A 1,153,433-nucleotide genomic window follows, 5' to 3' on the forward strand; every position below is an offset into this window, starting at 1 on the left:
CACGTGACACCACTGCCACCCTGTCTATCTTAGGGTAACGCGAGTCGAGGCGGACGTTGGCGCGGTAGCGACGACGGACGCCAAGACGAGCACGTGACACCACTGCCATCATGTTTTAGCGTAACGTGAGTCGAGGCGGACGCCGTCGCGGTAGCGACGACGGACGCCGAGACGAGCACGTGACACCACTGCCACCCTGTCTATCTTAGGGTAACGTGAGTCGAGGCGGACGTCGTCGCGGTAGCGACGACGGACGCCAAGACAAGCACGTGACATCACTGCCATCCTGTCTTAGCGTAACGCGAGTCGAGGCGGACGTCGTCCCGGTAGCGACGACGGACGCCGAGACGAGCACGTGACACCACCGCCACCCTTTCTATCTTACGGTAACGCGAGTCGAGGCGGACGTCGTCGCGGTAGCGATGATGGACGCCGAGACGAGCACGTGACACCACTGCCACCCTGTCTATCTTAGGGTAACGCGAGTCGAGGCGGACGTCCTCGCGCTAGCGACGACGGACGCCGAGACGAGCACATGAGACCACTGCCACCCTGTCTATCTTAGGGTAACGCGAGTCGAGGCGAACGTCGTCGCGGTAGCGACGACAGATGCCGAGACGAGCACGTGACACCACTGCCACCCTGTCTATCTTAGGGTAACGCGAGTCGAGGCGGACGTCCTCGCGCTAGCGACGACGGACGCCCAGACGAGCACGTGAGACCACTGCCACCCTGTCTATCTTAGGGTAACGCGAGTCGAGGCGAACGTCGTCGCGGTAGCGACGACGGACGCCGAGACGAGCACGTGACACCACTGCCACCCTGTCATACCGTAACGCCAGTCAAGGCGGACGTCGTCGCGATAGCGACGATGGACTCCGAGACGAGCACGTGACACCACTGTCACCCTGTCTATCTTAGGGTAACGCGAGTCGAGGCGAATGTCGTCGCGGTAGCGACGACGGACGCCGAGACAAGCACGTGACACCACTGCCACCCTCTCTATCTTAGGGTAACGCGAGTCGAGGCGGACGTCGTCGCGGTAGCGACAATGGACGCCGAGACGACCACGTGACACCACTGCCACCCTGTCTATCTTAGGGTAACGCGAGTCGAGGCGGACGTTGTCGCGGTAGCGACGACGGACGCCAAGACGAGCACGTGACACCACTGCCATCATGTCATAGCGTAACGCGAGTCGAGGCGGACGTCGTCGCGGTAGCGACGATGGACGCCGAGACGAGCACGTGACACCACTGCCACCCTGTCTATCTTAGGGTAACGCGAGTCGAGGCGGACGTCGTCGCGGTAGCGACGACGGATGCCAAGACGAGCACGTGACATCACTGCCATCCTGTCTTAGCGTAATGCGAGTCGAGGCGGACGTCGTCGCGGTAGCGACAATGGACGCCGAGACGAGCACGTGACACCACTGTCACCCTGTCTATCTTAGGGTAATGCGAGTCGAGGCGAACGTCGTCGCGGTAGCGGCGACGGACGCCGAGACGAGCACGTGACACCACTGCCACCCTGTCTATCTTAGGGTAACGCGAGTCGAGGCGGACATCGTCGCGGTAGCGACGATGGACGCCGAGACGAGCACGTGACACCACTGCCACCCTGTCTATCTTAGGGTAACGCGAGTCGAGGCGGACGTTGGCGCGGTAGCGACGACGGACGCCTAGACGAGCACGTGACACCACTGCCATCATGTCTTAGCGTAACGTGAGTCGAGGCGGACGTCGTCGCGGTAGCGACGACGGACGCCGAGACGAGCACGTGACACCACTGCCACCCTGTCTATCTTAGGGTAACGCGAGTCAAGGCGGACGTCGTCGCGGTAGCGACGACGGACGCCAAGACAAGCACGTGAAATCACTGCCATCCTGTCTTAGCGTAATGCGAGTCGAGGCGGACGTCGTCCCGCTAGCGACGACGGACGCCGAGACGAGCACGTGACACCACTGCCACCCTTTCTATCTTACGGTAACGCGAGTCGAGGCGGACGTCGTCGCGGTAGCGACGATGGACGCCGAGACGACCACGTGACACCACTGCCACCCTGTCTATCTGAGGGTAACGCGAGTCGAGGCGGACGTTGTCGCGGTAGCGACGACGGACGCCAAGACGAGCACGTGACACCACTGCCATCATGTCTTAGCGTAACGCGAGTCGAGGCGGACGTCGTCGCGGTAGCGACGATGGACGCCGAGACGAGCACGTGAGACCACTGCCACCCTGTCTATCTTAGGGTAACGCGAGTCGAGGCGGACGTCGTCGCGGTAGCGACGACGGACGCCAAGACAAGCACGTGAAATCACTGCCATCCTGTCTTAGCGTAACGCGAGTCGAGGCGGACGTCGTCCCGGTAGCGACGACGGACGCCGAGACGAGCACGTGACACCACCGCCACCCTTTCTATCTTACGGTAACGCGAGTCGAGGCGGACGTCGTCGCGGTAGCGACGATGGACGCCGAGACGAGCACGTGACACCACTGCCACCCTGTCTATCTTAGGGTAACGCGAGTCGAGGCGGACGTCCTCGCGCTAGCGACGACGGACGCCGAGACGAGCACATGAGACCACTGCCACCCTGTCTATCTTAGGGTAACGCGAGTCGAGGCGAACGTCGTCGCGGTAGCGACGACAGATGCCGAGACGAGCACGTGACACCACTGCCACCCTGTCTATCTTAGGGTAACGCGAGTCGAGGCGGACGTCCTCGCGCTAGCGACGACGGACGCCCAGACGAGCACGTGAGACCACTGCCACCCTGTCGATCTTAGGGTAACGCGAGTCGAGGCGAACGTCGTCGCGGTAGCGACGACGGACGCCGAGACGAGCACGTGACACCACTGCCACCCTGTCATACCGTAACGCCAGTCAAGGCGGACGTCGTCGCGATAGCGACGATGGACTCCGAGACGAGCACGTGACACCACTGTCACCCTGTCTATCTTAGGGTAACGCGAGTCGAGGCGAATGTCGTCGCGGTAGCGACGACGGACGCCGAGACAAGCACGTGACACCACTGCCACCCTCTCTATCTTAGGGTAACGCGAGTCGAGGCGGACGTCGTCGCGGTAGCGACAATGGACGCCGAGACGACCACGTGACACCACTGCCACCCTGTCTATCTTAGGGTAACGCGAGTCGAGGCGGACGTTGTCGCGGTAGCGACGACGGACGCCAAGACGAGCACGTGACACCACTGCCATCATGTCATAGCGTAACGCGAGTCGAGGCGGACGTCGTCGCGGTAGCGACGATGGACGCCGAGACGAGCACGTGACACCACTGCCACCCTGTCTATCTTAGGGTAACGCGAGTCGAGGCGGACGTCGTCGCGGTAGCGACGACGGATGCCAAGACGAGCACGTGACATCACTGCCATCCTGTCTTAGCGTAATGCGAGTCGAGGCGGACGTCGTCGCGGTAGCGACAATGGACGCCGAGACGAGCACGTGACACCACTGTCACCCTGTCTATCTTAGGGTAATGCGAGTCGAGGCGAACGTCGTCGCGGTAGCGGCGACGGACGCCGAGACGAGCACGTGACACCACTGCCACCCTGTCTATCTTAGGGTAACGCGAGTCGAGGCGGACATCGTCGCGGTAGCGACGATGGACGCCGAGACGAGCACGTGACACCACTGCCACCCTGTCTATCTTAGGGTAACGCGAGTCGAGGCGGACGTTGGCGCGGTAGCGACGACGGACGCCAAGACGAGCACGTGACACCACTGCCATCATGTCTTAGCGTAACGTGAGTCGAGGCGGACGTCGTCGCGGTAGCGACGACGGACGCCGAGACGAGCACGTGACACCACTGCCACCCTGTCTATCTTAGGGTAACGCGAGTCGAGGCGGACGTCGTCGCGGTAGCGACGACGGACGCCAAGACAAGCACGTGAAATCACTGCCATCCTGTCTTAGCGTAATGCGAGTCGAGGCGGACGTCGTCCCGCTAGCGACGACGGACGCCGAGACGAGCACGTGACACCACTGCCACCCTTTCTATCTTACGGTAACGCGAGTCGAGGCGGACGTCGTCGCGGTAGCGACGATGGACGCCGAGACGACCACGTGACACCACTGCCACCCTGTCTATCTGAGGGTAACGCGAGTCGAGGCGGACGTTGTCGCGGTAGCGACGACGGACGCCAAGACGAGCACGTGACACCACTGCCATCATGTCTTAGCGTAACGCGAGTCGAGGCGGACGTCGTCGCGGTAGCGACGATGGACGCCGAGACGAGCACGTGAGACCACTGCCACCCTGTCTATCTTAGGGTAACGCGAGTCGAGGCGGACGTCGTCGCGGTAGCGACGACGGATGCCAAGACGAGCACGTGACATCACTGCCATCCTGTCTTAGCGTAACGCGAGTCGAGGCGGACGTCGTCGCGGTAGCGACGATGGACGCCGAGACGAGCACGTGACACCACTGTCACCCTGTCTTTCTTAGGGTAATGCGAGTCGAGGCGAACGTCGTCGCGGTAGCAACGACGGACGCCGAGACGAGCATGTGACACCACTGCCACCCTGTCTATCTTAGGGTAACGCGAGTCGAGGCGGACGTCGTCGCGGTAGCGACGATGGACGCCGAGACGAGCACGTGACACCACTGCCACCCTGTCTATCTTAGGGTAACGCGAGTCGAGGCGGACGTTGGCGCGGTAGCGACGACGGACGCCAAGACAAGCACGTGACACCACAGCCATCATGTCTTAGCGTAACGTGAGTCGAGGCGGATGATAGAGGCAAAGGTGTCCCGTCTTTCGATGAGATGATGAATATCGCTTTGATGGAAGTCGACTTTGACGATCCGACTACGAACGTGCGAGGACGTCGCGCCTTAGCAATCGCTAAACCAACTCCGAGAGGTTATCGACCACGCCGGAGCACGATCAACCTGACCACGAGGGTCTGTTTCCTGCGAGCAAACGAAGAACAGGCAAGAAACTGAGATTGCAATCTGGATATTGCGAATATAAGATGAAAGCTTTATTGATCAAGGTGGGGTTCTGTGACGCCTTTGTCTGGTCGCTGAACACAAACGAAGTACGCGAAGTTGCAGCTATGGCGAACTTTTAATCTAAACAAAACCCAAAGTCTAAACGACGCCCTAAGGGCTGTATATATGGAGGAAGAGGGGGGGAATTTCGTGGCCCTTGAGGAAGGGGTCCGAAACCAACCCTATCTCTTGTTTCCCCACACATACGGACTCTAAAAACAGCCTATACTTATGTATTTCGAAATTACATGGGCCTGGCCCAATAATAAGGTGACGCAGCACCTAGAATAGCCTCTGGACGAAAGTTATGAAGTAGCATCTTGTATATTTCGTCCAAGGCTTCATGCACGCATTATGGTGGCTTCAACGTCCTGAAATCATCACTTGTAACTCCGTTCTTGTTCCCCATGCGCATGCCATCATCTCCATGCTTGTTCTTGCTCCAATGTTCATCCTTCTCAAAGCTAGGCCCTTCATTTGTAAGCAAAACAAATGTATCCAATTTAGGCAGCATCATATTCTCATGAACATTAGAATCATTAGCAAGAAACGAAAGTACCTGGTAATTTAATTGGCGTGCGCGAGCTCTAGTAATTGGTCCAGTATGTATAGCAGCAGGGACTGTGGGTGTAATAATTGTATTGATGTCCTCATCATCCTCCCCTTCTTGAAATGAAGTCGTCCTCGACGGAAGCTCATCTTCCTCACCCAAATAAGGCTTCAAATCTGCAATATTAAAAGTGGGACTAACCCCAAAATCTGCAGGCAGCTCAAGTTTATATGCATTATCATTTATTTTCTCTAACACCTTAAAAGGACCATCAGCACGTGGCATTAGCTTTGATTTGCGCAAATCAGGAAATCTATCCTTACGCAAATGTAACCAAACAAGATCTCCAGGTGCAAACACAACATGTTTGCTACCCTTATCTCCAGCAAGTTTATATTTAGCATTCATACGCTCAATGTTTTCCTTAGTTAACTCATGCATTTTTAAGATCAATTTAGCACGTTGTTTAGCATCAAAATTAACCTTCTCCGAAGATGGAAGAGGCAACAAATCAATAGGTGCACGAGGTAGGAAACCATACACAATTTCAAAAGGGCACATCTTAGTAGTAGAATGCAATGAACGATTATAAGCAAACTCAATATGAGGCAAGCAGTCTTCCCACATTTTCTTATTATTCTTCAAAACAGCCCTAAGCATAGTAGACAATGTTCTATTGACTACTTCAGTTTGTCCATCAGTTTGGGGGTGACAAGTAGTACTAAAAAGCAGTTTAGTCCCCAACTTAGCCCATAAACATCTCCAAAAGTGGCTAAGACATTTAGTATCACGATCTGAAACAATAGTATTTGGCACACCATGCAAGCGAATAATTTCACGAAAGAACAAATCAGCAACATTAACAGCATCATCGCTTTTATGACATGGTATAAAGTGCGCCATTTTCGAGAATCTATCCACGACAACAAATATGCTATCCCTCCCCTTCTTTGTTCGAGGTAAACCTAAAACAAAGTCCATAGATATATCCTCCCAAGGAACACTAGGTACAGGCAAAGGCATATATAAACCATGAGGATTGAGTCGTGACTTAGCTTTTTGACATGTAGTGCAGCGAGCAACAAAACGCTCAACATCCCGTCTCATCTTTGGCCAAAAAAAATGTGTAGCAAGTACGTCCTCCGTCTTCTTCACGCCAAAGTGTCCCATTAATCCTCCTCCATGCGCCTCCTGCAACAACAAAAGACGAAGAGAGCTAGCTGGAATGCATAGCTTGTTAGCACGGAACACAAATCCATCATTAACGACAAACTTGTTCCAGGTTCTTCCTTCTTTACAATTCTGCAATACATCTTTAAAATCAGCATCATGCACATATTGATCTTTGATGGTCTCCAAACCAAATATTTTGAAGTCAAGTTGTGAAAGCATAGTATAGCGATGAGACAATGCATCAGCAATAACATTTTCTTTACCCTTCTTGTGTTTAATGACATAAGGGAAAGTTTCAATGAATTCAACCCATTTAGCATGTCTACGATTCAGTTTAGCTTGACTTTTAATATGTTTCAAAGATTCATGATCAGAATGTATAACAAATTCTTTGGGCCATAAATAATGTTGCCATGTTTCTAAAGTCCGAACAAGAGCATATAGTTCTTTATCATAAGTAGAATAATTCAGACTAGGCCCACTCAATTTTTCAGAAAAGTATGCAACAGGTTTGCCATCTTGTAATAACACACCTCCTAATCCAATGCCACTAGCATCACATTCAAGCTCAAAAGTCTTATTAAAATCAGGAAGTTGGAGTAAAGGAGCATGTGTCAACTTATCTTTCAATACCGTGAAGGCTTCTTCCTGTGCGGTACCCCAAACAAAAGGCACATCCTTCTTTGTAAGCTCGTTGAGAGGTGCAGCAATGGTGCTAAAATCTCTCACAAAACGCCTATAGAAACCAGCGAGTCCAAGAAAACTCCGCACTTGTGTGACCGTTTTGGGCTGCGGCCAACTCTCAATAGCTTCAATCTTGGCTTTATCAACTTCAATTCCCTGTGGAGTAACAACATAGCCAAGAAAAGATACTCGGTCGGTGCAAAAGGTGCACTTCCCAAGGTTACCAAACAAACGTGCATCACGTAGAGCAATAAAAACAGCACGTAAATGTTCCAAATGTTCTTCCAAAGATTTGCTATAAATCAGTATATCATCAAAATAGACCACCACAAATCGTCCAATGAAAGCACGTAAAACTTCGTTCATTAGTCTCATGAAAGTACTAGGTGCATTAGTTAACCCAAAAGGCATGACTAACCACTCATATAAACCAAACTTAGTTTTAAATGCAGTTTTCCATTCATCTCCCAATTTCATACGAATTTGATGGTATCCACTACGCAAATCAACTTTGGAGAATATTGTAGAGCCACTCAATTCATCAAGCATATCATCGAGCCTAGGAATAGGATGACGATAACGAATAGTAATATCATTAATGCCTCTACAATCAACACACATACGCGACGTACCATCCTTTTTAGGCACGAGTATAATAGGAACAGCACAAGGACTAAGAGATTCGCGTATATAACCTTTGTCGAGCAGCTCCTGTACTTGACGCATAATCTCCTTCGTCTCCTCTGGATTGGTACGGTATGGTGCACGGTTGGGTAGCGATGCACCGGGAATTAAGTCAATTTGATGCTCAATCCCTCGAATAGGTGGTAATCCCGGTGGCACGTCTTGTGGGAAGACGTCAGCGAACTCCTGCAAAATGTGAGTGACAGCAGGGGGCAAAGAGGAAGGCACGTCCTCGAATGAAAATAATGCCTCTTTGCACACAAAAGCATAGCAAACAGATTTGCTGAAATCTAGTTCATCAATATCAGATTTTGTGGCAAGTAAACATGCACTTTTCAATTTAATTTCGGAAACAACACTAGATGGTTTATTATTAGGTTTCATTTGTTGCTCAAATTCCTTTGCCACAATCTGATTTTCACTCTTATTTTTCTCCTGTTTTGCTTTATTAGCTCTATTAATGTCATCTTTCAAAATGGAATCAGGAGTCATAGGAAGCAAAGTAATATTTTTATCCTTATGAACAAGAGTATACTGATTGTTTCTACCATGGTGTATAGAATTTTTATCAAATTGCCATGGTCTACCTAGTAATAAGCAACATGCTTGCATGGGTACCACATCACAATCAACATAATCAGCATATGTAGAGATACTAAAATGCACACGAACAGTACGTGTTACCTTAACCTTGCCGCTGTTGTTGAACCATTGGATGTAGTAAGGATGTGGATGTGGTCTTGTGGTGAGAGATAGCTTCTCCACCATCTCCATGCTAGCCAAGTTGTTACAGCTCCCTCCATCTATGATGACGCGAACAGAACGTTCCTTCACAACTCCCTTTGTATGGAACAAATTATGCCTCTGATTTTGCTCTGCTTGTGTGACCTGCACACTCAAAACACGTTGAGCAACTAAACATTCATACCTGTCAGCGTCTTCAGGAGCCATGTATTGCGTCTCATTTTCAGAATCATCTCCACCATGTTCTTCACGTGTAATAAGAGCCAAAGTCTCCTCATCATAGTCACTAGCGGACTCATACCCACCATCCTCAGTAGCAATCATGACACGCTGAGATTTGCATTCTCTCGCAAAATGTCCTCTTCCCTTACAACGACGACAAATAATATCACTTGTGTGCCCTGTCGATGCCATGGAAGAAGAAGAGCTCTGCACAGGCCCGGCAGGTGTGCTCTTGGCAGAGAGTGGTGGTTGTGCCTGCTTTCTTGTATCACGGCTGGAGGTGGCACCTGATGGAGGTGATGGTGAAGTGGAAGTAGAAGATGCACGCGGTGTCCATGATGAAGGTCGACCTGCAGAAAAGTTAGTTCGCGCCAATGGCTGTCGATCCTGCACTTCACGTTCAGCTTTACAAGCAAGATGGAATAAACGAGTGATATTATTATAATCCTTATACTCTAGAATGGTCTGAATCTCTTTATTTAATCCACCCATAAAACGTGCAAGCATAGCTTCATTCTCCTCAACAATACCACATCTAATCATGCCAGTTTGTAATTCCTGATAATATTCTTCTACAGAATTTTTTCCTTGTCTTAAACGCTGCAATTTTTGAAGTAATTCACGTTGATAATATGGTGGAACCCAACGAGTACGCATAGCAGTTTTCAAAGCAGCCCAAGTAGCTGGAACAGGATATAATCTACAATGTTCAGACCACCAAACACATGCAAAGCTAGTGAAAGCACAAACAGCAGCAGGAACACGTCTCTCCTCAGGATATTGTAAACATGTAAATCGTTGTTCAGTTTCTAACTCCCAAGTAAGATATATATCAGGAACATATCTACCCTCAAATGGTGGAATATTCAATTTCAGTTTAGGGAGATGGTCATGATCTCGTACCTGAGGTGGTGGTGCCGGCCTACCGTTGCGAATATATACCTGAGGTCGACCTGCTGGTGGTGGTGCTGGTGGCTGCACGTAGTTCTGATTTTGATCAACCTCATCCTCATAATCGCCCGCATAATCGTCATCCTCCTCAGCCGCCGCAGGAGCAGGAGCCAAAGAAGCATCCACAGTAGGGACAGCAGCACCCGAATTTTGACCAATCTCAATTGGAACGCGCTGTGCCCGTCCCACTTGATTTGGAAGGCGGCGTTGGAGATGTGGTTGTTGTTGTTGTAGAGGTGCGACATGTGCAGCCGGTGGTGGTTGGGGAAGACGCTTTAGTAATTCAGTAAACTTGTTATCCAGCTTTGTCTCAAACGACTTCTCCACGGCATCTATCTTCTCCATAGCCTCTTCAAATCTGTTTAGCACATCTCCCACCTGGCCACTCATCATTTGCTGAAATTTATCATGCAACTCCTTGTTCGTCATGTTCGCCCAATCAGTCTCATCGGCTTGTGAACCTGCCATGGTTAGCAGCAATAGAAACACAAAAGAATATGATCCTGCAGACTACTAGAAGTGGTGGGATGGTGGTGTGTCACAAAACCTTCAAGCGAATCTCAAATTCTTACCAGTTCTTACCCAGCAGCAGGTGGTGATCGGCAACCGTTGTAGTCAAAAACTCTCAAAGCTTGGATATAGCGATTACCAGGGAGAGTCAAACGCACGATGTAGACTTATGTGGAGCTGGGAAGGCTTATAATATGGTAGCAAAATGGTAAGCAATAATCAATTCAGAGATGCAAAGTTGAATAAACGCTCAACGACGGTACTGTGCTGGTCCTAGGCTAGACCGTGCTAGAGACGCGAGCCTAGAACACTAACAAAATCACGGCGCTGCACGTAAACAAGGGAAAAGCACACTCAGGAATTTTTTTTTCGCTCTTTTTTTTTTTTGCGCTCTTTTTTTTTTGCGCTCCTCCTTTTTTTTTTTTGCGAATAAATCACTATAATGGCGAGTGTCTCAAAACTCTTCCCAGGTCAAACTGACAGGATGGGCACAAAATTTTTTGACTATTTTTTTTTCGGAAATCAGGGCAGCGACGACGAAAAAGTGCGACAAAAAATCACTATGATGGCGAGTGTCTCAAAACACTACCCGGGGCCTAAAAATAGGATAGGGAAAAAATATTTTGGGTTGCCGAAATTTTGGCCTAAAAACTGCCCGGGGGTCTCCAGACTCTTTTTTTTTTTTTTTTTCCCGAGACCTACTCAGGCAAAGAAACACGAAACGGAAAATATATGGATCTCTAAAACAAACCGACTATGAAAAGAACTCAGATTGGTGGTGGATATATGGCGGTAGTATATGGCAGCGGTGGTGGTATATGGATACGGATTCAAAGCGGTGGCGGATAAGCAATGGTGGTAGATGGCAAGGCGATGATGATGGTGCGGCGGCGGCGTGACAACTTATGACCAGAACTCGAAACTCTAAAAGACTAGACTCTAAGACCAGCAACTTGACACGACGATGCAACCGCAAATTCAACAAAGCAAAAACCCTAAAAAGATTATGCAAAGGCTCAGATTGGTTCGGATATGATGAACTAACCCTAAAATTTTTTTTGTGGCTTTTTCGTGGACTGTAGGTATGAAGAACAGACTCGATCTAAACTACGAAAAACTGTAAAATCTCACCGAGCAACCTGGAAATCTGATACCACTTGATAGAGGCAAAGGTGTCCCGTCTTTCGATGAGATGATGAATATCGCTTTGATGGAAGTCGACTTTGACGATCCGACTACGAACGTGCGAGGACGTCGCGCCTTAGCAATCGCTAAACCAACTCCGAGAGGTTATCGACCACGCCGGAGCACGATCAACCTGACCACGAGGGTCTGTTTCCTGCGAGCAAACGAAGAACAGGCAAGAAACTGAGATTGCAATCTGGATATTGCGAATATAAGATGAAAGCTTTATTGATCAAGGTGGGGTTCTGTGACGCCTTTGTCTGGTCGCTGAACACAAACGAAGTACGCGAAGTTGCAGCTATGGCGAACTTTTAATCTAAACAAAACCCAAAGTCTAAACGACGCCCTAAGGGCTGTATATATGGAGGAAGAGGGGGGGAATTTCGTGGCCCTTGAGGAAGGGGTCCGAAACCAACCCTATCTCTTGTTTCCCCACACATACGGACTCTAAAAACAGCCTATACTTATGTATTTCGAAATTACATGGGCCTGGCCCAATAATAAGGTGACGCAGCACCTAGAATAGCCTCTGGACGAAAGTTATGAAGTAGCATCTTGTATATTTCGTCCAAGGCTTCATGCACGCATTATGGTGGCTTCAACGTCCTGAAATCATCACTTGTAACTCCGTTCTTGTTCCCCATGCGCATGCCATCATCTCCATGCTTGTTCTTGCTCCAATGTTCATCCTTCTCAAAGCTAGGCCCTTCATTTGTAAGCAAAACAAATGTATCCAATTTAGGCAGCATCATATTCTCATGAACATTAGAATCATTAGCAAGAAACGAAAGTACCTGGTAATTTAATTGGCGTGCGCGAGCTCTAGTAATTGGTCCAGTATGTATAGCAGCAGGGACTGTGGGTGTAATAATTGTATTGATGTCCTCATCAGCGGACGTCGTCGCGGTAGCGAAAACGGACACCGAGACGAGCACGTGACACCACTGCCACCCTGTCTATCTTAGGGTAACGCGAGTCGAGGCGGACGTGGCGCGGTAGCGACGACGGACGCCAAGACAAGCACGTGACATCACTGCCATCCTGTCTTAGCGTAACGCGAGTCGAGGCGGACGTCGTCCCGGTAGCGACGACGGACGCCGAGACGAGCACGTGACACCACTGCCACCCTTTCTATCTTACGGTAACGCGAGTCGAGGCGGACGTCGTCGCGGTAGCGATGATGGACGCCGAGACGAGCACGTGACACCACTGCCACCCTGTCTATCTTAGGGTAACGCGAGTCGAGGCGGACGTCCTCGCGCTAGCGACGACGGACGCCGAGACGAGCACGTGAGACCACTGCCACCCTGTCTATCTTAGGGTAACGCGAGTCGAGGGGAACGTCGTCGCGGTAGCGACGACGGACGCCGAGACGAGCACGTGACACCATTGCCACCCTGTCATACCGTAACGCCAGTCGAGGCGGACGTCGTCGCGATAGCGACGATGGACTCCGAGACGAGCACATGACACCACTGTCACCCTGTCTATCTTAGGGTAATGCGAGTCGAGGCGAACGTTGTCGCGGTAGCGACGACGGACGCCGAGACGAGCACGTGACACCACTGCCACCCTGTCTATCTTAGGGTAACGCGAGTCGAGGCGGACGTCGTCGCGGTAGCGACGATGGACGCCGAGACGAGCACGTGACACCACTGCCACCCTGTCTATCTTAGGGTAACGCGAGTCGAGGCGGACGTTGTCGCGGTAGCGACGACGGACGCCAAGACGAGCACGTGACACCACTGCCATCATGTCTTAGCGTAACAAGAGTCGAGGCAGACGTCGTCGCGGTAGCGACGATTGACGCCGAGACGAGCACGTCACACCATTGTCACCCTGTCTATCTTAGGGTAACGCGAGTCGAGGCGGACGTCGTCGCGGTAGCGACGACGGACGCCGAGACGAGCACGTGACACCACTGCCACCCTGTCTTACCGTAACGCGAGTCGAGGCGGACGTCGTCGCGGTAGCGACGATGGACGCCGAGACGAGCACGTGACACCACTGCCACCCTGTCATACCGTAACGCCAGTCGAGGTGGACGTCGTCGCGATAGCGACGATGGACTCCGAGACGAGCACGTGACACCACTGTCACCCTGTCTATCTTAGTGTAACGCGAGTCGAAGCGGACGTCGTCGCGCCGAAACAAGCACGTGACACCACTGCCACCCTGTCTTACCGTAACGCGAGTCGAGGCGGACGTCGTCGCGATAGCGAAAACGGACGCCGAGACGAGCACGTGACACCACTGTCACCCTGTCTATCTTAGGGTAACGCGAGTCGAGGCGAATGTCGTCGCCGTAGCGACGACGGACGCCGAGACGAGCACGTGACACCACTGCCACCCTGTCTATCTTAGGGTAACGCGAGTCGAGGCGGACGTCGTCGCGGTAGCGATGATGGACGCCGAGACGACCACGTGACACCACTGCCACCCTGTCTATCTTAGGGTAACGCGAGTCGAGGCGGACGTTGTCGCGGTAGCGACGACGGACGCCAAGACGAGCACGTGACACCACTGCCATCATGTCTTAGCGTAACGCGAGTCGAGGCGGACGTCATCGCGGTAGCGACGATGGACGCCGAGACGAGCACGTGACACCACTGCCACATAGTCTATCTTAGGGTAACGCGAGTCGAGGCGGACGTTGTCGCGGTAGCGACGACGGATGCCAAGACGAGCACGTGACATCACTGCCATCCTGTCTTAGCGTAACGCGAGTCGAGGCGGACGTCGTCGCGGTAGCGACGATGGACGCCGAGACGAGCACGTGACACCACTGTCACCCTGTCTATCTTAGGGTAAGGCGAGTCGAGGCGAACGTCGTCGCGGTAGCGACGACGGACGCCGAGACAAGGACGTGACACCACTGCCACCCTGTCTATCTTAGGGTAACGCGAGTCGAGGGGGACGTCGTCGCGGTAGCGACGATGGACGCCGAGACGAGCACGTGACACCACTGCCACCCTGTCTATCTTAGGGTAACGCGAGTCGAGGCGGACGTCGTTGCGGTAGCGAAAACGGACGCCGAGACGAGCACGTGACACCACTGCCACCCTGTCTATCTTAGGGTAACGCGAGTCGAGGCGGACGTCCTCGCGCTAGCGACGACGGACGCCGAGACGAGCACGTGAGACCACTGCCACCCTGTCTATCTTAGGGTAACGCGAGTCGAGGGGAACGTCGTCGCGGTAGCGACGACCGACGCCGAGACGAGCACGTGAAACCACTGCCACCCTGTCATACCGTAACGCTAGTCGAGGCGGACGTTGTCGCGATAGCGACGATGGACTCCGAGACGAGCACGTGACACCACTGTCACCCTGTCTATCTTAGGGTAATGCGAGTCGAGGCGAACGTCGTCGCGGTAGCGACGACGGACGCCGAGACGAGCACGTGACACCACTGCCACCCTGTCTATCTTAGGGTAACGCGAGTCGAGGCGGACGTCGTCGCGGTAGCGACGATGGACGCCGAGACGAGCACGTGACACCACTGCCACCCTGTCTATCTTAGGGTAACGCGAGTCGAGGCGGACGTTGTCGCGGTAGCGACGACGGACGCCAAGACGAGCACGTGACACCACTGCCATCATGTCTTAGCGTAACAAGAGTCGAGGCAGACGTCGTCGCGGTAGCGACGATTGACGCCGAGACGAGCACGTCACACCATTGTCACCCTGTCTATCTTAGGGTAACGCGAGTCGAGGCGGACGTCGTCGCGGTAGCGACGACGGACGCCGAGACGAGCACGTGACACCACTGCCACAATGTCTTACCGTAACGCGAGTCGAGGCGGACGTCGTCGCGGTAGCGACGATGGACGCCGAGACGAGGACGTGACACCACTGCTACCCTGTCATACCGTAACGCCAGTCGAGGCGGATGTCGTCGCGATAGCGACGATGGACTCCGAGACGAGCACGTGACACCACTGTCACCCTGTCTATCTTAGTGTAACGCGAGTCGAAGCGGACGTCGTCGCGCCGAAACAAGCACGTGACACCACTGCCACCCTGTCTTACCGTAACGCGAGTCGAGGCGGACGTCGTCGCGATAGCGACGATGGACGCCGAGACGAGCACGTGACACCAATGTCACCCTGTCTATCTTAGGGTAACGCGAGTCGAGGCGAACGTCGTCGCGGTAGCGACGACGGACGCCGAGACGAGCACGTGACACCACTGCCACCCTGTCTATCTTAGGGTAACGCGAGTCGAGGCGGACGTCGTCGCGGTAGCGACGATGGACGCCGAGACGAGCACGTGACACCACTGCCACCCTGTCTATCTTAGGGTAACGCGAGTCGAGGCGGACGTTGTCGCGGTAGCGACGACGGACGCCAAGACGAGCACGTGACACCACTGCCATCATGTCTTAGCGTAACGCGAGTCGAGGCGGACGTCGTCGCGGTAGCGACGATGGACGCCGAGACGAGCACGTGACACCACTGCCACCCTGTCTATCTTAGGGTAACGCGAGTCGAGGCGGACGTCGTCGCGGTAGCGACGACGGATGCCAAGACGAGCACGTGACATTACTGCCATCCTGTCTTAGCGTAACGCGAGTCGAGGCGGACGTCGTCCCGGTAGCGACGACGGACGCCGAGACGAGCACGTGACACCACTGCCACCCTTTCTATCTTACGGTAACGCGAGTCGAGGCGGAGGTCGTCGCGGTAGCGATGATGGACGCCGAGACGAGCACGTGACACCACTGCCACCCTGTCTATCTTAGGGTAACGCGAGTCGAGGCGGACGTCCTCGCGCTAGCGACGACGGACGCCGAGACGAGCACGTGAGACCACTGCCACCCTGTCTATCTTAGGGTAACGCGAGTCAAGGCGAACGTCGTCGCGGTAGCGACGACAGATGCCGAGACGAGCACGTGACACCACTGCCACCCTGTCTATCTTAGGGTAACGCGAGTCGAGGCGGACGTCCTCGCGCTAGCGACGATGGACGCCCAGACGAGCACGTGAGACCACTGCCACCCTGTCTATCTTAGGGTAACGCGAGTCGAGGCGAACGTCGTCGCGGTAGCGACGACGGACGCCGAGACGAGCACGTGACACCACTGCCACCCTGTCATACCGTAACGCCAGTCGAGGCGGACGTCGTCGAGATAGCGACGATGGACTCCGAGACGAGCACGTGACACCACTGTCACCCTGTCTATCTTAGGGTAACGCGAGTCGAGGCGAACGTCGTCGCGGTAGCGACGACGTCCGCCGAGACGAGCACGTGACACCACTGCCACCCTGTCTTACCGTAACGCGAGTCGAGGCGGACGTCGTCGCGGTAGCGACGATGGACGCTTAGACGAGCACGTGACACCACTGTCACCCTGTCTATCTTAGGGTAATGCGAGTCGAGGCGAACATCGTCGCGGTAGCGACGACGGACGCCAAGACGAGCACGTGACACCACTGCCACCCTGTCTATCTTAGGGTAACCGGGAGTCGAGGCGGACGTCGTCGCGGTAGCGACGATGGACGCCGAGACGAGCACATGACACCACTGCCACCCTGTCTATCTTAGGGTAACGCGAGTCGAGGCGGACGTTGGCGCGGTAGCGACGACGGACGCCAAGACGAGCACGTGACACCACTGCCATCATGTCTTAGCGTAACGTGAGTCGAGGCGGACGTCGTCGCGGTAGCGACGACGGACGCCGAGACGAGCATGTGACACCACTGCCACCCTGTCTATCTTAGGGTAACGCGAGTCGAGGCGGACGTCGTCGCGGTAGCGACGATGGACGCCGAGACGAGCACGTGACACCACTGCCACCCTGTCTATCTTAGGGTAACGCGAGTCGAGGCGGACGTTGGCGCGGTACCAACGACGGACGCCAAGACGAGCACGTGACACCACTGCCATCATGTCTTAGCGTAACGTGAGTCGAGGCGGACGTCGTCGCGGTAGCGACGACGGACGCCGAGACGAGCACGTGACACCACTGCCACCCTGTCTATCTTAGGGTAACGCGAGTCGAGGCGGACGTCGTCGCGGTAGCGACGACGAACGCCAAGACAAGCACGTGACATCACTGCCATCCTGTTTTAGCGTAACGCGAGTCGAGGCGGACGTCGTCCCGGTAGCGACGACGGACGCCGAGACGAGCACGTGACACCACTGCCACCCTTTCTATCTTACGGTAACGCGAGTCGAGGCGGAGGTCGTCGCGGTAGCGATGATGGACGCCGAGACGAGCACGTGACACCACTGCCACCCTGTCTATCTTAGGGTAACGCGAGTCGAGGCGGACGTCCTCGCGCTAGCGACGACGGACGCCGAGACGAGCACGTGAGACCACTGCCACCCTGTCTATCTTAGGGTAACGCGAGTCAAGGCGAACGTCGTCGCGGTAGCGACGACAGATGCCGAGACGAGCACGTGACACCACTGCCACCCTGTCTATCTTAGGGTAACGCGAGTCGAGGCGGACGTCCTCGCGCTAGCGACGACGGACGCCCAGACGAGCACGTGAGACCACTGCCACCCTGTCTATCTTAGGGTAACGCGAGTCGAGGCGAACGTCGTCGCGGTAGCGACGACGGACGCCGAGACGAGCACGTGACACCACTGCCACCCTGTCTATCTTAGGGTAACGCGAGTCGAGGCGGACGTCCTCGCGCTAGCGACGACGGACGCCCAGACGAGCACGTGAGACCACTGCCACCCTGTCTATCTTAGGGTAACGCGAGTCGAGGCGAACGTCGTCGCGGTAGCGACGACGGACGCCGAGACGAGCACGTGACACCACTGCCACCCTGTCATACCGTAACGCCAGTCGAGGCGGACGTCGTCGCGATAGCGACGATAGACTCCGAGACGAGCACGTGACACCACTGTCACCCTGTCTATCTTAGGGTAACGCGAGTCGAGGCGAACGTCGTCGCGGTAGCGACGACGTCCGCCGAGACGAGCACGTGACACCACTGCCACCCTGTCTTACCATAACGCGAGTCGAGGCGGACTCGTCGCGGTAGCGACGATGGACGCCGAGACGAGCACATGACACCACTGCCACCCTGTCTATCTTAGGGTAACACGAGTCGAGGCGGACGTCGTCGCGGTAGCGACGACGGACGCCGAGACGAGCACGTGAGACCACTGCCACCCTGTCTATCTCAGGGTAACGCGAGTCGAGGCGAACGTCGTCGCGGTAGCGACGACGGACGCCGAGACGAGCACGTGACACCACTGCCACCCTGTCATACCGTAACGCCAATTGAGGCGGACGTCGTCGCGATAGCGACGATGGACTCCGAGACGAGCACGTGACAGCACTGTCACCCTGTGTATCTTAGGGTAAAGCGAGTCGAGGCGAACGTCGTCGCGGTAGCGACGACGGACGCCGAGACGAGCATGTGACACCACTGCCACCCTGTCTATCTTAGGGTAACGCGAGTCGAGGCGGACGTCGTCGCGGTAGCGACGATGGACGCCGAGACGAGCACGTGACACCACTGCCACCCTGTCTATCTTAGGGTAACGCGAGTCGAGGCGGACGTTGTCGCGGTAGCGACGACGGACGCCAAGACGAGCACGTGACACCACTGCCATCATGTCTTAGCGTAACGCGAGTCGAGGCGGACGCCGTCGCGGTAGCGACGATGGACGCCGAGACGAGCACGTGACACCACTGCCACCCTGTCTATCTTAGGGCAACGCGAGTCGAGGCGGACGTCGTCGCGGTAGCGACGACGGATGCCAAGACGAGCACGTGACATCACTGCCATCCTGTCTTAGCGTAACGCGAGTCGAGGCGGACGTCGTCGCGGTAGCGACGATGGACGCTTAGACGAGCACGTGACACCACTGTCACCCTGTCTATCTTAGGGTAAGGCGAGTCGAGGCGAACATCGTCGCGGTAGCGACGACGGACGCCGAGACGAGCACGTGACACCACTGCCACCCTGTCTATCTTAGGGTAACGCGAGTCGAGGCGGACGTCGTCGCGGTAGCGACGATGGACGCCGAGACAAGCACGTGACACCACTGCCACCCTGTCTATCTTAGGGTAGCGCGAGTCGAGGCGGACGTTGGCGCGGCAGCGACGACGGACGCCAAGACGAGCACGTGACACCACTGCCATCATGTCTTAGCGTAACGTGAGTCGAGGCGGACGTCGTCGCGGTAGCGACGACGGACGCCGAGACGAGCATGTGACACCACTGCCACCCTGTCTATCTTAGGGTAACGCGAGTCGAGGCGGACATCGTCGCGGTAGCGACGATGGACGCCGAGACGAGCACGTGACACCACTGCCACCCTGTCTACCTTAGGGTAACGCGAGTCGAGGCGGACGTTGGCGCGGTAGCGACGACGGACGCCAAGACGAGCACGTGACACCACTGCCATCATGTCTTAGCGTAACGTGAGTCGAGGCGGACGTCGTCGCGGTAGCGACGACGGACGCCGAGACGAGCACGTGACACCACTGCCACCCTGTCTATCTTAGGGTAACGCGAGTCGAGGCGGACGTCGTCGCGGTAGCGACGACGGACGCCAAGACAAGCACGTGACATCACTGCCATCCTGTTTTAGCGTAACGCGAGTCGAGGCGGACGTCGTCCCGGTAGCGACGACGGACGCCGAGACGAGCACGTGACACCACTGCCACCCTTTCTATCTTACGGTAACGCGAGTCGAGGCGGAGGTCGTCGCGGTAGCGATGACGGACGCCGAGACGAGCACGTGACACCAGTGCCACCCTGTCTATCTTAGGGTAACGCCAATTGAGGCGGACGTCGTCGCGATAGCGACGACGGACGCCGAGACGAGCACGTGACAGCACTGTCACCCTGTGTATCTTAGGGTAAAGCGAGTCGAGGCGAACGTCGTCGCGGTAGCGACGACAGATGCCGAGACGAGCACGTGACACCACTGCCACCCTGTCTATCTTAGGGTAACGCGAGTCGAGGCGGACGTCGTCGCGGTAGCGACGATGGACGCCCAGACGAGCACGTGAGACCACTGCCACCCTGTCTATCTTAGGGTAACGCGAGTCGAGGCGGACGTCGTCGCGGTAGCGACGACGGACGCCGAGACGAGCACGTGACACCACTGCCATCATGTCTTAGCGTAACGCGAGTCGAGGCGGACGCCGTCGCGGTAGCGACGATGGACGCCGAGACGAGCACGTGACACCACTGCCACCCTGTCTATCTTAGGGCAACGCGAGTCGAGGCGGACGTCGTCGCGGTAGCGACGACGGATGCCAAGACGAGCACGTGACATCACTGCCATCCTGTCTTAGCGTAACGCGAGTCGAGGCGGACGTCGTCGCGGTAGCGACGATGGACGCTTAGACGAGCACGTGACACCACTGTCACCCTGTCTATCTTAGGGTAAGGCGAGTCGAGGCGAACATCGTCGCGGTAGCGACGACGGACGCCGAGACGAGCACGTGACACCACTGCCACCCTGTCTATCTTAGGGTAACGCGAGTCGAGGCGGACGTCGTCGCGGTAGCGACGATGGACGCCGAGACAAGCACGTGACACCACTGCCACCCTGTCTATCTTAGGGTAGCGCGAGTCGAGGCGGACGTTGGCGCGGCAGCGACGACGGACGCCAAGACGAGCACGTGACACCACTGCCATCATGTCTTAGCGTAACGTGAGTCGAGGCGGACGTCGTCGCGGTAGCGACGACGGACGCCGAGACGAGCATGTGACACCACTGCCACCCTGTCTATCTTAGGGTAACGCGAGTCGAGGCGGACATCGTCGCGGTAGCGACGATGGACGCCGAGACGAGCACGTGACACCACTGCCACCCTGTCTACCTTAGGGTAACGCGAGTCGAGGCGGACGTTGGCGCGGTAGCGACGACGGACGCCAAGACGAGCACGTGACACCACTGCCATCATGTCTTAGCGTAACGTGAGTCGAGGCGGACGTCGTCGCGGTAGCGACGACGGACGCCGAGACGAGCACGTGACACCACTGCCACCCTGTCTATCTTAGGGTAACGCGAGTCGAGGCGGACGTCGTCGCGGTAGCGACGACGGACGCCAAGACAAGCACGTGACATCACTGCCATCCTGTTTTAGCGTAACGCGAGTCGAGGCGGACGTCGTCCCGGTAGCGACGACGGACGCCGAGACGAGCACGTGACACCACTGCCACCCTTTCTATCTTACGGTAACGCGAGTCGAGGCGGAGGTCGTCGCGGTAGCGATGATGGACGCCGAGACGAGCACGTGACACCAGTGCCACCCTGTCTATCTTAGGGTAACGCGAGTCGAGGCGGACGTCCTCGCGCTAGCGACGACGGACGCCGAGACGAGCACGTGAGACCATTGCCACCCTGTCTATCTTAGGGTAACGCGAGTCAAGGCGAACGTCGTCGCGGTAGCGACGACAGATGCCGAGACGAGCACGTGACACCACTGCCACCCTGTCTATCTTAGGGTAACGCGAGTCGAGGCGGACGTCCTCGCGCTAGCGACGATGGACGCCCAGACGAGCACGTGAGACCACTGCCACCCTGTCTATCTTAGGGTAACGCGAGTCGAGGCGAACGTCGTCGCGGTAGCGACGACGGACGCCGAGACGAACACGTGACACCACTGCCACCCTGTCATACCGTAACGCCAGTCGAGGCGGACGTCGTCGCGATAGCGACGATGGACTCCGAGACGAGCACGTGACACCACTGTCACCCTGTCTATCTTAGGGTAACGCGAGTCGAGGCGAACGTCGTCGCGGTAGCGACGACGTCCGCCGAGACGAGCACGTGACACCACTGCCACCCTGTCTTACCGTAACGCGAGTCGAGGCGGACGTCGTCGCGGTAGCGACGATGGACGCTTAGACGAGCACGTGACACCACTGTCACCCTGTCTATCTTAGGGTAATGCGAGTCGAGGCGAACATCGTCGCGGTAGCGACGACGGACGCCGAGACGAGCACGTGACACCACTGCCACCCTGTCTATCTTAGGGTAACGCGAGTCGAGGCGGACGTCGTCGCGGTAGCGACGATGGACGCCGAGACGAGCACGTGACACCACTGCCACCCTGTCTATCTTAGGGTAACGCGAGTCGAGGCGGACGTTGGCGCGGTAGCGACGACGGACGCCAAGACGAGCACGTGACACCACTGCCATCATGTCTTAGCGTAACGTGAGTCGAGGCGGACGTCGTAGCGGTAGCGACGACGGACGCCGAGACGAGCATGTGACACCACTGCCACCCTGTCTATCTTAGGGTAACGCGAGTCGAGGCGGACGTCGTCGCGGTAGCGACGATGGACGCCGAGACGAGCACGTGACACCACTGCCACCCTGTCTATCTTAGGGTAACGCGAGTCGAGGCGGACGTTGGCGCGGTAGCGACGACGGACGCCAAGACGAGCACGTGACACCACTGCCATCATGTCTTAGCGTAACGTGAGTCGAGGCGGACGTCGTCGCGGTAGCGACGACGGACGCCGAGACGAGCACGTGACACCACTGCCACCCTGTCTATCTTAGGGTAACGCGAGTCGAGGCGGACGTCGTCGCGGTAGCGACGACGGACGCCAAGACAAGCACGTGACATCACTGCCATCCTGTTTTAGCGTAACGCGAGTCGAGGCGGACGTCGTCCCGGTAGCGACGACGGACGCCGAGACGAGCACGTGACACCACTGCCACCCTTTCTATCTTACGGTAACGCGAGTCGAGGCGGAGGTCGTCGCGGTAGCGATGATGGACGCCGAGACGAGCACGTGACACCAGTGCCACCCTGTCTATCTTAGGGTAACGCGAGTCGAGGCGGACGTCCTCGCGCTAGCGACGACGGACGCCGAGACGAGCACGTGAGACCATTGCCACCCTGTCTATCTTAGGGTAACGCGAGTCAAGGCGAACGTCGTCGCGGTAGCGACGACAGATGCCGAGACGAGCACGTGACACCACTGCCACCCTGTCTATCTTAGGGTAACGCGAGTCGAGGCGGACGTCCTCGCGCTAGCGACGATGGACGCCCAGACGAGCACGTGAGACCACTGCCACCCTGTCTATCTTAGGGTAACGCGAGTCGAGGCGAACGTCGTCGCGGTAGCGACGACGGACGCCGAGACGAACACGTGACACCACTGCCACCCTGTCATACCGTAACGCCAGTCGAGGCGGACGTCGTCGCGATAGCGACGATGGACTCCGAGACGAGCACGTGACACCACTGTCACCCTGTCTATCTTAGGGTAACGCGAGTCGAGGCGAACGTCGTCGCGGTAGCGACGACGTCCGCCGAGACGAGCACGTGACACCACTGCCACCCTGTCTTACCGTAACGCGAGTCGAGGCGGACGTCGTCGCGGTAGCGACGATGGACGCTTAGACGAGCACGTGACACCACTGTCACCCTGTCTATCTTAGGGTAATGCGAGTCGAGGCGAACATCGTCGCGGTAGCGACGACGGACGCCGAGACGAGCACGTGACACCACTGCCACCCTGTCTATCTTAGGGTAACGCGAGTCGAGGCGGACGTCGTCGCGGTAGCGACGATGGACGCCGAGACGAGCACGTGACACCACTGCCACCCTGTCTATCTTAGGGTAACGCGAGTCGAGGCGGACGTTGGCGCGGTAGCGACGACGGACGCCAAGACGAGCACGTGACACCACTGCCATCATGTCTTAGCGTAACGTGAGTCGAGGCGGACGTCGTAGCGGTAGCGACGACGGACGCCGAGACGAGCATGTGACACCACTGCCACCCTGTCTATCTTAGGGTAACGCGAGTCGAGGCGGACGTCGTCGCGGTAGCGACGATGGACGCCGAGACGAGCACGTGACACCACTGCCACCCTGTCTATCTTAGGGTAACGCGAGTCGAGGCGGACGTTGGCGCGGTAGCGACGACGGACGCCAAGACGAGCACGTGACACCACTGCCATCATGTCTTAGCGTAACGTGAGTCGAGGCGGACGTCGTCGCGGTAGCGACGACGGACGCCGAGACGAGCACGTGACACCACTGCCACCCTGTCTATCTTAGGGTAACGCGAGTCGAGGCGGACGTCGTCCCGGTAGCGACGACGGACGCCGAGACGAGCACGTGACACCACTGCCACCCTTTCTATCTTACGGTAACGCGAGTCGAGGCGGAGGTCGTCGCGGTAGCGATGATGGACGCCGAGACGAGCACGTGACACCACTGCCACCCTGTCTATCTTAGGGTAACGCGAGTCGAGGCGGACGTCCTTGCGCTAGCGACGACGGACGCCGAGACGAGCACGTGAGACCACTGCCACCCTGTCTATCTTAGGGTAACGCGAGTCAAGGCGAACGTCGTCGCGGTAGCGACGACAGATGCCGAGACGAGCACGTGACACCACTGCCACCCTGTCTATCTTAGGGTAACGCGAGTCGAGGCGGACGTCCTCGCGCTAGCGACGACGGACGCCCAGACGAGCACGTGAGACCACTGCCACCCTGTCTATCTTAGGGTAACGCGAGTCGAGGCGAACGTCGTCGCGGTAGCGACGACGGACGCCGAGACGAGCACGTGACACCACTGCCACCCTGTCATACCGTAACGCCAGTCGAGGCGGACGTCGTCGCGATAGCGACGATGGACTCCGAGACGAGCACGTGACACCACTGTCACCCTGTCTATCTTAGGGTAACGCGAGTCGAGGCGAACGTCGTTGCGGTAGCGACGACGTCCGCCGAGACGAGCACGTGACACCACTGCCACCCTGTCTTACCGTAACGCGAGTCGAGGCGGACGTCGTCGCGGTAGCGACGATGGACGCCGAGACGAGCACATGACACCACTGCCACCCTGTCTATATCTTAGGGTAACACGAGTCGAGGCGGACGTCGTCGCGGTAGCGACGACGGACGCCGAGACGAGCACGTGAGACCACTGCCACCCTGTCTATCTTAGGGTAACGCGAGTCGAGGCGAACGTCGTCGCGGTAGCGACGACGGACGCCGAGACGAGCACGTGACACCACTGCCACCCTGTCATACCGTAACGCCAGTCGAGGCGGACGTCGTCGCGATAGCGACGATGGACTCCGAGACGAGCACGTGACAGCACTGTCACCCTGTCTATCTTAGGGTAACGCGAGTCGAGGCGAACGTCGTCGCGGTAGCGACGACGGACGCCGAGACGAGCACGTGACACCACTGCCACCCTGTCTATCTTAGGGTAACGCGAGTCGAGGCGGACGTCGTCGCGGTAGCGACGATGGACGCCGAGACGAGCACGTGACACCACTGCCACCCTGTCTATCTTAGGGTAACGCGAGTCGAGGCGGACGTTGTCGCGGTAGCGACGACGGACGCCAAGACGAGCACGTGCCACCACTGCCATCATGTCTTAGCGTAACGCGAGTCGAGGCGGACGTCGTCGCGGTAGCGACGATTGACGCCGAGACGAGCACGTCACACCATTGTCACCCTGTCTATCTTAGGGTAACGCGAGTCGAGGCGGACGTCGTCGCGGTAGCGACGACGGACGCCGAGACGAGCACGTGACACCACTGCCACCCTGTCTTACCGTAACGCGAGTCGAGGCGGACGTCGTCGCGGTAGCGATGATGGACGCCGAGACGAGCACGTGACACCACTGCCACCCTGTCTATCTTAGGGTAACGCGAGTCGAGGCGGACGTCGTCGCGGAAGCGAGGATGGACGCCGAGACGAGCACGTGACACCACTGCCATCCTATCTTAGCGTAACGCGAGTCGAGGCGGACGTCGTCGCGGTAGCGACGATGGAGGCCGAGACGAGCACGTGACACCACTGCCACCCTGTCTATCTTAAGGTAACGCGAGTCAAGGCGGACGTCGTCGCGGTAGCGACGACGGACGCCAAGACGAGCACGTGACATCACTTCCATCCTCTCTTAGCGTAACGCGAGTCGAGGCGGACGTCGTCGCGGTAGCGACGATAGACGCCGAGGCGAGCACGTGACACCACTGTCACCCTATCTATCTTAGGGTAATACGAGTCGAGGCGGACGTCGTCGCGGTAGCGGCGATGGACGCCGAGACGAGCACGTGACTCCACTGCCACCCTGTCTATCTTAGGGTAACGCGAGTTGAGGCGGACGTCGTCGCGGTAGCGACGATGGACGCCGAGATGACCACGTGACACCACTGCCAGCCTGTCTATCTTAGGGTAACACGAGTCGAGGCGGACGTCGTCGCGGTAGCGACGACGGACGCCAAGACGAGCACGTGACACCACTGCCATCATGTCTTAGCGTAACGCGAGTCGAGGCGGACGTCGTCGCGGTAGCGACGATTGACGCCGAGACGAGCACGTGACACCACTGCTACCCTGTCTATCTTAGGGTAACGCGAGTCGAGGCGGACGTCGTCGCGGTAGCGACGACGGATGCCAAGACGAGCACGTGACATCACTGCCATCCTGTCTTAGCGTAACGCGAGTCGAGGCGGACGTCGTCGCGGTAGCGACGATGGACGCCGAGACGAGCACGTGACACCACTGTCACCCTGTCTATCTTAGGGTAATCCGAGTCGAGGCGAACGTCGTCGCGGTAGCGACGACGGATGCCGAGACGAGCACGTGACACCACTGCCACCCTGTCTATCTTAGGGTAACGCGAGTCGAGGCGGACGTTGGCGCGGTAGCGACGACGGACGCCAAGACGAGCACGTGACACCACTGCCATCATGTCTTAGCGTAACGCGAGTCGAGGCGGACGTCGTCGCGGTAGCGACGATTGACGCCGAGACGAGCACGTCACACCATTGTCACCCTGTCTATCTTAGGGTAACGCGAGTCGATGCGGACGTCGTCGCGGTAGCGACGACGGACGCCGAGACGAGCACGTGACACCACTGCCACCCTGTCTTACCGTAACGCGAGTCGAGGCGGACGTCGTCGCGGTAGCGACGATGGACGCCGAGACGAGCACGTGACACCACTGCCACCCTGTCTATCTTAGGGTAACACCAGTCGAGGCGGACGTCGTCGCGGTAGCGACGACGGACGCCAACACGAGCACGTGACATCACTGCCATCCTGTCTTAGCGTAACGCGAGTCGAGGCGAACGTCGTCGCGGTAGCGACGACGGACGCCGAGACGAGCACGTGACACCACTGCCACCCTGTCATACCGTAACGCCAGTCGAGGCGGACGTCGTCGCGATAGCGACGATGGACTCCGAGACGAGCACGTGACACCACTGTCACCCTGTCTATCTTAGGGTAACGCGAGTCGAGGCGGACGTCGTCGCGGTAGCGACGATGGACGCCGAGACGAGCACATGACACCACTGCCACCCTGTCTATCTTAGGGTAACCCGAGTCGAGGCGGACGTCGTCGCGGTAGCGACGACGGACGCCGAGACGAGCACGTGAGACCACTGCCACCCTGTCTATATTAGGGTAACGCGAGTCGAGGCGAACGTCGTCGCGGTAGCGACGACGGACGCCGAGACGAGCACGTGACACCACTGCCACCCTGTCATACCGTAACGCCATTCGAGGCGGACGTCGTCGCGATAGCGACGATGGACTCCGAGACGAGCACGTGACAGCACTGTCACCCTGTCTATCTTAGGGTAACGCGAGTCGAGGCGAACGTCGTCGCGGTAGCGACGACGGACGCCGAGACGAGCACGTGACACCACTGCCACCCTGTCTATCTTAGGGTAACGCGAGTCGAGGCGGACGTCGTCGCGGTAGCGACGATGGACGCCGAGACGAGCACGTGACACCACTGCCACCCTGTCTATCTTAGGGTAACGCGAGTCGAGGCGGACGTTGTCGCGGTAGCGACGACGGACGCCAAGACGAGCACGTGACACCACTGCCATCATGTCTTAGCGTAACGCGAGTCGAGGCGGACGTCGTCGCGGTAGCGACGATTGACGCCGAGACGAGCACGTCACACCATTGTCACCCTGTCTATCTTAGGGTAACGCGAGTCGAGGCGAACGTCGTCGCGGTAGCGACGACGGACGCCGAGACGAGCACGTGACACCACTGCCACCCTGTCTTACCGTAACGCGAGTCGAGGCGGACGTCGTCGCGGTAGCGACGATGGACGCCGAGACGAGCACGTGACACCACTGCCACCCTGTCTATCTTAGGGTAACGCGAGTCGAGGCGGACGTCGTCGCGGAAGCGAGGATGGACGCCGAGACGAGCACGTGACACCACTGCCATCCTATCTTAGCGTAACGTGAGTCGAGGCGGACGTCGTCGCGGTAGCGACGATGGAGGCCGAGACGAGCACGTGACACCACTGCCACCCTGTCTATCTTAAGGTAACGAGAGTCAAGGCGGACGTCGTGGCGGTAGCGACGACGGACGCCAAGACGAGCACGTGACATCACTTCCATCCTCTCTTAGCGTAACGCGAGTCGAGGCGGACGTCGTCGCGGTAGCGACGATAGACGCCGAGGCGAGCACGTGACACCACTGTCACCCTATCTATCTTAGGGTAATACGAGTCGAGGCGGACGTCGTCGCGGTAGCGCCGATGGACGCCGAGACGAGCACGTGACTCCACTGCCACCCTGTCTATCTTAGGGTAACTCGAGTTGAGGCGGACGTCGTCGCGGTAGCGACGATGGACGCCGAGATGACCACGTGACACCACTGCCAGCCTGTCTATCTTAGGGTAACGCGAGTCGAGGCGGACGTCGTCGCGGTAGCGACGACGGACGCCAAGACGAGCACGTGACACCACTGCCATCATGTCTTAGCGTAACGCGAGTCGAGGCGGACGTCGTCGCGGTAGCGACGATGGACGCCGAGACGAGCACGTGACACCACTGCTACCCTGTCTATCTTAGGGTAACGCGAGTCGAGGCGGACGTCGTCGCGGTAGCGACGACGGATGCCAAGACGAGCACGTGACATCACTGCCATCCTGTCTTAGCGTAACGCGAGTCGAGGCGGACGTCGTCGCGGTAGCGACGATGGACGCCGAGACGAGCACGTGACACCACTGTCACCCTGTCTATCATAGGGTAATGCGAGTCGAGGCGAACGTCGTCGCGGTAGCGACGACGGATGCCGAGACGAGCACATGACACCACTGCCACCCTGTCTATCTTAGGGTAACGCGAGTCGAGGCGGACGTTGGCGCGGTAGCGACGACGGACGCCAAGACGAGCACGTGACACCACTGCCATCATGTCTTAGCGTAACGCGAGTCGAGGCGGACGTCGTCGCGGTAGCGACGATTGACGCCGAGACGAGCACGTCACACCATTGTCACCCTGTCTATCTTAGGGTAACGCGAGTCGATGCGGACGTCGTCGCGGTAGCGACGACGGACGCCGAGACGAGCACGTGACACCACTGCCACCCTGTCTTACCGTAACGCGAGTCGAGGCGGACGTCGTCGCGGTAGCGACGATGGACGCCGAGACGAGCACGTGACACCACTGCCACCCTGTCTATCTTAGGGTAACCTGAGTCGAGGCGGACGTCGTCGCGGTAGCGACGACGGACGCCAACACGAGCACGTGACATCACTGCCATCCTGTCTTAGCGTAACGCGAGTCGAGGCGAACGTCGTCGCGGTAGCGACGACGGACGCCGAGACGAGCACGTGACACCACTGCCACCCTGTCATACCGTAACGCCAGTCGAGGCGGACGTCGTCGCGATAGCGACGATGGACTCCGAGACGAGCACGTGACACCACTGTCACCCTGTCTATCTTAGGGTAACGCAAGTCGAGGCGAACGTCGTCGCGGTAGCGACGACGGACGCCGAGACGAGCACGTGACACCACTGCCACCCTGTCTATCTTAGGGTAACTCGAGTCGAGGCGGACGTCGTCGCGGTAGCGACGACGGACGCCAACACGAGCACGTGACATCACTGCCATCCTGTCTTAGCGTAACGCGAGTCGAGGCGAACGTCGTCGCGGTAGCGACGACGGACGCCGAGACGAGCACGTGACACCACTGCCACCCTGTCATACCGTAACGCCAGTCGAGGCGGACGTCGTCGCGATAGCGACGATGGACTCCGAGACGAGCACGTGACACCACTGTCACCCTGTCTATCTTAGGGTAACGCGAGTCGAGGCGGACGTCGTCGCGGTAGCGACGATGGACGCCGAGACGAGCACGTGACACCACTGCCACCCTGTCTATCTTAGGGTAACGCGAGTCGAGGCGGACGTTGTCGCGGTAGCGACGACGGACGCCAAGACGAGCACGTGACACCACTGCCATCATGTCTTAGCGTAACGCGAGTCGAGGTGGACGTCGTCGCGGTAGCGACGATTGACGCCGAGACGAGCACGTCACACCATTGTCACCCTGTCTATCTTAGGGTAACGCGAGTCGATGCGGACGTCGTCGCGGTAGCGACGACGGACGCCGAGACGAGCACGTGACACCACTGCCACCCTGTCTTACCGTAACGCGAGTCGAGGCGGACGTCGTCGCGGTAGCGACGATGGACGCCGAGACGAGCACGTGACACCACTGCCACCCTGTCTATCTTAGGGTAACGCGAGTCCAGGCGGACGTCGTCGCGGAAGCGATGATGGACGCCGAGACGAGCACGTGACACCACTGCCACCCTGTCTATCTTAGGGTAACGCGAGTTGAGGCGGACGTCGTCGCGGTAGCAACGACGGACGCCGAGACGAGCACGTGACATCACTGCCATCCTATCTTAGCGTAACGCGAGTCGAGGCAGACGTCGTCGCGGTAGCGACGAAGCACGCCGAGACGAGCACGTGACACCACTGCCACCCTGTCTATCTTAAGGTAACGCGAGTCAAGGCGGACGTCGTCGCGGTAGCGACGACGGACGCCAAGACGAGCACGTGACATCACTGCCATCCTATCTTAGCGTAACGCGAGTCGAGGCGGACGTCGTCGCGGTAGCGACGATAGACGCCGAGGCGAGCACGTGACACCACTGTCACCCTATCTATCTTAGGGTAACGCGAGTCGAGGCGGACGTCGTCCCGGTAGCGGCGATGGACGCCGAGATGAGCACGTGACTCCACTGCCACCCTGTCTATCTTAGGGTAACGCGAGTTGAGGCAGACGTCGTCGCGGTAGCGACGATGGACGCCGAGATGACCACGTGACACCACTGCCACCCTGTCTATCTTAGGGTAACGCGAGTCGAGGCGGACGTCGTCGCGGTAGCGACGACGGACGCCAAGACGAGCACGTGACACCACTGCCATCATGTCTTAGCGTAACGCGAGTCGAGATGGACGTCGTCGCGGTAGCGACGATTGACGCCGAGACGAGCACGTCACACCATTGTCACCCTGTCTATCTTAGGGTAACGCGAGTCGATGCGGACGTCGTCGCGGTAGCGACGACGGACGCCGAGACGAGCACGTGACACCACTGCCACCCTGTCTTACCGTAACGCGAGTCGAGGCGGACGTCGTCGCGGTAGCAACGATGGACGCCGAGACGAGCACGTGACACCACTGCCACCCTGTCTATCTTAGGGTAACGCGAGTCGAGGCGGACGTCGTCGCGGTAGCAACGACGGACGCCGAGACGAGCACGTGACATCACTGCCATCCTATCTTAGCGTAACGCGAGTCGAGGCAGACGTCGTCGCGGTAGCGACGATGCACGCCGAGACGAGCACGTGACACCACTGCCACCCTGTCTATCTTAAGGTAACGCGAGTCAAGGCGGACGTCGTCGCGGTAGCGACGACGGACGCCAAGACGAGCACGTGACATCACTGCCATCCTATCTTAGCGTAACGCGAGTCGAGGCGGACGTCGTCGCGGTAGCAACGATAGACGCCGAGGCGAGCACGTGACACCACTGTCACCCTATCTATCTTAGGGTAACGCGAGTCGAGGCGGACGTCGTCGCGGTAGCGGCGATGGACGCCGAGACGAGCACGTGACTCCACTGCCACCCTGTCTATCTTAGGGTAACGCGAGTTGAGGCGGACGTCGTCGCGGTAGCGACGATGGACGCCGAGATGACCACGTGACACCACTGCCACCCTGTCTATCTTAGGGTAACGCGAGTCGAGGCGGACGTTGTCGCGGCAGCGACGACGGACGCCAAGACGAGCACGTGACACCACTGCCATCATGTCTTAGCGTAACGCGAGTCGAGGCGGACGTCGTCGCGGTAGCGACGATGGACGCCAAGACGAGCACGTGACACCACTGATACCCTGTCTATCTTAGGGTAACGCGAGTCGAGGCGGACGTCGTCGCGGTAGCGACGACGGAAGCCAAGACGAGCACGTGACATCACTGCCCTCCTGTCTTAGCGTAACGCGAGTCGAGGCGGACGTCATCGCGGTAGCGACGATGGACGCCGAGACGAGTACGTGACACCACTGTCACCCTGTCTATCTTAGGGTAATGCGAGTCGAGGCGAACGTCGTCGCGGTAGCGACGACGGATGCCGAGACGAGCACGTGACACCACTGCCACCCTGTCTATTTTAGGGTAACGCGAGTCGAGGCGGACGTCGTCGCGGTAGCGACGATGGACGCCGAGACGAGCACGTGACACCACTGCCACCCTGTCTTTCTTAGGGTAACGCGAGTCGAGGCGGAGGTTGGCGCGGTAGCGACGACGGACGCTAAGACGAGCACGTGACACCACTGCCATCATGTCTTAGCGTAACGTGAGTCGAGGCGGACGTCGTCGCGGTAGCGACGATGGACGCCGAGACGAACACCTGACACCACTGCCACCCTGTCTATCTTAGGGTAACGCGAGTCGAGGCGAACGTCGTCGCGGTAGCGACGACGGACGCCAAGACGAGCACGTGACATCACTGCCATCCGGTCTTAGCGTAACGCGAGTCGAGGCGGACGTCGTCGCGGTAGCGACGACGGACGCCGAGACGAGCACGTGACACCACTGCCACCCTGTCTATCTTAGGGTAACGCGAGTCGAGGCGGACGTCGTCGCGGTAGCGACGACGGACGCCAAGACAAGCACGTGACATCACTGCCATCCTGTCTTAGCGTAACGCGAGTCGAGGCGGACGTCGTCGCGGTAGCGACGACGGACGCCGAGACGAGCACGTGACACCACTGCCACCCTTTCTATCTTACGGTAACGCGAGTCGAGGCGGACGTCGTCGCGGTAGCGATGATGGACGCCGAGACGAGCACGTGACACCACTGCCACCCTGTCTATCTTAGGGTAACGCGAGTCGAGGCGGACGTGGGCGCGGTAGCGACGACGGACGCCAAGACGAGCACGTGACACCACTGCCATCATGTCTTAGCGTAACGCGAGTCGAGGCGGACGTCGTCGCGGTAGCGACGATTGACGCCGAGACGAGCACGTCACACCATTGTCACCCTGTCTATCTTAGGGTAACGCGAGTCGATGCGGACGTCGTCGCGGTAGCGACGACGGACGCTAAGACGAGCACGTGACACCACTGCCATCATGTCTTAGCGTAACGTGAGTCGAGGCGGACGTCGTCGCGGTAGCGACGATGGACGCCGAGACGAACACCTGACACCACTGCCAGCCTGTCTATCTTAGGGTAACGCGAGTCGAGGCGAACGTCGTCGCGATAGCGACGACGGACGCCAAGACGAGCACGTGACATCACTGCCATCCGGTCTTAGCGTAACGCGAGTCGAGGCGGACGTCGTCGCGGTAGCGACGACGGACGCCGAGACGAGCACGTGACACCACTGCCACCCTGTCTATCTTAGGGTAACGCGAGTCGAGGCGGACGTCGTCGCGGTAGCGACGACGGACGCCAATACAAGCACGTGACATCACTGCCATCCTGTCTTAGCGTAACGCGAGTCGAGGCGGACGTCGTCGCGGTAGCGACGACGGACGCCGAGACGAGCACGTGACACCACTGCCACCCTTTCTATCTTACGGTAACGCGAGTCGAGGCGGACGTCGTCGCGGTAGCGATGATGGACGCCGAGACGAGCACGTGACACCACTGCCACCCTGTCTATCTTAGGGTAACGCGAGTCGAGGCGGACGTCGTCGCGGTAGCGACGACGGACGCCAAGACGAGCACGTGACATCACTGCCATCATGTCTTAGCGTAACGCGAGTCGAGGCGGACGTCGTCGCGGTAGCGACGATGGACGCCGAGACGAGCACGTGACACCACTGCCACCCTGTCTTACCGTAACGCGAGTCGAGGCGGACGTCGTCGCGGTAGCAACGATGGACGCCGAGACGAGCACGTGACACCACTGCCACCCTGTCTATCTTAGGGTAACGCGAGTCGAGGCGGACGTCGTCGCGGTAGCAACGACGGACGCCGAGACGAGCACGTGACATCACTGCCATCCTATCTTAGCGTAACGCGAGTCGAGGCAGACGTCGTCGCGGTAGCGACGATGCACGCCGAGACGAGCACGTGACACCACTGCCACCCTGTCTATCTTAAGGTAACGCGAGTCAAGGCGGACGTCGTCGCGGTAGCGACGACGGACGCCAAGACGAGCACGTGACATCACTGCCATCCTATCTTAGCGTAACGCGAGTCGAGGCGGACGTCGTCGCGGTAGCAACGATAGACGCCGAGGCGAGCACGTGGCACCACTGTCACCCTATCTATCTTAGGGTAACGCGAGTCGAGGCGGACGTCGTCGCGGTAGCGGCGATGGACGCCGAGACGAGCACGTGACTCCACTGCCACCCTGTCTATCTTAGGGTAACGCGAGTTGAGGCGGACATCGTCGCGGTAGCGACGATGGACGCCGAGTGATAGAGGCGAGGGTGTCCCGATCTTTCGATGAGATGATAACTATCGATTTGGTGGAGTCGACTTTGACGATCCGACTACAAACGTGCACGACGTTGCGCCTTAGCAATCGCTAAACCAATCTCCTGAGGTTACTGACGATACCGGAAGCACGATCAGCCTGACCACGAAGGTCTATTCCTGCAAGCAATCGAAGAACGAGCAAGAATATGATAAAGCAATCTGAATATTGCGAATATATATGAAGTATTGATAATGGTGGGGATCCGTAAGCGGTCTTGGTCTGGTCGTTGGACACAAACGAAGTACACGAAGTTGCAATGGCTAACTTTTAACTAAACAAATCCCCAGGAAAAAGCTACTAGATGGATCTACTTATATAGGAGCAAGGGGTGGCGGCCAAGGAGGTGGGAGGACGTCCCAAGGCAGCCTAAAACCAACCCTAGGTCGTACAAGGCTCATGGGCCCAAGTGGAGGTGATGCAACACCTTTGGACTTGTAGTTTGATTCGGATTCTGGTGCAACGTCAGATTGTTTCGACCATAACTCAATGCTCCGGGCGAATTTAAAGGTGAATCCAATTGGGTTGGAAAGAGCACGAAATCTAGTTTCCAACAAAAAATGAATCACCCAATTCGGAGTCCGTATGAAAAAGTTGTTGGCGTTTTGAGTCAGGTATGTCTGTGCAGTCCGAATCTGAATCCAGAACGTGAGAGACTTGGACTCTATCTTCTCTTGGCCCAAAAGTGACGTGAGAGGACTTTTTGAACAGAACCTAAACTTCTCCTTTTGCCTTATCTTCATATGTGGATTGTACAAATGTCCCATACACCTGCAATTAGACAAAACACAAAAGTGTGTGAAGTATTTTTGTTCTGGATAACATAAATAGATTATTAAATAGTTTGCACTAGAAATCACCTGACAAATATGCATGTATGCAATATTTTTGGTCGTATCCAAGGTAGTCATGTCCTCATCATCCTCCCCTTCTTGAAAACAAAGCCGTCCTCGGCGTTGCTTAATCTGAAATGTGGCTAACAAAAGAGACAAGGTGTGCATGTTGTATATGTATATGTCATCCATTTTTACTTCCCGTGGATTTTGCACATATGACACATGTATACATGAGTAACTTTCATAGTTAATAAAATATAAAGCCAAAATATTATCACAAGAAGTAGAAGGCATGAAAGTATTGCAACTCAGTTTGCACATATAAGTGAAGCTCTTATTCATATGAAAAGATTGACAATATTCATCATTAAACCATCCCAACATTGATGAACCATCACCAAGATTAGAGGTCATATCAAAATGATTAAACATTGGCACAATTATTTTCAAACATATTTGATCCTAATCTGATTTATTCCCTGATTCACTTGATTCTTTTGCATCGATAGTTAATTCAATGGGCTCACTCAAAATTGTTTGATCACATGGCAAAGTCAAATCATCAACATAGTCCTCTAAGGTAGCTGGTGTGATCAAAGTAGTGGGTAGCTCACCGCATGGTGCACTTAAATTGACAAGACATTCATCATACTCATGTGGAAGTGGAAGATTAGTATCTTTGTCATTACCTCTTATGATCAACTCAGATGATGTAGGCACTCTCGGTGATGATGTGTCACATGGTGGAGGTGATGTAGTCCTCACAACAACGGATGTGGTTGTCATAGTATGCTTAGTAGTTGACGGGACAACCGTATCAACTCTTGGAATGTGCATCTCGCGCTTGTTCTCCTTGTGCGCAACACGTCGTTTTATTTCCTGTTCAGCTTTGCAAGCAAGATGAAACAAATGGTCCATAGGATAACACTCTTCATGAATTAGTATCTCCTGAATGTCACGATTTAATCCTCCCCAAAATCTATCCATAAAATCTTCTTCACTTTCTTCTAAAGAGGAATGCAGCAAGGTAGTTTGTAAAGTATCATAATATTTCGTTACGGTGTCACTACCTTGTTTTAAATGTTGCAACTTTGTAATCATGTCACGAGTATAATAAGCGGGAACGAATGTATGTCGCATGGCAAGTTTCAAATCATCCCAAGTAGTAGGTATATCATTAGGGTGTAACCGACAATATTCACTCCACCAAACTACAGCATAACCAGTGAAAGAACCAACCGCAACCTTAACTTTTTTACGTACATCAAAATTATTGGAAGCAAATATATTATTTAGGTCAAACTCCCATTCAATATATAAAGCAGGTCTAAAACGGCCATTAAATGGTGGTATAGAAACATTAACCTGATCATGTGCATTTGGATGTTTGTGCACCTCTCGTGACGGTTGTGGTATTTGCATAGGTGATGGCACATCTCCCACGATCGACAAACCCCATGAATTGACTCTAGATCCTGTCATGATTAGTAGAAACAAGAAACAAAATTCAAGAATAATGTTCCTATGAACTACTAGGATGTGGTGGTAAAGCGCTCACAGTAAAGCAAATATCAATATCTTACAAGTTCTTACCAAGCAGCAGGTGGTGACAGGCAACCAGCGGTGTCAAATAACTCCAAAGATTGAGTAAAGCGATTGCCAGGGGAACGTACGTATACACGGTGTAGAAATATGTGGAGCTGGGTTGGCTATATATGGTAGCAAAATATTAGCAATAATCAATTCAGAGATGCAATGTTGAATAAACGCTCAACGACGGTACTGTGCTGGTCCTAGGCTAGACCGGACTAGAGACGCGAGCCTAGAACACTAATGAGGTCACGGCGTAGGACAACTAGCATCAATGAAGGATACTAAGTAGCTCTGGACAGCAAGATATAAGTGAAGATCACAACGGCAGTAAAGATAATGATGAAAAACAACTGCCAAGCAGGATATACAACAACTCTCTCCAACTTTCCTCTTGAAAAGTTTGTGCCAATTTTCTGATAATTTTTTTCAAAGAATGCTACTAACTCAAGCTTTCCAATGCAAAAAGAATCACTCAATTCCGAGTTGATATGAGGAGTGAAAGAATTCTGAAACTGGCTTGAAAAACTGGAATAAGCTGTGTCCGCGAACTTCGGAGGGCAAAAAGACCTATTTAGAAGACGATTTTGAGGTGTCAAATATTGAACTAGTCTCTGCAACTATTTAGATGCGGCTCGTCGCTAGCTTTCATTTGAGTACTCGCGGAGTCAAAACGGACTTCGTATGAGGAAGGTATGCCTGTTTTACTAAACAGTGCACAAAACAGATTCCAATCCGAATTCAACTACGAGATTGAGTCTAAATAGATCCGAATTTTGTTTTTTTTCTTCTCTCTTTTTTTTTCTCACACTTTTTTTTCTTTCTCTTTTTTTTCTGACTTCTTTTTCTTTTTTTTTCTCTATCTTTTTTTTCTCTCCCTCTTTCCAAGACAAACTAGATAAGATGCAGATTGGATCAAGCGAAGATGTGAACGACCTCAACTATGATTGTGACAATGAACTATGGGTAGCACGTGGTGGAATTTGATGGATGGTGTGGTGGACAGCAGAAGGGATAACGATGCAGCGGCGACGTGACTAATGTGAACAGAACTCGAAACTCTAAACGAACTAGACCCTAAGACCAGCAACTCGACACGACGATGCAACTGATAATTCAATAATGCAAACAAGGAATAGAAAATTGCAAAGGCTCAGACTGGCTTGGACAAAAGGATGAATAGATCTAACTTTTTTGTGGCTTTTTCTTGGACAATAGGTAAGAAAATAAATCTAATCTAGGGGAAACTGGAAATTCTCACCGAGCAACCTGAAAACTGATACCACTTGATAGAGGCGAGGGTGTCCCGATCTTTCGATGAGATGATAACTATCGATTTGGTGGAGTCGACTTTGACGATCCGACTACAAACGTGCACGACGTTGCGCCTTAGCAATCGCTAAACCAATCTCCTGAGGTTACTGACGATACCGGAAGCACGATCAGCCTGACCACGAAGGTCTATTCCTGCAAGCAATCGAAGAACGAGCAAGAATATGATAAAGCAATCTGAATATTGCGAATATATATGAAGTATTGATAATGGTGGGGATCCGTAAGCGGTCTTGGTCTGGTCGTTGGACACAAACGAAGTACACGAAGTTGCAATGGCTAACTTTTAACTAAACAAATCCCCAGGAAAAAGCTACTAGATGAATCTACTTATATAGGAGCAAGGGGTGGCGGCCAAGGAGGTGGGAGGACGTCCCAAGGCAGCCTAAAACCAACCCTAGGTCGTACAAGGCTCATGGGCCCAAGTGGAGGTGATGCAACACCTTTGGACTTGTAGTTTGATTCGGATTCTGGTGCAACGTCAGATTGTTTCGACCATAACTCAATGCTCCGGGCGAATTTAAAGGTGAATCCAATTGGGTTGGAAAGAGCACGAAATCTAGTTTCCAACAAAAAATGAATCACCCAATTCGGAGTCCGTATGAAAAAGTTGTTGGCGTTTTGAGTCAGGTATGTCTGTGCAGTCCGAATCTGAATCCAGAACGTGAGAGACTTGGACTCTATCTTCTCTTGGCCCAAAAGTGACGTGAGAGGACTTTTTGAACAGAACCTAAACTTCTCCTTTTGCCTTATCTTCATATGTGGATTGTACAAATGTCCCATACACCTGCAATTAGACAAAACACAAAAGTGTGTGAAGTATTTTTGTTCTGGATAACATAAATAGATTATTAAATAGTTTGCACTAGAAATCACCTGACAAATATGCATGTATGCAATATTTTTGGTCGTATCCAAGGTAGTCATGTCCTCATCATCCTCCCCTTCTTGAAAACAAAGCCGTCCTCGGCGTTGCTTAATCTGAAATGTGGCTAACAAAAGAGACAAGGTGTGCATGTTGTATATGTATATGTCATCCATTTTTACTTCCCGTGGATTTTGCACATATGACACATGTATACATGAGTAACTTTCATAGTTAATAAAATATAAAGCCAAAATATTATCACAAGAAGTAGAAGGCATGAAAGTATTGCAACTCAGTTTGCACATATAAGTGAAGCTCTTATTCATATGAAAAGATTGACAATATTCATCATTAAACCATCCCAACATTGATGAACCATCACCAAGATTAGAGGTCATATCAAAATGATTAAACATTGGCACAATTATTTTCAAACATATTTGATCCTAATCTGATTTATTCCCTGATTCACTTGATTCTTTTGCATCGATAGTTAATTCAATGGGCTCACTCAAAATTGTTTGATCACATGGCAAAGTCAAATCATCAACATAGTCCTCTAAGGTAGCTGGTGTGATCAAAGTAGTGGGTAGCTCACCGCATGGTGCACTTAAATTGACAAGACATTCATCATACTCATGTGGAAGTGGAAGATTAGTATCTTTGTCATTACCTCTTATGATCAACTCAGATGATGTAGGCACTCTCGGTGATGATGTGTCACATGGTGGAGGTGATGTAGTCCTCACAACAACGGATGTGGTTGTCATAGTATGCTTAGTAGTTGACGGGACAACCGTATCAACTCTTGGAATGTGCATCTCGCGCTTGTTCTCCTTGTGCGCAACACGGACGCCAATACAAGCACGTGACATCACTGCCATCCTGTCTTAGCGTAACGCGAGTCGAGGCGGACGTCGTCGCGGTAGCGACGACGGACGCCGAGACGAGCACGTGACACCACTGCCACCCTTTCTATCTTACGGTAACGCGAGTCGAGGCGGACGTCGTCGCGGTAGCGATGATGGACGCCGAGACGAGCACGTGACACCACTGCCACCCTGCCTATCTTAGGGTAACGCGAGTCGAGGCGGACGTCGTCGCGGTAGCGACGACGGACGCCAAGACGAGCACGTGACATCACTGCCATCATGTCTTAGCGTAACGCGAGTCGAGGCGGACGTCGTTGCGGTAGCGACGATGGACGCCGAGACGAGCACGTGACACCACTGTCACCCTGTCTATCTTAGGGTAACGCGAGTCGAGGCGAACGTCGTCGCGGTAGCGACGATGGACGCCGAGACGAGCACGTGACACCACTGCCACCCTGTCTATCTTAGGGTAACGCGAGTCGAGGCGGACGTCGTCGCGGTAGCGACGATGGACGCCGAGAAGAGCACGTGACACCACTGCCACCCTGTCTATCTTAGGGTAACGCGAGTCGAGGCGGACGTGGGCGCGGTAGCGACGACGGACGCCAAGACGAGCACGTGACACCACTGCCATCATGTCTTAGCGTAACGTGAGTCGAGGCGGACGTCGTCGCGGTAGCGACGATTGACTCCGAGACGAGCACGTGACACCACTGTCACCCTGTCTATCTTAGGGTAACGTGAGTCGAGGCGGACGTCGTCGCGGTAGCGACGACGGATGCCAAGACGAGCACGTGACATCACTGCCACCCTGTCTTACCGTAACGCGAGTCGAGGCGGACGTCGTCGCGGTAGCGACGACGGACGCCGAGACGAGCACGTGACACCACTGCCACCCTGTCTATCTTAGGGTAACGCGAGTCGAGGCGGACGTCGTCGCGGTAGCGACGACGGACGCCAAGACAAGCACGTGACATCACTGCCATCCTGTCTTAGCGTAACGCGAGTCGTGGCGGACGTCGTCGCGGTAGCGACGACGGACGCCGAGACGAGCACGTGACACCACTGCCACCCTTTCTATCTTACGGTAACACGAGTCGAGGCGGACGTCGTCGCGGTAGCGATGATGGACGCCGAGACGAGCATGTGACACCACTGCCACCCTGTCTATCTTAGGGTAACGCGAGTCGAGGCGGACGTCCTCGCGCTAGCGACGACGGACGCCGAGACGAGCACGTGAGACCACTGCCACCCTGTCTATCTTAGGGTAACGCGAGTGGAGGCGAACGTCATCGCGGTAGCGACGACGGACGCCGAGACGAGCACGTGACACCACTGCCACCCTGTCATACCGTAACGCCAGTCGAGGCGGACGTCGTCGCGATAGCGACGATGGACTCCGAGACGAGCACGTGACACCACTGTCACCCTGTCTATCTTAGGGTAACGCAAGTCGAGGCGAACGTCGTCGCGGTAGCGACGACGGACGCCGAGACGAGCACGTGACACCACTGCCACCCTGTCTATCTTAGGGTAACGCGAGTCGAGGCGGACGTCGTCGCGGTAGCGACGATGGACGCCGAGACGAGCACGTGACACCACTGCCACCCTGTCTATCTTAGGGTAACGCGAGTCGAGGCGGACGTGGGCGCGGTAGCGACGACGGACGCCAAGACGAGCACGTGACACCACTGCCATCATGTCTTAGCGTAACGTGAGTCGAGGCGGACGTCGTCGCGGTAGCGACGATTGACGCCGAGACGAGCACGTGACACCACTGCTACCCTGTCTATCTTAGGGTAACGCGAGTCGAGGCGGACGTCGTCGCGGTAGCGACGACGGATGCCAAGACGAGCACGTGACATCACTGCCACCCTGTCTTACCGTAACGCGAGTCGAGGCGGACGTCGTCGCGGTAGCGACGACGGACGCCGAGACGAGCACGTGACACCACTGCCACCCTGTCTATCTTAGGGTAACGCGAGTCGAGGCGGACGTCGTCGCGGTAGCGACGACGGACGCCAAGACAAGCACGTGACATCACTGCCATCCTGTCTTAGCGTAACGCGAGTCATGGCGGACGTCGTCGCGGTAGCGACGACGGACGCCGAGACGAGCACGTGACACCACTGCCACCCTTTCTATCTTACGGTAACGCGAGTCGAGGCGGACGTCGTCGCGGTAGCGATGATGGACGCCGAGACGAGCACGTGACACCACTGCCACCCTGTCTATCTTAGGGTAACGCGAGTCGAGGCGGACGTCCTCGCGCTAGCGACGACGGACGCCGAGACGAGCACGTGAGACCACTGCCACCCTGTCTATCTTAGGGTAACGCGAGTGGAGGCGAACGTCATCGCGGTAGCGACGACGGACGCCGAGACGAGCACGTGACACCACTGCCACCCTGTCATACCGTAACGCCAGTCGAGGCGGACGTCGTCGCGATAGCGACGATGGACTCCGAGACGAGCACGTGACACCACTGTCACCCTGTCTATCTTAGGGTAACGCAAGTCGAGGCGAACGTCGTCGCGGTAGCGACGACGGACGCCGAGACGAGCACATGACACCACTGCCACCCTGTCTATCTTAGGGTAACGCGAGTCGAGGCGGACGTCGTCGCGGTAGCGACGATGGACGCCGAGACGAGCACGTGACACCACTGCCACCCTGTCTATCTTAGGGTAACGCGAGTCGAGGCGGACGTTGTCGCGGTAGCGACGACGGACGCCAAGACGAGCACGTGACACCACTGCCATCATGTCTTAGCGTAACGCGAGTCGAGGCGGACGTCGTCGCGGTAGCGACGATTGACGCCGAGACGAGCACGTCACACCATTGTCACCCTGTCTATCTTAGGGTAACGTGAGTCGAGGCGGACGTCGTCGCGGTAGCGACGATGAACGCCGAGACGAGCACGTGACATCACTGCCATCCTGTCTTAGCGTAACGCGAGTCGAGGCGGACGTCGTCGCGGTAGCGACGACGGACGCCGGGACGAGCACGTGACACCACTACCACACTGTCTATCTTAGGGTAACGCGAGTCGAGGCGGACGTCGTCGCGGTAGCGACGACGGACGCCAAGACAAGCACGTGACATCACTGCCATCCTGTCTTAGCGTAACGCGAGTCGAGGCGGACGTCGTCGCGGTAGCGACGACGGACGCCGAGACGAGCACGTGACACCACTGCCACCCTTTCTATCTTACGGTAACGCGAGTCGAGGCGGACGTCGTCGCGGTAGCGATGATGGACGCCGAGACGAGCACGTGACACCACTGCCACCTGTCTATCTTAGGGTAACGCGAGTCGAGGCGGACGTCCTCGCGCTAGCGACGACGGACGCCGAGACGAGCACGTGAGACCACTGCCACCCTGTCTATCTTAGGGTAACGCGAGTCGAGGCGAACGTCGTCGCGGTAGCGACGACAGATGCCGAGACGAGCACGTGACACCACTGCCACCCTCTCTATCTTAGGGTAACGCGAGTCGAGGCGGACATCCTCGCGCTAGCGACGACGGACACCGAGACGAGCACGTGAGACCACTGCGACCCTGTTTATCTTAGGGTAACGCGAGTCGAGGCGAACGTCGTCGCGGTAGCGACGACGGACGCCGAGACGAGCACGGACACCACTGCCACCCTGTCATAAGGTAACGCCAGTCGAGGCGGACGTCGTCGCTACTCCGAGACGAGCACGTGACAGCACTGTCACCCTGTCTATCTTAGGGTAACGCGAGTCGAGGCGAACGTCGTCGCGGTAGCGACGACGGACGCCGAGACGAGCATGTGACACCACTGCCACCCTGTCTTTCTTAGGGTAACGCGAGTCGAGGCGGAGGTTGGCGCGGTAGCGACGACGGACGCTAAGACGAGCACGTGACACCACTGCCATCATGTCTTAGCGTAACGTGAGTCGAGGCGGACGTCGTCGCGGTAGCGACGATGGACGCCGAGAGGAACACGTGACACCACTGCCACCCTGTCTATCTTAGGGTAACGCGAGTCGAGGCGAACGTCGTCGCGGTAGCGACGACGGACGCCAAGACGAGCACGTGACATCACTGCCATCCGGTGTTAGCGTAACGCGAGTCGAGGCGGACGTCGTCGCGGTAGCGACGACGGACGCCGAGACGAGCACGTGACACCACTGCCACCCTGTCTATCTTAGGGTAACGCGAGTCGAGGCGGACGTCGTCGCGGTAGCGATGATGGACGCCGAGACGAGCACGTGAGACCACTGCCACCCTGTCTATCTTAGGGTAACGCGAGTCGAGGCGGACGTCCTCGCGCTAGCGACGACGGACGCCGAGACGAGCACGTGAGACCACTGCCACCCTGTCTATCTCAGGGTAACGCGAGATGAGGCGGACGTCGTCGCGGTAGCGACGATGGACGCCGAGATGACCACGTGACACCACTGCCACCCTGTCTATCTTAGGGTAACGCGAGTCGAGGCGGACGTTGTCGCGATAGCGACGACGGACGCCAAGACGAGCACGTGACACCACTGCCATCATGTCTTAGCGTAACGCGAGTTGAGGCGGACGTCGTCGCGGTAGCGACGATGGACGCCGAGACGAGCACGTGACACCACTGCTACCCTGTCTATCTTAGGGTAACGCGAGAAGAGGCGAACGTCGTCGCGGTAGCGACGACGGATGCCGAGACGAGCACGTGACACCACTGCCACCCTGTCTATCTTAGGGTAACGCGAGTCGAGGCGAACGTCGTCGCGGTAGCGACGCTGGACGCCGTGACGAGCACGTGACACCACTGCCACCCTGTCTATCTTAGGGTAACTCGAGTTGAGCCGGACACCGTCGCGGTAGCGACGACGGACGCCGAGACGAGCACGTGACACCACTGCCACCCTTTCTATCCTAGGGTAACGCGAGTCGAGGCGGACATCGTCGCGGTAGCGACTACGGATGCCGAGACGAGCACCTGGCACCACTGCCACCCTATCTATCTTAGGGTAACGCGAGTCGAGGCGGACATCGTCGCGGTAGCGATGATGGACGCAGAGACGAGCACGTGACACCATTGTCACCCTATCTATCTTAGGGTAACGTGAGTCGAGGCGGACGTCGTCGCGGTAGCGACGACGGACGCCGAGACGAGCACGTGACACCACTGCCACCCTGTCTTACCGTAACGCGAGTCGAGGCGGACGTCGTCGCGGTAGCGACGATGGACGCCGAGACGAGCACGTGACACCACTGCCACCCTGTCTATCTTAGGGTAACGCGAGTCGAGGCGGACGTCGTCGCGGTAGCGACGACGGACGCCAAGACGAGCACGTGACATCACTGCCGTCTTGTCTTAGCGTAACGCGAGTCGAGGCGGACGTCGTCGCGGTAGCGACGACGGACGCCAAGACGAGCACGTGACACCACTGCCACCCTTTCTATCTTACGGTAACGCGAGTCGAGGCGGACGTCGTCACGGTAGCGACGACGGACGCCGAAACGAGCACGTGATACCACTGCCACCCTGTCTTACCGTAACGCGTGTCGAGGCGGACGTCGTCGCGGTAGCGATGATGGACGCCGAGACGAGCAGTGACACCACTGTCACCCTGTCTATCTTAGGGTAACGCGAGTCAAGGCGGACGTCATCGCGGTAGCGACGATGGACGCCGTGACGAGCACGTGACACCACTGCCACCCTGTCTATCTTAGGGTAACTCGAGTTGAGCCGGACGTCGTCGCGGTAGCGACGACGGACGCCGAGACGAGCACGTGACACCACTGCCACCCTGTCTTACCGTAACGCGAGTCGAGGCGGACGTCGTCGCGGTAGCGACGAGGGACGCCGAGACGAGCACGTGACACCACTGCCACCCTGTCTATCTTAGGGTAACGCGAGTCGAGGCGGACGTCGTCGCGGTAGCGACGACGGACGCCAAGACGAGCACGTGACATCACTGCCATCTTGTCTTAGCGTAACGCGAGTCGAGGCGGACGTTGTCGCGGTAGCGACGACGGACGCCAAGACGAGCACGTGACACCACTGCCACCCTTTCTATCTTACGGTAACGCGAGTCGAGGCGGACATCGTCACGGTAGCGACGACGGACGCCGAAACGAGCACGTGACACCACTGCCACCCTGTCTTACCGTAACGCGAGTCGAGGCGGACGTCGTCGCGGTAGCGATGATGGACGCCGAGACGAGCAGTGACACCACTGTCACCCTGTCTATCTTAGGGTAACGCGAGTCAAGGCGGACGTCGTCGCGGTAGCGACGACGGACGCCGAAACGAGCACGTGACACCACTGCCACCCTGTCTTACCGTAACGCGAGTCGAGGCGGACGTCGTCGCGGTAGCGACGATGGACGCCGAGACGAGCACGTGACACCACTGCCACCCTGTCTATCTTAGGGTAACGCTAGTCGAGGCGGACGTCGTCGCGGTAGCGACGAAGGACGCCAAGATGAGCACGTGACATCACTGCCATCATGTCTTAGCGTTACGCGAGTCGAGGCGGACGTCCGCGGTAGCGATGATGGACGCCGAGACGAGCATGTGACACCATTGTCACCCTGTCTATCTTAGTGTAACGCGAGTCGAGGCGGACGTCGTCGCGGTAGCGACGACGGACGCCAAGACGAGCACGTGACACCACTGCCATCCTGTCTTAGCGTAACGCGATGATGGACGCCGAGACGAGCACGTGACACCACTGTCACCCTGTCTATCTTAGGGTAACGCGAGTCAAGGCGGACGTCATCGCGGTAGCGACGATGGACGCCGTGACGAGCACGTGACACCACTGCCACCCTGTCTATCTTAGGGTAACTCGAGTTGAGCCGGACGCCGTCGCGGTAGCGACGACGGACGCCGAGACAAGCACGTGACACCACTGCCACCCTGTCTTACCGTAACGCGAGTCGAGGCGGACGTCGTCGCGGTAGCGACGATGGACGCCGAGACGAGCACGTGACACCACTGCCACCCTGTCTATCTTAGGGTAACGCGAGTCGAGGCGGACGTCGTCGCGGTGGCGACGACGGACGCCAAGACGAGCACGTGACATCACTGCCATCTTGTCTTAGCGTAACGCGAGTCGAGGCGGACGTCGTCGCGGTAGCGACGACGGACGCCAAGACGAGCACGTGACACCACTGCCACCCTTTCTATCTTACGGCAACGCGAGTCGAGGCGGACGTCGTCACGGTAGCGACGACGGACGCCGAAACGAGCACGTGACACCATTGCCACCCTGTCTTACCGTAACGCGAGTCGAGGCGGACGTCGTCGCGGTAGCGAAGATGGACGCCGAGACGAGCAGTGACACCACTGTCACCCTGTCTATCTTAGGGTAACGCGAGTCAAGGCGGACGTCATCGCGGTATCGACGATGGACGCCGTGACGAGCACGTGACACCACTGCCACCCTGTCTATCTTAGGGTAACTCGAGTTGAGCCGGACGTCGTCGCGGTAGCGACGACGGACGCCGAGACGAGCACGTGACACCACTGCCACCCTGTCTTACCGTAACGCAAGTCGAGGCGGACGTCGTCGCGGTAGCGACGATGGACGCCGAGACGAGCACGTGACACCACTGCCACCCTGTCTATCTTAGGGTAACGCGAGTCGAGGCGGACGTCGTCGCGGTAGCGACGACGGACGCCAAGACGAGCACGTGACATCACTGCCATCTTGTCTTAGCGTAACGCGAGTCGAGGCGGACGTCGTCGCGGTAGCGACGACGGACGCCAAGACGAGCACGTGACACCACTGCCACCCTTTCTATCTTACGGTAACGCAAGTCGAGGCGGACGTCGTCACAGTAGCGACGACGGACGCCGAAATGAGCACGTGACACCACTGCCACCCTGTCTTACCGTAACGCGAGTCGAGGCGGACGTCGTCGCGGTAGCGATGATGGACGCCGAGACGAGCAGTGACACCACTGTCACCCTGTCTATCTTAGGGTAACGCGAGTCAAGGCGGACGTCGTCGCGGTAGCGACGACGGACGCCGAAACGAGCACGTGACACCACTGCCACCCTGTCTTACCGTAACGCGAGTCGAGGCGGACGTCGTCGCGGTAGCGACGATGGACGCCGAGACGAGCACGTGACACCACTGCCACCCTGTCTATCTTAGGGTAACGCGAGTCGAGGCGGACGTCGTCGCGGTAGCGACGAAGGACGCCAAGATGAGCACGTGACATCACTGCCATCATGTCTTAGCGTTACGCGAGTCGAGGCGGACGTCCGCGGTAGCGATGATGGACGCCGAGACGAGCATGTGACACCATTCTCATCCTGTCTATCTTAGTGTAACGCGAGTCGAGGCGGACGTCGTCGCGGTAGCGACGACGGACGCCAAGACGAGCACGTGACACCACTGCCCTCCTGTCTTAGCGTAACGCGATGATGGACGCCGAGACGAGCACGTGACACCACTGTCACCCTGTCTATCTTAGGGTAACGCGAGTCAAGGCGGACGTCATCGCGGTAGCGACGATGGACGCCGTGACGAGCACGTGACACCACTGCCACCCTGTCTATCTTAGGGTAACTCGAGTTGAGCCGGACGCCGTCGCGGTAGCGACGACGGACGCCGAGACGAGCACGTGACACCACTGCCACCCTGTCTTACCGTAACGCGAGTCGAGGCGGACGTCGTCGCGGTAGCGACGATGGACGCCGAGACGAGCACGTGACACCACTGCCACCCTGTCTATCTTAGGGTAACGCGAGTCGAGGCGGACGTCGTCGCGGTGGCGACGACGGACGCCAAGACGAGCACGTGACACCACTGCCACCCTTTCTATCTTACGGTAACGCGAGTCGAGGAGGACGTCGTCACGGTAGCGACGACGGACGCCGAGACGAGCACGTGACACCACTGCCACCCTGTCTTACCGTAACGCGAGTCGAGGCGGACGTCGTCGCCGTAGCGATGATGGACGCCGAGACGAGCAGTGACACCACTGTCACCCTGTCTATCTTAGGGTAACGCGAGTCAAGGCGGACGTCGTCGCGGTAGCGACGACGGACGCCGAGACGAGCACGTGACACCACTGCCACCCTGTCTTACCGTAACGCGAGTTGAGGCGGACGTCGTCGCGGTAGCGACGATGGACGCCGAGACGAGCACGTGACACCACTGCCACCCTGTCTATCTTAGGGTAACGCGAGTCGAGGCGGACGTCGTCGCGGTAGCGACGACGGACGCCAAGACGAGCACGTGACATCACTGCCATCTTGTCTTAGCGTAACGCGAGTCGAGGCGGACGTCGTCGCGGTAGCGACGACGGACGCCAAGACGAGCACGTGACACCACTACCACCCTTTCTATCTTACGGTAACGCGAGTCGAGGCGGACGTCGTCACGGTAGCGACGACGGACGCCGAAACGAGCACGTGACACCACTGCCACCCTGTCTTACCGTAACGCGAGTCGAGGCGGACGTCGTCGCGGTAGCGAGGATGGACGCCGAGACGAGCAGTGACACCACTGTCACCCTGTCTATCTTAGGGTAACGCGAGTCGAGGCGGACGTCATCGCGGTAGCGACGATGGACGCCGTGACGAGCACGTGACACCACTGCCACCCTGTCTATCTTAGGGTAACTCGAGTTGAGCCGGACGTCGTCGCGGTAGCGACGACGGACGCCGAGACGAGCACGTGACACCACTGCCACCCTTTCTATCCTAGGCTAACGCGAGTCGAGGCGGACATCGTTGCGGTAGCGACGACGGATGCCGAGACGAGCACCTGGCACCACTGCCACCCTATCTATCTTAGGGTAACGCGAGTCGAGGCGGACATCGTCGCGGTAGCGACGATGGACGCAGCGACTAGCACGTGACACCATTGTCACCTTGTCTATCTTAGGGTAACGCGAGTCGAGGCGGACGTCGTCGCGGTAGCGACGACGGACGCCGAGACGAGCACGTGACACCACTGCCACCCTGTCTTACCGTAACGCGAGTCGAGGCGGACGTCGTCGCGGTAGCGACGATGGACGCCGAGACGAGCACGTGACACCACTGCCACCCTGTCTATCTTAGGGTAACGCGAGTCGAGGCGGACGTCGTCGCGGTAGCGAAGACGGACGCCAAGACGAGCACGTGACATCACTGCCATCCTGTCTTAGCGTAACGCGAGTCGAGGCGGACGTCGTCGCGGTAGCGACGACGGACGCCAAGACGAGCACGTGACACCACTACCACCCTTTCTATCTTACGGTAACGCGAGTCGAGGCGGACGTCGTCACGGTAGCGACGACGGACGCCGAAACGAGCACGTGACACCACTGCCACCCTGTCTTACCGTAACGCGAGTCGAGGCGGACGTTGTCGCGGTAGCGACGATGGACGCCGAGACGAGCACGTGACACCACTGCCACCCTGTCTATCTTAGGGTAACGCGAGTCGAGGCGGACGTCGTCGCGGTAGCGACGAAGGACGCCAAGATGAGCACGTGACATCACTGCCATCATGTCTTAGCGTTACGCGAGTCTAGGCGGACGTCCGCGGTAGCGATGATGGACGCCGAGACGAGCATGTGACACCATTGTCACCCTGTCTATCTTAGTGTAACGCGAGTCAAGGCGGACGTCGTCGCGGTAGCGACGACGGACGCCAAGACGAGCACGTGACACCACTGCCATCCTGTCTTAGCGTAACGCGATGATGGACGCCGAGACGAGCACGTGACACCACTGTCACCCTGTCTATCTTAGGGTAACGCGAGTCAAGGCGGACGTCATCGCGGTAGCGACGATGGACGCCGTGACGAGCACGTGACACCACTGCCACCCTGTCTATCTTAGGGTAACTCGAGTTGAGCCGGACGCCGTCGCGGTAGCGACGACGGACGCCGAGACGAGCACGTGACACCACTGCCACCCTGTCTTACCGTAACGCGAGTCGAGGCGGACGTCGTCGCGGTAGCGACGATGGACGCCGAGACGAGCACGTGACACCACTGCCACCCTGTCTATCTTAGGGTAACGCGAGTCGAGGCGGACGTCGTCGCGGTGGCGACGACGGACGCCAAGACGAGCACGTGACACCACTGCCACCCTTTCTATCTTACGGTAACGCGAGTCGAGGAGGACGTCGTCACGGTAGCGATGACGGACGCCGAGACGAGCACGTGACACCACTGCCACCCTGTCTTACCGTAACGCGAGTCGAGGCGGACGTCGTCGCCGTAGCGATGATGGACGCCGAGACGAGCAGTGACACCACTGTCACCCTGTCTATCTTAGGGTAACGCGAGTCAAGGCGGACGTCGTCGCGGTAGCGACGACGGACGCCGAGACGAGCGCGTGACACCACTGCCACCCTGTCTTACCGTAACGCGAGTCGAGGCGGACGTCATCGCGGTAGCGACGATGGACGCCGAGACGAGCACGTGACACCACTGCCACCCTGTCTATCTTAGGGTAACGCGAGTCGAGGCGGACGTCGTCGCGGTAGCGACGACGGACGCCAAGACGAGCACGTGACATCACTGCCATCTTGTCTTAGCGTAACGCGAGTCGAGGCGGACGTCGTCGCGGTAGCGACGACGGACGCCAAGACGAGCACGTGACACCACTACCACCCTTTCTATCTTACGGTAACGCGAGTCGAGGCGGACGTCGTCACGGTAGCGACGACGGACGCCGAAACGAGCACGTGACACCACTGCCACCCTGTCTTACCGTAACGCGAGTCGAGGCGGACGTCGTCGCGGTAGCGAGGATGGACGCCGAGACGAGCAGTGACACCACTGTCACCCTGTCTATCTTAGGGTAACGCGAGTCGAGGCGGACGTCATCGCGGTAGCGACGATGGACGCCGTGACGAGCACGTGACACCACTGCCACCCTGTCTATCTTAGGGTAACTCGAGTTGAGCCGGACGTCGTCGCGGTAGCGACGACGGACGCCGAGACGAGCACGTGACACCACTGCCACCCTTTCTATCCTAGGCTAACGCGAGTCGAGGCGGACATCGTTGCGGTAGCGACGACGGATGCCGAGACGAGCACCTGGCACCACTGCCACCCTATCTATCTTAGGGTAACGCGAGTCGAGGCGGACATCGTCGCGGTAGCGACGATGGACGCAGCGACTAGCACGTGACACCATTGTCACCTTGTCTATCTTAGGGTAACGCGAGTCGAGGCGGACGTCGTCGCGGTAGCGACGACGGACGCCGAGACGAGCACGTGACACCACTGCCACCCTGTCTTACCGTAACGCGAGTCGAGGCGGACGTCGTCGCGGTAGCGACGATGGACGCCGAGACGAGCACGTGACACCACTGCCACCCTGTCTATCTTAGGGTAACGCGAGTCGAGGCGGACGTCGTCGCGGTAGCGAAGACGGACGCCAAGACGAGCACGTGACATCACTGCCATCCTGTCTTAGCGTAACGCGAGTCAAGGCGGACGTCGTCGCGGTAGCGACGACGGACGCCAAGACGAGCACGTGACACCACTACCACCCTTTCTATCTTACGGTAACGCGAGTCGAGGCGGACGTCGTCACGGTAGCGACGACGGACGCCGAAACGAGCACGTGACACCACTGCCACCCTGTCTTACCGTAACGCGAGTCGAGGCGGACGTCGTCGCGGTAGCGATGATGGACGCCGAGACGAGCAGTGACACCACTGTCACCCTGTCTATCTTAGGGTAACGCGAGTCAAGGCGGACGTCATCGCGGTAGCGACGATGGACGCCGTGACGAGCACGTGACACCACTGCCACCCTGTCTATCTTAGGGTAACTCGAGTTGAGCCGGACGTCGTCGCGGTAGCGACGACGGACGCCGAGACGAGCACGTGACACCACTGCCACCCTTTCTATCCTAGGCTAACGCGAGTCGAGGCGGACATCGTTGCGGTAGCGACGACGGATGCCGAGACGAGCACCTGGCACCACTGCCACCCTATCTATCTTAGGGTAACGCGAGTCGATGCGGACATCGTCGCGGTAGCGACGATGGACGCAGCGACGAGCACGTGACACCATTGTCACCTTGTCTATCTTAGGGTAACGCGAGTCGAGGCGGACGTCGTCGCGGTAGCGACGACGGACGCCGAGACGAGCACGTGACACCACTGCCACCCTGTCTTACCGTAACGCGAGTCGAGGCGGACGTCGTCGCGGTAGCGACGATGGACGCCGAGACGAGCACGTGACACCACTGCCACCATGTCTATCTTAGGGTAACGCGAGTCGAGGCGGACGTCGTCGCGGTAGCGAAGACGGACGCCAAGACGAGCACGTGACATCACTGCCATCCTGTCTTAGCGTAACGCGAGTCGAGGCGGACGTCGTCGCGGTAGCGACGACGGACGCCAAGACAAGCACGTGACACCACTACCACCCTTTCTATCTTACGGTAACGCGAGTCGAGGCGGACGTCGTCACGGTAGCGACGACGGACGCCGAAACGAGCACGTGACACCACTGCCACCCTGTCTTACCGTAACGCGAGTCGAGGCGGACATCGTCGCGGTAGCGATGATGGACGCCGAGACGAGCAGTGACACCACTGTCACCCTGTCTATCTTAGGGTAACGCGAGTCGAGGCGGACATCATCGCGGTAGCGACGACGGACGCCGAGAGGAGCACGTGACACCACTGCCACCCTTTCTATCCTAGGGTAACGCGAGTCGAGGCGGACATCGTCGCGGTAGCGACTACGGATGCCGAGACGAGCACCTGGCACCACTGCCACCCTATCTATCTTAGGCTAACGCGAGTCGAGGCGGACATCGTTGCGGTAGCGACGACGGATGCCGAGACGAGCACCTGGCACCACTGCCACCCTATCTATCTTAGGGTAACGCGAGTCGATGCGGACATCATCGCGGTAGCGACGACGGACGCCGAGAGGAGCACGTGACACCACTGCCACCCTTTCTATCCTAGGGTAACGCGAGTCGAGGCGGACATCGTCGCGGTAGCGACTACGGATGCCGAGACGAGCACCTGGCACCACTGCCACCCTATCTATCTTAGGCTAACGCGAGTCGAGGCGGACATCGTTGCGGTAGCGACGACGGATGCCGAGACGAGCACCTGGCACCACTGCCACCCTATCTATCTTAGGGTAACGCGAGTCGATGCGGACATCGTCGCGGTAGCGACGATGGACGCAGCGACGAGCACGTGACACCATTGTCACCCTATCTATCTTAGGGTAACGCGAGTCGAGGCGGACGTCGTCGCGGTAGCGACGACGGACGCCGAGACGAGCACGTGACACCACTGCCACCCTGTCTTACCGTAACGCGAGTCGAGGCGGACGTCGTCGCGGTAGCGACGATGGACGCCGAGACGAGCACGTGACACCACTGCCACCCTGTCTATCTTAGGGTAACGCGAGTCGAGGCGGACGTCGTCGCGGTAGCGACGACGGACGCCAAGACGAGCACGTGACATCACTGCCATCTTGTCTTAGCGTAACGCGAGTCGAGGCGGACGTCGTCGCGGTAGCGACGACGGACGCCAAGACGAGCACGTCACACCACTGCCACCCTTTCTATCTTACGGTAACGCGAGTCGAGGCGGACGTCGTCACGGTAGCGACGACGGACGCCGAAACGAGCACGTGACACCACTGCCACCCTGTCTTACCGTAACGCGAGTCGAGGCGGACGTCGTCGCGGTAGCGATGATGGACGCCGAGACGAGCAGTGACACCACTGTCACCCTGTCTATCTTAGGGTAACGCGAGTCAAGGCGGACGTCATCGCGGTAGCGACGATGGACGCCGTGACGAGCACGTGACACCACTGCCACCCTGTCTATCTTAGGGTAACTCGAGTTGAGCTGGACGTCGTCGCGGTAGCGACGACGGACGCCGAGACGAGCACGTGACACCACTGCCACCCTTTCTATCTTACGGTAACGCGAGTCGAGGCGGACGTCATCACGGTAGCGACGACGGACGCCGAAACGAGCACGTGACACCACTGCCACCCTGTCTTACCGTAACGCGAGTCGAGGCGGACGTCGTCGCGGTAGCGATGATGGACGCCGAGACGAGCAGTGACACCACTGTCACCCTGTCTATCTTAGGGTAACGCGAGTCGAGGCGGACATCATCGCGGTAGCGACGACGGACGCCGAGAGGAGCACGTGACACCACTGCCACCCTTTCTATCCTAGGGTAACGCGAGTCGAGGCGGACATCGTCGCGGTAGCGACTACGGATGCCGAGACGAGCACCTGGCACCACTGCCACCCTATCTATCTTAGGGTAACGCGAGTCGAGGCGGACATCGTCGCGGTAGCGACGATGGACGCAGAGACGAGCACGTGACACCATTGTCACCCTATCTATCTTAGGGTAACGCGAGTCGAGGCGGACGTCGTCGCGGTAGCGACGACGGACGCCGAGACGAGCACGTGACACCACTGCCACCCTGTCTTACCGTAACGCGAGTCGAGGCGGACGTCGTCGCGGTAGCGACGATGGACGCCGAGACGAGCACGTGACACCACTGCCACCCTGTCTATCTTAGGGTAACGCGAGTCGAGGCGGACGTCGTCGCGGTAGCGACGACGGACGCCAAGACGAGCACGTGACATCACTTCCATCTTGTCTTAGCGTAACGCGAGTCGAGGCGGACGTCGTCGCGGTAGCGACGACGGACGCCAAGACGAGCACGTGACACCACTGCCACCCTTTCTATCTTACGGTAACGCGAGTCGAGGCGGACGTCGTCACGGTAGCGACGACGGACGCCGAAACGAGCACGTGACACCACTGCCACCCTGTCTTACCGTAACGCGAGTCGAGGCGGACGTCGTCGCGGTAGCGATGATGGACGCCGAGACGAGCAGTGACACCACTGTCACCCTGTCTATCTTAGGGTAACGCGAGTCAAGGCGGACGTCATCGCGGTAGCGACGATGGACGCCGTGACGAGCACGTGACACCACTGCCACCCTGTCTGTCTTAGGGTAACTCGAGTTGAGCTGGACGTCGTCGCGGTAGCGACGACGGACGCCGAGACGAGCACGTGACACCACTGCCACCCTTTCTATCTTACGGTAACGCGAGTCGAGGCGGACGTCGTCACGGTAGCGACGACGGACGCCGAAACGAGCACGTGACAACACTGCCACCCTGTCTTACCGTAACGCGAGTCGAGGCGGACGTCGTCGCGGTAGCGATGATGGACGCCGAGACGAGCAGTGACACCACTGTCACCCTGTCTATCTTAGGGTAACGCGAGTCAAGGCGGACGTCGTCGCGGTAGCGACGACGGACGCCGAAACGAGCACGTGACACCACTGCCACCCTGTCTTACCGTAACGCGAGTCGAGGCGGACGTCGTCGCGGTAGCGACGATGGACGCCGAGACGAGCACGTGACACCACTGCCACCATGTCTATCTTAGGGTAACGCGAGTCGAGGCGGACGTCGTCGCGGTAGCGAAGACGGACGCCAAGACGAGCACGTGACATCACTGCCATCCTGTCTTAGCGTAACGCGAGTCGAGGCGGACGTCGTCGCGGTAGCGACGACGGACGCCAAGACAAGCACGTGACACCACTACCACCCTTTCTATCTTACGGTAACGCGAGTCGAGGCGGACGTCGTCACGGTAGCGACGACGGACGCCGAAACGAGCACGTGACACCACTACCACCCTGTCTTACCGTAACGCGAGTCGAGGCGGACATCGTCGCGGTAGCGATGATGGACGCCGAGACGAGCAGTGACACCACTGTCACCCTGTCTATCTTAGGGTAACGCGAGTCGAGGCGGACATCATCGCGGTAGCGACGACGGACGCCGAGAGGAGCACGTGACACCACTGCCACCCTTTCTATCCTAGGGTAACGCGAGTCGAGGCGGACATCGTCGCGGTAGCGACTACGGATGCCGAGACGAGCACCTGGCACCACTGCCACCCTATCTATCTTAGGCTAACGCGAGTCGAGGCGGACATCGTTGCGGTAGCGACGACGGATGCCGAGACGAGCACCTGGCACCACTGCCACCCTATCTATCTTAGGGTAACGCGAGTCGATGCGGACATCGTCGCGGTAGCGACGATGGACGCAGCGACGAGCACGTGACACCATTGTCACCCTATCTATCTTAGGGTAACGCGAGTCGAGGCGGACGTCGTCGCGGTGGCGACGACGGACGCCGAGACGAGCACGTGACACCACTGCCACCCTGTCTTACCGTAACGCGAGTCGAGGCGGACGTCGTCGCGGTAGCGACGATGGACGCCGAGACGAGCACGTGACACCACTGCCACCCTGTCTATCTTAGGGTAACGCGAGTCGAGGCGGACGTCGTCGCGGTAGCGACGACGGACGCCAAGACGAGCACGTGACATCACTGCCATCTTGTCTTAGCGTAACGCGAGTCGAGGCGGACGTCGTCGCGGTAGCGACGACGGACGCCAAGACGAGCACGTGACACCACTGCCACCCTTTCTATCTTACGGTAACGCGAGTCGAGGCGGACGTCGTCACGGTAGCGACGACGGACGCCGAAACGAGCACGTGACACCACTGCCACCCTGTCTTACCGTAACGCGAGTCGAGGCGGACGTCGTCGCGGTAGCGATGATGGACGCCGAGACGAGCAGTGACACCACTGTCACCCTGTCTATCTTAGGGTAACGCGAGTCAAGGCGGACGTCATCGCGGTAGCGACGATGGACGCCGTGACGAGCACGTGACACCACTGCCACCCTGTCTATCTTAGGGTAACTCGAGTTGAGCTGGACGTCGTCGCGGTAGCGACGACGGACGCCGAGACGAGCACGTGACACCACTGCCACCCTTTCTATCTTACGGTAACGCGAGTCGAGGCGGACGTCATCACGGTAGCGACGACGGACGCCGAAACGAGCACGTGACACCACTGCCACCCTGTCTTACCGTAACGCGAGTCGAGGCGGACGTCGTCGCGGTAGCGATGATGGACGCCGAGACGAGCAGTGACACCACTGTCACCCTGTCTATCTTAGGGTAACGCGAGTCGAGGCGGACATCATCGCGGTAGCGACGACGGACGCCGAGAGGAGCACGTGACACCACTGCCACCCTTTCTATCCTAGGGTAACGCGAGTCGAGGCGGACATCGTCGCGGTAGCGACTACGGAAACCGAGACGAGCACCTGGCACCACTGCCACCCTATCTATCTTAGGGTAACGCGAGTCGAGGCGGACATCGTCGCGGTAGCGACGATGGACGCAGAGACGAGCACGTGACACCATTGTCACCCTATCTATCTTAGGGTAACGCGAGTCGAGGCGGACGTCGTCGCGGTAGCGACGACGGACGCCGAGACGAGCACGTGACACCACTGCCACCCTGTCTTACCGTAACGCGAGTCGAGGCGGACGTCGTCGCGGTAGCGACGATGGACGCCGAGACGAGCACGTGACACCACTGCCACCCTGTCTATCTTAGGGTAACGCGAGTCGAGGCGGACGTCGTCGCGGTAGCGACGACGGACGCCAAGACGAGCACGTGACATCACTTCCATCTTGTCTTAGCGTAACGCGAGTCGAGGCGGACGTCGTCGCGGTAGCGACGACGGACGCCAAGACGAGCACGTGACACCACTGCCACCCTTTCTATCTTACGGTAACGCGAGTCGAGGCGGACGTCGTCACGGTAGCGACGACGGACGCCGAAACGAGCACGTGACACCACTGCCACCCTGTCTTACCGTAACGCGAGTCGAGGCGGACGTCGTCGCGGTAGCGATGATGGACGCCGAGACGAGCAGTGACACCACTGTCACCCTGTCTATCTTAGGGTAACGCGAGTCAAGGCGGACGTCATCGCGGTAGCGACGATGGACGCCGTGACGAGCACGTGACACCACTGCCACCCTGTCTATCTTAGGGTAACTCGAGTTGAGCTGGACGTCGTCGCGGTAGCGACGACGGACGCCGAGACGAGCACGTGACACCACTGCCACCCTTTCTATCTTACGGTAACGCGAGTCGAGGCGGACGTCGTCACGGTAGCGACGACGGACGCCGAAACGAGCACGTGACACCACTGCCACCCTGTCTTACCGTAACGCGAGTCGAGGCGGACGTCGTCGCGGTAGCGATGATGGACGCCGAGACGAGCAGTGACACCACTGTCACCCTGTCTATCTTAGGGTAACGCGAGTCAAGGCGGACGTCATCGCGGTAGCGACGATGGACGCCGTGACGAGCACGTGACACCACTGCCACCCTGTCTATCTTAGGGTAACTCGAGTTGAGCTGGACGTCGTCGCGGTAGCGACGACGGACGCCGAGACGAGCACGTGACACCACTGCCACCCTTTCTATCTTACGGTAACGCGAGTCGAGGCGGACGTCATCACGGTAGCGACGACGGACGCCGAAACGAGCACGTGACACCACTGCCACCCTGTCTTACCGTAACGCGAGTCGAGGCGGACGTCGTCGCGGTAGCGATGATGGACGCCGAGACGAGCAGTGACACCACTGTCACCCTGTCTATCTTAGGGTAACGCGAGTCGAGGCGGACATCATCGCGGTAGCGACGACGGACGCCGAGAGGAGCACGTGACACCACTGCCACCCTTTCTATCCTAGGGTAACGCGAGTCGAGGCGGACATCGTCGCGGTAGCGACTACGGATGCCGAGACGAGCACCTGGCACCACTGCCACCCTATCTATCTTAGGGTAACGCGAGTCAAGGCGGACATCGTCGCGGTAGCGACGATGGACGTAGAGACGAGCACGTGACACCATTGTCACCCTATCTATCTTAGGGTAACGCGAGTCGAGGCGAACGTCGTCGCGGTAGCGACGACGGACGCCGAGACGAGCACGTGACACCACTGCCACCCTGTCTTACCGTAACGCGAGTCGAGGCGGACGTCGTCGCGGTAGCGACGATGGACGCCGAGACGAGCACGTGACACCACTGCCACCCTGTCTATCTTAGGGTAACGCGAGTCGAGGCGGACGTCGTCGCGGTAGCGACGACGGACGCCAAGACGAGCACGTGACATCACTGCCATCTTGTCTTAGCGTAACGCGAGTCGAGGCGGACGTCGTCGCGGTAGCGACGACGGACGCCAAGACGAGCACGTGACACCACTGCCACCCTTTCTATCTTACGGTAACGCGAGTCGAGGCGGACGTCGTCACGGTAGCGACGACGGACGCCGAAACGAGCACGTGACACCACTGCCACCCTGTCTTACCGTAACGCGAGTCGAGGCGGACGTCGTCGCGGTAGCGATGATGGACGCCGAGACGAGCAGTGACACCACTGTCACCCTGTCTATCTTAGGGTAACGCGAGTCAAGGCGGACGTCATCGCGGTAGCGACGATGGACGCCGTGACGAGCACGTGACACCACTGCCACCCTGTCTATCTTAGGGTAACTCGAGTTGAGCTGGACGTCGTCGCGGTAGCGACGACGGACGCCGAGACGAGCACGTGACACCACTGCCACCCTTTCTATCTTACGGTAACGCGAGTCGAGGCGGACGTCATCACGGTAGCGACGACGGACGCCGAAACGAGCACGTGACACCACTGCCACCCTGTCTTACCGTAACGCGAGTCGAGGCGGACGTCGTCGCGGTAGCGATGATGGACGCCGAGACGAGCAGTGACACCACTGTCACCCTGTCTATCTTAGGGTAACGCGAGTCGAGGCGGACATCATCGCGGTAGCGACGACGGACGCCGAGAGGAGCACGTGACACCACTGCCACCCTTTCTATCCTAGGGTAACGCGAGTCGAGGCGGACATCGTCGCGGTAGCGACTACGGATGCCGAGACGAGCACCTGGCACCACTGCCACCCTATCTATCTTAGGGTAACGCGAGTCAAGGCGGACATCGTCGCGGTAGCGACGATGGACGCAGAGACGAGCACGTGACACCATTGTCACCCTATCTATCTTAGGGTAACGCGAGTCGAGGCGGACGTCGTCGCGGTAGCGACGACGGACGCCGAGACGAGCACGTGACACCACTGCCACCCTGTCTTACCGTAACGCGAGTCGAGGCGGACGTCGTCGCGGTAGCGACGATGGACGCCGAGACGAGCACGTGACACCACTGCCACCCTGTCTATCTTAGGGTAACGCGAGTCGAGGCGGACGTCGTCGCGGTAGCGACGACGGACGCCAAGACGAGCACGTGACATCACTGCCATCTTGTCTTAGCGTAACGCGAGTCGAGGCGGACGTCGTCGCGGTAGCGACGACGGACGCCAAGACGAGCACGTGACACCACTGCCACCCTTTCTATCTTACGGTAACGCGAGTCGAGGCGGACGTCGTCACGGTAGCGACGACGGACGCCGAAACGAGCACGTGACACCACTGCCACCCTGTCTTACCGTAACGCGAGTCGAGGCGGACGTCGTCGCGGTAGCGATGATGGACGCCGAGACGAGCAGTGACACCACTGTCACCCTGTCTATCTTAGGGTAACGCGAGTCAAGGCGGACGTCATCGCGGTAGCGACGATGGACGCCGTGACGAGCACGTGACACCACTGCCACCCTGTCTATCTTAGGGTAACTCGAGTTGAGCTGGACGTCGTCGCGGTAGCGACGACGGACGCCGAGACGAGCACGTGACACCACTGCCACCCTTTCTATCCTAGGCTAACGCGAGTCGAGGCGGACATCGTCGCGGTAGCGACGACGGATGCCGAGACGAGCACCTGGCACCACTGCCACCCTATCTATCTTAGGGTAACGCGAGTCGAGGCGGACATCGTCGCGGTAGCGACGATGGACGCAGCGACTAGCACGTGACACCATTGTCACCTTGTCTATCTTAGGGTAACGCGAGTCGAGGCGGACGTCGTCGCGGTAGCGACGACGGACGCCGAGACGAGCACGTGACACCACTGCCACCCTGTCTTACCGTAACGCGAGTCGAGGCGGACGTCGTCGCGGTAGCGACGATGGACGCCGAGACGAGCACGTGACACCACTGCCACCCTGTCTATCTTAGGGTAACGCGAGTCGAGGCGGACGTCGTCGCGGTAGCGAAGACGGACGCCAAGACGAGCACGTGACATCACTGCCATCCTGTCTTAGCGTAACGCGAGTCGAGGCGGACGTCGTCGCGGTAGCGACGACGGACGCCAAGACGAGCACGTGACACCACTACCACCCTTTCTATCTTACGGTAACGCGAGTCGAGGCGGACGTCGTCACGGTAGCGACGACGGACGCCGAAACGAGCACGTGACACCACTGCCACCCTGTCTTACCGTAACGCGAGTCGAGGCGGACGTCGTCGCGGTAGCGATGATGGACGCCGAGACGAGCAGTGACACCACTGTCACCCTGTCTATCTTAGGGTAACGCGAGTCAAGGCGGACGTCATCGCGGTAGCGACGATGGACGCCGTGACGAGCACGTGACACCACTGCCACCCTGTCTATCTTAGGGTAACTCGAGTTGAGCCGGACGTCGTCGCGGTAGCGACGACGGACGCCGAGACGAGCACGTGACACCACTGCCACCCTTTCTATCCTAGGCTAACGCGAGTCGAGGCGGACATCGTCGCGGTAGCGACGACGGATGCCGAGACGAGCACCTGGCACCACTGCCACCCTATCTATCTTAGGGTAACGCGAGTCGAGGCGGACATCGTCGCGGTAGCGACGATGGACGCAGCGACGAGCACGTGACACCATTGTCACCTTGTCTATCTTAGGGTAACGCGAGTCGAGGCGGACGTCGTCGCGGTAGCGACGACGGACGCCGAGACGAGCACGTGACACCACTGCCACCCTGTCTTACCGTAACGCGAGTCGAGGCGGACGTCGTCGCGGTAGCGACGATGGACGCCGAGACGAGCACGTGACACCACTGCCACCATGTCTATCTTAGGGTAACGCGAGTCGAGGCGGACGTCGTCGCGGTAGCGAAGACGGACGCCAAGACGAGCACGTGACATCATTGCCATCCTGTCTTAGCGTAACGCGAGTCGAGGCGGACGTCGTCGCGGTAGCGACGACGGACGCCAAGACGAGCACGTGACACCACTACCACCCTTTCTATCTTACGGTAACGCGAGTCGAGGCGGACGTCGTCACGGTAGCGACGACGGACGCCGAAACGAGCACGTGACACCACTGCCACCCTGTCTTACCGTAACGCGAGTCGAGGCGGACGTCGTCGCGGTAGCGATGATGGACGCCGAGACGAGCAGTGACACCATTGTCACCCTGTCTATCTTAGGGTAACGCGAGTCGAGGCGGACATTATCGCGGTAGCGACGATGGACGCCGAGACGAGCACGTGACACCACTGCCACCCTTTTTATCTTAGGGTAACGCGAGTCGAGGCGGACGTCGTCGCGGTAGCGACGACGGATGCCAAGACGAGCACGTGACATCACTGCCACCCTGTCTATCTTAGGGTAACGCGAGTCGAGGCGGACGTCGTCGCGGTAGTGACGACGGACGCCGAGACGAGCACGTGAGACCACTGCCACCCTGTCTATCTTAGGGTAACGCGAGTCGAGGCGAACGTCGTCGCGGTAGCGACGACGGATGCCGAGACGAGCACGTGACACCACTGCCACCCTGTCTATCTTAGGGTAACGCGAGTCGAGGCGGACGTCCTCGCGCTAGCGACGACGGACGCCGAGACTAGCACGTGAGACCACTGCCACCCTGTCTATCTTAGGGTAACGCGAGTCGAGGCGAACGTCGTCGCGGTAGCGACGACGGACGCCCAGACGAGCACGTGACACCACTGCCACCCTGTCATACCGTAACGCCAGTCGAGGCGGACGTCGTCGCGATAGCGACGATGGACTCTGAGACGAGCACGTGACACCACTGTCACCCTGTCTATCTTAGGGTAACGCGAGTCAAGGCGAACGTCGTCGCGGTAGCGACGACGGACGCCGAGACGAGCACGTGACACCACTGCCACCCTGTCTATCTTAGGGTAACGCGATTCGAGGCGGACGTCGTCGCGGTAGCGACGATGGACGCCGAGACGAGCACGTGACACCACTGCCACCCTGTCTATCTTAGGGTAACGCGAGTCGAGGCGGACGTCGTCGCGGTAGCGACGACGGACGCCAAGACGAGCACGTGACACCACTGTCACCCTTTCTATCTTACGGTAACGCGAGTCGAGGCGGACGTCGTCACGGTAGCGACGACGGACGCCGAAACGAGCACGTGACACCACTGCCACCCTGTCTTACCGTAACGCGAGTCGAGGCGGACGTCGTCGCGGTAGCGACGATGGACGCCGAGACGAGCACGTGACACCACTGCCACCCTGTCTATCTTAGGGTAACGCGAGTCGAGGCGGACGTCGTCGCGGTAGCGACGAAGGACGCCAAGACGAGCACGTGACATCACTGCCATCATGTCTTAGCGTTACGCGAGTCGAGGCGGACGTCGTCGCGGTAGCGATGATGGACGCCGAGACGAGCATGTGACACCATTGTCACCCTGTCTATCTTAGTGTAACGCGAGTCGAGGCGGACGTCGTCGCGGTAGCGACGACGGACGCCAAGACGAGCACGTGACACCACTGCCATCCTGTCTTAGCGTAACGCGATGATGGACGCCGAGACGAGCACGTGACACCACTGTCACCCTGTCTATCTTAGGGTAACGCGAGTCAAGGCGGACGTCATCGCGGTAGCGACGATGGACGCCGTGACGAGCACGTGACAGCACTGCCACCCTTTTTATCTTAGGGTAACGCGAGTCGAGGCGGACGTCGTCGCGGTAGCGACGACGGATGCCAAGACGAGCACGTGACATCACTGCCACCCTGTCTATCTTAGGGTAACGCGAGTCGAGGCGGACGTCGTCGCGGTAGCGACGATGGACGCCGAGACGAGCACGTGAGAACACTGCTACCCTGTCTATCTTAGGGTAACGCGAGTCGAGGCGGACGTCCTCGCGCTAGCGACGACGGACGCCGAGACGAGCACGTGAGACCACTGCCACCCTGTCTATCTTAGGGTAACGCGAGTCGAGGCGAACGTCGTCGCGGTAGCGACGACGAATGCCGAGACGAGCACGTGACACCACTGCCACCCTGTCTATCTTAGGGTAACGCGAGTCGAGGCGGACGTCCTCGCGCTAGCGATGACGGACGCCGAGACTAGTACGTGAGACCACTGCCACCCTGTCTATCTTAGGGTAACGTGAGTCGAGGCGAACGTCGTCGCGGTAGCGACGACGGACGCCCAGACGAGCACGTGACACCACTGCCACCCTGTCATACCGTAACGCCAGTCGAGGCGGACGTCGTCGCGATAGCGACGATGGACTCCGAGACGAGCACGTGACACCACTGTCACCCTGTCTATCTTAGGGTAACGCGAGTCAACGCGAACGTCGTCGCGGTAGCGACGACGGACGCCGAGACGAGCACGTGACACCACTGCCACCCTGTCTATCTTAGGGTAACGCGAGTCGAGGCGGACGTCGTCGCGGTAGCGACGATAGACGCCGAGACGAGCACGTGACACCACTGCCACCCTGTCTATCTTAGGGTAACGCGAGTCGAGGCGGACGTCGTCGCGGTAGCGACGACGGACCCCAAGACGAGCACGTGACACCACTGCCACCCTTTCTATCTTACGGTAACGCGAGTCGAGGCGGACGTCGTCACGGTAGCGACGACGGACGCCGAAACGAGCACGTGACACCACTGCCACCCTGTCTTACCGTAACGCGAGTCGAGGCGGACGTCGTCGCGGTAGCGACGATGGACGCCGAGACGAGCACGTGACACCACTGCCACCCTGTCTATCTTAGGGTAACGCGAGTCGAGGCGGACGTCGTCGCGGTAGCGACGAAGGACGCCAAGACGAGCACGTGACATCACTGCCATCATGTCTTAGCGTTACGCGAGTCGAGGCGGACGTCGTCGCGGTAGCGATAATGGATGCCGAGACGAGCATGTGACACCATTGTCACCCTGTCTATCTTAGTGTAACGCGAGTCGAGGCGGACGTCGTCGCGGTAGCGACGACGGACGCCAAGACGAGCACGTGACACCACTGCCATCCTGTCTTAGCGTAACGCGATGATGGACGCCGAGACGAGCACGTGACACCACTGTCACCCTGTCTATCTTAGGGTAACGCGAGTCAAGGCGGACGTCATCGCGGTAGCGACGATGGACGCCGTGACGAGCACGTGACACCACTGCCACCCTGTCTATCTTAGGGTAACTCGAGTTGAGCCGGACGTCGTCGCCGTAGCGACGACGGACGCCGAGACGAGCACGTGACACCACTGCCACCCTTTCTATCCTAGGGTAACGCGAGTCGAGGCGGACATCGTCGCGGTAGCGACTACGGATGCCGAGACGAGCACCTAGCACCACTGCCACCCTATCTATCTTAGGGTAACGCGAGTCGAGGCGGACATCGTCGCGGTAGCGACGATGGACGCAGAGACGAGCACGTGACACCATTGTCACCCTGTCTATCTTAGGGTAACGCGAGTCGAGGCGGACGTCGTCGCGGTAGCGACGACGGACGCCGAGACGAGCACGTGACACCACTGCCACCCTGTCTTACCGTAACGCGAGTCGAGGCGGACGTCGTCGCGGTAGCGACGACGGACGCCGAGACGAGCACGTGACACCACTGCCACCCTGTCTATCTTAGGGTAACGCGAGTCGAGGCGGACGTCGTCGCGGTAGCGACGACGGACGCCAAGACGAGCACGTGACACCACTGCCACCCTTTCTATCTTACGGTAACGCGAGTCGAGGCGGACGTCGTCACGGTAGCGACGACGGACGCCGAAACGAGCACGTGACACCACTGCCACCCTGTCTTACCGTAACGCGAGTCGAGGCGGACGTCGTCGCGGTAGCGATGATGGACGCTGAGACGAGCAGCGACACCACTGTCACCCTGTCTATCTTAGGGTAACGCGAGTCAAGGCGGACGTCATCGCGGTAGCGACGATGGACGCCGTGACGAGCACGTCACACCACTGCCACCCTGTCTATCTTAGGGTAACTCGAGTTGAGCCGGACGTCGTCGCGGTAGCGACGACGGACGCCGAGACGAGCACGTGACACCACTGCCACCCTTTCTATCCTAGGCTAACGCGAGTCGAGGCGGACGTCGTCGCGGTAGCGACGATGGACGCCGAGACGAGCACCTGGCACCACTGCCACCCTATCTATCTTAGGGTAACGCGAGTCGAGGCGGACATCCTCGCGCTAGCGACGACGGAAGCCGAGACGAGCACGTGAGACCACTGCCACCCTGTTTATCTTAGGGTAACGCGAGTCGAGGCGGACGTCCTCGCGCTAGCGACGACGGACGCCGAGACGAGCACGTGAGACCACTGCCACCCTGTCTATCTTAGGGTAACGCGAGTCGAGGCGGACGTCGTCGCGGTAGCGACTACGGATGCCGAGACGAGCACCTGGCACCACTGCCACCCTATCTATCTTAGGGTAACGCGAGTCGAGGCGGACATCGTCGCGGTAGCGACGATGGACGCAGAGACGAGCACGTGACACCATTGTCACCCTGTCTATCTTAGGGTAACGCGAGTCGAGGCGGACGTCGTCGCGGTAGCGACGACGGACGCCGAGACGAGCACGTGACACCACTGCCACCCTGTCTATCTTAGGGTAACGCGAGTCGAGGCGGACGTCCTCGCGCTAGCGACGACGGACGCCGAGACGAGCACGTGAGACCACTGCCACCCTGTCTATCTTAGGGTAACGCGAGTCGAGGCGAACGTCGTCGCGGTAGCGACGACGGACGTCTAGACGAGCACGTGACACCACTGCCACCCTGTCATACCGTAACGCCAGTCGAGGCGGACGTCGTCGCGATAGCGATGATGGACTCCGAGACGAGCACGTGACACCACTGTCACCCTGTCTATCTTAGGGTAACGCGAGTCGAGGCGGACGTCGTCGCGGTAGCGACGACGGACCCCAAGACGAGCACGTGACACCACTGCCACCCTTTCTATCTTACGGTAACGCGAGTCGAGGCGGACGTCGTCACGGTAGCGACGACGGACGCCGAAACGAGCACGTGACACCACTGCCACCCTGTCTTACCGTAACGCGAGTCGAGGCGGACGTCGTCGCGGTAGCGACGATGGACGCCGAGACGAGCACGTGACACCACTGCCACCCTGTCTATCTTAGGGTAACGCGAGTCGAGGTGGACGTCGTCGCGGTAGCGACGAAGGACGCCAAGACGAGCACGTGACATCACTGCCATCATGTCTTAGCGTTACGCGAGTCGAGGCGGACGTCGTCGCGGTAGCGATAATGGACGCCGAGACGAGCATGTGACACCATTGTCACCCTGTCTATCTTAGTGTAACGCGAGTCGAGGCGGACGTCGTCGCGGTAGCGACGACGGACGCCAAGACGAGCACGTGACACCACTGCCATCCTGTCTTAGCGTAACGCGATGATGGACGCCGAGACGAGCACGTGACACCACTGTCACCCTGTCTATCTTAGGGTAACGCGAGTCAAGGCGGACGTCATCGCGGTAGCGACGATGGACGCCGTGACGAGCACGTGACACCACTGCCACCCTGTCTATCTTAGGGTAACTCGAGTTGAGCCGGACGTCGTCGCCGTAGCGACGACGGACGCCGAGACGAGCACGTGACACCACTGCCACCCTGTCTATCTTAGGGTAACTCGAGTTGAGCCGGACGTCCTCGCCGTAGCGACGACGGACGCCGAGACGAGCACGTGACACCACTGCCACCCTTTCTATCCTAGGGTAACGCGAGTCGAGGCGGACATCGTCGCGGTAGCGACTACGGATGCCGAGACGAGCACCTAGCACCACTGCCACCCTATCTATCTTAGGGTAACGCGAGTCGAGGCGGACATCGTCGCGGTAGCGACGATGGACGCAGAGACGAGCACGTGACACCATTGTCACCCTGTCTATCTTAGGGTAACGCGAGTCGAGGCGGACGTCGTCGCGGTAGCGACGACGGACGCCGAGACGAGCACGTGACACCACTGCCACCCTGTCTTACCGTAACGCGAGTCGAGGCGGACGTCGTCGCGGTAGCGACGACGGACGCCGAGACGAGCACGTGACACCACTGCCACCCTGTCTATCTTAGGGTAACGCGAGTCGAGGCGGACGTCGTCGCGGTAGCGACGACGGACGCCAAGACGAGCACGTGACACCACTGCCACCCTTTCTATCTTACGGTAACGCGAGTCGAGGCGGACGTCGTCACGGTAGCGACGACGGACGCCGAAACGAGCACGTGACACCACTGCCACCCTGTCTTACCGTAACGCGAGTCGAGGCGGACGTCGTCGCGGTAGCGATGATGGACGCTGAGACGAGCAGCGACACCACTGTCACCCTGTCTATCTTAGGGTAACGCGAGTCAAGGCGGACGTCATCGCGGTAGCGACGATGGACGCCGTGACGAGCACGTCACACCACTGCCACCCTGTCTATCTTAGGATAACTCGAGTTGAGCCGGACGTCGTCGCGGTAGCGACGACGGACGCCGAGACGAGCACGTGACACCACTGCCACCCTTTCTATCCTAGGCTAACGCGAGTCGAGGCGGACGTCGTCGCGGTAGCGACGATGGACGCCGAGACGAGCACCTGGCACCACTGCCACCCTATCTATCTTAGGGTAACGCGAGTCGAGGCGGACGTCCTCGCGCTAGCGACGACGGAAGCCGAGACGAGCACGTGAGACCACTGCCACCCTGTTTATCTTAGGGTAACGCGAGTCGAGGCGGACGTCCTCGCGCTAGCGACGACGGACGCCGAGACGAGCACGTGAGACCACTGCCACCCTGTCTATCTTAGGGTAACGCGAGTCGAGGCGGACGTCGTCGCGGTAGCGACTACGGATGCCGAGACGAGCACCTGGCACCACTGCCACCCTATCTATCTTAGGGTAACGCGAGTCGAGGCGGACATCGTCGCGGTAGCGACGATGGACGCAGAGACGAGCACGTGACACCATTGTCACCCTGTCTATCTTAGGGTAACGCGAGTCGAGGCGGACGTCGTCGCGGTAGCGACGACGGACGCCGAGACGAGCACGTGACACCACTGCCACCCTGTCTATCTTAGGGTAACGCGAGTCGAGGCGGACGTCCTCGCGCTAGCGACGACGGACGCCGAGACGAGCACGTGAGACCACTGCCACCCTGTCTATCTTAGGGTAACGCGAGTCGAGGCGAACGTCGTCGCGGTAGCGACGACGGACGTCTAGACGAGCACGTGACACCACTGCCACCCTGTCATACCGTAACGCCAGTCGAGGCGGACGTCGTCGCGATAGCGATGATGGACTCCGAGACGAGCACGTGACACCACTGTCACCCTGTCTATCTTAGGGTAACGCGAGTCGAGGCGAACGTCGTCGCGGTAGCGACGATGGACGCCGAGACGAGCACGTGACACCACTGCCACCCTGTCTATCTTAGGGTAACGCGAGTCGAGGCGGACGTCGTCGCGGTAGCGACGACGGACGCCATGACGAGCACGTGACACCACTGCCACCCTTTCTATCTTACGGTAACGCGAGTCGAGGCGGACGTCGTCACGGTAGCGACGACGGACGCCGAAACGAGCACGTGACACCACTGCCACCCTGTCTTACCGTAACGCGAGTCGAGGCGGACGTCGTCGCGGTAGCGACGATGGACGCCAAGACGAGCACGTGACACCACTGCCACCCTGTCTATCTTAGGGTAACGCGAGTCGAGGCGGACGTCGTCGCGGTAGCGACGAAGGACGCCAAGCCGAGCACGTGACATCACTGGCATCATGTCTTAGCGTTACGCGAGTCGAGGCGGACGTCGTCGCGGTAGCGATGATGGACGCCGAGACGAGCATGTGACACCATTGTCACCCTGTCTATCTTAGTGTAACGCGAGTCGAGGCGGACGTCGTCGCGGTAGCGACGACGGACGCCAAGACGAGCACGTGACACCACTGCCATCCTGTCTTAGCGTAACGCGATGATGGACGCCGAGACGAGCACATGACACCACTGTCACCCTGTCTATCTTAGGGTAACGCGAGTCAAGGCGGACATCGTTGCGGTAGCGACGACGGATGCCGAGACGAGCACCTGGCACCACTGCCACCCTATCTATCTTAGGGTAACGCGAGTCGAGGCGGACATCGTCGCGGTAGCGACGATGGACGCAGAGACGAGCACGTGACACCAATGTCACCTTGTCTATCTTAGGGTAACGCGAGTCGAGGCGGACGTCGTCGCGGTAGCGACGACGGACGCCAAGACGAGCACGTGACACCACTGCCACCCTTTCTATCTTACGGTAACGCGAGTCGAGGCGGACGTCGTCACGGTAGCGACGACGGATGCCGAAACGAGCACGTGACACCACTGCCACCCTGTCTTACCGTAACGCGAGTCGAGGCGGACGTCGTCGCGGTAGCGACGATGGACGCCGAGACGAGCACGTGACACCACTACCACCCTGTCTATCTTAGGGTAACGCGAGTCGAGGCGGACGTCGTCGCGGTAGCGACGAAGGACGCCAAGCCGAGCACGTGACATCACTGGCATCATGTCTTAGCGTTACGCGAGTCGAGGCGGACGTCGTCGCGGTAGCGATGATGGACGTCGAGACGAGCATGTGACACCATTGTCACCCTCTCTATCTTAGTGTAACGAGAGTCGAGGCGGACGTCGTCGCGGTAGCAACGACGGACGCCAAGACGAGCACGTGACACCACTGCCATCCTGTCTTAGCGTAACGCGATGATGGACGCCGAGACGAGCACGTGACACCACTGTCACCCTGTCTATCTTAGGGTAACGCGAGTCAAGGCGGACATCGTCGCGGTAGCGACGACGGATGCCGAGACGAGCACCTGGCACCACTGCCACCCTATCTATCTTAGGGTAACGCGAGTCGAGGCGGACATCGTCGCGGTAGCGACGATGGACGCAGAGACGAGCACGTGACACCATTGTCACCTTGTCTATCTTAGGGTAACGCGAGTCGAGGCGGACGTCGTCGCGGTAGCGACGACGGACGCCGAGACGAGCACGTGACACCACTGCCACCCTGTCTTACCGTAACGCGAGTCGAGGCGGACGTCGTCGCGGTAGCGACGATGGACGCCGAGACGAGCACGTGACACCACTGCCACCCTGTCTATCTTAGGGTAACGCGAGTCGAGGCGAACGTCGTCGCGGTAGCGACGACGGACGTCGAGACGATCACGTGACACCACTGCCACCCTGTCATACCGTAACGCCAGTCGAGGCGGACGTCGTCGCGATAGCGACGATGGACTCCGAGACGAGCACGTGACAACACTGTCACCCTGTCTATCTTAGGGTAACGCGAGTCGAGGCGAACGTCGTCGCGGTAGCGACGACGGACGCCGAGACGAGCGCGTGACACCACTGCCACCCTGTCTATCTTACGGTAACGCGAGTCGAGGCGGACGTCGTCGCGGTAGCGACGACGGACGCCAAGACGAGCCCGTGACACCACTGCCACCCTTTCTATCTTACGGTAACGCGAGTCGAGGCGGACGTCGTCACGGTAGCGACGACGGACGCCGAAACGAGCACGTGACACCACTGCCACCCTGTCTTACCGTAACGCGAGTTGAGGCGGACGTCGTCGCGGTAGCGACGATGGACGCCAAGACGAGCACGTGACACCACTGCCACCCTGTCTATCTTAGGGTAACGCGAGTCGATGCGGACGTCGTCGCGGTAGCGACGAAGGATGCCAAGCCGAGCACGTGACATCATTGGCATCATGTCTTAGCGTTACGCGAGTCGAGGCGGACGTCGTCGCGGTAGCGATGATGGACGCCGAGACGAGCATGTGACACCATTGTCACCCTGTCTATCTTAGTGTAACGCGAGTCGAGGCGGACGTCGTCGCGGTAGCGACGACGGACGCCAAGACGAGCACATGACACCACTGCCATCCTGTCTTAGCGTAACGCGATGATGGACGCCGAGATGAGCACATGACACCACTGTCACCCTGTCTATCTTAGGGTAACGCGAGTCAAGGCGGACATCGTCGCGGTAGCGACGACGGATGCCGAGACGAGCACCTGGCACCACTGCCACCCTATCTATCTTAGGGTAACGCGAGTCGAGGCGGACATCGTCGCGGTAGCGACGATGGACGCAGAGACGAGCACGTGACACCATTGTCACCCTGTCTATTTTAGGGTAACGCGAGTCGAGGCGGACGTCGTCGCGGTAGCGACGACGGACGCCAAGACGAGCACGTGACACCACTGCCATCCTGTCTTAGCGTAACGCGATGATGGACGCCGAGACGAGCACATGACACCACTGTCACCCTGTCTATCTTAGGGTAACGCGAGTCAAGGCGGACATCGTTGCGGTAGCGACGACGGATGCCGAGACGAGCACCTGGCACCACTGCCACCCTATCTATCTTAGGGTAACGCGAGTCGAGGCGGACATCGTCGCGGTAGCGACGATGGACGCAGAGACGAGCACGTGACACCATTGTCACCTTGTCTATCTTAGGGTAACGCGAGTCGAGGCGGACGTCGTCGCGGTAGCGACAACGGACGCCGAGACGAGCACGTGACACCACTGCCACCCTGTCTTACCGTAACGCGAGTCGAGGCGGACGTCGTCGCGGTAGCGACGATGGACGCCGAGACGAGCACGTGACACCACTGCCACCCTGTCTATCTTAGGGTAACGCGAGTCGAGGCGAACGTCGTCGCGGTAGCGACGACGGACGTCGAGACGATCACGTGACACCACTGCCACCCTGTCATACCGTAACGCCAGTCGAGGCGGACGTCGTCGCGATAGCGACGATGGACTCCGAGACGAGCACGTGACAACACTGTCACCCTGTCTATCTTAGGGTAACGCGAGTCGAGGCGAACGTCGTCGCGGTAGCGACGACGGACGCCGAGACGAGCGCGTGACACCACTGCCACCCTGTCTATCTTACGGTAACGCGAGTCGAGGCGGACGTCGTCGCGGTAGCGACGACGGACGCCAAGACGAGCCCGTGACACCACTGCCACCCTTTCTATCTTACGGTAACGCGAGTCGAGGCGGACGTCGTCACGGTAGCGACGACGGACGCCGAAACGAGCACGTGACACCACTGCCACCCTGTCTTACCGTAACGCGAGTTGAGGCGGACGTCGTCGCGGTAGCGACGATGGACGCCAAGACGAGCACGTGACACCACTGCCACCCTGTCTATCTTAGGGTAACGCGAGTCGATGCGGACGTCGTCGCGGTAGCGACGAAGGATGCCAAGCCGAGCACGTGACATCATTGGCATCATGTCTTAGCGTTACGCGAGTCGAGGCGGACGTCGTCGCGGTAGCGATGATGGACGCCGAGACGAGCATGTGACACCATTGTCACCCTGTCTATCTTAGTGTAACGCGAGTCGAGGCGGACGTCGTCGCGGTAGCGACGACGGACGCCAAGACGAGCACATGACACCACTGCCATCCTGTCTTAGCGTAACGCGATGATGGACGCCGAGATGAGCACATGACACCACTGTCACCCTGTCTATCTTAGGGTAACGCGAGTCAAGGCGGACATCGTCGCGGTAGCGACGACGGATGCCGAGACGAGCACCTGGCACCACTGCCACCCTATCTATCTTAGGGTAACGCGAGTCGAGGCGGACATCGTCGCGGTAGCGACGATGGACGCAGAGACGAGCACGTGACACCATTGTCACCCTGTCTATTTTAGGGTAACGCGAGTCGAGGCGGACGTCGTCGCGGTAGCGACGACGGACGCCAAGACGAGCACGTGACACCACTGCCATCCTGTCTTAGCGTAACGCGATGATGGACGCCGAGACGAGCACATGACACCACTGTCACCCTGTCTATCTTAGGGTAACGCGAGTCAAGGCGGACATCGTTGCGGTAGCGACGACGGATGCCGAGACGAGCACCTGGCACCACTGCCACCCTATCTATCTTAGGGTAACGCGAGTCGAGGCGGACATCGTCGCGGTAGCGACGATGGACGCAGAGACGAGCACGTGACACCAATGTCACCTTGTCTATCTTAGGGTAACGCGAGTCGAGGCGGACGTCGTCGCGGTAGCGACGACGGACGCCAAGACGGGCACGTGACACCACTGCCACCCTTTCTATCTTAGGGTAACGCAAGTCGAGGCGGACGTCCTCTCGCTAGCGACGACGGACGCCGAGACGAGCACGTGAGACCACTGCCACCCTGTCTATCTTAGGGTAACGCGAGTCGAGGCGAACGTCGTCGCGGTAGCGACGACGGACGTCGAGACGAGCACGTGACACCACTGCCACCCTGTCATACCGTAACGCCAGTCGAGGCGGACGTCGTCGCGGTAGCGATGATGGACTCCGAGACGAGCACGTGACACCACTGTCACCCTGTCTATCTTAGGGTAACGCGAGTCGAGGCGAACGTCGTCGCGGTAGCGACGATGGACGCCGAGACGAGCACGTGACACCACTGCCACCCTGTCCATCTTAGGGTAACGCGAGTCGAGGCGGACGTCGTCGCGGTAGCGACGACGGACGCCAAGACGAGCACGTGACACCACTGCCACCCTTTCTATCTTACGGTAACGCGAGTCGAGGCGGACGTCGTCACGGTAGCGACGACGGATGCCGAAACGAGCACGTGACACCACTGCCACCCTGTCTTACCGTAACGCGAGTCGAGGCGGACGTCGTCGCGGTAGCGACGATGGACGCCGAGACGAGCACGTGACACCACTACCACCCTGTCTATCTTAGGGTAACGCGAGTCGAGGCGGACGTCGTCGCGGTAGCGACGAAGGACGCCAAGCCGAGCACGTGACATCACTGGCATCATGTCTTAGCGTTACGCGAGTCGAGGCGGACGTCGTCGCGGTAGCGATGATGGACGCCGAGACGAGCACGTGACACCATTGTCACCCAGTCTATCTTAGTGTAACGCGAGTCGAGGCGGACGTCGTCGCGGTAGCAACGACGGACGCCAAGACGAGCACGTGACACCACTGCCATCCTGTCTTAGCGTAACGCGATGATGGACGCCGAGACGAGCACGTGACACCACTGTCACACTGTCTATTTTAGGGTAACGCGAGTCAAGGCGGACATCGTCGCGGTAGCGACGACGGATGCCGAGACGAGCACCTGGCACCACTGCCACCCTATCTATCTTAGGGTAACGCGAGTCGAGGCGGACATCGTCGCGGTAGCGACGATGGACGCAGAGACGAGCACGTGACACCATTGTCACCTTGTCTATCTTAGGGTAACGCGAGTCGAGGCGGACGTCGTCGCGGTAGCGACGACGGACGCCGAGACGAGCACGTGACACCACTGCCACCCTGTCTTACCGTAACGCGAGTCGAGGCGGACGTCGTCGCGGTAGCGACGATGGACGCCGAGACGAGCACGTGACACCACTGCCACCCTGTCTATCTTAGGGTAACGCGAGTCGAGGCGGACGTCCTCGCGCTAGCGACGACGGACGCCGAGACGAGCACGTGAGACCACTGCCACCCTGTCTATCTTAGGGTAACGCGAGTCGAGGCGAACGTCGTCGCGGTAGCGACGACGGATGCCGAGACGAGCACGTGACACCACTGCCACCCTGTCTATCTTAGGGTAACGCGAGTCGAGGCGGACGTCGTCGCGCTAGCGACGACGGACGCCGAGACGAGCACGTGAGACCACTGCCACCCTGTCTATCTTAGGGTAACGCGAGTCGAGGCGAACGTCGTCGCGGTAGCGACGACGGACGTCGAGACGAGCACGTGACACCACTGCCACCCTGTCATACCGTAACGCCAGTCGAGGCGGACGTCGTCTCGATAGCGACGATGGACTCCGAGACGAGCACGTGACACCACTGTCACCCTGTCTATCTTAGGGTAACGCGAGTCGAGGCGAACGTCGTCGCGGTAGCGACGACGGACGCCGAGACGAGCACGTGACACCACAGCCACCCTGTCTATCTTAGGGTAACGCGAGTCGAGGCGGACGTCGTCGCGGTAGCGACGACGGACGCCAAGACGAGCACGTGACACCACTGCCACCCTTTCTATCTTACGGTAACGCGAGTCGAGGCGGACGTCGTCACGGTAGCGACGACGGACGCCGAAACGAGCACGTGACACCACTGCCACCCTGTCTTACCGTAACGCGAGTCGAGGCGGACGTCGTCGCGGTAGCGACGATGGACGCCAAGACGAGCACGTGACACCACTGCCACCCTGTCTATCTTAGCGTAACGCGAGTCGAGGCGGACGTCGTCGCGGTAGCGACGAAGGACGCCAAGCCGAGCACGTGACATCACTGGCATCATGTCTTAGCGTTACGCGAGTCGAGGCGGACGTCGTCGCGGTAGCGATGATGGACGCCGAGACGAGCATGTGACACCATTGTCACCCTGTCTATCTTAGTGTAACGCGAGTCGAGGCGGACGTCGTCGCGGTAGCGACGACGGACGCCAAGACGAGCACGTGACACCACTGCCATCCTGTCTTAGCGTAACGCGATGATGGACGCCGAGACGAGCACATGACACCACTGTCACCCTGTCTATCTTAGGGTAACGCGAGTCAAGGCGGACATCGTTGCGGTAGCGACGACGGATGCCGAGACGAGCACCTGGCACCACTGCCACCCTATCTATCTTAGGGTAACGCGAGTCGAGGCGGACATCGTCGCGGTAGCGACGATGGACGCAGAGACGAGCACGTGACACCAATGTCACCTTGTCTATCTTAGGGTAACGCGAGTCGAGGCGGACGTCGTCGCGGTAGCGACGACGGACGCCAAGACGAGCACGTGACACCACTGCCACCCTTTCTATCTTACGGTAACGCGAGTCGAGGCGGACGTCGTCACGGTAGCGACGACGGATGCCGAAACGAGCACGTGACACCACTGCCACCCTGTCTTACCGTAACGCGAGTCGAGGCGGACGTCGTCGCGGTAGCGACGATGGACGCCAAGACGAGCACGTGACACCACTGCCACCCTGTCTATCTTAGGGTAACGCGAGTCGAGGCGGACGTCGTCGCGGTAGCGACGAAGGACGCCAAGCCGAGCACGTGACATCACTGGCATCATGTCTTAGCTACCGCGACGACGTTCGCCTCGACTCGCGTTACCCTAAGATAGACAGGGTGGCAGTGGTCTCACGTGCTCGTCTCGGCGTCCGTCGTCGCTAGCGCGAGGACGTCCGCCTCGACTCGCGTTACCCTAAGATAGACAGGGTGGCAGTGGTGTCACGTGCTCGTCTCGGCATCCGTCGTCGCTACCGCGACGACGTTCGCCTCGACTCGCGTTACCCTAAGATAGACAGGGTGGCAGTGGTCTCACGTGCTCGTCTCGGCGTCCGTCGTCGCTAGCGCGAGGACGTCCGCCTCGACTCGCGTTACCCTAAGATAGACAGGGTGGCAGTGGTGTCACGTGCTCGTCTCGGCGTCCATCGTCGCTACCGCGACGACGTCCGCCTCGACTCGCGTTACGGTAAGACAGGGTGGCAGTGGTGTCACGTGCTCGTCTCGGCGTCCGTCGTCGCTACCGCGACGACGTCCGCCTCGACTCGCGTTACCCTAAGATAGACAAGGTGACAATGGTGTCACGTGCTCGTCTCTGCGTCCATCTTCGCTACCGCGACGATGTCCGCCTCGACTCGCGTTACCCTAAGATAGATAGGGTGGCAGTGGTGCCAGGTGCTCGTCTCGGCATCCGTCGTCGCTACCGCGACGATGTCCGCCTTGACTCGCGTTACCCTAAAATAGACAGTGTGACAGTGGTGTCACGTGCTCGTCTCGGCGTCCATCATCGCGTTACGCTAAGACAGGATGGCAGTGGTGTCACGTGCTCGTCTTGGCGTCCGTCGTTGCTACCGCGACGACGTCCGCCTCGACTCGCGTTACACTAAGATAGACTGGGTGACAATGGTGTCACGTGCTCGTCTCGGCGTCCATCATCGCTACCGCGACGACGTCCGCCTCGACTCGCGTAACGCTAAGACATGATGCCAGTGATGTCACGTGCTCGGCTTGGCGTCCTTCGTCGCTACCGCGACGACGTCCGCCTCGACTCGCGTTACCCTAAGATAGACAGGGTGGTAGTGGTGTCACGTGCTCGTCTCGGCGTCCATCGTCGCTACCGCGACGACGTCCGCCTCGACTCGCGTTACGGTAAGACAGGGTGGCAGTGGTGTCACGTGCTCGTTTCGGCATCCGTCGTCGCTACCGTGACGACGTCCGCCTCGACTCGCGTTACCGTAAGATAGAAAGGGTGGCAGTGGTGTCACGTGCTCGTCTTGGCGTCCGTCGTCGCTACCGCGACGACGTCCGCCTCGACTCGCGTTACCCTAAGATGGACAGGGTGGCAGTGGTGTCACGTGCTCGTCTCGGCGTCCATCGTCGCTACCGCGACGACGTTCGCCTCGACTCGCGTTACCCTAAGATAGACAGGGTGACAGTGGTGTCACGTGCTCGTCTCGGAGTCCATCATCGCTACCGCGACGACGTCCGCCTCGACTGGCGTTACGGTATGACAGGGTGGCAGTGGTGTCACGTGCTCGTCTCGACGTCCGTCGTCGCTACCGCGACGATGGACGCCGAGACGAGCACGTGACACCACTGCCACCCTGTCCATCTTAGGGTAACGCGAGTCGAGGCGGACGTCGTCGCGGTAGCGACGACGGACGCCAAGACGAGCACGTGACACCACTGCCACCCTTTCTATCTTACGGTAACGCGAGTCGAGGCGGACGTCGTCACGGTAGCGACGACGGATGCCGAAACGAGCACGTGACACCACTGCCACCCTGTCTTACCGTAACGCGAGTCGAGGCGGACGTCGTCGCGGTAGCGACGATGGACGCCGAGACGAGCACGTGACACCACTACCACCCTGTCTATCTTAGGGTAACGCGAGTCGAGGCGGACGTCGTCGCGGTAGCGACGAAGGGCGCCAAGCCGAGCACGTGACATCACTGGCATCATGTCTTAGCGTTACGCGAGTCGAGGCGGACGTCGTCGCGGTAGCGATGATGGACGCCGAGACGAGCACGTGACACCATTGTCACCCAGTCTATCTTAGTGTAACGCGAGTCGAGGCGGACGTCGTCGCGGTAGCAACGACGGACGCCAAGACGAGCACGTGACACCACTGCCATCCTGTCTTAGCGTAACGCGATGATGGACGCCGAGACGAGCACGTGACACCACTGTCACACTGTCTATTTTAGGGTAACGCGAGTCAAGGCGGACATCGTCGCGGTAGCGACGACGGATGCCGAGACGAGCACCTGGCACCACTGCCACCCTATCTATCTTAGGGTAACGCGAGTCGAGGCGGACATCGTCGCGGTAGCGACGATGGACGCAGAGACGAGCACGTGACACCATTGTCACCTTGTCTATCTTAGGGTAACGCGAGTCGAGGCGGACGTCGTCGCGGTAGCGACGACGGACGCCGAGACGAGCACGTGACACCACTGCCACCCTGTCTTACCGTAACGCGAGTCGAGGCGGACGTCGTCGCGGTAGCGACGATGGACGCCGAGACGAGCACGTGACACCACTGCCACCCTGTCTATCTTAGGGTAACGCGAGTCGAGGCGGACGTCCTCGCGCTAGCGACGACGGACGCCGAGACGAGCACGTGAGACCACTGCCACCTTGTCTATCTTAGGGTAACGCGAGTCGAGGCGAACGTCGTCGCGGTAGCGACGACGGATGCCGAGACGAGCACGTGACACCACTGCCACCCTGTCTATCTTAGGGTAACGCGAGTCGAGGCGGACGTCCTCGCGCTAGCGACGACGGACGCCGAGACGAGCACGTGAGACCACTGCCACCCTGTCTATCTTAGGGTAACGCGAGTCGAGGCGAACGTCGTCGCGGTAGCGACGACGGACGTCGAGACGAGCACGTGACACCACTGCCACCCTGTCATACCGTAACGCCAGTCGAGGCGGACGTCGTCTCGATAGCGACGATGGACTCCGAGACGAGCACGTGACACCACTGTCACCCTGTCTATCTTAGGGTAACGCGAGTCGAGGCGAACGTCGTCGCGGTAGCGACGACGGACGCCGAGACGAGCACGTGACACCACAGCCACCCTGTCTATCTTAGGGTAACGCGAGTCGAGGCGGACGTCGTCGCGGTAGCGACGACGGACGCCAAGACGAGCACGTGACACCACTGCCACCCTTTCTATCTTACGGTAACGCGAGTCGAGGCGGACGTCGTCACGGTAGCGACGACGGACGCCGAAACGAGCACGTGACACCACTGCCACCCTGTCTTACCGTAACGCGAGTCGAGGCGGACGTCGTCGCGGTAGCGACGATGGACGCCAAGACGAGCACGTGACACCACTGCCACCCTGTCTATCTTAGGGTAACGCGAGTCGAGGCGGACGTCGTCGCGGTAGCGACGAAGGACGCCAAGCCGAGCACGTGACATCACTGGCATCATGTCTTAGCGTTACGCGAGTCGAGGCGGACGTCGTCGCGGTAGCGATGATGGACGCCGAGACGAGCATGTGACACCATTGTCACCCTGTCTATCTTAGTGTAACGCGAGTCGAGGCGGACGTCGTCGCGGTAGCGACGACGGACGCCAAGACGAGCACGTGACACCACTGCCATCCTGTCTTAGCGTAACGCGATGATGGACGCCGAGACGAGCACATGACACCACTGTCACCCTGTCTATCTTAGGGTAACGCGAGTCAAGGCGGACATCGTTGCGGTAGCGACGACGGATGCCGAGACGAGCACCTGGCACCACTGCCACCCTATCTATCTTAGGGTAACGCGAGTCGAGGCGGACATCGTCGCGGTAGCGACGATGGACGCAGAGACGAGCACGTGACACCAATGTCACCTTGTCTATCTTAGGGTAACGCGAGTCGAGGCGGACGTCGTCGCGGTAGCGACGACGGACGCCAAGACGAGCACGTGACACCACTGCCACCCTTTCTATCTTACGGTAACGCGAGTCGAGGCGGACGTCGTCACGGTAGCGACGACGGATGCCGAAACGAGCACGTGACACCACTGCCACCCTGTCTTACCGTAACGCGAGTCGAGGCGGACGTCGTCGCGGTAGCGACGATGGACGCCAAGACGAGCACGTGACACCACTGCCACCCTGTCTATCTTAGGGTAACGCGAGTCGAGGCGGACGTCGTCGCGGTAGCGACGAAGGACGCCAAGCCGAGCACGTGACATCACTGGCATCATGTCTTAGCGTTACGCGAGTCGAGGCGGACGTCGTCGCGGTAGCGATGATGGACGCCGAGACGAGCATGTGACACCATTGTCACCCTGTCTATCTTAGTGTAACGCGAGTCGAGGCGGACGTCGTCGCGGTAGCGACGACGGACGCCAAGACGAGCACGTGACACCACTGCCATCCTGTCTTAGCGTAACGCGATGATGGACGCCGAGACGAGCACATGACACCACTGTCACCCTGTCTATCTTAGGGTAACGCGAGTCAAGGCGGACATCGTTGCGGTAGCGACGACGGATGCCGAGACGAGCACCTGGCACCACTGCCACCCTATCTATCTTAGGGTAACGCGAGTCGAGGCGGACATCGTCGCGGTAGCGACGATGGACGCAGAGACGAGCACGTGACACCAATGTCACCTTGTCTATCTTAGGGTAACGCGAGTCGAGGCGGACGTCGTCGCGGTAGCGACGACGGACGCCAAGACGAGCACGTGACACCACTGCCACCCTTTCTATCTTACGGTAACGCGAGTCGAGGCGGACGTCGTCACGGTAGCGACGACGGATGCCGAAACGAGCACGTGACACCACTGCCACCCTGTCTTACCGTAACGCGAGTCGAGGCGGACGTCGTCGCGGTAGCGACGATGGACGCCGAGAGGAGCACGTGACACCACTACCACCCTGTCTATCTTAGGGTAACGCGAGTCGAGGCGGACGTCGTCGCGGTAGCGACGAAGGACGCCAAGCCGAGCACGTGACATCACTGGCATCATGTCTTAGCGTTACGCGAGTCGAGGCGGACGTCGTCGCGGTAGCGATGATGGACGCCGAGACGAGCATGTGACACCATTGTCACCCTCTCTATCTTAGTGTAACGCGAGTCGAGGCGGACGTCGTCGCGGTAACAACGACGGACGCCAAGACGAGCACGTGACACCACTGCCATCCTGTCTTAGCGTAACGCGATGATGGACGCCGAGACGAGCACGTGACACCACTGTCACCCTGTCTATCTTAGGGTAACGCGAGTCAAGGCGGACATCGTCGCGGTAGCGACGACGGATGCCGAGACGAGCACCTGGCACCACTGCCACCCTATCTATCTTAGGGTAACGCGAGTCGAGGCGGACATCGTCGCGGTAGCGACGATGGACGCAGAGACGAGCACGTGACACCATTGTCACCCTGTCTATCTTAGGGTAACGCGAGTCGAGGCGGACGTCGTCGCGGTAGCGACGACGGACGCCAAGACGAGCACGTGACACCACTGCCATCCTGTCTTAGCGTAACGCGATGATGGACGCCGAGACGAGCACATGACACCACTGTCACCCTGTCTATCTTAGGGTAACGCGAGTCAAGGCGGACATCGTGGCGGTAGCGACGACGGATGCCGAGACGAGCACCTGGCACCACTGCCACCCTATCTATCTTAGGGTAACGCGAGTCGAGGCGGACATCGTCGCGGTAGCGACGATGGACGCAGAGACGAGCACGTGACACCAATGTCACCTTGTCTATCTTAGGGTAACGCGAGTCGAGGCGGACGTCGTCGCGGTAGCGACGACGGACGCCAAGACGAGCACGTGACACCACTGCCACCCTTTCTATCTTACGGTAACGCGAGTCGAGGCGGACGTCGTCACGGTAGCGACGACGGATGCCGAAACGAGCACGTGACACCACTGCCACCCTGTCTTACCGTAACGCGAGTCGAGGCGGACGTCGTCGCGGTAGCGACGATGGACGCCGAGACGAGCACGTGACACCACTACCACCCTGTCTATCTTAGGGTAACGCGAGTCGAGGCGGACGTCGTCGCGGTAGCGACGAAGGACGCCAAGCCGAGCACGTGACATCACTGGCATCATGTCTTAGCGTTACGCGAGTCGAGGCGGACGTCGTCGCGGTAGCGATGATGGACGCCGAGACGAGCATGTGACACCATTGTCACCCTCTCTATCTTAGTGTAACGCGAGTCGAGGCGGACGTCGTCGCGGTAGCAACGACGGACGCCAAGACGAGCACGTGACACCACTGCCATCCTGTCTTAGCGTAACGCGATGATGGACGCCGAGACGAGCACGTGACACCACTGTCACCCTGTCTATCTTAGGGTAACGCGAGTCAAGGCGGACATCGTCGCGGTAGCGACGACGGATGCCGAGACGAGCACCTGGCACCACTGCCACCCTATCTATCTTAGGGTAACGCGAGTCGAGGCGGACATCGTCGCGGTAGCGACGATGGACGCAGAGACGAGCACGTGACACCATTGTCACCTTGTCTATCTTAGGGTAACGCGAGTCGAGGCGGACGTCGTCGCGGTAGCGACGACGGACGCCGAGACGAGCACGTGACACCACTGCCACCCTGTCTTACCGTAACGCGAGTCGAGGCGGACGTCGTCGCGGTAGCGACGATGGACGCCGAGACGAGCACGTGACACCACTGCCACCCTGTCTATCTTAGGGTAACGCGAGTCGAGGCGAACGTCGTCGCGGTAGCGACGACGGACGTCGAGACGATCACGTGACACCACTGCCACCCTGTCATACCGTAACGCCAGTCGAGGCGGACGTCGTCGCGATAGCGACGATGGACTCCGAGACGAGCACGTGACACCACTGTCACCCTGTCTATCTTAGGGTAACGCGAGTCGAGGCGAACGTCGTCGCGGTAGCGACGACGGACGCTGAGACGAGCGCGTGACACCACTGCCACCCTGTCTATCTTAGGGTAACGCGAGTCGAGGCGGACGTCGTCGCGGTAGCAACGACGGACGCCAAGACGAGCCCGTGACACCACTGCCACCCTTTCTATCTTACGGTAACGCGAGTCGAGGCGGACGTCGTCACGGTAGCGACGACGGACGCCGAAACGAGCACGTGACACCACTGCCACCCTGTCTTACCGTAATGCGAGTTGAGGCGGACGTCGTCGCGGTAGCGACGATGGACGCCAAGACGAGCACGTGACACCACTGCCACCCTGTCTATCTTAGGGTAACGCGAGTCGATGCGGACGTCGTCGCGGTAGCGACGAAGGATGCCAAGCCGAGCACGTGACATCATTGGCATCATGTCTTAGCGTTACGCGAGTCGAGGCGGACGTCGTCGCGGTAGCGAGGATGGACGCCGAGACGAGCATGTGACACCATTGTCACCCTGTCTATCTTAGTGTAACGCGAGTCGAGGCGGACGTCGTCGCGTTAGCGACGACGGACGCCAAGACGAGCACATGACACCACTGCCATCCTGTCTTAGCGTAACGCGATGATGGACGCCGAGACGAGCACATGACACCACTGTCACCCTGTCTATCTTAGGGTAACGCGAGTCAAGGCGGACATCGTCGCGGTAGCGACGACGGATGCCGAGACGAGCACCTGGCATCACTGCCACCCTATCTATCTTAGGGTAACGCGAGTCGAGGCGGACATCGTCGCGGTAGCGACGATGGACGCAGAGACGAGCACGTGACACCATTGTCACCCTGTCTATCTTAGGGTAACGCGAGTCGAGGCGGACGTCGTCACGGTAGCGACGACGGACGCCGAAACGAGCACGTGACACCACTGCCACCCTGTCTTACCGTAACGCGAGTTGAGGCGGACGTCGTCGCGGTAGCGACGATGGACGCCAAGACGAGCACGTGACACCACTGCCACCCTGTCTATCTTAGGGTAACGCGAGTCGAGGCGGACGTCGTCACGGTAGCGACGACGGATGCCGAAACGAGCACGTGACACCACTGCCACCCTGTCTTACCGTAACGCGAGTCGAGGCGGACGTCGTCGCGGTAGCGACGATGGACGCCGAGAGGAGCACGTGACACCACTACCACCCTGTCTATCTTAGGGTAACGCGAGTCGAGGCGGACGTCGTCGCGGTAGCGACGAAGGACGCCAAGCCGAGCACGTGACATCACTGGCATCATGTCTTAGCGTTACGCGAGTCGAGGCGGACGTCGTCGCGGTAGCGATGATGGACGCCGAGACGAGCATGTGACACCATTGTCACCCTCTCTATCTTAGTGTAACGCGAGTCGAGGCGGACGTCGTCGCGGTAGCAACGACGGACGCCAAGACGAGCACGTGACACCACTGCCATCCTGTCTTAGCGTAACGCGATGATGGACGCCGAGACGAGCACGTGACACCACTGTCACCCTGTCTATCTTAGGGTAACGCGAGTCAAGGCGGACATCGTCGCGGTAGCGACGACGGATGCCGAGACGAGCACCTGGCACCACTGCCACCCTATCTATCTTAGGGTAACGCGAGTCGAGGCGGACATCGTCGCGGTAGCGACGATGGACGCAGAGACGAGCACGTGACACCATTGTCACCCTGTCTATCTTAGGGTAACGCGAGTCGAGGCGGACGTCGTCGCGGTAGCGACGACGGACGCCAAGACGAGCACGTGACACCACTGCCATCCTGTCTTAGCGTAACGCGATGATGGACGCCGAGACGAGCACATGACACCACTGTCACCCTGTCTATCTTAGGGTAACGCGAGTCAAGGCGGACATCGTGGCGGTAGCGACGACGGATGCCGAGACGAGCACCTGGCACCACTGCCACCCTATCTATCTTAGGGTAACGCGAGTCGAGGCGGACATCGTCGCGGTAGCGACGATGGACGCAGAGACGAGCACGTGACACCAATGTCACCTTGTCTATCTTAGGGTAACGCGAGTCGAGGCGGACGTCGTCGCGGTAGCGACGACGGACGCCAAGACGAGCACGTGACACCACTGCCACCCTTTCTATCTTACGGTAACGCGAGTCGAGGCGGACGTCGTCACGGTAGCGACGACGGATGCCGAAACGAGCACGTGACACCACTGCCACCCTGTCTTACCGTAACGCGAGTCGAGGCGGACGTCGTCGCGGTAGCGACGATGGACGCCGAGACGAGCACGTGACACCACTACCACCCTGTCTATCTTAGGGTAACGCGAGTCGAGGCGGACGTCGTCGCGGTAGCGACGAAGGACGCCAAGCCGAGCACGTGACATCACTGGCATCATGTCTTAGCGTTACGCGAGTCGAGGCGGACGTCGTCGCGGTAGCGATGATGGACGCCGAGACGAGCATGTGACACCATTGTCACCCTCTCTATCTTAGTGTAACGCGAGTCGAGGCGGACGTCGTCGCGGTAGCAACGACGGACGCCAAGACGAGCACGTGACACCACTGCCATCCTGTCTTAGCGTAACGCGATGATGGACGCCGAGACGAGCACGTGACACCACTGTCACCCTGTCTATCTTAGGGTAACGCGAGTCAAGGCGGACATCGTCGCGGTAGCGACGACGGATGCCGAGACGAGCACCTGGCACCACTGCCACCCTATCTATCTTAGGGTAACGCGAGTCGAGGCGGACATCGTCGCGGTAGCGACGATGGACGCAGAGACGAGCACGTGACACCATTGTCACCTTGTCTATCTTAGGGTAACGCGAGTCGAGGCGGACGTCGTCGCGGTAGCGACGACGGACGCCGAGACGAGCACGTGACACCACTGCCACCCTGTCTTACCGTAACGCGAGTCGAGGCGGACGTCGTCGCGGTAGCGACGATGGACGCCGAGACGAGCACGTGACACCACTGCCACCCTGTCTATCTTAGGGTAACGCGAGTCGAGGCGAACGTCGTCGCGGTAGCGACGACGGACGTCGAGACGATCACGTGACACCACTGCCACCCTGTCATACCGTAACGCCAGTCGAGGCGGACGTCGTCGCGATAGCGACGATGGACTCCGAGACGAGCACGTGACACCACTGTCACCCTGTCTATCTTAGGGTAACGCGAGTCGAGGCGAACGTCGTCGCGGTAGCGACGACGGACGCTGAGACGAGCGCGTGACACCACTGCCACCCTGTCTATCTTAGGGTAACGCGAGTCGAGGCGGACGTCGTCGCGGTAGCAACGACGGACGCCAAGACGAGCCCGTGACACCACTGCCACCCTTTCTATCTTACGGTAACGCGAGTCGAGGCGGACGTCGTCACGGTAGCGACGACGGACGCCGAAACGAGCACGTGACACCACTGCCACCCTGTCTTACCGTAATGCGAGTTGAGGCGGACGTCGTCGCGGTAGCGACGATGGACGCCAAGACGAGCACGTGACACCACTGCCACCCTGTCTATCTTAGGGTAACGCGAGTCGATGCGGACGTCGTCGCGGTAGCGACGAAGGATGCCAAGCCGAGCACGTGACATCATTGGCATCATGTCTTAGCGTTACGCGAGTCGAGGCGGACGTCGTCGCGGTAGCGAGGATGGACGCCGAGACGAGCATGTGACACCATTGTCACCCTGTCTATCTTAGTGTAACGCGAGTCGAGGCGGACGTCGTCGCGGTAGCGACGACGGACGCCAAGACGAGCACATGACACCACTGCCATCCTGTCTTAGCGTAACGCGATGATGGACGCCGAGACGAGCACATGACACCACTGTCACCCTGTCTATCTTAGGGTAACGCGAGTCAAGGCGGACATCGTCGCGGTAGCGACGACGGATGCCGAGACGAGCACCTGGCACCACTGCCACCCTATCTATCTTAGGGTAACGCGAGTCGAGGCGGACATCGTCGCGGTAGCGACGATGGACGCAGAGACGAGCACGTGACACCATTGTCACCCTGTCTATCTTAGGGTAACGCGAGTCGAGGCGGACGTCGTCACGGTAGCGACGACGGACGCCGAAACGAGCACGTGACACCACTGCCACCCTGTCTTACCGTAACGCGAGTTGAGGCGGACGTCGTCGCGGTAGCGACGATGGACGCCAAGACGAGCACGTGACACCACTGCCACCCTGTCTATCTTAGGGTAACGCGAGTCGAGGCGGACGTCGTCGCGGTAGCGACGAAGGAGGCCAAGCCGAGCACGTGACATCATTGGCATCATGTCTTAGCGTTACGCGAGTCGAGGCGGACGTCGTCGCGGTTGCGATGATGGACGCCGAGACGAGCATGTGACACCATTGTCACCCTGTCTATCTTAGTGTAACGCGAGTCGAGGCGGACGTCGTCGCGGTAGCGACGACGGACGCCAAGACGAGCACGTGACACCACTGCCATCCTGTCTTAGCGTAACGCGATGATGGACGCCGAGACGAGCACATGACACCACTGTCACCCTGTCTATCTTAGGGTAACGCGAGTCATGGCGGACATCGTCGCGGTAGCGACGACGGATGCCGAGACGAGCACCTGGCACCACTGCCACCCTATCTATCTTAGGGTAACGCGAGTCGAGGCGGACATCGTCGCGGTAGCGACGATGGACGCAGAGACGAGCACGTGACACCATTGTCACCCTATCTATCTTAGGGTAACGCGAGTCGAGGCGGACGTCATCGCGGTAGCGACGACGGACGCCAAGACGAGCACGTGACACCACTGCCACCCTTTCTATCTTACGGTAACGCGAGTCGAGGCGGACGTCGTCACGGTAGCGACGACGGATGCCGAAACGAGCACGTGACACCACTGCCACCCTTTCTATCTTACGGTAACGCGAGTCGAGGCGGACGTCGTCGCGGTAGCGACGACAGACGCCGAGACGAGCACGTGACACCACTGCCACCCTTTCTATCTTACGGTAACGCGAGTCGAGGCGGACGTCGTCACGGTAGCGACGACGGATGCCGAAACGAGCACGTGACACCACTGCCACCCTGTCTTACCGTAACGCGAGTCGAGGCGGACGTCGTCGCGGTAGCGACGATGGACGCCGAGACGAGCACGTGACACCACTACCACCTTGTCTATCTTAGGGTAACGCGAGTCGAGGCGGACGTCGTCGCGGTAGCGACGAAGGACGCCAAGCCGAGCACGTGACATCACTGGTATCATGTCTTAGCGTTACGCGAGTCGAGGCGGACGTCGTCGCGGTAGCGATGATGGACGCCGAGACGAGCATGTGACACCATTGTCACCCTGTCTATCTTAGTGTAACGCGAGTCGAGGCGGACGTCGTCGCGGTAGCAACGACGGACGCCAAGACGAGCACGTGACACCACTGCCATCCTGTCTTAGCGTAACGCGATGATGGACGCCGAGACGAGCACGTGACACCACTGTCACCCTGTCTATCTTAGGGTAACGCGAGTCAAGGCGGACATCGTCGCGGTAGCGACGACGGATGCCGAGACGAGCACCTGGCACCACTGCCACCCTATCTATCTTAGGGTAACGCGAGTCGAGGCGGACATCGTCGCGGTAGCGACGATGGACGCAGAGACGAGCACGTGACACCATTGTCACCTTGTCTATCTTAGGGTAACGCGAGTCGAGGCGGACGTCGTCGCGGTAGCGACGACGGACGCCAGACGAGCACGTGACACCACTGCCACCCTGTCTTACCGTAACGCGAGTCGAGGCGGACGTCGTCGCGGTAGCGACGATGGACGCCGAGACGAGCACGTGACACCACTGCCACCCTGTCTATCTTAGGGTAACGCGAGTCGAGGCGGACGTCCTCGCGCTAGCGACGACGGATGCCGAGACGAGCACGTGAGACCACTGCCACCCTGTCTATCTTAGGGTAACGCGAGTCGAGGCGAACGTCGTCGCGGTAGTGACGACGGATGCCGAGATGAGCACGTGACACCACTGCCACCCTGTCTATCTTAGGGTAACGCGAGTCGAGGCGGACGTCCTCGCGCTAGCGACGACGGACGCCGAGACGAGCACGTGAGACCACTGCCACCCTGTCTATCTTAGGGTAACGCGAGTCGAGGCGAACGTCGTCGCGGTAGCGACGACGGACGTCGAGACGAGCACGTGACACCACTGCCACCCTATCATACCGTAACGCCAGTCGAGGCGGACGTCGTCGCGATAGCGATGATGGACTCCGAGACGAGCACGTGACACCACTGTCACCCTGTCTATCTTAGGGTAACGCGAGTCGAGGCGAACGTCGTCGCGGTAGCGACGACGGACGCCAAGACGAGCACGTGACACCACTGCCACCCTGTCTATCTTAGGGTAACGCGAGTCGAGGCGGACGTCGTCGCGGTAGCGACGACGGACGCCAAGACGAGCACGTGACACCACTGCCACCCTTTCTATCTTACGGTAACGCGAGTCGAGGCGGACGTCGTCACGGTAGCGACGACGGACGCCGAAACGAGCACGTGACACCACTGCCACCCTGTCTTACCGAACGCGAGTCGAGGCGGACGTCGTCGCGGTAGCGACGATGGACGCCAAGACGAGCACGTGACACCACTGCCACCCTGTCTATCTTAGGGTAACGCGAGTCGAGGCGGACGTCGTCGCGGTAGCGACAAAGGACGCCAAGCCGAGCACGTGACATCACTGGCATCATGTCTTAGCGTTACGCGAGTCGAGGCGGACGTCGTCGCGGTAGCGATGATGGACGCCGAGACGAGCATGTGACACCATTGTCACCCTGTCTATCTTAGTGTAACGCGAGTCGAGGCGGACGTCGTCGCGGTAGCGACGACGGACGCCAAGACGAGCACGTGACACCACTGCCATCCTGTCTTAGCGTAAGGCGATGATGGACGCCGAGACGAGCACATGACACCACTGTCACCCTGTCTATCTTAGGGTAACGCGAGTCAAGGCGGACATCGTCGCGGTAGCGACGACGGATGCCGAGACGAGCACCTGGCACCACTGCCACCCTATCTATCTTAGGGTAACGCGAGTCGAGGCGGACATCGTCACGGTAGCGACGATGGACGCAGAGACGAGCACGTGACACCATTGTCACCTTGTCTATCTTAGGGTAACGCGAGTCGAGGCGGACGTCGTCGCGGTAGCGACGACGGACGCCGAGACGAGCACGTGACACCACTGCCACCCTGTCTTACCGTAACGCGAGTCGAGGCGGACGTCGTCGCGGTAGCGACGATGGACGCCGAGACGAGCACGTGACACCACTGCCACCCTGTCTATCTTAGGGTAACGCGAGTCGAGGCGGACGTCCTCGTGCTAGCGACGACGGACGCCGAGACGAGCACGTGAGACCACTGCCACCCTGTCTATCTTAGGGTAACGCGAGTCGAGGCGAACGTCGTCGCGGTAGCGACGACGGATGCCGAGACGAGCACGTGACACCACTGCCACCCTGTCTATCAAAGGGTAACGCGAGTCGAGGCGGACGTCCTCGCGCTAGCGACGACGGACGCCGAGACGAGCACGTGAGACCACTGCCACCCTGTCTATCTTAGGGTAACGCGAGTCGAGGCGAACCGCGACGACGGACGTCGAGACGAGCACGTGACACCACTGCCACCCTGTCATACCGTAACGCCAGTCGAGGCGGACGTCGTCGCGATAGCGACGATGGACTCCGAGACGAGCACGTGACACCACTGTCACCCTGTCTATCTTAGGGTAACGCGAGTCGAGGCGAACGTCGTCGCGGTAGCGACGACGGACGCCGAGACGAGCACGTGACACCACTGCCACCCTGTCTATCTTAGGGTAACGCGAGTCGAGGCGGACGTCGTCGCGGTAGCGACGACGGACGCCAAGACGAGCACGTGACACCACTGCCACCCTTTCTATCTTACGGTAACGCGAGTCGAGGCGGACGTCGTCACGGTAGCGACGACGGACGCCGAAACGAGCACGTGACACCACTGCCACCCTGTCTTACCGTAACGCGAGTCGAGGCGGACGTCGTCGCGGTAGCGACGATGGACGCCAAGACGAGCACGTGACACCACTGCCACCCTGTCTATCTTAGGGTAACGCGAGTCGAGGCGGACGTCGTCGCGGTAGCGACGAAGGACGCCAAGCCGAGCACGTGACATCACTGGCATCATGTCTTAGCGTTACGCGAGTCGAGGCGGACGTCGTCGCGGTAGCGATGATGGACGCCGAGACGAGCATGTGACACCATTGTCACCCTGTCTATCTTAGTGTAACGCGAGTCGAGGCGGACGTCGTCGCGGTAGCGACGACGGACGCCAAGACGAGCACGTGACACCACTGCCATCCTGTCTTAGCGTAACGCGATGATGGACGCCGAGACGAGCACATGACACCAGTGTCACCCTGTCTATCTTAGGGTAACGCGAGTCAAGGCGGACATCGTCGCGGTAGCGACGACGGATGCCGAGACGAGCACCTGGCACCACTGCCACCCTATCTATCTTAGGGTAACGCGAGTCGAGGCGGACATCGTCGCGGTAGCGACGATGGACGCAGAGACGAGCACGTGACACCATTGTCACCTTGTCTATCTTAGGGTAACGCGAGTCGAGGCGGACGTCGTCGCGGTAGCGACGGCGGACGCCGAGACGAGCACGTGACACCACTGCCACCCTGTCTTACCGTAACGCGAGTCGAGGCGGACGTCGTCGCGGTAGCGACGATGGACGCCGAGACGAGCACGTGACACCACTGCCACCCTGTCTATCTTAGGGTAACGCGAGTCGAGGCGGACGTCCTCGCGCTAGCGACGACGGACGCCGAGACGAGCACGTGAGACCACTGCCACCCTGTCTATCTTAGGGTAACGCGAGTCGAGGCGAACGTCGTCGCGGTAGCGACGACGGATGCCGAGACGAGCACGTGACACCACTGCCACCCTGTCTATCTTAGGGTAACGCGAGTCGAGGCGGACGTCCTCGCGCTAGCGACGACGGACGCCGAGACGAGCACGTGAGACCACTGCCACCCTGTCTATCTTAGGGTAACGCGAGTCGAGGCGAACCGCGACGACGGACGTCGAGACGAGCACGTGACACCACTGCCACCCTGTCATACCGTAACGCCAGTCGAGGCGGACGTCGTCGCGATAGCGACGATGGACTCCGAGACGAGCACGTGACACCACTGTCACCCTGTCTATCTTAGGGTAACGCGAGTCGAGGCGAACGTCGTCGCGGTAGCGACGACGGACGCCAAGACGAGCACGTGACACCACTGCCACCCTGTCTATCTTAGGGTAACGCGAGTCGAGGCGGACGTCGTCGCGGTAGCGACGACGGACGCCAAGACGAGCACGTGACACCACTGCCACCCTTTCTATCTTACGGTAACGCGAGTCGAGGCGGACGTCGTCACGGTAGCGACGACGGACGCCGAAACGAGCACGTGACACCACTGCCACCCTGTCTTACCGTAACGCGAGTCGAGGCGGACGTCGTCGCGGTAGCGACGATGGACGCCAAGACGAGCACGTGACACCACTGCCACCCTGTCTATCTTAGGGTAACGCGAGTCGAGGCGGACGTCGTCGCGGTAGCGACGAAGGACGCCAAGCCGAGCACGTGACATCACTGGCATCATGTCTTAGCGTTACGCGAGTCGAGGCGGACGTCGTCGCGGTAGCGATGATGGACGCCGAGACGAGCATGTGACACCATTGTCACCCTGTCTATCTTAGTGTAACGCGAGTCGAGGCGGACGTCGTCGCGGTAGCGACGACGGACGCCAAGACGAGCACGTGACACCACTGCCATCCTGTCTTAGCGTAAGGCGATGATGGACGCCGAGACGAGCACATGACACCACTGTCACCCTGTCTATCTTAGGGTAATGCGAGTCAAGGCGGACATCGTCGCGGTAGCGACGACGGATGCCGAGACGAGCACCTGGCACCACTGCCACCCTATCTATCTTAGGGTAACGCGAGTCGAGGCGGACATCGTCACGGTAGCGACGATGGACGCAGAGACGAGCACGTGACACCATTGTCACCTTGTCTATCTTAGGGTAACGCGAGTCGAGGCGGACGTCGTCGCGGTAGCGACGACGGACGCCGAGACGAGCACGTGACACCACTGCCACCCTGTCTTACCGTAACGCGAGTCGAGGCGGACGTCGTCGCGGTAGCGACGATGGACGCCGAGACGAGCACGTGACACCACTGCCACCCTGTCTATCTTAGGGTAACGCGAGTCGAGGCGGACGTCCTCGCGCTAGCGACGACGGACGCCGAGACGAGCACGTGAGACCACTGCCACCCTGTCTATCTTAGGGTAACGCGAGTCGAGGCGAACGTCGTCGCGGTAGCGACGACGGATGCCGAGACGAGCACGTGACACCACTGCCACCCTGTCTATCTTAGGGTAACGCGAGTCGAGGCGGACGTCCTCGCGCTAGCGACGACGGACGCCGAGACGAGCACGTGAGACCACTGCCACCCTGTCTATCTTAGGGTAACGCGAGTCGAGGCGAACCGCGACGACGGACGTCGAGACGAGCACGTGACACCACTGCCACCCTGTCATACCGTAACGCCAGTCGAGGCGGACGTCGTCGCGATAGCGACGATGGACTCCGAGACGAGCACGTGACACCACTGTCACCCTATCTATCTTAGGGTAACGCGAGTCGAGGCGAACGTCGTCGCGGTAGCGACGACGGACGCCGAGACGAGCACGTGACTACACTGCCACCCTGTCTATCTTAGGGTAACGCGAGTCGAGGCGGACGTCGTCGCGGTAGCGACGACGGACGCCAAGACGAGCACGTGACACCACTGCCACCCTTTCTATCTTACGGTAACGCGAGTCGAGGCGGACGTCGTCACGGTAGCGACGACGGACGCCGAAACGAGCACGTGACACCACTGCCACCCTGTCTTACCGTAACGCGAGTCGAGGCGGACGTCGTCGCGGTAGCGACGATGGACGCCAAGACGAGCACGTGACACCACTGCCACCCTGTCTATCTTAGGGTAACACGAGTCGAGGCGGACGTCGTCGCGGTAGCGACGAAGGACGCCAAGCCGAGCACGTGACATCACTGGCATCATGTCTTAGCGTTACGCGAGTCGAGGCGGACGTCGTCGCGGTAGCGATGATGGACGCCGAGACGAGCATGTGACACCATTGTCACCCTGTCTATCTTAGTGTAACGCGAGTCGAGGCGGACGTCGTCGCGGTAGCGACGACGGACGCCAAGACGAGCACGTGACACCACTGCCATCCTGTCTTAGCGTAACGCGATGATGGACGCCGAGACGAGCACATGACACCAGTGTCACCCTGTCTATCTTAGGGTAACGCGAGTCAAGGCGGACATCGTCGCGGTAGCGACGACGGATGCCGAGACGAGCACCTGGCACCACTGCCACCCTATCTATCTTAGGGTAACGCGAGTCGAGGCGGACATCGTCGCGGTAGCGACGATGGACGCAGAGACGAGCACGTGACACCATTGTCACCTTGTCTATCTTAGGGTAACGCGAGTCGAGGCGGACGTCGTCGCGGTAGCGACGACGGACGCCGAGACGAGCACGTGACACCACTGCCACCCTGTCTTACCGTAACGCGAGTCGAGGCGGACGTCGTCGCGGTAGCGACGATGGACGCCGAGACGAGCACGTGACACCACTGCCACCCTGTCTATCTTAGGGTAACGCGAGTCGAGGCGGACGTCCTCGCGCTAGCGACGACGGACGCCGAGACGAGCACGTGAGACCACTGCCACCCTGTCTATCTTAGGGTAACGCGAGTCGAGGCGAACGTCGTCGCGGTAGCGACGACGGATGCCGAGACGAGCACGTGACACCACTGCCACCCTGTCTATCTTAGGGTAACGCGAGTCGAGGCGGACGTCCTCGCGCTAGCGACGACGGACGCCGAGACGAGCACGTGAGACCACTGCCACCCTGTCTATCTTAGGGTAACGCGAGTCGAGGCGAACGTCGTCGCGGTAGCAACGACGGACGTCGAGACGAGCACGTGACACCACTGCCACCCTGTCATACCGTAACGCCAGTCGAGGCGGACGTCGTCGCGATAGCGATGATGGACTCCGAGACGAGCACGTGACACCACTGTCACCCTGTCTATCTTAGGGTAACGCGAGTCGAGGCGAACGTCGTCGCGGTAGCGACGACGGACGCCGAGACGAGCACGTGACACCACTGCCACCCTGTCTATCTTAGGGTAACGCGAGTCGAGGCGGACGTCGTCGCGGTAGCGACGACGGACGCCAAGACGAGCACGTGACACCACTGCCACCCTTTCTATCTTACGGTAACGCGAGTCGAGGCGGACGTCGTCACGGTAGCGACGACGGACGCCGAAACGAGCACGTGACACCACTGCCACCCTGTCTTACCGTAACGCGAGTCGAGGCGGACGTCGTCGCGGTAGCGACGATGGACGCCAAGACGAGCACGTGACACCACTGCCACCCTGTCTATCTTAGGGTAACGCGAGTCGAGGCGGACGTCGTCGCGGTAGCGACGAAGGACGCCAAGCCGAGCACGTGACATCACTGGCATCATGTCTTAGCGTTACGCGAGTCGAGGCGGACGTCGTCGCGGTAGCGATGAGGGACGCCGAGACGAGCATGTGACACCATTGTCACCCTGTCTATCTTAGTGTAACGCGAGTCGAGGCGGACGTCGTCGCGGTAGCGACGACGGACGCCAAGACGAGCACGTGACACCACTGCCATCCTGTCTTAGCGTAACGCGATGATGGACGCCGAGACGAGCACATGACACCACTGTCACCCTGTCTATCTTAGGGTAACGCGAGTCAAGGCGGACATCGTCGCGGTAGCGACGACGGATGCCGAGACGAGCACCTGGCACCACTGCCACCCTATCTATCTTAGGGTAACGCGAGTCGAGGCGGACATCTTCGCGGTAGCGACGATGGACGCAGAGACGAGCACGTGACACCATTGTCACCTTGTCTATCTTAGGGTAACGCGAGTCGAGGCGGACGTCGTCGCGGTAGCGACGACGGACGCCGAGACGAGCACGTGACACCACTGCCACCCTGTCTTACCGTAACGCGAGTCGAGGCGGACGTCGTCGCGGTAGCGACGATGGACGCCGAGACGAGCACGTGACACCACTGCCACCCTGTCTTACCGTAACGCGAGTCGAGGCGGACGTCGTCGCGGTAGCGACGATGGACGCCGAGACGAGCACGTGACACCACTGCCACCCTGTCTATCTTAGGGTAACGCGAGTCGAGGCGGACGTCCTCGCGCTAGCGACGACGGACGCCGAGACGAGCACGTGAGACCACTGCCACCCTGTCTATCTTAGGGTAACGCGAGTCGAGGCGAACGTCGTCGCGGTAGCGACGACGGATGCCGAGACGAGCACGTGACACCACTTCCACCCTGTCTATCTTAGGGTAACGCGAGTCGAGGCGGACGTCCTCGCGCTAGCGACGACGGACGCCGAGACGAGCACGTGAGACCACTGCCACCCTGTCTATCTTAGGGTAACGCGAGTCGAGGCGAACGTCGTCGCGGTAGCAACGACGGACGTCGAGACGAGCACGTGACACCACTGCCACCCTGTCATACCGTAACGCCAGTCGAGGCGGACGTCGTCGCGATAGCGACGATGGACTCCGAGACGAGCACGTGACACCACTGTCACCCTGTCTATCTTAGGGTAACGCGAGTCGAGGCGAACGTCGTCGCGGTAGCGACGACGGACGCCGAGATGAGCACGTGACACCACTGCCACCCTGTCTATCTTAGGGTAACGCGAGTCGAGGCGAACGTCGTCGCGGTAGCGACGACGGACGCCGAGATGAGCACGTGACACCACTGCCACCCTGTCTATCTTAGGGTAACGCGAGTCGAGGCGGACGTCGTCGCGGTAGCGACGACGGACGCCAAGATGAGCACGTGACACCACTGCCACCCTTTCTATCTTACGGTAACGCGAGTCGAGGCGGACGTCGTCACGGTAGCGACGACGGACGCCGAAACGAGCACGTGACACCACTGCCACCCTGTCTTACCGTAACGCGAGTCGAGGCGGACGTCGTCGCGGTAGCGACGATGGACGCCAAGACGAGCACGTGACACCACTGCCACCCTGTCTATCTTAGGGTAACGCGAGTCGAGGCGGACGTCGTCGCGGTAGCGACGAAGGACGCCAAGCCGAGCACGTGACATCACTGGCATCATGTCTTAGCGTTACGCGAGTCGAGGCGGACGTCGTCGCGGTAGCGATGATGGACGCCGAGACGAGCATGTGACACCATTGTCACCCTGTCTATCTTAGTGTAACGCGAGTCGAGGCGGACGTCGTCGCGGTAGCGACGACGGACGCCAAGACGAGCACGTGACACCACTGCCATCCTGTCTTAGCATAACGCGATGATGGACGCCGAGACGAGCACGTGACACCACTGTCACCCTGTCTATCTTAGGGTAACGCGAGTCAAGGCGGACATCGTCGCGGTAGCGACGACGGATGCCGAGACGAGCACCTGGCACCACTGCCACCCTATCTATCTTAGGGTAACGCGAGTCGAGGCGGACATCGTCGCGGTAGCGACGATGGACGCAGAGACGAGCACGTGACACCATTGTCACCTTGTCTATCTTAGGGTAACGCGAGTCGAGGCGGACGTCGTCGCGGTAGCGACGATGGACGCCGAGACGAGCACGTGACACCACTGCCACCCTGTCTTACCGTAACGCGAGTCGAGGCGGACGTCGTCGCGGTAGCGACGATGGATGCCGAGACGAGCACGTGACACCACTGCCACCCTGTCTATCTTAGGGTAACGCGAGTCGAGGCGGACGTCCTCGCGCTAGCGACGACGGACGCCGAGACGAGCACGTGAGACCACTGCCACCCTGTCTATCTTAGGGTAACGCGAGTCGAGGCGAACGTCGTCGTGGTAGCGACGACGGATGCCGAGACGAGCACGTGACACCACTGCCACCCTGTCTATCTTAGGGTAACGCGAGTCGAGGCGGACGTCCTCGCGCTAGCGACGACGGACGCCGAGAGGAGCACGTGAGACCTCTGCCACCCTGTCTATCTTAGGGTAACGCGAGTCGAGGCGGACGTCCTCGCGCTAGCGACGACGGACGCCGAGACGAGCACGTGACACCACTGCCACCCTGTCTATCTTAGGGTAACGCGAGTCGAGGCGGACGTCGTCGCGGTAGCGACGACGGACGCCAAGACGAGCACGTGACACCACTGCCACCCTTTCTATCTTACGGTAACGCGAGTCGAGGCGGACGTCGTCACGGTAGCGACGACGGATGCCGAAACGAGCACGTGACACCACTGCCACCCTGTCTTACCGTAACGCGAGTCGAGGCGGACGTCATCGCGGTAGCGACGATGGACGCCGAGACGAGCACGTGACACCACTACCACCCTGTCTATCTTAGGGTAACGCGAGTCGAGGCGGACGTCGTCGCGGTAGCGACGAAGGACGCCAAGCCGAGCACGTGACATCACTGGCATCATGTCTTAGCGTTACGCGAGTCGAGGCGGACGTCGTCGCGGTAGCGATGATGGACGCCGAGACGAGCATGTGACACCATTGTCACCCTGTCTATCTTAGTGTAACGAGAGTCGAGGCGGACGTCGTTGCGGTAGCAACGACGGACGCCAAGACGAGCACGTGACACCACTGCCATCCTGTCTTAGCGTAACGCGATGATGGACGCCGAGACGAGCACGTGACACCACTGTCACCCTGTCTATCTTAGGGTAACGCGAGTCAAGGCGGACATCGTCGCGGTAGCGACGACGGATGCCGAGACGAGCACCTGGCACCACTGCCACCCTATCTATCTTAGGGTAACGCGAGTCGAGGCGGACATCGTCGCGGTAGCGACGATGGACGCAGAGACGAGCACGTGACACCATTGTCACCTTGTCTATCTTAGGGTAACGCGAGTCGAGGCGGACGTCGTCGCGGTAGCGACGACGGACGCCGAGACGAGCACGTGACACCACTGCCACCCTGTCTTACCGTAACGCGAGTCGAGGCGGACGTCGTCGCGGTAGCGACGATGGACGCCGAGACGAGCACGTGACACCACTGCCACCCTGTCTATCTTAGGGTAACGCGAGTCGAGGCGGACGTCCTCGCGCTAGCGACGACGGACGCCGAGACGAGCACGTGAGACCACTGCCACCCTGTCTATCTTAGGGTAACGCGAGTCGAGGCGAACGTCGTCGCGGTAGCGACGACGGATGCCGAGACGAGCACGTGACACCACTGCCACCCTGTCTATCTTAGGGTAACGCGAGTCGAGGCGGACGTCCTCGCGCTAGCGACGACGGACGCCGAGAGGAGCACGTGAGATGATGAGGACATCAATACAATTATTACACCCACAGGCCCTGCTGCTATACATACTGGACCAATTACTAGAGCTCGCGCACGCCAATTAAATTACCAGGTACTTTCGTTTCTTGCTAATGATTCTAATGTTCATGAGAATATGATGCTGCCTAAATTGGATACATTTGTTTTGCTTACAAATGAAGGGCCTAGCTTTGAGAAGGATGAACATTGGAGCAAGAACAAGCATGGAGATGATGGCATGCGCATGGGGAACAAGAACGGAGTTACAAGTGATGATTTCAGGACGTTGAAGCCACCATAATGCGTGCATGAAGCCTTGGACGAAATATACAAGATGCTACTTCATAACTTTCGTCCAGAGGCTATTCTAGGTGCTGCGTCACCTTATTATTGGGCCAGGCCCATGTAATTTCGAAATACATAAGTATAGGCTGTTTTTAGAGTCCGTATGTGTGGGGAAACAAGAGATAGGGTTGGTTTCGGACCCCTTCCTCAAGGGCCACGAAATTCCCCCCTCTTCCTCCATATATACAGCCCTTAGGGCATCGTTTAGACTTTGGGTTTTGTTTAGATTAAAAGTTCGCCATAGCTGCAACTTCGCGTACTTCGTTTGTGTTCAGCGACCAGACAAAGGCGTCACAGAACCCCACCTTGATCAATAAAGCTTTCATCTTATATTCGCAATATCCAGATTGCAATCTCAGTTTCTTGCCTGTTCTTCGTTTGCTCGCAGGAAACAGACCCTCGTGGTCAGGTTGATCGTGCTCCGGCGTGGTCGATAACCTCTCGGAGTTGGTTTAGCGATTGCTAAGGCGCGACGTCCTCGCACGTTCGTAGTCGGATCGTCAAAGTCGACTTCCATCAAAGCGATTTTTATCATCTCATCGAAAGACGGGACACCTTTGCCTCTATCAAGTGGTATCAGATTTCCAGGTTGCTCGGTGAGATTTTACAGTTTTTCGTAGTTTAGATCGAGTCTGTTCTTCATACCTACAGTCCACGAAAAAGCCACAAAAAAAATTAGGGTTAGTTCATCATATCCGAACCAATCTGAGCCTTTGCATAATCTTTTTAGGGTTTTTGCTTTGTTGAATTTGCGGTTGCATCGTCGTGTCAAGTTGCTGGTCTTAGAGTCTAGTCTTTTAGAGTTTCGAGTTCTGGTCATAAGTTGTCACGCCGCCGCCGCACCATCATCATCGCCTTGCCATCTACCACCATTGCTTATCCGCCACCGCTTTGAATCCGTATCCATATACCACCACCGCTGCCATATACCACCGCCATATATCCACCACCAATCCGAGTTCTTTTCATAGTCGGTTTGTTTTAGAGATCCATATATTTTCCGTTTCGTGTTTCCTTGCCTGAGTAGGTCTCGAAAAAAAAAGAGTCTGGAGACCCCCGGGCAGTTTTTAGGCCAAAATTTCGGCAACCAAAAATATTTTTTCCCTATCCTATTTTTAGGCCCCGGGTAGTGTTTTGAGACACTCGCCATCATAGTGATTTTTTGTCGCACTTTTTCGTCGTCGCTGCCCTGATTTCCGAAAAAAAAATAGTCAAAAAATTTTGTGCCCATCCTGTCAGTTTGACCTGGGAAGAGTTTTGAGACACTCGCCATTATAGTGATTTGTTCGCAAAAAAAAAAAAAAAAGGAGGAGCGCAAAAAAAAAAAAGAGCGAAAAAAAAAATTCCTGAGTGTGCTTTTCCCTTGTTTACGTGCAGCGCCGTGATTTTGTTAGTGTTCTAGGCTCGCGTCTCTAGCACGGTCTAGCCTAGGACCAGCACAGTACCGTCGTTGAGCGTTTATTCAACTTTGCATCTCTGAATTGATTATTGCTTACCATTTTGCTACCATATTATAAGCCTTCCCAGCTCCACATAAGTCTACATCGTGCGTTTGACTCTCCCTGGTAATCGCTATATCCAAGCTTTGAGAGTTTTTGACTACAACGGTTGCCGATCACCACCTGCTGCTGGGTAAGAACTGGTAAGAATTTGAGATTCGCTTGAAGGTTTTGTGACACACCACCATCCCACCACTTCTAGTAGTCTGCAGGATCATATTCTTTTGTGTTTCTATTGCTGCTAACCATGGCAGGTTCACAAGCCGATGAGACTGATTGGGCGAACATGACGAACAAGGAGTTGCATGATAAATTTCAGCAAATGATGAGTGGCCAGGTGGGAGATGTGCTAAACAGATTTGAAGAGGCTATGGAGAAGATAGATGCCGTGGAGAAGTCGTTTGAGACAAAGCTGGATGACAAGTTTACTGAATTACTCAAGCGTCTTCCCCAACCACCACCGGCTGCACATGTCGCACCTCTACAACAACAACAACCACATCTCCAACGCCGCCTTCCAAATCAAGTGGGACGGGCACAGCGTGTTCCAATTGAGATTGGTCAAAATTCGGGTGCTGCTGTCCCTACTGTTGATGCTTCTTTGGCTCCTGCTCCTGCGGCGGCTGAGGAGGATGACGATTATGCGGGCGATTATGAGGATGAGGTTGATCAAAATCAGAACTACGTGCAGCCACCAGCACCACCACCAGCAGGTCGACCTCAGGTATATATTCGCAACGGTAGGCCGGCACCACCACCTCAGGTACGAGATCATGACCATCTCCCTAAACTGAAATTGAATATTCCACCATTTGAGGGTAGATATGTTCCTGATATATATCTTACTTGGGAGTTAGAAACTGAACAACGATTTACATGTTTACAATATCCTGAGGAGAGACGTGTTCCTGCTGCTGTTTGTGCTTTCACTAGCTTTGCATGTGTTTGGTGGTCTGAACATTGTAGATTATATCCTGTTCCAGCTACTTGGGCTGCTTTGAAAACTGCTATGCGTACTCGTTGGGTTCCACCATATTATCAACGTGAATTACTTCAAAAATTGCAGCGTTTAAGACAAGGAAAAAATTCTGTAGAAGAATATTATCAGGAATTACAAACTGGCATGATTAGATGTGGTATTGTTGAGGAGAATGAAGCTATGCTTGCACGTTTTATGGGTGGATTAAATAAAGAGATTCAGACCATTCTAGAGTATAAGGATTATAATAATATCACTCGTTTATTCCATCTTGCTTGTAAAGCTGAACGTGAAGTGCAGGATCGACAGCCATTGGCGCGAACTAACTTTTCTGCAGGTCGACCTTCATCATGGACACCGCGTGCATCTTCTACTTCCACTTCACCATCACCTCCATCAGGTGCCACCTCCAGCCGTGATACAAGAAAGCAGGCACAACCACCACTCTCTGCCAAGAGCACACCTGCCGGGCCTGTGCAAAGCTCTTCTTCTTCCATGGCATCGACAGGGCACACAAGTGATATTATTTGTCGTCGTTGTAAGGGAAGAGGACATTTTGCGAGAGAATGCAAATCTCAGCGTGTCATGATTGCTACTGAGGATGGTGGGTATGAGTCCGCTAGTGACTATGATGAGGAGACTTTGGCTCTTATTACACGTGAAGAACATGGTGGAGATGATTCTGAAAATGAGACGCAATACATGGCTCCTGAAGACGCTGACAGGTATGAATGTTTAGTTGCTCAACGTGTTTTGAGTGTGCAGGTTACACAAGCAGAGCAAAATCAGAGGCATAATTTGTTCCATACAAAGGGAGTTGTGAAGGAACGTTCTGTTCGCGTCATCATAGATGGAGGGAGCTGTAACAACTTGGCTAGCATGGAGATGGTGGAGAAGCTATCTCTCACCACAAGACCACATCCACATCCTTACTACATCCAATGGTTCAACAACAGCGGCAAGGTTAAGGTAACACGTACTGTTCGTGTGCATTTTAGTATCTCTACATATGCTGATTATGTTGATTGTGATGTGGTACCCATGCAAGCATGTTCCTTATTACTAGGTAGACCATGGCAATTTGATAAAAATTCTGTACACCATGGTAGAAACAATCAGTATACTCTTGTTCATAAGGATAAAAATATTACTTTGCTTCCTATGACTCCTGATTCCATTTTGAAAGATGACATTAATAGAGCTAATAAAGCAAAACAGGAGAAAAATAAGAGTGAAAATCAGATTGTGGCAAAGGAATTTGAGCAACAAATGAAACCTAATAATAAACCATCTAGTGTTGTTTCTGAAATTAAATTGAAAAGTGCGTGTTTACTTGCCACAAAATCTGATATTGATGAACTAGATTTCAGCAAATCTGTTTGCTATGCTTTTGTGTGCAAAGAGGCATTATTTTCATTCGAGGACGTGCCTTCCTCTTTGCCCCCTGCTGTCACTCACATTTTGCAGGAGTTCGCTGACGTCTTCCCACAAGACGTGCCACCGGGATTACCACCTATTCGAGGGATTGAGCATCAAATTGACTTAATTCCCGGTGCATCGCTACCCAACCGTGCACCATACCGTACCAATCCAGAGGAGACGAAGGAGATTATGCGTCAAGTACAGGAGCTGCTCGACAAAGGTTATATACGCGAATCTCTTAGTCCTTGTGCTGTTCCTATTATACTCGTGCCTAAAAAGGATGGTACGTCACGTATGTGTGTTGATTGTAGAGGCATTAATAATATTACTATTCGTTATCGTCATCCTATTCCTAGGCTCAATGATATGCTTGATGAATTGAGTGGCTCTACAATATTCTCCAAAGTTGATTTGCGTAGTGGATACCATCAAATTCGTATGAAATTGGGAGATGAATGGAAAACTGCATTTAAAACTAAGTTTGGTTTATATGAGTGGTTAGTCATGCCTTTTGGGTTAACTAATGCACCTAGTACTTTCATGAGACTAATGAACGAAGTTTTACGTGCTTTCATTGGACGATTTGTGGTGGTCTATTTTGATGATATACTGATTTATAGCAAATCTTTGGAAGAACATTTGGAACATTTACGTGCTGTTTTTATTGCTCTACGTGATGCACGTTTGTTTGGTAACCTTGGGAAGTGCACCTTTTGCACCGACCGAGTATCTTTTCTTGGCTATGTTGTTACTCCACAGGGAATTGAAGTTGATAAAGCCAAGATTGAAGCTATTGAGAGTTGGCCGCAGCCCAAAACGGTCACACAAGTGCGGAGTTTTCTTGGACTCGCTGGTTTCTATAGGCGTTTTGTGAGAGATTTTAGCACCATTGCTGCACCTCTCAACGAGCTTACAAAGAAGGATGTGCCTTTTGTTTGGGGTACCGCACAGGAAGAAGCCTTCACGGTATTGAAAGATAAGTTGACACATGCTCCTTTACTCCAACTTCCTGATTTTAATAAGACTTTTAAGCTTGAATGTGATGCTAGTGGCATTGGATTAGGAGGTGTGTTATTACAAGATGGCAAACCTGTTGCATACTTTTCTGAAAAATTGAGTGGGCCTAGTCTGAATTATTCTACTTATGATAAAGAACTATATGCTCTTGTTCGGACTTTAGAAACATGGCAACATTATTTATGGCCCAAAGAATTTGTTATACATTCTGATCATGAATCTTTGAAACATATTAAAAGTCAAGCTAAACTGAATCGTAGACATGCTAAATGGGTTGAATTCATTGAAACTTTCCCTTATGTCATTAAACACAAGAAGGGTAAAGAAAATGTTATTGCTGATGCATTGTCTCGTCGCTATACTATGCTTTCACAACTTGACTTCAAAATATTTGGTTTGGAGACCATCAAAGATCAATATGTGCATGATGCTGATTTTAAAGATGTATTGCAGAATTGTAAAGAAGGCAGAACCTGGAACAAGTTTGTCGTTAATGATGGATTTGTGTTCCGTGCTAACAAGCTATGCATTCCAGCTAGCTCTCTTCGTATTTTGTTGTTGCAGGAGGCGCATGGAGGAGGATTAATGGGACACTTTGGCGTGAAGAAGACGGAGGACGTACTTGCTACACATTTCTTTTGGCCAAAGATGAGACGGGATGTTGAGCGTTTTGTTGCTCGCTGCACTACATGTCAAAAAGCTAAGTCACGACTCAATCCTCATGGTTTATATATGCCTTTGCCTGTACCTAGTGTTCCTTGGGAGGATATATCTATGGACTTTGTTTTAGGTTTACCTCGAACAAAGAAGGGGAGGGATAGCATATTTGTTGTCGTGGATAGATTCTCGAAAATGGCGCACTTTATACCATGTCATAAAAGCGATGATGCTGTTAATGATGCTGATTTGTTCTTTCGTGAAATTATTCGCTTGCATGGTGTGCCAAATACTATTGTTTCAGATCGTGATACTAAATTTCTTAGCCACTTTTGGAGATGTTTATGGGCTAAGTTGGGGACTAAACTGCTTTTTAGTACTACTTGTCACCCCCAAACTGATGGACAAACTGAAGTAGTCAATAGAACATTGTCTACTATGCTTAGGGCTGTTTTGAAGAATAATAAGAAAATGTGGGAAGACTGCTTGCCTCATATTGAGTTTGCTTATAATCGTTCATTGCATTCTACTACTAAGATGTGCCCTTTTGAAATTGTGTATGGTTTCCTACCTCGTGCACCTATTGATTTGTTGCCTCTTCCATCTTCGGAGAAGGTTAATTTTGATGCTAAACAACGTGCTGAATTGATCTTAAAAATGCATGAGTTAACTAAGGAAAACATTGAGCGTATGAATGCTAAATATAAACTTGCTGGAGATAAGGGTAGAAAACATGTTGTGTTTGCACCTGGAGATCTTGTTTGGTTACATTTGCGTAAGGATAGATTTCCTGATTTGCGCAAATCAAAGCTAATGCCACGTGCTGATGGTCCTTTTAAGGTGTTAGAGAAAATAAATGATAATGCATATAAACTTGAGCTGCCTGCAGATTTTGGGGTTAGTCCCACTTTTAATATTGCAGATTTGAAGCCTTATTTGGGTGAGGAAGATGAGCTTCCGTCGAGGACGACTTCATTTCAAGAAGGGGAGGATGATGAGGACATCAATACAATTATTACACCCACAGGCCCTGCTGCTATACATACTGGACCAATTACTAGAGCTCGCGCACGCCAATTAAATTACCAGGTACTTTCGTTTCTTGCTAATGATTCTAATGTTCATGAGAATATGATGCTGCCTAAATTGGATACATTTGTTTTGCTTACAAATGAAGGGCCTAGCTTTGAGAAGGATGAACATTGGAGCAAGAACAAGCATGGAGATGATGGCATGCGCATGGGGAACAAGAACGGAGTTACAAGTGATGATTTCAGGACGTTGAAGCCACCATAATGCGTGCATGAAGCCTTGGACGAAATATACAAGATGCTACTTCATAACTTTCGTCCAGAGGCTATTCTAGGTGCTGCGTCACCTTATTATTGGGCCAGGCCCATGTAATTTCGAAATACATAAGTATAGGCTGTTTTTAGAGTCCGTATGTGTGGGGAAACAAGAGATAGGGTTGGTTTCGGACCCCTTCCTCAAGGGCCACGAAATTCCCCCCCTCTTCCTCCATATATACAGCCCTTAGGGCATCGTTTAGACTTTGGGTTTTGTTTAGATTAAAAGTTCGCCATAGCTGCAACTTCGCGTACTTCGTTTGTGTTCAGCGACCAGACAAAGGCGTCACAGAACCCCACCTTGATCAATAAAGCTTTCATCTTATATTCGCAATATCCAGATTGCAATCTCAGTTTCTTGCCTGTTCTTCGTTTGCTCGCAGGAAACAGACCCTCGTGGTCAGGTTGATCGTGCTCCGGCGTGGTCGATAACCTCTCGGAGTTGGTTTAGCGATTGCTAAGGCGCGACGTCCTCGCACGTTCGTAGTCGGATCGTCAAAGTCGACTTCCATCAAAGCGATATTCATCATCTCATCGAAAGACGGGACACCTTTGCCTCTATCATGAGACCTCTGCCACCCTGTCTATCTTAGGGTAACGCGAGTCGAGGCGGACGTCCTCGCGCTAGCGACGACGGACGCCGAGACGAGCACGTGACACCACTGCCACCCTGTCTATCTTAGGGTAACGCGAGTCGAGGCGGACGTCGTCGCGGTAGCGACGACGGACGCCAAGACGAGCACGTGACACCACTGCCACCCTTTCTATCTTACGGTAACGCGAGTCGAGGCGGACGTCGTCACGGTAGCGACGACGGATGCCGAAACGAGCACGTGACACCACTGCCACCCTGTCTTACCGTAACGCGAGTCGAGGCGGACGTCATCGCGGTAGCGATGATGGACGCCGAGACGAGCACGTGACACCACTACCACCCTGTCTATCTTAGGGTAACGCGAGTCGAGGCGGACGTCGTCGCGGTAGCGACGAAGGACGCCAAGCCGAGCACGTGACATCACTGGCATCATGTCTTAGCGTTACGCGAGTCGAGGCGGACGTCGTCGCGGTAGCGATGATGGACGCCGAGACGAGCATGTGACACCATTGTCACCCTGTCTATCTTAGTGTAACGAGAGTCGAGGCGGACGTCGTCGCGGTAGCAACGACGGACGCCAAGACGAGCACGTGACACCACTGCCATCCTGTCTTAGCGTAACGCGATGATGGACGCCGAGACGAGCACGTGACACCACTGTCACCCTGTCTATCTTAGGGTAACGCGAGTCAAGGCGGACATCGTCGCGGTAGCGACGACGGATGCCGAGACGAGCACCTGGCACCACTGCCACCCTATCTATCTTAGGGTAACGCGAGTCGAGGCGGACATCGTCGCGGTAGCGACGATGGACGCAGAGACGAGCACGTGACACCATTGTCACCTTGTCTATCTTAGGGTAACGCGAGTCGAGGCGGACGTCGTCGCGGTAGCGACGACGGACGCCGAGACGAGCACGTGACACCACTGCCACCCTGTCTTACCGTAACGCGAGTCGAGGCGGACGTCGTCGCGGTAGCGACGATGGACGCCGAGACGAGCACGTGACACCACTGCCACCCTGTCTATCTTAGGGTAACGCGAGTCGAGGCGGACGTCCTCGCGCTAGCGACGACGGACGCCGAGACGAGCACGTGAGACCACTGCCACCCTGTCTATCTTAGGGTAACGCGAGTCGAGGCGAACGTCGCCGCGGTAGCGACGACGGATGCCGAGACGAGCACGTGACACCACTGCCACCCTGTCTATCTTAGGGTAACGCGAGTCGAGGCGGACGTCCTCGCGCTAGCGACGACGGACGCCGAGACGAGCACGTGAGACCACTGCCACCCGGTCTATCTTAGGGTAACGCGAGTCGAGGCGAACGTCGTCGCGGTAGCGACGACGGACGTCGAGACGAGCACGTGACACCACTGCCACCCTGTCATACCGTAACGCTAGTCGAGGCGGACGTCGTCGCGATAGCGACGATGGACTCCGAGACGAGCACGTGACACCACTGTCACCCTGTCTATCTTAGGGTAACGCGAGTCGAGGCGAACGTCGTCGCGGTAGCGACGACGGACGCCGAGACGAGCACGTGACACCACTGCCACCCTGTCTATCTTAGGGCAACGCGAGTCGAGGCGGACGTCGTCGCGGTAGCGACGACGGACGCCAAGACGAGTACGTGACACCACTGCCACCCTTTCTATCTTACGGTAACGCGAGTCGAGGCGGACGTCGTCACGGTAGCGACGACGGACGCCGAAACGAGCACGTGACACCACTGCCACCCTGTCTTACCGTAACGCGAGTCGAGGCGGACGTCGTCGCGGTAGCGACGATGGACGCCAAGACGAGCACGTGACACCACTGCCACCCTGTCTATCTTAGGGTAACGCGGGTCGAGGCGGACGTCGTCGCGGTAGCGACGAAGGACGCCAAGCCGAGCACGTGACATCACTGGCATCATGTCTTAGCGTTACGCGAGTCGAGGCGGACGTCGTCGCGGTAGCGAGGATGGACGCCGAGACGAGCATGTGACACCATTGTCACCCTGTCTATCTTAGTGTAACGCGAGTCGAGGCGGACGTCGTCGCGGTAGCGACGACGGACGCCAAGACGAGCACGTGACACCACTGCCATCCTGTCTTAGCGTAACGCGATGATGGACGCCGAGACGAGCACATGACACCACTGTCACCCTGTCTATCTTAGGGTAACGCGAGTCAAGGCGGACATCGTCGCGGTAGCGACGACGGATGCCGAGACGAGCACCTGGCACCACTGCCACCCTATCTATCTTAGGGTAACGCGAGTCGAGGCGGACATCGTCGCGGTAGCGACGATGGACGCAGAGACGAGCATGTGACACCATTGTCACCTTGTCTATCTTAGGGTAACGCGAGTCGAGGCGGACGTCGTCGCGGTAGCGACGACGGACGCCGAGACGAGCACGTGACACCACTGCCACCCTGTCTTACCGTAACGCGAGTCGAGGCGGACGTCGTCGCGGTAGCGACGATGGACGCCGAGACGAGCACGTGACACCACTGCCACCCTGTCTATCTTAGGGTAACGCGAGTCGAGGCGGACGTCCTCGCGCTAGCGACGACGGACGCCGAGACGAGCACGTGAGACCACTGCCACCCTGTCTATCTTAGGGTAACGCGAGTCGAGGCGAACGTCGTCGCGGTAGCGACGACGGATGCCGAGACGAGCACGTGACACCACTGCCACCCTGTCTATCTTAGGGTAACGCGAGTCGAGGCGGACGTCCTCGCGCTAGCGACGACGGACGCCGAGACGAGCACGTGAGACCACTGCCACCCTGTCTATCTTAGGGTAACGCGAGTCGAGGCGAACGTCGTCGCGGTAGCAACGACGGACGTCGAGACGAGCACGTGACACCACTGCCACCCTGTCATACCGTAACGCCAGTCGAGGCGGACGTCGTCGCGATAGCGACGATGGACTCCGAGACGAGCACGTGACACCACTGTCACCCTGTCTATCTTAGGGTAACGCGAGTCGAGGCGAACGTCGTTGCGGTAGCGACGACGGACGCCGAGACGAGCACGTGACACCACTGCCACCCTGTCTATCTTAGGGTAACGCGAGTCGAGGCGGACGTCGTCGCGGTAGCGACGAAGGACGCCAAGCCGAGCACGTGACATCACTGGCATCATGTCTTAGCGTTACGCGAGTCGAGGCGGACGTCGTCGCGGTAGCGATGATGGACGCCGAGACGAGCATGTGACACCATTGTCACCCTGTCTATCTTAGTGTAACGCGAGTCGAGGCGGACGTCGTCGCGGTAGCGACGACGGACGCCAAGACGAGCACGTGACACCACTGCCATCCTGTCTTAGCGTAACGCGATGATGGACGCCGAGACGAGCACGTGACACCACTGTCACCCTGTCTATCTTAGGGTAACGCGAGTCAAGGCGGACATCGTCGCGGTAGCGACGACGGATGCCGAGACGAGCACCTGGCACCACTGCCACCCTATCTATCTTAGGGTAACGCGAGTCGAGGCGGACATCGTCGCGGTAGCGACGATGGACGCCCAGACGAGCACGTGACACCACTGTCACCCTGTCTATCTTAGGGTAACGCGAGTCGAGGCGGACGTCCTCGCGCTAGCGACGACGGACGCCGAGACGATGATGAGGACATCAATACAATTATTACACCCACAGGCCCTGCTGCTATACATACTGGACCAATTACTAGAGCTCGCGCACGCCAATTAAATTACCAGGTACTTTCGTTTCTTGCTAATGATTCTAATGTTCATGAGAATATGATGCGGCCTAAATTGGATACATTTGTTTTGCTTACAAATGAAGGGCCTAGCTTTGAGAAGGATGAACATTGGAGCAAGAACAAGCATGGAGATGATGGCATGCGCATGGGGAACAAGAACGGAGTTACAAGTGATGATTTCAGGACGTTGAAGCCACCATAATGCGTGCATGAAGCCTTGGACGAAATATACAAGATGCTACTTCATAACTTTCGTCCAGAGGCTATTCTAGGTGCTGCGTCACCTTATTATTGGGCCAGGCCCATGTAATTTCGAAATACATAAGTATAGGCTGTTTTTAGAGTCCGTATGTGTGGGGAAACAAGAGATAGGGTTGGTTTCGGACCCCTTCCTCAAGGGCCACGAAATTCCCCCCCTCTTCCTCCATATATACAACCCTTAGGGCATCGTTTAGACTTTGGGTTTTGTTTAGATTAAAAGTTCGCCATAGCTGCAACTTCGCGTACTTCGTTTGTGTTCAGCGACCAGACAAAGGCGTCACAGAACCCCACCTTGATCAATAAAGCTTTCATCTTATATTCGCAATATCCAGATTGCAATCTCAGTTTCTTGCCTGTTCTTCGTTTGCTCGCAGGAAACAGACCCTCGTGGTCAGGTTGATCGTGCTCCGGCGTGGTCGATAACCTCTCGGAGTTGGTTTAGCGATTGCTAAGGCGCGACGTCCTCGCACGTTCGTAGTCGGATCGTCAAAGTCGACTTCCATCAAAGCGATATTCATCATCTCATCGAAAGACGGGACACCTTTGCCTCTATCATGAGACCTCTGCCACCCTGTCTATCTTAGGGTAACGCGAGTCGAGGCGGACGTCCTCGCGCTAGCGACGACGGACGCCAAGACGAGCACGTGACACCACTGCCACCCTTTCTATCTTACGGTAACGCGAGTCGAGGCGGACGTCGTCACGGTAGCGACGACGGATGCCGAAACGAGCACGTGACACCACTGCCACCCTGTCTTACCGTAACGCGAGTCGAGGCGGACGTCATCGCGGTAGCGATGATGGACGCCGAGACGAGCACGTGACACCACTACCACCCTGTCTATCTAAGGGTAACGCGAGTCGAGGCGGACGTCGTCGCGGTAGCGACGAAGGACGCCAAGCCGAGCACGTGACATCACTGGCATCATGTCTTAGCGTTACGCGAGTCGAGGCGGACGTCGTCGCGGTAGCGATGATGGACGCCGAGACGAGCATGTGACACCATTGTCACCCTGTCTATCTTAGTGTAACGAGAGTCGAGGCGGACGTCGTCGCGGTAGCAACGACGGACGCCAAGACGAGCACGTGACACCACTGCCATCCTGTCTTAGCGTAACGCGATGATGGACGCCGAGACGAGCACGTGACACCACTGTCACCCTGTCTATCTTAGGGTAACGCGAGTCAAGGCGGACATCGTCGCGGTAGCGACGACGGATGCCGAGACGAGCACCTGGCACCACTGCCACCCTATCTATCTTAGGGTAACGCGAGTCGAGGCGGACATCGTCGCGGTAGCGACGATGGACGCAGAGACGAGCACGTGACACCGTTGTCACCTTGTCTATCTTAGGGTAACGCGAGTCGAGGCGGACGTCGTCGCGGTAGCGACGACGGACGCCGAGACGAGCACGTGACACCACTGCCACCCTGTCTTACCGTAACGCGAGTCGAGGCGGACGTCGTCGCGGTAGCGACGATGGACGCCGAGACGAGCACGTGACACCACTGCCACCCTGTCTATCTTAGGGTAACGCGAGTCGAGGCGGACGTCCTCGCGCTAGCGACGACGGACGCCGAGACGAGCACGTGAGACCACTGCCACCCTGTCTATCTTAGGGTAACGCGAGTCGAGGCGAACGTCGTCGCGGTAGCGACGACGGATGCCGAGACGAGCACGTGACACCACTGCCACCCCGTCTATCTTAGGGTAACGCGAGTCGAGGCGGACGTCCTCGCGCTAGCGACGACGGACGCCGAGACGAGCACGTGAGACCACTGCCACCCGGTCTATCTTAGGGTAACGCGAGTCGAGGCGAACGTCGTCGCGGTAGCGACGACGGACGTCGAGACGAGCACGTGACACCACTGCCACCCTGTCATACCGTAACGCTAGTCGAGGCGGACGTCGTCGCGATAGCGACGATGGACTCCGAGACGAGCACGTGACACCACTGTCACCCTGTCTATCTTAGGGTAACGCGAGTCGAGGCGAACGTCGTCGCGGTAGCGACGACGGACGCCGAGACGAGCACGTGACACCACTGCCACCCTGTCTATCTTAGGGTAACGCGAGTCGAGGCGGACGTCGTCGCGGTAGCGACGACGGACGCCAAGACGAGTACGTGACACCACTGCCACCCTTTCTATCTTACGGTAACGCGAGTCGAGGCGGACGTCGTCACGGTAGCGACGACGGACGCCGAAACGAGCACGTGACACCACTGCCACCCTGTCTTACCGTAACGCGAGTCGAGGCGGACGTCGTCGCGGTAGCGACGATGGACGCCAAGACGAGCACGTGACACCACTGCCACCCTGTCTATCTTAGGGTAACGCGGGTCGAGGCGGACGTCGTCGCGGTAGCGACGAAGGACGCCAAGCCGAGCACGTGACATCACTGGCATCATGTCTTAGCGTTACGCGAGTCGAGGCGGACGTCGTCGCGGTAGCGAGGATGGACGCCGAGACGAGCATGTGACACCATTGTCACCCTGTCTATCTTAGTGTAACGCGAGTCGAGGCGGACGTCGTCGCGGTAGCGACGACGGACGCCAAGACGAGCACGTGACACCACTGCCATCCTGTCTTAGCGTAACGCGATGATGGACGCCGAGACGAGCACATGACACCACTGTCACCCTGTCTATCTTAGGGTAACGCGAGTCAAGGCGGACATCGTCGCGGTAGCGACGACGGATGCCGAGACGAGCACCTGGCACCACTGCCACCCTATCTATCTTAGGGTAACGCGAGTCGAGGCGGACATCGTCGCGGTAGCGACGATGGACGCAGAGACGAGCATGTGACACCATTGTCACCTTGTCTATCTTAGGGTAACGCGAGTCGAGGCGGACGTCGTCGCGGTAGCGACGACGGACGCCGAGACGAGCATGTGACACCACTGCCACCCTGTCTTACCGTAACGCGAGTCGAGGCGGACGTCGTCGCGGTAGCGACGATGGACGCCGAGACGAGCACGTGACACCACTGCCACCCTGTCTATCTTAGGGTAACGCGAGTCGAGGCGGACGTCCTCGCGCTAGCGACGACGGACGCCGAGACGAGCACGTGAGACCACTGCCACCCTGTCTATCTTAGGGTAACGCGAGTCGAGGCGAACGTCGTCGCGGTAGCGACGACGGATGCCGAGACGAGCACGTGACACCACTGCCACCCTGTCTATCTTAGGGTAACGCGAGTCGAGGCGGACGTCCTCGCGCTAGCGACGACGGACGCCGAGACGAGCACGTGAGACCACTGCCACCCTGTCTATCTTAGGGTAACGCGAGTCGAGGCGAACGTCGTCGCGGTAGCAACGACGGACGTCGAGACGAGCACGTGACACCACTGCCACCCTGTCATACCGTAACGCCAGTCGAGGCGGACGTCGTCGCGATAGCGACGATGGACTCCGAGACGAGCACGTGACACCACTGTCACCCTGTCTATCTTAGGGTAACGCGAGTCGAGGCGAACGTCGTTGCGGTAGCGACGACGGACGCCGAGACGAGCACGTGACACCACTGCCACCCTGTCTATCTTAGGGTAACGCGAGTCGAGGCGGACGTCGTCGCGGTAGCGACGAAGGACGCCAAGCCGAGCACGTGACATCACTGGCATCATGTCTTAGCGTTACGCGAGTCGAGGCGGACGTCGTCGCGGTAGCGAGGATGGACGCCGAGACGAGCATGTGACACCATTGTCACCCTGTCTATCTTAGTGTAACGCGAGTCGAGGCGGACGTCGTCGCGGTAGCGACGACGGACGCCAAGACGAGCACGTGACACCACTGCCATCCTGTCTTAGCGTAACGCGATGATGGACGCCGAGACGAGCACGTGACACCACTGTCACCCTGTCTATCTTAGGGTAACGCGAGTCAAGGCGGACATCGTCGCGGTAGCGACGACGGATGCCGAGACGAGCACCTGGCACCACTGCCACCCTATCTATCTTAGGGTAACGCGAGTCGAGGCGGACATCGTCGCGGTAGCGACGATGGACGCCCAGACGAGCACGTGACACCACTGTCACCCTGTCTATCTTAGGGTAACGCGAGTCGAGGCGGACGTCCTCGCGCTAGCGACGACGGACGCCGAGACGATGATGAGGACATCAATACAATTATTACACCCACAGGCCCTGCTGCTATACATACTGGACCAATTACTAGAGCTCGCGCACGCCAATTAAATTACCAGGTACTTTCGTTTCTTGCTAATGATTCTAATGTTCATGAGAATATGATGCTGCCTAAATTGGATACATTTGTTTTGCTTACAAATGAAGGGCCTAGCTTTGAGAAGGATGAACATTGGAGCAAGAACAAGCATGGAGATGATGGCATGCGCATGGGGAACAAGAACGGAGTTACAAGTGATGATTTCAGGACGTTGAAGCCACCATAATGCGTGCATGAAGCCTTGGACGAAATATACAAGATGCTACTTCATAACTTTCGTCCAGAGGCTATTCTAGGTGCTGCGTCACCTTATTATTGGGCCAGGCCCATGTAATTTCGAAATACATATGTATAGGCTGTTTTTAGAGTCCGTATGTGTGGGGAAACAAGAGATAGGGTTGGTTTCGGACCCCTTCCTCAAGGGCCACGAAATTCCCCCCCCTCTTCCTCCATATATACAGCCCTTAGGGCGTCGTTTAGACTTTGGGTTTTGTTTAGATTAAAAGTTCGCCATAGCTGCAACTTCGCGTACTTCGTTTGTGTTCAGCGACCAGACAAAGGCGTCACAGAACCCCACCTTGATCAATAAAGCTTTCATCTTATATTCGCAATATCCAGATTGCAATCTCAGTTTCTTGCTTGTTCTTCGTTGCTCGCAGGAAACAGACCCTCGTGGTTAGGTTGATCGTGCTCCGGCGTGGTCGATAACCTCTCGGAGTTGGTTTAGCGATTGCTAAGGCGCGACGTCCTCGCACGTTCGTAGTCGGATCGTCAAAGTCGACTTCCATCAAAGCGATATTCATCATCTCATCGAAAGACGGGACACCTTTGCCTCTATCAAGTGGTATCAGATTTCCAGGTTGCTCGGTGAGATTTTACAGTTTTTCGTAGGTTAGATCGAGTCTGTTCTTCATACCTACAGTCCACGAAAAAGCCACAAAAAAAAATTAGGGTTAGTTCATCATATCCGAACCAATCTGAGCCTTTGCATAATCTTTTTAGGGTTTTTGCTTTGTTGAATTTGCGGTTGCATCGTCGTGTCAAGTTGCTGGTCTTAGAGTCTAGTCTTTTAGAGTTTCGAGTTCTGGTCATAAGTTGTCACGCCGCCGCCGCACCATCATCATCGCCTTGCCATCTACCACCATTGCTTATCCGCCACCGCTTTGAATCCGTATCCATATACCACCACCGCTGCCATATACTACCGCCATATATCCACCACCAATCCGAGTTCTTTTCATAGTCGGTTTGTTTTAGAGATCCATATATTTTCCGTTTCGTGTTTCCTTGCCTGAGTAGGTCTCGAAAAAAAAAGAGTCTGGAGACCCCCGGGCAGTTTTTAGGCCAAAATTTCGGCAACCAAAAATATTTTTTCCCTATCCTATTTTTAGGCCCCGGGTAGTGTTTTGAGACACTCGCCATCATAGTGATTTTTTGTCGCACTTTTTCGTCGTCGCTGCCCTGATTTCCGAAAAAAAAATAGTCAAAAAATTTTGTGCCCATCCTGTCAGTTTGACCTGGGAAGAGTTTTGAGACACTCGCCATTATAGTGATTTTTTCGCAAAAAAAAAAAAAGGAGGAGCGCAAAAAAAAAAAAGAGCGCAAAAAAAAAAAAAAAAAGAGCGAAAAAAAAAATTCCTGAGTGTGCTTTTCCCTTGTTTACGTGCAGCGCCGTGATTTTGTTAGTGTTCTAGGCTCGCGTCTCTAGCACGGTCTAGCCTAGGACCAGCACAGTACCGTCGTTGAGCGTTTATTCAACTTTGCATCTCTGAATTGATTATTGCTTACCATTTTGCTACCATATTATAAGCCTTCCCAGCTCCACCTAAGTCTACATCGTGTGTTTGACTCTCCCTGGTAATCGCTATATCCAAGCTTTGAGAGTTTTTGACTACAACGGTTGCCGATCACCACCTGCTGCTGGGTAAGAACTGGTAAGAATTTGAGATTCGCTTGAAGGTTTTGTGACACACCACCATCCCACCACTTCTAGTAGTCTGCAGGATCATATTCTTTTGTGTTTCTATTACTGCTAACCATGGCAGGTTCACAAGCCGATGAGACTGATTGGGCGAACATGACGAACAAGGAGTTGCATGATAAATTTCAGCAAATGATGAGTGGCCAGGTGGGAGATGTGCTAAACAGATTTGAAGAGGCTATGGAGAAGATAGATGCCGTGGAGAAGTCGTTTGAGACAAAGCTGGATAACAAGTTTACTGAATTACTAAAGCGTCTTCCCCAACCACCACCGGCTGCACATGTCGCACCTCTACAACAACAACAACCACATCTCCAACGCCGCCTTCCAAATCAAGTGGGACGGGCACAGCGCGTTCCAATTGAGATTGGTCAAAATTCGGGTGCTGCTGTCCCTACTGTTGATGCTTCTTTGGCTCCTGCTCCTGCGGCGGCTGAGGAGGATGACGATTATGCGGGCGATTATGAGGATGAGGTTGATCAAAATCAGAACTACGTGCAGCCACCAGCACCACCACCAGCAGGTCGACCTCAGGTATATATTCGCAACGGTAGGCCGGCACCACCACCTCAGGTACGAGATCATGACCATCTCCCTAAACTGAAATTGAATATTCCACCATTTGAGGGTAGATATGTTCCTGATATATATCTTACTTGGGAGTTAGAAACTGAACAACGATTTACATGTTTACAATATCCTGAGGAGAGACGTGTTCCTGCTGCTGTTTGTGCTTTCACTAGCTTTGCATGTGTTTGGTGGTCTGAACATTGTAGATTATATCCTGTTCCAGCTACTTGGGCTGCTTTGAAAACTGCTATGCGTACTCGTTGGGTTCCACCATATTATCAACGTGAATTACTTCAAAAATTGCAGCGTTTAAGACAAGGAAAAAATTCTGTAGAAGAATATTATCAGGAATTACAAACTGGCATGATTAGATGTGGTATTGTTGAGGAGAATGAAGCTATGCTTGCACGTTTTATGGGTGGATTAAATAAAGAGATTCAGACCATTCTAGAGTATAAGGATTATAATAATATCACTCGTTTATTCCATCTTGCTTGTAAAGCTGAACGTGAAGTGCAGGATCGACAGCCATTGGCGCGAACTAACTTTTCTGCAGGTCGACCTTCATCATGGACACCGCGTGCATCTTCTACTTCCACTTCACCATCACCTCCATCAGGTGCCACCTCCAGCCGTGATACAAGAAAGCAGGCACAACCACCACTCTCTGCCAAGAGCACACCTGCCGGGCCTGTGCAGAGCTCTTCTTCTTCCATGGCATCGACAGGGCACACAAGTGATATTATTTGTCGTCGTTGTAAGGGAAGAGGACATTTTGCGAGAGAATGCAAATCTCAGCGTGTCATGATTGCTACTGAGGATGGTGGGTATGAGTCCGCTAGTGACTATGATGAGGAGACTTTGGCTCTTATTACACGTGAAGAACATGGTGGAGATGATTCTGAAAATGAGACGCAATACATGGCTCCTGAAGCCGCTGACCGGTATGAATGTTTAGTTGCTCAACGTGTTTTGAGTGTGCAGGTCACACAAGCAGAGCAAAATCAGAGGCATAATTTGTTCCATACAAAGGGAGTTGTGAAGGAACGTTCTGTTCGCGTCATCATAGATGGAGGGAGCTGTAACAACTTGGCTAGCATGGAGATGGTGGAGAAGCTATCTCTCACCACAAGACCACATCCACATCCTTACTACATCCAATGGTTCAACAACAGCGGCAAGGTTAAGGTAACACGTACTGTTCGTGTGCATTTTAGTATCTCTACATATGCTGATTATGTTGATTGTGATGTGGTACCCATGCAAGCATGTTCCTTATTACTAGGTAGACCATGGCAATTTGATAAAAATTCTGTACACCATGGTAGAAACAATCAGTATACTCTTGTTCATAAGGATAAAAATATTACTTTGCTTCCTATGACTCCTGATTCCATTTTGAAAGATGACATTAATAGAGCTAATAAAGCAAAACAGGAGAAAACTAAGAGTGAAAATCAGATTGTGGCAAAGGAATTTGAGCAACAAATGAAACCTAATAATAAACCATCTAGTGTTGTTTCTGAAATTAAATTGAAAAGTGCATGTTTACTTGCCACAAAATCTGATATTGATGAACTAGATTTCAGCAAATCTGTTTGCTATGCTTTTGTGTGCAAAGAGGCATTATTTTCATTCGAGGACGTGCCTTCCTCTTTGCCCCCTGCTGTCACTCACATTTTGCAGGAGTTCGCTGACGTCTTCCCACAAGACGTGCCACCGGGATTACCACCTATTCGAGGGATTGAGCATCAAATTGACTTAATTCCCGGTGCATCGCTACCCAACCGTGCACCATACCGTACCAATCTAGAGGAGACGAAGGAGATTATGCGTCAAGTACAGGAGCTGCTCGACAAAGGTTATATACGCGAATCTCTTAGTCCTTGTGCTGTTCCTATTATACTCGTGCCGAAAAAGGATGGTACGTCGCGTATGTGTGTTGATTGTAGAGGCATTAATAATATTACTATTCGTTATCGTCATCCTATTCCTAGGCTCGATGATATGCTTGATGAATTGAGTGGCTCTACAATATTCTCCAAAGTTGATTTGCGTAGTGGATACCATCAAATTCGTATGAAATTGGGAGATGAATGGAAAACTGCATTTAAAACTAAGTTTGGTTTATATGAGTGGTTAGTCATGCCTTTTGGGTTAACTAATGCACCTAGTACTTTCATGAGACTAATGAACGAAGTTTTACGTGCTTTCATTGGACGATTTGTGGTGGTCTATTTTGATGATATACTGATTTATAGCAAATCTTTGGAAGAACATTTGGAACATTTACGTGCTGTTTTTATTGCTTTACGTGATGCACGTTTGTTTGGTAACCTTGGGAAGTGCACCTTTTGCACCGACCGAGTATCTTTTCTTGGCTATGTTGTTACTCCACAGGGAATTGAAGTTGATAAAGCCAAGATTGAAGCTATTGAGAGTTGGCCGCAGCCCAAAACGGTCACACAAGTGCGGAGTTTTCTTGGACTCGCTGGTTTCTATAGGCGTTTTGTGAGAGATTTTAGCACCATTGCTGCACCTCTCAACGAGCTTACAAAGAAGGATGTGCCTTTTGTTTGGGGTACCGCACAGGAAGAAGCCTTCACGGTATTGAAAGATAAGTTGACACATGCTCCTTTACTCCAACTTCCTGATTTTAATAAGACTTTTGAGCTTGAATGTGATGCTAGTGGCATTGGATTAGGAGGTGTGTTATTACAAGATGGCAAACCTGTTGCATACTTTTCTGAAAAATTGAGTGGGCCTAGTCTGAATTATTCTACTTATGATAAAGAACTATATGCTCTTGTTCGGACTTTAGAAACATGGCAACATTATTTATGGCCCAAAGAATTTGTTATACATTCTGATCATGAATCTTTGAAACATATTAAAAGTCAAGCTAAACTGAATCGTAGACATGCTAAATGGGTTGAATTCATTGAAACTTTCCCTTATGTCATTAAACACAAGAAGGGTAAAGAAAATGTTATTGCTGATGCATTGTCTCGTCGCTATACTATGCTTTCACAACTTGACTTCAAAATATTTGGTTTGGAGACCATCAAAGATCAATATGTGCATGATGCTGATTTTAAAGATGTATTGCAGAATTGTAAAGAAGGAAGAACCTGGAACAAGTTTGTCGTTAATGATGGATTTGTGTTCCGTGCTAACAAGCTATGCATTCCAGCTAGCTCTCTTCGTCTTTTGTTGTTGCAGGAGGCGCATGGAGGAGGATTAATGGGACACTTTGGCGTGAAGAAGACGGAGGACGTACTTGCTACACATTTCTTTTGGCCAAAGATGAGACGGGATGTTGAGCGTTTTGTTGCTCGCTGCACTACATGTCAAAAAGCTAAGTCACGACTCAATCCTCATGGTTTATATATGCCTTTGCCTGTACCTAGTGTTCCTTGGGAGGATATATCTATGGACTTTGTTTTAGGTTTACCTCGAACAAAGAAGGGGAGGGATAGCATATTTGTTGTCGTGGATAGATTCTCGAAAATGGCGCACTTTATACCATGTCATAAAAGCGATGATGCTGTTAATGTTGCTGATTTGTTCTTTCGTGAAATTATTCGCTTGCATGGTGTGCCAAATACTATTGTTTCAGATCGTGATACTAAATTTCTTAGCCACTTTTGGAGATGTTTATGGGCTAAGTTGGGGACTAAACTACTTTTTAGTACTACTTGTCACCCCCAAACTGATGGACAAACTGAAGTAGTCAATAGAACATTGTCTACTATGCTTAGGGCTGTTTTGAAGAATAATAAGAAAATGTGGGAAGACTGCTTGCCTCATATTGAGTTTGCTTATAATCGTTCATTGCATTCTACTACTAAGATGTGCCCTTTTGAAATTGTGTATGGTTTCCTACCTCGTGCACCTATTGATTTGTTGCCTCTTCCATCTTCGGAGAAGGTTAATTTTGATGCTAAACAACGTGCTGAATTGATCTTAAAAATGCATGAGTTAACTAAGGAAAACATTGAGCGTATGAATGCTAAATATAAACTTGCTGGAGATAAGGGTAGAAAACATGTTGTGTTTGCACCTGGAGATCTTGTTTGGTTACATTTGCGTAAGGATAGATTTCCTGATTTGCGCAAATCAAAGCTAATGCCACGTGCTGATGGTCCTTTTAAGGTGTTAGAGAAAATAAATGATAATGCATATAAACTTGAGCTGCCTGCAGATTTTGGGGTTAGTCCCACTTTTAATATTGCAGATTTGAAGCCTTATTTGGGTGAGGAAGATGAGCTTCCGTCGAGGACGACTTCATTTCAAGAAGGGGAGGATGATGAGGACATCAATACAATTATTACACCCACAGGCCCTGCTGTTATACATACTGGACCAATTACTAGAGCTCGCGCACGCCAATTAAATTACCAGGTACTTTCGTTTCTTGCTAATGATTCTAATGTTCATGAGAATATGATGCTGCCTAAATTGGATACATTTGTTTTGCTTACAAATGAAGGGCCTAGCTTTGAGAAGGATGAACATTGGAGCAAGAACAAGCATGGAGATGATGGCATGCGCATGGGGAACAAGAACGGAGTTACAAGTGATGATTTCAGGACGTTGAAGCCACCATAATGCGTGCATGAAGCCTTGGACGAAATATACAAGATGCTACTTCATAACTTTCGTCCAGAGGCTATTCTAGGTGCTGCGTCACCTTATTATTGGGCCAGGCCCATGTAATTTCGAAATACATATGTATAGGCTGTTTTTAGAGTCCGTATGTGTGGGGAAACAAGAGATAGGGTTGGTTTCGGACCCCTTCCTCAAGGGCCACGAAATCCCCCCCCCCCTCTTCCTCCATATATACAGCCCTTAGGGCGTCGTTTAGACTTTGGGTTTTGTTTAGATTAAAAGTTCGCCATAGCTGCAACTTCGCGTACTTCGTTTGTGTTCAGCGACCAGACAAAGGCGTCACAGAACCCCACCTTGATCAATAAAGCTTTCATCTTATATTCGCAATATCCAGATTGCAATCTCAGTTTCTTGCTTGTTCTTCGTTGCTCGCAGGAAACAGACCCTCGTGGTCAGGTTGATCGTGCTCCGGCGTGGTCGATAACCTCTCGGAGTTGGTTTAGCGATTGCTAAGGCGCGACGTCCTCGCACGTTCGTAGTCGGATCGTCAAAGTCGACTTCCATCAAAGCGATATTCATCATCTCATCGAAAGACGGGACACCTTTGCCTCTATCAGACGAGCACGTGAGACCACTGCCACCCTGTCTTACCGTAACGCGAGTCGAGGCGGACGTCGTCGCGGTAGCGACGATGGACGCCCAGACGAGCACGTGACACCACTGCCACCCTGTCTATCTTAGGGTAACGCGAGTCGAGGCGGACGTCCTCGCGCTAGCGACGACGGACGCCGAGACGAGCACGTGAGACCACTGCCACCCTGTCTATCTTAGGGTAACGCGAGTCGAGGCGAACGTTGTCGCGGTAGCGACGACGGATGCCGAGACGAGCACGTGACACCACTGCCACCCTGTCTATCTTAGGGTAACGCGAGTCGAGGCGGACGTCCTCGCGCTAGCGACGACGGACGCCGAGACGAGCACGTGAGACCACTGCCACCCTGTCTATCTTAGGGTAACGGGAGTCGAGCGAACGTCGTCGCGGTAGCGACGGCGGACGCCGGGAAAAGCACGTGATACCACTGCCACCCTGTCATACCGTAACGCCAGTCGAGGCGGACATCGTCGCGATAGCGACAATGGACTCCGAGACGAGCACGTGACACCATTGTCACCCTGTCTATCTTAGGGTAACGCGAGTCGAGGCGGACGTCGTCGCGGTAGCGACGACGGACGCCGAGACGAGCACGTGACACCACTGCCACCCTGTCTATCTTAGGGTAACGCGAGTCGAGGCGGACGTCCTCGCGCTAGCGACGACGGACGCCGAGACGAGCACGTGAGACCACTGCCACCCTGTCTATCTTAGGGTAACGCGAGTCGAGGCGAACGTCGTCGCGGTAGCGACGACGGACGCCGAGACGAGCACGTGACACCACTGCCACCCTGTCATACCGTCACGCCAGTCGAGGCGGACGTCGTCGCGATAGCGACGATGGACTCCGAGACGAGCACGTGACACCACTGTCACCCTGTCTATCTTAGGGTAACGCGAGTCGAGGCGAACGTCGTCGCGGTAGCGACGACGGACGCCGAGACGAGCACGTGACACCACTGCCACCCTGTCTATCTTAGGGTAACGCGAGTCGAGGCGGACGTCGTCGCGGTAGCGACGACGGACGCCAAGACGAGCACGTGACACCACTGCCACCCTTTCTATCTTACGGTAACGCGAGTCGAGGCGGACGTCGTCACGGTAGCGACGACGGACGCCGAAACGAGCACGTGACACCACTGCCACCCTGTCTTACCGTAACGCGAGTCGAGGCGGACGTCGTCGCGGTAGCGACGATGGACGCCGAGACGAGCACGTGACACCACTGCCACCCTGTCTATCTTAGGGTAACGCGAGTAGAGGCGGACGTCGTCGCGGTAGCGACGAAGGACGCCAAGCCGAGCACGTGACATCACTGGCATCATGTCTTAGCGTTATGCGAGTCGAGGCGGACGTCGTCGCGGTAGCGAGGATGGACGCCGAGACGAGCATGTGACACCATTGTCACCCTGTCTATCTTAGTGTAACGCGAGTCGAGGCGGACGTCGTCGCGGTAGCGACGACGGACGCCAAGACGAGCACGTGACACCACTGCCATCCTGTCTTAGCGTAACGCGATGATGGACGCCGAGACGAGCACGTGACACCACTGTCACCCTGTCTATCTTAGGGTAACGCGAGTCAAGGCGGACATCGTCGCGGTAGCGACGACGGATGCCGAGACGAGCACCTGGCACCACTGCCACCCTATCTATCTTAGGGTAACGCGAGTCGAGGCGGACATCGTCGCGGTAGCGACGATGGACGCCGAGACGAGCACGTGACACCATTGTCACCCTGTCTATCTTAGGGTAACGCGAGTCGAGGCGGAAGTCGTCGCAGTAGCGACGACGGACGCCGAGACGAGCACGTGACACCACTGCCACCCTGTCTTACCGTAACGCGAGTCGAGGCGGACGTCGTCGCGGTAGCGACGATGGACGCCGAGACGAGCACGTGACACCACTGCCACCCTGTCTATCTTAGGGTAACGCGAGTCGAGGCGGACGTCCTCGCGCTAGCGACGACGGACGCCGAGACGAGCACGTGAGACCACTGCCACCCTGTCTATCTTAGGGTAACGCGAGTCGAGGCGAACGTCGTCGCGGTAGCGACGACGGATGCCGAGACGAGCACGTGACACCACTGCCACCCTGTCTATTTTAGGGTAACGTGAGTCGAGGCGGACGTCCTCGCGCTAGCGACGACGGACGCCGAGACGAGCACGTGAGACCACTTCCACCCTGTCTATCTTAGGGTAACGCGAGTCGAGGCGAACGTCGTCGCGGTAGCGACGACGGACGCCGAGACGAGCACGTGACACCACTGCCACCCTGTCATTCCGTAACGCCAGTCGAGGCGGACGTCGTCGCGATAGCGACGATGGACTCCGAGACGAGCACGTGACACCACTGTCACCCTGTCTATCTTAGGGTAACGCGAGTCGAGGCGAACGTCGTCGCGGTAGCGACGACGGACGCCGAGACGAGCACGTGACACCACTGCCACCATGTCTATCTTAGGGTAACGCGAGTCGAGGCGGACGTCGTCGCGGTAGCGACGACGGACGCCAAGACGAGCACGTGACACCACTGCCACCCTTTCTATCTTACGGTAACGCGAGTCGAGGCGGACGTCGTCACGGTAGCGACGGCGGACGCCGAAACGAGCACGTGACACCACTGCCACCCTGTCTTACCGTAACGCGAGTCGAGGCGGACGTCGTCGCGGTAGCGACGATGGACGCCGAGACGAGCACGTGACACCACTGCCACCCTGTCTATCTTAGGGTAACGCGAGTCGAGGCGGACGTTGTCGCGGTAGCGACGAAGGACGCCAAGCCGAGCACGTGACATCACTGGCATCATGTCTTAGCGTTACGCGAGTCGAGGCGGACGTCGTCGCGGTAGCGATGATGGACGCCGAGACGAGCATGTGACACCATTGTCACCCTGTCTATCTTAGTGTAACGCGAGTCGAGGCGGACGTCGTCGCGGTAGCGACGACGGACGCCAAGACGAGCACGTGACACCACTGCCATCCTGTCTTAGCGTAACGCGATGATGTACGCCGAGACGAGCACGTGACACCATTGTCACCCTGTCTATCTTAGGGTAACGCGAGTCAAGGCGGACATCGTCGCGGTAGCGACGACGGATGCCGAGACGAGCACCTGGCACCACTGCCACCCTATCTATCTTAGGGTAACGCGAGTCGAGGCGGACATCGTCGCGGTAGCGACGATGGACGCAGAGACGAGCACGTGACACCATTGTCACCTTGTCTATCTTAGGGTAACGCGAGTCGAGGCGGACGTCGTCGCGGTAGCGACGACGGACGCCGAGACAAGCACGTGACACCACTGCCACCCTGTCTTACCGTAACGCGAGTCGAGGCGCACGTCGTCGCGGTAGCGACGATGGACGCCGAGACGAGCACGTGACACCACTGCCACCCTGTCTATCTTAGGGTAACGCGAGTCGAGGCGGACGTCCTCGCGCTAGCGACGACGGACGCCGAGACGAGCACGTGAGACCACTGCCACCCTGTCTATCTTAGGGTAACGCGAGTCGAGGCGAACGTCGTCGCGGTAGCGACGACGGATGCCGAGACGAGCACGTGACACCACTGCCACCCTGTCTATCTTAGGGTAACGCGAGTCGAGGCGGACGTCCTCGCGCTAGCGACGACGGACGCCGAGAGGAGCATGTGAGACCACTGCCACCCTGTCTATCTTAGGGTAACGCGAGTCGAGGCGAACGTCGTCGCGGTAGCGACGACGGACGCCGGGAAAAGCACGTGATACCACTGCCACCCTGTCATACCGTAACGCCAGTCGAGGCGGACATCGTCGCGATAGCGACGATGGACTCCGAGACGAGCACGTGACACCACTGTCACCCTGTCTATCTTAGGGTAACGCGAGTCGAGGCGAACGTCGTCGCGGTAGCGACGACGGACGCCGAGACGAGCACGTGACACCACTGCCACCCTGTCAATCTTAGGGTAACGCGAGTCGAGGCGGACGTCCTCGCGCTAGCGACGACGGACGCCGAGACGAGCACGTGAGACCACCGCCACCCTGTCTATCTTAGGGTAACGCGAGTCGAGGCGAACGTCGTCGCGGTAGCGACGACGGATGCCGAGACGAGCACGTGACACCACTGCCACCCTGTCTATCTTAGGGTAACGCGAGTCGAGGCGGATGTCCTCGCGCTAGCGACGACGGACGCCGAGACGAGCACGTGAGACCACTGCCACCCTGTCTATCTTAGGGTAACGCGAGTCGAGGCGAACGTCGTCGCGGTAGCGACGACGGACGCCGAGACGAGCACGTGACACCACTGCCACCCTGTCATACCGTAACGTCAGTCGAGGCGGACGTCGTCGCGATAGCGACGATGGACTCCGAGACGAGCACGTGACACCACTGTCACCCTGTCTATCTTAGGGTAACGCGAGTCGAGGCGAACGTCGTCGCGGTAGCGACGACGGACGCCGAGACGAGCACGTGACACCACTGCCACCCTGTCTATCTTAGGGTAACGCGAGTCGAGGCGGACGTCGTCGCGGTAGCGACGACGGACGCCAAGACGAGCACGTGACACCACTGCCACCCTTTCTATCTTACGGTAACGCGAGTCGAGGCGGACGTCGTCACGGTAGCGACGACGGACGCCGAAACGAGCACGTGACACCACTGCCACCCTGTCTTACCGTAACGCGAGTCGAGGCGGACGTCGTCGCGGTAGCGACGATGGACGCCGAGACGAGCACGTGACACCACTGCCACCCTGTCTATCTTAGGGTAACGCGAGTCGAGGCGGACGTCGTCGCGGTAGCGACGAAGGACGCCAAGCTGAGCACGTGACATCACTGGCATCATGTCTTAGCGTTACGCGAGTCGAGGCGGACGTCGTCGCGGTAGCGATGATGGACGCCGAGACGAGCATCATTGTCACCCTGTCTATCTTAGTGTAACGCGAGTCGAGGCGGACGTCGTCGCGGTAGCGACGACGGACGCCAAGACGAGCACGTGACACCACTGCCATCCTGTCTTAGCGTAACGCGATGATGGACGCCGAGACGAGCACGTGACACCATTGTCACCCTGTCTATCTTAGGGTAACGCGAGTCAAGGCGGACATCGTCGCGGTAGCGACGACGGATGCCGAGACGAGCACCTGGCACCACTGCCACCCTATCTATCTTACGGTAACGCGAGTCGAGGCGGACATCGTCGCGGTAGTGACGATGGACGCAGAGACGAGCACGTGACACCATTGTCACCTTGTCTATCTTAGGGTAACGCGAGTCGAGGCGGACGTTGTCGCGGTAGCGACGACGGACGCCGAGACAAGCACGTGACACCACTGCCACCCTGTCTTACCGTAACGCGAGTCGAGGCGGACGTCGTCGCGGTAGCGACGATGGACGCCGAGACGAGCACGTGACACCACTGCCACCCTGTCTATCTTAGGGTAACGCGAGTCGAGGCGGACGTCCTCGCGCTAGCGACGACGGACGCCGAGACGAGCACGTGAGACCACTGCCACCCTGTGTATCTTAGGGTAACGCGAGTCGAGGCGAACGTCGTCGCGGTAGCGACGACGGATGCCGAGACGAGCACGTGACACCACTGCCACCCTGTCTATCTTAGGGTAACGCGAGTCGAGGCGGACGTCCTCGCGCTAGCGACAAAGGACGCCGAGAGGAGCACGTGAGACCACTGCCACCCTGTCTATCTTAGGGTAACGCGAGTCGAGGCGAACGTCGTCGCGGTAGCGACGACGGACGCCGGGAAAAGCACGTGATACCACTTCCACCCTGTCATACCGTAACGCCAGTCGAGGCGGACATCGTCGCGATAGCGACGATGGACTCCGAGACGAGCACGTGACACCACTGTCACCCTGTCTATCTTAGGGTAACGCGAGTCGAGGCGAACGTCGTCGCGGTAGCGACGACGGACGCCGAGACGAGCATGTGACACCACTGCCACCCTGTCTATCTTAGGGTAACGCGAGTCGAGGCGGACGTCGTCGCGGTAGCGACGATGGACGCCGAGACGAGCACGTGACACCACTGCCACCCTGTCTATCTTAGGGTAACGCGAGTCGAGGCGGACATCGTCGCGGTAGCGACGATGGACGCCGAGACGAGCACGTGACACCATTGTCACCCTGTCTATCTTAGGGTAACGCGAGTCGAGGCGGACGTCGTCGCGGTAGCGACGACGGACGCCGAGACGAGCACGTGACACCACTGCCACCCTGTCTTACCGTAACGCGAGTCGAGGCGGACGTCGTCGCGGTAGCGACGATGGACGCCGAGATGAGCACGTGACACCACTGCCACCCTGTCTATCTTAGGGTAACGCGAGTCGAGGCGGACGTCCTCGCGCTAGCGATGACGGACGCCGAGACGAGCACGTGAGACCACTGCCACCCTGTCTATCTTATGGTAACGCGAGTCGAGGCGAACGTCGTCGCGGTAGCGACGACGGATGCCGAGACGAGCACGTGACACCACTGCCACCCTGTCTATCTTAGGGTAACGCGAGTCGAGGCGGACGTCCTCGCGCTAGCGACGACAGACGCCGAGACGAGCACGTGAGACCACTGCCACCCTGTCTATCTTAGGGTAACGCGAGTCGAGGCGAACGTCGTCGTGGTAGCGACGACGGACGCCCAGACGAGCACGTGACACCACTGCCACCCTGTCATACCGTAACGCCAGTCGAGGCGGACGTCGTCGCGATAGCGACGATGGACTCCGAGACAAGCACGTGACACCACTGTCACCCTGTCTATCTTAGGGTAACGCGAGTCGAGGCGAACGTCGTCGCGGTAGCGACGACGGACACCGAGACGAGCATGTGACACCACTGCCACCCTGTCTATCTTACGGTAACGCGAGTCGAGGCGTGCGTCGTCGCGGTAGCGACGCTGGACGCCGAGACGAGCACGTGACACCACTGCCACCCTGTCTATCTTAGGGTAACGCGAGTCGAGGCGAACGTCGTCGCGGTAGCGACGACGGATGCCGAGACGAGCACGTGACACCACTGCCACCCTGTCTATCTTAGGGTAACGCGAGTCGAGGCGGATGTCCTCGCGCTAGCGACGACGGACGCCGAGACGAGCACGTGAGACCACTGCCACCCTGTCTATCTTAGGGTAACGCGAGTCGAGGCGAACGTCGTCGCGGTAGCGACGACGGACGCCGAGACGAGCACGTGACACCACTGCCACCCTGTCATACCGTAACGTCAGTCGAGGCGGACGTCGTCGCGATAGCGACGATGGACTCCGAGACGAGCACGTGACACCACTGTCACCCTGTCTATCTTAGGGTAACGCGAGTCGAGGCGAACGTCGTCGCGGTAGCGACGACGGACGCCGAGACGAGCACGTGACACCACTGCCACCCTGTCTATCTTAGGGTAACGCGAGTCGAGGCGGACGTCGTCGCGGTAGCGACGACGGACGCCAAGACGAGCACGTGACACCACTGCCACCCTTTCTATCTTACGGTAACGCGAGTCGAGGCGGACGTCGTCACGGTAGCGACGACGGACGCCGAAACGAGCACGTGACACCACTGCCACCCTGTCTTACCGTAACGCGAGTCGAGGCGGACGTCGTCGCGGTAGCGACGATGGACGCCGAGACGAGCACGTGACACCACTGCCACCCTGTCTATCTTAGGGTAACGCGAGTCGAGGCGGACGTCGTCGCGGTAGCGACGAAGGACGCCAAGCCGAGCACGTGACATCACTGGCATCATGTCTTAGCGTTACGCGAGTCAAGGCGGACATCGTCGCGGTAGCGACGACGGATGCCGAGACGAGCACCTGGCACCACTGCCACCCTATCTATCTTACGGTAACGCGAGTCGAGGCGGACATCGTCGCGGTAGTGACGATGGACGCAGAGACGAGCACGTGACACCATTGTCACCTTGTCTATCTTAGGGTAACGCGAGTCGAGGCGGACGTTGTCGCGGTAGCGACGACGGACGCCGAGACAAGCACGTGACACCACTGCCACCCTGTCTTACCGTAACGCGAGTCGAGGCGGACGTCGTCGCGGTAGCGACGATGGACGCCGAGACGAGCACGTGACACCACTGCCACCCTGTCTATCTTAGGGTAACGCGAGTCGAGGCGGACGTCCTCGCGCTAGCGACGACGGACGCCGAGACGAGCACGTGAGACCACTGCCACCCTGTGTATCTTAGGGTAACGCGAGTCGAGGCGAACGTCGTCGCGGTAGCGACGACGGATGCCGAGACGAGCACGTGACACCACTGCCACCCTGTCTATCTTAGGGTAACGCGAGTCGAGGCGGACGTCCTCGCGCTAGCGACAAAGGACGCCGAGAGGAGCACGTGAGACCACTGCCACCCTGTCTATCTTAGGGTAACGCGAGTCGAGGCGAACGTCGTCGCGGTAGCGACGACGGACGCCGGGAAAAGCACGTGATACCACTTCCACCCTGTCATACCGTAACGCCAGTCGAGGCGGACATCGTCGCGATAGCGACGATGGACTCCGAGACGAGCACGTGACACCACTGTCACCCTGTCTATCTTAGGGTAACGCGAGTCGAGGCGAACGTCGTCGCGGTAGCGACGACGGACGCCGAGACGAGCATGTGACACCACTGCCACCCTGTCTATCTTAGGGTAACGCGAGTCGAGGCGGACGTCGTCGCGGTAGCGACGATGGACGCCGAGACGAGCACGTGACACCACTGCCACCCTGTCTATCTTAGGGTAACGCGAGTCGAGGCGGACATCGTCGCGGTAGCGACGATGGACGCCGAGACGAGCACGTGACACCATTGTCACCCTGTCTATCTTAGGGTAACGCGAGTCGAGGCGGACGTCGTCGCGGTAGCGACGACGGACGCCGAGACGAGCACGTGACACCACTGCCACCCTGTCTTACCGTAACGCGAGTCGAGGCGGACGTCGTCGCGGTAGCGACGATGGACGCCGAGATGAGCACGTGACACCACTGCCACCCTGTCTATCTTAGGGTAACGCGAGTCGAGGCGGACGTCCTCGCGCTAGCGATGACGGACGCCGAGACGAGCACGTGAGACCACTGCCACCCTGTCTATCTTATGGTAACGCGAGTCGAGGCGAACGTCGTCGCGGTAGCGACGACGGATGCCGAGACGAGCACGTGACACCACTGCCACCCTGTCTATCTTAGGGTAACGCGAGTCGAGGCGGACGTCCTCGCGCTAGCGACGACAGACGCCGAGACGAGCACGTGAGACCACTGCCACCCTGTCTATCTTAGGGTAACGCGAGTCGAGGCGAACGTCGTCGTGGTAGCGACGACGGACGCCCAGACGAGCACGTGACACCACTGCCACCCTGTCATACCGTAACGCCAGTCGAGGCGGACGTCGTCGCGATAGCGACGATGGACTCCGAGACAAGCACGTGACACCACTGTCACCCTGTCTATCTTAGGGTAACGCGAGTCGAGGCGAACGTCGTCGCGGTAGCGACGACGGACACCGAGACGAGCATGTGACACCACTGCCACCCTGTCTATCTTACGGTAACGCGAGTCGAGGCGTGCGTCGTCGCGGTAGCGACGCTGGACGCCGAGACGAGCACGTGACACCACTGCCACCCTGTCTATCTTAGGGTAACGCGAGTCAAGGCGAACGTCGTCGCGGTAGCGACGACGGATGCCGAGACGAGCACGTGACACCACTGCCACCCTGTCTATCTTAGGGTAACGCGAGTCGAGGCGGATGTCCTCACGCTAGCGACGACGGACGCCGAGACGAGCACGTGAGACCACTGCCACCCTGTCTATCTTAGGGTAACGCGAGTCGAGGCGAACGTCGTCGCGGTAGCGACGACGGACGCCGAGACGAGCACGTGACACCACTGCCACCCTGTCATACCGTAACGTCAGTCGAGGCGGACGTCGTCGCGATAGCGACGATGGACTCCGAGACGAGCACGTGACACCACTGTCACCCTGTCTATCTTAGGGTAACGCGAGTCGAGGCGAACGTCGTCGCGGTAGCGACGACGGACGCCGAGACGAGCACGTGACACCACCGCCACCCTGTCTATCTTAGGGTAACGCGAGTCGAGGCGGACGTCGTCGCGGTAGCGACGACGGACGCCAAGACGAGCACGTGACACCACTGCCACCCTTTCTATCTTACGGTAACGCGAGTCGAGGCGGACGTCGTCACGGTAGCGACGACGGACGCCGAAACGAGCACGTGACACCACTGCCACCCTGTCTTACCGTAACGCGAGTCGAGGCGGACGTCGTCGCGGTAGCGACGATGGACGCCGAGACGAGCACGTGACACCACTGCCACCCTGTCTATCTTAGGGTAACGCGAGTCGAGGCGGACGTCGTCGCGGTAGCGACGAAGGACGCCAAGCCGAGCACGTGACATCACTGGCATCATGTCTTAGCGTTACGCGAGTCGAGGCGGACGTCGTCGCGGTAGCGATGATGGACGCCGAGACGAGCATCATTGTCACCCTGTCTATCTTAGTGTAACGCGAGTCGAGGCGGACGTCGTCGCGGTAGCGACGACGGACGCCAAGACGAGCACGTGACACCACTGCCATCCTGTCTTAGCGTAACGCGATGATGGACGCCGAGACGAGCACGTGACACCATTGTCACCCTGTCTATCTTAGGGTAACGCGAGTCAAGGCGGACATCGTCGCGGTAGCGACGACGGATGCCGAGACGAGCACCTGGCACCACTGCCACCCTATCTATCTTACGGTAACGCGAGTCGAGGCGGACATCGTCGCGGTAGTGACGATGGACGCAGAGACGAGCACGTGACACCATTGTCACCTTGTCTATCTTAGGGTAACGCGAGTCGAGGCGGACGTCGTCGCGGTAGCGACGACGGACGCCGAGACAAGCACGTGACACCACTGCCACCCTGTCTTACCGTAACGCGAGTCGAGGCGGACGTCGTCGCGGTAGCGACGATGGACGCCGAGACGAGCACGTGACACCACTGCCACCCTGTCTATCTTAGGGTAACGCGAGTCGAGGCGGACGTCCTCGCGCTAGCGACGACGGACGCCGAGACGAGCACGTGAGACCACTGCCACCCTGTGTATCTTAGGGTAACGCGAGTCGAGGCGAACGTCGTCGCGGTAGCGACGACGGATGCCGAGACGAGCACGTCACACCACTGCCACCCTGTCTATCTTAGGGTAACGCGAGTCGAGGCGGACGTCCTCGCGCTAGCGACAAAGGACGCCGAGAGGAGCACGTGAGACCACTGCCACCCTGTCTATCTTAGGGTAACGCGAGTCGAGGCGAACGTCGTCGCGGTAGCGACGACGGACGCCGGGAAAAGCACGTGATACCACTTCCACCCTGTCATACCGTAACGCCAGTCGAGGCGGACATCGTCGCGATAGCGACGATGGACTCCGAGACGAGCACGTGACACCACTGTCACCCTGTCTATCTTAGGGTAACGCGAGTCGAGGCGAACGTCGTCGCGGTAGCGACGACGGACGCCGAGACGAGCATGTGACACCACTGCCACCCTGTCTATCTTAGGGTAACGCGAGTCGAGGCGGACGTCGTCGCGGTAGCGACGATGGACGCCGAGACGAGCACGTGACACCACTGCCACCCTGTCTATCTTAGGGTAACGCGAGTCGAGGCGGACGTCGTCGCGGTAGCGACGACGGACGCCGAGACGAGCACGTGACACCACTGCCACCCTGTCTTACCGTAACGCGAGTCGAGGCGGACGTCGTCGCGGTAGCGACGATGGACGCCGAGACGAGCACGTGACACCACTATCACCCTGTCTATCTTAGGGTAACGCGAGTCGAGGCGAACGTCGTCGCGGTAGCGACGACGGACGCCGAGACGAGCATGTGACACCATTGCCACCCTGTCTATCTTAGGGTAACGCGAGTCGAGGCGGACGTCGTCGCGGTAGCGACGATGGACGCCGAGACGAGCACGTGACACCACTGCCACCCTGTCTATCTTAGGGTAACGCGAGTCGAGGCAGACATCGTCGCGGTAGCGACGATGGACGCCGAGACGAGCACGTGACACCATTGTCACCCTGTCTATCTTAGGGTGACGCGAGTCGAGGCGGACGTCGTCGCGGTAGCGACGACGGACGCCGACACGAGCACGTGACACCACTGCCACCCTGTCTTACCGTAACGCGAGTCGAGGCGGACGTCGTCGCGGTAGCGACGATGGACGCCGAGATGAGCACGTGACACCACTGCCACCCTGTCTATCTTAGGGTAACGCGAGTCGAGGCGGACGTCCTCGCGCTAGCGATGACGGACGCCGAGACGAGCACGTGAGACCACTGCCACCCTGTCTATCTTATGGTAACGCGAGTCGAGGCGAACGTCGTCGCGGTAGCGACGACGGATGCCGAGACGAGCACGTGACACCACTGCCACCCTGTCTATCTTAGGGTAACGCGAGTCGAGGCGGACGTCCTCGCGCTAGCGACGACAGACGCCGAGACGAGCACGTGAGACCACTGCCACCCTGTCTATCTTAGGGTAACGCGAGTCGAGGCGAACGTCGTCGTGGTAGCGACGACGGACGCCCAGACGAGCACGTGACACCACTGCCACCCTGTCATACCGTAACGCCAGTCGAGGCGGACGTCGTCGCGATAGCGACGATGGACTCCGAGACAAGCACGTGACACCACTGTCACCCTGTCTATCTTAGGGTAACGCGAGTCGAGGCGAACGTCGTCGCGGTAGCGACGACGGACACCGAGACGAGCATGTGACACCACTGCCACCCTGTCTATCTTACGGTAACGCGAGTCGAGGCGTGCGTCGTCGCGGTAGCGACGATGGACGCCGAGACGAGCACGTGACACCACTGCCACCCTGTCTATCTTAGGGTAACGCGAGTCGAGGCGGACCTCGTCGCGGTAGCGACGATGGACGCCGAGACGAGCACGTGACACCATTGTCACCCTGTCTATCTTAGGGTAACGCGAGTCGAGGCGGACGTCGTTGCGGTAGCGACGACGGACGCCGAGACGAGCACGTGACACCACTGCCACCCTGTCTTACCGTAACGCGAGTCGAGGCAGACGTCGTCGCGGTAGCGACGATGGACGCCGAGACGAGCACGTGACACCACTGCCACCCTGTCAATCTTAGGGTAACGCGAGTCGAGGCGGACGTCCTCGCGCTAGCGACGACGGACGCCGAGACGAGCACGTGAGACCACTGCCACCCTGTCTATCTTAGGGTAAAGCGAGTCGAGGCGAACGTCGTCGCGGTAGCGACGACGGATGCCGAGACGAGCACGTGACACCACTGCCACCCTGTCTATCTTAGGGTAACGCGAGTCGAGGCGGACGTCCTCGCGCTAGCGACGACGGACGCCGAGACGAGCACGTGAGACCACTGCCACCCTGTCTATCTTAGGGTAACGCGAGTCGAGGCGAACGTCGTCGTGGTAGCGACGACGGACGCCCAGACGAGCACGTGACACCACTGCCACCCTGTCATACCGTAACGCCAGTCGAGGCGGACGTCGTCGCGATAGCGACGATGGACTCCGAGACTAGCACGTGACACCACTGTCACCCTGTCTATCTTAGGGTAACGCGAGTCGAGGCGAACGTCGTCGCGGTAGCGACGACGGACACCGAGACGAGCATGTGACACCACTGCCACCCTGTCTATCTTACGGTAACGCGAGTCGAGGCGTGCGTCGTCGCGGTAGCGACGATGGACGCCGAGACGAGCACGTGACACCACTGCCACCCTGTCTATCTTAGGGTAACGCGAGTCGAGGCGGACCTCGTCGCGGTAGCGACGATGGACGCCGAGACGAGCACGTGACACCATTGTCACCCTGTCTATCTTAGGGTAACGCGAGTCGAGGCGGACGTCGTTGCGGTAGCGACGACGGACGCCGAGACGAGCACGTGACACCACTGCCACCCTGTCTTACCGTAACGCGAGTCGAGGCAGACGTCGTCGCGGTAGCGACGATGGACGCCGAGACGAGCACGTGACACCACTGCCACCCTGTCAATCTTAGGGTAACGCGAGTCGAGGCGGACGTCCTCGCGCTAGCGACGACGGACGCCGAGACTAGCACGTGACACCACTGCCACCCTGTCATACCGTAACGTCAGTCGAGGCGGACGTCGTCGCGATAGCGACGATGGACTCCGAGACGAGCATGTGACACCACTGTCACCCTGTCTATCTTAGGGTAACGCGAGTCGAGGCGGACGTCGTCGCGGTAGCGACGACGGACGCCGAGACGAGCACGTGACACCACTGCCACCCTGTCTACTTAGGGTAACGCGAGTCGAGGCGGACGTCGTCGCGGTAGCGACGACGGACGCCAAGACGAGCACGTGACACCACTGCCCCCCTTTCTATCTTACGGTAACGCGAGTCGAGGCGGACGTCGTCACGGTAGCGACGACGGACGCCGAAACGAGCACGTGACACCACTGCCACCCTGACTTACCGTCACGCGAGTCGAGGCGGACGTCGTCGCGGTAGCGACGATGGACGCCGAGACGAGCACGTGACACCACTGCCACCCTGTCTATCTTAGGGTAATGCGAGTCGAGGCGGACGTCGTCGCGGTAGCGACGAAGGACGCCAAGCCGAGCACGTGACATCACTGCCATCATGTCTTAGCGTTACGCGAGTCGAGGCGGACGTCGTCGCGGTAGCGATGATGGACGCCGAGACGAGCATGTGACACCATTGTCACCCTGTCTATCTTAGTGTAACGCGAGTCGAGGCGGACGTCGTCACGGTAGCGACGACGGACGCCAAGACGAGCACGTGACACCACTGCCATCCTGTCTTAGCGTAACGCGATGATGGACGCCGAGACGAGCACGTGACACCACTGTCACCCTGTCTATCTTAGGGTAACGCGAGTCAAGGCGGACGTCATCGCGGTAGCGACGATGGACGCCGTGACGAGCACGTGACACCACAGCCACCCTGTCTATCTTAGGGTAACTCGAGTTGAGCCGGACGTCGTCGCGCTAGCGACAACGGACGCCGAGACGAGCAGGTGGCACCACTGCCACCCTATCTATCTTAGGGTAACGCGAGTCGAGGCGGACATCGTCGCGGTAGCGACGACGGATGCCGAGACGAGCACCTGGCACCACTGCCACCCTATCTATCTTAGGGTAACGCGAGTCGAGGCGGAAATCGTCGCGGTAGCGACGATGGACGCAGAGACGAGCACGTGACACCATTGTCACCCTGTCTATCTTAGCGTAACGCGAGTCGAGGCGGACGTCGTCGCGGTAGCAACGACGGACGCCGAGACGAGCACGTCACACCATTGTCACCCTGTCTATCTTAGGGTAACGCGAGTCGAGGCGGACGTCGTCGCGGTAGCGACGACGGACGCCGAGACGAGCACGTGACACCACTGCCACCCTGTCTTGCCGTAACGCGAGTCGAGGCGGACGTCGTCGCGGTAGCGACGATGGACGCCGTGACGAGCACGTGACACCACTGCCACCCTGTCTATCTTAGGGTAACGCGAGTCGAGGCGGACGTCGTCGCGGTAGCGACGATGGACGCCAAGACGAGCACGTGACACCACTGCCATCATGTCTTAGCGTAACGCGAGTCGAGGCGGACGTCGTCGCGGTAGCGACGATTGACGCCGAGACGAGCACGTCACACCATTGTCACCCTGTCTATCTTAGGGTAACGCGAGTCGAGGCGAACATCGTCGCGGTAGCGACGATGGACGCCGAGACGAGCACGTGACACCACTGCCACCCTGTCTATCTTAGGGTAACGCGAGTCGAGGCGGACATCGTCGCGGTAGCGACGACGGACGCCGAGACGAGCACGTGACACCATTGTCACCCTGTCTATCTTAGGGTAACGCGAGTCGAGGCGGACGTCGTCGCGGTAGCGACGACGGACGCCGAGACGAGCACGTGACACCACTGCCACCCTGTCTTACCGTAACGCGAGTCGAGGCGGACGTCGTCGCGGTAGCGACGATGGACGCCGAGATGAGCACGTGACACCACTGCCACCCTGTCTATCTTAGGGTAACGCGAGTCGAGGCGGACGTCCTCGCGCTAGCGATGACGGACGCCGAGACGAGCACGTGAGACCACTGCCACCCTGTCTATCTTATGGTAACGCGAGTCGAGGCGAACGTCGTCGCGGTAGCGACGACGGATGCCGAGACGAGCACGTGACACCACTGCCACCCTGTCTATCTTAGGGTAACGCGAGTCGAGGCGGACGTCCTCGCGCTAGCGACGACAGACGCCGAGACGAGCACGTGAGACCACTGCCACCCTGTCTATCTTAGGGTAACGCGAGTCGAGGCGAACGTCGTCGTGGTAGCGACGACAGACACCCAGACGAGCACGTGACACCACTGCCACCCTGTCATACCGTAACGCCAGTCGAGGCGGACGTCGTCGCGATAGCGACGATGGACTCCGAGACAAGCACGTGACACCATTGTCACCCTGTCTATCTTAGGGTAACGCGAGTCGAGGCGAACGTCGTCGCGGTAGCGACGACGGACACCGAGACGAGCACGTGACACCACTGCCACCCTGTCAATCTTAGGGTAACGCGAGTCGAGGTGGACGTCCTCGCGCTAGCGACGACGGACGCCGAGAGGAGCACGTGAGACCACTGCCACCCTGTCTATCTTAGGGTAACGCGAGTCGAGGCGAACGTCGTCGCGGTAGCGACGACGGACGCCGGGAAAAGCACGTGATACCACTGCCACCCTGTCATACCGTAACGCCAGTCGAGGCGGACATCATCGCGATAGCGACGATGGACTCCGAGACGAGCACGTGACACCACTGTCACCCTGTCTATCTTAGGGTAACGCGAGTCGAGGCGGACGTCATCGCGGTAGCGACGATGGACGCCGTGACGAGCACGTGACACCACAGCCACCCTGTCTATCTTAGGGTAACTCGAGTTGAGCCGGACGTCGTCGCGGTAGCGACAACGGACGCCGAGACGAGCAGGTGACACCACTGCCACCCTTTCTATCCTAGGGTAACGCGAGTCGAGGCGGACATCGTCGCGGTAGCGACGACGGATGCCGAGACGAGCACCTGGCACCACTGCCACCCTATCTATCTTAGGGTAACGCGAGTCGAGGCGGACATCGTCGCGGTAGCGACGATGGACGCAGAGACGAGCACGTGACACCATTGTCACCCTGTCTATCTTAGCGTAACGCGAGTCGAGGCGGACGTCGTCGCGGTAGCGACGACGGACGCCGAGACGAGCACGTGACACCACTGCCACCCTGTCATACCGTAACGTCAGTCGAGGCGGACGTCGTCGCGATAGCGACGATGGACTCCGAGACGAGCATGTGACACCACTGTCACCCTGTCTATCTTAGGGTAACGCGAGTCGAGGCGGACGTCGTCGCGGTAGCGACGACGGACGCCGAGACGAGCACGTGACACCACTGCCACCCTGTCTATCTTAGGGTAACGCGAGTCGAGGCGGACGTCGTCGCGGTAGCGACGACGGACGCCAAGACGAGCACGTGACACCACTGCCCCCCTTTCTATCTTACGGTAACGCGAGTCAAGGCGGACGTCGTCACGGTAGCGACGACGGACGCCGAAACGAGCACGTGACACCACTGCCACCCTGTCTATCTTAGGGTAACGCGAGTCGAGGCGAACGTCGTCGCGGTAGCGACGACGGACGCCGGGAAAAGCACGTGATACCACTGCCACCCTGTCATACCGTAACGCCAGTCGAGGCGGACATCATCGCGATAGCGACGAAGGACTCCGAGACGAGCACGTGACACCACTGTCACCCTGTCTATCTTAGGGTAACGCGAGTCGAGGCGAACGTCGTCGCGGTAGCGACGACGGACGCCGAGACGAGCATGTGACACCACTGCCACCCTGTCTATCTTAGGGTAACGCGTGTCGAGGCGGACGTCGTCGCGGTAGCGACGATGGACGCCGAGACGAGCACGTGACACCACTGCCACCCTGTCTATCTTAGGGTAACGCGAGTCGAGGCGGACATCGTCGCGGTAGCGACGATGGACGCCGAGACGAGCACGTGACACCATTGTCACCCTGTCTATCTTAGGGTAACGCGAGTCGAGGCGGACGTCGTCGCGGTAGCGACGACGGACGCCGAGACGAGCACGTGACACCACTGCCACCCTGTCTTACCGTAACGCGAGTCGAGGCGGACGTCGTCGCGGTAGCGACGATGGACGCCGAGACGAGCACGTGACACCACTGCCACCCTGTCTATCTTAGGGTAACGCGAGTCGAGGCGGACGTCCTCGCGCTAGCGACGACGGACGCCGAGACGAGCACGTGAGACCACTGCCACCCTGTCTATCTTATGGTAACGCGAGTCGAGGCGACCGTCGTCGCGATAGCGACGACGGACGCCGAGACGAGCACGTGACACCACTGCCACCCTGTCTATCTTAGGGTAACGCGAGTCGAGGCGGACATCGTCGCGGTAGCGACGATGGACGCCGAGACGAGCACGTGACACCACTGCCACCCTCTCTATCTTAGGGTAACGCGAGTCGAGGCGGACATCGTCGCGGTAGCGACGATGGACGCCGAGACGAGCACGTGACACCATTGTCACCCTGTCTATCTTACCGTAACGCGTGTCCAGGCGGACGTCGTCGCGGTAGCGACGATGGACGCCGAGACGAGCACGTGACACCACTGCCACCCTGTCTATCTTAGGGTAACGCGAGTCGAGGCGGACCTCGTCGCGGTAGCGACGATGGCGCCGAGACGAGCACGTGACACCATTGTCACCCTGTCTATCTTAGGGTAACGCGAGTCGAGGCCGACGTCGTCGCGGTAGCGACGACGGACGCCGAGACGAGCACGTGACACCACTGCCACCCTGTCTTACCGTAACGCGAGTCGAGGCGGACGTCGTCGCGGTAGCGACGAAGGACGCCGAGACGAGCACGTGACACCACTGCCACCCTGTCTATCTTAGGGTAACGCGAGTCGAGGCGGACGTCCTCGCGCTAGCGACGACGGACGCCGAGACGAGCACGTGAGACCACTGCCACCCTGTCTATCTTAGGGTAACGCGAGTCGAGGCGAACGTCGTCGCGGTAGCGACGACGGATGCCGAGACGAGCACGTGACACCACTGCCACCCTGTCTATCTTAGGGTAACGCGAGTCGAGGCGGACGTCCTCGCGCTAGCGACGACGGACACCGAGACGAGCACGTGAGACCACTGCCACCCTATCTATCTTAGGGTAACGCGAGTCGAGGCGAACGTCGTCGCGGTAGCGACGACGGATGCCGAGACGAGCACGTGACACCACTGCCACCCTGTCTATCTTAGGGTAACGCGAGTCGAGGCGGACGTCCTCGCGCTAGCGACGACGGACGCCGAGAGGAGCACGTGTGACCACTGCCACCCTGTCTATCTTAGGGTAACGCGAGTCGAGGCGAACGTCGTCGCGGTAGCGACGACGGACGCCGGGAAAAGCACGTGATACCACTGCCACCCTGTCATACCGTAACGCCAGTCGAGGCGGACATCATCGCGATAGCGACGAAGGACTCCGAGACGAGCACGTGACACCACTGTCACCCTGTCTATCTTAGGGTAACGCGAGTCGAGGCGGACGTCATCGCGGTAGCGACGATGGACGCCGTGACGAGCACGTGACACCACAGCCACCCTGTCTATCTTAGGGTAACTCGAGTTGAGCCAGACGTCGTCGCGGTAGCGACAACGGACGCCGAGACGAGCAGGTGACACCACTGCCACCCTTTCTATCCTAGGGTAACGCGAGTCGAGGCGGACATCGTCGCGGTAGCGACGACGGATGCCAAGACGAGCACCTGGCACCACTGCCACCCTATCTATCTTAGGGTAACGCGAGTCGAGGCGGACATCGTCGCGGTAGCGACGATGGACGCAGAGACGAGCACGTGACACCATTGTCACCCTGTCTATCTTAGCGTAACGCGAGTCGAGACGGACGTCGTCGCGGTAGCAACGACGGACGCCGAGACGAGCACGTCACACCATTGTCACCCTGTCTATCTTAGGGTAACGCGAGTCGAGGCGGACATCGTCGCGGTAGCGACGACGGACGCCGAGACGAGCACGTGACACCACTGCCACCCTGTCTTGCCGTAACGCGAGTCGAGGCGGAAGTCGTCGCGGTAGCGACGATGGACGCCGAGACGAGCACGTGACACCGCTGCCACCCTGTCTATCTTAGGGTAACGCGAGTCGAGGCGGACGTCGTCGCGGTAGCGACGATGGACGCCAAGACGAGCACGTGACACCACTGCCATCATGTCTTAGCGTAACGCGAGTCGAGGCGGACGTCGTCGCGGTAGCGACGATTGACGCCGAGACGAGCACGTCACACCATTGTCACCCTGTCTATCTTAGGGTAACGCGACTCGAGGCAGACGTCGTCGCGGTAGCGACGACGGACGCCGAGACGAGCACGTGACACCACTGCCACCCTGTCTTACCGTAACGCGAGTCGAGACGGACGTCGTCGCGGTAGCGACGATGGACGCCGAGACGAGCACGTGACACCACTGCCACCCTGTCTATCTTAGGGTAACGCGAGTCGAGGCGGACGTCCTCGTGCTAGCGACGACGGACGCCGAGACGAGCACGTGAGACCACTGCCACCCTGTCTATCTTAGGGTAACGCGAGTCGAGGCGAACGTCGTCGCGGTAGCGACGACGGATGCCGAGACGAGCACGTGACACCACTGCCACCCTGTCTATCTTAGGGTAACGCGAGTCGAGGCGGACGTCCTCGCGCTAGCGACGACGGACGCCGAGAGGAGCACGTGAGACCACTGCCACCCTGTCTATCTTAGGGTAACGCGAGTCGAGGCGAACGTCGTCGCGGTAGCGACGACGGACGCCGGGAAAAGCACGTGATACCACTGCCACCCTGTCATACCGTAACGCCAGTCGAGGCGGACATCATCGCGATAGCGACGAAGGACTCCGAGACGAGCACGTGACACCACTGTCACCCTGTCTATCTTAGGGTAACGCGAGTCGAGGCGAACGTCGTCGCGGTAGCGACGACGGACGCCGAGACGAGCATGTGACACCACTGCCACCCTGTCTATCTTAGGGTAACGCGAGTCGAGGCGGACGTCGTCGCGGTAGCGACGATGGACGCCGAGACGAGCACGTGACACCACTGCCACCCTGTCTATCTTAGGGTAACGCGAGTCGAGGCGGACATCGTCGCGGTAGCGACGATGGACGCCGAGACGAGCACGTGACACCATTGTCACCCTGTCTATCTTAGGGTAACGCGAGTCGAGGCGGACGTCGTCGCGGTAGCGACGACGGACGCCGAGACGAGCACGTGACACCACTGCCACCCTGTCTTACCGTAACGCGAGTCGAGGCGGACGTCGTCGCGGTAGCGACGATGGACGCCGAGACGAGCACGTGACACCACTGCCACCCTGTCTATCTTAGGGTAACGCGAGTCGAGGCGGACGTCCTCGCGCTAGCGACGACGGACGCCGAGACGAGCACGTGAGACCACTGCCACCCTGTCTATCTTATGGTAACGCGAGTCGAGGCGACCGTCGTCGCGATAGCGACGACGGACGCCGAGACGAGCACGTGACACCACTGCCACCCTGTCTATCTTAGGGTAACGCGAGTCGAGGCGGACATCGTCGCGGTAGCGACGATGGACGCCGAGACGAGCACGTGACACCACTGCCACCCTCTCTATCTTAGGGTAACGCGAGTCGAGGCGGACATCGTCGCGGTAGCGACGATGGACGCCGAGACGAGCATGTGACACCATTGTCACCCTGTCTATCTTACCGTAACGCGTGTCGAGGCGGACGTCGTCGCGGTAGCGACGATGGACGCCGAGACGAGCACGTGACACCACTGCCACCCTGTCTATCTTAGGGTAACGCGAGTCGAGGCGGACCTCGTCGCGGTAGCGACGATGGCGCCGAGACGAGCACGTGACACCATTATCACCCTGTCTATCTTAGGGTAACGCGAGTCGAGGCCGACGTCGTCGCGGTAGCGACGACGGACGCCGAGACGAGCACGTGACACCACTGCCACCCTGTCTTACCGTAACGCGAGTCGAGGCGGACGTCGTCGCGGTAGCGACGATGGACGCCGAGACGAGCACGTGACACCACTGCCACCCTGTCTATCTTAGGGTAACGCGAGTCGAGGCGGACGTCCTCGCGCTAGCGACGACGGACGCCGAGACGAGCACGTGAGACCACTGCCACCCTGTCTATCTTAGGGTAACGCGAGTCGAGGCGAACGTCGTCGCGGTAGCGACGACGGATGCCGAGACGAGCACGTGACACCACTGCCACCCTGTCTATCTTAGGGTAACGCGAGTCGAGGCGGACGTCCTCGCGCTAGCGACGACGGACACCGAGACGAGCACGTGAGACCACTGCCACCCTATCTATCTTAGGGTAACGCGAGTCGAGGCGAACGTCGTCGCGGTAGCGACGACGGATGCCGAGACGAGCACGTGACACCACTGCCACCCTGTCTATCTTAGGGTAACGCGAGTCGAGGCGGACGTCCTCGCGCTAGCGACGACGGACGCCGAGAGGAGCACGTGTGACCACTGCCACCCTGTCTATCTTAGGGTAACGCGAGTCGAGGCGAACGTCGTCGCGGTAGCGACGACGGACGCCGGGAAAAGCACGTGATACCACTGCCACCCTGTCATACCGTAACGCCAGTCGAGGCGGACATCATCGCGATAGCGACGAAGGACTCCGAGACGAGCACGTGACACCACTGTCACCCTGTCTATCTTAGGGTAACGCGAGTCGAGGCGGACGTCATCGCGGTAGCGACGATGGACGCCGTGACGAGCACGTGACACCACAGCCACCCTGTCTATCTTAGGGTAACTCGAGTTGAGCCAGACGTCGTCGCGGTAGCGACAACGGACGCCGAGACGAGCAGGTGACACCACTGCCACCCTTTCTATCCTAGGGTAACGCGAGTCGAGGCGGACATCGTCGCGGTAGCGACGACGGATGCCAAGACGAGCACCTGGCACCACTGCCACCCTATCTATCTTAGGGTAACGCGAGTCGAGGCGGACATCGTCGCGGTAGCGACGATGGACGCAGAGACGAGCACGTGACACCATTGTCACCCTGTCTATCTTAGCGTAACGCGAGTCGAGACGGACGTCGTCGCGGTAGCAACGACGGACGCCGAGACGAGCACGTCACACCATTGTCACCCTGTCTATCTTAGGGTAACGCGAGTCGAGGCGGACATCGTCGCGGTAGCGACGACGGACGCCGAGACGAGCACGTGACACCACTGCCACCCTGTCTTGCCGTAACGCGAGTCGAGGCGGAAGTCGTCGCGGTAGCGACGATGGACGCCGAGACGAGCACGTGACACCGCTGCCACCCTGTCTATCTTAGGGTAACGCGAGTCGAGGCGGACGTCGTCGCGGTAGCGACGATGGACGCCAAGACGAGCACGTGACACCACTGCCATCATGTCTTAGCGTAACGCGAGTCGAGGCGGACGTCGTCGCGGTAGCGACGATTGACGCCGAGACGAGCACGTCACACCATTGTCACCCTGTCTATCTTAGGGTAACGCGACTCGAGGCAGACGTCGTCGCGGTAGCGACGACGGACGCCGAGACGAGCACGTGACACCACTGCCACCCTGTCTTACCGTAACGCGAGTCGAGACGGACGTCGTCGCGGTAGCGACGATGGACGCCGAGACGAGCACGTGACACCACTGCCACCCTGTCTATCTTAGGGTAACGCGAGTCGAGGCGGACGTCCTCGTGCTAGCGACGACGGACGCCGAGACGAGCACGTGAGACCACTGCCACCCTGTCTATCTTAGGGTAACGCGAGTCGAGGCGAACGTCGTCGCGGTAGCGACGACGGATGCCGAGACGAGCACGTGACACCACTGCCACCCTGTCTATCTTAGGGTAACGCGAGTCGAGGCGGACGTCCTCGCGCTAGCGACGACGGACGCCGAGAGGAGCACGTGAGACCACTGCCACCCTGTCTATCTTAGGGTAACGCGAGTCGAGGCGAACGTCGTCGCGGTAGCGACGACGGACGCCGGGAAAAGCACGTGATACCACTGCCACCCTGTCATACCGTAACGCCAGTCGAGGCGGACATCATCGCGATAGCGACGAAGGACTCCGAGACGAGCACGTGACACCACTGTCACCCTGTCTATCTTAGGGTAACGCGAGTCGAGGCGAACGTCGTCGCGGTAGCGACGACGGACGCCGAGACGAGCATGTGACACCACTGCCACCCTGTCTATCTTAGGGTAACGCGAGTCGAGGCGGACGTCGTCGCGGTAGCGACGATGGACGCCGAGACGAGCACGTGACACCACTGCCACCCTGTCTATCTTAGGGTAACGCGAGTCGAGGCGGACATCGTCGCGGTAGCGACGATGGACGCCGAGACGAGCACGTGACACCATTGTCACCCTGTCTATCTTAGGGTAACGCGAGTCGAGGCGGACGTCGTCGCGGTAGCGACGACGGACGCCGAGACGAGCACGTGACACCACTGCCACCCTGTCTTACCGTAACGCGAGTCGAGGCGGACGTCGTCGCGGTAGCGACGATGGACGCCGAGACGAGCACGTGACACCACTGCCACCCTGTCTATCTTAGGGTAACGCGAGTCGAGGCGGACGTCCTCGCGCTAGCGACGACGGACGCCGAGACGAGCACGTGAGACCACTGCCACCCTGTCTATCTTATGGTAACGCGAGTCGAGGCGACCGTCGTCGCGATAGCGACGACGGACGCCGAGACGAGCACGTGACACCACTGCCACCCTGTCTATCTTAGGGTAACGCGAGTCGAGGCGGACATCGTCGCGGTAGCGACGATGGACGCCGAGACGAGCACGTGACACCACTGCCACCCTCTCTATCTTAGGGTAACGCGAGTCGAGGCGGACATCGTCGCGGTAGCGACGATGGACGCCGAGACGAGCATGTGACACCATTGTCACCCTGTCTATCTTACCGTAACGCGTGTCGAGGCGGACGTCGTCGCGGTAGCGACGATGGACGCCGAGACGAGCACGTGACACCACTGCCACCCTGTCTATCTTAGGGTAACGCGAGTCGAGGCGGACCTCGTCGCGGTAGCGACGATGGCGCCGAGACGAGCACGTGACACCATTATCACCCTGTCTATCTTAGGGTAACGCGAGTCGAGGCCGACGTCGTCGCGGTAGCGACGACGGACGCCGAGACGAGCACGTGACACCACTGCCACCCTGTCTTACCGTAACGCGAGTCGAGGCGGACGTCGTCGCGGTAGCGACGATGGACGCCGAGACGAGCACGTGACACCACTGCCACCCTGTCTATCTTAGGGTAACGCGAGTCGAGGCGGACGTCCTCGCGCTAGCGACGACGGACGCCGAGACGAGCACGTGAGACCACTGCCACCCTGTCTATCTTAGGGTAACGCGAGTCGAGGCGCACGTCGTCGCGGTAGCGACGACGGATGCCGAGACGAGCACGTGACACCACTGCCACCCTGTCTATCTTAGGGTAACGCGTGTCGAGGCGGACGTCCTCGCGCTAGCGACGACGGACACCGAGACGAGCACGTGAGACCACTGCCACCCTGTCTATCTTAGGGTAACGCGAGTCGAGGCGAACGTCGTCGCGGTAGCGACGACGGACGCCGAGACGAGCACGTGACACCACTGCCACCCTGTCATACCGTACGCCAGTCGAGGCGGACGTCGTCGCGATAGTGATGATGGACTCCGAGACGAGCACGTGACACCACTGTCACCCTGTCTATCTTAGGGTAACGCGAGTCGAGGCGAACGTCGTCGCGGTAGCGACGACGGACGCCGAGACGAGCACGTGACACCACTGCCACCCTGTCTATCTTAGGGTAACGCGAGTCGAGGCGGACGTCGTCGCGGTAGCGACGACGGACGCCAAGACGAGCACGTGACACCACTGCCACCCTTTCTATCTTACGGTAACGCGAGTCGAGGCGGACGTCGTCACGGTAGCGACGACGGACGCCGAAACGAGCACGTGACACCACTGCCACCCTGTCTTACCGTAACGCGAGTCGAGGCGGACGTCGTCGCGGTAGCGACGATGGACGCCGAGACGAGCACGTGACACCACTGCCACCCTGTCTATCTTAGGGTAACGCGAGTCGAGGCGGACGTCGTCGCGGTAGCGACGAAGGACGCCAAGCCGAGCACGTGACATCACTGCCATCATGTCTTAGCGTTACGCGAGTCGAGGTGGACATCGTCGCGGTAGAGATGATGGACGCCGAGACGAGCATGTGACACCATTGTCACCCTGTCTATCTTAGTGTAACGCGAGTCAAGGCGGACGTCGTCGCGGTAGCGACGACGGACGCCAAGACGAGCACGTGACACCAATGCCATCCTGTCTTAGCGTAACGCGATGATGGACGCCGAGACGAGCACGTGACACCACTGTCACCCTGTCTATCTTAGGGTAACGCGAGTCAAGGCGGACGTCATCGCGGTAGCGACGATGGACGCCGTGACGAGCACGTGACACCACAGCCACCCTGTCTATCTTAGGGTAACTCGAGTTGAGCCGGACGTCGTCGCGGTAGCGACGACGGACGCCGAGACGAGCACGTGAGACCACTGCCACCCTGTCTATCTTAGGGTAACGCGAGTCGAGGCGGACGTCGTCGCGGTAGCGACGACGGACGCCGAGACGAGCACGTGACACCACTGCCACCCTGTCTTACCGTAACGCGAGTCGAGGCGGACGTCGTCGCGGTAGCGACGACGGACGCCGAGATGAGCACGTGACACCACTGCCACCCTGTCTATCTTAGGGTAACGCGAGTCGAGGCGGACGTCCTCGCGCTAGCGACGACAGACGCCGAGACGAGCACGTGAGACCACTGCCACCCTGTCTATCTTAGGGTAACGCGAGTCGAGGCGAACGTCGTCGCGGTAGCGACGACGGATGCCGAGACGAGCACGTGACACCACTGCCACCCTGTCTATCTTAGGGTAACGCGAGTCGAGGCGGACGTCGTCGCGGTAGCGACGACGGACGCCAAGACGAGCACGTGACACCACTGCCACCCTTTCTATCTTACGGTAACGCGAGTCGAGGCGGACGTCGTCACGGTAGCGACGACGGACGCCGAAACGAGCACGTGACACCACTGCCACCCTGTCTTACCGTAACGCGAGTCGAGGCGGACGTCGTCGCGGTAGCGACGATGGACGCCGAGACGAGCACGTGACACCACTGCCACCCTGTCTATCTTAGGGTAACGCGAGTCGAGGCGGACGTCGTCGCGGTAGCGACGAAGGACGCCAAGCCGAGCACGTGACATCACTGCCATCATGTCTTAGCGTTACGCGAGTCGAGGTGGACATCGTCGCGGTAGCGATGATGGACGCCGAGACGAGCATGTGACACCATTGTCACCCTGTCTATCTTAGTGTAACGCGAGTCAAGGCGGACGTCGTCGCGGTAGCGACGACGGACGCCAAGACGAGCACGTGACACCACTGCCATCCTGTCTTAGCGTAACGCGATGATGGACGCCGAGACGAGCACGTGACACCACTGTCACCCTGTCTATCTTAGGGTAACGCGAGTCAAGGCGGACGTCATCGCGGTAGCGACGATGGACGCCGTGACGAGCACGTGACACCACAGCCACCCTGTCTATCTTAGGGTAACTCGAGTTGAGCCGGACGTCGTCGCGGTAGCGACGACGGACGCCGAGACGAGCACGTGAGACCACTGCCACCCTGTCTATCTTAGGGTAACGCGAGTCGAGGCGGACGTCGTCGCGGTAGCGACGACGGACGCCGAGACGAGCACGTGACACCACTGCCACCCTGTCTTACCGTAACGCGAGTCGAGGCGGACGTCGTCGCGGTAGCGACGACGGACGCCGAGATGAGCACGTGACACCACTGCCACCCTGTCTATCTTAGGGTAACGCGAGTCGAGGCGGACGTCCTCGCGCTAGCGACGACAGACGCCGAGACGAGCACGTGAGACCACTGCCACCCTGTCTATCTTAGGGTAACGCGAGTCGAGGCGAACGTCGTCGCGGTAGCGACGACGGATGCCGAGACGAGCACGTGACACCACTGCCACCCTGTCTATCTTAGGGTAACGCGAGTCGAGGCGGACGTCCTCGCGCTAGCGACGACGGACGCCGAGAGGAGCACGTGAGACCACTGCCACCCTGTCTATCTTAGGGTAACGCGAGTCGAGGCGAACGTCGTCGCGGTAGCGACGACGGACGCCGAGACGAGCACGTGACACCACTGCCACCCTGTCATACCGTAACGCCAGTCGAGGCGGACGTCGTCGTGATAGCGACGATGGACTCCGAGACGAGCACGTGACACCACTGTCACCCTGTCTATCTTAGGGTAACGCGAGTCGAGGCGAACGTCGTCGCGGTAGCGACGACGGACGCCGAGACGAGCACGTGACACCACTGCCACCCTGTCTATCTTAGGGTAACGCGAGTCGAGGCGGACGTCGTCGCGGTAGCGACGACGGACGCCAAGACGAGCACGTGACACCACTGCCACCCTTTCTATCTTACGGTAACGCGAGTCGAGGCGGACGTCGTCACGGTAGCGACGACGGACGCCGAAACGAGCACGTGACACCACTGCCACCCTGTCTTACCGTAACGCGAGTCGAGGCGGACGTCGTCGCGGTAGCGACGATGGACGCCGAGACGAGCACGTGACACCACTGCCACCCTGTCTATCTTAGGGTAACGCGAGTCGAGGCGGACGTCGTCGCGGTAGCGACGAAGGACGCCAAGCCGAGCACGTGACATCACTGCCATCATGTCTTAGCGTTACGCGAGTCGAGGTGGACATCGTCGCGGTAGAGATGATGGACGCCGAGACGAGCATGTGACACCATTGTCACCCTGTCTATCTTAGTGTAACGCGAGTCAAGGCGGACGTCGTCGCGGTAGCGACGACGGACGCCAAGACGAGCACGTGACACCAATGCCATCCTGTCTTAGCGTAACGCGATGATGGACGCCGAGACGAGCACGTGACACCACTGTCACCCTGTCTATCTTAGGGTAACGCGAGTCAAGGCGGACGTCATCGCGGTAGCGACGATGGACGCCGTGACGAGCACGTGACACCACAGCCACCCTGTCTATCTTAGGGTAACTCGAGTTGAGCCGGACGTCGTCGCGGTAGCGACGACGGACGCCGAGACGAGCACGTGAGACCACTGCCACCCTGTCTATCTTAGGGTAACGCGAGTCGAGGCGGACGTCGTCGCGGTAGCGACGACGGACGCCGAGACGAGCACGTGACACCACTGCCACCCTGTCTTACCGTAACGCGAGTCGAGGCGGACGTCGTCGCGGTAGCGACGACGGACGCCGAGATGAGCACGTGACACCACTGCCACCCTGTCTATCTTAGGGTAACGCGAGTCGAGGCGGACGTCCTCGCGCTAGCGACGACAGACGCCGAGACGAGCACGTGAGACCACTGCCACCCTGTCTATCTTAGGGTAACGCGAGTCGAGGCGAACGTCGTCGCGGTAGCGACGACGGATGCCGAGACGAGCACGTGACACCACTGCCACCCTGTCTATCTTAGGGTAACGCGAGTCGAGGCGGACGTCGTCGCGGTAGCGACGACGGACGCCAAGACGAGCACGTGACACCACTGCCACCCTTTCTATCTTACGGTAACGCGAGTCGAGGCGGACGTCGTCACGGTAGCGACGACGGACGCCGAAACGAGCACGTGACACCACTGCCACCCTGTCTTACCGTAACGCGAGTCGAGGCGGACGTCGTCGCGGTAGCGACGATGGACGCCGAGACGAGCACGTGACACCACTGCCACCCTGTCTATCTTAGGGTAACGCGAGTCGAGGCGGACGTCGTCGCGGTAGCGACGAAGGACGCCAAGCCGAGCACGTGACATCACTGCCATCATGTCTTAGCGTTACGCGAGTCGAGGTGGACATCGTCGCGGTAGCGATGATGGACGCCGAGACGAGCATGTGACACCATTGTCACCCTGTCTATCTTAGTGTAACGCGAGTCAAGGCGGACGTCGTCGCGGTAGCGACGACGGACGCCAAGACGAGCACGTGACACCACTGCCATCCTGTCTTAGCGTAACGCGATGATGGACGCCGAGACGAGCACGTGACACCACTGTCACCCTGTCTATCTTAGGGTAACGCGAGTCAAGGCGGACGTCATCGCGGTAGCGACGATGGACGCCGTGACGAGCACGTGACACCACAGCCACCCTGTCTATCTTAGGGTAACTCGAGTTGAGCCGGACGTCGTCGCGGTAGCGACGACGGACGCCGAGACGAGCACGTGAGACCACTGCCACCCTGTCTATCTTAGGGTAACGCGAGTCGAGGCGGACGTCGTCGCGGTAGCGACGACGGACGCCGAGACGAGCACGTGACACCACTGCCACCCTGTCTTACCGTAACGCGAGTCGAGGCGGACGTCGTCGCGGTAGCGACGACGGACGCCGAGATGAGCACGTGACACCACTGCCACCCTGTCTATCTTAGGGTAACGCGAGTCGAGGCGGACGTCCTCGCGCTAGCGACGACAGACGCCGAGACGAGCACGTGAGACCACTGCCACCCTGTCTATCTTAGGGTAACGCGAGTCGAGGCGAACGTCGTCGCGGTAGCGACGACGGATGCCGAGACGAGCACGTGACACCACTGCCACCCTGTCTATCTTAGGGTAACGCGAGTCGAGGCGGACGTCCTCGCGCTAGCGACGACGGACGCCGAGAGGAGCACGTGAGACCACTGCCACCCTGTCTATCTTAGGGTAACGCGAGTCGAGGCGAACGTCGTCGCGGTAGCGACGACGGACGCCGAGACGAGCACGTGACACCACTGCCACCCTGTCATACCGTAACGCCAGTCGAGGCGGACGTCGTCGTGATAGCGACGATGGACTCCGAGACGAGCACGTGACACCACTGTCACCCTGTCTATCTTAGGGTAACGCGAGTCGAGGCGAACGTCGTCGCGGTAGCGACGACGGACGCCGAGACGAGCACGTGACACCACTGCCACCCTGTCTATCTTAGGGTAACGCGAGTCGAGGCGGACGTCGTCGCGGTAGCGACGACGGACGCCAAGACGAGCACGTGACACCACTGCCACCCTTTCTATCTTACGGTAACGCGAGTCGAGGCGGACGTCGTCACGGTAGCGACGACTGACGCCGAAACGAGCACGTGACACCACTGCCACCCTGACTTACCGTAACGCGAGTTGAGGCGGACGTCGTCGCGGTAGCGACGATGGACGCCGAGACGAGCACGTGACACCACTGCCACCCTGTCTATCTTAGGGTAACGCGAGTCGAGGCGGACCTCGTCGCGGTAGCGACGATGGACGCCGAGACGAGCACGTGACACCATTGTCACCCTGTCTATCTTAGGGTAACGCGAGTCGAGGCGGACGTCGTCGCGGTAGCGACGAGGGACGCCGAGACGAGCACGTGACACCACTGCCACCCTGTCTATCTTAGGGTAACGCGAGTCGAGGCGGACGTCCTCGCGCTAGCGACGACGGACGCCGAGACGAGCACGTGAGACCACTGCCACCCTGTCTATCTTAGGGTAACGCGAGTCGAGGCGAACGTCGTCGCGGTAGCGACTACGGACGCCGAGACGAGCACGTGACACCACTGCCACCATGTCATACCGTAACGCCAGTCGAGGCGGACGTCGTCGCGATAGTGATGATGGACTCCGAGACGAGCACGTGACACCACTGTCACCTTGTCTATCTTAGGGTAACGCGAGTCGAGGCGAACGTCGTCGCGGTAGCGACGACGAACGCCGAGACGAGCACGTGACACCACTACCACCCTGTCTATCTTAGGGTAACGCGAGTCGAGGCGGACGTCGTCGCGGTAGCGACGACGGACGCCAAGACGAGCACGTGACACCACTGCCACCCTTTCTATCTTACGGTAAGGCGAGTCGAGGCGGACGTCGTCACGGTAGCGACGACGGACGCCGAAACGAGCACGTGACACCACTGCCACCCTGTCTTACCGTAACGCGAGTCGAGGCGGACGTCGTCGCGGTAGCGACGATGGACGCCGAGACGAGCACGTGACACCACTGCCACCCTGTCTATCTTAGGGTAACGCGAGTCGAGGGGACGTCGTCGCGGTAGCGACGAAGGACGCCAAGCCGAGCACGTGACATCACTGCCATCATGTCTTAGCGTTACGCGAGTCGAGGCGGACGTCGTCGCGGTAGCGATGATGGACGCCGAGACGAGCATGTGACACCGTTGTCACCCTGTCTATCTTAGTGTAACGCGAGTCGAGGCGGACGTCGTCGCGGTAGCGACGACGGACGCCAAGACGAGCACGTGACACCACTGCCATCCTGCCTTAGCGTAACGCGATGATGGACGCCGAGACGCGCACGTGACACCACTGTCACCCTGTCTATCTTAGGGTAACGCGATTCAAGGCGGACGTCATCGCGGTAGCGACGAGGGACGCCGTGACGAGCACGTGACACCACAGCCACCCTGTCTATCTTAGGGTAACTCGAGTTGAGCCGGACGTCGTCGCGGTAGCGACGACGGACGCCGAGACGAGCACGTGACACCACTGCCACCCTTTCTATCCTAGGGTAACGCGAGTCGAGGCGGACATCGTCGCGGTAGCAACGACGGATGCCGAGACGAGCACCTGGCACCACTGCCACCCTATCTATCTTAGGGTAACGCGAGTCGAGGCGGACATCGTCGCGGTAGCGACGATGGACGCCGAGACGAGCACGTGACACCATTGTCACCCTGTCTATCTTAGGGTAACGCGAGTCGAGGCGGACGTCGTCGCGGTAGCGACGACGGACGCCGAGACGAGCACGTGACACCACTGCCACCCTGTCTTACCGTAACGCGAGTCAAGGCGGACGGCGTCGCGGTAGCGACGATGGACGCCGAGACGAGCACGTGACACCACTGCCACCCTGTCTATCTTAGGGTAACGCGAGTCGAGGCGGACGTAATCGCGGTAGCGACGAGGGACGCCGAGACGAGCACGTGACACCACTGCCACCCTGTCTATTTTAGGGTAACGCGAGTCGAGGCGGACGTCGTCGCGGTAGCGACGACGGATGCCGAGACGAGCACGTGACACCACTGCCACCCTGTCTTTGCGTAATGCGAGTCGAGGCGGACGTCGTCGCGGCAGCGACCATGGACGCCGAGACGAGCACGTGACACCACTGCCACCCTGTCTATCTTAGGGTAACGCGAGTCGAGGCGGACGTCGTCGCGGTAGCGACGACGGACGCCAAGACGATCACGTGACACCACTGCCATCCTGTCTTAGCGTAACGCAAGTGGAGGCGGACGTCGTCAGGGTAGCGACGATGGACGCCGAGACAAGCACATGACACCACTGCCACCCTGTCTGTCTTAGGGTAACGCGAGTCGAGGCGGACGTCATCACGGTAGCGACGATGGACGCCGAGATGAGCACATGACACCACTACCACCCTGTCTTTGCGTAATGCGAGTCGAGGCGGACGTCATCGCGGTAGCGACGATGGACGCCGAGACGAGCACGTGACACTACGGTCACCCTGTCTATCTTAAGGTAACGCGAGTCGAGGCGGACGTCGTCGCGGCAGCGACGACGGACGCCAAGACGAGCACGTGACATCACTGCCATCCTGTCTTAGCGTAACGCGAGTCGAGGTGGACGTCGTCGCGGTAGCGCAGATGGATGCCGAGACGAGCTTGTGACACCACTGTCACCCTTTCCATCTTAGGGTAACGCGAGTCGAGGCGGACGTCATCACGGTAGCGACGATGGACGCCGAGATGAGTACATGACACCACTGCCACCCTGTCTATCTTAGGGTAACGCAAGTCGAGGCGGACGATGGACGCCGAGACGAGCACGTGACACCACTGCCACCCTGTCTTAGCGTAACCCGAGTCGAGGCATACGTCATCGCGGTAGCGATGATGTACGCCGAGACGAGCACGTGACACCACTACCACCCTGTCTTTGCGTAATGCGAGTCGAGGCGGACGTCATCGCGGTAGCGATGATGGACGCCGAGACGAGCACGTGACACTACGGTCACCCTGTCTATCTTAAGGTAACGCGAGTCGAGGCGGACGTCGTCGCGGCAGCGACGACGGACGCCAAGACGAGCACGTGACATCACTGCCATCCTGTCTTAGCGTAACGCGAGTCGAGGCGGACGTCGTCGCGGTAGCGCCGATGGATGCCGAGACGAGCTTGTGACACCACTGTCACCCTGTCTATCTTAGGGTAACGCGAGTCGAGGCGGACGTCGTCGAGGTAGCGACGATGGACGCCGAGACGAGCACGTGACACCACTGCCACCCTATTTTACCGTAACGCGAGTCGAGGCGGACGTCGTCGCGGTAGCGACGATTGACGCCGATACGAGCACGTGACACCACTGCCACCCTGTCTATCTTAGGGTAACGCGAGTCGAGGCGGACGTCGTCGCGGTAGCGACGACGGACGCCGAGACGAGCACGTGACACCACTGCCACCCTGTCTTTGCGTAATGCGAGTCGAGGCGGACGTCGTCGCGGTAGCGACGATTGACGCCGAGACGAGCACGTGACACCACTGCCACCCTGTCTTAGCTTAACGCGAGTTGAGGCGGACATCGTCGCGGTAGCGACGATGGACGCCGAGACGAGCACGTGACACCATTGTCACCCTGTCTATCTTAGGGTAACGCGAGTCGAGGCGGACGTCGTTGCGGTAGCGACGACGGACGCCGAGACGAGCACGTGACACCACTGCCACCCTGTCTTCCCGTAACGCGAGTCGAGGCGGACGTCGTCGCGGTAGCGACGATTGACGCCGATACGAGCACGTGACACCACTGCCACCCTGTCTTAGCGTAACGCAAGTCGAGGCGGACGTCGTCGCGGTAGCGACGATGGACGCCGAGACGAGCACGTCACACCATTGTCACCCTATCTATCTTAGGGTAGCGCGAGTCGAGGCGGACGACGTCGCGGTAGCGACGACGAACGCCGAGACGAGCACGTGACACCACTGCCACCCTGTCTTACCGTAACGCGAGTCGAGGCGGACGTCGTCGAGGCGGACGTCGTCGCGGTAGCGACGATGGACGCCTAGACGAGCACGTGACACCACTGCCACCCTGTCTATCTTAAGGTAACGCGAGTCGAGGCGGGCGTCGTCGCGGTAGCGACGACGCACGCCAAGACGAGCACATGACATCACTGCCATCCTGTCTTAGCGTAACGCGAGTCGAGGCGGACGTCGTCGCGGTAGCGCCGATGGACACCGAGACGAGCTTGTGACACCACTGTCACCCTGTCTATCTTAGGGTAACGCGAGTCGAGGCGGACGTAATCGCGGTAGCGACGAGGGACGCTGAGACGAGCACGTGACACCACTGCCACCCTGTCTATCTTAGGGTAACGCGAGTCGAGGCGGACGTCGTCGCGGTAGCGACGACGGACGCCGAGACGAGCACGTGACACCACTGCCACCCTGTCTTTGCGTAATGCGAGTCGAGGCGGACGTCGTCGCGGCAGCGACGATGGACGCCGAGACGAGCACGTGACACCACTGCCACCCTGTCTATCTTAGGGTAACGCGAGTCGAGGCGGACGTAATCGCGGTAGCGACGAGGGACGCCGAGACGAGCACGTGACACCACTGCCACCCTGTCTATCTTAGGGTAACGCGAGTCGAGGCGGACGTCGTCGCGGTAGCGACGATGGATGCCGAGACGAGCACGTGACACCACTGCCACCCTGTCTTTGCGTAATGCGAGTCGAGGCGGACGTCGTCGCGGCAGCGACCATGGACGCCGAGACGAGCACGTGACACCACTGCCACCCTGTCTATCTTAGGGTAACGCGAGTCGAGGCGGACGTCGTCGCGGTAGCGACGACGGACGCCAAGACGATCACGTGACACCACTGCCATCCTGTCTTAGCGTAACGCAAGTGGAGGCGGACGTCGTCAGGGTAGCGACGATGGACGCCGAGACAAGCACATGACACCACTGCCACCCTGTCTGTCTTAGGGTAACGCGAGTCGAGGCGGACGTCATCACGGTAGCGACGATGGACGCCGAGATGAGCACATGACACCACTACCACCCTGTCTTTGCGTAATGCGAGTCGAGGCGGACGTCATCGCGGTAGCGACGATGGACGCCGAGACGAGCACGTGACACTACGGTCACCCTGTCTATCTTAAGGTAACGCGAGTCGAGGCGAACGTCGTCGCGGCAGCGACGACGGACGCCAAGACGAGCACGTGACATCACTGCCATCTTGTCTTAGCATAACGCGAGTCGAGGTGGACGTCGTCGCGGTAGCGCAGATGGATGCCGAGACGAGCTTGTGACACCACTGTCACCCTTTCCATCTTAGGGTAACGCGAGTCGAGGCGGACGTCATCACGGTAGCGACGATGGACGCCGAGATGAGTACATGACACCACTGCCACCCTGTCTATCTTAGGGTAACGCAAGTCGAGGCGGACGATGGACGCCGAGACGAGCACGTGACACCACTGCCACCCTGTCTTAGCGTAACCCGAGTCGAGGCATACGTCATCGCGGTAGCGATGATGTACGCCGAGACGAGCACGTGACACCACTACCACCCTGTCTTTGCGTAATGCGAGTCGAGGCGGACGTCATCGCGGTAGCGATGATGGACGCCGAGACGAGCACGTGACACTACGGTCACCCTGTCTATCTTAAGGTAACGCGAGTCGAGGCGGACGTCGTCGCGGCAGCGACGACGGACGCCAAGACGAGCACGTGACATCACTGCCATCCTGTCTTAGCGTAACGCGAGTCGAGGCGGACGTCGTCGCGGTAGCGCCGATGGATGCCGAGACGAGCTTGTGACACCACTGTCACCCTGTCTATCTTAGGGTAACGCGAGTCGAGGCGGACGTCGTCGAGGTAGCGACGATGGACGCCGAGACGAGCACGTGACACCACTGCCACCCTATCTTACCGTAACGCGAGTCGAGGCGGACGTCGTCGCGGTAGCGACGATTGACGCCGATACGAGCACGTGACACCACTGCCACCCTGTCTATCTTAGGGTAACGCGAGTCGAGGCGGACGTCGTCGCGGTAGCGACGACGGACGCCGAGACGAGCACGTGACACCACTGCCACCCTGTCTTTGCGTAATGCGAGTCGAGGCGGACGTCGTCGCGGTAGCGACGATTGACGCCGAGACGAGCACGTGACACCACTGCCACCCTGTCTTAGCGTAACGCGAGTTGAGGCGGACATCGTCGCGGTAGCGACGATGGACGCCGAGACGAGCACGTGACACCATTGTCACCCTGTCTATCTTAGGGTAACGCGAGTCGAGGCGGACGTCGTTGCGGTAGCGACGACGGACGCCGAGACGAGCACGTGACACCACTGCCACCCTGTCTTCCCGTAACGCGAGTCGAGGCGGACGTCGTCGCGGTAGCGACGATTGACGCCGATACGAGCACGTGACACCACTGCCACCCTGTCTTAGCGTAACGCAAGTCGAGGCGGACGTCGTCGCGGTAGCGACGATGGACGCCGAGACGAGCACGTCACACCATTGTCACCCTATCTATCTTAGGGTAGCGCGAGTCGAGGCGGACGACGTCGCGGTAGCGACGACGAACGCCGAGACGAGCACGTGACACCACTGCCACCCTGTCTTACCGTAACGCGAGTCGAGGCGGACGTCGTCGAGGCGGACGTCGTCGCGGTAGCGACGATGGACGCCTAGACGAGCACGTGACACCACTGCCACCCTGTCTATCTTAAGGTAACGCGAGTCGAGGCGGGCGTCGTCGCGGTAGCGACGACGCACGCCAAGACGAGCACATGACATCACTGCCATCCTGTCTTAGCGTAACGCGAGTCGAGGCGGACGTCGTCGCGGTAGCGCCGATGGACACCGAGACGAGCTTGTGACACCACTGTCACCCTGTCTATCTTAGGGTAACGCGAGTCGAGGCGGACGTAATCGCGGTAGCGACGAGGGACGCTGAGACGAGCACGTGACACCACTGCCACCCTGTCTATCTTAGGGTAACGCGAGTCGAGGCGGACGTCGTCGCGGTAGCGACGACGGACGCCGAGACGAGCACGTGACACCACTGCCACCCTGTCTTTGCGTAATGCGAGTCGAGGCGGACGTCGTCGCGGCAGCGACGATGGACGCCGAGACGAGCACGTGACACCACTGCCACCCTGTCTATCTTAGGGTAACGCGAGTCGAGGCGGACGTCGTCGCGGTAGCGACGACGGACGCCAAGACGATCACGTGACACCACTGCCATCCTGTCTTAGCGTAACGCAAGTGGAGGCGGACGTCGTCAGGGTAGCGACGATGGACGCCGAGACAAGCACATGTCACCACTGCCACCCTGTCTATCTTAGGGTAACGCGAGTCGAGGCGGACGTCATCACGGTAGCGACGATGGACGCCGAGATGAGCACATGACACCACTGCCACCCTGTCTATCTTAGGGTAACGCAAGTCGAGGCGGACGATGGACGCCGAGACGAGCACGTGACACCACTGCCACCCTGTCTTAGCGTAACCCGAGTCGAGGCATACGTCATCGCGGTAGCGATGATGGACGCCGAGACGAGCACGTGACACCACTACCACCCTGTCTTTGCGTAATGCGAGTCGAGGCGGACGTCATCGCGGTAGCGACGATGGACGCCGAGACGAGCACGTGACACTACGGTCACCCTGTCTATCTTAAGGTAACGCGAGTCGAGGCGGACGTCGTCGCGGCAGCGACGACGGACGCCAAGACGAGCACGTGACATCACTGCCATCCTGTCTTAGCGTAACGCGAGTCGAGGTGGACGTCGTCGCGGTAGCGCAGATGGATGCCGAGACGAGCTTGTGACACCACTGTCACCCTTTCCATCTTAGGGTAACGCGAGTCGAGGCGGACGTCGTCGAGGTAGCGACGATGGACGCCGAGACGAGCACGTGACACCACTGCCACCCTGTCTATCTTAGGGTAACGCGAGTCGAGGCGGAAGTCGTCGCGGTAGCGCCGATGGACGCCGAGACGAGCACGTGACACCACTGCCACCCTGACGAGCACGTGACAGCACTGCAACCCTGTCTTTGCGTCATGCGAGTCGAGGCGGACGTCGTCGCGGCAGCGACGATGGACGCCGAGACGAGCACGTGACACCACTGCCACCCTGTCTTAGCGTAACGCGAGTTGAGGCGGACGTCGTCGCGGTAGCGACGATGGACGCCGAGACGAGCACGTGACACCATTGTCATCCTGTCTATCTTAGGGTAACGCGAGTCGAGGCGGACGTCGTCGCGGTAGCGACGACGGACGCCGAGACGAGCACGTGACACCACTGCCACCCTATCTTACCGTAACGCGTGTCGAGGCGGACGTCGTCGCGGTAGCGACGATTGACGCCGATACGAGCACGTGACACCACTGCCACCCTGTCTATCTTAGGGTAACGCGAGTCGAGGCGGACGTCGTCGCGGTAGCGACGACGGACGCCGAGACGAGCACGTGACACCACTGCCACCCTGTCTTTGTGTAATGCGAGTCGAGGCGGACGTCGTCGCGGTAGCGACGATTGACGCCGAGACGAGCACGTGACACCACTGCCACCCTGTCTTAGCGTAACGCGAGTTGAGGCGGACATCGTCGCGGTAGCGACGATGGACGCCGAGACGAGCACGTGACACCATTGTCACCCTGTCTATCTTACCGTAACGCGAGTCGAGGCGGACGTCGTTGCGGTAGCGACGATGGACGCCGAGACGAGCACGTGACACCACTGCCACCCTGTCTTCCCGTAACGCGAGTCGAGGCGGACGTCGTCGCGGTAGCGACGATTGACGCCGATACGAGCACGTGACACCACTGCCACCCTGTCTTAGCGTAACGCAAGTCGAGGCGGACGTCGTCGCGGTAGCGACGATGGACGCCGAGACGAGCACGTCACACCATTGTCACCCTATCGATCTTAGGGTAGCGCGAGTCGAGGCGGACGACGTCGCGGTAGCGACGACGAACGCCGAGACGAGCACGTGACACCACTGCCACCCTGTCTTACCGTAACGCGAGTCGAGGCGGACGTCGTCGCGGTAGCGACGACGCACGCCAAGACGAGCACATGACATCACTGCCATCCTGTCTTAGCGTAACGCGAGTCGAGGCGGACGTCGTCGCAGTAGCGCCGATGGACACCGAGACGAGCTTGTGACACCACTGTCACCCTGTCTATCTTAGGGTAACGCGAGTCGAGGCGGACGTAATCGCGGTAGCGACGAGGGACGCCGAGACGAGCACGTGACACCACTGCCACCCTGTCTATCTTAGGGTAACGCAAGTCGAGGCGGACGTCGTCGCGGTAGCGACGACGGACGCCGAGACGAGCACGTGACACCACTGCCACCCTGTCTTTGCGTAATGCGAGTCGAGGCGGACGTCGTCGCGGCAGCGACCATGGACGCCGAGACGAGCACGTGACACCACTGCCACCCTGTCTATCTTAGGGTAACGCGAGTCGAGGCGGACGTCGTCGCGGTAGCGACGACGGACGCCAAGACGATCACGTGACACCACTGCCATCCTGTCTTAGCGTAACGCAAGTGGAGGCGGACGTCGTCAGGGTAGCGACGATGGACGCCGAGACAAGCACATGACACCACTGCCACCCTGTCTGTCTTAGGGTAACGCGAGTCGAGGCGGACGTCATCACGGTAGCGACGATGGACGCCGAGATGAGCACATGACACCACTACCACCCTGTCTTTGCGTAATGCGAGTCGAGGCGGACGTCATCGCGGTAGCGACGATGGACGCCGAGACGAGCACGTGACACTACGGTCACCCTGTCTATCTTAAGGTAACGCGAGTCGAGGCGGACGTCGTCGCGGCAGCGACGACGGACGCCAAGACGAGCACGTGACATCACTGCCATCCTGTCTTAGCGTAACGCGAGTCGAGGTGGACGTCGTCGCGGTAGCGCAGATGGATGCCGAGACGAGCTTGTGACACCACTGTCACCCTTTCCATCTTCGGGTAACGCGAGTCGAGGCGGACGTCGTCGAGGTAGCGACGATGGACGCCGAGACGAGCACGTGACACCACTGCCACCCTGTCTATCTTAGGGTAACGCGAGTCGAGGCGGACGTCGTCGCGGTAGCGCCGATGGACGCCGAGACGAGCACGTGACACCACTGCCACCCTGACGAGCACGTGACAGCACTGCCACCCTGTCTTTGCGTCATGCGAGTCGAGGCGGACGTCGTCGCGGCAGCGACGACGGACGCCGAGACGAGCACGTGACACCATTGTCAACCTGTCTATCTTAGGGTAACGCGAGTCGAGGCGGACGTCGTCGCGGTAGCGACGACGGACGCCGAGACGAGCACGTGACACCACTGCCACCCTATCTTACCGTAACGCGAGTCGAGGCGGACGTCGTCGCGGTAGCGACGATTGACGCTGATACGAGCACGTGACACCACTGCCACCCTGTCTATCTTAGGGTAACGCGAGTCGAGGCGGACGTCGTCGCGGTAGCGACGACGGACGCCGAGACGAGCACGTGACACCACTGCCACCCTGTCTTTGCGTAATGCGAGTCGAGGCGGACGTCGTTGCGGTAGCGATGATTGACGCCGAGACGAGCACGTGACACCACTGCCACCTTGTCTTAGCGTAACGCGAGTTGAGGCGGACATCGTCGCGGTAGCGACGATGGACGCCGAGACGAGCACGTGACACCATTGTCACCCTGTCTATCTTAGGGTAACGCGAGTCGAGGAGGACGTCGTTGCGGTAGCGACGACGGACGCCGAGACGAGCACGTGACACCACTGCCACCCTGTCTTCCCGTAACGCGAGTCGAGGCGGACGTCGTCGCGGTAGCGACGATTGACGCCGATACGAGCACGTGACACCACTGCCACCCTTTCTTAGCGTAACGCAAGTCGAGGCGGACGTCGTCGCGGTAGCGACGATGGACGCCGAGACGAGCACGTCACACCATTGTCACCCTATCTATCTTAGGGTAGCGCGAGTCGAGGCGGACGACGTCGCGGTAGCGACGACGAACGCCGAGACGAGCACGTGACACCACTGCCACCCTGTCTTATCGTAACGCGAGTCGAGGCGGACGTCGTCGCGGTAGCGACGATGGACGCCTAGACGAGCACGTGACACCACTGCCACCCTGTCTATCTTAAGGTAACGCGAGTCGAGGCGGACGTCGTCGCGGTAGCGACGACGGACGCCGAGACGAGCACGTGATGAGGACATCAATACCATTGTTACACCCACAGCCCCTGCTGCTATACATACTGGACCAATTACTAGAGCTCGCGCACGCCAATTAAATTACCAGGTACTTTCGTTTCTTGGTAATGATTCTAATGTTCATGAGAATATGATGCTGCCTAAATTGGATACATTTGTTTTGCTTACAAATGAAGGGCCTTGCTTTGAGAAGGATGAACATTGGAGCAAGAACAAGCATGGAGATGATGGCATGCGCATGGGGAACAAGAACGGAGTTACAAGTGATGATTTCAAGACGTTGAAGCCACCATAATGCGTGCATGAAGCCTTGGACGAAATATACAAGATGCTACTTCATAACTTTCGTCCAGAGGCTATTCTAGGTGCTGCGTCACCTTATTATTGGGCCAGGCCCATGTAATTTCGAAATACATAAGTATAGGCTGTTTTTAGAGTCCGTATGTGTGGGGAAACAAGAGATAGGGTTGGTTTCGGACCCCTTCCTCAAGGGCCACGAAATTCCCCCCTCTTCATCCATATATACAGCCCTTAGGGCGTCGTTTAGACTTTGGGTTTTGTTTAGATTAAAAGTTCGCCATAGCTGCAACTTCGCGTACTTCGTTTGTGTTCAGCGACCAGACAAAGGCGTCACAGAACTCCACCTTGATCAATAAAGCTTTCATCTTATATTCGCAATATCCAGATTGCAATCTCAGTTTCTTGCTTGTTCTTCGTTTGCTCGCAGGAAACAGACCCTCGTGGTCAGGTTGATCGTGCTCCGGCGTGGTCGATAACCTCTCGGAGTTGCTTTAGCGATTGCTAAGGCGCGACGTCCTCGCACGTTCGTAGTCGGATCGTCAAAGTCGACCTCCACCAAAGCGATATCCATCATCTCATCGAAAGACGGGACACCTTTGCCTCTATCAGCACGTGACACCACTGCCACCCTGTCTTTGCATAATGCGAGTCGAGGCGGACGTCGTCGCGGTAGCGACGATGGACGCCGAGACGAGCACGTGACACCACTGCCACCCTGTCTTAGCGTAACGCGAGTTGAGGCGGACATCGTCGCGGTAGCGACGATGGACGCCGAGACGAGCACGTGACACCATTGTCACCCTGTCTATCTTAGGGTAACGCGAGTCGAGGCGGACGTCGTCGCGGTAGCGACGATTGACGCCGATACGAGCACGTGACACCACTGCCACCCTGTCTTAGCGTAACGCAAGTCGAGGCGGACGTCGTCGCGGTAGCGACGATGGACGCCGAGACGAGCACGTCACACCATTGTCACCCTATCTATCTTAGGGTAACGCGAGTCGAGGCAGACGACGTCGCAGTAGCGACGACGAACGCCGAGACGAGCACGTGACACCACTGCCACCCTGTCTTACCGTAACGCGAGTCGAGGCGAACGTCGTCGCGGTAGCGACGATGGACGCCTAGACGAGCACGTGACACCACTGCCACCCTGTCTATCTTAAGGTAACGCGAGTCGAGGCGGACGTCGTCGCGGTAGCGACGACGCACGCCAAGACGAGCACATGACATCACTGCCATCCTGTCTTAGCGAAACGCGAGTCGAGGCGGACGTCGTCGCGGTAGCGCCGATGGACACCGAGACGAGCTTGTGACACCACTGTCACCCTGTCTATCTTAGGGTAACGCGATTCGAGGCGGACGTAATCGCGGTAGCGACGAGGGACGCCGAGACGAGCACGTGACACCACTGCCACCCTGTCTTTGCGTAATGCGAGTCGAGGCGGACGTCGTCGCGGCAGCGACGATGGACGCCGAGACGAGCACGTGAGACCACTGCCACCCTGTCTATCTTAGGGTAACGCGACTCGAGGCGGACGTCGTCGCGGTAGCGACGACGGACGCCAAGACGATCACGTGACACCACTGCCATCCTGTCTTAGCGTAACGCAAGTCGAGGCGGACGTCGTCACGGTAGCGACGATGGACGCCGAGACAAGCACATGACACCACTGCCACCCTGTCTATCTTAGGGTAACGCGAGTCGAGGCGGACGTCGTCGCGGTAGCGATGATGGACGCCGAGACGAGCACGTGACACCACTGCCACCCTGTCTATCTTAGGGTAACGCGAGTCAAGGCGGACGTCGTCGCGGTAGCGCCGATGGACGCCGAGACGAGCACGTGACACCACTGCCACCCTGTCTATCTTAGGGTAACGCGAGTCGAGGCGGACGTCGTCGCGGTAGCGACGAGGGACGCCGAGACGAGCACGTGACACCACTGCCACCCTGTCTATCTTAGGGTAACGCGAGTCGAGGCGGACGTCGTCGCGGTAGCGACGAGGGACGCCGAGACGAGCACGTGACACCACTGCCACCCTGTCTTTGCGTAAGGCGAGTCAAGGCGGACGTCATCGCGGTAGCGACGATGGATGCCGAGACGAGCACGTGACACTACGGTCACCCTGTCTATCTTAGGGTAACGCGAGTCGAGGCGGACGTCGTCGCGTTAGCGACGGCGGACACCGAGACGAGCACGTGACACCACTGCCACCCTGTCTTACCGTAACGCAAGTCGAGGCGGACGTCGTCGCGGTAGCGACGATGGACGCCGAGAAGAGCACGTGACACCGCTGCCACCCTGTCTTAGCGTAACGCGAGTCGAGGCGGACGTCGTCGCGGTAGCGACGATGGACGTCGAGACAAGCACGTGACACCACTGCCACCCTGTCTTACCGTAACGCAAGTCGAGGCGGACGTCGTCGCGGTAGCGACGATGGACGCCGAGAAGAGCACGTGACACCGCTGCCACCCTGTCTTAGCGTAACGCGAGTCGAGGCGGACGTCGTCGCGGTAGCGACGATGCACGTCGAGACAAGCATGTGACACCACTGTCACCCTGTCTATCTTAGGGTAACGCGAGTCGTGGCGGACGTCGTCGCGGTAGCGACGACAGACGTCGAGACGAGCAGGTGACACCACTGCCACCCTGTCTTTGGGTAATGCGAGTCGAGGCGGACGTCATCGCGGTAGCGACGATGGACGCCGAGACGAGCATGTGACACTACGGTCACCCTGTCTATCTTAGGGTAACGCGAGTCGAGGCGGATGTCGTTGCGGTAGCGATGACGGACACCGAGACGAGCACGTGATACCACTGCCACCCTGTCTATCTTAGGGTAACGCGAGTCGAGGCGGATGTCGTCGCGGTAGCGACGACGGACGCCAAGACGATCACGTGACACCACTGCCATCCTGTCTTAGCGTAACGCAAGTCGAGGCGGACGTCGTCACGGTAGCGACGATGGACGCCGAGACGAGCACGTGACACCACTGCCACCCGTTCTATCTTAGGGTATGATAGAGGCAAAGGTGTCCCGTCTTTCGATGAGATGATGAATATCGCTTTGATGGAAGTCGACTTTGACGATCCGACTACGAACGTGCGAGGACGTCGCGCCTTAGCAATCGCTAAACCAACTCCGAGAGGTTATCGACCACGCCGGAGCACGATCAACCTGACCACGAGGGTCTGTTTCCTGCGAGCAAACGAAGAACAGGCAAGAAACTGAGATTGCAATCTGGATATTGCGAATATAAGATGAAAGCTTTATTGATCAAGGTGGGGTTCTGTGACGCCTTTGTCTGGTCGCTGAACACAAACGAAGTACGCGAAGTTGCAGCTATGGCGAACTTTTAATCTAAACAAAACCCAAAGTCTAAACGACGCCCTAAGGGCTGTATATATGGAGGAAGAGGGGGGGGAATTTCGTGGCCCTTGAGGAAGGGGTCCGAAACCAACCCTATCTCTTGTTTCCCCACACATACGGACTCTAAAAACAGCCTATACTTATGTATTTCGAAATTACATGGGCCTGGCCCAATAATAAGGTGACGCAGCACCTAGAATAGCCTCTGGACGAAAGTTATGAAGTAGCATCTTGTATATTTCGTCCAAGGCTTCATGCACGCATTATGGTGGCTTCAACGTCCTGAAATCATCACTTGTAACTCCGTTCTTGTTCCCCATGCGCATGCCATCATCTCCATGCTTGTTCTTGCTCCAATGTTCATCCTTCTCAAAGCTAGGCCCTTCATTTGTAAGCAAAACAAATGTATCCAATTTAGGCAGCATCATATTCTCATGAACATTAGAATCATTAGCAAGAAACGAAAGTACCTGGTAATTTAATTGGCGTGCGCGAGCTCTAGTAATTGGTCCAGTATGTATAGCAGCAGGGCCTGTGGGTGTAATAATTGTATTGATGTCCTCATCATCCTCCCCTTCTTGAAATGAAGTCGTCCTCGACGGAAGCTCATCTTCCTCACCCAAATAAGGCTTCAAATCTGCAATATTAAAAGTGGGACTAACCCCAAAATCTGCAGGCAGCTCAAGTTTATATGCATTATCATTTATTTTCTCTAACACCTTAAAAGGACCATCAGCACGTGGCATTAGCTTTGATTTGCGCAAATCAGGAAATCTATCCTTACGCAAATGTAACCAAACAAGATCTCCAGGTGCAAACACAACATGTTTTCTACCCTTATCTCCAGCAAGTTTATATTTAGCATTCATACGCTCAATGTTTTCCTTAGTTAACTCATGCATTTTTAAGATCAATTCAGCACGTTGTTTAGCATCAAAATTAACCTTCTCCGAAGATGGAAGAGGCAACAAATCAATAGGTGCACGAGGTAGGAAACCATACACAATTTCAAAAGGGCACATCTTAGTAGTAGAATGCAATGAACGATTATAAGCAAACTCAATATGAGGCAAGCAGTCTTCCCACATTTTCTTATTATTCTTCAAAACAGCCCTAAGCATAGTAGACAATGTTCTATTGACTACTTCAGTTTGTCCATCAGTTTGGGGGTGACAAGTAGTACTAAAAAGCAGTTTAGTCCCCAACTTAGCCCATAAACATCTCCAAAAGTGGCTAAGAAATTTAGTATCACGATCTGAAACAATAGTATTTGGCACACCATGCAAGCGAATAATTTCACGAAAGAACAAATCAGCAACATTAACAGCATCATCGCTTTTATGACATGGTATAAAGTGCGCCATTTTCGAGAATCTATCCACGACAACAAATATGCTATCCCTCCCCTTCTTTGTTCGAGGTAAACCTAAAACAAAGTCCATAGATATATCCTCCCAAGGAACACTAGGTACAGGCAAAGGCATATATAAACCATGAGGATTGAGTCGTGACTTAGCTTTTTGACATGTAGTGCAGCGAGCAACAAAACGCTCAACATCCCGTCTCATCTTTGGCCAAAAGAAATGTGTAGCAAGTACGTCCTCCGTCTTCTTCACGCCAAAGTGTCCCATTAATCCTCCTCCATGCGCCTCCTGCAACAACAAAATACGAAGAGAGCTAGCTGGAATGCATAGCTTGTTAGCACGGAACACAAATCCATCATTAACGACAAACTTGTTCCAGGTTCTTCCTTCTTTACAATTCTGCAATACATCTTTAAAATCAGCATCATGCACATATTGATCTTTGATGGTCTCCAAACCAAATATTTTGAAGTCAAGTTGTGAAAGCATAGTATAGCGACGAGACAATGCATCAGCAATAACATTTTCTTTACCCTTCTTGTGTTTAATGACATAAGGGAAAGTTTCAATGAATTCAACCCATTTAGCATGTCTACGATTCAGTTTAGCTTGACTTTTAATATGTTTCAAAGATTCATGATCAGAATGTATAACAAATTCTTTGGGCCATAAATAATGTTGCCATGTTTCTAAAGTCCGAACAAGAGCATATAGTTCTTTATCATAAGTAGAATAATTCAGACTAGGCCCACTCAATTTTTCAGAAAAGTATGCAACAGGTTTGCCATCTTGTAATAACACACCTCCTAATCCAATGCCACTAGCATCACATTCAAGCTCAAAAGTCTTATTAAAATCAGGAAGTTGGAGTAAAGGAGCATGTGTCAACTTATCTTTCAATACCGTGAAGGCTTCTTCCTGTGCGGTACCCCAAACAAAAGGCACATCCTTCTTTGTAAGCTCGTTGAGAGGTGCAGCAATGGTGCTAAAATCTCTCACAAAACGCCTATAGAAACCAGCGAGTCCAAGAAAACTCCGCACTTGTGTGACCGTTTTGGGCTGCGGCCAACTCTCAATAGCTTCAATCTTGGCTTTATCAACTTCAATTCCCTGTGGAGTAACAACATAGCCAAGAAAAGATACTCGGTCGGTGCAAACGGTGCACTTCCCAAGGTTACCAAACAAACGTGCATCACGTAGAGCAATAAAAACAGCACGTAAATGTTCCAAATGTTCTTCCAAAGATTTGCTATAAATCAGTATATCATCAAAATAGACCACCACAAATCGTCCAATGAAAGCACGTAAAACTTCGTTCATTAGTCTCATGAAAGTACTAGGTGCATTAGTTAACCCAAAAGGCATGACTAACCACTCATATAAACCAAACTTAGTTTTAAATGCAGTTTTCCATTCATCTCCCAATTTCATACGAATTTGATGGTATCCACTACGCAAATCAACTTTGGAGAATATTGTAGAGCCACTCAATTCATCAAGCATATCATCGAGCCTAGGAATAGGATGACGATAACGAATAGTAATATTATTAATGCCTCTACAATCAACACACATACGCGACGTACCATCCTTTTTAGGCACGAGTATAATAGGAACAGCACAAGGACTAAGAGATTCGCGTATATAACCTTTGTCGAGCAGCTCCTGTACTTGACGCATAATCTCCTTCGTCTCCTCTGGATTGGTACGGTATGGTGCACGGTTGGGTAGCGATGCACCGGGAATTAAGTCAATTTGATGCTCAATCCCTCGAATAGGTGGTAATCCCGGTGGCACGTCTTGTGGGAAGACGTCAGCGAACTCCTGCAAAATGTGAGTGACAGCAGGGGGCAAAGAGGAAGGCACGTCCTCGAATGAAAATAATGCCTCTTTGCACACAAAAGCATAGCAAACAGATTTGCTGAAATCTAGTTCATCAATATCAGATTTTGTGGCAAGTAAACATGCACTTTTCAATTTAATTTCAGAAACAACACTAGATGGTTTATTATTAGGTTTCATTTGTTGCTCAAATTCCTTTGCCACAATCTGATTTTCACTCTTATTTTTCTCCTGTTTTGCTTTATTAGCTCTATTAATGTCATCTTTCAAAATGGAATCAGGAGTCATAGGAAGCAAAGTAATATTTTTATCCTTATGAACAAGAGTATACTGATTGTTTCTACCATGGTGTACAGAATTTTTATCAAATTGCCATGGTCTACCTAGTAATAAGGAACATGCTTGCATGGGTACCACATCACAATCAACATAATCAGCATATGTAGAGATACTAAAATGCACACGAACAGTACGTGTTACCTTAACCTTGCCGCTGTTGTTGAACCATTGGATGTAGTAAGGATGTGGATGTGGTCTTGTGGTGAGAGATAGCTTCTCCACCATCTCCATGCTAGCCAAGTTGTTACAGCTCCCTCCATCTATGATGACGCGAACAGAACGTGCCTTCACAACTCCCTTTGTATGGAACAAATTATGCCTCTGATTTTGCTCTGCTTGTGTGACCTGCACACTCAAAACACGTTGAGCAACTAAACATTCATACCTGTCAGCGTCTTCAGGAGCCATGTATTGCGTCTCATTTTCAGAATCATCTCCACCATGTTCTTCACGTGTAATAAGAGCCAAAGTCTCCTCATCATAGTCACTAGCGGACTCATACCCACCATCCTCAGTAGCAATCATTACACGCTGAGATTTGCATTCTCTCGCAAAATGTCCTCTTCCCTTACAACGACGACAAATAATATCACTTGTGTGCCCTGTCGATGCCATGGAAGAAGAAGAGCTCTGCACAGGCCCGGCAGGTGTGCTCTTGGCAGAGAGTGGTGGTTGTGCCTGCTTTCTTGTATCACGGCTGGAGGTGGCACCTGATGGAGGTGATGGTGAAGTGGAAGTAGAAGATGCACGCGGTGTCCATGATGAAGGTCGACCTGCAGAAAAGTTAGTTCGCGCCAATGGCTGTCGATCCTGCACTTCACGTTCAGCTTTACAAGCAAGATGGAATAAACGAGTGATATTATTATAATCCTTATACTCTAGAATGGTCTGAATCTCTTTATTTAATCCACCCATAAAACGTGCAAGCATAGCTTCATTCTCCTCAACAATACCACATCTAATCATGCCAGTTTGTAATTCCTGATAATATTCTTCTACAGAATTTTTTCCTTGTCTTAAACGCTGCAATTTTTGAAGTAATTCACGTTGATAATATGGTGGAACCCAACGAGTACGCATAGCAGTTTTCAAAGCAGCCCAAGTAGCTGGAACAGGATATAATCTACAATGTTCAGACCACCAAACACATGCAAAGCTAGTGAAAGCACAAACAGCAGCAGGAACACGTCTCTCCTCAGGATATTGTAAACATGTAAATCGTTGTTCAGTTTCTAACTCCCAAGTAAGATATATATCAGGAACATATCTACCCTCAAATGGTGGAATATTCAATTTCAGTTTAGGGAGATGGTCATGATCTCGTACCTGAGGTGGTGGTGCCGGCCTACCGTTGCGAATATATACCTGAGGTCGACCTGCTGGTGGTGGTGCTGGTGGCTGCACGTAGTTCTGATTTTGATCAACCTCATCCTCATAATCGCCCGCATAATCGTCATCCTCCTCAGCCGCCGCAGGAGCAGGAGCCAAAGAAGCATCAACAGTAGGGACAGCAGCACCCGAATTTTGACCAATCTCAATTGGAACGCGCTGTGCCCGTCCCACTTGATTTGGAAGGCGGCGTTGGAGATGTGGTTGTTGTTGTTGTTGTAGAGGTGCGACATGTGCAGCCGGTGGTGGTTGGGGAAGACGCTTGAGTAATTCAGTAAACTTGTCATCCAGCTTTGTCTCAAACGACTTCTCCACGGCATCTATCTTCTCCATAGCCTCTTCAAATCTGTTTAGCACATCTCCCACCTGGCCACTCATCATTTGCTGAAATTTATCATGCAACTCCTTGTTCGTCATGTTCTCCCAATCAGTCTCATCGGCTTGTGAACCTGCCATGGTTAGCAGCAATAGAAACACAAAAGAATATGATCCTGCAGACTACTAGAAGTGGTGGTGATGGTGGTGTGTCACAAAACCTTCAAGCGAATCTCAAATTCTTACCAGTTCTTACCCAGCAGCAGGTGGTGATCGGCAACCGTTGTAGTCAAAAACTCTCAAAGCTTGGATATAGCGATTACCAGGGAGAGTCAAACGCACGATGTAGACTTATGTGGAGCTGGGAAGGCTTATAATATGGTAGCAAAATGGTAAGCAATAATCAATTCAGAGATGCAAAGTTGAATAAACGCTCAACGACGGTACTGTGCTGGTCCTAGGCTAGACCGTGCTAGAGACGCGAGCCTAGAACACTAACAAAATCACGGCGCTGCACGTAAACAAGGGAAAAGCACACTCAGGGATTTTTTTTTCGCTCTTTTTTTTTTTTTGCGCTCTTTTTTTTTTGCGCTCCTCTTTTTTTTTTTTTTTTGCGAAAAAATCACTATAATGGCGAGTGTCTCAAAACTCTTCCCAGGTCAAACTGACAGGATGGGCACAAAATTTTTTGACTATTTTTTTTTTCGGAAATCAGGGCAGCGACGACGAAAAAGTGCGACAAAAAAATCACTATGATGGCGAGTGTCTCAAAACACTACCCGGGGCCTAAAAATAGGATAGGGAAAAAATATTTTTGGTTGCCGAAATTTTGGCCTAAAAACTGCCCGGGGGAAACACGAAACGGAAAATATATGGATCTCTAAAACAAACCGACTATGAAAAGAACTCGGATTGGTGGTGGATATATGGCGGTAGTATATGGCAGCGGTGGTGGTATATGGATACGGATTCAAAGCGGTGGCGGATAAGCAATGGTGGTAGATGGCAAGGCGATGATGATGGTGCGGCGGCGGCGTGACAACTTATGACCAGAACTCGAAACTCTAAAAGACTAGACTCTAAGACCAGCAACTTGACACGACGATGCAACCGCAAATTCAACAAAGCAAAAACCCTAAAAAGATTATGCAAAGGCTCAGATTGGTTCGGATATGATGAACTAACCCTAATTTTTTTTTTGTGGCTTTTTCGTGGACTGTAGGTATGAAGAACAGACTCGATCTAAACTACGAAAAACTGTAAAATCTCACCGAGCAACCTGGAAATCTGATACCACTTGATAGAGGCAAAGGTGTCCCGATCTTTCGATGAGATGATAACTATCGATTTGGTGGAGACGACTTTGACGATCCGACTACAAACGTGCACGACGTTGCGCCTTAGCAATCGCTAAACCAATCTCCTGAGGTTACTGACGATGCCGGAAGCACGATCAGCTTGACCACGAAGGTCTATTCCTGCAAGCAATCGAAGAACGAGCAAGAATATGATAAAGCAATCTGAATATTGCGAATATATATGAAGTATTGATAATGGTGGGGATCCGTAAGCGGTCTTGGTCTGGTCGTTGGACACAAACGAAGTACACGAAGTTGCAATGGCTAACTTTTAACTAAACAAATCCCAAAGTCTAAACGACGCCCTAAGGGCTGTATATATGGAGGAAGAGGGGGGGAATTTCGTGGCCCTTGAGGAAGGGGTCCGAAACCAACCCTATCTCTTGTTTCCCCACACATACGGACTCTAAAAACAGCCTATACTTATGTATTTCGAAATTACATGGGCCTGGCCCAATAATAAGGTGACGCAGCACCTAGAATAGCCTCTGGACGAAAGTTATGAAGTAGCATCTTGTATATTTCGTCCAAGGCTTCATGCACGCATTATGGTGGCTTCAACGTCCTGAAATCATCACTTGTAACTCCGTTCTTGTTCCCCATGCGCATGCCATCATCTCCATGCTTGTTCTTGCTCCAATGTTCATCCATCTCAAAGCTAGGCCCTTCATTTGTAAGCAAAACAAATGTATCCAATTTAGGCAGCATCATATTCTCATGAACATTAGAATCATTAGCAAGAAACGAAAGTACCTGGTAATTTAATTGGCGTGCGCGAGCTCTAGTAATTGGTCCAGTATGTATAGCAGCAGGGCCTGTGGGTGTAATAATTGTATTGATGTCCTCATCAGCTACCGCGACGACGTCTGCCTCGACTCGCGTTACCCTAAGATAGACAGGATGGCAGTGGTGTCACGTTCTCGTCTCGGCGTCCATTGTCGCTACCGCGACGACGTCCGCCTCAACTCGCGTTAAGGTAAGGCAGGGTGGCAGTGGTGTCACGTGCTCGTCTCGGTGTCCGTCGTCGCTACCGCGACGACGTCCGCCTCGACTCGCGTTACCCTAAGATAGAATGGGTGACAGTGGTGTCACATGCTTGTCTCGGCGTCCATCGTCGCTACCGCGACGACGTCCGCCTCGACTCGCGTTACGCTAAGACAGGATGGCAGTGATGTCACGTGCTCGTCTTGGCGTCCGTCGTCGCTACCGCGACGACGTCCGCCTCGACTCGCGTTACCCTAAGATAGACAGGGTGGCAGTGGTGTCACGTGCTCGTCTAGGCGTCCATCGTCGCTACCGCGACAACGTCCGCCTCGACTCGCGTTACCCTAAGATAGACAGGGTGACAATGGTGTTACGTGCTCGTCTCGGCGTCAATCGTCGCTACCGCGACGATGTCCGCCTCAACTCGCGTTACCCTAAGATAGACAGGATGGCAGTGGTGTCACGTCCTCTTCTCGGCGTCCATTGTCGCTACCGCGACGACGTCCGCCTCGACTCGCGTTAAGGTAAGACAGGGTGGCAGTGGTGTCACGTGCTCGTCTCGGTGTCCGTCGTCGCTACCGCGACGACATCCGCCTCGTCTCCCGTTACGTTAAGATAGACTTGGTGACCGTAGTGTCACATGCTCGTCTCGGCGTCCATCGTCGCTACCGCGATGACGTCCGTCTCAACTCGCATTACGCAAAGACAGGGTGGCATTGGTGTCACGTGCTTGTCTCGGCGTCCATCGTCGCTACCGCGACGACGTCTGCCTCGACTCGCATTACCATACGATAGACAGGGTGACAGTGGTGTCACATCCTAGTCTCGGCGTCCATCGTCGCTACCGCGACGACGTCCGCCTCGACTCGCGTTACGCTAAGACAGGATGGCAGTGATGTCACGTGCTCGTCTTGGCGTCTGACGTCGCTACCGCGACGACGTCCCTCTCGACTCACGTTACCCTAAGATAGACAGGGTGGCAGTGGTGTGACGTGCTCGTCTAGGCGTCCATCGTCGCTACCGCGACGACGTCCGCCTCGACTCGCGTTACGGTAAGACAGGGTGGCAGTGGTGTCACGTGCTCGTCTAGGCGTCCATCGTCGCTACCGCGACGACGTCCGCCTCGACTCGCGTTACGGTAAGACAGGGTGGCAGTGGTGTCACGTGCTCGTCTCGGCGTTCGTCGTCGCTACCGCGACGTCGTCCGCCTCGACTCGCGTTACCCTAAGATAGACAGGGTGATAATGGTGTCACGTGCTCGTCTCGCCGTCCATCGTCGCTACCGCGATGACGTCCGCCTCGACTCGCGTTACGCTAAGACAGGGTGGAAGTGGTGTCACATGCTCGTCTCGGGGTCCATCATCGCTACGGCGACGACGTCCGCCTCGACTCGCGTTACCCTAAGATAGACAGGATGGCAGTGGTGTCACGTTCTCGTCTCGGCGTCCATTGTCGCTACCGCGACGACGTCGCCCTCGACTCGCGTTAAGGTAAGACAGGGTGGCAGTGGTGTCACGTGCTCGTCTCGGTGTCCGTCGTCGCTACCGCGACGACGTCCGCCTCGACTCGCGTTACCCTAAGATAGACAGGGTGACCGTAGTGTCACGTGCTCGTCTCGGCGTCCATCGTCGCTACCGCGATGACGTCCGCCTCGACTCGCATAACGCAAAGACAGGGTGGCAGTGGTGTCACGTGCTCGTCTAAGCGTCCGTCGTCGCTACCGCGACGACGTCCGCCTCGACTCGCGTTACCCTAAGATAGACAGGGTGACCGTAGTGTCACGTGCTCGTCTCGGCGTCCATCGTCGCTACCGCTATGACGTCCGCCTCGACTCGAATTATGCAAAGACAGGGTGGCAGTGGTGTCACGTGCTCATCTCGGCGTCCGTCGTCGCTACCGCGACGACGTCTGCCTCGACTCGCGTTACCCGAAGATAGAATGGGTGACAGTGGTGTCACATGCTTGTCTCGGCGTCCATCGTCGCTACCGCGACGACATCCGCCTCGACTCGCGTTACGCTAAGACAGGATGGCAGTGATGTCACGTGCTCGTCTTGGCGTCCGTCGTCGCTACCGCGACGACGTCCGCCTCGACTCGCGTTACCCTAAGATAGACAGGGTGGCAGTGGTGTCACGTGCTCGTCTAGGCGTCCATCGTCGCTACCGCGACGACGTCCGCCTCGACTCGCGTTACGGTAAGACAGGGTGGCAGTGGTGTCACGTGCTCGTCTCGGCGTCCGTTGTCGCTACCGCGACGACGTCCGCCTCGACTCGCGTTACCCTAAGATAGAAAGGGTGACAATGGTGTCACGTGCTCGTCTCGGCGTCCATCGTCGCTACCGCGACGACGTCCGCCTCAACTCGCGTTACCCTAAGATAGACAGGATGGCAGTGGTGTCACGTCCTCTTCTCGGCGTCCATTGTCGCTACCGCGACGACGTCCGCCTCGACTCGCGTTAAGGTAAGACAGGGTGGCAGTGGTGTCACGTGCTCGTCTCGGTTTCCGTCGTCGCTACCACGACGACATCCGCCTCGTCTCCCGTTACGTTAAGATAGACTTGGTGACCGTAGTGTCACATGCTCGTCTCGGCGTCCATCGGCGCTACCGCGATGACGTCCGTCTCAACTCGCATTACGCAACGACAGGGTGGCATTGGTGTCACGTGCTTGTCTCGGCGTCCATCGTCGCTACCGCGACGACGTCCGCCTCGACTCGCGTTACCTTACGATAGACAGGGTGACAATGATGTCAGATGCTCGTCTCGGCGTCCATCATCGCTACCGCGATGACGTATGCCTCGACTCGGGTTACGCTAAGATAGGGTGGCAGTGGTGTCACGTGCTCGTCTCGGCATCCGTCGTCGCTACCGCGACGACGTCCGGCTCGACTCGCGTTACCCTAAGATAGAAAGGGTGGCAGTGGTGTCACGTGCTCGTCTCGGCGTCCATGGTCGCTGCCGCGACGACGTCCGGCTCGAGTCGCGTTACCCTAAGATAGACAGGGTGGCAGTGGTGTCATGTGCTCGTCTCGGCGTCCATCTTCGCTACCGTGACGACGTCCGCCTCGACTCGCGTTACCCTAAGATAGACAGGGTGGCAGTGGTGTCATGTGCTTGTCTCGGCGTCCATCGTCGCTACCGTGACGACGTCCGCCTCGACTCGCGTTACCCTAAGATAGAAAGGGTGGCAGTGGTGTCACGTGCTCGTCTAGGCGTCCGTCGTCGCTACCGCGACGACGTCCGCCTCGACTCGCGTTACGGTAAGACAGGGTGGCAGTGGTGTCACGTGCTCGTCTCGGCGTTCGTCGTCGCTACCGCGACGTCGTCCGCCTCGACTCGCGTTACCCTAAGATAGACAGGGTGATAATGGTGTCACGTGCTCGTCTCGCCGTCCATCGTCGCTACCGCGATGACGTCCGCCTCGACTCGCGTTACGCTAAGACAGGGTGGCAGTGGTGTCACATGCTCGTCTCGGGGTCCATCATCGCTACGGCGACGACGTCCGCCTCGACTCGCGTTACGCTAAGACAGGATGGCAGTGGTGTCGAGTGATCGTCTTAGCGTCCGTCGTCGCTACCGCGACGACGTCCGCCTCGACTCGCGTTACCCTAAGATAGACAGGATGGCAGTGGTGTCACGTTCTCGTCTCGGCGTCCATTGTCGCTACCGCGACGACGTCCCCCTCGACTCGCGTTAAGGTAAGACAGGGTGGCAGTGGTGTCACGTGCTCGTCTCGGTGTCCGTCGTCGCTACCGCGACGACGTCCGCCTCGACTCGCGTTACCCTAAGATAGACAGGGTGACCGTAGTGTCACGTGCTCGTCTCGGCGTCCATCGTCGCTACCGCGATGACGTCCGCCTCGACTCGCATAACGCAAAGACAGGGTGGCAGTGGTGTCACGTGCTCGTCTAAGCGTCCGTCGTCGCTACCGCGATGACGTCCGCCTCGACTCGCGTTACCCTAAGATAGACAGGGTGACCGTAGTGTCACGTGCTCGTCTCGGCGTCCATCGTCGCTACCGCGATGACGTCCGCCTCGACTCGCATTATGCAAAGACAGGGTGGCAGTGGTGTCACGTGCTCATCTCGGCGTCCGTCGTCGCTACCGCGACGACGTCTGCCTCGACTCGCGTTACCCTAAGATAGAATGGGTGACAGTGGTGTCACATGCTTGTCTCGGCGTCCATCGTCGCTACCGCGACGACATCCGCCTCGACTCGCGTTACGCTAAGACAGGATGGCAGTGATGTCACGTGCTCGTCTTGGCGTCCGTCGTCGCTACCGCGACGACGTCCGCCTCGACTCGCGTTACCCTAAGATAGACAGGGTGGCAGTGGTGTCACGTGCTCGTCTAGGCGTCCATCGTCGCTACCGCGACGACGTCCGCCTCGACTCGCGTTACGGTAAGACAGGGTGGCAGTGGTGTCACGTGCTCGTCTCGGCGTCCGTTGTCGCTACCGCGACGACGTCCGCCTCGACTCGCGTTACCCTAAGATAGACAGGGTGACAATGGTGTCACGTGCTCGTCTCGGCGTCCATCGTCGCTACCGCGACGACGTCCGCCTCAACTCGCGTTACCCTAAGATAGACAGGATGGCAGTGGTGTCACGTCCTCTTCTCGGCGTCCATTGTCGCTACCGCGACGACGTCCGCCTCGACTCGCGTTAAGGTAAGACAGGGTGGCAGTGGTGTCACGTGCTCGTCTCGGTGTCCGTCTTCGCTACCGCGACGACATCCGCCTCGTCTCCCGTTACGCTAAGATAGACTTGGTGACCGTAGTGTCACATGCTCGTCTCGGCGTCCATCGTCGCTACCGCGATGACGTCCGTCTCAACTCGCATTATGCAAAGACAGGGTGGCATTGGTGTCACGTGCTCGTCTCGGCGTCCATCGTCGCTACCGCGACGACGTCCGGCTCGACTCGCGTTACCCTACGATAGACAGGGTGACAGTGGTGTCACATCCTTGTCTCGGCGTCCATCATCGCTACCGCGACGACGTCCGCCTCGACTCGCGTTACGCCAAGACAGGATGGCAGTGATGTCACGTGCTCGTCTTGGCTTCTGACGTCGCTACCGCGACGACGTCCGCCTCGACTCACGTTACCCTAAGACAGGATGGCAGTGGTGTCACGTGATCGTCTTGGCGTCCGTCGTCACTACCGCGACGACGTCCGCCTCGACTCGCGTTACCCTAAGATAGACAGGATGGCAGTGGTGTCACGTTCTCGTCTCGGCGTCCATTGTCGCTACCGCGATGACGTCCGCCTCGACTCGCGTTAAGGTAAGACAGGGTGGCAGTGGTGTCACGTGCTCGTCTCGGGGTCCGTCGTCGCTACCGCGACGACGTCCGCCTCGACTCGCGTTACCCTAAGATAGACAGGGTGACCGTAGTGTCACGTGCTCGTCTCGGCGTCCATCGTCGCTACCGCGATGACGTCCGCCTCGACTCGCATAACGCAAAGACAGGGTGGCAGTGGTGTCACGTGCTCGTCTCGGCGTCCGTCGTCGCTACCGCGACGACGTCCGCCTCGACTCGCGTTACCCTAAGATAGACAGGGTGACCGTAGTGTCACGTGCTCGTCTCGGCGTCCGTCGTTGCTACCGCGACGACGTCCGCCTCGACTCGCGTTACCCTAAGATAGAATGGGTGACAGTGGTGTCAGATGCTTGTCTCGGCGTCCATCGTCGCTACCGCGACGACGTCCGCCTCCACTCGCGTTACGCTAAGACAGGATGGAAGTGATGTCACGTGCTCGTCTTGGCGTCCGTCGTCGCTACCGCGACGACGTCCGCCTCGACTCGCGTTACCCTAAGATAGACAGGGTGGTAGTGGTGTCACGAGCTCGTCTAGGCGTCAATCGTCGCTACCGCGACGACGTCCGCCTCGACTCGTGTTACGGTAAGACAGGGTGGCAGTGGTGTCACGTGCTCGTCTCGGCGTCCGTCGTCGCTACCGCGACGACGTCCGGCTCGACTCGCGTTACCCTAAGATAGACAGGGTGGCAGTGGTGTCACGTGCTCGTCTCGGCGTCCATGGTCGCTACCGCGACGACGTCCGTCTCGACTCGCGTTACCCTAAGATAGACAGGATGGCAGTGGTGTCACGTTCTCGTCTCGGCGTCCATTGTCGCTACCGCGATGACGTCCGCCTCGACTCGCGTTAAGGTAAGACAGGGTGGCAGTGGTGTCACGTGCTCGTCTCGATGTCCGTCGTCGCAACCGCGACGACGTCCGCCTCGACTCGCGTTACCCTAAGATAGACAGGGTGACCGTAGTGTCACGTGCTCGTCTCGGCGTCCATCGTCGCTACCGCGATGACGTCCGCCTCGACTCGCATAACGCAAAGACAGGGTGGCAGTGGTGTCACGTGCTCGTCTCGGCGTCCGTCGTCGCTACCGCGACGACGTCCGCCTCGACTCGCGTTACCCTAAGATAGACAGGGTGACCGTAGTGTCACATAATCGTCTCGGCGTCCATCGTCGCTACCGCGACGACGTCTGCCTCGACTCGCGTTACGCTAAGACAGGATGGAAGTGATGTCACGTGCTCGTGTTGGCGTCCGTCGTCGCTACCGCGACGACGTCCGCCTCGACTCGCTTTACCCTAAGATAGACATGGTGGTAGTGGTGTCACGAGCTCGTCTAGGCGTCAATCGTCGCTACCGCGACGACGTCCGCCTCGACTCGCGATACGGTAAGACAGGGTGGCAGTGGTGTCACGTGCTCGTCTCGGCGTCCGTCGTCGCTACCGCGACGATGTCCGCCTCGACTCGCGTTACCCTATGATAGACAGGGTGACAATGGTGTCACGTGCTCGTCTCGGCGTCCATCGTCGCTACCGCGACGACGTCCGCCTCAACTCGCGTTACCATAAGATAGACAGGATGGCAGTGGTGTCACGTCCTCTTCTCGGCGTCCATTGTCGCTACCGCGACGACGTCCGCCTCGACTCGCGTTAAGGTAAGACAGGGTGGCAGTGGTGTCACGTGCTCGTCTCGGTGTCCGTCATCGCTACTGCGACGACGTCTGCCTCGAGTCGCGTTACCCTAACATAGACAGGGTGACCGTAGTGTCACGTGCTCGTCTCGGCATCCATCGTCGCTACCGCGATGACGTCCGCCTCGACTCGCATTACGCAAAGACAGGGTGGCAGTGGTGTCACGTGCTCGTCTCGGCGTCCATGGTCGCTACCGCGACGACGTCCGGCTCGACTCGCGTTACCCTAAGATAGACAGGGTGGCAGTGGTCTCACGTGCTCGTCTCGGCGTCCATGGTCGCTACCGCGACGACGTCCGGCTCGACTCATGTTACCCTAAGATAGACAGGGTGGCAGTGGTGTCATGTGCTCGTCTCGGCGTCCATCGTCGCTACCGTGACGACGTCCGCCACGACTCGCCTTACCCTAAGATAGAAAGGGTGGCAGTGGTGTCACGTGCTCGTCTCGGGGTCCATCATCGCTACGGCGACGACGTCCGCCTCGACTTGCGTTACGCTAAGACAGGATGGCAGTGGTGTCACGTGATCGTCTTGGCGTCCGTCGTCGCTACCGCGACGACGTCCGCCTCTACTCGCGTTACCCTAAGATAGACAGGATGGCAATGGTGTCATGTTCTCGTCTCGGCGTCCATTGTCGCTACCGCGACGACGTCCGCCTCGACTCGCGTTAAGGTAAGACATGGTGGCAGTGGTGTCACGTGCTCGTCTCGGTGTCCGTCGTCGCTACCGCGACGACGTCTGCCTCGACTACCGTTACCCTAAGATAGACAGGGTGACTGTAGTGTCACGTGCTCGTCTCGGCATCCATCGTCTCTACCGCGATGACGTCCGCCTCGACTCACATTACGCAAAGACAGGGTGGCAGTGATGTCACGTGCTCGTCTCGGCGTCCGTCGTCGCTACCGCGACAACGTCCGGCTCGACTCGCGTTACCCTAAGATAGACAGGGTGGCAGTGGTCTCACGTGCTCGTCTCGGCGTCCATGGTCGCTACCCTGACGACGTCCGGCTCGACTCGTGTTACCCTAAGATTGAGAGGGTGGCAGTGGTGTCATGTGCTCGTCTCGGCGTCCATCGTCGCTACCGTGACGACGTCCGCCACGACTCGCATTACCCTAAGATAGAAAGGGTGGCAGTGGTGTCACGTGCTCGTCTCGGGGTCTATCATCGCTACGGCGACGACGTCCGCCTCGACTAGCGTTACCCTAAGATAGACAGGATGGCAGTGGTGTCACGTTCTCGTCTCGGCGTCCATTGTCGCTACCGCGACGACGTCCGCCTCAACTCGCGTTAAGGTAAGGCAGGGTGGCAGTGGTGTCACGTGCTCGTCTCGGTGTCCGTCGTCGCTACCGCGACGACGTCCGCCTCGACTCGCGTTACCCTAAGATAGACAGGGTGACCGTAGTGTCACGTGCTCGTCTCGGCGTCCATCGTCGCTACCGCGATGACATCCGCCTCGACTCGCGTTACCCTAAGATAGAATGGGTGACAGTGGTGTCACATGCTTGTCTCGGCGTCCATCGTCGCTACCGCGACGACGTCCGCCTCGACTCGCGTTACGCTAAGACAGGATGGCAGTGATGTCACGTGCTCGTCTTGGCGTCCGTCGTCGCTACCGCGACGACGTCCGCCTCGACTCGCGTTACCCTAACATAGACAGGGTGGCAGTGGTGTCACGTGCTCGTCTAGGCGTCCATCGTCGCTACCGCGACAACGTCCGCCTCGACTCGCGTTACCCTAAGATAGACAGGGTGACAATGGTGTTACGTGCTCGTCTCGGCGTCCATCGTCGCTACCGCGACGATGTCCGCCTCAACTCGCGTTACCCTAAGATAGACAGGATGGCAGTGGTGTCACGTCCTCTTCTCGGCGTCCATTGTCGCTACCGCGACGACGTCCGCCTCGACTCGCGTTAAGGGAAGACAGGGTGGCAGTGGTGTCACGTGCTCGTCTCGGTGTCCGTCGTCGCTACCGCGACGACATCCGCCTCGTCTCCCGTTACGGTAAGATAGACTTGGTGACCGTAGTGTCACATGCTCGTCTCGGCGTCCATCGTCGCTACCGCGATGACGTCCGTCTCAACTCGCATTACGCAAACACAGGGTGGCATTGGTGTCACGTGCTTGTCTCGGCGTCCATCGTCGCTACCGCGACGACGTCCGCCTCGACTCGCGTTACCTTAGGATAGACAGGGTGACAGTGGTGTCACATCCTAGTCTCGGCGTCCATCGTCGCTACCGCGACGACGTCCGCCTCGACTCGCGTTACGCTAAGACAGGATGGCAGTGATGTCACGTGCTCGTCTTTTGCGTCTGACGTCGCTACCGCGACGACGTCCCTCTCGACTCACGTTACCCTAAGATAGACAGGGTGGCAGTGGTGTCACGTGCTCGTCTAGGCGTCCATCGTCGCTACCGCGACGACGTCCGCCTCGACTCGCGTTACGGTAAGACAGGGTGGCAGTGGTGTCACGTGCTCGTCTAGGCGTCCATCGTCGCTACCGCGACGACGTCCGCCTCGACTCGCGTTACGGTAAGACAGGGTGGCAGTGGTGTCACGTGCTCGTCTCGGCGTTCGTCGTCGCTACCGCGACGTCGTCCGCCTCGACTCGCGTTACCCTAAGATAGACAGGGTGATAATGGTGTCACGTGCTCGTCTCGCCTTCCATTGTCGCTACCGCGATGACGTCCGCCTCGACTCGCGTTACGCTAAGACAGGGTGGCAGTGGTGTCACATGCTCGTCTCGGGGTCCATCATCGCTACGGCGACGACGTCCGCCTCGACTCGCGTTACCCTAAGATAGACAGGGTGACCGTAGTGTCACGTGCTCGTCTCGGCGTCCATCGTCGCTACCGCGATGACGTCCGCCGCGACTCGCATAACGCAAAGACAGGGTGGCAGTGGTGTCACGTGCTCGTCTAAGCTTCCGTCGTCGCTACCGCGACGACGTCCGCCTCGACTCGCGTTACCCTAAGATAGACAGGGTGACCGTAGTGTCACGTGCTCGTCTCGGCGTCCATCGTCGCTACCGCGATGACGTCCGCCTCGACTCGCATTATGCAAAGACAGGGTGGCAGTGGTGTCACGTGCTCATCTCGGCGTCCGTCGTCGCTACCGCGACGACGTCTGCCTCGACTCGCGTTACCCTAAGATAGAATGGGTGACAGTGGTGTCACATGCTTGTCTCGGCGTCCATCGTCGCTACCGCGACGACATCCGCCTCGACTCGCGTTACGCTAAGACAGGATGGCAGTGATGTCACGTGCTCGTCTTGGCGTCCATCGTCGCTACCGCGACGACGTCCGCCTCGACTCGCGTTACCCTAAGATAGACAGGGTGGCAGTGGTGTCACGTGCTCGTCTAGGCGTCCATCGTCGCTACCGCGACGACGTCCGCCTCGACTCGCGTTACGGTAAGACAGGGTGGCAGTGGTGTCACGTGCTCGTCTCGGCGTCCGTTGTCGCTACCGCGACGACGTCCGCCTCGGCTCGCGTTACCCTAAGATAGACAGGGTGACAATGGTGTCACGTGCTCGTCTCGGCGTCCATCGTCGCTACCGCGACGACGTCCGCCTCAACTCGCGTTACCCTAAGATAGACAGGATGGCAGTGGTGTCACGTCCTCTTCTCGGCGTCCATTGTCGCTACCGCGACGACGTCCGCCTCGACTCGCGTTAAGGTAAGACAGGGTGGCAGTGGTGTCACGTGCTCGTCTCGGTGTCCGTCTTCGCTACCGCGACGACATCCGCCTCGTCTCCCGTTACGCTAAGATAGACTTGGTGACCGTAGTGTCACATGCTCGTCTCGGCGTCCATCGTCGATACCGCGATGACGTCCGTCTCAACTCGCATTACGCAAAGACAGGGTGGCATTGGTGTCACGTGCTCGTCTCGGCGTCCATCGTCGCTACCGCGACGACGTCCGCCTCGACTCGCGTTACCCTACGATAGATAGGGTGACAGTGGTGTCACATCCTTGTCTCGGCGTCCATCGTCGCTACCGCGACGACGTCCGCCTCGACTCGCGTTACGCTAAGACAGGATGGCAGTGATGTCACGTGCTCGTCTTGGCGTCTGTCGTCGCTACCGCGACGACGTCCGCCTCGACTCACGTTACCCCAAGATAGACATGGTGGCACTGGTGTCACGTACTCGTCTAGGCGTCCATCGTCGCTACCGCGACGACGTCCGCCTCGACTCGCGTTACCCTAAGATAGACAGGATGGCAGTGGTGTCACGTTCTCGTCTCGGCGTCCATTGTCGCTACCGCGACGACGTCCGCCTCAACTCGCGTTAAGGTAAGGCAGGGTGGCAGTGGTGTCACGTGCTCGTCTCGGTGTCCGTCGTCGCTACCGCGACGACGTCCGCCTCGACTCGCGTTACCCTAAGATAGACAGGGTGACCGTAGTGTCACGTGCTCGTCTCGGCGTCCATCGTCGCTACCGCGATGACGTCCGCCTCGACTCGCATTACGCAAAGACAGGGTGCCAGTGGTGTCACGTGCTCATCTCGGCGTCCGTCGTCGCTACCGCGACGACGTCCGCCTCGACTCGCGTTACCAAAGATAGAATGGGTGACAGTGGTGTCACATGCTTGTCTCGGCGTCCATCGTCGCTACCGCGACGACGTCCGCCTCGACTCGCGTTACGCTAAGACAGGATGGCAGTGATGTCACGTGCTCGTCTTGGCGTCCGTCGTCGCTACCGCGACGACGTCCGCCTCGACTCGCGTTACCCTAAGATAGACAGGGTGGCAGTGGTGTCACGTGCTCGTCTAGGTGTCCATCGTCGCTACCGCGACTACGTCCGCCTCGACTCGCGTTACCCTAAGATAGACAGGGTGACAATGGTGTTACGTGCTCGTCTCGGCGTCCATCGTCGCTACCGCGACGATGTCCGCCTCAACTCGCGTTACCCTAAGATAGACAGGATGGCAGTGGTGTCACGTCCTCTTCTCGGCGTCCATTGTCGCTACCGCGACGTCGTCCGCCTCGACTCGCGTTAAGGCAAGACAGGGTGGCAGTGGTGTCACGTGCTCGTCTCGGTGTCCGTCGTCGCTACCGCGACGACATCCGCCTCGTCTCCCGTTACGCTAAGATAGACTTGGTGACCGTAGTGTCACATGCTCGTCTCGGCGTCCATCGTCGCTACCGCGATGACGTCCGTCTCAACTCGCATTACGCAAAGACAGGGTGGCATTGGTGTCACGTGCTTGTCTCGGCGTCCATCGTCGCTACCGCGACGACGTCCGCCTCGACTCGCGTTACCCTACGATAGACAGGGTGACAGTGGTGTCACATCCTAGTCTCGGCGTCCATCATCGCTACCGCGACGACGTCCGCCTCGACTCGCGTTACGCTAAGACAGGATGGCAGTGATGTCACGTGCTCGTTTTGGCGTCTGACGTCGCTAACGCGACGACGTCCCTCTCGACTCACGTTACCCTAAGATAGACAGGGTGGCAGTGGTGTCACGTGCTCATCTAGGCGTCCATCGTCGCTACCGCGACGATGTCCGCCTCGACTCGCGTTACGGTAAGACAGGGTGGCAGTGGTGTCACGTGCTCGTCTAGGCGTCCATCGTCGCTACCACGACGACGTCCGCCTCGACTCGCGTTACGGTAAGACAGGGTGGCAGTGGTGTCACGTGCTCGTCTTGGCGTTTGTCGTCGCTACCGCGACGTCGTCCGCCTCGACTCGCGTTACCCTAAGATAGACAGGGTGATAATGGTGTCACGTGCTCGTCTCGCCGTCCATCGTCGCTACCGCGATGACGTCCGCCTCGACTCACGTTACGCTAAGACAGGGTGGCAGTGGTGTCACATGCTCGTCTCGGGGTCCATCATCGCTACGGCGACGACGTCCGCCTCGACTCGCGTTACGCTAAGACAGGATGGCAGTGGTGTCGAGTGATCGTCTTAGCGTCCGTCGTCGCTACCGCGACGACGTCCGCCTCGACTCGCGTTACCCTAAGATAGACAGGATGGCAGTGGTGTCACGTTCTCGTCTCGGCGTCCATTGTCGCTACCGCGACGACGTCCCCCTCGACTCGCGTTAAGGTAAGACAGGGTGGCAGTGGTGTCACGTGCTCGTCTCGATGTCCGTCGTCGCAACCGCGACGACGTCCGCCTCGACTCGCGTTACCCTAAGATAGACAGGGTGACCGTAGTGTCACGTGCTCGTCTCGGCGTCCATCGTCGCTACCGCGATGACGTCCGCCTCGACTCGCATAACGCAAAGACAGGGTGGCAGTGGTGTCACGTGCTCGTCTCGGCGTCCGTCGTCGCTACCGCGACGACGTCCGCCTCGACTCGCGTTACCCTAAGATAGACAGGGTGACCGTAGTGTCACATAATCGTCTCGGCGTCCATCGTCGCTACCGCGACGACGTCTGCCTCGACTCGCGTTACGCTAAGACAGGATGGAAGTGATGTCACGTGCTCGTGTTGGCGTCCGTCGTCGCTACCGCGACGACGTCCGCCTCGACTCGCTTTACCCTAAGATAGACAGGGTGGTAGTGGTGTCACGAGCTCGTCTAGGCGTCAATCGTCGCTACCGCGACGACGTCCGCCTCGACTCGCGATACGGTAAGACAGGGTGGCAGTGGTGTCACGTGCTCGTCTCGGCGTCCGTCGTCGCTACCGCGACGATGTCCGCCTCGACTCGCGTTACCCTATGATAGACAGGGTGACAATGGTGTCACGTGCTCGTCTCGGCGTCCATCGTCGCTACCGCGACGACGTCCGCCTCAACTCGCGTTACCATAAGATAGACAGGATGGCAGTGGTGTCACGTCCTCTTCTCGGCGTCCATTGTCGCTACCGCGACGACGTCCGCCTCGACTCGCGTTAAGGTAAGACAGGGTGGCAGTGGTGTCACGTGCTCGTCTCGGTGTCCGTCATCGCTACTGCGACGACGTCTGCCTCGAGTCGCGTTACCCTAACATAGACAGGGTGACCGTAGTGTCACGTGCTCGTCTCGGCATCCATCGTCGCTACCGCGATGACGTCCGCCTCGACTCGCATTACGCAAAGACAGGGTGGCAGTGGTGTCACGTGCTCGTCTCGGCGTCCATGGTCGCTACCGCGACGACGTCCGGCTCGACTCGCGTTACCCTAAGATAGACAGGGTGGCAGTGGTCTCACGTGCTCGTCTCGGCGTCCATGGTCGCTACCACGACGACGTCCGGCTCGACTCATGTTACCCTAAGATAGACAGGGTGGCAGTGGTGTCATGTGCTCGTCTCGGCGTCCATCGTCGCTACCGTGACGACGTCCGCCACGACTCGCCTTACCCTAAGATAGAAAGGGTGGCAGTGGTGTCACGTGCTCGTCTCGGGGTCCATCATCGCTACGGCGACGACGTCCGCCTCGACTTGCGTTACGCTAAGACAGGATGGCAGTGGTGTCACGTGATCGTCTTGGCGTCCGTCGTCGCTACCGCGACGACGTCCGCCTCTACTCGCGTTACCCTAAGATAGACAGGATGGCAATGGTGTCATGTTCTCGTCTCGGCGTCCATTGTCGCTACCGCGACGACGTCCGCCTCGACTCGCGTTAAGGTAAGACATGGTGGCAGTGGTGTCACGTGCTCGTCTCGGTGTCCGTCGTCGCTACCGCGACGACGTCTGCCTCGACTACCGTTACCCTAAGATAGACAGGGTGACTGTAGTGTCACGTGCTCGTCTCGGCATCCATCGTCTCTACCGCGATGACGTCCGCCTCGACTCACATTACGCAAAGACAGGGTGGCAGTGATGTCACGTGCTCGTCTCGGCGTCCGTCGTCGCTACCGCGACAACGTCCGGCTCGACTCGCGTTACCCTAAGATAGACAGGGTGGCAGTGGTCTCACGTGCTCGTCTCGGCGTCCATGGTCGCTACCCTGACGACGTCCGGCTCGACTCGTGTTACCCTAAGATTGAGAGGGTGGCAGTGGTGTCATGTGCTCGTCTCGGCGTCCATCGTCGCTACCGTGACGACGTCCGCCACGACTCGCATTACCCTAAGATAGAAAGGGTGGCAGTGGTGTCACGTGCTCGTCTCGGGGTCTATCATCGCTACGGCGACGACGTCCGCCTCGACTAGCGTTACCCTAAGATAGACAGGATGGCAGTGGTGTCACGTTCTCGTCTCGGCGTCCATTGTCGCTACCGCGACGACGTCCGCCTCAACTCGCGTTAAGGTAAGGCAGGGTGGCAGTGGTGTCACGTGCTCGTCTCGGTGTCCGTCGTCGCTACCGCGACGACGTCCGCCTCGACTCGCGTTACCCTAAGCTAGACAGGGTGACCGTAGTGTCACGTGCTCGTCTCGGCGTCCATCGTCGCTACCGCGATGACATCCGCCTCGACTCGCGTTACCCTAAGATAGAATGGGTGACAGTGGTGTCACATGCTTGTCTCGGCGTCCATCGTCGCTACCGCGACGACGTCCGCCTCGACTCGCGTTACGCTAAGACAGGATGGCAGTGATGTCACGTGCTCGTCTTGGCGTCCGTCGTCGCTACCGCGACGACGTCCGCCTCGACTCGCGTTACCCTAACATAGACAGGGTGGCAGTGGTGTCACGTGCTCGTCTAGGCGTCCATCGTCGCTACCGCGACAACGTCCGCCTCGACTCGCGTTACCCTAAGATAGACAGGGTGACAATGGTGTTACGTGCTCGTCTCGGCGTCCATCGTCGCTACCGCGACGATGTCCGCCTCAACTCGCGTTACCCTAAGATAGACAGGATGGCAGTGGTGTCACGTCCTCTTCTCGGCGTCCATTGTCGCTACCGCGACGACGTCCGCCTCGACTCGCGTTAAGGTAAGACAGGGTGGCAGTGGTGTCACGTGCTCGTCTCGGTGTCCGTCGTCGCTACCGCGACGACATCCGCCTCGTCTCCCGTTACGGTAAGATAGACTTGGTGACCGTAGTGTCACATGCTCGTCTCGGCGTCCATCGTCGCTACCGCGATGACGTCCGTCTCAACTCGCATTACGCAAACACAGGGTGGCATTGGTGTCACGTGCTTGTCTCGGCGTCCATCGTCGCTACCGCGACGACGTCCGCCTCGACTCGCGTTACCTTACGATAGACAGGGTGACAGTGGTGTCACATCCTAGTCTCGGCGTCCATCGTCGCTACCGCGACGACGTCCGCCTCGACTCGCGTTACGCTAAGACAGGATGGCAGTGATGTCACGTGCTCGTCTTTTGCGTCTGACGTCGCTACCGCGACGACGTCCCTCTCGACTCACGTTACCCTAAGATAGACAGGGTGGCAGTGGTGTCACGTGCTCGTCTAGGCGTCCATCGTCGCTACCGCGACGACGTCCGCCTCGACTCGCGTTACGGTAAGACAGGGTGGCAGTGGTGTCACGTGCTCGTCTAGGCGTCCATCGTCGCTACCGCGACGACGTCCGCCTCGACTCGCGTTACGGTAAGACAGGGTGGCAGTGGTGTCACGTGCTCGTCTCGGCGTTCGTCGTCGCTACCGCGACGTCGTCCGCCTCGACTCGCGTTACCCTAAGATAGACAGGGTGATAATGGTGTCACGTGCTCGTCTCGCCTTCCATTGTCGCTACCGCGATGACGTCCGCCTCGACTCGCGTTACGCTAAGACAGGGTGGCAGTGGTGTCACATGCTCGTCTCGGGGTCCATCATCGCTACGGCGACGACGTCCGCCTCGACTCGCGTTACGCTAAGACAGGATGGCAGTGGTTTCGAGTGATCGTCTTAGCGTCCGTCGTCGCTACCGCGACGACGTCCGCCTCGACTCGCGTTACCCTAAGATAGACAGGATGGCAGTGGTGTCACGTTCTCGTCTCGGCGTCCATTGTCGCTACCGCGACGACGTCCCCCTCGACTCGCGTTAAGGTAAGACAGGGTGCAGTGGTGTCACGTGCTCGTCTCGGTGTCCGTCGTCGCTACCGCGACGACGTCCGCCTCGACTCGCGTTACCCTAAGATAGACAGGGTGACCGTAGTGTCACGTGCTCGTCTCGGCGTCCATCGTCGCTACCGCGATGACGTCCGCCGCGACTCGCATAACGCAAAGACAGGGTGGCAGTGGTGTCACGTGCTCGTCTAAGCTTCCGTCGTCGCTACCGCGACGACGTCCGCCTCGACTCGCGTTACCCTAAGATAGACAGGGTGACCGTAGTGTCACGTGCTCGTCTCGGCGTCCATCGTCGCTACCGCGATGACGTCCGCCTCGACTCGCATTATGCAAAGACAGGGTGGCAGTGGTGTCACGTGCTCATCTCGGCGTCCGTCGTCGCTACCGCGACGACGTCTGCCTCGACTCGCGTTACCCTAAGATAGAATGGGTGACAGTGGTGTCACATGCTTGTCTCGGCGTCCATCGTCGCTACCGCGACGACATCCGCCTCGACTCGCGTTACGCTAAGACAGGATGGCAGTGATGTCACGTGCTCGTCTTGGCGTCCATCGTCGCTACCGCGACGACGTCCGCCTCGACTCGCGTTACCCTAAGATAGACAGGGTGGCAGTGGTGTCACGTGCTCGTCTAGGCGTCCATCGTCGCTACCGCGACGACGTCCGCCTCGACTCGCGTTACGGTAAGACAGGGTGGCAGTGGTGTCACGTGCTCGTCTCGGCGTCCGTTGTCGCTACCGCGACGACGTCCGCCTCGGCTCGCGTTACCCTAAGATAGACAGGGTGACAATGGTGTCACGTGCTCGTCTCGGCGTCCATCGTCGCTACCGCGACGACGTCCGCCTCAACTCGCGTTACCCTAAGATAGACAGGATGGCAGTGGTGTCACGTCCTCTTCTCGGCGTCCATTGTCGCTACCGCGACGACGTCCGCCTCGACTCGCGTTAAGGTAAGACAGGGTGGCAGTGGTGTCACGTGCTCGTCTCGGTGTCCGTCTTCGCTACCGCGACGACATCCGCCTCGTCTCCCGTTACGCTAAGATAGACTTGGTGACCGTAGTGTCACATGCTCGTCTCGGCGTCCATCGTCGATACCGCGATGACGTCCGTCTCAACTCGCATTACGCAAAGACAGGGTGGCATTGGTGTCACGTGCTCGTCTCGGCGTCCATCGTCGCTACCGCGACGACGTCCGCCTCGACTCGCGTTACCCTACGATAGATAGGGTGACAGTGGTGTCACATCCTTGTCTCGGCGTCCATCGTCGCTACCGCGACGACGTCCGCCTCGACTCGCGTTACGCTAAGACAGGATGGCAGTGATGTCACGTGCTCGTCTTGGCGTCTGTCGTCGCTACCGCGACGACGTCCGCCTCGACTCACGTTACCCCAAGATAGACATGGTGGCACTGGTGTCACGTACTCGTCTAGGCGTCCATCGTCGCTACCGCGACGACGTCCGCCTCGACTCGCGTTACCCTAAGATAGACAGGATGGCAGTGGTGTCACGTTCTCGTCTCGGCGTCCATTGTCGCTACCGCGACGACGTCCGCCTCAACTCGCGTTAAGGTAAGGCAGGGTGGCAGTGGTGTCACGTGCTCGTCTCGGTGTCCGTCGTCGCTACCGCGACGACGTCCGCCTCGACTCGCGTTACCCTAAGATAGACAGGGTGACCGTAGTGTCACGTGCTCGTCTCGGCGTCCATCGTCGCTACCGCGATGACGTCCGCCTCGACTCGCATTACGCAAAGACAGGGTGCCAGTGGTGTCACGTGCTCATCTCGGCGTCCGTCGTCGCTACCGCGACGACGTCCGCCTCGACTCGCGTTACCAAAGATAGAATGGGTGACAGTGGTGTCACATGCTTGTCTCGGCGTCCATCGTCGCTACCGCGACGACGTCCGCCTCGACTCGCGTTACGCTAAGACAGGATGGCAGTGATGTCACGTGCTCGTCTTGGCGTCCGTCGTCGCTACCGCGACGACGTCCGCCTCGACTCGCGTTACCCTAAGATAGACAGGGTGGCAGTGGTGTCACGTGCTCGTCTAGGTGTCCATCGTCGCTACCGCGACTACGTCCGCCTCGACTCGCGTTACCCTAAGATAGACAGGGTGACAATGGTGTTACGTGCTCGTCTCGGCGTCCATCGTCGCTACCGCGACGATGTCCGCCTCAACTCGCGTTACCCTAAGATAGACAGGATGGCAGTGGTGTCACGTCCTCTTCTCGGCGTCCATTGTCGCTACCGCGACGTCGTCCGCCTCGACTCGCGTTAAGGCAAGACAGGGTGGCAGTGGTGTCACGTGCTCGTCTCGGTGTCCGTCGTCGCTACCGCGACGACATCCGCCTCGTCTCCCGTTACGCTAAGATAGACTTGGTGACCGTAGTGTCACATGCTCGTCTCGGCGTCCATCGTCGCTACCGCGATGACGTCCGTCTCAACTCGCATTACGCAAAGACAGGGTGGCATTGGTGTCACGTGCTTGTCTCGGCGTCCATCGTCGCTACCGCGACGACGTCCGCCTCGACTCGCGTTACCCTACGATAGACAGGGTGACAGTGGTGTCACATCCTAGTCTCGGCGTCCATCATCGCTACCGCGACGACGTCCGCCTCGACTCGCGTTACGCTAAGACAGGATGGCAGTGATGTCACGTGCTCGTTTTGGCGTCTGACGTCGCTAACGCGACGACGTCCCTCTCGACTCACGTTACCCTAAGATAGACAGGGTGGCAGTGGTGTCACGTGCTCATCTAGGCGTCCATCGTCGCTACCGCGACGATGTCCGCCTCGACTCGCGTTACGGTAAGACAGGGTGGCAGTGGTGTCACGTGCTCGTCTAGGCGTCCATCGTCGCTACCACGACGACGTCCGCCTCGACTCGCGTTACGGTAAGACAGGGTGGCAGTGGTGTCACGTGCTCGTCTTGGCGTTCGTCGTCGCTACCGCGACGTCGTCCGCCTCGACTCGCGTTACCCTAAGATAGACAGGGTGATAATGGTGTCACGTGCTCGTCTCGCCGTCCATCGTCGCTACCGCGATGACGTCCGCCTCGACTCACGTTACGCTAAGACAGGGTGGCAGTGGTGTCACATGCTCGTCTCGGGGTCCATCATCGCTACGGCGACGACGTCCGCCTCGACTCGCGTTACGCTAAGACAGGATGGCAGTGGTGTCGAGTGATCGTCTTAGCGTCCGTCGTCGCTACCGCGACGACGTCCGCCTCGACTCGCGTTACCCTAAGATAGACAGGATGGCAGTGGTGTCACGTTCTCGTCTCGGCGTCCATTGTCGCTACCGCGACGACGTCCCCCTCGACTCGCGTTAAGGTAAGACAGGGTGGCAGTGGTGTCACGTGCTCGTCTCGGTGTCCGTCGTCGCTACCGCGACGACGTCCGCCTCGACTCGCGTTACCCTAAGATAGACAGGGTGACCGTAGTGTCACGTGCTCGTCTCGGCGTCCATCGTCGCTACCGCGATGACGTCCGCCTCGACTCGCATTACGCAAAGACAGGGTGGCAGTGGTGTCACGTGCTCATCTCGGCGTCCGTCGTCGCTACCGCGACGACGTCCGCCTCGACTCGCGTTACCCTAAGATAGAATGGGTGACAGTGGTGTCACATGCTTGTCTCGGCGTCCATCGTCGCTACCGCGACGACGTCCGCCTCGACTCGCGTTACGCTAAGACAGGATGGCAGTGATGTCACGTGCTCGTCTTGGCGTCCGTCGTCGCTACCGCGACGACGTCCGCCTCGACTCGCGTTACCCTAACATAGACAGGGTGGCAGTGGTGTCACGTGCTCGTCTAGGCGTCCATCGTCGCTACCGCGACAACGTCCGCCTCGACTCGCGTTACCCTAAGATAGACAGGGTGACAATGGTGTTACGTGCTCGTCTCGGCGTCAATCGTCGCTACCGCGACGATGTCCGCCTGAACTCGCGTTACCCTAAGATAGACAGGATGGCAGTGGTGTCACGTCCTCTTCTCGGCGTCCATTGTCGCTACCGCGACGACGTCCGCCTCGACTCGCGTTAAGGTAAGACAGGGTGGCAGTGGTGTCACGTGCTCGTCTCGGTGTCCGTCGTCGCTACCGCGACAACATCCGCCTCGTCTCCCGTTACGCTAAGATAGACTTGGTGACCGTAGTGTCACATGCTCGTCTCGGCGTCCATCGTCGCTACCGCGATGACGTCCGTCTCAACTCGCATTACGCAAACACAGGGTGGCATTGGTGTCACGTGCTTGTCTCGGCGTCCATCGTCGCTACCGCGACGACGTCCGCCTCGACTCGCGTTACCTTACGATAGACAGGGTGACAGTGGTGTCACATCCTAGTCTCGGCGTCCATCGTCGCTACCGCGACGACGTCCGCCTCGACTCGCGTTACGCTAAGACAGGATGGCAGTGATGTCACGTGCTCGTCTTGGCGTCTGTCGTCGCTACCGCGACGACGTCCGCCTCGACTCACGTTACCCTAAGATAGACATGGTGGCACTGGTGTCACGTACTCGTCTAGGCGTCCATCGTCGCTACCGCGACGACGTCCGCCTCGACTCGCGTTACCCTAAGATAGACAGGATGGCAGTGGTGCCACGTTCTCGTCTCGGCGTCCATTGTCGCTACCGCGACGACGTCCGCCTCAACTCGCGTTAAGGTAAGGCAGGGTGGCAGTGGTGTCACGTGCTCGTCTCGGTGTCCGTCGTCGCTACCGCGACGACGTCCGCCTCGACTCGCGTTACCCTAAGATAGACAGGGTGACCGTAGTGTCACGTGCTCGTCTCGGCGTCCATCGTCGCTACCGCGATGACGTCCGCCTCGACTCGCATTACGCAAAGACAGGGTGCCAGTGGTGTCACGTGCTCATCTCAGCGTCCGTCGTCGCTACCGTGACGACGTCCGCCTCGACTCACGTTACCTAAGATAGAATGGGTGACAGTGGTGTCACATGCTTGTCTCGGCGTCCATCGTCGCTACCGCGACGACGTCCGCCTCGACTCGCGTTACGCTAAGACAGGATGGCAGTGATGTCACGTGCAACTCTTGGCGTCCGTCGTCGCTACCGCGACGACGTCCGCCTCGACTCGCGTTACCCTAAGATAGACAGGGTGGCAGTGGTGTCACGTGCTCGTCTAGACGTCCATCGTCGCTACCGCGACTACGTCCGCCTCGACTCGCATTACCCTAAGATAGACAGGGTGACAATGGTGTTACGTGCTCGTCTCGGCGTCCATCGTCGCTACCGCGACGATGTCCGCCTCAACTCGCGTTACCCTAAGATAGACAGGATGGCAGTGGTGTCACGTCCTCTTCTCGGCGTCCATTGTCGCTACCGCGACGACGTCCACCTCGACTCGCGTTAAGGCAAGACAGGGTGGCAGTGGTGTCACGTGCTCGTCTCGGTGTCCGTCGTCGCTACCGCGACGACATCCGCCTCGTCTCCCGTTACGCTAAGATAGACTTGGTGACCGTAGTGTCACATGCTCGTCTCGGCGTCCATCGTCGCTACCGCGATGACGTCCGTCTCAACTCGCATTACGCAAAGACAGGGTGGCATTGGTGTCACGTGCTTGTCTCGGCGTCCATCGTCGCTACCGCGACGACGTCCGCCTCGACTCGCGTTACCCTACGATAGACAGGGTGACAGTGGTGTCACATCCTAGTCTCGGCGTCCATCGTCGCTACCGCGACGACGTCCGCCTCGACTCGAGTTACGCTAAGACAGGATGGCAGTGATGTCACGTGCTCGTCTTGGCGTCTGACGTCGCTAACGCGACGACGTCCCTCTCGACTCACGTTACCCTAAGATAGACAGGGTGGCAGTGGTGTCACGTGCTCATCTAGGCGTCCATCGTCGCTACCGCGACGATGTCCGCCTCGACTCGCGTTACGGTAAGACAGGGTGGCAGTGGTGTCACGTGCTCGTCTAGGCGTCCATCGTCGCTACCGCGACGACGTCCGCCTCGACTCGCGTTACGGTAAGACAGGGTGGCAGTGGTGTCACGTGCTCGTCTCGGCGTTCGTCGTCGCTACCGCGACGTCGTCCGCCTCGACTCGCGTTACCCTAAGATAGATAGGGTGATAATGGTGTCACGTGCTCGTCTCGCCGTCCATCGTCGCTACCGCGATGACGTCCGCCTCGACTCGCGTTACGCTAAGACAGGGTGGCAGTGGTGTCACATGCTCGTCTCGGGGTCCATCATCGCTACGGCGACGACGTCCGCCTCGACTCGCGTTACGCTAAGACAGGATGGCAGTGGTGTCGAGTGATCGTCTTAGCGTCCGTCATCGCTACTGCGACGACGTCCGCCTCGACTCGCGTTACCCTAAGATAGACAGGATGGCAGTGGTGTCACATTCTCGTCTCGGCGTCCATTGTCGCTACCGCGACGACGTCCCCCTCGACTCGCGTTAAGGTAAGACAGGGTGGCAGTGGTATCACGTGCTCGTCTCGGTGTCCGTCGTCGCTACCGCGACGACGTCCGCCTCGACTCGCGTTACCCTAAGATAGACAGGGTGACCGTAGTGTCACGTGCTCGTCTCGGCGTCCATCGTCGCTACCGCGATGACGTCCGCCTCGACTCGCATTACGCAAAGACAGGGTGGCAGTGGTGTCACGTGCTCATCTCGGCGTCCGTCGTCGCTACCGCGACGACGTCCGCCTCGACTCGCGTTACCCTAAGATAGAATGGGTGACAGTGGTGTCACATGCTTGTCTCGGCGTCCATCGTCGCTACCGCGACGACGTCCGCCTCGACTCGCGTTACGCTAAGACAGGATGGCAGTGATGTCACGTGCTCGTCTTGGCGTCCGTCGTCGCTACCGCGACGACGTGCGCCTCGACTCGCCTTACCCTAACATAGACAGGGTGGCAGTGGTGTCACGTGCTCGTCTAGGCGTCCATCGTCGCTACCGCGACAACGTCCGCCTCGACTCGCGTTACCCTAAGATAGACAGGGTGACAATGGTGTTACGTGCTCGTCTCGGCGTCCATCGTCGCTACCGCGACGATGTCCGCCTCAACTCGCGTTACCCTAAGATAGACAGGATGGCAGTGGTGTCACGTCCTCTTCTCGGCGTCCATTGTCGCTACCGCGACGACGTCCGCCTCGACTCGCGTTAAGGTAAGACAGGGTGGCAGTGGTGTCACGTGCTCGTCTCGGTGTCCGTCGTCGCTACCGCGACGACATCCGCCTCGTCTCCCGTTACGCTAAGATAGACTTGGTGACCGTAGTGTCACATGCTCGTCTCGGCGTCCATCGTCGCTACCGCGATGACGTCCGTCTCAACTCGCATTACGCAAACACAGGGTGGCATTGGTGTCACGTGCTTGTCTCGGCGTCCATCGTCGCTACCGCGACGACGTCCGCCTCGACTCGCGTTACCTTACGATAGAGAGGGTGACAGTGGTGTCACATCCTAGTCTCGGCGTCCATCGTCGCTACCGCGACGACGTCCGCCTCGACTCGCGTTACGCTAAGACAGGATGGCAGTGATGTCACGTGCTCGTCTTTCGCGTCTGACGTCGCTACCGCGACGACGTCCCTCTCGACTCACGTTACCCTAAGATAGACAGGGTGGCAGTGGTGTCACGTGCTCGTCTTTCGCGTCTGACGTCGCTACCGCGACAACGTCCCTTTCGACTCACGTTACCCTAAGATAGACAGGGTGGCAGTGGTGTCACGTGCTCGTCTAGGCGTCCATCGTCGCTACCGCGACGACGTCCGCCTCGACTCGCGTTACGGTAAGACAGGGTGGCAGTGGTGTCACGTGCTCGTCTAGGCGTCCATCGTCGCTACCGCGACGACGTCCGCCTCGACTCGCGTTACGGTAAGACAGGGTGGCAGTGGTGTCACGTGCTCGTCTCGGCGTTCGTCGTCGCTACCGCGACGTCGTCCGCCTCGACTCGCGTTACCCTAAGATAGACAGGGTGATAATGGTGTCACGTGCTCGTCTCGCCGTCCATCGTCGCTACCGCGATGACGTCCGCCTCGACTCGCGTTACGCTAAGACAGGGTGGCAGTGGTGTCACATGCTCGTCTCGGGGTCCATCATCGCTACGGCGACGACGTCCGCCTCGACTCGCGTTACGCTAAGACAGGATGGCAGTGGTGTCGAGTGATCGTCTTAGCGTCCGTCATCGCTACCGCGACGACGTCCGCCTCGACTCGCGTTACCCTAAGATAGACAGGATGGCAGTGGTGTCACATTCTCGTCTCGGCGTCCATTGTCGCTACCGCGACGACGTCCCCCTCGACTCGCGTTAAGGTAAGACAGGGTGGCAGTGGTATCAAGTGCTCGTCTCGGTGTCCGTCGTCGCTACCGCGACGACGTCCGCCTCGACTCGCGTTACCCTAAGATAGACAGGGTGACCGTAGTGTCACGTGCTCGTCTCGGCGTCCATCGTCGCTACCGCGATGACGTCCGCCTCGACTCGCATTACGCAAAGACAGGGTGGCAGTGGTGTCACGTGCTCATCTCGGCGTCCGTTGTCGCTACCGCGACGACGTCCGCCTCGACTCGCGTTACCCTAAGATAGAATGGGTGACAGTGGTGTCACATGCTTGTCTCGGCGTCCATCGTCGCTACCGCGACGACGTCCGCCTCGACTCGCGTTACGCTAAGACAGGATGGCAGTGATGTCACGTGCTCGTCTTGGCGTCCGTCGTCGCTACCGCGACGACGTGCGCCTCGACTCGCCTTACCCTAACATAGACAGGGTGGCAGTGGTGTCACGTGCTCGTCTAGGCGTCCATCGTCGCTACCGCGACAACGTCCGCCTCGACTCGCGTTACCCTAAGATAGACAGGGTGACAATGGTGTTACGTGCTCGTCTCGGCGTCCATCGTCGCTACCGCGACGATGTCCGCCTCAACTCGCGTTACCCTAAGATAGACAGGATGGCAGTGGTGTCACGTCCTCTTCTCGGCGTCCATTGTCGCTACCGCGACGACGTCCGCCTCGACTCGCGTTAAGGTAAGACAGGGTGGCAGTGGTGTCACGTGCTCGTCTCGGTGTCCGTCGTCGCTACCGCGACGACATCCGCCTCGTCTCCCGTTACGCTAAGATAGACTTGGTGACCGTAGTGTCACATGCTCGTCTCGGCGTCCATCGTCGCTACCGCGATGACGTCCGTCTCAACTCGCATTACGCAAACACAGGGTGGCATTGGTGTCACGTGCTTGTCTCGGCGTCCATCGTCGCTACCGCGACGACGTCCGCCTCGACTCGCGTTACCTTACGATAGAGAGGGTGACAGTGGTGTCACATCCTAGTCTCGGCGTCCATCGTCGCTACCGCGACGACGTCCGCCTCGACTCGCGTTACGCTAAGACAGGATGGCAGTGATGTCACGTGCTCGTCTTTCGCGTCTGACGTCGCTACCGCGACGACGTCCCTCTCGACTCACGTTACCCTAAGATAGACAGGGTGGCAGTGGTGTCACGTGCTCGTCTTTCGCGTCTGACGTCGCTACCGCGACGACGTCCCTCTCGACTCACGTTACCCTAAGATAGACAGGGTGGCAGTGGTGTCACGTGCTCGTCTAGGCGTCCATCGTCGCTACCGCGACGACGTCCGCCTCGACTCGCGTTACGGTAAGACAGGGTGGCAGTGGTGTCACGTGCTCGTCTAGGCGTCCATCGTCGCTACCGCGACGACGTCCGCCTCGACTCGCGTTACGGTAAGACAGGGTGGCAGTGGTGTCACGTGCTCGTCTCGGCGTTCGTCGTCGCTACCGCGACGTCGTCCGCCTCGACTCGCGTTACCCTAAGATAGACAGGGTGATAATGGTGTCACGTGCTCGTCTCGCCGTCCATCGTCGCTACCGCGATGACGTCCGCCTCGACTCGCGTTACGCTAAGACAGGGTGGCAGTGGTGTCACATGCTCGTCTCGGGGTCCATCATCGCTACGGCGACGACGTCCGCCTCGACTCGCGTTACGCTAAGACAGGATGGCAGTGGTGTCGAGTGATCGTCTTAGCGTCCGTCATCGCTACCGCGACGACGTCCGCCTCGACTCGCGTTACCCTAAGATAGACAGGATGGCAGTGGTGTCACATTCTCGTCTCGGCGTCCATTGTCGCTACCGCGACGACGTCCCCCTCGACTCGCGTTATGGTAAGACAGGGTGGCAGTGGTATCACGTGCTCGTCTCGGTGTCCGTCGTCGCTACCGCGACGACGTCCGCCTCGACTCGCGTTACCCTAAGATAGACAGGGTGACCGTAGTGTCACGTGCTCGTCTCGGCGTCCATCGTCGCTACCGCGATGACGTCCGCCTCGACTCGCATTACGCAAAGACATGGTGGCAGTGGTATCACGTGCTCATCTCGGCGTCCGTCGTCGCTACCGCGACGACGTCCGCCTCGACTCGCGTTACCCTAAGATAGAATGGGTGACAGTGGTGTCACATGCTTGTCTCGGCGTCCATCGTCGCTACCGCGACGACGTCCGCCTCGACTCGCGTTACGCTAAGACAGGATGGCAGTGATGTCACGTGCTCGTCTTGGCGTCCGTCGTCGCTACCGCGACGACGTGCGCCTCGACTCGCCTTACCCTAACATAGACAGGGTGGCAGTGGTGTCACGTGCTCGTCTAGGCGTCCATCGTCGCTACCGCGACAACGTCCGCCTCGACTCGCGTTACCCTAAGATAGACAGGGTGACAATGGTGTTACGTGCTCGTCTCGGCGTCCATCGTCGCTACCGCGACGATGTCCGCCTCAACTCGCGTTACCCTAAGATAGACAGGATGGCAGTGGTGTCACGTCCTCTTCTCGGCGTCCATTGTCGCTACCGCGACGACGTCCGCCTCGACTCGCGTTAAGGTAAGACAGGGTGGCAGTGGTGTCACGTGCTCGTCTCGGTGTCCGTCGTCGCTACCGCGACGACATCCGCCTCGTCTCCCGTTACGCTAAGATAGACTTGGTGACCGTAGTGTCACATGCTCGTCTCGGCGTCCATCGTCGCTACCGCGATGACGTCCGTCTCAACTCGCATTACGCAAACACAGGGTGGCATTGGTGTCACGTGCTTGTCTCGGCGTCCATCGTCGCTACCGCGACGACGTCCGCCTCGACTCGCGTTACCTTACGATAGAGAGGGTGACAGTGGTGTCACATCCTAGTCTCGGCGTCCATCGTCGCTACCGCGACGACGTCCGCCTCGACTCGCGTTACGCTAAGACAGGATGGCAGTGATGTCACGTGCTCGTCTTTCGCGTCTGACGTCGCTACCGCGACGACGTCCCTCTCGACTCACGTTACCCTAAGATAGACAGGGTGGCAGTGGTGTCACGTGCTCGTCTAGGCGTCCATCGTCGCTACCGCGACGACGTCCGCCTCGACTCGCGTTACGGTAAGACAGGGTGGCAGTGGTGTCACGTGCTCGTCTAGGCGTCCAACGTCGCTACCGCGACGACGTCCGCCTCGACTCGCGTTACGGTAAGACAGGGTGGCAGTGGTGTCACGTGCTCGTCTCGGCGTTCGTCGTCGCTACCGCGACGTCGTCCGCCTCGACTCGCGTTACCCTAAGATAGACAGGGTGATAATGGTGTCACGTGCTCGTCTCGCCGTCCATCGTCGCTACCGCGATGGCGTCCGCCTCGACTCGCGTTACGCTAAGACAGGGTGGCAGTGGTGTCACATGCTCGTCTCGGGGTCCATCATCGCTACGGCGACGACGTCCGCCTCGACTCGCGTTACGCTAAGACAGGATGGCAGTGGTGTCGAGTGATCGTCTTAGCGTCCGTCGTCGCTACCGCGACGACGTCCGCCTCGACTCGCGTTACCCTAAGATAGACAGGATGGCAGTGGTGTCACGTTCTCGTCTCGGCGTCCATTGTCGCTACCGCGACGACGTCCCCCTCGACTCGCGTTAAGGTAAGACAGGGTGCAGTGGTGTCACGTGCTCGTCTCGGTGTCCGTCGTCGCTACCGCGACGACGTCCGCCTCGACTCGCGTTACCCTAAGATAGACAGGGTGACCGTAGTGTCACGTGCTCGTCTCGGCGTCCATCGTCGCTACCGCGATGACGTCCGCCTCGACTCGCATAACGCAAAGACAGGGTGGCAGTGGTGTCACGTGCTCGTCTAAGCGTCCGTCGTCGCTACCGCGACGACGTCCGCCTCGACTCGCGTTACCCTAAGATAGACAGGGTGACCGTAGTGTCACGTGCTCCTCTCGGCGTCCATCGTCGCTACCGCGATGACGTCCGCCTCGACTCGCATTATGCAAAGACAGGGTGGCAGTGGTGTCACGTGCTCATCTCGGCGTCCGTCGTCGCTACCGCGACGACGTCTGCCTCGACTCGCGTTACCCTAAGATAGAATGGGTGACAGTGGTGTCACATGCTTGTCTCGGCGTCCATCGTCGCTACCGCGACGACATCCGCCTCGACTCGCGTTACGCTAAGACAGGATGGCAGTGATGTCACGTGCTCGTCTTGGCGTCCATCGTCGCTACCGCGACGACGTCCGCCTCAACTCGCGTTACCCTAAGATAGACAGGATGGCAGTGGTGTCACGTCCTCTTCTCGGCGTCCATTGTCGCTACCGCGACGACGTCCGCCTCGACTCGCGTTAAGGTAAGACAGGGTGGCAGTGGTGTCACGTGCTCGTCTCGGTGTCCATCTTCGCTACCGCGACGACATCCGCCTCGTCTCCCGTTACGCTAAGATAGACTTGGTGACCGTAGTGTCACATGCTCGTCTCGGCGTTCATCGTCGCTACCGCGATGACGTCCGTCTCAACTCGCATTACGCAAAGACAGGGTGGCATTGGTGTCACGTGCTCGTCTCGGCGTCCATCGTCGCTACCGCGACGACGTCCGCCTCGACTCGCGTTACCCTACGATAGACAGGGTGACAGTGGTGTCACATCCTTGTCTCGGCGTCCATCGTCGCTACCGCGACGACGTCCGCCTCGACTCGCGTTACGCTAAGACAGGATGGCAGTGATGTCACGTGCTCGTCTTGGCGTCTGTCGTCGCTACCGCGACGACGTCCGCCTCGACTCACGTTACCCTAAGATAGACATGGTGGCACTGGTGTCACGTACTCGTCTAGGCGTCCATCGTCGCTACCGCGACGACGTCCGCCTCGACTCGCGTTACCCTAAGATAGACAGGATGGCAGTGGTGTCACGTTCTCGTCTCAGCGTCCATTGTCGCTACCGCGACGACGTCCACCTCAACTCGCGTTAAGGTAAGGCAGGGTGGCAGTGGTATCAGGTGCTCGTCTCGTTGTCCGTCGTCGCTACCGCCACGACGTCCGCCTCGACTCGCGTTACCCTAACATAGACAGGGTGACGGTAGTGTCACGTGCTCGTCTCGGCGTCCATCGTCGCTACCGCGATGACGTCCGCCTCGACTCGCATTACGCAAAGACAGGGTGCCAGTGGTGTCACGTGCTCATCTCGGCGGACGTCGTCGCGGTAGCGACGACGTCCGCCTCGACTCGCGTTACCTAAGATAGAATGGGTGACTGTGGTGTCACATGCTTGTCTCGGCGTCCCTCGTCGCTACCGCGACGACGTCCGCCTCGACTCGCGTTACGCTAAGACAGGATGGCAGTGATGTCACGTGCTCGTCTTGCCGTCCGTCGTCGCTACCGCGACGACGTCCGCCTCGACTCGCGTTACCCTAAGATAGACAGGGTGGCAGTGGTGTCACGTGCTCGTCTAGGCGTCCATCGTCGCTACCGCGACTACGTCCGCCTCGACTCGCGTTACCCTAAGATAGACAGGGTGACAATGGTGTTACGTGCTCGTCTCGGCGTCCATCGTCGCTACCGCGACGATGTCCGCCTCAACTCGCGTTACCCTAAGATAGACAGGATGGCAGTGGTGTCACGTCCTCTTCTCGGCGTGCATTGTCGCTACCGCGACGACGTCCGCCTCGACTCGCGTTAAGGTAAGACAGGGTGGCAGTGGTGTCACGTGCTCGTCTCGGTGTCCGTCATCGCTACCGCGACGACATCCGCCTCGTCTCCCGTTACGCTAAGATAGACTTGGTGACCGTAGTGTCACATGCTCGTCTCGGCGTCCATCGTCGCTACCGCGATGACGTCCGTCTCAACTCGCATTACGCAAAGACAGGGTGGCATTGGTGTCACGTGCTTGTCTCGGCGTCCATCGTCGCTACCGCGACGACGTCCGCCTCGACTCGCGTTACCCTAAGATAGACAGGATGGCAGTGGTGTCACGTCCTCTTCTCGGCGTCCATTGTCGCTACCGCGACGACGTCCGCCTCGACTCGCGTTAAGGTAAGACAGGGTGGCAGTGGTGTCACGTGCTCGTCTCGGTGTCCGTCTTCGCTACCGCGACGACATCCGCCTCGTCTCCCGTTACGCTAAGATAGACTTGGTGACCGTAGTGTCACATGCTCGTCTCGGCGTCCATCGTCGCTACCGCGATGACGTCCGTCTCAACTCGCATTACGCAAAGACAGGGTGGCATTGGTGTCACGTGCTCGTCTCGGCGTCCATCGTCGCTACCGCGACGACGTCCGCCTCGACTCGCGTTACCCTACGATAGACAGGGTGACAGTGGTGTCACATCCTAGTCTCGGCGTCCATCGTCGCTACCGCGACGACGTCCGCCTCGACTCGCGTTACGCTAAGACAGGATGGCAGTGATGTCACGTGCTCGTCTTGGCGTCTGACGTCGCTAACGCGACGACGTCCCTCTCGACTCACGTTACCCTAAGATAGACAGGGTGGCAGTGGTGTCACGTGCTCATCTAGGCGTCCATCGTCGCTACCGCGACGACGTCCGCCTCGACTCACGTTACGGTAAGACAGGGTGGCAGTGGTGTCACGTGCTCGTCTAGGCGTCCATCGTCGCTACCGCGACGACGTCCGCCTCGACTCGCGTTACGGTAAGACAGGGTGGCAGTGGTGTCACGTGCTCGTCTCGGCGTTCGTCGTCGCTACCGCGACGTCGTCCGCCTCGACTCGCGTTACCCTAAGATAGACAGGGTGATAATGGTGTCACGTGCTCGTCTCGCCGTCCATCATCGCTACCGCGATGACGTCCGCCTCGACTCGCGTTACGCTAAGACAGGGTGGCAGTGGTGTCACATGCTCGTCTCGGGGTCCATCATCGCTACGGCGACGACGTCCGCCTCGACTCGCGTTACGCTAAGACAGGATGGCAGTGGTGTCGAGTGATCGTCTTAGCGTCCGTCGTCGCTACCGCGACGACGTCCGCCTCGACTCGCGTTACCCTAAGATTGACAGGATGGCAGTGGTGTCACGTTCTCGTCTCGGCGTCCATTGTCGCTACCGCGACGACGTCCCCCTCGACTCGCGTTAAGGTAAGACAGGGTGGCAGTGGTGTCACGTGCTCGTCTCGGTGTCCGTCGTCGCTAACGCGACGACGTCCGCCTCGACTCGCGTTACCCTAAGATAGACAGGGTGACCGTAGTGTCACGTGCTCGTCTCGGCGTCCATCGTCGCTACCGCGATGACGTCCGCCTCGACTCGCATAACGCAAAGACAGGGTGGCAGTGGTGTCACGTGCTCGTCTAAGCGTCCGTCGTCGCTACCGCGACGACGTCCGCCTCGACTCGCGTTACCCTAAGATAGACAGGGTGACTGTAGTGTCACGTGCTCGTCTCGGCGTCCATCGTCGCTACCGCGATGACGTCCGCCTCGACTCGCATTATGCAAAGACAGGGTGGCAGTGGTGTCACGTGCTCATCTCGGCGTCCGTCGTCGCTACCGCGACGACGTCTGCCTCGACTCGCGTTACCCTAAGATAGAATGGGTGACAGTGGTGTCACATGCTTGTCTCGGCGTCCATCGTCGCTACCGCGACGACATCCGCCTCGACTCGCGTTACGCTAAGACAGGATGGCAGTGATGTCACGTGCTCGTCTTGGCGTCCGTCGTCGCTACCGCGACGACGTCCGCCTCGACTCGCGTTACCCTAAGATAGACAGGGTGGCAGTGGTGTCACGTGCTCGTCTAGGCGTCCATCGTCGCTACCGCGACGACGTCCGCCTCGACTCGCGTTACGGTAAGACATGGTGGCAGTGGTGTCACGTGCTCGTCTCGGCGTCCGTTGTCGCTACCGCGACGACGTCCGCCTCGACTCGCGTTACCCTAAGATAGACAGGGTGACAATGGTGTCACGTGCTCGTCTCGGCGTCCATCGTCGCTACCGCGACGACGTCCGCCTCAACTCGCATTACCCTAAGATAGACAGGATGGCAGTGGTGTCACGTCCTCTTCTCGGCGTCCATTGTCGCTACCGCGACGACGTCCGCCTCGACTCGCGTTAAGGTAAGACAGGGTGGCAGTGGTGTCACGTGCTCGTCTCGGTGTCCGTCTTCGCTACCGCGACGACATCCGCCTCGTCTCCCGTTACGCTAAGATAGACTTGGTGACCGTAGTGTCACATGCTCGTCTCGGCGTCCATCGTCGCTACCGCGATGACGTCCGTCTCAACTCGCATTACGCAAAGACAGGGTGGCATTGGTGTCACGTGCTCGTCTCGGCGTCCATCGTCGCTACCGCGACGACGTCCGCCTCGACTCGCGTTACCCTACGATAGACAGGGTGACAGACAGTGGTGTCACATCCTTGTCTCGGCGTCCATCGTCGCTACCGCGACGACGTCCGCCTCGACTCGCGTTACGCTAAGACAGGATGGCAGTGATGTCATGTGCTCGTCTTGGCGTCTGTCGTCGCTACCGCGACGACGTCCGCCTCGACTCACGTTACCCTAAGATAGACATGGTGGCAGTGGTGTCACGTACTCGTCTAGGCGTCCATCGTCGCTACCGCGACGACGTCCGCCTCGACTCGCGTTACGGTAAGACAGGGTGGCAGTGGTGTCACGTGCTCGTCTCGGCGTTCGTCGTCGCTACCGCGACATCGTCCGACTCGACTCGCGTTACCCTAAGATAGACAGGGTGATAATGGTGTCACGTGCTTGTCTCGGCGTCCATCGTCGCTACCGCGATGACGTCCGCCTCGACTCGCGTTACCCTAAGATAGACAGGGTGACCGTAGTGTCACGTGCTCGTCTCGGCGTCCATCGTCGCTACCGCGATGACGTCCGCCTCGACTCGCATTACGCAAATACAGGGTGGCAGTGGTGTCACGTGCTCATCTCGGCGTCCGTCGTCGCTACCGCGACAACGTCCGGTTCGACTCACGTTACCCTAAGATAGACAAGGTGACAGTGGTGTCACATGCTTGTCTCGGCGTGTATCGTCTCTACCACGACGACGTCCGCCTCGACTCGCGTTACGCTAAGACAGGATGGCAGTGATGTCCCGTGCTCGTCTTGGCGTCTGACGTCGCTACCGCGACGACGTCCCTCTCGACTCACGTTACCCTAAGATAGACAGGGTGGCAGTGGTGTCACATGCTCGTCTAGGCGTCCATCGTCGCTACCGCGACGACGTCCGCCTCGACTCGCGTTACGGTAAGACAGGGTGGCAGTGGTGTCACGTGCTCGTCTAGGCGTCCATCGTCGCTACCGCGACGACGTCCGCCTCGACTCGCGTTACGGTAAGACAGGGTGGCAGTGGTGTCACGTGCTCGTCTCGGCGTTCGTCGTCGCTACCGCGACGTCGTCCGCCTCGACTCGCGTTACCCTAAGATAGACAGGGTGATAATGGTGTCACGTGCTCGTCTCGGCGTCCATTGTCGCTACCGCGACGACGTCCCCCTCGACTCGCGTTAAGGTAAGACAGGGTGGCAGTGGTGTCACGTGCTCGTCTAAGCGTCCGTCGTCGCTACCGCGACGACGTCCGCCTCGACTCGCGTTACCCTAAGATAGACAGGTTGACCGTAGTGTCACGTGCTCGTCTCGGCGTCCATCGTCGCTACCGTGATGACGTCCGCCTCGACTCGCATTATGCAAAGACAGGGTGGCAGTGGTGTCACGTGCTCATCTCGGCGTCCGTCGTCGCTACCGCGACGACGTCTGCCTCGACTCGCGTTACCCTAAGATAGAATGGGTGACAGTGGTCACATGCTTGTCTCGGCGTCCATTGTCGCTACCGCGACGACGTCCGCCTCGACTCGCGTTAAGGTAAGACAGGGTGGCAGTGGTGTCACGTGCTCGTCTCGGTGTCCGTCTTCGCTACCGCGACGACATCCGCCTCGTCTCCCGTTACGCTAAGATAGACTTGGTGACCGTAGTGTCACATGCTCGTCTCGGCGTCCATCGTCGCTACCGCGATGACGTCCGTCTCAACTCGCATTACGCAAAGACAGGGTGGCATTGGTGTCACGTGCTCGTCTCGGCGTCCATCGTCGCTACCGCGACGAAGTCCGCCTCGACTCGCGTTACCCTACGATAGACAGGGTGACAGTGGTGTCACATCCTTGTCTAGGCGTCCATCATCGCTACCGCGACGACGTCCGCCTCGACTCGCGTTACGCTAAGACAGAATGGCAGTGATGTCACGTGCTCGTCTTGGCGTCTGTCGTCGCTACCGCGACGACGTCCGCCTCGACTCACGTTACCCTAAGATAGACATGGTGGCAGTGGTGTCACGTACTCGTCTAGGCGTCCATCGTCGCTACCGCGACGACGTCCGCCTCGACTCGCGTTACGGTAAGACAGGGTGGCAGTGGTGTCACGTGCTCGTCTCGGCGTTCGTCGTCGCTACCGCGACGTCGTCCGACTCGACTCGCGTTACCTTAAGATAGACAGGGTGATAATGGTGTCACGTGCTTGTCTCGGCGTCCATCGTCGCTACCGCGATGACGTCCGCCTCGACTCGTGTTACGCTAAGACAGGGTGGCAGTGGTGTCACATTCTCGTCTCGGCGTCCATCATCGCTACCACGACGACGTCCGCCTCGACTCACGTTACGGTAAGACAGGGTGGCAGTGGTGTCACGTGCTCGTCTCGGTGTTCGTCGTCGCTACCGCGACGACGGCCGCATCGACTCGCGTTACCCTAAGATAGACAGGGTGACCGTAGTGTCACGTGCTCGTCTCGGCGTCCATCGTCGCTACCGCGATGACGTCCGCCTCGACTCGCATTACGCAAAGACAGGGTGGCAGTGGTGTCACGTGCTCGTCTCGGCGTCCGTCGTCGCTACCGCGACGACGTCCGCCTCGACTCGCGTTACCCTAAGATAGACAGGGTGACTGTAGTGTCACGTGCTCGTCTCGGCGTCCATCGTCGCTACCGCGATGACGTCCGCCTCGACTCGCATTACGCAAAGACAGGGTGGCAGTGGTGTCACGTGCTCATCTCGGCGTCCGTCGTCGCTACCGCGACAACGTCCGGTTCGACTCACGTTACCCTAAGATAGACAAGGTGACAGTGGTGTGACATGCTTGTCTCGGTGTGTATCGTCTCTACCACGACGACGTCCGCCTCGACTCGCGTTACGCTAAGACAGGATGGCAGTGATGTCACGTGCTCCTCTTGGCGTCCGTCGTCGCTACCGCGACGACGACCGCCTCGACTCGCGTTACCCTAAGATAGACCGGGTGATAATGGTGTCACGTGCTCGTCTCGCCGTCCATCGTCGCTACCGCGATGACGTCCGCCTCGACTCGCGTTACGCTAAGACAGGGTGGCAGTGGTGTCACATGCTCGTCTCAGGGTCCATCATCGCTACAGCGACGACGTCCGCCTCGACTCGCGTTACGCTAAGACAGGATGGCAGTGGTGCCGAGTGATCGTCTTAGCATCCGTCGTCGCTACCGCGACGACGTCCGCCTCGACTCGCGTTACCCTAAGATAGACAGGATGGCAGTGGTGTCACGTTCTCGTCTCGGCGTCCATTGTCGCTACCGCGACGACGTCCACCTCGACTCGCGTTAAGGTAAGACAGGGTGGCAGTGGTGTCACGTGCTCGTCTCGTTGTCCGTCGTCGCTACCGCGACGACGTCCGCCTCGACTCGCGTTACCCTAAGATAGACAGGGTGACCGTAGTGTCACGTGCTCGTCTCGGCGTCCATCGTCGCTACCGCGATGACGTCCGCCTCGACTCGCATAACGCAAAGACAGGGTGGCAGTGGTGTCACGTGCTCGACTAGGCGTCCGTCGTCGCTACCGCGACGACGTCCGCCTCGACTCGCGTTACCCCAAGATAGACAGGGTGACCGTAGTGTCACGTGCTCGTCTCGGCGTCCATCGTCGCTACCGCGATGACGTCCGCCTCGACTCGCATTATGCAAAGACAGGGTGGCAGTGGTGTCACGTGCTCATCTCGGCGTCCGTCGTCGCTACCGCGACGACGTCTGCCTCGACTCGCGTTACCCTAAGATAGAATGGGTGACAGTGGTGTCACATGCTTGTCTCGGCGTCCATCGTCGCTACCGCGACGACATCCGCCTCGTCTCCCGTTACGCTAAGATAGACTTGGTGACCGTAGTGTCACATGCTCGTCTCGGCGTCCATCGTCGCTACCGCGATGACGTCCGTCTCAACTCGCATTACGCAAAGACAGGGTGGCATTGGTGTCACGTGCTCGTCTCGGCGTCCATCGTCGCTACCGCGACGACGTCCGCCTCGACTCGCGTTACCCTACGATAGACAGGGTGACAGTGGTGTCACATCCTTGTCTCGGCGTCCATCATCGCTACCGCGACGACGTCCGCCTCGACTCGCGTTACGCTAAGACAGAATGGCAGTGATGTCACGTGCTCGTCTTGGCGTCTGTCGTCGCTACCGCGACGACGTCCGCCTCGACTCACGTTACCCTAAGATAGACATGGTGGCAGTGGTGTCACGTACTCGTCTAGGCGTCCATCGTCGCTACCGCGACGACGTCCGCCTCGACTCGCGTTACGGTAAGACAGGGTGGCAGTGGTGTCACGTGCTCGTCTCGGCGTTCGTCGTCGCTACCGCGACGTCGTCCGACTCGACTCGCGTTACCCTAAGATAGACAGGGTGATAATGGTGTCACGTGCTTGTCTCGGCGTCCATCGTCGCTACCGCGATGACGTCCGCCTCGACTCGCGTTACGCTAAGACAGGGTGGCAGTGGTGTCACATTCTCGTCTCGGCGTCCATCATCGCTACCACGACGACGTCCGCCTCGACTCACGTTACGGTAAGACAGGGTGGCAGTGGTGTCACGTGCTCGTCTCGGTGTCCGTCGTCGCTACCGCGACGACGGCCGCCTCGACTCGCGTTACCCTAAGATAGACAGGGTGACCGTAGTGTCACGTGCTCGTCTCGGCGTCCATCGTCGCTACCGCGATGACGTCCGCCTCGACTCGCATTACGCAAAGACAGGGTGGCAGTGGTGTCACGTGCTCGTCTCGGCGTCCGTCGTCGCTACCGCAACGACGTCCGCCTCGACTCGCGTTACCCTAAGATAGACAGGGTGACCGTAGTGTCACGTGGTCGTCTCGGCGTCCCTCGTCGCTACCGCGACGACATCCGCCTCGACTCGCGTTACGCTAAGACAGGATGGCAGTGATGTCACGTGCTCGTCTTGGCGTCCGTCGTCGCTACCGCGACGACGTCCGCCTCGACTCGCATTACCCTAAGATAGACAGGGTGGCAGTGGTGTCACGTGCTCGTCTAGGCGTCCATCGTCGCTACCGCGACGACGTCCGCCTCGACTCGCGTTACGGTAAGACAGGGTGGCAGTGGTGTCACGTGCTCGTCTCGGCGTCCGTTGTCGCTACCGCGACGACGTCCGCCTCGACTCGCGTTACCCTAAGATAGACAGGGTGACAATGGTGTCACGTGCTCGTCTCGGCGTCCATCGTCGCTACCGCGACGAAGTCCGCCTCAACTCGCGTTACCCTAAGATAGACAGGATGGCAGTGGTGTCACGTCCTCTTCTCGGCGTCCATTGTCGCTACCGCGACGACGTCCGCCTCGACTCGCGTTAAGGTAAGACAGGGTGGCAGTGGTGTCACGTGCTCGTCTCGGTGTCCGTCTTCGCTACCGCGACGACATCCGCCTCGTCTCCTGTTACGCTAAGATAGACTTGGTGACCGTAGTGTCACATGCTCGTCTCGGCGTCCATCGTCGCTACCGCGATGACGTCCGTCTCAACTCGCATTACGCAAAGACAGGGTGGCATTGGTGTCACGTGCTCGTCTCGGCGTCCATCGTCGCTACCGCGACGACGTCCGCCTCGACTCGCGTTACCCTACGATAGACAGGGTGACAGTGGTGTCACATCCTTGTCTCGGCGTCCATCATCGCTACCGCGACGACGTCCGCCTCGACTCGCGTTACGCTAAGACAGAATGGCAGTGATGTCACGTGCTCGTCTTGGCGTCTGTCGTCGCTACCGCGACGACGTCCGCCTCGACTCACGTTACCCTAAGATAGACATGGTGGCAGTGGTGTCACGTACTCGTCTAGGCGTCCATCGTCGCTACCGCGACGACGTCCGCCTCGACTCGGGTTATGCTAAGACAGGATGGCAGTGATGTCACGTGCTCGTCTTGGCGTCTGTCGTCGCTACCGCGACGACATCCGCCTCGACTCACGTTACCCTATGATAGACATGGTGGCAGTGGTGTCACGTGCTCGTCTAGGCGTCCATCGTCGCTACCGCGACGACGTCCGCCTCGACTCGCGTTACGGTAAGACAGGGTGGCAGTGGTGTCACGTGCTCGTCTCGGCGTTCGTCGTCGCTACCGCCACGTCGTCCGCCTCGACTCGCGTTACCCTAAGATAGACAGGGTGATAATGGTGTCACGTGCTTGTCTCGGCGTCCATCGTCGCTACCGCGATGACGTCCGCCTCGACTCGCGTTACGCTAAGACAGGGTGGCAGTGGTGTCACATTCTCGTCTCGGCGTCCATCATCGCTACCACGACGACGTCCGCCTCGACTCACGTTACGGTAAGACAGGGTGGCAGTGGTGTCACGTGCTCGTCTCGGTGTCCGTCGTCGCTACCGCGACGACGGCCGCCTCGACTCGCGTTACCCTAAGATAGACAGGGTGATCGTAGTGTCACGTGCTCGTCTCGGCGTCCATCGTCGCTACCGCGATGACGTCCGCCTCGACTCGCATTACGCAAAGACAGGGTGGCAGTGGTGTCACGTGCTCGTCTCGGCGTCCGTCGTCGCTACTGCGACGACGTCCGCCTCGACTCGCGTTACCCTAAGATAGACAGGGTGACCGTAGTGTCACGTGCTCGTCTCGGCGTCCATCGTCGCTACCGCGATGACGTCCGCCTCGACTCGCATTACGCAAAGACAGGGTGGCAGTGGTGTCACGTGCTCATCTCGGCGTCCGTCGTCGCTACCGCGACGACGTCCGGTTCGACTCACGTTACCCTAAGATAGACAAGGTGACAGTGGTGTCACATGCTTGTCTCGGCGTGCATCGTCTCTACCACGACGACGTCCGCCTCGACTCGCGTTACGCTAAGACAGGATGGCAGTGATGTCACGTGCTCCTCTTGGCGTCCGTCGTCGCTACCGCGACGACGTCCGCCTCGACTCGCGTTACCCTAAGATAGACAGGGTGATAATGGTGTCACGTGCTCGTCTCGCCGTCCATCGTCGCTACCGCGATGACGTCCGCCTCGACTCGCGTTACGCTAAGACAGGGTGGCAGTGGTGTCACATGCTCGTCTCGGGGTCCATCATCGCTACAGCGACAACGTCCGCCTCGACTCGCGTTACGCTAAGACAGGATGGCAGTGGTGTCGAGTGATCGTCTTAGCGTCCGTCGTCGCTACCGCGACGAGGTCCGCCTCGACTCGCGTTACCCTAAGATAGACAGGATGGCAGTGGTGTCACGTTCTCGTCTCGGCGTCCATTGTCGCTACCGCGACGACGTCCACCTTGACTCGCGTTAAGGTAAGACAGGGTGGCAGTAGTGTCACGTGCTCGTCTCGGCGTCCATCGTCGCTACCGCGATGACGTCCGCCTCGACTCGCATTATGCAAAGACAGGGTGGCAGTGGTGTCACGTGCTCATCTCGGCGTCCGTCGTCGCTACCGCGACGACGTCTGCCTCGACTCGCGTTACCCTAAGATAGAATGGTTGACAGTGGTGTCACATGCTTGTCTCGGCGTCCATCGTCGCTACCGCGACGACATCCGCCTCGACTCGCGTTACGCTAAGACAGGATGGCAGTGATGTCACGTGCTCGTCTTGGCGTCCGTCATCGCTACCGCGACGACGTCCGCCTCGACTCGCGTTACCCTATGATAGACAGGGTGGCAGTGGTGTCACGTGCTCGTCTAGGCGTCCATCATCGCTACCGCGACGACGTCCGCCTCGACTCGTGTTACGGTAAGACAGGGTGGCAGTGGTGTCACGTGGCTCGGCGTCCGTCGTCGCTACCGCGACGACGTCAGCCTTGACTCGCGTTACCCTAAGATAGACAGGGTGACAATGGTGTCACGTGCTCGTCTCGGCGTCCATCGTCGCTACCGCGACGACGTCCGCCTCAACTCGCGTTACCCTAAGATAGACAGGATGGCAGTGGTGTCACGTCCTCTTCTCGGCGTCCATTGTCGCTACCGCGACGACGTCCGCCTCGACTCGCGTTAAGGTAAGACAGGGTGGCAGTGGTGTCTCGTGCTCGTCTCGGTGTCCGTCTTCGCTACCGCGACGACATCCGCCTCGTCTCCCGTTACGCTAAGATAGACTTGGTGACCGTAGTGTCACATGCTCGTCTCGGCGTCCATCGTCGCTACCGCGATGACGTCCGTCTCAACTCGCATTACGCAAAGACAGGGTGGCATTGGTGTCACGTGCTCGTCTAGGCGTCCATCGTCGCTACTGCGACGACGTCCGCCTCGACTCGCGTTACCCTACGATAGACAGGGTGACAGTGGTGTCACATCCTTGTCTCGGCGTCCATCGTCGCTACCGCGACGACGTCCGCCTCGACTCGGGTTACGCTAAGACAGGATGGCAGTGATGTCACGTGCTCGTCTTGGCGTCTGTCGTCGCTACCGCGACGACGTCCGCCTCGACTCACGTTACCCTAAGATAGACATGGTGGCAGTGGTGTCACGTGCTCGTCTAGGCGTCCATCGTTGCTGCCGCGACGACGTCCGCCTCGACTCGCGTTACGGTAAGACAGGGTGGCAGTGGTGTCACGTGCTCGTCTCGGCGTTCGTCGTCGCTACCGCGACGTCGTCCGCCTCGACTCGCGTTACCCTAAGATAGACAGGGTGATAATGGTGTCACGTGCTTGTCTCGGCGTCCATCGTCGCTACCGCGATCACGTCCGCCTCGACTCGCGTTACGCTAAGACAGGGTGGCAGTGGTGTCACATTCTCGTCTCGGCGTCCATCATCGCTACCACGACGACGTCCGCCTCGACTCACGTTACGGTAAGACAGGGTGGCAGTGATGTCACGTGCTCGTCTCGGTGTCCGTCGTCGCTACCGCGACGACGGCCGCCTCGACTCGCGTTACCCTAAGATAGACAGGGTGACCGTAGTGTCACGTGCTCGTCTCGGCGTCCATCGTCGCTACCGCGATGACGTCCGCCTCGACTCGCATTACGCAAAGACAGGGTGGCAGTGGTGTCACCTGCTCGTCTCGGCGTCCGTCGTCGCTACCGCGACGACGTCCGCCTCGACTCGCGTTACGCTAAGATAGACAGGGTGACCGTAGTGTCACGTGCTCGTCTCGGCGTCCATCGTCGCTACCGCGATGACGTCCGCCTCGACTCGCATTACGCAAAGACAGGGTGGCAGTGGTGTCACGTGCTCGTCTCGGCGTCCGTCGTCGCTACTGCGACGACGTCCGCCTCGACTCGCGTTACCCTAAGATAGACAGGGTGACCGTAGTGTCACGTGCTCGTCTCGGCGTCCATCGTCGCTACCGCGATGACGTCCGCCTCGACTCGCATTACGCAAAGACAGGGTGGCAGTGGTGTCACGTGCTCATCTCGGCGTCCGTCGTCGCTACCGCGACGACGTCCGGTTCGACTCACGTTACCCTAAGATAGACAAGGTGACAGTGGTGTCACATGCTTGTCTCGGCGTGCATCGTCTCTACCACGACGACGTCCGCCTCGACTCGCGTTACGCTAAGACAGGATGGCAGTGATGTCACGTGCTCCTCTTGGCGTCCGTCGTCGCTACCGCGACGACGTCCGCCTCGACTCGCGTTACCCTAAGATAGACAGGGTGATAATGGTGTCACGTGCTCGTCTCGCCGTCCATCGTCGCTACCGCGATGACGTCCGCCTCGACTCGCGTTACGCTAAGACAGGGTGGCAGTGGTGTCACATGCTCGTCTCGGGGTCCATCATCGCTACAGCGACAACGTCCGCCTCGACTCGCGTTACGCTAAGACAGGATGGCAGTGGTGTCGAGTGATCGTCTTAGCGTCCGTCGTCGCTACCGCGACGACGTCCGCCTCGACTCGCGTTACCCTAAGATAGACAGGATGGCAGTGGTGTCACGTTCTCGTCTCGGCGTCCATTGTCGCTACCGCGACGACGTCCACCTTGACTCGCGTTAAGGTAAGACAGGGTGGCAGTGGTGTCACGTGCTCGTCTCGGTGTCCGTCGTCGCTACCGCGACGACGTCCGCCTCGACTCGCGTTACCCTAAGATAGACAGGGTGACCGTAGTGTCACGTGCTCGTCTCGGCGTCCCTCGTCGCTACCGCGATGACGTCCGCCTCGACTCGCATAACGAAAAGACAGGGTGGCAGTGGTGTCACGTGCTCGTCTCGGCGTCCGTCGTCGCTACCGCGACGACGTCCGCCTCGACTCGCGTTACCCCAAGATAGACAGGGTGACCGTAGTGTCACGTGCTCGTCTCGGCGTCCATCGTCGCTACCGCGATGACGTCCGCCTCGACTCGCATTATGCAAAGACAGGGTGGCACTGGTGTCACGTGCTCATCTCGGCGTCCGTCGTCGCTACCGCGACGACGTCTGCCTCGACTCGCGTTACCCTAAGATAGAATGGTTGACAGTGGTGTCACATGCTTGTCTCGGCGTCCATCGTCGCTACCGCGACGACATCCGCCTCGACTCGCGTTACGCTAAGACAGGATGGCAGTGATGTCACGTGCTCGTCTTGGCGTCCGTCGTCGCTACCGCGACGACGTCCGCCTCGACTCGCGTTACCCTATGATAGACAGGGTGGCAGTGGTGTCACGTGCTCGTCTAGGCGTCCATCATCGCTACCGCGACGACGTCCGCCTCGACTCGTGTTACGGTAAGACAGGGTGGCAGTGGTGTCACGTGGCTCGGCGTCCGTCGTCGCTACCGCGACGACGTCAGCCTTGACTCGCGTTACCCTAAGATAGACAGGGTGACAATGGTGTCACGTGCTCGTCTCGGCGTCCATCGTCGCTACCGCGACGACGTCCGCCTCAACTCGCGTTACCCTAAGATAGACAGGATGGCAGTGGTGTCACGTCCTCTTCTCGGCGTCCATTGTCGCTACCGCGACGACGTCCGCCTCGACTCGCGTTAAGGTAAGACAGGGTGGCAGTGGTGTCTCGTGCTCGTCTCGGTGTCCGTCTTCGCTACCGCGACGACATCCGCCTCGTCTCCCGTTACGCTAAGATAGACTTGGTGACCGTAGTGTCACATGCTCGTCTCGGCGTCCATCGTCGCTACCGCGATGACGTCCGTCTCAACTCGCATTACGCAAAGACAGGGTGGCATTGGTGTCACGTGCTCGTCTCGGCGTCCATCGTCGCTACCGCGACGACGTCCGCCTCGACTCGCGTTACCCTACGATAGACAGGGTGACAGTGGTGTCACATCCTTGTCTCGGCGTCCATCGTCGCTACCGCGACGACGTCCGCCTCGACTCGGGTTACGCTAAGACAGGATGGCAGTGATGTCACGTGCTCGTCTTGGCGTCTGTCGTCGCTACCGCGACGACGTCCGCCTCGACTCAAGTTACCCTAAGATAGACATGGTGGCAGTGGTGTCACGTGCTCGTCTAGGCGTCCATCGTTGCTGCCGCGACGACGTCCGCCTCGACTCGCGTTACGGTAAGACAGGGTGGCAGTGGTGTCACGTGCTCGTCTCGGCGTTCGTCGTCGCTACCGCGACGTCGTCCGCCTCGACTCGCGTTACCCTAAGATAGACAGGGTGATAATGGTGTCACGTGCTTGTCTCGGCGTCCATCGTCGCTACCGCGATCACGTCCGCCTCGACTCGCGTTACGCTAAGACAGGGTGGCAGTGGTGTCACATTCTCGTCTCGGCGTCCATCATCGCTACCACGACGACGTCCGCCTCGACTCACGTTACGGTAAGACAGGGTGGCAGTGATGTCACGTGCTCGTCTCGGTGTCCGTCGTCGCTACCGCGACGACGGCCGCCTCGACTCGCGTTACCCTAAGATAGACAGGGTGACCGTAGTGTCACGTGCTCGTCTCGGCGTCCATCGTCGCTACCGCGATGACGTCCGCCTCGACTCGCATTACGCAAAGACAGGGTGGCAGTGGTGTCACCTGCTTGTCTCGGCGTCCGTCGTCGCTACCGCGACGACGTCCGCCTCGACTCGCGTTACGCTAAGATAGACAGGGTGACCGTAGTGTCACGTGCTCGTCTCGGCGTCCATCGTCGCTACCGCGATGACGTCCGCCTCGACTCGCATTACGCAAAGACAGGGTGGCAGTGGTGTCACGTGCTCATCTCGGCGTCCGTCGTCGCTACCGCGACGACGTCCGCCTCGACTCACGTTATCCTAAGATAGACAGGGTGACAGTGGTGTCACATGCTTGTCTCGGCGTGCCTCGTCGCTACCACGACGACGTCCGCCTCGACTCGCGTTTCGCTAAGACAGGATGGCAGTGATGTCACGTACTCCTCTTGTCGTCCGTCGTCGCTACCGCGACGACGTCCGCCTCGACTCGCGTTACCCTAAGATAGACAGGGTGGCAGTGGTGTCACGTGCTCGTCTAGGCGTCCATCGTCGCTACCGCGACAACGTCCGCCTCGACTCGCGTTACGGTAAGACAGGGTGGCAGTGGTGTCACGTGCTCGTCTCGGCGTCCATGGTCGCTACCGCGACGACGTCCGCCTCGACTCGCGTTACGCTAAGACAGGATGGCAGTGATGTCACGTGCTCCTCTTGGCGTCCGTCGTCGCTACCGCGACGACGTCCGCCTCGACTCGCGTTACCCTAAGATAGACAGGGTGATAATGGTGTCACGTGCTCGTCTCGCCGTCCATCGTCGCTACCGCGATGACGTCCGCCTCGACTCGCGTTACGCTAAGACAGGGTGGCAGTGGTGTCACATGCTCGTCTCGGGGTCCATCATCGCTACAGCGACAACGTCCGCCTCGACTCGCAGTACGCTAAGACAGGATGGCAGTGGTGTCGAGTGATCGTCTTAGCGTCCGTCGTCGCTACCGCGACGACGTCCGCCTCGACTCGCGTTACCCTAAGATAGACAGGATGGCAGTGGTGTCACGTTCTCGTCTCGGCGTCCATTGTCGCTACCGCGACGACGTCCACCTTGACTCGCGTTAAGGTAAGACAGGGTGGCAGTGGTGTCACGTGCTCGTCTCGGTGTCCGTCGTCGCTACCGCGACGACGTCCGCCTCGACTCGCGTTACCCTAAGATAGACAGGGTGACCGTAGTGTCACGTGCTCGTCTCGGCGTCCCTCGTCGCTACCGCGATGACGTCCGCCTCGACTCGCATAACGAAAAGACAGGGTGGCAGTGGTGTCACGTGCTCGTCTCGGCGTCCGTCGTCGCTACCGCGACGACGTCCGCCTCGACTCGCGTTACCCCAAGATAGACAGGGTGACCGTAGTGTCACGTGCTCGTCTCGGCGTCCATCGTCGCTACCGCGATGACGTCCGCCTCGACTCGCATTATGCAAAGACAGGGTGGCAGTGGTGTCACGTGCTCATCTCGGCGTCCGTCGTCGCTACCGCGACGACGTCTGCCTCGACTCGCGTTACCCTAAGATAGAATGGTTGACAGTGGTGTCACATGCTTGTCTCGGCGTCCATCGTCGCTACCGCGACGACATCCGCCTCGACTCGCGTTACGCTAAGACAGGATGGCAGTGATGTCACGTGCTCGTCTTGGCGTCCGTCGTCGCTACCGCGACGACGTCCGCCTCGACTCGCGTTACCCTATGATAGACAGGGTGGCAGTGGTGTCACGTGCTCGTCTAGGCGTCCATCATCGCTACCGCGACGACGTCCGCCTCGACTCGTGTTACGGTAAGACAGGGTGGCAGTGGTGTCACGTGGCTCGGCGTCCGTCGTCGCTACCGCGACGACGTCAGCCTTGACTCGCGTTACCCTAAGATAGACAGGGTGACAATGGTGTCACGTGCTCGTCTCGGCGTCCATCGTCGCTACCGCGACGACGTCCGCCTCAACTCGCGTTACCCTAAGATAGACAGGATGGCAGTGGTGTCACGTCCTCTTCTCGGCGTCCATTGTCGCTACCGCGACGACGTCCGCCTCGACTCGCGTTAAGGTAAGACAGGGTGGCAGTGGTGTCTCGTGCTCGTCTCGGTGTCCGTCTTCGCTACCGCGACGACATCCGCCTCGTCTCCCGTTACGCTAAGATAGACTTGGTGACCGTAGTGTCACATGCTCGTCTCGGCGTCCATCGTCGCTACCGCGATGACGTCCGTCTCAACTCGCATTACGCAAAGACAGGGTGGCATTGGTGTCACGTGCTCGTCTCGGCGTCCATCGTCGCTACCGCGACGACGTCCGCCTCGACTCGCGTTACCCTACGATAGACAGGGTGACAGTGGTGTCACATCCTTGTCTCGGCGTCCATCGTCGCTACCGCGACGACGTCCGCCTCGACTCGGGTTACGCTAAGACAGGATGGCAGTGATGTCACGTGCTCGTCTTGGCGTCTGTCGTCGCTACCGCGACGACGTCCGCCTCGACTCACGTTACCCTAAGATAGACATGGTGGCAGTGGTGTCACGTGCTCGTCTAGGCGTCCATCGTTGCTGCCGCGACGACGTCCGCCTCGACTCGCGTTACGGTAAGACAGGGTGGCAGTGGTGTCACGTGCTCGTCTCGGCGTTCGTCGTCGCTACCGCGACGTCGTCCGCCTCGACTCGCGTTACCCTAAGATAGACAGGGTGATAATTGATGAGGACATGACTACCTTGGATACGACCAAAAATATTGCATACATGCATATTTGTCAGGTGATTTCTAGTGCAAACTATTCAATAATCTATTTATGTTATCCAGAACAAAAATACTTCACACACTTTTGTGTTTTGTCTAATTGCAGGTGTATGGGACATTTGTACAATCCACATATGAAGATAAGGCAAAAGGAGAAGTTTAGGTTCTGTTCAAAAAGTCCTCTCACGTCACTTTTGGGCCAAGAGAAGATAGAGTCCAAGTCTCTCATGTTCTGGATTCAGATTCGGACTGCACAGACATACCTGACTCAAAACGCCAACAACTTTTTCATACGGACTCCGAATTGGGTGATTCTTTTTTTGTTGGAAACTAGATTTCGTGCTCTTTCCAACCCAATTGGATTCACCTTTAAATTCGTCCGGAGCATTGAGTTATGGTCGAAACAATCTGACGTTGCACCAGAATCCGAGTCAAACTACAAGTCCAAAGGTGTTGCATCACCTCCACTTGGGCCCATGAGCCTTGTACGACCTAGGGTTGGTTTTAGGCTGTCTTGGGACGTCCTCCCACCTCCTTGGCCGCCACCCCTTGCTCCTATATAAGTAGATCCATCTAGTAGCTTTTTGCTTGGGTTTTGTTTAGATTAAAAGTTCGCCATAGCTGCAACTTCGCGTACTTCGTTTGTGTTCAGCGACCAGACAAAGGCGTCACAGAACTCCACCTTGATCAATAAAGCTTTCATCTTATATTCGCAATATCCAGATTGCAATCTCAGTTTCTTGCATGTTCTTCGTTTGCTCGCAGGAAACAGACCCTCGTGGTCAGGTTGATCGTGCTCCGGCGTGGTCGATAACCTCTCGGAGTTGGTTTAGCGATTGCTAAGGCGCGACGTCCTCGCACGTTCGTAGTCGGATCGTCAAAGTCGACTTCCATCAAAGCGATATTCATCATCTCATCGAAAGACGGGACACCTTTGCCTCTATCAATAATGGTGTCACGTGCTTGTCTCGGCGTCCATCGTCGCTACCGCGATCACGTCCGCCTCGACTCGCGTTACGCTAAGACAGGGTGGCAGTGGTGTCACATTCTCGTCTCGGCGTCCATCATCGCTACCACGACGACGTCCGCCTCGACTCACGTTACGGTAAGACAGGGTGGCAGTGATGTCACGTGCTCGTCTCGGTGTCCGTCGTCGCTACCGCGACGACGGCCGCCTCGACTCGCGTTACCCTAAGATAGACAGGGTGACCGTAGTGTCACGTGCTCGTCTCGGCGTCCATCGTCGCTACCGCGATGACGTCCGCCTCGACTCGCATTACGCAAAGACAGGGTGGCAGTGGTGTCACCTGCTCGTCTCGGCGTCCGTCGTCGCTACCGCGACGACGTCCGCCTCGACTCTCGTTACGCTAAGATAGACAGGGTGACCGTAGTGTCACGTGCTCGTCTCGGCGTCCATCGTCGCTACCGCGATGACGTCCGCCTCGACTCGCATTACGCAAAGACAGGGTGGCAGTGGTGTCACGTGCTCATCTCGGCGTCCGTCGTCGCTACCGCGACGACGTCCGCCTCGACTCACGTTATCCTAAGATAGACAGGGTGACAGTGGTGTCACATGCTTGTCTCGGCGTGCATCGTCGCTACCACGACGACGTCCGCCTCGACTCGCGTTTCGCTAAGACAGGATGGCAGTGATGTCACGTACTCCTCTTGGCGTCCGTCGTCGCTACCGCGACGACGTCCGCCTCGACTCGCGTTACCCTAAGATAGACAGGGTGGCAGTGGTGTCACGTGCTCGTCTAGGCGTCCATCGTCGCTACCGCGACAACGTCCGCCTCGACTCGCGTTACGGTAAGACAGGGTGGCAGTGGTGTCACGTGCTCGTCTCGGCGTCCATGGTCGCTACCGCGACGACGTCCGCCTCGACTCGCGTTACCCTAAGATAGACAGGGTGGCAGTGGTGTCATGTGCTCGTCTCGGCGTCCATCGTCGCTACCGTGACGACGTCCGCCTCGACTTGCGTTACCCTAAGATAGAAAGGCTGGCAGTGGTGTCACGTGCTCGTCTCGGGGTCCATCGTCGCTACCGCGACGACGTCCGCCTCGACTCGCGTTACGCTAAGACAGGATGGCAGTGGTGTCACGTGATCGTCTTGGCGTCCGACATCGCTACCGCGACGACGTCCGCCTCGACTCACATTACCCTAAGATAGACAGGATGGCAGTGGTGTCACGTTCTCGTCTCGGCGTTGATAGAGGCAAAGGTGTCCCGTCTTTCGATGAGATGATGGATATCGCTTTGGTGGAAGTCGACTTTGACGATCCGACTACGAACGTGCGAGGACGTCGCGCCTTAGCAATCGCTAAACCAACTCCGAGAGGTTATCGACCACGCCGGAGCACGATCAACCTGACCACGAGGGTCTGTTTCCTGCGAGCAAACGAAGAACAAGCAAGAACCTGAGATTGCAATCTGGATATTGCGAATATAAGATGAAAGCTTTATTGATCAAGGTGGAGTTCTGTGACGCCTTTGTCTGGTCGTTGAACACAAACGAAGTACGTGAACTTGCAGCTATGGCGAACTTTTAATCTAAACAAAACCCAAAGTCTAAATGACGCCCTAAGGGCTGTATATATGGAGGAAGTGGGGGGAATTTCGTGGCCCTTGAGGAAGGGGTCCGAAACCAACCCTATCTCTTGTTTCCCCACACATACGGACTCTAAAAACAGCCTATACTTATGTATTTCGAAATTACATGGGCCTGGCCCAATAATAAGGTGACGCAGCACCTAGAATAGCCTCTGGACGAAAGTTATGAAGTAGCATCTTGTATATTTCGTCCAAGGCTTCATGCACGCATTATGGTGGCTTCAACGTCCTGAAATCATCACTTGTAACTCAGTTCTTGTTCCCCATGCGCATGCCATCATCTCCATGCTTGTTCTTGTTCCAATGTTCATCCTTCTCAAAGCTAGGCCCTTCATTTGTAAGCAAAACAAATGTATCCAATTTAGGCAGCATCATATTCTCATGAACATTAGAATCATTACCAAGAAACGAAAGTACCTGGTAATTTAATTGGCGTGCGCGAGCTCTAGTAATTGGTCCAGTATGTTTAGCTTGACTTTTAGTATGTTTCAAAGATTCATGATCAGAATGTATAACAAATTCTTTGGGCCATAAATAATGTTGCCATGTTTCTAAAGTCCGAACAAGAGCATATAGTTCTTTATCATAAGTAGAATAATTCAGACTAGGCCCACTCAATTTTTCAGAAAAGTATGCAACAGGTTTGCCATCTTGTAATAACACACCTCCTAATCCAATTCCACTAGCATCACATTCAAGCTCAAAAGTCTTATTAAAATCAGGAAGTTGGAGTGAAGGAGCATGTGTCAACTTATCTTTCAATACCGTGAAGGCTTCTTCCTGTGCGGTACCCCAAACAAAAGGCACATCCTTCTTTGTAAGCTCGTTGAGAGGTGCAGCAATGGTGCTAAAATCTCTCACAAAACGCCTATAGAAACCAGCGAGTCCAAGAAAACTCCGCACTTGTGTGACCGTTTTGGGCTGCGGCCAACTCTCAATAGCTTCAATCTTGGCTTTATCAACTTCAATTCCCTGTGGAGTACCAACATAGCCAAGAAAAGATACTCGGTCGGTGCAAAAGGTGCACTTCCCAAGGTTACCAAACAAACGTGCATCACGTAGAGCAATAAAAACAGCACGTAAATGTTCCAAATGTTCTTCCAAAGATTTGCTATAAATCAGTATATCATCAAAATAGACTACCACAAATCGTCCAATGAAAGCACGTAAAACTTCGTTCATTAGTCTCATGAAAGTACTAGGTGCATTAGTTAACCCAAAAGGCATGACTAACCACTCATATAAACCAAACTTAGTTTTAAATGCAGTTTTCCATTCATCTCCCAATTTCATACGAATTTGATGGTATCCACTACGCAAATCAACTTTGGAGAATATTGTAGAGCCACTCAATTCATCAAGCATATCATCTAGCCTAGGAATAGGATGACGATAACGAATAGTAATATTATTAATGCCTCTACAATCAACACACATACGCGACGTACCATCCTTTTTAGGCACTAGTATAATAGGAACAGCACAAGGACTAAGAGATTCGCGTATATAACCTTTGTCGAGCAGCTCCTGTACTTGACGCATAATCTCCTTCGTCTCCTCTGGATTGGTACGGTATGGTGCACGGTTGGGTAGCGATGCACCGGGAATTAAGTCAATTTGATGCTCAATCCCTCGAATAGGTGGTAATCCCGGTGGCACGTCTTGTGGGAAGACGTCAGCGAACTCCTGCAAAATGTTAGTGACAGCAGGGGGCAAAGAGGAAGGCACGTCCTCGAATGAAAATAATGCCTCTTTGCACACAAAAGCATAGCAAACAGATTTGCTGAAATCTAGCTCATCAATATCAGATTTTGTGGCAAGTAAACATGCACTTTTCAATTTAATTTCAGAAACAACACTAGATGGTTTATTATTAGGTTTCATTTGTTGCGCAAATTCATTTGCCACAAGCTGATTTTCACTCTTATTTTTCTCCTGTTTTGCTTTATTAGCTCTATTAATGTCATCTTTCAAAATGGAATCAGGAGTCATAGGAAGCAAAGTAATATTTTTATCCTTATGAACAAGAGTATACTGATTGTTTCTACCATGGTGTACAGAATTTTTATCAAATTGCCATGGTCTACCTAGTAATAAGGAACATGCTTGCATGGGTACCACATCACAATCAACATAATCAGCATATGTAGAGATACTAAAATGCACACGAACAGTACGTGTTACCTTAACCTTGCCGCTGTTGTTGAACCATTGGATGTAGTAAGGATGTGGATGTGGTCTTGTGGTGAGAGATAGCTTCTCCACCATCTCCATGCTAGCCAAGTTGTTACAGCTCCCTCCATCTATGATGACGCGAACAGAACGTTCCTTCACAACTCCCTTTGTATGGAACAAATTATGCCTCTGATTTTGCTCTGCTTGTGTGACCTGCACACTCAAAACACGTTGAGCAACTAAACATTCATACCTGTCAGCGTCTTCAGGAGCCATGTATTGCGTCTCATTTTCAGAATCATCTCCACCATGTTCTTCACGGGTAATAAGAGCCAAAGTCTCCTCATCATAGTCACTAGCGGACTCATACCCACCATCCTCAGTAGCAATCATTACACGCTGAGATTTGCATTCTCTCGCAAAATGTCCTCTTCCCTTACAACGACGACAAATAATATCACTTGTGTGCCCTGTCGATGCCATGGAAGAAGAAGAGCTCTGCGTAGGCCCGGCAGGTGTGCTCTTGGCAGAGAGTGATGCTGGTTGTGCCTGCTTTCTTGTATCACGGCTGGAGGTGGCACCTGATGGAGGTGATGGTGAAGTGGAAGTAGAAGATGCACGCGGTGTCCATGATGAAGGTCGACCTGCAGAAAAGTTAGTTCGCGCCAATGGCTGTCGATCCTGCACTTCACGTTCAGCTTTACAAGCAAGATGGAATAAACGAGTGATATTATTATAATCCTTATACTCTAGAATGGTCTGAATCTCTTTATTTAATCCACCCATAAAACATGCAAGCATAGCTTCATTCTCCTCAACAATACCACATCTAATCATGCCAGTTTGTAATTCCTGATAATATTCTTCTACAGAATTTTTCCCTTGTCTTAAACGCTGCAATTTTTGAAGTAATTCACGTTGATAATATGGTGGAACCCAACGAGTACGCATAGCAGTTTTCAAAGCAGCCCAAGTAGCTGGAACAGGATATAATCTACAATGTTCAGACCACCAAACACATGCAAAGCTAGTGAAAGCACAAACAGCAGCAGGAACACGTCTGTCCTCAGGATATTGTAAACATGTAAATCGTTGTTCAGTTTCTAACTCCCAACTAAGATATATATCAGGAACATATCTACCCTCAAATGGTGGAATATTCAATTTCAGTTTAGGGAGATGGTCATGATCTCGTACCTGAGGTGGTGGTGCCGGCCTACCGTTGCGAATATATACCTGAGGTCGACCTGCTGGTGGTGGTGCTGGTGGCTGCACGTAGTTCTGATTTTGATCAACCTCATCCTCATAATCGCCCGCATAATCGTCATCCTCCTCAGCCGCCGCAGGAGCAGGAGCCAAAGAAGCATCAACAGTAGGTGCAGCAGCACCCGAATTTTGACCAGTCTCAATTGGAACGCGCTGTGCCCGTCCCACTTGATTTGGAAGGCGGCGTTGGAGATGTGGTTGTTGTTGTTGTAGAGGTGCGACATGTGCAGCCGGTGGTGGTTGGGGAAGACGCTTGAGTAATTCAGTAAACTTGTTATCCAGCTTTGTCTCGAACGACTTCTCCACGGCATCTATCTTCTCCATAGCCTCTTCAAATCTGTTTAGCACATCTCCCACCTGGCCACTCATCATTTGCTGAAATTTATCATGCAACTCCTTGTTCGTCATGTTCTCCCAATCAGTCTCATCGGCTTGTGAACCTGCCATGGTTAGCAGCAATAGAAACACAAAAGAATATGATCCTGCAGACTACTAGAAGTGGTGGTGATGGTGGTGTGTCACAAAACCTTCAAGCGAATCTCAAATTCTTACCAGTTCTTACCCAGCAGCAGGTGGTGATCGGCAACCGTTGTAGTCAAAAACTCTCAAAGCTTGGATATAGCGATTACCAGGGAGAGTCAAACGCACGATGTAGACTTATGTGGAGCTGGGAAGGCTTATAATATGGTAGCAAAATGGTAAGCAATAATCAATTCAGAGATGCAAAGTTGAATAAACGCTCAACGACGGTACTATGCTGGTCCTAGGCTAGACCGTGCTAGAGACGCGAGCCTAGAACACTAACAAAATCACGGCGCTGCACGTAAACAAGGGAAAAGCACTCTGGAAAATTTTTTTTCGCTCTTTTTTTTTTGCGCTCCTCTTTTTTTTGCGAAAAATCACTATAATGGCGAGTGTCTCAAAACTCTTCCCAGGTCAAACTGACAGGATGGGCACAAAAAAAATTTTGACTATTTTTTTCGGAAATCAGGGCAGCGACGACGAAAAAGTGCGACAAAAAATCACTATGATGGCGAGTGTCTCAAAACACTACCGGGGGCCTAAAAATAGGATAGGGAAAAAATATTTTTGGTTGCCGAAATTTTGGCCTAAAAACTGGCCTAAAAATTTTGCCGAAATTTTGGCCTAAAAATATTTTTTTTTCCGAGACCTACTCAGGCAAGGAAACACGGAACGGAAAATAGATGGATCTCTAAAACCAACCGAATATGAAAAGAACTCGGATTGGTGGTGGATATATGGATACGGATTGGTGGTGGTATTCAGAGCGGTGGCGGATAAGCAATGGTGGTAGATGGCAAGGCGATGATGATGGTGCGGCGGCGGCGGCGTGACAACTTATGACCAGAACTCGAAACTCTAAAAGACTAGACTCTAAGACCAGCAACTTGACACGACGATGCAACCGCAAATTCAACAAAGGAAAAACCCTAAAAAGATTATGCAAAGGCTCAGATTGGTTCGGATATGATGAACTAACCCTAATTTTTTTGTGGCTTTTTCGTGGACTGTAGGTATGAAGAACAGACTCGATCTAAACTACGAAAAACTGTAAAATCTCACCGAGCAACCTGGAAATCTGATACCACTTGATAGAGGCAAAGGTGTCCCGTCTTTCGATGAGATGATGGATATCGCTTTGGTGGAAGTCGACTTTGACGATCCGACTACGAACGTGCGAGGACGTCGCGCCTTAGCAATCGCTAAACCAACTCCGAGAGGTTATCGACCACGCCGGAGCACGATCAACCTGACCACGAGGGTCTGTTTCCTGCGAGCAAACGAAGAACAAGCAAGAACCTGAGATTGCAATCTGGATATTGCGAATATAAGATGAAAGCTTTATTGATCAAGGTGGAGTTCTGTGATGCCTTTGTCTGGTCGTTGAACACAAACGAAGTACGTGAAGTTGCAGCTATGGCGAACTTTTAATCTAAACAAAACCCAAAGTCTAAACGACGCCCTAAGGGCTGTATATATGGAGGAAGAGGGGGGAATTTCGTGGCCCTTGAGGAAGGGGTCCGAAACCAACCCTATCTCTTGTTTCCCCACACATACGGACTCTAAAAACAGCCTATACTTATGTATTTCGAAATTACATGGGCCTGGCCCAATAATAAGGTGACGCAGCACCTAGAATAGCCTCTGGACGAAAGTTATGAAGTAGCATCTTGTATATTTCGTCCAAGGCTTCATGCACGCATTATGGTGGCTTCAACGTCCTGGAATCATCACTTGTAACTCCGTTCTTGTCCCCCATGCGCATGCCATCATCTCCATGCTTGTTCTTGTTCCAATGTTCATCCTTCTCAAAGCTAGGCCCTTCATTTGTAAGCAAAACAAATGTATCCAATTTAGGCAGCATCATATTCTCATGAACATTAGAATCATTACCAAGAAACGAAAGTACCTGGTAATTTAATTGGCGTGCGCGAGCTCTAGTAATTGCTCCAGTATGTATAGCAGCAGGGGCTGTGGGTGCAACAATGGTATTGATGTCCTCATCAGGCGTCCATTGTCGCTACCGCGACGACGTCCGCCTCGACTCGCGTTAAGGTAAGACAGGGTGGCAGTGGTGTCACGTGCTCGTCTCGGTGTCCGTCGTCGCTACCGCGACGACGTCCGCCTCGACTCGCGTTACCCTAAGATAGACAGGGTGACCGTAGTGTCACGTGCTCGTCTCGGCGTCCATCGTCGCTACCGCGATGACGTCCGCCTCGACTCGCATTACGCAAAGACAGGGTGGCAGTGGTGTCACGTGCTCATCTCGGCGACCGTCGTCGCTACCGCGACGACGTCCGCCTCGACTCGCGTTACCCTAAGATAGAATGGGTGACAGTGGTGTCACATTCTTGTCTCGGCGTCCATCGTCGCTAGCGCGACGACGTCCGCCTCGACTCGCGTTACGCTAAGACAGGATGGCAGTGATGTCACGTGCTCGTCTTGGCGTCCGTCGTCGCTACCGCGACGACGTCCGCCTCGACTCGCGTTACCCTAAGATAGACAGGGTGACCGTAGTGTCACGTGCTCGTCTCGGCGTCCATCGTCGCTACCGCGATGACGTCCGCCTCGACTCGCCTTACGCAAAGACAGGGTGGCAGTGGTGTCACGTGCTCATCTCGGCGTCCGTCGTCGCTACCGCGACGACGTCCGCCTCGACTCGCGTTACCCTAAGATAGACAGGGTGACAGTGGTGTCACATGGTTGTCTCGGCATCCATCGTCGCTACCGCGACGACGTCCGCCTCGACTCGCGTTACGCTAAGACAGGATGGCAGTGATGTCACGTGCTCGTCTTGGCGTCCGCCGTCGCTACCGCGATGACGTCCGCCTCGACTCGCGTTACCCTAAGATAGACAGGGTGGCCGTGGTGTCACGTGCTCGTCTAGGCGGCCATCGTCGCTATCGCGACAACGTCCGCCTCGACTCGCGTTACGGTAAGACAGCGTGGCAGTGGTGTCACGTGCTCGTCTCGGCATCCGTCGTCGCTACTGCGACGACGTCCGCCTCGACTCGCGTTACCCTAAGATAGACAGGGTGACAATGGTGTCACGTGCTCGTCTGGGCGTCCATCGTCGCTACCGCGACGACGTCCGCCTCGACTCGCGTTACGCTAAGACAGGATGGCAGTGGTGTCACGTGATCATCTTGGCGTCCGTCGTCGCTACCGCGATGACGTCCGCCTCTACTCGCATTACCCTAAGATAGACAGGATGGCAGTGGTGTCACGTTCTCGTCTCGGCGTCCATTGTCGCTACCGCGACGACGTCTGCCTCGACTCGCGTTAAGGTAAGACAGGGTCGCAGTGGTGTCACGTGCTCGTCTCGGTGTCCGTCGTCGCTACCGCGACGACGTCCGCCTCGACTCGCGTTACCCTAAGATAGACAGGGTGACCGTAGTCTCACGTGCTCGTCTCGGCGTCCATCGTCGCTACCGCGATGACGTCCGCCTCGACTCGCATAACGCAAAGACGTCGTGGCAGTGGTGTCACGTGCTCGTCTCGGCGTCCGTCGTCGCTACCGCGACGACGTCCGCCTCGACTCGCGTTACTCTAAGATAGACAGGGTGACCGTAGTGTCACGTGCACGTCTCGGCGTCCATCGTCGCTACCGCGATGACGTCCGCCTCGACTCGCATTACGCAAAGACAGGGTGGCAGTGGTGTCACGTGCTCATCTCGGCGTCCGTCGTCGCTACCGCGACGACGTCTGCCTCGACTCGCGTTACCCTAAGATAGAATGGGTGACAGTGGTGTCACATGCTTGTCTCGGCGTCCATCGTCGCTACCGCGACGACGTCCGCCTCGACTCGCGTTACGGTAAGACAGGGTGGCAGTGGTGTCACGTGCTCGTCTCGGCGTCCGTCGTCGCTACCGCGACGACGTCCGCCTCGACTCGCGTTACCCTAAGATAGACAGGGTGACAATGGTGTCACGTGCTCGTCTCGGCGTCCATCGTCGCTACCGCGACGACGTCCGCCTCAACTCGCGTTACCCTAAGATAGACAGGATGGCAGTGGTGTCACGTCCTCTTCTCGGTGTCCATTATCGCTACCGCGACGACGTCCGCCTCGACTCGCGTTAAGGTAAGACAGGGTGGCAGTGGTGTCACGTGCTCGTCTCGGTGTCCGTCTCCGCTACCGCGACGACATCCGCCTCGTCTCCCGTTACGCTAAGATAGACTTGGTGACCGTAGTGTCACATCTTCGTCTCGGCGTCCATCGTCGCTACCGCGATGACGTCCGTCTCAACTCGCATTACGCAAAGACAGGGTGGCATTGGTGTCACGTGCTCGTCTCGGCGTCCATCGTCGCTACCGCGACGACGTCCGCCTCGACTCGCGTTACCCTACGATAGACAGGGTGACAGTGGTGTCACATCCTTGTCTCGGCGTCCATCGTCGCTACCGCGACGACGTCCGCCTCGACTCGCGTTACGCTAAGACAGGATGGCAGTGATGTCACGTGCTCGTCTTGGCGTGTGTCGTCGCTACCGCGACGACGTCCGCCTCGACTCACGTTACCCTAAGATAGACATGGTCGCAGTGGTGTCACCTGCTCGTCTAGGCGTCCATCGTCGCTACGGCGACGACGTCCGCCTCGACTCGCGTTACGGTAAGACAGGGTGGCAGTGGTGTCACGTGCTCGTCTCGGCGTTCGTCGTCGCTACCGCGGCGTCGTCCGCCTCGACTCGCGTTACCCTAAGATAGACAGGGTGATAATGGTGTCACGTGCTTGTCTCGGCGTCCATCGTCGCTACCGCGATGACGTCCGCCTCGACTCGCGTTACGCTACGACAGGGTGGCAGTGGTGTCACATTCTCGTCTCGGCGTCCATCATCGCTACCACGACGACGTCCGCCTCGACTCACGTTACGGTAAGACAGGGTGGCAGTGGTTTCACATGCTTGTCTCGGCGTCCATCATCGCTACCGCGACGACGTCCGCCTCGACTCGCGTTACGGTAAGACAGGGTGGCAGTGGTGTCACGTGCTCGTCTCGGCGTCCGTCGTCGCTACCGCGACGACGTCCGCCTCGACTCGCGTTACCCTAAGATAGACAGGGTGACAACGGTGTCACGTGCTCGTCTCGGCGTCCATCGTCGCTACCGCGACGACGTCCGCCTCAACTCGCGTTACCCTAAGATAGACAGGGTGACCGTAGTGTCACGTGCTCGTCTCGGCGTCCATCGTCGCTACCGCGATGACGTCCGCCTCGACTCGCATTACGCAAAGACAGGGTGGCAGTGGTGTCACGTGCTCGTCTCGGCGTCCGTCGTCGCTACCGCGACGACGTCCGACTCGACTCGCGTTACCCTAAGATAGACAGGGTGACAATGGTGTCACGTGCTCGTCTCGGCGTCCATCGTCGCTACCGCGACGACGTCCGCCTCAACTCGCGTTACCCTAAGATAGACAGGGTGACCGTAGTGTCACGTGCTCGTCTCGGCGTCCATCGTTGCTACCGCGATGACGTCCGCCTCGACTCGCATTACGCAAAGACAGGGTGGCAGTGGTGTCACGTGCTCGTCTCGGCGTCCGTCGTCGCTACCGCGACGACGTCCGCCTCGACTCGCGTTACCCTAAGATAGACAGGGTGGCAGTGGTGTCACGTGCTCGTCTAGGCGTCCATCGTCGCTATCGCGACAACGTCCGCCTCGACTCGCGTTACGGTAAGACAGCGTGGCAGTGGTGTCACGTGCTCGTCTCGGCATCCGTCGTCGCTACTGCGACGACGTCCGCCTCGACTCGCGTTACCCTAAGATAGACAGGGTGACAATGGTGTCACGTGCTCGTCTGGGCGTCCATCGTCGCTACCGCGACGACGTCCGCCTCGACTCGCGTTACGCTAAGACAGGATGGCAGTGGTGTCACGTGATCATCTTGGCGTCCGTCGTCGCTACCGCGATGACGTCCGCCTCTACTCGCATTACCCTAAGATAGACAGGATGGCAGTGGTGTCACGTTCTCGTCTCGGCGTCCATTGTCGCTACCGCGACGACGTCTGCCTCGACTCGCGTTAAGGTAAGACAGGGTCGCAGTGGTGTCACGTGCTCGTCTCGGTGTCCGTCGTCGCTACCGCGACGACGTCCGCCTCGACTCGCGTTACCCTAAGATAGACAGGGTGACCGTAGTCTCACGTGCTCCTCTCGGCGTCCATCGTCGCTACCGCGATGACGTCCGCCTCGACTCGCATAACGCAAAGACGTCGTGGCAGTGGTGTCACGTGCTCGTCTCGGCGTCCGTCGTCGCTACCGCGACGACGTCCGCCTCGACTCGCGTTACTCTAAGATAGACAGGGTGACCGTAGTGTCACGTGCACGTCTCGGCGTCCATCGTCGCTACCGCGATGACGTCCGCCTCGACTCGCATTACGCAAAGACAGGGTGGCAGTGGTGTCACGTGCTCATCTCGGCGTCCGTCGTCGCTACCGCGACGACGTCTGCCTCGACTCGCGTTACCCTAAGATAGAATGGGTGACAGTGGTGTCACATGCTTGTCTCGGCGTCCATCGTCGCTACCGCGACGACGTCCGCCTCGACTCGCGTTACGGTAAGACAGGGTGGCAGTGGTGTCACGTGCTCGTCTCGGCGTCCGTCGTCGCTACCGCGACGACGTCCGCCTCGACTCGCGTTACCCTAAGATAGACAGGGTGACAATGGTGTCACGTGCTCGTCTCGGCGTCCATCGTCGCTACCGCGACGACGTCCGCCTCAACTCGCGTTACCCTAAGATAGACAGGATGGCAGTGGTGTCACGTCCTCTTCTCGGTGTCCATTATCGCTACCGCGACGACGTCCGCCTCGACTCGCGTTAAGGTAAGACAGGGTGGCAGTGGTGTCACGTGCTCGTCTCGGTGTCCGTCTCCGCTACCGCGACGACATCCGCCTCGTCTCCCGTTACGCTAAGATAGACTTGGTGACCGTAGTGTCACATCTTCGTCTCGGCGTCCATCGTCGCTACCGCGATGACGTCCGTCTCAACTCGCATTACGCAAAGAGAGGGTGGCATTGGTGTCACGTGCTCGTCTCGGCGTCCATCGTCGCTACCGCGACGACGTCCGCCTCGACTCGCGTTACCCTACGATAGACAGGGTGACAGTGGTGTCACATCCTTGTCTCGGCGTCCATCGTCGCTACCGCGACGACGTCCGCCTCGACTCGCGTTACGCTAAGACAGGATGGCAGTGATGTCACGTGCTCGTCTTGGCGTGTGTCGTCGCTACCGCGACGACGTCCGCCTCGACTCACGTTACCCTAAGATAGACATGGTCGCAGTGGTGTCACCTGCTCGTCTAGGCGTCCATCGTCGCTACGGCGACGACGTCCGCCTCGACTCGCGTTACGGTAAGACAGGGTGGCAGTGGTGTCACGTGCTCGTCTCGGCGTTCGTCGTCGCTACCGCGGCGTCGTCCGCCTCGACTCGCGTTACCCTAAGATAGACAGGGTGATAATGGTGTCACGTGCTTGTCTCGGCGTCCATCGTCGCTACCGCGATGACGTCCGCCTCGACTCGCGTTACGCTACGACAGGGTGGCAGTGGTGTCACATTCTCGTCTCGGCGTCCATCATCGCTACCACGACGACGTCCGCCTCGACTCACGTTACGGTAAGACAGGGTGGCAGTGGTGTCACATGCTTGTCTCGGCGTCCATCATCGCTACCGCGACGACGTCCGCCTCGACTCGTGTTACGGTAAGACAGGGTGGCAGTGGTGTCACGTGCTCGTCTCGGCGTCCGTCGTCGCTACCGCGACGATGTCCGCCTCGACTCGCGTTACCCTAAGATAGACAGGGTGACAACGGTGTCACGTGCTCGTCTCGGCGTCCATCGTCGCTACCGCGACGACGTCCGCCTCAACTCGCGTTACCCTAAGATAGACAGGGTGACCGTAGTGTCACGTGCTCGTCTCGGCGTCCATCGTCGCTACCGCGATGACGTCCGCCTCGACTCGCATTACGCAAAGACAGGGTGGCAGTGGTGTCACGTGCTCGTCTCGGCGTCCGTCGTCGCTACCGCGACGACGTCCGACTCGACTCGCGTTACCCTAAGATAGACAGGGTGACAATGGTGTCACGTGCTCGTCTCGGCGTCCATCGTCGCTACCGCGACGACGTCCGCCTCAACTCGCGTTACCCTAAGATAGACAGGGTGACCGTAGTGTCACGTGCTCGTCTCGGCGTCCATCGTTGCTACCGCGATGACGTCCGCCTCGACTCGCATTACGCAAAGACAGGGTGGCAGTGGTGTCACGTGCTCGTCTCGGCGTCCGTCGTCGCTACCGCGACGACGTCCGCCTCGACTCGCGTTACCCTAAGATAGACAGGGTGGCAGTGGTGTCACGTGCTCGTCTAGGCGTCCATCGTCGCTACCGCGACGATGTCCGCCTCGACTCGCGTTACGGTAAGACAGGGTGGCAGTGGTGTCACGTGCTCGTCTCGGCGTCCATCGTCACTACCGCGATGACGTCCGCCTCGACTCGCGTTACCCTAAGATAGACAGGGTAGCAGTGGTGTCACGTGCTCGTCTCGGCGTCCATCGTCGCTACCGCGACGACGTCCGCCTCGACTCGCGTTACCCTAAAATAGACAGGGTGACAGTGGTGTCACTTGCTCGTCTCGGCGTCCATCGTCGCTACCGCGACGACGTTCGCCTCGACTCGCGTTACGCTAAGACAGGATGGCAGTGATGTCACGTGCTCGTCTTGGCGTCCGTCATCGCTACCGCGACGACGTCCGCCTCGACTCGCGTTACCCTAAGATAGACAGGGTGGCAGTGGTGTCACGTGCTCGTCTAGGCGTCCGTCGTCGCTATCGCGACGACGTCCGCCTCGACTCGCGTTACGGTAGGACAGGGAGGCAGTGGTGTCACGTGCTCGTCTCGGCGTCCATCGTCGCTACCGCGACGACGTCCGCCTCGACTCGCGTTACGCTAAGACAGGATGGCAGTGATGTCACGTGCTCGTCTTGGCGTCCGTCGTCGCTACCGCGACGACGTCCGCCTCGACTCGCGTTACCCTAAGATAGACAGGGTGACCGTAGTGTCACGTGCTCGTCTCGGCGTCCATCATCGCTACCGCGATGACGTCCGCCTCGACTCGCCTTACGCAAAGACAGGGTGGCAGTGGTGTCACGTGCTCATCTCGGCGTCCGTCGTCGCTACCGCGACGACGTCCGCCTCGACTCGCGTTACCCTAAGATAGACAGGGTGACAGTGGTGTCACATGCTTGTCTCGGCATCCATCGTCGCTACCGCGACGACGTCCGCCTCGACTCGCGTTACGCTAAGACAGGATGGCAGTGATGTCACGTGCTCGTCTTGGCGTCCGCCGTCGCTACCGCGATGACGTCCGCCTCGACTCGCGTTACCCTAAGATAGACAGGGTGGCCGTGGTGTCACGTGCTCGTCTAGGCGGCCATCGTCGCTATCGCGACAACGTCCGCCTCGACTCGCGTTACGGTAAGACAGCGTGGCAGTGGTGTCACGTGCTCGTCTCGGCATCCGTCGTCGCTACTGCGACGACGTCCGCCTCGACTCGCGTTACCCTAAGATAGACAGGGTGACAATGGTGTCACGTGCTCGTCTGGGCGTCCATCGTCGCTACCGCGACGACGTCCGCCTCGACTCGCGTTACGCTAAGACAGGATGGCAGTGGTGTCACGTGATCATCTTGGCGTCCGTCGTCGCTACCGCGACGACGTCCGCCTCTACTCGCATTACCCTAAGATAGACAGGATGGCAGTGGTGTCACGTTCTCGTCTCGGCGTCCATTGTCGCTACCGCGACGACGTCTGCCTCGACTCGCGTTAAGGTAAGACAGGGTCGCAGTGGTGTCACGTGCTCGTCTCGGTGTCCGTCGTCGCTACCGCGACGACGTCCGCCTCGACTCGCGTTACCCTAAGATAGACAGGGTGACCGTAGTCTCACGTGCTCGTCTCGGCGTCCATCGTCGCTACCGCGATGACGTCCGCCTCGACTCGCATAACGCAAAGACGTCCTGGCAGTGGTGTCACGTGCTCGTCTCGGCGTCCGTCGTCGCTACCGCGACGACGTCCGCCTCGACTCGCGTTACTCTAAGATAGACAGGGTGACCGTAGTGTCACGTGCACGTCTCGGCGTCCATCGTCGCTACCGCGATGACGTCCGCCTCGACTCGCATTACGCAAAGACAGGGTGGCAGTGGTGTCACGTGCTCATCTCGGCGTCCGTCGTCGCTACCGCGACGACGTCTGCCTCGACTCGCGTTACCCTAAGATAGAATGGGTGACAGTGGTGTCACATGCTTGTCTCGGCGTCCATCGTCGCTACCGCGACGACGTCCGCCTCGACTCGCGTTACGGTAAGACAGGGTGGCAGTGGTGTCACGTGCTCGTCTCGGCGTCCGTCGTCGCTACCGCGACGACGTCCGCCTCGACTCGCGTTACCCTAAGATAGACAGGGTGACAATGGTGTCACGTGCTCGTCTCGGCGTCCATCGTCGCTACCGCGACGACGTCCGCCTCAACTCGCGTTACCCTAAGATAGACAGGATGGCAGTGGTGTCACGTCCTCTTCTCGGTGTCCATTATCGCTACCGCGACGACGTCCGCCTCGACTCGCGTTAAGGTAAGACAGGGTGGCAGTGGTGTCACGTGCTCGTCTCGGTGTCCGTCTCCGCTACCGCGACGACATCCGCCTCGTCTCCCGTTACGCTAAGATAGACTTGGTGACCGTAGTGTCACATCTTCGTCTCGGCGTCCATCGTCGCTACCGCGATGACGTCCGTCTCAACTCGCATTACGCAAAGACAGGGTGGCATTGGTGTCACGTGCTCGTCTCGGCGTCCATCGTCGCTACCGCGACGACGTCCGCCTCGACTCGCGTTACCCTACGATAGACAAGGTGACAGTGGTGTCACATCCTTGTCTCGGCGTCCATCGTCGCTACCGCGACGACGTCCGCCTCGACTCGCGTTACGCTAAGACAGGATGGCAGTGATGTCACGTGCTCGTCTTGGCGTGTGTCGTCGCTACCGCGACGACGTCCGCCTCGACTCACGTTACCCTAAGATAGACATGGTCGCAGTGGTGTCACCTGCTCGTCTAGGCGTCCATCGTCGCTACGGCGACGACGTCCGCCTCGACTCGCGTTACGGTAAGACAGGGTGGCAGTGGTGTCACGTGCTCGTCTCGGCGTTCGTCGTCGCTACCGCGGCGTCGTCCGCCTCGACTCGCGTTACCCTAAGATAGACAGGGTGATAATGGTGTCACGTGCTTGTCTCGGCGTCCATCGTCGCTACCGCGATGACGTCCGCCTCGACTCGCGTTACGCTACGACAGGGTGGCAGTGGTGTCACATTCTCGTCTCGGCGTCCATCATCGCTACCACGACGACGTCCGCCTCGACTCACGTTACGGTAAGACAGGGTGGCAGTGGTGTCACATGCTTGTCTCGGCGTCCATCGTCGCTACCGCGACGACGTCCGCCTCGACTCGCGTTACGGTAAGACAGGGTGGCAGTGGTGTCACGTGCTCGTCTCGGCGTCCGTCGTCGCTACCGCGACGACGTCCGCCTCGACTCGCGTTACCCTAAGATAGACAGGGTGACAACGGTGTCACGTGCTTGTCTCGGCGTCCATCGTCGCTACCGCGACGACGTCCGCCTCAACTCGCGTTACCCTAAGATAGACAGGGTGACCGTAGTGTCACGTGCTCGTCTCGGCGTCCATCGTCGCTACCGCGATGACGTCCGCCTCGACTCGCATTACGCAAAGACAGGGTGGCAGTGGTGTCACGTGCTCGTCTCGGCGTCGGTCGTCGCTACCGCGACGACGTCCGACTCGACTCGCGTTACCCTAAGATAGACAGGGTGACAATGGTGTCACGTGCTCGTCTCGGCGTCCATCGTCGCTACCGCGACGACGTCCGCCTCAACTCGCGTTACCCTAAGATAGACAGGGTGACCGTAGTGTCACGTGCTCGTCTCGGCGTCCATCGTCGCTACCGCGATGACGTCCGCCTCGACTCGCATTACGCAAAGACAGGGTGGCAGTGGTGTCACGTGCTCGTCTCGGCGTCCGTCGTCGCTACCGCGACGACGTCCGCCTATACTCGCGTTACCCTAAGATAGACAGGGTGGCAGTGGTGTCACGTGCTCGTCTAGGCGTCCATCGTCGCTACCGCGACGATGTCCGCCTCGACTCGCGTTACGGTAAGACAGGGTGGCAGTGGTGTCACGTGCTCGTCTCGGCGTCCATCGTCACTACCGCGATGACGTCCGCCTCGACTCGCGTTACCCTAAGATAGACAGGGTAGCAGTGGTGTCACGTGCTCGTCTCGGCGTCCATCGTCGCTACCGCGACGACGTCCGCCTCGACTCGCGTTACCCTAAAATAGACAGGGTGACAGTGGTGTCACTTGCTCGTCTCGGCGTCCATCGTCGCTACCGCGACGACGTTCGCCTCGACTCGCGTTACGCTAAGACAGGATGGCAGTGATGTCACGTGCTCGTCTTGGCGTCCGTCATCGCTACCGCGACGACGTCCGCCTCGACTCGCGTTACCCTAAGATAGACAGGGTGGCAGTGGTGTCACGTGCTCGTCTAGGCGTCCGTCGTCACTATCGCGACGACGTCCGCCTCGACTCGCGTTACGGTAGGACAGGGAGGCAGTGGTGTCACGTGCTCGTCTCGGCGTCCATCGTCGCTACCGCGACGACGTCCGCCTCGACTCGCGTTACGCTAAGACAGGATGGCAGTGATGTCACGTGCTCGTCTTGGCGTCCGCCGTCGCTACCGCGATGACGTCCGCCTCGACTCGCCTTACGCAAAGACAGGGTGGCAGTGGTGTCACGTGCTCATCTCGGCGTCCGTCGTCGCTACCGCGACGACGTCCGCCTCGACTCGCGTTACCCTAAGATAGACAGGGTGACAGTGGTGTCACATGCTTGTCTCGGCATCCATCGTCGCTACTGCGACGACGTCCGCCTCGACTCGCGTTACGCTAAGACAGGATGGCAGTGATGTCACGTGCTCGTCTTGGCGTCCGCCGTCGCTACCGCGATGACGTCCGCCTCGACTCGCGTTACCCTAAGATAGACAGGGTGGCAGTGGTGTCACGTGCACGTCTAGGCGTCCATCGTCGCTATCGCGACAACGTCCGCCACGACTCGCGTTACGGTAAGACAGCGTGGCAGTGGTGTCACGTGCTCGTCTCGGCATCCGTCGTCGCTACTGCGACGACGTCCGCCTCGACTCGCGTTACCCTAAGATAGACAGGGTGACAATGGTGTCACGTGCTCGTCTGGGCGTCCATCGTCGCTACCGCGACGACGTCCGCCTCGACTCGCGTTACGCTAAGACAGGATGGCAGTGGTGTCACGTGATCATCTTGGCGTCCGTCGTCGCTACCGCGACGACGTCCGCCTCTACTCGCATTACCCTAAGATAGACAGGATGGCAGTGGTGTCACGTTCTCGTCTCGGCGTCCATTGTCGCTACCGCGACGACGTCTGCCTCGACTCGCGTTAAGGTAAGACAGGGTCGCAGTGGTGTCACGTGCTCGTCTCGGTGTCCGTCGTCGCTACCGCGACGACGTCCGCCTCGACTCGCGTTACCCTAAGATAGACAGGGTGACCGTAGTCTCACGTGCTCGTCTCGGCGTCCATCGTCGCTACCGCGATGACGTCCGCCTCGACTCGCATAACGCAAAGACGTCGTGGCAGTGGTGTCACGTGCTCGTCTCGGCGTCCGTCGTCGCTACCGCGACGACGTCCGCCTCGACTCGCGTTACTCTAAGATAGACAGGGTGACCGTAGTGTCACGTGCACGTCTCGGCGTCCATCGTCGCTACCGCGATGACGTCCGCCTCGACTCGCATTACGCAAAGACAGGGTGGAAGTGGTGTCACGTGCTCATCTCGGCGTCCGTCGTCGCTACCACGACGACGTCTGCCTCGACTCGCGTTACCCTAAGATAGAATGGGTGACAGTGGTGTCACATGCTTGTCTCGGCGTCCATCGTCGCTACCGCGACGACGTCCGCCTCGACTCGCGTTACGGTAAGACAGGGTGGCAGTGGTGTCACGTGCTCGTCTCGGCGTCCGTCGTCGCTACCGCGACGACGTCCGCCTCGACTCGCGTTACCCTAAGATAGACAGGGTGACAATGGTGTCACGTGCTCGTCTCGGCGTCCATCGTCGCTACCGCGACGACGTCCGCCTCAACTCGCGTTACCCTAAGATAGACAGGATGGCAGTGGTGTCACGTCCTCTTCTCGGTGTCCATTATCGCTACCGCGACGACGTCCGCCTCGACTCGCGTTAAGGTAAGACAGGGTGGCAGTGGTGTCACGTGCTCGTCTCGGTGTCCGTCTCCGCTACCGCGACGACATCCGCCTCGTCTCCCGTTACGCTAAGATAGACTTGGTGACCGTAGTGTCACATCTTCGTCTCGGCGTCCATCGTCGCTACCGCGATGACGTCCGTCTCAACTCGCATTACGCAAAGACAGGGTGGCATTGGTGTCACGTGCTCGTCTCGGCGTCCATCGTCGCTACCGCGACGACGTCCGCCTCGACTCGCGTTACCCTACGATAGACAGGGTGACAGTGGTGTCACATCCTTGTCTCGGCGTCCATCGTCGCTACCGCGACGACGTCCGCCTCGACTCGCGTTACGCTAAGACAGGATGGCAGTGATGTCACGTGCTCATCTTGGCGTCTGTCGTCGCTACCGCGACGACGTCCGCCTCGACTCACGTTACCCTAAGATAGACATGGTCGCAGTGGTGTCACCTGCTCGTCTAGGCGTCCATCGTCGCTACGGCGACGACGTCCGCCTCGACTCGCGTTACGGTAAGACAGGGTGGCAGTGGTGTCACGTGCTCGTCTCGGCGTTCGTCGTCGCTACCGCGGCGTCGTCCGCCTCGACTCGCGTTACCCTAAGATAGACAGGGTGATAATGGTGTCACGTGCTTGTCTCGGCGTCCATCGTCGCTACCGCGATGACGTCCGCCTCGACTCGCGTTACGCTAAGACAGGGTGGCAGTGGTGTCACATTCTCGTCTCGGCGTCCATCATCGCTACCACGACGACGTCCGCCTCCACTCACGTTACGGTAAGACAGGGTGGCAGTGGTGTCACATGCTTGTCTCGGCGTCCATCGTCGCTACCGCGACAACGTCCGCCTCGACTCTCGTTACGGTAAGACAGGGTGGCAGTGGTGTCACGTGCTCGTCTCGGCGTCCGTCGTCGCTACCGCGACGACGTCCGCCTCGACTCGCGTTACCCTAAGATAGACAGGGTGACAACGGTGTCACGTGCTCGTCTCGGCGTCCATCGTCGCTACCGCGACGACGTCCGCCTCAACTCGCGTTACCCTAAGATAGACAGGGTGACCGTAGTGTCACGTGCTCGTCTCGGCGTCCATCGTCGCTACCGCGATGACGTCCGCCTCGACTCGCATTACGCAAAGACAGGGTGGCAGTGGTGTCACGTGCTCGTCTCGGCGTCCGTCGTCGCTACCGCGACGACGTCCGACTCGACTCGCGTTACCCTAAGATAGACAGGGTGACAATGGTGTCACGTGCTCGTCTCGGCGTCCATCGTCGCTACCGCGACGACGTCCGCCTCAACTCGCGTTACCCTAAGATAGACAGGGTGACCGTAGTGTCACGTGCTCGTCTCGGCGTCCATCGTCGCTACCGCGATGACGTCCGCCTCGACTCGCATTACGCAAAGACAGGGTGGCAGTGGTGTCACGTGCTCGTCTCGGCGTCCGTCGTCGCTACCGCGACGACGTCCGCCTCGACTCGCGTTACCCTAAGATAGACAGGGTGGCAGTGGTGTCACGTGCTCGTCTAGGCGTCCATCGTCGCTACCGCGACGATGTCCGCCTCGACTCGCGTTACGGTAAGACAGGGTGGCAGTGGTGTCACGTGCTCGTCTCGGCGTCCATCGTCACTACCGCGATGACGTCCGCCTCGACTCGCGTTACCCTAAGATAGACAGGGTAGCAGTGGTGTCACGTGCTCGTCTCGGCGTCCATCGTCGCTACCGCGACGACGTCCGCCTCGACTCGCGTTACCCTAAAATAGACAGGGTGACAGTGGTGTCACTTGCTCGTCTCGGCGTCCATCGTCGCTACCGCGACGACGTTCGCCTCGACTCGCGTTACGCTAAGACAGGATGGCAGTGATGTCACGTGCTGGTCTTGGCGTCCGTCATCGCTACCGCGACGACGTCCGCCTCGACTCGCGTTACCCTAAGATAGACAGGGTGGCAGTGGTGTCACGTGCTCGTCTAGGCGTCCATCCTCGCTATCGCGACGACGTCCGCCTCGACTCGCGTTACGGTAGGACAGGGTGGCAGTGGTGTCACGTGCTCGTCTCGGCGTCCATCGTCGCTACCGCGATGACGTCCGCCTCGACTCGCCTTACGCAAAGACAGGGTGGCAGTGGTGTCACGTGCTTGTCTCGGCGTCCATCGTCGCTACCGCGATGACGTCCGCCTCGACTCGCCTTACGCACAGACAGGGTGGCAGTGGTGTCACGTGCTCGTCTCGGCATCCGTCGTCGCTACCGCGACGACGTCCGCCTCGACTCGCATTACCCTAAGATAGACAGGGTGGCAGTGGTGTCACGTGCTCGTCTCGGTGTCCATCGTCGCTACCGCGACGACGTTCGCCTCGACTCGCGTTACCCTAAGATAGACAGGGTGACAGTGGTGTCACATGCTCATCTCGGCGTCCATCGTCGCTACCGCGACGACGTCCGCCTCGACTCGCGTTACGCTAAGACAGGATGGATGTGATGTCACGTGCTCGTCTTGGCGTCCGTCGTCGCTACCGCGACGACGTCCGCCTCGACTCGCATTACCCTAAGATAGACAGGGTGGCAGTGGTGTCACGTGCTCGTCTCGGCGTCCATCGTCGCTACCGCGACGATGTTCGCCCCGACTCACGTTACCCTAAGATAGACAAGGTGACAGTGGTGTCACATGCTCATCTCGGCGTCAATCGTCGCTACCGCGACGACGTCCGCCTCGACTCGCGTTACGCTAAGACAGGATGGAAGTGATGTCACGTGCTCGTCTTGGCGTCCGTCGTCGCTACCGCGACGACGTCCGCCTCGACTCGCGTTACCCTAAGATAGACAGGGTGACCGTAGTGTCACGTGCTCATCTCGGCGTCCATCGTCGCTACAGCGATGACGTCCGCCTCGACTCGCATTACGCAAAGACATGGTGGCAGTGGTGTCACGTGCTCGTCTCGGCATCCGTCGTCGCTACCGCGACGACGTCCGCCTCGACTCGCGTTACCCTAAGATAGACAGGGTGGCAGTGGTGTCACGTGCTCGTCTAGGCGTCCATCGTCGCTACCGCGACGACGTCCGCCTCGACTCGCGTTACGCTAAGACAGGATGGAAGTGATGTCACGTGCTCGTCTTGGCGTCCGTCGTCGCTACCGCGACGACGTCCGCCTCGACTCGCGTTACCCTAAGATAGACAGGGTGACGGTGGTGTCACCTGCTCCTCTCGGCGTCCATCGTCGCTACCGCGACGACGTCCGCCTCGACTCGCGTTACGCTAAGACAGGATGGCAGTGATGTCACATGCTCGTCTCGGCAATCGTCGTCGCTACCGCGACGACTTCCGCCTCGACTCGCCTTACGCAAAGACAGGGTGGCAGTGGTGTCACGTGCTCGTCTCGGCATCCGTCGTCGCTACCGCGACGACGTCCGCCTCGACTCGCATTACCCTAAGATAGACAGGGTGGCAGTGGTGTCACGTGCTCGTCTCGGCGTCCATCGTCGCTAGCGCGACGACGTTCGCCTCGACTCGCGTTACCCTAAAATAGACAGGGTGACAGTGGTGTCACATGCTCATCTCGGCGTCCATCGTCGCTACCACGACGACGTCCGCCTCGACTCGCGTTACGCTAAGACAGGATGGATGTGATGCCACGTGCTCGTCTTGGCGTCCGTCGTCGCTACCGCGACGACGTCCGCCTCGACTCGCATTACCCTAAGATAGACAGGGTGGCAGTGGTGTCACGTGCTCGTCTCGGCGTCCATCGTCGCTACCGCGACGACGTTCGCCCCGACTCGCGTTACCCTAAGATAGACAAGGTGACAGTGGTGTCACATGCTCATCTCGGCGTCCATCGTCGCTACCGCGACGACGTCCGCCTCGACTCGCGTTACGCTAAGACAGGATGGAAGTGATGTCACGTGCTCGTCTTGGCGTCCGTCGTCGCTACCGCGACGACGTCCGCCTTGACTCGCGTTACCCAAAGATAGACAGGGTGACCGTAGTGTCACGTGCTCGTCTCGGCGTCCATCGTCGCTACCGCGATGACGTCCGCCTCGACTCGCATTACGCAAAGACATGGTGGCAGTGGTGTCACGTGCTCGTCTCGGCGTCCGTCGTCGCTACCGCGACGACGTCCGCCTCGACTCGCGTTACCCTAAGATACACAGGGTGGCAGTGGTGTCACGTGCTCGTCTCGGCAACCGTCGTCGCTACCGCGACGACGTCCGCCTCGACTCGCGTTACCCTAAAATAGACAGGGTGACAGTGGTGTCACTTGCTCGTCTCGGCGTCCATCGTCGCTACCGTGACGACGTTCGCCTCGACTCGCGTTACGCTAAGACAGGATGGCAGTGATGTCACGTGCTCGTCTTGGCGTCCGTCATCGCTACCGCGACGACGTCCGCCTCGACTCGCGTTACCCTAAGATAGACAGGGTGGCAGTGGTGTCATGTGCTCGTCTAGGCGTCCATCGTCGCTACCGCGACGACGTCTGCCTCGACTCGCGTTACGGTAGGACAGGGTGGCAGTGGTGTCACGTGCTCGTCTAGGCGTCCATCGTCGCTACCGCGACGACGTCCGCCTCGACTCGCGTTACGGTAGGACAGGGTGGCAGTGGTGTCACGTGCTCGTCTCGGCGTCCATCTTCGCTACCGCGATGACGTCCGCCTCGACTCGCCTTACGCAAAGACAGGGTGGCAGTGGTGTCACGTGCTCGTCTCGGCGTCCGTCGTCGCTACCGCGACGACGTCCGACTCGACTCGCGTTACCCTAAGATAGACAGGGTGACAATGGTGTCACGTGCTCGTCTCGGCGTCCATCGTCGCTACCGCGACGACGTCCGCCTCAACTCGCGTTACCCTAAGATAGACAGGGTGACCGTAGTGTCACGTGCTCGTCTCGGCGTCCATCGTCGCTACCGCGATGACGTTCGCCTCGACTCGCGTTACGCTAAGACAGGGTGGCAGTGGTGTCACGTGCTCGTCTCGGCGTCCGTCGTCGCTACCGCGACGACGTCCGACTCGACTCGCGTTACCCTAAGATAGACAGGGTGACAATGGTGTCACGTGCTCGTCTCGGCGTCCATCGTCGCTACCGCGACGACGTCCGCCTCAACTCGCGTTACCCTAAGATAGACAGGGTGACCGTAGTGTCACGTGCTCGTCTCGGCGTCCATCGTCACCGCGATGACGTCCGCCTCGACTCGCATTACGCAAAGACAGGGTGGCAGTGGTGTCACGTGCTCGTCTCGGCGTCCGTCGTCGCTACCGCGACGACGTCCGCCTCGACTCGCGTTACCCTAAGATAGACAGGGTGGCAGTGGTGTCACGTGCTCGTCTAGGCGTCCATCGTCACTACCGCGATGACGTCCGCCTCGACTCGCGTTACCCTAAGATAGACAGGGTAGCAGTGGTGTCACGTGCTCGTCTCGGCGTCCATCGTCGCTACCGCGACGACGTCCGCCTCGACTCGCGTTACCCTAAAATAGACAGGGTGACAGTGGTGTCACTTGCTCGTCTCGGCGTCCATCGTCGCTACCGCGACGACGTTCGCCTCGACTCGCGTTACGCTAAGACAGGATGGCAGTGATGTCACGTGCTGGTCTTGGCGTCCGTCATCGCTACCGCGACGACGTCCGCCTCGACTCGCGTTACCGTAAGATAGACAGGGTGGCAGTGGTGTCACGTGCTCGTCTAGGCGTCCATCGTCGCTATCGCGACGACGTCCGCCTCGACTCGCGTTACGGTAGGACAGGGTGGCAGTGGTGTCACGTGCTCGTCTCGGCGTCCATCGTCGCTACCGCGATGACGTCCGCCTCGACTCGCCTTACGCAAAGACAGGGTGGCAGTGGTGTCACGTGCTTGTCTCGGCGTCCATCGTCGCTACCGCGATGACGTCCGCCTCGACTCGCCTTACGCACAGACAGGGTGGCAGTGGTGTCACGTGCTCGTCTCGGCATCCGTCGTCGCTACCGCGACGACGTCCGCCTCGACTCGCATTACCCTAAGATAGACAAGGTGGCAGTGGTGTCACGTGCTCGTCTCGGTGTCCATCGTCGCTACCGCGACGACGTTCGCCTCGACTCGCGTTACCCTAAGATAGACAGGGTGACAGTGGTGTCACATGCTCATCTCGTCGTCCATCGTCGCTACCGCGACGACGTCCGCCTCGACTCGCGTTACGCTAAGACAGGATGGATGTGATGTCACGTGCTCGTCTTGGCGTCCGTCGTCGCTACCGCGACGACGTCCCCCTCGACTCGCATTACCCTAAGATAGACAGGGTGGCAGTGGTGTCACGTGCTCGTCTCGGCGTCCATCGTCGCTACCGCGACGATGTTCGCCCCGACTCACGTTACCCTAAGATAGACAAGGTGACAGTGGTGTCACATGCTCATCTCGGCGTCCATCGTCGCTACCGCGACGACGTCCGCCTCGACTCGCGTTACGCTAAGACAGGATGGAAGTGATGTCACGTGCTCGTCTTGGCGTCCGTCGTCGCTACCGCGACGACGTCCGCCTCGACTCGCGTTACCCTAAGATAGACAGGGTGACCGTAGTGTCACGTGCTCATCTCGGCGTCCATCGTCGCTACAGCGATGACGTCCGCCTCGACTCGCATTACGCAAAGACATGGTGGCAGTGGTGTCACGTGCTCGTCTCGGCGTCCGTCGTCGCTACCGCGACGACGTCCGCCTCGACTCGCGTTACCCTAAGATAGACAGGGTGGCAGTGGTGTCACGTGCTCGTCTAGGCGTCCATCGTCGCTACCGCGACGACGTCCGCCTCGACTCGCGTTACGCTAAGACAGGATGGAAGTGATGTCACGTGCTCGTCTTGGCGTCCGTCGTCGCTACCGCGACGACGTCCGCCTCGACTCGCGTTACCCTAAGATAGACAGGGTGACGGTGGTGTCACCTGCTCCTCTCGGCGTCCATCGTCGCTACCGCGACGACGTCCGCCTCGACTCGCGTTACGCTAAGACAGGATGGCAGTGATGTCACATGCTCGTCTCGGCAATCGTCGTCGCTACCGCGACGACTTCCGCCTCGACTCGCCTTACGCAAAGACAGGGTGGCAGTGGTGTCACGTGCTCGTCTCGGCATCCGTCGTCGCTACCGCGACGACGTCCGCCTCGACTCGCATTACCCTAAGATAGACAGGGTGGCAGTGGTGTCACGTGCTCGTCTCGGCGTCCATCGTCGCTAGCGCGACGACGTTCGCCTCGACTCGCGTTACCCTAAAATAGACAGGGTGACAGTGGTGTCACATGCTCATCTCGGCGTCCATCGTCGCTACCACGATGACGTCCGCCTCGACTCGCGTTACGCTAAGACAGGATGGATGTGATGCCACGTGCTCGTCTTGGCGTCCGTCGTCGCTACCGCGACGACGTCCGCCTCGACTCGCATTACCCTAAGATAGACAGGGTGGCAGTGGTGTCACGTGCTCGTCTCGGCGTCCATCGTCGCTACCGCGACGACGTTCGCCCCGACTCGCGTTACCCTAAGATAGACAAGGTGACAGTGGTGTCACATGCTCATCTCGGCGTCCATCGTCGCTACCGCGACGACGTCCGCCTCGACTCGCGTTACGCTAAGACAGGATGGAAGTGATGTCACGTGCTCGTCTTGGCGTCCGTCGTCGCTACCGCGACGACGTCCGCCTCGACTCGCGTTACCCAAAGATAGACAGGGTGACCGTAGTGTCACGTGCTCGTCTCGGCGTCCATCGTCGCTACCGCGATGACGTCCGCCTCGACTCGCATTACGCAAAGACATGGTGGCAGTGGTGTCACGTGCTCGTCTCGGCGTCCGTCGTCGCTACCGCGACGACGTCCGCCTCGACTCGCGTTACCCTAAGATACACAGGGTGGCAGTGGTGTCACGTGCTCGTCTCGGCAACCGTCGTCGCTACCGCGACGACGTCCGCCTCGACTCGCGTTACCCTAAAATAGACAGGGTGACAGTGGTGTCACTTGCTCGTCTCGGCGTCCATCGTCGCTACCGTGACGACGTTCGCCTCGACTCGCGTTACGCTAAGACAGGATGGCAGTGATGTCACGTGCTCGTTTTGGCGTCCGTCATCGCTACCGCGACGACGTCCGCCTCGACTCGCGTTACCCTAAGATAGACAGGGTGGCAGTGGTGTCATGTGCTCGTCTAGGCGTCCATCGTCGCTACCGCGACGACGTCCGCCTCGACTCGCGTTACGGTAGGTCAGGGTGGCAGTGGTGTCACGTGCTCGTCTAGGCGTCCATCGTCGCTACCGCGACGACGTCCGCCTCGACTCGCGTTACGGTAGGACAGGGTGGCAGTGGTGTCACGTGCTCGTCTCGACGTCCATCTTCGCTACCGCGATGACGTCCGCCTCGACTCGCCTTACGCAAAGACAGGGTGGCAGTGGTGTCACGTGCTCGTCTCGGCATCCATCGTCGCTACCGCGACGACGTCCGCCTCGACTCGCGTTACGCTAAGACAGGATGGAAGTGATGTCACGTGCTCGTCTTGGCGTCCGTCGTCGCTACCGCGACGACGTCCGCCTCGACTCGCGTTACCCTAAGATAGACAGGGTGACCGTAGTGTCACGTGCTCATCTCGGCGTCCATCGTCGCTACAGCGATGACGTCCGCCTCGACTCGCATTACGCAAAGACATGGTGGCAGTGGTGTCACGTGCTCGTCTCGGCGTCCGTCGTCGCTACCGCGACGACGTCCGCCTCGACTCGCGTTACCCTAAGATAGACAGGGTGGCAGTGGTGTCACGTGCTCGTCTAGGCGTCCATCGTCGCTACCGCGACGACGTCCGCCTCGACTCGCGTTACGCTAAGACAGGATGGAAGTGATGTCACGTGCTCGTCTTGGCGTCCGTCGTCGCTACCGCGACGACGTCCGCCTCGACTCGCGTTACCCTAAGATAGACAGGGTGACGGTGGTGTCACCTGCTCCTCTCGGCGTCCATCGTCGCTACCGCGACGACGTCCGCCTCGACTCGCGTTACGCTAAGACAGGATGGCAGTGATGTCACATGCTCGTCTCGGCAATCGTCGTCGCTACCGCGACGACTTCCGCCTCGACTCGCCTTACGCAAAGACAGGGTGGCAGTGGTGTCACGTGCTCGTCTCGGCATCCGTCGTCGCTACCGCGACGACGTCCGCCTCGACTCGCATTACCCTAAGATAGACAGGGTGGCAGTGGTGTCACGTGCTCGTCTCGGCGTCAATCGTCGCTAGCGCGACGACGTTCGCCTCGACTCGCGTTACCCTAAAATAGACAGGGTGACAGTGGTGTCACATGCTCATCTCGGCGTCCATCGTCGCTACCACGATGACGTCCGCCTCGACTCGCGTTACGCTAAGACAGGATGGATGTGATGCCACGTGCTCGTCTTGGCGTCCGTCGTCGCTACCGCGACGACGTCCGCCTCGACTCGCATTACCCTAAGATAGACAGGGTGGCAGTGGTGTCACGTGCTCGTCTCGGCGTCCATCGTCGCTACCGCGACGACGTTCGCCCCGACTCGCGTTACCCTAAGATAGACAAGGTGACAGTGGTGTCACATGCTCATCTCGGCGTCCATCGTCGCTACCGCGACGACGTCCGCCTCGACTCGCGTTACGCTAAGACAGGATGGAAGTGATGTCACGTGCTCGTCTTGGCGTCCGTCGTCGCTACCGCGACGACGTCCGCCTCGACTCGCGTTACCCAAAGATAGACAGGGTGACCGTAGTGTCACGTGCTCGTCTCGGCGTCCATCGTCGCTACCGCGATGACGTCCGCCTCGACTCGCATTACGCAAAGACATGGTGGCAGTGGTGTCACGTGCTCGTCTCGGCGTCCGTCGTCGCTACCGCGACGACGTCCGCCTCGACTCGCGTTACCCTAAGATACACAGGGTGGCAGTGGTGTCACGTGCTCGTCTCGGCAACCGTCGTCGCTACCGCGACGACGTCCGCCTCGACTCGCGTTACCCTAAAATAGACAGGGTGACAGTGGTGTCACTTGCTCGTCTCGGCGTCCATCGTCGCTACCGTGACGACGTTCGCCTCGACTCGCGTTACGCTAAGACAGGATGGCAGTGATGTCACGTGCTCGTTTTGGCGTCCGTCATCGCTACCGCGACGACGTCCGCCTCGACTCGCGTTACCCTAAGATAGACAGGGTGGCAGTGGTGTCATGTGCTCGTCTAGGCGTCCATCGTCGCTACCGCGACGACGTCCGCCTCGACTCGCGTTACGGTAGGACAGGGTGGCAGTGGTGTCACGTGCTCGTCTAGGCGTCCATCGTCGCTACCGCGACGACGTCCGCCTCGACTCGCGTTACGGTAGGACAGGGTGGCAGTGGTGTCACGTGCTCGTCTCGGCGTCCATCTTCGCTACCGCGATGACGTCCGCCTCGACTCGCCTTACGCAAAGACAGGGTGGCAGTGGTGTCACGTGCTCGTCTCGGCATCCATCGTCGCTACCGCGATGACGTCCGCCTCAACTCGCATTACGCAAAGACAGGGTGACAGTGGTGTCACGTGCTCGTCTCGGCATCCGTCGTCGCTACCGCGACGACGTCCGCCTCGACTCGCATTACCCTAAGATAGACAGGGTGGCAGTGGTGTCACGTGCTCGTCTCGGCGTCCATCGTCGCTACCGCGACGACGTCCGCCTCGACTCGCGTTACGCTAAGACAGGATGGAAGTGATGTCACGTGCTCATCTTGGCGTCCGTCGTCGCTACCGCGACGACGTCCGCCTCGACTCGCGTTACCCTAAGATAGACAGGGTGACGGTGGTGTCACCTGCTCCTCTCGGCGTCCATCGTCGCTACCGCGACGACGTCCGCCTCGACTCGCGTTACGCTAAGACAGGATGGCAGTGATGTCACATGCTCGTCTTGGCAATCGTCGTCGCTACCGCGACGACTTCTGCCTCGACTCGCGTTACCATAAGATAGAGATGGTGGCAGTGGTGTCACGTGCTCGTCGACTCGAGTCTTGGCGTCCGTCATCGCTACCGCGACGACGTCCGCGTCGACTCGCGTTACCCTAAGATAGACAGGGTGGCAGTGGTGTCACGTGCTCGTCTCGGCGTCCATCATCGCTACCGCGACGACGTCCGCCTCGACTCGCATTACCCTAAGATAGACAGGGTGGCAGTGGTGTCACGTGCTCGTCTCGGCGTCCATCGTCGCTACCGCGACGACGTTCGCCCCGACTCGCGTTACCCTAAGATAGACAGGGTGACAGTGGTGTCACTTGCTCGTCTCGTTGTCCATCGTCGCTACCGCGACGACGTTCGCCTCGACTCGCGTTATGCTAAGACAGGATGGATGTGATGTCACGTGCTCGTCTTGGCGTCTGTCATCGCTACCGCGACGACGTCCGCCTCAACTCGCGTTACCCTAAGATAGACAGGGTGACAGTGGTGTCACATGCTCATCTCGGCGTCAATCATCGCTACCGCGACGACGTCCGCCTCGACTCGCGTTACGCTAAGACAGGATGGAAGTGATGTCACGTGCTCGTCTTGGCGTCCGTCGTCGCTACCGCGACGACGTCCGCCTCGACTCGCGTTACCCTAAGATAGACAGGGTGGCAGTGGTATCACGTGCTCGTCTCTGCGTCCATCGTCGCTACCGCGACAACGTTCGCCTCGACACGCGTTACCCTAAGATAGACAGGGTGACAGTGGTGTCACATGCTCATCTCGGCTTCCATCGTCGCTACCGCGACGACGTCCGCCTCGACTCGCGTTACCCTAAGATAGACAGGGTGGCAGTGGTGTCACGTGCTCGTCTTGGCGTCCGTCGTCGCTACCGCGACGACGTCCGCCTCGACTCGCGTTACCCTAAGATAGACAGGGTGGCAGTGGTGTCACGTGCTCGTCTCGACGTCCATCGTCGCTACCGCGATGACGTCCGCCTCGACTCACGTTACCCTAAGATAGACATGGTGACAGTGGTGTCACATGCTCGTCTCGGCGTCCATCGTCGCTACCGCGACGACGTTCGCCTCGACTCGCGTTACGCTAAGACAGGATGGCAGTGATGTCATGTGCTCGTCTTGGCGTCCGTCGTCGCTACCGCGACGACGTCCGCCTCGACTCGCGTTACCCTAAGATAGACAGGGTGACAGTGGTGTCAGGTGCTCGTCTAGGCGTCCATTTTCGCTACCGCGACGACGTCCGCCTCGGCTCGCGTTACGCTAAGACAGGGTGGCAGTGGTGTCACGTGCTCGTCTCGGCGTCCATCATCGCTACCGCGACGACGTCCGCCTCGACTCGCCTTACGGTAAGACAGGGTGGCAGTGGTGTCACGTGCTCGTCTCGGTGTCAGTCATCGCTACCGCGACGACGTCCGCCTCGACTCGTGTTACCCTAAGATAGACAGGGTGACCGTAGTGTCACGTGCTCGTCTCGGCGTCCATCGTCGCTACCGCGATGACGTCTGCGTCGACTCGCATTACGCAAAGACAGGGTGGCAGTGGTGTCACATGCTCGTCTCGGCGTCCGTCGTCGCTACCGCGACGACGTCCGCCTCGACTCGCGTTACCCTAAGATAGACAGGGTGACAATGATGTCACGTGCTCGTCTTGGCGTCCATCGTCGCTACCGCGACGACGTCTGCCTCGACTCACATTACGCTAAGACAGGGTGGCAGTGGTGTCACGTGCTTGTCTCGACGACGGCCGCCTCGACTCGCGTTACCCTAAGATAGACAGGGTGGCAGTGGTGTCATGTGCTCGTCTCGGCGTCCATCGTCGCTACCGCAACGACGTCCGCCTCGACTCGCGTTACCCTAAGATAGAAAGCGTGGCCGTGGTGTCACGTGCTCGTCTCGGCGTCCGTCGTCGCTACCGCGACGACGTCCGCCTCGAGTCGCGTTACGCTAAGACAGGATGGCAGTGGTGTCACGGGATCGTCTTGGCGTCCGTCGTCGCTACCGGGACGACGTCCGCCTCGACTCGCGTTACGGTAAGACAGGGTGGAAGTGGTGTCACGTGCTCGTCTCGGTGTCTGTCGTCGCTACCGCGACGACGTCCGCCTCGACTCGCGTTACGCTAAGACAGGATGGCAGTGATGTCACGTGCTCGTCTTGGCGTCCGTCGTCGCTACCGCGACGACGTCCGCCTCGAATCGCGTTACGGTAAGACAGGGTGGCAGTGGTGTCACGTGCTCGTCTCGGCGTCCCTCGTCGCTACCGCGATGACGTCCGCCTCGACTCGCCTTACGCAAAGACAGGGTGGCAGTGGTGTCACGTGCTCGTCTCGGCGTCCATCGTCGCTACCGCGATGACGTCCGCCTCGACTCGCATTACGCAAAGACAGGGTGAAAGTGGTGTCACGTGCTCGTCTCGGCATCCGTCGTCGCTACCGCGACGACGTCCGCCTCGACTCGCATTACCCTAAGATAGACAGGGTGGCAGTGGTGTCACGTGCTCGTCTCGGCGTCCTTCGTCGCTACCGCGACGACGTTCGCCTCGACTCGCGTTACCCTAAGATAGACAGGGTGACAGTGGTGTCACATGCTCATCTCGGCGTCCATCGTCGCTACCGCGACGACGTCCGCCTCGACTCGCGTTACGCTAAGACAGGATGGAAGTGATGTCACGTGCTCGTCTTGGCGTCCGTCGTCGCTACCGCGACGACGTCCGCCTCGACTCGCGTTACCCTAAGATAGACAGGGTGACGGTGGTGTCACCTGCTCCTCTCGGCGTCCATCGTCGCTACCGCGATGACGTCCGCCTCGACTCGCGTTACGCTAAGACAGGATGGCAGTGATGTCACATGCTCGTCTTGGCAATCGTCGTCGCTACCGCGACGACTTCTGCCTCGACTCGCGTTACCATAAGATAGAGATGGTGGCAGTGGTGTCACGTGCTCGTCGACTCGAGTCTTGGCGTCCGTCATCGCTACCGCGACGACGTCCGCCTCGACTCGCGTTACCCTAAGATAGACAGGGTGGCAGTGGTGTCACGTGCTCGTCTAGGCGTCCATCGTCGCTACCGCGACGACGTCCGCCTCGACTCGCGTTACGGTAAGACAGGGTGGCAGTGGTGTCACGTGCTCGTCTCGGCGTCCACCGTCGCTACCGCGATGACGTCCGCCTCGACTCGCCTTACGCAAAGACAGGGTGGCAGTGGTGTCCCGTGCTCGTCTCGGCATCCGTCGTCGCTACCGCGACGACGTCCGCCTCGACTCGCATTACCCTAAGATAGACAGGGTGGCAGTGGTGTCACGTGCTCGTCTCGGCGTCCATCGTCGCTACCGCGACGACGTTCGCCTCGACTCGCGTTACCCTAAGATAGACAGGGTGACAGTGGTGTCACATGCTCATCTCGGCGTCCATCGTCGCTACCGCGACGACGTCCGCCTCGACTCGCGTTACGCTAAGACAGGATGGATGTGATGCCACGTGCTCGTCTTGGCGTCCGTCGTCGCTACCGCGACGACGTCCGCCTCGACTCGCATTACCCTAAGATAGACAGGGTGGCAGTGGTGTCACGTGCTCGTCTCGGCGTCCATCGTCGCTACCGCGATGACGTTCGCCCCGACTCGCGTTACCCCAAGATAGACAAGGTGACAGTGGTGTCACATGCTCATCTCGGCGTCCATCGTCGCTACCGCGACGACGTCCGCCTCGACTCGCGTTACGCTAAGACAGGATGGAAGTGATGTCACGTGCTCGTCTTGGCGTCCGTCGTCGCTACCGCGACGACGTCCGCCTCGACTCGCGTTACCCTAAGATAGACAGGGTGACCGTAGTGTCACGTGCTCGTCTCGGCGTCCATCGTCGCTACCGCGATGACGTCCGCCTCGACTCGCATTACGCAAAGACATGGTGGCAGTGGTGTCACGTGCTCGTCTCGGCGTCCATCGTCGCTACCGCGACGACGTCCGCCTCGAGTCGCGTAACCCTAAAATAGACAGGGTGACAGTGGTGTCACTTGGTCGTCTCGGCGTCCATCGTCGCTACCGCGACGACGTTCGCCTCGACTCGCCTTACGCTAAGACAGGATGGCAGTGATGTCACGTGCTCGTCTTGGCGTCCGTCATCGCTACCGCGACGACGTCCGCCTCGACTCGCGTTACCCTAAGATAGACAGGATGGCAGTGATGTCACGTGCTCGTCTAGGCGTCCATCGTCGCTACCGCGATGACGTCCGCCTCGACTCGCGTTACGGTAGGACAGGGTGGCAGTGGTGTCACGTGCTCGTCTCGGCGTCCATCGTCGCTACCGCGATGACGTCCGCCTCGACTCGCCTTACGCAAAGACAGGGTGGCAGTGGTGTCACGTGATCGTCTCGGCGTCCATCGTCGCTACCGCGATGACGTCCGCCTCGACTCGCATTACGCAAAGACAGGGTGACAGTGGTGTCACATGCTCGTCTCGGCATCCGTCGTCGCTACCGCGACGACGTCCGCCTCGACTCGCATTACCCTAAGATAGACAGGGTGGCAGTGGTGTCACGTGCTCGTCTCGGCGTCTCGTCGCTACCGCGACGACGTTCGCCTCGACTCGCGTTACCCTAAGATAGACAGGGTGACAGTGGTGTCACATGCTCATCTCGGCGTCCATCGTCGCTACCGCGACGACGTCCGCCTCGACTCGCGTTACGCTAAGACAGGATGGAAGTGATGTCACGTGCTCGTCTTGGCGTCCGTCGTCGCTACCGCGGCGACGTCCGCCTCGACTCGCGTTACCCTAAGATAGACAGGGTGACGGTGGTGTCACCTGCTCCTCTCGGCCATCGTCGCTACCGCGACGACGTCCGCCTCGACTCGCGTTACGCTAAGACAGGATGGCAGTGATGTCACATGCTTGTCTTGGCAATCGTCGTCGCTACCGCGACGACTTCTGCCTCGACTCGCGTTACCATAAGATAGAGATGGTGGCAGTGGTGTCACGTGCTCGTCGACTCGAGTCTTGGCGTCCGTCATCGCTACCGCGATGACGTCCGCCTCGACTCGCGTTACCCTAAGATAGACAGGGTGGCAGTGGTGTCACGTGCTCGTCTAGGCGTCCATCGTCGCTACCGCGACGACGTCCGCCTCGACTCGCGTTACGGTAAGACAGGGTGGCAGTGGTGTCACGTGCTCGTCTCGGCGTCCATCATCGCTACCGCGATGACGTCCGCCTCGACTCGCCTTACGCAAAGACAGGGTGGCAGTGGTGTCACGTGCTCGTCTCGGCATCCGTCGTCGCTACCGCGACGACGTCCGCCTCGACTCGCATTACCCTAAGATAGACAGGGTGGCAGTGGTGTCACGTGCTCGTCTCGGCGTCCATCGTCGCTACCGCGACGACGTTCGCCTCGACTCGCGTTACCCTAAGATAGACAGGGTGACAGTGGTGTCACATGCTCATCTCGGCGTCCATCGTCGCTACCGCGACGACGTCCGCCTCGACTCGCGTTACGCTAAGACAGGATGGATGTGATGCCACGTGCTCGTCTCGGTGTCCATCATCGCTACCGCGACGACGTCCGCCTCGGCTCGCGTTACGCTAAGACAGGGTGGCAGTGGTGTCACGTGCTCGTCTCGGTGTCAGTCATCGCTACCGCGACGACGTCCGCCTCGACTCGTGTTACCCTAAGATAGACTGGGTGACCGTAGTGTCACGTGCTCGTCTCTGCGTCCATCGTCGCTACCGCGATGACGTCTGCGTCGACTCGCATTACGCAAAGACAGGGTGGCAGTGGTGTCACGTGCTCGTCTCGGCGTCCGTCGTAGCTACCGCGACGACGTCCGCCTCGACTCGCGTTACCCTAAGATAGACAGGGTGAAAATGATGTCACATGCTCGTCTTGGCGTCCATCGTCGCTACCGCGACGACGTCTGCCTCGACTCACATTACGCTAAGACAGGGTGGCAGTGGTGTCACGTGCTTGTCTCGACGACGGCCGCCTCGACTCGCGTTACCCTAAGATAGACAGGGTGGCAGTGGTGTCATGTGCTCGTCTCGGCGTCCATCGTCGCTACCGCAACGACGTCCGCCTCGACTCGCGTTACCCTAAGATAGAAAGCGTGGTCGTGGTGTCACGTGCTCGTCTCGGCGTCCATCGTCGCTACCGCGACGACGTCCGCCTCGTGTCGCGTTACGCTAAGACAGGATGGCAGTGGTGTCACGGGATCGTCTTGGCGTCCGTCGTCGCTACCGGGACGACGTCCGCCTCGACTCGCGTTACGGTAAGACAGGGTGGAAGTGGTGTCACGTGCTCGTCTCGGTGTCTGTCGTCGCTACCGCGACGACGTCCGCCTCGACTCGCGTTACGCTAAGACAGGATGGCAGTGATGTCACGTGCTCGTCTTGGCGTCCGTCGTCGCTACCGCGACGACGTCCGCCTCGAATCGCGTTACGGTAAGACAGGGTGGCAGTGGTGTCACGTGCTCGTCTCGGCGTCCATCGTCGCTACCGCGATGACGTCCGCCTCGACTCGCCTTACGCAAAGACAGGGTGGCAGTGGTGTCACGTGCTCGTCTCGGCGTCCATCGTCGCTACCGCGATGACGTCCGCCTCGACTCGCATTACGCAAAGACAGGGTGACAGTGGTGTCACGTGCTCGTCTCGGCATCCGTCGTCACTACCGCGACGACGTCCGCCTCGACTCGCATGACCCTAAGATAGACAGGGTGGCAGTGGTGTCACGTGCTCGTCTCGGCGTCCATCGTCGCTACCGCGACGACGTTCGCCTCGACTCGCGTTACCCTAAGATAGACAGGGTGACAGTGGTGTCACATGCTCCTCTCGGCGTCCATCGTCGCTACCGCGACGACGTCCGCCTCGACTCGCGTTACGCTAAGACAGGATGGAAGTGATGTCACGTGCTCGTCTTGGCGTCCGTCGTCGCTACCGCGACGACGTCCGCCTCGACTCGCGTTACCCTAAGATAGACAGGGTGACGGTGGTGTCACCTGCTCCTCTCGGCGTCCATTGTCGCTACCGCGACGACGTCCGCCTCGACTCGCGTTACGCTAAGACAGGATGGCAGTGATGTCACGTGCTCGTCTTGGCGTCCGTCGTCGCTACCGCGACGACGTCCGCCTCGACTCGCGTTACCCTAAGATAGACAGGGTGACGGTGGTGTCACCTGCTCCTCTCGGCGTCCATCGTCGCTACCGCGACGACGTCCGCCTCGACTCGCGTTACGCTAAGACAGGATGGCAGTGATGTCACATGCTCGTCTTGGCAATCGTCGTCGCTACCGCGACGACTTCTGCCTCGACTCGCGTTACCATAAGATAGAGATGGTGGCAGTGGTGTCACGTGCTCGTCGACTCGAGTCTTGGCGTCCGTCATCGCTACCGCGACGACGTCCGCCTCGACTCGCGTTACCCTAAGATAGACAGGGTGGCAGTGGTGTCACGTGCTCGTCTAGGCGTCCATCGTCGCTACCGCGACGACATCCGCCTCGACTCGCGTTACGGTAAGACAGGGTGGCAGTGGTGTCACGTGCTCGTCTCGGCGTCCATCGTCGCTACCGCGATGACGTCCGCCTCGACTCGCCTTACGCAAAGACAGGGTGGCAGTGGTGTCACGTGCTCGTCTCGGCATCCGTCGTCGCTACCGCGACGACGTCCGCCTCGACTCGCATTACCCTAAGATAGACAGGGTGGCAGTGGTGTCACGTGCTCGTCTCGGCGTCCATCGTCGCTACCGCGATGACGTTCGCCTCGACTCGCGTTACCCTTAGATAGACAGGGTGACAGTGGTGTCACATGCTCATCTCGGCGTCCATCGTCGCTACCGCGAGGATGTCCGCCTCGACTCGCGTTACGCTAAGACAGGATGGATGTGATGCCACGTGCTCGTCTTGGCGTCCGTCGTCGCTACCGCGACGACGTCCGCCTCGACTCGCATTACCCTAAGATAGACAGGGTGGCAGTGGTGTCACGTGCTCGTCTCGGCGTCCATCGTCGCTACCGTGACGACGTTCGCCCCGACTCGCGTTACCCTAAGATAGACAAGGTGACAGTGGTGTCACATGCTCATCTCGGCGTCCATCGTCGGTACCGCGACGACGTCCGCCTCGACTCGCGTTACGCTAAGACAGGATGGAAGTGATGTCACGTGCTCGTCTTGGCGTCCGTCGTCGCTACCGCGACGACGTCCGCCTCGACTCGCGTTACCCTAAGATAGACAGGGTGACCGTAGTGTCACGTGCTCGTCTCGGCGTCCATCGTCGCTACCGCGATGACGTCCGCCTCGACTCGCATTACGCAAAGACATGGTGGCAGTGGTGTCACGTGCTCGTCTCGGCGTCCGTCGTCGCTACCGCGACGACGTCCGCCTCGACTCGCGTTACCCTATGATAGACAGGGTGGCAGTGGTGTCACGTGCTCTTCTCGGCGTCCATCTTCGCTACCGCGACGACGTCCGCCTCGACTCGCGTTACCCTAAAATAGACAGGGTGACAGTGGTGTCACTTGCTCGTCTCGGCGTCCATCGTCGCTACCGCGACGACGTTCGCCTCGACTCGCGTTACGCTAAGACAGGATGGCAGTGATGTCACGTGCTCGTCTTGGCGTCCGTCAACGCTACCGCGACGACGTCCGCCTCGACTCGCGTTACCCTAAGATAGACAGGATGGCAGTGATGTCACGTGCTCGTCTAGGCGTCCATCGTCGCTACCGCGACGACGTCCGCCTCGACTCGCGTTACGGTAGGACAGGGTGGCAGTGGTGTCACGTGCTCGTCTCGGCGTCCATCGTCGCTACCGCGATGACGTCTGCCTCGACTCGCCTTACGCAAAGACAGGGTGGCAGTGGTGTCACGTGCTCGTCTCGGCGTCCATCGTCGCTACCGCGATGATGTCCGCCTCGACTCGCATTACGCAAAGACAGGGTGACAGTGGTGTCACGTGCTCGTCTCGGCATCCGTCGTCGCTACCGCGACGACGTCCGCCTCGACTCGCATTACCCTAAGATAGACAGGGTGGCAGTGGTGTCATGTGCTCGTGTCGGCGTCCATCGTCGCTACCGCGACGACGTTCGCCTCGACTCGCGTTACCCTAAGATAGACAGGGTGACAGTGGTGTCACATGCTCATCTCGGCGTCCATCGTCGCTACCGCGACGACGTCCGCCTCGACTCGCGAGACGCTAAGACAGGATGGAAGTGATGTCACGTGCTCGTCTTGGCGTACGTCGTCGCTACCGCGACGACGTCCGCCTCGACTCGCGTTACCCTAAGATAGACAGGGTGACGGTGGTGTCACCTGCTCCTCTCGGCGTCCATCGTCGCTACCGCGACGACGTCCGCCTCGACTCGCGTTACGCTAAGACAGGATGGCAGTGATGTCACATGCTCGTCTTGGCAATCGTCGTCGCTACCGCGACGACTTCTGCCTCGACTCGCGTTACCATAAGATAGAGATGGTGGCAGTGGTGTCATGTGCTCGTCGACTCGAGTCTTGGCGTCCGTCATCGCTACCGCGACGACGTCCGCCTCGACTCGCGTTACCCTAAGATAGACAGGGTGGCAGTGGTGTCACGTGCTCGTCTAGGCGTCCATCGTCGCTACCGCGACGACGTCCGCCTCGACTCGCGTTACGGTAAGACAGGGTGGCAGTGGTGTCACGTGCTCGTCTCGGCGTCCATCATCGCTACCGCGATGACGTCCGCCTCGACTCGCCTTACGCAAAGACAGGGTGGCAGTGGTGTCACGTGCTCGTCTCGGCATCCGTCGTCGCTACCGCGACGACGTCCGCCTCGACTCGCATTACCCTAAGATAGACAGGGTGGCAGTGGTGTCACGTGCTCGTCTCGGCGTCCATCGTCGCTACCGCGACGACGTTCGCCTCGACTCGCGTTACCCTAAGATAGACAGGGTGACAGTGGTGTCACATGCTCATCTCGGCGTCCATCGTCGCTACCGCGACGACGTCCGCCTCGACTCGCGTTACGCTAAGACAGGATGGATGTGATGCCACGTGCTCGTCTTGGCGTCCGTCGTCGCTACCGCGACGACGTCCGCCTCGACTCGCATTACCCTAAGATAGACAGGGTGGCAGTGGTGTCACGTGCTCGTCTCGGCGTCCATCGTCGCTACCGCGACGACGTTCGCCCCGACTCGCGTTACCCTAAGATAGACAAGGTGACAGTGGTGTCACATGCTCATCTCGGCGTCCATCGTCGCTACCGCGACGACGTCCGCCTCGACTCGCGTTACGCTAAGACAGGATGGAAGTGATGTCACGTGCTCGTCTTGGCGTCCGTCGTCGCTACCGCGACGACGTCCGCCTCGACTCGCGTTACCCTAAGATAGACAGGGTGACCGTAGTGTCACGTGCTCGTCTCGGCGTCCATCGTCGCTACCGCAATGACGTCCGCCTCGACTCGCATTACGCAAAGACATGGTGGCAGTGGTGTCACGTGCTCGTCTCGGCGTCCGTCGTCGCTACCGCGACGACGTCCGCCTCGACTCGCGTTACCCTATGATAGACAGGGTGGCAGTGGTGTCACGTGCTCGTCTCGGCGTCCATCTTCGCTACCGCGACGACGTCCGCCTCGACTCGCGTTACCCTAAAATAGACAGGGTGACAGTGGTGTCACTTGCTCGTCTCGGCGTCCATCGTCGCTACCGTGACGACGTTCGCCTCGACTCGCGTTACGCTAAGACAGGATGGCAGTGATGTCACGTGCTCGTCTTGGCGTCCGTCATCGCTACCGCGACGACGTCCGCCTCGACTCGCGTTACCCTAAGATAGACATGATGGCAGTGATGTCACGTGCTCGTCTAGGCGTCCATCGTCGCTACCGCGACGACGTCCGCCTCGACTCGCGTTACGGTAGGACAGGGTGGCAGTGGTGTCACGTGCTCGTCTCGGCGTCCATCGTCGCTACCGCGATGACGTCCGCCTCGACTCGCCTTACGCAAAGACAGGGTGGCAGTGGTGTCACGTGCTCGTCTCGGCGTCCATCGTCGCTACCGCGATGACGTCCGCCTCGACTCGCATTACGCAAAGACAGGGTGACAGTGGTGTCACGTGCTCGTCTCGGCATCCGTCGTCGCTACCGCGACGACGTCCGCCTCGACTCGCATTACCCTAAGATAGACAGGGTGGCAGTGGTGTCACGTGCTCGTCTCGGCGTCCATGGTCGCTACCGCGACGACGTCCGCCTCGACTCGCATTACCCTAAGATAGACAGGGTGGCAGTGGTGTCACATGCTCATCTCGGCGTCCATCGTCGCTACCGCGACGACGTCCGCCTCGACTCGCGTGACGCTAAGACAGGATGGAAGTGATGTCACGTGCTCGTCTTGGCGTCCGTCGTCGCTACCGCGACGACGTCCGCCTCGACTCGCGTTACCCTAAGATAGACAGGGTGACGGTGGTGTCACCTGCTCCTCTCGGCGTCCATCGTCGCTACCGCGACGACGTCCGCCTCGACTCGCGTTACGCTAAGACAGGATGGCAGTGATGTCACATGCTCGTCTTGGCAATCGTCGTCGCTACCGCGACGACTTCTGCCTCGACTCGCGTTACCATAAGATAGAGATGGTGGCAGTGGTGTCATGTGCTCGTCGACTCGAGTCTTGGCGTCCGTCATCGCTACCGCGACGACGTCCGCCTCGACTCGCGTTACCCTAAGATAGACAGGGTGGCAGTGGTGTCACGTGCTCGTCTAGGCGTCCATCGTCGCTACCGCGACGACGTCCGCCTCGACTCGCGTTACGGTAAGACAGGGTGGCAGTGGTGTCACGTGCTCGTCTCGGCGTCCATCATCGCTACCGCGATGACGTCCGCCTCGACTCGCCTTACGCAAAGACAGGGTGGCAGTGGTGTCACGTGCTCGTCTCGGCATCCGTCGTCGCTACCGCGACGACGTCCGCCTCGACTCGCATTACCCTAAGATAGACAGGGTGGCAGTGGTGTCACGTGCTCGTCTCGGCGTCCATCGTCGCTACCGCGACGACGTTCGCCCCGACTCGCGTTACCCTAAGATAGACAAGGTGACACTGGTGTCACATGCTCATCTCGGCGTCCATCGTCGCTACCGCGACGACGTCCGCCTCGACTCGCGTTACGCTAAGAGAGGATGGAAGTGATGTCACGTGCTCGTCTTGGCATCCGTCGTCGCTACCGCGACGACGTCCGCCTCGACTCGCGTTACCCTAAGATAGACAGGGTGACCGTAGTGTCACGTGCTCGTCTCGGCGTCCATCGTCGCTACCGCGATGACGTCCGCCTCGACTCGCATTACGCAAAGACATGGTGGCAGTGGTGTCACGTGCTCGTCTCGGCGTCCATCGTCGCTACCGCGACGACGTCCGCCTCGACTCGCGTTACCCTAAAATAGACAGGGTGACAGTGGTGTCACTTGCTCGTCTCGGCGTCCATCGTCGCTACCGCGACGACGTTGGCCTCGACTCGCGTTACGCTAAGACAGGATGGCAGTGATGTCACGTGCTCGTCTTGGCGTCCGTCATCGCTACCGCGACGACGTCCGCCTCAACTCGCGTTACCCTAAGATAGAGAGGGTGGCAGTGGTGTCACGTGCTCGTCTAGGCGTCCATCGTCGCTACCGCGACGACGTCCGCCTCGACTCGCGTTACGGTAGGACAGGGTGGCAGTGGTGTCACGTGCTCGTCTCGGCGTCCATCGTCGCTACCGCGATGACGTCCGCCTCGACTCGCCTTACGCAAAGACAGGGTGGCAGTGGTGTCACGTGCTCGTCTCGGCGTCCATCGTCGCTACCGCGATGACGTCCGCCTCGACTCGCATTACGCAAAGACAGGGTGACAGTGGTGTCACGTGCTCGTCTCGGCGTCCATCGTCGCTACCGCGACGACGCTCGACTCGCGTTACCCTAAGATAGACAGGGTGACAGTGGTGTCACATGCTCATCTCGGCGTCCATCGTCGCTACCGCGACGACGTCCGCCTCGACTCGCGTTACGCTAGGACAGGATGGAAGTGATGTCACGTGCTCCTCTCGGCGTCCGTCGTCGCTACCGCGACGACGTCCGCCTCGACTCGCGTTACGCTAAGACAGGATGGCAGTGATGTCACATGCTCGTCTTGGCAATCGTCGTCGCTACCGCGACGACTTCTGCCTCGACTCGCGTTACCATAAGATAGAGATGGTGGCAGTGGTGTCACGTGCTCGTCGACTCGAGTCTTGGCGTCCGTCATCGCTACCGCGACGACGTCCGCCTCGACTCGCGTTACCCTAAGATAGACAGGGTGGCAGTGGTGTCACGTGCTCGTCTAGGCGTCCATCTTCGCTACCGCGACGACGTCCGCCTCGACTCGCGTTACGGCAAGACAGGGTGGCAGTGGTGTCACGTGCTCGTCTCGGCGTCCATCATCGCTACCGCGATGACGTCCGCCTCGGCTCGCGTTACGCAAAGACAGGGTGGCAGTGGTGTCACGTGCTCGTCTCGGCGTCCGTCGTCGCTACCGCGACGACGTCTGCCTCGACTCGCGTTACCCTAAGATAGACAGGGTGACAATGATGTCACGTGCTCGTCCTGGCGTCCATCGTCGCTACCACGACGACGTCTGCCTCGACTCACATTACGCTAAGACAGGGTGGCAGTGGTGTCACGTGCTTGGCAGTGGTGTCACGTGCTCGTCTCGGCGTCCGTCGTCGCTACCGCGACGACGTCCGCCTCGACTCGCGTTACCCTAAGATAGACAGGGTGACAATGGTGTCACGTGCTCGTCTCGGCGTCCTTCGTCGCTACCGCGACGACGTCCGCCTCGACTCGCGTTACCCTAAGTTAGACAGTGGTGTCACATGCTCGTCTCGGCGTCCATCGTCGCTACCGCGACGACGTTCGCCTCGACTCGCGTTACACTAAGACAGGATGGCAGTGATGTCACGTGCTCGTCTTGGCGTCCGTCCTCGCTACCGCGACGACGTCCGCCTCGACTCGCGTTACGGTAAGACAGGGTGGCAGTGGTGTCACGTGCTCGTCTCGGCGTCCATCGTCGCTACCGCGATGACGTCCGCCTTGACTCGCCTTACGCAAAGACAGGGTGGCAGTGGTGTCACGTGCTCGTCTCGGCGTCCATCGTCGCTACCGCAATGACGTCCGCCTCGACTCGCATTACGCAAAGACAGGGTGGCAGTGGTGTCACGTGCTCGTCTCGGCATCCGTCGTCGCTACCGCGACGACGTCCACCTCGACTCGCATTACCCGAAGATAGACAGGGTGGCAGTGGTGTCACGTGCTCGTCTCGGCGTCCATCGTTGCTACCGCGACGACGTTCGCCCCGACTCGCGTTACCCTAAGATAGACAGGGTGACAGTGGTGTCACATGCTCATCTCGGCATCCATCGTCGCTATCGCGACGACGTCCGCCTCGACTTGCGTTACGCTAAGACAGGATGGACGTGATGTCACGTGCTCGTCTTGGCGTCCGTCGTCGCTACCGCGACGACGTCCGCCTCGACTCGCGTTACCCTAAGATAGACAGGGTGGCAGTGGTTTCACGTGCTCGTCTCTGCGTCCATCATCGCTACCGCGACGACGTTCGCGTCGACTCGTGTTACCCTAAGATAGACAGGGTGACAGTGGTGTCACATGCTCATCTCGGCGTCCATCGTCGCTACCGTGACGACGTCCGCCTCGACTCGCATTTAGCTAAGACAGGATGGCAGTGATGTCACGTGCTCGTCTTGGCGTCCGTCGTCGCTAGCGCGACGACGTCCGCCTCGACTCGCGTTACCCTAAGATAGACAGGGTGACAGTGGTGTCAGGTGCTCGTCTAGGCGTCCATTGTCGCTACCGCGACAACGTCCGCCTTGACTCGCGTTACGCTAAGACAGGGTGGCAGTGGTGTCACGTGCTCGTCTCGGCGTCCATCGTCGCTACCGCGACGACGTCCGCCTCGACTCGCGTTACGGTAAGACAGGGTGGCAGTAGTGTCACGTGCTCGTCTCGGTGTCCGTCATCGCTACCGCGACGACGTCCGCCTCGACTCGTGTTACCCTAAGATAGACAGGGTGACCGTAGTGTCACGTGCTCGTCTCGGCGTCCATCGTCGCTACCGCGATGACGTCCGCCTCGACTCGCATTACGCAAAGACATGGTGGCAGTGGTGTCACGTGCTCGTCTCGGCGTCCGTCGTTGCTACCGCGACGACGTCCGCCTCGACTCGCGTTAACCTAAGATAGACAGGGTGACAATGATGTCACGTGCTCGTCTCGGCGTCCATCGTCGCTACCGCGACGACGTCTGCCTCGACTCACGTTACCCTAAGACAGGGTGGCAGTGGTGTCACGTGCTCGTCCCGCCGTCCGTCGTCGCTACCGCGACGACGGCCGCCGCGACTCGCGTTACACTAAGATAGACAGGGTGGCAGTGGTGTCATGTGCTCGTCTCGGCGTCCATCGTCGCTACCGCGACGACGTCCGCATCGACTCGCGTTACGCTAAGACAGGATGGCAGTGGTGTCACGTGATCGTCTTGGTGTCCGTCGTCACTACCGCGACGACGTCCGCCCCGACTCGTGTTACTCTAAGATAGACAGGGTGGCAGTGGTGTCACGTGCTCGTCTCGGCATCCATAGTCGCTACCGCGACGACGTCCGCCTCGACTCGCGTTACGCTAAGACAGGGTGGCAGTGGTGTCACGTGCTCGTCTCGGCATCCATCGTCGCTACCGCGACGACGTCCGCCTCGACTCGCGTTACGGTAAGAAAGGGTGGCAGTGGTGTCACGTGCTCGTCTCGGCGTCCGTCGTCGCTACCGCGAGGTCGTCCGCCTCGACTCGCGTTACCCTAAGATAGACAGGGTGACCGTAGTGTCACGTGCTCGTCTCGGCGTCCATCGTCGCTACCGTGATGACGTCCGCCTCGACTCGCATTATGCAAAGACAGGGCGGCAGTGGTGTCACGTGCTCGTCTCGGTGTCCGTCGTCGCTACCGCGACGACGTCCGCCTCGACTCGCGTTACCCTAAGATAGACATGGTGGCAGTGGTGTCACGTGCTCGTCTCGGCGTCCATCGTCGCTACCGCGACGACGTTCGCCTCGACTCGCGTTACCCTAAGATAGAAAGGGTGGCAGTGGTGTCACGTGCTCGTCTCGGCGTCCATCGTCGCTACCGCGACGACGTCCGCCTCTACTCGCGTTACGGTAAGACAGGCTGGCCGTGGTGTCACGTACTCGTTTCGGTGTCCATCGTCGCTACCGCGACGACGTCTGCCTCGACTCGCGTTGCCCATAGATAGACAGGGTGACCGTAGTGTCACGTGCTCGTCTCGGCTTCCATCGTCGCTACCGCGATGACGTCCGCCTCGACTCGCATTATGCAAAGGCAGGGTGGCAGTGGTGTCACGTGCTCGTCTCGGCGTCCGTCGTCGCTACCGCGACGACGTCCGCCTCGACTCGCGTTACCCTAAGTGAGACCGGGTGGCAGTGGTGTCACATGCTCGTCTCGGCGTCCATCGTCGCTACCGCGACGACGTCCGCCTCGACTCGCGTTACCCTAAGATAGACAGGGTGGCAGTGGTGTCACATGCTCGTCTCGGCATCCGTCGTCGCTACCGCGACGACGTCCGCCTCGACTCGCGTTACCCTAAGATAGAAACGGTGGCAGTGGTGTCACGTGCTCGTCTCGGCGTCCATCGTCGCTACCGTGATGACGTCCGCCTCGACTCGCATTATGCAAAGACAGGGTGGCAGTGGTGTCACGTGCTCGTCTCGGCGTCCGTCGTCGCTACCGCGACGACGTCCGCCTCGACTCGCGTTACCCTAAGATAGCCATGGTGGCAGTGGTGTCACGTGCTCGTCACGGCGTCCATCGTCGCTACCGCGACGACGTTCGCCTCGACTCGCGTTACCCTAAGATAGAAAGGGTGACAGTGGTGTCACCTGCTCCTCTCGGCGTCCATCGTCGCTACCGCGACGACGTCCGCCTCGACTCGCGTTACGGTAAGACAGGGTGGCAGTGGTGTCACCTGCTCATCTCGGCATCCATCGTCGCTACCGCGACGACGTCCGCCTCGACTCGCGTTACGGTAAGACAGGGTGGCAGTGGTGTCACGTGCTCGTCTCGGCGTCCGTCGTCGCTACCGCGACGTCGTCCGCCTCGACTCGCGTTACCCTAAGATAGACAGGGTGACCGTAGTGTCACGTGCTCGTCTCGGCGTCCATCATCGCTACCGCGATGACGTCCGCCTCGACTCGCATTACGCAGAGACCGTGTGGCGATCGTGTCGCGTGCTCGTCTCGGCGTCCGTCGTCGCTAACGCGACGACGTCTGCCTCGACTCGCGTTACCCTAAGATAGACAGGGTGGCAGTGGTGTCACGTGCTCGTCTCGGCGTCCATCGTCGCTACCGCGACGACGTTCGCCTCGACTCGCGTTACCCTAAGATAGACAGGGTGACAGTGGTGTCACATGCTCATCTCGGCGTCCATCATCGCTACCGCGACGACGTCCGCCTCGTCTCGCGTTACGCTAAGACAGGATGGCAGTGATGTCACGTGCTCGTCTTGGCGTCCGTCGTCGCTACCGCGACGACGTCCGCCTCGACTCGCGTTACCCCAAGATAGACAGGGTGGCAGTGGTGTCACGTGCTCGTCTCGGCATCCATCGTCGCTACCGCGACGACGTCCGCCTCGACTCGCGTTACGGTAAGACAGGGTGGCAGTGGTGTCACGTGCTCGTCTCGGCGTCCGTCGTCGCTACCGCGACGTCGTCCGCCTCGACTCGCGTTACCCTGAGATAGACAGGGTGACAATGGTGTCACGTGCTCGTCTCGGCGTCCATCGTCGCTACCGCGACGACGTCCGCCTCGACTCGCGTTACGCTAAGACAGGGTGGCAGTGGTGTCACGTGCTCGTCTCGGCATCCATCGTTGATAGAGGCAAAGGTGTCCCGTCTTTCGATGAGATGATGAATATCGCTTTGATGGAAGTCGACTTTGACGATCCGACTACGAACGTGCGAGGACGTCGCGCCTTAGCAATCGCTCAACCAACTCCGAGAGGTTATCGACCACGCCGGAGCACGATCAACCTGACCACGAGGGTCTGTTTCCTGCGAGCAAACGAAGAACAAGCAAGAAACTGAGATTGCAATCTGGATATTGCGAATATAAGATGAAAGCTTTATTGATCAAGGTGAAGTTCGGTGATGCCTTTGTCTGGTCGCTGAACACAAACGAAGTACGCGAAGTTGCAGCTATGGCGAACTTTTAATCTAAACAAAACCCAAACCTAAACGACGCCCTAAGGGCTGTATATATGGAGGAAGAGGGGGGAATTTCGTGGCCCTTGAGGAAGGGGTCCGAAACCAACCCTATCTCTTGTTTCCCCACACATACGGACTCTAAAAACAGCCTATACTTATGTATTTCGAAATTACATGGGCCTGGCCCAATAATAAGGTGACGCAGCACCTAGAATAGCCTCTGGACGAAAGTTATGAAGTAGCATCTTGTATATTTCGTCCAAGGCTTCATGCACGCATTATGGTGGCTTCAACGTCCTGAAATCATCACTTGTAACTCCGTTCTTGTTCCCCATGCGCATGCCATCATCTCCATGCTTGTTCTTGCTCCAATGTTCATCCTTCTCAAAGCTAGGCCCTTCATTTGTAAGCAAAACAAATGTATCCAATTTAGGCAGCATCATATTCTCATGAACATTAGAATCATTACCAAGAAACGAAAGTACCTGGTAATTTAATTGGCGTGCGCGAGCTCTAGTAATTGGTCCAGTATGTATAGCAGCAGGGGCTGTGGGTGTAACAATGGTATTGATGTCCTCGTCATCCTCCCCTTCTTGAAATGAAGTCGTCCTCGACGGAAGCTCATCTTCCTCACCCAAATAAGGCTTCAAATCTGTAATGTTAAAAGTGGAACTAACCCCAAAATCTGCAGGCAGCTCAAGTTTATATGCATTATCATTTATTTCCTCTAACACCTTAAAAGGACCATCAGCACGTGGCATTAGCTTTGATTTGCGCAAATCAGGAAATCTATCCTTACGCAAATGTAACCAAACAAGATCTCCAGGTGCAAACACAACATGTTTTCTACCCTTATCTCCAGCAAGTTTATATTTAGCATTCATACACTCAATGTTTTCCTTAGTTAACTCATGCATTTTTAAGATCAATTCAGCATGTTGTTTAGCATCAAAATTAACCTTCTCCGAAGATGGAAGAGGCAACAAATCAATAGGTGCACGAGGTAGGAAACCATACACAATTTCAAAAGGGCACATCTTAGTAGTAGAATGCAATGAACGATTGTAAGCAAACTCAATATGAGGCAAGCATTCTTCCCACATTTTCTTATTATTCTTCAAAACAGCCCTAAGCATAGTAGACAATGTTCTATTGACTACTTCAGTTTGTCCATCAGTTTGGGGGTGACAAGTAGTACTAAAAAGCAGTTTAGTCCCCAACTTAGCCCATAAACATCTCCAAAAGTGGCTAAGAAATTTAGTATCACGATCGGAAACAATAGTATTTGGCACACCATGCAAGCGAATAATTTCACGAAAGAACAAATCAGCAACATTAACAGCATCATCGCTTTTATGACATTGTATAAAGTGTGCCATTTTCGAGAATCTATCCACGACAACAAATATGCTATCCCTCCCCTTCTTTGTTCGAGGTAAACCTAAAACAAAGTCCATAGATATATCCTCCCAAGGAACACTAGGTACAGGCAAAGGCATATAGAAACCATGAGGATTGAGTCGTAACTTAGCTTTTTGACATGTAGTGCAGCGAGCAACAAAATGCTCAACATCCCGTCTCATCTTTGGCCAAAAGAAATGTGTAGCAAGTACGTCCTCCCTCTTCTTCACGCCAAAGTGTCCCATTAATCCTCCTCCATGCGCCTCCTGCAACAACAAAAGACGAAGAGAGCTAGCTGGAATGCATAGCTTGTTAGCACGGAACACAAATCCATCATTAACGACAAACTTGTTCCAGGTTCTTCCTTCTTTACAATTCTGCAAGACATCTTTAAAATCAGCATCATGCACATATTGATCTTTGATGGTCTCCAAACCAAATATTTTGAAGTCAAGTTGTGAAAGCATAGTATAGCGACGAGACAATGCATCAGCAATAACATTTTCTTTACCCTTCTTGTGTTTAATGACATAAGGGAAAGTTTCAATGAATTCAACCCATTTAGCATGTCTACGATTCAGTTTAGCTTGACTTTTAATATGTTTCAAAGATTCATGATCAGAATGTATAACAAATTCTTTGGGCCATAAATAATGTTGCCATGTTTCTAAAGTCCGAACAAGAGCATATAGTTCTTTATCATAAGTAGAATAATTCAGACTAGGCCCACTCAATTTTTCAGAAAAGTATGCAACAGGTTTGCCATCTTGTAATAACACACCTCCTAATCCAATGCCACTAGCATCACATTAAAGCTCAAAAGTCTTATTAAAATCAGGAAGTTGGAGTAAAGGAGCATGTGTCAACTTATCTTTCAATACCGTGAAGGCTTCTTCCTGTGCGGTACCCCAAACAAAAGGCACATCCTTCTTTGTAAGCTCGTTGAGAGGTGCAGCAATGGTGCTAAAATCTCTCACAAAACGCCTATAGAAACCAGCGAGTCCAAGAAAACTCCGCACTTGTGTGACCGTTTTGGGCTGCGGCCAAATCTCAATAGCTTCAATCTTGGCTTTATCAACTTCAATTCCCTGTGGAGTAACAACATAGCCAAGAAAAGATACTCGGTCGGTGCAAAAGGTGCACTTCCCAAGGTTACCAAACAAACGTGCATCACGTAGAGCAATAAAAACAGCACGTAAATGTTCCAAATGTTCTTCCAAAGATTTGCTATAAATCAGTATATCATCAAAATAGACTACCACAAATCGTCCAATGAAAGCACGTAAAACTTCGTTCATTAGTCTCATGAAAGTACTAGGTGCATTAGTTAACCCAAAAGGCATGACTAACCACTCATATAAACCAAACTTAGTTTTAAATGCAGTTTTCCATTCATCTCCCAATTTCATACGAATTTGATGGTATCCACTACGCAAATCAACTTTGGAGAATATTGTAGAGCCACTCAATTCATCAAGCATATCATCTAGCCTAGGAATAGGATGACGATAACGAATAGTAATATTATTAATGCCTCTACAATCAACACACATACGCGACGTACCATCCTTTTTAGGCACTAGTATAATAGGAACAGCACAAGGACTAAGAGATTCGCGTATATAACCTTTGTCGAGCAGCTCCTGTACTTGACGCATAATCTCCTTCGTCTCCTCTGGATTGGTACGGTATGGTGCACGGTTGGGTAGCGATGCACCGGGAATTAAGTCAATTTGATGCTCAATCCCTCGAATAGGTGGTAATCCCGGTGGCACGTCTTGTGGGAAGACGTCAGCGAACTCCTGCAAAATGTTAGTGACAGCAGGGGGCAAAGAGGAAGGCACGTCCTCGAATGAAAATAATGCCTCTTTGCACACAAAAGCATAGCAAACAGATTTGCTGAAATCTAGTTCATCAATATCAGATTTTGTGGCAAGTAAACATGCACTTTTCAATTTAATTTCAGAAACAACACTAGATGGTTTATTATTAGGTTTCATTTGTTGCTCAAATTCCTTTGCCACAATCTGATTTTCACTCTTATTTTTCTCCTGTTTTGCTTTATTAGCTCTATTAATGTCATCTTTCAAAATGGAATCAGGAGTCATAGGAAGCAAAGTAATATTTTTATCCTTATGAACAAGAGTATACTCATTGTTTCTACCATGGTGTACAGAATTTTTATCAAATTGCCATGGTCTACCTAGTAATAAGGAACATGCTTGCATGGGTACCACATCACAATCAACATAATCAGCATATGTAGAGATACTAAAATGCACACGAACAGTACGTGTTACCTTAACCTTGCCGCTGTTGTTGAACCATTGGATGTAGTAAGGATGTGGATGTGGTCTTGTGGTGAGAGATAGCTTCTCCACCATCTCCATGCTAGCCAAGTTGTTACAGCTCCCTCCATCTATGATGACGCGAACAGAACGTTCCTTCACAACTCCCTTTGTATGGAACAAATTATGCCTCTGATTTTGCTCTGCTTGTGTGACCTGCACACTCAAAACACGTTGAGCAACTAAACATTCATACCTGTCAGCGTCTTCAGGAGCCATGTATTGCGTCTCATTTTCAGAATCATCTCCACCATGTTCTTCACGTGTAATAAGAGCCAAAGTCTCCTCATCATAGTCACTAGCGGACTCATACCCACCATCCTCAGTAGCAATCATGACACGCTGAGATTTGCATTCTCTCGCAAAATGTCCTCTTCCCTTACAACGACGACAAATAATATCACTTGTGTGCCCTGTCGATGCCATGGAAGAAGAAGAACTCTGCGCAGGCCCGGCAGGTGTGCTCTTGGCAGAGAGTGGTGGTTGTGCCTGCTTTCTTGTATCACGGCTGGAGGTGGCACCTGATGGAGGTGATGGTGAAGTGGAAGTAGAAGATGCACGCGGTGTCCATGATGAAGGTCGACCTGCAGAAAAGTTAGTTCGCGCCAATGGTTGTCGATCCTGCACTTCACGTTCAGCTTTACAAGCAAGATGGAATAAACGAGTGATATTATTATAATCCTTATACTCTAGAATGGTCTGAATCTCTTTATTTAATCCACCCATAAAACGTGCAAGCATAGCTTCATTCTCCTCAACAATACCACATCTAATCATGCCAGTTTGTAATTCCTGATAATATTCTTCTACAGAATTTTTCCCTTGTCTTAAACGCTGCAATTTTTGAAGTAATTCACGTTGATAATATGGTGGAACCCAACGAGTACGCATAGCAGTTTTCAAAGCAGCCCAAGTAGCTGGAACAGGATATAATCTACAATGTTCAGACCACCAAACACATGCAAAGCTAGTGAAAGCACAAACAGCAGCAGGAACACGTCTCTCCTCAGGATATTGTAAACATGTAAATCGTTGTTCAGTTTCTAACTCCCAAGTAAGATATATATCAGGAACATATCTACCCTCAAATGGTGGAATATTCAATTTCAGTTTAGGGAGATGGTCATGATCTCGTACCTGAGGTGGTGGTGCCGGCCTACCGTTGCGAATATATACCTGAGGTCGACCTGCTGGTGGTGGTGCTGGTGGCTGCACGTAGTTCTGATTTTGATCAACCTCATCCTCATAATCGCCCGCATAATCGTCATCCTCCTCAGCCGCCGCAGGAGCAGGAGCCAAAGAAGCATCAACAGTAGGTGCAGCAGCACCCGAATTTTGACCAATCTCAATTGGAACGCGCTGTGCCCGTCCCACTTGATTTGGAAAGCGGATTTGGAGATGTGGTTGTTGTTGTTGTAGAGGTGCGACATGTGCAGCCGGTGGTGGTTGGGGAAGACGCTTGAGTAATTCAGTAAACTTGTTATCCAGCTTTGTCTCGAACGACTTCTGCACGGCATCTATCTTCTCCATAGCCTCTTCAAATCTGTTTAGCACATCTCCCACCTGGCCACTCATCATTTGCTGAAATTTATCATACAACTCCTTGTTCGTCATGTTCTCCCAATCAGTCTCATCGGCTTGTGAACCTGCCATGGTTAGCAACAATAGAAACACAAAAGAAAATGATCCTGCACACTACTAGAAGTGGTGGTGATGGTGGTGTGTCACAAAACCTTCAAGCGAATCTCAAATTCTTACCAGTTCTTACCCAGCAGCAGGTGGTGATCGGCAACCGTTGTAGTCAAAAACTCTCAAAGCTTGGATATAGCGATTACCAGGGAGAGTCAAACGCACGATGTAGACTTATGTGGAGCTGGGAAGGCTTATAATATGGTAGCAAAATGGTAAGCAATAATCAATTCAGAGATGCAAAGTTGAATAAACGCTCAACGACGGTACTGTGCTGGTCCTAGGCTAGACCGTGCTAGAGACGCGAGCCTAGAACACTAACAAAATCATGGCGCTGCACGTAAACAAGGGAAAAGCACACTCTGGAAAAAAAAATTTCGCTCTTTTTTTTTGCGCTCCTTTTTTTTTGTGAAAAATCACTATAATGGCGAGTGTCTCAAAACTCTTCCCAGGTCAAACTGACAGGACGGGCACAAAGTTTTTTGACTATTTTTTTTCGGAAATCAGGGCAGCGACGACGAAAAAGTGCGACAAAAAATCACTATGATGGCGAGTGTCTCAAAACACTACCCGGGGCCTAAAAATAGGATAGGGAAAAAATATTTTTGGTTGCCGAAATTTTGGCCTTAAAACTGCCCGGGGGTCTCCAGACTCTTTTTTTTCCGAGACCTACTCAGGCAAGGAAACACGTCCGCCTCGACTCGCGTTACCCTAAGATAGCCATGGTGGCAGTGGTGTCACGTGCTCGTCACGGCGTCCATCGTCGCTACCGCGACGACGTTCGCCTCGACTCGCGTTACCCTAAGATAGAAAGGGTGACAGTGGTGTCACCTGCTCATCTCGGCGTCCATCGTCGCTACCGCGACGACGTCCGCCTCGACTCGCGTTACGCTAAGACAGGATGGCAGTGATGTCATGTGCTCGTCTTCGCGTCCGTCGTCGCTACCGCGACGACGTCCGCCTCGACTCGCGTTACCCCAAGATAGACAGGGTGGCAGTGGTGTCACGTGCTCCTCTCGGCATCCATCGTCGCTACCGCGACGACGTCCGCCTCGACTCGCGTTACGGTAAGACAGGGTGGCAGTGGTGTCACGTGCTCATCTCGGCGTCCGTCGTCGCTACCGCGACGTCGTCCGCCTCGACTCGCGTTACCCTAAGATAGACAGGGTGACAATGGTGTCACGTGCTCGTCTCGGCGTCCATCGTCACTACCGCGACGACGTCCGCCTCGACTCGCGTTACGCTAAGACAGGGTGGCAGTGGTGTCACTTGCTCGTCTCGGCGTCCATCGTCGCTACCGCGACGACTTCCGCCTCGACTCGCGTTACGGTAAGACAGGGTGGCAGTGGTGTCACGTGCTCGTCTCGGAGTCCGTCGTCGCTACTGCGACGACGTCCCCCTTGACTCGCGTTACCCTAAGATAGACAAGGTGACAATGATGTCACGAGCTCGTCTCGGCGTCCATCGTCGCTACCGCGACGACGTCCGCCTCGAATCGCGTTACGCTAAGACAGGGTGGCAGTGGTGTCACGTGCTCATCTCGGCATCCATCGTCGCTACCGCGACGACGTCCGCCTCGACTCGCGTTACGGTAAGACAGGGTGGCAGTGGTGTCACGTGCTCGTCTCGGCGTCCGTCGTCGCTACCGCGACGTCGTCCGCCTCGACTCGCGTTACCCTAAGATAGACAGGGTGGCAGTGGTGTCACGTGCTCCTCTCGGCATCCGTCATCTCTACCGCGACGACGTCCGCCTCGACTCGCGTTACCCTAAGATAGATAGGGTGACAGTGGTGTCAGATGCTCATCTCGGCGTCCATCATCGCTACCGTGACGACGTCCGCCTCGTCTCGCGTTACGCTAAGACAGGATGGCAGTGATGTCACGTGCTCGTCTTGGCGTCCGTCGTCGCTACCGCGACGACGTCCGCCTCGACTCGCGTTACCCCAAGATAGACAGGGTGGCAGTGGTGTCACGTGCTCGTCTCGGCATCCATCGTCGCTACCGCGACGACGTCCGCCTCGACTCGCGTTACGGTAAGACAGGGTGGCAGTGGTGTCACGTGCTCGTCTCAGCGTCCGTCGTCGCTGCCGCGACGTCGTCCGCCTCGACTCGCGTTACCCTGAGATAGACAGGGTGACAATGGTGTCACGTGCTCGTCTCGGCGTCCATCGTCGCTACCGCGACAACGTCCGCCTCGACTCGCGTTACGCTAAGACAGGGTGGCAGTGGTGTCACGTGCTCGTCTCGGCATCCATCATCGCTACCGCGACGACGTCCGCCTCGACTCGCGTTACCCTAAGATAGACATGGTGGCAGTGGTGTCACGTGCTCGTCTCGGCGTCCATCGTCGCTACCGCGACGACGTTCGCCTCGACTCGCGTTACGCTAAGACAGGGTGGCAGTGGTGTCACGTGCTCGTCTCGGCATCCATCGTCGCTACCGCGACGACGTCCGCCTCGACTCGCGTCACGGTAAGACAGGGTGGCAGTGGTGTCACGTGCTCATCTCGGCGTCTGTCGTCGCTACCGCGACGATGTCCGCCTCGACTCGCGTTACCCTAAGATAGACAGGGTGGCAGTGGTATCACGTGCTCGTCTCTGCGAACATCGTCGCTACCGCGACGACGTTCGCCTCGATACGCGTTACCCTAAGATAGACAGGATGACAGTGGTGTCACATGCTCATCTCGGTGACCGTAGCGACGACGTCCGCCTCGACTCGCGTTACCCTAAGATAGACAGGGTGACAATGGTGTCACGTGCTCGTCTCGGCATCCATCGTCGCTACCGCGACGACGTCCGCCTAGACTCGCGTTACGCTAAGACAGGGTGGTAGTGGTGTCACGTGCTCCTCTCGGCATCCATCGTCGCTACCGCGACGACGTCCGCCTCGACTCGCGTTACGGTAAGACAGGGTGGCAGTGGTGTCACGTGCTCATCTCGGCGTCCGTCGTCGCTACCGCGACGTCGTCCGCCTCGACTCGCGTTACCCTAAGATAGACAGGGTGACAATGGTGTCACGTGCTCGTCTCGGCGTCCATCGTCACTACCGCGACGACGTCCGCCTCGACTCGCGTTACGCTAAGACAGGGTGGCAGTGGTCTCACTTGCTCGTCTCGGCGTCCATCGTCGCTACCGCGACGACGTCCGCCTCGACTCGCGTTACCCTAAGATAGACAGGGTGACAATGGTGTCACGTGCTCGTCTCGGCGTCCATCGTCACTACCGCGACGACGTCCGCCTCGACTCGCGTTACGCTAAGACAGGGTGGCAGTGGTCTCACTTGCTCGTCTCGGCGTCCATCGTCGCTACCGCGACGACGTCCGCCTCGACTCGCGTTACGGTAAGACAGGGTGGCACTTGTGTCACGTGCTCGTCTCGGTGTCCGTAGTCGCTACCGCGACGACGTCCACCTCGACTCGCGTTACCCTAAGATAGACAAGGTGACAATGATGTCACGAGCTCGTCTCGGCGTCCATCGTCGCTACCGCGACGACGTCCGCCTCGACTCGCGTTACGCTAAGACAGGGTGGCAGTGGTGTCACGTGCTCATCTCAGCATCCATCGTCGCTACCGCGACGACGTCCGCCTCGACTCGCGTTACGGTAAGACAGGGTGGCAGTGGTGTCACGTGCTCGTCTCGGCGTCCGTCGTCGCTACCGCGACGTCGTCCGCCTCGACTCGCGTTACCCTAAGATAGACAGGGTGACCGTAGTGTCACGTGCTCGTCTCGGCGTCCATCGTCGCTACCGCGATGACGTCCGCCTCGACTCGCATTACGCAAAGACCGTGTGGCAGTCGTGTCGCGTGCTCGTCTCGGCGTCCGTCGTCGCTAACGCGACGACGTCCGCCTCGACTCGCGTTACCCTAAGATAGACAGGGTGGCAGTGGTGTCACGTGCTCGTCTCGGCGTCCATCGTCGCTACCGCGACGACGTTCGCCTCGACTCGCGTTACCCTAAGATAGACAGGGTGACAGTGGTGTCACATGCTCATCTCGGCGTCCATCATCGCTACCGCGACGACGCCCGCCTCGACTCGCGTTACGCTAAGACAGGATGGCAGTGATCTCACGTGCTCGTCTTGGCGTCCGTCGTCGCTACCGCGACGACGTCCGACTCGACTCGTGTTACCCCAAGATAGACAGTGTGGCAGTGGTGTCACGTGCTCGTCTCGGCATCCATCGTCGCTACCGCGACGACGTCCGCCTCGACTCGCGTTACGGTAAGACAGGGTGGCAGTGGTGTCACGTGCTCGTCTCGGCGTCCGTCGTCGCTACCGTTACGTCGTCCGCCTCGACTCGCGTTACCCTGAGATAGACAGGGTGACAATGGTGTCACGTGCTCGTCTCGGCGTCCATCGTCGCTACCGCGACGACGTCCGCCTCGACTCGCGTTACGCTAAGACCGTGTGGCAGTGGTGTCGCGTGCTCGTCTTGGCGTCCATCGTCGCTACCGCGACGACGTTCGCCTCGACTCGCGTTACCCTAAGATAGACAGGGTGACAGTGGTGTCAGATGCTCATCTCGGCGTCCATCATCGCTACCGCGACGACGTCCGCCTCGTCTCGCGTTACGCTAAGACAGGATGGCAGTGATGTCACGTGCTCGTCTTGGCGTCCGTCGTCACTACCGCGACGACGTCCGCCTCGACTCACGTTACCCCAAGATAGACAGGGTGGCAGTGGTGTCACGTGCTCGTCTCGGCATCCATCGTCGCTACCGCGACGACGTCCGCCTCGACTCGCGTTACGGTAAGACAGGGTGGCAGTGGTGTCACGTGCTCGTCTCGGCGTCCGTCGTCGCTGCCGCGACGTCGTCCGCCTCGACTCGCGTTACCCTGAGATAGACAGGGTGACAATGGTGTCACGTGCTCGTCTCGGCGTCCATCGTCGCTACCGCGACGACGTCCGCCTCGACTCGCGTTACGCTAAGACAGGGTGGCAGTGGTGTCACGTGCTCGTCTCGGCATCCATCGTCGCTACCGCGACGACGTCCGCCTCGACTCGCGTTACCCTAAGATAGACATGGTGGCAGTGGTGTCACGTGCTCGTCTCGGCGTCCATCGTCGCTACCGCGACGACGTTCGCCTCGACTCGCGTTACGGTAAGACAGGGTGGCAGTGGTGTCACGTGCTCGTCTCGGCGTCCGTCGTCGCTACCGCGACGTCGTCCGCCTCGACTCGCGTTACCCTAAGATAGACAGGGTGGCAGTGGTGTCACGTGCTCATCTCGGCATCCGTCATCGCTACCGCGACGACGTCCGCCTCGACTCGCGTTACCCTAAGATAGACAGGGTGACAGTGGTGTCAGATGCTCATCTCGGCGTCCATCATCGCTACCGTGACGACGTCCGCCTCGTCTCGCGTTACGCTAAGACAGGATGGCAGTGATGTCACGTGCTCGTCTTGGCGTCCGTCGTCGCTACCGCGACGACGTCCGCCTCGACTCGCGTTACCCCAAGATAGACAGGGTGGCAGTGGTGTCACGTGCTCGTCTCGGCATCCATCGTCGCTACCGCGACGACGTCCGCCTCGACTCGCGTTACGGTAAGACAGGGTGGCAGTGGTGTCACGTGCTCGTCTCGGCGTCCGTCGTCGCTGCCGCGACGTCGTCCGCCTCGACTCGCGTTACCCTGAGATAGACAGGGTGACAATGGTGTCACGTGCTCGTCTCGGCGTCCATCGTCGCTACCGCGACAACGTCCGCCTCGACTCGCGTTACGCTAAGACAGGGTGGCAGTGGTGTCACGTGCTCGTCTCGGCATCCATCGTCGCTACCGCGACGACGTCCGCCTCGACTCGCGTTACCCTAAGATAGACATGGTGGCAGTGGTGTCACGTGCTCGTCTCGGCGTCCATCGTCGCTACCGCGACGACGTTCGCCTCGACTCGCGTTACGCTAAGACAGGGTGGCAGTGGTGTCACGTGCTCGTCTCGGCATCCATCGTCGCTACCGCGACGACGTCCGCCTCGACTCGCGTTACGGTAAGACAGGGTGGCAGTGGTGTCACGTGCTCATCTCGGCGTCTGTCGTCGCTACCGCGACGATGTCCGCCTCGACTCGCGTTACCCTAAGATAGACAGGGTGGCAGTGGTATCACGTGCTCGTCTCTGCGAACATCGTCGCTACCGCGACGACGTTCGCCTCGATACGCGTTACCCTAAGATAGACAGGATGACAGTGGTGTCACATGCTCATCTCGGTGACCGTAGCGACGACGTCCGCCTCGACTCGCGTTACCCTAAGATAGACAGGGTGACAATGGTGTCACGTGCTCGTCTCGGCATCCATCGTCGCTACCGCGACGACGTCCGCCTAGACTCGCGTTACGCTAAGACAGGGTGGTAGTGGTGTCACGTGCTCCTCTCGGCATCCATCGTCGCTACCGCGACGACGTCCGCCTCAACTCGCGTTACGGTAAGACAGGGTGGCAGTGGTGTCACGTGCTCATCTCGGCGTCCGTCGTCGCTACCGCGACGTCGTCCGCCTCGACTCGCGTTACCCTAAGATAGACAGGGTGACAATGGTGTCACGTGCTCGTCTCGGCGTCCATCGTCACTACCGCGACGACGTCCGCCTCGACTCGCGTTACGCTAAGACAGGGTGGCAGTGGTCTCACTTGCTCGTCTCGGCGTCCATCGTCGCTACCGCGACGACGTCCGCCTCGACTCGCGTTACCCTAAGATAGACAGGGTGACAATGGTGTCACGTGCTCGTCTCGGCGTCCATCGTCACTACCGCGACGACGTCCGCCTCGACTCGCGTTACGCTAAGACAGGGTGGCAGTGGTCTCACTTGCTCGTCTCGGCGTCCATCGTCGCTACCGCGACGACGTCCGCCTCGACTCGCGTTACGGTAAGACAGGGTGGCACTGGTGTCACGTGCTCGTCTCGGTGTCCGTCGTCGCTACCGCGACGACGTCCACCTCAACTCGCGTTACCCTAAGATAGACAAGGTGACAATGATGTCACGAGCTCGTCTCGGCGTCCATCGTCGCTACCGCGACGACGTCCGCCTCGACTCGCGTTACGCTAAGACAGGGTGGCAGTGGTGTCACGTGCTCGTCTCGGCATCCATCGTCGCTACCGCGACGACGTCCGCCTCGACTCGCGTTACGGTAAGACAGGGTGGCAGTGGTGTCACGTGCTCATCTCGGCGTCCGTCGTCGCTACCGCGACGTCGTCCGCCTCGACTCGCGTTACCCTAAGATAGACAGGGTGACAATGGTGTCACGTGCTCGTCTCGGCGTCCATCGTCACTACCGCGACGACGTCCGCCTCGACTCGCGTTACGCTAAGAAAGGGTGGCAGTGGTCTCACTTGCTCGTCTCGGCGTCCATCGTCGCTACCGCGACGACGTCCGCCTCGACTCGCGTTACCCTAAGATAGACAGGGTGACAATGGTGTCACGTGCTCGTCTCGGCGTCCATCGTCACTACCGCGACGACGTCCGCCTCGACTCGCGTTACGCTAAGACAGGGTGGCAGTGGTCTCACTTGCTCGTCTCGGCGTCCATCGTCGCTACCGCGACGACGTCCGCCTCGACTCGCGTTACGGTAAGACAGGGTGGCACTGGTGTCACGTGCTCGTCTCGGTGTCCGTCGTCGCTACCGCGACGACGTCCACCTCGACTCGCGTTACCCTAAGATAGACAAGGTGACAATGATGTCACGAGCTCGTCTCGGCGTCCATCGTCGCTACCGCGACGACGTCCGCCTCGACTCGCGTTACGCTAAGACAGGGTGGCAGTGGTGTCACGTGCTCATCTCGGCATCCATCGTCGCTACCGCGACGACGTCCGCCTCGACTCGCGTTACGGTAAGACAGGGTGGCAGTGGTGTCACGTGCTCGTCTCGGCGTCCGTCGTCGCTACCGCGACGTCGTCCGCCTCGACTCGCGTTACCCTAAGATAGACAGGGTGACCGTAGTGTCACGTGCTCGTCTCGGCGTCCATCGTCGCTACCGCGATGACGTCCGCCTCGACTCGCATTACGCAAAGACCGTGTGGCAGTCGTGTCGCGTGCTCGTCTCGGCGTCCGTCGTCGCTAACGCGACGACGTCCGCCTCGACTCGCGTTACCCTAAGATAGACAGGGTGGCAGTGGTGTCACGTGCTCGTCTCGGCGTCCATCGTCGCTACCGCGACGACGTTCGCCTCGACTCGCGTTACCCTAAGATAGACAGGGTGACAGTGGTGTCACATGCTCATCTCGGCGTCCCTCATCGCTACCGCGACGACGCCCGCCTCGACTCGCGTTACGCTAAGACAGGATGGCAGTGATCTCACGTGCTCGTCTTGGCGTCCGTCGTCGCTACCGCGACGACGTCCGCCTCGACTCGTGTTACCCCAAGATAGACAGTGTGGCAGTGGTGTCACGTGCTCGTCTCGGCATCCATCGTCGCTACCGCGACGACGTCCGCCTCGACTCGCGTTACGGTAAGACAGGGTGGCAGTGGTGTCACGTGCTCGTCTCGGCGTCCGTCGTCGCTACCGTTACGTCGTCCGCCTCGACTCGCGTTACCCTGAGATAGACCGGGTGACAATGGTGTCACGTGCTCGTCTCGGCGTCCATCGTCGCTACCGCGACGACGTCCGCCTCGACTCGCGTTACGCTAAGACCGTGTGGCAGTGGTGTCGCGTGCTCGTCTCGGCGTCCATCGTCGCTACCGCGACGACGTTCGCCTCGACTCGCGTTACCCTAAGATAGACAGGGTGACAGTGGTGTCAGATGCTCATCTCGGAGTCCATCATCGCTACCGCGACGACGTCCGCCTCGACTCACGTTACCCCAAGATAGACAGGGTGGCAGTGGTGTCACGTGCTCGTCTCGGCATCCATCGTCGCTACCGCGACGACGTCCGCCTCGACTCGCGTTACGGTAAGACAGGGTGGCAGTGGTGTCACGTGCTCGTCTCGGCGTCCGTCGTCGCTGCCGCGACGTCGTCCGCCTCGACTCGCGTTACCCTAAGATAGACAGGGTGACAGTGGTGTCACATGCTCATCTCGGCGTCCCTCATCGCTACCGCGACGACGCCCGCCTCGACTCGCGTTACGCTAAGACAGGATGGCAGTGATCTCACGTGCTCGTCTTGGCGTCCGTCGTCGCTACCGCGACGACGTCCGCCTCGACTCGTGTTACCCCAAGATAGACAGTGTGGCAGTGGTGTCACGTGCTCGTCTCGGCATCCATCGTCGCTACCGCGACGACGTCCGCCTCGACTCGCGTTACGGTAAGACAGGGTGGCAGTGGTGTCACGTGCTCGTCTCGGCGTCCGTCGTCGCTACCGTTACGTCGTCCGCCTCGACTCGCGTTACCCTGAGATAGACCGGGTGACAATGGTGTCACGTGCTCGTCTCGGCGTCCATCGTCGCTACCGCGACGACGTCCGCCTCGACTCGCGTTACGCTAAGACCGTGTGGCAGTGGTGTCGCGTGCTCGTCTCGGCGTCCATCGTCGCTACCGCGACGACGTTCGCCTCGACTCGCGTTACCCTAAGATAGACAGGGTGACAGTGGTGTCAGATGCTCATCTCGGAGTCCATCATCGCTACCGCGACGACGTCCGCCTCGACTCACGTTACCCCAAGATAGACAGGGTGGCAGTGGTGTCACGTGCTCGTCTCGGCATCCATCGTCGCTACCGCGACGACGTCCGCCTCGACTCGCATTACGGTAAGACAGGGTGGCAGTGGTGTCACGTGCTCGTCTCGGCGTCCGTCGTCGCTGCCGCGACGTCGTCCGCCTCGACTCGCGTTACCCTGAGATAGACAGGGTGACAATGGTGTCACGTGCTCGTCTCGGCGTCCATCGTCGCTACCGCGACGACGTCCGCCTCGACTCGCGTTACGCTAAGACAGGGTGGCAGTGGTGTCACGTGCTCGTCTCGGCATCCATCGTCGCTACCGCGACGACGTCCGCCTCGACTCGCGTTACCCTAAGATAGACATGGTGGCAGTGGTGTCACGTGCTCGTCTCGGCGTCCATCGTCGCTACCGCGACGACGTTCGCCTCGACTCGCGTTACGCTAAGACAGGGTGGCAGTGGTGTCACGTGCTCGTCTCGGCATCCATCGTCGCTACCGCGACAACGTCCGCCTCGACTCGCGTTACGGTAAGACAGGGTGGCAGTGGTGTCACGTGCTCATCTCGGCGTCTGTCGTCGCTATCGCGACGATGTCCGCCTCGACTCGCGTTACCCTAAGATAGACAGGGTGGCAGTGGTATCACGTGCTCGTCTCTGCGTCCATCGTCGCTACCGCGACGACGTTCGCCTCGATACGCGTTACCCTAAGATAGACAGGATGACAGTGGTGTCACATGCTCATCTCGGTGACCGTAGCGACGACGTCCGCCTCGACTCGCGTTACCCTAAGATAGACAGGGTGATAATGGTGTCACGTGCTCGTCTCGGCATCCATCGTCGCTACCGCGACGATGTCCGCCTAGACTCGCGTTACGCTAAGACAGGGTGGTAGTGGTGTCACGTGCTCCTCTCGGCATCCATCGTCGCTACCGCGACGACGTCCGCCTCGACTCGCGTTACGGTAAGACAGGGTGGCAGTGGTGTCACGTGCTCATCTCGGCGTCCGTCGTCGCTACCGCGAAGTCGTCCGCCTCGACTCGCGTTACCCTAAGATAGACAGGGTGACAATGGTGTCACGTGCTCGTCTCGGCGTCCATCGTCACTACCGCGACGACGTCCGCCTCGACTCGCGTTACGCTAAGACAGGGTGGCAGTGGTCTCACTTGCTCGTCTCGGCGTCCATCGTCGCTACCGCGACGACGTCCGCCTCGACTCGCGTTACGGTAAGACAGGGTGGCACTGGTGTCACGTGCTCGTCTCGGTGTCCGTCGTCGCTACCGCGACGACGTCCACCTCGACTCGCGTTACCCTAAGATAGACAAGGTGACAATGATGTCACGAGCTCGTCTCGGCGTCCATCGTCGCTACCGCGACGACGTCCGCCTCGACTCGCGTTACGCTAAGACAGGGTGGCAGTGGTGTCACGTGCTCATCTCGGCATCCATCGTCGCTACCGCGACGACGTCCGCCTCGACTCGCGTTACGGTAAGACAGGGTGGCAGTGGTGTCACGTGCTCGTCTCGGCGTCCGTCGTCGCTACCGCGACGTCGTCCGCCTCGACTCGCGTTACCCTAAGATAGACAGGGTGACCGTAGTGTCACGTGCTCGTCTCGGCGTCCATCGTCGCTACCGCGATGACGTCCGCCTCGACTCGCATTACGCAAAGACCGTGTGGCAGTCGTGTCGCGTGCTCGTCTCGGCGTCCGTCGTCGCTAACGCGACGACGTCCGCCTCGACTCGCGTTACCCTAAGATAGACAGGGTGGCAGTGGTGTCACGTGCTCGTCTCGGCGTCCATCGTCGCTACCGCGACGACGTTCGCCTCGACTCGCGTTACCCTAAGATAGACAGGGTGACAGTGGTGTCACATGCTCATCTCGGCGTCCCTCATCGCTACCGCGACGACGCCCGCCTCGACTCGCGTTACGCTAAGACAGGATGGCAGTGATCTCACGTGCTCGTCTTGGCGTCCGTCGTCGCTACCGCGACGACGTCCGCCTCGACTCGTGTTACCCCAAGATAGACAGTGTGGCAGTGGTGTCACGTGCTCGTCTCGGCATCCATCGTCGCTACCGCGACGACGTCCGCCTCGACTCGCGTTACGGTAAGACAGGGTGGCAGTGGTGTCACGTGCTCGTCTCGGCGTCCGTCGTCGCTACCGTTACGTCGTCCGCCTCGACTCGCGTTACCCTGAGATAGACCGGGTGACAATGGTGTCACGTGCTCGTCTCGGCGTCCATCGTCGCTACCGCGACGACGTCCGCCTCGACTCGCGTTACGCTAAGACCGTGTGGCAGTGGTGTCGCGTGCTCGTCTCGGCGTCCATCGTCGCTACCGCGACGACGTTCGCCTCGACTCGCGTTACCCTAAGATAGACAGGGTGACAGTGGTGTCAGATGCTCATCTCGGAGTCCATCATCGCTACCGCGACGACGTCCGCCTCGACTCACGTTACCCCAAGATAGACAGGGTGGCAGTGGTGTCACGTGCTCGTCTCGGCATCCATCGTCGCTACCGCGACGACGTCCGCCTCGACTCGCGTTACGGTAAGACAGGGTGGCAGTGGTGTCACGTGCTCGTCTCGGCGTCCGTCGTCGCTGCCGCGACGTCGTCCGCCTCGACTCGCGTTACCCTAAGATAGACAGGGTGACAGTGGTGTCACATGCTCATCTCGGCGTCCCTCATCGCTACCGCGACGACGCCCGCCTCGACTCGCGTTACGCTAAGACAGGATGGCAGTGATCTCACGTGCTCGTCTTGGCGTCCGTCGTCGCTACCGCGACGACGTCCGCCTCGACTCGTGTTACCCCAAGATAGACAGTGTGGCAGTGGTGTCACGTGCTCGTCTCGGCATCCATCGTCGCTACCGCGACGACGTCCGCCTCGACTCGCGTTACGGTAAGACAGGGTGGCAGTGGTGTCACGTGCTCGTCTCGGCGTCCGTCGTCGCTACCGTTACGTCGTCCGCCTCGACTCGCGTTACCCTGAGATAGACCGGGTGACAATGGTGTCACGTGCTCGTCTCGGCGTCCATCGTCGCTACCGCGACGACGTCCGCCTCGACTCGCGTTACGCTAAGACCGTGTGGCAGTGGTGTCGCGTGCTCGTCTCGGCGTCCATCGTCGCTACCGCGACGACGTTCGCCTCGACTCGCGTTACCCTAAGATAGACAGGGTGACAGTGGTGTCAGATGCTCATCTCGGAGTCCATCATCGCTACCGCGACGACGTCCGCCTCGACTCACGTTACCCCAAGATAGACAGGGTGGCAGTGGTGTCACGTGCTCGTCTCGGCATCCATCGTCGCTACCGCGACGACGTCCGCCTCGACTCGCATTACGGTAAGACAGGGTGGCAGTGGTGTCACGTGCTCGTCTCGGCGTCCGTCGTCGCTGCCGCGACGTCGTCCGCCTCGACTCGCGTTACCCTGAGATAGACAGGGTGACAATGGTGTCACGTGCTCGTCTCGGCGTCCATCGTCGCTACCGCGACGACGTCCGCCTCGACTCGCGTTACGCTAAGACAGGGTGGCAGTGGTGTCACGTGCTCGTCTCGGCATCCATCGTCGCTACCGCGACGACGTCCGCCTCGACTCGCGTTACCCTAAGATAGACATGGTGGCAGTGGTGTCACGTGCTCGTCTCGGCGTCCATCGTCGCTACCGCGACGACGTTCGCCTCGACTCGCGTTACGCTAAGACAGGGTGGCAGTGGTGTCACGTGCTCGTCTCGGCATCCATCGTCGCTACCGCGACAACGTCCGCCTCGACTCGCGTTACGGTAAGACAGGGTGGCAGTGGTGTCACGTGCTCATCTCGGCGTCTGTCGTCGCTATCGCGACGATGTCCGCCTCGACTCGCGTTACCCTAAGATAGACAGGGTGGCAGTGGTATCACGTGCTCGTCTCTGCGTCCATCGTCGCTACCGCGACGACGTTCGCCTCGATACGCGTTACCCTAAGATAGACAGGATGACAGTGGTGTCACATGCTCATCTCGGTGACCGTAGCGACGACGTCCGCCTCGACTCGCGTTACCCTAAGATAGACAGGGTGATAATGGTGTCACGTGCTCGTCTCGGCATCCATCGTCGCTACCGCGACGATGTCCGCCTAGACTCGCGTTACGCTAAGACAGGGTGGTAGTGGTGTCACGTGCTCCTCTCGGCATCCATCGTCGCTACCGCGACGACGTCCGCCTCGACTCGCGTTACGGTAAGACAGGGTGGCAGTGGTGTCACGTGCTCATCTCGGCGTCCGTCGTCGCTACCGCGAAGTCGTCCGCCTCGACTCGCGTTACCCTAAGATAGACAGGGTGACAATGGTGTCACGTGCTCGTCTCGGCGTCCATCGTCACTACCGCAACGACGTCCGCCTCGACTCGCGTTACGCTAAGACAGGGTGGCAGTGGTCTCACTTGCTCGTCTCGGCGTCCATCGTCGCTACCGCGACGACGTCCGCCTCGACTCGCGTTACGGTAAGACAGGGTGGCACTGGTGTCACGTGCTCGTCTCGGTGTCCGTCGTCGCTACCGCGACGACGTCCACCTCGACTCGCGTTACCCTAAGATAGACAAGGTGACAATGATGTCACGAGCTCGTCTCGGCGTCCATCGTCGCTACCGCGACGACGTCCGCCTCGACTCGCGTTACGCTAAGACAGGGTGGCAGTGGTGTCACGTGCTCATCTCGGCATCCATCGTCGCTACCGCGACGACGTCCGCCTCGACTCGCGTTACGGTAAGACAGGGTGGCAGTGGTGTCACGTGCTCGTCTCGGCGTCCGTCGTCGCTACCGCGACGTCGTCCGCCTCGACTCGCGTTACCCTAAGATAGACAGGGTGACCGTAGTGTCACGTGCTCGTCTCGGCGTCCGTCGTCGCTACCGCGATGACGTCCGCCTCGACTCGCATTACGCAAAGACCGTGTGGCAGTCGTGTCGCGTGCTCGTCTCGGCGTCCGTCGTCGCTAACGCGACGACGTCCGCCTCGACTCGCGTTACCCTAAGATAGACAGGGTGGCAGTGGTGTCACGTGCTCGTCTCGGCGTCCATCGTCGCTACCGCGACGACGTTCGCCTCGACTCGCGTTACCCTAAGATAGACAGGGTGACAGTGGTGTCAGATGCTCATCTCGGAGTCCATCATCGCTACCGCGACGACGTCCGCCTCGTCTCGCGTTACGCTAAGACAGGATGGCAGTGATGTCACGTGCTCGTCTTGGCGTCCGTCGTCACTACCGCGACGACGTCCGCCTCGACTCACGTTACCCCAAGATAGACAGGGTGGCAGTGGTGTCACGTGCTCGTCTCGGCATCCATCGTCGCTACCGCGACGACGTCCGCCTCGACTCGCGTTACGGTAAGACAGGGTGGCAGTGGTGTCACGTGCTCGTCTCGGCGTCCGTCGTCGCTGCCGCGACGTCGTCCGCCTCGACTCGCGTTACCCTGAGATAGACAGGGTGACAATGGTGTCACGTGCTCGTCTCGGCGTCCATCGTCGCTACCGCGACGACGTCCGCCTCGACTCGCGTTACGCTAAGACAGGGTGGCAGTGGTGTCACGTGCTCGTCTCGGCATCCATCGTCGCTACCGCGACGACGTCCGCCTCGACTCGCGTTACCCTAAGATAGACATGGTGGCAGTGGTGTCACGTGCTCGTCTCGGCGTCCATCGTCGCTACCGCGACGACGTTCGCCTCGACTCGCGTTACGCTAAGACAGGGTGGCAGTGGTGTCACGTGCTCGTCTCGGCATCCATCGTCGCTACCGCGACAACGTCCGCCTCGACTCGCGTTACGGTAAGACAGGGTGGCAGTGGTGTCACGTGCTCATCTCGGCGTCTGTCGTCGCTATCGCGACGATGTCCACCTCGACTCGCGTTACCCTAAGATAGACAGGGTGGCAGTGGTATCACGTGCTCGTCTCTGCGTCCATCGTCGCTACCGCGACGACGTTCGCCTCGATACGCGTTACCCTAAGATAGACAGGATGACAGTGGTGTCACATGCTCATCTCGGTGACCGTAGCGACGACGTCCGCCTCGACTCGCGTTACCCTAAGATAGACAGGGTGATAATGGTGTCACGTGCTCGTCTCGGCATCCATCGTCGCTACCGCGACGATGTCCGCCTAGACTCGCGTTACTCTAAGACAGGGTGGTAGTGGTGTCACGTGCTCCTCTCGGCATCCATCGTCGCTACCGCGACGACGTCCGCCTCGACTCGCGTTACGGTAAGACAGGGTGGCAGTGGTGTCACGTGCTCATCTCGGCGTCCGTCGTCGCTACCGCGAAGTCGTCCGCCTCGACTCGCGTTACCCTAAGATAGACAGGGTGACAATGGTGTCACGTGCTCGTCTCGGCGTCCATCGTCACTACCGCAACGACGTCCGCCTCGACTCGCGTTACGCTAAGACAGGGTGGCAGTGGTCTCACTTGCTCGTCTCGGCGTCCATCGTCGCTACCGCGACGACGTCCGCCTCGACTCGCGTTACGGTAAGACAGGGTGGCACTGGTGTCACGTGCTCGTCTCGGTGTCCGTCGTCGCTACCGCGACGACGTCCACCTCGACTCGCGTTACCCTAAGATAGACAAGGTGACAATGATGTCACGAGCTCGTCTCGGCGTCCATCGTCGCTACCGCGACGACGTCCGCCTCGACTCGCGTTACGCTAAGACAGGGTGGCAGTGGTGTCACGTGCTCATCTCGGCATCCATCGTCGCTACCGCGACGACGTCCGCCTCGACTCGCGTTACGGTAAGACAGGGTGGCAGTGGTGTCACGTGCTCGTCTCGGCGTCCGTCGTCGCTACCGCGACGTCGTCCGCCTCGACTCGCGTTACCCTAAGATAGACAGGGTGACCGTAGTGTCACGTGCTCGTCTCGGCGTCCGTCGTCGCTACCGCGATGACGTCCGCCTCGACTCGCATTACGCAAAGACCGTGTGGCAGTCGTGTCGCGTGCTCGTCTCGGCGTCCGTCGTCGCTAACGCGACGACGTCCGCCTCGACTCGCGTTACCCTAAGATAGACAGGGTGGCAGTGGTGTCACGTGCTCGTCTCGGCGTCCATCGTCGCTACCGCGACGACGTTCGCCTCGACTCGCGTTACCCTAAGATAGACAGGGTGACAGTGGTGTCAGATGCTCATCTCGGAGTCCATCATCGCTACCGCGACGACGTCCGCCTCGTCTCGCGTTACGCTAAGACAGGATGGCAGTGATGTCACGTGCTCGTCTTGGCGTCCGTCGTCACTACCGCGACGACGTCCGCCTCGACTCACGTTACCCCAAGATAGACAGGGTGGCAGTGGTGTCACGTGCTCGTCTCGGCATCCATCGTCGCTACCGCGACGACGTCCGCCTCGACTCGCGTTACGGTAAGACAGGGTGGCAGTGGTGTCACGTGCTCGTCTCGGCGTCCGTCGTCGCTGCCGCGACGTCGTCCGCCTCGACTCGCGTTACCCTGAGATAGACAGGGTGACAATGGTGTCACGTGCTCGTCTCGGCGTCCATCGTCGCTACCGCGACGACGTCCGCCTCGACTCGCGTTACGCTAAGACAGGGTGGCAGTGGTGTCACGTGCTCGTCTCGGCATCCATCGTCGCTACCGCGACGACGTCCGCCTCGACTCGCGTTACCCTAAGATAGACATGGTGGCAGTGGTGTCACGTGCTCGTCTCGGCGTCCATCGTCGCTACCGCGACGACGTTCACCTCGACTCGCGTTACGCTAAGACAGGGTGGCAGTGGTGTCACGTGCTCGTCTCGGCATCCATCGTCGCTACCGCGACAACGTCCGCCTCGACTCGCGTTACGGTAAGACAGGGTGGCAGTGGTGTCACGTGCTCATCTCGGCGTCTGTCGTCGCTACCGCGACGATGTCCGCCTCGACTCGCGTTACCCTAAGATAGACAGGGTGGCAGTGGTATCACGTGCTCGTCTCTGCGTCCATCGTCGCTACCGCGATGACGTTCGCCTCGATACGCGTTACCCTAAGATAGACAGGATGACAGTGGTGTCACATGCTCATCTCGGTGACCGTAGCGACGACGTCCGCCTCGACTCGCGTTACCCTAAGATAGACAGGGTGATAATGGTGTCACGTGCTCGTCTCGGCATCAGTCGTCGCTACCGCGACGATGTCCGCCTAGACTCGCGTTACGCTAAGACAGGGTGGTAGTGGTGTCACGTGCTCCTCTCGGCATCCATCGTCGCTACCGCGACGACGTCCGCCTCGACTCGCGTTACGGTAAGACAGGGTGGCAGTGGTGTCACGTGCTCATCTCGGCGTCCGTCGTCGCTACCGCGACGTCGTCCGCCTCGACTCGCGTTACCCTAAGATAGACAGGGTGACAATGGTGTCACGTGCTCGTCTCGGCGTCCATCGTCACTACCGCAACGACGTCCGCCTCGACTCGCGTTACGCTAAGACAGGGTGGCAGTGGTCTCACTTGCTCGTCTCGGCGTCCATCGTCGCTACCGCGACGACGTCCACCTCGACTCGCGTTACCCTGAGATAGACAGGGTGACAATGGTGTCACGTGCTCGTCTCGGCGTCCATCGTCGCTACCGCGACGACGTCCGCCTCGACTCACGTTATGCTAAGACAGGGTGGCAGTGGTGTCACGTGCTCGTATCGCCATCCATCGTCGCTACCGCGACGACGTCCGCCTCGACTCGCGTTACCCTAAGATAGACATGGTGGCAGTGGTGTCACGTGCTCGTCTCGGCGTCCATCGTCGCTACCGCGACGACGTTCGCCTCGACTCGCGTTACGCTAAGACAGGGTGGCAGTGGTGTCACGTGCTCGTCTCGGCATCCATCGTCGCTACCGCGACGACGTCCGCCTCGACTCGCGTTATGGTAAGACAGGGTGGCAGTGGTGTCACGTGCTCGTCTCGGCGTCCGTCGTCGCTACCGCGACAATGTCCGCCTCGACTCGCGTTACCCTAAGATAGACAGGGTGGCAGTGGTATCACGTGCTCGTCTCTGCGTCCATCGTCGCTACCGCGCCGACGTTCGCCTCGATACGCGTTACCCTAAGATAGACAGGATGACAGTGGTGTCACATGCTCATCTCGGTGACCGTAGCGACGACGTTCGCCTCGACTCGCGTTACCCTAAGATAGACAGGGTGACAATGGTGTCACGTGCTCGTCTCGGCATCCATCGTCGCTACCGCGACGACGTCCGCCTAGACTCGCGATACGCTAAGACAGGGTGGCAGTGGTGTCACGTGCTCCTCTCGGCATCCATCGTCGCTACCGCGACGACGTCCGCCTCGACTCGCGTTACGGTAAGACAGGGTGGCAGTGGTGTCACGTGCTCGTCTCGGCGTCCGTCGTCGCTGCCGCGACGTCGTCCGCCTCGACTCGCGTTACCCTAAGATAGACAGGGTGACAATGGTGTCACGTGCTCGTCTCGGCGTCCATCGTCCCTACCGCGACGACGTCCGCCTCGACTCGCGTTACGCTAAGACAGGGTGGCACTGGTGTCACTTGCTCGTCTCGGCGTCCATCGTCGCTACCGCGACGACGTCCGCCTCGACTCGCGTTACGGTAAGACAGGGTGGCACTGGTGTCACGTGCTCGTCTCGGTGTCCGTCGTCGCTACCGCGACGACGTCCACCTCGACTCGCGTTACCCTAAGATAGACAAGGTGACAATGATGTCACGAGCTCGTCTCGGCGTCCATCGTCGCTACCGCGACGACGTCCGCCTCGACTCGCGTTACGCTAAGACAGGGTGGCAGTGGTGTCACGTGCTCATCTCGGCATCCATCGTCGCTACCGCGACGACGTCCGCCTCGACTCGCGTTACGGTAAGACAGGGTGGCAGTGGTGTCACGTGCTCGTCTCGGCGTCCGTCGTCGCTACCGCGACGTCGTCCGCCTCGACTCGCGTTACCCTAAGATAGACAGGGTGACCGTAGTGTCACGTGCTCGTCTCGGCGTCCATCGTCGCTACCGCGATGACGTCCGCCTCGACTCGCATTTCGCAAAGACCGTGTGGCAGTCGTGTCGCGTGCTCGTCTCGGCGTCCGTCGTCGCTAACGCGACGACGTCCGCCTCGACTCGCGTTACCCTAAGATAGACAGGGTGGCAGTGGTGTCACGTGCTCGTCTCGGCGTCCATCGTCGCTACCGCGACGACGTTCGCCTCGACTCGCGTTACCCTAAGATAGACAGGGTGACAGTGGTGTCACATGCTCATCTCGGCGTCCATCCTCGCTACCGCGACGACGCCCGCCTCGACTCGCGTTACGCTAAGACAGGATGGCAGTGATCTCACGTGCTCGTCTTGGCGTCCGTCGTCGCTACCGCGACGACGTCCGCCTCGACTCGTGTTACCCCAAGATAGAAAGTGTGGCAGTCGTGTCACGTGCTCGTCTCGGCATCCATCGTCGCTACCGCGACGACGTCCGCCTCGACTCCCGTTACGGTAAGACAGGGTGGCAGTGGTGTCACGTGCTCGTCTCGGCGTCCGTCGTCGCTACCGTTACGTCGTCCGCCTCGACTCGCGTTACCCTGAGATAGACATGGTGACAATTGATGAGGACATCAATACAATTATTACACCCACAGGCCCTGCTGCTATACATACTGGACCAATTACTAGAGCTCGCGCACGCCAATTAAATTACCAGGTACTTTCGTTTCTTGCTAATGATTCTAATGTTCATGAGAATATGATGCTGCCTAAATTGGATACATTTGTTTTGCTTACAAATGAAGGGCCTAGCTTTGAGAAGGATGAACATTGGAGCAAGAACAAGCATGGAGATGATGGCATGCGCATGGGGAACAAGAACGGAGTTACAAGTGATGATTTCAGGACGTTGAAGCCACCATAATGCGTGCATGAAGCCTTGGACGAAATATACAAGATGCTACTTCATAACTTTCGTCCAGAGGCTATTCTAGGTGCTGCGTCACCTTATTATTGGGCCAGGCCCATGTAATTTCGAAATACATAAGTATAGGCTGTTTTTAGAGTCCGTATGTGTGGGGAAACAAGAGATAGGGTTGGTTTCGGACCCCTTCCTCAAGGGCCACGAAATTCCCCCCCTCTTCCTCCATATATACAGCCCTTAGGGCATCGTTTAGACTTTGGGGGTTTTGTTTAGATTAAAAGTTCGCCATAGCTGCAACTTCGCGTACTTCGTTTGTGTTCAGCGACCAGACAAAGGCGTCACAGAACCCCACCTTGATCAATAAAGCTTTCATCTTATATTCGCAATATCCAGATTGCAATCTCAGTTTCTTGCCTGTTCTTCGTTTGCTCGCAGGAAACAGACCCTCGTGGTCAGGTTGATCGTGCTCCGGCGTGGTCGATAACCTCTCGGAGTTGGTTTAGCGATTGCTAAGGCGCGACGTCCTCGCACGTTCGTAGTCGGATCGTCAAAGTCGACTTCCATCAAAGCGATATTCATCATCTCATCGAAAGACGGGACACCTTTGCCTCTATCAACAATGGTGTCACGTGCTCGTCTCGGCGTCCATCGTCGCTACCGCGACGACGTCCGCCTCGACTCGCGTTACGCTAAGACAGGGTGGCAGTGGTGTTACGTGCTCGTCTCGGCATCCATCGTCGCTACCGCGACGACGTCCGCCTCGACTCGCGTTACGGTAAGACAGCGTGGCAGTGGTGTTACGTGCTCATCTCGGCGTCCGTCGTCGCTGCCGCGACGTCGTCCGCCTCGACTCGCGTTACCCTAAGATAGACAGGGTGACCGTAGTGTCACGTGCTCGTCTCGGCGTCCCTCGTCGCTACCGTGATGACGTCCGCCTCGACTCGCGTTACGGTAAGACAGGGTGGCAGTGGTGTGACGTGCTCGTCTCGGCGTCCGTCGTCGCTGCCGCGACGTCGTCCGCCTCGACTCACGTTACCCTAAGATAGACAGGGTGACCGTAGTGTCACGTGCTCGTCTCGGCGTCCATCGTCGCTACCGTGATGATGTCCGCCTCGACTCGCATTATGCAAAGACAGGGTCGCAGTGGTGTCACGTGCTCGTCTCGGCGTCCGTCGTCGGTATCGCGACGACGTCCGCCTCGACTCGCGTTACCCTAAGATAGACGGGGTGGCACTGGTGTCACGTGCTCGTCTCGGCGTCCGTCGTCGCTACCGTGACGTCGTCCGCCTCGACTCGCGTTACCCTGAGATAGACAGGGTGACAATGGTCACGTGCTCGTCTCGGCGTCCATCGTCGCAACCGCGACGACGTCCGCCTCGACTCGCGTTACGCTAAGACAGGGTGGCAGTGGTGTCACGTGCTCGTCTCGGCATTCATCGTCGCTACCGCGACGACGTCCGCCTCGACTCGCGTTACGGTAAGACAGGGTGGCAGTGGTGTGACGTGCTCATCTCGGCGTCCGTCGTCGCTGCCGCGACGTCGTCCATCGTCTAGGCGTCCATCGTCGCTACCGTGATGACGTCCGCCTCGACTCGCATTATGCAAAGACAAGGTCGCAGTGGTGTCACGTGCTCGTCTCGGCGTCCGTCGTCGCTACCGCGACGACGTCCGCCTCGACTCGCGTTACCCTAAGATAGACATGGTGGCAGTGGTGTCACGTGCTCGTCTCGGCGTCCCTCGTCGCTACCGCGACGACGTCCGCCTCGACTCACGTTACGGTAAGACAGGGTGGCAGTGGTGTCACGTGCTCGTCTCGGCGTCCGTCGTCGCTACCGTTACGTCGTCCGCCTCGACTCGCGTTACCCTGAGATAGACAGGGTGACAATGGTGTCACGTGCTCGTCTCGGCGTCCATCGTCGCTACCGCGACGACGTCCGCCTCGACTCGCGTTACGCTAAGACCGTGTGGCAGTGGTGTCGCGTGCTCGTCTCGGCGTCCATCGTCGCTACCGCGACGACGTTCGCCTCGACTCGCGTTACCCTAAGATAGACAGGGTGACAGTGGTGTCAGATGCTCATCTCGGCGTCCATCCTCGCTACCGCGACGACGTCCGCCTCGTCTCGCGTTACGCTAAGACAGGATGGCAGTGATGTCACGTGCTCGTCTTGGCGTCCGTCGTCACTACCGCGACGACGTCCGCCTCGACTCGCGTTACCCCAAGATAGACAGGGTGGCAGTGGTGTCACGTGCTCGTCTCGGCATCCATCGTCGCTACCGCGACGACGTCCGCCTCGACTCGCGTTACGGTAAGACAGGGTGGCAGTGGTGTCACGTGCTCGTCTCGGCGTCCGTCGTCGCTGCCGCGACGTAGTCCGCCTCGACTCGCGTTACCCTGAGATAGACAGGGTGACAATGGTGTCACGTGCTCGTCTCGGCGTCCAACGTCGCTACCGCGACGACGTCCGCCTCGACTCGCGTTACGCTAAGACAGGGTGGCAGTGGTGTCACGTGCTCGTCTCGGCATCCATCGTCGCTACCGCGACGACGTCCGCCTCGACTCGCGTTACCCTAAGATAGACATGGTGGCAGTGGTGTCACGTGCTCGTCTCGGCGTCCATCGTCGCTACCGCGACGACGTTCGCCTCGACTCGCGTTACGCTAAGACAGGGTGGCAGTGGTGTCACGTGCTCGTCTCGGCATCCATCGTCGCTACCGCGACGACGTCCGCCTCGACTCGCGTTACGGTAAGACAGGGTGGCAGTGGTGTCACGTGCTCATCTCGGCGTCTGTCGTCGCTACCGCGACGATGTCCGCCTCGACTCGCGTTACCCTAAGATAGACAGGGTGGCAGTGGTATCACGTGCTCGTCTCTGCGTCCATCGTCGCTACCGCGACGACGTTCGCCTCGATACGCGTTACCCTAAGATAGACAGGATGACAGTGGTGTCACATGCTCATCTCGGTGACCGTAGCGACGATGTCCGCCTCGACTCGTGTTACCCTAAGATAGACAGGGTGACAATGGTGTCACGTGCTCATCTCGGCGTCCATCGTCACTACCGCGACGACGTCCGCCTCGACTCGCGTTACGCTAAGACAGGGTGGCAGTGGTCTCACTTGCTCGTCTCGGCGTCCATCGTCGCTACCGCGACGACGTCCGCCTCAACTCGCGTTACGGTAAGACAGGGTGGCACTGGTGTCACGTGCTCGTCTCGGTGTCCGTCGTCGCTACCGCGACGACGTCCACCTTGACTCGCGTTACCCTAAGATAGGCAAGGTGACAATGATGTCACGAGCTCGTCTCGGCGTCCATCGTCGCTACCGCGACGACGTCCGCCTCGACTCGCGTTACGCTAAGACAGGGTGGCAGTGGTGTCACGTGCTCATCTCGGCATCCATCGTCGCTACTGCGACGACGTCCGCCTCGACTCGCGTTACGGTAAGACAGGGTGGCAGTGGTGTCACGTGCTCGTCTCGGCGTCCGTCGTCGCTACCGCGACGTCGTCCGCCTCGACTCGCGTTACCCTAAGATAGACAGGGTGACCGTAGTGTCACGTGCTCGTCTCGGCGTCCATCGTCGCTACCGCGATGACGTCCGCCTCGACTCGCATTACGCAAAGACCGTGTGGCAGTCGTGTCGCGTGCTCGTCTCGGCGTCCGTCGTCGCTAACGCGACGACGTCCGCCTCGACTCGCGTTACCCTAAGATAGACAGGGTGGCAGTGGTGTCACGTGCTCGTCTCGGCGTCCATCGTCGCTACCGCGACGACGTTCGCCTCGACTCGCGTTACCCTAAGATAGACAGGGTGACAGTGGTGTCACATGCTCATCTCGGCGTCCATCATCGCTACCGCGACGACGCCCGCCTCGACTCGCGTTACGCTAAGACAGGATGGCAGTGATCTCACGTGCTCGTCTTGGCGTCCGTCGTCGCTACCGTTACGTCGTCCGCCTCGACTCGCGTTACGGTAAGACAGGGTGGCAGTGGTGTCACGTGCTCATCTCGGCATCCATCGTCGCTACCGCGACGACGTCCGCCTCGACTCGCGTTACGGTAAGACAGGGTGGCAGTGGTGTCACGTGCTCGTCTCGGCGTCCGTCGTCGCTACCGCGACGTCGTCCGCCTCGACTCGCGTTACCCTAAGATAGACAGGGTGACCGTAGTGTCACGTGCTCGTCTCGGCGTCCATCGTCGCTACCGCGATGACGTCCGCCTCGACTCGCATTACGCAAAGACCGTGTGGCAGTCGTGTCGCGTGCTCGTCTCGGCGTCCGTCGTCGCTAACGCGACGACGTCCGCCTCGACTCGCGTTACCCTAAGATAGACAGGGTGGCAGTGGTGTCACGTGCTCGTCTCGGCGTCCATCGTCGCTACCGCGACGATGTTCGCCTCGACTCGCGTTACCCTAAGATAGACAGGGTGACAGTGGTGTCACATGCTCATCTCGGCGTCCATCATCGCTACCGCGACGACGCCCGCCTCGACACGCGTTACGCTAAGACAGGATGGCAGTGATCTCACGTGCTCGTCTTGGCGTCCGTCGTCGCTACCGTTACGTCGTCCGCCTCGACTCGCGTTATGGTAAGACAGGGTGGCAGTGGTGTCACGTGCTCGTCTCGGCGTCCGTCGTCGCTACCGTTACGTCGTCGGCCTCGACTCGCGTTACCCTGAGATAGACAGGGTGACAATGGTGTCACGTGCTCGTCTCGGCGTCCATCGTCGCTACCGCGACGACGTCCGCCTCGACTCGCGTTACGCTAAGACAGGGTGGCAGTGGTGTTACGTGCTCGTCTCGGCATCCATCGTCGCTACCGCGACGACGTCCGCCTCGACTCGCGTTACGGTAAGACAGCGTGGCAGTGGTGTTACGTGCTCATCTCGGCGTCCGTCGTCGCTGCCGCGACGTCGTCCGCCTCGACTCGCGTTACCCTAAGATAGACAGGGTGACCGTAGTGTCACGTGCTCGTCTCGGCGTCCCTCGTCGCTACCGTGATGACGTCCGCCTCGACTCGCGTTACGGTAAGACAGGGTGGCAGTGGTGTGACGTGCTCGTCTCGGCGTCCGTCGTCGCTGCCGCGACGTCGTCCGCCTCGACTAACGTTACCCTAAGATAGACAGGGTGACCGTAGTGTCACGTGCTCGTCTCGGCGTCCATCGTCGCTACCGTGATGATGTCCGCCTCGACTCGCATTATGCAAAGACAGGGTCGCAATGGTGTCACGTGCTCGTCTCGGCGTCCGTCGTTGCTATCGCGACGACGTCCGCCTCGACTCGCGTTACCCTAAGATAGACAGGGTGGCACTGGTGTCACGTGCTCGTCTCGGCGTCCGTCGTCGCTACCGTGACGTCGTCCGCCTCGACTCGCGTTACACTGAGATAGACAGGGTGACAATGGTCACGTGCTCGTCTCGGCGTCCATCGTCGCTACCGCGACGACGTCCGCCTCGACTCGCGTTACGCTAAGACAGGGTGGCAGTGGTGTCACGTGCTCGTCTCGGCATCCATCGTCGCTACCGCGACGACGTCCGCCTCGACTCGCGTTACGGTAAGACAGGGTGGCAGTGGTGTGACGTGCTCATCTAGGCGTCCGTCGTCGCTGCCGCGACGTCGTCCATCGTCTAGGCGTCCATCATCGCTACCGTGATGACGTCCGCCTGGACTCGCATTATGCAAAGACAGGGTCGCAGTGGTGTCACGTGCTCGTCTCGGCGTCCGTCGTCGCTACCGCGACGACGTCCGCCTCGACTTGCGTTACCCTAAGATAGACATGGTGGCAGTGGTGTCGCGTGCTCGTCTCGGCGTCCCTCGTCGCTACCGCGACGACGTCCGCCTCGACTCACGTTACGGTAAGACAGGGTGGCAGTGGTGTCACGTGCTCGTCTCGGCGTCCGTCGTCGCTACCGTTACGTCGTCCGCCTCGACTCGCGTTACCCTGAGATAGACAGGGTGACAATGGTGTCACGTGCTCGTCTCGGCGTCCATCTCCTCGACTCGCGTTACGCTAAGACCGTGTGGCAGTGGTGTCGCGTGCTCGTCTCGGCGTCCATCGTCGCTACCGCGACGACGTTCGCCTCGACTCGCGTTACCCTAAGATAGACAGGGTGACAGTGGTGTCAGATGCTCATCTCGGCGTCCATCATCGCTACCGCGACGACGTCCGCCTCGTCTCGCGTTACGCTAAGACAGGATGGCAGTGATGTCACGTGCTCGTCTTGGCGTCCGTCGTCACTACCGCGACGACGTCCGCCTCGACTCGCGTTACCCCAAGATAGACAGGGTGGCAGTGGTGTCACGTGCTCGTCTCGGCATCCATCGTCGCTACCGCGACGACGTCCGCCTCGACTCGCGTTACGGTAAGACAGGGTGGCAGTGGTGTCACGTGCTCGTCTCGGCGTCCGTCGTCGCTGCCGCGACGTAGTCCGCCTCGACTCGCGTTACCCTGAGATAGACAGGGTGACAATGGTGTCACGTGCTCGTCTCGGCGTCCAACGTCGCTACCGCGACGACGTCCGCCTCGACTCGCGTTACGCTAAGACAGGGTGGCAGTGGTGTCACGTGCTCGTCTTGGCGTCCGTCGTCACTACCGCGACGACGTCCGCCTCGACTCGCGTTACCCTAAGATAGACATGGTGGCAGTGGTGTCACGTGCTCGTCTCGGCGTCCATCGTCGCTACCGCGACGACGTTCGCCTCGACTCGCGTTACGCTAAGACAGGGTGGCAGTGGTGTCACGTGCTCGTCTCGGCATCCATCGTCGCTACCGCGACGACGTCCGCCTCGACTCGCGTTACGGTAAGACAGGGTGGCAGTGGTGTCACGTGCTCATCTCGGCGTCTGTCGTCGCTACCGCGACGATGTCCGCCTCGACTCGCGTTACCCTAAGATAGACAGGGTGGCAGTGGTATCACGTGCTCGTCTCTGCGTCCATCGTCGCTACCGCGACGACGTTCGCCTCGATACGCGTTACCCTAAGATAGACAGGATGACAGTGGTGTCACATGCTCATCTCGGTGACCGTAGCGACGATGTCCGCCTCGACTCGTGTTACCCTAAGATAGACAGGGTGACAATGGTGTCACGTGCTCATCTCGGCGTCCATCGTCACTACCGCGACGACGTCCGCCTCGACTCGCGTTACGCTAAGACAGGGTGGCAGTGGTCTCACTTGCTCGTCTCGGCGTCCATCGTCGCTACCGCGACGACGTCCGCCTCAACTCGCGTTACGGTAAGACAGGGTGGCACTGGTGTCACGTGCTCGTCTCGGTGTCCGTCGTCGCTACCGCGACGACGTCCACCTTGACTCGCGTTACCCTAAGATAGGCAAGGTGACAATGATGTCACGAGCTCGTCTCGGCGTCCATCGTCGCTACCGCGACGACGTCCGCCTCGACTCGCGTTACGCTAAGACAGGGTGGCAGTGGTGTCACGTGCTCATCTCGGCATCCATCGTCGCTACTGCGACGACGTCCGCCTCGACTCGCGTTACGGTAAGACAGGGTGGCAGTGGTGTCACGTGCTCGTCTCGGCGTCCGTCGTCGCTACCGCGACGTCGTCCGCCTCGACTCGCGTTACCCTAAGATAGACAGGGTGACCGTAGTGTCACGTGCTCGTCTCGGCGTCCATCGTCGCTACCGCGATGACGTCCGCCTCGACTCGCATTACGCAAAGACCGTGTGGCAGTCGTGTCGCGTGCTCGTCTCGGCGTCCGTCGTCGCTAACGCGACGACGTCCGCCTCGACTCGCGTTACCCTAAGATAGACAGGGTGGCAGTGGTGTCACGTGCTCGTCTCGGCGTCCATCGTCGCTACCGCGACGACGTTCGCCTCGACTCGCGTTACCCTAAGATAGACAGGGTGACAGTGGTGTCACATGCTCATCTCGGCGTCCATCATCGCTACCGCGACGACGCCCGCCTCGACTCGCGTTACGCTAAGACAGGATGGCAGTGATCTCACGTGCTCGTCTTGGCGTCCGTCGTCGCTACCGTTACGTCGTCCGCCTCGACTCGCGTTACGGTAAGACAGGGTGGCAGTGGTGTCACGTGCTCATCTCGGCATCCATCGTCGCTACCGCGACGACGTCCGCCTCGACTCGCGTTACGGTAAGACAGGGTGGCAGTGGTGTCACGTGCTCGTCTCGGCGTCCGTCGTCGCTACCGCGACGTCGTCCGCCTCGACTCGCGTTACCCTAAGATAGACAGGGTGACCGTAGTGTCACGTGCTCGTCTCGGCGTCCATCGTCGCTACCGCGATGACGTCCGCCTCGACTCGCATTACGCAAAGACCGTGTGGCAGTCGTGTCGCGTGCTCGTCTCGGCGTCCGTCGTCGCTAACGCGACGACGTCCGCCTCGACTCGCGTTACCCTAAGATAGACAGGGTGGCAGTGGTGTCACGTGCTCGTCTCGGCGTCCATCGTCGCTACCGCGACGATGTTCGCCTCGACTCGCGTTACCCTAAGATAGACAGGGTGACAGTGGTGTCACATGCTCATCTCGGCGTCCATCATCGCTACCGCGACGACGCCCGCCTCGACACGCGTTACGCTAAGACAGGATGGCAGTGATCTCACGTGCTCGTCTTGGCGTCCGTCGTCGCTACCGTTACGTCGTCCGCCTCGACTCGCGTTATGGTAAGACAGGGTGGCAGTGGTGTCACGTGCTCGTCTCGGCGTCCGTCGTCGCTACCGTTACGTCGTCGGCCTCGACTCGCGTTACCCTGAGATAGACAGGGTGACAATGGTGTCACGTGCTCGTCTCGGCGTCCATCGTCGCTACCGCGACGACGTCCGCCTCGACTCGCGTTACGCTAAGACAGGGTGGCAGTGGTGTTACGTGCTCGTCTCGGCATCCATCGTCGCTACCGCGACGACGTCCGCCTCGACTCGCGTTACGGTAAGACAGCGTGGCAGTGGTGTTACGTGCTCATCTCGGCGTCCGTCGTCGCTGCCGCGACGTCGTCCGCCTCGACTCGCGTTACCCTAAGATAGACAGGGTGACCGTAGTGTCACGTGCTCGTCTCGGCGTCCCTCGTCGCTACCGTGATGACGTCCGCCTCGACTCGCGTTACGGTAAGACAGGGTGGCAGTGGTGTGACGTGCTCGTCTCGGCGTCCGTCGTCGCTGCCGCGACGTCGTCCGCCTCGACTAACGTTACCCTAAGATAGACAGGGTGACCGTAGTGTCACGTGCTCGTCTCGGCGTCCATCGTCGCTACCGTGATGATGTCCGCCTCGACTCGCATTATGCAAAGACAGGGTCGCAATGGTGTCACGTGCTCGTCTCGGCGTCCGTCGTTGCTATCGCGACGACGTCCGCCTCGACTCGCGTTACCCTAAGATAGACAGGGTGGCACTGGTGTCACGTGCTCGTCTCGGCGTCCGTCGTCGCTACCGTGACGTCGTCCGCCTCGACTCGCGTTACACTGAGATAGACAGGGTGACAATGGTCACGTGCTCGTCTCGGCGTCCATCGTCGCTACCGCGACGACGTCCGCCTCGACTCGCGTTACGCTAAGACAGGGTGGCAGTGGTGTCACGTGCTCGTCTCGGCATCCATCGTCGCTACCGCGACGACGTCCGCCTCGACTCGCGTTACGGTAAGACAGGGTGGCAGTGGTGTGACGTGCTCATCTAGGCGTCCGTCGTCGCTGCCGCGACGTCGTCCATCGTCTAGGCGTCCATCATCGCTACCGTGATGACGTCCGCCTGGACTCGCATTATGCAAAGACAGGGTCGCAGTGGTGTCACGTGCTCGTCTCGGCGTCCGTCGTCGCTACCGCGACGACGTCCGCCTCGACTTGCGTTACCCTAAGATAGACATGGTGGCAGTGGTGTCGCGTGCTCGTCTCGGCGTCCCTCGTCGCTACCGCGACGACGTCCGCCTCGACTCACGTTACGGTAAGACAGGGTGGCAGTGGTGTCACGTGCTCGTCTCGGCGTCCGTCGTCGCTACCGTTACGTCGTCCGCCTCGACTCGCGTTACCCTGAGATAGACAGGGTGACAATGGTGTCACGTGCTCGTCTCGGCGTCCATCTCCTCGACTCGCGTTACGCTAAGACCGTGTGGCAGTGGTGTCGCGTGCTCGTCTCGGCGTCCATCGTCGCTACCGCGACGACGTTCGCCTCGACTCGCGTTACCCTAAGATAGACAGGGTGACAGTGGTGTCAGATGCTCATCTCGGCGTCCATCATCGCTACCGCGACGACGTCCGCCTCGTCTCGCGTTACGCTAAGACAGGATGGCAGTGATGTCACGTGCTCGTCTTGGCGTCCGTCGTCACTACCGCGATGACGTCCGCCTCGACTCGCGTTACCCCAAGATAGACAGGGTGGCAGTGGTGTCACGTGCTCGTCTCGGCATCCATCGTCGCTACCGCGACGACGTCCGCCTCGACTCGCGTTACGGTAAGACAGGGTGGCAGTGGTGTCACGTGCTCGTCTCGGCGTCCGTCGTCGCTGCCGCGACGTCGTCCGCCTCGACTCGCGTTACGCTAAGACAGGGTGGCAGTGGTGTCACGTGCTCGTCTCGGCATCCATCGTCGCTACCGCGACGACGTCCGCCTCGACTCGCGTTACCCTAAGATAGACATGGTGGCAGTGGTGTCACGTGCTCGTCTCGGCGTCCATCGTCGCTACCGCGACGACGTTCGCCTCGACTCGCGTTACGCTAAGACAGGGTGGCAGTGGTGTCACGTGCTCGTCTCGGCATCCATCGTCGCTACCGCGACGACGTCCGCCTCGACTCGCGTTACGGTAAGACAGGGTGGCAGTGGTGTCACGTGCTCATCTGATGAGGACATCAATACAATTATTACACCCACAGTCCCTGCTGCTATACATACTGGACCAATTACTAGAGCTCGCGCACGCCAATTAAATTACCAGGTACTTTCGTTTCTTGCTAATGATTCTAATGTTCATGAGAATATGATGCTGCCTAAATTGGATACATTTGTTTTGCTTACAAATGAAGGGCCTAGCTTTGAGAAGGATGAACATTGGAGCAAGAACAAGCATGGAGATGATGGCATGCGCATGGGGAACAAGAACGGAGTTACAAGTGATGATTTCAGGACGTTGAAGCCACCATAATGCGTGCATGAAGCCTTGGACGAAATATACAAGATGCTACTTCATAACTTTCGTCCAGAGGCTATTCTAGGTGCTGCGTCACCTTATTATTGGGCCAGGCCCATGTAATTTCGAAAACATAAGTATAGGCTGTTTTTAGAGTCCGTATGTGTGGGGAAACAAGAGATAGGGTTGGTTTCGAACCCCTTCCTCAAGGGCCACGCAATTCCCCCCCTCTTCCTCCATATATACAGCCCTTAGGGCGTCGTTTAGACTTTGGGTTTTGTTTAGATTAAAAGTTCGCCATAGCTGCAACTTCGCGTACTTCGTTTGTGTTCAGCGACCAGACAAAGGCGTCACAGAACTCCACCTTGATCAATAAAGCTTTCATCTTATATTCGCAATATCCAGATTGCAATCTCAGTTTCTTGCCTGTTCTGCGTTTGCTCGCAGGAAACAGACCCTCGTGGTCAGGTTGATCGTGCTCCGGCGTGGTCGATAACCTCTCGGAGTTGGTTTAGCGATTGCTAAGGCGCGACGTCCTCGCACGTTCGTAGTCGGATCGTCAAAGTCGACGTCCATCAAAGCGATATTCATCATCTCATCGAAAGACGGGACACCTTTGCCTCTATCAACTCGCATTACGCAAAGACAGGGTGGCAATGGTCTCACGTGCTTATCTCGGCGTCCGTCGTCGCTACCGCGACGACGTCCGCCTCGACTCGCGTTACCCTAAGATAGACAGGGTCACAATGGTGGCACGTGCTCGTCTCGGCGTCCATCGTCGCTACCGCGACGACGTCCGCCTCGACTCGCGTTACGCTAAGACAGGATGGCAGTGATGTCACGTGCTCGTCTTGGTGTCCGTCGTCGCTACCGCGACGACGTCCGCCTCGACTCGCGTTACGGTAAGACAGGGTGGCAGTGGTGTCACGTGCTCGTCTCGGCGTCCGTCGTCGCTACCGCGACGACGTCCGCCTCGACTCGCGTTACCCTAAGATAGACAGGGTGACAATGGTGTCACGTGCTCGTCTAGGCGTCCATCGTCGCTACCGCGACGACGTCCACCTCGACTCGCGTTATGGTAAGACAGGGTGGCAGTGGTGTCACGTGCTCATCTCGGCGTTCATCGTTGCTACCGCGACGACGTCCGCCTCGACTCGCGTTACCCTAAGATAGATAGGGTGACAATGGTGTCACGTGCTCGTCTCGGCGTCCATCATCGCTACCGCGACGACGTCCGCCTCGACTCGCGTTACGCTAAGACAGGGTGGCAGTGGTGTCACGTGCTCGTCTCGGCGTCCATCGTCGCTACCACGACGACGTCCGCCTCGACTCACGTTACGGTCAGACAGGGTGGCAGTGGTGTCACGTGCTCGTCTCGGTGTCCGTCGTCGCTACCGCGACGACGAACGCCTCGACTCGCGTTATCCTGAGATAGACAGGGTGACCGTAGTGTCACGTGCTCGTCTCGGCGTCCATCGTCGCTACCGCGATGATGTCCGCCTCGACTCGCATTACGCAAAGACAGGGTGCCAGTGGTGTCACGTGCTCGTCTCGGCGTCCGTCGTCGCTACCGCGCGACATCCGCCTCGTCTCGTGTTACCCTAAGATAGACTTGGTGACCGTAGTGTCACATGCTCGTCTCGGCGTCCATCGTCGCTACCGCGACGACGTCCGCCTCGACTCGCGTTATCGTACGATAGACAGGGTGACAGTGGTGTCACATCCTTGTCTCGGCGTCCATTGTCGCTACCGCGACGACGTCCGCCTCGACTCGCTTTACGCTAAGACAGGATGGCAGTGATGTCACGCGCTCGTCTTGGCGTCTGTCGTCGCTACCGCGACGACGTCCGCCTCGACTCACGTTACCCTAAGATAGACAGGGTGGCAGTGGTGTCACGTGCTCGTCTAGGCGTCCATCGTCGCTACCGCGACGACGTCCGCCTCGACTCGCGTTACCCTAAGATAGACAGGGTGGCAGTGGTGTCACGTGCTCGTCTAGGCGTCCATTGTCGCTACCGCGACGACGTCCGCCTCGACTCACGTTAAGGTAAGACAGGGTGACCGTAGTGTCACATGCTCGTCTCGGCGTCCATCATCGCTACCGCGATGACGTCCGCCTCGACTCGCGTTACGCTAAGACAGGGTGGCAGTGGTGTCACGTGCTCATCTCGGCGTCCGTCGTCGCTACCGCGACGACGTCCGCCTCGACTCGCGTTACCCTAAGATAGACAGGGTGACAGTGGTTTCACATGCTTGTCTCGGCGTCCATCGTCGCTACCGCGACGACGTCCGCCTCGACTCGCGTTATGCTAAGATAGACAGGATGGCAGTGATGTCACGTGCTCGTCTTGGCGTCCGTCGTCGCTACGGCGACGACGTCCGCCTCAACTCGCGTTACCCTAAGATAGACAGGATGGCAGTGGTGTCACGTCCTCTTCTTGGCGTCCATTATCGCTACCGCGACGACGTCCGCCTCGACTCGCGTTAAGGTAAGACAGGGTGGCAGTGGTGGCACGTGCTCGTCTCAGTGTCCGTCGTCGCTACCGCGACGACATCCGCCTCGTCTCGTGTTACCCTAAGATAGACTTGGTGACCGTAGTGTCACATGCTCGTCTCGGCGTCCATCGTCGCTACCGCGATGACGTCCGTCTCAACTCGCATTAGCAAAGACAGGGTGGCATTGGTGTCACGTGCTCGTCTCGGCGTCCATCGTCGCTACCGCGACGACATCCGCCTCGACTCGCGTTACCGTACGATAGACAGGGTGACAGTGGTGTCACATCCTTGTCTCGGCGTCCATCGTCGCTACCGCGACGACGTCCGCCTCGACTCGCTTTACGCTAAGACAGGATGGCAGTGATGTCACGTGCTCGTCTTGGCGTCTGTCGTCGCTACCGTGACGACGTCCGCCTCGACTCACGTTACCCTAAGATAGACAGGGTGGCAGTGGTGTCACGTGCTCGTCTAGGCGTCCATCGTCGCTACCGCGACGACGTCCGCCTCGACTCGCGTTACGGTAAGACAGGGTGGCAGTGGTGTCACGTGCTCGTCTTGGCGTCCGTCGTCGCTACCGCGACGACGTCCGCCTCGACTCGCGTTACCCTAAGATAGACAGGGTGGCAGTGGTGTCACGTGCTCGTCTAGGCGTCCGTCGTCGGTACCGCGACGACGTCCGCCTCTGATGAGGACATCAATACCATTGTTACACCCACAGCCCCTGCTGCTATACATACTGGACCAATTACTAGAGCTCGCGCACGCCAATTAAATTACCAGGTACTTTCGTTTCTTGGTAATGATTCTAATATTCATGAGAATATGATGCTGCCTAAATTGGATACATTTGTTTTGCTTACAAATGAAGGGCCTAGCTTTGAGAAGGATGAACATTGGAGCAAGAACAAGCATGGAGATGATGGCATGCGCATGGGGAACAAGAACGGAGTTACAAGTGATGATTTCAAGACGTTGAAGCCACCATAATGCGTGCATGAAACCTTGGACGAAATATACAAGATGCTACTTCATAACTTTCGTCCAGAGGCTATTCTAGGTGCTGCGTCACCTTATTATTGGGCCAGGCCCATGTAATTTCGAAATACATCAGTATAGGCTGTTTTTAGAGTCCGTATGTGTGGGGAAACAAGAGATAGGGTTGGGTTCGGACCCCTTCCTCAAGGGCCACGAAATTCCCCCCCTCTTCCTCCATATATACAGCCCTTAGGGCGTCGTTTAGACTTTAGGGGGTTTTGTTTAGATTAAAAGTTCGCCATAGCTGCAACTTCGCGTACTTCGTTTGTGTTCAGCGACCAGACAAAGGCGTCACAGAACTCCACCTTGATCAATAAAGCTTTCATCTTATATTCGCAATATCCAGATTGCAATCTCAGTTTCTTGCTTGTTCTTCGTTTGCTCGCAGGAAACAGACCCTCGTGGTCAGGTTGATCGTGCTCCGGCGTGGTCGATAACCTCTCGGAGTTGGTTTAGCGATTGCTAAGGCGCGACGTCCTCGCACGTTCGTAGTCGGATCGTCAAAGTCGACTTCCACCAAAGCGATATCCATCATCTCATCGAAAGACGGGACACCTTTGCCTCTATCAGCCTCGACTCGCGTTACGCTAAGACAGGATGGCAGTGATGTCACGTGCTCGTCTTGGCGTCTAGCGACGACGTCTTCCTCGACTCACGTTACCCTAAGATAGACAGGGTGGCAGTGGTGTCACGTGCTCGTCTAGGCGTCCATCGTCGCTACCGCGACGACGTCCACCTCGACTCGCGTTATGGTAAGACAGGGTGGCAGTGGTGTCACGTGCTCGTCTCGGCGTTAATCGTCGCTACCGCGACGTCGTCCGCCTCGACTCGCGTTACCCTAAGATAGACAGGGTGACAATGGTGTCACGTGCTCGTCTCGGCGTCCATCGTCGCTACCGCGATGACGTCCGCCTCGACTCGTGTTACGGTAAGACAGGGTGGCAGTGGTGTCACGTGCTCGTCTCGGCGTCCATCGTCGCTACCACGACGACGTCCGCCTCGACTCACGTTACGGTCAGACAGGGTGGCAGTGGTGTCACGTGCTCGTCTCGCTGTCCTTCGTCGCTACCGCGACGACGTCCGCCTCGACTCGCGTTATCCTGAGATAGACAGGGTGACCGTAGTGTCACGTGCTCGTCTCGGCGTCCATCTTCGCTACCGCGATGATTCCGCCTCGACTCGCATTACGCAAAGACAGGGTGGCAGTGGTGTCACGTGCTCGTCTCGGCGTCCGTCGTCGCTACCGCGACGACGTCCGCCTCGGCTCGCGTTACCCTAAGATAAACAGGGTGACCGTAGTGTCACATGCTCGTCTCGGCGTCCATCGTCGCTACCGCGATGACGTCCGCCTCGACTCGCATTACGCAAAGACAGGGTGGCAGTGGTGTCACGTGCTCATCTCGGCGTCCGTCGTCGCTACCACGACGACGTCCGCCTCGACCCGCGTTACCCTAAGATAGACAGGGTGACAGTGGTGTCACATGCTTGTCTCGGCGTCCATCGTCGCTACCGCGACGACGTCCGCCTCGACTCGCGTTACGCTAAGACAGGATGGCAGTGATGTCACGTGCTCGTCTTGGCGTCCGTCGTCGCTACCGCGACGACGTCCGCCTCGACTCGCGTTACGGTAAGACAGGGTGGCAGTGGTGTCACGTGCTCGTATCGGCGTCCGTCGTCGCTACCGCGATGACGTCCGCCTCGACTCACGTTACCCTAAGATAGACAGGGTGACAATGGTGTCACGTGCTCGTCTCGGCGTCCATCGTCGCTACCGCGACGACGTCCGCCTCAACTCGCGTTACCCTAAGATAGACAGGATGGCAGTGGTGTCACGTCCTCTTCTTGGCGTCCATTGTCGCTACCGCGACGACGTCCGCCTCGACTCGCGTTAAGGTAAGACAGGGTGGCAGTGGTGTCACGTGCTCGTCTAGGCGTCCATCGTCGCTACCGCGACGACGTCCGCCTCGACTCGCGTTACCCTAAGATAGACAGGGTGGCAGTGGTGTCACGTGCTCGTCTAGGCGTCCATCGTCGCTACCGCGATGACGTCCGCCTCGACTCGCATTACGCAAAGACAGGGTGGCAGTGGTGTCACGTGCTCATCTCGGCGTCCGTCGTCGCTACCGCGACGACGTCCGCCTCGACTCGCGTTACCCTAAGATAGACAGGGTGACAGTGGTGTCACATGCTTGTCTCGGCGTCCATCGTCGCTACCGCGACGACGTCCGCCTCGACTCGCGTTACGCTAAGACAGGATGGCAGTGATGTCACGTGCTCGTCTTGGCGTCCGTCGTCGCTACCGCGACGACGTCCGCCTCGACTCGCGTTACGGTAAGACAGGGTGGCAGTGGTGTCACGTGCTCGTATCGGCGTCCGTCGTCGCTACCGCGACGACGTCCGCCTCGACTCACGTTACCCTAAGATAGACAGGGTGACAATGGTGTCACGTGCTCGTCTCGGCGTCCATCGTCGCTACCGCGATGATGTCCGCCTCGACTCGCATTACGCAAAGACAGGGTGCCAGTGGTGTCACGTGCTCGTCTCGGCGTCCGTCGTCGCTACCGCGCGACATCCGCCTCGTCTCGTGTTACCCTAAGATAGACTTGGTGACCGTAGTGTCACATGCTCGTCTCGGCGTCCATCGTCGCTACCGCGACGACGTCCGCCTCGACTCGCGTTATCGTACGATAGACAGGGTGACAGTGGTGTCACATCCTTGTCTCGGCGTCTATTGTCGCTACCGCGACGACGTCCGCCTCGACTCGCTTTACGCTAAGACAGGATGGCAGTGATGTCACGCGCTCGTCTTGGCGTCTGTCGTCGCTACCGCGACGACGTCCGCCTCGACTCACGTTACCCTAAGATAGACAGGGTGGCAGTGGTGTCACGTGCTCGTCTAGGCGTCCATCGTCGCTACCGCGACGACGTCCGCCTCGACTCGCGTTACCCTAAGATAGACAGGGTGGCAGTGGTGTCACGTGCTCGTCTAGGCGTCCATTGTCGCTACCGCGACGACGTCCGCCTCGACTCGCGTTAAGGTAAGACAGGGTGACCGTAGTGTCACATGCTCGTCTCGGCGTCCATCATCGCTACCGCGATGACGTCCGCCTCGACTCGCGTTACGCTAAGACAGGGTGGCAGTGGTGTCACGTGCTCATCTCGGCGTCCGTCGTCGCTACCGCGACGACGTCCGCCTCGACTCGCGTTACCATAAGATAGACAGGGTGACAGTGGTTTCACATGCTTGTCTCGGCGTCCATCGTCGCTACCGCGACGACGTCCGCCTCGACTCGCGTTATGCTAAGATAGACAGGATGGCAGTGATGTCACGTGCTCGTCTTGGCGTCCGTCGTCGCTACGGCGACGACGTCCGCCTCCACTCGCGTTACCCTAAGATAGACAGGATGGCAGTGGTGTCACGTCCTCTTCTTGGCGTCCATTGTCGCTACCGCGACGACGTCCGCCTCGACTCGCGTTAAGGTAAGACAGGGTGGCAGTGGTGGCACGTGCTCGTCTCAGTGTCCGTCGTCGCTACCGCGACGACATCCGCCTCGTCTCGTGTTACCCTAAGATAGACTTGGTGACCGTAGTGTCACATGCTCGTCTCGGCGTCCATCGTCGCTACCGCGATGACGTCCGTCTCAACTCGCATTAGCAAAGACAGTGTGGCATTGGTGTCACGTGCTCGTCTCGGCGTCCATCGTCGCTACCGCGACGACATCCGCCTCGACTCGCGTTACCGTACGATAAACAGGGTGACAGTGGTGTCACATCCTTGTCTCGGCGTCCATCGTCGCTACCGCGACGACGTCCGCCTCGACTCGCTTTACGCTAAGACAGGATGGTAGTGATGTCACGTGCTCGTCTTGGCGTCTGTCGTCGCTACCGTGACGACGTCCGCCTCGACTCACGTTACCCTAAGATAGACAGGGTGGCAGTGGTGTCACGTGCTCGTCTAGGCGTCCATCGTCGCGGACGTCCGCCTCGACTCGCGTTACGGTAAGACAGGGTGGCAGTGGTGTCACGTGCTCGTCTTGGCGTCCGTCGTCGCTACCGCGACGACGTCCGCCTTGACTCGCGTTACCCTAAGATAGACAGGGTGGCAGTGGTGTCACGTGCTCGTCTAGGCGTCCTTCGTCGGTACCGCGACGACGTCCGCCTCGACTCGCGTTAAGCTAAGACAGGATGGCAGTGATGTCACGTGCTCGTCTTGGCGTCAGTCGTCGCTACCGCGACGACGTCTTCCTCGACTCACGTTACCCTAAGATAGACAGGGTGGCAGTGGTGTCACGTGCTCGTCTAGGCGTCCATCGTCGCTACCGCGACGACGTCCACCTCGACTCGCGTTATGGTAAGACAGGGTGGCAGTGGTGTCACGTGCTCGTCTCGGCGTTAATCGTCGCTACCGCGACGTCGTCCGCCTCGATTCGCGTTACCCTAAGATAGACAGGGTGACAATGGTGTCACGTGCTCGTCTCGGCGTCCATCGTCGCTACCGCGATGACGTCCGCCTCGACTCGTGTTACGGTAAGACAGGGTGGCAGTGGTGTCACGTGCTCGTCTCGGCGTCCATCGTCGCTACCACGACGACGTCCGCCTCGACTCACGTTACGGTCAGACAGGGTGGCAGTGGTGTCACGTGCTCGTCTCGCTGTCCGTCGTCGCTACCGCGACGACGTCCGCCTCAACTCGCGTTATCCTAAGATAGACAGGGTGACCGTAGTGTCACGTGCTCGTCTCGGCGTCCATCTTCGCTACCGCGATGATGTCCGCCTCGACTCGCATTACGCAAAGACAGGGTGGCAGTGGTGTCACGTGCTCGTCTAAGCGTCCGTCGTCGCTACCGCGACGACGTCCGCCTCGACTCGCGTTACCCTAAGATAGACAGGGTGACCGTAGTGTCACATGCTCGTCTCGGCGTCCATCTTCGCTACCGCGATGACGTCCGCCTCGACTCGCATTACGCAAAGACAGGGTGGCAGTGGTGTCACGTGCTCATCTCGACGTCCGTCGTCGGTACCGCGACGACGTCCGCCTCGACTCGCGTTACCCTAAGATAGACAGGGTGACAGTGGTGTCACATGCTTGTCTCGGCGTCCATCGTCGCTACCGCGACGACGTCCGCCTCGACTCGCGTTACGCTAAGACAGGATGGCAGTGATGTCACGTGCTCGTCTTGGCGTCCGTCGTCGCTACCGCGACGACGTCCGCCTCGACTCGCGTTACGGTAAGACAGGGTGGCAGTGGTGTCACGTGCTCGTATCGGCGTCCGTCGTCGCTACCGCGACGACGTCCGCCTCGACTCACGTTACCCTAAGATAGACAGGGTGACAATGGTGTCACGTGCTCGTCTCGGCGTCCATCGTCGCTACCGCGACGACGTCCGCCTCCACTCGCGTTACCCTAAGATAGACAGGATGGCAGTGGTGTCACGTCCTCTTCTTGGCGTCCATTGTCGCTACCGCGACGACGTCCGCCTCGGCTCGCGTTAAGGTAAGACAGGGTGGCAGTGGTGTCACGTGCTCGTCTCGGTGTCCGTCGTCGCTACCGCGACGACATCCGCCTCGTCTCGTGTTACCCTAAGATAGACTTGGTGACCGTAGTGTCACATGCTCGTCTCCGCGTCCATCGTCGCTACCGCGATGACGTCCGTCTCAACTCGCATTAGCAAAGACAGGGTGGCATTGGTGTCACGTGCTCATCTCGGCGTCCATCGTCGCTACCGCGACGACGTCCGCCTCGACTCGCGTTACCGTACGATAGACAGGGTGACAGTGGTGTCACATCCTTGTCTCGGCGTCCATCGTCGCTACCGCGACGTCGTCCGCCTCGACTCGCTTTACGCTAAGACAGGATGGCAGTGATGTCACGTGCTCGTCTCGGCGTCTGTCGTCGCTACCGCGACGACGTCCGCCTCGACTCACGTTACCCTAAGATAGACCGGGTGGCAGTGGTGTCACGTGCTCGTCTAGGCGTCCATCGTCGCTACCGCGACGACGTCCGCCTCGACTCGCGTTACGGTAAGACAGGGTGGCAGTGGTGTCACGTGCTCGTCTCGGCGTTCGTCGTCGCTACCGCGACGTCGTCCGCCTCGACTCGCGTTACGCTAAGATAGACAGGGTGACAATGGTGTCACGTGCTCGTCTCGGCGTCCATCGTCGCTACCGCGATGACGTCGGCCTCGACTCGCGTTACGCTAACACAGGGTGGCACTGGTGTCACGTGCTCGTCTAGGCGTCCATCATCGCTACCACGACGACGTCCCCCTCGACTCGCGTTACGGTAAGACAGGGTGGCAGTGGTGTCACGTGCTCGTCTCGGCATCCGTCGTCGCTACTGCGACGACGTCTGCCTCGACTCGCGTTACCCTAAGATAGACAGGGTGACAATGGTGTCACGTGCTCGTCTCGGCGTCCATCGTCGCTACCGCGACGACGTCCGCCTCAACTCGCGTTACCCTAAGATAGACAGGATGGCAGTGGTGTCACGGCGTCTTCTCGGCGTCCATTGTCGCTACCGCGACGGCGTCCGGCTCGACTCTTGTTAAGGTAAGACAGGGTGGCAGTGGTGTCACGTGCTCGTCTCGGTGTCCGTCGTCGCTACCGCAACGACATCCGCCTCGTCTCGCGTTACCCTAAGACAGACTTGGTGACCGTAGTCTCACATGCTCGTCTCGGCGTCCATCGTCGCTACCGCGATGACGTCCGTCTCAACTCGCATTACGCAAACACAGGGTGGCATTGGTGTCACGTGCTCGTCTCGGCGTCCATCGTCACTACCGCGACGACGTCCGCCTCGACTCGCGTTACGGTAAGACAGGGTGGCAGTGGTGTCACGTGCTCGTCTTGGCGTCCGTCGTCGCTACCGCGACGACGTCCGCCTCGACTCGCGTTACCCTAAGATAGACAGGGTGGCACTGGTGTCACGTGCTCGTCTAGGCGTCCATCGTCGGTACCGCGACGACGTCCGCCTCGACTCGCGTTACGCTAAGACAGGATGGCAGTGATGTCACGTGCTTGTCTTGGTGTCTGTCGTCGCTACCGCGACGACGTCTTCCTCGACTCACGTTACCCTAAGATAGACAGGGTGGCAGTGGTGTCACGTGCTCGTCAAGGCGTCCATCGTCGCTACCGCGACGACGTCCACCTCGACTCGCGTTATGGTAAGACAGGGTGGCAGTGGTGTCACGTGCTCGTCTCGGCGTTCATCGTCGCTACCGCGACGTCGTCCGCCTCGACTCGCGTTACCCTAAGATAGACAGAGTGACAATGGTGTCACGTGCTCGTCTCGGCGTCCATCGTCGCTACCGCGATGACGTCCGCCTCGACTCGTGTTACGGTAAGACAGGGTGGCAGTGGTGTCACGTGCTCGTCTCGGTGTCCATCGTCGCTACCACGACGACGTCCGCCTCGACTCACGTTACGGTCAGACAGGGTGGCAGTGGTGTCACGTGCTCGTCTCGCTGTCCGTCGTCGCTACCGCGACGACGTCCGCCTCGACTCGCGTTATCCTGAGATAGACAGGGTGACCGTAGTGTCACGTGCTCGTCTCGGCGTCCATCGTCGCTACCGCGAGGATGTCCGCCTCGACTCGCATTACGCAAAGACAGGGTGGCAGTGGTGTCACGTGCTCGTCTCGGCGTCCGTCGTCGCTACCGCGACGACGTCCGCCTCGACTCGCGTTACCCTAAGATAGACAGGGTGACAGTGGTGTCACATGCTTGTCTCGGCGTCCATCGTCGCTACCGCGACGACGTCCGCCTCGACTCGCGTTACGCTAAGACAGGATGGCAGTGATGTCACGTGCTCGTCTTAGCGTCCGTCGTCGCTACCGCGACGACGTCCGCCTCGACTCGCGTTACGGTAAGACAGGGTGGCAGTGGTGTCACGTGCTCGTATCGGCGTCCGTCGTCGCTACCGCGACGACTTCCGCCTCGACTCGCGTTACGCTAAGACAGGATGGCAGTGATGTCACGTGCTCGTCTTGGCGTCCGTCGTCGCTACCGCGACGACGTCCGCCTCGACTCACGTTACCCTAAGATAGACAGCGTGACAATGGTGTCACGTGCTCGTCTCGGCGTCCATCGTCGCTACCGCGACGACGTCCGCCTCAACTCACGTTACCCTAAGATAGATAGGGTGGCAGTGGTGTCACGTGCTCGTCTAGGCGTCCATCGTCGCTACCGCGACGACGTCCGCCTCGACTCGCGTTACGGTAAAACAGGGTGGCATTGGTGTCACGTGATCGTCTCGGCGTCCATCGTCGCTACCGCGACGACGTCCGCCTCGACTCGCGTTACCGTACGATAGACAGGGTGACAGTGGTGTCACATCCTTGTCTCGGCTTCCATCGTCGCTACCGCGACGTCGTCCGCCTCGACTCGCTTTGCGCTAAGACAGGATGGCAGTGATATCAAGTGCTCGTCTTGGCGTCTGTCGTCGCTACCGCGACGACGTCCGCCTCGACTCACGTTACCCTAAGATAGACAGGGTGGCAGTGGTGTCACGTGCTCGTCTAGGCGTCCATCGTCGCTACCGCGACGACGTCCGCCTCGACTCGCGTTACGGTAAGACAGGGTGGCAGTGGTGTCACGTGCTCGTCTCGGCGTTCGTCGTCGCTACCGCGACGTCGTCCGCCTCGACTCGCGTTATGCTAAGATAGACAGGGTGACAATGGTGTCACGTGCTCGTCTCGGCGTCCATCGTCGCTACCGCGATGACGTCGGCCTCGACTCGCGTTACGCTAAGACAGGGTGGCACTGGTGTCACGTGCTCGTCTAGGCGTGCATCATCGCTACCACGACGACGTCCGCCTCGACTCGCGTTACGGTAAGACAGGGTGGCAGTGGTGTCACGTGCTCGTCTCGGCGTCCGTCGTCGCTACCGCGACGACGTCCGCCTCGACTCGCGTTACCCTAAGAAAGACAGGGTGACAATGGTGTCACGTGCTCGTCTCGGCGTCCATCGTCGCTACCGCGACGACGTCCGCCTCAACTCGCGTTACCCTAAGATAGACAGGATGGCAGTGGTGTCACGTCGTCTTCTCGGCGTCCATTGTCGCTACCGCGACGGCGTCCGCCTCGACTCGCGTTAAGGTAAGACAGGGTGGCAAGGGTGTCACGTGCTCGTCTCGGTGTCCGTCGTCGCTACCGCGACGACATCCGCCTCGTCTCGCGTTACCCTAAGATAGACTTGGTGACCGTAGTGTCACATGCTCGTCTCGGCGTCCATCGTCGCTACCGCGATGATGTCCGTCTCAACTCGCATTACGCAAACACAGGGTGGCATTGGTGTCACGTGCTCGTCTCGGCGTCGATCGTCGCTACCGCGACGACGTCCGCCTCGACTCGCGTTACCCTACGATAGACAGGGTGACAGTGGTGTCACATCCTTGTCTCGGCGTCCATCGCCGCTACCGCGACGACGTCCGCCTCGACTCGCGTTACGGTAAGACAGGGTGGCAGTGGTGTCACGTGCTCGTCTCGGCGTTCGTCGTCGCTATCGCGACGTCGTCCGCCTCGACTCGCGTTACCCAAAGATAGACAGGGTGACAATGGTGTCACGTGCTCGTCTCGGCGTCCATCCTCGCTACCGCGATGACGTCCGCCTCGACTCGCGTTACGCTAAGACAGGGTGGCAGTGGTGTCACGTGCTCGTCTCGGCGTCCATCGTCGCTACCACGACGACGTCCGCCTCGACTCACGTTACGGTAAGACAGGGTGGCAGTGGTGTCACGTGCTCGTCTCGGCGTTCGTCGTCGCTACCGCGACGTCGTCCGCCTCGACTCGCGTTACCCTAAGATAGACAGGGTGACAATGGTGTCACGTGCTCGTCTCGGCGTCCGTCATCGCTACCGCGATGACGTCCGCCTCGACTCGCGTTACGCTAAGACAGGGTGGCAGTGGTGTCACGTGCTCGTCTCGGCGTCCATCGTCGCTACCACGACGACGTCCGCCTCGACTCACGTTACGGTAAGACAGGGTGGCAGTGGTGTCATGTGCTCGTCTCGGTGTCCGTCGTCGCTACCGCGACGACGTCCGCCTCGACTTGCGTTACCCTAAGATAGACAGGGTGACCGTAGTGTCACGTGCTCGTCTCGGCGTCCATCGTCGCTACCGCGATGACGTCCGCCTCGACTCGCCTTACGCAAAGACAGGGTGGCAGTGGTGTCACGTGCTCGTCTCGGCGTCCGTCGTCGCTACCGCGACGACGTCCGCCTCGACTCGCGTTACCCTAAGATAGACAGGGTGACCGTAGTGTCACATGCTCGTCTCGGCGTCCATCGTCGCTACCGCGATGACGTCCGCCTCGACTCGCATTACGCAAAGACAGGGTGGCAGTGGTGTCACGTGCTCCTCTCGGCGTCCGTCGTCGCTACCGCGACGACGTCCGCCTCGACTCGCGTTACCCTAAGACAGGATGGCAGTGATGTCACGTGCTCGTCTTGGCGTCTGTCGTCGCTACCGCGACGACGTCCGCCTCGACTCACCTTACCCTAAGATAGACAGGGTGGCAGTGGTGTCACGTGCTCGTCTAGGCGTCCATCGTCGCTACCGCGACGACGTCCGCCTCGACTCGCGTTACGGTAAGACAGGGTGGCAGTGGTGTCACGTGCTCATATTGGTGTCCGTCGTCGCTACCGCGACGAAGTCCGCCTCGACTCGCGTTACCCTAAGATAAACAGCGTGACAGTGGTGTCACATGCTTGTCTCGGCGTCCGTCGTCGCTACCGCGACGACGTCCGCCTCGACTCGCGTTACGCTAAGACAGGATGGCTATGATGTCACGTGCTCGTCTTGGCATCCGTCGTCGCTACTGCGACGACGTCCGCCTCTTCTCGCGTTACCCTAAGATAGACAGGGTGGCAGTGGTGTCACGTGCTCGTCTCGGCGTCCGTCGTCGCTACCGCGACGACGTCCGCCTCAACTCGCGTTACTGTAAGATAGACAGGGTGACAATGGTGTCACGTGCTCGTCTCGGCGTACATCGTCGCTACCGCGACGACGTCCGCCTCAACTCGCGTTATCCTAAGATAGACAGGATGGCAGTGGTTTCACGTCCTCTTCTCGGCGTCCATTGTCGCTACCGCGACGACGTCCGCCTCGACTCGCGTTAAGGTAAGACAGGGTGGCAGTGGTGTCACGTGCTCGTCTCGGTGTCCGTCGTCGCTACCGCGACGACATCCGCCTCGTCTCGCGTTACCCTAAGATAGACTTGGTGACCGTAGTGTCACATGCTCGTCTCGGCGTCCATCATCGCTACCGCGATGACGTCCGACTCAACTCGCATTACGCAAACACAGGGTGGCATTGGTGTCACGTGTTCGTCTCGGTGTCCATCGTCGCTACCGCGACGACGTCCGCCTCGACTCGCGTTACCCTACGATAGACGGGGTGACAGTGGTGTCACATCCTTGTCTCGGCGTCACTCGTCGCTACCGCGACGACGTCCGCCTCGACTCGCGTTACGCTAAGACAGGATGGCAGTGATGTCACGTGCTCGTCTTGGCGTCTGTCGTCGCTACCGCGACGACGTCCGCCTCGACTCACGTTACCCTAAGATAGACAGGGTGGCAGTGGTGTCACGTGCTCGTCTAGGCGTCCATCGTCGCTACCGCGACGACGTCCGCCTCGACTCGCGTTACGGTAAGACAGGGTGGCAGTGGTGTCACGTGCTCGTCTCGGCGTTCGTCGTCGCTACCGCGACGTCGTCCGCCTCGACTCGCGTTACCCTAAGATAGACAGGGTGACAATGGTGTTACGTGCTCGTCTCGGCGTCCATCGTCGCTACCGCGATGACGTCCGCCTCGACTCGCGTTACGCTAAGACAGGGTGGCAGTGGTATCACGTGCTCGTGTCGGCGTCCATCATCGCTACCACGACAACGTCCGCCTCGACTCACGTTACGGTAAGACAGGGTGGCAGTGGTGTCACGTGCTCGTCACGGTGTCCGTCGTCGCTACTGCGACGACGGCTGCCTCGACTCGCGTTACCCTAAGATAGACAGGGTGACCGTAGTGTCATGTGCTCGTCTCGGCGTCTATCGTCGCTACCGCGATGACGTCCGCCTCGACTCGCATTACGCAAACACTGGGTGGCAGTGGTGTCACGTGCTCGTCTCGGCGTCCGTCGTCGCTACCGCGACGACGTCCGCCTCGATTCGCGTTACCCTACGATAGACGGGGTGACAGTGGTGTCACATCCTTGTCTCGGCGTCACTCGTCGCTAACGCGACGACGTCCGCCTCGACTCGCGTTACGCTAAGACAGGATGGCAGTGATGTCACGTGCTCGTCTTGGCATCTGTCGTCGCTACCGCGACGACGTCCGCCTCGACTGATGTTACCCTAAGATAGACAGGGTGGCAGTGGTGTCACGTGCTCGTCTAGGCGTCCATCGTCGCTACCGCGACGACGTCCGCCTCGACTCGCGTTACGGTAAGACAGGGTGGTAGTGGTGTCACGTGCTCGTCTCGGCGTTCGTCGTCGCTACCGCGACGTCGTCCGCCTCGACTCGCGTTACCCTAAGATAGACAGGGTGACAATGGTGTTACGTGCTCGTCTCGGCGTCCATCGTCGCTACCGCGATGACGTCCGCCTCGACTCGCGTTACGCTAAGACAGGGTGGCAGTGGTATCACGTGCTCGTCTCGGCGTCCATCATCGCTACCACGACGACGTCCGCCTCGACTCACGTTACGGTAAGATAGGGTGGCAGTGGTGTCACGTGCTCGTCACGGTGTCCGTCGTCGCTACTGCGACGACGGGTGCCTCGACTCGCGTGACCCTAAGATAGACAGGGTGACCGTAGTGTCATGTGCTCGTCTCGGCGTCCATCGTCGCTACCGCGATGACGTCCGCCTCGACTCGCATTACGCAAACACTGGGTGGCAGTGGTGTCACGTGCTCGTCTCGGCGTCCGTTGTCGCTACCGCGACGACGTCCGCCTCGACTCGCGTTACCCTAAGATAGACAGGGTTACCATAGTGTCACGTGCTCGTCTCGGCGTCCATCGTCGCTACCGCGATGACGTCCGCCTCGACTCGCATTACGCAAAGACAGGGTGGCAGTGGTGTCACGTGCTCATCTCGGCGTCCGTCGTCGCTACCGCGACGACGTCCGCCTCGACTCGCGTTACCCTAAGATAGACAGGGTGACAGTGGTGTCACATGCTTGTCTCGGCGTCCATCGTCGCTACCGCGACGACGTCCGCCCCGACTCGCGTTACGCTAAAACAGGATGGCAGTGATGTCACGTGCTCGTCTTGGCGTCCGTCGTCGCTACCGCGACGACGTCCGCCTCGACTCGCGTTACCCTAAGATAGACAGGGTGGCAGTGGTGTCACTTGCTCGTCTAGGCGTCCATCGTCGCTACCACGATGACGTCCGCCTCGACTCGCGTTACGGTAAGACAGGGTGGCAGTGGTGTCACGTGCTCATCTCGGCGTCCGTCGTCGCTATCGCGACGACGTCCGCCTCGACCCGCGTTACCCTAAGATAGACAAGGTGACAGTGGTGTCACATGCTTGTCTCGGCGTCCATCATCGCTACCGCGACGACGTCCGCCTCGACTCGCGTTACGCTAAGACAGGATGGCAATGATGTCACGTGCTCGCCTTGGCATCCGTCGTCGCTACCGCGACGACGTCCGCCTCGACTCGCGTTACCCTAAGATAGACAGGGTGGCAGTGGTGTCACGTGCTCGTCTAGGCGTCCATCGTCGCTACCTCGACGACGTCCGCCTCGACTCGCGTTACGGTAAGACAGGGTGGCAGTGGTGTCACGTGCTCGTCTAGGCGTCCGTCGTCGCTACCGCGACGACGTCCGCCTCAACTCGCGTTACTCTAAGATAGACAGGGTGACAATGGTGTCACGTGCTCGTCTCGGCGTACATCGTCGCTACCGCGACGACGTCCGCCTCAACTCGCGTTACCCTAAGATAGACAGGATGGCAGTGGTTTCACGTCCTCTTCTCGGCGTCCATTGTCGCTACAGCGACGACGTCCGCCTCGACTCGCGTTAAGGTAAGACAGGCTGGCAGTGGTGTCACGTGCTCGTCTCGGTGACCGTCGTCGCTACCGCGACGACATCCGCCTCGTCTCGCGTTACACTAAGATAGACTTGGTGACCGTAGTGTCACATGCTCGTCTCGGCGTCCATCGTCGCTACCGCGATGACGTCCGTCTCAACTCGCATTACGCAAACACAGGGTGGCATTGGTGTCACGTGTTCGTCTCGGTGTCCATCGTCGCTACCGCGACGACGTCCGCCTCGACTCGCGTTACCCTACGATAGACGGGTTGACAGTGGTGTCACATCCTTGTCTCGGCGTCCATCGTCGCTACCGCGACAACGTCCGCCTCGACTCGCGTTACGCTAAGACAGGATGGCAGTGATGTCACGAGCTCGTCTTGGCGTCTGTCGTCGCTACCGCGACGACGTCCGCCTCGACTCACGTTACCCTAAGATAGACAGGGTGGCAGTGGTGTCACGTGCTCGTCTAGGCGTCCGTCGTCGCTACCGCGACGACGTCCGCCTCGACTCGCGTTACGGTAAGACAGGGTGGCAGTGGTGTCACGTGCTCATCTCGGCGTTCGTCGTCGCTACCGCGACGTCGTCCGCCTCGACTCGCGTTACCCTAAGATAGACAGGGTGACAATGGTGTTACGTGCTCGTCTCGGCGTCCATCGTCGCTACCGCGAGGACGTCCGCCTCGACTCGCGTTACGCTAAGGCAGGGTGGCAATGGTGTCACGTGCTCGTCTCGGCGTCCATCATCGCTACCACGACGACGTCCGCCTCGACTCACGTTACGGTAAGACAGGGTGGCAGTGGTGTCACGTGCTCGTCACGGTGTCCGTCATCGCTACTGCGACGACGGCTGCCTCGACTCGCGTTACCCTAAGATAGACAGGGTGACCGTAGTGTCATGTGCTCGTCTCGGCGTCCATCGTCGCTACCGCGATGACGTCCGCCTCGACTCGCATTACGCAAACACTGGGTGGCAGTGGTGTCACGTGCTCGTCTCGGCGTCCGTCGTCGCTACCGCGACGACGTCCGCCTCGACTCGCGTTACCCTAAGATAGACAGGGTGACCATAGTGTCACGTGCTCGTCTCGGCGTCCATCGTCGCTACGGCGATGACGTCCGCCTCGACTCGCATTACGCAAAGACAGGGTGGCAGTGGTGTCACGTGCTCATCTCGGCGTCCGTCGTCGCTACCGCGACGACGTCCGCCTCGACTCGCGTTACCCTAAGATAGAGAGGGTCACAGTGGTGTCACATGCTTGTCTCGGCGTCCATCATCGCTACCGCGACGACGTCCGCCCCGACTCGCGTTACGCTAAGACAGGATGGCAGTGATGTCACGTGCTCGTCTTGGCGTCCGTCGTCGCTACCGCGACGACGTCCGCCTCGACTCGCGTTACCCTAAGATAGACAGGGTGGCAGTGGTGTCACGTGCTCGTCTAGGCGTCCATCGTCGCTACCACGATGATGTCCGCCTCGACTCGCGTTACGGTAAGACAGGGTGGCAGTGGTGTCACGTGCTCATCTCGGCGTCCGTCGTCGCTACCGCGACGACGTCCGCCTCGACTCGCGTTACCCTAAGATAGACAGGGTGACAGTGGTGTCACATGCTTGGCTCGGCGTCCATCGTCGCTACCGCGACGACGTCCGCCTCGACTCGCGTTACGCTAAGACAGGATGGCAATGATGTCACGTGCTCGCCCTAGCATCCGTCGTCGCTACCGCGACGACGTCCGCCTCGACTCGCGTTACCCTAAGATAGACAGGGTGGCAGTGGTGTCACGTGCTCGTCTAGGCGTCCGTCGTCGCTACCGCGACGACGTCCGCCTCGACTCGCGTTACGGTAAGACAGGGTGGCAGTGGTGTCACGTGCTCGTCTCGGCGTCCGTCGTCGCTACCGCGACGACGTCCGCCTCAACTCGCGTTACTCTAAGATAGACAGGGTGACAATGGTGTTACGTGCTCGTCTCGGCGTCCATCGTCGCTACCGCGAGGACGTCCGCCTCGACTCGCGTTACGCTAAGACAGGGTGGCAGTGGTGTCACGTGCTCGTCTCGGCGTCCATCATCGCTACCACGACGACGTCCGCCTCGACTCACGTTACGGTAAGACAGGGTGGCAGTGGTGTCACGTGCTCGTCACGGTGTCCGTCATCGCTACTGCGACGACGGCTGCCTCGACTCGCGTTACCCTAAGATAGACAGGGTGACCGTAGTGTCATGTGCTCGTCTCGGCGTCCATCGTCGCTACCGCGATGACGTCCGCCTCGACTCGCATTACGCAAACACTGGGTGGCAGTGGTGTCACGTGCTCGTCTCGGCGTCCGTCGTCGCTACCGCGACGACGTCCGCCTCGACTCGCGTTACCCTAAGATAGACAGGGTGACCATAGTGTCACGTGCTCGTCTCGGCGTCCATCGTCGCTACGGCGATGACGTCCGCCTCGACTCGCATTACGCAAAGACAGGGTGGCAGTGGTGTCACGTGCTCATCTCGGCGTCCGTCGTCGCTACCGCGACGACGTCCGCCTCGACTCGCGTTACCCTAAGATAGAGAGGGTCACAGTGGTGTCACATGCTTGTCTCGGCGTCCATCGTCGCTACCGCGACGACGTCCGCCCCGACTCGCGTTACGCTAAGACAGGATGGCAGTGATGTCACGTGCTCGGCTTGGCGTCCGTCGTCGCTACCGCGACGACGTCCGCCTCGACTCGCGTTACCCTAAGATAGACAGGGTGGCAGTGGTGTCACGTGCTCGTCTAGGCGTCCATCGTCGCTACCACGATGATGTCCGCCTCGACTCGCGTTACGGTAAGACAGGGTGGCAGTGGTGTCACGTGCTCATCTCGGCGTCCGTCGTCGCTACCGCGACGACGTCCGCCTCGACTCGCGTTACCCTAAGATAGACAGGGTGACAGTGGTGTCACATGCTTGGCTCGGCGTCCATCGTCGCTACCGCGACGACGTCCGCCTCGACTCGCGTTACGCTAAGACAGGATGGCAATGATGTCACGTGCTCGCCCTAGCATCCGTCGTCGCTACCGCGACGACGTCCGCCTCGACTCGCGTTACCCTAAGATAGACAGGGTGGCAGTGGTGTCACGTGCTCGTCTAGGCGTCCATCGTCGCTACCGCGACGACGTCCGCCTCGACTCGCGTTACGGTAAGACAGGGTGGCAGTGGTGTCACGTGCTCGTCTCGGCGTCCGTCGTCGCTACCGCGACGACGTCCGCCTCAACTCGCGTTACTCTAAGATAGACAGGGTGACAATGGTGTCACGTGCTCGTCTCGGCGTACATCGTCGCGACCGCGACGACGTCCGCCTCAACTCGCGTTACCCTAAGATAGACAGGATCGCAGTGGTTTCACGTCCTCTTCTCGGCGTCCATTGTCGCTACCGCGACGACGTCCGCCTCGACTCGCGTTATGGTAAAACAGGGTGGCAGTGGTGTCACGTGCTCGTCTCGGTGACCGTCGTCGCTACCGCGACGACATCCGCCTCGTCTCGCGTTACACTAAGATAGACTTGGTGACCGTAGTGTCACATGCTCGTCTCGGCGTCCATCGTCGGTACCGCGATGACGTCCGTCTCAACTCGCATTACGCAAACACAGGGTGGCATTGGTGTCACGTGTTCGTCTCGGTGTCCATCGTCGCTACCGCGACGACGTCCGCCTCGATTCGCGTTACCCTACGATAGACGGGGTGACAGTGGTGTCACATCCTTGTCTCGGCGTCACTCGTCGCTACCGCGACGACGTCCGCCTCGACTCGCGTTACGCTAAGACAGGATGGCAGTGATGTCACGTGCTCGTCTTGGCGTCTGTCGTCGCTACCGCGACGACGTCCACCTCGACTCACGTTACCCTAAGATAGACAGGGTGGCAGTGGTGTCACGTGCTCGTCTAGGCGTCCGTCGTCGCTACCGCGACGACGTCCGCCTCCACTCGCGTTACGGTAAGACAGGGTGGCAGTTGTGTCACGTGCTCGTCTCGGCGTTCGTCGTCGCTACCGCGACGTCGTCAGCCTCGACTCGCGTTACCCTAAGATAGACAGGGTGACAATGGTGTTACGTGCTCATCTCGGCGTCCATCGTCGCTACCGCGATGACGTCCGCCTCGACTCGCGTTACGCTAAGACAGGGTGGCAGTGGTGTCACGTGCTCGTCTCGGCGTCCATCCTCGCTACCACGACGACGTCCGCCTCGACTCACGTTACGGTAAGACAGGGTGGCAGTGGTGTCACGTGCTCGTCATGGTGTCCGTCGTCGCTACTGCGACGACGGCTGCCTCGACTCGCGTTACCCTAAGATAGACAGGGTGACCGTAGTGTCATGTGCTCGTCTCGGCGTCCATCGTCGCTACCGCGATGACGTCCGCCTCGACTCGCATTACGCAAACACTGGGTGGCAGTGGTGTCACGTGCTCGTCTCGGCGTCCGTCGTCGCTACCGCGACGACGTCCGCCTCGACTCGCGTTACCCTAAGATAGACAGGGTGACCATAGTGTCACGTGCTCGTCTCGGCGTCCATCGTCGCTACCGCGATGACGTCCGCCTCGACTCGCATTACGCAAAGACAGGGTGGCAGTGGTGTCACGTGCTCATCTCGGCATCCGTCGTCGCTACCGCGACGACGTCCGCCTCGACTCGCGTTACCCTAAGATAGACAGGGTCACAGTGGTGTCACATGCTTGTCTCGGCGTCCATCGTCGCTACCGCGACGACGTCCGCCCCGACTCGCGTTACGCTAAGACAGGATGGCAGTGATGTCACGTGCTCGTCTTGGCGTCCGTCGTCGCTACCGCGACGACGTCCGCCTCGACTCGCGTTACCCTAAGATAGACAGGGTGGCAGTGGTGTCACATGCTCGTCTAGGCGTCCATCGTCGCTACCACGATGACGTCCACCTCGACTCGCGTTACGGTAAGACAGGGTGGCAGTGGTGTCACGTGCTCATCTCGGCGTCCGTCGTCGCTACCGCGACGACGTCCGCCTCGCCTCGCGTTACCCTAAGATAGACAGGGTGACAGTGGTGTCACATGCTTGTCTCGGCGTCCATCGTCGCTACCGCGACGACGTCCGCCTCGACTCGCGTTACGCTAAGACAGGATGGCAATGATGTCACGTGCTCGCCTTGGCATCCGTCGTCGCTACCGCGACGACGTCCGCCTCGACTCGCGTTACCCTAAGATAGACAGGGTGGCAGTGGTGTCACGTGCTCGTCTAGGCGTCCATCGTCGCTACCGCGACGACGTCCGCCTCGACTCGCGTTACGGTAAGACAGGGTGGCAGTGGTGTCACGTGCTCGTCTCGGCGTCCGTCGTCGCTACCGCGACGACGTCCGCCTCAACTCGCGTTACTCTAAGATAGACAGGGTGACAATGTTGTCACGTGCTCGTCTCGGCGTACATCGTCGCTACCGCGACGACGTCCGCCTCAACTCGCGTTACCCTAAGATAGACAGGATGGCAGTGGTTTCACGTCCTCTTCTCGGCGTCCATTGTCGCTACCGCGACGACGTCCGCCTCGACTCGCGTTAAGGTAACACAGGGTGGCAGTGGTGTCACGTGCTCATCTCGGTGACCGTCGTCGCTACCGCGACGACATCCGCCTCGTCTCGCGTTACACTAAGATAGACTTGGTGACCGTAGTGTCACATGCTCGTCTCGGCGTCCATCGTCGGTACCGCGATGACGTCCGTCTCAACTCGCATTACGCAAACACAGGGTGGCATTGGTGTCACGTGTTCGTCCCGGTGTCCATCGTCGCTACCGCGACGACGTCCGCCTCGATTCGCGTTACCCTACGATAGACGGGGTGACAGTGGTATCACATCCTTGTCTCGGCGTCACTCGTCGCTACCGCGACGACGTCCGCCTCGACTCGCGTTACGCTAAGACAGGATGGCAGTGATGTCACGTGCTCGTCTTGGCGTCCGTCGTCGCTACCGCGACGACGTCCGCCTCGACTCGCGTTACCCTAAGATAGACAGGGTGGCAGTGGTGTCACGTGCTCGTCTAGGCGTCCATCGTCCCTACCGCGACGACGTCCGCCTCGACTCGCGTTACGGTAAGACAGGGTGGCAGTGGTGTCACGTGCTCGTCTCAGCGTCCGTCGTCGCTACCGCGACGACGTCCGCCTCAACTCGCGTTACTCTAAGATAGACAGGGTGACAATGGTGTCACGTGCTCGTCTCGGCGTACATCGTCGCTACCGCGACGAGGTCCGCCTCAAGTCGCGTTACCCTAAGATAGACAGGATGGCAGTGGTTTCACGTCCTCTTCTCGGCGTCCATTGTCGCTACCGCGACGACGTCCGCCTCGAGTCGCGTTAAGGTAAGACAGGGTGGCAGTGGTGTCACGTGCTCGTCTCGGTGACCGTCGTCGCTACCGCGACCACATCCGCCTCGTCTCGCGTTACACTAAGATAGACTTGGTGACCGTAGTGTCACATGGTCGTCTCGGCGTCCATCGTCGCTACCGCGATGACGTCCGTCTCAACTCGCATTACGCAAACACAGGGTGGCATTGGTGTCACGTGATCGTCTCGGTGTCCATCGTCGCTACCGCGACGACGTCCGCCTCGACTCGCGTTACCCTACGATAGACGGGGTGACAGTGGTGTCACATCCTTGTCTCGGCGTCCATCGTCGCTACCGCGACGACGTCCGCCTCGACTCGCGTTACGCTAAGACAGGATGGCAGTGATGCCACGTGCTCATCTTGGCGTCTGTCGTCGCTACCGCGACGACGTCCGCCTCGACTCACGTTACCCCAAGATAGACAGGGTGGCAGTGGTGTCACGTGCTCGTCTAGGCGTCCATCGTCGCTACCGCGACGACGTCCGCCTCGACTCGCGTTACGGTAAGACAGGGTGGCAGTGGTGTCACGTGCTCGTCTCGGCGTTCGTCGTCGCTACCGCGACGTCGTCCGCCTCGACTCACGTTACCCTAAGATAGACAGGGTGACAGTGGTGTCACATGCTTGTCTCGGCGTCCATCGTCGCTACCGCGACGACGTCCGCCCCGACTCGCGTTACGCTAAGACAGGATGGCAGTGATGTCATGTGCTCGTCTTGGCGTCCGTCGTCGCTACCGCGACGACGTCCGCCTCAACTCGCGTTACCCTAAGATAGACAGGATGGCAGTGGTGTCACGTCCTCTTCTTGGCGTCCATCATCGCTACCGCGATGACGTCCGTCTCAACTCGCATTACGCAAACACAGGGTGGCATTGGTGTCACGTGTTCGTCTCGGTGTCCATCGTCGCTACCGCGACGACGTGCGCCTCGACTCGCATTACGCTAAGACAGGATAGCAGTGATGTCACGCGCTCGTCTTGGCGTCTGTCGTCGCTACCGCGACGACGTCCGCCTCGACTCACGTTACCCTAAGATAGACAGGGTGGCAGTGGTGTCACGTGCTCGTCTAGGCGTCCCTCGTCGCTACCGCGACGACGTCCGCCTCGACTCACGTTACCCTAAGATAGACAGGGTGGCAGTGGTGTCACGTGCTCGTCTAGGCGTCCCTCGTCGCTACCGCGACGACGTCCGCCTCGACTCGCGTTACCCTAAGATAGACAGGGTGGCAGTGGTGTCACGTGCTCGTCTAGGCGTCCATCGTCGCTACCGCGACGACGTCCGCCTCGACTCGCGTTACGGTAAGACAGGGTGGCAGTGGTGTCACGTGCTCGTCTCGGCGTCCGTCGTCGTTACCGCGACGACGTCCGCCTCAACTCGCGTTACTCTAAGATAGACAGGGTGACAATGGTGTCACGTGCTCGTCTCGGCGTACATCGTCGCTACCGCGACGACGTCCGCCTCAACTCAAGTTACCATAAGATAGACAGGATGGCAGTGGTTTCACGTCCTCTTCTCGGCGTCCATTGTCGCTACCGCGACGACGTCCGCCTCGACTCGCGTTAAGGTAAGACAGGGTGGCAGTGGTGTCACGTGCTCGTCTCGGTGACCGTCGTCGCTACCGCGACGACATCCGCCTCGTCTCGCGTTACACTAAGATAGACTTGGTGACCGTAGTGTCACATGGTCGTCTCGGCGTCCATCCTCGCTACCGCGATGACGTCCGTCTCAACTCGCATTACGCAAACACAGGGTGGCATTGGTGTCACGTGTTCGCCTCGGTGTCCATCGTCGCTACCGCGACGACGTCCGCCTCGACTCGCGTTACCCTACGATAGACGGGGTGACAGTGGTGTCACATCCTTGTCTCGGCGTCCATCGTCGCTACCGCGACGACGTCCGCCTCGACTCGCGTTACGCTAAGACAGGATGGCAGTGATGTCACGTGCTCGTCTTGGCGTCTGTCGTCGCTACCGCGACGACGTCCGCCTCGACTCACGTTACCCTAAGATAGACAGGGTGGCAGTGGTGTCACGTGCTCGTCTAGGCGACCATCGTCGCTACCGCGACGACGTCCGCCTCGACTCGCGTTACGGTAAGACAGGGTGGCAGTGGTGTCACGTGCTCGTCTCGGCGTTCGTCGTCGCTACCGCGACGTCGTGCGCCTCGACTCACGTTACCCTAAGATAGACAGGATGACAGTGGTGTCACATGCTTGTCTCGGCGTCCATCGTCGCTACCGCGACGACGTCCGCCCCGACTCGCGTTACGCTAAGACAGGATGGCAGTGATGTCACGTGCTCGTCTTGGCGTCCGTCGTCGCTACCGCGACGACGTCCGCCTCAACTCGCGTTACCCTAAGATAGACAGGATGGCAGTGGTGTCACGTCCTCTTCTTGGCGTCCATCATCGCTACCGCGATGACGTCCGGCTCAACTCGCATTACGCAAACACAGGGTGGCATTGGTGTCACGTGTTCGTCTCGGTGTCCATCGTCGCTACCGCGACGACGTCCGCCTCGACTCGCATTACGCTAAGACAGGATGGCAGTGATGTCACGTGCTCGTCTTGGTGTCTGTCGTCGCTACCGCGACGACGTCCGCCTCGACTCACGTTACCCTAAGATAGACAGGGTGGCAGTGGTGTCACGTGCTCGTCTAGGCGTCCATCGTCGCTACCGCGACGACGTCCGCCTCGACTCGCGTTACCCTAAGATAGACAGGGTGGCAGTGGTGTCACGTGCTCGTCTAGGCGTCCATCGTCGCTACCGCGACGACGTCCGCCTCGACTCGCGTTACGGTAAGACAGGGTGGCAGTGGTGTCACGTGCTCGTCTCGGCGTCCGTCGTCGCTACCGCGACGACGTCCGCCTCAACTCGCGTTACTCTAAGATAGACAGGGTGACAATGGTGTCACGTGCTCGTCTCGGCGTACATCGTCGCTACCGCGACGACGTCCGCCTCAACTCGCGTTACCCTAAGATAGACAGGATGGCAGTGGTTTCACGTCCTCTTCTCGGCGTCCATTGTCGCTACCGCGACGACGTCCGCCTCGACTCGCGTTACCCTAAGATAGACAGGGTGACAGTGGTGTCACATGCTTATCTCGGCGTCCATCGTCGCTACCGCGACGACGTCCGCCCCGACTCGCGTTACGCTAAGACAGGATGGCAGTGATGTCACGTGCTCGTCTTGGCGTCCGTCGTCGCTACCGCGACGACGTCCGCCTCAACTCGCGTTACCCTAAGATAGACAGGATGGCAGTGGTGTCACGTCCTCTTCTCGGCGTCCATCATCGCTACCGCGATGACGTCCGTCTCAACTCGCATTACGCAAACACAGGGTGGCATTGGTGTCACGTGTTCGTCTCGGTGTCCATCGTCGCAACCGCGACGACGTCCTTCTCGATTCGCGTTACCCTACGATAGACGGGGTGACAGTGGTGTCACATCCTTGTCTCGGCGTCACTTGTCGCTACCGCGACGACGTCCGCCTCGACTCGCGTTACGCTAAGACAGGATGGCAGTGATGTCACGTGCTCGTCTTGGCGTCTGTCGTCGCTACCGCGACGACGTCCCCCTCGACTCACGTTACCCTAAGACAGACAGGGTGGCAGTGGTGTCACGTGCTCGTCTAGGCGTCCATCGTCGCTACCGCGACGACGTCCGCCTCGACTCGCGTTACGGTAAGACAGGGTGGCAGTGGTGTCACGTGCTCGTCTCGGCGTTCGTCGTCGCTACCGCGACGTCGTCCGCCTCGACTCGCGTTACCCTAAGATAGACAGGGTGACAATGGTGTTACGTGCTCGTCTCGGCGTCCATCGTCGCTACCGCGATGACGTCCGCCTCGACTCGCGTTACGCTAAGACAGGGTGGCAGTGGTGTCACGTGCTCGTCTCGGCGTCCATCATCGCTACCACGACGACGTCCGCCTCGACTCACGTTACGGTAAGACAGGGTGGCAGTGGTGTCACGTGCTCGTCACGGTGTCCGTCGTCGCTACTGCGACGACGGCTGCCTCGACTCGCGTTACCCTAAGATAGACAGGGTGACCGTAGTGTCATGTGCTCGTCTCGGCGTCCATCGTCGCTACCGCGATGACGTCCGCCTCGACTCGCATTACGCAAACACTGGGTGGCAGTGGTGTCACGTGCTCGTCTCGGCGACCGTCGTCGCTACTGCGACGACGTCCGCCTCGACTCGCGTTACCCTAAGATACACAGGGTGACCATAGTGTCACGTGCTCGTCTCGGCGTCCATCGTCGCTACCGCGATGACGTCCGCCTCGACTCGCATTACGCAAAGACAGGGTGGCAGTGGTGTCACGTGCTCATCTCGGCGTCCGTCGTCGCTACCGCGACGACGTCCGCCTCGACTCGCGTTACCCTAAGATAGACAGGGTCACAGTGGTGTCACATGCTTGTCTCGGCGTCCATCGTCGCTACCGCGACGACGTCCGCCCCGACTCGCGTTACGCTAAGACAGGATGGCAGTGATGTCACGTGCTCGTCTTGGCGTCCGTCGTCGCTACCGCGACGACGTCCGCCTCGACTCGCGTTACCCTAAGATAGACAGGGTGGCAGTGGTGTCACGTGCTCGTCTAGGCGTCCATCGTCGCTACCACGATGACGTCCGCCTCGACTCGCGTTACGGTAAGACAGGGTGGCAGTGGTGTCACGTGCTCATCTCGGCGTCCGTCGTCGCTACCGGGACGACGTCCGCCTCGACTCGCGTTAAGGTAAGACAGGGTGGCAGTGGTGTCACGTGCTCGTCTCGGTGACCGTCGTCGCTACCGCGACGACATCCGCCTCGTCTCGCGTTACACTAAGATAGACTTGGTGACCGTAGTGTCACATGCTCGTCTCGGCGTCCATCGTCGGTACCGCGATGACGTCCGTCTCAACTCGCATTACGCAAACACAGGGTGGCATTGGTGTCACGTGTTCGTCTCGGTGTCCATCGTCGCTACCGCGACGACGTCCGCCTCGATTCGCGTTACCCTACGATAGACGGGGTGACAGTGGTGTCACATCCTTGTCTCGGCGTCACTCGTCGCTACCGTGACGACGTCCGCCTCGACTCGCGTTACGCTAAGACAGGATGGCAGTGATGTCACGTGCTCGTCTTGGCGTCTGTCGTTGCTACCGCGACGACGTCCGCCTCGACTCACGTTACCCTAAGATAGCCAGGGTGGCAGTGGTGTCACGTGCTCGTCTAGGCGTCCATCGTCGCTACCGCGACGACGTCCGCCTCGACTCGCGTTACGGTAAGACAGGGTGGCAGTGGTGTCACGTGCTCGTCTCGGCGTTCGTCGTCGCTACCGCGACGTCGTCCGCGTCGACTCGCGTTACCCTAAGATAGACAGGGTGACAATGGTGTTACGTGCTCGTCTCGGCGTCCATCGTCGCTACCGCGATGACGTCCGCCTGGACTCGCGTTACGCTAAGACAGGGTGGCAGTGGTGTCACGTGCTCGTCTCGGCGTCCATCATCGCTACCACGACGACGTCCGCCTCGACTCACGTTACGGTAAGACAGGGTGGCAGTCGTGTCACGTGCTCGTCACGGTGTCCGTCGTCGCCGCTGCCTCGACTCGCGTTACCCTAAGATAGACAGGGTGACCGTAGTGTCATGTGCTCGTCTCGGCGTCCATCGTCGCTACCGCAATGACGTCCGCCTCGACTCGCATTACGCAAACACTGGGTGGCAGTGGTGTCACGTGCTCGTCTCGGCGTCCGTCGTCGCTACCGCGACGACGTCCGCCTCGACTCGCGTTACCCTAAGATAGACAGGGTGACCATATTGTCACGTGCTCGTCTCGGCGTCCATCGTCGCTACCGCGATGACGTCCGCCTCGACTCGCATTACGCAAAGACAGGGTGGCAGTGGTGTCACGTGCTCATCTCGGCGTCCGTCGTCGCTACCGCGACGACGTCCGCCTCGACTCGCGTTACCCTAAGATAGACAGGGTGACAGTGGTGTCACATGCTTGTCTCGGCGTCCATCGTCGCTACCGCGACGACGTCCGCACCGACTCGCGTTACGCTAAGACAGGATGGCAGTGATGTCACGTGCTCGTCTTGGCGTCCGTCGTCGCTACCGCGAGGACGTCCGCCTCGACTCGCGTTACCCTAAGATAGACAGGGTGGCAGTGGTGTCACGTGCTCGTCTAGGCGTCCATCGTCGCTACCACGATGACGTCCGCCTCGACTCGCGTTACGGTAAGACAGGGTGGCAGTGGTGTCACGTGCTCATCTCGGCGTCCGTCGTCGCTACCGCGACGACGTCCGCCTCGACTCGCGTTACCCTAAGATAGACAGGGTGACAGTGGTGTCACATGCTTGTCTTGGCGTCCATCGTCGCTACCGCGACGACGTCCGCCTCGATTCACGTTACGCTAAGACAAGATGGCAATGATGTCACTTGCTCGCCTTGGCATCCGTCGTCGCTACCGCGACGACGTCCGCCTCGACTCGCTTTACCCTAAGATAGACAGGGTGGCAGTGGTGTCACGTGCTCGTCTAGGCGTCCATCGTCGCTACCGCGACGACGTCCGCCTCGACTCGCGTTACGGTAAGACAGGGTGGCAGTGGTGTCACGTGCTCGTCTCGGCGTCCGTCGTCGCTACCGCGACGACGTCCGCCTCAACTCGCGTTACTCTAAGATAGACAGGGTGACAATGGTGTCACGTGCTCGTCTCGGCGTACATCGTCGCTACCGCGACGACGTCCGCCTCAACTCGCGTTACCCTAAGATAGACTTGGTGACCGTAGTGTCACATGCTCGTCTCGGCGTCCATCGTCGCTACCGCGATGACGTCCGTCTCAACTCGCATTACGCAAATACAGGGTGGCATTGGTGTCACGTGTTCGTCTCGGTGTCCATCGTCGCTACCGCGACGACGTCCGCCTCGACTCGCGTTACCCTACGATAGACGGGGTGACAGTGGTGTCACATCCTTGTCTCGGCGTCCATCGTCGCTACCGCGACGACGTCCGCCTCGACTCGCGTTACCCTAAGATAGACAGGGTGACAATGGTGTTACGTGCTCGTCTCGGCGTCCATCGTCGCTACCGCGATGACGTCCGCCTCGACTCGCGTTACGCTAAGACAGGGTGGCAGTGGTGTCACGTGCTCGTCTCGGCGTCCATCATCGCTAACACGACAACGTCCGCCTCGACTCACGTTACGGTAAGACAGGGTGGCAGTGGTGTCACGTGCTCGTCTCGGTGTCCGTCGTCGCTACTGCGACGACGGCTGCCTCGACTCGCGTTACCCTAAGATAGACAGGGTGACCGTAGTGTCATGTGCTCGTCTCGGCGTCCATCGTCGCTACCGCGATGACGTCCGCCTCGACTCGCATTACGCAAACACTGGGTGGCAGTGGTGTCACGTGCTCGTCTCGGCGTCCGTCGTCGCTACCGCGACGACGTCCGCCTCGACTCGCGTTACCCTAAGATAGACAGGGTGACCATAGTGTCACGTGCTCGTCTCGGCGTCCATCGTCGCTACCGCGATGACGTCCGCCTCGACTCGCATTACGCAAAGACAGGGTGGCAGTGGTGTCACGTGCTCATCTCGGCGTCCGTCGTCGCTACCGCGACGACGTCCGCCTCGACTCGCGTTACCCTAAGATAGACAGGGTGACAGTGGTGTCACATGCTTGTCTCGGCGTCCATCGTCGCTACCGCGACGACGTCCGCCCCGACTCGCGTTACGCTAAGACAGGATGGCAGTGATGTCACGTGCTCGTCTTGGCGTCCGTCGTCGCTACCGCGACGACGTCCGCCTCGACTCGCGTTACCCTAAGATACACAGGGTGGCAGTGGTGTCACGTGCTCGTCTAGGCGTCCATCGTCGCTACCACGATGACGTCCGCCTCGACTCGCGTTACGGTAAGACAGGGTGGCAGTGGTGTCACGTGCTCGTCTCGGCGTTCGTCGTCGCTACCGCGACGTCGTCCGCGTCGACTCGCGTTACCCTAAGATAGACAGGGTGACAATGGTGTTACGTGCTCGTCTCGGCGTCCATCGTCGCTACCGCGATGACGTCCGCCTGGACTCGCGTTACGCTAAGACAGGGTGGCAGTGGTGTCACGTGCTCGTCTCGGCGTCCATCATCGCTACCACGACGACGTCCGCCTCGACTCACGTTACGGTAAGACAGGGTGGCAGTCGTGTCACGTGCTCGTCACGGTGTCCGTCGTCGCCGCTGCCTCGACTCGCGTTACCCTAAAATAGACAGGGTGACCGTAGTGTCATGTGCTCGTCTCGGCGTCCATCGTCGCTACCGCAATGACGTCCGCCTCGACTCGCATTACGCAAACACTGGGTGGCAGTGGTGTCACGTGCTCGTCTCGGCGTCCGTCGTCGCTACCGCGACGACGTCCGCCTCGACTCGCGTTACCCTAAGATAGACAGGGTGACCATATTGTCACGTGCTCGTCTCGGCGTCCATCGTCGCTACCGCGATGACGTCCGCCTCGACTCGCATTACGCAAAGACAGGGTGGCAGTGGTGTCACGTGCTCATCTCGGCGTCCGTCGTCGCTACCGCGACGACGTCCGCCTCGACTCGCGTTACCCTAAGATAGACAGGGTGACAGTGGTGTCACATGCTTGTCTCGGCGTCCATCGTCGCTACCGCGACGACGTCCGCCCCGACTCGCGTTACGCTAAGACAGGATGGCAGTGATGTCACGTGCTCGTCTTGGCGTCCGTCGTCGCTACCGCGAGGACGTCCGCCTCGACTCGCGTTACCCTAAGATAGACAGGGTGGCAGTGGTGTCACGTGCTCGTCTAGGCGTCCATCGTCGCTACCACGATGACGTCCGCCTCGACTCGCGTTACGGTAAGACAGGGTGGCAGTGGTGTCACGTGCTCATCTCGGCGTCCGTCGTCGCTACCGCGACGACGTCCGCCTCGACTCGCGTTACCCTAAGATAGACAGGGTGACAGTGGTGTCACATGCTTGTCTTGGCGTCCATCGTCGCTACCGCGACGACGTCCGCCTCGATTCACGTTACGCTAAGACAAGATGGCAATGATGTCACTTGCTCGCCTTGGCATCCGTCGTCGCTACCGCGACGACGTCCGCCTCGACTCGCGTTACCCTAAGATAGACAGGGTGGCAGTGGTGTCACGTGCTCGTCTAGGCGTCCATCGTCGCTACCGCGACGACGTCCGCCTCAACTCGCGTTACGGTAAGACAGGGTGGCAGTGGTGTCACGTGCTCGTCTCGGCGTCCGTCGTCGCTACCGCGACGACGTCCGCCTCAACTCGCGTTACTCTAAGATAGACAGGGTGACAATGGTGTCACGTGCTCGTCTCGGCGTACATCGTCGCTACCGCGACGACGTCCGCCTCAACTCGCGTTACCCTAAGATAGACTTGGTGACCGTAGTGTCACATGCTCGTCTCGGCGTCCATCGTCGCTACCGCGATGACGTCCGTCTCAACTCGCATTACGCAAATACAGGGTGGCATTGGTGTCACGTGTTCGTCTCGGTGTCCATCGTCGCTACCGCGACGACGTCCGCCTCGACTCGCGTTACCCTACGATAGACGGGGTGACAGTGGTGTCACATCCTTGTCTCGGCGTCCATCGTCGCTACCGCGACGACGTCCGCCTCGACTCGCGTTACCCTAAGATAGACAGGGTGACAATGGTGTTACGTGCTCGTCTCGGCGTCCATCGTCGCTACCGCGATGACGTCCGCCTCGACTCGCGTTACGCTAAGACAGGGTGGCAGTGGTGTCACGTGCTCGTCTCGGCGTCCATCATCGCTAAGACGACGACGTCCGCCTCGACTCACGTTACGGTAAGACAGGGTGGCAGTGGTGTCACGTGCTCGTCTCGGTGTCCGTCGTCGCTACTGCGACGACGGCTGCCTCGACTCGCGTTACCCTAAGATAGACAGGGTGACCGTAGTGTCATGTGCTCGTCTCGGCGTCCATCGTCGCTACCGCGATGACGTCCGCCTCGACTCGCATTACGCAAACACTGGGTGGCAGTGGTGTCACGTGCTCGTCTCGGCGTCCGTCGTCGCTACCGCGACGACGTCCGCCTCGACTCGCGTTACCCTAAGATAGACAGGGTGACCATAGTGTCACGTGCTCGTCTCGGCGTCCATCGTCGCTACCGCGATGACGTCCGCCTCGACTCGCATTACGCAAAGACAGGGTGGCAGTGGTGTCACGTGCTCATCTCGGCGTCCGTCGTCGCTACCGCGACGACGTCCGCCTCGACTCGCGTTACCCTAAGATAGACAGGGTGACAGTGGTGTCACATGCTTGTCTCGGCGTCCATCGTCGCTACCGCGACGACGTCCGCCCCGACTCGCGTTACGCTAAGACAGGATGGCAGTGATGTCACGTGCTCGTCTTGGCGTCCGTCGTCGCTACCGCGACGACGTCCGCCTCGACTCGCGTTACCCTAAGATACACAGGGTGGCAGTGGTGTCACGTGCTCGTCTAGGCGTCCATCGTCGCTACCACGATGACGTCCGCCTCGACTCGCGTTACGGTAAGACAGGGTGGCAGTGGTGTCACGTGCTCATCTCGGCGTCCGTCGTCGCTACCGGGACGACGTCCGCCTCGACTCGCGTTAAGGTAAGACAGGGTGGCAGTGGTGTCACGTGCTCGTCTCGGTGACCGTCGTCGCTACCGCGACGACATCCGCCTCGTCTCGCGTTACACTAAGATAGACTTGGTGACCGTAGTGTCACATGCTCGTCTCGGCGTCCATCGTCGGTACCGCGATGACGTCCGTCTCAACTCGCATTACGCAAACACAGGGTGGCATTGGTGTCACGTGTTCGTCTCGGTGTCCATCGTCGCTACCGCGACGACGTCCGCCTCGATTCGCGTTACCCTACGATAGACGGGGTGACAGTGGTGTCACATCCTTGTCTCGGCGTCACTCGTCGCTACCGTGACGACGTCCGCCTCGACTCGCGTTACGCTAAGACAGGATGGCAGTGATGTCACGTGCTCGTCTTGGCGTCTGTCGTCGCTACCGCGACGACGTCCGCCTCGACTCACGTTACCCTAAGATAGACAGGGTGGCAGTGGTGTCACGTGCTCGTCTAGGCGTCCATCGTCGCTACCGCGACGACGTCCGCCTCGACTCGCGTTACGGTAAGACAGGGTGGCAGTGGTGTCACGTGCTCGTCTCGGCGTTCGTCGTCGCTACCGCGACGACGTCCGCCTCGACTCGCGTTACCCTAAGATAGACAGGGTGACCATAGTGTCACGTGCTCGTCTCGGCGTCCATCGTCGCTACCGCGATGACGTCCGCCTCGACTCGCATTACGCAAAGACAGGGTGGCAGTGGTGTCACGTGCTCATCTCGGCGTCCGTCGTCGCTACCGCGACGACGTCCGCCTCGACTCGCGTTACCCTAAGATAGACAGGGTGACAGTGGTGTCACATGCTTGTCTCGGCGTCCATCGTCGCTACCGCGACGACGTCCGCCCCGACTCGCGTTACGCTAAGACAGGATGGCAGTGATGTCACGTGCTCGTCTTGGCGTCCGTCGTCGCTACCGCGACGACGTCCGCCTCGACTCGCGTTACCCTAAGATAGACAGGGTGGCAGTGGTGTCACGTGCTCGTCCAGGCGTCCATCGTCGCTACCACGATGACGTCCGCCTCGACTCGCGTTACGGTATGGTGCACGGTTGGGTAGCGATGCACCGGGAATTAAGTCAATTTGATGCTCAATCCCTCGAATAGGTGGTAATCCCGGTGGCACGTCTTGTGGGAAGACGTCAGCGAACTCCTGCAAAATGTGAGTGACAGCAGGGGGCAAAGAGGAAGGCACGTCCTCGAATGAAAATAATGCCTCTTTGCACACAAAAGCATAGCAAACAGATTTGCTGAAATCTAGTTCATCAATATCAGATTTTGTGGCAAGTAAACATGCACTTTTCAATTTAATTTCAGAAACAACACTAGATGGTTTATTATTAGGTTTCATTTGTTGCTCAAATTCCTTTGCCACAATCTGATTTTCACTCTTATTTTTCTCCTGTTTTGCTTTATTAGCTCTATTAATGTCATCTTTCAAAATGGAATCAGGAGTCATAGGAAGCAAAGTAATATTTTTATCCTTATGAACAAGAGTATACTGATTGTTTCTACCATGGTGTACAGAATTTTTATCAAATTGCCATGGTCTACCTAGTAATAAGGAACATGCTTGCATGGGTACCACATCACAATCAACATAATCAGCATATGTAGAGATACTAAAATGCACACGAACAGTACGTGTTACCTTAACCTTGCCGCTGTTGTTGAACCATTGGATGTAGTAAGGATGTGGATGTGGTCTTGTGGTGAGAGATAGCTTCTCCACCATCTCCATGCTAGCCAAGTTGTTACAGCTCCCTCCATCTATGATGACGCGAACAGAACGTTCCTTCACAACTCCCTTTGTATGGAACAAATTATGCCTCTGATTTTGCTCTGCTTGTGTGACCTGCACACTCAAAACACGTTGAGCAACTAAACATTCATACCTGTCAGCGTCTTCAGGAGCCATGTATTGCGTCTCATTTTCAGAATCATCTCCACCATGTTCTTCACGTGTAATAAGAGCCAAAGTCTCCTCATCATAGTCACTAGCGGACTCATACCCACCATACTCAGTAGCAATCATGACACGCTGAGATTTGCATTCTCTCGCAAAATGTCCTCTTCCCTTACAACGACGACAAATAATATCACTTGTGTGCCCTGTCGATGCCATGGAAGAAGAAGAGCTCTGCACAGGCCCGGCAGGTGTGCTCTTGGCAGAGAGTGGTGGTTGTGCCTGCTTTCTTGTATCACGGCTGGAGGTGGCACCTGATGGAGGTGATGGTGAAGTGGAAGTAGAAGATGCACGCGGTGTCCATGATGAAGGTCGACCTGCAGAAAAGTTAGTTCGCGCCAATGGCTGTCGATCCTGCACTTCACGTTCAGCTTTACAAGCAAGATGGAATAAACGAGTGATATTATTATAATCCTTATACTCTAGAATGGTCTGAATCTCTTTATTTAATCCACCCATAAAACGTGCAAGCATAGCTTCATTCTCCTCAACAATACCACATCTAATCATGCCAGTTTGTAATTCCTGATAATATTCTTCTACAGAATTTTTTCCTTGTCTTAGACGCTGCAATTTTTGAAGTAATTCACGTTGATAATATGGTGGAACCCAACGAGTACGCATAGCAGTTTTCAAAGCAGCCCAAGTAGCTGGAACAGGATATAATCTACAATGTTCAGACCACCAAACACATGCAAAGCTAGTGAAAGCACAAACAGCAGCAGGAACACGTCTCTCCTCAGGATATTGTAAACATGTAAATCGTTGTTCAGTTTCTAACTCCCAAGTAAGATATATATCAGGAACATATCTACCCTCAAATGGTGGAATATTCAATTTCAATTTAGGGAGATGGTCATGATCTCGTACCTGAGGTGGTGGTGCCGGCCTACCGTTGCGAATATATACCTGAGGTCGACCTGCTGGTGGTGGTGCTGGTGGCTGCACGTAGTTCTGATTTTGATCAACCTCATCCTCATAATCGCCCGCATAATCGTCATCCTCCTCAGCCGCCGCAGGAGCAGGAGCCAAAGAAGCATCAACAGTAGGGACAGCAGCACCCGAATTTTGACCAATCTCAATTGGAACGCGCTGTGCCCGTCCCACTTGATTTGGAAGGCGGCGTTGGAGATGTGGTTGTTGTTGTTGTAGAGGTGCGACATGTGCAGCCGGTGGTGGTTGGGGAAGACGCTTTAGTAATTCAGTAAACTTGTTATCCAGCTTTGTCTCAAACGACTTCTCCACGGCATCTATCTTCTCCATAGCCTCTTCAAATCTGTTTAGCACATCTCCCACCTGGCCACTCATCATTTGCTGAAATTTATCATGCAACTCCTTGTTCGTCATGTTCGCCCAATCAGTCTCATCGGCTTGTGAACCTGCCATGGTTAGCAGCAATAGAAACACAAAAGAATATGATCCTGCAGACTACTAGAAGTGGTGGGATGGTGGTGTGTCACAAAACCTTCAAGCGAATCTCAAATTCTTACCAGTTCTTACCCAGCAGCAGGTGGTGATCGGCAACCGTTGTAGTCAAAAACTCTCAAAGCTTGGATATAGCGATTACCAGGGAGAGTCAAACGCACGATGTAGACTTATGTGGAGCTGGGAAGGCTTATAATATGGTAGCAAAATGGTAAGCAATAATCAATTCAGAGATGCAAAGTTGAATAAACGCTCAACGACGGTACTGTGCTGGTCCTAGGCTAGACCGTGCTAGAGACGCGAGCCTAGAACACTAACAAAATCACGGCGCTGCACGTAAACAAGGGAAAAGCACACTCTGGAAAAAAAAAATTTCGCTCTTTTTTTTTTTTCCGAGACCTACTCAGGCAAGGAAACACGAAACGGAAAATATATGGATCTCTAAAACAAACCGACTATGAAAAGAACTCGGATTGGTGGTGGATATATGGCGGTGGTATATGGCAGCGGTGGTGGTATATGGATACGGATTCAAAGCGGTGGCGGATAAGCAATGGTGGTAGATGGCAAGGCGATGATGATGGTGCGGCGGCGGCGTGACAACTTATGACCAGAACTCGAAACTCTAAAAGACTAGACTCTAAGACCAGCAACTTGACACGACGATGCAACCGCAAATTCAACAAAGCAAAAACCCTAAAAAGATTATGCAAAGGCTCAGATTGGTTCGGATATGATGAACTAACCCTAATTTTTTTTTGTGGCTTTTTCGTGGACTGTAGGTATGAAGAACAGACTCGATCTAAACTACGAAAAACTGTAAAATCTCACCGAGCAACCTGGAAATCTGATACCACTTGATAGAGGCAAAGGTGTCCCGTCTTTCGATGAGATGATGAATATCGCTTTGATGGAAGTCGACTTTGACGATCCGACTACGAACGTGCGAGGACGTCGCGCCTTAGCAATCGCTAAACCAACTCCGAGAGGTTATCGACCACGCCGGAGCACGATCAACCTGACCACGAGGGTCTGTTTCCTGCGAGCAAACGAAGAACAGGCAAGAAACTGAGATTGCAATCTGGATATTGCGAATATAAGATGAAAGCTTTATTGATCAAGGTGGGGTTCTGTGACGCCTTTGTCTGGTCGCTGAACACAAACGAAGTACGCGAAGTTGCAGCTATGGCGAACTTTTAATCTAAACAAAACCCAAAGTCTAAACGACGCCCTAAGGGCTGTATATATGGAGGAAGAGGGGGGGAATTTCGTGGCCCTTGAGGAAGGGGTCCGAAACCAACCCTATCCCTTGTTTCCCCACACATACGGACTCTAAAAACAGCCTATACTTATGTATTTCGAAATTACATGGGCCTGGCCCAATAATAAGGTGACGCAGCACCTAGAATAGCCTCTGGACGAAAGTTATGAAGTAGCATCTTGTATATTTCGTCCAAGGCTTCATGCACGCATTATGGTGGCTTCAACGTCCTGAAATCATCACTTGTAACTCCGTTCTTGTTCCCCATGCGCATGCCATCATCTCCATGCTTGTTCTTGCTCCAATGTTCATCCTTCTCAAAGCTAGGCCCTTCATTTGTAAGCAAAACAAATGTATCCAATTTAGGCAGCATCATATTCTCATGAACATTAGAATCATTAGCAAGAAACGAAAGTACCTGGTAATTTAATTGGCGTGCGCGAGCTCTAGTAATTGGTCCAGTATGTATAGCAGCAGGGACTGTGGGTGTAATAATTGTATTGATGTCCTCATCACACGTGCTCATCTCGGCGTCCGTCGTCACTACCGGGACGACGTCCGCCTCGACTCGCGTTAAGGTAAGACAGGGTGGCAGTGGTGTCACGTGCTCGTCTCGGTGACCGTCGTCGCTACCGCGACGACATCCGCCTCGTCTCGCGTTACACTAAGATAGACTTGGTGACCGTAGTGTCACATGCTCGTCTCGGCGTCCATCGTCGGTACCGCGATGACGTCCGTCTCAACTCGCATTACGCAAACACAGGGTGGCATTGGTGTCACGTGTTCGTCTCGGTGTCCATCGTCGCTACCGCGACGACGTCCGCCTCGATTCGCGTTACCCTACGATAGACGGGGTGACAGTGGTGTCACATCCTTGTCTCGGCGTCACTCGTCGCTACCGTGACGACGTCCGCCTCGACTCGCGTTACGCTAAGACAGGATGGCAGTGATGTCACGTGCTCGTCTTGGCGTCTGTCGTCGCTACCGCGACGACGTCCGCCTCGACTCACGTTACCCTAAGATAGACAGGGTGGCAGTGGTGTCACGTGCTCGTCTAGGCGTCCATCGTCGCTACCGCGACGACGTCCGCCTCGACTCGCGTTACGGTAAGACAGGGTGGCAGTGGTGTCATGTGCTCGTCTCGGCGTTCGTCGTCGCTACCGCGACGTCGTCCGCGTCGACTCGCGTTACCCTAAGATAGACAGGGTGACAATGGTGTTACGTGCTCGTCTCGGCGTCCATCGTCGCTACCGCGATGACGTCCGCCTGGACTCGCGTTACGCTAAGACAGGGTGGCAGTGGTGTCACGTGCTCGTCTCGGCGTCCATCATCGCTACCACGACGACGTCCGCCTCGACTCACGTTACGGTAAGACAGGGTGGCAGTGGTGTCACGTGCTCGTCACGGTGTCCGTCGTCGCTACTGCGACGACGGCTGCCTCGACTCGCGTTACCCTAAGATAGACAGGGTGACCGTAGTGTCATGTGCTCGTCTCGGCGTCCATCGTCGCTACCGCAATGACGTCCGCCTCGACTCGCATTACGCAAACACTGGGTGGCAGTGGTGTCACGTGCTCGTCTCGGCGTCCGTCGTCGCTACCGCGACGACGTCCGCCTCGACTCGCGTTACCCTAAGATAGACAGGGTGACCATAGTGTCACGTGCTCGTCTCGGCGTCCATCGTCGCTACCGCGATGACGTCCGCCTCGACTCGCATTACGCAAAGACAGGGTGGCAGTGGTGTCACGTGCTCATCTCGGCGTCCGTCGTCGCTACCGCGACGACGTCCGCCTCGACTCGCGTTACCCTAAGATAGACAGGGTGACAGTGGTGTCACATGCTTGTCTCGGCGTCCATCGTCGCTACCGCGACGACGTCCGCCCCGACTCGCGTTACGCTAAGACAGGATGGCAGTGATGTCACGTGCTCGTCTTGGCGTCCGTCGTCGCTACCGCGACGACGTCCGCCTCGACTCGCGTTACCCTAAGATAGACAGGGTGGCAGTGGTGTCACGTGCTCGTCCAGGCGTCCATCGTCGCTACCACGATGACGTCCGCCTCGACTCGCATTACGGTAAGACAGGGTGGCAGTGGTGTCACGTGCTCATCTCGGCGTCCGTCGTCGCTACCGCGACGACGTCCGCCTCGACTCGCGTTACCCTAAGATAGACAGGGTGACAGTGGTGTCACATGCTTGTCTCGGCGTCCATCGTCGCTACCGCGACGACGTCCGCCTCGACTCGCGTTACGCTAAGACAAGATGGCAATGATGTCACGTGCTCGCCTTGGCATCCGTCGTCGCTACCGCGACGACGTCCGCCTCGACTCGCGTTACCCTAAGATAGACAGGGTGGCAGTGGTGTCACGTGCTCGTCTAGGCGTCCATCGTCGCTACCGCAACGACGTCCGCCTCGACTCGCGTTACGGTAAGACAGGGTGGCAGTGGTGTCACGTGCTCGTCTCGGCGTCCGTCGTCGCTACCGCGACGACGTCCGCCTCAACTCGCGTTACTCTAAGATAGACAGGGTGACAATGGTGTCACGTGCTCGTCTCGGCGTACATCGTCGCTACCGCGACGACGTCCGCCTCAACTCGCGTTACCCTAAGATAGACTTGGTGACCGTAGTGTCACATGCTCGTCTCGGCGTCCATCGTCGCTACCGCGATGACGTCAGTCTCAACTCGCATTACGCAAATACAGGGTGGCATTGGTGTCACGTGTTCGTCTCGCTGTCCATCGTCGCTACCGCGACGACGTCCGCCTCGACTCGCGTTACCCTACGATAGACGGGTTGACAGTGGTGTCACATCCTTGTCTCGGCGTCCATCGTCGCTACCGCGACGACGTCCGCCTCGACTCGCGTTACGGTAAGACAGGGTGGCAGTGGTGTCACGTGCTCGTCTCGGCGTTCGTCGTCGCTACCGCGACGACGTCCGCCTCGACTCACGTTACCCTAAGATAGACAGGGTGGCAGTGGTGTCACGTGCTCGTCTAGGCGTCCATCGTCGCTACCGCGATGACGGCCGCCTCGACTCGCGTTACCCTAAGATAGACAGGATGACCGTAGTGTCACGTGCTCGTCTCGGCGTTCGTCGTCGCTACCGCGACGACGTCCGCCTCGACTCGCGTTACCCTAAGATAGACAGGGTGACAGTGGTGTCACATCCTTGTCTCGGCGTCCATCGTCGCTACCGCGACGACGTCCGCCCCGACTCGCGTTACGCTAAGACAGGATGGCAGTGATGTCACGTGCTCGTCTTGGCGTCCGTCGTCGCTACCGCGACGACGTCCGCCTCGACTCGCGTTTCCCTAAGATAGACAGGGTGGCAGTGGTGTCACGTGCTCGTCCAGGCGTCCATCGTCGCTACCACGATGACGTCCGCCTCGACTCGCATTACGGTAAGACAGGGTGGCAGTGGTGTCACGTGCTCATCTCGGCGTCCGTCGTCGCTACCGCGACGACGTCCGCCTCGACTCGCGTTACCCTAAGATAGACAGGGTGACAGTGGTGTCACATGCTTGTCTCGGCGTCCATCGTCGCTACCGCGACGACGTGCGCCTCGACTCGCGTTACGCTAAGACAAGATGGCAATGATGTCACGTGCTCGCCTTGGCATCCGTCGTCGCTACCGCGACGACGTCCGCCTCGACTCGCGTTACCCTAAGATAGACAGGGTGGCAGTGGTGTCACGTGCTCGTCTAGGCGTCCATCGTCGCTACCGCGACGACGTCCGCCTCGACTCGCGTTACGGTAAGACAGGGTGGCAGTGGTGTCACGTGCTCGTCTCGGCGTCCGTCGTCGCTACCGCGACGACGTCCGCCTCAACTCGCGTTACTCTAAGATAGACAGGGTGACAATGGTGTCACGTGCTCGTCTCGGCGTACATCGTCGCTACCGCGACGACGTCCGCCTCAACTCGCGTTACCCTAAGATAGACTTGGTGACCGTAGTGTCACATGCTCGTCTCGGCGTCCATCGTCGCTACCGCGATGACGTCAGTCTCAACTCGCATTACGCAAATACAGGGTGGCATTGGTGTCACGTGTTCGTCTCGGTGTCCATCGTCGCTACCGCGACGACGTCCGCCTCGACTCGCGTTACCCTAAGATAGACAGGGTGACAATGGTGTTACGTGCTCGTCTCGGCGTCCATCGTCGCTACCGCGATGACGTCCGCCTGGACTCGCGTTACGCTAAGACAGGGTGGCAGTGGTGTCACGTGCTCGTCTCGGCGTCCATCATCGCTACCACGACGACGTCCGCCTCGACTCACGTTACGGTAAGACAGGGTGGCAGTGGTGTCACGTGCTCGTCACGGTGTCCGTCGTCGCTACTGCGACGACGGCTGCCTCGACTCGCGTTACCCTAAGATAGACAGGGTGACCGTAGTGTCATGTGCTCGTCTCGGCGTCCATCGTCGCTACCGCAATGACGTCCGCCTCGACTCGCATTACGCAAACACTGGGTGGCAGTGGTGTCACGTGCTCGTCTCGGCGTCCGTCGTCGCTACCGCGACGACGTCCGCCTCGACTCGCGTTACCCTAAGATAGACAGGGTGACCATAGTGTCACGTGCTCGTCTCGGCGTCCATCGTCGCTACCGCGATGACGTCCGCCTCGACTCGCATTACGCAAAGACAGGGTGGCAGTGGTGTCACGTGCTCATCTCGGCGTCCGTCGTCGCTACCGCGACGACGTCCGCCTCGACTCGCGTTACCCTAAGATAGACAGGGTGACAGTGGTGTCACATGCTTGTCTCGGCGTCCATCGTCGCTACCGCGACGACGTCCGCCCCGACTCGCGTTACGCTAAGACAGGATGGCAGTGATGTCACGTGCTCGTCTTGGCGTCCGTCGTCGCTACCGCGACGACGTCCGCCTCGACTCGCGTTACCCTAAGATAGACAGGGTGGCAGTGGTGTCACGTGCTCGTCCAGGCGTCCATCGTCGCTACCACGATGACGTCCGCCTCGACTCGCATTACGGTAAGACAGGGTGGCAGTGGTGTCACGTGCTCATCTCGGCGTCCGTCGTCGCTACCGCGACGACGTCCGCCTCGACTCGCGTTACCCTAAGATAGACAGGGTGACAGTGGTGTCACATGCTTGTCTCGGCGTCCATCGTCGCTACCGCGACGACGTCCGCCTCGACTCGCGTTACGCTAAGACAAGATGGCAATGATGTCACGTGCTCGCCTTGGCATCCGTCGTCGCTACCGCGACGACGTCCGCCTCGACTCGCGTTACCCTAAGATAGACAGGGTGGCAGTGGTGTCACGTGCTCGTCTAGGCGTCCATCGTCGCTACCGCAACGACGTCCGCCTCGACTCGCGTTACGGTAAGACAGGGTGGCAGTGGTGTCACGTGCTCGTCTCGGCGTCCGTCGTCGCTACCGCGACGACGTCCGCCTCAACTCGCGTTACTCTAAGATAGACAGGGTGACAATGGTGTCACGTGCTCGTCTCGGCGTACATCGTCGCTACCGCGACGACGTCCGCCTCAACTCGCGTTACCCTAAGATAGACTTGGTGACCGTAGTGTCACATGCTCGTCTCGGCGTCCATCGTCGCTACCGCGATGACGTCAGTCTCAACTCGCATTACGCAAATACAGGGTGGCATTGGTGTCACGTGTTCGTCTCGCTGTCCATCGTCGCTACCGCGACGACGTCCGCCTCGACTCGCGTTACCCTACGATAGACGGGTTGACAGTGGTGTCACATCCTTGTCTCGGCGTCCATCGTCGCTACCGCGACGACGTCCGCCTCGACTCGCGTTACGGTAAGACAGGGTGGCAGTGGTGTCACGTGCTCGTCTCGGCGTTCGTCGTCGCTACCGCGACGACGTCCGCCTCGACTCACGTTACCCTAAGATAGACAGGGTGGCAGTGGTGTCACGTGCTCGTCTAGGCGTCCATCGTCGCTACCGCGATGACGGCCGCCTCGACTCGCGTTACCCTAAGATAGACAGGATGACCGTAGTGTCACGTGCTCGTCTCGGCGTTCGTCGTCGCTACCGCGACGACGTCCGCCTCGACTCGCGTTACCCTAAGATAGACAGGGTGACAGTGGTGTCACATCCTTGTCTCGGCGTCCATCGTCGCTACCGCGACGACGTCCGCCCCGACTCGCGTTACGCTAAGACAGGATGGCAGTGATGTCACGTGCTCGTCTTGGCGTCCGTCGTCGCTACCGCGACGACGTCCGCCTCGACTCGCGTTTCCCTAAGATAGACAGGGTGGCAGTGGTGTCACGTGCTCGTCCAGGCGTCCATCGTCGCTACCACGATGACGTCCGCCTCGACTCGCATTACGGTAAGACAGGGTGGCAGTGGTGTCACGTGCTCATCTCGGCGTCCGTCGTCGCTACCGCGACGACGTCCGCCTCGACTCGCGTTACCCTAAGATAGACAGGGTGACAGTGGTGTCACATGCTTGTCTCGGCGTCCATCGTCGCTACCGCGACGACGTGCGCCTCGACTCGCGTTACGCTAAGACAAGATGGCAATGATGTCACGTGCTCGCCTTGGCATCCGTCGTCGCTACCGCGACGACGTCCGCCTCGACTCGCGTTACCCTAAGATAGACAGGGTGGCAGTGGTGTCACGTGCTCGTCTAGGCGTCCATCGTCGCTACCGCGACGACGTCCGCCTCGACTCGCGTTACGGTAAGACAGGGTGGCAGTGGTGTCACGTGCTCGTCTCGGCGTCCGTCGTCGCTACCGCGACGACGTCCGCCTCAACTCGCGTTACTCTAAGATAGACAGGGTGACAATGGTGTCACGTGCTCGTCTCGGCGTACATCGTCGCTACCGCGACGACGTCCGCCTCAACTCGCGTTACCCTAAGATAGACTTGGTGACCGTAGTGTCACATGCTCGTCTCGGCGTCCATCGTCGCTACCGCGATGACGTCAGTCTCAACTCGCATTACGCAAATACAGGGTGGCATTGGTGTCACGTGTTCGTCTCGGTGTCCATCGTCGCTACCGCGACGACGTCCGCCTCGACTCGCGTTACCCTACGATAGACGGGTTGACAGTGGTGTCACATCCTTGTCTCGGCGTCCATCGTCGCTACCGCGACGACGTCCGCCTCGACTCGCGTTACGGTAAGACAGGGTGGCAGTGGTGTCACGTGCTCGTCTCGGCGTTCGTCGTCGCTACCGCGACGACGTCCGCCTCGACTCACGTTACCCTAAGATAGACAGGGTGGCAGTGGTGTCACGTGCTCGTCTAGGCGTCCATCGTCGCTACCGCGATGACGGCCGCCTCGACTCGCGTTACCCTAAGATAGACAGGATGACCGTAGTGTCACGTGCTCGTCTCGGCGTTCGTCGTCGCTACCGCGACGACGTCCGCCTCGACTCGCGTTACCCTAAGATAGACAGGGTGACAGTGGTGTCACATCCTTGTCTCGGCGTCCATCGTCGCTACCGCGATGACGTCCGCCTCGACTCGCATTACACAAACACTGGGTGCCAGTGGTGTCACGTGCTCGTCTCGGCGTCCGTCGTCGCTACCGCGACGACGTCCGCCTCGACTCGCGTTACCCTAAGATAGACAGGGTGACCGTAGTGTCATGTGCTCGTCTCGGCGTCCATCGTCGCTACCGCAATGACGTCCGCCTCGACTCGCATTACGCAAACACTGGGTGGCAGTGGTGTCACGTGCTCGTCTCGGCGTCCGTCGTCGCTACCGCGACGACGTCCGCCTCGACTCGCGTTACCCTAAGATAGACAGGGTGACCATAGTGTCACGTGCTCGTCTCGGCGTCCATCGTCGCTACCGCGATGACGTCCGCCTCGACTCGCATTACGCAAAGACAGGGTGGCAGTGGTGTCACGTGCTCATCTCGGCGTCCGTCGTCGCTACCGCGACGACGTCCGCCTCGACTCGCGTTACCCTAAGATAGACAGGGTGACAGTGGTGTCACATGCTTGTCTCGGCGTCCATCGTCGCTACCGCGACGACGTCCGCCCCGACTCGCGTTACGCTAAGACAGGATGGCAGTGATGTCACGTGCTCGTCTTGGCGTCCGTCGTCGCTACCGCGACGACGTCCGCCTCGACTCGCGTTACCCTAAGATAGACAGGGTGGCAGTGGTGTCACGTGCTCGTCCAGGCGTCCATCGTCGCTACCACGATGACGTCCGCCTCGACTCGCATTACGGTAAGACAGGGTGGCAGTGGTGTCACGTGCTCATCTCGGCGTCCGTCGTCGCTACCGCGACGACGTCCGCCTCGACTCGCGTTACCCTAAGATAGACAGGGTGACAGTGGTGTCACATGCTTGTCTCGGCGTCCATCGTCGCTACCGCGACGACGTCCGCCTCGACTCGCGTTACGCTAAGACAAGATGGCAATGATGTCACGTGCTCGCCTTGGCATCCGTCGTCGCTACCGCGACGACGTCCGCCTCGACTCGCGTTACCCTAAGATAGACAGGGTGGCAGTGGTGTCACGTGCTCGTCTAGGCGTCCATCGTCGCTACCGCAACGACGTCCGCCTCGACTCGCGTTACGGTAAGACAGGGTGGCAGTGGTGTCACGTGCTCGTCTCGGCGTCCGTCGTCGCTACCGCGACGACGTCCGCCTCAACTCGCGTTACTCTAAGATAGACAGGGTGACAATGGTGTCACGTGCTCGTCTCGGCGTACATCGTCGCTACCGCGACGACGTCCGCCTCAACTCGCGTTACCCTAAGATAGACTTGGTGACCGTAGTGTCACATGCTCGTCTCGGCGTCCATCGTCGCTACCGCGATGACGTCAGTCTCAACTCGCATTACGCAAATACAGGGTGGCATTGGTGTCACGTGTTCGTCTCGCTGTCCATCGTCGCTACCGCGACGACGTCCGCCTCGACTCGCGTTACCCTACGATAGACGGGTTGACAGTGGTGTCACATCCTTGTCTCGGCGTCCATCGTCGCTACCGCGACGACGTCCGCCTCGACTCGCGTTACGGTAAGACAGGGTGGCAGTGGTGTCACGTGCTCGTCTCGGCGTTCGTCGTCGCTACCGCGACGACGTCCGCCTCGACTCACGTTACCCTAAGATAGACAGGGTGGCAGTGGTGTCACGTGCTCGTCTAGGCGTCCATCGTCGCTACCGCGATGACGGCCGCCTCGACTCGCGTTACCCTAAGATAGACAGGATGACCGTAGTGTCACGTGCTCGTCTCGGCGTTCGTCGTCGCTACCGCGACGACGTCCGCCTCGACTCGCGTTACCCTAAGATAGACAGGGTGACAGTGGTGTCACATCCTTGTCTCGGCGTCCATCGTCGCTACCGCGACGACGTCCGCCCCGACTCGCGTTACGCTAAGACAGGATGGCAGTGATGTCACGTGCTCGTCTTGGCGTCCGTCGTCGCTACCGCGACGACGTCCGCCTCGACTCGCGTTTCCCTAAGATAGACAGGGTGGCAGTGGTGTCACGTGCTCGTCCAGGCGTCCATCGTCGCTACCACGATGACGTCCGCCTCGACTCGCATTACGGTAAGACAGGGTGGCAGTGGTGTCACGTGCTCATCTCGGCGTCCGTCGTCGCTACCGCGACGACGTCCGCCTCGACTCGCGTTACCCTAAGATAGACAGGGTGACAGTGGTGTCACATGCTTGTCTCGGCGTCCATCGTCGCTACCGCGACGACGTGCGCCTCGACTCGCGTTACGCTAAGACAAGATGGCAATGATGTCACGTGCTCGCCTTGGCATCCGTCGTCGCTACCGCGACGACGTCCGCCTCGACTCGCGTTACCCTAAGATAGACAGGGTGGCAGTGGTGTCACGTGCTCGTCTAGGCGTCCATCGTCGCTACCGCGACGACGTCCGCCTCGACTCGCGTTACGGTAAGACAGGGTGGCAGTGGTGTCACGTGCTCGTCTCGGCGTCCGTCGTCGCTACCGCGACGACGTCCGCCTCAACTCGCGTTACTCTAAGATAGACAGGGTGATAATGGTGTCACGTGCTCGTCTCGGCGTACATCGTCGCTACCGCGACGACGTCCGCCTCAACTCGCGTTACCCTAAGATAGACTTGGTGACCGTAGTGTCACATGCTCGTCTCGGCGTCCATCGTCGCTACCGCGATGACGTCAGTCTCAACTCGCATTACGCAAATACAGGGTGGCATTGGTGTCACGTGTTCGTCTCGGTGTCCATCGTCGCTACCGCGACGACGTCCGCCTCGACTCGCGTTACCCTACGATAGACGGGTTGACAGTGGTGTCACATCCTTGTCTCGGCGTCCATCGTCGCTACCGCGACGACGTCCGCCTCGACTCGCGTTACGGTAAGACAGGGTGGCAGTGGTGTCACGTGCTCGTCTCGGCGTTCGTCGTCGCTACCGCGACGACGTCCGCCTCGACTCACGTTACCCTAAGATAGACAGGGTGGCAGTGGTGTCACGTGCTCGTCTAGGCGTCCATCGTCGCTACCGCGATGACGGCCGCCTCGACTCGCGTTACCCTAAGATAGACAGGATGACCGTAGTGTCACGTGCTCGTCTCGGCGTTCGTCGTCGCTACCGCGACGACGTCCGCCTCGACTCGCGTTACCCTAAGATAGACAGGGTGACAGTGGTGTCACATCCTTGTCTCGGCGTCCATCGTCGCTACCGCGATGACGTCCGCCTCGACTCGCATTACACAAACACTGGGTGCCAGTGGTGTCACGTGCTCGTCTCGGCGTCCGTCGTCGCTACCGCGACGACGTCCGCCTCGACTTGCGTTACCCTAAGACAGACAGGGTGACTGTAGTGTCACGTGCTTGTCTCGGCGTCCATCGTCGCTACCGCGATGACGTCCGCCTCGACTCGCATTACGGAAAGACAGGGTGGCAGTGGTGTCACGTGCTCATCTCGGCGTCCGTCGTCGCTACCGCGACGACGTCCGCCTCGACTCGCGTTACCCTAAGATAGACAGGGTTACAGTGGTGTCACATGCTTGTCTCGGCGTCCATCGTCGCTACCGCGACGACGTCCGCCTCGACTCGCTTTACCCTAAGATAGACAGGATGGCAGTGGTGTCACGTCCTCTTCTCGGTGTTCATTGTCGCTACCGCGACGACGTCCGCCTCGACTCGCGTTAAGGTAAGACAGGGTGGCAGTGGTGTCACGTGCTCGTCTCGGTGACCGTCGTCGCTACCGCGACGACATCCGCCTCGTCTCGCGTTACACTAAGATAGACTTGGTGACCGTAGTGTCACATGCTCGTCTCGGCGTCCATCGTCGGTACCGCGATGACGTCCGTCTCAACTCGCATTACGCAAACACAGGGTGGCATTGGTGTCACGTGTTCGTCTCGGTGTCCATCGTCGCTACCGCGACGACGTCCGCCTCGACTCGCGTTACCCTACGATAGACGGGGTGACAGTGGTGTCACATCCTTGTCTCGGCGTCACTCGTCGCTACCGTGACGACGTCCGCCTTGACTCGCGTTACGGTAAGACAGGATGGCAGTGATGTCACGTGCTCGTCTTGGCGTCTGTCGTCGCTACCGCGACGACGTCCGCCTCGACTCACGTTACCCTAAGATAGACAGGGTGGCAGTGGTGTCACGTGCTCGTCTAGGCGTCCATCGTCGCTACCGCGACGACGTCCGCCTCGACTCGCGTTACGGTAAGACAGGGTGGCAGTGGTGTCACGTGCTCGTCTCGGCGTTCGTCGTCGCTACCGCGACGTCGTCCGCGTCGACTCGCGTTACCCTAAGATAGACAGGGTGACAATGGTGTTACGTGCTCGTCTCGGCGTCCATCGTCGCTACCGCGATGACGTCCGCCTGGACTCGCGTTACGCTAAGACAGGGTGGCAGTGGTGTCACGTGCTCGTCTCGGCGTCCATCATCGCTACCACGACGACGTCCGCCTCGACTCACGTTACGGTAAGACAGGGTGGCAGTGGTGTCACATGCTCGTCACGGTGTCCATCGTCGCTACTGCGACGACGGCTGCCTCGACTCGCGTTACCCTAAGATAGACAGGGTGACCGTAGTGTCATGTGCTCGTCTCGGCGTCCATCGTCGCTACCGCAATGACGTCCGCCTCGACTCGCATTACGCAAACACTGGGTGGCAGTGGTGTCACGTGCTCGTCTCGGCGTCCGTCGTCGCTACCGCGACGACGTCCGCCTCGACTCGCGTTACCCTAAGATAGACAGGGTGACCATAGTGTCACGTGCTCGTCTCGGCGTCCATCGTCGCTACCGCGATGACGTCCGCCTCGACTCGCATTACGCAAAGACAGGGTGGCAGTGGTGTCACGTGCTCATCTCGGCGTCCGTCGTCGCTACCGCGACGACGTCCGCCTCGACTCGCGTTACCCTAAGATAGACAGGGTGACAGTGGTGTCACATGCTTGTCTCGGCGTCCATCGTCGCTACCGCGACGACGTCCGCCCCGACTCGCGTTACGCTAAGACAGGATGGCAGTGATGTCACGTGCTTGTCTTGGCGTCCGTCGTCGCTACCGCGACGACGTCCGCCTCGACTCGCGTTACCCTAAGATAGACAGGGTGGCAGTGGTGTCACGTGCTCGTCCAGGCGTCCATCGTCGCTACCACGATGACGTCCGCCTCGACTCGCCTTACGGTAAGACAGGGTGGCAGTGGTGTCACGTGCTCATCTCGGCGTCCGTCGTCGCTACCGCGACGACGTCCGCCTCGACTCGCGTTACCCTAAGATAGACAGGGTGACAGTGGTGTCACATGCTTGTCTCGGCGTCCATCGTCGCTACCGCGACGACGTCCGCCTCGACTCGCGTTACGCTAAGACAAGATGGCAATGATGTCACGTGCTCGCCTTGGCATCCGTCGTCGCTACCGCGACGACGTCCGCCTCGACTCGCGTTACCCTAAGATAGACAGGGTGGCAGTGGTGTCACGTGCTCGTCTAGGCGTCCATCGTCGCTACCGCGACGACGTCCGCCTCGACTCGCGTTACGGTAAGACAGGGTGGCAGTGGTGTCACGTGCTCGTCTCGGCGTCCGTCGTCGCTACCGCGACGACGTCCGCCTCAACTCGCGTTACTCTAAGATAGACAGGGTGACAATGGTGTCACGTGCTCGTCTCGGCGTACATCGTCGCTACCGCGACGACGTCCGCCTCAACTCGCGTTACCCTAAGATAGACTTGGTGACCGTAGTGTCACATGCTCGTCTCGGCGTCCATCGTCGCTACCGCGATGACGTCAGTCTCAACTCGCATTACGCAAATACAGGGTGGCATTGGTGTCACGTGTTCGTCTCGGTGTCCATCGTCGCTACCGCGACGACGTCCGCCTCGACTCGCGTTACCCTACGATAGACGGGTTGACAGTGGTGTCACATCCTTGTCTCGGCGTCCATCGTCGCTACCGCGACGACGTCCGCCTCGACTCGCGTTACGGTAAGACAGGGTGGCAGTGGTGTCACGTGCTCGTCTCGGCGTTCGTCGTCGCTACCGCGACGACGTCCGCCTCGACTCACGTTACCCTAAGATAGACAGGGTGGCAGTGGTGTCACGTGCTCGTCTAGGCGTCCATCGTCGCTACCGCGATGACGGCCGCCTCGACTCGCGTTACCCTAAGATAGACAGGATGACCGTAGTGTCACGTGCTCGTCTCGGCGTTCGTCGTCGCTACCGCGACGACGTCCGCCTCGACTCGCGTTACCCTAAGATAGACAGGGTGACAGTGGTGTCACATCCTTGTCTCGGCGTCCATCGTCGCTACCGCGATGACGTCCGCCTCGACTCGCATTACACAAACACTGGGTGCCAGTGGTGTCACGTGCTCGTCTCGGCGTCCGTCGTCGCTACCGCGACGACGTCCGCCTCGACTTGCGTTACCCTAAGACAGACAGGGTGACTGTAGTGTCACGTGCTTGTCTCGGCGTCCATCGTCGCTACCGCGATGACGTCCGCCTCGACTCGCATTACGCAAAGACAGGGTGGCAGTGGTGTCACGTGCTCATCTCGGCGTCCGTCGTCGCTACCGCGACGACGTCCGCCTCGACTCGCGTTACCCTAAGATAGACAGGGTGACAGTGGTGTCACATGCTTGTCTCGGCGTCCATCGTCGCTACCGCGACGACGTCCGCCTCGACTCGCTTTACCCTAAGATAGACAGGATGGCAGTGGTGTCACGTCCTCTTCTCGGCGTTCATTGTCGCTACCGCGACGACGTCCGCCTCGACTCGCGTTAAGGTAAGACAGGGTGGCAGTGGTGTCACGTGCTCGTCTCGGTGTACGTCGTCGCTACTGCGACGACATCCGCCTCGTCTCGCGTTACCCTAAGATAGACTTGGTGACCGTAGTGTCACATGCTCGTCTCGGGGTCCATCATCGCTACCGCGATGACGTCCGTCTCAATTCGCATTACGCAAACACAGGGTGGCATTGGTGTCACGTGTTCGTCTCGGTGTCCATCGTCGCTACCGCGACGACGTCCGCCTCGACTCGCGTTACCCTACGATAGACGGGGTGACAGTGGTGTCACATCCTTGTCTCGGCGTCCATCGTCGCTACCGCGACAACGTCCGCCTTGACTCGCGTTACGGTAAGACAGGATGGCAGTGATGTCACGTGCTCGTCTTGGCGTCTGTCGTCGCTACCGCGACGACGTCCGCCTCGACTCACGTTACCCTAAGATAGACAGGGTGGCAGTGGTGTCACGTGCTCGTCTAGGCGTCCATCGTCGCTACCGCGACGACGTCCGCCTCGACTCGCTTTACCCTAAGATAGACAGGGTGACCGTAGTGTCACGTGCTCGTCTCGGCCTCCATCGTCGCTACCGCGATGACGTCCGCCTCGACTCGCATTACACAAACACATGGTGGCAGTGGTGTCATGTGCTCATCTCCGCGTACGTCGTCGCTACCGCGACGACGTCCGCCTCGACTTGCGTTACCCTAAGATAGACAGGGTGACAGTGGTGTCACATGCTCGTCTTGGCGTCCGCCTCGACTCGTGTTACGCTAAGACTCGTGTTACGCTAAGACAGGATGGCAGTGATGTCACGTGCTCGTCTTGGCGTCCGTCGTCGCTACCGCGACGATGTCCGCCTCGACTCGCGTTACCCTAAGATAGACAGGGTGGCAGTCGTGTCACGTGCTCGTCTAGGCGTCCGTCGTCGCTACCGCGATGACGTCCGCCTTGACTCGCGTTACGGTAAGACAGGGTGGCAGTGGTGTCACGTGCTTGTCTCGGCATCCGTCGTCGCTACCGCGACGACGTCCGCCTCGACTCGCGTTACCCTAAGATAGACAGGGTGACAATGGTGTCACGTGCTCGTCTCGGCGTCCATCGTTGCTACCGCGACGACGTCCGCCTCAACTCGCGTTACGCTAAGACAGGGTGGTAGTGGTGTCACGTGCTCGTCTCGGCGTCCATCGTCGCTACCGCGACGACGTCCGCCTCGACTCGCGTTACCCTAAGATAGACAGGGTGGCAGTGGTGTCACGTGCTCGTCTCGGCGTCCATCGTCGCTGCCGCGAGGATGTCCGCCTCGACTCGCGTTACCCTAAGATAGACAGGGTGGCAGTGGTGTCACGTGCTCGTCTCGGCGTTCATCGTCGCTACCGCGACGTCGTCCGCCTCGACTCGCGTTACCCTAAGATAGATAGGGTGACAAAGGTGTCACGTGCTCGTCTCGGCGTCCGTCGTCGCTACCGCGACGACGTCCGCCTCGACTTGCGTTACGCTAAGACAGGGTGGCAGTGGTGTCACGTGCTCGTATCGGCGTCAATCGTCGCTACCGCGACGACGTCCGCCTCGACTCGCGTTACGGTAAGACAGGGTGGCAGTGGTGTCACGTGCTCGTCTCGGCGTCCGTCGTCGCTACCGCGACGACGTCCGCCTCGACTCGCGTTACCCTAAGATAGACAGGGTGACAATGGTGTCACGTGCTCGTCTCGGCGTCCATCGTTGCTACCGCGACGTCGTCCGCCTCTACTCGCGTTACGCTAAGACAGGGTGGCAGTGGTGTCACGTGCTCGCCTCGGCGTCCATCGTCGCTACCGCGACGACGTCCGCCTCAACTCGTGTTACGCTAAGACAGGATGGCAGTGGTGTCACGTGCTCGTCTCGGTGACCATCGTCGCTACCGCGACAACATCCTCCTCGACTCGCGTTACCCTAAGATAGACAGGGTGACCATAGTGTCACATGCTCGTCTCGGCGTCCATTGTCGCTACCGCGATGACGTCCGCCTCCACTCGCATTACCCAAAGACAGGGTGGCAGTGGTATCACGTGCTCGTCTCGGCGTCCGTCGTCGCTACCGCGACGACGTCCGCCTCGACTCGCGTTACCCTAAGATAGACAGGGTGGCAGTGGTGTCACGTACTCGTCTCGGCGTCCATCGTCGCTACCGCGACGACGTCCGTCTCGACTCGCGTTACCCTAAGATAGACAGGGTGACAGTGGTGTCACATGCTTGTCTCGGCGTCCATCGTCGCTACCGCGACGACGTCCGCCTCGACTCGCATTACGCAAAGACAGGGTGGCAGTGGTGTCACGTGCTCGTCTCGGCGTCCGTCGTCGCTACCGCGACAACGTCCGCCTCGACTCACGTTACCCTAAGATAGACAGGGTGACAGTGGTGTCACATGCTTGTCTCGGCGTGACGTCCGCCTCGACTCGCGTTACGCTAAGACAGGGTGGCAGTGTTGTCACGTGCTCGTCTTGGCGTCCATCGTCGCTACCGCGACGACGTCCGCCTCGACTCGCATTACACAAAGACAGGGTGGCAGTGGTGTCACGTGCTCGTCTCAGCGTCCGTCGTCGCTACCGCGACGACGTCCGCCTCGACTCGCGTTACCCTAAGATAGACAGGGTGACAGTGGTGTCACATGCTTGTCTCGTCGTCCATCGTCGCTACCGCGACGACGTCCGCCTCGACTCGCGTTACGCTATGACAGGGTGGCAGTGTTGTCACGTGCTTGTCTAGGCGTCCATCGTCGCTACCGCGACGACGTCCGCCTCGACTCGCGTTACGCTTAGACAGGGTGGCAGTGTTGTCACGTGCTCGTCTTGGCGTCTGTCGTCGCTACCGCGACGACGTCCGCCTCGACTCACGTTACCCTAAGATAGACAGGGTGGTAGTGGTGTCACGTGCTCGTCTAGGCGTCCATCGTCGCTACCGCGACGACGTCCGCCTCGACTCGCGTTACCCTAAGAAAGACAGGGTGACCGTAGTGTCACGTGCTCGTCTCGGCGTCCATCGTCGCTACCGCGATGACGTCCGCCTCGACTCGCATTACACAAACACAGGGTGGCAGTGGTGTCACGTGCTCATCTCCGCGTACGTCGTCGCTACCGCGACGACGTCCGCCTCGACTCGCGTTACCCTACGATAGACGGGTTGACAGTGGTGTCACATCCTTGTCTCGGCGTCCATCGTCGCTACCGCGACGACGTCCGCCTCGACTCGCGTTACGCTAAGACTGGATGGCAGTGATGTCACGTGCTCGTCTTGGCGTCTGTCGTCGCTACCGCGACGACGTCCGCCTCGACTCACGTTACCCTAAGATAGACAGGGTGGCAGTGGTGTCACGTGCTCGTCTAGGCGTCCATCATCGCTACCGCGACGACGTCCGCCTCGACTCGCGTTACGGTAAGACAGGGTGGCAGTGGTGTCACGTGCTCGTCTCGGCGTTCGTCGTCGCTACCGCGACGTCGTCCGCCTCGACTTGCGTTACCCTAAGATAGACAGGGCGACAATGGTGTTACGTGCTCGACTCGGCGTCCATCGTCGCTACCGCGATGACGGCCGCCTCGACTCGCGTTACCCTAAGATAGACAGGATGACCGTAGTGTCACGTGCTCGTCTCGGCGTCCATCGTCGCTACCGCGATGACGTCCGCCTCGACTCGCATTACGCAAACACTGGGTGCCAGTGGTGTCACGTGCTCGTCTCGGCGTCCGTCGTCGGTACCGCGACGACGTCCGCCTCGACTCGCGTTACCCTAAGACAGACAGGGTGACCGTAGTGTCACGTGCTCGTCTCGGCGTCCATCGTCGCTACCGCGATGACGTCCGCCTCGACTCGCATTACGCAAAGACCGGGTGGCAGTGGTGTCACGTGCTCATCTCGGCGTCCGTCGTCGCTACCGCGACGACGTCCGCCTCGACTCGCGTTACCCTAAGATAGACAGGGTGACAGTGGTGTCACATGCTTGTCTCGGCGTCCATCGTCGCTACCGCGACGACGTCCGCCCCGACTCGCGTTACGCTAAGACAGGATGGCAGTGATGTCACGTGCTCGTCTTGGCGTCCGTCGTCGCTACCGCGACGACGTCCGCCTCAACTCGCGTTACCCTAAGATAGACAGGATGGCAGTGGTGTCACGTCCTCTTCTCGGCGTTCATTGTCGCTACCGCGACGACGTCCGCCTCGACTCGCGTTAAGGTAAGACAGGGTGGCAGTGGTGTCACGTGCTCGTCTCGGTGTACGTCGTCGCTACCGCGACGACATCCGCCTCGTCTCGCGTTACCCTAAGATAGACTTGGTGACTGTAGTGTCACATGCTCGTCTCGGGGTCCATCATCGCTACCGCGATGACGTCCGTCTCAACTCGCATTACGCAAACACAGGGTGGCATTGGTGTCACGTGTTCGTCTCGGTGTCCATCGTCGCTACCGCGACGACGTCCGCCTCGACTCGCGTTACCCTACGATAGACGGGGTGACAGTGGTGTCACATCCTTGTCTCGGCGTCCATCGTCGCTACCGCGACAACGTCCGCCTTGACTCGCGTTACGGTAAGACAGGATGGCAGTGATGTCACGTGCTCGTCTTGGCGTCTGTCGTCGCTACCGCGACGACGTCCGCCTCGACTCACGTTACCCTAAGATAGACAGGGTGGCAGTGGTGTCACGTGCTCGTCTAGGCGTCCATCGTCGCTACCGCGACGACGTCCGCCTCGACTCGCTTTACCCTAAGATAGACAGGGTGACCGTAGTGTCACGTGCTCGTCTCGGCGTCCATCGTTGCTACCGCGATGACGTCCGCCTCGACTCGCATTACACAAACACATGGTGGCAGTGGTGTCATGTGCTCATCTCCGCGTACGTCGTCGCTACCGCGACGACGTCCGCCTTGACTCGCGTTACGGTATGACAGGAAGGCAGTGGTGTCACGTGCTCGTCTCGGCGTCCATCGTCGCTACCGCGATGACGTCCGCCTCGACTCGCATTACGCAAAGACAGGGTGGCAGTGGTGTCACGTGCTCGTCTCGGCGTCCGACTTCGCTACCGCGACGACTTCCGCCTCGACTCACGTTACCCTAAGATAGACAGGGTGACAGTGGTGTCACATGCTTGTCTCGGCGTGACGTCCGCCTCGACTCGCGTTACGCTAAGACAGGGTGGCAGTGTTGTCACGTGCTCGTCTTGGCGTCCATCGTCGCTACCGCGACGACGTCCGCCTCGACTCGCATTACACAAAGACAGGGTGGCAGTGGTGTCACGTGCTCGTCTCGGCGTCCGTCGTCGCTACCGCGACGACGTCCGCCTCGACTCGCGTTACCCTAAGATAGACAGGGTGACAGTGGTGTCACATGCTTGTCTCGTCGTCCATCGTCGCTACCGCGACGACGTCCGCCTCGACTCGCGTTACGCTATGACAGGGTGGCAGTGTTGTCACGTGCTTGTCTAGGCATCCATCGTCGCTACCGCGACGACGTCCGCCTCGACTCGCGTTACGCTTAGACAGGGTGGCAGTGTTGTCACGTGCTCGTCTTGGCGTCTGTCGTCGCTACCGCGACGACGTCCGCCTCGACTCACGTTACCCTAAGATAGACAGGGTGGCAGTGGTGTCACGTGCTCGTCTAGGTGTCCATCGTCGCTACCGCGACGACGTCCGCCTCGACTCGCGTTACCCTAAGATAGACAGGGTGACCGTAGTGTCACGTGCTCGTCTCGGCGTCCATCGTCGCTACCGCGATGACGTCCGCCTCGACTCGCATTACACAAACACAGGGTGGTAGTGGTGTCACGTGCTCATCTCCGCGTACATCGTCGCTACCGCGACGACGTCCGCCTCGACTTGCGTCACCCTAAGATAGACAGGGTGACAGTGGTGTCACATGATTGTCTCGGCGTCCATCGTCACTACCGCGACGACGTCCGCCTCGACTCGTGTTACGCTAAGACAGGATGGCAGTGATGTCACGTGCTCGTCTTGGCGTCCGTCGTCGCTACTGCGACGATGTCCGCCTCGACTCGCGTTACCCTAAGATAGACAGGGTGGCAGTCGTGTCACGTGCTCGTCTAGGCGTCCGTCGTCGCTACCGCGATGACGTCCGCCTCGACTCGCGTTACGGTAAGACAGGGTGGCAGTGGTGTCACGTGCTCGTCTCGACATCCGTCGTCGCTACCGCGACGACGTCCGCCTCGACTCGCGTTACCCTAAGATAGACAGGGTGACAATGGTGTCACGTGCTCGTCTCGGCGTCCATCGTCGCTACCGCGACGACGTCCGCCTCAACTCGCGTTACGCTAAGACAGGGTGGTAGTGGTGTCACGTGCTCGTCTCGGCGTCCATCATCGCTACCGCGACGACGTCCGCCTCGACTCGCATTACGTAAAGACAGGGTGGCAGTGGTGTCACGTGCTCGTCTCGGCGTCCGTCGTCGCTACCGCGACGACATCCGCCTCGACTCGCGTTACCCGAAGATAGACAGGGTGGCAGTGGTGTCACGTGCTCGTCTCGGCGTCCATCGTCGCTGCCGCGAAGATGTCCGCCTCGACTCGCGTTACCCTAAGATAGACAGGGTGGCAGTGGTGTCACGTGCTCGTCTCGGCGTTCATCGTCGCTACCGCGACGTCGTCCGCCTCGACTCGCGTTACCCTAAGATAGATAGGGTGACAATGGTGTCACGTGCTCGTCTCGGCGTCCGTCGTCGCTACCGCGACGACGTCCGCCTCGACTTGCGTTACGCTAAGACAGGGTGGCAGTGGTGTCACGTGCTCGTATCGGCGTCAATCGTCGCTACCGCGACGACGTCCGCCTCGACTCGCGTTACGGTAAGACAGGGTGGCAGTGCTGTCACGTGCTCGTCTCGGCGTCCGTCGTCGCTACCGCGACGACGTCCGCCTCGACTCGCGTTACCCTAAGATAGACAGGGTGACAATGGTGTCACGTGCTCGTCTCGGCGTCCATCGTCGCTACCGCGACGACGTCCGCCTCAACTCGCGTTACGCTAAGACAGGGTGGCAGTGGTGTCACGTGCTCGCCTCGGCGTCCATCGTCGCTACCGCGACGACGTACGCCTCAACTCGTGTTACGCTAAGACAGGATGGCAGTGATGTCACGTGCTCGTCTTGGCGTCCGTCGTCGCTACCGCGACGATGTCCGCCTCGACTCGCGTTACCCTAAGATAGACAGGGTGGCAGTCGTGTCACGTGCTCGTCTAGGCGTCCGTCGTCGCTACCGCGATGACGTCCGCCTTGACTCGCGTTACGGTAAGACAGGGTGGCAGTGGTGTCACGTGCTTGTCTCGGCATCCGTCGTCGCTACCGCGACGACGTCCGCCTCGACTCGCGTTACCCTAAGATAGACAGGGTGACAATGGTGTCACGTGCTCGTCTCGGCGTCCATCGTCGCTACCGCGACGACGTCCGCCTCAACTCGCGTTACGCTAAGACAGGGTGGCAGTGGTGTCACGTGCTCGTCTCGGCGTCCATCGTCGCTACCGCGACGACGTCCGCCTCGACTCGCGTTACCCTAAGATATACAGGGTGGCAGTGGTGTCACGTGCTCGTCTCGGCGTCCATCGTTGCTGCCGCGACGATGTCCGCCTCGACTCGCGTTACCCTAAGATAGACAGGGTGGCAGTGGTGTCACGTGCTCGTCTCGGCGTTCATCGTCGCTACCGCGACGTCGTCCGCCTCGACTCGCGTTACCCTAAGATAGATAGGGTGACAATGGTGTCACGTGCTCGTCTCGGCGTCCGTCGTCGCTACCGCGACGACGTCCGCCTCGACTTGCGTTACGCTAAGACAGGGTGGCAGTGGTGTCACGTGCTCGTATCGGCGTCAATCGTCGCTACCGCGACGACGTCCGCCTCGACTCGCGTTACCCTAAGATAGACAGGGTGACAGTGGTGTCACGTGCTCGTCTAGGCGTCCGTCGTCGCTACCGCGATGACGTCCGCCTCGACTCGCGTTACCCTAAGATAGACAGGGTGGCAGTGGTGTCACGTGCTCGTCTAGGCGTCCGTCGTCGCTACCGCGATGACGTCCGCCTCGACTCGCGTTACGGTAAGACAGGGTGGCAGTGGTGTCACGTGCTCGTCTCGGCATCCGTCGTCGCTACCGCGACGACGTCCGCCTCGACTCGCGTTACCCTAAGATAGACAGGGTGACAATGGTGTCACGTGCTCGTCTCGGCGTCCATCGTCGCTACCGCGACGACGTCCGCCTCAACTCGCGTTACGCTAAGACAGGGTGGTAGTGGTGTCACGTGCTCGTCTCGGCGTCCATCGTCGCTACCGCGACGACGTCCGCCTCGACTCGCATTACGTAAAGACAGGGTGGCAGTGGTGTCACGTGCTCGTCTCGGCGTCCGTCGTCGCTACCGCGACGACGTCCGCCTCGACTCGCGTTACCCGAAGATAGACAGGGTGGCAGTGGTGTCACGTGCTCGTCTCGGCGTCCATCGTCGCTGCCGCGAAGATGTCCGCCTCGACTCGCGTTACCCTAAGATAGACAGGGTGGCAGTGGTGTCACGTGCTCGTCTCGGCGTTCATCGTCGCTACCGCGACGTCGTCCGCCTCGACTCGCGTTACCCTAAGATAGATAGGGTGACAATGGTGTCACGTGCTCGTCTCGGCGTCCGTCGTCGCTACCGCGACGACGTCCGCCTCGACTTGCGTTACGCTAAGACAGGGTGGCAGTGGTGTCACGTGCTCGTATCGGCGTCAATCGTCGCTACCGCGACGACGTCCGCCTCGACTCGCGTTACGGTAAGACAGGGTGGCAGTGCTGTCACGTGCTCGTCTCGGCGTCCGTCGTCGCTACCGCGACGACGTCCGCCTCGACTCGCGTTACCCTAAGATAGACAGGGTGACAATGGTGTCACGTGCTCGTCTCGGCGTCCATCGTCGCTACCGCGACGACGTCCGCCTCAACTCGCGTTACGCTAAGACAGGGTGGCAGTGGTGTCACGTGCTCGCGTCGGCGTCCATCGTCGCTACCGCGACGACGTACGCCTCAACTCGTGTTACGCTAAGACAGGATGGCATTGATGTCACGTGCTCGTCTTGGCGTCCGTCGTCGCTACCGCGACGATGTCCGCCTCGACTCGCGTTACCCTAAGATAGACAGGGTGGCAGTCGTGTCACGTGCTCGTCTAGGCGTCCGTCGTCGCTACCGCGATGACGTCCGCCTTGACTCGCGTTACGGTAAGACAGGGTGGCAGTGGTGTCACGTGCTTGTCTCGGCATCCGTCGTCGCTACCGCGACGACGTCCGCCTCGACTCGCGTTACCCTAAGATAGACAGGGTGACAATGGTGTCACGTGCTCGTCTCGGCGTCCATCGTCGCTACCGCGACGACGTCCGCCTCAACTCGCGTTACGCTAAGACAGGGTGGCAGTGGTGTCACGTGCTCGTCTCGGCGTCCATCGTCGCTACCGCGACGACGTCCGCCTCGACTCGCGTTACCCTAAGATATACAGGGTGGCAGTGGTGTCACGTGCTCGTCTCGGCGTCCATCGTCGCTGCCGCGACGATGTCCGCCTCGACTCGCGTTACCCTAAGATAGACAGGGTGGCAGTGGTGTCACGTGCTCGTCTCGGCGTTCATCGTCGCTACCGCGACGTCGTCCGCCTCGACTCGCGTTACCCTAAGATAGATAGGGTGACAATGGTGTCACGTGCTCGTCTCGGCGTCCGTCGTCGCTACCGCGACGACGTCCGCCTCGACTTGCGTTACGCTAAGACAGGGTGGCAGTGGTGTCACGTGCTCGTATCGGCGTCAATCGTCGCTACCGCGACGACGTCCGCCTCGACTCGCGTTACCCTAAGATAGACAGGGTGACAGTGGTGTCACGTGCTCGTCTAGGCGTCCGTCGTCGCTACCGCGATGACGTCCGCCTCGACTCGCGTTACCCTAAGATAGACAGGGTGGCAGTGGTGTCACGTGCTCGTCTAGGCGTCCGTCGTCGCTACCGCGATGACGTCCGCCTCGACTCGCGTTACGGTAAGACAGGGTGGCAGTGGTGTCACGTGCTCGTCTCGGCATCCGTCGTCGCTACCGCGACGACGTCCGCCTCGACTCGCGTTACCCTAAGATAGACAGGGTGACAATGGTGTCACGTGCTCGTCTCGGCGTCCATCGTCGCTACCGCGACGACGTCCGCCTCAACTCGCGTTACGCTAAGACAGGGTGGTAGTGGTGTCACATGCTCGTCTCGGCGTCCATCGTCGCTACCGCGACGACGTCCGCCTCGACTCGCATTACGTAAAGACAGGGTGGCAGTGGTGTCACGTGCTCGTCTCGGCGTCCGTCGTCGCTACCGCGACGACGTCCGCCTCGACTCGCGTTACCCGAAGATAGACAGGGTGGCAGTGGTGTCACGTGCTCGTCTCGGCGTCCATCGTCGCTGCCGCGAAGATGTCCGCCTCGACTCGCGTTACCCTAAGATAGACAGGGTGGCAGTGGTGTCACGTGCTCGTCTCGGCGTTCATCGTCGCTACCGCGACGTCGTCCGCCTCGACTCGCGTTACCCTAAGATAGATAGGGTGACAATGGTGTCACGTGCTCGTCTCGGCGTCCGTCGTCGCTACCGCGACGACGTCCGCCTCGACTTGCGTTACGCTAAGACAGGGTGGCAGTGGTGTCACGTGCTCGTATCGGCGTCAATCGTCGCTACCGCGACGACGTCCGCCTCGACTCGCGTTACGGTAAGACAGGGTGGCAGTGCTGTCACGTGCTCGTCTCGGCGTCCGTCGTCGCTACCGCGACGACGTCCGCCTCGACTCGCGTTACCCTAAGATAGACAGGGTGACAATGGTGTCACGTGCTCGTCTCGGCGTCCATCGTCGCTACCGCGACGACGTCCGCCTCAACTCGCGTTACGCTAAGACAGGGTGGCAGTGGTGTCACGTGCTCGCCTCGGCGTCCATCGTCGCTACCGCGACGACGTACGCCTCAACTCGTGTTACGCTAAGACAGGATGGCATTGATGTCACGTGCTCGTCTTGGCGTCCGTCGTCGCTACCGCGACGATGTCCGCCTCGACTCGCGTTACCCTAAGATAGACAGGGTGGCAGTCGTGTCACGTGCTCGTCTAGGCGTCCGTCGTCGCTACCGCGATGACGTCCGCCTTGACTCGCGTTACGGTAAGACAGGGTGGCAGTGGTGTCACGTGCTTGTCTCGGCATCCGTCGTCGCTACCGCGACGACGTCCGCCTCGACTCGCGTTACCCTAAGATAGACAGGGTGACAATGGTGTCACGTGCTCGTCTCGGCGTCCATCGTCGCTACCGCGACGACGTCCGCCTCAACTCGCGTTACGCTAAGACAGGGTGGCAGTGGTGTCACGTGCTCGTCTCGGCGTCCATCGTCGCTACCGCGACGACGTCCGCCTCGACTCGCGTTACCCTAAGATATACAGGGTGGCAGTGGTGTCACGTGCTCGTCTCGGCGTCCATCGTCGCTGCCGCGACGATGTCCGCCTCGACTCGCGTTACCCTAAGATAGACAGGGTGGCAGTGGTGTCACGTGCTCGTCTCGGCGTTCATCGTCGCTACCGCGACGTCGTCCGCCTCGACTCGCGTTACCCTAAGATAGATAGGGTGACATTGGTGTCACGTGCTCGTCTCGGCGTCCGTCGTCGCTACCGCGACGACGTCCGCCTCGACTTGCGTTACGCTAAGACAGGGTGGCAGTGGTGTCACGTGCTCGTATCGGCGTCAATCGTCGCTACCGCGACGACGTCCGCCTCGACTCGCGTTACGGTAAGACAGGGTGGCAGTGGTGTCACGTGCTCGTCTCGGCGTCCGTCGTCGCTACCGCGACGACGTCCGCCTCGACTCGCGTTACCCTAAGATAGACAGGGTGACAATGGTGTCACGTGCTCGTCTCGGCGTCCATCGTCGCTACCGCGACGACGTCCGCCTCAACTCGCGTTACGCTAAGACAGGGTGGCAGTGGTGTCACGTGCTCGCCTCGGCGTCCATCGTCGCTACCGCGACGACGTACGCCTCAACTCGTGTTACGCTAAGACAGGATGGCAGTGATGTCACGTGCTCGTCTTGGCGTCCGTCGTCGCTACCGCGACGATGTCCGCCTCGACTCGCGTTACCCTAAGATAGACAGGGTGGCAGTCGTGTCACGTGCTCGTCTAGGCGTCCGTCGTCGCTACCGCGATGACGTCCGCCTTGACTCTCATTACACAAACACAGGTTGGCAGTGGTGTCACGTGCTCATCTCCGCGTACGTCGTCGCTACCGCGACGACGTCCGCCTCGACTTGCGTTACCCTAAGATAGACAGGGTGACAGTGGTGTCACATGCTTGTCTCGGCGTCCATCGTCGCTACCGCGACGACGTCCGCCTCGACTCGTGTTACGCTAAGACAGGATGGCAGTGATGTCACGTGCTCGTCTTGGCGTCCGTCGTCGCTACTGCGACGATGTCCGCCTCGACTCGCGTTACCCTAAGATAGACAGGGTGGCAGTCGTGTCACGTGCTCGTCTAGGCGTCCGTCGTCGCTACCGCGATGACGTCCGCCTTGACTCGTGTTACGGTAAGACAGGGTGGCAGTGGTGTCACGTGCTTGTCTCGGCATCCGTCGTCGCTACCGCGACGACGTCCGCCTCGACTCGCGTTACCCTAAGATAGACAGGGTGACAATGGTGTCACGTGCTCGTCTCGGCGTCCATCGTCGCTACCGCGACGACGTCCGCCTCAACTCGCGTTACGCTAAGACAGGGTGGCAGTGGTGTCACGTGCTCGTCTCGGCGTCCATCGTCGCTACCGCGACGACGTCCGCCTCGACTCGCGTTACCCTAAGATAGACAGGGTGGCAGTGGTGTCACGTGCTCGTCTCGGCGTCCATCGTCGCTGCCGCGACGATGTCCGCCTCGACTCGCGTTACCCTAAGATAGACAGGGTGGCAGTGGTGTCACGTGCTCGTCTCGGCGTTCATCGTCGCTACCGCGACGTCGTCCGCCTCGACTCGCGTTACCCTAAGATAGATAGGGTGACAATGGTGTCACGTGCTCGTCTCGGCGTCCGTCGTCGCTACCGCGACGACGTCCGCCTCGACTTGCGTTACGCTAAGACAGGGTGGCAGTGGTGTCACGTGCTCGTATCGGCGTCAATCGTCGCTACCGCGACGACGTCCGCCTCGACTCGCGTTACGGTAAGACAGGGTGGCAGTGGTGTCACGTGCTCGTCTCGGCGTCCGTCGTCGGTACCGCGACGACGTCCGCCTCGACTCGCGTTACCCTAAGATAGACAGGGTGACAATGGTGTCACGTGCTCGTCTCGGCGTCCATCGTCGCTACCGCGACGACGTCCGCCTCAACTCGCGTTACGCTAAGACAGGGTGGCAGTGGTGTCACGTGCTCGCCTCGGCGTCCATCGTCGCTACCGCGACGACGTCCGCCTCAACTCGTGTTACGCTAAGACAGGATGGCAGTGGTGTCACGTGCTCGTCTCGGTGACCATCGTCGCTACCGCGACGACATCCTCCTCGACTCGCGTTACCCTAAGATAGACAGGGTGACCATAGTGTCACATGCTCGTCTCGGCGTCCATCGTCGCTACCGCGATGACGTCCGCCTCCACTCGCATTACCCAAAGACAGGGTGGCAGTGGTATCACGTGCTCGTCTCGGCGTCCGTCGTCGCTACCGCGACGACGTCCACCTCGACTCGCGTTACCCTAAGATAGACAGGGTGGCAGTGGTGTCACGTACTCGTCTCGGCGTCCATCGTCGCTACCGCGACGACGTCCGTCTCGACTCGCGTTACCCTAAGATAGACAGGGTGACAGTGGTGTCACATGCTTGTCTCGGCGTCCATCGTCGCTACCGCGACGACGTCCGCCTCGACTAGCGTTACGCTAAGACAGGGTGGCAGTGTTGTCACGTGCTCGTCTAGGCGTCCGTCGTCGCTACCGCGACGACGTCCGCCTTGACTCGCGTTACGGTATGACAGGGTGGCAGTGGTGTCACGTGCTCGTCTCGGCGTCCATCGTCGCTACCGCGATGACGTCCGCCTCGACTCGCATTACGCAAAGACAGGGTGGCAGTGGTGTCACGTGCTCGTCTCGGCGTCCGTCGTCGCTACCGCGATGACGTCCGCCTCGACTCACGTTACCCTAAGATAGACAGGGTGACAGTGGTGTCACATGCTTGTCTCGGCGTGACGTCCGCCTCGACTCGCGTTACGCTAAGACAGGGTGGCAGTGTTGTCACGTGCTCGTCTTGGCGTCCATCGTCGCTACCGCGACGACGTCCGCCTCGACTCGCATTACACAAAGACAGGGTGGCAGTGGTGTCACGTGCTCGTCTCGGCGTCCGTCGTCGCTACCGCGACGACGTCCGCCTCGACTCACGTTACCCTAAGATAGACAGGGTGACAGTGGTGTCACATGCTTGTCTCGGCGTGACGTCCGCCTCGACTCGCGTTACGCTAAGACAGGGTGGCAGTGTTGTCACGTGCTCGTCTTGGCGTCCATCGTCGCTACCGCGACGACGTCCGCCTCGGCTCGCATTACACAAAGACAGGGTGGCAGTGGTTTCACGTGCTCGTCTCGGCGTCCGTCGTTGCTACCGCGACGACGCCCGCCTCGACTCGCGTTACCCTAAGACAGACAGGGTGACAGTGGTGTCACATGCTTGTCTCGTCGTCCATCGTCGCTACCGCGACGACGTCCGCCTCGACTCGCGTTACGCTATGACAGGGTGGCAGTGTTGTCACGTGCTTGTCTAGGCGTCCATCGTCGCTACCGCGACGACGTCCGCCTCGACTCGCGTTACGCTTAGACAGGGTGACCATAGTGTCACATGCTCGTCTCGGCGTCCATCGTCGCTACCGCGATGACGTCCGCCTCCACTCGCATTACCCAAAGACAGGGTGGCAGTGGTATCACGTGCTCGTCACGGCGTCCGTCGTCGCTACCGCGACGACGTCCGCCTCGACTCGCGTTACCCTAAGATAGACAGGGTGGCAGTAGTGTCACGTACTCGTCTCGGCGTCCATCGTCGCTACTGCGACGACGTCCGTCTCGACTCGCGTTACCCTAAGATAGACAGGGTGACAGTGGTGTCACATGCTTGTCTCGGCGTCCATCGTCGCTACCGCGACGACGTCCGCCTCGACTCGTGTTACGCTAAGACAGGATGGCAGTGATGTCACGTGCTCGTCTTGGCGTCCGTCGTCGCTACTGCGACGATGTCCGCCTCGACTCGCGTTACCCTAAGATAGACAGGGTGGCAGTCGTGTCACGTGCTCGTCTAGGCGTCCGTCGTCGCTACCGCGATGACGTCCGCCTTGACTCGTGTTACGGTAAGACAGGGTGGCAGTGGTGTCACGTGCTTGTCTCGGCATCCGTCGTCGCTACCGCGACGACGTCCGCCTCGACTCGCGTTACCCTAAGATAGACAGGGTAACAATGGTGTCACGTGCTCGTCTCGGCGTCCATCGTCGCTACCGCGACGACGTCCGCCTCAACTCGCGTTACGCTAAGACAGGGTGGCAGTGGTGTCACGTGCTCGTCTCGGCGTCCATCGTCGCTACCGCGACGACGTCCGCCTCGACTCGCGTTACCCTAAGATAGACAGGGTGGCAGTGGTGTCACGTGCTCGTCTCGGCGTCCATCGTCGCTGCCGCGACGATGTCCGCCTCGACTCGCGTTACCCTAAGATAGACAGGGTGGCAGTGGTGTCACGTGCTCGTCTCGGCGTTCATCGTCGCTACCGCGACGTCGTCCGCCTCGACTCGCGTTACCCTAAGATAGATAGGGTGACAATGGTGTCACGTGCTCGTCTCGGCGTCCGTCGTCGCTACCGCGACGACGTCCGCCTCGACTTGCGTTACGCTAAGACAGGGTGGCAGTGGTGTCACGTGCTCGTATCGGCGTCAATCGTCGCTACCGCGACGACGTCCGCCTCGACTCGCGTTACGGTAAGACAGGGTGGCAGTGGTGTCACGTGCTCGTCTCGGCGTCCGTCGTCGGTACCGCGACGACGTCCGCCTCGACTCGCGTTACCCTAAGATAGACAGGGTGACAATGGTGTCACGTGCTCGTCTCGGCGTCCATCGTCGCTACCGCGACGACGTCCGCCTCAACTCGCGTTACGCTAAGACAGGGTGGCAGTGGTGTCACGTGCTCGCCTCGGCGTCCATCGTCGCTACCGCGACGACGTCCGCCTCAACTCGTGTTACGCTAAGACAGGATGGCAGTGGTGTCACGTGCTCGTCTCGGTGACCATCGTCGCTACCGCGACGACATCCTCCTCGACTCGCGTTACCCTAAGATAGACAGGGTGACCATAGTGTCACATGCTCGTCTCGGCGTCCATCGTCGCTACCGCGATGACGTCCGCCTCCACTCGCATTACCCAAAGACAGGGTGGCAGTGGTATCACGTGCTCGTCTCGGCGTCCGTCGTCGCTACCGCGACGACGTCCGCCTCGACTCGCGTTACCCTAAGATAGACAGGGTGGCAGTGGTGTCACGTACTCGTCTCGGCGTCCATCGTCGCTACCGCGACGACGTCCGTCTCGACTCGCGTTACCCTAAGATAGACAGGGTGACAGTGGTGTCACATGCTTGTCTCGGCGTCCATCGTCGCTACCGCGACGACGTCCGCCTCGACTAGCGTTACGCTAAGAAAGACAGGGTGACAGTGGTGTCACGTGCTCGTCTCGGCGTCCATCGTCGCTACCGCGACGACGTCCGCCTCGACTAGCGTTACGCTAAGAAAGACAGGGTGACAGTGGTGTCACGTGCTCGTCTCGGCGTCCATCGTCGCTACCGCGATGACGTCCGCCTCGACTCGCATTACGCAAAGACAGGGTGGCAGTGGTGTCACGTGCTCGTCTCGGCGTCCGTCGTCGCTACCGCGATGACGTCCGCCTCGACTCACGTTACCCTAAGATAGACAGGGTGACAGTGGTGTCACATGCTTGTCTCGGCGTGACGTCCGCCTCGACTCGCGTTACGCTAAGACAGGGTGGCAGTGTTGTCACGTGCTCGTCTTGGCGTCCATCGTCGCTACCGCGACGACGTCCGCCTCGACTCGCATTACACAAAGACAGGGTGGCAGTGGTGTCACGTGCTCGTCTCGGCGTCCGTCGTCGCTACCGCGACGACGTCCGCCTCGACTCACGTTACCCTAAGATAGACAGGGTGACAGTGGTGTCACATGCTTGTCTCGGCGTGACGTCCGCCTCGACTCGCGTTACGCTAAGACAGGGTGGCAGTGTTGTCACGTGCTCGTCTTGGCGTCCATCGTCGCTACCGCGACGACGTCCGCCTCGACTCGCATTACACAAAGACAGGGTGGCAGTGGTTTCACGTGCTCGTCTCGGCGTCCGTCGTCGCTACCGCGACGACGCCCGCCTCGACTCGCGTTACCCTAAGACAGACAGGGTGACAGTGGTGTCACATGCTTGTCTCGTCGTCCATCGTCGCTACCGCGACGACGTCCGCCTCGACTCGCGTTACGCTATGACAGGGTGGCAGTGTTGTCACGTGCTTGTCTAGGCGTCCATCGTCGCTACCGCGACGACGTCCGCCTCGACTCGCGTTACGCTTAGACAGGGTGACCATAGTGTCACATGCTCGTCTCGGCGTCCATCGTCGCTACCGCGATGACGTCCGCCTCCACTCGCATTACCCAAAGACAGGGTGGCAGTGGTATCACGTGCTCGTCACGGCGTCCGTCGTCGCTACCGCGACGACGTCCGCCTCGACTCGCGTTACCCTAAGATAGACAGGGTGGCAGTAGTGTCACGTACTCGTCTCGGCGTCCATCGTCGCTACTGCGACGACGTCCGTCTCGACTCGCGTTACCCTAAGATAGACAGGGTGACAGTGGTGTCACATGCTTGTCTCGGCGTCCATCGTCGCTACCGCGACGACGTCCGCCTCGACTCGCGTTACGCTAAGAGAGGGTGGCAGTGTTGTCACGTGCTCGTCTAGGCGTCCATCATCGCTACCGCGACGACGTCCGCCTTGACTCGCGTTACGGTATGACAGGGTGGCAGTGGTGTCACGTGCTCGTCTCGGCGTCCATCGTCGCTACCGCGAGGACGTCCGCCGGTACTCGCCTTACGCAAAGACAGGGTAGCAGTGGTGTCACGTGCTCGTCTCGGCGTCCGTCGTCGCTACTGCGACCACGTCCGCCTCGACTCACGTTACCCTAAGATAGACAGGGTGACAGTGGTGTCACATGCTTGTCTCGGCGTGACGTCCGCCTCGACTCGCGTTATGCTAAGACAGGGTGGCAGTGTTGTCACGTGCTCGTCTTGGCGTCCATCGTCGCTACCGCGACGACGTCCGCCTCGACTCGCATTACACAAAGACAGGGTGGCAGTGGTGTCACGTGCTCGTCTCGGCGTCCGTCGTCGCTACCGCGACGACGCCCGCCTCGACTCGCGTTACCCTAAGATAGACAGGGTGACAGTGGTGTCACATGCTTGTCTCGTCGTCCATCGTCGCTACCGTGACGACGTCCGCCTCGACTCGCGTTACGCTATGACAGGGTGGCAGTGTTGTCACGTGCTTGTCTAGGCGTCCATCGTCGCTACCGCGACGACGTCCGCCTCGACTCGCGTTACGCTTAGACAGGGTGGCAGTGTTGTCACGTGCTCGTCTAGGCGTCCATCGTCGCTACCGCGACGACGTCCGCTGATGAGGACATGACTACCTTGGATACGACCAAAAATATTGCATACATGCATATTTGTCAGGTGATTTCTAGTGCAAACTATTCAATAATCTATTTATGTTATCCAGAACAAAAATACTTCACACACTTTTATGTTTTGTCTAATTGCAGGTGTATGGGACATTTGTACAATCCACATATGAAGATAAGGCAAAAGGAGAAGTTTAGGTTCTGTTCAAAAAGTCCTCTCACGTCACTTTTGGGCCAAGAGAAGATAGAGTCCAAGTCTCTCACGTTCTGGATTCAGATTCGGACTGCACAGACATACCTGACTCAAAACGCCAACAACTTTTTCATACGGACTCCGAATTGGGTGATTCTTTTTTTGTTGGAAACTAGATTTCGTGCTCTTTCCAACCCAATTGGATTCACCTTTAAATTCGTCCGGAGCATTGAGTTATGGTCGAAACAATCTGACGTTGCACCAGAATCCGAGTCAAACAACAAGTCCAAAGGTGTTGCATCACCTCCACTTGGGCCCATGAGCCTTGTACGACCTAGGGTTGGTTTTAGGCTGCCTTGGGACGTCCTCCCACCTCCTTGGCCGCCACCCCTTGCTCCTATATAAGTAGATCCATCTAGTAGCTTTTTCCTTGGAATTTGTTTAGTTAAAAGTTAGCCATTGCAACTTCGTGTACTTCGTTTGTGTCCAACGACCAGACCAAGACCGCTTACGGATTCCCACCATTATCAATACTTCATATATATTCGCAATATTCAGATTGCTTTATCATATTCTTGCTCGTTCTTCGATTGCTTGCAGGAATAGACCTTCGTGGTCAGGCTGATCGTGCTTCCGGCATCGTCAGTAACCTCAGGAGATTGGTTTAGCGATTGCTAAGGCGCAACGTCGTGCACGTTTGTAGTCGGATCGTCAAAGTCGACTCCACCAAATCGATAGTTATCATCTCATCGAAAGATCGGGACACCCTCGCCTCTATCATCCGCCTCAACTCGCGTTACGGTAAGACAGGGTGGCAGTGGTATCACGTGCTCGCCTCGGCGTCCATCGTCGCTACCGGGACGACGTCCGCCTCAACTCGTGTTACGCTAAGACAGGATGGCACTGGTGTCACGTGCTCGTCTTGGTGACCATCGTCGCTACCGCGACGACATCCTCCTCGACTCGCGTTACCCTAAGATAGACAGGGTGACCATAGTGTCACATGCTCGTCTCGGCGTCCATCGTCCCTACCGCGATGACGTCCGCCTCCACTCGCATTACCCAAAGACAGGATGGCAGTGGTATCACGTGCTCGTCTCGGCGTCCGTCGTCGCTACCGCGACGACGTCCGCCTCGACTGGCGTTACCCTAAGATAGACAGGGTGGCAGTGGTGTCACGTACTCGTCTCGGCGTCCATCGTCGCTACCGCGACGACGTCCGTCTCGACTTGCGTTACCCTAAGATAGACAGGGTGACAGTGGTGTCACATGCTTGTCTCGGCGTCCATCGTTGCTACCGCGACGACGTCCGCCTCGACTCGCGTTACGCTAAGACAGGGTGGCAGTGTTGTCACGTGCTCGTCTAGGCGTCCATCGTCGCTACCGCGACGACGTCCGCCTTGACTCGCGTTACGGTATGACAGGGTGGCAGTGGTGTCACGTGCTCGTCTCGGCGTCCATCGTCGCTACCGCGAGGACGTCCGCCTCGACTCGCCTTACGCAAAGACAGGGTGGCAGTGGTGTCACGTGCTCGTCTCGGCGTCCGTCGTCGCTACCGCGACGACGTCCGCCTCGACTCACGTTACCCTAAGATAGACAGGGTGACAGTGGTGTCACATGCTTGTCTCGGCGTGACGTCCGCCTCGACTCGCGTTACGCTAAGACAGGGTGGCAGTGTTGTCACGTGCTCGTCTTGGCGTCCATCGTCGCTACCGCGACGACGTCCGCCTCGACTCGCATTACACAAAGACAGGGTGGCAGTGGTGTCACGTGCTCGTCTCGGCGTCCGTCGTCGCTACCGCGACGACGCCCGCCTCAACTCGCGTTACCCTAAGATAGACAGGGTGACAGTGGTGTCACATGCTTGTCTCGTCGTCCATCGTCGCTACCGCGACGACGTCCGCCTCGACTCGCGTTACGCTATGACAGGGTGGCAGTGTTGTCACGTGCTTGTCTAGGCGTCCATCGTCGCTACCGCGACGACGTCCGCCTCGACTCGCGTTACGCTTAGAAAGGGTGGCAGTGTTGTCACGTGCTCGTCTAGGCGTCCATCGTCGCTACCGCGACGACGTCCGCCTTGACTCGCGTTACGGTAAGACAGGGTGGCAGTGGTGCCACGTGCTCGTCTCGGCGTCCATCGTCGCTACCGCGATGACATCCGCCTCGACTCGCATTACGCAAAGACAGGGTGGCAATGGTGTCACGTGCTCGTCTCGGGTCCGTCCTCACTACCGCGACGACGTCCGCCTCGACTCGCGTTACCCTAAGATAGACAGGGTGACCGTAGTGTCACGTGCTCGTCGCGTCGTCCATCGTCGCTACCGCGACGACGTCCGCCTCGACTCGCATTACGAAAAGACAGGGTGGCAGTGGTGTCACGTGCTCATCTCGGCGTCCGTCGTCGCTACCGCGACGACGTCCGCCTCGACTCGCGTTACCCTAAGATACACAGGGTGACAGTGGTGTCACATGCTTGTCTCGGCGTCCATCGTCGCTACCGCGACGACGTCCGCCTCGACTCGCGTTACGCTAAGATAGGATGGCAGTGATGTCACGTGCTCGTCTTGGCGTCCGTCGTCGCTACCGCGACGACGTCCGCCTCAACTCGCGTTACCCTAAGATAGACAGGGTGGCAGTGGTGTCACGTGCTCGTCTAGGCGTCCATCGTCGCTACCGCGACGACGTCCGCCTCGACTCGCGTTAGCCTAAGATAGACAGGGTGACAATGGTGTCACGTGCTCGTCTCGGCGTCCATCGTCACTACCGCGACGACGTCCGCCTCGACTCGCGTTACCCTAAGATAGACAGGGTGACAATGGTGTCACGTGCTCGTCTCGGCGTCCATCGTCGCTACCGCGACGACGTCCGCCTCAACTCGCGTTACGCTAAGACAGGGTGGCAGTGGTGTCACGTGCTCGTCTCGGCGTCCATCGTCGCTACCGCGACGACGTCCGCCTCGACTCGCCTTACGCAAAGACAGGGTGGCAGTGGTGTCACGTGCTCGTCTCGGTGTCCGTCGTCGCTACCGCGATGACGTCCGCCTCGACTCGCGTTACCCTAAGATAGACAGGGTGACTGTAGTGTCACGTGCTCGTCGCGGCGTCCATCGTCGCTACCGCGATGACGTCCGCCTCGACTCGCGTTACGCAAAGACAGGGTGGCAGTGGTGTCACGTGCTCATCTAGGCGTCCATCGTCGCTACCGCGATGACGTCTGCCTCGACTCGCGTTACGCTTAGACAGGGTGGCAGTGTTGTCACGTGCTCGTCTAGGCGTCCATCGTCGCTACCGCGACGACGTCCGCCTTGACTCGCGTTACGCTAAGATAGGATGGCAGTGATGTCACGTGCTCGTCTTGGCGTCCGTCGTCACTACCGCGACGACGTCCGCCTCAACTCGCGTTACCCTAAGATAGACAGGGTGGCAGTGGTGTCACGTGCTCGTCTAGGCGTCCATCGTCGCTACCGCGACGGCGTCCGCCTCGACTCGCGTTAGCCTAAGATAGACAGGGTGACAATGGTGTCACGTGCTCGTCTCGGCGTCCATCGTCCCTACCGCGACGACGTCCGCCTCGACTCGCGTTACCCTAAGATAGACAGGGTGACAATGGTGTCACGTGCTCGTCTCGGCGTCCATCGTCGCTACCGCGACGACGTCCGCCTCAACTCGCGTTACGCTAAGACAGGGTGGCAGTGGTGTCACGTGCTCGTCTCGGCGTCCATCGTCGCTACCGCGACGACGTCCGCCTCGACTCGCATTACGCAAAGACAGGGTGGCAGTGGTGTCACGTGCTCGTCTCGGCGTCCGTTGTCGCTACCGCGACGACGTCCGCCTCGCCTCGCGTCACCCTAAGATAGACAGGGTGACTGTAGTGTCACGTGCTCGTCGCGGCGTCCATCGTCGCTACCGCGATGACGTCCGCCTCGACTCGCGTTACGCAAAGACAGGGCGGCAGTGGTGTCACGTGCTCATCTAGGCGTCCATCGTCGCTACCGCGACGACGTCCGCCTCTACTCGCGTTACGCTCAGACAGGGTGGCAGTGTTGTCACGTGCTCGTCTAGGCGTCCATCGTCGCTACCGCGACGACGTCCGCCTTGACTCGCGTTACGCTAAGATAGGATGGCAGTGATGTCACGTGCTCGTCTTGGCGTCCGTAGTCGCTACCGCGACGACGTCCGCCTCAACTCGCGTTACCCTAAGATAGACAGGGTGGCAGTGGTGTCACGTGCTCGTCTAGGCGTCCATCGTCGCTACCGCGACGACGTCCGCCTCGACTCGCGTTAGCCTAAGATAGACAGGGTGACAATGGTGTCACGTGCTCGTCTCGGCGTCCTTCGTCACTACCGCGACGACGTCCGCCTCGACTCGCGTTACCCTAAGATAGACAGGGTGACAATGGTGTCACGTGCTCGTCTCGGCGTCCATCGTCGCTACCGCGACGACGTCCGCCTCCACTCGCATTACGCTAAGACAGGGTGGCAGTGGTGTCACGTGCTCGTCTCGGCGTCCATCGTCGCTACCGCGACGACGTCCGCCTCGAGTCGCATTACGCAAAGACAGGGTGGCAGTGGTGTCACGTGCTCGTCTCGGCGTCTGTCGTCGCTACCGCGACGACGTCCGCCTCGACTCGCGTTACCCTAAGATAGACAGGGTGACTGTAGTGTCACGTGCTCGTCGCGGCGTCCATCGTCGCTACCGCGATGACGTCCGCCTTGACTCGCATTACGCTTAGACAGGGTGGCAGTGTTGTCACGTGCTCGTCTAGGCGTCCATCGTCGCTACCGCGACGACGTCCGCCTTGACTCGCGTTACGGTAAGACAGGGTGGCAGTGGTGCCACGTGCTCGTCTCGGCGTCCATCGTCGCTACCGCGATGACATCCGCCTCGACTCGCATTACGCAAAGACAGGGTGGCAGTGGTGTCACGTGCTCGTCTCCGCGTCCGTCCGCGCTACCGCGACGACGTCCGCCTCGACTCGCGTTACCCTAAGATAGACAGGGTGACCGTAGTGTCACGTGCTCGTCGCGGCGTCCATCGTCGCTACCGCGATGACGTCCGCCTCGACTCGCATTACGCAAAGACAGGGTGGCAGTGGTGTCACGGGCTCATCTCGGCGTCCGTCGTCGCTACCGCGACGACGTCTGCCTCGACTCGCGTTACCCTAAGATAGACAGGGTGACAGTGGTGTCACATGCTTGTCTCGGCGTCCATCGTCGCTACCGCGACGACGTCCGCCTCGACTCGCGTTACGCTAAGACAGGATGGCAGTGATGTCACGTGCTCATCTTGGCGTCCGTCGTCGCTACCGCGACGAAGTCCGCCTCGACTCGCGTTACCCTAAGATAGACAGGGTCGCAGTGGTGTCACGTGCTCGTCTAGGCGTCCATCGTCGCTACCGCGACAACTTCCGCCTCGACTCGCGTTATGGTAAGACAGGGTGGCAGTGGTGTCACGTGCTCGTCTCGGCATCCGTCGTCGCTACCGCGACGACGTCCGCCTCGACTCGCGTTACCCTAAGATACACAGGGTGACAGTGGTGTCACATGCTTGTCTCGGCGTCCATCGTCGCTACCGCGACGACGTCCGCCTCGACTCGCGTTACGCTAAGATAGGATGGCAGTGATGTCACGTGTTCGTCTTGGCGTCCGTCGTCGCTACCGCGACGAAGTCCGCCTCAACTCGCGTTACCCTAAGATAGACAGGGTGGCAGTGGTGTCACGTGCTCGTCTAGGCGTCCATCGTCGCTACCGCGACGACGTCCGTCTCGACTCGCGTTACCCTAAGATAGACAGGGTGACAGTGGTGTCACATGCTTGTCTCGGCGTCCATCGTCGCTACCGCGACGACGTCCGCCTCGACTCGCGTTACGCTAAGACAGGGTGGCAGTGTTGTCACGTGCTCGTCTAGGCGTCCATCGTCGCTACCGCGACGACGTCCGCCTTGACTCGCGTTACGGTATGACAGGGTGGCAGTGGTGTCACGTGCTCGTCTCGGCGTCCATCGTCGCTACCGCGAGGACGTCCGCCTCGACTCGCCTTACGCAAAGACAGGGTGGCAGTGGTGTCACGTGCTCGTCTCGGCGTCCGTCGTCGCTACCGCGACGACGTCCGCCTCGACTCACGTTACCCTAAGATAGACAGGGTGACAGTGGTGTCACATGCTTGTCTCGGCGTGACGTCCGCCTCGACTCGCGTTACGCTAAGACAGGGTGGCAGTGTTGTCACGTGCTCGTCTAGGCGTCCATCGTCGCTACCGCGACGACGTCCGCCTTGACTCGCGTTACGGTATGACAGGGTGGCAGTGGTGTCACGTGCTCGTCTCGGCGTCCATCGTCGCTACCGCGAGGACGTCCGCCTCGACTCGCGTTACCCTAAGATAGACAGGGTCGCAGTGGTGTCACGTGCTCGTCTAGGCGTCCATCGTCGCTACCGCGACAACTTCCGCCTCGACTCGCGTTATGGTAAGACAGGGTGGCAGTGGTGTCACGTGTTCGTCTCGGCATCCGTCGTCGCTACCGCGACGACGTCCGCCTCGACTCGCGTTACCCTAAGATACACAGGGTGACAGTGGTGTCACATGCTTGTCTCGGCGTCCATCGTCGCTACCGCGACGACGTCCGCCTCGACTCGCGTTACGCTAAGATAGGATGGCAGTGATGTCACGTGTTCGTCTTGGCGTCCGTCGTCGCTACCGCGACGACGTCCGCCTCAACTCGCGTTACCCTAAGATAGACAGGGTGGCAGTGGTGTCACGTGCTCGTCTAGGCGTCCATCGTCGCTACCGCGACGACGTCCGTCTCGACTCGCGTTACCCTAAGATAGACAGGGTGACAGTGGTGTCACATGCTTGTCTCGGCGTCCATCGTCGCTACCGCGACGACGTCCGCCTCGACTCGCGTTACGCTAAGACAGGGTGGCAGTGTTGTCACGTGCTCGTCTAGGCGTCCATCGTCGCTACCGCGACGACGTCCGCCTTGACTCGCGTTACGGTATGACAGGGTGGCAGTGGTGTCACGTGCTCGTCTCGGCGTCCATCGTCGCTACCGCGAGGACGTCCGCCTCGACTCGCCTTACGCAAAGACAGGGTGGCAGTGGTGTCACGTGCTCGTCTCGGCGTCCGTCGTCGCTACCGCGACGACGTCCGCCTCGACTCACGTTACCCTAAGATAGACAGGGTGACAGTGGTGTCACATGCTTGTCTCGGCGTGACGTCCGCCTCGACTCGCGTTACGCTAAGACAGGGTGGCAGTGTTGTCACGTGCTCGTCTTGGCGTCCCTCGTCGCTACCGCGACGACGTCCGCCTCGACTCGCATTACACAAAGACAGGGTGGCAGTGGTGTCACGTGCTCGTCTCGGCGTCCGTCGTCGCTACCGCGACGACGCCCGCCTCGACTCGCGTTACCCTAAGATAGACAGGGTGACAGTGGTGTCACATGCTTGTCTCGTCGTCCATCGTCGCTACCGCGACGACGTCCGCCTCGACTCGCGTTACGCTATGACAGGGTGGCAGTGTTGTCACGTGCTTGTCTAGGCGTCCATCGTCGCTACCGCGACGACGTCCGCCTCGACTCGCGTTACGCTTAGAAAGGGTGGCAGTGTTGTCACGTGCTCGTCTAGGCATCCATCGTCGCTACCGCGACGACGTCCGCCTTGACTCGCGTTACGGTAAGACAGGGTGGCAGTGGTGCCACGTGCTCGTCTCGGCGTCCATCGTCGCTACCGCGATGACATCCGCCTCGACTCGCATTACGCAAAGACAGGGTGGCAATGGTGTCACGTGCTCGTCTCGGGTCCGTCCTCACTACCGCGACGACGTCCGCCTCGACTCGCGTTACCCTAAGATAGACAGGGTGACCGTAGTGTCACGTGCTCGTCGCGTCGTCCATCGTCGCTACCGCGACGACGTCCGCCTCGACTCGCATTACGCAAAGACAGGGTGGCAGTGGTGTCACGTGCTCATCTCGGCGTCCGTCGTCGCTACCGCGACGACGTCCGCCTCGACTCGCGTTACCCTAAGATACACAGGGTGACAGTGGTGTCACATGCTTGTCTCGGCGTCCATCGTCGCTACCGCGACGACGTCCGCCTCGACTCGCGTTACGCTAAGATAGGATGGCAGTGATGTCACGTGCTCGTCTTGGCGTCCGTCGTCGCTACCGCGACGACGTCCGCCTCAACTCGCGTTACCCTAAGATAGACAGGGTGGCAGTGGTGTCACGTGCTCGTCTAGGCGTCCATCGTCGCTACCGCGACGACGTCCGCCTCGACTCGCGTTAGCCTAAGATAGACAGGGTGACAATGGTGTCACGTGCTCGTCTCGGCGTCCATCGTCACTACCGCGACGACGTCCGCCTCGACTCGCGTTACCCTAAGATAGACAGGGTGACAATGGTGTCACGTGCTCGTCTCGGCGTCCATCGTCGCTACCGCGACGACGTCCGCCTCAACTCGCGTTACGCTAAGACAGGGTGGCAGTGGTGTCACGTGCTCGTCTCGGCGTCCATCGTCGCTACCGCGAGGACGTCCGCCTCGACTCGCCTTACGCAAAGACAGGGTGGCAGTGGTGTCACGTGCTCGTCTCGGTGTCCGTCGTCGCTACCGCGATGACGTCCGCCTCGACTCGCGTTACCCTAAGATAGACAGGGTGACTGTAGTGTCACGTGCTCGTCGCGGCGTCCATCGTCGCTACCGCGATGACGTCCGCCTCGACTCGCGTTACGCAAAGACAGGGTGGCAGTGGTGTCACGTGCTCATCTAGGCGTCCATCGTCGCTACCGCGATGACGTCTGCCTCGACTCGCGTTACGCTTAGACAGGGTGGCAGTGTTGTCACGTGCTCGTCTAGGCGTCCATCGTCGCTACCGCGACGACGTCCGCCTTGACTCGAGTTACGCTAAGATAGGATGGAGTGATGTCACGTGCTCGTCTTGGCGTCCGTCGTCACTACCGCGACGACGTCCGCCTCAACTCGCGTTACCCTAAGATAGACAGGGTGGCAGTGGTGTCACGTGCTCGTCTAGGCGTCCATCGTCGCTACCGCGACGACGTCCGCCTCGACTCGCGTTAGCCTAAGATAGACAGGGTGACAATGGTGTCACGTGCTCGTCTCGGCGTCCATCGTCACTACCGCGACGACGTCCGCCTCGACTCGCGTTACCCTAAGATAGACAGGGTGACAATGGTGTCACGTGCTCGTCTCGGCGTCCATCGTCGCTACCGCGACGACGTCCGCCTCAACTCGCGTTACGCTAAGACAGGGTGGCAGTGGTGTCACGTGCTCGTCTCGGCGTCCATCGTCGCTACCGCGACGACGTCCGCCTCGACTCGCATTACGCAAAGACAGGGTGGCAGTGGTGTCACGTGCTCGTCTCGGCGTCCGTTGTCGCTACCGCGACGACGTCCGCCTCGCCTCGCGTCACCCTAAGATAGACAGGGTGACTGTAGTGTCACGTGCTCGTCGCGGCGTCCATCGTCGCTACCGCGAGGACGTCCGCCTCGACTCGCGTTACGCAAAGACAGGGCGGCAGTGGTGTCACGTGCTCATCTAGGCGTCCATCGTCGCTACCGCGACGACGTCCGCCTCTACTCGCGTTACGCTTAGACAGGGTGGCAGTGTTGTCACGTGCTCGTCTAGGCGTCCATCGTCGCTACCGCGACGACGTCCGCCTTGACTCGCGTTACGCTAAGATAGGATGGCAGTGATGTCACGTGCTCGTCTTGGCGTTCGTCGTCGCTACCGCGACGACGTCCGCCTCAACTCGCGTTACCCTAAGATAAACAGGGTGGAAGTGGTGTCACGTGCTCGTCTCGGCGTCCATCGTCGCTACCGCGACGACGTCCGCCTCGAGTCGCATTACGCAAAGACAGGGTGGCAGTGGTGTCACGTGCTCGTCTCGGCGTCTGTCGTCGCTACCGCGACGACGTCCGCCTCGACTCGCGTTACCCTAAGATAGACAGGGTGACTGTAGTGTCACGTGCTCGTCGCGGCGTCCATCGTCGCTACCGCGATGACGTCCGCCTTGACTCGCATTACGCTTAGACAGGGTGGCAGTGTTCTCACGTGCTCGTCTAGGCGTCCATCGTCGCTACCGCGACGACGTCCGCCTTGACTCGCGTTACGGTAAGACAGGGTGGCAGTGGTGCCACGTGCTCGTCTCGGCGTCCATCGTCGCTACCGCGATGACATCCGCCTCGACTCGCATTATGCAAAGACAGGGTGGCAGTGGTGTCACGTGCTCGTCTCCGCGTCCGTCCGCGCTACCGCGACGACGTCCGCCTCGACTCGCGTTACCCTAAGATAGACAGGGTGACCGTAGTGTCACGTGCTCGTCGCGGCGTCCATCGTCGCTACCGCGATGACGTCCGCCTCGACTCGCATTACGCAAAGACAGGGTGGCAGTGGTGTCACGGGCTCATCTCGGCGTCCGTCGTCGCTACCGCGACGACGTCCGCCTCGACTCGCGTTACCCTAAGATAGACAGGGTGACAGTGGTGTCACATGCTTGTCTCGGCGTCCATCGTCGCTACCGCGACGACGTCCGCCTCGACTCGCGTTACGCTAAGATAGGATGGCAGTGATGTCACGTGTTCGTCTTGGCGTCCGTCGTCGCTACCGCGACGACGTCCGCCTCAACTCGCGTTACCCTAAGATAGACAGGGTCGCAGTGGTGTCACGTGCTCGTCTAGGCGTCCATCGTCGCTACCGCGACGACGTCCGTCTCGACTCGCGTTACCCTAAGATAGACAGGGTGACAGTGGTGTCACATGCTTGTCTCGGCGTCCATCGTCGCTACCGCGACGACGTCCGCCTCGACTCGCGTTACGCTAAGACAGGGTGGCAGTGTTGTCACGTGCTCGTCTCGGCGTCCATCGTCGCTACCGCGAGGACGTCCGCCTCGACTCGCCTTACGCAAAGACAGGGTGGCAGTGGTGTCACGTGCTCGTCTCGGCGTCCGTCGTCGCTACCGCGACGACGTCCGCCTCGACTCACGTTACCCTAAGATAGACAGGGTGACAGTGGTGTCACATGCTTGTCTCGGCGTGACGTCCGCCTCGACTCGCGTTACGCTAAGACAGGGTGGCAGTGTTGTCACGTGCTCGTCTAGGCGTCCATCGTCGCTACCGCGACGACGTCCGCCTTGACTCGCGTTACGGTATGACAGGGTGGCAGTGGTGTCACGTGCTCGTCTCGGCGTCCATCGTCGCTACCGCGAGGACGTCCGCCTCGACTCGCGTTACCCTAAGATAGACAGGGTCGCAGTGGTGTCACGTGCTCGTCTAGGCGTCCATCGTCGCTACCGCGACAACTTCCGCCTCGACTCGCGTTATGGTAAGACAGGGTGGCAGTGGTGTCACGTGCTCGTCTCGGCATCCGTCGTCGCTACCGCGACGACGTCCGCCTCGACTCGCGTTACCCTAAGATACACAGGGTGACAGTGGTGTCACATGCTTGTCTCGGCGTCCATCGTCGCTACCGCGACGACGTCCGCCTCGACTCGCGTTACGCTAAGATAGGATGGCAGTGATGTCACGTGTTCGTCTTGGCGTCCGTCGTCGCTACCGCGACGACGTCCGCCTCAACTCGCGTTACCCTAAGATAGACAGGGTGGCAGTGGTGTCACGTGCTCGTCTAGGCGTCCATCGTCGCTACCGCGACGACGTCCGTCTCGACTCGCGTTACCCTAAGATAGACAGGGTGACAGTGGTGTCACATGCTTGTCTCGGCGTCCATCGTCGCTACCGCGACGACGTCCGCCTCGACTCGCGTTACGCTAAGACAGGGTGGCAGTGTTGTCACGTGCTCGTCTAGGCGTCCATCGTCGCTACCGCGACGACGTCCGCCTTGACTCGCGTTACGGTATGACAGGGTGGCAGTGGTGTCACGTGGTCGTCTCGGCGTCCATCGTCGCTACCGCGAGGACGTCCGCCTCGACTCGCCTTACGCAAAGACAGGGTGGCAGTGGTGTCACGTGCTCGTCTCGGCGTCCGTCGTCGCTACCGCGACGACGTCCGCCTCGACTCACGTTACCCTAAGATAGACAGGGTGATAGTGGTGTCACATGCTTGTCTCGACGTGACGTCCGCCTCGACTCGCGTTACGCTAAGACAGGGTGGCAGTGTTGTCACGTGCTCGTCTTGGCGTCCCTCGTCGCTACCGCGACGACGTCCGCCTCGACTCGCATTACACAAAGACAGGGTGGCAGTGGTGTCACGTGCTCGTCTCGGCGTCCGTCGTCGCTACCGCGACGACGCCCGCCTCGACTCGCGTTACCCTAAGATAGACAGGGTGACAGTGGTGTCACATGCTTGTCTCGTCGTCCATCGTCGCTACCGCGACGACGTCTGCCTCGACTCGCGTTACGCTATGACAGGGTGGCAGTGTTGTCACGTGCTTGTCTAGGCGTCCATCGTCGCTACCGCGACGACGTCCACCTCGACTCGCGTTATGCTTAGAAAGGGTGGCAGTGTTGTCACGTGCTCGTCTAGGCATCCATCGTCGCTACCGCGACGACGTCCGCCTTGACTCGCGTTACGGTAAGACAGGGTGGCAGTGGTGCCACGCGCTCGTCTCGGCGTCCATCGTCGCTACCGCGATGACATCCGCCTCGACTCGCATTACGCAAAGACAGGGTGGCAGTGGTGTCACGTGCTCGTCTCGGCGTCCGTCCTCGCTACCGCGACGACGTCCGCCTCGACTCGCGTTACCCTAAGATAGACAGGGTGACCGTAGTGTCACGTGCTCGTCGCGTCGTCCATCGTCGCTACCGCGATGACGTCCGCCTCGACTCGCATTACGCAAAGACAGCAGTGGTGTCACGTGCTCATCTCGGCGTCCGTCGTCGCTACCGCGACGACGTCCGCCTCGACTCGCGTTACCCTAAGATACACAGGGTGACAGTGGTGTCACATGCTTGTCTCGGCGTCCATCGTCGCTACCGCGACGACGTCCGCCTCGACTCGCGTTACGCTAAGATAGGATGGCAGTGATGTCACGTGCTCGTCTTGGCGTCCGTCGTCGCTACCGCGACGACGTCCGCCTCAACTCGCGTTAGCCTAAGATAGACAGGGTGACAATGGTGTCACGTGCTCGTCTCGGCGTCCATCGTCACTACCGCGAGGACGTCCGCCTCGACTCGCGTTACCCTAAGATAGACAGGGTGACAATGGTGTCACGTGCTCGTCTCGGCGTCCATCATCGCTACCGCGACGACGTCCGCCTCAACTCGCGTTACGCTAAGACAGGGTGGCAGTGGTGTCACGTGCTCGTCTCGGCGTCCATCGTCGCTACCGCGACGACGTCCGCCTCGACTCGCATTACGCAAAGACAGGGTGGCAGTGGTGTCACGTGCTCGTCTCGGCGTCCGTCGTCGCTACCGCGACGACGTCCGCCTCGACTCGCGTCACCCTAAAATAGACAGGGTAACTGTAGTGTCACGTGCTTGTCGCGGCGTCCATCGTCGCTACCGCGATGACGTCCGCCTCGACTCGCGTTACGCAAAGACAGGGTGGCAGTGGTGTCACGTGCTCATCTAGGCGTACATCGTCGCTACCGCGACGACGTCCGCCTTGACTCGCGTTACGCTTAGACAGGGTGGCAGTGTTGTCACGTGCTCGTCTAGGCGTCCATCGTCGCTACCGCGACGACGTCCGCCTTGACTCGCGTTACGCTAAGATAGGATGGCAGTGATGTCACGTGCTCGTCTTGGCGTCCGTCGTCGCTACCGCGACGACGTCCGCCTCAACTCGCGTTACCCTAAGATAGACAGGGTGGCAGTGGTGTCACGTGCTCGTCTAGGCGTCCATCGTCGCTACCGCGACGACGTCCGCCTCGACTCGCGTTAGCCTAAGAAAGACAGGGTGGCAGTGGTGTCACGTGCTCGTCTCGGCGTCTGTCGTCGCTACCGCGACGACGTCCGCCTCGACTCGCGTTACCCTAAGATAGACAGGGTGACTGTAGTGTCACGTGCTCGTCGCGGCGTCCATCGTCGCTACCGCGATGACGTCCGCCTTGACTCGCATTACGCTTAGACAGGGTGGCAGTGTTCTCACGTGCTCGTCTAGGCGTCCATCGTCGCTACCGCGACGACGTCCGCCTTGACTCGCGTTACGGTAAGACAGGGTGGCAGTGGTGCCACGTGCTCGTCTCGGCGTCCATCGTCGCTACCGCGATGACATCCGCCTCGACTCGCATTACGCAAAGACAGGGTGGCAGTGGTGTCACGTGCTCGTCTCCGCGTCCGTCCGCGCTACCGCGACGACGTCCGCCTCGACTCGCGTTACCCTAAGATAGACAGGGTGACCGTAGTGTCACGTGCTCGTCGCGGCGTCCATCGTCGCTACCGCGATGACGTCCGCCTCGACTCGCATTACGCAAAGACAGGGTGGCAGTGGTGTCACGGGCTCATCTCGGCGTCCGTCGTCGCTACCGCGACGACGTCCGCCTCGACTCGCGTTACCCTAAGATAGACAGGGTGACAGTGGTGTCACATGCTTGTCTCGGCGTCCATCGTCGCTACCGCGACGACGTCCGCCTCGACTCGCGTTACGCTAAGACAGGATGGCAGTGATGTCACGTGGTCATCTTGGCGTCCGTCGTCGCTACCGCGACGAAGTCCGCCTCGACTCACGTTACCCTAAGATAGACAGGGTCGCAGTGGTGTCACGTGCTCGTCTAGGCGTCCATCGTCGCTACCGCGACAACTTCCGCCTCGACTCGCGTTATGGTAAGACAGGGTGGCAGTGGTGTCACGTGCTCGTCTCGGCATCCGTCGTCGCTACCGCGACGACGTCCGCCTCGACTCGCGTTACCCTAAGATACACAGGGTGACAGTGGTGTCACATGCTTGTCTCGGCGTCCATCGTCGCTACCGCGACGACGTCCGCCTCGACTCGCGTTACGCTAAGATAGGATGGCAGTGATGTCACGTGTTCGTCTTGGCGTCCGTCGTCGCTACCGCGACGACGTCCGCCTCAACTCGCGTTACCCTTAGATAGACAGGGTGGCAGTGGTGTCACGTGCTCGTCTAGGCGTCCATCGTCGCTACCGCGACGACGTCCGTCTCGACTCGCGTTACCCTAAGATAGACAGGGTGACAGTGGTGTCACATGCTTGTCTCGGCGTCCATCGTCGCTACCGCGACGACGTCCGCCTCGACTCGCGTTACGCTAAGACAGGGTGGCAGTGTTGTCACGTGCTCGTCTAGGCGTCCATCGTCGCTACCGCGACGACGTCCGCCTTGACTCGCGTTACGGTATGACAGGGTGGCAGTGGTGTCACGTGCTCGTCTCGGCGTCCATCGTCGCTACCGCGAGGACGTCCGCCTCGACTCGCCTTACGCAAAGACAGGGTGGCAGTGGTGTCACGTGCTCGTCTCGGCGTCCGTCGTCGCTACCGCGACGACGTCCGCCTCGACTCACGTTACCCTAAGATAGACAGGGTGACAGTGGTGTCACATGCTTGTCTCGGCGTGACGTCCGCCTCGACTCGCGTTACGCTAAGACAGGGTGGCAGTGTTGTCACGTGCTCGTCTAGGCGTCCATCGTCGCTACCGCGACGACGTCCGCCTTGACTCGCGTTACGGTATGACAGGGTGGCAGTGGTGTCACGTGCTTGTCTCGGCGTCCATCGTCGCTACCGCGAGGACGTCCGCCTCGACTCGCGTTACCCTAAGATAGACAGGGTCGCAGTGGTGTCACGTGCTCGTCTAGGCGTCCATCGTCGCTACCGCGACAACTTCCGCCTCGACTCGCGTTATGGTAAGACAGGGTGGCAGTGGTGTCACGTGCTCGTCTCGGCATCCGTCGTCGCTACCGCGACGACGTCCGCCTCGACTCGCGTTACCCTAAGATACACAGGGTGACAGTGGTGTCACATGCTTGTCTCGGCGTCCATCGTCGCTACCGCGACGACGTCCGCCTCGACTCGCGTTACGCTAAGATAGGATGGCAGTGATGTCACGTGTTCGTCTTGGCGTCCGTCGTCGCTACCGCGACGACGTCCGCCTCAACTCGCGTTACCCTAAGATAGACAGGGTGGCAGTGGTGTCACGTGCTCGTCTAGGCGTCCATCGTCGCTACCGCGACGACGTCCGTCTCGACTCGCGTTACCCTAAGATAGACAGGGTGACAGTGGTGTCACATGCTTGTCTCGGCGTCCATCGTCGCTACCGCGACGACGTCCGCCTCGACTCGCGTTACGCTAAGACAGGGTGGCAGTGTTGTCACGTGCTCGTCTAGGCGTCCATCGTCGCTACTGCGACGACGTCCGCCTTGACTCGCGTTACGGTATGACAGTGTGGCAGTGGTGTCACGTGCTCGTCTCGGCGTCCATCGTCGCTACCGCGAGGACGTCCGCCTCGACTCGCCTTACGCAAAGACAGGGTGGCAGTGGTGTCACGTGCTCGTCTCGGCGTCCGTCGTCGCTACCGCGACGACGTCCGCCTCGACTCACGTTACCCTAAGATAGACAGGGTGACAGTGGTGTCACATGCTTGTCTCGGCGTGACGTCCGCCTCGACTCGCGTTACGCTAAGACAGGGTGGCAGTGTTGTCACGTGCTCGTCTTGGCGTCCCTCGTCGCTACCGCGACGACGTCCGCCTCGACTCGCATTACACAAAGACAGGGTGGCAGTGGTGTCACGTGCTCGTCTCGGCGTCCGTCGTCGCTACCGCGACGACGCCCGCCTCGACTCGCGTTACCCTAAGATAGACAGGGTGACAGTGGTGTCACATGCTTGTCTCGTCGTCCATCGTCGCTACCGCGACGACGTCTGCCTCGACTCGCGTTACGCTATGACAGGGTGGCAGTGTTGTCACGTGCTTGTCTAGGCGTCCATCGTCGCTACCGCGACGACGTCCGCCTCGACTCGCGTTACGCTTAGAAAGGGTGGCAGTGTTGTCACGTGCTCGTCTAGGCATCCATCGTCGCTACCGCGACGATGTCCGCCTTGACTCGCGTTACGGTAAGACAGGGTGGCAGTGGTGCCACGCGCTCGTCTCGGCGTCCATCGTCGCTACCGCGACGACGTCCGCCTCGACTCGCGTTACCCTAAGATAGACAGGGTGACCGTAGTGTCACGTGCTCGTCGCGTCGTCCATCGTCGCTACCGCGATGACGTCCGCCTCGACTCGCATTACGCAAAGACAGCAGTGGTGTCACGTGCTCATCTCGGCGTCCGTCGTCGCTACCGCGACGACGTCCGCCTCGACTCGCGTTACCCTAAGATACACAGGGTTACAGTGGTGTCACATGCTTGTCTCGGCGTCCATCGTCGCTACCGCGACGACGTCCGCCTCGACTCGCGTTACGCTAAGATAGGATGGCAGTGATGTCACGTGCTCGTCTTGGCGTCCGTCGTCGCTACCGCGACGACGTCCGCCTCAACTCGCGTTAGCCTAAGATAGACAGGGTGACAATGGTGTCACGTGCTCGTCTCGGCGTCCATCGTCACTACCGCGAGGACGTCCGCCTCGACTCGCGTTACCCTAAGATAGACAGGGTGACAATGGTGTCACGTGCTCGTCTCGGCGTCCATCGTCGCGGTACGTCCGCCTCAACTCGCGTTACGCTAAGACAGGGTGGCAGTGGTGTCACGTGCTCGTCTCGGCGTCCATCGTCGCTACCGCGACGACGTCCGCCTCGACTCGCATTACGCAAAGACAGGGTGGCAGTGGTGTCACGTGCTCGTCTCGGCGTCCGTCGTCGCTACCGCGACGACGTCCGCCTCGACTCGCGTCACCCTAAAATAGACAGGGTAACTGTAGTGTCACGTGCTTGTCGCGGCGTCCATCGTCGCTACCGCGATGACGTCCGCCTCGACTCGCGTTACGCAAAGACAGGGTGGCAGTGGTGTCACGTGCTCATCTAGGCGTCCATCGTCGCTACCGCGATGACGTCCGCCTTGACTCGCGTTACGCTTAGACAGGGTGGCAGTGTTGTCACGTGCTCGTCTAGGCGTCCATCGTCGCTACCGCGACGACGTCCGCCTTGACTCGCGTTACGCTAAGATAGGATGGCAGTGATGTCACGTGCTCGTCTTGGCGTCCGTCGTCGCTACCGCGACGACGTCCGCCTCAACTCGCGTTACCCTAAGATAGACAGGGTGGCAGTGGTGTCACGTGCTCGTCTAGGCGTCCATCGTCGCTACCGCGACGACGTCCGCCTTGACTCGCGTTACGGTAAGACAGGGTGGCAGTGGTGCCACGCGCTCGTCTCGGCGTCCATCGTCGCTACCGCGACGACGTCCGCCTCGACTCGCGTTACCCTAAGATAGACAGGGTGACCGTAGTGTCACGTGCTCGTCGCGTCGTCCATCGTCGCTACCGCGATGACGTCCGCCTCGACTCGCATTACGCAAAGACAGCAGTGGTGTCACGTGCTCATCTCGGCGTCCGTCGTCGCTACCGCGACGACGTCCGCCTCGACTCGCGTTACCCTAAGATACACAGGGTTACAGTGGTGTCACATGCTTGTCTCGGCGTCCATCGTCGCTACCGCGACGACGTCCGCCTCGACTCGCGTTACGCTAAGATAGGATGGCAGTGATGTCACGTGCTCGTCTTGGCGTCCGTCGTCGCTACCGCGACGACGTCCGCCTCAACTCGCGTTAGCCTAAGATAGACAGGGTGACAATGGTGTCACGTGCTCGTCTCGGCGTCCATCGTCACTACCGCGAGGACGTCCGCCTCGACTCGCGTTACCCTAAGATAGACAGGGTGACAATGGTGTCACGTGCTCGTCTCGGCGTCCATCGTCGCGGTACGTCCGCCTCAACTCGCGTTACGCTAAGACAGGGTGGCAGTGGTGTCACGTGCTCGTCTCGGCGTCCATCGTCGCTACCGCGACGACGTCCGCCTCGACTCGCATTACGCAAAGACAGGGTGGCAGTGGTGTCACGTGCTCGTCTCGGCGTCCGTCGTCGCTACCGCGACGACGTCCGCCTCGACTCGCGTCACCCTAAAATAGACAGGGTAACTGTAGTGTCACGTGCTTGTCGCGGCGTCCATCGTCGCTACCGCGATGACGTCCGCCTCGACTCGCGTTACGCAAAGACAGGGTGGCAGTGGTGTCACGTGCTCATCTAGGCGTCCATCGTCGCTACCGCGATGACGTCCGCCTTGACTCGCGTTACGCTTAGACAGGGTGGCAGTGTTGTCACGTGCTCGTCTAGGCGTCCATCGTCGCTACCGCGACGACGTCCGCCTTGACTCGCGTTACGCTAAGATAGGATGGCAGTGATGTCACGTGCTCGTCTTGGCGTCCGTCGTCGCTACCGCGACGACGTCCGCCTCAACTCGCGTTACCCTAAGATAGACAGGGTGGCAGTGGTGTCACGTGCTCGTCTAGGCGTCCATCGTCGCTACCGCGACGACGTCCGCCTTGACTCGCGTTACGGTAAGACAGGGTGGCAGTGGTGCCACGCGCTCGTCTCGGCGTCCATCGTCGCTACCGCGATGACATCCGCCTCGACTCGCATTACGCAAAGACAGGGTGGCAGTGGTGTCACGTGCTCGTCTCGGCGTCCGTCCTCGCTACCGCGACGACGTCCGCCTCGACTCGCGTTACCCTAAGATAGACAGGGTGACCGTAGTGTCACGTGCTCGTCGCGTCGTCCATCGTCGCTACCGCGATGACGTCCGCCTCGACTCGCATTACGCAAAGACAGCAGTGGTGTCACGTGCTCATCTCGGCGTCCGTCGTCGCTACCGCGACGACGTCCGCCTCGACTCGCGTTACCCTAAGATACACAGGGTGACAGTGGTGTCACATGCTTGTCTCGGCGTCCATCGTCGCTACCGCGACGACGTCCGCCTCGACTCGCGTTACGCTAAGATAGGATGGCAGTGATGTCACGTGCTCGTCTTGGCGTCCGTCGTCGCTACCGCGACGACGTCCGCCTCAACTCGCGTTAGCCTAAGATAGACAGGGTGACAATGGTGTCACGTGCTCGTCTCGGCGTCCATCGTCACTACCGCGAGGACGTCCGCCTCGACTCGCGTTACCCTAAGATAGACAGGGTGACAATGGTGTCACGTGCTCGTCTCGGCGTCCATCGTCGCTACCGCGACGACGTCCGCCTCAACTCGCGTTACGCTAAGACAGGGTGGCAGTGGTGTCACGTGCTCGTCTTGGCGTCCATCGTCGCTACCGCGACGACGTCCGCCTCGACTCGCATTACGCAAAGACAGGGTGGCAGTGGTGTCACGTGCTCGTCTCGGCGTCCGTCGTCGCTACCGCGACGACGTCCGCCTCGACTCGCGTCACCCTAAAATAGACAGGGTAACTGTAGTGTCACGTGCTTGTCGCGGCGTCCATCGTCGCTACCGCGATGACGTCCGCCTCGACTCGCGTTACGCAAAGACAGGGTGGCAGTGGTGTCACGTGCTCATCTAGGCGTCCATCGTCGCTACCGCGATGACGTCCGCCTTGACTCGCGTTACGCTTAGACAGGGTGGCAGTGTTGTCACGTGCTCGTCTAGGCGTCCATCGTCGCTACCGCGACGACGTCCGCCTTGACTCGCGTTACGCTAAGATAGGATGGCAGTGATGTCACGTGCTCGTCTTGGCGTCCGTCGTCGCTACCGCGACGACGTCCGCCTCAACTCGCGTTACCCTAAGATAGACAGGGTGGCAGTGGTGTCACGTGCTCGTCTAGGCGTCCATCGTCGCTACCGCGACGACGTCCGCCTCGACTCGCGTTAGCCTAAGAAAGACAGGGTGGCAGTGGTGTCACGTGCTCGTCTCGGCGTCCGTCGTCGCTACCGCGACGACGTCCGCCTCGACTAGCGTGACCCTAAGATAGACAGGGTGATTGTAGTGTCACGTGCTCGTCGCGGCGTCCATCGTCGCTACCGCGATGACGTCCGCCTCGACTCGCGTTACGCAAAGACAGGGTGGCAGTGGTGTCACGTGCTCATCTAGGCGTCCATCGTCGCTACCGCGACGACGTCCGCCTCGACTCGGGTTACGCTTAGACAGGGTGGCAGTGTTGTCACGTGCTCGTCTAGGCGTCCATCGTCGCTACCGCGACGACGTCCGCCTTGACTCGCGTTATGGTAAGACAGGGTGGCAGTGGTGCCACGTGCTCGTCTCGGCGTCCATCGTCGCTACCGCGATGACATCCGCCTCGACTCGCCTTACGCAAAGACAGGGTGGCAGTGGTGTCACGTGCTCGTCTCCGCGTCCGTCCTCGCTACCGCGACGACGTCCGCCTCGACTCGCGTTACCCTAAGATAGACAGGGTGACCGTAGTGTCACGTGCTCGTCGCGGCGTCCATCGTCGCTACCGCGATGACGTCCGCCTCGACTCGCATTACGCAAAGACAGGGTGGAAGTGGTGTCACGGGCTCATCTCGGCGTCCGTCGTCGCTACCGCGACGACGTCCGCCTCGACTCGCGTTACCCTAAGATAGACAGGGTGACAGTGGTGTCACATGCTTGTCTCGGCGTCCATCGTCGCTACCGCGACGACGTCCGCCTCGACTCGCGTTACGCTAAGACAGGATGGCAGTGATGTCACGTGCTCATCTTGGCGTCCGTCGTTGCTACCGCGACGAAGTCCGCCTCGACTCACGTCACCCTAAGATAGACAGGGTGGCAGTGGTGTCACGTGCTCATCTAGGCGTCCATCGTCGCTACCGCGACGACGTCCGCCTCGACTCGCGTTACGCTTAGACAGGGTGGCAGTGTTGTCACGTGCTCGTCTAGGCGTCCGTCGTCGCTACCGCGACGACGTCCGCCTTGACTCGCGTTACGGTAAGACAGGGTGGCAGTGGTGCCACGTGCTCGTCTCGGCGTCCATCGTCGCTACCGCGATGACATCCGCCTCGACTCGCATTACGCAAAGACAGGGTGGCAGTGGTGTCACGTGCTCGTCTCCGCGTCCGTCCTCGCTACCGCGACGACGTCCGCCTCGACTCGCGTTACCCTAAGATAGACAGGGTGACCGTAGTGTCACGTGCTCGTCGCGGCGTCCATCGTCGATACCGCGATGACGTCCGCCTCGACTCGCATTACGCAAAGACAGGGTGGCAGTGGTGTCACGGGCTCATCTCGGCGTCCGTCGTCGCTACCGCGACGACGTCCGCCTTGACTCGGGTTAGCCTAAGATAGACAGGGTGACAATGGTGTCACGTGCTCGTCTCGGCGTCCATCGTCACTACCGCGACGACGTCCGCCTCGACTCGCGTTACCCTAAGATAGACAGGGTGACAATGGTGTCACGTGCTCGTCTCGGCGTCCATCGTCGCTACCGCGACGACGTCCGCCTCAACTCGCGTTACGCTAAGACAGGGTGGCAGTGGTGTCACGTGCTCGCCTCGGCGTCCATCGTCGCTACCGCGACGACGTCCGCCTCAACTCGTGTTACGCTAAGACAGGATGGCAGTGGTGTCACGTGCTCGTCTCGGTGACCATCGTCGCTACCGCGACGACATCCTCCTCGACTCGCGTTACCCTAAGATAGACAGGGTGACCATAGTGTCACATGCTCGTCTCGGCGTCCATCGTCGCTACCGCGATGACGTCCGCCTCGACTCGCGTTACGCAAAGACAGGTTGGCAGTGGTGTCACGTGCTCATCTAGGCGTCCATCGTCGCTACCGCGACGACGTCCGCCTCGACTCGCGTTACGCTTAGACAGGGTGGCAGTGTTGTCACGTGCTCGTCTAGGCGTCCATCGTCGCTACCGCGACGACGTCCGCCTTGACTCGCGTTATGGTAAGATAGGGTGGCAGTGGTGCCACGTGCTCGTCTCGGCGTCCATCGTCGCTACCGCGATGACATCCGCCTCGACTCGCATTACGCAAAGACAGGGTGACAGTGGTGTCACATGCTTGTCTCGGCGTCCATCGTCGCTACCGCGACGACGTCCGCCTCGACTCGCGTTACGCTAAGACAGGATGGCAGTGATGTCACGTGCTCATCTTGGCGTCCGTCGTCGCTACCGCGACGAAGTCCGCCTCGACTCACGTTACCCTAAGATAGACAGGGTGGAAGTGGTGTCACGTGCTCATCTAGGCGTCCATCGTCGCTACCGCGACGACGTCCGCCTCGACTCGCGTTACGCTTAGACAGGGTGGCAGTGTTGTCACGTGCTCGTCTAGGCGTCCATCGTCGCTACCGCGACGACGTCCGCCTTGACTCGCGTTACGGTAAGACAGGGTGGCAGTGGTGCCACGTGCTCGTCTCGGCGTCCATCGTCGCTACCGCGATGACATCCGCCTCGACTCGCATTACGCAAAGACAGGGTGGCAGTGGTGTCACGTGCTCGTCTCCACGTCCGACCTCGCTACCGCGACGACGTCCGCCTCGACTCGCGTTACCCTAAGATAAACAGGGTGACCGTAGTGTCACGTGCTCGTCGCGGCGTCCATCGTCGCTACCGCGATGACGTCCGCCTCGACTCGCATTACGCAAAGACAGGGTGGCAGTGGTGTCACGGGCTCATCTCGGCGTCCGTCGTCGCTACCGCGACGACGTCCGCCTCGACTCGGGTTAGCCTAAGATAGACAGGGTGACAATGGTGTCACGTGCTCGTCTCGGCGTCCATCGTCACTACCGCGACGACGTCCGCCTCGACTCGCGTTACCCTAAGATAGACAGGGAGACAATGGTGTCACGTGCTCGTCTCGGCGTCCATCGTCGCTACCGCGACGACGTCCGCCTCAACTCGCGTTACGCTAAGACAGGGTGGCAGTGGTGTCACGTGCTCGTCTCGGCGTCCATCGTCGCTACCGCGACGACGTCCGCCTCGACTCGCATTACGCAAAGACAGGGTGGCAGTGGTGTCACGTGCTCGTCTCGGCGTCCGTCGTCGCTACCGCGACGACGTCCGCCTCGACTAGCGTGACCCTAAGATAGACAGGGTGATTGTAGTTTCACGTGCTCGTCGCGGCGTCCATCGTCGCTACCGCGATGACGTCCGCCTCGACTCGCGTTACGCAAAGACAGGGTGGCAGTGGTGTCACGTGCTCATCTAGGCGTCCATCGTCGCTACCGCGACGACGTCCGCCTCGACTCGCGTTACGCTTAGACAGGGTGGCAGTGTTGTCACGTGCTCGTCTAGGCGTCCATCGTCGCTACCGCGACGACGTCCGCGACGACGTCCGCCTTGACTCGCGTTATGGTAAGACAGGGTGGCAGTGGTGCCACGTGCTCGTCTCGGCGTCCATAGTCGCTACCGCGATGACATCCGCCTCGACTCGCATTACGCAAAGACAGGGTGGCAGTGGTGTCACGTGCTCGTCTCCGCGTCCGTCCTCGCTACCGCGACGACGTCCGCCTCGACTCGCGTTACCCTAAGATAGACAGGGTGACCGTAGTGTCACGTGCTCGTCGCGGCGTCCATCGTCGCTACCGCGATGACGTCCGCCTCGACTCGCATTACGCAAAGACAGGGTGGCAGTGGTGTCACGGGCTCATCTCGGCGTCCGTCGTCGCTACCGCGACGACGTCCGCCTCGACTCGCGTTACCCTAAGATAGACAGGGTGACAGTGGTGTCACATGCTTGTCTCGGCGTCCATCGTCGCTACCGCGACGACGTCCGCCTCGACTCGCGTTACGCTAAGGCAGGATGGCAGTGATGTCACGTGCTCATCTTGGCGTCCGTCGTCGCTACCACGACGAAGTCCGCCTCGACTCACGTCACCCTAAGATAGACAGGGTGACTGTAGTGTCACGTGCTCGTCGCGGCGTCCATCGTCGCTACCGCGATGACGTCCGCCTCGACTCGCATTACGCAAAGACAGGCTGGCAGTGGTGTCACGTGCTCATCTAGGCGTCCATCGTCGCTACCGCGACGACGTCCGCCTCGACTCGCGTTACGCTTAGACAGGGTGGCAGTGTTGTCACGTGCTCGTCCAGGCGTCCGTCGTCGCTACCGCGACGACGTCCGCCTTGACTCGCGTTACGGTAAGACAGGGTGGCAGTGGTGCCACGTGCTCGTCTCGGCGTCCATCGTCGCTACCGCGATGACATCCGCCTCGACTCGCATTACGCAAAGACAGGGTGGCAGTGGTGTCACGTGCTCGTCTCCGCGTCCGTCCTCGCTACCGCGACGACGTCCGCCTCGACTCGCGTTACCCTAAGATAGACAGGGTGACCGTAGTGTCACGTGCTCGTCGCGGCGTCCATCGTCGCTACCGCGATGACGTCCGCCTCGACTCGCATTACGCAAAGACAGGGTGGCAGTGGTGTCACGGGCTCATCTCGCCGTCCGTCGTCGCTACCGCGACGACGTCCGCCTCGACTCGCGTTACCCTAAGATAGACAGGGTGACAGTGGTGTCACATGCTTGTCTCGGCGTCCATCGTCGCTACCGCGACGACGTCCGCCTCGACTCGCGTTACGCTAAGACAGGATGGCAGTGATGTCACGTGCTCATCTTGGCGTCCGTCGTCGCTACCGCGACGAAGTCCGCCTCGACTCACGTCACCCTAAGATAGACAGGGTGACTGTAGTGTCACGTGCTGATGAGGACATCAATACAATTATTACACCCACAGTCCCTGCTGCTATACATACTGGACCAATTACTAGAGCTCGCGCACGCCAATTAAATTACCAGGTACTTTTGTTTCTTGCTAATGATTCTAATGTTCATGAGAATATGATGCTGCCTAAATTGGATACATTTGTTTTGCTTACAAATGAAGGGCCTAGCTTTGAGAAGGATGAACATTGGAGCAAGAACAAGCATGGAGATGATGGCATGCGCATGGGGAACAAGAACGGAGTTACAAGTGATGATTTCAGGACGTTGAAGCCACCATAATGCGTGCATGAAGCCTTGGACGAAATATACAAGATGCTACTTCATAACTTTCGTCCAGAGGCTATTCTAGGTGCTGCGTCACCTTATTATTGGGCCAGGCCCATGTAATTTCGAAATACATAAGTATAGGCTGTTTTTAGAGTCCGTATGTGTGGGGAAACAAGAGATAGGGTTGGTTTCGGACCCCTTCCTCAAGGGCCACGAAATTCCCCCCCCTCTTCCTCCATATATACAGCCCTTAGGGCGTCGTTTAGACTTTGGAATTTGTTTAGTTAAAAGTTAGCCATTGCAACTTCGTGTACTTCGTTTGTGTCCAACGACCAAACCAAGACCGCTTACGGATTCCCACCACTATCAATACTTCATATATATTCGCAATATTCAGATTGCATTATCATATTCTTGCTCGTTCTTCGATTGCTTGCAGGAATAGACCTTCGTGGTCAGGCTGATCGTGCTTCCGGCATCGTCAGTAACCTCAGGAGATTGGTTTAGCGATTGATAAGGCGCAACGTCGTGCACGTTTGTAGTCGGATCGTCAAAGTCGTCTCCACCAAATCGATAGTTATCATCTCATCGAAAGATCGGGACACCTTTGCCTCTATCACGTGCTCGTCGCGGCGTCCATCGTCGCTACCGCGATGACGTCCGCCTCGACTCGCGTTACGCAAAGACAGGGTGGCAGTGGTGTCACGTGCTCATCTAGGCGTCCATCGTCGCTACCGCGACGACGTCCGCCTCGACTCGCGTTACGCTTAGACAGGGTGGCAGTGTTGTCACGTGCTCGTCTAGGCGTCCATCGTCGCTACCGCGACGACGTCCGCCTTGACTCGCGTTACGGTAAGACAGGGTGGCAGTGGTGCCACGTGCTCGTCTCGGCGTCCATCGTCGCTACCGCGATGATATCCGCCTCGACTCGCATTACGCAAAGACAGGGTGGCAGTGGTGTCACGTGCTCGTCTCCGCGTCCGTCCTCGCTACCGCGACGACGTCCGCCTCGACTCGCGTTACCCTAAGATAGACAGGGTGACCGTAGTGTCACGTGCTCGTCGCGGCGTCCATCGTCGCTACCGCGATGACGTCCGCCTCGACTCGCATTACGCAAAGACAGGGTGGCAGTGGTGTCACGGGCTCATCTCGGCGTCCGTCGTCGCTACCGCGACGACGTCCGCCTCGACTCGCGTTACCCTAAGATAGACAGGGTGACAGTGGTGTCACATGCTTGTCTCGGCATCCATCGTCGCTACCGCGACGACGTCCGCCTCGACTCGCGTTACGCTAAGACAGGATGGCAGTGATGTCACGTGCTCATCTTGGCGTCCGTCGTCGCTACCGCGACGAAGTCCGCCTCGACTCACGTTACCCTAAGATAGACAGGGTGGCAGTGGTGTCACGTGCTCATCTAGGCGTCCATCGTCGCTACCGCGACGACGTCCGCCTCGACTCGCGTTACGCTTAGACAGGGTGGCAGTGTTGTCACGTGCTCGTCTAGGCGTCCATCGTCGCTACCGCGACGACGTCCGCCTTGACTCGCGTTACGCTAAGATAGGATGGCAGTGATGTCACGTGCTCGTCTTGGCGTCCGTCGTCGCTACCGCGATGACGTCCGCCTCAACTCGCGTTACCCTAAGATAGACAGGGTGGCAGTGGTGTCACGTGCTCGTCTAGGCGTCCATCGTCGCTACCGCGACGACGTCCGCCTCGACTCGCGTTAGCCTAAGATAGACAGGGTGACAATGGTGTCACGTGCTCGTCTCGGCGTCCATCGTCCCTACCGCGACGACGTCCGCCTCGACTCGCGTTACCCTAAGATAGACAGGGTGACAATGGTGTCACGTGCTCGTCTCGGCGTCCATCGTCGCTACCGCGACGACGTCCGCCTCGACTCGCATTACGCAAAGACAGGGTGGCAGTGGTGTCACGTGCTCGTCTCGGCGTCCATCGTCCCTACCGCGACGACGTCCGCCTCGACTCGCGTTACCCTAAGATAGACAGGGTGACTGTAGTGTCACGTGCTCGTCGCGGCGTCCATCGTCGCTACCGCGATGACGTCCGCCTCGACTCGCGTTACGCAAAGACAGGGTGGCAGTGGTGTCACGTGCTCGTCTCCGCGTCCGTCCTCGCTACCGCGACGACGTCCGCCTCGACTCGCGTTACCCTAAGATAGACAGGGTGACAGTGGTGTCACATGCTTGTCTCGGCGTCCATCGTCGCTACCGCGACGACGTCCGCCTCGACTCGCGTTACGCTAAGACAGGATGGCAGTGATGTCACGTGCTCATCTTGGCGTCCGTCGTCGCTACCGCGACGAAGTCCGCCTTGACTCACGTCACCCTAAGATAGACAGGGTGACTGTAGTGTCACGTGCTCGTCGCGGCGTCCATCGTCGCTACCGCGATGACGTCCGCCTCGACTCGCGTTACACAAAGACAGGGTGGCAGTGGTGTCACGTGCTCATCTAGGCGTCCATCGTCGCTACCGCGACGACGTCCGCCTCGACTCGCGTTACGCTTAGACAGGGTGGCAGTGTTGTCACGTGCTCGTCTAGGCGTCCATCGTCGCTACCGCGACGACGTCCGCCTTGACTCGCGTTACGGTAAGACAGGGTGGCAGTGGTGCCACGTGCTCGTCTCGGCGTCCATCGTCGCTACCGCGATGACATCCGCCTCGACTCGCATTACGCAAAGACAGGGTGGCAGTGGTGTCACGTGCTCGTCTCCGCGTCCGTCCTCGCTACCGCGACGACGTCCGCCTCGACTCGCGTTACCCTAAGATAGACAGGGTGACCGTAGTGTCACGTGCTCGTCGCGGCGTCCATCGTCGCTACCGCGATGACGTCCGCCTCGACTCGCATTACGCAAAGACAGGGTGGCAGTGGTGTCACGGGCTCATCTCGGCGTCCGTCGTCGCTACCGCGACGACGTCCGCCTCGACTCGCGTTACCCTAAGATAGACAGGGTGACAGTGGTGTCACATGCTTGTCTCGGCGTCCATCGTCGCTACCGCGACGACGTCCGCCTCGACTCGCGTTACGCTAAGACAGGATGGCAGTGATGTCACGTGCTCATCTTGGCGTCCGTCGTCGCTACCGCGACGAAGTCCGCCTCGACTCACGTCACCCTAAGATAGACAGGGTGACTGTAGTGTCACGTGCCCGTCGCGGCGTCCATCGTCGCTACCGCGATGACGTCCGCCTCGACTCGCGTTACGCAAAGACAGGGTGGCAGTGGTGTCACGTGCTCATCTAGGCGTCCATCGTCGCTACCGCGACGACGTCCGCCTCGACTCGCGTTACGCTTAGACAGGGTGGCAGTGTTGTCACGTGCTCGTCTAGGCGTCCATCGTCGCTACCGCGACGACGTCCGCCTTGACTCGCGTTACGGTAAGACAGGGTGGCAGTGGTGCCACGTGCTCGTCTCGGCGTCCATCGTCGCTACCGCGATGATATCCGCCTCGACTCGCATTACGCAAAGACAGGGTGGCAGTGGTGTCACGTGCTCGTCTCCGCGTCCGTCCTCGCTACCGCGACGACGTCCGCCTCGACTCGCGTTACCCTAAGATAGACAGGGTGACCGTAGTGTCACGTGCTCGTCGCGGCGTCCATCGTCGCTACCGCGATGACGTCCGCCTCGACTCGCATTACGCAAAGACAGGGTGGCAGTGGTGTCACGGGCTCATCTCGGCGTCCGTCGTCGCTACCGCGACGACGTCCGCCTCGACTCGCGTTACCCTAAGATAGACAGGGTGACAGTGGTGTCACATGCTTGTCTCGGCATCCATCGTCGCTACCGCGACGACGTCCGCCTCGACTCGCGTTACGCTAAGACAGGATGGCAGTGATGTCACGTGCTCATCTTGGCGTCCGTCGTCGCTACCGCGACGAAGTCCGCCTCGACTCACGTTACCCTAAGATAGACAGGGTGGCAGTGGTGTCACGTGCTCATCTAGGCGTCCATCGTCGCTACCGCGACGACGTCCGCCTCGACTCGCGTTACGCTTAGACAGGGTGGCAGTGTTGTCACGTGCTCGTCTAGGCGTCCATCGTCGCTACCGCGACGACGTCCGCCTTGACTCGCGTTACGCTAAGATAGGATGGCAGTGATGTCACGTGCTCGTCTTGGCGTCCGTCGTCGCTACCGCGATGACGTCCGCCTCAACTCGCGTTACCGTAAGATAGACAGGGTGGCAGTGGTGTCACGTGCTCGTCTAGGCGTCCATCGTCGCTACCGCGACGACGTCCGCCTCGACTCGCGTTAGCCTAAGATAGACAGGGTGACAATGGTGTCACGTGCTCGTCTCGGCGTCCATCGTCACTACCGCGACGACGTCCGCCTCGACTCGCGTTACCCTAAGATAGACAGGGTGACAATGGTGTCACGTGCTCGTCTCGGCGTCCATCGTCGCTACCGCGACGACGTCCGCCTCAACTCGCGTTACGCTAAGACAGGGTGGCAGTGGTGTCACGTGCTCGTCTCGGCGTCCATCGTCGCTACCGCGACGACGTCCGCCTCGACTCGCATTACGCAAAGACAGGGTGGCAGTGGTGTCACGTGCTCGTCTCGGCGTCCGTCGTCGCTACCGCGACGACGTCCGCCTCGACTCGCGTTACCCTAAGATAGACAGGGTGACTGTAGTGTCACGTGCTCGTCGCGGCGTCCATCGTCGCTACCGCGATGACGTCCGCCTCGACTCGCGTTACGCAAAGACAGGGTGGCAGTGGTGTCACGTGCTCGTCTCCGCGTCCGTCCTCGCTACCGCGACGACGTCCGCCTCGACTCGCGTTACCCTAAGATAGACAGGGTGACAGTGGTGTCACATGCTTGTCTCGGCGTCCATCGTCGCTACCGCGACGACGTCCGCCTCGACTCTCGTTACGCTAAGACAGGATGGCAGTGATGTCACGTGCTCATCTTGGCGTCCGTCGTCGCTACCGCGACGAAGTCCGCCTCGACTCACGTTACCCTAAGATAGACAGGGTCGCAGTGGTGTCACGTGCTCGTCTAGGCATCCATCGTCGCTAACGCGACAACTTTCGCCTCGACTCGCGTTACGGTAAGACAGGGTGGCAGTGGTGTCATGTGCTCGTCTCGGCATCCGTCGTCTCTACCGCGACGACGTCCGCCTCGACTCGCGTTACCCTAAGATACACAGGGTGACAGTGGTGTCACATGCTTGTCTCGGCGTCCATCATCGCTACCGCGACGACGTCCGCCTCGACTCGCGTTATGCTAAGATAGGATGGCAGTGATGTCACGTGCTCGTCTTGGCGTCCGTCGTCGCTACCGCGACGACGTCCGCCTCGACTCGCGTTACCCTAAGATAGACAGGGTGGCAGTGGTGTCACGTGCTCGTCTAGGCGTCCATCGTCGCTACCGCGACGACGTCCGCCTCGACTCACGTTAGCCTAAGATAGACAGGGTGACAATGGTGTCACGTGCTCGTCTCGGCGTCCATCGTCACTAGCGCGACGACGTCCGCCTCGACTCGCGTTACCCTAAGATAGACAGGGTGACAATGGTGTCACGTGCTCGTCTCGGCGTCCATCGTCGCTACCGCGACGACGTCCGCCTCAACTCGCGTTACGCTAAGACAGGGTGGCAGTGGTGTCACGTGCTCGTCTCGGCGTCCATCGTCGCTACCGCGACGACGTCCGCCTCGACTCGCATTACGCAAAGACAGGGTGGCAGTGGTGTCACGTGCTCGTCTCGGCGTCCATCGTCGCTACCGCGACGACGTCCGCCTCGACTCACGTCACCCTAAGATAGACAGGGTGACTGTAGTGTCACGTGCCCGTCGCGGCGTCCATCGTCGCTACCGCGATGACGTCCGCCTCGACTCGCGTTACGCAAAGACAGGGTGGCAGTGGTGTCACGTGCTCATCTAGGCGTCCATCGTCGCTACCGCGACGACGTCCGCCTCGACTCGCGTTACGCTTAGACAGGGTGGCAGTGTTGTCACGTGCTCGTCTAGGCGTCCATCGTCGCTACCGCGACGACGTCCGCCTTGACTCGCGTTACGGTAAGACAGGGTGGCAGTGGTGCCACGTGCTCGTCTCGGCGTCCATCGTCGCTACCGCGATGATATCCGCCTCGACTCGCATTACGCAAAGACAGGGTGGCAGTGGTGTCACGTGCTCGTCTCCGCGTCCGTCCTCGCTACCGCGACGACGTCCGCCTCGACTCGCGTTACCCTAAGATAGACAGGGTGACCGTAGTGTCACGTGCTCGTCGCGGCGTCCATCGTCGCTACCGCGATGACGTCCGCCTCGACTCGCATTACGCAAAGACAGGGTGGCAGTGGTGTCACGGGCTCATCTCGGCGTCCGTCGTCGCTACCGCGACGACGTCCGCCTCGACTCGCGTTACCCTAAGATAGACAGGGTGACAGTGGTGTCACATGCTTGTCTCGGCATCCATCGTCGCTACCGCGACGACGTCCGCCTCGACTCGCGTTACGCTAAGACAGGATGGCAGTGATGTCACGTGCTCATCTTGGCGTCCGTCGTCCCTACCGCGACGAAGTCCGCCTCGACTCACGTTACCCTAAGATAGACAGGGTGGCAGTGGTGTCACGTGCTCATCTAGGCGTCCATCGTCGCTACCGCGACGACGTCCGCCTCGACTCGCGTTACGCTTAGACAGGGTGGCAGTGTTGTCACGTGCTCGTCTAGGCGTCCATCGTCGCTACCGCGACGACGTCCGCCTTGACTCGCGTTACGCTAAGATAGGATGGCAGTGATGTCACGTGCTCGTCTTGGCGTCCGTCGTCGCTACCGCGATGACGTCCGCCTCAACTCGCGTTACCGTAAGATAGACAGGGTGGCAGTGGTGTCACGTGCTCGTCTAGGCGTCCATCGTCGCTACCGCGACGACGTCCGCCTCGACTCGCGTTAGCCTAAGATAGACAGGGTGACAATGGTGTCACGTGCTCGTCTCGGCGTCCATCGTCACTACCGCGACGACGTCCGCCTCGACTCGCGTTACCCTAAGATAGACAGGGTGACAATGGTGTCACGTGCTCGTCTCGGCGTCCATCGTCGCTACCGTGACGACGTCTGCCTCAACTCGCGTTACGCTAAGACAGGGTGGCAGTGGTGTCACGTGCTCGTCTCGGCGTCCATCGTCGCTACCGCGACGACGTCCGCCTCGACTCGCATTACGCAAAGACAGGGTGGCAGTGGTGTCACGTGCTCGTCTCGGCGTCCGTCGTCGCTACCGCGACGACGTCCGCCTCGACTCGCGTTACCCTAAGATAGACAGGGTGACTGTAGTGTCACGTGCTCGTCGCGGCGTCCATCGTCGCTACCGCGATGACGTCCGCCTCGACTCGCGTTACGCAAAGACAGGGTGGCAGTGGTGTCACGTGCTCGTCTCCGCGTCCGTCCTCGCTACCGCGACGACGTCCGCCTCGACTCGCGTTACCCTAAGATAGACAGGGTGACAGTGGTGTCACATGCTTGTCTCGGCGTCCATCGTCGCTACCGCGACGACGTCCGCCTCGACTCTCGTTACGCTAAGACAGGATGGCAGTGATGTCACGTGCTCATCTTGGCGTCCGTCGTCGCTACCGCGACGAAGTCCGCCTCGACTCACGTTACCCTAAGATAGACAGGGTCGCAGTGGTGTCACGTGCTCGTCTAGGCATCCATCGTCGCTAACGCGACAACTTCCGCCTCGACTCGCGTTACGGTAAGACAGGGTGGCAGTGGTGTCATGTGCTCGTCTCGGCATCCGTCGTCTCTACCGCGACGACGTCCGCCTCGACTCGCGTTACCCTAAGATACACAGGGTGACAGTGGTGTCACATGCTTGTCTCGGCGTCCATCGTCGCTACCGCGACGACGTCCGCCTCGACTCGCGTTACGCTAAGATAGGATGGCAGTGATGTCACGTGCTCGTCTTGGCGTCCGTCGTCGCTACCGCGACGACGTCCGCCTCGACTCGCGTTACCCTAAGATAGACAGGGTGGCAGTGGTGTCACGTGCTCGTCTAGGCGTCCATCGTCGCTACCGCGACGACGTCCGCCTCGACTCACGTTAGCCTAAGATAGACAGGGTGACAATGGTGTCACGTGCTCGTCTCGGCGTCCATCGTCGCTACCGCGACGACGTCCGCCTCAACTCGCGTTACGCTAAGACAGGGTGGCAGTGGTGTCACGTGCTCGTCTCGGCGTCCATCGTCGCTACCGCGACGACTTCCGCCTCGACTCGCATTACGCAAAGACAGGGTGGCAGTGGTGTCACGTGCTCGTCTCGGCGTCCATCGTCGCTACCGCGACGACGTCCGCCTCGACTGGCGTTACCCTAAGATAGACAGGGTGACTGTAGTGTCACGTGCTCGTCGCGGCGTCCATCGTCGCTACCGCGATGACGTCCGCCTCGACTCGCGTTACGCAAAGACAGGGTGGCAGTGGTGTCACGTGCTCATCTAGGCGTCCATCGTCGCTACCGCGACGACGTCCGCCTCGACTCGCGTTACGCTTAGACAGGGTGGCAGTGTTGTCACGTGCTCGTCTAGGCGTCCATCGTCGCTACCGCGACGACGTCCGCCTTGACTCGCGTTACGGTAAGACAGGGTGGCAGTGGTGCCACGTGCTCGTCTCGGCGTCCATCGTCGCTACCGCGATGACATCCGCCTCGACTCGCATTACGCAAAGACAGGGTGGCAGTGGTGTCACGTGCTCGTCTCCGCGTCCGTCCTCGCTACCGCGACGACGTCCGCCTCGACTCGCGTTACCCTAAGATAGACAGGGTGACCGTAGTGTCACGTGCTCGTCGCGGCGTCCATCGTCGCTACCGCGATGACGTCCGCCTCGACTCGCATTACGCAAAGACAGGGTGGCAGTGGTGTCACGGGCTCATTTCGGCGTCCGTCGTCGCTACCGCGACGACGTCCGCCTCGACTCGCGTTACCCTAAGATAGACAGGGTGACAGTGGTGTCACATGCTTGTCTCGGCGTCCATCGTCGCTAACGCGACGACGTCCGCCTCGACTCGCGTTATGCTAAGACAGGATGGCAGTGACGTCACGTGCTCATCTTGGCGTCCGTCGTCGCTACCGCGACGAAGTCCGCCTCGACTCGCGTTACCCTAAGATAGACAGGGTCGCAGTGGTGTCACGTGCTCGTCTAGGCGTCCATCGTCGCTACCGCGACAACTTCCGCCTCGACTCGCGTTACGGTAAGACAGGGTGGCAGTGGTGTCACGTGCTCGTCTCGGCATCCGTCGTCGCTACCGCGACGACGTCCGCCTCGACTCGCGTTACCCTAAGATAGACAGGGTGACAATGGTGTCACGTGCTCGTCTCGGCGTCCATCGTCGCTACCGCGACGACGTCCGCCTCAACTCGCGTTACGCTAAGACAGGGTGGCAGTGGTGTCACGTGCTCGTCTCGGCGTCCATCGTCGCTACCACGACGACGTCCGCCTCGACTCGCCTTACGCAAAGACAGGGTGGCAGTGGTGTCACGTGCTCGTCTCGGCGTCCGGCGTCGCTACCGCGACGACGTCCGCCTCGACTCGTGTTACCCTAAGATAGACAGGTTGGCAGTGGTGTCACGTGCTCGTCTCGGCGTCCGTCGTCGCTACCGCGACGACGTCCGCCTCGACTCGCGTTACCCTAAGATAGACAGGGTGTCAGTGGTGTCACGTGCTCGTCTCGGCGTCCCTCGTCGCTACCGCGACGACGTCCGCCTCGACTCGCGTTACCCTAAGATAGACAGGGTGGCAGTGGTGTCACGTGCTCGTCTCGGCGTCCATCGTCGCTACCGCGATGACGTCCGCCTCGACTCGCGTTACCCCAAGATAGACAGGGTGACAGTGGTGTCACAAGCTCGTCTCGGTGTCCATCGGCGCTACCGCGACGACGTCCGCCTCGACTCGCGTTACGGTAAGACAGGGTGGCAGTGGTGTCACGTGCTCGTCTCGGCGTTCATCGTCGCTACCGCGACGTTGTCCGCCTCGACTCGCGTTACCCTAAGATAGATAGGGTGACAATGGTGTCACGTGCTCCTCTCGGCGTCCATCATCGCTACCGCGACGACGTCCGCCTCGACTTGCGTTACGCTAAGACAGGGTGGCAGTGGTGTCACGTGCTCCTCTCGGCGTCAATCGTCGCTACCGCGACGACGTCCGCCTGAACTCGCGTTACGGTAAAGACAGGGTGGCAGTGGTGTCACGTGCTCGTCTCGGCGTCCGTCGTCGCTACCGCGACGACGTCCGCCTCGACTCGCGTTACCCTAAGATAGACAGGGTGACAATGGTGTCACGTGCTCGTCTCGGCGTCCATCGTCGCTACCGCGATGACGTCCGCCTCAACTCGCGTTACGGTAAGACAGGGTGGCAGTGGTGTCACGTGCTCGTCTCGGCGTCCATCGTCGCTACCGCGACGACGTCCGCCTCGACTCGCATTACGCAAAGACAGGGTGGCAGTGGTGTCACGTGCTTGTCTCGGCGTCCCTCGTCGCTACCGCGACGACGTCCGCCTCGACTCGCGTTACCCTAAGATAGACAGGGTGGCAGTGGTGTCACGTGCTTGTCTCGGCGTCCATCGGCGCTACCGCGACGACGTCCGCCTCGACTCGCGTGATGAGGACATCAATACAATTATTACACCCACAGTCCCTGCTGCTATACATACTGGACCAATTACTAGAGCTCGCGCACGCCAATTAAATTACCAGGTACTTTCGTTTCTTGCTAATGATTCTAATGTTCATGAGAATATGATGCTGCCTAAATTGGATACATTTGTTTTGCTTACAAATGAAGGGCCTAGCTTTGAGAAGGATGAACATTGGAGCAAGAACAAGCATGGAGATGATGGCATGCGCATGGGGAACAAGAACGGAGTTACAAGTGATGATTTCAGGACGTTGAAGCCACCATAATGCGTGCATGAAGCCTTGGACGAAATATACAAGATGCTACTTCATAACTTTCGTCCAGAGGCTATTCTAGGTGCTGCGTCACCTTATTATTGGGCCAGGCCCATGTAATTTCGAAATACATAAGTATAGGCTGTTTTTAGAGTCCGTATGTGTGGGGAAACAAGAGATAGGGTTGGTTTCGGACCCCTTCCTCAAGGGCCACGAAATTCCCCCCCTCTTCCTCCATATATACAGCCCTTAGGGCGTCGTTTAGACTTTGGGTTTTGTTTAGATTAAAAGTTCGCCATAGCTGCAACTTCGCGTACTTCGTTTGTGTTCAGCGACCAGACAAAGGCGTCACAGAACCCCACCTTGATCAATAAAGCTTTCATCTTATATTCGCAATATCCAGATTGCAATCTCAGTTTCTTGCCTGTTCTTCGTTTGCTCGCAGGAAACAGACCCTCGTGGTCAGGTTGATCGTGCTCCGGCGTGGTCGATAACCTCTCGGAGTTGGTTTAGCGATTGCTAAGGCGCGACGTCCTCGCACGTTCGTAGTCGGATCGTCAAAGTCGACTTCCATCAAAGCGATATTCATCATCTCATCGAAAGACGGGACACCTTTGCCTCTATCAAGTGGTATCAGATTTCCAGGTTGCTCGGTGAGATTTTACAGTTTTTCGTAGTTTAGATCGAGTCTGTTCTTCATACCTACAGTCCACGAAAAAGCCACAAAAAAAAATTAGGGTTAGTTCATCATATCCGAACCAATCTGAGCCTTTGCATAATCTTTTTAGGGTTTTTGCTTTGTTGAATTTGCGGTTGCATCGTCGTGTCAAGTTGCTGGTCTTAGAGTCTAGTCTTTTAGAGTTTCGAGTTCTGGTCATAAGTTGTCACGCCGCCGCCGCACCATCATCATCGCCTTGCCATCTACCACCATTGCTTATCCGCGACCGCTCTGAATCCGTATCTATATACCACCACCAATCCGTATCCATATACCACCGATCCGTACCATATACCACCACCGCTGCCATATCCTACCGCCATATATCCACCACCAATCCGAGTTCTTTTCATATTCGGTTGGTTTTAGAGATCCATCTATTTTCCGTTTCGTGTTTCCTTGCCTGAGTAGGTCTCAAAAAAAAAGAGTCTGGAGACCCCCGGGCAGTTTTTAGGCCAAAATTTCGGCAACCAAAAATATTTTTTCCCTATCCTATTTTTAGGCCCCGGGTAGTGTTTTGAGACACTCGCCATCATAGTGATTTTTTGTCGCACTTTTTCGTCGTCGCTGCCCTGATTTCCGAAAAAAAAATAGTCAAAAAAATTTTGTGCCCATCCTGTCAGTTTGACCTGGGAAGAGTTTTGAGACACTCGCCATTATAGTGATTTTTTCGCAAAAAAAAAAAAAAAAAGGAGGAGCGCAAAAAAAAAGAGCGCAAAAAAAAAAAAGAGCGAAAAAGAAAAATTCCTGAGTGTGCTTTTCCCTTGTTTACGTGCAGCGCCGTGATTTTGTTAGTGTTCTAGGCTCGCGTCTCTAGCACGGTCTAGCCTAGGACCAGCACAGTACCGTCGTTGAGCGTTTATTCAACTTTGCATCTCTGAATTGATTATTGCTTACCATTTTGCTACCATATTATAAGCCTTCCCAGCTCCACATAAGTCTACATCGTGCGTTTGACTCTCCCTGGTAATCGCTATATCCAAGCTTTGAGAGTTTTTGACTACAACGGTTGCCGATCACCACCTGCTGCTGGGTAAGAACTGGTAAGAATTTGAGATTCGCTTGAAGGTTTTGTGACACACCACCATCCCACCACTTCTAGTAGTCTGCAGGATCATATTCTTTTGTGTTTCTATTGCTGCTAACCATGGCAGGTTCACAAGCCGATGAGACTGATTGGGCGAACATGACGAACAAGGAGTTGCATGATAAATTTCAGCAAATGATGAGTGGCCAGGTGGGAGATGTGCTAAACAGATTTGAAGAGGCTATGGAGAAGATAGATGCCGTGGAGAAGTCGTTTGAGACAAAGCTGGATAACAAGTTTACTGAATTACTAAAGCGTCTTCCCCAACCACCACCGGCTGCACATGTCGCACCTCTACAACAACAACAACCACATCTCCAACGCCGCCTTCCAAATCAAGTGGGACGGGCACAGCGCGTTCCAATTGAGATTGGTCAAAATTCGGGTGCTGCTGTCCCTACTGTTGATGCTTCTTTGGCTCCTGCTCCTGCGGCGGCTGAGGAGGATGACGATTATGCAGGCGATTATGAGGATGAGGTTGATCAAAATCAGAACTACGTGCAGCCACCAGCACCACCACCAGCAGGTCGACCTCAGGTATATATTCGCAACGGTAGGCCGGCACCACCACCTCAGGTACGAGATCATGACCATCTCCCTAAACTGAAATTGAATATTCCACCATTTGAGGGTAGATATGTTCCTGATATATATCTTACTTGGGAGTTAGAAACTGAACAACGATTTACATGTTTACAATATCCTGAGGAGAGACGTGTTCCTGCTGCTGTTTGTGCTTTCACTAGCTTTGCATGTGTTTGGTGGTCTGAACATTGTAGATTATATCCTGTTCCAGCTACTTGGGCTGCTTTGAAAACTGCTATGCGTACTCGTTGGGTTCCACCATATTATCAACGTGAATTACTTCAAAAATTGCAGCGTTTAAGACAAGGAAAAAATTCTGTAGAAGAATATTATCAGGAATTACAAACTGGCATGATTAGATGTGGTATTGTTGAGGAGAATGAAGCTATGCTTGCACGTTTTATGGGTGGATTAAATAAAGAGATTCAGACCATTCTAGAGTATAAGGATTATAATAATATCACTCGTTTATTCCATCTTGCTTGTAAAGCTGAACGTGAAGTGCAGGATCGACAGCCATTGGCGCGAACTAACTTTTCTGCAGGTCGACCTTCATCATGGACACCGCGTGCATCTTCTACTTCCACTTCACCATCACCTCCATCAGGTGCCACCTCCAGCCGTGATACAAGAAAGCAGGCACAACCACCACTCTCTGCCAAGAGCACACCTGCCGGGCCTGTGCAGAGCTCTTCTTCTTCCATGGCATCGACAGGGCACACAAGTGATATTATTTGTCGTCGTTGTAAGGGAAGAGGACATTTTGCGAGAGAATGCAAATCTCAGCGTGTCATGATTGCTACTGAGGATGGTGGGTATGAGTCCGCTAGTGACTATGATGAGGAGACTTTGGCTCTTATTACACGTGAAGAACATGGTGGAGATGATTCTGAAAATGAGACGCAATACATGGCTCCTGAAGACGCTGACAGGTATGAATGTTTAGTTGCTCAACGTGTTTTGAGTGTGCAGGTCACACAAGCAGAGCAAAATCAGAGGCATAATTTGTTCCATACAAAGGGAGTTGTGAAGGAACGTTCTGTTCGCGTCATCATAGATGGAGGTAGCTGTAACAACTTGGCTAGCATGGAGATGGTGGAGAAGCTGTCTCTCACCACAAGACCACATCCACATCCTTACTACATCCAATGGTTCAACAACAGCGGCAAGGTTAAGGTAACACGTACTGTTCGTGTGCATTTTAGTATCTCTACATATGCTGATTATGTTGATTGTGATGTGGTACCCATGCAAGCATGTTCCTTATTACTAGGTAGACCATGGCAATTTGATAAAAATTCTGTACACCATGGTAGAAACAATCAGTATACTCTTGTTCATAAGGATAAAAATATTACTTTGCTTCCTATGACTCCTGATTCCATTTTGAAAGATGACATTAATAGAGCTAATAAAGCAAAACAGGAGAAAAATAAGAGTGAAAATCAGATTGTGGCAAAGGAATTTGAGCAACAAATGAAACCTAATAATAAACCATCTAGTGTTGTTTCTGAAATTAAATTGAAAAGTGCATGTTTACTTGCCACAAAATCTGATATTGATGAACTAGATTTCAGCAAATCTGTTTGCTATGCTTTTGTGTGCAAAGAGGCATTATTTTCATTCGAGGACGTGCCTTCCTCTTTGCCCCCTGCTGTCACTCACATTTTGCAGGAGTTCGCTGACGTCTTCCCACAAGACGTGCCACCGGGATTACCACCTATTCGAGGGATTGAGCATCAAATTGACTTAATTCCCGGTGCATCGCTACCCAACCGTGCACCATACCGTACCAATCCAGAGGAGACGAAGGAGATTATGCGTCAAGTACAGGAGCTGCTCGACAAAGGTTATATACGCGAATCTCTTAGTCCTTGTGCTGTTCCTATTATACTCGTGCCTAAAAAGGATGGTACGTCGCGTATGTGTGTTGATTGTAGAGGCATTAATAATATTACTATTCGTTATCGTCATCCTATTCCTAGGCTCGATGATATGCTTGATGAATTGAGTGGCTCTACAATATTCTCCAAAGTTGATTTGCGTAGTGGATACCATCAAATTCGTATGAAATTGGGAGATGAATGGAAAACTGCATTTAAAACTAAGTTTGGTTTATATGAGTGGTTAGTCATGCCTTTTGGGTTAACTAATGCACCTAGTACTTTCATGAGACTAATGAACGAAGTTTTACGTGCTTTCATTGGACGATTTGTGGTGGTCTATTTTGATGATATACTGATTTATAGCAAATCTTTGGAAGAACATTTGGAACATTTACGTGCTGTTTTTATTGCTCTACGTGATGCACGTTTGTTTGGTAACCTTGGGAAGTGCACCTTTTGCACCGACCGAGTATCTTTTCTTGGCTATGTTGTTACTCCACAGGGAATTGAAGTTGATAAAGCCAAGATTGAAGCTATTGAGAGTTGGCCGCAGCCCAAAACGGTCACACAAGTGCGGAGTTTTCTTGGACTCGCTGGTTTCTATAGGCGTTTTGTGAGAGATTTTAGCACCATTGCTGCACCTCTCAACGAGCTTACAAAGAAGGATGTGCCTTTTGTTTGGGGTACCGCACAGGAAGAAGCCTTCACGGTATTGAAAGATAAGTTGACACATGCTCCTTTACTCCAACTTCCTGATTTTAATAAGACTTTTGAGCTTGAATGTGATGCTAGTGGCATTGGATTAGGAGGTGTGTTATTACAAGATGGCAAACCTGTTGCATACTTTTCTGAAAAATTGAGTGGGCCTAGTCTGAATTATTCTACTTATGATAAAGAACTATATGCTCTTGTTCGGACTTTAGAAACATGGCAACATTATTTATGGCCCAAAGAATTTGTTATACATTCTGATCATGAATCTTTGAAACATATTAAAAGTCAAGCTAAACTGAATCGTAGACATGCTAAATGGGTTGAATTCATTGAAACTTTCCCTTATGTCATTAAACACAAGAAGGGTAAAGAAAATGTTATTGCTGATGCATTGTCTCGTCGCTATACTATGCTTTCACAACTTGACTTCAAAATATTTGGTTTGGAGACCATCAAAGATCAATATGTGCATGATGCTGATTTTAAAGATGTATTGCAGAATTGTAAAGAAGGAAGAACCTGGAACAAGTTTGTCGTTAATGATGGATTTGTGTTCCGTGCTAACAAGCTATGCATTCCAGCTAGCTCTCTTCGTCTTTTGTTGTTGCAGGAGGCGCATGGAGGAGGATTAATGGGACACTTTGGCGTGAAGAAGACGGAGGACGTACTTGCTACACATTTCTTTTGGCCAAAGATGAGACGGGATGTTGAGCGTTTTGTTGCTCGCTGCACTACATGTCAAAAAGCTAAGTCACGACTCAATCCTCATGGTTTATATATGCCTTTGCCTGTACCTAGTGTTCCTTGGGAGGATATATCTATGGACTTTGTTTTAGGTTTACCTCGAACAAAGAAGGGGAGGGATAGCATATTTGTTGTCGTGGATAGATTCTCGAAAATGGCGCACTTTATACCATGTCATAAAAGCGATGATGCTGTTAATGTTGCTGATTTGTTCTTTCGTGAAATTATTCGCTTGCATGGTGTGCCAAATACTATTGTTTCAGATCGTGATACTAAATTTCTTAGCCACTTTTGGAGATGTTTATGGGCTAAGTTGGGGACTAAACTGCTTTTTAGTACTACTTGTCACCCCCAAACTGATGGACAAACTGAAGTAGTCAATAGAACATTGTCTACTATGCTTAGGGCTGTTTTGAAGAATAATAAGAAAATGTGGGAAGACTGCTTGCCTCATATTGAGTTTGCTTATAATCGTTCATTGCATTCTACTACTAAGATGTGCCCTTTTGAAATTGTGTATGGTTTCCTACCTCGTGCACCTATTGATTTGTTGCCTCTTCCATCTTCGGAGAAGGTTAATTTTGATGCTAAACAACGTGCTGAATTGATCTTAAAAATGCATGAGTTAACTAAGGAAAACATTGAGCGTATGAATGCTAAATATAAACTTGCTGGAGATAAGGGTAGAAAACATGTTGTGTTTGCACCTGGAGATCTTGTTTGGTTACATTTGCGTAAGGATAGATTTCCTGATTTGCGCAAATCAAAGCTAATGCCACGTGCTGATGGTCCTTTTAAGGTGTTAGAGAAAATAAATGATAATGCATATAAACTTGAGCTGCCTGCAGATTTTGGGGTTAGTCCCACTTTTAATATTGCAGATTTGAAGCCTTATTTGGGTGAGGAAGATGAGCTTCCGTCGAGGACGACTTCATTTCAAGAAGGGGAGGATGATGAGGACATCAATACAATTATTACACCCACAGTCCCTGCTGCTATACATACTGGACCAATTACTAGAGCTCGCGCACGCCAATTAAATTACCAGGTACTTTCGTTTCTTGCTAATGATTCTAATGTTCATGAGAATATGATGCTGCCTAAATTGGATACATTTGTTTTGCTTACAAATGAAGGGCCTAGCTTTGAGAAGGATGAACATTGGAGCAAGAACAAGCATGGAGATGATGGCATGCGCATGGGGAACAAGAACGGAGTTACAAGTGATGATTTCAGGACGTTGAAGCCACCATAATGCGTGCATGAAGCCTTGGACGAAATATACAAGATGCTACTTCATAACTTTCGTCCAGAGGCTATTCTAGGTGCTGCGTCACCTTATTATTGGGCCAGGCCCATGTAATTTCGAAATACATAAGTATAGGCTGTTTTTAGAGTCCGTATGTGTGGGGAAACAAGAGATAGGGTTGGTTTCGGACCCCTTCCTCAAGGGCCACGAAATTCCCCCCCTCTTCCTCCATATATAAAGCCCTTAGGGCGTCGTTTAGACTTTGGGTTTTGTTTAGATTAAAAGTTCGCCATAGCTGCAACTTCGCGTACTTCGTTTGTGTTCAGCGACCAGACAAAGGCGTCACAGAACCCCACCTTGATCAATAAAGCTTTCATCTTATATTCGCAATATCCAGATTGCAATCTCAGTTTCTTGCCTGTTCTTCGTTTGCTCGCAGGAAACAGACCCTCGTGGTCAGGTTGATCGTGCTCCGGCGTGGTCGATAACCTCTCGGAGTTGGTTTAGCGATTGCTAAGGCGCGACGTCCTCGCACGTTCGTAGTCGGATCGTCAAAGTCGACTTCCATCAAAGCGATATTCATCATCTCATCGAAAGACGGGACACCTTTGCCTCTATCATCGCGTTACCCTAAGATAGACAGGGTGGCAGTGGTGTCACGTGCTCGTCTCGGCGTCCATCGTCGCTACCGCGAAGACGTCCGCCTCGACTCGCGTTACCCTAAGATACACAGGGTGACAGTGGTGTCACAAGCTCGTCTCGGCATCCATCGGCGCTACCGCGACGACGTCCACCTGGACTCGCGTTACGCTAAGACAGGATGGCAGTGATGTCACGTGCTCGTCTTGGCGTCCGTCGTCGCTACCGCGACGACGTCCGCCTCGACTCGCGTTACCTTAAGATAGACAGGGTGACCGTAGTGTCACGTGCTCGTCTCGGCATCCATCGTCGCTACCGCGATGACGTCCGCCTCGACTCGCATTACGCAAAGACAGGGTGGTAGTGGTGTCACGTGCTCGTCTCGGCGTCCATCATCGCTACCGCGATGACGTATGCCTCGACTCGGGTTACGCTAAGACAGGGTGGCAGTGGTGTCACGTGCTCGTCTCGGCGTCCGTCGTCGCTACCGCGACGACGTCCGCCTCGACTCGCGTTACAGTAAGACAGGGTGGCAGTGGTGTCACGTGCTCGTCTCGGCGTTCATCGTCGCTACCGCGACAACGTCCGCCTCGACTCGCGTTACGGTAAGACAGGGTGGCAGTGGTGTCACGTGCTCGTCTCGGCATCCGTCGTCGCTACCGCGACGACGTCCGCCCGACTCGCGTTACCCTAAGATAGACTGGGTGACAAATGTGTCACGTGCTCGTCTCGGCGTCCATCGTCGCTACCGCGACGACGTCCGCCTCAACTCGCGTTACGCTAAGACAGGGTGGCAGTGGTGTCACGTGCTCGTCTCGGCGTCCATCGTCGCTACCGCGACGACGTCCGCCTCGACTCGCCTTACGCAAAGACAGGGTGGCAGTGGTGTCACGTGCTCGTCTCGGCGTCCGTCGTCGCTACCGCGACGACGTCCGCCTCGACTCGCGTTACCCTAAGATAGACAGGTTGGCAGTGGTGTCACGTGCTCGTCTCGGCGTCCATCGTCGCTACCGCGACGACGTCCGCCTCGACTCGCGTTACCCTAAGATAGACAGGGTGGCAGTGGTGTCATGTGCTCGTCTCGGCGTCCATCGTCGCTACCGCGACGACGTCCGCCTCGACTCACGTTACCCTAAGATAGACAGGGTGACAGTGGTGTCACAAGCTCCTCTCGGTGTCCATCGGCGCTACCGCGACGACGTCCGCCTCGACTCGCGTTACGGTAAGACAGGGTGGCAGTGGTGTCACGTGCTCGTCTCGGCGTTCATCGTCGCTACCGCGACGTCGTCCGCCTCGACTCGCGTTACCCTAAGATAGACAGGGTGACAATGGTGTCACGTGCTCGTCTCGGCGTCCATCGTTGCTACCGCGACGACGTCCGCCTCAACTCGCGTTACGCTAAGACAGGGTGGCAGTGGTGTCACGTGCTCGTCTCGGCGTCCATCGTCGCTACCGCGACAACGTCCGCCTCGACTCGCATTACGCAAAGACAGGGTGGCAGTGGTGTCACGTGCTTGTCTCGGCGTCCCTCGTCGCTACCGCGACGACGTCCGCCTCGACTCGCGTTACCCTAAGATAGACAGGGTGACAGTGGTGTCACAAGCTCGTCTCGGCATCCATCGCCGCTATCGCGATGAAGTATGCCTCGACTCGGGTTACGCTAAGACAGGGTGGCAGTGGTGTCACGTGCTCGTCTCGGCGTCCGTCGTCGCTACCGCGACGACGTCCGCCTCGACTCGCGTTACCTTAAGATAGACAGGGTGACCGTAGTGTCACGTGCTCGTCTCGGCGTCCATCGTCGCTACCGCGATGACGTCCGCCTCGACTCGCATTACGCAAAGACAGGGTGGTAGTGGTGTCACGTGCTCGTCTCGGCGTCCATCATCGCTACCGCGATGACGTATGCCTCGACTCGGGTTACGCTAAGACAGGGTGGCAGTGGTGTCACGTGCTCGTCTCGGCGTCCGTCGTCGCTACCGCGACGACGTCCGCCTCGACTCGCGTTACAGTAAGACAGGGTGGCAGTGGTGTCACGTGCTCGTCTCGGCGTTCATCGTCGCTACCGCGACAACGTCCGCCTCGACTCGCGTTACGGTAAGACAGGGTGGCAGTGGTGTCACGTGCTCGTCTCGGCATCCGTCGTCGCTACCGCGACGACGTCCGCCCGACTCGCGTTACCCTAAGATAGACTGGGTGACAAATGTGTCACGTGCTCGTCTCGGCGTCCATCGTCGCTACCGCGACGACGTCCGCCTCAACTCGCGTTACGCTAAGACAGGGTGGCAGTGGTGTCACGTGCTCGTCTCGGCGTCCATCGTCGCTACCGCGACGACGTCCGCCTCGACTCGCCTTACGCAAAGACAGGGTGGCAGTGGTGTCACGTGCTCGTCTCGGCGTCCGTCGTCGCTACCGCGACGACGTCCGCCTCGACTCGCGTTACCCTAAGATAGACAGGTTGGCAGTGGTGTCACGTGCTCGTCTCGGCGTCCATCGTCGCTACCGCGACGACGTCCGCCTCGACTCGCGTTACCCTAAGATAGACAGGGTGGCAGTGGTGTCATGTGCTCGTCTCGGCGTCCATCGTCGCTACCGCGACGACGTCCGCCTCGACTCACGTTACCCTAAGATAGACAGGGTGACAGTGGTGTCACAAGCTCCTCTCGGTGTCCATCGGCGCTACCGCGACGACGTCCGCCTCGACTCGCGTTACGGTAAGACAGGGTGGCAGTGGTGTCACGTGCTCGTCTCGGCGTTCATCGTCGCTACCGCGACGTCGTCCGCCTCGACTCGCGTTACCCTAAGATAGACAGGGTGACAATGGTGTCACGTGCTCGTCTCGGCGTCCATCGTTGCTACCGCGACGACGTCCGCCTCAACTCGCGTTACGCTAAGACAGGGTGGCAGTGGTGTCACGTGCTCGTCTCGGCGTCCATCGTCGCTACCGCGACAACGTCCGCCTCGACTCGCATTACGCAAAGACAGGGTGGCAGTGGTGTCACGTGCTTGTCTCGGCGTCCCTCGTCGCTACCGCGACGACGTCCGCCTCGACTCGCGTTACCCTAAGATAGACAGGGTGACAGTGGTGTCACAAGCTCGTCTCGGCATCCATCGCCGCTATCGCGATGACGTATGCCTCGACTCGGGTTACGCTAAGACAGGGTGGCAGTGGTGTCACGTGCTCGTCTCGGCGTCCGTCGTCGCTACCGCGACGACGTCCGCCTCGACTCGCGTTACGGTAAGACAGGGTGGCAGTGGTGTCACGTGCTCGTCTCGGCGTTTATCGTCGCTACCGCGACAACGTCCGCCTCGACTCGCGTTACGGTAAGACAGGGTGGCAGTGGTGTCACGTGCTCGTCTCGGCATCCGTCGTCGCTACCGCGACGACGTCCGCCTCGACTCGCGTTACCCTAAGATAGACAGGGTGACAATGGTGTCACGTGCTCGTCTCGGCGTCCATCGTCGCTACCGCGACGACGTCCGCCTCAACTCGCGTTACGCTAAGACAGGGTGGCAGTGGTGTCACGTGCTCGTCTCGGCCTCCATCGTCGCTACCGCGACGACGTCCGCCTCGACTCGCATTACGCAAAGACAGGGTGGCAGTGGTGTCACGTGCTCGTCTCGGCGTCCGTCGTCGCTACCGCGACGACGTCCGCCTCGACTAGCGTTACCCTAAAATAGACAGGGTGGCAGTGGTGTCACGTGCTCGTCTCGGCGTTCATCGTCGCTACCGCGACGTCGTCCGCCTCGACTCGCGTTACCCTAAGATAGATAGGGTGACAATGGTGTCACGTGCTCCTCTCGGCGTCCATCGTCGCTACCGCGACGACGTCCGCCTCGACTTGCGTTACGCTAAGACAGGGTGGCAGTGGTGTCACGTGCTCCTCTCGGCGTCAATCGTCGCTACCGCGACGTCGTCCGCCTCAACTCGCGTTACGGTAAAGACAGGGTGGCAGTGGTGTCACGTGCTCGTCTTGGCGTCCGTCGTCGCTACCGCGACGACGTCAGCCTCGACTCGCGTTACCCTAAGATAGACAGGGTGACAATGGTGTCACGTGCTCGTCTCGGCGTCCATCGTCGCTACCGCGACGACGTCCGCCTCAACTCGCGTTACGCTAAGACAGGGTGGCAGTGGTGTCACGTGCTCGTCTCGGCGTCCATCGTCGCTACCGCGACGACGTCCGCCTCGACTCGCATTACGCAAAGACAGGGTGGCAGTGGTGTCACGTGCTTGTCTCGGCGTCCCTCGTCGCTACCGCGATGACGTAAGCCTCGACTCGGGTTACGCTAAGACAGGGTGGCAGTGGTGTCACGTGCTCGTCTCGGCGTCCGTCGTCGCTATCGCGACGACGTCCGCCTCGACTCGCGTTACGGTAAGACAGAGTGGCAGTGGTGTCACGTGCTCGTCTCGGCGTTCATCGTCGCTACCGCGACAACGTCCGCCTCGACTCGCGTTACGGTAAGACAGGGTGGCAGTGGTGTCACGTGCTCGTCTCGGCATCCGTCTTCGCTACCGCGACGACGTCCGCCTCAACTCGCGTTACCCTAAGATAGACAGGGTGACAATGGTGTCACGTACTCGTCTCGGCGTCCATCGTCGCTACCGCGACGACGTCCGCCTCAACTCGCGTTACGCTAAGACAGGGTGGCAGTGGTGTCACGTGCTCGTCTCGGCGTCCATCGTCGCTACCGCGACGACGTCCGCCTCGACTCGCATTACGCAAAGACAGGGTGGCAGTGGTGTCACGTGCTCGTCTCGGCGTCCGTCGTCGCTACCGCGACGACGTCCGCCTCGACTCGCGTTACCCTAAGATAGACAGGTTGGCTGTGGTGTCACGTGCTCGTCTCGGCGTCCGTCGTCGCTACCGCGACGACGTCCGCCTCGACTCGCGTTACCCTAAGATAGATAGGGTGACAATGGTGTCACGTGCTCCTCTCGGCGTCCATCGTCGCTACCGCGACGACGTCCGCCTCGACTTGCGTTACGCTAAGACAGGGTGGCAGTGGTGTCACGTGCTCCTCTCGGCGTCAATCGTCGCTACCGCGACGACGTCCGCCTCAACTCGCGTTACGGTAAAGACAGGGTGGCAGTGGTGTCACGTGCTCGTCTCGGCGTCCGTCGTCGCTACCGCGACGACGTCAGCCTCGACTCGCGTTACCCTAAGATAGACAGGGTGACAATGGTGTCACCTGCTCGTCTCGGCGTCCATCGTCGCTACCGCGACGACGTCCGCCTCAACTCGCGTTACGCTAAGACAGGGTGGCAGTGGTGTCACGTGCTCGTCTCGGCGTCCATCGTCGCTACCGCGACGACGTCCGCCTCGACTCGCATTACGCAAAGACAGGGTGGCAGTGGTGTCACGTGCTTGTCTCGGCGTCCCTCGTCGCTACCGCGATGACGTATGCCTCGACTCGGGTTACGCTAAGACAGGGTGGCAGTGGTGTCACGTGCTCGTCTCGGCGTCCGTCGTCGCTACAGCGACGACGTCCGCCTCGACTCGCGTTACGGTAAGACAGGGTGGCAGTGGTGTCACGTGCTCGTCTCGGCGTTCATCGTTGCTACCGCGACCACGTCCGCCTCGACTCGCGTTACGGTAAGACAGGGTGGCAGTGGTGTCACGTGCTCGTCTCGGCATCCGTCTTCGCTACCGCGACGACGTCCGCCTCGACTCGCGTTACCCTAAGATAGACAGGGTGACAATGGTGTCACGTGCTCGTCTCGGCGTCCATCGTCGCTACCGCGACGACGTCCGCCTCAACTCGCGTTACGCTAAGACAGGGTGGCAGTGGTGTCAGGTGCTCGTCTCGGCGTCCATCGTCGCTACCGCGACGACGTCCGCCTCGACTCGCATTACGCAAAGACAGGGTGGCAGTGGTGTGACGTGCTCGTCTCGGCGTCCGTCGTCGCTACCGCGACGACGTCCGCCTCGACTCGCGTTACCCTAAGATAGACAGGTTGGCAGTGGTGTCACGTGCTCGTCTCGGCGTCCGTTGTCGCTACCGCGACGACGTCCGCCTCGACTCGCGTTACCCTAAGATAGACAGGGTGTCAGTGGTGTCACGTGCTCGTCTCGGCGTCCATCGTCGCTACCGCGACGACGTCCGCCTCGACTCGCGTTACCCTAAGATAGACAGGGTGGCAGTGGTGTCACGTGCTCGTCTCGGCGTCCATCGTCGCTACCGCGACGACGTCCTCCTCGACTCGCGTTACCCTAAGATACACAGGGTGACAGTGGTGTCACATGCTTGTCTCGGCGTCCATCGTCGCTACCGCAACGACGTCCGCCTCGACTCGCGTTACGCTAAGATAGGATGGCAGTGATGTCACGTGCTCGTCTTGGCGTCCGTCGTCGCTACCGCGACGACGTCCGCCTCAACTCGCGTTACCCTAAGATAGACAGGGTGGCAGTGGTGTCACGTGCTCGTCTAGGCGTCCATCGTCGCTACCGCGACGACGTCCGCCTCGACTCGCATTACGCAAAGACAGGGTGGCAGTGGTGTCACGTGCTTGTCTCGGCGTCCCTCGTCGCTACCGCGACGACGTCCGCCTCGACTCGCGTTACCCTAAGATAGACAGGGTGACAGTGGTGTCACAAGCTCGTCTCGGCATCCATCGCCGCTATCGCGATGACGTATGCCTCGACTCGGGTTACGCTAAGACAGGGTGGCAGTGGTGTCACGTGCTCGTCTCGGCGTCCGTCGTCGCTACCGCGACGACGTCCGCCTCGACTCGCGTTACGGTAAGACAGGGTGGCAGTGGTGTCACGTGCTCGTCTCGGCGTTCATCGTCGCTACCGCGACAACGTCCGCCTCGACTCGCGTTACGGTAAGACAGGGTGGCAGTGGTGTCACGTGCTCGTCTCGGCATCCGTCGTCGCTAGCGCGACGACGTCCGCCTCGACTCGCGTTACCCTAAGATAGACAGGGTGACAATGGTGTCACGTGCTCGTCTCGGCGTCCATCGTCGCTACCGCGACGACGTCCGCCTCAACTCGCGTTACGCTAAGACAGGGTGGCAGTGGTGTCACGTGCTCGTCTCGGCCTCCATCGTCGCTACCGCGACGACGTCCGCCTCGACTCGCATTACGCAAAGACAGGGTGGCAGTGGTGTCACGTGCTCGTCTCGGCGTCCGTCGTCGCTACCGCGACGACGTCCGCCTCGACTAGCGTTACCCTAAGATAGACAGGGTGGCAGTGGTGTCACGTGCTCGTCTCGGCGTTCATCGTCGCTACCACGACGTCGTCCGCCTCGACTCGCGTTACCCTAAGATAGATAGGGTGACAATGGTGTCACGTGCTCCTCTCGGCGTCCATCGTCGCTACCGCGACGACGTCCGCCTTGACTTGCGTTACGCTAAGACAGGGTGGCAGTGGTGTCACGTGCTCCTCTCGGCGTCAATCGTCGCTACCGCGACGACGTCCGCCTCAACTCGCGTTACGGTAAAGACAGGGTGGCAGTGGTGTCACGTGCTCGTCTTGGCGTCCGTCGTCGCTACCGCGACGACGTCAGCCTCGACTCGCGTTACCCTAAGATAGACAGGGTGACAATGGTGTCACGTGCTCGTCTCGGCGTCCATCGTCGCTACCGCGACGACGTCCGCCTCAACTCGCGTTACGCTAAGACAGGGTGGCAGTGGTGTCACGTGCTCGTCTCGGCGTCCATCGTCGCTACCGCGACGACGTCCGCCTCGACTCGCATTACGCAAAGACAGGGTGGCAGTGGTGTCACGTGCTTGTCTCGGCGTCAATCGTCGCTACCGCGATGACGTAGGCCTCGACTCGGGTTACGCTAAGACAGGGTGGCAGTGGTGTCACGTGCTCGTCTCGGCGTCCGTCGTCGCTATCGCGACGACGTCCGCCTCGACTCGCGTTACGGTAAGACAGAGTGGCAGTGGTGTCACGTGCTCGTCTCGGCGTTCATCGTCGCTACCGCGACAACGTCCGCCTCGACTCGCGTTACGGTAAGACAGGGTGGCAGTGGTGTCACGTGCTCGTCTCGGCATCCGTCTTCGCTACCGCGACGACGTCCGCCTCAACTCGCGTTACCCTAAGATAGACAGGGTGACAATGGTGTCACGTACTCGTCTCGGCGTCCATCGTCGCTACCGCGACGACGTCCGCCTCAACTCGCGTTACGCTAAGACAGGGTGGCAGTGGTGTCACGTGCTCGTCTCGGCGTCCATCGTCGCTACCGCGACGACGTCCGCCTCGACTCGCATTACGCAAAGACAGGGTGGCAGTGGTGTCACGTGCTCGTCTCGGCGTCCGTCGTCGCTACCGCGACGACGTCCGCCTCGACTCGCGTTACCCTAAGATAGACAGGTTGGCTGTGGTGTCACGTGCTCGTCTCGGCGTCCGTCGTCGCTACCGCGACGACGTCCGCCTCGACTCGCGTTACCCTAAGATAGATAGGGTGACAATGGTGTCACGTGCTCCTCTCGGCGTCCATCGTCGCTACCGCGACGACGTCCGCCTCGACTTGCGTTACGCTAAGACAGGGTGGCAGTGGTGTCACGTGCTCGTCTCGGCGTCCATCGTCGCTACCGCAACGACGTCCGCCTCGACTCGCGTTACGCTAAGATAGGATGGCAGTGATGTCACGTGCTCGTCTTGGCATCCGTCGTCGCTACCGCGACGACGTCCGCCTCAACTCGCGTTACCCTAAGATAGACAGGGTGGCAGTGGTGTCACGTGCTCGTCTAGGCGTCCATCGTCGCTACCGCGACGACGTCCGCCTCGACTCGCATTACGCAAAGACAGGGTGGCAGTGGTGTCACGTGCTCGTCTAGGCGTCCATCGTCGCTACCGCGACAACGTCCGCCTCGACTCGCATTACGCAAAGACAGGGTGGCAGTGGTGTCACGTGCTTGTCTCGGCGTCCCTCGTCGCTACCGCGACGACGTCCGCCTCGACTCGCGTTACCCTAAGATAGACAGGGTGACAGTGGTGTCACAAGCTCGTCTCGGCATCCATCGCCGCTATCGCGATGACGTATGCCTCGACTCGGGTTACGCTAAGACAGGGTGGCAGTGGTGTCACGTGCTCGTCTCGGCGTCCGTCGTCGCTACCGCGACGACGTCCGCCTCGACTCGCGTTACGGTAAGACAGGGTGGCAGTGGTGTCACGTGCTCGTCTCGGCGTTCATCGTCGCTACCGCGACAACGTCCGCCTCGACTCGCGTTACGGTAAGACAGGGTGGCAGTGGTGTCACGTGCTCGTCTCGGCATCCGTCGTCGCTAGCGCGACGACGTCCGCCTCGACTAGCGTTACCCTAAGATAGACAGGGTGACAATGGTGTCACGTGCTCGTCTCGGCGTCCATCGTCGCTACCGCGACGTCGTCCGCCTCGACTCGCGTTACCCTAAGATAGATAGGGTGACAATGGTGTCACGTGCTCCTCTCGGCGTCCATCGTCGCTACCGCGACGTCCGCCTTGACTTGCGTTACGCTAAGACAGGGTGGCAGTGGTGTCACGTGCTCCTCTCGGCGTCAATCGTCGCTACCGCGACGACGTCCGCCTCAACTCGCGTTACGGTAAAGACAGGGTGGCAGTGGTGTCACGTGCTCGTCTTGGCGTCCGTCGTCGCTATCGCGACGACGTCCGCCTCGACTCGCGTTACGGTAAGACAGAGTGGCAGTGGTGTCACGTGCTCGTCTCGGCGTTCATCGTCGCTACCGCGACAACGTCCGCCTCGACTCGCGTTACGGTAAGACAGGGTGGCAGTGGTGTCACGTGCTCGTCTCGGCATCCGTCTTCGCTACCGCGACGACGTCCGCCTCAACTCGCGTTACCCTAAGATAGACAGGGTGACAATGGTGTCACGTACTCGTCTCGGCGTCCATCGTCGCTACCGCGACGACGTCCGCCTCAACTCGCGTTACGCTAAGACAGGGTGGCAGTGGTGTCACGTGCTCGTCTCGGCGTCCATCGTCGCTACCGCGACGACGTCCGCCTCGACTCGCATTACGCAAAGACAGGGTGGCAGTGGTGTCACGTGCTCGTCTCGGCGTCCGTCGTCGCTACCGCGACGACGTCCGCCTCGACTCGCGTTACCCTAAGATAGACAGGTTGGCTGTGGTGTCACGTGCTCGTCTCGGCGTCCGTCGTCGCTACCGCGACGACGTCCGCCTCGACTCGCGTTACCCTAAGATAGATAGGGTGACAATGGTGTCACGTGCTCCTCTCGGCGTCCATCGTCGCTACCGCGACGACGTCCGCCTCGACTTGCGTTACGCTAAGACAGGGTGGCAGTGGTGTCACGTGCTCCTCTCGGCGTCAATCGTCGCTACCGCGACGACGTCCGCCTCAACTCGCGTTACGGTAAAGACAGGGTGGCAGTGGTGTCACGTGCTCGTCTCGGCGTCCGTCGTCGCTACCGCGACGACGTCAGCCTCGACTCGCGTTACCCTAAGATAGACAGGGTGACAATGGTGTCACGTGCTCGTCTCGGCGTCCATCGTCGCTACCGCGACGACGTCCGCCTCAACTCGCGTTACGCTAAGACAGGGTGGCAGTGGTGTCACGTGCTCGTCTCGGCGTCCATCGTCGCTACCGCGACGACGTCCGCCTCGACTCGCATTACGCAAAGACAGGGTGGCAGTGGTGTCACGTGCTTGTCTCGGCGTCCCTCGTCGCTACCGCGATGACGTATGCCTCGACTCGCGTTACCCTAAGATAGACAGGGTGGCAGTGGTGTCACGTGCTCGTCTAGGCGTCCATCGTCGCTACCGCGACGACGTCCGCCTCGACTCGCGTTACGGTAAGACAGGGTGGCAGTGGTGTCACGTGCTCGTCTAGGCGTCCATCGTCGCTACCGCGACCACGTCCGCCTCGACTCGCGTTACGGTAAGACAGGGTGGCAGTGGTGTCACGTGCTCGTCTCGGCATCCGTCTTCGCTACCGCGACGACGTCCGCCTCGACTCGCGTTACCCTAAGATAGACAGGGTGACAATGGTGTCACGTGCTCGTCTCGGCGTCCATCGTCGCTACCGCGACGACGTCCGGCTCAACTCGGGTTACGCTAAGACAGGGTGGCAGTGGTGTCAGGTGCTCGTCTCGGCGTCCATCGTCGCTACCGCGACGACGTCCGCCTCGACTCGCATTACGCAAAGACAGGGTGGCAGTGGTGTGACGTGCTCGTCTCGGCGTCCGTCGTCGCTACCGCGACGACGTCCGCCTCGACTCGCGTTACCCTAAGATAGACAGGTTGGCAGTGGTGTCACGTGCTCGTCTCGGCGTCCGCCGTCGCTACCGCGACGACGTCCGCCTCGACTCGCGTTACCCTAAGATAGACAGGGTGTCAGTGGTGTCACGTGCTCGTCTCGGCGTCCATCGTCGCTACCGCGACGACGTCCGCCTCGACTCGCGTTACCCTAAGATAGACAGGGTGGCAGTGGTGTCACGTGCTCGTCTCGGCGTCCATCGTCGCTACCGCGACGACGTCCTCCTCGACTCGCGTTACCCTAAGATACACAGGGTGACAGTGGTGTCACATGCTTGTCTCGGCGTCCATCGTCGCTACCGCGACGACGTCCGCCTCGACTCGCGCTACGCTAAGATAGGATGGCAGTGATGTCACGTGCTCGTCTTGGTGTCCGTCGTCGCTACCGCGACGACGTCCGCCTCAACTCGCGTTACCCTAAGATAGACAGGGTGGCAGTGGTGTCACGTGCTCGTCTAGGCGTCCATCGTCGCTACCGCGACGACGTCCGCCTCGACTCGCGTTAGCCTAAGATAGACAGGGTGACAATGGTGTCACGTGCTCGTCTCGGCGTCCATCGTCACTACCGCGACGACGTCCGCCTCGACTCGCGTTACCCTAAGATAGACAGGGTGACAATGGTGTCACGTGCTCGTCTCGGCGTCCATCGTTGCTACCGCGACGACGTCCGCCTCAACTCGCGTTACGCTAAGACAGGGTGGCAGTCGTGTCACGTGCTCGTCTCGGCGTCCATCGTCGCTACCGCGACGACGTCCGCCTCGACTCGCCTTACGCAAAGACAGGGTGGCAGTGGTGTCACGTGCTCGTCTCGGCGTCCATCGTCGCTACCGCGACGACGTCCGCCTCGACTCGCGTTACCCTAAGATAGACAGGGTGACTGTAGTGTCACGTGCTCGTCGCGGCGTCCATCGTCGCTACCGCGATGACGTCCGCCTCGACTCGCGTTACGCAAAGACAGGGTGGCAGTGGTGTCACGTGCTCATCTAGGCGTCCATCGTCGCTACCGCGACGACGTCCGCCTCGACTCGCGTTACGCTTAGACAGGGTGGCAGTCTTGTCACGTGCTCGTCTAGGCGTCCATCGTCGCTACCGCGACGACGTCCGCCTTGACTCGCGTTACGGTAAGACAGGGTGGCAGTGGTGCCACGTGCTCGTCTCGGCGTCCATCGTCGCTACCGCGATGACATCCGCCTCGACTCGCATTACGCAAAGACAGGGTGGCAGTGGTGTCACGTGCTCGTCTCCGCGTCTGTCCTCGCTACCGCGACGACGTCCGCCTCGACTCGCGTTACCCTAAGATAGACAGGGTGACCGTAGTGTCACGTGCTCGTCGCGGCGTCCATCGTCGCTACCGCGATGACGTCCGCCTCGACTCGCATTACGCAAAGACAGGGTGGCAGTGGTGTCACGGGCTCATCTCGGCGTCCGTCGTCGCTACCGCGACGACGTCCGCCTCGACTCGCGTTACCCTAAGATAGACAGGGTGACAATGGTGTCACGTGCTCGTCTCGGCGTCCATCGTCGCTACCGCGACGACGTCCGCCTCAACTCGCGTTACGCTAAGACAGGGTGGCAGTGGTGTCAGGTGCTCGTCTCGGCGTCCATCGTCGCTACCGCGACGACGTCCGCCTCGACTCGCATTACGCAAAGACAGGGTGGCAGTGGTGTGACGTGCTCGTCTCGGCGTCCGTCGTCGCTACCGCGACGACGTCCGCCTCGACTCGCGTTACCCTAAGATAGACAGGTTGGCAGTGGTGTCACGTGCTCGTCTCGGCGTCCGTCGTCGCTACCGCGACGACGTCCGCCTCGACTCGCGTTACCCTAAGATAGACAGGGTGTCAGTGGTGTCACGTGCTCGTCTCGGCGTCCATCGTCGCTACCGCGACGACGTCCGCCTCGACTCGCGTTACCCTAAGATAGACAGGGTGGCAGTGGTGTCACGTGCTCGTCTCGGCGTCCATCGTCGCTACCGCGACGACGTCCTCCTCGACTCGCGTTACCCTAAGATACACAGGGTGACAGTGGTGTCACATGCTTGTCTCGGCGTCCATCGTCGCTACCGCGACGACGTCCGCCTCGACTCGCGTTACGCTAAGATAGGATGGCAGTGATGTCACGTGCTCGTCTTGGCGTCCGTCGTCGCTACCGCGACGACGTCCGCCTCAACTCGCGTTACCCTAAGATAGACAGGGTGGCAGTGGTGTCACGTGCTCGTCTAGGCGTCCATCGTCGCTACCGCGACGACGTCCGCCTCGACTCGCGTTAGCCTAAGATAGACAGGGTGACAATGGTGTCACGTGCTCGTCTCGGCGTCCATCGTCACTACCGCGACGACGTCCGCCTCGACTCGCGTTACCCTAAGATAGACAGGGTGACAATGGTGTCACGTGCTCGTCTCGGCGTCCATCGTGGCTACCGCGACGACGTCCGCCTCAACTCGCGTTACGCTAAGACAGGGTGGCAGTCGTGTCACGTGCTCGTCTCGGCGTCCATCGTCGCTACCGCGACGACGTCCTCCTCGACTCGCGTTACCCTAAGATACACAGGGTGACAGTGGTGTCACATGCTTGTCTCGGCGTCCATCGTCGCTACCGCGACGACGTCCGCCTCGACTCGCGTTACGCTAAGATAGGATGGCAGTGATGTCACGTGCTCGTCTTGGCGTCCGTCGTCGCTACCGCGACGACGTCCGCCTCAACTCGCGTTACCCTAAGATAGACAGGGTGGCAGTGGTGTCACGTGCTCGTCTAGGCGTCCATCGTCGCTACCGCGACGACGTCCGCCTCGACTCGCGTTAGCCTAAGATAGACAGGGTGACAATGGTGTCACGTGCTCGTCTCGGCGTCCATCGTCACTACCGCGACGACGTCCGCCTCGACTCGCGTTACCCTAAGATAGACAGGGTGACAATGGTGTCACGTGCTCGTCTCGGCGTCCATCGTGGCTACCGCGACGACGTCCGCCTCAACTCGCGTTACGCTAAGACAGGGTGGCAGTCGTGTCACGTGCTCGTCTCGGCGTCCATCGTCGCTACCGCGACGACGTCCGCCTCCACTCGCCTTACGCAAAGACAGGGTGGCAGTGGTGTCACGTGCTCGTCTCGGCGTCCATCGTCGCTACCGCGACGACGTCCGCCTCGACTCGCGTTACCCTAAGATAGACAGGGTGACTGTAGTGTCACGTGCTCGTCGCGGCGTCCATCGTCGCTACCGCGATGACGTCCGCCTCGACTCGCGTTACGCAAAGACAGGGTGGCAGTGGTGTCACGTGCTCATCTAGGCGTCCATCGTCGCTACCGCGACGACGTCCGCCTCGACTCGCGTTACGCTTAGACAGGGTGGCAGTCTTGTCACGTGCTCGTCTAGGCGTCCATCGTCGCTACCGCGACGACGTCCGCCTTGACTCGCGTTACGGTAAGACAGGGTGGCAGTGGTGCCACGTGCTCGTCTCGGCGTCCATCGTCGCTACCGCGATGACATCCGCCTCGACTCGCATTACGCAAAGACAGGGTGGCAGTGGTGTCACGTGCTCGTCTCCGCGTCTGTCCTCGCTACCGCGACGACGTCCGCCTCGACTCGCGTTACCCTAAGATAGACAGGGTGACCGTAGTGTCACGTGCTCGTCGCGGCGTCCATCGTCGCTACCGCGATGACGTCCGCCTCGACTCGCATTACGCAAAGACAGGGTGGCAGTGGTGTCACGGGCTCATCTCGGCGTCCGTCGTCGCTACCGCGACGACGTCCGCCTCGACTCGCGTTACCCTAAGATAGACAGGGTGACAGTGGTGTCACATGCTTCTCTCGGCGTCCATCGTCGCTACCGCGACGACGTCCGCCTCGACTCGCGTTATGCTAAGACAGGATGGCAGTGATGTCACGTGCTCATCTTGGCGTCCGTCGTCGCTACCGCGACGAAGTCCGCCTCGACTCGCGTTACCCTAAGATAGACAGGGTCGCAGTGGTGTCACGTGCTCGTCTAGGCGTCCATCGTCGCTACCGCGACAACGTCCGCCTCGACTCGCGTTACCCTAAGATAGACAGGGTGACAATGGTGTCACGTGCTCGTCTCGGCGTCCATCGTCGCTACCGCGACGACGTCCGCCTCAACTCGCGTTACGCTAAGACAGGGTGGCAGTGGTGTCACGTGCTCGTCTCGGCGTCCATCGTCGCTACCACGACGACGTCCGCCTCGACTCGCATTACGCAAAGACAGGGTGGCAGTGGTGTCACGTGCTCGTCTCGGCGTCCGTCGTCGCTACCGCGACGACGTCCGCCTCGACTCGCGTTACCCTAAGATAGACAGGGTGTCAGTGGTGTCACGTGCTCGTCTCGGCGTCCATCGTCGCTACCGCGACGACGTCCGCCTCGACTCGCGTTACCCTAAGATAGACAGGGTGGCAGTGGTGTCACGTGCTCGTCTCGGCGTCCATCGTCGCTACCGCGACGACGTCCTCCTCGACTCGCGTTACCCTAAGATACACAGGGTGACAGTGGTGTCACACGCTTGTCTCGGCGTCCATCGTCGCTACCGCGACGACGTCCGCCTCGACTCGCGTTACGCTAAGATAGGATGGCAGTGATGTCACGTGCTCGTCTTGGAGTCCGTCGTCGCTACCGCGACGACGTCCGCCTCAACTCGCGTTACCCTAAGATAGACAGGGTGGCAGTGGTGTCACGTGCTCGTCTAGGCGTCCATCGTCGCTACCGCGACGACGTCCGCCTCGACTCGCGTTAGCCTAAGATAGACAGGGTGACAATGGTGTCACGTGCTCGTCTCGGCGTCCATCGTCACTACCGCGACGACGTCCGCCTCGACTCGCGTTACCCTAAGATAGACAGGGTGACAATGGTGTCACGTGCTCGTCTCGGCGTCCATCGTTGCTACCGCGACGACGTCCGCCTCAACTCGCGTTACGCTAAGACAGGGTGGCAGTCGTGTCACGTGCTCGTCTCGGCGTCCATCGTCGCTACCGCGACGACGTCCGCCTCGACTCGCCTTACGCAAAGACAGGGTGGCAGTGGTGTCACGTGCTCGTCTCGGCGTCCATCGTCGCTACCGCGACGACGTCCGCCTCGACTCGCGTTACCCTAAGATAGACAGGGTGACTGTAGTGTCACGTGCTCGTCGCGGCGTCCATCGTCGCTACCGCGATGACGTCCGCCTCGACTCGCGTTACGCAAAGACAGGGTGGCAGTGGTGTCACGTGCTCATCTAGGCGTCCATCGTCGCTACCGCGACGACGTCCGCCTCGACTCGCGTTACGCTTAGACAGGGTGGCAGTCTTGTCACGTGCTCGTCTAGGCGTCCATCGTCGCTACCGCGACGACGTCCGCCTTGACTCGCGTTACGGTAAGACAGGGTGGCAGTGGTGCCACGTGCTCGTCTCGGCGTCCATCGTCGCTACCGCGATGACATCCGCCTCGACTCGCATTACGCAAAGACAGGGTGGCAGTGGTGTCACGTGCTCGTCTCCGCGTCTGTCCTCGCTACCGCGACGACGTCCGCCTCGACTCGCGTTACCCTAAGATAGACAGGGTGACCGTAGTGTCACGTGCTCGTCGCGGCGTCCATCGTCGCTACCGCGATGACGTCCGCCTCGACTCGCATTACGCAAAGACAGGGTGGCAGTGGTGTCACGGGCTCATCTCGGCGTCCGTCGTCGCTACCGCGACGACGTCCGCCTCGACTCGCGTTACCCTAAGATAGACAGGGTGACAATGGTGTCACGTGCTCGTCTCGGCGTCCATCGTCGCTACCGCGACGACGTCCGCCTCAACTCGCGTTACGCTAAGACAGGGTGGCAGTGGTGTCACGTGCTCGTCTCGGCGTCCATCGTCGCTACCACGACGACGTCCGCCTCGACTCGCATTACGCAAAGACAGGGTGGCAGTGGTGTCACGTGCTCGTCTCAGCGTCCGTCGTCGCTACCGCGACGACGTCCGCCTCGACTCGCGTTACCCTAAGATAGACAGGGTGTCAGTGGTGTCACGTGCTCGTCTCGGCGTCCATCGTCGCTACCGCGACGACGTCCGCCTCGACTCGCGTTACCCTAAGATAGACAGGGTGGCAGTGGTGTCACGTGCTCGTCTCGGCGTCCATCGTCGCTACCGCGACGACGTCCTCCTCGACTCGCGTTACCCTAAGATACACAGGGTGACAGTGGTGTCACATGCTTGTCTCGGCGTCCATCGTCGCTACCGCGACGACGTCCGCCTCGACTCGCGTTACGCTAAGATAGGATGGCAGTGATGTCACGTGCTCGTCTTGGTGTCCGTCGTCGCTACCGCGACGACGTCCGCCTCAACTCGCGTTACCCTAAGATAGACAGGGTGGCAGTGGTGTCACGTGCTCGTCTAGGCGTCCATCGTCGCTACCGCGACGACGTCCGCCTCGACTCGCGTTAGCCTAAGATAGACAGGGTGACAATGGTGTCACGTGCTCGTCTCGGCGTCCATCGTCACTACCGCGACGACGTCCGCCTCGACTCGCGTTACCCTAAGATAGACAGGGTGACAATGGTGTCACGTGCTCGTCTCGGCGTCCATCGTTGCTACCGCGACGACGTCCGCCTCAACTCGCGTTACGCTAAGACAGGGTGGCAGTCGTGTCACGTGCTCGTCTCGGCGTCCATCGTCGCTACCGCGACGACGTCCGCCTCGACTCGCCTTACGCAAAGACAGGGTGGCAGTGGTGTCACGTGCTCGTCTCGGCGTCCATCGTCGCTACCGCGACAACGTCCGCCTCGACTCGCGTTACGGTAAGACAGGGTGGCAGTGGTGTCACGTGCTCGTCTCGGCATCCGTCGTCGCTAGCGCGACGACGTCCGCCTCGACTCGCGTTACCCTAAGATAGACAGGGTGACAATGGTGTCACGTGCTCGTCTCGGCGTCCATCGTCGCTACCGCGACGACGTCCGCCTCAACTCGCGTTACGCTAAGACAGGGTGGCAGTGGTGTCACGTGCTCGTCTCGGCGTCCATCGTCGCTACCGCGACGACGTCCGCCTCGACTCGCATTACGCAAAGACAGGGTGGCAGTGGTGTCACGTGCTCGTCTCGGCGTCCGTCGTCGCTACCGCGACGACGTCCGCCTCGACTCGCGTTACCCTAAGATAGACAGGTTGGCAGTGGTGTCACGTGCTCGTCTCGGCGTCCGTCGTCGCTACCGCGACGACGTCCGCCACGACTCGCGTTACCCTAAGATAGATAGGGTGACAATGGTGTCACGTGCTCCTCTCGGCGTCAATCGTCGCTACCGCGACGACGTCCGCCTCAACTCGCGTTACTGTAAAGACAGGGTGGCAGTGGTGTCACGTGCTCGTCTCGGCGTCCGTCGTCGCTACCGCGACGACGTCAGCCTCGACTCGCGTTACCCTAAGATAGACAGGGTGACAATGGTGTCACGTGCTTGTCTCGGCGTCCATCGTCGCTACCGCGACGACGTCCGCCTCAACTCGCGTTACGCTAAGACAGGGTGGCAGTGGTGTCACGTGCTCGTCTCGGCGTCCATCGTCGCTACCGCGACGACGTCCGCCTCGACTCGCATTACGCAAAGACAGGGTGGCAGTGGTGTCACGTGCTTGTCTCGGCGTCCCTCGTCGCTACCGCGATAACGTATGCCTCGACTCGGGTTACGCTAAGACAGGGTGGCAGTGGTGTCACGTGCTCGTCTCGGCGTCTGTCGTCGCTACCGCGACGACGTCCGCCTCGACTCGCGTTACGGTAAGACAGGGTGGCTGTGGTGTCACGTGCTCGTCTCGGCGTTCATCGTCGCTACCGCGACCACGTCCGCCTCGACTCGCGTTACGGTAAGACAGGGTGGCAGTGGTGTCACGTGCTCGTCTCGGCATCCGTCTTCGCTACCGCGACGACGTCCGCCTCGACTCGCGTTACCCTAAGATAGACAGGGTGACAATGGTGTCACGTGCTCGTCTCGGCGTCCATCGTCGCTACCGCGACGACGTCCGCCTCAACTCGCGTTACGCTAAGACAGGGTGGCAGTGGTGTCAGGTGCTCGTCTCGGCGTCCATCGTCGCTACCGCGACGACGTCCGCCTCGACTCGCCTTACGCAAAGACAGGGTGGCAGTGGTGTCACGTGCTCGTCTCGGCGTCCGCCTCGACTCGCGTTACCCTAAGATAGACAGGGTGTCAGTGGTGTCACGTGCTCGTCTCGGCGTCCATCGTCGCTACCGCGACGACGTCCGCCTCGACTCGCGTTACCCTAAGATAGACAGGGTGGCAGTGGTGTCACGTGCTCGTCTCGGCGTCCATCGTCGCTACCGCGACGACGTCCTCCTCGACTCGCGTTACCCTAAGATACACAAGGTGACAGTGGTGTCACATGCTTGTCTCGGCGTCCATCGTCGCTACCGCGACGACGTCCGCCTCGACTCGCGTTACGCTAAGATAGGATGGCAGTGATGTCACGTGCTCGTCTTGGCGTCCGTCGTCGCTACCGCGACGACGTCCGCCTCCACTCGCGTTACCCTAAGATAGACAGGGTGGCAGTGGTGTCACGTGCTCGTCTAGGCGTCCATCGTCGCTACCGCGACGACGTCCGCCACGACTCGCGTTAGCCTAAGATAGACAGGGTGACAATGGTGTCACGTGCTCGTCTCGGCGTCCATCGTCACTACCGCGACGACGTCCGCCTCGACTCGCGTTACCCTAAGATAGACTGGGTGACAATGGTGTCACGTGCTCGTCTCGGCGTCCATCGTCGCTACCGCGACGACGTCCGCCTCAACTCGCGTTACGCTAAGACAGGGTGGCAGTGGTGTCACGTGCTCGTCTCAGCGTCCATCGTCGCTACCGCGACGACGTCCGCCTCGACTCGCGTTACCCTAAGATAGACAGGGTGACTGTAGTGTCACGTGCTCGTCGCGGCGTCCATCGTCGCTACCGCGTTGACGTCCGCCTCGACTCGCGTTACGCAAAGACAGGGTGGCAGTGGTGTCACGTGCTCATCTAGGCGTCCATCGTCGCTACCGCGACGACGTCCGCCTCGACTCGCGTTACGCTTAGACAGGGTGGCAGTGTTGTCACGTGCTCGTCTAGGCGTCCATCGTCGCTACCGCGACGACGTCCGCCTTGACTCGCGTTACGGTAAGACAGGGTGGCAGTGGTGCCACGTGCTCGTCTCGGCGTCCATCGTCGCTACCACGACGACGTCCGCCTCGACTCGCATTACGCAAAGACAGGGTGGCAGTGGTGTCACGTGCTCGTCTCGGCGTCCGTCGTCGCTACCGCGACGACGTCCGCCTCGACTCGCGTTACCCTAAGATAGACAGGTTGGCAGTGGTGTCACGTGCTCGTCTCGGCGTCCGTCGTCGCTACCGCGACGACGTCCGCCTCGACTCGCGTTACCCTAAGATAGATAGGGTGACAATGGTGTCACGTGCTCCTCTCGGCGTCCATCGTCGCTACCGCGACGACGTCCGCCTCGACTCGCGTTACCCTAAGATAGACAGGGTGACAGTGGCGTCACATGCTTCTCTCGGCGTCCATCGTCGCTACCGCGACGACGTCCGCCTCGACTCGCGTTATGCTAAGACAGGATGGCAGTGATGTCACGTGCTCATCTTGGCGTCCGTCGTCGCTACCGCGACGAAGTCCGCCTCGACTCGCGCTACCCTAAGATAGACAGGGTCGCAGTGGTGTCACGTGCTCGTCTAGGCGTCCATCGTCGCTACCGCGACAACTTCCGCCTCGACTCGCGTTACGGTAAGACAGGGTGGCAGTGGTGTCACGTGCTCGTCTCGGCATCCGTCGTCGCTACCGCGACGACGTCCGCCTCGACTCGCGTTACCCTAAGATAGACAGGGTTACAATGGTGTCACGTGCTCGTCTCGGCGTCCATCGTCGCTACCGCGACGACGTCCGCCTCAACTCGCGTTACGCTAAGACAGGGTGGCAGTGGTGTCACGTGCTCGTCTCGGCGTCCATCGTCGCTACCACGACGACGTCCGCCTCGACTCGCATTACGCAAAGACAGGGTGGCAGTGGTGTCACGTGCTCGTCTCGGCGTCCGTCGTCGCTACCGCGACGACGTCCGCCTCGACTCGCGTTACCCTAAGATAGACAGGTTGGCAGTGGTGTCACGTGCTCGTCTCGGCGTCCGTCGTCGCTACCGCGACGACGTCCGCCTCGACTCGCGTTACCCTAAGATAGACAGGGTGGCAGTGGTGTCACGTGCTCGTCTCGGCGTCCATCGTCGCTACCGCGACGACGTCCGCCTCGACTCGCGTTACCCTAAGATAGACAGGGTGGCAGTGGTGTCACGTGCTCGTCTCGGCGTCCATCGTCGCTACCGCAACGACGTCCTCCTCGACTCGCGTTACCCTAAGATACACAGGGTGACAGTGGTGTCACATGCTTGTCTCGGCGTCCATCGTCGCTACCGCGACGACGTCCGCCTCGACTCGCGTTACGCTAAGATAGGATGGCAGTGATGTCACGTGCTCGTCTTGCCGTCCGTCGTCGCTACCGCGACGACGTCCGCCTCCACTCGCGTTACCCTAAGATAGACAGGGTGGCAGTGGTGTCACGTGCTCGTCTAGGCGTCCATCGTCGCTACCGCGACGACGTTCGCCACGACTCGCGTTAGCCTAAGATAGACAGGGTGACAATGGTGTCACGTGCTCGTCTCGGCGTCCATCGTCCCTACCGCGACGACGTCCGCCTCGACTCGCGTTACCCTAAGATAGACAGGGTGACAATGGTGTCACGTGCTCGTCTCGGCGTCCATCGTCGCTACCGCGACGACGTCCGCCTCAACTCGCGTTACGCTAAGACAGGGTGGCAGTGGTGTCACGTGCTCGTCTCGGCGTCCATCGTCGCTACCGCGACGACGTCCGCCTCGACTCGCGTTACCCTAAGATAGACAGGGTGGCAGTGGTGTCACGTGCTCGTCTCGGCGTCCATCGTCGCTACCGCGACGACGTCCGCCTCGACTCGCGTTACCCTAAGATAGACAGGGTGACTGTAGTGTCACGTGCTCGTCGCGGCGTCCATCGTCGCTACCGCGATGACGTCCGCCTCGACTCGCGTTACGCAAAGACAGGGTGGCAGTGGTGTCACGTGCTCATCTAGGCGTCCATCGTCGCTACCGCGACGACGTCCGCCTCGACTCGCGTTACGCTTAGACAGGGTGGCAGTGTTGTCACGTGCTCGTCTAGGCGTCAATCGTCGCTACCGCGACGACGTCCGCCTTGACTCGCGTTACGGTAAGACAGGGTGGCAGTGGTGCCACGTGCTCGTCTCGGCGTCCATCGTCGCTACCGCAATGACATCCGCCTCGACTCGCATTACGCAAAGACAGGGTGGCAGTGGTGTCACGTGCTCATCTCCGCGTCTGTCCTCGCTACCGCGACGACGTCCGCCTCGACTCGCGTTACCCTAAGATAGACAGGGTGACCGTAGTGTCACGTGCTCGTCGCGGCGTCCATCGTCGCTACCGCGATGACGTCCGCCTTGACTCGCATTACGCAAAGAAAGGGTGGCAGTGGTGTCACGGGCTCATCTCGGCGTCCGTCGTCGCTACCGCGACGACGTCCGCCTCGACTCGCGTTACCCTAAGATAGACAGGGTGACAGTGGCGTCACATGCTTCTCTCGGCGTCCATCGTCGCTACCGCGACGACGTCCGCCTCGACTCGCGTTATGCTAAGACAGGATGGCAGTGATGTCACGTGCTCATCTTGGCGTCCGTCGTCGCTACCGCGACGAAGTCCGCCTCGACTCGCGTTACCCTAAGATAGACAGGGTCGCAGTGCTGTCACGTGCTCGTCTAGGCGTCCATCGTCGCTACCGCGACAACTTCCGCCTCGACTCGCGTTACGGTAAGACAGGGTGGCAGTGGTGTCACGTGCTCGTCTCGGCATCCGTCGTCGCTACCGCGACGACGTCCGCCTCGACTCGCGTTACCCTAAGATAGACAGGGTTACAATGGTGTCACGTGCTCGTCTCGGCGTCCATCGTCGCTACCGCGACGACGTCCGCCTCAACTTGCGTTACGCTAAGACAGGGTGGCAGTGGTGTCACGTGCTCGTCTCGGCGTCCATCGTCGCTACCACGACGACGTCCGCCTCGACTCGCATTACGCAAAGACAGGGTGGCAGTGGTGTCACGTGCTCGTCTCGGCGTCCGTCGTCGCTACCGCGACGACGTCCGCCTCGACTCGCGTTACCCTAAGATAGACAGGTTGGCAGTGGTGTCACGTGCTCGTCTCGGCGTCCGTCGTCGCTACCGCGACGACGTCCGCCTCGACTCGCGTTACCCTAAGATAGACAGGGTGGCAGTGGTGTCACGTGCTCGTCTCGGCGTCCATCGTCGCTACCGCGACGACGTCCGCCTCGACTCGCGTTACCCTAAGATAGACAGGGTGGCAGTGGTGTCACGTGCTCGTCTCGGCGTCCATCGTCGCTACCGCGACGACGTCCTCCTCGACTCGCGTTACCCTAAGATACACAGGGTGACAGTGGTGTCACATGCTTGTCTCGGCGTCCATCGTCGCTACCGCGACGACGTCCGCCTCGACTCGCGTTACGCTAAGATAGGATAGCAGTGATGTCACGTGCTCGTCTTGAAGTCCGTCGTCGCTACCGCGACGACGTCCGCCTCCACTCGCGTTACCCTAAGATAGACAGGGTGGCAGTGGTGTCACGTGCTCGTCTAGGCGTCCATCGTCGCTACCGCGACGACGTCCGCCACGACTCGCGTTAGCCTAAGATAGACAGGGTGACAATGGTGTCACGTGCTCGTCTCGGCGTCCATCGTCACTACCGCGACGACGTCCGCCTCGACTCGCGTTACCCTAAGATAGACAGGGTGACAATGGTGTCACGTGCTCGTCTCGGCGTCCATCGTCGCTACCGCGACGACGTCCGCCTCAACTCGCGTTACGCTAAGACAGGGTGGCAGTGGTGTCACGTGCTCGTCTCGGCGTCCATCGTCGCTACCGCGACGACGTCCGCCTCGACTCGCCTTACGCAAAGACAGGGTGGCAGTGGTGTCACGTACTCGTCTCGGCGTCCATCGTCGCTACCGCGACGACGTCCGCCTCGACTCGCGTTACCCTAAGATAGACAGGGTGACTGTAGTGTCACGTGCTCGTCGCGGCGTCCATCGTCGCTACCGCGATGACGTCCGCCTCGACTCGCGTTACGCAAAGACAGGGTGGCAGTGGTGTCACGTGCTCATCTAGGCGTCCATCGTCGCTACCGCGACGACGTCCGCCTCGACTCGCGTTACGCTTAGACAGGGTGGCAGTGTTGTCACGTGCTCGTCTAGGCGTCAATCGTCGCTACCGCGACGACGTCCGCCTTGACTCGCGTTACGGTAAGACAGGGTGGCAGTGGTGCCACGTGCTCGTCTCGGCGTCCATCGTCGCTACCGCGATGACATCCGCCTCGACTCGCATTACGCAAAGACAGGGTGGCAGTGGTGTCACGTGCTCGTCTCCGCGTCTGTCCTCGCTACCGCGACGACGTCCGCCTCGACTCGCGTTACCCTAAGATAGACAGGGTGACCGTAGTGTCACGTGCTCGTCGCGGCGTCCATCGTCGCTACCGCGATGACGTCCGCCTTGACTCGCATTACGCAAAGAAAGGGTGGCAGTGGTGTCACGGGCTCATCTCGGCGTCCGTCGTCGCTACCGCGACGACGTCCGCCTCGACTCGCGTTACCCTAAGATAGACAGGGTGACAGTGGCGTCACATGCTTCTCTCGGCGTCCATCGTCGCTACCGCGACGACGTCCGCCTCGACTCGCGTTATGCTAAGACAGGATGGCAGTGATGTCACGTGCTCATCTTGGCGTCCGTCGTCGCTACCGCGACGAAGTCCGCCTCGACTCGCGTTACCCTAAGATAGACAGGGTCGCAGTGCTGTCACGTGCTCGTCTAGGCGTCCATCGTCGCTACCGCGACAACTTCCGCCTCGACTCGCGTTACGGTAAGACAGGGTGGCAGTGGTGTCACGTGCTCGTCTCGGCATCCGTCGTTGCTACCGCGACGACGTCCGCCTCGACTCGCGTTACCCTAAGATAGACAGGGTTACAATGGTGTCACGTGCTCGTCTCAGCGTCCATCGTCGCTACCGCGACGACGTCCGCCTCAACTCGCGTTACGCTAAGACAGGGTGGCAGTGGTGTCACGTGCTCGTCTCGGCGTCCATCGTCGCTACCACGACGACGTCCGCCTCGACTCGCATTACGCAAAGACAGGGTGGCAGTGGTGTCACGTGCTCGTCTCGGCGTCCGTCGTCGCTACCGCGACGACGTCCGCCTCGACTCGCGTTACCCTAAGATAGACAGGTTGGCAGTGGTGTCACGTGCTCGTCTCGGCGTCCGTCGTCGCTACCGCGACGACGTCCGCCTCGACACGCGTTACCCTAAGATAGACAGGGTGGCAGTGGTGTCACGTGCTCGTCTCGGCGTCCTTCGTCGCTACCGCGACGACGTCCGCCTCGACTCGCGTTACCCTAAGATAGACAGGGTGGCAGTGGTGTCACGTGCTCGTCTCGGCGTCCATCGTCGCTACCGCGACGACGTCCTCCTCGACTCGCGTTACCCTAAGATACACAGGGTGACAGTGGTGTCACATGCTTGTCTCGGCGTCCATCGTCGCTACTGCGACGACGTCCGCCTCGACTCGCGTTACGCTAAGATAGGATGGCAGTGATGTCACGTGCTCGTCTTGGCGTCCGTCGTCGCTACCGCGACGACGTCCGCCTCCACTCGCGTTACCCTAAGATAGACAGGGTGGCAGTGGTGTCACGTGCTCGTCTAGGCGTCCATCGTCGCTACCGCGACGACGTCCGCCACGACTCGCGTTAGCCTAAGATAGACAGGGTGACAATGGTGTCACGTGCTCGTCTCGGCGTCCATCGTCACTACCGCGACGACGTCCGCCTCGACTCGCGTTACCCTAAGATAGACAGGGTGACAATGGTGTCACGTGCTCGTCTCGGCGTCCATCGTCGCTACCGCGACGACGTCCGCCTCAACTCGCGTTACGCTAAGACAGGGTGGCAGTGGTGTCACGTGCTCGTCTCGGCGTCCATCGTCGCTACCGCGACGACGTCCGCCTCGACTCGCCTTACGCAAAGACAGGGTGGCAGTGGTGTCACGTACTCGTCTCGGCGTCCATCGTCGCTACCGCGACGACGTCCGCCTCGACTCGCGTTACCCTAAGATAGACAGGGTGACTGTAGTGTCACGTGCTCGTCGCGGCGTCCATCGTCGCTACCGCGATGACGTCCGCCTCGACTCGCGTTACGCAAAGACAGGGTGGCAGTGGTGTCACGTGCTCATCTAGGCGTCCGTCGTCGCTACCGCGACGACGTCCGCCTCGACTCGCGTTACGCTTAGACAGGGTGGCAGTGTTGTCACGTGCTCGTCTAGGCATCCATCGTCGCTACCGCGACGACGTCCGCCTTGACTCGCGTTACGGTAAGACAGGGTGGCAGTGGTGCCACGTGCTCGTCTCGGCGTCCATCGTCGCTACCGCGATGACATCCGCCTCGACTCGCATTACGCAAAGACAGGGTGGCAGTGGTGTCACGTGCTCGTCTCCGCGTCTGTCCTCGCTACCGCGACGACGTCCGCCTCGACTCGCGTTACCCTAAGATAGACAGGGTGACCGTAGTGTCACGTGCTCGTCGCGGCGTCCATCGTCGCTACCGCGATGACGTCCGCCTTGACTCGCATTACGCAAAGAAAGGGTGGCAGTGGTGTCACGGGCTCATCTCGGCGTCCGTCGTCGCTACCGCGACGACGTCCGCCTCGACTCGCGTTACCCTAAGATAGACAGGGTGACAGTGGCGTCACATGCCTCTCTCGGCGTCCATCGTCGCTACCGCGACGACGTCCGCCTCGACTCGCGTTATGCTAAGACAGGATGGCAGTGATGTCACGTGCTCATCTTGGCGTCCGTCGTCGCTACCGCGACGAAGTCCGCCTCGACTCGCGTTACCCTAAGATAGACAGGGTCGCAGTGGTGTCACGTGCTCGTCTAGGCGTCCATCGTCGCTACCGCGACAACTTCCGCCTCGACTCGCGTTACGGTAAGACAGGGTGGCAGTGGTGTCACGTGCTCGTCTCGGCATCCGTCGTCGCTACCGCGACGACGTCCGCCTCGACTCGCGTTACCCTAAGATAGACAGGGTTACAATGGTGTCACGTGCTCGTCTCGGCGTCCATCGTCGCTACCGCGACGACGTCCGCCTCAACTCGCGTTACGCTAAGACAGGGTGGCAGTGGTGTCACGTGCTCGTCTCGGCGTCCATCGTCGCTACCACGACGACGTCCGCCTCGACTCGCATTACGCAAAGACAGGGTGGCAGTGGTGTCACGTGCTCGTCTCGGCGTCCGTCGTCGCTACCGCGACGACGTCCGCCTCGACTCGCGTTACCCTAAGATAGACAGGTTGGCAGTGGTGTCACGTGCTCGTCTCGGCGTCCGTCGTCGCTACCGCGACGACGTCCGCCTCGACTCGCGTTACCCTAAGATAGACAGGGTGTCAGTGGTGTCACGTGCTCGTCTCGGCGTCCATCGTCGCTACCGCGATGACGTCCACCTCCACTCGCGTTACCCTAAGATAGACAGGGTGGCAGTGGTGTCACGTGCTCGTCTCGGCGTCCATCGTCGCTACCGCGACGACGTCCGCCTCGACTCGCGTTACCCCAAGATAGACAGGGTGACAGTGGTGTCACAAGCTCGTCTCGGTGTCCATCGGCGCTACCGCGACGACGTCCGCCTCGACTCGCGTTACGGTAAGACAGGGTGGAAGTGGTGTCACGTGCTCGTCTCGGCGTTCATCGTCGCTACCGCGACGTCGTCCGCCTCGACTCGCGTTACCCTAAGATAGATAGGGTGACAATGGTGTCACGTGCTCCTCTCGGCGTCCATCGTCGCTACCGCGACGACGTCCGCCTCGACTTGCGTTACGCTAAGACAGGGTGGCAGTGGTGTCACGTGCTCCTCTCGGCGTCAATCGTCGCTACCGCGACGACGTCCGCCTCAACTCGCGTTACGGTAAAGACAGGGTGGCAGTGGTGTCACGTGCTCGTCTCGGCGTCCATCGTCGCTACCGCGACGACGTCCGCCTCGACTCGCATTACGCAAAGACAGGGTGGCAGTGGTGTCACGTGCTTGTCTCGGCGTCCCTCGTCGCTACCGCGACGACGTCCGCCTCGACTCGCGTTACCCTAAGATAGACAGGGTGGCAGTGGTGTCACGTGCTCGTCTCGGCGTCCATCGGCGCTACCGCGACGACGTCCGCCTCGACTCGCGTTACCCTAAGATAGACAGGGTGGCAGTGGTGTCACGTGCTCGTCTCGGCGTCCATCGTCGCTACCGCGAAGACGTCCGCCTCGACTCGCGTTACCCTAAGATAGACAGGGTGACAGTGGTGTCAGAAGCTCGTCTCGGCATCCATCGGCGCTACCGCGACGACGTCCACCTCGACTCGCGTTACGCTAAGACAGGATGGCAGTGATGTCACGTGCTCGTCTTGGCGTCCGTCGTCGCTACCGCGACGACGTCCGCCTCGACTCGCGTTACCTTAAGATAGACAGGGTGACCGTAGTGTCACGTGCTCGTCTCGGCGTCCATCGTCGCTACCGCGATGACGTCCGCCTCGACTCGCATTACGCAAAGACAGGGTGGTACTGGTGTCACGTGCTCGTCTCGGCGTCCATCATCGCTACCGCGATGACGTATGCCTCGACTCGGGTTACGCTAAGACAGGGTGGCAGTGGTGTCACGTGCTCGTCTCGGCGTCCGCCTCGACTCGCGTTACGGTAAGACAGCGTGGCAGTGGTGTCACGTGCTCGTCTCGGCGTTCATCGTCGCTACCGCGACAACGTCCGCCTCGACTCGCGTTACGGTAAGACAGGGTGGCAGTGGTGTCACGTGCTCGTCTCGGCATCCGTCGTCGCTACCGCGACGACGTCCGCCTCGACTCGCGTTACCCTAAGATAGACAGGGTGACAATGGTGTCACGTGCTCGTCTCGGCGTCCATCGTCGCTACCGCGACGACGTCCGCCTCAACTCGCGTTACGCTAAGACAGGGTGGCAGTGGTGTCACGTGCTCGTCTCGGCGTCCATCGTCGCTACCGCGACGACGTCCGCCTCGACTCGCATTACGAAAAGACAGGGTGGCAGTGGTGTCACGTGCTCGTCTCGGCGTCCGTCGTCGCTACCGTGACGACGTCCGCCTCGACTCGCGTTACCCTAAGATAGACAGGTTGGCAGTGGTGTCACGTGCTCGTCTCGACGTCCGTCATCGCTACCGCGACGACGTCCGCCTCGACTCGCGTTACCCTAAGATAGACAGGGTGTCAGTGGTGTCACGTGCTCGTCTCGGCGTCCATCGTCGCTACCGCGACGACGTCCGCCTCGACTCGCGTTACCCTAAGATAGACAGGGTGGCAGTGGTGTCACGTGCTCGTCTCGGCGTCCATCGTCGCTACCGCGACGACGTCCGCCTCGACTCGCGTTACCCTAAGATAGACAGGTTGGCAGTGGTGTCAGGTGCTCGTCTCGGCGTCCGTCGTCGCTACCGCGACGACGTCCGCCTCGACTCGCGTTACCCTAAGATAGACAGGGTGTCAGTGGTGTCACCTGCTCGTCTCGGCGTCCATCGTCGCTACCGCGACGACGTCCGCCTCGACTCGCGTTACCCTAAGATAGACAGGGTGGCAGTGGTGTCACGTGCTCGTCTCGGCGTCCATCGTCGCTACCGCGACGACGTCCGCCTCGACTCGCGTTACCCTAAGATAGACAGGGTGACAGTGGTGTCACAAGCTCGTCTCGGTGTCCATCGGCGCTACCGCGACGACGTCCGCCTCGACTCGCGTTACGGTAAGACAGGGTGGCAGTGGTGTCACGTGCTCGTCTCGGCGTTCATCGTCGCTACCGCGACGTCGTCCGCCTCGACTCGCGTTACCCTAAGATAGACAGGGTGACAATGGTGTCACGTGCTCGTCTCGGCGTCCATCGTTGCTACCGCGACGACGTCCGCCTCAACTCGCGTTACGCTAAGACAGGGTGGCAGTGGTGTCACGTGCTCGTCTCGGCGTCCATCGTCGCTACCGCGACGACGTCCGCCTCGACTCGCATTACGCAAAGACAGGGTGGCAGTGGTGTCACGTGCTAGTCTCGGCGTCCCTCGTCGCTACCGCGACGACGTCCGCCTCGACTCGCGTTACCCTAAGATAGACAGGGTGACAGTGGTGTCACAAGCTCGTCTCGGCATCCATCGCCGCTACCGCGACGACGTCCACCTCGACTCGCGTTACGCTAAGACAGGATGGCAGTGATGTCACGTGCTCGTCTTGCCGTCCGTCGTCGCTACCGCGACGACGTCCGCCTTGACTCGCGTTACCTTAAGATAGACAGGGTGACCGTAGTGTCACGTGCTCGTCTCGGCGTCCATCGCCGCTACCGCGATGACGTCCGCCTCGACTTGCATTACGCAAAGACAGGGTGGTAGTGGTGTCACGTGCTCGTCTCGGCGTCCATCATCGCTACCGCGATGACGTATGCCTCGACTCGGGTTACGGTAAGACAGGGTGGCAGTGGTGTCACATGCTTGTCTCGGCGTCCATCGTCGCTACCGCGACGACGTCCGCCTCGACTCGCGTTTCGCTAAGACAGACTGGCAGTGTTGTCACGTGATTGTCTAGGCGTCCATCGTCGCTACCGCGACGACGTCCGCCTCGACTCGCGTTACGCTAAGACAGGGTGGCAGTGTTGTCACGTGCTCGTCTAGGCGTCCATCGTCGCTACCGCGACGACGTCCGCCTCGACTCGCATTACACAAAGACAGGGTGGAAGTGTTGTCACGTGCTTGTCTAGGCGTCCATCGTCGCTACCGCGACGACGTCCGCCTCGACTCGCGTTACGCTTAGACAGGGTGGCAGTGTTGTCACGTGCTCGTCTAGGCGTCAATCGTCGCTACCGCGACGACGTCCGCCTTGACTCGCGTTACGGTAAGACAGGTTGGCAGTGGTGCCACGTGCTCGTCTCGGCGTCCATCGTCGCTAGCGCGATGACATCCGCCTCGACTCGCATTACGCAAAGACAGGGTGGCAGTGGTGTCACGTGCTCGTCTCGGCGTCCATCCTCGCTACCGCGACGACGTCCGCCTCGACTCGCGTTACGCAAAGACAGGGTGACTGTAGTGTCACGTGCTCGTCGCGGCGTCCATCGTCGCTACCGCGATGACGTCCGCCTCGACTCGCATTACGCAAAGACAGGGTGGCAGTGGTGTCACGTGCTCATCACGGCGTCCGTCGTCGCTACCGCGACGACGTCCGCCTCGACTCGCGTTACCCTAAGATAGACAGGGTGACAGTGGTGTCACATGCTTGTCTCGGCGTCCATCGTTGCTACCGCGACGACGTCCGCCTCGACTCGCCTTACGCAAAGACAGGATGACAATGGTGTCACGTGCTCGTCTCGGCGTCCATCGTCGCTACCGCGACGACGTCCGCCTCAACTCGCGTTACGCTAAGACAGGGTGGCAGTGGTGTCACGTGCTTGTCTCGGCGTCCATCGTCGGTACCGCGACGACGTCCGCCTCGACTCGCATTACGCAAAGACAGGGTGGCAGTGGTGTCACGTGCTCGTCTCGGCGTCCGTCGTTGCTACCGCGACGACGTCCGCCTCGACTCGCGTTACCCTAAGATAGACAGGTTGGTAGTGGTGTCACGTGCTTGTCTCGGCGTCCCTCGTCGCTACCGCGACGACATCCGCCTCGACTCGCGTTACCCTAAGATAGACAGGGTGGCAGTGGTGTCACGTGCTCGTCTCGGCGTCCGTCGTCGCTACCGCGACGACGTCCGCCTCGACTCGCGTTACGCTAAGACAGGATGGCAGTGATGTCATGTGCTCGTCTTGCCGTGCTTCTCGACTCGCGTTACCCTAAGATAGACAGGGTGGCAGTGGTGTCACGTGCTCGTCTCGGCGTCCATCGTCGCTACCGCGACGACGTCCGCCTCGACTCGCGTTACCCTAAGATAGACAGGGTGACAGTGGTGTCACAAGCTCGTCTCGGTGTCCATCGGCGCTACCGCGACGACGTCCGCCTCGACTCGCGTTACGGTAAGACAGGGTGGCAGTGGTGTCACGTGCTCGTCTCGGCATCCGTCGTCGCTACCGCGACGACGTCCGCCTCGACTCGCGTTACCCTAAGATAGACAGGGTGACAATGGTGTCACGTGCTCGTCTCGGCGTCCATCGTCGCTACCGCGACGACGTCCGCCTCAACTCGCGTTACGCTAAGACAGGGTGGCAGTGGTGTCACGTGCTTGTCTCGCCGTCCATCGTCGGTACCGCGACGACGTCCGCCTCGACTCGCATTACGCAAAGACAGGGTGGCAGTGGTGTCACGTGCTCGTCTCGGCGTCCGTCGTTGCTACCGCGACGACGTCCGCCTCGACTCGCGTTACCCTAAGATAGACAGGTTGGTAGTGGTGTCACGTGCTTGTCTCGGCGTCCATCGTCGCTACCGCGACGACATCCGCCTCGACTCGCGTTACCCTAAGATAGACAGGGTGGCAGTGGTGTCACGTGCTCGTCTCGGCGTCCGTCGTCGCTACCGCGACGACGTCCGCCTCGACTCGCGTTACCCTAAGATAGACAGGGTGACAGTGGTGTCACAAGCTCGTCTCGGTGTCCATCGGCGCTACCGCGACGACGTCCGCCTCGACTCGCGTTACGCTAAGACAGGATGGCAGTGATGTCATGTGCTCGTCTTGCCGTGCTTCTCGACTCGCGTTACCCTAAGATAGACAGGGTGGCAGTGGTGTCACGTGCTCGTCTCGGCGTCCATCGTCGCTACCGCGACGACGTCCGCCTCGACTCGCGTTACCCTAAGATAGACAGGGTGACAGTGGTGTCACAAGCTCGTCTCGGTGTCCATCGGCGCTACCGCGACGACGTCCGCCTCGACTCGCGTTACGGTAAGACAGGGTGGCAGTGGTGTCACGTGCTCGTCTCGGCATCCGTCGTCGCTACCGCGACGACGTCCGCCTCGACTCGCGTTACCCTAAGATAGACAGGGTGACAATGGTGTCACGTGCTCGTCTCGGCGTCCATCGTCGCTACCGCGACGACGTCCGCCTCAACTCACGTTACGCTAAGACAGGGTGGCAGTGGTGTCACGTGCTCGTCTCGCCGTCCATCGTCGCTACCGCGACGACGTCCGCCTCGACTCGCATTACGCAAAGACAGGGTGGCAGTGGTGTCACGTGCTCGTCTTGGCGTCCGTCGCTAGCGACGACGTCCGCCTCGACTCGCGTTACCCTAAGATAGACAGGTTGGCAGTGGTGTCACGTGCTCGTCTCGGCGTCCGTCGTCGCTACCGCGACGACGTCCGCCTCGACTCGCGTTACCCTAAGATAGACAGGGTGGCAGTGGTGTCACGTGCTCGTCTCGGCGTCCATCGTCGCTACCGCGACGACGTCCGCCTCAACTCGCGTTACGCTAAGACAGGGTGGCAGTGGTGTCACGTGCTCGTCTCGCCGTCCATCGTCGCTACCGCGACGACGTCCGCCTCGACTCGCATTACGCAAAGACAGGGTGGCAGTGGTGTCACGTGCTTGTCTCGGCGTCCCTCGTCGCTACCGCGACGACGTCCGCCTCGACTCGCGTTACCCTAAGATAGACAGGGTGGCAGTGGTGTCACGTGCTCGTCTCGGCGTCCATCGGCGCTACCGCGACGACGTCCGCCTCGACTCGCGTTACCCTAAGATAGACAGGGTGGCAGTGGTGTCACGTGCTCGTCTCGGCGTCCATCGTCGCTACCGCGAAGACGTCCGCCTCGACTCGCGTTACCCTAAGATAGACAGGGTGACAGTGGTGTCACAAGCTCGTCTCGGCATCCATCGGCGCTACCGCGACGACGTCCACCTCGACTCGCGTTACGCTAAGACAGGATGGCAGTGATGTCACGTGCTCGTCTTGGCGTCCGTCGTCGCTACCGCGACGACGTCCGCCTCGACTCGCGTTACCTTAAGATAGAGAGGGTGACCGTAGTGTCACGTGCTCGTCTCGGCGTCCATCGTCGCTACCGCGATGACGTCCGCCTCGACTCGCATTACGCAAAGACAGGGTGGTACTGGTGTCACGTGCTCGTCTCGGCGTCCATCATCGCTACCGCGATGACGTATGCCTCGACTCGGGTTACGCTAAGACAGGGTGGCAGTGGTGTCACGTGCTCGTCTCGGCGTCCGTCGTCGCTACCGCGACGACGTCCGCCTCGACTCGCGTTACGGTAAGACAGCGTGGCAGTGGTGTCACGTGCTCGTCTCGGCGTTCATCGTCGCTACCGCGACAACGTCCGCCTCGACTCGCGTTACGGTAAGACAGGGTGGCAGTGGTGTCACGTGCTCGTCTCGGCATCCGTCGTCGCTACCGCGACGACGTCCGCCTCGACTCGCGTTACCCTAAGATAGACAGGGTGACAATGGTGTCACGTGCTCGTCTCGGCGTCCATCGTCGCTACCGCGACGACGTCCGCCTCAACTCGCGTTACGCTAAGACAGGGTGGCAGTGGTGTCACGTGCTCGTCTCGGCGTCCATCGTCTCTACCGCGACGACGTCCGCCTCGACTCGCATGACGAAAAGACAGGTTGGCAGTGGTGTCACGTGCTCGTCTCGGCGTCCGTCGTCGCTACCGCGACGACGTCCGCCTCGACTCGCGTTACCCTAAGATAGACAGGGTGTCAGTGGTGTCACGTGCTCGTCTCGGCGTCCCTCGTCGCTACCGCGACGACGTCCGCCTCGACTCGCGTTACCCTAAGATAGACAGGGTGTCAGTGGTGTCACCTGCTCGTCTCGGCGTCCTTCGTCGCTACCGCGACGACGTCCGCCTCGACTCGCGTTACCCTAAGATAGACAGGGTGGCAGTGGTGTCACGTGCTCGTCTCGGCGTCCATCGTCGCTACCGCGACGACGTCCGCCTCGACTCGCGTTACCCTAAGATAGACAGGGTGACAGTGGTGTCACAAGCTCGTCTCGGTGTCCATCGGCGCTACCGCGACGATGTCCGCCTCGACTCGCGTTACGGTAAGACAGGGTGGCAGTGGTGTCACGTGCTCGTCTCGGCGTTCATCGTCGCTACCGCGACGTCGTCCGCCTCGACTCGCGTTACCCTAAGATAGACAGGGTGACAATGGTGTCACGTGCTCGTCTCGGCGTCCATCGTTGCTACCGCGACGACGTCCGCCTCAACTCGCGTTACGCTAAGACAGGGTGGCAGTGGTGTCACGTGCTCGTCTCGGCGTCCATCGTCGCTACCGCGACGACGTCCGCCTCGACTCGCATTACGCAAAGACAGGGTGGCAGTGGTGTCACGTGCTAGTCTCGGCGTCCCTCGTCGCTACCGTGACGACGTCCGCCTCGACTCGCGTTACCCTAAGATAGACAGGGTGACACTGGTGTCACAAGCTCGTCTCGGCATCCATCGCCGCTACCGCGACGACGTCCACCTCGACTCGCGTTACGCTAAGACAGGATGGCAGTGATGTCACGTGCTCGTCTTGCCGTCCGTCGTCGCTACCGCGACGACGTCCGCCTCGACTCGCGTTACCTTAAGATAGACAGGGTGACCGTAGTGTCACGTGCTCGTCTCGGCGTCCATCGCCGCTACCGCGATGACGTCCGCCTCGACTCGCATTACGCAAAGACAGGGTGGTAGTGGTGTCACGTGCTCGTCTCGGCGTCCATCATCGCTACCGCGATGACGTATGCCTTGACTCGGGTTACGCTAAGACAGGGTGGCAGTGGTGTCACATGCTTGTCTCGGCGTCCATCGTCGCTACCGCGACGACGTCCGCCTCGACTCGCGTTTCGCTAAGACAGAGTGGCAGTGTTGTCACGTGCTTGTCTAGGCGTCCATCGTCGCTACCGCGACGACGTCCGCCTCGACTCGCGTTACGCTAAGACAGGGTGGCAGTGTTGTCACGTGCTCGTCTAGGCGTCCATCGTCGCTACCGCGACGACGTCCGCCTCGACTCGCATTACACAAAGACAGGGTGGAAGTGTTGTCACGTGCTTGTCTAGGCGTCCATCGTCGCTACCGCGACGACGTCCGCCTCGACTCGCGTTACGCTTAGACAGGGTGGCAGTGTTGTCACGTGCTCGTCTAGGCGTCCATCGTCGCTACCGCGACGACGTCCGCCTTGACTCGCGTTACGGTAAGACAGGTTGGCAGTGGTGCCACGTGCTCGTCTCGGCGTCCATCGTCGCTAGCGCGATGACATCCGCCTCGACTCGCATTACGCAAAGACAGGGTGGCAGTGGTGTCACGTGCTCGTCTCGGCGTCCATCCTCGCTACCGCGACGACGTCCGCCTCGACTCGCGTTACGCAAAGACAGGGTGACCGTAGTGTCACGTGCTCGTCGCGGCGTCCATCGTCGCTACCGCGATGACGTCCGCCTCGACTCGCATTACGCAAAGACAGGGTGGCAGTGGTGTCACGTGCTCATCACGGCGTCCGTCGTCGCTACCGCGACGACGTCCGCCTCGACTCGCGTTACCCTAAGATAGACAGGGTGACAGTGGTGTCACATGCTTGTCTCGGCGTCCATCGTTGCTACCGCGACGACGTCCGCCTCGACTCGCCTTACGCAAAGACAGGATGACAATGGTGTCACGTGCTCGTCTCGGCGTCCATCGTCGTTACCGAGACGACGTCCGCCTCAACTCGCGTTACGCTAAGACAGGGTGGCAGTGGTGTCACGTGCTTGTCTCGGCGTCCATCGTCGCTACCGCGACGACGTCCGCCTCGACTCGCATTACGCAAAGACAGGGTGGCAGTGGTGTCACGTGCTCGTCTCGGCGTCCGTCATTGCTACCGCGACGACGTCCGCCTCGACTCGCGTTACCCTAAGATAGACAGGTTGGCAGTGGTGTCACGTGCTTGTCTCGGCGTCCATCGTCGCTACCGCGACGACATCCGCCTCGACTCGCGTTACCCTAAGATAGACAGGGTGGCAGTGGTGTCACGTGCTCGTCTCGGCGTCCGTCGTCGCTACCGCGACGACGTCCGCCTCGACTCGCGTTACCCTAAGATAGACAGGGTGACAGTGGTGTCACAAGCTCGTCTCGGTGTCCATCGGCGCTACCGCGACGACGTCCGCCTCGACTCGCGTTACGCTAAGACAGGATGGCAGTGATGTCATGTGCTCGTCTTGCCGTGCTTCTCGACTCGCGTTACCCTAAGATAGACAGGGTGGCAGTGGTGTCACGTGCTCGTCTCGGCGTCCATCGTCGCTACCGCGACGACGTCCGCCTCGACTCGCGTTACCCTAAGATAGACAGGGTGACAGTGGTGTCACAAGCTCGTCTCGGTGTCCATCGGCGCTACCGCGACGACGTCCGCCTCGACTCGCGTTACGGTAAGACAGGGTGGCAGTGGTGTCACGTGCTCGTCTCGGCATCCGTCGTCGCTACCGCGACGACGTCCGCCTCGACTCGCGTTACCCTAAGATAGACAGGGTGACAATGGTGTCACGTGCTCGTCTCGGCGTCCATCGTCGCTACCGCGACGACGTCCGCCTCAACTCGCGTTATGCTAAGACAGGGTGGCAGTGGTGTCACGTGCTCGTCTCGCCGTCCATCGTCGCTACCGCGACGACGTCAGCCTCGACTCGCCTTACGCAAAGACAGGGTGGCAGTGGTGTCACGTGCTCGTCTCGGCGTCCGTCGTCGCTACCGCGACGACGTCCGCCTCGACTCGCGTTACCCTAAGATAGACAGGTTGGCAGTGGTGTCACGTGCTCGTCTCGGCGTCCGTCGTCGCTACCGCGACGACGTCCGCCTCGACTCGCGTTACCCTAAGATAGACAGGGTCGCAGTGGTGTCACGTGCTCGTCTCGGCGTCCATCGTCGCTACCGCGACGACGTCCGCCTCAACTCGCGTTACGCTAAGACAGGGTGGCAGTGGTGTCACGTGCTCGTCTCGCCGTCCATCGTCGCTACCGCGACGACGTCCGCCTCGACTCGCATTACGCAAAGACAGGGTGGCAGTGGTGTCACGTGCTCGTCTCGGCGTCCGTCGTCGCTACCGCGACGACGTCCGCCTCGACTCGCGTTACCCTATGATAGACAGGGTGGCAGTGGTGTCACGTGCTCGTCTCGGCGTCCATCGTCGCTACCGCGACGACGTCCGCCTCGACTCGCGTTACCCTAAGATAGACAGGGTGACAGTGGTGTCACAAGCTCATCTCGGTGTCCATCGGCGCTACCGCGACGATGTCCGCCTCGACTCGCGTTACGCTAAGACAGGATGGCAGTGATGTCATGTGCTCGTCTTGGCGTGAATTGTCGCTACCGCGACGACGTCCGCCTCGACTCGCGTTACGGTAAGACAGGATGGCAGTGGTGTCACGTGCTCGTCTCGGCGTTCATCGTCGCTACCGCGACGTCGTCCGCCTCGACTCGCATTACCCTAAGATAGATAGGGTGACAATGGTGTCACGTGCTCCTCTCGGCGTCCATCGTCGCTACCGCGACGACGTCCGCCTCGACTTGCGTTACGCTAAGACAGGGTGGCAGTGGTGTCACGTGCTCGTATCGGCGTCAATCGTCGCTATAGCGACGACGTCCGCCTCAACTCGCGTTACGGTAAAGACAGGGTGGCAGTGGTGTCACGTGCTCGTCTCGGCGTGATGAGGACATCACTACAATTATTACACCCACAGGCCCTGCTGCTATACATACTGGACCAATTACTAGAGCTCGCGCACGCCAATTAAATTACCAGGTACTTTCGTTTCTTGCTAATGATTCTAATGTTCATGAGAATATGATGCTGCCTAAATTGGATACATTTGTTTTGCTTACAAATGAAGGGCCTAGCTTTGAGAAGGATGAACATTGGAGCAAGAACAAGCATGGAGATGATGGCATGCGCATGGGGAACAAGAACGGAGTTACAAGTGATGATTTCAGGACGTTGAAGCCACCATAATGCGTGCATGAAGCCTTGGACGAAATATACAAGATGCTACTTCATAACTTTCGTCCAGAGGCTATTCTAGGTGCTGCGTCACCTTATTATTGGGCCAGGCCCATGTAATTTCGAAATACATAAGTATAGGCTGTTTTTAGAGTCCGTATGTGTGGGGAAACAAGAGATAGGGTTGGTTTCGGACCCCTTCCTCAAGGGCCACGAAATTCCCCCCTTCTTCCTCCATATATACAGCCCTTAGGGCGTCGTTTAGACTTTGGGTTTTGTTTAGATTAAAAGTTCGCCATAGCTGCAACTTCGCGTACTTCGTTTGTGTTCAGCGACCAGACAAAGGCGTCACAGAACCCCACCTTGATCAATAAAGCTTTCATCTTATATTCGCAATATCCAGATTGCAATCTCAGTTTCTTGCCTGTTCTTCGTTTGCTCGCAGGAAACAGACCCTCGTGGTCAGGTTGATCGTGCTCCGGCGTGGTCGATAACCTCTCGGAGTTGGTTTAGCGATTGCTAAGGCGCGACGTCCTCGCACGTTCGTAGTCGGATCGTCAAAGTCGACTTCCATCAAAGCGATATTCATCATCTCACCGAAAGACGGGACACCTTTGCCTCTATCAAGTGGTATCAGATTTCCAGGTTGCTCGGTGAGATTTTACAGTTTTTCGTAGTTTAGATCGAGTCTGTTCTTCATACCTACAGTCCACGAAAAAGCCACAAAAAAAAATTAGGGTTAGTTCATCATATCCGAACCAATCTGAGCCTTTGCATAATCTTTTTAGGGTTTTTGCTTTGTTGAATTTGCGGTTGCATCGTCGTGTCAAGTTGCTGGTCTTAGAGTCTAGTCTTTTAGAGTTTCGAGTTCTGGTCATAAGTTGTCCCGCCGCCGCCGCACCATCATCATCGCCTTGCCATCTACCGCCATTGCTTATCCGCCACCGCTTTGAATCCGTATCCATATACCACCACCGCTGCCATATACTACCGCCATATATCCACCACCAATCCGAGTTCTTTTCATAGTCGGTTTGTTTTAGAGATCCATATATTTTCCGTTTCGTGTTTCCTTGCCTCAGTAGGTCTCGAAAAAAAAAAAAAAATTTCGGCAACCAAAAATATTTTTTCCCTATCCTATTTTTAGGCCCCGGGTAGTGTTTTGAGACACTCGCCATCATAGTGATTTTTTGTCGCACTTTTTCGTCGTCGCTGCCCTGATTTCCGAAAAAAAAAATAGTCAAAAAATTTTGTGCCCATCCTGTCAGTTTGACCTGGGAAGAGTTTTGAGACACTCGCCATTATAGTGATTTTTTCGCAAAAAAAAAAAAAAAAAAAAAAAGAGGAGCGAAAAAAAAAAGAGCGCAAAAAAAAAAAAAAAAGAGCGAAAAAAAAAATTCCTGAGTGTGCTTTTCCCTTGTTTACGTGCAGCGCCGTGATTTTGTTAGTGTTCTAGGCTCGCGTCTCTAGCACGGTCTAGCCTAGGACCAGCACAGTACCGTCGTTGAGCGTTTATTCAACATTGCATCTCTGAATTGATTATTGCTTACCATTTTGCTACCATATTATAAGCCTTCCCAGCTCCACATAAGTCGACATCGTGCGTTTGACTCTCCCTGGTAATCGCTATATCCAAGCTTTGAGAGTTTTTGACTACAACGGTTGCCGATCACCACCTGCTGCTGGGTAAGAACTGGTAAGAATTTGAGATTCGCTTGAAGGTTTTGTGACACACCACCATCCCACCACTTCTAGTAGTCTGCAGGATCATATTCTTTTGTGTTTCTATTGCTGCTAACCATGGCAGGTTCACAAGCCGATGAGACTGATTGGGCGAACATGACGAACAAGGAGTTGCATGATAAATTTCAGCAAATGATGAGTGGCCAGGTGGGAGATGTGCTAAACAGATTTGAAGAGGCTATGGAGAAGATAGATGCCGTGGAGAAATCGTTTGAGACAAAGCTGGATAACAAGTTTACTGAATTACTAAAGCGTCTTCCCCAACCACCACCGGCTGCACATGTCGCACCTCTACAACAACAACAACCACATCTCCAACGCCGCCTTCCAAATCAAGTGGGACGGGCACAGCGCGTTCCAATTGAGATTGGTCAAAATTCGGGTGCTGCTGTCCCTACTGTTGATGCTTCTTTGGCTCCTGCTCCTGCGGCGGCTGAGGAGGATGACGATTATGCGGGCGATTATGAGGATGAGGTTGATCAAAATCAGAACTACGTGCAGCCACCAGCACCACCACCAGCAGGTCGACCTCAGGTATATATTCGCAACGGTAGGCCGGCACCACCACCTCAGGTACGAGATCATGACCATCTCCCTAAACTGAAATTGAATATTCCACCATTTGAGGGTAGATATGTTCCTGATATATATCTTACTTGGGAGTTAGAAACTGAACAACGATTTACATGTTTACAATATCCTGAGGAGAGACGTGTTCCTGCTGCTGTTTGTGCTTTCACTAGCTTTGCATGTGTTTGGTGGTCTGAACATTGTAGATTATATCCTGTTCCAGCTACTTGGGCTGCTTTGAAAACTGCTATGCGTACTCGTTGGGTTCCACCATATTATCAACGTGAATTACTTCAAAAATTGCAGCGTTTAAGACAAGGAAAAAATTCTGTAGAAGAATATTATCAGGAATTACAAACTGGCATGATTAGATGTGGTATTGTTGAGGAGAATGAAGCTATGCTTGCACGTTTTATGGGTGGATTAAATAAAGAGATTCAGACCATTCTAGAGTATAAGGATTATAACAATATCACTCGTTTATTCCATCTTGCTTGTAAAGCTGAACGTGAAGTGCAGGATCGACAGCCATTGGCGCGAACTAACTTTTCTGCAGGTCGACCTTCATCATGGACACCGCGTGCATCTTCTACTTCCACTTCACCATCACCTCCATCAGGTGCCACCTCCAGCCGTGATACAAGAAAGCAGGCACAACCACCACTCTCTGCCAAGAGCACACCTGCCGGGCCTGTGCAGAGCTCTTCTTCTTCCATGGCATCGACAGGGCACACAAGTGATATTATTTGTCGTCGTTGTAAGGGAAGAGGACATTTTGCGAGAGAATGCAAATCTCAGCGTGTCATGATTGCTACTGAGGATGGTGGGTATGAGTCCGCTAGTGACTATGATGAGGAGACTTTGGCTCTTATTACACGTGACGAACATGGTGGAGATGATTCTGAAAATGAGACGCAATACATGGCTCCTGAAGACGCTGACAGGTATGAATGTTTAGTTGCTCAACGTGTTTTGAGTGTGCAGGTCACACAAGCAGAGCAAAATCAGAGGCATAATTTGTTCCATACAAAGGGAGTTGTGAAGGAACGTTCTGTTCGCGTCATCATAGATGGAGGGAGCTGTAACAACTTGGCTAGCATGGAGATGGTGGAGAAGCTATCTCTCACCACAAGACCACATCCACATCCTTACTACATCCAATGGTTCAACAACAGCGGCAAGGTTAAGGTAACACGTACTGTTCGTGTGCATTTTAGTATCTCTACATATGCTGATTATGTTGATTGTGATGTGGTACCCATGCAAGCATGTTCCTTATTACTAGGTAGACCATGGCAATTTGATAAAAATTCTGTACACCATGGTAGAAACAATCAGTATACTCTTGTTCATAAGGATAAAAATATTACTTTGCTTCCTATGACTCCTGATTCCATTTTGAAAGATGACATTAATAGAGCTAATAAAGCAAAACAGGAGAAAAATAAGAGTGAAAATCAGATTGTGGCAAAGGAATTTGAGCAACAAATGAAACCTAATAATAAACCATCTAGTGTTGTTTCTGAAATTAAATTGAAAAGTGCATGTTTACTTGCCACAAAATCTGATATTGATGAACTAGATTTCAGCAAATCTGTTTGCTATGCTTTTGTGTGCAAAGAGGCATTATTTTCATTCGAGGACGTGCCTTCCTCTTTGGCCCCTGCTGTCACTCACATTTTGCAGGAGTTTGCTGACGTCTTCCCACAAGACGTGCCACCGGGATTACCACCTATTCGAGGGATTGAGCATCAAATTGACTTAATTCCCGGTGCATCGCTACCCAACCGTGCACCATACCGTACCAATCCAGAGGAGACGAAGGAGATTATGCGTCAAGTACAGGAGCTGCTCGACAAAGGTTATATACGCGAATCTCTTAGTCCTTGTGCTGTTCCTATTATACTCGTGCCTAAAAAGGATGGTACGTCGCGTATGTGTGTTGATTGTAGAGGCATTAATAATATTACTATTCGTTATCGTCATCCTATTCCTAGGCTCGATGATATGCTTGATGAATTGAGTGGCTCTACAATATTCTCCAAAGTTGATTTGCGTAGTGGATACCATCAAATTCGTATGAAATTGGGAGATGAATGGAAAACTGCATTTAAAACTAAGTTTGGTTTATATGAGTGGTTAGTCATGCCTTTTGGGTTAACTAATGCACCTAGTACTTTCATGAGACTAATGAACGAAGTTTTACGTGCTTTCATTGGACGATTTGTGGTGGTCTATTTTGATGATATACTGATTTATAGCAAATCTTTGGAAGAACATTTGGAACATTTACGTGCTGTTTTTATTGCTCTACGTGATGCACGTTTGTTTGGTAACCTTGGGAAGTGCACCTTTTGCACCGACCGAGTATCTTTTCTTGGCTATGTTGTTACTCCACAGGGAATTGAAGTTGATAAAGCCAAGATTGAAGCTATTGAGAGTTGGCCGCAGCCCAAAACGGTCACACAAGTGCGGAGTTTTCTTGGACTCGCTGGTTTCTATAGGCGTTTTGTGAGAGATTTTAGCACCATTGCTGCACCTCTCAACGAGCTTACAAAGAAGGATGTGCCTTTTGTTTGGGGTACCGCACAGGAAGAAGCCTTCACGGTATTGAAAGATAAGTTGACACATGCTCCTTTACTCCAACTTCCTGATTTTAATAAGACTTTTGAGCTTGAATGTGATGCTAGTGGCATTGGATTAGGAGGTGTGTTATTACAAGATGGCAAACCTGTTGCATACTTTTCTGAAAAATTGAGTGGGCCTAGTCTGAATTATTCTACTTATGATAAAGAACTATATGCTCTTGTTCGGACTTTAGAAACATGGCAACATTATTTATGGCCCAAAGAATTTGTTATACATTCTGATCATGAATCTTTGAAACATATTAAAAGTCAAGCTAAACTGAATCGTAGACATGCTAAATGGGTTGAATTCATTGAAACTTTCCCTTATGTCATTAAACACAAGAAGGGTAAAGAAAATGTTATTGCTGATGCATTGTCTCGTCGCTATACTATGCTTTCACAACTTGACTTCAAAATATTTGGTTTGGAGACCATCAAAGATCAATATGTGCATGATGCTGATTTTAAAGATGTATTGCAGAATTGTAAAGAAGGAAGAACCTGGAACAAGTTTGTCGTTAATGATGGATTTGTGTTCCGTGCTCACAAGCTATGCATTCCAGCTAGCTCTCTTCGTCTTTTGTTGTTGCAGGAGGCGCATGGAGGAGGATTAATGGGACACTTTGGCGTGAAGAAGACGGAGGACGTACTTGCTACACATTTCTTTTGGCCAAAGATGAGACGGGATGTTGAGCGTTTTGTTGCTCGCTGCACTACATGTCAAAAAGCTAAGTCACGACTCAATCCTCATGGTTTATATATGCCTTTGCCTGTACCTAGTGTTCCTTGGGAGGATATATCTATGGACTTTGTTTTAGGTTTACCTCGAACAAAGAAGGGGAGGGATAGCATATTTGTTGTCGTGGATAGATTCTCGAAAATGGCGCACTTTATACCATGTCATAAAAGCGATGATGCTGTTAATGTTGCTGATTTGTTCTTTCGTGAAATTATTCGCTTGCATGGTGTGCCAAATACTATTGTTTCAGATCGTGATACTAAATTTCTTAGCCACTTTTGGAGATGTTTATGGGCTAAGTTGGGGACTAAACTGCTTTTTAGTACTACTTGTCACCCCCAAACTGATGGACAAACTGAAGTAGTCAATAGAACATTGTCTACTATGCTTAGGGCTGTTTTGAAGAATAATAAGAAAATGTGGGAAGAATGCTTGCCTCATATTGAGTTTGCTTATAATCGTTCATTGCATTCTACTACTAAGATGTGCCCTTTTGAAATTGTGTATGGTTTCCTACCTCGTGCACCTATTGATTTGTTGCCTCTTCCATCTTCGGAGAAGGTTAATTTTGATGCTAAACAACGTGCTGAATTGATCTTAAAAATGCATGAGTTAACTAAGGAAAACATTGAGCGTATGAATGCTAAATATAAACTTGCTGGAGATAAGGGTAGAAAACATGTTGTGTTTGCACCTGGAGATCTTGTTTGGTTACATTTGCGTAAGGATAGATTTCCTGATTTGCGCAAATCAAAGCTAATGCCACGTGCTGATGGTCCTTTTAAGGTGTTAGAGAAAATAAATGATAATGCATATAAACTTGAGCTGCCTGCAGATTTTGGGGTTAGTCCCACTTTTAATATTGCAGATTTGAAGCCTTATTTGGGTGAGGAAGATGAGCTTCCGTCGAGGACGACTTCATTTCAAGAAGGGGAGGATGATGAGGACATCACTACAATTATTACACCCACAGGCCCTGCTGCTATACATACTGGACCAATTACTAGAGCTCGCGCACGCCAATTAAATTACCAGGTACTTTCGTTTCTTGCTAATGATTCTAATGTTCATGAGAATATGATGCTGCCTAAATTGGATACATTTGTTTTGCTTACAAATGAAGGGCCTAGCTTTGAGAAGGATGAACATTGGAGCAAGAACAAGCATGGAGATGATGGCATGCGCATGGGGAACAAGAACGGAGTTACAAGTGATGATTTCAGGACGTTGAAGCCACCATAATGCGTGCATGAAGCCTTGGACGAAATATACAAGATGCTACTTCATAACTTTCGTCCAGAGGCTATTCTAGGTGCTGCGTCACCTTATTATTGGGCCAGGCCCATGTAATTTCGAAATACATAAGTATAGGCTGTTTTTAGAGTCCGTATGTGTGGGGAAACAAGAGATAGGGTTGGTTTCGGACCCCTTCCTCAAGGGCCACGAAATTCCCCCCTTCTTCCTCCATATATACAGCCCTTAGGGCGTCGTTTAGACTTTGGGTTTTGTTTAGATTAAAAGTTCGCCATAGCTGCAACTTCGCGTACTTCGTTTGTGTTCAGCGACCAGACAAAGGCGTCACAGAACCCCACCTTGATCAATAAAGCTTTCATCTTATATTCGCAATATCCAGATTGCAATCTCAGTTTCTTGCCTGTTCTTCGTTTGCTCGCAGGAAACAGACCCTCGTGGTCAGGTTGATCGTGCTCCGGCGTGGTCGATAACCTCTCGGAGTTGGTTTAGCGATTGCTAAGGCGCGACGTCCTCGCACGTTCGTAGTCGGATCGTCAAAGTCGACTTCCATCAAAGCGATATTCATCATCTCACCGAAAGACGGGACACCTTTGCCTCTATCACGGCGCCCGTCGTCGCTACCGCGACGACGTCCGCCTCGACTCGCATTACGCAAAGACAGGGTGGCAGTGGTGTCACGTGCTCGTCTCGGCGTCCGTCGTCGCTACCGCGACGACGTCCGCCTCGACTCGCGTTACCCTAAGATAGACAGGGTGGCAGTGGTGTCACGTGCTCGTATCGGCGTCAATCGTCGCTACCGCGACGACGTCCGCCTCGACTCGCGTTACGGTAAGACAAGGTGGCAGTGGTGTCACGTGCTCTTCTCGGCGTCCGTCGTCGCTACCGCGACGATGTCCGCCTCGACTCGCGTTACCCTAAGAGAGACAGGGTGGCAATGGTGTCACGTGCTCGTCTCGGCGTCCCTCGTCGCTACCGCGACGACGTCCGCCTCGACTCGCGTTACCCTAAGATAGACAGGGTGGCAGTGGTGTCACGTGCTCGTCTCGGCGTCCGTCGTCGCTACCGCGACGACGTCCGCCTCGACTCGCGTTACCCTAAGATAGACAGGGTGGCAGTGGTGTCACGTGCTCGTATCGGCGTCAATCGTCGCTACCGCGACGACGTCCGCCTCGACTCGCGTTACGGTAAGACAAGGTGGCAGTGGTGTCACGTGCTCGTCTCGGCGTCCGTCGTCGCTACCGCGACGATGTCCGCCTCGACTCGCGTTACCCTAAGAGAGACAGGGTGGCAATGGTGTCACGTGCTCGTCTCGGCGTCCCTCGTCGCTACCGCGACGACGTCCGCCTCGACTCGCGTTACCCTAAGATAGACAGGGTGGCAGTGGTGCCACGTGCTCGTCTCGGCGTCCATCGTCGCTACCGCGATGACATCCGCCTCGACTCGCATTACGCAAAGACAGGGTGGCATTGGTGTCACGTGCTCGTGTCAGCGTCCGTCATCGCTACCGCGACGACGTCCGCCTCGACTCGCGTTACCCTAAGATAGACAGGGTGACCGTAGTGTCACGTGCTCGTCGCGGCATCCATCGTCGCTACCGCGATGACGTCCGCCTCGACTCGCATTACGCAAATACAGGGTGGCAGTGGTGTTACGTGCTCATCACGGCGTCCGTCGTCGCTACCGCGACGACGTCCGCCTCGACTCGCGTTACCCTAAGATAGACAGGGTGACAGTGGTGTCACATGCTTGTCTCGGCGTCCATCGTCGCTACCGCGACGACGTCCGCCTCGACTCGCGTTACGCTAAGACAGGGTGGGAGTGGTGTCACGTGTCCGCCTCGACTCGCGTTACCCTAAGATAGACAGGGTGACAATGGTGTCACGTGCTCGTCTCGGCGTCCATCGTCGCTACCGCGACGACGTCCGCCTCAACTCGCGTTACGCTAAGACAGGGTGGCAGTGGTGTCACGTGCTCGTCTCGGCGTCCATCGTCGCTACCGCGACGACGTCCGCCTCGACTCGCCTTACGCAAAGACAAGGTGGCAGTGGTGTCACGTGCTCGTCTCGGCGTCCGTTGTCGCTACCGCGACGACGTCCGCCTCGACTCGCGTTACCCTAAGATAGACAAGGTGGCAGTGGTGTCACGTGCTCGTCTCGGCGTCCGTCGTCGCTACCGCGACGACGTCCGCCTCGACTCGCGTTACCCTAAGATAGACAGGGTGGCAGTGGTGTCACGTGCTCGTCTCGGCGTCCGTCGTCGCTACCGCGACGACGTCCGCCTCGACTCGCGTTACGCTAAGATAGACAGGGTGACAGTGGTGTCACCAGCTCGTCTCGGTGTCCATCGGCGCTACCGCGACGACATCCGCCTCGACTCGCGTTACGCTAAGACAGGATCGCAGTGATGTCATCCGCCTCGACTCGCGTTACGGTAAGACAGGGTGGCAGTGGTGTCACAAGCTCGTCTCGGTGTCCATCGGCGCTACCGCGACGACGTCCGCCTCGACTCGCGTTACGCTAAGACAGGATGGCAGTGATGTCATGTGCTCGTCTTGGCGTGCGTCGTCGCTACCGCGACGACGTCCGCCTCGACTCGCGTTACCCTAAGATAGACAGGGTGACAATGGTGTCACGTGCTCGTCTCGGCGTCCATCGTCGCTACCGCGACGACGTCCGCCTCAACTCGCGTTACGCTAAGACAGGGTGGCAGTGGTGTCACGTGCTCGTCTCGGCGTCCATCGTCGCTACCGCGACGACATCCGCCTCTACTCGCCTTACGCAAAGACAGGGTGGCAGTGGTGTAACGTGCTCGTCTCGGCGTCCGTCGTCGCTACCGCGACGACGTCCGCCTCGACTCGCGTTACCCTAAGATAGACAGGGCGGCAGTGGTGTCACGTGCTCGTATCGGCGTCAATCGTCGCTACCGCGACGACGTCCGCCTCGACTCGCGTTACGTTAAGACAGGGTGGCAGTGGTGTAATGTGCTCATCTCGGCGTCCGTCGTCGCTACCGCGACGACGTCCGCCTCGACTCGCGTTACCCTAAGATAGACAGGGTGGCAGTGGTGTCACGTGCTCGTCTCGGCGTCCCTCGTCGCTACCGCGACGACGTCCGCCTCGACTCGCGTTACCCTAAGATAGACAGGGTGGCAGTGGTGTCACGTGCTCGTCTCGGCGTCCCTCGTCGCTACCGCGACGACGTCCGCCTCGACTCGCGTTCCCCGAAGATAGACAGGGTGGCAGTGGTGTCACGTGCTCGTCTCGGCGTCCATCGTCGCTACCGCGACGACGTCCGCCTCGACTTGCGTTACGCTAAGACAGGGTGGCAGTGGTGTCACGTGCTCGTATCGGCGTCACTCGTCGCTACCGCGACGACGTCCGCCTCGACTCGCGTTACCCTAAGATAGACAGGGTGGCAGTGGTGTCACGTGCTCGTCTCGGCGTCCCTCGTCGCTACCGCGACGTCGTCCGCCTCGACTCGCGTTACCCTAAGATAGATAGGGTGACAATGGTGTCACGTGCTCGTCTCGGCGTCCATCGTCGCTACCGCGACGACGTCCGCCTCGACTTGCGTTACGCTAAGACAGGGTGGCAGTGGTGTCACGTGCTCGTATCGGCGTCACTCGTCGCTACCGCGATGACGTCCGCCTCAACTCGCGTTACGGTAAGACAGGGTGGCAGTGGTGTCACGTGCTCGTCTCGGCGTCCGTCGTCGCTACCGCGACGACGTCCGCCTCGACTCGCGTTACCCTAAGATAGACAGGGTGACAATGGTGTCACGTGCTCGTCTCGGCGTCCATCGTCGCTACCGCGACGACGTCCGCCTCAACTCGCGTTACGCTAAGACAGGGTGGCAGTGGTGTCACGTGCTCGTCTCGGCGTCCATCGTCGCTACCGCGACGACATCCGCCTCTACTCGCCTTACGCAAAGACAGGGTGGCAGTGGTGTAACGTGCTCGTCTCGGCGTCCGTCGTCGCTACCGCGACGACGTCCGCCTCGACTCGCGTTACCCTAAGATAGACAGGGCGGCAGTGGTGTCACGTGCTCGTATCGGCGTCAATCGTCGCTACCGCGACGACGTCCGCCTCGACTCGCGTTACGTTAAGACAGGTTGGCAGTGGTGTCATGTGCTCATCTCGGCGTCCGTCGTCGCTACCGCGACGACGTCCGCCTCGACTCGCGTTACCCTAAGATAGACAGGGTGGCAGTGGTGTCACGTGCTCGTCTCGGCGTCCCTCGTCGCTACCGCGACGACGTCCGCCTCGACTCGCGTTACCCTAAGATAGACAGGGTGGCAGTGGTGTCACGTGCTCGTCTCGGCGTCCCTCGTCGCTACCGCGACGACGTCCGCCTCGACTCGCGTTCCCCGAAGATAGACAGGGTGGCAGTGGTGTCACGTGCTCGTCTCGGCGTCCATCGTCGCTACCGCGACGACGTCCGCCTCGACTTGCGTTACGCTAAGACAGGGTGGCAGTGGTGTCACGTGCTCGTATCGGCGTCACTCGTCGCTACCGCGACGACGTCCGCCTCGACTCGCGTTACCCTAAGATAGACAGGGTGGCAGTGGTGTCACGTGCTCGTCTCGGCGTCCCTCGTCGCTACCGCGACGTCGTCCGCCTCGACTCGCGTTACCCTAAGATAGATAGGGTGACAATGGTGTCACGTGCTCGTCTCGGCGTCCATCGTCGCTACCGCGACGACGTCCGCCTCGACTTGCGTTACGCTAAGACAGGGTGGCAGTGGTGTCACGTGCTCGTATCGGCGTCACTCGTCGCTACCGCGATGACGTCCGCCTCAACTCGCGTTACGGTAAGACAGGGTGGCAGTGGTGTCACGTGCTCGTCTCGGCGTCCGTCGTCGCTACCGCGACGACGTCCGCCTCGACTCGCGTTACCCTAAGATAGACAGGGTGACAATGGTGTCACGTGCTCGTCTCGGCGTCCATCGTCGCTACCGCGACGACGTCCGCCTCAACTCGCGTTACGCTAAGACAGGGTGGCAGTGGTGTCACGTGCTCGTCTCGGCGTCCATCGTCGCTACCGCGACGACATCCGCCTCTACTCGCCTTACGCAAAGACAGGGTGGCAGTGGTGTAACGTGCTCGTCTCGGCGTCCGTCGTCGCTACCGCGACGACGTCCGCCTCGACTCGCGTTACCCTAAGATAGACAGGGCGGCAGTGGTGTCACGTGCTCGTATCGGCGTCAATCGTCGCTACCGCGACGACGTCCGCCTCGACTCGCGTTACGTTAAGACAGGGTGGCAGTGGTGTCATGTGCTCATCTCGGCGTCCGTCGTCGCTACCGCGACGACGTCCGCCTCGACTCGCGTTACCCTAAGATAGACAGGGTGGCAGTGGTGTCACGTGCTCGTCTCGGCGTCCCTCGTCGCTACCGCGACGACGTCCGCCTCGACTCGCGTTACCCTAAGATAGACAGGGTGGCAGTGGTGTCACGTGCTCGTCTCGGCGTCCCTCGTCGCTACCGCGACGACGTCCGCCTCGACTCGCGTTCCCCGAAGATAGACAGGGTGGCAGTGGTGTCACGTGCTCGTCTCGGCGTCCCTCGTCGCTACCGCGACGACGTCCGCCTCGACTCGCGTTACCCTAAGATAGACTGGGTGACAGTGGTGTCACCAGCTCGTCTCGGTGTCCATCGGCGCTACCGCGACGACGTCCGCCTCGACTCGAGTTACGCTAAGACAGGATCGCAGTGATGTCATGTGCTTGTCTTGGCGTGCGTCGTCGCTACCGCGACGTCGTCCGCTTCGACTCGCGTTACCCTAAGATAGATAGGGTGACAATGGTGTCACGTGCTCGTCTCGGCGTCCATCGTCGCTACCGCGACGACGTCCGCCTCGACTTGCGTTACGAGACAGGGTGGCAGTGGTGTCACGTGCTCGTATCGGCGTCACTCGTCGCTACCGCGATGACGTCCGCCTCAACTCGCGTTACGGTAAGACAGGGTGGCAGTAGTGTCACGTGCTCGTCTCGGCGTCCGTCGTCGCTACCGCGACGACGTCCGCCTCGACTCGCGTTACGGTAAGACAGGGTGGCAGTGGTGTCACAAGCTCGTCTCGGTGTCCATCGGCGCTACCGCGACGACGTCCGCCTCGACTCGCGTTACGCTAAGACAGGATGGCAGTGATGTCATGTGCTCGTCTTGGCGAGCGTCGTCGCTACCGCGATGTCGTCCGCCTCGACTCGCGTTACCCTAAGATAGATAGGGTGACAATGGTGTCACGTGCTCGTCTCGGCGTCCATCGTCGCTACCGCGATGACGTCCGCCTCGACTTGCGTTACGCTAAGACAGGGTGGCAGTGGTGTCACGTGCTCGTATCGGCGTCACTCGTCGCTACCGCGATGACGTCCGCCTCAACTCGCGTTACGGTAAGACAGGGTGGCAGTGGTGTCACGTGCTCGTCTCGGCGTCCGTCGTCGCTACCGCGACGACGTCCGCCTCGACTCGCGTTACCCTAAGATAGACAGGGTGACAATGGTGTCACGTGCTCGTCTCGGCGTCCTTCGTCGCTACCGCGACGACGTCCGCCTCAACTCGCGTTACGCTAAGACAGGGTGGCAGTGGTGTCACGTGCTCGTCTCGGCGTCCATCGTCGCTACCGCGACGACATCCGCCTCTACTCGCCTTACGCAAAGACAGGGTGGCAGTGGTGTAACGTGCTCGTCTCGGCGTCCGTCGTCGCTACCGCGACGACGTCCGCCTCGACTCGCGTTACCCTAAGATAGACAGGGCGGCAGTGGTGTCACGTGCTCGTATCGGCGTCAATCGTCGCTACCGCGACGACGTCCGCCTCGACTCGCGTTACGTTAAGACAGGGTGGCAGTGGTGTCATGTGCTCATCTCGGCGTCCGTCGTCGCTACCGCGACGACGTCCGCCTCGACTCGCGTTACCCTAAGATAGACAGGGTGGCAGTGGTGTCACGTGCTCGTCTCGGCGTCCCTCGTCGCTACCGCGACGACGTCCGCCTCGACTCGCGTTACCCTAAGATAGACAGGGTGGCAGTGGTGTCACGTGCTCGTCTCGGCGTCCCTCGTCGCTACCGCGACGACGTCCGCCTCGACTCGCGTTCCCCGAAGATAGACAGGGTGGCAGTGGTGTCACGTGCTCGTCTCGGCGTCCATCGTCGCTACCGCGACGACGTCCGCCTCGACTTGCGTTACGCTAAGACAGGGTGGCAGTGGTGTCACGTGCTCGTATCGGCGTCACTCGTCGCTACCGCGACGACGTCCGCCTCGACTCGCGTTACCCTAAGATAGACAGGGTGGCAGTGGTGTCACGTGCTCGTCTCGGCGTCCCTCGTCGCTACCGCGACGTCGTCCGCCTCGACTCGCGTTACCCTAAGATAGATAGGGTGACAATGGTGTCACGTGCTCGTCTCGGCGTCCATCGTCGCTACCGCGACGACGTCCGCCTCGACTTGCGTTACGCTAAGACAGGGTGGCAGTGGTGTCACGTGCTCGTATCGGCGTCACTCGTCGCTACCGCGATGACGTCCGCCTCAACTCGCGTTACGGTAAGACAGGGTGGCAGTGGTGTCACGTGCTCGTCTCGGCGTCCGTCGTCGCTACCGCGACGACGTCCGCCTCGACTCGCGTTACCCTAAGATAGACAGGGTGACAATGGTGTCACGTGCTCGTCTCGGCGTCCATCGTCGCTACCGCGACGACGTCCGCCTCAACTCGCGTTACGCTAAGACAGGGTGGCAGTGGTGTCACGTGCTCGTCTCGGCGTCCATCGTCGCTACCGCGACGACATCCGCCTCTACTCGCCTTACGCAAAGACAGGGTGGCAGTGGTGTAACGTGCTCGTCTCGGCGTCCGTCGTCGCTACCGCGACGACGTCCGCCTCGACTCGCGTTACCCTAAGATAGACAGGGCGGCAGTGGTGTCACGTGCTCGTATCGGCGTCAATCGTCGCTACCGCGACGACGTCCGCCTCGACTCGCGTTACGTTAAGACAGGTTGGCAGTGGTGTCATGTGCTCATCTCGGCGTCCGTCGTCGCTACCGCGACGACGTCCGCCTCGACTCGCGTTACCCTAAGATAGACAGGGTGACAATGGTGTCACGTGCTCGTCTCGGCGTCCATCGTCGCTACCGCGACGACGTCCGCCTCAACTCGCGTTACGCTAAGACAGGGTGGCAGTGGTGTCACGTGCTCGTCTCGGCGTCCATCGTCGCTACCGCGACGACATCCGCCTCTACTCGCCTTACGCAAAGACAGGGTGGCAGTGGTGTAACGTGCTCGTCTCGGCGTCCGTCGTCGCTACCGCGACGACGTCCGCCTCGACTCGCGTTACCCTAAGATAGACAGGGCGGCAGTGGTGTCACGTGCTCGTATCGGCGTCAATCGTCGCTACCGCGACGACGTCCGCCTCGACTCGCGTTACGTTAAGACAGGGTGGCAGTGGTGTCATGTGCTCATCTCGGCGTCCGTCGTCGCTACCGCGACGACGTCCGCCTCGACTCGCGTTACCCTAAGATAGACAGGGTGGCAGTGGTGTCACGTGCTCGTCTCGGCGTCCCTCGTCGCTACCGCGACGACGTCCGCCTCGACTCGCGTTACCCTAAGATAGACAGGGTGGCAGTGGTGTCACGTGCTCGTCTCGGCGTCCCTCGTCGCTACCGCGACGACGTCCGCCTCGACTCGCGTTCCCCGAAGATAGACAGGGTGGCAGTGGTGTCACGTGCTCGTCTCGGCGTCCCTCGTCGCTACCGCGACGACGTCCGCCTCGACTCGCGTTACCCTAAGATAGACTGGGTGACAGTGGTGTCACCAGCTCGTCTCGGTGTCCATCGGCGCTACCGCGACGACGTCCGCCTCGACTCGAGTTACGCTAAGACAGGATCGCAGTGATGTCATGTGCTTGTCTTGGCGTGCGTCGTCGCTACCGCGACGTCGTCCGCTTCGACTCGCGTTACCCTAAGATAGATAGGGTGACAATGGTGTCACGTGCTCGTCTCGGCGTCCATCGTCGCTACCGCGACGACGTCCGCCTCGACTTGCGTTACGAGACAGGGTGGCAGTGGTGTCACGTGCTCGTATCGGCGTCACTCGTCGCTACCGCGATGACGTCTGCCTCAACTCGCGTTACGGTAAGACAGGGTGGCAGTGGTGTCACGTGCTCGTCTCGGCGTCCGTCGTCGCTACCGCGACGACGTCCGCCTCGACTCGCGTTACGGTAAGACAGGGTGGCAGTGGTGTCACAAGCTCATCTCGGTGTCCATCGGCGCTACCGCGACGACGTCCGCCTCGACTCGCGTTACGCTAAGACAGGATGGCATTGATGTCATGTGCTCGTCTTGGCGAGCGTCGTCGCTACCGCGATGTCGTCCGCCTCGACTCGCGTTACCCTAAGATAGATAGGGTGACAATGGTGTCACGTGCTCGTCTCGGCGTCCATCGTCGCTACCGCGATGACGTCCGCCTCGACTTGCGTTACGCTAAGACAGGGTGGCAGTGGTGTCACGTGCTCGTATCGGCGTCACTCGTCGCTACCGCGATGACGTCCGCCTCAACTCGCGTTACGGTAAGACAGGGTGGCAGTGGTGTCACGTGCTCGTCTCGGCGTCCTTCGTCGCTACCGCGACGACGTCCGCCTCAACTCGCGTTACGCTAAGACAGGGTGGCAGTGGTGTCACGTGCTCGTCTCGGCGTCCATCGTCGCTACCGCGACGACGTCCGCCTCTACTCGCCTTACGCAAAGACAGGGTGGCAGTGGTGTCACGTGCTCGTCTCGGCGTCCGTCGTCGCTACCGCGACGACGTCCGCCTCGACTCGCGTTACCCTAAGATAGACAGGGTGGCAGTGGTGTCACGTGCTCGTATCGGCGTCAATCGTCGCTACCGCGACGACGTCCGCCTCGACTCGCGTTACGGTAAGACAGGGTGGCAGTGGAGTCATGTGCTCATCTCGGCGTCCGTCGTCGCTACCGCGACGACGTCCGCCTCGACTCGCGTTACCCTAAGATAGACAGGGTGGCAGTGGTGTCACGTGCTCGTCTCTTCGTCCCTCGTCGCTACCGCGACGACGTCCGCCTCGACTCGCGTTACGGTAAGACAGGGTGGCAGTGGTGTCACGTGCTCGTCTCGGCGTCCGTCGTCGCTACCGCGACGACGTCCGCCTCGACTCGCGTTACCCTAAGATAGACAGGGTGGCAGTGGTGTCACGTGCTCGTCTCGGCGTCCCTCGTCGCTACCGCGACGACGTCCGCCTCGACTCGCGTTACCCTAAGATAGACAGGGTGGCAGTGGTGTCACGTGCTCGTCTCGGCGTCCATCGTCGCTACCGCGACGACGTCCGCCTCGACTTGCGTTACGCTAAGACAGGGTGGCAGTGGTGTCACGTGCTCGTATCGGCGTCACTCGTCGCTACCGCGATGACGTCCGCCTCAACTCGCGTTACGGTAAGACAGGGTGGCAGTGGTGTCACGTGCTCGTCTCGGCGTCCGTCGTCGCTACCGCGACGACGTCCGCCTCGACTCGCGTTACCCTAAGATAGACAGGGTGACAATGGTGTCACGTGCTCGTCTCGGCGTCCATCGTCGCTACCGCGACGACGTCCGCCTCAACTCGCGTTACGCTAAGACAGGGTGGCAGTGGTGTCACGTGCTCGTCTCGGCGTCCATCGTCGCTACCGCGACGACATCCGCCTCTACTCGCCTTACGCAAAGACAGGGTGGCAGTGGTGTAACGTGCTCGTCTCGGCGTCCGTCGTCGCTACCGCGACGACGTCCGCCTCGACTCGCGTTACCCTAAGATAGACAGGGCGGCAGTGGTGTCACGTGCTCGTATCGGCGTCAATCGTCGCTACCGCGACGACGTCCGCCTCGACTCGCGTTACGTTAAGACAGGTTGGCAGTGGTGTCATGTGCTCATCTCGGCGTCCGTCGTCGCTACCGCGACGACGTCCGCCTCGACTCGCGTTACCCTAAGATAGACAGGGTGACAATGGTGTCACGTGCTCGTCTCGGCGTCCATCGTCGCTACCGCGACGACGTCCGCCTCAACTCGCGTTACGCTAAGACAGGGTGGCAGTGGTGTCACGTGCTCGTCTCGGCGTCCATCGTCGCTACCGCGACGACATCCGCCTCTACTCGCCTTACGCAAAGACAGGGTGGCAGTGGTGTAACGTGCTCGTCTCGGCGTCCGTCGTCGCTACCGCGACGACGTCCGCCTCGACTCGCGTTACCCTAAGATAGACAGGGCGGCAGTGGTGTCACGTGCTCGTATCGGCGTCAATCGTCGCTACCGCGACGACGTCCGCCTCGACTCGCGTTACGTTAAGACAGGGTGGCAGTGGTGTCATGTGCTCATCTCGGCGTCCGTCGTCGCTACCGCGACGACGTCCGCCTCGACTCGCGTTACCCTAAGATAGACAGGGTGGCAGTGGTGTCACGTGCTCGTCTCGGCGTCCCTCGTCGCTACCGCGACGACGTCCGCCTCGACTCGCGTTACCCTAAGATAGACAGGGTGGCAGTGGTGTCACGTGCTCGTCTCGGCGTCCCTCGTCGCTACCGCGACGACGTCCGCCTCGACTCGCGTTCCCCGAAGATAGACAGGGTGGCAGTGGTGTCACGTGCTCGTCTCGGCGTCCCTCGTCGCTACCGCGACGACGTCCGCCTCGACTCGCGTTACCCTAAGATAGACTGGGTGACAGTGGTGTCACCAGCTCGTCTCGGTGTCCATCGGCGCTACCGCGACGACGTCCGCCTCGACTCGAGTTACGCTAAGACAGGATCGCAGTGATGTCATGTGCTTGTCTTGGCGTGCGTCGTCGCTACCGCGACGTCGTCCGCTTCGACTCGCGTTACCCTAAGATAGATAGGGTGACAATGGTGTCACGTGCTCGTCTCGGCGTCCATCGTCGCTACCGCGACGACGTCCGCCTCGACTTGCGTTACGAGACAGGGTGGCAGTGGTGTCACGTGCTCGTATCGGCGTCACTCGTCGCTACCGCGATGACGTCTGCCTCAACTCGCGTTACGGTAAGACAGGGTGGCAGTGGTGTCACGTGCTCGTCTCGGCGTCCGTCGTCGCTACCGCGACGACGTCCGCCTCGACTCGCGTTACGGTAAGACAGGGTGGCAGTGGTGTCACAAGCTCATCTCGGTGTCCATCGGCGCTACCGCGACGACGTCCGCCTCGACTCGCGTTACGCTAAGACAGGATGGCATTGATGTCATGTGCTCGTCTTGGCGAGCGTCGTCGCTACCGCGATGTCGTCCGCCTCGACTCGCGTTACCCTAAGATAGATAGGGTGACAATGGTGTCACGTGCTCGTCTCGGCGTCCATCGTCGCTACCGCGATGACGTCCGCCTCGACTTGCGTTACGCTAAGACAGGGTGGCAGTGGTGTCACGTGCTCGTATCGGCGTCACTCGTCGCTACCGCGATGACGTCCGCCTCAACTCGCGTTACGGTAAGACAGGGTGGCAGTGGTGTCACGTGCTCGTCTCGGCGTCCTTCGTCGCTACCGCGACGACGTCCGCCTCAACTCGCGTTACGCTAAGACAGGGTGGCAGTGGTGTCACGTGCTCGTCTCGGCGTCCATCGTCGCTACCGCGACGACGTCCGCCTCTACTCGCCTTACGCAAAGACAGGGTGGCAGTGGTGTCACGTGCTCGTCTCGGCGTCCGTCGTCGCTACCGCGACGACGTCCGCCTCGACTCGCGTTACCCTAAGATAGACAGGGTGGCAGTGGTGTCACGTGCTCGTATCGGCGTCAATCGTCGCTACCGCGACGACGTCCGCCTCGACTCGCGTTACGGTAAGACAGGGTGGCAGTGGAGTCATGTGCTCATCTCGGCGTCCGTCGTCGCTACCGCGACGACGTCCGCCTCGACTCGCGTTACCCTAAGATAGACAGGGTGGCAGTGGTGTCACGTGCTCGTCTCTTCGTCCCTCGTCGCTACCGCGACGACGTCCGCCTCGACTCGCGTTACGGTAAGACAGGGTGGCAGTGGTGTCACGTGCTCGTCTCGGCGTCCGTCGTCGCTACCGCGACGACGTCCGCCTCGACTCGCGTTACCCTAAGATAGACAGGGTGGCAGTGGTGTCACGTGCTCGTCTCGGCGTCCCTCGTCGCTACCGCGACGACGTCCGCCTCGACTCGCGTTACCCTAAGATAGACAGGGTGACAGTGGTGTCACATGCTTGTCTCGGCGTCCATCGTCGCTACCGCGACGACGACCGCCTCGACTCGCGTTACGCTAAGACAGGGTGGCAGTGTTGTCACGTGCTTGTCTAGGCGTCCATCGTCGCTACCGCGACGATGTCCGCCTCGACTCGCGTTACGCTTAGACAGGGTGGCAGTGTTGTCACGTGCTCGTCTAGGCGTCCATCGTCGCTACCGCGACGACGTCCGCCTTGACTCGCGTTACGGTAAGACAGGGTGGAAGTGGTGCCACGTGCTCGTCTCGACGTCCATCGTCGCTACCGCGATGACATCCGCCTCGACTCGCATTACGCAAAGACAGGGTGGCAGTGGTGTCACGTGCTCGTCTCGGCGTCCGTCATCGCTACCGCGACGACGTCCGCCTCGACTCGCGTTACCCTAAGATAGACAGGGTGACCGTAGTGTCACGTGCTCGTCGCGGCGTCCATCGTCGCTACCGCGATGACGTCCGCCTCGACTCGCATTACGCAAAGACAGGGTGGCAGTGGTGTCACGTGCTCATTACGGCGTCCGTCGTCGCTACCGCGACGACGTCCGCCTCGACTCGCGTTACCCTAAGATAGACAGGGTGACAGTGGTGTCACATTCTTGTCTCGGCGTCCATCGTCGCTACCGCGACGACGTCCGCCTCGACTCGCGTTACGCTAAGACAGGATGGTAGTGATGTCACGTGCTCGTCTTGGCGTCCGTCGTCGCTACCGCGACGACGTCCGCCTCGACTCGCGTTACCCTAAGATAGACAGGGTGGCAGTGGTGTCACGTGCTCGTCTAGGCGTCCATCGTCGCTACCGCGACAACGTCCGCCTCGACTCGCGTCACGGTAAGACAGGGTGGCAGTGGTGTCACGTGCTCGTCTCGGCATCCGTCGTCGCTACCGCGACGACGTCCGCCTCGACTCGCGTTACCCTAAGATAGACAGGGTGACAATGGTGTCACGTGCTCGTCTCGGCGTCCATCGTCGCTACCGCGACGACGTCCGCCTCAACTCGCGTTACGCTAAGACAGGGTGGCAGGTGTGTCACGTGCTCGTCTCGGCGTCCATCGTCGCTACCGCGACGACGTCCGCCTCGACTCGCCTTACGCAAAGACAGGGTGGCAGTGGTGTCACGTGCTCGTCTCGGCGTCCGTCGTCGCTACCGCGACGACGTCCGCCTCGACTCGCGTTACCCTAAGATAGACAGGGTGTGATAGAGGCAAAGGTGTCCCGTCTTTCGATGAGATGATGGATATCGCTTTGGTGGAAGTCGACTTTGACGATCCGACTACGAACGTGCGAGGACAGCGTGCCTTAGCAATCGCTAAACCAACTCCGAGAGGTTATTGACCACGCCGGAGCATGATCAACCTGACCACGAGGGTCTGTTTCCTGCGAGCAAACGAAGAACAAGCAAGAAACTGAGATTGCAATCTGGATATTGCGAATATAAGATGAAAGCTTTATTGATCAAGGTGGAGTTCTGTGACGCCTTTGTCTGGTCGCTGAACACAAACGAAGTACGCGAAGTTGCAGCTATGGCGAAGTTTTAATCTAAACAAAAACCCAAAGTCTAAACGACGCCCTAAGGGCTGTATATATGGAGGAAGAGGGGGGAATTTCGTGGCCCTTGAGGAAGGGGTCCGAAACCAACCCTATCTCTTGTTTCCCCACACATACGGACTCTAAAAACAGCCTATACTTATGTATTTCGAAATTACATGGGCCTGGCCCAATAATAAGGTGACGCAGCACCTAGAATAGCCTCTGGACGAAAGTTATGAAGTAGCATCTTGTATATTTCGTCCAAGGCTTCATGCACGCATTATGGTGGCTTCAACGTCTTGAAATCATCACTTGTAACTCTGTTCTTGTTCCCCATGCGCATGCCATCATCTCCATGCTTGTTCTTGCTCCAATGTTCATCCTTCTCAAAGCTAGGCCCTTCATTTGTAAGCAAAACAAATGTATCCAATTTAGGCAGCATCATATTCTCATGAACATTAGAATCATTACCAAGAAACGAAAGTACCTGGTAATTTAATTGGCGTGCGCGAGCTCTAGTAATTGGTCCAGTATGTATAGCAGCAGGGGCTGTGGGTGTAACAATGGTATTGATGTCCTCATCATCATCCCCTTCTTGAAATGAAGTCGTCCTCGACGGAAGCTCATCTTCCTCACCCAAATAAGGCTTCAAATCTGCAATGTTAAAAGTGGGACTAACCCCAAAATCTGCAGGCAGCTCAAGTTTATATGCATTATCATTTATTTTCTCTAACACCTTAAAAGGACCATCAGCACGTGGCATTAGCTTTGATTTGCGCAAATCAGGAAATCTATCCTTACGCAAATGTAACCAAACAAGATCTCCAGGTGCAAACACAACAAGTTTTCTACCCTTATCTCCCGCAAGGTTATATTTAGCATTCATACGCTCAATGTTTTCCTTAGTTAACTCATGCATTTTTAAGATCAATTCAGCACGTTGTTTAGCATCAAAATTAACCTTCTCCGAAGATGGAAGAGGCAACAAATCAATAGGTGCACGAGGTAGGAAACCATACACAATTTCAAAAGGGCACATCTTAGTAGTAGAATGCAATGAACGATTATAAGCAAACTCAATATGAGGCAAGCATTCTTCCCACATTTTCTTATTATTCTTCAAAACAGCCCTAAGCATAGTAGACAATGTTCTATTGACTACTTCAGTTTGTCCATCAGTTTGGGGGTGACAAGTAGTACTAAAAAGCAGTTTAGTCCCCAACTTAGCCCATAAACATCTCCAAAAGTGGCTAAGAAATTTAGTATCACGATCGGAAACAATAGTATTTGGCACACCATGCAAGCGAATAATTTCACGAAAGAACAAATCAGCAACATTAACAGCATCATCGCTTTTATGACATGGTATAAAGTGTGCCATTTTCGAGAATCTATCCACGACAACAAATATGCTATCCCTCCCCTTCTTTGTTCGAGGTAAACCTAAAACAAAGTCCATAGATATATCCTCCCAAGGAACACTAGGTACAGGCAAAGGCATATATAAACCATGAGGATTGAGTCGTGACTTAGCTTTTTGACATGTAGTGCAGCGAGCAACAAAACGCTCAACATCCCGTCTCATCTTTGGCCAAAAGAAATGTGTAGGACGTACGTCCTCTGTCTTCTTCACGCCAAAGTGTCCCATTAATCCTCCGCCATCCGCCTCCTACAACAACAAAAGACGAAGAGAGCTAGCTGGAATGCATAGCTTGTTAGCACGGAACACAAATCCATCATTAACGAAAAACTTGTTCCAGGTTCTTCCTTCTTTACAATTCTGCAATACATCTTTAAAATCAGCATCATGCACATATTGATCTTTGATGGTCTCCAAACCAAATATTTTGAAGTCAAGTTGTGAAAGCATAGTATAGCGACGAGACAATGCATCAGCAATAACATTTTCTTTACCCTTCTTGTGTTTAATGACATAAGGGAAAGTTTCAATGAATTCAACCCATTTAGCATGTCTACGATTCAGTTTAGCTTGACTTTTAATATGTTTCAAAGATTCATGATCAGAATGTATAACAAATTCTTTGGGCCATAAATAATGTTGCCATGTTTCTAAAGTCCGAACAAGAGCATATAGTTCTTTATCATAAGTAGAATAATTCAGACTAGGCCCACTCAATTTTTCAGAAAAGTATGCAACAGGTTTGCCATCTTGTAATAACACACCTCCTAATCCAATGCCACTAGCATCACATTCAAGCTCAAAAGTCTTATTAAAATCAGGAAGTTGGAGTAAAGGAGCATGTGTCAACTTATCTTTCAATACCGTGAAGGCTTCTTCCTGTGCGGTACCCCAAACAAAAGGCACATCCTTCTTTGTAAGCTCGTTGAGAGGTGCAGCAATGGTGCTAAAATCTCTCACAAAAGCCTATAGAAACCAGCGAGTCCAAGAAAACTCCGCACTTGTGTGACCGTTTTGGGCTGCGGCCAACTTTCAATAGCTTCAATCTTGGCTTTATCAACTTCAATTCCCTGTGGAGTAACAACATAGCCAAGAAAAGATACTCGGTCGGTGCAAAAGGTGCACTTCCCAAGGTTACCAAACAAACGTGCATCACGTAGAGCAATAAAAACAGCACGTAAATGTTCCAAATGTTCTTCCAAAGATTTGCTATAAATCAGTATATCATCAAAATAGACTACCACAAATCGTCCAATGAAAGCACGTAAAACTTCGTTCATTAGTCTCATGAAAGTACTAGGTGCATTAGTTAACCCAAAAGGCATGACTAACCACTCATATAAACCAAACTTAGTTTTAAATGCAGTTTTCCATTCATCTCCCAATTTCATACGAATTTGATGGTATCCACTACGCAAATGAACTTTGGAGAATATTGTAGAGCCACTCAATTCATCAAGCATATCATCTAGTGATGAGGACATCAATACAATTATTACACCCACAGTCCCTGCTGCTATACATACTAGACCAATTACTAGAGCTCGCGCACGCCAATTAAATTACCAGGTACTTTCGTTTCTTGCTAATGATTCTAATGTTCATGAGAATATGATGCTGCCTAAATTGGATACATTTGTTTTGCTTACAAATGAAGGGCCTAGCTTTGAGAAGGATGAACATTGGAGCAAGAACAAGCATGGAGATGATGGCATGCGCATGGGGAACAAGAACGGAGTTACAAGTGATGATTTCAGGACGTTGAAGCCACCATAATGCGTGCATGAAGCCTTGGACGAAATATACAAGATGCTACTTCATAACTTTCGTCCAGAGGCTATTCTAGGTGCTGCGTCACCTTATTATTGGGCCAGGCCCATGTAATTTCGAAATACATAAGTATAGGCTGTTTTTAGAGTCCGTATGTGTGGGGAAACAAGAGATAGGGTTGGTTTCGGACCCCTTCCTCAAGGGCCACGAAATTCCCCCCCTCTTCCTCCATATATACAGCCCTTAGGGCGTCGTTTAGACTTTGGGTTTTGTTTAGATTAAAAGTTCGCCATAGCTGCAACTTCGCGTACTTCGTTTGTGTTCAGCGACCAGACAAAGGCGTCACAGAACCCCACCTTGATCAATAAAGCTTTCATCTTATATTCGCAATATCCAGATTGCAATCTCAGTTTCTTGCCTGTTCTTCGTTTGCTCGCAGGAAACAGACCCTCGTGGTCAGGTTGATCGTGCTCCGGCGTGGTCGATAACCTCTCGGAGTTGGTTTAGCGATTGCTAAGGCGCGACGTCCTCGCACGTTCGTAGTCGGATCGTCAAAGTCGACTTCCATCAAAGCGATATTCATCATCTCATCGAAAGACGGGACACCTTCGCCTCTATCAAGTGGTATCAGATTTCCAGGTTGCTCGGTGAGATTTTACAGTTTTTCGTAGTTTAGATCGAGTCTGTTCTTCATACCTACAGTCCACGAAAAAGCCACAAAAAAAAAAATTAGGGTTAGTTCATCATATCCGAACCAATCTGAGCCTTTGCATAATCTTTGAAACATATTAAAAGTCAAGCTAAACTGAATCGTAGACATGCTAAATGGGTTGAATTCATTGAAACTTTCCCTTATGTCATTAAACACAAGAAGGGTAAAGAAAATGTTATTGCTGATGCATTGTCTCGTCGCTATACTATGCTTTCACAACTTGACTTCAAAATATTTGGTTTGGAGACCATCAAAGATCAATATGTGCATGATGCTGATTTTAAAGATGTATTGCAGAATTGTAAAGAAGGAAGAACCTGGAACAAGTTTGTCGTTAATGATGGATTTGTGTTCCGTGCTAACAAGCTATGCATTCCAGCTAGCTCTCTTCGTCTTTTGTTGTTGCAGGAGGCGCATGGAGGAGGATTAATGGGACACTTTGGCGTGAAGAAGACGGAGGACGTACTTGCTACACATTTCTTTTGGCCAAAGATGAGACGGGATGTTGAGCGTTTTGTTGCTCGCTGCACTACATGTCAAAAAGCTAAGTCACGACTCAATCCTCATGGTTTATATATGCCTTTGCCTGTACCTAGTGTTCCTTGGGAGGATATATCTATGGACTTTGTTTTAGGTTTACCTCGAACAAAGAAGGGGAGGGATAGCATATTTGTTGTCGTGGATAGATTCTCGAAAATGGCGCACTTTATACCATGTCATAAAAGCGATGATGCTGTTAATGTTGCTGATTTGTTCTTTCGTGAAATTATTCGCTTGCATGGTGTGCCAAATACTATTGTTTCAGATCGTGATACTAAATTTCTTAGCCACTTTTGGAGATGTTTATGGGCTAAGTTGGGGACTAAACTGCTTTTTAGTACTACTTGTCACCCCCAAACTGATGGACAAACTGAAGTAGTCAATAGAACATTGTCTACTATGCTTAGGGCTGTTTTGAAGAATAATAAGAAAATGTGGGAAGACTGCTTGCCTCATATTGAGTTTGCTTATAATCGTTCATTGCATTCTACTACTAAGATGTGCCCTTTTGAAATTGTGTATGGTTTCCTACCTCGTGCACCTATTGATTTGTTGCCTCTTCCATCTTCGGAGAAGGTTAATTTTGATGCTAAACAACGTGCTGAATTGATCTTAAAAATGCATGAGTTAACTAAGGAAAACATTGAGCGTATGAATGCTAAATATAAACTTGCTGGAGATAAGGGTAGAAAACATGTTGTGTTTGCACCTGGAGATCTTGTTTGGTTACATTTGCGTAAGGATAGATTTCCTGATTTGCGCAAATCAAAGCTAATGCCACGTGCTGATGGTCCTTTTAAGGTGTTAGAGAAAATAAATGATAATGCATATAAACTTGAGCTGCCTGCAGATTTTGGGGTTAGTCCCACTTTTAATATTGCAGATTTGAAGCCTTATTTGGGTGAGGAAGATGAGCTTCCGTCGAGGACGACTTCATTTCTAGAAGGGGAGGATGATGAGGACATCAATACAATTATTACACCCACAGTCCCTGCTGCTATACATACTGGACCAATTACTAGAGCTCGCGCACGCCAATTAAATTACCAGGTACTTTCGTTTCTTGCTAATGATTCTAATGTTCATGAGAATATGATGCTGCCTAAATTGGATACATTTGTTTTGCTTACAAATGAAGGGCCTAGCTTTGAGAAGGATGAACATTGGAGCAAGAACAAGCATGGAGATGATGGCATGCGCATGGGGAACAAGAACGGAGTTACAAGTGATGATTTCAGGACGTTGAAGCCACCATAATGCGTGCATGAAGCCTTGGACGAAATATACAAGATGCTACTTCATAACTTTCGTCCAGAGGCTATTCTAGGTGCTGCGTCACCTTATTATTGGGCCAGGCCCATGTAATTTCGAAATACATAAGTATAGGCTGTTTTTAGAGTCCGTATGTGTGGGGAAACAAGAGATAGGGTTGGTTTCGGACCCCTTCCTCAAGGGCCACGAAATTCCCCCCCTCTTCCTCCATATATACAGCCCTTAGGGCGTCGTTTAGACTTTGGGTTTTGTTTAGATTAAAAGTTCGCCATAGCTGCAACTTCGCGTACTTCGTTTGTGTTCAGCGACCAGACAGAGGCGTCACAGAACCCCACCTTGATCAATAAAGCTTTCATCTTATATTCGCAATATCCAGATTGCAATCTCAGTTTCTTGCCTGTTCTTCGTTTGCTCGCAGGAAACAGACCCTCGTGGTCAGGTTGATCGTGCTCCGGCGTGGTCGATAACCTCTCGGAGTTGGTTTAGCGATTGCTAAGGCGCGACGTCCTCGCACGTTCGTAGTCGGATCGTCAAAGTCGACTTCCATCAAAGCGATATTCATCATCTCATCGAAAGACGGGACACCTTTGCCTCTATCATCTAGCCTAGGAATAGGATGACGATAACGAATAGTAATATTATTAATGCCTCTACAATCAACACACATACGCGACGTACCATCCTTTTTAGGCACGAGTATAATAGGAACAGCACAAGGACTAAGAGATTCGCGTATATAACCTTTGTCGAGCAGCTCCTGTACTTGACGCATAATCTCCTTCGTCTCCTCTGGATTGGTGCGGTATGGTGCACGGTTGGGTAGCGATGCACCGGGAATTAAGTCAATTTGATGCTCAATCCCTCGAATAGGTGGTAATCCCGGTGGCACGTCTTGTGGGAAGACGTCAGCGAACTCCTGCAAAATGTTAGTGACAGCAGGGGGCAAAGAGGAAGGCACGTCCTCGAATGAAAATAATGCCTCTTTGCACACAAAAGCATAGCAAACAGATTTGCTGAAATCTAGTTCATCAATATCAGATTTTGTGGCAAGTAAACATGCACTTTTCAATTTAATTTCAGAAACAACACTAGATGGTTTATTATTAGGTTTCATTTGTTGCTCAAATTCCTTTGCCACAATCTGATTTTCACTCTTATTTTTCTCCTGTTTTGCTTTATTAGCTCTATTAATGTCATCTTTCAAAATGGAATCAGGAGTCATAGGAAGCAAAGTAATATTTTTATCCTTATGAACAAGAGTATACTGATTGTTTCTACCATGGTGTACAGAATTTTTATCAAATTGCCATGGTCTACCTAGTAATAAGGAACATGCTTGCATGGGTACCACATCACAATCAACATAATCAGCATATGTAGAGATACTAAAATGCACACGAACAGTACGTGTTACCTTAACCTTGCCGCTGTTGTTGAACCATTGGATGTAGTAAGGATGTGGATGTGGTCTTGTGGTGAGAGATAGCTTCTCCACCATCTCCATGCTAGCCAAGTTGTTACAGCTCCCTCCATCTATGATGACGCGAACAGAACGTTCCTTCACAACTCCCTTTGTATGGAACAAATTATGCCTCTGATTTTGCTCTGCTTGTGTGACCTGCACACTCAAAACACGTTGAGCAACTAAACATTCATACCTGTCAGCGTCTTCAGGAGCCATGTATTGCGTCTCATTTTCAGAATCATCTCCACCATGTTCTTCACGTGTAATAAGAGCCAAAGTCTCCTCATCATAGTCACTAGCGGACTCATACCCACCATCCTCAGTAGCAATCATGACACGCTGAGATTTGCATTCTCTCGCAAAATGTCCTCTTCCCTTACAACGACGACAAATAATATCACTTGTGTGCCCTGTCGATGCCATGGAAAAAGAAGAGCTCTGCGCAGGCCCGGTAGGTGTGCTCTTGGCAGAGAGTGGTGGTTGTGCCTGCTTTCGTGTATCACGGCTGGAGGTGGCACCTGATGGAGGTGATGGTGAAGTGGAAGTAGAAGATGCACGCGGTGTCCATGATGAAGGTCGACCTGCAGAAAAGTTAGTTCGCGCCAATGGCTGTCGATCCTGCACTTCACGTTCAGCTTTACAAGCAAGATGGAATAAACGAGTGATATTATTATAATCCTTATACTCTAGAATGGTCTGAATCTCTTTATTTAATCCACCCATAAAACGTGCAAGCATAGCTTCATTCTCCTCAACAATACCACATCTAATCATGCCAGTTTGTAATTCCTGATAATATTCTTCTACAGAATTTTTCCCTTGTCTTAAACGCTGCAATTTTTGAAGTAATTCACGTTGATAATATGGTGGAACCCAACGAGTACGCATAGCAGTTTTCAAAGCAGCCCAAGTAGCTGGAACAGGATATAATCTACAATGTTCAGACCACCAAACACATGCAAAGCTAGTGAAAGCACAAACAGCAGCAGGAACACGTCTCTCCTCAGGATATTGTAAACATGTAAATCGTTGTTCAGTTTCTAACTCCCAAGTAAGATATATATCAGGAACATATCTACCCTCAAATGGTGGAATATTCAATTTCAGTTTAGGGAGATGGTCATGATCTCGTACCTGAGGTGGTGGTGCCGGCCTACCGTTGCGAATATATACCTGAGGTCGACCTGCTGGTGGTGGTGCTGGTGGCTGCACGTAGTTCTGATTTTGATCAACCTCATCCTCATAATCGCCCGCATAATCGTCACCCTCCTCAGCCGCCGCAGGAGCAGGAGGCAAAGAAGCATCAACAGTAGGTGCAGCAGCACCCGAATTTTGACCAATCTCAATTGGAACGCGCTGTGCCCGTCCCACTTGATTTGGAAGGCGGCGTTGGAGATGTGGTTGTTGTTGTTGTAGAGGTGCGACATGTGCAGCCGGTGGTGGTTGGGGAAGACGCTTGAGTAATTCAGTAAACTTGTTATCCAGCTTTGTCTCAAACGACTTCTCCACGGCATCTATCTTCTCCATAGCCTCTTCAAATCTGTTTAGCACATCTCCCACCTGGCCACTCATCATTTGCTGAAATTTATCATGCAACTCCTTGTTCGTCATGTTCTCCCAATCAGTCTCATCGGCTTGTGAACTTGCCATGGTTAGCAGCAATAGAAACACAAAAGAATATGATCCTGCAGACTACTAGAAGTGGTGGTGATGGTGGTGTGTCACAAAACCTTCAAGCGAATCTCAAATTCTTACCAGTTCTTACCCAGCAGCAGGTGGTGATCGGCAACCGTTGTAGTCAAAAACTCTCAAAGCTTGGATATAGCGATTACCAGGGAGAGTCAAACGCACGATGTAGACTTATGTGGAGCTGGGAAGGCTTATAATATGGTAGCAAAATGGTAAGCAATAATCAATTCAGAGATGCAAAGTTGAATAAACGCTCAACGACGATACTGTGCTGGTCCTAGGCTAGACCGTGCTAGAGACGCGAGCCTAGAACACTAACAAAATCACGGCGCTGCACGTAAACAAGGGAAAAGCACACTCAGGAATTTTTTTTTCGCTCTTTTTTTTTGCGCTCTTTTTTTTTATTTTGCGAAAAATCACTATAATGGCGAGTGTCTCAAAACTCTTCCCAGGTCAAACTGACAGGATGGCCACAAAATTTTTTGACTATTTTTTTTCGGAAATCAGGGCAGCGACGACGAAAAAGTGCGACAAAAAATCACTATGATGGCGAGTGTCTCAAAACACTACCCGGGGCCTAAAAATAGGATAGGGAAAAAATATTTTTGGTTGCCGAAATTTTGGCCTAAAAACTGCCCGGGGGTCTCCAGACTCTTTTTTTTTTTTCGAGACCTACTCAGGCAAGGAAACACGAAACGGAAAATATATGGATCTCCAAAACCAACCGAATATGAAAAGAACTCGGATTGGTGGTGGATATATGGCGGTAGGATATGGCAGCGGTGGTGGTATATGGTAGCGGTAGTGGTATATGGATACGGATCGGTGGTGGTATATGGATACGGATTGGTGGTGGTATATGGATACGGATTCAAAGCGGTGGCGGATAAGCAATGGTGGTAGATGGCAAGGCGATGATGATGGTGCGGCGGCGGCGTGACAACTTATGACCAGAACTCGAAACTCTAAAAGACTAGACTCTAAGACCAGCAACTTGACACGACGATGCAACCGCAAATTCAACAAAGCAAAAACCCTAAAAAGATTATGCAAAGGCTCAGATTGGTTCGGATATGATGAACTAACCCTAATTTTTTTGTGGCTTTTTCGTGGACTGTAGGTATGAAGAACAAACTCGATCTAAACTACGAAAAACTGTAAAATCTAACCGAGCAACCTGGAAATCTGATACCACTTGATAGAGGCAAAGGTGTCCCGTCTTTCGATGAGATGATGGATATCGCTTTGGTGGAAGTCGACTTTGACGATCCGACTACGAACGTGCGAGGACGTCATGCCTTAGCAATCGCCAAACCAACTCCGAGAGGTTATTGACCACGCCGGAGCACGATCAACCTGACCACGAGGGTCTGTTTCCTGCGAGCAAACGAAGAACAAGCAAGAAACTGAGATTGCAATCTGGATATTGCGAATATAAGATGAAAGCTTTATTGATCAAGGTGGAGTTCTGTGACGCCTTTGTCTGGTCGCTGAACACAAACGAAGTACGCGAAGTTGCAGCTATGGCGAACTTTTAATCTAAACAAAAACCCAAAGTCTAAACGACGCCCTAAGGGCTGTATATATGGAGGAAGAGGGGGGAATTTCGTGGCCCTTGAGGAAGGGGTCCGAAACCAACCCTATCTCTTGTTTCCCCACACATACGGACTCTAAAAACAGCCTATACTTATGTATTTCGAAATTACATGGGCCTGGCCCAATAATAAGGTGACGCAGCACCTAGAATAGCCTCTGGACGAAAGTTATGAAGTAGCATCTTGTATATTTCGTCCAAGGCTTCATGCACGCATTATGGTGGCTTCAACGTCTTGAAATCATCACTTGTAACTCCGTTCTTGTTCCCCATGCGCATGCCATCATCTCCATGCTTGTTCTTGCTCCAATGTTCATCCTTCTCAAAGCTAGGCCCTTCATTTGTAAGCAAAACAAATGTATCGAATTTAGGCAGCATCATATTCTCATGAACATTAGAATCATTACCAAGAAACGAAAGAACCTGGTAATTTAATTGGCGTGCGCGAGCTCTAGTAATTGGTCCAGTATGTATAGCAGCAAGGGCTGTGGTTGTAACAATGGTATTGATGTCCTCATCAGGGTGGCAGTGGTGTCACGTGCTCGTCTCGGCGTCCATCGTCGCTACCGCGACGACGTCCGCCTCGACTCGCGTTACCCTAAGATAGACAGGGTGGCACTGGTGTCACGTGCTCGTCTCGGCGTCCATCGTCGCTACCGCGATGACGTCCGCCTCGACTCGCGTTACCCTAAGATAGACAGGGTGACAGTGGTGTCACAAGCTCGTCTCGGTGTCCATCGGCGCTACCGCGACGACGTCCGCCTCGACTCGCGCGATGCTAAGACAGGATGGCAGTGATGTCATGTGCTCGTCTTGGCGTGCGTCGTCGCTACCGCGACGACGTCCGCCTCGACTCGCGTTACAGTAAGACAGGGTGGCAGTGGTGTCACAAGCTCGTCTCGGTGTCCATAGGCGCTACCGCGACGACGTCCGCCTCGACTCGCGTTACGCTAAGACAGGATGGCAGTGATGTCATGTGCTCGTCTTGGTGTGCGTCGTCGCTACCGCGACGTCGTCCGCCTCGACTCGCGTTACCCTAAGATAGATAGGGTGACAATGGTGTCACGTGCTCGTCTCGGCGTCCATGGTCGCTACCGCGACGACGTCCGCCTCGACTTGCGTTACGCTAAGACAGGGTGGCAGTGGTGTCACGTGCTCGTATCGGCGTCAATCGTCGCTACCGCGACGACGTCCGCCTCAACTCGCGTTACGGTAAGACAGGGTGGCAGTGGTGTCACGTGCTCGTCTCGGCGTCCGTCGTCGCTACCGCGACGACGTCTGCCTCGACTCGCGTTACCCTAAGATAGACAGGGTGACAATGGTGTCACGTGCTCGTCTCGGCGTCCATCGTCGCTACCGCGACGACGTCCGCCTCAACTCGCGTTACGCTAAGACAGGGTGGCAGTGGTGTCACGTGCTCGCTTCGGCGTCCATCGTCGCTACCGCGACGACGTCCGCCTCGACTCGCATTACGCAAAGACAGGGTGGCAGTGGTGTCACGTGCTCGTCTCGGCGTCTGTCTTCGCTACCGCGACGACGTCCGCCTCGACTCGCGTTACCCTAAGATAGACAGGGTGGCAGTGGTGTCACGTGCTCGTCTTGGCGTCCCTCGTCGCTACCGCGACGACGTCCGCCTCGACTCGCATTACCCTAAGATAGACAGGGTGGCAGTGGTGTCACGTGCTCGTCTCGGCGTCCATTGGTGCTACCGCTACGACGTCCGCCTCGACTCGCGTTACCCTAAGATAGACAGGGTGGCAGTGGTGTCACGTGCTCGTCTCGGCGTCCATCGTCGCTACCGCGAAGACGTCCGCCTCGACTCGCGTTACCCTAAGATAGACAGGGTGACAGTGGTGTCACAAGCTCGTCTCGGCATCCATCGGCGTTACCGCGACGACGTCCGCCTCAACTCGCGTTACGCTAAGACAGGATGGCAGTGATGTCACGTGCTCGTCTTGGCGTACGTCGTCGCTACCGCGACGACGTCCGCCTCGACTCGCGTTACCTTAAGATAGACAGGGTGACCGTAGTGTCACGTGCTCGTCTCGGCGTCCATCGTCGCTACCGCGATGACGTCCGCCTCAACTCGCATTACGCAAAGACAGGGTGGTAGTGGTGTCACGTGCTCGTCTCGGCGTCCATCATCGCTACCGCGATGACGTATGCCTCGACTCGAGTTACGCTAAGACAGGGTGGCAGTGGTGTCACGTCCTCGTCTCGGCGTCCATCGTCCGCCTCGACTTGCGTTACCCTAAGATAGAGACAGGGTGGCAGTGGTGTCATGTCTTAGCGTAATGTGCTCATCTCGGCGTCCATCGTCGCTACCGTGACGACGTCCGCCTCGACTCGCGTTACCCTAAGATAGACAGGGTGGCAATGGTGTCATGTGCTTGTCTCGGCGTCAATCGTCGCTACCGTGACGACGTCCGCCTCGACTCGCGTTACCCTAAGATAGACAGGGTGGCAATGGTGTCACGTGCTCGTCTCGGCGTCCATCGGCGCTACCGCGACGACGTCCGCCTCGACTCGCGTTACCCTAAGATAGACAGGGTGGCAGTGGTGTCACGTGCTCGTCTCGGCGTCCATCGGCGCTACCGCGACGACGTCCGCCTCGACTCGCGTTACCCTAAGATAGACAGGTGGCAGTGGTGTCACGTGCTCGTCTCGGCGTAACGCGAGTCGAGGCGGACGTCGTCGCGGTAGCGCCGATGGACACCGAGACCAGCTTGTGACACCACTGTCACCCTGTCTATCTTAGGCTAACGCGAGTCGAGGCGGACGTCGTCGCGGTAGCGACGATGGACGCCGAGACGAGCTTGTGACACCACTATCACCCTGTCTATCTTAGGGTAACGCGAGTCGAGGCGGACATCGTCGCGGTAGCGACGATGGACGCCGAGACGAGCACGTGACACCACTGCCACCCTGTCTATCTTAGGGTAACGCGAGTCGAGGCGGACGTCGTCGCGGTAGCGACGACGGACGCCGAGACGAGCACGTGACACCACTGCCACCCTGTCTTTGCGTAATGCGAGTCGAGGCGGATGTCGTCGCGGTAGCGACAATGGACGCCAAGACGAGCACGTGACACCACTGCCACCCTGTCTTAGCGTAACGCGAGTTGAGGCGGACGTCGTCGCGGTAGCGACGATGGACGCCGAGACGAGCACGTGACACCATTGTCACCCTGTCTATCTTAGGGTAACGCGAGTCACGTGCTCGTATCGGCGTCAATCGTCGCTACCGCGACGACGTCCGCCTCGACTCGCGTTACGGTAAGACAGGGTGGCAGTGGTGTCACGCGCTCGTCTCGGCGTCCGTCGTCGCTACCGCGACGACGTCCGCCTCGACTCGCGTTACCCTAAGATAGACAGGGTGGCAGTGGTGTCACGTGCTCCTCTCGGCGTCCGTCGTCGCTACCGCGACGACGTCCGCCTCGACTCGCGTTACCCTAAGATAGACAGGGTGACAGTGGTGTCACATGCTTGTCTCGGCGTCCATCGTCACTACCGCGACGACGTCCGCCTCGACTCGCGTTACGCTAAGACAGGGTGGCAGTGTTGTCACGTGCTTGTCTAGGCGTCCATCGTCGCTACCGCGACGACGTCCGCCTCGACTCGCGTTACGCTTAGACAGGGTGGCAGTGGTGTCACGTGCTCGTCTCGGCGTCCGTCGTCGCTACCGTGACGACGTCCGCCTCGATTCGCCTTACGCAAAGACAGGGTGGCAGTGGTGTCACGTGCTCGTCTCGGCGTCCGTCGTCGCTACCGCGACGACGTCCGCCTCGACTCGCGTTACCCTAAGATAGACAGGGTGGCAGTGGTGTCACGTGCTCGTCTTGGCGTCCATCGTCGCTACCGCGACAACGTCCGCCTCGACTCGCGTTACCCTAAGATAGAGAGGGTGGCAGTGGTGTCACGTGCTCGTCTCGGCGTCCATCGTCGCTACCGCGACGACGTCCGCCTCGACTCGCGTTACCCTAAGATAGACAGGGTGACAGTGGTGTCACAAGCTCGTCTCGGCGTCCATCGTCGCTACCGCGACGACGTCCGCCTCGACTCGCATTACCCTAAGATAGACAGGGTGGCAGTGGAGTCACGTGCTCGTCTCGTCGTCCGTCGTCGCTACCGCGACGACGTCCGCCTTGACGCGACGACGTCCGCCTCAACTCGCGTTACGCTAAGACAGGGTGGCAGTGGTGTCACGTGCTCGTCTCGGCGTCCATCGTCGCTACCGCGACGACGTCCGCCTCGACTCGCCTTACCCAAAGACAGGGTGGCAGTGGTGTCACGTGCTCGTCTCGGCGTCCGTCGTCGCTACCGCGACGACGTCCGCCTCGACTCGCGTTACCTTAAGATAGACAGGGTGACCGTAGTGTCACGTGCTCGTCTCGGCGTCCATCGTCGCTACCGCGATGACGTCCGCCTCGACTCGCATTACGCAAAGACAGGGTGGTAGTGGTGTCACGTGCTCGTCTCGGCGTCCATCATCGCTACCGCGATGACGTATGCCTCGACTCGAGTTACGCTAAGACAGGGTGGCAGTGGTGTCACGTCCTCGTCTCGGCGTCCATCGTCCGCCTCGACTTGCGTTACCCTAAGATAGAGACAGGGTGGCAGTGGTGTCATGTCTTAGCGTAATGTGCTCATCTCGGCGTCCATCGTCGCTACCGTGACGACGTCCGCCTCGACTCGCGTTACCCTAAGATAGATAGGGTGGCAGTGGTGTCACGTGCTCGTCTCGGCGTCCATCGTCGCTACCGCGACGACGTCCGCCTCGACTCGCGTTACCCTAAGATAGACAGGGTGACAGTGGTGTCACAAGCTCGTCTCGGCGTCCATCGTCGCTACCGCGACGACGTCCGCCTCGACTCGCATTACCCTAAGATAGACAGGGTGGCAGTGGTGTCACGTGCTCGTCTCGGCGTCCGTCGTCGCTACCGCGACGACGTCCGCCTCGACGCGACGACGTCCGCCTCAACTCGCGTTACGCTAAGACAGGGTGGCAGTGGTGTCACGTGCTCGTCTCGGCGTCCATCGTCGCTACCGCGACGACGTCCGCCTCGACTCGCCTTACCCAAAGACAGGGTGGCAGTGGTGTCACGTGCTCGTCTCGGCGTCCGTCGTCGCTACCGCGACGACGTCCGCCTCGACTCGCGTTACCTTAAGATAGACAGGGTGACCGTAGTGTCACGTGCTCATCTCGGCGTCCATCGTCGCTACCGCGATGACGTCCGCCTCGACTCGCATTACGCAAAGACAGGGTGGTAGTGGTGTCACGTGCTCGTCTCGGCGTCCATCATCGCTACCGCGATGACGTATGCCTCGACTCGAGTTACGCTAAGACAGGGTGGCAGTGGTGTCACGTCCTCGTCTCGGCGTCCATCGTCCGCCTCGACTTGCGTTACCCTAAGATAGAGACAGGGTGGCAGTGGTGTCATGTCTTAGCGTAATGTGCTCATCTCGGCGTCCATCGTCGCTACCGTGACGACGTCCGCCTCGACTCGCGTTACCCTAAGATAGACAGGGTGGCAATGGTGTCATGTGCTTGTCTCGGCGTCAATCGTCACTACCGTGACGACGTCCGCCTCGACTCGCGTTACCCTAAGATAGAAAGGGTGGCAGTGGTGTCACGTGCTCGTCTCGGCGTCCCTCGTCGCTATCGCGACGACGTCCGCCTCGACTCGCGTTACCCTAAGATAGACAGGGTGGCAGTGGTGTCACGTGCTCGTCTCGGCGTCCATCGGCGCTACCGCGACGACGTCCGCCTCGACTCGCGTTACCCTAAGATAGACAGGGTGGCAGTGGTGTCACGTGCTCGTCTCGGCGTCCATCGGCGCTACCGCGACGACGTCCGCCTCGACTCGCGTTACCCTAAGATAGACAGGTGGCAGTGGTGTCACGTGCTCGTCTCGGCGTAACGCGAGTCGAGGCGGACGTCGTCGCGGTAGCGCCGATGGACACCGAGACCAGCTTGTGACACCACTGTCACCCTGTCTATCTTAGGGTAACGCGAGTCGAGGCGGACGTCGTCGCGGTAGCGACGATGGACGCCGAGACGAGCTTGTGACACCACTGTCACCCTGTCTATCTTAGGGTAACGCGAGTCGAGGCGGACATCGTCGCGGTAGCGACGATGGACGCCGAGACGAGCACGTGACACCACTGCCACCCTGTCTATCTTAGGGTAACGCGAGTCGAGGCGGACGTCGTCGCGGTAGCGACGACGGACGCCGAGACGAGCACGTGACACCACTGCCACCCTGTCTATCTTAGGGTAACGCGAGTCGAGGCGGACGTCGTCGCGGTAGCGACGACGGACGCCGAGACGAGCACGTGACACCACTACCACCCTGTCTTTGCGTAATGCGAGTCGAGGCGGATGTCGTCGCGGTAGCGACGATGGACGCCAAGACGAGCACGTGACACCACTGCCACCCTGTCTTAGCGTAACGCGAGTTGAGGCGGACGTCGTCGCGGTAGCGACGATGGACGCCGAGACGAGCACGTGACACCATTGTCACCCTGTCTATCTTAGGGTAACGCGAGTCACGTGCTCGTATCGGCGTCAATCGTCGCTACCGCGACGACGTCCGCCTCGACTCGCGTTACGGTAAGACAGGGTGGCAGTGGTGTCACGCGCTCGTCTCGGCGTCCGTCGTCGCTACCGCGACGACGTCCGCCTCGACTCGCGTTACCCTAAGATAGACAGGGTGGCAGTGGTGTCACGTGCTCCTCTCGGCGTCCGTCGTCGCTACCGCGACGACGTCCGCCTCGACTCGCGTTACCCTAAGATAGAAAGGGTGACAGTGGTGTCACATGCTTGTCTCGGCGTCCATCGTCGCTACCGCGACGACGTCCGCCTCGACTCGCGTTACGCTAAGACAGGGTGGCAGTGTTGTCACGTGCTTGTCTAGGCGTCCATCGTCGCTACCGCGACGACGTCCGCCTCGACTCGCGTTACGCTTAGACAGGGTGGCAGTGGTGTCACGTGCTCGTCTCGGCGTCCGTCGTCGCTACCGCGACGACGTCCGCCTCGACTCGCATTACCCTAAGATAGACAGGGTGGCAGTGGTGTCACGTGCTCGTCTCGGTGTCCGTCGTCGCTACCGCGACGACGTCCGCCTCGACGCGACGACGTCCGCCTCAACTCGCGTTACGCTAAGACAGGGTGGCGGTGGTGTCACGTGCTCGTCTCGGCGTCCATCGTCGCTACCGCGACGACGTCCGCCTCGACTCGCGTTACCTTAAGATAGACAGGGTGACCGTAGTGTCACGTGCTCGTCTCGGCGTCCATCGTCGCTACCGCGATGACGTCCGCCTCGACTCGCATTACGCAAAGACAGGGTGGTAGTGGTGTCACGTGCTCGTCTCGGCGTCCATCATCGCTACCGCGATGACGTATGCCTCGACTCGAGTTACGCTAAGACAGGGTGGCAGTGGTGTCACGTCCTCGTCTCGGCGTCCATCGTCCGCCTCGACTTGCGTTACCCTAAGATAGAGACAGGGTGGCAGTGGTGTCATGTCTTAGCGTAATGTGCTCATCTCGGCGTCCATCGTCGCTACCGTGACGACGTCCGCCTCGACTCGCGTTACCCTAAGATAGACAGGGTGGCAATGGTGTCATGTGCTTGTCTCGGCGTCAATCGTCGCTACCGTGACGACGTCGCTACCGTGACGACGTCCGCCTCGACTCGCGTTACCCTAAGATAGAAAGGGTGGCAGTGGTGTCACGTGCTCGTCTCGGCGTCCCTCGTCGCTATCGCGACGACGTCCGCCTCGACTCGCGTTACCCTAAGATAGACAGGGTGGCAGTGGTGTCACGTGCTCGTCTCGGCGTCCATCGGCGCTACCGCGACGACGTCCGCCTCGACTCGCGTTACCCTAAGATAGACAGGGTGGCAGTGGTGTCACGTGCTCGTCTCGGCGTCCATCGGCGCTACCGCGACGACGTCCGCCTCGACTCGCGTTACCCTAAGATAGACAGGTGGCAGTGGTGTCACGTGCTCGTCTCGGCGTAACGCGAGTCGAGGCGGACGTCGTCGCGGTAGCGCCGATGGACACCGAGACCAGCTTGTGACACCACTGTCACCCTGTCTATCTTAGGGTAACGCGAGTCGAGGCGGACGTCGTCGCGGTAGCGACGATGGACGCCGAGACGAGCTTGTGACACCACTGTCACCCTGTCTATCTTAGGGTAACGCGAGTCGAGGCGGACATCGTCGCGGTAGCGACGATGGACGCCGAGACGAGCACGTGACACCACTGCCACCCTGTCTATCTTAGGGTAACGCGAGTCGAGGCGGACGTCGTCGCGGTAGCGACGACGGACGCCGAGACGAGCACGTGACACCACTGCCACCCTGTCTATCTTAGGGTAACGCGAGTCGAGGCGGACGTCGTCGCGGTAGCGACGACGGACGCCGAGACGAGCACGTGACACCACTACCACCCTGTCTTTGCGTAATGCGAGTCGAGGCGGATGTCGTCGCGGTAGCGACGATGGACGCCAAGACGAGCACGTGACACCACTGCCACCCTGTCTTAGCGTAACGCGAGTTGAGGCGGACGTCGTCGCGGTAGCGACGATGGACGCCGAGACGAGCACGTGACACCATTGTCACCCTGTCTATCTTAGGGTAACGCGAGTCACGTGCTCGTATCGGCGTCAATCGTCGCTACCGCGACGACGTCCGCCTCGACTCGCGTTACGGTAAGACAGGGTGGCAGTGGTGTCACGCGCTCGTCTCGGCGTCCGTCGTCGCTACCGCGACGACGTCCGCCTCGACTCGCGTTACCCTAAGATAGACAGGGTGGCAGTGGTGTCACGTGCTCCTCTCGGCGTCCGTCGTCGCTACCGCGACGACGTCCGCCTCGACTCGCGTTACCCTAAGATAGAAAGGGTGACAGTGGTGTCACATGCTTGTCTCGGCGTCCATCGTCGCTACCGCGACGACGTCCGCCTCGACTCGCGTTACGCTAAGACAGGGTGGCAGTGTTGTCACGTGCTTGTCTAGGCGTCCATCGTCGCTACCGCGACGACGTCCGCCTCGACTCGCGTTACGCTTAGACAGGGTGGCAGTGGTGTCACGTGCTCGTCTCGGCGTCCGTCGTCGCTACCGCGACGACGTCCGCCTCGACTCGCATTACCCTAAGATAGACAGGGTGGCAGTGGTGTCACGTGCTCGTCTCGGTGTCCGTCGTCGCTACCGCGACGACGTCCGCCTCGACGCGACGACGTCCGCCTCAACTCGCGTTACGCTAAGACAGGGTGGCGGTGGTGTCACGTGCTCGTCTCGGCGTCCATCGTCGCTACCGCGACGACGTCCGCCTCGACTCGCCTTACCCAAAGACAGGGTGGAAGTGGTGTCACGTGCTCGTCTCGGCGTCCGTCGTCGCTACCGCGACGACGTCCGCCTCGACTCGCGTTACCTTAAGATAGACAGGGTGACCGTAGTGTCACGTGCTCGTCTCGGCGTCCATCGTCGCTACCGCGATGACGTCCGCCTCGACTCGCATTACGCAAAGACAGGGTGGTAGTGGTGTCACGTGCTCGTCTCGGCGTCCATCATCGCTACCGCGATGACGTATGCCTCGACTCGAGTTACGCTAAGACAGGGTGGCAGTGGTGTCACGTCCTCGTCTCGGCGTCCATCGTCCGCCTCGACTTGCGTTACCCTAAGATAGAGACAGGGTGGCAGTGGTGTCATGTCTTAGCGTAATGTGCTCATCTCGGCGTCCATCGTCGCTACCGTGACGACGTCCGCCTCGACTCGCGTTACCCTAAGATAGACAGGGTGGCAATGGTGTCATGTGCTTGTCTCGGCGTCAATCGTCGCTACCGTGACGACGTCCGCCTCGACTCGCGTTACCCTAAGATAGAAAGGGTGGCAGTGGTGTCACGTGCTCGTCTCGGCGTCCCTCGTCGCTACCGCGACGACGTCCGCCTCGACTCGCGTTACCCTAAGATAGACAGGGTGGCAGTGGTGTCACGTGCTCGTCTCGGCGTCCATCGGCGCTACCGCGACGACGTCCGCCTCGACTCGCGTTACCCTAAGATAGACAGGGTGGCAGTGGTGTCACGTGCTCGTCTCGGCGTCCATCGGCGCTACCGCGACGACGTCCGCCTCGACTCGCGTTACCCTAAGATAGACAGGTGGCAGTGGTGTCACGTGCTCGTCTCGGCGTAACGCGAGTCGATGCGGACGTCGTCGCGGTAGCGCCGATGGACACCGAGACCAGCTTGTGACACCACTGTCACCCTGTCTATCTTAGGGTAACGCGAGTCGAGGCGGACGTCGTCGCGGTAGCGACGATGGACGCCGAGACGAGCTTGTGACACCACTGTCACCCTGTCTATCTTAGGGTAACGCGAGTCGAGGCGGACATCGTCGCGGTAGCGACGATGGACGCCGAGACGAGCACGTGACACCACTGCCACCCTGTCTATCTTAGGGTAACGCGAGTCGAGGCGGACGTCGTCGCGGTAGCGACGACGGACGCCGAGACGAGCACGTGACACCACTACCACCCTGTCTTTGCGTAATGCGAGTCGAGGCGGATGTCGTCGCGGTAGCGACGATGGACGCCAAGACGAGCACGTGACACCACTGCCACCCTGTCTTAGCGTAACGTGAGTTGAGGCGGACGTCGTCGCGGTAGCGACGATGGACGCCGAGACGAGCACGTGACACCATTGTCACCCTGTCTATCTTAGGGTAACGCGAGTCACGTTCTCGTATCGGCGTCAATCGTCGCTACCGCGACGACGTCCGCCTCGACTCGCGTTACGGTAAGACAGGGTGGCAGTGGTGTCACGCGCTCGTCTCGGCGTCCGTCGTCGCTACCGCGACGACGTCCGCCTCGACTCGCGTTACCCTAAGATAGACAGGGTGGCAGTGGTGTCACGTGCTCCTCTCGGCGTCCGTCGTCGCTACCGCGACGACGTCCGCCTCGACTCGCGTTACCCTAAGATAGAAAGGGTGACAGTGGTGTCACATGCTTGTCTCGGCGTCCATCGTCGCTACCGCGACGACGTCCGCCTCGACTCGCGTTACGCTAAGACAGGGTGGCAGTGTTGTCACGTGCTTGTCTAGGCGTCCATCGTCGCTACCGCGACGACGTCCGCCTCGACTCGCGTTACGCTTAGACAGGGTGGCAGTGGTGTCACGTGCTCGTCTCGGCGTCCGTCGTCGCTACCGCGACGACGTCCGCCTCGACTCGCGTTACCCTAAGATAGACAGGGTGGCAGTGGTGTCACGTGCTCGTCTCGGCGTCCATCGTCGCTACCGCGACGACGTCCGCCTCGACTCGCGTTACCCTAAGATAGAGAGGGTGGCAGTGGTGTCACGTGCTCGTCTCGGCGTCCATCGTCGCTACCGCGACGACGTCCGCCTCGACTCGCGTTACCCTAAGATAGACAGGGTGACAGTGGTGTCACAAGCTCGTCTCGGCGTCCATCGTCGCTACCGCGACGACGTCCGCCTCGACTCGCGTTACCCTAAGATAGAGAGGGTGGCAGTGGTGTCACGTGCTCGTCTCGGCGTCCATCGTCGCTACCGCGACGACGTCCGCCTCGACTCGCATTACCCTAAGATAGACAGGGTGGCAGTGGTGTCACGTGCTCGTCTCGGCGTCCGTCGTCGCTACCGCGACGACGTCCGCCTCGACGCGACGACGTCCGCCTCAACTCGCGTTACGCTAAGACAGGGTGGCAGTGGTGTCACGTGCTCGTCTCGGCGTCCATCGTCGCTACCGCGACGACGTCCGCCTCGACTCGCCTTACCCAAAGACAGGGTGGCAGTGGTGTCACGTGCTCGTCTCGGCGTCCATCGTCGCTACCGCGACGACGTCCGCCTCGACTCGCGTTACCCTAAGATAGACAGGGTGGCAGTGGTGTCACGTGCTCGTATCAGCGTCAATCGTCGCTACCGCGACGACGTCCGCCTCGACTCGCGTTACGGTAAGACAGGGTGGCAGTGGTGTCACGCGCTCGTCTCGGCGTCCGTCGTCGCTACCGCGACGACGTCCGCCTCGACTCGCGTTACCCTAAGATAGACAGGGTGGCAGTGGTGTCACGTGCTCCTCTCGGCGTCCGTCGTCGCTACCGCGACGACGTCCGCCTCGACTCGCGTTACCCTAAGAAAGGGTGACAGTGGTGTCACATGGTTGTCTCGGCGTCCATCGTCGCTACCGCGACGACGTCCGCCTCGACTCGCGTTACGCTAAGACAGGGTGGCAGTGTTGTCACGTGCTTGTCTAGGCGTCCATCGTCGCTACCGCGACGACGTCCGCCTCGACTCGCGTTACGCTTAGACAGGGTGGCAGTGGTGTCACGTGCTCGTCTCGGCGTCCGTCGTCGCTACCGCGGCGACGTCCGCCTCGACTCGCGTTACCCTAAGATAGACAGGGTGGCAGTGGTGTCACGTGCTCGTCTCGGCGTCCGTCGTCGCTACCGCGACGACGTCCGCCTCGACGCGACGACGTCCGCCTCAACTCGCGTTACGCTAAGACAGGGTGGCAGTGGTGTCACGTGCTCGTCTCCGCGTCCATCGTCGCTACCGCGACGACGTCCGCCTCGACTCGCCTTACCCAAAGACAGGGTGGCAGTGGTGTCACGTGCTCGTCTCGGCGTCCATCGTCGCTACCGCGACGACGTCCGCCTCGACTCGCGTTACCCTAAGATAGACAGGGTGGCAGTGGTGTCACGTGCTCGTATCAGCGTCAATCGTCGCTACCGCGACGACGTCCGCCTCGACTCGCGTTACGGTAAGACAGGGTGGCAGTGGTGTCACGCGCTCGTCTCGGCGTCCGTCGTCGCTACCGCGACGACGTCCGCCTCGACTCGCGTTACCCTAAGATAGACAGGGTGGCAGTGGTGTCACGTGCTCGTCTCGGCGTCCCTCGTCGCTACCGCGGCGACGTCCGCCTCGACTCGCGTTACCCTAAGATAGACAGGGTGGCAGTGGTGTCACGTGCTCGTCTCGGCGTCCATCGGCGCTACCGCGACGACGTCCGCCTCGACTCGCGTTACCCTAAGATAGACAGGGTGGCAGTGGTGTCACGTGCTCGTCTCGGCGTCCATCGTCGCTACTGCGACGACGTCCGCCTCGACTCGCGTTACTCTTAGACAGGGTGGCAGTGGTGTCACGTGCTCGTCTCGGCGTCCGTCATCGCTACCGCGACGACGTCCGCCTCGACTCGCCTTACGCAAAGACAGGGTGGCAGTGGTGTCACGTGCTCGTCTCGGCGTCCGTCGTCGCTACCGCGGCGACGTCCGCCTCGACTCGCGTTACCCTAAGATAGACAGGTTGGCATTGGTGTCACGTGCTCGTCTCGGCGTCCATCGTCGCTACCGCGACGACGTCCGCCTCGACTCGCGTTACCCTAAGATAGATAGGGTGGCAGTGGTGTCACGTGCTCGTCTCGGCGTCCATCGTCGCTACCGCGACGACGTCCGCCTCGACTCGCATTACCCTAAGATAGACAGGGTGGCAGTGGTGTCACGTGCTCGTCTCGGCGTCCGTCGTCGCTACCGCGACGACGTCCGCCTCGACGCGACGACGTCCGCCTCAACTCGCGTTACGCTAAGACAGGGTGGCAGTGGTGTCACGTGCTCGTCTCGGCGTCCATCGTCGCTACCGCGACGACGTCCGCCTCGACTCGCCTTACCCAAAGACAGGGTGGCAGTGGTGTCACGTGCTCGTCTCGGCGTCCATCGTCGCTACCGCGACGACGTCCGCCTCGACTCGCGTTACCCTAAGATAGACAGGGTGGCAGTGGTGTCACGTGCTCGTATCAGCGTCAATCGTCGCTACCGCGACGACGTCCGCCTCGACTCGCGTTACGGTAAGACAGGGTGGCAGTGGTGTCACGCGCTCGTCTCGGCGTCCGTCGTCGCTACCGCGACGACGTCCGCCTCGACTCGCGTTACCCTAAGATAGACAGGGTGGCAGTGGTGTCACGTGCTCCTCTCGGCGTCCGTCGTCGCTACCGCGACGACGTCCGCCTCGACTCGCGTTACCCTAAGATAGAAAGGGTGACAGTGGTGTCACATGCTTGTCTCGGCGTCCATCGTCGCTACCGCGACGACGTCCGCCTCGACTCGCGTTACGCTAAGACAGGGTGGCAGTGTTGTCACGTGCTTGTCTAGGCGTCCATCGTCGCTACCGCGACGACGTCCGCCTCGACTCGCGTTACGCTTAGACAGGGTGGCAGTGGTGTCACGTGCTCGTCTCGGCGTCCGTCGTCGCTACCGCGGCGACGTCCGCCTCGACTCGCGTTACCCTAAGATAGACAGGGTGGCAGTGGTGTCACGTGCTCGTCTCGGCGTCCGTCGTCGCTACCGCGACGACGTCCGCCTCGACGCGACGACGTCCGCCTCAACTCGCGTTACGCTAAGACAGGGTGGAGTGGTGTCACGTGCTCGTCTCCGCGTCCATCGTCGCTACCGCGACGACGTCCGCCTCGACTCGCCTTACCCAAAGACAGGGTGGCAGTGGTGTCACGTGCTCGTCTCGGCGTCCATCGTCGCTACCGCGACGACGTCCGCCTCGACTCGCGTTACCCTAAGATAGACAGGGTGGCAGTGGTGTCACGTGCTCGTATCAGCGTCAATCGTCGCTACCGCGACGACGTCCGCCTCGACTCGCGTTACGGTAAGACAGGGTGGCAGTGGTGTCACGCGCTCGTCTCGGCGTCCGTCGTCGCTACCGCGACGACGTCCGCCTCGACTCGCGTTACCCTAAGATAGACAGGGTGGCAGTGGTGTCACGTGCTCGTCTCGGCATCCCTCGTCGCTACCGCGACGACGTCCGCCTCGACTCGCGTTACCCTAAGATAGACAGGGTGGCAGTGGTGTCACGTGCTCGTCTCGGCGTCCATCGGCGCTACCGCGACGACGTCCGCCTCGACTCGCGTTACCCTAAGATAGACAGGGTGGCAGTGGTGTCACGTGCTCGTCTCGGCGTCCATCGTCGCTACTGCGACGACGTCCGCCTCGACTCGCGTTACTCTTAGACAGGGTGGCAGTGGTGTCACGTGCTCGTCTCGGCGTCCGTCATCGCTACCGCGACGACGTCCGCCTCGACTCGCCTTACGCAAAGACAGGGTGGCAGTGGTGTCACGTGCTCGTCTCGGCGTCCGTCGTCGCTACCGCGGCGACGTCCGCCTCGACTCGCGTTACCCTAAGATAGACAGGTTGGCAGTGGTGTCACGTGCTCGTCTCGGCGTCCATCGTCGCTACCGCGACGACGTCCGCCTCGACTCGCGTTACCCTAAGATAGATAGGGTGGCAGTGGTGTCACGTGCTCGTCTCGGCGTCCATCGTCGCTACCGCGACGACGTCCGCCTCGACTCGCGTTACCCTAAGATAGACAGGGTGACAGTGGTGTCACAAGCTCGTCTCGGCGTCCATCGTCGCTACCGCGACGACGTCCGCCTCGACTCGCATTACCCTAAGATAGACAGGGTGGCAGTGGTGTCACGTGCTCGTCTCGGCGTCCGTCGTCGCTACCGCGACGACGTCCGCCTCGACGCGACGACGTCCGCCTCAACTCGCGTTACGCTAAGACAGGGTGGCAGTGGTGTCACGTGCTCGTCTCGGCGTCCATCGTCGCTACCGCGACGACGTCCGCCTCGACTCGCCTTACCCAAAGACAGGGTGGCAGTGGTGTCACGTGCTCGTCTCGGCGTCCATCGTCGCTACCGCGACGACGTCCGCCTCGACTCGCGTTACCCTAAGATAGACAGGGTGGCAGTGGTGTCACGTGCTCGTATCAGCGTCAATCGTCGCTACCGCGACGACGTCCGCCTCGACTCGCGTTACGGTAAGACAGGGTGGCAGTGGTGTCACGCGCTCGTCTCGGCGTCCGTCGTCGCTACCGCGACGACGTCCGCCTCGACTCGCGTTACCCTAAGATAGACAGGGTGGCAGTGGTGTCACGTGCCCGTCTCGGCGTCCCTCGTCGCTACCGCGACGACGTCCGCCTCGACTCGCGTTACCCTAAGATAGACAGGGTGGCAGTGGTGTCACGTGCTCGTCTCGGCGTCCATCGGCGCTACCGCGACGACGTCCGCCTCGACTCGCGTTACCCTAAGATAGACAGGGTGGCAGTGGTGTCACGTGCTCGTCTCGGCGTCCATTGTCGCTACTGCGACGACGTCCGCCTCGACTCGCGTTACCCTAAGATAGACAGGGTGACAGTGGTGTCACATGCTCGTCTCGGCATCCATCCACGCTACCGCGACGACGTCCGCCTCGACTCGCGTTACGCTAAGATAGGATGGCAGTGATGTCACGTGCTCGTCTTGGCGTCCGTCGTCGGTACCGCGACGACGTCCGCCTCGACTCGCGTTACCTTAAGATAGACAGGGTGACCGTAGTGTCACGTGCTCGTCTCGGCGTCCATCGTCGCTACCGCGATGACGTCCGCCTCGACTCGCATTACGCAAAGACAGGGTGGTAGTGGTGTCACGTGCTCGTCTCGGTGTCCATCATCGCTACCGCGATGACGTATGCCTCGACTCGGGTTACGCTAAGACAGGGTGGCAGTGGTGTCACGTGCTCGTCTGGGCGTCCATCGTCCGCCTCGACTTGCGTTACCCAAAGATAGACAGGGTGGCAGTGGTGTCATGTGCTCATCTCGGCGTCCATCGTCGCTACCGCGACGACGTCCGCCTCGACTCGCGTTACCCTAAGATAGACAGGGTGGCAGTGGTGTCACGTGCTCGTCTCGGCGTCCATCGGCGCTACCGCGACGACGTCCGCCTCGACTCGCGTTACCCTAAGATAGACAGGGTGGCAGTGGTGTCACGTGCTCGTCTCGGCGTCCATCGGCGCTACCGCGACGACGTCCGCCTCGACTCGCGTTACCCTAAGATAGACAGGTGGCAGTGGTGTCACGTGCTCGTCTCGGCGTAACGCGAGTCGATGCGGACGTCGTCGCGGTAGCGCCGATGGACACCGAGACCAGCTTGTGACACCACTGTCACCCTGTCTATCTTAGGGTAACGCGAGTCGAGGCGGACGTCGTCGCGGTAGCGACGATGGACGCCGAGACGAGCTTGTGACACCACTGTCACCCTGTCTATCTTAGGGTAACGCGAGTCGAGGCGGACATCGTCGCGGTAGCGACGATGGACGCCGAGACGAGCACGTGACACCACTGCCACCCTGTCTATCTTAGGGTAACGCGAGTCGAGGCGGACGTCGTCGCGGTAGCGACGACGGACGCCGAGACGAGCACGTGACACCACTACCACCCTGTCTTTGCGTAATGCGAGTCGAGGCGGATGTCGTCGCGGTAGCGACGATGGACGCCAAGACGAGCACGTGACACCACTGCCACCCTGTCTTAGCGTAACGTGAGTTGAGGCGGACGTCGTCGCGGTAGCGACGATGGACGCCGAGACGAGCACGTGACACCATTGTCACCCTGTCTATCTTAGGGTAACGCGAGTCACGTTCTCGTATCGGCGTCAATCGTCGCTACCGCGACGACGTCCGCCTCGACTCGCGTTACGGTAAGACAGGGTGGCAGTGGTGTCACGCGCTCGTCTCGGCGTCCGTCGTCGCTACCGCGACGACGTCCGCCTCGACTCGCGTTACCCTAAGATAGACAGGGTGGCAGTGGTGTCACGTGCTCCTCTCGGCGTCCGTCGTCGCTACCGCGACGACGTCCGGCTCGACTCGCGTTACCCTAAGATAGAAAGGGTGACAGTGGTGTCACATGCTTGTCTCGGCGTCCATCGTCGCTACCGCGACGACGTCCGCCTCGACTCGCGTTACGCTAAGACAGGGTGGCAGTGTTGTCACGTGCTTGTCTAGGCGTCCATCGTCGCTACCGCGACGACGTCCGCCTCGACTCGCGTTACGCTTAGACAGGGTGGCAGTGGTGTCACGTGCTCGTCTCGGCGTCCGTCGTCGCTACCGCGACGACGTCCGCCTCGACTCGCGTTACCCTAAGATAGACAGGGTGGCAGTGGTGTCACGTGCTCGTCTCGGCGTCCATCGTCGCTACCGCGACGACGTCCGCCTCGACTCGCGTTACCCTAAGATAGAGAGGGTGGCAGTGGTGTCACGTGCTCGTCTCGGCGTCCATCGTCGCTACCGCGACGACGTCCGCCTCGACTCGCGTTACCCTAAGATAGACAGGGTGACAGTGGTGTCACAAGCTCGTCTCGGCGTCCATCGTCGCTACCGCGACGACGTCCGCCTCGACTCGCGTTACCCTAAGATAGAGAGGGTGGCAGTGGTGTCACGTGCTCGTCTCGGCGTCCATCGTCGCTACCGCGACGACGTCCGCCTCGACTCGCATTACCCTAAGATAGACAGGGTGGCAGTGGTGTCACGTGCTCGTCTCGGCGTCCGTCGTCGCTACCGCGACGACGTCCGCCTCGACGCGACGACGTCCGCCTCAACTCGCGTTACGCTAAGACAGGGTGGCAGTGGTGTCACGTGCTCGTCTCGGCGTCCATCGTCGCTACCGCGACGACGTCCGCCTCGACTCGCCTTACCCAAAGACAGGGTGGCAGTGGTGTCACGTGCTCGTCTCGGCGTCCATCGTCGCTACCGCGACGACGTCCGCCTCGACTCGCGTTACCCTAAGATAGACAGGGTGGCAGTGGTGTCACGTGCTCGTATCAGCGTCAATCGTCGCTACCGCGACGACGTCCGCCTCGACTCGCGTTACGGTAAGACAGGGTGGCAGTGGTGTCACGCGCTCGTCTCGGCGTCCGTCGTCGCTACCGCGACGACGTCCGCCTCGACTCGCGTTACCCTAAGATAGACAGGGTGGCAGTGGTGTCACGTGCTCCTCTCGGCGTCCGTCGTCGCTACCGCGACGACGTCCGCCTCGACTCGCGTTACCCTAAGAAAGGGTGACAGTGGTGTCACATGGTTGTCTCGGCGTCCATCGTCGCTACCGCGACGACGTCCGCCTCGACTCGCGTTACGCTAAGACAGGGTGGCAGTGTTGTCACGTGCTTGTCTAGGCGTCCATCGTCGCTACCGCGACGACGTCCGCCTCGACTCGCGTTACGCTTAGACAGGGTGGCAGTGGTGTCACGTGCTCGTCTCGGCGTCCGTCGTCGCTACCGCGGCGACGTCCGCCTCGACTCGCGTTACCCTAAGATAGACAGGGTGGCAGTGGTGTCACGTGCTCGTCTCGGCGTCCGTCGTCGCTACCGCGACGACGTCCGCCTCGACGCGACGACGTCCGCCTCAACTCGCGTTACGCTAAGACAGGGTGGCAGTGGTGTCACGTGCTCGTCTCCGCGTCCATCGTCGCTACCGCGACGACGTCCGCCTCGACTCGCCTTACCCAAAGACAGGGTGGCAGTGGTGTCACGTGCTCGTCTCGGCGTCCATCGTCGCTACCGCGACGACGTCCGCCTCGACTCGCGTTACCCTAAGATAGACAGGGTGGCAGTGGTGTCACGTGCTCGTATCAGCGTCAATCGTCGCTACCGCGACGACGTCCGCCTCGACTCGCGTTACGGTAAGACAGGGTGGCAGTGGTGTCACGCGCTCGTCTCGGCGTCCGTCGTCGCTACCGCGACGACGTCCGCCTCGACTCGCGTTACCCTAAGATAGACAGGGTGGCAGTGGTGTCACGTGCTCGTCTCGGCGTCCCTCGTCGCTACCGCGACGACGTCCGCCTCGACTCGCGTTACCCTAAGATAGACAGGGTGGCAGTGGTGTCACGTGCTCGTCTCGGCGTCCATCGGCGCTACCGCGACGACGTCCGCCTCGACTCGCGTTACCCTAAGATAGACAGGGTGGCAGTGGTGTCACGTGCTCGTCTCGGCGTCCATCGTCGCTACTGCGACGACGTCCGCCTCGACTCGCGTTACTCTTAGACAGGGTGGCAGTGGTGTCACGTGCTCGTCTCGGCGTCCGTCATCGCTACCGCGACGACGTCCGCCTCGACTCGCCTTACGCAAAGACAGGGTGGCAGTGGTGTCACGTGCTCGTCTCGGCGTCCGTCGTCGCTACCGCGGCGACGTCCGCCTCGACTCGCGTTACCCTAAGATAGACAGGTTGGCATTGGTGTCACGTGCTCGTCTCGGCGTCCATCGTCGCTACCGCGACGACGTCCGCCTCGACTCGCGTTACCCTAAGATAGATAGGGTGGCAGTGGTGTCACGTGCTCGTCTCGGCGTCCATCGTCGCTACCGCGACGACGTCCGCCTCGACTCGCATTACCCTAAGATAGACAGGGTGGCAGTGGTGTCACGTGCTCGTCTCGGCGTCCGTCGTCGCTACCGCGACGACGTCCGCCTCGACGCGACGACGTCCGCCTCAACTCGCGTTACGCTAAGACAGGGTGGCAGTGGTGTCACGTGCTCGTCTCGGCGTCCATCGTCGCTACCGCGACGACGTCCGCCTCGACTCGCCTTACCCAAAGACAGGGTGGCAGTGGTGTCACGTGCTCGTCTCGGCGTCCATCGTCGCTACCGCGACGACGTCCGCCTCGACTCGCGTTACCCTAAGATAGACAGGGTGGCAGTGGTGTCACGTGCTCGTATCAGCGTCAATCGTCGCTACCGCGACGACGTCCGCCTCGACTCGCGTTACGGTAAGACAGGGTGGCAGTGGTGTCACGCGCTCGTCTCGGCGTCCGTCGTCGCTACCGCGACGACGTCCGCCTCGACTCGCGTTACCCTAAGATAGACAGGGTGGCAGTGGTGTCACGTGCTCCTCTCGGCGTCCGTCGTCGCTACCGCGACGACGTCCGCCTCGACTCGCGTTACCCTAAGATAGAAAGGGTGACAGTGGTGTCACATGCTTGTCTCGGCGTCCATCGTCGCTACCGCGACGACGTCCGCCTCGACTCGCGTTACGCTAAGACAGGGTGGCAGTGTTGTCACGTGCTTGTCTAGGCGTCCATCGTCGCTACCGCGACGACGTCCGCCTCGACTCGCGTTACGCTTAGACAGGGTGGCAGTGGTGTCACGTGCTCGTCTCGGCGTCCGTCGTCGCTACCGCGGCGACGTCCGCCTCGACTCGCGTTACCCTAAGATAGACAGGGTGGCAGTGGTGTCACGTGCTCGTCTCGGCGTCCGTCGTCGCTACCGCGACGACGTCCGCCTCGACGCGACGACGTCCGCCTCAACTCGCGTTACGCTAAGACAGGGTGGAGTGGTGTCACGTGCTCGTCTCCGCGTCCATCGTCGCTACCGCGACGACGTCCGCCTCGACTCGCCTTACCCAAAGACAGGGTGGCAGTGGTGTCACGTGCTCGTCTCGGCGTCCATCGTCGCTACCGCGACGACGTCCGCCTCGACTCGCGTTACCCTAAGATAGACAGGGTGGCAGTGGTGTCACGTGCTCGTATCAGCGTCAATCGTCGCTACCGCGACGACGTCCGCCTCGACTCGCGTTACGGTAAGACAGGGTGGCAGTGGTGTCACGCGCTCGTCTCGGCGTCCGTCGTCGCTACCGCGACGACGTCCGCCTCGACTCGCGTTACCCTAAGATAGACAGGGTGGCAGTGGTGTCACGTGCTCGTCTCGGCATCCCTCGTCGCTACCGCGACGACGTCCGCCTCGACTCGCGTTACCCTAAGATAGACAGGGTGGCAGTGGTGTCACGTGCTCGTCTCGGCGTCCATCGGCGCTACCGCGACGACGTCCGCCTCGACTCGCGTTACCCTAAGATAGACAGGGTGGCAGTGGTGTCACGTGCTCGTCTCGGCGTCCATCGTCGCTACTGCGACGACGTCCGCCTCGACTCGCGTTACTCTTAGACAGGGTGGCAGTGGTGTCACGTGCTCGTCTCGGCGTCCGTCATCGCTACCGCGACGACGTCCGCCTCGACTCGCCTTACGCAAAGACAGGGTGGCAGTGGTGTCACGTGCTCGTCTCGGCGTCCGTCGTCGCTACCGCGGCGACGTCCGCCTCGACTCGCGTTACCCTAAGATAGACAGGTTGGCAGTGGTGTCACGTGCTCGTCTCGGCGTCCATCGTCGCTACCGCGACGACGTCCGCCTCGACTCGCGTTACCCTAAGATAGATAGGGTGGCAGTGGTGTCACGTGCTCGTCTCGGCGTCCATCGTCGCTACCGCGACGACGTCCGCCTCGACTCGCGTTACCCTAAGATAGACAGGGTGACAGTGGTGTCACAAGCTCGTCTCGGCGTCCATCGTCGCTACCGCGACGACGTCCGCCTCGACTCGCATTACCCTAAGATAGACAGGGTGGCAGTGGTGTCACGTGCTCGTCTCGGCGTCCGTCGTCGCTACCGCGACGACGTCCGCCTCGACGCGACGACGTCCGCCTCAACTCGCGTTACGCTAAGACAGGGTGGCAGTGGTGTCACGTGCTCGTCTCGGCGTCCATCGTCGCTACCGCGACGACGTCCGCCTCGACTCGCCTTACCCAAAGACAGGGTGGCAGTGGTGTCACGTGCTCGTCTCGGCGTCCATCGTCGCTACCGCGACGACGTCCGCCTCGACTCGCGTTACCCTAAGATAGACAGGGTGGCAGTGGTGTCACGTGCTCGTATCAGCGTCAATCGTCGCTACCGCGACGACGTCCGCCTCGACTCGCGTTACGGTAAGACAGGGTGGCAGTGGTGTCACGCGCTCGTCTCGGCGTCCGTCGTCGCTACCGCGACGACGTCCGCCTCGACTCGCGTTACCCTAAGATAGACAGGGTGGCAGTGGTGTCACGTGCCCGTCTCGGCGTCCCTCGTCGCTACCGCGACGACGTCCGCCTCGACTCGCGTTACCCTAAGATAGACAGGGTGGCAGTGGTGTCACGTGCTCGTCTCGGCGTCCATCGGCGCTACCGCGACGACGTCCGCCTCGACTCGCGTTACCCTAAGATAGACAGGGTGGCAGTGGTGTCACGTGCTCGTCTCGGCGTCCATTGTCGCTACTGCGACGACGTCCGCCTCGACTCGCGTTACCCTAAGATAGACAGGGTGACAGTGGTGTCACATGCTCGTCTCGGCATCCATCCACGCTACCGCGACGACGTCCGCCTCGACTCGCGTTACGCTAAGATAGGATGGCAGTGATGTCACGTGCTCGTCTTGGCGTCCGTCGTCGGTACCGCGACGACGTCCGCCTCGACTCGCGTTACCTTAAGATAGACAGGGTGACCGTAGTGTCACGTGCTCGTCTCGGCGTCCATCGTCGCTACCGCGATGACGTCCGCCTCGACTCGCATTACGCAAAGACAGGGTGGTAGTGGTGTCACGTGCTCGTCTCGGTGTCCATCATCGCTACCGCGATGACGTATGCCTCGACTCGGGTTACGCTAAGACAGGGTGGCAGTGGTGTCACGTGCTCGTCTGGGCGTCCATCGTCCGCCTCGACTTGCGTTACCCAAAGATAGACAGGGTGGCAGTGGTGTCATGTGCTCATCTCGGCGTCCATCGTCGCTACCGTGACGACGTCCGCCTCGACTCGCGTTACCCTAAGATAGACAGGGTGGCAGTGGTGTCATGTGCTTGTCTCGGCGTCCACCGTCGCTACCGTGATGACGTCCGCCTCGACTCGCATTACCCTAAGATAGAAAGGGTGGCAGTGGTGTCACGTGCTCGTCTCGGCGTCCATCGTCGCTACCGTGACGACGTCCGCCTCGACTTGCGTTACGCTAAGACAGGATGGCAGTGGTGTCACGTGATCGTCTTGGCGTCCGTCGTCGCTACCGCGACGACGTCCGCCTCGACTCGCGTTACCCTAAGATAGACAGGGTGGCAGTGGTGTCATATGCTCGTCTCGGCGTCCATCGTCGCTGCAGCGACGACGTCCGCCTCGACTCGCATTACGCAAAGACAGGGTGGCAGTGGTGTCACGTGCTCGTCTCGGCGTCCGTCGTCGCTACCACGACGACGTCCGCCTCGACTCGCGTTACCCTAAGATAGACAGGGTGGCAGTGGTCTCACGTGCTCGTCTCGGCGTCCATCGGCGCTACCGCGACGACATCCGCCTCGACTCGCGTTACCCTAAGATAGACAGGGTGGCAGTGGTGTCACGTGCTCGTCTCGGCGTCCATCGTCGCTACCGCGACGACGTCCGCCTCGACTCGCGTTACCGTAAGATAGACAGGGTGACAGTGGTGTCACAAGCTCGTCTCGGCATCCATCGGCGCTACCGCGACGACGTCCCCCTCGACTCGCGTTACGCTAAGACAGGATGGCAGTGATGTCACGTGCTCGTCTTGGCGTCCGTCCTCGCTACCGCGACGACGTCCGCCTCGACTCGCGTTACCTTAAGATAGACAGGGTGACCGTAGTGTCACGTGCTCGTCTCGGCGTCCATCGTCGCTACCGCGATGACGTCCGCCTCGACTCGCATTACGCAAAGACAGGGTGGTAGTGGTGTCACGTGCTTGTCTCGGCGTCCATCATCGCTACCGCAATGACGTATGCCTCGACTCGGGTTACGCTAAGACAGGGTGGCAGTGGTGTCACGTGCTCGTCTCGGCGTCCATCGTCCGCCTCGACTTGCGTTACCCTAAGATAGACAGGGTAGCAGTGGTGTCATGTGCTCATCTCGGCGTCCATCGTCGCTACCGTGACGACGTCCGCCTCGGCTCGCGTTACCCTAAGATAGACAGGGTGGCAGTGGTGTCACGTGCTCGTCTCGGCGTCCCTCGCCGCTACCGCGACGACGTCCGCCTCGACTCGCGTTACCCTAAGATAGACAGGGTGGTAGTGGTGTCACGTGCTCGTCTCGGCGTCCATCGGCGCTACCGCGACGACGTCCGCCTCGACTCGCGTTACCCTAAGATAGACAGGGTGGCAGTGGTGTCACGTGCTCGTCTCGGCGTCCATCGTCGCTACCGCGACGACGTCCGCCTCGACTCGCGTTACCCTAAGATAGACAGGGTGACAGTGGTGTCACAAGCTCGTCTCGGCATGCATCAGCGCTACCGCGACGACGTCCACCTCGACTCGCGTTACGCTAAGACAGGATGGCAGTGATGTCACGTGCTCGTCTTGGCGTCCATCGTCGCTACCGCGACGACGTCCACCTCGACTTGCGTTACCTTAAGATAGACAGGGTGACCGTAGTGTCACGTGCTCGTCTCGGCGTCCATCGTCGCTACCGCGATGACTACCGCCTCGACTCGCCTTACGCAACGACAGGGTGGTAGTGGTGTCACGTGCTCGTCTCGGCGTCCATCATCGCTACCGCGATGACGTATGCCTCGACTCGGGTTACGCTAAGACAGGATGGCAGTGGTGTCACGTGCTCGTCTCGGCGTCCATCGTCCGCCTCGACTTGCGTTACCCTAAGATAGACAGGGTGGCAGTGGTGTCATGTGCCCATCTCGGCGTCCATCGTCGCTACCGTGACGACGTCCGCCTCGACTCGCGTTACCCTAAGATAGACAGGGTGGCAGTGTGATAGAGGCAAAGGTGTCCCGTCTTTCGATGAGATGATGGATATCGCTTTGGTGGAAGTCGACTTTGACGATCCCACTACGAACGTGCGAGGACGTCGCGCCTTAGCAATCGCTAAACCAACTCCGAGAGGTTATCGACCACGCCGGAGCACGATCAACCTGACCACGAGGGTCTGTTTCCTGCGAGCAAACGAAGAACAAGCAAGAAACTGAGATTGCAATCTGGATATTGCGAATATAAGATGAAAGCTTTATTGATCAAGGTGGAGTTCTGTGACGCATTTGTCTGGTCGCTGAACACAAACGAAGTACGCGAAGTTGCAGCTATGGCGAACTTTTAATCTAAACAAAACCCACCGTCTAAACGATGCCCTAAGGGCTGTATATATGGAGGAAGAGGGGGGAATTTCGTGGCCCTTGAGGAAGGGGTCCGAAACCAACCCTATCTCTTGTTTCCCCACACATACGGACTCTAAAAACAGCCTATACTTATGTATTTCGAAATTACATGGGCCTGGCCCAATAATAAGGTGACGCAGCACCTAGAATAGCCTCTGGACGAAAGTTATGAAGTAGCATCTTGTATATTTCGTCCAAGGCTTCATGCACGCATTATGGTGGCTTCAACGTCCTGAAATCATCACTTGTAACTCCGTTCTTGTTCCCCATGCGCATGCCATCATCTCCATGCTTGTTCTTGCTCCAATGTTCATCCTTCTCAAAGCTAGGCCCTTGATTTGTAAGCAAAACAAATGTATCCAATTTAGGCAGCATCATATTCTCATGAACATTAGAATCATTACCAAGAAACGAAAGTACCTGGTAATTTAATTGGCGTGCGCGAGCTCTAGTAATTGGTCCAGTATGTATAGCAGCAGGGGCTGTGGGTGATGGACGCCGAGATTACTAGAGCCAATTACTGGACCACCAGGGGCTGTGGTACCTTGCTCCAATGTACCCTACATTTGTTTTGCTTACAAATGAAGGGCCTAGCTTTGAGAAGGATGAACATTGGAGCAAGAACAAGCATGGAGATGATGGCATGCGCATGGGGAACAAGAACGGAGTTACAAGTGATGATTTCAAGACGTTGAAGCCACCATAATGCGTGCATGAAGCCTTGGACGAAATATACAAGATGCTACTTCATAACTTTCGTCCAGAGGCTATTCTAGGTGCTGCGTCACCTTATTATTGGGCCAGGCCCATGTAATTTCGAAATACATAAGTATAGGCTGTTTTTAGAGTCCGTATGTGTGGGGAAACAAGAGATAGGGTTGGTTTCGGACCCCTTCCTCAAGGGCCACGAAATTCCCCCCCTCTTCCTCCATATATACAACCCTTAGGGCGTCGTTTAGACTTTGGGTTTTGTTTACATTAAAAGTTCGCCATAGCTGCAACTTCGCGTACTTCGTTTGTGTTCAGCGACCAGACAAAGGCGTCACAGAACTCCACCTTGATCAATAAAGCTTTCATCTTATATTCGCAATATCCAGATTGCAATCTCAGTTTCTTGCTTGTTCTTCGTTTGCTCGCAGGAAACAGACCCTCGTGGTCAGGTTGATCGTGCTCCGGCGTGGTCGATAACCTCTCGAAGTTGGTTTAGCGATTGCTAAGGCGCGACGTCCTCGCACGTTCGTAGTCGGATCGTCAAAGTCGACTTCCACCAAAGCGATATCCATCATCTCATCGAAAGACGGGACACCTTTGCCTCTATCAAGTGGTATCAGATTTCCAGGTTGCTCGGTGAGATTTTACAGTTTTTCGTAGTTTAGATCGAGTCTGTTCTTCATACCTACAGTCCACGAAAAAGCCACAAAAAAAATTAGGGTTAGTTCATCATATCCGAACCAATCTGAGCCTTTGCATAATCTTTTTAGGGTTTTTGCTTTGTTGAATTTGCGGTTGCATCGTCGTGTCAAGTTGCTGGTCTTAGAGTCTAGTCTTTTAGAGTTTCGAGTTCTGGTCATAAGTTGTCACGCCGCCGCCGCACCATCATCATCGCCTTGCCATCTACCACCATTGCTTATCCGCCACCGCTTTGAATCCGTCTCCATATACCACCACCAATCCGTATCCATATACCACCACCGCTGCCATATCCTACCGCCATATATCCACCACCAATCCGAGTTCTTTTCATATTCGGTTGGTTTTAGAGATCCATATATTTTCCGTTTCGTGTTTCCTTGCCTGAGTAGGTCTCGGAAAAAAAAATATTTTTTCGGCAACCAAAAATATTTTTCCCTATCCTATTTTTAGGCCCCGGGTAGTGTTTTGAGACACTCGCCATCATTGTGATTTTTTGTCGCACTTTTTCGTCGTCGCTGCCCTGATTTTCGAAAAAAAAATAGTCAAAAATTTTTGTGCCCATCCTGTCAGTTTGACCTGGGAAGAGTTTTGAGACACTCGCCATTATAGTGATTTTTCGCAAAAAAAAAAAGTGGAGCCAAAAAAAAAGAAAAGAGCGCAAAAAAAAAGGAGCGAAAAAAAAATTCCAGAGTGTGCTTTTCCCTTGTTTACGTGCAGCGCCGTGATTTTGTTAGTGTTCTAGGCTCGCGTCTCTAGCACGGTCTAGCCTAGGACCAGCACAGTACCGTCGTTGAGCGTTTATTCAACTTTGCATCTCTGAATTGATTATTGCTTACCATTTTGCTACCATATTATAAGCCTTCCCAGCTCCACATAAGTCTACATCGTGCGTTTGACTCTCCCTGGTAATCGCTATATCCAAGCTTTGAGAGTTTTTGACTACAACGGTTGCCGATCACCACCTGCTGCTGGGTAAGAACTGGTAAGAATTTGAGATTCGCTTGAAGGTTTTGTGACACACCACCATCACCACCACTTCTAGTAGTCTGCAGGATCATATTCTTTTGTGTTTCTATTGCTGCTAACCATGGCAGGTTCACAAGCCGATGAGACTGATTGGGAGAACATGACGAACAAGGAGTTGCATGATAAATTTCAGCAAATGATGAGTGGCCAGGTGGGAGATGTGCTAAACAGATTTGAAGAGGCTATGGAGAAGATAGATGCCGTGGAGAAGTCGTTTGAGACAAAGCTGGATAACAAGTTTACTGAATTACTCAAGCGTCTTCCCCAACCACCACCGGCTGCACATGCCGCACCTCTACAACAACAACAACCACATCTCCAACGCCGCCTTCCAAATCAAGTGGGACGGGCACAGCGCGTTCCAATTAAGATTGGTCAAAATTCGGGTGCTGCTGCACCTACTGTTGATGCTTCTTTGGCTCCTGCTCCTGCGGCGGCTGAGGAGGATGACGATTATGCGGGCGATTATGAGGATGAGGTTGATCAAAATCAGAACTACGTGCAGCCACCAGCACCACCACCAGCAGGTCGACCTCAGGTATATATTCGCAACGGTAGGCCGGCACCACCACCTCAGGTACGAGATCATGACCATCTCCCTAAACTGAAATTGAATATTCCACCATTTGAGGGTAGATATGTTCCTGATATATATCTTACTTGGGAGTTAGAAACTGAACAACGATTTACATGTTTACAATATCCTGAGGAGAGACGTGTTCCTGCTGCTGTTTGTGCTTTCACTAGCTTTGCATGTGTTTGGTGGTCTGAACATTGTAGATTATATCCTGTTCCAGCTACTTGGGCTGCTTTGAAAACTGCTATGCGTACTCGTTGGGTTCCACCATATTATCAACGTGAATTACTTCAAAAATTGCAGCGTTTAAGACAAGGGAAAAATTCTGTAGAAGAATATTATCAGGAATTACAAACTGGCATGATTAGATGTGGTATTGTTGAGGAGAATGAAGCTATGCTTGCACGTTTTATGGGTGGATTAAATAAAGAGATTCAGACCATTCTAGAGTATAAGGATTATAATAATATCACTCGTTTATTCCATCTTGCTTGTAAAGCTGAACGTGAAGTGCAGGATCGACAGCCATTGGCGCGAACTAACTTTTCTGCAGGTCGACCTTCATCATGGACACCGCGTGCATCTTCTACTTCCACTTCACCATCACCTCCATCAGGTGCCACCTCCAGCCGTGATACAAGAAAGCAGGCACAACCACCACTCTCTGCCAAGAGCACACCTGCCGGGCCTGCGCAGAGCTCTTCTTCTTCCATGGCATCGACAGGGCACACAAGTGATATTATTTGTCGTCGTTGTAAGGGAAGAGGACATTTTGCGAGAGAATGCAAATCTCAGCGTGTCATGATTGCTACTGAGGATGGTGGGTATGAGTCCGCTAGTGACTATGATGAGGAGACTTTGGCTCTTATTACACGTGAAGAACATGGTGGAGATGATTCTGAAAATGAGACGCAATACATGGCTCCTGAAGACGCTGACAGGTATGAATGTTTAGTTGCTCAACGTGTTTTGAGTGTGCAGGTCACACAAGCAGAGCAAAATCAGAGGCATAATTTGTTCCATACAAAGGGAGTTGTGAAGGAACGTTCTGTTCGCGTCATCATAGATGGAGGGAGCTGTAACAACTTGGCTAGCATGGAGATGGTGGAGAAGCTATCTCTCACCACAAGACCACATCCACATCCTTACTACATCCAATGGTTCAACAACAGCGGCAAGGTTAAGGTAACACGTACTGTTCGTGTGCATTTTAGTATCTCTACATATGCTGATTATGTTGATTGTGATGTGGTACCCATGCAAGCATGTTCCTTATTACTAGGTAGACCATGGCAATTTGATAAAAATTCTGTACACCATGGTAGAAACAATCAGTATACTCTTGTTCATAAGGATAAAAATATTACTTTGCTTCCTATGACTCCTGATTCCATTTTGAAAGATGACATTAATAGAGCTAATAAAGCAAAACAGGAGAAAAATAAGAGTGAAAATCAGATTGTGGCAAAGGAATTTGAGCAACAAATGAAACCTAATAATAAACCATCTAGTGTTGTTTCTGAAATTAAATTGAAAAGTGCATGTTTACTTGCCACAAAATCTGATATTGATGAACTAGATTTCAGCAAATCTGTTTGCTATGCTTTTGTGTGCAAAGAGGCATTATTTTCATTCGAGGACGTGCCTTCCTCTTTGCCCCCTGCTGTCACTAACATTTTGCAGGAGTTCGCTGACGTCTTCCCACAAGACGTGCCACCGGGATTACCACCTATTCGAGGGATTGAGCATCAAATTGACTTAATTCCCGGTGCATCGCTACCCAACCGTGCACCATACCGTACCAATCCAGAGGAGACGAAGGAGATTATGCGTCAAGTACAGGAGCTGCTCGACAAAGGTTATATACGCGAATCTCTTAGTCCTTGTGCTGTTCCTATTATACTCGTGCCTAAAAAGGATGGTACGTCGCGTATGTGTGTTGATTGTAGAGGCATTAATAATATTACTATTCTTTATCGTCATCCTATTCCTAGGCTAGATGATATGCTTGATGAATTGAGTGGCTCTACAATATTCTCCAAAGTTGATTTGCGTAGTGGATACCATCAAATTCGTATGAAATTGGGAGATGAATGGAAAACTGCATTTAAAACTAAGTTTGGTTTATATGAGTGGTTAGTCATGCCTTTTGGGTTAACTAATGCACCTAGTACTTTCATGAGACTAATGAACGAAGTTTTACGTGCTTTCATTGGACGATTTGTGGTAGTCTACTTTGATGATATACTGATTTATAGCAAATCTTTGGAAGAACATTTGGAACATTTACGTGCTGTTTTTATTGCTCTCCGTGATGCACGTTTGTTTGGTAACCTTGGGAAGTGCACCTTTTGCACCGACCGAGTATCTTTTCTTGGCTATGTTGTTACTCCACAGGGAATTGAAGTTGATAAAGCCAAGATTTAAGCTATTGAGAGTTGGCCGCAGCCCAAAACGGTCACACAAGTGCGGAGTTTTCTTGGACTCGCTGGTTTCTATAGGCGTTTTGTGAGAGATTTTAGCACCATTGCTGCACCTCTCAACGAGCTTATAAAGAAGGATGTGCCTTTTGTTTGGGGTACCGCACAGGAAGAAGCCTTCACGGTATTGAAAGATAAGTTGACACATGCTCCTTTACTCCAACTTCCTGATTTTAATAAGACTTTTGAGCTTGAATGTGATGCTAGTGGCATTGGATTAGGAGGTGTGTTATTACAAGATGGCAAACCTGTTGCATACTTTTCTGAAAAATTGAGTGGGCCTAGTCTGAATTATTCTACTTATGATAAAGAACTATATGCTCTTGTTCGGACTTTAGAAACATGGCAACATTATTTATGGCCCAAAGAATTTGTTATACATTCTGATCATGAATCTTTGAAACATATTAAAAGTCAAGCTAAACTGAATCGTAGACATGCTAAATGGGTTGAATTCATTGAAACTTTCCCTTATGTCATTAAACACAAGAAGGGTAAAGAAAATGTTGTTGCTGATGCATTGTCTCGTCGCTATACTATGCTTTCACAACTTGACTTCAAAATATTTGGTTTGGAGACCATCAAAGATCAATATGTGCATGATGCTGATTTTAAAGATGTATTGCAGAATTGTAAAGAAGGAAGAACCTGGAACAAGTTTGTCGTTAATGATGGATTTGTGTTCCGTGCTAACAAGCTATGCATTCCAGCTAGCTCTCTTCGTCTTTTGTTGTTGCAGGAGGCGCATGGAGGAGGATTAATGGGACACTTTGGCGTGAAGAAGACAGAGGACGTACTTGCTACACATTTCTTTTGGCCAAAGATGAGACGGGATGTTGAGCGTTTTGTTGCTCGCTGCACTACATGTCAAAAAGCTAAGTCACGACTCAATCCTCATGGTTTATATATGCCTTTGCCTGTACCTAGTGTTCCTTGGGAGGATATATCTATGGACTTTGTTTTAGGTTTACCTCGAACAAAGAAGGGGAGGGATAGCATATTTGTTGTCGTGGATAGATTCTCGAAAATGGCACACTTTATACCATGTCATAAAAGCGATGATGCTGTTAATGTTGCTGATTTGTTCTTTCGTGAAATTATTCGCTTGCATGGTGTGCCAAATACTATTGTTTCCGATCGTGATACTAAATTTCTTAGCCACTTTTGGAGATGTTTATGGGCTAAGTTGGGGACTAAACTGCTTTTTAGTACTACTTGTCACCCCCAAACTGATGGACAAACTGAAGTAGTCAATAGAACATTGTCTACTATGCTTAGGGCTGTTTTGAAGAATAATAAGAAAATGTGGGAAGAATGCTTGCCTCATATTGAGTTTGCTTATAATCGTTCATTGCATTCTACTACTAAGATGTGCCCTTTTGAAATTGTGTATGGTTTCCTACCTCGTGCACCTATTGATTTGTTGCCTCTTCCATCTTCGGAGAAGGTTAATTTTGATGCTAAACAACGTGCTGAATTGATCTTAAAAATGCATGAGTTAACTAAGGAAAACATTGAGCGTATGAATGCTAAATATAAACTTGCTGGAGATAAGGGTAGAAAACATGTTGTGTTTGCACCTGGAGATCTTGTTTGGTTACATTTGCGTAAGGATAGATTTCCTGATTTGCGCAAATCAAAGCTAATGCCACGTGCTGATGGTCCTTTTAAGGTGTTAGAGAAAATAAATGATAATGCATATAAACTTGAGCTGCCTGCAGATTTTGGGGTTAGTCCCACTTTTAACATTGCAGATTTGAAGCCTTATTTGGGTGAGGAAGATGAGCTTCCGTCGAGGACGACTTCATTTCAAGAAGGGGAGGATGATGAGGACATCAATACCATTGTTACACCCACAGCCCCTGCTGCTATACATACTGGACCAATTACTAGAGCTCGCGCACGCCAATTAAATTACCTGGTACTTTCGTTTCTTGGTAATGATTCTAATGTTCATGAGAATATGATGCTGCCTAAATTGGATACATTTGTTTTGCTTACAAATGAAGGGCCTAGCTTTGAGAAGGATGAACATTGGAGCAAGAACAAGCATGGAGATGATGGCATGCGCATGGGGAACAAGAACGGAGTTACAAGTGATGATTTCAAGACGTTGAAGCCACCATAATGCGTGCATGAAGCCTTGGACGAAATATACAAGATGCTACTTCATAACTTTCGTCCAGAGGCTATTCTAGGTGCTGCGTCACCTTATTATTGGGCCAGGCCCATGTAATTTCGAAATACATAAGTATAGGCTGTTTTTAGAGTCCGTATGTGTGGGGAAACAAGAGATAGGGTTGGTTTCGGACCCCTTCCTCAAGGGCCACGAAATTCCCCCCCTCTTCCTCCATATATACAGCCCTTAGGGCGTCGTTTAGACTTTGGGTTTTGTTTAGATTAAAAGTTCGCCATAGCTGCAACTTCGCGTACTTCGTTTGTGTTCAGCGACCTGACAAAGGCGTCACAGAACTCCACCTTGATCAATAAAGCTTTCATCTTATATTCGCAATATCCAGATTGCAATCTCAGTTTCTTGCTTGTTCTTCGTTTGCTCGCAGGAAACAGACCCTCGTGGTCAGGTTGATCGTGCTCCGGCGTGGTCGATAACCTCTCGGAGTTGGTTTAGCGATTGCTAAGGCGCGACGTCCTCGCACGTTCATAGTCGGATCGTCAAAGTCGACTTCCACCAAAGCGATATCCATCATCTCATCGAAAGACGGGACACCTTTGCCTCTATCAGGTCTTGTGGTGAGAGATAGCTTCTCCACCATCTCCATGCTAGCCAAGTTGTTACAGCTCCCTCCATCTATGATGACGCGAACAGAACGTTCCTTCACAACTCCCTTTGTATGGAACAAATTATGCCTCTGATTTTGCTCTGCTTGTGTGACCTGCACACTCAAAACACGTTGAGCAACTAAACATTCATACCTGTCAGCGTCTTTAGGAGCCATGTATTGCGTCTCATTTTCAGAATCATCTCCACCATGTTCTTCACGTGTAATAAGAGCCAAAGTCTCCTCATCATAGTCACTAGCGGACTCATACCCACCATCCTCAGTAGCAATCATGACACGCTGAGATTTGCATTCTCTCGCAAAATGTCCTCTTCCCTTACAACGACGACAAATAATATCACTTGTGTGCCCTGTCGATGCCATGGAAGAAGAAGAGCTCTGCGCAGGCCCGGCAGGTGTGCTCTTGGCAGAGAGTGGTGGTTGTGCCTGCTTTCTTGTATCACGGCTGGAGGTGGCACCTGATGGAGGTGATGGTGAAGTGGAAGCAGAAGATGCACGCGGTGTCCATGATGAAGGTCGACCTGCAGAAAAGTTAGTTCGCGCCAATGGCTGTCGATCCTGCACTTCACGTTCAGCTTTACAAGCAAGATGGAATAAACGAGTGATATTATTATAATCCTTATACTCTAGAATGGTCTGAATCTCTTTATTTAATCCACCCATAAAACGTGCAAGCATAGCTTCATTCTCCTCAACAATACCACATCTAATCATGCCAGTTTGTAATTCCTGATAATATTCTTCTACAGAATTTTTCCCTTGTCTTAAACGCTGCAATTTTTGAAGTAATTCACGTTGATAATATGGTGGAACCCAACGAGTACGCATAGCAGTTTTCAAAGCAGCCCAAGTAGCTGGAACAGGATATAATCTACAATGTTCAGACCACCAAACACATGCAAAGCTAGTGAAAGCACAAACAGCAGCAGGAACACGTCTCTCCTCAGGATATTGTAAACATGTAAATCGTTGGTCAGTTTCTAACTCCCAAGTAAGATATATATTAGGAACATATCTACCCTCAAATGGTGGAATATTCAATTTCAGTTTAGGGAGATGGTCATGATCTCGTACCTGAGGTGGTGGTGCCGGCCTACCGTTGCGAATATATACCTGAGGTCGACCTGCTGGTGGTGGTGCTGGTGGCTGCACATAGTTCTGATTTTGATCAACCTCATCCTCATAATCGCCCGCATAATCGTCATCCTCCTCAGCCGCCGCAGGAGCAGGAGCCAAAGAAGCATCAACAGTAGGTGCAGCAGCACCCGAATTTTGACCAATCTCAATTGGAACGCGCTGTGCCCGTCCCACTTGATTTGGAAGGCGGCGTTGGAGATGTGGTTGTTGTTGTTGTAGAGGTGCGACATGTGCAGCCGGTGGTGATTGGGGAAGACGCTTGAGTAATTCAGTAAACTTGTTATCGAGCTTTGTCTCGAACGACTTCTCCACGGCATCTATCTTCTCCATAGCCTCTTCAAATCTGTTTAGCACATCTCCCACCTGGCCACTCATCATTTGCTGAAATTTATCATGCAACTCCTTGTTCGTCATGTTCTCCCAATCAGTCTCATCGGCTTGTGAACCTGCCATGGTTAGCAGCAATAGAAACACAAAAGAATATGATCCGGCAGACTACTAGAAGTGGTGGTGATGGTGGTGTGTCACAAAACCTTCAAGCGAATCTCAAATTCTTACCGGTTCTTACCCAACAGCAGGTGGTGATCGGCAACCGTTGTAGTCAAAAACTCTCAAAGCTTGGATATAGCGATTACCAGGGAGAGTCAAATGCACGATGTAGACTTATCTGGAGCTGGGAAGGCTTATAATATGGTAGCAAAATGGTAAGCAATAATCAATTCAGAGATGCAAAGTTGAATAAACGCTCAACGACGGTACTGTGCTGGTCCTAGGCTAGACCGTGCTAGAGACGCGAGCCTAGAACACTAACAAAATCACGGCGCTGCACGTAAACAAGGGAAAAGCACACTCTGGAAATTTTTTTTCGCTCTTTTTTTTTTCTGCGCTCTCTTTTTTTTTGCGCTCCTCTTTTTTTTTGCGAAAAATCACTATAATGGCGAGTGTCTCAAAACTCTTCCCAGGTCAAACTGACAGGACGGGCACAAAATTTTTTGACTATTTTTTATTTCGGAAATCAGGGCAGCGACGACGAAAAAGTGCGACAAAAAATCACTATGATGGCGAGTGTCTCAAAACACTACCCGGGGCCTAAAAATAGGATAGGGAAAAAATATTTTTGGTTGCCGAAATTTTGGCCTAAAAACTGCCCGGGGCTCTCCGAGACCTACTCAGGCAAGGAAACACGAAACGAAAAATATATGGATCTCTAAAACCAACCGAATATGAAAAGAACTCGGATTGGTGGTGGATATATGGCGGTAGGATATGGCAGCGGTGGTGGTATATGGTAGCGGTAGTGGTATATGGATATGGATCGGTGGTGGTATATGGACACGGATTGGTGGTGGTATATAGATACGGATTCAGAGCGGTGGCGGATGAGCAATGGTGGTAGATGGCAAGGCGATGATGATGGTGCGGCGGCGGCGTGACAACTTATGACCAGAACTCGAAACTCTAAAAGACTAGACTCTAAGACCAGCAACTTGACACGACGATGCAACCGCAAATTCAACAAAGCAAAAACCCTAAAAAGATTATGCAAAGGCTCAGATTGGTTCGGATATGATGAACTAACCCTAATTTTTTTTGTAGCTTTTTCGTGGACTGTAGGTATGAAGAACAGACTCGATCTAAACTATGAAAAACTGTAAAATCTCACCGAGCAACCTGGAAATCTGATACCACTTGATAGAGGCAAAGGTGTCCCGTCTTTCGATGAGATGATGGATATCGCTTTGGTGGAAGTCGACTTTGACGATCCGACTACGAACGTGCGAGGACGTCGCGCCTTAGCAATCGCTAAACCAACTCCGAGAGGTTATCGACCACGCCGGAGCACGATCAACCTGACCACGAGGGTCTGTTTCCTGCGAGCAAACGAAGAACAAGCAAGAAACTGAGATTGCAATCTGGATATTGCGAATATAAGATGAAAGCTTTATTGATCAAGGTGGAGTTCTGTGACGCCTTTGTCTGGTCGCTGAACACAAACGAAGTACGCGAAGTTGCAGCTATGGCGAACTTTTAATCTAAACAAAACCCACCGTCTAAACGACGCCCTAAGGGCTGTATATATGGAGGAAGAGGGGGGAATTTCGTGGCCCTTGAGGAAGGGGTCCGAAACCAACCCTATCTCTTGTTTCCCCACACATACGGACTCTAAAAACAGCCTATACTTATGTATTTCGAAATTACATGGGCCTGGCCCAATAATAAGGTGACGCAGCACCTAGAATAGCCTCTGGACGAAAGTTATGAAGTAGCATCTTGTATATTTCGTCCAAGGCTTCATGCACGCATTATGGTGGCTTCAACGTCCTGAAATCATCACTTGTAACTCCGTTCTTGTTCCCCATGCGCATGCCATCATCTCCATGCTTGTTCTTGCTCCAATGTTCATCCTTCTCAAAGCTAGGCCCTTCATTTGTAAGCAAAACAAATGTATCCAATTTAGGCAGCATCATATTCTCATGAACATTAGAATCATTACCAAGAAACGAAAGTACCTGGTAATTTAATTGGCGTGCGCGAGCTCTAGTAATTGGTCCAGTATGTGGGCTGTGGGTGTAACAATGGTATTGATGTCCTCATCACAGTGGTGTCATGTGCTTGTCTCGGCGTCCATCGTCGCTACCGTGACGACGTCCGCCTTGACTCGCGTTACCCTAAGATAGAAAGGGTGGCAGTGGTGTCACGTGCTCGTCTCGGCGTCCATCGTCGCTACCGTGACGACGTCCGCCTCGACTTGCGTTACGCTAAGACAGGATGGCAGTAGTGTCACGTGATCGTCTTGGCGTCCGTCGTCGCTACCGCGACGACGTCCGCCTCGACTCGCGTTACCCTAAGATAGACAGGGTGGCAGTGGTGTCACGTGCTCGTCTCGGCGTCCATCGTCGCTGCCGCGACGACGTCCGCCTCGACTCGCATTACGCAAAGACAGGGTGGCAGTGGTGTCACGTGCTCGTCTCGGCGTCCGTCGTCGCTACCGCGACGACGTCCGCCTCGACTCGCGTTACCCTAAGATAGGCAGGGTGGCAGTGGTGTCACGTGCTCGTCTCGGCGCCCCTCGTCGCTACCGCGACGACGTCCGCCTCGACTCGCGTTACCCTAAGATAGACAGGGTGGCAGTGGTGTCACGTGCTCGTCTCGGCGTCCATCGGCGCTACCGCGACGACGTCCGCCTCGACTCGCGTTACCCTAAGATAGACAGGGTGGCAGTGGTGTCACGTGCTCGTCTTGGCGTCCATCGTCGCTACCGCGACGACGTCCGCCTCGACTCGCGTTACCCTAAGATAGACAGGGTGACAGTGGTGTCACAAGCTCGTCTCGACATCCATCGGCGCTACCGCGACGACGTCAACCTCGACTCGCGTTACGCTAAGACAGGATGGCAGTGATGTCATGTGCTCGTCTTGGCGTCCGTCGTCGCTACCGCGACGACGTCCGCCTCGACTCGCGTTACCTTAAGATAGACAGGGTGACCGTAGTGTCACGTGCTCGTCTCGGCGTCCATCGTCGCTACCGCGATGACGTCCGCCTCGACTTGCATTACGCAAAGACAGGGTGGTAGTGGTGTCACGTGCTCGTCTCGGCGTCCTTCATCGCTACCGCGATGACGTATGCCTCGACTCGGGTTACGCTAAGACAGGGTGGCAGTGGTGTCACGTGCTCGTCTCGGCGTCCATCGTCCGCCTCGACTTGCCTTACCCTAAGATAGACAGGGTGGCAGTGGTGTCATGTGCTCATCTCGGCGTCCATCGTCGCTACCGTGACGACGTCCGCCTCGACTCGCGTTACCCTAAGATAGACAGGGTGGCAGTGGTGTCATGTGCTTGTCTCGGCGTCCATCGTCACTACCGTGACGACGTCCGCCTCGACTCGCGTTACCCTAAGATAGAAAGGGTGGCAGTGGTGTCACGTGCTCGTCTAGGCGTCCATCGTCGCTACCGTGACGACGTCCGCCTCGACTTGCGTTACGCTAAGACAGGATGGCAGTGGTGTCACGTGATCGTCTTGGCGTCCGTCGTCGCTACCGCGACGACGTCCGCATCGACTCGCGTTACCCTAAGATAGACAGGGTGGCAGTGGTGTCACGTGCTCGTCTCGGCGTCCATCGTCGCTGCCGCGACGACGTCCGCCTCGACTCGCATTACGCAAAGACAGGGTGGAAGTGGTGTCACGTGCTTGTCTCGGCGTCCGTCGTCCCTACCACGACGACGTCCGCCTCGACTCGCGTTACCCTAAGATAGACAGGGTGGCAGTTGTGTCACGTGCTCGTCTCGGCGTCCCTCGTCGCTACCGCGACGACGTCCGCCTCGACTCGCGTTACCCTAAGATAGACAGGGTGGCAGTGGTGTCACGTGCTCGTCTCGGCGTCCATCGGTGCTACCGCGACGACGTCCGCCTCGACTCGCGTTACCCTAAGATAGACTGGGTGGCAGTGGTGTCACGTGCTCGTCTCGGCGTCGCTCGTCGCTACCGCGACGACGTCCGCCACGACTCGCGTTACCCTAAGATAGACAGGGTGGCAGTGGTGTCACGTGCTCGAATCGGCGTCCATCGGCGCTACCGCGATGACGTCCGCCTCAACTCGCGTTACCCTAAGATAGACAGGGTGGCAGCGGTGTCACGTGCTCATCTCGGCGTCCATCGTCGCTACCGCGACGACGTCCGCCTCGACTCGCGTTACCCTAAGATAGACAGGGTGACAGTGGTGTCACAAGCTCGTCTCGGCATCCATCGGCGCTACCGCGACGACGTCCCCCTCGACTCGCGTTACGCTAAGACAGGATGGCAGTGATGTCACGTGCTCGTCTTGGCGTCCGTCGTCGCTACCGCGACGACGTCCGCCTCGACTCGCGTTACCTTAAGGTAGACAGGGTGACCGTAGTGTCACGTGCTCGTCTCGGCGTCCATCGTCGCTACCGCGATGACGTCCGCCTCGACTCGCATTACGCAAAGACAGGGTGGTAGTGGTGTCACGTGCTCGTCTCGGCGTCCGTCGTCGCTACCGCGACGACGTCCGCCTCGACTCGTGTTACCCTAAGATAGACAGGGTGGCAGTGGTGTCACGTGCTCGTCTTGGCGTCCATCGTCGCTACCGCGACGACGTCCGCCTCGACTCGCGTTACCCTAAGATAGACAGGGTGACAATGGTGTCACAAGCTCGTCTCGGAGTCCATCGGCGCTACCGCGACGACGTCCGCCTCGACTTGCGTTACGCTAAGATAGACAGGGTGGCAGTGGTGTCACGTGCTCGTCTAGGCGTCCATCGTCGCTACCGCGACGACATCCGCCTCGGCTCGCGTTACGGTAAGACAGGGTGGCACTGGTGTCACGTGCTCGTCTCGGCGTTCGTCGTCGCTACCGCGACGTCGTCCGCCTCGACTCCCGTTACCCTAAGATAGATAGGGTGACAATGGTGTCACGTGCTCGTCTCGGCGTCCATCGTCGCTACCGCGACGACGTCCGCCTCGACTTGCGTTACGCTAAGACAGGGTGGCAGTGGTGTCACATGCTCGTATCGGCGTCAATCGTCGCTACCGCGACGACGTCCGCCTCGACTCGCGTTACGGTAAGACAGGGTGGCAGTGGTGTCACGTGCTCGTCTCGGCGTCCGTCGTCGCTACCGCGACGACGTCCGCCTCGACTCGCGTTACCCTAAGATAGACAGGGTGACAATGGTGTCACGTGGTCGTCTCGGCGTCCATCGTCGCTACCGCGACGACGTCCGCCTCAACTCGCGTTACGCTAAGACAGGGTGGCAGTGGTGTCACGTGCTCGTCTCGGCGTCCGTCGTCACTACCGCGACGACGTCCGCCTCGACTCGCGTTACCCTCAGATAGACAGGGTGGCAGTGGAGTCACGTGCTCGTATCGGCGTCAATCATCGCTACCGCGACGACGTCCGCCTCGACTCGCGTTACGGTAAGACAGGGTGGCAGTGGTGTCACGTGCTCGTCTCGGCGTCCGTCGTCGCTACCGCGACGACGTCCGCCTCGACTCGCGTTACCCTAAGATAGACAGGGTGACAATGGTGTCACGTGCTCGTCTCGGCGTCCATCGTCGCTACCGCGACGACGTCCGCCTCAAGTCGCGTTACGCTAAGACAGGGTGGCAGTGGTGTCATGTGCTCATCTCGGCGTCCATCGTCGCTACCGTGACGATGTCCGCCTCGACTCGCGTTACCCTAAGATAGACAGGGTGGCAGTGGTGTCATGTGCTTGTCTCGGCGTCCATCGTCGCAGCGACGACGTCCGCCTCGACTCGCGTTACCCTAAGATAGAAAGGGTGGCAGTGGTGTCATGTGCTTGTCTCGGCGTCCATCGTCGCTACCGTGACGATGTCCGCCTCGACTCGCGTAACCCTAAGATAGACAGGGTGCAGTGGTGTCATGTGCTCGTCTCGGCGTCCATCGTCGCTACCGTGACGATGTCCGCCTCGACTCACGTTACCCTAAGATAGACAGGGTGGCAGTGGTGTCATGTGCTTGTCTCGGCGTCCATCGTCGCTACCGTGACGACGTCCGCCGCGACTCGCGTGACCCTAAGATAGAAAGGGTGGCAGTGGTGTCACGTGCTCGTCTCGGCGTCCATCGTCGCTACCGTGACGACGTCCGCCTCGACTTGCGTTACGCTAAGACAGGATTGCTGTGGTGTCACGTGATCGTCTTGGCGTCCGTCGTCGCTACCGCGAGGACGTCCGCCTCGACTCGTGTTACCCTAAGATAGACAGGGTGGCAGTGGTGTCACGTGCTCGTCTCGGCGTCCATCGTCGCTGCCGCGACGACGTCCGCCTCGACTCGCATTACGCAAAGATAGGGTGGCAGTGGTGTCACGTGCTCGTCTCGGCGTCCGTCGTCGCTACCGCGACGACGTCCGCCTCGACTCGCGTTACCCTAAGATAGACAGGGTGGCAGTGGTGTCACGTGCTCGTCTCGGCGTCCCTCGTCGCTTCCGCGACGACGTCCGCCTCGACTCGCGTTACCCTAAGATAGACAGGGTGGCAGTGGTGTCACGTGCTCGTCTCGGCGTCCATCGGCGCTACCGCGACGACGTCCGCCTCGACTCGCGTTACCCTAAGATAGACAGGGTGGCAGTGGTGTCACGTGCTCGTCTCGGCGTCAATCGTCGCTACCGCGACGACGGCCGCCTCGACTCGCGTTACCCTAAGATAGACAGGGTTACAGTGGTGTCACAAGCTCGTCTCGGCCTCCATCGGCGCTACCGCGACGACATCCACCTCGACTCGCGTTACGCGAAGACAGGATGGCAGTGATGTCACGTGCTCGCCTTGGCGTCCGTCGTCGCTACCGCGACGACGTCCGCCTCGACTCGCGTTACCTTAAGGTAGACAGGCTGACCGTAGTGTCACGTGCTCGTCTCGGCGTCCATCGTCGCTACCGCGATGACGTCCGCCTCGACTCGCATTACCCAAAGACAGGGTGGTAGTGGTGTCACGTGCTCGTCTCGGCGTCCGTCGTCGCTACCGCGACGACGTCCGCCTCGACTCGTTTTACCCTAAGATAGACAGGGTGGCAGTGGTGTCACGTGCTTGTCTTGGCGTCCATCGTCGCTACCGCGACGACGTCCGCCTCGACTCGCGTTACCCTAAGATAGACAGGGTGGCAGTGGTGTCACGTGCTCGAATCGGCGTCCATCGGCGCTACCGCGATGACGTCCGCCTCGACTCGCGTTACCCTAAGATAGACAGGGTGGCAGTGGTGTCACGTGCTCATCTCGGCGTCCATCGTCGCTACCGCGACGACGTCCGCCTCGACTCGCGTTACCCTAAGATAGACAGGGTGACAGTGGTGTCACAAGCTCGTCTCGGCATCCATCGGCGCTACCGCGACGACGTCCCCCTCGACTCGCGTTACGCTAAGACAGGATGGCAGTGATGTCACGTGCTCGTCTTGGCGTCCGTCGTCGCTACCGCGACGACGTCCGCCTCGACTCGCGTTACCTTAAGGTAGACAGGGTGACCGTAGTGTCACGTGCTCGTCTCGGCGTCCATCGTCGCTACCGCGATGACGTCCGCCTCGACTCGCATTACGCAAAGACAGGGTGGTAGTGGTGTCACGTGCTCGTCTCGGCGTCCGTCGTCGCTACCGCGACAACGTCCGCCTCGACTCGTGTTACCCCAAGATAGACAGGGTGGCAGTGGTGTCACGTGCTCGTCTTGGCGTCCATCGTCGCTACCGCGACGACGTCCGCCTCGACTCGCGTTACCCTAAGATAGACAGGGTGACAATGGTGTCACAAGCTCGTCTCGGAGTCCATCGGCGCTACCGCGACGACGTCCGCCTCGACTTGCGTTACGCTAAGATAGACAGGGTGGCAGTGGTGTCACGTGCTCGTCTAGGCGTCCATCGTCGCTACCGCGACGACATCCGCCTCGGCTCGCGTTACGGTAAGACAGGGTGGCACTGGTGTCACGTGCTCGTCTCGGCGTTCGTCGTCGCTACCGCGACGTCGTCCGCCTCGACTCCCGTTACCCTAAGATAGATAGGGTGACAACGGTGTCACGTGCTCGTCTCGGCATCCATCGTCGCTACCGCGACGATGTCCGCCTCGACTTGCGTTACGCTAAGACAGGGTGGCAGTGGTGTCACGTGCTCGTATCGGCGTCAATCGTCGCTACCGCGACGACGTCCGCCTCGACTCGCGTTACGGTAAGACAGGGTGGCAGTGGTGTCACGTGCTCGTCTCGGCGTCCGTCGTCGCTACCGCGACGACGTCCGCCTCGACTCGCGTTACCCTAAGATAGACAGGGTGACAATGGTGTCACGTGGTCGTCTCGGCGTCCATCGTCGCTACCGCGACGACGTCCGCCTCAACTCGCGTTACGCAAAGACAGGGTGGCAGTGGTGTCACGTGCTCGTCTCGGCGTCCGTCGTCGCTACCGCGACGACGTCCGCCTCGACTCGCGTTACCCGAAGATAGACAGGGTGGCAGTGGTGTCACGTGCTCGTATCGGCGTCAATCGTCGCTACCGCGACGACGTCCGCCTCGACTCGCGTTACGGTAAGACAGGGTGGCAGTGGTGTCACGTGCTCGTCTCGGCGTCCATCGTCGCTACCGCGACGACGTCCGCCTCAAGTCGCGTTACGCTAAGACAGGGTGGCAGTGGTGTCATGTGCTCATCTCGGCGTCCATCGTCGCTACCGTGACGATGTCCGCCTCGACTCGCGTTACCCTAAGATAGACAGGGTGGCAGTGGTGTCATGTGCTTGTCTCGGCGTCCATCGTCGCTACCGTGACGACGTCCGCCTCGACTCGCGTTACCCTAAGATAGAAAGGGTGGCAGTGGTGTCATGTGCTTGTCTCGGCGTCCATCGTCGCTACCGTGACGATGTCCGCCTCGACTCGCGTTACCCTAAGATAGACAGGGTGGCAGTGGTGTCATGTGCTCGTCTCGGCGTCCATCGTCGCTACCGTGACGATGTCCGCCTCGACTCGCGTTACCCTAAGATAGACAGGGTGGCAGTGGTGTCATGTGCTTGTCTCGGCGTCCATCGTCGCTACCGTGACGACGTCCGCCTCGACTCGCGTGACCCTAAGATAGAAAGGGTGGCAGTGGTGTCACGTGCTCGTCTCGGCGTCCATCGTCGCTACCGTGACGACGTCCGCCTCGACTTGCGTTACGCTAAGACAGGATGGCTGTGGTGTCACGTGATCGTCTTGGCGTCCGTCGTCGCTACCGCGACGACGTCCGCCTCGACTCGCGTTACCCTAAGATAGACAGGGTGGCGGTGGTGTCACGTGCTCGTCTCGGCGTCCATCGTCGCTGCCGCGACGACGTCCGCCTCGACTCGCATTACCCAAAGACAGGGTGGCAGTGGTGTCACGTGCTCGTCTCGGCGTCCGTCGTCGCTCCCGCGACGACGTCCGCCTCGACTCGCGTTACCCTAAGATAGACATGGAGGCAGTGGTGTCACGTGCTCGTCTCGGCGTCCCTCGTCGCTACCGCGACGACGTCCGCCTCGACTCGCGTTACCCTAAGATAGACAGGGTGGCAATGGTGTCACGTGCTCGTCTCGGCGTCCATCGGCGCTACCGCGACGACGTCCGCCTCGACTCGCGTTACCCTAAGATAGACAGGGTGGCAGTGGTGTCACGTGCTCGTCTCGGCGTCCATCGTCGCTACCGCGACGACGTCCGCCTCGACTCGCGTTACCCTAAGATAGACAGGGTGACAGTGGTGTCACAAGCTCGTCTCGGCCTCCATCGGCGCAACCGCGACGACGTCCACCTCGACTCGCGTTACGCGAAGACAGGATGGCAGTGATGTCACGTGCTCGTCTTGGCGTCCGTCGTCGCTACCGCGACGACGTCCGCCTCGACTCGCGTTACCTTAAGGTAGACAGGGTGATCGTAGTGTCACGTGCTCGTCTCGGCGTCCATCGTCGCTACCGCGATGACGTCCGCCTCGACTCGCATTACGCAAAGACAGGGTGGTAGTGGTGTCACGTGCTCGTCTCGGCGTCCGTCGTCGCTACCGCGACGACGTCCGCCTCGACTCGTGTTACCCTAAGATAGACAGGGTGGCAGTGGTGTCACGTGCTCGTCTTGGCGTCCATCGTCGCTACCGCGACGACGTCCGCCTCGACTCGCGTTACCCTAAGATAGACAGGGTGACAGTGGTGTCACAAGCTCGTCTCGGTGTCCATCGGCGCTACCGCGACGACGTCCGCCTCGACTCGCGTTACGCTAAGATAGACAGGGTGGCAGTGGTGTCACGTGCTCGTCTAGGCGTCCATCGTCGCTACCGCGACGACATCCGCCTCGACTCGCGTTACGGTAAGACAGGGTGGCAGTGGTGTCACGTGCTCGTCTCGGCGTTCGTCGTCGCTACCGCGACGACGTCCGCCTCGACTTGCGTTACGCTAATACAGGGTGGCAGTGGTGTCACGTGCTCGTATCGGCGTCAATCATCGCTACCGCGATGACGTCCGCCTCGACTCGCGTTACGGTAAGACAGGGTGGCAGTGGTGTCACGTGCTCGTCTCGGCGTCCGTCGCCGCTACCGCGACGACGTCCGCCTCGACTCGCGTTACCCAAAGATAGACAGGGTGGCAGTGGTGGCACGTGCTCGTCTAGGCGTCCATCGTCGCTACCGCGACGACATCCGCCTCGACTCGCGTTACGGTAAGACAGGGTGGCAGTGGTGTCACGTGCTCGTCTCGGCGTTCGTCGTCGCTACCGCAACGTCGTCCGCCTCGACTCGCGTTACCCTAAGAGAGATAGGGTGACAATGGTGTCACGTGCTCGTCTCGGCGTCCATCGTCGCTACCGCGACGACTTCCGCCTCGACTTGCGTTACGCTAAGACAGGGTGGCAGTGGTGTCACGTGCTCGTATCGGCGTCAATCGTCGCTACCGTGACGATGTCCGCCTCGACTCGCGTTACCCTAAGATAGACAGGGTGGCAGTGGTGTCACGTGCTCGTCTCGGCGTCCATCGTCGCTGCCGCGACGACGTCCGCCTCGACTCGCATTACGCAAAGACAGGGTGGCAGTGGTGTCACGTGCTCGTCTCGGCGTCCGTCGTCGCTACCGCGACGACGTCCGCCTCGACTCGCGTTACCCTAAGATAGACATGGTGGCAGTGGTGTCACGTGCTCGTCTCGGCGTCCCTCGTCGCTACCGCGACGACGTCCGCCTCGACTCGCGTTACCCTAAGATAGACATGGTGGCAGTGGTGTCACGTGCTCGTCTCGGCGTCCCACGTCGCTACCGCGACGACGTCCGCCTCGACTCGCGTTACCCTAAGATAGACAGGGTGGCAGTGGTGTCACGTGCTCGTCTCGGCGTCCATCGGCGCTACCGCGACGACGTCCGCCTCGACTCGCGTTACCCTAAGATAGACAGGGTGGCAGTGGTGTCACGTGCTCGTCTCGGCGTCCATCGTCGCTACCGCGACGACGTCCGCCTCGACTCGCGTTACCCTAAGATAGACAGGGTGACAGTGGTTTCACAAGCTCGTCTCGGCCTCCATCGGCGCAACCGCGACGACGTCCACCTCGACTCGCGTTACGCGAAGACAGGATGGCAGTGATGTCACGCGCTCGTCTTGGCGTCCGTCGTCGCTACCGCGACGACGTCCGCCTCGACTCGCGTTACCTTAAGGTAGACAGGGTGACCGTAGTGTCACGTGCTCGTCTCGGCGTCCATCGTCGCTACCGCGATGACGTCCGCCTCGACTCGCATTACGCAAAGACTGGGTGGTAGTGGTGTCACGTGCTCGTCTCGGCGTCCGTCGTCGCTACCGCGACGACGTCCGCCTCGACTCGTGTTACCCTAAGATAGACAGGGTGGCAGTGGTGTCACGTGCTCGTCTTGGCGTCCATCGTCGCTACCGCGACGACGTCCGCCTCGACTCGCGTTACCCTAAGATAGACAGGGTGACAGTGGTGTCACAAGCTCGTCTCGGTGTCCATCGGCGCTACCGCGACGACGTCCGCCTCGACTCGCGTTACGCTAAGATAGACAGGGTGGCAGTGGTGTCACGTGCTCGTCTAGGCGTCCATCGTCGCTACCGCGACGACATCCGCCTCGACTCGCGTTACGGTAAGACAGGGTGGCAGTGGTGTCACGTGCTCGTCTCGGCGTTCGTCGTCGTTACCGCGACGACGTCCGCCTCGACTTGCGTTACGCTAATACAGGGTGGCAGTGGTGTCACGTGCTTGATGAGGACATCAATACCATTGTTACACCAACAGGCCCTGCTGCTATACATACTGGACCAATTACTAGAGCTCGCGCACGCCAATTAAATTACCAGGTACTTTCGTTTCTTGCTAATGATTCTAATGTTCATGAGAATATGATGCTGCCTAAATTGGATACATTTGTTTTGCTTACAAATGAAGGGCCTAGCTTTGAGAAGGATGAACATTGGAGCAAGAACAAGCATGGAGATGATGGCATGCGCATGGGGAACAAGAACGGAGTTACAAGTGATGATTTCAGGACGTTGAAGCCACCATAATGCGTGCATGAAGCCTTGGACGAAATATACAAAATGCTACTTCATAACTTTCGTCCAGAGGCTATTGTAGGTGCTGCGTCACCTTATTATTGGGCCAGGCCCATGTAATTTCGAAATACATAAGTATAGGCTGTTTTTAGAGTCCGTATGTGTGGGGAAACAAGAGATAGGGTTGGTTTCGGACCCCTTCCTCAAGGGCCACGAAATTCCCCCCCCCCCTCTTCCTCCATATATACAGCCCTTAGGGCGTCGTTTAGACTTTGGGTTTTGTTTAGATTAAAAGTTCGCCATAGCTGCAACTTCGCGTACTTCTTTTGTGTTCAGCGACCAGACAAAGGCGTCACAGAACCCACCTTGATCAATAAAGCTTTCATCTTATATTCGCAATATCCGGATTGCAATCTCAGTTTCTTGCTTGTTCTTCGTTTGCTCGCAGGAAACAGACCCTCGTGGTCAGGTTGATCGTGCTCCGGCGTGGTCGATAACCTCTCGGAGTTGGTTTAGCGATTGCTAAGGCGTGACGTCCTCGCACGTTCGTAGTCGGATCGTCAAAGTCGACTTCCACCAAAGCGATATCCATCATCTCATCGAAAGACGGGACACCTTTGCCTCTATCAGTGCTCGTATCGGCGTCAATCATCGCTACCGCGACGACGTCCGCCTCGACTCGCGTTACGGTAAGACAGGGTGGCAGTGGTGTCACGTGCTCGTCTCGGCGTCCGTCGCCGCTACCGCGACGACGTCCGCCTCGACTCGCGTTACCCTAAGATAGACAGGGTGGCAGTGGTGTCACGTGCTCGTCTAGGCGTCCATCGTCGCTACCGCGACGACATCCGCCTCCACTCGTGTTACGGTAAGACAGGGTGGCAGTGGTGTCACGTGCTCGTCTCGGCGTTCGTCGTCGCTACCGCGACGTCGTCCGCCTCGACTCGCGTTACCCTAAGAGAGATAGGGTGACAATGGTGTCACGTGCTCGTCTCGGCGTCCTTCGTCGCTACCGCGACGACGTCCGCCTCGACTTGCGTTACGCTAAGACAGGGTGGCAGTGGTGTCACGTGCTCGTATCGGCGTCAATCGTCGCTACCGCGACGACGTCCGCCTCGACTCGCGTTACGGTAAGACAGGGTGGCAGTGGTGTCACGTGCTCGTCTCGGCGTCCGTCGTCGCTACCGCGACGACGTCCGCCTCGACTCGCGTTACCCTAAGATAGACAGGGTGGCAGTGGTGTCACGTGCTCGTCTAGGCGTCCATCGTCGCTACCGCGACGACATCCGCCTCGACTCGCGTTACGGTAAGACAGGGTGGCAGTGGTGTCACGTGCTTGTCTCGGCGTTCGTCGTCGCTACCGCGACGTCGTCCGCCTCGACTCGCGTTACCCTAAGAGAGATAGGGTGACAATGGTGTCACGTGCTCGTCTCGGCGTCCATCGTCGCTACCGCGACGACGTCCGCCTCGACTTGCGTTACGCAAAGACAGGGTGGCAGTGGTGTCACGTGCTCGTATCGGCGTCCGTCGTCGCTACCGCGACGACGTCCGCCTCGACTCGCGTTACGGTAAGACAGGGTGGCAGTGGTGTCACGTGCTCGTCTCGTCGTCCGTCGTCGCTACCGCGACGACGTCCGCCTCAACTCGCGTTACGCTAAGACAGGGTGGCAGTGGTGTCACGTGCTCGTCTCGGCGTCCATCGTCGCTACCGCGACGACGTCCGCCTCGACTCGCATTACGCAAAGACAGGGTGGCAGTGGTGTCACGTGCTCGTCTCAGCTTCCGTCGTCGCTACCGCGACGACGTCCGCCTCGACTCGCGTTACCCTAAGATAGACAGGGTGGCAGTAGTGTCACGTGCTCGTATCGGCGTCAATCGTCGCTACCGCGACGACGTCCGCCTCGACTCGCGTTACGGTAAGACAGGGTGGCACTGGTGTCACGTGCTCGTCTCGGCGTCCATCGTCGCTACCGCGACGACGTCCGCCTCAACTCGCGTTACGCTAAGACAGGGTGGCAGTGGTGTCATGTGCTCATCTCGGCGTCCATCGTCGCTACCGTGACGATGTCCGCCTCGACTCGCGTTACCCTAAGATAGACAGGGTGGCAGTGTGTCATGTGCTTGTCTCGGCATCCATCGTCACTACCGTGACGACGTCCACCTCGACTCGCGTTACCCTAAGATAGAAAGGGTGGCAGTGGTGTCACGTGCTCGTCTCGGCGTCCATCGTCGCTACCGTGACGACGTCCGCCTCGACTCACGTTACCCTAAGATAGACAGGGTGGCAGTGGTGTCACGTGCTCGTCTCGGCGTCCATCGTCGCTACCGCGACGACGTCCGCCTCGACTCGCGTTACGCTAAGATAGACAGGGTGGCAGTGGTGTCACGTGCTCTTCTAGGCGTCCATCGTCGCTACCGCGACGACATCCGCCTCGACTCGCGTTACGGTAAGACAGGGTGGCAGTGGTGTCACGTGCTCGTCTCGGCGTTCGTCGTCGCTACCGCAACGTCGTCCGCCTCGACTCGCGTTACCCTAAGATAGATAGGGTGACAATGGTGTCACGTGCTCGTCTCGGCGTCCGTCGTCGCTACCGCGACGACGTCCGCCTCGACTTGCGTTACGCTATGACAGGGTGGCAGTTGTGTCACGTGCTCGTATCGGCGTCAATCGTGGCTACCGCGACGACGTCCGCCTCGACTCGCGTTACGGTAAGACAGGGTGGCAGTGGTGTCACGTGCTCGTCTCGGCGTCCGTCGTCGCTACCGCAACGACGTCCGCCTCGACTCGCGTTACCCTAAGATAGACAGGGTGACAATGGTGTCACGTGCTCGTCTCGGCGTCCATCGTCGCTACCGCCACGACGTCCGCCTCAACTCGCGTTACGCTAAGACAGGGTGGCAGTGGTGTCACGTGCTCGTCTCGGCGTCCATAGTCGCTACCGCGACGACGTCCGCCTCGACTCGCCTTACGCAAAGACAGGGTGGCAGTGGTGTCACGTGATCGTCTCGGCGTCCGTCGTCGCTACCGCGACGACGTCCGCCTCGACTCGCGTTACCCTAAGATAGACAGGGTGGCAGTGGTGTCACGTGCTCGTTTCGGCGTCAATCGTCGCTACCGCGACGACGTCCGCCTCGACCCGCGTTACGGTAAGACAGGGTGGCAGTGGTGTCACGTGCTCGTCTCGGCGTCCGTCGTCGCTACCGCGACGACGTCCGTCTCGACTCGCGTTACCCTAAGATAGACAGGGTGACAATGGTGTCACGTGCTCGTCTCGGCGTCCATCGTCGCTACCGCGACGACGTCCGCCTCAAGTCGCGTTACGCTAAGACAGGGTGGCAGTGGTGTCATGTGCTCCTCTCGGCGTCCATCGTCGCTACCGTGACGATGTCCGCCTCGACTCGCGTTACCCTAAGATAGACAGGGTGGCAGTGGTGTCATGTGCTTGTCTCGGCGTCCATCGTCGCTACCGTGACGACGTCCGCCTCGACTCGCGTTACCCTAAGATAGAAAGGGTGGCAGTGGTGTCATGTGCTTGTCTCAGCGTCCATCGTCGCTACCGTGACGATGTCCGCCTCGACTCGCGTTACCCTAAGATAGACAGGGTGGCAGTGGTGTCATGTGCTCGTCTCGGCGTCCATCGTCGCTACCGTGACGATGTCCGCCTCGACTCGCGTTACCCTAAGATAGACAGGGTGGCAGTGGTGTCATGTGCTTGTCTCGGCGTCCATCGTCGCTACCGTGACGACGTCCGCCTCGACTCGCGTGACCCTATGATAGAAAGGGTGGCAGTGGTGTCACGTGCTCGTCTCGGCGTCCATCGTCGCTACCGTGACGACATCCGCCTCGACTGGCGTTACGCTAAGACAGGATGGCAGTGGTGTCACGTGCTCGTCTCGGCGTCCATCGTCGCCGCCGCGACGACGTCCGCCTCGACTCGCTTTACGCAAAGACAGGGTGGCAGTGGTGTCACGTGCTCGTCTAGGCGTCCATCGTCGCTACCGCGACGACATCCGCCTCGACTCGCGTTACGGTAAGACAGGGTGGCAGTGGTGTCACGTGCTCGTCTAGGCGTCCATCGTCGCTACCGCGACGACATCCGCCTCGACTCGCGTTACGGTAAGACAGGGTGGCAGTGGTGTCACGTGCTCGTCTCGGCGTTCGTCGTCGCTACCGCGACGTCGTCCGCCTCGACTTGCGTTACCCTAAGAGAGATAGGGTGACAATGGCGTCACGTGCTCGTCTCGGCGTCCATCGTCGCTACCGAGACGACGTCCGCCTCGAGTTGCGTTACGCTAAGACAGGGTGGCAGTGGTGTCACGTGCTCGTATCGGCGTCAATCATCGCTACCGCGACGACGTCCGCCTCGACTCGCGTTACGGTAAGACAGGGTGGCAGTGGTGTCACGTGCTCGTCTCGGCGTCCGTCGTCGCTACCGCGACGACGTCCGCCTCGACTCGCGTTACCCTAAGATAGACAGGGTGGCAGTGGTGTCACGTGCTCGTCTAGGCGTCCATCGTCGCTACCGCGACGACATCCGCCTCGACTCGCGTTACGGTAAGACAGGGTGGCAGTGGTGTCACGTGCTCGTCTCGGCGTTCGTCGTCACTACCGCGACATCGTCCGCCTCGACTCGCGTTACCCTAAGAGAGATAGGGTGACAATGGTGTCACGTGCTCGTCTCGGCGTCCATCGTCGCTACCGCGACGACGTCCGCCTCGACTTGCGTTACGCTAAGACAGGGTGGCAGTGGTGTCACGTGCTCGTATCGGCGTCAATCGTCGCTACCGCGACGACGTCCGCCTCGACTCGCGTTACGGTAAGACAGGGTGGCAGTGGTGTCACGTGCTCGTCTCGGCGTCCGTCGTCGCTACCGCGACGACGTCCGCCTCAACTCGCGTTACGCTAAGACAGGGTGGCAGTGGTGTCATGTGCTTGTCTCGGCGTCCATCGTCGCTACCGCGACGACGTCCGCCTCGACTCGCATTACGCAAAGACAAGGTGGTAGTGGTGTCACGTGCTCATCTCGGCGTCCGTCGTCGCTACCGCGACGACGTCCGCCTCGACTCGCGTTACCCTAAGATAGACAGGGTGGCAGTGGTGTCACGTGCTCGTATCGGCGTCAATCGTCGCTACCGCGACGACGTCCGCCTCGACTCGCGTTACGGTAAGACAGGGTGGCAGTGGTGTCACGTGCTCGTCTCGGCGTCCATCGTCGCTACCGCGACGACGTCCGCCTCAACTCGCGTTACGCTAAGACAGGGTGGCAGTGGTGTCATGTGCTCATCTCGGCGTCCATCGTCGCTACCGTGACGATGTCCGCCTCGACTCGCGTTACCCTAAGATAGACAGGGTGGCAGTGGTGTCATGTGCTTGTCTCGGCGTCCATCGTCGCTACCGTGACGACGTCCGCCTCGACTCGCGTTACCCTAAGATAGAAAGGGTGGCAGTGGTGTCACGTGCTCGTCTCGGCGTCCATCGTCGCTACCGTGACGACGTCCGCCTCGACTTGCGTTACGCTAAGACAGGATGGCAGTGGTGTCACGTGATCGTCTTGGCGTCCGTCGTTGCTACCGCGACGACGTCCGCCTCGACTCACGTTACCCTATGATAGACAGGGTGGCAGTGGTGTCACGTGCTCGTCTCGGCGTCCATCGTCGCTGCAGCGACGACGTCCGCCTCGACTCGCATTACGCAAAGACAGGGTGGCAGTGGTGTCACGTGCTCGTCTCGGCGTCCGTCGTCGCTGCCGCGACGACGTCCGCCTCGACTCGCCTTACCCTAAGATAGACAGGGTGGCAGTGGTGTCACGTGCTCGTCTCGGCGTGCCTCGTCGCTACCGCGACGACGTCCGCCTCGACTCGCGTTACCCTAAGATAGACAGGGTGGCAGTGGTGTCACGTGCTCGTCTCGGCGTCCATCGGCGCTACCGCGACGACGTCCGCCTCGACTCGCGTTACCCTAAGATAGACAGGGTGGGAGTGGTGTCACGTGCTCGTCTCGGCGTCCGTCGTCGCTACCGCGACGATGTCTGCCTCGACTCGCGTTACCCTAAGATAGACAGGGTGGCAGTGGTGTCACGTGCTCGTCTCGGCGTCCGTCGTCGCTACCGCGACGACGTCCGCCTCGACTCACGTTACCCTATGATAGACAGGGTGGCAGTTGTGTCACGTGCTCGTCTCGGCGTCCATCGTCGCTGCCGCGACGACGTCCGCCTCGACTCGCATTACGCAAAGACAGGGTGGCAGTGGTGTCACGTGCTCGTCTCGGCGTCCGTCGTCGCTGCCGCGACGACGTCCGCCTCGACTCGCCTTACCCTAAGATAGACAGGGTGGCAGTGGTGTCACGTGCTCGTCTCGGCGTCCCTCGTCGCTACCGCGACGACGTCCGCCTCGACTCGCGTTACCCTAAGATAGACAGGGTGGCAGTGGTGTCACGTGCTCGTCTCGGCGTCCATCGGCGCTACCGCGACGACGTCCGCCTCGACTCGCGTTACCCTAAGATAGACAGGGTGGTAGTGGTGTCACGTGCTCGTCTCGGCGTCCGTCGTCGCTACCGCGACGATGTCCGCCTCGACTCGCGTTACCCTAAGATAGACAGGGTGGCAGTGGTGTCACGTGCTCGTCTAGGCGTCCATCGTCGCTACCGCGACGACATCCGCCTCGACTCGCGTTACGGTAAGACAGGGTGGCAGTGGTGTCACGTGCTCGTCTCGGCGTTCGTCGTCACTACCGCGACGTCGTCCGCCTCGACTCGCGTTACCCTAAGAGAGATAGGGTGACAATGGTGTCACGTGCTCGTCTCGGCGTCCATCGTCGCTACCGCGACGACATCCGCCTCGACTTGCGTTACGCTAAGACAGGGTGGCAGTGGTGTCACGTGCTCGTATCGGCGTCAATCGTCGCTACCGCGACGACGTCCGCCTCGACTCGCGTTACGGTAAGACAGGGTGGCAGTGGTGTCACGTGCTCGTCTCGGCGTCCGTCGTCGCTACCGCGACGACGTCCGCCTCAACTCGCGTTACGCTAAGACAGGGTGGCAGTGGTGTCATGTGCTCGTCTCGGCGTCCATCGTCGCTACCGCGACGACGTCCGCCTCGACTCGCATTACGCAAAGACAAGGTGGTAGTGGTGTCACGTGCTCATCTCGGCGTCCGTCGTCGCTACCGCGACGACGTCCGCCTCGACTCGCGTTACCCTAAGATAGACAGGGTGGCAGTGGTGTCACGTGCTCGTATCAGCGTCAATCGTCGCTACCGCGACGACGTCCGCCTCGACTCGCGTTACGGTAAGACAGGGTGGCAGTGGTGTCACGTGCTCGTCTCGGCGTCCATCGTCGCTACCGCGACGACGTCCGCCTCAACTCGCGTTACGCTAAGACAGGGTGGCAGTGGTGTCATGTGCTCATCTCGGCGTCCATCGTCGCTACCGTGACGATGTCCGCCTCGACTCGCGTTACCCTAAGATAGACAGGGTGGCAGTGGTGTCATGTGCTTGTCTCGGCGTCCATCGTCGCTACCGTGACGACGTCCGCCTCGACTCGCGTTACCCTAAGATAGAAAGGGTGGCAGTGGTGTCACGTGCTCGTCTCGGCGTCCATCGTCGCTACCGTGACGACGTCCGCCTCGACTTGCGTTACGCTAAGACAGGATGGCAGTGGTGTCACGTGATCGTCTTGGCGTCCGTCGTTGCTACCGCGACGACGTCCGCCTCGACTCACGTTACCCTATGATAGACAGGGTGGCAGTGGTGTCACGTGCTCGTCTCGGCGTCCATCGTCGCTGCAGCGACGACGTCCGCCTCGACTCGCATTACGCAAAGACAGGGTGGCAGTGGTGTCACGTGCTCGTCTCGGCGTCCGTCGTCGCTGCCGCGACGACGTCCGCCTCGACTCGCCTTACCCTAAGATAGACAGGGTGGCAGTGGTGTCACGTGCTCGTCTCGGCGTGCCTCGTCGCTACCGCGACGACGTCCGCCTCGACTCGCGTTACCCTAAGATAGACAGGGTGGCAGTGGTGTCACGTGCTCGTGTCGGCGTCCATCGGCGCTACCGCGACGACGTCCGCCTCGACTCGCGTTACCCTAAGATAGACAGGGTGGTAGTGGTGTCACGTGCTCGTCTCGGCGTCCGTCGTCGCTACCGCGACGATGTCTGCCTCGACTCGCGTTACCCTAAGATAGACAGGGTGGCAGTGGTGTCACGTGCTCGTCTCGGCGTCCGTCGTCGCTACCGCGACGACGTCCGCCTCGACTCACGTTACCCTATGATAGACAGGGTGGCAGTTGTGTCACGTGCTCGTCTCGGCGTCCATCGTCGCTGCCGCGACGACGTCCGCCTCGACTCGCATTACGCAAAGACAGGGTGGCAGTGGTGTCACGTGCTCGTCTCGGCGTCCGTCGTCGCTGCCGCGACGACGTCCGCCTCGACTCGCCTTACCCTAAGATAGACAGGGTGGCAGTGGTGTCACGTGCTCGTCTCGGCGTCCCTCGTCGCTACCGCGACGACGTCCGCCTCGACTCGCGTTACCCTAAGATAGACAGGGTGGCAGTGGTGTCACGTGCTCGTCTCGGCGTCCATCGGCGCTACCGCGACGACGTCCGCCTCGACTCGCGTTACCCTAAGATAGACAGGGTGGTAGTGGTGTCACGTGCTCGTCTCGGCGTCCGTCGTCGCTACCGCGACGATGTCCGCCTCGACTCGCGTTACCCTAAGATAGACAGGGTGGCAGTGGTGTCACGTGCTCGTCTAGGCGTCCATCGTCGCTACCGCGACGACATCCGCCTCGACTCGCGTTACGGTAAGACAGGGTGGCAGTGGTGTCACGTGCTCGTCTCGGCGTTCGTCGTCACTACCGCGACGTCGTCCGCCTCGACTCGCGTTACCCTAAGAGAGATAGGGTGACAATGGTGTCACGTGCTCGTCTCGGCGTCCATCGTCGCTACCGCGACGACGTCCGCCTCGACTTGCGTTACGCTAAGACAGGGTGGCAGTGGTGTCACGTGCTCGTATCGGCGTCAATCGTCGCTACCGCGACGACGTCCGCCTCGACTCGCGTTACGGTAAGACAGGGTGGCAGTGGTGTCACGTGCTCGTCTCGGCGTCCGTCGTCGCTACCGCGACGACGTCCGCCTCAACTCGCGTTACGCTAAGACAGGGTGGCAGTGGTGTCATGTGCTCGTCTCGGCGTCCATCGTCGCTACCGCGACGACGTCCGCCTCGACTCGCATTACGCAAAGACAAGGTGGTAGTGGTGTCACGTGCTCATCTCGGCGTCCGTCGTCGCTACCGCGACGACGTCCGCCTCGACTCGCGTTACCCTAAGATAGACAGGGTGGCAGTGGTGTCATGTGCTTGTCTCGGCGTCCATCGTCGCTACCGTGACGACGTCCGCCTCGACTCGCGTTACCCTAAGATAGAAAGGGTGGCAGTGGTGTCACGTGCTCGTCTCGGCGTCCATCGTCGGTACCGTGACGACGTCCGCCTCGACTTGCGTTACGCTAAGACAGGATGGCAGTGGTGTCACGTGATCGTCTTGGCGTCCGTCGTTGCTACCGCGACGACGTCCGCCTCGACTCACGTTACCCTATGATAGACAGGGTGGCAGTGGTGTCACGTGCTCGTCTCGGCGTCCATCGTCGCTGCCGCGACGACGTCCGCCTCGACTCGCATTACGCAAAGACAGGGTGGCAGTGGTGTCACGTGCTCGTCTCGGCGTCCGTCGTCGCTGCCGCGACGACGTCCGCCTCGACTCGCCTTACCCTAAGATAGACAGGGTGGCAGTGGTGTCACGTGCTCGTCTCGGCGTGCCTCGTCGCTACCGCGACGACGTCCGCCTCGACTCGCGTTACCCTAAGATAGACAGGGTGGCAGTGGTGTCACGTGCTCGTCTCGGCGTCCATCGGCGCTACCGCGACGACGTCCGCCTCGACTCGCGTTACCCTAAGATAGACAGGGTGGTAGTGGTGTCACGTGCTCGTCTCGGCGTCCGTCGTCGCTACCGCGACGATGTCTGCCTCGACTCGCGTTACCCTAAGATAGACAGGGTGGCAGTGGTGTCACGTGCTCGTCTCGGCGTCCGACGTCGCTACCTCGACGACGTCCGCCTCGACTCACGTTACCCTATGATAGACAGGGTGGCAGTTGTGTCACGTGCTCGTCTCGGCGTCCATCGTCGCTGCCGCGACGACGTCCGCCTCGACTCGCATTACGCAAAGACAGGGTGGCAGTGGTGTCACGTGCTCGTCTCGGCGTCCGTCGTCGCTGCCGCGACGACGTCCGCCTCGACTCGCCTTACCCTAAGATAGACAGGGTGGCAGTGGTGTCACGTGCTCGTCTCGGCGTCCCTCGTCGCTACCGCGACGACGTCCGCCTCGACTCGCGTTACCCTAAGATAGACAGGGTGGCAGTGGTGTCACGTGCTCGTCTCGGCGTCCATCGGCGCTACCGCGACGACGTCCGCCTCGACTCGCGTTACCCTAAGATAGACAGGGTGGTAGTGGTGTCACGTGCTCGTCTCGGCGTCCGTCGTCGCTACCGCGACGATGTCCGCCTCGACTCGCGCTACCCTAAGATAGACAGGGTGGCAGTGGGGTCACGTGCTCGTCTCGGCGTCCATCGGCGCTACCGCGACGACGTCCGCCTCGACTCGCGTTACCCTAAGATAGAAAGGGTGGCAGTGGTGTCACGTGCTCGTCTCGGCGTCCATCGTCGCTACCGTGACGACGTCCGCCTCGACTTGCGTTACGCTAAGACAGGATGGCAGTGGTGTCACGTGATCGTCTTGGCGTCCGTCGTTGCTACCGCGACGACGTCCGCCTCGACTCACGTTACCCTATGATAGACAGGGTGGCAGTGGTGTCACGTGCTCGTCTCGGCGTCCATCGTCGCTGCCGCGACGACGTCCGCCTCGACTCGCATTACGCAAAGACAGGGTGGCAGTGGTGTCACGTGCTCGTCTCGGCGTCCGTCGTCGCTGCCGCGACGACGTCCGCCTCGACTCGCCTTACCCTAAGATAGACAGGGTGGCAGTGGTGTCACGTGCTCGTCTCGGCGTCCCTCGTCGCTACCGCGACGACGTCCGCCTCGACTCGCGTTACCCTAAGATAGACAGGGTGGCAGTGGTGTCACGTGCTCGTCTCGGCGTCCCTCGGCGCTACCGCGACGACGTCCGCCTCGACTCGCGTTACCCTAAGATAGACAGGGTGGTAGTGGTGTCACGTGCTCGTCTCGGCGTCCGTCGTCGCTACCGCGACGATGTCCGCCTCGACTCGCGTTACCCTAAGATAGACAGGGTGGCAGTGGTGTCACGTGCTCGTCTCGGCGTCCGTCGTCGCTACCGCGACGACGTCCGCCTCGACTCACGTTACCCTATGATAGACAGGGTGGCAGTTGTGTCACGTGCTCGTCTCGGCGTCCATCGTCGCTGCCGCGACGACGTCCGCCTCGACTCGCATTACGCAAAGACAGGGTGGCAGTGGTGTCACGTGCTCGTCTCGGCGTCCGTCGTCGCTGCCGCGACGACGTCCGCCTCGACTCGCCTTACCCTAAGATAGACAGGGTGGCAGTGGTGTCACGTGCTCGTCTCGGCGTCCCTTGTCGCTACCGCGACGACGTCCGCCTCGACTCGCGTTACCCTAAGATAGACAGGGTGGCAGTGGTGTCACGTGCTCGTCTCGGCGTCCATCGGCGCTACCGCGACGACGTCCGCCTCGACTCGCGTTACCCTAAGATAGACAGGGTGGTAGTGGTGTCACGTGCTCGTCTCGGCGTCCGTCGTCGCTACCGCGACGATGTCCGCCTCGACTCGCGTTACCCTAAGATAGACAGGGTGGCAGTGGGGTCACGTGCTCGTCTCGGCGTCCATCGGCGCTACCGCGACGACGTCCGCCTCGACTCGCGTTACCCTAAGATAGAAAGGGTGGCAGTGGTGTCACGTGCTCGTCTCGGCGTCCATCGTCGCTACCGTGACGACGTCCGCCTCGACTTGCGTTACGCTAAGACAGGATGGCAGTGGTGTCACGTGATCGTCTTGGCGTCCGTCGTTGCTACCGCGACGACGTCCGCCTCGACTCACGTTACCCTATGATAGACAGGGTGGCAGTGGTGTCACGTGCTCGTCTCGGCGTCCATCGTCGCTGCCGCGACGACGTCCGCCTCGACTCGCATTACGCAAAGACAGGGTGGCAGTGGTGTCACGTGCTCGTCTCGGCGTCCGTCGTCGCTGCCGCGACGACGTCCGCCTCGACTCGCCTTACCCTAAGATAGACAGGGTGGCAGTGGTGTCACGTGCTCGTCTCGGCGTGCCTCGTCGCTACCGCGACGACGTCCGCCTCGACTCGCGTTACCCTAAGATAGACAGGGTGGCAGTGGTGTCACGTGCTCGTCTCGGCGTCCATCGGCGCTACCGCGACGACGTCCGCCTCGACTCGCGTTACCCTAAGATAGACAGGGTGGTAGTGGTGTCACGTGCTCGTCTCGGCGTCCGTCGTCGCTACCGCGACGATGTCTGCCTCGACTCGCGTTACCCTAAGATAGACAGGGTGGCAGTGGTGTCACGTGCTCGTCTCGGCGTCCGTCGTCGCTACCGCGACGACGTCCGCCTCGACTCACGTTACCCTATGATAGACAGGGTGGCAGTTGTGTCACGTGCTCGTCTCGGCGTCCATCGTCGCTGCCGCGACGACGTCCGCCTCGACTCGCATTACGCAAAGACAGGGTGGCAGTGGTGTCACGTGCTCGTCTCGGCGTCCGTCGTCGCTGCCGCGACGACGTCCGCCTCGACTCGCCTTACCCTAAGATAGACAGGGTGGCAGTGGTGTCACGTGCTCGTCTCGGCGTCCCTCGTCGCTACCGCGACGACGTCCGCCTCGACTCGCGTTACCCTAAGATAGACAGGGTGGCAGTGGTGTCACGTGCTCGTCTCGGCGTCCATCGGCGCTACCGCGACGACGTCCGCCTCGACTCGCGTTACCCTAAGATAGACAGGGTGGTAGTGGTGTCACGTGCTCGTCTCGGCGTCCGTCGTCGCTACCGCGACGATGTCCGCCTCGACTCGCGTTACCCTAAGATAGACAGGGTGGCAGTGGGGTCACGTGCTCGTCTCGGCGTCCATCGGCGCTACCGCGACGACGTCCGCCTCGACTCGCGTTACCCTAAGATAGAAAGGGTGGCAGTGGTGTCACGTGCTCGTCTCGGCGTCCATCGTCGCTACCGTGACGACGTCCGCCTCGACTTGCGTTACGCTAAGACAGGATGGCAGTGGTGTCACGTGATCGTCTTGGCGTCCGTCGTTGCTACCGCGACGACGTCCGCCTCGACTCACGTTACCCTATGATAGACAGGGTGGCAGTGGTGTCACGTGCTCGTCTCGGCGTCCATCGTCGCTGCCGCGACGACGTCCGCCTCGACTCGCATTACGCAAAGACAGGGTGGCAGTGGTGTCACGTGCTCGTCTCGGCGTCCGTCGTCGCTGCCGCGACGACGTCCGCCTCGACTCGCCTTACCCTAAGATAGACAGGGTGGCAGTGGTGTCACGTGCTCGTCTCGGCGTCCCTCGTCGCTACCGCGACGACGTCCGCCTCGACTCGCGTTACCCTAAGATAGACAGGGTGGCAGTGGTGTCACGTGCTCGTCTCGGCGTCCCTCGGCGCTACCGCGACGACGTCCGCCTCGACTCGCGTTACCCTAAGATAGACAGGGTGGTAGTGGTGTCACGTGCTCGTCTCGGCGTCCGTCGTCGCTACCGCGACGATGTCCGCCTCGACTCGCGTTACCCTAAGATAGACAGGGTGGCAGTGGTGTCACGTGCTCGTCTCGGCGTCCGTCGTCGCTACCGCGACGACGTCCGCCTCGACTCACGTTACCCTATGATAGACAGGGTGGCAGTTGTGTCACGTGCTCGTCTCGGCGTCCATCGTCGCTGCCGCGACGACGTCCGCCTCGACTCGCATTACGCAAAGACAGGGTGGCAGTGGTGTCACGTGCTCGTCTCGGCGTCCGTCGTCGCTGCCGCGACGACGTCCGCCTCGACTCGCCTTACCCTAAGATAGACAGGGTGGCAGTGGTGTCACGTGCTCGTCTCGGCGTCCCTTGTCGCTACCGCGACGACGTCCGCCTCGACTCGCGTTACCCTAAGATAGACAGGGTGGCAGTGGTGTCACGTGCTCGTCTCGGCGTCCATCGGCGCTACCGCGACGACGTCCGCCTCGACTCGCGTTACCCTAAGATAGACAGGGTGGTAGTGGTGTCACGTGCTCGTCTCGGCGTCCGTCGTCGCTACCGCGACGATGTCCGCCTCGACTCGCGTTACCCTAAGATAGACAGGGTGGCAGTGGGGTCACGTGCTCGTCTCGGCGTCCATCGGCGCTACCGCGACGACGTCCGCCTCGACTCGCGTTACCCTAAGATAGAAAGGGTGGCAGTGGTGTCACGTGCTCGTCTCGGCGTCCATCGTCGCTACCGTGACGACGTCCGCCTCGACTTGCGTTACGCTAAGACAGGATGGCAGTGGTGTCACGTGATCGTCTTGGCGTCCGTCGTTGCTACCGCGACGACGTCCGCCTCGACTCACGTTACCCTATGATAGACAGGGTGGCAGTGGTGTCACGTGCTCGTCTCGGCGTCCATCGTCGCTGCCGCGACGACGTCCGCCTCGACTCGCATTACGCAAAGACAGGGTGGCAGTGGTGTCACGTGCTCGTCTCGGCGTCCGTCGTCGCTGCCGCGACGACGTCCGCCTCGACTCGCCTTACCCTAAGATAGACAGGGTGGCAGTGGTGTCACGTGCTCGTCTCGGCGTCCCTCGTCGCTACCGCGACGACGTCCGCCTCGACTCGCGTTACCCTAAGATAGACAGGGTGGCAGTGGTGTCACGTGCTCGTCTCGGCGTCCATCGGCGCTACCGCGACGACGTCCGCCTCGACTCGCGTTACCCTAAGATAGACAGGGTGGTAGTGGTGTCACGTGCTCGTCTCGGCGTCCGTCGTCGCTACCGCGACGATGTCCGCCTCGACTCGCGTTACCCTAAGATAGACAGGGTGGCAGTGGTGTCACGTGCTCGTCTCGGCGTCCGTCGTCGCTACCGCGACGACGTCCGCCTCGACTCACGTTACCCTATGATAGACAGGGTGGCAGTTGTGTCACGTGCTCGTCTCGGCGTCCATCGTCGCTGCCGCGACGACGTCCGCCTCGACTCGCATTACGCAAAGACAGGGTGGCAGTGGTGTCACGTGCTCGTCTCGGCGTCCGTCGTCGCTGCCGCGACGACGTCCGCCTCGACTCGCCTTACCCTAAGATAGACAGGGTGGCAGTGGTGTCACGTGCTCGTCTCGGCGTCCCTCGTCGCTACCGCGACGACGTCCGCCTCGACTCGCGTTACCCTAAGATAGACAGGGTGGCAGTGGTGTCACGTGCTCGTCTCGGCGTCCATCGGCGCTACCGCGACGACGTCCGCCTCGACTCGCGTTACCCTAAGATAGACAGGGTGGTAGTGGTGTCACGTGCTCGTCTCGGCGTCCGTCGTCGCTACCGCGACGATGTCCGCCTCGACTCGCGTTACCCTAAGATAGACAGGGTGGCAGTGGTGTCATGTGCTTGTCTCGGCGTCCATCGTCGCTACCGTGACGACGTCCGCCTCGACTCGCGTTACCCTAAGATAGAAAGGGTGGCAGTGGTGTCACGTGCTCGTCTCGGCGTCCATCGTCGCTACCGTGACGACGTCCGCCTCGACTTGCGTTACGCTAAGACAGGATGGCAGTGGTGTCACGTGATCGTCTTGGCGTCCGTCGTTGCTACCGCGACGACGTCCGCCTCGACTCACGTTACCCTATGATAGACAGGGTGGCAGTGGTGTCACGTGCTCGTCTCGGCGTCCATCGTCGCTGCAGCGACGACGTCCGCCTCGACTCGCATTACGCAAAGACAGGGTGGCAGTGGTGTCACGTGCTCGTCTCGGCGTCCGTCGTCGCTGCCGCGACGACGTCCGCCTCGACTCGCCTTACCCTAAGATAGACAGGGTGGCAGTGGTGTCACGTGCTCGTCTCGGCGTGCCTCGTCGCTACCGCGACGACGTCCGCCTCGACTCGCGTTACCCTAAGATAGACAGGGTGGCAGTGGTGTCACGTGCTCGTGTCGGCGTCCATCGGCGCTACCGCGACGACGTCCGCCTCGACTCGCGTTACCCTAAGATAGACAGGGTGGTAGTGGTGTCACGTGCTCGTCTCGGCGTCCGTCGTCGCTACCGCGACGATGTCTGCCTCGACTCGCGTTACCCTAAGATAGACAGGGTGGCAGTGGTGTCACGTGCTCGTCTCGGCGTCCGTCGTCGCTACCGCGACGACGTCCGCCTCGACTCACGTTACCCTATGATAGACAGGGTGGCAGTTGTGTCACGTGCTCGTCTCGGCGTCCATCGTCGCTGCCGCGACGACGTCCGCCTCGACTCGCATTACGCAAAGACAGGGTGGCAGTGGTGTCACGTGCTCGTCTCGGCGTCCGTCGTCGCTGCCGCGACGACGTCCGCCTCGACTCGCCTTACCCTAAGATAGACAGGGTGGCAGTGGTGTCACGTGCTCGTCTCGGCGTCCCTCGTCGCTACCGCGACGACGTCCGCCTCGACTCGCGTTACCCTAAGATAGACAGGGTGGCAGTGGTGTCACGTGCTCGTCTCGGCGTCCATCGGCGCTACCGCGACGACGTCCGCCTCGACTCGCGTTACCCTAAGATAGACAGGGTGGTAGTGGTGTCACGTGCTCGTCTCGGCGTCCGTCGTCGCTACCGCGACGATGTCCGCCTCGACTCGCGTTACCCTAAGATAGACAGGGTGGCAGTGGTGTCACGTGCTCGTCTAGGCGTCCATCGTCGCTACCGCGACGACATCCGCCTCGACTCGCGTTACGGTAAGACAGGGTGGCAGTGGTGTCACGTGCTCGTCTCGGCGTTCGTCGTCACTACCGCGACGTCGTCCGCCTCGACTCGCGTTACCCTAAGAGAGATAGGGTGACAATGGTGTCACGTGCTCGTCTCGGCGTCCATCGTCGCTACCGCGACGACGTCCGCCTCGACTTGCGTTACGCTAAGACAGGGTGGCAGTGGTGTCACGTGCTCGTATCGGCGTCAATCGTCGCTACCGCGACGACGTCCGCCTCGACTCGCGTTACGGTAAGACAGGGTGGCAGTGGTGTCACGTGCTCGTCTCGGCGTCCGTCGTCGCTACCGCGACGACGTCCGCCTCAACTCGCGTTACGCTAAGACAGGGTGGCAGTGGTGTCATGTGCTCGTCTCGGCGTCCATCGTCGCTACCGCGACGACGTCCGCCTCGACTCGCATTACGCAAAGACAAGGTGGTAGTGGTGTCACGTGCTCATCTCGGCGTCCGTCGTCGCTACCGCGACGACGTCCGCCTCGACTCGCGTTACCCTAAGATAGACAGGGTGGCAGTGGTGTCATGTGCTTGTCTCGGCGTCCATCGTCGCTACCGTGACGACGTCCGCCTCGACTCGCGTTACCCTAAGATAGAAAGGGTGGCAGTGGTGTCACGTGCTCGTCTCGGCGTCCATCGTCGGTACCGTGACGACGTCCGCCTCGACTTGCGTTACGCTAAGACAGGATGGCAGTGGTGTCACGTGATCGTCTTGGCGTCCGTCGTTGCTACCGCGACGACGTCCGCCTCGACTCACGTTACCCTATGATAGACAGGGTGGCAGTGGTGTCACGTGCTCGTCTCGGCGTCCATCGTCGCTGCCGCGACGACGTCCGCCTCGACTCGCATTACGCAAAGACAGGGTGGCAGTGGTGTCACGTGCTCGTCTCGGCGTCCGTCGTCGCTGCCGCGACGACGTCCGCCTCGACTCGCCTTACCCTAAGATAGACAGGGTGGCAGTGGTGTCACGTGCTCGTCTCGGCGTGCCTCGTCGCTACCGCGACGACGTCCGCCTCGACTCGCGTTACCCTAAGATAGACAGGGTGGCAGTGGTGTCACGTGCTCGTCTCGGCGTCCATCGGCGCTACCGCGACGACGTCCGCCTCGACTCGCGTTACCCTAAGATAGACAGGGTGGTAGTGGTGTCACGTGCTCGTCTCGGCGTCCGTCGTCGCTACCGCGACGATGTCTGCCTCGACTCGCGTTACCCTAAGATAGACAGGGTGGCAGTGGTGTCACGTGCTCGTCTCGGCGTCCGACGTCGCTACCTCGACGACGTCCGCCTCGACTCACGTTACCCTATGATAGACAGGGTGGCAGTTGTGTCACGTGCTCGTCTCGGCGTCCATCGTCGCTGCCGCGACGACGTCCGCCTCGACTCGCATTACGCAAAGACAGGGTGGCAGTGGTGTCACGTGCTCGTCTCGGCGTCCGTCGTCGCTGCCGCGACGACGTCCGCCTCGACTCGCCTTACCCTAAGATAGACAGGGTGGCAGTGGTGTCACGTGCTCGTCTCGGCGTCCCTCGTCGCTACCGCGACGACGTCCGCCTCGACTCGCGTTACCCTAAGATAGACAGGGTGGCAGTGGTGTCACGTGCTCGTCTCGGCGTCCATCGGCGCTACCGCGACGACGTCCGCCTCGACTCGCGTTACCCTAAGATAGACAGGGTGGTAGTGGTGTCACGTGCTCGTCTCGGCGTCCGTCGTCGCTACCGCGACGATGTCCGCCTCGACTCGCGCTACCCTAAGATAGACAGGGTGGCAGTGGGGTCACGTGCTCGTCTCGGCGTCCATCGGCGCTACCGCGACGACGTCCGCCTCGACTCGCGTTACCCTAAGATAGAAAGGGTGGCAGTGGTGTCACGTGCTCGTCTCGGCGTCCATCGTCGCTACCGTGACGACGTCCGCCTCGACTTGCGTTACGCTAAGACAGGATGGCAGTGGTGTCACGTGATCGTCTTGGCGTCCGTCGTTGCTACCGCGACGACGTCCGCCTCGACTCACGTTACCCTATGATAGACAGGGTGGCAGTGGTGTCACGTGCTCGTCTCGGCGTCCATCGTCGCTGCCGCGACGACGTCCGCCTCGACTCGCATTACGCAAAGACAGGGTGGCAGTGGTGTCACGTGCTCGTCTCGGCGTCCGTCGTCGCTGCCGCGACGACGTCCGCCTCGACTCGCCTTACCCTAAGATAGACAGGGTGGCAGTGGTGTCACGTGCTCGTCTCGGCGTCCCTCGTCGCTACCGCGACGACGTCCGCCTCGACTCGCGTTACCCTAAGATAGACAGGGTGGCAGTGGTGTCACGTGCTCGTCTCGGCGTCCCTCGGCGCTACCGCGACGACGTCCGCCTCGACTCGCGTTACCCTAAGATAGACAGGGTGGTAGTGGTGTCACGTGCTCGTCTCGGCGTCCGTCGTCGCTACCGCGACGATGTCCGCCTCGACTCGCGTTACCCTAAGATAGACAGGGTGGCAGTGGTGTCACGTGCTCGTCTCGGCGTCCGTCGTCGCTACCGCGACGACGTCCGCCTCGACTCACGTTACCCTATGATAGACAGGGTGGCAGTTGTGTCACGTGCTCGTCTCGGCGTCCATCGTCGCTGCCGCGACGACGTCCGCCTCGACTCGCATTACGCAAAGACAGGGTGGCAGTGGTGTCACGTGCTCGTCTCGGCGTCCGTCGTCGCTGCCGCGACGACGTCCGCCTCGACTCGCCTTACCCTAAGATAGACAGGGTGGCAGTGGTGTCACGTGCTCGTCTCGGCGTCCCTTGTCGCTACCGCGACGACGTCCGCCTCGACTCGCGTTACCCTAAGATAGACAGGGTGGCAGTGGTGTCACGTGCTCGTCTCGGCGTCCATCGGCGCTACCGCGACGACGTCCGCCTCGACTCGCGTTACCCTAAGATAGACAGGGTGGTAGTGGTGTCACGTGCTCGTCTCGGCGTCCGTCGTCGCTACCGCGACGATGTCCGCCTCGACTCGCGTTACCCTAAGATAGACAGGGTGGCAGTGGGGTCACGTGCTCGTCTCGGCGTCCATCGGCGCTACCGCGACGACGTCCGCCTCGACTCGCGTTACCCTAAGATAGAAAGGGTGGCAGTGGTGTCACGTGCTCGTCTCGGCGTCCATCGTCGCTACCGTGACGACGTCCGCCTCGACTTGCGTTACGCTAAGACAGGATGGCAGTGGTGTCACGTGATCGTCTTGGCGTCCGTCGTTGCTACCGCGACGACGTCCGCCTCGACTCACGTTACCCTATGATAGACAGGGTGGCAGTGGTGTCACGTGCTCGTCTCGGCGTCCATCGTCGCTGCCGCGACGACGTCCGCCTCGACTCGCATTACGCAAAGACAGGGTGGCAGTGGTGTCACGTGCTCGTCTCGGCGTCCGTCGTCGCTGCCGCGACGACGTCCGCCTCGACTCGCCTTACCCTAAGATAGACAGGGTGGCAGTGGTGTCACGTGCTCGTCTCGGCGTGCCTCGTCGCTACCGCGACGACGTCCGCCTCGACTCGCGTTACCCTAAGATAGACAGGGTGGCAGTGGTGTCACGTGCTCGTCTCGGCGTCCATCGGCGCTACCGCGACGACGTCCGCCTCGACTCGCGTTACCCTAAGATAGACAGGGTGGTAGTGGTGTCACGTGCTCGTCTCGGCGTCCGTCGTCGCTACCGCGACGATGTCTGCCTCGACTCGCGTTACCCTAAGATAGACAGGGTGGCAGTGGTGTCACGTGCTCGTCTCGGCGTCCGTCGTCGCTACCGCGACGACGTCCGCCTCGACTCACGTTACCCTATGATAGACAGGGTGGCAGTTGTGTCACGTGCTCGTCTCGGCGTCCATCGTCGCTGCCGCGACGACGTCCGCCTCGACTCGCATTACGCAAAGACAGGGTGGCAGTGGTGTCACGTGCTCGTCTCGGCGTCCGTCGTCGCTGCCGCGACGACGTCCGCCTCGACTCGCCTTACCCTAAGATAGACAGGGTGGCAGTGGTGTCACGTGCTCGTCTCGGCGTCCCTCGTCGCTACCGCGACGACGTCCGCCTCGACTCGCGTTACCCTAAGATAGACAGGGTGGCAGTGGTGTCACGTGCTCGTCTCGGCGTCCATCGGCGCTACCGCGACGACGTCCGCCTCGACTCGCGTTACCCTAAGATAGACAGGGTGGTAGTGGTGTCACGTGCTCGTCTCGGCGTCCGTCGTCGCTACCGCGACGATGTCCGCCTCGACTCGCGTTACCCTAAGATAGACAGGGTGGCAGTGGGGTCACGTGCTCGTCTCGGCGTCCATCGGCGCTACCGCGACGACGTCCGCCTCGACTCGCGTTACCCTAAGATAGAAAGGGTGGCAGTGGTGTCACGTGCTCGTCTCGGCGTCCATCGTCGCTACCGTGACGACGTCCGCCTCGACTTGCGTTACGCTAAGACAGGATGGCAGTGGTGTCACGTGATCGTCTTGGCGTCCGTCGTTGCTACCGCGACGACGTCCGCCTCGACTCACGTTACCCTATGATAGACAGGGTGGCAGTGGTGTCACGTGCTCGTCTCGGCGTCCATCGTCGCTGCCGCGACGACGTCCGCCTCGACTCGCATTACGCAAAGACAGGGTGGCAGTGGTGTCACGTGCTCGTCTCGGCGTCCGTCGTCGCTGCCGCGACGACGTCCGCCTCGACTCGCCTTACCCTAAGATAGACAGGGTGGCAGTGGTGTCACGTGCTCGTCTCGGCGTCCCTCGTCGCTACCGCGACGACGTCCGCCTCGACTCGCGTTACCCTAAGATAGACAGGGTGGCAGTGGTGTCACGTGCTCGTCTCGGCGTCCCTCGGCGCTACCGCGACGACGTCCGCCTCGACTCGCGTTACCCTAAGATAGACAGGGTGGTAGTGGTGTCACGTGCTCGTCTCGGCGTCCGTCGTCGCTACCGCGACGATGTCCGCCTCGACTCGCGTTACCCTAAGATAGACAGGGTGGCAGTGGTGTCACGTGCTCGTCTCGGCGTCCGTCGTCGCTACCGCGACGACGTCCGCCTCGACTCACGTTACCCTATGATAGACAGGGTGGCAGTTGTGTCACGTGCTCGTCTCGGCGTCCATCGTCGCTGCCGCGACGACGTCCGCCTCGACTCGCATTACGCAAAGACAGGGTGGCAGTGGTGTCACGTGCTCGTCTCGGCGTCCGTCGTCGCTGCCGCGACGACGTCCGCCTCGACTCGCCTTACCCTAAGATAGACAGGGTGGCAGTGGTGTCACGTGCTCGTCTCGGCGTCCCTTGTCGCTACCGCGACGACGTCCGCCTCGACTCGCGTTACCCTAAGATAGACAGGGTGGCAGTGGTGTCACGTGCTCGTCTCGGCGTCCATCGGCGCTACCGCGACGACGTCCGCCTCGACTCGCGTTACCCTAAGATAGACAGGGTGGTAGTGGTGTCACGTGCTCGTCTCGGCGTCCGTCGTCGCTACCGCGACGATGTCCGCCTCGACTCGCGTTACCCTAAGATAGACAGGGTGGCAGTGGGGTCACGTGCTCGTCTCGGCGTCCATCGGCGCTACCGCGACGACGTCCGCCTCGACTCGCGTTACCCTAAGATAGAAAGGGTGGCAGTGGTGTCACGTGCTCGTCTCGGCGTCCATCGTCGCTACCGTGACGACGTCCGCCTCGACTTGCGTTACGCTAAGACAGGATGGCAGTGGTGTCACGTGATCGTCTTGGCGTCCGTCGTTGCTACCGCGACGACGTCCGCCTCGACTCACGTTACCCTATGATAGACAGGGTGGCAGTGGTGTCACGTGCTCGTCTCGGCGTCCATCGTCGCTGCCGCGACGACGTCCGCCTCGACTCGCATTACGCAAAGACAGGGTGGCAGTGGTGTCACGTGCTCGTCTCGGCGTCCGTCGTCGCTGCCGCGACGACGTCCGCCTCGACTCGCCTTACCCTAAGATAGACAGGGTGGCAGTGGTGTCACGTGCTCGTCTCGGCGTCCCTCGTCGCTACCGCGACGACGTCCGCCTCGACTCGCGTTACCCTAAGATAGACAGGGTGGCAGTGGTGTCACGTGCTCGTCTCGGCGTCCATCGGCGCTACCGCGACGACGTCCGCCTCGACTCGCGTTACCCTAAGATAGACAGGGTGGTAGTGGTGTCACGTGCTCGTCTCGGCGTCCGTCGTCGCTACCGCGACGATGTCCGCCTCGACTCGCGTTACCCTAAGATAGACAGGGTGGCAGTGGTGTCACGTGCTCGTCTCGGCGTCCGTCGTCGCTACCGCGACGACGTCCGCCTCGACTCACGTTACCCTATGATAGACAGGGTGGCAGTTGTGTCACGTGCTCGTCTCGGCGTCCATCGTCGCTGCCGCGACGACGTCCGCCTCGACTCGCATTACGCAAAGACAGGGTGGCAGTGGTGTCACGTGCTCGTCTCGGCGTCCGTCGTCGCTGCCGCGACGACGTCCGCCTCGACTCGCCTTACCCTAAGATAGACAGGGTGGCAGTGGTGTCACGTGCTCGTCTCGGCGTCCCTCGTCGCTACCGCGACGACGTCCGCCTCGACTCGCGTTACCCTAAGATAGACAGGGTGGCAGTGGTGTCACGTGCTCGTCTCGGCGTCCATCGGCGCTACCGCGACGACGTCCGCCTCGACTCGCGTTACCCTAAGATAGACAGGGTGGTAGTGGTGTCACGTGCTCGTCTCGGCGTCCGTCGTCGCTACCGCGACGATGTCCGCCTCGACTCGCGTTACCCTAAGATAGACAGGGTGGCAGTGGGGTCACGTGCTCGTCTCGGCGTCCATCGGCGCTACCGCGACGACGTCCGCCTCGACTCGCGTTACCCTAAGATAGAAAGGGTGGCAGTGGTGTCACGTGCTCGTCTCGGCGTCCATCGTCGCTACCGTGACGACGTCCGCCTCGACTTGCGTTACGCTAAGACAGGATGGCAGTGGTGTCACGTGATCGTCTTGGCGTCCGTCGTTGCTACCGCGACGACGTCCGCCTCGACTCACGTTACCCTATGATAGACAGGGTGGCAGTGGTGTCACGTGCTCGTCTCGGCGTCCATCGTCGCTGCCGCGACGACGTCCGCCTCGACTCGCATTACGCAAAGACAGGGTGGCAGTGGTGTCACGTGCTCGTCTCGGCGTCCGTCGTCGCTGCCGCGACGACGTCCGCCTCGACTCGCCTTACCCTAAGATAGACAGGGTGGCAGTGGTGTCACGTGCTCGTCTCGGCGTCCCTCGTCGCTACCGCGACGACGTCCGCCTCGACTCGCGTTACCCTAAGATAGACAGGGTGGCAGTGGTGTCACGTGCTCGTCTCGGCGTCCATCGGCGCTACCGCGACGACGTCCGCCTCGACTCGCGTTACCCTAAGATAGACAGGGTGGTAGTGGTGTCACGTGCTCGTCTCGGCGTCCGTCGTCGCTACCGCGACGATGTCCGCCTCGACTCGCGTTACCCTAAGATAGACAGGGTGGCAGTGGTGTCACGTGCTCGTCTCGGCGTCCGTCGTCGCTACCGCGACGACGTCCGCCTCGACTCACGTTACCCTAAGATAGACAGGGTGGCAGTGGTGTCACGTGCTCGTCTCGGCGTCCATCGGCGCTACCGCGACGACGTCCGCCTCGACTCGCGTTACCCTAAGATAGACAGGGTGGCAGTGGTGTCACGTGCTCGTCTCGGCGTCCATCGGCGCTACCGCGACGACGTCCGCCTCGACTCGCGTTACCCTAAGATAGACAGGGTGGCAGTGGTGTCACGTGCTCGTCTCGGCGTCCATCGGCGCTACCGCGACGACGTCCGCCTCGACTCGCGTTACCCTAAGATAGACAGGGTGGTAGTGGTGTCACGTGCTCGTCTCGGCGTCCGTCGTCGCTACCGCGACGAGGTCCGCCTCGACTCGCGTTACCCTAAGATAGACAGGGTGGCAGTGGGGTCACGTGCTCGTCTCGGCGTCCATCGGCGCTACCGCGACGACGTCCGCCTCGACTCGCGTTACCCTAAGATAGACAGGGTGGCAGTGGTGTCACGTGCTCGTCTCGGCGTCCATCGTCGCTCCCGCGACGACGTCCGCCTCGACTCGTGTTACCCTAAGATAGACAGGGTAACAGTGGTGTCACAAGCTCGTCTCGGCATCTATCGGTGCTACCGCGACGACGTCCACCTCGACTCGCGTTACGCTAAGACAGGATGGCACTGATGTCACGTGCTCGTCTTGGCGTCCGTCGTCGCTACCGCGACGACGTCCGCCTCGACTCGCGTTACCGTGAGGTAGACAGGGTGACCGTAGTGTCACGTGCTCGTCTTGGCGTCCATCGTCGCTACCGCGATGACGTCTGCCTCGACTCGCATTACGCAAAGACAGGGTGGTAGTGGTGTCACGTGCTCGTCTCGGCGTCCGTCGTCGCTACCGCGACGACGTCCCCCTCGACTTGCGTTACCCTAAGGTAGACAGGGTGACCGTAGTGTCACGTGCTCGTCTCGGCGTCCATCGTCGCTACCGCGATGACGTCTGCCTCGACTCGCATTACGCAAAGACAGGGTGGTAGTGGTGTCACGTGCTCGTCTCGGCGTCCATCATCGCTACCGCGATGAGGTATGCCTCGACTCGGGTTACGCTAAGACAGGGTGGCAGTGGTGTCACGTGCTCGTCTCGGCGTCCATCGTCCGCCTCGACTTGCGTTACCCTAGGATAGACAGGGGGGCAGTGGTGTCATGTGCTCATCTCGGCGTCCATCGTCGCTACCATGACGACGTCCGCCTCGACTCGCGTTACTCTAAGATAGAAAGGGTGGCAGTGGTGTCACGTGCTCGTCTAGGCGTCCATCGTCGCTACCGCGACGACATCCGCCTCGACTCGCGTTACGGTAAGACAGGGTGGCAGTGGTGTCACGTGCTCGTCTCGGCGTTCGTCGTCGCTACCGCGACGTCGTCCGCCTCGACGTCGTCCGCCTCGACTCGCGTTACCCTAAGAGAGATAGGGTGACAATGGCGTCACGTGCTCGTCTCGGCGTCCATCGTCGCTACCGCGACGACGTCCGCCTCGAGTGGCGTTACGCTAAGACAGGGTGGCAGTAGTGTCACGTGCTCGTATCGGCGTCAATCATCGCTACCGCGACGACGTCCGCCTCGACTCGCGTTACGGTAAGACAGGGTGGCAGTGGTGTCACGTGCTCGTCTCGGCGTCCGTCGTCGCTACCGCGACGACGTCCGCCTCGACTCGCGTTACCCTAAGATAGACAGGGTGGCAGTGGTGTCACGTGCTCGTCTAGGCGTCCCTCGTCGCTACCGCGACGACATCCGCCTCGACTCGCGTTACGGTAAGACAGGGTGGCAGTGGTGTCACGTGCTCGTCTCGGCGTTCGTCGTCGCTACCGCGACGTCGTCCGCCTCGACTCGCGTTACCCTAAGAGAGATAGGGTGACAATGGTGTCACGTGCTCGTCTCGGCGTCCATCGTCGCTACCGCGACGACGTCCGCCTCGACTTGCGTTACGCTAAGACAGGGTGGCAGTGGTGTCACGTGCTCGTATCGGCGTCAATCGTCGCTACCGCGACGACGTCCGCCTCGACTCGCGTTACGGTAAGACAGGGTGGCAGTGGTGTCACGTGCTCGTCTCGGCGTCCGTCGTCGCTACCGCGACGACGTCCGCCTCAACTCGCGTTACGCTAAGACAGGGTGGCAGTGGTGTCATGTGCTCGTCTCGGCGTCCATCGTCGCTACCGCGACGACGTCCGCCTCGACTCGCATTACGCAAAGACAAGGTGGTAGTGGTGTCACGTGCTCATCTCGGCGTCCGTCGTCGCTACCGCGACAACGTCCGCCTCGACTCGCGTTACCCTAAGATAGACAGGGTGGCAGTGGTGTCACGTGCTCGTATCGGCGTCAATCGTCGCTACCGCGACGACGTCCGCCTCGACTCGCGTTACGGTAAGACAGGGTGGCAGTGGTGTCACGTGCTCGTCTCGGCGTCCATCGTCGCTACCGCGACGACGGCCGCCTCAACTCGCGTTACACTAAGACAGGGTGGCAGTGGTGTCATGTGCTCATCTCGGCGTCCATCGTCGCTACCGTGACGATGTCCGCCTCGACTCGCGTTACCCTAAGATAGACAGGGTGGCAGTGGTGTCATGTGCTTGTCTCGGCGTCCATCGTCGCTACCGTGACGACGTCCGCCTCGACTCGCGTTACCCTAATATAGAAAGGGTGGCAGTGGTGTCACGTGCTCGTCTCGGCGTCCATCGTCGCTACCGTGACGACGTCCGCCTCGACTTGCGTTACGCTAAGACAGGATGGTAGTGGTGTCACGTCATCGTCTTGGCGTCCGTCGTTGCTACCGCGACGACGTCCGCCTCGACTCACGTTACCCTATGATAGAGAGGGTGGCAGTGGTGTCACGTGCTCGTCTCGGCGTCCATCGTCGCTGCCGCGACGACGTCCGCCTCGACTCGCATTACGCAAAGACAGGGTGGCAGTGGTGTCACGTGCTCGTCTCGGCGTCCGTCGTCGCTGCCGCGACGACGTCCGCCTCGACTCGCCTTACCCTAAGATAGACAGGGTGGCAGTGGTGTCACGTGCTCGTCTCGGCGTCCCTCGTCGCTACCGCGACGACGTCCGCCTCGACTCGCGTTACCCTAAGATAGACAGGGTGGCAGTGGTGTCACGTGCTCGTCTCGGCGTCCATCGGCGCTACCGCGACGACGTCCGCCTCGACTCGCGTTACCCTAAGATAGACAGGGTGGTAGTGGTGTCACGTGCTCGTCTCGGCGTCCGTCGTCGCTACCGCGACGATGTCCGCCTCGACTCGCGTTACCCTAAGATAGACAGGGTGGCAGTGGGGTCACGTGCTCGTCTCGGCGTCCATCGGCGCTACCGCGACGACGTCCGCCTCGACTCGCGTTACCCTAAGATAGACAGGGTGGCAGTGGTGTCACGTGCTCGTCTCGGCGTCCATCGTCGCTACCGCGACGACGTCCGCCTCGACTCGTGTTACCCTAAGATAGACAGGGTAACAGTGGTGTCACAAGCTCGTCTCGGCATCTATCGGTGCTACCGCGACGACGTCCACCTCGACTCGCGTTACGCTAAGACAGGATGGCACTGATGTCACGTGCTCGTCTTGGCGTCCGTCGTCGCTACCGCGACGACGTCCGCCTCGACTCGCGTTACCTTGAGGTAGACAGGGTGACCGTAGTGTCACGTGCTCGTCTTGGCGTCCATCGTCGCTACCGCGATGACGTCTGCCTCGACTCGCATTACGCAAAGACAGGGTGGTAGTGGTGTCACGTGCTCGTCTCGGCGTCCGTCGTCGCTACCGCGACGACGTCCGCCTCGACTTGCGTTACCCTAAGGTAGACAGGGTGACCGTAGTGTCACGTGCTCGTCTCGGCGTCCATCGTCGCTACCGCGATGACGTCCGCCTCGACTCGCATTACGCAAAGACAGGGTGGTAGTGGTGTCACGTGCTCGTCTCGGCGTCCATCATCGCTACCGCGATGAGGTATGCCTCGACTCGGGTTACGCTAAGACAGGGTGGCAGTGGTGTCACGTGCTCGTCTCGGCGTCCATCGTCCGCCTCGACTTGCGTTACCCTAGGATAGACAGGGTGGCAGTGGTGTCATGTGCTCATCTCGGCGTCCATCGTCGCTACCATGACGACGTCCGCCTCGACTCGCGTTACCCTAAGATAGACAGGGTGGCAGTGGTGTCATGTGCTTGTCTCGGCGTCCATCGTCGCTACCGTGACGACGTCCGCCTCGACTCGCGTTACCCTAAGATAGAAAGGGTGGCAGTGGTGTCACGTGCTCGTCTAGGCGTCCATCGTCGCTACCGCGACGACATCCGCCTCGACTCGCGTTACGGTAAGACAGGGTGGCAGTGGTGTCACGTGCTCGTCTCGGCGTTCGTCGTCCCTACCGCGACGTCGTCCGCCTCGACTCGCGTTACCCTAAGAGAGATAGGGTGACAATGGCGTCACGTGCTCGTCTCGGCGTCCATCGTCGCTACCGCGACGACGTCCGCCTCGAGTTGCGTTACGCTAAGACAGGGTGGCAGTGGTGTCACGTGCTCGTATCGGCGTCAATCATCGCTACCGCGACGACGTCCGCCTCGACTCGCGTTACGGTAAGACAGGGTGGCAGTGGTGTCACGTGCTCGTCTCGGCGTCCGTCGTCGCTACCGCGACGACGTCCGCCTCGACTCGCGTTACCCTAAGATAGACAGGGTGGCAGTGGTGTCACGTGCTCGTCTAGGCGTCCATCGTCGCTACCGCGACGACATCCGCCTCGACTCGCGTTACGGTAAGACAGGGTGGCAGTGGTGTCACGTGCTCGTCTCGGCGTTCGTCGTCGCTACCGCGACGTCGTCCGCCTCGACTCGCGTTACCCTAAGAGAGATAGGGTGACAATGGTGTCACGTGCTCGTCTCGGCGTCAATCGTCGCTACCGCGACGACGTCCGCCTCGACTTGCGTTACGCTAAGACAGGGTGGCAGTGGTGTCACGTGCTCGTATCGGCGTCAATCGTCGCTACCGCGACGACGTCCGCCTCGACTCGCGTTACGGTAAGACAGGGTGGCAGTGGTGTCACGTGCTCGTCTCGGCGTCCGTCGTCGCTACCGCGACGACGTCCGCCTCGACTCGCATTACCCTAAGATAGACAGGGTGGCAGTGGTGTCACGTGCTCGTCTCGGCGTCCATCGTCGCTACCGTGACGACGTCCGCCTCGACTTGCGTTACGCTAAGACAGGATGGCAGTGGTGTCACGTCATCGTCTTGGCGTCCGTCGTTGCTACCGCGACGACGTCCGCCTCGACTCACGTTACCCTATGATAGAGAGGGTGGCAGTGGTGTCACGTGCTCGTCTCGGCGTCCATCGTCGCTGCCGCGACGACGTCCGCCTCGACTCGCATTACGCAAAGACAGGGTGGCAGTGGTGTCACGTGCTCGTCTCGGCGTCCGTCGTCGCTGCCGCGACGACGTCCGCCTCGACTCGCCTTACCCTAAGATAGACAGGGTGGCAGTGGTGTCACGTGCTCGTCTCGGCGTCCCTCGTCGCTACCGCGACGACGTCCGCCTGGACTCGCGTTACCCTAAGATAGACAGGGTGGCAGTGGTGTCACGTGCTCGTCTCGGCGTCCATCGGCGCTACCGCGACGACGTCCGCCTCGACTCGCGTTACCCTAAGATAGACAGGGTGGGAGTGGTGTCACGTGCTCGTCTCGGCGTCCATCGGCGCTACCGCGACGACGTCCGCCTCGACTCGCGTTACCCTAAGATAGACAGGGTGGGAGTGGTGTCACGTGCTCGTCTCGGCGTCCGTCGTCGCTACCGCGACGACGTCCGCCTCGACTCGCGTTACCCTAAGATAGACAGGGTGGCAGTGGTGTCACGTGCTCGTCTCGGCGTCCTTCGTCGCTACCGCGACGACGGCCGCCTCAACTCGCGTTACACTAAGACAGGGTGGCAGTGGTGTCATGTGCTCATCTCGGCGTCCATCGTCGCTACCGTGACGACGTCCGCCTCGACTCGCGTTACCCTAAGATAGACAGGGTGGCAGTGGTGTCACGTGCTCGTCTCGGCGTCCGTCGTCGCTACCGCGACGATGTCCGCCTCGACTCGCGTTACCCTAAGATAGAGAGGGTGGCAGTGGTGTCACGTGCTCGTGTCGGCGTCCCTCGTCGCTACCGCGACGACGTCCGCCTCGACTCGCGTTACCCTAAGATAGACAGGGTGGCAGTGGTGTCACGTGCTCGTCTCGGCGTCCATCGGCGCTACCGCGACGACGTCCGCCTCGACTCGCGTTACCCTAAGATAGACAGGGTGGCAGTGGTGTCACGTGCTCGTCTCGGCGTCCATCGTCGCTACCGCGACGACGTCCGCCTCGACTCGCGTTACCCTAAGATAGACAGGGTAACAGTGGTGTCACAAGCTCGTCTCGGCATCTATCGGCGCTACCGCGACGACGTCCACCTCGACTCGCGTTACGCTAAGACAGGATGGCACTGATGTCACGTGCTCGTCTTGGCGTCCGTCGTCGCTACCGCGACGACGTCCGCCTCGACTCGCGTTACCTTGAGGTAGACAGGGTGACCGTAGTGTCACGTGCTCGTCTTGGCGTCCATCGTCGCTACCGTGACGACGTCCGCCTCGACTTGCGTTACGCTAAGACAGGATGGCAGTGGTGTCACGTCATCGTCTTGGCGTCCGTCGTTGCTACCGCGACGACGTCCGCCTCGACTCACGTTACCCTATGATAGAGAGGGTGGCAGTGGTGTCACGTGCTCGTCTCGGCGTCCATCGTCGCTGCCGCGACGACGTCCGCCTCGACTCGCATTACGCAAAGACAGGGTGGCAGTGGTGTCACGTGCTCGTCTCGGCGTCCGTCGTCGCTGCCGCGACGACGTCCGCCTCGACTCGCCTTACCCTAAGATAGACAGGGTGGCAGTGGTGTCACGTGCTCGTCTCGGCGTCCCTCGTCGCTACCGCGACGACGTCCGCCTCGACTCGCGTTACCCTAAGATAGACAGGGTGGCAGTGGTGTCACGTGCTCGTCTCGGCGTCCATCGGCGCTACCGCGACGACGTCCGCCTCGACTCGCGTTACCCTAAGATAGACAGGGTGGGAGTGGTGTCACGTGCTCGTCTCGGCGTCCGTCGTCGCTACCGCGACGACGTCCGCCTCGACTCGCGTTACCCTAAGATAGACAGGGTGGCAGTGGTGTCACGTGCTCGTCTCGGCGTCCATCGTCGCTACCGCGACGACGTCCGCCTCGACTCGCGTTACCCTAAGATAGACAGGGTGGCAGTGGTGTCACGTGCTCGTCTCGGCGTCCGTCGTCGCTACCGCGACGATGTCCGCCTCGACTTGCGTTACCCTAAGATAGAGAGGGTGGCAGTGGTGTCACGTGCTCGTGTCGGCGTCCCTCGTCGCTACCGCGACGACGTCCGCTTCGACTCGCGTTACCCTAAGATAGACAGGGTGGCAGTGGTGTCACGTGCTCGTCTCGGCGTCCATCGGCGCTACCGCGACGACGTCCGCCTCGACTCGCGTTACCCTAAGATAGACAGGGTGGCAGTGGTGTCACGTGCTCGTCTCGGCGTCCATCGTCGCTACCGCGACGACGTCCGCCTCGACTCGCGTTACCCTAAGAAGACAGGGTAACAGTGGTGTCACAAGCTCGTCTCGGCATCTATCGGCGCTACCGCGACGACGTCCACCTCGACTCGCGTTACGCTAAGACAGGATGGCACTGATGTCACGTGCTCGTCTTGGCGTCCGTCGTCGCTACCGCGACGACGTCCGCCTCGACTCGCGTTACCTTGAGGTAGACAGGGTGACCGTAGTGTCACGTGCTCGTCTTGGCGTCCATCGTCGCTACCGCGATGACGTCTGCCTCGACTCGCATTACGCAAAGACAGGGTGGTAGTGGTGTCACGTGCTCGTCTCGGCGTCCGTCGTCGCTACCGCGACGACGTCCGCCTCGACTTGCGTTACCCTAAGGTAGACAGGGTGACCGTAGTGTCACGTGCTCGTCTCGGCGTCCATCGTCGCTACCGCGATGACGTCCGCCTCGACTCGCATTACGCAAAGACAGGGTGGTAGTGGTGTCACGTGCTCGTCTCGGCGTCCATCATCGCTACCGCGATGAGGTATGCCTCGACTCGGGTTACGCTAAGACAGGGTGGCAGTGGGGTCACGTGCTCGTCTCGGCGTCCATTGTCCGCCTCGACTTGCGTTACCCTAAGATAGACAGGGTGGCAGTGGTGTCATGTGCTCATCTCGGCGTCCATCGTCGCTCCCGTGACGACGTCCGCCTCGACTCGCGTTACCCTAAGATAGACAGGGTGGCAGTGGTGTCATGTGCTTGTCTCGGCGTCCATCGTCGCTACCGTGACGACGTCCGCCTCGACTCGCGTTACCCTAAGATAGAAAGGGTGGCAGTGGTGTCACGTGCTCGTCTAGGCGTCCATCGTCGCTACCGCGACGACATCCGCCTCGACTCGCGTTACGGTAAGACAGGGTGGCAGTGGTGTCACGTGCTCGTCTCGGCGTTCGTCGTCGCTACCGCGACGTCGTCCGCCTCGACTCGCGTTACCCTAAGAGAGATAGGGTGACAATGGCGTCACGTGCTCGTCTCGGCGTCCATCGTCGCTACCGCGACGACGTCCGCCTCGAGTTGCGTTACGCTAAGATAGGGTGGCAGTGGTGTCACGTGCTCGTATCGGCATCAATCATCGCTACCGCGACGACGTCCGCCTCGACTCGCGTTACGGTAAGACAGGGTGGCAGTGGTGTCACGTGCTCGTCTCGGCGTCCGTCGTCGCTACCGCGACGACGTCCGCCTCGACTCGCGTTACCCTAAGATAGACAGGGTGGCAGTGGTGTCACGTGCTCGTCTAGGCGTCCATCGTCGCTACCGCGACGACATCCGCCTCGACTCGCGTTACGGTAAGACAGGGTGGCAGTGGTGTCACGTGCTCGTCTCGGCGTTCGTCGTCGCTACCGCGACGTCGTCCGCCTCGACTCGCGTTACCCTAAGAGAGATAGGGTGACAATGGTGTCACGTTCTCGTCTCGGCGTCCATCGTCGCTACCGCGACGACGTCCGCCTCGACTTGCGTTACGCTAAGACAGGGTGGCAGTGGTGTCACGTGCTCGTATCGGCGTCAATCGTCGCTACCGCGACGACGTCCGCCTCGACTCGCGTTACGGTAAGACAGGGTGGCAGTGGTGTCACGTGCTCGTCTCGGCGTCCGTCGTCGCTACCGCGACGACGTCCGCCTCAACTCGCGTTACGCTAAGACAGGGTGGCAGTGGTGTCATGTGCTCGTCTCGGCGTCCATCGTCGCTACCGCGACAACGTCCGCCTCGACTCGCATTACACAAAGACAAGGTGGTAGTGGTGTCACGTGCTCATCTCGGCGTCCGTCGTCGCTACCGCGACAACGTCCGCCTCGACTCGCGTTACCCTAAGATAGACAGGGTGGCAGTGGTGTCACGTGCTCGTATCGGCGTCAATCGTCGCTACCGCGACGACGTCCGCCTCGACTCGCGTTACGGTAAGACAGGGTGGCAGTGGTGTCACGTGCTCGTCTCGGCGTCCATCGTCGCTACCGCGACGACGGCCGCCTCAACTCGCGTTACACTAAGACAGGGTGGCAGTGGTGTCATGTGCTCATCTCGGCGTCCATCGTCGCTACCGTGACGACGTCCGCCTCGACTCGCGTTACCCTAAGATAGACAGGGTGGCAGTGGTGTCACGTGCTCGTCTCGGCGTCCGTCGTCGCTACCGCGACGATGTCCGCCTCGACTCGCGTTACCCTAAGATAGAGAGGGTGGCAGTGGTGTCACGTGCTCGTGTCGGCGTCCCTCGTCGCTACCGCGACGACGTCCGCCTCGACTCGCGTTACCCTAAGATAGACAGGGTGGCAGTGGTGTCACGTGCTCGTCTCGGCGTCCATCGGCGCTACCGCGACGACGTCCGCCTCGACTCGCGTTACCCTAAGATAGACAGGGTGGCAGTGGTGTCACGTGCTCGTCTCGGCGTCCATCGTCGCTACCGCGACGACGTCCGCCTCGACTCGCGTTACCCTAAGATAGACAGGGTAACAGTGGTGTCACAAGCTCGTCTCGGCATCTATCGGCGCTACCGCGACGACGTCCACCTCGACTCGCGTTACGCTAAGACAGGATGGCACTGATGTCACGTGCTCGTCTTGGCGTCCGTCGTCGCTACCGCGACGACGTCCGCCTCGACTCGCGTTACCTTGAGGTAGACAGGGTGACCGTAGTGTCACGTGCTCGTCTTGGCGTCCATCGTCGCTACCGTGACGACGTCCGCCTCGACTTGCGTTACGCTAAGACAGGATGGCAGTGGTGTCACGTCATCGTCTTGGCGTCCGTCGTTGCTACCGCGACGACGTCCGCCTCGACTCACGTTACCCTATGATAGAGAGGGTGGCAGTGGTGTCACGTGCTCGTCTCGGCGTCCGTCGTCGCTGCCGCGACGACGTCCGCCTCGACTCGCATTACGCAAAGACAAGGTGGTAGTGGTGTCACGTGCTCATCTCGGCGTCCGTCGTCGCTACCGCGACAACGTCCGCCTCGACTCGCGTTACCCTAAGATAGACAGGGTGGCAGTGGTGTCACGTGCTCGTATCGGCGTCAATCGTCGCTACCGCGACGACGTCCGCCTCGACTCGCGTTACGGTAAGACAGGGTGGCAGTGGTGTCACGTGCTCGTCTCGGCGTCCATCGTCGCTACCGCGACGACGGCCGCCTCAACTCGCGTTACACTAAGACAGGGTGGCAGTGGTGTCATGTGCTCATCTCGGCGTCCATCGTCGCTACCGTGACGACGTCCGCCTCGACTCGCGTTACCCTAAGATAGACAGGGTGGCAGTGGTGTCATGTGCTTGTCTCGGCGTCCTTCGTCGCTACCGTGACGACGTCCGCCTCGACTCGCGTTACCCTAAGATAGAAAGGGTGGCAGTGGTGTCACGTGCTCGTCTCGGCGTCCATCGTCGCTACCGAGACGGCGTCCGCCTCGACTTGCGTTACGCTAAGACAGGATGGCAGTGGTGTCACGTCATCGTCTTGGCGTCCGTCGTTGCTACCGCGACGACGTCCGCCTCGACTCACGTTACCCTATGATAGAGAGGGTGGCAGTGGTGTCACGTGCTCGTCTCGGCGTCCATCGTCGCTGCCGCGACGACGTCCGCCTCGACTCGCATTAGGCAAAGACAGGGTGGCAGTGGTGTCACGTGCTCGTCTCGGCGTCCGTCGTCGCTGCCGCGACGACGTCCGCCTCGACTCGCCTTACCCTAAGATAGACAGGGTGGCAGTGGTGTCACGTGCTCGTCTCGGCGTCCTTCGTCGCTACCGCGACGACGTCCGCCTCGACTCGCGTTACCCTAAGATAGACAGGGTGGCAGTGGTGTCACGTGCTCGTCTCGGCGTCCATCGGCGCTACCGCGACGACGTCCGCCTCGACTCGCGTTACCCTAAGATAGACAGGGTGGGAGTGGTGTCACGTGCTCGTCTCGGCGTCCGTCGTCGCTACCGCGACGACGTCCGCCTCGACTCGCGTTACCCTAAGATAGACAGGGTGGCAGTGGTGTCACGTGCTCGTGTCGGCGTCCCTCGTCGCTACCGCGACGACGTCCGCCTCGACTCGCGTTACCCTAAGATAGACAGGGTGGCAGTGGTGTCACGTGCTCGTCTCGGCGTCCATCGGCGCTACCGCGACGACGTCCGCCTCGACTCGCGTTACCCTAAGATAGACAGGGTGGCAGTGGTGTCACGTGCTCGTCTCGGCGTCCATCGTCGCTACCGCGACGACGTCCGCCTCGACTCGCGTTACCCTAAGATAGACAGGGTAACAGTGGTGTCACAAGCTCGTCTCGGCATCTATCGGCGCTACCGCGACGACGTCCACCTCGACTCGCGTTACGCTAAGACAGGATGGCACTGATGTCACGTGCTCGTCTTGGCGTCCGTCGTCGCTACCGCGACGACGTCCGCCTCGACTCGCGTTACCTTAAGATAGACAGGGTGACCGTAGTGTCACGTGCTCGTCTCGGCGTCCATCGTCGCTACCGCGATGACGTCCGCCTCGACTCGCATTACGCAAAGACAGGGTGGTAGTGGTGTCACGTGCTCGTCTCGGCGTCCATCATCGCTACCGCGATGACGTATGCCTCGACTCGGGTTACGCTAAGACAGGGTGGCAGTGGTGTCACGTGCTCGTCTCGGCGTCCATCGTCCGCCTCGACTTGCGTTACCCTAAGATAGACAGGGTGGCAGTGGTGTCATGTGCTCATCTCGGCGTCCATCGTCACTACCGTGACGACGTCCGCCTCGACTCGCGTTACCCTAAGATAGACAGGGTGGCAGTGGTGTCATGAGCTTGTCTCGGCGTCCATCGTCGCTACCCTGACGATGTCCGCCTCGACTTGCGTTACGCTAAGACAGGATGACAGTGGTGTCACGTGATCGTCTTGGCGTCCGTCGTCGCTACCGCGATGACGTCTGCCTCGACTCGCATTACGCAAAGACAGGGTGGTAGTTGTGTCACGTGCTCGTCTCGGCGTCCGTCGTCGCTACCGCGACGACGTCCGCCTCGACTTGCGTTACCCTAAGGTAGACAGGGTGACCGTAGTGTCACGTGCTCGTCTCGGCGTCCATCATCGCTACCGCGATGACGTCAGCCTCGACTCGCATTACGCAAAGACAGGGTGGCAGTGGTGTCACGTGCTCGTATCGGCGTCAATCATCGCTACCGCGACGACGTCCGCCTCGACTCGCGTTACGGTAAGACAGGGTGGCAGTGGTGTCACGTGCTCGTCTAGGCGTCCATCGTCGCTACCGCGACGACATCCGCCTCGACTCGCGTTACGGTAAGACAGGGTGGCAGTGGTGTCACGTGCTCGTCTCGGCGTTCGTCGTCGCTACCGCGACGTCGTCCGCCTCGACTCGCGTTACCCTAAGAGAGATAGGGTGACAATGGTGTCACGTGCTCGTCTCGGCGTCCATCGTCGCTACCGCGACGACGTCCGCCTCGACTTGCGTTACGCTAAGACAGGGTGGCAGTGGTGTCACGTGCTCGTATCGGCGTCAATCGTCGCTACCGCGACGACGTCCGCCTCGACTCGCGTTACGGTAAGACAGGGTGGCAGTGGTGTCACGTGCTCGTCTCGGCGTCCGTCGTCGCTACCGCGACGACGTCCGCCTCAACTCGCGTTACGCTAAGACAGGGTGGCAGTGGTGTCATGTGCTCGTCTCGGTGTCCATCGTCGCTACCGCGACGACGTCCGCCTCGACTCGCATTACGCAAAGACAAGGTGGTAGTGGTGTCACGTGCTCATCTCGGCGTCCGTCGCCGCTACCGCGACGACGTCCGCCTCGACTCGCGTTACCCTAAGATAGACAGGGTGGCAGTGGTGTCACGTGCTCGTATCGGCGTCCATCGTCGCTACCGCGACGACGTCCGCCTCAACTCGCGTTACACTAAGACAAGGTGGCAGTGGTGTCATGTGCTCATCTCGGCGTCCATCGTCGCTACCGTGACGATGTCCGCCTCGACTCGCGTTACCCTAAGATAGACAGGGTGGCAGTGGTGTCATGTGCTCATCTCGGCGTCCATCGTCGCTACCGTGACGATGTCCGCCTCGACTCGCGTTACCCTAAGATAGACAGGGTGGCAGTGGTGTCATGTGCTTGTCTCGGCGTCCATCGTCGCTACCGTGACGACGTCCGCCTCGACTCGCGTTACCCTAAGATAGAAAGGGTGGCAGTGGTGTCACGTGCTCGTCTCGGCGTCCATCGTCGCTACCGTGACGACGTCCGCCTCGACTGGCGTTACGCTAAGACAGGATGGCAGTGGTGTCACGTGATCGTCTTGGCGTCCGTCGTTGCTACCGCGACGACGTCCGCCTCGACTCACGTTACCCTATGATAGACAGGGTGGCAGTGGTGTCACGTGCTCGTCTCGGCGTCCATCGTCGCTGCCGCGACGACGTCCGCCTCGACTCGCATTACGCAAAGACAGGGTGGCAGTGGTGTCACGTGCTCGTCTCGGCGTCCGTCGTCGCTGCCGCGACGACGTCCGCCTCGACTCGCCTTACCCTAAGATAGACAGGGTGGCAGTGGTGTCACGTGCTCGTCTCGGCGTCCCTCGTCGCTCCCGCGACGACGTCCGCCTCGACTCGCGTTACCCTAAGATGGACAGGGTGGCAGTGGTGTCACGTGCTCGTCTCGGCGTCCGTCGTCGCTGCCGCGACGACGTCCGCCTCGACTCGCCTTACCCTAAGATAGACAGGGTGGCAGTGGTGTCACGTGCTCGTCTCGGCGTCCCTCGTCGCTACCGCGACGACGTCCGCCTCGACTCGCGTTACCCTAAGATAGACAGGGTGGCAGTGGTGTCACGTGCTCGTCTCGGCGTCCATCGGCGCTACCGCGACGACGTCCGCCTCGACTCGCGTTACCCTAAGATAGACAGGGTGGCAGTGGTGTCACCTGCTCGTCTCGGCGTCCATCGTCGCTACCGCGACGACGTCCGCCTCGACTCGCGTTACCCTAAGATAGACAGGGTAACAGTGGTGTCACAAGCTCGTCTCGGCATCTATCGGCGCTACCGCGACGACGTCCACCTTGACTCGCGTTACGCTAAGACAGGATGGCACTGATGTCACGTGCTCGTCTTGGCGTCCGTCGTCGCTACCGCGACGACGTCCGCCTCGACTCGCGTTACCTTGAGGTAGACAGGGTGACCGTAGTGTCACGTGCTCGTCTTGGCGTCCATCGTCGCTACCGCGATGACGTCTGCCTCGACTCGCATTACGCAAAGACAGGGTGGTAGTGGTGTCACGTGCTCGTCTCGGCGTCCGTCGTCGCTACCGCGACGACGTCCGCCTCGACTTGCGTTACCCTAAGGTAGACAGGGTGACCGTAGTGTCACGTGCTCGTCTCGGCGTCCATCGTCGCTACCGCGATGACGTCCGCCTCGACTCGCATTACGCAAAGACAGGGTGGTAGTGGTGTCACGTGCTCGTCGCGGCGTCCATCATCGCTACCGCGATGAGGTATGCCTCGACTCGGGTTACGCTAAGACAGGGTGGCAGTGGTGTCACGTGCTCGTCTCGGCGTCCATCGTCCGCCTCGACTTGCGTTACCCTAAGATAGACAGGGTGGCAGTGGTGTCATGTGCTCATCTCGGCGTCCATCGTCGCTACCGTGACGATGTCCGGCTCGACTCGCGTTACCCTAAGATAGACAGGGTGGCAGTGGTGTCATGTGCTCATCTCGGCGTCCATCGTCGCTACCGTGACGATGTCCGCCTCGACTCGCGTTACCCTAAGATAGACAGGGTGGCAGTGGTGTCATGTGCTTGTCTCGGCGTCCATCGTCGCTACCGTGACGACGTCCGCCTCGACTCGCGTTACCCTAAGATAGAAAGGGTGGCAGTGGTGTCACGTGCTCGTCTCGGCGTCCATCGTCGCTACCGTGACGACGTCCGCCTCGACTTGCGTTACGCTAAGACAGGATGGCAGTGGTGTCACGTGATCGTCTTGGCGTCCGTCGTTGCTACCGCGACGACGTGCGCCTCGACTCACATTACCCTATGATAGACAGGGTGGCAGTGGTGTCACATGCTCGTCTCGGCGTCCATCGTCGCTGCTGCGACGACGTCCGCCTCGACTCGCATTACGCAAAGACAGGGTGGCAGTGGTGTCACGTGCTCGTCTCGGCGTCCGTCGTCGCTGCCGCGACGACGTCCGCCTCGACTCGCCTTACCCTAAGATAGACAGGGTGGCAGTGGTGTCACGTGCTCGTCTCGGCGTCCCTCGTCGCTCCCGCGACGACGTCCGCCTCGACTCGCGTTACCCTAAGATGGACAGGGTGGCAGTGGTGTCACGTGCTCGTCTCGGCGTCCGTCGTCGCTGCCGCGACGACGTCCGCCTCGACTCGCCTTACCCTAAGATAGACAGGGTGGCAGTGGTGTCACGTGCTCGTCTCGGCGTCCCTCGTCGCTACCGCGACGACGTCCGCCTCGACTCGCGTTACCCTAAGATAGACAGGGTGGCAGTGGTGTCACGTGCTCGTCTCGGCGTCCATCGGCGCTACCGCGACGACGTCCGCCTCGACTCGCGTTACCCTAAGATAGACAGGGTGGGAGTGGTGTCACGTGCTCGTCTCGGCGTCCGTCGTCGCTACCGCGACGACGTCCGCCTCGACTCGCGTTACCCTAAGATAGACAGGGTGGCAGTGGTGTCACGTGCTCGTGTCGGCGTCCCTCGTCGCTACCGCGACGACGTCCGCCTCGACTCGCGTTACCCTAAGATAGACAGGGTGGCAGTGGTGTCACGTGCTCGTCTCGGCGTCCATCGGCGCTACCGCGACGACGCCCGCCTCGACTCGCGTTACCCTAAGATAGACAGGGTGGCAGTGGTGTCACATGCTCGTCTCGGCGTCCATCGTCGCTACCGCGACGACGTCCGCCTCGACTCGCGTTACCCTAAGATAGACAGGGTAACAGTGGTGTCACAAGCTCGTCTCGGCATCTATCGGCGCTACCGCGACGACGTCCACCTCGACCCGCGTTACGCTAAGACAGGATGGCACTGATGTCACGTGCTCGTCTTGGCGTCCGTCGTCGCTACCGCGACGACGTCCGCCTTGACTCGCGTTACCTTGAGGTAGACAGGGTGACCGTAGTGTCACGTGCTCGTCTTGGCGTCCATCGTCGCTACCGCGATGACGTCTGCCTCGACTCGCATTACGCAAAGACAGGGTGGTAGTGGTGTCACGTGCTCGTCTCGGCGTCCGTCGTCGCTACCGCGACGACGTCCGCCTCGACTTGCGTTACCCTAAGGTAGACAGGGTGACCGTAGTGTCACGTGCTCGTCTCGGCGTCCATCGTCGCTACCGCGATGACGTCCGCCTCGACTCGCATTACGCAAAGACAGGGTCGTAGTGGTGTCACGTGCTCGTCTCGGCGTCCATCATCGCTACCGCGATGAGGTATGCCTCGACTCGGGTTACGCTAAGACAGGGTGGCAGTGGTGTCACGTGCTCGTCTCGGCGTCCATCGTCCGCCTCGACTTGCGTTACCCTAAGATAGACAGGGTGGCAGTGGTGTCATGTGCTCATCTCGGCGTCCATCGTCGCTACCGTGACGACGTCCGCCTCGACTCGCGTTACCCTAAGATAGGCAGGGTGGCAGTGGTGTCATGTGCTTGTCTCGGCATCCATCGTCGCTACCGTGACGATGTCCGCCTCGACTCGCGTTACCCTAAGATAGAAAGGGTGGCAGTGGTGTCACGTGCTCGTCTCGGCGTCCATCGTCGCTACCGCGACGACGTCCGCCTCGACTCGCGTTACCCTAAGATAGACAGGGTGACAGTGGTGTCACAAGCTCGTCTCGGCATCCATCGGCGCTACCGCGACGACGTCCACCTCGACTCGCGTTACGCTAAGACAGGATGGCAGTGATGTCACGTGCTCGTCTGGGCGTCCGTCGTCGCTACCGCGACGACGTCCGCCTCGACTCGCGTTACCTTAAGCTAGACAGGGTGACCGTAGTGTCACGTGCTCGTCTCGGCGTCCATCGTGGATACCGCGATGACGTCCGCCTCGACTCACATTACGCAAAGACAGGGTGGGAGTGGTGTCACGTGCTCGTCTCGGCGTCCGTCGTCGCTACCGCGACGACGTCCGCCTCGACTCGTGTTACCCTAAGATAGACAGGGTGGCAGTGGTGTCACGTGCTCGTCTTGGCGTCCATCGTCGCTACCGCGACGACGTCCGCCTCGACTCGCGTTACCCTAAGATAGACAGGGTGACAGTGGTGTCACAAGCTCGTCTCGGTGTTCATCGGCGCTACCGCGACGACGTCTGCCTCGACTCGCGTTACGCTAAGATAGACAGGGTGGCAGTGGTGTCACGTGCGCGTCTAGGCGTCCATCGTCGCTACCGCGACGACATCCGCCTCGACTCGCATTACGGTAAGACAGGGTGGCAGTCGTGTTACGTGCTCGTCTCGGCGTTCGTCGTCGCTACCGCGACGTCGTCCGCCTCGACTCGCGTTACCCTAAGTTAGATAGGGTGACGCGACGACGTCCGCCTCGACTTGCGTTACCCTAAGATAGACAGGGTGACCGTCGTGTCACGTGCTCGTCTCGGCGTCCGTCGTCGCTACCGCGATGACGTCCGCCTCGACTCGCCTTACGCAAAGACAGGGTGGTAGTGGTGTCACGTGCTCGTCTCGGCGTCCATCATCGCTACCGCGATGAGGTATGCCTCGACTCGGGTTACGCTAAGACAGGGTGGCAGTAGTGTCACGTGCTCGTCTCGGCGTCCATCGTCCGCCTCGACTTGCGTTACCCAAAGATAGACAGGGTGGCAGTGGTGTCATGTGCTCATCTCGGCGTCCATCGTCGCTACTGTGACGACGTCCGCCTCGACTCGCGTTACCCTAAGATAGACAGGGTGGCAGTGGTGTCATGTGCTTGTCTCGGCGTCCATCGTCGCTACCGTGACGACGTCAGCCTCGACTCGCGTTACCCTAAGATAGAAAGGGTGGCAGTGGTGTCACGTGCTCGTCTCGGCGTCCATCGTCGCTACCGCGACGACGTCCGCCTCGACTCGCGTTACCCTAAGATAGACAGGGTGACAGTGGTGTCACAAGCTCGTCTCGGCATCCATCGGCGCTACCGCGACGACGTCCACCTCGACTCGCGTTACGCTAAGACAGGATGGCAGTGATGTCACGTGCTCGTCTTGGCGTCCGTCGTCGCTACCGCGACGACGTCCGCCTCGACTCGCGTTACCTTAAGGTAGACAGGGTGACCGTTGTGTCACGTGCTCGTCTCGGCGTCCATCGTCGCTACCGCGATGACGTCCGCCTCGACTCGCATTACGCAAAGACAGGGTGGTAGTGGTGTCACGTGCTCGTCTCGGCGTCCGTCGTCGCTACCGCGACGACGTCCGCCTCGACTCGTGTTACCCTAAGATAGACAGGGTGGCAGTGGTGTCATGTGCTCGTCTTGGCGTCCATCGTCGCTACCGCGACGACGTCTGCCTCGACTCGCGTTACCCTAAGATAGACAGGGTGACAGTGGTGCCACAAGCTCGTCTCGGTGTCCATCGGCGCTACCGCGACGACGTCTGCCTCGACTCGCGTTACGCTAAGATAGACAGGGTGGCAGTGGTGTCACGTGCTCGTCTAGGCGTCCATCGTCGCTACCGCGACGACATCCGCCTCGACTCGCGTTACGGTAAGACAGGGTGGCAGTGGTGTCACGTGCTCGTCTCGGCGTTCGTCGTCTCTACCGCGACGTCGTCCGCCTCGACTCGCGTTACCCTAAGATAGATAGGGTGACAATGGTGTCACGTGCTCGTCTCGGCGTCCATCGTCGCTACCGCGACGACGTCCGCCTCGACTTGTGTTACGCTAAGACAGGGTGGCAGTGGTGTCACGTGCTCGTCTCGGCGTCCATCGTCGCTACCGCGACGACGTCCGCCTCGACTCGCGTTACCCTAAGATAGACAGGGTGACAGTGGTGTCACAAGCTCGTCTCGGCGTCCATCGGCGCTACCGCGACGACGTCCGCCTCGACTCGTGTTACGCTAAGATAGACAGGGTGGCAGTGGTGTCACGTGCTCGTCTAGGCGTCCATCGTCGCTACCGCGACGACATCCGCCTCGACTCGCGTTACGGTAAGACAGGGTGGCAGTGGTGTCACGTGCTCGTCTCGGCGTTCGTCGTCTCTACCGTGACGTCGTCCGCCTCGACTCGCGTTACCCTAAGATAGATAGGGTGACAATGGTGTCACGTGCTCGTCTCGGCGTCCATCGTCGCTACCGCGACGACGTCCGCCTCGACTTGCGTTACGCTAAGACAGGGTGGCAGTGGTGTCACGTGCTCGTATCGGCGTCAATCGTCGCTACCGCGACGACGTCCGCCTCGACTCGCGTTACGGTAAGACAGGGTGGCAGTGGTGTCACGTGCTCGTCTCGGCGTCCGTCGTCGCTACCGCGACGTCGTCCGCCTCGACTCGCGTTACCCTAAGATAGACAGGGTGACAATGGTGTCACGTGCTCGTCTCGGCGTCCATCGTCGCTACCGCGACGACGTCCGCCTCGACTCGCATTACGCAAAGACAGGGTGGCAGTGGTGTCACGTGCTCGTCTCGGCGTCCGTCGTCGCTACCGCGACGACGTCCGCCTCGACTCGCGTTACCCTAAGATAGACAGGGTGGAAGTGGTGTCACGTGCTCGTATCGGTGTCAATCGTCGCTACCGCGACGACGTCCGCCTCGACTCGCGTTACGGTAAGACAGGGCGGCAGTGGTGTCACGTGCTCGTCTCGGCGTTCGTCGTCTCTACCGTGACGTCGTCCGCCTCGACTCGCGTTACCCTAAGATAGATAGGGTGAGAATGGTGTCACGTGCTCGTCTCGGCGTCCATCGTCGCTACCGCGACGACGTCCGCCTCGACTTGCGTTACGCTAAGACAGGGTGGCAGTGGTGTCACGTGCTCGTATCGGCGTCAATCGTCGCTACCGCGACGACGTCCGCCTCGACTCGCGTTACGGTAAGACAGGGTGGCAGTGGTGTCACGTGCTCGTCTCGGCGTCCGTCGTCGCTACCGCGACGTCGTCCGCCTCGACTCGCGTTACCCTAAGATAGACAGGGTGACAATGGTGTCACGTGCTCGTCTCGGCGTCCATCGTCGCTACCGCGACGACGTCCGCCTCGACTCGCATTACGCAAAGACAGGGTGGCAGTGGTGTCACGTGCTCGTCTCGGCGTCCGTCGTCGCTACCGCGACGACGTCCGCCTCGACTCGCGTTACCCTAAGATAGACAGGGTGGAAGTGGTGTCACGTGCTCGTATCGGTGTCAATCGTCGCTACCGCGACGACGTCCGCCTCGACTCGCGTTACGGTAAGACAGGGCGGCAGTGGTGTCACGTGCTCGTCTCGGCGTCCGTCGTCGCTACCGCGACGACGTCCGCCTCGACTCGCGTTACCCTAAGATAGACAGGGTGACAATGGTGTCACGTGCTCGTCTCGGCGACCATCGTCGCTATCGCGACGATGTCCGCCTCAACTCGCGTTACGCTAAGACAGGGTGGCAGTGGTGTCATGTGCTCATCTCGGCGTCCATCGTCGCTACCGTGACGACGTCCGCCTCGACCCGCGTTACCCTAAGATAGACAGGGTGGCAGTGGTGTCATGTGCTTGTCTCGGCGTCCACCGTCGCTACCGTGACGACGTCCGCCTCGACTCGCGTTACCCTAAGATAGAAAGGGTGGCAGTGGTGTCACGTGCTCGTCTCGGCGTCCATCGTCGCTACCGTGACGACGTCCGCTTCGACTTGCGTTACGCTAAGACAGGAAGGCAGTGGTGTCACGTGATCGTCTTGGCGTCCGTCGTCGCTACCGCGACGACGTCCGCCTCGACTCACGTTACCCTAAGATAGACAGGGTGGCAGTGGTGTCACGTGCTCGTCTCGGCGTCCATCGTCGGTGCCGCGACGACGTCCACCTCGACTCGCATTACGCAAAGACAGGGTGGCAGTGGTGTCACGTGCTCGTCTCGGCGTCCGTCGTCGCTACCGCGACGACGTCCGCCTCGACTCGCGTTACCCTAAGATAGAAAGGGTGGCATTGGTGTCACGTGCTCGTCTCGGCGTCCCTCGTCGCTACCGCGACGACGTCCGCCTCGACTCGCGTTACCCCAAGATAGACAGGGTGGCAGTGGTGTCACGTGCTCGTCTCGGCGTCCATCGGCGCTACCGCGACGACGTCCGCCTCGACTCGCGTTACCCTAAGATAGACAGGGTGGCAGTGGTGTCACGTGCTCGTCTCGGCGTCCATCGTCGCTACCGCGATGACGTCTGCCTCGACTCGCGTTACCCTAAGATAGACAGGGTAATAGTGGTGTCACAAGCTCGTCTCGGCATCTATCGGCGCTACCGCGACGACGTCCACCTCGACTCGCGTTACGCTAAGACAGGATGGCAGTGATGTCACGTGCTCGTCTTGGCGTCCGTCGTCGCTACCGCGATGACGTCCGCCTCGACTCGCGTTACCTTAAGGTAGACAGGGTGACCGTAGTGTCACGTGCTCGTCTTGGCGTCCATCGTCGCTACCGCGATGACGTCCGCCTCGACTCGCATTACGCAAAGACAGGGTGGTAGTGGTGTCACGTGCTCGTCTCGGCGTCCGTCGTCGCTACCGCGACGACGTCCGCCTCGACTTGCGTTACCCTAAGATAGACAGGGTGACCGTAGTGTCACGTGCTCGTCTCGGCGTCCATCGTCGCTACCGCGATGACGTCCGCCTCGACTCGCATTACGCAAAGACAGGGTGGTAGTGGTGTCACGTGCTCGTCTCGGCGTCCATCATCGCTACCGCGATGAGGTATGCCTCGACTCGGGTTACGCTAAGACAGGGTGGCAGTGGTGTCACGTGCTCGTCTCGGCGTCCATCGTCCGCCTCAACTTGCGTTACCCTAAGATAGACAGGGTGGCAGTGGTGTCATGTGCTCATCTCGGCGTCCATCGTCGCTACCGTGACGACGTCCGCCTCGAGTCGCGTTACCCTAAGATAGACAGGGTGGCAGTGGTGTCATGTGCTTGTCTCGGCGTCCATCGTCGCTACCGTGACGACGTCCGCCTCGACTCGCGTTACCCTAAGATAGAAAGGGTGGCAGTGGTGTCACGTGCTCATCTCGGAGTCCATCGTCGCTACCGTGACGACGTCCGCCTCGACTTGCGTTACGCTAAGACAGGATGGCAGTGGTGTCACGTGATCGTCTTGGCGTCCGTCGTCGCTACCGCGACGACGTCCGCCTCGACTCACGTTACCCTTATATAGACAGGGTGGCAGTGGTGTCACGTGCTCGTCTCGGCGTCCATCGTCGGTGCCGCGACGACGTCCACCTCGACTCGCATTACGCAAAGACAGGGTGGCAGTGGTGTCACGTGCTCGTCTCGGCGTCCGTCGTCGCTACCGCGACGACGTCCGCCTCGACTCGCGTTACCCTAAGATAGACAGGGTGGCATTGGTGTCACGTGCTCGTCTCGGCGTCCCTCGTCGCTACCGCGACGACGTCCGCCTCGACTCGCGTTACCCCAAGATAGACAGGGTGGCAGTGGTGTCACGTGCTCGTCTCGGCGTCCATCGGCGCTACCGCGACGACGTCCGCCTCGACTCGCGTTACCCTAAGATAGACAGGGTGGCAGTGGTGTCACGTGCTCGTCTCGGCGTCCATCGTCGCTACCGCGATGACGTCCGCCTCGACTCGCGTTACCCTAAGATAGACAGGGTAACAGTGGTGTCGCAAGCTCGTCTCGGCATCTATCGGCGCTACCGCGACGACGTCCACCTCGACTCGCGTTACGCTAAGACAGGATGGCAGTGATGTCACGTGCTCGTCTTGGCGTCCGTCGTCGCTACCGCGACGACGTCCGCCTCGACTCGTGTTACCTTAAGGTAGACAGGGTGACCGTAGTGTCACGTGCTCGTCTTGGCGTCCATCGTCGCTACCGCGATGACGTCCGCCTCGACTCGCATTACGCAAAGACAGGGTGGTAGTGGTGTCACGTGCTCGTCTCGGCGTCCGTCGTCGCTACCGCGACGACGTCCGCCTCGACTTGCGTTACCCTAAGATAGACAGGGTGACCGTAGTGTCACGTGCTCGTCTCGGCGTCCATCGTCGCTACCGCGATGACGTCCGCCTCGACTCGCATTACGCAAAGACAGGGTGGTAGTGGTGTCACGTGCTCGTCTCGGCGTCCATCATCGCTACTGCGATGAGGTATGCCTCGACTCGGGTTACGCTAAGACAGGGTGGCAGTGGTGTCACGTGCTCGTCTCGGCGTCCATCGTCCGCCTCGACTTGCGTTACCCTAAGATAGACAGGGTGGCAGTGGTGTCATGTGCTCATCTCGGCGTCCATCGTCGCTACCGTGACGACGTCCGCCTCGACTCGCGTTACCCTAAGATAGACAGGGTGGCAGTGGTGTCATGTGCTTGTCTCGGCGTCCATCGTCGCTACCGTGACGACGTCCGCCTCGACTCGCGGTACCCTAAGATAGAAAGGGTGGCAGTGGTGTCACGTGCTCGTCTCGGCATCCATCGTCGCTACCGTGACGACGTCCGCCTCGACTTGCGTTACGCTAAGACAGGATGGCAGTGGTGTCACATGATCGTCTTGGCGTCCGTCGTCGCTACCGCGACGACGTCCGCCTCAACTCGCGTTACCCTAAGATAGACAGGGTGGCAGTGGTGTCACGTGCTCGTCTCGGCGTCCATCGTCGCTGCCGCGACGACGTCCGCCTCGACTCGCATTACGCAAAGACAGGGTGGCAGTGGTGTCAGGCTCTCGTCTCGGCGTCCGTCGTCGCTACCACGACGACGTCCGCCTCACCTCGCGTTACCCTAAGATAGACAGGGTGACAGTGGTGTCACGTGCTCCTCTCGGCGTCCATCGGCGCTACCGCGACGACGTCCGCCTCGACTCGCGTTACCCTAAGATAGACAGGGTGGCAGTGCTGTCACGTGCTCGTCTCGGTGTCCATCGTCACTGCTGCGACGACGTCCGCCTCGACTCGCATTACGCAAAGACAGGGTGGCAATGGTGTCACGTGCTCGTCTGGGCGTCCGTCGTCGCTACCACGACGACGTCCGCCTCGACTCGCATTACCCTAAGATAGACAGGGTGGCAGTGGTGTCACGTGCTCGTCTCGGCGTCCCTCGTCGCTACCGCGACGACGTCCGCCTCGACTCGCGTTACCCTAAGATAGACAGGGTGGCAGTGGTGTCACGTGCTCCTCTCGGCATCCACCGGCGCTACCGCGACGACGTCCGCCTCGACTCGCGTTACCCTAAGATAGACAGGGTGGCAGTGGTGTCACGTGCTCGTCTCGGCGTCCATCGGCGCTACCGCGACGACGTCCGCCTCGACTCGCGTTACCCTAAGATAGACAGGGTGGCAGTGGTGTCACGTGCTCGTCTCGGCGTCCATCGTCGCTACTGCGACGACGTCCGCCTCGACACGCGTTACCCTAAGATAGACAGGGTGGCAGTGGTGTCATGTGCTCATCTCGGCGTCCATCGTCGCTACCGTGACGACGTCCGCCTCGACCCGCGTTACCCTAAGATAGACAGGGTGGCAGTGGTGTCATGTGCTTGTCTCGGCGTCCATCGTCGCTACCGTGACGACGTCCGCCTCGACTCGCGTTACCCTAAGATAGAAAGGGTGGCAGTGGTGTCACGTGCTCGTCTCGGCGTCCATCGTCGCTACCGTGACGACGTCCGCCTCGAGTCGCGTTACCCTAAGATAGACAGGGTGGCAGTGGTGTCATGTGCTTGTCTCGGCGTCCATCGTCGCTACCGTGACGACATCCGCCTCGACTCGCGTTACCCTAAGATAGAAAGGGTGGCAGTGGTGTCACGTGCTCATCTCGGCGTCCATCGTCGCTACCGTGACGACGTCCGCCTCGACTTGCGTTACGCTAAGACAGGATGGCAGTGGTGTCACGTGATCGTCTTGGCGTCCGTCGTCGCTACCGCGACGACGTCCGCCTCGACTCACGTTACCCTAATATAGACAGGGTGGCAGTGGTGTCACGTGCTCGTCTCGGCGTCCATCGTCGGTGCCGCGACGACGTCCACCTCGACTCGCATTACGCAAAGACAGGGTGGCAGTGGTGTCACGTGCTCGTCTCGGCGTCCGTCGTCGCTACCGCGACGACGTCCGCCTCGACTCGCGTTACCCTAAGATAGACAGGGTGGCATTGGTGTCACGTGCTCGTCTCGGCGTCCCTCGTCGCTACCGCGACGACGTCCGCCTCGACTCGCGTTACCCCAAGATAGACAGGGTGGCAGTGGTGTCACGTGCTCGTCTCGGCGTCCATCGGCGCTACCGCGACGACGTCCGCCTCGACTCGCGTTACCCTAAGATAGACAGGGTGGCAGTGGTGTCACGTGCTCGTCTCGGCGTCCATCGTCAGTACCGCGATGACGTCCGCCTCGACTCGCGTTACCCTAAGATAGACAGGGTAACAGTGGTGTCGCAAGCTCGTCTCGGCATCTATCGGCGCTACCGCGACGACGTCCACCTCGACTCGCGTTACGCTAAGACAGGATGGCAGTGATGTCACGTGCTCGTCTTGGCGTCCGTCGTCGCTACCGCGACGACGTCCGCCTCGACTCGTGTTACCTTAAGGTAGACAGGGTGACCGTAGTGTCACGTGCTCGTCTTGGCGTCCATCGTCGCTACCGCGATGACGTCCGCCTCGACTCGCATTACGCAAAGACAGGGTGGTAGTGGTGTCACGTGCTCGTCTCGGCGTCCGTCGTCGCTACCGCGACGACGTCCGCCTCGACTTGCGTTACCCTAAGATAGACAGGGTGACCGTAGTGTCACGTGCTCGTCTCGGCGTCCATCGTCGCTACCGCGATGACGTCCGCCTCGACTCGCATTACGCAAAGACAGGGTGGTAGTGGTGTCACGTGCTCGTCTCGGCGTCCATCATCGCTACTGCGATGAGGTATGCCTCGACTCGGGTTACGCTAAGACAGGGTGGCAGTGGTGTCACGTGCTCGTCTCGGCGTCCATCGTCCGCCTCGACTTGCGTTACCCTAAGATAGACAGGGTGGCAGTGGTGTCATGTGCTCATCTCGGCGTCCATCGTCGCTACCGTGACGACGTCCGCCTCGACTCGCGTTACCCTAAGATAGACAGGGTGGCAGTGGTGTCATGTGCTTGTCTCGGCGTCCATCGTCGCTACCGTGACGACGTCCGCCTCGACTCGCGGTACCCTAAGATAGAAAGGGTGGCAGTGGTGTCACGTGCTCGTCTCGGCATCCATCGTCGCTACCGTGACGACGTCCGCCTCGACTTGCGTTACGCTAAGACAGGATGGCAGTGGTGTCACATGATCGTCTTGGCGTCCGTCGTCGCTACCGCGACGACGTCCGCCTCGACTCGCGTTACCCTAAGATAGACAGGGTGGCAGTGGTGTCACGTGCTCGTCTCGGCGTCCATCGTCGCTGCCGCGACGACGTCCGCCTCGACTCGCATTACGCAAAGACAGGGTGGCAGTGGTGTCAGGCTCTCGTCTCGGCGTCCGTTGTCGCTACCACGACGACGTCTGATAGAGGCAAAGGTGTCCCGTCTTTCGATGAGATGATGAATATCGCTTTGATGGAAGTCGACTTTGACGATCCGACTACGAACGTGCGAGGACGTCGCGCCTTAGCAATCGCTAAACCAACTCCGAGAGGTTATCGACCACGCCGGAGCACGATCAACCTGACCACGAGGGTCTGTTTCCTGCGAGCAAACGAAGAACAGGCAAGAAACTGAGATTGCAATCTGGATATTGCGAATATAAGATGAAAGCTTTATTGATCAAGGTGGGGTTCTGTGACGCCTTTGTCTGGTCGCTGAACACAAACGAAGTACGCGAAGTTGCAGCTATGGCGAACTTTTAATCTAAACAAAACCCCAGGAAAAAGCTACTAGATGGATCTACTTATATAGGAGCAAGGGGTGGCGGCCAAGGAGGTGGGAGGACGTCCCAAGGCAGCCTAAAACCAACCCTAGGTCGTACAAGGCTCATGGGCCCAAGTGGAGGTGATGCAACACCTTTGGACTTGTAGTTTGATTCGGATTCTGGTGCAACGTCAGATTGTTTCGACCATAACTCAATGCTCCGGGCGAATTTAAAGGTGAATCCAATTGGGTTGGAAAGAGCACGAAATCTAGTTTCCAACAAAAAAAGAATCACCCAATTCGGAGTCCGTATGAAAAAGTTGTTGGCGTTTTGAGTCAGGTATGTCTGTGCAGTCCGAATCTGAATCCAGAACGTGAGAGACTTGGACTCTATCTTCTCTTGGCCCAAAAGTGACGTGAGAGGACTTTTTGAACAGAACCTAAACTTCTCCTTTTGCCTTATCTTCATATGTGGATTGTACAAATGTCCCATACACCTGCAATTAGACAAAACACAAAAGTGTGTGAAGTATTTTTGTTCTGGATAACATAAATAGATTATTAAATAGTTTGCACTAGAAATCACCTGACAAATATGCATGTATGCAATATTTTTGGTCGTATCCAAGGTAGTCATGTCCTCATCATCCTCCCCTTCTTGAAAACAAAGCCGTCCTCGGCGTTGCTTAATCTGAAATGTGGCTAACAAAAGAGACAAGGTGTGCATGTTGTATATGTATATGTCATCCATTTTTACTTCCCGTGGATTTTGCACATATGACACATGTATACATGAGTAACTTTCATAGTTAATAAAATATAAAGCCAAAATATTATCACAAGAAGTAGAAGGCATGAAAGTATTGCAACTCAGTTTGCACATATAAGTGAAGCTCTTATTCATATGAAAAGATTGACAATATTCATCATTAAACCATCCCAACATTGATGAACCATCACCAAGATTAGAGGTCATATCAAAATGATTAAACATTGGCACAATTATTTTCAAACATATTTGATCCAAATCTGATTTATTCCCTGATTCACTTGATTCTTTTCCATCGATAGTTAATTCAATGGGCTCACTCAAAATTGTTTGATCACATGGCAAAGTCAAATCATCAACATAGTCCTCTAAGGTAGCTGGTGTGATCAAAGTAGTGGGTAGCTCACCGCATGGTGCACTTAAATTGACAAGACATTCATCATACTCATGTGGAAGTGGAAGATTAGTATCTTTGTCATTACCTCTTATGATCAACTCAGATGATGTAGGCACTCTCGGTGATGATGTGTCACATGGTGGAGGTGATGTAGTCCTCACAACAACGGATGTGGTTGTCATAGTATGCTTAGTAGTTGACGGGACAACCGTATCAACTCTTGGAATGTGCATCTCGCGCTTGTTCTCCTTGTGCGCAACACGTCGTTTTATTTCCTGTTCAGCTTTGCAAGCAAGATGAAACAAATGGTCCATAGGATAACACTCTTCATGAATTAGTATCTCCTGAATGTCACGATTTAATCCTCCCCAAAATCTATCCATAAAATCTTCTTCACTTTCTTCTAAAGAGGAATGCAGCAAGGTAGTTTGTAAAGTATCATAATATTTCGTTACGGTGTCACTACCTTGTTTTAAATGTTGCAACTTTGTAATCATGTCACGAGTATAATAAGCGGGAACGAATGTATGTCGCATGGCAAGTTTCAAATCATTCCAAGTAGTAGGTATATCATTAGGGTGTAACCGACAATATTCACTCCACCAAACTACAGCATAACCAGTGAAAGAACCAACCGCAACCTTAACTTTTTTACGTACATCAAAATTATTGGAAGCAAATATATTATTTAGGTCAAACTCCCATTCAATATATAAAGCAGGTCTAAAACGGCCATTAAATGGTGGTATAGAAACATTAACCTGATCATGTGCATTTGGATGTTTGTGCACCTCTCGTGACGGTTGTGGTATTTGCATAGGTGATGGCACATCTCCCACGATCGACAAACCCCATGAATTGACTCTAGATCCTGTCATGATTAGTAGAAACAAGAAACAAAATTCAAGAATAATGTTCCTATGAACTACTAGGATGTGGTGGTAAAGCGCTCACAGTAAAGCAAATATCAATATCTTACAAGTTCTTACCAAGCAGCAGGTGGTGACAGGCAACCAGCGGTGTCAAATAACTCCAAAGATTGAGTAAAGCGATTGCCAGGGGAACGTACGTATACACGGTGTAGAAATATGTGGAGCTGGGTTGGCTATATATGGTAGCAAAATATTAGCAATAATCAATTCAGAGATGCAATGTTGAATAAACGCTCAACGACGGTACTGTGCTGGTCCTAGGCTAGACCGGACTAGAGACGCGAGCCTAGAACACTAATGAGGTCACGGCGTAGCACAACTAGCATCAATGAAGGATACTAAGTAGCTCTGGACAGCAAGATATAAGTGAAGATCACAACGGCAGTAAAGATAATGATGAAAAACAACTGCCAAGCAGGATATACAACAACTCTCTCCAACTTTCCTCTTGAAAAGTTTGTGCCAATTTTCTGATAATTTTTTTCAAAGAATGCTACTAACTCAAGCTTTCCAATGCAAAAAGAATCACTCAATTCCGAGTTGATATGAGGAGTGAAAGAATTCTGAAACTGGCTTGAAAAACTGGAATAAGCTGTGTCCGCGAACTTCGGAGGGCAAAAAGACCTATTTAGAAGACGATTTTGAGGTGTCAAATATTGAACTAGTCTCTGCAACTATTTAGATGCGGCTCGTCGCTAGCTTTCATTTGAGTACTCGCGGAGTCAAAACGGACTTCGTATGAGGAAGGTATGCCTGTTTTACTAAACAGTGCACAAAACAGATTCCAATCCGAATTCAACTACGAGATTGAGTCTAGATAGATCCGAATTTTGTTTTTTTTTCTTCTCTCTTTTTTTTCCTCACACTTTTTTTCTTTCTCTTTTTTTTCTGACTTCTTTTTCTTTTTTTTTTCTCTTTTTTTTCTCTATCTTTTTTTTCTCTCCCTCTTTCCAAGACAAACTAGATAAGATGCAGATTGGATCAAGCGAAGATGTGAACGACCTCAACTATGATTGTGACAATGAACTATGGGTAGCACATGGTGGAATTTGATGGATGGTGTGGTGGACAGCAGAAGGGATAACGATGCAGCGGCGACGTGACTAATGTGAACAGAACTCGAAACTCTAAACGAACTAGACCCTAAGACCAGCAACTCGACACGACGATGCAACCGATAATTCAATAATGCAAACAATGAATAGAAAATTGCAAAGGCTCAGACTGGCTTGGACAAAAGGATGAATAGATCTAACTTTTTTGTGGCTTTTTCTTGGACAATAGGTAAGAAAATAAATCTAATCTAGGGGAAACTGGAAATTCTCACCGAGCAACCTGAAAACTGATACCACTTGATAGAGGCAAAGGTGTCCCGTCTTTCGATGAGATGATGAATATCGCTTTGATGGAAGTCGACTTTGACGATCCGACTACGAACGTGCGAGGACGTCGCGCCTTAGCAATCGCTAAACCAACTCCGAGAGGTTATCGACCACGCCGGAGCACGATCAACCTGACCACGAGGGTCTGTTTCCTGCGAGCAAACGAAGAACAGGCAAGAAACTGAGATTGCAATCTGGATATTGCGAATATAAGATGAAAGCTTTATTGATCAAGGTGGGGTTCTGTGACGCCTTTGTCTGGTCGCTGAACACAAACGAAGTACGCGAAGTTGCAGCTATGGCGAACTTTTAATCTAAACAAAACCCCAGGAAAAAGCTACTAGATGGATCTACTTATATAGGAGCAAGGGGTGGCGGCCAAGGAGGTGGGAGGACGTCCCAAGGCAGCCTAAAACCAACCCTAGGTCGTACAAGGCTCATGGGCCCAAGTGGAGGTGATGCAACACCTTTGGACTTGTAGTTTGATTCGGATTCTGGTGCAACGTCAGATTGTTTCGACCATAACTCAATGCTCCGGGCGAATTTAAAGGTGAATCCAATTGGGTTGGAAAGAGCACGAAATCTAGTTTCCAACAAAAAAAGAATCACCCAATTCGGAGTCCGTATGAAAAAGTTGTTGGCGTTTTGAGTCAGGTATGTCTGTGCAGTCCGAATCTGAATCCAGAACGTGAGAGACTTGGACTCTATCTTCTCTTGGCCCAAAAGTGACGTGAGAGGACTTTTTGAACAGAACCTAAACTTCTCCTTTTGCCTTATCTTCATATGTGGATTGTACAAATGTCCCATACACCTGCAATTAGACAAAACACAAAAGTGTGTGAAGTATTTTTGTTCTGGATAACATAAATAGATTATTAAATAGTTTGCACTAGAAATCACCTGACAAATATGCATGTATGCAATATTTTTGGTCGTATCCAAGGTAGTCATGTCCTCATCAACGTCCGCCTCACCTCGCGTTACCCTAAGATAGACAGGGTGGCAGTGGTGTCACGTGCTCGTCTCGGCGTCCCTCGTCGCTACCGCGACGACGTCCGCCTCGATTCGCGTTACCCTAAGATAGACAGGGTGACATTGGTGTCACGTGCTCCTCTCGGCGTCCATCGGCGCTACCGCGACGACGTCCGCCTCGACTCGCGTTACCCTAAGATAGACAGGGTGGCAGTGCTGTCACGTGCTCGTCTCGGTGTCCATCGTCACTGCTGCGACGACGTCCGCCTCGACTCGCATTACGCAAAGACAGGGTGGCAATGGTGTCACGTGCTCGTCTGGGCGTCCGTCGTCGCTACCACGACGACGTCCGCCTCGACTCGCATTACCCTAAGATAGACAGGGTGGCAGTGGTGTCACGTGCTCGTCTCGGCGTCCCTCGTCGCTACCGCGACGACGTCCGCCTCGACTCGCGTTACCCTAAGATAGACAGGGTGGCAGTGGTGTCACGTGCTCCTCTCGGCATCCACCGGCGCTACCGCGACGACGTCCGCCTCGACTCGCGTTACCCTAAGATAGACAGGGTGGCAGTGGTGTCACGTGCTCGTCTCGGCGTCCATCGGCGCTACCGCGACGACGTCCGCCTCGACTCGCGTTACCCTAAGATAGACAGGGTGGCAGTGGTGTCACGTGCTCGTCTCGGCGTCCATCGTCGCTACCGTGACGACGTCCGCCTCGACCCGCGTTACCCTAAGATAGACAGGGTGGCAGTGGTGTCATGTGCTTGTCTCGGCGTCCATCGTCGCTACCATGACGACGTCCGCCTCGACTCGCGTTACCCTAAGATAGAAAGGGTGGCAGTGGTGTCACGTGCTCGTCTCGGCGTCCATCGTCGCTACCGTGACGACGTCCGCCTCGAGTCGCGTTACCCTAAGATAGACAGGGTGGCAGTGGTGTCATGTGCTTGTCTCGGCGTCCATCGTCGCTACCGTGACGACGTCCGCCTCGACTCGCGTTACCCTAAGATAGAAAGGGTGGCAGTGGTGTCACGTGCTCATCTCGGCGTCCATCGTCGCTACCGTGACGACGTCCGCCTCGACTTGCGTTACGCTAAGACAGGATGGCAGTGGTGTCACGTGATCGTCTTGGCGTCCGTCGTCGCTACCGCGACGACGTCCGCCTCGACTCACGTTACCCTAAGATAGACAGGGTGGCAGTGGTGTCACGTGCTCGTCTCGGCGTCCATCGTCGGTGCCGCGACGACGTCCACCTCGACTCGCATTACGCAAAGACAGGGTGGCAGTGGTGTCACGTGCTCGTCTCGGCGTCCGTCGTCGCTACCGCGACGACGTCCGCCTCGACTCGCGTTACCCTAAGATAGACAGGGTGGCAGTGGTGTCATGTGCTTGTCTCGGCGTCCCTCGTCGCTACCGTGACGACGTCCGCCTCGACTCGCGTTACCCTAAGATAGAAAGGGTGGCAGTGGTGTCACGTGCTCGTCTCGGCGTCCATCGTCGCTACCGTGACGACGTCCGCCTCGACTTGCGTTACGCTAAGACAGGATGGCAGTGGTGTCACGTGATCGTCTTGGCGTCCGTCGTCGCTACCGCGACGACGTCCGCCTCGACTCGCGTGATAGAGGGGAGGGTGTCCCGATCTTTCGATGAGATGATAACTATCGATTTGGTGGAGTCGACTTTGACGATCCGACTACAAACGTGCACGACGTTGCGCCTTAGCAATCGCTAAACCAATCTCCTGAGGTTACTGACGATGCCGGAAGCACGATCAGCCTGACCACGAAGGTCTATTCCTGCAAGCAATCGAAGAACGAGCAAGAATATGATAAAGCAATCTGAATATTGCGAATATATATGAAGTATTGATAATGGTGGGGATCCGTAAGCGGTCTTGGTCTGGTCGTTGGACACAAACGAAGTACACGAAGTTGCAATGGCTAACTTTTAACTAAACAAATCCCAAGGAAAAAGCTACTAGATGGATCTACTTATATAGGAACAAGGGGTGGCGGCCAAGGAGGTGGGAGGACGTCCCAAGGCAGCCTAAAACCAACCCTAGGTCGTACAAGGCACATGGGCCCAAGTGGAGGTGATGCAACACCTTTGGACTTGTAGTTTGACTCGGATTCTGGTGCAACGTCAGATTGTTTCGACCATAACTCAATGCTCCGGACGAATTTAAAGGTGAATCCAATTGTGTTGGAAAGAGCACGAAATCTAGTTTCCAACAAAAAAAGAATCACCCAATTCGGAGTCCGTATGAAAAAGTTGTTGGCGTTTTGAGTCAGGTATGTCTGTGCAGTCCGAATCTGAATCCAGAACGTGAGAGACTTGGACTCTATCTTCTCTTGGCCCAAAAGTGACGTGAGAGGACTTTTTGAACAGAACCTGAACTTCTCCTTTTGCCTTATCTTCATATGTGGATTGTACAAATGTCCCATACACCTGCAATTAGACAAAACACAAAAGTGTGTGAAGTATTTTTGTTCTGGATAACATAAATAGATTATTGAATAGTTTGCACTAGAAATCACCTGACAAATATGCATGTATGCAATATTTTTGGTCGTATCCAAGGTAGTCATGTCCTCATCATCGCGTTACCCTAAGATAGACAGGGTGGATGTGGTGTCACGTGCTCGTCTCGGCGTCCATCGTCGCTGCCGCGACGACGTCCGCCTCGACTCGCATTACGCAAAGACAGGGTGGCAGTGGTGTCACGTGCTCGTCTCGGCGTCCGTCGTCGCTACCACGACGACGTCCGCCTCGACTCGCGTTACCCTAAGATAGACAGGGTGGCAGTGGTGTCACGTGCTCGTCTCAGCGTCCCTCGTTGCTACCGCGACGACGTCCGCCTCGATTCGCGTTACCCTAAGATAGACAGGGTGACAGTGGTGTCACGTGCTCCTCTCGGCGTCCATCGACGCTACCACGACGACGTCCGCCTCGACTCGCGTTACCCTAAGATAGACAGGGTGGCAGTGGTGTCACGTGCTCGTCTTGGCGTCCTTCGTCGCTGCCGCGACGACGTCCGCCTCGACTCGCATTACGCAAAGACAGGGTGGCAATGGTGTCACGTGCTCGTCTGGGCGTCCGTCGTCGCTACCACGACGACGTCCGCCTCGACTCGCATTACCCTAAGATAGACAGGGTGGCAGTGGTGTCACGTGCTCGTCTCGGCGTCCCTCGTCGCTACCGCGACGACGTCCGCCTCGACTCGCGTTACCCTAAGATAGACAGGGTGGCAGTGGTGTCACGTGCTCCTCTCGGCATCCATTGGCGCTACCGCGACGACGTCCGCCTCGACTCGCGTTACCCTAAGATAGACAGGGTGGCAGTGGTGTCACGTGCTCGTCTCGGCGTCCATCGGCGCTACCGCGACGACGTCCGCCTCGACTCGCGTTACCCTAAGATAGACAGGGTGGCACTGGTGTCACGTGCTCGTCTCGGCGTCCATCGTCGCTACCGCGACGACGTCCGCCTCGACTCGCGTTACCCTAAGATAGACAGGCTGACAGTGGTGTCACAAGCTCGTCTCGGCATCCATCGGCGCTACCGCGACGACTTCCACCTCGACTCGCGTTACGCTAAGACAGGGTGGCAGTGGTGTCACGTGCTCGTCTCGGCGTCCATCGTCCGCCTCGACTTGCGTTACCTGATAGAGGCAAAGGTGTCCCGTCTTTCGATGAGATGATGAATATCGCTTTGATGGAAGTCGACTTTGACGATCCGACTACGAACGTGCGAGGACGTCGCGCCTTAGCAATCGCTAAACCAACTCCGAGAGGTTATCGACCACGCCGGAGCACGATCAACCTGACCACGAGGGTCTGTTTCCTGCGAGCAAACGAAGAACAGGCAAGAAACTGAGATTGCAATCTGGATATTGCGAATATAAGATGAAAGCTTTATTGATCAAGGTGGGGTTCTGTGACGCCTTTGTCTGGTCGCTGAACACAAACGAAGTACGCGAAGTTGCAGCTATGGCGAACTTTTAATCTAAACAAAACCCAAAGTCTAAACGACGCCCTAAGGGCTGTATATATGGAGGAAGAGGGGGGGAATTTCGTGGCCCTTGAGGAAGGGGTCCGAAACCAACCCTATCTCTTGTTTCCCCACACATACGGACTCTAAAAACAGCCTATACTTATGTATTTCGAAATTACATGGGCCTGGCCCAATAATAAGGTGACGCAGCACCTAGAATAGCCTCTGGACGAAAGTTATGAAGTAGCATCTTGTATATTTCGTCCAAGGCTTCATGCACGCATTATGGTGGCTTCAACGTCTTGAAATCATCACTTGTAACTCCGTTCTTGTTCCCCATGCGCAGGCCATCATCTCCATGCTTGTTCTTGCTCCAATGTTCATCCTTCTCAAAGCTAGGCCCTTCATTTGTAAGCAAAACAAATGTATCCAATTTAGGCAGCATCATATTCTCATGAACATTAGAATCATTACCAAGAAACGAAAGTACCTGGTAATTTAATTGGCGTGCGCGAGCTCTAGTAATTGGTCCAGTATGTATAGCAGCAGGGGCTGTGGGTGTAACAATGGTATTGATGTCCTCATCATCCTCCCCTTCTTGAAATGAAGTCGTCCTCGACGGAAGCTCATCTTCCTCACCCAAATAAGGCTTCAAATCTGCAATGTTAAAAGTGGGACTAACCCCAAAATCTGCAGGCAGCTCAAGTTTATATGCATTATCATTTATTTTCTCTAACACCTTAAAAGGACCATCAGCACGTGGCATTAGCTTTGATTTGCGCAAATCAGGAAATCTATCCTTACGCAAATGTAACCAAACAAGATCTCCAGGTGCAAACACAACATGTTTTCTACCCTTATCTCCAGCAAGTTTATATTTAGCATTCATACGCTCAATGTTTTCCTTAGTTAACTCATGCATTTTTAAGATCAATTCAGCACGTTGTTTAGCATCAAAATTAACCTTCTCCGAAGATGGAAGAGGCAACAAATCAATAGGTGCACGAGGTAGGAAACCATACACAATTTCAAAAGGGCACATCTTAGTAGTAGAATGCAATGAACGATTATAAGCAAACTCAATATGAGGCAAGCATTCTTCCCACATTTTCTTGTTATTCTTCAAAACAGCCCTAAGCATAGTAGACAATGTTCTATTGACTACTTCAGTTTGTCCATCAGTTTGGGGGTGACAAGTAGTACTAAAAAGCAGTTTAGTCCCCAACTTAGCCCATAAACATCTCCAAAAGTGGCTAAGAAATTTAGTATCACGATCGGAAACAATAGTATTTGGCACACCATGCAAGCGAATAATTTCACGAAAGAACAAATCAGCAACATTAACAGCATCATCGCTTTTATGACATGGTATAAAGTGTGCCATTTTCGAGAATCTATCCACGACAACAAATATGCTATCCCTCCCCTTCTTTGTTCGAGGTAAACCTAAAACAAAGTCCATAGATATATCCTCCCAAGGAACACTAGGTACAGGCAAAGGCATATATAAACCATGAGGTTTGAGTCGTGACTTAGCTTTTTGACATGTAGTGCAGCGAGCAACAAAACGCTCAACATCCCGTCTCATCTTTGGCCAAAAGAAATGTGTAGCAAGTACGTCCTCCGTCTTCTTCACGCCAAAGTGTCCCATTAATCCTCCTCCATGCGCCTCCTGCTACAACAAAAGACGAAGAGAGCTAGCTGGAATGCATAGCTTGTTAGCACGGAACACAAATCCATCATTAACGACAAACTTGTTCCAGGTTCTTCCTTCTTTACAATTCTGCAATACATCTTTAAAAGCAGCATCATGCACATATTGATCTTTGATGGTCTCCAAACCAAATATTTTGAAGTCAAGTTGTGAAAGCATAGTATAGCGACGAGACAATGCATCAGCAATAACATTTTCTTTAACCTTCTTGTGTTTAATGACATAAGGGAAGTTTCAATGAATTCAACCCATTTAGCATGTCTACGATTCAGTTTAGCTTGACTTTTAGTATGTTTCAAAGATTCATGATCAGAATGTATAACAAATTCTTTGGGCCATAAATAATGTTGCCATGTTTCTAAAGTCCGAACAAGAGCATATAGTTCTTTATCATAAGTAGAATAATTCAGACTAGGCCCACTCAATTTTTCAAAAAAGTATGCAACAGGTTTGCCATCTTGTAATAACACACCTCCTAATCCAATTCCACTAGCATCACATTCAAGCTCAAAAGTCTTATTAAAATCAGGAAGTTGGAGTAAAGGAGCATGTGTCAACTTATCTTTCAATACCGTGAAGGCTTCTTCCTGTGCGGTACCCCAAACAAAAGGCACATCCTTCTTTGTAAGCTCGTTGAGAGGTGCAGCAATGGTGCTAAAATCTCTCACAAAAGCCTATAGAAACCAGCGAGTCCAAGAAAACTCCGCACTTGTGTGATCGTTTTGGACTGCGGCCAACTCTCAATAGCTTCAATCTTGGCTTTATCAACTTCAATTCCCTGTGGAGTAACAACATAGCCAAGAAAAGATACTCGGTCGGTGCAAAAGGTGCACTTCCCAAGGTTACCAAACAAACGTGCATCACGTAGAGCAATAAAAACAGCACGTAAATGTTCCAAATGTTCTTCCAAAGATTTGCTATAAATCAGTATATCATCAAAATAGACTACCACAAATCGTCCAATGAAAGCACGTAAAACTTCGTTCATTAGTCTCATGAAAGTACTAGGTGCATTAGTTAACCCAAAAGGCATGACTAACCACTCATATAAACCAAACTTAGTTTTAAATGCAGTTTTCCATTCATCTCCCAATTTCATACGTTTTTGATGGTATCCACTACGCAAATCAACTTTGGAGAATATTGTAGAGCCACTCAATTCATCAAGCATATCATCTAGCCTAGGAATAGGATGACGATAACGAATAGTAATATTATTAATGCCTCTACAATCAACACACATACGCGACGTACCATCCTTTTTAGGCACGAGTATAATAGGAACAGCACAAGGACTAAGAGATTCGCGTATATAACCTTTGTCGAGCAGCTCCTGTACTTGACGCATAATCTCCTTCGTCTCCTCTGGATTGGTACGGTATGGTGCACGGTTGGGTAGCGATGCACCGGGAATTAAGTCAATTTGATGCTCAATCCCTCGAATAGGTGGTAATCCCGGTGGCACGTCTTGTGGGAAGACGTCAGCGAACTCCTGCAAAATGTTAGTGACAGCAGGGGGCAAAGAGGAAGGCACGTCCTCGAATGAAAATAATGCCTCTTTGCACACAAAAGCATAGCAAACAGATTTGCTGAAATCTAGTTCATCAATATCAGATTTTGTGGCAAGTAAACATGCACTTTTCAATTTAATTTCAGAAACAACACTAGATGGTTTATTATTAGGTTTCATTTGTTGCTCAAATTCCTTTGCCACAATCTGATTTTCACTCTTATTTTTCTCCTGTTTTGCTTTATTAGCTCTATTAATGTCATCTTTCAAAATGGAATCAGGAGTCATAGGAAGCAAAGTAATATTTTTATCCTTATGAACAAGAGTATACTGATTGTTTCTACCATGGTGTACATAATTTTTATCAAATTGCCATGGTCTACCTAGTAATAAGGAACATGCTTGCATGGGTACCACATCACAATCAACATAATCAGCATATGTAGAGATACTAAAATGCACACGAACAGTACGTGTTACCTTAACCTTGCCGCTGTTGTTGAACCATTGGATGTAGTAAGGATGTGAATGTGGTCTTGTGGTGAGAGATAGCTTCTCCACCATCTCCATGCTAGCCAAGTTGTTACAGCTCCCTCCATCTATGATGACGCGAACAGAACGTTCCTTCACAACTCCCTTTGTATGGAACAAATTATGCCTCTGATTTTGCTCTGCTTGTGTGACCTGCACACTCAAAACACGTTGAGCAACTAAACATTCATACCTGTCAGCGTCTTCAGGAGCCATGTATTGCGTCTCATTTTCAGAATCATCTCCACCATGTTCTTCACGTGTAATAAGAGCCAAAGTCTCCTCATCATAGTCACTAGCGGACTCATACCCACCATCCTCAGTAGCAATCATGACACGCTGAGATTTGCATTCTCTCGCAAAATGTCCTCTTCCCTTACAACGACGACAAATAATATCACTTGTGTGCCCTGTCGATGCCATGGAAGAAGAAGAGCTCTGCGCAGGCCCGGCAGGTGTGCTCTTGGCAGAGAGTGGTGGTTGTGCCTGCTTTCGTGTATCACGGCTGGAGGTGGCACCTGATGGAGGTGATGGTGAAGTGGAAGTAGAAGATGCACGCGGTGTCCATGATGAAGGTCGACCTGCAGAAAACTTAGTTCGCGCCAATGGCTGTCGATCCTGCACTTCACGTTCAGCTTTACAAGCAAGATGGAATAAACGAGTGATATTATTATAATCCTTATACTCTAGAATGGTCTGAATCTCTTTATTTAATCCACCCATAAAACGTGCAAGCATAGCTTCATTCTCCTCAACAATACCACATCTAATCATGCCAGTTTGTAATTCCTGATAATATTCTTCTACAGAATTTTTCCCTTGTCTTAAACGCTGCAATTTTTGAAGTAATTCACGTTGATAATATGGTGGAACCCAACGAGTACGCATAGCAGTTTTCAAAGCAGCCCAAGTAGCTGGAACAGGATATAATCTACAATGTTCAGACCACCAAACACATGCAAAGCTAGTGAAAGCACAAACAGCAGCAGGAACACGTCACTCCTCAGGATATTGTAAACATGTAAATCGTTGTTCAGTTTCTAACTCCCAAGTAAGATATATATCAGGAACATATCTACCCTCAAATGGTGGAATATTCAATTTCAGTTTAGGGAGATGGTCATGATCGCATACCTGAGGTGGTGGTGCCGGCCTACCGTTGCGAATATATACCTGAGGTCGACCTGCTGGTGGTGGTGCTGGTGGCTGCACGTAGTTCTGATTTTGATCAACCTCATCCTCATAATCGCCCGCATAATCATCATCCTCCTCAGCCGCCGCAGGAGCAGGAGCCAAAGAAGCATCAACAGTAGGTGCAGCAGCACCCGAATTTTGACCAGTCTCAATTGGAACGCGCTGTGCCCGTCCCACTTGATTTGGAAGGCGGCGTTGGAGATGTGGTTGTTGTTGTTGTAGAGGTGCGACATGTGCAGCCGGTGGTGGTTGGGGAAGACGCTTGAGTAATTCAGTAAACTTGTTATCCAGCTTTGTCTCGAACGACTTCTCCACGGCATCTATCTTCTCCATAGCCTCTTCAAATCTGTTTAGCACATCTCCCACCTGGCCACTCATCATTTGCTGAAATTTATCATGCAACTCCTTGTTCGTCATGTTCTCCCAATCAGTCTCATCGGCTTGTGAATCTGCCATGGTTAGCAGCTATAGAAACACAAAAGAATATGATCCTGCAGACTACTAGAAGTGGTGGTGATGGTGGTGTGTCACAAAACCTTCAAGCGAATCTCAAATTCTTACCAGTTCTTACCCTGCTGCAGGTGGTGATCGGCAACCGTTGTAGTCAAAAACTCTCAAAGCTTGGATATAGCGATTACCAGGGAGAGTCAAACGCACGATGTAGACTTATGTGGAGCTGGGAAGGCTTATAATATGGTAGCAAAATGGTAAGCAATAATCAATTCAGAGATGCAAAGTTGAATAAACGCTCAACGACGGTACTGTGCTAGTCCTAGGCTAGACCGTGCTAGAGACGCGAGCCTAGAACACTAACAAAATCACGGCGCTGCACGTAAACAAGGGAAAAGCACACTCTGGATTTTTTTTTCGCTCTTTTTTTTGCGCTCTTTTTTTTTGCGCTCCTCTTTTTTTTTGCGAAAAATCACTATAATGGCGAGTGTCTCAAAACTCTGCCCAGGTCAAACTGACAGGATGGGCACAAATTTTTTTGACTATTTTATTTTTTCGGGAATCAGGGCAGCGACGACGAAAAAGTGCGACAAAAAATCACTATGATGGCGAGTGTCTCAAAACACTACCCGGGGCCTAAAAATAGGATAGGGAAAAAATATTTTTGGTTGCCGAAATTTTGGCCTAAAAACTGCCCGGGGGTCTCCAGACTCGTTTTTTTTTCCGAGACCTACTCAGGCAAGGAAACACGAAACGGAAAATATATGGATCTCCAAAACCAACCGAATATGAAAAGAACTCGGATTGGTGGTGGATATATGGCGGTAGGATATGGCAGTGGTGGTGGTATATGGATACGGATTCAAAGCGGTGGCGGATAAGCAATGGTGGTAGATGGCAAGGTGATGATGATGGTGCGGCGGCGGCGTGACAACTTATGACCAAAACTCGAAACTCTAAAAGACTAGACTCTAAGACCAGCAACTTGACACGACGATGCAACCGCAAATTCAACAAAGCAAAAACCCTAAAAAGATTATGCAAAGGCTCAGATTGGTTCGGATATGATGAACTAACCCTAATTTTTTTTCTGGCTTTTTCGTGGACTGTAGGTATGAAGAACAGACTCGATCTAAACTACAAAAAACTGTAAAATCTCACCGAGCAACCTGGAAATCTGATACCACTTGATAGAGGCGAGGGTGTCCCGATCTTTCGATGAGATGATAACTATCGATTTGGTGGAGACGACTTTGACGATCCGACTACAAACGTGCACGACGTTGCGCCTTATCAATCGCTAAACCAATCTCCTGAGGTTACTGACGATGCCGGAAGCACGATCAGCCTGACCACGAAGGTCTATTCCTGCAAGCAATCGAAAAACGAGCAAGAATATGATAATGCTATCTGAATATTGCGAATATATATGAAGTATTGACAGTGGTGGGAATCCGTAAGCGGTCTTGGTCTGGTCGTTCGACACAAACGAAGTACACGAAGTTGCAATGGCTAACTTTTAACTAAACAAATTCCAAAGTCTAAACGACGCCCTAAGGGCTTTATATATGGAGGAAGAGGGGGGAATTTCGTGGCCCTTGAGGAAGGGGTCCGAAACCAACCTTATCTCTTGTTTCCCCACACATACGGACTCTAAAAACAGCCTATACTTATGTATTTCGAAATTACATGGGCCTGGCCCAATAATAAGGTGACGCAGCACCTAGAATAGCCTCTGGACGAAAGTTATGAAGTAGCATCTTGTATATTTCGTCCAAGGCTTCATGCACGCATTATGGTGGCTTCAACGTCTTGAAATCATCACTTGTAACTCCGTTCTTGTTCCCCATGCGCAGGCCATCATCTCCATGCTTGTTCTTGCTCCAATGTTCATCCTTCTCAAAGCTAGGCCCTTCATTTGTAAGCAAAACAAATGTATCCAATTTAGGCAGCATCATATTCTCATGAACATTAGAATCATTACCAAGAAACGAAGTACCTGGTAATTTAATTGGCGTGCGCGAGCTCTACTAATTGGTCCAGTATGTATAGCAGCAGGGGCTGTGGGTGTAACAATGGTATTGATGTCCTCATCATCCTCCCCTTCTTGAAATGAAGTCGTCCTCGACGGAAGCTCATCTTCCTCACGTTCTCGTCTCGGCGTCCGTCGTCGCTACCGCGACGACGTCCGCCTCGAATCGCGTTACCCTAAGATAGACAGGGTGGCAGTGGTGTCATGTGCTTGTCTCGGCGTCCATCGTCGCTACCGTGACGACGTCCGCCTCGACTCGTGTTACCCTAAGATAGAAAGGGTGGCAGTGGTGTCACGTGCTCGTCTCGGCGTCCATCGTCGCTACCGTGACGACGTCCGCCTCGACTTGCGTTACGCTAAGACAGCATGGCAGTGGTGTCACGTGATCGTCTTGGCGTCCGTCGTCGGTACCGCGACGACGTCCGCCTCGACTCGTGTTACCCTAAGATAGACAGAGTGGCAGTGGTGTCAGGTGCTCGTCTCGGCGTCCATCGTCGCTGCCGCGACGACGTCTGCCTCGACTCGCATTACGCAAAGACAGGGTGGCAATGGTGTCACGTGTTCGTCTCGGCGTCCGTCGTCGCTACCACGACGACGTCCGCCTCGACTCGCGTTACCCTAAGATAGACAGGGTGGCAGTGGTGTCACGTGCTCGTCTCGGCGTCCCTCGTCGCTACCGCGACGACGTCCGCCTCGACTCGCGTTACCCTAAGATAGACAGGGTGGCAGTGGTGTCACGTGCTCCTCTCGGCGTCCATCGGCGCTACCGCGACGACGTCCGCCTCGACTCGCGTTACCCTATGATAGACAGGGTGGCAGTGGTGTCACGTGCTCGTCTCGGCGTCCATCGTCGCTACCGCGACGACGTCCGCCTCGACTCGCGTTACCCTAAGATAGACAGGGTGACAGTGGTGTCACAAGCTCGTCTCGGCCTCCATCGGCGCTACCGTGACGACGTCCACCTCGACTCGCGTTACGCTAAGACAGCATGGCAGTGAAGTCACGTGCTCGTCTTGGCGTCCGTCGTCGCTACCGCGACGACGTCCGCCTCGACTCGCGTTACCTTAAGATAGACAGGGTGACCATAGTGTCACGTGCTCGTCTCGGCGTCCATCGTCGCTACCGCGATGACGTCCGCCTCGACTCGCTTTACGCAAAGACAGGGTGGCAGTGGTGTCACGTGCTCGTCTCGGCGTCCATCGTCGCTACCATGACGACGTCCGCCTCGACTTGCGTTACGCTAAGACAGGATGGCAGTGGTGTCACATGATCGTCTTGGCGTCCGTCGTCGTTACCGCGATGACGTCCGCCTCGACTCGCGTTACCCTAAGATAGACAGGGTGGCAGTGGTGTCACGTGCTCGTCTCGGCGTCCATCGTCGCTACCGCGACGACGTCCGCCTCGACTCGCATTACGCAAAGACAGGGTGGCAGTGGTGTCACGTGCTCGTCTCGGCGTCCGTCGTCGCTACCGCGACGACGTCCGCCTCGACTCGCGTTACCCTAAGATAGACAGGGTGGCAGTGGTGTCACGTGCTCGTCTCGGCGTCCCTCGTCGCTACCGCGACGACGTCCGCCTCGACTCGCGTTACCCTAAGATAGACAGGGTGGTAGTGGTGTCACGTGCTCGTCTCGGCGTCCATCGGCGCTACCGCGACGACGTCCGCCTCGACTCGCGTTACCCTAAGATAGACAGGGTGGCAGTGGTGTCACGTGCTCGTCTCGGCGTCCATCGTCGCTACCGCGACGATGTCCGCCTCGACTCGCGTTACCCTAAGATAGACAGGGTGACAATGGTGTCACGTGCTCGTCTCGGCGTCCATCGTCGCTACCGCGACGACGTCCGCCTCAACTCGCGTTACGCTAAGACAGGGTGGCAGTGGTGTCACGTGCTCGTCTCGGCGTCCATCGTCGCTGCCGCGACGACGTCCGCCTCGACTCGCATTACGCAAAGACAGGGTGGCAGTGGTGTCACGTGCTCGTCAGGGTGGAAGTGGTGTCACGTGCTCGTCTCGGCGTCCATCGGCGCTACCGCGACGACGACCGCCTCGACTCGCGTTACCCTAAGATAGACAGGGTGACAGTGGTGTCACAAGCTCGTCTCGGCATCCATCGGCGCTACCGCGACGGCGTCCACTTCGACTCGCGTTACGCTAAGACAGGATGGCAGTGATGTCACGTGCTCGTCTTGGCGTCCGTCGTCGCTACCGCGACGACGTCCGCCTCGACTCGCGTTACCTTAAGATAGACAGGGTGACCGTAGTGTCACGTGCTCGTCTCGGCGTCCATCGTCGCTACCGCGATGACGTCCGCCTCGACTCGCATTACGCAAAGACAGGGTGGTAGTGGTGTCACGTGCTCGTCTCGGCGTCCATCATCGCTACCGCGATGACGTATGCCTCGACTCGGGTTACGCTAAGACAGGGTGGCAGTGGTGTCACGTGCTCGTCTCGGCATCCATCGTCCGCCTCGACTTGCGTTACCCTAAGATAGACAGGGTGGCAGTGGTGTCATGTGCTCATCTCGGCGTCCATCGTCGCTACCGTGACGACGTCCGCCTCGACTCGTGTTACCCTAAGATAGACAGGGTGGCAGTGGTGTCATGAGCTTGTCTCGGCGTCCATCGTCGCTACCCTGACGACGTCCGCCTCGACTTGCGTTATGCTAAGACAGGATGGTAGTGGTGTCACGTGATCGTCTTGGCGTCCGTCGTCGCTACCGCGACGACGTCCGCCTCGACTCGCGTTACCCTAAGATAGACAGGGTGGCAGTGGTGTCACGTGCTCGTCTCGGCGTCCATCGTCGCTGCCGCGACGACATCCGCCTCGACTCGCATTACGCAAAGACAGGGTGGCAGTGCTGTCACGTGCTCGTCTCGGCGTCCATCGTCACTACCGCGACGACGTCCGCCTCGACTCGCATTACGCAAAGACAGGGCGGCAGTGGTGTCACGTGCTCGTCTCGGCGTCCGTCGTCGCTACCGCGACGACGTCCGCCTCGAATCGCGTTAACCTAAGATAGACAGGGTGGCAGTGGTGTCATGTGCTTGTCTCGGCGTCCATCGTCGCTACCGTGACGACGGCCGCCTCGACTCTCGTTACCCTAAGATAGACAGGGTGGCAGTGGTGTCACGTGCTCGTCTCGGCGTCCATCGTCGCTACTGTGACGGCGTCCGCCTCGACTTGCGTTACGCTAAGACAGGATGGCAGTGGTGTCACGTGATCGTCTTGGCGTCCGTCGTCGCTACCGCGACGACGTCCGCCTCGACTCGTGTTACCCTAAGATAGACAAGGTGGCAGTGGTGTCAGGTGCTCGTCTCGGCGTCCGTCGTCGCTGCCGCGACAACGTCCGCCTCGACTCGCATTACGCAAAGACAGGGTGGCAGTGGTGTCACGTGTTCGTCTCGGCGTCCGTCGTCGCTCCCACGACGACGTCCGCCTCGACTCGCGTTACCCTAAGATAGACAGGGTGGCAGTGGTGTCACGTGCTCGTCTCGGCGTCCCTCGTCGCTACCGCGACGACGTCCGCCTCGACTCGCGTTACCCTAAGATAGACAGGGTGGCAGTGGTGTCACGTGCTCGTCTCGGCGTCCCTCGTCGCTACCGCGACGACGTCCGCCTCGACTCGCCTTACCCTAAGATAGACAGGGTGGCAGTGGTGTCACGTGCTCCTCTCGGCGTCCCTCGTCGCTACCGCGACGACGTCCGCCTCGACTCGCGTTACCCTAAGATAGACAGGGTGGCAGTGGTGTCACGTGCTCGTCTCGGCGTCCATCGTCGCTACCGCGACGACGTCTGCCTCGACTCGCGTTACCCTAAGATAGACAGGGTGACAGTGGTGTCACAAGCTCGTCTCGGCATCCATCGGCGCTACCGTGACGACGTCCACCTCGACTCGCGTTACGCTAAGACAGCATGGCAGTGAAGTCACGTGCTCGTCTTGGCGTCCGTCGTCGCTACCGCGACGACGTCCGCCTCGACTCGCGTTACCTTAAGATAGACAGGGTGACCGTAGTGTCACGTGCTCGTCTCGGCGTCCATCGTCGCTACCGCGATGACGTCCGCCTCGACTCGCATTACGCAAAGACAGGGTGGTAGTGGTGTCACGTGCTCGTCTCGGCGTCCATCATCGCTACCGCGATGACGTATGCCTCGACTCGGGTTACGCTAAGACAGGGTGGCAGTGGTGTCACGTGCTCGTCTCGTCATCCATCGTCCGCCTCGACTTGCGTTACCCTAAGATAGACAGGGTGGCAGTGGAGTCATGTGCTCATCTCGGCGTCCATCGTCGCTACCGTGACGACGTCCGCCTCGACTCGCGTTACCCTAAGATAGACAGGGTGGCAGTGGTGTCATGAGCTTGTCTTGGCGTCCATCGTCGCTACCCTGACGACGTCCGCCTCGACTTGCGTTATGCTAAGACAGGATGGCAGTGGTGTCACGTGATCGTGTTGGTGTCCGTCGTCGCTACCGCGACGACGTCCGCCTCGACTCGCGTTACCCGAAGATAGACAGGGTGGTAGTGGTGTCACGTGCTCGTCTCGGCGTCCATCGTCGCTGCCGCGACGACGTCCGCCTCGACTCGCATTACGCAAAGACAGGGTGGCAGTGGTGTCACGTGCTCGTCTCGGCGTCCATCGTCACTACCGCGACGACGTCCGCCTCGACTCGCATTACGCAAAGACAGGGTGGCAGTGGTGTCACGTGCTCGTCTCGGCGTCCGTCGTCGCTACCGCGACGACGTCCGCCTCGAATCACGTTACCCTAAGATAGACAGGGTGGCAGTCGTGTCATGTGCTTGTCTCGGCGTCCATCGTCGCTACCGTGACGACGTCCGCCTCGACTCGCGTTACCCTAAGATAGAAAGGGTGGCAGTGGTGTCACGTGCTCGTCTCGGCGTCCATCGTCGCTACCGTGACGGCGTCCGCCTCGACTTGCGTTACGCTAAGACAGGATGGCAGTGGTGTCACGTGATCGTCTTGGCGTCCGTCGTCGCTACCGCGACGACGTCCGCCTCGACTCGTGTTACCCTAAAATAGACAAGGTGGCAGTGGTGTCAGGTGCTCGTCTCGGCGTCCGTAGTCGCTGCCGCGACGACGTCCGCCTCGACTCGCATTACGCAAAGACAGGGTGGCAGTGGTGTCACGTGTTCGTCTCGGCGTCCGTCGTCGCTACCACGACGACGTCCGCCTCGACTCGCGTTACCCTAAGATAGACAGGGTGGCAGTGGTGTCACGTGCTCGTCTCGGCGTCCCTCGTTGCTACCGCGACGACGTCCGCCTCGACTCGCGTTACCCTAAGATAGACAGTGTGGTGGTGGTGTCACGTGCTCCTCTCGGCGTCCATCGGCGCTACCGCGACGACGTCCGCCTCGACTCGCGTTACCCTAAGATAGACAGGGTGGCAGTGGTGTCACGTGCTCGTCTCGGCGTCCATCGTCGCTACCGCGACGACGTCCGCCTCGACTCGCGTTACCCTAAGATAGACAGGGTGACAGTGGTGTCACAAGCTCGTCTCGGCATCCATCGGCGCTACCGTGACGACGTCCACCTCGACTCGCGTTACGTTAAGACAGCATGGCAGTGAAGTCACGTGCTCGTCTTGGCGTCCGTCGTCGCTACCGCGACGACGTCCGCCTCGACTCGCGTTACCTTAAGATAGACAGGGTGACCGTAGTGTCACGTGCTCGTCTCGGCTTCCATCGTCGCTACCGCGATGACGTCCGCCTCGACTCGCATTACGCAAAGACAGGGTGGCAGTGGTGTCACGTGCTCGTCTCGGCGTCCATCGTCGCTACCGTGACGACGTCCGCCTCGACTTGCGTTACGCTAAGACAGGATGGCAGTGGTGTCACATGATCGTCTTGGTGTCCGTTGTCGCTACCGCGTCGACGTCCGCCTCGACTCGCGTTACCCTAAGATAGACAGGGTGGCAGTGGTGTCACGTGCTCGTCTCGGCGTCCATCGTCGCTACCGCGACGACGTCCGCCTCGACTCGCATTACGCAAAGACAGGGTGGCAGTGGTGTCACGTGTTCGTCTCGGCGTCCGTCGTCGCTCCCACGACGACGTCCGCCTCGACTCGCGTTACCCTAAGATAGACAGGGTGGCAGTGGTGTCACGTGCTCGTCTCGGCGTCCATCGTCGCTACCGCGATGACGTCCGCCTCGACTCGCGTTACCCTAAGATAGACAGGGTGACAGTGGTGTCACAAGCTCGTCTCGGCATCCATCGGCGCTACCGCGACGACGTCCACCTCGACTCGCGTTACGCTAAGACAGGATGGCAGTGATGTCACGTGCTCGTCTTGGCGTCCGTCGTCGCGGTACCGCCTTGACTCGCGTTACCTTAAAGTAGATAGGGTGACCGTAGTGTCACGTGCTCGTCTCGGCGTCCATCGTCGCTACCGCGATGACGTCCGCCTCGACTCGCATTACGCAAAGACAGGGTGGTAGTGGTGTCACGTGCTCGTCTCGGCGTCCGTCGTCGCTACCGCGACGACGTCCGCCTCGACTCGTGTTACCCTAAGATAGACAGGGTGGCAGTGGTGTCACGTGCTCGTCTTGGCGTCCATCGTCGCTACCGCGACGACGTCCGCCTCGACTCGCGTTACCCTAAGATAGATAGGGTGACAGTGGTGTCACAAGCTCGTCTCGGTGTCCATCGGCGCTACCGCGACGACGTCCGCCTCGACTCGCGTTACGCTAAGACAGGGTGGCCGTGGTGTCACGTGCTCGTCTCGGCGTCCATCGTCACTACCGCGACGACGTCCGCCTCGACTCGCATTACGCAAAGACAGGGCGGCAGTGGTGTCACGTGCTCGTCTAGGCGTCCGTCGTCGCTACCGCGACGACGTCCGCCTTGAATCGCGTTACCCTAAGATAGACAGGGTGGCAGTGGTGTCACGTGCTCGTATCGGCGTCAATCGTCGCTACCGCGACGACGTCCGCCTCGACTCGCGTTACGGTAAGACAGGGTGGCAGTGGTGTCACGTGCTCGTCTCGGCGTCCGTCGTCGCTACCGCGACAACATCCGCCTCGACTCGCGTTACCCTAAGATAGACAGGGTGACAATGGTGTCACGTGCTCGTCTCGGCGTCCATCGTCGCTACCGCGACGACGTCCGCCTCAACTCGCGTTACGCTAAGACAGGGTGGCAGTGGTGTCACGTGCTCGTCTCGGCGTCCATCGTCGCTGCCGCGACGACGTCCGCCTCGACTCGCATTACGCAAAGACAGGGTGGCAGTGGTGTCACGTGCTCGTCAGGGTGGAAGTGGTGTCACGTGCTCGTCTCGGCGTCCATCGGTGCTACCGCGACGACGTCCGCCTCGACTCGCGTTACCCTAAGATAGACAGGGTGGCAGTGGTGTCACGTGCTCGTCTCGGCGTCCATCGTCGCTACCTCGACGACGTCCGCCTCGACTCGCGTTACCCTAAGATAGACAGGGTGACAGTGGTGTCACAAGCTCGTCTCGGCATCCATCGGCGCTACCGCGACGACGTCCACCTCGACTCGCGTTACGCTAAGACAGGATGGCAGTGATGTCACGTGCTCGTCTTGGCGTCCGTCGTCGCTACCGCGACGACGTCTGCCTCGACTCGCGTTACCTTAAGATAGACAGGGTGACCGTAGTGTCACGTGCTCGTCTCGGCGTCCATCGTCGCTACCGCGATGACGTCCGCCTTGACTCGCATTACGCAAAGACAGGGTGGTAGTGGTGTCACGTGCTCGTCTCGGCGTCCATCATCGCTACCGCGATGACGTATGCCTCGACTCGGGTTACGCTAAGACAGGGTGGCAGTGGTGTCATGTGCTCGTCTCGGCATCCATCGTCCGCCTCGACTTGCGTTACCCTAAGATAGACAGGGTGGCAGTGGTGTCATGTGCTCATCTCGGCGTCCATCGTCGCTACCGTGACGACGTCCGCCTCGACTCGCGTTACCCTAAGATAGACAGGGTGGCAGTGGTGTCATGAGCTTGTCTCGGCGTCCATCGTCGCTACCCTGACGACGTCCGCCTCGACTTGCGTTATGCTAAAACAGGATAGCAGTGGTGTCACGTGATCGTCTTGGCGTCCGTCGTCGCTACCGCGACGACGTCCGCCTCGACTCGCGTTACGCTAAGTCGACAGGGTGGCAGTGGTGTCACGTGCTCGTCTCGGCGTCCATCGTCGCTGCCGCGACGACGTCCGCGTCGACTCGCATTACGCAAAGACAGGGCGGCAGTGGTGTCACGTGCTCGTCTCGGCGTCCGTCGTCGCTACCGCGACGACGTCCGCCTCGAATCGCGTTACCCTAAGATAGACAGGGTGGCAGTGGTGTCATGTGCTTGTCTCGGCGTCCATCGTCGCTACCGTGACGACGTCCGCCTCGACTCGCGTTACCCTAAGATAGACAGGGTGGCAGTGGTGTCATGTGCTTGTCTCGGCGTCCATCGTCGCTACCGTGACGATGTCCGCGTCGACTCGTGTTACCCTAAGATAGACAAGGTGGCAGTGGTGTCAGGTGCTCGTCTCGGCGTCCGTCGTCGCTGCCGCGACGACGTCCGCCTCGACTCGCATTACGCAAAGACAGGGTGGCAGTGGTGTCACGTGTTCGTCTCGGCGTCCGTCGTCGCTACCACGACGACGTCCGCCTCGACTCGCGTTACCCTAAGATAGACAGGGTGGCAGTGGTGTCACGTGCTCGTCTCGGCGTCCCTCGTTGCTACCGCGACGACGTCCGCCTCGACTCGCGTTACCCTAAGATAGACAGTGTGGCGGTGGTGTCACGTGCTCCTCTCGGCGTCCATCGGCGCTACCGCGACGACGTCCGCCTCGACTCGCGTTACCCTAAGATAGACAGGGTGGCAGGGGTGTCACGTGCTCGTCTCGGCGTCCATCGTCGCTACCGCGACGACGTCCGCCTCGACTCGCGTTACCCTAAGATAGACAGGGTGACAGTGGTGTCACAAGCTCGTCTCGGCATCCATCGGCGCTACCGCGACGACGTCCACCTCGACTCGCGTTACGCTAAGACAGCATGGCAGTGAAGTCACGTGCTCGTCTTGGCGTCCGTCGTCGCTACCGCGACGACGTCCGCCTCGACTCGCGTTACCTTAAAATAGACAGGGTGACCGTAGTGTCACGTGCTCGTCTCGGCGTCCATCGTCGCTACCGCGATGACGTCCGCCTCGACTCGCATTACGCAAAGACAGGGTGGCAGTGGTGTCACGTGCTCGTCTCGGCGTCCATCGTCGCTACCGTGACGACGTCCGCCTCGACTTGCGTTACGCTAAGACAGGATGGCAGTGGTGTCACATGATCGTCTGGGTGTCCGTTGTCGCTACCGCGACGACGTCCGCCTCGACTCGCGTTACCCTAAGATAGACAGGGTGGCAGTGGTGTCACGTGCTCGTCTCGGCGTCCATCGTCGCTACCGCGACGACGTCCGCCTCGACTCGCATTACGCAAAGACAGGGTGGCAGTGGTGTCACGTGCTCGTCTCGGCGTCCGTCGTCGCTACCGCGACGACGTCCGCCTCGACTCGCGTTACCCTAAGATAGACAGGGTGGCAGTGGTGTCACGTGCTCGTCTCGGCGTCCCTCGTCGCTACCGCGACGACGTCCGCCTCGACTCGCGTTACCCTAAGATAGACAGGGTGCAGTGGTGTCACGTGCTCCTCTCGGCGTCCATCGGCGCTACCGCGACGACGTCCGCCTCGACTCACGTTACCCTAAGATAGACAGGGTGGCAGTGGTGTTACGTGCTCGTCTCGGCGTCCATCGTCGCTACCGTGATGACGTCCGCCTCGACTCGCGTTACCCTAAGATAGACAGGGTGACAGTGGTGTCACAAGCTCGTCTCGGCATCCATCGGCGCTACCGCGACGACGTCCACCTCGACTCGCGTTACGCTAAGACAGGATGGCAGTGATGTCACGTGCTCGTCTTGGCGTCCGTCGTCGCTACTGCGACGACGTCCGCCTTGACTCGCGTTACCTTAAAGTAGACAGGGTGACCGTAGTGTCACGTGCTCGTCTCGGCGTCCATCGTCGCTACCGCGAGGACGTCCGCCTCGACTCGCATTACGCAAAGACAGGGTGGTAGTGGTGTCACGTGCTCGTCTCGGCGTCCGTCGTCGCTACCGCGACGACGTCCGCCTCGACTCGCGTTACCCTAAGATAGACAGGGTGGCAGTGGTGTCACGTGCTCGTCTCGGCGTCCCTCGTTGCTACCGCGACGACGTCCGCCACGACTCGCGTTACCCTAAGATAGACAGGGTGGCGGTGGTGTCACGTGCTCCTCTCGGCGTCCATCGGCGCTACCGCGACGACGTCCGCCTCGACTCGCGTTACCCTAAGATAGACAGGGTGGCAGTGGTGTCACGTGCTCGTCTCGGCGTCCATCGTCGCTACCGCGACGACGTCCGCCTCGACTCGCGTTACCCTAAGATAGACAGGGTGACAGTGGTGTCACAAGCTCGTCTCGGCATCCATCGGCGCTACCGTGACGACGTCCACCTCGACTCGCGTTACGCTAAGACAGCATGGCAGTGAAGTCACGTGCTCGTCTTGGCGTCCGTCGTCGCTACCGCGACGACGTCCGCCTCGACTCGCGTTACCTTAAGATAGACAGGGTGACCGTAGTGTCACGTGCTCGTCTCGGCGTCCATCGTCGCTACCGCGATGACGTCCGGCTCGACTCGCATTACGCAAAGACAGGGTGGCAGTGGTGTCACGTGCTCGTCTCGGCGTCCATCGTCGCTACCGTGACGACGTCCGCCTCGACTTGCGTTACGCTAAGACAGGATGGCAGTGGTGTCACATGATCGTCTTGGTGTCCGTTGTCGCTACCGCGACGACGTCCGCCTCGACTCGCGTTACCCTAAGATAGACAGGGTGGCAGTGGTGTCACGTGCTCGTCTCGGCGTCCATCGTCGCTACCGCGACGACGTCCGCCTCGACTCGCATTACGCAAAGACAGGGTGGCAGTGGTGTCACGTGCTCGTCTCGGCGTCCGTCGTCGCTACCGCGACGACGTCCGCCTCGACTCGCGTTACCCTAAGATAGACAGGGTGGCAGTGGTGTCACGTGCTCGTCTCGGCGTCCCTCGTCGCTACCGCGACGACGTCCGCCTCGACTCGCGTTACCCTAAGATAGACAGGGTGGCAGTGGTGTCACGTGCTCCTCTCGGCGTCCATCGGCGCTACCGCGACGACGTCCGCCTCGACTCACGTTACCCTAAGATAGACAGGGTGGCAGTGGTGTTACGTGCTCGTCTCGGCGTCCATCGTCGCTACCGCGATGACGTCCGCCTCGACTCGCGTTACCCTAAGATAGACTGGGTGACAGTGGTGTCACGTGGTCGTCTTGGCGTCCATCGTCGCTACCGCGACGACGTCCGCCTCGACTCGCGTTACCCTAAGATAGACAGGGTGACAGTGGTGTCACAAGCTCGTCTCGGTGTCCATCGGCGCTACCGCGACGACGTCCGCCTCGACTCGCGTTACGCTAAGACAGGGTGGCAGTGGTGTCACGTGCTCGTCTCGGCGTCCATCGTCACTACCGCGACGACGTCCGCCTCGACTCGCATTACGCAAACACAGGGCGGCAGTGGTGTCACGTGCTCGTCTCGGCGTCCGTCGTCGCTACCGCGACGACGTCCGCCTCGAATCGCGTTACCCTAAGATAGACAGGGTGGCAGTGGTGTCACATGCTCGTATCGGCGTCAATCGTCGCTACCGCGACGACGTCCGCCTCGACTCGCGTTACGGTAAGACAGGGTGGCAGTGGTGTCACGTGCTCGTCTCGGCGTCCGTCGTCGCTACCGCGACGACGTCCCCCTCGACTCGCGTTACGCAAAGACAGGGTGGTAGTGGTGTCACGTGCTCGTCTCGGCGTCCGTCGTCGCTACCGCGACGACGTCCGCCTCGACTCGCATTACGCAAAGACAGGGTGGTAGTGGTGTCACGTGCTCGTCTCGGCGTCCGTCGTCGCTACCGCGACGACGTCCGCCTCGAATCGCGTTACCCTAAGATAGACAGGGTGGCAGTGGTGTCACGTGCTCGTATCGGCGTCAATCGTCGCTACCGCGACGACGTCCGCCTCGACTCGCGTTACGGTAAGACAGGGTGGCAGTGGTGTCACGAGCTCGTCTCGGCGTCCGTCGTCGCTACCGCGACGACGTCCGCCTCGACTCGCGTTACCCTAAGATAGACAGGGTGGCAGTGGTGTCACGTGCTCGTCTCGGCGTCCATCGTCGCTGCCGCGACGACGTCCGCCTCGACTCGCATTACGCAAAGACAGGGTGGCAGTGGTGTCACGTGCTCGTCAGGGTGGAAGTGGTGTCACGTGCTCGTCTCGGCGTCCATCGGCGCTACCGCGACGACGTCCGCCTCGACTCGCGTTACCCTAAGATAGACAGGGTGGCAGTGGTGTCACGTGCTCGTCTCGGCGTCCATCGTCGCTACCGCGATGACGTCCGCCTCGACTCGCGTTACCCTAAGATAGACAGGGTGACAGTGGTGTCACAAGCTCGTCTCGGCATCCATCGGCGCTACCGCGACGACGTCCACCTCGACTCGCGTTACGCTAAGACAGGATGGCAGTGATGTCACGTGCTCGTCTTGGCGTCCGTCGTCGCTACTGCGACGACGTCCGCCTTGACTCGCGTTACCTTAAAGTAGACAGGGTGACCGTAGTGTCACGTGCTCGTCTCGGCGTCCATCGTCGCTACCGCGATGACGTCCGCCTCGACTTGCATTACGCAAAGACAGGGTGGTAGTGGTGTCACGTGCTCGTCTCGGCGTCCGTCGTCGCTACCGCGACGACGTCCGCCTCGACTCGCGTTACCCTAAGATAGACAGGGTGGCAGTGGTGTCACGTGCTCGTCTCGGCGTCCCTCGTTGCTACCGCGACGACGTCCGCCTCGACTCGCGTTACCCTAAGATAGACAGGGTGGCGGTGGTGTCACGTGCTCCTCTCGGCGTCCATCGGCGCTACCGCGACGACGTCCGCCTCGACTCGCGTTACCCTAAGATAGACAGGGTGGCCGTGGTGTCACGTGCTCGTCTCGGCGTCCATCGTCACTACCGCGACGACGTCCGCCTCGACTCGCGTTACCCTAAGATAGACAGGGTGATAGTGGTGTCACAAGCTCGTCTCGGCATCCATCGGCGCTACCGTGACGACGTCCACCTCGACTCGCGTTACACTAAGACAGCATGGCAGTGAAGTCACGTGCTCGTCTTGGCGTCCGTCGTCGCTACCGCGACGACGTCCGCCTCGACTCGCGTTACCTTAAGATAGACAGGGTGACCGTAGTGTCACGTGCTCGTCTCGGCGTCCATCGTCGCTACCGCGATGACGTCCGCCTCGACTCGCATTACGCAAAGACAGGGTGGCAGTGGTGTCACGTGCTCGTCTCGGCGTCCATCGTCGCTACCGTGACGACGTCCGCCTCGACTTAAGTTACGCTAAGACAGGATGGCAGTGGTGTCACATGATCGTCTTGGTGTCCGTTGTCGCTACCGCGACGACGTCCGCCTCGACTCGCGTTACCCTAAGATAGACAGGGTGGCAGTGGTGTCACGTGCTCGTCTCGGCGTCCATCGTCGCTACCGCGACGAAGTCCGCCTCGACTCGCATTACGCAAAGACAGGGTGGCAGTGGTGTCACGTGCTCGTCTCGGCGTCCGTCGTCGCTACCGCGACGACGTCCGCCTCGACTCGCGTTACCCTAAGATAGACAGGGTGGCAGTGGTGTCACGTGCTCGTCTCGGCGTCCCTCGTCGCTACCGCGACGACGTCCGCCTCGACTCGCGTTACCCTAAGATAGACAGGGTGGCAGTGGTGTCACGTGCTCCTCTCGGCGTCCATCGGCGCTACCGCGACGACGTCCGCCTCGACTCACGTTACCCTAAGATAGACAGGGTGGCAGTGGTGTTACGTGCTCGTCTCGGCGTCCATCGTCGCTACCGCGATGACGTCCGCCTCGACTCGCGTTACCCTAAGATAGACAGGGTGACAGTGGTGTCACAAGCTCGTCTCGGCATCCATCGTCGGTACCGTGACGACGTCCGCCTCGACTTGCGTTACGCTAAGACAGGGTGGTAGTGGTGTCACGTGCTCGTCTCGGCGTCCATCATCGCTACCGCGATGACGTATGCCTCGACTCGGGTTACGCTAAGACAGGGTGGCAGTGGTGTCACGTGCTCGTCTCGGCGTCCATCGTCCGCCTCGACTTGCGTTACCCTAAGATAGACAGGGTGGCAGTGGTGTCATGTGCTCATCTCGGCGTCCATCGTCGCTACCGTGACGACGTCCGCCTCGACTCGCGTTACCCTAAGATAGACAGGGTGGCAGTGGTGTCATGAGCTTGTCTCGGCGTCCATCGTCGCTACCCTGACGATGTCCGCCTCGACTTGCGTTACGCTAAGACAGGATGGCAGTGGTGTCACGTGATCGTCTTGGCGTCCGTCGTCGCTACCGCGACGACGTCCGCCTTGACTCGCGTTACCCTAAGATAGACAGGGTGGAAGTGGTGTCACGTGCTCGTCTCGGCGTCCATCGGCGCTACCGCGACGACGTCCGCCTCGACTCTCGTTACCCTAAGATAGACAGGGTGGCAGTGGTGTCACGTGCTCGTCTCGGCGTCCATCGTCGCTACCTCGACGACGTCCGCCTCGACTCGCGTTACCCTAAGATAGACAGGGTGACAGTGGTGTCACAAGCTCGTCTCGGCAACCATCGGCGCTACCGCGACGACGTCCACCTCGACTCGCGTTACGCTAAGACAGGATGGCAGTGATGTCACGTGCTCGTCTTGGCGTCCGTCGTCGCTACCGCGACGACGTCCGCCTCGACTCGCGTTACCTTAAGATAGACAGGGTGACCGTAGTGTCACGTGCTCGTCTCGGCGTCCATCGTCGCTACCGCGATGACGTCCGCCTCGACTCGCATTACGCAAAGACAGGGTGGTAGTGGTGTCACGTGCTCGTCTCGGCGTCCATCATCGCTACCGCGATGACGTATGCCTCGACTCGGGTTACGCTAAGACAGGGTGGCAGTGGTGTCACGTGCTCGTCTCGGCGTCCATCGTCCGCCTCGACTTGCGTTACCCTAAGATAGACAGGGTGGCAGTGGTGTCATGTGCTCATCTCGGCGTCCATCGTCACTACCGTGACGACGTCCGCCTCGACTCGCGTTACCCTAAGATAGACAGGGTGGCAGTGGTGTCATGAGCTTGTCTCGGCGTCCATCGTCGCTACCCTGACGATGTCCGCCTCGACTTGCGTTACGCTAAGACAGGATGACAGTGGTGTCACAAGCTCGTCTCGGCATCCATCGGCGCTATCGCGACAACGTCCACCTCGACTCGCGTTACGCTAAGACAGGATGGCAGTGATGTCACGTGCTCGTCTTGGCGTCCGTCGTCGCTACCGCGACGACGTACGCCTCGACTCGCGTTACCTTAAGATAGACAGGGTGACCGTAGTGTCACGTGCTCGTCTCGGCGTCCATCGTCGCTACCGCGATGACGTCCGCCTCGACTCGCATTACGCAAAGACAGGGTGGTAGTGGTGTCACGTGCTCGTCTCGGCGTCCATCATCGCTACCGCGATGACGTATGCCTCGACTCGGGTTACGCTAAGACAGGGTGGCAATGGTGTCACGTGCTCGTCTCGGCGTCCATCGTCCGCCTCGACTTGCGTTACCCTAAGATAGACAGGGTGGCAGTGGTGTCATGTGCTCATCTCGGCGTCCATCGTCGCTACCGTGACGACGTCCGCCTCGACTCGCGTTACCCTAAGATAGACAGGGTGGCAGTGGTGTCATGAGCTTGTCTCGGCGTCCATCGTCGCTACCCTGACGACGTCCGCCTCGACTTGCGTTACGCTAAGACAGGATGGCAGTGGTGTCACGTGATCGTCTTGGCGTCCGTCGTCGCTACCGCGACGACGTCCGCCTCGACTCGCGTTACCCTAAGATAGACAGGGTGGAAGTGGTGTCACGTGCTCGTCTCGGCGTCCATCGGCGCTACCGCGACGACGTCCGCCTCGACTCGCGTTACCCTCAGATAGACAGGGTGGCAGTGGTGTCACGTGCTCGTCTCGGCGTCCATCGTCGCTACCTCGACGACGTGCGCCTCGACTAGCGTTACCCTAAGATAGACAGGGTGACAGTGGTGTCACAAGCTCGTCTCGGCATCCATCGGCGCTACCGCGACGACGTCCACCTCGACTCGCGTTACGCTAAGACAGGATGGCAGTGATGTCACGTGCTCGTCTTGGCGTCCGTCGTCGCTACCGCGACGACGTCCGCCTCGACTCGCGTTACCTTAAGATAGACAGGGTGACCGTAGTGTCACGTGCTCGTCTCGGCGTCCATCGTCGCTACCGCGATGACGTCCGCCTCGACTCGCATTACGCAAAGACAGGGTGGTAGTGGTGTCACGTGCTCGTCTCGGCGTCCATCATCGCTACCGCGATGACGTATGCCTTGACTCGGGTTACGCTAAGACAGGGTGGCAGTGGTGTCACGTGCTCGTCTCGGCGTCCATCGTCCGCCTCGACTTGCGTTACCCTAAGATAGACAGGGTGGCAGTGGTGTCATGTGCTCATCTCGGCGTCCATCGTCGCTACCGTGACGACGTCCGCCTCGACTCGCGTTACCCTAAGATAGACAGGGTGGCAGTGGTGTCATGAGCTTGTCTCGGCGTCCATCGTCGCTACCCTGACGATGTCCGCCTTGACTTGCGTTACGCTAAGACAGGATGGCAGTGGTGTCACGTGATCGTCTTGGCGTCCGTCATCGCTACCGCGACGACGTCCGCCTTGACTCGCGTTACCCTAAGATAGACAGGGTGGAAGTGGTGTCACGTGCTCGTCTCGGCGTCCATCGGCGCTACCGCAACAACGTCCGCCTCGACTCTCGTTACCCTAAGATAGACAGGGTGGCAGTGGTGTCACGTGCTCGTCTCGGCGTCCATCGTCGCTACCTCGACGACGTCCGCCTCGACTCGCGTTACCCTAAGATAGACAGGGTGACAGTGGTGTCACAAGCTCGTCTCGGCAACCATCGGCGCTACCGCGACGACGTCCACCTCGACTCGCGTTACGCTAAGACAGGATGGCAGTGATGTCACGTGCTCGTCTTGGCGTCCGTCGTCGCTACCGCGACGACGTCCGCCTCGACTCGCGTTACCTTAAGATAGACAGGATGGCAGTGGTGTCACGTGCCCGTCTCGGCGTCCATCGTCTGTACCTCGACGACGTCCGCCTCGACTCGCGTTACCCTAAGATAGACAGGGTGACAGTGGTGTCACAAGCTCGTCTCGGCATCCATCGGCGCTACCGTGACGACGTCCACCTCGACTCGCGTTACGCTAAGACAGGATGGCAGTGATGTCACGTGCTCGTCTTGGCGTCCGTCGTCGCTACCGCGACGACGTCCGCCTCGACTCGCGTTACCTTAAGATAGACAGGGTGACCGTAGTGTCACGTGCTCGTCTCGGCGTCCATCGTCGCTACCGCGATGACGTCCGCCTCGACTCGCATTACGCAAAGACAGGGTGGTAGTGGTGTCACGTGCTCGTCTCGGCGTCCATCATCGCTACCGCGATGACGTATGCCTCGACTCGGGTTACGCTAAGACAGGGTGGCAGTGGTGTCACGTGCTCGTCTCGGCGTCCATCGTCCGCCTCGACTTGCGTTACCCTAAGATAGACAGGGTGGCAGTGGTGTCATGTGCTCATCTCGGCGTCCATCGTCACTACCGTGACGACGTCCGCCTCGACTCGCGTTACCCTAAGATAGACAGGGTGGCAGTGGTGTCATGAGCTTGTCTCGGCGTCCATCGTCGCTACCCTGACGATGTCCGCCTCGACTTGCGTTACGCTAAGACAGGATGGCAGTGGTGTCACGTGATCGTCTTGGCGTCCGTCGTCGCGGTTCGACTCGCGTTACCCTAAGATAGACAAGGTGGAAGTGGTGTCACGTGCTCGTCTCGGCGTCCATCGGCGCTACCGCGACGACGTCCGCCTCGACTCTCGTTACCCTAAGATAGACAGGATGGCAGTGGTGTCACGTGCCCGTCTCGGCGTCCATCGTCTGTACCTCGACGACATCCGCCTCGACTCGCGTTACCCTAAGATAGACAGGGTGACAGTGGTGTCACAAGCTCGTCTCGGCATCCATCGGCGCTACCGTGACGACGTCCACCTCGACTCGCGTTACGCTAAGACAGGATGGCAGTGATGTCACGTGCTCGTCTTGGCGTCCGTCGTCGCTACCGCGACGACGTCCGCCTCGACTCGCGTTACCTTAAGATAGACAGGGTGACCGTAGTGTCACGTGCTCGTCTCGGCGTCCATCGTCGCTACCGCGATGACGTCCGCCTCGACTCGCATTACGCAAAGACAGGGTGGTAGTGGTGTCACGTGCTCGTCTCGGCGTCCATCATCGCTACCGCGATGACGTATGCCTCGACTCGGGTTACGCTAAGACAGGGTGGCAGTGGTGTCACGTGCTCGTCTCGGCGTCCATCGTCCGCCTCGACTTGCGTTACCCTAAGATAGACAGGGTGGCAGTGGTGTCATGTGCTCATCTTGGCGTCCATCGTCGCTACCGTGACGACGTCCGCCTCGACTCGCGTTACCCTAAGATAGACAGGGTGGCAGTGGTGTCATGAGCTTGTCTCGGCGTCCATCGTCGCTACCCTGACGATGTCCGCCTCGACTTGCGTTACGCTAAGACAGGATGGCAGTGGTGTCACGTGATCGTCTTGGCGTCCGTCGTCGCTACCGCGACGACGTCCGCCTCGACTCGCGTTACCCTAAGATAGACAGGGTGGAAGTGGTGTCACGTGCTCGTCTCGGCGTCCATCGGCGCTACCGCGACGACGTCCGCCTCGACTCTCGTTACCCTAAGATAGACAGGGTGGCAGTGGTGTCACGTGCTCGTCTCGGCGTCCATCGTCGCTACCTCGACGACGTCCGCCTCGACTCGCGTTACCCTAAGATAGACAGGGTGACAGTGGTGTCACAAGCTCGTCTCGGCATCCATCGGCGCTACCGCGACGACGTCCACCTCGACTCGCGTTACGCTAAGACAGGATGGCAGTGATGTCACGTGCTCGTCTTGGCGTCCGTCGTCGCTACCGCGACGACGTCCGCCTCGACTCGCGTTACCTTAAGATAGACAGGGTGACCGTAGTGTCACGTGCTCGTCTCGGCGTCCATCGTCGCTACCGCGATGACGTCCGCCTCGACTCGCATTACGCAAAGACAGGGTGGTAGTGGTGTCACGTGCTCGTCTCGGCGTCCATCATCGCTACCGCGATGACGTATGCCTCGACTCGGGTTACGCTAAGACAGGGTGGCAGTGGTGTCACGTGCTCGTCTCGGCGTCCATCGTCCGCCTCGACTTGCGTTACCCTAAGATAGACAGGGTGGCAGTGGTGTCATGTGCTCATCTCGGCGTCCATCGTCACTACCGTGACGACGTCCGCCTCGACTCGCGTTACCCTAAGATAGACAGGGTGGCAGTGGTGTCATGAGCTTGTCTCGGCGTCCATCGTCGCTACCCTGACGATGTCCGCCTCGACTTGCGTTACACTAAGACAGGATGGCAGTGGTGTCACGTGATCGTCTTGGCGTCCGTCGTCGCTACCGCGACGACGTCCGCCTCGACTCGCGTTACCCGAAGATAGACAAGGTGGAAGTGGTGTCACGTGCTCGTCTCGGCGTCCATCGGCGCTACCAAGACGACGTCCGCCTCGACTCTCGTTACCCTAAGATAGACAGGGTGGCAGTGGTGTCACGTGCCCGTCTCGGCGTCCATCGTCGGTACCTCGACGACGTCCGCCTCGACTCGCGTTACCCTAAGATAGACAGGGTGACAGTGGTGTCACAAGCTCGTCTCGGCATCCATCGGCGCTACCGTGACGACGTCCACCTCGACTCGCGTTACGCTAAGACAGGATGGCAGTGATGTCACGTGCTCGTCTTGGCGTCCGTCGTCGCTACCGCGACGACGTCCGCCTCGACTCGCGTTACCTTAAGATAGACAGGGTGACCGTAGTGTCACGTGCTCATCTCGGCGTCCATCGTCGCTATCGCGATGACGTCCGCCTCGACTCGCATTACGCAAAGACAGGGTGGTAGTGGTGTCACGTGCTCGTCTCGGCGTCCATCATCGCTACCGTGATGACGTATGCCTTGACTCGGGTTACGCTAAGACAGGGTGGCAGTGGTGTCACATGCTCGTCTCGGCGTCCATCGTCCGCCTCGACTTGCGTTACCCTAAGATAGACAGGGTGGCAGTGGTGTCATGTGCTCATCTCGGCGTCCATCGTCGCTACCGTGACGACGTCCGCCTCGACTCGCGTTACCCTAAGATAGACAGGGTGGCAGTGGTGTCATGAGCTTGTCTCGGCGTCCATCGTCGCTACCCTGACGATGTCCGCCTCGACTTGCGTTACGCTAAGACAGGATGGCAGTGGTGTCACGTGATCGTCTTGGCGTCCGTCGTCGCTACCGCGACGACGTCCGCCTCGACTCGCGTTACCCTAAGATAGACAGGGTGGAAGTGGTGTCACGTGCTCGTCTCGGCGTCCATCGGCGCTACCGCGACGACGTCCGCCTCGACTCTCGTTACCCTAAGATAGACAGGGTGGCAGAGGTGTCACGTGCTTGTCTCGGCGTCCGTCGTCGCTACCTCGACGACGTCCGCCTCGACTCCCGTTACCCTAAGATAGACAGGGTGACAGTGGTGTCACAAGCTCGTCTCGGCATCCATCGGTGCTACCGCGACGACGTCCACCTCGACTCGCGTTACGCTAAGACAGGATGGCAGTGATGTCACGTGCTCGTCTTGGCGTCCGTCGTCGCTACCGCGACGACGTCCGCCTCGACTCGCGTTACCTTAAGAAAGACAGGGTGACCGTAGTGTCACGTGCTCGTCTCGGTGTCCATCGTCGCTACCGCGATGACGTCCGCCTCGACTCGCATTACGCAAAGACAGGGTGGTAGTGGTGTCACGTGCTCGTCTCGGCGTCCATCATCGCTACCGCGATGACGTATGCCTCGACTCGGGTTACGCTAAGACAGGGTGGCAGTGGTGTCACGTGCTCGTCTCGGCGTCCATCGTCCGCCTCGACTTGCGTTACCCTAAGATAGACAGGGTGGCAGTGGTGTCATGTGCTCATCTCGGCGTCCATCGTCACTACCGTGACGACGTCCGCCTCGACTCGCGTTACCCTAAGATAGACAGGGTGGCAGTGGTGTCATGAGCTTGTCTCGGCGTCCATCGTCGCTACCCTGACGATGTCCGCCTCGACTTGCGTTACACTAAGACAGGATGGCAGTGGTGTCACGTGATCGTCTTGGCGTCCGTCGTCGCTACCGCGACGACGTCCGCCTCGACTCGCGTTACCCGAAGATAGACAAGGTGGAAGTGGTGTCACGTGCTCGTCTCGGCGTCCATCGGCGCTACCAAGACGACGTCCGCCTCGACTCTCGTTACCCTAAGATAGACAGGGTGGCAGTGGTGTCACGTGCCCGTCTCGGCGTCCATCGTCGGTACCTCGACGACGTCCGCCTCGACTCGCGTTACCCTAAGATAGACAGGGTGACAGTGGTGTCACAAGCTCGTCTCGGCATCCATCGGCGCTACCGTGACGACGTCCACCTCGACTCGCGTTACGCTAAGACAGGATGGCAGTGATGTCACGTGCTCGTCTTGGCGTCCGTCGTCGCTACCGCGACGACGTCCGCCTCGACTCGCGTTACCTTAAGATAGACAGGGTGACCGTAGTGTCACGTGCTCATCTCGGCGTCCATCGTCGCTATCGCGATAACGTCCGCCTCGACTCGCATTACGCAAAGACAGGGTGGTAGTGGTGTCACGTGCTCGTCTCGGCGTCCATCATCGCTACCGTGATGACGTATGCCTTGACTCGGGTTACGCTAAGACAGGGTGGCAGTGGTGTCACGTGCTCGTCTCGGCGTCCATCGTCCGCCTCGACTTGCGTTACCCTAAGATAGACAGGGTGGCAGTGGTGTCATGTGCTCATCTCGGCGTCCATCGTCGCTACCGTGACGACGTCCGCCTCGACTCGCGTTACCCTAAGATAGACAGGGTGGCAGTGGTGTCATGAGCTTGTCTCGGCGTCCATCGTCGCTACCCTGACGATGTCCGCCTCGACTTGCGTTACGCTAAGACAGGATGGCAGTGGTGTCACGTGATCGTCTTGGCGTCCGTCGTCGCTACCGCGACGACGTCCGCCTCGACTCGCGTTACCCTAAGATAGACAGGGTGGCAGTGGTGTCACGTGCTCGTCTCGGCGTCCATCGGCGCTACCGCGACGACGTCCGCCTCGACTCTCGTTACCCTAAGATAGACAGGGTGGCAGAGGTGTCACGTGCTTGTCTCGGCGTCCGTCGTCGCTACCTCGACGACGTCCGCCTCGACTCCCGTTACCCTAAGATAGACAGGGTGACAGTGGTGTCACAAGCTCGTCTCGGCATCCATCGGTGCTACCGCGACGACGTCCACCTCGACTCGCGTTACGCTAAGACAGGATGGCAGTGATGTCACGTGCTCGTCTTGGCGTCCGTCGTCGCTACCGCGACGACGTCCGCCTCGACTCGCGTTACCTTAAGAAAGACAGGGTGACCGTAGTGTCACGTGCTCGTCTCGGCGTCCATCGTCGCTACCGCGATGACGTCCGCCTCGACTCGCATTACGCAAAGACAGGGTGGTAGTGGTGTCACGTGCTCGTCTCGGCGTCCATCATCGCTACCGCGATGACGTATGCCTCGACTCGGGTTACGCTAAGACAGGGTGGCAGTGGTGTCACGTGCTCGTCTCGGCGTCCATCGTCCGCCTCGACTTGCGTTACCCTAAGATAGACAGGGTGGCAGTGGTGTCATGTGCTCATCTCGACGTCCATCGTCGCTATCGTGACGACGTCCGCCTCGACTCGCGTTACCCTAAGATAGACAGGGTGGCAGTGGTGTCATGAGCTTGTCTCGGCGTCCATCGTCGCTACCCTGACGATGTCCGCCTCGACTTGCGTTACGCTAAGACAGGATGGCAGTGGTGTCACGTGATCGTCTTGGCGTCCGTCGTCGCTACCGCGACGACGTCCGCCTCGACTCGCGTTACCCTAAGATAGACAGGGTGGAAGTGGTGTCACGTGCTCGTCTCGGCGTCCATCGGCGCTACCGCGACGACGTCCGCCTCGACTCTCGTTACCCTAAGATAGACAGGGTGGCAGTTGTGTCACGTGCTCGTCTCGGCGTCCATCGTCGGTACCTCGACGACGTCCGCCTCGACTCGCGTTACCCTAAGATAGACAGGGTGACAGTGGTGTCACAAGCTCGTCTCGGCATCCATCGGCGCTACCGTGACAACGTCCACCTCGACTCGCGTTACGCTAAGACAGGATGGCAGTGATGTCACGTGCTCGTCTTGGCGTCCGTCGTCGCTACCGCGACGACGTCCGCCTCGACTCGCGTTACCTTAAGATAGACAGGGTGACCGTAGTGTCACGTGCTCGTCTCGGCGTCCATCGTCGCTACCGCGATGACGTCCGCCTCGACTCGCATTACGCAAAGACAGGGTGGTAGTGGTGTCACGTGCTCGTCTCGGCGTCCATCATCGCTACCGCGATGACGTATGCCTCGACTCGGGTTACGCTAAGACAGGGTGGCAGTGGTGTCACGTGCTCGTCTCGGCGTCCATCGTCCGCCTCGACTTGCGTTACCCTAAGATAGACAGGGTGGCAGTGGTGTCATGTGCTCATCTTGGCGTCCATCGTCGCTACCGTGACGACGTCCGCCTCGACTCGCGTTACCCTAAGATAGACAGGGTGGCAGTGGTGTCATGAGCTTGTCTCGGCGTCCATCGTCGCTACCCTGACGATGTCCGCCTCGACTTGCGTTACGCTAAGACAGGATGGCAGTGGTGTCACGTGATCGTCTTGGCGTCCGTCGTCGCTACCGCGACGACGTCCGCCTCGACTCGCGTTACCCTAAGATAGACAGGGTGGAAGTGGTGTCACGTGCTCGTCTCGGCGTCCATCGGCGCTACCGCGACGACGTCCGCCTCGACTCTCGTTACCCTAAGATAGACAGGGTGGCAGTGGTGTCACGTGCTCGTCTCGGCGTCCATCGTCGCTACCTCGACGACGTCCGCCTCGACTCGCGTTACCCTAAGATAGACAGGGTGACAGTGGTGTCACAAGCTCGTCTCGGCATCCATCGGCGCTACCGCGACGACGTCCACCTCGACTCGCGTTACGCTAAGACAGGATGGCAGTGATGTCACGTGCTCGTCTTGGCGTCCGTCGTCGCTACCGCGACGACGTCCGCCTCGACTCGCGTTACCTTAAGATAGACAGGGTGACCATAGTGTCACGTGCTCGTCTCGGCGTCCATCGTCGCTACCGCGATGACGTCCGCCTCGACTCGCATTACGCAAAGACAGGGTGGTAGTGGTGTCACGTGCTCGTCTCGGCGTCCATCATCGCTACCGCGATGACGTATGCCTCGACTCGGGTTACGCTAAGACAGGGTGGCAGTGGTGTCACGTGCTCGTCTCGGCGTCCATCGTCCGCCTCGACTTGCGTTACCCTAAGATAGACAGGGTGGCAGTGGTGTCATGTGCTCATCTCGGCGTCCATCGTCACTACCGTGACGACGTCCGCCTCGACTCGCGTTACCCTAAGATAGACAGGGTGGCAGTGGTGTCATGAGCTTGTCTCGGCGTCCATCGTCGCTACCCTGACGATGTCCGCCTCGACTTGCGTTACACTAAGACAGGATGGCAGTGGTGTCACGTGATCGTCTTGGCGTCCGTCGTCGCTACCGCGACGACGTCCGCCTCGACTCGCGTTACCCGAAGATAGACAAGGTGGAAGTGGTGTCACGTGCTCGTCTCGGCGTCCATCGGCGCTACCAAGACGACGTCCGCCTCGACTCTCGTTACCCTAAGATAGACAGGGTGGCAGTGGTGTCACGTGCCCGTCTCGGCGTCCATCGTCGGTACCTCGACGACGTCCGCCTCGACTCGCGTTACCCTAAGATAGACAGGGTGACTGTGGTGTCACAAGCTCGTCTCGGCATCCATCGGCGCTACCGTGACGACGTCCACCTCGACTCGCGTTACGCTAAGACAGGATGGCAGTGATGTCACGTGCTCGTCTTGGCGTCCGTCGTCGCTACCGCGACGACGTCCGCCTCGACTCGCGTTACCTTAAGATAGACAGGGTGACCGTAGTGTCACGTGCTCATCTCGGCGTCCATCGTCGCTATCGCGATGACGTCCGCCTCGACTCGCATTACGCAAAGACAGGGTGGTAGTGGTGTCACGTGCTCGTCTCGGCGTCCATCATCGCTACCGTGATGACGTATGCCTTGACTCGGGTTACGCTAAGACAGGGTGGCAGTGGTGTCACGTGCTCGTCTCGGCGTCCATCGTCCGCCTCGACTTGCGTTACCCTAAGATAGACAGGGTGGCAGTGGTGTCATGTGCTCATCTCGGCGTCCATCGTCGCTACCGTGACGACGTCCGCCTCGACTCGCGTTACCCTAAGATAGACAGGGTGGCAGTGGTGTCATGAGCTTGTCTCGGCGTCCATCGTCGCTACCCTGACGATGTCCGCCTCGACTTGCGTTACGCTAAGACAGGATGGCAGTGGTGTCACGTGATCGTCTTGGCGTCCGTCGTCGCTACCGCGACGACGTCCGCCTCGACTCGCGTTACCCTAAGATAGACAGTGTGGAAGTGGTGTCACGTGCTCGTCTCGGCGTCCATCGGCGCTACCGCGACGACGTCCGCCTCGACTCTCGTTACCCTAAGATAGACAGGGTGGCAGAGGTGTCACGTGCTTGTCTCGGCGTCCGTCGTCGCTCCCTCGACGACGTCCGCCTCGACTCCCGTTACCCTAAGATAGACAGGGTGACAGTGGTGTCACAAGCTCGTCTCGGCATCCATCGGTGCTACCGCGACGACGTCCACCTCGACTCGCGTTACGCTAAGACAGGATGGCAGTGATGTCACGTGCTCGTCTTGGCGTCCGTCGTCGCTACCGCGACGACGTCCGCCTCGACTCGCGTTACCTTAAGAAAGACAGGGTGACCGTAGTGTCACGTGCTCGTCTCGGCGTCCATCGTCGCTACCGCGATGACGTCCGCCTCGACTCGCATTACGCAAAGACAGGGTGGTAGTGGTGTCACGTGCTCGTCTCGGCGTCCATCATCGCTACCGCGATGACGTATGCCTCGACTCGGGTTACGCTAAGACAGGGTGGCAGTGGTGTCACGTGCTCGTCTCGGCGTCCATCGTCCGCCTCGACTTGCGTTACCCTAAGATAGACAGGGTGGCAGTGGTGTCATGTGCTCATCTCGACGTCCATCGTCGCTATCGTGACGACGTCCGCCTCGACTCGCGTTACCCTAAGATAGACAGGGTGGCAGTGGTGTCATGAGCTTGTCTCGGCGTCCATCGTCGCTACCCTGACGATGTCCGCCTCGACTTGCGTTACGCTAAGACAGGATGGCAGTGGTGTCACGTGATCGTCTTGGCGTCCGTCGTCGCTACCGCGACGACGTCCGCCTCGACTCGCGTTACCCTAAGATAGACAGGGTGGAAGTGGTGTCACGTGCTCGTCTCGGCGTCCATCGGCGCTACCGCGACGACGTCCGCCTCGACTCTCGTTACCCTAAGATAGACAGGGTGGCAGTTGTGTCACGTGCTCGTCTCGGCGTCCATCGTCGGTACCTCGACGACGTCCGCCTCGACTCGCGTTACCCTAAGATAGACAGGGTGACAGTGGTGTCACAAGCTCGTCTCGGCATCCATCGGCGCTACCGTGACAACGTCCACCTCGACTCGCGTTACGCTAAGACAGGATGGCAGTGATGTCACGTGCTCGTCTTGGCGTCCGTCGTCGCTACCGCGACGACGTCCGCCTCGACTCGCGTTACCTTAAGATAGACAGGGTGACCGTAGTGTCACGTGCTCGTCTCGGCGTCCATCGTCGCTACCGCGATGACGTCCGCCTCGACTCGCATTACGCAAAGACAGGGTGGTAGTGGTGTCACGTGCTCGTCTCGGCGTCCATCATCGCTACCGCGATGACGTATGCCTCGACTCGGGTTACGCTAAGACAGGGTGGCAGTGGTGTCACGTGCTCGTCTCGGCGTCCATCGTCCGCCTCGACTTGCGTTACCCTAAGATAGACAGGGTGGCAGTGGTGTCATGTGCTCATCTTGGCGTCCATCGTCGCTACCGTGACGACGTCCGCCTCGACTCGCGTTACCCTAAGATAGACAGGGTGGCAGTGGTGTCATGAGCTTGTCTCGGCGTCCATCGTCGCTACCCTGACGATGTCCGCCTCGACTTGCGTTACGCTAAGACAGGATGGCAGTGGTGTCACGTGATCGTCTTGGCGTCCGTCGTCGCTACCGCGACGACGTCCGCCTCGACTCGCGTTACCCTAAGATAGACAGGGTGGAAGTGGTGTCACGTGCTCGTCTCGGCGTCCATCGGCGCTACCGCGACGACGTCCGCCTCGACTCTCGTTACCCTAAGATAGACAGGGTGGCAGTGGTGTCACGTGCTCGTCTCGGCGTCCATCGTCGCTACCTCGACGACGTCCGCCTCGACTCGCGTTACCCTAAGATAGACAGGGTGACAGTGGTGTCACAAGCTCGTCTCGGCATCCATCGGCGCTACCGCGACGACGTCCACCTCGACTCGCGTTACGCTAAGACAGGATGGCAGTGATGTCACGTGCTCGTCTTGGCGTCCGTCGTCGCTACCGCGACGACGTCCGCCTCGACTCGCGTTACCTTAAGATAGACAGGGTGACCATAGTGTCACGTGCTCGTCTCGGCGTCCATCGTCGCTACCGCGATGACGTCCGCCTCGACTCGCATTACGCAAAGACAGGGTGGTAGTGGTGTCACGTGCTCGTCTCGGCGTCCATCATCGCTACCGCGATGACGTATGCCTCGACTCGGGTTACGCTAAGACAGGGTGGCAGTGGTGTCACGTGCTCGTCTCGGCGTCCATCGTCCGCCTCGACTTGCGTTACCCTAAGATAGACAGGGTGGCAGTGGTGTCATGTGCTCATCTCGGCGTCCATCGTCACTACCGTGACGACGTCCGCCTCGACTCGCGTTACCCTAAGATAGACAGGGTGGCAGTGGTGTCATGAGCTTGTCTCGGCGTCCATCGTCGCTACCCTGACGATGTCCGCCTCGACTTGCGTTACACTAAGACAGGATGGCAGTGGTGTCACGTGATCGTCTTGGCGTCCGTCGTCGCTACCGCGACGACGTCCGCCTCGACTCGCGTTACCCGAAGATAGACAAGGTGGAAGTGGTGTCACGTGCTCGTCTCGGCGTCCATCGGCGCTACCAAGACGACGTCCGCCTCGACTCTCGTTACCCTAAGATAGACAGGGTGGCAGTGGTGTCACGTGCCCGTCTCGGCGTCCATCGTCGGTACCTCGACGACGTCCGCCTCGACTCGCGTTACCCTAAGATAGACAGGGTGACTGTGGTGTCACAAGCTCGTCTCGGCATCCATCGGCGCTACCGTGACGACGTCCACCTCGACTCGCGTTACGCTAAGACAGGATGGCAGTGATGTCACGTGCTCGTCTTGGCGTCCGTCGTCGCTACCGCGACGACGTCCGCCTCGACTCGCGTTACCTTAAGATAGACAGGGTGACCGTAGTGTCACGTGCTCATCTCGGCGTCCATCGTCGCTATCGCGATGACGTCCGCCTCGACTCGCATTACGCAAAGACAGGGTGGTAGTGGTGTCACGTGCTCGTCTCGGCGTCCATCATCGCTACCGTGATGACGTATGCCTTGACTCGGGTTACGCTAAGACAGGGTGGCAGTGGTGTCACGTGCTCGTCTCGGCGTCCATCGTCCGCCTCGACTTGCGTTACCCTAAGATAGACAGGGTGGCAGTGGTGTCATGTGCTCATCTCGGCGTCCATCGTCGCTACCGTGACGACGTCCGCCTCGACTCGCGTTACCCTAAGATAGACAGGGTGGCAGTGGTGTCATGAGCTTGTCTCGGCGTCCATCGTCGCTACCCTGACGATGTCCGCCTCGACTTGCGTTACGCTAAGACAGGATGGCAGTGGTGTCACGTGATCGTCTTGGCGTCCGTCGTCGCTACCGCGACGACGTCCGCCTCGACTCGCGTTACCCTAAGATAGACAGTGTGGAAGTGGTGTCACGTGCTCGTCTCGGCGTCCATCGGCGCTACCGCGACGACGTCCGCCTCGACTCTCGTTACCCTAAGATAGACAGGGTGGCAGAGGTGTCACGTGCTTGTCTCGGCGTCCGTCGTCGCTACCTCGACGACGTCCGCCTCGACTCCCGTTACCCTAAGATAGACAGGGTGACAGTGGTGTCACAAGCTCGTCTCGGCATCCATCGGCGCTACCGCGACGACGTCCACCTCGACTCGCGTTACGCTAAGACAGGATGGCAGTGATGTCACGTGCTCGTCTTGGCGTCCGTCGTCGCTACCGCGACGACGTCCGCCTCGACTCGCGTTACCTTAAGAAAGACAGGGTGACCGTAGTGTCACGTGCTCGTCTCGGCGTCCATCGTCGCTACCGCGATGACGTCCGCCTCGACTCGCATTACGCAAAGACAGGGTGGTAGTGGTGTCACGTGCTCGTCTCGGCGTCCATCATCGCTACCGCGATGACGTATGCCTCGACTCGGGTTACGCTAAGACAGGGTGGCAGTGGTGTCACGTGCTCGTCTCGGCGTCCATCGTCCGCCTCGACTTGCGTTACCCTAAGATAGACAGGGTGGCAGTGGTGTCATGTGCTCATCTCGACGTCCATCGTCGCTATCGTGACGACGTCCGCCTCGACTCGCGTTACCCTAAGATAGACAGGGTGGCAGTGGTGTCATGAGCTTGTCTCGGCGTCCATCGTCGCTACCCTGACGATGTCCGCCTCGACTTGCGTTACGCTAAGACAGGATGGCAGTGGTGTCACGTGATCGTCTTGGCGTCCGTCGTCGCTACCGCGACGACGTCCGCCTCGACTCGCGTTACCCTAAGATAGACAGGGTGGAAGTGGTGTCACGTGCTCGTCTCGGCGTCCATCGGCGCTACCGCGACGACGTCCGCCTCGACTCTCGTTACCCTAAGATAGACAGGGTGGCAGTTGTGTCACGTGCTCGTCTCGGCGTCCATCGTCGGTACCTCGACGACGTCCGCCTCGACTCGCGTTACCCTAAGATAGACAGGGTGACAGTGGTGTCACAAGCTCGTCTCGGCATCCATCGGCGCTACCGTGACAACGTCCACCTCGACTCGCGTTACGCTAAGACAGGATGGCAGTGATGTCACGTGCTCGTCTTGGCGTCCGTCGTCGCTACCGCGACGACGTCCGCCTCGACTCGCGTTACCTTAAGATAGACAGGGTGACCGTAGTGTCACGTGCTCGTCTCGGCGTCCATCGTCGCTACCGCGATGACGTCCGCCTCGACTCGCATTACGCAAAGACAGGGTGGTAGTGGTATCACGTGCTCGTCTCGGCGTCCATCATCGCTACCGCGATGACGAATGCCTCGACTCGGGTTACGCTAAGACAGGGTGGCAGTGGTGTCACGTGCTCGTCTCGGCGTCCATCGTCCGCCTCGACTTGCGTTACCCTAAGATAGACAGGGTGGCAGTGGTGTCATGTGCTCATCTCGGCGTCCATCGTCGCTACCGTGACGACGTCCGCTTCGACTCGCGTTACCCTAAGATAGACAGGGTGCAGTGGTGTCATGAGCTTGTCTCGGCGTCCATCGTCGCTACCCTGACGACGTCCGCCTCGACTTGCGTTACGCTAAGACAGGATGGCAGTGGTGTCACGTGATCGTCTTGGCGTCCGTCGTCGCTACCGCGACGACGTCCGCCTCGACTCGCGTTACCCTAAGATAGACAGGGTGGAAGTGGTGTCACGTGCTCGTCTCGGCGTCCATCGGCGCTACCGCGACGACGTCCGCCTCGACTCTCGTTACCCTAAGATAGACAGGGTGGCAGTTGTGTCACGTGCTCGTCTCGGCGTCCATCGTCGGTACCTCGACGACGTCCGCCTCGACTCGCGTTACCCTAAGATAGACAGGGTGACAGTGGTGTCACAAGCTCGTCTCGGCATCCATCGGCGCTACCGTGACGACGTCCACCTCGACTCGCGTTACGCTAAGACAGGATGGCAGTGATGTCACGTGCTCGTCTTGGCGTCCGTCGTCGCTACCGCGACGACGTCCGCCTCGACTCGCGTTACCTTAAGATAGACAGGGTGACCGTAGTGTCACGTGCTCGTCTCGGCGTCCATCGTCGCTACCGCGATGACGTCCGCCTCGACTCGCATTACGCAAAGACAGGGTGGTAGTGGTATCACGTGCTCGTCTCGGCGTCCATCATCGCTACCGCGATGACGAATGCCTCGACTCGGGTTACGCTAAGACAGGGTGGCAGTGGTGTCACGTGCTCGTCTCGGCGTCCATCGTCCGCCTCGACTTGCGTTACCCTAAGATAGACAGGGTGGCAGTGGTGTCATGTGCTCATCTCGGCGTCCATCGTCGCTACCGTGACGACGTCCGCTTCGACTCGCGTTACCCTAAGATAGACAGGGTGCAGTGGTGTCATGAGCTTGTCTCGGCGTCCATCGTCGCTACCCTGACGACGTCCGCCTCGACTTGCGTTACGCTAAGACAGGATGGCAGTGGTGTCACGTGATCGTCTTGGCGTCCGTCGTCGCTACCGCGACGACGTCCGCCTCGACTCGCGTTACCCTAAGATAGACAGGGTGGCAGTGGTGTCACGTGCTCGTCTCGGCGTCCATCGTCGCTGCCGCGACGACGTCCGCCTCGACTCGCATTACGCAAAGACAGGGTGGCAGTGGTGTCACGTGCTCGTCTCGGCGTCCCTCGTCGCTACCGCGACGACGTCCGCCTCGACTCGCGTTACCCTAAGATAGACAGGGTGGCAGTGGTGTCACGTGCTCGTCTCGGCGTCCATCGGCGCTACCGCGACGACGTCCGCCTCGACTCGCGTTACCCTAAGATAGACAGGGTGGCAGTGGTGTCACGTGCTCGTCTCGGCGTCCATCGTCGCTACTGCGACGACGTCCGCCTCGACTCGCGTTACCCTAAGATAGACAGGGTGACAGTGGTGTCACAAGCTCGTCTCGGCATCCATCGGCGCTACCGCGACGACGTCCACCTCGACTCGCGTTACGCTAAGACAGGATGGCAGTGGTGTCACGTGCTCGTCTTGGCGTCCGTCGTCGCTACCGCGACGACGTCCGCCTCGACTCGCGTTACCTTAAGATAGACAGGGTGACCGTAGTGTCACGTGCTCGTCTTGGCGTCCATCGTCGCTACCGTGATGACGTCTGCCTCGACTCGCATTACGCAAAGACAGGGTGGTAGTGGTGTCACGTGCTCGTCTCGGCGTCCGTCGTCGCTACCGCGACGACGTCCGCCTCGACTCGCGTTACCCTATGATAGAGGTGAGGGTGTCCCGATCTTTCGATGAGATGATAACTATCGATTTGGTGGAGTCGACTTTGACGATCCGACTACAAACGTGCACGACGTTGCGCCTTAGCAATCGCGAAACCAATCTCCTGAGGTTACTGACGATGCCGGAAGCACGATCAGCCTGACCACGAAGGTCTATTCCTGCAAGCAATCGAAGAACGAGCAAGAATATGATAAAGCAATCTGAATATTGCGAATATATATGAAGTATTGATAATGGTGGCGATCCGTAAGCGGTCTTGGTCTGGTCGTTGGACACGAACGAAGTACACGAAGTTGCAATGGCTAACTTTTAACTAAACAAATCCCAAGGAAAAAGCTACTAGATGGATCTACTTATATAGGAGCAAGGGGTGGCGGCCAAGGAGGTGGGAGGACGTCCCAAGGCAGCCTAAAACCAACCCTAGGTCGTACAAGGCTCATGGGCCCAAGTGGAGGTGATGCAACACCTTTGGACTTGTAGTTTGACTCGGATTCTGGTGCAACGTCAGATTGTTTCGACCATAACTCAATGCTCCGGACGAATTTAAAGGTGAATCCAGTTGGGTTGGAAATAGCACGAAATCTAGTTTCCAACAAAAAAAGAATCACCCAATTCGGAGTCCGTATGAAAAAGTTGTTGGCGTTTTGAGTCAGGTATGTCTGTGCAGTCCGAATCTGAATCCAGAACGTGAGAGACTTGGACTCTATCTTCTCTTGGCCCAAAAGTGACGTGAGAGGTCTTTTTGAACAGAACCTAAACTTCTCCTTTTGCCTTATCTTCATATGTGGATTGTACAAATGTCCCATACACCTGCAATTAGACAAAACACAAAAGTGTGTGAAGTATTTTTGTTCTGGATAACATAAATAGATTATTGAATAGTTTGCACTAGAAATCACCTGACAAATATGCATGTATGCAATATTTTTGGTCGTATCCAAGGTAGTCATGTCCTCATCATCCTCCCCTTCTTGAAAACAAAGCCGTCCTCGGCGTTGCTTAATCTGAAATGTGGCTAACAAAAGAGACAAGGTGTACATGTTGTATATGTATATGTCATCCATTTTTACTTTCCTTTGTTTTTGCACATATGGCACATGTATACATGAGTAACCTTCATAGTTGATAAAATCTAAAGCCAAAATATTATCACAAGAAGTAGAAGGCATGAAAATATTGCAACTCAGTTTGCACATGTAAGCGAAGCTCTTATTCTTTTCAAAAGGTTGACAATATTCATCATTAAACCATCCCAACATTGGTGAATAAACCTTACTTGCATCAAATTTACATGCTACAACATGCTTAAATAAGCAAACATGCAATAAGTCATTGGACACAGAATCATCACCAAGATTAGAGGTCATATCAAAATGATTAAACATTGGTTCTTTTGCATCAACAGTTAATTCATTGGGTTCACTCAAAATTGTTTGATCACATGGCAAAGTCAAATCATCAACGTAGTCCTCTAAAGTAGCTGGTGTGATCAAAGTAGTGGGTAGCTCACCGCATGGTGCACTTAAATTGACAAGACATTCATCATACTCATGTGGAGGTGGAAGATCAGTACATTTGTCATTACCTCTTATGATCAACTCAGATGATGTAGGCACTCTCGGTGATGATGTGTCACATGGTGGAGGTGATGTAGTCCTCACATCAATGGATGTGGTTGTCATAGTATGCCTAGTAGTTGAACGGACAACCGTATCAACTCTTGGAATATGCATCTCGCGCTTGTTCTCCTTGTGGGCAACACGTCGTTTTATTTCCTGTTCAGCTTTGCAAGCAAGATGAAACAAATGGTCCATAGGATAACACTCTTCATGAATTAGTATCTCCTGAATGTCACGATTTAATCCTCCCCAAAATCTATCCATAAAATCTTCTTCACTTTCTTCTAAAGAGGAATGCAGCAAGGTAGTTTGTAAAGTATCATAATATTTCGTTACGGTGTCACTACCTTGCTTTAAATGTTGCAACTTTGTAATCATGTCACGAGTATAATAAGCGGGAACGAATGTATGTCGCATGGCAAGTTTCAAATCATCCCAAGTAGTAGGTATATCATTAGGGTGTAACCGACAATATTCACTCCACCAAACTACAGCATAACCAGTGAAAGAACCAACCGCAACCTTAACTTTTTTACGTACATCAAAATTATTGGAAGCAAATATATTATTTAGGTCAAACTCCCATTCAATATATAAAGCAGGTCTAAAACGGCCATTAAATGGTGGTATAGAAAAATTAACCTGATCATGTGCATTTGGATGTTTGTGCACCTCTCGTGACGGTTGTGGTATTTGCATAGGTGATGGCACATCTCCCACGATCGACAAACCCCATGAATTGACTCTAGATCCTGTCATGATTAGTAGAAACAAGAAACAAAATTCAAGAATAATGTTCCTATGAACTACTAGGATGTGGTGGTAAAGCGCTCACAGTAAAGCAAATATCAATATCTTACAAGTTCTTACCAAGCAGCAGGTGGTGACAGGCAACCAGCGGTGTCAAATAACTCCAAAGATTGAGTAAAGCGATTGCCAGGGGAACGTACGTATACACGGTGTAGAAATATGTGGAGCTGGGTTGGCTATATATGGTAGCAAAATATTAGCAATAATCAATTCAGAGATGCAATGTTGAATAAACGCTCAACGACGGTACTGTGCTGGTCCTAGGCTAGACCGGACTAGAGACGCGAGCCTAGAACACTAATGAGGTCACGGCGTAGCACAACTAGCATCAATGAAGGATACTAAGTAGCTCTGGACAGCAAGATATAAGTGAAGATCACAACGGCAGTAAAGATAATGCATCAGCAATAACATTTTCTTTACCCTTCTTGTGTTTAATGACATAAGGGAAAGTTTCAATGAATTCAACCCATTTAGCATGTCTACGATTCAGTTTAGCTTGACTTTTAATATGTTTCAAAGATTCATGATCAGAATGTATAACAAATTCTTTGGGCCATAAATAATGTTGCCATGTTTCTAAAGTCCGAACAAGAGCATATAGTTCTTTATCATAAGTAGAATAATTCAGACTAGGCCCACTCAATTTTTCAGAAAAGTATGCAACAGGTTTGCCATCTTGTAATAACACACCTCCTAATCCAATGCCACTAGCATCACATTCAAGCTCAAAAGTCTTATTAAAATCAGGAAGTTGGAGTAAAGGAGCATGTGTCAACTTATCTTTCAATACCGTGAAGGCTTCTTCCTGTGCGGTACCCCAAACAAAAGGCACATCCTTCTTTGTAAGCTCGTTGAGAGGTGCAGCAATGGTGCTAAAATCTCTCACAAAACGCCTATAGAAACCAGCGAGTCCAAGAAAACTCCGCACTTGTGTGACCGTTTTGGGCTGCGGCCAACTCTCAATAGCTTCAATCTTGGCTTTATCAACTTCAATTCCCTGTGGAGTAACAACATAGCCAAGAAAAGATACTCGGTCGGTGCAAAAGGTGCACTTCCCAAGGTTACCAAACAAACGTGCATCACGTAGAGCAATAAAAACAGCACGTAAATGTTCCAAATGTTCTTCCAAAGATTTGCTATAAATCAGTATATCATCAAAATAGACCACCACAAATCGTCCAATGAAAGCACGTAAAACTTCGTTCATTAGTCTCATGAAAGTACTAGGTGCATTAGTTAACCCAAAAGGCATGACTAACCACTCATATAAACCAAACTTAGTTTTAAATGCAGTTTTCCATTCATCTCCCAATTTCATACGAATTTGATGGTATCCACTACGCAAATCAACTTTGGAGAATATTGTAGAGCCACTCAATTCATCAATCATATCATCGAGCCTAGGAATAGGATGACGATAACGAATAGTAATATTATTAATGCCTCTACAATCAACACACATACGCGACGTACCATCCTTTTTAGGCACGAGTATAATAGGAACAGCACAAGGACTAAGAGATTCGCGTATATAACCTTTGTCGAGCAGCTCCTGTACTTGACGCATAATCTCCTTCGTCTCCTCTGGATTGGTACGGTATGGTGCACGGTTGGGTAGCGATGCACCGGGAATTAAGTCAATTTGATGCTCAATCCCTCGAATAGGTGGTAATCCCGGTGGCACGTCTTGTGGGAAGACGTCAGCGAACTCCTGCAAAATGTGAGTGACAGCAGGGGGCAAAGAGGAAGGCACGTCCTCGAATGAAAATAATGCCTCTTTGCACACAAAAGCATAGCAAACAGATTTGCTGAAATCTAGTTCATCAATATCAGATTTTGTGGCAAGTAAACATGCACTTTTCAATTTAATTTCAGAAACAACACTAGATGGTTTATTATTAGGTTTCATTTGTTGCTCAAATTCCTTTGCCACAATCTGATTTTCACTCTTATTTTTCTCCTGTTTTGCTTTATTAGCTCTATTAATGTCATCTTTCAAAATGGAATCAGGAGTCATAGGAAGCAAAGTAATATTTTTATCCTTATGAACAAGAGTATACTGATTGTTTCTACCATGGTGTACAGAATTTTTATCAAATTGCCATGGTCTACCTAGTAATAAGGAACATGCTTGCATGGGTACCACATCACAATCAACATAATCAGCATATGTAGAGATACTAAAATGCACACGAACAGTACGTGTTACCTTAACCTTGCCGCTGTTGTTGAACCATTGGATGTAGTAAGGATGTGGATGTGGTCTTGTGGTGAGAGATAGCTTCTCCACCATCTCCATGCTAGCCAAGTTGTTACAGCTCCCTCCATCTATGATGACGCGAACAGAACGTTCCTTCACAACTCCCTTTGTATGGAACAAATTATGCCTCTGATTTTGCTCTGCTTGTGTGACCTGCACACTCAAAACACGTTGAGCAACTAAACATTCATACCTGTCAGCGTCTTCAGGAGCCATGTATTGCGTCTCATTTTCAGAATCATCTCCACCATGTTCTTCACGTGTAATAAGAGCCAAAGTCTCCTCATCATAGTCACTAGCGGACTCATACCCACCATCCTCAGTAGCAATCATGACACGCTGAGATTTGCATTCTCTCGCAAAATGTCCTCTTCCCTTACAACGACGACAAATAATATCACTTGTGTGCCCTGTCGATGCCATGGAAGAAGAAGAGCTCTGCACAGGCCCGGCAGGTGTGCTCTTGGCAGAGAGTGGTGGTTGTGCCTGCTTTCTTGTATCACGGCTGGAGGTGGCACCTGATGGAGGTGATGGTGAAGTGGAAGTAGAAGATGCACGCGGTGTCCATGATGAAGGTCGACCTGCAGAAAAGTTAGTTCGCGCCAATGGCTGTCGATCCTGCACTTCACGTTCAGCTTTACAAGCAAGATGGAATAAACGAGTGATATTATTATAATCCTTATACTCTAGAATGGTCTGAATCTCTTTATTTAATCCACCCATAAAACGTGCAAGCATAGCTTCATTCTCCTCAACAATACCACATCTAATCATGCCAGTTTGTAATTCCTGATAATATTCTTCTACAGAATTTTTTCCTTGTCTTAAACGCTGCAATTTTTGAAGTAATTCACGTTGATAATATGGTGGAACCCAACGAGTACGCATAGCAGTTTTCAAAGCAGCCCAAGTAGCTGGAACAGGATATAATCTACAATGTTCAGACCACCAAACACATGCAAAGCTAGTGAAAGCACAAACAGCAGCAGGAACACGTCTCTCCTCAGGATATTGTAAACATGTAAATCGTTGTTCAGTTTCTAACTCCCAAGTAAGATATATATCAGGAACATATCTACCCTCAAATGGTGGAATATTCAATTTCAGTTTAGGGAGATGGTCATGATCTCGTACCTGAGGTGGTGGTGCCGGCCTACCGTTGCGAATATATACCTGAGGTCGACCTGCTGGTGGTGGTGCTGGTGGCTGCACGTAGTTCTGATTTTGATCAACCTCATCCTCATAATCGCCCGCATAATCGTCATCCTCCTCAGCCGCCGCAGGAGCAGGAGCCAAAGAAGCATCAACAGTAGGGACAGCAGCACCCGAATTTTGACCAATCTCAATTGGAACGCGCTGTGCCCGTCCCACTTGATTTGGAAGGCGGCGTTGGAGATGTGGTTGTTGTTGTTGTAGAGGTGCGACATGTGCAGCCGGTGGTGGTGGGGGAAGACGCTTTAGTAATTCAGTAAACTTGTTATCCAGCTTTGTCTCAAACGACTTCTCCACGGCATCTATCTTCTCCATAGCCTCTTCAAATCTGTTTAGCACATCTCCCACCTGGCCACTCATCATTTGCTGAAATTTATCATGCAACTCCTTGTTCGTCATGTTCGCCCAATCAGTCTCATCGGCTTGTGAACCTGCCATGGTTAGCAGCAATAGAAACACAAAAGAATATGATCCTGTAGACTACTAGAAGTGGTGGGATGGTGGTGTGTCACAAAACCTTCAAGCGAATCTCAAATTCTTACCAGTTCTTACCCAGCAGCAGATGGTGATCGGCAACCGTTGTAGTCAAAAACTCTCAAAGCTTGGATATAGCGATTACCAGGGAGAGTCAAACGCACGATGTAGACTTATGTGGAGCTGGGAAGGCTTATAATATGGTAGCAAAATGGTAAGCAATAATCAATTCAGAGATGCAAAGTTGAATAAACGCTCAACGACGGTACTGTGCTGGTCCTAGGCTAGACCGTGCTAGAGACGCGAGCCTAGAACACTAACAAAATCACGGCGCTGCACGTAAACAAGGGAAAAGCACACTCAGGATTTTTTTTTTTCGCTCTTTTTTTTTTTTTTTTGCGCTCTTTTTTTTTTTTTTTGCGCTCCTCCTTTTTTTTTTTTTTTTTGGCGAAAAAATCACTATAATGGCGAGTGTCTCAAAACTCTTCCCAGGTCAAACTGACAGGATGGGCGCAAAATTTTTTGACTATTTTTTTTCGGAAATCAGGGCAGCGACGACGAAAAAGTGCGACAAAAAATCACTATGATGGCGAGTGTCTCAAAACACTACCCGGGGCCTAAAAATAGGATAGGGAAAAAATATTTTGGGTTGCCGAAATTTTGGCCTAAAAACTGCCCGGGGGTCTCCAGACTCTTTTTTTTTTCCGAGACCTACTCAGGCAAGGAAACACGAAACGGAAAATATATGGATCTCTAAAACAAACCGACTATGAAAAGAACTCGGATTGGTGGTGGATATATGACGGTAGTATATGGCAGCGGTGGTGGTATATGGATACGGATTCAAAGCGGTGGCGGATAAGCAATGGTGGTAGATGGCAAGGCGATGATGATGGTGCGGCGGCGGCGTGACAACTTATGACCAGAACTCGAAACTCTAAAAGACTAGACTCTAAGACCAACAACTTGACACGACGATGCAACCGCAAATTCAACAAAGCAAAAACCCTAAAAAGATTATGCAAAGGCTCAGATTGGTTCGGATATGATGAACTAACCCTAATTTTTTTGTGGCTTTTTCGTGGACTGTAGGTATGAAGAACAGACTCGATCTAAACTACGAAAAACTGTAAAATCTCACCGAGCAACCTGGAAATCTGATACCACTTGATAGAGGCAAAGGTGTCCCGTCTTTCGATGAGATGATGAATATCGCTTTGATGGAAGTCGACTTTGACGATCCGACTACGAACGTGCGAGGACGTCGCGCCTTAGCAATCGCTAAACCAACTCCGAGAGGTTATCGTCCACGCCGGAGCACGATCAACCTGACCACGAGGGTCTGTTTCCTGCGAGCAAACGAAGAACAGGCAAGAAACTGAGATTGCAATCTGGATATTGCGAATATAAGATGAAAGCTTTATTGATCAAGGTGGGGTTCTGTGACGCCTTTGTCTGGTCGCTGAACACAAACGAAGTACGCGAAGTTGCAGCTATGGCGAACTTTTAATCTAAACAAAACCCAAAGTCTAAACGACGCCCTAAGGGCTGTATATATGGAGGAAGAGGGGGGGAATTTCGTGGCCCTTGAGGAAGGGGTCCGAAACCAACCCTATCTCTTGTTTCCCCACACATACGGACTCTAAAAACAGCCTATACTTATGTATTTCGAAATTACATGGGCCTGGCCCAATAATAAGGTGACGCAGCACCTAGAATAGCCTCTGGACGAAAGTTATGAAGTAGCATCTTGTATATTTCGTCCAAGGCTTCATGCACGCATTATGGTGGCTTCAACGTCCTGAAATCATCACTTGTAACTCCGTTCTTGTTCCCCATGCGCATGCCATCATCTCCATGCTTGTTCTTGCTCCAATGTTCATCCTTCTCAAAGCTAGGCCCTTCATTTGTAAGCAAAACAAATGTATCCAATTTAGGCAGCATCATATTCTCATGAACATTAGAATCATTAGCAAGAAACGAAAGTACCTGGTAATTTAATTGGCGTGCGCGAGCTCTAGTAATTGGTCCAGTATGTATAGCAGCAGGGACTGTGGGTGTAATAATTGTATTGATGTCCTCATCAGGACTAGAGACGCGAGCCTAGAACACTAATGAGGTCACGACATAGCACAACTAGCATCAATGAAGGATACTAAGTAGCTCTGGACAGCAAGATATAAGTGAAGATCACAACGGCAGTAAAGATAATGATGAAAAACAACTGCCAAGCAGGATATACAACAACTCTCTCCAACTTTCCTCTTGAAAAGTTTGTGCCAATTTTCTGATAATTTTTTTCAAAGAATGCTACTAACTCAAGCTTTCCAATGCAAAAAGAATCACTCAATTCTGAGTTGATATGAGGAGTGAAAGAATTCTGAAACTGGCTTGAAAAACTGGAATAAGCTGTGTCCGCGAACTTCGGAGGGCAAAAAGACCTATTTAGAAGACGATTTTGAGGTGTCAAATATTGAACTAGTCTCTGCAACTATTTAGATGCGGCTCGTCGCTAGCTTTCATTTGAGTACTCGCGGAGTCAAAACGGACTTCGTATGAGGAAGTTATGCCTGTTTTACTAAACAGTGCACAAAACAGATTCCAATCCGAATTCAACTACGAGATCGAGTCTAGATAGATCCGAATTTTGTTTTTTTTTCTTCTCTTTTTTTTTTTCCTCACACTTTTTTTTTCTTTCTCTCTTTTTTTTCTCTGTCTTTTTTTCTCTCCCTCTTTCCAAGACAAACTAGATAAGATGCAGATTGGATCAAGCGAAGATGTGAACGACCTCAACTATGATTGTGACAATGAACTATGGGTAGCACATGGTGGAATTTGATGGATGGTGTGGTGGACAGCAGAAGGGATAACGATGCAGCGGCGACGTGACTAATGTGAACAGAACTCGAAACTCTAAACGAACTAGACCCTAAGACCAGCAACTCGACACGACGATGCAACCGATAATTCAATAATGCAAACAATGAATAGAAAATTGCAAAGGCTCAGACTGGCTTGGACAAAAGGATGAATAGATCTAACTTTTTTGTGGCTTTTTCTTGGACAATAGGTAAGAAAATAAATCTAATCTAGGGGAAACTGGAAATTCTCACCGAGCAACCTGAAAACTGATACCACTTGATAGAGGCAAAAGTGTCCCGATCTTTCGATGAGATGATAACTATCGATTTGGTGGAGTCGACTTTGACGATCCGACTACAAACGTGCACGACGTTGCGCCTTAGCAATCGCTAAACCAATCTCCTGAGGTTACTGACGATGCCGGAAGCACGATCAGCCTGACCACGAAGGTCTATTCCTGCAAGCAATCGAAGAACGAGCAAGAATATGATAAAGCAATCTGAATATTGCGAATATATATGAAGTATTGATAATGGTGGGGATCCATAAGCGGTCTTGGTCTGGTCGTTGGACATGAACGAAGTACACGAAGTTGCAATGGCTAACTTTTAACTAAACAAATCCCAAGGAAAAAGCTACTAGATGGATCTACTTATATAGGAGCAAGGGGTGGCGGCCAAGAAGGTGGGAGGACGTCCCAAGGCAGCCTAAAACCAACCCTAGGTCGTACAAGGCTCATGGGCCCAAGTGGAGGTGATGCAACACCTTTGGACTTGTAGTTTGACTCGGATTCTGGTGCAACGTCAGATTGTTTCGACCATAACTCAATGCTTCGGACGAATTTAAAGGTGAATCCAACTGGGTTGGAAAGAGCACGAAATCTAGTTTCCAACAAAAAAAGAATCACCCAATTCGGAGTCCGTATGAAAAAGTTGTTGGCGTTTTGAGTCAGGTATGTCTGTGCAGTCTGAATCTGAATCCAGAACGTGAGAGACTTGGACTCTATCTTCTCTTGGGCCAAAAGTGACGTGAGAGAACTTTTTGAACAGCAAGTAAACATCTCTTTCTCCCTAATCTTCATATGTGGATTGCACAAATGTCTCATACACCTGCAATTAGACAAAACACAAAAGTGTGTGAAGTATTTTTGTTCTGTATAACATAAATAGATTATTGAATAGTTTGCACAAGAAATCACCTGACAAATATGCATATATGCAATATTTTTGGTCGTATCAAAGGTAGTCATGTCCTCATCACCCTAAGATAGACAGGGTGCCAGTGGTGTCATGTGCTTGTCTCGGCGTCCATCGTCGCTACCGTGACGACGTCCGCCTCGACTCGAGGTACCCTAAGATAGAACGGGTGGCAGTGGTGTCACGTGCTCGTCTCGGCGTCCATCGTCGCTACCGTGACGACGTCCGCCTCGACTTGCGTTACGCTAAGACAGGATGGCAGTGGAGTCACGTGATCGTCTTGGCGTCCGTCGTCGCTACCGCGACGACATCCGCCTCGACTAGCGTTACCCTAAGATAGACAGGGTGGCAGTGGTATCACGTGCTCGTCTCGGTGTCCGTCATCGCTACCGCAACGACATCCGCCTCGACTCGCGTTACCCTAAGATAGACAGGGTGACCGTAGTGTCACATGCTCGTCTCGGCGTCCATCATCGCTACCGCGATGACGTCCGCCTCGACTCGCATTACCCAAAGACAGGGTGGCAGTGGTGTCACCTGCTCGTCTCGACGTCTGTCGTCGCTACCGCGACGACGTCCGCCTCGACTCGCGTTACCCTAAGATAGACAGGGTGGCAGTGGTGTCATGTGCTCGTCTCGGCGTCCCTCGTCGCTACCGCTACGACGTCCGCCTCGACTCGCGTTACCCTAAGATAGACAGGGTGGCAGTGGTGTCACGTGCTCGTCTCGGCGTCCATCGGCGCTACCGCGACGACGTCCGCCTCGACTCGCGTTACCCTAATATAGACATGGTGGCAGTGGTGTCACGTGCTCGTCTCGGCGTCCATCGTCGCTACTGCGACGACGTCCGCCTCGACTCGCGTTACCCTAAGATAGACAGGGTGACAGTGGTGTCACAAGCTCGTCTCGGCATCCATCGGCGCTACTGCGACGACGTCCACCTCGACTCGCGTTACGCTAAGACAGGATGGCAGTGGTGTCACGTGCTCGTCTTGGCGTCCGTCGTCGCTACCGCGACGACGTCCGCCTCGACTCGCGTTACCTTAAGATAGACAGGGTGACCGTAGTGTCACGTGCTCGTCTCGGCGTCCATCGTCGCTACCATGATGACGTCCGCCTCGACTCGCATTACGCAAAGACAGGGTGGTAGTGGTGTCACGTGCTCGTCTCGGCGTCCGTCGTCGCTACCGCGACGACGTCCGCCTCGACTCGCGTTACCCTAAGATAGACAGGGTGCCAGTGGTGTCATGTGCTTGTCTCGGCGTCCATCGTCGCTACCGTGACGATGTCCGCCTCGACTCGAGTTACCCTAAGATAGAACGGGTGGCAGTGGTGTCACGTGCTCGTCTCGGCGTCCATCGTCGCTACCGTGACGACGTCCGCCTCGACTTGCGTTACGCTAAGACAGGATGGCAGTGGTGTCACGTGATCGTCTTGTCGTCCGTCGTCGCTACCGCGACGACATCCGCCTCGACTAGCGTTACCCTAAGATAGACAGGGTGGCAGTGGTATCACGTGCTCGTCTCGGTGTCCGTCATCGCTACCGCAACGACATCCGCCTCGACTCGCGTTACCCTAAGATAGACAGGGTGACCGTAGTGTCACATGCTCGTCTCGGCGTCCATCATCGCTACCGCGATGACGTCCGCCTCGACTCGCAATACCCAAAGACAAGGTGGCAGTGGTGTCACCTGCTCGTCTCGACGTCTGTCGTCGCTACCGCGACGACGTCCGCCTCGACTCGCGTTACCCTAAGATAGACAGGGTGGCAGTGGTGTCATGTGCTCGTCTCGGCGTCCCTCGTCGCTACCGCTACGACGTCCGCCTCGACTCGCGTTACCCTAAGATAGACAGGGTGGCAGTGGTGTCACGTGCTCGTCTCGGCGTCCATCGGCGCTACCGCGACGACGTCCGCCTCGACTCGCGTTACCCTAATATAGACAGGGTGGCAGTGGTGTCACGTGCTCGTCTCGGCGTCCATCGTCGCTACTGCGACGACGTCCGCCTCGACTCGCGTTACCCTAAGATAGACAGGGTGACAGTGGTGTCACAAGCTCGTCTCGGCATCCATCGGCGCTACCGCGACGACGTCCACCTCGACTCGCGTTACGCTAAGACAGGATGGCAGTGGTGTCACGTGCTCGTCTTGGCGTCCGTCGTCGCTACCGCGACGACGTCCGCCTCGACTCGCGTTACCTTAAGATAGACAGGGTGACCGTAGTGTCACGTGCTCGTCTCGGCGTCCATCGTCGCTACCATGATGACGTCCGCCTCGACTCGCATTACGCAAAGACAGGGTGGTAGTGGTGTCACGTGCTCGTCTCGGCGTCCGTCGTCGCTACCGCGACGACGTCCGCCTCGACTCGCGTTACCCTAAGATAGACAGGGTGCCAGTGGTGTCATGTGCTTGTCTCGGCGTCCATCGTCGCTACCGTGACGACGTCCGCCTCGACTCGACTTACCCTAAGATAGAACGGGTGGCAGTGGTGTCACGTGCTCGTCTCGGCGTCCATCGTCGCTACCGTGACGACGTCCGCCTCGACTTGCGTTACGCTAAGACAGGATGGCAGTGGTGTCACGTGATCGTCTTGGCGTCCGTCGTCGCTACCGCGACGACATCCGCCTCGACTCGCGTTACCCTAAGATAGACAGGGTGGCAGTGGTATCACGTGCTCGTCTCGGTGTCCATCGTCGCTACCGCGATGACGTCCGCCTCGACTCGCATTACCCAAAGACAGGGTGGCAGTGGTGTCACCTGCTCGTCTCGACGTCTGTCGTCGCTACCGCGACGACGTCCGCCACGACTCGCGTTACCCTAAGATAGACAGGGTGGCAGTGGTGTCACGTGCTCGTCTCGGCGTCCATCGTCGCTACCGCGACGACGTCTGCCTCGACTCGCGTTACCCTAAGATAGACAGGGTGACCGTAGTGTCACATGCTCGTCTCGACGTCTGTCGTCGCTACCGCGACGACGTCCGCCACGACTCGCGTTACCCTAAGATAGACAGGGTGACAGTGGTGTCACATGCTTGTCTCGACGTCCATCGTCGCTACCGCGACGACGTCCCCCTCGACTCGCGTTACGCTAAGACAGGGTGGCAGCGGTGTCACGTGCTCTTCTCGGCGTCCATCGTCGCTACCGCGACGACGTCCGCCTCGACTTGCGTTACGGTAAGACAGGGTGGCAGTGGTGTCACGTGCTCGTCTCGGTGTCCGCCGTCGCTAACGCGACGACGTCCGCCTCGACTCGCGTTACCCTAAGATAGACAGGGTGACCGTAGTGTCACGTGCTCGTCTCGGCATCCATCGTCGCTACCGCGATGACGTCCGCCTTGACTCGCATTACGCGAAGACAGGGTGGCAGTGGTGTCACGTCCTCGTCTCGGCGTCCCTCGTCGCTACCGCGACGACGTCCGCCTCGACTCGCGTTACCCTAAGATAGACAGGGTGGCAGTGGTGTCACGTGCTCGTCTCGGCGTCCCTCGTCGCTACCGCGACGACGTCCGCCTCGACTCGCGTTACCCTAAGATAGACAGGGTGGCAGTGGTGTCACGTGCTCGTCTCGGCGTCCATCGGCGCTACCGCGACGACGTCCGCCTTGACTCGCGTTACCCTAAGATAGACAGGGTGGCAGTGGTGTCACGTGCTCGTCTCGGCGTCCATCATCGCTACCGCAACGACGTCCGCCTCGACTCGCGTTACCCTAAGATAGACAGGGTGGCAGTGGTGTCATGTGCTTGTCTCGGCGTCCATCGTCGCTACCGTGACGACGTCCGCCTCGACTTGCGTTACGCTAAGACAGGATGGCAGTGGTGTCACGTGATCGTCTTGGCGTCCGTCGTCGCTACCGCGACGACGTCCGCCTCGAGTCGCGTTACCCTAAGATAGACAGGGTGGCAGTGGTCTCACGTGCTCGTCTCGGCGTCCATCGTCGCTGCCGCGACGACGTCCGCCTCGACTCGCATTACGCAAAGACAGGGTGGCAGTGGTGTCACGTGCTCGTCTCGGCGTCCGTCGTCGCTACCGCGACGACGTCCGCCTCGACTCGCGTTACCCTAAGATAGACAGGGTGGCAGTGGTGTCACGTGCTCGTCTCGGCGTCCCTCGTCGCTACCGCGATTACGTCCGCCTCGAATCGCGTTACCCTAAGATAGACAGGGTGACAGTGGTGTCACAAGCTCGTCTCGGTGTCCATCGGCGCTACCGCGACGACGTCCGCCTCGACTCGCGTTTCGCTAAGACAGGATGGCAGTGATGTCATGTGCTCGTCTTGGCGTGCGTCGTCGCTACCGCGACGACGTCCGCCTCGACTCGCGTTACCTTAAGATAGACAGGGTGGCAGTGGTGTCACGTGCTCGTCTAGGCGTCCATCGTCGCTACCGCGACGACGTCCGCCTCGACTCGCGTTACGGTAAGACAGGGTGGCAGTGGTGTCACGTGCTCGTCTCGGCGTTCGTCGTCGCTACCGCGACGTCGTCTGCCTCGACTCGCGTTACCCTAAGATAGATAGGGTGACAATGGTGTGACGTGCTCGTCTCGGCGTCCATCGTCGCTACCGCGACGACGTCCGCCTCGACTTGCGTTACGCTAAGACAGGGTGGCAGTGGTGTCACGTGCTCGTATCGGCGTCAATCGTCGCTACCGCGACGACGTCCGCCTCGACTCGCGTTACCCTAAGATAGACAGGGTGACAGTGGTGTCACAAGCTCGTCTCGGCATCCATCGGCGCTACCGCGACGACGTCCACCTCGACTCGCGTTACACTAAGACAGGATGGCAGTGGTGTCACGTGCTCGTCTTGGCGTCCGTCGTCGCTACCGCGACGACGTCCGCCTCGACTCGCGTTACCTTAAGATAGACAGGGTGACCGTAGTGTCACGTGCTCGTCTCGGCGTCCATCGTCGCTACCATGATGACGTCCGCCTCGACTCGCATTACGCAAAGACAGGGTGGTAGTGGTGTCACGTGCTCGTCTCGGCGTCCGTCGTCGCTACCGCGACGACTTCTGCCTCGACTCGCGTTATCCTAAGATAGACAGGGTGCCAGTGGTGTGATGTGCTTGTCTCGGCGTCCATCGTCGCTACCGTGACGACGTCCGCCTCGACTCGAGTTACCCTGATGAGGACATCAATACAATTATTACACCCACAGTCCCTGCTGCTATACATACTGGACCAATTACTAGAGCTCGCGCACGCCAATTAAATTACCAGGTACTTTCGTTTCTTGCTAATGATTCTAATGTTCATGAGAATATGATGCTGCCTAAATTGGATACATTTGTTTTGCTTACAAATGAAGGGCCTAGCTTTGAGAAGGATGAACATTGGAGCAAGAACAAGCATGGAGATGATGGCATGCGCATGGGGAACAAGAACGGAGTTACAAGTGATGATTTCAGGACGTTGAAGCCACCATAATGCGTGCATGAAGCCTTGGACGAAATATACAAGATGCTACTTCATAACTTTCGTCCAGAGGCTATTCTAGGTGCTGCGTCACCTTATTATTGGGCCAGGCCCATGTAATTTCGAAATACATAAGTATAGGCTGTTTTTAGAGTCCGTATGTGTGGGGAAACAAGAGATAGGGTTGGTTTCGAACCCCTTCCTCAAGGGCCACGAAATTCCCCCCCCCCTCTTCCTCCATATATACAGCCCTTAGGGCGTCGTTTAGACTTTGGGTTTTGTTTAGATTAAAAGTTCACCATAGCTGCAACTTCGCGTACTTCGTTTGTGTTCAGCGACCAGACAAAGGCGTCACAGAACCCCACCTTGATCAATAAAGCTTTCATCTTATATTCGCAATATCCAGATTGCAATCTCAGTTTCTTGCCTGTTCTTCGTTTGCTCGCAGGAAACAGACCCTCGTGGTCAGGTTGATCGTGCTCCGGCGTGGTCGATAACCTCTCGGAGTTGGTTTAGCGATTGCTAAGGCGCGACGTCCTCGCACGTTCGTAGTCGGATCGTCAAAGTCGACTTCCATCAAAGCGATATTCATCATCTCATCGAAAGACGGGACACCTTTGCCTCTATCAAGTGGTATCAGATTTCCAGGTTGCTCGGTGAGATTTTACAGTTTTTCGTAGGTTAGATCGAGTCTGTTCTTCATACCTACAGTCCACGAAAAAGCCACAAAAAAAAATTAGGGTTAGTTCATCATATCCGAACCAATCTGAGCCTTTGCATAATCTTTTTAGGGTTTTTGCTTTGTTGAATTTGCGGTTGCATCGTCGTGTCAAGTTGCTGGTCTTAGAGTCTAGTCTTTTAGAGTTTCGAGTTCTGGTCATAAGTTGTCACGCCGCCGCCGCACCATCATCATCGCCTTGCCATCTACCACCATTGCTTATCCGCCACCGCTTTGAATCCGTATCCATATACCACCACCGCTGCCATATACCACCGCCATATATCCACCACCAATCCGAGTTCTTTTCATAGTCGGTTTGTTTTAGAGATCCATATATTTTCCGTTTCGTGTTTCCTTGCCTGAGTAGGTCTCAAAAAAAAAGAGTCTGGAGACCCCCGGGCAGTTTTTAGGCCAAAATTTCGGCAACCAAAAATATTTTTTCCCTATCCTATTTTTAGGCCCCGGGTAGTGTTTTGAGACACTCGCCATCATAGTGATTTTTTGTCGCACTTTTTCGTCGTCGCTGCCCTGATTTCCGAAAAAAAAAAATAGTCAAAAAATTTTGTGCCCATCCTGTCAGTTTGACCTGGGAAGAGTTTTGAGACACTCGCCATTATAGTGATTTTTTCGCAAAAAAAAAAAAAGGAGGAGCGCAAAAAAAAAGAGCGCAAAAAAAAAAAAAAAGAGCGAAAAAAAAAATTCCTGAGTGTGCTTTTCCCTTGTTTACGTGCAGCGCCGTGATTTTGTTAGTGTTCTAGGCTCGCGTCTCTAGCACGGTCTAGCCTAGGACCAGCACAGTACCGTCGTTGAGCGTTTATTCAACTTTGCATCTCTGAATTGATTATTGCTTACCATTTTGCTACCATATTATAAGCCTTCCCAGCTCCACATAAGTCTACATCGTGCGTTTGACTCTCCCTGGTAATCGCTATATCCAAGCTTTGAGAGTTTTTGACTACAACGGTTGCCGATCACCACCTGCTGCTGGGTAAGAACTGGTAAGAATTTGAGATTCGCTTGAAGGTTTTGTGACACACCACCATCCCACCACTTCTAGTAGTCTGCAGGATCATATTCTTTTGTGTTTCTATTGCTGCTAACCATGGCAGGTTCACAAGCCGATGAGACTGATTGGGCGAACATGACGAACAAGGAGTTGCATGATAAATTTCAGCAAATGATGAGTGGCCAGGTGGGAGATGTGCTAAACAGATTTGAAGAGGCTATGGAGAAGATAGATGCCGTGGAGAAGTCGTTTGAGACAAAGCTGGATAACAAGTTTACTGAATTACTAAAGCGTCTTCCCCGACCACCACCGGCTGCACATGTCGCACCTCTACAACAACAACAACCACATCTCCAACGCCGCCTTCCAAATCAAGTGGGACGGGCACAGCGCGTTCCAATTGAGATTGGTCAAAATTCGGGTGCTGCTGTCCCTACTGTTGATGCTTCTTTGGCTCCTGCTCCTGCGGCGGCTGAGGAGGATGACGATTATGCGGGCGATTATGAGGATGAGGTTGATCAAAATCAGAACTACGTGCAGCCACCAGCACCACCACCAGCAGGTCGACCTCAGGTATATATTCGCAACGGTAGGCCGGCACCACCACCTCAGGTACGAGATCATGACCATCTCCCTAAACTGAAATTGCATATTCCACCATTTGAGGGTAGATATGTTCCTGATATATATCTTACTTGGGAGTTAGAAACTGAACAACGATTTACATGTTTACAATATCCTGAGGAGAGACGTGTTCCTGCTGCTGTTTGTGCTTTCACTAGCTTTGCATGTGTTTGGTGGTCTGAACATTGTAGATTATATCCTGTTCCAGCTACTTGGGCTGCTTTGAAAACTGCTATGCGTACTCGTTGGGTTCCACCATATTATCAACGTGAATTACTTCAAAAATTGCAGCGTTTAAGACAAGGAAAAAATTCTGTAGAAGAATATTATCAGGAATTACAAACTGGCATGATTAGATGTGGTATTGTTGAGGAGAATGAAGCTATGCTTGCACGTTTTATGGGTGGATTAAATAAAGAGATTCAGACCATTCTAGAGTATAAGGATTATAATAATATCACTCGTTTATTCCATCTTGCTTGTAAAGCTGAACGTGAAGTGCAGGATCGACAGCCATTGGCGCGAACTAACTTTTCTGCAGGTCGACCTTCATCATGGACACCGCGTGCATCTTCTACTTCCACTTCACCATCACCTCCATCAGGTGCCACCTCCAGCCGTGATACAAGAAAGCAGGCACAACCACCACTCTCTGCCAAGAGCACACCTGCCGGGCCTGTGCAGAGCTCTTCTTCTTCCATGGCATCGACAGGGCACACAAGTGATATTATTTGTCGTCGTTGTAAGGGAAGAGGACATTTTGCGAGAGAATGCAAATCTCAGCGTGTCATGATTGCTACTGAGGATGGTGGGTATGAGTCCGCTAGTGACTATGATGAGGAGACTTTGGCTCTTATTACACGTGAAGAACATGGTGGAGATGATTCTGAAAATGAGACGCAATACATGGCTCCTGAAGACGCTGACAGGTATGAATGTTTAGTTGCTCAACGTGTTTTGAGTGTGCAGGTCACACAAGCAGAGCAAAATCAGAGGCATAATTTGTTCCATACAAAGGGAGTTGTGAAGGAACGTTCTGTTCGCGTCATCATAGATGGAGGGAGCTGTAACAACTTGGCTAGCATGGAGATGGTGGAGAAGCTATCTCTCACCACAAGACCACATCCACATCCTTACTACATCCAATGGTTCAACAACAGCGGCAAGGTTAAGGTAACACGTACTGTTCGTGTGCATTTTAGTATCTCTACATATGCTGATTATGTTGATTGTGATGTGGTACCCATGCAAGCATGTTCCTTATTACTAGGTAGACCATGGCAATTTGATAAAAATTCTGTACACCATGGTAGAAACAATCAGTATACTCTTGTTCATAAGGATAAAAATATTACTTTGCTTCCTATGACTCCTGATTCCATTTTGAAAGATGACATTAATAGAGCTAATAAAGCAAAACAGGAGAAAAATAAGAGTGAAAATCAGATTGTGGCAAAGGAATTTGAGCAACAAATGAAACCTAATAATAAACCATCTAGTGTTGTTTCTGAAATTAAATTGAAAAGTGCATGTTTACTTGCCACAAAATCTGATATTGATGAACTAGATTTCAGCAAATCTGTTTGCTATGCTTTTGTGTGCAAAGAGGCATTATTTTCATTCGAGGACGTGCCTTCCTCTTTGCCCCCTGCTGTCACTCACATTTTGCAGGAGTTCGCTGACGTCTTCCCACAAGACGTGCCACCGGGATTACCACCTATTCGAGGGATTGAGCATCAAATTGACTTAATTCCCGGTGCATCGCTACCCAACCGTGCACCATACCGTACCAATCCAGAGGAGACGAAGGAGATTATGCGTCAAGTACAGGAGCTGCTCGACAAAGGTTATATACGCGAATCTCTTAGTCCTTGTGCTGTTCCTATTATACTCGTGCCTAAAAAGGATGGTACGTCGCGTATGTGTGTTGATTGTAGAGGCATTAATAATATTACTATTCGTTATCGTCATCCTATTCCTAGGCTCGATGATATGATTGATGAATTGAGTGGCTCTACAATATTCTCCAAAGTTGATTTGCGTAGTGGATACCATCAAATTCGTATGAAATTGGGAGATGAATGGAAAACTGCATTTAAAACTAAGTTTGGTTTATATGAGTGGTTAGTCATGCCTTTTGGGTTAACTAATGCACCTAGTACTTTCATGAGACTAATGAACGAAGTTTTACGTGCTTTCATTGGACGATTTGTGGTGGTCTATTTTGATGATATACTGATTTATAGCAAATCTTTGGAAGAACATTTGGAACATTTACGTGCTGTTTTTATTGCTCTACGTGATGCACGTTTGTTTGGTAACCTTGGGAAGTGCACCTTTTGCACCGACCGAGTATCTTTTCTTGGCTATGTTGTTACTCCACAGGGAATTGAAGTTGATAAAGCCAAGATTGAAGCTATTGAGAGTTGGCCGCAGCCCAAAACGGTCACACAAGTGCGGAGTTTTCTTGGACTCGCTGGTTTCTATAGGCGTTTTGTGAGAGATTTTAGCACCATTGCTGCACCTCTCAACGAGCTTACAAAGAAGGATGTGCCTTTTGTTTGGGGTACCGCACAGGAAGAAGCCTTCACGGTATTGAAAGATAAGTTGACACATGCTCCTTTACTCCAACTTCCTGATTTTAATAAGACTTTTGAGCTTGAATGTGATGCTAGTGGCATTGGATTAGGAGGTGTGTTATTACAAGATGGCAAACCTGTTGCATACTTTTCTGAAAAATTGAGTGGGCCTAGTCTGAATTATTCTACTTATGATAAAGAACTATATGCTCTTGTTCGGACTTTAGAAACATGGCAACATTATTTATGGCCCAAAGAATTTGTTATACATTCTGATCATGAATCTTTGAAACATATTAAAAGTCAAGCTAAACTGAATCGTAGACATGCTAAATGGGTTGAATTCATTGAAACTTTCCCTTATGTCATTAAACACAAGAAGGGTAAAGAAAATGTTATTGCTGATGCATTATCTTTACTGCCGTTGTGATCTTCACTTATATCTTGCTGTCCAGAGCTACTTAGTATCCTTCATTGATGCTAGTTGTGCTACGCCGTGACCTCATTAGTGTTCTAGGCTCGCGTCTCTAGTCCGGTCTAGCCTAGGACCAGCACAGTACCGTCGTTGAGCGTTTATTCAACATTGCATCTCTGAATTGATTATTGCTAATATTTTGCTACCATATCACGTGACACCACTGCCACCATGTCTTACCTTAACGCGAGTCGAGGCGGACGTCGTCGCGGTAGCGACAATGGACGCCGAGACGAGAACATGACACCATTGCCATCCTGTCTATCTTAGGGTAACGCGAGTAGAGGCGGACGTCGTCGCGGTAGCGACGACGGACGCCAAGACGATCACGTGACACCACTGCCATCCTGTCTTAGCGTAACGCGAGTCGAGGCGGACGTCGTCGCCGTAGCGATGATGGACCCCGAGACGAGCACGTGACACCACTGCCACCCTTTCTATCTTAGGGTAAGGCGAGTCGTGGCGGACGTCGTCACGGTAGCGACGATGGACGCCGAGACGAGCACATGACACCACTGCCACCCTGTCTATCTTAGGGTAACACGAGTCGAGCCGGACGTCGTCGCGGTAGCGACCATGGACGCCGAGACGAGCACGTGAGACCACTGCCACCCTTTCTATCTTAGGATAACGCGAGTCGAGCCGGACGTCGTCGCGGTAGCGACCATGGACGACGAGACGAGCACGTGACACCACTGCCACCCTGTCTTTGCGTAATGCGAGTCGAGGCGGACGTCATCGCGGTAGCGACGATGGATGCCGAAACGAGCACGTGACACTACGGTCACCCTGTCTATGTTAGGGTAACGCGAGTCGAGGCAGACGTCGTCGCAGTAGCGATGACGGACACCGAGACGAGCACGTGACACCACTGCCACCCTGTCTTACCTTAACGCGAGTCGAGGCGGACGTCGTCGCGGTAGCGACAATGGACGCCGAGAAGAGGACGTGACACCACTGCCATCCTGTCTATCTTATGGTAACGCGAGTTGAGGCGGACGTCGTCACGGTAGCGACGATGGACGCCGAGACGAGCACGTGACACCATTGTCACCCTGTCTATCTTAGGGAAACGCGAGTCGAGGCGGACATCGTCGCGGTAGCGACGACGGACGCCGAGACGAGCACGTGACACCACTGCCACCCTGTCTTACCGTAACGCGAGTCGAGGCGGACGTCGTCGCGGTAGCGACGATTGACGCCTAGACGAGCTCGTGACACCACTACCACCCTGTCTATCTTAGGGTAACGCGAGTCGAGGCGGACGTCGTCGCGGTAGCGACGACGGACGCCAAGACGAGCACGTGACATCACTTCCATCCTGTCTTAGCGTAACGCGAGTCGAGGCGGACGTCGTCGCGGTAGCGACGACGGACGCCGAGACGATTACGTGACACTACGGTCACCCTGTCTATCTTAGGGTAACGCGAGTCGAGGCGGACGTCGTCGCGGTAGCGACGACGGACGCCGAGACGAGCACGTGACACCACTGCCACCCTGTCTTTCCGTTATGCGAGTCGAGGCGGACGTCATCGCGGTAGCGACGATGGACGCCGAGACGAGCACGTGACACTACGGTCACCCTGTCTATCTTAGGGTAACGCGAGTCGAGGCGGACGTCGTCGCGGTAGCGACGACGGACACCGAGACGAGCACGTGACACCACTGCCACCCTGTCTTACCTTAACGCGAGTCGAGGCGGACGTCATCGCGGTAGCGACAATGGACGCCGAGACGAGAACGTGACACCACTGCCATCCTGTCTATCTTAGGGTAACGCGAGTCGAGGCGGACGTCGTCGCGGTAGTGACGACGGACGCCAAGACGATCACGTGACACCACTGCCATCCTGTCTTAGCGTAACGCGAGTCGAGGCGGACGTCGTCGCGGTAGCGACGATGGACCCCGAGACGAGCACGTGACACCACTGCCACCCTTTCTATCTTAGGGTAACGCGAGTCGAGGCGGACGTCGTCACGGTAGCGACGATGGACGCCGAGACGAGCACATGACATCACTGCCACCCTATCTATCTTAGGGTAACGCGAGTCGCGCCAGACGTCGTCGCGGTAGCGACCATGGACGCCGAGACGAGCACGTGACACCACTGCCACCCTGTCTATCTTAGGGTAACGCGAGTCGAGCCGGACGTCGTCGCGGTAGCGACGACGGACGCCGAGACGAGCACGTGACACCACTGCCACCCTGTCTTACCGTAACACGAGTCGAGGCGGACGTCGTCGCGGTAGCGACGATTGACGCCTAGACGAGCTCGTGACACCACTACCACCCTGTCTATCTTAGGGTAACGCGAGTCGAGGCGGACGTCGTGGCGGTAGCGACGACGGACGCCAAGACGAGCACGTGACATCAATTCCATCCTGTCTTAGCGTAACGCGAGTCGAGGCGGACGTCGTCGCGGTAGCGACGATGGACGCCGAGACAAGCATCTGACACCACTGTCACCCATTCTATCTTAGGGTAACGCGAGTCGAGGCGGACGTCATCGCGGTAGCAACGACGGACGCCGAGACGAGCACGTGACACTACGGTCACCCTGTCTATCTTAGGGTAACGCGAGTCGAGGCGGACGTCGTCGCGGTAGCGACGACGGACGCCGAGACGAGCACGTGACACCACTGCCACCCTGTCTTTGCGTTATGCGAGTCGAGGCGGACGTCATCGCGGTAGCGACGATGGACGTCGAGACGAGCACGTGACACTACGGTCACCCTGTCTATCTTAGGGTAACGCGAGTCGAGGCGGACGTCGTCGCGGTAGCGACGACGGACACCGAGACGAGCACGTGACACCACTGCCACCCTGTCTTACCTTAACGCGAGTCGAGGCGGACGTCATCGCGGTAGCGACAATGGACGCCGAGACGAGAACGTGACACCACTGCCATCCTGTCTATCTTAGGGTAACGCGAGTCGAGGCGGACGTCGTCGCGGTAGTGACGACGGACGCCAAGACGATCACGTGACACCACTGCCATCCTGTCTTAGCGTAACGCGAGTCGAGGCGGACGTCGTCGCGGTAGCGATGATGGACCCCGAGACGAGCACGTGACACCACTGCCACCCTTTCTATCTTAGGGTAAAGCGAGTCGAGGCGGACGTCGTCACGGTAGCGACGATGGACGCCGAGACGAGCACATGACACCACTGCCACCCTGTCTATCTTAGGGTAACGCGAGTCGAGCCAGACGTCGTCGCGATAGCGACCATGGACGCCGAGACGAGCACGTGACACCACTGCCACCCTGTCTATCTTAGGGTAACGCGAGTCGAGCCGGACGTCGTCGCGGTAGCGACGACGGACGCCGAGACGAGCACGTGACACCACTGCCACCCCGTCCTTGCGTAAGGCGAGTCGAGGCGGACGTCATCGCGGTAGCGACGATGGATGCCGAGACGAGCACGTGACACTACGGTCACCCTGTCTATCTTAGGGTAACGCGAGTCGAGGCGGACGTCGTCGCGGTAGCGACGACGGACACCGAGACGAGCACGTGACACCACTGCCACCCTGTCTTAGCGTAACACGAGTCGAGGCGGACGTCGTCGCGGTAGCGACGATGGACGTCGAGACAAGCATGTGACACCACTGTCACCCTGTCTATCTTAGGGTAACGCGAGTCGAGGCAGACGTCGTCGCGGTAGCGACGATGGACGCCGAGACGAGCAGGTGACACCACTGCCACCCTGTCTATCTTAGGGTAACGCGAGTCGAGGCGGACGTCGTCGCGGTAGCGACGACGGACGCCGAGACAAGCAGGTGACACCACTGCCACCCTGTCTTTGGGTAATGCGAGTCGAGGCGGACGTCTTCGCGGTAGCGACGATGGACGCCGAGACGAGCATGTGACACTACGGTCACCCTGTCTATCTTAGGGTAACGCGAGTCGAGGCGGACGTCGTCGCGGTAGCGACGACGGACACCGAGACGAGCACGTGACACCACTGCCACCCTGTCTTACCTTAACGCGAGTCGAGGCGGACGTCATCGCGGTAGCGACAATGGACGCCGAGACGAGAACGTGACACCACTGCCATCCTGTCTATCTTAGGGTAACGCGAGTCGAGGCGGACGTCGTCGCGGTAGTGACGACGGACGCCAAGACGATCACGTGACACCACTGCCATCCTGTCTTAGCGTAACGCGAGTCGAGGCGGACGTCGTCGCGGTAGCGACGATGGACCCCGAGACGAGCACGTGACACCACTGCCACCCTTTCTATCTTAGGGTAACGCGAGTCGAGGCGGACGTCGTCACGGTAGCGACGATGGACGCCGAGACGAGCACATGACATCACTGCCACCCTGTCTATCTTAGGGTAACGCGAGTCGCGCCAGACGTCGTCGCGGTAGCGACCATGGACGCCGAGACGAGCACGTGACACCACTGCCACCCTGTCTATCTTAGGGTAACGCGAGTCGAGCCGGACGTCGTCGCGGTAGCGACGACGGACGCCGAGACGAGCACGTGACACCACTGCCACCCTGTCTTACCGTAACACGAGTCGAGGCGGACGTCGTCGCGGTAGCGACGATTGACGCCTAGACGAGCTCGTGACACCACTACCACCCTGTCTATCTTAGGGTAACGCGAGTCGAGGCGGACGTCGTGGCGGTAGCGACGACGGACGCCAAGACGAGCACGTGACATCAATTCCATCCTGTCTTAGCGTAACGCGAGTCGAGGCGGACGTCGTCGCGGTAGCGACGATGGACGCCGAGACAAGCATCTGACACCACTGTCACCCATTCTATCTTAGGGTAACGCGAGTCGAGGCGGACGTCATCGCGGTAGCAACGACGGACGCCGAGACGAGCACGTGACACTACGGTCACCCTGTCTATCTTAGGGTAACGCGAGTCGAGGCGGACGTCGTCGCGGTAGCGACGACGGACGCCGAGACGAGCACGTGACACCACTGCCACCCTGTCTTTGCGTTATGCGAGTCGAGGCGGACGTCATCGCGGTAGCGACGATGGACGTCGAGACGAGCACGTGACACTACGGTCACCCTGTCTATCTTAGGGTAACGCGAGTCGAGGCGGACGTCGTCGCGGTAGCGACGACGGACACCGAGACGAGCACGTGACACCACTGCCACCCTGTCTTACCTTAACGCGAGTCGAGGCGGACGTCATCGCGGTAGCGACAATGGACGCCGAGACGAGAACGTGACACCACTGCCATCCTGTCTATCTTAGGGTAACGCGAGTCGAGGCGGACGTCGTCGCGGTAGTGACGACGGACGCCAAGACGATCACGTGACACCACTGCCATCCTGTCTTAGCGTAACGCGAGTCGAGGCGGACGTCGTCGCGGTAGCGATGATGGACCCCGAGACGAGCACGTGACACCACTGCCACCCTTTCTATCTTAGGGTAAAGCGAGTCGAGGCGGACGTCGTCACGGTAGCGACGATGGACGCCGAGACGAGCACCTGACACCACTGCCACCCTGTCTATCTTAGGGTAACGCGAGTCGAGCCAGACGTCGTCGCGGTAGCGACCATGGACGCCGAGACGAGCACGTGACACCACTGCCACCCTGTCTATCTTAGGGTAACGCGAGTCGAGCCGGACGTCGTCGCGGTAGCGACGACGGACGCCGAGACGAGCACGTGACACCACTGCCACCCCGTCCTTGCGTAAGGCGAGTCGAGGCGGACGTCATCGCGGTAGCGACGATGGATGCCGAGACGAGCACGTGACACTACGGTCACCCTGTCTATCTTAGGGTAACGCGAGTCGAGGCGGACGTCGTCGCGGTAGCGACGACGGACACCGAGACGAGCACGTGACACCACTGCCACCCTGTCTTAGCGTAACACGAGTCGAGGCGGACGTCGTCGCGGTAGCGACGATGGACGTCGAGACAAGCATGTGACACCACTGTCACCCTGTCTATCTTAGGGTAACGCGAGTCGAGGCAGACGTCGTCGCGGTAGCGACGATGGACGCCGAGACGAGCAGGTGACACCACTGCCACCCTGTCTATCTTAGGGTAACGCGAGTCGAGGCGGACGTCGTCGCGGTAGCGACGACGGACGCCGAGACAAGCAGGTGACACCACTGCCACCCTGTCTTTGGGTAATGCGAGTCGAGGCGGACGTCTTCGCGGTAGCGACGATGGACGCCGAGACGAGCATGTGACACTACGGTCACCCTGTCTATCTTAGGGTAACGCGAGTCGAGGCGGACGTCGTCGCGGTAGCGACGACGGACACCGAGACGAGCACGTGACACCACTGCCACCCTGTCTTACCTTAACGCGAGTCGAGGCGGACGTCATCGCGGTAGCGACAATGGACGCCGAGACGAGAACGTGACACCACTGCCATCCTGTCTATCTTAGGGTAACGCGAGTCGAGGCGGACGTCGTCGCGGTAGTGACGACGGACGCCAAGACGATCACGTGACACCACTGCCATCCTGTCTTAGCGTAACGCGAGTCGAGGCGGACGTCGTCGCGGTAGCGACGATGGACCCCGAGACGAGCACGTGACACCACTGCCACCCCGTCCTTGCGTAAGGCGAGTCGAGGCGGACGTCATCGCGGTAGCGACGATGGATGCCGAGACGAGCACGTGACACTACGGTCACCCTGTCTATCTTAGGGTAACGCGAGTCGAGGCGGACGTCGTCGCGGTAGCGACGACGGACACCGAGACGAGCACGTGACACCACTGCCACCCTGTCTTAGCGTAACACGAGTCGAGGCGGACGTCGTCGCGGTAGCGACGATGGACGTCGAGACAAGCATGTGACACCACTGTCACCCTGTCTATCTTAGGGTAACGCGAGTCGAGGCAGACGTCGTCGCGGTAGCGACGATGGACGCCGAGACGAGCAGGTGACACCACTGCCACCCTGTCTATCTTAGGGTAACGCGAGTCGAGGCGGACGTCGTCGCGGTAGCGACGACGGACGCCGAGACAAGCAGGTGACACCACTGCCACCCTGTCTTTGGGTAATGCGAGTCGAGGCGGACGTCTTCGCGGTAGCGACGATGGACGCCGAGACGAGCATGTGACACTACGGTCACCCTGTCTATCTTAGGGTAACGCGAGTCGAGGCGGACGTCGTCGCGGTAGCGACGACGGACACCGAGACGAGCACGTGACACCACTGCCACCCTGTCTTACCTTAACGCGAGTCGAGGCGGACGTCATCGCGGTAGCGACAATGGACGCCGAGACGAGAACGTGACACCACTGCCATCCTGTCTATCTTAGGGTAACGCGAGTCGAGGCGGACGTCGTCGCGGTAGTGACGACGGACGCCAAGACGATCACGTGACACCACTGCCATCCTGTCTTAGCGTAACGCGAGTCGAGGCGGACGTCGTCGCGGTAGCGACGATGGACCCCGAGACGAGCACGTGACACCACTGCCACCCTTTCTATCTTAGGGTAACGCGAGTCGAGGCGGACGTCGTCACGGTAGCGACGATGGACGCCGAGACGAGCACATGACATCACTGCCACCCTGTCTATCTTAGGGTAACGCGAGTCGCGCCAGACGTCGTCGCGGTAGCGACCATGGACGCCGAGACGAGCACGTGACACCACTGCCACCCTGTCTATCTTAGGGTAACGCGAGTCGAGCCGGACGTCGTCGCGGTAGCGACGACGGACGCCGAGACGAGCACGTGACACCACTGCCACCCTGTCTTACCGTAACACGAGTCGAGGCGGACGTCGTCGCGGTAGCGACGATTGACGCCTAGACGAGCTCGTGACACCACTACCACCCTGTCTATCTTAGGGTAACGCGAGTCGAGGCGGACGTCGTGGCGGTAGCGACGACGGACGCCAAGACGAGCACGTGACATCAATTCCATCCTGTCTTAGCGTAACGCGAGTCGAGGCGGACGTCGTCGCGGTAGCGACGATGGACGCCGAGACAAGCATCTGACACCACTGTCACCCATTCTATCTTAGGGTAACGCGAGTCGAGGCGGACGTCATCGCGGTAGCAACGACGGACGCCGAGACGAGCACGTGACACTACGGTCACCCTGTCTATCTTAGGGTAACGCGAGTCGAGGCGGACGTCGTCGCGGTAGCGACGACGGACGCCGAGACGAGCACGTGACACCACTGCCACCCTGTCTTTGCGTTATGCGAGTCGAGGCGGACGTCATCGCGGTAGCGACGATGGACGTCGAGACGAGCACGTGACACTACGGTCACCCTGTCTATCTTAGGGTAACGCGAGTCGAGGCGGACGTCGTCGCGGTAGCGACGACGGACACCGAGACGAGCACGTGACACCACTGCCACCCTGTCTTACCTTAACGCGAGTCGAGGCGGACGTCATCGCGGTAGCGACAATGGACGCCGAGACGAGAACGTGACACCACTGCCATCCTGTCTATCTTAGGGTAACGCGAGTCGAGGCGGACGTCGTCGCGGTAGTGACGACGGACGCCAAGACGATCACGTGACACCACTGCCATCCTGTCTTAGCGTAACGCGAGTCGAGGCGGACGTCGTCGCGGTAGCGATGATGGACCCCGAGACGAGCACGTGACACCACTGCCACCCTTTCTATCTTAGGGTAAAGCGAGTCGAGGCGGACGTCGTCACGGTAGCGACGATGGACGCCGAGACGAGCACCTGACACCACTGCCACCCTGTCTATCTTAGGGTAACGCGAGTCGAGCCAGACGTCGTCGCGGTAGCGACCATGGACGCCGAGACGAGCACGTGACACCACTGCCACCCTGTCTATCTTAGGGTAACGCGAGTCGAGCCGGACGTCGTCGCGGTAGCGACGACGGACGCCGAGACGAGCACGTGACACCACTGCCACCCCGTCCTTGCGTAAGGCGAGTCGAGGCGGACGTCATCGCGGTAGCGACGATGGATGCCGAGACGAGCACGTGACACTACGGTCACCCTGTCTATCTTAGGGTAACGCGAGTCGAGGCGGACGTCGTCGCGGTAGCGACGACGGACACCGAGACGAGCACGTGACACCACTGCCACCCTGTCTTAGCGTAACACGAGTCGAGGCGGACGTCGTCGCGGTAGCGACGATGGACGTCGAGACAAGCATGTGACACCACTGTCACCCTGTCTATCTTAGGGTAACGCGAGTCGAGGCAGACGTCGTCGCGGTAGCGACGATGGACGCCGAGACGAGCAGGTGACACCACTGCCACCCTGTCTATCTTAGGGTAACGCGAGTCGAGGCGGACGTCATCGCGGTAGCGACGACGGACGCCGAGACAAGCAGGTGACACCACTGCCACCCTGTCTTTGGGTAATGCGAGTCGAGGCGGACGTCTTCGCGGTAGCGACGATGGACGCCGAGACGAGCATGTGACACTACGGTCACCCTGTCTATCTTAGGGTAACGCGAGTCGAGGCGGACGTCGTCGCGGTAGCGACGACGGACGCCCAGACGAGCACGTGACATCACTTCCATCCTGTCTTAGCGTAACGCGAGTCGAGGCGGACGTCGTCGCGGTAGCGACGACAGACGCCGAGACGATTACGTGACACTACGGTCACCCTGTCTATCTTAGGGTAACGCGAGTCGAGGCGGACGTCGTCGCGGTAGCGACGACGGACGCCGAGACGAGCACGTGACACCACTGCCACCCTGTCTTTGCGTTATGCGAGTCGAGGCGGACGTCATCGCGGTAGAGACGATGGACGCCGAGACGAGCACGTGACACTACGGTCACCCTGTCTATCTTAGGGTAACGCGAGTCGAGGCGGACGTCGTCGCGGTAGCGACGACGGACACCGAGACGAGCACGTGACACCACTGCCACCCTGTCTTACCTTAACGCGAGTCGAGGCGGACGTCATCGCGGTAGCGACAATGGACGCCGAGACGAGAACGTGACACCACTGCCATCCTGTCTATCTTAGGGTAACGCGAGTCGAGGCGGACGTCGTCGCGGTAGTGACGACGGACGCCAAGACGATCACGTGACACCACTGCCATCCTGTCTTAGCGTAACGCGAGTCGAGGCGGACGTCGTCGCGGTAGCGACGATGGACCCTGAGACGAGCACGTGACACCACTGCCACCCTTTCTATCTTAGGGTAACGCGAGTCGAGGCGGACGTCGTCACGGTAGCGACGAGGGACGCCGAGACGAGCACATGACACCACTGCCACCCTGTCTATCTTAGGGTAACGCGAGTCGAGCCAGACGTCGTCGCGGTAGCGACCATGGACGCCGAGACGAGCACGTGACACCACTGCCACCCTGTCTATCTTAGGGTAACGCGAGTCGAGCCGGACGTCGTCGCGGTAGCGACGACGGACGCCGAGACGAGCACGTGACACCACTGCCACCCTGTCTTACCGTAACACGAGTCGAGGCGGACGTCGTCGCGGTAGCGACGATTGACGCCTAGACGAGCTCGTGACACCACTACCACCCTGTCTATCTTAGGGTAACGCGAGTCGAGGCGGACGTCGTCGCGGTAGCGACGACGGACGCCAAGACGAGCACGTGACATCACTTCCATCCTGTCTTAGCGTAACGCGAGTCGAGGCGGACGTCGTCGCGGTAGCGACGATGGACGCCGAGACAAGCATCTGACACCACTGTCACCCATTCTATCTTAGGGTAACGCGAGTCGAGGCGGACGTCGTCGCGGTAGCAACGACGGACGCCGAGACGAGCACGTGACACTACGGTCACCCTGTCTATCTTAGGGTAACGCGAGTCGAGGCGGACGTCGTCGCGGTAGCGACGACGGACGCCGAGACGAGCACGTGACACCACTGCCACCCTGTCTTTGCGTTATGCGAGTCGAGGCGGACGTCATCGCGGTAGCGACGATGGACGTCGAGACGAGCACGTGACACTACGGTCACCCTGTCTATCTTAGGGTAACGCGAGTCGAGGCGGACGTCGTCGCGGTAGCGACGACGGACACCGAGACGAGCACGTGACACCACTGCCACCCTGTCTTACCTTAACGCGAGTCGAGGCGGACGTCATCGCGGTAGCGACAATGGACGCCGAGACGAGAACGTGACACCACTGCCATCCTGTCTATCTTAGGGTAACGCGAGTCGAGGCGGACGTCGTCGCGGTAGTGACGACGGACGCCAAGACGATCACGTGACACCACTGCCATCCTGTCTTAGCGTAACGCGAGTCGAGGCGGACGTCGTCGCGGTAGCGATGATGGACCCCGAGACGAGCACGTGACACCACTGCCACCCTTTCTATCTTAGGGTAAAGCGAGTCGAGGCGGACGTCGTCACGGTAGCGACGATGGACGCCGAGACGAGCACCTGACACCACTGCCACCCTGTCTATCTTAGGGTAACGCGAGTCGAGCCAGACGTCGTCGCGGTAGCGACCATGGACGCCGAGACGAGCACGTGACACCACTGCCACCCTGTCTATCTTAGGGTAACGCGAGTCGAGCCGGACGTCGTCGCGGTAGCGACGACGGACGCCGAGACGAGCACGTGACACCACTGCCACCCCGTCCTTGCGTAAGGCGAGTCGAGGCGGACGTCATCGCGGTAGCGACGATGGATGCCGAGACGAGCACGTGACACTACGGTCACCCTGTCTATCTTAGGGTAACGCGAGTCGAGGCGGACGTCGTCGCGGTAGCGACGACGGACACCGAGACGAGCACGTGACACCACTGCCACCCTGTCTTAGCGTAACACGAGTCGAGGCGGACGTCGTCGCGGTAGCGACGATGGACGTCGAGACAAGCATGTGACACCACTGTCACCCTGTCTATCTTAGGGTAACGCGAGTCGAGGCAGACGTCGTCGCGGTAGCGACGATGGACGCCGAGACGAGCAGGTGACACCACTGCCACCCTGTCTATCTTAGGGTAACGCGAGTCGAGGCGGACGTCGTCGCGGTAGCGACGACGGACGCCGAGACAAGCAGGTGACACCACTGCCACCCTGTCTTTGGGTAATGCGAGTCGAGGCGGACGTCTTCGCGGTAGCGACGATGGACGCCGAGACGAGCATGTGACACTACGGTCACCCTGTCTATCTTAGGGTAACGCGAATCGAGGCGGACGTCGTCGCGGTAGCGACGACGGACACCGAGACGAGCACGTGACACCACTGCCACCCTGTCTTACCTTAACGCGAGTCGAGGCGGACGTCGTCGCGGTAGCGACGACAGACGCCGAGACGATTACGTGACACTACGGTCACCCTGTCTATCTTAGGGTAACGCGAGTCGAGGCGGACGTCGTCGCGGTAGCGACGACGGACGCCGAGACGAGCACGTGACACCACTGCCACCCTGTCTTTGCGTTATGCGAGTCGAGGCGGACGTCATCGCGGTAGCGACGATGGACGCCGAGACGAGCACGTGACACTACGGTCACCCTGTCTATCTTAGGGTAACGCGAGTCGAGGCGGACGTCGTCGCGGTAGCGACGACGGACACCGAGACGAGCACGTGACACCACTGCCACCCTGTCTTACCTTAACGCGAGTCGAGGCGGACGTCATCGCGGTAGCGACAATGGACGCCGAGACGAGAACGTGACACCACTGCCATCCTGTCTATCTTAGGGTAACGCGAGTCGAGGCGGACGTCGTCGCGGTAGTGACGACGGACGCCAAGACGATCACGTGACACCACTGCCATCCTGTCTTAGCGTAACGCGAGTCGAGGCGGACGTCGTCGCGGTAGCGACGATGGACCCTGAGACGAGCACGTGACACCACTGCCACCCTTTCTATCTTAGGGTAACGCGAGTCGAGGCGGACGTCGTCACGGTAGCGACGATGGACGCCGAGACGAGCACATGACACCACTGCCACCCTGTCTATCTTAGGGTAACGCGAGTCGAGCCAGACGTCGTCGCGGTAGCGACCATGGACGCCGAGACGAGCACGTGACACCACTGCCACCCTGTCTATCTTAGGGTAACGCGAGTCGAGCCGGACGTCGTCGCGGTAGCGACGACGGACGCCGAGACGAGCACGTGACACCACTGCCACCCTGTCTTACCGTAACACGAGTCGAGGCGGACGTCGTCGCGGTAGCGACGATTGACGCCTAGACGAGCTCGTGACACCACTACCACCCTGTCTATCTTAGGGTAACGCGAGTCGAGGCGGACGTCGTCGCGGTAGCGACGACGGACGCCAAGACGAGCACGTGACATCACTTCCATCCTGTCTTAGCGTAACGCGAGTCGAGGCGGACGTCGTCGCGGTAGCGACGATGGACGCCGAGACAAGCATCTGACACCACTGTCACCCATTCTATCTTAGGGTAACGCGAGTCGAGGCGGACGTCGTCGCGGTAGCAACGACGGACGCCGAGACGAGCACGTGACACTACGGTCACCCTGTCTATCTTAGGGTAACGCGAGTCGAGGCGGACGTCGTCGCGGTAGCGACGACGGACGCCGAGACGAGCACGTGACACCACTGCCACCCTGTCTTTGCGTTATGCGAGTCGAGGCGGACGTCATCGCGGTAGCGACGATGGACGTCGAGACGAGCACGTGACACTACGGTCACCCTGTCTATCTTAGGGTAACGCGAGTCGAGGCGGACGTCGTCACGGTAGCGACGACGGACGCCGAGACGAGCACGTGACACCACTGCCACCCTGTCTTACCTTAACGCGAGTCGAGGCGGACGTCATCGCGGTAGCGACAATGGACGCCGAGACGAGAACGTGACACCACTGCCATCCTGTCTATCTTAGGGTAACGCGAGTCGAGGCGGACGTCGTCGCGGTAGTGACGACGGACGCCAAGACGATCACGTGACACCACTGCCATCCTGTCTTAGCGTAACGCGAGTCGAGGCGGACGTCGTCGCGGTAGCGACGATGGACCCCGAGACGAGCACGTGACACCACTGCCACCCTTTCTATCTTAGGGTAAAGCGAGTCGAGGCGGACGTCGTCACGGTAGCGACGATGGACGCCGAGACGAGCACATGACACCACTGCCACCCTGTCTATCTTAGGGTAACGCGAGTCGAGCCAGACGTCGTCGCGGTAGCGACCATGGACGCCGAGACGAGCACGTGACACCACTGCCACCCTGTCTATCTTAGGGTAACGCGAGTCGAGCCGGACGTCGTCGCGGTAGCGACGACGGACGCCGAGACGAGCACGTGACACCACTGCCACCCCGTCCTTGCGTAAGGCGAGTCGAGGCGGACGTCATCGCGGTAGCGACGATGGATGCCGAGACGAGCACGTGACACTACGGTCACCCTGTCTATCTTAGGGTAACGCGAGTCGAGGCGGACGTCGTCGCGGTAGCGACGACGGACACCGAGACGAGCACGTGACATCACTGCCACCCTGTCTTAGCGTAACACGAGTCGAGGCGGACGTCGTCGCAGTAGCGACGATGGACGTCGAGACAAGCATGTGACACCACTGTCACCCTGTCTATCTTAGGGTAACGCGAGTCCAGGCAGACGTCGTCGCGGTAGCGACGATGGACGCCGAGACGAGCAGGTGACACCACTTCCACCCTGTCTATCTTAGGGTAACGCGAGTCGAGGCGGACGTCGTCGCGGTAGCGACGACGGACGCCGAGACAAGCAGGTGACACCACTGCCACCCTGTCTTTGGGTAATGCGAGTCGAGGCGGACGTCTTCGCGGTAGCGACGATGGACGCCGAGACGAGCATGTGACACTACGGTCACCCTGTCTATCTTAGGGTAACGCGAGTCGAGGCGGATGTCGTCGCGGTAGCGATGACGGACACAGAGACGAGCACGTGATACCACTGCCATCCTGTCCATCTTAGGGTAACGCGAGTCGAGGCGGACGTCGTCGCGGTAGCGACGACGGACGCCAAGACGATCACGTGACACCACTGCCATCCTGTCTTAGCGTAACGCAAGTCGAGGCGGACGTCGTCACGGTAGCGACGATGGACGCCGAGACGAGCACGTGACACCACTGCCACCCTTTCTATCTTAGGGTAACGCGAGTCGAGGCGGACGTCGTCACGGTAGCGACGATGGACGCCGAGACGAGCACGTGACACCACTGCCACCCTTTCTATTTTAGGGTAACGCGAGTCGAGGCGGACGTCGTCACGGTAGCGACGATGGACGCCGAGACAAGCACATGACACCACTGCCACCCTGTCTATCTTAGGGTAACGCGAGTCGAGGCGGACGTCGTCACGGTAACGAGGATGGACGCCGAGACGAGCACATGACACCACTGCCACCCTGTCTATCTTAGGGTAACGCGAGTCGAGCCGGACGTCGTCGCGGTAGCGACCATGGACGCCGAGACGAGCACGTGACACCACTGCCACCCTGTCTATCTTAGGGTAACGCGAGTCGAGCCGGACGTCGTCGCGGTAGCGACGACGGACGCCGAGACGAGCACGTGACACCACTGCCACCCTGTCTTAGCGTAACCCGAGTCGAGGCATACGTCATCGCGGTAGCGATGATGGACGCCGAGACGAGCATGTGACATCATTGTCACCCTGTCTATCTTAGGGTAACGCGAGTCGAGGCGGACGTCGTCGCGGTAGCGACGACGGACGCCGAGACGAGCACTTGACACCACTACCACCCTGTCTTTGCGTAATGCGAGTCGAGGCGGACGTCATCGCGGTAGCGACGATGGACACCGAGACGAGCACGTGACACTACGGTCACCCTGTCTATCTTAAGGTAACGCGAGTCAAGGCGGACGTCGTCGCGGTAGCGACGACGGACGCCAAGACGAGCACGTGACATCACTGCCATCCTGTCTTAGCGTAACGCGAGTCGAGGCAGACGTCATCGCGGTAGCGATGATGGACGCCGAGACGAACACGTGACACCACTGCCACCCTGTCTATCTTAGGGTTACGCGAGTCGAGGCGGACGTCGTCGCGGTAGCGACGACGGACGCCGAGACGAGCAGGTGACACCACTGCCACCCTGTCTTTGGGTAATGCGAGTCGAGGCGGACGTCATCGCGGTAGCGACGATGGACGCCGAGACGAGCATGTGACACTACGGTCACCCTGTCTATCTTAGGGAAACGCGAGTCGAGGCGGATGTCGTCGCGGTAGCGATGACGGACACCGAGACGAGCACGTGAAACCACTGCCATCCTATCTATCTTAGGGTAACGCGAGTCGAGGCGGACGTCGTCGCGGTAGCGACGACGGACGCCAAGACGATCACGTGACACCACTACCATCCTGTCTTAGCGTATCGCAAGTCGAGGCGGACGTCGTCACGGTAGCGACGATGGACGCCGAGACGAGCACGTGACACCACTGCCACCCTTTCTATCTTAGGGTAACGCGAGTCGAGGCGGACGTCGTCACGGTAGCGACGATGGACGCCGAGACAAGCACATGACACCACTGCCACCCTGTCTATCTTAGGGTAACGCGAGTCGAGGCGGACGTCGTCACGGTAGCGACGATGGACGCCGAGACGAGCACATGACACCACTGCCACCCTGTCTATCTTAGGGTAACGCGACTCGAGCCGGACGTCGTCGCGGCAGCGACCATGGACGCCGAGACGAGCACGTGACACCACTGCCACCCTTTCTATCTTAGGGTAACGCGAGTCGAGCCGGACGTCGTCGCGGTAGCGACGACGGACGCCGAGACGAGCACGTGACACCACTGCCACCCTATCTTAGCGTAACCCGAGTCGAGGCATACGTCATCGCGGTAGCGATGATGGACGCCGAGACGAGCATCTGACATCATTGTCACCCTGTCTATCTTAGGGTAACGCGAGTCGAGGCAGACGTCGTCGTGGTAGCGACGACGGACGCCGAGACGAGCACGTGACACCACTACCACCCTGTCTTTCCGTAATGCGAGTCGAGGCGGACGTCATCGCGGTAGCGACGATGGACGCCGAGACGAGCACGTGACACTACGGTCACCCTGTCTATCTTAAGGTAACGCGAGTCGAGGCGGACGTCGTCGCGGTAGCGACAACGGACGCCAAGACGAGCACGTGACATCACTGCCATCCTGTCTTAGCGTAACGCGAGTCGAGGTGGACGTCGTCGCGGTAGCGCCGATGGATGCCGAGACGAGCTTGTGACACCACTGTCACACTGTCTATCTTAGGGTAATGCGAATCGAGGCGGACGTAGTCGCGGTAGCGACGATGGACGCCGAGACGAGCACGTGACACCACTGCCACCCTGTCTATCTTAGGGTAACGCGAGTCGAGGCGGACGTCGTCGCGGTAGCGACGACGGACGCCGATACGAGCACGTGACACCACTGCCACCCTGTCTTTGGGTAATGCGAGTCGAGGCGGACGTCATCGCGGTAGCGACGATGGACGCCGAGACGAGCATGTGACACTACGGTCACCCTGTCTATCTTAGGGAAACGCGAGTCGAGGCGGATGTCGTCGCGGTAGCGATGACGGACACCGAGACGAGCACGTGAAACCACTGCCATCCTGTCTATCTTAGGGTAACGCGAGTCGAGGCGGACGTCGTCGCGGTAGCGACGACGGACGCCAAGACGATCACGTGACACCACTGCCATCCTGTCTTAGCGTAACCCGAGTCGAGGCATACGTCATCGCGGTAGCGATGATGGACGCCGAGACGAGCATGTGACATCATTGTCACCCTGTCTATCTTAGGGTAACGCGAGTCGAGGCGGACGTCGTCGCGGTAGCGACGACGGACGCCGAGACGAGCACTTGACACCACTACCACCCTGTCTTTGCGTAATGCGAGTCGAGGCGGACGTCATCGCGGTAGCGACGATGGACACCGAGACGAGCACGTGACACTACGGTCACCCTGTCTATCTTAAGGTAACGCGAGTCGAGGCGGACGTCGTCGCGGTAGCGACAACGGACGCCAAGACGAGCACGTGACATCACTGCCATCCTGTCTTAGCGTAACGCGAGTCGAGGTGGACGTCGTCGCGGTAGCGCCGATGGATGCCGAGACGAGCTTGTGACACCACTGTCACACTGTCTATCTTAGGGTAACGCGAATCGAGGCGAACGTAGTCGCGGTAGCGACGATGGACGCCGAGACGAGCACGTGACACCACTGCCACCCTGTCTATCTTAGGGTAACGCGAGTCGAGGCGGACGTCGTCGCGGTAGCGACGACGGACGCCGAGACGAGCACGTGACACCACTGCCACCCTGTCTTTGGGTAATGCGAGTCGAGGCGGACGTCATCGCGGTAGCGATGATGGACGCCGAGACAAGCACATGACACCACTGCCACCCTGTCTATCTTAGGGTAACGTGACTCGAGCCGGACGTCGTCGCGGTAGCGACCATGGACGCCGAGACGAGCACGTGACACCACTGCCACCCTGTCTATCTTAGGGTAACGCGAGTCGAGCCGGACGTCGTCGCGGTAGCGACGACGGACGCCGAGACGAGCACGTGACACCACTGCCACCCTATCTTAGTGTAACCCGAGTCGAGGCATACGTCATCGCGGTAGCGATGATGGACGCCGAGACGAGCATCTGACATCATTGTCACCCTGTCTATCTTAGGGTAACGCGAGTCGAGGCGGACGTCGTCGTGGTAGCGACGACGGATGCCGAGACGAGCACGTGACACCACTACCACCCTGTCTTTCCGTAATGCGAGTCGAGGCGGACGTCATCGCGGTAGCGACGATGGACGCCGAGACGAGCACGTGACACTACGTTCACCCTGTCTATCTTAAGGTAACGCGAGTCGAGGCGGACGTCGTCGCGGTAGTGACGACGGACGCCAAGACGAGCACGTGACATCACTGCCATCCTGTCTTAGCGTAACGCGAGTCGAGGTGGACGTCGTCGCGGTAGCGCCGATGGATGCCGAGACGAGCTTGTGACACCACTGTCACACTGTCTATCTTAGGGTAACGCGAGTCGAGGCGGACGTAGTCGCGGTAGCGACGATGGACGCCGAGACGAGCACGTGACACCACTGCCACCCTGTCTATCTTAGGGTAACGCGAGTCGAGGCGGACGTCGTCGCGGTAGCGCCGACGGACGCCGAGACGAGCACGTGACACCACTGCCACCCTGTCTATCTCAGGGTAACGCGAGTCGAGGCGGACGTCGTCGCGGTAGCGACGACGGACGCCAAGACGATCACTTGACACAACTGCCATCCTGTCTTAGCGTAACGCAAGTCGAGGCGGACCTCGTCACGGTAGCGACGATGGACGCCGATACGAGCACGTGACACCACTGCCACCCTTTCTATCTTAGGGTAACGCGAGTCGAGGCGGACGTCGTCACGGTAGCGACGATGGACGCCGAGACAAGCACATGGCACCACCTCCACCCTGTCTATCTTAGGGTAACGCGAGTCGAGGCGGACGTCATCACGGTAGCGACGATGGACGCCGAGATGAGCACATGACACCACTGCCACCCTGTCTATCTTAGGGTAACGCAAGTCGAGGCGGACGATGGACGCCGAGACGAGCACGTGACACCACTGCCACCCTGTCTATCTTAGGGTAACGCGAGTCGAGGCGGACGTCGTCGCGGTAGCGACGATGGACCCCGAGACGAGCACGTGACACCACTGCCACCCTTTCTATCTTAGGGTAACGCGAGTCGAGGCGGACGTCGTCACGGTAGCGACGATGGACGCCGAGACGAGCACATGACACCACTGCCACCCTGTCTATCTTAGGGTAACGCGAGTCGAGCCAGACGTCGTCGCGGTAGCGACCATGGACGCCGAGACGAGCACGTGACACCACTGCCACCCTGTCTATCTTAGGGTAACGCGAGTCGAGCCGGACGTCGTCGCGGTAGCGACGACGGACGCCGAGACGAGCACGTGACACCACTGCCACCCTGTCTTACCGTAACGCGAGTCGAGGCGGACGTCGTCGCGGTAGCGACGATTGACGCCTAGACGAGCTCGTGACACCACTAACACCCTGTCTATCTTAGGGTAACGCGAGTCGAGGCGGACGTCGTCGCGGTAGCGACGACGGACGACAAGACGAGCACGTGACATCACTTCCATCCTGTCTTAGCGTAACGCGAGTCGAGGCGGACGTCGTCGCGGTAGCGACGATGGACGCCGAGACAAGCATCTGACACCACTGTCACCCATTCTATCTTAGGGTAACGCGAGTCGAGGCGGACGTCGTCGCGGTAGCGACGACGGACGCCGAGACGAGCACGTGACACTACGGTCACCCTGTCTATCTTAGGGTAACGCGAGTCGAGGCGGACGTCGTCGCGGTACCGACGACGGACGCCGAGACGAGCACGTGACACCACTGCCACCCTGTCTTTGCGTTATGCGACTCGAGGCGGACGTCATCGCGGTAGCGACGATGGACGGCGAGACGAGCACGTGACACTACGGTCACCCTGTCTATCTTAGGGTAACGCGAGTCGAGGCGGACGTCGTCGCGGTAGCGACGACGGACGCCGAGACGAGCAGGTGACACCACTGCCACCCTGTCTTACCTTAACGCGAGTTGAGGCGGACGTCATCGCGGTAGCGACAATGGACGCCGAGACGAGAACGTGACACCACTGCCATCCTGTCTATCTTAGGGTAACGCGAGTCGAGGCGGACGTCGTCGCGGTAGTGACGACGGACGCCAAGACGATCACGTGACACCACTGCCATCCTGTCTTAGCGTAACGCGAGTCGAGGCGGACGTCGTCGCGGTAGCGACGATGGACCCCGAGACGAGCACGTGACACCACTGCCACCCTTTCTATCTTAGGGTAAAGCGAGTCGAGGCGGACGTCGTCACGGTAGCGACGATGGACGCCGAGACGAGCACATGACACCACTGCCACCCTGTCTATCTTAGGGTAACGCGAGTCGAGCCAGACGTCGTCGCGGTAGCGACCATGGACGCCGAGACGAGCACGTGACACCACTGCCACCCTGTCTATCTTAGGGTAACGCGAGTCGAGGCGGACGTCGTCGTGGTAGCGACGACGGACACCGAGACGAGCACGTGACACCACTGCCACCCTGTCTTAGCGTAACACGAGTCGAGGCGGACGTCGTCGCGGTAGTGACGATGGACGTCGAGACAAGCATGTGACACCACTGTCACCCTGTCTATCTTAGGGTAACGCGAGTCGAGGCAGACGTCGTCGCGGTAGCGACGATGGACGCCGAGACGAGCACGTGACACCACTGCCACCCTGTCTATCTTAGGGTAACGCGAGTCGAGGCGGACGTCGTCGCGGTAGCGACGACGGACGCCGAGACGAGCAGGTGACACCACTGCCACCCTGTCTTTGGGTAATGCGAGTCGAGGCGGACGTCATCGCGGTAGCGACGATGGACGCCGAGACGAGCATGTGACACTACGGTCACCCTGTCTATCTTAGGTAACGCGAGTCGAGGCGGATGTCGTCGCGGTAGCGATGACGGACACCGAGACGAGCACGTGATACCACTGCCATCCTGTCTATCTTAGGGTAACGCGAGTCGAGGCGGACGTCGTCGCGGTAGCGACGACGGACGCCAAGACGATCACGTGACACCACTGCCATCCTGTCTTAGCGTAACGCAAGTCGAGGCGGACGTCGTCACGGTAGCGACGATGCACGCCGAGACAAGCACATGACACCACTGCCACCCTGTCTATCTTAGGGTAACGCGAGTCGAGGCGGACGTCGTCACGGTAGCGACGATGGACGCCGAGATGAGCACATGACACCACTGCCACCCTGTCTATCTTAGGGTAACGCGAGTCGAGCCGGACGTCGTCGCGGTAGCGACCATGGACGCCGAGACGAGCATGTGACACCACTGCCACCCTGTCTATCTTAGGGTAACGCGAGTCGAGCCGGACGTCGTCGCGGTAGCGACGACGGACGCCGAGACGAGCACGTGACACCACTGCAACCCTGTCTTAGCGTAACCCGAGTCGAGGCATACGTCATCGCGGTAGCGATGATGGACGCCGAGACGAGCATGTGACATCATTGTCACCCTGTCTATCTTAGGGTAACGCGAGTCGAGGCGTACGTCGTCGCGGTAGCGACGACGGACGCCGAGACGAGCACTTGACACCACTACCACCCTGTCTTTGCGTAATGCGAGTCGAGGCGGACGTCATCGCGGTAGCGACGACGGACGCCAAGACGAGCACGTGACATCACTGCCATCCTGTCTTAGCGTAACGCGAGTCGAGGCAGACGTCGTCGCGGTAGCGACGATGGACGCCGAGACGAGCACGTGACACCACTGCCACCCTGTCTATCTTAGGGTAACGCGAGTCGAGGCGGACGTCGTCGCGGTAGCGACGACTGACGCCGAGACGAGCAGGTCACACCACTGCCACCCTGTCTTAGGGTAACGCGAGTCGAGGCGGACGTAGTCGCGGTAGCGACGATGGACGCCGAGACGAGCACGTGACACCACTGCCACCCTGTCTATCTTAGGGTAACGCGAGTCGAGGCGGACGTCGTCGCGGTAGCGCCGATGGACGCCGAGACGAGCACGTGACACCACTGCCACCCTGTCTATCTCAGGGTAACGCGAGTCGAGGCGGACGTCGTCGCGGTAGCGACGACGGACGCCAAGACGATCACGTGACACCACTGCCATCCTGTCTTAGCGTATCGCAAGTCGAGGCGGACGTCGTCACGGTAGCGACGATGGACGCCGAGACGAGCAGGTGACACCCCTGCCACCCTTTCTATCTTAGGGTAACGCGAGTCGAGGCGGACGTCGTCACGGTAGCGACGATGGACGCCGAGACAAGCACATGACACCACTGCCACCCTGTCTATCTTAGGGTAACGCGAGTCGAGGCGGACGTCGTCACGGTAGCGACGATGGACGCCGAGACGAGCACATGACACCACTGCCACCCTGTCTATCTTAGGGTAACGCGAGTCGAGCCGGACGTCGTCGCGGTAGCGACCAGGGACGCCGAGACGAGCACGTGACACCACTGCCACCCTGTCTTTCTTAGGGTAACGCGAGTCGAGCCGGACGTCGTCGCGGTAGCGACGACGGACGCCGAGACGAGCACGTGACACCACTGCCACCCTATCTTAGCGTAACACGAGTCGAGGCATACGTCATCGCGGTAGCGATGATGGACGCCGAGACGAGCATCTGACATCATTGTCACCCTGTCTATCTTAGGGTAACGCGAGTCGAGGCGGACGTCGTCGCGGTAGCGACGACGGACGCCGAGACGAGCACGTGACACCACTACCACCCTGTCTTTCCGTAATGCGAGTCGAGGCTGACGTCATCGCGGTAGCGACGATGGACGCCGAGACGAGCACGTGACACTACGGTCACCCTGTCTATCTGAAGGTAACGCGAGTCGAGGCGGACGTCGTCGCGGTAGCGAAGACGGACGCCAAGACAAGCACGTGACATCACTGCCATCCTGGCTTAGCGTAACGCGAGTCGAGGTGGACGTCGTCGCGGTAGCGCCGATGGATGCCGAGACGAGCTTGTGACACCACTGTCACACTGTCTATCTTAGGGTAACGCGAGTCGAGGCGGACGTAGTCGCGGTAGCGACGATGGACGCCGAGACGAGCACGTGACACCACTGCCACCCCGTCTATCTTAGGGTAACGCGAGTCGAGGCGGACGTCGTCGCGGTAGCGCCGATGGACGCCGAGACGAGCACGTGACACCACTGCCACCCTGTCTATCTCAGGGTAACGCGAGTCGAGGCGGACGTCGTCACGGTAGCGACGATGGACGCCGAGACGAGCACGTGACACTACGGTCACCCTTTCTATCTTAAGGTAACGCGAGTCGAGGCGGACCTCGTCACGGTAGCGACGATGGACGCCGAGACAAGCACATGACACCACTGCCACCCTGTCTATCTTAGGGTAACGCGAGTCGAGGCGGACGTCGTCACGGTAGCGACGATGGACGCCGAGATGAGCACATGACACCACTGCCACCCTGTCTATCTTAGGGTAACGCGAGTCGAGCCGGACGTCGTCGCGGTAGCGACCATGGACGCCGAGACGAGCATGTGACACCACTGCCACCCTGTCTATCTTAGGGTAACGCGAGTCGAGCCGGACGTCGTCGCGGTAGCGACGACGGACGCCGAGACGAGTACGTGACACCACTGCCACCCTGTCTTAGCGTAACCCGAGTCGAGGCATACGTCATCGCGGTAGCGATGATGGACGCCGAGACGAGCATGTGACATCATTGTCACCCTGTCTATCTTAGGGTAACGCGAGTCGAGGCGTACGTCGTCGCGGTAGCGACGACGGACGCCGAGACGAGCACTTGACACCACTACCACCCTATCTTTGCGTAATCCGAGTCGAGGCGGACGTCATCGCGGTAGCGACGATGGACGCCGAGACGAGCACGTGACACTACGGTCACCCTATCTATCTTAAGGTAACGCGAGTCGAGGCGGACGTCGTCGCGGTAGCGACGACGGACGCCAAGACGAGCACGTGATATCACTGCCATCCTGTCTTAGCGTAACGCGAGTCGAGGCAGACGTCGTCGCGGTAGCGACGATGGACGCCGAGACGAGCACGTGACACCACTGCCACCCTGTCTATCTTAGGGTAACGCGAGTCGAGGCGGACGTCGTCGCGGTAGCGACGACTGACGCCGAGACGAGCAGGTCACACCACTGCCACCCTGTCTTTGGGTAATGCGAGTCGAGGCGGACGTCATCGCGGTAGCGACGATGGACGCCGAGACTAGCATGTGACACTACGGTCACCCTGTCTATCTTAGGGAAACGCGAGTCGAGGCGGATGTCGTCGCGGTAGCGATGACGGACACCGAGACGAGCACGTGATACCACTGCCATCCTGTCTATCTTAGGGTAACGCGAGTCGAGGCGGACGTCGTCACGGTAGCGACGATGGACGCCGAGACGAGCACATGACACCACTGCCACCCTGTCTATCTTACGGTAACGCGAGTCGAGGCGGACGTCGTCACGGTAGCGACGATGGACGCCGAGACGAGCACATGACACCACTGCCACCCTGTCTATCTTAGGGTAACGCGAGTCGAGCCGGACGTCGTCGCCGTAGCGACCATGGACGCCGAGACGAGCACGTAACACCACTGCCACCCTGTCTATCTTAGGGTAACGCGAGTCGAGCCGGACGTCGTCGCGGTAGCGACGACGGACGCCGAGACGAGCACGTGACACCACTGCCACCCTATCTTAGCGTAACCCGAGTCGAGGCATACGTCATCGCGGTATGATGGACGCCGAGACGAGCAACGGACATCATTGTCACCCTGTCTATCTTAGGGTAACGCGAGTCGAGGCGGACGTCGTCGCGGTAGCGACGACGGACGCCAAGACGAGCACGTGACATCACTGCCATCCTGTCTTAGCGTAACGCGAGTCGAGGTGGACGTCGTCGCGGTAGCGCCGATGGATGCCGAGACGAGCTTGTGACACCACTGTCACACTGTCTATCTTAGGGTAACGCGAGTCGAGGCGGACGTAGTCGCGGTAGCGACGATGGACGCCGAGACGAGCACGTGACACCACTGCCACCCTGTCTATCTTAGGGTAACGCGAGTCGAGGCGGACGTCGTCGCGGTAGCGCCGAGGGACGCCGAGACGAGCACGTGACACCACTGCCACCCTGTCTATCTCAGGGTAACGCGAGTCGAGGCGGACGTCGTCGCGGTAGCGACGACGGACGCCAAGACGATCACGTGACACCACTGCCATCCTGTCTTAGCGTAACGCAAGTCGAGGCGGACCTCATCACGGTAGCGACGATGGACGCCGAGACGAGCACGTGACACCACTGCCACCCTTTCTATCTTAGGGTAACGCGAGGCGAGGCGGACGTCGTCACGGTAGCGACGATGGACGCCGAGACAAGCACATGACACCACTGCCACCCTGTCTATCTTAGGGTAACGCGAGTCGAGGCGGACGTCGTCACGGTAGCGACGATGGACGCCGAGATGAGCACATGACACCACTGCCACCCTGTCTATCTTAGGGTAACGCGAGTCGAGCCGGACGTCGTCGCGGTAGCGACCATGGACGCCGAGACGAGCATGTGACACCACTGCCACCCTGTCTATCTTAGGGTAACGCAAGTCGAGCCGGACGTCGTCGCGGTAGCGACGACGGACGCCGAGACGAGCACGTGACACCACTGCCACCCTGTCTTAGCGTAACCCGAGTCGAGGCATACGTCATCGCGGTAGCGATGATGGACGCCGAGACGAGCATGTGACATCATTGTCACCCTGTCTATCTTAGGGTAACGCGAGTCGAGGCGTACATCATCGCGGTAGCGACGACGGACGCCGAGACGAGCACTTGACACCACTACCACCCTGTCTTTGCGTAATGCGAGTCGAGGCGGACGTCATCGCGGTAGCGACGATGGACGCCGAGACGAGCACGTGACACTACGGTCACCCTATCTATCTTAAGGTAACGCGAGTCGAGGCGGACGTCGTCGCGGTAGCGACGACGGACGCCAAGACGAGCACGTGACATCACTGCCATCCTGTCTTAGCGTAACGCGAGTCGAGGCAGACGTCGTCGCGGTAGCGACGATGGACGCCGAGACGAGCACGTGACACCACTGCCACCCTGTCTATCTTAGGGTAACGCGAGTCGAGGCGGACGTCGTCGCGGTAGCGACGACTGACGCCGAGACGAGCAGGTCACACCACTGCCACCCTGTCTTTGGGTAATGCGAGTCGAGGCGGACGTCATCGCGGTAGCGACGATGGACGCCGAGACGAGCATGTGACACTACGGTCACCCTGTCTATCTTAGGGAAACGCGAGTCGAGGCGGATGTCGTCGCGGTAGCGATGACGGACACCGAGACGAGCACGTGATACCACTGCCATCCTGTCTATCTTAGGGTAACGCGAGTCGAGGCGGACGTCGTCGCGGTAGCGACGACGGACGCCAAGACGATCACGTGACACCACTGCCATCCTGTCTTAGCGTATCGCAAGTCGAGGCGGACGTCGTCACGGTAGCGACGTTGGACGCCGAGACGAGCACGTGACACCCCTGCCACCCTTTCTATCTTAGGGTAACGCGAGTCGAGGCGGACGTCGTCACGGTAGCGACGATGGACGCAGAGACAAGCACATGACACCACTGCCACCCTGTCTATCTTAGGGTAACGCGAGTCGAGGCGGACGTCGTCACGGTAGCGACGATGGACGCCGAGACGAGCACATGACACCACTGCCACCCTGTCTATCTTAGGGTAACGCGAGTCGAGCCGGACGTCGTCGCGGTAGCGACCATGGACGCCGAGACGAGCACGTGACACCACTGCCACCTGTCTATCTTAGGGTAACGCGAGTCGAGCCGGACGTCGTCGCGGTAGCGACGACGAACGCCGAGACGAGCACGTGACACCACTGCCACCCTATCTTAGCGTAACCCGAGTCGAGGCATACGTCATCGCGGTAGCGATGATGGACGCCGAGACGAGCATCTGACATCATTGTCACCCTGTCTATCTTAGGGTAACGCGAGTCGAGGCGGACGTCGTCGCGGTAGCGACGACGGACGCCGAGACGAGCACGTGTGATGAGGACATCAATACAATTATTACACCCACAGGCCCTGCTGCTATACATACTGGACCAATTACTAGAGCTCGCGCACGCCAATTAAATTACCAGGTACTTTCGTTTCTTGCTAATGATTCTAATGTTCATGAGAATATGATGCTGCCTAAATTGGATACATTTGTTTTGCTTACAAATGAAGGGCCTAGCTTTGAGAAGGATGAACATTGGAGCAAGAACAAGCATGGAGATGATGGCATGCGCATGGGGAACAAGAACGGAGTTACAAGTGATGATTTCAGGACGTTGAAGCCACCATAATGCGTGCATGAAGCCTTGGACGAAATATACAAGATGCTACTTCATAACTTTCGTCCAGAGGCTATTCTAGGTGCTGCGTCACCTTATTATTGGGCCAGGCCCATGTAATTTCGAAATACATAAGTATAGGCTGTTTTTAGAGTCCGTATGTGTGGGGAAACAAGAGATAGGGTTGGTTTCGGACCCCTTCCTCAAGGGCCACGAAATTCCCCCCCTCTTCCTCCATATATACAGCCCTTAGGGCGTCGTTTAGACTTTGGGTTTTGTTTAGATTAAAAGTTCGCCATAGCTGCAACTTCGCGTACTTCGTTTGTGTTCAGCGACCAGACAAAGGCGTCACAGAACCCCACCTTGATCAATAAAGCTTTCATCTTATATTCGCAATATCCAGATTGCAATCTCAGTTTCTTGCCTGTTCTTCGTTTGCTCGCAGGAAACAGACCCTCGTGGTCAGGTTGATCGTGCTCCGGCGTGGTCGATAACCTCTCGGAGTTGGTTTAGCGATTGCTAAGGCGCGACGTCCTCGCACGTTCGTAGTCGGATCGTCAAAGTCGACTTCCATCAAAGCGATATTCATCATCTCATCGAAAGACGGGACACCTTTGCCTCTATCAAGTGGTATCAGATTTCCAGGTTGCTCGGTGAGATTTTACAGTTTTTCGTAGGTTAGATCGAGTCTGTTCTTCATACCTACAGTCCACGAAAAAGCCACAAAAAAAAAATTAGGGTTAGTTCATCATATCCGAACCAATCTGAGCCTTTGCATAATCTTTTTAGGGTTTTTGCTTTGTTGAATTTGCGGTTGCATCGTCGTGTCAAGTTGCTGGTCTTAGAGTCTAGTCTTTTAGAGTTTCGAGTTCTGGTCATAAGTTGTCACGCCGCCGCCGCACCATCATCATCGCCTTGCCATCTACCACCATTGCTTATCCGCCACCGCTTTGAATCCGTATCCATATACCACCACCGCTGCCATATACCACCGCCATATATCCACCACCAATCCGAGTTCTTTTCATAGTCGGTTTGTTTTAGAGATCCATATATTTTCCGTTTCGTGTTTCCTTGCCTGAGTAGGTCTCAAAAAAAAAGAGTCTGGAGACCCCCGGGCAGTTTTTAGGCCAAAATTTCGGCAACCAAAAATATTTTTTCCCTATCCTATTTTTAGGCCCCGGGTAGTGTTTTGAGACACTCGCCATCATAGTGATTTTTTGTCGCACTTTTTCGTCGTCGCTGCCCTGATTTCCGAAAAAAAAAAATAGTCAAAAAATTTTGTGCCCATCCTGTCAGTTTGACCTGGGAAGAGTTTTGAGACACTCGCCATTATAGTGATTTTTTCGCAAAAAAAAAAAAAAAAGGAGCGCAAAAAAAAAAAAAAGAGCGCAAAAAAAAAAAAAAGCGAAAAAAAAAATTCCTGAGTGTGCTTTTCCCTTGTTTACGTGCAGCGCCGTGATTTTGTTAGTGTTCTAGGCTCGCGTCTCTAGCACGGTCTAGCCTAGGACCAGCACAGTACCGTCGTTGAGCGTTTATTCAACTTTGCATCTCTGAATTGATTATTGCTTACCATTTTGCTACCATATTATAAGCCTTCCCAGCTCCACATAAGTCTACATCGTGCGTTTGACTCTCCCTGGTAATCGCTATATCCAAGCTTTGAGAGTTTTTGACTACAACGGTTGCCGATCACCACCTGCTGCTGGGTAAGAACTGGTAAGAATTTGAGATTCGCTTGAAGGTTTTGTGACACACCACCATCCCACCACTTCTAGTAGTCTGCAGGATCATATTCTTTTGTGTTTCTATTGCTGCTAACCATGGCAGGTTCACAAGCCGATGAGACTGATTGGGCGAACATGACGAACAAGGAGTTGCATGATAAATTTCAGCAAATGATGAGTGGCCAGGTGGGAGATGTGCTAAACAGATTTGAAGAGGCTATGGAGAAGATAGATGCCGTGGAGAAGTCGTTTGAGACAAAGCTGGATAACAAGTTTACTGAATTACTCAAGCGTCTTCCCCAACCACCACCGGCTGCACATGTCGCACCTCTACAACAACAACAACCACATCTCCAACGCCGCCTTCCAAATCAAGTGGGACGGGCACAGCGCGTTCCAATTGAGATTGGTCAAAATTCGGGTGCTGCTGTCCCTACTGTTGATGCTTCTTTGGCTCCTGCTCCTGCGGCGGCTGAGGAGGATGACGATTATGCGGGCGATTATGAGGATGAGGTTGATCAAAATCAGAACTACGTGCAGCCACCAGCACCACCACCAGCAGGTCGACCTCAGGTATATATTCGCAACGGTAGGCCGGCACCACCACCTCAGGTACGAGATCATGACCATCTCCCTAAACTGAAATTGAATATTCCACCATTTGAGGGTAGATATGTTCCTGATATATATCTTACTTGGGAGTTAGAAACTGAACAACGATTTACATGTTTACAATATCCTGAGGAGAGACGTGTTCCTGCTGCTGTTTGTGCTTTCACTAGCTTTGCATGTGTTTGGTGGTCTGAACATTGTAGATTATATCCTGTTCCAGCTACTTGGGCTGCTTTGAAAACTGCTATGCGTACTCGTTGGGTTCCACCATATTATCAACGTGAATTACTTCAAAAATTGCAGCGTTTAAGACAAGGAAAAAATTCTGTAGAAGAATATTATCAGGAATTACAAACTGGCATGATTAGATGTGGTATTGTTGAGGAGAATGAAGCTATGCTTGCACGTTTTATGGGTGGATTAAATAAAGAGATTCAGACCATTCTAGAGTATAAGGATTATAATAATATCACTCGTTTATTCCATCTTGCTTGTAAAGCTGAACGTGAAGTGCAGGATCGACAGCCATTGGCGCGAACTAACTTTTCTGCAGGTCGACCTTCATCATGGACACCGCGTGCATCTTCTACTTCCACTTCACCATCACCTCCATCAGGTGCCACCTCCAGCCGTGATACAAGAAAGCAGGCACAACCACCACTCTCTGCCAAGAGCACACCTGTCGGGCCTGTGCAGAGCTCTTCTTCTTCCATGGCATCGACAGGGCACACAAGTGATATTATTTGTCGTCGTTGTAAGGGAAGAGGACATTTTGCGAGAGAATGCAAATCTCAGCGTGTCATGATTGCTACTGAGGATGGTGGGTATGAGTCCGCTAGTGACTATGATGAGGAGACTTTGGCTCTTATTACACGTGAAGAACATGGTGGAGATGATTCTGAAAATGAGACGCAATACATGGCTCCTGAAGACGCTGACAGGTATGAATGTTTAGTTGCTCAACGTGTTTTGAGTGTGCAGGTCACACAAGCAGAGCAAAATCAGAGGCATAATTTGTTCCATACAAAGGGAGTTGTGAAGGAACGTTCTGTTCGCGTCATCATAGATGGAGGGAGCTGTAACAACTTGGCTAGCATGGAGATGGTGGAGAAGCTATCTCTCACCACAAGACCACATCCACATCCTTACTACATCCAATGGTTCAACAACAGCGGCAAGGTTAAGGTAACATGTACTGTTCGTGTGCATTTTAGTATCTCTACATATGCTGATTATGTTGATTGTGATGTGGTACCCATGCAAGCATGTTCCTTATTACTAGGTAGACCATGGCAATTTGATAAAAATTCTGTACACCATGGTAGAAACAATCAGTATACTCTTGTTCATAAGGATAAAAATACTACTTTGCTTCCTATGACTCCTGATTCCATTTTGAAAGATGACATTAATAGAGCTAATAAAGCAAAACAGGAGAAAAATAAGAGTGAAAATCAGATTGTGGCAAAGGAATTTGAGCAACAAATGAAACCTAATAATAAACCATCTAGTGTTGTTTCTGAAATTAAATTGAAAAGTGCATGTTTACTTGCCACAAAATCTGATATTGATGAACTAGATTTCAGCAAATCTATTTGCTATGCTTTTGTGTGCAAAGAGGCATTATTTTCATTCGAGGACGTGCCTTCCTCTTTGCCCCCTGCTGTCACTCACATTTTGCAGGAGTTTGCTGACGTCTTCCCACAAGACGTGCCACCGGGATTACCACCTATTCGAGGGATTGAGCATCAAATTGACTTAATTCCCGGTGCATCGCTACCCAACCGTGCACCATACCGTACCAATCCAGAGGAGAAGAAGGAGATTATGCGTCAAGTACAGGAGCTGCTCGACAAAGGTTATATACGCGAATCTCTTAGTCCTTGTGCTGTTCCTATTATACTCGTGCCTAAAAAGGATGGTACGTCGCGTATGTGTGTTGATTGTAGAGGCATTAATAATATTACTATTCGTTATCGTCATCCTATTCCTAGGCTCGATGATATGCTTGATGAATTGAGTGGCTCTACAATATTCTCCAAAGTTGATTTGCGTAGTGGATACCATCAAATTCGTATGAAATTGGGAGATGAATGGAAAACTGCATTTAAAACTAAGTTTGGTTTATATGAGTGGTTAGTCATGCCTTTTGGGTTAACTAATGCACCTAGTACTTTCATGAGACTAATGAACGAAGTTTTACGTGCTTTCATTGGACGATTTGTGGTGGTCTATTTTGATGATATACTGATTTATAGCAAATCTTTGGAAGAACATTTGGAACATTTACGTGCTGTTTTTATTGCTCTACGTGATGCACGTTTGTTTGGTAACCTTGGGAAGTGCACCTTTTGCACCGACCGAGTATCTTTTCTTGGCTATGTTGTTACTCCACAGGGAATTGAAGTTGATAAAGCCAAGATTGAAGCTATTGAGAGTTGGCCGCAGCCCAAAACGGTCACACAAGTGCGGAGTTTTCTTGGACTCGCTGGTTTCTATAGGCGTTTTGTGAGAGATTTTAGCACCATTGCTGCACCTCTCAACGAGCTTACAAAGAAGGATGTGCCTTTTGTTTGGGGTACCGCACAGGAAGAAGCCTTCACGGTATTGAAAGATAAGTTGACACATGCTCCTTTACTCCAACTTCCTGATTTTAATAAGACTTTTGAGCTTGAATGTGATGCTAGTGGCATTGGATTAGGAGGTGTGTTATTACAAGATGGCAAACCTGTTGCATACTTTTCTGAAAAATTGAGTGGGCCTAGTCTGAATTATTCTACTTATGATAAAGAACTATATGCTCTTGTTCGGACTTTAGAAACATGGCAACATTATTTATGGCCCAAAGAATTTGTTATACATTCTGATCATGAATCTTTGAAACATATTAAAAGTCAAGCTAAACTGAATCGTAGACATGCTAAATGGGTTGAATTCATTGAAACTTTCCCTTATGTCATTAAACACAAGAAGGGTAAAGAAAATGTTATTGCTGATGCATTGTCTCGTCGCTATACTATGCTTTCACAACTTGACTTCAAAATATTTGGTTTGGAGACCATCAAAGATCAATATGTGCATGATGCTGATTTTAAAGATGTATTGCAGAATTGTAAAGAAGGAAGAACCTGGAACAAGTTTGTCGTTAATGATGGATTTGTGTTCCGTGCTCACAAGCTATGCATTCCAGCTAGCTCTCTTCGTATTTTGTTGTTGCAGGAGGCGCATGGAGGAGGATTAATGGGACACTTTGGCGTGAAGAAGACGGAGGACGTACTTGCTACACATTTCTTTTGGCCAAAGATGAGACGGGATGTTGAGCGTTTTGTTGCTCGCTGCACTACATGTCAAAAAGCTAAGTCACGACTCAATCCTCATGGTTTATATATGCCTTTGCCTGTACCTAGTGTTCCTTGGGAGGATATATCTATGGACTTTGTTTTAGGTTTACCTCGAACAAAGAAGGGGAGGGATAGCATATTTGTTGTCGTGGATAGATTCTCGAAAATGGCGCACTTTATACCATGTCATAAAAGCGATGATGCTGTTAATGTTGCTGATTTGTTCTTTCGTGAAATTATTCGCTTGCATGGTGTGCCAAATACTATTGTTTCAGATCGTGATACTAAATTTCTTAGCCACTTTTGGAGATGTTTATGGGCTAAGTTGGGGACTAAACTGCTTTTTAGTACTACTTGTCACCCCCAAACTGATGGACAAACTGAAGTAGTCAATAGAACATTGTCTACTATGCTTAGGGCTGTTTTGAAGAATAATAAGAAAATGTGGGAAGACTGCTTGCCTCATATTGAGTTTGCTTATAATCGTTCATTGCATTCTACTACTAAGATGTGCCCTTTTGAAATTGTGTATGGTTTCCTACCTCGTGCACCTATTGATTTGTTGCCTCTTCCATCTTCGGAGAAGGTTAATTTTGATGCTAAACAACGTGCTGAATTGATCTTAAAAATGCATGAGTTAACTAAGGAAAACATTGAGCGTATGAATGCTAAATATAAACTTGCTGGAGATAAGGGTAGAAAACATGTTGTGTTTGCACCTGGAGATCTTGTTTGGTTACATTTGCGTAAGGATAGATTTCCTGATTTGCGCAAATCAAAGCTAATGCCACGTGCTGATGGTCCTTTTAAGGTGTTAGAGAAAATAAATGATAATGCATATAAACTTGAGCTGCCTGCAGATTTTGGGGTTAGTCCCACTTTTAATATTGCAGATTTGAAGCCTTATTTGGGTGAGGAAGATGAGCTTCCGTCGAGGACGACTTCATTTCAAGAAGGGGAGGATGATGAGGACATCAATACAATTATTACACCCACAGGCCCTGCTGCTATACATACTGGACCAATTACTAGAGCTCGCGCACGCCAATTAAATTACCAGGTACTTTCGTTTCTTGCTAATGATTCTAATGTTCATGAGAATATGATGCTGCCTAAATTGGATACATTTGTTTTGCTTACAAATGAAGGGCCTAGCTTTGAGAAGGATGAACATTGGAGCAAGAACAAGCATGGAGATGATGGCATGCGCATGGGGAACAAGAACGGAGTTACAAGTGATGATTTCAGGACGTTGAAGCCACCATAATGCGTGCATGAAGCCTTGGACGAAATATACAAGATGCTACTTCATAACTTTCGTCCAGAGGCTATTCTAGGTGCTGCGTCACCTTATTATTGGGCCAGGCCCATGTAATTTCGAAATACATAAGTATAGGCTGTTTTTAGAGTCCGTATGTGTGGGGAAACAAGAGATAGGGTTGGTTTCGGACCCCTTCCTCAAGGGCCACGAAATTCCCCCCCTCTTCCTCCATATATACAGCCCTTAGGGCGTCGTTTAGACTTTGGGTTTTGTTTAGATTAAAAGTTCGCCATAGCTGCAACTTCGCGTACTTCGTTTGTGTTCAGCGACCAGACAAAGGCGTCACAGAACCCCACCTTGATCAATAAAGCTTTCATCTTATATTCGCAATATCCAGATTGCAATCTCAGTTTCTTGCCTGTTCTTCGTTTGCTCGCAGGAAACAGACCCTCGTGGTCAGGTTGATCGTGCTCCGGCGTGGTCGATAACCTCTCGGAGTTGGTTTAGCGATTGCTAAGGCGCGACGTCCTCGCACGTTCGTAGTCGGATCGTCAAAGTCGACTTCCATCAAAGCGATATTCATCATCTCACCGAAAGACGGGACACCTTTGCCTCTATCAACGTGACACCACTACCACCCTGTCTTTCCGTAATGCGAGTCGAGGCGGACGTCATCGCGGTAGCGACGATGGACGCCGAGACGAGCACGTGACACTACGGTCACCCTGTCTATCTTAAGGTAACGCGAGTCGAGGCGGATGTCGTCGCGGTAGCGACGACGGACGCCAAGACGAGCACGTGACATCACTGCCATCCTGTCTTAGCGTAACGCGAGTCGAGGTGGACGTCGTCGCGGTAGCGCCGATGGATGCCGAGACGAGCTTGTGACACCACTGTCACACTGTCTATCTTAGGGTAACGCGAGTCGAGGCGGACGTAGTCGCGGTAGCGACGATGGACGCCGAGACGAGCACATGACACCACTGCCACCCTGTCTATCTTAGGGTAACGCGAGTCGAGGCGGACGTCGTCGCGGTAGCGCCGATGGACGCCGAGACGAGCACGTGACACCATTGCCACCCTGTCTATCTCAGGGTAACGCGAGTCGAGGCGGACGTCGTCGCGGTAGCGACGACGGACGCCAAGACGATCACGTGACACCACTGCCATCCTGTCTTAGCGTAACGCAAGTCGAGGCGGACCTCGTCACGGTAGCGACGATGGACGCCGAGACGAGCACGTGACACCACTGCCACCCTTTCTATCTTAGGGTAACGCGAGTCGAGGCGGACGTCGTCACGGTAGCGACGATGGACGCCGAGACAAGCACATGGCACCACCTCCACCCTGTCTATCTTAGGGTAACGCGAGTCGAGGCGGACGTCATCACGGTAGCGACAATGGACGCCGAGATGAGCACATGACACCACTGCCACCCTGTCTATCTTAGGGTAACGCAAGTCGAGGCGGACGATGGACGCCGAGACGAGCACGTGACACCACTGCCACCCTGTCTATCTTAGGGTAACGCGAGTCGAGGCGGACGTCGTCGCGGTAGCGACGACGGACGCCGAGACGAGCAGGTGACACCACTGCCACCCTGTCTTTGGGTAATGCGAGTCGAGGCGGACGTCATCGCGGTAGCGACGATGGACGCCGAGACGAGCATGTGACACTACGGTCACCCTGTCTATCTTAGGGTAAGGCGAGTCGAGGCGGATGTCGTCGCGGTAGCGATGACGGACACCGAGACAAGCACGTGATACCACTGCCATCCTGTCTATCTTAGGGTATGGCGAGTCGAGGCGGACGTCGTCGCGGTAGCGACGACGGACGCCAAGACGATCACGTGACACCACTGCCATCCTGTCTTAGCGTAACGCAAGTCGAGGCGGACGTCGTCACGGTAGCGACGATGGACGCCGAGACGAGCACGTGACACCACTGCCACCCTTTCTATCTTAGGGTAACGCGAGTCGAGGCGGACGTCGTCACGGTAGCGACGATGGACGCCGAGACAAGCACATGACACCACTGCCACCCTGTCAATCTTAGGGTAACGCGAGTCGAGGCGGACGTCGTCACGGTAGCGACGATCGACGCCGAGACGAGCACATGACACCACTACCACCCTGTCTATCTTAGGGTAACGCGAGTCGAGCCGGACGTCGTCGCGGTAGCGACCATGGACGCCGAGACGAGCACGTGACACCACTGCCACCCTGTCTATCTTAGGGTAACGCGAGTCGAGCCGGACGTCGTCGCGGTAGCGACGACGCACGCCGAGACGAGCACGTGACACCACTGCCACCCTGTCTTAGCGTAACCCGAGTCGAGGCATAGGTCATCGCGGTAGCGATGATGGACGCCGAGACGAGCATGTGACATCATTGTCACCCTGTCTATCTTAGGGTAACGCGAGCCGAGGCGGACGTCGTCGCGGTAGCGAGGACGGACGCCGAGACGAGCACTTGACACCACTACCACCCTGTCTTTGCGTAATGCGAGTCGAGGTGGACGTCATCGCGGTAGCGACAATGGACGCCGAGACGAGCACGTGACACTACGGTCACCCTGTCTATCTTAAGGTAACGCGAGTCGAGGCGGACGTCGTCGCGGTAGCGACGACGGACGCCAAGACGAGCACGTGACATCACTGCCATCCTGTCTTAGCGTAACGCGAGTCGAGGCAGACGTCGTCGCGGTAGCGACGAAGGACGCCGAGACGAGCACGTGACACCACTGCCACCCTGTCTATCTTAGGGTAACGCGAGTCGAGGCGGACGTCGTCGCGGTAGCGACGACGGACGCCGAGACGAGCTTGTGACACCACTGGCACACTGTCTATCTTAGGGTAACGCGAGTCGAGGCGGACGTAGTCGCGGTAGCGACGATGGACGCCGAGACGAGCACGTGACACCACTGCCACCCTGTCTATCTTAGGGTAACGCGAGTCGAGGCGGACGTCGTCGCGGTAGCGCCGATGGACGCCGAGACGAGCACGTGACACCATTGCCACCCTGTCTATCTCAGGGTAACGCGAGTCGAGCCGGACGTCGTCGCGGTAGCGACGACGCACGCCGAGACGAGCACGTGACACCACTGCCACCCTGTCTTAGCGTAACCCGAGTCGAGGCATAGGTCATCGCGGTAGCGATGATGGACGCCGAGACGAGCATGTGACATCATTGTCACCCTGTCTATCTTAGGGTAACGCGAGTCGAGGCGGACGTCGTCGCGGTAGCGACGACGGACGCCGAGACGAGCACTTGACACCACTACCACCCTGTCTTTGCGTAATGCGAGTCGAGGCGGACGTCATCGCGGTAGCGACGATGGACGCCGAGACGAGCACGTGACACTACGGTCACCCTGTCTATCTTAAGGTAACGCGAGTCGAGGCGGACGTCGTCGCGGTAGCGACGACGGACGCCAAGACGAGCACGTGACATCACTGCCATCCTGTCTTAGCGTAACGCGAGTCGAGGCAGACGTCGTCGCAGTAGCGACGATGGACGCCGAGACGAGCACGTGACACCACTGCCACCCTGTCTATCTTAGGGTAACGCGAGTCGAGGCGGACGTCGTCGCGGTAGCGACGACGGACGCCGAGACGAGCTTGTGACACCACTGGCACACTGTCTATATTAGGGTAACGCGAGTCGAGGCGGACGTAGTCGCGGTAGCGACGATGGACGCCGAGACGAGCACGTGACACCACTGCCACCCTGTCTATCTTAGGGTAACGCGAGTCGAGGCGGACGTCGTCGCGGTAGCGCCGATGGACGCCGAGACGAGCACGTGACACCATTGCCACCCTGTCTATCTCAGGGTAACGCGAGTCGAGCCGGACGTCGTCGCGGTAGCGACGACGCACGCCGAGACGAGCACGTGACACCACTGCCACCCTGTCTTAGCGTAACCCGAGTCGAGGCATAGGTCATCGCGGTAGCGATGATGGACGCCGAGACGAGCATGTGACATCATTGTCACCCTGTCTATCTTAGGGTAACGCGAGTCGAGGCGGACGTCGTCGCGGTAGCGACGACGGACGCCGAGACGAGCACTTGACACCACTACCACCCTGTCTTTGCGTAATGCGAGTCGAGGCGGACGTCATCGCGGTAGCGACGATGGACGCCGAGACGAGCACGTGACACTACGGTCACCCTGTCTATCTTAAGGTAACGCGAGTCGAGGCGGACGTCGTCGCGGTAGCGACGACGGACGCCAAGACGAGCACGTGACATCACTGCCATCCTGTCTTAGCGTAATGCGAGTCGAGGCAGACGTCATCGCGGTAGCGACGATGGACGCCGAGATGAGCACGTGACACCACTGCCACCCTGTCTATCTTAGGGTAACGCGAGTCGAGGCGGACGTCGTCGCGGTAGCGACGACGGACGCCGAGACGAGCTTGTGACACCACTGTCACACTGTCTATCTTAGGGTAACGCGAGTCGAGGCGGACGTAGTCGCGGTAGCGACGATGGACGCCGAGACGAGCACGTGACACCACTGCCACCCTGTCTATCTTAGGGTAACGCGAGTCGAGGCGGACGTCGTCGCGGTAGCGCCGATGGACGCCGAGACGAGCACGTGACACCACTGCCACCCTGTCTATCTCAGGGTAACGCGAGTCGAGGCGGACGTCGTCGCGGTAGCGACGACGGACGCCAAGACGATCACGTGACACCACTGCCATCCTGTCTTAGCGTAACGGAAGTCGAGACGGACCTCGTCACGGTAGCGACGATGGACGCCGAGACGAGCACGTGACACCACTGCCACCCTTTCTATCTTAGGGTAACGCGAGTCGAGGCGGACGTCGTCACGGTAGCGACGATGGACGCCGAGACAAGCACATGGCACCACCTCCACCCTGTCTATCTTAGGGTAACGCGAGTCGAGGCGGACATCATCACGGTAGCGACGATGGACGCCGAGATGAGCACATGACACCACTGCCACCCTGTCTATCTTAGGGTAACGCACGTCGAGGCGGACGATGGACGCCGAGACGAGCACGTGACACCACTGCCACCCTATCTTAGCGTAACCCGAGTCGAGGCATACGTCATCGCGGTAGCGATGATGGACGCCGAGACGAGCATGTGACATCATTGTCACCCTGTCTATCTTACGGTAACGCGAGTCGAGGCGGACGTCGTCGCGGTAGCGACGACGGACGCCGAGACGAGCAGGTGACACCACTGCCACCCTGTCTTTGGGTAATGCGAGTCGAGGCGGACGTCATCGCGGTAGCGACGATGGACGCCGAGACGAGCATGTGACACTACGGTCACCCTGTCTATCTTAGGGTAAGGCGAGTCGAGGCGGATGTCGTCGCGGTAGCGAGGACGGACACCGAGACAAGCACGTGATACCACTGCCATCCTGTCTATCTTAGGGTAAGGCGAGTCGAGGCGGACGTCGTCGCGGTAGCGACGACGGACGCCAAGACGATCACGTGACACCACTGCCATCCTGTCTTAGCGTAACGCAAGTCGAGGCGGACGTCGTCACGGTAGCGACGATGGACGCCGAGACGAGCACGTGACACCACTGCCACCCTTTCTATCTTAGGGTAACGCGAGTCGAGGCGGACGTCGTCACGGTAGCGACGATGGACGCCGAGACAAGCACCTGACACCACTGCCACCCTGTCAATCTTAGAGTAACGCGAGTCGAGGCGGACGTCGTCACGGTAGCGACGATGGACGCCGAGACGAGCACATGACACCACTACCACCCTGTCTATCTTAGGGTAACGCGAGTCGAGCCGGACGTCGTCGCGGTAGCGACCATGGACGCCGAGACGAGCACGTGACACCACTGCCACCCTGTCTATCTTAGGGTAACGCGAGTCGAGCCGGACGTCGTCGCGGTAGCGACGACGCACGCCGAGACGAGCACGTGACACCACTGCCACCCTGTCTTAGCGTAACCCGAGTCGAGGCATAGGTCATCGCGGTAGCGATGATGGACGCCGAGACGAGCATGTGACACCACTGCCACCCTGTCTTTGCGTAATGCGAGTCGAGGTGGACGTCATCGCGGTAGCGACGATGGACGCCGAGACGAGCACGTGACACTACGGTCACCCTGTCTATCTTAAGGTAACGCGAGTCGAGGCGGACGTCGTCGCGGTAGCGACGACGGACGCCAAGACGAGCACGTGACATCACTGCCATCCTGTCTTAGCGTAACGCGAGTCGAGGCAGACGTCGTCGCGGTAGCGACGATGGACGCCGAGACGAGCACGTGACACCACTGCCACCCTGTCTATCTTAGGGTAACGCGAGTCGAGGCGGACATCGTCGCGGTAGCGACGACGGACGCCGAGACGAGCTTGTGACACCACTGGCACACTGTCTATCTTAGGGTAACGCGAGTCGAGGCGGACGTAGTCGCGGTAGCGACGATGGACGCCGAGACGAGCACGTGACACCACTGCCACCCTGTCTATCTTAGGGTAACGCGAGTCGAGGCGGACGTCGTCGCGGTAGCGCCGATGAACGCCGAGACGAGCACGTGACACCACTGCCACCCTGTCTATCTCAGGGTAACGCGAGTCGAGCCGGACGTCGTCGCGGTAGCGACGACGCACGCCGAGACGAGCACGTGACACCACTGCCACCCTGTCTTAGCGTAACCGAGTCGAGGCATAGGTCATCGCGGTAGCGATGATGGACGCCGAGACGAGCATGTGACATGATAGAGGCAAAGGTGTCCCGTCTTTCGATGAGATGATGAATATCGCTTTGATGGAAGTCGACTTTGACGATCCGACTACGAACGTGCGAGGACGTCGCGCCTTAGCAATCGCTAAACCAACTCCGAGAGGTTATCGACCACGCCGGAGCACGATCAACCTGACCACGAGGGTCTGTTTCCTGCGAGCAAACGAAGAACAGGCAAGAAACTGAGATTGCAATCTGGATATTGCGAATATAAGATGAAAGCTTTATTGATCAAGGTGGGGTTCTGTGACGCCTTTGTCTGGTCGCTGAACACAAACGAAGTACGCGAAGTTGCAGCTATGGCGAACTTTTAGTCTAAACAAAACCCAAAGTCTAAACGACGCCCTAAGGGCTGTATATATGGAGGAAGAGGGGGGGAATTTCGTGGCCCTTGAGGAAGGGGTCCGAAACCAACCCTATCTCTTGTTTCCCCACACATACGGACTCTAAAAACAGCCTATACTTATGTATTTCGAAATTACATGGGCCTGGCCCAATAATAAGGTGACGCAGCACCTAGAATAGCCTCTGGACGAAAGTTATGAAGTAGCATCTTGTATATTTCGTCCAAGGCTTCATGCACGCATTATGGTGGCTTCAACGTCCTGAAATCATCACTTGTAACTCCGTTCTTGTTCCCCATGCGCATGCCATCATCTCCATGCTTGTTCTTGCTCCAATGTTCATCCTTCTCAAAGCTAGGCCCTTCATTTGTAAGCAAAACAAATGTATCCAATTTAGGCAGCATCATATTCTCATGAACATTAGAATCATTAGCAAGAAACGAAAGTACCTGGTAATTTAATTGGCGTGCGCGAGCTCTAGTAATTGGTCCAGTATGTATAGCAGCAGGGACTGTGGGTGTAATAATTGTATTGATGTCCTCATCATCCTCCCCTTCTTGAAATGAAGTCGTCCTCGACGGAAGCTCATCTTCCTCACCCAAATAAGGCTTCAAATCTGCAATATTAAAAGTGGGACTAACCCCAAAATCTGCAGGCAGCTCAAGTTTATATGCATTATCATTTATTTTCTCTAACACCTTAAAAGGACCATCAGCACGTGGCATTAGCTTTGATTTGCGCAAATCAGGAAATCTATCCTTACGCAAATGTAACCAAACAAGATCTCCAGGTGCAAACACAACATGTTTTCTACCCTTATCTCCAGCAAGTTTATATTTAGCATTCATACGCTCAATGTTTTCCTTAGTTAACTCATGCATTTTTAAGATCAATTCAGCACGTTGTTTAGCATCAAAATTAACCTTCTCCGAAGATGGAAGAGGCAACAAATCAATAGGTGCACGAGGTAGGAAACCATACACAATTTCAAAAGGGCACATCTTAGTAGTAGAATGCAATGAACGATTATAAGCAAACTCAATATGAGGCAAGCAGTCTTCCCACATTTTCTTATTATTCTTCAAAACAGCCCTAAGCATAGTAGACAATGTTCTATTGACTACTTCAGTTTGTCCATCAGTTTGGGGGTGACAAGTAGTACTAAAAAGCAGTTTAGTCCCCAACTTAGCCCATAAACATCTCCAAAAGTGGCTAAGAAATTTAGTATCACGATCTGAAACAATAGTATTTGGCACACCATGCAAGCGAATAATTTCACGAAAGAACAAATCAGCAACATTAACAGCATCATCGCTTTTATGACATGGTATAAAGTGCGCCATTTTCGAGAATCTATCCACGACAACAAATATGCTATCCCTCCCCTTCTTTGTTCGAGGTAAACCTAAAACAAAGTCCATAGATATATCCTCCCAAGGAACACTAGGTACAGGCAAAGGCATATATAAACCATGAGGATTGAGTCGTGACTTAGCTTTTTGACATGTAGTGCAGCGAGCAACAAAACGCTCAACATCCCGTCTCATCTTTGGCCAAAAGAAATGTGTAGCAAGTACGTCCTCCGTCTTCTTCACGCCAAAGTGTCCCATTAATCCTCCTCCATGCGCCTCCTGCAACAACAAAAGACGAAGAGAGCTAGCTGGAATGCATAGCTTGTTAGCACGGAACACAAATCCATCATTAACGACAAACTTGTTCCAGGTTCTTCCTTCTTTACAATTCTGCAATACATCTTTAAAATCAGCATCATGCACATATTGATCTTTGATGGTCGCCAAACCAAATATTTTGAAGTCAAGTTGTGAAAGCATAGTATAGCGACGAGACAATGCATCAGCAATAACATTTTCTTTACCCTTCTTGTGTTTAATGACATAAGGGAAAGTTTCAATGAATTCAACCCATTTAGCATGTCTACGATTCAGTTTAGCTTGACTTTTAATATGTTTCAAAGATTCATGATCAGAATGTATAACAAATTCTTTGGGCCATAAATAATGTTGCCATGTTTCTAAAGTCCGAACAAGAGCATATAGTTCTTTATCATAAGTAGAATAATTCAGACTAGGCCCACTCAATTTTTCAGAAAAGTATGCAACAGGTTTGCCATCTTGTAATAACACACCTCCTAATCCAATGCCACTAGCATCACATTCAAGCTCAAAAGTCTTATTAAAATCAGGAAGTTGGAGTAAAGGAGCATGTGTCAACTTATCTTTCAATACCGTGAAGGCTTCTTCCTGTGCGGTACCCCAAACAAAAGGCACATCCTTCTTTGTAAGCTCGTTGAGAGGTGCAGCAATGGTGCTAAAATCTCTCACAAAACGCCTATAGAAACCAGCGAGTCCAAGAAAACTCCGCACTTGTGTGACCGTTTTGGGCTGCGGCCAACTCTCAATAGCTTCAATCTTGGCTTTATCAACTTCAATTCCCTGTGGAGTAACAACATAGCCAAGAAAAGATACTCGGTCGGTGCAAAAGGTGCACTTCCCAAGGTTACCAAACAAACGTGCATCACGTAGAGCAATAAAAACAGCACGTAAATGTTCCAAATGTTCTTCCAAAGATTTGCTATAAATCAGTATATCATCAAAATAGACCACCACAAATCGTCCAATGAAAGCACGTAAAACTTCGTTCATTAGTCTCATGAAAGTACTAGGTGCATTAGTTAACCCAAAAGGCATGACTAACCACTCATATAAACCAAACTTAGTTTTAAATGCAGTTTTCCATTCATCTCCCAATTTCATACGAATTTGATGGTATCCACTACGCAAATCAACTTTGGAGAATATTGTAGAGCCACTCAATTCATCAAGCATATCATCGAGCCTAGGAATAGGATGACGATAACGAATAGTAATATTATTAATGCCTCTACAATCAACACACATACGCGACGTACCATCCTTTTTAGGCACGAGTATAATAGGAACAGCACAAGGACTAAGAGATTCGCGTATATAACCATTGTCGAGCAGCTCCTGTACTTGACGCATAATCTCCTTCGTCTCCTCTGGATTGGTACGGTATGGTGCACGGTTGGGTAGCGATGCACCAGGAATTAAGTCAATTTGATGCTCAATCCCTCGAATAGGTGGTAATCCCGGTGGCACGTCTTGTGGGAAGACGTCAGCGAACTCCTGCAAAATGTGAGTGACAGCAGGGGGCAAAGAGGAAGGCACGTCCTCGAATGAAAATAATGCCTCTTTGCACACAAAAGCATAGCAAACAGATTTGCTGAAATCTAGTTCATCAATATCAGATTTTGTGGCAAGTAAACATGCACTTTTCAATTTAATTTCAGAAACAACACTAGATGGTTTATTATTAGGTTTCATTTGTTGCTCAAATTCCTTTGCCACAATCTGATTTTCACTCTTATTTTTCTCCTGTTTTGCTTTATTAGCTCTATTAATGTCATCTTTCAAAATGGAATCAGGAGTCATAGGAAGCAAAGTAATATTTTTATCCTTATGAACAAGAGTATACTGATTGTTTCTACCATGGTGTACAGAATTTTTATCAAATTGCCATGGTCTACCTAGTAATAAGGAACATGCTTGCATGGGTACCACATCACAATCAACATAATCAGCATATGTAGAGATACTAAAATGCACACGAACAGTACATGTTACCTTAACCTTGCCGCTGTTGTTGAACCATTGGATGTAGTAAGGATGTGGATGTGGTCTTGTGGTGAGAGATAGCTTCTCCACCATCTCCATGCTAGCCAAGTTGTTACAGCTCCCTCCATCTATGATGACGCGAACAGAACGTTCCTTCACAACTCCCTTTGTATGGAACAAATTATGCCTCTGATTTTGCTCTGCTTGTGTGACCTGCACACTCAAAACACGTTGAGCAACTAAACATTCATACCTGTCAGCGTCTTCAGGAGCCATGTATTGCGTCTCATTTTCAGAATCATCTCCACCATGTTCTTCACGTGTAAGAAGAGCCAAAGTCTCCTCATCATAGTCACTAGCGGACTCATACCCACCATCCTCAGTAGCAATCATGACACGCTGAGATTTGCATTCTCTCGCAAAATGTCCTCTTCCCTTACAACGACGACAAATAATATCACTTGTGTGCCCTGTCGATGCCATGGAAGAAGAAGAGCTCTGCACAGGCCCGACAGGTGTGCTCTTGGCAGAGAGTGGTGGTTGTGCCTGCTTTCTTGTATCACGGCTGGAGGTGGCACCTGATGGAGGTGATGGTGAAGTGGAAGTAGAAGATGCACGCGGTGTCCATGATGAAGGTCGACCTGCAGAAAAGTTAGTTCGCGCCAATGGCTGTCGATCCTGCACTTCACGTTCAGCTTTACAAGCAAGATGGAATAAACGAGTGATATTATTATAATCCTTATACTCTAGAATGGTCTGAATCTCTTTATTTAATCCACCCATAAAACGTGCAAGCATAGCTTCATTCTCCTCAACAATACCACATCTAATCATGCCAGTTTGTAATTCCTGATAATATTCTTCTACAGAATTTTTTCCTTGTCTTAAACGCTGCAATTTTTGAAGTAATTCACGTTGATAATATGGTGGAACCCAACGAGTACGCATAGCAGTTTTCAAAGCAGCCCAAGTAGCTGGAACAGGATATAATCTACAATGTTCAGACCACCAAACACATGCAAAGCTAGTGAAAGCACAAACAGCAGCAGGAACACGTCTCTCCTCAGGATATTGTAAACATGTAAATCGTTGTTCAGTTTCTAACTCCCAAGTAAGATATATATCAGGAACATATCTACCCTGAAATGGTGGAATATTCAATTTCAGTTTAGGGAGATGGTCATGATCTCGTACCTGAGGTGGTGGTGCCGGCCTACCGTTGCGAATATATACCTGAGGTCGACCTGCTGGTGGTGGTGCTGGTGGCTGCACGTAGTTCTGATTTTGATCAACCTCATCCTCATAATCGCCCGCATAATCGTCATCCTCCTCAGCCGCCGCAGGAGCAGGAGCCAAAGAAGCATCAACAGTAGGGACAGCAGCACCCGAATTTTGACCAATCTCAATTGGAACGCGCTGTGCCCGTCCCACTTGATTTGGAAGGCGGCGTTGGAGATGTGGTTGTTGTTGTTGTAGAGGTGCGACATGTGCAGCCGGTGGTGGTTGGGGAAGACGCTTGAGTAATTCAGTAAACTTGTTATCCAGCTTTGTCTCAAACGACTTCTCCACGGCATCTATCTTCTCCATAGCCTCTTCAAATCTGTTTAGCACATCTCCCACCTGGCCACTCATCATTTGCTGAAATTTATCATGCAACTCCTTGTTCGTCATGTTCGCCCAATCAGTCTCATCGGCTTGTGAACCTGCCATGGTTAGCAGCAATAGAAACACAAAAGAATATGATCCTGCAGACTACTAGAAGTGGTGGGATGGTGGTGTGTCACAAAACCTTCAAGCGAATCTCAAATTCTTACCAGTTCTTACCCAGCAGCAGGTGGTGATCGGCAACCGTTGTAGTCAAAAACTCTCAAAGCTTGGATATAGCGATTACCAGGGAGAGTCAAACGCACGATGTAGACTTATGTGGAGCTGGGAAGGCTTATAATATGGTAGCAAAATGGTAAGCAATAATCAATTCAGAGATGCAAAGTTGAATAAACGCTCAACGACGGTACTGTGCTGGTCCTAGGCTAGACCGTGCTAGAGACGCGAGCCTAGAACACTAACAAAATCACGGCGCTGCACGTAAACAAGGGAAAAGCACACTCAGGAATTTTTTTTTTTCGCTCTTTTTTTTTTTTTGCGCTCTTTTTTTTTTGCGCTCCTCCTTTTTTTTTTTTTTTGCGAAAAAATCACTGTAATGGCGAGTGTCTCAAAACTCTTCCCAGGTCAAACTGACAGGATGGGCACAAAATTTTTTGACTATTTTTTTTTTTCGGAAATCAGGGCAGCGACGACGAAAAAGTGCGACAAAAAATCACTATGATGGCGAGTGTCTCAAAACACTACCCGGGGCCTAAAAATAGGATAGGGAAAAAATATTTTTGGTTGCCGAAATTTTGGCCTAAAAACTGCCCGGGGGTCTCCAGAAAATATATGGATCTCTAAAACAAACCGACTATGAAAAGAACTCGGATTGGTGGTGGATATATGGCGGTGGTATATGGCAGCGGTGGTGGTATATGGATACGGATTCAAAGCGGTGGCGGATAAGCAATGGTGGTAGATGGCAAGGCGATGATGATGGTGCGGCGGCGGCGTGACAACTTATGACCAGAACTCGAAACTCTAAAAGACTAGACTCTAAGACCAGCAACTTGACACGACGATGCAACCGCAAATTCAACAAAGCAAAAACCCTAAAAAGATTATGCAAAGGCTCAGATTGGTTCGGATATGATGAACTAACCCTAATTTTTTTTGTGGCTTTTTCGTGGACTGTAGGTATGAAGAACAGACTCGATCTAAACTACGAAAAACTGTAAAATCTCACCGAGCAACCTGGAAATCTGATACCACTTGATAGAGGCAAAGGTGTCCCGTCTTTCGATGAGATGATGAATATCGCTTTGATGGAAGTCGACTTTGACGATCCGACTACGAACGTGCGAGGACGTCGCGCCTTAGCAATCGCTAAACCAACTCCGAGAGGTTATCGACCACGCCGGAGCACGATCAACCTGACCACGAGGGTCTGTTTCCTGCGAGCAAACGAAGAACAGGCAAGAAACTGAGATTGCAATCTGGATATTGCGAATATAAGATGAAAGCTTTATTGATCAAGGTGGGGTTCTGTGACGCCTTTGTCTGGTCGCTGAACACAAACGAAGTACGCGAAGTTGCAGCTATGGCGAACTTTTAATCTAAACAAAACCCAAAGTCTAAACGACGCCCTAAGGGCTGTATATATGGAGGAAGAGGGGGGGAATTTCGTGGCCCTTGAGGAAGGGGTCCGAAACCAACCCTATCTCTTGTTTCCCCACACATACGGACTCTAAAAACAGCCTATACTTATGTATTTCGAAATTACATGGGCCTGGCCCAATAATAAGGTGACGCAGCACCTAGAATAGCCTCTGGACGAAAGTTATGAAGTAGCATCTTGTATATTTCGTCCAAGGCTTCATGCACGCATTATGGTGGCTTCAACGTCCTGAAATCATCACTTGTAACTCCGTTCTTGTTCCCCATGCGCATGCCATCATCTCCATGCTTGTTCTTGCTCCAATGTTCATCCTTCTCAAAGCTAGGCCCTTCATTTGTAAGCAAAACAAATGTATCCAATTTAGGCAGCATCATATTCTCATGAACATTAGAATCATTAGCAAGAAACGAAAGTACCTGGTAATTTAATTGGCGTGCGCGAGCTCTAGTAATTGGTCCAGTATGTATAGCAGCAGGGACTGTGGGTGTAATAATTGTATTGATGTCCTCATCATGACATCATTGTCACCCTGTCTATCTTAGGGTAACGCGAGTCGAGGCGGACGTCGTCGCGGTAGCGACGACGGACGCCGAGACGAGCACTTGACACCACTACCACCCTGTCTTTGCGTAATGCGAGTCGAGGCGGACGTCATCGCGGTAGCGACGATGGACGCCGAGACGAGCACGTGACACTACGGTCACCCTGTCTATCTTAAGGTAACGCGAGTCGAGGCGGACGTCGTCGCGGTAGCGACGACGGACGCCAAGACGAGCACGTGACATCACTGCCATCCTGTCTTAGCGTAACGCGAGTCGAGGCAGACGTCGTCGCGGTAGCGACGATGGACGCCGAGATGAGCACGTGACACCACTGCCACCCTGTCTATCTTAGGGTAACGCGAGTCGAGGCGGACGTCGTCGCGGTAGCGACGACGGACGCCGAGCCGAGCTTGTGACACCACTGTCACACTGTCTATCTTAGGGTAACGCGAGTCGAGGCGGACGTAGTCGCGGTAGCGACGATGGACGCCGAGACAAGCACGTGACACCACTGCCACCCTGTCTATCTTAGGGTAACGCGAGTCGAGGCGGACGTCGTCGCGGTAGCGCCGATGGACGCCGAGACGAGCACGTGACACCACTGCCACCCTGTCTATCTCAGGGTAACGCGAGTCGAGGCGGACGTCGTCCCGGTAGCGACGACGGACGCCAAGACGATCACGTGACACCACTGCCATCCTGTCTTAGCGTAACGCAAGTCGAGACGGACCTCGTCACGGTAGCGACGATGGACGCCGAGACGAGCACGTGACACCACTGCCACCCTTTCTATCTTAGGGTAACGCGAGTCGAGGCGGACGTCGTCACGGTAGCGACGATGGACGCCGAGACAAGCACATGGCACCACCTCCACCCTGTCTATCTTAGGGTAACGCGAGTCGAGGCGGACGTCATAACGGTAGCGACGATGGACGCCGAGATGAGCACATGACACCACTGCCACCCTGTCTATCTTAGGGTAACGCACGTCGAGGCGGACGATGGACGCCGAGACGAGCACGTGACACCACTGCCACCCTATCTTAGCGTAACCCGAGTCGAGGCATACGTCATCGCGGTAGCGATGATGGACGCCGAGACGAGCATGTGACATCATTGTCACCCTGTCTATCTTAGGGTAACGCGAGTCGAGGCGGACGTCGTCGCGGTAGCGACGACGGACGCCGAGACGAGCAGGTGACACCACTGCCACCCTGTCTTTGGGTAATGCGAGTCGAGGCGGACGTCATCGCGGTAGCGACGATGGACGCCGAGACGAGCATGTGACACTACGGTCACCCTGTCTATCTTAGGGTAAGGCGAGTCGAGGCGGATGTCGTCGCGGTAGCGATGACGGACACCGAGACAAGCACGTGATACCACTGCCATCCTGTCTATCTTAGGGTAAGGCGAGTCGAGGCAGACGTCGTCGCGGTAGCGACGACGGACGCCAAGACGATCACGTGACACCACTGCCATCCTATCTTAGCGTAACGCAAGTCGAGGCGGACGTCGTCACGGTAGCGACGATGGACGCCGAGACGAGCACGTGACACCACTACCACCCTTTCTATCTTAGGGTAACGCGAGTCGAGGCGGACGTCGTCACGGTAGCGACGATGGACGCCGAGACAAGCATCTGACACCACTGCCACCCTGTCAATCTTAGGGTAACGCGAGTCGAGGCGGACGTCGTCACGGTAGCGACGATGGACGCCGAGACGAGCACATGACACCACTACCACCCTGTCTATCTTAGGGTAACGCGAGTCGAGCCGGACGTCGTCGCGGTAGCGACCATGGACGCCGAGACGAGCACGTGACACCACTGCCACCCTGTCTATCTTAGGGTAACGCGAGTCGAGCCGGACGTCGTCGCGGTAGCGACGACGCACCCCGAGACGAGCACGTGACACCACTGCCACCCTGTCTTAGCGTAACCCGAGTCGAGGCATAGGTCATCGCGGTAGCGATGATGGACGCCGAGACGAGCATGTGACACCACTGCCACCCTGTCTTTGCGTAATGCGAGTTGAGGCGGACGTCATCGCGGTAGCGACGATGGACGCCGAGACGAGCACGTGACACTACGGTCACCCTGTCTATCTTAAGGTAACGCGAGTCGAGGCGGACGTCGTCGCGGTAGCGACGACGGACGCCAAGACGAGCACGTGACATCACTGCCATCCTGTCTTAGCGTAACGCCAGTCGAGGCAGACGTCGTCGCGGTAGCGACGATGGACGCCGGGACGAGCACGTGACACCACTGCCACCCTGTCTATCTTAGGGTAACGCGATTCGAGGCGGACGTCGTCGCGGTAGCGACGACGGACGCCGAGACGAGCTTGTGACACCACTGGCACACTGTCTATCTTAGGGTAACGCGAGTCGAAGCGGACGTAGTCGCGGTAGCGACGATGGACGCCGAGACGAGCACGTGACACCACTGCCACCCTGTCTATCTTAGGGTAACGCGAGTCGAGGCGGACGTCGTCGCGGTAGCGCCGATGGACGCCGAGACGAGCACGTGACACCACTGCCACCCTGTCTATCTCAGGGTAACGCGAGTCGAGCCGGACGTCGTCGCGGTAGCGACGACGCACGCCGAGACGAGCACGTGACACCACTGCCACCCTGTCTTAGCGTAACCCGAGTCGAGGCATAGGTCATCGCGGTAGCGATGATGGACGCCGAGACGAGCATGTGACATCATTGTCACCCTGTCTACCTTAGGGTAACGCGAGTCGAGGCGGACGTCGTCGCGGTAGCGACGACGGACGCCGAGACGAGCACTTGACACCACTACCACCCTGTCTTTGCGTAATGCGAGTCGAGGCGGACGTCATCGCGGTAGCGACGATGGACGCCGAGACGAGCATGTGACACTACGGTCACCCTGTCTATCTTAAGGTAACGCGAGTCGAGGCGGACGTCGTCGCGGTAGCGACGACGGACGCCAAGACGAGCATGTGACATCACTGCCATCCTGTCTTAGCGTAACGCGAGTCGAGGCAGACGTCGTCGCGGTAGCGATGATGGACGCCGAGATGAGCACGTGACACCACTGCCACCCTGTCTATCTTAGGGTAACGCGAGTCGAGGCGGACGTCGTCGCGGTAGCGACGACGGACGCAGAGACGAGCTTGTGACACCACTGTCACACTGTCTATCTTAGGGTAACGCGAGTCGAGGCGGACGTAGTCGCGGTAGCGACGATGGACGCCGAGACGAGCACGTGACACCACTGCCACCCTATCTTAGCGTAACCCGAGTCGAGGCATACGTCATCGCGGTAGCGATGATGGACGCCGAGACGAGCATGTGACATCATTGTCACCCTGTCTATCTTAGGGTAACGCGAGTCGAGGCGGACGTCGTCGCGGTAGCGACGACGGACGCCGAGACGAGCAGGTGACACCACTGCCACCCTGTCTTTGGGTAATGCGAGTCGAGGCGGACGTCATCGCGGTAGCGACGAGGGACGCCGAGACGAGCATGTGACACTACGGTCACCCTGTCTATCTTAGGGTAAGGCGAGTCGAGGCGGATGTCGTCGCGGTAGCGATGACGGACACCGAGACAAGCACGTGATACCACTGCCATCCTGTCTATCTTAGGGTAAGGCGAGTCGAGGCGGACGTCGTCGCGGTAGCGACGACGGACGCCAAGACGATCACGTGACACCACTGCCATCCTATCCTAGCGTAACGCAAGTCGAGGCGGACGTCGTCACGGTAGCGACGATGGACGCCGAGACGAGCACGTGACACCACTGCCACCCTTTCTATCTTAGGGTAACGCGAGTCGAGGCGGACGTCGTCACGGTAGCGACGATGGACGCCGAGACAAGCACCTGACACCACTGCCACCCTGTCAATCTTAGGGTAACGCGAGTCGAGGCGGACGTCGTCACGGTAGCGACGATGGACGCCGAGACGAGCACCTGACACCACTACCACCCTGTCTATCTTAGGGTAACGCGAGTCGAGCCGGACGTCGTCGCGGTAGCGACCATGGACGCCGAGACGAGCACGTGACACCACTGCCACCCTGTCTATCTTAGGGTAACGCGAGTCGAGCCGGACGTCGTCGCGGTAGCGACGACGCACGCCGAGACGAGCACGTGACACCACTGCCACCCTGTCTTAGCGTAACCCGAGTCGAGGCATAGGTCATCGCGGTAGCGATGATGGACGCCGAGACGAGCATGTGACACCACTGCCACCCTGTCTTTGCGTAATGCGAGTCGAGGCGGACGTCATCGCGGTAGCGACGATGGACGCCGAGACGAGCACGTGACACTACGGTCACCTTGTCTATCTTAAGGTAACGCGAGTCGAGGCGGACGTCGTCGCGGTAGCGACGACGGACGCCAAGACGAGCACGTGACATCACTGCCATCCTGTCTTAGCGTAACGCGAGTCGAGGCAGACGTCGTCGCGGTAGCGACGATGGACGCCGGGACGAGCACGTGACACCACTGCCACCCTGTCTATCTTAGGGTAACGCGATTCGAGGCGGACGTCGTCGCGGTAGCGACGACGGACGCCGAGACGAGCTTGTGACACCACTGGCACACTGTCTATCTTAGGGTAACGCGAGTCGAGGCGGACGTAGTCGCGGTAGCGACGATGGACGCCGAGACGAGCACGTGACACCACTGCCACCCTGTCTATCTTAGGGTAACGCGAGTCGAGGCGGACGTCGTCGCGGTAGCGCCGATGGACGCCGAGACGAGCACGTGACACCACTGCCACCCTGTCTATCTCAGGGTAACGCGAGTCGAGCCGGACGTCGTCGCGGTAGCGACGACGCACGCCGAGACGAGCACGTGACACCACTGCCACCCTGTCTTAGCGTAACCCGAGTCGAGGCATAGGTCATCGCGGTAGCGATGATGGACGCCGAGACGAGCATGTGACATCATTGTCACCCTGTCTACCTTAGGGTAACGCGAGTCGAGGCGGACGTCGTCGCGGTAGCGACGACGGACGCCGAGACGAGCACTTGACACCACTACCACCCTGTCTTTGCGTAATGCGAGTCGAGGCGGACGTCATCGCGGTAGCGACGATGGACGCCGAGACGAGCACGTGACACTACGGTCACCCTGTCTATCTTAAGGTAACGCGAGTCGAGGCAGACGTCGTCGCGGTAGCGAAGATGGACGCCGAGATGAGCACGTGACACCACTGCCACCCTGTCTATCTTAGGGTAACGCGAGTCGAGGCGGACGTCGTCGCGGTAGCGACGACGGACGCCGAGACGAGCTTGTGACACCACTGTCACACTGTCTATCTTAGGGTAACGCGAGTCGAGGCGGACGTAGTCGCGGTAGCGACGATGGACGCCGAGACGAGCACGTGACACCACTGCCACCCTGTCTATCTTAGGGTAACGCGAGTCGAGGCGGACGTCGTCGCGGTAGCGCCTATGGACGCCGAGACGAGCACGTGACACCACTGCCACCCTGTCTATCTCAGGGTAACGCGAGTCGAGGCGGACGTCGTCGCGATAGCGACGACGGACGCCAAGACGATCACGTGACACCACTGCCATCCTGTCTTAGCGTAACGCAAGTCGAGACGGACCTCGTCACGGTAGCGACGATGGACGCCGAGACGAGCACGTGACACCACTGCCACCCTTTCTATCTTAGGGTAACGCGAGTCGAGGCGGACGTCGTCACGGTAGCGACGATGGACGCCGAGACAAGCACATGGCACCACCTCCACCCTGTCTATCTTAGGGTAACGCGAGTCGAGGCGGACGTCATCACGGTAGCGACGATGGACGCCGAGATGAGCACCTGACACCACTGCCACCCTGTCTATCTTAGGGTAACGCAAGTCGAGGCGGACGATGGACGCCGAGACGAGCACGTGACACCACTGCCACCCTATCTTAGCGTAACCCGAGTCGAGGCATACGTCATCACGGTAGCGATGATGGACGCCGAGACGAGCATGTGACATCATTGTCACCCTGTCTATCTTAGGGTAACGCGAATCGAGGCGGACGTCGTCGCGGTAGCGACGACGGACGCCGAGACGAGCACGTGACACCACTACCACCCTGTCTTTGCGTAATGCGAGTCGAGGCGGACGTCATCGCGGTAGCGACGATGGATGCCGAGACGAGCACGTGACACTACGGTCACCCTGTCTATCTTAAGGTAACGCGAGTCGAAGCGGACGTCGTCGCGGTAGCGACGACGGACGCCAAGACGAGCACGTGACATCACTGCCATCCTGTCTTAGCGTAACGCGAGTCGAGGTGGACGTCGTCGCGGTAGCGCCGATGGATGCCGAGACGAGCTTGTGACACCACTGTCACCCTGTCTATCTTAGGGTAACCCGAGTCGAGGCGGACGTAGTCGCGGTAGCGACGATGGACGCCGAGACGAGCACGTGACACCACTGCCACCCTGTCTATCTTAGGGTAACGCGATTCGAGGCGGACGTCGTCGCGGTAGCGCCGATGGACGCCGAGACGAGCACGTGACACCACTGCCACCCTGTCTATCTCAGGGTAACGCGAGTCGAGGCGGACGTCGTCGCGGTAGCGACGACGGACGCCAAGACGATCACGTGACACCACTGCCATCCTGTCTTAGCGTAACGCAAGTCGAGGCGGACGTCGTCACGGTAGCGACGATGGACGCCGAGACGAGCACGTGACACCACTGCCACCCTTTCTATCTTAGGGTAACGCGAGTCGAGGCGGACGTCGTCACGGTAGCGACGATGGACGCCGTGACAAGCACATGGCACCACTTCCACCCTGTCTATCTTAGGGTAACGCGAGTCGAGGCGGACGTCATCACGGTAGCGACGATGGACGCCGAGATGAGCACATGACACCACTGCCACCCTGTCTATCTTAGGGTAACGCAAGTCGAGGCGGACGATGGACATCGAGACGAGCACGTGACACCACTGCCACCCTGTCTTAGCGTAACCCGAGTCGAGGCATACGTCATCGCGGTAGCGATGATGGACGCCGAGACGAGCACGTGACACCACTACCACCCTGTCTTTGCGTAATGCGAGTCGAGGCGGACGTCATCGCGGTAGCGACGATGGACGCCAAGACGAGCACGAGACATCACTGCCATCCTGTCTTAGCGTAACGCGAGTCGAGGTGGACGTCATCGCGGTAGCGTCGATCGATGCCGAGACGAGCTTGTGACACCACTGTCACCCTGTCTATCTTAGGGTAACGTGAGTCGAGGCGGACGTCGTCGCGGTAACGACGATTGACGCCGAGACGAGCACGTGACACCACTGCCACCCTGTCTATCTTAGGGTAACGCGAGTCGAGGCGGACGTCGTCGCGGTAGCGCCGATGGACGCCGAGACGAGCACGTGACACCACTGCCACCCTGTCTATCTTAGGGTAACGCGAGTCGAGGCGGACGTCGTCGCGGTAGCGACGAGGGACGCCGAGACGAGCACGTGACACCACTGCCACCCTGTGTATCTTAGGGTAACGCGAGTCGAGGCGGACGTCGTCGCGGTAGGGACGAGGGACGCCGAGACGAGCACGTGACACCACTGCCACCCTGTCTTTGCGTAATGCGAGTCGAGGCGGACGTCATCGCGGTAGCGACGTTGGATGCCGAGACGAGCACGTGACACTACGGTCACCCTGTCTATCTTAGGGTAACGCGAGTCGAGGCGGACGTCGTCGCGGTAGCGACGACGGACACCGAGACGAGCACGTGACACCACTGCCACCCTGTCTTACCGTAACGCAAGTCGAGGCGGACGTCGTCGCGGTAGCGACGATGGACGCCGAGACGAGCACGTGACACCGCTGCCACCCTGTCTTAGCGTAACGCGAGTCGAGGCGGACGTCGTCGCGGTAGCGACGATGGACGTCGAGACAAGCATGTGACACCACTGTCACCCTGTCTATCTTAGGGTAACGCGAATAGAGGCAGACGTCGTCGCGGTAGCGACGATGGACGCCGAGACGAGCACGTGACACCACTGCCACCCTGTCTATCTTAGGGTAACGCGAGTCGAGGCGGACGTCGTCGCTGACGGACGCCGAGACGAGCACGTGACACTACTGCCACCCTGTCTTTGGGTAATGCGAGTCGAGGCGGACGTCATCGCGGTAGCGACGATGGACGCCGATTCGAGCATGTGACACTATGGTCACCCTGTCTATCTTAGGGTAACGCGAGTCGAGGCGGATGTCGTCGCGGTAGCGATGACGGACATCGAGACGAGCACGTGATACCACTGCCACCCTGTCTATCCTAGGGTAACGCGAGTCGAGGCGGACGTCGTCGCGGTAGCGACGACGGACGCCAAGACGATCACGTGACACCACTGCCATCCTGTCTTAGCGTAACGCAAGTCGAGGCGGACGTCGTCACGGTAGCGATGATGGACGCCGAGACGAGCACGTGACACCACTGCCACCCTTTCTATCTTAGGGTAACTCGAGTCGAGGCGGACGTCGTCACGGTAGCGACGATGGACGCCGAGACAAGCACATGACACCACTGGCACCCTGTCTATCTTAGGGTAACGCGAGTCGAGGCGGACGTCGTCGCGGTAGCGACGACGGACGCCGAGACAAGCACGTGACACCACTACCACCCTGTCTTTGCGTAATGCGAGTCGAGGCGGACGTCATCATGGTAGCGACGATGGACGCCGAGACAAGCACGTGACACTACGGTCACCCTGTCTATCTTAAGTTAACGCGAGTCGAGGCGGACGTCGTCGCGGTAGCGACGACGGACGCCAAGACGAGCACGTGACATCACTGCCATCCTGTCTTAGCGTAACGCGAGTCGAGGTGGACGTCGTCGCGGTAGCGCCGATGGATGCCGAGACGAGCTTGTGACACCACTGTCACCCTGTCTATCTTAGGGTAACGCGAGTCGAGGCGGACGTCGTCGCAGTAGCGACGATGGACGCCGAGACGAGCACGTGACACCACTGCCACCCTGTCTATCTTAGGGTAACGCGAGTCGAGGCGGACGCCGTCGCGGTAGCGCCGATGGACGCCGAGACGAGCACGTGACACCACTGCCACCCTGTCTATCTTAGGGTAACGCGAGTCGAGGCGGATATCGTCGCGGTAGCGACGAGGGACGCCGAGACGAGCACGTGACACCACTGCCACCCTGTCTTTGCGTAATACGAGTCGAGGCGGACGTCGTCGCGGTAGCGACGATGGACGCCGAGACGAGCACGTGACACCACTGCCACCCTGTGTATCTTAGGGTAACGCGAGTCGAGGCGGACGTCGTCGCGGTAGCGCCGATGGACGCCGAGACGAGCACGTGACACCACTGCCACCCTGTCTATCTTAGGGTAACGCGAGTCGAGGCGGACGTCGTCGCGGTAGCGACGAGGGACGCCGAGACGAGCACGTGACACCACTGCCACCCTGTCTATCTTAGGGTAACGCGAGTCGAGGCGGACGTCGTCGCGGTAGCGACGAGGGACGCCGAGACGAGCACGTGACACCACTGCCACCCTGTCTTTGCGTAATGCGAGTCGAGGCGGACGTCATCGCGGTAGCGAGGATGGATGCCGAGACGAGCACGTGACACTACGGTCACCCTGTCTATCTTAGGGTAACACGAGTCGAGGCGGACGTCCTCGCGGTAGCGACGGCGGACACCGAGACGAGCACGTGACACCACTACCACCCTGTCTTACCGTAACGCGAGTCGAGGCGGACGTCGTCGCGGTAGCGACGATGGACTCCGAGACGAGCACGTGACACCGCTGCCACCCTGTCTTAGCGTAACGCGAGTCGAGGCGGACGTCGTCGCGGTAGCGACGATGGACGTCGAGACAAGCATGTGACACCACTGTCACCCTGTCTATCTTAGGGTAACGGGAGTCGAGGCAGACGTCGTCGCGGTAGCGACGATGGACGCCGAGACGAGCACGTGACACCACTGCCACCCTGTCTATCTTAGGGTAACGCGAGTCGAGGCGGACGTCGTCGCGGTAGCGATGACGGACGCCGAGACGAGCAGGTGAACCCACTGCCACCCTGTCTTTGGGTAATGCGAGTCGAGGCGGACGTCATCGCGGTAGCGACGAGGGACGCCGAGACGAGCATGTGACACTACGGTCACCCTGTCTATATTAGGGTAACGCGAGTCGAGGCGGATGTCGTCGCGGTAGCGATGACGGACACCGAGACGAGCACGTGATACCACTGCCACCCTGTCTATCTTAGGGTAACGCGACTCGAGGCGGACGTCGTCGCGGTAGCGACGACGGACGCCAAGACGATCACGTGACACCACTGCCATCCTGTCTTAGCGTAACGCAAGTCGAGGCGGACGTCGTCACGGTAGCGACGATGGACGCCGAGACGAGCACGTGACACCACTGCCACCCGTTCTATCTTAGGGTAACTCGAGTCGACGCGGACGTCGTCACGGTAGCGACGATGGACGCCGAGACAAGCACATGACACCACTGGCACCTTGTCTATCTTAGGGTAACGCGAGTCGAGGCGGACGTCGTCGCGGTAGCGACGACGGACGCCGAGACGAGCACGTGACACCACTACCACCCTGTCTTTGCGTAATACGAGTCGAGGCGGACGTCGTCGCGGTAGCGACGATGGACGCCGAGACGAGCACGTGACACCACTGCCACCCTGTGTATCTTAGGGTAACGCGAGTCGAGGCGGACGTCGTCGCGGTAGCGCCGATGGACGCCGAGACGAGCATGTGACACCACTGCCACCCTGTCTATCTTAGGGTAACGCGAGTCGAGGCGGACGTCGTCGCGGTAGCGACGAGGGACGCCGAGACGAGCACGTGACACCACTGCCACCCTGTCTATCTTAGGGTAACGCGAGTCGAGGCGGACGTCGTCGCGGTAGCGACGAGGGACGCCGAGACGAGCACGTGACACCACTGCCACCCTGTCTTTGCGTAATGCGAGTCGAGGCGGACGTCATCGCGGTAGCGACGATGGATGCCGAGACGAGCACGTGACACTACGGTCACCCTGTCTATCTTAGGGTAACGCGAGTCGAGGCGGACGTCGTCGCGGTAGCGACGGCGGACACCGAGACGAGCACGTGACACCACTGCCACCCTGTCTTACCGTAACGCAAGTCGAGGCGGACGTCGTCGCGGTAGCGACGATGGACTCCGAGACGAGCACGTGACACCGCTGCCACCCTGTCTTAGCGTAACGCGAGTCGAGGCGGACGTCGTCGCGGTAGCGACGATGGACGTCGAGACAAGCATGTGACACCACTGTCACCCTGTCTATCTTAGGGTAACGCGAGTCGAGGCAGACGTCGTCGCGGTAGCGACGATGGACGCCGAGACGAGCACGTGACACCACTGCCACCCTGTCTATCTTAGGGTAACGCGAGTCGAGGCGGACGTCGTCGCGGTAGCGATGACGGACGCCGAGACGAGCAGGTGACAGCACTGCCACCCTGTCTTTGGGTAATGCGAGTCGAGGCGGACGTCATCGCGGTAGCGACGATGGGCGCCGAGACGAGCATGTGACACTACGGTCACCCTGTCTATATTAGGGTAACGCGAGTCGAGGCGGATGTCGTCGCGGTAGCGATGACGGACACCGAGACGAGCACGTGATACCACTGCCACCCTGTCTATTTTAGGGTAACGTGAGTCGAGGCGGATGTCGTCGCGGTAGCGATGACGGACGCCAAGACGATCACGTGACACCACTGCCATCCTGTCTTAGCGTAACGCAAGTCGAGGCGGACGTCGTCACGGTAGCGACGATGGACGCCGAGACGAGCACGTGACACCACTGCCACCCGTTCTATCTTAGGGTAACTCGAGTCGAGGCGGACGTCGTCACGGTAGCGACGATGGACGCCGAGACAAGCACATGACACCACTGGCACCTTGTCTATCTTAGGGTAACGCGAGTCGAGGCGGACGTCGTCGTGGTAGCGACGACGGACGCCGAGACGAGCACGTGACACCACTACCACCCTGTCTTTGCGTAATACGAGTCGAGGAGGACGTCATCATGGTAGCGACGATGGACGCCGAGACGAGCACGTGACACTACGGTCACCCTGTCTATCTTAAGGTAACGCGAGTCGAGGCGGACGTCGTCGCGGTAGCGACGACGGACGCCAAGACGAGCACGTGACATCCCTGCCATCCTGTCTTAGCGTAACGCGAGTCGAGGTGGACGTCGTGGCGGTAGCGCCGATGGGTGCCGAGACGAGCTTGTGACACCACTGTCACCCTGTCTATCTTAGGGTAACGCGAGTCGAGGCGGACGTCGTCGCAGTAGCGACGATGGACGCCGAGACGAGCACGTGACACCACTGCCACCCTGTCTATCTTAGGATAACGCGAGTCGGGGCGGACGTCGTCGCGGTAGCGCCGATGGACGCCGAGACGAGCACGTGACACTACTGCCACCCTGTCTATCTTAGGGTAACGCGAGTCGAGGCGGACGTCGTCGCGGTAGCGACGAGGGACGCCGAGACGAGCACGTGACACCACTGCAACCCTGTCTATCTTAGGGTAACGCGAGTCGAGGCGGACGTCGTCGCGGTAGCGACGACGGACGCCGAGACGAGCACGTGACACCACTGCCACCCTGTCTTTGCGTAATGCGAGTCGAGGCGGACGTCGTCGCGGCAGCGACGATGGACGCCGAGACGAGCACGTGACACCACTGCCACCCTGTCTATCTTAGGGTAACGCGAGTCGAGGCGGACGTCGTCGTGGTAGTGACGACGGATGCCAAGACGATCACGTGACACCACTGCCGTCCTGTCTTAGCGTAACGCAAGTCGAGGCGGACATCGTCAGGGTAGCGACGATGGACGCCGAGACAAGCACATGACACCACTGCCACCCTGTCTATCTTAGGGTAACGCGAGTCGAGGCGGACGTCGTCACGGTAGCGACGATGGATGCCGAGATGAGCACATGACACCACTGCCACCCTGTCTATCTTAGGGTAACGCAAGTCGAGGCGGACGATGGACGCCGAGACGAGCACGTGACACCACTGCCACCCTGTCTTAGCGTAACCCGTGTCGAGGCATACGTCATCGCGGTAGCGATGATGGACGCCGAGACGAGCACGTGACACCACTGCCACCCTGTCTATCTTAGGGTAACGCGAGTCGAGGCGGACGTCGTCGCGGCAGCGACGACGGACGCCAAGACGAGCACGTGACATCACTGCCATCCTGTCTTAGTGTAACGCGAGTCGAGGTGGACGTCGTCGCGGTAGCGCCGATGGATGCCGAGACGAGCTTGTGACACCACTGTCACCCTGTCTATCTTAGGGTAACGCGAGTCGAGGCGGACGTCGTCGAGGTAGCGACGATGGACGCAGAGACGAGCACGTGACACCACTGCCACCCTGACGAGCACGTGACACCACTGCCACCCTGTCTTTGCGTCATGCGAGTCGAGGCGGACGTCGTCGCGGCAGCGACGATGGACGCCGAGACGAGCACGTGACACCACTGCCACCCTGTCTTAGCGTAACGCGAGTTGAGGCGGACGTCGTCGCGGTAGCGACGATGGATGCCGAGACGAGCACGTGACACCATTGTCACCCTGTCTATCTTAGGGTAACGCGAGTCGAGGCGGATGTCGTCGCGGTAGCGACGACGGACGCCGAGACGAGCACGTGACACCACTGCCACCCTATCTTACCGTAACGCGAGTCGAGGCGGACGTCGTCGCGGTAGCGACGATTGACGCCGATACGAGCACGTGACACCACTGCCACCCTGTCTATCTTAGGGTAACGCGAGTCGAGGCGGACGTCGTCGCGGTAGCGACGACGGACGCCGAGACGAGCACGTGACACCACTGCCACCCTGTCTTTGCGTAATGCGAGTCGAGGCGGACGTCGTCGCGGTAGCGACGATTGACGCCGAGACGAGCACGTGACACCACTGCTACCCTGTCTTAGCGTAACGCGAGTTGAGGCGGACATCGTCGCGGTAGCGACGATGGACGCCGAGACGAGCACGTGACACCATTGTCACCCTGTCTATCTTAGGGTAACGCGAGTCGAGGCGGACGTCGTCGCGGTAGCGACGACGGACGCCGAGACGAGCACGTGACACCACTGCCACCCTGTCTTTGCGTAATGCGAGTCGAGGCGGACGTTGTCGCGGCAGCGACGCTGGACGCCGAGACGAGCACGTGACACCACTGCCACCCTGTCTATCTTAGGGTAACGCGAGTCGAGGCGGACGTCGTCGCGGTAGCGACGACGGACGCCAAGACGATCACGTGACACCACTGCCATCCTGTCTTAGCATAACGCAAGTGGAGGCGGACGTCGTCAGGGTAGCGACGATGGACGCCGAGACAAGCACATGACACCACTGCCACCCTGTCTATCTTAAGGTAACGCGAGTCGAGGCGGACGTCATCACGGTAGCGACGATGGACGCCGAGATGAGCACATGACACCACTGCCACCCTGTCTATCTTAGGGTAACGCAAGTCGAGGCGGACGATGGACGCCGAGACGAGCACGTGACACCACTGCCACCCTGTCTTAGCGTAACCCGAGTCGAGGCATACGTCATCGCGGTAGCGATGATGGACGCCGAGACGAGCACGTGACACCACTACCACCCTGTCTTTGCGTAATGCGAGTCGAGGCGGACGTCATCGCGGTAGCGACGATGGACGCCGAGACGAGCACGTGAGACTACGGTCACCCTGTCTATCTTAAGGTAACGCGAGTCGAGGCGGACGTCGTCGCGGCAGCGACGACGGACGCCAAGACGAGCACGTGACATCACTGCCATCCTGTCTTAGCGTAACGCGAGTCGAGGTGGACGTCGTCGCGGTAGCGCAGATGGATGCCGAGACGAGCTTGTGACACCACTGTCACCCTTTCCATCTTAGGGTAACGCGAGTCGAGGCGGACGTCGTCGAGGTAGCGACGATGGACGCCGAGACGAGCACGTGACACCACTGCCACCCTGTCTATCTTAGGGTAACGCGAGTCGAGGCGGATGTCGTCGCGGTAGCGCCGATGGACGCCGAGACGAGCACGTGACACCACTGCCACCCTGACGAGCACGTGACAGCACTGCAACCCTGTCTTTGCGTCATGCGAGTCGAGGCGGACGTCGTCGCGGCAGCGACGATGGACGCCGAGACGAGCACGTGACACCACTGCCACCCTGTCTTAGCGTAACGCGAGTTGAGGCGGACGTCGTCGCGGTAGCGACGATGGACGCCGAGACGAGCACGTGACACCATTGTCACCCTGTCTATCTTAGGGTAACGCGAGTCGAGGCGGACGTCGTCGCGGTAGCGACGACGGACGCCGAGACGAGCACGTGACACCACTGCCACCCTATCTTACCGTAACGCGTGTCGAGGCGGACGTCGTCGCGGTAGCGACGATTGACGCCGATACGAGCACGTGACACCACTGCCACCCTGTCTATCTTAGGGTAACGCGAGTCGAGGCGGACGTCGTCGCAGTAGCGACGACGGACGCCGAGACGAGCACGTGACACCACTGCCACCCTGTCTTTGTGTAATGCGAGTCGAGGCGGACGTCGTCGCGGTAGCGACGATTGACGCCGAGACGAGCACGTGACACCACTGCCACCCTGTCTTAGCGTAACGCGAGTTGAGGCGGACATCGTCGCGGTAGCGACGATGGACGCCGAGACGAGCACGTGACACCATTGTCACCCTGTCTATCTTACCGTAACGCGAGTCGAGGCGGACGTCGTTGCGGTAGCGACGATGGACGCCGAGACGAGCACGTGACACCACTGCCACCCTGTCTTCCCGTAACGCGAGTCGAGGCGGACGTCGTCGCGGTAGCGACGATTGACGCCGATACGAGCACGTGACACCACTGCCACCCTGTCTTAGCGTAACGCAAGTCGAGGCGGACGTCGTCGCGGTAGCGACGATGGACGCCGAGACGAGCACGTCACACCATTGTCACCCTATCGATCTTAGGGTAGCGCGAGTCGAGGCGGACGACGTCGCGGTAGCGACGACGAACGCCGAGACGAGCACGTGACACCACTGCCACCCTGTCTTACCGTAACGCGAGTCGAGGCGGACGTCGTCGCGGTAGCGACGACGCACGCCAAGACGAGCACATGACATCACTGCCATCCTGTCTTAGCGTAACGCGAGTCGAGGCGGACGTCGTCGCGGTAGCGCCGATGGACACCGAGACGAGCTTGTGACACCACTGTCACCCTGTCTATCTTAGGGTAACGCGAGTCGAGGCGGACGTAATCGCGGTAGCGACGAGGGACGCCGAGACGAGCACGTGACACCACTGCCACCCTGTCTATTTTAGGGTAACGCGAGTCGAGGCGGACGTCGTCGCGGTAGCGACGACGGACGCCGAGACGAGCACGTGACACCACTGCCACCCTGTCTTTGCGTAATGCGAGTCGAGGCGGACGTTGTCGCGGCAGCGACGCTGGACGCCGAGACGAGCACGTGACACCACTGCCACCCTGTCTATCTTAGGGTAACGCGAGTCGAGGCGGACGTCGTCGCGGTAGCGACGACGGACGCCAAGACGATCACGTGACACCACTGCCATCCTGTCTTAGCATAACGCAAGTGGAGGCGGACGTCGTCAGGGTAGCGACGATGGACGCCGAGACAAGCACATGACACCACTGCCACCCTGTCTATCTTAAGGTAACGCGAGTCGAGGCGGACGTCATCACGGTAGCGACGATGGACGCCGAGATGAGCACATGACACCACTGCCACCCTGTCTATCTTAGGGTAACGCAAGTCGAGGCGGACGATGGACGCCGAGACGAGCACGTGACACCACTGCCACCCTGTCTTAGCGTAACCCGAGTCGAGGCATACGTCATCGCGGTAGCGATGATGGACGCCGAGACGAGCACGTGACACCACTACCACCCTGTCTTTGCGTAATGCGAGTCGAGGCGGACGTCATCGCGGTAGCGACGATGGACGCCGAGACGAGCACGTGAGACTACGGTCACCCTGTCTATCTTAAGGTAACGCGAGTCGAGGCGGACGTCGTCGCGGCAGCGACGACGGACGCCAAGACGAGCACGTGACATCACTGCCATCCTGTCTTAGCGTAACGCGAGTCGAGGTGGACGTCGTCGCGGTAGCGCAGATGGATGCCGAGACGAGCTTGTGACACCACTGTCACCCTTTCCATCTTAGGGTAACGCGAGTCGAGGCGGACGTCGTCGAGGTAGCGACGATGGACGCCGAGACGAGCACGTGACACCACTGCCACCCTGTCTATCTTAGGGTAACGCGAGTCGAGGCGGATGTCGTCGCGGTAGCGCCGATGGACGCCGAGACGAGCACGTGACACCACTGCCACCCTGACGAGCACGTGACAGCACTGCAACCCTGTCTTTGCGTCATGCGAGTCGAGGCGGACGTCGTCGCGGCAGCGACGATGGACGCCGAGACGAGCACGTGACACCACTGCCACCCTGTCTTAGCGTAACGCGAGTTGAGGCGGACGTCGTCGCGGTAGCGACGATGGACGCCGAGACGAGCACGTGACACCATTGTCACCCTGTCTATCTTAGGGTAACGCGAGTCGAGGCGGACGTCGTCGCGGTAGCGACGACGGACGCCGAGACGAGCACGTGACACCACTGCCACCCTATCTTACCGTAACGCGTGTCGAGGCGGACGTCGTCGCGGTAGCGACGATTGACGCCGATACGAGCACGTGACACCACTGCCACCCTGTCTATCTTAGGGTAACGCGAGTCGAGGCGGACGTCGTCGCAGTAGCGACGACGGACGCCGAGACGAGCACGTGACACCACTGCCACCCTGTCTTTGTGTAATGCGAGTCGAGGCGGACGTCGTCGCGGTAGCGACGATTGACGCCGAGACGAGCACGTGACACCACTGCCACCCTGTCTTAGCGTAACGCGAGTTGAGGCGGACATCGTCGCGGTAGCGACGATGGACGCCGAGACGAGCACGTGACACCATTGTCACCCTGTCTATCTTACCGTAACGCGAGTCGAGGCGGACGTCGTTGCGGTAGCGACGATGGACGCCGAGACGAGCACGTGACACCACTGCCACCCTGTCTTCCCGTAACGCGAGTCGAGGCGGACGTCGTCGCGGTAGCGACGATTGACGCCGATACGAGCACGTGACACCACTGCCACCCTGTCTTAGCGTAACGCAAGTCGAGGCGGACGTCGTCGCGGTAGCGACGATGGACGCCGAGACGAGCACGTCACACCATTGTCACCCTATCGATCTTAGGGTAGCGCGAGTCGAGGCGGACGACGTCGCGGTAGCGACGACGAACGCCGAGACGAGCACGTGACACCACTGCCACCCTGTCTTACCGTAACGCGAGTCGAGGCGGACGTCGTCGCGGTAGCGACGACGCACGCCAAGACGAGCACATGACATCACTGCCATCCTGTCTTAGCGTAACGCGAGTCGAGGCGGACGTCGTCGCGGTAGCGCCGATGGACACCGAGACGAGCTTGTGACACCACTGTCACCCTGTCTATCTTAGGGTAACGCGAGTCGAGGCGGACGTCGTCGCGGTAGCGACGACGGACGCCAAGACGATCACGTGACACCACTGCCATCCTGTCTTAGCATAACGCAAGTGGAGGCGGACGTCGTCAGGGTAGCGACGATGGACGCCGAGACAAGCACATGACACCATTGCCACCCTGTCTATCTTAAGGTAACGCGAGTCGAGGCGGACGTCATCACGGTAGCGACGATGGACGCCGAGATGAGCACATGACACCACTGCCACCCTGTCTATCTTAGGGTAACGCAAGTCGAGGCGGACGATGGACGCCGAGACGAGCACGTGACACCACTGCCACCCTGTCTTAGCGTAACCCGAGTCGAGGCATACGTCATCGCGGTAGCGATGATGGACGCCGAGACGAGCACGTGACACCACTACCACCCTGTCTTTGCGTAATGCGAGTCGAGGCGGACGTCATCGCGGTAGCGACGATGGACGCCGAGACGAGCACGTGAGACTACGGTCACCCTGTCTATCTTAAGGTAACGCGAGTCGAGGCGGACGTCGTCGCGGCAGCGACGACGGACGCCAAGACGAGCACGTGACATCACTGCCATCCTGTCTTAGCGTAACGCGAGTCGAGGTGGACGTCGTCGCGGTAGCGCAGATGGATGCCGAGACGAGCTTGTGACACCACTGTCACCCTTTCCATCTTAGGGTAACGCGAGTCGAGGCGGACGTCGTCGAGGTAGCGACGATGGACGCCGAGACGAGCACGTGACACCACTGCCACCCTGTCTATCTTAGGGTAACGCGAGTCGAGGCGGATGTCGTCGCGGTAGCGCCGATGGACGCCGAGACGAGCACGTGACACCACTGCCACCCTGACGAGCACGTGACAGCACTGCAACCCTGTCTTTGCGTCATGCGAGTCGAGGCGGACGTCGTCGCGGCAGCGACGATGGACGCCGAGACGAGCACGTGACACCACTGCCACCCTGTCTTAGCGTAACGCGAGTTGAGGCGGACGTCGTCGCGGTAGCGACGATGGACGCCGAGACGAGCACGTGACACCATTGTCACCCTGTCTATCTTAGGGTAACGCGAGTCGAGGCGTACGTCGTCGCGGTAGCGACGACGGACGCCGAGACGAGCACGTGACACCACTGCCACCCTATCTTACCGTAACGCGTGTCGAGGCGGACGTCGTCGCGGTAGCGACGATTGACGCCGATACGAGCACGTGACACCACTGCCACCCTGTCTATCTTAGGGTAACGCGAGTCGAGGCGGACGTCGTCGCAGTAGCGACGACGGACGCCGAGACGAGCACGTGACACCACTGCCACCCTGTCTTTGTGTAATGCGAGTCGAGGCGGACGTCGTCGCGGTAGCGACGATTGACGCCGAGACGAGCACGTGACACCACTGCCACCCTGTCTTAGCGTAACGCGAGTTGAGGCGGACATCGTCGCGGTAGCGACGATGGACGCCGAGACGAGCACGTGACACCATTGTCACCCTGTCTATCTTACCGTAACGCGAGTCGAGGCGGACGTCGTTGCGGTAGCGACGATGGACGCCGAGACGAGCACGTGACACCACTGCCACCCTGTCTTCCCGTAACGCGAGTCGAGGCGGACGTCGTCGCGGTAGCGACGATTGACGCCGATACGAGCACGTGACACCACTGCCACCCTGTCTTAGCGTAACGCAAGTCGAGGCGGACGTCGTCGCGGTAGCGACGATGGACGCCGAGACGAGCACGTCACACCATTGTCACCCTATCGATCTTAGGGTAGCGCGAGTCGAGGCGGACGACGTCGCGGTAGCGACGACGAACGCCGAGACGAGCACGTGACACCACTGCCACCCTGTCTTACCGTAACGCGAGTCGAGGCGGACGTCGTCGCGGTAGCGACGACGCACGCCAAGACGAGCACATGACATCACTGCCATCCTGTCTTAGCGTAACGCGAGTCGAGGCGGACGTCGTCGCGGTAGCGCCGATGGACACCGAGACGAGCTTGTGACACCACTGTCACCCTGTCTATCTTAGGGTAACGCGAGTCGAGGCGGACGTAATCGCGGTAGCGACGAGGGACGCCGAGACGAGCACGTGACACCACTGCCACCCTGTCTATTTTAGGGTAACGCGAGTCGAGGCGGACGTCGTCGCGGTAGCGACGACGGACGCCGAGACGAGCACGTGACACCACTGCCACCCTGTCTTTGCGTAATGCGAGTCGAGGCGGACGTTGTCGCGGCAGCGACGCTGGACGCCGAGACGAGCACGTGACACCACTGCCACCCTGTCTATCTTAGGGTAACGCGAGTCGAGGCGGACGTCGTCGCGGTAGCGACGACGGACGCCAAGACGATCACGTGACACCACTGCCATCCTGTCTTAGCATAACGCAAGTGGAGGCGGACGTCGTCAGGGTAGCGACGATGGACGCCGAGACAAGCACATGACACCACTGCCACCCTGTCTATCTTAAGGTAACGCGAGTCGAGGCGGACGTCATCACGGTAGCGACGATGGACGCCGAGATGAGCACATGACACCACTGCCACCCTGTCTATCTTAGGGTAACGCAAGTCGAGGCGGACGATGGACGCCGAGACGAGCACGTGACACCACTGCCACCCTGTCTTAGCGTAACCCGAGTCGAGGCATACGTCATCGCGGTAGCGATGATGGACGCCGAGACGAGCACGTGACACCACTACCACCCTGTCTTTGCGTAATGCGAGTCGAGGCGGACGTCATCGCGGTAGCGACGATGGACGCCGAGACGAGCACGTGAGACTACGGTCACCCTGTCTATCTTAAGGTAACGCGAGTCGAGGCGGACGTCGTCGCGGCAGCGACGACGGACGCCAAGACGAGCACGTGACATCACTGCCATCCTGTCTTAGCGTAACGCGAGTCGAGGTGGACGTCGTCGCGGTAGCGCAGATGGATGCCGAGACGAGCTTGTGACACCACTGTCACCCTTTCCATCTTAGGGTAACGCGAGTCGAGGCGGACGTCGTCGAGGTAGCGACGATGGACGCCGAGACGAGCACGTGACACCACTGCCACCCTGTCTATCTTAGGGTAACGCGAGTCGAGGCGGATGTCGTCGCGGTAGCGCCGATGGACGCCGAGACGAGCACGTGACACCACTGCCACCCTGACGAGCACGTGACAGCACTGCAACCCTGTCTTTGCGTCATGCGAGTCGAGGCGGACGTCGTCGCGGCAGCGACGATGGACGCCGAGACGAGCACGTGACACCACTGCCACCCTGTCTTAGCGTAACGCGAGTTGAGGCGGACGTCGTCGCGGTAGCGACGATGGACGCCGAGACGAGCACGTGACACCATTGTCACCCTGTCTATCTTAGGGTAACGCGAGTCGAGGCGGACGTCGTCGCGGTAGCGACGACGGACGCCGAGACGAGCACGTGACACCACTGCCACCCTATCTTACCGTAACGCGTGTCGAGGCGGACGTCGTCGCGGTAGCGACGATTGACGCCGATACGAGCACGTGACACCACTGCCACCCTGTCTATCTTAGGGTAACGCGAGTCGAGGCGGACGTCGTCGCAGTAGCGACGACGGACGCCGAGACGAGCACGTGACACCACTGCCACCCTGTCTTTGTGTAATGCGAGTCGAGGCGGACGTCGTCGCGGTAGCGACGATTGACGCCGAGACGAGCACGTGACACCACTGCCACCCTGTCTTAGCGTAACGCGAGTTGAGGCGGACATCGTCGCGGTAGCGACGATGGACGCCGAGACGAGCACGTGACACCATTGTCACCCTGTCTATCTTACCGTAACGCGAGTCGAGGCGGACGTCGTTGCGGTAGCGACGATGGACGCCGAGACGAGCACGTGACACCACTGCCACCCTGTCTTCCCGTAACGCGAGTCGAGGCGGACGTCGTCGCGGTAGCGACGATTGACGCCGATACGAGCACGTGACACCACTGCCACCCTGTCTTAGCGTAACGCAAGTCGAGGCGGACGTCGTCGCGGTAGCGACGATGGACGCCGAGACGAGCACGTCACACCATTGTCACCCTATCGATCTTAGGGTAGCGCGAGTCGAGGCGGACGACGTCGCGGTAGCGACGACGAACGCCGAGACGAGCACGTGACACCACTGCCACCCTGTCTTACCGTAACGCGAGTCGAGGCGGACGTCGTCGCGGTAGCGACGACGCACGCCAAGACGAGCACATGACATCACTGCCATCCTGTCTTAGCGTAACGCGAGTCGAGGCGGACGTCGTCGCGGTAGCGCCGATGGACACCGAGACGAGCTTGTGACACCACTGTCACCCTGTCTATCTTAGGGTAACGCGAGTCGAGGCGGACGTAATCGCGGTAGCGACGAGGGACGCCGAGACGAGCACGTGACACCACTGCCACCCTGTCTATTTTAGGGTAACGCGAGTCGAGGCGGACGTCGTCGCGGTAGCGACGACGGATGCCGAGACGAGCACGTGACACCACTGCCACCCTGTCTTTGCGTAATGCGAGTCGAGGCGGACGTCGTCGCGGCAGCGACCATGGACGCCGAGACGAGCACGTGACACCACTGCCACCCTGTCTATCTTAGGGTAACGCGAGTCGAGGCGGACGTCGTCGCGGTAGCGACGACGGACGCCAAGACGATCACGTGACACCACTGCCATCCTGTCTTAGCGTAACGCAAGTGGAGGCGGACGTCGTCAGGGTAGCGACGATGGACGCCGAGACAAGCACATGACACCACTGCCACCCTGTCTGTCTTAGGGTAACGCGAGTCGAGGCGGACGTCATCACGGTAGCGACGATGGACGCCGAGATGAGCACATGACACCACTACCACCCTGTCTTTGCGTAATGCGAGTCGAGGCGGACGTCATCGCGGTAGCGACGATGGACGCCGAGACGAGCACGTGACACTACGGTCACCCTGTCTATCTTAAGGTAACGCGAGTCGAGGCGGACGTCGTCGCGGCAGCGACGACGGACGCCAAGACGAGCACGTGACATCACTGCCATCCTGTCTTAGCGTAACGCGAGTCGAGGTGGACGTCGTCGCGGTAGCGCAGATGGATGCCGAGACGAGCTTGTGACACCACTGTCACCCTTTCCATCTTAGGGTAACGCGAGTCGAGGCGGACGTCATCACGGTAGCGACGATGGACGCCGAGATGAGTACATGACACCACTGCCACCCTGTCTATCTTAGGGTAACGCAAGTCGAGGCGGACGATGGACGCCGAGACGAGCACGTGACACCACTGCCACCCTGTCTTAGCGTAACCCGAGTCGAGGCATACGTCATCGCGGTAGCGATGATGTACGCCGAGACGAGCACGTGACACCACTACCACCCTGTCTTTGCGTAATGCGAGTCGAGGCGGACGTCATCGCGGTAGCGATGATGGACGCCGAGACGAGCACGTGACACTACGGTCACCCTGTCTATCTTAAGGTAACGCGAGTCGAGGCGGACGTCGTCGCGGCAGCGACGATGGACGCCAAGACGAGCACGTGACATCACTGCCATCCTGTCTTAGCGTAACGCGAGTCGAGGCGGACGTCGTCGCGGTAGCGCCGATGGATGCCGAGACGAGCTTGTGACACCACTGTCACCCTGTCTATCTTAGGGTAACGCGAGTCGAGGCGGACGTCGTCGAGGTAGCGACGATGGACGCCGAGACGAGCACGTGACACCACTGCCACCCTATCTTACCGTAACGCGAGTCGAGGCGGACGTCGTCGCGGTAGCGACGATTGACGCCGATACGAGCACGTGACACCACTGCCACCCTGTCTATCTTAGGGTAACGCGAGTCGAGGCGGACGTCGTCGCGGTAGCGACGACGGACGCCGAGACGAGCACGTGACACCACTGCCACCCTGTCTTTGCGTAATGCGAGTCGAGGCGGACGTCGTCGCGGTAGCGACGATTGACGCCGAGACGAGCACGTGACACCACTGCCACCCTGTCTTAGCGTAACGCGAGTTGAGGCGGACATCGTCGCGGTAGCGACGATGGACGCCGAGACGAGCACGTGACACCATTGTCACCCTGTCTATCTTAGGGTAACGCGAGTCGAGGCGGACGTCGTTGCGGTAGCGACGACGGACGCCGAGACGAGCACGTGACACCACTGCCACCCTGTCTTCCCGTAACGCGAGTCGAGGCGGACGTCGTCGCGGTAGCGACGATTGACGCCGATACGAGCACGTGACACCACTGCCACCCTGTCTTAGCGTAACGCAAGTCGAGGCGGACGTCGTCGCGGTAGCGACGATGGACGCCGAGACGAGCACGTCACACCATTGTCACCCTATCTATCTTAGGGTAGCGCGAGTCGAGGCGGACGACGTCGCGGTAGCGACGACGAACGCCGAGACGAGCACGTGACACCACTGCCACCCTGTCTTACCGTAACGCGAGTCGAGGCGGACGTCGTCGAGGCGGACGTCGTCGCGGTAGCGACGATGGACGCCTAGACGAGCACGTGACACCACTGCCACCCTGTCTATCTTAAGGTAACGCGAGTCGAGGCGGGCGTCGTCGCGGTAGCGACGACGCACGCCAAGACGAGCACATGACATGACTGCCATCCTGTCTTAGCGTAACGCGAGTCGAGGCGGACGTCGTCGCGGTAGCGCCGATGGACACCGAGACGAGCTTGTGACACCACTGTCACCCTGTCTATCTTAGGGTAACGCGAGTCGAGGCGGACGTAATCGCGGTAGCGACGAGGGACGCTGAGACGAGCACGTGACACCACTGCCACCCTGTCTATCTTAGGGTAACGCGAGTCGAGGCGGACGTCGTCGCGGTAGCGACGACGGACGCCGAGACGAGCACGTGACACCACTGCCACCCTGTCTTTGCGTAATGCGAGTCGAGGCGGACGTCGTCGCGGCAGCGACGATGGACGCCGAGACGAGCACGTGACACCACTGCCACCCTGTCTATCTTAGGGTAACGCGAGTCGAGGCGGACGTAATCGCGGTAGCGACGAGGGACGCCGAGACGAGCACGTGACACCACTGCCACCCTGTCTATCTTAGGGTAATGCGAGTCGAGGCGGACGTCGTCGCGGTAGCGACGATGTATGCCGAGACGAGCACGTGACACCACTGCCACCCTGTCTTTGCGTAATGCGAGTCGAGGCGGCCGTCGTCGCGGCAGCGACCATGGACGCCGAGACGAGCACGTGACACCACTGCCACCCTGTCTATCTTAGGGTAACGCGAGTCGAGGCGGACGTCGTCGCGGTAGCGACGACGGACGCCAAGACGATCACGTGACACCACTGCCATCCTGTCTTAGCGTAACGCAAGTGGAGGCGGACGTCGTCAGGGTAGCGACGATGGACGCCGAGACAAGCACATGACACCACTGCCACCCTGTCTGTCTTAGGGTAACCCGAGTCGAGGCGGACGTCATCACGGTAGCGACGATGGACGCCGAGATGAGCACATGACACCACTACCACCCTGTCTTTGCGTAATGCGAGTCGAGGCGGACGTCATCGCGGTAGCGACGATGGACGCCGAGACGAGCACGTGACACTACGGTCACCCTGTCTATCTTAAGGTAACGCGAGTCGAGGCGGACGTCGTCGCGGCAGCGACGACGGACGCCAAGACGAGCACGTGACATCACTGCCATCCTGTCTTAGCGTAACGCGAGTCGAGGTGGACGTCGTCGCGGTAGCGCAGATGGATGCCGAGACGAGCTTGTGACACCACTTTCACCCTTTCCATCTTAGGGTAACGCGAGTCGAGGCGGACGTCATCACGGTAGCGACGATGGACGCCGAGATGAGTACATGACACCACTGCCACCCTGTCTATCTTAGGGTAACGCAAGTCGAGGCGGACGATGGACGCCGAGACGAGCACGTGACACCACTGCCACCCTGTCTTAGCGTAACCCGAGTCGAGGCATACGTCATCGCGGTAGCGATGATGTACGCCGAGACGAGCACGTGACACCACTACCACCCTGTCTTTGCGTAATGCGAGTCGAGGCGGACGTCATCGCGGTAGCGATGATGGACGCCGAGACGAGCACGTGACACTACGGTCACCCTGTCTATCTTAAGGTAACGCGAGTCGAGGCGGACGTCGTCGCGGCAGCGACGACGGACGCCAAGACGAGCACGTGACATCACTGCCATCCTGTCTTAGCGTAACGCGAGTCGAGGCGGACGTCGTCGCGGTAGCGCCGATGGATGCCGAGACGAGCTTGTGACACCACTGTCACCCTGTCTATCTTAGGGTAACGCGAGTCGAGGCGGACGTCGTCGAGGTAGCGACGATGGACGCCGAGACGAGCACGTGACACCACTGCCACCCTATCTTACCGTAACGCGAGTCGAGGCGGACGTCGTCGCGGTAGCGACGATTGACGCCGATACGAGCACGTGACACCACTGCCACCCTGTCTATCTTAGGGTAACGCGAGTCGAGGCGGACGTCGTCGCGGTAGCGACGACGGACGCCGAGACGAGCACGTGACACCACTGCCACCCTGTCTTTGCGTAATGCGAGTCGAGGCGGACGTCGTCGCGGTAGCGACGATTGACGCCGAGACGAGCACGTGACACCACTGCCACCCTGTCTTAGCGTAACGCGAGTTGAGGCGGACATCGTCGCGGTAGCGACGATGGACGCCGAGACGAGCACGTGACACCATTGTCACCCTGTCTATCTTAGGGTAACGCGAGTCGAGGCGGACGTCGTTGCGGTAGCGACGACGGACGCCGAGACGAGCACGTGACACCACTGCCACCCTGTCTTCCCGTAACGCGAGTCGAGGCGGACGTCGTCGCGGTAGCGACGATGGACGCCGAGACGAGCACGTGACACCATTGTCACCCTGTCTATCTTAGGGTAACGCGAGTCGAGGCGGACGTCGTTGCGGTAGCGACGACGGACGCCGAGACGAGCACGTGACACCACTGCCACCCTGTCTTCCCGTAACGCGAGTCGAGGCGGACGTCGTCGCGGTAGCGACGATTGACGCCGATACGAGCACGTGACACCACTGCCACCCTGTCTTAGCGTAACGCAAGTCGAGGCGGACGTCGTCGCGGTAGCGACGATGGACGCCGAGACGAGCACGTCACACCACTGCCACCCTGTCTATCTTAGGGTAGCGCGAGTCGAGGCGGGCGTCGTCGCGGTAGCGACGACGCACGCCAAGACGAGCACATGACATCACTGCCATACTGTCTTAGCGTAACGCGAGTCGAGGCGGACGTCGTCGCGGTAGCGCCGATGGACACCGAGACGAGCTTGTGACACCACTGTCACCCTGTCTATCTTAGGGTAACGCGAGTCGAGGCGGACGTAATCGCGGTAGCGACGAGGGACGCTGAGACGAGCACGTGACACCACTGCCACCCTGTCTATCTTAGGGTAACGCGAGTCGAGGCGGACGTCGTCGCGGTAGCGACGACGGACGCCGAGACGAGCACGTGACACCACTGCCACCCTGTCTTTGCGTAATGCGAGTCGAGGCGGACGTCGTCGCGGCAGCGACGATGGACGCCGAGACGAGCACATGACACCACTGCCACCCTGTCTATCTTAGGGTAACGCGAGTCGAGGCGGACGTCGTCGCGGTAGCGACGACGGACGCCAAGACGATCACGTGACACCACTGCCATCCTGTCTTAGCGTAACGCAAGTGGAGGCGGACGTCGTCAGGGTAGCGACGATGGACGCCGAGACAAGCACATGACACCACTGCCACCCTGTCTATCTTAGGGTAACGCGAGTCGAGGCGGACGTCATCACGGTAGCGACGATGGACGCCGAGATGAGCACATGACACCACTGCCACCCTGTCTATCTTAGGGTAACGCAAGTCGAGGCGGACGATGGACGCCGAGACGAGCACGTGACACCACTGCCACCCTGTCTTAGCGTAACCCGAGTCGAGGCATACGTCATCGCGGTAGCGATGATGGACGCCGAGACGAGCACGTGACACCACTACCACCCTGTCTTTGCGTAATGCGAGTCGAGGCGGACGTCATCGCGGTAGCGACGATGGACGCCGAGACGAGCACGTGACACTACGGTCACCCTGTCTATCTTAAGGTAACGCGAGTCGAGGCGGACGTCGTCGCGGCAGCGACGACGGACGCCAAGACGAGCACGTGACATCACTGCCATCCTGTCTTAGCGTAACGCGAGTCGAGGTGGACGTCGTCGCGGTAGCGCAGATGGATGCCGAGACGAGCTTGTGACACCACTGTCACCCTTTCCATCTTAGGGTAACGCGAGTCGAGGCGGACGTCGTCGAGGTAGCGACGATGGACGCCGAGACGAGCACGTGACACCACTGCCACCCTGTCTATCTTAGGGTAACGCGAGTCGAGGCGGAAGTCGTCGCGGTAGCGCCGATGGACGCCGAGACGAGCACGTGACACCACTGCCACCCTGACGAGCACGTGACAGCACTGCAACCCTGTCTTTGCGTCATGCGAGTCGAGGCGGACGTCGTCGCGGCAGCGACGATGGACGCCGAGACGAGCACGTGACACCACTGCCACCCTGTCTTAGCGTAACGCGAGTTGAGGCGGACGTCGTCGCGGTAGCGACGATGGACGCCGAGACGAGCACGTGACACCATTGTCACCCTGTCTATCTTAGGGTAACGCGAGTCGAGGCGGACGTCGTCGCGGTAGCGACGACGGACGCCGAGACGAGCACGTGACACCACTGCCACCCTATCTTACCGTAACGCGTGTCGAGGCGGACGTCGTCGCGGTAGCGACGATTGACGCCGATACGAGCACGTGACACCACTGCCACCCTGTCTATCTTAGGGTAACGCGAGTCGAGGCGGACGTCGTCGCGGTAGCGACGACGGACGCCGAGACGAGCACGTGACACCACTGCCACCCTGTCTTTGTGTAATGCGAGTCGAGGCGGACGTCGTCGCGGTAGCGACGATTGACGCCGAGACGAGCACGTGACACCACTGCCACCCTGTCTTAGCGTAACGCGAGTTGAGGCGGACATCGTCGCGGTAGCGACGATGGACGCCGAGACGAGCACGTGACACCATTGTCACCCTGTCTATCTTACCGTAACGCGAGTCGAGGCGGACGTCGTTGCGGTAGCGACGATGGACGCCGAGACGAGCACGTGACACCACTGCCACCCTGTCTTCCCGTAACGCGAGTCGAGGCGGACGTCGTCGCGGTAGCGACGATTGACGCCGATACGAGCACGTGACACCACTGCCACCCTGTCTTAGCGTAACGCAAGTCGAGGCGGACGTCGTCGCGGTAGCGACGATGGACGCCGAGACGAGCACGTCACACCATTGTCACCCTATCGATCTTAGGGTAGCGCGAGTCGAGGCGGACGACGTCGCGGTAGCGACGACGAACGCCGAGACGAGCACGTGACACCACTGCCACCCTGTCTTACCGTAACGCGAGTCGAGGCGGACGTCGTCGCGGTAGCGACGACGCACGCCAAGACGAGCACATGACATCACTGCCATCCTGTCTTAGCGTAACGCGAGTCGAGGCGGACGTCGTCGCGGTAGCGCCGATGGACACCGAGACGAGCTTGTGACACCACTGTCACCCTGTCTATCTTAGGGTAACGCGAGTCGAGGCGGACGTAATCGCGGTAGCGACGAGGTACGCCGAGACGAGCACGTGACACCACTGCCACCCTGTCTATCTTAGGGTAACGCGAGTCGAGGCGGACGTCGTCGCGGTAGCGACGTCGGACGCCGAGACGAGCACGTGACACCACTGCCACCCTGTCTTTGCGTAATGCGAGTCGAGGCGGACGTCGTCGCGGCAGCGACCATGGACGCCGAGACGAGCACGTGACACCACTGCCACCCTGTCTATCTTAGGGTAACGCGAGTCGAGGCGGACGTCGTCGCGGTAGCGACGACGGACGCCAAGACGATCACGTGACACCACTGCCATCCTGTCTTAGCGTAACGCAAGTGGAGGCGGACGTCGTCAGGGTAGCGACGATGGACGCCGAGACAAGCACATGACACCACTGCCACCCTGTCTGTCTTAGGGTAACGCGAGTCGAGGCGGACGTCATCACGGTAGCGACGATGGACGCCGAGATGAGCACATGACACCACTACCACCCTGTCTTTGCGTAATGCGAGTCGAGGCGGACGTCATCGCGGTAGCGACGATGGACGCCGAGACGAGCACGTGACACTACGGTCACCCTGTCTATCTTAAGGTAACGCGAGTCGAGGCGGACGTCGTCGCGGCAGCGACGACGGACGCCAAGACGAGCACGTGACATCACTGCCATCCTGTCTTAGCGTAACGCGAGTCGAGGTGGACGTCGTCGCGGTAGCGCAGATGGATGCCGAGACGAGCTTGTGACACCACTGTCACCCTTTCCATCTTAGGGTAACGCGAGTCGAGGCGGACGTCGTCGAGGTAGCGACGATGGACGCCGAGACGAGCACGTGACACCACTGCCACCCTGTCTATCTTAGGGTAACGCGAGTCGAGGCGGACGTCGTCGCGGTAGCGCCGATGGACGCCGAGACGAGCACGTGACACCACTGCCACCCTGACGAGCACGTGACAGCACTGCCACCCTGTCTTTGCGTCATGCGAGTCGAGGCGGACGTCGTCGCGGCAGCGACGATGGACGCCGAGACGAGCACGTGACACCACTGCCACCCTGTCTTAGCGTAACGCGAGTTGAGGCGGACGTCGTCGCGGTAGCGACGACGGACGCCGAGACGAGCACGTGACACCATTGTCAACCTGTCTATCTTAGGGTAACGCGAGTCGAGGCGGACGTCGTCGCGGTAGCGACGACGGACGCCGAGACGAGCACGTGACACCACTGCCACCCTATCTTACCGTAACGCGAGTCGAGGCGGACGTCGTCGCGGTAGCGACGATTGACGCTGATACGAGCACGTGACACCACTGCCACCCTGTCTATCTTAGGGTAACGCGAGTCGAGGCGGACGTCGTCGCGGTAGCGACGACGGACGCCGAGACGAGCACGTGACACCACTGCCACCCTGTCTTTGCGTAATGCGAGTCGAGGCGGACGTCGTCGCGGTAGCGACGATTGACGCCGAGACGAGCACGTGACACCACTGCCACCTTGTCTTAGCGTAACGCGAGTTGAGGCGGACATCGTCGCGGTAGCGACGATGGACGCCGAGACGAGCACGTGACACCATTGTCACCCTGTCTATCTTAGGGTAACGCGAGTCGAGGAGGACGTCGTTGCGGTAGCGACGACGGACGCCGAGACGAGCACGTGACACCACTGCCACCCTGTCTTCCCGTAACGCGAGTCGAGGCGGACGTCGTCGCGGTAGCGACGATTGACGCCGATACGAGCACGTGACACCACTGCCACCCTTTCTTAGCGTAACGCAAGTCGAGGCGGACGTCGTCGCGGTAGCGACGATGGACGCCGAGACGAGCACGTCACACCATTGTCACCCTATCTATCTTAGGGTAGCGCGAGTCGAGGCGGACGACGTCGCGGTAGCGACGACGAACGCCGAGACGAGCACGTGACACCACTGCCACCCTGTCTTATCGTAACGCGAGTCGAGGCGGACGTCGTCGCGGTAGCGACGATGGACGCCTAGACGAGCACGTGACACCACTGCCACCCTGTCTATCTTAAGGTAACGCGAGTCGAGGCGGACGTCGTCGCGGTAGCGACGACGGACGCCGAGACGAGCACGTGATGAGGACATCAATACCATTGTTACACCCACAGCCCCTGCTGCTATACATACTGGACCAATTACTAGAGCTCGCGCACGCCAATTAAATTACCAGGTACTTTCGTTTCTTGGTAATGATTCTAATGTTCATGAGAATATGATGCTGCCTAAATTGGATACATTTGTTTTGCTTACAAATGAAGGGCCTAGCTTTGAGAAGGATGAACATTGGAGCAAGAACAAGCATGGAGATGATGGCATGCGCATGGGGAACAAGAACGGAGTTACAAGTGATGATTTCAAGACGTTGAAGCCACCATAATGCGTGCATGAAGCCTTGGACGAAATATACAAGATGCTACTTCATAACTTTCGTCCAGAGGCTATTCTAGGTGCTGCGTCACCTTATTATTGGGCCAGGCCCATGTAATTTCGAAATACATAAGTATAGGCTGTTTTTAGAGTCCGTATGTGTGGGGAAACAAGAGATAGGGTTGGTTTCGGACCCCTTCCTCAAGGGCCACGAAATTCCCCCCTCTTCATCCATATATACAGCCCTTAGGGCGTCGTTTAGACTTTGGGTTTTGTTTAGATTAAAAGTTCGCCATAGCTGCAACTTCGCGTACTTCGTTTGTGTTCAGCGACCAGACAAAGGCGTCACAGAACTCCACCTTGATCAATAAAGCTTTCATCTTATATTCGCAATATCCAGATTGCAATCTCAGTTTCTTGCTTGTTCTTCGTTTGCTCGCAGGAAACAGACCCTCGTGGTCAGGTTGATCGTGCTCCGGCGTGGTCGATAACCTCTCGGAGTTGCTTTAGCGATTGCTAAGGCGCGACGTCCTCGCACGTTCGTAGTCGGATCGTCAAAGTCGACCTCCACCAAAGCGATATCCATCATCTCATCGAAAGACGGGACACCTTTGCCTCTATCAGCACGTGACACCACTGCCACCCTGTCTTTGCATAACGCGAGTCGAGGCAGACGACGTCGCGGTAGCGACGACGAACGCCGAGACGACCACGTGACACCACTGCCACCCTGTCTTACCGTAACGCGAGTCGAGGCGAACGTCGTCGCGGTAGCGACGATGGACGCCTAGACGAGCACGTGACACCACTGCCACCCATTCTATCTTAGGGTAACGCGAGTCGAGGCGGACGTCGTCGCGGTAGCGACGATTGACGCCGATACGAGCACGTGACACCACTGCCACCCTGTCTTAGCGTAACGCAAGTCGAGGCGGACGTCGTCGCGGTAGCGACGATGGACGCCGAGACGAGCTTGTGACACCATTGTCACCCTGTCTATCTTAGGGTAACGCGAGTCGAGGCGGACGTCGTCGCGGTAGCGACGATTGACGCCGATACGAGCACGTGACACCACTGCCACCCTGTCTTAGCGTAACGCAAGTCGAGGCGGACGTCGTCGCGGTAGCGACGATGGACGCCGAGACGAGCACGTCACACCATTGTCACCCTGTCTTTGCGTAATGCGAGTCGAGGCGGACGTCGTCGCGGTAGCGACGATGGACGCCGAGACGAGCACGTGACACCACTGCCACCCTGTCTTAGCGAAACGCGAGTCGAGGCGGACGTCGTCGCGGTAGCGCCGATGGACACCGAGACGAGCACGTGACACCACTGCCACCCTGTCTATCTTAAGGTAACGCGAGTCGAGGCGGACGTCGTCGCGGTAGCGACGACGCACGCCAAGACGAGCACATGACATCACTGCCATCCTGTCTTAGCGAAACGCGAGTCGAGGCGGACGTCGTCGCGGTAGCGATGATGGACGCCGAGACGAGCACGTGACACCACTGCCACCCTGTCTATCTTAGGGTAACGCGAGTCAAGGCGGACGTCGTCGCGGTAGCGCCGATGGACGCCGAGACGAGCACGTGACACCACTGCCACCCTGTCTATCTTAGGGTAACGCGAGTCGAGGCGGACGTCGTCGCGGTAGCGACGAGGGACGCCGAGACGAGCACGTGACACCACTGCCACCCTGTCTATCTTAGGGTAACGCGAGTCGAGGCGGACGTCGTCACGGTAGCGACGAGGGACGCCGAGACGAGCACGTGACACCACTGCCACCCTGTCTTTGCGTAATGCGAGTCAAGGCGGACGTCATCGCGGTAGCGACGATGGATGCCGAGACGAGCACGTGACACTACGGTCACCCTGTCTATCTTAGGGTAACGCGAGTCGAGGCGGACGTCGTCGCGTTAGCGACGGCGGACACCGAGACGAGCACGTGACACCACTGCCACCCTGTCTTACCGTAACGCAAGTCGAGGCGGACGTCGTCGCGGTAGCGACGATGGACGCCGAGAAGAGCACGTGACACCGCTGCCACCCTGTCTTAGCGTAACGCGAGTCGAGGCGGACGTCGTCGCGGTAGCGACGATGGACGTCGAGACAAGCACGTGACACCACTGCCACCCTGTCTTACCGTAACGCAAGTCGAGGCGGACGTCGTCGCGGTAGCGACGATGGACGCCGAGAAGAGCACGTGACACCGCTGCCACCCTGTCTTAGCGTAACGCGAGTCGAGGCGGACGTCGTCGCGGTAGCGACGATGCACGTCGAGACAAGCATGTGACACCACTGTCACCCTGTCTATCTTAGGGTAACGCGAGTCGTGGCGGACGTCGTCGCGGTAGCGACGACAGACGTCGAGACGAGCAGGTGACACCACTGCCACCCTGTCTTTGGGTAATGCGAGTCGAGGCGGACGTCATCGCGGTAGCGACGATGGACGCCGAGACGAGCATGTGACACTACGGTCACCCTGTCTATCTTAGGGTAACGCGAGTCGAGGCGGATGTCGTTGCGGTAGCGATGACGGACACCGAGACGAGCACGTGATACCACTGCCACCCTGTCTATCTTAGGGTAACGCGAGTCGAGGCGGATGTCGTCGCGGTAGCGACGACGGACGCCAAGACGATCACGTGACACCACTGCCATCCTGTCTTAGCGTAACGCAAGTCGAGGCGGACGTCGTCACGGTAGCGACGATGGACGCCGAGACGAGCACGTGACACCACTGCCACCCGTTCTATCTTAGGGTATGATAGAGGCAAAGGTGTCCCGTCTTTCGATGAGATGATGAATATCGCTTTGATGGAAGTCGACTTTGACGATCCGACTACGAACGTGCGAGGACGTCGCGCCTTAGCAATCGCTAAACCAACTCCGAGAGGTTATCGACCACGCCGGAGCACGATCAACCTGACCACGAGGGTCTGTTTCCTGCGAGCAAACGAAGAACAGGCAAGAAACTGAGATTGCAATCTGGATATTGCGAATATAAGATGAAAGCTTTATTGATCAAGGTGGGGTTCTGTGACGCCTTTGTCTGGTCGCTGAACACAAACGAAGTACGCGAAGTTGCAGCTATGGCGAACTTTTAATCTAAACAAAACCCAAAGTCTAAACGACGCCCTAAGGGCTGTATATATGGAGGAAGAGGGGGGGGGGAATTTCGTGGCCCTTGAGGAAGGGGTCCGAAACCAACCCTATCTCTTGTTTCCCCACACATACGGACTCTAAAAACAGCCTATACTTATGTATTTCGAAATTACATGGGCCTGGCCCAATAATAAGGTGACGCAGCACCTAGAATAGCCTCTGGACGAAAGTTATGAAGTAGCATCTTGTATATTTCGTCCAAGGCTTCATGCACGCATTATGGTGGCTTCAACGTCCTGAAATCATCACTTGTAACTCCGTTCTTGTTCCCCATGCGCATGCCATCATCTCCATGCTTGTTCTTGCTCCAATGTTCATCCTTCTCAAAGCTAGGCCCTTCATTTGTAAGCAAAACAAATGTATCCAATTTAGGCAGCATCATATTCTCATGAACATTAGAATCATTAGCAAGAAACGAAAGTACCTGGTAATTTAATTGGCGTGCGCGAGCTCTAGTAATTGGTCCAGTATGTATAGCAGCAGGGCCTGTGGGTGTAATAATTGTATTGATGTCCTCATCATCCTCCCCTTCTTGAAATGAAGTCGTCCTCGACGGAAGCTCATCTTCCTCACCCAAATAAGGCTTCAAATCTGCAATATTAAAAGTGGGACTAACCCCAAAATCTGCAGGCAGCTCAAGTTTATATGCATTATCATTTATTTTCTCTAACACCTTAAAAGGACCATCAGCACGTGGCATTAGCTTTGATTTGCGCAAATCAGGAAATCTATCCTTACGCAAATGTAACCAAACAAGATCTCCAGGTGCAAACACAACATGTTTTCTACCCTTATCTCCAGCAAGTTTATATTTAGCATTCATACGCTCAATGTTTTCCTTAGTTAACTCATGCATTTTTAAGATCAATTCAGCACGTTGTTTAGCATCAAAATTAACCTTCTCCGAAGATGGAAGAGGCAACAAATCAATAGGTGCACGAGGTAGGAAACCATACACAATTTCAAAAGGGCACATCTTAGTAGTAGAATGCAATGAACGATTATAAGCAAACTCAATATGAGGCAAGCAGTCTTCCCACATTTTCTTATTATTCTTCAAAACAGCCCTAAGCATAGTAGACAATGTTCTATTGACTACTTCAGTTTGTCCATCAGTTTGGGGGTGACAAGTAGTACTAAAAAGCAGTTTAGTCCCCAACTTAGCCCATAAACATCTCCAAAAGTGGCTAAGAAATTTAGTATCACGATCTGAAACAATAGTATTTGGCACACCATGCAAGCGAATAATTTCACGAAAGAACAAATCAGCAACATTAACAGCATCATCGCTTTTATGACATGGTATAAAGTGCGCCATTTTCGAGAATCTATCCACGACAACAAATATGCTATCCCTCCCCTTCTTTGTTCGAGGTAAACCTAAAACAAAGTCCATAGATATATCCTCCCAAGGAACACTAGGTACAGGCAAAGGCATATATAAACCATGAGGATTGAGTCGTGACTTAGCTTTTTGACATGTAGTGCAGCGAGCAACAAAACGCTCAACATCCCGTCTCATCTTTGGCCAAAAGAAATGTGTAGCAAGTACGTCCTCCGTCTTCTTCACGCCAAAGTGTCCCATTAATCCTCCTCCATGCGCCTCCTGCAACAACAAAATACGAAGAGAGCTAGCTGGAATGCATAGCTTGTTAGCACGGAACACAAATCCATCATTAACGACAAACTTGTTCCAGGTTCTTCCTTCTTTACAATTCTGCAATACATCTTTAAAATCAGCATCATGCACATATTGATCTTTGATGGTCTCCAAACCAAATATTTTGAAGTCAAGTTGTGAAAGCATAGTATAGCGACGAGACAATGCATCAGCAATAACATTTTCTTTACCCTTCTTGTGTTTAATGACATAAGGGAAAGTTTCAATGAATTCAACCCATTTAGCATGTCTACGATTCAGTTTAGCTTGACTTTTAATATGTTTCAAAGATTCATGATCAGAATGTATAACAAATTCTTTGGGCCATAAATAATGTTGCCATGTTTCTAAAGTCCGAACAAGAGCATATAGTTCTTTATCATAAGTAGAATAATTCAGACTAGGCCCACTCAATTTTTCAGAAAAGTATGCAACAGGTTTGCCATCTTGTAATAACACACCTCCTAATCCAATGCCACTAGCATCACATTCAAGCTCAAAAGTCTTATTAAAATCAGGAAGTTGGAGTAAAGGAGCATGTGTCAACTTATCTTTCAATACCGTGAAGGCTTCTTCCTGTGCGGTACCCCAAACAAAAGGCACATCCTTCTTTGTAAGCTCGTTGAGAGGTGCAGCAATGGTGCTAAAATCTCTCACAAAACGCCTATAGAAACCAGCGAGTCCAAGAAAACTCCGCACTTGTGTGACCGTTTTGGGCTGCGGCCAACTCTCAATAGCTTCAATCTTGGCTTTATCAACTTCAATTCCCTGTGGAGTAACAACATAGCCAAGAAAAGATACTCGGTCGGTGCAAAAGGTGCACTTCCCAAGGTTACCAAACAAACGTGCATCACGTAGAGCAATAAAAACAGCACGTAAATGTTCCAAATGTTCTTCCAAAGATTTGCTATAAATCAGTATATCATCAAAATAGACCACCACAAATCGTCCAATGAAAGCACGTAAAACTTCGTTCATTAGTCTCATGAAAGTACTAGGTGCATTAGTTAACCCAAAAGGCATGACTAACCACTCATATAAACCAAACTTAGTTTTAAATGCAGTTTTCCATTCATCTCCCAATTTCATACGAATTTGATGGTATCCACTACGCAAATCAACTTTGGAGAATATTGTAGAGCCACTCAATTCATCAAGCATATCATCGAGCCTAGGAATAGGATGACGATAACGAATAGTAATATTATTAATGCCTCTACAATCAACACACATACGCGACGTACCATCCTTTTTAGGCACGAGTATAATAGGAACAGCACAAGGACTAAGAGATTCGCGTATATAACCTTTGTCGAGCAGCTCCTGTACTTGACGCATAATCTCCTTCGTCTCCTCTGGATTGGTACGGTATGGTGCACGGTTGGGTAGCGATGCACCGGGAATTAAGTCAATTTGATGCTCAATCCCTCGAATAGGTGGTAATCCCGGTGGCACGTCTTGTGGGAAGACGTCAGCGAACTCCTGCAAAATGTGAGTGACAGCAGGGGGCAAAGAGGAAGGCACGTCCTCGAATGAAAATAATGCCTCTTTGCACACAAAAGCATAGCAAACAGATTTGCTGAAATCTAGTTCATCAATATCAGATTTTGTGGCAAGTAAACATGCACTTTTCAATTTAATTTCAGAAACAACACTAGATGGTTTATTATTAGGTTTCATTTGTTGCTCAAATTCCTTTGCCACAATCTGATTTTCACTCTTATTTTTCTCCTGTTTTGCTTTATTAGCTCTATTAATGTCATCTTTCAAAATGGAATCAGGAGTCATAGGAAGCAAAGTAATATTTTTATCCTTATGAACAAGAGTATACTGATTGTTTCTACCATGGTGTACAGAATTTTTATCAAATTGCCATGGTCTACCTAGTAATAAGGAACATGCTTGCATGGGTACCACATCACAATCAACATAATCAGCATATGTAGAGATACTAAAATGCACACGAACAGTACGTGTTACCTTAACCTTGCCGTTGTTGTTGAACCATTGGATGTAGTAAGGATGTGGATGTGGTCTTGTGGTGAGAGATAGCTTCTCCACCATCTCCATGCTAGCCAAGTTGTTACAGCTCCCTCCATCTATGATGACGCGAACAGAACGTTCCTTCACAACTCCCTTTGTATGGAACAAATTATGCCTCTGATTTTGCTCTGCTTGTGTGACCTGCACACTCAAAACACGTTGAGCAACTAAACATTCATACCTGTCAGCGTCTTCAGGAGCCATGTATTGCGTCTCATTTTCAGAATCATCTCCACCATGTTCTTCACGTGTAATAAGAGCCAAAGTCTCCTCATCATAGTCACTAGCGGACTCATACCCACCATCCTCAGTAGCAATCATTACACGCTGAGATTTGCATTCTCTCGCAAAATGTCCTCTTCCCTTACAACGACGACAAATAATATCACTTGTGTGCCCTGTCGATGCCATGGAAGAAGAAGAGCTCTGCACAGGCCCGGCAGGTGATGAGGACATCAATACAATTATTACACCCACAGTCCCTGCTGCTATACATACTGGACCAATTACTAGAGCTCGCGCACGCCAATTAAATTACCAGGTACTTTCGTTTCTTGCTAATGATTCTAATGTTCATGAGAATATGATGCTGCCTAAATTGGATACATTTGTTTTGCTTACAAATGAAGGGCCTAGCTTTGAGAAGGATGAACATTGGAGCAAGAACAAGCATGGAGATGATGGCATGCGCATGGGGAACAAGAACGGAGTTACAAGTGATGATTTCAGGACGTTGAAGCCACCATAATGCGTGCATGAAGCCTTGGACGAAATATACAAGATGCTACTTCATAACTTTCGTCCAGAGGCTATTCTAGGTGCTGCGTCACCTTATTATTGGGCCAGGCCCATGTAATTTCGAAATACATAAGTATAGGCTGTTTTTAGAGTCCGTATGTGTGGGGAAACAAGAGATAGGGTTGGTTTCGGACCCCTTCCTCAAGGGCCACGAAATTCCCCCCCTCTTCCTCCATATATACAGCCCTTAGGGCGTCGTTTAGACTTTGGGTTTTGTTTAGATTAAAAGTTCGCCATAGCTGCAACTTCGCGTACTTCGTTTGTGTTCAGCGACCAGACAAAGGCGTCACAGAACCCCACCTTGATCAATAAAGCTTTCATCTTATATTCGCAATATCCAGATTGCAATCTCAGTTTCTTGCCTGTTCTTCGTTGCTCGCAGGAAACAGACCTTCGTGGTCAGGTTGATCGTGCTCCGGCGTGGTCGATAACCTCTCGGAGTTGGTTTAGCGATTGCTAAGGCGCGACGTCCTCGCACGTTCGTAGTCGGATCGTCAAAGTCGACTTCCATCAAAGCGATATTCATCATCTCATCGAAAGACGGGACACCTTTGCCTCTATCAAGTGGTATCAGATTTCCAGGTTGCTCGGTGAGATTTTACAGTTTTTCGTAGTTTAGTTCGAGTCTGTTCTTCATACCTACAGTCCACGAAAAAGCCACAAAAAAAAAATTAGGGTTAGTTCATCATATCCGAACCAATCTGAGCCTTTGCATAATCTTTTTAGGGTTTTTGCTTTGTTGAATTTGCGGTTGCATCGTCGTGTCAAGTTGCTGGTCTTAGAGTCTAGTCTTTTAGAGTTTCGAGTTCTGGTCATAAGTTGTCACGCCGCCGCCGCACCATCATCATCGCCTTGCCATCTACCACCATTGCTTATCCGCCACTGCTTTGAATCCGTATCCATATACCACCACCGCTGCCATATACTACCGCCATATATCCACCACCAATCCGAGTTCTTTTCATAGTCGGTTTGTTTTAGAGATCCATATATTTTCCGTTTCGTGTTTCCTTGCCTGAGTAGGTCTCGGAAAAAAAAAAAAAAAAAAAGTCTGGAGACCCCCGGCCAGTTTTTAGGCCAAAATTTCGGCAACCCAAAATATTTTTTCCCTATCCTATTTTTAGGCCCCGGGTAGTGTTTTGAGACACTCGCCATCATAGTGATTTTTTGTCGCACTTTTTCGTCGTCGCTGCCCTGATTTCCGAAAAAAAAAAATAGTCAAAAAATTTTGTGCCCATCCTGTCAGTTTGACCTGGGAAGAGTTTTGAGACACTCGCCATTATAGTGATTTTTTCGCAAAAAAAAAAAAAAAAAAAAAAAAGGAGGAGCGCAAAAAAAAAAAGAGCGCAAAAAAAAAAAGAGCGAAAAAAAAATTCCTGAGTGTGCTTTTCCCTTGTTTACGTGCAGCGCCGTGATTTTGTTAGTGTTCTAGGCTCGCGTCTCTAGCACGGTCTAGCCTAGGACCAGCACAGTACCGTCGTTGAGCGTTTATTCAACTTTGCATCTCTGAATTGATTATTGCTTACCATTTTGCTACCATATTATAAGCCTTCCCAGCTCCACATAAGTCTACATCGTGCGTTTGACTCTCCCTGGTAATCGCTATATCCAAGCTTTGAGAGTTTTTGACTACAACGGTTGCCGATCACCACCTGCTGCTGGGTAAGAACTGGTAAGAATTTGAGATTCGCTTGAAGGTTTTGTGACACACCACCATCCCACCACTTCTAGTAGTCTGCAGGATCATATTCTTTTGTGTTTCTATTGCTGCTAACCATGGCAGGTTCACAAGCCGATGAGACTGATTGGGCGAACATGACGAACAAGGAGTTGCATGATAAATTTCAGCAAATGATGAGTGGCCAGGTGGGAGATGTGCTAAACAGATTTGAAGAGGCTATGGAGAAGATAGATGCCGTGGAGAAGTCGTTTGAGACAAAGCTGGATAACAAGTTTACTGAATTACTAAAGCGTCTTCCCCAACCACCACCGGCTGCACATGTCGCACCTCTACAACAACAACAACCACATCTCCAACGCCGCCTTCCAAATCAAGTGGGACGGGCACAGCGCGTTCCAATTGAGATTGGTCAAAATTCGGGTGCTGCTGTCTCTACTGTTGATGCTTCTTTGGCTCCTGCTCCTGCGGCGGCTGAGGAGGATGACGATTATGCGGGCGATTATGAGGATGAGGTTGATCAAAATCAGAACTACGTGCAGCCACCAGCACCACCACCAGCAGGTCGACCTCAGGTATATATTCGCAACGGTAGGCCGGCACCACCACCTCAGGTACGAGATCATGACCATCTCCCTAAACTGAAATTGAATATTCCACCATTTGAGGGTAGATATGTTCCTGATATATATCTTACTTGGGAGTTAGAAACTGAACAACGATTTACATGTTTACAATATCCTGAGGAGAGACGTGTTCCTGCTGCTGTTTGTGCTTTCACTAGCTTTGCATGTGTTTGGTGGTCTGAACATTGTAGATTATATCCTGTTCCAGCTACTTGGGCTGCTTTGAAAACTGCTATGCGTACTCGTTGGGTTCCACCATATTATCAACGTGAATTACTTCAAAAATTGCAGCGTTTAAGACAAGGAAAAAATTCTGTAGAAGAATATTATCAGGAATTACAAACTGGCATGATTAGATGTGGTATTGTTGAGGAGAATGAAGCTATGCTTGCACGTTTTATGGGTGGATTAAATAAAGAGATTCAGACCATTCTAGAGTATAAGGATTATAATAATATCACTCGTTTATTCCATCTTGCTTGTAAAGCTGAACGTGAAGTGCAGGATCGACAGCCATTGGCGCGAACTAACTTTTCTGCAGGTCGACCTTCATCATGGACACCGCGTGCATCTTCTACTTCCACTTCACCATCACCTCCATCAGGTGCCACCTCCAGCCGTGATACAAGAAAGCAGGCACAACCACCACTCTCTGCCAAGAGCACACCTGCCGGGCCTGTGCAGAGCTCTTCTTCTTCCATGGCATCGACAGGGCACACAAGTGATATTATTTGTCGTCGTTGTAAGGGAAGAGGACATTTTGCGAGAGAATGCAAATCTCAGCGTGTCATGATTGCTACTGAGGATGGTGGGTATGAGTCCGCTAGTGACTATGATGAGGAGACTTTGGCTCTTATTACACGTGAAGAACATGGTGGAGATGATTCTGAAAATGAGACGCAATACATGGCTCCTGAAGACGCTGACAGGTATGAATGTTTAGTTGCTCAACGTGTTTTGAGTGTGCAGGTCACACAAGCAGAGCAAAATCAGAGGCATAATTTGTTCCATACAAAGGGAGTTGTGAAGGAACGTTCTGTTCGCGTCATCATAGATGGAGGGAGCTGTAACAACTTGGCTAGCATGGAGATGGTGGAGAAGCTATCTCTCACCACAAGACCACATCCACATCCTTACTACATCCAATGGTTCAACAACAGCGGCAAGGTTAAGGTAACACGTACTGTTCGTGTGCATTTTAGTATCTCTACATATGCTGATTATGTTGATTGTGATGTGGTACCCATGCAAGCATGTTCCTTATTACTAGGTAGACCATGGCAATTTGATAAAAATTCTGTACACCATGGTAGAAACAATCAGTATACTCTTGTTCATAAGGATAAAAATATTACTTTGCTTCCTATGACTCCTGATTCCATTTTGAAAGATGACATTAATAGAGCTAATAAAGCAAAACAGGAGAAAAATAAGAGTGAAAATCAGATTGTGGCAAAGGAATTTGAGCAACAAATGAAACCTAATAATAAACCATCTAGTGTTGTTTCTGAAATTAAATTGAAAAGTGCATGTTTACTTGCCACAAAATCTGATATTGATGAACTAGATTTCAGCAAATCTGTTTGCTATGCTTTTGTGTGCAAAGAGGCATTATTTTCATTCGAGGACGTGCCTTCCTCTTTGCCCCCTGCTGTCACTCACATTTTGCAGGAGTTCGCTGACGTCTTCCCACAAGACGTGCCACCGGGATTACCACCTATTCGAGGGATTGAGCATCAAATTGACTTAATTCCCGGTGCATCGCTACCCAACCGTGCACCATACCGTACCAATCCAGAGGAGACGAAGGAGATTATGCGTCAAGTACAGGAGCTGCTCGACAAAGGTTATATACGCGAATCTCTTAGTCCTTGTGCTGTTCCTATTATACTCGTGCCTAAAAAGGATGGTACGTCGCGTATGTGTGTTGATTGTAGAGGCATTAATAATATTACTATTCGTTATCGTCATCCTATTCCTAGGCTCGATGATATGCTTGATGAATTGAGTGGCTCTACAATATTCTCCAAAGTTGATTTGCGTAGTGGATACCATCAAATTCGTATGAAATTGGGAGATGAATGGAAAACTGCATTTAAAACTAAGTTTGGTTTATATGAGTGGTTAGTCATGCCTTTTGGGTTAACTAATGCACCTAGTACTTTCATGAGACTAATGAACGAAGTTTTACGTGCTTTCATTGGACGATTTGTGGTGGTCTATTTTGATGATATACTGATTTATAGCAAATCTTTGGAAGAACATTTGGAACATTTACGTGCTGTTTTTATTGCTCTACGTGATGCACGTTTGTTTGGTAACCTTGGGAAGTGCACCTTTTGCACCGACCGAGTATCTTTTCTTGGCTATGTTGTTACTCCACAGGGAATTGAAGTTGATAAAGCCAAGATTGAAGCTATTGAGAGTTGGCCGCAGCCCAAAACGGTCACACAAGTGCGGAGTTTTCTTGGACTCGCTGGTTTCTATAGGCGTTTTGTGAGAGATTTTAGCACCATTGCTGCACCTCTCAACGAGCTTACAAAGAAGGATGTGCCTTTTGTTTGGGGTACCGCACAGGAAGAAGCCTTCACGGTATTGAAAGATAAGTTGACACATGCTCCTTTACTCCAACTTCCTGATTTTAATAAGACTTTTGAGCTTGAATGTGATGCTAGTGGCATTGGATTAGGAGGTGTGTTATTACAAGATGGCAAACCTGTTGCATACTTTTCTGAAAAATTGAGTGGGCCTAGTCTGAATTATTCTACTTATGATAAAGAACTATATGCTCTTGTTCGGACTTTAGAAACATGGCAACATTATTTATGGCCCAAAGAATTTGTTATACATTCTGATCATGAATCTTTGAAACATATTAAAAGTCAAGCTAAACTGAATCGTAGACATGCTAAATGGGTTGAATTCATTGAAACTTTCCCTTATGTCATTAAACACAAGAAGGGTAAAGAAAATGTTATTGCTGATGCATTGTCTCGTCGCTATACTATGCTTTCACAACTTGACTTCAAAATATTTGGTTTGGAGACCATCAAAGATCAATATGTGCATGATGCTGATTTTAAAGATGTATTGCAGAATTGTAAAGAAGGAAGAACCTGGAACAAGTTTGTCGTTAATGATGGATTTGTGTTCCGTGCTAACAAGCTATGCATTCCAGCTAGCTCTCTTCGTATTTTGTTGTTGCAGGAGGCGCATGGAGGAGGATTAATGGGACACTTTGGCGTGAAGAAGACGGAGGACGTACTTGCTACACATTTCTTTTGGCCAAAGATGAGACGGGATGTTGAGCGTTTTGTTGCTCGCTGCACTACATGTCAAAAAGCTAAGTCACGACTCAATCCTCATGGTTTATATATGCCTTTGCCTGTACCTAGTGTTCCTTGGGAGGATATATCTATGGACTTTGTTTTAGGTTTACCTCGAACAAAGAAGGGGAGGGATAGCATATTTGTTGTCGTGGATAGATTCTCGAAAATGGCGCACTTTATACCATGTCATAAAAGCGATGATGCTGTTAATGTTGCTGATTTGTTCTTTCGTGAAATTATTCGCTTGCATGGTGTGCCAAATACTATTGTTTCAGATCGTGATACTAAATTTCTTAGCCACTTTTGGAGATGTTTATGGGCTAAGTTGGGGACTAAACTGCTTTTTAGTACTACTTGTCACCCCCAAACTGATGGACAAACTGAAGTAGTCAATAGAACATTGTCTACTATGCTTAGGGCTGTTTTGAAGAATAATAAGAAAATGTGGGAAGACTGCTTGCCTCATATTGAGTTTGCTTATAATCGTTCATTGCATTCTACTACTAAGATGTGCCCTTTTGAAATTGTGTATGGTTTCCTACCTCGTGCACCTATTGATTTGTTGCCTCTTCCATCTTCGGAGAAGGTTAATTTTGATGCTAAACAACGTGCTGAATTGATCTTAAAAATGCATGAGTTAACTAAGGAAAACATTGAGCGTATGAATGCTAAATATAAACTTGCTGGAGATAAGGGTAGAAAACATGTTGTGTTTGCACCTGGAGATCTTGTTTGGTTACATTTGCGTAAGGATAGATTTCCTGATTTGCGCAAATCAAAGCTAATGCCACGTGCTGATGGTCCTTTTAAGGTGTTAGAGAAAATAAATGATAATGCATATAAACTTGAGCTGCCTGCAGATTTTGGGGTTAGTCCCACTTTTAATATTGCAGATTTGAAGCCTTATTTGGGTGAGGAAGATGAGCTTCCGTCGAGGACGACTTCATTTCAAGAAGGGGAGGATGATGAGGACATCAATACAATTATTACACCCACAGGCCCTGCTGCTATACATACTGGACCAATTACTAGAGCTCGCGCACGCCAATTAAATTACCAGGTACTTTCGTTTCTTGCTAATGATTCTAATGTTCATGAGAATATGATGCTGCCTAAATTGGATACATTTGTTTTGCTTACAAATGAAGGGCCTAGCTTTGAGAAGGATGAACATTGGAGCAAGAACAAGCATGGAGATGATGGCATGCGCATGGGGAACAAGAACGGAGTTACAAGTGATGATTTCAGGACGTTGAAGCCACCATAATGCGTGCATGAAGCCTTGGACGAAATATACAAGATGCTACTTCATAACTTTCGTCCAGAGGCTATTCTAGGTGCTGCGTCACCTTATTATTGGGCCAGGCCCATGTAATTTCGAAATACATAAGTATAGGCTGTTTTTAGAGTCCGTATGTGTGGGGAAACAAGAGATAGGGTTGGTTTCGGACCCCTTCCTCAAGGGCCACGAAATTCCCCCCCTCTTCCTCCATATATACAGCCCTTAGGGCGTCGTTTAGACTTTGGGTTTTGTTTAGATTAAAAGTTCGCCATAGCTGCAACTTCGCGTACTTCGTTTGTGTTCAGCGACCAGACAAAGGCGTCACAGAACCCCACCTTGATCAATAAAGCTTTCATCTTATATTCGCAATATCCAGATTGCAATCTCAGTTTCTTGCCTGTTCTTCGTTGCTCGCAGGAAACAGACCTTCGTGGTCAGGTTGATCGTGCTCCGGCGTGGTCGATAACCTCTCGGAGTTGGTTTAGCGATTGCTAAGGCGCGACGTCCTCGCACGTTCGTAGTCGGATCGTCAAAGTCGACTTCCATCAAAGCGATATTCATCATCTCATCGAAAGACGGGACACCTTTGCCTCTATCAGCAGGTGTGCTCTTGGCAGAGAGTGGTGGTTGTGCCTGCTTTCTTGTATCACGGCTGGAGGTGGCACCTGATGGAGGTGATGGTGAAGTGGAAGTAGAAGATGCACGCGGTGTCCATGATGAAGGTCGACCTGCAGAAAAGTTAGTTCGTGCCAATGGCTGTCGATCCTGCACTTCACGTTCAGCTTTACAAGCAAGATGGAATAAACGAGTGATATTATTATAATCCTTATACTCTAGAATGGTCTGAATCTCTTTATTTAATCCACCCATAAAACGTGCAAGCATAGCTTCATTCTCCTCAACAATACCACATCTAATCATGCCAGTTTGTAATTCCTGATAATATTCTTCTACAGAATTTTTTCCTTGTCTTAAACGCTGCAATTTTTGAAGTAATTCACGTTGATAATATGGTGGAACCCAACGAGTACGCATAGCAGTTTTCAAAGCAGCCCAAGTAGCTGGAACAGGATATAATCTACAATGTTCAGACCACCAAACACATGCAAAGCTAGTGAAAGCACAAACAGCAGCAGGAACACGTCTCTCCTCAGGATATTGTAAACATGTAAATCGTTGTTCAGTTTCTAACTCCCAAGTAAGATATATATCAGGAACATATCTACCCTCAAATGGTGGAATATTCAATTTCAGTTTAGGGAGATGGTCATGATCTCGTACCTGAGGTGGTGGTGCCGGCCTACCGTTGCGAATATATACCTGAGGTCGACCTGCTGGTGGTGGTGCTGGTGGCTGCACGTAGTTCTGATTTTGATCAACCTCATCCTCATAATCGCCCGCATAATCGTCATCCTCCTCAGCCGCCGCAGGAGCAGGAGCCAAAGAAGCATCAACAGTAGGGACAGCAGCACCCGAATTTTGACCAATCTCAATTGGAACGCGCTGTGCCCGTCCCACTTGATTTGGAAGGCGGCGTTGGAGATGTGGTTGTTGTTGTTGTTGTAGAGGTGCGACATGTGCAGCCGGTGGTGGTTGGGGAAGACGCTTGAGTAATTCAGTAAACTTGTCATCCAGCTTTGTCTCAAACGACTTCTCCACGGCATCTATCTTCTCCATAGCCTCTTCAAATCTGTTTAGCACATCTCCCACCTGGCCACTCATCATTTGCTGAAATTTATCATGCAACTCCTTGTTCGTCATGTTCTCCCAATCAGTCTCATCGGCTTGTGAACCTGCCATGGTTAGCAGCAATAGAAACACAAAAGAATATGATCCTGCAGACTACTAGAAGTGGTGGTGATGGTGGTGTGTCACAAAACCTTCAAGCGAATCTCAAATTCTTACCAGTTCTTACCCAGCAGCAGGTGGTGATCGGCAACCGTTGTAGTCAAAAACTCTCAAAGCTTGGATATAGCGATTACCAGGGAGAGTCAAACGCACGATGTAGACTTATGTGGAGCTGGGAAGGCTTATAATATGGTAGCAAAATGGTAAGCAATAATCAATTCAGAGATGCAAAGTTGAATAAACGCTCAACGACGGTACTGTGCTGGTCCTAGGCTAGACCGTGCTAGAGACGCGAGCCTAGAACACTAACAAAATCACGGCGCTGCACGTAAACAAGGGAAAAGCACACTCAGGGATTTTTTTTTCGCTCTTTTTTTTTTTTGCGCTCTTTTTTTTTTTGCGCTCCTCTTTTTTTTTTTTTTTGCGAAAAAATCACTATAATGGCGAGTGTCTCAAAACTCTTCCCAGGTCAAACTGACAGGATGGGCACAAAATTTTTTGACTATTTTTTTTTTCGGAAATCAGGGCAGCGACGACGAAAAAGTGCGACAAAAAAATCACTATGATGGCGAGTGTCTCAAAACACTACCCGGGGCCTAAAAATAGGATAGGGAAAAAATATTTTTGGTTGCCGAAATTTTGGCCTAAAAACTGCCCGGGGGAAACACGAAACGGAAAATATATGGATCTCTAAAACAAACCGACTATGAAAAGAACTCGGATTGGTGGTGGATATATGGCGGTAGTATATGGCAGCGGTGGTGGTATATGGATACGGATTCAAAGCGGTGGCGGATAAGCAATGGTGGTAGATGGCAAGGCGATGATGATGGTGCGGCGGCGGCGTGACAACTTATGACCAGAACTCGAAACTCTAAAAGACTAGACTCTAAGACCAGCAACTTGACACGACGATGCAACCGCAAATTCAACAAAGCAAAAACCCTAAAAAGATTATGCAAAGGCTCAGATTGGTTCGGATATGATGAACTAACCCTAATTTTTTTTTTGTGGCTTTTTCGTGGACTGTAGGTATGAAGAACAGACTCGATCTAAACTACGAAAAACTGTAAAATCTCACCGAGCAACCTGGAAATCTGATACCACTTGATAGAGGCAAAGGTGTCCCGATCTTTCGATGAGATGATAACTATCGATTTGGTGGAGACGACTTTGACGATCCGACTACAAACGTGCACGACGTTGCGCCTTAGCAATCGCTAAACCAATCTCCTGAGGTTACTGACGATGCCGGAAGCACGATCAGCTTGACCACGAAGGTCTATTCCTGCAAGCAATCGAAGAACGAGCAAGAATATGATAAAGCAATCTGAATATTGCGAATATATATGAAGTATTGATAATGGTGGGGATCCGTAAGCGGTCTTGGTCTGGTCGTTGGACACAAACGAAGTACACGAAGTTGCAATGGCTAACTTTTAACTAAACAAATCCCAAAGTCTAAACGACGCCCTAAGGGCTGTATATATGGAGGAAGAGGGGGGGAATTTCGTGGCCCTTGAGGAAGGGGTCCGAAACCAACCCTATCTCTTGTTTCCCCACACATACGGACTCTAAAAACAGCCTATACTTATGTATTTCGAAATTACATGGGCCTGGCCCAATAATAAGGTGACGCAGCACCTAGAATAGCCTCTGGACGAAAGTTATGAAGTAGCATCTTGTATATTTCGTCCAAGGCTTCATGCACGCATTATGGTGGCTTCAACGTCCTGAAATCATCACTTGTAACTCCGTTCTTGTTCCCCATGCGCATGCCATCATCTCCATGCTTGTTCTTGCTCCAATGTTCATCCTTCTCAAAGCTAGGCCCTTCATTTGTAAGCAAAACAAATGTATCCAATTTAGGCAGCATCATATTCTCATGAACATTAGAATCATTAGCAAGAAACGAAAGTACCTGGTAATTTAATTGGCGTGCGCGAGCTCTAGTAATTGGTCCAGTATGTATAGCAGCAGGGCCTGTGGGTGTAATAATTGTATTGATGTCCTCATCAGCTACCGCGACGACGTCTGCCTCGACTCGCGTTACCCTAAGATAGACAGGATGGCAGTGGTGTCACGTTCTCGTCTCGGCGTCCATTGTCGCTACCGCGACGACGTCCGCCTCAACTCGCGTTAAGGTAAGGCAGGGTGGCAGTGGTGTCACGTGCTCGTCTCGGTGTCCGTCGTCGCTACCGCGACGACGTCCGCCTCGACTCGCGTTACCCTAAGATAGAATGGGTGACAGTGGTGTCACATGCTTGTCTCGGCGTCCATCGTCGCTACCGCGACGACGTCCGCCTCGACTCGCGTTACGCTAAGACAGGATGGCAGTGATGTCACGTGCTCGTCTTGGCGTCCGTCGTCGCTACCGCGACGACGTCCGCCTCGACTCGCGTTACCCTAAGATAGACAGGGTGGCAGTGGTGTCACGTGCTCGTCTAGGCGTCCATCGTCGCTACCGCGACAACGTCCGCCTCGACTCGCGTTACCCTAAGATAGACAGGGTGACAATGGTGTTACGTGCTCGTCTCGGCGTCCATCGTCGCTACCGCGACGATGTCCGCCTCAACTCGCGTTACCCTAAGATAGACAGGATGGCAGTGGTGTCACGTCCTCTTCTCGGCGTCCATTGTCGCTACCGCGACGACGTCCGCCTCGACTCGCGTTAAGGTAAGACAGGGTGGCAGTGGTGTCACGTGCTCGTCTCGGTGTCCGTCGTCGCTACCGCGACGACATCCGCCTCGTCTCCCGTTACGTTAAGATAGACTTGGTGACCGTAGTGTCACATGCTCGTCTCGGCGTCCATCGTCGCTACCGCGATGACGTCCGTCTCAACTCGCATTACGCAAAGACAGGGTGGCATTGGTGTCACGTGCTTGTCTCGGCGTCCATCGTCGCTACCGCGACGACGTCTGCCTCGACTCGCATTACCTTACGATAGACAGGGTGACAGTGGTGTCACATCCTAGTCTCGGCGTCCATCGTCGCTACCGCGACGACGTCCGCCTCGACTCGCGTTACGCTAAGACAGGATGGCAGTGATGTCACGTGCTCGTCTTGGCGTCTGACGTCGCTACCGCGACGACGTCCCTCTCGACTCACGTTACCCTAAGATAGACAGGGTGGCAGTGGTGTGACGTGCTCGTCTAGGCGTCCATCGTCGCTACCGCGACGACGTCCGCCTCGACTCGCGTTACGGTAAGACAGGGTGGCAGTGGTGTCACGTGCTCGTCTAGGCGTCCATCGTCGCTACCGCGACGACGTCCGCCTCGACTCGCGTTACGGTAAGACAGGGTGGCAGTGGTGTCACGTGCTCGTCTCGGCGTTCGTCGTCGCTACCGCGACGTCGTCCGCCTCGACTCGCGTTACCCTAAGATAGACAGGGTGATAATGGTGTCACGTGCTCGTCTCGCCGTCCATCGTCGCTACCGCGATGACGTCCGCCTCGACTCGCGTTACGCTAAGACAGGGTGGAAGTGGTGTCACATGCTCGTCTCGGGGTCCATCATCGCTACGGCGACGACGTCCGCCTCGACTCGCGTTACGCTAAGACAGGATGGCAGTGGTGTCGAGTGATCGTCTTAGCGTCCGTCGTCGCTACCGCGACGACGTCCGCCTCGACTCGCGTTACCCTAAGATAGACAGGATGGCAGTGGTGTCACGTTCTCGTCTCGGCGTCCATTGTCGCTACCGCGACGACGTCCCCCTCGACTCGCGTTAAGGTAAGACAGGGTGGCAGTGGTGTCACGTGCTCGTCTCGGTGTCCGTCGTCGCTACCGCGACGACGTCCGCCTCGACTCGCGTTACCCTAAGATAGACAGGGTGACCGTAGTGTCACGTGCTCGTCTCGGCGTCCATCGTCGCTACCGCGATGACGTCCGCCTCAACTCGCATAACGCAAAGACAGGGTGGCAGTGGTGTCACGTGCTCGTCTAAGCGTCCGTCGTCGCTACCGCGACGACGTCCGCCTCGACTCGCGTTACCCTAAGATAGACAGGGTGACCGTAGTGTCACGTGCTCGTCTCGGCGTCCATCGTCGCTACCGCGATGACGTCCGCCTCGACTCGCATTATGCAAAGACAGGGTGGCAGTGGTGTCACGTGCTCATCTCGGCGTCCGTCGTCGCTACCGCGACGACGTCTGCCTCGACTCGCGTTACCCGAAGATAGAATGGGTGACAGTGGTGTCACATGCTTGTCTCGGCGTCCATCGTCGCTACCGCGACGACATCCGCCTCGACTCGCGTTACGCTAAGACAGGATGGCAGTGATGTCACGTGCTCGTCTTGGCGTCCGTCGTCGCTACCGCGACGACGTCCGCCTCGACTCGCGTTACCCTAAGATAGACAGGGTGGCAGTGGTGTCACGTGCTCGTCTAGGCGTCCATCGTCGCTACCGCGACGACGTCCGCCTCGACTCGCGTTACCCTAAGATAGACAGGGTGGCAGTGGTGTCACGTGCTCGTCTCGGCGTCCATCGTCGCTACCGCGACGACGTCCGCCTCGACTCGCGTTACGGTAAGACAGGGTGGCAGTGGTGTCACGTGCTCGTCTCGGCGTCCGTTGTCGCTACCGCGACGACGTCCGCCTCGACTCGCGTTACCCTAAGATAGACAGGGTGACAATGGTGTCACGTGCTCGTCTCGGCGTCCATCGTCGCTACCGCGACGACGTCCGCCTCAACTCGCGTTACCCTAAGATAGACAGGATGGCAGTGGTGTCACGTCCTCTTCTCGGCGTCCATTGTCGCTACCGCGACGACGTCCGCCTCGACTCGCGTTAAGGTAAGACAGGGTGGCAGTGGTGTCACGTGCTCGTCTCGGTGTCCGTCTTCGCTACCGCGACGACATCCGCCTCGTCTCCCGTTACGCTAAGATAGACTTGGTGACCGTAGTGTCACATGCTCGTCTCGGCGTCCATCGTCGCTACCGCGATGACGTCCGTCTCAACTCGCATTATGCAAAGACAGGGTGGCATTGGTGTCACGTGCTCGTCTCGGCGTCCATCGTCGCTACCGCGACGACGTCCGCCTCGACTCGCGTTACCCTACGATAGACAGGGTGACAGTGGTGTCACATCCTTGTCTCGGCGTCCATCGTCGCTACCGCGACGACGTCCGCCTCGACTCGCGTTACGCCAAGACAGGATGGCAGTGATGTCACGTGCTCGTCTTGGCGTCTGTCGTCGCTACCGCGACGACGTCCGCCTCGACTCACGTTACCCTAAGACAGGATGGCAGTGGTGTCACGTGATCGTCTTGGCGTCCGTCGTCACTACCGCGACGACGTCCGCCTCGACTCGCGTTACCCTAAGATAGACAGGATGGCAGTGGTGTCACGTTCTCGTCTCGGCGTCCATTGTCGCTACCGCGATGACGTCCGCCTCGACTCGCGTTAAGGTAAGACAGGGTGGCAGTGGTGTCACGTGCTCGTCTCGGGTTCCGTTGTCGCTACCGCGACGACGTCCGCCTCGACTCGCGTTACCCTAAGATAGACAGGGTGACCGTAGTGTCACGTGCTCGTCTCGGCGTCCATCGTCGCTACCGCGATGACGTCCGCCTCGACTCGCATAACGCAAAGACAGGGTGGCAGTGGTGTCACGTGCTCGTCTCGGCGTCCGTCGTCGCTACCGCGACGACGTCCGCCTCGACTCGCGTTACCCTAAGATAGACAGGGTGACCGTAGTGTCACGTGCTCGTCTCGGCGTCCGTCGTTGCTACCGCGACAACGTCCGCCTCGACTCGCGTTACCCTAAGATAGAATGGGTGACAGTGGTGTCAGATGCTTGTCTCGGCGTCCATCGTCGCTACCGCGACGACGTCCGCCTCCACTCGCGTTACGCTAAGACAGGATGAAAGTGATGTCACGTGCTCGTCTTGGCGTCCGTCGTCACTACCGCGACGACGTCCGCCTCGACTCGCGTTACCCTAAGATAGACAGGGTGGTAGTGGTGTCACGAGCTCGTCTAGGCGTCAATCGTCGCTACCGCGACGACGTCCGCCTCGACTCGTGTTACGGTAAGACAGGGTGGCAGTGGTGTCACGTGCTCGTCTCGGCGTCCGTCGTCGCTACCGCGACGACGTCCGGCTCGACTCGCGTTACCCTAAGATATACAGGGTGGCAGTGGTGTCACGTGCTCGTCTCGGCGTCCATGGTCGCTACCGCGACGACGTCCGCCTCGACTCGCGTTACCCTAAGATAGACAGGATGGCAGTGGTGTCACGTTCTCGTCTCGGCGTCCATTGTCGCTACCGCGATGACGTCCGCCTCGACTCGCGTTAAGGTAAGACAGGGTGGCAGTGGTGTCACGTGCTCGTCTCGATGTCCGTCGTCGCTACCGCGACGACGTCCGCCTCGACTCGCGTTACCCTAAGATAGACAGGGTGACCGTAGTGTCACGTGCTCGTCTCGGCGTCCATCGTCGCTACCGCGATGACGTCCGCCTCGACTCGCATAACGCAAAGACAGGGTGGCAGTGCTGTCACGTGCTCGTCTCGGCGTCCGTCGTCGCTACCGCGACGACGTCCGCCTCGACTCGCGTTACCCTAAGATAGACAGGGTGACCGTAGTGTCACATAATCGTCTAGGCGTCAATCGTCGCTACCGCGAAGACGTCCGCCTCGACTCGCGATACGGTAAGACAGGGTGGCAGTGGTGTCACGTGCTCGTCTCGGCGTCCGTCGTCGCTACCGCGACGATGTCCGCCTCGACTCGCGTTACCCTATGATAGACAGGGTGACAATGGTGTCACGTGCTCGTCTTGGCGTCCATCGTCGCTACCGCGACGACGTCCGCCTCAACTCGCATTATGCAAAGACAGGGTGGCAGTGGTGTCACGTGCTCATCTCGGCGTCCGTCGTCGCTACCGCGACGACGTCTGCCTCGACTCGCGTTACCCGAAGATAGAATGGGTGACAGTGGTGTCACATGCTTGTCTCGGCGTCCATCGTCGCTACCGCGACGACATCCGCCTCGACTCGCGTTACGCTAAGACAGGATGGCAGTGATGTCACGTGCTCGTCTTGGCGTCCGTCGTCGCTACCGCGACGACGTCCGCCTCGACTCGCGTTACCCTAAGATAGACAGGGTGGCAGTGGTGTCACGTGCTCGTCTAGGCGTCCATCGTCGCTACCGCGACGACGTCCGCCTCGACTCGCGTTACGGTAAGACAGGGTGGCAGTGGTGTCACGTGCTCGTCTCGGCGTCCGTTGTCGCTACCGCGACGACGTCCGCCTCGACTCGCGTTACCCTAAGATAGACAGGGTGACAATGGTGTCACGTGCTCGTCTCGGCGTCCATCGTCGCTACCGCGACGACGTCCGCCTCAACTCGCGTTACCCTAAGATAGACAGGATGGCAGTGGTGTCACGTCCTCTTCTCGGCGTCCATTGTCGCTACCGCGACGACGTCCGCCTCGACTCGCGTTAAGGTAAGACAGGGTGGCAGTGGTGTCACGTGCTCGTCTCGGTTTCCGTCGTCGCTACCGCGACGACATCCGCCTCGTCTCCCGTTACGTTAAGATAGACTTGGTGACCGTAGTGTCACATGCTCGTCTCGGCGTCCATCGGCGCTACCGCGATGACGTCCGTCTCAACTCGCATTACGCAACAACAGGGTGGCATTGGTGTCACGTGCTTGTCTCGGCGTCCATCGTCGCTACCGCGACGACGTCCGCCTCGACTCGCGTTACCTTACGATAGACAGGGTGACAATGATGTCAGATGCTCGTCTCGGCGTCCATCATCGCTACCGCGATGACGTATGCCTCGACTCGGGTTACGCTAAGATAGGGTGGCAGTGGTGTCACGTGCTCGTCTCGGCGTCCGTCGTCGCTACCGCGACGACGTCCGGCTCGACTCGCGTTACCCTAAGATAGAAAGGGTGGCAGTGGTGTCACGTGCTCGTCTCAGCGTCCATGGTCGCTGCCGCGACGACGTCCGGCTCGAGTCGCGTTACCCTAAGATAGACAGGGTGGCAGTGGTGTCATGTGCTCGTCTCGGCGTCCATCGTCGCTACCGTGACGACGTCCGCCTCGACTCGCGTTACCCTAAGATAGACAGGGTGGCAGTGGTGTCATGTGCTTGTCTCGGCGTCCATCGTCGCTACCGTGACGACGTCCGCCTCGACTCGCGTTACCCTAAGATAGAAAGGGTGGCAGTGGTGTCACGTGCTCGTCTAGGCGTCCGTCGTCGCTACCGCGACGACGTCCGCCTCGACTCGCGTTACGGTAAGACAGGGTGGCAGTGGTGTCACGTGCTCGTCTCGGCGTTCGTCGTCGCTACCGCGACGTCGTCCGCCTCGACTCGCGTTACCCTAAGATAGACAGGGTGATAATGGTGTCACGTGCTCGTCTCGCCGTCCATCGTCGCTACCGCGATGACGTCCGCCTCGACTCGCGTTACGCTAAGACAGGGTGGCAGTGGTGTCACATGCTCGTCTCGGGGTCCATCATCGCTACGGCGACGACGTCCGCCTCGACTCGCGTTACGCTAAGACAGGATGGCAGTGGTGTCGAGTGATCGTCTTAGCGTCCGTCGTCGCTACCGCGACGACGTCCGCCTCGACTCGCGTTACCCTAAGATAGACAGGATGGCAGTGGTGTCACGTTCTCGTCTCGGCGTCCATTGTCGCTACCGCGACGACGTCCCCCTCGACTCGCGTTAAGGTAAGACAGGGTGGCAGTGGTGTCACGTGCTCGTCTCGGTGTCCGTCGTCGCTACCGCGACGACGTCCGCCTCGACTCGCGTTACCCTAAGATAGACAGGGTGACCGTAGTGTCACGTGCTCGTCTCGGCGTCCATCGTCGCTACCGCGATGACGTCCGCCTCGACTCGCATAACGCAAAGACAGGGTGGCAGTGGTGTCACGTGCTCGTCTAAGCGTCCGTCGTCGCTACCGCGACGACGTCCGCCTCGACTCGCGTTACCCTAAGATAGACAGGGTGACCGTAGTGTCACGTGCTCGTCTCGGCGTCCATCGTCGCTACCGCGATGACGTCCGCCTCGACTCGCATTATGCAAAGACAGGGTGGCAGTGGTGTCACGTGCTCATCTCGGCGTCCGTCGTCGCTACCGCGACGACGTCTGCCTCGACTCGCGTTACCCTAAGATAGAATGGGTGACAGTGGTGACACATGCTTGTCTCGGCGTCCATCGTCGCTACCGCGACGACATCCGCCTCGACTCGTGTTACGCTAAGACAGGATGGCAGTGATGTCACGTGCTCGTCTTGGCGTCCGTCGTCGCTACCGCGACGACGTCCGCCTCGACTCGCGTTACCCTAAGATAGACAGGGTGGCAGTGGTGTCACGTGCTCGTCTCGGCGTCCCTCGTCGCTACCGTGATGACGTCCGCCTCGACTCGCGTTACCCTAAGATAGACAGGGTGGCAGTGGTGTCACGTGCTCGTCTCGGCGTCCATCGTCGCTACCGCGACGACGTCCGCCTCGACTCGCGTTACGGTAAGACAGGGTGGCAGTGGTGTCACGTGCTCGTCTCGGTGTCCGTTGTCGCTACCGCGACGACGTCCGCCTCGACTCGCGTTACCCTAAGATAGACAGGGTGACAATGGTGTCACGTGCTCGTCTCGGCGTCCATCGTCGCTACCGCGACGACGTCCGCCTCAACTCGCGTTACCCTAAGATAGACAGGATGGCAGTGGTGTCACGTCCTCTTCTCGGCGTCCATTGTCGCTACCGCGACGACGTCCGCCTCGACTCGCGTTAAGGTAAGACAGGGTGGCAGTGGTGTCACGTGCTCGTCTCGGTGTCCGTCTTCGCTACCGCGACGACATCCGCCTCGTCTCCCGTTACGCTAAGATAGACTTGGTGACCGTAGTGTCACATGCTCGTCTCGGCGTCCATCGTCGCTACCGCGATGACGTCCGTCTCAACTCGCATTATGCAAAGACAGGGTGGCATTGGTGTCACGTGCTCGTCTCGGCGTCCATCGTCGCTACCGCGACGACGTCCGCCTCGACTCGCGTTACCCTACGATAGACAGGGTGACAGTGGTGTCACATCCTTGTCTCGGCGTCCATCGTCGCTACCGCGACGACGTCCGCCTCGACTCGCGTTACGCCAAGACAGGATGGCAGTGATGTCACGTGCTCGTCTTGGCGTCTGTCGTCGCTACCGCGACGACGTCCGCCTCGACTCACGTTACCCTAAGACAGGATGGCAGTGGTGTCACGTGATCGTCTTGGCGTCCGTCGTCACTACCGCGACGACGTCCGCCTCGACTCGCGTTACCCTAAGATAGACAGGATGGCAGTGGTGTCACGTTCTCGTCTCGGCGTCCATTGTCGCTACCGCGATGACGTCCGCCTCGACTCGCGTTAAGGTAAGACAGGGTGGCAGTGGTGTCACGTGCTCGTCTCGGGTTCCGTCGTCGCTACCGCGACGACGTCCGCCTCGACTCGCGTTACCCTAAGATAGACAGGGTGACCGTAGTGTCACGTGCTCGTCTCGGCGTCCATCGTCGCTACCGCGATGACGTCCGCCTCGACTCGCATAACGCAAAGACAGGGTGGCAGTGCTGTCACGTGCTCGTCTCGGCGTCCGTCGTCGCTACCGCGACGACGTCCGCCTCGACTCGCGTTACCCTAAGATAGACAGGGTGACCGTAGTGTCACATAATCGTCTCGGCGTCCATCGTCGCTACCGCGACGACGTCTGCCTCGACTCGCGTTACGCTAAGACAGGATGGAAGTGATGTCACGTGCTCGTGTTGGCGTCCGTCGTCGCTACCGCGACGACGTCCGCCTCGACTCGCTTTACCCTAAGATAGACAGGGTGGTAGTGGTGTCACGAGCTCGTCTAGGCGTCAATCGTCGCTACCGCGACGACGTCCGCCTCGACTCGCGATACGGTAAGACAGGGTGGCAGTGGTGTCACGTGCTCGTCTCGGCGTCCGTCGTCGCTACCGCGACGATGTCCGCCTCGACTCGCGTTACCCTATGATAGACAGGGTGACAATGGTGTCACGTGCTCGTCTTGGCGTCCATCGTCGCTACCGCGACGACGTCCGCCTCAACTCGCGTTACCATAAGATAGACAGGATGGCAGTGGTGTCACGTCCTCTTCTCGGCGTCCATTGTCGCTACCGCGACGACGTCCGCCTCGACTCGCGTTAAGGTAAGACAGGGTGGCAGTGGTGTCACGTGCTCGTCTCGGTGTCCGTCATCGCTACTGCGACGACGTCTGCCTCGAGTCGCGTTACCCTAACATAGACAGGGTGACCGTAGTGTCACGTGCTCGTCTCGGCATCCATCGTCGCTACCGCGATGACATCCGCCTCGACTCGCATTACGCAAAGACAGGGTGGCAGTGGTGTCACGTGCTCGTCTCGGCGTCCATGGTCGCTACCGCGACGACGTCCGGCTCGACTCGCGTTACCCTAAGATAGACAGGGTGGCAGTGGTCTCACGTGCTCGTCTCGGCGTCCATGGTCGCTACCGCGACGACGTCTGGCTCGACTCATGTTACCCTAAGATAGACAGGGTGGCAGTGGTGTCATGTGCTCGTCTCGGCGTCCATCGTCTGATGAGGACATCAATACAATTATTACACCCACAGTCCCTGCTGCTATACATACTGGACCAATTACTAGAGCTCGCGCACGCCAATTAAATTACCAGGTACTTTCGTTTCTTGCTAATGATTCTAATGTTCATGAGAATATGATGCTGCCTAAATTGGATACATTTGTTTTGCTTACAAATGAAGGGCCTAGCTTTGAGAAGGATGAACATTGGAGCAAGAACAAGCATGGAGATGATGGCATGCGCATGGGGAACAAGAACGGAGTTACAAGTGATGATTTCAGGACGTTGAAGCCACCATAATGCGTGCATGAAGCCTTGGACGAAATATACAAGATGCTACTTCATAACTTTCGTCCAGAGGCTATTCTAGGTGCTGCGTCACCTTATTATTGGGCCAGGCCCATGTAATTTCGAAATACATAAGTATAGGCTGTTTTTAGAGTCCGTATGTGTGGGGAAACAAGAGATAGGGTTGGTTTCGGACCCCTTCCTCAAGGGCCACGAAATTCCCCCCCTCTTCCTCCATATATACAGCCCTTAGGGCGTCGTTTAGACTTTGGGGGTTTTGTTTAGATTAAAAGTTCGCCATAGCTGCAACTTCGCGTACTTCGTTTGTGTTCAGCGACCAGACAAAGGCGTCACAGAACCCCACCTTGATCAATAAAGCTTTCATCTTATATTCGCAATATCCAGATTGCAATCTCAGTTTCTTGCCTGTTCTTCGTTTGCTCGCAGGAAACAGACCCTCGTGGTCAGGTTGATCGTGCTCCGGCGTGGTCGATAACCTCTCGGAGTTGGTTTAGCGATTGCTAAGGCGCGACGTCCTTGCACGTTCGTAGTCGGATCGTCAAAGTCGACTTCCATCAAAGCGATATTCATCATCTCATCGAAAGACGGGACACCTTTGCCTCTATCAAGTGGTATCAGATTTCCAGGTTGCTCGGTGAGATTTTACAGTTTTTCGTAGTTTAGATCGAGTCTGTTCTTCATACCTACAGTCCACGAAAAAGCCACAAAAAAAAATTAGGGTTAGTTCATCATATCCGAACCAATCTGAGCCTTTGCATAATCTTTTTAGGGTTTTTGCTTTGTTGAATTTGCGGTTGCATCGTCGTGTCAAGTTGCTGGTCTTAGAGTCTAGTCTTTTAGAGTTTCGAGTTCTGGTCATAAGTGTCACGCCGCCGCCGCACCATCATCATCGCCTTGCCATCTACCACCATTGCTTATCCGCCACCGCTTTGAATCCGTATCCATATACCACCACCGCTGCCATATACTACCGCCATATATCCACCACCAATCCGAGTTCTTTTCATAGTCGGTTTGTTTTAGAGATCCATATATTTTCCGTTTCGTGTTTCCTTGCCTGAGTAGGTCTCGGAAAAAAAAAAAGTCTGGAGACCCCCGGGCAGTTTTTAGGCCAAAATTTCGGCAACCCAAAATATTTTTTCCCTATCCTATTTTTAGGCCCCGGGTAGTGTTTTGAGACACTCGCCATCATAGTGATTTTTTGTCGCACTTTTTCGTCGTCGCTGCCCTGATTTCCGAAAAAAAAAAATAGTCAAAAAATTTTGTGCCCATCCTGTCAGTTTGACCTGGGAAGAGTTTTGAGACACTCGCCATTATAGTGATTTTTTCGCAAAAAAAAAAAAAAAAAGTCTGGAGACCCCCGGGCAGTTTTTAGGCCAAAATTTCGGCAACCAAAAATATTTTTTCCCTATCCTATTTTTAGGCCCCGGGTAGTGTTTTGAGACACTCGCCATCATAGTGATTTTTTGTCGCACTTTTTCGTCGTCGCTGCCCTGATTTCCGAAAAAAAAAATAGTCAAAAAATTTTGTGCCCATCCTGTCAGTTTGCCCTGGGAAGAGTTTTGAGACACTCGCCATTATAGTGATTTGTTCGCAAAAAAAAAAAAGGAGGAGCGCAAAAAAAAAAAGAGCGCAAAAAAAAAAAAAGAGCGAAAAAAAAATTCCTGAGTGTGCTTTTCCCTTGTTTACGTGCAGCGCCGTGATTTTGTTAGTGTTCTAGGCTCGCGTCTCTAGCACGGTCTAGCCTAGGACCAGCACAGTACCGTCGTTGAGCGTTTATTCAACTTTGCATCTCTGAATTGATTATTGCTTACCATTTTGCTACCATATTATAAGCCTTCCCAGCTCCACATAAGTCTACATCGTGCGTTTGACTCTCCCTGGTAATCGCTATATCCAAGCTTTGAGAGTTTTTGACTACAACGGTTGCCGATCACCACCTGCTGCTGGGTAAGAACTGGTAAGAATTTGAGATTCGCTTGAAGGTTTTGTGACACACCACCATCCCACCACTTCTAGTAGTCTGCAGGATCATATTCTTTTGTGTTTCTATTGCTGCTAACCATGGCAGGTTCACAAGCCGATGAGACTGATTGGGCGAACATGACGAACAAGGAGTTGCATGATAAATTTCAGCAAATGATGAGTGGCCAGGTGGGAGATGTGCTAAACAGATTTGAAGAGGCTATGGAGAAGATAGATGCCGTGGAGAAGTCGTTTGAGACAAAGCTGGATAACAAGTTTACTGAATTACTAAAGCGTCTTCCCCAACCACCACCGGCTGCACATGTCGCACCTCTACAACAACAACAACCACATCTCCAACGCCGCCTTCCAAATCAAGTGGGACGGGCACAGCGCGTTCCAATTGAGATTGGTCAAAATTCGGGTGCTGCTGTCCCTACTGTTGATGCTTCTTTGGCTCCTGCTCCTGCGGCGGCTGAGGAGGATGACGATTATGCGGGCGATTATGAGGATGAGGTTGATCAAAATCAGAACTACGTGCAGCCACCAGCACCACCACCAGCAGGTCGACCTCAGGTATATATTCGCAACGGTAGGCCGGCACCACCACCTCAGGTACGAGATCATGACCATCTCCCTAAACTGAAATTGAATATTCCACCATTTGAGGGTAGATATGTTCCTGATATATATCTTACTTGGGAGTTAGAAACTGAACAACGATTTACATGTTTACAATATCCTGAGGAGAGACGTGTTCCTGCTGCTGTTTGTGCTTTCACTAGCTTTGCATGTGTTTGGTGGTCTGAACATTGTAGATTATATCCTGTTCCAGCTACTTGGGCTGCTTTGAAAACTGCTATGCGTACTCGTTGGGTTCCACCATATTATCAACGTGAATTACTTCAAAAATTGCAGCGTTTAAGACAAGGAAAAAATTCTGTAGAAGAATATTATCAGGAATTACAAACTGGCATGATTAGATGTGGTATTGTTGAGGAGAATGAAGCTATGCTTGCACGTTTTATGGGTGGATTAAATAAAGAGATTCAGACCATTCTAGAGTATAAGGATTATAATAATATCACTCGTTTATTCCATCTTGCTTGTAAAGCTGAACGTGAGGTGCAGGATCGACAGCCATTGGCGCGAACTAACTTTTCTGCAGGTCGACCTTCATCATGGACACCGCGTGCATCTTCTACTTCCACTTCACCATCACCTCCATCAGGTGCCACCTCCAGCCGTGATCCAAGAAAGCAGGCACAACCACCACTCTCTGCCAAGAGCACACCTGCCGGGCCTGTGCAGAGCTCTTCTTCTTCCATGGCATCGACAGGGCACACAAGTGATATTATTTGTCGTCGTTGTAAGGGAAGAGGACATTTTGCGAGAGAATGCAAATCTCAGCGTGTCATGATTGCTACTGAGGATGGTGGGTATGAGTCCGCTAGTGACTATGATGAGGAGACTTTGGCTCTTATTACACGTGAAGAACATGGTGGAGATGATTCTGAAAATGAGACGCAATACATGGCTCCTGAAGACGCTGACAGGTATGAATGTTTAGTTGCTCAACGTGTTTTGAGTGTGCAGGTCACACAAGCAGAGCAAAATCAGAGGCATAATTTGTTCCATACAAAGGGAGTTGTGAAGGAACGTTCTGTTCGCGTCATCATAGATGGAGGGAGCTGTAACAACTTGGCTAGCATGGAGATGGTGGAGAAGCTATCTCTCACCACAAGACCACATCCACATCCTTACTACATCCAATGGTTCAACAACAGCGGCAAGGTTAAGGTAACACGTACTGTTCGTGTGCATTTTAGTATCTCTACATATGCTGATTATGTTGATTGTGATGTGGTACCCATGCAAGCATGTTCCTTATTACTAGGTAGACCATGGCAATTTGATAAAAATTCTGTACACCATGGTAGAAACAATCAGTATACTCTTGTTCATAAGGATAAAAATATTACTTTGCTTCCTATGACTCCTGATTCCATTTTGAAAGATGACATTAATAGAGCTAATAAAGCAAAACAGGAGAAAAATAAGAGTGAAAATCAGATTGTGGCAAAGGAATTTGAGCAACAAATGAAACCTAATAATAAACCATCTAGTGTTGTTTCTGAAATTAAATTGAAAAGTGCATGTTTACTTGCCACAAAATCTGATATTGATGAACTAGATTTCAGCAAATCTGTTTGCTATGCTTTTGTGTGCAAAGAGGCATTATTTTCATTCGAGGACGTGCCTTCCTCTTTGCCCCCTGCTGTCACTCACATTTTGCAGGAGTTCGCTGACGTCTTCCCACAAGACGTGCCACCGGGATTACCACCTATTCGAGGGATTGAGCATCAAATTGACTTAATTCCCGGTGCATCGCTACCCAACCGTGCACCATACCGTACCAATCCAGAGGAGACGAAGGAGATTATGCGTCAAGTACAGGAGCTGCTCGACAAAGGTTATATACGCGAATCTCTTAGTCCTTGTGCTGTTCCTATTATACTCGTGCCTAAAAAGGATGGTACGTCGCGTATGTGTGTTGATTGTAGAGGCATTAATAATATTACTATTCGTTATCGTCATCCTATTCCTAGGCTCGATGATATGCTTGATGAATTGAGTGGCTCTACAATATTCTCCAAAGTTGATTTGCGTAGTGGATACCATCAAATTCGTATGAAATTGGGAGATGAATGGAAAACTGCATTTAAAACTAAGTTTGGTTTATATGAGTGGTTAGTCATGCCTTTTGGGTTAACTAATGCACCTAGTACTTTCATGAGACTAATGAACGAAGTTTTACGTGCTTTCATTGGACGATTTGTGGTGGTCTATTTTGATGATATACTGATTTATAGCAAATCTTTGGAAGAACATTTGGAACATTTACGTGCTGTTTTTATTGCTCTACGTGATGCACGTTTGTTTGGTAACCTTGGGAAGTGCACCTTTTGCACCGACCGAGTATCTTTTCTTGGCTATGTTGTTACTCCACAGGGAATTGAAGTTGATAAAGCCAAGATTGAAGCTATTGAGAGTTGGCCGCAGCCCAAAACGGTCACACAAGTGCGGAGTTTTCTTGGACTCGCTGGTTTCTATAGGCGTTTTGTGAGAGATTTTAGCACCATTGCTGCACCTCTCAACGAGCTTACAAAGAAGGATGTGCCTTTTGTTTGGGGTACCGCACAGGAAGAAGCCTTCACGGTATTGAAAGATAAGTTGACACATGCTCCTTTACTCCAACTTCCTGATTTTAATAAGACTTTTGAGCTTGAATGTGATGCTAGTGGCATTGGATTAGGAGGTGTGTTATTACAAGATGGCAAACCTGTTGCATACTTTTCTGAAAAATTGAGTGGGCCTAGTCTGAATTATTCTACTTATGATAAAGAACTATATGCTCTTGTTCGGACTTTAGAAACATGGCAACATTATTTATGGCCCAAAGAATTTGTTATACATTCTGATCATGAATCTTTGAAACATATTAAAAGTCAAGCTAAACTGAATCGTAGACATGCTAAATGGGTTGAATTCATTGAAACTTTCCCTTATGTCATTAAACACAAGAAGGGTAAAGAAAATGTTATTGCTGATGCATTGTCTCGTCGCTATACTATGCTTTCACAACTTGACTTCAAAATATTTGGTTTGGAGACCATCAAAGATCAATATGTGCATGATGCTGATTTTAAAGATGTATTGCAGAATTGTAAAGAAGGAAGAACCTGGAACAAGTTTGTCGTTAATGATGGATTTGTGTTCCGTGCTAACAAGCTATGCATTCCAGCTAGCTCTCTTCGTATTTTGTTGTTGCAGGAGGCGCATGGAGGAGGATTAATGGGACACTTTGGCGTGAAGAAGACGGAGGACGTACTTGCTACACATTTCTTTTGGCCAAAGATGAGACGGGATGTTGAGCGTTTTGTTGCTCGCTGCACTACATGTCAAAAAGCTAAGTCACGACTCAATCCTCATGGTTTATATATGCCTTTGCCTGTACCTAGTGTTCCTTGGGAGGATATATCTATGGACTTTGTTTTAGGTTTACCTCGAACAAAGAAGGGGAGGGATAGCATATTTGTTGTCGTGGATAGATTCTCGAAAATGGCGCACTTTATACCATGTCATAAAAGCGATGATGCTGTTAATGTTGCTGATTTGTTCTTTCGTGAAATTATTCGCTTGCATGGTGTGCCAAATACTATTGTTTCAGATCGTGATACTAAATTTCTTAGCCACTTTTGGAGATGTTTATGGGCTAAGTTGGGGATTAAACTGCTTTTTAGTACTACTTGTCACCCCCAAACTGATGGACAAACTGAAGTAGTCAATAGAACATTGTCTACTATGCTTAGGGCTGTTTTGAAGAATAATAAGAAAATGTGGGAAGACTGCTTGCCTCATATTGAGTTTGCTTATAATCGTTCATTGCATTCTACTACTAAGATGTGCCCTTTTGAAATTGTGTATGGTTTCCTACCTCGTGCACCTATTGATTTGTTGCCTCTTCCATCTTCGGAGAAGGTTAATTTTGATGCTAAACAACGTGCTGAATTGATCTTAAAAATGCATGAGTTAACTAAGGAAAACATTGAGCGTATGAATGCTAAATATAAACTTGCTGGAGATAAGGGTAGAAAACATGTTGTGTTTGCACCTGGAGATCTTGTTTGGTTACATTTGCGTAAGGATAGATTTCCTGATTTGCGCAAATCAAAGCTAATGCCACGTGCTGATGGTCCTTTTAAGGTGTTAGAGAAAATAAATGATAATGCATATAAACTTGAGCTGCCTGCAGATTTTGGGGTTAGTCCCACTTTTAATATTGCAGATTTGAAGCTTTATTTGGGTGAGGAAGATGAGCTTCCGTCGAGGACGACTTCATTTCAAGAAGGGGAGGATGATGAGGACATCAATACAATTATTACACCCACAGTCCCTGCTGCTATACATACTGGACCAATTACTAGAGCTCGCGCACGCCAATTAAATTACCAGGTACTTTCGTTTCTTGCTAATGATTCTAATGTTCATGAGAATATGATGCTGCCTAAATTGGATACATTTGTTTTGCTTACAAATGAAGGGCCTAGCTTTGAGAAGGATGAACATTGGAGCAAGAACAAGCATGGAGATGATGGCATGCGCATGGGGAACAAGAACGGAGTTACAAGTGATGATTTCAGGACGTTGAAGCCACCATAATGCGTGCATGAAGCCTTGGACGAAATATACAAGATGCTACTTCATAACTTTCGTCCAGAGGCTATTCTAGGTGCTGCGTCACCTTATTATTGGGCCAGGCCCATGTAATTTCGAAATACATAAGTATAGGCTGTTTTTAGAGTCCGTATGTGTGGGGAAACAAGAGATAGGGTTGGTTTCGGACCCCTTCCTCAAGGGCCACGAAATTCCCCCCCTCTTCCTCCATATATACAGCCCTTAGGGCGTCGTTTAGACTTTGGGGGTTTTGTTTAGATTAAAAGTTCGCCATAGCTGCAACTTCGCGTACTTCGTTTGTGTTCAGCGACCAGACAAAGGCGTCACAGAACCCCACCTTGATCAATAAAGCTTTCATCTTATATTCGCAATATCCAGATTGCAATCTCAGTTTCTTGCCTGTTCTTCGTTTGCTCGCAGGAAACAGACCCTCGTGGTCAGGTTGATCGTGCTCCGGCGTGGTCGATAACCTCTCGGAGTTGGTTTAGCGATTGCTAAGGCGCGACGTCCTCGCACGTTCGTAGTCGGATCGTCAAAGTCGACTTCCATCAAAGCGATATTCATCATCTCATCGAAAGACGGGACACCTTTGCCTCTATCATCGTCGCTACCGTGACGACGTCCGCCACGACTCGCCTTACCCTAAGATAGAAAGGGTGGCAGTGGTGTCACGTGCTCGTCTCGGGGTCCATCATCGCTACGGCGACGACGTCCGCCTCGACTTGCGTTACGCTAAGACAGGATGGCAGTGGTGTCACGTGATCGTCTTGGCGTCCGTCGTCGCTACCGCGACGACGTCCGCCTCTACTCGCGTTACCCTAAGATAGACAGGATGGCAATGGTGTCATGTTCTCGTCTCGGCGTCCATTGTCGCTACCGCGACGACGTCCGCCTCGACTCGCGTTAAGGTAAGACATGGTGGCAGTGGTGTCACGTGCTCGTCTCGGTGTCCGTCGTCGCTACCGCGACGACGTCTGCCTCGACTACCGTTACCCTAAGATAGACAGGGTGACTGTAGTGTCACGTGCTCGTCTCGGCATCCATCGTCTCTACCGCGATGACGTCCGCCTCGACTCGCATTACGCAAAGACAGGGTGGCAGTGATGTCACGTGCTCGTCTCGGCGTCCGTCGTCGCTACCGCGACAACGTCCGGCTCGACTCGCGTTACCCTAAGATAGACAGGGTGGCAGTGGTCTCACGTGCTCGTCTCGGCGTCCATGGTCGCTACCGTGACGACGTCCGGCTCGACTCGTGTTACCCTAAGATTGAGAGGGTGGCAGTGGTGTCATGTGCTCGTCTCGGCGTCCATCGTCGCTACCGTGACGACGTCCGCCACGACTCGCATTACCCTAAGATAGAAAGGGTGGCAGTGGTGTCACGTGCTCGTCTCGGGGTCTATCATCGCTACGGCGACGACGTCCGCCTCGACTAGCGTTACCCTAAGATAGACAGGATGGCAGTGGTGTCACGTTCTCGTCTCGGCGTCCATTGTCGCTACCGCGACGACGTCCGCCTCAACTCGCGTTAAGGTAAGGCAGGGTGGCAGTGGTGTCACGTGCTCGTCTCGGTGTCCGTCGTCGCTACCGCGACGACGTCCGCCTCGACTCGCGTTACCCTAAGATAGACAGGGTGACCGTAGTGTCACGTGCTCGTCTCGGCGTCCATCGTCGCTACCGCGATGACGTCCGCCTCGACTCGCGTTACCCTAAGATAGAATGGGTGACAGTGGTGTCACATGCTTGTCTCGGCGTCCATCGTCGCTACCGCGACGACGTCCGCCTCGACTCGCGTTACGCTAAGACAGGATGGCAGTGATGTCACGTGCTCGTCTTGGCGTCCGTCGTCGCTACCGCGACGACGTCCGCCTCGACTCGCGTTACCCTAACATAGACAGGGTGGCAGTGGTGTCACGTGCTCGTCTAGGCGTCCATCGTCGCTACCGCGACAACGTCCGCCTCGACTCGCGTTACCCTAAGATAGACAGGGTGACAATGGTGTTACGTGCTCGTCTCGGCGTCCATCGTCGCTACCGCGACGATGTCCGCCTCAACTCGCGTTACCCTAAGATAGACAGGATGGCAGTGGTGTCACGTCCTCTTCTCGGCGTCCATTGTCGCTACCGCGACGACGTCCGCCTCGACTCGCGTTAAGGTAAGACAGGGTGGCAGTGGTGTCACGTGCTCGTCTCGGTGTCCGTCGTCGCTACCGCGACGACATCCGCCTCATCTCCCGTTACGCTAAGATAGACTTGGTGACCGTAGTGTCACATGCTCGTCTCGGCGTCCATCGTCGCTACCGCGATGACGTCCGTCTCAACTCGCATTACGCAAACACAGGGTGGCATTGGTGTCACGTGCTTGTCTCGGCGTCCATCGTCGCTACCGCGACGACGTCCGCCTCGACTCGCGTTACCTTACGATAGACAGGGTGACAGTGGTGTCACATCCTAGTCTCGGCGTCCATCGTCGCTACCGCGACGACGTCCGCCTCGACTCGCGTTACGCTAAGACAGGATGGCAGTGATGTCACGTGCTCGTCTTTTGCGTCTGACGTCGCTACCGCGACGACGTCCCTCTCGACTCACGTTACCCTAAGATAGACAGGGTGGCAGTGGTGTCACGTCCTCGTCTAGGCGTCCATCGTCGCTAACGCGACGACGTCCGCCTCGACTCGCGTTACGGTAAGACAGGGTGGCAGTGGTGTCACGTGCTCGTCTAGGCGTCCATCGTCGCTACCGCGACGACGTCCGCCTCGACTAGCGTTACGGTAAGACAGGGTGGCAGTGGTGTCACGTGCTCGTCTCGGCGTTCGTCGTCGCTACCGCGACGTCGTCCGCCTCGACTCGCGTTACCCTAAGATAGACAGGGTGATAATGGTGTCACGTGCTCGTCTCGCCTTCCATTGTCGCTACCGCGATGACGTCCGCCTCGACTCGCGTTACGCTAAGACAGGGTGGCAGTGGTGTCACATGCTCGTCTCGGGGTCCATCATCGCTACGGCGACGACGTCCGCCTCGACTCGCGTTACGCTAAGACAGGATGGCAGTGGTGTCGAGTGATCGTCTTAGCGTCCGTCGTCGCTACTGCGACGACGTCCGCCTCGACTCGCGTTACCCTAAGATAGACAGGATGGCAGTGGTGTCACGTTCTCGTCTCGGCGTCCATTGTCGCTACCGCGACGACGTCCCCCTCGACTCGCGTTAAGGTAAGACAGGGTGCAGTGGTGTCACGTGCTCGTCTCGGTGTCCGTCGTCGCTACCGCGACGACGTCCGCCTCGACTCGCGTTACCCTAAGATAGACAGGGTGACCGTAGTGTCACGTGCTCGTCTCGGCGTCCATCGTCGCTACCGCGATGACGTCCGCCGCGACTCGCATAACGCAAAGACAGGGTGGCAGTGGTGTCACGTGCTCGTCTAAGCGTCCGTCGTCGCTACCGCGACGACGTCCGCCTCGACTCGCGTTACCCTAAGATAGACAGGGTGACCGTAGTGTCACGTGCTCGTCTCGGCGTCCATCGTCGCTACCGCGATGACGTCCGCCTCGACTCGCATTATGCAAAGACAGGGTGGCAGTGGTGTCACGTGCTCATCTCGGCGTCCGTCGTCGCTACCGCGACGACGTCTGCCTCGACTCGCGTTACCCTAAGATAGAATGGGTGACAGTGGTGTCACATGCTTGTCTCGGCGTCCATCGTCGCTACCGCGACGACATCCGCCTCGACTCGCGTTACGCTAAGACAGGATGGCAGTGATGTCACGTGCTCGTCTTGGCGTCCATCGTCGCTACCGCGACGACGTCCGCCTCGACTCGCGTTACCCTAAGATAGACAGGGTGGCAGTGGTGTCACGTGCTCGTCTAGGCGTCCATCGTCGCTACCGCGACGACGTCCGCCTCGACTCGCGTTACGGTAAGACAGGGTGGCAGTGGTGTCACGTGCTCGTCTCGGCGTCCGTTGTCGCTACCGCGACGACGTCCGCCTCGGCTCGCGTTACCCTAAGATAGACAGGGTGACAATGGTGTCACGTGCTCGTCTCGGCGTCCATCGTCGCTACCGCGACGACGTCCGCCTCAACTCGCGTTACCCTAAGATAGACAGGATGGCAGTGGTGTCACGTCCTCTTCTCGGCGTCCATTGTCGCTACCGCGACGACGTCCGCCTCGACTCGCGTTAAGGTAAGACAGGGTGGCAGTGGTGTCACGTGCTCGTCTCGGTGTCCGTCTTCGCTACCGCGACGACATCCGCCTCGTCTCCCGTTACGCTAAGATAGACTTGGTGACCGTAGTGTCACATGCTCGTCTCGGCGTCCATCGTCGATACCGCGATGACGTCCGTCTCAACTCGCATTACGCAAAGACAGGGTGGCATTGGTGTCACGTGCTCGTCTCGGCGTCCATCGTCGCTACCGCGACGACGTCCGCCTCGACTCGCGTTACCCTACGATAGATAGGGTGACAGTGGTGTCACATCCTTGTCTCGGCGTCCATCGTCGCTACCGCGACGACGTCCGCCTCGACTCGCGTTACGCTAAGACAGGATGGCAGTGATGTCACGTGCTCGTCTTGGCGTCTGTCGTCGCTACCGCGACGACGTCCGCCTCGACTCACGTTACCCTAAGATAGACATGGTGGCACTGGTGTCACGTACTCGTCTAGGCGTCCATCGTCGCTACCGCGACGACGTCCGCCTCGACTCGCGTTACCCTAAGATAGACAGGATGGCAGTGGTGTCACGTTCTCGTCTCGGCGTCCATTGTCGCTACCGCGACGACGTCCGCCTCAACTCGCGTTAAGGTAAGGCAGGGTGGCAGTGGTGTCACGTGCTCGTCTCGGTGTCCGTCGTCGCTACCGCGACGACGTCCGCCTCGACTCGCGTTACCCTAAGATAGACAGGGTGACCGTAGTGTCACGTGCTCGTCTCGGCGTCCATCGTCGCTACCGCGATGACGTCCGCCTCGACTCGCATTACGCAAAGACAGGGTGCCAGTGGTGTCACGTGCTCATCTCGGCGTCCGTCGTCGCTACCGCGACGACGTCCGCCTCGACTCGCGTTACCAAAGATAGAATGGGTGACAGTGGTGTCACATGCTTGTCTCGGCGTCCATCGTCGCTACCGCGACGACGTCCGCCTCGACTCGCGTTACGCTAAGACAGGATGGCAGTGATGTCACGTGCTCGTCTTGGCGTCCGTCGTCGCTACCGCGACGACGTCCGCCTCGACTCGCGTTACCCTAAGATAGACAGGGTGGCAGTGGTGTCACGTGCTCGTCTAGGTGTCCATCGTCGCTACCGCGACTACGTCCGCCTCGACTCGCGTTACCCTAAGATAGACAGGGTGACAATGGTGTTACGTGCTCGTCTCGGCGTCCATCGTCGCTACCGCGACGATGTCCACCTCAACTCGCGTTACCCTAAGATAGACAGGATGGCAGTGGTGTCACGTCCTCTTCTCGGCGTCCATTGTCGCTACCGCGACGACGTCCGCCTCGACTCGCGTTAAGGCAAGACAGGGTGGCAGTGGTGTCACGTGCTCGTCTCGGTGTCCGTCGTCGCTACCGCGACGACATCCGCCTCGTCTCCCGTTACGCTAAGATAGACTTGGTGACCGTAGTGTCACATGCTCGTCTCGGCGTCCATCGTCGCTACCGCGATGACGTCCGTCTCAACTCGCATTACGCAAAGACAGGGTGGCATTGGTGTCACGTGCTAGTCTCGGCGTCCATCGTCGCTACCGCGACGACGTCCGCCTCGACTCGCGTTACCCTACGATAGACAGGGTGACAGTGGTGTCACATCCTAGTCTCGGCGTCCATCATCGCTACCGCGACGACGTCCGCCTCGACTCGCGTTACGCTAAGACAGGATGGCAGTGATGTCACGTGCTCGTCTTGGCGTCTGACGTCGCTAACGCGACGACGTCCCTCTCGACTCACGTTACCCTAAGATAGACAGGGTGGCAGTGGTGTCACGTGCTCATCTAGGCGTCCATCGTCGCTACCGCGACGATGTCCGCCTCGACTCGCGTTACGGTAAGACAGGGTGGCAGTGGTGTCACGTGCTCGTCTAGGCGTCCATCGTCGCTACCACGACGACGTCCGCCTCGACTCGCGTTACGGTAAGACAGGGTGGCAGTGGTGTCACGTGCTCGTCTCGGCGTTCGTCGTCGCTACCGCGACGTCGTCCGCATCGACTCGCGTTACCCTAAGATAGACAGGGTGATAATGGTGTCACGTGCTCGTCTCGCCGTCCATCGTCGCTACCGCGATGACGTCCGCCTCGACTCACGTTACGCTAAGACAGGGTGGCAGTGGTGTCACATGCTCGTCTCGGGGTCCATCATCGCTACGGCGACGACGTCCGCCTCGACTCGCGTTACGCTAAGACAGGATGGCAGTGGTGTCGAGTGATCGTCTTAGCGTCCGTCGTCGCTACCGCGACGACGTCCGCCTCGACTCGCGTTACCCTAAGATAGACAGGATGGCAGTGGTGTCACGCTCTCGTCTCGGCGTCCATTGTCGCTACCGCGACGACGTCCCCCTCGACTCGCGTTAAGGTAAGACAGGGTGGCAGTGGTGTCACGTGCTCGTCTCGGTGTCCGTCGTCGCTACCGCGACGACGTCCGCCTCGACTCGCGTTACCCTAAGATAGACAGGGTGACCGTAGTGTCACGTGCTCGTCTCGGCGTCCATCGTCGCTACCGCGATGACGTCCGCCTCGACTCGCATTACGCAAAGACAGGGTGGCAGTGGTGTCACGTGCTCATCTCGGCGTCCGTCGTCGCTACCGCGACGACGTCCGCCTCGACTCGCGTTACCCTAAGATAGAATGGGTGACAGTGGTGTCACATGCTTGTCTCGGCGTCCATCGTCGCTACCGCGACGACGTCCGCCTCGACTCGCGTTACGCTAAGAAAGGATGGTAGTGATGTCACGTGCTCGTCTTGGCGTCCGTCGTCGCTACCGCGACGACGTCCGCCTCGACTCGCGTTACCCTAACATAGACAGGGTGGCAGTGGTGTCACGTGCTCGTCTAGGCGTCCATCGTCGCTACCGCGACAACGTCCGCCTCGACTCGCGTTACCCTAAGATAGACAGGGTGACAATGGTGTTACGTGCTCGTCTCGGCGTCAATCGTCGCTACCGCGACGATGTCCGCCTGAACTCGCGTTACCCTAAGATAGACAGGATGGCAGTGGTGTCACGTCCTCTTCTCGGCGTCCATTGTCGCTACCGCGACGACGTCCGCCTCGACTCGCGTTAAGGTAAGACAGGGTGGCAGTGGTGTCACGTGCTCGTCTCGGTGTCCGTCGTCGCTACCGCGACGACATCCGCCTCGTCTCCCGTTACGCTAAGATAGACTTGGTGACCGTAGTTTCACATGCTCGTCTCGGCGTCCATCGTCGCTACCGCGATGACGTCCGTCTCAACTCGCATTATGCAAACACAGGGTGGCATTGGTGTCACGTGCTTGTCTCGGCGTCCATCGTCGCTACCGCGACGACGTCCGCCTCGACTCGCGTTACCTTACGATAGACAGGGTGACAGTGGTGTCACATCCTAGTCTCGGCGTCCATCGTCGCTACCGCGACGACGTCCGCCTCGACTCGCGTTACGCTAAGACAGGATGGCAGTGATGTCACGTGCTCGTCTTGGCGTCTGTCGTCGCTACCGCGACGACGTCCGCCTCGACTCACGTTACCCTAAGATAGACATGGTGGCACTGGTGTCACGTACTCGTCTAGGCGTCCATCGTCGCTACCGCGACGACGTCCGCCTCGACTCGCGTTACCCTAAGATAGACAGGATGGCAGTGGTGCCACGTTCTCGTCTCGGCGTCCATTGTCGCTACCGCGATGACGTCCGCCTCAACTCGCGTTAAGGTAAGGCAGGGTGGCAGTGGTGTCACGTGCTCGTCTCGGTGTCCGTCGTCGCTACCGCGACGACGTCCGCCTCGACTCGCGTTACCCTAAGATAGACAGGGTGACCGTAGTGTCACGTGCTCGTCTCGGCGTCCATCGTCGCTACCGCGATGACGTCCGCCTCGACTCGCCTTACGCAAAGACAGGGTGCCAGTGGTGTCACGTGCTCATCTCAGCGTCCGTCGTCGCTACCGTGACGACGTCCGCCTCGACTCACGTTACCTAAGATAGAATGGGTGACAGTGGTGTCACATGCTTGTCTCGGCGTCCATCGTCGCTACCGCGACGACGTCCGCCTCGACTCGCGTTACGCTAAGACAGGATGGCAGTGATGTCACGTGCTCCTCTTGGCGTCCGTCGTCGCTACCGCGACGACGTCCGCCTCGACTCGCGTTACCCTAAGATAGACAGGGTGGCAGTGGTGTCACGTGCTCGTCTAGACGTCCATCGTCGCTACCGCGACTACGTCCGCCTCGACTCGCATTACCCTAAGATAGACAGGGTGACAATGGTGTTACGTGCTCGTCTCGGCGTCCATCGTCGCTACCGTGACGATGTCCGCCTCAACTCGCGTAACCCTAAGATAGACAGGATGGCAGTGGTGTCACGTCCTCTTCTCGGCGTCCATTGTCGCTACCGCGACGACGTCCACCTCGACTCGCGTTAAGGCAAGACAGGGTGGCAGTGGTGTCACGTGCTCGTCTCGGTGTCCGTCGTCGCTACCGCGACGACATCCGCCTCGTCTCCCGTTACGCTAAGATAGACTTGGTGACCGTAGTGTCACATGCTCGTCTCGGCGTCCATCGTCGCTACCGCGATGACGTCCGTCTCAACTCGCATTACGCAAAGACAGGGTGGCATTGGTGTCACGTGCTTGTCTCGGCGTCCATCGTCGCTACCGCGACGACGTCCGCCTCGACTCGCGTTACCCTACGATAGACAGGGTGACAGTGGTGTCACATCCTAGTCTCGGCGTCCATCGTCGCTACCGCGACGACGTCCGCCTCGACTCGAGTTACGCTAAGACAGGATGGCAGTGATGTCACGTGCTCGTCTTGGCGTCTGACGTCGCTAACGCGACGACGTCCCTCTCGACTCATGTTACCCTAAGATAGACAGGGTGGCAGTGGTGTCACGTGCTCATCTAGGCGTCCATCGTCGCTACCGCGACGACGTCCGCCTCGACTCGCGTTACGGTAAGACAGGGTGGCAGTGGTGTCACGTGCTCGTCTAGGCGTCCATCGTCGCTACCGCGACGACGTCCGCCTCGACTCGCGTTACGGTAAGACAGGGTGGCAGTGGTGTCACGTGCTCGTCTCGGCGTTCGTCGTCGCTACCGCGACGTCGTCCGCCTCGACTCGCGTTACCCTAAGATAGACAGGGTGATAATGGTGTCACGTGCTCGTCTCGCCGTCCATCGTCGCTACCGCGATGACGTCCGCCTCGACTCGCGTTACGCTAAGACAGGGTGGCGGTGGTGTCACATGCTCGTCTCGGGGTCCATCATCGCTACGGCGACGACGTCCGCCTCGACTCGCGTTACGCTAAGACAGGATGGCAGTGGTGTCGAGTGATCGTCTTAGCGTCCGTCATCGCTACCGCGACGACGTCCGCCTCGACTCGCGTTACCCTAAGATAGACAGGATGGCAGTGGTGTCACATTCTCGTCTCGGCGTCCATTGTCGCTACCGCGACGACGTCCCCCTCGACTCGCGTTAAGGTAAGACAGGGTGGCAGTGGTATCACGTGCTCGTCTCGGTGTCCGTCGTCGCTACCGCGACGACGTCCGCCTCGACTCGCGTTACCCTAAGATAGACAGGGTGACCGTAGTGTCACGTGCTCGTCTCGGCGTCCATCGTCGCTACCGCGATGACGTCCGCCTCGACTCGCATTACGCAAAGACAGGGTGGCAGTGGTGTCACGTGCTCATCTCGGCGTCCGTCGTCGCTACCGCGACGACGTCCGCCTCGACTCGCGTTACCCTAAGATAGAATGGGTGACAGTGGTGTCACATGCTTGTCTCGGCGTCCATCGTCGCTACCGCGACGACGTCCGCCTCGACTCGCGTTACGCTAAGACAGGATGGCAGTGATGTCACGTGCTCGTCTTGGCGTCCGTCGTCGCTACCGCGACGACGTGCGCCTCGACTCGCCTTACCCTAACATAGACAGGGTGGCAGTGGTTACACGTGCTCGTCTAGGCGTCCATCGTCGCTACCGCGACAACGTCCGCCTCGACTCGCGTTACCCTAAGATAGACAGGGTGACAATGGTGTTACGTGCTCGTCTCGGCGTCCATCGTCGCTACCGCGACGATGTCCGCCTCAACTCGCGTTACCCTAAGATAGACAGGATGGCAGTGGTGTCACGTCCTCTTCTCGGCGTCCATTGTCGCTACCGCGACGACGTCCGCCTCGACTCGCGTTAAGGTAAGACAGGGTGGCAGTGGTGTCACGTGCTCGTCTCGGTGTCCGTCGTCGCTACCGCGACGACATCCGCCTCGTCTCCCGTTACGCTAAGATAGACTTGGTGACCGTAGTGTCACATGCTCGTCTCGGCGTCCATCGTCGCTACCGCGATGACGTCCGTCTCAACTCGCATTACGCAAACACAGGGTGGCATTGGTGTCACGTGCTTGTCTCGGCGTCCATCGTCGCTACCGCGACGACGTCCGCCTCGACTCGCGTTACCTTACGATAGAGAGGGTGACAGTGGTGTCACATCCTAGTCTCGGCGTCCATCGTCGCTACCGCGACGACGTCCGCCTCGACTCGCGTTACGCTAAGACAGGATGGCAGTGATGTCACGTGCTCGTCTTTCGCGTCTGACGTCGCTACCGCGACGACGTCCCTCTCGACTCACGTTACCCTAAGATAGACAGGGTGGCAGTGGTGTCACGTGCTCGTCTTTCGCGTCTGACGTCGCTACCGCGACGACGTCCCTCTCGACTCACGTTACCCTAAGATAGACAGGGTGGCAGTGGTGTCACGTGCTCGTCTAGGCGTCCATCGTCGCTACCGCGACGACGTCCGCCTCGACTCGCGTTACGGTAAGACAGGGTGGCAGTGGTGTCACGTGCTCGTCTAGGCGTCCATCGTCGCTACCGCGACGACGTCCGCCTCGACTCGCGTTACGGTAAGACAGGGTGGCAGTGGTGTCACGTGCTCGTCTCGGCGTTCGTCGTCGCTACCGCGACGTCGTCCGCCTCGACTCGCGTTACCCTAAGATAGACAGGGTGATAATGGTGTCACGTGCTCGTCTCGCCGTCCATCGTCGCTACCGCGATGACGTCCGCCTCGACTCGCGTTACGCTAAGACAGGGTGGCAGTGGTGTCACATGCTCGTCTCGGGGTCCATCATCGCTACGGCGACGACGTCCGCCTCGACTCGCGTTACGCTAAGACAGGATGGCAGTGGTGTCGAGTGATCGTCTTAGCGTCCGTCATCGCTACCGCGACGACGTCCGCCTCGACTCGCGTTACCCTAAGATAGACAGGATGGCAGTGGTGTCACATTCTCGTCTCGGCGTCCATTGTCGCTACCGCGACGACGTCCCCCTCGACTCGCGTTAAGGTAAGACAGGGTGGCAGTGGTATCACGTGCTCGTCTCGGTGTCCGTCGTCGCTACCGCGACGACGTCCGCCTCGACTCGCGTTACCCTAAGATAGACAGGGTGACCGTAGTGTCACGTGCTCGTCTCGGCGTCCATCGTCGCTACCGCGATGACGTCCGCCTCGACTCGCATTACGCAAAGACAGGGTGGCAGTGGTGTCACGTGCTCATCTCGGCGTCCGTCGTCGCTACCGCGACGACGTCCGCCTCGACTCGCGTTACCCTAAGATAGAATGGGTGACAGTGGTGTCACATGCTTGTCTCGGCGTCCATCGTCGCTACCGCGACGACGTCCGCCTCGACTCGCGTTACGCTAAGACAGGATGGCAGTGATGTCACGTGCTCGTCTTGGCGTCCGTCGTCGCTACCGCGACGACGTGCGCCTCGACTCGCCTTACCCTAACATAGACAGGGTGGCAGTGGTTACACGTGCTCGTCTAGGCGTCCATCGTCGCTACCGCGACAACGTCCGCCTCGACTCGCGTTACCCTAAGATAGACAGGGTGACAATGGTGTTACGTGCTCGTCTCGGCGTCCATCGTCGCTACCGCGACGATGTCCGCCTCAACTCGCGTTACCCTAAGATAGACAGGATGGCAGTGGTGTCACGTCCTCTTCTCGGCGTCCATTGTCGCTACCGCGACGACGTCCGCCTCGACTCGCGTTAAGGTAAGACAGGGTGGCAGTGGTGTCACGTGCTCGTCTCGGTGTCCGTCGTCGCTACCGCGACGACATCCGCCTCGTCTCCCGTTACGCTAAGATAGACTTGGTGACCGTAGTGTCACATGCTCGTCTCGGCGTCCATCGTCGCTACCGCGATGACGTCCGTCTCAACTCGCATTACGCAAACACAGGGTGGCATTGGTGTCACGTGCTTGTCTCGGCGTCCATCGTCGCTACCGCGACGACGTCCGCCTCGACTCGCGTTACCTTACGATAGAGAGGGTGACAGTGGTGTCACATCCTAGTCTCGGCGTCCATCGTCGCTACCGCGACGACGTCCGCCTCGACTCGCGTTACGCTAAGACAGGATGGCAGTGATGTCACGTGCTCGTCTTTCGCGTCTGACGTCGCTACCGCGACGACGTCCCTCTCGACTCACGTTACCCTAAGATAGACAGGGTGGCAGTGGTGTCACGTGCTCGTCTAGGCGTCCATCGTCGCTACCGCGACGACGTCCGCCTCGACTCGCGTTACGGTAAGACAGGGTGGCAGTGGTGTCACGTGCTCGTCTAGGCGTCCATCGTCGCTACCGCGACGACGTCCGCCTCGACTCGCGTTACGGTAAGACAGGGTGGCAGTGGTGTCACGTGCTCGTCTCGGCGTTCGTCGTCGCTACCGCGACGTCGTCCGCCTCGACTCGCGTTACCCTAAGATAGACAGGGTGATAATGGTGTCACGTGCTCGTCTCGCCGTCCATCGTCGCTACCGCGATGGCGTCCGCCTCGACTCGCGTTACGCTAAGACAGGGTGGCAGTGGTGTCACATGCTCGTCTCGGGGTCCATCATCGCTACGGCGACGACGTCCGCCTCGACTCGCGTTACGCTAAGACAGGATGGCAGTGGTGTCGAGTGATCGTCTTAGCGTCCGTCGTCGCTACCGCGACGACGTCCGCCTCGACTCGCGTTACCCTAAGATAGACAGGATGGCAGTGGTGTCACGTTCTCGTCTCGGCGTCCATTGTCGCTACCGCGACGACGTCCCCCTCGACTCGCGTTAAGGTAAGACAGGGTGCAGTGGTGTCACGTGCTCGTCTCGGTGTCCGTCGTCGCTACCGCGACGACGTCCGCCTCGACTCGCGTTACCCTAAGATAGACAGGGTGACCGTAGTGTCACGTGCTCGTCTCGGCGTCCATCGTCGCTACCGCGATGACGTCCGCCTCGAATCGCATAACGCAAAGACAGGGTGGCAGTGGTGTCACGTGCTCGTCTAAGCGTCCGTCGTCGCTACCGCGACGACGTCCGCCTCGACTCGCGTTACCCTAAGATAGACAGGGTGACCGTAGTGTCACGTGCTCCTCTCGGCGTCCATCGTCGCTACCGCGATGACGTCCGCCTCGACTCGCATTATGCAAAGACAGGGTGGCAGTGGTGTCACGTGCTCATCTCGGCGTCCGTCGTCGCTACCGCGACGACGTCTGCCTCGACTCGCGTTACCCTAAGATAGAATGGGTGACAGTGGTGTCACATGCTTGTCTCGGCGTCCATCGTCGCTACCGCGACGACATCCGCCTCGACTCGCGTTACGCTAAGACAGGATGGCAGTGATGTCACGTGCTCGTCTTGGCGTCCATCGTCGCTACCGCGACGACGTCCGCCTCAACTCGCGTTACCCTAAGATAGACAGGATGGCAGTGGTGTCACGTCCTCTTCTCGGCGTCCATTGTCGCTACCGCGACGACGTCCGCCTCGACTCGCGTTAAGGTAAGACAGGGTGGCAGTGGTGTCACGTGCTCGTCTCGGTGTCCGTCTTCGCTACCGCGACGACATCCGCCTCGTCTCCCGTTACACTAAGATAGACTTGGTGACCGTAGTGTCACATGCTCGTCTCGGCGTCCATCGTCGCTACCGCGATGACGTCCGTCTCAACTCGCATTACGCAAAGACAGGGTGGCATTGGTGTCACGTGCTCGTCTCGGCGTCCATCGTCGCTACCGCGACGACGTCCGCCTCGACTCGCGTTACCCTACGATAGACAGGGTGACAGTGGTGTCACATCCTTGTCTCGGCGTCCATCGTCGCTACCGCGACGACGTCCGCCTCGACTCGCGTTACGCTAAGACAGGATGGCAGTGATGTCACGTGCTCGTCTTGGCGTCTGTCGTCGCTACCGCGACGACGTCCGCCTCGACTCACGTTACCCTAAGATAGACATGGTGGCACTGGTGTCACGTACTCGTCTAGGCGTCCATCGTCGCTACCGCGACGACGTCCGCCTCGACTCGCGTTACCCTAAGATAGACAGGATGGCAGTGGTGTCACGTTCTCGTCTCAGCGTCCATTGTCGCTACCGCGACGACGTCCACCTCAACTCGCGTTAAGGTAAGGCAGGGTGGCAGTGGTGTCAGGTGCTCGTCTCGTTGTCCGTCGTCGCTACCGCGACGACGTCCGCCTCGACTCGCGTTACCCTAACATAGACAGGGTGACGGTAGTGTCACGTGCTCGTCTCGGCGTCCATCGTCGCTACCGCGATGACGTCCGCCTCGACTCGCATTACGCAAAGACAGGGTGCCAGTGGTGTCACGTGCTCATCTCGGCGGACGTCGTCGCGGTAGCGACGACGTCCGCCTCGACTCGCGTTACCTAAGATAGAATGGGTGACTGTGGTGTCACATGCTTGTCTCGGCGTCCATCGTCGCTACCGCGACGACGTCCGCCTCGACTCGCGTTACGCTAAGACAGGATGGCAGTGATGTCACGTGCTCGTCTTGCCGTCCGTCGTCGCTACCGCGACGACGTCCGCCTCGACTCGCGTTACCCTAAGATAGACAGGGTGGCAGTGGTGTCACGTGCTCGTCTAGGCGTCCATCGTCGCTACCGCGACTACGTCCGCCTCGACTCGCGTTACCCTAAGATAGACAGGGTGACAATGGTGTTACGTGCTCGTCTCGGCGTCCATCGTCGCTACCGCGACGATGTCCGCCTCAACTCGCGTTACCCTAAGATAGACAGGATGGCAGTGGTGTCACGTCCTCTTCTCGGCGTGCATTGTCGCTACCGCGACGACGTCCGCCTCGACTCGCGTTAAGGTAAGACAGGGTGGCAGTGGTGTCACGTGCTCGTCTCGGTGTCCGTCATCGCTACCGCGACGACATCCGCCTCGTCTCCCGTTACGCTAAGATAGACTTGGTGACCGTAGTGTCACATGCTCGTCTCGGCGTCCATCGTCGCTACCGCGATGACGTCCGTCTCAACTCGCATTACGCAAAGACAGGGTGGCATTGGTGTCACGTGCTTGTCTCGGCGTCCATCGTCGCTACCGCGACGACGTCCGCCTCGACTCGCGTTACCCTAAGATAGACAGGATGGCAGTGGTGTCACGTCCTCTTCTCGGCGTCCATTGTCGCTACCGCGACGACGTCCGCCTCGACTCGCGTTAAGGTAAGACAGGGTGGCAGTGGTGTCACGTGCTCGTCTCGGTGTCCGTCTTCGCTACCGCGACGACATCCGCCTCGTCTCCCGTTACGCTAAGATAGACTTGGTGACCGTAGTGTCACATGCTCGTCTCGGCGTCCATCGTTGCTACCGCGATGACGTCCGTCTCAACTCGCATTACGCAAACACAGGGTGGCATTGGTGTCACGTGCTCGTCTCGGCGTCCATCGTCGCTACCGCGACGACGTCCGCCTCGACTCGCGTTACCCTACGATAGACAGGGTGACAGTGGTGTCACATCCTAGTCTCGGCGTCCATCGTCGCTACCGCGACGACGTCCGCCTCGACTCGCGTTACGCTAAGACAGGATGGCAGTGATGTCACGTGCTCGTCTTGGCGTCTGACGTCGCTAACGCGACGACGTCCCTCTCGACTCACGTTACCCTAAGATAGACAGGGTGGCAGTGGTGTCACGTGCTCATCTAGGCGTCCATCGTCGCTACCGCGACGACGTCCGCCTCGACTCGCGTTACGGTAAGACAGGGTGGCAGTGGTGTCACGTGCTCGTCTAGGCGTCCATCGTCGCTACCGCGACGACGTCCGCCTCGACTCGCGTTACGGTAAGACAGGGTGGCAGTGGTGTCACGTGCTCGTCTCGGCGTTCGTCGTCGCTACCGCGACGTCGTCCGCCTCGACTCGCGTTACCCTAAGATAGACAGGGTGATAATGGTGTCACGTGCTCGTCTCGCCGTCCATCATCGCTACCGCGATGACGTCCGCCTCGACTCGCGTTACGCTAACACAGGGTGGCAGTGGTGTCACATGCTCGTCTCGGGGTCCATCATCGCTACGGCGACGACGTCCGCCTCGACTCGCGTTACGCTAAGACAGGATGGCAGTGGTGTCGAGTGATCGTCTTAGCGTCCGTCGTCGCTACCGCGACGACGTCCGCCTCGACTCGCGTTACCCTAAGATTGACAGGATGGCAGTGGTGTCACGTTCTCGTCTCGGCGTCCATTGTCGCTACCGCGACGACGTCCCCCTCGACTCGCGTTAAGGTAAGACAGGGTGGCAGTGGTGTCACGTGCTCGTCTCGGTGTCCGTCGTCGCTAACGCGACGACGTCCGCCTCGACTCGCGTTACCCTAGGATAGACAGGGTGACCGTAGTGTCACGTGCTCGTCTCGGCGTCCATCGTCGCTACCGCGATGACGTCCGCCTCGACTCGCATAACGCAAAGACAGGGTGGCAGTGGTGTCACGTGCTCGTCTAAGCGTCCGTCGTCGCTACCGCGACGACGTCCGCCTCGACTCGCGTTACCCTAAGATAGACAGGGTGACCGTAGTGTCACGTGCTCGTCTCGGCGTCCATCGTCGCTACCGCGATGACGTCCGCCTCGACTCGCATTATGCAAAGACAGGGTGGCAGTGGTGTCACGTGCTCATCTCGGCGTCCGTCGTCGCTACCGCGACGACGTCTGCCTCGACTCGCGTTCCCCTAAGATAGAATGGGTGACAGTGGTGTCACATGCTTGTCTCGGCGTCCATCGTCGCTACCGCGACGACATCCGCCTCGACTCGCGTTACGCTAAGACAGGATGGCAGTGATGTCACGTGCTCGTCTTGGCGTCCGTCGTCGCTACCGCGACGACGTCCGCCTCGACTCGCGTTACCCTAAGATAGACAGGGTGGCAGTGGTGTCACGTGCTCGTCTAGGCGTCCATCGTCGCTACCGCGACGACGTCCGCCTCGACTCGCGTTACGGTAAGACATGGTGGCAGTGGTGTCACGTGCTCGTCTCGGCGTCCGTTGTCGCTACCGCGACGACGTCCGCCTCGACTCGCGTTACCCTAAGATAGACAGGGTGACAATGGTGTCACGTGCTCGTCTCGGCGTCCATCGTCGCTACCGCGACGACGTCCGCCTCAACTCGCGTTACCCTAAGATAGACAGGATGGCAGTGGTGTCACGTCCTCTTCTCGGCGTCCATTGTCGCTACCGCGACGACGTCCGCCTCGACTCGCGTTAAGGTAAGACAGGGTGGCAGTGGTGTCACGTGCTCGTCTCGGTGTCCGTCTTCGCTACCGCGACGACATCCGCCTCGTCTCCCGTTACGCTAAGATAGACTTGGTGACCGTAGTGTCACATGCTCGTCTCGGCGTCCATCGTCGCTACCGCGATGACGTCCGTCTCAACTCGCATTACGCAAAGACAGGGTGGCATTGGTGTCACGTGCTCGTCTCGGCGTCCATCGTCGCTACCGCGACGACGTCCGCCTCGACTCGCGTTACCCTACGATAGACAGGGTGACAGTGGTGTCACATCCTTGTCTCGGCGTCCATCGTCGCTACCGCGACGACGTCCGCCTCGACTCGCGTTACGCTAAGACAGGATGGCAGTGATGTCATGTGCTCGTCTTGGCGTCTGTCGTCGCTACCGCGACGACGTCCGCCTCGACTCACGTTACCCTAAGATAGACATGGTGGCAGTGGTGTCACGTACTCGTCTAGGCGTCCATCGTCGCTACCGCGACGACGTCCGCCTCGACTCGCGTTACGGTAAGACAGGGTGGCAGTGGTGTCACGTGCTCGTCTCGGCGTTCGTCGTCGCTACCGCGACATCGTCCGACTCGACTCGCGTTACCCTAAGATAGACAGGGTGATAATGGTGTCACGTGCTTGTCTCGGCGTCCATCGTCGCTACCGCGATAACGTCCGCCTCGACTCGCGTTACCCTAAGATAGACAAGGTGACCGTAGTGTCACGTGCTCGTCTCGGCGTCCATCGTCGCTACCGCGATGACGTCCGCCTCGACTCGCATTACGCAAAGACAGGGTGGCAGTGGTGTCACGTGCTCGTCTCGGCGTCCGTCGTCGCTACCGCGACGACGTCCGCCTCGACTCGCGTTACCCTAAGATAGACAGGGTGACCGTAGTGTCACGTGCTCGTCTCGGCGTCCATCGTCGCTACCGCGATGACGTCCGCCTCGACTCGCATTACGCAAATACAGGGTGGCAGTGGTGTCACGTGCTCATCTCGGCGTCCGTCGTCGCTACCGCGACAACGTCCGGTTCGACTCACGTTACCCTAAGATAGACAAGGTGACAGTGGTGTCACATGCTTGTCTCGGCGTGTATCGTCTCTACCACGACGACGTCCGCCTCGACTCGCGTTACGCTAAGACAGGATGGCAGTGATGTCCCGTGCTCGTCTTGGCGTCTGACGTCGCTACCGCGACGACGTCCCTCTCGACTCACGTTACCCTAAGATAGACAGGGTGGCAGTGGTGTCACGTGCTCGTCTAGGCGTCCATCGTCGCTACCGCGACGACGTCCGCCTCGACTCGCGTTACGGTAAGACAGGGTGGCAGTGGTGTCACGTGCTCGTCTAGGCGTCCATCGTCGCTACCGCGACGACGTCCGCCTCGACTCGCGTTATGGTAAGACAGGGTGGCAGTGGTGTCACGTGCTCGTCTCGGCGTTCGTCGTCGCTACCGCGACGTCGTCCGCCTCGACTCGCGTTACCCTAAGATAGACAGGGTGATAATGGTGTCACGTGCTCGTCTCGGCGTCCATTGTCGCTACCGCGACGACGTCCCCCTCGACTCGCGTTAAGGTAAGACAGGGTGGCAGTGGTGTCACGTGCTCGTCTAAGCGTCCGTCGTCGCTACCGCGACGACGTCCGCCTCGACTCGCGTTACCCTAAGATAGACAGGTTGACCGTAGTGTCACGTGCTCGTCTCGGCGTCCATCGTCGCTACCGTGATGACGTCCGCCTCGACTCGCATTATGCAAAGACAGGGTGGCAGTGGTGTCACGTGCTCATCTCGGCGTCCGTCGTCGCTACCGCGACGACGTCTGCCTCGACTCGCGTTACCCTAAGATAGAATGGGTGACAGTGGTCACATGCTTGTCTCGGCGTCCATCGTCGCTACCGCGACGACATCCGCCTCGACTCGCGTTACGCTAAGACAGGATGGCAGTGATGTCACGTGCTCGTCTTGGCGTCCGTCGTCGCTACCGCGACGACGTCCGCCTCGACTCGCATTACCCTAAGATAGACAGGGTGGCAGTGGTGTCACGTGCTCGTCTAGGCGTCCATCGTCGCTACCGCGACGACGTCCGCCTCGACTCGCGTTACAGTAAGACAGGGTGGCAGTGGTGTCACGTGCTCGTCTCGGCGTCCGTTGTCGCTACCGCGACGACGTCCGCCTCGACTCGCGTTACCCTAAGATAGACAGGGTGACAATGGTGTCACGTGCTCGTCTCGGCGTCCATCGTCGCTACCGCGACGACGTCCGCCTCAACTCGCGTTACCCTAAGATAGACAGGATGGCAGTGGTGTCACGTCCTCTTCTCGGCGTCCATTGTCGCTACCGCGACGACGTCCGCCTCGACTCGCGTTAAGGTAAGACAGGGTGGCAGTGGTGTCACGTGCTCGTCTCGGTGTCCGTCTTCGCTACCGCGACGACATCCGCCTCGTCTCCCGTTACGCTAAGATAGACTTGGTGACCGTAGTGTCACATGCTCGTCTCGGCGTCCATCGTCGCTACCGCGATGACGTCCGTCTCAACTCGCATTACGCAAAGACAGGGTGGCATTGGTGTCACGTGCTCGTCTCGGCGTCCATCGTCGCTACCACGACGACGTCCGCCTCGACTCACGTTACGGTAAGACAGGGTGGCAGTGGTGTCACGTGCTCGTCTCGGTGTTCGTCGTCGCTACCGCGACGACGGCCGCATCGACTCGCGTTACCCTAAGATAGACAGGGTGACCGTAGTGTCACGTGCTCGTCTCGGCGTCCATCGTCGCTACCGCGATGACGTCCGCCTCGACTCGCATTACGCAAAGACAGGGTGGCAGTGGTGTCACGTGCTCGTCTCGGCGTCCGTCGTCGCTACCGCGACGACGTCCGCCTCGACTCGCGTTACCCTAAGATAGACAGGGTGACTGTAGTGTCACGTGCTCGTCTCGGCGTCCATCGTCGCTACCGCGATGACGTCCGCCTCGACTCGCATTACGCAAAGACAGGGTGGCAGTGGTGTCACGTGCTCATCTCGGCGTCCGTCGTCGCTACCGCGACAACGTCCGGTTCGACTCACGTTACCCTAAGATAGACAGGATGGCAGTGGTGTCACGTCCTCTTCTCGGCGTCCATTGTCGCTACCGCGACGACGTCCGCCTCGACTCGCGTTAAGGTAAGACAGGGTGGCAGTGGTGTCACGTGCTCGTCTCGGTGTCCGTCTTCGCTACCGCGACGACATCCGCCTCGTCTCCCGTTACGCTAAGATAGACTTGGTGACCGTAGTGTCACATGCTCGTCTCGGCGTCCATCGTCGCTACCGCGATGACGTCCGTCTCAACTCGCATTACGCAAAGACAGGGTGGCATTGGTGTCACGTGCTCGTCTCGGCGTCCATCGTCGCTACCGCGACGACGTCCGCCTCGACACGCGTTACCCTACGATAGACAGGGTGACAGTGGTGTCACATCCTTGTCTCGGCGTCCATCGTCGCTACCGCGACGACGTCCGCCTCGACTCGGGTTACGCTAAGACAGGATGGCAGTGATGTCACGTGCTCGTCTTGGCGTCTGTCGTCGCTACCGCGACGACGTCCGCCTCGACTCACGTTACCCTAAGATAGACATGGTGGCAGTGGTGTCACGTGCTCGTCTAGGCGTCCATCGTTGCTGCCGCGACGACGTCCGCCTCGACTCGCGTTACGGTAAGACAGGGTGGCAGTGGTGTCACGTGCTCGTCTCGGCGTTCGTCGTCGCTACCGCGACGTCGTCCGCCTCGACTCGCGTTACCCTAAGATAGACAGGGTGATAATGGTGTCACGTGCTTGTCTCGGCGTCCATCGTCGCTACCGCGATCACGTCCGCCTCGACTCGCGTTACGCTAAGACAGGGTGGCAGTGGTGTCACATTCTCGTCTCGGCGTCCATCATCGCTACCACGACGACGTCCGCCTCGACTCACGTTACGGTAAGACAGGGTGGCAGTGGTGTCACGTGCTCGTCTCGGTGTCCGTCGTCGCTACCGCGACGACGGCCGCCTCGACTCGCGTTACCCTAAGATAGACAGGGTGACCGTAGTGTCACGTGCTCGTCTCGGCGTCCATCGTCGCTACCGCGATGACGTCCGCCTCGACTCGCATTACGCAAAGACAGGGTGGCAGTGGTGTCACCTGCTCGTCTCGGCGTTCGTCGTCGCTACCGCGACGACGTCCGCCTCGACTCGCGTTACGCTAAGATAGACAGGGTGACCGTAGTGTCACGTGCTCGTCTCGGCGTCCATCGTCGCTACCGCGATGACGTCCGCCTCGACTCGCATTACGCAAAGACAGGGTGGTAGTGGTGTCACGTGCTCGTCTCGGCGTCCGTCGTCGCTACTGCGACGACGTCCGCCTCGACTCGCGTTACCCTAAGATAGACAGGGTGACCGTAGTGTCACGTGCTCGTCTCGGCGTCCATCGTCGCTACCGCGATGACGTCCGCCTCGACTCGCATTACGCAAAGACAGGGTGGCAGTGGTGTCACGTGCTCATCTCGGCGTCTGTCGTCGCTACCGCGACGACGTCCGGTTCGACTCACGTTACCCTAAGATAGACAAGGTGACAGTGGTGTCACATGCTTGTCTCGGCGTGCATCGTCTCTACCACGACGACGTCCGCCTCGACTCGCGTTACGCTAAGACAGGATGGCAGTGATGTCACGTGCTCCTCTTGGCGTCCGTCGTCGCTACCGCGACGACGTCCGCCTCGACTCGCGTTACCCTAAGATAGACAGGGTGATAATGGTGTCACGTGCTCGTCTCGCCGTCCATCGTCGCTACCGCGATGACGTCCGCCTCGACTCGCGTTACGCTAAGACAGGGTGGCAGTGGTGTCACATGCTCGTCTCGGGGTCCATCATCGCTACAGCGACAACGTCCGCCTCGACTCGCGTTACGCTATGACAGGATGGCAGTGGTGTCGAGTGATCGTCTTAGCGTCCGTCGTCGCTACCGCGACGACGTCCGCCTCGACTCGCGTTACCCTAAGATAGACAGGATGGCAGTGGTGTCACGTTCTCGTCTCGGCGTCCATTGTCGCTACCGCGACGACGTCCACCTTGACTCGCGTTAAGGTAAGACAGGGTGGCAGTGGTGTCACGTGCTCGTCTCGGTGTCCGTCGTCGCTACCGCGACGACGTCCGCCTCGACTCGCGTTACCCTAAGATAGACAGGGTGACCGTAGTGTCACGTGCTCGTCTCGGCGTCCCTCGTCGCTACCGCGATGACGTCCGCCTCGACTCGCATAACGAAAAGACAGGGTGGCAGTGGTGTCACGTGCTCGTCTCGGCGTCCGTCGTCGCTACCGCGACGACGTCCGCCTCGACTCGCGTTACCCCAAGATAGACAGGGTGACCGTAGTGTCACGTGCTCGTCTCGGCGTCCATCGTCGCTACCGCGATGACGTCCGCCTCGACTCGCATTATGCAAAGACAGGGTGGCAGTGGTGTCACGTGCTCATCTCGGCGTCCGTCGTCGCTACCGCGACGACGTCTGCCTCGACTCGCGTTACCCTAAGATAGAATGGTTGACAGTGGTGTCACATGCTTGTCTCGGCGTCCATCGTCGCTACCGCGACGACATCCGCCTCGACTCGCGTTACGCTAAGACAGGATGGCAGTGATGTCACGTGCTCGTCTTGGCGTCCGTCGTCGCTACCGCGACGACGTCCGCCTCGACTCGCGTTACCCTATGATAGACAGGGTGGCAGTGGTGTCACGTGCTCGTCTAGGCGTCCATCATCGCTACCGCGACGACGTCCGCCTCGACTCGTGTTACGGTAAGACAGGGTGGCAGTGGTGTCACGTGGCTCGGCGTCCCTCGTCGCTACCGCGACGACGTCAGCCTTGACTCGCGTTACCCTAAGATAGACAGGGTGACAATGGTGTCACGTGCTCGTCTCGGCGTCCATCGTCGCTACCGCGACGACGTCCGCCTCAACTCGCGTTACCCTAAGATAGACAGGATGGCAGTGGTGTCACGTCCTCTTCTCGGCGTCCATTGTCGCTACCGCGACGACGTCCGCCTCGACTCGCGTTAAGGTAAGACAGGGTGGCAGTGGTGTCTCGTGCTCGTCTCGGTGTCCGTCTTCGCTACCGCGACGACATCCGCCTCGTCTCCCGTTACGCTAAGATAGACTTGGTGACCGTAGTGTCACATGCTCGTCTCGGCGTCCATCGTCGCTACCGCGATGACGTCCGTCTCAACTCGCATTACGCAAAGACAGGGTGGCATTGGTGTCACGTGCTCGTCTCGGCGTCCATCGTCGCTACCGCGACGACGTCCGCCTCGACACGCGTTACCCTACGATAGACAGGGTGACAGTGGTGTCACATCCTTGTCTCGGCGTCCATCGTCGCTACCGCGACGACGTCCGCCTCGACTCGGGTTACGCTAAGACAGGATGGCAGTGATGTCACGTGCTCGTCTTGGCGTCTGTCGTCGCTACCGCGACGACGTCCGCCTCGACTCACGTTACCCTAAGATAGACATGGTGGCAGTGGTGTCACGTGCTCGTCTAGGCGTCCATCGTTGCTGCCGCGACGACGTCCGCCTCGACTCGCGTTACGGTAAGACAGGGTGGCAGTGGTGTCACGTGCTCGTCTCGGCGTTCGTCGTCGCTACCGCGACGTCGTCCGCCTCGACTCGTGTTACCCTAAGATAGACAGGGTGATAATGGTGTCACGTGCTTGTCTCGGCGTCCATCGTCGCTACCGCGATCACGTCCGCCTCGACTCGCGTTACGCTAAGACAGGGTGGCAGTGGTGTCACATTCTCGTCTCGGCGTCCATCATCGCTACCACGACGACGTCCGCCTCGACTCACGTTACGGTAAGACAGGGTGGCAGTGGTGTCACGTGCTCGTCTCGGTGTCCGTCGTCGCTACCGCGACGACGGCCGCCTCGACTCGCGTTACCCTAAGATAGACAGGGTGACCGTAGTGTCACGTGCTCGTCTCGGCGTCCATCGTCGCTACCGCGATGACGTCCGCCTCGACTCGCATTACGCAAAGACAGGGTGGCAGTGGTGTCACCTGCTCGTCTCGGCGTTCGTCGTCGCTACCGCGACGACGTCCGCCTCGACTCGCGTTACGCTAAGATAGACAGGGTGACCGTAGTGTCACGTGCTCGTCTCGGCGTCCATCGTCGCTACCGCGATGACGTCCGCCTCGACTCGCATTACGCAAAGACAGGGTGGTAGTGGTGTCACGTGCTCGTCTCGGCGTCCGTCGTCGCTACTGCGACGACGTCCGCCTCGACTCGCGTTACCCTAAGATAGACAGGGTGACCGTAGTGTCACGTGCTCGTCTCGGCGTCCATCGTCGCTACCGCGATGACGTCCGCCTCGACTCGCATTACGCAAAGACAGGGTGGCAGTGGTGTCACGTGCTCATCTCGGCGTCTGTCGTCGCTACCGCGACGACGTCCGGTTCGACTCACGTTACCCTAAGATAGACAAGGTGACAGTGGTGTCACATGCTTGTCTCGGCGTGCATCGTCTCTACCACGACGACGTCCGCCTCGACTCGCGTTACGCTAAGACAGGATGGCAGTGATGTCACGTGCTCCTCTTGGCGTCCGTCGTCGCTACCGCGACGACGTCCGCCTCGACTCGCGTTACCCTAAGATAGACAGGGTGATAATGGTGTCACGTGCTCGTCTCGCCGTCCATCGTCGCTACCGCGATGACGTCCGCCTCGACTCGCGTTACGCTAAGACAGGGTGGCAGTGGTGTCACATGCTCGTCTCGGGGTCCATCATCGCTACAGCGACAACGTCCGCCTCGACTCGCGTTACGCTAAGACAGGATGGCAGTGGTGTCGAGTGATCGTCTTAGCGTCCGTCGTCGCTACCGCGACGACGTCCGCCTCGACTCGCGTTACCCTAAGATAGACAGGATGGCAGTGGTGTCACGTTCTCGTCTCGGCGTCCATTGTCGCTACCGCGACGACGTCCACCTTGACTCGCGTTAAGGTAAGACAGGGTGGCAGTGGTGTCACGTGCTCGTCTCGGTGTCCGTCGTCGCTACCGCGACGACGTCCGCCTCGACTCGCGTTACCCTAAGATAGACAGGGTGACCGTAGTGTCACGTGCTCGTCTCGGCGTCCCTCGTCGCTACCGCGATGACGTCCGCCTCGACTCGCATAACGAAAAGACAGGGTGGCAGTGGTGTCACGTGCTCGTCTCGGCGTCCGTCGTCGCTACCGCGACGACGTCCGCCTCGACTCGCGTTACCCCAAGATAGACAGGGTGACCGTAGTGTCACGTGCTCGTCTCGGCGTCCATCGTCGCTACCGCGATGACGTCCGCCTCGACTCGCATTATGCAAAGACAGGGTGGCAGTGGTGTCACGTGCTCATCTCGGCGTCCGTCGTCGCTACCGCGACGACGTCTGCCTCGACTCGCGTTACCCTAAGATAGAATGGTTGACAGTGGTGTCACATGCTTGTCTCGGCGTCCATCGTCGCTACCGCGACGACATCCGCCTCGACTCGCGTTACGCTAAGACAGGATGGCAGTGATGTCACGTGCTCGTCTTGGCGTCCGTCGTCGCTACCGCGACGACGTCCGCCTCGACTCGCGTTACCCTATGATAGACAGGGTGGCAGTGGTGTCACGTGCTCGTCTAGGCGTCCATCATCGCTACCGCGACGACGTCCGCCTCGACTCGTGTTACGGTAAGACAGGGTGGCAGTGGTGTCACGTGGCTCGGCGTCCCTCGTCGCTACCGCGACGACGTCAGCCTTGACTCGCGTTACCCTAAGATAGACAGGGTGACAATGGTGTCACGTGCTCGTCTCGGCGTCCATCGTCGCTACCGCGACGACGTCCGCCTCAACTCGCGTTACCCTAAGATAGACAGGATGGCAATGGTGTCACGTCCTCTTCTCGGCGTCCATTGTCGCTACCGCGACGACGTCCGCCTCGACTCGCGTTAAGGTAAGACAGGGTGGCAGTGGTGTCTCGTGCTCGTCTCGGTGTCCGTCTTCGCTACCGCGACGACATCCGCCTCGTCTCCCGTTACGCTAAGATAGACTTGGTGACCGTAGTGTCACATGCTCGTCTCGGCGTCCATCGTCGCTACCGCGATGACGTCCGTCTCAACTCGCATTATGCAAAGACAGGGTGGCATTGGTGTCACGTGCTCGTCTCGGCGTCCATCGTCGCTACCGCGACGACGTCCGCCTCGACTCGCGTTACCCTACGATAGACAGGGTGACAGTGGTGTCACATCCTTGTCTCGGCGTCCATCGTCGCTACCGCGACGACGTCCGCCTCGACTCGGGTTACGCTAAGACAGGATGGCAGTGATGTCACGTGCTCGTCTTGGCGTCTGTCGTCGCTACCGCGACGACGTCCGCCTCGACTCACGTTACCCTAAGATAGACATGGTGGCAGTGGTGTCACGTGCTCGTCTAGGCGTCCATCGTTGCTGCCGCGACGACGTCCGCCTCGACTCGCGTTACGGTAAGACAGGGTGGCAGTGGTGTCACGTGCTCGTCTCGGCGTTCGTCGTCGCTACCGCGACGTCGTCCGCCTCGACTCGCGTTACCCTAAGATAGACAGGGTGATAATGGTGTCACGTGCTTGTCTCGGCGTCCATCGTCTCTACCGCGATCACGTCCGCCTCGACTCGCGTTACGCTAAGACAGGGTGGCAGTGGTGTCACATTCTCGTCTCGGCGTCCATCATCGCTACCACGACGACGTCCGCCTCGACTCACGTTACGGTAAGACAGGGTGGCAGTGATGTCACGTGCTCGTCTCGGTGTCCGTCGTCGCTACCGCGACGACGGCCGCCTCGACTCGCGTTACCCTAAGATAGACAGGGTGACCGTAGTGTCACGTGCTCGTCTCGGCGTCCATCGTCGCTACCGCGATGACGTCCGCCTCGACTCGCATTACGCAAAGACAGGGTGGCAGTGGTGTCACCTGCTCGTCTCGGCGTCCGTCGTCGCTACCGCGACGACGTCCGCCTCGACTCGCGTTACGCTAAGATAGACAGGGTGACCGTAGTGTCACGTGCTCGTCTCGGCGTCCATCGTCGCTACCGCGATGACGTCCGCCTCGACTCGCATTACGCAAAGACAGGGTGGCAGTGGTGTCACGTGCTCATCTCGGCGTCCGTCGTCGCTACCGCGACGACGTCCGCCTCGACTCACGTTATCCTAAGATAGACAGGGTGACAGTGGTGTCACATGCTTGTCTCGGCGTGCATCGTCGCTACCACGACGACGTCCGCCTCGACTCGCGTTTCGCTAAGACAGGATGGCAGTGATGTCACGTACTCCTCTTGGCGTCCGTCGTCGCTACCGCGACGACGTCCGCCTCGACTCGCGTTACCCTAAGATAGACAGGGTGGCAGTGGTGTCACGTGCTCGTCTAGGCGTCCATCGTCGCTACCGCGACAACGTCCTCCTCGACTCGCGTTACGGTAAGACAGGGTGGCAGTGGTGTCACGTGCTCGTCTCGGCGTCCATGGTCGCTACCGCGACGACGTCCGCCTCGACTCGCGTTACGCTAAGACAGGATGGCAGTGATGTCACGTGCTCCTCTTGGCGTCCGTCGTCGCTACCGCGACGACGTCCGCCTCGACTCGCGTTACCCTAAGATAGACAGGGTGATAATGGTGTCACGTGCTCGTCTCGCCGTCCATCGTCGCTACCGCGATGACGTCCGCCTCGACTCGCGTTACGCTAAGACAGGGTGGCAGTGGTGTCACATGCTCGTCTCGGGGTCCATCATCGCTACAGCGACAACGTCCGCCTCGACTCGCGTTACGCTAAGACAGGATGGCAGTGGTGTCGAGTGATCGTCTTAGCGTCCGTCGTCGCTACCGCGACGACGTCCGCCTCGACTCGCGTTACCCTAAGATAGACAGGATGGCAGTGGTGTCACGTTCTCGTCTCGGCGTCCATTGTCGCTACCGCGACGACGTCCACCTTGACTCGCGTTAAGGTAAGACAGGGTGGCAGTGGTGTCACGTGCTCGTCTCGGTGTCCGTCGTCGCTACCGCGACGACGTCCGCCTCGACTCGCGTTACCCTAAGATAGACAGGGTGACCGTAGTGTCACGTGCTCGTCTCGGCGTCCCTCGTCGCTACCGCGATGACGTCCGCCTCGACTCGCATAACGAAAAGACAGGGTGGCAGTGGTGTCACGTGCTCGTCTCGGCGTCCGTCGTCGCTACCGCGACGACGTCCGCCTCGACTCGCGTTACCCCAAGATAGACAGGGTGACCGTAGTGTCACGTGCTCGTCTCGGCGTCCATCGTCGCTACCGCGATGACGTCCGCCTCGACTCGCATTATGCAAAGACAGGGTGGCAGTGGTGTCACGTGCTCATCTCGGCGTCCGTCGTCGCTACCGCGACGACGTCTGCCTCGACTCGCGTTACCCTAAGATAGAATGGTTGACAGTGGTGTCACATGCTTGTCTCGGCGTCCATCGTCGCTACCGCGACGACATCCGCCTCGACTCGCGTTACGCTAAGACAGGATGGCAGTGATGTCACGTGCTCGTCTTGGCGTCCGTCGTCGCTACCGCGACGACGTCCGCCTCGACTCGCGTTACCCTATGATAGACAGGGTGGCAGTGGTGTCACGTGCTCGTCTAGGCGTCCATCATCGCTACCGCGACGACGTCCGCCTCGACTCGTGTTACGGTAAGACAGGGTGGCAGTGGTGTCACGTGGCTCGGCGTCCCTCGTCGCTACCGCGACGACGTCAGCCTTGACTCGCGTTACCCTAAGATAGACAGGGTGACAATGGTGTCACGTGCTCGTCTCGGCGTCCATCGTCGCTACCGCGACGACGTCCGCCTCAACTCGCGTTACCCTAAGATAGACAGGATGGCAGTGGTGTCACGTCCTCTTCTCGGCGTCCATTGTCGCTACCGCGACGACGTCCGCCTCGACTCGCGTTAAGGTAAGACAGGGTGGCAGTGGTGTCTCGTGCTCGTCTCGGTGTCCGTCTTCGCTACCGCGACGACATCCGCCTCGTCTCCCGTTACGCTAAGATAGACTTGGTGACCGTAGTGTCACATGCTCGTCTCGGCGTCCATCGTCGCTACCGCGATGACGTCCGTCTCAACTCGCATTATGCAAAGACAGGGTGGCATTGGTGTCACGTGCTCGTCTCGGCGTCCATCGTCGCTACCGCGACGACGTCCGCCTCGACTCGCGTTACCCTACGATAGACAGGGTGACAGTGGTGTCACATCCTTGTCTCGGCGTCCATCGTCGCTACCGCGACGACGTCCGCCTCGACTCGGGTTACGCTAAGACAGGATGGCAGTGATGTCACGTGCTCGTCTTGGCGTCTGTCGTCGCTACCGCGACGACGTCCGCCTCGACTCACGTTACCCTAAGATAGACATGGTGGCAGTGGTGTCACGTGCTCGTCTAGGCGTCCATCGTTGCTGCCGCGACGACGTCCGCCTCGACTCGCGTTACGGTAAGACAGGGTGGCAGTGGTGTCACGTGCTCGTCTCGGCGTTCGTCGTCGCTACCGCGACGTCGTCCGCCTCGACTCGCGTTACCCTAAGATAGACAGGGTGATAATGGTGTCACGTGCTTGTCTCGGCGTCCATCGTCTCTACCGCGATCACGTCCGCCTCGACTCGCGTTACGCTAAGACAGGGTGGCAGTGGTGTCACATTCTCGTCTCGGCGTCCATCATCGCTACCACGACGACGTCCGCCTCGACTCACGTTACGGTAAGACAGGGTGGCAGTGATGTCACGTGCTCGTCTCGGTGTCCGTCGTCGCTACCGCGACGACGGCCGCCTCGACTCGCGTTACCCTAAGATAGACAGGGTGACCGTAGTGTCACGTGCTCGTCTCGGCGTCCATCGTCGCTACCGCGATGACGTCCGCCTCGACTCGCATTACGCAAAGACAGGGTGGCAGTGGTGTCACCTGCTCGTCTCGGCGTCCGTCGTCGCTACCGCGACGACGTCCGCCTCGACTCGCGTTACGCTAAGATAGACAGGGTGACCGTAGTGTCACGTGCTCGTCTCGGCGTCCATCGTCGCTACCGCGATGACGTCCGCCTCGACTCGCATTACGCAAAGACAGGGTGGCAGTGGTGTCACGTGCTCATCTCGGCGTCCGTCGTCGCTACCGCGACGACGTCCGCCTCGACTCACGTTATCCTAAGATAGACAGGGTGACAGTGGTGTCACATGCTTGTCTCGGCGTGCATCGTCGCTACCACGACGACGTCCGCCTCGACTCGCGTTTCGCTAAGACAGGATGGCAGTGATGTCACGTACTCCTCTTGGCGTCCGTCGTCGCTACCGCGACGACGTCCGCCTCGACTCGCGTTACCCTAAGATAGACAGGGTGGCAGTGGTGTCACGTGCTCGTCTAGGCGTCCATCGTCGCTACCGCGACAACGTCCGCCTCGACTCGCGTTACGGTAAGACAGGGTGGCAGTGGTGTCACGTGCTCGTCTCGGCGTCCATGGTCGCTACCGCGACGACGTCCGCCTCGACTCGCGTTACGCTAAGACAGGATGGCAGTGATGTCACGTGCTCCTCTTGGCGTCCGTCGTCGCTACCGCGACGACGTCCGCCTCGACTCGCGTTACCCTAAGATAGACAGGGTGATAATGGTGTCACGTGCTCGTCTCGCCGTCCATCGTCGCTACCGCGATGACGTCCGCCTCGACTCGCGTTACGCTAAGACAGGGTGGCAGTGGTGTCACATGCTCGTCTCGGGGTCCATCATCGCTACAGCGACAACGTCCGCCTCGACTCGCGTTACGCTAAGACAGGATGGCAGTGGTGTCGAGTGATCGTCTTAGCGTCCGTCGTCGCTACCGCGACGACGTCCGCCTCGACTCGCGTTACCCTAAGATAGACAGGATGGCAGTGGTGTCACGTTCTCGTCTCGGCGTCCATTGTCGCTACCGCGACGACGTCCACCTTGACTCGCGTTAAGGTAAGACAGGGTGGCAGTGGTGTCACGTGCTCGTCTCGGTGTCCGTCGTCGCTACCGCGACGACGTCCGCCTCGACTCGCGTTACCCTAAGATAGACAGGGTGACCGTAGTGTCACGTGCTCGTCTCGGCGTCCCTCGTCGCTACCGCGATGACGTCCGCCTCGACTCGCATAACGAAAAGACAGGGTGGCAGTGGTGTCACGTGCTCGTCTCGGCGTCCGTCGTCGCTACCGCGACGACGTCCGCCTCGACTCGCGTTACCCCAAGATAGACAGGGTGACCGTAGTGTCACGTGCTCGTCTCGGCGTCCATCGTCGCTACCGCGATGACGTCCGCCTCGACTCGCATTATGCAAAGACAGGGTGGCAGTGGTGTCACGTGCTCATCTCGGCGTCCGTCGTCGCTACCGCGACGACGTCTGCCTCGACTCGCGTTACCCTAAGATAGAATGGTTGACAGTGGTGTCACATGCTTGTCTCGGCGTCCATCGTCGCTACCGCGACGACATCCGCCTCGACTCGCGTTACGCTAAGACAGGATGGCAGTGATGTCACGTGCTCGTCTTGGCGTCCGTCGTCGCTACCGCGACGACGTCCGCCTCGACTCGCGTTACCCTATGATAGACAGGGTGGCAGTGGTGTCACGTGCTCGTCTAGGCGTCCATCATCGCTACCGCGACGACGTCCGCCTCGACTCGTGTTACGGTAAGACAGGGTGGCAGTGGTGTCACGTGGCTCGGCGTCCGTCGTCGCTACCGCGACGACGTCAGCCTTGACTCGCGTTACCCTAAGATAGACAGGGTGACAATGGTGTCACGTGCTCGTCTCGGCGTCCATCGTCGCTACCGCGACGACGTCCGCCTCAACTCGCGTTACCCTAAGATAGACAGGATGGCAGTGGTGTCACGTCCTCTTCTCGGCGTCCATTGTCGCTACCGCGACGACGTCCGCCTCGACTCGCGTTAAGGTAAGACAGGGTGGCAGTGGTGTCTCGTGCTCGTCTCGGTGTCCGTCTTCGCTACCGCGACGACATCCGCCTCGTCTCCCGTTACGCTAAGATAGACTTGGTGACCGTAGTGTCACATGCTCGTCTCGGCGTCCATCGTCGCTACCGCGATGACGTCCGTCTCAACTCGCATTACGCAAAGACAGGGTGGCATTGGTGTCACGTGCTCGTCTCGGCGTCCATCGTCGCTACCGCGACGACGTCCGCCTCGACTCGCGTTACCCTACGATAGACAGGGTGACAGTGGTGTCACATCCATGTCTCGGCGTCCATCGTCGCTACCGCGACGACGTCCGCCTCGACTCGGGTTACGCTAAGACAGGATGGCAGTGATGTCACGTGCTCGTCTTGGCGTCTGTCGTCGCTACCGCGACGACGTCCGCCTCGACTCACGTTACCCTAAGATAGACATGGTGGCAGTGGTGTCACGTGCTCGTCTAGGCGTCCATCGTTGCTGCCGCGACGACGTCCGCCTCGACTCGCGTTACGGTAAGACAGGGTGGCAGTGGTGTCACGTGCTCGTCTCGGCGTTCGTCGTCGCTACCGCGACGTCGTCCGCCTCGACTCGCGTTACCCTAAGATAGATAGGGTGATAATGGTGTCACGTGCTTGTCTCGGCGTCCATCGTCGCTACCGCGATCACGTCCGCCTCGACTCGCGTTACGCTAAGACAGGGTGGCAGTGGTGTCACATTCTCGTCTCGGCGTCCATCATCGCTACCATGACGACGTCCGCCTCGACTCACGTTACGGTAAGACAGGGTGGCAGTGATGTCACGTGCTCGTCTCGGTGTCCGTCGTCGCTACCGCGACGACGGCCGCCTCGACTCGCGTTACCCTAAGATAGACAGGGTGACCGTAGTGTCACATGCTCGTCTCGGCGTCCATCGTCGCTACCGCGATGACGTCCGCCTCGACTCGCATTACGCAAAGACAGGGTGGCAGTGGTGTCACCTGCTCGTCTCGGCGTCCGTCGTCGCTACCGCGACGACGTCCGCCTCGACTCGCGTTACGCTAAGATAGACAGGGTGACCGTAGTGTCACGTGCTCGTCTCGGCGTCCATCGTCGCTACCGCGATGACGTCCGCCTCGACTCGCATTACGCAAAGACAGGGTGGCAGTGGTGTCACGTGCTCATCTCGGCGTCCGTCGTCGCTACCGCGACGACGTCCGCCTCGACTCACGTTATCCTAAGATAGACAGGGTGACAGTGGTGTCACATGCTTGTCTCGGCGTGCATCGTCGCTACCACGACGACGTCCGCCTCGACTCGCGTTTCGCTAAGACAGGATGGCAGTGATGTCACGTACTCCTCTTGGCGTCCGTCGTCGCTACCGCGACGACGTCCGCCTCGACTCGCGTTACCCTAAGATAGACAGGGTGGCAGTGGTGTCACGTGCTCGTCTAGGCGTCCATCGTCGCTACCGCGACAACGTCCGCCTCGACTCGCGTTACGGTAAGACAGGGTGGCAGTGGTGTCACGTGCTCGTCTCGGCGTCCATGGTCGCTACCGCGACGACGTCCGCCTCGACTCGCGTTACCCTAAGATAGACAGGGTGGCAGTGGTGTCATGTGCTCGTCTCGGCGTCCATCGTCGCTACCGTGACGACGTCCGCCTCGACTTGCGTTACCCTAAGATAGAAAGGCTGGCAGTGGTGTCACGTGCTCGTCTCGGGGTCCATCGTCGCTACCGCGACGACGTCCGCCTCGACTCGCGTTACGCTAAGACAGGATGGCAGTGGTGTCACGTGATCGTCTTGGCGTCCGTCGTCGCTACCGCGACGACGTCCGCCTCGACTCACATTACCCTAAGATAGACAGGATGGCAGTGGTGTCACGTTCTCGTCTCGGCGTTGATAGAGGCAAAGGTGTCCCGTCTTTCGATGAGATGATGGATATCGCTTTGGTGGAAGTCGACTTTGACGATCCGACTACGAACGTGCGAGGACGTCGCGCCTTAGCAATCGCTAAACCAACTCCGAGAGGTTATCGACCACGCCGGAGCACGATCAACCTGACCACGAGGGTCTGTTTCCTGCGAGCAAACGAAGAACAAGCAAGAACCTGAGATTGCAATCTGGATATTGCGAATATAAGATGAAAGCTTTATTGATCAAGGTGGAGTTCTGTGACGCCTTTGTCTGGTCGTTGAACACAAACGAAGTACGTGAACTTGCAGCTATGGCGAACTTTTAATCTAAACAAAACCCAAAGTCTAAATGACGCCCTAAGGGCTGTATATATGGAGGAAGTGGGGGGAATTTCGTGGCCCTTGAGGAAGGGGTCCGAAACCAACCCTATCTCTTGTTTCCCCACACATACGGACTCTAAAAACAGCCTATACTTATGTATTTCGAAATTACATGGGCCTGGCCCAATAATAAGGTGACGCAGCACCTAGAATAGCCTCTGGACGAAAGTTATGAAGTAGCATCTTGTATATTTCGTCCAAGGCTTCATGTACGCATTATGGTGGCTTCAACGTCCTGAAATCATCACTTGTAACTCCGTTCTTGTTCCCCATGCGCATGCCATCATCTCCATGCTTGTTCTTGTTCCAATGTTCATCCTTCTCAAAGCTAGGCCCTTCATTTGTAAGCAAAACAAATGTATCCAATTTAGGCAGCATCATATTCTCATGAACATTAGAATCATTACCAAGAAACGAAAGTACCTGGTAATTTAATTGGCGTGCGCGAGCTCTAGTAATTGGTCCAGTATGTATAGCAGCAGGGGCTGTGGGTGCAACAATGGTATTGATGTCCTCATCATCCTCCCCTTCTTGAAATGAAGTCGTCCTCGACGGAAGCTCATCTTCCTCACCCAAATAAGGCTTCAAATCTGCAATGTTAAAAGTGGGACTAACCCCAAAATCTGCAGGCAGCTCAAGTTTATATGCATTATCATTTATTTTCTCTAACACCTTAAAAGGACCATCAGCACGTGGCATTAGCTTTGATTTGCGCAAATCAGGAAATCTATCCTTACGCAAATGTAACCAAACAAGATCTCCAGGTGCAAACACAACATGTTTTCTACCCTTATCTCCAGCAAGTTTATATTTAGCATTCATACGCTCAATGTTTTCCTTAGTTAACTCATGCATTTTTAAGATCAATTCAGCACGTTGTTTAGCATCAAAATTAACCTTCTCCGAAGATGGAAGAGGCAACAAATCAATAGGTGCACGAGGTAGGAAACCATACACAATTTCAAAAGGGCACATCTTAGTAGTAGAATGCAATGAACGATTATAAGAAAACTCAATATGAGGCAAGCATTCTTCCCACATTTTCTTGTTATTCTTCAAAACAGCCCTAAGCATAGTAGACAATGTTCTATTGACTACTTCAGTTTGTCCATCAGTTTGGGGGTGACAAGTAGTACTAAAAAGCAGTTTAGTCCCCAACTTAGCCCATAAACATCTCCAAAAGTGGCTAAGAAATTTAGTATCACGATCGGAAACAATACTATTTGGCACACCATGCAAGCGAATAATTTCACGAAAGAACAAATCAGCAACATTAACAGCATCATCGCTTTTATAACATGGTATAAAGTGTGCCATTTTAGAGAATCTATCCACGACAACAAATATGCTATCCCTCCCCTTCTTTGTTCGAGGTAAACCTAAAACAAAGTCCATAGATATATCCTCCCAAGGAACACTAGGTACAGGCAAAGGCATATATAAACCATGAGGTTTGAGTCGTGACTTAGCTTTTTGACATGTAGTGCAGCGAGCAACAAAACGCTCAACATCCCGTCTCATCTTTGGCCAAAAGAAATGTGTAGCAAGTACGCCCTCCGTCTTCTTCACGCCAAAGTGTCCCATTAATCCTCCTCCATGCGCCTCCTGCAACAACAAAAGACGAAGAGAGCTAGCTGGAATGCATAGCTTGTTAGCACGGAACACAAATCCATCATTAACGACAAACTTGTTCCAGGTTCTTCCTTCTTTACAATTCTGCAATACATCTTTAAAATCAGCATCATGCACATATTGATCTTTGATGGTCTCCAAACCAAATATTTTGAAGTCAAGTTGTGAAAGCATAGTATAGCGACGAGACAATGCATCAGCAATAACATTTTCTTTAACCTTCTTGTGTTTAATGACATAAGGGAAAGTTTCAATGAATTCAACCCATTTAGCATGTCTACGATTCAGTTTAGCTTGACTTTTAGTATGTTTCAAAGATTCATGATCAGAATGTATAACAAATTCTTTGGGCCATAAATAATGTTGCCATGTTTCTAAAGTCCGAACAAGAGCATATAGTTCTTTATCATAAGTAGAATAATTCAGACTAGGCCCACTCAATTTTTCAGAAAAGTATGCAACAGGTTTGCCATCTTGTAATAACACACCTCCTAATCCAATTCCACTAGCATCACATTCAAGCTCAAAAGTCTTATTAAAATCAGGAAGTTGGAGTGAAGGAGCATGTGTCAACTTATCTTTCAATACCGTGAAGGCTTCTTCCTGTGCGGTACCCCAAACAAAAGGCACATCCTTCTTTGTAAGCTCGTTGAGAGGTGCAGCAATGGTGCTAAAATCTCTCACAAAACGCCTATAGAAACCAGCGAGTCCAAGAAAACTCCGCACTTGTGTGACCGTTTTGGGCTGCGGCCAACTCTCAATAGCTTCAATCTTGGCTTTATCAACTTCAATTCCCTGTGGAGTACCAACATAGCCAAGAAAAGATACTCGGTCGGTGCAAAAGGTGCACTTCCCAAGGTTACCAAACAAACGTGCATCACGTAGAGCAATAAAAACAGCACGTAAATGTTCCAAATGTTCTTCCAAAGATTTGCTATAAATCAGTATATCATCAAAATAGACTACCACAAATCGTCCAATGAAAGCACGTAAAACTTCGTTCATTAGTCTCATGAAAGTACTAGGTGCATTAGTTAACCCAAAAGGCATGACTAACCACTCATATAAACCAAACTTAGTTTTAAATGCAGTTTTCCATTCATCTCCCAATTTCATACGAATTTGATGGTATCCACTACGCAAATCAACTTTGGAGAATATTGTAGAGCCACTCAATTCATCAAGCATATCATCTAGCCTAGGAATAGGATGACGATAACGAATAGTAATATTATTAATGCCTCTACAATCAACACACATACGCGACGTACCATCCTTTTTAGGCACTAGTATAATAGGAACAGCACAAGGACTAAGAGATTCGCGTATATAACCTTTGTCGAGCAGCTCCTGTACTTGACGCATAATCTCCTTCGTCTCCTCTGGATTGGTACGGTATGGTGCACGGTTGGGTAGCGATGCACCGGGAATTAAGTCAATTTGATGCTCAATCCCTCGAATAGGTGGTAATCCCGGTGGCACGTCTTGTGGGAAGACGTCAGCGAACTCCTGCAAAATGTTAGTGACAGCAGGGGGCAAAGAGGAAGGCACGTCCTCGAATGAAAATAATGCCTCTTTGCACACAAAAGCATAGCAAACAGATTTGCTGAAATCTAGCTCATCAATATCAGATTTTGTGGCAAGTAAACATGCACTTTTCAATTTAATTTCAGAAACAACACTAGATGGTTTATTATTAGGTTTCATTTGTTGCGCAAATTCATTTGCCACAAGCTGATTTTCACTCTTATTTTTCTCCTGTTTTGCTTTATTAGCTCTATTAATGTCATCTTTCAAAATGGAATCAGGAGTCATAGGAAGCAAAGTAATATTTTTATCCTTATGAACAAGAGTATACTGATTGTTTCTACCATGGTGTACATAATTTTTATCAAATTGCCATGGTCTACCTAGTAATAAGGAACATGCTTGCATGGGTACCACATCACAATCAACATAATCAGCATATGTAGAGATACTAAAATGCACACGAACAGTACGTGTTACCTTAACCTTGCCGCTGTTGTTGAACCATTGGATGTAGTAAGGATGTGGATGTGGTCTTGTGGTGAGAGATAGCTTCTCCACCATCTCCATGCTAGCCAAGTTGTTACAGCTCCCTCCATCTATGATGACGCGAACAGAACGTTCCTTCACAACTCCCTTTGTATGGAACAAATTATGCCTCTGATTTTGCTCTGCTTGTGTGACCTGCACACTCAAAACACGTTGAGCAACTAAACATTCATACCTGTCAGCGTCTTCAGGAGCCATGTATTGCGTCTCATTTTCAGAATCATCTCCACCATGTTCTTCACGGGTAATAAGAGCCAAAGTCTCCTCATCATAGTCACTAGCGGACTCATACCCACCATCCTCAGTAGCAATCATTACACGCTGAGATTTGCATTCTCTCGCAAAATGTCCTCTTCCCTTACAACGACGACAAATAATATCACTTGTGTGCCCTGTCGATGCCATGGAAGAAGAAGAGCTCTGCGTAGGCCCGGCAGGTGTGCTCTTGGCAGAGAGTGATGCTGGTTGTGCCTGCTTTCTTGTATCACGGCTGGAGGTGGCACCTGATGGAGGTGATGGTGAAGTGGAAGTAGAAGATGCACGCGGTGTCCATGATGAAGGTCGACCTGCAGAAAAGTTAGTTCGCGCCAATGGCTGTCGATCCTGCACTTCACGTTCAGCTTTACAAGCAAGATGGAATAAACGAGTGATATTATTATAATCCTTATACTCTAGAATGGTCTGAATCTCTTTATTTAATCCACCCATAAAACATGCAAGCATAGCTTCATTCTCCTCAACAATACCACATCTAATCATGCCAGTTTGTAATTCCTGATAATATTCTTCTACAGAATTTTTCCCTTGTCTTAAACGCTGCAATTTTTGAAGTAATTCACGTTGATAATATGGTGGAACCCAACGAGTACGCATAGCAGTTTTCAAAGCAGCCCAAGTAGCTGGAACAGGATATAATCTACAATGTTCAGACCACCAAACACATGCAAAGCTAGTGAAAGCACAAACAGCAGCAGGAACACGTGTGTCCTCAGGATATTGTAAACATGTAAATCGTTGTTCAGTTTCTAACTCCCAAGTAAGATATATATCAGGAACATATCTACCCTCAAATGGTGGAATATTCAATTTCAGTTTAGGGAGATGGTCATGATCTCGTACCTGAGGTGGTGGTGCCGGCCTACCGTTGCGAATATATACCTGAGGTCGACCTGCTGGTGGTGGTGCTGGTGGCTGCACGTAGTTCTGATTTTGATCAACCTCATCCTCATAATCGCCCGCATAATCGTCATCCTCCTCAGCCGCCGCAGGAGCAGGAGCCAAAGAAGCATCAACAGTAGGTGCAGCAGCACCCGAATTTTGACCAGTCTCAATTGGAACGCGCTGTGCCCGTCCCACTTGATTTGGAAGGCGGCGTTGGAGATGTGGTTGTTGTTGTTGTTGTAGAGGTGCGACATGTGCAGCCGGTGGTGGTTGGGGAAGACGCTTGAGTAATTCAGTAAACTTGTTATCCAGCTTTGTCTCGAACGACTTCTCCACGGCATCTATCTTCTCCATAGCCTCTTCAAATCTGTTTAGCACATCTCCCACCTGGCCACTCATCATTTGCTGAAATTTATCATGCAACTCCTTGTTCGTCATGTTCTCCCAATCAGTCTCATCGGCTTGTGAACCTGCCATGGTTAGCAGCAATAGAAACACAAAAGAATATGATCCTGCAGACTACTAGAAGTGGTGGTGATGGTGGTGTGTCACAAAACCTTCAAGCGAATCTCAAATTCTTTCCAGTTCTTACCCAGCAGCAGGTGGTGATCGGCAACCGTTGTAGTCAAAAACTCTCAAAGCTTGGATATAGCGATTACCAGGGAGAGTCAAACGCACGATGTAGACTTATGTGGAGCTGGGAAGGCTTATAATATGGTAGCAAAATGGTAAGCAATAATCAATTCAGAGATGCAAAGTTGAATAAACGCTCAACGACGGTACTATGCTGGTCCTAGGCTAGACCGTGCTAGAGACGCGAGCCTAGAACACTAACAAAATCACGGCGCTGCACGTAAACAAGGGAAAAGCACTCTGGAAATTTTTTTTTCGCTCTTTTTTTTTTGCGCTCCTCTTTTTTTTGCGAAAAATCACTATAATGACGAGTGTCTCAAAACTCTTCCCAGGTCAAACTGACAGGATGGGCACAAAAAAAATTTTGACTATTTTTTTTCGGAAATCAGGGCAGCGACGACGAAAAAGTGCGACAAAAAATCACTATGATGGCGAGTGTCTCAAAACACTACCGGGGGCCTAAAAATAGGATAGGGAAAAAATATTTTTGGTTGCCGAAATTTTGGCCTAAAAACTGGCCTAAAAATTTTGCCGAAATTTTGGCCCAAAAATATTTTTTTTTTTCCGAGACCTACTCAGGCAAGGAAACACGGAACGGAAAATAGATGGATCTCTAAAACCAACCGAATATGAAAAGAACTCGGATTGGTGGTGGATATATGGATACGGATTGGTGGTGGTATTCAGAGCGGTGGCGGATACGCAATGGTGGTAGATGGCAAGGCGATGATGATGGTGCGGCGGCGGCGGCGTGACAACTTATGACCAGAACTCGAAACTCTAAAAGACTAGACTCTAAGACCAGCAACTTGACACGACGATGCAACCGCAAATTCAACAAAGCAAAAACCCTAAAAAGATTATGCAAAGGCTCAGATTGGTTCGGATATGATGAACTAACCCTAATTTTTTTGTGGCTTTTTCGTGGACTGTAGGTATGAAGAACAGACTCGATCTAAACTACGAAAAACTGTAAAATCTCACCGAGCAACCTGGAAATCTGATACCACTTGATAGAGGCAAAGGTGTCCCGTCTTTCGATGAGATGATGGATATCGCTTTGGTGGAAGTCGACTTTGACGATCCGACTACGAACGTGCGAGGACGTCGCGCCTTAGCAATCGCTAAACCAACTCCGAGAGGTTATCGACCACGCCGGAGCACGATCAACCTGACCACGAGGGTCTGTTTCCTGCGAGCAAACGAAGAACAAGCAAGAACCTGAGATTGCAATCTGGATATTGCGAATATAAGATGAAAGCTTTATTGATCAAGGTGGAGTTCTGTGATGCCTTTGTCTGGTCGTTGAACACAAACGAAGTACGTGAAGTTGCAGCTATGGCGAACTTTTAATCTAAACAAAACCCAAAGTCTAAACGACGCCCTAAGGGCTGTATATATGGAGGAAGAGGGGGGAATTTCGTGGCCCTTGAGGAAGGGGTCCGAAACCAACCCTATCTCTTGTTTCCCCACACATACGGACTCTAAAAACAGCCTATACTTATGTATTTCGAAATTACATGGGCCTGGCCCAATAATAAGGTGACGCAGCACCTAGAATAGCCTCTGGACGAAAGTTATGAAGTAGCATCTTGTATATTTCGTCCAAGGCTTCATGCACGCATTATGGTGGCTTCAACGTCCTGAAATCATCACTTGTAACTCCGTTCTTGTTCCCCATGCGCATGCCATCATCTCCATGCTTGTTCTTGTTCCAATGTTCATCCTTCTCAAAGCTAGGCCCTTCATTTGTAAGCAAAACAAATGTATCCAATTTAGGCAGCATCATATTCTCATGAACATTAGAATCATTACCAAGAAACGAAAGTACCTGGTAATTTAATTGGCGTGCGCGAGCTCTAGTAATTGCTCCAGTATGTATAGCAGCAGGGGCTGTGGGTGCAACAATGGTATTGATGTCCTCATCAGGCGTCCATTGTCGCTACCGCGACGACGTCCGCCTCGACTCGCGTTAAGGTAAGACAGGGTGGCAGTGGTGTCACGTGCTCGTCTCGGTGTCCGTCGTCGCTACCGCGACGACGTCCGCCTCGACTCGCGTTACCCTAAGATAGACAGGGTGACCGTAGTGTCACGTGCTCGTCTCGGCGTCCATCGTCGCTACCGCGATGACGTCCGCCTCGACTCGCATTACGCAAAGACAGGGTGGCAGTGGTGTCACGTGCTCATCTCGGCGACCGTCGTCGCTACCGCGACGACGTCCGCCTCGACTCGCGTTACCCTAAGATAGAATGGGTGACAGTGGTGTCACATGCTTGTCTCGGCGTCCATCGTCGCTAGCGCGACGACGTCCGCCTCGACTCGCGTTACGCTAAGACAGGATGGCAGTGATGTCACGTGCTCGTCTTGGCGTCCGTCGTCGCTACCGCGACGACGTCCGCCTCGACTCGCGTTACCCTAAGATAGACAGGGTGACCGTAGTGTCACGTGCTCGTCTCGGCGTCCATCGTCGCTACCGCGATGACGTCCGCCTCGACTCGCCTTACGCAAAGACAGGGTGGCAGTGGTGTCACGTGCTCATCTCGGCGTCCGTCGTCGCTACCGCGACGACGTCCGCCTCGACTCGCGTTACCCTAAGATAGACAGGGTGACAGTGGTCTCACATGCTTGTCTCGGCATCCATCGTCGCTACCGCGACGACGTCCGCCTCGACTCGCGTTACGCTAAGACAGGATGGCAGTGATGTCACGTGCTCGTCTTGGCGTCCGCCGTCGCTACCGCGATGACGTCCGCCTCGACTCGCGTTACCCTAAGATAGACAGGGTGGCCGTGGTGTCACGTGCTCGTCTAGGCGGCCATCGTCGCTATCGCGACAACGTCCGCCTCGACTCGCGTTACGGTAAGACAGCGTGGCAGTGGTGTCACGTGCTCGTCTCGGCATCCGTCGTCGCTACTGCGACGACGTCCGCCTCGACTCGCGTTACCCTAAGATAGACAGGGTGACAATGGTGTCACGTGCTCGTCTGGGCGTCCATCGTCGCTACCGCGACGACGTCCGCCTCGACTCGCGTTACGCTAAGACAGCATGGCAGTGGTGTCACGTGATCATCTTGGCGTCCGTCGTCGCTACCGCGACGACGTCCGCCTCTACTCGCATTACCCTAAGATAGACAGGATGGCAGTGGTGTCACGTTCTCGTCTCGGCGTCCATTGTCGCTACCGCGACGACGTCTGCCTCGACTCGCGTTAAGGTAAGACAGGGTCGCAGTGGTGTCACGTGCTCGTCTCGGTGTCCGTCGTCGCTACCGCGACGACGTCCGCCTCGACTCGCGTTACCCTAAGATAGACAGGGTGACCGTAGTCTCACGTGCTCGTCTCGGCGTCCATCGTCGCTACCGCGATGACGTCCGCCTCGACTCGCATAACGCAAAGACGTCGTGGCAGTGGTGTCACGTGCTCGTCTCGGCGTCCGTCGTCGCTACCGCGACGACGTCCGCCTCGACTCGCGTTACTCTAAGATATACAGGGTGACCGTAGTGTCACGTGCACGTCTCGGCGTCCATCGTCGCTACCGCGATGACGTCCGCCTCGACTCGCATTACGCAAAGACAGGGTGGCAGTGGTGTCACGTGCTCATCTCGGCGTCCGTCGTCGCTACCACGACGACGTCTGCCTCAACTCGCGTTACCCTAAGATAGAATGGGTGACAGTGGTGTCACATGCTTGTCTCGGCGTCCATCGTCGCTACCGCGACGACGTCCGCCTCGACTCGCGTTACGGTAAGACAGGGTGGCAGTGGTGTCACGTGCTCGTCTCGGCGTCCGTCGTCGCTACCGCGACGACGTCCGCCTCGACTCGCGTTACCCTAAGATAGACAGGGTGACAATGGTGTCACGTGCTCGTCTCGGCGTCCATCGTCGCTACCGCGACGACGTCCGCCTCAACTCGCGTTACCCTAAGATAGACAGGATGGCAGTGGTGTCACGTCCTCTTCTCGGTGTCAATTATCGCTACCGCGACGACGTCCGCCTCGACTCGCGTTAAGGTAAGACAGGGTGGCAGTGGTGTCACGTGCTCGTCTCGGTGTCCGTCTCCGCTACCGCGACGACATCCGCCTCGTCTCCCGTTACGCTAAGATAGACTTGGTGACCGTAGTGTCACATCTTCGTCTCGGCGTCCATCGTCGCTACCGCGATGACGTCCGTCTCAACTCGCATTACGCAAAGACAGGGTGGCATTGGTGTCACGTGCTCGTCTCGGCGTCCATCGTCGCTACCGCGACGACGTCCGCCTCGACTCGCGTTACCCTACGATAGACAGGGTGACAGTGGTGTCACATCCTTGTCTCGGCGTCCATCGTCGCTACCGCGACGACGTCCGCCTCGACTCGCGTTATGCTAAGACAGGATGGCAGTGATGTCACGTGCTCGTCTTGGCGTGTGTCGTCGCTACCGCGACGACGTCCGCCTCGACTCACGTTACCCTAAGATAGACATGGTCGCAGTGGTGTCACCTGCTCGTCTAGGCGTCCATCGTCGCTACGGCGACGACGTCCGCCTCGACTCGCGTTACGGTAAGACAGGGTGGCAGTGGTGTCACGTGCTCGTCTCGTCGTTCGTCGTCGCTACCGCGGCGTCGTCCGCCTCGACTCGCGTTACCCTAAGATAGACAGGGTGATAATGGTGTCACGTGCTTGTCTCGGCGTCCATCGTCGCTACCGCGATGACGTCCGCCTCGACTCGCGTTACGCTAAGACAGGATGGCAGTGATGTCACGTGCTCGTCTTGGCGTCCGCCGTCGCTACCGCGATGACGTCCGCCTCGACTCGCGTTACCCTAAGATAGACAGGGTGGCCGTGGTGTCACGTGCTCGTCTAGGCGGCCATCGTCGCTATCGCGACAACGTCCGCCTCGACTCGCGTTACGGTAAGACAGCGTGGCAGTGGTGTCACGTGCTCGTCTCGGCATCCGTCGTCGCTACTGCGACGACGTCCGCCTCGACTCGCGTTACCCTAAGATAGACAGGGTGACAATGGTGTCACGTGCTCGTCTGGGCGTCCATCGTCGCTACCGCGACGACGTCCGCCTCGACTCGCGTTACGCTAAGACAGCATGGCAGTGGTGTCACGTGATCATCTTGGCGTCCGTCGTCGCTACCGCGACGACGTCCGCCTCTACTCGCATTACCCTAAGATAGACAGGATGGCAGTGGTGTCACGTTCTCGTCTCGGCGTCCATTGTCGCTACCGCGACGACGTCTGCCTCGACTCGCGTTAAGGTAAGACAGGGTCGCAGTGGTGTCACGTGCTCGTCTCGGTGTCCGTCGTCGCTACCGCGACGACGTCCGCCTCGACTCGCGTTACCCTAAGATAGACAGGGTGACCGTAGTCTCACGTGCTCGTCTCGGCGTCCATCGTCGCTACCGCGATGACGTCCGCCTCGACTCGCATAACGCAAAGACGTCGTGGCAGTGGTGTCACGTGCTCGTCTCGGCGTCCGTCGTCGCTACCGCGACGACGTCCGCCTCGACTCGCGTTACTCTAAGATATACAGGGTGACCGTAGTGTCACGTGCACGTCTCGGCGTCCATCGTCGCTACCGCGATGACGTCCGCCTCGACTCGCATTACGCAAAGACAGGGTGGCAGTGGTGTCACGTGCTCATCTCGGCGTCCGTCGTCGCTACCACGACGACGTCTGCCTCAACTCGCGTTACCCTAAGATAGAATGGGTGACAGTGGTGTCACATGCTTGTCTCGGCGTCCATCGTCGCTACCGCGACGACGTCCGCCTCGACTCGCGTTACGGTAAGACAGGGTGGCAGTGGTGTCACGTGCTCGTCTCGGCGTCCGTCGTCGCTACCGCGACGACGTCCGCCTCGACTCGCGTTACCCTAAGATAGACAGGGTGACAATGGTGTCACGTGCTCGTCTCGGCGTCCATCGTCGCTACCGCGACGACGTCCGCCTCAACTCGCGTTACCCTAAGATAGACAGGATGGCAGTGGTGTCACGTCCTCTTCTCGGTGTCCATTATCGCTACCGCGACGACGTCCGCCTCGACTCGCGTTAAGGTAAGACAGGGTGGCAGTGGTGTCACGTGCTCGTCTCGGTGTCCGTCTCCGCTACCGCGACGACATCCGCCTCGTCTCCCGTTACGCTAAGATAGACTTGGTGACCGTAGTGTCACATCTTCGTCTCGGCGTCCATCGTCGCTACCGCGATGACGTCCGTCTCAACTCGCATTACGCAAAGACAGGGTGGCATTGGTGTCACGTGCTCGTCTCGGCGTCCATCGTCGCTACCGCGACGACGTCCGCCTCGACTCGCGTTACCCTACGATAGACAGGGTGACAGTGGTGTCACATCCTTGTCTCGGCGTCCATCGTCGCTACCGCGACGACGTCCGCCTCGACTCGCGTTATGCTAAGACAGGATGGCAGTGATGTCACGTGCTCGTCTTGGCGTGTGTCGTCGCTACCGCGACGACGTCCGCCTCGACTCACGTTACCCTAAGATAGACAAGGTCGCAGTGGTGTCACCTGCTCGTCTAGGCGTCCATCGTCGCTACGGCGACGACGTCCGCCTCGACTCGCGTTACGGTAAGACAGGGTGGCAGTGGTGTCACGTGCTCGTCTCGTCGTTCGTCGTCGCTACCGCGGCGTCGTCCGCCTCGACTCGCGTTACCCTAAGATAGACAGGGTGATAATGGTGTCACGTGCTTGTCTCGGCGTCCATCGTCGCTACCGCGATGACGTCCGCCTCGACTCGCGTTACGCTACGACAGGGTGGCAGTGGTGTCACATTCTTGTCTCGGCGTCCATCATCGCTACCACGACGACGTCCGCCTCGACTCACGTTACGGTAAGACAGGGTGGCAGTGGTGTCACATGCTTGTCTCGGCGTCCATCGTCGCTACCGCGACGACGTCCGCCTCGACTCGCGTTACGGTAAGACAGGGTGGCAGTGGTGTCACGTGCTCGTCTCGGCGTCCGTCGTCGCTACCGCGACGACGTCCGCCTCGACTCGCGTTACCCTAAGATAGACAGGGTGACAACGGTGTCACGTGCTCGTCTCGGCGTCCATCGTCGCTACCGCGACGACGTCCGCCTCAACTCGCGTTACCCTAAGATAGACAGGGTGACCGTAGTGTCACGTGCTCGTCTCGGCGTCCATCGTCGCTACCGCGATGACGTCCGCCTCGACTCGCATTACGCAAAGACAGGGTGGCAGTGGTGTCACGTGCTCGTCTCGGCGTCCGTCGTCGCTACCGCGACGACGTCCGACTCGACTCGCGTTACCCTAAGATAGACAGGGTGACAATGGTGTCACGTGCTCGTCTCGGCGTCCATCGTCGCTACCGCGACGACGTCCGCCTCGACTCGCGTTACCCTAAGATAGACAGGGTGGCAGTGGTGTCACGTGCTCGTCTAGGCGTCCATCGTCGCTACCGCGACGATGTCCGCCTCGACTCGCGTTACGGTAAGACAGGGCGGCAGTGGTGTCACGTGCTCGTCTCGGCGTCCATCGTCACTACCGCGATGACGTCCGCCTCGACTCGCGTTACCCTAAGATAGACAGGGTAGCAGTGGTGTCACGTGCTCGTCTCGGCGTCCATCGTCGCTACCGCGACGACGTCCGCCTCGACTCGCGTTACCCTAAAATAGACAGGGTGACAGTGGTGTCACTTGCTCGTCTCGGCGTCCATCGTCGCTACCGCGACGACGTCCGCCTCGACTCGCGTTACGGTAGGACAGGGAGGCAGTGGTGTCACGTGCTCGTCTCGGCGTCCATCGTCGCTACCGCGACGACGTCCGCCTCGACTCGCGTTACGCTAAGACAGGATGGCAGTGATGTCACGTGCTCGTCTTGGCGTCCGTCGTCGCTACCGCGACGACGTCCGCCTCGACTCGCGTTACCCTAAGATAGACAGGGTGACCGTAGTGTCACGTGCTCGTCTCGGCGTCCATCGTCGCTACCGCGATGACGTCCGCCTCGACTCGCCTTACGCAAAGACAGGGTGGCAGTGGTGTCACGTGCTCATCTCGGCGTCCGTCGTCGCTACCGCGACGACGTCCGCCTCGACTCGCGTTACCCTAAGATAGACAGGGTGACAGTGGTGTCACATGCTTGTCTCGGCATCCATCGTCGCTACCGCGACGACGTCCGCCTCGACTCGCGTTACGCTAAGACAGGATGGCAGTGATGTCACGTGCTCGTCTTGGCGTCCGCCGTCGCTACCGCGATGACGTCCGCCTCGACTCGCGTTACCCTAAGATAGATAGGGTGGCAGTGGTGTCACGTGCACGTCTAGGCGTCCATCGTCGCTATCGCGACAACGTCCGCCTCGACTCGCGTTACGGTAAGACAGCGTGGCAGTGGTGTGGTGTCACGTGCTCGTCTCGGCATCCGTCGTCGCTACTGCGACGACGTCCGCCTCGACTCGCGTTACCCTAAGATAGACAGGGTGACAATGGTGTCACGTGCTCGTCTGGGCGTCCATCGTCGCTACCGCGACGACGTCCGCCTCGACTCGCGTTACGCTAAGACAGGATGGCAGTGGTGTCACGTGATCATCTTGGCGTCCGTCGTCGCTACCGCGACGACGTCCGCCTCTACTCGCATTACCCTAAGATAGACAGGATGGCAGTGGTGTCACGTTCTCGTCTCGGCGTCCATTGTCGCTACCGCGACGACGTCTGCCTCGACTCGCGTTAAGGTAAGACAGGGTCGCAGTGGTGTCACGTGCTCGTCTCGGTGTCCGTCGTCGCTACCGCGACGACGTCCGCCTCGACTCGCGTTACCCTAAGATAGACAGGGTGACCGTAGTCTCACGTGCTCGTCTCGGCGTCCATCGTCGCTACCGCGATGACGTCCGCCTCGACTCGCATAACGCAAAGACGTCGTGGCAGTGGTGTCACGTGCTCGTCTCGGCGTCCGTCGTCGCTACCGCGACGACGTCCGCCTCGACTCGCGTTACTCTAAGATAGACAGGGTGACCGTAGTGTCACGTGCACGTCTCGGCGTCCATCGTCGCTACCGCGATGACGTCCGCCTCGACTCGCATTACGCAAAGACAGGGTGGCAGTGGTGTCACGTGCTCATCTCGGCGTCCGTCGTCGCTACCGCGACGACGTCTGCCTCGACTCGCGTTACCCTAAGATAGAATGGGTGACAGTGGTGTCACATGCTTGTCTCGGCGTCCATCGTCGCTACCGCGACGACGTCCGCCTCGACTCGCGTTACGGTAAGACAGGGTGGCAGTGGTGTCACGTGCTCGTCTCGGCGTCCGTCGTCGCTACCGCGACGACGTCCGCCTCGACTCGCGTTACCCTAAGATAGATAGGGTGACAATGGTGTCACGTGCTCGTCTCGGCGTCCATCGTCGCTACCGCGACGACGTCCGCCTCAACTCGCGTTACCCTAAGATAGACAGGATGGCAGTGGTGTCACGTCCTCTTCTCGGTGTCCATTATCGCTACCGCGACGACGTCCGCCTCGACTCGCGTTAAGGTAAGACAGGGTGGCAGTGGTGTCACGTGCTCGTCTCGGTGTCCGTCTCCGCTACCGCGACGACATCCGCCTCGTCTCCCGTTACGCTAAGATAGACTTGGTGACCGTAGTGTCACATCTTCGTCTCGGCGTCCATCGTCGCTACCGCGATGACGTCCGTCTCAACTCGCATTACGCAAAGACAGGGTGGCATTGGTGTCACGTGCTCGTCTCGGCGTCCATCGTCGCTACCGCGACGACGTCCGCCTCGACTCGCGTTACCCTACGATAGACAGGGTGACAGTGGTGTCACATCCTTGTCTCGGCGTCCATCGTCGCTACCGCGACGACGTCCGCCTCGACTCGCGTTACGCTAAGACAGGATGGCAGTGATGTCACGTGCTCGTCTTGGCGTCTGTCGTCGCTACCGCGACGACGTCCGCCTCGACTCACGTTACCCTAAGATAGACATGGTCGCAGTGGTGTCACCTGCTCGTCTAGGCGTCCATCGTCGCTACGGCGACGACGTCCGCCTCGACTCGCGTTACGGTAAGACAGGGTGGCAGTGGTGTCACGTGCTCGTCTCGGCGTTCGTCGTCGCTACCGCGGCGTCGTCCGCCTCGACTCGCGTTACCCTAAGATAGACAGGGTGATAATGGTGTCACGTGCTTGTCTTGGCGTCCATCGTCGCTACCGCGGCGTCGTCCGCCTCGACTCGCGTTACCCTAAGATAGACAGGGTGATAATGGTGTCACGTGCTTGTCTCGGCGTCCATCGTCGCTACCACGACGACGTCCGCCTCGACTCACGTTACGGTAAGACAGGGTGGCAGTGGTGTCACATGCTTGTCTCGGCGTCCATCGTCGCTACCGCGACGACGTCCGCCTCGACTCGCGTTACGGTAAGACAGGGTGGCAGTGGTGTCACGTGCTCGTCTCGGCGTCCGTCGTCGCTACCGCGACGACGTCCGCCTCGACTCGCGTTACCCTAAGATAGACAGGGTGACAACGGTGTCACGTGCTCGTCTCGGCGTCCATCGTCGCTACCGCGACGACGTCCGCCTCAACTCGTGTTACCCTAAGATAGACAGGGTGACCGTAGTGTCACGTGCTCGTCTCGGCGTCCATCGTCGCTACCGCGATGACGTCCGCCTCGACTCGCATTACGCAAAGACAGGGTGGCAGTGGTGTCACGTGCTCGTCTCGGCGTCCGTCGTCGCTACCGCGACGACGTCCGACTCGACTCGCGTTACCCTAAGATAGACAGGGTGACAATGGTGTCACGTGCTCGTCTCGGCGTCCATCGTCGCTACCGCGACGACGTCCGCCTCAACTCGCGTTACCCTAAGATAGACAGGGTGACCGTAGTGTCACGTGCTCGTCTCGGCGTCCATCGTCGCTACCGCGATGACGTCCGCCTCGACTCGCATTACGCAAAGACAGGGTGGCAGTGGTGTCACGTGCTCGTCTCGGCGTCCGTCGTCGCTACCGCGACGACGTCCGCCTCGACTCGCGTTACCCTAAGATAGACAGGGTGGCAGTGGTGTTACGTGCTCGTCTAGGCGTCCATCGTCGCTACCGCGACGATGTCCGCCTCGACTCGCGTTACGGTAAGACAGGGTGGCATTGGTGTCACGTGCTCGTCTCGGCGTCCATCGTCACTACCGCGATGACGTCCGCCTCGACTCGCGTTACCCTAAGATAGACAGGGTAGCAGTGGTGTCACGTGCTCGTCTCGGCGTCCATCGTCGCTACCGCGACGACGTCCGCCTCGACTCGCGTTACCCTAAAATAGACAGGGTGACAGTGGTGTCACTTGCTCGTCTCGGCGTCCATCGTCGCTACCGCGACGACGTTCGCCTCGACTCGCGTTACGCTAAGACAGGATGGCAGTGATGTCATGTGCTGGTCTTGGCGTCCGTCATCGCTACCGCGACGACGTCCGCCTCGACTCGCGTTACCCTAAGATAGACAGGGTGGCAGTGGTGTCACGTGCTCGTCTAGGCGTCCATCGTCGCTATCGCGACGACGTCCGCCTCGACTCGCGTTACGGTAGGACAGGGTGGCAGTGGTGTCACGTGCTCGTCTCGGCGTCCATCGTCGCTACCGCGATGACGTCCGCCTCGACTCGCCTTACGCAAAGACAGGGTGGCAGTGGTGTCACGTGCTTGTCTCGGCGTCCATCGTCGCTACCGCGATGACGTCCGCCTCGACTCGCCTTACGCACAGACAGGGTGGCAGTGGTGTCACGTGCTCGTCTCGGCATCCGTCGTCGCTACCGCGACGACGTCCGCCTCGACTCGCATTACCCTAAGATAGACAGGGTGGTAGTGGTGTCACGTGCTCGTCTCGGTGTCCATCGTCGCTACCGCGACGACGTTCGCCTCGACTCGCGTTACCCTAAGATAGACAGGGTGACAGTGGTGTCACATGCTCATCTCGGCGTCCATCGTCGCTACCGCGACGACGTCCGCCTCGACTCGCGTTACGCTAAGACAGGATGGATGTGATGTCACGTGCTCGTCTTGGCGTCCGTCGTCGCTACCGCGACGACGTCCGCCTCGACTCGCATTACCCTAAGATAGACAGGTGGGCAGTGGTGTCACGTGCTCGTCTCGGCGTCCATCGTCGCTACCGCGACGATGTTCGCCCCGACTCACGTTACCCTAAGATAGACAAGGTGACAGTGGTGTCACATGCTCATCTCGGCGTCCATCGTCGCTACCGCGACGACGTCCGCCTCGACTCGCGTTACGCTAAGACAGGATGGAAGTGATGTCACGTGCTCGTCTTGGCGTCCGTCGTCGCTACCGCGACGACGTCCGCCTCGACTCGCGTTACCCTAAGATAGACAGGGTGACCGTAGTGTCACGTGCTCATCTCGGCGTCCATCGTCGCTACAGCGATGACGTCCGCCTCGACTCGCATTACGCAAAGACATGGTGGCAGTGGTGTCACGTGCTCGTCTCGGCGTCCGTCGTCGCTACCGCGACGACGTCCGCCTCGACTCGCGTTACCCTAAGATAGACAGGGTGGCAGTGGTGTCACGTGCTCGTCTAGGCGTCCATCGTCGCTACCGCGACGACGTCCGCCTCGACTCGCGTTACGCTAAGACAGGATGGAAGTGATGTCACGTGCTCGTCTTGGCGTCCGTCGTCGCTACCGCGACGACGTCCGCCTCGACTCGCGTTACCCTAAGATAGACAGGGTGACGGTGGTGTCACCTGCTCCTCTCGGCGTCCATCGTCGCTACCGCGACGACGTCCGCCTCGACTCGCGTTACGCTAAGACAGGATGGCAGTGATGTCACATGCTCGTCTCGGCAATCGTCGTCGCTACCGCGACGACTTCCGCCTCGACTCGCCTTACGCAAAGACAGGGTGGCAGTGGTGTCACGTGCTCGTCTCGGCATCCGTCGTCGCTACCGCGACGACGTCCGCCTCGACTCGCATTACCCTAAGATAGACAGGGTGGCAGTGGTGTCACGTGCTCGTCTCGGCGTCCATCGTCGCTAGCGCGACGACGTTCGCCTCGACTCGCGTTACCCTAAAATAGACAGGGTGACAGTGGTGTCACATGCTCATCTCGGCGTCCATCGTCGCTACCACGACGACGTCCGCCTCGACTCGCGTTACGCTAAGACAGGATGGATGTGATGCCACGTGCTCGTCTTGGCGTCCGTCGTCGCTACCGCGACGACGTCCGCCTCGACTCGCATTACCCTAAGATAGACAGGGTGGCAGTGGTGTCACGTGCTCGTCTCGGCGTCCATCGTCGCTACCGCGACGACGTTTGCCCCGACTCGCGTTACCCTAAGATAGACAAGGTGACAGTGGTGTCACATGCTCATCTCGGCGTCCATCGTCGCTACCGCGACGACGTCCGACTCGACTCGCGTTACCCTAAGATAGACAGGGTGACAATGGTGTCACGTGCTCGTCTCGGCGTCCATCGTCGCTACCGCGACGACGTCCGCCTCGACTCGCGTTACCCTAAGATAGACAGGGTGGCAGTGGTGTCACGTGCTCGTCTAGGCGTCCATCGTCGCTACCGCGACGATGTCCGCCTCGACTCGCGTTACGGTAAGACAGGGCGGCAGTGGTGTCACGTGCTCGTCTCGGCGTCCATCGTCACTACCGCGATGACGTCCGCCTCGACTCGCGTTACCCTAAGATAGACAGGGTAGCAGTGGTGTCACGTGCTCGTCTCGGCGTCCATCGTCGCTACCGCGACGACGTCCGCCTCGACTCGCGTTACCCTAAAATAGACAGGGTGACAGTGGTGTCACTTGCTCGTCTCGGCGTCCATCGTCGCTACCGCGACGACGTTCGCCTCGACTCGCGTTACGCTAAGACAGGATGGCAGTGATGTCATGTGCTGGTCTTGGCGTCCGTCATCGCTACCGCGACGACGTCCGCCTCGACTCGCGTTACCCTAAGATAGACAGGGTGGCAGTGGTGTCACGTGCTCGTCTAGGCGTCCATCGTCGCTATCGCGACGACGTCCGCCTCGACTCGCGTTACGGTAGGACAGGGTGGCAGTGGTGTCACGTGCTCGTCTCGGCGTCCATCGTCGCTACCGCGATGACGTCCGCCTCGACTCGCCTTACGCAAAGACAGGGTGGCAGTGGTGTCACGTGCTTGTCTCGGCGTCCATCGTCGCTACCGCGATGACGTCCGCCTCGACTCGCCTTACGCACAGACAGGGTGGCAGTGGTGTCACGTGCTCGTCTCGGCATCCGTCGTCGCTACCGCGACGACGTCCGCCTCGACTCGCATTACCCTAAGATAGACAGGGTGGTAGTGGTGTCACGTGCTCGTCTCGGTGTCCATCGTCGCTACCGCGACGACGTTCGCCTCGACTCGCGTTACCCTAAGATAGACAGGGTGACAGTGGTGTCACATGCTCATCTCGGCGTCCATCGTCGCTACCGCGACGACGTCCGCCTCGACTCGCGTTACGCTAAGACAGGATGGATGTGATGTCACGTGCTCGTCTTGGCGTCCGTCGTCGCTACCGCGACGACGTCCGCCTCGACTCGCATTACCCTAAGATAGACAGGTGGGCAGTGGTGTCACGTGCTCGTCTCGGCGTCCATCGTCGCTACCGCGACGATGTTCGCCCCGACTCACGTTACCCTAAGATAGACAAGGTGACAGTGGTGTCACATGCTCATCTCGGCGTCCATCGTCGCTACCGCGACGACGTCCGCCTCGACTCGCGTTACGCTAAGACAGGATGGAAGTGATGTCACGTGCTCGTCTTGGCGTCCGTCGTCGCTACCGCGACGACGTCCGCCTCGACTCGCGTTACCCTAAGATAGACAGGGTGACCGTAGTGTCACGTGCTCATCTCGGCGTCCATCGTCGCTACAGCGATGACGTCCGCCTCGACTCGCATTACGCAAAGACATGGTGGCAGTGGTGTCACGTGCTCGTCTCGGCGTCCGTCGTCGCTACCGCGACGACGTCCGCCTCGACTCGCGTTACCCTAAGATAGACAGGGTGGCAGTGGTGTCACGTGCTCGTCTAGGCGTCCATCGTCGCTACCGCGACGACGTCCGCCTCGACTCGCGTTACGCTAAGACAGGATGGAAGTGATGTCACGTGCTCGTCTTGGCGTCCGTCGTCGCTACCGCGACGACGTCCGCCTCGACTCGCGTTACCCTAAGATAGACAGGGTGACGGTGGTGTCACCTGCTCCTCTCGGCGTCCATCGTCGCTACCGCGACGACGTCCGCCTCGACTCGCGTTACGCTAAGACAGGATGGCAGTGATGTCACATGCTCGTCTCGGCAATCGTCGTCGCTACCGCGACGACTTCCGCCTCGACTCGCCTTACGCAAAGACAGGGTGGCAGTGGTGTCACGTGCTCGTCTCGGCATCCGTCGTCGCTACCGCGACGACGTCCGCCTCGACTCGCATTACCCTAAGATAGACAGGGTGGCAGTGGTGTCACGTGCTCGTCTCGGCGTCCATCGTCGCTAGCGCGACGACGTTCGCCTCGACTCGCGTTACCCTAAAATAGACAGGGTGACAGTGGTGTCACATGCTCATCTCGGCGTCCATCGTCGCTACCACGACGACGTCCGCCTCGACTCGCGTTACGCTAAGACAGGATGGATGTGATGCCACGTGCTCGTCTTGGCGTCCGTCGTCGCTACCGCGACGACGTCCGCCTCGACTCGCATTACCCTAAGATAGACAGGGTGGCAGTGGTGTCACGTGCTCGTCTCGGCGTCCATCGTCGCTACCGCGACGACGTTTGCCCCGACTCGCGTTACCCTAAGATAGACAAGGTGACAGTGGTGTCACATGCTCATCTCGGCGTCCATCGTCGCTACCGCGACGACGTCCGCCTCGACTCGCGTTACGCTAAGACAGGATGGAAGTGATGTCACGTGCTCGTCTTGGCGTCCGTCGTCGCTACCGCGACGACGTCCGCCTCGACTCGCGTTACCCAAAGATAGACAGGGTGACCGTAGTGTCACGTGCTCGTCTCGGCGTCCATCGTCGCTACCGCGATGACGTCCGCCTCGACTCGCATTACGCAAAGACATGGTGGCAGTGGTGTCACGTGCTCGTCTCGGCGTCCGTCGTCGCTACCGCGACGACGTCCGCCTCGACTCGCGTTACCCTAAGATACACAGGGTGGCAGTGGTGTCACGTGCTCGTCTCGGCAACCGTCGTCGCTACCGCGACGACGTCCGCCTCGACTCGCGTTACCCTAAAATAGACAGGGTGACAGTGGTGTCACTTGCTCGTCTCGGCGTCCATCGTCGCTACCGTGACGACGTTCGCCTCGACTCGCGTTACGCTAAGACAGGATGGCAGTGATGTCACGTGCTCGTCTTGGCGTCCGTCATCGCTACCGCGACGACGTCCGCCTCGACTCGCGTTACCCTAAGATAGACAGGGTGGCAGTGGTGTCATGTGCTCGTCTAGGCGTCCATCGTCGCTACCGCGACGATGTCCGCCTCGACTCGCGTTACGGTAGGACAGGGTGGCAGTGGTGTCACGTGCTCGTCTAGGCGTCCATCGTCGCTACCGCGACGACGTCCGCCTCGACTCGCGTTACGGTAGGACAGGGTGGCAGTGGTGTCACGTGCTCGTCTCGGCGTCCATCTTCGCTACCGCGATGACGTCCGCCTCGACTCGCCTTACGCAAAGACAGGGTGGCAGTGGTGTCACGTGCTCGTCTCGGCGTCCGTCGTCGCTACCGCGACGACGTCCGCCTCGACTCGCGTTACCCTAAGATAGACAGGGTGACAACGGTGTCACGTGCTCGTCTCGGCGTCCATCGTCGCTACCGCGACGACGTCCGCCTCAACTCGCGTTACCCTAAGATAGACAGGGTGACCGTAGTGTCACGTGCTCGTCTCGGCGTCCATCGTCGCTACCGCGATGACGTCCGCCTCGACTCGCATTACGCAAAGACAGGGTGGCAGTGGTGTCACGTGCTCGTCTCGGCGTCCGTCGTCGCTACCGCGACGATGTCCGACTCGACTCGCGTTACCCTAAGATAGACAGGGTGACAATGGTGTCACGTGCTCGTCTCGGCGTCCATCGTCGCTACCGCGACGACGTCCGCCTCAACTCGCGTTACCCTAAGATAGACAGGGTGACCGTAGTGTCACGTGCTCGTCTCGGCGTCCATCGTCGCTACCGCGATGACGTCCGCCTCGACTCGCATTACGCAAAGACAGGGTGGCAGTGGTGTCACGTGCTCGTCTCGGCGTCCGTCGTCGCTACCGCGACGACGTCCGCCTCGACTCGCGTTACCCTAAGATAGACAGGGTGGCAGTGGTGTCACGTGCTCGTCTAGGCGTCCATCGTCGCTACCGCGACGATGTCCGCCTCGACTCGCGTTACGGTAAGACAGGGTGGCAGTGGTGTCACGTGCTCGTCTCGGCGTCCATCGTCACTACCGCGATGACGTCCGCCTCGACTCGCGTTACCCTAAGATAGACAGGGTAGCAGTGGTGTCACGTGCTCGTCTCGGCGTCCATCGTCGCTACCGCGACGACGTCCGCCTCGACTCACGTTACCCTAAAATAGACAGGGTGACAGTGGTGTCACTTGCTCGTCTCGGCGTCCATCGTCGCTACCGCGACGACGTTCGCCTCGACTCGCGTTACGCTAAGACAGGATGGCAGTGATGTCACGTGCTGGTCTTGGCGTCCGTCATCGCTACCGCGACGACGTCCGCCTCGACTCGCGTTACCCTAAGATAGACAGGGTGGCAGTGGTGTCACGTGCTCGTCTAGGCGTCCATCGTCGCTATCGCGACGACGTCCGCCTCGACTCGCGTTACGGTAGGACAGGGTGGCAGTGGTGTCACGTGCTCGTCTCGGCGTCCATCGTCGCTACCGCGATGACGTCCGCCTCGACTCGCCTTACGCAAAGACAGGGTGGCAGTGGTGTCACGTGCTTGTCTCGGCGTCCATCGTCGCTACCGCGATGACGTCCGCCTCGACTCGCCTTACGCACACACAGGGTGGCAGTGGTGTCACGTGCTCGTCTCGGCATCCGTCGTCGCTACCGCGACGACGTCCGCCTCGACTCGCATTACCCTAAGATAGACAGGGTGGCAGTGGTGTCACGTGCTCGTCTCGGTGTCCATCGTCGCTACCGCGACGACGTTCGCCTCGACTCGCGTTACCCTAAGATAGACAGGGTGACAGTGGTGTCACATGCTCATCTCGGCGTCCATCGTCGCTACCGCGACGACGTCCGCCTCGACTCGCGTTACGCTAAGACAGGATGGATGTGATGTCACGTGCTCGTCTTGGCGTCCGTCGTCGCTACCGCGACGACGTCCGCCTCGACTCGCATTACCCTAAGATAGACAGGGTGGCAGTGGTGTCACGTGCTCGTCTCGGCGTCCATCGTCGCTACCGCGACGATGTTCGCCCCGACTCACGTTACCCTAAGATAGACAAGGTGACAGTGGTGTCACATGCTCATCTCGGCGTCCATCATCGCTACCGCGACGACGTCCGCCTCGACTCGCGTTACGCTAAGACAGGATGGAAGTGATGTCACGTGCTCGTCTTGGCGTCCGTCGTCGCTACCGCGACGACGTCCGCCTCGACTCGCGTTACCCTAAGATAGACAGGGTGACCGTAGTGTCACGTGCTCATCTCGGCGTCCATCGTCGCTACAGCGATGACGTCCGCCTCGACTCGCATTACGCAAAGACATGGTGGCAGTGGTGTCACGTGCTCGTCTCGGCGTCCGTCGTCGCTACCGCGACGACGTCCGCCTCGACTCGCGTTACCCTAAGATAGACAGGGTGGCAGTGGTGTCACGTGCTCGTCTAGGCGTCCATCGTCGCTACCGCGACGACGTCCGCCTCGACTCGCGTTACGCTAAGACAGGATGGAAGTGATGTCACGTGCTCGTCTTGGCGTCCGTCGTCGCTACCGCGACGACGTCCGCCTCGACTCGCGTTACCCTAAGATAGACAGGGTGACGGTGGTGTCACCTGCTCCTCTCGGCGTCCATCGTCGCTACCGCGACGACGTCCGCCTCGACTCGCGTTACGCTAAGACAGGATGGCAGTGATGTCACATGCTCGTCTCGGCAATCGTCGTCGCTACTGCGACGACTTCCGCCTCGACTCGCCTTACGCAAAGACAGGGTGGCAGTGGTGTCACGTGCTCGTCTCGGCATCCGTCGTCGCTACCGCGACGACGTCCGCCTCGACTCGCATTACCCTAAGATAGACAGGGTGGCAGTGGTGTCACGTGCTCGTCTCGGCGTCCATCGTCGCTAGCGCGACGACGTTCGCCTCGACTCGCGTTACCCTAAAATAGACAGGGTGACAGTGGTGTCACATGCTCATCTCGGCGTCCATCGTCGCTACCACGACGACGTCCGCCTCGACTCGCGTTACGCTAAGACAGGATGGATGTGATGCCACGTGCTCGTCTTGGCGTCCGTCGTCGCTACCGCGACGACGTCCGCCTCGACTCGCATTACCCTAAGATAGACAGGGTGGCAGTGGTGTCACGTGCTCGTCTCGGCGTCCATCGTCGCTACCGCGACGACGTTCGCCCCGACTCGCGTTACCCTAAGATAGACAAGGTGACAGTGGTGTCACATGCTCATCTCGGCGTCCATCGTCGCTACCGCGACGACGTCCGCCTCGACTCGCGTTACGCTAAGACAGGATGGAAGTGATGTCACGTGCTCGTCTTGGCGTCCGTCGTCGCTACCGCGACGACGTCCGCCTCGACTCGCGTTACCCAAAGATAGACAGGGTGACCGTAGTGTCACGTGCTCGTCTCGGCGTCCATCGTCGCTACCGCGATGACGTCCGCCTCGACTCGCATTACGCAAAGACATGGTGGCAGTGGTGTCACGTGCTCGTCTCGGCAACCGTCGTCGCTACCGCGACGACGTCCGCCTCGACTCGCGTTACCCTAAGATAGACAGGGTGACGGTGGTGTCACCTGCTCCTCTCGGCGTCCATCGTCGCTACCGCGACGACGTCCGCCTCGACTCGCGTTACGCTAAGACAGGATGGCAGTGATGTCACATGCTCGTCTTGGCAATCGTCGTCGCTACCGCGACGACTTCTGCCTCGACTCGCGTTACCATAAGATAGAGATGGTGGCAGTGGTGTCACGTGCTCGTCGACTCGAGTCTTGGCGTCCGTCATCGCTACCGCGACGACGTCCGCCTCGACTCGCGTTACCCTAAGATAGACAGGGTGGCAGTGGTGTCACGTGCTCGTCTAGGCGTCCATCTTCGCTACCGCGACGACGTCCGCCTCGACTCGCGTTACGGTAAGACAGGGTGGCAGTGGTGTCACGTGCTCGTCTCGGCGTCCATCGTCGCTACCGCGATGACGTCCGCCTCGACTCGCCTTACGCAAAGACAGGGTGGCAGTGGTGTCACGTGCTCGTCTCGGCATCCGTCGTCGCTACCGCGACGACGTCCGCCTCGACTCGCATTACCCTAAGATAGACAGGGTGGTAGTGGTGTCACGTGCTCGTCTCGGCGTCCATCGTCGCTACCGCGACGACGTTCGCCCCGACTCGCGTTACCCTAAGATAGACAGGGTGACAGTGGTGTCACTTGCTCGTCTCGTTGTCCATCGTCGCTACCGCGACGACGTTCGCCTCGACTCGCGTTATGCTAAGACAGGATGGATGTGATGTCACGTGCTCGTCTTGGCGTCTGTCATCGCTACCGCGACGACGTCCGCCTCAACTCGCGTTACCCTAAGATAGACAGGGTGACAGTGGTGTCACATGCTCATCTCGGCGTCAATCCTCGGTACCGCGACGACGTCCGCCTCGACTCGCGTTACGCTAAGACAGGATGGAAGTGATGTCACGTGCTCGTCTTGGCGTCCGTCGTCGCTACCGCGACGACGTCCGCCTCGACTCGCGTTACCCTAAGATAGACAGGGTGGCAGTGGTATCACGTGCTCGTCTCTGCGTCCATCGTCGCTACCGCGACAACGTTCGCCTCGACACGCGTTACCCTAAGATAGACAGGGTGACAGTGGTGTCACATGCTCATCTCGGCTTCCATCGTCGCTACCGCGACGACGTCCGCCTCGACTCGCGTTACCCTAAGATAGACAGGGTGGCAGTGGTGTCACGTGCTCGTCTTGGCGTCCGTCGTCGCTACCGCGACGACGTCCGCCTCGACTCGCGTTACCCTAAGATAGACAGGGTGGCAGTGGTGTCACGTGCTCGTCTCGACGTCCATCGTCGCTACCGCGATGACGTCCGCCTCGACTCACGTTACCCTAAGATAGACATGGTGACAGTGGTGTCACATGCTCGTCTCGGCGTCCATCGTCGCTACCGCGACGACGTTCGCCTCGACTCGCGTTACGCTAAGACAGGATGGCAGTGATGTCACGTGCTCGTCTTGGCGTCCGTCGTCGCTACCGCGACGACGTCCGCCTCGACTCGCGTTACCCTAAGATAGACAGGGTGACAGTGGTGTCAGGTGCTCGTCTAGGCGTCCATTGTCGCTACCGCGACGACGTCCGCCTCGGCTCGCGTTACGCTAAGACAGGGTGGCAGTGGTGTCACGTGCTCGTCTCGGCGTCCATCATCGCTACCGCGACGACGTCCGCCTCGACTCGCCTTACGGTAAGACAGGGTGGCAGTGGTGTCACGTGCTCGTCTCGGTGTCAGTCATCGCTACCGCGACGACGTCCGCCTCGACTCGTGTTACCCTAAGATAGACAGGGTGACCGTAGTGTCACGTGCTCGTCTCGGCGTCCATCGTCGCTACCGCGATGACGTCTGCGTCGACTCGCATTACGCAAAGACAGGGTGGCAGTGGTGTCACATGCTCGTCTCGGCGTCCGTCGTCGCTACCGCGACGACGTCCGCCTCGACTCGCGTTACCCTAAGATAGACAGGGTGACAATGATGTCACGTGCTCGTCTTGGCGTCCATCGTCGCTACCGCGACGACGTCTGCCTCGACTCACATTACGCTAAGACAGGGTGGCAGTGGTGTCACGTGCTTGTCTCGACGACGGCCGCCTCGACTCGCGTTACCCTAAGATAGACAGGGTGGCAGTGGTGTCATGTGCTCGTCTCGGCGTCCATCGTCGCTACCGCAACGACGTCCGCCTCGACTCGCGTTACCCTAAGATAGAAAGCGTGGCCGTGGTGTCACGTGCTCGTCTCGGCGTCCGTCGTCGCTACCGCGACGACGTCCGCCTCGAGTCGCGTTACGCTAAGACAGGATGGCAGTGGTGTCACGGGATCGTCTTGGCGTCCGTCGTCGCTACCGGGACGACGTCCGCCTCGACTCGCGTTACGGTAAGACAGGGTGGAAGTGGTGTCACGTGCTCGTCTCGGTGTCTGTCGTCGCTACCGCGACGACGTCCGCCTCGACTCGCGTTACGCTAAGACAGGATGGCAGTGATGTCACGTGCTCGTCTTGGCGTCCGTCGTCGCTACCGCGACGACGTCCGCCTCGAATCGCGTTACGGTAAGACAGGGTGGCAGTGGTGTCACGTGCTCGTCTCGGCGTCCCTCGTCGCTACCGCGATGACGTCCGCCTCGACTCGCCTTACGCAAAGACAGGGTGGCAGTGGTGTCACGTGCTCGTCTCGGCGTCCATCGTCGCTACCGCGATGACGTCCGCCTCGACTCGCATTACGCAAAGACAGGGTGAAAGTGGTGTCACGTGCTCGTCTCGGCATCCGTCGTCGCTACCGCGACGACGTCCGCCTCGACTCGCATTACCCTAAGATAGACAGGGTGGCAGTGGTGTCACGTGCTCGTCTCGGCGTCCTTCGTCGCTACCGCGACGACGTTCGCCTCGACTCGCGTTACCCTAAGATAGACAGGGTGACAGTGGTGTCACATGCTCATCTCGGCGTCCATCGTCGCTACCGCGACGACGTCCGCCTCGACTCGCGTTACGCTAAGACAGGATGGAAGTGATGTCACGTGCTCGTCTTGGCGTCCGTCGTCGCTACCGCGACGACGTCCGCCTCGACTCGCGTTACCCTAAGATAGACAGGGTGACGGTGGTGTCACCTGCTCCTCTCGGCGTCCATCGTCGCTACCGCGATGACGTCCGCCTCGACTCGCGTTACGCTAAGACAGGATGGCAGTGATGTCACATGCTCGTCTTGGCAATCGTCGTCGCTACCGCGACGACTTCTGCCTCGACTCGCGTTACCATAAGATAGAGATGGTGGCAGTGGTGTCACGTGCTCGTCGACTCGAGTCTTGGCGTCCGTCATCGCTACCGCGACGACGTCCGCCTCGACTCGCGTTACCCTAAGATAGACAGGGTGGCAGTGGTGTCACGTGCTCGTCTAGGCGTCCATCGTCGCTACCGCGACGACGTCCGCCTCGACTCGCGTTACGGTAAGACAGGGTGGCAGTGGTGTCACGTGCTCGTCTCGGCGTCCATCGTCGCTACCGCGATGACGTCCGCCTCGACTCGCCTTACGCAAAGACAGGGTGGCAGTGGTGTCCCGTGCTCGTCTCGGCATCCGTCGTCGCTACCGCGACGACGTCCGCCTCGACTCGCATTACCCTAAGATAGACAGGGTGGCAGTGGTGTCACGTGCTCGTCTCGGCGTCCATCGTCGCTACCGCGACGACGTTCGCCTCGACTCGCGTTACCCTAAGATAGACAGGGTGACAGTGGTGTCACATGCTCATCTCGGCGTCCATCGTCGCTACCGCGACGACGTCCGCCTCGACTCGCGTTACGCTAAGACAGGATGGATGTGATGCCACGTGCTCGTCTTGGCGTCCGTCGTCGCTACCGCGACGACGTCCGCCTCGACTCGCATTACCCTAAGATAGACAGGGTGGCAGTGGTGTCACGTGCTCGTCTCGGCGTCGATCGTCGCTACCGCGATGACGTTCGCCCCGACTCGCGTTACCCTAAGATAGACAAGGTGACAGTGGTGTCACATGCTCATCTCGGCGTCCATCGTCGCTACCGCGACGACGTCCGCCTCGACTCGCGTTACGCTAAGACAGGATGGAAGTGATGTCACGTGCTCGTCTTGGCGTCCGTCGTCGCTACCGCGACGACGTCCGCCTCGACTCGCGTTACCCTAAGATAGACAGGGTGACCGTAGTGTCACGTGCTCGTCTCGGCGTCCATCGTCGCTACCGCGATGACGTCCGCCTCGACTCGCATTACGCAAAGACATGGTGGCAGTGGTGTCACGTGCTCGTCTCGGCGTCCAGCGTCGCTACCGCGACGACGTCCGCCTCGAGTCGCGTTACCCTAAAATAGACAGGGTGACAGTGGTGTCACTTGCTCGTCTCGGCGTCCATCGTCGCTACCGCGACGACGTTCGCCTCGACTCGCCTTACGCTAAGACAGGATGGCAGTGATGTCACGTGCTCGTCTTGGCGTCCGTCATCGCTACCGCGACGACGTCCGCCTCGACTCGCGTTACCCTAAGATAGACAGGATGGCAGTGATGTCACGTGCTCGTCTAGGCGTCCATCGTCGCTACCGCGATGACGTCCGCCTCGACTTGCGTTACGGTAGGACAGGGTGGCAGTGGTGTCACGTGCTCGTCTCGGCGTCCATCGTCGCTACCGCGATGACGTCCGCCTCGACTCGCCTTACGCAAAGACAGGGTGGCAGTGGTGTCACGTGATCGTCTCGGCGTCCATCGTCGCTACCGCGATGACGTCCGCCTCGACTCGCATTACGCAAAGACAGGGTGACAGTGGTGTCACATGCTCGTCTCGGCATCCGTCGTCGCTACCGCGACGACGTCCGCCTCGACTCGCATTACCCTAAGATAGACAGGGTGGCAGTGGTGTCACGTGCTCGTCTCGGCGTCTCGTCGCTACCGCGACGACGTTCGCCTCGACTCGCGTTACCCTAAGATAGACAGGGTGACAGTGGTGTCACATGCTCATCTCGGCGTCCATCGTCGCTACCGCGACGACGTCCGCCTCGACTCGCGTTGCGCTAAGACAGGATGGAAGTGATGTCACGTGCCCGTCTTGGCGTCCGTCGTCGCTACCGCGGCGACGTCCGCCTCGACTCGCGTTACCCTAAGATAGACAGGGTGACGGTGGTGTCACCTGCTCCTCTCGGCCATCGTCGCTACCGCGACGACGTCCGCCTCGACTCGCGTTACGCTAAGACAGGATGGCAGTGATGTCACATGCTTGTCTTGGCAATCGTCGTCGCTACCGCGACGACTTCTGCCTCGACTCGCGTTACCATAAGATAGAGATGGTGGCAGTGGTGTCACGTGCTCGTCGACTCGAGTCTTGGCGTCCGTCCTCGCTACCGCGACGACGTCCGCCTCGACTCGCGTTACCCTAAGATAGACAGGGTGGCAGTGGTGTCACGTGCTCGTCTAGGCGTCCGTCGTCGCTACCGCGACGACGTCCGCCTCGACTCGCGTTACGGTAAGACAGGGTGGCAGTGGTGTCACGTGCTCGTCTCGGCGTCCATCATCGCTACCGCGATGACGTCCGCCTCGACTCGCCTTACGCAAAGACAGGGTGGCAGTGGTGTCACGTGCTCGTCTCGGCATCCGTCGTCGCTACCGCGACGACGTCCGCCTCGACTCGCATTACCCTAAGATAGACAGGGTGGCAGTGGTGTCACGTGCTCGTCTCGGCGTCCATCGTCGCTACCGCGACGACGTTCGCCTCGACTCGCGTTACCCTAAGATAGACAGGGTGACAGTGGTGTCACATGCTCATCTCGGCGTCCATCGTCGCTACCGCGACGACGTCCGCCTCGACTCGCGTTACGCTAAGACAGGATGGATGTGATGCCACGTGCTCGTCTCGGTGTCCATCATCGCTACCGCGACGACGTCCGCCTCGGCTCGCGTTACGCTAAGACAGGGTGGCAGTGGTGTCACGTGCTCGTCTCGGTGTCAGTCATCGCTACCGCGACGACGTCCGCCTCGACTCGTGTTACCCTAAGATAGACAGGGTGACCGTAGTGTCACGTGCTCGTCTCTGCGTCCATCGTCGCTACCGCGATGACGTCTGCGTCGACTCGCATTACGCAAAGACAGGGTGGCAGTGGTGTCACGTGCTCGTCTCGGCGTCCGTCGTCGCTACCGCGACGACGTCCGCCTCGACTCGCGTTACCCTAAGATAGACAGGGTGAAAATGATGTCACATGCTCGTCTTGGCGTCCATCGTCGCTACCGCGACGACGTCTGCCTCGACTCACATTACGCTAAGACAGGGTGGCAGTGGTGTCACGTGCTTGTCTCGACGACGGCCGCCTCGACTCGCGTTACCCTAAGATAGACAGGGTGGCAGTGGTGTCATGTGCTCGTCTCGGCGTCCATCGTCGCTACCGCAACGACGTCCGCCTCGACTCGCGTTACCCTAAGATAGAAAGCGTGGTCGTGGTGTCACGTGCTCGTCTCGGTGATAGAGGCAAAGGTGTCCCGTCTTTCGATGAGATGATGAATATCGCTTTGATGGAAGTCGACTTTGACGATCCGACTACGAACGTGCGAGGACGTCGCGCCTTAGCAATCGCTAAACCAACTCCGAGAGGTTATCGACCACGCCGGAGCACGATCAACCTGACCACGAGGGTCTGTTTCCTGCGAGCAAACGAAGAACAGGCAAGAAACTGAGATTGCAATCTGGATATTGCGAATATAAGATGAAAGCTTTATTGATCAAGGTGGGGTTCTGGGACGCCTTTGTCTGGTCGCTGAACACAAACGAAGTACGCGAAGTTGCAGCTATGGCGAACTTTTAATCTAAACAAAACCCAAAGTCTAAACGACGCCCTAAGGGCTGTATATATGGAGGAAGAGGGGGGGAATTTCGTGGCCCTTGAGGAAGGGGTCCGAAACCAACCCTATCTCTTGTTTCCCCACACATACGGACTCTAAAAACAGCCTATACTTATGTATTTCGAAATTACATGGGCCTGGCCCAATAATAAGGTGACGCAGCACCTAGAATAGCCTCTGGACGAAAGTTATGAAGTAGCATCTTGTATATTTCGTCCAAGGCTTCATGCACGCATTATGGTGGCTTCAACGTCCTGAAATCATCACTTGTAACTCCGTTCTTGTTCCCCATGCGCATGCCATCATCTCCATGCTTGTTCTTGCTCCAATGTTCATCCTTCTCAAAGCTAGGCCCTTCATTTGTAAGCAAAACAAATGTATCCAATTTAGGCAGCATCATATTCTCATGAACATTAGAATCATTAGCAAGAAACGAAAGTACCTGGTAATTTAATTGGCGTGCGCGAGCTCTAGTAATTGGTCCAGTATGTATAGCAGCAGGGACTGTGGGTGTAATAATTGTATTGATGTCCTCATCATCCTCCCCTTCTTGAAATGAAGTCGTCCTCGACGGAAGCTCATCTTCCTCACCCAAATAAGGCTTCAAATCTGCAATATTAAAAGTGGGACTAACCCCAAAATCTGCAGGCAGCTCAAGTTTATATGCATTATCATTTATTTTCTCTAACACCTTAAAAGGACCATCAGCACGTGGCATTAGCTTTGATTTGCGCAAATCAGGAAATCTATCCTTACGCAAATGTAACCAAACAAGATCTCCAGGTGCAAACACAACATGTTTTCTACCCTTATCTCCAGCAAGTTTATATTTAGCATTCATACGCTCAATGTTTTCCTTAGTTAACTCATGCATTTTTAAGATCAATTCAGCACGTTGTTTAGCATCAAAATTAACCTTCTCCGAAGATGGAAGAGGCAACAAATCAATAGGTGCACGAGGTAGGAAACCATACACAATTTCAAAAGGGCACATCTTAGTAGTAGAATGCAATGAACGATTATAAGCAAACTCAATATGAGGCAAGCAGTCTTCTCACATTTTCTTATTATTCTTCAAAACAGCCCTAAGCATAGTAGACAATGTTCTATTGACTACTTCAGTTTGTCCATCAGTTTGGGGGTGACAAGTAGTACTAAAAAGCAGTTTAGTCCCCAACTTAGCCCATAAACATCTCCAAAAGTGGCTAAGAAATTTAGTATCACGATCTGAAACAATAGTATTTGGCACACCATGCAAGCGTATAATTTCACGAAAGAACAAATCAGCAACATTAACAGCATCATCGCTTTTATGACATGGTATAAAGTGCGCCATTTTCGAGAATCTATCCACGACAACAAATATGCTATCCCTCCCCTTCTTTGTTCGAGGTAAACCTAAAACAAAGTCCATAGATATATCCTCCCAAGGAACACTAGGTACAGGCAAAGGCATATATAAACCATGAGGATTGAGTCGTGACTTAGCTTTTTGACATGTAGTGCAGCGAGCAACAAAACGCTCAACATCCCGTCTCATCTTTGGCCAAAAGAAATGTGTAGCAAGTACGTCCTCCGTCTTCTTCACGCCAAAGTGTCCCATTAATCCTCCTCCATGCGCCTCCTGCAACAACAAAAGACGAAGAGAGCTAGCTGGAATGCATAGCTTGTTAGCACGGAACACAAATCCATCATTAACGACAAACTTGTTCCAGGTTCTTCCTTCTTTACAATTCTGCAATACATCTTTAAAATCAGCATCATGCACATATTGATCTTTGATGGTCTCCAAACCAAATATTTTGAAGTCAAGTTGTGAAAGCATAGTATAGCGACGAGACAATGCATCAGCAATAACATTTTCTTTACCCTTCTTGTGTTTAATGACATAAGGGAAAGTTTCAATGAATTCAACCCATTTAGCATGTCTACGATTCAGTTTAGCTTGACTTTTAATATGTTTCAAAGATTCATGATCAGAATGTATAACAAATTCTTTGGGCCATAAATAATGTTGCCATGTTTCTAAAGTCCGAACAAGAGCATATAGTTCTTTATCATAAGTAGAATAATTCAGACTAGGCCCACTCAATTTTTCAGAAAAGTATGCAACAGGTTTGCCATCTTGTAATAACACACCTCCTAATCCAATGCCACTAGCATCACATTCAAGCTCAAAAGTCTTATTAAAATCAGGAAGTTGGAGTAAAGGAGCATGTGTCAACTTATCTTTCAATACCGTGAAGGCTTCTTCCTGTGCGGTACCCCAAACAAAAGGCACATCCTTCTTTGTAAGCTCGTTGAGAGGTGCAGCAATGGTGCTAAAATCTCTCACAAAACGCCTATAGAAACCAGCGAGTCCAAGAAAACTCCGCACTTGTGTGACCGTTTTGGGCTGCGGCCAACTCTCAATAGCTTCAATCTTGGCTTTATCAACTTCAATTCCCTGTGGAGTAACAACATAGCCAAGAAAAGATACTCGGTCGGTGCAAAAGGTGCACTTCCCAAGGTTACCAAACAAACGTGCATCACGTAGAGCAATAAAAACAGCACGTAAATGTTCCAAATGTTCTTCCAAAGATTTGCTATAAATCAGTATATCATCAAAATAGACCACCACAAATCGTCCAATGAAAGCACGTAAAACTTCGTTCATTAGTCTCATGAAAGTACTAGGTGCATTAGTTAACCCAAAAGGCATGACTAACCACTCATATAAACCAAACTTAGTTTTAAATGCAGTTTTCCATTCATCTCCCAATTTCATACGAATTTGATGGTATCCACTACGCAAATCAACTTTGGAGAATATTGTAGAGCCACTCAATTCATCAAGCATATCATCGAGCCTAGGAATAGGATGACGATAACGAATAGTAATATTATTAATGCCTCTACAATCAACACACATACGCGACGTACCATCCTTTTTAGGCACGAGTATAATAGGAACAGCACAAGGACTAAGAGATTCGCGTATATAACCTTTGTCGAGCAGCTCCTGTACTTGACGCATAATCTCCTTCGTCTCCTCTGGATTGGTACGGTATGGTGCACGGTTGGGTAGCGATGCACCGGGAATTAAGTCAATTTGATGCTCAATCCCTCGAATAGGTGGTAATCCCGGTGGCACGTCTTGTGGGAAGACGTCAGCGAACTCCTGCAAAATGTGAGTGACAGCAGGGGGCAAAGAGGAAGGCACGTCCTCGAATGAAAATAATGCCTCTTTGCACACAAAAGCATAGCAAACAGATTTGCTGAAATCTAGTTCATCAATATCAGATTTTGTGGCAAGTAAACATGCACTTTTCAATTTAATTTCAGAAACAACACTAGATGGTTTATTATTAGGTTTCATTTGTTGCTCAAATTCCTTTGCCACAATCTGATTTTCACTCTTATTTTTCTCCTGTTTTGCTTTATTAGCTCTATTAATGTCATCTTTCAAAATGGAATCAGGAGTCATAGGAAGCAAAGTAATATTTTTATCCTTATGAACAAGAGTATACTGATTGTTTCTACCATGGTGTACAGAATTTTTATCAAATTGCCATGGTCTACCTAGTAATAAGGAACATGCTTGCATGGGTACCACATCACAATCAACATAATCAGCATATGTAGAGATACTAAAATGCACACGAACAGTACGTGTTACCTTAACCTTGCCGCTGTTGTTGAACCATTGGATGTAGTAAGGATGTGGATGTGGTCTTGTGGTGAGAGATAGCTTCTCCACCATCTCCATGCTAGCCAAGTTGTTACAGCTACCTCCATCTATGATGACGCGAACAGAACGTTCCTTCACAACTCCCTTTGTATGGAACAAATTATGCCTCTGATTTTGCTCTGCTTGTGTGACCTGCACACTCAAAACACGTTGAGCAACTAAACATTCATACCTGTCAGCGTCTTCAGGAGCCATGTATTGCGTCTCATGTTCAGAATCATCTCCACCATGTTCTTCACGTGTAATAAGAGCCAAAGTCTCCTCATCATAGTCACTAGCGGACTCATACCCACCATCCTCAGTAGCAATCATGACACGCTGAGATTTGCATTCTCTCGCAAAATGTCCTCTTCCCTTACAACGACGACAAATAATCACTTGTGTGCCCTGTCGATGCCATGGAAGAAGAAGAGCTCTGCACAGGCCCGGCAGGTGTGCTCTTGGCAGAGAGTGGTGGTTGTGCCTGCTTTCTTGTATCACGGCTGGAGGTGGCACCTGATGGAGGTGATGGTGAAGTGGAAGTAGAAGATGCACGCGGTGTCCATGATGAAGGTCGACCTGCAGAAAAGTTAGTTCGCGCCAATGGCTGTCGATCCTGCACTTCACGTTCAGCTTTACAAGCAAGATGGAATAAACGAGTGATATTATTATAATCCTTATACTCTAGAATGGTCTGAATCTCTTTATTTAATCCACCCATAAAACGTGCAAGCATAGCTTCATTCTCCTCAACAATACCACATCTAATCATGCCAGTTTGTAATTCCTGATAATATTCTTCTACAGAATTTTTTCCTTGTCTTAAACGCTGCAATTTTTGAAGTAATTCACGTTGATAATATGGTGGAACCCAACGAGTACGCATAGCAGTTTTCAAAGCAGCCCAAGTAGCTGGAACAGGATATAATCTACAATGTTCAGACCACCAAACACATGCAAAGCTAGTGAAAGCACAAACAGCAGCAGGAACACGTCTCTCCTCAGGATATTGTAAACATGTAAATCGTTGTTCAGTTTCTAACTCCCAAGTAAGATATATATCAGGAACATATCTACCCTCAAATGGTGGAATATTCAATTTCAGTTTAGGGAGATGGTCATGATCTCGTACCTGAGGTGGTGGTGCCGGCCTACCGTTGCGAATATATACCTGAGGTCGACCTGCTGGTGGTGGTGCTGGTGGCTGCACGTAGTTGTGATTTTGATCAACCTCATCCTCATAATCGCCCGCATAATCGTCATCCTCCTCAGCCGCCGCAGGAGCAGGAGCCAAAGAAGCATCAACAGTAGGGACAGCAGCACCCGAATTTTGACCAATCTCAATTGGAACGCGCTGTGCCCGTCCCACTTGATTTGGAAGGCGGCGTTGGAGATGTGGTTGTTGTTGTTGTAGAGGTGCGACATGTGCAGCCGGTGGTGGTTGGGGAAGACGCTTTAGTAATTCAGTAAACTTGTTATCCAGCTTTGTCTCAAACGACTTCTCCACGGCATCTATCTTCTCCATAGCCTCTTCAAATCTGTTTAGCACATCACCCACCTGGCCACTCATCATTTGCTGAAATTTATCATGCAACTCCTTGTTCGTCATGTTCGCCCAATCAGTCTCATCGGCTTGTGAACCTGCCATGGTTAGCAGTAATAGAAACACAAAAGAATATGATCCTGCAGACTACTAGAAGTGGTGGGATGGTGGTGTGTCACAAAACCTTCAAGCGAATCTCAAATTCTTACCAGTTCTTACCCAGCAGCAGGTGGTGATCGGCAACCGTTGTAGTCAAAAACTCTCAAAGCTTGGATATAGCGATTACCAGGGAGAGTCAAACGCACGATGTAGACTTATGTGGAGCTGGGAAGGCTTATAATATGGTAGCAAAATGGTAAGCAATAATCAATTCAGAGATGCAAAGTTGAATAAACGCTCAACGACGGTACTGTGCTGGTCCTAGGCTAGACCGTGCTAGAGACGCGAGCCTAGAACACTAACAAAATCACGGCGCTGCACGTAAACAAGGGAAAAGCACACTCAGGGATTTTTTTTTCGCTCTTTTTTTTTTTTTTTGCGCTCTTTTTTTTTTGCGCTCCTCTTTTTTTTTTTTTTTTTTTTTTGCGAAAAAATCACTATAATGGCGAGTGTCTCAAAACTCTTCCCAGGTCAAACTGACAGGATGGGCACAAAATTTTTTGACTATTTTTTTTTTCGGAAATCAGGGCAGCGACGACGAAAAAGTGCGACAAAAAATCACTATGATGGCGAGTGTCTCAAAACACTACCCGGGGCCTAAAAAGAGGATAGGGAAAAAATATTTTTGGTTGCCGAAATTTTGGCCTAAAAAACTGCCCGGGGGTCTCCAGACTCTTTTTTTTTTTTTTTTTTTTCCCGAGACCTACTCAGGCAAGGAAACACGAAACGGAAAATATATGGATCTCTAAAACAAACCGACTATGAAAAGAACTCGGATTGGTGGTGGATATATGGCGGTGGTATATGGCAGCGGTGGTGGTATATGGATACGGATTCAAAGCGGTGGCGGATAAGCAATGGTGGTAGATGGCAAGGCGATGATGATGGTGCGGCGGCGGCGTGACAACTTATGACCAGAACTCGAAACTCTAAAAGACTAGACTCTAAGACCAGCAACTTGACACGACGATGCAACCGCAAATTCAACAAAGCAAAAACCCTAAAAAGATTATGCAAAGGCTCAGATTGGTTCGGATATGATGAACTAACCCTAATTTTTTTTGTTGTGGCTTTTTCGTGGACTGTAGGTATGAAGAACAGACTCGATCTAAACTACGAAAAACTGTAAAATCTCACCGAGCAACCTGGAAATCTGATACCACTTGATAGAGGCAAAGGTGTCCCGTCTTTCGATGAGATGATGAATATCGCTTTGATGGAAGTCGACTTTGACGATCCGACTACGAACGTGCGAGGACGTCGCGCCTTAGCAATCGCTAAACCAACTCCGAGAGGTTATCGACCACGCCGGAGCACGATCAACCTGACCACGAGGGTCTGTTTCCTGCGAGCAAACGAAGAACAGGCAAGAAACTGAGATTGCAATCTGGATATTGCGAATATAAGATGAAAGCTTTATTGATCAAGGTGGGGTTCTGTGACGCCTTTGTCTGGTCGCTGAACACAAACGAAGTACGCGAAGTTGCAGCTATGGCGAACTTTTAATCTAAACAAAACCCAAAGTCTAAACGACGCCCTAAGGGCTGTATATATGGAGGAAGAGGGGGGGAATTTCGTGGCCCTTGAGGAAGGGGTCCGAAACCAACCCTATCTCTTGTTTCCCCACACATACGGACTCTAAAAACAGCCTATACTTATGTATTTCGAAATTACATGGGCCTGGCCCAATAATAAGGTGACGCAGCACCTAGAATAGCCTCTGGACGAAAGTTATGAAGTAGCATCTTGTATATTTCGTCCAAGGCTTCATGCACGCATTATGGTGGCTTCAACGTCCTGAAATCATCACTTGTAACTCCGTTCTTGTTCCCCATGCGCATGCCATCATCTCCATGCTTGTTCTTGCTCCAATGTTCATCCTTCTCAAAGCTAGGCCCTTCATTTGTAAGCAAAACAAATGTATCCAATTTAGGCAGCATCATATTCTCATGAACATTAGAATCATTAGCAAGAAACGAAAGTACCTGGTAATTTAATTGGCGTGCGCGAGCTCTAGTAATTGGTCCAGTATGTATAGCAGCAGGGACTGTGGGTGTAATAATTGTATTGATGTCCTCATCACTCGGCGTCCATCGTCGCTACCGCGACGACGTCCGCCTCGTGTCGCGTTACGCTAAGACAGGATGGCAGTGGTGTCACGGGATCGTCTAGGCGTCCGTCGTCGCTACCGGGACGACGTCCGCCTCGACTCGCGTTACGGTAAGACAGGGTGGAAGTGGTGTCACGTGCTCGTCTCGGTGTCTGTCGTCGCTACCGCGACGACGTCCGCCTCGACTCGCGTTACGCTAAGACAGGATGGCAGTGATGTCACGTGCTCGTCTTGGCGTCCGTCGTCGCTACCGCGACGACGTCCGCCTCGAATCGCGTTACGGTAAGACAGGGTGGCAGTGGTGTCACGTGCTCGTCTCGGCGTCCATCGTCGCTACCGCGATGACGTCCGCCTCGACTCGCCTTACGCAAAGACAGGGTGGCAGTGGTGTCACGTGCTCGTCTCGGCGTCCATCGTCGCTACCGCGATGACGTCCGCCTCGACTCGCATTACGCAAAGACAGGGTGACAGTGGTGTCACGTGCTCGTCTCGGCATCCGTCGTCACTACCGCGACGACGTCCGCCTCGACTCGCATGACCCTAAGATAGACAGGGTGGCAGTGGTGTCACGTGCTCGTCTCGGCGTCCATCGTCGCTACCGCGACGACGTTCGCCTCGACTCGCGTTACCCTAAGATAGACAGGGTGACAGTGGTGTCACATGCTCATCTCGGCGTCCATCGTCGCTACCGCGACGACGTCCGCCTCGACTCGCGTTACGCTAAGACAGGATGGAAGTGATGTCACGTGCTCGTTTTGGCGTCCGTCGTCGCTACCGCGACGACGTCCGCCTCGACTCGCGTTACCCTAAGATAGACAGGGTGACGGTGGTGTCACCTGCTCCTCTCGGCGTCCATCGTCGCTACCGCGACGACGTCCGCCTCGACTCGCGTTACGCTAAGACAGGATGGCAGTGATGTCACGTGCTCGTCTTGGCGTCCGTCGTCGCTACCGCGACGACGTCCGCCTCGACTCGCGTTACCCTAAGATAGACAGGGTGACGGTGGTGTCACCTGCTCCTCTCGGCGTCCATCGTCGCTACCGCGACGACGTCCGCCTCGACTCGCGTTACGCTAAGACAGGATGGCAGTGATGTCACATGCTCGTCTTGGCAATCGTCGTCGCTACCGCGACGACTTCTGCCTCGACTCGCGTTACCATAAGATAGAGATTGTGGCAGTGGTGTCACGTGCTCGTCGACTCGAGTCTTGGCGTCCGTCATCGCTACCGCGACGACGTCCGCCTCGACTCGCGTTACCCTAAGATAGACAGGGTGGCAGTGGTGTCACGTGCTCGTCTAGGCGTCCATCGTCGCTACCGCGACGACATCCGCCTCGACTCGCGTTACAGTAAGACAGGGTGGCAGTGGTGTCACGTGCTCGTCTCGGCGTCCATCGTCGCTACCGCGATGACGTCCGCCTCGACTCGCCTTACGCAAAGACAGGGTGGCAGTGGTGTCACGTGCTCGTCTCGGCATCCGTCGTCGCTACCGCGACGACGTCCGCCTCGACTCGCATTACCCTAAGATAGACAGGGTGGCAGTGGTGTCACGTGCTCGTCTCGGCGTCCATCGTCGCTACCGCGACGACGTTCGCCTCGACTCGCGTTACCCTAAGATAGACAGGGTGACAGTGGTGTCACATGCTCATCTCGGCGTCCATCGTCGCTACCGTGACGACGTCCGCCTCGACTCGCGTTACGCTAAGACAGGATGGATGTGATGCCACGTGCTCGTCTTGGCGTCCGTCGTCGCTACCGCGACGACGTCCGCCTCGACTCGCATTACCCTAAGATAGACAGGGTGGCAGTGGTGTCACGTGCTCGTCTCGGCGTCCATCGTCGCTACCGCGACGACGTTCGCCCCGACTCGCGTTACCCTAAGATAGACAAGGTGACAGTGGTGTCACATGCTCATCTCGGCGTCCATCGTCGCTACCGCGACGACGTCCGCCTCGACTCGCGTTACGCTAAGACAGGATGGAAGTGATGTCACGTGCTCGTCTTGGCGTCCGTCGTCGCTACCGCGACGACGTCCGCCTCGACTCGCGTTACCCTAAGATAGACAGGGTGACCGTAGTGTCACGTGCTCGTCTCGGCGTCCATCGTCGCTACCGCGATGACGTCCGCCTCGACTCGCATTACGCAAAGACATGGTGGCAGTGGTGTCACGTGCTCGTCTCGGCGTCCGTCGTCGCTACCGCGACGACGTCCGCCTCGACTCGCGTTACCCTATGATAGACAGGGTGGCAGTGGTGTCACGTGCTCTTCTCGGCGTCCATCTTCGCTACCGCGACGACGTCCGCCTCGACTCGCGTTACCCTAAAATAGACAGGGTGACAGTGGTGTCACTTGCTCGTCTCGGCGTCCATCGTCGCTACCGCGACGACGTTCGCCTCGACTCGCGTTACGCTAAGACAGGATGGCAGTGATGTCACGTGCTCGTCTTGGCGTCCGTCATCGCTACCGCGACGACGTCCGCCTCGACTCGCGTTACCCTAAGATAGACAGGATGGCAGTGATGTCACGTGCTCGTCTAGGCGTCCATCGTCGCTACCGCGACGACGTCCGCCTCGACTCGCGTTACGGTAGGACAGGGTGGCAGTGGTGTCACGTGCTCGTCTCGGCGTCCACCGTCGCTACCGCGATGACGTCCGCCTCGACTCGCCTTACGCAAAGACAGGGTGGCAGTGGTGTCACGTGCTCGTCTCGGCGTCCATCGTCGCTACCGCGATGACGTCCGCCTCGACTCGCATTACGCAAAGACAGGGTGACAGTGGTGTCACGTGCTCGTCTCGGCATCCGTCGTCGCTACCGCGACGACGTCCGCCTCGACTCGCATTACCCTAAGATAGACAGGGTGGCAGTGGTGTCACGTGCTCGTGTCGGCGTCCATCGTCGCTACCGCGACGACGTTCGCCTCGACTCGCGTTACCCTAAGATAGACAGGGTGACAGTGGTGTCACATGCTCATCTCGGCGTCCATCGTCGCTACCGCGACGACGTCCGCCTCGACTCGCGAGACGCTAAGACAGGATGGATGTGATGTCACGTGCTCGTCTTGGCGTCATCGTCGCTACCGCGACGACGTCCGCCTCGACTCGCGTTACCCTAAGATAGACAGGGTGACGGTGGTGTCACCTGCTCCTCTCGGCGTCCATCGTCGCTACCGCGACGACGTCCGCCTCGACTCGCGTTACGCTAAGACAGGATGGCAGTGATGTCACATGCTCGTCTTGGCAATCGTCGTCGCTACCGCGACGACTTCTGCCTCGACTCGCGTTACCATAAGATAGAGATGGTGGCAGTGGTGTCATGTGCTCGTCGACTCGAGTCTTGGCGTCCGTCATCGCTACCGCGACGACGTCCGCCTCGACTCGCGTTACCCTAAGATAGACAGGGTGGCAGTGGTGTCACGTGCTCGTCTAGGCGTCCATCGTCGCTACCGCGACGACGTCCGCCTCGACTCGCGTTACGGTAAGACAGGGTGGCAGTGGTGTCACGTGCTCGTCTCGGCGTCCATCATCGCTACCGCGATGACGTCCGCCTCGACTCGCCTTACGCAAAGACAGGGTGGCAGTGGTGTCACGTGCTCGTCTCGGCATCCGTCGTCGCTACCGCGACGACGTCCGCCTCGACTCGCATTACCCTAAGATAGACAGGGTGGCAGTGGTGTCACGTGCTCGTCTCGGCGTCCATCGTCGCTACCGCGACGACGTTCGCCTCGACTCGCGTTACCCTAAGATAGACAGGGTGACAGTGGTGTCACATGCTCATCTCGGCGTCCATCGTCGCTACCGCGACGACGTCCGCCTCGACTCGCGTTACGCTAAGACAGGATGGATGTGATGCCACGTGCTCGTCTTGGCGTCCGTCGTCGCTACCGCGACGACGTCCGCCTCGACTCGCATTACCCTAAGATAGACAGGGTGGCAGTGGTGTCACGTGCTCGTCTCGGCGTCCATCGTCACTACCGCGACGACGTTCGCCCCGACTCGCGTTACCCTAAGATAGACAAGGTGACAGTGGTGTCACATGCTCATCTCGGCGTCCATCGTCGCTACCGCGACGACGTCCGCCTCGACTCGCGTTACGCTAAGACAGGATGGAAGTGATGTCACGTGCTCGTCTTGGCGTCCGTCGTCGCTACCGCGACGACGTCCGCCTCGACTCGCGTTACCCTAAGATAGACAGGGTGACCGTAGTGTCACGTGCTCGTCTCGGCGTCCATCGTCGCTACCGCAATGACGTCCGCCTCGACTCGCATTACGCAAAGACATGGTGGCAGTGGTGTCACGTGCTCGTCTCGGCGTCCGTCGTCGCTACCGCGACGACGTCCGCCTCGACTCGCGTTACCCTATGATAGACAGGGTGGCAGTGGTGTCACGTGCTCGTCTCGGCGTCCATCTTCGCTACCGCGACGACGTCCGCCTCGACTCGCGTTACCCTAAAATAGACAGGGTGACAGTGGTGTCACTTGCTCGTCTCGGCGTCCATCGTCGCTACCGTGACGACGTTCGCCTCGACTCGCGTTACGCTAAGACAGGATGGCAGTGATGTCACGTGCTCGTCTTGGCGTCCGTCATCGCTACCGCGACGACGTCCGCCTCGACTCGCGTTACCCTAAGATAGACAGGATGGCAGTGATGTCACGTGCTCGTCTAGGCGTCCATCGTCGCTACCGCGACGACGTCCGCCTCGACTCGCGTTACGGTAGGACAGGGTGGCAGTGGTGTCACGTGCTCGTCTCGGCGTCCATCGTCGCTACCGCGATGACGTCCGCCTCGACTCGCCTTACGCAAAGACAGGGTGGCAGTGGTGTCACGTGCTCGTCTCGGCGTCCATCGTCGCTACCGCGATGACGTCCGCCTCGACTCGCATTACGCAAAGACAGGGTGACAGTGGTGTCACGTGCTCGTCTCGGCATCCGTCGTCGCTACCGCGACGACGTCCGCCTCGACTCGCATTACCCTAAGATAGACAGGGTGGCAGTGGTGTCACGTGCTCGTCTCGGCGTCCATCGTCGCTACCGCGACGACGTTCGCCTCGACTCGCGTTACCCTAAGATAGACAGGGTGACAGTGGTGTCACATGCTCATCTCGGCGTCCATCGTCGCTACCGCGACGACGTCCGCCTCGACTCGCGTGACGCTAAGACAGGATGGAAGTGATATCACGTGCTCGTCTTGGCGTCCGTCGTCGCTACCGCGACGACGTCCGCCTCGACTCGCGTTACCCTAAGATAGACAGGGTGACGGTGGTGTCACCTGCTCCTCTCGGCGTCCATCGTCGCTACCGCGACGACGTCCGCCTCGACTCGCGTTACGCTAAGACAGGATGGCAGTGATGTCACATGCTCATCTTGGCAATCGTCGTCGCTACCGCGACGACTTCTGCCTCGACTCGCGTTACCATAAGATAGAGATGGTGGCAGTGGTGTCATGTGCTCGTCGACTCGAGTCTTGGCGTCCGTCATCGCTACCGCGACGACGTCCGCCTCGACTCGCGTTACCCTAAGATAGACAGGGTGGCAGTGGTGTCACGTGCTCGTCTAGGCGTCCATCGTCGCTACCGCGACGACGTCCGCCTCGACTCGCGTTACGGTAAGACAGGGTGGCAGTGGTGTCACGTGCTCGTCTCGGCGTCCATCATCGCTACCGCGATGACGTCCGCCTCGACTCGCCTTACGCAAAGACAGGGTGGCAGTGGTGTCACGTGCTCGTCTCGGCATCCGTCGTCGCTACCGCGACGACGTCCGCCTCGACTCGCATTACCCTAAGATAGACAGGGTGGCAGTGGTGTCACGTGCTCGTCTCGGCGTCCATCGTCGCTACCGCGACGACGTTCGCCCCGACTCGCGTTACCCTAAGATAGACAAGGTGACACTGGTGTCACATGCTCATCTCGGCGTCCATCGTCGCTACCGCGACGACGTCCGCCTCGACTCGCGTTACGCTAAGAGAGGATGGAAGTGATGTCACGTGCTCGTCTTGGCGTCCGTCGTCGCTACCGCGACGACGTCCGCCTCGACTCGCGTTACCCTAAGATAGACAGGGTGACCGTAGTGTCACGTGCTCGTCTCGGCGTCCATCGTCGCTACCGCGATGACGTCCGCCTCGACTCGCATTACGCAAAGACATGGTGGCAGTGGTGTCACGTGCTCGTCTCGGCGTCCATCGTCGCTACCGCGACGACGTCCGCCTCGACTCGCGTTACCCTAAAATAGACAGGGTGACAGTGGTGTCACTTGCTCGTCTCGGCGTCCATCGTCGCTACCGCGACGACGTTGGCCTCGACTCTCGTTACGCTAAGACAGGATGGCAGTGATGTCACGTGCTCGTCTTGGCGTCCGTCATCGCTACCGCGACGACGTCCGCCTCAACTCACGTTACCCTAAGATAGAGAGGGTGGCAGTGGTGTCACGTGCTCGTCTAGGCGTCCATCGTCGCTACCGCGACGACGTCCGCCTCGACTCGCGTTACGGTAGGACAGGGTGGCAGTGGTGTCACGTGCTCGTCTCGGCGTCCATCGTCGCTACCGCGACGACGTCCGCCTCGACTCGCCTTACGCTAAGACCGTGTGGCAGTGGTGTCGCGTGCTCGTCTCGGCGTCCATCGTCGCTACCGCGACGACGTTCGCCTCGACTCGCGTTACCCTAAGATAGACAGGGTGACAGTGGTGTCAGATGCTCATCTCGGCGTCCATCATCGCTACCGCGACGACGTCCGCCTCGTCTCGCGTTACGCTAAGACAGGATGGCAGTGATGTCACGTGCTCGTCTTGGCGTCCGTCGTCACTACCGCGACGACGTCCGCCTCGACTCACGTTACCCCAAGATAGACAGGGTGGCAGTGGTGTCACGTGCTCGTCTCGGCATCCATCGTCGCTACCGCGACGACGTCCGCCTCGACTCGCGTTACGGTAAGACAGGGTGGCAGTGGTGTCACGTGCTCGTCTCGGCGTCCGTCGTCGCTGCCGCGACGTCGTCCGCCTCGACTCGCGTTACCCTGAGATAGACAGGGTGACAATGGTGTCACGTGCTCGTCTCGGCGTCCATCGTCGCTACCGCGACGACGTCCGCCTCGACTCGCGTTACGCTAAGACAGGGTGGCAGTGGTGTCACGTGCTCGTCTCGGCATCCATCATCGCTACCGCGACGACGTCCGCCTCGACTCGCGTTACCCTAAGATAGACATGGTGGCAGTGGTGTCATGTGCTCGTCGACTCGAGTCTTGGCGTCCGTCATCGCTACCGCGACGACGTCCGCCTCGACTCGCGTTACCCTAAGATAGACAGGGTGGCAGTGGTGTCACGTGCTCGTCTAGGCGTCCATCGTCGCTACCGCGACGACGTCCGCCTCGACTCGCGTTACGGTAAGACAGGGTGGCAGTGGTGTCACGTGCTCGTCTCGGCGTCCATCATCGCTACCGCGATGACGTCCGCCTCGACTCGCCTTACGCAAAGACAGGGTGGCAGTGGTGTCACGTGCTCGTCTCGGCATCCGTCGTCGCTACCGCGACGACGTCCGCCTCGACTCGCATTACCCTAAGATAGACAGGGTGGCAGTGGTGTCACGTGCTCGTCTCGGCGTCCATCGTCGCTACCGCGACGACGTTCGCCCCGACTCGCGTTACCCTAAGATAGACAAGGTGACACTGGTGTCACATGCTCATCTCGGCGTCCATCGTCGCTACCGCGACGACGTCCGCCTCGACTCGCGTTACGCTAAGAGAGGATGGAAGTGATGTCACGTGCTCGTCTTGGCGTCCGTCGTCGCTACCGCGACGACGTCCGCCTCGACTCGCGTTACCCTAAGATAGACAGGGTGACCGTAGTGTCACGTGCTCGTCTCGGCGTCCATCGTCGCTACCGCGATGACGTCCGCCTCGACTCGCATTACGCAAAGACATGGTGGCAGTGGTGTCACGTGCTCGTCTCGGCGTCCATCGTCGCTACCGCGACGACGTCCGCCTCGACTCGCGTTACCCTAAAATAGACAGGGTGACAGTGGTGTCACTTGCTCGTCTCGGCGTCCATCGTCGCTACCGCGACGACGTTGGCCTCGACTCTCGTTACGCTAAGACAGGATGGCAGTGATGTCACGTGCTCGTCTTGGCGTCCGTCATCGCTACCGCGACGACGTCCGCCTCAACTCGCGTTACCCTAAGATAGAGAGGGTGGCAGTGGTGTCACGTGCTCGTCTAGGCGTCCATCGTCGCTACCGCGACGACGTCCGCCTCGACTCGCGTTACGGTAGGACAGGGTGGCAGTGGTGTCACGTGCTCGTCTCGGCGTCCATCGTCGCTACCGCGACGACGTCCGCCTCGACTCGCCTTACGCTAAGACCGTGTGGCAGTGGTGTCGCGTGCTCGTCTCGGCGTCCATCGTCGCTACCGCGACGACGTTCGCCTCGACTCGCGTTACCCTAAGATAGACAGGGTGACAGTGGTGTCAGATGCTCATCTCGGCGTCCATCATCGCTACCGCGACGACGTCCGCCTCGTCTCGCGTTACGCTAAGACAGGATGGCAGTGATGTCACGTGCTCGTCTTGGCGTCCGTCGTCACTACCGCGACGACGTCCGCCTCGACTCACGTTACCCCAAGATAGACAGGGTGGCAGTGGTGTCACGTGCTCGTCTCGGCATCCATCGTCGCTACCGCGACGACGTCCGCCTCGACTCGCGTTACGGTAAGACAGGGTGGCAGTGGTGTCACGTGCTCGTCTCGGCGTCCGTCGTCGCTGCCGCGACGTCGTCCGCCTCGACTCGCGTTACCCTGAGATAGACAGGGTGACAATGGTGTCACGTGCTCGTCTCGGCGTCCATCGTCGCTACCGCGACGACGTCCGCCTCGACTCGCGTTACGCTAAGACAGGGTGGCAGTGGTGTCACGTGCTCGTCTCGGCATCCATCATCGCTACCGCGACGACGTCCGCCTCGACTCGCGTTACCCTAAGATAGACATGGTGGCAGTGGTGTCACGTGCTCGTCTCGGCGTCCATCGTCGCTACCGCGACGACGTTCGCCTCGACTCGCGTTACGGTAAGACAGGGTGGCAGTGGTGTCACGTGCTCGTCTCGGCGTCCGTCGTCGCTACCGCGACGTCGTCCGCCTCGACTCGCGTTACCCTAAGATAGACAGGGTGGCAGTGGTGTCACGTGCTCATCTCGGCATCCGTCATCGCTACCGCGACGACGTCCGCCTCGACTCGCGTTACGGTAAGACAGGGTGGCACTTGTGTCACGTGCTCGTCTCGGTGTCCGTCGTCGCTACCGCGACGACGTCCACCTCGACTCGCGTTACCCTAAGATAGACAAGGTGACAATGATGTCACGAGCTCGTCTCGGCGTCCATCGTCGCTACCGCGACGACGTCCGCCTCGACTCGCGTTACGCTAAGACAGGGTGGCAGTGGTGTCACGTGCTCATCTCGGCATCCATCGTCGCTACCGCGACGACGTCCGCCTCGACTCGCGTTACGGTAAGACAGGGTGGCAGTGGAGTCACGTGCTCGTCTCGGCGTCCGTCGTCGCTACCGCGACGTCGTCCGCCTCGACTCGCGTTACCCTAAGATAGACAGGGTGACCGTAGTGTCACGTGCTCGTCTCGGCGTCCATCGTCGCTACCGCGATGACGTCCGCCTCGACTCGCGTTACCCTAAGATAGACAGGGTGGCAGTGGTGTCACGTGCTCCTCTCGGCATCCGTCATCGCTACCGCGACCACGTCCGCCTCGACTCGCGTTACCCTAAGATAGACAGGGTGACAGTGGTGTCAGATGCTCATCTCGGCGTCCATCATCGCTACCGTGACGACGTCCGCCTCGTCTCGCGTTACGCTAAGACAGGATGGCAGTGATGTCACGTGCTCGTCTTGGCGTCCGTCGTCGCTACCGCGACGACGTCCGCCTCGACTCGCGTTACGGTAAGACAGGGTGGCAGTGGTGTCACGTGCTCGTCTCAGCGTCCGTCGTCGCTGCCGCGACGTCGTCCGCCTCGACTCGCGTTACCCTGAGATAGACAGGGTGACAATGGTGTCACGTGCTCGTCTCGGCGTCCATCGTCGCTACCGCGACAACGTCCGCCTCGACTCGCGTTACGCTAAGACAGGGTGGCAGTGGTGTCACGTGCTCGTCTCGGCATCCATCGTCGCTACCGCGACGACGTCCGCCTCGACTCGCGTTACCCTAAGATAGACATGGTGGCAGTGGTGTCACGTGCTCGTCTCGGCGTCCATCGTCGCTACCGCGACGACGTTCGCCTCGACTCGCGTTACGCTAAGACAGGGTGGCAGTGGTGTCACGTGCTCGTCTCGGCATCCATCGTCGCTACCGCGACGACGTCCGCCTCGACTCGCGTTACGGTAAGACAGGGTGGCAGTGGTGTCACGTGCTCATCTCGGCGTCTGTCGTCGCTACCGCGACGATGTCCGCCTCGACTCGCGTTACCCTAAGATAGACAGGGTGGCAGTGGTATCACGTGCTCGTCTCTGCGAACATCGTCGCTACCGCGACGACGTTCGCCTCGATACGCGTTACCCTAATATAGACAGGATGACAGTGGTGTCACATGCTCATCTCGGTGACCGTAGCGACGACGTCCGCCTCGACTCGCGTTACCCTAAGATAGACAGGGTGACAATGGTGTCACGTGCTCGTCTCGGCATCCATCGTCGCTACCGCGACGACGTCCGCCTAGACTCGCGTTACGCTAAGACAGGGTGGTAGTGGTGTCACGTGCTCCTCTCGGCATCCATCGTCGCTACCGCGACGACGTCCGCCTCGAATCGCGTTACGGTAAGACAGGGTGGCAGTGGTGTCACGTGCTCATCTCGGCGTCCGTCGTCGCTACCGCGACGTCGTCCGCCTCGACTCGCGTTACCCTAAGATAGACAGGGTGACAATGGTGTCACGTGCTCGTCTCGGCGTCCATCGTCACTACCGCGACGACGTCCGCCTCGACTCGCGTTACGCTAAGACAGGGTGGCAGTGGTCTCACTTGCTCGTCTCGGCGTCCATCATCGCTACCGCGACGACGTCCGCCTCGACTTGCGTTACCCTAAGATAGACAGGGTGACAATGGTGTCACGTGCTCGTCTCGGCGTCCATCGTCACTACCGCGACGACGTCCGCCTCGACTCGCGTTACGCTAAGACAGGGTGGCAGTGGTCTCACTTGCTCGTCTCGGCGTCCATCGTCGCTACCGCGACGACGTCCGCCTCGACTCGCGTTACGGTAAGACAGGGTGGCACTTGTGTCACGTGCTCGTCTCGGTGTCCGTCGTCGCTACCGCGACGACGTCCACCTCGACTCGCGTTACCCTAAGATAGACAAGGTGACAATGATGTCACGAGCTCGTCTCGGCGTCCATCGTCGCTACCGCGACGACGTCCGCCTCGACTCGCGTTACGCTAAGACAGGGTGGCAGTGGTGTCACGTGCTCATCTCGGCATTCATCGTCGCTACCGCGACGACGTCCGCCTCGACTCGCGTTACGGTAAGACAGGGTGGCAGTGGTGTCACCTGCTCGTCTCGGCGTCCGTCGTCGCTACCGCGACGTCGTCCGCCTCGACTCGCGTTACCCTAAGATAGACAGGGTGACGGTGGTGTCACCTGCTCCTCTCGGCGTCCATCGTCGCTACCGCGACGACGTCCGCCTCGACTCGCGTTACGCTAAGACAGGATGGCAGTGATGTCACATGCTCATCTTGGCAATCGTCGTCGCTACCGCGACGACTTCTGCCTCGACTCGCGTTACCATAAGATAGAGATGGTGGCAGTGGTGTCATGTGCTCGTCGACTCGAGTCTTGGCGTCCGTCATCGCTACCGCGACGACGTCCGCCTCGACTCGCGTTACCCTAAGATAGACAGGGTGGCAGTGGTGTCACGTGCTCGTCTAGGCGTCCATCGTCGCTACCGCGACGACGTCCGCCTCGACTCGCGTTACGGTAAGACAGGGTGGCAGTGGTGTCACGTGCTCGTCTCGGCGTCCATCATCGCTACCGCGATGACGTCCGCCTCGACTCGCCTTACGCAAAGACAGGGTGGCAGTGGTGTCACGTGCTCGTCTCGGCATCCGTCGTCGCTACCGCGACGACGTCCGCCTCGACTCGCATTACCCTAAGATAGACAGGGTGGCAGTGGTGTCACGTGCTCGTCTCGGCGTCCATCGTCGCTACCGCGACGACGTTCGCCCCGACTCGCGTTACCCTAAGATAGACAAGGTGACACTGGTGTCACATGCTCATCTCGGCGTCCATCGTCGCTACCGCGACGACGTCCGCCTCGACTCGCGTTACGCTAAGAGAGGATGGAAGTGATGTCACGTGCTCGTCTTGGCGTCCGTCGTCGCTACCGCGACGACGTCCGCCTCGACTCGCGTTACCCTAAGATAGACAGGGTGACCGTAGTGTCACGTGCTCGTCTCGGCGTCCATCGTCGCTACCGCGATGACGTCCGCCTCGACTCGCATTACGCAAAGACATGGTGGCAGTGGTGTCACGTGCTCGTCTCGGCGTCCATCGTCGCTACCGCGACGACGTCCGCCTCGAATCGCGTTACGGTAAGACAGGGTGGCAGTGGTGTCACGTGCTCATCTCGGCGTCCGTCGTCGCTACCGCGACGTCGTCCGCCTCGACTCGCGTTACCCTAAGATAGACAGGGTGACAATGGTGTCACGTGCTCGTCTCGGCGTCCATCGTCACTACCGCGACGACGTCCGCCTCGACTCGCGTTACGCTAAGACAGGGTGGCAGTGGTCTCACTTGCTCGTCTCGGCGTCCATCATCGCTACCGCGACGACGTCCGCCTCGACTTGCGTTACCCTAAGATAGACAGGGTGACAATGGTGTCACGTGCTCGTCTCGGCGTCCATCGTCACTACCGCGACGACGTCCGCCTCGACTCGCGTTACGCTAAGACAGGGTGGCAGTGGTCTCACTTGCTCGTCTCGGCGTCCATCGTCGCTACCGCGACGACGTCCGCCTCGACTCGCGTTACGGTAAGACAGGGTGGCACTTGTGTCACGTGCTCGTCTCGGTGTCCGTCGTCGCTACCGCGACGACGTCCACCTCGACTCGCGTTACCCTAAGATAGACAAGGTGACAATGATGTCACGAGCTCGTCTCGGCGTCCATCGTCGCTACCGCGACGACGTCCGCCTCGACTCGCGTTACGCTAAGACAGGGTGGCAGTGGTGTCACGTGCTCATCTCGGCATTCATCGTCGCTACCGCGACGACGTCCGCCTCGACTCGCGTTACGGTAAGACAGGGTGGCAGTGGTGTCACCTGCTCGTCTCGGCGTCCGTCGTCGCTACCGCGACGTCGTCCGCCTCGACTTGCGTTACCCTAAGATAGACAGGGTGACGGTGGTGTCACCTGCTCCTCTCGGCGTCCATCGTCGCTACCGCGACGACGTCCGCCTCGACTCGCGTTACGCTAAGACAGGATGGCAGTGATGTCACATGCTCATCTTGGCAATCGTCGTCGCTACCGCGACGACTTCTGCCTCGACTCGCGTTACCATAAGATAGAGATGGTGGCAGTGGTGTCATGTGCTCGTCGACTCGAGTCTTGGCGTCCGTCATCGCTACCGCGACGACGTCCGCCTCGACTCGCGTTACCCTAAGATAGACAGGGTGGCAGTGGTGTCACGTGCTCGTCTAGGCGTCCATCGTCGCTACCGCGACGACGTCCGCCTCGACTCGCGTTACGGTAAGACAGGGTGGCAGTGGTGTCACGTGCTCGTCTCGGCGTCCATCATCGCTACCGCGATGACGTCCGCCTCGACTCGCCTTACGCAAAGACAGGGTGGCAGTGGTGTCACGTGCTCGTCTCGGCATCCGTCGTCGCTACCGCGACGACGTCCGCCTCGACTCGCATTACCCTAAGATAGACAGGGTGGCAGTGGTGTCACGTGCTCGTCTCGGCGTCCATCGTCGCTACCGCGACGACGTTCGCCCCGACTCGCGTTACCCTAAGATAGACAAGGTGACACTGGTGTCACATGCTCATCTCGGCGTCCATCGTCGCTACCGCGACGACGTCCGCCTCGACTCGCGTTACGCTAAGAGAGGATGGAAGTGATGTCACGTGCTCGTCTTGGCGTCCGTCGTCGCTACCGCGACGACGTCCGCCTCGACTCGCGTTACCCTAAGATAGACAGGGTGACCGTAGTGTCACGTGCTCGTCTCGGCGTCCATCGTCGCTACCGCGATGACGTCCGCCTCGACTCGCATTACGCAAAGACATGGTGGCAGTGGTGTCACGTGCTCGTCTCGGCGTCCATCGTCGCTACCGCGACGACGTCCGCCTCGACTCGCGTTACCCTAAAATAGACAGGGTGACAGTGGTGTCACTTGCTCGTCTCGGCGTCCATCGTCGCTACCGCGACGACGTTGGCCTCGACTCTCGTTACGCTAAGACAGGATGGCAGTGATGTCACGTGCTCGTCTTGGCGTCCGTCATCGCTACCGCGACGACGTCCGCCTCAACTCGCGTTACCCTAAGATAGAGAGGGTGGCAGTGGTGTCACGTGCTCGTCTAGGCGTCCATCGTCGCTACCGCGACGACGTCCGCCTCGACTCGCGTTACGGTAGGACAGGGTGGCAGTGGTGTCACGTGCTCGTCTCGGCGTCCATCGTCGCTACCGCGACGACGTCCGCCTCGACTCGCCTTACGCTAAGACCGTGTGGCAGTGGTGTCGCGTGCTCGTCTCGGCGTCCATCGTCGCTACCGCGACGACGTTCGCCTCGACTCGCGTTACCCTAAGATAGACAGGGTGACAGTGGTGTCAGATGCTCATCTCGGCGTCCATCATCGCTACCGCGACGACGTCCGCCTCGTCTCGCGTTACGCTAAGACAGGATGGCAGTGATGTCACGTGCTCGTCTTGGCGTCCGTCGTCACTACCGCGACGACGTCCGCCTCGACTCACGTTACCCCAAGATAGACAGGGTGGCAGTGGTGTCACGTGCTCGTCTCGGCATCCATCGTCGCTACCGCGACGACGTCCGCCTCGACTCGCGTTACGGTAAGACAGGGTGGCAGTGGTGTCACGTGCTCGTCTCGGCGTCCGTCGTCGCTGCCGCGACGTCGTCCGCCTCGACTCGCGTTACCCTGAGATAGACAGGGTGACAATGGTGTCACGTGCTCGTCTCGGCGTCCATCGTCGCTACCGCGACGACGTCCGCCTCGACTCGCGTTACGCTAAGACAGGGTGGCAGTGGTGTCACGTGCTCGTCTCGGCATCCATCATCGCTACCGCGACGACGTCCGCCTCGACTCGCGTTACCCTAAGATAGACATGGTGGCAGTGGTGTCACGTGCTCGTCTCGGCGTCCATCGTCGCTACCGCGACGACGTTCGCCTCGACTCGCGTTACGGTAAGACAGGGTGGCAGTGGTGTCACGTGCTCGTCTCGGCGTCCGTCGTCGCTACCGCGACGTCGTCCGCCTCGACTCGCGTTACCCTAAGATAGACAGGGTGGCAGTGGTGTCACGTGCTCATCTCGGCATCCGTCATCGCTACCGCGACGACGTCCGCCTCGACTCGCGTTACGGTAAGACAGGGTGGCACTTGTGTCACGTGCTCGTCTCGGTGTCCGTCGTCGCTACCGCGACGACGTCCACCTCGACTCGCGTTACCCTAAGATAGACAAGGTGACAATGATGTCACGAGCTCGTCTCGGCGTCCATCGTCGCTACCGCGACGACGTCCGCCTCGACTCGCGTTACGCTAAGACAGGGTGGCAGTGGTGTCACGTGCTCATCTCGGCATCCATCGTCGCTACCGCGACGACGTCCGCCTCGACTCGCGTTACGGTAAGACAGGGTGGCAGTGGAGTCACGTGCTCGTCTCGGCGTCCGTCGTCGCTACCGCGACGTCGTCCGCCTCGACTCGCGTTACCCTAAGATAGACAGGGTGACCGTAGTGTCACGTGCTCGTCTCGGCGTCCATCGTCGCTACCGCGATGACGTCCGCCTCGACTCGCGTTACCCTAAGATAGACAGGGTGGCAGTGGTGTCACGTGCTCCTCTCGGCATCCGTCATCGCTACCGCGACCACGTCCGCCTCGACTCGCGTTACCCTAAGATAGACAGGGTGACAGTGGTGTCAGATGCTCATCTCGGCGTCCATCATCGCTACCGTGACGACGTCCGCCTCGTCTCGCGTTACGCTAAGACAGGATGGCAGTGATGTCACGTGCTCGTCTTGGCGTCCGTCGTCGCTACCGCGACGACGTCCGCCTCGACTCGCGTTACGGTAAGACAGGGTGGCAGTGGTGTCACGTGCTCGTCTCAGCGTCCGTCGTCGCTGCCGCGACGTCGTCCGCCTCGACTCGCGTTACCCTGAGATAGACAGGGTGACAATGGTGTCACGTGCTCGTCTCGGCGTCCATCGTCGCTACCGCGACAACGTCCGCCTCGACTCGCGTTACGCTAAGACAGGGTGGCAGTGGTGTCACGTGCTCGTCTCGGCATCCATCGTCGCTACCGCGACGACGTCCGCCTCGACTCGCGTTACCCTAAGATAGACATGGTGGCAGTGGTGTCACGTGCTCGTCTCGGCGTCCATCGTCGCTACCGCGACGACGTTCGCCTCGACTCGCGTTACGCTAAGACAGGGTGGCAGTGGTGTCACGTGCTCGTCTCGGCATCCATCGTCGCTACCGCGACGACGTCCGCCTCGACTCGCGTTACGGTAAGACAGGGTGGCAGTGGTGTCACGTGCTCATCTCGGCGTCTGTCGTCGCTACCGCGACGATGTCCGCCTCGACTCGCGTTACCCTAAGATAGACAGGGTGGCAGTGGTATCACGTGCTCGTCTCTGCGAACATCGTCGCTACCGCGACGACGTTCGCCTCGATACGCGTTACCCTAATATAGACAGGATGACAGTGGTGTCACATGCTCATCTCGGTGACCGTAGCGACGACGTCCGCCTCGACTCGCGTTACCCTAAGATAGACAGGGTGACAATGGTGTCACGTGCTCGTCTCGGCATCCATCGTCGCTACCGCGACGACGTCCGCCTAGACTCGCGTTACGCTAAGACAGGGTGGTAGTGGTGTCACGTGCTCCTCTCGGCATCCATCGTCGCTACCGCGACGACGTCCGCCTCGAATCGCGTTACGGTAAGACAGGGTGGCAGTGGTGTCACGTGCTCATCTCGGCGTCCGTCGTCGCTACCGCGACGTCGTCCGCCTCGACTCGCGTTACCCTAAGATAGACAGGGTGACAATGGTGTCACGTGCTCGTCTCGGCGTCCATCGTCACTACCGCGACGACGTCCGCCTCGACTCGCGTTACGCTAAGACAGGGTGGCAGTGGTCTCACTTGCTCGTCTCGGCGTCCATCATCGCTACCGCGACGACGTCCGCCTCGACTTGCGTTACCCTAAGATAGACAGGGTGACAATGGTGTCACGTGCTCGTCTCGGCGTCCATCGTCACTACCGCGACGACGTCCGCCTCGACTCGCGTTACGCTAAGACAGGGTGGCAGTGGTCTCACTTGCTCGTCTCGGCGTCCATCGTCGCTACCGCGACGACGTCCGCCTCGACTCGCGTTACGGTAAGACAGGGTGGCACTTGTGTCACGTGCTCGTCTCGGTGTCCGTCGTCGCTACCGCGACGACGTCCACCTCGACTCGCGTTACCCTAAGATAGACAAGGTGACAATGATGTCACGAGCTCGTCTCGGCGTCCATCGTCGCTACCGCGACGACGTCCGCCTCGACTCGCGTTACGCTAAGACAGGGTGGCAGTGGTGTCACGTGCTCATCTCGGCATTCATCGTCGCTACCGCGACGACGTCCGCCTCGACTCGCGTTACGGTAAGACAGGGTGGCAGTGGTGTCACCTGCTCGTCTCGGCGTCCGTCGTCGCTACCGCGACGTCGTCCGCCTCGACTCGCGTTACCCTAAGATAGACAGGGTGGCAGTGGTGTCACGTGCTCGTCTCGGCGTCCATCGTCGCTACCGCGACGACGTTCGCCTCGACTCGCGTTACCCTAAGATAGACAGGGTGACAGTGGTGTCACATGCTCATCTCGGCGTCCATCATCGCTACCGCGACGACGCCCGCCTCGACTCGCGTTACGCTAAGACAGGATGGCAGTGATCTCACGTGCTCGTCTTGGCGTCCGTCGTCGCTACCGCGACGACGTCCGACTCGACTCGTGTTACCCCAAGATAGACAGTGTGGCAGTGGTGTCACGTGCTCGTCTCGGCATCCATCGTCGCTACCGCGACGACGTCCGCCTCGACTCGCGTTACGGTAAGACAGGGTGGCAGTGGTGTCACGTGCTCGTCTCGGCGTCCGTCGTCGCTACCGTTACGTCGTCCGCCTCGACTCGCGTTACCCTGAGATAGACAGGGTGACAATGGTGTCACGTGCTCGTCTCGGCGTCCATCGTCGCTACCGCGACGACGTCCGCCTCGACTCGCGTTACGCTAAGACCGTGTGGCAGTGGTGTCGCGTGCTCGTCTCGGCGTCCATCGGCGCTACCGCGACGACGTTCGCCTCGACTCGCGTTACCCTAAGATAGACAGGGTGACAGTGGTGTCAGATGCTCATCTCGGCGTCCATCATCGCTACCGCGACGACGTCCGCCTCGTCTCGCGTTACGCTAAGACAGGATGGCAGTGATGTCACGTGCTCGTCTTGGCGTCCGTCGTCACTACCGCGACGACGTCCGCCTCGACTCACGTTACCCCAAGATAGACAGGGTGGCAGTGGTGTCACGTGCTCGTCTCGGCATCCATCGTCGCTACCGCGACGACGTCCGCCTCGACTCGCGTTACGGTAAGACAGGGTGGCAGTGGTGTCACGTGCTCGTCTCGGCGTCCGTCGTCGCTGCCGCGACGTCGTCCGCCTCGACTCGCGTTACCCTGAGATAGACAGGGTGACAATGGTGTCACGTGCTCGTCTCGGCGTCCATCGTCGCTACCGCGACGACGTCCGCCTCGACTCGCGTTACGCTAAGACAGGGTGGCAGTGGTGTCACGTGCTCGTCTCGGCATCAATCGTCGCTACCGCGACGACGTCCGCCTCGACTCGCGTTACCCTAAGATAGACATGGTGGCAGTGGTGTCACGTGCTCGTCTCGGCGTCCATCGTCGCTACCGCGACGACGTTCGCCTCGACTCGCGTTACGGTAAGACAGGGTGGCAGTGGTGTCACGTGCTCGTCTCGGCGTCCGTCGTCTCTACCGCGACGTCGTCCGCCTCGACTCGCGTTACCCTAAGATAGACAGGGTGGCAGTGGTGTCACGTGCTCATCTCGGCATCCGTCATCGCTACCGCGACGACGTCCGCCTCGACTCGCGTTACCCTAAGATAGACAGGGTGACAGTGGTGTCAGATGCTCATCTCGGCGTCCATCATCGCTACCGTGACGACGTCCGCCTCGTCTCGCGTTACGCTAAGACAGGATGGCAGTGATGTCACGTGCTCGTCTTGGCGTCCGTCGTCGCTACCGCGACGACGTCCGCCTCGACTCGCGTTACCCCAAGATAGACAGGGTGGCAGTGGTGTCACGTGCTCGTCTCGGCATCCATCGTCGCTACCGCGACGACGTCCGCCTCGACTCGCGTTACGGTAAGACAGGGTGGCAGTGGTGTCACGTGCTCGTCTCGGCGTCCGTCGTCGCTGCCGCGACGTCGTCCGCCTCGACTCGCGTTACCCTGAGATAGACAGGGTGACAATGGTGTCACGTGCTCGTCTCGGCGTCCATCGTCGCTACCGCGACAACGTCCGCCTCGACTCGCGTTACGCTAAGACAGGGTGGCAGTGGTGTCACGTGCTCGTCTCGGCATCCATCGTCGCTACCGCGACGACGTCCGCCTCGACTCGCGTTACCCTAAGATAGACATGGTGGCAGTGGTGTCACGTGCTCGTCTCGGCGTCCATCGTCGCTACCGCGACGACGTTCGCCTCGACTCGCGTTACGCTAAGACAGGGTGGCAGTGGTGTCACGTGCTCGTCTCGGCATCCATCGTCGCTACCGCGACGACGTCCGCCTCGACTCGCGTTACGGTAAGACAGGGTGGCAGTGGTGTCACGTGCTCATCTCGGCGTCTGTCGTCGCTACCGCGACGATGTCCGCCTCGACTCGCGTTACCCTAAGATAGACAGGGTGGCAGTGGTATCACGTGCTCGTCTCTGCGAACATCGTCGCTACCGCGACGACGTTCGCCTCGATACGCGTTACCCTAAGATAGACAGGATGACAGTGGTGTCACATGCTCATCTCGGTGACCGTAGCGACGACGTCCGCCTCGACTCGCGTTACCCTAAGATAGACAGGGTGACAATGGTGTCACGTGCTCGTCTCGGCATCCATCGTCGCTACCGCGACGACGTCCGCCTAGACTCGCGTTACGCTAAGACAGGGTGGTAGTGGTGTCACGTGCTCCTCTCGGCATCCATCGTCGCTACCGCGACGACGTCCGCCTCGACTCGCGTTACGGTAAGACAGGGTGGCAGTGGTGTCACGTGCTCATCTCGGCGTCCGTCGTCGCTACCGCGACGTCGTCCGCCTCGACTCGCGTTACCCTAAGATAGACAGGGTGACAATGGTGTCACGTGCTCGTCTCGGCGTCCATCGTCACTACCGCGACGACGTCCGCCTCGACTCGCGTTACGCTAAGACAGGGTGGCAGTGGTCTCACTTGCTCGTCTCGGCGTCCATCGTCGCTACCGCGACGACGTCCGCCTCGACTCGCGTTACCCTAAGATAGACAGGGTGACAATGGTGTCACGTGCTCGTCTCGGCGTCCATCGTCACTACCGCGACGACGTCCGCCTCGACTCGCGTTACGCTAAGACAGGGTGGCAGTGGTCTCACTTGCTCGTCTCGGCGTCCATCGTCGCTACCGCGACGACGTCCGCCTCGACTCGCGTTACGGTAAGACAGGGTGGCACTGGTGTCACGTGCTCGTCTCGGTGTCCGTCGTCGCTACCGCGACGACGTCCACCTCAACTCGCGTTACCCTAAGATAGACAAGGTGACAATGATGTCACGAGCTCGTCTCGGCGTCCATCGTCGCTACCGCGACGACGTCCGCCTCGACTCGCGTTACGCTAAGACAGGGTGGCAGTGGTGTCACGTGCTCATCTCGGCATCCATCGTCACTACCGCGACGACGTCCGCCTCGACTCGCGTTACGATAAGACAGGGTGGCAGTGGTGTCACGTGCTCATCTCGGCGTCCGTCGTCGCTACCGCGACGTCGTCCGCCTCGACTCGCGTTACCCTAAGATAGACAGGGTGACAATGGTGTCACGTGCTCGTCTCGGCGTCCATCGTCACTACCGCGACGACGTCCGCCTCGACTCGCGTTACGCTAAGACAGGGTGGCAGTGGTCTCACTTGCTCGTCTCGGCGTCCATCGTCGCTACCGCGACGACGTCCGCCTCGACTCGCGTTACCCTAAGATAGACAGGGTGACAATGGTGTCACGTGCTCGTCTCGGCGTCCATCGTCACTACCGCGACGACGTCCGCCTCGACTCGCGTTACGCTAAGACAGGGTGGCAGTGGTCTCACTTGCTCGTCTCGGCGTCCATCGTCGCTACCGCGACGACGTCCGCCTCGACTCGCGTTACGGTAAGACAGGGTGGCACTGGTGTCACGTGCTCGTCTCGGTGTCCGTCGTCGCTACCGCGACGACGTCCACCTCGACTCGCGTTACCCTAAGATAGACAAGGTGACAATGATGTCACGAGCTCGTCTCGGCGTCCATCGTCGCTACCGCGACGACGTCCGCCTCGACTCGCGTTACGGTAAGACAGGGTGGCAGTGGTGTCACGTGCTCGTCTCGGCGTCCGTCGTCGCTACCGCGACGTCGTCCGCCTCGACTCGCGTTACCCTAAGATAGACAGGGTGACCGTAGTGTCACGTGCTCGTCTCGGCGTCCATCGTCGCTACCGCGATGACGTCCGCCTCGTCTCGCGTTACGCTAAGACAGGATGGCAGTGATGTCACGTGCTCGTCTTGGCGTCCGTCGTCGCTATCGCGACGACGTCCGCCTCGACTCGCGTTACCCCAAGATAGACAGGGTGGCAGTGGTGTCACGTGCTCGTCTCGGCATCCATCGTCGCTACCGCGACGACGTCCGCCTCGACTCGCGTTACGGTAAGACAGGGTGGCAGTGGTGTCACGTGCTCGTCTCGGCGTCCGTCGTCGCTGCCGCGACGTCGTCCGCCTCGACTCGCGTTACCCTGAGATAGACAGGGTGACAATGGTGTCACGTGCTCGTCTCGGCGTCCATCGTCGCTACCGCGACAACGTCCGCCTCGACTCGCGTTACGCTAAGACAGGGTGGCAGTGGTGTCACGTGCTCGTCTCGGCATCCATCGTCGCTACCGCGACGACGTCCGCCTCGACTCGCGCTACCCTAAGATAGACATGGTGGCAGTGGTGTCACGTGCTCGTCTCGGCGTCCATCGTCGCTACCGCGACGACGTTCGCCTCGACTCGCGTTACGCTAAGACAGGGTGGCAGTGGTGTCACGTGCTCGTCTCGGCATCCATCGTCGCTACCGCGACGACGTCCGCCTCGACTCGCGTTACGGTAAGACAGGGTGGCAGTGGTGTCACGTGCTCATCTCGGCGTCTGTCGTCGCTACCGCGACGATGTCCGCCTCGACTCGCGTTACCCTAAGATAGACAGGGTGGCAGTGGTATCACGTGCTCGTCTCTGCGAACATCGTCGCTACCGCGACGACGTTCGCCTCGATACGCGTTACCCTAAGATAGACAGGATGACAGTGGTGTCACATGCTCATCTCGGTGACCGTAGCGACGACGTCCGCCTCGACTCGCGTTACCCTAAGATAGACAGGGTGACAATGGTGTCACGTGCTCGTCTCGGCATCCATCGTCGCTACCGCGACGACGTCCGCCTAGACTCGCGTTACGCTAAGACAGGGTGGTAGTGGTGTCACGTGCTCCTCTCGGCATCCATCGTCGCTACCGCGACGACGTCCGCCTCGACTCGCGTTACGGTAAGACAGGGTGGCAGTGGTGTCACGTGCTCATCTCGGCGTCCGTCGTCGCTACCGCGACGTCGTCCGCCTCGACTCGCGTTACCCTAAGATAGACAGGGTGACAATGGTGTCACGTGCTCGTCTCGGCGTCCATCGTCACTACCGCGACGACGTCCGCCTCGACTCGCGTTACGCTAAGACAGGGTGGCAGTGGTCTCACTTGTTCGTCTCGGCGTCCATCGTCGCTACCGCGACGACGTCCGCCTCGACTCGCGTTACCCTAAGATAGACAGGGTGACAATGGTGTCACGTGCTCGTCTCGGCGTCCATCGTCACTACCGCGACGACGTCCGCCTCGACTCGCGTTACGCTAAGACAGGGTGGCAGTGGTCTCACTTGCTCGTCTCGGCGTCCATCGTCGCTACCGCGACGACGTCCGCCTCGACTCGCGTTACGGTAAGACAGGGTGGCACTGGTGTCACGTGCTCGTCTCGGTGTCCGTCGTCGCTACCGCGACGACGTCCACCTCAACTCGCGTTACCCTAAGTTAGACAAGGTGACAATGATGTCACGAGCTCGTCTCGGCGTCCATCGTCGCTACCGCGACGACGTCCGCCTCGACTCGCGTTACGCTAAGACAGGGTGGCAGTGGTGTCACGTGCTCATCTCGGCATCCATCGTCACTACCGCGACGACGTCCGCCTCGACTCGCGTTACGGTAAGACAGGGTGGCAGTGGTGTCACGTGCTCATCTCGGCGTCCGTCGTCGCTACCGCGACGTCGTCCGCCTCGACTCGCGTTACCCTAAGATAGACAGGGTGACAATGGTGTCACGTGCTCGTCTCGGCGTCCATCGTCACTACCGCGACGACGTCCGCCTTGACTCGCGTTACGCTAAGACAGGGTGGCAGTGGTCTCACTTGCTCGTCTCGGCGTCCATCGTCGCTACCGCGACGACGTCCGCCTCGACTCGCGTTACCCTAAGATAGACAGGGTGACAATGGTGTCACGTGCTCGTCTCGGCGTCCATCGTCACTACCGCGACGACGTCCGCCTCGACTCGCGTTACGCTAAGACAGGGTGGCAGTGGTCTCACTTGCTCGTCTCGGCGTCCATCGTCGCTACCGCGACGACGTCCGCCTCGACTCGCGTTACGGTAAGACAGGGTGGCACTGGTGTCACGTGCTCGTCTCGGTGTCCGTCGTCGCTACCGCGACGACGTCCACCTCGACTCGCGTTACCCTAAGATAGACAAGGTGACAATGATGTCACGAGCTCGTCTCGGCGTCCATCGTCGCTACCGCGACGACGTCCGCCTCGACTCGCGTTACGCTAAGACAGGGTGGCAGTGGTGTCACGTGCTCATCTCGGCATCCATCGTCGCTACCGCGACGACGTCCGCCTCGACTCGCGTTACGGTAAGACAGGGTGGCAGTGGTGTCACGTGCTCGTCTCGGCGTCCGTCGTCACTACCGCGACGTCGTCCGCCTCGACTCGCGTTACCCTAAGATAGACAGGGTGACCGTAGTGTCACGTGCTCGTCTCGGCGTCCATCGTCGCTACCGCGATGACGTCCGCCTCGACTCGCATTACGCAAAGACCGTGTGGCAGTCGTGTCGCGTGCTCGTCTCGGCGTCCGTCGTCGCTAACGCGACGACGTCCGCCTCGACTCGCGTTACCCTAAGATAGACAGGGTGGCAGTGGTGTCACGTGCTCGTCTCGGCGTCCATCGTCGCTACCGCGACGACGTTCGCCTCGACTCGCGTTACCCTAAGATAGACAGGGTGACAGTGGTGTCACATGCTCATCTCGGCGTCCATCATCGCTACCGCGACGACGCCCGCCTCGACTCGCGTTACGCTAAGACAGGATGGCAGTGATCTCACGTGCTCGTCTTGGCGTCCGTCGTCGCTACCGCGACGACGTCCGCCTCGACTCGTGTTACCCCAAGATAGACAGTGTGGCAGTGGTGTCACGTGCTCGTCTCGGCATCCATCGTCGCTACCGCGACGACGTCCGCCTCGACTCGCGTTACGGTAAGACAGGGTGGCAGTGGTGTCACGTGCTCGTCTCGGCGTCCGTCGTCGCTACCGTTACGTCGTCCGCCTCGACTCGCGTTACCCTGAGATAGACAGGGTGACAATGGTGTCACGTGCTCGTCTCGGCGTCCATCGTCGCTACCGCGACGACGTCCGCCTCGACTCGCGTTACGCTAAGACCGTGTGGCAGTGGTGTCGCGTGCTCGTCTCGGCGTCCATCGTCGCTACCGCGACGACGTTCGCCTCGACTCGCGTTACCCTAAGATAGACAGGGTGACAGTGGTGTCAGATGCTCATCTCGGAGTCCATCATCGCTACCGCGACGACGTCCGCCTCGACTCACGTTACCCCAAGATAGACAGGGTGGCAGTGGTGTCACGTGCTCGTCTCGGCATCCATCGTCGCTACCGCGACGACGTCCGCCTCGACTCGCGTTACGGTAAGACAGGGTGGCAGTGGTGTCACGTGCTCGTCTCGGCGTCCGTCGTCGCTGCCGCGACGTCGTCCGCCTCGACTCGCGTTACCCTGAGATAGACAGGGTGACAATGGTGTCACGTGCTCGTCTCGGCGTCCATCGTCGCTACCGCGACGACGTCCGCCTCGACTCGCGTTACGCTAAGACAGGGTGGCAGTGGTGTCACGTGCTCGTCTCGGCATCCATCGTCGCTACCGCGACGACGTCCGCCTCGACTCGCGTTACCCTAAGATAGACATGGTGGCAGTGGTGTCACGTGCTCGTCTCGGCGTCCATCGTCGCTACCGCGACGACGTTCGCCTCGACTCGCGTTACGCTAAGACAGGGTGGCAGTGGGGTCACGTGCTCGTCTCGGCATCCATCGTCGCTACCGCGACAACGTCCGCCTCGACTCGCGTTACGGTAAGACAGGGTGGCAGTGGTGTCACGTGCTCATCTCGGCGTCTGTCGTCGCTATCGCGACGATGTCCGCCTCGACTCGCGTTACCCTAAGATAGACAGGGTGGCAGTGGTATCACGTGCTCGTCTCTGCGTCCATCGTCGCTACCGCGACGACGTTCGCCTCGATACGCGTTACCCTAAGATAGACAGGATGACAGTGGTGTCACATGCTCATCTCGGTGACCGTAGCGACGACGTCCGCCTCGACTCGCGTTACCCTAAGATAGACAGGGTGATAATGGTGTCACGTGCTCGTCTCGGCATCAGTCGTCGCTACCGCGACGATGTCCGCCTAGACTCGCGTTACGCTAAGACAGGGTGGTAGTGGTGTCACGTGCTCCTCTCGGCATCCATCGTCGCTACCGCGACGACGTCCGCCTCGACTCGCGTTACGGTAAGACAGGGTGGCAGTGGTGTCACGTGCTCATCTCGGCGTCCGTCGTCGCTACCGCGACGTCGTCCGCCTCGACTCGCGTTACCCTAAGATAGACAGGGTGACAATGGTGTCACGTGCTCGTCTCGGCGTCCATCGTCACTACCGCAACGACGTCCGCCTCGACTCGCGTTACGCTAAGACAGGGTGGCAGTGGTCTCACTTGCTCGTCTCGGCGTCCATCGTCGCTACCGCGACGACGTCCGCCTCGACTCGCGTTACGGTAAGACAGGGTGGCACTGGTGTCACGTGCTCGTCTCGGTGTCCGTCGTCGCTACCGCGACGACGTCCACCTCGACTCGCGTTACCCTAAGATAGACAAGGTGACAATGATGTCACGAGCTCGTCTCGGCGTCCATCGTCGCTACCGCGACGACGTCCGCCTCGACTCGCGTTACGCTAAGACAGGGTGGCAGTGGTGTCACGTGCTCATCTCGGCATCCATCGTCGCTACCGCGACGACGTCCGCCTCGACTCGCGTTACGGTAAGACAGGGTGGCAGTGGTGTCACGTGCTCGTCTCGGCGTCCGTCGTCGCTACCGCGACGTCGTCCGCCTCGACTCGCGTTACCCTAAGATAGACAGGGTGACCGTAGTGTCACGTGCTCGTCTCGGCGTCCATCGTCGCTACCGCGATGACGTCCGCCTCGACTCGCATTACGCAAAGACCGTGTGGCAGTCGTGTCGCGTGCTCGTCTCGGCGTCCGTCGTCGCTAACGCGACGACGTCCGCCTCGACTCGCGTTACCCTAAGATAGACAGGGTGGCAGTGGTGTCACGTGCTCGTCTCGGCGTCCATCGTCGCTACCGCGATGACGTTCGCCTCGACTCGCGTTACCCTAAGATAGACAGGGTGACAGTGGTGTCACATGCTCATCTCGGCGTCCATCATCGCTACCGCGACGACGCCCGCCTCGACTCGCGTTACGCTAAGACAGGATGGCAGTGATCTGACGTGCTCGTCTTGGCGTCCGTCGTCGCTACCGCGACGACGTCCGCCTCGACTCGTGTTACCCCAAGATAGACAGTGTGGCAGTGGTGTCACGTGCTCGTCTCGGCATCCATCGTCGCTACCGCGACGACGTCCGCCTCGACTCGCGTTACGGTAAGACAGGGTGGCAGTGGTGTCACGTGCTCGTCTCGGCGTCCGTCGTCGCTGCCGCGACGTCGTCCGCCTCGACTCGCGTTACCCTGAGATAGACAGGGTGACAATGGTGTCACGTGCTCGTCTCGGCGTCCATCGTCGCTACCGCGACGACGTCCGCCTCGACTCGCGTTACGCTAAGACCGTGTGGCAGTGGTGTCGCGTGCTCGTCTCGGCGTCCATCGTCGCTACCGCGACGACGTTCGCCTCGACTCGCGTTACCCTAAGATAGACAGGGTGACAGTGGTGTCAGATGCTCATCTCGGCGTCCATCATCGCTACCGCGACGACGTCCGCCTCGTCTCGCGTTACGCTAAGACAGGATGGCAGTGATGTCACGTGCTCTTCTTGGCGTCCGTCGTCGCTACCGCGACGACGTCCGCCTCGACTCGCGTTACCCCAAGATAGACAGGGTGGCAGTGGTGTCACGTGCTCGTCTCGGCATCCATCGTCGCTACCGCGACGACGTCCGCCTCGACTCGCGTTACGGTAAGACAGGGTGGCAGTGGTGTCACGTGCTCGTCTCGGCGTCCGTCGTCGCTGCCGCGACGTCGTCCGCCTCGACTCGCGTTACCCTGAGATAGACAGGGTGACAATGGTGTCACGTGCTCGTCTCGGCGTCCATCGTCGCTACCGCCACGACGTCCGCCTCGACTCGCGTTACGCTAAGACAGGGTGGCAGTGGTGTCACGTGCTCGTCTCGGCCTCCATCGTCGCTACCGCGACGACGTCCGCCTCGACTCGCGTTACCCTAAGATAGACATGGTGGCAGTGGTGTCACGTGCTCGTCTCGGCGTCCATCGTCGCTACCGCGATGACGTTCGCCTCGACTCGCGTTACGCTAAGACAGGGTGGCAGTGGTGTCACGTGCTCGTCTCGGCATCCATCGTCGCTACCGCGACGACGTCCGCCTCGACTCGCGTTATGGTAAGACAGGGTGGCAGTGGTGTCACGTGCTCGTCTCGGCGTCCGTCGTCGCTACCGCGACAATGTCCGCCTCGACTCGCGTTACCCTAAGATAGACAGGGTGGCAGTGGTATCACGTGCTCGTCTCTGCGTCCATCGTCGCTACCGCGCCGACGTTCGCCTCGATACGCGTTACCCTAAGATAGACAGGATGACAGTGGTGTCACATGCTCATCTCGGTGACCGTAGCGACGACGTCCGCCTCGACTCGCGTTACCCTTAGATAGACAGGGTGACAATGGTGTCACGTGCTCGTCTCGGCATCCATCGTCGCTACCGCGACGACGTCCGCCTAGACTCGCGTTACGCTAAGACAGGGTGGCAGTGGTGTCACGTGCTCCTCTCGGCATCCATCGTCGCTACCGCGACGACGTCCGCCTCGACTCGCGTTACGGTAAGACAGGGTGGCAGTGGTGTCACGTGCTCGTCTCGGCGTCCGTCGTCGCTGCCGCGACGTCGTCCGCCTCGACTCGCGTTACCATGAGATAGACAGGGTGACAATGGTGTCACGTGCTCGTCTCGGCGTCCATCGTCGCTACCGCGACGACGTCCGCCTCGACTCACGTTACGCTAAGACAGGGTGGCAGTGGTATCACGTGCTCGTCTCGGCATCCATCGTCGCTACCGCGACGACGTCCGCCTCGACTCGCGTTACCCTAAGATAGACATGGTGGCAGTGGTGTCACGTGCTCGTCTCGGCGTCCATCGTCGCTACCGCGATGACGTTCGCCTCGACTCGCGTTACGCTAAGACAGGGTGGCAGTGGTGTCACGTGCTCGTCTCGGCATCCATCGTCGCTACCGCGACGACGTCCGCCTCGACTCGCGTTATGGTAAGACAGGGTGGCAGTGGTGTCACGTGCTCGTCTCGGCGTCCGTCGTCGCTACCGCGACAATGTCCGCCTCGACTCGCGTTACCCTAAGATAGACAGGGTGGCAGTGGTATCACGTGCTCGTCTCTGCGTCCATCGTCGCTACCGCGCCGACGTTCGCCTCGATACTCGTTACCCTAAGATAGACAGGATGACAGTGGTGTCACATGCTCATCTCGGTGACCGTAGCGACGACGTCCGCCTCGACTCGCGTTACCCTAAGATAGATAGGGTGACAATGGTGTCACGTGCTCGTCTCGGCATCCATCGTCGCTACCGCGACGACGTCCGCCTAGACTCGCGTTACGCTAAGACAGGGTGGCAGTGGTGTCACGTGCTCCTCTCGGCATCCATCGTCGCTACCGCGACGACGTCCGCCTCGACTCGCGTTACGGTAAGACAGGGTGGCAGTGGTGTCACGTGCTCGTCTCGGCGTCCGTCGTCGCTGCCGCGACGTCGTCCGCCTCGACTCGCGTTACCCTAAGATAGACAGGGTGACAATGGTGTCACGTGCTCGTCTCGGCGTCCATCGTCCCTACCGCGACGACGTCCGCCTCGACTAGCGTTACGCTAAGACAGGGTGGCACTGGTGTCACTTGCTCGTCTCGGCGTCCATCGTCGCTACCGCGACGACGTCCGCCTCGACTCGCGTTACGGTAAGACAGGGTGGCACTGGTGTCACGTGCTCGTCTCGGTGTCCGTCGTCGCTACCGCGACGACGTCCACCTCGACTCGCGTTACCCTAAGATAGACAAGGTGACAATGATGTCACGAGCTCGTCTCGGCGTCCATCGTCGCTACCGCGACGACGTCCGCCTCGACTCGCGTTACGCTAAGACAGGGTGGCAGTGGTGTCACGTGCTCCTCTCGGCATCCATCGTCGCTACCGCGACGACGTCCGCCTCGACTCGCGTTACGGTAAGACAGGGTGGCAGTGGTGTCACGTGCTCGTCTCGGCGTCCGTCGTCGCTGCCGCGACGTCGTCCGCCTCGACTCGCGTTACCCTGAGATAGACAGGGTGACAATGGTGTCACGTGCTCGTCTCGGCGTCCATCGTCGCTACCGCGACGACGTCCGCCTCGACTCACGTTACGCTAAGACAGGGTGGCAGAGGTGTCACGTGCTCGTCTCGGCATCCATCGTCGCTACCGCGACGACGTCCGCCTCGACTCGCGTTACCCTAAGATAGACATGGTGGCAGTGGTGTCACGTGCTCGTCTCGGCGTCCATCGTCGCTACCGCGATGACGTTCGCCTCGACTCGCGTTACGCTAAGACAGGGTGGCAGTGGTGTCACGTGCTCGTCTCGGCATCCATCGTCGCTACCGCGACGACGTCCGCCTCGACTCGCGTTATGGTAAGACAGGGTGGCAGTGGTGTCACGTGCTCGTCTGGGCGTCCGTCGTCGCTACCGCGACAATGTCCGCCTCGACTCGCGTTACCCTAAGATAGACAGGGTGGCAGTGGTATCACGTGCTCGTCTCTGCGTCCATCGTCGCTACCGCGCCGACGTTCGCCTCGATACGCGTTACCCTAAGATAGACAGGATGACAGTGGTGTCACATGCTCATCTCGGTGACCGTAGCGACGACGTCCGCCTCGACTCGCGTTACCCTAAGATAGACAGGGTGACAATGGTGTCACGTGCTCGTCTCGGCATCCATCGTCGCTACCGCGACGACGTCCGCCTAGACTCGCGTTACGCTAAGACAGGGTGGCAGTGGTGTCACGTGCTCGTCTCGGCGTCCGTCGTCGCTGCCGCGACGTCGTCCGCCTCGACTCGCGTTACCCTAAGATAGACAGGGTGACAATGGTGTCACGTGCTCGTCTCGGCGTCCATCGTCCCTACCGCGACGACGTCCGCCTCGACTAGCGTTACGCTAAGACAGGGTGGCACTGGTGTCACTTGCTCGTCTCGGCGTCCATCGTCGCTACCGCGACGACGTCCGCCTCGACTCGCGTTACGGTAAGACAGGGTGGCACTGGTGTCACGTGCTCGTCTCGGTGTCCGTCGTCGCTACCGCGACGACGTCCACCTCGACTCGCGTTACCCTAAGATAGACAAGGTGACAATGATGTCACGAGCTCGTCTCGGCGTCCATCGTCGCTACCGCGACGACGTCCGCCTCGACTCGCGTTACGCTAAGACAGGGTGGCAGTGGTGTCACGTGCTCCTCTCGGCATCCATCGTCGCTACCGCGACGACGTCCGCCTCGACTCGCGTTACGGTAAGACAGGGTGGCAGTGGTGTCACGTGCTCGTCTCGGCGTCCGTCGTCGCTGCCGCGACGTCGTCCGCCTCGACTCGCGTTACCCTGAGATAGACAGGGTGACAATGGTGTCACGTGCTCGTCTCGGCGTCCATCGTCGCTACCGCGACGACGTCCGCCTCGACTCACGTTACGCTAAGACAGGGTGGCAGAGGTGTCACGTGCTCGTCTCGGCATCCATCGTCGCTACCGCGACGACGTCCGCCTCGACTCGCGTTACCCTAAGATAGACATGGTGGCAGTGGTGTCACGTGCTCGTCTCGGCGTCCATCGTCGCTACCGCGATGACGTTCGCCTCGACTCGCGTTACGCTAAGACAGGGTGGCAGTGGTGTCACGTGCTCGTCTCGGCATCCATCGTCGCTACCGCGACGACGTCCGCCTCGACTCGCGTTATGGTAAGACAGGGTGGCAGTGGTGTCACGTGCTCGTCTGGGCGTCCGTCGTCGCTACCGCGACAATGTCCGCCTCGACTCGCGTTACCCTAAGATAGACAGGGTGGCAGTGGTATCACGTGCTCGTCTCTGCGTCCATCGTCGCTACCGCGCCGACGTTCGCCTCGATACGCGTTACCCTAAGATAGACAGGATGACAGTGGTGTCACATGCTCATCTCGGTGACCGTAGCGACGACGTCCGCCTCGACTCGCGTTACCCTAAGATAGACAGGGTGACAATGGTGTCACGTGCTCGTCTCGGCATCCATCGTCGCTACCGCGACGACGTCCGCCTAGACTCGCGTTACGCTAAGACAGGGTGGCAGTGGTGTCACGTGCTCCTCTCGGCATCCATCGTCGCTACCGCGACGACGTCCGCCTCGACTCGCGTTACGGTAAGACAGGGTGGCAGTGGTGTCACGTGCTCGTCTCGGCGTCCGTCGTCGCTGCCGCGACGTCGTCCGCCTCGACTCGCGTTACCCTGAGATAGACAGGGTGACAATGGTGTCACGTGCTCGTCTCGGCGTCCATCGTCGCTACCGCGACGACGTCCGCCTCGACTCACGTTATGCTAAGACAGGGTGGCAGTGGTGTCACGTGCTTGTCTCGCCATCCATCGTCGCTACCGCGACGACGTCCGCCTCGACTCGCGTTACCCTAAGATAGACATGGTGGCAGTGGTGTCACGTGCTCGTCTCGGCGTCCATCGTCGCTACCGCGACGACGTTCGCCTCGACTCGCGTTACGCTAAGACAGGGTGGCAGTGGTGTCACGTGCTCGTCTCGGCATCCATCGTCGCTACCGCGACGACGTCCGCCTCGACTCGCGTTATGGTAAGACAGGGTGGCAGTGGTGTCACGTGCTCGTCTCGGCGTCCGTCGTCGCTACCGCGACAATGTCCGCCTCGACTCGCGTTACCCTAAGATAGACAGGGTGGCAGTGGTATCACGTGCTCGTCTCTGCGTCCATCGTCGCTACCGCGCCGACGTTCGCCTCGATACGCGTTACCCTAAGATAGACAGGATGACAGTGGTGTCACATGCTCATCTCGGTGACCGTAGCGACGACGTCCGCCTCGACTCGCGTTACCCTAAGATAGACAGGGTGACAATGGTGTCACGTGCTCGTCTCGGCATCCATCGTCGCTACCGCGACGACGTCCGCCTAGACTCGCGATACGCTAAGACAAGGTGGCAGTGGTGTCACGTGCTCCTCTCGGCATCCATCGTCGCTACCGCGACGACGTCCGCCTCGACTCGCGTTACGGTAAGACAGGGTGGCAGTGGTGTCACGTGCTCGTCTCGGCGTCCGTCGTCGCTGCCGCGACGTCGTCCGCCTCGACTCGCGTTACCCTAAGATAGACAAGGTGACAATGGTGTCACGTGCTCGTCTCGGCGTCCATCGTCCCTACCGCGACGACGTCCGCCTCGACTCGCGTTACGCTAAGACAGGGTGGCACTGGTGTCACTTGCTCGTCTCGGCGTCCATCGTCGCTACCGCGACGACGTCCGCCTCGACTCGCGTTACGGTAAGACAGGGTGGCACTGGTGTCACGTGCTCGTCTCGGTGTCCGTCGTCGCTACCGCGACGACGTCCACCTCGACTCGCGTTACCCTAAGATAGACAAGGTGACAATGATGTCACGAGCTCGTCTCGGCGTCCATCGTCGCTACCGCGACGACGTCCGCCTCGACTCGCGTTACGCTAAGACAGGGTGGCAGTGGTGTCACGTGCTCATCTCGGCATCCATCGTCGCTACCGCGACGACGTCCGCCTCGACTCGCGTTACGGTAAGACAGGGTGGCAGTGGTGTCACGTGCTCGTCTCGGCGTCCGTCGTCGCTGCCGCGACGTCGTCCGCCTCGACTCGCGTTACCCTGAGATAGACAGGGTGACAATGGTGTCACGTGCTCGTCTCGGCGTCCATCGTCGCTACCGCGACGACGTCCGCCTCGACTCACGTTACGCTAAGACAGGGTGGCAGAGGTGTCACGTGCTCGTCTCGGCATCCATCGTCGCTACCGCGACGACGTCCGCCTCGACTCGCGTTACCCTAAGATAGACATGGTGGCAGTGGTGTCACGTGCTCGTCTCGGCGTCCATCGTCGCTACCGCGATGACGTTCGCCTCGACTCGCGTTACGCTAAGACAGGGTGGCAGTGGTGTCACGTGCTCGTCTCGGCATCCATCGTCGCTACCGCGACGACGTCCGCCTCGACTCGCGTTATGGTAAGACAGGGTGGCAGTGGTGTCACGTGCTCGTCTCGGCGTCCGTCGTCGCTACCGCGACAATGTCCGCCTCGACTCGCGTTACCCTAAGATAGACAGGGTGGCAGTGGTATCACGTGCTCGTCTCTGCGTCCATCGTCGCTACCGCGCCGACGTTCGCCTCGATACGCGTTACCCTAAGATAGACAGGATGACAGTGGTGTCACATGCTCATCTCGGTGACCGTAGCGACGACGTCCGCCTCGACTCGCGTTACCCTAAGATAGACAGGGTGACAATGGTGTCACGTGCTCGTCTCGGCATCCATCGTCGCTACCGCGACGACGTCCGCCTAGACTCGCGATACGCTAAGACAGGGTGGCAGTGGTGTCACGTGCTCCTCTCGGCATCCATCGTCGCTACCGCGACGACGTCCGCCTCGACTCGCGTTACGGTAAGACAGGGTGGCAGTGGTGTCACGTGCTCGTCTCGGCGTCCGTCGTCGCTGCCGCGACGTCGTCCGCCTCGACTCGCGTTACCCTAAGATAGACAGGGTGACAATGGTGTCACGTGCTCGTCTCGGCGTCCATCGTCCCTACCGCGACGACGTCCGCCTCGACTCGCGTTACGCTAAGACAGGGTGGCACTGGTGTCACTTGCTCGTCTCGGCGTCCATCGTCGCTACCGCGACGACGTCCGCCTCGACTCGCGTTACGGTAAGACAGGGTGGCACTGGTGTCACGTGCTCGTCTCGGTGTCCGTCGTCGCTACCGCGACGACGTCCACCTCGACTCGCGTTACCCTAAGATAGACAAGGTGACAATGATGTCACGAGCTCGTCTCGGCGTCCATCGTCGCTACCGCGACGACGTCCGCCTCGACTCGCGTTACGCTAAGACAGGGTGGCAGTGGTGTCACGTGCTCATCTCGGCATCCATCGTCGCTACCGCGACGACGTCCGCCTCGACTCGCGTTACGGTAAGACAGGGTGGCAGTGGTGTCACGTGCTCGTCTCGGCGTCCGTCGTCGCTGCCGCGACGTCGTCCGCCTCGACTCGCGTTACCCTGAGATAGACAGGGTGACAATGGTGTCACGTGCTCGTCTCGGCGTCCATCGTCGCTACCGCGACGACGTCCGCCTCGACTCACGTTACGCTAAGACAGGGTGGCAGAGGTGTCACGTGCTCGTCTCGGCATCCATCGTCGCTACCGCGACGACGTCCGCCTCGACTCGCGTTACCCTAAGATAGACATGGTGGCAGTGGTGTCACGTGCTCGTCTCGGCGTCCATCGTCGCTACCGCGATGACGTTCGCCTCGACTCGCGTTACGCTAAGACAGGGTGGCAGTGGTGTCACGTGCTCGTCTCGGCATCCATCGTCGCTACCGCGACGACGTCCGCCTCGACTCGCGTTATGGTAAGACAGGGTGGCAGTGGTGTCACGTGCTCGTCTCGGCGTCCGTCGTCGCTACCGCGACAATGTCCGCCTCGACTCGCGTTACCCTAAGATAGACAGGGTGGCAGTGGTATCACGTGCTCGTCTCTGCGTCCATCGTCGCTACCGCGCCGACGTTCGCCTCGATACGCGTTACCCTAAGATAGACAGGATGACAGTGGTGTCACATGCTCATCTCGGTGACCGTAGCGACGACGTCCGCCTCGACTCGCGTTACCCTAAGATAGACAGGGTGACAATGGTGTCACGTGCTCGTCTCGGCATCCATCGTCGCTACCGCGACGACGTCTGCCTAGACTCGCGTTACGGTAAGACAGGGTGGCAGTGGTGTCACGTGCTCCTCTCGGCATCCATCGTCGCTACCGCGACGACGTCCGCCTCGACTCGCGTTACCCTAAGATAGACAGGGTGACAATGGTGTCACGTGCTCGTCTCGGCGTCCATCGTCCCTACCGCGACGACGTCCGCCTCGACTCGCGTTACAATAAGACAGGGTGGCACTGGTGTCACTTGCTCGTCTCGGCGTCCATCGTCGCTACCGCGACGACGTCCGCCTCGACTCGCGTTACGGTAAGACAGGGTGGCACTGGTGTCACGTGCTCGTCTCGGTGTCCGTCGTCGCTACCGCGACGACGTCCACCTCGACTCGCGTTACCCTAAGATAGACAAGGTGACAATGATGTCACGAGCTCGTCTCGGCGTCCATCGTCGCTACCGCGACGACGTCCGCCTCGACTCGCGTTACGCTAAGACAGGGTGGCAGTGGTGTCACGTGCTCATCTCGGCATCCATCGTCGCTACCGCGACGACGTCCGCCTCGACTCGCGTTACGGTAAGACAGGGTGGCAGTGGTGTCACGTGCTCGTCTCGGCGTCCGTCGTCGCTGCCGCGACGTCGTCCGCCTCGACTCGCGTTACCCTGAGATAGACAGGGTGACAATGGTGTCACGTGCTCGTCTCGGCGTCCATCGTCGCTACCGCGACGACGTCCGCCTCGACTCACGTTACGCTAAGACAGGGTGGCAGAGGTGTCACGTGCTCGTCTCGGCATCCATCGTCGCTACCGCGACGACGTCCGCCTCGACTCGCGTTACCCTATGATAGACATGGTGGCAGTGGTGTCACGTGCTCGTCTCGGCGTCCATCGTCGCTACCGCGATGACGTTCGCCTCGACTCGCGTTACGCTAAGACAGGGTGGCAGTGGTGTCACGTGCTCGTCTCGGCATCCATCGTCGCTACCGCGACGACGTCCGCCTCGACTCGCGTTATGGTAAGACAGGGTGGCAGTGGTGTCACGTGCTCGTCTCGGCGTCCGTCGTCGCTACCGCGACAATGTCCGCCTCGACTCGCGTTACCCTAAGATAGACAGGGTGGCAGTGGTATCACGTGCTCGTCTCTGCGTCCATCGTCGCTACCGCGCCGACGTTCGCCTCGATACGCGTTACCCTAAGATAGACAGGATGACAGTGGTGTCACATGCTCATCTCGGTGACCGTAGCGACGACGTCCGCCTCGACTCGCGTTACCCTAAGATAGACAGGGTGACAATGGTGTCACGTGCTCGTCTCGGCATCCATCGTCGCTACCGCGACGACGTCCGCCTAGACTCGCGTTACGCTAAGACAGGGTGGCAGTGGTGTCACGTGCTCCTCTCGGCATCCATCGTCGCTACCGCGACGACGTCCGCCTCGACTCGCGTTACGGTAAGACAGGGTGGCAGTGGTGTCACGTGCTCGTCTCGGCGTCCGTCGTCGCTGCCGCGACGTCGTCCGCCTCGACTCGCGTTACCCTGAGATAGACAGGGTGACAATGGTGTCACGTGCTCGTCTCGGCGTCCATCGTCGCTACCGCGACGACGTCCGCCTCGACTCACGTTATGCTAAGACAGGGTGGCAGTGGTGTCACGTGCTCGTCTCGCCATCCATCGTCGCTACCGCGACGACGTCCGCCTCGACTCGCGTTACGGTAAGACAGGGTGGCACTGGTGTCACGTGCTCGTCTCGGTGTCCGTCGTCGCTACCGCGACGACGTCCACCTCGACTCGCGTTACCCTAAGATAGACAAGGTGACAATGATGTCACGAGCTCGTCTCGGCGTCCATCGTCGCTACCGCGACGACGTCCGCCTCGACTCGCGTTACGCTAAGACAGGGTGGCAGTGGTGTCACGTGCTCATCTCGGCATCCATCGTCGCTACCGCGACGACGTCCGCCTCGACTCGCGTTACGGTAAGACAGGGTGGCAGTGGTGTCACGTGCTCGTCTCGGCGTCCGTCGTCGCTGCCGCGACGTCGTCCGCCTCGACTCGCGTTACCCTGAGATAGACAGGGTGACAATGGTGTCACGTGCTCGTCTCGGCGTCCATCGTCGCTACCGCGACGACGTCCGCCTCGACTCACGTTACGCTAAGACAGGGTGGCAGAGGTGTCACGTGCTCGTCTCGGCATCCATCGTCGCTACCGCGACGACGTCCGCCTCGACTCGCGTTACCCTAAGATAGACATGGTGGCAGTGGTGTCACGTGCTCGTCTCGGCGTCCATCGTCGCTACCGCGATGACGTTCGCCTCGACTCGCGTTACGCTAAGACAGGGTGGCAGTGGTGTCACGTGCTCGTCTCGGCATCCATCGTCGCTACCGCGACGACGTCCGCCTCGACTCGCGTTATGGTAAGACAGGGTGGCAGTGGTGTCACGTGCTCGTCTCGGCGTCCGTCGTCGCTACCGCGACAATGTCCGCCTCGACTCGCGTTACCCTAAGATAGACAGGGTGGCAGTGGTATCACGTGCTCGTCTCTGCGTCCATCGTCGCTACCGCGCCGACGTTCGCCTCGATACGCGTTACCCTAAGATAGACAGGATGACAGTGGTGTCACATGCTCATCTCGGTGACCGTAGCGACGACGTCCGCCTCGACTCGCGTTACCCTAAGATAGACAGGGTGACAATGGTGTCACGTGCTCGTCTCGGCATCCATCGTCGCTACCGCGACGACGTCCGCCTAGACTCGCGATACGCTAAGACAGGGTGGCAGTGGTGTCACGTGCTCCTCTCGGCATCCATCGTCGCTACCGCGACGACGTCCGCCTCGACTCGCGTTACGGTAAGACAGGGTGGCAGTGGTGTCACGTGCTCGTCTCGGCGTCCGTCGTCGCTGCCGCGACGTCGTCCGCCTCGACTCGCGTTACCCTAAGATAGACAGGGTGACAATGGTGTCACGTGCTCGTCTCGTTGTCCATCGTCCCTACCGCGACGACGTCCGCCTCGACTCGCGTTACGCTAAGACAGGGTGGCACTGGTGTCACTTGCTCGTCTCGGCGTCCATCGTCGCTACCGCGACGACGTCCGCCTCGACTCGCGTTACGGTAAGACAGGGTGGCACTGGTGTCACGTGCTCGTCTCGGTGTCCGTCGTCGCTACCGCGACGACGTCCACCTCGACTCGCGTTACCCTAAGATAGACAAGGTGACAATGATGTCACGAGCTCGTCTCGGCGTCCATCGTCGCTACCGCGACGACGTCCGCCTCGACTCGCGTTACGCTAAGACAGGGTGGCAGTGGTGTCACGTGCTCATCTCGGCATCCATCGTCGCTACCGCGACGACGTCCGCCTCGACTCGCGTTACGGTAAGACAGGGTGGCAGTGGTGTCACGTGCTCGTCTCGGCGTCCGTCGTCGCTGCCGCGACGTCGTCCGCCTCGACTCGCGTTACCCTGAGATAGACAGGGTGACAATGGTGTCACGTGCTCGTCTCGGCGTCCATCGTCGCTACCGCGACGACGTCCGCCTCGACTCACGTTACGCTAAGACAGGGTGGCAGAGGTGTCACGTGCTCGTCTCGGCATCCATCGTCGCTACCGCGACGACGTCCGCCTCGACTCGCGTTACCCTAAGATAGACATGGTGGCAGTGGTGTCACGTGCTCGTCTCGGCGTCCATCGTCGCTACCGCGATGACGTTCGCCTCGACTCGCGTTACGCTAAGACAGGGTGGCAGTGGTGTCACGTGCTCGTCTCGGCATCCATCGTCGCTACCGCGACGACGTCCACCTCGACTCGCGTTATGGTAAGACAGGGTGGCAGTGGTGTCACGTGCTCGTCTCGGCGTCCGTCGTCGCTACCGCGACAATGTCCGCCTCGACTCGCGTTACCCTAAGATAGACAGGGTGGCAGTGGTATCACGTGCTCGTCTCTGCGTCCATCGTCGCTACCGCGCCGACGTTCGCCTCGATACGCGTTACCCTAAGATAGACAGGATGACAGTGGTGTCACATGCTCATCTCGGTGACCGTAGCGACGACGTCCGCCTCGACTCGCGTTACCCTAAGATAGACAGGGTGACAATGGTGTCACGTGCTCGTCTCGGCATCCATCGTCGCTACCGCGACGACGTCTGCCTAGACTCGCGTTACGGTAAGACAGGGTGGCAGTGGTGTCACGTGCTCCTCTCGGCATCCATCGTCGCTACCGCGACGACGTCCGCCTCGACTCGCGTTACCCTAAGATAGACAGGGTGACAATGGTGTCACGTGCTCGTCTCGGCGTCCATCGTCCCTACCGCGACGACGTCCGCCTCGACTCGCGTTACAATAAGACAGGGTGGCACTGGTGTCACTTGCTCGTCTCGGCGTCCATCGTCGCTACCGCGACGACGTCCGCCTCGACTCGCGTTACGGTAAGACAGGGTGGCACTGGTGTCACGTGCTCGTCTCGGTGTCCGTCGTCGCTACCGCGACGACGTCCACCTCGACTCGCGTTACCCTAAGATAGACAAGGTGACAATGATGTCACGAGCTCGTCTCGGCGTCCATCGTCGCTACCGCGACGACGTCCGCCTCGACTCGCGTTACGCTAAGACAGGGTGGCAGTGGTGTCACGTGCTCATCTCGGCATCCATCGTCGCTACCGCGACGACGTCCGCCTCGACTCGCGTTACGGTAAGACAGGGTGGCAGTGGTGTCACGTGCTCGTCTCGGCGTCCGTCGTCGCTGCCGCGACGTCGTCCGCCTCGACTCGCGTTACCCTGAGATAGACAGGGTGACAATGGTGTCACGTGCTCGTCTCGGCGTCCATCGTCGCTACCGCGACGACGTCCGCCTCGACTCACGTTACGCTAAGACAGGGTGGCAGAGGTGTCACGTGCTCGTCTCGGCATCCATCGTCGCTACCGCGACGACGTCCGCCTCGACTCGCGTTACCCTATGATAGACATGGTGGCAGTGGTGTCACGTGCTCGTCTCGGCGTCCATCGTCGCTACCGCGATGACGTTCGCCTCGACTCGCGTTACGCTAAGACAGGGTGGCAGTGGTGTCACGTGCTCGTCTCGGCATCCATCGTCGCTACCGCGACGACGTCCGCCTCGACTCGCGTTATGGTAAGACAGGGTGGCAGTGGTGTCACGTGCTCGTCTCGGCGTCCGTCGTCGCTACCGCGACAATGTCCGCCTCGACTCGCGTTACCCTAAGATAGACAGGGTGGCAGTGGTATCACGTGCTCGTCTCTGCGTCCATCGTCGCTACCGCGCCGACGTTCGCCTCGATACGCGTTACCCTAAGATAGACAGGATGACAGTGGTGTCACATGCTCATCTCGGTGACCGTAGCGACGACGTCCGCCTCGACTCGCGTTACCCTAAGATAGACAGGGTGACAATGGTGTCACGTGCTCGTCTCGGCATCCATCGTCGCTACCGCGACGACGTCCGCCTAGACTCGCGTTACGCTAAGACAGGGTGGCAGTGGTGTCACGTGCTCCTCTCGGCATCCATCGTCGCTACCGCGACGACGTCCGCCTCGACTCGCGTTACGGTAAGACAGGGTGGCAGTGGTGTCACGTGCTCGTCTCGGCGTCCGTCGTCGCTGCCGCGACGTCGTCCGCCTCGACTCGCGTTACCCTGAGATAGACAGGGTGACAATGGTGTCACGTGCTCGTCTCGGCGTCCATCGTCGCTACCGCGACGACGTCCGCCTCGACTCACGTTATGCTAAGACAGGGTGGCAGTGGTGTCACGTGCTCGTCTCGCCATCCATCGTCGCTACCGCGACGACGTCCGCCTCGACTCGCGTTACCCTAAGATAGACATGGTGGCAGTGGTGTCACGTGCTCGTCTCGGCGTCCATCGTCGCTACCGCGACGACGTTCGCCTCGACTCGCGTTACGCTAAGACAGGGTGGCAGTCGTGTCACGTGCTCGTCTCGGCATCCATCGTCGCTACCGCGACGACGTCCGCCTAGACTCGCGTTACGCTAAGACAGGGTGGCAGTGGTGTCACGTGCTCCTCTCGGCATCCATCGTCGCTACCGCGACGACGTCCGCCTCGACTCGCGTTACGGTAAGACAGGGTGGCAGTGGTGTCACGTACTCGTCTCGGCGTCCGTCGTCGCTGCCGCGACGTCGTCCGCCTCGACTCGCGTTACCCTAAGATAGACAGGGTGACAATGGTGTCACGTGCTCGTCTCGGCGTCCATCGTCCCTACCGCGACGACGTCCGCCTCGACTAGCGTTACGCTAAGACAGGGTGGCACTGGTGTCACTTGCTCGTCTCGGCGTCCATCGTCGCTACCGCGACGACGTCCGCCTCGACTCGCGTTACGGTAAGACAGGGTGGCACTGGTGTCACGTGCTCGTCTCGGTGTCCGTCGTCGCTACCGCGACGACGTCCACCTCGACTCGCGTTATCCTAAGATAGACAAGGTGACAATGATGTCACGAGCTCGTCTCGGCGTCCATCGTCGCTACCGCGACGACGTCCGCCTCGACTCGCGTTACGCTAAGACAGGGTGGCAGTGGTGTCACGTGCTCCTCTCGGCATCCATCGTCGCTACCGCGACGACGTCCGCCTCGACTCGCGTTACGGTAAGACAGGGTGGCAGTGGTGTCACGTGCTCGTCTCGGCGTCCGTCGTCGCTGCCGCGACGTCGTCCGCCTCGACTCGCGTTACCCTGAGATAGACAGGGTGACAATGGTGTCACGTGCTCGTCTCGGCGTCCATCGTCGCTACCGCGACGACGTCCGCCTCGACTCACGTTACGCTAAGACAGGGTGGCAGAGGTGTCACGTGCTCGTCTCGGCATCCATCGTCGCTACCGCGACGACGTCCGCCTCGACTCGCGTTACCCTAAGATAGACATGGTGGCAGTGGTGTCACGTGCTCGTCTCGGCGTCCATCGTCGCTACCGCGATGACGTTCGCCTCGACTCGCGTTACGCTAAGACAGGGTGGCAGTGGTGTCACGTGCTCGTCTCGGCATCCATCGTCGCTACCGCGACGACGTCCGCCTCGACTCGCGTTATGGTAAGACAGGGTGGCAGTGGTGTCACGTGCTCGTCTCGGCGTCCGTCGTCGCTACCGCGACAATGTCCGCCTCGACTCGCGTTACCCTAAGATAGACAGGGTGGCAGTGGTATCACGTGCTCGTCTCTGCGTCCATCGTCGCTACCGCGCCGACGTTCGCCTCGATACGCGTTACCCTAAGATAGACAGGATGACAGTGGTGTCACATGCTCATCTCGGTGACCGTAGCGACGACGTCCGCCTCGACTCGCGTTACCCTAAGATAGACAGGGTGACAATGGTGTCACGTGCTCGTCTCGGCATCCATCGTCGCTACCGCGACGACGTCCGCCTAGACTCGCGTTACGCTAAGACAGGGTGGCAGTGGTGTCACGTGCTCCTCTCGGCATCCATCGTCGCTACCGCGACGACGTCCGCCTCGACTCGCGTTACGGTAAGACAGGGTGGCAGTGGTGTCACGTGCTCGTCTCGGCGTCCGTCGTCGCTGCCGCGACGTCGTCCGCCTCGACTCGCGTTACCCTGAGATAGACAGGGTGACAATGGTGTCACGTGCTCGTCTCGGCGTCCATCGTCGCTACCGCGACGACGTCCGCCTCGACTCACGTTATGCTAAGACAGGGTGGCAGTGGTGTCACGTGCTCGTCTCGCCATCCATCGTCGCTACCGCGACGACGTCCGCCTCGACTCGCGTTACCCTAAGATAGACATGGTGGCAGTGGTGTCACGTGCTCGTCTCGGCGTCCATCGTCGCTACCGCGACGACGTTCGCCTCGACTCGCGTTACGCTAAGACAGGGTGGCAGTGGTGTCACGTGCTCGTCTCGGCGTCCGTCGTCGCTACCGCGACAATGTCCGCCTCGACTCGCGTTACCCTAAGATAGACAGGGTGGCAGTGGTATCACGTGCTCGTCTCTGCGTCCATCGTCGCTACCGCGCCGACGTTCGCCTCGATACGCGTTACCCTAAGATAGACAGGATGACAGTGGTGTCACATGCTCATCTCGGTGACCGTAGCGACGACGTCCGCCTCGACTCGCGTTACCCTAAGATAGACAGGGTGACAATGGTGTCACGTGCTCGTCTCGGCATCCATCGTCGCTACCGCGACGACGTCCGCCTAGACTCGCGTTACGCTAAGACAGGGTGGCAGTGGTGTCACGTGCTCCTCTCGGCATCCATCGTCGCTACCGCGACGACGTCCGCCTCGACTCGCGTTACGGTAAGACAGGGTGGCAGTGGTGTCACGTGCTCGTCTCGGCGTCCGTCGTCGCTGCCGCGACGTCGTCCGCCTCGACTCGCGTTACCCTAAGATAGACAGGGTGACAATGGTGTCACGTGCTCGTCTCGGCGTCCATCGTCCCTACCGCGACGACGTCCGCCTCGACTAGCGTTACGCTAAGACAGGGTGGCACTGGTGTCACTTGCTCGTCTCGGCGTCCATCGTCGCTACCGCGACGACGTCCGCCTCGACTCGCGTTACGGTAAGACAGGGTGGCACTGGTGTCACGTGCTCGTCTCGGTGTCCGTCGTCGCTACCGCGACGACGTCCACCTCGACTCGCGTTACCCTAAGATAGACAAGGTGACAATGATGTCACGAGCTCGTCTCGGCGTCCATCGTCGCTACCGCGACGACGTCCGCCTCGACTCGCGTTACGCTAAGACAGGGTGGCAGTGGTGTCACGTGCTCCTCTCGGCATCCATCGTCGCTACCGCGACGACGTCCGCCTCGACTCGCGTTACGGTAAGACAGGGTGGCAGTGGTGTCACGTGCTCGTCTCGGCGTCCGTCGTCGCTGCCGCGACGTCGTCCGCCTCGACTCGCGTTACCCTGAGATAGACATTGTGACAATGGTGTCACGTGCTCGTCTCGGCGTCCATCGTCGCTACCGCGACGACGTTCGCCTCGACTCGCGTTACGCTAAGACAGGGTGGCAGTGGTGTCAGGTGCTCGTCTCGGCGTCCGTCGTCGCTACCGCGACAATGTCCGCCTCGACTCGCGTTACCCTAAGATAGACAGGGTGGCAGTGGTATCACGTGCTCGTCTCTGCGTCCATCGTCGCTACCGCGCCGACGTTCGCCTCGATACGCGTTACCCTAAGATAGACAGGATGACAGTGGTGTCACATGCTCATCTCGGTGACCGTAGCGACGACGTCCGCCTCGACTCGCGTTACCCTAAGATAGACAGGGTGACAATGGTGTCACGTGCTCGTCTCGGCATCCATCGTCGCTACCGCGACGACGTCCGCCTAGACTCGCGTTACGCTAAGACAGGGTGGCAGTGGTGTCACGTGCTCCTCTCGGCATCCATCGTCGCTACCGCGACGACGTCCGCCTCGACTCGCGTTACGGTAAGACAGGGTGGCAGTGGTGTCACGTGCTCGTCTCGGCGTCCGTCGTCGCTGCCGCGACGTCGTCCGCCTCGACTCGCGTTACCCTAAGATAGACAGGGTGACAATGGTGTCACGTGCTCGTCTCGGCGTCCATTGTCCCTACCGCGACGACGTCCGCCTCGACTAGCGTTACGCTAAGACAGGGTGGCACTGGTGTCACTTGCTCGTCTCGGCGTCCATCGTCGCTACCGCGACGACGTCCGCCTCGACTCGCGTTACGGTAAGACAGGGTGGCACTGGTGTCACGTGCTCGTCTCGGTGTCCGTCGTCGCTACCGCGACGACGTCCACCTCGACTCGCGTTACCCTAAGATAGACAAGGTGACAATGATGTCACGAGCTCGTCTCGGCGTCCATCGTCGCTACCGCGACGACGTCCGCCTCGACTCGCGTTACGCTAAGACAGGGTGGCAGTGGTGTCACGTGCTCCTCTCGGCATCCATCGTCGCTACCGCGACGACGTCCGCCTCGACTCGCGTTACGGTAAGACAGGGTGGCAGTGGTGTCACGTGCTCGTCTCGGCGTCCGTCGTCGCTGCCGCGACGTCGTCCGCCTCGACTCGCGTTACCCTGAGATAGACATTGTGACAATGGTGTCACGTGCTCGTCTCGGCGTCCATCGTCGCTACCGCGACGACGTCCGCCTCGACTCACGTTACGCTAAGACAGGGTGGCAGAGGTGTCACGTGCTCGTCTCGGCATCCATCGTCGCTACCGCGACGACGTCCGCCTCGACTCGCGTTACCCTAAGATAGACATGGTGGCAGTGGTGTCACGTGCTCGTCTCGGCGTCCATCGTCGCTACCGCGATGACGTTCGCCTCGACTCGCGTTACGCTAAGACAGGGTGGCAGTGGTGTCACGTGCTCGTCTCGGCATCCATCGTCGCTACCGCGACGACGTCCGCCTCGACTCGCGTTATGGTAAGACAGGGTGGCAGTGGTGTCACGTGCTCGTCTCGGCGTCCGTCGTCGCTACCGCGACAATGTCCGCCTCGACTCGCGTTACCCTAAGATAGACAGGGTGGCAGTGGTATCACGTGCTCGTCTCTGCGTCCATCGTCGCTACCGCGCCGACGTTCGCCTCGATACGCGTTACCCTAAGATAGACAGGATGACAGTGGTGTCACATGCTCATCTCGGTGACCGTAGCGACGACGTCCGCCTCGACTCGCGTTACCCTAAGATAGACAGGGTGACAATGGTGTCACGTGCTCGTCTCGGCATCCATCGTCGCTACCGCGACGACGTCCGCCTAGACTCGCGTTACGCTAAGACAGGGTGGCAGTGGTGTCACGTGCTCCTCTCGGCATCCATCGTCGCTACCGCGACGACGTCCGCCTCGACTCGCGTTACGGTAAGACAGGGTGGCAGTGGTGTCACGTGCTCGTCTCGGCGTCCGTCGTCGCTGCCGCGACGTCGTCCGCCTCGACTCGCGTTACCCTGAGATAGACAGGGTGACAATGGTGTCACGTGCTCGTCTCGGCGTCCATCGTCGCTACCGCGACGACGTCCGCCTCGACTCACGTTATGCTAAGACAGGGTGGCAGTGGTGTCACGTGCTCGTCTCGCCATCCATCGTCGCTACCGCGACGACGTCCGCCTCGACTCGCGTTACCCTAAGATAGACATGGTGGCAGTGGTGTCACGTGCTCGTCTCGGCGTCCATCGTCGCTACCGCGACGACATTCGCCTCGACTCGCGTTACGCTAAGACAGGGTGGCAGTCGTGTCACGTGCTCGTCTCGGCATCCATCGTCGCTACCGCGACGACGTCCGCCTCGACTCGCGTTATGGTAAGACAGGGTGGCAGTGGTGTCACGTGCTCGTCTCGGCGTCCGTCGTCGCTACCGCGACAATGTCCGCCTCGACTCGCGTTACCCTAAGATAGACAGGGTGGCAGTGGTATCACGTGCTCGTCTCTGCGTCCATCGTCGCTACCGCGCCGACGTTCGCCTCGATACGCGTTACCCTAAGATAGACAGGATGACGGTGGTGTCACATGCTCATCTCGGTGACCGTAGCGACGACGTCCGCCTCGACTCGCGTTACCCTAAGATAGACAGGGTGACAATGGTGTCACGTGCTCGTCTCGGCATCCATCGTCGCTACCGCGACGACGTCCGCCTAGACTCGCGATACGCTAAGACAGTGTGGCAGTGGTGTCACGTGCTCCTCTCGGCATCCATCGTCGCTACCGCGACGACGTCCGCCTCGACTCGCGTTACGGTAAGACAGGGTGGCAGTGGTGTCACGTGCTCGTCTCGGCGTCCGTCGTCGCTGCCGCGACGTCGTCCGCCTCGACTCGCGTTACCCTAAGATAGACAGGGTGACAATGGTGTCACGTGCTCGTCTCGGCGTCCATCGTCCCTACCGCGACGACGTCCGCCTCGACTAGCGTTACGCTAAGACAGGGTGGCACTGGTGTCACTTGCTCGTCTCGGCGTCCATCGTCGCTACCGCGACGACGTCCGCCTCGACTCGCGTTACGGTAAGACAGGGTGGCACTGGTGTCACGTGCTCGTCTCGGTGTCCGTCGTCGCTACCGCGACGACGTCCACCTCGACTCGCGTTACCCTAAGATAGACAAGGTGACAATGATGTCACGAGCTCGTCTCGGCGTCCATCGTCGCTACCGCGACGACGTCCGCCTCGACTCGCGTTACGCTAAGACAGGGTGGCAGTGGTGTCACGTGCTCCTCTCGGCATCCATCGTCGCTACCGCGACGACGTCCGCCTCGACTCGCGTTACGGTAAGACAGGGTGGCAGTGGTGTCACGTGCTCGTCTCGGCGTCCGTCGTCGCTGCCGCGACGTCGTCCGCCTCGACTCGCGTTACCCTGAGATAGACATTGTGACAATGGTGTCACGTGCTCGTCTCGGCGTCCATCGTCGCTACCGCGACGACGTCCGCCTCGACTCACGTTACGCTAAGACAGGGTGGCAGAGGTGTCACGTGCTCGTCTCGGCATCCATCGTCGCTACCGCGACGACGTCCGCCTCGACTCGCGTTACCCTAAGATAGACATGGTGGCAGTGGTGTCACGTGCTCGTCTCGGCGTCCATCGTCGCTACCGCGATGACGTTCGCCTCGACTCGCGTTACGCTAAGACAGGGTGGCAGTGGTGTCACGTGCTCGTCTCGGCATCCATCGTCGCTACCGCGACGACGTCCGCCTCGACTCGCGTTATGGTAAGACAGGGTGGCAGTGGTGTCACGTGCTCGTCTCGGCGTCCGTCGTCGCTACCGCGACAATGTCCGCCTCGACTCGCGTTACCCTAAGATAGACAGGGTGGCAGTGGTATCACGTGCTCGTCTCTGCGTCCATCGTCGCTACCGCGCCGACGTTCGCCTCGATACGCGTTACCCTAAGATAGACAGGATGACAGTGGTGTCACATGCTCATCTCGGTGACCGTAGCGACGACGTCCGCCTCGACTCGCGTTACCCTAAGATAGACAGGGTGACAATGGTGTCACGTGCTCGTCTCGGCATCCATCGTCGCTACCGCGACGACGTCCGCCTAGACTCGCGTTACGCTAAGACAGGGTGGCAGTGGTGTCACGTGCTCCTCTCGGCATCCATCGTCGCTACCGCGACGACGTCCGCCTCGACTCGCGTTACGGTAAGACAGGGTGGCAGTGGTGTCACGTGCTCGTCTCGGCGTCCGTCGTCGCTGCCGCGACGTCGTCCGCCTCGACTCGCGTTACCCTGAGATAGACAGGGTGACAATGGTGTCACGTGCTCGTCTCGGCGTCCATCGTCGCTACCGCGACGACGTCCGCCTCGACTCACGTTATGCTAAGACAGGGTGGCAGTGGTGTCACGTGCTCGTCTCGCCATCCATCGTCGCTACCGCGACGACGTCCGCCTCGACTCGCGTTACCCTAAGATAGACATGGTGGCAGTGGTGTCACGTGCTCGTCTCGGCGTCCATCGTCGCTACCGCGACGACGTTCGCCTCGACTCGCGTTACGCTAAGACAGGGTGGCAGTCGTGTCACGTGCTCGTCTCGGCATCCATCGTCGCTACCGCGACGACGTCCGCCTCGACTCGCGTTATGGTAAGACAGGGTGGCAGTGGTGTCACGTGCTCGTCTCGGCGTCCGTCGTCGCTACCGCGACAATGTCCGCCTCGACTCGCGTTACCCTAAGATAGACAGGGTGGCAGTGGTATCACGTGCTCGTCTCTGCGTCCATCGTCGCTACCGCGCCGACGTTCGCCTCGATACGCGTTACCCTAAGATAGACAGGATGACGGTGGTGTCACATGCTCATCTCGGTGACCGTAGCGATGACGTCCGCCTCGACTCGCGTTACCCTAAGATAGACAGGGTGACAATGGTGTCACGTGCTCGTCTCGGCATCCATCGTCGCTACCGCGACGACGTCCGCCTAGACTCGCGATACGCTAAGGCAGTGTGGCAGTGGTGTCACGTGCTCCTCTCGGCATCCATCGTCGCTACCGCGACGACGTCCGCCTCGACTCGCGTTACGGTAAGACAGGGTGGCAGTGGTGTCACGTGCTCGTCTCGGCGTCCGTCGTCGCTGCCGCGACGTCGTCCGCCTCGACTCGCGTTACCCTAAGATAGACAGGGTGACAATGGTGTCACGTGCTCGTCTCGGCGTCCATCGTCCCTACCGCGACGACGTCCGCCTCGACTCGCGTTACGCTAAGACAGGGTGGCACTGGTGTCACTTGCTCGTCTCGGCGTCCATCGTCGCTACCGCGACGACGTCCGCCTCGACTCGCGTTACGGTAAGACAGGGTGGCACTGGTGTCACGTGCTCGTCTCGGTGTCCGTCGTCGCTACCGCGACGACGTCCACCTCGACTCGCGTTACCCTAAGATAGACAAGGTGACAATGATGTCACGAGCTCGTCTCGGCGTCCATCGTCGCTACCGCGACGACGTCCGCCTCGACTCGCGTTACGCTAAGACAGGGTGGCAGTGGTGTCACGTGCTCCTCTCGGCATCCATCGTCGCTACCGCGACGACGTCCGCCTCGACTCGCGTTACGGTAAGACAGGGTGGCAGTGGTGTCACGTGCTCGTCTCGGCGTCCGTCGTCGCTGCCGCGACGTCGTCCGCCTCGACTCGCGTTACCCTGAGATAGACATTGTGACAATGGTGTCACGTGCTCGTCTCGGCGTCCATCGTCGCTACCGCGACGACGTCCGCCTCGACTCACGTTACGCTAAGACAGGGTGGCAGAGGTGTCACGTGCTCGTCTCGGCATCCATCGTCGCTACCGCGACGACGTCCGCCTCGACTCGCGTTACCCTAAGATAGACATGGTGGCAGTGGTGTCACGTGCTCGTCTCGGCGTCCATCGTCGCTACCGCGATGACGTTCGCCTCGACTCGCGTTACGCTAAGACAGGGTGGCAGTGGTGTCACGTGCTCGTCTCGGCATCCATCGTCGCTACCGCGACGACGTCCGCCTCGACTCGCGTTATGGTAAGACAGGGTGGCAGTGGTGTCACGTGCTCGTCTCGGCGTCCGTCGTCGCTACCGCGACAATGTCCGCCTCGACTCGCGTTACCCTAAGATAGACAGGGTGGCAGTGGTATCACGTGCTCGTCTCTGCGTCCATCGTCGCTACCGCGCCGACGTTCGCCTCGATACGCGTTACCCTAAGATAGACAGGATGACAGTGGTGTCACATGCTCATCTCGGTGACCGTAGCGACGACGTCCGCCTCGACTCGCGTTACCCTAAGATAGACAGGGTGACAATGGTGTCACGTGCTCGTCTCGGCATCCATCGTCGCTACCGCGACGACGTCCGCCTAGACTCGCGTTACGCTAAGACAGGGTGGCAGTGGTGTCACGTGCTCCTCTCGGCATCCATCGTCGCTACCGCGACGACGTCCGCCTCGACTCGCGTTACGGTAAGACAGGGTGGCAGTGGTGTCACGTGCTCGTCTCGGCGTCCGTCGTCGCTGCCGCGACGTCGTCCGCCTCGACTCGCGTTACCCTGAGATAGACAGGGTGACAATGGTGTCACGTGCTCGTCTCGGCGTCCATCGTCGCTACCGCGACGACGTCCGCCTCGACTCACGTTATGCTAAGACAGGGTGGCAGTGGTGTCACGTGCTCGTCTCGCCATCCATCGTCGCTACCGCGACGACGTCCGCCTCGACTCGCGTTACCCTAAGATAGACATGGTGGCAGTGGTGTCACGTGCTCGTCTCGGCGTCCATCGTCGCTACCGCGACGACGTTCGCCTCGACTCGCGTTACGCTAAGACAGGGTGGCAGTCGTGTCACGTGCTCGTCTCGGCATCCATCGTCGCTACCGCGACGACGTCCGCCTCGACTCGCGTTATGGTAAGACAGGGTGGCAGTGGTGTCACGTGCTCGTCTCGGCGTCCGTCGTCGCTACCGCGACAATGTCCGCCTCGACTCGCGTTACCCTAAGATAGACAGGGTGGCAGTGGTATCACGTGCTCGTCTCTGCGTCCATCGTCGCTACCGCGCCGACGTTCGCCTCGATACGCGTTACCCTAAGATAGACAGGATGACGGTGGTGTCACATGCTCATCTCGGTGACCGTAGCGATGACGTCCGCCTCGACTCGCGTTACCCTAAGATAGACAGGGTGACAATGGTGTCACGTGCTCGTCTCGGCATCCATCGTCGCTACCGCGACGACGTCCGCCTAGACTCGCGATACGCTAAGGCAGTGTGGCAGTGGTGTCACGTGCTCCTCTCGGCATCCATCGTCGCTACCGCGACGACGTCCGCCTCGACTCGCGTTACGGTAAGACAGGGTGGCAGTGGTGTCACGTGCTCGTCTCGGCGTCCGTCGTCGCTGCCGCGACGTCGTCCGCCTCGACTCGCGTTACCCTAAGATAGACAGGGTGACAATGGTGTCACGTGCTCGTCTCGGCGTCCATCGTCCCTACCGCGACGACGTCCGCCTCGACTCGCGTTACGCTAAGACAGGGTGGCACTGGTGTCACTTGCTCGTCTCGGCGTCCATCGTCGCTACCGCGACGACGTCCGCCTCGACTCGCGTTACGGTAAGACAGGGTGGCACTGGTGTCACGTGCTCGTCTCGGTGTCCGTCGTCGCTACCGCGACGACGTCCACCTCGACTCGCGTTACCCTAAGATAGACAAGGTGACAATGATGTCACGAGCTCGTCTCGGCGTCCATCGTCGCTACCGCGACGACGTCCGCCTCGACTCGCGTTACGCTAAGACAGGGTGGCAGTGGTGTCACGTGCTCCTCTCGGCATCCATCGTCGCTACCGCGACGACGTCCGCCTCGACTCGCGTTACGGTAAGACAGGGTGGCAGTGGTGTCACGTGCTCGTCTCGGCGTCCGTCGTCGCTGCCGCGACGTCGTCCGCCTCGACTCGCGTTACCCTGAGATAGACATTGTGACAATGGTGTCACGTGCTCGTCTCGGCGTCCATCGTCGCTACCGCGACGACGTCCGCCTCGACTCACGTTACGCTAAGACAGGGTGGCAGAGGTGTCACGTGCTCGTCTCGGCATCCATCGTCGCTACCGCGACGACGTCCGCCTCGACTCGCGTTACCCTAAGATAGACATGGTGGCAGTGGTGTCACGTGCTCGTCTCGGCGTCCATCGTCGCTACCGCGATGACGTTCGCCTCGACTCGCGTTACGCTAAGACAGGGTGGCAGTGGTGTCACGTGCTCGTCTCGGCATCCATCGTCGCTACCGCGACGACGTCCGCCTCGACTCGCGTTATGGTAAGACAGGGTGGCAGTGGTGTCACGTGCTCGTCTCGGCGTCCGTCGTCGCTACCGCGACAATGTCCGCCTCGACTCGCGTTACCCTAAGATAGACAGGGTGGCAGTGGTATCACGTGCTCGTCTCTGCGTCCATCGTCGCTACCGCGCCGACGTTCGCCTCGATACGCGTTACCCTAAGATAGACAGGATGACAGTGGTGTCACATGCTCATCTCGGTGACCGTAGCGACGACGTCCGCCTCGACTCGCGTTACCCTAAGATAGACAGGGTGACAATGGTGTCACGTGCTCGTCTCGGCATCCATCGTCGCTACCGCGACGACGTCCGCCTAGACTCGCGTTACGCTAAGACAGGGTGGCAGTGGTGTCACGTGCTCCTCTCGGCATCCATCGTCGCTACCGCGACGACGTCCGCCTCGACTCGCGTTACGGTAAGACAGGGTGGCAGTGGTGTCACGTGCTCGTCTCGGCGTCCGTCGTCGCTGCCGCGACGTCGTCCGCCTCGACTCGCGTTACCCTGAGATAGACAGGGTGACAATGGTGTCACGTGCTCGTCTCGGCGTCCATCGTCGCTACCGCGACGACGTCCGCCTCGACTCACGTTATGCTAAGACAGGGTGGCAGTGGTGTCACGTGCTCGTCTCGCCATCCATCGTCGCTACCGCGACGACGTCCGCCTCGACTCGCGTTACCCTAAGATAGACATGGTGGCAGTGGTGTCACGTGCTCGTCTCGGCGTCCATCGTCGCTACCGCGACGACGTTCGCCTCGACTCGCGTTACGCTAAGACAGGGTGGCAGTCGTGTCACGTGCTCGTCTCGGCATCCATCGTCGCTACCGCGACGACGTCCGCCTCGACTCGCGTTATGGTAAGACAGGGTGGCAGTGGTGTCACGTGCTCGTCTCGGCGTCCGTCGTCGCTACCGCGACAATGTCCGCCTCGACTCGCGTTACCCTAAGATAGACAGGGTGGCAGTGGTATCACGTGCTCGTCTCTGCGTCCATCGTCGCTACCGCGCCGACGTTCGCCTCGATACGCGTTACCCTAAGATAGACAGGATGACGGTGGTGTCACATGCTCATCTCGGTGACCGTAGCGACGACGTCCGCCTCGACTCGCGTTACCCTAAGATAGACAGGGTGACAATGGTGTCACGTGCTCGTCTCGGCATCCATCGTCGCTACCGCGACGACGTCCGCCTAGACTCGCGATACGCTAAGGCAGTGTGGCAGTGGTGTCACGTGCTCCTCTCGGCATCCATCGTCGCTACCGCGACGACGTCCGCCTCGACTCGCGTTACGGTAAGACAGGGTGGCAGTGGTGTCACGTGCTCGTCTCGGCGTCCGTCGTCGCTGCCGCGACGTCGTCCGCCTCGACTCGCGTTACCCTAAGATAGACAGGGTGACAATGGTGTCACGTGCTCGTCTCGGCGTCCATCGTCCCTACCGCGACGACGTCCGCCTCGACTCGCGTTACGCTAAGACAGGGTGGCACTGGTGTCACTTGCTCGTCTCGGCGTCCATCGTCGCTACCGCGACGACGTCCGCCTCGACTCGCGTTACGGTAAGACAGGGTGGCACTGGTGTCACGTGCTCGTCTCGGTGTCCGTCGTCGCTACCGCGACGACGTCCACCTCGACTCGCGTTACCCTAAGATAGACAAGGTGACAATGATGTCACGAGCTCGTCTCGGCGTCCATCGTCGCTACCGCGACGACGTCCGCCTCGACTCGCGTTACGCTAAGACAGGGTGGCAGTGGTGTCACGTGCTCATCTCGGCATCCATCGTCGCTACCGCGACGACGTCCGCCTCGACTCGCGTTACGGTAAGACAGGGTGGCAGTGGTGTCACGTGCTCGTCTCGGCGTCCGTCGTCGCTGCCGCGAGGTCGTCCGCCTCGACTCGCGTTACCCTGAGATAGACAGGGTGACAATGGTGTCACGTGCTCGTCTCGGCGTCCATCGTCGCTACCGCGACGACGTCCGCCTCGACTCACGTTACGCTAAGACAGGGTGGCAGAGGTGTCACGTGCTCGTCTCGGCATCCATCGTCGCTACCGCGACGACGTCCGCCTCGACTCGCGTTACCCTAAGATAGACATGGTGGCAGTGGTGTCACGTGCTCGTCTCGGCGTCCATCGTCGCTACCGCGATGACGTTCGCCTCGACTCACGTTACGCTAAGACAGGGTGGCAGTGGTGTCACGTGCTCGTCTCGGCATCCATCGTCGCTACCGCGACGACGTCCGCCTCGACTCGCGTTATGGTAAGACAGGGTGGCAGTGGTGTCACGTGCTCGTCTCGGCGTCCGTCGTCGCTACCGCGACAATGTCCGCCTCGACTCGCGTTACCCTAAGATAGACAGGGTGGCAGTGGTATCACGTGCTCGTCTCTGCGTCCATCGTCGCTACCGCGCCGACGTTCGCCTCGATACGCGTTACCCTAAGATAGACAGGATGACAGTGGTGTCACATGCTCATCTCGGTGACCGTAGCGACGACGTCCGCCTCGACTCGCGTTACCCTAAGATAGACAGGGTGACAATGGTGTCACGTGCTCGTCTCGGCATCCATCGTCGCTACCGCGACGACGTCCGCCTAGACTCGCGTTACGCTAAGACAGGGTGGCAGTGGTGTCACGTGCTCCTCTCGGCATCCATCGTCGCTACCGCGACGACGTCCGCCTCGACTCGCGTTACGGTAAGACAGGGTGGCAGTGGTGTCACGTGCTCGTCTCGGCGTCCGTCGTCGCTGCCGCGACGTCGTCCGCCTCGACTCGCGTTACCCTGAGATAGACAGGGTGACAATGGTGTCACGTGCTCGTCTCGGCGTCCATCGTCGCTACCGCGACGACGTCCGCCTCGACTCACGTTATGCTAAGACAGGGTGGCAGTGGTGTCACGTGCTCGTCTCGCCATCCATCGTCGCTACCGCGACGACGTCCGCCTCGACTCGCGTTACCCTAAGATAGACATGGTGGCAGTGGTGTCACGTGCTCGTCTCGGCGTCCATCGTCGCTACCGCGACGACGTTCGCCTCGACTCGCGTTACGCTAAGACAGGGTGGCAGTGGTGTCACGTGCTCGTCTCGGCATCCATCGTCGCTACCGCGACGACGTCCGCCTCGACTCGCGTTATGGTAAGACAGGGTGGCAGTGGTGATGAGGACATCAATACAATTATTACACCCACAGTCCCTGCTGCTATACATACTGGACCAATTACTAGAGCTCGCGCACGCCAATTAAATTACCAGGTACTTTCGTTTCTTGCTAATGATTCTAATGTTCATGAGAATATGATGCTGCCTAAATTGGATACATTTGTTTTGCTTACAAATGAAGGGCCTAGCTTTGAGAAGGATGAACATTGGAGCAAGAACAAGCATGGAGATGATGGCATGCGCATGGGGAACAAGAACGGAGTTACTAGTGATGATTTCAGGACGTTGAAGCCACCATAATGCGTGCATGAAGCCTTGGCGAAATATACAAGATGCTACTTCATAACTTTCGTCCAGAGGCTTTTCTAGGTGCTGCGTCACCTTATTATTGGTCCAGGCCCATGTAATTTCGAAATACATAAGTATAGGCTGTTTTTAGAGTCCGTATGTGTGGGGAAACAAGAGATAGGGTTGGTTTCGGACCCCTTCCTCAAGGGCCACGAAATTCCCCCCCTCTTCCTCCATATATACAGCCCTTAGGGCGTCGTTTAGACTTTGGGTTTTGTTTAGATTAAAAGTTCGCCATAGCTGCAACTTCGCGTACTTCGTTTGTGTTCAGCGACCAGACAAAGGCGTCACAGAACCCCACCTTGATCAATAAAGCTTTCATCTTATATTCGCAATATCCAGATTGCAATCTCAGTTTCTTGCCTGTTCTTCGTTTGCTCGCAGGAAACAGACCCTCGTGGTCAGGTTGATCGTGCTCCGGCGTGGTCGATAACCTCTCGGAGTTGGTTTAGCGATTGCTAAGGCGCGACGTCCTCGCACGTTCGTAGTCGGATCGTCAAAGTCGACTTCCATCAAAGCGATATTCATCATCTCATCGAAAGACGGGACACCTTTGCCTCTATCAAGTGGTATCAGATTTCCAGGTTGCTCGGTGAGATTTTACAGTTTTCGTAGTTTAGATCGAGTCTGTTCTTCATACCTACAGTCCACGAAAAAGCCACAAAAAAAAATTAGGGTTAGTTCATCATATCCGAACCAATCTGAGCCTTTGCATAATCTTTTTAGGGTTTTTGCTTTGTTGAATTTGCGGTTGCATCGTCGTGTCAAGTTGCTGGTCTTAGAGTCTAGTCTTTTAGAGTTTCGAGTTCTGGTCATAAGTTGTCACGCCGCCGCCGCACCATCATCATCGCCTTGCCATCTACCACCATTGCTTATCCGCCACCGCTTTGAATCCGTATCCATATACCACCACCGCTGCCATATACCACCGCCATATATCCACCACCAATCCGAGTTCTTTTCATAGTCGGTTTGTTTTAGAGATCCATATATTTTCCGTTTCGTGTTTCCTTGCCTGAGTAGGTCTCAAAAAAAAAGAGTCTGGAGACCCCCGGGCAGTTTTTAGGCCAAAATTTCGGCAACCAAAAATATTTTTTCCCTATCCTATTTTTAGGCCCCGGGTAGTGTTTTGAGACACTCGCCATCATAGTGATTTTTTGTCGCACTTTTTCGTCGTCGCTGCCCTGATTTCCGAAAAAAAAAAATAGTCAAAAAATTTTGTGCCCATCCTGTCAGTTTGACCTGGGAAGAGTTTTGAGACACTCGCCATTATAGTGATTTTTTCGCAAAAAAAAAAAAAAAAAAAAAAGAGCGAAAAAAAAATTCCTGAGTGTGCTTTTCCCTTGTTTACGTGCAGCGCCGTGATTTTGTTAGTGTTCTAGGCTCGCGTCTCTAGCACGGTCTAGCCTAGGACCAGCACAGTACCGTCGTTGAGCGTTTATTCAACTTTGCATCTCTGAATTGATTATTGCTTACCATTTTGCTACCATATTATAAGCCTTCCCAGCTCCACATAAGTCTACATCGTGCGTTTGACTCTCCCTGGTAATCGCTATATCCAAGCTTTGAGAGTTTTTGACTACAACGGTTGCCGATCACCACCTGCTGCTGGGTAAGAACTGGTAAGAATTTGAGATTCGCTTGAAGGTTTTGTGACACACCACCATCCCACCACTTCTAGTAGTCTGCAGGATCATATTCTTTTGTGTTTCTATTGCTGCTAACCATGGCAGGTTCACAAGCCGATGAGACTGATTGGGCGAACATGACGAACAAGGAGTTGCATGATAAATTTCAGCAAATGATGAGTGGCCAGGTGGGAGATGTGCTAAACAGATTTGAAGAGGCTATGGAGAAGATAGATGCCGTGGAGAAGTCGTTTGAGACAAAGCTGGATAACAAGTTTACTGAATTACTAAAGCGTCTTCCCCAACCACCACCGGCTGCACATGTCGCACCTCTACAACAACAACAACCACATCTCCAACGCCGCCTTCCAAATCAAGTGGGACGGGCACAGCGCGTTCCAATTGAGATTGGTCAAAATTCGGGTGCTGCTGTCCCTACTGTTGATGCTTCTTTGGCTCCTGCTCCTGCGGCGGCTGAGGAGGATGACGATTATGCGGGCGATTATGAGGATGAGGTTGATCAAAATCAGAACTACGTGCAGCCACCAGCACCACCACCAGCAGGTCGACCTCAGGTATATATTCGCAACGGTAGGCCGGCACCACCACCTCAGGTACGAGATCATGACCATCTCCCTAAACTGAAATTGAATATTCCACCATTTGAGGGTAGATATGTTCCTGATATATATCTTACTTGGGAGTTAGAAACTGAACAACGACTTACATGTTTACAATATCCTGAGGAGAGACGTGTTCCTGCTGCTGTTTGTGCTTTCACTAGCTTTGCATGTGTTTGGTGGTCTGAACATTGTAGATTATATCCTGTTCCAGCTACTTGGGCTGCTTTGAAAACTGCTATGCGTACTCGTTGGGTTCCACCATATTATCAACGTGAATTACTTCAAAAATTGCAGCGTTTAAGACAAGGAAAAAATTCTGTAGAAGAATATTATCAGGAATTACAAACTGGCATGATTAGATGTGGTATTGTTGAGGAGAATGAAGCTATGCTTGCACGTTTTATGGGTGGATTAAATAAAGAGATTCAGACCATTCTAGAGTATAAGGATTATAATAATATCACTCGTTTATTCCATCTTGCTTGTAAAGCTGAACGTGAAGTGCAGGATCGACAGCCATTGGCGCGAACTAACTTTTCTGCAGGTCGACCTTCATCATGGACACCGCGTGCATCTTCTACTTCCACTTCACCATCACCTCCATCAGGTGCCACCTCCAGCCGTGATACAAGAAAGCAGGCACAACCACCACTCTCTGCCAAGAGCACACCTGCCGGGCCTGTGCAGAGCTCTTCTTCTTCCATGGCATCGACAGGGCACACAAGTGATATTATTTGTCGTCGTTGTAAGGGAAGAGGACATTTTGCGAGAGAATGCAAATCTCAGCGTGTCATGATTGCTACTGAGGATGGTGGGTATGAGTCCGCTAGTGACTATGATGAGGAGACTTTGGCTCTTATTACACGTGAAGAACATGGTGGAGATGATTCTGAAAATGAGACGCAATACATGGCTCCTGAAGACGCTGACAGGTATGAATGTTTAGTTGCTCAACGTGTTTTGAGTGTGCAGGTCACACAAGCAGAGCAAAATCAGAGGCATAATTTGTTCCATACAAAGGGAGTTGTGAAGGAACGTTCTGTTCGCGTCATCATAGATGGAGGGAGCTGTAACAACTTGGCTAGCATGGAGATGGTGGAGAAGCTATCTCTCACCACAAGACCACATCCACATCCTTACTACATCCAATGGTTCAACAACAGCGGCAAGGTTAAGGTAACACGTACTGTTCGTGTGCATTTTAGTATCTCTACATATGCTGATTATGTTGATTGTGATGTGGTACCCATGCAAGCATGTTCCTTATTACTAGGTAGACCATGGCAATTTGATAAAAATTCTGTACACCATGGTAGAAACAATCAGTATACTCTTGTTCATAAGGATAAAAATATTACTTTGCTTCCTATGACTCCTGATTCCATTTTGAAAGATGACATTAATAGAGCTAATAAAGCAAAACAGGAGAAAAATAAGAGTGAAAATCAGATTGTGGCAAAGGAATTTGAGCAACAAATGAAACCTAATAATAAACCATCTAGTGTTGTTTCTGAAATTAAATTGAAAAGTGCATGTTTACTTGCCACAAAATCTGATATTGATGAACTAGATTTCAGCAAATCTGTTTGCTATGCTTTTGTGTGCAAAGAGGCATTATTTTCATTCGAGGACGTGCCTTCCTCTTTGCCCCCTGCTGTCACTCACATTTTGCAGGAGTTCGCTGACGTCTTCCCACAAGACGTGCCACCGGGATTACCACCTATTCGAGGGATTGAGCATCAAATTGACTTAATTCCCGGTGCATCGCTACCCAACCGTGCACCATACCGTACCAATCCAGAGGAGACGAAGGAGATTATGCGTCAAGTACAGGAGCTGCTCGACAAAGGTTATATACGCGAATCTCTTAGTCCTTGTGCTGTTCCTATTATACTCGTGCCTAAAAAGGATGGTACGTCGCGTATGTGTGTTGATTGTAGAGGCATTAATAATATTACTATTCGTTATCGTCATCCTATTCCTAGGCTCGATGATATGCTTGATGAATTGAGTGGCTCTACAATATTCTCCAAAGTTGATTTGCGTAGTGGATACCATCAAATTCGTATGAAATTGGGAGATGAATGGAAAACTGCATTTAAAACTAAGTTTGGTTTATATGAGTGGTTAGTCATGCCTTTTGGGTTAACTAATGCACCTAGTACTTTCATGAGACTAATGAACGAAGTTTTACGTGCTTTCATTGGACGATTTGTGGTGGTCTATTTTGATGATATACTGATTTATAGCAAATCTTTGGAAGAACATTTGGAACATTTACGTGCTGTTTTTATTGCTCTACGTGATGCACGTTTGTTTGGTAACCTTGGGAAGTGCACCTTTTGCACCGACCGAGTATCTTTTCTTGGCTATGTTGTTACTCCACAGGGAATTGAAGTTGATAAAGCCAAGATTGAAGCTATTGAGAGTTGGCCGCAGCCCAAAACGGTCACACAAGTGCGGAGTTTTCTTGGACTCGCTGGTTTCTATAGGCGTTTTGTGAGAGATTTTAGCACCATTGCTGCACCTCTCAACGAGCTTACAAAGAAGGATGTGCCTTTTGTTTGGGGTACCGCACAGGAAGAAGCCTTCACGGTATTGAAAGATAAGTTGACACATGCTCCTTTACTCCAACTTCCTGATTTTAATAAGACTTTTGAGCTTGAATGTGATGCTAGTGGCATTGGATTAGGAGGTGTGTTATTACAAGATGGCAAACCTGTTGCATACTTTTCTGAAAAATTGAGTGGGCCTAGTCTGAATTATTCTACTTATGATAAAGAACTATATGCTCTTGTTCGGACTTTAGAAACATGGCAACATTATTTATGGCCCAAAGAATTTGTTATACATTCTGATCATGAATCTTTGAAACATATTAAAAGTCAAGCTAAACTGAATCGTAGACATGCTAAATGGGTTGAATTCATTGAAACTTTCCCTTATGTCATTAAACACAAGAAGGGTAAAGAAAATGTTATTGCTGATGCATTGTCTCGTCGCTATACTATGCTTTCACAACTTGACTTCAAAATATTTGGTTTGGAGACCATCAAAGATCAATATGTGCATGATGCTGATTTTAAAGATGTATTGCAGAATTGTAAAGAAGGAAGAACCTGGAACAAGTTTGTCGTTAATGATGGATTTGTGTTCCGTGCTAACAAGCTATGCATTCCAGCTAGCTCTCTTCGTCTTTTGTTGTTGCAGGAGGCGCATGGAGGAGGATTAATGGGACACTTTAGCGTGAAGAAGACGGAGGACGTACTTGCTACACATTTCTTTTGGCCAAAGATGAGACGGGATGTTGAGCGTTTTGTTGCTCGCTGCACTACATGTCAAAAAGCTAAGTCACGACTCAATCCTCATGGTTTATATATGCCTTTGCCTGTACCTAGTGTTCCTTGGGAGGATATATCTATGGACTTTGTTTTAGGTTTACCTCGAACAAAGAAGGGGAGGGATAGCATATTTGTTGTCGTGGATAGATTCTCGAAAATGGCGCACTTTATACCATGTCATAAAAGCGATGATGCTGTTAATGTTGCTGATTTGTTCTTTCGTGAAATTATTCGCTTGCATGGTGTGCCAAATACTATTGTTTCAGATCGTGATACTAAATTTCTTAGCCACTTTTGGAGATGTTTATGGGCTAAGTTGGGGACTAAACTGCTTTTTAGTACTACTTGTCACCCCCAAACTGATGGACAAACTGAAGTAGTCAATAGAACATTGTCTACTATGCTTAGGGCTGTTTTGAAGAATAATAAGAAAATATGGGAAGACTGCTTGCCTCATATTGAGTTTGCTTATAATCGTTCATTGCATTCTACTACTAAGATGTGCCCTTTTGAAATTGTGTATGGTTTCCTACCTCGTGCACCTATTGATTTGTTGCCTCTTCCATCTTCGGAGAAGGTTAATTTTGATGCTAAACAACGTGCTGAATTGATCTTAAAAATGCATGAGTTAACTAAGGAAAACATTGAGCGTATGAATGCTAAATATAAACTTGCTGGAGATAAGGGTAGAAAACATGTTGTGTTTGCACCTGGAGATCTTGTTTGGTTACATTTGCGTAAGGATAGATTTCCTGATTTGCGCAAATCAAAGCTAATGCCACGTGCTGATGGTCCTTTTAATGTGTTAGAGAAAATAAATGATAATGCATATAAACTTGAGCTGCCTGCAGATTTTGGGGTTAGTCCCACTTTTAATATTGCAGATTTGAAGCCTTATTTGGGTGAGGAAGATGAGCTTCCGTCGAGGACGACTTCATTTCAAGAAGGGGAGGATGATGAGGACATCAATACAATTATTACACCCACAGTCCCTGCTGCTATACATACTGGACCAATTACTAGAGCTCGCGCACGCCAATTAAATTACCAGGTACTTTCGTTTCTTGCTAATGATTCTAATGTTCATGAGAATATGATGCTGCCTAAATTGGATACATTTGTTTTGCTTACAAATGAAGGGCCTAGCTTTGAGAAGGATGAACATTGGAGCAAGAACAAGCATGGAGATGATGGCATGCGCATGGGGAACAAGAACGGAGTTACAAGTGATGATTTCAGGACGTTGAAGCCACCATAATGCGTGCATGAAGCCTTGGCGAAATATACAAGATGCTACTTCATAACTTTCGTCCAGAGGCTATTCTAGGTGCTGCGTCACCTTATTATTGGTCCAGGCATATGTAATTTCGAAATACATAAGTATAGGCTGTTTTTAGAGTCCGTATGTGTGGGGAAACAAGAGATAGGGTTGGTTTCGGACCCCTTCCTCAAGGGCCATGAAATTCCCCCCCTCTTCCTCCATATATACAGCCCTTAGGGCGTCGTTTAGACTTTGGGTTTTGTTTAGATTAAAAGTTCGCCATAGCTGCAACTTCGCGTACTTCGTTTGTGTTCAGCGACCAGACAAAGGCGTCACAGAACCCCACCTTGATCAATAAAGCTTTCATCTTATATTCGCAATATCCAGATTGCAATCTCAGTTTCTTGCCTGTTCTTCGTTTGCTCGCAGGAAACAGACCCTCGTGGTCAGGTTGATCGTGCTCCGGCGTGGTCGATAACCTCTCGGAGTTGGTTTAGCGATTGCTAAGGCGCGACGTCCTCGCACGTTCGTAGTCGGATCGTCAAAGTCGACTTCCATCAAAGCGATATTCATCATCTCATCGAAAGACGGGACACCTTTGCCTCTATCAAGTGGTGTCGCGTGCTCGTCTCGGCGTCCGTCGTCGCTACCGCGACAATGTCCGCCTCGACTCGCGTTACCCTAAGATAGACAGGGTGGCAGTGGAATCACGTGCTCGTCTCTGCGTCCATCGTCGCTACCGCGCCGACGTTCGCCTCGATACGCGTTACCCTAAGATAGACAGGATGACAGTGGTGTCACATGCTCATCTCGGTGACCGTAGCGACGACGTCCGCCTCGACTCGCGTTACCCTAAGATAGACAGGGTGACAATGGTGTCACGTGCTCGTCTCGGCATCCATCGTCGCTACCGCGACGACGTCCGCCTAGAGTCGCGATACGCTAAGACAGGGTGGCAGTGGTGTCACGTGCTCCTCTCGGCATCCATCGTCGCTACCGCGACGACGTCCGCCTCGACTCGCGTTACGGAAAGACAGGGTGGCAGTGGTGTCACGTGCTCGTCTCGGCGTCCGTCGTCGCTGCCGCGACGTCGTCCGCCTCGACTCGCGTTACCCTAAGATAGACAGGGTGACAATGGTGTCACGTGCTCGTCTCGGCGTCCATCGTCCCTACCGCGACGACGTCCGCCTCGACTCGCGTTACGCTAAGACAGGGTGGCACTGGTGTCACTTGCTCGTCTCGGCGTCCATCGTCGCTACCGCGACGACGTCCGCCTCGACTCGCGTTACGGTAAGACAGGGTGGCACTGGTGTCACGTGCTCGTCTCGGTGTCCGTCGTCGCTACCGCGACGACGTCCACCTCGACTCGCGTTACCCTAAGATAGACAAGGTGACAATGATGTCACGAGCTCGTCTCGGCGTCCATCGTCGCTACCGCGACGACGTCCGCCTCGACTCGCGTTACGCTAAGACAGGGTGGCAGTGGTGTCACGTGCTCATCTCGGCATCCATCGTCGCTACCGCGACGACGTCCGCCTCGACTCGCGTTACGGTAAGACAGGGTGGCAGTGGTGTCACGTGCTCGTCTCGGCGTCCGTCGTCGCTACCGCGACGTCGTCCGCCTCGACTCGCGTTACCCTAAGATAGACAGGGTGACCGTAGTGTCACGTGCTCGTCTCGGCGTCCATCGTCGCTACCGCGATGACGTCCGCCTCGACTCGCATTTCGCAAAGACCGTGTGGCAGTCGTGTCGCTTGCTCGTCTCGGCGTCCGTCGTCGCTAACGCGACGACGTCCGCCTCGACTCGCGTTACCCTAAGATAGACAGGGTGGTAGTGGTGTCACGTGCTCGTCTCGGCGTCCATCGTCGCTACCGCGACGACGTTCGCCTCGACTCGCGTTACCCTAAGATAGACAGGGTGACAGTGGTGTCACATGCTCATCTCGGCGTCCATCCTCGCTACCGCGACGACGCCCGCCTCGACTCGCGTTACGCTAAGACAGGATGGCAGTGATCTCACGTGCTCGTCTTGGCGTCCGTCGTCGCTACCGCGACGACGTCCGCCTCGACTCGTGTTACCCCAAGATAGAAAGTGTGGCAGTCGTGTCACGTGCTCGTCTCGGCATCCATCATCGCTACCGCGACGACGTCCGCCTCGACTCGCGTTACGGTAAGACAGGGTGGCAGTGGTGTCACGTGCTCGTCTCGGCGTCCGTCGTCGCTACCGTTACGTCGTCCGCCTCGACTCGCGTTACCCTGAGATAGACATGGTGACAATTGATGAGGACATCAATACAATTATTACACCCACAGGCCCTGCTGCTATACATACTGGACCAATTACTAGAGCTCGCGCACGCCAATTAAATTACCAGGTACTTTCGTTTCTTGCTAATGATTCTAATGTTCATGAGAATATGATGCTGCCTAAATTGGATACATTTGTTTTGCTTACAAATGAAGGGCCTAGCTTTGAGAAGGATGAACATTGGAGCAAGAACAAGCATGGAGATGATGGCATGCGCATGGGGAACAAGAACGGAGTTACAAGTGATGATTTCAGGACGTTGAAGCCACCATAATGCGTGCATGAAGCCTTGGACGAAATATACAAGATGCTACTTCATAACTTTCGTCCAGAGGCTATTCTAGGTGCTGCGTCACCTTATTATTGGGCCAGGCCCATGTAATTTCGAAATACATAAGTATAGGCTGTTTTTAGAGTCCGTATGTGTGGGGAAACAAGAGATAGGGTTGGTTTCGGACCCCTTCCTCAAGGGCCACGAAATTCCCCCCCTCTTCCTCCATATATACAGCCCTTAGGGCATCGTTTAGACTTTGGGGGTTTTGTTTAGATTAAAAGTTCGCCATAGCTGCAACTTCGCGTACTTCGTTTGTGTTCAGCGACCAGACAAAGGCGTCACAGAACCCCACCTTGATCAATAAAGCTTTCATCTTATATTCGCAATATCCAGATTGCAATCTCAGTTTCTTGCCTGTTCTTCGTTTGCTCCCAGGAAACAGACCCTCGTGGTCAGGTTGATCGTGCTCCGGCGTGGTCGATAACCTCTCGGAGTTGGTTTAGCGATTGCTAAGGCGCGACGTCCTCGCACGTTCGTAGTCGGATCGTCAAAGTCGACTTCCATCAAAGCGATATTCATCATCTCATCGAAAGACGGGACACCTTTGCCTCTATCAACAATGGTGTCACGTGCTCGTCTCGGCGTCCATCGTCGCTACCGCGACGACGTCCGCCTCGACTCGCGTTACGCTAAGACAGGGTGGCAGTGGTGTTACGTGCTCGTCTCGGCATCCATCGTCGCTACCGCGACGACGTCCGCCTCGACTCGCGTTACGGTAAGACAGCGTGGCAGTGGTGTTACGTGCTCATCTCGGCGCCCGTCGTCGCTGCCGCGACGTCGTCCGCCTCGACTCGCGTTACCCTAAGATAGACAGGGTGACCGTAGTGTCACGTGCTCGTCTCGGCGTCCCTCGTCGCTACCGTGATGACGTCCGCCTCGACTCGCGTTACGGTAAGACAGGGTGGCAGTGGTGTGACGTGCTCGTCTCGGCGTCCGTCGTCGCTGCCGCGACGTCGTCCGCCTCGACTCACGTTACCCTAAGATAGACAGGGTGACCGTAGTGTCACGTGCTCGTCTCGGCGTCCATCGTCGCTACCGTGATGATGTCCGCCTCGACTCGCATTATGCAAAGACAGGGTCGCAGTGGTGTCACGTGCTCGTCTCGGCGTCCGTCTCGACTCGCGTTACCCTAAGATAGACGGGGTGGCACTGGTGTCACGTGCTCGTCTCGGCGTCCGTCGTCGCTACCGTGACGTCGTCCGCCTCGACTCGCGTTACCCTGAGATAGACAGGGTGACAATGGTCACGTGCTCGTCTCGGCGTCAATCGTCGCTACCGCGACGACGTCCGCCTCGACTCGCGTTACGCTAAGACAGGGTGGCAGTGGTGTCACGTGCTCGTCTCGGCATTCATCGTCGCTACCGCGACGACGTCCGCCTCAACTCGCGTTACGGTAAGACAGGGTGGCAGTGGTGTGACGTGCTCATCTCGGCGTCCGTCGTCGCTGCCGCGACGTCGTCCATCGTCTAGGCGTCCATCGTCGCTACCGTGATGACGTCCGCCTCGACTCGCATTATGCAAAGACAAGGTCGCAGTGGTGTCACGTGCTCGTCTCGGCGTCCGTCGTCGCTACCGCGACGACGTCCGCCTCGACTCGCGTTACCCTAAGATAGACATGGTGGCAGTGGTGTCACGTGCTCGTCTCGGCGTCCCTCGTCGCTACCGCGACGACGTCCGCCTCGACTCACGTTACGGTAAGACAGGGTGGCAGTGGTGTCACGTGCTCGTCTCGGCGTCCGTCGTCGCTACCGTTACGTCGTCCGCCTCGACTCGCGTTACCCTGAGATAGACAGGGTGACAATGGTGTCACGTGCTCGTCTCGGCGTCCATCGTCGCTACCGCGACGACGTCTGCCTCGACTCGTGTTACGCTAAGACCGTGTGGCAGTGGTGTCGCGTGCTCGTCTCGGCGTCCATCGTCGCTACCGCGACGACGTTCGCCTCGACTCGCGTTACCCTAAGATAGACAGGGTGACAGTGGTGTCAGATGCTCATCTCGGCGTCCATCATCGTTACCGCGACGACGTCCGCCTCGTCTCGCGTTATGCTAAGACAGGATGGCAGTGATGTCACGTGCTCGTCTTGGCGTCCGTCGTCACTACCGCGACGACGTCCGCCTCGACTCGCGTTACCCCAAGATAGACAGGGTGGCAGTGGTGTCACGTGCTCGTCTCGGCATCCATCGTCGCTACCGCGACGACGTCCGCCTCGACTCGCGTTACGGTAAGACAGGGTGGCAGTGGTGTCACGTGCTCGTCTCGGCGTCCGTCGTCGCTGCCGCGACGTCGTCCGCCTCGACTCGCGTTACCCTGAGATAGACAGGGTGACAATGGTGTCACGTGCTCGTCTCGGCGTCCATCGTCGCTACCGCGACGACGTCCGCCTCGACTCGCGTTACGCTAAGACAGGGTGGCAGTGGTGTCACGTGCTCGTCTCGGCATCCATCGTCGCTACCGCGACGACGTCCGCCTCGACTCGCATTACCCTAAGATAGACATGGTGGCAGTGGTGTCACGTGCTCGTCTCGGCGTCCATCGTCGCTACCGCGACGACGTTCGCCTCGACTCGCGTTACGCTAAGACATGGTGGCAGTGGTGTCACGTGCTCGTCTCGGCATCCATCGTCGCTACCGCGACGACGTCCGCCTCGACTCGCGTTACGGTAAGACAGGGTGGCAGTGGTGTCACGTGCTCATCTCGGCGTCTGTCGTCGCTACCGCGACGATGTCCGCCTCGACTCGCGTTACCCTAAGATAGACAGGGTGGCAGTGGTATCACGTGCTCGTCTCTGCGTCCATCGTCGCTACCGCGACGACGTTCGCCTCGATACGCGTTACCCTAAGATAGACAGGATGACAGTGGTGTCACATGCTCATCTCGGTGACCGTAGCGACGATGTCCGCCTCGACTCGCGTTACCCTAAGATAGACAGGGTGACAATGGTGTCACGTGCTCGTCTCGGCATCCATCATCGCTACCGCGACGACGTCCGCCTAGACTCGCGTTACGCTAAGACAGGGTGGTAGTGGTGTCACGTGCTCCTCTCGGCATCCATCGTCGCTACCGCGACGACGTCCGCCTCGACTCGCGTTACGGTAAGACAGGGTGGCAGTGGTGTCACGTGCTCATCTCGGCGTCCGTCGTCGCTACCGCGACGTCGTCCGCCTCGACTCGTGTTACCCTAAGATAGACAGGGTGACAATGGTGTCACGTGCTCGTCTCGGCGTCCATCGTCACTACCGCGACGACGTCCGCCTCGACTCGCGTTACGCTAAGACAGGGTGGCAGTGGTCTCACTTGCTCGTCTCGGCGTCCATCGTCGCTACCGCGACGACGTCCGCCTCAACTCGTGTTACGGTAAGACAGGGTGGCACTGGTGTCACGTGCTCGTCTCGGTGTCCGTCGTCGCTACCGCGACGACGTCCACCTTGACTCGCGTTACCCTAAGATAGGCAAGGTGACAATGATGTCACGAGCTCGTCTCGGCATCCATCGTCGCTACCGCGACGACGTCCGCCTCGACTCGCGTTACGCTAAGACAGGGTGGCAGTGGTGTCACGTGCTCATCTCTGCATCCATCGTCGCTACCGCGACGACGTCCGCCTCGACTCGCGTTACGGTAAGACAGGGTGGCAGTGGTGTCACGTGCTCGTCTCGGCGTCCGTCGTCGCTACCGCGACGTCGTCCGCCTCGACTCGCGTTACCCTAAGATAGACAGGGTGACCGTAGTGTCACGTGCTCGTCTCGGCGTCCATCGTCGCTACCGCGATGACGTCCGCCTCGACTCGCATTACGCAAAGACCGTGTGGCAGTCGTGTCGCGTGCTCGTCTCGGCGTCCGTCGTCGCTAACGCGACGACGTCCGCCTCGACTCGCGTTACCCTAAGATAGACAGGGTGGCAGTGGTGTCACGTGCTCGTCTCGGCGTCCATCGTCGCTACCGCGACGACGTTCGCCTCGACTCGCGTTACCCTAAGATAGACAGGGTGACAGTGGTGTCACATGCTCATCTCGGCGTCCATCATCGCTACCGCGACGACGCCCGCCTCGACTCGCGTTACGCTAAGACAGGATGGCAGTGATCTCACGTGCTCGTCTTGGCGTCCGTCGTCGCTACCGTTACGTCGTCCGCCTCGACTCGCGTTACGGTAAGACAGGGTGGCAGTGGTGTCACGTGCTCATCTCGGCATCCATCGTCGCTACCGCGACGACGTCCGCCTCGACTCGCGTTACGGTAAGACAGGGTGGCAGTGGTGTCACGTGCTCGTCTCGGCGTCCGTCGTCGCTACCGCGACGTCGTCCGCCTCGACTCGCGTTACCCTAAGATAGACAGGGTGACCGTAGTGTCACGTGTTCGTCTCGGTGTCCATCGTCGCTACCGCGATGACGTCCGCCTCGACTCGCATTACGCAAAGACCGTGTGGCAGTCGTGTCGCGTGCTCGTCTCGGCGTCCGTCGTCGCTAACGCGACGACGTCCGCCTCGACTCGCGTTACCCTAAGATAGACAGGGTGGCAGTGGTGTCACGTGCTCGTCTCGGCGTCCATCGTCGCTACCGCGACGACGTTCGCCTCGACTCGCGTTACCCTAAGATAGACAGGGTGACAGTGGTGTCACATGCTCATCTCGGCGTCCATCATCGCTACCGCGACGACGCCCGCCTCGACTCGCGTTACGCTAAGACAGGATGGCAGTGATCTCACGTGCTCGTCTTGGCGTCCGTCGTCGCTACCGTTACGTCGTCCGCCTCGACTCACGTTACGGTAAGACAGGGTGGCAGTGGTGTCACGTGCTCGTCTCGGCGTCCGTCGTCGCTACCGTTACGTCGTCCGCCTCGACTCGCGTTACCCTGAGATAGACAGGGTGACAATGGTGTCACGTGCTCGTCTCGGCGTCCATCGTCGCTACCGCGACGACGTCCGCCTCGACTCGTGTTACGCTAAGACCGTGTGGCAGTGGTGTCGCGTGCTCGTCTCGGCGTCCATCGTCGCTACCGCGACGACGTTCGCCTCGACTCGCGTTACCCTAAGATAGACAGGGTGACAGTGGTGTCAGATGCTCATCTCGGCGTCCATCATCGCTACCGCGACGACGTCCGCCTCGTCTCGCGTTACGCTAAGACAGGATGGCAGTGATGTCACGTGCTCGTCTTGGCGTCCGTCGTCACTACCGCGACGACGTCCGCCTCGACTCGCGTTACCCCAAGATAGACAGGGTGGCAGTGGTGTCACGTGCTCGTCTCGGCATCCATCGTCGCTACCGCGACGACGTCCGCCTCGACTCGCGTTACGGTAAGACAGGGTGGCAGTGGTGTCACGTGCTCGTCTCGGCGTCCGTCGTCGCTGCCGCGACGTCGTCCGCCTCGACTCGCGTTACCCTGAGATAGACAGGGTGACATTGGTGCCACGTGCTCGTCTCGGCGTCCATCGTCGCTACCGCGACGACGTCCGCCTCGACTCGCGTTACGCTAAGACAGGGTGGCAGTGGTGTCACGTGCTCGTCTCGGCATCCATCGTCGCTACCGCGACGACGTCCGCCTCGACTCGCATTACCCTAAGATAGACATGGTGGCAGTGGTGTCACGTGCTCGTCTCGGCGTCCATCGTCGCTACCGCGACGACGTTCGCCTCGACTCGCGTTACGCTAAGACAGGGTGGCAGTGGTGTCACGTGCTCGTCTCGGCATCCATCGTCGCTACCGCGACGACGTCCGCCTCGACTCGCGTTACGGTAAGACAGGGTGGCAGTGGTGTCACGTGCTCATCTCGGCGTCTGTCGTCGCTACCGCGACGATGTCCGCCTCGACTCGCGTTACCCTAAGATAGACAGGGTGGCAGTGGTATCACGTGCTCGTCTCTGCGTCCATCGTCGCTACCGCGACGACGTTCGCCTCGATACGCGTTACCCTAAGATAGACAGGATGACAGTGGTGTCACATGCTCATCTCGGTGACCGTAGCGACGATGTCCGCCTCGACTCGCGTTACCCTAAGATAGACAGGGTGACAATGGTGTCACGTGCTCGTCTCGGCATCCATCATCGCTACCGCGACGACGTCCGCCTAGACTCGCGTTACGCTAAGACAGGGTGGTAGTGGTGTCACGTGCTCCTCTCGGCATCCATCGTCGCTACCGCGACGACGTCCGCCTCGACTCGCGTTACGGTAAGACAGGGTGGCAGTGGTGTCACGTGCTCATCTCGGCGTCCGTCGTCGCTACCGCGACGTCGTCCGCCTCGACTCGTGTTACCCTAAGATAGACAGGGTGACAATGGTGTCACGTGCTCGTCTCGGCGTCCATCGTCACTACCGCGACGACGTCCGCCTCGACTCGCGTTACGCTAAGACAGGGTGGCAGTGGTCTCACTTGCTCGTCTCGGCGTCCATCGTCGCTACCGCGACGACGTCCGCCTCAACTCGCGTTACGGTAAGACAGGGTGGCACTGGTGTCACGTGCTCGTCTCGGTGTCCGTCGTCGCAACCGCGACGACGTCCACCTTGACTCGCGTTACCCTAAGATAGGCAAGGTGACAATGATGTCACGAGCTCGTCTCGGCATCCATCGTCGCTACCGCGACGACGTCCGCCTCGACTCGCGTTACGCTAAGACAGGGTGGCAGTGGTGTCACGTGCTCATCTCGGCATCCATCGTCGCTACCGCGACGACGTCCGCCTCGACTCGCGTTACGGTAAGACAGGGTGGCAGTGGTGTCACGTGCTTGTCTCGGCGTCCGTCGTCGCTACCGCGACGTCGTCCGCCTCGACTCGCGTTACCCTAAGATAGACAGGGTGACCGTAGTGTCACGTGCTCGTCTCGGCGTCCATCGTCGCTACCGCGATGACGTCCGCCTCGACTCGCATTACGCAAAGACCGTGTGGCAGTCGTGTCGCGTGCTCGTCTCGGCGTCCGTCGTCGCTAACGCGACGACGTCCGCCTCGACTCGCGTTACCCTAAGATAGACAGGGTGGCAGTGGTGTCACGTGCTCGTCTCGGCGTCCATCGTCGCTACCGCGACGACGTTCGCCTCGACTCGCGTTACCCTAAGATAGACAGGGTGACAGTGGTGTCACATGCTCATCTCGGCGTCCATCATCGCTACCGCGACGACGCCCGCCTCGACTCGCGTTACGCTAAGACAGGATGGCAGTGATCTCACGTGCTCGTCTTGGCGTCCGTCGTCGCTACCGTTACGTCGTCCGCCTCGACTCGCGTTACGGTAAGACAGGGTGGCAGTGGTGTCACGTGCTCATCTCGGCATCCATCGTCGCTACCGCGACGACGTCCGCCTCGACTCGCGTTACGGTAAGACAGGGTGGCAGTGGTGTCACGTGCTCGTCTCGGCATCCGTCGTCGCTAACGCGACGTCGTCCGCCTCGACTCGCGTTACCCTAAGATAGACAGGGTGACCGTAGTGTCACGTGTTCGTCTCGGCGTCCATCGTCGCTACCGCGATGACGTCCGCCTCGACTCGCATTACGCAAAGACCGTGTGGCAGTCGTGTCGCGTGCTCGTCTCGGCGTCCGTCGTCGCTAACGCGACGACGTCCGCCTCGACTCGCGTTACCCTAAGATAGACAGGGTGGCAGTGGTGTCACGTGCTCGTCTCGGCGTCCATCGTCGCTACCGCGACGACGTTCGCCTCGACTCGCGTTACCCTAAGATAGACAGGGTGACAGTGGTGTCACATGCTCATCTCGGCGTCCATCATCGCTACCGCGACGACGCCCGCCTCGACTCGCGTTACGCTAAGACAGGATGGCAGTGATCTCACGTGCTCGTCTTGGCGTCCGTCGTCGCTACCGTTACGTCGTCCGCCTCGACTCGCGTTATGGTAAGACAGGGTGGCAGTGGTGTCACGTGCTCGTCTCGGCGTCCGTCGTCGCTACCGTTACGTCGTCCGCCTCGACTCGCGTTACCCTGAGATAGACAGGGTGACAATGGTGTCACGTGCTCGTCTCGGCGTCCATCGTCGCTACCGCGACGACGTCCGCATCGACTCGCGTTACGCTAAGACAGGGTGGCAGTGGTGTTACGTGCTCGTCTCGGCATCCATCGTCGCTACCGCGACGACGTCCGCCTCGACTCGCGTTACGGTAAGACAGCGTGGCAGTGGTGTTACGTGCTCATCTCGGCGTCCGTCGTCGCTGCCGCGACGTCGTCCGCCTCGACTCGCGTTACCCTAAGATAGACAGGGTGACCGTAGTGTCACGTGCTCGTCTCGGCGTCCCTCGTCGCTACCGTGATGACGTCCGCCTCGACTCGCGTTACGGTAAGACAGGGTGGCAGTGGTGTGACGTGCTCGTCTCGGCGTCCGTCGTCGCTGCCGCGACGTCGTCCGCCTCGACTAACGTTACCCTAAGATAGACAGGGTGACCGTAGTGTCACGTGCTCGTCTCGGCGTCCATCGTCGCTACCGTGATGATGTCCGCCTCGACTCGCATTATGCAAAGACAGGGTCGCAATGGTGTCACGTGCTCGTCTCGGCGTCCGTCGTCGCTATCGCGACGACGTCCGCCTCGACTCGCGTTACCCTAAGATAGACAGGGTGGCACTGGTGTCACGTGCTCGTCTCGGCGTCCGTCGTCGCTACCGTGACGTCGTCCGCCTCGACTCGCGTTACACTGAGATAGACAGGGTGACAATGGTCACGTGCTCGTCTCGGCGTCCATCGTTGCTACCGCGACGACGTCCGCCTCGACTCGCGTTACGCTAAGACAGGGTGGCAGTGGTGTCACGTGCTCGTCTCGGCATCCATCGTCGCTACCGCGACGACGTCCGCCTCGACTCGCGTTACGGTAAGACAGGGTGGCAGTGGTGTGACGTGCTCATCTCGGCGTCCGTCGTCGCTGCCGCGACGTCGTCCATCGTCTAGGCGTCCATCGTCGCTACCGTGATGACGTCCGCCTCGACTCGCATTATGCAAAGACAGGGTCGCAGTGGTGTCACGTGCTCGTCTCGGCGTCCGTCGTCGCTACCGCGACGACGTCCGCCTCGACTCGCGTTACCCTAAGATAGACATGGTGGCAGTGGTGTCACGTGCTCGTCTCGGCATCCCTCGTCGCTACCGCGACGACGTCCGCCTCGACTCACGTTACGGTAAGACAGGGTGGCAGTGGTGTCACGTGCTCGTCTCGGCGTCCGTCGTCGCTACCGTTACGTCGTCCGCCTCGACTCGCGTTACCCTGAGATAGACAGGGTGACAATGGTGTCACGTGCTCGTCTCGGCGTCCATCGTCGCTACCGCGACGACGTCCGCCTCGACTCGCGTTACGCTAAGACCGTGTGGCAGTGGTGTCGCGTGCTCGTCTCGGCGTCCATCGTCGCTACCGCGACGACGTTCGCCTCGACTCGCGTTACCCTAAGATAGACAGGGTGACAGTGGTGTCAGATGCTCATCTCGGCGTCCATCATCGCTACCGCGACGACGTCCGCCTCGTCTCGCGTTACGCTAAGACAGGATGGCAGTGATGTCACGTGCTCGTCTTGGCGTCCGTCGTCACTACCGCGATGACGTCCGCCTCGACTCGCGTTACCCCAAGATAGACAGGGTGGCAGTGGTGTCACGTGCTCGTCTCGGCATCCATCGTCGCTACCGTGACGACGTCCGCCTCGACTCGCGTTACGGTAAGACAGGGTGGCAGTGGTGTCACGTGCTCGTCTCGGCGTCCGTCGTCGCTGCCGCGACGTCGTCCGCCTCGACTCGCGTTACCCTGAGATAGACAGGGTGACAATGGTGTCACGTGCTCGTCTCGGCGTCCATCGTCGCTACCGCGACGACGTCCGCCTCGACTCGCGTTACGCTAAGACAGGGTGGCAGTGGTGTCACGTGCTCGTCTCGGCATCCATCGTCGCTACCGCGACGACGTCCGCCTCGACTCGCGTTACCCTAAGATAGACATGGTGGCAGTGGTGTCACGTGCTCGTCTCGGCGTCCATCGTCGCTACCGCGACGACGTTCGCCTCGACTCGCGTTACGCTAAGACAGGGTGGCAGTGGTGTCACGTGCTCGTCTCGGCATCCATCGTCGCTACCGCGACGACGTCCGCCTCGACTCGCGTTACGGTAAGACAGGGTGGCAGTGGTGTCACGTGCTCATCTCGGCGTCTGTCGTCGCTACCGCGACGATGTCCGCCTCGACTCGCGTTACCCTAAGATAGACAGGGTGGCAATGGTATCACGTGCTCGTCTCTGCGTCCATCGTCGCTACCGCGACGACGTTCGCCTCGATACGCGTTACCCTAAGATAGACAGGATGACAGTGGTGTCACATGCTCATCTCGGTGACCGTAGCGACGATGTCCGCCTCGACTCGCGTTACCCTAAGATAGACAGGGTGACAATGGTGTGACGTGCTCGTCTCGGCATCCATCATCGCTACCGCGACGACGTCCGCCTAGACTCGCGTTACGCTAAGACAGGGTGGTAGTGGTGTCACGTGCTCCTCTCGGCATCCATCGTCGCTACCGCGACGACGTCCGCCTCGACTCGCGTTACGGTAAGACAGGGTGGCAGTGGTGTCACGTGCTCATCTCGGCGTCCGTCGTCGCTACCGCGACGTCGTCCGCCTCGACTCGCGTTACCCTAAGATAGACAGGGTGACAATGGTGTCACGTGCTCGTCTCGGCGTCCATCGTCACTACCGCGACGACGTCCGCCTCGACTCGCGTTACGCTAAGACAGGGTGGCAGTGGTCTCACTTGCTCGTCTCGGCGTCCATCGTCGCTACCGCGACGACGTCCGCCTCGACTCGCGTTACGGTAAGACAGGGTGGCACTGGTGTCACGTGCTCGTCTCGGTGTCCGTCGTCGCTACCGCGACGACGTCCACCTCGACTCGCGTTACCCTAAGATAGACAAGGTGACAATGATGTCACGAGCTCGTCTCGGCGTCCATCGTCGCTACCGCGACGACGTCCGCCTCGACTCGCGTTACGCTAAGACAGGGTGGCAGTGATGTCACGTGCTCATCTCGGCATCCATCGTCGCTACCGCGACGACGTCCGCCTCGACTCGCGTTACGGTAAGACAGGGTGGCAGTGGTGTCACGTGCTCGTCTCGGCGTCCGTCGTCGCTACCGCGACATCGTCCGCCTCGACTCGCGTTACCCTAAGATAGACAGGGTGACCGTAGTGTCACGTGCTCGTCTCGGCGTCCATCGTCGCTACCGCGATGACGTCCGCCTCGACTCGCATTACGCAAAGACCGTGTGGCAGTCGTGTCGCGTGCTCGTCTCGGCGTCCGTCGTCGCTAACGTGACGACGTCCGCCTCGACTCGCGTTACCCTAAGATAGACAGGGTGGCAGTGGTGTCACGTGCTCGTCTCGGCGTCCATCGTCGCTACCGCGACGACGTTCGCCTCGACTCGCGTTACCCTAAGATAGACAGGGTGACAGTGGTGTCACATGCTCATCTCGGCGTCCATCATCGCTACCGCGACGACGCCCGCCTCGACTCGCGTTACGCTAAGACAGGATGGCAGTGATCTCACGTGCTCGTCTTGGCGTCCGTCGTCGCTACCGCGACGACGTCTGCCTCGACTCGTGTTACCCCAAGATAGACAGTGTGGCAGTGGTGTCACGTGCTCGTCTCGGCATCCATCGTCGCTACCGCGACGACGTCCGCCTCGACTCGCGTTACGGCAAGACAGGGTGGCAGTGGTGTCACGTGCTCGTCTCGGCGTCCGTCGTCGCTACCGTTACATCGTCCGCCTCGACTCGCGTTACCCTGAGATAGACAGGGTGACAATGGTGTCACGTGCTTGTCTCGGCGTCCATCGTCGCTACCACGACGACGTCCGCCTCGACTCGCGTTACGCTAAGACCGTGTGGCAGTGGTGTCGCGTGCTCGTCTCGGCGTCCATCGTCGCTACCGCGACGACGTTCGCCTCGACTCGCGTTACCCTAAGATAGAAAGGGTGACAGTGGTGTCAGATGCTCATCTCGGCGTCCATCATCGCTACCGCGACGACGTCCGCCTCGTCTCGCGTTACACTAAGACAGGATGGCAGTGATGTCACGTGCTCTTCTTGGCGTCCGTCGTCGCTACCGCGACGACGTCCGCCTCGACTCGCGTTACCCCAAGATAGACAGGGTGGCAGTGGTGTCACGTGCTCGTCTCGGCATCCATCGTCGCTACCGCGACGACGTCCGCCTCGACTCGCGTTACGGTAAGACAGGGTGGCAGTGGTGTCACGTGCTCGTCTCGGCGTCCGTCGTCGCTGCCGCGACGTCGTCCGCCTCGACTCGCGTTACCCTGAGATAGACAGGGTGACAATGGTGTCACGTGCTCGTCTCGGCGTCCATCGTCGCTACCGCGACGACATCCGCCTCGACTCACGTTACGCTAAGACAGGGTGGCAGTGGTGTCACGTGCTCGTCTCGGCATCCATCGTCGCTACCGCGACGACGTCCGCCTCGACTCGCGTTACCCTAAGATAGACATGGTGGCAGTGGTGTCACGTGCTCGTCTCGGCGTCCATCGTCGCTACCGCGACGACGTTCGCCTCGACTCGCGTTACGCTAAGACAGGGTGGCAGTGGTGTCACGTGCTCGTCTCGGCATCCATCGTCGCTACCGCGACGACGTCCGCCTCGACTCGCGTTATGGTAAGACAGGGTGGCAGTGGTGTCACGTGCTCGTCTCGGCGTCCGTCGTCTCTACCGCGACAATGTCCGCCTCGACTCGCGTTACCCTAAGATAGACAGGGTGGCAGTGGTATCACGTGCTCGTCTCTGCGTCCATCGTCGCTACCGCGCCGACGTTCGCCTCGATACGCGTTACCCTAAGATAGACAGGATGACAATGGTGTCACATGCTCATCTCGGTGACCGTAGCGACGACGTCCGCCTCGACTCGCGTTACCCTAAGATAGACAGGGTGACAATGGTGTCACGTGCTCGTCTCGGCATCCATCGTCGCTACCGCGACGACGTCCGCCTAGACTCGCGATACGCTAAGACAGGGTGGCAGTGGTGTCACGTGCTCCTCTCGGCATCCATCGTCGCTACCGCGACGACGTCCGCCTCGACTCGCGTTACGGTAAGACAGGGTGGCAGTGGTGTCACGTGCTCGTCTCGGCGTCCGTCGTCGCTGCCGCGACGTCGTCCGCCTCGACTCGCGTTACCCTAAGATAGACAGGGTGACAATGGTGTCACGTGCTCGTCTCGGCGTCCATCGTCCCTACCGCGACGACGTCCGCCTCGACTCGCGTTACGCTAAGACAGGGTGGCACTGGTGTCACTTGCTCGTCTCGGCGTCCATCGTCGCTACCGCGACGACGTCCGCCTCGACTCGCGTTACGGTAAGACAGGGTGGCACTGGTGTCACGTGCTCGTCTCGGTGTCCGTCGTCGCTACCGCGACGACATCCGCCTCGACTCGCGTTACCCTAAGATAGACAAGGTGACAATGATGTCACGAGCTCGTCTCGGCGTCCATCGTCGCTACCGCGACGACGTCCGCCTCGACTCGCGTTACGCTAAGACAGGGTGGCAGTGGTGTCACGTGCTCATCTCGGCATCCATCGTCGCTACCGCGACGACGTCCGCCTCGACTCGCGTTACGGTAAGACAGGGTGGCAGTGGTGTCACGTGCTCGTCTCGGCGTCCGTCGTCGCTGCCGCGACGTCGTCCGCCTCGACTCGCGTTACCCTGAGATAGACAGGGTGACAATGGTGTCACGTGCTCGTCTCGGCGTCCATCGTCGCTACCGCGACGACGTCCGCCTCGTCTCACGTTACGCTAAGACAGGGTGGCAGAGGTGTCACGTGCTCGTCTCGGCATCCATCGTCGCTACCGCGACGACGTCCGCCTCGACTCGCGTTACCCTAAGATAGACATGGTGGCAGTGGTGTCACGTGCTCGTCTCGGCGTCCATCGTCGCTACCGCGATGACGTTCGCCTCGACTCGCGTTACGCTAAGACAGGGTGGCAGTGGTGTCACGTGCTCGTCTCGGCATCCATCGTCGCTACCGCGACGACGTCCGCCTCGACTCGCGTTATGGTAAGACAGGGTGGCAGTGGTGTCACGTGCTCGTCTCGGCGTCCGTCGTCGCTACCGCGACAATGTCCGCCTCGACTCGCGTTACCCTAAGATAGACAGGGTGGCAGTGGTATCACGTGCTCGTCTCTGCGTCCATCGTCGCAACCGCGCCGACGTTCGCCTCGATACGCGTTACCCTAAGATAGACAGGATGACAGTGGTGTCACATGCTCATCTCGGTGACCGTAGCGACGACGTCCGCCTCGACTCGCGTTACCCTAAGATAGACAGGGTGACAATGGTGTCACGTGCTCGTCTCGGCATCCATCGTCGCTACCGCGACGACGTCCGCCTAGACTCGCGTTACGCTAAGACAGGGTGGCAGTGGTGTCACGTGCTCCTCTCGGCATCCATCGTCGCTACTGCGACGACGTCCGCCTCGACTCGCGTTACGGTAAGACAGGGTGGCAGTGGTGTCACGTGCTCGTCTCGGCGTCCGTCGTCGCTGCCGCGACGTCGTCCGCCTCGACTCGCGTTACCCTGAGATAGACAGGGTGACAATGGTGTCACGTGCTCGTCTCGGCGTCCATCGTCGCTACCGCGACGACGTCCGCCTCGACTCACGTTATGCTAAGACAGGGTGGCAGTGGTGTCACGTGCTCGTCTCGCCATCCATCGTCGCTACCGCGACGACGTCCGCCTCGACTCGCGTTACCCTAAGATAGACATGGTGGCAGTGGTGTCACGTGCTCGTCTCGGCGTCCATCGTCGCTACCGCGACGACGTTCGCCTCGACTCGCGTTACGCTAAGACAGGGTGGCAGTGGTGTCACGTGCTCGTCTCGGCATCCATCGTCGCTACCGCGACGACGTCCGCCTCGACTCGCGTTATGGTAAGACAGGGTGGCAGTGGTGATGAGGACATCAATACAATTATTACACCCACAGTCCCTGCTGCTATACATACTGGACCAATTACTAGAGCTCGCGCACGCCAATTAAATTACCAGGTACTTTCGTTTCTTGCTAATGATTCTAATGTTCATGAGAATATGATGCTGCCTAAATTGGATACATTTGTTTTGCTTACAAATGAAGGGCCTAGCTTTGAGAAGGATGAACATTGGAGCAAGAACAAGCATGGAGATGATGGCATGCGCATGGGGAACAAGAACGGAGTTACAAGTGATGATTTCAGGACGTTGAAGCCACCATAATGCGTGCATGAAGCCTTGGCGAAATATACAAGATGCTACTTCATAACTTTCGTCCAGAGGCTATTCTAGGTGCTGCGTCACCTTATTATTGGTCCAGGCCCATGTAATTTCGAAATACATAAGTATAGGCTGTTTTTAGAGTCCGTATGTGTGGGGAAACAAGAGATAGGGTTGGTTTCGAACCCCTTCCTCAAGGGCCACGAAATTCCCCCCCTCTTCCTCCATATATACAGCCCTTAGGGCGTCGTTTAGACTTTGGGTTTTGTTTAGATTAAAAGTTCGCCATAGCTGCAACTTCGCGTACTTCGTTTGTGTTCAGCGACCAGACAAAGGCGTCACAGAACCCCACCTTGATCAATAAAGCTTTCATCTTATATTCGCAATATCCAGATTGCAATCTCAGTTTCTTGCCTGTTCTTCGTTTGCTCGCAGGAAACAGACCCTCGTGATCAGGTTGATCGTGCTCCGGCGTGGTCGATAACCTCTCGGAGTTGGTTTAGCGATTGCTAAGGCGCGACGTCCTCGCACGTTCGTAGTCGGATCGTCAAAGTCGACTTCCATCAAAGCGATATTCATCATCTCATCGAAAGACGGGACACCTTTGCCTCTATCAAGTGGTATCAGATTTCCAGGTTGCTCGGTGAGATTTTACAGTTTTTCGTAGGTTAGATCGAGTCTGTTCTTCATACCTACAGTCCACGAAAAAGCCACAAAAAAAAATTAGGGTTAGTTCATCATATCCGAACCAATCTGAGCCTTTGCATAATCTTTTTAGGGTTTTTGCTTTGTTGAATTTGCGGTTGCATCGTCGTGTCAAGTTGCTGGTCTTAGAGTCTAGTCTTTTAGAGTTTCGAGTTCTGGTCATAAGTTGTCACGCCGCCGCCGCACCATCATCATCGCCTTGCCATCTACCACCATTGCTTATCCGCCACCGCTTTGAATCCGTATCCATATACCACCACCGCTGCCATATACCACCGCCATATATCCACCACCAATCCGAGTTCTTTTCATAGTCGGTTTGTTTTAGAGATCCATATATTTTCCGTTTCGTGTTTCCTTGCCTGAGTAGGTCTCAAAAAAAAAAGAGTCTGGAGACCCCCGGGCAGTTTTTAGGCCAAAATTTCGGCAACCAAAAATATTTTTTCCCTATCCTATTTTTAGGCCCCGGGTAGTGTTTTGAGACACTCGCCATCATAGTGATTTTTTGTCGCACTTTTTCGTCGTCGCTGCCCTGATTTCCGAAAAAAAAATAGTCAAAAAATTTTGTGCCCATCCTGTCAGTTTGACCTGGGAAGAGTTTTGAGACACTCGCCATTATAGTGATTTTTTCGCAAAAAAAAAAAAAGGAGGAGCGCAAAAAAAAAAAAAAGAGCGCAAAAAAAAAAAAAGAGCGAAAAAAAATTCCTGAGTGTGCTTTTCCCTTGTTTACGTGCAGCGCCGTGATTTTGTTAGTGTTCTAGGCTCGCGTCTCTAGCACGGTCTAGCCTAGGACCAGCACAGTACCGTCGTTGAGCGTTTATTCAACTTTGCATCTCTGAATTGATTATTGCTTACCATCGTCGCTACCGCGACGACGTCCGCCTCGACTCGCGTTACGGTAAGACAGGGTGGCAGTGGTGTCACGTGCTCGTCTCGGCGTCCGTCGTCGCTGCCGCGACGTCGTCCGCCTCGACTCGCGTTACCCTAAGATAGACAGGGTGACAATGGTGTCACGTGCTCGTCTCGGCGTCCATCGTCCCTACCGCGACGACGTCCGCCTCGACTCGCGTTACGCTAAGACAGGGTGGCACTGGTGTCACTTGCTCGTCTCGGCGTCCATCGTCGCTACCGCGACGACGTCCGCCTCGACTCGCGTTACGGTAAGACAGGGTGGCACTGGTGTCACGTGCTCGTCTCGGTGTCCGTCGTCGCTACCGCGACGACGTCCACCTCGACTCGCGTTACCCTAAGATAGACAAGGTGACAATGATGTCACGAGCTCGTCTCGGCGTCCATCGTCGCTACCGCGACGACGTCCGCCTCGACTCGCGTTACGCTAAGACAGGGTGGCAGTGGTGTCACGTGCTCATCTCGGCATCCATCGTCGCTACCGCGACGACGTCCGCCTCGACTCGCGTTACGGTAAGACAGGGTGGCAGTGGTGTCACGTGCTCGTCTCGGCGTCCGTCGTCGCTGCCGCGACGTCGTCCGCCTCGACTCGCGTTACCCTGAGATAGACAGGGTGACAATGGTGTCACGTGCTCGTCTCGGCGTCCATCGTCGCTACCGCGACGACGTCCGCCTCGACTCACGTTACGCTAAGACAGGGTGGCAGAGGTGTCACGTGCTCGTCTCGGCATCCATCGTCGCTACCGCGACGACGTCCGCCTCGACTCGCGTTACCCTAAGATAGACATGGTGGCAGTGGTGTCACGTGCTCGTCTCGGCGTCCATCGTCGCTACCGCGATGACGTTCGCCTCGACTCGCGTTACGCTAAGACAGGGTGGCAGTGGTGTCACGTGCTCGTCTCGGCATCCATCGTCGCTACCGCGACGACGTCCGCCTCGACTCGCGTTATGGTAAGACAGGGTGGCAGTGGTGTCACGTGCTCGTCTCGGCGTCCGTCGTCGCTACCGCGACAATGTCCGCCTCGACTCGCGTTACCCTAAGATAGACAGGGTGGCAGTGGTATCACGTGCTCGTCTCTGCGTCCATCGTCGCTACCGCGCCGACGTTCGCCTCGATACGCGTTACCCTAAGATAGACAGGATGACAGTGGTGTCACATGCTCATCTCGGTGACCGTAGCGACGACGTCCGCCTCGACTCGCGTTACCCTAAGATAGACAGGGTGACAATGGTGTCACGTGCTCGTCTCGGCATCCATCGTCGCTACCGCGACGACGTCCGCCTAGACTCGCGTTACGCTAAGACAGGGTGGCAGTGGTGTCACGTGCTCCTCTCGGCATCCATCGTCGCTACCGCGACGACGTCCGCCTCGACTCGCGTTACGGTAAGACAGGGTGGCAGTGGTGTCACGTGCTCGTCTCGGCGTCCGTCGTCGCTGCCGCGACGTCGTCCGCCTCGACTCGCGTTACCCTGAGATAGACAGGGTGACAATGGTGTCACGTGCTCGTCTCGGCGTCCATCGTCGCTACCGCGACGACGTCCGCCTCGACTCACGTTATGCTAAGACAGGGTGGCAGTGGTGTCACGTGCTCGTCTCGCCATCCATCGTCGCTACCGCGACGACGTCCGCCTCGACTCGCGTTACCCTAAGATAGACATGGTGGCAGTGGTGTCACGTGCTCGTCTCGGCGTCCATCGTCGCTACCGCGACGACGTTCGCCTCGACTCGCGTTACGCTAAGACAGGGTGGCAGTGGTGTCACGTGCTCGTCTCGGCATCCATCGTCGCTACCGCGACGACGTCCGCCTCGACTCGCGTTATGGTAAGACAGGGTGGCAGTGGTGATGAGGACATCAATACAATTATTACACCCACAGTCCCTGCTGCTATACATACTGGACCAATTACTAGAGCTCGCGCACGCCAATTAAATTACCAGGTACTTTCGTTTCTTGCTAATGATTCTAATGTTCATGAGAATATGATGCTGCCTAAATTGGATACATTTGTTTTGCTTACAAATGAAGGGCCTAGCTTTGAGAAGGATGAACATTGGAGCAAGAACAAGCATGGAGATGATGGCATGCGCATGGGGAACAAGAACGGAGTTACAAGTGATGATTTCAGGACGTTGAAGCCACCATAATGCGTGCATGAAGCCTTGGCGAAATATACAAGATGCTACTTCATAACTTTCGTCCAGAGGCTATTCTAGGTGCTGCGTCACCTTATTATTGGTCCAGGCCCATGTAATTTCGAAATACATAAGTATAGGCTGTTTTTAGAGTCCGTATGTGTGGGGAAACAAGAGATAGGGTTGGTTTCGGACCCCTTCCTCAAGGGCCACGAAATTCCCCCCCTCTTCCTCCATATATACAGCCCTTAGGGCGTCGTTTAGACTTTGGGTTTTGTTTAGATTAAAAGTTCGCCATAGCTGCAACTTCGCGTACTTCGTTTGTGTTCAGCGACCAGACAAAGGCGTCACAGAACCCCACCTTGATCAATAAAGCTTTCATCTTATATTCGCAATATCCAGATTGCAATCTCAGTTTCTTGCCTGTTCTTCGTTTGCTCGCAGGAAACAGACCCTCGTGGTCAGGTTGATCGTGCTCCGGCGTGGTCGATAACCTCTCGGAGTTGGTTTAGCGATTGCTAAGGCGCGACGTCCTCGCACGTTCGTAGTCGGATCGTCAAAGTCGACTTCCATCAAAGCGATATTCATCATCTCATCGAAAGACGGGACACCTTTGCCTCTATCAAGTGGTATCAGATTTCCAGGTTGCTCGGTGAGATTTTACAGTTTTTCGTAGGTTAGATCGAGTCTGTTCTTCATACCTACAGTCCACGAAAAAGCCACAAAAAAAAATTAGGGTTAGTTCATCATATCCGAACCAATCTGAGCCTTTGCATAATCTTTTTAGGGTTTTTGCTTTGTTGAATTTGCGGTTGCATCGTCGTGTCAAGTTGCTGGTCTTAGAGTCTAGTCTTTTAGAGTTTCGAGTTCTGGTCATAAGTTGTCACGCCGCCGCCGCACCATCATCATCGCCTTGCCATCTACCACCATTGCTTATCCGCCACCGCTTTGAATCCGTATCCATATACCACCACCGCTGCCATATACCACCGCCATATATCCACCACCAATCCGAGTTCTTTTCATAGTCGGTTTGTTTTAGAGATCCATTTATTTTCCGTTTCGTGTTTCCTTGCCTGAGTAGGTCTCAAAAAAAAAGAGTCTGGAGACCCCCGGGCAGTTTTTAGGCCAAAATTTCGGCAACCAAAAATATTTTTTCCCTATCCTATTTTTAGGCCCCGGGTAGTGTTTTGAGACACTCGCCATCATAGTGATTTTTTGTCGCACTTTTTCGTCGTCGCTGCCCTGATTTCCGAAAAAAAAAATAGTCAAAAAATTTTGTGCCCATCCTGTCAGTTTGACCTGGGAAGAGTTTTGAGACACTCGCCATTATAGTGATTTTTTCGCAAAAAAAAAAAAAAGGAGGAGCGCAAAAAAAAAAAAAAGAGCGCAAAAAAAAAAAAAAAAGAGCGAAAAAAAATTCCTGAGTGTGCTTTTCCCTTGTTTACGTGCAGCGCCGTGATTTTGTTAGTGTTCTAGGCTCGCGTCTCTAGCACGGTCTAGCCTAGGACCAGCACAGTACCGTCGTTGAGCGTTTATTCAACTTTGCATCTCTGAATTGATTATTGCTTACCATCGTCGCTACCGCGACGACGTCCGCCCCGACTCGCGTTACGGTAAGACAGGGTGGCAGTGGTGTCACGTGCTCGTCTCGGCGTCCGTCGTCGCTGCCGCGACGTCGTCCGCCTCGACTCGCGTTACCCTAAGATAGACAGGGTGACAATGGTGTCACGTGCTCGTCTCGGCGTCCATCGTCCCTACCGCGACGACGTCCGCCTCGACTCGCGTTACGCTAAGACAGGGTGGCACTGGTGTCACTTGCTCGTCTCGGCGTCCATCGTCGCTACCGCGACGACGTCCGCCTCGACTCGCGTTACGGTAAGACAGGGTGGCACTGGTGTCACGTGCTCGTCTCGGTGTCCGTCGTCGCTACCGCGACGACGTCCACCTCGACTCGCGTTACCCTAAGATAGACAAGGTGACAATGATGTCACGAGCTCGTCTCGGCGTCCATCGTCGCTACCGCGACGACGTCCGCCTCGACTCGCGTTACGCTAAGACAGGGTGGCAGTGGTGTCACGTGCTCATCTCGGCATCCATCGTCGCTACCGCGACGACGTCCGCCTCGACTCGCGTTACGGTAAGACAGGGTGGCAGTGGTGTCACGTGCTCGTCTCGGCGTCCGTCGTCGCTGCCGCGACGTCGTCCGCCTCGACTCGCGTTACCCTGAGATAGACAGGGTGACAATGGTGTCACGTGCTCGTCTCGGCGTCCATCGTCGCTACCGCGACGACGTCCGCCTCGACTCACGTTACGCTAAGACAGGGTGGCAGAGGTGTCACGTGCTCGTCTCGGCATCCATCGTCGCTACCGCGACGACGTCCGCCTCGACTCGCGTTACCCTAAGATAGACATGGTGGCAGTGGTGTCACGTGCTCGTCTCGGCGTCCATCGTCGCTACCGCGATGACGTTCGCCTCGACTCGCGTTACGCTAAGACAGGGTGGCAGTGGTGTCACGTGCTCGTCTCGGCATCCATCGTCGCTACCGCGACGACGTCCGCCTCGACTCGCGTTATGGTAAGACAGGGTGGCAGTGGTGTCACGTGCTCGTCTCGGCGTCCGTCGTCGCTACCGCGACAATGTCCGCCTCGACTCGCGTTACCCTAAGATAGACAGGGTGGCAGTGGTATCACGTGCTCGTCTCTGCGTCCATCGTCGCTACCGCGCCGACGTTCGCCTCGATACGCGTTACCCTAAGATAGACAGGATGACAGTGGTGTCACATGCTCATCTCGGTGACCGTAGCGACGACGTCCGCCTCGACTCGCGTTACCCTAAGATAGACAGGGTGACAATGGTGTCACGTGCTCGTCTCGGCATCCATCGTCGCTACCGCGACGACGTCCGCCTAGACTCGCGTTACGCTAAGACAGGGTGGCAGTGGTGTCACGTGCTCCTCTCGGCATCCATCGTCGCTACCGCGACGACGTCCGCCTCGACTCGCGTTACGGTAAGACAGGGTGGCAGTGGTGTCACGTGCTCGTCTCGGCGTCCGTCGTCGCTGCCGCGACGTCGTCCGCCTCGACTCGCGTTACCCTGAGATAGACAGGGTGACAATGGTGTCACGTGCTCGTCTCGGCGTCCATCGTCGCTACCGCGACGACGTCCGCCTCGACTCACGTTATGCTAAGACAGGGTGGCAGTGGTGTCACGTGCTCGTCTCGCCATCCATCGTCGCTACCGCGACGACGTCCGCCTCGACTCGCGTTACCCTAAGATAGACATGGTGGCAGTGGTGTCACGTGCTCGTCTCGGCGTCCATCGTCGCTACCGCGACGACGTTCGCCTCGACTCGCGTTACGCTAAGACAGGGTGGCAGTGGTGTCACGTGCTCGTCTCGGCATCCATCGTCGCTACCGCGACGACGTCCGCCTCGACTCGCGTTATGGTAAGACAGGGTGGCAGTGGTGATGAGGACATCAATACAATTATTACACCCACAGTCCCTGCTGCTATACATACTGGACCAATTACTAGAGCTCGCGCACGCCAATTAAATTACCAGGTACTTTCGTTTCTTGCTAATGATTCTAATGTTCATGAGAATATGATGCTGCCTAAATTGGATACATTTGTTTTGCTTACAAATGAAGGGCCTAGCTTTGAGAAGGATGAACATTGGAGCAAGAACAAGCATGGAGATGATGGCATGCGCATGGGGAACAAGAACGGAGTTACAAGTGATGATTTCAGGACGTTGAAGCCACCATAATGCGTGCATGAAGCCTTGGCGAAATATACAAGATGCTACTTCATAACTTTCGTCCAGAGGCTATTCTAGGTGCTGCGTCACCTTATTATTGGTCCAGGCCCATGTAATTTCGAAATACATAAGTATAGGCTGTTTTTAGAGTCCGTATGTGTGGGGAAACAAGAGATAGGGTTGGTTTCGGACCCCTTCCTCAAGGGCCACGAAATTCCCCCCCTCTTCCTCCATATATACAGCCCTTAGGGCGTCGTTTAGACTTTGGGTTTTGTTTAGATTAAAAGTTCGCCATAGCTGCAACTTCGCGTACTTCGTTTGTGTTCAGCGACCAGACAAAGGCGTCACAGAACCCCACCTTGATCAATAAAGCTTTCATCTTATATTCGCAATATCCAGATTGCAATCTCAGTTTCTTGCCTGTTCTTCGTTTGCTCGCAGGAAACAGACCCTCGTGGTCAGGTTGATCGTGCTCCGGCGTGGTCGATAACCTCTCGGAGTTGGTTTAGCGATTGCTAAGGCGCGACGTCCTCGCACGTTCGTAGTCGGATCGTCAAAGTCGACTTCCATCAAAGCGATATTCATCATCTCATCGAAAGACGGGACACCTTTGCCTCTATCAAGTGGTATCAGATTTCCAGGTTGCTCGGTGAGATTTTACAGTTTTTCGTAGGTTAGATCGAGTCTGTTCTTCATACCTACAGTCCACGAAAAAGCCACAAAAAAAAATTAGGGTTAGTTCATCATATCCGAACCAATCTGAGCCTTTGCATAATCTTTTTAGGGTTTTTGCTTTGTTGAATTTGCGGTTGCATCGTCGTGTCAAGTTGCTGGTCTTAGAGTCTAGTCTTTTAGAGTTTCGAGTTCTGGTCATAAGTTGTCACGCCGCCGCCGCACCATCATCATCGCCTTGCCATCTACCACCATTGCTTATCCGCCACCGCTTTGAATCCGTATCCATATACCACCACCGCTGCCATATACCACCGCCATATATCCACCACCAATCCGAGTTCTTTTCATAGTCGGTTTGTTTTAGAGATCCATATATTTTCCGTTTCGTGTTTCCTTGCCTGAGTAGGTCTCAAAAAAAAAAGAGTCTGGAGACCCCCGGGCAGTTTTTAGGCCAAAATTTCGGCAACCAAAAATATTTTTTCCCTATCCTATTTTTAGGCCCCGGGTAGTGTTTTGAGACACTCGCCATCATAGTGATTTTTTGTCGCACTTTTTCGTCGTCGCTGCCCTGATTTCCGAAAAAAAAAATAGTCAAAAAATTTTGTGCCCATCCTGTCAGTTTGACCTGGGAAGAGTTTTGAGACACTCGCCATTATAGTGATTTTTTCGCAAAAAAAAAAAAAAGGAGGAGCGCAAAAAAAAAAAAAAAGAGCGCAAAAAAAAAAAAAAAAAAAAGAGCGAAAAAAAATTCCTGAGTGTGCTTTTCCCTTGTTTAGGTGCAGCGCCGTGATTTTGTTAGTGTTCTAGGCTCGCGTCTCTAGCACGGTCTAGCCTAGGACCAGCACAGTACCGTCGTTGAGCGTTTATTCAACTTTGCATCTCTGAATTGATTATTGCTTACCATCGTCGCTACCGCGACGACGTCCGCCTCGACTCGCGTTACGGTAAGACAGGGTGGCAGTGGTGTCACGTGCTCGTCTCGGCGTCCGTCGTCGCTGCCACGACGTCGTCCGCCTCGACTCGCGTTACCCTAAGATAGACAGGGTGACAATGGTGTCACGTGCTCGTCTCGGCGTCCATCGTCCCTACCGCGACGACGTCCGCCTCGACTCGCGTTACGCTATGACAGGGTGGCACTGGTGTCACTTGCTCGTCTCGGCGTCCATCGTCGCTACCGCGACGACGTCCGCCTCGACTCGCGTTACGGTAAGACAGGGTGGCACTGGTGTCACGTGCTCGTCTCGGTGTCCGTCGTCGCTACCGCGACGACGTCCACCTCGACTCGCGTTACGGTAAGACAGGGTGGCAGTGGTGTCACGTGCTCGTCTCGGCGTCCGTCGTCGCTGCCGCGACGTCGTCCGCCTCGACTCGCGTTACCCTGAGATAGACAGGGTGACAATGGTGTCACGTGCTCGTCTCGGCGTCCATCGTCGCTACCGCGACGACGTCCGCCTCGACTCACGTTACGCTAAGACAGGGTGGCAGAGGTGTCACGTGCTCGTCTCGGCATCCATCGTCGCTACCGCGACGACGTCCGCCTCGACTCGCGTTACCCTAAGATAGACATGGTGGCAGTGGTGTCACGTGCTCGTCTCGGCGTCCATCGTCGCTACCGCGATGACGTTCGCCTCGACTCGCGTTACGCTAAGACAGGGTGGCAGTGGTGTCACGTGCTCGTCTCGGCATCCATCGTCGCTACCGCGACGACGTCCGCCTCGACTCGCGTTATGGTAAGACAGGGTGGCAGTGGTGTCACGTGCTCGTCTCGGCGTCCGTCGTCGCTACCGCGACAATGTCCGCCTCGACTCGCGTTACCCTAAGATAGACAGGGTGGCAGTGGTATCACGTGCTCGTCTCTGCGTCCATCGTCGCTACCGCGCCGACGTTCGCCTCGATACGCGTTACCCTAAGATAGACAGGATGACAGTGGTGTCACATGCTCATCTCGGTGACCGTAGCGACGACGTCCGCCTCGACTCGCGTTACCCTAAGATAGACAGGGTGACAATGGTGTCACGTGCTCGTCTCGGCATCCATCGTCGCTACCGCGACGACGTCCGCCTAGACTCGCGTTACGCTAAGACAGGGTGGCAGTGGTGTCACGTGCTCCTCTCGGCATCCATCGTCGCTACCGCGACGACGTCCGCCTCGACTCGCGTTACGGTAAGACAGGGTGGCAGTGGTGTCACGTGCTCGTCTCGGCGTCCGTCGTCGCTGCCGCGACGTCGTCCGCCTCGACTCGCGTTACCCTGAGATAGACAGGGTGACAATGGTGTCACGTGCTCGTCTCGGCGTCCATCGTCGCTACCGCGACGACGTCCGCCTCGACTCACGTTATGCTAAGACAGGGTGGCAGTGGTGTCACGTGCTCGTCTCGCCATCCATCGTCGCTACCGCGACGACGTCCGCCTCGACTCGCGTTACCCTAAGATAGACATGGTGGCAGTGGTGTCACGTGCTCGTCTCGGCGTCCATCGTCGCTACCGCGACGACGTTCGCCTCGACTCGCGTTACGCTAAGACAGGGTGGCAGTGGTGTCACGTGCTCATCTCGGCATCCATCGTCGCTACCGCGACGACGTCCGCCTCGACTCGCGTTATGGTAAGACAGGGTGGCAGTGGTGATGAGGACATCAATACAATTATTACACCCACAGTCCCTGCTGCTATACATACTGGACCAATTACTAGAGCTCGCGCACGCCAATTAAATTACCAGGTACTTTCGTTTCTTGCTAATGATTCTAATGTTCATGAGAATATGATGCTGCCTAAATTGGATACATTTGTTTTGCTTACAAATGAAGGGCCTAGCTTTGAGAAGGATGAACATTGGAGCAAGAACAAGCATGGAGATGATGGCATGCGCATGGGGAACAAGAACGGAGTTACAAGTGATGATTTCAGGACGTTGAAGCCACCATAATGCGTGCATGAAGCCTTGGCGAAATATACAAGATGCTACTTCATAACTTTCGTCCAGAGGCTATTCTAGGTGCTGCGTCACCTTATTATTGGTCCAGGCCCATGTAATTTCGAAATACATAAGTATAGGCTGTTTTTAGAGTCCGTATGTGTGGGGAAACAAGAGATAGGGTTGGTTTCGGACCCCTTCCTCAAGGGCCACGAAATTCCCCCCCTCTTCCTCCATATATACAGCCCTTAGGGCGTCGTTTAGACTTTGGGTTTTGTTTAGATTAAAAGTTCGCCATAGCTGCAACTTCGCGTACTTCGTTTGTGTTCAGCGACCAGACAAAGGCGTCACAGAACCCCACCTTGATCAATAAAGCTTTCATCTTATATTCGCAATATCCAGATTGCAATCTCAGTTTCTTGCCTGTTCTTCGTTTGCTCGCAGGAAACAGACCCTCGTGGTCAGGTTGATCGTGCTCCGGCGTGGTCGATAACCTCTCGGAGTTGGTTTAGCGATTGCTAAGGCGCGACGTCCTCGCACGTTCGTAGTCGGATCGTCAAAGTCGACTTCCATCAAAGCGATATTCATCATCTCATCGAAAGACGGGACACCTTTGCCTCTATCAAGTGGTATCAGATTTCCAGGTTGCTCGGTGAGATTTTACAGTTTTTCGTAGGTTAGATCGAGTCTGTTCTTCATACCTACAGTCCACGAAAAAGCCACAAAAAAAAATTAGGGTTAGTTCATCATATCCGAACCAATCTGAGCCTTTGCATAATCTTTTTAGGGTTTTTGCTTTGTTGAATTTGCGGTTGCATCGTCGTGTCAAGTTGCTGGTCTTAGAGTCTAGTCTTTTAGAGTTTCGAGTTCTGGTCATAAGTTGTCACGCCGCCGCCGCACCATCATCATCGCCTTGCCATCTACCACCATTGCTTATCCGCCACCGCTTTGAATCCGTATCCATATACCACCACCGCTGCCATATACCACCGCCATATATCCACCACCAATCCGAGTTCTTTTCATAGTCGGTTTGTTTTAGAGATCCATATATTTTCCGTTTCGTGTTTCCTTGCCTGAGTAGGTCTCAAAAAAAAAGAGTCTGGAGACCCCCGGGCAGTTTTTAGGCCAAAATTTCGGCAACCAAAAATATTTTTTCCCTATCCTATTTTTAGGCCCCGGGTAGTGTTTTGAGACACTCGCCATCATAGTGATTTTTTGTCGCACTTTTTCGTCGTCGCTGCCCTGATTTCTGAAAAAAAAAATAGTCAAAAAATTTTGTGCCCATCCTGTCAGTTTGACCTGGGAAGAGTTTTGAGACACTCGCCATTATAGTGATTTTTTCGCAAAAAAAAAAAAAAAAGGAGGAGCGCAAAAAAAAAAAAAAAAGAGCGCAAAAAAAAAAAAAGAGCGAAAAAAAATTCCTGAGTGTGCTTTTCCCTTGTTTACGTGCAGCGCCGTGATTTTGTTAGTGTTCTAGGCTCGCGTCTCTAGCACGGTCTAGCCTAGGACCAGCACAGTACCGTCGTTGAGCGTTTATTCAACTTTGCATCTCTGAATTGATTATTGCTTACCATTTTGCTACCATATTATAAGCCTTCCCAGCTCCACATAAGTCTACATCGTGCGTTTGACTCTCCCTGGTAATCGCTATATCCAAGCTTTGAGAGTTTTTGACTACAACGGTTGCCGATCACCACCTGCTGCTGGGTAAGAACTGGTAAGAATTTGAGATTCGCTTGAAGGTTTTGTGACACACCACCATCCCACCACTTCTAGTAGTCTGCAGGATCATATTCTTTTGTGTTTCTATTGCTGCTAACCATGGCAGGTTCACAAGCCGATGAGACTGATTGGGCGAACATGACGAACAAGGAGTTGCATGATAAATTTCAGCAAATGATGAGTGGCCAGGTGGGAGATGTGCTAAACAGATTTGAAGAGGCTATGGAGAAGATAGATGCCGTGGAGAAGTCGTTTGAGACAAAGCTGGATAACAAGTTTACTGAATTACTAAAGCGTCTTCCCCAACCACCACCGGCTGCACATGTCGCACCTCTACAACAACAACAACCACATCTCCAACGCCGCCTTCCAAATCAAGTGGGACGGGCACAGCGCGTTCCAATTGAGATTGGTCAAAATTCGGGTGCTGCTGTCCCTACTGTTGATGCTTCTTTGGCTCCTGCTCCTGCGGCGGCTGAGGAGGATGACGATTATGCGGGCGATTATGAGGATGAGGTTGATCAAAATCAGAACTACGTGCAGCCACCAGCACCACCACCAGCAGGTCGACCTCAGGTATATATTCGCAACGGTAGGCCGGCACCACCACCTCAGGTACGAGATCATGACCATCTCCCTAAACTGAAATTGAATATTCCACCATTTGAGGGTAGATATGTTCCTGATATATATCTTACTTGGGAGTTAGAAACTGAACAACGACTTACATGTTTACAATATCCTGAGGAGAGACGTGTTCCTGCTGCTGTTTGTGCTTTCACTAGCTTTGCATGTGTTTGGTGGTCTGAACATTGTAGATTATATCCTGTTCCAGCTACTTGGGCTGCTTTGAAAACTGCTATGCGTACTCGTTGGGTTCCACCATATTATCAACGTGAATTACTTCAAAAATTGCAGCGTTTAAGACAAGGAAAAAATTCTGTAGAAGAATATTATCAGGAATTACAAACTGGCATGATTAGATGTGGTATTGTTGAGGAGAATGAAGCTATGCTTGCACGTTTTATGGGTGGATTAAATAAAGAGATTCAGACCATTCTAGAGTATAAGGATTATAATAATATCACTCGTTTATTCCATCTTGCTTGTAAAGCTGAACGTGAAGTGCAGGATCGACAGCCATTGGCGCGAACTAACTTTTCTGCAGGTCGACCTTCATCATGGACACCGCGTGCATCTTCTACTTCCACTTCACCATCACCTCCATCAGGTGCCACCTCCAGCCGTGATACAAGAAAGCAGGCACAACCACCACTCTCTGCCAAGAGCACACCTGCCGGGCCTGTGCAGAGCTCTTCTTCTTCCATGGCATCGACAGGGCACACAAGTGATATTATTTGTCGTCGTTGTAAGGGAAGAGGACATTTTGCGAGAGAATGCAAATCTCAGCGTGTCATGATTGCTACTGAGGATGGTGGGTATGAGTCCGCTAGTGACTATGATGAGGAGACTTTGGCTCTTATTACACGTGAAGAACATGGTGGAGATGATTCTGAAAATGAGACGCAATACATGGCTCCTGAAGACGCTGACAGGTATGAATGTTTAGTTGCTCAACGTGTTTTGAGTGTGCAGGTCACACAAGCAGAGCAAAATCAGAGGCATAATTTGTTCCATACAAAGGGAGTTGTGAAGGAACGTTCTGTTCGCGTCATCATAGATGGAGGGAGCTGTAACAACTTGGCTAGCATGGAGATGGTGGAGAAGCTATCTCTCACCACAAGACCACATCCACATCCTTACTACATCCAATGGTTCAACAACAGCGGCAAGGTTAAGGTAACACGTACTGTTCGTGTGCATTTTAGTATCTCTACATATGCTGATTATGTTGATTGTGATGTGGTACCCATGCAAGCATGTTCCTTATTACTAGGTAGACCATGGCAATTTGATAAAAATTCTGTACACCATGGTAGAAACAATCAGTATACTCTTGTTCATAAGGATAAAAATATTACTTTGCTTCCTATGACTCCTGATTCCATTTTGAAAGATGACATTAATAGAGCTAATAAAGCAAAACAGGAGAAAAATAAGAGTGAAAATCAGATTGTGGCAAAGGAATTTGAGCAACAAATGAAACCTAATAATAAACCATCTAGTGTTGTTTCTGAAATTAAATTGAAAAGTGCATGTTTACTTGCCACAAAATCTGATATTGATGAACTAGATTTCAGCAAATCTGTTTGCTATGCTTTTGTGTGCAAAGAGGCATTATTTTCATTCGAGGACGTGCCTTCCTCTTTGCCCCCTGCTGTCACTCACATTTTGCAGGAGTTCGCTGACGTCTTCCCACAAGACGTGCCACCGGGATTACCACCTATTCGAGGGATTGAGCATCAAATTGACTTAATTCCCGGTGCATCGCTACCCAACCGTGCACCATACCGTACCAATCCAGAGGAGACGAAGGAGATTATGCGTCAAGTACAGGAGCTGCTCGACAAAGGTTATATACGCGAATCTCTTAGTCCTTGTGCTGTTCCTATTATACTCGTGCCTAAAAAGGATGGTACGTCGCGTATGTGTGTTGATTGTAGAGGCATTAATAATATTACTATTCGTTATCGTCATCCTATTCCTAGGCTCGATGATATGCTTGATGAATTGAGTGGCTCTACAATATTCTCCAAAGTTGATTTGCGTAGTGGATACCATCAAATTCGTATGAAATTGGGAGATGAATGGAAAACTGCATTTAAAACTAAGTTTGGTTTATATGAGTGGTTAGTCATGCCTTTTGGGTTAACTAATGCACCTAGTACTTTCATGAGACTAATGAACGAAGTTTTACGTGCTTTCATTGGACGATTTGTGGTGGTCTATTTTGATGATATACTGATTTATAGCAAATCTTTGGAAGAACATTTGGAACATTTACGTGCTGTTTTTATTGCTCTACGTGATGCACGTTTGTTTGGTAACCTTGGGAAGTGCACCTTTTGCACCGACCGAGTATCTTTTCTTGGCTATGTTGTTACTCCACAGGGAATTGAAGTTGATAAAGCCAAGATTGAAGCTATTGAGAGTTGGCCGCAGCCCAAAACGGTCACACAAGTGCGGAGTTTTCTTGGACTCGCTGGTTTCTATAGGCGTTTTGTGAGAGATTTTAGCACCATTGCTGCACCTCTCAACGAGCTTACAAAGAAGGATGTGCCTTTTGTTTGGGGTACCGCACAGGAAGAAGCCTTCACGGTATTGAAAGATAAGTTGACACATGCTCCTTTACTCCAACTTCCTGATTTTAATAAGACTTTTGAGCTTGAATGTGATGCTAGTGGCATTGGATTAGGAGGTGTGTTATTACAAGATGGCAAACCTGTTGCATACTTTTCTGAAAAATTGAGTGGGCCTAGTCTGAATTATTCTACTTATGATAAAGAACTATATGCTCTTGTTCGGACTTTAGAAACATGGCAACATTATTTATGGCCCAAAGAATTTGTTATACATTCTGATCATGAATCTTTGAAACATATTAAAAGTCAAGCTAAACTGAATCGTAGACATGCTAAATGGGTTGAATTCATTGAAACTTTCCCTTATGTCATTAAACACAAGAAGGGTAAAGAAAATGTTATTGCTGATGCATTGTCTCGTCGCTATACTATGCTTTCACAACTTGACTTCAAAATATTTGGTTTGGAGACCATCAAAGATCAATATGTGCATGATGCTGATTTTAAAGATGTATTGCAGAATTGTAAAGAAGGAAGAACCTGGAACAAGTTTGTCGTTAATGATGGATTTGTGTTCCGTGCTAACAAGCTATGCATTCCAGCTAGCTCTCTTCGTCTTTTGTTGTTGCAGGAGGCGCATGGAGGAGGATTAATGGGACACTTTGGCGTGAAGAAGACGGAGGACGTACTTGCTACACATTTCTTTTGGCCAAAGATGAGACGGGATGTTGAGCGTTTTGTTGCTCGCTGCACTACATGTCAAAAAGCTAAGTCACGACTCAATCCTCATGGTTTATATATGCCTTTGCCTGTACCTAGTGTTCCTTGGGAGGATATATCTATGGACTTTGTTTTAGGTTTACCTCGAACAAAGAAGGGGAGGGATAGCATATTTGTTGTCGTGGATAGATTCTCGAAAATGGCGCACTTTATACCATGTCATAAAAGCGATGATGCTGTTAATGTTGCTGATTTGTTCTTTCGTGAAATTATTCGCTTGCATGGTGTGCCAAATACTATTGTTTCAGATCGTGATACTAAATTTCTTAGCCACTTTTGGAGATGTTTATGGGCTAAGTTGGGGACTAAACTGCTTTTTAGTACTACTTGTCACCCCCAAACTGATGGACAAACTGAAGTAGTCAATAGAACATTGTCTACTATGCTTAGGGCTGTTTTGAAGAATAATAAGAAAATGTGGGAAGACTGCTTGCCTCATATTGAGTTTGCTTATAATCGTTCATTGCATTCTACTACTAAGATGTGCCCTTTTGAAATTGTGTATGGTTTCCTACCTCGTGCACCTATTGATTTGTTGCCTCTTCCATCTTCGGAGAAGGTTAATTTTGATGCTAAACAACGTGCTGAATTGATCTTAAAAATGCATGAGTTAACTAAGGAAAACATTGAGCGTATGAATGGTAAATATAAACTTGCTGGAGATAAGGGTAGAAAACATGTTGTGTTTGCACCTGGAGATCTTGTTTGGTTACATTTGCGTAAGGATAGATTTCCTGATTTGCGCAAATCAAAGCTAATGCCACGTGCTGATGGTCCTTTTAAGGTGTTAGAGAAAATAAATGATAATGCATATAAACTTGAGCTGCCTGCAGATTTTGGGGTTAGTCCCACTTTTAATATTGCAGATTTGAAGCCTTATTTGGGTGAGGAAGATGAGCTTCCGTCGAGGACGACTTCATTTCAAGAAGGGGAGGATGATGAGGACATCAATACAATTATTACACCCACAGTCCCTGCTGCTATACATACTGGACCAATTACTAGAGCTCGCGCACGCCAATTAAATTACCAGGTACTTTCGTTTCTTGCTAATGATTCTAATGTTCATGAGAATATGATGCTGCCTAAATTGGATACATTTGTTTTGCTTACAAATGAAGGGCCTAGCTTTGAGAAGGATGAACATTGGAGCAAGAACAAGCATGGAGATGATGGCATGCGCATGGGGAACAAGAACGGAGTTACAAGTGATGATTTCAGGACGTTGAAGCCACCATAATGCGTGCATGAAGCCTTGGACGAAATATACAAGATGCTACTTCATAACTTTCGTCCAGAGGCTATTCTAGGTGCTGCGTCACCTTATTATTGGGCCAGGCCCATGTAATTTCGAAATACATAAGTATAGGCTGTTTTTAGAGTCCGTATGTGTGGGGAAACAAGAGATAGGGTTGGTTTCGGACCCCTTCCTCAAGGGCCACGAAATTCCCCCCCTCTTCCTCCATATATACAGCCCTTAGGGCGTCGTTTAGACTTTGGGTTTTGTTTAGATTAAAAGTTCGCCATAGCTGCAACTTCGCGTACTTCGTTTGTGTTCAGCGACCAGACAAAGGCGTCACAGAGCCCCACCTTGATCAATAAAGCTTTCATCTTATATTCGCAATATCCAGATTGCAATCTCAGTTTCTTGCCTGTTCTTCGTTTGCTCGCAGGAAACAGACCCTCGTGGTCAGGTTGATCGTGCTCCGGCGTGGTCGATAACCTCTCGGAGTTGGTTTAGCGATTGCTAAGGCGCGACGTCCTCGCACGTTCGTAGTCGGATCGTCAAAGTCGACTTCCATCAAAGCGATATTCATCATCTCATCGAAAGACGGGACACCTTTGCCTCTATCACAGGGTGACAATGGTGTCACGTGCTCGTCTCGGCGTCCATCGTCGCTACCGCGACGACGTCCGCCTCGACTCGCGTTACGCTAAGACAGGGTGGCAGTGGTGTCACGTGCTCGTCTCGGCATCCATCGTCGCTACCGCGACGACGTCCGCCTCGACTCGCGTTACGGTAAGACAGCGTGGCAGTGGTGTTACGTGCTCATCTCGGCGTCCGTCGTCGCTGCCGCGACGTCGTCCGCCTCGACTCGCGTTACCCTAAGATAGACAGGGTGACCGTAGTGTCACGTGCTCGTCTCGGCGTCCATCGTCGCTACCGTGATGACGTCCGCCTCGACTCGCGTTACGGTAAGACAGGGTGGCAGTGGTGTGACGTGCTCGTCTCGGCGTCCGTCGTCGCTGCCGCGACGTCGTCCGCCTCGACTCACGTTACCCTAAGATAGACAGGGTGACCGTAGTGTCACGTGCTCGTCTCGGCGTCCATCGTCGCTACCGTGATGACGTCCGCCTCGACTCGCATTATGCAAAGACAGGGTCGCAGTGGTGTCACGTGCTCGTCTCGGCGTCCGTCGTCGCTATCGCGACGACGTCCGCCTCGACTCGCGTTACCCTAAGATAGACAGGGTGGCACTGGTGTCACGTGCTCGTCTCGGCGTCCGTCGTCGCTACCGTGACGTCGTCCGCCTCGACTCGCGTTACCCTGAGATAGACAGGGTGACAATGGTCACGTGCTCGTCTCGGCGTCCATCGTCGCTACCGCGACGACGTCCGCCTCGACTCGCGTTACGCTAAGACAGGGTGGCAGTGGTGTCACGTGCTCGTCTCGGCATCCATCGTCGCTACCGCGACGACGTCCGCCTCGACTCGCGTTACGGTAAGACAGGGTGGCAGTGGTGTGACGTGCTCATCTCGGCGTCCGTCGTCGCTGCCGCGACGTCGTCCATCGTCTAGGCGTCCATCGTCGCTACCGTGATGACGTCCGCCTCGACTCGCATTATGCAAAGACAGGGTCGCAGTGGTGTCACGTGCTCGTCTCGGCGTCCGTCGTCGCTACCGCGACGACGTCCGCCTCGACTCGCGTTACCCTAAGATAGACATGGTGGCAGTGGTGTCACGTGCTCGTCTCGGCGTCCCTCGTCGCTACCGCGACGACGTTCGCCTCGACTCGCGTTACGCTAAGACAGGGTGGCAGTGGTGTCACGTGCTCGTCTCGGCATCCATCGTCGCTACCGCGACGACGTCCGCCTCGACTCGCGTTACGGTAAGACAGGGTGGCAGTGGTGTCACGTGCTCGTCTCGGCGTCCGTCGTCGCTACCGCGACGACGTCCGCCTCGACTCGCGTTACCCTAAGATAGACAGGGTGGCAGTGGTATCACGTGCTCGTCTCTGCGTCCATCGTCGCTACCGCGACGACGTTCGCCTCGATACGCGTTACCCTAAGATAGACAGGATGACAGTGGTGTCACATGCTCATCTCGGTGACCGTAGCGACGACGTCCGCCTCGACTCGCGTTACCCTAAGATAGACAGGGTGACAATGGTGTCACGTGCTCGTCTCGGCATCCATCATCGCTACCGCGACGACGTCCGCCTATACTCGCGTTACGCTAAGACAGGGTGGCAGTGGTGTCACGTGCTCCTCTCGGCATCCATCGTCGCTACCGCGACGACGTCCGCCTCGACTCGCGTTACGGTAAGACAGGGTGGCAGTGGTGTCACGTGCTCATCTCGGCGTCCGTCGTCGCCACCGCGATGTCGTCCGCCTCGACTCGCGTTACCCTACGATAGACAGGGTGACAATGGTGTCACGTGCTCGTCTCGGCGTCCATCGTCACTACCGCGACGACGTCCGCCTCGACTCGCGTTACGCTAAGACAGGGTGGCAGTGGTGTCACTTGCTCGTCTCGGCGTCCATCGTCGCTACCGCGACGACGTCCGCCTCGACTCGCGTTACGGTAAGACAGGGTGGCACTAGTGTCACGTGCTCGTCTCGGTGTCCGTCGTCGCTACCGCGACGACGTCCACCTCGACTCGCGTTACCCTAAGATAGACAAGGTGACAATGATGTCACGAGCTCGTCTCGGCGTCCATCGTCGCTACCGCGACGACGTCCGCCTCGACTCGCGTTACGCTAAGACAGGGTGGCAGTGGTGTCACGTGCTCATCTCGGCATCCATCGTCGCTACCGCGACGACGTCCGCCTCGACTCGCGTTACGGTAAGACAGGGTGGCAGTGGTGTCACGTGCTCGTCTCGGCGTCCGTCGTCGCTACCGCGACGTCGTCCGCCTCGACTCGCGTTACCCTAAGATAGACAGGGTGACCGTAGTGTCACGTGCTCGTCTCGGCGTCCATCGTCGCTACCGCGATGACGTCCGCCTCGACTCGCATTACGCAAAGACCGTGTGGCAGTCGTGTCGCGTGCTCGTCTCGGCGTCCGTCGTCGCTAACGCGACGACGTCCGCCTCGACTCGCGTTACCCTAAGATAGACAGGGTGGCAGTGGTGTCACGTGCTCGTCTCGGCGTCCATCGTCGCTACCGCGACGACGTTCGCCTCGACTCGCGTTACCCTAAGATAGACAGGGTGACAGTGGTGTCACATGCTCATCTCGGCGTCCATCATCGCTACCGCGACGACGCCCGCCTCGACTCGCGTTACGCTAAGACAGGATGGCAGTGATCTCACGTGCTCGTCTTGGCGTCCGTCGTCGCTACCGCGACGACGTCCGCCTCGACTCGTGTTACCCCAAGATAGAAAGTGTGGCAGTGGTGTCACGTGCTCGTCTCGGCATCCATCGTCGCTACCGCGACGACGTCCGCCTCGACTCGCGTTACGGTAAGACAGGGTGGCAGTGGTGTCACGTGCTCGTCTCGGCGTCCGTCGTCGCTACCGTTACGTCGTCCGCCTCGACTCGCGTTACCCTGAGATAGACAGGGTGACAATGGTGTCACGTGCTCGTCTCGGCGTCCATCGTCGCTACCGCGACGACGTCCGCCTCGACTCGCGTTACGCTAAGACAGGGTGGCACTGGTGTCACGTGCTCGTCTCGGCATCCATCGTCGCTACCGCGACGACGTCCGCCTCGACTCGCGTTACGGTAAGACAGCGTGGCAGTGGTGTTAGGTGCTCATCTCGGCGTCCGTCGTCGCTGCCGCGACGTCGTCCGCCTCGACTCGCGTTACCCTAAGATAGACAGGGTGACCGTAGTGTCACGTGCTCGTCTCGGCGTCCATCGTCGCTACCGTGATGACGTCCGCCTCGACTCGCGTTACGGTAAGACAGGGTGGCAGTGGTGTGACGTGCTCGTCTCGGCGTCCGTCGTCGCTGCCGCGACGTCGTCCGCCTCGACTCACGTTACCCTAAGATAGACAGGGTGACCGTAGTGTCACGTGCTCGTCTCGGCGTCCATCGTCGCTACCGTGATGACGTCCGCCTCGACTCGCATTATGCAAAGACAGGGTCGCAGTGGTGTCACGTGCTCGTCTCGGCGTCCGTCGTCGCTATCGCGACGACGTCCGCCTCGACTCGCGTTACCCTAAGATAGACAGGGTGGCACTGGTGTCACGTGCTCGTCTCGGCGTCCGTCGTCGCTACCGTGACGTCGTCCGCCTCGACTCGCGTTACCCTGAGATAGACAGGGTGACAATGGTCACGTGCTCGTCTCGGCGTCCATCGTCGCTACCGCGACGACGTCCGCCTCGACTCGCGTTACGCTAAGACAGGGTGGCAGTGGTGTCACGTGCTCGTCTCGGCATCCATCGTCGCTACTGCGACGACGTCCGCCTCGACTCGCGTTACGGTAAGACAGGGTGGCAGTGGTGTGACGTGCTCATCTCGGCGTCCGTCGTCGCTGCCGCGACGTCGTCCATCGTCTAGGCGTCCATCGTCGCTACCGTGATGACGTCCGCCTCGACTCGCATTATGCAAAGACAGGGTCGCAGTGGTGTCACGTGCTCGTCTCGGCGTCCCTCGTCGCTACCGCGACGACGTTCGCCTTGACTCGCGTTACGCTAAGACAGGGTGGCAGTGGTGTCACGTGCTCGTCTCGGCATCCATCGTCGCTACCGCGACGACGTCCGCCTCGACTCGCGTTACGGTAAGACAGGGTGGCAGTGGAGTCACGTGCTCGTCTCGGCGTCCGTCGTCGCTACCGCGACGACGTCCGCCTCGACTCGCGTTACCCTAAGATAGACAGGGTGGCAGTGGTATCACGTGCTCGTCTCTGCGTCCATCGTCGCTACCGCGACGACGTTCGCCTCGATACGCCTTACCCTAAGATAGAAAGGATGACAGTGGTGTCACATGCTCATCTCGGTGACCGTAGCGACGACGTCCGCCTCGACTCGCGTTACCCTAAGATAGACAGGGTGACAATGGTGTCACGTGCTCGTCTCGGCATCCATCATCGCTACCACGACGACGTCCGCCTAGACTCGCGTTACGCTAAGACAGGGTGGCAGTGGTGTCACGTGCTCCTCTCGGCATCCATCGTCGCTACCGCGACGACGTCCGCCTCGACTCGCGTTACGGTAAGACAGGGTGGCAGTGGTGTCACGTGCTCATCTCGGCGTCCGTCGTCGCCACCGCGACGTCGTCCGCCTCGACTCGCGTTACCCTAAGATAGAAAGGGTGGCAGTGGTGTCACGTGCTCGTCTCGGCATCCATCGTCGCTACCGCGACGACGTCCGCCTCGACTCGCGTTACGGTAAGACAGGGTGGCAGTGGAGTCACGTGCTCGTCTCGGCGTCCGTCGTCGCTACCGCGACGACGTCCGCCTCGACTCGCGTTACCCTAAGATAGACAGGGTGGCAGTGGTATCACGTGCTCGTCTCTGCGTCCATCGTCGCTACCGCGACGACGTTCGCCTCGATACGCCTTACCCTAAGATAGAAAGGATGACAGTGGTGTCACCTGCTCATCTCGGTGACCGTAGCGACGACGTCCGCCTCGACTCGCGTTACCCTAAGATAGACAGGGTGACAATGGTGTCACGTGCTCGTCTCGGCATCCATCATCGCTACCACGACGACGTCCGCCTAGACTCGCGTTACGCTAAGACAGGGTGGCAGTGGTGTCACGTGCTCCTCTCGGCATCCATCGTCGCTACCGCGACGACGTCCGCCTCGACTCGCGTTACGGTAAGACAGGGTGGCAGTGGTGTCACGTGCTCATCTCGGCGTCCGTCGTCGCCACCGCGACGTCGTCCGCCTCGACTCGCGTTACCCTACGATAGACAGGGTGACAATGGTGTCACGTGCTCGTCTCGGCGTCCATCGTCACTACCGCGACGACGTCCGCCTCGACTCGCGTTACGCTAAGACAGGGTGGCAGTGGTGTCACTTGCTCGTCTCGGCGTCCATCGTCGCTACCGCGACGACGTCCGCCTCGACTCGCGTTACGGTAAGACAGGGTGGCACTGGTGTCACGTGCTCGTCTCGGTGTCCGTCGTCGCTACCGCGACGACGTCCACCTCGACTCGCGTTACCCTAAGATAGACAAGGTGACAATTATGTCACGAGCTCGTCTCGGCGTCCATCGTCGCTACCGCGACGACGTCCGCCTCGACTCGCGTTACGCTAAGACAGGGTGGCAGTGGTGTCACGTGCTCATCTCGGCATCCATCGTCGCTACCGCGACGACGTCCGCCTCGACTCGCGTTACGGTAAGACAGGGTGGCAGTGGTGTCACGTGCTCGTCTCGGCGTCCGTCGTCGCTACCGCGACGTCGTCCGCCTCGACTCGCTTTACCCTAAGATAGACAGGGTGACCGTAGTGTCACGTGCTCGTCTCGGCGTCCATCGTTGCTACCGCGATGACGTCCGCCTCGACTCGCCTTACGCAAAGACCGTGTGGCAGTCGTGTCGCGTGCTCGTCTCGGCGTCCGTCGTCGCTAACGCGACGACGTCCGCCTCGACTCGCGTTACCCTAAGATAGAGAGGGTGGCAGTGGTGTCACGTGCTCGTCTCGGCGTCCATCGTCGCTACCGCGACGACGTTCGCCTCGACTCGCGTTACCCTAAGATAGAGAGGGTGGCAGTGGTGTCACGTGCTCGTCTCGGCGTCCATCGTCGCTACCGCGACGACGTTCGCCTCGACTCGCGTTACCCTAAGATAGACAGGGTGGCAGTGGTGTCACGTGCTCGTCTCGGCGTCCATCGTCGCTACCGCGACGACGTTCGCCTCGACTCGCGTTACCCTAAGATAGACAGGGTGACAGTGGTGTCACATGCTCCTCTCGGCGTCCATCATCGCTACCGCGACGACACCCGCCTCGACTCGCGTTACGCTAAGACAGGATGGCAGTGATCTCACGTGCTCGTCTTGGCGTCCGTCGTCGCTACCGCGACGACGACCGCCTCGACTCGTTTTACCCCAAGATAGACAGTGTGGCAGTGGTGTCACGTGCTCGTCTCGGCATCCATCGTCGCTACCGCGACGACGTCCGCCTCGACTCGCGTTACGGTAAGACAGGGTGGCAGTGGTGTCACGTGCTCGTCTCGGCGTCCGTCGTCGCTACCGTTACGTCGTCCGCCTCGACTCGCGTTACCCTGAGATAGACAGGGTGACAATGGTCACGTGCTCGTCTCGGCGTCCATCGTCGCTACCGCGACGACGTCCGCCTCGACTCGCGTTACGCTAAGACAGGGTGGCAGTGGTGTCACGTGCTCGTCTCGGTATCCATCGTCGCTACCGCGACGACGTCCGCCTCGACTCGCGTTACGGTAAGACAGCGTGGCAGTGGTGTTACGTGCTCATCTCGGCGTCCGTCGTCGCTGCCGCGACGTCGTCCGCCTCGACTCACGTTACCCTAAGATAGACAGGGTGACCGTAGTGTCACGTGCTCGTCTCGGCGTCCATCGTCGCTACCGTGATGACGTCCGCCTCGACTCGCGTTACGGTAAGACAGGGTGGCAGTGGTGTGACGTGCTCGTCTCGGCGTCCGTCGTCGCTGCCGCGACGTCGTCTGCCTCGACTCACGTTACCCTAAGATAGACAGGGTGACCGTAGTGTCACGTGCTCGTCTCGGCGTCCATCGTCGCTACCGTGATGACGTCCGCCTCGACTCGCATTATGCAAAGACAGGGTCGCAGTGGTGTCACGTGCTCGTCTCGGCGTCCGTCGTCGCTACCGCGACGACGTCCGCCTCGACTCGCGTTACCCTAAGATAGACAGGGTGGCAGTGGTGTCACGTGCTCGTCTCGGCGTCCGTCGTCGCTACCGTGACGTCGTCCGCCTCGACTCGCGTTACCCTGAGATAGACAGGGTGACAATGGTCACGTGCTCGTCTCGGCGTCCATCGGCGCTACCGCGACGACGTCCGCCTCGACTCGCGTTACGCTAAGACAGGGTGGCAGTGGTGTCACGTGCTCGTCTCGGCATCCATCGTCGCTACCACGACGACGTCCGCCTCGACTCGCGTTACGGTAAGACAGGGTGGCAGTGGTGTGACGTGCTCATCTCGGCGTCCGTCGTCGCTGCCGCGACGTCGTCCGCCTCGACTCGCGTTACCCTAAGATAGACAGGGTGACCGTAGTGTCACGTGCTCGTCTAGGCGTCCATCGTCGCTACCGTGATGACGTCCGCCTCGACTCGCATTATGCAAAGACAGGGTCGCAGTGGTGTCACGTGCTCGTCTCGGCATCCGTCGTCGCTACCGCGACGACGTCCGCCTCGACTCGCGTTACCCTAAGATAGACATGGTGGCAGTGGTGTCACGTGCTCGTCTCGGCGTCCGTCGTCGCTACCGTGACGTCGTCCGCCTCGACTCGCGTTACCCTGAGATAGACAGGGTGACAATGGTCACGTGCTCGTCTCGGCGTCCATCGTCGCTACCGCGACGACGTCCGCCTCGACTCGCGTTACGGTAAGACAGGGTGGCAGTGGTGTCACGTGCTCGTCTCGGCGTCCATCGTCGCTACCGCGAAGACGTCCGCCTCGACTCGCGTTACCCTAAGATAGACAGGGTGGCAGTGGAATCACGTGCTCGTCTCTGCGTCCATCGTCGCTACCGCGACGACGTTCGCCTCGATACGCGTTACCCTAAGATAGACAGGATGACAGTGGTGTCACATGCTCATCTCGGTGACCGTAGCGACGACGTCCGCCTCGACTCGCGTTACCATAAGATAGAGAGGGTGACAATGGTGTCACGTGCTCGTCTCGGCATCCATCGTCGCTACCGCGACGACGTCCGCCTAGACTGGCGTTACGCTAAGACAGGGTGGCAGTGATGTCACGTGCTCCTCTCGGCATCCATCGTCGCTACCGCGACGACGTCCGCCTCGACTGGCGTTACGGTAAGACCGGGTGGCAGTGGTGTCACGTGCTCATCTCGGCGTCCGTCGTCGCCACCGCGACGTCGTCCGCCTCGACTCGCGTTACCCTACGATAGACAGGGTGACAATGGTGTCACGTGCTCGTCTCGGCGTCCATCGTCACTACCGCGACGACGTCCGCCTCGACTCGCGCTACGCTAAGACAGGGTGGCAGTGGTGTCACTTGCTCGTCTCGGCGTCCATCGTCGCTACCGCGACGACGTCCGCCTCGACTCGCGTTACGGTAAGACAGGGTGGCACTGGTGTCACGTGCTCGTCTCGGTGTCCGTCGTCGCTACCGCGACGACGTCCACCTCGACTCGCGTTACCCTAAGATAGACAAGGTGACAATGATGTCACGAGCTCGTCTCGGCGTCCATCGTCGCTACCGCGACGACGTCCGCCTCGACTCGCGTTACGCTAAGACAGGGTGGCAGTGGTGTCACGTGCTCATCTTGGCATCCATCGTCGCTACCGCGACGACGTCCGCCTCGACTCGCGTTACGGTAAGACAGGGTGGCAGTGGTGTCACGTGCTCGTCTCGGCGTCCGTCGTCGCTACCGCGACGTCGTCCGCCTCGACTCGCGTTACCCTAAGATAGACAGGGTGACCGTAGTGTCACGTGCTCGTCTCGGCGTCCATCGTCGCTACCGCGATGACGTCCGCCTCGACTCGCATTACGCAAAGACCGTGTGGTAGTCGTGTCGCGTGCTCGTCTCGGCGTCCGTCGTCGCTAACGCGACGACGTCCGCCTCGACTCGCGTTACGCTAGGACAGGATGGCAGTGATCTCACGTGCTCGTCTTGGCGTCCGTCGTCGCTACCGCGACGACGTCCGCCTCGACTCGTGTTACCCCAAGATAGACTGGGTGGCAGTGGTGTCACGTGCTCGTCTCGGCATCCATCGTCGCTACCGCGACGACGTCCGCCTCGACTCGCGTTACGGTAAGACAGGGTGGCAGTGGTGTCACGTGCTCGTCTCGGCGTCCGTCGTCGCTACCGTGACGTCGTCCGCCTCGACTCGCGTTACCCTGAGATAGACAGGGTGACAATGGTGTCACGTGCTCGTCTCGGCGTCCATCGTCGCTACCGCGACGACGTCCGCCTCGACTCGCGTTACGCTAAGACAGGGTGGCAGTGGTGTCACGTGCTCGTCTCGGCATCCATCGTCGCTACCGCGACGACGTCCGCCTCGACTCGCGTTACGGTAAGACAGGGTGGCAGTGGTGTGACGTGCTCATCTCGGCGTCCGTCGTCGCTGCCGCGACGTCGTCCGCCTCGACTCGCGTTACCCTAAGTTAGACAGGGTGACCGTAGTGTCATGTGCTCGTCTCGGCGTCCATCGTCGCTAACGTGATGACGTCCGCCTCGACTCGCATTATGCAAAGACAGGGTCGCAGTGGTGTCACGTGCTCGTCTCGGCGTCCGTCGTCGCTACCGCGACGACGTCCGCCTCGACTCACATTACCCTAAGATAGACATGGTGGCAGTGGTGTCACGTGCTCGTCTCGGCGTCCATCGTCGCTACCGCGACGACGTTCGCCTCGACTCGCGTTACACTAAGACAGGGTGGCAGTGGTGTCACGTGCTCGTCTCGGCATCCATCGTCGCTACCGCGACGACGTCCGCCTCGACTCGCGTTACGGTAAGACAGGGTGGCAGTGGTGTCACGTACTCGTCTCGGCGTCCGTCGTCGCTACCGCGACGACGTCCGCCTCGACTCGCGTTACCCTAAGATAGACAGGGTGGCAGTGGTATCACGTGCTCGTCTCTGCATCCATCGTCGCTACCGCGATGACGTTCGCCTCGACACGCGTTACCCTCAGATAGACAGGATGACAGTGGTGTCACATGCTCATCTCGGTGACCGTAGCGACGACGTCCGCCTCGACTCGCGTTACCCTAAGATAGACAGGGTGACAATGGTGTCACGTGCTCGTCTCGACATCCATCGTCGCTACCGCGACGACGTCCGCCTAGACTCGCGTTACGCTAAGACTGGGTGGCAGTGGTGTCACGTGCTCGTCTCGGCATCCATCGTCGCTACCGCGACGACGTCCGCCTCGACTCGCGTTACGGTAAGACAGGGTGGCAGTGGTGTCACGTGCTCGTCTCGGCGTCCGTCGTCGCTACCGTGACGTCGTCCGCCTCGACTCGCGTTACCCTGAGATAGACAGGGTGACAATGGTGTCACGTGCTCGTCTCGGCGTCCATCGTCGCTACCGCGACGACGTCCGCCTCGACTCGCGTTACGCTAAGACAGGGTGGCAGTGGTGTCACGTGCTCGTCTCGGCATCCATCGTCGCTACCGCGACGACGTCCGCCTCGACTCGCGTTACGGTAAGACAGGGTGGCAGTGGTGTGACGTGCTCATCTCGGCGTCCGTCGTCGCTGCCGCGACGTCGTCCGCCTCGATTCGCGTTACCCTAAGATAGACAAGGTGACAATGATGTCACGAGCTCGTCTCGGCGTCCATCGTCGCTACCGCGACGACGTCCGCCTCGACTCGCGTTACGCTAAGACAGGGTGGCAGTGGTGTCACGTGCTCATCTTGGCATCCATCGTCGCTACCGCGACGACGTCCGCCTCGACTCGCGTTACGGTAAGACAGGGTGGCAGTGGTGTCACGTGCTCGTCTCGGCGTCCGTCGTCGCTACCGCGACGTCGTCCGCCTCGACTCGCGTTACCCTAAGATAGACAGGGTGACCGTAGTGTCACGTGCTCGTCTCGGCGTCCATCGTCGCTACCGCGATGACGTCCGCCTCGACTCGCATTACGCAAAGACCGTGTGGTAGTCGTGTCGCGTGCTCGTCTCGGCGTCCGTCGTCGCTAACGCGACGACGTCCGCCTCGACTCGCGTTACGCTAGGACAGGATGGCAGTGATCTCACGTGCTCGTCTTGGCGTCCGTCGTCGCTACCGCGACGACGTCCGCCTCGACTCGTGTTACCCCAAGATAGACTGGGTGGCAGTGGTGTCACGTGCTCGTCTCGGCATCCATCGTCGCTACCGCGACGACGTCCGCCTCGACTCGCGTTACGGTAAGACAGGGTGGCAGTGGTGTCACGTGCTCGTCTCGGCGTCCGTCGTCGCTACCGTGACGTCGTCCGCCTCGACTCGCGTTACCCTGAGATAGACAGGGTGACAATGGTGTCACGTGCTCGTCTCGGCGTCCATCGTCGCTACCGCGACGACGTCCGCCTCGACTCGCGTTACGCTAAGACAGGGTGGCAGTGGTGTCACGTGCTCGTCTCGGCATCCATCGTCGCTACCGCGACGACGTCCGCCTCGACTCGCGTTACGGTAAGACAGGGTGGCAGTGGTGTGACGTGCTCATCTCGGCGTCCGTCGTCGCTGCCGCGACGTCGTCCGCCTCGACTCGCGTTACCCTAAGTTAGACAGGGTGACCGTAGTGTCATGTGCTCGTCTCGGCGTCCATCGTCGCTAACGTGATGACGTCCGCCTCGACTCGCATTATGCAAAGACAGGGTCGCAGTGGTGTCACGTGCTCGTCTCGGCGTCCGTCGTCGCTACCGCGACGACGTCCGCCTCGACTCACATTACCCTAAGATAGACATGGTGGCAGTGGTGTCACGTGCTCGTCTCGGCGTCCATCGTCGCTACCGCGACGACGTTCGCCTCGACTCGCGTTACACTAAGACAGGGTGGCAGTGGTGTCACGTGCTCGTCTCGGCATCCATCGTCGCTACCGCGACGACGTCCGCCTCGACTCGCGTTACGGTAAGACAGGGTGGCAGTGGTGTCACGTACTCGTCTCGGCGTCCGTCGTCGCTACCGCGACGACGTCCGCCTCGACTCGCGTTACCCTAAGATAGACAGGGTGGCAGTGGTATCACGTGCTCGTCTCTGCATCCATCGTCGCTACCGCGATGACGTTCGCCTCGACACGCGTTACCCTCAGATAGACAGGATGACAGTGGTGTCACATGCTCATCTCGGTGACCGTAGCGACGACGTCCGCCTCGACTCGCGTTACCCTAAGATAGACAGGGTGACAATGGTGTCACGTGCTCGTCTCGACATCCATCGTCGCTACCGCGACGACGTCCGCCTAGACTCGCGTTACGCTAAGACTGGGTGGCAGTGGTGTCACGTGCTCGTCTCGGCATCCATCGTCGCTACCGCGACGACGTCCGCCTCGACTCGCGTTACGGTAAGACAGGGTGGCAGTGGTGTCACGTGCTCGTCTCGGCGTCCGTCGTCGCTACCGTGACGTCGTCCGCCTCGACTCGCGTTACCCTGAGATAGACAGGGTGACAATGGTGTCACGTGCTCGTCTCGGCGTCCATCGTCGCTACCGCGACGACGTCCGCCTCGACTCGCGTTACGCTAAGACAGGGTGGCAGTGGTGTCACGTGCTCGTCTCGGCATCCATCGTCGCTACCGCGACGACGTCCGCCTCGACTCGCGTTACGGTAAGACAGGGTGGCAGTGGTGTGACGTGCTCATCTCGGCGTCCGTCGTCGCTGCCGCGACGTCGTCCGCCTCGATTCGCGTTACCCTAAGTTAGACAGGGTGACCGTAGTGTCATGTGCTCGTCTCGGCGTCCATCGTCGCTACCGTGATGACGTCCGCCTCGACTCGCATTATGCAAAGACAGGGTCGCAGTGGTGTCACGTGCTCGTCTCGGCGTCCGTCGTCGCTACCGCGACGACGTCCGCCTCGACTCACATTACCCTAAGATAGACATGGTGGCAGTGGTGTCACGTGCTCGTCTCGGCGTCCATCGTCGCTACCGCGACGACGTTCGCCTCGACTCGCGTTACACTAAGACAGGGTGGCAGTGGTGTCACGTGCTCGTCTCGGCATCCATCGTCGCTACCGCGACGACGTCCGCCTCGACTCGCGTTACGGTAAGACAGGGTGGCAGTGGTGTCACGTACTCGTCTCGGCGTCCGTCGTCGCTACCGCGACGACGTCCGCCTCGACTCGCGTTACCCTAAGATAGACAGGGTGGAAGTGGTATCACGTGCTCGTCTCTGCATCCATCGTCGCTACCGCGATGACGTTCGCCTCGACACGCGTTACCCTCAGATAGACAGGATGACAGTGGTGTCACATGCTCATCTCGGTGACCGTAGCGACGACGTCCGCCTCGACTCGCGTTACCCTAAGATAGACAGGGTGACAATGGTGTCACGTGCTCGTCTCGACATCCATCGTCGCTACCGCGACGACGTCCGCCTAGACTCGCGTTACGCTAAGACAGGGTGGCAGTGGTGTCACGTGCTCCTCTCGGCATCCATCGTCGTTACCGCGACGACGTCCGCCTCGACTCGCGTTACGGTAAGACAGGGTGGCAGTGATGTCACGTCCTCATCCCGGCGTCCGTCGTCGCTACCGCGACGTCGTCCGCCTCGACTCGCGTTACCCTAAGATAGACAGGGTGACAATGGTGTCTCGTGCTCGTCTCGGCGTCCATCGTCACTACCGCGACGACGTCCGCCTCGACTCGCGTTACGCAAAGACCGTGTGGTAGTCGTGTCGCGTGCTCGTCTCGGCGTCCGTCGTCGCTAACGCGACGACGTCCGCCTCGACTCGCGTTACCCTAAGATAGACAGGGTGGCAGTGGTGTCACGTGCTCGTCTCGGCGTCCATCGTCGCTACCGCGACGACGTTCGCCTCGACTCACGTTACCCTAAGATAGACAGGGTGACAGTGGTGTCAAATGCTCATCTCGGCGCCCATCGTCGCTACCGCGACGACGCCCGCCTCGACTCGCGTTACGCTAACACAGGATGGCAGTGATCTCACGTGCTCGTCTTGGCGTCCGTCGTCGCTACCGCGACGACGTCCGCCTCGACTCGTGTTACCCCAAGATAGACAGGGTGGCAGTGGTGTCACGTGCTCGTCTCGGCATCCATCGTCGCTACCGCGACGACGTCCGCCTCGACTCGCGTTACGGTAAGACAGGGTGGCAGTGGTGTCACGTGCACGTCTCGGCGTCCGTCGCCGCTACCGTGACGTCGTCCGCCTCGACTCGCGTTACCCTGAGATAGACAGGGTGACAATGGTGTCACGTGCTCGTCTCGGCGTCCATCGTCGCTACCGCGACGACGTCCGCCTCGACTCGCGTTACGCTAAGACAGGGTGGCAGTGGTGTCACGTGCTCGTCTCGGCATCCATCGTCGCTACCGCGACGACGTCCGCCTCGACTCGCGTTACGGTAAGACAGGGTGGCAGTGGTGTGACGTGCTCATCTCGGCGTCCGTCGTCGCTGCCGCGACGTCGTCCGCCTCGACTCGCGTTACCCTAAGTTAGACAGGGTGACCGTAGTGTAACGTGCTCGTCTCGGCGTCCATCGTCGCTACCGTGATGACGTCCGCCTCGACTCGCATTATGCAAAGACAGGGTCGCAGTGGTGTCACGTGCTCGTCTCGGCGTCCGTCGTCGCTACCGCGACGACGTCCGCCTCGACTCACATTACCCTAAGATAGACATGGTGGCAGTGGTGTCACGTGCTCGTCTCGGCGTCCATCGTCGCTACCGCGACGACGTTCGCCTCGACTCGCGTTACACTAAGACAGGGTGGCAGTGGTTTCACGTGCTCGCATCGGCATCCATCGTCGCTACCGCGACGACGTCCGCCTCGACTCGCGTTACGGTAAGACAGGGTGGCAGTGGTGTCACGTGCTCGTCTCGGCGTCCGTCGTCGCTACCGCGACGACGTCCGCCTCGACTCGCGTTACCCTAAGATAGACAGGGTGGCAGTGGTATCACGTGCTCGTCTCTGCATCCATCGTCGCTACCGCGATGACGTTCGCCTCGACACGCGTTACCCTAAGATAGACAGGATGACAGTGGTGTCACATGCTCATCTCGGTGACCGTAGCGACGACGTCCGCCTCGACTCGCGTTACCCTAAGATAGACAGGGTGACAATGGTGTCACGTGCTCGTCTCGGCATCCATCGTCGCTACCGCGACGACGTCCGCCTAGACTCGCGTTACGCTAAGACAGGGTGGCAGTGGTGTCACGTGCTCCTCTCGGCATCCATCGTCGCTACCGCGACGACGTCCGCCTCGACTCGCGTTACGGTAAGACAGGGTGGCAGTGATGTCACGTGCTCAACTCGGCGTCCGTCGTCGCTACCGCGACGTCGTCCGCCTCGACTCGCGTTACCCTAAGATAGACAGGGTGACAATGGTGTCTCGTGCTCGTCTCGGCGTCCATCGTCCCTACCGCGACGACGTCCGCCACGACTCGCGTTACGCTAAGACAGGGTGGCAGTGGTGTCACTTGCTCGTCTCGGCGTCCATCGTCGCTACCGCGACGACGTCCGCCTCGACTCGCGTTACGCTAAGACAGGGTGGCAGTGGTGTCACGTGCTCGTCTCAGCTTCCATCGTCGCTACCGCGACGACGTCCGCCTCGACTCGCGTTACGGTAAGACAGGGTGGCAGTGGTGTCACGTGCTCGTCTCGGCGTCCGTCGTCGCTACCGTGACGTCGTCCGCCTCGACTCGCGTTACCCTGAGATAGACAGGGTGACAATGGTGTCACGTACTCGTCTCGGCGTCCATCGTCGCTACCGCGACGACGTCCGCCTCAACTCGCGTTACGCTAAGACAGGGTGGCAGTGGTGTCACGTGCTCGTCTCGGCATCCATCGTCGCTATCGCGACGACGTCCGCCTCGACTCGCGTTACGGTAAGACAGGGTGGCAGTGGTGTCACGTGCTCGTCTCGCCGTCCGTCGTCGCTACCGCGACGTCGTCCGCCTCGACTCGCGTTACCCTAAGATAGACAGGGTGACCGTAGTGTCACGTGCTCGTCTCGGCGTCCATCGTCGCTACCGCGATGACGTCCGCCTCGACTCGCATTACGCAAAGACCGTGTGGTAGTCGTGTCGCGTGCTCGTCTCGGCGTCCGTCGTCGCTAACGCGACGACGTCCGCCTCGACTCGCGTTACCCTAAGATAGACAGGGTGGCAGTGGTGTCACGTGCTCGTCTCGGCGTCCATCGTCGCTACCGCGACGACGTTCGCCTCGACTCACGTTACCCTAAGATAGACAGGGTGACAGTGGTGTCACATGCTCATCTCGGCGTCCATCATCGCTACCGCGACGACGCCCGCCTCGACTCGCGTTACGCTAACACAGGATGGCAGTGATCTCACGTGCTCGTCTTGGCGTCCGTCGTCGCTACCGCGACGACGTCCGCCTCGACTCGTGTTACCCCAAGATAGACAGGGTGGCAGTGGTGTCACGTGCTCGTCTCGGCATCCATCGTCGCTACCGCGACGACGTCCGCCTCGACTCGCGTTACGCTAAGACAGGGTGGCAGTGGTGTCACGTGCTCGTCTCGGCGTCCGTCGCCGCTACCGTGACGTCGTCCGCCTCGACTCGCGTTACCCTGAGATAGACAGGGTGACAATGGTGTCACGTGCTCGTCTCGGCGTCCATCGTCGCTACCGCGACGACGTCCGCCTCGACTCGCGTTACGCTAAGACAGGGTGGCAGTGGTGTCACGTGCTCGTCTCGGCATCCATCGTCGCTACCGCGACGACGTCCGCCTCGACTCGCGTTACGGTAAGACAGGGTGGCAGTGGTGTGACGTGCTCATCTCGGCGTCCGTCGTCGCTGCCGCGACGTCGTCCGCCTCGACTCGCGTTACCCTAAGTTAGACAGGGTGACCGTAGTGTAACGTGCTCGTCTCGGCGTCCATCGTCGCTACCGTGATGACGTCCGCCTCGACTCGCATTATGCAAAGACAGGGTCGTAGTGGTGTCACGTGCTCGTCTCGGCGTCCGTCGTCGCTACCGCGACGACGTCCGCCTCGACTCACATTACCCTAAGATAGACATGGTGGCAGTGGTGTCACGTGCTCGTCTCGGCGTCCATCGTCGCTACCGCGACGACGTTCGCCTCGACTCGCGTTACCCTAAGATAGACAGGGTGGCAGTGGTATCACGTGCTCGTCTCTGCATCCATCGTCGCTACCGCGATGACGTTCGCCTCGACACGCGTTACCCTAAGATAGACAGGATGACAGTGGTGTCACATGCTCATCTCGGTGACCGTAGCGACGACGTCCGCCTCGACTCGCGTTACCCTAAGATAGACAGGGTGACAATGGTGTCACGTGCTCGTCTCGGCATCCATCGTCGCTACCGCGACGACGTCCGCCTAGACTCGCGTTACGCTAAGACAGGGTGGCAGTGGTGTCACGTGCTCCTCTCGGCATCCATCGTCGCTACCGCGACGACGTCCGCCTCGACTCGCGTTACGGTAAGACAGGGTGGCAGTGATGTCACGTGCTCATCTCGGCGTCCGTCGTCGCTACCGCGACGTCGTCCGCCTCGACTCGCGTTACCCTAAGATAGACAGGGTGACAATGGTGTCTCGTGCTCGTCTCGGCGTCCATCGTCCCTACCGCGACGACGTCCGCCACGACTCGCGTTACGCTAAGACAGGGTGGCAGTGGTGTCACTTGCTCGTCTCGGCGTCCATCGTCGCTACCGCGACGACGTCCGCCTCGACTCGCGTTACGGTAAGACAGGGTGGCACTGGTGTCACGTGCTCCTCTCGGTGCCCGTCGTCGCTACCGCGACGACGTCCCCCTCGACTCGCGGTACCCTAAGATAGACAAGGTGACAATGATGTCACGAGCTCGTCTCGGCGTCCATGGTCGCTACCGCGACTACGTCCGCCTCGACTCGCGTTACGCTAAGACAGGGTGGCAGTGGTGTCACGTGCTCATCTCGGCATCCATCGTCGCTACCGCGACGACGTCCGCCTCGACTCGCGTTACGGTAAGACAGGGTGGCAGTGGTGTCACGTGCTCGTCTCGGCGTCCGTCGTCGCTACCGCGACGTCGTCCGCCTCGACTCGCGTTACCCTAAGATAGACAGGGTGACCGTAGTGTCACGTGCTCGTCTCGGCGTCCATCGTCGCTACCGCGAAGACGTCCGCCTCGACTCGCATTACGCAAAGACCGTGTGGCAGTCGTGTCGCGTGCTCGTCTCGGCGTCCGTCGTCGCTAACGCGACGACGTCCGCCTCGACTCGCGTTACCCTAAGATAGACAGGGTGGCAGTGGTGTCACGTGCTCGTCTCGGCGTCCATCGTCGCTACCGCGACGACGTTCGCCTCGACTCGCGTTACCCTAAGATAGACAGGGTGACAGTGGTGTCACCTGCTCCTCTCGGCGTCCATCATCACTACCGCGATGACGCCCGCCTCGACTCGCGTTACGCTAAGACAGGATGGCAGTGATCTCACGTCCTCGTCTTGGCGTCCGTCCTCGCTACCGCGACGACGTCCGCCTCGACTCGTGTTACCCCAAGATAGACAGGGTGGCAGTGGTGTCACGTGCTCGTCTCGGCGTCCATCGTCGCTACCGCGACGACGTCCGCCTCGACTCGCGTTACGCTAAGACAGGGTGGCAGTGGTGTCACGTGCTCGTCTCAGCATCCATCGTCGCTACCGCGACGACGTCCGCCTCGACTCGCGTTACGGTAAGACAGGGTGGCAGTGGTGTCACGTGCTCGTCTCGGCGTCCGTCGTCGCTACCGTGACGTCGTCCGCCTCGACTCGCGTTACCCTGAGATAGACAGGGTGACAATGGTGTCACGTGCTCGTCTCGGCGTCCATCGTCGCTACCGCGACGACGTCCGCCTAAACTCGCGTTACGCTAAGACAGGGTGGCAGTGGTGTCACGTGCTCGTCTCGGCATCCATCGTCGCTACCGCGACGACGTCCGCCTCGACTCGCGTTACGGTAAGACAGGGTGGCAGTGGTGTGACGTGCTCATCTCGGCGTCCGTCGTCGTTGCCGCGACGTCGTCCGCCTCGACTCGCGTTACCCTAAGTTAGACAGGGTGACAGTAGTGTCACGTGCTCGTCTCGGCGTCCATCGTCGCTACCGTGATGACGTCCGCCTCGACTCGCATTATGCAAAGACAGGGTCGCAGTGGTGTCACGTGCTCGTCTCGGCGTCCGTCGTCGCTACCGCGACGACGTCCGCCTCGACTCACATTACCCTAAGATAGACATGGTGGCAGTGGTGTCACGTGCTCGTCTCGGCGTCCATCGTCGCTACCGCGACGACGTTCGCCTCGACTCGCGTTACACTAAAACAGGGTGGCAGTGGTGTCACGTGCTCGTCTCGGCATCCATCGTCGCTACCGCGACGACGTCCGCCTCGACTCGCGTTACGGTAAGACAGGGTGGCAGTGGTGTCACGTGCTCGTCTCGGCATCCATCGTCGCTACCGCGACGACGTCCGCCTCGACTCGCGTTACCCTAAGATAGACAGGGTGGCAGTGGTATCACGTGCTCGTCTCTGCATCCATCGTCGCTACCGCGATGACGTTCGCCTCGACACGCGTTACCCTAAGATAGACAGGATGACAGTGGTGTCACATGCTCATCTCGGTGACCGTAGCGACGACGTCGGCCTCGACTCGCGTTACCCTAAGATAGACAGGGTGACAATGGTGTCACCTGCTCGTCTCGGCATCCATCGTCGCTACCGCGACGACGTCCGCCTAGACTCGCGTTACGCTAAGACAAGGTGGCAGTGGTGTCACGTGCTCCTCTCGGCATCCATCGTCGCTACCGCGACGACGTCCGCCTCGACTCGCGTTACGGTAAGACAGGGTGGCAGTGGTGTCACGTGCTCATCTCGGCGTCCGTCGTCGCTACCGCGACGTCGTCCGCCTCGACTCGCGTTACCCTAAGATAGACAGGGTGACAATGGTGTCACGTGCTCGTCTCGGCGTCCATTGTCACTACCGCGACGACGTCCGCCTCGACTCGCGTTACGCTAAGACAGGGTGGCAGTGGTGTCACTTGCTCGTCTCGGCGTCCATCGTCGCTACCGCGACGACGTCCGCCTCGACTCGCGTTACGGTAAGACAGGGTGGCACTGGTGTCACGTGCTCCTCTCGGTGCCCGTCGTCGCTACCGCGACGACGTCCACCTCGACTCGCGGTACCCTAGGATAGACAAGGTGACAATGATGTCACGAGCTCGTCTCGGCGTCCATGGTCGCTACCGCGACGACGTCCGCCTCGACTCGCGTTACGCTAAGACAGGGTGGCAGTGGTGTCACGTGCTCATCTCGGCATCCATCGTCGCTACCGCGACGACGTCCGCCTCGACTCGCGTTACGGTAAGACAGGGTGGCAGTGGTGTCACGTGCTCGTCTCGGCGTCCGTCGTCGCTACCGCGACGTCGTCCGCCTCGACTCGCGTTACCCTAAGATAGACAGGGTGACCGTAGTGTCACGTGCTCGTCTCGGCGTCCATCGTCGCTACCGCGAAGACGTCCGCCTCGACTCGCATTACGCAAAGACCGTGTGGCAGTCGTGTCGCGTGCTCGTCTCGGCGTCCGTCGTCACTAACGCGACGACGTCCGCCTCGACTCGCGTTACCCTAAGATAGACAGGGTGGCAGTGGTGTCACGTGCTCGTCTCGGCGTCCATCGTCGCTACCGCGACGACGTTCGCCTCGACTCGCGTTACCCTAAGATAGACAGGGTGACAGTGGTGTCACCTGCTCCTCTCGGCGTCCATCATCGCTACCGCGACGACGCCCGCCTCGACTCGCGTTACGCTAAGACAGGATGGCAGTGATCTCACGTCCTCGTCTTGGCGTCCGTCCTCGCTACCGCGACGACGTCCGCCTCGACTCGTGTTACCCCAAGATAGACAGGGTGGCAGTGGTGTCACGTGCTCGTCTCGGCATCCATCGTCGCTACCGCGACGATGTCCGCCTCGACTCGCGTTACGGTAAGACAGGGTGGCAGTGGTGTCACGTGCTCTTCTCGGCGTCCGTCGTCGCTACCGTGACGTCGTCCGCCTCGACTCGCGTTACCCTGAGATAGACAGGGTGACAATGGTGTCACGTGCTCGTCTCGGCGTCCATCGTGGCTACCGCGACGACGTCCGCCTCGACTCGCGTTACGCTAAGACAAGGTGGCAGTGGTGTCACGTGCTCGTCTCGGCATCCATCGTCGCTACCGCGACGACGTCCGCCTCGACTCGCGTTACGCTAAGACAGGGTGGCAGTGGTGTCACGTGCTCGTCTCGGCATCCTAGCGACGACGTCCGCCTCGACTCGCGTTACGGTAAGACAGGGTGGCAGTGGTGTGACGTGCTCATCTCGGCGTCCGTCGTCGCTGCCGCGACGTCGTCCGCCTCGACTCGCGTTACCCTAAGTTAGACAGGGTCACCGTAGTGTCACGTGCTCGTCTCGGCGTCCATCGTCGCTACCGTGATGACGTCCGCCTCGACTCGCATTATGCAAAGACAGGGTCGCAGTGGTATCACGTGCTCGTCTCGGCGTCCGTCGTCGCTACCGCGACGACGTCCGCCTCGACTCACATTACCCTAAGATAGACATGGTGGCAGTGGTGTCACGTACTCGTCTCGGCGTCCATCGTCGCTACCGCGACGACGTTCGCCTCGACTCGCGTTACACTAAAACAGGGTGGCAGTGGTGTCACGTGCTCGTCTCGGCATCCATCGTCGCTACCGCGACGACGTCCGCCTCGACTCGCGTTACGGTAAGACAGGGTGGCAGTGGTGTCACGTGCTCGTCTCGGCGTCCGTCGTCGCTACCGCGACGACGTCCGCCTCGACTCGCGTTACCCTAAGATAGACAGGGTGGCAGTGGTATCACGTGCTCGTCTCTGCATCCATCGTCGCTACCGCGATGACGTTCGCCTCGACACGCGTTACCCTAAGATAGACAGGATGACAGTGGTGTCACATGCTCATCTCGGTGACCGTAGCGACGACGTCGGCCTCGACTCGCGTTACCCTAAGATAGACAGGGTGACAATGGTGTCACCTGCTCGTCTCGGCATCCATCGTCGCTACCGCGACGACGTCCGCCTAGACTCGCGTTACGCTAAGACAGGGTGGCAGTGGTGTCACGTGCTCCTCTCGGCATCCATCGTCGCTACCGCGACGACGTCCGCCTCGACTCGCGTTACGGTAAGACAGGGTGGCGGTGGTGTCACGTGCTCATCTCGGCGTCCGTCGTCGCTACCGCGACATCGTCCGCCTCGACTCGCGTTACCCTAAGATAGACAGGGTGACAATGGTGTCACGTGCTCGTCTCGGCGTCCATCGTCACTACCGCGACGACGTCCGCCTCGACTCGCGTTACGCTAAGACAGGGTGGCAGTGGTGTCACTTGCTCGTCTCGGCGTCCATCGTCGCTACCGTGATGACGTCCGCCTCGACTCGCATTATGCAAAGACAGGGTCGCAGTGGTGTCACGTGCTCGTCTCGGCGTCCGTCGTCGCTACCGCGACGACGTCCGCCTCGACTCACATTACCCTAAGATAGACATGGTGGCAGTGGTGTCACGTGCTCGTCTCGGCGTCCATCGTCGCTACCGCGACGACGTTCGCCTCGACTCGCGTTACACTAAAACAGGGTGGCAGTGGTGTCACGTGCTCGTCTCGGCATCCATCGTCGCTACCGCGACGACGTCCGCCTCGACTCGCGTTACGGTAAGACAGGGTGGCAGTGGTGTCACGTGCCCGTCTCGGCGTCCGTCGTCGCTACCGCGACGACGTCCGCCTCGACTCGCGTTACCCTAAGATAGACAGGGTGGCAGTGGTATCACGTGCTCGTCTCTGCATCCATCGTCGCTACCGCGATGACGTTCGCCTCGACACGCGTTACCCTAAGATAGACAGGATGACAGTGGTGTCACATGCTCATCTCGGTGACCGTAGCGACGACGTCGGCCTCGACTCGCGTTACCCTAAGATAGACAGGGTGACAATGGTGTCACCTGCTCGTCTCGGCATCCATCGTCGCTACCGCGACGACGTCCGCCTAGACTCGCGTTACGCTAAGACAAGGTGGCAGTGGTGTCACGTGCTCCTCTCGGCATCCATCGTCGCTACCGCGACGACGTCCGCCTCGACTCGCGTTACGGTAAGACAGGGTGGCAGTGGTGTCACGTGCTCATCTCGGCGTCCGTCGTCGCTACCGCGACGTCGTCCGCCTCGACTCGCGTTACCCTAAGATAGACAGGGTGACAATGGTGTCACGTGCTCGTCTCGGCGTCCATCGTCACTACCGCGACGACGTCCGCCTCGACTCGCGTTACGCTAAGACAGGGTGGCAGTGGTGTCACTTGCTCGTCTCGGCGTCCATCGTCGCTACCGCGACGACGTCCGCCTCGACTCGCGTTACGGTAAGACAGGGTGGCACTGGTGTCACGTGCTCCTCTCGGTGCCCGTCGTCGCTACCGCGACGACGTCCACCTCGACTCGCGGTACCCTAAGATAGACAAGGTGACAATGATGTCACGAGCTCGTCTCGGCGTCCATGGTCGCTACCGCGACGATGTCCGCCTCGACTCGCATTACGCTAAGACAGGGTGGCTGTGGTGTCACGTGCTCATCTCGGCATCCATCGTCGCTACCGCGACGACGTCCGCCTCGACTCGCGTTACGGTAAGACAGGGTGGCAGTGGTGTCACGTGCTCGTCTCGGCGTCCGTCGTCGCTACCGCGACGTCGTCCGCCTCGACTCGCGTTACCCTAAGATAGACAGGGTGACCGTAGTGTCACGTGCTCGTCTCGACGTCCATCGTCGCTACCGCGAAGACGTCCGCCTCGACTCGCATTACGCAAAGACCGTGTGGCAGTCGTGTCGCGTGCTCGTCTCGGCGTCCGTCGTCGCTAACGCGACGACGTCCGCCTCGACTCGCGTTACCCTAAGATAGACAGGGTGGCAGTGGTGTCACGTGCTCGTCTCGGCGTCCATCGTCGCTACCGCGACGACGTTCGCCTCGACTCGCGTTACCCTAAGATAGACAGGGTGACAGTGGTGTCACCTGCTCCTCTCGGCGTCCATCATCGCTACCGCGACGACGCCCGCCTCGACTCGCGTTACGCTAAGACAGGATGGCAGTGATCTCACGTCCTCGTCTTGGCGTCCGTCCTCGCTACCGCGACGACGTCCGCCTCGACTCGTGTTACCCCAAGATAGACAGGGTGGCAGTGGTGTCACGTGCTCGTCTCGGCATCCATCGTCGCTACCGCGACGATGTCCGCCTCGACTCGCGTTACGGTAAGACAGGGTGGCAGTGGTGTCACGTGCTCTTCTCGGCGTCCGTCGTCGCTACCGTGACGTCGTCCGCCTCGACTCGCGTTACCCTGAGATAGACAGGGTGACAATGGTGTCACGTGCTCGTCTCGGCGTCCATCGTGGCTACCGCGACGACGTCCGCCTCGACTCGCGTTACGCTAAGACAAGGTGGCAGTGGTGTCACGTGCTCGTCTCGGCATCCATCGTCGCTACCGCGACGACGTCCGCCTCGACTCGCGTTACGCTAAGACAGGGTGGCAGTGGTGTCACGTGCTCGTCTCGGCATCCATCGTCGCTACCGCGACGACGTCCGCCTCGACTCGCGTTACGGTAAGACAGGGTGGCAGTGGTGTGACGTGCTCATCTCGGCGTCCGTCGTCGCTGCCGCGACGTCGTCCGCCTCGACTCGCGTTACCCTAAGTTAGACAGGGTGACCGTAGTGTCACGTGCTCGTCTCGGCGTCCATCGTCGCTACCGTGATGACGTCCGCCTCGACTCGCATTATGCAAAGACAGGGTCGCAGTGGTGTCACGTGCTCGTCTCGGCGTCCGTCGTCGCTACCGCGACGACGTCCGCCTCGACTCACATTACCCTAAGATAGACATGGTGGCAGTGGTGTCACGTACTCGTCTCGGCGTCCATCGTCGCTACCGCGACGACGTTCGCCTCGACTCGCGTTACACTAAAACATGGTGGCAGTGGTGTCACGTGCTCGTCTCGGCATCCATCGTCGCTACCGCGACGACGTCCGCCTCGACTCGCGTTACGGTAAGACAGGGTGGCAGTGGTGTCACGTGCTCGTCTCGGCGTCCGTCGTCGCTACCGCGACGACGTCCGCCTCGACTCGCGTTACCCTAAGATAGACAGGGTGGCAGTGGTATCACGTGCTCGTCTCTGCATCCATCGTCGCTACCGCGATGACGTTCGCCTCGACACGCGTTACCCTAAGATAGACAGGATGACAGTGGTGTCACATGCTCATCTCGGTGACCGTAGCGACGACGTCGGCCTCGACTCGCGTTACCCTAAGATAGACAGGGTGACAATGGTGTCACCTGCTCGTCTCGGCATCCATCGTCGCTACCGCGACGACGTCCGCCTAGACTCGCGTTACGCTAAGACAGGGTGGCAGTGGTGTCACGTGCTCCTCTCGGCATCCATCGTCGCTACCGCGACGACGTCCGCCTCGACTCGCGTTACGGTAAGACAGGGTGGCGGTGGTGTCACGTGCTCATCTCGGCGTCCGTCGTCGCTACCGCGACATCGTCCGCCTCGACTCGCGTTACCCTAAGATAGACAGGGTGACAATGGTGTCACGTGCTCGTCTCGGCGTCCATCGTCACTACCGCGACGACGTCCGCCTCGACTCGCGTTACGCTAAGACAGGGTGGCAGTGGTGTCACTTGCTCGTCTCGGCGTCCATCGTCGCTACCGTGATGACGTCCGCCTCGACTCGCATTATGCAAAGACAGGGTCGCAGTGGTGTCACGTGCTCGTCTCGGCGTCCGTCGTCGCTACCGCGACGACGTCCGCCTCGACTCACATTACCCTAAGATAGACATGGTGGCAGTGGTGTCACGTGCTCGTCTCGGCGTCCATCGTCGCTACCGCGACGACGTTCGCCTCGACTCGCGTTACACTAAAACAGGGTGGCAGTGGTGTCACGTGCTCGTCTCGGCATCCATCGTCGCTACCGCGACGACGTCCGCCTCGACTCGCGTTACGGTAAGACAGGGTGGCAGTGGTGTCACGTGCCCGTCTCGGCGTCCGTCGTCGCTACCGCGACGACGTCCGCCTCGACTCGCGTTACCCTAAGATAGACAGGGTGGCAGTGGTATCACGTGCTCGTCTCTGCATCCATCGTCGCTACCGCGATGACGTTCGCCTCGACACGCGTTACCCTAAGATAGACAGGATGACAGTGGTGTCACATGCTCATCTCGGTGACCGTAGCGACGACGTCGGCCTCGACTCGCGTTACCCTAAGATAGACAGGGTGACAATGGTGTCACCTGCTCGTCTCGGCATCCATCGTCGCTACCGCGACGACGTCCGCCTAGACTCGCGTTACGCTAAGACAAGGTGGCAGTGGTGTCACGTGCTCCTCTCGGCATCCATCGTCGCTACCGCGACGACGTCCGCCTCGACTCGCGTTACGGTAAGACAGGGTGGCAGTGGTGTCACGTGCTCATCTCGGCGTCCGTCGTCGCTACCGCGACGTCGTCCGCCTCGACTCGCGTTACCCTAAGATAGACAGGGTGACAATGGTGTCACGTGCTCGTCTCGGCGTCCATCGTCACTACCGCGACGACGTCCGCCTCGACTCGCGTTACGCTAAGACAGGGTGGCAGTGGTGTCACTTGCTCGTCTCGGCGTCCATCGTCGCTACCGCGACGACGTCCGCCTCGACTCGCGTTACGGTAAGACAGGGTGGCACTGGTGTCACGTGCTCCTCTCGGTGCCCGTCGTCGCTACCGCGACGACGTCCACCTCGACTCGCGGTACCCTAAGATAGACAAGGTGACAATGATGTCACGAGCTCGTCTCGGCGTCCATGGTCGCTACCGCGACGATGTCCGCCTCGACTCGCATTACGCTAAGACAGGGTGGCAGTGGTGTCACGTGCTCATCTCGGCATCCATCGTCGCTACCGCGACGACGTCCGCCTCGACTCGCGTTACGGTAAGACAGGGTGGCAGTGGTGTCACGTGCTCGTCTCGGCGTCCGTCGTCGCTACCGCGACGTCGTCCGCCTCGACTCGCGTTACCCTAAGATAGACAGGGTGACCGTAGTGTCACGTGCTCGTCTCGACGTCCATCGTCGCTACCGCGAAGACGTCCGCCTCGACTCGCATTACGCAAAGACCGTGTGGCAGTCGTGTCGCGTGCTCGTCTCGGCGTCCGTCGTCGCTAACGCGACGACGTCCGCCTCGACTCGCGTTACCCTAAGATAGACAGGGTGGCAGTGGTGTCACGTGCTCGTCTCGGCGTCCATCGTCGCTACCGCGACGACGTTCGCCTCGACTCGCGTTACCCTAAGATAGACAGGGTGACAGTGGTGTCACCTGCTCCTCTCGGCGTCCATCATCGCTACCGCGACGACGCCCGCCTCGACTCGCGTTACGCTAAGACAGGATGGCAGTGATCTCACGTCCTCGTCTTGGCGTCCGTCCTCGCTACCGCGACGACGTCCGCCTCGACTCGTGTTACCCCAAGATAGACAGGGTGGCAGTGGTGTCACGTGCTCGTCTCGGCATCCATCGTCGCTACCGCGACGATGTCCGCCTCGACTCGCGTTACGGTAAGACAGGGTGGCAGTGGTGTCACGTGCTCTTCTCGGCGTCCGTCGTCGCTACCGTGACGTCGTCCGCCTCGACTCGCGTTACCCTGAGATAGACAGGGTGACAATGGTGTCACGTGCTCGTCTCGGCGTCCATCGTGGCTACCGCGACGACGTCCGCCTCGACTCGCGTTACGCTAAGACAAGGTGGCAGTGGTGTCACGTGCTCGTCTCGGCATCCATCGTCGCTACCGCGACGACGTCCGCCTCGACTCGCGTTACGCTAAGACAGGGTGGCAGTGGTGTCACGTGCTCGTCTCGGCATCCATCGTCGCTACCGCGACGACGTCCGCCTCGACTCGCGTTACGGTAAGACAGGGTGGCAGTGGTGTGACGTGCTCATCTCGGCGTCCGTCGTCGCTGCCGCGACGTCGTCCGCCTCGACTCGCGTTACCCTAAGTTAGACAGGGTGACCGTAGTGTCACGTGCTCGTCTCGGCGTCCATCGTCGCTACCGTGATGACGTCCGCCTCGACTCGCATTATGCAAAGACAGGGTCGCAGTGGTGTCACGTGCTCGTCTCGGCGTCCGTCGTCGCTACCGCGACGACGTCCGCCTCGACTCACATTACCCTAAGATAGACATGGTGGCAGTGGTGTCACGTACTCGTCTCGGCGTCCATCGTCGCTACCGCGACGACGTTCGCCTCGACTCGCGTTACACTAAAACATGGTGGCAGTGGTGTCACGTGCTCGTCTCGGCATCCATCGTCGCTACCGCGACGACGTCCGCCTCGACTCGCGTTACGGTAAGACAGGGTGGCAGTGGTGTCACGTGCTCGTCTCGGCGTCCGTCGTCGCTACCGCGACGACGTCCGCCTCGACTCGCGTTACCCTAAGATAGACAGGGTGGCAGTGGTATCACGTGCTCGTCTCTGCATCCATCGTCGCTACCGCGATGACGTTCGCCTCGACACGCGTTACCCTAAGATAGACAGGATGACAGTGGTGTCACATGCTCATCTCGGTGACCGTAGCGACGACGTCGGCCTCGACTCGCGTTACCCTAAGATAGACAGGGTGACAATGGTGTCACCTGCTCGTCTCGGCATCCATCGTCGCTACCGCGACGACGTCCGCCTAGACTCGCGTTACGCTAAGACAGGGTGGCAGTGGTGTCACGTGCTCCTCTCGGCATCCATCGTCGCTACCGCGACGACGTCCGCCTCGACTCGCGTTACGGTAAGACAGGGTGGCAGTGGTGTCACGTCCTCATCTCGGCGTCCGTCGTCGCTACCGCGACGTCGTCCGCCTCGACTCGCGTTACCCTAAGATAGACAGGGTGACAATGGTGTCACGTGCTCGTCTCGGCGTCCATCGTCACTACCGCGACGACGTCCGCCTCGACTCGCGTTACGCTAAGACAGGGTGGCAGTGGTGTCACTTGCTCGTCTCGGCGTCCATCGTCGCTACCGCGACGACGTCCGCCTCGACTCGCGTTACGGTAAGACAGGGTGGCACTGGTGTCACGTGCTCGTCTCGGTGCCCGTCGTCGCTACCGCGACGACGTCCACCTCGACTCGCGGTACCCTAAGATAGACAAGGTGACAATGATGTCACGAGCTCGTCTCGGCGTCCATGGTCGCTACCGCGACGACGTCCGCCTCGACTCGCGTTACGCTAAGACAGGGTGGAAGTGGTGTCACGTGCTCATCTCGGCATCCATCGTCGCTACCGCGACGACGTCCGCCTCGACTCGCGTTACGGTAAGACAGGGTGGCAGTGGTGTCACGTGCTCGTCTCGGCGTCCGTCGTCGCTACCGCGACGTCGTCCGCCTCGACTCGCGTTACCCTAAGATAGACAGGGTGACCGTAGTGTCACGTGCTCGTCTCGGCGTCCATCGTAGCTACCGCGAAGACGTCCGCCTCGACTCGCATTACGCAAAGACCGTGTGGCAGTCGTGTCGCGTGCACGTCTCGGCGTCCGTCGTCGCTAACGCGACGACGTCCGCCTCGACTCGCGTTACCCTAAGATAGACAGGGTGGCAGTGGTGTCACGTGCTCGTCTCGGCGTCCATCGTCGCTACCGCGACGACGTTCGCCTCGACTCGCGTTACCCTAAGATAGACAGGGTGACAGTGGTGTCACCTGCTCCTCTCGGCGTCCATCATCGCTACCGCGATGACGCCCGCCTCGACTCGCGTTACGCTAAGACAGGATGGCAGTGATCTCACGTCCTCGTCTTGGCGTCCGTCCTCGCTACCGCGACGACGTCCGCCTCGACTCGTGTTACCCCAAGATAGACAGGGTGGCAGTGGTGTCACGTGCTCGTCTCGGCATCCATCGTCGCTACCGCGACGATGTCCGCCTCGACTCGCGTTACGGTAAGACAGGGTGGCAGTGATGTCACGTGCTCTTCTCGGCGTCCGTCGTCGCTACCGTGACGTCGTCCGCCTCGACTCGCGTTACCCTGAGATAGACAGGGTGACAATGGTGTCACGTGCTAGTCTCGGCGTCCATCGTGGCTACCGCGACGACGTCCGCCTCGACTCGCGTTACGCTAAGACAAGGTGGCAGTGGTGTCACGTGCTCGTCTCGGCATCCATCGTCGCTACCGCGACGTCCGCCTCGACTCGCGTTACGGTAAGACAGGGTTGCAGTGGTGTGACGTGCTCGTCTCGGCGTCCGTCGTCGCTGCCACGACGTGGTCCGCCTCGACTCGCGTTACCCTAAGATAGACAGGGTGACCGCAGTGTCACGTGCTCGTCTCGGCGTCCATCGTCGCTACCGTGATGACGTCCGCCTCGACTCGCATTATGCAAAGACAGGGTCGCAGTGGTGTCACGTGCTCGTCTCGGCGTCCGTCGTCGCTACCGCGACGACGTCCGCCTCGACTCGCGTTACCCTAAGATAGACATGGTGGCAGTGGTGTCACGTGCTCGTCTCGGCGTCCATCGTCGCTACCGCGACGACGTTCGCCTCGACTCGCGTTACGCTAAGACAGGGTGGCAGTGGTGTCACGTGCTCGTCTCGGCGTCCATCGTCGCTACCGCGACGACGTCCGCCTCGACTCGCGTTACTTTAAGACAGGGTCGCAGTGGTGTCACGTGCTCGTCTCGGCGTCCGTCGTCGCTACCACGACGACGTCCGCCTCGACTCGCGTTACCCTAAGATAGACAGGGTGGCAGTGGTGTCACGTGCTCATCTCGGCATCCATCGTCGCTACCGCGACGACGTCCGCCTCGACTCGCGTTACGGTAAGACAGGGTGGCAGTGGTGTCACGTGCTCGTCTCGGCGTCCGTCGTCGCTACCGCGACGTCGTCCACCTCGACCCGCGTTACCCTAAGATAGACAGGGTGACCGTAGTGTCACGTGCTCGTCTCGGCGTCCGCCTCGACTCGCATTACGCAAAGACCGTGTGGCAGTCGTGTCGCATGCTCGTCTCGCCGTCCGTCGTCGCTAACGCGACGACGTCCGCCTCGACTCGTGTTACCCTAAGATAGACAGGGTGGCAGTGGTGTCACGTGCTCGTCTCGGCGTCCATCGTCGCTACCGCTACGACGTTCGCCTCGACTCGCGTTACCCTAAGATAGACAGGGTGACAGTGGTGTCACATGCTCATCTCGGCGTCCATCATCGCTACCGCGACGACGCCCGCCTCGACTCGCGTTACGCTAAGACAGGATGGCAGTGATCTCACGTGCTCGTCTTGGCGTCCGTCGTCGCTACCGCGACGACGTCCGCCTCGACTCGTGTTACCCCAAGATAGACAGGGTGGCAGTGGTGTCACGTGCTTGTCTCGGCATCCATCGTCGCTACCGCGACGACGTCCGCCTCGACTCGCGTTACGGTAAGACAGGGTGGCAGTGGTGTCACGTGCTCGTCTCGGCGTCCGTCGTCGCTACCGTGACGTCGTCCGCCTCGACTCGCGTTACCCTGAGATAGACAGGGTGACAATGGTGTCACGTGCTCGTCTCGGCATCCATCGTCGCTACCGCGACGTCCGCCTCGACTCGCGTTACGGTAAGACAGGGTTGCAGTGGTGTGACGTGCTCGTCTCGGCGTCCGTCGTCGCTGCCACGACGTCGTCCGCCTCGACTCGCGTTACCCTAAGATAGACAGGGTGACCGTAGTGTCACGTGCTCGTCTCGGCGTCCATCGTCGCTACCGTGATGACGTCCGCCTCGACTCGCATTATGCAAAGACAGGGTCGCAGTGGTGTCACGTGCTCGTCTCGGCGTCCGTCGTCGCTACCGCGACGACGTCCGCCTCGACTCGCGTTACCCTAAGATAGACATGGTGGCAGTGGTGTCACGTGCTCGTCTCGGCGTCCATCGTCGCTACCGCGACGACGTTCGCCTCGACTCGCGTTACGCTAAGACAGGGTGGCAGTGGTGTCACGTGCTCGTCTCGGCGTCCATCGTCGCTACCGCGACGACGTCCGCCTCGACTCGCGTTACTTTAAGACAGGGTCGCAGTGGTGTCACGTGCTCGTCTCGGCGTCCGTCGTCGCTACCACGACGACGTCCGCCTCGACTCGCGTTACCCTAAGATAGACAGGGTGGCAGTGGTGTCACGTGCTCATCTCGGCATCCATCGTCGCTACCGCGACGACGTCCGCCTCGACTCGCGTTACGGTAAGACAGGGTGGCAGTGGTGTCACGTGCTCGTCTCGGCGTCCGTCGTCGCTACCGCGACGTCGTCCGCCTCGACTCGCGTTACCCTAAGATAGACAGGGTGACCGTAGTGTCACGTGCTCGTCTCGGCGTCCGCCTCGACTCGCATTACGCAAAGACCGTGTGGCAGTCGTGTCGCGTGCTCGTCTCGCCGTCCGTCGTCGCTAACGCGACGACGTCCGCCTCGACTCGCGTTACCCTAAGATAGACAGGGTGGCAGTGGTGTCACGTGCTCGTCTCGGCGTCCATCGTCGCTACCGCTACGACGTTCGCCTCGACTCGCGTTACCCTAAGATAGACAGGGTGACAGTGGTGTCACATGCTCATCTCGGCGTCCATCATCGCTACCGCGACGACGCCCGCCTCGACTCGCGTTACGCTAAGACAGGATGGCAGTGATCTCACGTGCTCGTCTCGGCGTCCGTCGTCGCTACCGCGACGTCGTCCGCCTCGACTCGCGTTACCCCAAGATAGACAGGGTGGCAGTGGTGTCACGTGCTTGTCTCGGCATCCATCGTCGCTACCGCGACGACGTCCGCCTCGACTCGCGTTACGGTAAGACAGGGTGGCAGTGGTGTCACGTGCTCGTCTCGGCGTCCGTCGTCGCTACCGTGACGTCGTCCGCCTCGACTCGCGTTACCCTGAGATAGACAGGGTGACAATGGTGTCACGTGCTCGTCTCGGCGTCCATCGTCGCTACCGTGATGACGTCCGCCTCGACTCGCATTATGCAAAGACAGGGTCGCAGTGGTGTCACGTGCTCGTCTCGGCGTCCGTCGTCGCTACCGCGACGACGTCCGCCTCGACTCGCGTTACCCTAAGATAGACAGGATGACAGTGGTGTCACGTGCTCGTCTCGGCGTCCATCGTCGCTACCGCGACGACGTTCGCCTCGACTCGCGTTACGCTAAGACAGGGTGGCAGTGGTGTCACGTGCTCGTCTCGGCATCCATCGTCGCTACCGCGACGACGTCCGCCTAGACTCGTGTTACGCTAAGACAGGGTGGCAGTGGTGTCACGTGCTCCTCTCGGCATCCATCGTCGCTACCGCGACGACGTCCGCCTCGACTCGCGTTAGGGTAAGACAGGGTGGCAGTGGTGTCACGTGCTCATCTCGGCGTCCGTCGTCGCTACCGCGACGTCGTCCGCCTCGACTCGCGTTACCCTAAGATAGACAGGGTGACAATGGTGTCACGTGCTCGTCTCGGCGTCCATCGTCACTACCGCGACGACGTCCGCCTCGACTCGCGTTACGCTAAGACAGGGTGGCAGTGGTGTCACTTGCTCGTCTCGGCGTCCATCGTCGCTACCGCGACGACGTCCGCCTCGACTCGCGTTACGGTAAGACAGGGTGGCACTGGTGTCACGTGCTCGTCTCGGTGCCCGTCGTCGCTACCGCGACGACGTCCACCTCGACTCGCGGTACCCTAAGATAGACAAGGTGACAATGATGTCACGAGCTCGTCTCGGCGTCCATGGTCGCTACCGCGACGACGTCTGCCTCGACTCGCGTTACGCTAAGACAGGGTGGCAGTGGTGTCACGTGCTCATCTCGGCATCCATCGTCGCTACCGCGACGACGTCCGCCTCGACTCGCGTTACGGTAAGACAGGGTTGCAGTGGTGTGACGTGCTCGTCTCGGCGTCCGTCGTCGCTGCCACGACGTCGTCCGCCTCGACTCGCGTTACCCTAAGATAGACAGGGTGGCAGTGGTGTCACGTGCTCGTCTCGGCGTCCATCGTCGCTACCGCTACGACGTTCGCCTCGACTCGCGTTACCCTAAGATAGACAGGGTGACAGTGGTGTCACATGCTCATCTCGGCGTCCATCATCGCTACCGCGACGACGCCCGCCTCGACTCGCGTTAAGCTAAGACAGGATGGCAGTGATCTCACGTGCTCGTCTTGGCGTCCGTCGTCGCTACCGCGACGACGTCCGCCTCGACTCGTGTTACCCCAAGATAGACAGGGTGGCAGTGGTGTCACGTGCTTGTCTCGGCATCCATCGTCGCTACCGCGACGACGTCCGCCTCGACTCGCGTTACGGTAAGACAGGGTGGCAGTGGTGTCACGTGCTCGTCTCGGCGTCCGTCGTCGCTACCGTGACGTCGTCCGCCTCGACTCGCGTTACCCTGAGATAGACAGGGTGACAATGGTGTCACGTGCTCGTCTCGGCATCCATCGTCGCTACCGCGACGTCCGCCTCGACTCGCGTTACGGTAAGACAGGGTTGCAGTGGTGTGACGTGCTCGTCTCGGCATCCGTCGTCGCTGCCACGACGTCGTCCGCCTCGACTCGCGTTACCCTAAGATAGACAGGGTGACCGTAGTGTCACGTGCTCGTCTCGGCGTCCATCGTCGCTACCGTGATGACGTCCGCCTCGACTCGCATTATGCAAAGACAGGGTCGCAGTGGTGTCACGTGCTCGTCTCGGCGTCCGTCGTCGCTACCGCGACGACGTCCGCCTCGACTCGCGTTACCCTAAGATAGACATGGTGGCAGTGGTGTCACGTGCTCGTCTCGGCGTCCATCGTCGCTACCGCGACGACGTTCGCCTCGACTCGCGTTACGCTAAGACAGGGTGGCAGTGGTGTCACGTGCTCGTCTCGGCGTCCATCGTCGCTACCGCGACGACGTCCGCCTCGACTCGCGTTACTTTAAGACAGGGTCGCAGTGGTGTCACGTGCTCGTCTCGGCGTCCGTCGTCGCTACCACGACGACGTCCGCCTCGACTCGCGTTACCCTAAGATAGACAGGGTGGCAGTGGTGTCACGTGCTCATCTCGGCATCCATCGTCGCTACCGCGACGACGTCCGCCTCGACTCGCGTTACGGTAAGACAGGGTGGCAGTGGTGTCACGTGCTCGTCTCGGCGTCCGTCGTCGCTACCGCGACGTCGTCCGCCTCGACTCGCGTTACCCTAAGATAGACAGGGTGACCGTAGTGTCACGTGCTCGTCTCGGCGTCGGCCTTGACTCGCATTACGCAAAGACCGTGTGGCAGTCGTGTCGCGTGCTCGTCTCGCCGTCCGTCGTCGCTAACGCGACGACGTCCGCCTCGACTCGCGTTACCCTAAGATAGACAGGGTGGCAGTGGTGTCACGTGCTCGTCTCGGCGTCCATCGTCGCTACCGCTACGACGTTCGCCTCGACTCGCGTTACCCTAAGATAGACAGGGTGACAGTGGTGTCACATGCTCATCTCGGCGTCCATCATCGCTACCGCGACGACGCCCGCCTCGACTCGCGTTACGCTAAGACAGGATGGCAGTGATCTCACGTGCTCGTCTTGGCGTCCGTCGTCGCTACCGCGACGACGTCCGCCTCGACTCGTGTTACCCCAAGATAGACAGGGTGGCAGTGGTGTCACGTGCTTGTCTCGGCATCCATTGTCGCTACCGCGACGACGTCCGCCTCGACTCGCGTTACGGTAAGACAGGGTGGCAGTGGTGTCACGTGCTCGTCTCGGCGTCCGTCGTCGCTACCGTGACGTCGTCCGCCTCGACTCGCGTTACCCTGAGATAGACAGGGTGACAATGGTGTCACGTGCTCGTCTCGGCGTCCATCGTCGCTACCGTGATGACGTCTGCCTCGACTCGCATTATGCAAAGACAGGGTCGCAGTGGTGTCACGTGCTCGTCTCGGCGTCCGTCGTCGCTACCGCGACGACGTCCGCCTCGACTCGCGTTACCCTAAGATAGACAGGATGACAGTGGTGTCACGTGCTCGTCTCGACGTCCATCGTCGCTACCGCGACGACGTTCGCCTCGACTCGCGTTACGCTAAGACAGGGTGGCAGTGGTGTCACGTGCTCGTCTCGGCATCCATCGTCGCTACCGCGACGACGTCCGCCTAGACTCGTGTTACGCTAAGACAGGGTGGCAGTGGTGTCACGTGCTCCTCTCGGCATCCATCGTCGCTACCGCGACGACGTCCGCCTCGACTCGCGTTAGGGTAAGACAGGGTGGCAGTGGTGTCACGTGCTCATCTCGGCGTCCGTCGTCGCTACCGCGACGTCGTCCGCCTCGACTCGCGTTACCCTAAGATAGACAGGGTGACAATGGTGTCACGTGCTCGTCTCGGCGTCCATCGTCACTACCGCGACGACGTCCGCCTCGACTCGCGTTACGCTAAGACAGGGTGGCAGTGGTGTCACTTGCTCGTCTCGGCGTCCATCGTCGCTACCGCGACGACGTCCGCCTCGACTCGCGTTACGGTAAGACAGGGTGGCACTGGTGTCACGTGCTCGTCTCGGTGCCCGTCGTCGCTACCGCGACGACATCCTCCTCGACTCGCGGTACCCTAAGATAGACAAGGTGACAATGATGTCACGAGCTCGTCTCGGCGTCCATGGTCGCTACCGCGACGACGTCTGCCTCGACTCGCGTTACGCTAAGACAGGGTGGCAGTGGTGTCACGTGCTCATCTCGGCATCCATCGTCGCTACCGCGACGACGTCCGCCTCGACTCGCGTTACGGTAAGACAGGGTTGCAGTGGTGTGACGTGCTCGTCTCGGCGTCCGTCGTCGCTGCCACGACGTCGTCCGCCTCGACTCGCGTTACCCTAAGATAGACAGGGTGACCGTAGTGTCACGTGCTCGTCTCGGCGTCCATCGTCGCTACCGTGATGACGTCCGCCTCGACTCGCATTATGCAAAGGCAGGGTCGCAGTGGTGTCACGTGCTCGTCTCGGCGTCCGTCGTCGCTACCGCGACGACGTCCGCCTCAACTCGCGCTACCCTAAGATAGACATGGTGGCAGTGGTGTCACGTGCTCGTCTCGGCGTCCATCGTCGCTACCGCGACGACGTTCGCCTCGACTCGCGTTACGCTAAGACAGGGTGGCAGTGGTGTCACGTGCTCGTCTCGGCGTCCATCGTCGCTACCGCGACGACGTCCGCCTCGACTCGCGTTACTTTAAGACAGGGTCGCAGTGGTGTCACGTGCTCGTCTCGGCGTCCGTCGTCGCTACCACGACGACGTCCGCCTCGACTCGCGTTACCCTAAGATAGACAGGGTGGCAGTGGTGTCACGTGCTCATCTCGGCATCCATCGTCGCTACCGCGACGTCCGCCTCGACTCGCGTTACGGTAAGACAGGGTTGCAGTGGTGTGACGTGCTCGTCTCGGCGTCCGTCGTCGCTGCCACGACGTCGTCCGCCTCGACTCGCGTTACCCTAAGATAGACTGGGTGACCGTAGTGTCACGTGCTCGTCTCGGCGTCCATCGTCGCTACCGTGATGACGTCCGCCTCGACTCGCATTATGCAAAGACAGGGTCGCAGTGGTGTCACGTGCTCGTCTCGGCGTCCGTCGTCGCTACCGCGACGACGTCCGCCTCGACTCGCGTTACCCTAAGATAGACATGGTGGCAGTGGTGTCACGTGCTCGTCTCGGCGTCCATCGTCGCTACCGCGACGACGTTCGTCTCGACTCGCGTTACGCTAAGACAGGGTGGCAGTGGTGTCACGTGCTCGTCTCGGCGTCCATCGTCGCTACCGCGACGACGTCCGCCTCGACTCGCGTTACTTTAAGACAGGGTCGCAGTGGTGTCACGTGCTCGTCTCGGCGTCCGTCGTCGCTACCACGACGACGTCCGCCTCGACTCGCGTTACCCTAAGATAGACAGGGTGGCAGTGGTGTCACGTGCTCATCTCGGCATCCATCGTCGCTACCGCGACGACGTCCGCCTCGACTCGCGTTACGGTAAGACAGGGTGGCAGTGGTGTCACGTGCTCGTCTCGGCGTCCGTCGTCGCTACCGCGACGTCGTCCGCCTCGACTCGCGTTACCCTAAGATAGACAGGGTGACCGTAGTGTCACGTGCTCGTCTCGGCGTCCGCCTCGACTCGCATTACGCAAAGACCGTGTGGCAGTCGTGTCGCGTGCTCGTCTCGCCGTCCGTCGTCGCTAACGCGACGACGTCCGCCTCGACTCGCGTTACCCTAAGATAGACAGGGTGGCAGTGGTGTCACGTGCTCGTCTCGGCGTCCATCGTCGCTACCGGTACGACGTTCGCCTCGACTCGCGTTACCCTAAGATAGACAGGGTGACAGTGGTGTCACATGCTCATCTCGGCGTCCATCATCGCTACCGCGACGACGCCCGCCTCGACTCGCGTTACGCTAAGACAGGATGGCAGTGATCTCACGTGCTCGTCTTGGCGTCCGTCGTCGCTACCGCGACGACGTCCGCCTCGACTCGTGTTACCCCAAGATAGACAGGGTGGCAGTGGTGTCACGTGCTTGTCTCGGCATCCATCGTCGCTACCGCGACGACGTCCGCCTCGACTCGCGTTACGGTAAGACAGGGTGGCAGTGGTGTCACGTGCTCGTCTCGGCGTCCGTCGTCGCTACCGTGACGTCGTCCGCCTCGACTCGCGTTACCCTGAGATAGACAGGGTGACAATGGTGTCACGTGCTCGTCTCGGCGTCCATCGTCGCTACCGTGATGACGTCCGCCTCGACTCGCATTATGCAAAGACAGGGTCGCAGTGGTGTCACGTGCTCGTCTCGGCGCCCGTCGTCGCTACCGCGACGACGTCCGCCTCGACTCGCGTTACCCTAAGATAGACAGGATGACAGTGGTGTCACGTGCTCGTCTCGGCGTCCATCGTCGCTACCGCGACGACGTTCGCCTCGACTCGCGTTACGCTAAGACAGGGTGGCAGTGGTGTCACGTGCTCGTCTCGGCATCCATCGTCGCTACCGCGACGACGTCCGCCTAGACTCGCGTTACGCTAAGACAGGGTGGCAGTGGTGTCACGTGCTCCTCTCGGCATCCATCGTCGCTACCGCGACGACGTCCGCCTCGACTCGCGTTACGGTAAGACAGGGTGGCAGTGGTGTCACGTGCTCATCTCGGCGTCCGTCGTCGCTACCGCGACGTCGTCCGCCTCGACTCGCGTTACCCTAAGATAGACAGGGTGACAATGGTGTCACGTGCTCATCTCGGCGTCCATCGTCACTACCGCGACGACGTCCGCCTCGACTCGCGTTACGCTAAGACAGGGTGGCAGTGGTGTCACTTGCTCGTCTCGGCGTCCATCGTCGCTACCGCGACGAGGTCCGCCTCGACTCGCGTTACGGTAAGACAGGGTGGCACTGGTGTCACGTGCTCGTCTCGGTACCCGTCGTCGCTACCGCGACGACGTCCACCTCGACTCGCGGTACCCTAAGATAGACAAGGTGACAATGATGTCACGAGCTCGTCTCGGCGTCCATGGTCGCTATCGCGACGACGTCCGCCTCGACTCGCGTTACGCTAAGACAGGGTGGCAGTGGTGTCACGTGCTCATCTCGGCATCCATCGTCACTACCGCGACGACGTCCGCCTCGACTCGCGTTACGGTAAGACAGGGTTGCAGTGGTGTGACGTGCTCGTCTCGGCGTCCGTCGTCGCTGCCACGACGTCGTCCGCCTCGACTCGCGTTACCCTAAGATAGACAGGGTGACCGTAGTGTCACGTGCTCGTCTCGGCATCCATCGTCGCTACCGTGATGACGTCCGCCTCAAACTCGCATTATGCAAAGGCAGGGTCGCAGTGGTGTCACGTGCTCGTCTCGGCGTCCGTCGTCGCTACCGCGACGACGTCCGCCTCAACTCGCGTTACCCTAAGATAGACATGGTGGCAGTGGTGTCACGTGCTCGTCTCGGCGTCCATCGTCGCTACCGCGACGACGTTCGCCTCGACTCGCGTTACGCTAAGACAGGGTGGCAGTGGTGTCACGTGCTCGTCTCGGCGTCCATCGTCGCTACCGCGACAACGTCCGCCTCGACTCGCGTTACTTTAAGACAGGGTCGCAGTGGTGTCACGTGCTCGTCTCGGCGTCCGTCGTCGCTACCACGACGACGTCCGCCTCGACTCGCGTTACCCTAAGATAGACAGGGTGGCAGTGGTGTCACGTGCTCATCTCGGCATCCATCGTCGCTACCGCGACGACGTCCGCCTCGACTCGCGTTACGGTAAGACAGGGTGGCAGTGGTGTCACGTGCTCGTCTCGGCGTCCGTCGTCGCTACCGCGACGTCGTCCGCCTTGACTCGCGTTACCCTAATATAGACAGGGTGACCGTAGTGTCACGTGCTCGTCTCGGCGTCCGTCGTCGCTACCGCGACGACGTCCGCCTCGACTCGCATTACGCAAAGACCGTGTGGCAGTCGTGTCGCGTGCTCGTCTCGCCGTCCGTCCTCGCTAACGCGACGACGTCCGCCTCGACTCGCGTTACCCTAAGATAGACAGGGTGGCAGTGGTGTCACGTGCTCGTCTCGGCGTCCATCGTCGCTACCGCTACGACGTTCGCCTCGACTCGCGTTACCCTAAGATAGACAGGGTGACAGTGGTGTCACATGCTCATCTCGGCGTCCATCATCGCTACCGCGACGACGCCCGCCTCGACTCGCGTTACGCTAAGACAGGATGGCAGTGATCTCACGTGCTCGTCTTGGCGTCCGTCGTCGCTACCGTGACGACGTCCGCCTCGACTCGTGTTACCCCAAGATAGACAGGGTGGCAGTGGTGTCACGTGCTTGTCTCGGCATCCATCGTCGCTACCGCGACGACGTCCGCCTCGACTCGCGTTACTTTAAGACAGGGTCGCAGTGGTGTCACGTGCTCGTCTCGGAGTCCGTCGTCGCTACCACGACGACGTCCGCCTCGACTCGCGTTACCCTAAGATAGACAGGGTGGCAGTGGTGTCACGTGCTCATCTCGGCATCCATCGTCGCTACCGCGACGACGTCCGCCTCGACTCGCGTTACGGTAAGACAGGGTGGCAGTGGTGTCACGTGCTCGTCTCGGCGTCCGTCGTCGCTACCGCGACGTCGTCCGCCTCGACTCGCGTTACCCTAAGATAGACAGGGTGACCGTAGTGTCACGTGCTCGTCTCGGCGTCCGCCTCGACTCGCATTACGCAAAGACCGTGTGGCAGTCGTGTCGCGTGCTCGTCTCGCCGTCCGTCGTCGCTAACGCGACGACGTCCGCCTCGACTCGCGTTACCCTAAGATAGACAGGGTGGCAGTGGTGTCACGTGCTCGTCTCGGCGTCCATCGTCGCTACCGCTACGACGTTCGCCTCGACTCGCGTTACCCTAAGATAGACAGGGTGACAGTGGTGTCACATGCTCATCTCGGCGTCCATCATCGCTACCGCGACGACGCCCGCCTCGACTCGCGTTACGCTAAGACAGGATGGCAGTGATCTCACGTGCTCGTCTTGGCGTCCGTCGTCGCTACCGCGACGACGTCCGCCTCGACTCGTGTTACCCCAAGATAGACAGGGTGGCAGTGGTGTCACGTGCTTGTCTCGGCATCCATCGTCGCTACCGCGACGACGTCCGCCTCGACTCGCGTTACGGTAAGACAGGGTGGCAGTGGTGTCACGTGCTCGTCTCGGCGTCCGTCGTCGCTACCGTGACGTCGTCCGCCTCGACTCGCGTTACCCTGAGATAGACAGGGTGACAATGGTGTCACGTGCTCGTCTCGGCGTCCATCGTCGCTACCGTGATGACGTCCGCCTCGACTCGCATTATGCAAAGACAGGGTCGCAGTGGTGTCACGTGCTCGTCTCGGCGTCCGTCGTCGCTACCGCGACGACGTCCGCCTCGACTCGCGTTACCCTAAGATAGACAGGATGACAGTGGTGTCACGTGCTCGTCTCGGCGTCCATCGTCGCTACCGCGACGACGTTCGCCTCGACTCGCGTTACGCTAAGACAGGGTGGCAGTGGTGTCACGTGCTCGTCTCGGCATCCATCGTCGCTACCGCGACGACGTCCGCCTAGACTCGCGTTACGCTAAGACAGGGTGGCAGTGGTGTCACGTGCTCCTCTCGGCATCCATCGTCGCTACCGCGACGACGTCCGCCTCGACTCGCGTTACGGTAAGACAGGGTGGCAGTGGTGTCACGTGCTCATCTCGGCGTCCGTCGTCGCTACCGCGACGTCGTCCGCCTCGACTCGCGTTACCCTAAGATAGACAGGGTGACAATGGTGTCACGTGCTCATCTCGGCGTCCATCGTCACTACCGCGACGACGTCCGCCTCGACTCGCGTTACGCTAAGACAGGGTGGCAGTGGTGTCACTTGCTCGTCTCGGCGTCCATCGTCGCTACCGCGACGAGGTCCGCCTCGACTCGCGTTACGGTAAGACAGGGTGGCACTGGTGTCACGTGCTCGTCTCGGTGCCCGTCGTCGCTACCGCGACGACATCCACCTCGACTCGCGGTACCCTAAGATAGACAAGGTGACAATGATGTCACGAGCTCGTCTCGGCGTCCATGGTCGCTACCGCGACGACGTCCGCCTCGACTCGCGTTACGCTAAGACAGGGTGGCAGTGGTGTCACTTGCTCGTCTCGGCGTCCATCGTCGCTACCGTGATGACGTCCGCCTCGACTCGCATTATGCAAAGACAGGGTCGCAGTGGTGTCACGTGCTCGTCTCGGCGCCCGTCGTCGCTACCGCGACGACGTCCGCCTCGACTCGCGTTACCCTAAGATAGACAGGATGACAGTGGTGTCACGTGCTCGTCTCGGCGTCCATCGTCGCTACCGCGACGACGTTCGCCTCGACTCGCGTTACGCTAAGACAGGGTGGCAGTGGTGTCACGTGCTCGTCTCGGCATCCATCGTCGCTACCGCGACGACGTCCGCCTAGACTCGCGTTACGCTAAGACAGGGTGGCAGTGGTCTCACGTGCTCCTCTCGGCATCCATCGTCGCTACCGCGACGACGTCCGCCTCGACTCGCGTTACGGTAAGACAGGGTGGCAGTGGTGTCACGTGCTCATCTCGGCGTCCGTCGTCGCTACCGCGACGTCGTCCGCCTCGACTCGCGTTACCCTAAGATAGACAGGGTGACAATGGTGTCACGTGCTCATCTCGGCGTCCATCGTCACTACCGCGACGACGTCCGCCTCGACTCGCGTTACGCTAAGACAGGGTGGCAGTGGTGTCACTTGCTCGTCTCGGCGTCCATCGTCGCTACCGCGACGAGGTCCGCCTCGACTCGCGTTACGGTAAGACAGGGTGGCACTGGTGTCACGTGCTCGTCTCGGTACCCGTCGTCGCTACCGCGACGACGTCCACCTCGACTCGCGGTACCCTAAGATAGACAAGGTGACAATGATGTCACGAGCTCGTCTCGGCGTCCATGGTCGCTATCGCGACGACGTCCGCCTCGACTCGCGTTACGCTAAGACAGGGTGGCAGTGGTGTCACGTGCTCATCTCGGCATCCATCGTCACTACCGCGACGACGTCCGCCTCGACTCGCGTTACGGTAAGACAGGGTTGCAGTGGTGTGACGTGCTCGTCTCGGCGTCCGTCGTCGCTGCCACGACGTCGTCCGCCTCGACTCGCGTTACCCTAAGATAGACAGGGTGACCGTAGTGTCACGTGCTCGTCTCGGCATCCATCGTCGCTACCGTGATGACGTCCGCCTCAAACTCGCATTATGCAAAGGCAGGGTCGCAGTGGTGTCACGTGCTCGTCTCGGCGTCCGTCGTCGCTACCGCGACGACGTCCGCCTCAACTCGCGTTACCCTAAGATAGACATGGTGGCAGTGGTGTCACGTGCTCGTCTCGGCGTCCATCGTCGCTACCGCGACGACGTTCGCCTCGACTCGCGTTACGCTAAGACAGGGTGGCAGTGGTGTCACGTGCTCGTCTCGGCGTCCATCGTCGCTACCGCGACAACGTCCGCCTCGACTCGCGTTACTTTAAGACAGGGTCGCAGTGGTGTCACGTGCTCGTCTCGGCGTCCGTCGTCGCTACCACGACGACGTCCGCCTCGACTCGCGTTACCCTAAGATAGACAGGGTGGCAGTGGTGTCACGTGCTCATCTCGGCATCCATCGTCGCTACCGCGACGACGTCCGCCTCGACTCGCGTTACGGTAAGACAGGGTGGCAGTGGTGTCACGTGCTCGTCTCGGCGTCCGTCGTCGCTACCGCGACGTCGTCCGCCTTGACTCGCGTTACCCTAATATAGACAGGGTGACCGTAGTGTCACGTGCTCGTCTCGGCGTCCGTCGTCGCTACCGCGACGACGTCCGCCTCGACTCGCATTACGCAAAGACCGTGTGGCAGTCGTGTCGCGTGCTCGTCTCGCCGTCCGTCCTCGCTAACGCGACGACGTCCGCCTCGACTCGCGTTACCCTAAGATAGACAGGGTGGCAGTGGTGTCACGTGCTCGTCTCGGCGTCCATCGTCGCTACCGCTACGACGTTCGCCTCGACTCGCGTTACCCTAAGATAGACAGGGTGACAGTGGTGTCACATGCTCATCTCGGCGTCCATCATCGCTACCGCGACGACGCCCGCCTCGACTCGCGTTACGCTAAGACAGGATGGCAGTGATCTCACGTGCTCGTCTTGGCGTCCGTCGTCGCTACCGTGACGACGTCCGCCTCGACTCGTGTTACCCCAAGATAGACAGGGTGGCAGTGGTGTCACGTGCTTGTCTCGGCATCCATCGTCGCTACCGCGACGACGTCCGCCTCGACTCGCGTTACTTTAAGACAGGGTCGCAGTGGTGTCACGTGCTCGTCTCGGAGTCCGTCGTCGCTACCACGACGACGTCCGCCTCGACTCGCGTTACCCTAAGATAGACAGGGTGGCAGTGGTGTCACGTGCTCATCTCGGCATCCATCGTCGCTACCGCGACGACGTCCGCCTCGACTCGCGTTACGGTAAGACAGGGTGGCAGTGGTGTCACGTGCTCGTCTCGGCGTCCGTCGTCGCTACCGCGACGTCGTCCGCCTCGACTCGCGTTACCCTAAGATAGACAGGGTGACCGTAGTGTCACGTGCTCGTCTCGGCGTCCGCCTCGACTCGCATTACGCAAAGACCGTGTGGCAGTCGTGTCGCGTGCTCGTCTCGCCGTCCGTCGTCGCTAACGCGACGACGTCCGCCTCGACTCGCGTTACCCTAAGATAGACAGGGTGGCAGTGGTGTCACGTGCTCGTCTCGGCGTCCATCGCCGCTACCGCTACGACGTTCGCCTCGACTCGCGTTACCCTAAGATAGACAGGGTGACAGTGGTGTCACATGCTCATCTCGGCGTCCATCATCGCTACCGCGACGACGCCCGCCTCGACTCGCGTTACGCTAAGACAGGATGGCAGTGATCTCACGTGCTCGTCTTGGCGTCCGTCGTCGCTACCGCGACGACGTCCGCCTCGACTCGTGTTACCCCAAGATAGACAGGGTGGCAGTGGTGTCACGTGCTTGTCTCGGCATCCATCGTCGCTACCGCGACGACGTCCGCCTCGACTCGCGTTACGGTAAGACAGGGTGGCAGTGGTGTCACGTGCTCGTCTCGGCGTCCGTCGTCGCTACCGTGACGTCGTCCGCCTCGACTCGCGTTACCCTGAGATAGACAGGGTGACAATGGTGTCACGTGCTCGTCTCGGCGTCCATCGTCGCTACCGTGATGACGTCCGCCTCGACTCGCATTATGCAAAGACAGGGTCGCAGTGGTGTCACGTGCTCGTCTCGGCGTCCGTCGTCGCTACCGCGACGACGTCCGCCTCGACTCGCGTTACCCTAAGATAGACAGGATGACAGTGGTGTCACGTGCTCGTCTCGGCGTCCATCGTCGCTACCGCGACGACGTTCGCCTCGACTCGCGTTACGCTAAGACAGGGTGGCAGTGGTGTCACGTGCTCGTCTCGGCATCCATCGTCGCTACCGCGACGACGTCCGCCTAGACTCGCGTTACGCTAAGACAGGGTGGCAGTGGTGTCACGTGCTCCTCTCGGCATCCATCGTCGCTACCGCGACGACGTCCGCCTCGACTCGCGTTACGGTAAGACAGGGTGGCAGTGGTGTCACGTGCTCATCTCGGCGTCCGTCGTCGCTACCGCGACGTCGTCCGCCTCGACTCGCGTTACCCTAAGATAGACAGGGTGACAATGGTGTCACGTGCTCATCTCGGCGTCCATCGTCACTACCGCGACGACGTCCGCCTCGACTCGCGTTACGCTAAGACAGGGTGGCAGTGGTGTCACTTGCTCGTCTCGGCGTCCATCGTCGCTACCGCGACGAGGTCCGCCTCGACTCGCGTTACGGTAAGACAGGGTGGCACTGGTGTCACGTGCTCGTCTCGGTGCCCGTCGTCGCTACCGCGACGACATCCACCTCGACTCGCGGTACCCTAAGATAGACAAGGTGACAATGATGTCACGAGCTCGTCTCGGCGTCCATGGTCGCTACCGCGACGACGTCCGCCTCGACTCGCGTTACGCTAAGACAGGGTGGCAGTGGTGTCACGTGCTCATCTCGGCATCCATCGTCGCTACTGCGACGACGTCCGCCTCGACTCGCGTTACGGTAAGACAGGGTTGCAGTGGTGTGACGTGCTCGTCTCGGCGTCCGTCGTCGCTGCCACGACGTCGTCCGCCTCGACTCGCGTTACCCTAAGATAGACAGGGTGACCGTAGTGTCACGTGCTCGTCTCGGCGTCCATCGTCGCTACCGTGATGACGTCTGCCTCGACTCGCATTATGCAAAGGCAGGGTCGCAGTGGTGTCACGTGCTCGTCTCGGCGTCCGTCGTCGCTACCGCGACGACGTCCGCCTCAACTCGCGTTACCCTAAGATAGACATGGTGGCAGTGGTGTCACGTGCTCGTCTCGGCGTCCATCGTCGCTACCGCGACGACGTTCGCCTCGACTCGCGTTAAGCTAAGACAGGGTGGCAGTGGTGTCACGTGCTCGTCTCGGCGTCCATCGTCGCTACCGCGACGACGTCCGCCTCGACTCGCGTTACTTTAAGACAGGGTCGCAGTGGTGTCACGTGCTCGTCTCGGCGTCCGTCGTCGCTACCACGACGACGTCCGCCTCGACTCGCGTTACCCTAAGATAGACAGGGTGGCAGTGGTGTCACGTGCTCATCTCGGCATCCATCGTCGCTACCGCGACGACGTCCGCCTCGACTCGCGTTACGGTAAGACAGGGTGGCATTGGTGTCACGTGCTCGTCTCGGCGTCCGTCGTCGCTACCGCGACGACGTCCACCTCGACTCGCATTACGCAAAGACCGTGTGGCAGTCGTGTCGCGTGCTCGTCTCGCCGTCCGTCGTCGCTAACGCGACGACGTCCGCCTCGACTCGCGTTACCCTAAGATAGACAGGGTGGCAGTGGTGTCACGTGCTCGTCTCGGCGTCCATCGTCGCTACCGCTACGACGTTCGCCTCGACTCGCGTTACCCTAAGATAGACAGGGTGACAGTGGTGTCACATGCTCATCTCGGCGTCCATCATCGCTACCGCGACGACGCCCGCCTCGACTCGCGTTACGCTAAGACAGGATGGCAGTGATCTCACGTGCTCGTCTTGGTGTCCGTCGTCGCTACCGTGACGACGTCCGCCTCGACTCGTGTTACCCCAAGATAGACAGGGTGGCAGTGGTGTCACGTGCTTGTCTCGGCATCCATCGTCGCTACCGCGACGACGTCCGCCTCGACTCACGTTACGGTAAGACAGGGTGGCAGTGGTGTCACGTGCTCGTCTCGGCGTCCGTCGTCGCTACCGTGACGTCGTCCGCCTCGACTCGCGTTACCCTGAGATAGACAGGGTGACAATGGTGTCACGTGCTCGTCTCGGCGTCCATCGTCGCTACCGTGATGACGTCCGCCTCGACTCGCATTATGCAAAGACAGGGTCGGAGTGGTGTCACGTGCTCGTCTCGGCGTCCGTCGTCGCTACCGCGACGACGTCCGCCTCGACTCGCGTTACCCTAAGATAGACAGGATGACAGTGGTGTCACGTGCTCGTCTCGGCGTCCATCGTCGCTACCGCGACGACGTTCGCCTCGACTCGCGTTACGCTAAGACAGGGTGGCAGTGGTGTCACGTGCTCGTCTCGGCGTCTGTCGTCGCTACCGCGATGACGTCCTCCTCGACTCGCGTTACCCTAAGATAGACAGGGTGGCAGTGGTATCACGTGCTCGTCTCTGCGTCCATCGTCGCTACCGCGACGACGTTCGCCTCGACTCGCGTTACCCTGAGATAGACAGGGTGACAATGGTGTCACGTGCTCGTCTCGGCGTCCATCGTCGGTACCGCGACGACGTCCGCCTCGACTCGCGTTACGCTAAGACAGGGTGGCAGTGGTGTCACGTGCTCGTATCGGCATCCATCGTCGCTACCGCGACGACGTCCGCCTCGACTCGCGTTACGGTAAGACAGGGTGGCAGTGGTGTGACGTGCTCGTCTCGGCGTCCGTCGTCGCTGCCGCGACGTCGTCCGCCTCGACTCGCCTTACCCTAAGATAGACAGGGTGACCGTAGTGTCACGTGCTCGTCTCGGCGTCCATCGTCGCCACCGCGATGACGTCCGCCTCGACTCGCATTACGCAAAGACAGGGAGGCAGTGGATTCACGTGCTCGTCTCGGCGACCAACGTCGCTACCGCGACGACGTTCGCCTCGACTCGCGTTACCCTAAGATAGACAGGGTGACAGTGGTGTCACATGCTCATCTCGGCGTCCATCGTCGCTACCGTGAGGACGTCCGCCTCGACTCGCGTTACGCTAAGACAGGATGGCAGTGATCTCACGTGCTCGTCTTGGCGTTCGTCGTCGCTACCGCGACGACGTCCTCCTCGACTCGCGTTACCCTAGGATAGACATGGTGGCAGTGGTGTCACGTGCTCGTCTAGGCGTCCATCGTCGCTACCGCGACGACGTCCGCCTCGACTCGCGTTACGGTAAGACAGGGTGGCAGTGGTGTCACGAGCTCGTCTCGGCGTCCATCGTCGCTACCGCGACACGTCCGCCTCGACTCGCGTTACGGTAAGACAGGGTGGCAGTGGTGTCACGAGCTCGTCTCGGCGTCCATCGTCGCTACCGCGACGACGTCCGCCTCGACTCGCGTTACGCTAAGACAGGGTGGCAGTGGTGTGACGTGCTCATCTCGGCATCCATCGTCGCTACCGCGACGACGTCCGCCTCGACTCGCGTTACGGTAAGACAGTGTGGCAGTGGTGTCACGTGCTCGTCTCGGCGTCCGTCGTCGCTACCGCGACGTCGTCCGCCTCGACTCGCGTTACCCTAAGATAGACAGGGTGACCGTAGTGTCACGTGCTCGTCTCGGCGTCCATCGTCGCTACCGCGACGACGTCCGCCTCGACTCGCCTTACGCAAAGGCCGTGTGGCAGTCGTGTCGCGTGCTCGTCTCGGCGTCCGTCGTCGCTAACGCGACGACGTCCGCCTCGACTCGCGTTACCCTAAGATAGACAGGGTGGCAGTGGTGTCACGTGCTCGTCTCGGCGTCCATCGTCGCTACCGCGACGACGTTCGCCTCGACTCGCGTTACCCTAAGATAGACAGGGTGACAGTGGTGTCACATGCTCATCTCGGCGTCCATCCTCGCTACCGCGACGACGCCCGCCTCGACTCGCGTTACGCTAAGACAGGATGGCAGTGATCTCACGTGCTCGTCTTGGCGTCCGTCGTCGCTACCGCGACAACGTCCGCCTCGACTCGTGTTACCCCAAGATAGACATGGTGGCAGTGGTGTCACGTGCTCGTCTCGGCATCCATCGTCGCTACCGCGACGACGTCCGCCTCGACTCGCGTTACGGTAAGACAGGGTGGCAGTGGTGACACGTGCTCGTCTCGGCGTCCGTCGTCGCTACCGTGACGTCGTCCGCCTCGACTCGCGTTACCCTGAGATAGACAGGGTGACAATGGTGTCACGTGCTCGTCTCGGCGTCCATCGTCGCTACCGCGACGACGTCCGCCTCGACTCGCGTTACGCTAAGACAGGGTGGCAGTGGTGTCACGTGCTCGTATCGGCATCCATCGTCGCTACCGCGACGACGTCCGCCTCGACTCGCGTTACGGTAAGACAGGGTGGCAGTGGTGTGACGTGCTCGTCTCGGCGTCCATCGTCGCTACCGTGAGGACGTCCGCCTCGACTCGCGTTACGCTAAGACAGGATGGCAGTGATCTCCCGTGCTCGTCTTGGCGTTCGTCGTCGCTACCGCGACGACGTCCTCCTCGACTCGCGTTACCCTAGGATAGACATGGTGGCAGTGGTGTCACGTGCTCGTCTAGGCGTCCATCGTCGCTACCGCGACGACGTCCGCCTCGACTCGCGTTACGGTAAGACAGGGTGGCAGTGGTGTCACGAGCTCGTCTCGGCGTCCATCGTCGCTACCGCGATGACGTCCGCGTCGACTCGCGTTACGGTAAGACAGGGTGGCAGTGGTGTCACGAGCTCGTCTCGGCGTCCATCGTCGCTACCGCGACGACGTCCGCCTCGACTCGCGTTACGCTAAGACAGGGTGGCAGTGGTGTGACGTGCTCATCTCGGCATCCATCGTCGCTACCGCGACGACGTCCGCCTCGACTCGCGTTACGGTAAGACAGGGTGGCAGTGGTGTCACGTGCTCGTCTCGGCGTCCGTCGTCGCTACCGCGACGTCGTCCGCCTCGACTCGCGTTACCCTAAGATAGACAGGGTGACCGTAGTGTCACGTGCTCGTCTCGGCGTCCATCGTCGCTACCGCGACGACGTCCGCCTCGACTCGCCTTACGCAAAAACCGTGTGGCAGTCGTGTCGCGTGCTCGTCTCGGCGTCCGTCGTCGCTAACGCGACGACGTCCGCCTCGACTCGCGTTACCCTAAGATAGACAGGGTGGCAGTGGTGTCACGTGCTCGTCTCGGCGTCCATCGTCGCTACCGCGACGACGTTCGCCTCGACTCGCGTTACCCTAAGATAGACAGGGTGACAGTGGTGTCACATGCTCATCTCGGCGTCCATCCTCGCTACCGCGACGACGCCCGCCTCGACTCGCGTTACGCTAAGACAGGATGGCAGTGATCTCACGTGCTCGTCTTGGCGTCCGTCGTCGCTACCGCGACAACGTCCGCCTCGACTCGTGTTACCCCAAGATAGACATGGTGGCAGTGGTGTCACGTGCTCGTCTCGGCATCCATCGTCGCTACCGCGACGACGTCCGCCTCGACTCGCGTTACGGTAAGACAGGGTGGCAGTGGTGACACGTGCTCGTCTCGGCGTCCGTCGTCGCTACCGTGACGTCGTCCGCCTCGACTCGCGTTACCCTGAGATAGACAGGGTGACAATGGTGTCACGTGCTCGTCTCGGCGTCCATCGTCGCTACCGCGACGACGTCCGCCTCGACTCGCGTTACGCTAAGACAGGGTGGCAGTGGTGTCACGTGCTCGTATCGGCATCCATCGTCGCTACCGCGACGACGTCCGCCTCGACTCGCGTTACGGTAAGACAGGGTGGCAGTGGTGTGACGTGCTCGTCTCGGCGTCCGTCGTCGCTGCCGCGACGTCGTCCGCCTCGACTCGCGTTACCCTAAGATAGACAGGGTGACCGTAGTGTCACGTGCTCGTCTCGGCGTCCATCGTCGCGACCGCGATGACGTCCGCCTCGACTCGCATTACGCAAAGACAGGGAGGCAGTGGTGTCACGTGCTCGTCTCGGCGACCAACGTCGCTACCGCGACGACGTTCGCCTCGACTCGCGTTACCCTAAGATAGACAGGGTGACAGTGGTGTCACATGCTCATCTCGGCGTCCATCGTCGCTACCGCGACGACGTCCGCCTCGACTCGCGTTACGCTAAGACAGGATGGCAGTGATCTCACGTGCTCGTCTTGGCGTTCGTCGTCGCTACCGCGACGACGTCCTCCTCGACTCGCGTTACCCTAGGATAGACATGGTGGCAGTGGTGTCACGTGCTCGTCTAGGCGTCCATCGTCGCTACCGCGACGACGTCCGCCTCGACTCGCGTTACGGTAAGACAGGGTGGCAGTGGTGTCACGAGCTCGTCTCGGCGTCCATCGTCGCTACCGCGACGACGTCCGCCTCGACTCGCGTTACGCTAAGACAGGGTGGCAGTGGTGTGACGTGCTCATCTCGGCATCCATCGTCGCTACCGCGACGACGTCCGCCTCGACTCGCGTTACGGTAAGACAGGGTGGCAGTGGTGTCACGTGCTCGTCTCGGCGTCCGTCGTCGCTACCGCGACGTCGTCCGCCTCGACTCGCGTTACCCTAAGATAGACAGGGTGACCGTAGTGTCACGTGCTCGTCTCGGCGTCCATCGTCGCTACCGCGACGACGTCCGCCTCGACTCGCCTTACGCAAAGACCGTGTGGCAGTCGTGTCGCGTGCTCGTCTCGGCGTCCGTCGTCGCTAACGCGACGACGTCCGCCTCGACTCGCGTTACCCTAAGATAGACAGGGTGGCAGTGGTGTCACGTGCTCGTCTCGGCGTCCATCGTCGCTACCGCGACGACGTTCGCCTCGACTCGCGTTACCCTAAGAAAGACAGGGTGACAGTGGTGTCACATGTTCATCTCGGCGTCCATCCTCGCTACCGCGACGACGCCCGCCTCGACTCGCGTTACGCTAAGACAGGATGGCAGTGATCTCACGTGCTCGTCTTGGCGTCCGTCGTCGCTACCGCGACAACGTCCGCCTCGACTCGTGTTACCCCAAGATAGACATGGTGGCAGTGGTGTCACGTGCTCGTCTCGGCATCCATCGTCGCTACCGCGACGACGTCCGCCTCGACTCGCGTTACGGTAAGACAGGGTGGCAGTGGTGTCACGTGCTCGTCTCGGCGTCCGTCGTCGCTACCGTGACGTCGTCCGCCTCGACTCGCGTTACCCTGAGATAGACAGGGTGACAATGGTGTCACGTGCTCGTCTCGGCGTCCATCGTCGCTACCGCGACGACGTCCGCCTCGACTCGCGTTACGCTAGAACAGGGTGGCAGTGGTGTCACGTGCTCGTCTCGGCATCCATCGTCGCTACCGCGACGACGTCCGCCTCGACTCGCGTTACGGTAAGACAGGGTGGCAATGGTGTGACGTGCTTGTCTCGGCGTCCGTCGTCGCTGCCGCGACGTCGTCCCCCTCGACTCGCGTTACCCTAAGATAGACAGGGTGACCGTAGTGTCACGTGCTCGTCTCGGCGTCCATCGTCGCTACCGTGATGACGTCCGCCTCGACTCGCGTTACCCTAAGATAGACAGGATGACAGTGGTGTCACGTGCTCGTCTCGGCGTCCATCGTCGCTACCGCGACGACGTTCGCCTCGACTCGCGTTACGCTAAGACAGGGTGGCAGTGGTGTCACGTGCTCGTCTCGGCATCCATCGTCGCTACCGCGACGACGTCCGCCTCGACTCGCGTTACGGTAAGACAGGGTGGCAGTGGTGTCACGTGCTCGTCTCGGCGTCCGTCGTCGCTACCGCGACGACGTCCGCCTCGACTCGGGTTACCCTAAGATAGACAGGGTGGCAGTGGTATCACGTGCTCGTCTCTGCGTCCATCGTCGCTACCGCGACGACGTTTGCCTCGACACGCGTTACCCTAAGATAGACAGGATGTGATGAGGACATCAATACAATTATTACACCCACAGTCCCTGCTGCTATACATACTGGACCAATTACTAGAGCTCGCGCACGCCAATTAAATTACCAGGTACTTTCGTTTCTTGCTAATGATTCTAATGTTCATGAGAATATGATGCTGCCTAAATTGGATACATTTGTTTTGCTTACAAATGAAGGGCCTAGCTTTGAGAAGGATGAACATTGGAGCAAGAACAAGCATGGAGATGATGGCATGCGCATGGGGAACAAGAACGGAGTTACAAGTGATGATTTCAGGACGTTGAAGCCACCATAATGCGTGCATGAAGCCTTGGACGAAATATACAAGATGCTACTTCATAACTTTCGTCCAGAGGCTATTCTAGGTGCTGCGTCACCTTATTATTGGGCCAGGCCCATGTAATTTCGAAATACATAAGTATAGGCTGTTTTTAGAGTCCGTATGTGTGGGGAAACAAGGGATAGGGTTGGTTTCGGACCCCTTCCTCAAGGGCCACGAAATTCCCCCCCTCTTCCTCCATATATACAGCCCTTAGGGCGTCGTTTAGACTTTGGGTTTTGTTTAGATTAAAAGTTCGCCATAGCTGCAACTTCGCGTACTTCGTTTGTGTTCAGCGACCAGACAAAGGCGTCACAGAACCCCACCTTGATCAATAAAGCTTTCATCTTATATTCGCAATATCCAGATTGCAATCTCAGTTTCTTGCCTGTTCTTCGTTTGCTCGCAGGAAACAGACCCTCGTGGTCAGGTTGATCGTGCTCCGGCGTGGTCGATAACCTCTCGGAGTTGGTTTAGCGATTGCTAAGGCGCGACGTCCTCGCACGTTCGTAGTCGGATCGTCAAAGTCGACTTCCATCAAAGCGATATTCATCATCTCATCGAAAGACGGGACACCTTTGCCTCTATCAAGTGGTATCAGATTTCCAGGTTGCTCGGTGAGATTTTACAGTTTTTCGTAGTTTAGATCGAGTCTGTTCTTCATACCTACAGTCCACGAAAAAGCCACAAAAAAAAATTAGGGTTAGTTCATCATATCCGAACCAATCTGAGCCTTTGCATAATCTTTTTAGGGTTTTTGCTTTGTTGAATTTGCGGTTGCATCGTCGTGTCAAGTTGCTGGTCTTAGAGTCTAGTCTTTTAGAGTTTCGAGTTCTGGTCATAAGTTGTCACGCCGCCGCCGCACCATCATCATCGCCTTGCCATCTACCACCATTGCTTATCCGCCACCGCTTTGAATCCGTATCCATATACCACCACCGCTGCCATATACCACCGCCATATATCCACCACCAATCCGAGTTCTTTTCATAGTCGGTTTGTTTTAGAGATCCATATATTTTCCGTTTCGTGTTTCCTTGCCTGAGTAGGTCTCGGGAAAAAAAAAAAAAAAGAGTCTGGAGACCCCCGGGCAGTTTTTAGGCCAAAATTTCGGCAACCAAAAATATTTTTTCCCTATCCTATTTTTAGGCCCCGGGTAGTGTTTTGAGACACTCGCCATCATAGTGATTTTTTGTCGCACTTTTTCGTCGTCGCTGCCCTGATTTCCGAAAAAAAAAATAGTCAAAAAATTTTGTGCCCATCCTGTCAGTTTGACCTGGGAAGAGTTTTGAGACACTCGCCATTATAGTGATTTTTTCGCAAAAAAAAAAAAAAAAGGAGGAGCGCAAAAAAAAAAAAGAGCGCAAAAAAAAAAAAAAAGAGCGAAAAAAAAAATTCCTGAGTGTGCTTTTCCCTTGTTTACGTGCAGCGCCGTGATTTTGTTAGTGTTCTAGGCTCGCGTCTCTAGCACGGTCTAGCCTAGGACCAGCACAGTACCGTCGTTGAGCGTTTATTCAACTTTGCATCTCTGAATTGATTATTGCTTACCATTTTGCTACCATATTATAAGCCTTCCCAGCTCCACATAAGTCTACATCGTGCGTTTGACTCTCCCTGGTAATCGCTATATCCAAGCTTTGAGAGTTTTTGACTACAACGGTTGCCGATCACCACCTGCTGCTGGGTAAGAACTGGTAAGAATTTGAGATTCGCTTGAAGGTTTTGTGACACACCACCATCCCACCACTTCTAGTAGTCTGCAGGATCATATTCTTTTGTGTTTCTATTGCTGCTAACCATGGCAGGTTCACAAGCCGATGAGACTGATTGGGCGAACATGACGAACAAGGAGTTGCATGATAAATTTCAGCAAATGATGAGTGGCCAGGTGGGAGATGTGCTAAACAGATTTGAAGAGGCTATGGAGAAGATAGATGCCGTGGAGAAGTCGTTTGAGACAAAGCTGGATAACAAGTTTACTGAATTACTAAAGCGTCTTCCCCAACCACCACCGGCTGCACATGTCGCACCTCTACAACAACAACAACCACATCTCCAACGCCGCCTTCCAAATCAAGTGGGACGGGCACAGCGCGTTCCAATTGAGATTGGTCAAAATTCGGGTGCTGCTGTCCCTACTGTTGATGCTTCTTTGGCTCCTGCTCCTGCGGCGGCTGAGGAGGATGACGATTATGCGGGCGATTATGAGGATGAGGTTGATCAAAATCAGAACTACGTGCAGCCACCAGCACCACCACCAGCAGGTCGACCTCAGGTATATATTCGCAACGGTAGGCCGGCACCACCACCTCAGGTACGAGATCATGACCATCTCCCTAAACTGAAATTGAATATTCCACCATTTGAGGGTAGATATGTTCCTGATATATATCTTACTTGGGAGTTAGAAACTGAACAACGATTTACATGTTTACAATATCCTGAGGAGAGACGTGTTCCTGCTGCTGTTTGTGCTTTCACTAGCTTTGCATGTGTTTGGTGGTCTGAACATTGTAGATTATATCCTGTTCCAGCTACTTGGGCTGCTTTGAAAACTGCTATGCGTACTCGTTGGGTTCCACCATATTATCAACGTGAATTACTTCAAAAATTGCAGCGTTTAAGACAAGGAAAAAATTCTGTAGAAGAATATTATCAGGAATTACAAACTGGCATGATTAGATGTGGTATTGTTGAGGAGAATGAAGCTATGCTTGCACGTTTTATGGGTGGATTAAATAAAGAGATTCAGACCATTCTAGAGTATAAGGATTATAATAATATCACTCGTTTATTCCATCTTGCTTGTAAAGCTGAACGTGAAGTGCAGGATCGACAGCCATTGGCGCGAACTAACTTTTCTGCAGGTCGACCTTCATCATGGACACCGCGTGCATCTTCTACTTCCACTTCACCATCACCTCCATCAGGTGCCACCTCCAGCCGTGATACAAGAAAGCAGGCACAACCACCACTCTCTGCCAAGAGCACACCTGCCGGGCCTGTGCAGAGCTCTTCTTCTTCCATGGCATCGACAGGGCACACAAGTGATATTATTTGTCGTCGTTGTAAGGGAAGAGGACATTTTGCGAGAGAATGCAAATCTCAGCGTGTCATGATTGCTACTGAGGATGGTGGGTATGAGTCCGCTAGTGACTATGATGAGGAGACTTTGGCTCTTATTACACGTGAAGAACATGGTGGAGATGATTCTGAAAATGAGACGCAATACATGGCTCCTGAAGACGCTGACAGGTATGAATGTTTAGTTGCTCAACGTGTTTTGAGTGTGCAGGTCACACAAGCAGAGCAAAATCAGAGGCATAATTTGTTCCATACAAAGGGAGTTGTGAAGGAACGTTCTGTTCGCGTCATCATAGATGGAGGGAGCTGTAACAACTTGGCTAGCATGGAGATGGTGGAGAAGCTATCTCTCACCACAAGACCACATCCACATCCTTACTACATCCAATGGTTCAACAACAGCGGCAAGGTTAAGGTAACACGTACTGTTCGTGTGCATTTTAGTATCTCTACATATGCTGATTATGTTGATTGTGATGTGGTACCCATGCAAGCATGTTCCTTATTACTAGGTAGACCATGGCAATTTGATAAAAATTCTGTACACCATGGTAGAAACAATCAGTATACTCTTGTTCATAAGGATAAAAATATTACTTTGCTTCCTATGACTCCTGATTCCATTTTGAAAGATGACATTAATAGAGCTAATAAAGCAAAACAGGAGAAAAATAAGAGTGAAAATCAGATTGTGGCAAAGGAATTTGAGCAACAAATGAAACCTAATAATAAACCATCTAGTGTTGTTTCTGAAATTAAATTGAAAAGTGCATGTTTACTTGCCACAAAATCTGATATTGATGAACTAGATTTCAGCAAATCTGTTTGCTATGCTTTTGTGTGCAAAGAGGCATTATTTTCATTCGAGGACGTGCCTTCCTCTTTGCCCCCTGCTGTCACTCACATTTTGCAGGAGTTCGCTGACGTCTTCCCACAAGACGTGCCACCGGGATTACCACCTATTCGAGGGATTGAGCATCAAATTGACTTAATTCCCGGTGCATCGCTACCCAACCGTGCACCATACCGTACCAATCCAGAGGAGACGAAGGAGATTATGCGTCAAGTACAGGAGCTGCTCGACAAAGGTTATATACGCGAATCTCTTAGTCCTTGTGCTGTTCCTATTATACTCGTGCCTAAAAAGGATGGTACGTCGCGTATGTGTGTTGATTGTAGAGGCATTAATAATATTACTATTCGTTATCGTCATCCTATTCCTAGGCTCGATGATATGCTTGATGAATTGAGTGGCTCTACAATATTCTCCAAAGTTGATTTGCGTAGTGGATACCATCAAATTCGTATGAAATTGGGAGATGAATGGAAAACTGCATTTAAAACTAAGTTTGGTTTATATGAGTGGTTAGTCATGCCTTTTGGGTTAACTAATGCACCTAGTACTTTCATGAGACTAATGAACGAAGTTTTACGTGCTTTCATTGGACGATTTGTGGTGGTCTATTTTGATGATATACTGATTTATAGCAAATCTTTGGAAGAACATTTGGAACATTTACGTGCTGTTTTTATTGCTCTACGTGATGCACGTTTGTTTGGTAACCTTGGGAAGTGCACCTTTTGCACCGACCGAGTATCTTTTCTTGGCTATGTTGTTACTCCCCAGGGAATTGAAGTTGATAAAGCCAAGATTGAAGCTATTGAGAGTTGGCCGCAGCCCAAAACGGTCACACAAGTGCGGAGTTTTCTTGGACTCGCTGGTTTCTATAGGCGTTTTGTGAGAGATTTTAGCACCATTGTTGCACCTCTCAACGAGCTTACAAAGAAGGATGTGCCTTTTGTTTGGGGTACCGCACAGGAAGAAGCCTTCACGGTATTGAAAGATAAGTTGACACATGCTCCTTTACTCCAACTTCCTGATTTTAATAAGACTTTTGAGCTTGAATGTGATGCTAGTGGCATTGGATTAGGAGGTGTGTTATTACAAGATGGCAAACCTGTTGCATACTTTTCTGAAAAATTGAGTGGGCCTAGTCTGAATTATTCTACTTATGATAAAGAACTATATGCTCTTGTTCGGACTTTAGAAACATGGCAACATTATTTATGGCCCAAAGAATTTGTTATACATTCTGATCATGAATCTTTGAAACATATTAAAAGTCAAGCTAAACTGAATCGTAGACATGCTAAATGGGTTGAATTCATTGAAACTTTCCCTTATGTCATTAAACACAAGAAGGGTAAAGAAAATGTTATTGCTGATGCATTGTCTCGTCGCTATACTATGCTTTCACAACTTGACTTCAAAATATTTGGTTTGGAGACCATCAAAGATCAATATGTGCATGATGCTGATTTTAAAGATGTATTGCAGAATTGTAAAGAAGGAAGAACCTGGAACAAGTTTGTCGTTAATGATGGATTTGTGTTCCGTGCTAACAAGCTATGCATTCCAGCTAGCTCTCTTCGTCTTTTGTTGTTGCAGGAGGCGCATGGAGGAGGATTAATGGGACACTTTGGCGTGAAGAAGACGGAGGACGTACTTGCTACACATTTCTTTTGGCCAAAGATGAGACGGGATGTTGAGCGTTTTGTTGCTCGCTGCACTACATGTCAAAAAGCTAAGTCACGACTCAATCCTCATGGTTTATATATGCCTTTGCCTGTACCTAGTGTTCCTTGGGAGGATATATCTATGGACTTTGTTTTAGGTTTACCTCGAACAAAGAAGGGGAGGGATAGCATATTTGTTGTCGTGGATAGATTCTCGAAAATGGCGCACTTTATACCATGTCATAAAAGCGATGATGCTGTTAATGTTGCTGATTTGTTCTTTCGTGAAATTATTCGCTTGCATGGTGTGCCAAATACTATTGTTTCAGATCGTGATACTAAATTTCTTAGCCACTTTTGGAGATGTTTATGGGCTAAGTTGGGGACTAAACTGCTTTTTAGTACTACTTGTCACCCCCAAACTGATGGACAAACTGAAGTAGTCAATAGAACATTGTCTACTATGCTTAGGGCTGTTTTGAAGAATAATAAGAAAATGTGGGAAGACTGCTTGCCTCATATTGAGTTTGCTTATAATCGTTCATTGCATTCTACTACTAAGATGTGCCCTTTTGAAATTGTGTATGGTTTCCTACCTCGTGCACCTATTGATTTGTTGCCTCTTCCATCTTCGGAGAAGGTTAATTTTGATGCTAAACAACGTGCTGAATTGATCTTAAAAATGCATGAGTTAACTAAGGAAAACATTGAGCGTATGAATGCTAAATATAAACTTGCTGGAGATAAGGGTAGAAAACATGTTGTGTTTGCACCTGGAGATCTTGTTTGGTTACATTTGCGTAAGGATAGATTTCCTGATTTGCGCAAATCAAAGCTAATGCCACGTGCTGATGGTCCTTTTAAGGTGTTAGAGAAAATAAATGATAATGCATATAAACTTGAGCTGCCTGCAGATTTTGGGGTTAGTCCCACTTTTAATATTGCAGATTTGAAGCCTTATTTGGGTGAGGAAGATGAGCTTCCGTCGAGGACGACTTCATTTCAAGAGGGGGAGGATGATGAGGACATCAATACAATTATTACACCCACAGTCCCTGCTGCTATACATACTGGACCAATTACTAGAGCTCGCGCACGCCAATTAAATTACCAGGTACTTTCGTTTCTTGCTAATGATTCTAATGTTCATGAGAATATGATGCTGCCTAAATTGGATACATTTGTTTTGCTTACAAATGAAGGGCCTAGCTTTGAGAAGGATGAACATTGGAGCAAGAACAAGCATGGAGATGATGGCATGCGCATGGGGAACAAGAACGGAGTTACAAGTGATGATTTCAGGACGTTGAAGCCACCATAATGCGTGCATGAAGCCTTGGACGAAATATACAAGATGCTACTTCATAACTTTCGTCCAGAGGCTATTCTAGGTGCTGCGTCACCTTATTATTGGGCCAGGCCCATGTAATTTCGAAATACATAGGTATAGGCTGTTTTTAGAGTCCGTATGTGTGGGGAAACAAGAGATAGGGTTGGTTTCGGACCCCTTCCTCAAGGGCCACGAAATTCCCCCCCTCTTCCTCCATATATACAGCCCTTAGGGCGTCGTTTAGACTTTGGGTTTTGTTTAGATTAAAAGTTCGCCATAGCTGCAACTTCGCGTACTTCGTTTGTGTTCAGCGACCAGACAAAGGCGTCACAGAACCCCACCTTGATCAATAAAGCTTTCATCTTATATTCGCAATATCCAGATTGCAATCTCAGTTTCTTGCCTGTTCTGCGTTTGCTCGCAGGAAACAGACCCTCGTGGTCAGGTTGATCGTGCTCCGGCGTGGTCGATAACCTCTCGGAGTTGGTTTAGCGATTGCTAAGGCGCGACGTCCTCGCACGTTCGTAGTCGGATCGTCAAAGTCGACGTCCATCAAAGCGATATTCATCATCTCATCGAAAGACGGGACACCTTTGCCTCTATCACCCTTTCTATCTTAGGGTAACGCGAGTCGAGGCGGACGTCCTCGCGGTAGCGACGACGGACGCCGAGACAAGCACGTGACACACTGCCATCCTGTCTTAGCGTAACGCGAGTCGAGGCGGACGTCCTCGCGGTAGCGACGACGGACGCCGAGACGAGCACGTGACACCACTGCCACCCTGTCTATCTTAGGGTAACGCGAGTCGAGGCGGACGTCCTCGCGGCAGCGACGACGGAGGCCAAGACAAGCACGTGACATCACTGCCATCCTGTCATACCGTAACGCGAGTCGAGGCGGACGTCGTCGCGATAGCGACGATGGACTCCGAGACGAGCACGTGACACCACTGTCTATCTAAGGGTAACGCGAGTCGACGCGAACATCGTCGCGGTAGCGACGACGGACGCCGAGACGAGCACGTGACACCACTGCCACCCTGTCTATCTTAGGGTAACGCGAGTCGAGGCGGACGTTGTCGAGTTAGCGACGACGGACGCTAAGACGAGCACGTGACACCACTGCCATCATGTCTTAGCGTAACGCGAGTCGAGGCGGACGTCGTCGCGGTAGCGACGATGGACGCCGAGACGAGCACGTGACACCACTGCCACCCTGTGTATCTTAGGGTAACGCGAGTCGAGGCGGATGTCGTCGCGGTAGCGACGACGGACGCTAAGACGAGCACGTGACATCACTGCCATCCTGTCTTAGCGTAACGTGAGTCGAGGCGGACGTCGTCGCGGTAGCGACGACGGACGCTGATGAGGACATCAATACAATTATTACACCCACAGTCCCTGCTGCTATACATACTGGACCAATTACTAGAGCTCGCGCACGCCAATTAAATTACCAGGTACTTACGTTTCTTGCTAATGATTCTAATGTTCATGAGAATATGATGCTGCCTAAATTGGATACATTTGTTTTGCTTACAAATGAAGGGCCTAGCTTTGAGAAGGATGAACATTGGAGCAAGAACAAGCATGGAGATGATGGCATGCGCATGGGGAACAAGAACGGAGTTACAAGTGATGATTTCAGGACGTTGAAGCCACCATAATGCGTGCATGAAGCCTTGGACGAAATATACAAGATGCTACTTCATAACTTTCGTCCAGAGGCTATTCTAGGTGCTGCGTCACCTTATTATTGGGCCAGGCCCATGTAATTTCGAAATACATAAGTATAGGCTGTTTTTAGAGTCCGTATGTGTGGGGAAACAAGGGATAGGGTTGGTTTCGGACCCCTTCCTCAAGGGCCACGAAATTCCCCCCCTCTTCCTCCATATATACAGCCCTTAGGGCGTCGTTTAGACTTTGGGTTTTGTTTAGATTAAAAGTTCGCCATAGCTGCAACTTCGCGTACTTCGTTTGTGTTCAGCGACCAGACAAAGGCGTCACAGAACCCCACCTTGATCAATAAAGCTTTCATCTTATATTCGCAATATCCAGATTGCAATCTCAGTTTCTTGCCTGTTCTTCGTTTGCTCGCAGGAAACAGACCCTCGTGGTCAGGTTGATCGTGCTCCGGCGTGGTCGATAACCTCTCGGAGTTGGTTTAGCGATTGCTAAGGCGCGACATCCTCGCACGTTCGTAGTCGGATCGTCAAAGTCGACTTCCATCAAAGCGATATTCATCATCTCATCGAAAGACGGGACACCTTTGCCTCTATCAAGTGGTATCAGAGCCTAAAAAGGATGGTACGTCGCGTATGTGTGTTGATTGTAGAGGCATTAATAATATTACTATTCGTTATCGTCATCCTATTCCTAGGCTCGATGATATGCTTGATGAATTGAGTGGCTCTACAATATTCTCCAAAGTTGATTTGCGTAGTGGATACCATCAAATTCGTATGAAATTGGGAGATGAATGGAAAACTGCATTTAAAACTAAGTTTGGTTTATATGAGTGGTTAGTCATGCCTTTTGGGTTAACTAATGCACCTAGTACTTTCATGAGACTAATGAACGAAGTTTTACGTGCTTTCATTGGACGATTTGTGGTGGTCTATTTTGATGATATACTGATTTATAGCAAATCTTTGGAAGAACATTTGGAACATTTACGTGCTGTTTTTATTGCTCTACGTGATGCACGTTTGTTTGGTAACCTTGGGAAGTGCACCTTTTGCACCGACCGAGTATCTTTTCTTGGCTATGTTGTTACTCCACAGGGAATTGAAGTTGATAAAGCCAAGATTGAAGCTATTGAGAGTTGGCCGCAGCCCAAAACGGTCACACAAGTGCGGAGTTTTCTTGGACTCGCTGGTTTCTATAGGCGTTTTGTGAGAGATTTTAGCACCATTGCTGCACCTCTCAACGAGCTTACAAAGAAGGATGTGCCTTTTGTTTGGGGTACCGCACAGGAAGAAGCCTTCACGGTATTGAAAGATAAGTTGACACATGCTCCTTTACTCCAACTTCCTGATTTTAATAAGACTTTTGAGCTTGAATGTGATGCTAGTGGCATTGGATTAGGAGGTGTGTTATTACAAGATGGCAAACCTGTTGCATACTTTTCTGAAAAATTGAGTGGGCCTAGTCTGAATTATTCTACTTATGATAAAGAACTATATGCTCTTGTTCGGACTTTAGAAACATGGCAACATTATTTATGGCCCAAAGAATTTGTTATACATTCTGATCATGAATCTTTGAAACATATTAAAAGTCAAGCTAAACTGAATCGTAGACATGCTAAATGGGTTGAATTCATTGAAACTTTCCCTTATGTCATTAAACACAAGAAGGGTAAAGAAAATGTTATTGCTGATGCATTGTCTCGTCGCTATACTATGCTTTCACAACTTGACTTCAAAATATTTGGTTTGGAGACCATCAAAGATCAATATGTGCATGATGCTGATTTTAAAGATGTATTGCAGAATTGTAAAGAAGGAAGAACCTGGAACAAGTTTGTCGTTAATGATGGATTTGTGTTCCGTGCTAACAAGCTATGCATTCCAGCTAGCTCTCTTCGTCTTTTGTTGTTGCAGGAGGCGCATGGAGGAGGATTAATGGGACACTTTGGCGTGAAGAAGACGGAGGACGTACTTGCTACACATTTCTTTTGGCCAAAGATGAGACGGGATGTTGAGCGTTTTGTTGCTCGCTGCACTACATGTCAAAAAGCTAAGTCACGACTCAATCCTCATGGTTTATATATGCCTTTGCCTGTACCTAGTGTTCCTTGGGAGGATATATCTATGGACTTTGTTTTAGGTTTACCTCGAACAAAGAAGGGGAGGGATAGCATATTTGTTGTCGTGGATAGATTCTCGAAAATGGCGCACTTTATACCATGTCATAAAAGCGATGATGCTGTTAATGTTGCTGATTTGTTCTTTCGTGAAATTATTCGCTTGCATGGTGTGCCAAATACTATTGTTTCAGATCGTGATACTAAATTTCTTAGCCACTTTTGGAGATGTTTATGGGCTAAGTTGGGGACTAAACTGCTTTTTAGTACTACTTGTCACCCCCAAACTGATGGACAAACTGAAGTAGTCAATAGAACATTGTCTACTATGCTTAGGGCTGTTTTGAAGAATAATAAGAAAATGTGGGAAGACTGCTTGCCTCATATTGAGTTTGCTTATAATCGTTCATTGCATTCTACTACTAAGATGTGCCCTTTTGAAATTGTGTATGGTTTCCTACCTCGTGCACCTATTGATTTGTTGCCTCTTCCATCTTCGGAGAAGGTTAATTTTGATGCTAAACAACGTGCTGAATTGATCTTAAAAATGCATGAGTTAACTAAGGAAAACATTGAGCGTATGAATGCTAAATATAAACTTGCTGGAGATAAGGGTAGAAAACATGTTGTGTTTGCACCTGGAGATCTTGTTTGGTTACATTTGCGTAAGGATAGATTTCCTGATTTGCGCAAATCAAAGCTAATGCCACGTGCTGATGGTCCTTTTAAGGTGTTAGAGAAAATAAATGATAATGCATATAAACTTGAGCTGCCTGCAGATTTTGGGGTTAGTCCCACTTTTAATATTGCAGATTTGAAGCCTTATTTGGGTGAGGAAGATGAGCTTCCGTCGAGGACGACTTCATTTCAAGAAGGGGAGGATGATGAGGACATCAATACAATTATTACACCCACAGTCCCTGCTGCTATACATACTGGACCAATTACTAGAGCTCGCGCACGCCAATTAAATTACCAGGTACTTTCGTTTCTTGCTAATGATTCTAATGTTCATGAGAATATGATGCTGCCTAAATTGGATACATTTGTTTTGCTTACAAATGAAGGGCCTAGCTTTGAGAAGGATGAACATTGGAGCAAGAACAAGCATGGAGATGATGGCATGCGCATGGGGAACAAGAACGGAGTTACAAGTGATGATTTCAGGACGTTGAAGCCACCATAATGCGTGCATGAAGCCTTGGACGAAATATACAAGATGCTACTTCATAACTTTCGTCCAGAGGCTATTCTAGGTGCTGCGTCACCTTATTATTGGGCCAGGCCCATGTAATTTCGAAATACATAAGTATAGGCTGTTTTTAGAGTCCGTATGTGTGGGGAAACAAGGGATAGGGTTGGTTTCGGACCCCTTCCTCAAGGGCCACGAAATTCCCCCCCTCTTCCTCCATATATACAGCCCTTAGGGCGTCGTTTAGACTTTGGGTTTTGTTTAGATTAAAAGTTCGCCATAGCTGCAACTTCGCGTACTTCGTTTGTGTTCAGCGACCAGACAAAGGCGTCACAGAACCCCACCTTGATCAATAAAGCTTTCATCTTATATTCGCAATATCCAGATTGCAATCTCAGTTTCTTGCCTGTTCTTCGTTTGCTCGCAGGAAACAGACCCTCGTGGTCAGGTTGATCGTGCTCCGGCGTGGTCGATAACCTCTCGGAGTTGGTTTAGCGATTGCTAAGGCGCGACGTCCTCGCACGTTCGTAGTCGGATCGTCAAAGTCGACTTCCATCAAAGCGATATTCATCATCTCATCGAAAGACGGGACACCTTTGCCTCTATCAGACGCCGAGACGAGCACGTGACACCACTGCCACCCTGTCTATCTTAGGGTAACGCGAGTCGAGGCGGACGTCCTCGCGGTAGCGACGACGGACGCCGAGACAAGCACGTGACACACTGCCATCCTGTCTTAGCGTAACGCGAGTCGAGGCGGACGTCGTCGCGGTAGCGACGACGGACGCCGAGACGAGCACGTGACACCACTGCCACCCTTTCTATCTTACGGTAATGCGAGTCGAGGCGGACGTCGTCGCGGTAGCGATGATGGACGCCGAGACGAGCACGTGACACCACTGCCACCCTGTCTATCTTAGGGTAACGCGAGTCGAGGCGGACGTCCTCGCGCTAGCGACGACGGAGGCCGAGACGAGCACGTGAGACCACTGCCACCCTGTCTATCTTAGGGTAATGCGAGTCGAGGCGAACGTCGTCGCGGTAGCGACGACAGACGCCGAGACGAGCACGTGACACCACTGCCACCCTGTCATACCGTAACGCGAGTCGAGGCGGACGTCGTCGCGATAGCGACGATGGACTTCGAGACGAGCACGTGACACCACTGTCACCCTGTCTATCTTAGGGTAACGCGAGTCGACGCGAACATCGTCGCGGTAGCGACGACGGACGCCGAGACGAGCACGTGACACCACTGCCACCCTGTCTATCTTAGGGTAACGCGAGTCGAGGCGGACGTTGTCGCGGTAGCGACGACGGACGCCAAGACGAGCCTGTGACACCACTGCCATCATGTCTTAGCGTAACGCGAGTCGAGGCGGACGTCGTCGCGGTAGCGACGATTGACGCCGAGACGACCACGTGACACCACTACCACCCTGTCTATCTTAGGGTAACGCGAGTCGAGGCGGATGTCGTTGCGGTAGCGACGACGGACGCCAAGACGAGCACGTGACATCACTGCCATCCTGTCTTAGCGTAACGCGAGTCGAGGCGGACGTCGTCGCGGTAGCGACGACGGACGCCGAGACGAGCACGTGACACCACTGCCACCCTGTCTATCTTAGGGTAACGCGAGTCGAGGCGGATGTCGTCGCGGTAGCGACGACGGACGCTAAGACGAGCACGTGACATCACTGCCATCCTCTCTTAGCGTAACGTGAGTCGAGGCGGACGTCGTCGCGGTAGCGACGACGGACGCCGAGACGAGCACGTGACACCACTGCCACCCTGTCTATCTTAGGGTAACGCGAGTCGAGGCGGACGTCCTCGCGGTAGCGACGACGGACGCCGAGACAAGCACGTGACACACTTCCATCCTGTCTTAGCGTAACGCGAGTCGAGGCGGACGTCGTCGCGGTAGCGACGACGGACGCCGAGACGAGCACGAGACACCACTGCCACCCTTTCTATCTTACGGTAATGCGAGTCGAGGCGGACGTCGTCGCGGTAGCGATGATGGACGCCGAGACGAGCACGTGACACCACTGCCACCCTGTCTATCTTAGGGTAACGCGAGTCGAGGCGGACGTCCTCGCGCTAGCGACGACGGAGGCCGAGACGAGCACGTGAGACCACTGCCACCCTGTCTATCTTAGGGTAACGCGAGTCGACGCGAACATCGTCGCGGTAGCGACGACGGACGCCGAGACGAGCACGTGACACCACTGCCACCCTGTCTATCTTAGGGTAACGCGAGTCGAGGCGGACGTCGTTGCGGTAGCGACGATGGACGCCAAGACGAGCACGTGACACCACTGCCACCCTGTCTATCTTAGGGTAACGCGAGTCGAGGCGGACGTTGTCGCGGTAGCGACGACGGACGCCAAGATGAGCACGTGACACCACTTCCATCATGTCTTAGCGTAACGCGAGTCGAGGCGGACGTCGTCGCGGTAGCGACGATTGACGCCGAGACGAGCACGTGACACCACTGTCACCCTGTCTATCTTAGGGTAACGCGAGTCGAGGCAAACGTCGTCGCTGTAGCGACGAGGGACGCCGAGACTAGCACGTGACACCACTGCCACCCTGTCTATCTTAGGGTAACGCGAGTCGAGGCGGACGTCGTCGCGGTAGCGACGATGGACGCCAAGACGAGCACGTGACACCACTGCCACCCTATCTATCTTAGGGTAACGCGAGTCGAGGCGGACGTTGTCGCGGTAGCGACGACGGACGCCAAGACGAGCCTGTGACACCACTGCCATCATGTCTTAGCGTAACGCGAGTCGAGGCGGACGCCGTCGCGGTAGCGACGATTGACGCCGAGACGACCACGTGACACCACTACCACCCTGTCTATCTTAGGGTAACGCGAGTCGAGGCGGATGTCGTTGCGGTAGCGACGACGACCGCCAAGACGAGCACGTGACATCACTGCCATCCTGTCTTAGCGTAACGCGAGTCGAGGCGGACGTCGTCGCGGTAGCGACGACGGACGCCGAGACGAGCACGTGACACCACTGCCACCCTGTCTATCTTAGGGTAACGCAAGTCGAGGCGGACGTCCTCGCGGCAGCGACGACGGACGCCAAGTCAAGCACATGACATCACTGCCATCCTGTCTTAGCGTAACGCGAGTCGAGGCGGACGTCGTCGCGGTAGCGACGACGGACGCCGAGACGAGCACGTGACACCACTGCCACCCTTTCTATCTTAGGGTAAAGCGAGTCGAGGCGGACGTCCTCGCGGCAGCGACGACGGAGGCCAAGACAAGCACGTGACATCACTGCCATCCTGTCATACCGTAACGCGAGTCGAGGCGGACGTCGTCGCGATAGCGACGATGGACTCCGAGACGAGCACGTGACACCACTGTCTATCTTAGGGCAACGCGAGTCGACGCGAACATCGTCGCGGTAGCGACGACGGACGCCGACACGAGCACGTGACACCACTGCCACCCTGTCTATCTTAGGGTAACGCGAGTCGAGGCGGACGTTGTCGCGGTAGCGACGACGGACGCTAAGACGAGCACGTGACACCACTGCGATCATGTCTTAGCGTAACGCGAGTCGAGGCGGACGTCGTCGCGGTAGCGACGATGGACGCCGAGACGAGCACGTGACACCACTGCCACCCTGTGTATATAGGGTAACGCGAGTCGAGGCGGATGTCGTCGCGGTAGCGACGACGGACGCCAAGACGAGCACGTGACATCACTGCCATCCTGTCTTAGCGTAACATGAGTCGAGGCGGACGTCGTCGCGGTAGCGACGACGGACGCCGAGACGAGCACGTGACACCACTGCCACCCTGTCTATCTTAGGGTAACGCGAGTCGAGGCGGACGTCCTCGCGGTAGCGACGACGGACGCCGAGACAAGCACGTGACACACTTCCATCCTGTCTTAGCGTAACGCGAGTCGAGGCGGACGTCGTCGCGGTAGCGACGACGGACGCCGAGACGAGCACGTGACACCACTGCCACCCTTTCTATCTTACGGTAATGCGAGTCGAGGCGGACGTCGTCGCGGTAGCGATGATGGACGCCGAGACGAGCACGTGACACCACTGCCACCCTGTCTATCTTAGGGTAACGCGAGTCGAGGCGAACGTCGTCGCGATAGCGACGATGGACTTCGAGACGAGCACGTGACACCACTGTCACCCTGTCTATCTTAGGGTAACGCGAGTCGACGCGAACATCGTCGCGGTAGCGACGACGGACGCCGAGACGAGCACGTGACACCACTGCCACCCTGTCTATCTTAGGGTAACGCGAGTCGAGGCGGACGTCGTTGCGGTAGCGACGATGGACGCCAAGACGAGCACGTGACACCACTGCCACCCTGTCTATCTTAGGGTAACGCGAGTCGAGGCGGACGTTGTCGCGGTAGCGACGACGGACGCCAAGACGAGCACGTGACACCACTTCCATCATGTCTTAGCGTAACGCGAGTCGAGGCGGACGTCGTCGCGGTAGCGACGATTGACGCCGAGACGAGCACGTGACACCACTGTCACCCTGTCTATCTTAGGGTAACGCGAGTCGAGGCAAACGTCGTCGCTGTAGCGACGAGGGACGCCGAGACTAGCATGTGACACCACTGCCACCCTGTCTATCTTAGGGTAACGCGAGTCGAGGCGGACGTCGTCGCGGTAACGACGATGGACGCCGAGACGAGCACGTGCCACCACTGCCACCCTATCTATCTTAGGGTAATGCGAGTCGAGGCGGACGTTGTCGCGGTAGCGACGACGGACGCCAAGACGAGCCTGTGACACCACTGCCATCATGTCTTAGCGTAACGCGAGTCGAGGCAGACGTCGTCGCGGTAGCGATGAGGGACGCCGAGACGAGCACGTGACACCACTGCCACCCTGTCTATCTTAGGGTAACGCGAGTCGAGGCGGATGTCGTCGCGGTAGCGACGACGGACGCCAAGACGAGCACGTGACATCACTGCCATCCTGTCTTAGCGTAACGCGAGTCGAGGCGGACGTCGTCGCGGCAGCGACGACGGACGCCGAGACGAGCACGTGACACCACTGCCACCCTGTCTATCTTAGGGTAACGCGAGTCGAGGCGGACGTCCTCGCGGTAGCGACGACGGACGCCGAGACAAGCACGTGACACACTGCCATCCTGTCTTAGCGTAACGCGAGTCGAGGCGGACGTCGTCGCGGTAGCGACGACGGACGCCGAGACGAGCACGTGACACCACTGCCACCCTTTCTATCTTACGGTAATGCGAGTCGAGGCGGACGTCGTCGCGGTAGCGATGATGGACGCCGAGACGAGCACGTGACACCACTGCCACCCTGTCTATCTTAGGGTAACGCGAGTCGAGGCGGACGTCCTCGCGCTAGCGACGACGGAGGCCGAGACGAGCACGTGAGACCACTGCCACCCTGTCTATCTTAGGGTAATGCGAGTCGAGGCGAACGTCGTCGCGGTAGCGACGACAGACGCCGAGACGAGCACGTGACACCACTGCCACCCTGTCATACCGTAACGCGAGTCGAGGCGGACGTCGTCGCGATAGCGATGATGGACTTCGAGACGAGCACGTGACACCACTGTCACCCTGTCTATCTTAGGGTAACGCGAGTCGACGCGAACATCGTCGCGGTAGCGACGACGGACGCCGAGACGAGCACGTGACACCACTGCCACCCTGTCTATCTTAGGGTAACGCGAGTCGAGGCGGACGTCGTTGCGGTAGCGACGATGGACGCCAAGACGAGCACGTGACACCACTGCCAGCCTGTCTATCTTAGGGTAACGCGAGTCCAGGCGGACGTTGTCGCGGTAGCGACGACGGACGCCAAGACGAGCACGTGACACCACTTCCATCATGTCTTAGCGTAACGCGAGTCGAGGCGGACGTCGTCGCGGTAGCGACGATTGACGCCGAGACGAGCACGTGACACCACTGTCACCCTGTCTATCTTAGGGTAACGCGAGTCGAGGCAAACATCGTCGCTGTAGCGACGAGGGACGCCGAGAATAGCATGTGACACCACTGCCACCCTGTCTATCTTAGGGTAACGCGAGTCGAGGCGGACGTCGTCGCGGTAACGACGATGGACGCCGAGACGAGCACGTGCCACCACTGCCACCCTATCTCTCTTAGGGTAATGCGAGTCGAGGCGGACGTTGTCGCGGTAGCGACGACGGACGCCAAGACGAGCCTGTGACACCACTGCCATCATGTCTTAGCGTAACGCGAGTCGAGGCGGACGTCGTCGCGGTAGCGATGAGGGACGCCGAGACGAGCACGTGACACCACTGCCACCCTGTCTATCTTAGGGTAACGCGAGTCGAGGCGGATGTCGTCGCGGTAGCGACGACGGACGCCAAGACGAGCACGTGACATCACTGCCATCTTGTCTTAGCGTAACGCGAGTCGAGGCGGACGTCGTCGCGGTAGCGACGACGGACGCCGAGACGAGCACGTGACACCACTGCCACCCTGTCTATCTTAGGGTAACGCGAGTCGAGGCGGACGTCCTCGCGGCAGCGACGACGGACGCCAAGACAAGCACGTGACATCACTGCCATCCTGTCATACCGTAACACGAGTCGAGGCGGACGTCGTCGCGATAGCGACGACGGACGCCAAGACGAGCCTGTGACACCACTGCCATCATGTCTTAGCGTAACGCGAGTCGAGGCAGACGTCGTCGCGGTAGCGATGAGGGACGCCGAGACGAGCACGTGACACCACTGCCACCCTGTCTATCTTAGGGTAACGCGAGTCGAGGCGGATGTCGTCGCGGTAGCGACGACGGACGCCAAGACGAGCACGTGACATCACTGCCATCCTGTCTTAGCGTAACGCGAGTCGAGGCGGACGTCGTCGCGGCAGCGACGACGGACGCCGAGACGAGCACGTGACACCACTGCCACCCTGTCTATCTTAGGGTAACGCGAGTCGAGGCGGACGTCCTCGCGGTAGCGACGACGGACGCCGAGACAAGCACGTGACACACTGCCATCCTGTCTTAGCGTAACGCGAGTCGAGGCGGACGTCGTCGCGGTAGCGACGACGGACGCCGAGACGAGCACGTGACACCACTGCCACCCTTTCTATCTTACGGTAATGCGAGTCGAGGCGGACGTCGTCGCGGTAGCGATGATGGACGCCGAGACGAGCACGTGACACCACTGCCACCCTGTCTATCTTAGGGTAACGCGAGTCGAGGCGGACGTCCTCGCGCTAGCGACGACGGAGGCCGAGACGAGCACGTGAGACCACTGCCACCCTGTCTATCTTAGGGTAATGCGAGTCGAGGCGAACGTCGTCGCGGTAGCGACGACAGACGCCGAGACGAGCACGTGACACCACTGCCACCCTGTCATACCGTAACGCGAGTCGAGGCGGACGTCGTCGCGATAGCGACGATGGACTTCGAGACGAGCACGTGACACCACTGTCACCCTGTCTATCTTAGGGTAACGCGAGTCGACGCGAACATCGTCGCGGTAGCGACGACGGACGCCGAGACGAGCACGTGACACCACTGCCACCCTGTCTATCTTAGGGTAACGCGAGTCGAGGCGGACGTCGTTGCGGTAGCGACGATGGACGCCAAGACGAGCACGTGACACCACTGCCAGCCTGTCTATCTTAGGGTAACGCGAGTCGAGGCGGACGTTGTCGCGGTAGCGACGACGGACGCCAAGACGAGCACGTGACACCACTTCCATCATGTCTTAGCGTAACGCGAGTCGAGGCGGACGTCGTCGCGGTAGCGACGATTGACGCCGAGACGAGCACGTGACACCACTGTCACCCTGTCTATCTTAGGGTAACGCGAGTCGAGGCAAACGTCGTCGCTGTAGCGACGAGGGACGCCGAGACTAGCATGTGACACCACTGCCACCCTGTCTATCTTAGGGTAACGCGAGTCGAGGCGGACGTCGTCGCGGTAACGACGATGGACGCCGAGACGAGCACGTGCCACCACTGCCACCCTATCTCTCTTAGGGTAATGCGAGTCGAGGCGGACGTTGTCGCGGTAGCGACGACGGACGCCAAGACGAGCCTGTGACACCACTGCCATCATGTCTTAGCGTAACGCGAGTCGAGGCGGACGTCGTCGCGGTAGCGATGAGGGACGCCGAGACGAGCACGTGACAACACTGCCACCCTGTCTATCTTAGGGTAACGCGAGTCGAGGCGGATGTCGTCGCGGTAGCGACGACGGACGCCAAGACGAGCACGTGACATCACTGCCATCTTGTCTTAGCGTAACGCGAGTCGAGGCGGACGTCGTCGCGGTAGCGACGACGGACGCCGAGACGAGCACGTGACACCACTGCCACCCTGTCTATCTTAGGGTAACGCGAGTCGAGGCGGACGTACTCGCGGCAGCGACGACGGACGCCAAGACAAGCACGTGACATCACTGCCATCCTGTCATACCGTAACACGAGTCGAGGCGGACGTCGTCGCGATAGCGACGATGGACTCCGAGACGAGCACGTGACAGCACTGTCTATCTTAGGGTAACGCGAGTCGACGCGAACATCGTCGCGGTAGCGACGACGGACGCCGAGACGAGCACGTGACACCACTGCCACCCTGTCTATCTTAGGGTAACGCGAGTCGAGGCGGACGTTGTCGCGGTAGCGACGACGGACGCCAAGACGAGCACGTGGCACCACTGTCATCATGTCTTAGCGTAACGCGAGTCGAGGCAGACGTCGTCGCGGTAGCGACGATTGACGCCGAGACGAGCACGTGACACCACTGTCACCCTGTCTATCTTAGGGTAACGCGAGTCGAGGCAAACGTCGTCGCTGTAGCGACGAGGGACGCCGAGACTAGCACGTGACACCACTGCCACCCTGTCTATCTTAGGGTAACGCGAGTCGAGGCGGACGTCGTCGCGGTAGCGACGACGGACGCCAAGACGAGCCTGTGACACCACTGCCATCATGTCTTAGCGTAACGCGAGTCGAGGCGGACGTCGTCGCGGTAACGACGATGGACGCCGAGACGAGCACGTGCCACCACTGCCACCCTATCTCTCTTAGGGTAATGCGAGTCGAGGCGGACGTTGTCGCGGTAGCGACGACGGACGCCAAGACGAGCACGTGGCACCACTGTCATCATGTCTTAGCGTAACGCGAGTCGAGGCGGACGTCGTCGCGGTAGCGATGAGGGACGCCGAGACGAGCACGTGACACCACTGCCACCCTGTCTATCTTAGGGTAACGCGAGTCGAGGCGGATGTCGTCGCGGTAGCGACGACGGACGCCAAGACGAGCACGTGACATCACTGCCATCTTGTCTTAGCGTAACGCGAGTCGAGGCGGACGTCGTCGCGGTAGCGACGACGGACGCCGAGACGAGCACGTGACACCACTGCCACCCTGTCTATCTTAGGGTAACGCGAGTCGAGGCGGACGTCCTCGCGGCAGCGACGACGGACGCCAAGACAAGCACGTGACATCACTGCCATCCTGTCATACCGTAACACGAGTCGAGGCGGACGTCGTCGCGATAGCGACGATGGACTCCGAGACGAGCACGTGACACCACTGTCTATCTTAGGGTAACGCGAGTCGACGCGAACATCGTCGCGGTAGCGACGACGGACGCCGAGACGAGCACGTGACACCACTGCCACCCTGTCTATCTTAGGGTAACGCGAGTCGAGGCGGACGTTGTCGCGGTAGCGACGACGGACGCCAAGACGAGCACGTGGCACCACTGTCATCATGTCTTAGCGTAACGCGAGTCGAGGCAGACGTCGTCGCGGTAGCGACGATTGACGCCGAGACGAGCACGTGACACCACTGTCACCCTGTCTATCTTAGGGTAACGCGAGTCGAGGCAAACGTCGTCGCTGTAGCGACGAGGGACGCCGAGACTAGCACGTGACACCACTGCCACCCTGTCTATCTTAGGGTAACGCGAGTCGAGGCGCACGTCGTCGCGGTAGCGACGACGGACGCCAAGACGAGCCTGTGACACCACTGCCATCATGTCTTAGCGTAACGCGAGTCGAGGCGGACGTCGTCGCGGTAGCGACGATGGACGCCGAGACGACCACGTGACACCACTGCCACCCTGTCTATCTTAGGGTAACGCGAGTCGAGGCGAATGTCGTTGCGGTAGCGACGACGGACGCCAAGACGAGCACGTGACATCACTGCCATCCTGTCTTAGCGTATAGCGAGTCGAGGCGGACGTCGTCGCAGTAGCGACGACGGACGCCGAGACGAGCATGTGACACCACTGCCACCCTGTCTATCTAAGGGTAACGCGAGTCGAGGCGGACGTCCTCGCGGCAGCGACGACGGACGCCAAGTCAAGCACATGACATCACTGCCATCCTGTCTTAGCGTAACGCGAGTCGAGGCGGACGTCGTCGCGGTAGCGACGACGGACGCCGAGACGAGCACGTGACACCACTGCCACCCTTTCTATCTTAGGGTAACGCGAGTCGAGGCGAACGTCGTCGCGGTAGCGACGACGGACGCCGAGACGAGCACGTGACACCACTGCGACCCTGTCTTAAAGTAACGCGAGTCGAGGCGGACGTCGTCGCGGTAGAGAGGATGGACGCCGAGACGAGCATGTGACACCACTGCCACCCTGTCTATCTTAGGGCAACGCGAGTCGAGGCGGACGTTGTCGCGGTAGCGACGACGGACGCCAAGACGAGCACGTGACACCACTGCCATCATGTCTTAGCGTAACGCGAGTCGAGGCGGACGTCGTCGCGGTAGCGACGATGGACGCCGAGACGAGCACGTGACACCACTGCCACCCTGTCTTTCTTAGGGTAACGCGAGTCGAGGCGGATGTCGTCGCGGTAGCGACGACGGACGACAAGACGAGCACGTGACATCACTGCCATCCTGTCTTAGCGTAACGCGAGTCGAGGCGTACGTCGTCGCGGTAGCGACGACGGACGCCGAGACGATCACGTGACACCACTGCCACCCTGTCTATCTTAGGGTAACGCGAGTCGAGGCGGACGTCCTCGCGGTAGCGACGACGGACGCCGAGACAAGCACGTGACACACTGCCATCCTGTCTTAGCGTAACGCGAGTCGAGGCGGACGTCGTCGCGGTAGCGACGACGGACGCCGAGACGAGCACGTGACACCACTGCCACCCTTTTTATCTTACGGTAACGCGAGTCGAGGCGGACGTCGTCGCGGTAGCGAGGATGGACGCCGAGACGAGCACGTGACACCACTGCCACCCTGTCTATCTTAGGGTAACGCGAGTCGAGGCGGACGTCCTCGTGCTAGCGACGACGGAGGTCGAGACGAGCACGTGAGACCACTGCCACCCTGTCTATCTTAGGGTAATGCGAGTCGAGGCGAACGTCGTCGCGGTAGCGACGACGGACGCCGAGACGAGCACGTGACACCACTGCCACCCTGTCACACCGTAACGCGAGTCGAGGCGGACGTCGTCGCGATAGCGACGATGGACTCCGAGACGAGCACGTGACACCACTGTCACCTTGTCTATCTTAGGGTAACGCGAGTCGACGCGAACATCGTCGCAGTAGCGACGACGGACGCCGAAACGAGCACGTGACACCACTGCCACCCTATCTATCTTAGGGTAATGCGAGTCGAGGCGGACGTTGTCGCGGTAGCGACGACGGACGCCAAGACGAGCCTGTGACACCACTGCCATCATGTCTTAGCGTAACGCGAGTCGAGGCGGACGTCGTCGCGGTAGCGATGAGGGACGCCGAGACGAGCACGTGACACCACTGCCACCCTGTCTATCTTAGGGTAACGCGAGTCGAGGCGGATGTCGTCGCGGTAGCGACGACGGACGCCAAGACGAGCACGTGACATCACTGCCATCCTGTCTTAGCGTAACGCGAGTCGAGGCGGACGTCGTCGCGGCAGCGACGACGGACGCCGAGACGAGCACGTGACACCACTGCCACCCTGTCTATCTTAGGGTAACGCGAGTCGAGGCGGACGTCCTCGCGGTAGCGACGACGGACGCCGAGACAAGCACGTGACACACTGCCATCCTGTCTTAGCGTAACGCGAGTCGAGGCGGACGTCGTCGCGGTAGCGACGACGGACGCCGAGACGAGCACGTGACACCACTGCCACCCTTTCTATCTTACGGTAATGCGAGTCGAGGCGGACGTCGTCGCGGTAGCGATGATGGACGCCGAGACGAGCACGTGACACCACTGCCACCCTGTCTATCTTAGGGTAACGCGAGTCGAGGCGGACGTCCTCGCGCTAGCGACTACGGAGGCCGAGACGAGCACGTGAGACCACTGCCACCCTGTCTATCTTAGGGTAATGCGAGTCGAGGCGAACGTCGTCGCGGTAGCGACGACAGACGCCGAGACGAGCACGTGACACCACTGCCACCCTGTCATATCGTAACGCGAGTCGAGGCGGACTTCGAGACGAGCACGTGACACCACTGTCACCCTGTCTATCTTAGGGTAACGCGAGTCGACGCGAACATCGTCGCGGTAGCGACGACGGACGCCGAGACGAGCACGTGACACCACTGCCACCCTGTCTATCTTAGGGTAACGCGAGTCGAGGCGGACGTCGTTGCGGTAGCGACGATGGACGCCAAGACGAGCACGTGACACCACTGCCAGCCTGTCTATCTTAGGGTAACGCGAGTCGAGGCGGACGTTGTCGCGGTAGCGACGACGGACGCCAAGACGAGCACGTGACACCACTTCCATCATGTCTTAGCGTAACGCGAGTCGAGGCGGACGTCGTCGCGGTAGCGACGATTGACGCCGAGACGAGCACGTGACACCACTGTCACCCTGTCTATCTTAGGGTAACGCGAGTCGAGGCAAACGTCGTCGCTGTAGCGACGAGGGACGCCGAGACTAGCATGTGACACCACTGCCACCCTGTCTATCTTAGGGTAACGCGAGTCGAGGCGGACGTTGTCGCGGTAGCGACGACGGACGCCAAGACGAGCCTGTGACACCACTGCCATCATGTCTTAGCGTAACGCGAGTCGAGGCGGACGTCGTCGCGGTAGCGATGAGGGACGCCGAGACGAGCACGTGACACCACTGCCACCCTGTCTATCTTAGGGTAACGCGAGTCGAGGCGGATGTCGTCGCGGTAGCGACGACGGACGCCAAGACGAGCACGTGACATCACTGCCATCCTGTCTTAGCGTAACGCGAGTCGAGGCGGACGTCGTCGCGGCAGCGACGACGGACGCCGAGACGAGCACGTGACACCACTGCCACCCTGTCTATCTTAGGGTAACGCGAGTCGAGGCGGACGTCCTCGCGGTAGCGACGACGGACGCCGAGACAAGCACGTGACACACTGCCATCCTGTCTTAGCGTAACGCGAGTCGAGGCGGACGTCGTCGCGGTAGCGACGACGGACGCCGAGACGAGCACGTGACACCACTGCCACCCTTTCTATCTTACGGTAATGCGAGTCGAGGCGGACGTCGTCGCGGTAGCGATGATGGACGCCGAGACGAGCACGTGACACCACTGCCACCCTGTCTATCTTAGGGTAACGCGAGTCGAGGCGGACGTCCTCGCGCTAGCGACGACGGAGGCCGAGACGAGCACGTGAGACCACTGCCACCCTGTCTATCTTAGGGTAATGCGAGTCGAGGCGAACGTCGTCGCGGTAGCGACGACAGACGCCGAGACGAGCACGTGACACCACTGCCACCCTGTCATACCGTAACGCGAGTCGAGGCGGACGTCGTCGCGATAGCGACGATGGACTTCGAGACGAGCACGTGACACCACTGTCACCCTGTCTATCTTAGGGTAACGCGAGTCGACGCGAACATCGTCGCGGTAGCGACGACGGACGCCGAGACGAGCACGTGACACCACTGCCACCCTGTCTATCTTAGGGTAACGCGAGTCGAGGCGGACGTCGTTGCGGTAGCGACGATGGACGCCAAGACGAGCACGTGACACCACTGCCAGCCTGTCTATCTTAGGGTAACGCGAGTCGAGGCGGACGTTGTCGCGGTAGCGACGACGGACGCCAAGACGAGCACGTGACACCACTTCCATCATGTCTTAGCGTAACGCGAGTCGAGGCGGACGTCGTCGCGGTAGCGACGATGGACGCCGAGACGAGCACGTGACACCACTGCCACCCTGTCTTTCTTAGGGTAACGCGAGTCGAGGCGGATGTCGTCGCGGTAGCGACGACGGACGCCAAGACGAGCACGTGACATCACTGCCATCCTGTCTTAGCGTAACGCGAGTCGAGGCGTACGTCGTCGCGGTAGCGACGACGGACGCCGAGACGATCACGTGACACCACTGCCACCCTGTCTATCTTAGGGTAACGCGAGTCGAGGCGGACGTCCTCGCGGTAGCGACGACGGACGCCGAGACAAGCACGTGACACACTGCCATCCTGTCTTAGCGTAACGCGAGTCGAGGCGGACGTCGTCGCGGTAGCGACGACGGACGCCGAGACGAGCACGTGACACCACTGCCACCCTTTTTATCTTACGGTAACGCGAGTCGAGGCGGACGTCGTCGCGGTAGCGAGGATGGACGCCGAGACGAGCACGTGACACCACTGCCACCCTGTCTATCTTAGGGTAACGCGAGTCGAGGCGGACGTCCTCGTGCTAGCGACGACGGAGGTCGAGACGAGCACGTGAGACCACTGCCACCCTGTCTATCTTAGGGTAATGCGAGTCGAGGCGAACGTCGTCGCGGTAGCGACGACGGACGCCGAGACGAGCACGTGACACCACTGCCACCCTGTCACACCGTAACGCGAGTCGAGGCGGACGTCGTCGCGATAGCGACGATGGACTCCGAGACGAGCACGTGACACCACTGTCACCTTGTCTATCTTAGGGTAACGCGAGTCGACGCGAACATCGTCGCGGTAGCGACGACGGACGCCGAAACGAGCACGTGACACCACTGCCACCCTATCTATCTTAGGGTAATGCGAGTCGAGGCGGACGTTGTCGCGGTAGCGACGACGGACGCCAAGACGAGCCTGTGACACCACTGCCATCATGTCTTAGCGTAACGCGAGTCGAGGCGGACGTCGTCGCGGTAGCGATGAGGGACGCCGAGACGAGCACGTGACACCACTGCCACCCTGTCTATCTTAGGGTAACGCGAGTCGAGGCGGATGTCGTCGCGGTAGCGACGACGGACGCCAAGACGAGCACGTGACATCACTGCCATCCTGTCTTAGCGTAACGCGAGTCGAGGCGGACGTCGTCGCGGCAGCGACGACGGACGCCGAGACGAGCACGTGACACCACTGCCACCCTGTCTATCTTAGGGTAACGCGAGTCGAGGCGGACGTCCTCGCGGTAGCGACGACGGACGCCGAGACAAGCACGTGACACACTGCCATCCTGTCTTAGCGTAACGCGAGTCGAGGCGGACGTCGTCGCGGTAGCGACGACGGACGCCGAGACGAGCACGTGACACCACTGCCACCCTTTCTATCTTACGGTAATGCGAGTCGAGGCGGACGTCGTCGCGGTAGCGATGATGGACGCCGAGACGAGCACGTGACACCACTGCCACCCTGTCTATCTTAGGGTAACGCGAGTCGAGGCGGACGTCCTCGCGCTAGCGACGACGGAGGCCGAGACGAGCACGTGAGACCACTGCCACCCTGTCTATCTTAGGGTAATGCGAGTCGAGGCGAACGTCGTCGCGGTAGCGACGACAGACGCCGAGACGAGCACGTGACACCACTGCCACCCTGTCATATCGTAACGCGAGTCGAGGCGGACTTCGAGACGAGCACGTGACACCACTGTCACCCTGTCTATCTTAGGGTAACGCGAGTCGACGCGAACATCGTCGCGGTAGCGACGACGGACGCCGAGACGAGCACGTGACACCACTGCCACCCTGTCTATCTTAGGGTAACGCGAGTCGAGGCGGACGTCGTTGCGGTAGCGACGATGGACGCCAAGACGAGCACGTGACACCACTGCCAGCCTGTCTATCTTAGGGTAACGCGTGTCGAGGCGGACGTTGTCGCGGTAGCGACGACGGACGCCAAGACGAGCACGTGACACCACTTCCATCATGTCTTAGCGTAACGCGAGTCGAGGCGGACGTCGTCGCGGTAGCGACGATTGACGCCGAGACGAGCACGTGACACCACTGTCACCCTGTCTATCTTAGGGTAACGCGAGTCGAGGCAAACGTCGTCGCTGTAGCGACGAGGGACGCCGAGACTAGCATGTGACACCACTGCCACCCTGTCTATCTTAGGGTAACGCGAGTCGAGGCGGACGTTGTCGCGGTAGCGACGACGGACGCCAAGACGAGCCTGTGACACCACTGCCATCATGTCTTAGCGTAACGCGAGTCGAGGCGGACGTCGTCGCGGTAGCGATGAGGGACGCCGAGACGAGCACGTGACACCACTGCCACCCTGTCTATCTTAGGGTAACGCGAGTCGAGGCGGATGTCGTCGCGGTAGCGACGACGGACGCCAAGACGAGCACGTGACATCACTGCCATCCTGTCTTAGCGTAACGCGAGTCGAGGCGGACGTCGTCGCGGCAGCGACGACGGACGCCGAGACGAGCACGTGACACCACTGCCACCCTGTCTATCTTAGGGTAACGCGAGTCGAGGCGGACGACCTCGCGGTAGCGACGACGGACGCCGAGACAAGCACGTGACACACTGCCATCCTGTCTTAGCGTAACGCGAGTCGAGGCGGACGTCGTCGCGGTAGCGACGACGGACGCCGAGACGAGCACGTGACACCACTGCCACCCTTTCTATCTTACGGTAATGCGAGTCGAGGCGGACGTCGTCGCGGTAGCGATGATGGACGCCGAGACGAGCACGTGACACCACTGCCACCCTGTCTATCTTAGGGTAACGCGAGTCGAGGCGGACGTCCTCGCGCTAGCGACGACGGAGGCCGAGACGAGCACGTGAGACCACTGCCACCCTGTCTATCTTAGGGTAATGCGAGTCGAGGCGAACGTCGTCGCGGTAGCGACGACAGACGCCGAGACGAGCACGTGACACCACTGCCACCCTGTCATACCGTAACGCGAGTCGAGGCGGACGTCGTCGCGATAGCGACGATGGACTTCGAGACGAGCACGTGACACCACTGTCACCCTGTCTATCTTAGGGTAACGCGAGTCGACGCGAACATCGTCGCGGTAGCGACGACGGACGCCGAGACGAGCACGTGACACCACTGCCACCCTGTCTATCTTAGGGTAACGCGAGTCGAGGCGGACGTCGTTGCGGTAGCGACGATGGACGCCAAGACGAGCACGTGACACCACTGCCAGCCTGTCTATCTTAGGGTAACGCGAGTCGAGGCGGACGTTGTCGCGGTAGCGACGACGGACGCCAAGACGAGCACGTGACACCACTTCCATCATGTCTTAGCGTAACGCGAGTCGAGGCGGACGTCGTCGCGGTAGCGACGATTGACGCCGAGACGAGCACGTGACACCACTGTCACCCTGTCTATCTTAGGGTAACGCGAGTCGAGGCAAACGTCGTCGCTGTAGCGACGAGGGACGCCGAGACTAGCATGTGACACCACTGCCACCCTGTCTATCTTAGGGTAACGCGAGTCGAGGCGGACGTCGTCGCGGTAACGACGATGGACGCCGAGACGAGCACGTGCCACCACTGCCACCCTATCTCTCTTAGGGTAATGCGAGTCGAGGCGGACGTTGTCGCGGTAGCGACGACGGACGCCAAGACGAGCCTGTGACACCACTGCCATCATGTCTTAGCGTAACGCGAGTCGAGGCGGACGTCGTCGCGGTAGCGATGAGGGACGCCGAGACGAGCACGTGACACCACTGCCACCCTGTCTATCTTAGGGTAACGCGAGTCGAGGCGAACGTCGTCGCGGTAGCGACGACAGACGCCGAGACGAGCACGTGACACCACTGCCACCCTGTCATACCGTAACGCGAGTCGAGGCGGACGTCGTCGCGATAGCGACGATGGACTTCGAGACGAGCACGTGACACCACTGTCACCCTGTCTATCTTAGGGTAACGCGAGTCGACGCGAACATCGTCGCGGTAGCGACGACGGACGCCGAGACGAGCACGTGACACCACTGCCACCCTGTCTATCTTAGGGTAACGCGAGTCGAGGCGGACGTCGTTGCGGTAGCGACGATGGACGCCAAGACGAGCACGTGACACCACTGCCAGCCTGTCTATCTTAGGGTAACGCGAGTCGAGGCGGACGTTGTCGCGGTAGCGACGACGGACGCCAAGACGAGCACGTGACACCACTTCCATCATGTCTTAGCGTAACGCGAGTCGAGGCGGACGTCGTCGCGGTAGCGACGATTGACGCCGAGACGAGCACGTGACACCACTGTCACCCTGTCTATCTTAGGGTAACGCGAGTCGAGGCAAACGTCGTCGCTGTGGCGACGAGGGACGCCGAGACTAGCATGTGACACCACTGCCACCCTGTCTATCTTAGGGTAACGCGAGTCGAGGCGGACGTCGTCGCGGTAACGACGATGGACGCCGAGACGAGCACGTGCCACCACTGCCACCCTATCTCTCTTAGGGTAATGCGAGTCGAGGCGGACGTTGTCGCGGTAGCGACGACGGACGCCAAGACGAGCCTGTGACACCACTGCCATCATGTCTTAGCGTAACGCGAGTCGAGGCGGACGTCGTCGCGGTAGCGATGAGGGACGCCGAGACGAGCACGTGACACCACTGCCACCCTGTCTATCTTAGGGTAACGCGAGTCGAGGCGGATGTCGTCGCGGTAGCGACGACGGACGCCAAGACGAGCACGTGACATCACTGCCATCCTGTCTTAGCGTAACGCGAGTCGAGGCGGACGTCGTCGCGGTAGCGACGACGGACGCCGAGACGAGCACGTGACACCACTGCCACCCTGTCTATCTTAGGGTAACGCGAGTCGAGGCGGACGTCCTCGCGGCAGCGACGACGGACGCCAAGACAAGCACGTGACATCACTGCCATCCTGTCATACCGTAACACGAGTCGAGGCGGACGTCGTCGCGATAGCGACGATGGACTCCGAGACGAGCACGTGACACCACTGTCTATCTTAGGGTAACGCGAGTCGACGCGAACATCGTCGCGGTAGCGACGACGGACGCCGAGACGAGCACGTGACACCACTGCCACCCTGTCTATCTTAGGGTAACGCGAGTCGAGGCGGACGTTGTCGCGGTAGCGACGACGGACGCCAAGACGAGCACGTGGCACCACTGTCATCATGTCTTAGCGTAACGCGAGTCGAGGCAGACGTCGTCGCGGTAGCGACGATTGACGCCGAGACGACCACGTGACACCACTGTCACCCTGTCTATCTTAGGGTAACGCGAGTCGAGGCAAACGTCGTCGCTGTAGCGACGAGGGACGCCGAGACTAGCACGTGACACCACTGCCACCCTGTCTATCTTAGGGTAACGCGAGTCGAGGCGGACGTCGTCGCGGTAGCGACGACGGACGCCAAGACGAGCCTGTGACACCACTGCCATCATGTCTTAGCGTAACGCGAGTCGAGGCGGACGTCGTCGCGGTAGCGACGATGGACGCCGAGACGACCACGTGACACCACTGCCACCCTGTCTATCTTAGGGTAACGCGAGTCGAGGCGGATGTCGTTGCGGTAGCGACGACGGACGCCAAGACGAGCACGTGACATCACTGCCATCCTGTCTTAGCGTATAGCGAGTCGAGGCGGACGTCGTCGCAGTAGCGACGACGGACGCCGAGACGAGCATGTGACACCACTGCCACCCTGTCTATCTAAGGGTAACGCGAGTCGAGGCGGACGTCCTCGCGGCAGCGACGACGGACGCCAAGTCAAGCACATGACATCACTGCCATCCTGTCTTAGCGTAACGCGAGTCGAGGCGGACGTCGTCGCGGTAGCGACGACGGACGCCGAGACGAGCACGTGACACCACTGCCACCCTTTCTATCTTAGGGTAACGCGAGTCGAGGCGAACGTCGTCGCGGTAGCGACGACGGACGCCGAGACGAGCACGTGACACCACTGCCACCCTGTCTATCTCAGGGTAACGCGAGTCGAGGCGGACGTCGTCGCGGTAGAGAGGATGGACGCCGAGACGAGCATGTGACACCACTGCCACCCTGTCTATCTTAGGGCAACGCGAGTCGAGGCGGACGTTGTCGCGGTAGCGACGACGGACGCCAAGACGAGCACGTGACACCACTGCCATCATGTCTTAGCGTAACGCGAGTCGAGGCGGACGTCGTCGCGGTAGCGACGATGGACGCCGAGACGAGCACGTGACACCACTGCCACCCTGTCTTTCTTAGGGTAACGCGAGTCGAGGCGGATGTCGTCGCGGTAGCGACGACGGACGCCTAGACGAGCACGTGACATCACTGCCATCCTGTCTTAGCGTAACGCGAGTCGAGGCGGACGTCGTCGCGGTAGCGACGACGGACGCCGAGACGATCACGTGACACCACTGCCACCCTGTCTATCTTAGGGTAACGCGAGTCGAGGCGGACGTCCTCGCGGTAGCGACGACGGACGCCGAGACAAGCACGTGACACACTGCCATCCTGTCTTAGCGTAACGCGAGTCGAGGCGGACGTCGTCGCGGTAGCGACGACGGATGCCGAGACGAGCACGTGACACCACTGCCACCCTGTCACACCGTAACGCGAGTCGAGGCGGACGTTGTCGCGATAGCGACGATGGACTCCGAGACGAGCACGTGACACCACTGTCACCTTGTCTATCTTACGTAACGCGAGTCGAGGCGGACGTCGTCGCGGTAGCGACGACGGACGCCGAGACGAGCACGTGACACCACTGCCACCCTGTCTTACCGTAACGCGAGCCGAGGCGGACGTCGTCGCGGTAGCGACGTTGGACGCCGAGACGAGCACGTAACACCACTGCCACCCTGTCTATCTTAGGGTAACGCGAGTCGAGGCGGACGTCATCGCGGTAGCGACGATGGACGCCAAGACAAGCACGTGACATCACTGCCATCCTGTCTTAGCGTAACGCGAGTCGAGGCGGACGTTGTCGCGGTAGCGACGACGGACGCCAAGACGAGCACGTGACACCACTGCCACCCTTTCTATCTTACGGTAACGCGAATCGAGGCGGACGTCGTCATGGTAGCGACGACGGACGCCGAAACGAGCACGTGACACCACTGCCACCCTGTCTTACCGTAACGCGAGTCGAGGCGGACGTCGTCGCGGTAGCGACGATGGACGCCGAGACGAGCATGTGACACCATTGTCACCCTGTCTATCTTAGGGTAACACGAGTCGAGGCGGACGTCGTCGCGGTAGCGACGACGGACGTCGAGACGAGCACGTGACACCACTGCCACCTTGTTTATCTTAGGGTAACGCGAGTCGAGGCGGACGTCGTCGCGGTAGCGACGATGGACGCCGAGACGAGCACGTGACACCACTGCCACCCTGTCTATCTTAGGGTAACGCGAGTCGAGGCGGACGTTGTCGCGGTAGCGACGACGGACGCCAAGACGAGCATGTGACACCACTGCCATCATGTCTTAGCGTAACCCGAGTCGAGGCGAACATCGTCGCGGTAGCGACGACGGACGCCGAGACGAGCACGTGACACCACTGCCACCCTGTCTATCTTAGGGTAACGCGAGTCGAGGCGGACGTCGTCGCGGTAGCGACGATGAACGCCGAGACGAGCACGTAACACCACTACCACCCTGTCGATCTTAGGGTAACGCGAGTCGAGGCGGACGTCGTCGCGGTAGCGACGACGGACGCCAAGACGAGCACGTGACATAACTTCCATCCTGTCTTAGCGTAACGCGAGTCAAGGCGGACGTCGTCGCGGTAGCGACGACAGATGCCAAGGCGAGCACGTGACACCACTGCCACCCTTTCTATCTTACGGTAACGCGAGTCGAGGCGGACGTCGTCACGGTAGCGACGACGGACGCCGAAACGAGCACGTGACACCACTGCCACCCTGTCTTACCGTAACGCGAGTCGAGGCGGACGTCGTCGCGGTAGCGACGATGGACGCCGAGACGAGCACGTGACACCACTGTCGCCCTGTCTATCTTAGGGTAACACGAGTCGAGGCGGACGTAGTCGCGGTAGCGACGACGGACGCCAAGACGTGCACGTGACATCAATGCCATCCTGTCTTAGCGTAATGCGAGTCGAGGCGGACGTCGTCGCGGTAGCGATGATGGACGCCGAGACGAGCATGTGACACCATTCTAACCCTGTCTATCTTAGGGTAACGCGAGTCGAGGCGGACGTCGTCGCGGTAAGACGACGGACGCCAAGACGAGCACGTGACACCACTGCCATCCTGTCTTAGCGTAACGCGAGTCGAGGCGGACGTCGTCGCGGTAGCGATGATGGACGCCGAGACGAGCACGTGACACCACTGTCACCCTTTCTATCTTAGGGTAACGCGAGTTAAGGCGGACGTCGTCGCGGTAGCGAGGATGGACGCCGAGACGAGCACGTGACACCACAACCACCCTGTCTATCTTAGGGTAACTCGAGTTGAGCCGGACGTCACCGCGGTAGCGACGACGGACGCCGAGACGAGCACGTGACACCACTGCCACCCTTTCTATCTTAGGGTAACGCGAGTCGAGGTGGACATCGTCGCGGTAGCGACGATGGACGCCGAGACGATCATGTGACACCACTGCCACACTGTCTATCTTAGGGTAACGCGAGTTGAGGCGAACGTCGTCGCGGTAGCGACGACAGACGCCGAGACGAGCACGTGACACCACTGCCACACTGTCATTCCGTAACGCGAGTCGAGGCGGACGTCGTCGCGATAGCGACGATGGAATCCGAGACGAGCACGTGACACCACTGTCACCCTGTCTATCTTATGGTAACGCGAGTCGACGCGAACATTGTCGCGGTAGCGACGACGGACACCGAGACGAGCACGTGACACCACTGCCACCCTGTCTATCTTAGGGTAACGCGAGTCGAGGCGGACGTCGTCGCGGTAGTGACGATGGACGCCGAGACGAGCACGTGACACCACTGCCATCCTGTCTATCTTAGGGTAACGCGAGTCGAGGCGGACGTTATCGCGGTAGCGACGACGGACGCCAAGACGAGCACGTGACACCACTGCCATCATGTCTTAGCGTAACGCGAGTCGAGCCGGACGTCGTCGCGGTAGCGACGATTGACGCCGAGACGAGCACGTCACAGAATTGTCACCCTGTCTATCTTACGTAACGCGAGTCGAGGCGGACGTCGTCGCGGTAGCGACGACGGACGCTGATGAGGACATCAATACAATTATTACACCCACAGTCCCTGCTGCTATACATACTGGACCAATTACTAGAGCTCGCGCACGCCAATTAAATTACCAGGTACTTTCGTTTCTTGCTAATGATTCTAATGTTCATGAGAATATGATGCTGCCTAAATTGGATACATTTGTTTTGCTTACAAATGAAGGGCCTAGCTTTGAGAAGGATGAACATTGGAGCAAGAACAAGCATGGAGATGATGGCATGCGCATGGGGAACAAGAACGGAGTTACAAGTGATGATTTCAGGACGTTGAAGCCACCATAATGCGTGCATGAAGCCTTGGACGAAATATACAAGATGCTACTTCATAACTTTCGTCCAGAGGCTATTCTAGGTGTTGCGTCACCTTATTATTGGGCCAGGCCCATGTAATTTCGAAATACATAAGTATAGGCTGTTTTTAGAGTCCGTATGTGTGGGGAAACAAGGGATAGGGTTGGTTTCGGACCCCTTCCTCAAGGGCCACGAAATTCCCCCCCTCTTCCTCCATATATACAACCCTTAGGGCGTCGTTTAGACTTTGGGTTTTGCTTAGATTAAAAGTTCGCCATAGCTGCAACTTCGCGTACTTCGTTTGTGTTCAGCGACCAGACAAAGGCGTCACAGAACCCCACCTTGATCAATAAAGCTTTCATCTTATATTCGCAATATCCAGATTGCAATCTCAGTTTCTTGCCTGTTCTTCGTTTGCTCGCAGGAAACAGACCCTCGTGGTCAGGTTGATCGTGCTCCGGCGTGGTCGATAACCTCTCGGAGTTGGTTTAGCGATTGCTAAGGCGCGACGTCCTCGCACGTTCGTAGTCGGATCGTCAAAGTCGACTTCCATCAAAGCGATATTCATCATCTCATCGAAAGACGGGACACCTTTGCCTCTATCAAGTGGTATCAGATTTCCAGGTTGCTCGGTGAGATTTTACAGTTTTTCGTAGTTTAGATCGAGTCTGTTCTTCATACCTACAGTCCACGAAAAAGCCACAAAAAAAAATTAGGGTTAGTTCATCATATCCGAACCAATCTGAGCCTTTGCATAATCTTTTTAGGGTTTTTGCTTTGTTGAATTTGCGGTTACATCGTCGTGTCAAGTTGCTGGTCTTAGAGTCTAGTCTTTTAGAGTTTCGAGTTCTGGTCATAAGTTGTCACGCCGCCGCCGCACCATCATCATCGCCTTGCCATCTACCACCATTGCTTATCCGCCACCGCTTTGAATCCGTATCCATATACCACCACCGCTGCCATATACTACCGTCATATATCCACCACCAATCCGAGTTCTTTTCATAGTCGGTTTGTTTTAGAGATCCATATATTTTCCGTTTCGTGTTTCCTTGCCTGAGTAGGTCTCGGGAAAAAAAAAAAAGAGTCTGGAGACCCCCGGGCAGTTTTTAGGCCAAAATTTCGGCAACCCAAAATATTTTTCCCTATCCTATTTTTAGGCCCCGGGTAGTGTTTTGAGACACTCGCCATCATAGTGATTTTTTGTCGCACTTTTTCGTCGTCGCTGCCCTGATTTCCGAAAAAAAAAATAGTCAAAAAATTTTGCGCCCATCCTGTCAGTTTGACCTGGGAAGAGTTTTGAGACACTCGCCATTATAGTGATTTTTTCGCAAAAAAAAAAAAAAAAGGAGGAGCGCAAAAAAAAAAAAAAGAGCGAAAAAAAAAATTCCTGAGTGTGCTTTTCCCTTGTTTACGTGCAGCGCCGTGATTTTGTTAGTGTTCTAGGCTCGCGTCTCTAGCACGGTCTAGCCTAGGACCAGCACAGTACCGTCGTTGAGCGTTTATTCAACTTTGCATCTCTGAATTGATTATTGCTTACCATTTTGCTACCATATTATAAGCCTTCCCAGCTCCACATAAGTCTACATCGTGCGTTTGACTCTCCCTGGTAATCGCTATATCCAAGCTTTGAGAGTTTTTGACTACAACGGTTGCCGATCACCACCTGCTGCTGGGTAAGAACTGGTAAGAATTTGAGATTCGCTTGAAGGTTTTGTGACACACCACCATCCCACCACTTCTAGTAGTCTGCAGGATCATATTCTTTTGTGTTTCTATTGCTGCTAACCATGGCAGGTTCACAAGCCGATGAGACTGATTGGGCGAACATGACGAACAAGGAGTTGCATGATAAATTTCAGCAAATGATGAGTGGCCAGGTGGGAGATGTGCTAAACAGATTTGAAGAGGCTATGGAGAAGATAGATGCCGTGGAGAAGTCGTTTGAGACAAAGCTGGATAACAAGTTTACTGAATTACTAAAGCGTCTTCCCCAACCACCACCGGCTGCACATGTCGCACCTCTACAACAACAACAACCACATCTCCAACGCCGCCTTCCAAATCAAGTGGGACGGGCACAGCGCGTTCCAATTGAGATTGGTCAAAATTCGGGTGCTGCTGTCCCTACTGTTGATGCTTCTTTGGCTCCTGCTCCTGCGGCGGCTGAGGAGGATGACGATTATGCGGGCGATTATGAGGATGAGGTTGATCAAAATCAGAACTACGTGCAGCCACCAGCACCACCACCAGCAGGTCGACCTCAGGTATATATTCGCAACGGTAGGCCGGCACCACCACCTCAGGTACGAGATCATGACCATCTCCCTAAACTGAAATTGAATATTCCACCATTTGAGGGTAGATATGTTCCTGATATATATCTTACTTGGGAGTTAGAAACTGAACAACGATTTACATGTTTACAATATCCTGAGGAGAGACGTGTTCCTGCTGCTGTTTGTGCTTTCACTAGCTTTGCATGTGTTTGGTGGTCTGAACATTGTAGATTATATCCTGTTCCAGCTACTTGGGCTGCTTTGAAAACTGCTATGCGTACTCGTTGGGTTCCACCATATTATCAACGTGAATTACTTCAAAAATTGCAGCGTTTAAGACAAGGAAAAAATTCTGTAGAAGAATATTATCAGGAATTACAAACTGGCATGATTAGATGTGGTATTGTTGAGGAGAATGAAGCTATGCTTGCACGTTTTATGGGTGGATTAAATAAAGAGATTCAGACCATTCTAGAGTATAAGGATTATAATAATATCACTCGTTTATTCCATCTTGCTTGTAAAGCTGAACGTGAAGTGCAGGATCGACAGCCATTGGCGCGAACTAACTTTTCTGCAGGTCGACCTTCATCATGGACACCGCGTGCATCTTCTACTTCCACTTCACCATCACCTCCATCAGGTGCCACCTCCAGCCGTGATACAAGAAAGCAGGCACAACCACCACTCTCTGCCAAGAGCACACCTGCCGGGCCTGTGCAGAGCTCTTCTTCTTCCATGGCATCGACAGGGCACACAAGTGATATTATTTGTCGTCGTTGTAAGGGAAGAGGACATTTTGCGAGAGCATGCAAATCTCAGCGTGTCATGATTGCTACTGAGGATGGTGGGTATGAGTCCGCTAGTGACTATGATGAGGAGACTTTGGCTCTTATTACACGTGAAGAACATGGTGGAGATGATTCTGAAAATGAGACGCAATACATGGCTCCTGAAGACGCTGACAGGTATGAATGTTTAGTTGCTCAACGTGTTTTGAGTGTGCAGGTCACACAAGCAGAGCAAAATCAGAGGCATAATTTGTTCCATACAAAGGGAGTTGTGAAGGAACGTTCTGTTCGCGTCATCATAGATGGAGGGAGCTGTAACAACTTGGCTAGCATGGAGATGGTGGAGAAGCTATCTCTCACCACAAGACCACATCCACATCCTTACTACATCCAATGGTTCAACAACAGCGGCAAGGTTAAGGTAACACGTACTGTTCGTGTGCATTTTAGTATCTCTACATATGCTGATTATGTTGATTGTGATGTGGTACCCATGCAAGCATGTTCCTTATTACTAGGTAGACCATGGCAATTTGATAAAAATTCTGTACACCATGGTAGAAACAATCAGTATACTCTTGTTCATAAGGATAAAAATATTACTTTGCTTCCTATGACTCCTGATTCCATTTTGAAAGATGACATTAATAGAGCTAATAAAGCAAAACAGGAGAAAAATAAGAGTGAAAATCAGATTGTGGCAAAGGAATTTGAGCAACAAATGAAACCTAATAATAAACCATCTAGTGTTGTTTCTGAAATTAAATTGAAAAGTGCATGTTTACTTGCCACAAAATCTGATATTGATGAACTAGATTTCAGCAAATCTGTTTGCTATGCTTTTGTGTGCAAAGAGGCATTATTTTCATTCGAGGACGTGCCTTCCTCTTTGCCCCCTGCTGTCACTCACATTTTGCAGGAGTTCGCTGACGTCTTCCCACAAGACGTGCCACCGGGATTACCACCTATTCGAGGGATTGAGCATCAAATTGACTTAATTCCCGGTGCATCGCTACCCAACCGTGCACCATACCGTACCAATCCAGAGGAGACGAAGGAGATTATGCGTCAAGTACAGGAGCTGCTCGACAAAGGTTATATACGCGAATCTCTTAGTCCTTGTGCTGTTCCTATTATACTCGTGCCTAAAAAGGATGGTACGTCGCGTATGTGTGTTGATTGTAGAGGCATTAATAATATTACTATTCGTTATCGTCATCCTATTCCTAGGCTCGATGATATGCTTGATGAATTGAGTGGCTCTACAATATTCTCCAAAGTTGATTTGCGTAGTGGATACCATCAAATTCGTATGAAATTGGGAGATGAATGGAAAACTGCATTTAAAACTAAGTTTGGTTTATATGAGTGGTTAGTCATGCCTTTTGGGTTAACTAATGCACCTAGTACTTTCATGAGACTAATGAACGAAGTTTTACGTGCTTTCATTGGACGATTTGTGGTGGTCTATTTTGATGATATACTGATTTATAGCAAATCTTTGGAAGAACATTTGGAACATTTACGTGCTGTTTCTATTGCTCTACGTGATGCACGTTTGTTTGGTAACCTTGGGAAGTGCACCTTTTGCACCGACCGAGTATCTTTTCTTGGCTATGTTGTTACTCCACAGGGAATTGAAGTTGATAAAGCCAAGATTGAAGCTATTGAGAGTTGGCCGCAGCCCAAAACGGTCACACAAGTGCGGAGTTTTCTTGGACTCGCTGGTTTCTATAGGCGTTTTGTGAGAGATTTTAGCACCATTGCTGCACCTCTCAACGAGCTTACAAAGAAGGATGTGCCTTTTGTTTGGGGTACCGCACAGGAAGAAGCCTTCACGGTATTGAAAGATAAGTTGACACATGCTCCTTTACTCCAACTTCCTGATTTTAATAAGACTTTTGAGCTTGAATGTGATGCTAGTGGCATTGGATTAGGAGGTGTGTTATTACAAGATGGCAAACCTGTTGCATACTTTTCTGAAAAATTGAGTGGGCCTAGTCTGAATTATTCTACTTATGATAAAGAACTATATGCTCTTGTTCGGACTTTAGAAACATGGCAACATTATTTATGGCCCAAAGAATTTGTTATACATTCTGATCATGAATCTTTGAAACATATTAAAAGTCAAGCTAAACTGAATCGTAGACATGCTAAATGGGTTGAATTCATTGAAACTTTCCCTTATGTCATTAAACACAAGAAGGGTAAAGAAAATGTTATTGCTGATGCATTGTCTCGTCGCTATACTATGCTTTCACAACTTGACTTCAAAATATTTGGTTTGGAGACCATCAAAGATCAATATGTGCATGATGCTGATTTTAAAGATGTATTGCAGAATTGTAAAGAAGGAAGAACCTGGAACAAGTTTGTCGTTAATGATGGATTTGTGTTCCGTGCTAACAAGCTATGCATTCCAGCTAGCTCTCTTCGTCTTTTGTTGTTGCAGGAGGCGCATGGAGGAGGATTAATGGGACACTTTGGCGTGAAGAAGACGGAGGACGTACTTGCTACACATTTCTTTTGGCCAAAGATGCGACGGGATGTTGAGCGTTTTGTTGCTCGCTGCACTACATGTCAAAAAGCTAAGTCACGACTCAATCCTCATGGTTTATATATGCCTTTGCCTGTACCTAGTGTTCCTTGGGAGGATATATCTATGGACTTTGTTTTAGGTTTACCTCGAACAAAGAAGGGGAGGGATAGCATATTTGTTGTCGTGGATAGATTCTCGAAAATGGCGCACTTTATACCATGTCATAAAAGCGATGATGCTGTTAATGTTGCTGATTTGTTCTTTCGTGAAATTATTCGCTTGCATGGTGTGCCAAATACTATTGTTTCAGATCGTGATACTAAATTTCTTAGCCACTTTTGGAGATGTTTATGGGCTAAGTTGGGGACTAAACTGCTTTTTAGTACTACTTGTCACCCCCAAACTGATGGACAAACTGAAGTAGTCAATAGAACATTGTCTACTATGCTTAGGGCTGTTTTGAAGAATAATAAGAAAATGTGGGAAGACTGCTTGCCTCATATTGAGTTTGCTTATAATCGTTCATTGCATTCTACTACTAAGATGTGCCCTTTTGAAATTGTGTATGGTTTCCTACCTCGTGCACCTATTGATTTGTTGCCTCTTCCATCTTCGGAGAAGGTTAATTTTGATGCTAAACAACGTGCTGAATTGATCTTAAAAATGCATGAGTTAACTAAGGAAAACATTGAGCGTATGAATGCTAAATATAAACTTGCTGGAGATAAGGGTAGAAAACATGTTGTGTTTGCACCTGGAGATCTTGTTTGGTTACATTTGCGTAAGGATAGATTTCCTGATTTGCGCAAATCAAAGCTAATGCCACGTGCTGATGGTCCTTTTAAGGTGTTAGAGAAAATAAATGATAATGCATATAAACTTGAGCTGCCTGCAGATTTTGGGGTTAGTCCCACTTTTAATATTGCAGATTTGAAGCCTTATTTGGGTGAGGAAGATGAGCTTCCGTCGAGGACGACTTCATTTCAAGAAGGGGAGGATGATGAGGACATCAATACAATTATTACACCCACAGTCCCTGCTGCTATACATACTGGACCAATTACTAGAGCTCGCGCACGCCAATTAAATTACCAGGTACTTTCGTTTCTTGCTAACGATTCTAATGTTCATGAGAATATGATGCTGCCTAAATTGGATACATTTGTTTTGCTTACAAATGAAGGGCCTAGCTTTGAGAAGGATGAACATTGGAGCAAGAACAAGCATGGAGATGATGGCATGCGCATGGGGAACAAGAACGGAGTTACAAGTGATGATTTCAGGACGTTGAAGCCACCATAATGCGTGCATGAAGCCTTGGACGAAATATACAAGATGCTACTTCATAACTTTCGTCCAGAGGCTATTCTAGGTGCTGCGTCACCTTATTATTGGGCCAGGCCCATGTAATTTCGAAATACATAAGTATAGGCTGTTTTTAGAGTCCGTATGTGTGGGGAAACAAGGGATAGGGTTGGTTTCGGACCCCTTCCTCAAGGGCCACGAAATTCCCCCCCTCTTCCTCCATATATACAGCCCTTAGGGCGTCGTTTAGACTTTGGGTTTTGTTTAGATTAAAAGTTCGCCATAGCTGCAACTTCGCGTACTTCGTTTGTGTTCAGCGACCAGACAAAGGCGTCACAGAACCCCACCTTGATCAATAAAGCTTTCATCTTATATTCGCAATATCCAGATTGCAATCTCAGTTTCTTGCCTGTTCTTCGTTTGCTCGCAGGAAACAGACCCTCGTGGTCAGGTTGATCGTGCTCCGGCGTGGTCGATAACCTCTCGGAGTTGGTTTAGCGATTGCTAAGGCGCGACGTCCTCGCACGTTCGTAGTCGGATCGTCAAAGTCGACTTCCATCAAAGCGATATTCATCATCTCATCGAAAGACGGGACACCTTTGCCTCTATCAGACGCCGAGACGAGCACGTGACACCACTGCCACCCTGTCTTACCGTAACACGAGTCGAGGCGGACGTCGTCGCGGTAGCGACGATGGACGCCGAGACGAGCACGTAACACCACTGCCACCCTGTCTATCTTAGGGTAACGCGAGTCGAGGCGGACGTCATCGCGGTAGCGACGACGGACGCCAAGACGAGCACGTGACATCACTGCCATCCTGTCTTAGCGTAACGCGAGTCGAGGCGGACGTCGTCGCGGTAGCGACGACGGACGCCAAGACGAGCACGTGACACCACTGCCACCCTTTCTATCTTACGGTAACGCGAATCGAGGCGGACGTCGTCATGGTAGCGACGACGGACGCCGAAACGAGCACGTGACACCACTGCCACCCTGTCTTACCGTAACGCGAGTCGAGGCGGACGTCGTCGCGGTAGCGACGATGGACGCCGAGACGAGCATGTGACACCATTGTCACCCTGTCTATCTTAGGGTAACACGAGTCGAGGCGGACGTCGTCGCGGTAGCGACGACGGACGCCGAGACGAGCACGTGACACCACTGCCACCCTGTTTATCTTAGGGTAACGCGAGTCGAGGCGGACGTCGTCGCGGTAGCGACGATGGACGCCGAGACGAGCACGTGACACCACTGCCACCCTTTCTATCTTACGGTAACGCGAATCGAGGCGGACGTCGTCATGGTAGCGACGACGGACGCCGAAACGAGCACGTGACACCACTGCCACCCTGTCTTACCGTAACGCGAGTCGAGGCGGACGTCGTCGCGGATGGACGCCGAGACGAGCATGTGTCACCATTGTCACCCTGTCTATCTTAGGGTAACACGAGTCGAGGCGGACGTCGCCGCGGTAGCGACGACGGACGCCGAGACGAGCACGTGACACCACTGCCACCCTGTTTATCTTAGGGTAACGCGAGTCGAGGCGGAGTCGTCGCGGTAGCGACGATGGACGCCGAGACGAGCACGTGACACCACTGCCACCCTGTCTATCTTAGGGTAACGCGAGTCGAGGCGGACGTTGTCGCGGTAGCGACGAAGGACGCCAAGACGAGCATGTGACACCACTGCCATCATGTCTTAGCGTAACGCGAGTCGAGGCGAACATCGTCGCGGTAGCGACGACGGACGCTGAGACGAGCACGTGACACCACTGCCACCCTGTCTATCTTAGGGTAACGCGAGTCGAGGCGGACGTCGTCGCGGTAGCGACGACGGACGCCGAGACGAGCACGTGACACCACAGCCACCCTGTCTTACCGTAACGCGAGTCGAGGCGAAAGTCGTCGCGGTAGCGACGATGGACGCCGAGACGAGCACGTAACACCACTACCACCCTGTCGATCTTAGGGTAACGCGAGTCGAGGCGGACGTCGTCGCGGTAGCGACGACGGACGCCAAGACGAGCACGTGACATCACTTCCATCCTGTCTTAGCGTAACGCGAGTCAAGGCGGACGTCGTCACGGTAGCGACGACGGATGCCAAGACGAGCACGTGACACCACTGCCACCCTTTCTATCTTACGGTAACGCGAGTCGAGGCGGACGTCGTCACGGTAGCGATGACGGACGCCGAAACGAGCACGTGACACCACTGCCACCCTGTCTTACCGTAACTCGAGTCGAGGCGGACGTCGTCGCGGTAGCGACGATGGACGCCGAGACGAGCACGTGACACCACTGTCGCCCTGTCTATCTTAGGGTAACACGAGTCGAGGCGGACGTAGTCGCGGTAGCGACGACGGACGCCAAGACGTGCACGTGACATCAATGCCATCCTGTCTTAGCGCAACGCGAGTCGAGGCGGACGTCGTCGCGGTAGCGATGATGGACGCCGAGACGAGCATGTGACACCATTGTCACCCTGTCTATCTTAGGGTAACGCGAGTCGAGGCGGACGTCGTCGCGGTAGCGACGACGGACGCCAAGACAAGCACGTGACACCACTGCCATCCTGTCTTAGCGTAACGCGAGTCGAGGCGGACGTTGTCGTGGTAGCGATGATGGACGCCGAGACGAGCACGTGACACCACTGTCACCCTTTCTATCTTAGGGTAACGCGAGTCGACGCGAACATGGTCGCGGTAGCGACGACGGACGCCGAGACGAGCACATGACACCACTGCCACCCTGTCTATCTTAGGGTAACGCGAGTCGAGGCGGACGTCGTCGCGGTAGTGACGATGGACGCCGAGACGAGCACGTGACACCACTGCCACCCTGTCTATCTTAGGGTAACGCGAGTCGAGGCGGACGTTGTCGCGGTAGCGACGACGGACGCCAAGACGAGCACGTGACACCACAGCCATCATGTCTTAGCGTAACGCGAGTCGAGCCGGACGTCGTCGCGGTAGCGACGATTGACGCCGAGACGAGCACGTCACACAATTGTCACCCTGTCTATCTTACGTAACGCGAGTTGAGGCGGACGTCGTCGCGGTAGCGACGACGGACGCCGAGACGAGCACGTGACACCACTGCCACCCTGTCTTACCGTAACGCGAGTCGAGGCGAACATCGTCGCGGTAGCGACGATGGACGCCGAGACGAGCACGTAACACCACTGCCACCCTGTCTATCTTAGGGTAACGCGAGTCGAGGCGGACGTCATCGCGGTAGCGACAACAGACGCCAAGACGAGCACGTGACACCACTGCCACCCTTTCTATCTTACGGTAACGCGAATCGAGGCGGACGTCCTCATGGTAGCGACGACGGACGCCGAAACGAGCACGTGACACCACTGCCACCCTGTCTTACCGTAACGCGAGTCGAGGCGGACGTCGTCGCGGTAGCGACGATGGACGCCGAGACGAGCATGTGACACCATTGTCACCCTGTCTATCTTAGGGTAACACGAGTCGAGGCGGACGTCGTCGCGGTAGCGACGACGGACGCCGAGACGAGCACGTGACACCACTGCCACCCTGTTTATCTTAGGGTAACGCGAGTCGAGGCGGACGTCGTCGCGGTAGCGACGATGGACGCCGAGACGAGCACGTGACACCACTGCCACCCTTTCTATCTTACGGTAACGCGAATCGAGGCGGACGTCGTCATGGTAGCGACGACGGACGCCGAAACGAGCACGTGACACCACTGCCACCCTGTCTTACCGTAACGCGAGTCGAGGCGGACGTCGTCGCGGATGGACGCCGAGACGAGCATGTGTCACCATTGTCACCCTGTCTATCTTAGGGTAACACGAGTCGAGGCGGACGTCGCCGCGGTAGCGACGACGGACGCCGAGACGAGCACGTGACACCACTGCCACCCTGTTTATCTTAGGGTAACGCGAGTCGAGGCGGAGTCGTCGCGGTAGCGACGATGGACGCCGAGACGAGCACGTGACACCACTGCCACCCTGTCTATCTTAGGGTAACGCGAGTCGAGGCGGACGTTGTCGCGGTAGCGACGAAGGACGCCAAGACGAGCATGTGACACCACTGCCATCATGTCTTAGCGTAACGCGAGTCGAGGCGAACATCGTCGCGGTAGCGACGACGGACGCTGAGACGAGCACGTGACACCACTGCCACCCTGTCTATCTTAGGGTAACGCGAGTCGAGGCGGACGTCGTCGCGGTAGCGACGACGGACGCCGAGACGAGCACGTGACACCACAGCCACCCTGTCTTACCGTAACGCGAGTCGAGGCGAAAGTCGTCGCGGTAGCGACGATGGACGCCGAGACGAGCACGTAACACCACTACCACCCTGTCGATCTTAGGGTAACGCGAGTCGAGGCGGACGTCGTCGCGGTAGCGACGACGGACGCCAAGACGAGCACGTGACATCACTTCCATCCTGTCTTAGCGTAACGCGAGTCAAGGCGGACGTCGTCACGGTAGCGACGACGGATGCCAAGACGAGCACGTGACACCACTGCCACCCTTTCTATCTTACGGTAACGCGAGTCGAGGCGGACGTCGTCACGGTAGCGATGACGGACGCCGAAACGAGCACGTGACACCACTGCCACCCTGTCTTACCGTAACTCGAGTCGAGGCGGACGTCGTCGCGGTAGCGACGATGGACGCCGAGACGAGCACGTGACACCACTGTCGCCCTGTCTATCTTAGGGTAACACGAGTCGAGGCGGACGTAGTCGCGGTAGCGACGACGGACGCCAAGACGTGCACGTGACATCAATGCCATCCTGTCTTAGCGCAACGCGAGTCGAGGCGGACGTCGTCGCGGTAGCGATGATGGACGCCGAGACGAGCATGTGACACCATTGTCACCCTGTCTATCTTAGGGTAACGCGAGTCGAGGCGGACGTCGTCGCGGTAGCGACGACGGACGCCAAGACAAGCACGTGACACCACTGCCATCCTGTCTTAGCGTAACGCGAGTCGAGGCGGACGTTGTCGTGGTAGCGATGATGGACGCCGAGACGAGCACGTGACACCACTGTCACCCTTTCTATCTTAGGGTAACGCGAGTCGACGCGAACATGGTCGCGGTAGCGACGACGGACGCCGAGACGAGCACATGACACCACTGCCACCCTGTCTATCTTAGGGTAACGCGAGTCGAGGCGGACGTCGTCGCGGTAGTGACGATGGACGCCGAGACGAGCACGTGACACCACTGCCACCCTGTCTATCTTAGGGTAACGCGAGTCGAGGCGGACGTTGTCGCGGTAGCGACGACGGACGCCGAGACGAGCACGTGACACCACAGCCATCATGTCTTAGCGTAACGCGAGTCGAGCCGGACATCGTCGCGGTAGCGACGATTGACGCCGAGACGAGCACGTCACACAATTGTCACCCTGTCTATCTTACGTAACGCGAGTTGAGGCGGACGTCGTCGCGGTAGCGACGACGGACGCCGAGACGAGCACGTGACACCACTGCCACCCTGTCTTACCGTAACGCGAGTCGAGGCGAACATCGTCGCGGTAGCGACGATGGACGCCGAGACGAGCACGTAACACCACTGCCACCCTGTCTATCTTAGGGTAACGCGAGTCGAGGCGGACGTCATCGCGGTAGCGACAACGGACGCCAAGACGAGCACGTGACACCACTGCCACCCTTTCTATCTTACGGTAACGCGAATCGAGGCGGACGTCCTCATGGTAGCGACGACGGACGCCGAAACGAGCACGTGACACCACTGCCACCCTGTCTTACCGTAACGCGAGTCGAGGCGGACGTCGTCGCGGTAGCGACGATGGACGCCGAGACGAGCATGTGACACCATTTTCACCCTGTCTATCTTAGGGTAACACGAGTCGAGGCGGACGTCGTCGCGGTAGCGACGACGAACGCCGAGACGAGCACGTGACACCACTTCCACCCTGTTTATCTTAGGGTAACGCGAGTCGAGGCGGACGTCGTCGCGGTAGCGACGATGGACGCCGAGACGAGCACGTGACACCACTGCCACCCTGTCTATCTTAGGGTAACGCGAGTCGAGGCGGACGTTGTCGCGGTAGCGACGACGGACGCCAAGACGAGCATGTGACACCACTCCCATCATGTCTTAGCGTAACGCGAGTCGAGGCGAACATCGTCGCGGTAGCGACGACGGACGCCGAGACGAGCACGTGACACCACTGCCACCCTGTCTATCTTAGGGTAACGCGAGTCGAGGCGGACGTCGTCGCGGTAGCGACGACGGATGCCGAGACGAGCACGTGACACCACTGCCACCCTGTCTTACCGTAACGCGAGTCGAGGCGGACGTCGTCGCGGTAGCGACGATGGACGCCGAGACGAGCACGTAACACCACTACCACCCTGTCGATCTTAGGGTAACGCGAGTCGAGGCGGACGTCGTCGCGGTAGCGACGACGGACGCCAAGACGAGCACGTGACATCACTTCCATCCTGTCTTAGCGTAACGCGAGTCAAGGCGGACGTCGTCACGGTAGCGACGACGGATGCCAAGAAGAGCACGTGACACCACTGCCACCCCGTCTTACCGTAACGCGAGTCGAGGCGGACGTCGTCGCGGTAGCGACGATGGACGCCGAGACGAGCATGTGACACCACTGTCGCCCTGTCTATCTTAGGGTAAGACGAGTCGAGGCGGACGTAGTCGCTGTAGCGACGACGGACGCCAAGACGTGCACGTGACATCAATGCCATCCTGTCTTAGCGTAACGCGAGTCGAGGCGGACGTCGTCGCGGTAGCGATGATGGACGCCGAGACGAGCACGTGACACCACTGTTGATAGAGGCGAGGGTGTCCCGATCTTTCGATGAGATGATAACTATCGATTTGGTGGAGTCGACTTTGACGATCCGACTACAAACGTGCACGACGTTGCGCCTTAGCAATCGCTAAACCAATCTCCTGAGGTTACTGACGATACCGGAAGCATGATCAGCCTGACCACGAAGGTCTATTCCTGCAAGCAATCGAAGAACGAGCAAGAATATGATAAAGCAATCTGAATATTGCGAATATATATGAAGTATTGTTAATGGTGGGGATCCGTAAGCGGTCTTGGTCTGGTCGTTGGACACAAACGAAGTACACGAAGTTGCAATGGCTAACTTTTAACTAAACAAATCCCCAGGAAAAAGCTACTAGATGGATCTACTTATATAGGAGCAAGGGGTGGCGGCCAAGGAGGTGGGAGGACGTCCCAAGGCAGCCTAAAACCAACCCTAGGTCGTACAAGGCTCATGGGCCCAAGTGGAGGTGATGCAACACCTTTGGACTTGTAGTTTGATTCGGATTCTGGTGCAACGTCAGATTGTTTCGACCATAACTCAATGCTCCGGGCGAATTTAAAGGTGAATCCAATTGGGTTGGAAAGAGCACGAAATCTAGTTTCCAACAAAAAAAGAATCACCCAATTCGGAGTCCGTATGAAAAAGTTGTTGGCGTTTTGAGTCAGGTATGTCTGTGCAGTCCGAATCTGAATCCAGAACGTGAGAGACTTGGACTCTATCTTCTCTTGGCCCAAAAGTGACGTGAGAGGACTTTTTGAACAGAACCTAAACTTCTCCTTTTGCCTTATCTTCATATGTGGATTGTACAAATGTCCCATACACCTGCAATTAGACAAAACACAAAAGTGTGTGAAGTATTTTTGTTCTGGATAACATAAATAGATTATTAAATAGTTTGCACTAGAAATCACCTGACAAATATGCATGTATGCAATATTTTTGGTCGTATCCAAGGTAGTCATGTCCTCATCATCCTCCCCTTCTTGAAAACAAAGCCGTCCTCGGCGTTGCTTAATCTGAAATGTGGCTAACAAAAGAGACAAGGTGTGCATGTTGTATATGTATATGTCATCCATTTTTACTTCCCGTGGATTTTGCACATATGACACATGTATACATGAGTAACTTTCATAGTTAATAAAATATAAAGCCAAAATATTATCACAAGAAGTAGAAGGCATGAAAGTATTGCAACTCAGTTTGCACATATAAGTGAAGCTCTTATTCATATGAAAAGATTGACAATATTCATCATTAAACCATCCCAACATTGATGAACCATCACCAAGATTAGAGGTCATATCAAAATGATTAAACATTGGCACAATTATTTTCAAACATATTTGATCCAAATCTGATTTATTCCCTGATTCACTTGATTCTTTTGCATCGATAGTTAATTCAATGGGCTCACTCAAAATTGTTTGATCACATGGCAAAGTCAAATCATCAACATAGTCCTCTAAGGTAGCTGGTGTGATCAAAGTAGTGGGTAGCTCACCGCATGGTGCACTTAAATTGACAAGACATTCATCATACTCATGTGGAAGTGGAAGATTAGTATCTTTGTCATTACCTCTTATGATCAACTCAGATGATGTAGGCACTCTCGGTGATGATGTGTCACATGGTGGAGGTGATGTAGTCCTCACAACAACGGATGTGGTTGTCATAGTATGCTTAGTAGTTGACGGGACAACCGTATCAACTCTTGGAATGTGCATCTCGCGCTTGTTCTCCTTGTGCGCAACACGTCGTTTTATTTCCTGTTCAGCTTTGCAAGCAAGATGAAACAAATGGTCCATAGGATAACACTCTTCATGAATTAGTATCTCCTGAATGTCACGATTTAATCCTCCCCAAAATCTATCCATAAAATCTTCTTCACTTTCTTCTAAAGAGGAATGCAGCAAGGTAGTTTGTAAAGTATCATAATATTTCGTTACGGTGTCACTACCTTGTTTTAAATGTTGCAACTTTGTAATCATGTCACGAGTATAATAAGCGGGAACGAATGTATGTCGCATGGCAAGTTTCAAATCATCCCAAGTAGTAGGTATATCATTAGGGTGTAACCGACAATATTCACTCCACCAAACTACAGCATAACCAGTGAAAGAACCAACCGCAACCTTAACTTTTTTACGTACATCAAAATTATTGGAAGCAAATATATTATTTAGGTCAAACTCCCATTCAATATATAAAGCAGGTCTAAAACGGCCATTAAATGGTGGTATAGAAACATTAACCTGATCATGTGCATTTGGATGTTTGTGCACCTCTCGTGACGGTTGTGGTATTTGCATAGGTGATGGCACATCTCCCACGATCGACAAACCCCATGAATTGACTCTAGATCCTGTCATGATTAGTAGAAACAAGAAACAAAATTCAAGAATAATGTTCCTATGAACTACTAGGATGTGGTGGTAAAGCGCTCACAGTAAAGCAAATATCAATATCTTACAAGTTCTTACCAAGCAGCAGGTGGTGACAGGCAACCAGCGGTGTCAAATAACTCCAAAGATTGAGTAAAGCGATTGCCAGGGGAACGTACGTATACACGGTGTAGAAATATGTGGAGCTGGGTTGGCTATATATGGTAGCAAAATATTAGCAATAATCAATTCAGAGATGCAATGTTGAATAAACGCTCAACGACGGTACTGTGCTGGTCCTAGGCTAGACCGGACTAGAGACGCGAGCCTAGAACACTAATGAGGTCACGGCGTAGCACAACTAGCATCAATGAAGGATACTAAGTAGCTCTGGACAGCAAGATATAAGTGAAGATCACAACGGCAGTAAAGATAATGATGAAAAACAACTGCCAAGCAGGATATACAACAACTCTCTCCAACTTTCCTCTTGAAAAGTTTGTGCCAATTTTCTGATAATTTTTTTCAAAGAATGCTACTAACTCAAGCTTTCCAATGCAAAAAGAATCACTCAATTCCGAGTTGATATGAGGAGTGAAAGAATTCTGAAACTGGCTTGAAAAACTGGAATAAGCTGTGTCCGCGAACTTCGGAGGGCAAAAAGACCTATTTAGAAGACGATTTTGAGGTGTCAAATATTGAACTAGTCTCTGCAACTATTTAGATGCGGCTCGTCGCTAGCTTTCATTTGAGTACTCGCGGAGTCAAAACGGACTTCGTATGAGGAAGGTATGCCTGTTTTACTAAACAGTGCACAAAACAGATTCCAATCCGAATTCAACTACGAGATTGAGTCTAGATAGATCCGAATTTTGTTTTTTTTTCTTCTCTCTTTTTTTTCTCACACTTTTTTTTCTTTCTCTTTTTTTTTCTGACTTCTTTTTCTTTTTTTTTCTCTATCTTTTTTTTTCTCTCCCTCTTTCCAAGACAAACTAGATAAGATGCAGATTGGATCAAGCGAAGATGTGAACGACCTCAACTATGATTGTGACAATGAACTATGGGTAGCACGTGGTGGAATTTGATGGATGGTGTGGTGGACAGCAGAAGGGATAACGATGCAGCGGCGACGTGACTAATGTGAACAGAACTCGAAACTCTAAACGAACTAGACCCTAAGACCAGCAACTCGACACGACGATGCAACTGATAATTCAATAATGCAAACAAGGAATAGAAAATTGCAAAGGCTCAGACTGGCTTGGACAAAAGGATGAATAGATCTAACTTTTTTGTGGCTTTTTCTTGGACAATAGGTAAGAAAATAAATCTAATCTAGGGGAAACTGGAAATTCTCACCGAGCAACCTGAAAACTGATACCACTTGATAGAGGCGAGGGTGTCCCGATCTTTCGATAAGATGATAACTATCGATTTGGTGGAGTCGACTTTGACGATCCGACTACAAACGTGCACGACGTTGCGCCTTAGCAATCGCTAAACCAATCTCCTGAGGTTACTGACGATACCGGAAGCACGATCAGCCTGACCACGAAGGTCTATTCCTGCAAGCAGTCGAAGAACGAGCAAGAATATGATAAAGCAATCTGAATATTGCGAATATATATGAAGTATTGTTAATGGTGGGGATCCGTAAGCGGTCTTGGTCTGGTCGTTGGACACAAACGAAGTACACGAAGTTGCAATGGCTAACTTTTAACTAAACAAATCCCCAGGAAAAAGCTACTAGATGGATCTACTTATATAGGAGCAAGGGGTGGCGGCCAAGGAGGTGGGAGGACGTCCCAAGGCAGCCTAAAACCAACCCTAGGTCGTACAAGGCTCATGGGCCCAAGTGGAGGTGATGCAACACCTTTGGACTTGTAGTTTGATTCGGATTCTGGTGCAACGTCAGATTGTTTCGACCATAACTCAATGCTCCGGGCGAATTTAAAGGTGAATCCAATTGGGTTGGAAAGAGCACGAAATCTAGTTTCCAACAAAAAAAGAATCACCCAATTCGGAGTCCGTATGAAAAAGTTGTTGGCGTTTTGAGTCAGGTATGTCTGTGCAGTCCGAATCTGAATCCAGAACGTGAGAGACTTGGACTCTATCTTCTCTTGGCCCAAAAGTGACGTGAGAGGACTTTTTGAACAGAACCTAAACTTCTCCTTTTGCCTTATCTTCATATGTGGATTGTACAAATGTCCCATACACCTGCAATTAGACAAAACACAAAAGTGTGTGAAGTATTTTTGTTCTGGATAACATAAATAGATTATTAAATAGTTTGCACTAGAAATCACCTGACAAATATGCATGTATGCAATATTTTTGGTCGTATCCAAGGTAGTCATGTCCTCATCAACTGTCACCCTTTCTATCTTAGGGTAACGCGAGTGAAGGCGGACGTCGTCGCGGTAGCGATGATGGACGCCGAGACGAGCACGTGACACCACAGCCACCCTGTCTATCTTAGGGTAACTCGAGTTGAGCCGGACGTCGTCGCGGTAGCGACGACGGACGCCGAGACGAGCACGTGACACCACTGCCACCCTTTCTATCTTAGGGTAACGCGAGTCGAGGTGGACATCGTCGCGGTAGCGACGATGGACGCCGAGACGATCATGTGACACCACTGCCACACTGTCTATCTTACGGTAACGCGAGTCGAGGCGGACGTCGTCATGGTAGCGACGACGGACGCCGAAACGAGCACGTGACACCACTGCCACCCTGTCTTACCGTAACGCGAGTCGAGGCGGACGTCGTCGCGGTAGCGACGATGGACGCCGAGACGAGCATGTGACACCATTGTCACCCTGTCTATCTTAGGGTAACACGAGTCGAGGCGGACGTCGTCGCGGTAGCGACGACGGACGCCGAGACGAGCACGTGACACCACTGCCACCTTGTCGATCTTAGGGTAACGCGAGTCGAGGCGGACGTCGTCCCGGTAGCGACGACGGACGCCAAGACGAGCACGTGACATCACTTCCATCCTGTCTTAGCGTAACGCGAGTCAAGGCGGACGTCGTCGCGGTAGCGACGATGGATGCCAAGACGAGCACGTGACACCACTGCCACCCTTTCTATCTTACGGTAACGCGAGTCGAGGCGGACGTCGTCACGGTAGCGACGACGGACGCCGAGACGAGCACGTGACACCACTGTCGCCCTGTCTATCTTAGCGTAACACGAGTCGAGGCGGACGTAGTCGCGGTAGCGACGATGGACGCCGAGACGAGCACGTGACACCACTGTCGCCCTGTCTATCTTAGGGTAACACGAGTCGAGGCGGACGTAGTCGCGGTAGCGACGACGGACGCCAAGACGTGCACGTGACATCAATGCCATCCTGTCTTAGCGCAACGCGAGTCGAGGCGGACGTCGTCGCGGTAGCGATGATGGACGCCGAGACGAGCATGTGACACCATTGTCACCCTGTCTATCTTAGGGTAACGCGAGTCAAGGCGGACGTCGTCACGGTAGCGACGACGGACGCCAAGACGTGCACGTGACATCAATGCCATCCTGTCTTAGCGTAACGCGAGTCGAGGCGGACGTCGTCGCGGTAGCGATGATGGACGCCGAGACGAGCACGTGACACCACTGTCACCCTTTCTATCTTAGGGTAACGCGAGTCGACGCGAACATTGTCGCGGTAGCGACGACGGACGCCGAGACGAGCACGTGACACCACTGCCACCCTGTCTATCTTAGGGTAACGCGAGTCGAGGCGGACGTCGTCGCGGTAGTGACGATGGACGCCGAGACGAGCACGTGACACCACTGCCACCCTGTCTATCTTAGGGTAACGCGAGTCGAGGCGGACGTTGTCGCGGTAGCGACGACGGACGCCAAGACGAGCACGTGACACCACTGCCATCATGTCTTAGCGTAACGCGAGTCGAGCCGGACGTCGTCGCGGTAGTGACGATTGACGCCGAGACGAGCACGTCACACAATTGTCACCCTGTCTATCTTACGTAACGCGAGTCGAGGCGGACGTCGTCGCGGTAGCGACGATGGACGCCGAGACGAGCACGTAACACCACTGCCACCCTGTCTATCTTAGGGTAACGCGAGTCGAGGCGGACGTCATCGCGGTAGCGACGACGGACGCCAAGACGAGCACGTGACATCACTGCCATCCTGTCTTAGCGTAACGCGAGTCGAGGCGGACGTCGTCGCGGTAGCGACGACGGACGCCAAGACGAGCACGTGACACCACTGCCACCCTTTCTATCTTACGGTAACGCGAATCGAGGCGGACGTCGTCATGGTAGCGACGACGGACGCCGAAACGAGCACGTGACACCACTGCCACCCTGTCTTACCGTAACGCGAGTCGAGGCGGACGTCGTCGCGGTAGCGACGATGGACGCCGAGACGAGCATGTGACACCATTTTCACCCTGTCTATCTTAGGGTAACACGAGTCGAGGCGGACGTCGTCGCGGTAGCGACGACGAACGCCGAGACGAGCACGTGACACCACTTCCACCCTGTTTATCTTAGGGTAACGCGAGTCGAGGCGGACGTCGTCGCGGTAGCGACGATGGACGCCGAGACGAGCACGTGACACCACTGCCACCCTGTCTATCTTAGGGTAACGCGAGTCGAGGCGGACGTTGTCGCGGTAGCGACGACGGACGCCAAGACGAGCATGTGACACCACTCCCATCATGTCTTAGCGTAACGCGAGTCGAGGCGAACATCGTCGCGGTAGCGACGACGGACGCCGAGACGAGCACGTGACACCACTGCCACCCTGTCTATCTTAGGGTAACGCGAGTCGAGGCGGACGTCGTCGCGGTAGCGACGACGGATGCCGAGACGAGCACGTGACACCACTGCCACCCTGTCTTACCGTAACGCGAGTCGAGGCGGACGTCGTCGCGGTAGCGACGATGGACGCCGAGACGAGCACGTAACACCACTACCACCCTGTCGATCTTAGGGTAACGCGAGTCGAGGCGGACGTCGTCGCGGTAGCGACGACGGACGCCAAGACGAGCACGTGACATCACTTCCATCCTGTCTTAGCGTAACGCGAGTCAAGGCGGACGTCGTCACGGTAGCGACGACGGATGCCAAGAAGAGCACGTGACACCACTGCCACCCTTTCTATCTTACGGTAACGCGAGTCGAGGCGGACGTCGTCACGGTAGCGACGACGGACGCCGAAACGAGAAGGTGACACCACTGCTACCCCGTCTTACCGTAACGCGAGTCGAGGCGGACGTCGTCGCGGTAGCGACGATGGACGCCGAGACGAGCATGTGACACCACTGTCGCCCTGTCTATCTTAGGGTAAGACGAGTCGAGGCGGACGTAGTCGCTGTAGCGACGACGGACGCCAAGACGTGCACGTGACATCAATGCCATCCTGTCTTAGCGTAACGCGAGTCGAGGCGGACGTCGTCGCGGTAGCGATGATGGACGCCGAGACGAGCATGTGACACCATTGTCACCCTGTCTATCTTAGGGTAACGCGAGTCGAGGCGGACGTCGTCGTGGTAGCGACGACGGACGCCAAGACGAGCACGTGACACCACTGCCATCCTGTCTTAGCGTAACGCGAGTCGAGGCGGACGTCGTCGCGGTAGCGAGGATGGACGCCGAGACGAGCACGTGACACCACTGTCACCCTTTCTATCTTAGGGTAACGCGAGTGAAGGCGGACGTCGTCGCGGTAGCGATGATGGACGCCGAGACGAGCACGTGACACCACAGCCACCCTGTCTATCTTAGGGTAACTCGAGTTGAGCCGGACGTCGTCGCGGTAGCGACGACGGACGCCGAGACGAGCACGTGACACCACTGCCACCCTTTCTATCTTAGGGTAACGCGAGTCGAGGTGGACATCGTCGCGGTAGCGACGATGGACGCCGAGACGATCATGTGACACCACTGCCACACTGTCTATCTTACGGTAACGCGAGTCGAGGCGGACGTCGTCATGGTAGCGACGACGGACGCCGAAACGAGCACGTGACACCACTGCCACCCTATCTTACCGTAACGCGAGTCGAGGCGGACGTCGTCGCGGTAGCGACGATGGACGCCGAGACGAGCATGTGACACCATTGTCACCCTGTCTATCTTAGGGTAACACGAGTCGAGGCGGACGTCGTCGCGGTAGCGACGACGGACGCCGAGACGAGCACGTGACACCACTGCCACCTTGTCGATCTTAGGGTAACGCGAGTCGAGGCGGACGTCGTCCCGGTAGCGACGACGGACGCCAAGACGAGCACGTGACATCACTTCCATCCTGTCTTCCACCACCAATCCGAGTTCTTTTCATAGTCGGTTTGTTTTAGAGATCCATATATTTTCCGTTTCGTGTTTCCTTGCCTGAGTAGGTCTCGAAAAAAAAAAAATTGCCTGGAGACCCCCGGGCAGTTTTTAGGCCAAAATTTCGGCAACCAAAAATATTTTTTCCCTATCCTATTTTTAGGCCCCGGGTAGTGTTTTGAGACACTCGCCATCATAGTGATTTTTTGTCGCACTTTTTCGTCGTCGCTGCCCTGATTTCCGAAAAAAAAAATAGTCAAAAAATTTTGTGCCCATCCTGTCAGTTTGACCTGGGAAGAGTTTTGAGACACTCGCCATTATAGTGATTTTTTCGCAAAAAAAAAAAAAAAAAAGAGGAGCGCAAAAAAAAAAGAGCGCAAAAAAAAAAAAGCGAAAAAAAATAATTCCTGAGTGTGCTTTTCCCTTGTTTACGTGCAGCGCCGTGATTTTGTTAGTGTTCTAGGCTCGCGTCTCTAGCACGGTCTAGCCTAGGACCAGCACAGTACCGTCGTTGAGCGTTTATTCAACTTTGCATCTCTGAATTGATTATTGCTTACCATTTTGCTACCATATTATAAGCCTTCCCAGCTCCACATAAGTCTACATCGTGCGTTTGACTCTCCCTGGTAATCGCTATATCCAAGCTTTGAGAGTTTTTGACTACAACGGTTGCCGATCACCACCTGCTGCTGGGTAAGAACTGGTAAGAATTTGAGATTCGCTTGAAGGTTTTGTGACACACCACCATCCCACCACTTCTAGTAGTCTGCAGGATCATATTCTTTTGTGTTTCTATTGCTGCTAACCATGGCAGGTTCACAAGCCGATGAGACTGATTGGGCGAACATGACGAACAAGGAGTTGCATGATAAATTTCAGCAAATGATGAGTGGCCAGGTGGGAGATGTGCTAAACAGATTTGAAGAGGCTATGGAGAAGATAGATGCCGTGGAGAAGTCGTTTGAGACAAAGCTGGATAACAAGTTTACTGAATTACTAAAGCGTCTTCCCCAACCACCACCGGCTGCACATGTCGCACCTCTACAACAACAACAACCACATCTCCAACGCCGCCTTCCAAATCAAGTGGGACGGGCACAGCGCGTTCCAATTGAGATTGGTCAAAATTCGGGTGCTGCTGTCCCTACTGTTGATGCTTCTTTGGCTCCTGCTCCTGCGGCGGCTGAGGAGGATGACGATTATGCGGGCGATTATGAGGATGAGGTTGATCAAAATCAGAACTACGTGCAGCCACCAGCACCACCACCAGCAGGTCGACCTCAGGTATATATTCGCAACGGTAGGCCGGCACCACCACCTCAGGTACGAGATCATGACCATCTCCCTAAACTGAAATTGAATATTCCACCATTTGAGGGTAGATATGTTCCTGATATATATCTTACTTGGGAGTTAGAAACTGAACAACGATTTACATGTTTACAATATCCTGAGGAGAGACGTGTTCCTGCTGCTGTTTGTGCTTTCACTAGCTTTGCATGTGTTTGGTGGTCTGAACATTGTAGATTATATCCTGTTCCAGCTACTTGGGCTGCTTTGAAAACTGCTATGCGTACTCGTTGGGTTCCACCATATTATCAACGTGAATTACTTCAAAAATTGCAGCGTTTAAGACAAGGAAAAAATTCTGTAGAAGAATATTATCAGGAATTACAAACTGGCATGATTAGATGTGGTATTGTTGAGGAGAATGAAGCTATGCTTGCACGTTTTATGGGTGGATTAAATAAAGAGATTCAGACCATTCTAGAGTATAAGGATTATAATAATATCACTCGTTTATTCCATCTTGCTTGTAAAGCTGAACGTGAAGTGCAGGATCGACAGCCATTGGCGCGAACTAACTTTTCTGCAGGTCGACCTTCATCATGGACACCGCGTGCATCTTCTACTTCCACTTCACCATCACCTCCATCAGGTGCCACCTCCAGCCGTGATACAAGAAAGCAGGCACAACCACCACTCTCTGCCAAGAGCACACCTGCCGGGCCTGTGCAGAGCTCTTCTTCTTCCATGGCATCGACAGGGCACACAAGTGATATTATTTGTCGTCGTTGTAAGGGAAGAGGACATTTTGCGAGAGAATGCAAATCTCAGCGTGTCATGATTGCTACTGAGGATGGTGGGTATGAGTCCGCTAGTGACTATGATGAGGAGACTTTGGCTCTTATTACACGTGAAGAACATGGTGGAGATGATTCTGAAAATGAGACGCAATACATGGCTCCTGAAGACGCTGACAGGTATGAATGTTTAGTTGCTCAACGTGTTTTGAGTGTGCAGGTCACACAAGCAGAGCAAAATCAGAGGCATAATTTGTTCCATACAAAGGGAGTTGTGAAGGAACGTTCTGTTCGCGTCATCATAGATGGAGGGAGCTGTAACAACTTGGCTAGCATGGAGATGGTGGAGAAGCTATCTCTCACCACAAGACCACATCCACATCCTTACTACATCCAATGGTTCAACAACAGCGGCAAGGTTAAGGTAACACGTACTGTTCGTGTGCATTTTAGTATCTCTACATATGCTGATTATGTTGATTGTGATGTGGTACCCATGCAAGCATGTTCCTTATTACTAGGTAGACCATGGCAATTTGATAAAAATTCTGTACACCATGGTAGAAACAATCAGTATACTCTTGTTCATAAGGATAAAAATATTACTTTGCTTCCTATGACTCCTGATTCCATTTTGAAAGATGACATTAATAGAGCTAATAAAGCAAAACAGGAGAAAAATAAGAGTGAAAATCAGATTGTGGCAAAGGAATTTGAGCAACAAATGAAACCTAATAATAAACCATCTAGTGTTGTTTCTGAAATTAAATTGAAAAGTGCATGTTTACTTGCCACAAAATCTGATATTGATGAACTAGATTTCAGCAAATCTGTTTGCTATGCTTTTGTGTGCAAAGAGGCATTATTTTCATTCGAGGACGTGCCTTCCTCTTTGCCCCCTGCTGTCACTCACATTTTGCAGGAGTTCGCTGACGTCTTCCCACAAGACGTGCCACCGGGATTACCACCTATTCGAGGGATTGAGCATCAAATTGACTTAATTCCCGGTGCATCGCTACCCAACCGTGCACCATACCGTACCAATCCAGAGGAGACGAAGGAGATTATGCGTCAAGTACAGGAGCTGCTCGACAAAGGTTATATACGCGAATCTCTTAGTCCTTGTGCTGTTCCTATTATACTCGTGCCTAAAAAGGATGGTACGTCGCGTATGTGTGTTGATTGTAGAGGCATTAATAATATTACTATTCGTTATCGTCATCCTATTCCTAGGCTCGATGATATGCTTGATGAATTGAGTGGCTCTACAATATTCTCCAAAGTTGATTTGCGTAGTGGATACCATCAAATTCGTATGAAATTGGGAGATGAATGGAAAACTGCATTTAAAACTAAGTTTGGTTTATATGAGTGGTTAGTCATGCCTTTTGGGTTAACTAATGCACCTAGTACTTTCATGAGACTAATGAACGAAGTTTTACGTGCTTTCATTGGACGATTTGTGGTGGTCTATTTTGATGATATACTGATTTATAGCAAATCTTTGGAAGAACATTTGGAACATTTACGTGCTGTTTTTATTGCTCTACGTGATGCACGTTTGTTTGGTAACCTTGGGAAGTGCACCTTTTGCACCGACCGAGTATCTTTTCTTGGCTATGTTGTTACTCCACAGGGAATTGAAGTTGATAAAGCCAAGATTGAAGCTATTGAGAGTTGGCCGCAGCCCAAAACGGTCACACAAGTGCGGAGTTTTCTTGGACTCGCTGGTTTCTATAGGCGTTTTGTGAGAGATTTTAGCACCATTGCTGCACCTCTCAACGAGCTTACAAAGAAGGATGTGCCTTTTGTTTGGGGTACCGCACAGGAAGAAGCCTTCACGGTATTGAAAGATAAGTTGACACATGCTCCTTTACTCCAACTTCCTGATTTTAATAAGACTTTTGAGCTTGAATGTGATGCTAGTGGCATTGGATTAGGAGGTGTGTTATTACAAGATGGCAAACCTGTTGCATACTTTTCTGAAAAATTGAGTGGGCCTAGTCTGAATTATTCTACTTATGATAAAGAACTATATGCTCTTGTTCGGACTTTAGAAACATGGCAACATTATTTATGGCCCAAAGAATTTGTTATACATTCTGATCATGAATCTTTGAAACATATTAAAAGTCAAGCTAAACTGAATCGTAGACATGCTAAATGGGTTGAATTCATTGAAACTTTCCCTTATGTCATTAAACACAAGAAGGGTAAAGAAAATGTTATTGCTGATGCATTGTCTCGTCGCTATACTATGCTTTCACAACTTGACTTCAAAATATTTGGTTTGGAGACCATCAAAGATCAATATGTGCATGATGCTGATTTTAAAGATGTATTGCAGAATTGTAAAGAAGGAAGAACCTGGAACAAGTTTGTCGTTAATGATGGATTTGTGTTCCGTGCTAACAAGCTATGCATTCCAGCTAGCTCTCTTCGTCTTTTGTTGTTGCAGGAGGCGCATGGAGGAGGATTAATGGGACACTTTGGCGTGAAGAAGACGGAGGACGTACTTGCTACACATTTCTTTTGGCCAAAGATGCGACGGGATGTTGAGCGTTTTGTTGCTCGCTGCACTACATGTCAAAAAGCTAAGTCACGACTCAATCCTCATGGTTTATATATGCCTTTGCCTGTACCTAGTGTTCCTTGGGAGGATATATCTATGGACTTTGTTTTAGGTTTACCTCGAACAAAGAAGGGGAGGGATAGCATATTTGTTGTCGTGGATAGATTCTTGAAAATGGCGCACTTTATACCATGTCATAAAAGCGATGATGCTGTTAATGTTGCTGATTTGTTCTTTCGTGAAATTATTCGCTTGCATGGTGTGCCAAATACTATTGTTTCAGATCGTGATACTAAATTTCTTAGCCACTTTTGGAGATGTTTATGGGCTAAGTTGGGGACTAAACTGCTTTTTAGTACTACTTGTCACCCCCAAACTGATGGACAAACTGAAGTAGTCAATAGAACATTGTCTACTATGCTTAGGGCTGTTTTGAAGAATAATAAGAAAATGTGGGAAGACTGCTTGCCTCATATTGAGTTTGCTTATAATCGTTCATTGCATTCTACTACTAAGATGTGCCCTTTTGAAATTGTGTATGGTTTCCTACCTCGTGCACCTATTGATTTGTTGCCTCTTCCATCTTCGGAGAAGGTTAATTTTGATGCTAAACAACGTGCTGAATTGATCTTAAAAATGCATGAGTTAACTAAGGAAAACATTGAGCGTATGAATGCTAAATATAAACTTGCTGGAGATAAGGGTAGAAAACATGTTGTGTTTGCACCTGGAGATCTTGTTTGGTTACATTTGCGTAAGGATAGATTTCCTGATTTGCGCAAATCAAAGCTAATGCCACGTGCTGATGGTCCTTTTAAGGTGTTAGAGAAAATAAATGATAATGCATATAAACTTGAGCTGCCTGCAGATTTTGGGGTTAGTCCCACTTTTAATATTGCAGATTTGAAGCCTTATTTGGGTGAGGAAGATGAGCTTCCGTCGAGGACGACTTCATTTCAAGAAGGGGAGGATGATGAGGACATCAATACAATTATTACACCCACAGTCCCTGCTGCTATACATACTGGACCAATTACTAGAGCTCGCGCACGCCAATTAAATTACCAGGTACTTTCGTTTCTTGCTAACGATTCTAATGTTCATGAGAATATGATGCTGCCTAAATTGGATACATTTGTTTTGCTTACAAATGAAGGGCCTAGCTTTGAGAAGGATGAACATTGGAGCAAGAACAAGCATGGAGATGATGGCATGCGCATGGGGAACAAGAACGGAGTTACAAGTGATGATTTCAGGACGTTGAAGCCACCATAATGCGTGCATGAAGCCTTGGACGAAATATACAAGATGCTACTTCATAACTTTCGTCCAGAGGCTATTCTAGGTGCTGCGTCACCTTATTATTGGGCCAGGCCCATGTAATTTCGAAATACATAAGTATAGGCTGTTTTTAGAGTCCGTATGTGTGGGGAAACAAGGGATAGGGTTGGTTTCGGACCCCTTCCTCAAGGGCCACGAAATTCCCCCCCTCTTCCTCCATATATACAGCCCTTAGGGCGTCGTTTAGACTTTGGGGGTTTTGTTTAGATTAAAAGTTCGCCATAGCTGCAACTTCGCGTACTTCGTTTGTGTTCAGCGACCAGACAAAGGCGTGACAGAACCCCACCTTGATCAATAAAGCTTTCATCTTATATTCGCAATATCCAGATTGCAATCTCAGTTTCTTGCCTGTTCTTCGTTTGCTCGCAGGAAACAGACCCTCGTGGTCAGGTTGATCGTGCTCCGGCGTGGTCGATAACCTCTCGGAGTTGGTTTAGCGATTGCTAAGGCGCGACGTCCTCGCACGTTCGTAGTCGGATCGTCAAAGTCGACTTCCATCAAAGCGATATTCATCATCTCATCGAAAGACGGGACACCTTTGCCTCTATCAAAACCCCAAGTCTAAACGACGCCCTAAGGGCTGTATATATGGAGGAAGAGGGGGGGAATTTCGTGGCCCTTGAGGAAGGGGTCCGAAACCAACCCTATCCCTTGTTTCCCCACACTTACGGACTCTAAAAACAGCCTATACTTATGTATTTCGAAATTACATGGGCCTGGCCCAATAATAAGGTGACGCAGCACCTAGAATAGCCTCTGGACGAAAGTTATGAAGTAGCATCTTGTATATTTCGTTCAAGGCTTCATGCACGCATTATGGTGGCTTCAACGTCCTGAAATCATCACTTGTAACTCCGTTCTTGTTCCCCATGCGCATGCCATCATCTCCATGCTTGTTCTTGCTCCAATGTTCATCCTTCTCAAAGCTAGGCCCTTCATTTGTAAGCAAAACAAATGTATCCAATTTAGGCAGCATCATATTCTCATGAACATTAGAATCATTAGCAAGAAACGAAAGTACCTGGTAATTTAATTGGCGTGCGCGAGCTCTAGTAATTGGTCCAGTATGTATAGCAGCAGGGACTGTGGGTGTAATAATTGTATTGATGTCCTCATCATAACGCGACTCGAGGCGGACGTCGTCGCGGTAGCGACGACGGACGCTGAGATAAGCACGTGACACTACGATCACCCTGTCTATCTTAGGGTAACGCGAGTCGAGGCGGACGTCGTCTAAGTAGCGACGACGGACACAGAGACGAGCACGTGACACCACCGCCACCCTGTCTATCTTAGGGTAACACGAGTCTAGGCGGACGTCGTCGCGGTAGCGACGACGGACGCCGAGACGATCACGTGACACCAAGTCCACCCTGTCTTTGCGTAATGCGAGTCGAGGCGGACGTCATCGCGGTAGCGACGATGGACGCCGAGACGAGCACGTGACACTACGGTCACCCTGTCTATCTTAGGGTAACGCGAGTCGAGGCGGACGACATCGCAGTAGCGACGAAGGACACCGAGACGAGCACGTGACACCACCGCCACCTTATCTTACCGTAACGCTAGTCGAGGCGGACGTCGTCGCGGTAGCGACGATTGACGCCGATACGAGCACGTGACACCACTGCCACCCTGTCTTAGCGTAACGCGAGTCGAGGCGGACGTCGTCGCGGTAGCGCCGATGGACGCCGAGACGAGCACGTGACACCACTGCCACCCTGTCTATCTTAGGGTAACGCGAGTCGAGGCGGACGTCGTCGTGGTAGCGACGACGGACGCCGAGACGAGCACGTGACACCACTGCCACCCTGTCTTTGCGTAATGCGAGTCGAGGCGGACGTCGTCGCGGTAGCGACGATGGACGCCGAGACGAGCACGTGACACCACTGCCACCCTGTCTATCTTAGGGTAACGCGAGTCGAGTCGGACGTCGTCGCGGTAGCGCCGATGGACGACGAGACGAGCACGTGACACCACTGCCACCCTGTCTATCTTAGGGTAACACGAGTCGAGGCGGACGTCGTCGTGGTAGCAACGACGGACGCCGAGACGAGCACGTGACACCACTGCCACCCTGTCTATCTTAGGGTAACGCGAGTCGAGGCGGACGTCGTCGCGGTAGCGACGATGGACGCCGAGACGAGCACGTGACACCACTGCCACCCTGTCTTTGCGTAATGCGAGTCGAGGCGGACGTCGTCGCGGTAGCGTGGATGGACGCCGAGACGAGCACGTGACACCACTGCCACCCTGTCTTAGCGTAACGCGAGTTGAGGCGGACGTCGTCGCGGTAGCGACGATTGACGCCGAGACGAGCACGTGACACTACGGTCACCCTGTCTATCTTCGGGTAACGCGAGTCGAGGCGGACGTCGTCGCAGTAGCGACGACGGACACCGAGACGAGCACGTGACACCAGCGCCACCCTCTCTTACCGTAACGCGAGTCGAGGCGGACGTCGTCGCGGTAGCGACGATTGACGCCGATACGAGCACGTGACACCACTGCCACCCTGTCTATCTTAGGTTAACGCGAGTCGAGGCGGACGTCGTCGTGGTAGCGACGACGGACGCCGAGACGAGCACGTGACACCACTGCCACCCTGTCTTTGCGTAATGCGAGTCGAGGCGGACGTCGTCGCGGTAGCGACGATGGACGCCGAGACGAGCACGTGACACCACTGCCACCCTGTCTTAGCGTAACGCGAGTTGAGGCGGACGTCGTCGCGGTAGCGACGATTAACGCCGAGACGAGCACGTGACACCATTGTCACCCTGTCTATCTTAGGGTAACGCGAGTCGAGGCGGACGTCGTCGCGGTAGCGACGACGGATGCTGAGACGAGCACGTGACACCACTGCCATCCTGTCTATCTTAGGGTAACGCGAGTCGAGGCGGACGTCGTCGCGGTAGCGACGACGGACGCCAAGACAATCACGTGACACCACTGCCATCCTGTCTTAGCGTAACGCGAGTCGAGGCGGACGTCGTCGCGGTAGCGACGACGGACCCCGAGACGAGCACGTGACACCAAGTCCATCCTGTCTTTGCGTAATGCGTGTCGAGGCGGACGTCATCGCGGTAGCGACGATGGATGCCGAGACGAGCACGTGAGACTACGGTCACCCTGTCTATCTTAGGGTAACGCGAGTCGAGGCGGACGTCGTCGCAGTAGCGACGACGGACACCGTGACGAGCACGTGGCACCACCGCCACCCTGTCTATCTTAGGGTAACACGAGTCTAGGCGGACGTCGTCGCGGTAGCGACGACGGACGCCGAGACGATCACGTGACACCAAGTCCACCCTGTCTTTGCGTAATGCGAGTCGAGGCGGACGTCATCGCGGTAGCGACGATGGACGCCGAGACGAGCACGTGACACTACGGTCACCCTGTCTATCTTAGGGTAACGCGAGTCGAGGCGGACGACGTCGCAGTAGCGACGAAGGACACCGAGACGAGCACGTGACACCACCGCCACCTTGTCTTACCGTAACGCTAGTCGAGGCGGACGTCGTCGCGGTAGCGACGATTGACGCCGATACGAGCACGTGACACCACTGCCACCCTGTCTTAGCGTAACGTGAGTCGAGGCGGACGTCGTCGCGGTAGCGCCGATGGACGCCGAGACGAGCACGTGACACCACTGCCACCCTGTCTATCTTAGGGTAACGCGAGTCGAGGCGGAAGTCGTCGTGGTAGCGACGACGGACGCCGAGACGAGCACGTGACACCACTGCCACCCTGTCTTTGCGTAAGGCGAGTCGAGGCGGACGTCGTCGCGGTAGCGACGATGGACGCCGAGACGAGCACGTGACACCACTGCCACCCTGTCTTAGCGTAACGCGAGTTTAGGCGGACGTCGTCGCGGTAGCGACGATTAACTCCGAGACGAGCACGTGACACCATTGTCACCCTGTCTATCTTAGGGTAACACGAGTCGAGGCGGACGTCGTCGCGGTAGCGACGACGGATGCTGAGACGAGCACGTGACACCACTGCCATCCTGTCTATCTTAGGGTAACGCGAGTCGAGGCGGACGTCGTCGCGGTAGCAACGACGGACGCCAAGACAATCACGTGACACCACTGCCATCCTGTCTTAGCGTAACGCGAGTCGAGGCAGACGTCGTCGCGGTAGCGACGACGGACGCCGAGACGAGCACGTGACACCAAGTCCACCCTGTCTTTGCGTAATGCGAGTCGAGGCGGACGTCATCGCGGTAGCGACGATGGATGCCGAGACGAGCACGTGACACTACGGTCACCCTGTCTATCTTAGGGTAACGCGAGTCGAGGCGGACGTCGTCGCAGTAGCGACGACGGACACCGTGACGAGCACGTGGCACCACCGCCACCCTGTCTATCTTAGGGTAACGCGAGTCGAGGCGGACGTCGTCGCGGTAGCGACGACGGACGCCAAGACGAGCACGTGACACCACCGCCATCCTGTCTATCTTAGGGTAACGCGAGTCGAGGCGTACGTCGTCGCGGTAGCGACGACGGACGCCAAGACGATCACGTGACACCACTGCCATCCTGTCTTAGCGTAACGCGACTCGAGGCGGACGTCGTCGAGGTAGCGACGACGGACGCTGAGATAAGCACGTGACACTACGATCACCCTGTCTATCTTAGGGTAACGCGAGTCGAGGCGGACGTCGTCTAAGTAGCGACGACGGACACAGAGACGAGCACGTGACACCACCGCCACCCTGTCTATCTTAGGGTAACACGAGTCTAGGCGGACGTCGTCGCGGTAGCGACGACGGACGCCGAGACGATCACGTGACACCAAGTCCACCCTGTCTTTGCATAATGCGAGTCGAGGCGGACGTCAACGCGGTAGCGACGATGGACGCCGAGACGAGCACGTGACACTATGGTCACCCTGTTTATCTTAGGGTAACGCGAGTCGAGGCGGACGACGCCGCAGTAGCGACGAAGGACACCGAGACGAGCACGTGACACCACCGCCACCTTGTCTTACCGTAACGCTAGTCGAGGCGGACGTCGTCGCGGTAGCGACGATTGACGCCGATACGAGCACGTGACACCACTGCCACCCTGTCTTAGCGTAACGCGAGTCGAGGCGGACGTCGTCGCGGTAGCGCCGATGGACGCCGAGACGAGCACGTGACACCACTGCCACCCTGTCTATCTTAGGGTAACGCGAGTCGAGGCGGACGTCGTCGTGGTAGCGACGACGGACGCCGAGACGAGCACGTGACACCACTGCCATCCTGTCTTTGCGTAAGGCGAGTCGAGGCGGACGTCGTCGCGGTAGCGACGATGGACGCCGAGACGAGCACGTGACACCACTGCCACCCTGTCTTAGCGTAACGCGAGTTTAGGCGGACGTCGTCGCGGTAGCGACGATTAACTCCGAGACGAGCACGTGACACCATTGTCACCCTGTCTATCTTAGGGTAACACGAGTCGAGGCGGACGTCGTCGCGGTAGCGACGACGGATGCTGAGACGAGCACGTGACACCACTGCCATCCTGTCTATCTTAGGGTAACGCGAGCCGAGGCGGACGTCGTCGCGGTAGCGACGGCGGACGCCAAGACAATCACGTGACACCACTGCCATCCTGTCTTAGCGTAACGCGAGTCGAGGCGGACGTCGTCGCGGTAGCGACGACGGACGCCGAGACGAGCACGTGACACCAAGTCCACCATGTCTTTGCGTAATGCGAGTCGAGGCGGACGTCATCGCGGTAGCGACGATGGATGCCGAGACGAGCACGTGACACTACGGTCACCCTGTCTATCTTAGGGTAACGCGAGTCGAGGCGGACGTCGTCGCAGTAGCGGCGACGAACACCGAGACGAGCACGTGGCACCACCGCCACCCTGTCTATCTTAGGGTAACGCGAGTCGAGGCGGACGTCGTCGCGGTAGCGACGACGGACGCCAAGACGAGCACGTGACACCACCGCCATCCTGTCTATCTTAGGGTAACGTGACGTGAGGCGGACGTCGTCGCGGTAGCGACGACGGACGCCAAGACGAGCACGTGACACCACCGCCATCCTGTCTATCTTAGGGTAACGCGAGTCGAGGCGGACGTCGTCGCGGTAGCGACGACGGACGCCAAGACGAGCACGTGACACCACCGCCATCCTGTCTATCTTAGGGTAACGCGAGTCGAGGCGTACGTCGTCGCGGTAGCAACGACGGACGCCAAGACGATCACGTGACACCACTGCCATCCTGTCTTAGCGTAACGCGACTCGAGGCGGACGTCGTCGCGGTAGCGACGACGGACGCTGAGATAAGCACGTGACACTACGATCACCCTGTCTATCTTAGGGTAACGCGAGTCGAGGCGGACGTCGTCTAAGTAGCGACGACGGACACAGAGACGAGCACGTGACACCACCGCCACCCTGTCTATCTTAGGGTAACACGAGTCTAGGCGGACGTCGTCGCGGTAGCGACGACGGACGCCGAGACGATCACGTGACACCAAGTCCACCCTGTCTTTCCGTAATGCGAGTCGAGGCGGACGTCATCGCGGTAGCGACGATGGACGCCGAGACGAGCACGTGACACTACGGTCACCCTGTCTATCTTAGGGTAACGCGAGTCGAGGCGGACGACGTCGCAGTAGCGACGAAGGACACCGAGACGAGCACGTGACACCACCGCCACCTTGTCTTACCGTAACGCTAGTCGAGGCGGACGTCGTCGCGGTAGCGACGATTGACGCCGATACGAGCACGTGACACCACTGCCACCCTGTCTTAGCGTAACGCGAGTCGAGGCGGACGTCGTCGCGGTAGCGCCGATGGACGCCGAGACGAGCACGTGACACCACTGCCACCCTGTCTATCTTAGGGTAACGCGAGTCGAGGCGGACGTCGTCGTGGTAGCGACGACGGACGCCGAGACGAGCACGTGACACCACTGCCATCCTGTCTTTGCGTAAGGCGAGTCGAGGCGGACGTCGTCGCGGTAGCGACGATGGACGCCGAGACGAGCACGTGACACCACTGCCACCCTGTCTTAGCGTAACGCGAGTTTAGGCGGACGTCGTCGCGGTAGCGACGATTAACTCCGAGACGAGCACGTGACACCATTGTCACCCTGTCTATCTTAGGGTAACACGAGTCGAGGCGGACGTCGTCGCGGTAGCGACGACGGATGCTGAGACGAGCACGTGACACCACTGCCATCCTGTCTATCTTAGGGTAACGCGAGTCGAGGCGGACGTCGTCGCGGTAGCGACGGCGGACGCCAAGACAATCACGTGACACCACTGCCATCCTGTCTTAGCGTAACGCGAGTCGAGGCGGACGTCGTCGCGGTAGCGACGACGGACGCCGAGACGAGCACGTGACACCAAGTCCACCATGTCTTTGCGTAATGCGAGTCGAGGCGGACGTCATCGCGGTAGCGACGATGGATGCCGAGACGAGCACGTGACACTACGGTCACCCTGTCTATCTTAGGGTAACGCGAGTCGAGGCGGACGTCGTCGCAGTAGCGACGACGAACACCGAGACGAGCACGTGGCACCACCGCCACCCTGTCTATCTTAGGGTAACGCGAGTCGAGGCGGACGTCGTCGCGGTAGCGACGACGGACGCCAAGACGAGCACGTGACACCACCGCCATCCTGTCTATCTTAGGGTAACGTGACGTGAGGCGGACGTCGTCGCGGTAGCGACGACGGACGCCAAGACGAGCACGTGACACCACCGCCATCCTGTCTATCTTAGGGTAACGCGAGTCGAGGCGGACGTCGTCGCGGTAGCGACGACGGACGCCAAGACGAGCACGTGACACCACCGCCATCCTGTCTATCTTAGGGTAACGCGAGTCGAGGCGTACGTCGTCGCGGTAGCAACGACGGACGCCAAGACGATCACGTGACACCACTGCCATCCTGTCTTAGCGTAACGCGACTCGAGGCGGACGTCGTCGCGGTAGCGACGACGGACGCTGAGATAAGCACGTGACAGTACGATCACCCTGTCTATCTTAGGGTAACGCGAGTCGAGGCGGACGTCGTCTAAGTAGCGACGACGGACACAGAGACGAGCACGTGACACCACCGCCACCCTGTCTATCTTAGGGTAACACGAGTCTAGGCGGACGTCGTCGCGGTAGCGACGACGGACGCCGAGACGATCACGTGACACCAAGTCCACCCTGTCTTTCCGTAATGCGAGTCGAGGCGGACGTCATCGCGGTAGCGACGATGGACGCCGAGACGAGCACGTGACACTACGGTCACCCTGTCTATCTTAGGGTAACGCGAGTCGAGGCGGACGACGTCGCAGTAGCGACGAAGGACACCGAGACGAGCACGTGACACCACCGCCACCTTGTCTTACCGTAACGCTAGTCGAGGCGGACGTCGTCGCGGTAGCGACGATTGACGCCGATACGAGCACGTGACACCACTGCCACCCTGTCTTAGCGTAACGCGAGTCGAGGCGGACGTCGTCGCGGTAGCGCCGATGGACGCCGAGACGAGCACGTGACACCACTGCCACCCTGTCTATCTTAGGGTAACGCGAGTCGAGGCGGACGTCGTCGTGGTAGCGACGACGGACGCCGAGACGAGCACGTGACACCACTGCCACCCTGTCTTTGCGTAATGCGAGTCGAGGCGGACGTCGTCGCGGTAGCGACGATGGACGCCGAGACGAGCACGTGACACCACTGCCACCCTGTCTATCTTAGGGTAACGCGAGTCGAGTCGGACGTCGTCGCGGTAGCGCCGATGGACGACGAGACGAGCACGTGACACCACTGCCACCCTGTCTATCTTAGGGTAACACGAGTCGAGGCGGACGTCGTCGTGGTAGCAACGACGGACGCCGAGACGAGCACGTGACACCACTGCCACCCTGTCTATCTTAGGGTAACGCGAGTCGAGGCGGACGTCGTCGCGGTAGCGACGATGGACGCCGAGACGAGCACGTGACACCACTGCCACCCTGTCTTTGCGTAATGCGAGTCGAGGCGGACGTCGTCGCGGTAGCGTGGATGGACGCCGAGACGAGCACGTGACACCACTGCCACCCTGTCTTAGCGTAACGCGAGTTGAGGCGGACGTCGTCGCGGTAGCGACGATTGACGCCGAGACGAGCACGTGACACTACGGTCACCCTGTCTATCTTCGGGTAACGCGAGTCGAGGCGGACGTCGTCGCAGTAGCGACGACGGACACCGAGACGAGCACGTGACACCAGCGCCACCCTGTCTTACCGTAACGCGAGTCGAGGCGGACGTCGTCGCGGTAGCGACGATTGACGCCGATACGAGCACGTGACACCACTGCCACCCTGTCTATCTTAGGTTAACGCGAGTCGAGGCGGACGTCGTCGTGGTAGCGACGACGGACGCCGAGACGAGCACGTGACACCACTGCCACCCTGTCTTTGCGTAATGCGAGTCGAGGCGGACGTCGTCGCGGTAGCGACGATGGACGCCGAGACGAGCACGTGACACAACTGCCACCCTGTCTTAGCGTAACGCGAGTTGAGGCGGACGTCGTCGCGGTAGCGACGATTAACGCCGAGACGAGCACGTGACACCATTGTCACCCTGTCTATCTTAGGGTAACGCGAGTCGAGGCGGACGTCGTCGCGGTAGCGACGACGGATGCTGAGACGAGCACGTGACACCACTGCCATCCTGTCTATCTTAGGGTAACGCGAGTCGAGGCGGACGTCGTCGCGGTAGCGACGACGGACGCCAAGACAATCACGTGACACCACTGCCATCCTGTCTTAGCGTAACGCGAGTCGAGGCGGACGTCGTCGCGGTAGCGACGACGGACCCCGAGACGAGCACGTGACACCAAGTCCATCCTGTCTTTGCGTAATGCGTGTCGAGGCGGACGTCATCGCGGTAGCGACGATGGATGCCGAGACGAGCACGTGAGACTACGGTCACCCTGTCTATCTTAGGGTAACGCGAGTCGAGGCGGACGTCGTCGCAGTAGCGACGACGGACACCGTGACGAGCACGTGGCACCACCGCCACCCTGTCTATCTTAGGGTAACACGAGTCTAGGCGGACGTCGTCGCGGTAGCGACGACGGACGCCGAGACGATCACGTGACACCAAGTCCACCCTGTCTTTGCGTAATGCGAGTCGAGGCGGACGTCATCGCGGTAGCGACGATGGACGCCGAGACGAGCACGTGACACTACGGTCACCCTGTCTATCTTAGGGTAACGCGAGTCGAGGCGGACGACGTCGCAGTAGCGACGAAGGACACCGAGACGAGCACGTGACACCACCGCCACCTTGTCTTACCGTAACGCTAGTCGAGGCGGACGTCGTCGCGGTAGCGACGATTGACGCCGATACGAGCACGTGACACCACTGCCACCCTGTCTTAGCGTAACGTGAGTCGAGGCGGACGTCGTCGCGGTAGCGCCGATGGACGCCGAGACGAGCACGTGACACCACTGCCACCCTGTCTATCTTAGGGTAACGCGAGTCGAGGCGGACGTCGTCGTGGTAGCGACGACGGACGCCGAGACGAGCACGTGACACCACTGCCACCCTGTCTTTGCGTAAGGCGAGTCGAGGCGGACGTCGTCGCGGTAGCGACGATGGACGCCGAGACGAGCACGTGACACCACTGCCAGCCTGTCTTAGCGTAACGCGAGTTTAGGCGGACGTCGTCGCGGTAGCGACGATTAACTCCGAGACGAGCACGTGACACCATTGTCACCCTGTCTATCTTAGGGTAACACGAGTCGAGGCGGACGTCGTCGCGGTAGCGACGACGGATGCTGAGACGAGCACGTGACACCACTGCCATCCTGTCTATCTTAGGGTAACGCGAGTCGAGGCGGACGTCGTCGCGGTAGCAACGACGGACGCCAAGACAATCACGTGACACCACTGCCATCCTGTCTTAGCGTAACGCGAGTCGAGGCAGACGTCGTCGCGGTAGCGACGACGGACGCCGAGACGAGCACGTGACACCAAGTCCACCCTGTCTTTGCGTAATGCGAGTCGAGGCGGACGTCATCGCGGTAGCGACGATGGATGCCGAGACGAGCACGTGACACTACGGTCACCCTGTCTATCTTAGGGTAACGCGAGTCGAGGCGGACGTCGTCGCAGTAGCGACGACGGACACCGTGACGAGCACGTGGCACCACCGCCACCCTGTCTATCTTAGGGTAACGCGAGTCGAGGCGGACGTCGTCGCGGTAGCGACGACGGACGCCAAAACGAGCACGTGACACCACCGCCATCCTGTCTATCATAGGGTAACGCGAGTCGAGGCGTACGTCGTCGCGGTAGCGACGACGGACGCCAAGACGATCACGTGACACCACTGCCATCCTGTCTTAGCGTAACGCGACTCGAGGCGGACGTCGTCGAGGTAGCGACGACGGACGCTGAGATAAGCACGTGACACTACGATCACCCTGTCTATCTTAGGGTAACGCGAGTCGAGGCGGACGTCGTCTAAGTAGCGACGACGGACACAGAGACGAGCACGTGACACCACCGCCACCCTGTCTATCTTAGGGTAACACGAGTCTAGGCGGACGTCGTCGCGGTAGCGACGACGGACGCCGAGACGATCACGTGACACCAAGTCCACCCTGTCTTTGCATAATGCGAGTCGAGGCGGACGTCATCGCGGTAGCGACGATGGACGCCGAGACGAGCACGTGACACTATGGTCACCCTGTCTATCTTAGGGTAACGCGAGTCGAGGCGGACGACGCCGCAGTAGCGACGAAGGACACCGAGACGAGCACGTGACACCACCGCCACCTTGTCTTACCGTAACGCTAGTCGAGGCGGACGTCGTCGCGGTAGCGACGATTGACGCCGATACGAGCACGTGACACCACTGCCACCCTGTCTTAGCGTAACGCGAGTCGAGGCGGACGTCGTCGCGGTAGCGCCGATGGACGCCGAGACGAGCACGTGACACCACTGCCACCCTGTCTATCTTAGGGTAACGCGAGTCGAGGCGGACGTCGTCGTGGTAGCGACGACGGACGCCGAGACGAGCACGTGACACCACTGCCACCCTGTCTTTGCGTAAGGCGAGTCGAGGCGGACGTCGTCGCGGTAGCGACGATGGACGCCGAGACGAGCACGTGACACCACTGCCACCCTGTCTTCGCGTAACGCGAGTTTAGGCGGACGTCGTCGCGGTAGCGACGATTAACTCCGAGACGAGCACGTGACACCATTGTCACCCTGTCTATCTTAGGGTAACACGAGTCGAGGCGGACGTCGTCGCGGTAGCGACGACGGATGCTGAGACGAGCACGTGACACCACTGCCATCCTGTCTATCTTAGGGTAACGCGAGTCGAGGCGGACGTCGTCGCGGTAGCGACGGCGGACGCCAAGACAATCACGTGACACCACTGCCATCCTGTCTTAGCGTAACGCGAGTCGAGGCGGACGTCGTCGCGGTAGCGACGACGGACGCCGAGACGAGCACGTGACACCAAGTCCACCATGTCTTTGCGTAATGCGAGTCGAGGCGGACGTCATCGCGGTAGCGACGATGGATGCCGAGACGAGCACGTGACACTACGGTCACCCTGTCTATCTTAGGGTAACGCGAGTCGAGGCGGACGTCGTCGCAGTAGCGACGACGAACACCGAGACGAGCACGTGGCACCACCGCCACCCTGTCTATCTTAGGGTAACGCGAGTCGAGGCGGACGTCGTCGCGGTAGCGACGACGGACGCCAAGACGAGCACGTGACACCACCGCCATCCTGTCTATCTTAGGGTAACGCGACGTGAGGCGGACGTCGTCGCGGTAGCGACGACGGACGCCAAGACGAGCACGTGACACCACCGCCATCCTGTCTATCTTAGGGTAACGCGAGTCGAGGCGGACGTCGTCGCGGTAGCGACGACGGACGCCAAGACGAGCACGTGACACCACCGCCATCCTGTCTATCTTAGGGTAACGCGAGTCGAGGCGTACGTCGTCGCGGTAGCAACGACGGACGCCAAGACGATCACGTGACACCACTGCCATCCTGTCTTAGCGTAACGCGACTCGAGGCGGACGTCGTCGCGGTAGCGACGACGGACGCTGAGATAAGCACGTGACACTACGATCACCCTGTCTATCTTAGGGTAACGCGAGTCGAGGCGGACGTCGTCTAAGTAGCGACGACGGACACAGAGACGAGCACGTGACACCACCGCCACCCTGTCTATCTTAGGGTAACACGAGTCTAGGCGGACGTCGTCGCGGTAGCGACGACGGACGCCGAGACGATCACGTGACACCAAGTCCACCCTGTCTTTCCGTAATGCGAGTCGAGGCGGACGTCATCGCGGTAGCGACGATGGACGCCGAGACGAGCACGTGACACTACGGTCACCCTGTCTATCTTAGGGTAACGCGAGTCGAGGCGGACGACGTCGCAGTAGCGACGAAGGACACCGAGACGAGCACGTGACACCACCGCCACCTTGTCTTACCGTAACGCTAGTCGAGGCGGACGTCGTCGCGGTAGCGACGCTTGACGCCAATACGAGCACGTGACACCACTGCCACCCTGTCTTAGCGTAACGCGAGTCGAGGCGGACGTCGTCGCGGTAGCGCCGATGGACGCCGAGACGAGCACGTGACACCACTGCCACCCTGTCTATCTTAGGGTAACGCGAGTCGAGGCGGACGTCGTCGTGGTAGCGACGACGGACGCCGAGACGAGCACGTGACACCACTGCCACCCTGTCTTTGCGTAATGCGAGTCGAGGCGGACGTCGTCGCGGTAGCGACGATGGACGCCGAGACGAGCACGTGACACCACTGCCACCCTGTCTATCTTATGGTAACGCGAGTCGAGTCGGACGTCGTCGCGGTAGCGCCGATGGACGACGAGACGAGCACGTGACACCACTGCCACCCTGTCTATCTTAGGGTAACGCGAGTCGAGGCGGACATCGTCGCGGTAGCGACGACGGACGCCGAGACGAGCACGTGACACCACTGCCACCCTGTCTTTGCGTAATGCGAGTCGAGGCGGACGTCGTCGCGGTAGCGACGATGGACGCCGAGACGAGCACGTGACACCACTGCCACCCTGTCTATCTTATGGTAACGCGAGTCGAGTCGGACGTCGTCGCGGTAGCGCCGATGGACGACGAGACGAGCACGTGACACCACTGCCACCCTGTCTATCTTAGGGTAACACGAGTCGAGGCGGACGTCGTCGTGGTAGCAACGACGGACGCCGAGACGAGCACGTGACACCACTGCCACCCTGTCTATCTTAGGGTAACGCGAGTCGAGGCGGACGTCGTCGCGGTAGCGACGATGGACGCCGAGACGAGCACGTGACACCACTGCCACCCTGTCTTTGCGTAATGCGAGTCGAGGCGGACGTCGTCGCGGTAGCGACGAGTGACGCCGAGACGAGCACGTGACACTACGGTCACCCTGTCTATCTTCGGGTAACGCGAGTCGAGGCGGACGTCGTCGCAGTAGCGACGACGGACACCGAGACGAGCACGTGACACCAGCGCCACCCTGTCTTACCGTAACGCGAGTCGAGGCGGACGTCGTCGCAGTAGCGACGACGGACACCGAGACGAGCACGTGACACCAGCGCCACCCTGTCTTACCGTAACGCGAGTCGAGGCGGACGTCGTCGCGGTAGCGACGATTGACGCCGATACGAGCACGTGACACCACTGCCACCCTGTCTATCTTAGGTTAACGCGAGTCGAGGCGGACGTCGTCGTGGTAGCGACGACGGACGCCGAGACGAGCACGTGACACCACTGCCACCCTGTCTTTGCGTAACGCGAGTCGAGGCGGACGTCGTCGCAGTAGCGACGACGGACACCGTGACGAGCACGTGGCACCACCGCCACCCTGTCTATCTTAGGGTAACGCGAGTCGAGGCGGACGTCGTCGCGGTAGCGACGACGGACGCCAAGACGAGCACGTGACACCACCGCCATCCTGTCTATCATAGGGTAACGCGAGTCGAGGCGGACGTCGTCGCGGTAGCGACGACGGACGCCGAGACGAGCACGTGACACCACTGCCACCCTGTCTTAGCGTAACGCGAGTCGAGGCGGACGTCGTCTAAGTAGCGACGACGGACACAGAGACGAGCACGTGACACCACCGCCACCCTGTCTATCTTAGGGTAACACGAGTCTAGGCGGACGTCGTCGCGGTAGCGACGACGGACGCCGAGACGATCACGTGACACCAAGTCCACCCTGTCTTTGCGTAATGCGAGTCGAGGCGGACGTCATCGCGGTAGCGACGATGGACGCCGAAACGAGCACGTGACACTACGGTCACCCTGTCTATCTTAGGGTAACGCGAGTCGAGGCGGACGACGTCGCAGTAGCGACGAAGGACACCGAGACGAGCACGTGACACCACCGCCACCTCGTCTTACCGTAACGCTAGTCGAGGCGGACGTCGTCGCGGTAGCGACGATTGACGCCGATACGAGCACGTGACACCACTGCCACCCTGTCTTAGCGTAATGTGAGTCGAGGCGGACGTCGTCGCGGTAGCGCCGATGGACGCCGAGACGAGCACGTGACACCACTGCCACCCTGTCTATCTTAGGGTAACGCGAGTCGAGGCGGACGTCGTCGTGGTAGCGACGACGGACGCCGAGACGAGCACGTGACACCACTGCCACCCTGTCTTTGCGTAAGGCGAGTCGAGGCGGACGTCGTCGCGGTAGCGACGATGGACGCCGAGACGAGCACGTGACACCACTGCCACCCTGTCTTAGCGTAACGCGAGTTTAGGCGGACGTCGTCGCGGTAGCGACGATTAACTCCGAGACGAGCACGTGACACCATTGTCACCCTGTCTATCTTAGGGTAACACGAGTCGAGGCGGACGTCGTCGCGGTAGCGACGACGGATGCTGAGACGAGCACGTGACACCACTGCCATCCTGTCTATCTTAGGGTAACGCGAGTCGAGGCGGACGTCGTCGCGGTAGCAACGACGGACGCCAAGACAATCACGTGACACCACTGCCATCCTGTCTTAGCGTAACGCGAGTCGAGGCGGACGTCGTCGCGGTAGCGACGACGGACGCCGAGACGAGCACGTGACACCAAGTCCACCCTGTCTTTGCGTAATGCGAGTCGAGGCGGACGTCATCGCGGTAGCGACGATGGATGCCGAGACGAGCACGTGACACTACGGTCACCCTGTCTATCTTAGGGTAACGCGAGTCGAGGCGGACGTCGTCGCAGTAGCGACGACGGACACCGTGACGAGCACGTGGCACCACCGCCACCCTGTCTATCTTAGGGTAACGCGAGTCGAGGCGGACGTCGTCGCGGTAGCGACGACGGACGCCAAGACGAGCACGTGACACCACCGCCATCCTGTCTATCTTAGGGTAACGCGAGTCGAGGCGGACGTCGTCTAAGTAGCGACGACGGACACAGAGACGAGCACGTGACACCACTGCCATCCTGTCTTAGCGTAACGCGACTCGAGGCGGACGTCATCGAGGTAGCGACGACGGACGCTGAGATAAGCACGTGACACTACGATCACCCTGTCTATCTTAGGGTAACGCGAGTCGAGGCGGACGTCGTCTAAGTAGCGACGACGGACACAGAGACGAGCACGTGACACCACCGCCACCCTGTCTATCTTAGGGTAACACGAGTCTAGGCGGACGTCGTCGCGGTAGCGACGACGGACGCCGAGACGATCACGTGACACCAAGTCCACCCTGTCTTTGCATAATGCGAGTCGAGGCGGACGTCATCGCGGTAGCGACGATGGACGCCGAGACGAGCACGTGACACTATGGTCACCCTGTCTATCTTAGGGTAACGCGAGTCGAGGCGGACGACGCCGCAGTAGCGACGAAGGACACCGAGACGAGCACGTGACACCACCGCCACCTTGTCTTACCGTAACGCTAGTCGAGGCGGACGTCGTCGCGGTAGCGACGATTGACGCCGATACGAGCACGTGACACCACTGCCACCCTGTCTTAGCGTAACGCGAGTCGAGGCGGACGTCGTCGCGGTAGCGCCGATGGACGCCGAGACGAGCACGTGACACCACTGCCACCCTGTCTATCTTAGGGTAACGCGACGTGAGGCGGACGTCGTCGCGGTAGCGACGACGGACGCCAAGACGATCACGTGACACCACTGCCTTCCTGTCTTAGCGTAACGCGACTCGAGGCGGACGTCGTCGCGGTAGCGACGACGGACGCCGAGACGAGCACGTGACACTACGGTCACCCTGTCTATCTTAGGGTAACGCGAGTCGAGGCGGACGTCGTCGCGGTAGCGACGACGGACGCCAAGACGAGCACGTGACACCACCGCCATCCTGTCTATCTTAGGGTAACGCGAGTCGAGGCGGACGTTGTCGCGGTAGCGACGACGGACGCCGAGACGAGCACGTGACACCAAGTCCACCCTGTCTTTGCGTAATGCGAGTCGAGGCGGACGTCATCGCGGTAGCGACGATGGACGCCGAGACAAGCACGTGACACTACGGTCACCCTGTCTATCTTAGGGTAACGCGAGTCGAGGCGGACGTCGTCGCAGTAGCGACGACGGCCACCGAGGCGAGCACGTGACACCACCGCCACCCTGTCTTACCTTAACGCGAGTCGAGGCGGACGTCGTCGCGGTAGCGACAATTGACGCCGATACGAGCACGTGACACCACTGCCACCCTGTCTTAGCGTAACGCGAGTCGAGGCGGACGTCGTCGTGGTAGCGCCGATGGACGCCGAGACGAGCTTGTGACACCACTGTCACCCTGTCTATCTTAGGGTAACGCGAGTCGAGGCGGACGTCGTCGCGGTAGCGACGATGGACGCCGAGACGAGCACGTGACACCACTGCCACCCTGTCTATCTTAGGGTAACGCGAGTCGAGGCGGACGTCGTCACGGTAGCGACGACGGACGCCAAGACGATCACGTGACACCACTGCCATCCTGTCTTAGCGTAACGCGAGTCGAGGCGGACGTCGTCTAAGTAGCGACGACGGACACAGAGACGAGCACGTGACACCACCGCCACCCTGTCTATCTTAGGGTAACACGAGTCTAGGCGGACGTCGTCGCGGTAGCGACGACGGACGCCGAGACGATCACGTGACACCAAGTCCACCCTGTCTTTGCATAATGCGAGTCGAGGCGGACGTCATCGCGGTAGCGACGATGGACGCCGAGACGAGCACGTGACACTATGGTCACCCTGTCTATCTTAGGGTAACGCGAGTCGAGGCGGACGACGCCGCAGTAGCGACGAAGGACACCGAGACGAGCACGTGACACCACCGCCACCTTGTCTTACCGTAACGCTAGTCGAGGCGGACGTCGTCGCGGTAGTGACGATTGACGCCGATACGAGCACGTGACACCACTGCCACCCTGTCTTAGCGTAACGCGAGTCGAGGCGGACGTCGTCGCGGTAGCGCCGATGGACGCCGAGACGAGCACGTGACACCACTGCCACCCTGTCTATCTTAGGGTAACGCGACGTGAGGCGGACGTCGTCGCGGTAGCGACGACGGACGCCAAGACGATCACGTGACACCACTGCCTTCCTGTCTTAGCGTAACGCGACTCGAGGCGGACGTCGTCGCGGTAGCGACGACGGACGCCGAGACGAGCACGTGACACTACGGTCACCCTGTCTATCTTAGGGTAACGCGAGTCGAGGCGGACGTCGTCGCGGTAGCGACGACGGACGCCAAGACGAGCACGTGACACCACCGCCATCCTGTCTATCTTAGGGTAACGCGAGTCGAGGCGGACGTTGTCGCGGTAGCGACGACGGACGCCGAGACGAGCACGTGACACCAAGTCCACCCTGTCTTTGCGTAATGCGAGTCGAGGCGGACGTCATCGCGGTAGCGACGATGGACGCCGAGACAAGCACGTGACACTACGGTCACCCTGTCTATCTTAGGGTAACGCGAGTCGAGGCGGACGTCGTCGCAGTAGCGACGACGGCCACCGAGGCGAGCACGTGACACCACCGCCACCCTGTCTTACCTTAACGCGAGTCGAGGCGGACGTCGTCGCGGTAGCGACAATTGACGCCGATACGAGCACGTGACACCACTGCCACCCTGTCTTAGCGTAACGCGAGTCGAGGCGGACGTCGTCGTGGTAGCGCCGATGGACGCCGAGACGAGCTTGTGACACCACTGTCACCCTGTCTATCTTAGGGTAACGCGAGTCGAGGCGGACGTCGTCGCGGTAGCGACGATGGACGCCGAGACGAGCACGTGACACCACTGCCACCCTGTCTATCTTAGGGTAACGCGAGTCGAGGCGGACGTCGTCACGGTAGCGACGACGGACGCCAAGACGATCACGTGACACCACTGCCATCCTGTCTTAGCGTAACGCGAGTCGAGGCGGACGTCGTCGCGGTAGCGACTATGGACGCCGAGACGAGCACGTGACACCACTGCCACCCTTTCTATCTTAGGGTAACGCGAGTCGAGGCGGACGTCGTCACGGTAGCGACAATGGACGCCGAGGCGAGCACATGACACCACTGCCACCCTGTCTATCTTAGGGTAACGCGAGTCGAGGCGGACGTCGTCGCGGTAGCGACGACGGACGCCGAGACGAGCACGTGACACCACTGCCACCCTGTCTTAGTGTAACGCGAGTCGAGGCAGACGTCGTCGCGGTAGCGTGGATGGACGCCGAGACGAGCATGTGACATCATTGTCAGCCTGTCTATCTTAGGGTAACGCGAGTCGAGGCGGACGTTGTCGCGGTAGCGACGACGGACGCCGAGACGAGCACGTGACACCAAGTCCACCCTGTCTTTGCGTAATGCGAGTCGAGGCGGACGTCATCGCGGTAGCGACGATGGACGCCGAGACGAGCACGTGACACTACGGTCACCCTGTCTATCTTAGGGTAACGCGAGTCGAGGCGGACGTCGTCGCAGTAGCGACGACGGACACCGAGACGAGCACGTGACACCACCGCCACCCTGTCTTAGCGTAACACGAGTCGAGGCGGACGTCGTCGCGGTAGCCACGATGGACGCCGAGACGAGCACGTGACACCATTGTCACCCTGTCTATCTTAGGGTAACGCGAATCGAGGCGGACGACGTCGCGGTAGCGAGGACGAACGCCGAGACGAGCACGTGACACCACTGCCACCCTGTCTTAGCGTAACGCGAGTCGAGGCGGACGTCGTCGCAGTAGCGCCGATGGACGCCGATACGAGCTTGTGACACCACTGTCACCCTGTCTATCTTAGGGCAACGCGAGTCGAGGCGGACGTCGTCGCGGTAGCGACGATGGACGCCGAGACGAGCACGTGACACCACTGCCACCCTGTCTATCTTAGGGTAACGCGAGTCGAGGCGGACGTCGTCGCGGTAGCGCCGACGGATGCCGAGACGAGCACGTGACACCACTGCCACCCTGTCTATCTTAGGGTAACGCGAGTCGAGGCGGACGTCGTCGTGGTAGCGACGATGGACGCCGAGATGAGCACGTGACACCACTGCCACCCTGTCTTTGCGTAACGCGAGTTGAGGCGGACGTCGTCGCGGTAGCGACGATTAACACCGAGACGAGCACGTGACACCATTGTCACCCTGTCTATCTTAGGGTAACGCGAGTCGAGGCGGACGTCGTCGCGGTAGCGACGACGGATGCTGAGACGAGCACGTGACACCACTGCCATCCTGTCTATCTTAGGGTAACGCGAGTCGAGGCGGACGTCGTCGCGGTAGCGACGACGGACGCCAAGACAATCACGTGACACCACTGCCCATCCTGTCTTAGCGTAACGCGAGTCGAGGCGGACGTCGTCGCGGTAGCGACGACGGACGCCGAGACGAGCACGTGACACCAAGTCCACCCTATCTTTGCGTAATGCGAGTCCAGGCGGACGTCATCGCGGTAGCAACGATGGATGCCGAGACGAGCACGTGACACTACGGTCACCCTGTCTATCTTAGGGTAACGCGAGTCGAGGCGGACGTCGTCGCAGTAGCGACGACGGACACCGAGACGAGCACGTGACACCACCGCCACCCTGTCTATCTTAGGGTAACGCGAGTCGAGGCGGACGTCGTCGCGGTAGCGACGACGGACGCCAAGACGAGCACGTGACACCACCGCCATCCTGTCTATCTTAGGGTAACGCGAGTCGAGGCGGACGTCGTCGCGGTAGCGACGACGGACGCCAAGACGATCACGTGACACCACTGCCATCCTGTCTTAGCGTAACGCGACTCGAGGCGGACGTCGTCGCGGTAGCGACGACGGACGCCGAGACGAGCACGTGACACTACGGTCACCCTGTCTATCTTAGGGTAACGCGAGTCGAGGCGGACGTCGCCTAAGTAGCGACGACGGACACCGAGACGAGCACGTGACACCACCGCCACCCTGTCTATCTTAGGGTAACGCGAGTCGAGGCGGACGTCGTCGCGGTAGCGACGACGGACGCCGAGACGAGCACGTGACACCAAGTCCACCCTGTCTTTGCGTAATGCGAGTCGAGGCGGACGTCATCGCGGTAGCGACGATGGACGCCGAGACGAGCACGTGACACTACGGTCACCCTGTCTATCTTAGGGTAACGCGAGTCGAGGCGGACGTCGTCGCAGTAGCGACGACGGACACCGAGACGAGCACGTGACACCACCGCCACCCTGTCTTACCGTAACGCGAGTCGAGGCGGACGTGGTCGCGGTAGCGACGATTGACGCCGATACGAGCACGTGACACCACTGCCACCCTGTCTTAGCGTAACACGAGTCGAGGCGGACGTCGTCGCGGTAGCCACGATGGACGCCGAGACGAGCACGTGACACCATTGTCACCCTGTCTATCTTAGGGTAACGCGAATCGAGGCGGACGACGTCGCGGTAGCGAGGACGAACGCCGAGACGAGCACGTGACACCACTGCCACCCTGTCTTAGCGTAACGCGAGTCGAGGCGGACGTCGTCGCAGTAGCGCCGATGGACGCCGATACGAGCTTGTGACACCACTGTCACCCTGTCTATCTTAGGGTAACGCGAGTCGAGGCGGACGTCGTCGCGGTAGCGACGATGGACGCCGAGACGAGCACGTGACACCACTGCCACCCTGTCGATCTTAGGGTAACGCGAGTCGAGGCGGACGTCGTCGCGGTAGCGCCGACGGATGCCGAGACGAGCACGTGACACCACTGCCACCCTGTCTATCTTAGGGTAACGCGAGTCGAGGCGGACGTCGTCGTGGTAGCGACGACGGACGCCGAGACGAGCACGTGACACCACTGCCACCCTGTCTTTGCGTAATGCGAGTCGAGGAGGACGTCGTCGCGGTAGCGACGATGGACGCCGATATGAGCACGTGACACCACTGCCACCCTGTCTTTGCGTAACGCGAGTTGAGGCGGACGTCGTCGCGGTAGCGACGATTAACACCGAGACGAGCACGTGACACCATTGTCACCCTGTCTATCTTAGGGTAACGCGAGTCGAGGCGGACGTCGTCGCGGTAGCGACGACGGATGCTGAGACGAGCACGTGACACCACTACCATCCTGTCTATCTTAGGGTAACGCGAGTCGAGGCGGACGTCGTCGCGGTAGCGACGACGGACGCCAAGACAATCACGTGACACCACTGCCATCATGTCTTAGCGTAACGCAAGTCGAGGCGGACGTCGTCGCGGTAGCGACGACGGACGCCGAGACGAGCACGTGACACCAAGTCCACCCTGTCTTTGCGTAATGCGAGTCGAGGCGGACGTCATCGCGGTAGCAACGATGGATGCCGAGACGAGCACGTGACACTACGGTCACCCTGTCTATCTTAGGGTAACGCGAGTCGACGCGGACGTCGTCACAGTAGCGACGACGGACACCGAGACGAGCACGTGACACCACCGCCACCCTGTCTATCTGAGGGTAACGCGAGTCGAGGCGGACGTCGTCGCGGTAGCGACGACGGACGCCAAGACGAGCACGTGACACCACCGCCATCCTTTCTATCTTAGGGTAACGTGAGTCGAGGCGGACGTCGTCGCGGTAGCGACGACGGACGCCAAGACGATCACGTGACACCACTGCCATCCTGTCTTAGCGTAACGCGACTCGAGGCGGACGTCGTCGCGGTAGCGACGACAGACGCCGAGACGAGCACGTGACACTACGGTCACCCTGTCTATCTTAGGGTAACGCGAGTCGAGGCGGACGTCGCCTAAGTAGCGACGACGGACACCGAGACGAGCACGTGACACCACCGCCACCCTGTCTATCTTAGGGTAACGCGAGTCGAGGCGGACGTCGTCGCGGTAGCGACGACGGACGCCGAGACGAGCACGTGACACCAAGTCCACCCTGTCTTTGCGTAATGCGAGTCGAGGCGGACGTCATCGCGGTAGCGACGATGGACGCCGAGACGAGCACGTGACACTACGGTCACCCTGTCTATCTTAGGGTAACGCGAGTCGAGGCGGACGTCGTCGCAGTAGCGACGACGGACACCGAGACGAGCACGTGACACCACCGCCACCCTGTCTTACCGTAACGCGAGTCGAGGCGGACGTGGTCGCGGTAGCGACGATTGACGCCGATACGAGCACGTGACACCACTGCCACCCTGTCTTAGCGTAACACGAGTCGAGGCGGACGTCGTCGCGGTAGCCACGACGGACGCCGAGACGAGCACGTGACACCACTGCCACCCTGTCTTAGTGTAACGCGAGTCGAGGCAGACGTCGTCGCGGTAGCGTGGATGGACGCCGAGACGAGCATGTGACATCATTGTCAGCCTGTCTATCTTAGGGTAACGCGAGTCGAGGCGGACGTTGTCGCGGTAGCGACGACGGACGCCGAGACGAGCACGTGACACCAAGTCCACCCTGTCTTTGCGTAATGCGAGTCGAGGCGGACGTCATCGCGGTAGCGACGATGGACGCCGAGACGAGCACGTGACACTACGGTCACCCTGTCTATCTTAGGGTAACGCGAGTCGAGGCGGACGTCGTCGCAGTAGCGACGACGGACACCGAGACGAGCACGTGACACCACCGCCACCCTGTCTTAGCGTAACACGAGTCGAGGCGGACGTCGTCGCGGTAGCCACGATGGACGCCGAGACGAGCACGTGACACCATTGTCACCCTGTCTATCTTAGGGTAACGCGAATCGAGGCGGACGACATCGCGGTAGCGAGGACGAACGCCGAGACGAGCACGTGACACCACTGCCACCCTGTCTTAGCGTAACGCGAGTCGAGGCGGACGTCGTCGCAGTAGCGCCGATGGACGCCGATACGAGCTTGTGACACCACTGTCACCCTGTCTATCTTAGGGCAACGCGAGTCGAGGCGGACGTCGTCGCGGTAGCGACGATGGACGCCGAGACGAGCACGTGACACCACTGCCACCCTGTCTATCTTAGGGTAACGCGAGTCGAGGCGGACGTCGTCGCGGTAGCGCCGACGGATGCCGAGACGAGCACGTGACACCACTGCCACCCTGTCTATCTTAGGGTAACGCGAGTCGAGGCGGACGTCGTCGTGGTAGCGACGATGGACGCCGAGATGAGCACGTGACACCACTGCCACCCTGTCTTTGCGTAACGCGAGTTGAGGCGGACGTCGTCGCGGTAGCGACGATTAACACCGAGACGAGCACGTGACACCATTGTCACCCTGTCTATCTTAGGGTAACGCGAGTCGAGGCGGACGTCGTCGCGGTAGCGACGACGGATGCTGAGACGAGCACGTGACACCACTGCCATCCTGTCTATCTTAGGGTAACGCGAGTCGAGGCGGACGTCGTCGCGGTAGCGACGACGGACGCCAAGACAATCACGTGACACCACTGCCCATCCTGTCTTAGCGTAACGCGAGTCGAGGCGGACGTCGTCGCGGTAGCGACGACGGACGCCGAGACGAGCACGTGACACCAAGTCCACCCTGTCTTTGCGTAATGCGAGTCCAGGCGGACGTCATCGCGGTAGCAACGATGGATGCCGAGACGAGCACGTGACACTACGGTCACCCTGTCTATCTTAGGGTAACGCGAGTCGAGGCGGACGTCGTCGCAGTAGCGACGACGGACACCGAGACGAGCACGTGACACCACCGCCACCCTGTCTATCTTAGGGTAACGCGAGTCGAGGCGGACGTCGTCGCGGTAGCGACGACGGACGCCAAGACGAGCACGTGACACCACCGCCATCCTGTCTATCTTAGGGTAACGCGAGTCGAGGCGGACGTCGTCGCGGTAGCGACGACGGACGCCAAGACGATCACGTGACACCACTGCCATCCTGTCTTAGCGTAACGCGACTCGAGGCGGACGTCGTCGCGGTAGCGACGACGGACGCCGAGACGAGCACGTGACACTACGGTCACCCTGTCTATCTTAGGGTAACGCGAGTCGAGGCGGACGTCGCCTAAGTAGCGACGACGGACACCGAGACGAGCACGTGACACCACCGCCACCCTGTCTATCTTAGGGTAACGCGAGTCGAGGCGGACGTCGTCGCGGTAGCGACGACGGACGCCGAGACGAGCACGTGACACCAAGTCCACCCTGTCTTTGCGTAATGCGAGTCGAGGCGGACGTCATCGCGGTAGCGACGATGGACGCCGAGACGAGCACGTGACACTACGGTCACCCTGTCTATCTTAGGGTAACGCGAGTCGAGGCGGACGTCGTCGCAGTAGCGACGACGGACACCGAGACGAGCACGTGACACCACCGCCACCCTGTCTTACCGTAACGCGAGTCGAGGCGGACGTGGTCGCGGTAGCGACGATTGACGCCGATACGAGCACGTGACACCACTGCCACCCTGTCTTAGCGTAACACGAGTCGAGGCGGACGTCGTCGCGGTAGCCACGATGGACGCCGAGACGAGCACGTGACACCATTGTCACCCTGTCTATCTTAGGGTAACGCGAATCGAGGCGGACGACGTCGCGGTAGCGAGGACGAACGCCGAGACGAGCACGTGACACCACTGCCACCCTGTCTTAGCGTAACGCGAGTCGAGGCGGACGTCGTCGCAGTAGCGCCGATGGACGCCGATACGAGCTTGTGACACCACTGTCACCCTGTCTATCTTAGGGTAACGCGAGTCGAGGCGGACGTCGTCGCGGTAGCGACGATGGACGCCGAGACGAGCACGTGACACCACTGCCACCCTGTCGATCTTAGGGTAACGCGAGTCGAGGCGGACGTCGTCGCGGTAGCGCCGACGGATGCCGAGACGAGCACGTGACACCACTGCCACCCTGTCTATCTTAGGGTAACGCGAGTCGAGGCGGACGTCGTCGTGGTAGCGACGACGGACGCCGAGACGAGCACGTGACACCACTGCCACCCTGTCTTTGCGTAATGCGAGTCGAGGAGGACGTCGTCGCGGTAGCGACGATGGACGCCGATATGAGCACGTGACACCACTGCCACCCTGTCTTTGCGTAACGCGAGTTGAGGCGGACGTCGTCGCGGTAGCGACGATTAACACCGAGACGAGCACGTGACACCATTGTCACCCTGTCTATCTTAGGGTAACGCGAGTCGAGGCGGACGTCGTCGCGGTAGCGACGACGGATGCTGAGACGAGCACGTGACACCACTACCATCCTGTCTATCTTAGGGTAACGCGAGTCGAGGCGGACGTCGTCGCGGTAGCGACGACGGACGCCAAGACAATCACGTGACACCACTGCCATCATGTCTTAGCGTAACGCAAGTCGAGGCGGACGTCGTCGCGGTAGCGACGACGGACGCCGAGACGAGCACGTGACACCAAGTCCACCCTGTCTTTGCGTAATGCGAGTCGAGGCGGACGTCATCGCGGTAGCAACGATGGATGCCGAGACGAGCACGTGACACTACGGTCACCCTGTCTATCTTAGGGTAACGCGAGTCGACGCGGACGTCGTCGCAGTAGCGACGACGGACACCGAGACGAGCACGTGACACCACCGCCACCCTGTCTATCTTAGGGTAACGCGAGTCGAGGCGGACGTCGTCGCGGTAGCGACGACGGACGCCAAGACGAGCACGTGACACCACCGCCATCCTTTCTATCTTAGGGTAACGTGAGTCGAGGCGGACGTCGTCGCGGTAGCGACGACGGACGCCAAGACGATCACGTGACACCACTGCCATCCTGTCTTAGCGTAACGCGACTCGAGGCGGACGTCGTCGCGGTAGCGACGACGGACGCCGAGACGAGCACGTGACACTACGGTCACCCTGTCTATCTTAGGGTAACGCGAGTCGAGGCGGACGTCGCCTAAGTAGCGACGACGGACACCGAGACGAGCACGTGACACCACCGCCACCCTGTCTATCTTAGGGTAACGCGAGTCGAGGCGGACGTCGTCGCGGTAGCGACGACGGACGCCGAGACGAGCACGTGACACCAAGTCCACCCTGTCTTTGCGTAATGCGAGTCGAGGCGGACGTCATCGCGGTAGCGACGATGGACGCCGAGACGAGCACGTGACACTACGGTCACCCTGTCTATCTTAGGGTAACGCGAGTCGAGGCGGACGTCGTCGCAGTAGCGACGACGGACACCGAGACGAGCACGTGACACCACCGCCACCCTGTCTTACCGTAACGCGAGTCGAGGCGGACGTGGTCGCGGTAGCGACGATTGACGCCGATACGAGCACGTGACACCACTGCCACCCTGTCTTAGCGTAACACGAGTCGAGGCGGACGTCGTCGCGGTAGCCACGATGGACGCCGAGACGAGCACGTGACACCATTGTCACCCTGTCTATCTTAGGGTAACGCGAATCGAGGCGGACGACGTCGCGGTAGCGAGGACGAACGCCGAGACGAGCACGTGACACCACTGCCACCCTGTCTTAGCGTAACGCGAGTCGAGGCGGACGTCGTCGCAGTAGCGCCGATGGACGCCGATACGAGCTTGTGACACCACTGTCACCCTGTCTATCTTAGGGTAACGCGAGTCGAGGCGGACGTCGTCGCGGTAGCGACGATGGACGCCGAGACGAGCACGTGACACCACTGCCACCCTGTCGATCTTAGGGTAACGCGAGTCGAGGCGGACGTCGTCGCGGTAGCGCCGACGGATGCCGAGACGAGCACGTGACACCACTGCCACCCTGTCTATCTTAGGGTAACGCGAGTCGAGGCGGACGTCGTCGTGGTAGCGACGACGGACGCCGAGACGAGCACGTGACACCACTGCCACCCTGTCTTTGCGTAATGCGAGTCGAGGAGGACGTCGTCGCGGTAGCGACGATGGACGCCGATATGAGCACGTGACACCACTGCCACCCTGTCTTTGCGTAACGCGAGTTGAGGCGGACGTCGTCGCGGTAGCGACGATTAACACCGAGACGAGCACGTGACACCATTGTCACCCTGTCTATCTTAGGGTAACGCGAGTCGAGGCGGACGTCGTCGCGGTAGCGACGACGGATGCTGAGACGAGCACGTGACACCACTACCATCCTGTCTATCTTAGGGTAACGCGAGTCGAGGCGGACGTCGTCGCGGTAGCGATGACGGACGCCAAGACAATCACGTGACACCACTGCCATCATGTCTTAGCGTAACGCAAGTCGAGGCGGACGTCGTCGCGGTAGCGACGACGGACGCCGAGACGAGCACGTGACACCAAGTCCACCCTGTCTTTGCGTAATGCGAGTCGAGGCGGACGTCATCGCGGTAGCAACGATGGATGCCGAGACGAGCACGTGACACTACGGTCACCCTGTCTATCTTAGGGTAACGCGAGTCGACGCGGACGTCGTCGCAGTAGCGACGACGGACACCGAGACGAGCACGTGACACCACCGCCACCCTGTCTATCTTAGGGTAACGCGAGTCGAGGCGGACGTCGTCGCGGTAGCGACGACGGACGCCAAGACGAGCACGTGACACCACCGCCATCCTTTCTATCTTAGGGTAACGTGAGTCGAGGCGGACGTCGTCGCGGTAGCGACGACGGACGCCAAGACGATCACGTGACACCACTGCCATCCTGTCTTAGCGTAACGCGACTCGAGGCGGACGTCGTCGCGGTAGCGACGACGGACGCCGAGACGAGCACGTGACACTACGGTCACCCTGTCTATCTTAGGGTAACGCGAGTCGAGGCGGACGTCGCCTAAGTAGCGACGACGGACCCCGAGACGAGCACGTGACACCACCGCCACCCTGTCTATCTTAGGGTAACGCGAGTCGAGGCGGACGTCGTCGCGGTAGCGACGACGGACGCCGAGACGAGCACGTGACACCAAGTCCACCCTGTCTTTGCGTAATGCGAGTCGAGGCGGACGTCATCGCGGTAGCGACGATGGACGCCGAGACGAGCACGTGACACTACGGTCACCCTGTCTATCTTAGGGTAACGCGAGTCGAGGCGGACGTCGTCGCAGTAGCGACGACGGACACCGAGACGAGCACGTGACACCACCGCCACCTTGTCTTACCGTAACGCGAGTCGAGGCGGACGTCGTCGCGGTAGCGACGATTGACGCCGATATGAGCACGTGACACCACTGCCACCCTGTCTTAGCGTAACGCGAGTCGAGGCGGACGTCGTCGCGGTAGCGACGATGGACGCCGAGACGAGCACATGACACCACTGCCACCCTGTCTTAGCGTAACGCGAGTCGAGGCGGACGTCGTCGCGGTAGCGACGATGGACGCCGAGACGAGCACGTGACACCATTGTCACCCTGTCTATCTTAGGGTAACGCGAGTCGAGGCGGACGACGTCGCGGTAGCGACGACGAACGCCGAGACGAGCACGTGACACCACTGCCACCCCTGTCTTACCGTAACGCGAGTCGAGGCGGACGTCGTCGCGGTAGCGACGACGGATGCCAAGACGAGCACGTGACATCACTGCCATCCTGTCTTAGCGTAACGCGAGTCGAGGCGGACGTCGTCGCGGTAGCGCCGATGGACGTCGAGACGAGCTTGTGACACCACTGTCACCCTGTCTATCTTAGGGTAACGCGAGTCGAGGCGGACGTCGTCGCGGTAGCGACGATGGACGCCGAGACGAGCACGTGACACCACTGCCACCCTTTCTATCTTAGGGTAACGCGAGTCGAGTCGGACGTCGTCGCGGTAGCGCCGATGGACACCGAGACGAGCACGTGACACCACTGCCACCCTGTCTATCTTAGGGTAACACGAGTCGAGGCGGACGTCGTCGTGGTAGCAACGACGGACGCGGAGACGAGCACGTGACACCACTGCCACCCTGTCTATCTTAGGTAACGCGAGTCGAGGCGGACGTCGTCGCGGTAGCGACGACGGACGCCAAGACGATCACGTAACACCACTGCCATCCTGTCTTAGCGTAACGCGAGTCGAGGCGGACGTCGTCGCGGTAGCGACTATGGACGCCGAGACGAGCACGTGACACCACTGCCACCCTTTCTATCTTAGGGTAACGCGAGTCGAGGCGGACGTCGTCACCGTAGCGACAATGGACGCCGAGACGAGCACATGACACCACTGCCACCCTGTCTATCTTAGGGTAACGCGAGTCGAGGCGGACGTCGTCGCGGTAGCGACGATGGACGCCGAGACGAGCACGTGACACCAATGCCACCCTTTCTATCTTAGGGTAACGCGAGTCGAGTCGGACGTCGTCGCGGTAGCGCCGATGGACACCGAGACGAGCACGTGACACCACTGCCACCCTGTCTATCTTAGGGTAACACGAGTCGAGGCGGACGTCGTCGTGGTAGCAACGACGGACGCGGAGACGAGCACGTGACACCACTGCCACCCTGTCTATCTTAGGTTACGCGAGTCGAGGCGGACGTCGTCGCGGTAGCGACGACGGACGCCAAGACGATCACGTAACACCACTGCCATCCTGTCTTAGCGTAACGCGAGTCGAGGCGGACGTCGTCGCGGTAGCGACGATGGACGCCGAGACGAGCACATGACACCACTGCCACCCTGTCTTAGCGTAACGCGAGTCGAGGCGGACGTCGTCGCGGTAGCGACGATGGACGCCGAGACGAGCACGTGACACCATTGTCACCCTGTCTATCTTAGGGTAACGCGAGTCGAGGCGGACGACGTCGCGGTAGCGACGACGAACGCCGAGACGAGCACGTGACACCACTGCCACCCCTGTCTTACCGTAACGCGAGTCGAGGCGGACGTCGTCGCGGTAGCGACGACGGATGCCAAGACGAGCACGTGACATCACTGCCATCCTGTCTTAGCGTAACGCGAGTCGAGGCGGACGTCGTCGCGGTAGCGCCGATGGACGTCGAGACGAGCTTGTGACACCACTGTCACCCTGTCTATCTTAGGGTAACGCGAGTCGAGGCGGACGTCGTCGCGGTAGCGACGATGGACGCCGAGACGAGCACGTGACACCACTGCCACCCTTTCTATCTTAGGGTAACGCGAGTCGAGTCGGACGTCGTCGCGGTAGCGCCGATGGACACCGAGACGAGCACGTGACACCACTGCCACCCTGTCTATCTTAGGGTAACACGAGTCGAGGCGGACGTCGTCGTGGTAGCAACGACGGACGCGGAGACGAGCACGTGACACCACTGCCACCCTGTCTATCTTAGGTAACGCGAGTCGAGGCGGACGTCGTCGCGGTAGCGACGACGGACGCCAAGACGATCACGTAACACCACTGCCATCCTGTCTTAGCGTAACGCGAGTCGAGGCGGACGTCGTCGCGGTAGCGACTATGGACGCCGAGACGAGCACGTGACACCACTGCCACCCTTTCTATCTTAGGGTAACGCGAGTCGAGGCGGACGTCGTCACCGTAGCGACAATGGACGCCGAGACGAGCACATGACACCACTGCCACCCTGTCTATCTTAGGGTAACGCGAGTCGAGGCGGACGTCGTCGCGGTAGCGACGATGGACGCCGAGACGAGCACGTGACACCAATGCCACCCTTTCTATCTTAGGGTAACGCGAGTCGAGTCGGACGTCGTCGCGGTAGCGCCGATGGACACCGAGACGAGCACGTGACACCACTGCCACCCTGTCTATCTTAGGGTAACACGAGTCGAGGCGGACGTCGTCGTGGTAGCAACGACGGACGCGGAGACGAGCACGTGACACCACTGCCACCCTGTCTATCTTAGGTTACGCGAGTCGAGGCGGACGTCGTCGCGGTAGCGACGACGGACGCCAAGACGATCACGTAACACCACTGCCATCCTGTCTTAGCGTAACGCGAGTCGAGGCGGACGTCGTCGCGGTAGCGACTATGGACGCCGAGACGAGCACGTGACACCACTGCCACCCTTTCTATCTTAGGGTAACGCGAGTCGAGGCGGACGTCGTCACCGTAGCGACAATGGACGCCGAGACGAGCACATGACACCACTGCCACCCTGTCTATCTTAGGGTAACGCGAGTCGAGGCGGACGTCGTCGCGGTAGCGACGACGGACGCCGAGACGAGCACGTGACACCACTGCCACCCTGTCTTAGCGTAACACGAGTCGAGGCGGACGTCGTCGCGGTAGCCACGATGGACGCCGAGACGAGCACGTGACACCATTGTCACCCTGTCTATCTTAGGGTAACGCGAATCGAGGCGGACGACGTCGCGGTAGCGAGGACGAACGCCGAGACGAGCACGTGACACCACTGCCACCCTGTCTTAGCGTAACGCGAGTCGAGGCGGACGTCGTCGCCGTAGCGCCGATGGACGCCGATACGAGCTTGTGACACCACTGTCACCCTGTCTATCTTAGGGTAACGCGAGTCGAGGCGGACGTCGTCGCGGTAGCGACGATGGACGCCGAGACGAGCACGTGACACCACTGCCACCCTGTCGATCTTAGGGTAACGCGAGTCGAGGCGGACATCGTCGCGGTAGCGCCGACGGATGCCGAGACGAGCACGTGACACCACTGCCACCCTGTCTATCTTAGGGTAACGCGAGTCGAGGCGGACGTCGTCGTGGTAGCGACGACGGACGCCGAGACGAGCACGTGACACCACTGCCACCCTGTCTTTGCGTAATGCGAGTCGAGGAGGACGTCGTCGCGGTAGCGACGATGGACGCCGATATGAGCACGTGACACCACTGCCACCCTGTCTTTGCGTAACGCGAGTTGAGGCGGACGTCGTCGCGGTAGCGACGATTAACACCGAGACGAGCACGTGACACCATTGTCACCCTGTCTATCTTAGGGTAACGAGAGTCGAGGCGGACGTCGTCGCGGTAGCGACGACGGATGCTGAGACGAGCACGTGACACCACTTCCATCCTGTCTATCTTAGGGTAACGCGAGTCGAGGCGGACGTCGTCGCGGTAGCGACGACGGACGCCAAGACAATCACGTGACACCACTGCCATCCTGTCTTAGCGTAACGCGAGTCGAGGCGGACGTTGTCGCGGTAGCGACGACGGACGCCGAGACGAGCACGTGACACCAAGTCCACCCTGTCTTTGCGTAATGCGAGTCGAGGCGGACGTCATCGCGGTAGCAACGATGGATGCCGAGACGAGCACGTGACACTACGGTCACCCTGTCTATCTTAGGGTAACGCGAGTCGAGGCGGACGTCGTCGCAGTAGCGACGACGGACACCGAGACGAGCACGTGACACCACCGCCACCCTGTCTATCTTAGGGTAACGCGAGTCGAGGCGGACATCATCGCGGTAGCGACGATGGACGCCGAGACGAGCACGTGACACTACGGTCACCCTGTCTATCTTAGGGTAACGCGAGTCGAGGCGGACGTCGTCACAGTAGCGACGACGGACACCGAGACGAGCACGTGACACCACCGCCACCTTGTCTTACCGTAACGCGAGTCGAGGGGGACGTCGTCGCGGTAGCGACGATTGACGCCGATACGAGCACGTGACACCACTGCCACCCTGTCTTAGCGTAACGCGAGTCGAGGCGGACGTCGTCGCGGTAGCGACGATGGACGCCGAGACGAGCACGTGACACCACTGCCACCCTGTCTTAGCGTAACGCGAGTCGAGGCGGACGTCGTCGCGGTAGCGACGATGGACGCCGAGACGAGCACGTGACACCATTGTCACCCTGTCTATCTTAGGGTAACGCGAGTCGAGGCGGACGACGTCGCGGTAGCGACGACGAACGCCGAGACGAGCACGTGACACCACTGCCACCCCTGTCTTACCGTAACGCGAGTCGAGGCGGACGTCGTCGCGGTAGCGACGACGGATGCCAAGACGAGCACGTGACATCACTGCCATCCTGTCTTAGCGTAACACGAGTCGAGGCGGACGTCGTCGCGGTAGCGCCGATGGACGTCGAGACGAGCTTGTGACACCACTGTCACCCTGTCTATCTTAGGGTAACGCGAGTCGAGGCGGACGTCGTCGCGGTAGCGACGATGGACGCCGAGACGAGCACGTGACACCACTGCCACCCTTTCTATCTTAGGGTAACGCGAGTCGAGTCGGACGTCGTCGCGGTAGCGCCGATGGACACCGAGACGAGCACGTGACACCACTGCCACCCTGTCTATCTTAGGGTAACCCGAGTCGAGGCGGACGTCGTCGTGGTAGCAACGACGGACGCGGAGACGAGCACGTGACACCACTGCCACCCTGTCTATCTTAGGTAACGCGAGTCTAGGCGGACGTCGTCGCGGTAGCGACGACGGACGCCAGGACGATCACGTAACACCACTGCCATCCTGTCTTAGCGTAACGCGAGTCGAGGCGGACGTCGTCGCGGTAGCGACTATGGACGCCGAGACGAGCACGTGACACCACTGCCACCCTTTCTATCTTAGGGTAACGCGAGTTGAGGCGGACGTCGTCACCGTAGCGACAATGGACGCCGAGACGAGCACATGACACCACTGCCACCCTGTCTATCTTAGGGTAACGCGAGTCGAGGCGGACGTCGTCGCGGTAGCGACGACGGACGCCGAGACGAGCACGTGACACCACTGCCACCCTGTCTTAGTGTAACGCGAGTCGAGGCAGACGTCGTCGCGGTAGCATGGAAGGACGCCGAGACGAGCATGTGACATCATTGTCAGCCTGTCTATCTTAGGGTAACGCGAGTCGAGGCGGACGTTGTCGCGGTAGCGACGACGGACGCCGAGACGAGCACGTGACACCAAGTCCACCCTGTCTTTGCGTAATGCGAGTCGAGGCGGACGTCATCGCGGTAGCGACGATGGACGCCGAGACGAGCACGTGACACCACTGCCACCCTGTCTTAGCGTAACGCGAGTCGAGGCGGACGTCGTCGCGGTAGCGCCGATGGACGCCGAGACGAGCTTGTGACACCACTGTCACCCTGTCTATCTTAGGGTAACGCGAGTCGAGGCGGACGTCGTCGCGGTAGCGACGATGGACGCCGAGACGAGCACGTGACACCACTGCCACCCTGTCTATCTTAGGGTAACGCGAGTCGAGGCGGACGTCGTCGCGGTAGCGACGAGGGATGCCAAGACGATCACGTGATACCACTGCCATCCTGTCTTAGCGTAACGCGAGTCGAGGCGGACGTCGTCGCGGTAGCGACTATGGACGCCGAGACGAGCACGTGACACCACTGCCACCCTTTCTATCTTAGGGTAACGCGAGTCGAGGCGGACGTCGTCACGGTAGCGACAATGGACGCCGAGACGAGCACATGACACCACTGCCACCCTGTCTATCTTAGGGTAACGCGAGTCGAGGCGGACGTCGTCGCGGTAGCGACGACGGACACCGAGACGAGCACGTGACACCACTGCCACCCTGTCTTAGTGTAACGCGAGTCGAGGCAGACGTCGTCGCGGTAGCGTGGATGGACGCCGAGACGAGCATGTGACATCATTGTCAGCCTGTCTATCTTAGCGTAACGCGAGTCGAGGCGGACGTCGTCGCGGTAGCGACGATGGACACCGAGACGAGCACGTGACACCATTGTCACCCTGTCTATCTTAGGGTAACGAGAGTCGAGGCGGACGTCGTCGCGGTAGCGACGACGGATGCTGAGACGAGCACGTGACACCACTTCCATCCTGTCTATCTTAGGGTAACGCGAGTCGAGGCGGACGTCGTCGCGGTAGCGACGACGGACGCCAAGACAATCACGTGACACCACTGCCATCCTGTCTTAGCGTAACGCGAGTCGAGGCGGACGTTGTCGCGGTAGCAACGACGGACGCCGAGACGAGCACGTGACACCAAGTCCACCCTGTCTTTGCGTAATGCGAGTCGAGGCGGACGTCATCGCGGTAGCAACGATGGATGCCGAGACGAGCACGTGACACTACGGTCACCCTGTCTATCTTAGGGTAACGCGAGTCGAGGCGGACGTCGTCGCAGTAGCGACGACGGACACCGAGACGAGCACGTGACACCACCGCCACCCTGTCTATCTTAGGGTAATGCGAGTCGAGGAGGACGTCATCGCGGTAGCGACGATGGACGCCGAGACGAGCACGTGACACTACGGTCACCCTGTCTATCTTAGGGTAACGCGAGTCGAGGCGGACGTCGTCGCAGTAGCGACGACGGACACCGAGACGAGCACGTGACACCACCGCCACCTTGTCTTACCGTAACGCGAGTCGAGGCGGACGTCGTCGCGGTAGCGACGATTGACGCCGATACGAGCACGTGACACCACTGCCACCCTGTCTTAGCGTAACGCGAGTCGAGGCGGACGTCGTCGCGGTAGCGACGATGGACGCCGAGACGAGCACGTGACACCACTGCCACCCTGTCTTAGCGTAACGCGAGTCGAGGCGGACGTCGTCGCGGTAGCGACGATGGACGCCGAGACGAGCACGTGACACCATTGTCACCCTGTCTATCTTAGGGTAACGCGAGTCGAGGCGGACGACGTCGCGGTAGCGACGACGAACGCCGAGACGAGCACGTGACACCACTGCCACCCCTGTCTTACCGTAACGCGAGTCGAGGCGGACGTCGTCGCGGTAGCGACGACGGATGCCAAGACGAGCACGTGACATCACTGCCATCCTGTCTTAGCGTAACACGAGTCGAGGCGGACGTCGTCGCGGTAGCGCCGATGGACGTCGAGACGAGCTTGTGACACCACTGTCACCCTGTCTATCTTAGGGTAACGCGAGTCGAGGCGGACGTCGTCGCGGTAGCGACGATGGACGCCGAGACGAGCACGTGACACCACTGCCACCCTTTCTATCTTAGGGTAACGCGAGTCGAGTCGGACGTCGTCGCGGTAGCGCCGATGGACACCGAGACGAGCACGTGACACCACTGCCACCCTGTCTATCTTAGGGTAACGCGAGTCGAGGCGGACGTCGTCGTGGTAGCAACGACGGACGCCGAGACGAGCACGTGACACCACTGCCACCCTGTCTATCTTAGGTAACGCGAGTCGAGGCGGACGTCGTCGCGGTAGCGACAATGGACGCCGAGACGAGCACATGACACCACTGCCACCCTGTCTATCTTAGGGTAACGCGAGTCGAGGCGGACGGCGTCGCGGTAGCGACGACGGACACCGAGACGAGCACGTGACACCACTGCCACCCTGTCTTAGTGTAACGCGAGTCGAGGCAGACGTCGTCGCGGTAGCGTGGATGGACGCCGAGACGAGCATGTGACATCATTGTCAGCCTGTCTATCTTAGCGTAACGCGAGTCGAGGCGGACGTCGTCGCGGTAGCGACGATGGACACCGAGACGAGCACGTGACACCATTGTCACCCTGTCTATCTTAGGGTAACGAGAGTCGAGGCGGACGTCGTCGCGGTAGCGACGACGGATGCTGAGACGAGCACGTGACACCACTTCCATCCTGTCTATCTTAGGGTAACGCGAGTCGAGGCGGACGTCGTCGCGGTAGCGACGACGGACGCCAAGACAATCACGTGACACCACTGCCATCCTGTCTTAGCGTAACGCGAGTCGAGGCGGACGTTGTCGCGGTAGCGACGACGGACGCCGAGACGAGCACGTGACACCAAGTCCACCCTGTCTTTGCGTAATGCGAGTCGAGGCGGACGTCATCGCGGTAGCAACGATGGATGCCGAGACGAGCACGTGACACTACGGTCACCCTGTCTATCTTAGGGTAACGCGAGTCGAGGCGGACGTCGTCGCAGTAGCGACGACGGACACCGAGACGAGCACGTGACACCACCGCCACCCTGTCTATCTTAGGGTAATGCGAGTCGAGGAGGACGTCATCGCGGTAGCGACGATGGACGCCGAGACGAGCACGTGACACTACGGTCACCCTGTCTATCTTAGGGTAACGCGAGTCGAGGCGGACGTCGTCGCAGTAGCGACGACGGACACCGAGACGAGCACGTGACACCACCGCCACCTTGTCTTACCGTAACGCGAGTCGAGGCGGACGTCGTCGCGGTAGCGACGATTGACGCCGATACGAGCACGTGACACCACTGCCACCCTGTCTTAGCGTAACGCGAGTCGAGGCGGACGTCGTCGCGGTAGCGACGATGGACGCCGAGACGAGCACGTGACACCACTGCCACCCTGTCTTAGCGTAACGCGAGTCGAGGCGGACGTCGTCGCGGTAGCGACGATGGACGCCGAGACGAGCACGTGACACCATTGTCACCCTGTCTATCTTAGGGTAACGCGAGTCGAGGCGGACGACGTCGCGGTAGCGACGACGAACGCCGAGACGAGCACGTGACACCACTGCCACCCCAGTCTTACCGTAACGCGAGTCGAGGCGGACGTCGTCGCGGTAGCGACGACGGATGCCAAGACGAGCACGTGACATCACTGCCATCCTGTCTTAGCGTAACACGAGTCGAGGCGGACGTCGTCGCGGTAGCGCCGATGGACGTCGAGACGAGCTTGTGACACCACTGTCACCCTGTCTATCTTAGGGTAACGCGAGTCGAGGCGGACGTCGTCGCGGTAGCGACGATGGACGCCGAGACGAGCACGTGACACCACTGCCACCCTTTCTATCTTAGGGTAACGCGAGTCGAGTCGGACGTCGTCGCGGTAGCGCCGATGGACACCGAGACGAGCACGTGACACCACTGCCACCCTGTCTATCTTAGGGTAACGCGAGTCGAGGCGGACGTCGTCGTGGTAGCAACGACGGACGCGGAGACGAGCACGTGACACCACTGCCACCCTGTCTATCTTAGGTAACGCGAGTCGAGGCGGACGTCGTCGCGGTAGCGACGACGGACGCCAAGACAATCACGTGACACCACTGCCATCCTGTCTTAGCGTAACGCGAGTCGAGGCGGACGTTGTCGCGGTAGCGACGACGGACGCCGAGACGAGCACGTGACACCAAGTCCACCCTGTCTTTGCGTAATGCGAGTCGAGGCGGACGTCATCGCGGTAGCAACGATGGATGCCGAGACGAGCACGTGACACTACGGTCACCCTGTCTATCTTAGGGTAACGCGAGTCGAGGCGGACGTCGTCGCGGTAGCGACGATGGACGCCGAGACGAGCACGTGACACCACTGCCACCCTGTCTATCTTAGGGTAACGCGAGTCGAGGCGGACGTCGTCGCGGTAGCGCCGACGGACGCCGAGACGAGCACGTGACACCACTGCCACCCTGTCTATCTTAGGGTAACGCGAGTCGAGGCGGACGTCGTCGTGGTAGCGACGACGGACGCCGAGACGAGGACGTGACACCACTGCCACCCTGTCTTTGCGTAACGCGAGTTGAGGCGGACGTCGTCGCGGTAGCGACGATTAACATCGAGACGAGCACGTGACACCATTGTCACCCTGTCGATCTTAGGGTAACGCGAGTCGAGGCGGACGTCGTCGCGGTAGCGACGACGGATGCTGAGACGAGCACGTGACACCACTGCCATCCTGTCTATCTTAGGGTAACGCGAGTCGAGGCGGACGTCGTCGCGGTAGCGACGACGGACGCCAAGACAATCACGTGACACCACTGCCATCCTGTCTTAGCGTAACGCGAGTCGAGGCGGACGTCGTCGCGGTAGCGACGACGGACGCCGAGACGAGCACGTGACACCAAGTCCACCCTGTCTTTGCGTAATGCGAGTCGAGGCGGACGTCATCGCGGTAGCGACGATGGATGCCGAGACGAGCATGTGACACTACGGTCACCCTGTCTATCTTAGGGTAACGTGAGTCGAGGCGGACGTCGTCGCAGTAGCGACGACGGACACCGAGACGAGCACGTGACACCACCGCCACCCTGTCTATCTTAGGGTAATGCGAGTCGAGGCGGACGTCGTCGCGGTAGCGACGACGGACGCCAAGACGAGCACGTGACACCACCGCCATCCTGTCTATCTTAGGGTAACGCGAGTCGAGGCGGACGTCGTCGCGGTAGCGACGACGGACGCCAAGACGATCACGTGACACCACTGCCATCCTGTCTTAGCGTAACGCGACTCGAGGCGGACGTCGTCGCGGTAGCGACGACGGACGCCGAGACGAGCACGTGACACTACGGTCACCCTGTCTATCTTAGGGTAACGCGAGTCGAGGCGGACGTCGCCTAAGTAGCGACGACGGACACCGAGACGAGCACGTGACACCACCGCCACCCTGTCTATCTTAGGGTAACGCGAGTCGAGGCGGACGTCGTCGCGGTAGCGACGACGGACGCCGAGACGAGCACGTGACACCAAGTCCACCCTGTCTTTGCGTAATGCGAGTCGAGGCGCACGTCATCGCGGTAGCGACGATGGACGCCGAGACGAGCACGTGACACTACGGTCACCCTGTCTATCTTAGGGTAACGCGAGTCGAGGCGGACGTCGTCGCAGTAGCGACGACAGACACCAAGACGAGCACGTGACACCACCGCCACCTTGTCTTACCGTAACGCGAGTAGAGGCGGACGTCGTCGCGGTAGCGACGATTGACGCCGATACGAGCACGTGACACCACTGCCACCCTGTCTTAGCGTAACGCGAGTCGAGGCGGACGTCGTCGCGGTAGCGACAATGGACGCCGAGACGAGCACGTGACACCACTGCCACCCTGTCTTAGCGTAACGCGAGTCGAGGCGGACGTCGTCGCGGTAGCGACGACGGACGCCGAGACGAGCACGTGACACCAAGTCCACCCTGTCTTTGCGTAATGCGAGTCGAGGCGGACGTCATCGCGGTAGCGACGATGGACGCCGAGACGAGCACGTGACACTACGGTCACCCTGTCTATCTTAGGGTAACGCGAGTCTAGGCGGACGTCGTCGCAGTAGCGACGACGGACACCGAGACGAACACGTGACACCACCGCCACCTTGTCTTACCGTAACGCGAGTCGAGGCGGACGTCGTCGCGGTAGCGACGATTGACGCCGATACGAGCACGTGACACCCCTGCCACCCTGTCTTAGCGTAACGCGAGTCGAGGCGGACGTCGTCGCGGTAGCGACGACGGACGCCGAGACAAGCACGTGACACCACTGCCACCCTGTCTTAGCGTAACGCGAGTCGAGGCGGACGTCGTCGCGGTAGCGACGACGGACGCCGAGACGAGCACGTGACACCAAGTCCACCCTGTCTTTGCGTAATGCGAGTCGAGGCGGACGTCATCGCGGTAGCGACGATGGACGCCGAGACGAGCACGTGACACTACGGTCACCCTGTCTATCTTAGGGTAACGCGAGTCGAGGCGGACGTCGTCGCAGTAGCGACGACGGACACCGAGACGAGCACGTGACACCACCGCCACCTTGTCTTACCGTAACGCGAGTCGAGGCGGACGTTGTCGCGGTAGCGACGATTGACGCCGATACGAGCACGTGACACCACTGCCACCCTGTCTTAGCGTAACACGAGTCGAGGCGGACGTCGTCGCGGTAGCCACGATGGACGCCGAGACGAGCACGTGACACCATTGTCACCCTGTTTATCTTAGGGTAACGCGAATCGAGGCGGACGACGTCGCGGTAGCGAGGACGAACGCCGAGACGAGCACGTGACACCACTGCCACCCTGTCTTAGCGTAACGCGAGTCGAGGCGGACGTCGTCGCAGTAGCGCCGATGGACGCCGATACGAGCTTGTGACACCACTGTCACCCTGTCTATCTTAGGGTAACGCGAGTCGAGGCGGACGTCGTCGCGGTAGCGTCGATGGACGCCGAGACAAGCACGTGACACCACTGCCACCCTGTCTATCTTAGGGCAACGCGAGTCGAGGCGGACGTCGTCGCGGTAGCGCCGACGGACGCCAGACGAGCACGTGACACCACTGCCACCCTGTATATCTTAGGGTAACGCGAGTCGAGGCGGACGTCGTCGTGGTAGCGACGACGGACGCCGAGACGAGGACGTGACACCACTGCCACCCTGTCTTTGCGTAACGCGAGTTGAGGCGGACGTCGTCGCGGTAGCGACGATTAACACCGAGACGAGCACGTGACACCATTGTCACCCTGTCTATCTTAGGGTAACGCGAGTCGAGGCGGACGTCGTCGCGGTAGCGACGACGGATGCTGAGACGAGCACGTGACACCACTGCCATCCTGTCTATCTTAGGGTAACGCGAGTCGAGGCGGACGTCGTCGCGGTAGCGACGACGGACGCCAAGACAATCACGTGACACCACTGCCATCCTGTCTTAGCGTAACGCGAGTCGAGGCGGACGTCGTCGCGGTAGCGACGACGGACGCCGAGACGAGCACGTGACACCAAGTCCACCCTGTCTTTGCGTAATGCGAGTCGAGGCGGACGTCATCGCGGTAGCGACGATGGATGCCGAGACGAGCATGTGACACTACGGTCACCCTGTCTATCTTAGGGTAACGTGAGTCGAGGCGGACGTCGTCGCAGTAGCGACGACGGACACCGAGACGAGCACGTGACACCACCGCCACCCTGTCTATCTTAGGGTAACGCTAGTCGAGGCGGACGTCGTCGCGGTAGCGACGACGGACGCCAAGACGAGCACGTGACACCACCGCCATCCTGTCTATCTTAGGGTAACGCGAGTCGAGGCGGACGTCGTCGCGGTAGCGACGACGGACGCCAAGACGAGCACGTGACACCACCGCCATCCTGTCTATCTTAGGGTAACGCGAGTCGAGGCGGACGTCGTCGCGGTAGCGACGACGGACGCCAAGACGATCACGTGACACCACTGCCATCCTGTCTTAGCGTAACGCGACTCGAGGCGGACGTCGTCGCGGTAGCGACGACGGACGCCGAGACGAGCACGTGACACTACGGTCACCCTGTCTATCTTAGGGTAACGCGAGTCGAGGCGGACGTCGCCTAAGTAGCGACGACGGACACCGAGACGAGCACGTGACACCACCGCCACCCTGTCTATCTTAGGGTAACGCGAGTCGAGGCGGACGTCGTCGCGGTAGCGACGACGGACGCCGAGACGAGCACGTGACACCAAGTCCACCCTGTCTTTGCGTAATGCGAGTCGAGGCGCACGTCATCGCGGTAGCGACGATGGACGCCGAGACGAGCACGTGACACTACGGTCACCCTGTCTATCTTAGGGTAACGCGAGTCGAGGCGGACGTCGTCGCAGTAGCGACGACAGACACCAAGACGAGCACGTGACACCACCGCCACCTTGTCTTACCGTAACGCGAGTAGAGGCGGACGTCGTCGCGGTAGCGACGATTGACGCCGATACGAGCACGTGACACCACTGCCACCCTGTCTTAGCGTAACGCGAGTCGAGGCGGACGTCGTCGCGGTAGCGACGATGGACGCCGAGACGAGCACGTGACACCACTGCCACCCTGTCTTAGCGTAACGCGAGTCGAGGCGGACGTCGTCGCGGTAGCGACGACGGACGCCGAGACGAGCACGTGACACCAAGTCCACCCTGTCTTTGCGTAATGCGAGTCGAGGCGGACGTCATCGCGGTAGCGACGATGGACGCCGAGACGAGCACGTGACACTACGGTCACCCTGTCTATCTTAGGGTAACGCGAGTCTAGGCGGACGTCGTCGCAGTAGCGACGACGGACACCGAGACGAACACGTGACACCACCGCCACCTTGTCTTACCGTAACGCGAGTCGAGGCGGACGTCGTCGCGGTAGCGACGATTGACGCCGATACGAGCACGTGACACCCCTGCCACCCTGTCTTAGCGTAACGCGAGTCGAGGCGGACGTCGTCGCGGTAGCGACGACGGACGCCGAGACAAGCACGTGACACCACTGCCACCCTGTCTTAGCGTAACGCGAGTCGAGGCGGACGTCGTCGCGGTAGCGACGACGGACGCCGAGACGAGCACGTGACACCAAGTCCACCCTGTCTTTGCGTAATGCGAGTCGAGGCGGACGTCATCGCGGTAGCGACGATGGACGCCGAGACGAGCACGTGACACTACGGTCACCCTGTCTATCTTAGGGTAACGCGAGTCGAGGCGGACGTCGTCGCAGTAGCGACGACGGACACCGAGACGAGCACGTGACACCACCGCCACCTTGTCTTACCGTAACGCGAGTCGAGGCGGACGTTGTCGCGGTAGCGACGATTGACGCCGATACGAGCACGTGACACCACTGCCACCCTGTCTTAGCGTAACACGAGTCGAGGCGGACGTCGTCGCGGTAGCCACGATGGACGCCGAGACGAGCACGTGACACCATTGTCACCCTGTTTATCTTAGGGTAACGCGAATCGAGGCGGACGACGTCGCGGTAGCGAGGACGAACGCCGAGACGAGCACGTGACACCACTGCCACCCTGTCTTAGCGTAACGCGAGTCGAGGCGGACGTCGTCGCAGTAGCGCCGATGGACGCCGATACGAGCTTGTGACACCACTGTCACCCTGTCTATCTTAGGGTAACGCGAGTCGAGGCGGACGTCGTCGCGGTAGCGTCGATGGACGCCGAGACAAGCACGTGACACCACTGCCACCCTGTCTATCTTAGGGCAACGCGAGTCGAGGCGGACGTCGTCGCGGTAGCGCCGACGGACGCCGAGACGAGCACGTGACACCACTGCCACCCTGTATATCTTAGGGTAACGCGAGTCGAGGCGGACGTCGTCGTGGTAGCGACGACGGACGCCGAGACGAGGACGTGACACCACTGCCACCCTGTCTTTGCGTAACGCGAGTTGAGGCGGACGTCGTCGCGGTAGCGACGATTAACACCGAGACGAGCACGTGACACCATTGTCACCCTGTCTATCTTAGGGTAACGCGAGTCGAGGCGGACGTCGTCGCGGTAGCGACGACGGATGCTGAGACGAGCACGTGACACCACTGCCATCCTGTCTATCTTAGGGTAACGCGAGTCGAGGCGGACGTCGTCGCGGTAGCGACGACGGACGCCAAGACAATCACGTGACACCACTGCCATCCTGTCTTAGCGTAACGCGAGTCGAGGCGGACGTCGTCGCGGTAGCGACGACGGACGCCGAGACGAGCACGTGACACCAAGTCCACCCTGTCTTTGCGTAATGCGAGTCGAGGCGGACGTCATCGCGGTAGCGACGATGGATGCCGAGACGAGCATGTGACACTACGGTCACCCTGTCTATCTTAGGGTAACGTGAGTCGAGGCGGACGTCGTCGCAGTAGCGACGACGGACACCGAGACGAGCACGTGACACCACCGCCACCCTGTCTATCTTAGGGTAACGCTAGTCGAGGCGGACGTCGTCGCGGTAGCGACGACGGACGCCAAGACGAGCACGTGACACCACCGCCATCCTGTCTATCTTAGGGTAACGCGAGTCGAGGCGGACGTCGTCGCGGTAGCGACGACGGACGCCAAGACGAGCACGTGACACCACCGCCATCCTGTCTATCTTAGGGTAACGCGAGTCGAGGCGGACGTCGTCGCGGTAGCGACGACGGACGCCAAGACGATCACGTGACACCACTGCCATCCTGTCTTAGCGTAACGCGACTCGAGGCGGACGTCGTCGCGGTAGCGACGACGGACGCCGAGACGAGCACGTGACACTACGGTCACCCTGTCTATCTTAGGGTAACGCGAGTCGAGGCGGACGTCGCCTAAGTAGCGACGACGGACACCGAGACGAGCACGTGACACCACCGCCACCCTGTCTATCTTTGGGTAACGCTAGGTCGAGGCGGACGTCGTCGCAGTAGCGACGACGGACGCCGAGACGAGCACGTGACACCAAGTCCACCCTGTCTTTGCGTAATGCGAGTCGAGGCGGACGTCATCGCGGTAGCGACGATGGATGCCGAGACGAGCATGTGACACTACGGTCACCCTGTCTATCTTAGGGTAACGTGAGTCGAGGCGGACGTCGTCGCAGTAGCGACGACGGACACCGAGACGAGCACGTGACACCACCGCCACCCTGTCTATCTTAGGGTAAGGCGAGTCGAGGCGGACGTCGTCGCGGTAGCGACGACGGACGCCAAGACGAGCACGTGACACCACCGCCATCCTGTCTATCTTAGGGTAACGCGAGTCGAGGCGGACGTCGTCGCGGTAGCGACGACGGACGCCAAGACGATCACGTGACACCACTGCCATCCTGTCTTAGCGTAACGCGACTCGAGACGGACGTCGTCGCGGTAGCGACGACGGACGCCGAGACGAGCACGTGACACTACGGTCACCCTGTCTATCTTAGGGTAACGCGAGTCGAGGCGGACGTCGCCTAAGTAGCGACGATGGACACCGAGACGAGCACGTGACACCACCGCCACCCTGTCTATCTTAGGGTAACGCGAGTCGAGGCGGACGTCGTCGCGGTAGCGACGACGGACGCCGAGACGAGCACGTGACACCAAGTCCACCCTGTCTTTGCGTAATGCGAGTCGAGGCGCACGTCATCGCGGTAGCGACGATGGACGCCGAGACGAGCACGTGACACTACGGTCACCCTGTCTATCTTAGGGTAACGCGAGTCGAGGCGGACGTCGTCGCAGTAGCGACGACGGACACCAAGACGAGCACGTGACACCACCGCCACCTTGTCTTACCGTAACGCGAGTAGAGGCGGACGTCGTCGCGGTAGCGACGATTGACGCCGATACGAGCACGTGACACCACTGCCACCCTGTCTTAGCGTAACGCGAGTCGAGGCGGACGTCGTCGCGGTAGCGACGATGGACGCCGAGACGAGCACGTGACACCACTGCCACCCTGTCTTAGCGTAACGCGAGTCGAGGCGGACGTCGTCGCGGTAGCGACGACGGACGCCGAGACGAGCACGTGACACCAAGTCCACCCTGTCTTTGCGTAATGCGAGTCGAGGCGGACGTCATCGCGGTAGCGACGATGGACGCCGAGACGAGCACGTGACACTACGGTCACCCTGTCTATCTTAGGGTAACGCGAGTCTAGGCGGACGTCGTCGCAGTAGCGACGACGGACACCGAGACGAACACGTGACACCACCGCCACCTTGTCTTACCGTAACGCGAGTCGAGGCGGACGTCGTCGCGGTAGCGACGATTGACGCCGATACGAGCACGTGACACCCCTGCCACCCTGTCTTAGCGTAACGCGAGTCGAGGCGGACGTCGTCGCGGTAGCGACGACGGACGCCGAGACAAGCACGTGACACCACTGCCACCCTGTCTTAGCGTAACGCGAGTCGAGGCGGACGTCGTCGCGGTAGCGACGACGGACGCCGAGACGAGCACGTGACACCAAGTCCACCCTGTCTTTGCGTAATGCGAGTCGAGGCGGACGTCATCGCGGTAGCGACGATGGACGCCGAGACGAGCACGTGACACTACGGTCACCCTGTCTATCTTAGGGTAACGCGAGTCGAGGCGGACGTCGTCGCAGTAGCGACGACGGACACCGAGACGAGCACGTGACACCACCGCCACCTTGTCTTACCGTAACGCGAGTCGAGGCGGACGTTGTCGCGGTAGCGACGATTGACGCCGATACGAGCACGTGACACCACTGCCACCCTGTCTTAGCGTAACACGAGTCGAGGCGGACGTCGTCGCGGTAGCCACGATGGACGCCGAGACGAGCACGTGACACCATTGTCACCCTGTTTATCTTAGGGTAACGCGAATCGAGGCGGACGACGTCGCGGTAGCGAGGACGAACGCCGAGACGAGCACGTGACACCACTGCCACCCTGTCTATCTTAGGGCAACGCGAGTCGAGGCGGACGTCGTCGCGGTAGCGCCGACGGACGCCGAGACGAGCACGTGACACCACTGCCACCCTGTATATCTTAGGGTAACGCGAGTCGAGGCGGACGTCGTCGTGGTAGCGACGACGGACGCCGAGACGAGGACGTGACACCACTGCCACCCTGTCTTTGCGTAACGCGAGTTGAGGCGGACGTCGTCGCGGTAGCGACGATTAACACCGAGACGAGCACGTGACACCATTGTCACCCTGTCTATCTTAGGGTAACGCGAGTCGAGGCGGACGTCGTCGCGGTAGCGACGACGGATGCTGAGACGAGCACGTGACACCACTGCCATCCTGTCTATCTTAGGGTAACGCGAGTCGAGGCGGACGTCGTCGCGGTAGCGACGACGGACGCCAAGACAATCACGTGACACCACTGCCATCCTGTCTTAGCGTAACGCGAGTCGAGGCGGACGTCGTCGCGGTAGCGACGACGGACGCCGAGACGAGCACGTGACACCAAGTCCACCCTGTCTTTGCGTAATGCGAGTCGAGGCGGACGTCATCGCGGTAGCGACGATGGATGCCGAGACGAGCATGTGACACTACGGTCACCCTGTCTATCTTAGGGTAACGTGAGTCGAGGCGGACGTCGTCGCAGTAGAGACGACGGACACCGAGACGAGCACGTGACACCACCGCCACCCTGTCTATCTTAGGGTAACGCTAGTCGAGGCGGACGTCGTCGCGGTAGCGACGACGGACGCCAAGACGAGCACGTGACACCACCGCCATCCTGTCTATCTTAGGGTAACGCGAGTCGAGGCGGACGTCGTCGCGGTAGCGACGACGGACGCCAAGACGAGCACGTGACACCACCGCCATCCTGTCTATCTTAGGGTAACGCGAGTCGAGGCGGACGTCGTCGCGGTAGCGACGACGGACGCCAAGACGATCACGTGACACCACTGCCATCCTGTCTTAGCGTAACGCGACTCGAGGCGGACGTCGTCGCGGTAGCGACGACGGACGCCGAGACGAGCACGTGACACTACGGTCACCCTGTCTATCTTAGGGTAACGCGAGTCGAGGCGGACGTCGCCTAAGTAGCGACGACGGACACCGAGACGAGCACGTGACACCACCGCCACCCTGTCTATCTTTGGGTAACGCTAGGTCCAGGCGGACGTCGTCGCAGTAGCGACGACGGACGCCGAGACGAGCACGTGACACCAAGTCCACCCTGTCTTTGCGTAATGTGAGTCGAGGCGGACGTCATCGCGGTAGCGACGATGGACGCCGAGACGAGCACGTGACACTACGGTCACCCTGTCTATCTTAGGGTAACGCGAGTCGAGGCGGACGTCGTTGCAGTAGCGACGACGGACACCGAGACGAGCACGTGACACCACCGCCACCTTGTCTTACCGTAACGCGAGTCGAGGCGGACGTCGTCGCGGTAGCGACGACTGACGCCGATACGAGCACGTGACACCACTGCCACCCTGTCTTAGCGTAACGCGTGTCGAGGCGGACGTCGTCGCGGTAGCGACGATGGACGCCGAGACGAGCACGTGACACCACTGCCACCCTGTCTTAGCGTAACGCGAGTCGAGGCGGACGTCGTCGCGATAGCGACGATGGACGCCGAGACGAGCACGTGACACCATTGTCACCCTTTCTATCTTAGGGTAACGCGAGTCGAGGCGGACGACGTCGCGTTAGCGACGACGAACGCCGAGACGAGCACGTGACACCACTGCCACCCCTGTCTTACCGTAACGCGAGTCGAGGCGGACGTCGTCGCGGTAGCGACGACGGATGCCAAGACGAGCACGTGACATCACTGCCATCCTGTCTTAGTGTAACGCGAGTCGAGGCGGACGTCGTCGCGGTAGCGCCGATGGACGCCGAGACGAGCTTCTGACACCACTGTCACCCTGTCTATCTTAGGGTAACGCGAGTCGAGGCGGACGTCGTCGCGGTAGCGACGATGGACGCCGAGACGAGCACGTGACACCACTGCCACCCTATGTATCTTAGGGTAACGCGAGTCGAGTCGGACGTCGTCGCGGTAGCGCCGATGGACGCCGAGACGAGCACGTGACACCGCTGCCACCCTGTCTATCTTAGGGTAACACGAGTCGAGGCGGACGTCGTCGCGGTAGCGACGATGGACGCCGAGACGAGCACGTGACACCACTGCCACCCTGTCTTAGCGTAACGCGAGTCGAGGCGGACGTCGTCGCGGTAGCAACGATGGACGCCGATACGAGCTTGTGACACCACTGTCACCCTGTCTATCTTAGGGTAACGCGAGTCGAGGCGGACGTCGTCGCGGTAGCGACGATGGACGCCGAGACGAGCACGTGACACCACTGCCACCCTGTCTATCTTAGGGTAACGCGAGTCGAGGCGGACGTCATCGCGGTAGCGCCGACGGACGCCGAGACGAGCACGTGACAACACTGCCACCCTGTCTATCTTAGGGTAACGCAAGACGAGGCGGACGTCGTCGTGGTAGCGACGACGGACGCCGAGACGAGCACGTGACACCACTGCCACCCTGTCTTTGCGTCAGGCGAGTCGAGGAGGACGTCGTCGCGGTAGCGACGATGGACGCCGAGACGAGCACGTGACACCACTGCCACCCTGTCTTTGCGTAACGCGAGTTGAGGCGGACGTCGTCGCGGTAGCGACGATTAACACCGAGACGAGCACGTGACACCATTGTCACCCTGTCTATTTTAGGGTAACGCGAGTCGAGGCGGACGTCGTCGCGGTAGCGACGACGGATGCTGAGACGAGCACGTGACACCACTGCCATCCTGTCTATCTTAGGGTAACGCGAGTCGAGGCGGACGTCGTCGCGGTAGCCACGACGGACGCCAAGACAATCACGTGACACCACTGCCATCCTGTCTTAGCGTAACGCGAGTCGAGGCGGACGTCGTCGCGGTAGCGACGACGGACGCCGAGACGAGCACGTGACACCAAGTCCACCCTGTCTTTGCGTAATGCGAGTCGAGGCGGACGTCATCGCGGTAGCGAAGATGGATGCCGAGACGAGCACGTGACACTACGGTCACCCTGTCTATCTTAGGGTAACGCGAGTCGAGGCGGACGTCGTCGCAGTAGCGACGACGGACACCGAGACGAGCACGTGACACCACCGCCACCCTGTCTATCTTAGGGTAACGCGAGTCGAGGCAGACGTCATCGCGGTAGCGACGACGGACGCCAAGACGAGCACGTGACACCACCGCCATCCTGTCTATCTTAGGGTAACGCGAGTCGAGGCGGACGTCGTCGCGGTAGCGCCGATGGACGCCGAGACGAGCACGTGACACTACGGTCACCCTGTCTATCTTAGGGTAACGCGAGTCGAGGCGGACGTCGTCGCAGTAGCGACGACGGACACCGAGACGAGCACGTGACACCACCGCCACCTTGTCTTACCGTAACACGAGTCGAGGCGGACGTCGTCGCGGTAGCGACGATTGACGCCGATACGAGCACGTGACACCACTGCCACCCTGTCTTAGCGTAACGCGAGTCGAGGCGGACGTCGTCGCGGTAGCGACGATGGACGCCGAGACGAGCACGTGACACCATTGTCACCCTGTCTATCTTAGGGTAACGCGAGTCGAGGCGGACGACGTCGCGGTAGCGACGACGAACGCCGAGACGAGCACGTGACACCACTGCCACCCCTGTCTTACCGTAACGCGAGTCGAGGCGGACGTCGTCGCGGTAGCGACGACGGATTCCAAGACGAGCACGTGACATCACTGCCATCCTGTCTTAGCGTAACGCGAGTCGAGGCGGACGTCGTCGCGGTAGCGCCGATGGACGCCGAAACGAGCATGTGACACCACTGTCACCCTGTCTATCTTAGGGTAACGCGAGTCGAGGCGGACGTCGTCGCGGTAGCGACGATGGACGCCGAGACGAGCACGTGACACCACTGCCACCCTGTCTATCTTAGGGTAACGCGAGTCGAGTCGGACGTCGTCGCGGTAGCGCCGATGGACGCCGAGACGAGCACGTGACACCACTGCCACCCTGTCTATCTTAGGGTAACACGAGTCGAGGCGGACGTCGTCGTGGTAGCAACGACGGACGCGGAGACGAGCACGTGACACCACTTCCACCCTGTCTATCTTAGGGTAACGCGAGTCGAGGCGGACGTCGTCGCGGTAGCGACGATGGACGTCGAGATGAGCACGTGACACCACTGCCACCCTGTCTATCTTAGGGTAAAGCGAGTCGAGGCGGACGTCGTTGCGGTAGCGACGATGGACGCCGAGACGAGCACGTGACACCACTGCCACCCTTTCTATCTTAGGGTAACGCGAGTCGAGGCGGACGTCGTCACGGTAGCGACGATGGACGCCGAGACGAGCACATGACACCACTGCCACCCTGTCTATCTTAGGGTAACGCGAGTCGAGGCGGACGTCGTCGCGGTAGCGACGACGGACGACGAGACAAGCACGTGACACCACTGCCACCCTGTCTTAGTGTAATGCGAGTCGAGGCAGACGTCGTCGCGGTAGCGTGGATGGACGCCGAGACGAGCACGTGACATCATTGTCACCCTGTCTATCTTAGGGTAACGCAAGTCGAGGCGGACGTCGTCGCAGTAGCGACGACGGACACCGAGACGAGCACGCGACACCACCGCCAACCTGTCTTACCATAACGCGAGTCGAGGCGGACGTCGTCGCGGTAGCGACGATTGACGCCGATACGAGCACGTGACACCACTGCCACCCTGTCTTAGCGTAACGCGAGTCGAGGCGGACGTCATCGCGGTAGCAACGATGGACGCCGAGACGAGCACGTGACATCATTGTCACCCTGTCTATCTTAGGGTAACGCGAGTCAAGGCGGACGTCGTCGCGGTAGCGACAATGGACGCCGAGACGAGCACGTGACACCACTGCCACCCTGTCTTAGCGTAACGCGAGTCGAGGCGGACGTCGTCGCGGTAGCGACGATGGACGCCGAGACGAGCACGTGACACCATTGTCACCCTGTCTATCATAGGGTAACGCGAGTCGAGGTGGACGACGTCGCGGTAGCGATGACGAACGCCGAGACGAGCACGTGACACCACTGCCACCCCTGTCTTACCGTAACGCGAGTCGAGGCGGACATCGTCGCGGTAGCGACGACGGACGCCAAGACGAGCACGTGACATCACTGCCATCCTGTCTTAGCGTAACGCGAGTCGAGGCGGACGTCGTCGCGGTAGCGCCGATGGACGCCGAGACGAGCTTGTGACACCACTGTCACCCTGTCTATCTTAGGGTAACGCGAGTCGAGGCGGACGTCGTCGCGGTAGCGACGATGGACGCCGAGACGAGCACGTGACACCACTGCCACCCTGTCTATCTTAGGGTAACGCGAGTCGAGTCGGACGTCGTCGCGGTAGCGCCGATGGACGCCGAGACGAGCACGTGACACCACTGCCACCCTGTCTATCTTAGGGTAACACGAGTCGAGGCGAACGTCGTCGTGGTAGCAACGACGGACGCGGAGACGAGCACGTGACACCACTGCCACCCTGTCTATCTTAGGGTAACGCGAGTCGAGGCGGACGTCGTCGCGGTAGCGACGATGGACGCCGAGACGAGCACCTGACACCACTGCCACCCTGTCTATCTTAGGGTAAAGCGAGTCGAGGCGGACGTCGGCGCGGTAGCGACGATGGACGCCGAGACGAGCACGTGACACCATTGCCACCCTTTCTATCTTAGGGTAACGCGAGTCGAGGCGGACGTCGTCACGGTAGCGACGATGGACGCCGAGACGAGCACATGACACCACTGCCACCCTGTCTATCTTAGGGTAACGCGAGTCGAGGCGGACGTCGTCGCGGTAGCGACGACGGACGACGAGACGAGCACGTGACACCACTGCCACCCTGTCTTAGTGTAACGCGAGTCGAGGCAGACGTCGTCGCGGTAGCGTGGATGGACGCCGAGACGAGCACGTGACATCATTGTCACCCTGTCTATCTTAGGGTAACGCGAGTCAAGGCGGATGTCGTCGCGGTAGCGACAATGGACGCCGAGACGAGCACGTGACACCACTGCCACCCTGTCTTAGCGTAACGCGAGTCGAGGCGGACGTCGTCGCGGTAGCGACGATGGACGCCGAGACGAGCACGTGACACCATTGTCACCCTGTCTATCATAGGGTAACGCGAGTCGAGGTGGACGACGTCGCGGTAGCGATGACGAACGCCGAGACGAGCACGTGACACCACTGCCAACCCTGTCTTACCGTAACGCGAGTCGAGGCGGACATCGTCGCGGTAGCGACTACGGACGCCAAGACGAGCACGTGACATCACTGCCATCCTGTCTTAGCGTAACGCGAGTCGAGGCGGACGTCGTCGCGGTAGCGCCGATGGACGCCGAGACGAGCTTGTGACACCACTGTCACCCTGTCTATCTTAGGGTAACGCGAGTCGAGGCGGACGTCGTCGCGGTAGCGACGATGGACGCCGAGACGAGCACGTGACACCACTGCCACCCTGTCTATCTTAGGGTAACGCGAGTCGAGTCGGACGTCGTCGCGGTAGCGCCGATGGACGCCGAGACGAGCACGTGACACCACTGCCACCCTGTCTATCTTAGGGTAACCCGAGTCGAGGCGAACGTCGTCGTGGTAGCAACGACGGACGCGGAGACGAGCACGTGACACCACTGCCACCCTGTCTATCTTAGGGTAACGCGAGTCGAGGCGGACGTCGTCGCGGTAGCAACGATGGACGCCGAGACGAGCACCTGACACCACTGCCACCCTGTCTATCTTAGGGTAAAGCGAGTCGAGGCGGACGTCGGCGCGGTAGCGACGATGGACGCCGAGACGAGCACGTGACACCACTGCCACCCTTTCTATCTTAGGGTAACGCGAGTCGAGGCGGACGTCGTCACGGTAGCGACGATGGACGCCGAGACGAGCACATGACACCACTGCCACCCTGTCTATCTTAGGGTAACGCGAGTCGAGGCGGACGTCGTCGCGGTAGCGACGACGGACGACGAGACGAGCACGTGACACCACTGCCACCCTGTCTTAGTGTAACGCGAGTCGAGGCAGACGTCGTCGCGGTAGCGTGGATGGACGCCGAGACGAGCACGTGACATCATTGTCACCCTGTCTATCTTAGCGTAACGCGAGTCGAGGCGGACGTCGTCGCAGTAGCGACGACGGACACCGAGACGAGCACGCGACACCACCGCCACCCTGTCTTACAGTAACGCGAGTCGAGGCGGACGTCGTCGCAGTAGCGACGATTGACGCCGATACGAGCACGTGACACCACTGCCACCCTGTCTTAGCGTAACGCGAGTCGAGGCGGACGTCGTCGCGGTAGCAACGATGGACGCCGAGACGAGCACGTGACATCATTGTCACCCTGTCTATCTTAGGGTAACGCGAGTCAATGCGGACATCGTCGCGGTAGCGACGATGGACGCCGAGACGAGCACGTGACACCACTGCCACCCTGTCTTACCGTAACGCGAGTAAAAGCGGACGTCATCGTGGTAGCGACGATGGACGCCTAGACGAGCACGTGACACCACTGCCACCCTGTCTTAGTGTAATGCGAGTTGAGGCGGACGTCGTCGCGGTAGCGATGATGGACGCCGAGACAAGCATGTGACAACACTGTCACCCTGTCTATCTTAGGGTAACGCGAGTCGAGGCGGACGTCGTCGCGGTAGCGACGAGGGACGCCGAGACGAGCACGTGACACCACTGCCACCCTGTCTATCTCAGGGTAACGCGAGTCGAGGCGGACGTCGTCGCGGTAGCGACGATGGACGCCGAGACGAGCACGTGACACCACTGCCACCCTGTCTTTGGGTAATGCGAGTCGAGGCGGCCGTCATCGCGGTAGCGACGATGGACGCCGAGACGAGCATGCGACACTACGGTCACCCTGTCTATCTTAGGGTAACGCGAGTCGAGGCGGATGTCGTCGCGGTAGCGACGACGGACACCGAGACGAGCACGTGACACCACTGCCACCCTGTCTTACCTTAACGCGAGTCGAGGCGGACGTCGTCGCGGTAGCGACAATGGACGCCGAGACGAGGACGTGACACCACTGCCACCCTGTCTATCTTAGGGTAACGCGAGTCGAGGCGGACGTCGTCGCGATAGCGACGATGGACGCCGAGACGAGCACGTGACACCACTGCCACCCTGTCTATCTTAGGGTAAAGCGAGTCGAGGCGGACGTCGTCGCGGTAGCGACGATGGACGCCGAGACGAGCACATGACACCACTGCCACCCTGTCTATCTTAGGGTAACGCGAGTCGAGGCGGACGTCGTCGCGGTAGCGACGATGGACGCCGAGACGAGCACGTGACACCACTGCCTCCCTGTCTTAGTGTAACGCGAGTCGAGGCAGACGTCGTCGCGGTAGCGTGGATGGACGCCGAGACGAGCACGTGACATCACTGTCACCCTGTCTATCTTAGGGTAACGCGAGTCGAGGCGGACGTCGTCGCCGTAGCGACGACGGACACCGAGACGAGCACGCGACACCACCGCCACCCTGTTTACCGTAACGCGAGTCGAGGCGGACGTCGTCGCGGTAGCGACGATTGACGCCGATACGAGCACGTGACACCACTGCCACCCTGTCTTAGCGTAACGCGAGTCGAGGCGGACGTCGTCGCGGTAGCAACGATGGACGCCTAGACGAGCACGTGACACCACTGCCACCCTGTCTTAGTGTAATGCGAGTTGAGGCGGACGTCCTCGCGGTAGTGATGATGGACGCCGAGACAAGCATGTGACAACACTGTCACCCTGTCTATCTTAGGGTAACGCGAGTCGAGACGGACGTCGTCGCGGTAGCGACGATTGACACCGATACGAGCACGTGACACCACTGCCACCCTGTCTTAGCGTAACGCGAGTCGAGGCGGACGTCGTCGCGGTAGCGACGAGGGACGCCGAGACGAGCACGTGACACCACTGCCACCCTGTCTATCTTAGGGTAACGCGAGTCGAGGCGGACGTCGTCGCGGTAGCGACGACGGACGCCGAGACGAGCACGTGACACCACTGCCACCCTGTCTTTGGGTAATGCGAGTCGAGGCGGATGTCATCGCGGTAGCGACGATGGACGCCGAGACGAGCATGCGACACTACGGTCACCCTGTCTATCTTAGGGTAACGCGAGTCGAGGCGGATGTCGTCGCGGTAGCCACGATGGACACCGAGACGAGCACGTGACACCACTGCCACCCTGTCTTACCTTAACGCGAGTCGAGGCGGACGTCGTCGCGGTAGCGATAATGGACGCCGAGACGAGGACATGACACCACTGCCACCCTGTCTATCTTAGGGTAACGCGAGTCGAGGCGGACGTCATCGCGGTAGCGACGACGGGCGCCAAGACGATCACGTGACACCACTGCCATCCTGTCTTAGCGTAACGCGAGTCGAGGCAGACGTCGTCGCGGTAGCGACGATGGACGCCGAGACGAGCACGTGACACCACTGCCACCCTTTCTATCTTAGGGTAACGTGAGTCGAGGCGGACGTCGTCACGGTAGCGACCATGGACGCCGAGACGAGCACATGACACCACTGCCACCCTGTCTATCTTAGGGTAACGCGAGTCGAGGCGGACGTCGTCACGGTAGCGACGATGGACGCCGAGACGAGCACGTGACACCACTGCCACCCTGTCTTAGTGTAACGCAAGTCGAGGTAGACGTCGTCGCGGTAGCGTAGATGGACGCCGAGACGAGCACGTGACATCATTGTCACCCTGTCTATCTTAGGGTAACGCGAGTCGAGGCGGACGTTGTCGCGGTAGCGAGGACGGACGCCGAGACGAGCACGTGACACCAAGTCCACCCTGTCTTTGCGTAATACGAGTTGAGGCGGGCGTCATCGCGGTAGCGATGATGGACGCCGAGACAAGCACGTGACACTACGGTCACCCTGTCTATCTTAGGGTAACGCGAGTCGAGGCGGACGTCGTCGCAGTAGCGACGACGGATACCGAGACGAGCACGTGACACCACCGCCACCCTGTCTTACCGTAACGCGAGTCGAGGCGGACGTCGTCGCGGTAGCGACGATTGACGCCGATACGAGCACGTGACACCACTGCCACCCTGTCTTAGCGTAACGCGAGTCGAGGCGGACGTCGTCGCGGTAGCGACGACGGACGCCGAGACGAGCACGTGACACCACTGCCACCCTGTCTTAGTGTAACGCGAGTCGAGGTAGACGTCATCGCGGTAGCGTGGATGGACGCCGAGACGAGCACGTGACATCATTGTCACCCTGTCTATCTTAGGGTAACGCGAGTCGAGGCGGACGTTGTCGCGGTAGCGATGACGGACACCGAGACGAGCACGTGACACCAAGTCCACCCTGTCTTTGCGTAATGCGAGTTGAGGCGGACGTCATCGCGGTAGCGACGATGGACGCCGAGACGAGCACGTGACACTACGGTCACCCTGTCTATCTTAGGGTAACGCGAGTCGAGGCGGACGTCGTCGCAGTAGCGACGACGGACACCGAGACGAGCACGTGACACCACCGCCACCTTGTCTTACCGTAACGCGACTCGAGGCGGACGTCGTCGCGGTAGCGACGATTGACGCCGATACAAGCACGTGACACCGCTGCCACCCTGTCTTAGCGTAACGCGAGTCGAGGCGGACGTGGTCGCGGTAGCGACGATGGACGCCGAGACGAGCATGTGACACCACTGCCACCCTGTCTTAGCGTAACGCGAGTCGAGGCGGACGTCGTCGCGGTAGCGACGATGGACGCCGAGACGAGCACGTGACACCATTGTCACCCTGTCTATCTTAGGGTAACGCGAGTCGAGGCGGACGACGTCGCGGTAGCGACGACGAACGCCGAGACGAGCACGTGACACCACTTCCACCCCTGTCTTACCGTAACGCGAGTCGAGGCGGACGTCGTCGCGGTAGCGACTACGGACGCCAAGACGAGCACGTGACATCACTGCCATCCTGTCTTAGCGTAACGCGAGTCGAGGCGGACGTCGTCGCGGTAGCGCTGATGGACGCCGAGACGAGCTTGTGACACCACTGCCACCCTGTCTATCTTAGGGTACCGCGAGTCGAGGCGGACGTCGTCGCGGTAGCGACGAGGGACGCCGACACGAGCACGTGACACCACTGCCACACTGTCTATCTTAGGGTACCGCGAGTCGAGGCGGACGTCGTCGCGGTAGCGACGAGGGACGCCGACACGAGCACGTGACACCACTGCCACCCTGCCTATCTTAGGGTAAAGCGAGTCGAGGCGGACGTCGTCGCGGTAGCGACGATGGACGCCGACACGAGCACGTGACACCACTGCCACCCTTTCTATCTTAGGGTAACGCGAGTCGAGGCGGACGTCGTCGCGGTAGCGACGATGGACGCCGACACGAGCACGTGACACCACTGCCACCCTTTCTATCTTAGGGTAACGCGAGTCGAGGCGGACGTCGTCGCGGTAGCGACGAGGGACGCCGACACGAGCACGTGACACCACTGCCACCCTGTCTATCTTAGGGTAAAGCGAGTCGAGGCGGACGTCGTCGCGGTAGCGACGATGGACGCCGACACGAGCACGTGACACCACTGCCACCCTTTCTATCTTAGGGTAACGCGAGTCGAGGCGGACGTCGTCACGGTAGCGACGATGGAAGCCGAGACGAGCACCTGACACCACTGCCACCCTGTCTATCTTAGGGTAACGCGAGTCGAGGCGGACGTCGTCGCGGTAGCGACGACGGACGACGAGACGAGCACGTGACACCACTGCCACCCTGTCTTAGTGTAACGCGAGTCGAGGCAGACGTCGTCGCGGTAGCGTGGATGGACGCCGAGACGAGCACGTGACATCATTGTCACCCTGTCTATCTTAGGGTAACGCGAGTCGAGGCGGATGTCGTCGCCGTAGCGACGACGGACACCGAGACGAGCACGCGACACCACCGCCACCCTGTCTTATCGTAACGCGAGTCGAGGCGGACGTCGTCGCGGTAGCGACGATTGACGCCGATACGAGCACGTGACACCACTGCCACCCTGTCTTAGCGTAACGCGAGTCGAGGCGGACGTCGTCGCGGTAGCAACGATGGACGCCGAGACGAGCACGTGACATCATTGTCACCCTGTCTATCTTAGGGTAACGCGAGTCAAGGCGGACGTCGTCGCGGTAGCGACGATGGACGCCGAGACGAGCACGTGACACCACTGCCACCCTGTCTTACCGTAACGCGAGACAAAGCGGACGTCGTCGTGGTAGCGACGATGGACGCCTAGACGAGCACGTGACACCACTACCACCCTGTCTTAGTGTAATGCGAGTTGAGGCGGACGTCGTCGCGGTAGCGATGATGGACGCCGAGACAAGCATGTGACAACACTGTCACCCTGTCTATCTTAGGGTAACACGAGTCGAGGCGAACGTCGTCGCGGTAGCGACGAGGGACGCCGAGACGAGCACGTGACACCACTGCCACCCTGTCTATCTTAGGGTAACGCGAGTCGAGGCGGACGTCGTCGCGGTAGCGACGACGGACGCCGAGACGAGCACGTGACACCACTGCCACCCTATCTTTGGGTAATGCGAGTCGAGGCGGACGTCATCGCGGTAGCGACGATGGACGCCGAGACGAGCATGCGACACTACGGTCACCCTGTCTATCTTAGGGTAACGCGAGTCGAGGCGGATGTCGTCGCGGTAGCGACGACGGACACCGAGACGAGCACGTGACACCACTGCCACCCTGTCTTACCTTAACGCGAGTCGAGGCGGACGTCGTCGCGGTAGCGACAATGGACGCCGAGACGAGGACGTGACACCACTGCCACCCTGTCTATCTTAGGGTAACGCGAGTCGAGGCGGAGGTCGTCGCGGTAGCGACGACGGACGCCAAGACAATCACGTGACACCACTGCCATCCTGTCTTAGCGTAACGCGAGTCGAGGCAGACGTTGTCGCGGTAGCGACGATGGACGCCGAGACGAGCACGTGACACCACTGGCACCCTTTCTATCTTAGGGTAACGCGAGTCGAGGCGGACGTCGTCACGGTAGCGACGATGGACGCCGAGACGAGCACATGACACCACTGCCACCCTGTCTATCTTAGGGTAACGCGAGTCGAGGGGGACGTCGTCGCGGTAGCGACGACGGACGCCGAGACGAGCACGTGACACCACTGCCACCCTGTCTTAGTGTAACGCGAGTCGAGGTAGACGTCGTCGCGGTAGCGTGGATGGACGTCGAGACGAGCACGTGACATCATTGTCACCCTGTCTATCTTAGGGTAACGCGAGTCGAGGCGGACGTTGTCGCGGTAGCGATGACGGATGCCGAGACGAGCACGTGACACCAAGTCCACCCTGTCTTTACGTAATGCGAGTTGAGGCGGGCGTCATCGCGGTAGCGACGATGGACGCCGAGACGAGCACGTGACACTACGGTCACCCTGTCTATCTTAGGGTAACGCGAGTCGTGGCGGACGTCGTCGAAGTAGCGACGACGGACACCGAGACGAGCACGTGACACCACAGCCACCCTGTCTGACCGTAACGCGAGTCGACCGCGACGATTGACGCCGATACGAGCACGTGACACCACTGCCACCCTGTCTTAGCGTAACGCGAGTCGAGGCGGACGTCGTCGCGGTAGCCACGATGGACGCCGAGACGAGCACGTGACACCATTGTCACCCTGTCTATCTTAGGGTAACGCGAGTCGAGGCGGACGACGTCGCGGTAGCCACGATGGACGCCGAGACGAGCTTGTGACACCACTGTCACCCTGTCTATCTTAGGGTAACGCGAGTCGAGGCGGACGTCGTCGCGGTAGCGCCGATGGACGCCGAGACGAGCACGTGACAGCACTGCCACCCTGTCTATCTTAGGGTAACACGAGTCGAGGCGGACGTCGTCGTGGTAGCGACGACGGACGCCGAGACGAGCACGTGACACCGCTGGTACCCTGTCTTTGCGTAAGGCGAGTCGAGGCGGACGTCGTCGCGGTAGCGACGATGGACGCCGAGACGAGCACGTGACACCACTCCCACCCTGTCTATCTTAGGGTAAAGCGAGTCGAGGCGGACGTCGTTGCGGTAGCGACGATGGACGGCGAGACGAGCACGTGACACCACTGCCACCCTTTCTATCTTAGGGTAACGCGAGTCAAGGCGGACGTCGTCACGGTAGCGACGATTGACGCCGAGACGAGCACGTGACACTACGGTCACCCTGTCTATCTTAGGGTAACGCGAGTCGAGGCGGACGTCGTCGCAGTAGCGAAGACGGAAACCGAGACGAGCACGTGACACCACCGCCACCCTGTCTTACCGTAACGCGAGTCGAGGCGGACGTCGTCGCGGTAGCGACGATTGACGCCGATACGAGCACGTGACACCACTGCCAACCTGTCTTAGCGTAACGCGAGTCGAAGCGGACGTCGTCGCGGTAGCAACGATGGACGCCGAGACGAGCACGTGATAGCATTGTCACCCTGTCTATCTTAGGGTAACGCGAGTCGAGGCGGACGACGTCGCGGTAGCGACGACGAACGCCGAGACGAGGACGTGACACCACTGCCACCCTGTCTTACCGTAACGCGAGTCGAGGCGGACGTCGCAGCGGTAGCGACGATGGACGCCTAGACGAGCACGTGACACCACTGCCACCCTGTCTATCTTAGGGTAACGCGAGTCGAGGCGGACGTCGTCGTGGTAGCGACGACGGACGCCAAGACGAGCACGTGACATCACTGCCATCCTGTCTTAGCGTAACGCGAGTCGAGGCGGACGTCATCGCGGTAGCGACGATGGATGCCGAGACGAGCACGTGACACTACGGTCACCCTGTCTATCTTAGGGTAACACGAGTCGAGGCGGACGTCGTCGCAGTAGCGACGACGGACACCGAGACGAGCACGTGACACCACCGCCACCTTGTCTTACCGTAACGCGAGTCGAGGCGGACGTCGTCGCGGTAGCGACGATTGACGCCGATACGAGCACGTGACACCACTGCCACCCTGTCTTAGCGTAACGCGAGTCGAGGCGGACGTCGTCGCGGTAGCGACGACGGACGCCGAGACGAGCACGTGACACCAAGTCCACCCTGTCTTTGCGTAATGCGAGTCGAGGCGGACGTCATCGCGGTAGCGACGATGGACGCCGAGACGAGCACGTGACACTACGGTCACCCTGTCTATCTTAGGGTAACGCGAGTCGAGGCGGACGTCGTCGCAGTAGCGACGACGGACACCGAGACGAGCACGTGACACCACCGCCACCTTGTCTTACCGTAACGCGAGTCGAGGCAGACGTCGTCGCGGTAGCGACGATTGACGCCGATACGAGCACGTGACACCACTGCCACCCTGTCTTAGCGTAACGCGAGTCGAGGCGGACGTCGTCACGGTAGCGACGATGGACGCCGAGATGAGCACGTGACACCATTGTCACCCTGTCTATCTTAGGGTAACGCGAGTCGAGGCGGACGACGTCGCGGTAGCGACGACGAACGCCGAGACGAGCACGTGACACCACTGCCACCCTGTCTTACCGTAACGTGAGTCGAGGCGGACATCGTCGCGCTAGCGACGATGGACGCCTAGACGAGCACGTGACACCACTGCCACCCTGTCTATCTTAGGGTAACGCGAGTCGAGGCGGACGTCGTCGCCGTAGCGACGACGGACGCCAAGACGAGCACGTGACATCACTGCCATCCTGTCTTAGCGTAACGCGAGTAGAGGCGGACGTCGTCGCGGTAGCGCCGATGGACACCGAGACGAGCTTGTGACACCACTGTCACCCTGTCTATCTTAGGGTAACGCGAGTCGAGGCGGACGTCGTCGCGGTAGCGACGATGGACGCCGACACGAGCACGTGACACCACTGCCACCCTGTCTATCTTAGGGTAACGCGAGTAGAGGCGGACGTCGTCGCGGTAGCGCCGATGGACGCCGAGATGAGCACGTGACACCACTGCCACCCTGTCTATCTTAGGGTAACGCGAGTCGAGGCGGACGTCGTCGTGGTAGCGACGACGGACGCCGAGACGAGCACATGACACCACTGCCACCCTGGCTTTGCGTAATGCGAGTCGAGGCGGACGTCGTCGCGGTAGCGACGATGGACGCCGAGACGAGCTCGTGACACCACTGCCACCCTGTCTTAGCGTAACGCGAGTTGAGGCGGACGTCGTCGCGGTAGCGACGATTAACGCCGAGACGAGCACGTGACACCATTGTCACCCTGTCTATCTTAGGGTAACGCGAGTCGAGGCGGCCGTCGTCGCGGTAGCGACGACGGATGCTGAGACGAGCACGTGACACCATTGCCATCCTGTCTATCTTAGGGTAACGCGAGTCGAGGCGGACGTCGTCGCGGTAGCGACGACGGACGCCAAGACGATCACGTGACACCACTGCCATCCTGTCTTAGCGTAACGCGAGTCGAGGCGGACGTCGTCGCGGTAGCGACGACGGACGCCGAGACGAGCACGTGACTCCAAGTCCACCCTGTCTTTGCGTAATGCGAGTCGAGGCGGACGTCATCGCGGTAGCGACGATGGATGCCGAGACGAGCACGTGACACTACGGTCACCCTGTCTATCTTAGGGTAACGCGAGTCGAGGCGGACGTCGTCGCAGTAGCGACGACGGGCACCGAGACGAGCACGTGACACCACCGCCACCTTGTCTTACCGTAACGCGAGTCGAGGCGGACGTCGTCGCGGTAGCGAATATTGACGCCGATACGAGCACGTGACACCACTGCCACCCTGTCTTAGCGTAACGCGAGTCGAGGCGGACGTCGTCGCGGTAGCGACGACGGACGCCGAGACGAGCACGTGACACCAAGTCCACCCTGTCTTTGCGTAATGCGAGTCGAGGCGGACGTCATCGCGGTAGCGACGATGGACGCCGAGCCGAGCACGTGACACTACGGTCACCCTGTCTATCTTAGGGTAACGCGAGTCGAGGCGGACGTCGTCGCAGTAGCGACGACGGACACCGAGACGAGCACGTGACACCACCGCCACCTTGTCTTACCGTAACGCGAGTCGAGGCGGACGTCGTCGCGGTAGCGACGATTGACGCCGATACGAGCACGTGACACCACTGCCACCCTGTCTTAGCGTAACGCGAGTCGAGGCGGACGTCGTCGCGGTAGCGACGACGGACGCCGAGACGAGCACGTGACACCAAGTCCACCCTGTCTTTGCGTAATGCGAGTCGAGGCGGACGTCATCGCGGTAGCGACGATGGACGCCGAGACGAGCACGTGACACTACGGTCACCCTGTCTATCTTAGGGTAACGCGAGTCGAGGCGGACGTCGTCGCAGTAGCGACGACGGACACCGAGACGAGCACGTGACACCACCGCCACCTTGTCTTACCGTAACGCGAGTCGAGGCGGACGTCGTCGCGGTAGCGACGATTGACGCCGATACGAGCACGTGACACCACTGCCACCCTGTCTTAGCGTAACGCGAGTCGAGGCGGACGTCGTCACGGTAGCGACGACGAACGCCGAGACGAGCACGTGACACCACTGCCACCTTGTCTTACCGTAACGCGAGTCGAGGCGGATGTCGTCGCAGTAGCGACGATGGACGCCTAGACGAGCACGTGACACCACTGCCACCCTGTCTATCTTAGGGTAACGTGAGTCGAGGCGGACGTCGTCGCGGTAGCGATGACAGACGCCAAGATGAGCATGTGACATAACTGCCATCCTGTCATAGTCTAACGTGAGTCGAGGCGGACGTCGTCGCGGTAGCGACGCTTGACGCCGAGACAAGGATGTGACACCACTGTCACCCTGTCTATCATAGGGTAACGCGAGTCGAGGCGGACGTCGTCGCGGTAGCGACGATGCACACCGAGACGAGCACGTGACACCAATGCCACCCTGTCTTTTCGTAATGCGAGTTGAGACGGACGTCATCGCGGTAGCGACGATGGACGCAGAGACGAGCATGTGACACTACGGTCACCAAGTCTATCTTAGCGTAACGCCAGACGAGGCGGATGTCGTCGCGGTAGTGACGACAGACACCGAGACGAGCACGTGACATCACTGCCACCCTGTGTTACCTTAACGCGAGTCGAGGCGGACGTCGTTGCGGTTGCGACAATGGACGCCGAGAAGAGGACGTGACACCACTGCCATCCTGTCTATCTTAGGGTAACGCGAGTTGAGGCGGACGTCGTCGCGGTAGCGACGATGGACGCCGAGACGAGCACGTGACACCATTGTCACCCTGTCTATCTTTGGGTAACGCGAGTCGAGGCGGACGTCGTCACGGTAGCGACGACGGACGCTGAAACGAGCACGTGACACCACTGCCACCCTGTCTTACCGTAACGCGAGTCGAGGCGGACGTCGTCACAGTAGCGACGACGGACGCCGAGACGAGCACGTAACACCACTGCCACCCTGTCTATCTTAAGGTAACGCGAGTCGAGGCGGACGTCGTCGCGGTAGGGACGACGCACGCCAAGACGAGCACGTGACATCACTGCCATCCTGTCTTAGCGTAACGCGAGTCGAGGCAGACGTCGTCGCGGTAGCGCCGATGGACACCGAGACGAGCTTGTGACACCACTGTCACCCTGTCTATCTTAGGGTAAGGCGAGTCGAGGCGTACGTCGTCGCGGTAGCGACGATGGACACCGAGACGAGCACGTGACACCACTGCCACCCTGTCTATCTTAGGGTAACACGAGTCGAGGCGGACGTCGTCGCGGTAGCGCTGATGGACGCCGAGACGAGCACGTGACACCACTGCCACCCTGTCTATCTTAGGGTAACGCGAGTCGAGGCGGACGTCGTCGCGGTAGGGACGAGGCACGCCAAGACGAGCACGTGACATCACTGCCATCCTGTCTTAGCGTAACGCGAGTCGAGGCGGACGTCGTCGCGGTAGCGCCGATGGACGCCGAGACGAGCTTGTGACACCACTGTCACCCTGTCTATCTTAGGGTAAGGCGAGTCGAGGCAGACTTCGTCGCGGTAGCGACGATGGACGCCGAGACAAGCACGTGACACCACTGCCACCCTGTCTATCTTAGGGTAACACGAGTCGAGGCGGACGTCGTCGCGGTAGCGCCGATGGACGCCGAGACGAGCACGTGACACCAGTGCCACCCTGTCTATCTTAGGGTAACGCGAGTCGAGGCGGACGTCGTCGCGGTAGCGACGATGGACGCCGAGACGAGCACGTGACACCACTGCCACCCTGTCTTTGCGTAATGCGAGTCGAGGCAGACGTCGTCGCATTAGCGACGATGGACGCCGAGACGAGCACGTGACACCACTGCCACCCTGTCTTAGCGTAACGCGAGTTGAGGCGGACGTCGTCGCGGTAGCGATGATGGACGCCGAGATGAGCACGTGACACCATTGTCACCCTGTCTATCTTAGGGTAACGCGAGTCGAGGCGGACGTCGTCGCGGTAGCGACGACGGATGCCGAGACGAGCACGTGACACCACTGCCACCCTATCTTACCGTAACGCGAGTCGAGGCGGACGTCGTCGTGGTAGCGACGATGGACGCCTAGACGAGCACGTGACACCACTGCCACCCTGTCTATCTTAGGGTAACGCGAGTCGAGGCGGACGTCGTCGCGGTAACGACGACGGACGCTAAGACGAGCACGTGACATCACTACCATCCTGTCTTAGCGTAACGCGAGTCGAGGCGGACGTCATCACGGTAGCGACGATGGACGCCGAGACAAGCATGTGACACCACTGTCACCCTGTCTATCTTAGGGTAACGCAAGTCGAGGCGGACGTCGTCGCAGTAGCGACGACGGACGCCGAGATGAGCACGTGACACCACTGCCACCCTGTCTTTGCGTAATGCGAGTCGAGGCGGACGTCATCGCGGTAGCGACGATGGACGCCGAGACGAGCACGTGACACTACGGTCACCAAGTCTATCTTAGGGTAACGCGAGTAGAGGCGGACGTCGTCGCGGTAGCGACGACGGACGCCGAGACGAGCACGTGACACCACTGCCACCCTGTCTTTGCGTAATGCGAGTTGAGGCAAACGTCATCGCGGTAGCGACGATGGACGCCGAGACGAGCACGTGACACTACGGTCACCCTGTCTATCTTAGGGTAACGCGAGTCGAGGCGGCCGTCGTCGCGGTAGCGACGACGGACACCGAGACGAGCACGTGACACCACTGCCACCCTGTCTTACCGTAACGTGAGTCGAGGCAGACGTTGTCGTGGTAGCGATGATGGACGCCGAGACGAGCACGTGACACCACTGCCACCCTGTCTTTGCGTAACGCGAGTCGAGGCGGACGTCATCGCGGTAGCGACGATGGACGCCGAGACGAGGACGTGACACCATTGTCACCCTATCTATCTTAGGGTAACGCGAGTCGAGGCGGACGACGTCGCGGTAGCGACGACGAACGCCGAGACGAGCACGTGACACCACTGCCACCTTGTCTTACCGTAACGCGAGTCGAGGCGGATGTCGTCGCAGTAGCGACGATGGACGCCTAGACGAGCACGTGACACCACTGCCACCCTTTCTATCTTAGGGTAACGTGAGTCGAGGCGGACGTCGTCGCGGTAGCGATGACAGACGCCAAGACGAGCATGTGACATAACTGCCATCCTGTCATAGTGTAACGCGAGTCGAGGCGGACGTCGTCGCGGTAGCGACGCTGGACGCCGAGACAAGGATGTGACACCACTGTCACCCTGTCTATCATAGGGTAACGCGAGTCGAGGCGGACGTCGTCGCGGTAGCGACGATGCACACCGAGACGAGCACGTGACACCAATGCCACCCTGTCTTTTCGTAATGCGAGTTGAGACGGACGTCATCGCGGTAGCGACGATGGACGCCGAGACGAGCATGTGACACAACGGTCACCAAGTCTATCTTAGGGTAACGCCAGACGAGGCGGATGTCGTCGCGGTAGTGACGACGGACACCGAGACGAGCACGTGACATCACTGCCACCCTGTGTTACCATAACGCGAGTCGAGGCGGACGTCGTTGCGGTAGCGACAATGGACGCCGAGAAGAGGACGTGACACCACTGCCATCCTGTCTATCTTAGGGTAACGCGAGTTGAGGCGGACGTCGTCGCGGTAGCGACGATGGACGCCGAGACGAGCACGTGACACCATTGTCACCCTGTCTATCTTAGGGTAAAGCGAGTCGAGGCGGACGTCGTCACGGTAGCGACGACGGACGCAGAGACGAGCACGTGACACCACTGCCACCCTGTCTTACCGTAACGCGAGTCGAGGCGGACGTCGTCGCGGTAGCGACGGCGGACGCCAAGACGAGCACGTGACATCACTGCCATCCTGTCTTAGCGTAACGCGAGTCGAGGCGGACGTCGTCGCGGTAGCGACGATGGACGCCGAGACGAGCACGTGACACCACCGTCACCCTGTCTATCATAGGGTAACGCGAGTCGAGGCGGACGTCGTCGCGGTAGCGACGATGCACACCGAGACGAGCACGTGACACCAATGCCACCCTGTCTTTTCGTAATGCGAGTTGAGACGGACGTCATCGCGGTAGCGACGATGGACGCCGAGACGAGCATGTGACACTACGGTCACCAAGTCTATCTGAGGGTAATGCCAGACGAGGCGGATGTCGTCGCGGTAGTGACGACGGACACCGAGACGAGCACGTGACATCACTGCCACCCTGTGTTACCTTAACGCGAGTCGAGGCGGACGTCGTTGCGGTAGCGACAATGGACGCCGAGAAGAGGACGTGACACCACTGCCATCCTGTCTATCTTAGGGTAACGCGAGTTGAGGCGGACGTCGTCGCGGTAGCGACCATGGACGCCGAGACGAGCACGTGACACCATTGTCACCCTGTCTATCTTAGGGTAACGCGAGTCGAGGCGGACGTCGTCTCGGTAGCGACGACGGACGCCAAGACGAGCACGTGACATCACTGCCATCCTGTCTTAGCGTAACGCGAGTCGAGGCAGACGTCGTCGCGGTAGCGACGATGGACGCCGAGACGAGCACGTGACACCACTGCCACCCTGTCTATCTTAGGGTAACGCGAGTCGAGGCGGACGTCGTCGCGGTACCGACGACGGACGCCGAGACGAGCACGTGACACCACTGCCACCCTGTCTTTGCGTAATGCGAGTCGAGGCGGACGTCATCGCGGTAGCGACGATGGACGCCGAGACGAGCACGTGACACTACGGTCACCCTGTCTATGTTAGGGTAACGCGAGTCGAGGCGGACGTCGTCGCGGTAGCGACGACGGACGCCGAGACGAGCACGTGACACCACTGCCACCCTGTCTTACCGTAACGTGAGTCGAGGCGGACGTCGTCGTGGTAGCGACGATGGACGCCGAGACGAGCACGTGACACCACTGCCAGCCTGTCTTAGCGTAACGCGAGTCGAGGCGGACATCATCGCGGTAGCGACGATGGACGCCGAGACGAGCACGTGACACCATTGTCACCCTGTCTATCTTAGGGTAACCCGAGTCGAGAAGGACGACGTCGCGGTAGCGACGACGAACGCCGTGACGAGCACGTGACACCACTGCCAACCTGTCTTACCGTAACGCGAGTCGAGGCAGACGTCGTCGCGGTAGCGACGATGGACGCCTAGACGAGCACGTGACACCACTGCCACCCTGCCTATCTTAGGGTAACGTGAGTCGAGGCGGACGTCGTCGCGGTAGCGACGACAGATGCCAAGACGAGCACGTGACATCACTGCCATCCTGTCTTAGCGTAACGCGAGTCGAGGCGGACGTCGTCGCGGTAGCGACGATGGACGCCGAGACAAGCATGTGACACCACTGTCACCCTGTCTATCGTAGGGTAACGCGAGTCGAGGCGGACGTCGTCGCGGTAGCGACGATGGACGCCGAGACGAGCACGCGACACCAATGCCACCCTGTCTTTGCGTAATGCGAGTTGAGAAGGACGTCATCGCGGTAGCGACGATGGACGCCGAGACGAGCATGTGACACTACGGTCACCAAGTCTATCTTAGGGTAACGCGAGACGAGGCGGATGTCGTCACGGTAGCGACGACGGACACCGAGACGAGCACGTGACACCACTGCCACCCTGTCTTACCTTAACGCGAGTCGAGGCGGACGTCATCGCGGTAGCGACAATGGACGCCGAGACGAGAACGTGACACCACTGCCATCCTGTCTATCTTAGGGTAACGCGAGTCGAGGCGGACGTCGTCGCGGTAGCGACGAAAGACGCCAAGACGATCACGTGACACCACTGCCATCCTGTCTTAGCGTAACGCGAGTCGAGGCGGACGTCGTCACGGTAGCGACGATGGACGCCGAGACGAGCACATGACACCACTGCCACTCTGTCTATCTTAGGGTAACGCAAGTCGAGCCGGACGTCGTCGCGGTAGCGACAATGGACGCCGAGACGAGCACGTGACACCACTGCCACCCTGTCTATCTTAGGGTAACGCGAGTCGAGCCGGACGTCGTCG

Source organism: Aegilops tauschii, chromosome 6 (assembly GCF_002575655.3).
Source record: "Aegilops tauschii subsp. strangulata cultivar AL8/78 chromosome 6, Aet v6.0, whole genome shotgun sequence".
In the NCBI taxonomy this organism is placed as follows: domain Eukaryota; kingdom Viridiplantae; phylum Streptophyta; class Magnoliopsida; order Poales; family Poaceae; genus Aegilops; species Aegilops tauschii.